The sequence below is a fragment of the Phyllobates terribilis genome, unplaced genomic scaffold, assembly GCF_046119375.1.
Source record: "Phyllobates terribilis strain yellow unplaced genomic scaffold, ASM4611937v1 Scaffold_3__8_contigs__length_932513732, whole genome shotgun sequence".
Taxonomy (NCBI): domain Eukaryota; kingdom Metazoa; phylum Chordata; class Amphibia; order Anura; family Dendrobatidae; genus Phyllobates; species Phyllobates terribilis.
In genome coordinates this window covers 660,266,904-661,388,688 of record NW_027362763.1, presented here as the reverse complement: position 1 = coordinate 661,388,688, position 1,121,785 = coordinate 660,266,904, and the positions used below count along the sequence as shown (strand labels likewise).

The 1,121,785-nt window shown below is 46.5% G+C and overlaps 3 protein-coding genes and 1 long non-coding RNA gene across 6 annotated transcripts; 3 read left to right on the top strand and 1 right to left on the bottom strand.

Annotated features, from left to right (window-relative positions):
* Window positions 1-149,443: 149,443 nt before the first annotated feature.
* Window positions 149,444-159,629, bottom strand: LOC141258269 (uncharacterized). Its single transcript, XR_012318258.1, has 3 exons — window positions 159,418-159,629; window positions 151,324-151,764; window positions 149,444-149,880 (listed from the first exon to the last, which is right to left on the bottom strand). It is a non-coding gene; the product is annotated as an uncharacterized lncRNA (long non-coding RNA).
* Window positions 159,630-159,734: 105 nt separating this feature from the next.
* Window positions 159,735-802,572, top strand: KIF6 (kinesin family member 6). 2 transcript variants are annotated; one of them, XM_073671718.1, is made up of 22 exons: window positions 159,735-159,885; window positions 172,896-173,005; window positions 174,704-174,778; window positions 195,824-195,971; window positions 196,057-196,166; window positions 201,190-201,319; window positions 224,526-224,732; window positions 297,294-297,437; window positions 297,680-297,766; window positions 298,027-298,130; window positions 301,716-301,821; window positions 316,072-316,213; window positions 422,899-423,072; window positions 473,205-473,307; window positions 492,550-492,605; window positions 570,889-570,939; window positions 574,178-574,262; window positions 577,278-577,413; window positions 784,317-784,375; window positions 785,684-785,755; window positions 799,251-799,357; window positions 802,168-802,350. In XM_073671718.1, exons 1-22 carry the CDS (start codon window positions 159,826-159,828, stop codon window positions 802,182-802,184), a joined length of 2,283 nt encoding a protein of 760 aa, XP_073527819.1. In that variant the 5' UTR covers window positions 159,735-159,825; the 3' UTR covers window positions 802,185-802,350. The 2 variants fall into 2 exon arrangements, with proteins under 2 accessions (XP_073527819.1, XP_073527818.1); XM_073671717.1 differs by lacking the exon at window positions 799,251-799,357 and having other exon boundaries at window positions 802,168-802,572.
* Window positions 802,573-820,503: 17,931 nt separating this feature from the next.
* On the top strand, window positions 820,504-832,785 carry LOC141258267 (potassium channel subfamily K member 16-like). The gene is made up of 5 exons (XM_073673289.1): window positions 820,504-821,010; window positions 825,824-825,938; window positions 827,521-827,687; window positions 827,779-827,944; window positions 830,683-832,785. The coding sequence occupies exons 1-5, from the start codon at window positions 820,798-820,800 to the stop codon at window positions 830,898-830,900; spliced, it is 879 nt and encodes a 292-aa protein (XP_073529390.1). The 5' UTR covers window positions 820,504-820,797; the 3' UTR covers window positions 830,901-832,785.
* An 89,648-nt stretch (window positions 832,786-922,433) lies between these two features.
* KCNK17 (potassium two pore domain channel subfamily K member 17) lies at window positions 922,434-1,064,150 on the top strand. Of its 2 annotated transcripts, XM_073671716.1 has the most exons (6): window positions 922,438-922,507; window positions 923,342-923,605; window positions 1,017,692-1,017,806; window positions 1,060,105-1,060,271; window positions 1,062,548-1,062,716; window positions 1,063,029-1,064,150. In XM_073671716.1, exons 2-6 carry the CDS (start codon window positions 923,390-923,392, stop codon window positions 1,063,325-1,063,327), a joined length of 966 nt encoding a protein of 321 aa, XP_073527817.1. In that variant the 5' UTR covers window positions 922,438-922,507; window positions 923,342-923,389; the 3' UTR covers window positions 1,063,328-1,064,150. The 2 variants fall into 2 exon arrangements, with proteins under 2 accessions (XP_073527816.1, XP_073527817.1); XM_073671715.1 differs by having other exon boundaries at window positions 922,434-923,605.
* The last annotated feature ends 57,635 nt before the right edge of the window (window positions 1,064,151-1,121,785 follow it).

Sequence of the window (1,121,785 nt, the reverse complement as noted above, 5' to 3'; positions counted from 1 at the left end):
GATATACACAGGTAATGACCCCGGTACAGATATACACAGGTAATGACCCCAGTACAGATATACACAGGTAATGACCCCGGTACAGATATACACTGGTAATGACCCCAGTACAGATATACACAGGTAATGACCCCGGTACAGATATACACAGGTAATGACCCCAGTACAGATATACACAGGTAATGACCCCAGTACAGATATACACAGGTAATGACCCCGGTACAGATATACACAGGTAATGACCCCAGTACAGATATACACAGGTAATGACCCCAGTACAGATATACACAGGTAATGAACCCAGTACAGATATACACAGGTAATGACCCCAGTACAGATATACACAGGTAATGACCCCAGTACAGATATACACAGGTAATGACCCCGGTACAGATATACACAGGTAATGACCCCGGTACAGATATACACAGGTAATGACCCCAGTACAGATATACACAGGTAATGACCCCAGTACAGATATACACAGGTAATGACCCCAGTACAGATATACACAGGTAATGAACCCAGTACAGATATACACAGGTAATGACCCCAGTACAGATATACACAGGTAATGACCCCGGTACAGATATACACAGGTAATGACCCCGGTACAGATATACACAGGTAATGACCGCAGTACAGATATACACAGGTAATGACCCCGGTACAGATATACACAGGTAATGACCCCAGTACAGATATACACTGGTAATGACCCCAGTACAGATATACACAGGTAATGACCCCGGTACAGATATACACAGGTAATGACCCCAGTACAGATATACACAGGTAATGACCCCAGTACAGATATACACAGGTAATGACCCCAGTACAGATATACACAGGTAATGACCCCAGTACAGATATACACAGGTAATGACCCCAGTACAGATATACACAGGTAATGACCCCGGTACAGGAATACACAGGTAATGACCCCGGTACAGACAGTTGTACACAGGTAATGACCCCGGGACAGATATACACAGGTAATGACCCCGGTACAGATATACACAGGTAATGACCCCAGTACAGATATACACAGGTGATGACCCCAGTACAGATATACACAGGTAATGACCCCGGTACAGATATACACAGGTAATGACCCCGGTACAGATATACACAGGTAATGACCCCAGTACAGATATACACAGGTAATGACCCCGGTACAGACAGTTGTACGCAGGTAATGACCCCGGTACAGATATACACAGGTAATGACCCCGGTACAGATATACACAGGTAATGACCCCGGTACAGATATACACAGGTAATGACCCCAGTACAGATATACACAGGTAATGACCCCGGTACAGATATACACAGGTAATGACCCCGGTACAGATATACACAGGTAATGACCCCAGTACAGATATACACAGGTAATGACCCCGGTACAGATATACACAGGTAACGACCCCAGTACAGATATACACAGGTAATGACCCCGTTACAGATATACACAGGTAATGACCCCAGTACAGATATACACAGGTAATGACCCCGGTACAGATATACACAGGTAACGACCCCAGTACAGATATACACAGGTAATGACCCCGGTACAGATATACACAGGTAATGACCCCGGTACAGATATACACAGGTAATGACCCCGTTACAGATATACACAGGTAATGACCCCAGTACAGATATACACAGGTAATGACCCCGGTACAGATATACACAGGTAACGAACCCAGTACAGATATACACAGGTAATGACCCCAGTACAGATATACACAGGTAATTACCCCGGTACAGATATACACAGGTAATGACCCCGTTACAGATATACACAGGTAATGACCCCGTTACAGATATACACAGGTAATGACCCCAGTACAGATATACACAGGTAATGACCCCGGTACAGATATACACAGGTAATGACCCCGGTACAGATATACACAGGTAACGACCCCAGTACAGATATACACAGGTAATGACCTCAGTACAGATATACACAGGTAATGACCCCGGTACAGATATACACAGGTAATGACCCCAGTACAGATATACACAGGTAATGACCCCGGTACAGATATACACAGGTAATGACCCCAGTACAGATATACACAGGTAATGACCCCGGTACAGATATACACAGTTAGTCACCCCAGTACAAATATACACAGGTAATGACCCCGGTACAGATATACACAGATAATGACCCGTTACAGTTATACACAGATAATGACCCCAGTACAGATATATACAGGTAATGACCCCGGTACAGATATACACAGGTAATGACCCCGGTACAGATATACACAGGTAATGACCCCGGCACAGATATACACAGATAATGACCCCAGTACAGATATATACAGGTAATGACCCCGGTACAGATATACACAGGTAATGACCTCAGTACAGATATATACAGGTAATGACCCCGGTACAGATATACACAGGTAATGACCCCGGTACAGATATACACAGGTAATGACCCCAGTACAGATATACACAGGTAATGACCCCAGTACAGATATACACAGGTAATGACCCCGGTACAGATATACACAGGTAATGACCCCAGTACAGATATACACAGGTAATGACCTCAGTACAGATATATACAGGTAATGACCCCGGTACAGATATACACAGGTAATGACCCCGGTACAGATATACACAGGTAATGACCCCAGTACAGATATACACAGGTAATGACCCCGGTACAGATATACACAGGTAATGACCCCAGTACAGATATACACAGGTAATGACCCCGTTACAGATATACACAGGTAATGACCCCGGTACAGATATACACAGTTAGTCACCCCAGTACAAATATACACAGGTAATGACCCCGGTACAGATATACACAGATAATGACCCCGTTACAGTTATACACAGATAATGACCCCAGTACAGATATATACAGGTAATGACCCCGGTACAGATATACACAGGTAATGACCCCGGTACAGATATACACAGGTAATGACCCCGGTACAGACAGTTGTACACAGGTAATGACCCCGGTACAGATATACACAGGTAATGACCCCAGTACAGATATACACAGGTAATGACCCCAGTACAGATATACACAGGTAATGACCCCGGTACAGATATACACAGGTAATGACCTCGGTACAGATATACACAGGTAATGACCCCAGTACAGATATACACAGGTAATGACCCCAGTACAGATATACACAGGTAATGACCTCAGTACAGATATACACAGGTAATGACCCCAGTACAGATATACAGAGGTAATGACCCCAGTACAGATATACACAGGTAATGACCCCGGTACAGATATACACAGGTAATGACCCCAGTACAGATATACACAGGTAATGACCCCGGTACAGACAGTTGTACACAGGTAATGACCCCAGTACAGATATACACAGGTAATGACCCCGGTACAAATATACACAGGTAATGACCCCAGTACAGATATACACTGGTAATGACCCCGGTACAGATATACACAGGTAATGACCCCAGTACAGATATACACTGGTAATGACCCCGGTACAGATATACACAGGTAATGACCCCGGTACAGATATACACAGGTAATGACCCCAGTACAGATATACACAGGTAATGACCCCGGTACAGATATACACAGGTAATGACCCCAGTACAGATATACACTGGTAATGACCCCGGTACAGATATACACAGGTAATGACCCCGGTACAGATATACACTGGTAATGACCCCAGTACAGATATACATAGGTAATGACCCCAGTACAGATATACACAGGTAATGACCCCGGTACAGATATACACAGGTAATGACCCCAGTACAGATATACACAGGTAATGACCCCGGTACAGATATACACTGGTAATGACCCCTGTACAGACAGGAATACACAGGTAACGACCCCGGTACAGACAGTTGTACACAGGTAATGACCCTAGTACAGATATACACAGGTAATGACCCCAATACAGATATACACAGGTAATGACCCCGGTACAGATATACACTGGTAATGACCCCTGTACAGACAGGAATACACAGGTAATGACCCCGGTACAGACAGGAATACACAGGTAATGACCCCGGTACAGACAGGAATACACAGGTAATGACCCCGGTACAGACAGGAATACACAGGTAACGACCCCGGTACAGACAGTTGTACACAGGTAATGACCCCGGTACAGATATACACAGGTAATGACCCCAGTACAGATTTACACTGGTAATGACCCCAATACAGATATACACAGGTAATGACCCCGGTACAGATATACACAGGTAATGACCCCGGTACAGATATACACAGGTAATGACCCCGGTACAGATATACACAGGTAATGACCCCGGTACAGATATACATAGGTAATGACCCCAGTACAGATATACACAGGTAATGACCCCAGTACAGATATACACAGGTAATGACCCCAGTACAGATATACACAGGTAATGACCCCAGTACAGATATACACAGGTAATGACCCCGGTACAGATATACACAGGTAATGACCCCAGTACAGATATACACAGGTAATGACCCCGGTACAGATATACACAGGTAATGACCCCGGTACAGATATACACAGGTAATGACCCCAGTACAGATATACACAGGTAATGACCCCAGTACAGATATTCACAGGTAATGACCCCAGTACAGATATACACAGGTAATGACCCCAGTACAGATATACACAGGTAATGACCCCGATACAGATATACACAGGTAATGACCCCGGTACAGATATACACAGGTAATGACCCCGGTACAGATATACACAGGTAATGACCCCAGTACAGATATACACAGGTAATGACCCCAGTACAGATATACACAGGTAATGACCCCAGTACAGATATACACAGGTAATGACCCCGGTACAGACAGTTGTACACAGGTAATGACCCCGGGACAGATATACACAGGTAATGACCCCGGTACAGATATACACAGGTAATGACCCCAGTACAGATATACACAGGTAATGACCCCAGTACAGATATACACAGGTAATGACCCCGGTACAGATATACACAGGTAATGACCCCAGTACAGATATACACAGGTAATGACCCCGGTACAGACAGTTGTACGCAGGTAATGACCCCGGACAGATATACACAGGTAATGACCCCGGTACAGATATACACAGGTAATGACCCCAGTACAGATATACACAGGTAATGACCCCGGTACAGATATACACAGGTAATGACCCCAGTACAGATATACACAGGTAATGACCCCAGTACAGATATACACAGGTAATGACCCCGGTACAGATATACACAGGTAATGACCCCAGTACAGATATACACAGGTAATGACCCCGGTACAGATATACACAGGTAATGACCCCAGTGCAGATATACACAGGTAATGACCCCGGTACAGATATACACAGGTAATGACCCCGTTACAGATATACACAGGTAATGACCCAAGTACAGATATACACAGGTGATGACCCCAGTACAGATATACACAGGTAATGACCCCGGTACAGATATACACAGGTAATGACCCCAGTACAGATATACACAGGTAATGACCCCGGTACAGACAGTTGTACGCAGGTAATGACCCCGGTACAGATATACACAGGTAATGACCCCGGTACAGATATACACAGGTAATGACCCCGGTACAGATATACACAGGTAATGACCCCAGTACAGATATACACAGGTAATGACCCCAGTACAGATATACACAGGTAATGACCCCGGTACAGATATACACAGGTAATGACCCCAGTACAGATATACACAGGTAATGACCCCGGTACAGATATACACAGGTAACGACCCCAGTACAGATATACACAGGTAATGACCCCGGTACAGATATACACAGGTAATGACCCCGTTACAGATATACACAGGTAATGACCCCAGTACAGATATACACAGGTAATGACCCCGGTACAGATATACACAGGTAACGACCCCAGTACAGATATACCCAGGTAATGACCATAGTACAGATATACACAGGTAATGACCCCGGTACAGATATACACAGGTAATGACCCCGTTACAGATATACACAGGTAATGACCCCGTTACAGATATACACAGGTAATGACCCCAGTACAGATATACACAGGTAATGACCCCGGTACAGATATACACAGGTAATGACCCCGGTACAGATATACACAGGTAACGACCCCAGTACAGATATACACAGGTAATGACCCCAGTACAGATATACACAGGTAATGACCCCGGTACAGATATACACAGGTAATGACCCCGGTACAGATATACACAGGTAATGACCCCAGTACAGATATACACAGGTAATGACCCCGGTACAGATATACACAGTTAGTCACCCCAGTAGAAATATACACAGGTAATGACCCCGGTACAGATATACACAGATAATGACCCCGTTACAGTTATACACAGATAATGACCCCAGTACAGATATATACAGGTAATGACCCCGGTACAGATATACACAGGTAATGACCCCGTTACAGTTATACACAGATAATGACCCCAGTACAGATATACACAGGTAATGACCCCGGTACAGATATACACAGGTAATGACCCCGGCACAGATATACACAGATAATGACCCCAGTACAGATATATACAGGTAATGACCCCGGTACAGATATACACAGGTAATGACCTCAGTACAGATATATACAGGTAATGACCCCGGTACAGATATATACAGGTAATGACCCCGGTACAGATATACACAGGTAATGACCCCGGTACAGATATACACAGGTAATGACCCCAGTACAGATATACAAAGGTAATGACCCCGGTACAGATATACACAGGTAATGACCCCAGTACAGATATACACAGGTAATGACCCCGTTACAGATATACACAGTTAGTCACCCCAGTAAAAATATACACAGGTAATGACCCCGGTACAGATATACACAGATAATGACCCCGTTACAGTTATACACAGATAATGACCCCAGTACAGATATATACAGGTAATGACCCCGGTACAGATATACACAGGTAATGACCCCGGTACAGATATACACAGGTAATGACCCCGGTACAGACAGTTGTACACAGGTAATGACCCCGGTACAGATATACACAGGTAATGACCCCAGTACAGATATACACAGGTAATGACCTCAGTACAGATATACACAGGTAATGACCCCAGTACAGATATACACAGGTAATGACCCCGGTACAGACAGTTGTACACAGGTAATGACCCCAGTACAGATATACACAGGTAATGACCCCGGTACAAATATACACAGGTAATGACCCCAGTACAGATATACACTGGTAATGACCCCGGTACAGATATACACAGGTAATGACCCCAGTACAGATATACACTGGTAATGACCCCGGTACAGATATACACAGGTAATGACCCCGGTACAGATATACACAGGTAATGACCCCAGTACAGATATACACAGGTAATGACCCCGGTACAGATATTCACAGGTAATGACCCCAGTACAGATATACACAGGTAATGACCCCGGTACAGATATACACAGGTAATGACCCCGGTACAGATACACACTGGTAATGACCCCAGTACAGATATGCATAGGTAATGACCCCAGTACAGATATACACAGGTAATGACCCCGGTACAGATATACACAGGTAATGACCCCAGTACAGATATACACAGGTAATGACCCCAGTACAGATATACACAGGTAATGACCCCGGTACAGATATACACTGGTAATGACCCCTGTACAGACAGGAATACACAGGTAACGACCCCGCTACAGACAGTTGTACACAGGTAATGACCCTAGTACAGATATACACAGGTAATGACCCCAGTACAGATTTACACTGGTAATGACCCCAATACAGATATACACAGGTAATGACCCCGGTACAGATATACACAGGTAATGACCCCAGTACAGATATACACAGGTAATGACCCCTGTACAGACAGGAATACACAGGTAACGACCCCGGTACAGACAGTTGTACACAGGTAATGACCCCGGTACAGATATACACAGGTAATGACCCCGGTACAGATATACACAGGTAATGACCCCAGTACAGATTTACACTGGTAATGACCCCAATACAGATATACACAGGTAATGACCCCGGTACAGATATACACAGGTAATGACCCCGGTACAGATATACACAGGTAATGACCCCGGTACAGATATACACAGGTAATGACCCCGGTACAGATATACACAGGTAATGACCCCAGTACAGATATACACAGGTAATGACCCCAGTACAGATATACACAGGTAATGACCCCAGTACAGATATACACAGGTAATGACCCCAGTACAGATATACACAGGTAATGACCCCGGTACAGATATACACAGGTAATGACCCCAGTACAGATATACACAGGTAATGACCCCGGTACAGATATACACAGGTAATGACCCCGGTACAGATATACACAGGTAATGACCCCAGTACAGATATACACAGGTAATGACCCCAGTACAGATATTCACAGGTAATGACCCCAGTACAGATATACACAGGTAATGACCCCAGTACAGATATACACAGGTAATGACCCCGGTACAGATATACACAGGTAATGACCCCGGTACAGATATACACAGGTAATGACCCCAGTACAGATATACACAGGTAATGACCCCAGTACAGATATACACAGGTAATGACCCCGGTACAGATATACACAGGTAATGACCCCAGTACAGATATACACAGGTAATGACCCCGGTACAGATATACACAGGTAATGACCCCAGTACAGATATACACAGGTAATGACCCCAGTACAGATATACACAGGTAATGACCCCGGTACAGGAATACACAGGTAATGACCCTGGTACAGACAGTTGTACACAGGTAATGACCCCAGTACAGATATACACAGGTAATGACCCCGGTACAGACAGTTGTACACAGGTAATGACCCCGGGACAGATATACACAGGTAATGACCCCGGTACAGATATACACAGGTAATGACCCCAGTACAGATATACACAGGTAATGACCCCAGTACAGATATACACAGGTAATGACCCCGGTACAGATATACACAGGTAATGACCCCGGTACAGATATACACAGGTAATGACCCCAGTACAGATATACACAGGTAATGACCCCGGTACAGACAGTTGTACGCAGGTAATGACCCCGGACAGATATACACAGGTAATGACCCCGGTACAGATATACACAGGTAATGACCCGAGTACAGATATACACAGGTAATGACCCCGGTACAGATATACACAGGTAATGACCCCAGTACAGATATACACAGGTAATGACCCCAGTACAGATATACACAGGTAATGACCCCGGTACAGATATACACAGGTAATGACCCCAGTACAGATATACACAGGTAATGACCCCAGTACAGATATACACAGGTAATGACCCCGGTACAGATATACACAGGTAATGACCCCAGTGCAGATATACACAGGTAATGACCCCGGTACAGATATACACAGGTAATGACCCCGTTACAGATATACACAGGTAATGACCCAAGTACAGATATACACAGGTAATGACCCCAGTACAGATATACACAGGTAATGACCCCAGTACAGATATTCACAGGTAATGACCCCGGTACAGATATACACAGGTAACGACCCCAGTACAGATATACACAGGTAATGACCCCGGTACAGGAATACACAGGTAATGACCCCAGTACAGATATACACAGGTAATGACCCAAGTACAGATATACACAGGTAATGACCCCGCTACAGATATACACAGATAATGACCCCGTTACAGTTATACACAGATAATGACCCCAGTACAGATATACACAGGTAATGACCCCAGTACAGATATACACAGGTAATGACCCCGGTACAGATATACACAGGTAATGACCCCGGTACAGATATACACAGGTAATGACCCCAGTACAGATATACACAGGTAATGACCCCGGTACAGATATACACAGTTAGTCACCCCAGTAGAAATATACACAGGTAATGACCCCGGTACAGATATACACAGATAATGACCCCGTTACAGTTATACACAGATAATGACCCCAGTACAGATATATACAGGTAATGACCCCGGTACAGATATACACAGGTAATGACCCCGTTACAGTTATACACAGATAATGACCCCAGTACAGATATACACAGGTAATGACCCCGGTACAGATATACACAGGTAATGACCCCGGCACAGATATACACAGATAATGACCCCAGTACAGATATATACAGGTAATGACCCCGGTACAGATATACACAGGTAATGACCTCAGTACAGATATATACAGGTAATGACCCCGGTACAGATATATACAGGTAATGACCCCGGTACAGATATACACAGGTAATGACCCCGGTACAGATATACACAGGTAATGACCCCAGTACAGATATACAAAGGTAATGACCCCGGTACAGATATACACAGGTAATGACCCCAGTACAGATATACACAGGTAATGACCCCGTTACAGATATACACAGTTAGTCACCCCAGTAAAAATATACACAGGTAATGACCCCGGTACAGATATACACAGATAATGACCCCGTTACAGTTATACACAGATAATGACCCCAGTACAGATATATACAGGTAATGACCCCGGTACAGATATACACAGGTAATGACCCCGGTACAGATATACACAGGTAATGACCCCGGTACAGACAGTTGTACACAGGTAATGACCCCGGTACAGATATACACAGGTAATGACCCCAGTACAGATATACACAGGTAATGACCTCAGTACAGATATACACAGGTAATGACCCCAGTACAGATATACACAGGTAATGACCCCGGTACAGACAGTTGTACACAGGTAATGACCCCAGTACAGATATACACAGGTAATGACCCCGGTACAAATATACACAGGTAATGACCCCAGTACAGATATACACTGGTAATGACCCCGGTACAGATATACACAGGTAATGACCCCAGTACAGATATACACTGGTAATGACCCCGGTACAGATATACACAGGTAATGACCCCGGTACAGATATACACAGGTAATGACCCCAGTACAGATATACACAGGTAATGACCCCGGTACAGATATTCACAGGTAATGACCCCAGTACAGATATACACAGGTAATGACCCCGGTACAGATATACACAGGTAATGACCCCGGTACAGATACACACTGGTAATGACCCCAGTACAGATATGCATAGGTAATGACCCCAGTACAGATATACACAGGTAATGACCCCGGTACAGATATACACAGGTAATGACCCCAGTACAGATATACACAGGTAATGACCCCAGTACAGATATACACAGGTAATGACCCCGGTACAGATATACACTGGTAATGACCCCTGTACAGACAGGAATACACAGGTAACGACCCCGCTACAGACAGTTGTACACAGGTAATGACCCTAGTACAGATATACACAGGTAATGACCCCAGTACAGATTTACACTGGTAATGACCCCAATACAGATATACACAGGTAATGACCCCGGTACAGATATACACAGGTAATGACCCCAGTACAGATATACACAGGTAATGACCCCTGTACAGACAGGAATACACAGGTAACGACCCCGGTACAGACAGTTGTACACAGGTAATGACCCCGGTACAGATATACACAGGTAATGACCCCGGTACAGATATACACAGGTAATGACCCCAGTACAGATTTACACTGGTAATGACCCCAATACAGATATACACAGGTAATGACCCCGGTACAGATATACACAGGTAATGACCCCGGTACAGATATACACAGGTAATGACCCCGGTACAGATATACACAGGTAATGACCCCGGTACAGATATACACAGGTAATGACCCCAGTACAGATATACACAGGTAATGACCCCAGTACAGATATACACAGGTAATGACCCCAGTACAGATATACACAGGTAATGACCCCAGTACAGATATACACAGGTAATGACCCCGGTACAGATATACACAGGTAATGACCCCAGTACAGATATACACAGGTAATGACCCCGGTACAGATATACACAGGTAATGACCCCGGTACAGATATACACAGGTAATGACCCCAGTACAGATATACACAGGTAATGACCCCAGTACAGATATTCACAGGTAATGACCCCAGTACAGATATACACAGGTAATGACCCCAGTACAGATATACACAGGTAATGACCCCGGTACAGATATACACAGGTAATGACCCCGGTACAGATATACACAGGTAATGACCCCAGTACAGATATACACAGGTAATGACCCCAGTACAGATATACACAGGTAATGACCCCGGTACAGATATACACAGGTAATGACCCCAGTACAGATATACACAGGTAATGACCCCGGTACAGATATACACAGGTAATGACCCCGGTACAGATATACACAGGTAATGACCCCAGTACAGATATACACAGGTAATGACCCCGGTACAGATATACACAGGTAATGACCCCAGTACAGATATACACAGGTAATGACCCCAGTACAGATATACACAGGTAATGACCCCGGTACAGATATACACAGGTAATGACCCCAGTACAGATATACACAGGTAATGACCCCGGTACAGATATACACAGGTAATGACCCCAGTACAGATATACACAGGTAATGACCCCAGTACAGATATACACAGGTAATGACCCCGGTACAGGAATACACAGGTAATGACCCTGGTACAGACAGTTGTACACAGGTAATGACCCCAGTACAGATATACACAGGTAATGACCCCGGTACAGACAGTTGTACACAGGTAATGACCCCGGGACAGATATACACAGGTAATGACCCCGGTACAGATATACACAGGTAATGACCCCAGTACAGATATACACAGGTAATGACCCCAGTACAGATATACACAGGTAATGACCCCGGTACAGATATACACAGGTAATGACCCCGGTACAGATATACACAGGTAATGACCCCAGTACAGATATACACAGGTAATGACCCCGGTACAGACAGTTGTACGCAGGTAATGACCCCGGACAGATATACACAGGTAATGACCCCGGTACAGATATACACAGGTAATGACCCGAGTACAGATATACACAGGTAATGACCCCGGTACAGATATACACAGGTAATGACCCCAGTACAGATATACACAGGTAATGACCCCAGTACAGATATACACAGGTAATGACCCCGGTACAGATATACACAGGTAATGACCCCAGTACAGATATACACAGGTAATGACCCCAGTACAGATATACACAGGTAATGACCCCGGTACAGATATACACAGGTAATGACCCCAGTGCAGATATACACAGGTAATGACCCCGGTACAGATATACACAGGTAATGACCCCGTTACAGATATACACAGGTAATGACCCAAGTACAGATATACACAGGTAATGACCCCAGTACAGATATACACAGGTAATGACCCCAGTACAGATATTCACAGGTAATGACCCCGGTACAGATATACACAGGTAACGACCCCAGTACAGATATACACAGGTAATGACCCCGGTACAGGAATACACAGGTAATGACCCCAGTACAGATATACACAGGTAATGACCCAAGTACAGATATACACAGGTAATGACCCCGCTACAGATATACACAGATAATGACCCCGTTACAGTTATACACAGATAATGACCCCAGTACAGATATATACAGGTAATGACCCCGGTACAGATATACACAGGTAATGACCCCGTTACAGTTATACACAGATAATGACACCAGTACAGATATACACAGGTAATGACCCCGGTACAGATATACACAGGTAATGACCCCGGCACAGATATACACAGATAATGACCCCGGTACAGATATATACAGGTAATGACCCCGGTACAGATATACACAGGTAATGACCCCGGTACAGATATACACAGGTAATGACCCCAGTACAGATATACAAAGGTAATGACCCCGGTACAGATATACACAGGTAATGACCCCAGTACAGATATACACAGGTAATGACCCCGTTACAGATATACACAGTTAGTCACCCCAGTACAAATATACACAGGTAATGACCCCGGTACAGATATACACAGATAATGACCCCAGTACAGATATATACAGGTAATGACCCCGGTACAGATATACACAGGTAATGACCCCGGTACAGATATACACAGGTAATGACCCCGGTACAGACAGTTGTACACAGGTAATGACCCCGGTACAGATATACACAGGTAATGACCCCAGTACAGATATACACAGGTAATGACCTCAGTACAGATATACACAGGTAATGACCCCAGTACAGATATACACAGGTAATGACCCCGGTACAGACAGTTGTACACAGGTAATGACCCCAGTACAGATATACACAGGTAATGACCCCGGTACAAATATACACAGGTAATGACCCCAGTACAGATATACACTGGTAATGACCCCGGTACAGATATACACTGGTAATGACCCCGGTACAGATATACACAGGTAATGACCCCGGTACAGATATACACAGGTAATGACCCCGGTACAGATATACACAGGTAATGACCCCAGTACAGATATACACAGGTAATGACCCCAGTACAGATATACACAGGTAATGACCCCGGTACAGATATACACAGGTAATGACCCCAGTACAGATATACACAGGTAATGACCCCAGTACAGATATACACTGGTAATGACCCCGGTACAGATATACACAGGTAATGACCCCGGTACAGATATACACAGGTAATGACCCCAGTACAGATATACACAGGTAATGACCCGGTACAGATATTCACAGGTAATGACCCCAGTACAGATATACACAGGTAATGACCCCGGTACAGATATACACAGGTAATGACCCCGGTACAGATACACACTGGTAATGACCCCAGTACAGATATACATAGGTAATGACCCCAGTACAGATATACACAGGTAATGACCCCGGTACAGATATACACAGGTAATGACCCCAGTACAGATATACACAGGTAATGACCCCAGTACAGATATACACAGGTAATGACCCCGGTACAGATATACACTGGTAATGACCCCTGTACAGACAGGAATACACAGGTAACGACCCCGCTACAGACAGTTGTACACAGGTAATGACCCTAGTACAGATATACACAGGTAATGACCCCAGTACAGATTTACACTGGTAATGACCCCGGTACAGATATACACAGGTAATGACCCCGGTACAGATATACACAGGTAATGACCCCGGTACAGATATACACAGGTAATGACCCCAGTACAGATATACACTGGTAATGACCCCTGTACAGACAGGAATACACAGGTAACGACCCCGGTACAGACAGTTGTACACAGGTAATGACCCCGGTACAGATATACACAGGTAATGACCCCGGTACAGATATACACTGGTAATGACCCCTGTACAGACAGGAATACACAGGTAACGACCCCGGTACAGACAGTTGTACACAGGTAATGACCCCGGTACAGATATACACAGGTAATGACCCCAGTACAGATTTACACTGGTAATGACCCCAATACAGATATACACAGGTAATGACCCCGGTACAGATATACACAGGTAATGACCCCGGTACAGATATACACAGGTAATGACCCCGGTACAGATATACACAGGTAATGACCCCGGTACAGATATACACAGGTAATGACCCCAGTACAGATATACACAGGTAATGACCCCAGTACAGATATACACAGGTAATGACCCCAGTACAGATATACACAGGTAATGACCCCAGTACAGATATACACAGGTAATGACCCCGGTACAGATATACACAGGTAATGACCCCAGTACAGATATACACAGGTAATGACCCCGGTACAGATATACACAGGTAATGACCCCGGTACAGATATACACAGGTAATGACCCCAGTACAGATATACACAGGTAATGACCCCAGTACAGATATTCACAGGTAATGACCCCAGTACAGATATACACAGGTAATGACCCCAGTACAGATATACACAGGTAATGACCCCGGTACAGATATACACAGGTAATGACCCCGGTACAGATATACACAGGTAATGACCCCAGTACAGATATACACAGGTAATGACCCCAGTACAGATATACACAGGTAATGACCCCGGTACAGATATACACAGGTAATGACCCCAGTACAGATATACACAGGTAATGACCCCGGTACAGATATACACAGGTAATGACCCCAGTACAGATATACACAGGTAATGACCCCAGTACAGATATACACAGGTAATGACCCCGGTACAGGAATACACAGGTAATGACCCTGGTACAGACAGTTGTACACAGGTAATGACCCCAGTACAGATATACACAGGTAATGACCCCGGTACAGACAGTTGTACACAGGTAATGACCCCGGGACAGATATACACAGGTAATGACCCCGGTACAGATATACACAGGTAATGACCCCAGTACAGATATACACAGGTAATGACCCCAGTACAGATATACACAGGTAATGACCCCGGTACAGATATACACAGGTAATGACCCCGGTACAGATATACACAGGTAATGACCCCAGTACAGATATACACAGGTAATGACCCCGGTACAGACAGTTGTACGCAGGTAATGACCCCGGACAGATATACACAGGTAATGACCCCGGTACAGATATACACAGGTAATGACCCGAGTACAGATATACACAGGTAATGACCCCGGTACAGATATACACAGGTAATGACCCCAGTACAGATATACACAGGTAATGACCCCAGTACAGATATACACAGGTAATGACCCCGGTACAGATATACACAGGTAATGACCCCAGTACAGATATACACAGGTAATGACCCCAGTACAGATATACACAGGTAATGACCCCGGTACAGATATACACAGGTAATGACCCCAGTGCAGATATACACAGGTAATGACCCCGGTACAGATATACACAGGTAATGACCCCGTTACAGATATACACAGGTAATGACCCAAGTACAGATATACACAGGTAATGACCCCGCTACAGATATACACAGATAATGACCCCGGTACAGATATACACAGGTAATGACCCCGCTACAGATATACACAGGTAATGACCCCGGTACAGATATACACAGGTAATGACCCCGCTACAGATATACACAGGTAATGACCCCGGTACAGATATATACAGGTAATGACCCCGGTACAGATATACACAGGTAATGACCCCGGTACAGATATACACAGGTAATGACCCCGCTACAGATATACACAGGTAATGACCCCGGTACAGATATATACAGGTAATGACCCCGGTACAGATATACACAGGTAATGACCCCGGTACAGATATACACAGGTAACGACCCCAGTACAGATATACACAGGTAATGACCCCGGTACAGGAATACACAGGTAATGACCCCAGTACAGATATACACAGGTAATGACCCAAGTACAGATATACACAGGTAATGACCCCGCTACAGATATACACAGATAATGACCCCGGTACAGATATACACAGGTAATGACCCCGCTACAGATATACACAGGTAATGACCCCGGTACAGATATACACAGGTAATGACCCCGGTACAGATATACACAGGTAATGACCCCGGTACAGATATACACAGGTAATGACCCCGCTACAGATATACACAGGTAATGACCCCGGTACAGATATATACAGGTAATGACCCCGGTACAGATATACACAGGTAATGACCCCGGTACAGATATACACAGGTAATGACCCCAGTACAGATATACACAGGTAATGACCCCGGTACAGATATACACAGGTAATGACCCCAGTACAGATATACACAGGTAATGACCCCAGTACAGATATACACAGGTAATGACCCCGGTACAGATATACACAGGTAATGACCCCGCTACAGATATACACAGGTAATGACCCCGGTACAGATATATACAGGTAATGACCCCGGTACAGATATACACAGGTAATGACCCCGGTACAGATATACACAGGTAATGACCCCAGTACAGATATACACAGGTAATGACCCCGGTACAGATATACACAGGTAATGACCCCAGTACAGATCTACACAGGTAATGACCCAAGTACAGATATACACAGGTAATGACCCCGCTACAGATATACACAGGTAATGACCCCAGTACAGATATACACAGGTAATGACCCCGGTACAGATATACACAGGTAATGACCCCAGTACAGATATACACAGGTAATGACCCCGGTACAGATATACACAGGTAATGACCCCAGTACAGATATACACAGGTAATGACCCCGGTACAGATATATACAGGTAATGACCACGGTACAGATATACACCGGTAATGACCCCGGTACAGATATACACAGGTAACGACCCCAGTACAGATATACACAGGTAATGACCCCGGTACAGATATACACAGTTAATGACCCCAGTACAGATATACACAGGTAATGACCCAAGTACAGATATACACAGGTAATGACCCCGCTACAGATATACACAGATAATGACCCCGGTACAGATATACACAGGTAATGACCCCGCTACAGATATACACAGGTAATGACCCCGGTACAGATATACACAGGTAATGACCCCGGTACAGATATACACAGGTAATGACCCCGGTACAGATATACACAGGTAATGACCCCGCTACAGATATACACAGGTAATGACCCCGGTACAGATATACACAGGTAATGACCCCGGTACAGATATACACAGGTAATGACCCCAGTACAGATATACACAGGTAATGACCAAAGTACAGATATACACAGGTAATGACCCCGCTACAGATATACACAGATAATGACCCCGGTACAGATATACACAGGTAATGACCCCGGTACAGATATACACAGGTAATGACCCCAGTACAGATATACACAGGTAATGACCCCGCTACAGATATACACAGGTAATGACCCCAGTACAGATATACACAGGTAATGACCCCAGTACAGATATACACAGGTAATGACCCCGGTACAGATATACACAGGTAATGACCCCAGTACAGATATACACAGGTAATGACCCCGCTACAGATATACACAGGTAATGACCCCAGTACAGATATACACAGGTAATGACCCCGGTACAGATATACACAGGTAATGACCCCGCCACAGATATACACAGGTAATGACCCCGGTACAGATATATACAGGTAATGACCCCGGTACAGATATACACAGGTAATGACCCCGGTACAGATATACACAGGTAATGACCCCAGTACAGATATACACAGGTAATGACCCCGGTACAGATATACACAGGTAATGACCCCAGTACAGATATACACAGGTAACGACCGCAGTACAGATATACACAGGTAATGACCCCAGTACAGATATACACAGGTAATGACCCCGGTACAGATATACACAGGTAATGACCCCAGTACAGATATACACAGGTAATGACCCCAGTACAGATATACACAGGTAATGACCCCGGTACAGATATACACAGGTAATGACCCCAGTGCAGATATACACAGGTAATGACCCCAGTACAGATATACACAGGTAATGACCCCGGTACAGATATACACAGGTAATGACCCCGGTACAGATATACACAGGTAATGACCCCGGTACAGATATACACAGGTAATGACCCTGGTACAGATATACACAGGTAATGACCCCGTTACAGATATACACAGGTAATGACCCAAGTACAGATATACACAGGTAATGACCCCGCTACAGATATACACAGGTAATGACCCCGCTACAGATATACACAGGTAATGATACCGGTACAGATATACACAGGTAATGACCCCAGTACAGATATACACAGGCAATGACCCCAGTACAGATATACACAGGTAATGACCCCGGTACAGATATACACAGGTAATGATCCCAGTACAGATATACACAGGTAATGACCCCAGTACAGATATACACAGGTAATGACCCCGGTACAGATATACACAGGTAATGACCCTGGTACAGATATACACAGGTAATGACCCCGTTACAGATATACACAGGTAATGACCCAAGTACAGATATACACAGGTAATGACCCCGCTACAGATATACACAGGTAATGACCCCGCTACAGATATACACAGGTAATGACCCCGGTACAGATATACACAGGTAATGACCCCAGTACAGATATACACAGGCAATGACCCCAGTACAGATATACACAGGTAATGACCCCGGTACAGATATACACAGGTAATGATCCCAGTACAGATATACACAGGTAATGACCCCAGTACAGATATACACAGGTAATGACCCCGGTACAGATATACACAGGTAATGACCCCAGTACAGATATACACAGGTAATGACCCCGGTACAGATATACACAGGTAATGACCCCAGTACAGACAGGAATACACAGGTAATGACCCCAGTACAGATATACACAGGTAATGACCCCGGTACAGATATACACAGGTAATGACCCCGGTACAGATATACACAGGTAATGACCCCAGTACAGTTATACACAGGTAATGACCCCAGTACAGATATACACAGGTAATGACCCCAGTACAGATATACACAGGTAATGACCCCGGTACAGATATACACAGGTAATGACCCCGGTACAGATATACACAGGTAATGACCCCAGTACAGATATACACAGGTAATGACCCCAGTACAGATATACACAGGTAATGACCCCAGTACAGATATACACAGGTAATGACCCCAGTACAGATATACACAGGCAATGACCCCAGTACAGATATACACAGGTAATGACCCCGGTACAGATATACACAGGTAATGACCCCGGTACAGATATACACAGGTAATGACCCCAGTACAGATATACACAGGTAATGACCCCGGTACAGATATACACAGGTAATGACCCCGGTACAGATATACACAGGTAATGACCCCAGTACAGATATACACAGGTAATGACCCCAGTACAGACAGTTGTACGCAGGTAATGACCCCGGACAGATATACACAGGTAATGACCCCGGTACAGATATACACAGGTAATGACCCCAGTACAGATATACACAGGTAATGACCCCGGTACAGATATACACAGGTAATGACCCCAGTACAGATATACACAGGTAATGACCCCAGTACAGATATACACAGGTAATGACCCCGGTACAGATATACACAGGTAATGACCCCAGTACAGATATACACAGGTAATGACCCCAGTACAGATATACACAGGTAATGACCCCGGTACAGATATACACAGGTAATGACCCCAGTGCAGATATACACAGGTAATGACCCCGGTACAGATATACACAGGTAATGACCCCGTTACAGATATACACAGGTAATGACCCAAGTACAGATATACACAGGTAATGACCCCGCTACAGATATACACAGATAATGACCCCGGTACAGATATACACAGGTAATGACCCCGCTACAGATATACACAGGTAATGACCCCGGTACAGATATACACAGGTAATGACCCCAGTACAGATATACACAGGTAATGACCCCGGTACAGATATATACAGGTAATGACCCCGGTACAGATATACACAGGTAATGACCCCGGTACAGATATACACAGGTAATGACCCCGGTACAGATATACACAGGTAATGACCCCAGTACAGATATACACAGGTAATGACCCCGGTACAGATATATACAGGTAATGACCCCGGTACAGATATACACAGGTAATGACCCCGGTACAGATATATACAGGTAATGACCCCGCTACAGATATACACAGGTAATGACCCCGGTAGAGATATATACAGTTAATGACCCCGGTACAGATATACACAGGTAATGACCCCGGTACAGATATACACAGGTAACGACCCCAGTACAGATATACACAGGTAATGACCCCAGTACAGATATACACAGGTAATGACCCAAGTACAGATATACACAGGTAATGACCCCGCTACAGATATACACAGATAATGACCCCGGTACAGATATACACAGGTAATGACCCCGCTACAGATATACACAGGTAATGACCCCGGTACAGATATACACAGGTAATGACCCCGGTACAGATATACACAGGTAATGACCCCGGTACAGATATACACAGGTAATGACCCCGCTACAGATATACACAGGTAATGACCCCGGTACAGATATATACAGGTAATGACCCCGGTACAGATATACACAGGTAATGACCCCGGTACAGATATACACAGGTAATGACCCCAGTACAGATATACACAGGTAATGACCCCGGTACAGATATACACAGGTAATGACCCCAGTACAGATATACACAGGTAATGACCCCAGTACAGATATACACAGGTAATGACCCCAGTACAGATATACACAGATAATGACCCCGGTACAGATATACACAGGTAATGACCCCAGTACAGATATACACAGGTAATGACCCCAGTACAGATATACACAGGTAATGACCCCAGTACAGATATACACAGGTAATGACCCCGGTACAGATATACACAGGTAATGACCCCAGTACAGATATACACAGGTAATGACCCCGGTACAGATATACACAGGTAATGACCCCGCTACAGATATACACAGGTAATGACCCCGGTACAGATATATACAGGTAATGACCCCGGTACAGATATACACAGGTAATGACCCCAGTACAGATATACACAGGTAATGACCCCGGTACAGATATACACAGGTAATGACCCCAGTACAGATATACACAGGTAACGACCCCAGTACAGATATACACAGGTAATGACCCCAGTACAGATATACACAGGTAATGACCCCGGTACAGATATACACAGGTAATGACCCCAGTGCAGATATACACAGGTAATGACCCCAGTACAGATATACACAGGTAATGACCCCGGTACAGATATACACAGGTAATGACCCCGGTACAGATATACACAGGTAATGACCCTGGTACAGATATACACAGGTAATGACCCCGGTACAGATATACACAGGTAATGACCCCGGTACAGATATACACAGGTAATGACCCCGGTACAGATATACACAGGTAATGACCCCGGTACAGATATACACAGGTAATGACCCTGGTACAGATATACACAGGTAATGACCCCGTTACAGATATACACAGGTAATGACCCAAGTACAGATATACACAGGTAATGACCCCGCTACAGATATACACAGGTAATGACCCCGCTACAGATATACACAGGTAATGATACCGGTACAGATATACACAGGTAATGACCCCAGTACAGATATACACAGGCAATGACCCCAGTACAGATATACACAGGTAATGACCCCGGTACAGATATACACAGGTAATGATCCCAGTACAGATATACACAGGTAATGACCCCAGTACAGATATACACAGGTAATGACCCCGGTACAGATATACACAGGTAATGACCCCGGTACAGATATACACAGGTAATGACCCCGTTACAGATATACACAGGTAATGACCCAAGTACAGATATACACAGGTAATGACCCCGCTACAGATATACACTGGTAATGACCCCGCTACAGATATACACAGGTAATGACCCCGGTACAGATATACACAGGTAATGACCCCAGTACAGATATACACAGGCAATGACCCCAGTACAGATATACACAGGTAATGACCCCGGTACAGATATACACAGGTCATGATCCCAGTACAGATATACACAGGTAATGACCCCAGTACAGATATACACAGGTAATGACCCCGGTACAGATATACACAGGTAATGACCCCAGTACAGATATACACAGGTAATGACCCCGGTACAGATATACACAGGTAATGACCCCAGTACAGATATACACAGGTAATGACCCCGGTACAGATATACACAGGTAATGACCCCGGTACAGATATACACAGGTAATGACCCCGGTACAGATATACACAGGTAATGACCCCAGTACAGATATACACAGGTAATGACCCCGGTACAGATATACACAGGTAATGACCCCAGTACAGATATACACAGGTAATGACCCCGGTACAGACAGGAATACACAGGTAATGACCCCAGTACAGATATACACAGGTAATGACCCCGGTACAGATATACACAGGTAATGACCCCGGTACAGATATACACAGGTAATGACCCCAGTACAGTTATACACAGGTAATGACCCCAGTACAGATATACACAGGTAATGACCCCAGTACAGATATACACAGGTAATGACCCCGGTACAGATATACACTGGTAATGACCCCGGTACAGATATACACAGGTAATGACCCCGGTACAGATATACACAGGTAATGACCCCAGTACAGATATACACAGGTAATGACCCCAGTACAGATATACACAGGTAATGACCCCAGTACAGATATACACAGGTAATGACCCCAGTACAGATATACACAGGTAATGACCCCAGTACAGATATACACAGGTAATGACCCCGGTACAGATATACACAGGTAATGACCCCGGTACAGATATACACAGGTAATGACCCCAGTACTGATATACACTGGTAATGACCCCAGTACAGATATACACAGGTAATGACCCCGGTACAGATATACACAGGTAATGACCCCAGTACAGATATACACAGGTAATGACCCCGGTACAGATATACACAGGTAATGACCCCAGTACAGATATACACAGGTAATGACCCCAGTACAGATATACACAGGTAATGACCCCGGTACAGGAATACACAGGTAATGACCCTGGTACAGATATACACAGGTAATGACCCCGGTACAGACAGTTGTACACAGGTAATGACCCCAGTACAGATATACACAGGTAATGACCCCGGTACAGACAGTTGTACACAGGTAATGACCCCAGTACAGATATACACAGGTAATGACCCCAGTACAGATATACACAGGTAATGACCCCGGGACAGATATACACAGGTAATGACCCCGGTACAGATATACACAGGTAATGACCCCAGTACAGATATACACAGGTAATGACCCCAGTACAGATATACACAGGTAATGACCCCGGTACAGATATACACAGGTAATGACCCCAGTACAGATATACACAGGTAATGACCCCGGTACAGACAGTTGTACGCAGGTTATGACCCCGGTACAGATATACACAGGTAATGACCCCGGTACAGATATACACAGGTAATGACCCCAGTACAGATATACACAGGTAATGACCCCAGTACAGATATACACAGGTAATGACCCCGGTACAGATATACACAGGTAGTGACCCCGGTACAGATATACACAGGTAATGACCCCGGTACAGATATACACAGGTAGTGACCCCGGTACAGATATACACAGGTAATGACCCCAGTACAGAAATACACAGGTAGTGACCCCGGTACAGATATACACAGGTAATGACCCCGGTACAGATATACACAGGTAGTGACCCCGGTACAGATATACACAGGTAATGACCCCAGTACAGATATACACAGGTAATGACCCCGGTACAGATATACACAGGTAATGACCCCGGTACAGATGTACACAGGTAATGACCCCGGTACAGATATACACAGGTAACGACCCCAGTACAGATATACACAGGTAATGACCCCAGTACAGATATACACAGGTAATGACCCCGGTACAGATATACACAGGTAATGACCCCAGTACAGATATACACAGGTAATGACCCCAGTACAGATATACACAGGTAATGACCCCGGTACAGATATACACAGGTAATGACCCCAGTGCAGATATACACAGGTAATGACCCCAGTACAGATATACACAGGTAATGACCCCGTTACAGATATACACTGGTAATGACCCCAGTACAGATATACACAGGTAATGACCCCAGTACAGATATACACAGGTAATGACCCCAGTACAGATATACACAGGTAATGACCCCGGTACAGATATACACAGGTAATGACCCCAGTACAGATATACACAGGTAATGACCCCAGTACAGATATACACAGGTAATGACCCCGGTACAGATATACACAGGTAATGACCCCAGTACAGATATACACAGGTAATGACCCCAGTACAGATATACACAGGTAATGACCCCGGTACAGATATACACAGGTAATGACCCCAGTGCAGATATACACAGGTAATGACCCCGGTACAGATATACACAGGTAATGACCCAAGTACAGATATACACAGGTAATGACCCCGCTACAGATATACACAGGTAATGACCCAAGTACAGATATACACAGGTAATGACCCCGCTACAGATATACACAGGTAATGACCCCGCTACAGATATACACAGGTAATGACCCCGGTACAGATATATACAGGTAATGACCCCGGTACAGATATACACAGGTAATGACCCCGGTACAGATATACACAGGTAATGATCCCAGTACAGATATACACAGGTAATGACCCCAGTACAGATATACACAGGTAATGACCCCGGTACAGATATACACAGATAATGACCGCGGTACAGATATACACAGGTAATGACCCCGGTACAGATATACACAGGTAATGACCCCGGTACAGATATACACAGGTAATGACCGCGGTACAGATATACACAGGTAATGACCCCGGTACAGATATACACAGGTAATGACCCCGCTACAGATATACACAGGTAATGACCCCGGTACAGATATACACAGGTAATGACCCCGGTACAGATATACACAGGTAATGACCCCGGTACAGATATACACAGGTAATGACCCCGGTACAGATATACACAGGTAATGACCCCGGTACAGATATACACAGGTAATGACCCCGGTACAGATATACACAGGTAATGACCCCAGTACAGATATACACAGGTAATGACCCCGGTACAGATATACACAGGTAATGACCCCAGTACAGATATACACAGGTAATGACCCCGGTACAGATATACACAGGTAATGACCCCAGTACAGACAGGAATACACAGGTAATGACCCCAGTACAGATATACACAGGTAATGACCCCGGTACAGATATACACAGGTAATGACCCCGGTACAGATATACACAGGTAATGACCCCGGTACAGATATACACAGGTAATGACCCCAGTACAGATATACACAGGTAATGATACCGGTACAGATATACACAGGTAATGACCCCAGTACAGATATACACAGGTAATGACCCCAGTACAGATATACACAGGTAATGACCCCAGTACAGATATACACAGGTAATGACCCCAGTACAGATATACACAGGTAATGACCCCGGTACAGATATACACAGGTAATGACCCCGGTACAGATATACACAGGTAATGACCCCGGTACAGATATACACAGGTAATGACCCCAGTACAGATATACACAGGTAATGACCCCGGTACAGATATACACAGGTAATGACCCCGGTACAGATATACACAGGTAATGACCCCAGTACAGATATACACAGGTAATGACCCAAGTACAGATATACACAGGTAATGACCCCGCTACAGATATACACAGATAATGACCCCGGTACAGATATACACAGGTAATGACCCCGCTACAGATATACACAGGTAATGACCCCGGTACAGATATACACAGGTAATGACCCCGGTACAGATATACACAGGTAATGACCCCGGTACAGATATACACAGGTAATGACCCCGCTACAGATATACACAGGTAATGACCCCGGTACAGATATATACAGGTAATGACCCCGGTACAGATATACACAGGTAATGACCCCGGTACAGATATACACAGGTAATGACCCCAGTACAGATATACACAGGTAATGACCCCGGTACAGATATACACAGGTAATGACCCCAGTACAGATATACACAGGTAATGACCCCAGTACAGATATACACAGGTAATGACCCCAGTACAGATATACACAGATAATGACCCCGGTACAGATATACACAGGTAATGACCCCAGTACAGATATACACAGGTAATGACCCCAGTACAGATATACACAGGTAATGACCCCAGTACAGATATACACAGGTAATGACCCCGGTACAGATATACACAGGTAATGACCCCAGTACAGATATACACAGGTAATGACCCCGGTACAGATATACACAGGTAATGACCCCGCTACAGATATACACAGGTAATGACCCCGGTACAGATATATACAGGTAATGACCCCGGTACAGATATACACAGGTAATGACCCCGGTACAGATATACACAGGTAATGACCCCAGTACAGATATACACAGGTAATGACCCCGGTACAGATATACACAGGTAATGACCCCAGTACAGATATACACAGGTAACGACCCCAGTACAGATATACACAGGTAATGACCCCAGTACAGATATACACAGGTAATGACCCCGGTACAGATATACACAGGTAATGACCCCGTTACAGATATACACAGGTAATGACCCCAGTACAGATATACACAGGTAATGACCCCGGTACAGATATACACAGGTAATGACCCCGTTACAGATATACACAGGTAATGACCCCGGTACAGATATACACAGGTAATGACCCCAGTACAGATATACACAGGTAATGACCCCGTTACAGATATACACAGGTAATGACCCCAGTACAGATATACACAGGTAATGACCCCGGTACAGATATACACAGGTAATGACCCCAGTGCAGATATACACAGGTAATGACCCCGGTACAGATATACACAGGTAATGACCCCGGTACAGATATACACAGGTAATGACCCCGGTACAGATATACACAGGTAATGACCCTGGTACAGATATACACAGGTAATGACCCCGGTACAGATATACACAGGTAATGACCCCGGTACAGGTATACACAGGTAATGACCCCGGTACAGATATACACAGGTAATGACCCCGGTACAGGTATACACAGGTAATGACCCCGGTACAGATATACACAGGTAATGACCCCGGTACAGATATACACAGGTAATGACCCTGGTACAGATATACACAGGTAATGACCCCGTTACAGATATACACAGGTAATGACCCAAGTACAGATATACACAGGTAATGACCCCGCTACAGATATACACAGGTAATGACCCCGCTACAGATATACACAGGTAATGATACCGGTACAGATATACACAGGTAATGACCCCAGTACAGATATACACAGGCAATGACCCCAGTACAGATATACACAGGTAATGACCCCGGTACAGATATACACAGGTAATGATCCCAGTACAGATATACACAGGTAATGACCCCAGTACAGATATACACAGGTAATGACCCCGGTACAGATATACACAGGTAATGACCCCGGTACAGATATACACAGGTAATGACCCCGTTACAGATATACACAGGTAATGACCCAAGTACAGATATACACAGGTAATGACCCCGCTACAGATATACACTGGTAATGACCCCGCTACAGATATACACAGGTAATGACCCCGGTACAGATATACACAGGTAATGACCCCAGTACAGATATACACAGGCAATGACCCCAGTACAGATATACACAGGTAATGACCCCGGTACAGATATACACAGGTAATGATCCCAGTACAGATATACACAGGTAATGACCCCAGTACAGATATACACAGGTAATGACCCCGGTACAGATATACACAGGTAATGACCCCAGTACAGATATACACAGGTAATGACCCCGGTACAGATATACACAGGTAATGACCCCAGTACAGATATACACAGGTAATGACCCCGGTACAGATATACACAGGTAATGACCCCGGTACAGATATACACAGGTAATGACCCCGGTACAGATATACACAGGTAATGACCCCAGTACAGATATACACAGGTAATGACCCCGGTACAGATATACACAGGTAATGACCCCAGTACAGATATACACAGGTAATGACCCCGGTACAGACAGGAATACACAGGTAATGACCCCAGTACAGATATACACAGGTAATGACCCCGGTACAGATATACACAGGTAATGACCCCGGTACAGATATACACAGGTAATGACCCCAGTACAGTTATACACAGGTAATGACCCCAGTACAGATATACACAGGTAATGACCCCAGTACAGATATACACAGGTAATGACCCCGGTACAGATATACACTGGTAATGACCCCGGTACAGATATACACAGGTAATGACCCCGGTACAGATATACACAGGTAATGACCCCAGTACAGATATACACAGGTAATGACCCCAGTACAGATATACACAGGTAATGACCCCAGTACAGATATACACAGGTAATGACCCCAGTACAGATATACACAGGTAATGACCCCAGTACAGATATACACAGGTAATGACCCCGGTACAGATATACACAGGTAATGACCCCGGTACAGATATACACAGGTAATGACCCCAGTACTGATATACACTGGTAATGACCCCAGTACAGATATACACAGGTAATGACCCCGGTACAGATATACACAGGTAATGACCCCAGTACAGATATACACAGGTAATGACCCCGGTACAGATATACACAGGTAATGACCCCAGTACAGATATACACAGGTAATGACCCCAGTACAGATATACACAGGTAATGACCCCGGTACAGGAATACACAGGTAATGACCCTGGTACAGACAGTTGTACACAGGTAATGACCCCAGTACAGATATACACAGGTAATGACCCCGGTACAGACAGTTGTACACAGGTAATGAGCCCAGTACAGATATACACAGGTAATGACCCCAGTACAGATATACACAGGTAATGACCCCGGGACAGATATACACAGGTAATGACCCCGGTACAGATATACACAGGTAATGACCCCAGTACAGATATACACAGGTAATGACCCCAGTACAGATATACACAGGTAATGACCCCGGTACAGATATACACAGGTAATGACCCCAGTACAGATATACACAGGTAATGACCCCGGTACAGACAGTTGTACGCAGGTTATGACCCCGGTACAGATATACACAGGTAATGACCCCGGTACAGATATACACAGGTAATGACCCCAGTACAGATATACACAGGTAATGACCCCAGTACAGATATACACAGGTAATGACCCCGGTACAGATATACACAGGTAGTGACCCCGGTACAGATATACACAGGTAATGACCCCGGTACAGATATACACAGGTAGTGACCCCGGTACAGATATACACAGGTAATGACCCCAGTACAGATATACACAGGTAGTGACCCCGGTACAGATATACACAGGTAATGACCCCGGTACAGATATACACAGGTAGTGACCCCGGTACAGATATACACAGGTAATGACCCCAGTACAGATATACACAGGTAATGACCCCGGTACAGATATACACAGGTAATGACCCCGGTACAGATGTACACAGGTAATGACCCCGGTACAGATATACACAGGTAACGACCCCAGTACAGATATACACAGGTAATGACCCCAGTACAGATATACACAGGTAATGACCCCGGTACAGATATACACAGGTAATGACCCCAGTACAGATATACACAGGTAATGACCCCAGTACAGATATACACAGGTAATGACCCCGGTACAGATGTACACAGGTAATGACCCCAGTACAGATATACACAGGTAATGACCCCAGTACAGATATACACAGGTAATGACCCCGGTACAGATATACACAGGTAATGACCCCAGTACAGATATACACAGGTAATGACCCCAGTACAGATATACACAGGTAATGACCCCGGTACAGATATACACAGGTAATGACCCCAGTGGAGATATACACAGGTAATGACCCCAGTACAGATATACACAGGTAATGACCCCGTTACAGATATACACTGGTAATGACCCCAGTACAGATATACACAGGTAATGACCCCAGTACAGATATACACAGGTAATGACCCCAGTACAGATATACACAGGTAATGACCCCGGTACAGATATACACAGGTAATGACCCCAGTACAGATATACACAGGTAATGACCCCAGTACAGATATACACAGGTAATGACCCCGGTACAGATATACACAGGTAATGACCCCAGTACAGATATACACAGGTAATGACCCCAGTACAGATATACACAGGTAATGACCCCGGTACAGATATACACAGGTAATGACCCCAGTGCAGATATACACAGGTAATGACCCCGGTACAGATATACACAGGTAATGACCCAAGTACAGATATACACAGGTAATGACCCCGCTACAGATATACACAGGTAATGACCCAAGTACAGATATACACAGGTAATGACCCCGCTACAGATATACACAGGTAATGACCCCGCTACAGATATACACAGGTAATGACCCCGGTACAGATATATACAGGTAATGACCCCGGTACAGATATACACAGGTAATGACCCCGGTACAGATATACACAGGTAATGATCCCAGTACAGATATACACAGGTAATGACCCCAGTACAGATATACACAGGTAATGACCCCGGTACAGATATACACAGATAATGACCGCGGTACAGATATACACAGGTAATGACCCCGGTACAGATATACACAGGTAATGACCCCGGTACAGATATACACAGGTAATGACCGCGGTACAGATATACACAGGTAATGACCCCGGTACAGATATACACAGGTAATGACCCCGCTACAGATATACACAGGTAATGACCCCGGTACAGATATACACAGGTAATGACCCCGGTACAGATATACACAGGTAATGACCCCGGTACAGATATACACAGGTAATGACCCCGGTACAGATATACACAGGTAATGACCCCGGTACAGATATACACAGGTAATGACCCCGGTACAGATATACACAGGTAATGACCCCGGTACAGATATACACAGGTAATGACCCCAGTACAGATATACACAGGTAATGACCCCGGTACAGATATACACAGGTAATGACCCCAGTACAGACAGGAATACACAGGTAATGACCCCAGTACAGATATACACAGGTAATGACCCCGGTACAGATATACACAGGTAATGACCCCGGTACAGATATACACAGGTAATGACCCCGGTACAGATATACACAGGTAATGACCCCAGTACAGATATACACAGGTAATGATACCGGTACAGATATACACAGGTAATGACCCCAGTACAGATATACACAGGTAATGACCCCAGTACAGATATACACAGGTAATGACCCCAGTACAGATATACACAGGTAATGACCCCAGTACAGATATACACAGGTAATGACCCCGGTACAGATATACACAGGTAATGACCCCGGTACAGATATACACAGGTAATGACCCCGGTACAGATATACACAGGTAATGACCCCAGTACAGATATACACAGGTAATGACCCCGGTACAGATATACACAGGTAATGACCCCGGTACAGATATACACAGGTAATGACCCCGGTACAGATATACACAGGTAATGACCCCAGTACAGACAGTTGTACACCGGTAATGACCCCGGGCAGTAATGACTCTCAGTACAGGTAGATGTCCTCATACAGAGTAGGTGATGAGGTAGAAGAGTCCACACAGATTAGAGATTGGGCTGATAATAATTGGGCGATCTCTGCGCTGCGTATCTTCCTTTTCCCTTCTTTTCTCCAGCAGCGCGGCCGCTCCGTCTTCTTAGGTTCTTTGCTTTCATACTGTGGCGTTTCACGTCTTTGATTTGTTAGTTACGTATAGACCGGCTCTCTGAGCTCGCACCTGTTCACATTGTGTCTCTGGAAGTGACGGCCAGTCTTTTGCTACTTGTATACAGATCAGAGACCACACTGAACGTCTGAGAATTACATCAAGTCCTGAGTTTGGACCTAATGCAGATGCTGCGGCCGGATCTGCGGCGTCTCGATCGCTCGTCCATGAGAAAATGATCCAAGATGTGAAGGAGACCTGATATTGTCCTGAATTAGGAAAGCATACAGCGCCACTCGTGTTCACAGGTGGTGTCTGGTATTGCAGCTCATCTCCATTTCCTATTGGACAGGACCGATGCCGATGTATCAGAGTCTCATTACCTCGTCCCTATTGATACAATCTGTGAATGTGGCGGCTGAAGACGTTCTGTACAAGTCACAAGAACCTTCCAGAGAACCTGAGCGATCGGAGCTGAAGTCCCGGGTGGTCTCCTCCATAAATCCTATAAAACGTAGGATTACAGGGTGAGGATCGGGGGGACGTGGAAGCATTTCTTCTATCACTGAGCCCTGCCAGGAAGATGACTATCTGTGATCCCGGATGACTCTCGCTCATGGTTTATGTCTCGTTCTGTAACACGGAGGAGACTCTACAATAAACCACTGGAGGGGATTGTGGAAATGTCACCGTCCCCCCAAAATAATGGGGTCATAGGAAGTCTCGTGTAGAATTACTGCCATGCAGGTAGAAAACCGCAGGGCTAAGAATCCCTGAAGATGCTGGGAAACAGTAAGATTTCTACCCCCAGTAATGGGGTCATGGAGGGTTTTACCAGTGGAATCCCAGCCATACATCTAGAGCGCCCCATAGTTATAAATGCCAGAAAATGGAAGGACCTAGAGAAGAAGCCCCCAATAATAATGGGGTCAATACTGGTGAAGTGCCATCCATAAACGTAGATCCCGTCACCACTACTAATCCCAGATATAAGAACAAACCCACCAACAGGGTAAAGTGCCAGCGATAGGGGGGCAACACTGCTCCAAATAATCCCAGAGGAGGCAGAGACATCAAAAACAAAGCCTTCAATGATAATGGGGTCAGAGGGTCTCAACGATGGAGTAGTGGTCATAGAGGAAGCCCCTTTTATATGAATCCCAGAAGATGCAAGCCCCCCAATTAATAATGGGGTCAGAGAGAGTCCATCAGTAAAGTCCCCCCCATGCAGGCAGGTAGTCACAGTACTATGAGTCCTAGAAGGACACGTGAACAAACCCCCCTGATTAATATTGTGGTCAGAGGGGGGCTCGTCGATGGAGTATCGGTCATAGAGGTAGACCACCATGAGATCGAACCCCATTAACAGAAGGAGTGACTTTTCCTCTGATTGTTCCATTTCTGGTTTTGGCTACAAATACTGATGTAAAATACTGACCAAATACTGAACCTGTGAACATGGCCTTACAGAGAGGATTGTCTAGACTGGATACAACAGTAACAAACCTTCAGCTGTGAGACGTATTTGATCTGGATAATATAAACAGGATCATAGTGATAACATGATAATATCAGTCTAAGTCAGGATCCATTATTTCTACCATGTTCTAGTGATGGTTTATGCAGGCAGAGACCCCTGTGACCCCCCATCAGGTGCTGACGCAGAGCAGGCGGCGGTCCTGTGTACATTAGTCAGGTCTATATCACAGCAGCCTGTAAAGTTTCGAGTCTTTGTTGAACACTTCAAGCCGTGATGTCATTTTACAAGTTTCAAACCAGAGACCCCATCAAGCCCCCATAAAGTTAAAGGAGAGGAAACCACCGTGACCGACCCCCACTCGTCATAAAGCACAGGCATCATCCATGGTCCAATCCTAGAAGCTCCGCTTCATTATCTGCTCCTATTTATTGTCTACTTTTTCCATATTCTTCTTCGTTGCTCCTGATTTGAAGTTTATTTGTTACTTTTTCGTCTGTTCTTTTCTCTGTTCGGCATTCTGTGCGCGCGGTTTTTATAATCCAGATGTCTGTGGAATTTCATTATTTGAGACTTTTTTAAAAGTCTCAAAACTTTTACTGAAATATAAAGCAAAGTCGTCCCCCCCGTTCCCCAGAGTAATGTTAGAGTTGTGCGCGGCGTTGTGCAAAATTCATGAAGAATTTGGCGCAAAAAAAACAGTGATGAATAACACAAGACAAATAAGAAAATTAAATTAAAACCCCCCCGTAACTGATGAGCCGGACCCTGTGTCCCCCCCGATCTGACCCATTATTTATCACTTTTATTGTATCGAGGTTTCCGTCATTTCTGATCCATGAACCAGCACATGTCTGGTGGACGCTCCCCCTCCCTCAGCAGCCCCCATTGTGGCGGATATAATGTAACTTTATATTAATGTTACATAGGAAACAATTGATGAATTATCAGGCGCAGATGTCAGTAATTATGTGACTGCAGCGAGAGGGTCGTTCCGAAAACACGGAGGGGGCGGCGAGCTCAGGGAGGTGATGGAAATCCAATCGGGGATAATGAATAAAGATGAATTGTTCCAGTGTTTACCCACAATCTAATCTGAGAACACGGAGTAATGGATACACGGATAAAGAACGTGTATACACCCTAATACTGCGACTAGACAAAGCTCCGGGGGCGCGGGGCGAGGGGCAACACATGGAGGAAATACACTGCACCCAATACCACCAAAATGACCAGCGGGACTATGAGCACTTCAAAAGATCATTAATGGCATCCATTCACAGCAGAACCTGCAGCCTTCTCCTGTATGAAGTGTGACACTGTGAATGCACCAGCAGAATAGTGAGTGCAGCTCTGGAGTATAATACAGGATGTAACTCAGGATCAGTAATGTAATGTATGTACACAGTGACTGCACCAGCAGAATAGTGAGTGCAGCTCTGGAGTATAATACAGGATGTAACTCAGGATCAGTAATGTAATGTATGTACACAGTGACTGCACCAGCAGAATAGTGAGTGCAGCTCTGGAGTATAATACAGGATGTAACTCAGGATCAGTAATGTAATGTATGTACACAGTGACTGCACCAGCAGAATAGTGAGTGCAGCTCTGGAGTATAATACAGGATGTAACTCAGGATCAGTAATGTAATGTATGTACACAGTGACTGCACCAGCAGAATAGTGAGTGCAGCTCTGGAGTATAATACAGGATGTAACTCAGGATCAGTTATGTAATGTATGTACACAGTGACTGCACCAGCAGAATAGTGAGTGCAGCTCTGGGGTATAATACAGGATGTAACTCAGGATCAGTACAGGGTCAGTTGTGTGATTGTGCTTTTACTGTCATTTTTGATGTTAACTGTAAAATGCTTCACATATAATCGTATGCTTACCGTTCCTGGGCTGACTGCTCAACTTTGATGGCGTTTGAACATTAGAAACTTCTCCATGTACAAGAGCTTCTCACTAAATTAGAATATCATCAAAAAGTTAATTTATTTCAGTTCTTCAATACAAAAAGTGAAGCTCCTATATTATATAGAGTCATTACACACAGAGGGATCTATTATATAGAGTCATTACACACAGAGGGATCTATTATATAGAGTCATTACACACAGAGGGATCTATTATATAGAGTCATTACACACAGAGGGATCTATTACATAGAGTCATTACACAGAGAGGGATCTACTATATAGATCGCTCTGTGAGTAATGACTATATAGAATAGATCGCTCTGTGTGTAATGACTCTATATAATAGATCGCTCTGTGTGTAATGACTCTATATAATAGATCCCTCTGTGTGTAATGACTCTATAGAATAGATCCCTCTGTGTGTAATGACTCTATATAATAGATCGCTCTGTGTGTAATGACTCTATATAATAGATCGCTCTGTGTGTAATGACTCTATATAATAGATCCATTTGTGTGTAATGACGCTATATAATAGATCCCTCTGTGTGTAATGACTCTATATAATAGATCGCTCTGTGTGTAATGACTCTATAGAATAGATCCCTCTGTGTGTAATGACTCTATATAATAGATCGCTCTGTGTGTAATGACTCTATATAATAGATCACTCTGTGTGTAATGACTCTATAGAATAGATCCCTCTGTGTGTAATGACTCTATAGAATAGATCCCTCTGTGTGTAATGACTCTATATAATAGATCCCTCTGCGTGTAATGACTTTATATAATAGATCCCTCTGCGTGTAATGACTCTATATAATAGATCCCTCTGCGTGTAATGACTCTATAGAATAGATCCCTCTGCGTGTAATGACTCTATATAATAGATCCCTCTGCGTGTAATGACTCTATATAATAGATCCCTCTGCGTGTAATGACTCTATATAATAGATCCCTCTGCGTGTAATGACTCTATAGAATAGATCCTTCTGCGTGTAATGACTCTATAGAATAGATCCCTCTGCGTGTAATGACTATATGTAATAGATCCCTCTGCGTGTAATGACTCTATATAATAGATCCCGCTGGGTGTAATGACTCTGTAATAGATCCCCCTGCGTGTAATGACTCTATAGAATAGATCACTCTGCGTGTAATGACTCTATGTAATAGATCCCTCTGCGTGTAATGACTCTATATAATATATCCCTCTGCGTGTAACGACTCTATGTAATAGATCCCTCTGCGTGTAACGACTCTATATAATAGATCCCTCTGCGTGTAACGACTCTATGTAATAGATCCCTCTGCGTGTAATGACTCTATGTAATAGATCCCTCTGCGTGTAATGACTCTATGTAATAGATCCCTCTGCGTGTAATGACTCTATATAATAGATCCCTCTGCGTGTAATGACTCTATATAATAGATCCCTCTGCGTGTAATCACTCTATATAATAGATCCCTCTGCGTGTAATGACTCTATATAATAGATCACTCTGCGTGTAATGACTCTATATAATAGATCCCTCTGCGTGTAATGACTCTATATAATAGATCCCTCTGCGTGTAATGACTCTATATAATAGATCCCTCTGCGTGTAATGACTCTATATAATAGATCACTCTGCGTGTAATGACTCTATATAATAGATCCCTCTGCGTGTAATGACTCTATATAATAGATCACTCTGCGTGTAATGACTCTATATAATAGATCCCTCTGCGTGTAATGACTCTATATAATAGATCACTCTGCGTGTAATGACTCTATATAATAGATCCCTATTCGCGTAATGACTCTATATAATAGATCCCTCTGCGTGTAGTGACTCTATATAATAGATCCCTCTGCGTGTAATGACTCTATACAATAGATCCCTCTGCGTGGAATGACTCTATACAATAGATCCCTCTGCGTGGAATGACTCTATATAATAGATCCCTCTGCGTGGAATGACTCTATATAATAGATCCCTCTGCGTGGAATGACTCTATACAATAGATCCCTCTGCGTGGAATGACTCTATACAATAGATCCCTCTGTGTGTAATGACTCTATACAATAGATCCCTCTGCGTGGAATGACTCTATACAATAGATCCCTCTGCGTGGAATGACTCTATACAATAGATTCCTCTGTGTGTAATGACTCTATACAATAGATCCCTCTGTGTGTAATGACTCTATAGAATAGATCCCTCTGCGTGTAACGACTCTATGTAATAGATCCCTCTGCGTGTAACGACTCTATATAATAGATCCCTCTGCGTGTAACGACTCTATGTAATAGATCCCTCTGCGTGTAATGACTCTATATAATAGAACCCTCTGCGTGTAATGACTCTATGTAATAGATCCCTCTGCGTGTAATGACTCTATGTAATAGATCCCTCTGCGTGTAATAACTCTATATAATAGATCCCTCTGCGTGTAATGACTCTATATAATAGATCCCTCTGCGTGTAATCACTCTATATAATAGATCCCTCTGCGTGTAATGACTCTATATAATAGATCCCTCTGCGTGTAATGACTCTATATAATAGATCACTCTGTGTGTAATGACTCTATATAATAGATCCCTCTGCGTGTAATGACTCTATATAATAGATCCCTCTGCGTGTAATGACTCTATATAATAGATCACTCTGCGTGTAATGACTCTATATAATAGATCCCTCTGCGTGTAATGACTCTATATAATAGATCACTCTGCGTGTAATGACTCTATATAATAGATCCCTCTGCGTGTAATGACTCTATATAATAGATCACTCTGCGTGTAATGACTCTATATAATAGATCCCTCTTCACGTAATAACTCTATATAATAGATCCCTCTGCGTGTAATGACTCTATATAATAGATCCCTCTGCGTGTAGTGACTCTATATAATAGATCCCTCTGCGTGTAATGACTCTATACAATAGATCCCTCTGCGTGGAATGACTCTATACAATAGATCCCTCTGCGTGGAATGACTCTATATAATAGATCCCTCTGCGTGGAATGACTTTATATAATAGATCCCTCTGCGTGGAATGACTCTATACAATAGATCCCTCTGTGCGGAATGACTCTATACAATAGATCCCTCTGTGTGTAATGACTCTATACAATAGATCCCTCTGCATGGAATGACTCTATACAATAGATCCCTCTGCGTGGAATGACTCTATACAATAGATCCCTCTGTGTGTAATGACTCTATACAATAGATCCCTCTGTGTGTAATGACTCTATACAATAGATCCCTCTGCGTGTAATGACTCTATGTAATAGATCCCTCTGCGTGTAACGACTCTATATAATAGATCCCTCTGCGTGTAACGACTCTATGTAATAGATCCCTCTGCGTGTAATGACTCTATGTAATAGATCCCTCTGCGTGTAATGACTCTATATAATAGATCCCTCTGCGTGTAATGACTCTATGTAATAGATCCATCTGCGTGTAATGACTCTATGTAATAGATCCCTCTGCGTGTAATGACTCTATATAATAGATCCCTCTGCGTGTAATGACTCTATATAATAGATCCCTCTGCGTGTAATAACTCTATATAATAGATCCCTCTGCGTGTAATGACTCTATATAATAGATCACTCTGCATGTAATGACTCTATATAATAGATCCCTCTGCATGTAATGACTCTATATAATAGATCCCTCTGCGTGTAATGACTCTATATAATAGATCACTCTGCGTGTAATGACTCTATATAATAGATCCCTCTGCGTGTAATGACTCTATATAATAGATCACTCTGCGTGTAATGACTCTATATAATAGATCCCTCTGCGTGTAATTACTCTATATAATAGATCACTCTATGCGTGTAATGACTCTATATTATAGATCCCTCTTCGCGTAATGACTATATATAATAGATCACTCTGCGTGTAATGACTCTATATAATAGATCCCTCTGCGTGTAATGACTCTATATAATAGATCCCTCTGCGTGTAGTGACTCTATATAATAGATCCATCTGCGTGTAATGACTCTATACAATAGATCCTTCTGCGTGGAATGACTCTATACAATAGATCCCTCTGCGTGGAATGACTCTATATAATAGATCCCTCTGCGTGGAATGACTCTATATAATAGATCCCTCTGCGTGGAATGACTCTATACAATAGATCCCTCTGCGTGGAATGACTAAATACAATAGATCCCTCTGTGTGCAATGACTCTATACAATAGATCCCTCTGCGTGGAATGACTCTATACAATAGATCCCTCTGCGTGGAATGACTCTATACAATAGATCCCTCTGTGTGTAATGACTCTATACAATAGATCCCTCTGTGTGTAATGACTCTATAGAATAGATCGCTCTGTGTGTAATGACTCTATAGAATAGATCCCTCTGTGTGTAAAGACTCTATAGAATAGATCCTTCTGCGTTTAATGACTTTATATAATAGATCCCTCTGCGTGTAATGACTCTATATAATAGATCCCTCTGCGTGTAATGACTCTATATAATAGATCCCTCTGCGTGTAATGACTCTATAGAATAGATCCCTCTGCATGTAATGACTCTATATAATAGATCCCTCTGTGTGTAATGACTCTATAGAATAGATCCCTCTGTGTGTAATGACTCTATAGAATAGATCGCTTTGTGTGTAATGACTCTATAGAATAGATCACTCTGTGTGTAATGACTCTATATAATAGATCCCTCTGCTCTGTGTGTAATGACTCTATAGAATAGATACCTCTGTGTGTAATGACTTTATATAATAGATCCCTCTGTGTGTAATGACTCTATAGAATAGATCCCTCTGCGTGTACTGACTCTATAGAATAGATCCCTCTGCGTGTAATGACTCTATAGAAATGATCCCTCTGCGTGTAATGACTCTATGTAATAGATCCCTCTGTGTGTAATGACTCTATGTAATAGATCCCTCTGTGTGTAATGACTATATAATAGATCCCTCTGTGTGTAATGACTCCATATAATAGATCCCTCTGTGTGTAATGACTCTATATAATAGATCCCTCTGTGTGCAATGACTCTATATAATAGATCCCTCTGTGTGTAATGACTCTATATAATAGATCGCTGTGTGTAATGACTCTATATAATAGATCCCTCTGTGTTTAATGGCTCTATATAATAGATCCCTCTGTGTGTAATGACTCTATATAATAGATCCCTCTGTGTGTAATGACTCTATATAATAGATCCCTCTGTGTGTAATGACTCTATATAATAGATCCCTCTGAGTGTAATGACTCTATATAATAGATCCCTCTGTGTGTAATGACTCTATATAAAAGATCATTCTGTGTGTAATGACTCTATATAATAGATCCCTCTGTGTGTAATGACTCTATATAATAGATCCCTCTGTGTGTAATGACTCTATATAATAGATCCCTCTGTGTGTAATGACTCTATATAATAGATTGCTCTGCATGTAATGACTCTATATAATAGATCCCTCTGTGTGTAATGACTCTATATAATAGATCGCTCTGTGTGTAATGACTCTATATAATAGATCCCTCTGTGTGTAATGACTCTATATAATAGATCCCTCTGTGTGTAATGACTCTAAATAATAGATCCCTCTGTGTGTAATGACTTTATATAATAGATCGCTCTGTGTGTAATGACACTATATAATAGATCCCTCTGCGTGTAACGACAATATATAATAGATCCCTCTGCTTGTAATGACTCTATATAATAGATCCCTCTGCGTGTAATGTCTCTATATAATAGATCCTTCAACGTGTAATGACTCTATATAATAGATCCCTCTGCGTGTAATGACTCTATATAATAGATCCCTCTGTGTGTAATGACTCTATATAATAGATCCCTCTGTGTGGAATGACTCTATATAATAGATCCCTCTGCGTGTAATTACTCTATACAATAGATCCCTCTGCGTGTAATGACTCTATACAATAGATCCCTCTGCATGGAATGACTCTATATAATAGATCCCTCTGCGTGGAATGACTCTATATAATAGATCCCTCTGCGTGGAATGACTCTATATAATAGATCCCTCTGCGTGGAATGACTCTATATAATAGATCCCTCTGGCTGGAATGGCTCTATATAATAGATCCCTCTGCGTGTAACAACTCTATATAATAGATCCCTCTGCTTGTAATGACTCTATATAATAGATCCCTCTGCGTGTAATGTCTCTATATAATAGATCCTTCAACGTGTAATGACTCTATATAATAGATCCCTCTGCGTGTAATGACTCTATATAATAGATCCCTCTGTGTGTAATGACTCTATATAATAGATCCCTCTGTGTGGAATGACTCTATATAATAGATCCCTCTGCGTGTAATTACTCTATACAATAGATCCCTCTGCGTGTAATGACTCTATACAATAGATCCCTCTGCATGGAATGACTCTATATAATAGATCCCTCTGCGTGGAATGACTCTATATAATAGATGCCTCTGCGTGGAATGACTCTATACAATAGATCCCTCTGTGTGGAATGACTCTATACATTAGATATCTCTGTGTTTAATGACTCTATACAATAGATCCCTCTGTGTGTAATGACTCTATAGAATAGATCGCTCTGCGTGTAATGACTCTATATAATAGATCTATCTGTGTGTAATGACTCTATATAATAGATCCCTCTGCTCTGTGTGTAATGACTCTATAGAGTAGATCCCTCTGTGTGTAATGACTTTATATAATAGATCCCTCTGTGTGTAATGTTTCTATAGAATAGATCTCTGTGTGTATTGACTCTATAGAATAGATCCCTCTGCGTGTAATGACTCTATAGAATAGATCCCTCTGCGTGTAATGACTCTATAGAAATGATCCCTCTGCGTGTAATGACTCTATATAATAGATCCCTCTGCGTGTAATGACTCTATGTAATAGATCCCTGTGTGTGTAATTATTCTATGTAATAGATCCCTCCTTGTGTAATGACTCTATATAATAGATCCCTCTGTGTGTAATGACTCTATATAATAGATCCCTCTGTGTGTAATGACTCTATATAATAGATCCCTCTGCGTGTAATGACTCTATATAATAGATCCCTCTGCGTGTAATGACTCTATATAATAGATCCCTCTGCGTGTAATGACTGTATATAATAGATCCCTCTGCGTGTAACGACTCTATATAATAGATCCCTCTGCATGTAACGACTCTATACAATAGATCCCTCTGCGTGTAATGACTCTATACAATAGATCCCTCTGCGTGTAATGACTCTATATAATAGATCCCTCTGCGTGTAATGACTCTATATAAAAGATCCCTCTGCGTGTAATGACTCTATAGAATAGATCCCTCTGCGTGTAATGACTCTATAGAATAGATCCCTCTGCGTGTGATGACTCTATAGAATAGATCCCTCTGCGTGTGATGACTCTACAGAATAGATCCCTCTGCGTGTAATGACTCTATAGAATAGATCCCTCTGCGTGTAATGACTCTATAGAATAGATCCCTCTGCGTGTAATGACTCTATAGAATAGATCCCTCTGCGTGTAATGACTCTATATAATAGATCCCTCTGCGTGTAATGACTCTATATAATAGATCCCTCTGCGTGTAATGACTCTATATAATAGATCCCTCTGTGAGTAATGACTCTATATAATAGATCCCTCTGCGTGTAACGACTCTATATAATAGATCCCTCTGCGTGTAACGACTCTATATAATAGATCCCTCTGCGTGTAACGACTCAATACAATAAATCCCTCTGCGTGTAATGACTCTATATAATAGATCCCTCTGCGTGTAATGACTCTATATAATAGATCCCTCTGCGTGTAATGACTCTATATAATAGATCCCTCTGCGTGTAATGACTCTATATAATAGATCCCTCTGCGTGTAATGACTCTATATAATAGATCCCTCTGCGTGTAATGACTCTATATAATAGATCCCTCTGCGTGTAATGACTCTATATAATAGATCCCTCTGTGTGTAATGACTCTATATAATAGATCCCTCTGTGTGGAATGACTCTATATAATAGATCCCTCTGCGTGTAATTACTCTATACAATAGATCCCTCTGCGTGTAATGACTCTATACAATAGATCCCTCTGCATGGAATGACTCTATATAATAGATCCCTCTGCGTGGAATGACTCTATATAATAGATGCCTCTGCGTGGAATGACTCTATACAATAGATCCCTCTGTGTGGAATGACTCTATACATTAGATATCTCTGTGTTTAATGACTCTATACAATAGATCCCTCTGTGTGTAATGACTCTATAGAATAGATCGCTCTGCGTGTAATGACTCTATATAATAGATCTATCTGTGTGTAATGACTCTATATAATAGATCCCTCTGCTCTGTGTGTAATGACTCTATAGAGTAGATCCCTCTGTGTGTAATGACTTTATATAATAGATCCCTCTGTGTGTAATGTTTCTATAGAATAGATCTCTGTGTGTATTGACTCTATAGAATAGATCCCTCTGCGTGTAATGACTCTATAGAATAGATCCCTCTGCGTGTAATGACTCTATAGAAATGATCCCTCTGCGTGTAATGACTCTATATAATAGATCCCTCTGCGTGTAATGACTCTATGTAATAGATCCCTGTGTGTGTAATTATTCTATGTAATAGATCCCTCCTTGTGTAATGACTCTATATAATAGATCCCTCTGTGTGTAATGACTCTATATAATAGATCCCTCTGTGTGTAATGACTCTATATAATAGATCCCTCTGCGTGTAATGACTCTATATAATAGATCCCTCTGCGTGTAATGACTCTATATAATAGATCCCTCTGCGTGTAATGACTGTATATAATAGATCCCTCTGCGTGTAACGACTCTATATAATAGATCCCTCTGCATGTAACGACTCTATACAATAGATCCCTCTGCGTGTAATGACTCTATACAATAGATCCCTCTGCGTGTAATGACTCTATATAATAGATCCCTCTGCGTGTAATGACTCTATATAAAAGATCCCTCTGCGTGTAATGACTCTATAGAATAGATCCCTCTGCGTGTAATGACTCTATAGAATAGATCCCTCTGCGTGTGATGACTCTATAGAATAGATCCCTCTGCGTGTGATGACTCTACAGAATAGATCCCTCTGCGTGTAATGACTCTATAGAATAGATCCCTCTGCGTGTAATGACTCTATAGAATAGATCCCTCTGCGTGTAATGACTCTATAGAATAGATCCCTCTGCGTGTAATGACTCTATATAATAGATCCCTCTGCGTGTAATGACTCTATATAATAGATCCCTCTGCGTGTAATGACTCTATATAATAGATCCCTCTGTGAGTAATGACTCTATATAATAGATCCCTCTGCGTGTAACGACTCTATATAATAGATCCCTCTGCGTGTAACGACTCTATATAATAGATCCCTCTGCGTGTAACGACTCAATACAATAAATCCCTCTGCGTGTAATGACTCTATATAATAGATCCCTCTGCGTGTAATGACTCTATATAATAGATCCCTCTGCGTGTAATGACTCTATATAATAGATCCCTCTGCGTGTAATGACTCTATATAATAGATCCCTCTGCGTGTAATGACTCTATATAATAGATCCCTCTGCGTGTAATGACTCTATATAATAGATCCCTCTGCGTGTAATGACTCTATATAATAGATCCCTCTGCGTGTAATGACTCTATATAATAGATCTCTTTGCATGTAACGACTCTATATAATAGATCCCTCTGCGTGTAATGACTCTATGTAATAGATCCCTCTGTGTGTAATGACTCTATGTAGTAGATCCCTCTGCGTGTAATGACTCTATGTAATAGATCCCTCTGCGTGTAACGACTCTATGTAATAAATCCCTCTGCGTGTAATGACTCTATGTAATAGATCCCTTTGTGTGTAATGACTCTATGTAATAGATCCCTCTGTGTGTAATGACTCTATATAATAGATCCCTCTGTGTGTAATGACTCTATGTAATAGATCCCTCTGCGTGTAATGACTCTATATAATAGCTCCCTCTGTGTGTAATGACTCTATGTAATAGATCCCTCTGCATGTAATGACTCTATCAAATAGATCCCTCTGCGTGTAATGACTCTACAGAATAGATCCCTCTTCGTGTAATAACTCTACAGAATAGATCCCTCTGCGTGTCATGACTATATAATAGATCCCTCTGCGTGTAATGACTCTATGTAATAGATCCCTCTGTGTGTAATGACTCTATATAATAGATCCCTCTGTGTGTAATGACTCTATATAATAGATCCCTCTGTGTGTTATGACTCTATGTAATAGATCCCTCTGCGTGTAATGACTCTATATAATAGCTCCCTCTGTGTGTAATGACTCTATGAAATAGATCCCTCTGCGTGTAATGACTCTATAAAATAGATCCCTCTGCGTGTAATGACTCTACAGAATAGATCCCTCTGCGTGTCATGACTATATAATAGATCCCTCTGCGTGTAATGACTCTATAGAATAGATCCCTCTGCGTGTAATTACTCTATAGAATAGATCCCTCTGCGTGTAATGACTCTATATAATAGATCCCTCTGTGTGTAATGACTCTATATAATAGATCCCTCTGTTTGTAATGACTCTATATAATAGATCCCTCTGTTTGTAATGACTCTATATAATAGATCCCTCTGCGCGTAATGACTCTATATAATAGATCCCTCTGTTTGTAATGACTCTATATAATAGATCCCTCTGCGCGTAATGACTCTATATAATAGATCCCTCTGTGTGTAATGACTCTATAGAATAGATCCCTCTGCTTGTAATGACTCTATATAATAGATCCCTCTGTGTGTAATGACTCTATATAATAGATCCCTCTGCGCGTAATGACTCTATATAATAGATCCCTCTGCGCGTAATGACTCTATACAATAGATCCCTCTGTGCGTAATGACTCTATATAAAAGATCCCTCTGCGCGTAATGTCTCTATATAATAGATCCCTCTGCACGTAATGACTCTATATAATAGATCCCTCTGCGCGTAATGACTCTATATAATAGATCCCTCTGCGCGTAATGACTCTATATAATAGATCCCTCTGCGTGTAATGACTCTATATAATAGATCCCTCTGCGTCTACTGACTCTATATAATAGATCCCTCTGCGTGTAATGACTCTATATAATAGATCCCTCTGCGTGTAATGACTCTATATAATAGATCCCTCTGCGTGTAATGCCTCTATATAATAGATCCCTCTGTGTGTAATGACTCTATGTAATAGATCCCTCTGCGTGTAATGACTCTATATAATAGCTCCCTCTGTGTGTAATGACTCTATGTAATAGATCCCTCTGCATGTAATGACTCTATCAAATAGATCCCTCTGCGTGTAATGACTCTACAGAATAGATCCCTCTGCGTGTAATAACTCTACAGAATAGATCCCTCTGCGTGTCATGACTATATAATAGATCCCTCTGCGTGTAATGACTCTATGTAATAGATCCCTCTGTGTGTAATGACTCTATATAATAGATCCCTCTGCGCGTAATGACTCTATATAATAGATCCCTCTGTTTGTAATGACTCTATATAATAGATCCCTCTGCGCGTAATGACTCTATATAATAGATCCCTCTGTGTGTAATGACTCTATATAATAGATCCCTCTGCTTGTAATGACTCTATATAATAGATCCCTCTGTGTGTAATGACTCTATATAAAAGATCCCTCTGCGCGTAATGTCTCTATATAATAGATCCCTCTGCACGTAATGACTCTATATAATAGATCCCTCTGCGCGTAATGACTCTATATAATAGATCCCTCTGCGCGTAATGACTCTATATAATAGATCCCTCTGCGTGTAATGACTCTATATAATAGATCCCTCTGCGTCTACTGACTCTATATAATAGATCCCTCTGCGTGTAATGACTCTATATAATAGATCCCTCTGCGTGTAATGACTCTATATAATAGATCCCTCTGCGTGTAATGCCTCTATATAATAGATCCCTCTGTGTGTAATGACTCTATGTAATAGATCCCTCTGCGTGTAATGACTCTATATAATAGCTCCCTCTGTGTGTAATGACTCTATGTAATAGATCCCTCTGCATGTAATGACTCTATCAAATAGATCCCTCTGCGTGTAATGACTCTACAGAATAGATCCCTCTGCGTGTAATAACTCTACAGAATAGATCCCTCTGCGTGTCATGACTATATAATAGATCCCTCTGCGTGTAATGACTCTATGTAATAGATCCCTCTGTGTGTAATGACTCTATATAATAGATCCCTCTGTGTGTAATGACTCTATATAATAGATCCCTCTGTGTGTTATGACTCTATGTAATAGATCCCTCTGCGTGTAATGACTCTATATAATAGCTCCCTCTGTGTGTAATGACTCTATGAAATAGATCCCTCTGCGTGTAATGACTCTATAAAATAGATCCCTCTGCGTGTAATGACTCTACAGAATAGATCCCTCTGCGTGTCATGACTATATAATAGATCCCTCTGCGTGTAATGACTCTATAGAATAGATCCCTCTGCGTGTAATTACTCTATAGAATAGATCCCTCTGCGTGTAATTACTGTATAGAATAGATCCCTCTGCGTGTAATGACTCTATATAATAGATCCCTCTGTGTGTAATGACTCTATATAATAGATCCCTCTGTTTGTAATGACTCTATATAATAGATCCCTCTGTTTGTAATGACTCTATATAATAGATCCCTCTGCGCGTAATGACTCTATATAATAGATCCCTCTGTTTGTAATGACTCTATATAATAGATCCCTCTGTTTGTAATGACTCTATATAATAGATCCCTCTGTGTGTAATGACTCTATATAATAGATCCCTCTGCTTGTAATGACTCTATATAATAGATCCCTCTGTGTGTAATGACTCTATATAATAGATCCCTCTGCGCGTAATGACTCTATATAATAGATCCCTCTGCGCGTAATGACTCTATACAATAGATCCCTCTGTGCGTAATGACTCTATATAAAAGATCCCTCTGCGCGTAATGTCTCTATATAATAGATCCCTCTGCACGTAATGACTCTATATAATAGATCCCTCTGCGCGTAATGACTCTATATAATAGATCCCTCTGCGCGTAATGACTCTATATAATAGATCCCTCTGCGTGTAATGACTCTATATAATAGATCCCTCTGCGTCTACTGACTCTATATAATAGATCCCTCTGCGTGTAATGACTCTATATAATAGATCCCTCTGCGTGTAATGACTCTATATAATAGATCCCTCTGCGTGTAATGCCTCTATATAATAGATCCCTCTGCGTGTAATGACTCTATATAATAGATCCCTCTGCGTGTAACGACTCTATATAATAGATCCCTCTGCGTGTAATGACTCTATATAATAGATCCCTCTGCGTGTAACTACTCTATACAATAGATCCCTGTCAGGCAAAAGGTATTTTTGCCCGAGTTTTTAAAAATGAGAGATGTTTTAAAAAAAAAAAAAAAAAACCCACCCCCTATCTGTTTGTAAGTGAAGACATAGAACTCACTTTTGCTTTTCCCCAAACCAGGAATTTTTATGACCCGCCATAAAACCTCAGTCCAGGGCAAGCACTGGTACAAACCGGAAAATCCCTCCAAAAAAAAATCCCATTGTTTAATTGTACAAACGTTTTATGCCAATTTTAATCACGCACAGGTCTGACAGAAACATCGGAACCACGTTTTTTGAATGCTCACCTTTTTCCCATTACAATAGTATAACTTGCATAACTGAGGAATGACCGGGAACTGAGATAATGGATTCTGAGCTTCTGAGCGTCATAGAGGTTTCATATTTAATATCTATCTTCATGAATATTGGTGACGGTCAAGATGATGTCTCCCTCTTGGATGTGGGACCCCCCCACACCAAGATATGGAATCTGAAGGATTTTTTAGGTCTTCTGCAGCTGGGTGAGCTCGCAAAGCCGAGCCCCCTTGTAAGGTAAATAAGGGGTGTTCCCCAGAGTTTTGGCTGCTTGCTAAAAACCAAATCGGCCATTTTTCAAGCCATTCCAACCAGGGACGCAGACGCATGCACTACACGCTGCGTGAAGGAATCAAGTCTAATTTCCGAGGAGCCGTCCCCCCCACAGAATCTGAGACCATCACCTTGTGAAGCAGGTTTTGCTATTACTTATCCCTTTTATTTTAATAACTGTTGATGCATACATGTAAATTGTCTCCTTTATAATATCTTGTATATATTTTGTAAACACTGCCCCCCTTTTGGGAGTAAATCATTAATTATTTACCAGTTTCTTTCTTCTTGTCCTATGTCGAGCAAACGCGTTCCTCACTCGCTAATTCACGTTACCTACCAGGTACCCGATCCACCTGTTAAGCGATCGGTGGTGGCAGTATACCAGTATTTATGTGATATTGTGGTTTGAGGGTGGCTGGTCGGAGGTATATATACGTTCCTGGAAGGAACTGGTGGTATATATACGTCCTGTCACATCACGTGCCGCAATAGTCGACATAAATTAGAGCAGCTGCACCCGTGCTTATCCTCTGTCAATACCGTGTTTGACCAGCAGGATAAGGGGGCGCCAGAGAGCTGCAAGGTCTGACCCAAGAGTGGGTGTTGTTTTCATGACAAATTGGTGGCAGCGGTGGGATCATAGGACATTAGTGATCTGGTTTGAGCAATCATTCCTCTCACTAAAAACTTGCACAAAAGTTTTGAAGATCGAACTCAGTGTTTATTAGATCTGAGACAATACTGTATGTGTAGCAGTTACCCCTACCCTTCTTCGCTTTTTCTTTTCTATTTTTATTTTGGTGATCATGGTCGTAGTTGGGGAGTCCTGGTATCACCAGCAGAAAAAGGACACTCTTACTGGAATATGTATAATCAAAGGCATTGACCCCCACGGCAAAAGCAAAGAACAAATGATTTCTGAACTGTTACAAGATGCTGCAGAGCCCGTCCGACAGCAGAGCCCTGATGAGGGGGCGGCCAGCCAAGGCCCGGATGGCGCTGCTGCCGGGGTCCAACCAGTGATTGCCAGCCATACCCGCAACCAGGGTAGTGTGGACCCCCACCTGCAGATGGCCTTGGAGGAGCTCGCCACAGACAATCATGATGGACGACTGGAGCTGATCCTGAAATTCCAGGAGCGGGCTGAGCGACAAGCCCAAGCTGACCGAGAGGCTGCTGAGCGACAAGCCCAAGCTGACCGACAACACCAGCTGGAGCTAGCCCGGATTCAGAAGGAGTCGCCCTCTACGCAGACCCGTGAGTCCAACAGTGCCAGCTGCTTTAAACCTCGTCCTGAGCACTTCCCTGTGATGGAAAAGGATGGGGACTTGGACACATTTCTGCGAGGCTTTGAAAAGGCCTGCAGGCAGTATCAGCTGCCCATCGACCAATGGGCAAGATATTTGACTCCAGGGCTCCGAGGAAAAGCTTTGGAGGTGTTTGCTTCCCTCCCTCGAGAGCAGGATGGAGACTATGAGGCCGTCAAGCAGGCCCTGATAAAAAAGTACCAGCTGACTCCGGAGGTTTACCGGAAAAAATTCAGAACCCTCCAACGTGGACCACAGGACACCTACCGTGATGTGGTAGACGGGCTCAGAACCAACTTTGAGCAGTGGATCCAAGGACTGTCAGCGACCACCTTTGAGCAGCTAAAGGACCTGATGGTGAAAGACCAGTTCCTGCATCTGTGTCCGACTGAGGTACGGCAGTTCGTGATGGATCGGGAGCCACCTGATGCCAATAAAGCAGCGCAGATCGCAGACACCTACGAGGCCAACCGGAGACCAGAGGTGCGGAAGCCGGTCGTCGCCAGCTGGAAAGGGGGTAAGCCATCAACCACCATCCCTGCCCCTGCCAGCCGACCTTCCGGAGGCCTTTTTCCCGTTGCCAAGGCCCTGCCTGCATCTGATGCCCGCAGGTGTTATTCCTGCAACCAGACTGGTCATCTCAGCGCCACTTGCCCAGAGAAGCAGAGGAAGAACCCCCCATCCAAGGCCCCAGGGCCTAATGCCTCAGTTCTTTTGGTGGGTGGGCCGGTTGGGAGGGCCTGTGAAAACTTTCAGTCTGTCAGGGTGGGGAACACTCTCACTGTAGGCCTCAAGGACACTGGGGCCGAACGAACCCTCATCCGACCCGAACTGGTGTCCCCTGAAGCGCTTATTCCAGGAAAGACCCTGACTGTCACTGGGATTGGGGGCGTCCGATGCCCCTTGCCCATGGCCCGGGTTTTTATTGATTGGGGTGCGGGGAGTGGGGTGAAGGAAGTGGGAGTATCCAAAAACCTACCTGCAAATGTTTTGTTGGGAACTGATTTGGGGAGGATGCTTGCTTATTATGTCCCTAACACCCCTCCCCGCTCTGATACGGTTGGTAAGGTTAATGCTGATAATGTGAATGTCAATGCTTTACATGATGATGATGATGATGATGATGATGATGATGATGTTGTTGTATTGGAAGGTGCAGGAGAACTCAGCCATGTCACTCTGCGGGGTGATGTTGCTGAGGATCCCCTAGCAGGAGCAAAGGTCAGTGCCAAGGGTAATGGGGAGAGGCACGAGGACCATGGCGCAGGTGGTGCTGTGCCAGTGACCAGTGTCACAACAGATGGTGACCTGGCTGATAGTCGCTGCCCCATACGTAGCACTGTGCCTGAGGTAATGGAGGATGATGGAGAAGTAGTTCTCATGGCCTCGCAGGGAAATGAGACGGGGTTATTCCCCGGGGAGACGGCCTATATAGCCGCTGTTACCCGCAGTCAGAGTGCCCAGAACGCAAGTAACGCCCTGCCTTCTGGACCCTCCTCGAACAGAGGAATAACTGAATCAGGTATGGACCCAGAGCCGGTCCCAGAGGGTCCCAGTGAGGACGTGGCCTTAACCTCACTTCTGGCTTCCTCCAGCCAGGAATTTCAGGCAGCTCTGCACTCAGATGCTAGCCGGGAGACGTTAAGGAGCCTCGCGGAGAAACCCACCTCCGAGTCGGATAAGGAGAGGGTATTCTGGGACCAAGGGAGGTTGTACCGGGAGACAGTTCCCTGTACACCCCAACAAGAGTGGCTGAGGGAAAGACAGCTGGTCGTCCCCTACCAATTCAGGGATGAGTTGTTGCGGATCGCCCATGAAATTCCACTCGCTGGACACTTGGGGGTCAGCAAAACCAAGGCCCGGCTGTCTCATCACTTTTATTGGCCCAAAATGAGGACAGATGTGGTGAACTACTGTCGATCCTGTACCACGTGTCAAAGAGTGGGAAAGTCAGGGCCGGCCCCCAAAGCCCCCCTGATCTCTTTGCCAGTGATAGAGGAGCCTTTCCAGAGGATTGCTGTGGACATTGTGGGACCACTGGCCATACCCAGCAGCTCTGGAAAGCGATTCATCCTTACCGTGGTAGACTATGCTACCCGGTATCCGGAGGCAGTAGCCCTGTCCTCAATTAGGGCGGATAAGGTGGCGGACGCCCTCTTGGCCATCTTTTCGCGAGTAGGATTTCCCAGGGAGATGCTTACCGACCAGGGGACTCAGTTCATGTCACGCTTAATGGAGGCCCTATGTAAGAAAATGCAGGTGCAGCATCTGGTATCGAGTGCGTATCACCCACAGACCAATGGTTTGTGTGAGCGATTCAACGGTACCCTCAAACAGATGTTAAAAATGCTGGTTGAGACCCAGGGTCGCGACTGGGAGCGTTACCTCCCACACCTGCTATTTGCTTACAGAGAGGTTCCACAGGCCTCGACGGGGTTTTCCCCCTTTGAGCTCCTGTATGGCAGGCGTGTCCGAGGACCCCTTGGGTTGATAAGGGAATTCTGGGAAGAAGAGCCGAGCTCCCCAGGAGTGTCCATCGTGGAGTATGTCATGCGCTTCCGTGACAAGATGCAGACCTTGACGCAGTTGGTGCATGACAACATGGCGCAAGCCCAGGCTGACCAGAAGCATTGGTACGACCAGAACGCCCGAGAACGGACCTACCAGGTGGGTCAGAAGGTGTGGGTGCTGGTCCCCGTACCAAAGGACAAGCTTCAGGCGGCCTGGGAAGGCCCGTACGTCATTCACCAACAGCTCAACCCGGTCACCTACGTGATCACACTTGACCACGAGCGGGGTAGGCGGAAGGCGTTTCACGTTAATATGATGAAGGCTCATCAAGAACGTGGAACCTGCGTCCTACCGGTCTGCAACCTGCCCGAGGATGGGGAGGATGACCCCCTCTTGGACATGCTCGCCCAAGCGAAGGCCAGCGGGTCCCTAGAGGATGTAGAGCTAAGCGACTTGCTATCCGCAGACCAGAGGTCTCAGATGCAAGCAGTGCTGAAACCCTTCCAAGCAGTGTTCACCAACCTGCCTGGCAGGACTGAAGTGGCGGTCCATGAAGTGGACACCGGGAATCATGCCCCACTCCGGCGGACAGCCTATCGAATCTCCGACGAGGTGCAGCATGTCATGCGCCAGGAGGTCGAGGAGATGCTGCAGTTGGGGGTGATTAAGCGGTCCAAGAGCGCGTGGGCCTCACCTGTAGTCCTGGTGCCTAAGAAGGACCGGACCACCCGGTTCTGTGTGGACTACAGGGGGCTCAACGCTATCACCGCCTCTGACGCACAACCAATGCCACGCATTGAGGAGCTGCTGGAGCGGTTAGCAAGCGCGAGCTATCTCTCCATTATGGATTTGAGTCGGGGATATTGGCAGATTCCCTTGAGCCCCGGGGCCCAGGAGAAGTCCGCCTTTATCACCCCCTTCGGATTGTATGAATCCACGGTCATGCCCTTCGGCATGAAAAATGCCCCTGCCACGTTCCAGCGAATGGTCAACCACCTGCTCCAGGGACTGGAGAGGTACGCAGTAGCGTACCTGGATGACATTGCCATCTTCAGTCCCACCTGGGAGGATCACCTCGAGCATCTGCAGCAGGTACTCGGGCGCATTCACCAGGCGGGCTTGACCATCAAGCCGGGAAAGTGCCAGATGGGCATGAACGAGGTCCACTACCTGGGGCACCGGGTAGGTGGGGGTACTCTGAAGCCAGAGCCTGGGAAGGTGGACGCTATCGTGTCCTGGCCCACCCCCAGGACCAAGAAGCAGGTGCAGTCCTTCTTGGGCACCGCAGGGTACTATAGACGCTTTGTGCAGGACTATAGTAGCCTTGCAAAGCCCTTGACAGACCTCACCAGGAAGAGCCTACCCCATTCCGTCAAATGGACGGATGAATGCGAGGTGGCCTTTAGGGCTTTGAAGACTGCCCTGAGCAGCTCTCCTGTACTAAAGGCGGTCGACGGCACACGGCCACTCTTAGTACAGACCGACGCCAGTGAGTTTGGCCTCGGTGCTGTACTCAGGCAGGTCGACTCGGGGAACCAAGAACACCCCGTGTTGTACCTAAGCCGGAAACTGCTGCCGAGGGAAGTGGCCTATTCGACCATAGAGAAGGAGTGCCTGGCCATTGTATGGGCCCTCAACCGCTTACAGCCTTACTTGTACGGGCGCCCCTTCACTGTCGTGACTGACCACAACCCCCTGAGTTGGCTGCACACCATGTCAGGTGCCAACGGAAGGTTGTTACGCTGGAGCCTCACCCTCCAGCAGTACGACTTTACCGTTCAACACCGCAAGGGCAGCGAGCATGGCAATGCCGATGGGTTGTCCCGGCGAGGGGAGCCTCCAGACATACGCTTGGAGGAGTACCAGAAGGTCCTACCTCCATAGCGCAGTCAAAAAGGGGGAGGTGTCAGGCAAAAGGTATTTTTGCCCGAGTTTTTAAAAATGAGAGATGTTTTAAAAAAGGAAAAAAAACCCCACCCCCTATCTGTTTGTAAGTGAAGACATAGAACTCACTTTTGCTTTTCCCCAAACCAGGAATTTTTATGACCCGCCATAAAACCTCAGTCCAGGGCAAGCGCTGGTACAAACCGGAAAATCCCTCCAAAAAAATCCCATTGTTTAATTGTACAAACGTTTTATGCCAATTTTAATCACGCACAGGTCTGACAGAAACATCGGAACCACGTTTTTTGAATGCTCACCTTTTTCCCATTACAATAGTATAACTTGCATAACTGAGGAATGACCGGGAACTGAGATAATGGATTCTGAGATTCTGAGCGTCATAGAGGTTTCATATTTAATATCTATCTTCATGAATATTGGTGACGGTCAAGATGATGTCTCCCTCTTGGATGTGGGACCCCCCCACACCAAGATATGGAATCTGAAGGATTTTTTAGGTCTTCTGCAGCTGGGTGGGCTCGCAAAGCCGAGCCCCCTTGTAAGGTAAATAAGGGGTGTTCCCCAGAGTTTTGGCTGCTTGCTAAAAACCAGATCGGCCATTTTTCAAGCCATTCCAACGAGGGACGCAGACGTATGCACTACACGCTGCGTGAAGGAATCAAGTCTAATTTCCGGGGAGCCGTCCCCCCCACAGAATCTGAGACCATCACCTCTGTGTGTATTGACTCTATATAATAGATCCCTCTGTGTGTAATGACTCTATATAATAGATCCTTCTGTGTGTAATGACTCTATATAATAGATCCCTCTGTGTGTAATGACTCTATATAATAGATCGCTCTGTGTGTAATGACTCTATATAATAGATCCCTCTGTGTGTAATGACTCTATATAATAGATCCCTCTGTGTGTAATGACTGTATATAATAGATCCCTCTGTGTGTAATGACTCTATATAATAGATCCCTCTGCGTGTAATGACTCTATATAATAGATCCCTCTGCGTGTAATGACTCTATATAATAGATCACTCTGCGTGTAATGACTCTATATAATAGATCCCTCTGCGTGTAATGGCTCTATATAATAGATCGCTCTGCGTGTAATGACTCTATATAATAGATCACTCTGCGTGTAAAGACTCTATATAATAGATCCCTCTGCATGTAATGACTCTATATAATAGATCCCTCTGTGTGTAATGACTCTATATAATAGATCCCTCTGTGTGTAATGACTCTATATAACAGATCCCTCTGTGTGTAATGACTCTATATAACAGATCCCTCTGTGTGTAATGACTCTATATAATAGATCCCTCTGTGTGTAATGACTCTATATAATAGATCCCTCTGTGTGTAATGACTCTATATAATAGATCCCTCTGTATGTAATGACTCTATATAATAGATCCCTCTGCGTGTAATGACTCTATATAATAGCTCCCTCTGTGTGTAATGACTCTATATAATAGATCCCTCTGCGTGTAATGACTCTATATAATAGATCCCTCTGTGTGTAATGACTCTATATAATAGACCCCTCTGCGTGTAATGACTCTATATAATAGATCCCTCTGCGTGTAATGACTCTATATAATAGACCCCTCTGCATGTAATGACTCTATATAATAGATCCCTCTGCGTGTAATGACTCTATATAATAGATCCCTCTGCGTGTAATGACTCTATATAATAGACCCCTCTGCGTGTAATGACTCTATATAATAGATCCCTCTGTGTGTAATGACTCTATATAATAGATCCCTCTGTGTGTAATGACTCTATATAATAGATCCCTCTGTGTGTAATGACTCTATATAATAGATCCCTCTGCGTGTAATGACTCTATATAATAGCTCCCTCTGTGTGTAATGACTCTATATAATAGATCCCTCTGCGTGTAATGACTCTATATAATAGATCCCTCTGTGTGTAATGACTCTATATAATAGACCCCTCTGCGTGTAATGACTCTATATAATAGATCCCTCTGCGTGTAATGACTCTATATAATAGACCCCTCTGCATGTAATGACTCTATATAATAGACCCCTCTGCATGTAATGACTCTATATAATAGATCCCTCTGCGTGTAATGACTCTATATAATAGATCCCTCTGCGTGTAATGACTCTATATAATAGACCCCTCTGCGTGTAATGACTCTATATAATAGATCCCTCTGTGTGTAATGACTCTGTATAATAGATCCCTCTGTGTGTAATGACTCTATATAATAGATCCCTCTGTGTGTAATGACTCTATATAATAGATCGCTCTGTGTGTAATGACTCTATATAATATATCCCTCTGTGTGTAATGACTCTATATAATAGATCGCTCTGTGTGTAATGACGCTATATAATAGATCCCTCTGTGTGTAATGTCTCTATATAATAGATCCCTCTGTGTGTAATGACTCTATATAATAGATCCCTCTGCGTGTAATGACTCTATATAATAGACCCCTCTGCGTGTAATGACTCTATATAATAGATCACTCTGCGTGTAATGACTATATAATAGATACCTCTGCGTGTAATGACTCTATATAATAGATCCCCCTGTGTGTAATGACTCTATATAATAGATCCCTCTGCGTGTAATGACTCTATATAATAGATCGCTCTGCGTGTAATGACTCTATATAATAGATCGCTCTGCGTATAATGACTCTATATAATAGATCCCTGTGTGTAATGACTCTATATAATAGATCCCTCTGTGTGTAATGACTCTATATAATAGATCCCTCTGTGTGTAATGACTGTATATAATAGATCCCTCTGTGTGTAATGACTCTATATAATAGATCCCTCTGTGTGTAATGACTCTATATAATAGATCCCTCTGTGTGTAATGACTCTATATAATAGATCCCTCTGCGTGTAATGACTATATAATAGATCCCTCTGCGTGTAATGACTCTATATAATAGATCGCTCTGCGTGTAATGACTCTATATAATAGATCCCTCTGCGTGTAATGACTCTATATAATAGTTCCCTCTGCGTGTAATGACTCTATATAATAGATCCCTCTGCGTGTAATGACTCTATATAATAGATCCCTCTGCGTGTAATGACTCTATATAATAGATCCCTCTGCGTGTAATGACTCTATATAATAGATCCCTCTGTGTGTAATGACTCTATATAATAGATCCCTCTGTGTGTAATGACTTTATATAATAGATCCCTCTGCGTGTAATGACTCTATATAATAGTTCCCTCTGCGTGTAATGACTCTATATAATAGATCCCTCTGCGTGTAATGACTCTATATAATAGATCCCTCTGTGTGTAATGACTCTATATAATAGATCCCTCTGTGTGTAATGACTCTATATAATAGATCCCTCTGTGTGTAATGACTCTATATAATAGATCCCTCTGTATGTAATGACTCTATATAATAGATCCCTCTGCGTGTAATGACTCTATATAATAGCTCCCTCTGTGTGTAATGACTCTATATAATAGATCCCTCTGCGTGTAATGACTCTATATAATAGATCCCTCTGTGTGTAATGACTCTATATAATAGACCCCTCTGCGTGTAATGACTCTATATAATAGATCCCTCTGCGTGTAATGACTCTATATAATAGATCCCTCTGCGTGTAATGACTCTATATAATAGACCCCTCTGCATGTAATGACTCTATATAATAGATCCCTCTGCGTGTAATGACTCTATATAATAGATCCCTCTGCGTGTAATGACTCTATATAATAGACCCCTCTGTGTGTAATGACTCTATACAATAGATCCCTCTGTGTGTAATGACTCTATATAATAGATCCCTCTGTGTGTAATGACTCTATATAATAGATCCCTCTGTATGTAATGACTCTATATAATAGATCCCTCTGCGTGTAATGACTCTATATAATAGCTCCCTCTGTGTGTAATGACTCTATATAATAGATCCCTCTGCGTGTAATGACTCTATATAATAGATCCCTCTGTGTGTAATGACTCTATATAATAGACCCCTCTGCGTGTAATGACTCTATATAATAGATCCCTCTGCGTGTAATGACTCTATATAATAGACCCCTCTGCGTGTAATGACTCTATATAATAGATCCCTCTGCGTGTAATGACTCTATATAATAGATCCCTCTGCGTGTAATGACTCTATATAATAGACCCCTCTGCGTGTAATGACTCTATATAATAGATCCCTCTGTGTGTAATGACTCTATATAATAGATCCCTCTGTGTGTAATGACTCTATATAATAGATCCCTCTGTGTGTAATGACTCTATATAATAGATCCCTCTGCGTGTAATGACTCTATATAATAGCTCCCTTTGTGTGTAATGACTCTATATAATAGATCCCTCTGCGTGTAATGACTCTATATAATAGATCCCTCTGTGTGTAATGACTCTATATAATAGACCCCTCTGCGTGTAATGACTCTATATAATAGATCCCTCTGCGTGTAATGACTCTATATAATAGACCCCTCTGCATGTAATGACTCTATATAATAGACCCCTCTGCATGTAATGACTCTATATAATAGATCCCTCTGCGTGTAATGACTCTATATAATAGATCCCTCTGCGTGTAATGACTCTATATAATAGACCCCTCTGCGTGTAATGACTCTATATAATAGATCCCTCTGTGTGTAATGACTCTATATAATAGATCGCTCTGTGTGTAATGACGCTATATAATAGATCCCTCTGTGTGTAATTTCTCTATATAATAGATCCCTCTGTGTGTAATGACTCTATATAATAGATCCCTCTGCGTGTAATGATTCTATATAATAGACCCCTCTGCGTGTAATGACTCTATATAATAGACCCCTCTGCGTGTAATGACTCTATATAATAGATCCCTCTGCGTGTAATGACTCTATATAATAGATCGCTCTGCGTGTAATGACTCTATATAATAGTTCCCTCTGTGTGTAATGACTCTATATGATAGATCCCTCTGTGTGTAATGACTCTATATGATAGATCCCTCTGTGTGTATTGACTCTATATAATAGATCCCTCTGTGTGTAATGACTTTATATAATAGATCCTTCTGTGTGTAATGACTCTATATAATAGACCCCTCTGCGTGTAATGACTCTATATAATAGATCCCTCTGCGTGTAATGACTCTATAGAATAGATCCCTCTGCGTGTAATGACTCTATATAATAGACCCCTCTGCGTGTAATGACTCTATATAATAGATCCCTCTGTGTGTAATGACTCTATATAATAGATCGCTCTGTGTGTAATGACGCTATATAATAGATCCCTCTGTGTGTAATGTCTCTATATAATAGATCCCTCTGTGTGTAATGACTCTATATAATAGATCCCTCTGCGTGTAATGACTCTATATAATAGACCCCTTTGCATGTAATGACTCTATATAATAGACCCCTCTGCGTGTAATGACTCTATATAATAGATCCCTCTGCGTGTAATGACTCTATATAATAGATCGCTCTGCGTGTAATGACTCTATATAATAGATCCCTGTGTGTAATGACTCTATATGATAGATCCCTCTGTGTGTAATGACTCTATATAATAGATCCCTCTGTGTGTATTGACTCTATATAATAGATCCCTCTGTGTGTAATGACTCTATATAATAGATCCCTCTGTGTGTATTGACTCTATATAATAGATCCCTCTGTGTGTAATGACTCTATATAATAGATCCTTCTGTGTGTAATGACTCTATATAATAGACCCCTCTGCGTGTAATGACGCTATATAATAGACCCCTCTGCGTGTAATGACTCTATATAATAGATCCCTCTGCGTGTAATGACTCTATATAATAGATTGCTCTGCGTGTAATGACTCTATATAATAGATCCCTGTGTGTAATGACTCTATATAATAGATCCCTCTGTGTGTAATGATTCTATATAATAGATCCCTCTGTGTGTATTGACTCTATATAATAGATCCCTCTGTGTGTAATGACTCTATATAATAGATCCCTCTGTGTGTAATGACTCTATATAATAAATCCCTCTGCGTGTAATGAGTCTATATAATAGACCCCTCTGCGTGTAATGACTCTATATAATAGATCCCTCTGCGTGTAATGACTCTATATAATAGATTGCTCTGCGTGTAATGACTCTATATAATAGATCCCTGTGTGTAATGACTCTATATAATAGATCCCTCTGTGTGTAATGACTCTATATAATAGATCCCTCTGTGTGTATTGACTCTATATAATAGATCCCTCTGTGTGTAATGACTCTATATAATAAATCCCTGTGTGTAATGACTCTATATAATAGATCCCTCTGTGTGTAATGAGTCTATATAATAGATCCCTCTGTGTGTAATGACTCTATATAATAGATCCCTCTGCGTGTAATGACTCTATATAATAGATCCCTCTGTGTGTAATGACTCTATATAATAGATCCCTCTGTGTGTAATGACTCTATATAATAGATCCCTCTGTGTGTAATGACTCTGTATAATAGATCCCTCTGTGTGTAATGACTCTATATAATAGATCCCTCTGTGTGTAATGACTCTATATAATAGATCCCTCTGCGTGTAATGACTCTATATAATAGATCCCTCTGTGTGTAATGACTCTATATAATAGATTCCTCTGTGTGTAATGACTCTATATAATAGATCCCTCTGTGTGTAATGACTCTGTATAATAGATCCCTCTGTGTGTAATGACTCTATATAATAGATCCCTCTGTGTGTAATGATTCTATATAATAGATCGCTCTGTGTGTAATGACTCTATATAATAGATGGCTCTGTGTGTAATGACTCTATATAATAGATCCCTCTGTGTGTAATGACTCTGTATAATAGATCCCTCTGTGTGTAATGACTCTATATAATAGATCCCTCTGCGTGTAATGACTCTATATAATAGATTCCTCTGTGTGTAATGACTCTATATAATAGATCCCTCTGTGTGTAATGACTCTGTATAATAGATCCCTCTGTGTGTAATGACTCTATATAATAGATCCCTCTGTGTGTAATGATTCTATATAATAGATCGCTCTGTGTGTAATGACTCTATATAATAGATCCCTCTGCGTGTAATGACTCTATATAATAGATCCCTCTGCATGTAATGACTCTGTATAATAGATCCCTCTGTGTGTAATGACTCTATATAATAGATCCTTCTGCGTGTAATGACTCTATATAATAGATCCCTCTGTGTGTAATGACACTATATAATAGATCCCTCTGTGTTATGACTCTATATAATAGATCCCTCTGTGTGTAATGACTCTATATAATAGATCCCTCTGTGTGTAATGACTCTATATAATACATCCCTCTGTGTGTAATGACTCTATATAATAGATCCCTCTGTGTGTAATGACTCTATATAATAGATCACTCTGTGTGTAATGACTCTATATAATAGATACCTCTGTGTGTAATGACTCTATATAATAGATCCCTCTGTGTGTAATGACTCTATATAATAGATCCCTCTGCGTGTAATGACTCTATATAATAGATCCCTCTGTGTGTAATGACTCTATATAATAGATTCCTCTGTGTGTAATGACTCTATATAATAGATCCCTCTGTGTGTAATGATTCTATATAATAGATCGCTCTGTGTGTAATGACTCTATATAATAGATGGCTCTGTGTGTAATGACTCTATATAATAGATCCCTCTGTGTGTAATGACTCTGTATAATAGATCCCTCTGTGTGTAATGACTCTATAATAGATCCCTCTGCGTGTAATGACTCTATATAATAGATTCCTCTGTGTGTAATGACTCTATATAATAGATCCCTCTGTGTGTAATGACTCTGTATAATAGATCCCTCTTTGTGTAATGACTCTATATAATAGATCCCTCTGTGTGTAATGATTCTATATAATAGATCGCTCTGTGTGTAATGACTCTATATAATAGATCCCTCTGCGTGTAATGACTCTATATAATAGATCCCTCTGCGTGTAATGACTCTGTATAATAGATCCCTCTGTGTGTAATGACTCTATATAATAGATCCCTCTGCGTGTAATGACTCTATATAATAGATCCCTCTGTGTGTAATGACACTATATAATAGATCCCTCTGTGTGTTATGACTCTATATAATAGATCCCTCTGTGTGTAATGACTCTATATAATACATCCCTCTGTGTGTAATGACTCTATATAATAGATCCCTCTGTGTGTAATGACTCTATATAATAGATCACTCTGTGTGTAATGACACTATATAATAGATCCCTCTGTGTGTAATGACTCTATATAATAGATCCCTCTGTGTGTAATGACTCTATAATAGATCCCTCTGCGTGTAATGACTCTATATAATAGATTCCTCTGTGTGTAATGACTCTATATAATAGATCCCTCTGTGTGTAATGACTCTGTATAATAGATCCCTCTGTGTGTAATGACTCTATATAATAGATCCCTCTGTGTGTAATGATTCTATATAATAGATCGCTCTGTGTGTAATGACTCTATATAATAGATCCCTCTGCGTGTAATGACTCTATATAATAGATCCCTCTGCGTGTAATGACTCTGTATAATAGATCCCTCTGTGTGTAATGACTCTATATAATAGATCCCTCTGCGTGTAATGACTCTATATAATAGATCCCTCTGTGTGTAATGACACTATATAATAGATCCCTCTGTGTGTTATGACTCTATATAATAGATCCCTCTGTGTGTAATGACTCTATATAATAGATCCCTCTGTGTGTAATGACTCTATATAATAGATCCCTCTGTGTGTAATGACTCTATATAATATAGTAGTTTCACTTTTTGTATTGAAGAACTGAAATAAAGTAACTTTTTGATGATATTGTAATTTAGTGAGAAGCAGCTGTATATAGGGGCAGCCCCCTGATAGCTGTATGTGCACAGAACAATGAGAGGTGTCGTTGAATGTTACTGTATATTGGGAATTACTCTCCTGTATGTAACATGGGGTTTTCTTCATAATCTCGTGCTGCCCTTTGGCACTGTAACAGTTATGTGATCTGATAATCTGCAGGATTTGCCCGGTGTCTCCACACTCGCATCTTCCCACACGGATCCAGTGCAGATTTCATTCTCTGTAATTTCACGGGTAATAAAAGCCATCACTGAATCCCTGGTATTATATTTATGTGCAGATCTAAGAGGAGAAGGGACATCATGTCCCAATATTCCCAGCGCTGCCATTAATAGACGTAATCCCTTATTCCAGGGATTTGCATTGTTGCGCTGCAGCCACAAAACTTCACTTGTAGGAAGATTGCAACTAACGTAACTTTTGTGGAGTCCTGAATATTAAATGTGCCCGACTATACAGTAATAAATCTGTGGGAGCTGAGAGCCGCTGTCGGTGACACATAGAGCTTCAATTCTCAGACAAGTGGTAATAGAAGCTGCTGGTGATCCCAGCAAAGGGATTGTATCCGATATAGTCCACCCTGTGTGTACACGAGGAATATCACCTCTCTGCCCATTACATGACTTGTATCCTGCACTCTTCACCTGTTTTCCCCTCTGCAGGTTTGATTTCTGATTTGCAGCAATCTGGAGCTGGTGGTTGTAGACTAACTGCTGCCTCCTAAACGCTGCAGGCAATCATAAGGGAAGCAGCAGCAGCATGGAGGATACATTATACAGTGTAGCTGTGAATCCAACTCGAGGGTGAGTTTAAACATTCACTAGAGATTTTACAGCCATACTGAGTAGTGTAGCTGTGACTCCATCTCGAGGGTGAGTTTAAACATTCACTAGAGATTTTACAGCCATACTGAGTAGTGTACCTGTGAATCCATCTCGAGGGTGAGCTTAAACATTCACTAGAGATTTTACAGCCATACTGAGTAGTGTAGCTGTGAATCCATCTCGAGGGTGAGCTTAAACATTCACTAGAGATTTTACAGCCATACTGAGTAGTGTAGCTGTGACTCCATCTCGAGGGTGAGTTTAAACATTCACTAGAGATTTTACAGCCATACTGAGTAGTGTAGCTGTGAATCCATCTCGAGGGTGAGCTTAAACATTCACTAGAGATTTTACGGCCATACTGAGTAGTGTAGCTGTGAATCCATCTCGAGGGTGAGTTTAAACCTTCACTAGAGATTTTACGGCCATACTGAGTAGTGTAGCTGTGAATCCATCTCGAGGGTGAGCTTAAACATTCACTAGAGATTTTACAGCCATACTGAGTAGTGTAGCTGTAAATCCATCTCGAGGGTGAGCTTAAACATTCACTAGAGATTTTACAGCCATACTGAGTAGTGTAGCTGTGAATCCATCTCGAGGGTGAGCTTAAACATTCACTAGAGATTTTACAGCCATACTGAGTAGTGTAGCTGTGAATCCATCTCGAGGGTGAGCTTAAACATTCACTAGAGATTTTACAGCCATACTGAGTAGTGTAGCTGTGAATCCATCTCGAGGGTGAGCTTAAACATTCACTAGAGATTTTACAGCCATACTGAGTAGTGTAGCTGTGAATCCATCTCGAGGGTGAGCTTAAACATTCACTAGAGATTTTACAGCCATACTGAGTAGTGTAGCTGTGAATCCATCTCGAGGGTGAGCTTAAACATTCACTAGAGATTTTACAGCCATACTGAGTAGTGTAGCTGTGAATCCATCTCGAGGGTGAGCTTAAACATTCACTAGAGATTTTACAGCCATACTGAGTAGTGTAGCTGTGAATCCATCTCGAGGGTGAGCTTAAACATTCACTAGAGATTTTACAGCCATACTGAGTAGTGTAGCTGTGAATCCATCTCGAGGGTGAGCTTAAACATTCACTAGAGATTTTACAGCCATACTGAGTAGTGTAGCTGTGAATCCATCTCGAGGGTGAGTTTAAACATTCACTAGAGATTTTACAGCCATACTGAGTAGTGTAGCTGTGAATCCATCTCGAGGGTGAGCTTAAACATTCACTAGAGATTTTACAGCCATACTGAGTAGTGTAGCTGTGACTCCATCTCGAGGGTGAGTTTAAACATTCACTAGAGATTTTACAGCCATACTGAGTAGTGTAGCTGTGAATCCATCTCGAGGGTGCCATCTTGATTTTTGTACACTGAATGACAGACTGTCCTTCTATAATCTCTCTCGTGTGCAGATGTCAGTATGCAGTGTACAGTATATTCTTTTTCTCTGCATTATTAAATATATTAATAAAAAAAAACTGTTGAAAAAAAGACTTATTGGAAAGCGGCAGCATGGAGAATATTGTAAGAGAAGTAATGAGCAGTGTAACTGTGAATCCATGCTATATGAGCCATGTCAAATTAGGGTGCTACGTAAGTATGAGCAATAATAGGTGGGGGAGGGAGTCGATACTCATGATCATGCACACACAGACATGAGTATTGTCTTTATTTTTGTTTTTTTTCTCTCTCCATTATGCCTAGTAGGGTGTAGGATGGCGCCTTTAATAAAGGATTACACTGCGGAGATGTGTGAGGAATCCTCCATGTGTGAACGTGATCTTACAGCCCGCGCGTCTGTGTGATGAGCATGAATGATGTGTATGATGGACGTGTGGCCCTGGGCTCAGCTATAGGATTCGGCTCCCGGGATTCTCTGCCTTTATATTGCAGCCAGTGTTGTCTCCATGCTCTCAGCTGCACGGACACTCCCTGCCGCGCCATGCCAGCTCTGTGGGCGCAGCGCGCCGTGTGTACTGTGCTGAGCCAAACAGCCAGCTCTGCTCTGCCCACCGCAGCTGCCCGGGCTGTGCCCACACTGTGTGCTCAATGGGGGGAGAGGAGCCGGAAGAAGCGTTTAAAGGGACTCAGCACCTGAACTTGTGGATCTAACTATGAACCATGTCTGATGTTTACTGATCTGTGTATCTAAGCCGATCATGTACCATACTGTCTGCTGAGCCGTGTATCTAAGCCGATCATGTACCATACTGTCTGCTGAGCTGTGTATCTAAGCCGATCATGTACCATACTGTCTGCTGAGCCGTGTATCTAAGCCGATCATGTGTGATACTGTCTGCTGAGCCCTGTATCTAATCCTTTCCTGTGTGATACTGTCTTCTGAGCTGTGTATCTAATCCTGTCCTGTGTGATACTGTCTGCTGAGCCCTGTATCTAATCCTCTCCTGTGTGATACTGACTGCTGAGCTGTGTATCTAATCCTATCCTGTGTGATACTGACTGCTGAGCCGTGTATCTAATCCTATCCTGTGTGATACTGTCTGCTGAGCCGTGTATCTAATCCTCTCCTGTGTGATACTGTCTGCTGAGCCGTGTATCTAATCCTATCCTGTGTGATACTGTCTGCTGAGCTGTGTATCTAATCCTATCCTGTGTGATACTGTCTGCTGAGCCGTGTATCTAATCCTCTCCTGTGTGATACTGTCTGCTGAGCCGTGTATCTAATCCTATCCTGTGTGATACTGTCTGCTGAGCTGTGTATCTAATCCTATCCTGTGTGATACTGTCTGCTGAGCTGTGTATCTAATCCCATCCTGTGTGATACTGTCTGCTGAGCCGTGTATCTAATCCTCTCCTGTGTGATACTGTCTGCTGAGCCGTGTATCTCAGACTCTCCTGTGTGATACTGTCTGCTGAGCCGTGTATCTAATCCTATCATATGTGATACTGTCTGCTGAGCCGTGTATCTAATCCTATCCTGTGTGATACTGACTGCTGAGCCGTGTATCTAATCCTCTCCTGTGTGATACTGTCTGCTGAGCCGTGTATCTAATCCTCTCCTGTGTGATACTGTCTGCTGAGCTGTGTATCTAATCCTCTCCTGTGTGATACAGTTTGCTGAGCCGTGTATCTAATCCTCTCCTGTGTGATACTGTCTGCTGAGCCGTGTATCTCAGACTCTCCTGTGTGATACTGTCTGCTGAGCCGTGTATCTAATCCTATCATATGTGATACTGTCTGCTGAGCCGTGTATCTAATCCTATCCTGTGTGATACTGACTGCTGAGCCGTGTATCTAATCCTCTCCTGTGTGATACTGTCTGCTGAGCCGTGTATCTAATCCTCTCCTGTGTGATACTGTCTGCTGAGCTGTGTATCTAATCCTCTCCTGTGTGATACAGTTTGCTGAGCCGTGTATCTAATCCTCTCCTGTGTGATACTGTCTGCTGAGCTGTGTATCTAATCCTCTGCTGTGTGATACTGACTGCTGAGCTGTGTATCTAATCCTCTGCTGTGTGATACTGACTGCTGAGCTGTGTATCTAATCGTCTCCTGTGTGATACAGTGTGCTGAGCCATGTATCTAATCCTATCCTGTGTGATACTGTCTGCTGAGCTGTGTATCTAATCCTCTCCTGTGTGATACTGTCTGCTGAGACGTGTATCTAATCCTATCCTGTGTGATACTGTATGCTGAGCCGTGTATCTAATCCTCTCCTGTGTGATACTGTCTCCTGAGCCGTGTATCTAATCCTCTCCTGTGTGATACAGTTTGCTGAGCCGTGTACCTAATCCTATCCTGTGTGATACTGTCTGCTGAGCCGTGTATCTCAGACTCTCCTGTGTGATACTGTCTGCTGAGCTGTGTATCTAATCCTCTCCTGTGTGATACTGTCTGCTGAGCCCTGTATCTAATCCTCTCCTGTGTGATACTGTCTGCTGAGCTGTGTATCTAATCCTCTCCTGTGTGATACTGTCTGCTGAGCCGTGTATCTAATCCTCTCCTGTGTGATACTGTCTGCTGAGCCGTGTATCTAATCCCATCCTGTGTGATACTGTCTGCTGAGCCGTGTATCTAATCCTCTCCTGTGTGATACTGTCTGCTGAGCCGTGTATCTAATCCTCTCCTGTGTGATACTGTCTGCTGAGCTGTGTATCTAATCCCATCCTGTGTGATACTGTCTGCTGAGCCGTGTATCTAATCCTCTCCTGTGTGATACTGTCTGCTGAGCCGTGTATCTAATCCTCTCCTGTGTGATACTGTCTGCTGAGCCGTGTATCTAATCCTCTCCTGTGTGATACTGTCTGCTGAGCCGTGTATCTAATCCTATCCTATGTGATACTGTCTGCTGAGCCGTGTATCTAATCCCATCCTGTGTGATACTGTCTGCTGAGCCGTGTATCTAATCCTCTCCTGTGTGATACTGTCTGCTGAGCTGTGTATCTAATCCTATCCTGTGTGATACTGCCTGCTGAGCCGTGTATCTAATCCCATCCTGTGTGATACTGCCTGCTGAGCCGTGTATCTAATCCTCTCCTGTGTGATACTGTCTGCTGAGCTGTGTATCTAATCCTATCCTGTGTGATACTGTCTGCTGAGCCGTGTATCTAATCCTATCCTGTGTGATACTGTCTGCTGAGCCGTGTATCTAATCCTCTCCTGTGTGATACTGTCTGCTGAGCCGTGTATCTAATCCTCTCCTGTGTGATACTGTCTGCTGAGCAGTGTATCTAATCCTCTCCTGTGTGATACTGTCTGCTGAGCAGTGTATCTAATCCTATCCTATGTGATACTGTCTGCTGAGCCGTGTATCTAATCCCATCCTGTGTGATACTGTCTGCTGAGCCGTGTATCTAATCCTCTCCTGTGTGATACTGTCTGCTGAGCTGTGTATCTAATCCTATCCTATGTGATACTGTCTGCTGAGCCGTGTATCTAATCCCATCCTGTGTGATACTGTCTGCTGAGCCGTGTATCTAATCCTCTCCTGTGTGATACTGTCTGCTGAGCAGTGTATCTAATCCTCTCCTGTGTGATACTGTCTGCTGAGCTGTGTATCTAATCCTCTCCTGTGTGATACTGTCTGCTGAGCTGTGTATCTAATCCTATCCTGTGTGATACTGTCTGCTGAGCTGTGTATCTAATCCTATCCTGTGTGATACTGTCTGCTGAGCTGTGTATCTAATCCTCTCCTGTGTGATACTGTCTGCTGAGCTGTGTATCTAATCCTCTCCTGTGTGATACTGTCTGCTGAGCCGTGTATCTAATCCTCTCCTGTGTGATACTGTCTGCTGAGCCATGTATCTAATCCCATCCTGTGTGATACTGCCTGCTGAGCCGTGTATCTAATCCTCTCCTGTGTGATAATGTCTGCTGAGCCGTGTATCTAATCCTCTCCTGTGTGATGCTGTCTGCTGAGCCCTGTATCTAATCCTCTCCTGTGTGATACTGTCTGCTGAGCCGTGTATCTAATCCTCTCCTGTGTGATACTGTCTGCTGAGCAGTGTATCTAATCCTCTCCTGTGTGATACTGTCTGCTGAGCTGTGTATCTAATCCTCTCCTGTGTGATACTGTCTGCTGAGCTGTGTATCTAATCCTATCCTGTGTGATACTGTCTGCTGAGCTGTGTATCTAATCCTATCCTGTGTGATACTGTCTGCTGAGCTGTGTATCTAATCCTCTCCTGTGTGATACTGTCTGCTGAGCTGTGTATCTAATCCTATCCTGTGTGATACTGACTGCTGAGCCGTGTATCTAATCCCATCCTGTGTGATACTGTCTGCTGAGCCGTGTATCTAATCCTATCCTGTGTGATACTGTCTGCTGAGCCGTGTATCTAATCCTATCCTGTGTGATACTGTCTGCTGAGCCGTGTATCTAATCCTATCCTGTGTGATACTGACTGCTGAGCCGTGTATCTAATCCCATCCTGTGTGATACTGTCTGCTGAGCCGTGTATCTAATCCTATCCTGTGTGATACTGTCTGCTGAGCTGTGTATCTAATCCTATCCTGTGTGATACTGTCTGCTGAGCTGTGTATCTAATCCTATCCTGTGTGATACTGTCTGCTGAGCTGTGTATCTAATCCTATCCTGTGTGATACTGTCTGCTGAGCCGTGTATCTAATCCTCTCCTGTGTGGTACTGTCTGCTGAGCTGTGTATCTAATCCTATCCTGTGTGATACTGTCTGCTGAGCTGTGTATCTAATCCTATCCTGTGTGATACTGTCTGCTGAGCTGTGTATCTAATCCTATCCTGTGTGATACTGTCTGCTGAGCTGTGTATCTAATCCTATCCTGTGTGATACTGACTGCTGAGCCGTGTATCTAATCCTATCCTGTGTGATACTGTCTGCTGAGCCGTGTATCTAATCCTCTCCTGTGTGATACAGTCTGCTGAGCTGTGTATCTAATCCTCTCCTGTGTGATGCTGTCTGCTGAGCCGTGTATCTAATCCTCTCCTGTGTGATACTGTCTGCTGAGCCGTGTATCTAATCCTATCCTGTGTGATACTGTCTGCTGAGCTGTGTATCTAATCCTATCCTGTGTGATACTGTCTGCTGAGCCATGTATCTAATCCTCTCCTGTGTGATACTGTCTGCTGAGCCGTGTATCTAATCCTATCCTGTGTGATAATGTCTGCTGATCTGTGTATCTAATCCTATCCTGTGTGATACTGTCTGCTGATCTGTGTATCTAATCCTATCCTGTGTGATAATGTCTGCTGAGCCCTGTATCTAATCCTCTCCTGTGTGATACTGTCTGCTGAGCCGTGTATCTAATCCTCTCCTGTGTGATACTGTCTGCTGAGCCGTGTATCTAATCCTCTCCTGTGTGATACTGTCTGCTGAGCTGTGTATCTAATCCCATCCTGTGTGATACTGTCTGCTGAGCCGTGTATCTAATCCTCTCCTGTGTGATACTGTCTGCTGAGCTGTGTATCTAATCCTCTCCTGTGTGATACTGTCTGCTGAGCCGTGTATCTAATCCTATACTGTGTGATACTGTCTGCTGAGCCGTGTATCTAATCCTCTCCTGTGTGATACTGTCTGCTGAGCCGTGTATCTAATCCTCTCCTGTGTGATACTGTCTGCTGAGCCGTGTATCTAATCCTCTCCTGTGTGATACTGTCTGCTGAGCTGTGTATCTAATCCCATCCTGTGTGATACTGTCTGCTGAGCTGTGTATCTAATCCTCTCCTGTATGATACTGTCTGCTGAGCTGTGTATCTTATCCTCTCCTGTGTGATACTGTCTGCTGAGCCGTGTATCTAATCCTCTCCTGTGTGATACTGTCTGCTGAGCCGTGTATCTAATCCTATACTGTGTGATACTGTCTGCTGAGCTGTGTATCTAATCCTCTCCTGTGTGATACTGTCTGCTGAGCTGTGTATCTAATCCTCTCCTGTGTGATACTGTCTGCTGAGCTGTGTATCTAATCCTCTCCTGTGTGATACTGTCTGCTGAGCCGTGTATCTAATCCTATACTGTGTGATACTGTCTGCTGAGCTGTGTATCTAATCCTCTCCTGTGTGATACTGTCTGCTGAGCCGTGTATCTAATCCTATGTTGTGTGATACTGTCTGTTGAGCCGTGTATCTAATCCAATCCTGTGTGATACTGTCTGCTGAGCCGTGTATCTAATCCTCTCCGGTGTGATACTGTCTGCTGAGCCCTGTATCTAATCCTCTCCTGTGTGATACTGTCTGCTGAGCTGTGTATCTAATCCTCTCCTGTATGATACTGTCTGCTGAGCCGTGTATCTAATCCTATCCTGTGTGATACTGTCTGCTGAGCTGTGTATCTAATCCTCTCCTGTGTGATACTGTCTGCTGAGCTGTGTATCTAATCCTATCATGTGTGATACTGTCTGCTGAGCCGTGTATCTCATCCTCTCCTGTGTGATACTGTCTGCTTATCCGTGTATCTAATCCTATCCTGTGTGATACTGTCTGCTGAGCTGTGTATCTAATCCTCTCCTGTGTGATACTGTCTGCTGAGCCGTGTATCTAATCCTCTCCTGTGTGATACTGTCTGCTGAGCTGTGTATCTAATCCTCTCCTGTGTGATACTGTCTGCTGAGCCGTGTATCTAATGCCATCCTGTATGATACTGTCTGCTGAGCCGTGTATCTAATCCTATCCTGTGTGATACTGTCTGCTGAGCTGTGTATCTAATCCTCTCCTGTGTGATACTGTCTGCTGAGCTGTGTATCTAATCCTATCATGTGTGATACTGTCTGCTGAGCCGTGTATCTCATCCTCTCCTGTGTGATACTGTCTGCTTATCCGTGTATCTAATCCTATCCTGTGTGATACTGTCTGCTGAGCTGTGTATCTAATCCTCTCCTGTGTGATACTGTCTGCTGAGCCGTGTATCTAATCCCATCCTGTGTGATACTGTCTGATGAGCCGTGTATCTAATCCCATCCTGTGTGATACTGTCTGCTGAGACGTGTATCTAATCCTCTCCTGTGTGATACTGTCTGCTGAGCCGTGTATCTAATCCTCTCCTGACGTAATGCTTCTGATCGGTGGCTGTCAGTCGTTCTTGCAGCGCCTGATGAGTCATGAAGCAGTTATGATTCATACACAATCCGAGCCACATTGGCCGCCGTCCAAATTGAAAATCCTTTAATTAGGGGGAAGTAATAAATGATCTGCAGAGCCCCCCAGGAGCCTGCGGTCTGTAGGGGAGTTGGGGGATGGGGGTGCATTCCGTAACACTGGGTCCTGCAGTGTACACTGCCCCATTCATCCCCTCGCCCCTGTGCACACTGCGCCTTTTGTTCCCGCAGTGTCCTCTGTGCTTCACGTTCGCACTTTGTTCACACCACAATCCGTCCTCAAGATGTAAATTTGCATTTGATTTTGGATTCTGGAGATACAACAATATCATTGGACGAGGTCCCGGCGCAGTCGTGTTTACACCAAGTTTTTGGCACTTTTTACTGTTTGTAAATAGAATTCCGGAAAGTAATAACCGATCCGAATATAAGTCTAGTCTGTACAGGACTTAAAGGGGAAGTGTCCAGAGCATCCAATCCTCCTTCATATTGTAACATCTCGCTTTTCTAGAGTATTGTGCTGTATTTCTGGAGAAAGGCGTTATTAGTTTGGTGGATTTTTAGTAATTCCTAATTGGAAATACTGCCCCTATATCCAGCCAAGGCGGCAAGAGTGACACCTAGTGGTCAGAAAAACGCAATGAACGCAACATACTTGCAGAATGGGAACTTCATACAATATGATTTTATTCATTGATTACTCATTTAAGAATTTAGCAGTAACAAAAGCTGTAGCGTTGTACAAAGAAGGCGCCCAAGTTACTATTCTTCATAATCAAACAATGTGTTTAAGTGTACAATAAAAATCACCAGCAATCTCCTATAAAATACCCAATCTGTTCACACTACAGAGCAATTCACAAATCACATAACAGATACAATTTATGTAGGAACGTTACATGAAAGATTTATAACATTGGATTTATTATATACTGGGTATTTTCTTCTGGTTCTCACTGGAAGCATAAAGGTGCAGAATAATATTATATACTCTAAAGTCAGCTTTGTTTTACCTTGTAAAAGCAGACAGTTCATGTACCAATGCAAATACTGCCCCCTATGTACAAGAATATAACTACTGTAATACTGCCCCCTATGTACAAGAATATAATTACTATAATACTGCTCCTATGTACAAGAATATAACTACTATAATACTGCCCCTATGTACAAGAATATAACTACTATAATACTGCTCCTATATACAAGAATATAACTACTAAAATACTGCCCCTATATACAAGAATATAACTACTATAATACTGCTCCTATGTACAAGAATATAACTACTATAATACTGCCCCTATGTACAAGAATATAACTACTATAATACTGCTCCCTATGTACAAGAATATAACTACTATAATACTGCTCCTATGTACAAGAATATAACTACTATAAATCTGCCCCTATGTACAAGAATATAACTACTATAATACTGCTCCTATGTACAAGAATATAACTACTATAATACTGCCCCCCTTGTACAAGAATATAACTACTATAATACTGCCCCCTATGTACAAGAATATAACTACTATAATACTGCCCCCTATGTACAAGAATATAACTACTATAATACTGCTCCTATGTACAAGAATATAACTACTATAATACTGCCCCCTATGTACAAGAATATAACTACTATAATACTGCCCCTATGTACAAGAATATAACTACTATAATACTGCTTCTATGTTCAAGAATATAACTACTATAATACTGCCCCTATGTACAAGAATATAACTACTATAATACTGCTCCTATGTATAAGAATATAACTACTATAATACTGCCGCTATGTACAAGAATATAACTGCTATAATACTGCTTCTATGTACAAGAATATAACTACTATAATGCTGCCCCTATGTACAAGAATATAACTACTATAATACTGCTTCTATGTACAAGAATATAACTACTATAATACTGCCCCTATGTACAAGAATATAACTACTATAATACTGCTTCTATGTACAAGAATATAACTACTATAATACTGCCCCTATGTACAAGAATATAACTACTATAATACTGCCCCTATCTACAAGAATATAACTACTATAATACTGCCCCTATGTACAAGAATATAACTACTATAATACTGCCTCCTATGAACAAGAATATAACTACTATAATACTGCCCCCTATATACAAGAATATAACTACTATAATACTGCCCCTATGTACAAGAATATAACTACTATAATACTGCCCCTATGTACAAGAATATATCTATTATATTACTGCTCCTATGTACAAGAATATAACTACTATAATACTGTCCCTATGTACAAGAATATAACTACTATAATACTGCCCCCTATGTACAAGAATATAACTACTATAATACTGCCCCCTATGTACAAGAATATAACTACTATAATACCGCCTCCTATGTACAAGAATATAACTACTATAATATTGCCCCCTATATACAAGAATATAACTACTATAATACTGCCCCTATGTACAAGAATATAACTACTATAATACTGCCCCCCTTGTACAAGAATATAACTACTATAATACTGCCCCCTATGTACAAGAATATAACTACTATAATACCGCCTCCTATGTACAAGAATATAACTACTATAATACTGCCCCCTATATACAAGAATATAACTACTATAATACTGCCCCTATGTACAAGAATATAACTACTATAATACTGCCCCCCTTGTACAAGAATATAACTACTATAATACTGCCCCCTATGTACAAGAATATAACTACTATAATACTGCCCCCTATGTACAAGAATATAACTACTATAATACTGCCCCCTATGTACAAGAATATAACTACTATAATACTGCTCCTATGTACAAGAATATAACTACTATAATACTGCCCCCTATGTACAAGAATATAACTACTATAATACTGCCCCCTATGTACAAGAATATAACTACTATAATACTGCCCATATGTACAAGAATATAACTACTATAATACTGCTTCTATGTACAAGAATATAACTACTATAATACTGCCCCTATGTACAAGAATATAACTACTATAATACTGCTTCTATGTACAAGAAGATAACTACTATAATACTGCCCCTATGTACAAGAATATAACTACTATAATACTGCCTCCTATGTACAAGAATATAACTACTATAATACTGCCTCCTATGTACAAGAATATAACTACTATAATACTGCCCCTATGTACAAGAATATAACTACTATAATACTGCTCCCTATGTACAAGAATATAACTACTATAATACTGCTCCTATGTACAAGAATATAACTACTATAATACTGCCCCCCTTGTACAAGAATATAACTACTATAATACTGCCCCCTATGTACAAGAATATAACTACTATAATACCGCCTCCTATGTACAAGAATATAACTACTATAATACTGCCCCCTATATACAAGAATATAACTACTATAATACTGCCCCTATGTACAAGAATATAACTACTATAATACTGCCCCCCTTGTACAAGAATATAACTACTATAATACTGCCCCCTATGTACAAGAATATAACTACTATAATACTGCCCCCTATGTACAAGAATATAACTACTATAATACTGCCCCCTATGTACAAGAATATAACTACTATAATACTGCTCCTATGTACAAGAATATAACTACTATAATACTGCCCCCTATGTACAAGAATATAACTACTATAATACTGCCCCCTATGTACAAGAATATAACTACTATAATACTGCCCATATGTACAAGAATATAACTACTATAATACTGCTTCTATGTACAAGAATATAACTACTATAATACTGCCCCTATGTACAAGAATATAACTACTATAATACTGCTTCTATGTACAAGAAGATAACTACTATAATACTGCCCCTATGTACAAGAATATAACTACTATAATACTGCCTCCTATGTACAAGAATATAACTACTATAATACTGCCTCCTATGTACAAGAATATAACTACTATAATACTGCCCCTATGTACAAGAATATAACTACTATAATACTGCTCCCTATGTACAAGAATATAACTACTATAATACTGCTCCTATGTACAAGAATATAACTACTATAATACTGCCCCCCTTGTACAAGAATATAACTACTATAATACTGCCCCCTATGTACAAGAATATAACTACTATAATACTGCCCCCTATGTACAAGAATATAACTACTATAATACTGCCCCCTATGTACAAGAATATAACTACTATAATACTGCTCCTATGTACAAGAATATAACTACTATAATACTGCCCCCTATGTACAAGAATATAACTACTATAATACTGCCCCCAATGTACAAGAATATAACTACTATAATACTGCCCCCTATGTACAAGAATATAACTACTATAATACTGCCCCCTATGTACAAGAATATAACTACTATAATACTGCCCCTATGTACAAGAATATAACTACTATAATACTGCTTCTATGTTCAAGAATATAACTACTATAATACTGCCCCTATGTACAAGAATATAACTACTATAATACTGCTCCTATGTATAAGAATATAACTACTATAATACTGCCCCTATGTACAAGAATATAACTGCTATAATACTGCTTCTATGTACAAGAATATAACTACTATAATGCTGCCCCTATGTACAAGAATATAACTACTATAATACTGCTTCTATGTACAAGAATATAACTACTATAATACTGCCCCTATGTACAAGAATATAACTACTATAATACTGCTTGTATGTACAAGAATATAACTACTATAATACTGCCCCTATGTACAAGAATATAACTACTATAATACTGCCCCTATCTACAAGAATATAACTACTATAATACTGCCCCTATGTACAAGAATATAACTACTATAATACTGCCTCCTATGTACAAGAATATAACTACTATAATACTGCCCCCTATATACAAGAATATAACTACTATAATACTGCCCCTATGTACAAGAATATAACTACTATAATACTGCCCCTATGTACAAGAATATATCTATTATATTACTGCTCCTATGTACAAGAATATAACTACTATAATACTGCCCCTATGTACAAGAATATAACTACTATAATACTGCCCCTATGTACAAGAATATAACTACTATAATACTGCTTGTATGTACAAGAATATAACTACTATAATACTGCCCCTATGTACAAGAATATAACTACTATAATACTGCCCCTATCTACAAGAATATAACTACTATAATACTGCCCCTATGTACAAGAATATAACTACTATAATACTGCCTCCTATGTACAAGAATATAACTACTATAATACTGCCCCCTATATACAAGAATATAACTACTATAATACTGCCCCTATGTACAAGAATATAACTACTATAATACTGCCCCTATGTACAAGAATATATCTATTATATTACTGCTCCTATGTACAAGAATATAACTACTATAATACTGCCCCTATGTACAAGAATATAACTACTATAATACTGCCCCCTATGTACAAGAATATAACTACTATAATACTGCCCCCTATGTACAAGAATATAACTACTATAATACTGCCCCCTATGTACAAGAATATAACTACTATAATACCGCCTCCTATGTACAAGAATATAACTACTATAATACTGCCCCCTATATACAAGAATATAACTACTATAATACTGCCCCTATGTACAAGAATATAACTACTATAATACTGCCCCCCTTGTACAAGAATATAACTACTATAATACTGCCCCCTATGTACAAGAATATAACTACTATAATACCGCCTCCTATGTACAAGAATATAACTACTATAATACTGCCCCCTATATACAAGAATATAACTACTATAATACTGCCCCTATGTACAAGAATATAACTACTATAATACTGCCCCCCTTGTACAAGAATATAACTACTATAATACTGCCCCCTATGTACAAGAATATAACTACTATAATACTGCCCCCTATGTACAAGAATATAACTACTATAATACTGCCCCCTATGTACAAGAATATAACTACTATAATACTGCTCCTATGTACAAGAATATAACTACTATAATACTGCCCCCTATGTACAAGAATATAACTACTATAATACTGCCCCCTATGTACAAGAATATAACTACTATAATACTGCCCCCTATGTACAAGAATATAACTACTATAATACTGCCCCCTATGTACAAGAACATAACTACTATAATACTGCCCCTATGTACAAGAATATAACTACAATAATACTGCTTCTATGTTCAAGAATATAACTACTATAATACTGCCCCTATGTACAAGAATATAACTACTATAATACTGCTCCTATGTATAAGAATATCACTACTATAATACTGCCCCTATGTACAAGAATATAACTGCTATAATACTGCTTCTATGTACAACAATATAACTACTATAATGCTGCCCCTATGTACAAGAATATAACTACTATAATACTGCTTCTATGTACAAGAATATAACTACTATAATACTGCCCCTATGTACAAGAATATAACTACTATAATACTGCCCCTATGTACAAGAATATAACTACTATAATACTGCCCCTATGTACAAGAATATAACTACTATAATACTGCTTCTATGTACAAGAATATAACTACTATAATACTGCCCCTATGTACAAGAATATAACTACTATAATACTGCCTCCTATGTACAAGAATATAACTACTATAATACTGCCCCCTATATACAAGAATATAACTACTATAATACTGCCCCTATGTACAAGAATATAACTACTATAATACTGCCCCTATGTACAAGAATATATCTATTATATTACTGCTCCTATGTACAAGAATATAACTACTATAATACTGTCCCTATGTACAAGAATATAACTACTATAATACTGCCCCCTATGTACAAGAATATAACTACTATAATACTGCCCCCTATGTACAAGAATATAACTACTATAATACCGCCTCCTATGTACAAGAATATAACTACTATAATACTGCCCCCTATATACAAGAATATAACTACTATAATACTGCCCCTATGTACAAGAATATAACTACTATAATACTGCCCCTATGTACAAGAATATATCTATTATATTACTGCTCCTTTGTACAAGAATATAACTACTATAATACTGTCCCTATGTACAAAATATAACTACTATAATACTACCCCCTATGTACAAGAATATAACTACTATAATACTGTCCCTATGTACAAGAATATAACTACTATAATACTGTCCCTATGTACAAGAATATAACTACTATAATACTGCCCCCTATGTACAAGAATATAACTACTATAATACTGCCCCCTATGTACAAGAATATAACTACTATAATACTGCCCCTATGTACAAGAATATAACTACTATAATACTGCTTCTATGTACAAGAATATAACTACTATAATACTGCCCCTATGTACAAGAATATAACTACTATAATACTGCTTCTATGTACAAGAATGTAACTACTATAATACTGCCCCTATGTACAAGAATATAACTACTATAATACTGCCTCCTATGTACAAGAATATAACTACTATAATACTGCTTCTATGTACAGGAATATAACTACTATAATACTGCTCCTATGTACAAGAATATAACTACTATAATACTGCCCCTATGTACAAGAATATAACTACTATAATACTGCTCCCTATGTACAAGAATATAACTACTATAATACTGCTCCTATGTACAAGAATATAACTACTATAATACTGCCCCCCTTGTACAAGAATATAACTACTATAATACTGCCCCCTATGTACAAGAATATAACTACTATAATACTGCCCCCTATGTACAAGAATATAACTACTATAATACTGCCCCCTATGTACAAGAATATAACTACTATAATACTGCTCCTATGTACAAGAATATAACTACTATAATACTGCCCCCTATGTACAAGAATATAACTACTATAATACTGCCCCCTATGTACAAGAATATAACTACTATACTACTGCCCCCTATGTACAAGAATATAACTACTATAATACTGCCCCTATGTACAAGAATATATCTATTATATTAATGCTCCTATGTACAAGAATATAACTACTATAATACTGTCCCTATGTACAAGAATATAACTACTATAATACTGCCCCCTATGTACAAGAATATAACTACTATAATACTGCCCCCTATGTACAAGAATATAACTACTATAATACCGCCTCCTATGTACAAGAATATAACTACTATAATACTGCCCCCTATATACAAGAATATAACTACTATAATACTGCCCCTATGTACAAGAATATAACTACTATAATACTGCCCCTATGTACAAGAATATATCTATTATATTACTGTCCCTATGTACAAGAATATAACTACTATAATACTGCCCCTATGTACAAGAATATAACTACTATAATACTGCCCCCCTTCTACAAGAATATAACTACTATAATACTGCCCCCTATGTACAAGAATATAACTACTATAATACTGCCCCCTATGTACAAGAATATAACTACTATAATACTGCCCCCTATGTACAAGAATATAACTACTATAATACTGCTCCTATGTACAAGAATATAACTACTATAATACTGCCCCCTATGTACAAGAATATAACTACTATAATACTGCCCCCTATGTACAAGAATATAACTACTATAATACTGCCCCTATGTACAAGAATATAACTACTATAATACTGCCCCCTATGTACAAGAACATAACTACTATAATACTGCCCCTATGTACAAGAATATAACTACAATAATACTGCTTCTATGTTCAAGAATATAACTACTATAATACTGCCCCTATGTACAAGAATATAACTACTATAATACTGCTCCTATGTATAAGAATATCACTACTATAATACTGCCCCTATGTACAAGAATATAACTGCTATAATACTGCTTCTATGTACAACAATATAACTACTATAATGCTGCCCCTATGTACAAGAATATAACTACTATAATACTGCTTCTATGTACAAGAATATAACTACTATAATACTGCCCCTATGTACAAGAATATAACTACTATAATACTGCCCCTATGTACAAGAATATAACTACTATAATACTGCCCCTATGTACAAGAATATAACTACTATAATACTGCTTCTATGTACAAGAATATAACTACTATAATACTGCCCCTATGTACAAGAATATAACTACTATAATACTGCCTCCTATGTACAAGAATATAACTACTATAATACTGCCCCCTATATACAAGAATATAACTACTATAATACTGCCCCTATGTACAAGAATATAACTACTATAATACTGCCCCTATGTACAAGAATATATCTATTATATTACTGCTCCTATGTACAAGAATATAACTACTATAATACTGTCCCTATGTACAAGAATATAACTACTATAATACTGCCCCCTATGTACAAGAATATAACTACTATAATACTGCCCCCTATGTACAAGAATATAACTACTATAATACCGCCTCCTATGTACAAGAATATAACTACTATAATACTGCCCCCTATATACAAGAATATAACTACTATAATACTGCCCCTATGTACAAGAATATAACTACTATAATACTGCCCCTATGTACAAGAATATATCTATTATATTACTGCTCCTTTGTACAAGAATATAACTACTATAATACTGTCCCTATGTACAAAATATAACTACTATAATACTACCCCCTATGTACAAGAATATAACTACTATAATACTGTCCCTATGTACAAGAATATAACTACTATAATACTGTCCCTATGTACAAGAATATAACTACTATAATACTGCCCCCTATGTACAAGAATATAACTACTATAATACTGCCCCCTATGTACAAGAATATAACTACTATAATACTGCCCCTATGTACAAGAATATAACTACTATAATACTGCTTCTATGTACAAGAATATAACTACTATAATACTGCCCCTATGTACAAGAATATAACTACTATAATACTGCTTCTATGTACAAGAATGTAACTACTATAATACTGCCCCTATGTACAAGAATATAACTACTATAATACTGCCTCCTATGTACAAGAATATAACTACTATAATACTGCTTCTATGTACAGGAATATAACTACTATAATACTGCTCCTATGTCCAAGAATATAACTACTATAATACTGCCCCTATGTACAAGAATATAACTACTATAATACTGCTCCCTATGTACAAGAATATAACTACTATAATACTGCTCCTATGTACAAGAATATAACTACTATAATACTGCCCCCCTTGTACAAGAATATAACTACTATAATACTGCCCCCTATGTACAAGAATATAACTACTATAATACTGCCCCCTATGTACAAGAATATAACTACTATAATACTGCCCCCTATGTACAAGAATATAACTACTATAATACTGCTCCTATGTACAAGAATATAACTACTATAATACTGCCCCCTATGTACAAGAATATAACTACTATAATACTGCCCCCTATGTACAAGAATATAACTACTATACTACTGCCCCCTATGTACAAGAATATAACTACTATAATACTGCCCCTATGTACAAGAATATATCTATTATATTAATGCTCCTATGTACAAGAATATAACTACTATAATACTGCTCCTATGTACAAGAATATAACTACTATAATACTGCCCCCTATGTACAAGAATATAACTACTATAATACTGCCCCCTATGTACAAGAATATAACTACTATACTACTGCCCCCTATGTACAAGAATATAACTACTATAATACTGCCCCTATGTACAAGAATATATCTATTATATTAATGCTCCTATGTACAAGAATATAACTACTATACTACTGCCCCCTATGTACAAGAATATAACTACTATAATACTGTCCCTATGTACAAGAATATAACTACTATAATACTGCCCCCTATGTACAAGAATATAACTACTATAATACTGCCCCCTATGTACAAGAATATAACTACTATAATACCGCCTCCTATGTACAAGAATATAACTACTATAATACTGCCCCCTATATACAAGAATATAACTACTATAATACTGCCCCTATGTACAAGAATATAACTACTATAATACTGCCCCTATGTACAAGAATATATCTATTATATTACTGTCCCTATGTACAAGAATATAACTACTATAATACTACCCCCTATGTACAAGAATATAACTACTATAATACTGTCCCTATGTACAAGAATATAACTACTATAATACTGTCCCTATGTACAAGAATATAACTACTATAATACTGCCCCCTATGTACAAGAATATAACTACTATAATACTGCCCCCTATGTACAAGAATATAACTACTATAATACTGCCCCTATGTACAAGAATATAACTACTATAATACTGCCTCCTATGTACAAGAATATAACTACTATAATACTGCCCCCTATATACAAGAATATAACTACTATAATACTGCCCCTATGTACAAGAATATAACTACTATAATACTGCCTCCTATGTACAAGAATATAACTACTATAATACTGCCCCCTATATACAAGAATATAACTACTATAATACTGCCCCTATGTACAAGAATATATCTATTATATTACTGCTCCTATGTACAAGAATATAACTACTATAATACTGTCCCTATGTACAAGAATATAACTACTATAATACTGCCCCTATGTACAAGAATATAACTACTATAATACTGCCCCTATGTACAAGAATATAACTACTATAATACTGCTCCTATGTACAAGAATATAACTACTATAATACTGTCCCTATGTACAAGAATATAACTACTATAATACTGCCCCCTATGTACAAGTATATAACTACTATAATACCGCCTCCTATGTACAAGAATATAACTACCATAATACTGCCCCCTATATACAAGAATATAACTACTATAATACTGCCCCTATGTACAAGAATATAACTACTATAATACTGCCCCTATGTACAAGAATATATCTATTATATTACTGCTCCTATGTACAAGAATATAACTACTATAATACTGTCCCTATGTACAAGAATATAACTACTATAATACTACCCCCTATGTACAAGAATATAACTACTATAATACTGCCCCTATGTACAAGAATATAACTACTATAATACTGTCCCTATGTACAAGAATATAACTACTATAATACTGTCCCTATGTACAAGAATATAACTACTATAATACTGCCCCCTATGTACAAGAATTTAACTACTATAATACTGCCCCCTATGTACAAGAATATAACTACTATAATACTGCTCCTATGTGCAAGAATATAACTACTATAATACTGCCCCTATATACAAGAATATAACTACTATAATACTGCCCCCTATGTACAAGAATATAACTACTATAATACTGCCCCCTATATACAAGAATATAACTACTATAATACTGCCCCTATGTACAAGAATATAACTACTATAATACTGCCCCTATATACAAGAATATAACTACTATAATACTGCCCCCTATGTACAAGAATATAACTACTATAATACTGCCCCCTATATACAAGAATATAACTACTATAATACTGCCCCTATGTACAAGAATATAACTACTATAATACTGCTCCTATGTACAAGAATATAACTACTATAATACTGTCCCTATGTACAAGAATATAACTACTATAATACTGCCCCCTATGTACAAGTATATAACTACTATAATACCGCCTCCTATGTACAAGAATATAACTACCATAATACTGCCCCCTATATACAAGAATATAACTACTATAATACTGCCCCTATGTACAAGAATATAACTACTATAATACTGCCCCTATGTACAAGAATATATCTATTATATTACTGCTCCTATGTACAAGAATATAACTACTATAATACTGTCCCTATGTACAAGAATATAACTACTATAATACTACCCCCTATGTACAAGAATATAACTACTATAATACTGCCCCTATGTACAAGAATATAACTACTATAATACTGTCCCTATGTACAAGAATATAACTACTATAATACTGTCCCTATGTACAAGAATATAACTACTATAATACTGCCCCCTATGTACAAGAATTTAACTACTATAATACTGCCCCCTATGTACAAGAATATAACTACTATAATACTGCTCCTATGTGCAAGAATATAACTACTATAATACTGCCCCTATATACAAGAATATAACTACTATAATACTGCCCCCTATGTACAAGAATATAACTACTATAATACTGCCCCCTATATACAAGAATATAACTACTATAATACTGCCCCTATGTACAAGAATATAACTACTATAATACTGCCCCCTATATACAAGAATATAACTACTATAATACTGCCCCTATGTACAAGAATATAACTACTATAATACTGCTCCTATGTACAAGAATATAACTACTATAATACTGCTCCTATGTACAAGAATATAACTACTATAATACTGCCCCCTATGTACAAGAATATAACTACTATAATACTGCCCCCTATGTACAAGAATATAACTACTATAATGATCTTTTTATTTAAAAACTGACAACCAAATATTACAGAATAATTACATTAAAATCACAAAATAATAAATATTAAAGAAAATAAATACTGTGTTGTTACATCACTTACACAATAATATTAGATAACATTGATAAATCCCGCCACATGAATGTTCCTCCAGTTCACATTACCTGAGTTAATCTTTATGTCCTTCTTATACACTGACTTGAGACTTTCCAGGATCTTATACCTGACACTATCACAGGACAGGACCTCCTTATTGATGAGCAGGCAGCACCGTGCACACCACAGATGATAGATGGTCACCACATTTATTACATATAGTGAGCTTCGGTTATACGCCCTGAGCTCAGGCTGGAAGTCTCCGTACAGCAGCTGACCATACGACTGTCCCACCAGGTGCGGTAACTTTAGGGACAAGGACACAGACTCCCATACCTGCATACTGAAGGGACACTCTAGAAGCAGATGCTCCATAGTCTCCTGTATACGGGGACACTCTTCTCTAGGACAGGATCTGTCTGATACATTCCTGCACTTTAGGTTATCTCTGATGTACATCTTACCATGGAGCCCCAGCCACGCCACGTCTCTCATATGAGGGGAATTCTGGGATCTAGTACACTTTTTGCAGCCTGTTTTACATCTAGACTTGGGGCGCCCCTCAATTGAACATGGACACTAAAGTGAGATGACAGCACGTTCTTATACAACTCCTTCCTACTGAGCTGCCTGACGTCCTCATACAGGATCCTCCATCTAATAACCTTACTTATTACATGGACACCATACCAAGAAACATTATTCTTTAGTCGTCCTGAGATTCTCTTGATGGGGTCCCCTACCGACCACACGGACACAAACTGCTGGATCTGGCTCTTAAACAAACAAGACCATGGCGTCTTCTCTGAATTCTTACAAAAAGAGAAATTCTTCATAAGAAACATGAGATTAAAGAAGAGCTCAGGACAGGGCATGGAGAGACCACCCTCCTTATGGGGGCGATAGACAATGTTTCTCCTGACCACATTCACTCTGTTACCCCACAAGAAGTGAAAGAAGACATTGGTAAGTCTGGGGAGTAACGCATCGGGCACCGGGAACACCACACTGATATAGAGGAAGAGCGGGAGCAAGAAGGTCTTCAGCAGGCGGACCTTCTCCAGATACGTCAGCTTCCAGTGTCTCCAGCTCTGCACCTTCTGCTCACACACCACCAGCTTCTCCTCCCAGTTCACCTTCCCATCATCTACAGCTCCAAACACTACTCCCAAAATCTTTATCTGACCCTGAACTGTTCTGAAGGGCACAGAGAAGACATCACTGTCACCCCCCAACCACAACGCCTCGCTCTTCTCCATGTTCACAGAGGAGTTAGACACATTGGAGAAGGCTGTCATCTCCTGCTGTAGAGCCGCACAGTCTTCTCTAGAAGACACCACCACCGACACGTCATCCGCATAGGCGCAGAACTTTACATCCTCCACTGTACTCTGCAGGCGACACCTCAGCCCTGTGAAACCTCTATGATCCTGCACTTTTCTGAGGAAAGGATCCAGACTAAAGACATACAACAATGGGCTGAGAGGACAGCCCTGCCTCACCCCTGACATGATCCTGAAGGGCTCGGCCAAGTGACCATTAATCAGCGGCAGGCTTACAGCCTCCTTATACACAACCTGCAGCCACTGCACAAACCGCACCGGGAGGCCATAGTGTAACAACACCTGGTACAGGTAGTCATGATGGACTCTATCAAAGGCTTTACTCTGGTCTAAGCCCACAATATACGCCCCCACATTGTGCTGCTTAATGTACGTCACAGCTTCTCTCACCAGCAGCAATGAGTCCTCTATCGTCCGACCCTTCACACCACACGTCTGGTTGGCGATGATCAGCTCACCCGCCACCTCGCTCAGCCGATAATACAAGATCTTGGCCAGGATTTTATAGTCAGTGTTTAGCAAAGACAGTGGACGCCAGTTCTTTACATCTTTTAGATTTCCCTTCTTTGCCAAGAGAACCAGAACAGATCTATACTGGGACTGTAGGAGCTTCCCTGCAGAGAGGCAATCATTATAGACCTGCACCAGGTCCGGAGCCAACAAGTCCCTGAACTCTTTGTAAAACTCGCTGGTCAGGCCGTCCAGTCCTGGGCTCTTGTTGGCCTTTAAGGAGTCAATGCTCCTCTTCACCTCATCCTCAGTTATGGGATCGGCCATACTATCTGCCTGCACCAGGTCTAACGTTGGTAGGGACACCCCCTTCAGATAAGCTTTAATGTCATCCTTATTAATATGAGCCCCTTTATACAGATCTCTATAATAATCACCAATGATCCTGTGGACTTTCTCCGGCTCTGACTGCTCCACCCCATTCTCATCTAACAAGCCAGTGATCAGCTTCTTACTGACCCTGTTCTTACAGGCAATAAAGGGATCTGGGTTATGGACGCCCCAACTATCAAACTGTCCCTCCGCCTTGAGAGACTTGAGGCGATCGTACTGCAGCTCCCTCATCCGCTGCTTTATATGGCTGACGCTCCGTCCGTCCACCTCCTCACCACCATTCATCCTGCTGTATAGCCGGCTGAGGTGCAGTCTCAGGGCTGTGTATCTCATATAATCCATATTACTACGTCTCCTCGCTGCTCGTATAATAAACTGCTTGATGTCACTCTTCATGATCTCCCACCACTCAGCTGTGTCATCACACATACACTGGGTGGTCCTACGTTCATTACAGAATGTGGTGAAGGCCTCTCTGAACCGAGGATCTTGGACCACAGAGCTGTTCACCTTCCAGTACCCCTTTCCACAGACCACAGCTTGGGCCAGATCCAGCGTCACGCTCACCATACAATGGTCCGAATACTCCAGGGGGCTGATCCTGTACTGAGAGCATCTCACCTCCCTCTTTATATACACCCGGTCTATCCTACTGGCATTACCACCCTTATGGTAAGTGTACGTCTTACTGGTATGATGAGACCCATAGGGGTCTACTAGGTGGGCCTGCTGGACTATATTATTAAGGAACGTCTCATCATATCTTAGTTGCTTATGACTGCTGGATCTGTCCACATTACAGGACACATTATTAAAGTCCCCACACAATATAAATACTTTAGATGTAAAGCAATATGGCTTCATGTGGTCAAATAGTTCCCTCCGCTCTTTCCTGGTCTGCGGAGCATAAATGTTTATCGCTCCATAATGGATGGAGTCCAATGTAAAGTCCAGCATCAGACAGCGACCCGGACAGATCTCCAGGACTCTGTCCACCTGGACATTCATGGTATTAAAGAGGACCCCCACACCGTCATTTCTCTCCAGACCGAAGGACCAGTATGACGGCCCAAGTCTCCAGTCTCTCTTGGCTGCATACACATGGGCATTGCTCTTCAGATACGTCTCCTGCAAGAAGTAGACGTCAGATCTCTCGTCAGACAAACGCTGGTAAATCGCCTGCCGCCGGCTCGCAGTCCTCACACTGTTCACATTAATGGAGTTTATTCTCAGCCGCATCCTGATCACTTAGACTTTTTGGTCTTCTTCCTCCTTCCACTGCTGTCACCTGTAGTGCCCCATCTCTTTGTGGACACGGGAGGGTCAGGATCCCCCTCATCAGAGACGTTTTCGAGGACGCATGAAGGACTTTGCTCCATTTGTGACTCTTCATCTTGGTCTTCTCCCAGCACATTGTAACGTCCAGGACTTATCGCCAGCACTGGAGGCTCAGAGGTTTTCTGTACTGTTGTGACTTTTCTGGTGGGATCCACAGATGCATTTTTTCTTTTTACGGTCACAAAGCCTTCCTCATCCACACTGGACAGTGCAGGCGGACTAACTGCTTCCACAGATGTACTGGGCTGATGCTTGGTTGGTTTGGTGGCAGGCTTTCTGGACACCTTAGGCCTCTCTTTAACAACTGGCATTTTAGGCCCTACTTTAGTGGCTGATCGAAGCTTAGGTCTTATTATATTGGCTGATGGTGGTTTAGGTCTTTCTTTAGTGGCTGGTGGGCCTTTAGGTGGTTCTTCAGTGGCTGGTGGTCCTAGTAGTGCAGCATCCGTTAGTACCTCAGACTCTGGAGAAGGTTCACTGATACTGTGACTTCTGTCCTCATCCATACCAGCTTCTGGGACATCAGAACCTCTGGTGACATCTTCCTGTACAACTTCTGAGGAGGTCTGGCCGTTATATTTATTGTGTTCTGCATGCCGGCAATCCCGGAACGTATGCCCTGGTTCTGAGCACAGATTACAGATGACGGGTCCTGTGCATTTGTCCTTTGTATGACCGGACTGTCCACATAATGAGCATGTGATACGAGAGCAGTTTATGGCGAGATGCCGGCCGCCACATCTATGGCACAGACGTGGCTGACCAGGGTAGTAGCATATCCCCCTCTCTGAGCCCAGGTAGAAGGAGTGCGGCAGGTGTCTGGTCACACCGCTCTCTTGTATCAGCTGAATTTTCAGTGTATATCCTCCATTCCATATCTGCTCCTCATCATAGATCTTGTCGGGATGACTTCTCACTATGCACTGCCGGTTCAGCCAGTGCTGCAGATCCGCCACCGCCACCACCTCAGACTGGAACAGGACAGTGGCCGTTATCTCCTGCGGCTTAGACAGCTGGATACAATGGAGGTGATCCCAGATCTCATCTTCTCTGGTGTCATTATAGATGTTCCAGAGCAAATCCAGATCGCACTGGAGCTTAAAGCTGATGTCATAGATCCTGCTGGATGGGATATGGATCAGAGCGTAGACCTCAGACGCATTGAACTTCATGAAGTCTTTTAGGAGAACTTTCCCAATGTAAATTCTGGATGGGATGTTCTCCTCTGGTCCTGTGTATTTTATCCTGACTGCGTTTCTCCTCTGAGGCGGGGGGTTCACTGGTCTGGTGACATTAGAGAACATTCTCCTGAACTGATGGTCAGCAGATGGGTCAGTACCGGAGCTTTCACCAGCCGCAGATGGGTCAGTGCCGGAGCTTTCACCAGCCGCAGGTGGATCAGTGCTGGTGCGTTCACCAGCCGCAGGTGGATCAGTGCTGGAGCTTTCCCCAGCCGCAGGTGGATCAGTGCTGGAGATCTCCACCGCTGCTGGAGGATTAGTGCTGGAGCTCTCCCTAGCTCCATGATTACTGACACCTGACTGTGCTGCAACAACACCCAGATCTACTACTGATGGTTGCACAGTATTGTCTCTATTCACTGACATGGAGGGTTGAGAGTCCATTACCCCTGCAGTGTGGTCTCCATCCGCTGACACACATGACATAGAGTCCATCACCACTGATTGCTGCACAGTATTATCTCCATTCACTGACATGGAGGGTTCAGAGTCCATTATAATATTTGTATTATCTGTTGCAGACAGACATTCACTAGCACCAGTGAGCGGGGTCTCACTCACAGCGCTGAGGGGGGTCTCACTCACAGTATCAGTACAGGGTGCACTTTCTTTCTCACTCTCAGCAGCTGAGCTCACTTCATTGCTGCATAGAGAGGTCACTGCAGTTAACCCCTCGTTTGCTGGCACACTTTCCTCTGCGCCACTTTCTGGTGTCTCGGACCCCTCACATTGTGCCCCTGATATCAGCGCTTCTCACTGGGCTTCCCTGCTCCACAATGCTGTACACAGTTTTATATTTAATGTCCTTATTCCCTATGAAGCGTTTTCTGCTCACAGTCTGGGCTCTGGATTCTTTTTTTTTCTCTTTAGCCCAAGTCTCCTTTCTGGGCGCAGAGATTAAACCTTTCTCCAGTTTTTCTTTCCTGATCAGCAGCTCTCGGCTGCAATCATCCAGACACTCGCACTTCATCAGTTTTACCTTAGGATCAGTCTCTTTCTTAATTTCTTCTTTTAGTTTGCTGATATGCAATTCCAGCTTAAATATACTTTGCCTTGTAACTTTAGCATTTAATCCTCCAACATAAGAAGCAGGTTTAGAAGACTCACCAGCCACCATCTCCAGCTTTCCATTACCATCAGGTGCATGCTGCAGGCCCGACTCCAGACCAGGGGCTTTCCCTGGATCATCAGCCCAGCTCCCCTCCCCTCCACCTGGGTCAGAAGCCTCCGCCCTGCTGAGAGCTCTCAAGCACACGTCTATCCTCTCCTATGGACAAGAATAGAACTACTACTAGATGGTTGCCCGATTCTAACGCATCGGGTATTCTAGAATAGGTATGCGGCCGACCGGGCGCAATTAGCAGAGCGGTGTTTAAATTTGCAGCCAAAATCGCTGATTGGTCGCGTTTGGCAACCGCGACCAATCAGCAAAGGGGTGTTTAAATTTGGCGGCAATATCGGAGATTGGTCGCGGGCGGCGGCCGCGACCAATCAGCGAACCGTGTTAGTGAGAACTGGAGAGCGTGTTTAAATTTGGCACCAAAATCGCTGATTAGTCGCGACCAATCAGCAGAGCGGTGTTTAACTTTAGCGCCAAGATCACTGATTGGCCGCACTGTCCGCACGCGACCAATCAGCGAATCGTATTGGTGAGGAGCGGGGAGCGGAATCGTATTAGTGAGGACCGGGGAGCGCCGCTGCCTGTGCGGGTACTTCCGCTGCGAGAACCCGGGACATGAGCGGGCGCTAGGAGCAGAAGTATCCCGACCCGCAGCGCCGCTCCCCGGTCCTCCCTTCGCACCCTAGCCGCTGATGTCTCCACAATATCCGCATGGTGTTACAAAGGTCCGGACATTTGTGTTAAAAATCGCTGATTGGTCGCGGGCGCTGCCCGCGACCAATCACCGATTTGGGCGTCAAATTTAAATATCGGCCGCGACCAATCACCGATCTTGGCTCCACATTTAAACACCGCTGTTCTGATTGGTCGCGGCCGATATTTAAATTTGGCGCCCAAATCGGTGATTGGTCGCGGGCAGCGCCTGCGACCAATCAGCGATTTTTAACACAAATGTCCGGACCTTTGTAACACCATGCGGATACTGTGGGGACATCAGCGGCTAGGGTGTGAAGGGAGGACCGGGGTCCGGATACTTCTGCTGCGAGCGCCCGCTCATGTCCCGGGTTCTCGGAGCGGAAGTACCCGCACAGGCAGCGCCGCTGACATCCAATTGGTCGCGGCCGCTATTTAAATCTGCCGCACAAATCGGTGATTGGTCGCTGTCTTGGCCCGCGACCAATCACCGATCTTGGCTCCACATTTAAACACCGCTGTGCTGATTGGTCGCGGCCGATATTTAAATTTGGCGCCCAAATCGGTGATTGATCGCGGGCAGCGTCGGCGACCAATCAGCACAGCGGTGTTTAAGTTTTGCGCTAAGATCAGTGATTGGTCGGGTCTGAAGACCGCGACCAATCATCGAATCGTCTTGGTGAGGACCGGGGAGCGGCGCTGCCTGTGCGGGTACTTACGCCGATCCCCGGTCCTCCCTTCCGCATGGAGGTCAGCGGCGCCGGCGGTCCTTCCCCTGCTACCGGCCGGGAGATGAGCGCGTCGCGGCGCTCATCTCCCGGCTGCATCTCCGTCCCGCAAATGGGTCCGGCGGTCGGGTTCCTTCCGCTGCTACCGGCCGCTGAGCTCCGTCCCGCAAATGAGCCGCTAACGGCCGCCATCTTTTTTCAGAAATCCCGCGGCGCTGATTGGCCGCTGGCGGACCAATGAGCGACGCGGGATTTCCTGGACAGACAGACACACAGACAGACACACAGACGGGATAAGACGATTATATATATAGATTATACTGCTCCTATGTACAAGAATATAACTACTATAATACTGCCTGCTATGTACAAGAATATAACTACTATAATACTGCTTCTATGTACAAGAATATAACTACTATAATGCTGCCCTATGTACAAGAATATAACTACTATAATACTGCCCCTATGTACAAGAATATAACTACTATAATACTGCTCCTATGTACAAGAATATAACTACTATAATACTGCTCCTATGTACAAGAATATAACTACTATAATACTGCTCCTATGTACAAGAATATAACTACTATAATACTGCTCCTATGTACAAGAATATAACTACTATAATACTGCTCCTATGTACAAGAATATAACTACTATAATACTGCCCCTATGTACAAGAATATATCTATTATATTACATTGCTTTTCTGCTTCCCCGGAATTTAAAAAAAAATTAAACTCGAAATGATGGTTCCCCTGAAAATAATGTGACAATAGGGTCATGTTAAATGAAGTTGTGTCCACTAATTATCATCACAGGTGTCTACAATCTTGTAATCAGTCAGTGGGCCTGTATATAGGGCTACAGATACTCACTGTGCTGTTTGGTGACATGGTGTGTACCACACTCAACATGGACCAGAGGAAGCAAAGGAAAGAGTTGTCTCAGGAGATTAGAAAGAAAATTATAGACAAGCATGTTAAAGGTAAAGGTTATAAGACCATCTCCAAGCAGCTTGATGTTCCTGTGACTACAGTTGCACATATTAATCAGAAATTTAAGATCCATGGCTCTGTAGCCAACCTCCCTGGACGTGGCCCCAGGAGGAAAATTGATGACAAATCAAAGAGACGGATAATACGAATGGTAACAAAAGAGCCCAGGAAAACTTCTAAAGAGATTAAAGGTGAACTTCAAGCTCAAGGAACATCAGTGTCAGATCGCATCATCCGTCATTGTTTGATCAAAAGTGGACTTCATGGGAGACGACCAAGGAGAACACCATTGTTGAAAAAAAAATCATAAAAAAGCCAGACTGGAATTTGCCAAACTACATGTTGACAAGCCACAAAGCTTCTGGGAGAATGTCCTATGGACAGATGAGACAAAAATGGAAGTTTTTGGCAAGGCACATCAGCTCTATGTTCACAGGCAGAAAAATGAAGCATATCAAGAAAAGAACACTGTCCCTACTGTGAAACATGGTGGAAGCTCTGTTATGTTCTGGGGCTGCTTTGCTGCATCTGGCACAGGGTGTCTTGAATCTGTGCAGGGTACAATGAAATCTCAAGACTATAAGGGATTCTAGAGAGAAATGTGCTGCCCAGTGTCAGAAAGCTTGGTCTCAGTCGCAGGTCATGGGTCTTGCAACAGGATAATGACCCAAAACACACAGCTAAAAACACCCAAGAATGGCTAAGAGGAAAACATTGGTGTAGCATCGGCGTCTCTGCCCCGTACTAGGCAGAGACGCCGTCCCTCTCACCTCCCCGCTCCTGGCGCGGCGTCCTCCAGCGCTTCTCTCCCCGCTGCTTCCGGCACGCGCTCCTTCCCCGGCAGTGTGCTTAGGTTGCGCGCGCTCTCCCTTAAAGGGACCGCGCGCGCCGTCCTAAGGAGTCCCCGGCCAATTGCCGGAGGACCTCCCATATATAAGGCACCTCCTCCAAAATGGAGGTGCCCGAGCAATGTTGTTGCAAAGCCTTCACTCTGCTTCAGCCCTCAGGTCCCGTTACCAGTTACCTGCCAGATTCCTGCTTGATACCTGCCAGCCACCTGCCAGATTCCTGCTTGATACCTGCCTGATATCCGCTTACCCGCTTGCAAGCCTGCGGTCCGACGGTCTGCCTTCCGACTCCTGTTAGTCTCTCTATGGACCAGCTTGCCCGCTCACCTGGGAGCGCTCACCTACTACCTGTCTGCTAGCCTACCTGGAGGCTCCGCCGTCACGTGCTGTGACCACCTGCCTGTCCAGAGACTCTTGCCCACTCACCTGGGAGCGCTCACCTGCTACCTGTCTGCTAGCCTACCTGGAGGCTCCGCCGTCACGTGCTGTGACCACCTGCCTGTCCAGAGACTTTTGCCCGCTCACCTGGGAGCGCTCACCTGCTACCTGCCTGCTAGCCTACCTGGAGGCTCTGCCGTCACTTGCCGTGACCACCCGCCTGTCAAGAGACTGTCCCCGTCACTTGCCGTGACCACCTGTCCGTTTACCCAGAGACTGTCCCGGTCACTTGCCGTGACCACCTGCCCGTTTACCCAGAGACTGTCCCGGTCACTTGCCGTGACCACCTGCCCGTTTACCCAGAGACTGTCCCTGTCACTAGCCGTGACTTCCTGCCCACCTTCCCTGGGAGCCACCCGCTTCCTTACAAGGACTGCCCCCTTGTATAGTTGCTCAGAGGTTCCACCTCCCAGACCCGTTACAGTTTGCTCGGGCCATGGAACCCGGTGGTCCCCAGATCTCCGATCTGCACCAGGAAGTCTTACGTCAGAAAACTCAGCAGGAGCTGGTACTGTCCTATCTACGGTCCGTTAACTCTCGTCTAGGCGCATTGTGTGACTCGTCTTTGTCTACCTCTGGTCCAGCCGTGCCCATTCCTGCGGTACCGCAATCCAGTCCCTTCATGGTACCCGACTATGGACCTCGGCTTCTGGCACCTCCACGCTTTGCCGGCGAACCCACCTTAGCTCGGGGTTTCATAAACCAGTGCACCCTGCACTTTGAGCTATTGGCATACCAGTTCATCTCCGACCGGGCCAAGGTGGCCTTCATCATGTCCCATCTCACTGGGGAGGCACTGGCATGGCTAAATCCCCTGTGGGAGAGAGGGGATCCCCTGGTGTCCGACCTGACGTCTTTCCTCGCTGCTTTCCGGAAAGTCTTCGATGAACCTGGACGGAAAACCTCTTCTGCCTCCTCTCTGCTACGTCTCTGCCAAGGGAGTCTCACTGTGGGCCAATATGCCATACGGTTCCGCACCCTCGCTTCTGAGCTTTCCTGGGAAAATGAGGCTCTGGTGTCCGTCTTCTGGGAGGGTCTTTCCGGTTGGATTAAGGATGAGTTAGCTGGTCGGGACATTCCTTCCACTCTGGATGACCTGGTGTCACTAGGTACCCGGATTGGCATCCGGTTCCAAGAGCGTGCCAAAGAGACTGCCTGGGAGAAAGACTTTTCTTGCTCTGCTCCTACTTCCCTGAGACCTGCCTCTCAACCAGTCACTCCGCGGGCGCTCTCGCCTGAACCTATGCAGATCGACCAGACCAAGATGGTCAGATCTCGCCAAGAATCTCGCCGAGCCGAGGGAAGCTGTTTCTATTGTGGCAGTATGGAGCACTTCATCCGTTCCTGCCCGGAAAAGCCGGGAAACGCCAGTGTCTAGGACCGCTCGGAGAGGTCGTCCTAGACAAAAGTAAGCCCTCTCCGTCTCTGACTTTACCGGTCTCTATTGCTTGGGGAGAGAACCGCCACTTTGAACTCGCCCACCTGGATTCTGGAGCTGCTGGAAACCTCATCTCCCAGTCTCTGGTAGAGAGATACCGTATTCCCACCAAGTCCCTGGCTGAACCATTGTCAGTCGCCTCCGTGGATGGAAGACTTCTCTCGGAGACCATCCTGCTCGTCACTGAACCCATAACCCTGCAGCTGGGAATGCTGCACTCTGAGGAGATCTCATTCCATGTGCTGTCTGGACTTTCTCACTCCCTGTTGCTAGGTCTACCTTGGCTCCAGACACACGAACCCGTATTGAACTGGCGATCCGGTGAAGTACTCCGATGGGGTCCAGACTGCCATAGGACTTGCCTGGTTCCGGTCCGCCCAGTTCGCCCTCCGCCTACTCCAGCTAATTTACCTGGTCTCCCGGCTCCTTACTGGCCCTATGCGGACGTCTTCGGTAAGAAGGAAGCAGAGACGTTGCCACCCCATAGGCCATAGACTGCCCGATCGACCTGGTACCTGGCACCACTCCTCCCCGTGGGCGTATCTACCCGTTGTCTGCAGCCGAGACCCGGGCCATGTCTGAGTACATTGAAGAGAATCTGGCTAGGGGATTTATCCGAAAATCTACCTCCTCGGCTGGAGCCGGATTCTTCTTTGTCAAAAAGAAAGACGGCTCGCTACGTCCCTGTATTGACTACAGAGGACTCAATCTCATCACAGTAAAAAACAAATACCCCCTGCTGCTCATCTCCGAATTGTTTGACCGTCTCAAGGGCGCCAGGATCTTCTCCAAGCTGGATCTACGAGAAGCATATAACCTGGTCCGTATCCGTCAAGGAGACGAGTGGAAGACGGCATTCAATACCCGGGACGGTCACTATGAGTACCTTGTGATGCCCTTCGGTCTCTGTAATGCTCCCGCTGTCTTTCAGGAACTAGTCAACGACATCTTCCGTGTCCTCCTGTACTCCTGCGTAGTGGTATACCTGGACGATATCTTGGTCTTCTCTCCGGATCTCCCAACACACCGAAGGGATGTTCGTCAGGTCCTGCTTAGGCTTCGGCAGAACCACCTCTATGCCAAATACGAGAAGTGCCTCTTTGATCAGACCTCCCTACCGTTCTTGGGCTATGTCATCTCCCAGACAGGCCTGCAAATGGATCCCGAGAAGCTCTCTTCCGTTCTAAAATGGCCTGGTCCTGAAGGTTTGAAGGCGATACAGCGATTCCTGGGCTTCGCTAATTACTATCGTCTTTTCATCCCACACTTCTCGTCTCGGACTGCTCCCATATCTGCACTTACCCGTAAGGGGGCTAACCCCAGGACATGGTCGCCTGAAGCCGAGGAGGCCTTCCTTTCCTTAAAGAAAGCCTTCGCCTCTGCTCCCGTCCTGCACCGTCCGGACTGTAATAAACAATTCTACCTGGAGGTTGATGCCTCCTCCTCCGGAGCCGGAGCGGTGCTCACCCAAAAATCTTCTACCGGGAGAATGGTAACCTGCGGCTTCTTCTCCAAAATCTTCTCCTCGTCTGAGCGCAACTACTCCATAGGAGACCGTGAATTGCTAGCCATCAAATTGGCATTGGGGGAGTGGTGCTATCTGCTTGAAGGGGCTCTCTGCCCGGTAATTATCTACACGGATCACAAAAACCTGGCATATCTCCAAAATGCCCAGAGACTCAATCCTCGCCAGGCCCGGTGGTCGTTGTTTTTTGCCCGCTTCGACTTCATTCTTCATTTCCGTCCGGCGGACAAGAACGTCAAAGCTGATGCCTTGTCCCGGTCCTTCCTGTCCTCCGATCAAGAGGAGGAGCCTACGCACATCATCGACTCCTCCAAAGTGATGAATGTGGCCCCCTTGGATCTGACTCGTCTCCCACCCGGTAAGACGTTTGTAGCTGTACCAGATCGGGAGAGGGTTCTTCGCTGGGGACATTCTTCTAAACTAGCTGGCCATGCTGGCCAAAAGAAGACCTTCCAACTCATTACCCGGCATTACTGGTGGCCTACCCTGCGTAAGGACGTGGTAGACTTCGTCGCGGCCTGCTCATCCTGTGCCCGTAACAAAGTTCCCAGACATCTACCAGCCGGCCATCTCCTGCCCCTTCCCGTACCTGCTGCTCCTTGGCAACACATCGCTATGGACTTTATCACCGATCTTCCTATTTCTGCCGGTTGTACTGTCATTTGGGTTGTCGCTGACCGCTTTTCTAAGATGGCCCACTTCATTCCCCTGCCTGGTCTCCCATCTGCACCCGAGCTGGCTAAAGACTTTATCCGCCACATCTTCCGTCTCCATGGCCTGCCCCTCCACATCGTGTCGGATCGTGGGGTTCAGTTCACCTCACGCTTCTGGAGAGCCACATGTAAGCTGCTAGACATTACCCTGGACTTCTCCTCCGCATACCACCCACAGTCCAATGGTCAAGTGGAGCGGATCAATCAGATCCTGACCAGTTACCTCCGGCACTTCGTTAATGCTCACCACTCGGACTGGGTGGATCTCCTACCATGGGCCGAGTTCTCTTACAACAACCATGAGAGCGAATCCTCTTCCAAATCCCCGTTCTTTATAGTCAGTGGCCAACATCCCCGGATTCCACTTCCTGTCTCCGTTTCTGTGGACAACCCTGCTGCGGAGTCTCTTGTCAGCGAATTTTCTACTATTTGGGAGAGTACCAGGTCCGCTCTTCTTCTGTCCTCTGAGCGGATGAAGAGATATGCTGATAAGAGACATCTGGATCCGCCTCAATTCCGTCCGGGAGACAAGGTTTGGCTCTCGTCCAAACATGTGCGGCTCAAAGTACCCTCCTTCAAGTTGGGCCCTCGATTCATCGGTCCCTTCGAAGTCCTCAGGCAAATTAATCCTGTGGCCTACAAATTAAAACTCCCGGCCACCCTACGGATTCCCAACTCCTTCCACGTATCTCTCCTCAAACCCGTTGTCTTTAACTCTTTTTCCAATAATCCAGGTGCCCCTCGTGCTCCGGTTTCCGCTGATGACGTCTTTGAGGTAGAGAGTATTCTGGCCTCCAAGAGGGTAAGAGGAAAAACCTTTTTTTCTGGTAGATTGGAAGGGGTTTGGTCCTGAGGAGAGAACTTGGGAACCCAGGGAGAACATCAACGCCCCGCTTCTCCTTGAAAAATTTCTTTCTGGCCAAAAAAAGAGGGGGCCTAAAGGGGGGGGTACTGTAGCATCGGCGTCTCTGCCCCGTACTAGGCAGAGACGCCGTCCCTCTCACCTCCCCGCTCCTGGCGCGGCGTCCTCCAGCGCTTCTCTCCCCGCTGCTTCCGGCACGCGCTCCTTCCCCGGCAGTGTGCTTAGGTTGCGCGCGCGCGCACTCCCCCTCTCTTAAAGGGACCGCGCGCGCCGTCCTAAGGAGTCCCCGGCCAATTGCCGGAGGACCTCCCATATATAAGGCACCTCCTCCAAAATGGAGGTGCCTGAGCAATGTTGTTGCAAAGCCTTCACTCTGCTTCAGCCCTCAGGTCCCGTTACCAGTTACCTGCCAGCCACCTGCCAGATTCCTGCTTGATACCTGCCTGATATCCGCTTACCCGCTTGCAAGCCTGCGTTCCGACGGTCTGCCTTCCGACTCCTGTCAGTCTGTCTATGGACCAGCCTGCCCGCTCACCTGGGAGCGCTCACCTGCTACCTGCCTGCTAGCCTACCTGGAGGCTTCGCCGTCACTTGCCGTGACCACCTGCCTGTCCAGAGACTCTTGCCCGCTCACCTGGGAGCGCTCACCTGCTACCTGCCTGCTAGCCTACCTGGAGGCTCTGCCGTCACTTGCCGTGACCACCCGCCTGTCAAGAGACTGTCACCGTCACTTGCCGTGACCACCTGTCCGTTTACCCAGAGAGTGTCCCGGTCACTTGCCGTGACCACCTGCCCGTTTACCCAGAGACTGTCCCTGTCACTAGCCGTGACTACCTGCCCGTCTTCCCTGGGAGCCACCCGCTTCCTTACAAGGACCGCCCCCTTGTATAGTTGCTCAGAGGTTCCATCTCCCAGACCCGTTACAATTGGACTATTCTGAAGTGGCTTCTATGAGCCCTGACCTAAATCCTATGGAGCATCTTTGGAAAGAGCTGAAACAGTCTGGAAAAGGCAACCTTCAACCACGAGACAACTGGAGCAGTTTGCTCATCAGGAGTCGGCCAAAATACCTATTGAGAGGAGCAGAAGTCTCATTGACAGTTACAGGAATCGTTTGATTGCAGTGATCGCCTCAAAAGGTTGTTCAACAAAATATTAAGTTAAGAAGAAGAAGAACCATCATTTCTGTCCAGGCCGATTTCATGAGGTTAATTGTTTTAAAAATTCTGTGGAAGCAGAAAAGCAATGTCTGACCTTCATTTCTTCATTTTCATAGACTTTTAATTTATTATTACTTTTGTCAGATTCAAGTTATTTCTGTGACCATTGTGGGTTTTTCTTTCATTAAACGAGGGGTACCAACAATTTTGACGACGTGTGTATATATATATATATATATATATATATATATATATATATATATATATATACACACATACACAATACTGTCCAAAAGTCTTTCGCAAATAGAAATGTTAATAGTTTATTTTAATCATTTACCAAAATGCAATGCAAAAGAGAAATGTAAATATCTGGTGACCGTCTGTCTCTTTCATTCATTCTTCCAGGTCACTTGCACAGTCAGGCATTTTGTGGGATTATAGTCGGGTGTATGAGTAACGAATTCTACCAAACAGGTGATATTGATCATCATTTCCATATTTAGAAGAAAGTAGGTCCATTAACTGGAACAGAAACATCAGTGTTGGAGGCTTAAAACTGGGTGAGAAACAGTCAAAGTCTGCTACAAAGGTGAGGCTGTGGAAGACAGCTTCATATCCCAGGTCATATACCATTTTAAGACTGAGCATTGCAACAAAACAGAAGATACTTGTGTCGCATCAGCGAGGTCTCTCCCAGACAAAGATTTAAAGCAGACTGGGGTTTTAAGATGTTTTCTTCAAGCTCTTCTAAAGAAACACCTAGAAATTGCCAATGTTGAAGACTGGTAGATTCAGTGCTTGCCCAAGGAAACTTAGTGCAGCAGATGAAAGACACATGATCTTTAGATGTCCAGCAGTGCCATCAACTCAGAACTGGCAGCAACCAGTGGAAACTGCTACACCCATCTACTGTCCGGAAAAGTCTCGTCAGAAGTCAACTTCATGGAAGATTTTTACCCAAAAAGCCAATGCAACTATGAGCAAAAACATAAGAACTGGGAGCTCTGGACGGAGAGTCAAACTGCTGTAACAGAAGCAATTTGTCCACCAATAGGGTGAAGAGCGGCACAATAATGAGTCTGAAGGATCAGTGAAGCATGGTGGAGGGTCCGACAATTTTGGGGCTGCATTTCAGCAGATGGAGTTGAGGATTTGTTCAGGATTAATGGTGTCCTCAATGCTGAGAAATCCCAGCACATACTTACCCATCATGTAATACCATCAGGAGGCGTCTGATCAGCTCCAAATTTATTCTGCAGCCAGACAACAACCCCCAACATCCAGTCACTGTCATTAAGAGAAAAAGACCTGGAGGTGATGATGTGACCCCACAAAGCCCTGATCTCCCATCATCCCGTCTGTCTGGAATCGCATGAAGAGACAGAAGGATCCGCACAAGCCTCATACACAGAAGATCTGGGGTCAGCTCTCCAAGATGTTTGGCACAACCTCCTGCCGAGATCCTCCATAACCTGTGTACAAGTGTCGAGAAGTGATGGAGCTGACGGGCGGTCGCCGGATACTGATGATGGAGGCAACAGGCGGTCACCAGATACTGATGATGGAGGCGATGGGCAGTCACCAGATACTGATGATGGAGGCGACTGGCGGTCACCAGATACTGATGATGGAGGCGACAGGCGGTCATCAGATACTGATGATGGAGGCGACAGGCAGTCATCAGATACTGATGATGGAGGCGACTGGCGGTCACCAGATACTGATGATGGAGGCGACAGGCAGTCACCAGATACTAATGATGGAGGCGCCGGGCGGTCACCAGATACTGATGATGGAGGCGATGGGCAGTCACCAGATACTAATGATGGAGGCGCCGGGCGGTCACCAGATACTGATGATGGAGGCGCCGGGCGGTCACCAGATACTGATGATGGAGGTGACAGGCAGTCACCAGATACTGATGATGGAGGTGCCGGGCGGTCACCAGATACTGATGATGGAGGCGACGGGCGGTCACCAGATACTGATGATGGAGGTGATGGGCGCTCACCAGATACTGATGATAGAGGTGACAGGCGGTCACCAGATACTGATGATGGAGGTGATGGGCGCTCACCAGATACTGATGATGGAGGCGACGGGCGGTCACCAGATACTGATGATGGAGGTGATGGGCGCTCACCAGATACTGATGATGGAGGCGACGGGCGGTCACCAGATACTGATGATGAAGGTGATGGGCGCTCACCGGATACTGATGATGGAGGCGACGGGTGGTCACCAGATACTGATGATGAAGGTGACTGGTGGTCACCAGATACTGATGATGGAGGTGATGGGCGCTCACCAGATACTGATGATGGAGGTGCCGGGCGGTCACCAGATACTGATGATGGAGGTGCCGGGCGGTCACCAGATACTGATGATGGAGGCGACGGGCAGTCACCAGATACTGATGATGGAGGTGACGGGCAGTCTCCAGATACTGATGATGGAGGTGACGGGTGGTCACCAGATACTGATGATGGAGGTGACGGGCAGTCTCCAGATACTGATGATGGAGGCGACGGGCGGTCACCAGATATTGATTATGGAGGCACCGGGCGGTCACCAGATACTGATGATGGAGGTGACGGGCAGTCTCCAGATACTGATGATGGAGGCGACGGGTGGTCACCAGATACTGATGATGGAGGCGACGGGCGGTCACCAGATACTGATGATGGAGGCGACGGGCGGTCACCAGATACTGATGATGAAGGTGATGGGCGCTCACCGGATACTGATGATGGAGGCGACGGGTGGTCACCAGATACTGATGATGGAGGTGACTGGTGGTCACCAGATACTGATGATGGAGGTGACGGGCAGTCACCAGATACTGATGATGGAGGCAACGGGCGGTCACCAGATACTGATGATGAAGGTGATGGGCGCTCACCGGATACTGATGATGGAGGCGACGGGTGGTCACCAGATACTGATGATGAAGGTGACTGGTGGTCACCAGATACTGATGATGGAGGCGACGGGTGATCACCAGATACTGATGATGGAGGCGACGGGCGGTCACCAGATACTGTTGGGATTTTCATTTCTCTTCATTCACTTTGCATTTTGAAAATTGATAAAAATAAACTTTTATCACTTTTATTTCTGAAAGCTTTAATACTTTACATTAGTTTTTTCCACACCTGCCTAGGACTTTTGCACAGTGCGGTATCAGACCATATGGTGTCGGTGTGACGCTCACCAGGACAGGTCGGGGCTTTCATCCTGTAAGGAGCTGAATAAGGGTCTATTAATGTGCCATATTTCCCTCCTGACCTGGATCTCATTGAAGTTGTGTCTCTGATTTACAAACCACGAAGGAAATGCCGGACGGCTGTGACTCGCTGAGTAACAGAAGGGGTCTCCTACCTAAGGTGTAACGATGGCGGTGAGGGCTGTGGTCACTTTACTGACACTATGTGCCGCCACTGCACTTTGGAGGTGTAATTGTGCCGCCACGTAGAGCCATCAATAGTGGTGACCGTCATCTCTCCGGACTCTCCATACACATGTCCCAGGGGCTTTGGCCAAGCATGAATGGGGGTCAAATTGGGAAAAGAAAGTAAAACACTGTCAGACATTTCTGTACCCTCCAGACTCCACTGTCCCCCACCAGAGACCATGTCCTCCTCTCTGTCCTCCTCCTCTGTCTCCACCAAACGCTCTGTCCTCCTCCTCTGTCTTCACCAGATGCTCTGTCCTCCTCCTCTGTCTCCACCAGACGCTCTGTCCTCCTCCTCTGTCTCCACCAGACGCTCTGTCTTCCTCCTCTGTCTCCACCAGACGCTCTGTCCTCCTCCTCTGTCTCCACCAGACGCTCTGTCCTCCTCCTCTGTCTCCACCAGACGCTCTGTCCTCCTCCTCTGTCTCCACCAGACGCTCTGTCTTCCTCCTCTTTCTCCACCAGACGCTCTGTCCTCCTCCTCTGTCTCCACCAGACGCTCTGTCCTCCTCCTCTGTCTCCACCAGATGCTCTGTCCTCCTCCTGTCTCCACCAGACGCTCTGTCCTCCTCCTCTGTCTCCACCAGACGCTCTGTCCTCCTCCTCTGTCTCCACCAAACGCTCTGTCCTCCTCCTCTGTCTCCACCAAACGCTCTGTCCTCCTCCTCTGTCTCCACCAGACGCTCTGTCCTCCTCTGTCTTCACCAGACGCTCTGTTCTCCTCCTCTGTCTTCACCAGACGCTCTGTTCTCCTCCTCTGTCTTCACCAGACGCTCTGTCCTCCTCCTCTGTCTTCACCAGACACTCTGTCCTCCTCCTCTGTCTTCACCAGACACTCTGTCCTCCTCCTATGTCTTCACCAGACACTCTGTCCTCCTCCTCTGTCTTCACTAGATGCTCTGTCCTCCTCCTCTGTCCTCCTCCTCTGTCCTTCTCCAGATGCTCTGTCCTCCTCCTCTGTCTCCACCAGATGCTCTGTCCTCCTCCTGTCTTGACCAGACACTCTGTCCTCCTCCTCTGTCTTCACCAGATGCTCTGTCCTCCTCCTGTCTTCACCAGACGCTCTGTCCTCCTCCTGTCTTCACCAGACACTCTGTCCTACTCCTGTCTTCACCAGACGCTCTGTCCTCCTCCTGTCTTCACCAGACGCTCTGTCCTCCTCCTGTCTTCACCAGACGCTCTGTCCTCCTCCTGTCTTCACCAGACGCTCTGTCCTCCTCCTCTGTCTTCACCAGACGCTCTGTCCTCCTCCTCTGTCTTCACCAGACGCTCGGTCCTCCTCTGTCTTCACCAGACGCTCGGTCCTCCTCCTCTGTCTTCACCAAACGCTCTGTCCTCCTCCTCTGTCCTTCTCCAGACGCTCTGTCCTCCTCCTCTGTCCTTCTCCAGACGCTCTGTCCTCCTCCTCTGTCTCCACCAAATGCTCTGTCCTCCTCCTCTATCTCCACCAGACGCTCTGTCCTCCTCCTCTGTCTCCACCAGACGCTCTGTCCTACTCCTCTGTCTCCACCAAACGCTCTGTCCTCCTCCTCTGTCCTTCTCCAGATGCTCTGTCCTCCTCCTCTGTCTTCACCAGATGCTCTGTCCTCCTCCTGTCTTCACCAGACGCTCTGTCCTCCTCCTCTGTCTTCACCAGACACTCTGTCCTCCTCCTGTCTTCACCAGACGCTCTGTCCTCCTCCTGTCTTCACCAGACGCTCTGTCCTCCTCCTCTGTCTTCGCCAGATGCTCTGTCCTCCTCCTCTGTCTTCACCAGACGCTCTGTCCTCCTCCTCTGTCTTCACCAGATGCTCTGTCCTCCTCCTCTGTCTTCACCAGACGCTCTGTCCTCCTCCTCTGTCTCCACCAGACGCTCTGTCCTCCTCCTCTGTCCTTCTCCAGACGCTCTGTCCTCCTCCTCTGTCTTCACCAGACGCTCTGTCCTCCTCCTCTGTCTCCACCAGACGCTCTGTCCTCCTCCTCTGTCTTCACCAGATGCTCTGTCCTCCTCCTCTGTCTCCACCAAACGCTCTGTCCTCCTCCTCTGTCCTTCTCCAGACACTCTGTACTCCTCCTCTGTCTCCACCAGATGCTCTGTCCTCCTCTGTCTCCACCAGATGCTCTGTCCTCCTCTGTCTCCACCAGATGCTCTGTCCTCCTGTCTCCACCAGATGCTCTGTCCTCCTCCTCTGTCTCCACCAAACGCTCTGTCCTCCTCCTCCTCTTTCCTTCTCCAGACACTCTGTCCTCCTCCTCTGTCTCCACCAGATGCTCTGTCCTCCTCCTCTGTCTTCATCAGACGCTCTGTCCTCCTCCTGTCTTCACCAGACGCTCTGTCCTCCTCCTCTGTCTTCACCAGACGCTCTGTCCTCCTCCTGTCTTCACCAGACGCTCTGTCCTCCTCCTCTGTCTCCACCAGACGCTCTGTCCTACTCCTCTGTCTTCACCAGATGCTCTTTCCTCCTCCTCTGTCTTCACCAGACGCTCTTTCCTCCTCCTCTGTCTCCACCAGATGCTCTGTCCTCCTCCTCTGTCCTTCTCCAGACGCTCTGTCCTCCTCCTCTGTCTTCACCAGATGCTCTGTCCTCCTCCTCTGTCTCCACCAGACGCTCTGTCCTCCTCCTCTGTCTTCACCAGACGCTCTGTCCTCCTCCTCTGTCTCCACCAAACGCTCTGTCCTCCTCCTCTGTCTTCACCAGATGCTCTGTCCTCCTCCTCTGTCTTCGCCAGATGCTCTGTCCTCCTCCTCTGTCTTCACCAGATGCTCTGTCCTCCTCATCTGTCTTCACCAGATGCTCTGTCCTCCTCCTCTGTCTTCACCAGACGCTCTGTCCTCCTCCTCTGTCTCCACCAGACGCTCTGTCCTCCTCCTCTGTCCTTCTCCAGACGCTCTGTCCTCCTCCTCTGTCTTCACCAGACGCTCTGTCCTCCTCCTCTGTCTCCACCAGACGCTCTGTCCTCCTCCTCTGTCTTCACCAGATGCTCTGTCCTCCTCCTCTGTCTCCACCAAACGCTCTGTCCTCCTCCTCTGTCCTTCTCCAGACACTCTGTACTCCTCCTCTGTCTCCACCAGATGCTCTGTCCTCCTCTGTCTCCACCAGATGCTCTGTCCTCCTCTGTCTCCACCAGATGCTCTGTCCTCCTCCTCTGTCTCCACCAAACGCTCTGTCCTCCTCCTCCTCTTTCCTTCTCCAGACACTCTGTCCTCCTCCTCTGTCTCCACCAGATGCTCTGTCCTCCTCCTCTGTCTTCACCAGACGCTCTGTCCTCCTCCTGTCTTCACCAGACGCTCTGTCCTCCTCCTCCGTCTTCACCAGACACTCTGTCCTCCTCCTGTCTTCACCAGATGCTCTGTCCTCCTCCTGTCTTCACCAGACGCTCTGTCCTCCTCCTGTCTTCACCAGATGCTCTGTCCTCCTCCTCTGTCTTCACCAGACGCTCTGTCCTCCTCCTGTCTTCACCAGACGCTCTGTCCTCCTCCTCTGTCTTCACCAGATGCTCTGTCCTCCTCCTCTGTCTTCACCAGATGCTCTTTCCTCCTCCTCTGTCTTCACCAGACGCTCTGTCCTCCTCCTCTGTCTTCACCAGACGCTCTGTCCTCCTCCTCTGTCTCCACCAGATGCTCTGTCCTCCTCCTCTGTCCTTCTCCAGACGCTCTGTCCTCCTCCTCTGTCTCCACCAGATGCTCTGTCCTCCTCCTCTGTCCTTCTCCAGACGCTCTGTCCTCCTCCTCTGTCTTCACCAGATGCTCTGTCCTCCTCCTCTGTCTCCACCAGATGCTCTGTCCTCCTCCTCTGTCTCCACCAGACGCTCTGTCCTCCTCCTCTGTCTTCACCAGACGCTCTGTCCTCCTCCTCTGTCTCCACCAAACGCTCTGTCCTCCTCATCTGTCCTTCTCCAGACACTCTGTACTCCTCCTCTGTCTCCACCAGATGCTCTGTCCTCCTCTGTCTCCACCAGATGCTCTGTCCTCCTCCTCTGTCTCCACCAAACGCTCTGTCCTCCTCCTCTTTCCTTCTCCAGACACTCTGTCCTCCTCCTCTGTCTCCACCAGATGCTCTGTCCTCCTCCTCTGTCTTCACCAGACGCTCTGTCCTCCTCCTCTGTCTCCACCAGATGCTCTGTCCTCCTCCTTTGTCCTTCTCCACTCTGTCCTCCTCCTCTGTCTCCACCAGACGCTCTGTCCTCCTCCTCTGTCTTCACCAGACGCTCTGTCCTCCTCCTCTGTCTCCACCAGACGCTCTGTCCTCCTCCTCTGTCTCCACCAGACGCTCTGTCCTCCTCCTCTGTCTCCACCAGACGCTCTGTCCTCCTCCTCTGTCTTAACCAGACGCTCTGTCCTCCTCCTCTGTCTTCACCAGACGCTCTGTCCTCCTCCTCTGTCTTCACCAGACGCTCTGTCCTCCTCCTCTGTCTTCACCAGACGCTCTGTCCTCCTCCTTTGTCTTCACCAGACGCTCTGTCCTCCTCCTCTGTCTTCACCAGATGCTCTGTCCTCCTCCTCTGTCTTCACCAGATGCTCTGTCCTGCTCCTCTGTCTTCACCAGACGCTCTGTCCTCCTCCTCTGTCTTCACAAGACGCTCTGTCCTCCTCCTCCTATGTCTTCACCAGACGCTCTGTCCTCCTCTGTCTTCACCAGACGCTCTGTCCTCCTCCTCTGTCTTCACCAGACGCTCTGTCCTCCTCCTCTGTCTTCACCAGACGCTCTGTCCTCCTCCTCTGTCTCCATCAGACCCTCTGTCCTCCTCCTCTGTCCTTCTCCAGACCCTCTGTCCTCCTCCTCTGTCCTTCTCCAGACGCTCTGTCCTCCTCTGTCCTCCTCCTCTGTCCATCTCCAGACGCTCTGTCCTCCTCCTCTGTCTCCATCAGACGCTCTGTCCTCCTCAATACCACCATATTGTGTCAAAACAATACTGTCATATACAGCTGACATAATACCACAATATAGTGCAAGAACCGTAGTCACATATACAGCCGACATAATACCACCAAATTGGCACAAACAGCCCACATACCATAATACTACCATATAGTGCCAAGACAATATCCATATAATGTCGCCAAATAGATGCAAAACAACGACGTACACAGCCAACCTAACACTGCCACATAGTGAGAAGGCAATAATCAAACATACAGCCCACATTACATGGCCACATAATACAAAGATTGTGCTGCCATACCGTGCTCAAACGCTGCTGGATTGTGATTTATAATAATACCACAACTGCAGAATCATGATGAATGTTCTTAGTATTTTTGGGAGGGAACGGGGCTCATGTCTTTGGGGCTCATGTCTTTGGGGATCATATATTTGGGGATCATATATTTGGGGTTCATTTCTTTGGGGATCATGTCTTTGGGGATCATGTCTTTGAGGATCATATATTTTGGGTTCATGTCTTTGGGGATCATATATTTGGGGATCATGTCTTTTGGGATCATGTCTTTGGGGATCATATATTTGGGGTTCATGTCTTTGGGGATCATATATTTGGGGATCATGTCTTTGGGGATCATGTCTTTGAGGTTCATGTCTTTGAGGTTCATGTCTTTGGGGTTCATGTCTTTGAGGTTCATGTCTTTGAGGTTCATGTCTTTGGGGATCATGTCTTTGGGGTTCATGTCTTTGGGGATCATGTCTTTGAGGATAATGTCTTTGGGGATAATGTCTTTGGGGATCATGTCTTTGGGGATCATGTCTTTGGGGATCATGTCTTTGGGGTTCATGTCTTTGGAGATCATATATTTGGGGATCATATATTTGGGGTTCATTTCTTTGGGGATCATTTCTTTGGGGATCATGTCTTTGAGGATCATATATTTTGGGTTCATGTCTTTGGGGATCATATATTTGGGGTTCATGTCTTTGGGGTTCATGTCTTTGGCGATCATATATTTGGGGTTCATGTCTTTTGGGATCATATATTTGGGGTTCATGTCTTTGGGGTTCATGTCTTTGGCGATCATATATTTGGGGCTCATGTCTTTGGGGATCATGTCTTTGGGGATCATATATTTGGGGATCATGTCTTTGGGGTTCATGTCTTTGGGGTTAACTCCAAGCAACTCAATCCCTTTTTAGAGACCCTGTAACACAGCTGAGAACTTCAGTACTTCACTAGGACTTTGGGGGCCATCAGCTGGTAGACCCCCAGTCCTGTGGCGTGACTGGAAGCTTGTGGGCCCCAATTATTGCAATCTTTAATAGCATTGGTCTATACATAAGTGACTTTTTGGGCCCCTTAGTTTGCAGGGCCCGGAGCGATTGCAGCCCCTGCCCTTGCAGTTACGCCCCTGCCCCGGTCCGTGCCTGTGCAGCATCTTGACGTCTTCTTCAGGAGCCGTTCTGCTCAGCAGATGATCTGCAGAACAAGCTGAGGAAACAGCTGATGGGATTAATCAGATCCGTCTCGTAGGATTTCCCAGCCTGGGTCCTTGTTTCATCCCGTGTAGGGGATGGTTTACATTAGGCAGCACATGAGGATCAGACGCAGCCGGTCCCCGGGGGCCAGAGGTGCTCGCGGGTCCTTGTGACACTAACAATCATTTCTTGGAAAGTGAAGTTATATAGGGGGTCCATCCCCACCTAAGCCCCCAGGTCTGCGCTCCATCGTCTGCTCATCGGCCTCAGATATTTACTCTGTACAGTAAGAGGAATAAGTAAGCGGAGAAGTCTGTGATGTAGCAGAGCAGTCTGTGATGTAGCAGAGGAGTCTGTGATGTAGCAGAGCAGTCAGTGAAGTAGCAGAGCAGTCAGTGATGTAGCAGAGCAGTCAGTGATGTAGCAGAGGAGTCTGTGATGTAGCAGATCAGTCTGTGATGTAGCAGAGCAGTCAGTGATGTAGCAGAGCAGTCAGTGATGTAGCAGAGCAGTCAGTGATGTAGCAGAGGAGTCTGTGATGTAGCAGAGGAGTCTGTGATGTAGCAGAGGAGTCTGTGATGTAGCAGAGGTGTCTGTGATGTAGCAGAGGTGTCTGTGATGTAGCAGAGGAGTCGGTGATGTAGCAGAGGAGTCGGTGATGTAGCAGAGGAGTCGGTGATGTAGCAGAGCAGTCTGTGATGTAGCAGAGGAGTCTGTGATGTAGCAGAGCAGTCTGTGATGTAGCAGAGGTGTCTGTGATGTAGCAGAGCAGTCTGTGATGTAGCAGAGGAGTCTGTGATGTAGCAGAGGAGTCTGTGATGTAGCAGAGGTGTCTGTGATGTAGCAGAGGAGTCTGTGATGTAGCAGAGCAGTCTGTGATGTAGCAGAGGAGTCTGTGATGTAGCAGAGGAGTCTGTGATGTAGCAGAGCAGTCTGTGATGTAGCAGAGCAGTCTGTGATGTAGCAGAGGAGTCTGTGATGTAGCAGAGGAGTCTGTGATGTAGCAGAGCAGTCTGTGATGTAGCAGAGCAGTCTGTGATGTAGCAGAGCTCATCCGTTTATATGCAGCAAAAGATCGGACTCCACAAATCATTAATGGAAAGTTCTGCAACAACTTACACTGTGCGTTTCCATTACAAACCATTTCCAAGTTCTTTACTCTCAGTGAACGGGGACATGAAAAGATGAGAACGTGTCGCACCCAATACAGAACTGGGTACAAAGTCTCAGGGGCGGACAGATCATTGGTGCCACCTCTGCAGCCACACAGGGGCCCTGGAGGTCAGGGGCCACATCCACCTTCTGTCACAGACACATTATTGGACTGCAAAGTGCGATCTACTGGACTCACACAGAGGCGTCCGCTGCCAGTGCCGGCCCTGCAAGACTATAGTCAGCAGACAGGCAGAGGTGGCGCTGTGCTCCATGTACGCAGAGCAACAGGCGGGAGAAGGGACGAGGATCCGGGGACCCAGCGCTCTGCGGATCTGCGCAGTATATCATATACTCTGGACAGGATACACTATGTAGTGTGTCATATGCAGTATGGAGTATACAGTATATATCATGTAGTGGATGGTATGGAGTATACGGTATGCATCATGTAGTGGACGGTATGGAGTATACGGTATGCATCATGTAGTGGACGGTATGGAGTATACGGTATGCATCATGTAGTGGACGGTATGGAGTATACGGTATGCATCATGTAGTGGACGGTATGGAGTATGCATCATGTAGTGGACGGTATGGAGTATACAGTATATATCATGTAGTGGACGGTATGGAGTATACGGTATGCATCATGTAGTGGACGGTATGGAGTATGCATCATGTAGTGGACGGTATGGAGTATACAGTATATATCATGTAGTGGACGGTATGGAGTATACGGTATGAATCATGTAGTGGACGGTATGGAGTATGCATCATGTAGTGGACGGTATGGAGTATACAGTATATATCATGTAGTGGACGGTATGGAGTATACGGTATGTATCATGTAGTGGACGGTATGGAGTATGTATCATGTAGTGGACGGTATGGAGTATACAGTATATATCATGTAGTGGACGGTATGGAGTATACGGTATGTATCATGTAGTGGACGGTATGGAGTATACGGTATGTATCATGTAGTGGACGGTATGGAGTATACGGTATGTATCATGTAGTGGACGGTATGGAGTATACGGTATGCATCATGTAGTGGACGGTATGGAGTATACGGTATGTATCATGTAGTGGACGGTATGGAGTATACGGTATGTATCATGTAGTGGACGGTATGGAGTATACGGTATGTATCATGTAGTGGACGGTATGGAGTATGCATCATGTAGTGGACGGTATGGAGTATACAGTATATATCATGTAGTGGACGGTATGGAGTATACGGTATGCATCATGTAGTGGACGGTATTGAGTATACGGTATGCATCATGTAGTGGACGGTATGGAGTATACGGTATGTATCATGTAGTGGACGGTATGGAGTATACGGTATGCATCATGTAGTGGACGGTATGGAGTATACAGTATATATCATGTAGTGGACGGTATGGAGTATACGGTATGCATCATGTAGTGGACGGTATTGAGCATACGGTATGCATCATGTAGTGGACGGTATGGAGTATACGGTATGTATCATGTAGTGGACGGTATGGAGTATACGGTATGCATCATGTAGTGGACGGTATGGAGTATGCATCATGTAGTGGACGGTATGGAGTATACAGTATATATCATGTAGTGGACGGTATGGAGTATACGGTATGCATCATGTAGTGGATGGTATGGAGTATACGGTATGCATCATGTAGTGGACGGTATGGAGTATACGGTATGCATCATGTAGTGGACGGTATGGAGTATACGGTATGTATCATGTAGTGGACGGTATGGAGTATACGGTATGCATCATGTAGTGGACGGTATGGAGTATGCATCATGTAGTGGACGGTATGGAGTATACGGTATGCATCATGTAGTGGACGGTATGGAGTATACGGTATGCATCATGTAGTGGACGGTATGGAGTATACGGTATGCATCATGTAGTGGACGGTATGGAGTATACGGTATGTATCATGTAGTGGACGGTATGGAGTATACGGTATGCATCATGTAGTGGACGGTATGGAGTATGCATCATGTAGTGGACGGTATGGAGTATACGGTATGCATCATGTAGTGGACGGTATGGAGTATACGGTATGTATCATGTAGTGGACGGTATGGAGTATACGGTATGCATCATGTAGTGGACGGTATGGAGTATGCATCATGTAGTGGACGGTATGGAGTATACGGTATGCATCATGTAGTGGACGGTATGGAGTATACAGTATATATCATGTAGTGGATGGTATGGAGTATACGGTATATATCATGTAGTGGACGGTATGGAGTATACGGTATGCATCATGTAGTGGACGGTATGGAGTATGCATCATGTAGTGGACGGTATGGAGTATACGGTATGCATCATGTAGTGGACGGTATGGAGTATACGGTATATATCATGTAGTGGACGGTATGGAGTATACGGTATGTATCATGTAGTGGACGGTATGGAGTATACGGTATGCATCATGTAGTGGACGGTATGGAGTATACAGTATGCATCATGTAGTGGACGGTATGGAGTATACGGTATGTATCATGTAGTGGACGGTATGGAGTATACGGTATGTATCATGTAGTGGACGGTATGGAGTATACGGTATGTATCATGTAGTGGACGGTATGGAGTATACGGTATGTATCATGTAGTGGACGGTATGGAGTATACGGTATGTATCATGTAGTGGACGGTATGGAGTATACGGTATGTATCATGTAGTGGACGGTATGGAGTATACGGTATGAATCATGTAGTGGACGGTATGGAGTATACGGTATGTATCATGTAGTGGACGGTATGGAGTATACGGTATGAATCATGTAGTGGACGGTATGGAGTATACGGTATGTATCATGTAGTGGACGGTATGGAGTATACGGTATGAATCATGTAGTGGACGGTATGGAGTATACGGTATGAATCATGTAGTGGACGGTATGGAGTATACGGTATGAATCATGTAGTGGACGGTATGGAGTATACGGTATGTATCATGTAGTGGACGGTATGGAGTATACGGTATGAATCATGTAGTGGACGGTATGGAGTATACGGTATGTATCATGTAGTGGACGGTATGGAGTATACGGTATGAATCATGTAGTGGACGGTATGGAGAATACGGTATGCATCATGTAGTGGACGGTATGGAGTATACGGTATTTATAATGTAGTGGACGGTATGGAGTATACGGTATTTATCATGTAGTGGACGGTATGGAGTATACGGTATGTATCATGTAGTGGACGGTATGGAGTATACGGTATGTATCATGTAGTGGACGGTATGGAGTATACGGTATGTATCATGTAGTGGACGGTATGGAGTATACGGTATGTATCATGTAGTGGACGGTATGGAGTATACGGTATGTATCATGTAGTGGACGGTATGGAGTATACGGTATGCATCATGTAGTGGACGGTATGGAGTATGCATCATGTAGTGGACGGTATGGAGTATACGGTATGTATCATGTAGTGGACGGTATGGAGTATACGGTATGTATCATGTAGTGGACGGTATGGAGTATACGGTATGTATCATGTAGTGGACGGTATGGAGTATACGGTATGTATCATGTAGTGGACGGTATGGAGTATACGGTATGTATCATGTAGTGGACGGTATGGAGTATACGGTATGTATCATGTAGTGGACGGTATGGAGTATACGGTATGTATCATGTAGTGGACGGTATGGAGTATACGGTATGTATCATGTAGTGGACGGTATGGAGTATACGGTATGTATCATGTAGTGGACGGTATGGAGTATACGGTATGCATCATGTAGTGGACGGTATGGGGTATACGGTATGTATCATGTAGTGGACGGTATGGAGTATACGGTATGTATCATGTAGTGGACGGTATGGAGTATACGGTATGTATCATGTAGTGGACGGTATGGAGTATACGGTATGCATCATGTAGTGGACGGTATGGAGTATACGGTATGTATCATGTAGTGGACGGTATGGAGTATACGGTATGTATCATGTAGTGGACGGTATGGAGTATACGGTATGCATCATGTAGTGGACGGTATGGAGTATACGGTATGTATCATGTAGTGGACGATATGGAGTATACGGTATGTATCATGTAGTGGACGGTATGGAGTATACGGTATGTATCATGTAGTGGACGGTATGGAGTATACGGTATGCATCATGTAGTGGACGGTATGGAGTATACGGTATGCATCATGTAGTGGACGGTATGGAGTATACGGTATGTATCATGTAGTGGACGGTATGGAGTATACGGTATGCATCATGTAGTGGACGGTATGGAGTATACGGTATGTATCATGTAGTGGACGGTATGGAGTATACGGTATGCATCATGTAGTGGACGGTATGGAGTATACGGTATGTATCATGTAGTGGACGGTATGGAGTATACGGTATGTATCATGTAGTGGACGGTATGGAGTATACGGTATGCATCATGTAGTGGACGGTATGGAGTATACGGTATGTATCATGTAGTGGACGGTATGGAGTATACGGTATGTATCATGTAGTGGACGGTATGGAGTATACGGTATGTATCATGTAGTGGACGGTATGGAGTATACGGTATGCATCATGTAGTGGACGGTATGGAGTATACGGTATGTATCATGTAGTGGACGGTATGGAGTATACGGTATGCATCATGTAGTGGACGGTATGGAGTATACGGTATGTATCATGTAGTGGACGGTATGGAGTATACGGTATGTATCATGTAGTGGACGGTATGGAGTATACGGAATGTATCATGTAGTGGACGGTATGGAGTATACGGTATGCATTATGTAGTGGACGGTATGGAGTATACGGTATGTATCATGTAGTGGACGGTATGGAGTATACGGTATGTATCATGTAGTGGACGGTATGGAGTATACGGTATGTATCATGTAGTGGACGGTATGGAGTATACGGTATGTATCATGTAGTGGATGGTATGGAGTATACGGTATGTATCATGTAGTGGACGGTATGGAGTATACGGTATGTATCATGTAGTGGACGGTATGGAGTATACGGTATGCATTATGTAGTGGACGGTATGGAGTATACGGTATGTATCATGTAGTGGACGGTATGGAGTATACGGTATGTATCATGTAGTGGACGGTATGGAGTATACGGTATGTATCATGTAGTGGACGGTATGGAGTATACGGTATGTATCATGTAGTGGACGGTATGGAGTATACGGTATGTATCATGTAGTGGACGGTATGGAGTATACGGTATGCATTATGTAGTGGACGGTATGGAGTATACGGTATGTATCATGTAGTGGACGGTATGGAGTATACGGTATGTATCATGTAGTGGACGGTATGGAGTATACGGTATGTATCATGTAGTGGACGGTATGGAGTATACGGTATGTATCACGTAGTGACAGACTTTCTCCTCCATCGGCCGCAGGGACACAGAACAGTTCATCTTTCTTTAAATGTCTGAGAGACAGAAACAAGAAGCGACATCAAAGCTCGGAGGATCTGCGAGTTCTCAGCCTCCTCTGCTTAGACGGATGAGGGGTCCCGGACGTATCGCTGGTATCACAGCGCTCTACAGCGCAGCGCGGTACACGGCAGAGGCTCAGGCTATTGCCAGCGTCTTCCTACTTCTTATCAGACATATCATTCAGTCTTGCCTTCAATATAGCTGGAGCAAACCCTTCATAAGGCCCAACACAGGCACAGGGCCCTCGTCACAGGCACAGGGACCCCGTCACAGCCACAGGACCCCGTCACAGCCACAGGGCCCTCGTCACAGGCACAGGGCCCCCGTCACAGGCACAGGGACCCCGTCACAGTCAAATAGCCCTCGTCACAGCCACAGGGCCCCCGTCACAGGGCCCTCGTCACAGCCACAGGACCCCCGTCACAGCCACAGGGACCCCGTCACAGCCACAGGGCCCCCGTCACAGCCACAGGGACCCCGTCACAGCCACAGGGCCCACGTCACAGCCACAGGGACCCCGTCACAGGCACAGGGACCCCGTCACAGCCACAGGGACCCCGTCACAGCCACAGGGCCCACGTCACAGCCACAGGGACCCTGTCACAGGCACAGGGACACCGTCACAGCCAAATAGCCCTCGTCACAGCCACAGGGCCCCCGTCACAGCCACAGGGACCCCGTCACAGCCACAGGGACCCCGTCACAGCCACAGGGCCCCCGTCACAGCCACAGGGACCCCGTCACAGGCACATGGCCCCCGTCACAGGGACCCCGTCACCGCCACAGGGCCCCCGTCACAGCCACAGGGCCCACGTCACAGGCATAGGGACCCCGTCACAGGCACAGGGACCCCGTCACAGGCACAGGGACCCCGTCACAGGCACACAGGGAACCCGTCACAGCCACAGGGACCCCGTCACAGCCACAGGGACCCCGTCACAGCCACAGGGACCCCGTCACAGCCACAGGGACCCCTTCACAGCCACAGGGCCCCCGTCACAATCACAGGGCCTCCATCACAGGCACAGGGACCCCGTCACAGCCACAGGGCCCGAATCACAGCCACACAGGACCCTCAGTCGGCAGTCCTGAGTATCACCAGACAGCAGCCCTTGGACCCTTAAAGCGCACCTGTCAGCAGGATTGTGCTCAGTAATCTACATACACTGTCAGGTGGGTGACATTACACTAATTACTATGATACCTTGGTTGATGAAATCCGGCCTGTGGTTCTTGTTTAATCATGTCATAAGAGTATACAGATGAATACATAAGCAGACCACCAGATAGAGCATATCATTATTTCCAAACTGAAAGTAAAGATTACACAAGAACCACAGGACGGATTTCATCAACCAAGGCATCATTCTAATCAGTGTAGTGTCACCCACCTGACAGTGTATGTAGATTACTGAGCACAATCCTGCTGATAAGTGCGCTTTAAGCCAGCTGCCCCAGGACCCTCAGCCAGCAGACCTGGGATCCACCAGTAAGATCTTTTACTTGGACCTAGTAAACTCATTCTCGCTTTTGCTGTATTTCTGCTGCGAGGTCTGCGGTGTAATGGCTGCTGGCGAGGTCCTGATGAGGACAGACCCCTCCTGAGTGTCTCTTTGCCCCTCTCTCTTGATGATGAGCTCGGTTCGGGGTCTCTGGTTGTTTGTGCTGCACAAATCTCGTGCTCCTCATACTCATTCCGGACCCTCGGTGGACAATCCCGAGCTTTGCTGCAGATCCCTCTGCTTTGGGGGCCCGGATTAGGACTTTGGGGGTCTCATGACTTTTTTACATAAACATCGAAGCTTCTGATATTATTTTCTTTTATGTGAACTACAAAGAAGGCAGCGATGGAGGACCACCATGGCTCCTGTATCGGACACATTCCAGAACCACACGTGATCCCAACTCCACAGAAAACCTAAAACTCTGTGATATCCCGCCGTGTCAGACGTCAAGGAAGCTGAGCTACATGGAGCTGTTTGCGAGGAGCTCATACTGCAGGTCTGATCATGGGCGGAAGCCGGTGACCATTGCTTGTGTTCATTTCCCGAACACCACCACCGGAAATTAAAGGGTTCTCCTGGATTAGAAAAGCATGACGTGTCCGGTAATACAGCTCAGTCCCACTGGATTTAGCAGAGCTGCAATCCCACACACAACCTGAGGACAAGTGTGGCGCTGTTTCTAGAAGAAAGCAGATTTGTTTTTCTCATCTGGTACCGCCCCTTATACTGTTACCGTTATACTATTCCTTATTATTTCCTTTTAAAAAAAAACACACGTCAGCTCCTCCGGAGAGGAAGTCGTGGACTCCACTTTGGAAACTTTCTACTTGTTGAAGCGTCCCTTGACAATAAGCTGATCTGCTCTGCGGAGACTCGCCAGTGATCAGCTGCAGTTAATGGGAAATCTTGGCATTAAGTGTTTCATTTCCCTGAAGCGCCACCACAGGGCAAATGAAGCATTTCACACTGTCCAATCACATTAATGGGATGTCTGTGGGGGAAGGAGACGCTCTTCATACCTGTTCTCCTGGATAGAGGACTCTCCTTTTACAAGGACACATTCCATAAATAGGTGACATTCCCCCCTGATGAAGCGAGGCGAAACGTGTGTGTGTGATACATATGGATACTCTGATTATTATGTTGCACTGCTGCTTATTTTGTTCCCTTTACACTGTCTCAGCGCTCGGTTACTTGTGATACTCTTTAGTATCTGATCAGTAGGGGTTCACTACTTACTCTAGAGAGCATTAGGCCGGATATTTGTAAGCTTTACTGATCCAGTGTTATTGTTACCTCTCCCAGAGCTGAACTCTGCACATAATATTGTAGCACCCTGAGGATTCGGCTGCTACAGGGGTATTGCACCTCAACCAGAGGTGTGATATTCCACTCCCAGGTAAGGATGGAGTGTGGATCTGAGCTCAGAAAGCTGCATGCACTACACACATCCCATTTCCGAGGAGCAGACCAACGGTACTCCCACTTAGAAATGTGCAGGTACGACCGAGTCTGTTCCTGGCTGGAGTGGGAGGGGGGTGGAACATCCCAGTAGTGTAGGGGCAGCAGCCTGGGTAAAGTTAGGAGCTCATTGGGTGCTGGTCACCTGAGCTCACACATAGAGGGAGTATTTAAGGTGGGCACCATCTAAGATCAGGGTCAGTCTGCCACAGTCGGTCAGTCTGTGTGAAGCCAGAGGAGGAGAGCAGAAGAGCAGAGCAGCCCCAGAGAGAGAGAGAGGAGAAAGGAAGAAAGACCCAGAGGGGGTGAAAGAAAAGGACTCTGAGAACCCAAAGTCCATCACCGGGTGAAGAGTTGGCAACTGGGTACCGGATCCCAAACTGGTGGGGGCTAAAGCACACCCTAGCCAGAGACCGGAGGCCGTGGGCAGGATCTGCCACGGCCACCCACCACATCCACCCTGAAGGCAAACCACGTGTAGGGTCAGGGAACCCAAGGCCAAGGGTCTCCCAACAGAAGGCCCGAGGGAGCTGGACCTAGGTGGATCCCTGGTGGGGACGGCCAGAGAAAGGACAGAAGGAGAGCTCAGGGACACGCTCCGGACTTGCTTGGGGGTTGGCTGAATCCAGGACCTGGTGGACGCAGCACGGCTCGGGTGGTCACTTGAAGCTGGAGTGACCGGAACATCAGCAGTAAGTAAATACCCTAAACTGCACAACCCGACTCTGTCTTTAATTACCATCTATGCTGCACCACCACAACCCCCATCCTCTGCACCTGACCCCCTGAGGCTATACCCCACCCGTTGGGGGTTATACTATCAAAAGCTGCACCAACACCATCAGCCTCAGCGGACCCTGCTGCAGCGGCGGCCGTAGTGACCGCAATACAACGGGTGGCGTAGTCGACATAAAGAACTTTATAACATCTGTAGGACTGCCACATACTCTGAGCTTGACACCCTGGGCACGGACCGGGTCACTGCCACTCGGAGACTACAACCCCCATCTGATCTGGCTCCGGGTATTCCCCTAAAGAATATGGCCCAGGGGGTGCGTCAACTTTGGCGTAGTCGGCAGGATTACGTGCCCACAACAACCGGGTACTGCGTGCCTGAAGAAAAGAACGAGTTTACCTCAAAAAGAAGTCTCCTGCCGGTTCCGGAGGGTCCCCGCCATCGGACTCCATCACAGGTCGATTCCCGCCGGTTGTCCGCCATTAACAGCTTTTTCCCGCCATCTGCAGAGTTTCCCGCCACTGGGAGACGATTCCCGCCATTTCCAAAGGTTTCCCGCCTTGGAAGAGCGGACGCCATTATGGGCGTGCCAGAGGGTGGCAAGAGGCCACCTCCCATCGTGGGCCAGGACCAAAAATGGCGCCAAAAGTGGAAACCGCCCCCACCAACAGAGACTGTGATGCTAGAGGTGTCTGTCAGCGTGAAAGAACTGCCCCTGGAGCTGACAATCACCAAGTGGCCCCGGGACCGCCCTCGAAGTGGGAGGACTGAGAAGAAGAGAGCAAAGATGGGTGTCGCATGGAGCAGTCTGGAGAGAGCGCACCCGGAGACAAGAAGCCTAGAGCTGAGTCCAGAAGAAGCTTACCCGGAGATGGGAGAAGAGCAGAGCAGCACCGGCCCGCTGGCCAGGAGCCTGCCGGGAACAGCAGAAGGAGAGCAGAGCAGCACCGACCCGTTGGTCAGGAGCCTGCTAGAAGCAACGACCCCACTAGGCTTAGTGGAGGTCCTGGCACAGCTCCCCCGAGATCGGGAGTGTGCACAGACCGCTCTGGAGGGCCTCGCACGGAGGATGGCCCGGGTGCAGCGAGAGACGTTGGCGGAGTGGAGCCGTGAGATGGCCCAGCAGACCGAGACCCGTCAGCGGAGCACGCCACCCGAGACGAGGAGACAGACCGCCTCTGAGGATGGCGCAGGAGGACTCAAGGCCGGAGACAGCGCCGAGAAGGGAGCCGAACGAAAGGAGGCAGGTAAAGGGGACGTCTCTACCCCAAGCCGGGAAACCGCGTGCCTGCCCCAGCTCCCCGTCGCAGAGCCCGAAGTACCCCCTGCTGTGCCCGTAACCGCAACGTCACCGCCACAGACTAGGCCTCAACCGGAAGCCGCAGCCGCGACCCCTGTGACGTCACACGCCTAGACCCCGAGCGTGACCAAGCAGGAAGTACCACCAGCCTGGTCGCAAGGCCTGGTACCCCCGGGCGCCGCAAGACCAACAGCGCCCCCTACCTCCGCGGAGCCACCGGCCTGGTCGCAGGGCCAAGTAGCCCAGGGCGCCGCCGTCCTTACGGTGCCCTTCACTTTCCAGGTGCCCCAGGCCTGGCCGCAAGGCCTGGGCAACCCGGGCGCCGCCACCACCACCGCGCCCATAAAACCTAAAGTGCCGCATCTGGGAGAAGATCTGTTTGCCCAACATACGTGCCCGGATGGGCAGCCCTTTATATGGCCACCGGAGTTTCACCATCCCCGACTCCGGAAAGAGAGGCCCCTAGATGAACCCCTGATTCCGGTTCCAAAGCCCGTAAAAAGGACCTCGCCCCCGCTAGAGGAGGCACAGTTTGAGTGGGACCCCACCGGAGAAGACCTCATGGGGTTCACTCAGGAGACCCGGGCAGCCGCAGCGGAGCGTGCAGAGTGCTGCCGCCAGCAGCTCGAGGTCTTTGAGAGGGAGCGGAGAGAGAGGCGGGTCCGGGAACAACAAGCCCAGATAAGGAGCGCGGAGCAGAAGAGCCGGGCCAGGAGGAGTCCCCGTGCAGCTCATGGTCCCCCTTCCACCGGGACTGTGATCAAGTTTAACATGCAGCATGGGTGGGGTTTCATCCGAGACCACCGCACCCCAGGCGACGTCTTCGTGACCAGGAGAGACGTTGAGTCCCACCTACCGGAGGGACACAGAGGTCGTGACCTTTACATCGGGGACGAGGTCACCTTTACCCGGCACAAGTGTGCCAAAGGACCCTACGCCCTCAATGTGCATCGCCTGACGGAGGAAGAGCTGCGGTGTGAGGAGGAAGAACAAGAGGACCCGGACGGGTCTGAAGCTAAAGGTAACCACAAAGAAAGAGCAGGAGGACGCCGTCGTTAAGTACAGCAGAGTACAAGCTGTATATAGTTGCCCGTCGGGGCACAGTGAACTGTTGCTAATATAGTCCCCGTTGGGACCAGCAAGTGTGAACTGTTTACCCGTCTATCCCTTAAATCCCACTGACCGAGGACTGAGAGCGGTCATTCCTCCCTAATACCTGGCCGAGGACTGAGAGCGGCCATATCCCTTGTAAATAGTTGCGCGTCCTAAAGCGCCCCCTACCGGTTTTATAGGAAAACCATTTTTCTAGAGAAACTGTTGCACTTTTCCCGGGCACACTTTGCACAGTGTCCGGAGGAGGAGCTAGAAGCGAGGAAAAGTCTACAAGAATGTTTTATATGAAAAGTTTTATTGATATATATATATATATAATGTGTTATATGATGTTTTATATGTTTATGCAAAAATTGTATGTTTTGGTGTTTTATATCTTACAGCCCGAGGACGTGCTGTGATTTACCAGGGGGGAATGTAGCACCCTGAGGATTCGGCTGCTACAGGGGTATTGCACCTCAACCAGAGGTGTGATATTCCACTCCCGGGTAAGGATGGAGTGTGGAACTGAGCTCAGTAGGCTGCATGCACTACACACATCCCATTTCCGAGGAACAGACCAACGGTACTCCCACTTAGAAATGTGCAGGTACGACCGAGTCTGTTCCTGGCTGGAGTGGGAGGGGGGTGGTACATCCCAGTAGTGTAGGGGCAGATAGGGGGAGCAGCCTGGGTAAAGTTAGGAGCTCATTGGGTGCTGGTCACCTGAGCTCACACATAGAGGGAGTATTTAAGGTGGGCACCATCTAAGATCAGGGTCAGTCTGCCACAGTCGGTCAGTCTGTGTGAAGCCAGAGGAGGAGAGCAGAAGAGCAGAGCAGCCCCAGAGAGAGAGAGAGGAGAAAGGAAGAAAGACCCAGAGGGGGTGAAAGAAAAGGACTCTGAGAACCCAAAGTCCATCACCGGGTGAAGAGTTGGCAACTGGGTACCGGATCCCAAACTGGTGGGGGCTAAAGCACACCCTAGCCAGAGACCGGAGGCCGTGGGCAGGATCTGCCACGGCCACCCACCACATCCACCCTGAAGGCAAACCACGTGTAGGGTCAGGGAACCCAAGGCCAAGGGTCTCCCAACAGAAGGCCCGAGGGAGCTGGACCTAGGTGGATCCCTGGTGGGGACGGCCAGAAGAAAGGACAAGAAGGAGGGCTCAGGGACACGCTCCGGACTTGCTTGGGGGTTGGCTGAATCCAGGACCTGGTGGACGCAGCACGGCTCGGGTGGTCACTTGAAGCTGGAGTGACCGGAACATCAGCAGTAAGTAAATACCCTAAACTGCACAACCCGACTCTGTCTTTAATTACCATCTATGCTGCACCACCACAACCCCCATCCTCTGCACCTGACCCCCTGAGGCTATACCCCACCCGTTGGGGGTTATACTATCAAAAGCTGCACCAACACCATCAGCCTCAGCGGACCCTGCTGCAGCGGCGGCCGTAGTGACCGCAATACAACGGGTGGCGTAGTCGACATAAAGAACTTTATAACATCTGTAGGACTGCTACATACTCTGAGCTTGACACCCTGGGCACGGACCGGGTCACAGCCACTCGGAGACTACAACCCCCATCTGATCCGGCTCCGGGTATTCCCCTAAAGAATATGGCCCAGGGGGTGCGTCAATATCTTACCTGGTGGTCGGGAGTCGTTTAATCTTCTCTACATGCACTTTGTATCCCATGTTATTTCACTAGTGGTTTCCTTTCTGTAAGACCGTAGCCCCACTATCAGTATTCGGTCAGTATTCGGTCAGTATTTTTTCTCAGGAGTCGGAGCCAAAACCAGGTGAAGAACAATCAGAGAAAAGGTCTAATAGAAACAAGTCACCAATTCTGCATTTATCACCCACTACTGAGAAAAAAATACTGACCAAATACTGATCAGATACTGATAGTGGGGCCGTGGGCTAATTCTCACAATTGCATGTAATGGTTTTATTATTAATATTAATAATAGTGAGAACATTTTGTATAGACTTTTGTTGTCTGAATTGTGTTTTTTTGATTTAGCATCACATTCCAAACCAGAAGAGGCTTCTCAAATGTACAGAATTCAAGAGACAGATAGGAATTGTATTATACAGGATGAAACTATTTCCTTAGCCAGAATCACTATTCTGCTGGTGCAGTCACTGTGTACATACATTACATTACTGATCCTGAGTTACATCCTGTATTATCCTCCAGAGCTGCACTCACTATTCTGCTGGTGCAGTCACTGTGTACATACATTACATTACTGATCCTGAGTTACATCCTGTATTATACTCCAGAGCTGCACTCACTATTCTGCTGGTGCAGTCACTGTGTACGTACATTACATTACTGATCCTGAGTTACATCCTGTATTATACTCCAGAGCTGCACTCACTATTCTGCTGGTGCAGTCACTATGTACATACATTACATTACTGATCCTGAGTTACATCCTGTATTATACTCCAGAGCTGCACTCACTATTCTGCTGGTGCAGTCACTGTGTACATACATTACATTACTGATCCTGAGTTACCTCCTGTATTATACTCCAGAGCTGCACTCACTATTCTGCTGGTGCAGTCACTATGTACATACATTACATTACTGATCCTGAGTTACATCCTGTATTATACTCCAGAGCTGCACTCACTATTCTGCTGGTGCAGTCACTATGTACATACATTACATTACTGATCCTGAGTTACATCCTGTATTATCCTCCAGAGCTGCACTCACTATTCTGCTGGTGCAGTCACTGTGTACATACATTACATTACTGACCCTGAGTTACATCCTGTATTATACTTCAGAGCTGCACTCACTATTCTGCTGGTGCAGTCACTGTGTACATACATTACATTACTGATCCTGAGTTACATCCTGTATTATACTCCAGAGCTGCACTCACTATTCCGCTGGTGCAGTCACTGTGTACATACATTACATTACTGATCCTGAGTTACCTCCTGTATTATACTCCAGAGCTGCACTCACTATTCTGCTGGTGCAGTCACTATGTACATACATTACATTACTGATCCTGAGTTACATCCTGTATTATCCTCCAGAGCTGCACTCACTATTCTGCTGGTGCAGTCACTGTGTACATACATTACATTACTGACCCTGAGTTACATCCTGTATTATACTTCAGAGCTGCACTCACTATTCTGCTGGTGCAGTCACTGTGTACATACATTACATTACTGATCCTGAGTTACATCCTGTATTATACTCCAGAGCTGCACTCACTATTCTGCTGGTGCAGTCACTGTGTACATACATTACATTACTGATCCTGAGTTACATCCTGTATTATACTCCAGAGCTGCACTCACTATTCTGCTGGTGCAGTCACTGTGTACATACATTACATTACTGATCCTGAGTTACATCCTGTATTATACTCCAGAGCTGCACTCACTATTCCGCTGGTGCAGTCACTGTGTACATACATTACATTACTGATCCTGAGTTACCTCCTGTATTATACTCCAGAGCTGCACTCACTATTCTGCTGGTGCAGTCACTGTGTACATACATTACATTACTGATCCTGAGTTACATCCTGTATTATACTCCAGAGCTGCACTCACTATTCTGCTGGTGCAGTCACTGTGTACATACATTACATTACTGATCCTGAGTTACATCCTGTATTATACCCCAGAGCTGCACTCACTATTCTGCTGGTGGAGTCACTGTGTACATACATTACATTACTGATCCTGAGTTACATCCTGTATTATACTCCAGAGCTGCACTCACTATTCCGCTGGTGCAGTCACTGTGTACATACATTACATTACTGATCATGAGTTACCTCCTGTATTATACTCCAGAGCTGCACTCACTATTCTGCTGGTGCAGTCACTGTGTACATACATTACATTACTGATCCTGAGTTACATCCTGTATTATACTCCAGAGCTGCACTCACTATTCTGCTGGTGCAGTCACTGTGTACATACATTACTGATCCTGAGTTACATCCTGTCTTATACTCCAGAGCTGCACTCACTATTCTGCTGGTGCAGTCACTGTGTACATACATTACATTACTGATCCTGAGTTACATCCTGTATTATACTCCAGAGCTGCACTCACTATTCCGCTGGTGCAGTCACTGTGTACATACATTACATTACTGATCATGAGTTACCTCCTGTATTATACTCCAGAGCTGCACTCACTATTCTGCTGGTGCAGTCACTGTGTACATACATTACATTACTGATCCGGAGTTACATCCTGTATTATACTCCAGAGCTGCGCTCACTATTCTGCTGGTGCAGTCACTGTGTACATACATTACATTACTGATCCTGAGTTACATCCTGTATTATACTCCAGAGCTGCACTCACTATTCTGCTGGTGCAGTCACTGTGTACATACATTACATTACTGATCCTGAGTTACATCCTGTATTATACTCCAGAGCTGCACTCACTATTCCGCTGGTGCAGTCACTGTGTACATACATTACATTACTGATCCTGAGTTACCTCCTGTATTATACTCCAGAGCTGCACTCACTATTCTGCTGGTGCAGTCACTGTGTACATACATTACATTACTGATCCTGAGTTACCTCCTGTATTATACCCCAGAGCTGCACTCACTATTCTGCTGGTGCAGTCACTGTGTACATACATTACATTACTGATCCTGAGTTACCTCCTGTATTATACCCCAGAGCTGCACTCACTATTCTGCTGGTGCAGTCACTGTGTACATACATTACATTACTGATCCTGAGTTACATCCTGTATTATACCCCAGAGCTGCACTCACTATTCTCCTGGTGCAGTCACTATGTACATACATTACATTACTGATCCTGAGTTACCTCCTGTATTATACCCCAGAGCTGCACTCACTATTCTGCTGGTGCAGTCACTGTGTACATACATTACATTACTGATCCTGAGTTACATCCTGTATTATACCCCAGAGCTGCACTCACTATTCTGCTGGTGCAGTCACTGTGTACATACATTACATTACTGATCCTGAGTTACATCCTGTATTATACTCCAGAGCTGCGCTCACTATTCTGCTGGTGCAGTCACTGTGTACATACATTACATTACTGATCCTGAGTTACATCCTGTATTATACCCCAGAGCTGCACTCACTATTCTGCTGGTGCAGTCACTGTGTACATACATTACATTACTGATCCTGAGTTACATCCTGTATTATACCCCAGAGCTGCACTCACTATTCTCCTGGTGCAGTCACTGTGTACATACATTACATTACTGATCCTGAGTTACCTCCTGTATTATACCCCAGAGCTGCACTCACTATTCTGCTGGTGCAGTCACTGTGTACATACATTACATTACTGATCCTGAGTTACATCCTGTATTATACCCCAGAGCTGCACTCACTATTCTGCTGGTGCAGTCACTGTGTACATACATTACATTACTGATCCTGAGTTACATCCTGTATTATACCCCAGAGCTGCACTCACTATTCTGCTGGTGCAGTCACTGTGTACATACATTACATTACTGATCCTGAGTTACCTCCTGTATTATACCCCAGAGCTGCACTCACTATTCTGCTGGTGCAGTCACTGTGTACATACATTACATTACTGATCCTGAGTTACATCCTGTATTATACCCCAGAGCTGCACTCACTATTCTCCTGGTGCAGTCACTGTGTACATACATTACATTACTGATCCTGAGTTACATCCTGTATTATACCCCAGAGCTGCACTCACTATTCTGCTGGTGCAGTCACTGTGTACATACATTACATTACTGATCCTGAGTTACATCCTGTATTATGCTCCAGAGCTGCACTCACTATTCTGCTGGTGCAGTCACTGTGTACATACATTACATTACTGATCCTGAGTTACATCCTGTATTATACTCCAGAGCTGCACTCACTATTCTGCTGGTGCAGTCACTGTGTACATACATTACATTACTGATCCTGAGTTACATCCTGTATTATGCTCCAGAGCTGCACTCACTATTCTGCTGGTGCAGTCACTGTGTATATACATTACATTACTGATCCTGAGTTACCTCCTGTATTATGCTCCAGAGCTGCACTCACTATTCTGCTGGTGCAGTCACTGTGTACATACATTACATTACTGATCCTGAGTTACATCCTGTATTATACTCCAGAGCTGCACTCACTATTCTGCTGGTGCAGTCACTGTGTACATACATTACATTACTGATCCTGAGTTACATCCTGTATTATACTCCAGAGCTGCACTCACTATTCTGCTGGTGCAGTCACTGTGTACATACATTACATTACTGATCCTGAGTTACCTCCTGTATTATGCTCCAGAGCTGCACTCACTATTCTGCTGGTGCAGTCACTGTGTACATACATTACATTACTGATCCTGAGTTACATCCTGTATTATACTCCAGAGCTGCACTCACTATTCTGCTGGTGCAGTCACTGTGTACATACATTACATTACTGATCCTGAGTTACATCCTGTATTATACTCCAGAGCTGCACTCACTATTCTGCTGGTGCAGTCACTGTGTACATACATTACATTACTGATCCTGAGTTACATCCTGTATTATACTCCAGAGCTGCACTCACTATTCTGCTGGTGCAGTCACTGTGTACATACATTACATTACTGATCCTGAGTTACCTCCTGTATTATGCTCCAGAGCTGCACTCACTATTCTGCTGGTGCAGTCACTGTGTACATACATTACATTACTGATCCTGAGTTACATCCTGTATTATACTCCAGAGCTGCACTCACTATTCTGCTGGTGCAGTCACTGTGTACATACATTACATTACTGATCCTGAGTTACATCCTGTATTATACTCCAGAGCTGCACTCACTATTCTGCTGGTGCAGTCACTGTGTACATACATTACATTACTGATCCTGAGTTACCTCCTGTATTATACTCCAGAGCTGCACTCACTATTCTGCTGGTGCAGTCACTGTGTACATACATTACATTACTGATCCTGAGTTACATCCTGTATTATACTCCAGAGCTGCACTCACTATTCTGCTGGTGCAGTCACTGTGTACATACATTACATTACTGATCCTCAGTTACATCCTGTATTATACTCCAGAGCTGCACTCACTATTCTGCTGGTGCAGTCACTGTGTACATACATTACATTACTGATCCTGAGTTACATCCTGTATTATACTCCAGAGCTGCACTCACTATTCTGCTGGTGCAGTCACTGTGTACATACATTACATTACTGATTCTGAGTTACATCCTGTATTATACTCCAGAGCTGCACTCACTATTCTGCTGGTGCAGTCACTGTGTACATACATTACATTACTGATCCTGAGTTACATCCTGTATTATACTCCAGAGCTGCACTCACTATTCTGCTGGTGCAGTCACTGTGTACATACATTACATTACTGATCCTCAGTTACATCCTGTATTATACTCCAGAGCTGCACTCACTATTCTGCTGGTGCAGTCACTGTGTACATACATTACATTACTGATTCTGAGTTACATCCTGTATTATACTCCAGAGCTGCACTCACTATTCTGCTGGTGCAGTCACTGTGTACATACATTACATTACTGATCCTGAGTCACATCCTGTATTATACTCCAGAGCTGCACTCACTATTCTGCTGGTGCAGTCACTGTGTACATACATTCTGCTGGACGTGCCCTTTAAGTCTCCCCTTCTATGTCCCTCCCCGGAGTTGTCTCTACATTTCTGGCGCTTTCTTTCCATCGTGTGCGCACATTTCCTACTGTCTGTTCGCAGAGCCCTTTGATTTTGTGGGGACAGATGTTTTGCTCTTATATTAAAGCATTTTTCGCGGTGGATATTGTGTTTGGCATCTGCACTGACAAATTAAAATCACTGCAGTAATAACTGAAATAAAAAATAACATTTTCTGGCTTTGATGTCGGGGAGTTTCATACTTTCTGCATTTCGCGTCCTCCTCAATGTGTTTTGCACCTGTTTTGGAGCTGAAGATCTGTTCTTCACCTTCCATGATGTAAACCACAATGTCCGTGTCTCCATCAGTGAAGGATCCCCCTCTGATGTCACCTGATACTAATTCTACCCAAATGTTATACCCGAGCCCTGGAAAAGCTGGGTGACAAAGCTCCAATAAGATTGTAACCCAGCTACCCCGGGTGCCAGAATGGCATATGAGGAGGTGCAGAAGAATGGTGGTTACATTCCGGGAAGCACACAAGCATGGTGGTTACACTCCGGGAAGCACACAAGCATGGTGGTTACACTCCGGGAAGCACACAAGCATGGTGGTTACACTCCGGGGAGCACACAAGCATGGTGGTTACACTCCCGGGAAGCACACAAGCATGGTGGTTACACTCCGGGAAGCACACAAGCATGGTGGTTACACTCCCGGGAAGCACACAAGCATGGTGGTTACACTCCGGGAAGCGCACAAGCATGGTGGTTACACTCCGGGAAGCGCACAAGCATGGTGGTTACACTCCCAGTAAGCACACAAGCATGGTGGTTACACTCCGGGAAGCACACAAGCATGGTGGTTACACTCCGGGAAGCACACAAGCATGGTGGTTACACTCCGGGAAGCACACAAGCATGGTGGTTACACTCCGGGAAGCACACAAGCATGGTGGTTACACTCCGGGAAGCACACAAGCATGGTGGTTACACTCCGGGAAGCACACAAGCATCGTGGTTACACTTCCAGGAAGCACACAAACACGGTGGTTACTCTTCCAGGAGGAACATAAGTATGCTGGTTATTCTTCCCGGAAGCACATAATTATGGTAGTTACACTTCCAGGAGGAACATAATTACTGTGGTTACTCTTCCAGGAAACACATAAGTATGGTGGTTACACTCTGTGAGAGCAGGATTTATACTTTATCTATCCTGACTGCATTCTGATTTTTGTACGTGTAACTCCTTGCTTTCTGAAATGGAGTTTGAGCCAGTATGAGTGTTTTCAGATAAGGGTTCCCTTAGGAATGTCTTTAACTAAAGACTTAGAGAAAACATAGGAAAGAGAAACAAAACTAGAAAGTGAACGATTCCAAAAATCCAAAAGCTGGGTGTAGACAGAATTACCTTTAGCCAATGAGAAGTATGTATGCTAATGCCAGCACATATGTAGAGATAAGCTGAGCCAATTATATTGTTACCATGTATGACTATTAACAACCTATATAAGTGACCGATTTTGTAATAAAACTCGGATCTGCCTTGATGCTCAATGTATCAGACGTGGTTCTTGCGTGCACGTATTTGAATTTTACATTTTAATTTGGGACAGGCACGTCTCAGAATGCCCCCCTTTATGTGGCGACGACAACTCCCAGGAGACACATAAGTATGGTGGTTACTGTTCCAGGAGGCACATGAGCATGGTAGTTACTTTTACTCTTTTAGGAGGCACATGAGCATGGTAGTTACTCTTACTAATCCAGGAGATACATATGTATGGTGGCTACACTTCCAGGAAGAACAATAATATAGTGGTTACTCTTTCAGGAGGTAAATGAGCATGGTCGTTACTCTTCCAGGAGACACATAAGTATGGTGGTTACTCTTCCAGGAGACACGCAGGTATGGTGGTTACTTATCCAGTAGACACATACGTTTGGTGGTTACTCTTCCAGGAGACACATAAGTATGGTGGTTACTTATCCAGTAGACACATACGTTTGGTGGTTACTCTTCCAGGAGACACATAAGTATGGTGGTAACTCTTCCAGGAGGAACATGAGCATGGTAGTTACTCTTCCAGGAGACACATAATTATGGTGGTTACTCTTCCAGGAGACACATAAGTATGGTGGTTACTCTACCAGGAGACACATAATTATGGTGGTTACTCTTCCAGGAGACACATAAGTGGTGGTCAGTGGCGTACCGCCAATGGCGGCAGGCCACGTGACTGCTATGGGGCCCGTGATGCGAGGGGGCCCCATAGCAGTCCAGGGGAGGACATACCGCCGCCGGTGCAGCTGCTCCCTGCACGCGGCGGGCATGGAGCGATCCCTGCAGCTCTGCTGCTGACACAAGTGAAATGGCAGTGCAGCTGGAGGGATCCGTTCACTGCTTCCTCCTTGACACAGACGCGCGCACTTGATGACATCATCAAGCAGCACTCGCCTGGGTCAGGAAGAAAATTGCCAGCAACTAGGAGGATGCTGCAGGAGAGCGTGCTGAGAGGTAATTTTTTTTTTTTTTTACTTAAAACGCTGGGGAGAGGAACAGGTGAATGAGGGGAGGTGGGGGAGAGCAATGGTGGGGCTGGGGAGAGCAATGAGGGGGATGGGGAGAGCAATGATGGGGCTGGGGAGAGCAATGATGGGGATGATGGGACTGGGGAGAGCAATTATGGGGATGTGGGGCTGGGGAGAGCAATGTTGGGGCTGATGGAGCTGGGGAGAGCAACGATGGGGATGGTTGGGCTGGGGAGAGCAATGATGGGGATGGTGGGTCTGGGGAGAGCAATGATGGGCCTTGAGAGAGCAATGATGGGGCTAATGGAGCTGGGGAGAGCAATGATGGGGATGGTGGGACTGGGGAGAGCAATCATGGGGATGGTGGTGATGGGGAGAGCAATCATGGGGCTGAGGAGATCAATGATGTGGATGGTAGGGCTGGGGAGAGCAATGATGGGGCTGGGGAGAGCAATGATGGGGATGGTGGGGCTGGGGAGAGCAATGATGGGGATGATGGAGCTGGGGATAGAAATGATGGGGCTGATGGAGCAATGATGGGGATGGTGGGGCTGGAGAAAGCAATGATGGGGCTAGGAAGAGCAATGATGGGGATGGGGGGGCTGGGGAGAGCAATTATGGGGATGTGGGGCTGGGGAGAGCAATGTTGGGGCTGATGGAGCTGGGAAGAGCAACGATGGGGATGGTTGGGCTGGGGAGAGCAATGATGGGGATGGTGGCGATGGGGAGAGCAATGATGGGGATGGTGGGTCTGGGGAGAGCAATGATGGGGCTTGAGAGAGCAATGATGGGGCTAATGGAGCTGGGGAGAGCAATGATGGGGATGGTGGGACTGGGGAGAGCAATCATGGGGATGTTGGTGATGGGGAGAGCAATCATGGGGCTGAGGAGATCAATGATGTGGATGGTAGGGCTGGGGAGAGCAATGATGGGGCTGGGGAGAGCAATGATGGGGATGGTGGGGCTGGGGAGAGCAATGATGGGGCTGATGGAGCTGGGGATAGAAATGATGGGGCTGATGGAGCAATGATGGGGATGGTGGGGCTGGAGAAAGCAATGATGGGGCTAGGAAGAGCAATGATGGGGCTGGGGAGAGCAATGATGGGGATGGGGGGGCTGGACAGAGCAATGATGGAGCTGGGGAGAGCAATGATGGGGATGGGGGGGCTGGGCAGAGCAATGATGGAAACGGTGGGGCTGGAGAGAGCAATAATGGGGCTGATGGAGCTGGGGATAGAAATGATGGGGCTGATGGAGCAATGATGGGGATGGTGGGGCTGGAGAAAGCAATGATGGGGCTAGGAAGAGCAATGATGGGGCTGGGGAGAGCAATGATGGGGATGGGGGGGCTGGGCAGAGCAATGATGGAGCTGGGGAGAGCAATGATGGGGATGGGGGGGCTGGGCAGAGCAATGATGGGGCTAATGGGGCTGGGGAGAGCAATGATGGAAACGGTGGGGCTGGAGAGAGCAATAATGGGGCTGATGGAGCTAGGGATAGAAATGATGGGGTTGATGGAGCAATGATGGGGATGATGGGGCTGGAGAAAGCAATGATGGGGCTAGGAAGAGCAATGATGGGGCTGGGGAGAGCAATTATGGGGATGGTGGGGCTGGGGAAAGCAATGATGGGGTTGGAGAAAGCAATGATGGGGGTGCTAGGAGAGAGCATTAATGGGGATTTCACTTTGCTTGTACTGTAAAGCCTTGTATATTTTCCGTGTGCACATAGCCTTACAGTTAATTGGGGAGAGTCACAGAGACTGAATAATTTATATTATTGGCTGGTGGAGATTATAGTTAATGGGGGGCACAGTACTGCTGATCACTTTGTATTTTGATTACTAAGTGGCTAATAGTATATTAATGGGGGGGTACATATCTGTAGTCGGGAGCGCAGTGTGGGGGAGACACATGTATACATACAATATGTGACCTTGTTATTTTCTAGGCTGGAGATCATCGTGACAAGACGAGTCGTGGCTGGGAGATGTGGACATGAAGGTCTGACCAGACGGAGAAGAAGCAGCAGAAACCGGGTCTGATCAGATGAGACGTCAGCGGTAAGTGCCTGGATGTAGATATTATTCTGTATCTGTGCTGTGTGACTTGGAGTGATAATGTTATCTGTAAAATCCCTTAGGCCACATTCTCACATTTGTGTGAAATGTCCGTGTGCTGCCAGATCTTTTTATCGGATGGTCCACGGACTTGTAGAGTTTTATAGATCCATTCGCACATCCATGAAAATCACGGATCTGAGAATGAGATCTAAGAGGGTCAGAGACTGTCCTGTTCTGATCCGATTTTGAGGATTAGAATAGGACATGCTCAATGCGTCAGTAAAACAGGGCAGCACACCGACACTGCACACAGATGCAGGAATGTAGCCTTATTATGTATAGCACAGTCCCTTAGTATATTGTGTACTCACTTATTATGTATAGCGCCATCCTTAGTTATATAGTTTTACCTTTTTTTATGTATAACACCCTCCCTTATTTCGTATCATCCTCTCTAGCTCTAAGGGGTCACAGTTGGGGGATCATACTGTGTTGGGGTCACCATACTTTGCCCTGGGAGTTGAGGTGGGGTACAGTAGGGACATTATACTGTGCATGTGGAGGAATTCACTATGGGGGTATCATACTGTGTTTGGGGGACACTTTTGTTGGCATGACACTTTATGGGGCAATGAAAGAGGGATCTAGGACTACAGAGGGGGAAAATTACTATATAACGGATGGAAAGTTGTGAGATCTGCTCTTGTGTGACCACGATAATTATTTACATTTTTTTTGGGGGGGGGGAGCCCCAATTAGAACTTCTGCTATGGGGCCCCATGATTCCTATGTACGCCCCTGATGGTGGTTACTCCACCAGGAGACACATAATTATGGTGGTTACTCTTCTAGGAGGCACATGATCGTGGTGGTTACTCTTCCAGGAAACACATAATTATGGTGGGTACTCTTCTAGGAGGCACATGATCGTGGTGGTTACTCTTCTAGGAGGCACATGATCGTGGTGGTTACTCTTCCAGGAAACACATAATTATGGTGGTTACTCTTCTAGGAGGCACATGATCGTGGTGGTTACTCTTCCAGGAGACACATAATTATGGTGGTTACTCTTCCAGGAGACATATAATTATGGTGGTTACTCTTCTTGGAGGCACATGATCGTGGTGGTTACTCTTCCAGGAGACACATGATCGTGGTGGTTACTCTTCTAGGAGGCACATGATCGTGGTGGTTACTCTTCCAGGAGGCACATGATCGTGGTGGTTACTCTTCCAGGAGGCACATGATCGTGGTGGTTACTCTTCCAGGAGACACATGATCGTGGTGGTTACTCTTCTAGGAGGCACATGATCGTGGTGGTTACTCTTCCAGGAGGCACATGATCGTGGTGGTTACTCTTCCAGGAGGCACATGATCGTGGTGGTTACTCTTCCAGGAGGCACATGATCGTGGTGGTTACTCTTCCAGGAGGCACATGATCGTGGTGGTTACTCTTCCAGGAGGCACATGATCGTGGTGGTTACTCTTCCAGGAGGCACATGATCGTGGTGGTTACTCTTCCAGGAGGCACATGATCGTGGTGGTTACTCTTCCAGGAGGCACATGATCGTGGTGGTTACTCTTCCAGGAGGCACATGATCGTGGTGGTTACTCTTCTAGGAGGCACATGATCGTGGTGGTTACTCTTCCAGGAGGCACATGATCGTGGTGGTTACTCTTCCAGGAGGCACATGATCGTGGTGGTTACTCTTCCAGGAGACACACCATCACAGCCATATTCACTGAAAGGCACAAGTCTGTAGTTGGACCAGTGCAATGTAGTTGAGCCGTCTTAGTGGTGACTTCCCCTTCTAGGCCGTGAGTTTTTTTCAGGTGAGTGCAGTCTAGTTCTCCCCCGGCCTCATCTTCATTGATGCTTGAGGACTCCATATATCACCCACGTGGCCTTACAATCAGAGACTTTCTCCATTTGCCCCGGACTCTCTGCTCTCGATCTGACAACTCAATTCTTCTGCTGCCAGAATAGTCAGACCTACAGCCGCACACAAGATCATCCTTTCAGGGCTCTAGAAAAGCTGGGTAACAAGGTTGTATAACTCCCCCCAGATATAACTAATAATGTCTGAAGCCGGGCCGTGTATTTTCTCTTGCTTTTGGGGCATTTATCTGTCGAGCCCAGAGGAGGGCAGGAAAATATTATGACACATTCTATATTGCTGCCGGTGAGTTGCAGGTCAGCAGTCCGCAGCGATGGGGGGACGCCACAGGCCTGCGGGGGCTTCAGTAGGGAGCTGTCAGTCACACATCCCGGCTCTGAAGATGTGACCCTTATTACTGAGTGTATTGGGAAGCAAAGCACTGTGGGTAATATCTGTAAGTGAGCCGATGATTGACACGTCCACCCCGGCGCAGCAGGGTGCCGCACAGTGAGGGGAGGAATAACGGGGAGTGCGGCTAATAAAACAGAAAGATGGATAATGTCACTGCAGCAAAAAGTAAGAAAGAACGAAGAACCGAGGTCAAAGCAACAACCGGATCAGGATGGAATAATGGAGACATTCCTCCACTCCGGCATGTCCAGCTACAAATTACAGCTGTGCATCTCTCTGCTACAAGAGCAAAATGCTTTCAAATGGGTCACCTGGGTAATTTATAACGATGCCATCAAGAATTCCTAATACTTCACTCCGAATTACAGCTAAAATATGTCCTGCTCAATACAGAATGCTTTCTCACTGAGAGATCAGATTACAGCTGTCATATGAAGTCTTTGGAAATGAAGAGTGGTGAGAAGAAGGAGAAGCAATGTGAGAAATGCTGCACTCTAGTAAGTGTGTTATCTAATCTAATAGCTGGATTCGCACAGCTCACTGCTTCTGTATAATGTCCTCCATGTTGCAACTGCTTCTTAGTAATGGTTTTATCTCACACCAGAGCTGAATTCACAGATGCACTGCTCAGTGCTGCTCTATAATGTCCTCCATGCGCTGCAACTGCTTTCCAGTGTGCATTTTATCTCAACCCAGAGCTGGATTTGCAGCTAAACTGCTCAGTACTGCTGTATAATGTTCTACATGCTGCTGCTTTGTTCTAGTAAGCGTTTTATCTCACACGAGCTGAATTCACATCTACACTGCTCAGTACTGCTGTATAATGTCCTGGTGCTTCTGAACATGTGATACATAGAGACAGGAGAGCAGGAATCCTCATATCTGTGTGTGCTGTGTATGAGAGACATCATAGCAGCTGGTCTCTACCCACCAGCTCAGAGACAACCCAAAGTCAAGATAGATCCTGGTGGGGCAGAGACATGCAGAATGCAAGTGGGATAATGACCAGGAATATTCCTCATGTTACCTGAAACCACAGGAATGCTATAACCTGTGTCACCTCTCCATCCATTCACTGCCCATATGGTGCAGACAGTAGTCGCCTCTCCTGGCAGGGCGAGCCGATGAGAGGTGCTGCACACATCTGTCAGGTATGTATGGCACCTCCTGTTTATATGCCATACATTTCCAGATTGAGGATTCCATTTTAATCATTGTAAAATGAAAATTTTAGACCTAATGTTTCTCACAGCTGAGGGTTTGTTACAATTGAATGCAGTCTGCACAATCCTCTGAGAGTTAAGCACATTAGCTGCAGCTGCAGTTCTGATACAATGCGTCAGTCTGAAGTCCGGGTTATCTGTCTAAGGCTATGTTCACAAATTGCGTTTTTGAAGCATTTTTTTAATGCAAATTTTCTGCTGCATTTTACAGTACCAGCAAAGTCTATGAGATTCCTGAAATCTCACGCAAACAGCTTGGTTTTTGTGTCATCAGTATTTTGTGCTTTGCATGGTTTTGTTGCACAATAGAGCATGTCACTTCTTTCAGCGTTTTTCACACATTTGAGGTAATGGCTGGGGAAAAAAAAACGCCTAATGTGAACTTAGCTATCAGGTTTTGCTGTGTTTTAGTGAAAAAAGCAAGTAGAGTTGTATGTGAAAGTTATTTATTTTTGTGATTTTTACCATCTTGTCTTGGTCACCTGAGATGGCAGTTTGGATTAGGACAGTTTAATTAAATTAGTGATGCGTACAGAGGAAACATTGGCTGAGCTAGGTGTGAGATTAAACAATACCCGTGGCCTAGGGAGGCATGAAATGGAACAATCTCTGAGCAATTCAATGGCAGACCAAAGTGTGAAAGTAAATAGTGTCCTACAAACTCAATGCACTGCCAAAAAACTCAATGAGTGAACATAGTAGTGGATTGACTAAATTGGACGCATTGTAACAAATGCTCAATGGAGGCAGACACAAGAACAGTTTGATTCATCAGAGAACTTAAAACTAGGGAAGAATTAAAAGACAAAGTCACCCAGAAAATGTCAGAACCCTTCTCTCCTTGTGGGGTCATCCTGGGTCCAGGGCTGCACAGAACCGCCGCTGACGTCCTGACGATCCGGCCGTGGAGCTGCAGGCGCGATACGGGATGATGGGATACAGGAACAACAACAGCAACGTGTCTCATACCAAGAAGATAAAAATAAAATATTATGGAAAAAGCGCGAGTTCTGTGCCAGAGCTAATATCCAGCATCTGCTCGCCGTTTACTGCCACGAACGCCTGAGCGCTGGAGGTCGCCCATCAGATCCTAACTATAGATTACCAGGAATGCTCCTAATAGAAGGACGAGAGATAAAGAAATAATGGCTGCCGCAATAAAAATCCTGCTGAATGTTACAAATCCAGCGCCTCTGATCCCTTCATCCCTTCCCTCTGCCCCTTTTTATTGGAAGGATTTTTCCTTTGCAAGGACTCCAAGGCATATGGTAATAAACCGGAGCATGTAAAGAGGTCGTTACTGTCTGCAGCGCTGGCAGCGGACGCCGAGCTCATAAATCGTGCAGCGCTCTGACATGAGCTATGGATTATTAGGTTGGTACTCCACCATCGATGAGCAGGCAGCGCTCGGAGACTTCCATGTGGATCATGGTAGACGATCTCAAGTGGAGGGAGGGTTCAGACCGGCCTAGAACATGGTCATAGGGTATACCGACACATGTCTACCATGGTCAATGGCATGGAGGCACAGTGCCAACATACCAGTGCCAACCATAATGCCTACATACAGTGCCAACATACCAGTGCCAGCCATAATGCCTACATACAGTGCCAACATACCAGTACCAGCCATAATGCCCATACAGTGCCAACATACCAGTGCCAGCCATAATGCCTACATACAGTGCCAACATACCAGAGCCAACCATAATGCCTACATACAGTGTCAACATACCAGTGCCAACCATAATGCCTACATACAGTGCCAACATACCAGTGCCAGCCATAATGCCCATACAGTGCCAACATACCAGTGCCAGCCATAATACCTACATACAGTGCCAACATACCAGTGCCAGCCACAATGCCTACATACAGTGCCAACATATGAGTGCCAGCCACAATGCCTACATACAGTGCCAACATACCAGTGCCAGCCACAATGCCTGCATACAGTGCCAACATACCAGTGCCAGCCATAATGCCTGCATACAGTGCCAACATACCAGTGCCAGCCACAATGCCTGCATACAGTTCCAACATACCAGTGCCAGCCATAATGCCTACATACAGTGCCAACATACCAGTGCCAGCCATAATGCCTACATACAGTGCCAACATACCAGTGCCAGCCATAATGCCTACATACAGTGCCAACATACCAGTGCCAGCCATAATGCCCATACAGTGCCAACATACCAGTGCCAGCCATAATGCCCATACAGTGCCAAAATACCAGTGCCAGCCATAATGCCTCCATACAGTGCCAACATACCAGTGCCAGCCATAATGCCTACATACATTGCCAACATACCAGTGCCAGCCATAATGCCTACATACAGTGCCAACATACCAGTGCCAGCCATAATGCCTACATACAGTGCCAACATACGAGTGCCAGCCACAAAGCCTACATACAGTGCCAACATACCAGTGCCAGCCACAATGCCTGCATACAGTGCCAACATACCAGTGCCAGCCATAATGCCTGCATACAGTGCCAACATACCAGTGCCAGCCACAATGCCTGCATATAGTGCCAACATACCAGTGCCAGCCATAATGCCTACATACAGTGCCAACATACCAGTGCCAGCCATAATGCCTACATACAGTGCCAACATACCAGTGCCAGCCATAATGTCTACATACAGTGCCAACATACCAGTGCCAGCCATAATGCCCATACAGTGCCAACATACCAGTACCAGTCATAATGCCTACATACAGTGCCAACATACCAGTGCCAACCATAATGCCTACATACAGTGCCAAAATACCAGTGCCAGCCATAATGCCTACATACAGTGCCAGCCATAATGCTAACATATAGTGCCAACATACCAGTGCCAGCCATAATGCCTACATACAGTGCCAACATACCAGTGCCAACCATAATGCCTACATACAGTGCCTGCCTACCAGGGCCAGCCATAATGCCTACATACAGTGCCAACATACCAGTGCCAACCATAATGCCTACATACAGTGCCAGCCTACCAGGGCCAGCCATAATGCCTACATACAGTGCCAACATACCAGTGCCAACCATAATGCCTACATACAGTGCCAGCATACCAGTGCCAGCCATAATACCTACATACAGTGCCAACATACCAGTGCCAGCCATAATGCCTACATATAGTGACAACATACCAGTGCCAGCCATAATGCCTACATACAGTGCCAACATACCAGTGCCAGCCATAATGCCTACATACAGTGCCAACATACCAGTGCCAGCCATAATGCCCATACAGTGCCAACATACCAGTGCCAGCCATAATGCCCATACAGTGCCAAAATACCAATGCCAGCCATAATGCCTCCATACAGTGCCAACATACCAGTGCCAGCCATAATGCCTACATACAGTGCCAACATACCAGTGCCAGCCATAATGCCTACATACAGTGCCAACATACCAGTGCCAGCCATAATGCCTACATACAGTGCCAACATACGAGTGCCAGCCACAATGCCTACATACAGTGCCAACATACCAGTGCCAGCCACAATGCCTGCATACAGTGCCAACATACCAGTGCCAGCCATAATGCCTGCATACAGTGCCAACATACCAGTGCCAGCCACAATGCCTGCATACAGTGCCAACATACCAGTGCCAGCCATAATGCCTACATACAGTGCCAACATACCAGTGCCAGCCATAATGTCTACATACAGTGCCAACATACCAGTGCCAGCCATAATGCCCATACAGTGCCAAAATACCAGTACCAGTCATAATGCCTACATACAGTGCCAACATACCAGTGCCAACCATAATGCCTACATACAGTGCCAAAATACCAGTGCCAGCCATAATGCCTACATACAGTGCCAGCCATAATGCCTACATACAGTGACAACATACCAGTGCCAGCCATAATGCCTACATACAGTGCCAGCCTACCAGTGCCAACCATAATGCCTACATACAGTGCCAGCCTACCAGGGCCAGCCATAATGCCTACATACAGTGCCAACATACCAGTGCCAACTATAATGCCTACATACAGTGCCAGCCTACCAGTGTCAGCCATAATGCCTACATACAGTGCCAACATACCAGTGCCAGCCATAATGCCTACATATAGTGCCAACATACCAGTGCCAGCCATAATGCCTACATATAGTGCCAACATACCAGTGCCAGCCATAATGCCTACATACAGTGACAACATACCAGTGCCAGCCATAATGCCTACATACAGTGCCAACATACAGTGCCAGCCATAATGCCTACATACAGTGCCAGCCTACCAGGGCCAGCCATAATGCCTACATACAGTGCCAACATACCAGTGCCAACCATAATGCCTAAATACAGTGCCAGCCTACCAGGGCCAGCCATAATGCCCATACAGTGCCAACATACCAGTGCCAACCATAATGCCTATATACAGTGCCAACATACCAGTGCCAACCATAATGCCTACATGCAGTGCCAACATACCAGTGCCAACCATAATGCCCATACAGTGCCAGCCTACCAGGGCCAGCCATAATGCCTACATACAGTGCCAACATACCAGTGCCAACCATAATGCCCATACAGTGCCAAAATACCAGTGCCAGCCATAATGCCTACATATAGTGCCAACATACCAGTGCCAGCCATAATGCCTACATACAGTGCCAACATACCAGTGCCAGCCATAATGCCTACATACAGTGCCAACATACCAGTGCCAGCCATAATGCCTACATACAGTGCCAGCCTACCAGGGCCAGCCATAATGCCCATACAGTGCCAACATAACAGTGCCAACCATAATGCCTACATACAGTGCCAACATATCAGTGCCAGCCATAATGCCTACATACAGTGCCAGCCATAATGCCTACATACAGTGCCAACATACCAGTGCCAGCCATAATGCCTACATACAGTGCCAACCTACCAGGGCCAGCCATAATGCCTACATACAGTTCCAACATACCAGTGCCAGCCACAATGCCCATGCAGTGCCAACATACCAGTGCCAGCCATAATAATGCCTACATACAGTGCCAGCCATAATGCCTACATATTTTGCCAACCTACCAGTGCCAGCCATAATGCCCATACAGTGCCAACATACCAGTGCCAGCCATAATGTCTACATACTGTGCCAACATGCCAGTGTGGAGGCTTTACACCACTACATCCGATACACCGCATTGTGCTTGGTGATGTACGTCTGCATGCAGCTGCTCGGCCATGAAGCTCCTGACGGGGGCGCAGTGTTTATACCAGAAAAGGTCTGGACTCTGAAATTACGGGGTCAGCAGAGAAGTGGGGACTTTTCTGCTCCTCAGCACTCGGCCCCCCGCTCTAACATTACGGGGTCTCCACTTCGTGGCTTAGTTGCTGCGGTTCCTTCCACTTCTCAGTAATATCACTCACAGGAGATGGAGGATGAAATATCAGGAACAGACGTTTTCCCCCGGTGGCTCCAATTACAGGACCCCGCTGGTATCATGGAGCTCCGCACCACCGGCCGATCTGTCACGTTAGTAAAGGCAGACGGCATGGCGGGGGGCCGGAGGGTATACACTGAGGGGGCAATGGGGCTGGAGGTTAAATACCGGGGTAATGGGGCCGGATGTTGAACACTGGGGGGCAATGGGGCTGAGAGTTGAACACGGGGGGGAAATGGGGCTGGAGGTTAAATACCGGGGTAATGGGGCTGGATGTTGAACACTGGGGGGCAATGGGGCTGGAGGTTATATACAGGGGTAATGGGGCCGGAGGTTATATACTGGGGTAATGGGGCCGGATGTTGAACACTGGGGGGCAATGGGGCTGAAGGTTATATACCGGGGTAATGGGGCCGGATGTTGAACACTGGGGGGCAATGGGGCTGGAGGTTAAATCCCGGGGTAATGGGGCTGGGTGTTGAACACTGGGGGGTAATGGGGCTGGAGGTTAAATACCGGGGTAATGGGGCCGGATGTTGAACACTGGGGGGCAATGGGGCTGGTGGTTAAATACCGGGGTAATGGGACTGGATGTTGAACACTGGGGGCAATGGGGCTGGAGGTTATATACTGGGGTAATGGGGCCGGATGTTGAACACTGGGGGGTAATGGGGCTGGAGGTTAAATACCGGGGTAATGGGACTGGATGTTGAACACTGGGGGCAATGGGGCTGGAGGTTAAATCCCGGAGTAATGGGACCGGATGTTGAACACTGGGGGCAATGGGGCTGGAGGTTATATACCAGGGTAATGGGGCCAGATGTTGAACACTGGGGGCAATGGGGCTGGAGGTTATATACAGGGGTAATGGGGCCGGATGTTGAACACTGGGGGGCAATGGGGCTGAAGGTTAAATACCGAGGTAATGGGGCCGGATGTTGAACACTGGGGGGCAATGGGGCTGGAGGTTATATACCGGGGTAATGGGGCCGGATGTTGAACACTGGGAGGCAATGGGGCTGGAGGTTATATGCCGGGGTAATGGGGCCGGATGTTGAACACTGGGGGGCAATGGGGCTGGAGGTTATATACAGGCGTAATGGGGCCGGATGTGGAACACTGGGGGGTAATGGGGCTGGAGGTTATATACAGGGGTAATGGGGCCGGATGTTGAACACTGGGGGGTAATGGGACTGGAGGTTATATACAGGGGTAATGGGGCCGGATGTTGAACACTGGGGGGTAATGGGGCCGGATGTGGAACACTGGGGGGTAATGGGGCTGGAGGTTATATACAGGGGTAATGGGGTCGGATGTTGAACACTGGGGGGTAATGGGACTGGAGGTTAAATACCGGGGTAATGGGGTCGGATGTGGAACACTTGGGGGTAATGGGTCTGGAGGTTATATACAGGGGTAATGGGGCCGGATGTTGAACACTGGGGGGTAATGGGGCTGGGGGTTATATACAGGGGTAATGGGGTCGGATGTTGAACACTGGGGGGCAATGGGGCTAGAGGTTATATACCGGGGTAATGGGGCCGGATGTGGAACACTGGGGGGTAATGGGGCTGGAGGTTATATACAGGGGTAATGGGGCCGGATGTTGAACACTGGGGGGTAATGGGGCCGGATGTTGAACACTGGGGGGCAATGGGGCTAGAGGTTATATACCGGCGTAATGGGGCTGGATGTTGAACACTGGGAGGCAATGGGGCTGGAGGTTATATACCGGGGTAATGGGGCCGGATGTTGAACACTGGGGGGCAATGGGGCTGGAGGTTAAATCCCGGGTAATGGGGCCGGATGTTGAACACTGGGAGGCAATGGGGCTGGAGGTTAAATCCCGGGTAATGGGGCCGGATTTTGAACACTGGGGGCAATGGGGCTGGAGGTTATATAAAGGGGTAATGGGGCCGGATGTTGAACACTGGGGGGCAATGGGGCTGGAGGCTAAATCCCGGGGTAATGGGGCCGGATGTTGAGCACTGTGGGGCAATGGGGCTGGAGGTTATATACCGGGGTAATGGGGCCGGATGTTGAGCACTGGGGGGCAATGGGGCTGGAGGTTATATACCGGGGTAATGGGGCTGGAGGTTATATACCGGGGTAATGGGGCCGGATGATCTCAGTTGCAGCAGTCACTGTATACATCTTCTTTTATTTGCTGCACGATACATGAATGCACAGAGGGTTCGGTGCCGTCCCCAAGGTCCAGGGTCCTGCCGCTCCACCCTCCTTCACTGCGGTGCCAGTGTTGCTGGACAGGGGCCTCTGCGCTGTCGAATCTCGGTTCTGGATGTTGCTCCAGACGCCATTTTTCCACCACCTGTCGACCACATGTGGCAGCGGCCGCACAGCTGGCCGAGAGATTTATTAGTGTTGTGTTCTGGTAAGTGATGATCAAGTTCTTCCTACTGTCCAGCAGAGTCCTCTCCGTAATAAGTAACATCCCACACTCCTAGTTCTCCAAGACCCCCTCGACCACTGAGGAAGTCCTGAGGGCAACTCCAATCAGCGCCGAAGAATTTAACCAGAATTCAATGTTATTTATATAATATGTGAAAACAAAAAGCGTCCTCTGAAGATGGTGATGGATATCGGTACTCCTCCGTCTTAGTATTCCTGGTAAGACAGCTGCCTTGGCCCGTAGACTTCTAGCAGACAAAAAAGAAGAAAACAGCTGACGATCATGGCAAAAATGTGTGCAGAGCTCCAAATCCACCGCATAGGGACAGATCTGCTCAACCTGCAGCCACCACTAGGGGGAGCTCCCTACATAGAGATACATGATAAGATCCTGTCTGCAGCCACCACTAGGGGGAGCTCCCTACATAGAGATACATGATAAGATCCTGTCTGCAGCCACCACTAGGGGGAGCTCCCTACATAGAGATACATGATAAGATCCTGTCTGCAGCCACCACTAGGGGGAGCTCCCTGTATACAAAGATACATGATAAGATTCTGTCTGCAGTCTCCACTAGGGGGAGCTCCCTGTATACAAAGATACATGATAAGATTCTGTCTGCAGCCTCCACTAGGGGGAGCTCCCTGTATACAGAGATACATGATAAGATCCTGTCTGCAGTCACCACTAGGGGGAGCTCCCTGTATACAGAGATACATGATAAGATCCTGTCTGCAGTCACCACTAGGGGGAGCTCCCTGTATACAAAGATACATGATAAGATTCTGTCTGCAGCCTCCACTAGGGGGAGCTCCCTGTATACAGAGATACATGATAAGATCCTGTCTGCAGTCACCACTAGGGGGAGCTCTAATGTTGGCTGCAGGCAAAAAAAGAAATTAAAAGGATTTCCTACTAATAAAATATATTACTGATCTACAGGAAGGGTGAGGGTCCTAAATTGCTGAGGAAAATCTTGAATTGAACGTTTGCGTGTCAGCAGAGGCAGCTGTCTGTGACTGTTCTGTGCTGGGGAAGAACGTAGCAACTACCTGCCTGTTAGGCTATGTGCCCACGATGCAGAAATGCTCAGGATTTTTTTTGAGCGTTTCTGCATCTCCCTGGCAGAAAAAACGCATACGGATTGTACATGCGGATTGTACATGCGGATTGTACGTGCGGATTGTGCGTGCGGATTGTGCGTGCGGATTGTACGTGCGGATTGTGCGTGCGGATTGTGCGTGCGGATTGTGCGTGCGGATTGTGCGTGCGGATTGTACGTGCGGATTGTGCGTGCGGATTGTGCGTGCGGATTGTGCGTGCGGATTGTGCGTGCGGATTGTGCGTGCGGATTGTGCGTGCGGATTGTGCGTGCGGATTGTACGTGCGGAAACACTTAAAAAACGCACAGTGGGCACACAGCCTTACTGCAGTACTTAGGCATATTTTTTGTTTTTCAGATACACCCTTTAACTTCCATAAAGAGGGGGTGTATAGAGTGGATTTAGGGTCTGTAAAGACAGCAGGTGCCATCTATATTATATAAAATTCACCCAACTGTAACTTGATGCATTTGACGCTCGTTCCGGCAATCTAACCCCTCAGCTGCTGCGGTCAGTAGTGAACGTGGCTTCTAAGCGGTTATAAAAAGAGAAAGTGGAAATTCCGGCTCTATTGGCCTGGTCATTACCTGCTTCCTATGGCTGGACGGTTGGGTGTAGAGGTCGCCATATCTGCGCATCTATTTTCTGTGGGGGGATCATCACGTCCTGTTCTTGATGGCCGATAAGGAGCAGATACCTCAATGACGTCCAATCGACTGAAGCGAAGGGTCGGCCAGGAGGAGATGAAGGTGAATATCTGACTGCTTGGACATTTATTGAGAGGTTAATAAGTTGCCGGGTGACCTAATGGAAAGCCGTTCCCGTCAGCAGCCGTTGTGTCCAAGTGGCCACAGTCCAAATACGATTCAGGGTCAGGAAGAGACCATAAGGCTGGGAAGCGGCACAGTCCGAGTATGGAAGCAATCAGCGGCTCGGCTCAGGGTGAGATACCGGACTGGAAGTGATTGTGGTGTTCAACAGTCACACCAGGTTTATGGAAGGGCGAGAAAGTGATCTGGCTGCGAGTCCTGGAACGAGACTCTGCGTTACTGAGCAATGAGGAGCAAAACACCGAGAAACAGAAGAACGCAAGAAAAGAGCACGGAAAGTCACAAGAACACAGCAGAACAAAGAGACACTGAGGATACCGGCTATACATCACCAGAGATCAGCGGTGACATCACTGAGAATGCCGCCTATCCATCACCAGAGATCAGCGGTGACATCACTGAGAATGCCGCCTATCCATCACCAGAGATCAGCGGTGACATCACTGAGAATGCCGCCTATCCATCACCAGAGATCAGCGGTGACATCACTGAGAATGCCGCCTATCCATCACTAGAGATCAGCGGTGACATCACTGAGAATGCCGCCTATCCATCACCAGAGATCAGCGGTGACATCACTGAGAATGCCGCCTATCCATCACTAGAGATCAGCGGTGACATCACTGAGAATGCCGCCTATCCATCACCAGAGATCAGCGGTGACATCACTGAGAATGCCGCCTATCCATCACTAGAGATCAGCGGTGACATCACTGAGAATGCCGCCTATCCATCACCAGAGATCAGCGGTGACATCACTGAGAATGCCTCCTATCCATCACTAGAGATCAGCGGTGACATCACTGAGAATGCCGCCTATCCATCACCAGAGATCAGCGGTGACATCACTGAGAATGCCGCCTATCCATCACCAGAGATCAGCGGTGACATCACTGAGAATGCCTCCTATCCATCACTAGAGATCAGCGGTGACATCACTGAGAATGCCGCCTATCCATCACCAGAGATCAGCGGTGACATCACTGAGAATGCCGCCTATCCATCACTAGAGATCAGAGGTGACATCACTGAGAATGCCTCCTATCCATCACTAGAGATCAGCGGTGACATCACTGAGAATGCCTCCTATCCATCACCAGAGATCAGCGGTGACATCACTGAGAATGCCACCTATCCATCACCAGAGATCAGCGGTGACATCACTGAGAATGCCGCCTATCCATCACCAGAGATCAGCGGTGACATCACTGAGAATGCCTCCTATCCATCACTAGAGATCAGCGGTGACATCACTGAGAATGCCGCCTATCCATCACTAGAGATCAGCGGTGACATCACTGAGAATGCCACCTATCCATCACCAGAGATCAGCGGTGACATCACTGAGAATGCCGCCTATCCATCACTAGAGATCAGCGGTGACATCACTGAGAATGCCTCCTATCCATCACTAGAGATCAGCGGTGACATCACTGAGAATGCCTCCTATCCATCACCAGAGATCAGTGGTGACATCACTGAGAATGACGCCTATCCATCACCAGAGATCAGCGGTGACATCACTGAGAATGCCTCCTATCCATCACTAGAGATCAGCGGTGACATCACTGAGAATGCCTCCTATCCATCACTAGAGATCAGCGGTGACATCACTGAGAATGCCTCCTATCCATCACTAGAGATCAGCGGTGACATCACTGAGAATGCCTCCTATCCATCACCAGAGATCAGAGGTGACATCACTGAGAATGCCGCCTATCCATCACCAGAGATCAGCGGTGACATCACTGAGAATGCCACCTATCCATCACTAGAGATCAGCGGTGACATCACTGAGAATGCCTCCTATCCATCACTAGAGATCAGCGGTGACATCACTGAGAATGACGCCTATCCATCACCAGAGATCAGAGGTGACATCACTGAGAATGCCACCTATCCATCACTAGAGATCAGCGGTGACATCACTGAGAATGCCTCCTATCCATCACTAGAGATCAGCGGTGACATCACTGAGAATGCCGCCTATCCATCACCAGAGATCAGCAGTGACATCACTAAGAATGCCGCCTATCCATCACTAGAGATCAGAGGTGACATCACTGAGAATGCCGCCTATCCATCACCAGAGATAAGCGGTGACATCACTGAGAATGCCTCCTATCCATCACTAGAGATCAGCGGTGACATCACTGAGAATGACGCCTATCCATCACCAGAGATCAGAGGTGACATCACTGAGAATGCCTCCTATCCATCACCAGAGATCAGCAGTGACATCACTGAGAATGCCGCCTATCCATCACTAGAGATCAGCGGTGACATCACTGAGAATGCCTCCTATCCATCACTAGAGATCAGCAGTGACATCACTGAGAATGCCGCCTATCCATCACTAGAGATCAGCGGTGACATCACTGAGAATGCCTCCTATCCATCACTAGAGATCAGCGGTGACATCACTGAGAATGCCGCCTATCCATCACCAGAGATCAGCGGTGACATCACTGAGAATGCCTCCTATCCATCACCAGAGATCAGCGGTGACATCACTGAGAATGCCGCCTATCCATCACCAGAGATCAGCGATGTACAGACAATGAAGACATTTCCGATTAACACTTAGTTCACCAGTTTTTACAGGAGGATCCTGCTCCAAGCTACAATCTATAAGGAAATAAGGGGGACATAGCAGGTAACGAGTTCTTGCCATGTCATTATAATAGATAGGAGTTTTCAGATAACGCAGCATGACCCGCTCAGCAGCCAGTATCTCTATATCTACAGTTACCAGGTTCTCTCTTGTGTCCTGGGCGGTCGTATTCTTTGCATCATGTACTGTATATTTTCGGCTCGCACCCGGCGGTATTATGTGACATGTTCCCTGATTTCCTGGCTCTGATGGTTTGCTGTCAGTGACATCTGCTGGTGACATCTCTGGATTGATAAGTCTTGCCGCCGGCGCTATTTTCCTAGCGATTGGCTGCAGCTATTTTTTAGTAAAGTTTATTTGTGATGACTCCCGTCTGACTTCTCAGCGTTTCGCCGCTCATCCTGTTCCTCCATCAGGGGCTCATTATCTACGGACAATTCTTTGTGTCTAACACTGGAATATATAGAAGCGTCCGATGTCTTATCAAAATCGGCACTGCAAGCCAATGGGCCCGTGAAAAAATATCAGACCGCACTTGGACGAAATCCGAGTGCAGTCCAATTTTCGCGGACTGTTAGAATAGAGGAGGTGAAGAAAGTTTTTTTTTTTTATTTCTCCACATTCGAGAAAAAAAAATGATGACACTTGGACCACATAAAACTGGGATCAAAGTGTGATCAGAATAATCAATTTCTTTTTCTGGTACATGGGAAAAATCACATGTGTGAATGAGCCCTTAATGTGATACGTTGCAACAATCCGTCAGGACAGGAGATCTGTACCGCTGAGTTCTGAAAACTTTCTAGCATACACAATTTTTTATGTAAACTCAGTCCCCAAAAGTTACAAATTGCTCAAAAAAGTGGCCATGGTTTACCAGAAGGGAGCGCGGCCAATAATTTTAGTAAAGTATAATAGTCTGGTTATTTATTAAGAGGCTCTTTTTTAATAACTTTGGCATAATTAACTCCAAAACCCGTTTTTCCAGGGGGAGTTACCAGTGTGAGACATGTAATGACTGACAGTCCGCTCTCCTGATCTACCTATCTTGCCTCTCATTTAAAAAAAATCTCTGAAGGCAGATTCTCAGGGAGATCTATGTCCGGCCCAGAGATCTTAACAGCTCATTTACATATTAAGAAAAAAGTGGATTTCTCTGGAATAAGACATGGGATTGCAGCTATCAAAGTGTCATATTATTCACCTTCCTATGACCTACATGCCCATATAGACGGCTCAGGAGGGATGATCCTACTGACAGATTCCCTTTAAAGAAAAACATAATCAAACTTCTGACTCTCTGCTGCTTGGGTTCCCGGGGTCTAGAATCTGATTGTCTGCAGTAGTAACATGTCCGTATGACAAAAATAGGAGAAACAGAGCCGGTGTCAGCGCATCTTGTTCTGTCCATACAGACCATGTGACAGCCGCAGCCAATCACTGGCAGCTGAAGTGGTCACATGATCGTCCTGGCCAGAAAAGTGAACGCAGAGACCGGATCATTTCTTGCCAAGGATCGGTAAGGTGAGAATCATTATTTTTTTATTGACAAGTTTGTGATCGTGAAGGAAGCCCTGAAAAAAAAACAAAATGAGGATATACCCTATAGTAAGTAAGTAATAGTAGATGTAAATAGCAGGGGGGACTTATTCACATTGAGGTCGTGTGACAGAAGGTGAGGTTTTAATACAAGAGACATGTTAGGACTATCCTGGTTGGGTGCACCTTGTCGTGGTTGGATGTTTTTTACTCTTTTTGATCAAAACAGTGTTAATAAAGTCCCCTAGGTTATTTACATGCGCTATTACTATATACTTACTGCAGGGTATTTGCTCATTTTGTTTTTCTTTTTTTTTTGGGTTCTTTCTGTGAAATGGCCACAGTGTGAACGTGCTCTTAGGGTACGTGCACATGATCAGTGTTCACCGCGGATTGAACGCAGCGAAAGTGTGCTGCGCGCGATCCGCCGCGTCCACCTGTTACAGCACAGTGGATGGGATTTATACAAAGCCCATGCCCACTATGCGTCCGCGGATCTCCCGCGAATATTGACATGCGGCGCGTCTTTCAAGACCGCAACATGTCAATTTCTCTGGCGGGTCCCCATAGACCTAATCTGTATGGGGAAAGTCTGCAGGTGAAAAAAAAAAAAAAAAAAAAAAAAAGAGGCCAGAGCTCATTTGCATAATAAGTGGAAGCTGGAGGCGGCTCCTGCGCAGCCGGGGGGGGGGGCCGCAGCCGCGGATGGTCAGCACATACCCTTACACATTGCACATATACCAACTTGTGCTCCCGCTCATTTCTTTGGTTTTGTTGCTTTCCTGAAGGGTTTGAGGATTGTTCATACAGGATGCCATTGTAACAAACCCTCAGCTGTGAAAATACAAAGTACAGAGACCACATCGCGCCGCTCTGCCCTAATTATGGCTTATCCTGTAAAAGTGTAGCGCCCCGAGGGTTCGGCCGCTACAGGGGTATTGCACCTCTGCCAGAGGTGTGGTATTCCACTCCCAGGTAAGGATGGAGAATGGACCAGGGCTCAGTTAGCTGCATACACTACATACATCCCATTTCCGAGGGACAGCTCAACGGTGCTCCCACTAGACAGAAGTGCAGGCACGACCGACCATGTCCCTGCCTGGAGTGGGGAGGGAGGGGTGGAACACCCAGTGCTGTAGGGGCAGATAGGGGGCGGTTCCTGAGCGTAGGAAGGAGCCCATTGGTTGCTGGTCACCTGGGCTCATGGCTAGAGGGAGGTATAAAAGGTGGGCACCATCTTAGATCAGTTCAGTCTGTGAGGAGAAGTCCAGTCAGAGAAGACAGGGAGCAGAGGCTCTGTAGGAGCTCTGCTCAGAGGCAGGCCTAGAGAAAAGGCCAGAGCCTGAGAGGAGAAGGAACAGGAGAGAGAGAGAAACAGAAGGGCTCAGGAACAAGAAGGTGGAAGGGACCCTAAGAACCCATGAGAATACAGGGTGAAGGGTCAGGCAGAGAAACTACCCTCAGCCAAAGACCGGACGTCGTGATCATTTATTGGTGCGACACCTCATCAAACCTGCTAGGAAGGCACCATATAGGACAGCGGGGAACGGGGCCCACGTTTACCCGCGCAGATCCGCGGCAGCTGGACAAAAGTGGGTCACTGGTGAGGCAGGCCAGAGAAAGGACAAAAGGGGGTCCTGAGCCAGACTTCTGAACTGCCTGGGAGTTGACCGAGCCCCACACCTGGTGGACGCAGCACGGCTCGGGCGGTCACTACCTGTACAGAAGTGACCTGGACTGTGAGTAAAAGACATTGGACTGCAGTATGTTGTCTCTGTGCTCTTTCGTGCCTCCAGCACTACCGGTACTGGGACTCTCACCACCATCACTCCCATCTTCCATTATACTGCCCTGGGGCCGCACTCTTCCCGTGGGGAGTCACACTACCCCAGCTGCACACATCATCAGCCCCAGCGGTCTGCATGCAGCGGCGGTTCCTAATAACCGCAATGCACGGGTGGCGTAGTCGGACATTATCAACAAGTACGTAGCAGACTACTATTGGTCTGACCACCCTGAGCCGCGGGACTGGGCCGCCACTACTACTCCCAGCGTCTCCCTACTGCCCGGTTCCGCGTGCCCCACGGCCCAGGGGCCCAGTCAAAAGCATCACTGAAAGAAAAATGGGTGAATAAATGGACACTCGGCCATAAATACAGAGATCAGAGGTCACGGCACCGACAAGTGACCCCCGGAGTAAAGCCACAATCAGCGGAATAATAATGTAATATACGGAATAATAATGCAATATATGGAATAATAATGCAATATACGGAATAATAATGCGATATACGGAATAATAATGCAATATACGGAATAATAATGCGATATACGGAATAATAATGCAATATACGGAATAATAATGCAATATACGGAATAATAATGCAATATACGGAATAATAATGCGATATACGGAATAATAATCTAATATACGGAATAATAATGCGATATACGGAATAATAATGCAATATACGGAATAATAATGCAATATACGGAATAATAATGCGATATACGGAATAATAATGCAATATACGGAATAATAATGCGATATACGGAATAATAATGCGATATACGGAATAATAATGTGATATACGGAATAATAATGCGATATACGGAATAATAATGCAATATACGGAATAATAATGCGATATACGGAATAATAATGCAATATACGGAATAATAATGCAATATACGGAATAATAATGCGATATACGGAATAATAATGCAATATACGGAATAATAATGCAATATACAGAATAATGCAATATACGGAATAATGTAATATACGGAATAATAATGCAATATACGGAATAATAATGCAATATATGGAATAATAATGCAATATACGGAATAATAATGCGATATACGGAATAATAATGCAATATACGGAATAATAATGCGATATACGGAATAATAATGCAATATACGGAATAATAATGCGATATACGGAATAATAATGCAATATACGGAATAATAATGTAATATACAGAATAATGCAATATACGGAATAATGTAATATACGGAATAATAATGCAATATACGGAATAATAATGTAATATACGGAATAATAATGTAATATACGGAATAATAATGCGATATACGGAATAATAATGTAATATACGGAATAATAATGTAATATACGGAATAATAATGCAATATACGGAATAATAATGTGATATACGGAATAATAATGCGATATACGGAATAATAATGCGATATACGGAATAATAATGCGATATACGGAATAATAATGCGATATACGGAATAATAATGCGATATATGGAATAATAATGTGATATACGGAATAATAATGCGATATACGGAATAATAATGCGATATACGGAATAATAATGTGATATACGGAATAATAATGCGATATACGGAATAATAATGCGATATACGGAATAATAATGCGATATACGGAATAATAATGCGATATACGGAATAATAATGCGATATACGGAATAATAATGCGATATACGGAATAATAATGCGATATATGGAATAATAATGTAATATACGGAATAATAATGCGATATACGGAATAATAATGCAATATACGGAATAATAATGTAATATACGGAATAATAATGTGATATACGGAATAATAATGCGATATACGGAATAATAATGTAATATACAGAATAATGCAATATACGGAATAATAATGTAATATACGGAATAATAATGTAACATACCGTCAATGGCCACCAGCATCACATCACTGAAAATAAGAGATCAATCATGATAAAGGCTGATTTACATAACAATGCGATCAGTCATTACTTATAATAGGTGTGATGATAATAGTATCGTCAGGTGACAGGACACAATGACCGGTGACGATTCTGTAACAATGTATCAGATCACTGTAACTAATAATAGCGCAGGAACTATAAATAGCTCTAACGGCTGCAGGCAGCGCGGTCACGTGACTGAGCGGTTATCACTGGAGGAAAGGTCATGTGACTGTGAAGGTTCTCTCTAAACCACGCCTACCACACAAAGCAGCCAACGAGATGCCGGCTTGGACCGCGAAGCATTCTGGGTGGTGTTCCTAGTAACGGTTGCTAGGCGCTCGCACCTGTCTGTGAGGAACCGGGAAGATGGTGAAGCAGACGATCCAGATCTATGCGAGGGTGAAGCCGAGCAGGAAGCCGGCCGGGGTGAGAGCGGAGGAGGGGGACCGGGGTGAGAGCGGAGGGGGGGGGACCGGGGTGAGAGCGGAGGGGGGGGGACCGGGGTGAGAGCGGAAAGGGGGGGACCGGGGTGAGAGCGGAGGGGGGGGGACCGGGGTGAGAGCGGAGGAGGGGGGACCGGGGTGAGAGCGGAGGGGGGGGGACCGGGGTGAGAGCGGAGGAGGGGGGACCGGGGTGAGAGCGGAGGAGGGGGGGGGAGACCGGGGTGAGAGCGGAGGAGGGGGGACCGGGGTGAGAGCGGAGGGGGGGGGGACCGGGGTGAGAGCGGAGGGGGGGGGGACCGGGGTGAGAGCGGAGGGGGGGGGGACCGGGGTGAGAGCGGAGGAGGGGGGGACCGGGGTGAGAGCGGAGGGGGGGGGGGGACCGGGGTGAGAGCGGAGGGGGGGGGGACCGGGGTGAGAGCGGAGGAAGGGGGGGGGGAGACCGGGGTGAGAGCGGAGGAAGGGGGGGGGGAGACCGGGGTGAGAGCGGAGGGGGGGGGGGGAGACCGGGGTGAGAGCGGAGGAAGGGGGGGGGGAGACCGGGGTGAGAGCGGAGGGGGGGGGGGGGGAGACCGGGGTGAGAGCGGAGGGGGGGGGGGGGGAGACCGGGGTGAGAGCGGAGGAGGGGGGGGGGAGACCGGGGTGAGAGCGGAGGAAGGGGGGACCGGGGTGAGAGCGGAGGGGGGGGGACCGGGGTGAGAGCGGAGGGGGGGGGACCGGGGTGAGAGCGGAGGAGGGGGGGGGGGAGACCGGGGTGAGAGCGGAGGAGGGGGGGGGGGGAGACCGGGGTGAGAGCGGAGGAGGGGGGGGGAGACCGGGGTGAGAGCGGAGGAAGGGGGGACCGGGGTGAGAGCGGAGGGGGGGGGACCGGGGTGAGAGCGGAGGAGGGGGGGGGAGACCGGGGTGAGAGCGGAGGAGGGGGGGCCGGGGTGAGAGCGGAGGAGGGGGGGGAGACCGGGGTGACAGCGGAGGAGGGGGGACCGGGGTGAGAGCGGAGGAGGGGGGGACCGGGGTGAGAGCGGAGGGGGGGGGACCGGGGTGAGAGCGGAGGAAGGGGGGGGGAGACCGGGGTGAGAGCGGAGGGGGGGGGGGACCGGGGTGAGAGCGGAGGAGGGGGGGGGAGACCGGGGTGAGAGCGGAGGAGGGGGGGACCGGGGTGAGAGCGGAGGAGGGGGGGACCGGGGTGAGAGCGGAGGAGGGGGGGGGGAGACCGGGGTGAGAGCGGAGGAGGGGGGGACCGGGGTGAGAGCGGAGGGGGGGGGACCGGGGTGAGAGCGGAGGAGGGGGGACCGGGGTGAGAGCGGAGGAGGGGGGGGGGAGACCGGGGTGAGAGCGGAGGAGGAGGGGGGAGACCGGGGTGAGAGCGGAGGGGGGGGACCGGGGTGAGAGCGGAGGAGGGGGGACCGGGGTGAGAGCGGAGGGGGGGGACCGGGGTGAGAGCGGAGGAGGGGGGACCGGGGTGAGAGCGGAGGAGGGGGGGGGGACCGGGGTGAGAGCGGAGGAGGGGGGGGGGACCGGGGTGAGAGCGGAGGAGGGGGGGGGAGACCGGGGTGAGAGCGGAGGGGGGGGGGACCGGGGTGAGAGCGGAGGAGGGGGGGGGAGACCGGGGTGAGAGCGGAGGGGGGGGGGGACCGGGGTGAGAGCGGAGGGGGGGGGGACCGGGGTGAGAGCGGAGGAAGGGGGGGGGGAGACCGGGGTGAGAGCGGAGGAAGGGGGGGGGGGAGACCGGGGTGAGAGCGGAGGGGGGGGGGACCGGGGTGAGAGCGGAGGAGGGGGGGGGGAGACCGGGGTGAGAGCGGAGGAAGGGGGGGGGAGACCGGGGTGAGAGCGGAGGAAGGGGGGACCGGGGTGAGAGCGGAGGGGGGGGACCGGGGTGAGAGCGGAGGAGGAGGGGGGGCCGGGGTGAGAGCGGAGGAGGGGGGGGAGACCGGGGTGACAGCGGAGGAGGGGGGACCGGGGTGAGAGCGGAGGAGGGGGGGACCGGGGTGAGAGCGGAGGGGGGGGGGACCGGGGTGAGAGCGGAGGAAGGGGGGGGGAGACCGGGGTGAGAGCGGAGGAAGGGGGGGGGAGACCGGGGTGAGAGCGGAGGGGGGGGGACCGGGGTGAGAGCGGAGGAGGGGGGGGGAGACCGGGGTGAGAGCGGAGGAAGGGGGGGGGGACCGGGGTGAGAGCGGAGGAGGGGGGGGGGAGACCGGGGTGAGAGCGGAGGAGGGGGGGACCGGGGTGAGAGCGGAGGAGGGGGGACCGGGGTGAGAGCGGAGGAGGGGGGGGGAGACCGGGGTGAGAGCGGAGGGGGGGGACCGGGGTGAGAGCGGAGGAGGGGGGACCGGGGTGAGAGCGGAGGGGGGGGGGGAGACCGGGGTGAGAGCGGAGGAGGAGGGGGGAGACCGGGGTGAGAGCGGAGGAGGAGGGGGGAGACCGGGGTGAGAGCGGAGGGGGGGGACCGGGGTGAGAGCGGAGGAGGGGGGACCGGGGTGAGAGCGGAGGAGGGGGGGGGGGACCGGGGTGAGAGCGGAGGAGGGGGGGGGAGACCGGGGTGAGAGCGGAGGAAGTGGGAGGGAGACCGGGGTGAGAGCGGAGGGGGGGGACCGGGGTGAGAGCGGAGGAGGGGGGGGAGACCGGGGTGAGAGCGGAGGAGGGGGGGGAGACCGGGGTGAGAGCGGAGGAAGGGGGGGCGGGACCGGGGTGAGAGCGGAGGAGGGGGGACGACCGGGGTGAGAGCGGAGGGGGGGGGACCGGGGTGAGAGCGGAGGGGGACGACGACCGGGGTGAGAGCGGAGGGGGGGGACCGGGGTGAGAGCGGAGGAGGGGGGACCGGGGTGAGAGCGGAGGAGGGGGGGGGGACCGGGGTGAGAGCGGAGGAGGGGGGGGGAGCGGAGGAGGGGGGGGGAGACCGGGGTGAGAGCGGAGGGGGGGGCGACCGGGGTGAGAGCGGAGGAGGGGGGGGGACCGGGGTGCGAGCGGAGGGGGGGGCGACCGGGGTGAGAGCGGAGGAGGGGGGACCGGGGTGAGAGCGGAGGGGGGGGACGACCGGGGTGAGAGCGGAGGAGGGGGGACCGGGGTGAGAGCGGAGGAGGGGGGACCGGGGTGAGAGCGGAGGAGGGGGGACCGGGGTGAGAGCGAAGGGGGGACGACCGGGGTGAGAGCGGAGGGGGGGGGACCGGGGTGAGAGCGGAGGGGGGGGGGACCGGGGTGAGAGCGGAGGAGGGGGGGGAGACCGGGGTGAGAGCGGAGGGGGGGGGCGACCGGGGTGAGAGCGGAGGAGGGGGGACCGGGGTGAGAGCGGAGGGGGGGGGGCGACCGGGGTGAGAGCGGAGTAGGGGGGGGGCGACCGGGGTGAGAGCGGAGGGGGGGGGCGACCGGGGTGAGAGCGGAGGAGGGGGGACCGGGGTGAGAGCGGAGGAGGGGGGGGGGAGACCGGGGTGAGAGCGGAGGGGGACGACGACCGGGGTGAGAGCGGAGGAGGGGGGACCGGGGTGAAAGCGGAGGAGGGGGGGGAGACCGGGGTGAAAGCGGAGGAGGGGGGGGAGACCGGGGTGAGAGCGGAGGGGGGACGACGACCGGGGTGAGAGCGGAGGAGGGGGGGGGGAGACCAGGGTGAGAGCGGAGGAAGGGGGGGGGAGACCAGGGTGAGAGCGGAGGAAGGGGGGGGGGAGACCGGGGTGAGAGCGGAGGAGGGGGGGGAGACCGGGGTGAGAGCGGAGGAAGGGGGGGGGGGAGACCGGGGTGAGAGCGGAGGAGGGGGGGGGGCGGGCTGAGAGCGGAGGAGGGGGGGCGACCGGGGTGAGAGCGGAGGAAGGGGGGGGGGAGACCGGGGTGAGAGCGGAGGAAGGGGGGGGGAGACCGGGGTGAGAGCGGAGGAAGGGGGGGGGAGACCGGGGTGAGAGCGGAGGAGGAGGAGGAGGGGGGAGACCGGGGTGAGAGCGGAGGAGGAGGAGGGGGGGGGGGACCGGGGTGAGAGCGGAGGAGGGGGGGGGAGACCGGGGTGAGAGCAGAGGAGGGGGGGGTGAGAGCGGAGGAGGAGGAGGGGGGGGGGAGACCGGGGTGAGAGCGGAGGAGGAGGGGGGGGCCGGGGTGAGAGCGGAGGAGGGGGGGGGACCGGGACGGGGGTGAGAGCGGAGGAGGGGGGGCGACCGGGTTGAGAGCGGAGGAGGGGGGGGGGACCGGGGTGAGAGTGGAGAAGGGGGGGGGAGAGACCGGGGTGAGAGTGGAGAAGGGGGGGGAGAGACCGGGGTGAGAGCGGAGGAGGGGGGGAGAGACCGGGGTGAGAGCGGAGGAGGGGGGGGAGAGACCGGGGTGAGAGCGGAGGAGGGGGGGAGAGACCGGGGTGAGAGCGGAGGAGGGGGGGGAAGACCGGGGTGAGAGCGGAGGAGGGGGGGGGAAGACCGGGGTGAGAGCGGAGGAGGGGGGGGGAAGACCGGGGTGAGAGCGGAGGAGGGGGGGGGAGACCGGGGTGAGAGCGGAGGAGGGGGGGGGGAGACCGGGGTGAGAGCGGAGGGGGGGACGACCGGGGTGAGAGCGGAGGAGGGGGGACCGGGGTGAGAGCGGAGGAGGGGGGGGACGACCGGGGTGAGAGCGGAGGAGGGGGGGGACGACCGGGGTGAGAGCGGAGGAGGGGGGGGGGGAGACCGGGGTGAGAGCGGAGGAGGGGGGGGGGAGACCGGGGTGAGAGCGGAGGAGGGGGGGGATGACCGGGGTGAGAGCGGAGGAGGGGGGGGATGACCGGGGTGAGAGCGGAGGAGGGGGACGACGACCGGGGTGAGAGCGGAGGAGGGGGGGACCGGGGTGAGAGCGGAGGAGGGGGGGGGGACGACGACCGGGGTGAGAGCGGAGGAGGGGGGGACGACGACCGGGGTGAGAGCGGAGGAGGGGGGGGATGACCGGGGTGAGAGCGGAGGAGGGGGGGGCACCGGGGTGAGAGTGGAGAAGGGGGGGGGGGCGACCGGGGTGAGAGCGGAGGAGGGGGGGGACCGGGGTGAGAGCGGAGGAGGGGGGGGGACCTGGGTGAGAGCGGAGGAGGGGGGGGCGACGACCGGGGTGAGAGCGGAGGAGGGGGGGACGACGACCGGGGTGAGAGCGGAGGAGGGGGGGGGGACCGGGGTGAGAGCGGAGGAGGGGGGGGGACCGGGGTGAGAGCGGAGGGAGGGAGGGGGGGGGCCGGGGTGAGAGCGGAGGAGGGGGGACCGGGGTGAGAGCGGAGGAGGGGGGGGCCGGGGTGAGAGCGGAGGAGGGGGGGGGAGACCGGGGTGAGAGCGGAGGAGGGGGGGATGACCGGGGTGAGAGCGGAGGAGGGGGGGGGGACCGGGGTGAGAGTGGAGAAGGGGGGGGACGACCGGGGTGAGAGCGGAGGAGGGGGGGTGGACCGGGGTGAGAGCGGAGGAGGGGGTGAGAGCGGAGGAGGGGGGGGGGACCGGGGTGAGAGCGGAGGAGGGGGGGGGACCGGGGTGAGAGCGGAGGAGGGGGGGGGACCGGGGTGAGAGCGGAGGAGGGGGGGGACGACGACCGGGGTGAGAGCGGAGGAGGGGGGGACGACGACCGGGGTGAGAGCGGAGGAGGGGGGGGGACCGGGGTGAGAGCGGAGGGAGGGAGGGAGTGGGGGGCCGGGGTGAGAGCGGAGGAGGGGGGGACCGGGGTGAGAGCGGAGGAGGGGGGGACCGGGGTGAGAGCGGAGGAGGGGGGGGCCAGGGTGACTCTTATCACTGACTCCTCAGCGGCTTCTTAGTCTCAAAAGTTTCATTTTTTTTGTTTTTATCACAAGTTTCCATCTATTGTCTATTCCATTTGCACATCAGCATGTGAGATTGATTGTCAATCATTGCTGCTTCCTAAGTGGACAGTTTGATTTCACAGAAGATTGATTTACTTGGAGTTATATTCTCTTGTTTAAGTGTTCCCTTTATTTTTTTGAGCAGTGTGTATATGCATACACACATAAATACAGATGGAGATAGATATATATATACATATACAGACCAAAAGTTTGGACACACCTTCTCATTTAAAGATTTTTCTGTATTTTCATGACTATGAAAATTGTACATTCACACTGAAGGCATCAAAACTATGAATTACCACATGTGGAATTATATACTTAACAAAAAAGTGTGAAACAACTGAAAATATGTCTTATATTCTAGGTTCTTCACTGTAGCCACCTTTTGCTTTGATGACGGCTTTGCACACTCTTGGCATTCTCTTGATGAGCTTCAAGAGGTAGTCACCGGAAATGGTCTTCCAACAATCTTGAAGGAGTTCCCAGAGATGCTTAGCACTTGTTGGCCCTTTTGCCTTCACTCTGCGGTCCAGCTCACCCCAAACCATCTCGATTGGGTTCAGGTCTGGTGACTGTGGAGGCCAGGTCATCTGGCGTAGCCCCCCATCACTCTCCTTCTTGGTCACATAGCCCTTACACAGCCTGGAGGTGTGTTTGGGGTCATTGTCCTGTTGAAAAATAAATGATGGTCCAACTAAACACAAACCGGATGGAATAGCATGCCGCTGCAAGATGCTGTGGTAGCCATGCTGGTTCAGTATGCCTTCAATTTTGAATAAATCCCCAACAGTGTCACCAGCAAAGCCCCCCCACACCATCACACCTCCTCCTCCATGCTTCACGGTGGGAACCAGGCATGTAGAGTCCATCCGTTCACCTTTTCTGCGTCGCACAAAGACACGGTGGTTGGAACCAAAGATCTCAAATTTGGACTCATCAGACCAAAGCACAGATTTCCACTGGTCTAATGTCCATTCCTTGTGTTCTTTAGCCCAAACTTGTCTCTTCTGCTTGTTGCCTGTCCTTACCAGTGGTTTCCTAGCAGCTATTTTACCATGAAGGCCTGCGGCACAAATCTCCTCTTAACAGTTGTTGAAGAGATGTGTCTGCTGCTAGAACTCTGTGTGGCATTGACCTGGTCTCTAATCTGAGCTGCTGTTAACCTGCGATTTCTGAGGCTGGTGACTCAGATAAACTTATCCTCAGAAGCAGAGGTGACTCTTGGTCTTCCTTTCCTGGGGCGGTCCTCATGTGAGCCAGTTTCTTTGTAGCGCTTGATGGTTTTTGCAACTGCCCTTGGGGACACCTTCAAAGTTTGCCCAATTTTTCGCACTGACTGACCTTCATTTCTTAAAGTAATGATGGCCACTCGTTTTTCTTTACTTAGAATTTGTATTATGGCAAGAAAAAAGCAGCTAACAGTCTATTCAGTAGGACTATCAGCTGTGTATCCACCAGACTTCTGCACAACACAACTGATGGTCCCAACCCCATTTATAAGGCAAGAAATCCCACTTATTAAACCTGACAGGGCACACCTGTGAAGTGAAGACCATTTCCGGTGACTACCTCTTGAAGCTCATCAAGAGAATGCCAAGAGTGTGCAAAGCAGTCATCAAAGCAAAAGGTGGCTACTTTGAAGAACCTAGAATATAAGGCATATTTTCAGTTGTTTCACACTTTTTTGTTAAGTATATAATTCCACATGTGTTAATTCATAGTTTTGATGCCTTCAGTGTGAATGTACAATTTTCATAGTCATGAAATACAGAAAATGGCCGCGCCGGGCCGCTCAGAGCCTGACATGTGCAGAGCCTTCCCAGGCGTGGGTTCAGCCACACTCAATCCTGCTGAGCTTTCCTGCTATGCTCCTAGCAGGTTCCAACATAGAACAACACTAATCCTTAGTGCAGGGATTTTAAAGGACCTGTGGCAAGAGCCACTGGAAAACCCGGGTTGGAGGGAGGACGCTGCCCCACTACCTTCCTGTAGCCTCCTCCAAGAAATGAAGGCCCTGCCAAGTTTTACTTAATCTGCCTTAGCCAGATAGCCTGACCAGGTCATTGCTCACCTTCATTCCTGCATTGCAGCCGCAGCTGTGTCTGTGACTGCAATGCACTCCAATGGATTTAATAGGTCTCTGTACACATTCTGGGGGATATATAACGTCCCTCGTATACGATCCCGGTCACTGCCTCACAATATATAATTAATTAATTTGTGATTGTGATCTATATCCCGTGCTATGCTTGTGTTGCTTTCTGTACATGTCATTTATTGTTAAAGATTTAAAAAAAAAAAAATAAAAAATGGCGCGGGGTCCCCTGTAATGTTATTAACCAGCAGAGGTTAAGCAGACAGCTGGGGCAGATGTTTGAAGCCTGTGAAGGGGGTAATACCCATGGAGTTTTGCATGCTATTAATATTCACTCACAGCTGTATACTTAGCCTTTACTAGTTATTAAAATGGGGGACTCCAAAAAAAAATTGATGTGGGGTGCCCCTGTTTTAACAACCAGCAAAGCTAGGCAGACAGCTGGGGGCTGATATTAATAGCCTAGGACGGGGTCATGACTATTGGCCCCCTCCCATTCTACAAACATCAGCTCTTAATACCCATAAGATGCACCAATTCTGGCATTTAGCCTCCACTCTTCCCACTTGACCTGTGGTGGTGGCACGTGGTCTAATAGGGCTGGGGTTGATGTCAGCTTCGTATTGGCAGCTGACATCAAGCCCAGAGGTTAGTAATGAAGAGACGGCTATAAGATGCCCCCATTACTAACCCCATAGTCAAATAGTGAAGTAAAACGCCCACACCCAGAATAAAATAATAATAACTCTAAATTTTTAAACGAAAAGCCTTCTAGCACTACAGCTTTGCAGCGCTGACGTCCTGGGTTCAAATCCCACCAAGGACAACATCTGGAAGGAGTTTGCATGTTCTCCCCGTGTTTGCGTGGTTTTCCTCCGGGTTCTCCGGTTTCCTCCCACACTCCACAGACATACCCCAATGGGGACAGTGCCCATAATATCTGTAAAGCGCTGTGGAATTAATGGCGCTATATAAGTGAGTAAAATAAATACTTACTTCCCATTTTATTGAAGCCCATGTCACCTGCAATAAAAATAAAATAATAAAAGCAACTTTATCCTCACCTCTCCAACGTGAATAAAATAATCCATGTGTCCCGCGACAGGTCTAACTCTGCTACATATAGATGGCAGGCTGCATAGTAGCTTGATGCGACCATCCAGCCTGCCATCCTGCAGAGATACTGAGGAGCTCGTGCTTGCGCACCTCTGTGTCTCGCAGTGACGTGATAAAGTTGAGCGGGGTTCATATCCAATGAACACTGTTCACCTCATTGACATCACTGTGAGTGTGGGAAAGGTCATCGGAGTTAATATCCAATGAAATCCGATCATCTCAATGAAGTCAGCGCGCGGCGCGGGAAAGTTCTCACCGCCTGGGAATCTCCATGGGTATTACCCCCTTCCGAGGCTATAAACATCTGCCCCAGCTGTCCGCTTTCCCTCTGCTGGTTAATAAGATTACGGGGGACCCCCACGCCATTTTTTTCAGAAATGTAATAATTTAATGCTAAAATAAATATACAGTAAACTACACAGTCACTGTACTAATTCTATATGTCCATGACATCTTTCTATCACACTATGTATGTATGTATAGGTATTCTCTCTATTCTATATTGTCGGGTACCGCTCTATTGTAACTGTATGCGGCTGATGAATTGTCGGGTTTCAAGGAGACGGGTGCATAAAAATCAGACGGCACTCCCATGGGTCGAGTGCCGTGCAATTATTTTTTTCTCGCACCCATTGACGTTAGTCTCGTCATAGATACGCAGCAATACGCACCATGCTGTTATTTTTTTTCTCAGTCCGATTTCAGCTGAGAAAAAAATCGCAGATGAGATGTCGCTCATAGATTAACATCCGAGTGCAATCCGATTTTTTTATCAGATTACACTCATCTGTTTTTATCGCAAATGAGTATGAGCCCTAAGAGTTGTCGTAGCACATCGGCGTTCTGTTCTCTGCTGTCCTCCTCTGTGTCCTCTCTGTATTGGTCTCTGCTGACCTCCTCTGTGTCCTCTCTGTATTGGTCTCTGCTGACCTCCTCTGTGTCTTCTCTGTATTGTTCTCTGCTGACCTCCTCTGTGTCCTCTCTGTATTGGTCTCTGCTGACCTCCTCTGTGTCCTCTCTGTATTAGTCTCTGCTGACCTCCTCTGTGTCCTCTCTGTATTAGTCTCTGCTGACCTCCTCTGTGTCCTCTCTGTATTGGTCTCTGCTGACCTCCTCTGTGTCCTCTCTGTATTGGTCTCTGCTGACCTCCTCTGTGTCCTCTCTGTATTGGTCTCTGCTGACCTCCTCTGTGTCTTCTCTGTATTGGTCTCTGCTGACCTCCTCTGTGTCCTCTCTGTATTGGTCTCTGCTGACCTCCTCTGTGTCTTCTCTGTATTGGTCTCTGCTGACCTCCTCTGTGTCTTCTCTGTATTGGTCTCTGCTGACCTCCTCTGTGTCCTCTCTGTATTGGTCTCTGCTGTCCTCCTCTGTGTCCTCTCTGTATTGGTCTCTGCTGACCTCCTCTGTGTCCTCTCTGTATTGGTCTCTGCTGACCTCCTCTGTGTCCTCTCTGTATTGGTTTCTGCTGACCTCCTCTGTGTCCTCTCTGTATTAGTCTCTTGTGACCTCCTCTGTGTCCTCTCTGTATTGGTCTCTGCTGACCTCCTCTGTGTCCTCTCTGTATTAGTCTCTGCTGTCCTCCTCTGTGTCCTCTCTGTATTAGTCTCTGCTGTCCTCCTCTGTGTCCTCTCTGTATTAGTCTCTGCTGTCCTCCTCTGTGTCCTCTCTGTATTGGTCTCTGCTGACCTCCTCTGTGTCCTCTCTGTATTGGTCTCTGCTGACCTCCTCTGTGTCCTCTCTGTATTGGTCTCTGCTGACCTCCTATGTGTCCTCTCTGTATTGGTCTCTGCTGACCTCCTCTGTGTCCTCTCTGTATTGGTCTCTGCTGACCTCCTCTGTGTCCTCTCTGTATTGGTCTCTGCTGACCTCCTCTGTGTCTTCTCTGTATTGGTCTCTGCTGACCTCCTCTGTGTCCTCTCTGTATTGGTCTCTGCTGTCCTCCTCTGTGTCCTCTCTGTAATGGTCTCTGCTGCTGACCTTCTCTGTGTCCTCTCTGTATTGGTCTCTGCTGACCTCCTCTGTGTCCTCTCTGTATTGGTCTCTGCTGACCTCCTCTGTGTCCTCTCTGTATTGGTCTCTGCTGACCTCCTCTGTGTCCTCTCTGTATTGGTTTCTGCTGACCTCCTCTGTGTCCTCTCTGTATTAGTCTCTGCTGACCGCCTCTGTGTCCTCTCTGTATTAGTCTCTGCTGACCTCCTCTGTGTCCTCTCCGTATTAGTCTCTGCTGACCTCCTCTGTGTCCTCTCCGTATTAGTCTCTGCTGACCTCCTCTGTGTCCTCTCTGTATTAGTCTCTGCTGACCTCCTCTGTATCCTCTCTGTATTAGTCTCTGCTGACCTCCTCTGTGTCTTCTCTGTATTGGTCTCTGCTGACCTCCTCTGTGTCTTCTCTGTATTGGTCTCTGCTGACCTCCTCTGTGTCTTCTCTGTAATAGTCTCTGCTGACCTCCTCTGTGTCCTCTCTGTATTGGTCTCTGCTGACCTCCTCTGTGTCTTCTCTGTATTAGTCTCTGCTGACCTCCTCTGTGTCTTCTCTGTATTAGTCTCTGCTGACCTCCTCTGTGTCCTCTCTGTATTGGTCTCTGCTGACCTCCTCTGTGTCTTCTCTGTATTGGTCTCTGCTGACCTCCTCTGTGTCCTCTCTGTATTGGTCTCTGCTGTCCTCCTCTGTGTCCTCTCTGTATTGGTCTCTGCTGACCTCTGTGTCCTCTCTGTATTGGTCTCTGCTGACCTCCTCTGTGTCTTCTCTGTATTGGTCTCTGCTGACCTCCTCTGTGTCCTCTCTGTATTGGTCTCTGCTGACCTCCTCTGTGTCCTCTCTGTATTGGTCTCTGCTGACCTCCTCTGTGTCCTCTCTGTATTGGTCTCTGCTGACCTCCTCTGTGTCCTCTCTGTATTGGTCTCTGCTGACCTCCTCTGTGTCCTCTCTGTATTGGTCTCTGCTGACCTCCTCTGTGTCCTCTCTGTATTGGTCTCTGCTGACCTCCTCTGTGTCCTCTCTGTATTGGTCTCTGCTGACCTCCTCTGTGTCCTCTCTGTATTGGTCTCTGCTGACCTCCTCTGTGTCCTCTCTGTATTGGTCTCTGCTGACCTCCTCTGTGTCCTCTCTGTATTGGTCTCTGCTGACCTCCTCTGTGTCCTCTCTGTATTGGTCTCTGCTGACCTCCTCTGTGTCCTCTCTGTATTGGTCTCTGCTGACCTCCTCTGTGTCCTCTCTGTATTGGTCTCTGCTGACCTCCTCTGTGTCCTCTCTGTATTGGTCTCTGCTGTCCTCCTCTGTGTCCTCTCTGTATTGGTCTCTGCTGACCTCCTCTGTGTCCTCTCTGTATTGGTCTCTGCTGACCTCCTCTGTGTCTTCTCTGTATTGGTCTCTGCTGACCTCCTCTGTGTCTTCTCTGTATTGGTCTCTGCTGACCTCCTCTGTGTCTTCTCTGTATTGGTCTCTGCTGACCTCCTCTGTGTCCTCTCTGTATTGGTCTCTGCTGACCTCCTCTGTGTCCTCTCTGTATTGGTCTCTGCTGTCCTCCTCTGTGTCTTCTCTGTATTGGTCTCTGCTGACCTCCTCTGTGTCCTCTCTGTATTGGTCTCTGCTGACCTCCTCTGTGTCCTCTCTGTATTGGTCTCTGCTGTCCTCCTCTGTGTCCTCTCTGTATTGGTCTCTGCTGACCTCCTCTGTGTCCTCTCTGTATAGGTCTCTGCTGACCTCCTCTGTGTCCTCTCTGTATAGGTCTCTGCTGACCTCCTCTGTGTCCTCTCTGTATTGGTCTCTGCTGACCTCCTCTGTGTCTTCTCTGTATTGGTCTCTGCTGACCTCCTCTGTGTCCTCTCTGTATTGGTCTCTGCTGACCTCCTCTGTGTCCTCTCTGTATTGGTCTCTGCTGACCTCCTCTGTGTCTTCTCTGTATTGGTCTCTGCTGACCTCCTCTGTGTCTTCTCTGTATTGGTCTCTGCTGACCTCCTCTGTGTCCTCTCTGTATTGGTCTCTGCTGACCTCCTCTGTGTCCTCTGTATAGATCTATTCCGTTAATAATGAAGACCCTGCAGCTTCCTCCCTGGAGATCATCGTCCCCCGGGACCTGGCAGACGGATTTGTCAATAATAAGCGGGAGAGTTATAAGTTCCGGTACGATCTGTTTACTTTTATTTAAAGAGTTAGTTTATGGCCTGTTATCATAACAAGAGACCACCCATCAGACGCAATACACAGGTATATGGACATTTTCCAATCAAGACCACCACGATAGTCCCCACAAGTCTATGCACCATCCCAGGTCATTAATGATATCTCCATGGATGTATTCACCACCATAGACCACCAGGGATATCTCCATATGAATATATTTACGTTACCCTAGACCATGATGGATATCTCCATGAATCTCTGCACCTCCGTAGCCCACCAGGATTCTCTCTATGAATGTATTGAGCCCCCACCTCACATAGACCTAGAGGGACGGCTCCATGAGTTCAGTCACCACCCAGGGCCTCCCTGCCGTCCTGTGCGCTGAGAGCTGTGGACTTTCCTCCTGGGTGAAGTATGTGCCCCCCCGCTCCTCTCATATTCTGAGCAGGTGCCCCCCGCTCCTCTCATATTCTGAGCAGGTGCCCCCCGCTCCTCTCATATTCTGAGCAGGTGCCCCCCGCTCCTCTCATATTCTGAGCAGGTGCCCCCCGCTCCTCTCATATTCTGAGCCGGTGGCCCCATCCCCTCTTATATTCTGAGCCGGTGGCCCCATCCCCTCTTATGTTCTGAGCCGGTGGCCCCATCCCCTCTTATATTCTGAGCCGGTGGCCCCTCTTATATTCTGAGCCGGTGGCCCCATCCCCTCTTATATTCTGAGCCGGTGGCCCCTCTTATATTCTGAGCCGGTGGCCCCTCATATTCGGAGCCGGTGGCCCCATCCCCTCTTATATTCGGAGCCGGTGGCCCCATCCCCTCTTATGTTCTGAGCCGGTGGCCCCATCCCCTCTTATGTTCTGAGCCGGTGGCCCCATCCCCTCTTATGTTCTGAGCCGGTGGCCCCATCCCCTCTTATGTTCTGAGCCGGTGGCCCCATCCCCTCTTATGTTCTGAGCCGGTGGCCCCATCCCCTCTTATGTTCTGAGCCGGTGGCCCCATCCCCTCTTATGTTCTGAGCCTGTGGCCCCATCCCCTCTTATATTCTGAGCCGGTGGCCCCATCCCCTCTTATGTTCTGAGCCGGTGGCCCCATCCCCTCTTATGTTCTGAGCCGGTGGCCCCATCCCCTCTTATATTCTGAGCTGGTGGCCCCTCTTATATTCTGAGCCGGTGGCCCCTCTTATATTCTGAGCCGGTGGCCCCTCTTATATTCTGAGCCTGTGGCCCCATCCCCTCTTATATTCTGAGCCGGTGGCCCCTCTTATATTCTGAGCCGGTGGCCCCTCTCCCCTTATATTCTGAGCCAGTTCCCCTCCCCTCTTATATTCAGGCCCATGGTCGGTTTCTATTCCCCCCCCCCCCCCCCCCCCCGTCCATGTGTTTCATTTCCTCGGCCTGCTCCGTTAGACGCTGTACACACCCAGCAGTAGGGGCCGTCTATGCACCTGGCTCAGCGCGGCTCGGCCCCCCAACAATATAAATGCCACATTAATACGATTTTACTGCCCAGAACTAATCTCAGCCATCAATTTACTGACAATAGTAGGAGCCGGCTCTTCGGCTGAACACTGGGGGGCTTTGTTTCATTCTGTGCTCGGTTTATGAGCTGGGGGGTTTCTTTACAGAAACATTGGGGTTATGAATCGAGCTCTGTTTCACACTCAGAGGTGCTAAAAGTTCCTAATTCTTGGATATTTTGCAGGTTTCAAGAGACTTTCGACCAAGAAACAAAGCAGGAAGCCATATTTGAACGTATCGCGAAACCAGTAGCAGAAAGGTAAGATGACTGCTCTGCGGGAAATAACGGGGCCCCGTACAAAATCCAGCACCAGCCCAGAGCACCCTGCGCTGTACGGATCGGGTTTGTCCGGTGGCTCCTGGCTCATCCGGTGACTGCTCCGCGGGCTGTGCAGACTGCGCTGTACGGATCGGGTTTGTCTGGTGGCTCTTGGCTCATCCGGTGACTGCTCCGCGGACTGTGCAGACTGCGCTGTACGGATCGGGTTTGTCTGGTGGCTCTTGGCTCATCCGGTGACTGCTCCGCGGGCTGTGCAGACTGTGCTGTACGGATCGGGTTTGTCCGGTGGCTCTTGGCTCATCCGGTGACTGCTCCGCGGGCTGTGCAGACTGCGCTGTACGGATCGGGTTTGTCCGGTGCCTCCTGGCTCATCCGGTGACTGCTCCGCGGGCTGTGCAGACTGCGCTGTACGGATCGGGTTTGTCTGGTGGCTCTTGGCTCATCCGGTGACTGCTCCGCGGGCTGTGCAGACTGTGCTGTACGGATCGGGTTTGTCCGGTGGCTCCTGGCTCATCCGGTGACTGCTGTGCAGGCTGTGCTGTACGGATCGGGTTTGTCCGGTGGCTCTTGGCTCATCCGGTGACTGCTCCGCGGGCTGTGCAGACTGTGCTGTACGGATCGGGTTTGTCCGGTGGCTCTTGGCTCATCCGGTGACTGCTCCGCGGGCTGTGCAGACTGCGCTGTACGGATCGGGTTTGTCCGGTGCCTCCTGGCTCATCCGGTGACTGCTCCGCGGGCTGTGCAGACTGTGCTGTACGTATCGGGTTTGTCCGGTGGCTCTTGGCTCATCCGGTGACTGCTCCGCGGGCTGTGCAGACTGTGCTGTACGGATCGGGTTTGTCCGGTGGCTCTTGGCTCATCCGGTGACTGCTCCGCGGGCTGTGCAGACTGCGCTGTACGGATCGGGTTTGTCCGGTGCCTCCTGGCTCATCCGGTGACTGCTCCGCGGGCTGTGCAGACTGTGCTGTACGTATCGGGTTTGTCTGGTGCCTCCTGGCTCATCCGGTGACTGCTCCGCGGGCTGTGCAGACTGTGCTGTACGTATCGGGTTTGTCCGGTGGCTCCTGGCTCATCCGGTGACTGCTCCGCGGGCTGTGCAGGCTGTGCTGTACGGATCGGGTTTGTCCGGTGGCTCTTGGCTCATCCGGTGACTGCTCCGCGGGCTGTGCAGACTGTGCTGTACGGATCGGGTTTGTCCGGTGCCTCCTGGCTCATCCGGTGACTGCTCCGCGGGCTGTGCAGACTGTGCTGTACGTATCGGGTTTGTCTGGTGCCTCCTGGCTCATCCGGTGACTGCTCCGCGGGCTGTGCAGACTGTGCTGTACGTATCGGGTTTGTCCGGTGGCTCCTGGCTCATCCGGTGACTGCTCCGCGGGCTGTGCAGGCTGTGCTGTACGGATCGGGTTTGTCCGGTGGCTCTTGGCTCATCCGGTGACTGCTCTGCGGGCTGTGCAGGCTGTGCTGTACGGATCGGGTTTGTCCGGTGGCTCCTGGCTCATCCGGTGACTGCTCCGCGGGCTGTGCAGACTGTGCTGTACGGATCGGGTTTGTCCGGTGGCTCCTGGCTCATCCGTTGACTGCTCCGCGGGCTGTGCAGACTGCGCTGTACGGATCGGGTTTGTTCGGTGGCTCTTGGCTCATCCGTTGACTGCTCCGCGGACTGTGCAGACTGCGCTGTACGGATCGGGTTTGTCCGGTGGCTCTTGGCTCATCCGTTGACTGCTCCGCGGACTGTGCAGACTGCGCTGTACGGATCGGGTTTGTCCGGTGGCTCTTGGCTCATCCGTTGACTGCTCCGCGGGCTGTGCAGACTGTGCTGTACGTATCGGGTTTGTCCGGTGGCTCCTGGCTCAACCGGTGACTGCTGTGCAGGCTGTGCTGTACGGATCGGGTTTGTCCGGTGGCTCTTGGCTCATCCGGTGACTGCTCCGCGGGCTGTGCAGACTGTGCTGTACGGATCGGGTTTGTCCGGTGGCTCTTGGCTCATCCGGTGACTGCTCCGCGGGCTGTGCAGACTGTGCTGTACGGATCGGGTTTGTCCGGTGGCTCCTGGCTCATCCGTTGACTGCTCCGCGGGCTGTGCAGACTGCGCTGTACGTATCGGGTTTGTCCGGTGGCTCTGGGCTCATCCGGTGACTGCTCCGCGGGCTGTGCAGACTGTGCTGTATGTATCGGGTTTGTCCGGTGGCTCTTGGCTCATCCGGTGACTGCTCCGCGGACTGTGCAGACTGTGCTGTACGGATCGGGTTTGTCCGGTGGCTCTTGGCTCATCCGGTGACTGCTCCGCGGGCTGTGCAGACTGTGCTGTACGGATCGGGTTTGTCCGGTGGCTCTTGGCTCATCCGGTGACTGCTCCACGGGCTGTGCAGACTGTGCTGTACGTATCGGGTTTGTCCGGTGGCTCTTGGCTCATCCGGTGACTGCTCCGCGGACTGTGCAGACTGTGCTGTACGTATCGGGTTTGTCCGGTGGCTCTTGGCTCATCCGGTGACTGCTCCGCGGACTGTGCAGACTGTGCTGTACGGATCGGGTTTGTCCGGTGGCTCTTGGCTCATCCGGTGACTGCTCCGCGGGCTGTGCAGACTGTGCTGTACGGATCGGGTTTGTCCGGTGGCTCTTGGCTCATCCGTTGACTGCTCCGCGGACTGTGCAGACTGCGCTGTACGGATCGGGTTTGTCCGGTGGCTCTTGGCTCATCCGTTGACTGCTCCGCGGACTGTGCAGACTGCGCTGTACGGATCGGGTTTGTCCGGTGGCTCTTGGCTCATCCGTTGACTGCTCCGCGGGCTGTGCAGACTGTGCTGTACGTATCGGGTTTGTCCGGTGGCTCCTGGCTCAACCGGTGACTGCTGTGCTGTACGGATCGGGTTTGTCCGGTGGCTCTTGGCTCATCCGGTGACTGCTCCGCGGGCTGTGCAGACTGTGCTGTACGGATCGGGTTTGTCCGGTGCCTCCTGGCTCATCCGGTGACTGCTCCGCGGACTGTGCAGACTGTGCTGTACGGATCGGGTTTGTCCGGTGGCTCTTGGCTCATCCGGTGACTGCTCCGCGGGCTGTGCAGACTGTGCTGTACGGATCGGGTTTGTCCGGTGGCTCTTGGCTCATCCGTTGACTGCTCCGCGGACTGTGCAGACTGCGCTGTACGGATCGGGTTTGTCCGGTGGCTCTTGGCTCATCCGTTGACTGCTCCGCGGACTGTGCAGACTGCGCTGTACGGATCGGGTTTGTCCGGTGGCTCTTGGCTCATCCGTTGACTGCTCCGCGGGCTGTGCAGACTGTGCTGTACGTATCGGGTTTGTCCGGTGGCTCCTGGCTCAACCGGTGACTGCTGTGCTGTACGGATCGGGTTTGTCCGGTGGCTCTTGGCTCATCCGGTGACTGCTCCGCGGGCTGTGCAGACTGTGCTGTACGGATCGGGTTTGTCCGGTGCCTCCTGGCTCATCCGGTGACTGCTCCGCGGGCTGTGCAGACTGTGCTGTACGTATCGGGTTTGTCTGGTGCCTCCTGGCTCATCCGGTGACTGCTCCGCGGGCTGTGCAGACTGTGCTGTACGTATCGGGTTTGTCCGGTGGCTCCTGGCTCATCCGGTGACTGCTCCGCGGGCTGTGCAGGCTGTGCTGTACGGATCGGGTTTGTCCGGTGGCTCTTGGCTCATCCGGTGACTGCTCTGCGGGCTGTGCAGGCTGTGCTGTACGGATCGGGTTTGTCCGGTGGCTCCTGGCTCATCCGGTGACTGCTCCGCGGGCTGTGCAGACTGTGCTGTACGGATCGGGTTTGTCCGGTGGCTCCTGGCTCATCCGTTGACTGCTCCGCGGGCTGTGCAGACTGCGCTGTACGGATCGGGTTTGTTCGGTGGCTCTTGGCTCATCCGTTGACTGCTCCGCGGACTGTGCAGACTGCGCTGTACGGATCGGGTTTGTCCGGTGGCTCTTGGCTCATCCGTTGACTGCTCCGCGGACTGTGCAGACTGCGCTGTACGGATCGGGTTTGTCCGGTGGCTCTTGGCTCATCCGTTGACTGCTCCGCGGGCTGTGCAGACTGTGCTGTACGTATCGGGTTTGTCCGGTGGCTCCTGGCTCAACCGGTGACTGCTGTGCAGGCTGTGCTGTACGGATCGGGTTTGTCCGGTGGCTCTTGGCTCATCCGGTGACTGCTCCGCGGGCTGTGCAGACTGTGCTGTACGGATCGGGTTTGTCCGGTGGCTCTTGGCTCATCCGGTGACTGCTCCGCGGGCTGTGCAGACTGTGCTGTACGGATCGGGTTTGTCCGGTGGCTCCTGGCTCATCCGTTGACTGCTCCGCGGGCTGTGCAGACTGCGCTGTACGTATCGGGTTTGTCCGGTGGCTCTGGGCTCATCCGGTGACTGCTCCGCGGGCTGTGCAGACTGTGCTGTATGTATCGGGTTTGTCCGGTGGCTCTTGGCTCATCCGGTGACTGCTCCGCGGACTGTGCAGACTGTGCTGTACGGATCGGGTTTGTCCGGTGGCTCCTGGCTCATCCGTTGACTGCTCCGCGGGCTGTGCAGACTGCGCTGTACGTATCGGGTTTGTCCGGTGGCTCTGGGCTCATCCGGTGACTGCTCCGCGGACTGTGCAGACTGTGCTGTACGGATCGGGTTTGTCCGGTGGCTCTTGGCTCATCCGGTGACTGCTCCGCGGGCTGTGCAGACTGTGCTGTACGTATCGGGTTTGTCTGGTGGCTCTTGGCTCATCCGGTGACTGCTCCGCGGGCTGTGCAGACTGTGCTGTACGGATCGGGTTTGTCCGGTGGCTCTTGGCTCATCCGGTGACTGCTCCGCGGACTGTGCAGACTGTGCTGTACGTATCGGGTTTGTCCGGTGGCTCTTGGCTCATCCGGTGACTGCTCCGTGGACTGTGCAGACTGTGCTGTACGTATCGGGTTTGTCCGGTGGCTCTTGGCTCATCCGGTGACTGCTCCGCGGGCTGTGCAGACTGTGCTGTACGTATCGGGTTTGTCCGGTGGCTCTTGGCTCATCCGGTGACTGCTCCGCGGACTGTGCAGACTGTGCTGTACGTATCGGGTTTGTCCGGTGGCTCTTGGCTCATCCGGTGACTGCTCCGCGGACTGTGCAGACTGTGCTGTACGGATCGGGTTTGTCCGGTGGCTCTTGGCTCATCCGGTGACTGCTCCGTGGGCTGTGCAGACTGTGCTGTACGGATCGGGTTTGTCCGGTGGCTCTTGGCTCATCCGGTGACTGCTCCGTGGGCTGTGCAGACTGTGCTGTACGGATCGGGTTTGTCCGGTGGCTCTTGGCTCATCCGGTGACTGCTCCGCGGACTGTGCAGACTGTGCTGTACGGATCGGGTTTGTCCGGTGGCTCTTGGCTCATCCGGTGACTGCTCCGCGGGCTGTGCAGACTGTGCTGTACGGATCGGGTTTGTCCGGTGGCTCTTGGCTCATCTGGTGACTGCTCCGCGGACTGTGCAGACTGCGCTGTACGGATCGGGTTTGTCCGGTGGCTCTTGGACTGCCACTTAGGCTTTGGCACTGGGTTTTTGTGCGCATCCTTCTTTGGTGTCCTATGTTACTACCTGGAGGGAATGGGGCTCTTTGATTTTGTTCCTCCATGTTTCCCGTTCCTCTGCTACACCCTCCTGTCGGTGCCATTTCGTGAACATAAAAGCCCCCAAATATTGGTCCCATATGTTGGACCATAAATCCTCAGAAGTGATAACGGACCCAGGGTAAGACACCTCTGCCTCCACTCCGTGCTTTGGGGCTGGAGTGACCCCTCTGCTGCAGATTATTCCTCCCAGCGGACCCCGCACACAGGTTTCCTATTATCCTGCAGTTACTCGGACGCTCTGCCTGTTCCCATAAACCCAGAACAATTACGTCCTATTAGCGGTAACACGAGCCGCTCCGGCACGAGTCGAGTTTCCGCTGCGACGTCCGCTGCCTATCACAAGTGTTAGATACAGAGCATGATGGAAAGCACATGAGTCGTAGCCAAATCTCACGTGCCGACCGGCCCGGAGACGTTTTAATGGGGCATCTGGATCGTACCTCGATAGGCAAACAAGAGGCGAAAAATGATCAAAGGGCAATTAAAGCGAGAGTACGCCGTGCGAAAGGCTGACGAGTGTCCAGGACGGGCACATGGGGCTCATCTGCCAACAGCTGCGTCCTTCTCACATTGACGGAGCCAGACGACCGCGGTGATGACAATCGACTCCCGGCAGCAGGAATGAAGGAGCCGGGCGGCGGCCGTCCTCTGTGCCGGGGAGGGCAGCGGCCGTCCTCTGCTGGGGAGCCCCCTGCAGCACTTCAGCAATTGTGATATGACATCACCAAGCATGCTGGTAGTTGTAGTACCACCACAGCTGGAGTAGCAAAGGCTGCTGACCCCTGACCTCAGCCGTACCCTCTGATGACAGGTATCCGCTCAGTAGAGGGTCCGGTGTGAGATTATCACCAGCTGCAGGTCCTTCCCCTCCCGGTTTGGTTTAGTGCAGTCATTGTCCATCCATTCTGTTCTTTGTGACTGGACACAGATTCCTGGATCCGGTCGTGCGCTGAGTGGACAGAATCGGATCATTTGTGAAATGCGAATCGCTGGTGTTCTTGAAGCCGAGGATTTATGGACGGCGTCGCACGTTGCACACCTGAAGATGGCGGCAAGTGGTGCGGGGTGTCGACCATCTACCCAGGTTACCACGCTGTTCCGCTGCTCTCAGTCCTGCCTATAAGCTGCTTCATTGTTTCTGCCATTTTTGAACCTCAGAAAGTGGTACTCCCCCTTGCTGGGTCCACCCCACTCCCCCCTTGCTGGGTCCACCCCACTCCCCCCTTGCTGGGTCCACCCCCTCCCTCCTTGCTGGGTCAACCCCCCCCCCCCTTGCTGGATCCCCCCCCCCCCCCTTCCCCTTGCTGGGTCCACCCCCCCCCCCTCCCCCTTGCTGGGCCCACCCCCCCTCCTTCTTGCTGGGTCCATCACCCCCCCTCTCCCCCTTGCTGGGTCCATCACCCCTCTCCCCCTTTGCTGGGTCCATCACCCCCCTCCCCCTTTGCTGGGTCCATCCTCCCCTCCCCCCCCTCCCCCTTTGCTGGGTCCATCCTCCCCTCCCCCCCCTCCCCCTTTGCTGGGTCCATCCTCCCCTCCCCCCCCTCCCCCTTTGCTGGGTCCATCCTCCTCCCTCCCCTCCCCCTTTGCTGGGTCCATCCTCCCTCCCTTCCCCCTTTGCTGGGTCCACCCCCCCCTCCCCCCCCCTTTGCTGGGTCCATCATCCCCCCTCCCCTCCCCCTTTGCTGGGTCCATCCTCCCTCCCTTCCCCCTTTGCTGGGTCCACCCCCCTCTCTCCCCCCTCCCCCTTTGCTGGGTCCATCCTCCTCCCTCCCCTCCCCCTTTGCTGGGTCCATCCTCCCTCCCTTCCCCCTTTGCTGGGTCCACCCCCCCTCCCCCCCCTTTGCCGGGTCCATCACCCCCTCCCCCCCCCCCCTTTGCTGGGTCCATCACCCCCCCCCCTTTGCTGGGTCCATCACCACCCCCCCCCCCTCCCCTTGCTGGGTCCATCACCCCCCCCCCCTCCCCTTGCTGGGTCCATCCTCCTCCCTCCCCTCCCCCTTTGCTGGGTCCATCCTCCCTCCCTTCCCCCTTTGCTAGGTCCACCCCCCCTCCCCCCCCCCTTTGCTGGGTCCCCCCCCCTCCCCCCCCCCCCTTTGCTGGGTCCATCATCCCCCCTCCCCCCCCTTTGCCGGGTCCATCACCCCCTCCCCCCCCCCCCTTTGCTGGGTCCATCACCCCCCCCTTTGCTGGGTCCATCACCCCCCCCCCCCTTTGCTGGGTCCATCACCCCCCCCCTCCCCTTGCTGGGTCCATCACCACCCCTCCCACCCTTGCTGGGTCCATCACCACCCCTCCCCCTTTGCTGGGTCCATCACCACCCCCTCCCCCTTTGCTGGGTCCATCACCCCCCCCCCCACTCTTGCTGGGTCCATCACCCCCCCCACTCTTGCTGGGTCCATCACCCCCCCCCACCCTTGCTGGCTACGACCCCCTGGTGCAGCAGCTTCTGTCCTTGGTGTCATTCCCCCATCGTGATCCCTGTGTCCCCTCACCCTGCATTGTGGAGGTCTCGTCCCCGGGCTGCGCTGAGGTCACGTGCGGCGCTGTGGCCGTTCCTTGTGCACACAGCTGTGTGATGACACACTCCAGCTGCCGCTCACCAGCACACAATGTCTCTGGCCGCCTCTTATCCTCACCAGCTCCAGTGTATTGCTGCGCTGCAGAGGCGCGGGGATCAAGAGGTCGCATTATTTGAGTTCACATAATGCTAAAAATGGAAGCAGAAAATCATCTCTTAAAGGCATATAGATAATATGGAGAAGGGGTAGGGAACCTTCCGGAGGCGGAGGTCTACTGCTGTTACTGGAGGGTCTTATCATCTAACTGGCACCAATTTGGTCCTATAGAGGATAGGTTTAGCAGAAAAACCTGATCCCTGTGGTTTTTGCAGCATTTTTTTGCACTACACATTGCTTTCAGTGGGTGATAAACGCTGAAAGAAGTGACCTGCTGACAAAACAGTCAGGAAAAAAAAAAACCCAACGTGTGTGCGTGGGATTTCTGTGTGTGCACGACTCCCGGCTTTTGGAGCTCGGCTCTGGCGATCGCTTATGGAAAGTTTCCGTGATCCAAACAAGCTGCGCTCTTCCTCTCGTCGTCACGGCAGCTTCTCAGACGCCGGCATCTTGGACCAAAGTTTAGGAGCGTCGCCACACAAAAGGCCGCAATTATTTTTTTATGTTGAAATCTAAGGGTCCAGGACGATAATGCATTGCAGCAAAGCCCTAAATTCAGAGCAGGTGGTCTCCCGTCTGGCTGCATTACGGTTTTCACGTTGTCTCCTGAGCGGAGGGAAGAAGGGACAATCGCACTGCAAAAAAGTTGCTCTGCTGTTGCCTCTGACATTTCCATCCCTGGCCGGGATTCTGTGCACAGCTAGCTCTGCTATGCAGCCCGGTGATGTAGTCTAGTCCCACTCCGGGGCTGTTCTAACTGAATGTAAATCAATAAGGGAAACTTTAAGTTTTAGTCACCTGAGATTCAGGAGCCTTAGACGGGTTGTCCGGCGCCGCATTGGAAGGTGAGCGGTCACAGGATGTCACCTCTTTACCCACCTGCCAGGACATGGGCATAATTGCTAGTTATCATCCATATGTCCTGATCTAATGAATAGGACTTGGGTCCGACACCTGCTAATCATACCTGTCATCTTGGCAGGTGAATAGGACAAGAGCCCGACTCCCCCCCCCGATAGTGGACATGTCCTGGAAGGTGGGTGTAGACGTGACCACAGCAAGAACAAAGAAGGGGGCCGTGTATGACAACTCCTTTAGGAGCCAAGCATGGAAGTCAAAGTGGTGTAAAGGTAAAGATTTCACCGATAGTAGGAAATAATAAGAGGACCCTCCAAACCCCCCACCACCCCCCACCACCACCACCACCCATAAGACCTTTCCTGCTGCAGACCTACTGCACCGGAAATACTGCTCCAAAGCCACTCTTTGCATCGCTGCTGATTTTCTCTGTAGCACATGGGAAAGTATAAGGGAAGCGACATTTGCTCCGCCGCAATATAAGGGAAGCGACAGCAGCTCCGCTGCAATATAAGGGAAGCGACAGCAGCTCCGCTGCAATATAAGGGAAGCGACACCAACTCCGCCACAATATAAGGGAAGCGACAGCAGCTGCACCGCAATATAAGAGAAGCCACAGCAGCTCCACCACAATATAAGGGAAGCGACAGCAGCTCCGCCGCAATATAAGGGAAGCGACAGCAGCTCCACCGCAATATAAGAGAAGCCACAGCAGCTCCACCACAATATAAGAGAAGCCACAGCAGCTCCACCACAATATAAGGGAAGCGACAGCAGCTCCGCTGCAATATAAGGGAAGCGACAGCAGCTCCACCGCAATATAAGAGAATCAACAGCAGCTCCACCGCAATATAAGGGAAGCGAGAGCAGCTCCGCCACAATATAAGAGAATCATTAGCAGCTCCGCCACAATATAAGGGAAGCGACAGCAGCTCCGCCACAATATAAGAGAATCAGCAGCAGCTCCGCCACAATATAAGAGAAGCCACAGCAGCTCCGCTGCAATATAAGAGAATCAGCAGCAGCTCCACCACAATATAAGGGAAGCGACAGCAGCTTCACCACAATATAAGAGAATCAGCAGCAGCTCCACCGCAATATAAGGGAAGCGACAGCAGCTCCGCCACAATATAAGAGAATCAGCAGCAGCTCCACCGCAATATAAGGGAAGCGACAGCAGCTCCGCCACAATATAAGAGAATCAACAGCAGCTCCACCACAATATAAGGGAAGCGACAGCAGCTCCGCCACAATATAAGAGAATCAACAGCAGCTCCACCGCAATATAAGGGAAGCGACAGCAACTCCACCACAATATAAGAGAATCAGCAGCAGCTCCACCGCAATATAAGGGAAGCGACAGCAGCTGCACCACAATATAAGAGAAGCCACAGCAGCTCCACCACAATATAAGGGAAGCGACAGCAGCTGCACCACAATATAAGAGAAGCCACAGCAGCTCCGCCACAATATAAGGAAAGCGACAGCAGCTGCACCACAATATAAGAGTATCAGCAGCAGCTCCACCACAATATAAGAGAATCAGCAGCAGCTCCACCGCAATATAAGGGAAGCGACAGCAGCTCCGCCACAATATAAGAGAATCAACAGCAGCTCCACCACAATATAAGCGAAGCGACAGCAGCTGCACCGCAATATAAGAGAATCAGCAGCAGCTCCACCACAATATAAGAGAAGCCACAGCAGCTCCACCACAATATAAGAGAAGCCACAGCAGCTCCGCCACAATATAAGGGAAGCGACAGCAGCTGCACCGCAATATAAGAGAATCAGCAGCAGCTCCACCGCAATATAAGAGAATCAACAGCAGCTCCACCGCAATATAAGAGTATAAGCAGCAGCTCCACCGCAATATAAGAGAATCAACAGCAGCTCCACCGCAATATAAGAGAATCAGCAGCAGCTCCGCCACAATATAAGAGAATCAGCAGCAGCTCCACCACAATATAAAAGAATCAGCAGCAGCTCCGCCGCAATATAAGAGAATCAGCAGCAGCTCCGCCGCAATATAAGAGAATCAGTAGCAGCTCCGCCGCAATATAAGAGAATCAGCAGCAGCTCCGCCGCAATATAAGAGAATCAGCAGCAGCTCCGCCGCAATATAAGAGAATCAGCAGCAGCTCCACCGCAATATAAGAGAATCAGCAGCAGCTCCACCGCAATCATAGAATCATAGAATCATAGAATGGTAGAGTTGGAAGGGACCTCCTGGGTCATCTGGTCCAACCCCCTGCTCAAAGCAGGATTCACTAGATCATCTCAGACAGATGTCTGTCCAGCCTCTGTTTGAAGACGTCCATTGAAGGGGAACTCACCACCTCTCGTGGCAGCCTGTTCCACTCATTGATCACCCTAACTGTCAAAAAGTTTTTTCTAATATCTAATCTGTGTCTCCTCCCATTTAGTTTCATCCCATTGCTTCTAGTCTTTCCTTGTGCAAATGAGAATAAAGATGATCCTTCTACAATGTGACAGCCCTTGACATATTTGTAGACAGCTATTAAGTCTCCTCTCAGTCTTCTTTTTTGCAAGCTAAACATTCCCAAATCCTGCAGCCGTTCCTCATAGGACATGGTTTGCAGACCAGTCACCATTCTGGTCGCTATTCTCTGAACTTGCTCCAGTTTGTCTATGTCTTTTTTAAAATGTGGTGCCCAAAACTGTACACAGTATTCCAGATGAGGTCTGACCAAAGAGGAGTAAAGACCGATAATGACTTCACGTGATCTAGACTGTATGCTTCTGTTAATACATCCCAGAATTGTATTTGCCTTTTTTGCTGCTGCATCACACTGTTGACTCATGTTCAGTCTATGATCTATTAGTATACCTAAGTCTTTTTCACATGTACTGTTGCTTAGCTCTATTCCTCCCATTCTGTATATGCTTTTTTCATTTTTATTGCCCAGATGTAGTACTTTGCATTTTTCCCTGTTAAAAACCATTCTGTTGGTTGCTGCCCACTGCTCCAGTTTATTTAGGTCTTTTTGAATCCTCTCTCTCTCTTCTCTAGTATTAGCTATCCCTCCTAGCTTTGTGTCATCAGCAAATTTAATCAGTTTACCCTCAATTCCTTCATCTAAATCATTGATAAAGATGTTGAACAATACAGGTCCCAGGACGGAGCCCTGTGGTACCCCACTTGAGACATTCATCCAGCTGGATGTGAAGCCATTTACAACCACCCTTTGAGTCCGATCACTAAGCCAGTTATGAATCCACCTAACAGTTGCCTGGTCCATTGCATACTTGGTCATTTTTTCAATAAGGATGGTGTGAGATACTTTGTCAAATGCTTTGCTGAAGTCAAGATATACTATATCTACAGCATTTCCCTGATCCACCCAGTCAGTGATTCTGTCATAGAAGGAAATTAAGTTAGTCTGACATGACTTGTTAGTTACAAACCCATGCTGACTCTGGTTAATCACTTCATTCTTATCCATGTACTTACATACATGTTGTTTAATAATTTGTTCAAAGATCTTTCCTGGTATAGAAGTCAGACTCACCGGCCTATAGTTCCCTGGGTCCACCTTCTTCCCCTTTTTGAAGATAGGAACAACATTTGCTCTTCTCCAGTCTTCTGGGACTTCTCCTGTTCTCCAAGAATTTTCAAAGATTATGGAGAGTGGTTCTAAAATTTCTTCTATGATCTCCTTCAGTACTCTGGGGTGTAATTCATCTGGACCTGGAGACTTGAACTCATTTATGTTAGCTAAATATTCCCTCACAATCTTTCTGTTTACAGATAACTTGGATTCCTCTATTCCTCTAAAAGAACAGTGAAGATCAGTTGATGTTACATTTTCTTTCTGAGAGAAAACAGATGCAAAATAGGAATTAAAAAGTTCGGCCTTCTCAACATCCTCTCTTACCATTTCTCCATTTTCATCCTGTAAAAATCCTATAGCATTTTTGACTTTTCTTTTACTTTTGACATACCCCCAAAATCCTTTTTTATTGCTTTTGACATCTCTTGCAAGCCTTAATTCATTGTCAGCTTTAGCTAACCTGATACGTGCTCTACAGGATCTGCAGACTGCATTATAATCTTCTTTAGATATGCCTCCCTCTTTCCATTTAATAAACATTTCTTTCTTTCTTTTTAGCATGTGTTTAAGTTCTGTGTTCATCCATCCTGGTTTCCTTAAATGCTTCCCATTCTTCCTACTTTTCGGGATTGTTAACGATTGTGCTTTGAGAATCTCATTTTTAAAAATTTCCCATCCTTCCTGGACATTTTTGTCCTTAAGGACATCCAGCCATTGGATCCCTCCTATTCTCAATCTGAGTCTCTTAAAATCTGCCTTTCTAAAATCTAACCTTGAAGTTTGAGTCTTCACATGTCTTCCTCCTCTAGTTATCCAAAATTCTATAATAGCATGATCGCTGCCTCCTAGGGTCCCAGCCACCTTTACCTCCTCAACCATTTCCTCCCTGTTTATAAGGATTAGATCCAAAGTAGCAGATCCCCTTGTTTTCTCCCCTACCTTTTGGAAGATAAAGTTGTCAGCAAGAGAGGATAAGAATTTGCTTGACCTGTTAGTTTTACTTGAGAGAGATTCCCAACAAATGTCTGGATAGTTGAAATCTCCCATGACCACTACGTCATATTTTTTGGAGAACTTGGTCATTTGATACATAAAGAGTTCATCCATATCTTCAGCTTGCCCAGGTGGCCTGTAGTAAATGCCTACAATGGTGTCCTTTCCGTTGTTCTCTCCTTGTATTCTTACCCAAACAGTTTCCACAGAACTCCCAGTCTCTGAAGCTTCAATCTCTGTGCAGATATACGCTTTTCTAACATACAATGCGACACCTCCTCCTCGTTTATCAAGTCTGTTTCTTGCAAATAAGTTGTATCCTTTTAGCCTTTTATTCCAATCATGTGTATCGTCCCACCAAGTTTCAGTGATTCCAATGACATCATATTCCTTTTCCTGCGTTAGTAGTTCCAATTCTCCTTGTTTGTTGCCCATGCTTTGTGCATTTGTATAAAAACATTTTAGTTTGTGATTGGTTTCTCTTCCTCCCATATTTTTATTATTTAAATTGTTTTGTCTTTGTTCTTCCTTTCCACTTCCAGTAGCAGAGATCTCAATAGTATTTGTCAGCTGTATGGCTTTTTCTGGCCTTTTGCTTCCCTTCCCACATTGTTCTGGTATAAAGCTCTCCTGATGAGTGTAGCAAGGCGACTTCCAAATACATGTTTTCCAGTCTTCGTAAGGTGCACCCCATCTCTAGCAAGTAGTCCATCGTATAGGTAATTCATTCCGTGATCCAGAAATCCAAATCCTTGTTGACGGCACCATCGACGTAGCCAGTTGTTCACATGTAGAATCTTATTCCACCTCATTGTTCCATGGCCATCCACTGGGAGGATGGATGAGAAGACCACCTGCGCTCCCAATTCTTTCACTTTCTTGCCTAAGTCTTCAAAGTCACTGCAGATGGTTTCCAGGTCCTTTCTTGCGGTGTCATTTGTCCCCACATGTATTAGCAGGAATGGGTAGTGATCTGTAGGTCTGAAGAGTCTTGATATCCTGTCAGACACATCTTTAATTTTTGCTCCTGGAAGACAGCACATTTCTCTTGAGGTTATGTCTGGTCTGCAGATAGCGGCCTCTGTTCCTCTTAACAGGGAATCCCCCATGACCACCACTCTCCGTTTTTTCTTCACAACATTCTTCTTTCTCCATCCAGGAGGATTCTGAGGGCTTACAAGGTTATTCATTGCTGGCAAAGTCTTATTTTGCTGTATTTCTTCATGGTTCTCCTGCGTGAGAGCCTGGTACTGGTTCCTGAGCAGTATGGGTGCTGACTGCCTCTCGATCCTCCGGCTTCTCTGGGTCACAGGCTTCCATTCCTCGGTTTTGTCAGGTGCAGTTTGAATTTCTTCTCTTTCTGAATCATGAAGAGATAATTCTGCTCTGTCTAAGAACTCTTCACCTTCCTTAATGATTTTCAAGGTAGTTAACCTCTCTTCTAGATTTCGCAACTTTTCCTCCAACAGGGACACAAGCTTGCATTTCTGGCATGTGAAGTTTGGCTTTTCCACTGGCAAGTCTGTGAACATGTAGCAGGATATGCAGCTCACCAAATGGCTCCTGGACTCTTCCATGTTCTTATTGTTAATGTTCTGAAAACAGTGAAAAAAGCTTAAAAAAAAAAAAAAAAAAAAAAAGGCGCGCGGTTTACCGATGTCCTCTTTTCAGCTCCAACAGCCAAAATCCAGTGTTCTTTGAGCTCGCGGAGACTCTTCACTTTCCCCAAAATGCAGTGGGAATATGCAAATTATCTCCTCAGGACTCCTCCCCTGGTTTGCAATATAAGAGAATCAGCAGCAGCTCCACCGCAATATAAGAGAATCAGCAGCAGCTCCGCTGCAATATAAGAGAATCAGCAGCAGCTCCACCGCAATATAAGGGAAGCGACAGCAGCTCCACCACAATATAAGAGAATCAGCAGCAGCTCCACTACAATATAAGAGAATCAGCAGCAGCTCCGCCGCAATATAAGAGAAGCCACAGCAGCTCCGCCACAATATAAGAGAAGCCACAGCAGCTCCGCCGCAATATAAGAGAATCAACAGCAGCTCCACCGCAATATAAGAGAATCAACAGCAGCTCCACCGCAATATAAGAGAATCAACAGCAGCTCCGCCGCAATATAAGAGAATCAACAGCAGCTCCGCCGCAATATAAGAGAATCAACAGCAGCTCCGCCGCAATATAAGAGAACCAACATCCTGACATATGAGATCTATCCCGACTCCTTCATAGACACGAGAGTACAACTCGGCCTGGCATTCATGCGGTTTTCCCAGAGAGTCGCTGTCGGAGACCACTGGAAGAAGCTTTCCTCCACTGTCCCTGAAATTCCCACCATGTCATCAACTGTCGAGGAGAATCGGAAGACCCCATACACATCCCATGGTTGCTCAGTCCCTCGTAAATCGGCAAGTTTGTCTGCCTTTCGTCTAAGGTTTAGATGGGTCTTTATGGTACGTTGACATGTGGCAGAACACTTATGGTGGAGATTTTGCCACTGATTCCCGCTGCTGCGTTGTGTATGGTGAAATGCACACAGTAATGCGACAGATTAGTAAATCCACAGAGGCCTCTGATTTTCTAGCAGATTTTTCCACTATAAGTGAATGAGATTTGAAAGACCCTGTTTACTCGCTTTCATGGCCCGTCGCCCGGGACACATGGGGCATCTCGCCCTTCCGATGACTGTTTCCTTCTGTCTCTCCTCCGCACCTCCTCGGTGTTTTTGGTGTAGGCGCCGTATCCACTTGCTATATACGTTTTTTGCACAAGAAATTTTTTGATACCAATCTGCGAGTTCAAGATGTCAAAGTTTATTCCGTGACCTGGCGTCTCGATCTACATCTTTTTTGGAGCCAAAGTTGAGGTTTTTACTCATTCATCTAGTGTCAGAACATGGAGTTGCGTCTCATTATCGGGATTGACAGTGGCTGCTCTATTATTTTGCTTGTTTCTGAGTTTAAGATGTAAATGTATCTGTCGGTAGACGGAGATAGTGTGACCTGGATACTGTGGTGCAGCGGCACCGACCCGGATACTGTGGTGCAGCGGCACCGACCCGGATACTGTGGTGCAGCGGCACCGACCCGGATACTGTGGTGCAGCGGCACCGACCCGGATACTGTGGTGCAGCGGCACCGACCCGGATACTGTGGTACTGCGGATACATTGCGGCGGAGCGGCTGCCTCTTCCCTCACATTGCGGCGGAGCGGCTGCCTCTTCCCTCACATTGCGGCGGAGCGGCTGCCTCTTCCCTCACATTGCGGCGGAGCGGCTGCCTCTTCCCTCACATTGCGGCGGAGCGGCTGCCTCTTCCTTCACATTGCACCGGAGCGGCTGCCTCTTCCCTTACATTGCGGCGGAGCGGCTGCCTCTTCCTTCACATTGCACCGGAGCGGCTGCCTCTTCCCTTACATTGCACCGGAGCGGCTGCCTCTTCCCTTACATTGCGGCGGAGCCGCTGCCCCTTCCCTTATATTGCGGCGGAGCCGCTGCCTCTTCCTTCACATTGCACCGGAGCGGCTGTCTCTTCCCTTACATTGCGGCGGAGCGGCTGCCTCTTCCCTTACATTGCGGCGGAGCGGCTGCCTCTTCCCTTATATTGCGGCGGAGCCGCTGCCTCTTCCCTTATATTGCGGCGGAGCCGCTGCTCCTTCCCTTATATTGCGGCGGCGCCGCTGCTCCTTCCCTTATATTGCGGCGGAGTCGCTGCCTCTTCCCTTATATTGCGGCGGAGCCGCTGCCTCTTCCCTTATATTGCGGTGGAGCCGCTGCCTCTTCCCTTATATTGCGGCGGAGCCGCTTCTCCTACCCTTATATTGCGGCGAGGTATCAGTCTGCTGCTGATTTCAGCCGTGTGAACACTAACATATATATATATCTACCTTTTCTATCAGTGACGGCTATGGGGGGGGGAATCTGTCTGTATATTCCTATCCTTCTGTCTGCGCGGCGGTGTTCCGTCTGGGGTGGACCCGGCGACCCCGGAGCCGCTTCTGTCATGGACGGTGTATAATTTGAGGTGTATATTACGTGTGGGCTGGCACGTTGCCTTTAGTCACATTTCTGAATATATCCCGTCACATTTGCAGAGCTCGCCCCGTGTCCCTTCGTAGGTCCCCCGTGTGGGCTCTGCTGAGAGGTGAGGGTGAAGTCGTCTGCAGTCTGCATCTGAAATGTCTTATAATGGGGTAACAGGCCTGACGAAACTCTGCTATCCTCACGACAACACTTCTTGTTCTGATTTCTGCATTGTGTGAATCAGCACTTACACGGCAGCCATAGACCCCAGATAGCTGTCCACCAATCAGTGCTCCTCCCGATCCCCCAAATGTACATGGACCCCCGGCTCCACCCAGCACACATGGTTTCTCAATGGGTAGGGTGAATAAGTTGCCATCTTTCCAGTGAGGAGAGAAGGATTAGACATTCATCTTTGGGGTCTGTCACATAGGGCCTACAGTGCACCATGGATGGAGGATGTAGGGGCCCCGCGGTGAAGGTGCTTACTTGTCTCTAGGAGGTGTGTGTGTCTATAAATATATTTATTCTTGTTTTCGTTGGAAGGTGTTCATTGTAAATTCAGACTGAAGGCTGCAAAACAATGGGGGATACAAACTTATGGAGAGAAAGAGTAAAAACTTACAGAAATAAAGCAGACAATATATTCCTCGTTCTCTCCTCCGTTTCATCCGGCCATCGTTTGGAATGGCTCCAATCATCAGGTTGCCTCATTAAGGGTTCATTTGTGGTATCTTCAGCAGGTGTCTGTGACCATCATAGTTTTTTGCAGTGTCGTTGCCCAGCTCCATCCAATGCTGACCCTATTCCACAACTTTTCTAAGCCCAGAGTACAGCGAGGACCTCTCCACTAAGTACACAGAAGCCACAGTCCATAATTACTGTAAAGACATGAAGGTCAACCAGTCTGGAAAATTGCTAGAACCTTGAAGGTCCTTTTTAGTGCAGTTATGAAAACCACCAATTGCTGTAATGAAATTGGATCTCCTGAGGACTGCCCGAGGAAGACCAAGCATGGCCTCTGCTGCGGAGGATAAGTTCATCAGAGTTGCCTGCCTCAGAAACCACAAATTGACAGCACCTTAGATAACAGCCCTGATAAATAATATGCAGACATCAAGTGACTGACACATCCACATCAGCTTCTATAGGAGACTTAGGAAAACAATTTCGAAAAACAAAAACAACTTTGTGGTCTAATTGCTGCAAAGAAGCCACTACTGAGGATCACAAACAAGAGGAGACTTGTTTAGGCCGAGCAACACAAGGACTGGACATTAGAACATTGGAGATCTGTATGAGGGTGAGCGGTGATGGGGGTGGGGGGACTCTGCTGGTGGGGGGGACTCAGCTGATGACACTGGTGGTGGGGGGGACTCTGCTGGTGTCACTGGTGATGGGGGGGTACTCTGCTGGTGGGTGGGGCTCAGCTGGTGACACTGGTGGTGGGGAGGACTCTGCTGGTGTCACTGGTGATGGGGGGGCTCAGCTGGTGACACTGGTGGTGGGGGGGACTCTGCTGGTGTCACTGGTGATGGGGGGGGGACTCTGCTGGTGACACTGGTGGTGGGGGGACTCTGCTGGTGACACTGGTGGTTTGGGGGGACTCTGCTGATGACACTGGTGGTGGGGGGGGACTCTGCTTGTGACACTGGTAGTGGGGGGGACTGCTGGTGACACTGGTAGTGGGGGGGGACTCTGCTGGTGACACTGGTGGTGGGGGGGACTGCTGGTGACACTTGTGATGGTGGGGGGACTCTGCTGGTGACACTGGTGGTGGGGGGACTGCTGGTGACACTGGTGGTGGGGGGACTGCTGGTGACACTGGTGGTGGGCACTCTGTTGGTGACACTGGTGGGGGGGGACTCTGCTGGTGGTGGTGGGGGGACTCTGCTGGTGACACTGGTGGTGGTGCTGGGACTCTGCTGATGACACTGGTGGTGGGGGGGACTCTGCAGGTGACACTGGTAGGGGGACTCTGCAGGTGACACTGGTAGGGGGACTCTGCAGGTGACACTGATGGTAGGGGGACTCTGCAGGTGACACTGATGGTAGGGGCACTCTGGTGACACTGGTGGTGGGGGGGCGCTCTGCTGGTGACACTAGTGGTAGGCGGACTCTGCTAGTGACACTGGTGGTGGGGGGGCTCTGCTTGTGACACTGGTGGTGGTGGGGGACTCTGCTGGTGACACTGGTGGTGGGGGGGCTCTGCTGGTGACACTGGTGGGGGGACTCTGCTGGTGACACTGGTGGTGGTGGGGACTCTACTGGTGGTGGGGGGGCTCTGCTGGTGACACTGGTGGTGGGGGGGCTCTGCTGGTGACACTGGTGGTGGTGGTGGGGGGACTCTGCTGGTGACACTGGTGGTGGGGGGGCTCTGCTGGTGACACTGGTGGTGGTGGTGGGGGGACTCTGCTGGTGACACTGGTGGTGGGGGGACTCTGCTGGTGACACTGGTGGGGGGGACTCTGCTGGTGACACTGGTGGTGGGGGGACTCTGCTGGTGACACTGGTGGTGGGGGGACTCTGCTGGTGACACTGGTGGGGGGGACTCTGCTGGTGACACTGGTGGTGGTAGTGGGACTCTGCTGGTGACACTGGTGGTGATTTACTCCACATACGAGGCACATTACACAGCACGGCCCCCCAGCATTCTGCAGCCACCGCTGTCCCGTCTGGTTTGTGCTCAGTTGGACCATTATTTGTGTTCTAACAAAACAATGACCTCCAGGCGATGTAAGGGCGATGTGACTGAGAAAGGGAGGGAGGGATGGAGGCAGCGTCACAGGACATGGCTGCCAAAATCACCCAGCTCATCCCAATGGCAAAGCAGCCGACAAAGCACTCGGCGCCTCCAGGAAATCCTTCCCCACTGCTGGAAGCCATTGCAGGTGACACCTGATGAAGCTGCCGAGGTGGCGGAACGCGGTCACCTGAGTAATGGGGTACCAGGAAAAATATACGATTTCTGGTTTGTTCACAAGTGTTTCTTTATTGCCTGTTTCCATATGTTTTTATCCTTTGTGATTTTACCGCCTTCAGTCTGAATCTACAATGTGCACGTTCCAGTAAGACCAATGAAAACCATTGAATTCACAGGGGTGTCCAAACTTTTGGCTGATACTCTATTGTATACTGCCACCAAATAGGTCAAAACCTTTTGCTTGTGCCCTATGGATATGTTTGGCGTGTGCCCGGTTTGCTTGTATACACTGCATGTGGCCTACTGACGTGATGTTCTTGGCGATGGTGACCGAGCCTCTGGTGGATAATAATGGGGTACATGTGGTGCTTGCTCTCTCCTGACAGCGTGCTCACCGGCTATAATGGCACCATATTCGCCTACGGACAAACCGGCAGTGGTAAGACCTTCACCATCACCGGAGGAGCCGAGCGTTACAGCGACCGAGGGATCATCCCCAGAACCTTGTCCTACATTTTCGAGGAGCTACAGAAGGTGGGATGCGGTGGGATATGGTCTCCAGTAACGTTACTGCGGTGTCCGGACAAGTGTAATACATCTAGTTGTATATTTTCTCCAGGACGGCAGTAAAGTCTACACAGTGCACATCTCCTACCTGGAGATATACAATGAGTGCGGCTACGATCTTCTGGACCCAAAACATGAGGCCTCCAAGCTGGAAGACCTCCCGTAAGTCAGAGCCGACTAGTGGTATGGTGATTACATCTTTTTTTGCAGTTATATCAGTTTACAGGGCGGAGGCGAGGTAGAAGCCATAACGAGGAAAAGAAGACATGGACCAAATATGTCCAGATATGATACATTGAGCTACGGCGGCGAGGCAGAATGTTTCAGAACTGAACATGGGCTTCTTAATTATCATTTTGATCAAAGTGTATAAGCCCACGGCCACGTCACAGCAACTTCTGTAGTGGGTCCCTACTCTATGAAGAGTAGTGCTGTGTGGTGGCCACCGCTGGCACATCATTGCACTCACTGGGAAAGACTCCCAGGTGCTCAGCAGCACCCCGACAGGCGCATCACCCCCGACGGGCGCATCACCCCTGAGGGACGCATCGCCCCCGAGGGACGCATCACCCCCGACAGACACATCACCCCCGACAGACACATCACCCCCGACAGGCGCAGCCACTCAGCAGCAATGGCCGTTACCGGAGCATCAAGTTGTCCTGCAGTTTGCTGTGTGTGATTATATCTAAAGATGGGGTTTTGAGATCTGTTCATTTGGTCTTGGTGCTGTCAGGTCATTTACAGCGAGTTCGGAAAGTATTCAGACCCCTTTAAATTTTGCACTCTTCATTGCAGCCATTTGGTAAATTCTAAAAAGTTAATTTTTTTCTCATTAAAGTACACTCTGCACCCCATCTTGACTGAAAAAATACAGAAATGTAGAAATTTTTGCAAATTAATTAAAAAGAATGAGGATGAAGGAGGAGAACCATCTCAAGGAGGATGATTGGCCGCTGGGACATGTCCTCTGCCGGATGATTGGCCGCTGGGACATGTCCTCTGCCGGATGATTGGCCGCTGGGACATGTCCTCTGCCGGATGATTGGCCGCTGGGACATGTCCTCTGCCGGATGATTGGCCGCTGGGACATGTCCTCTGCCGGATGATTGGTCGCTGGGTCGGGGGTCTATAGTTTATACATCGCAGGTTTTTGCGATGATTTCATATTGGTGTTTTCGCTGAGTTCTGAAAAACTGCGTCTAAAATCACGACACAATCACAGCATCTGAATATACCCTTAGGGTCTGCAGTACCCCTGAGCCGAACGCGCACCTGTTCTGGGCCGTTCTGTACAATAGACATGACAACCAGTGTTCCCAGCTCACAATATCGCCATAACTAATGGGAGTGGGCCGGAGTCTGATCTTTAAAAAGCACAGATGACTTTCAGAATATCCTGAAGCTCTCGCTGATTTCTGCCTTCACGCAGTATCCTGTTACCGGTAAATTACAGACAGCCGTCCTATATTTATCAATGCTTGGCTTCAGATGCTTTTCTGCTGGTTAGAACATCGCTATTTTGGGGAAAAAACACCCATTCCTGTAAAGTCTTTAATCGTCACGTTATGTAAATGAATGGACCAGAATCGTACGTATTTATTTACTTGTCACAAGTCTCATGTCGTCATCGCACAGGCATTCAGGGTTCTGACAATAGAAACACTTCAAGAGGTCCTCTCCTGTCTGACTGTAGGAAGAGGTCCTCTCCGGTCTGACTGTAGGAAGAGGTCCTCTCCGGTCTGACTGTAGGAAGAGGTCCTCTCCGGTCTGACTGTAGGAAGAGGTCCTCTCCTGTCTGACTGTAGGAAGAGGTCCTCTCCAGTCTGACTGTAGGAAGAGGTCCTCTCCGGTCTGACTGTAGGAAGAGGTCCTCTCCGGTCTGACTGTAGGAAGAGGTCCTCTCCTGTCTGACTGTAGGAAGGGGTCCTCTCCGGTCTGACTGTAGGAAGAGGTCCTCTCCGGTCTGACTGTAGGAAGAGGTCCTCTCCGGTCTGACTGTAGGAAGAGGTCCTCTCCGGTCTGACTGTAGGAAGAGGTCCTCTCCTGTCTGACTGTAGGAAGAGGTCCTCTCCTGTCTGACTGTAGGAAGAGGTCCTCTCCGGTCTGACTGTAGGAAGGGGTCCTCTCCTGCCCGACTGTAGGAAGGGGTCCTCTCCTGAGTGACTTTTCTAAGGTGTGTTTTACTCTTTTACCAGCAGTGTTAGATCGGCCTCATCCATTAAACTGATCAAAATGAACAATTTCAACCAAGATGATTGTTCTCTGAAAATGATCACAAGTCATCGGTCACGTAGAAAGAAGTCATCCAGGTTCAGGTTTATAATTTTTATCCGATCGACACTAGTCCATTATGAATGAGCCCAGAATATTCCCAGGACGATCCGTCGCTTGCGTGATTGGAGCTGTATACAAAGTATGGATTACAGCGTGTTTGCCACCAGCCACTGCTCCCCCCCGCCAGCGCATCTCTCATCCGACAGCACACTTCTAACCCAACAGCGCACCTCTCAGCTGCCAGCGCACTTCTCAGCTGCCAGCGCACTTCTCAGCTGCCAGCGCACTTCTCAGCTGCCAGCGCACCTCTCAGCTGCCAGCGCACCTCTCGCCTGCCAGCGCACCTCTCGCCTGCCAGCGCTCCTCTCCTCCGCCTGGGCAGCGCTCCTCTTCTCCGCCTGGGCAGCGCTCCTCTCCTCCCCCCGGGCAGCGCTCCCCCCCCCCCCCCCCCGGGCAGCGCTCCTCTCCTCCCCCCGGGCAGCGCTCTCCCACCCCCCGGGGGCAGCGCTCCCTCTCCTCCCCCCGGGCAGCGCTCCCTTTCCTCCCCCCTGCCAGCGCTCCTCTCCTCCCCCCGGGCAGCGCTCCTCTGCTCCCCCTCCTCCCCCCGGGCAGCGCTCCTCTCCTCCCCCCTGCCAGCGCTCCTCTCCCCCCCCCGGCCAGCGCTCCTCTCCTCCCCCCGGGCAGCACTCCTCTGCTCCCCCTCCTCCCCCCGGGCAGCGCTCCTCTCCTCCCCCCTGCCAGCGCTCCTCTCCTCCCCCCTGCCAGCGCTCCTCTCCTCCCCCCGGCCAGCGCTCCACTCCTCCTCCCCGGCCAGCGCTCCTCTCCTCCCCCCGGCCAGCGCTCCTCTCCTCACCCCCCCGGCCAGCGCTCCTCTCCTCCCCCCGGGCAGCGCTCCTCTGCTCCCCCTCCTCCCCCCGGGCAGCGCTCCTCTCCTCCCCCCTGCCAGCGCCCCTCTCCCCCCCCGGCCAGCGCTCCTCTCCTTCCCCCGGGCAGCGCTCCTCTGCTCCCCCTCCTCCCCCCGGGCAGCGCTCCTCTCCTCCCCCCTGCCAGCACTCCTCTCCCCCCCCGGCCAGCGCTCCTCTCCTCCCCCCGGCCAGCGCTCCACTCCTCCTCCCCGGCCAGCGCTCCTCTCCTCCCCCCGGCCAGCGCTCCTCTCCTCACCCCCCCGGCCAGCGCTCCTCTCCTCACCCTGGCCAGCGCTCCTCTCCTCCCCCCCGGCCAGCGCTCCTGTCCTCCCCCCGGCCAGCGCTCCTGTCCTCCCCCCAGGCAGCGCTCCTGTCCTCCCCCCCGCGCAGCGCTCCTGTCCTCCCCCCCGCGCAGCGCTCCTGTCCTCCCCCCGGCCAGCGCTCCTCTCCTCCCCCCGGCCAGCGCTCCTCTCCTCCCCCCCGGCCAGCGCTCCTCTCCTCCCCCCCGGCCAGCGCTCCTCTCCTCCCCCCCGGCCAGCGCTCCTCTCCTCCCCCCCGGCCAGCGCTCCTCTCCTCCCCCCCGGCTAGCGCTCCTGTCCTCCCCCTGGCCAGCGCTCCTCTCCTCCCCTCCGGCCAGCGGTCCTGTCCTCCCCCCGGGCAGCGCTCCTCTCCTCCCCGCCGGGCAGCGCTCCTCTCCTCCCCCGGGCAGCGCTCCTCTCCTCCCCCCCGGGCAGCGCTCCTCTCCTCCCCCCGGGCAGCGCTCCTCTCCTCCCCCCCGGGCAGCGCTCCTCTCTTCCCCCTGGCCAGCGCTCCTCTCCTCCCCCCCGGCCAGCGCTCCTGTCCTCCCCCCGGGCAGCGCTCCTCTCCTCCCTCCCGCGCAGCGCTCCTCTCCTCCCCCCCGCGCAGTGCTCCTCTCCTCCCCCCCGCGCAGCGCTCCTCTCCTCCCCCCCGCGCAGCGCTCCTCTCCTCCCCCCGGGCAGCGCTCCTCTCTTCCACCCAGGCCAGCGCTCCTCTCCTCCCCCCGGGCCAGCGCTCCTCTCCTCCCCCCGGGCCAGCGCTCCTCTCCTCCCCCCGGGCCAGCGCTCCTCTCCTCCCCCTGGCCAGCGCTCCTCTCCTCCCCCCGGGCCAGCGCTCCTCTCCTCCCCCCGGGCCAGCGCTCCTCTCCTCCCCCCGGGCCAGCGCTCCTCTCCTCCCCCTGGCCAGCGCACCTGTCCCCCGTCAGCGCGTCCCTGTGTAATCTGTGGGCTCCTTACTTCCCCGTCCATCTTGGAGGACTGATATTGGGGGAGAGAAGTATCGGGGACGTCTGTTTGCAGCGCACACTTCCAGCTGCTGCCAGTAGTGGTTAGTGATTACCGGGCTGCATATCACTAGTGCAGGAGCGTGGAGACAGCCTGGGAGCAGGGTCCCCAGCAGCACAGAGTATTTCAGAAATATCTGTCCTCCTCCTATAAGCATAGAGACAGTCAGGACTACTCATGTGTATAAAATATTTGGAAACCAACCACCTGCCGCTAAGTACGACCGCCAGATCCGCTGATTACCGCTCTCACCGCCCCGACCACGAGGAAAACAAAAATAGACCTGTCTGTAGGAAATGACTGCCGCCCTCGACAATTGGCCCCGTAACTGTTTACTTAGAAATACGAGGCCGATCTCCACCGGCGTGCCACAGAACAGATGGCGCGCCCGCCGATATGTATATTCCTCGTCTGCAGACGCAGACAGCGTATTGGGATCTGTAGGGGGCAGACTGGAGCAGGCAGTGCCCCTTTATTCCCCCTCTCATAGCTCTGCATTATGGCCGTTCAGGGGCACGTGCCACCCTCGAATTACTTCTGTTCTGTTCCCAACATGGGTGGGACGCCCCTCGATCAGACATTTATGGTATAAACTGGGTCCCAAAGGGGTGCCCCTAATATACCCACCAAATACTCCAGTGTAGCATAGAAACACATGAAGATCAGCATCCAAAACACTAATATCTTCTGCTTTGTGTGCAGGAAGGTGACCATCATGGAGGATCCGGACCAAAACATTCATCTGAAGAACCTGTCCATGCAGCCGGCAACCACCGAAGAGGAAGCCCTCAACCTGCTCTTCCTAGGGGACACCAACCGCATGATAGCCGAGGTGAGGCGGGGGTCCCGCAGAGCTGGCTGTGCCCGGTATAGGCCCATATAGATGTATATACAGCACTGCAGACAGCTGGGGACACGGAGCAGGGGCCCCGCAGAGCCAGACGTGCCCGGTATAGGTCCATATAGGTGTACGTCCAGCACTGCAGACAGCTGGGGACACGGAGCAGGGGCCCCGCAGAGCCGGCTGTGCCCGGTATAGACCCATATAGGTGTACGTCCAGCACTGCAGACAGCTGGGGACACGGAGCAGGGGCCCCGCAGAGCCGGCTGTGCCCGGTATAGGTCCATATAGGTGTACGTCCTGCACTGCAGACAGCTGGGGACATGGAGCAGGGGTCCCGCGGAGCCGGACGTGCCCGGTATAGGCCCATATAGGTGTACGTCCAGCACTGCAGGCAGCTGAGGACACGGAGCAGGGGTCCCGCGGAGCCGGACGTGCCCGGTATAGGCCCATATAGGTGTACGTCCAGCACTGCAGGCAGCTGAGGACACGGAGCAGGGGCCCCGCAGAGCCGGACGTGCCCAGTATAGGCCCATATAGGTGTACGTCCAGCACTGCAGACAGCTGAGGACACGGAGCAGGGGTCCCGCGGAGCCGGACGTGCCCGGTATAGGCCCATATAGGTGTACGTCCAGCACTGCAGGCAGCTGAGGACACGGAGCAGGGGTCCCGCGGAGCCGGACGTGCCCGGTATAGGCCCATATAGGTGTATTTCCAGCACTGCAGACAGCTGGGGACACGGAGCAGGGGTCCCGCGGAGCCGGACGTGCCCGGTATAGGCCCATATAGGTGTATTTCCAGCACTGTAGACAGCTGGGGACACGGAGCAGGGGCCCCGCAGAGCCGGACGTGCCCGGTATAGGCCCATATAGGTGTACGTCCAGCACAGCAGACAGCTGGGGACACGGAGCAGGGGCCCCGCAGAGCCGGATGTGCCCGGTATAGGCCCATATAGGTGTACGTCCAGTACTGCAGACAGCTGGGGACACGGAGCAGGGGCCCCGCAGAGCCGGATGTGCACGGTATAGGCCCATATAGGTGTACGTCCAGCACTGCAGACAGCTGGGGACACGGAGCAGGGGCCCCGCAGAGCCGGCTGTGCCCGGTATAGGCCCATATAGGTGTACGTCCAGCACTGCAGACAGCTGGGGACACGGAGCAGGGGCCCCGCAGACCCGGACGTGCCCGGTATAGGCCCATATAGGTGTACGTCCAGCACTGCAGACAGCTGGGGACACGGAGCAGGGGACCCGCAGAGCCGGATGTGCACGGTATAGGCCCATATAGGTGTACGTCCAGCACTGCAGACAGCTGGGGACACGAAGCAGGGGCCCCGCAGACCCGGACGTGCCCGGTATAGGCCCATATAGGTGTACGTCCAGCACCGCAGACAGCTGGGGACACGGAGCAGGGGACCCGCAGAGCCGGATGTGCACGGTATAGGCCCATATAGGTGTACGTCCAGCACTGCAGACAGCTGGGGACACGGAGCAGGGGCCCCGCAGAGCCGGACGTGCCCGGTATAGGCCCATATAGGTGTACTTCCAACACTACAGACAGCTGGGGACACGGAGCAGGGGCCCCTCAGAGCCGGACGTGCCCGGTATAGGCCCATATAGGTGTACGTCCAGCACTGCAGACAGCTGGGGACACGGAGCGGGGGTCCCGCAGAGCCGGCTTTGCCCGGTATAGGCCCATATAGGTGTACGTCCAGCACTGCAGGCAGCTGAGGACACGGAGCGGGGGTCCCGCAGAGCCGGCTTTGCCCGGTATAGGCCCATATAGGTGTACGTCCAGCACTGCAGACAGCTGGGGACACGGAGCAGGGGCCCCGCAGAGCCGGATGTGCACGGTATAGGCCCATATAGGTGTACGTCCAGCACTGCAGACAGCTGGGGACACGGAGCAGGGGCCCCGCATAGCCGGCTGTGCCCGGTATAGGCCCATATAGGTGTACGTCCAGCACTGCAGACAGCTGAGGACACGGAGCAGGGGCCCCGCAGAGCCGGCTTTGCCCGGTATAGGCCCATATAGGTGTACGTCCAGCACTGCAGACAGCTTGGGACACGGAGCAGGGGCCCCGCAGAGCCGGCTGTGCCCGGTATAGGCCCATATAGGTGTACGTCCAGCTCTGCAGACAGCTGAGCACATGGAGCAGGGGCCCCGCAGAGCCGGCTTTGCCCGGTATAGGCCCATATAGGTGTACGTCCAGCACTGCAGACAGCTGAGGACACGGAGCAGGGGCCCCGCAGAGCCGGCTTTGCCCGGTATAGGCCCATATAGGTGTACGTCCAGCACTGCAGACAGCTTGGGACACGGAGCAGGGGCCCCGCAGAGCCGGACGTGCCCGGTATAGGCCCATATAGGTGTACGTCCAGCACTGCAGACAGCTGGGGACACGGAGCAGGGGCCCCGCAGAGCCGGACGTGCCCGGTATAGGCCCATATAGGTGTACGTCCAGCACTGCAGACAGCTGGGTACACGGAGCAGGGGCCCAACAGAGCCGGCTGTGCCCGGTATAGGCCCATATAGGTGTACGTCCAGCACTGCAGACAGCTGGGGACACGGAGCAGGGGCCCCGCAGAGCCGGACGTGCCCGGTATAGGCCCATATAGGTGTACGTCCTGCACTGCAGACAGCTGGGGACACGGAGCAGGGGCCCCGCAGAGCCGGCTGTGCCCGGTATAGGCCCATATAGGTGTACGTCCTGCACTGCAGACAGCTGGGGACACGGAGCAGGGGCCCCGCAGAGCCGGCTGTGCCCGGTATAGGCCCATATAGGTGTACGTCCTGCACTGCAGACAGCTGGGGACACGGAGCAGGGGCCCCGCAGAGCCGGACGTGCCCGGTATAGGTCCATATAGGTGTACGTCCTGCACTGCAGACAACTGGGGACACGGAGCAGGGGACCCGCAGAGCCAGCTGTGCCCGGTATAGGCCCATATAGGTGTACGTCCAGCACTGCAGTCAGCTGGGGACACGGAGCAGGGGCCCCGCAGAGCCGGATGTGCCCAGTATAGGCCCATATAGTTGTATATACAGCACTGCAGACAGCTGGGGACACGGAGCAGGGGCCCCGCAGAGCCGGCTGTGCCCGGTATAGGCCCATATAGGTGTACGTCCAGCACTGCAGACAGCTGAGGACACGGAGCGGGGGCCCCGCAGAGCCAAACGTGCCCGGTATAGGCCCATATAGGTGTACGTCCAGCACTGCAGACAGCTGGGGACACGGAGCAGGGGCCCCGCAGAGCCGGATGTGCCCAGTATAGGCCCATATAGGTGTATATACAGCACTGCAGACAGCTGGGGACACGGAGCAGGGGACCCGCAGAGCCGGATGTGCCCGGTATAGGCCCATATAGTTGTATATACAGCACTGCAGACAGCTGGGGACACGGAGCAGGGGCCCCGCAGAGCCGGCTGTGCCCGGTATAGGCCCATATAGGTGTACGTCCAGCACTGTAGACAGCTGGGGACACGGAGCAGGGGCCCCGCAGAGCCGGCTGTGCCCGGTATAGGCCCATATAGGTGTATTTCCAACACTGCAGACAGCTGAGGACACTGAGCAGGGGCCCCGCAGAGCCGGATGTGCCCGGTATAGGCCCATATAGTTGTATATACAGCACTGCAGACAGCTGGGGACACGGAGCAGGGGCCCCGCAGAGCCGGCTGTGCCCGGTATAGGCCCATATAGGTGTACGTCCAGCACTGTAGACAGCTGGGGACACGGAGCAGGGGCCCCGCAGAGTTGGCTGTGCCCGGTATAGGCCCATATAGGTGTACGTCCAGCACTGCAGGCAGCTGGGGACACGGAGCGGGGACCCGCAGAGCCGGCTGTGCCCGGTATAGGCCCATATAGGTGTACGTCCAGCACTGCAGACAGCTGGGGACACAGAGCAGGGGCCCCGCAGAGCCTGACGTGCCCGGTATAGGCCCATATAGGTGTACGTCCAGTACTGCAGACAGCTGGGGACACGGAGCAGGGGCCCCGCAGAGCCGGACGTGCCCGGTATAGGCCCATATAGGTGTATATACAGCACTGCAGACAGCTGGGGACAAGGAGCAGGGGCCCCGCAGAGCCGGACGTGCCCGGTATAGGCCCATATAGGTGTACGTCCAGCACTGCAGACAGCTGGGGACACGGAACAGGGGCCCGCAGAGCCGGACGTGCCCGGTATAGGCCCATATAGGTGTACGTCCAGCACTGCAGACAGCTGGGGACACGGAGCGGGGGCCCCGCAGAGCCGGACGTGCCCGGTATAGGCCCATATAGGTGTACGTCCAGCACTGCAGGCAGCTGGGGACACGGAGCAGGGGCCCCGCAGAGCCGGACGTGCCCGGTATAGGCCCATATAGGTGTACGTCCAGCACTACAGACAGCTGGGGACACGGAGCAGGGGCCCCGCAGAGCCGGCTGTGCCCGGTATAGGCCAATATAGGTGTACGTCCAGCACTGCAGACAGCTGGGGACACGGAGCAGGGGCCCCGCAGAGCCGGCTGTGCCCGGTATAGGCCCATATAGGTGTACGTCCAGCACTGCAGACAGCTGGGGACACGGAGCAGGGGCCCCGCAGAGCCGGACGTGCCCGGTATAGGCCCATATAGGTGTATGTCCAGCACTGCAGACAGCTGGGGACACGGAGCAGGGGCCCCGCAGAGCCGGACGTGCCCGGTATAGGCCCATATAGGTGTACGTCCTGCACTGCAGGCAGCTGGGGACACGGAGCAGGGGCCCCGCAGAGCCGGCTGTGCCCGGTATAGACCCATATAGGTGTACGTCCAGCACTGCAGGCAGCTGGGGACACGGAGCAGGGGCCCCGCAGAGCCGGACGTGCCCGGTATAGGCCCCTATAGGTGTACGTCCAGCACTGCAGGCAGCTGGGGACACGGAGCAGGGGCCCCGCAGAGCCGGACGTGCCCGGTATAGGCCCATATAGGTGTACGTCCAGCACTGCAGACAGCTGGGGACACGGAGCAGGGGCCCCGCAGAGCCGGACGTGCCCGGTATAGGCCCATATAGGTGTACGTCCAGCACTGCAGGCAGCTGGGGACACGGAGCGGGGGCCCCGCAGAGCTGGCTGTGCCCGGTATAGGCCCATATAGATGTATATACAGCACTGCAGACAGCTGGGGACACGGAGCAGGGGCCCCGCAGAGCCAGACGTGCCCGGTATAGGCCCATATAGGTGTACGTCCAGCACTGCAGACAGCTGAGGACACGGAGCAGGGGCCCCGCAGAGCCGGCTGTGCCCGGTATAGGCCCATATAGGTGTACGTCCAGCACTGCAGGCAGCTGAGGACACGGAGCAGGGGCCCCGCAGAGCCGGACGTGCCCAGTATAGGCCCATATAGGTGTACGTCCAGCACTGCAGGTAGCTGAGGACACGGAGCAGGGGTCCCGCGGAGCCGGACGTGCCCGGTATAGGCCCATATAGGTGTACGTCCAGCACTGCAGGCAGCTGAGGACACGGAGCAGGGGTCCCGCGGAGCCGGACGTGCCCGGTATAGGCCCATATAGGTGTACGTCCAGCACTGCAGGCAGCTGAGGACACGGAGCAGGGGCCCCGCAGAGCCGGACGTGCCCAGTATAGGCCCATATAGGTGTACGTCCAGCACTGCAGGCAGCTGAGGACACGGAGCAGGGGTCCCGCGGAGCCGGACGTGCCCGGTATAGGCCCATATAGGTGTATTTCCAGCACTGCAGACAGCTGGGGACACGGAGCAGGGGTCCCGCGGAGCCGGACGTGCCCGGTATAGGCCCATATAGGTGTATTTCCAGCACTGTAGACAGCTGGGGACACGGAGCAGGGGCCCCGCAGAGCCGGACGTGCCCGGTATAGGCCCATATAGGTGTACGTCCAGCACTGCAGACAGCTGGGGACACGGAGCAGGGGCCCCGCAGAGCCGGATGTGCACGGTATAGGCCCATATAGGTTTATGTCCAGCACTGCAGACAGCTGGGGACACGGAGCAGGGGCCCCGCAGAGCCGGATGTGCACGGTATAGGCCCATATAGGTCTATTTCCAGCACTGCAGACAGCTGGGGACATGGAGCAGGGGCCCCGCAGAGCCGGCTGTGCCCGGTATAGGTCCATATAGGTGTACGTCCTGCACTGCAGACAGCTGGGGACATGAAGCAGGGGTCCCGCGGAGCCGGACGTGCCCGGTATAGGCCCATATAGGTGTACGTCCAGCACTGCAGGCAGCTGGGGACATGGAGCAGGGGCCCCGCAGAGCCGGCTGTGCCCAGTATAGGCCCATATAGGTGTATATACAGCACTGCAGACAGCTGGGGACATGGAGCAGGGGTCCCGCGGAGCCGGACGTGCCCGATATAGGCCCATATAGGTGTACGTCCAGCACTGCAGGCAGCTGAGGACACGGAGCAGGGGTCCCGCGGAGCCGGACGTGCCCGGTATAGGCCCATATAGGTGTACGTCCAGCACTGCAGGCAGCTGAGGACACGGAGCAGGGGCCCCGCAGAGCCGGACGTGCCCAGTATAGGCCCATATAGGTGTACGTCCAGCACTGCAGGCAGCTGAGGACACGGAGCAGGGGTCCCGCGGAGCCGGACGTGCCCGGTATAGGCCCATATAGGTGTATTTCCAGCACTGCAGACAGCTGGGGACACGGAGCAGGGGTCCCGCGGAGCCGGACGTGCCCGGTATAGGCCCATATAGGTGTATTTCCAGCACTGTAGACAGCTGGGGACACGGAGCAGGGGCCCCGCAGAGCCGGACGTGCCCGGTATAGGCCCATATAGGTGTACGTCCAGCACTGCAGACAGCTGGGGACACGGAGCAGGGGCCCCGCAGAGCCGGATGTGCACGGTATAGGCCCATATAGGTGTATGTCCAGCACTGCAGACAGCTGGGGACACGGAGCAGGGGCCCCGCAGAGCCGGATGTGCCCGGTATAGGCCCATATAGGTGTACGTCCAGTACTGCAGACAGCTGGGGACACAGAGCAGGGGCCCCGCAGAGCCGGATGTGCACGGTATAGGCCCATATAGGTGTACGTCCAGCACTGCAGACAGCTGGGGACACGGAGCAGGGGCCCCGCAGAGCCGGCTGTGCCCGGTATAGGCCCATATAGGTGTACGTCCAGCACTGCAGACAGCTGGGGACACGGAGCAGGGGCCCCGCAGACCCGGACGTGCCCGGTATAGGCCCATATAGGTGTACGTCCAGCACTGCAGACAGCTGGGGACACGGAGCAGGGGACCCGCAGAGCCGGATGTGCACGGTATAGGCCCATATAGGTGTACGTCCAGCACTGCAGACAGCTGGGGACACGAAGCAGGGGCCCCGCAGACCCGGACGTGCCCGGTATAGGCCCATATAGGTGTACGTCCAGCACCGCAGACAGCTGGGGACACGGAGCAGGGGACCCGCAGAGCCGGATGTGCACGTTATAGGCCCATATAGGTGTACTTCCAACACTACAGACAGCTGGGGACACGGAGCAGGGGCCCCGCAGAGCCGGACGTGCCCGGTATAGGCCCATATAGGTGTACGTCCAGCACTGCAGACAGCTGGGGACACGGAGCGGGGGTCCCGCAGAGCCGGCTTTGCCCGGTATAGGCCCATATAGGTGTACGTCCAGCACTGCAGGCAGCTGAGGACACGGAGCGGGGGTCCCGCAGAGCCGGCTTTGCCCGGTATAGGCCCATATAGGTGTACGTCCAGCACTGCAGACAGCTGGGGACACGGAGCAGGGGCCCCGCAGAGCCGGATGTGCACGGTATAGGCCCATATAGGTGTACGTCCAGCACTGCAGACAGCTGAGGACACGGAGCAGGGGCCCCGCAGAGCCGGCTGTGCCCGGTATAGGCCCATATAGGTGTACGTCCAGCACTGCAGACAGCTGAGGACACGGAGCAGGGGCCCCGCAGAGCCGGCTTTGCCCGGTATAGGCCCATATAGGTGTACGTCCAGCACTGCAGACAGCTTGGGACACGGAGCAGGGGCCCCGCAGAGCCGGCTGTGCCCGGTATAGGCCCATATAGGTGTACGTCCAGCACTGCAGACAGCTGAGGACACGGAGCAAGGGCCCCGCAGAGCCTGACGTGCCCGGTATAGGCCCATATAGGTGTACGTCCAGCTCTGCAGACAGCTGAGCACATGGAGCAGGGGCCCCGCAGAGCCGGCTTTGCCCGGTATAGGCCCATATAGGTGTACGTCCAGCACTGCAGACAGCTGAGGACACGGAGCAGGGGCCCCGCAGAGCCGGCTTTGCCCGGTATAGGCCCATATAGGTGTACGTCCAGCACTGCAGACAGCTTGGGACACGGAGCAGGGGCCCCGCAGAGCCGGCTGTGCCCGGTATAGGCCCATATAGGTGTACGTCCAGCACTGCAGACAGCTGGGGACACGGAGCAGGGGCCCCGCAGAGCCGGACGTGCCCGGTATAGGCCCATATAGGTGTACGTCCTGCACTGCAGACAGCTGGGGACACGGAGCAGGGGCCCCGCAGAGCCGGACGTGCCCGGTATAGGCTCATATAGGTGTACGTCCAGCACTGCAGACAGCTGGGGACACGGAGCAGGGGCCCAACAGAGCCGGCTGTGCCCGGTATAGGCCCATATAGGTGTACGTCCTGCACTGCAGACAGCTGGGGACACGGAGCAGGGGCCCCGCAGAGCCGGACGTGCCCGGTATAGGCCCATATAGGTGTACGTCCTGCACTGCAGACAACTGGGGACACGGAGCAGGGGACCCGCAGAGCCAGCTGTGCCCGGTATAGGCCCATATAGGTGTACGTCCAGCACTGCAGACAGCTGGGGACACGGAGCAGGGGCCCCGCAGAGCCGGATGTGCCCAGTATAGGCCCATATAGTTGTATATACAGCACTGCAGACAGCTGGGGACACGGAGCAGGGGCCCCGCAGAGCCGGCTGTGCCCGGTATAGGCCCATATAGGTGTACGTCCAGCACTGCAGACAGCTGAGGACACGGAGCGGGGGCCCCGCAGAGCCAAACGTGCCCGGTATAGGCCCATATAGGTGTACGTCCAGCACTGCAGACAGCTGGGGACACGGAGCAGGGGCCCCGCAGAGCCGGATGTGCCCAGTATAGGCCCATATAGGTGTATATACAGCACTGCAGACAGCTGGGGACACGGAGCAGGGGACCCGCAGAGCCGGATGTGCCCGGTATAGGCCCATATAGTTGTATATACAGCACTGCAGACAGCTGGGGACACGGAGCAGGGGCCCCGCAGAGCCGGCTGTGCCCGGTATAGGCCCATATAGGTGTACGTCCAGCACTGTAGACAGCTGGGGACACGGAGCAGGGGCCCCGCAGAGCCGGCTGTGCCCGGTATAGGCCCATATAGGTGTATTTCCAACACTGCAGACAGGTGAGGACACTGAGCAGGGGCCCCGCAGAGCCGGATGTGCCCGGTATAGGCCCATATAGGTGTACGTCCAGTACTGCAGACAGCTGGGGACACGGAGCAGGGGCCCCGCAGAGCCGGCTGTGCCCGGTATAGGCCCATATAGGTGTACGTCCAGCACTGCAGACAGCTGGGGACACAGAGCAGGGGCCCCGCAGAGCCTGACGTGCCCGGTATAGGCCCATATAGGTGTACATCCAGTACTGCAGACAGCTGGGGACACGGAGCAGGGGCCCCGCAGAGCCGGACGTGCCCGGTATAGGCCCATATAGGTGTATATACAGCACTGCAGACAGCTGGGGACAAGGAGCAGGGGCCCCGCAGAGCCGGACGTGCCCGGTATAGGCCCATATAGGTGTACGTCCAGCACTGCAGACAGCTGGGGACACGGAACAGGGGCCCGCAGAGCCGGACGTGCCCGGTATAGGCCCATATAGGTGTACGTCCAGCACTGCAGACAGCTGGGGACACGGAGCGGGGGCCCCGCAGAGCCGGACGTGCCCGGTATAGGCCCATATAGGTGTACGTCCAGCACTGCAGGCAGCTGGGGACACGGAGCAGGGGTCCCGCAGAGCCGGCTGTGCCCGGTATAGGCCCATATAGGTGTACGTCCAGCACTGCAGACAGCTGGGGACACGGAGCAGGGGCCCCGCAGAGCCGGACGTGCCCGGTATAGGCCCATATAGGTGTACGTCCAGCACTGCAGACAGCTGAGGACACGGAGCAGGGGCCCCGCAGAGCCGGCTGTGCCCGGTATAGGCCCATATAGGTGTACGTCCAGCACTGGAGGCAGCTGGGGACACGGAGCAGGGGCCCCGCAGACCCGGCTGTGCCCGGTATAGGCCCATATAGGTGTACGTCCAGCACTGCAGACAGCTGGGGACACGGAGCAGGGGCCCCGCAGAGCCGGCTGTGCCCGGTATAGGCCCATATAGGTGTACGTCCAGCACTGCAGACAGCTGAGGACACGGAGCAGGGGCCCCGCAGAGCCGGACGTGCCCGGTATAGGCCCATATAGATGTATATACAGCACTGCAGACAGCTGGGGACACGGAGCAGGGGCTCCGCAGAGTTGGCTGTGTCCGGTATAGGCCCATATAGGTGTACGTCCAGCACTGCAGGCAGCTGGGGACACAGAGCAGGGGCCCCGCAGAGCCGGACGTGCCCGGTATAGACCCATATAGGTGTACGTCCAGCACTGCAGACAGCTGGGGACACGGAGTGGGGGTCCCGCAGAGCCGGACGTGCCCGGTATAGGCCCATATAGGTGTACGTCCAGCACTGCAGACAGCTGGGGACACGGAGCAGGGGCCCCGCAGAGCCGGACGTGCCCGGTATAGGCCCATATAGGTGTACGTCCAGCACTGCAGACAGCTGGGGACACGGAGCAGGGGCCCCGCAGAGCCGGATGTGCACGGTATAGGCCCATATAGGTGTACGTCCAGCACTGCAGGCAGCTGGGGACACGGAGCGGGGACCCGCAGAGCCGGACGTGCCCGGTAGAGGCCCATATAGGTGTATATACAGCACTGCAGGCAGCTGAGGACACAGAGCAGGGGCCCCGCAGAGCCGGCTGTGCCCGGTATAGGCCCATATAGGTGTACGTCCAGCACTGCAGACAGCTGGGGACACGGAGCAGGGGACCCGCAGAGCCGGCTGTGCCCGGTATAGGCCCATATAGGTGTACGTCCAGCACTGCAGGCAGCTGGGGGCACGGAGCGGGGACCCGCAGAGCCGGACGTGCCCGGTATAGGCCCATATAGGTGTACGTCCAACACTGCAGACAGCTGGGGACACGGAGCGGAGACCCGCAGAGCCGGACGTGCCCGGTATAGGCCCATATAGGTGTACGTCCAGCACTGCAGACAGCTGGGGACACGGAGCAGGGGCCCCGCAGAGCCGGCTGTGCCCGGTATAGGCCCATATAGGTGTACGTCCAGCACTGCAGACAGCTGAGGACACGGAGCAGGGGCCCCGCAGAGCCGGCTGTGCCTTGTATAGGCCCATATAGGTGTACGTCCAGCACTGGAGGCAGCTGGGGACACGGAGCAGGGGCCCCGCAGACCCGGCTGTGCCCGGTATAGGCCCATATAGGTGTACGTCCAGCACTGCAGACAGCTGGGGACACGGAGCAGGGGCCCCGCAGAGCCGGCTGTGCCCGGTATAGGCCCATATAGGTGTACGTCCAGCACTGCAGACAGCTGAGGACACGGAGCAGGGGCCCCGCAGAGCCGGCTGTGCCATAGTATAGGCCCATATAGGTGTACGTCCAGCACTGCAGACAGCTGGGGGCACGGAGCAGGGGCCCCGCAGAGCCGGCTGTGCCCGGTATAGGCCCATATAGGTGTACGTCCAGCACTGCAGACAGCTGGGGACACGGAGCAGGGGCCCCGCAGAGTTGGCTGTGTCCGGTATAGGCCCATATAGGTGTACGTCCAGCACTGCAGACAGCTGGGGACACGGAGCAGGGGCCCCGCTGAGCCCGACGTGCCCGGTATAGGCCCATATAGGTGTACGTCCAGCACTGCAGACAGCTGGGGACGCGGAGCAGGGGCCCCGCAGAGCCGGATGTGCACGGTATAGGCCCATATAGGTGTACGTCCAGCACTGCAGACAGCTGGGGACACGGAGCAGGGGCCCCGCAGAGCCGGCTGTGCCCGGTATAGGCCCATATAGGTTTATGTTCAGCACTGCAGACAGCTGGGGACACGGAGCAGGGGCCCCGCAGAGCCGGACGTGCCCGGTATAGGCCCATATAGGTGTACGTACAGCACTGCAGACAGCTGGGGACACGGAGCAGGGGCCCCGCAGAGTCGGCTGTGCCCGGTATAGGCCCATATAGGTGTACGTCCAGCACTGCAGACAGCTGGGGACACGGAGCAGGGGCCCCGCAGAGCCGGCTGTGCCCGGTATAGGCCCATATAGGTGTACTTCCAGCACTTCAGACAGCTGGGGACACGGAGCAGGGGCCCCGCGGAGCCGGACGTGCCCGGTATAGGCCCATATAGGTGTACGTCCAGCACTGCAGACAGCTGGGGACACGGAGCAGGGGCCCCGCAGAGCCGGCTGTGCCCGGTATAGGCCCATATAGGTGTACTTCCAGCACTGCAGACAGCTGGGGACACGGAGCAGGGGCCCCGCGGAGCCGGACGTGCCCGGTATAGGCCCATATAGGTGTACGTCCAGCACTGCAGGCAGCTGGGGACACGGAGCAGGGGCCCCGCGGAGCCGGACGTGCCCGGTATAGGCCCATATATGTGTACGTCCAGCACTGCAGACAGCTGAGGACACGGAGCAGGGGCCCCGCAGAGCCGGATTTGCCCGGTATAGGCCCATATAGGTGTATATACAGCACTGCAGACAGCTGGGGACACGGAGCAGGGTCCCCGCAGAGCCGGCTGTGCCCGGTATAGGCCCATATAGGTGCATATACAGCACTGCAGACAGCTGGGGACACGGAGCAGGGGCCCCGCAGAGCCGGCTGTGCCCGGTATAGGCCCATATTGGTGTACGTCCAGCACTGCAGACAGCTGGGGACACGGAGCAGGGTCCCCGCAGAGCCGGCTGTGCCCGGTATAGGTCCATATAGGTGTACGTCCAGCACTGCAGACAGCTGGGGACACGGAGCAGGGGCCCCGCAGAGCCGGCTGTGCCCGGTATAGGCCCATATAGGTGTACGTCCAGCACTGCAGACAGCTGGGGACACGGAGCAGGGGCCCCGCAGAGCCGGACGTGCCCGGTATAGGCCCATATAGGTGTACGTCCAGCACTGCAGACAGCTGGGGACACGGAGCAGGGGCCCCGCAGAGCCGGCTGTGCCCGGTATAGGCCCATATAGGTGTACGTCCAGCACTGCAGACAGCTGGGGACACGGAGCAGGGGCCCCGCAGAGCCGGTTGTGCCCGGTATAGGCCCATATAGGTGTACGTCCTGCACTGCAGACAGCTGGGGACACGGAGCAGGGGCCCCGCAGAGCCGGCTGTGCCCGGTATAGGCCCATATAGGTGTACGTCCAGCACTGCAGACAGCTGGGGACACGGAGTAGGGGCCCCGCAGAGCCGGCTGTGCCCGGTATAGGCCCATATAGGTGTACGTCCAGCACTGCAGACAGCTGGGGACACGGAGCGGGGGCCCCGCAGAGCCGGACGTGCCCGGTATAGGCCCATATAGGTGTACGTCCAGCACTGCAGGCAGCTGGGGACACGTAGCAGGGGCCCCGCAGAGCCGGCTGTGCGCGGTATAGGCCCATATAGGTGTACGTCCAGCGCTGCAGACAGCTGGGGACACGGAGCAGGGGCCCCGCAGAGCCGGATTTGCCCGGTATAGGCCCATATAGGTGTACGTCCAGCACTGCAGACAGCTGGGGACACGGAACTGGGGTCCCGCAGAGCCGGACGTGCCCGGTATAGGCCCATATAGGTGTACGTCCAGCACTGCAGACAGCTGGGGACACGGAGCGGGGGCCCCGCAGAGCCGGACGTGCCCGGTATAGGCCCATATAGGTGTACGTCCAGCACTGCAGACAGCTGAGGACACGGAGCAGGGGCCCCGCAGAGCCGGACGTGCCCGGTATAGGCCCATATAGGTGTACGTCCAGCACTGCAGGCAGCTGGGGACACGGAGCAGTGGCCCCGCAGAGCCGGCTGTGCGCGGTATAGGCCCATATAGGTGTACGTCCAGCGCTGCAGACAGCTGGGGACACGGAGCAGGGGCCCCGCAGAGCCGGATTTGCCCGGTATAGGCCCATATAGGTGTACGTCCAGCACTGCAGACAGCTGGGGACACGGAACTGGGGTCCCGCAGAGCCGGACGTGCCCGGTATAGGCCCATATAGGTGTACGTCCAGCACTGCAGGCAGCTGAGGACACGGAGCAGGGGTCCCGCAGAGCCGGCTGTGCCCGGTATAGGCCCATATAGATGTATATACAGCACTGCAGACAGCTGGGGACACGGAGCAGGGGTCCCGCAGAGCCGGACGTGCCCGGTATAGGCCCATATAGGTGTACGTCCCGCACTGCAGACAGCTGGGGACACGGAGCAGGGGCCCCGCAGAGCCGGCTGTGCCCGGTATAGGCCCATATAGGTGTACGTCCAGCACTGCAGACAGCTGAGGACACGGAGCAGGGGCCCCGCAGAGCCGGCTGTGCCCGGTATAGGCCCATATAGGTGTACGTCCAGCACTGCAGACAGCTGGGGACACGGAGCAGGGGCCCCGCAGAGCCGGCTGTGCCCGGTATAGGCCCATATAGGTGTACGTCCCGCACTGCAGACAGCTGGGGACACGGAGCGGGGGCCCCGCAGAGTCGGCTGTGCCCGGTATAGGCTCATATAGGTGTACGTCCAGCACTGCAGACAGCTGGGGACACGGAGCAGTGGCCCCGCAGAGCCGGACGTGCCCGGTATAGGCCCATATAGGTGTACGTCCAGCACTGCAGACAGCTGAGGACACTGAGCCGGGGCCCCGCAGAGCCGGACGTGCCCGGTATAGGCCCATATAGGTGTACGTCCAGCACTGCAGACAGCTGAGGACACGGAGCAGGGGCCCCGCAGAGCCGGACGTGCCCGGTATAGGCCCATATAGGTGTACGTCCAGCACTGCAGACAGCTGGGGACACGGAGCAGGGGCCCCGCAGAGCCGGACGTGCCCGGTATAGGCCCATATAGGTGTACGTCCCGCACTGCAGACAGCTGGGGACACGGAGCGGGGGCCCCGCAGAGTCGGCTGTGCCCGGTATAGGCCCATATAGGTGTACGTCCAGCACTGCAGACAGCTGGGGACACGGAGCAGTGGCCCCGCAGAGCCGGACGTGCCCGGTATAGGCCCATATAGGTGTACGTCCAGCACTGCAGACAGCTGAGGACACTGAGCCGGGGCCCCGCAGAGCCGGACGTGCCCGGTATAGGCCCATATAGGTGTACGTCCAGCACTGCAGACAGCTGAGGAAACGGAGCAGGGGCCCCGCAGAGCCGGACGTGCCCGGTATAGGCCCATATAGGTGTACGTCCAGCACTGCAGACAGCTGAGGACACGGAGCGGGGACCCGCAGAGCCGGACGTGCCCGGTATAGGCCCATATAGGTGTACGTCCAGCACTGCAGACAGCTGAGGAAACGGAGCAGGGGCCCCGCAGAGCCGGACGTGCCCGGTATAGGCCCATATAGGTGTACGTCCAGCACTGCAGACAGCTGAGGACACTGAGCAGGGGCCCCGCAGAGCCGGCTGTGCCCGGTATAGGTCCATATAGGTGTACGTCCAGCACTGCAGACAGCTGGGGACACGGAGCAGGGGCCCCGCAGAGCCGGACGTGCCCGGTATAGGCCCATATAGGTGTACGTCCAGCACTGCAGACAGCTGAGGACACGGAGCGGGGACCCGCAGAGCCGGACGTGCCCGGTATAGGCACATATAGGTGTACGTCCAGCACTGCAGACAGCTGGGGACACGGAGCAGGGGCCCCGCAGAGCCGGACGTGCCCGGTATAGGCCCATATAGGTGTACGTCCAGCACTGCAGACAGCTGAGGACACTGAGCAGGGGCCCCGCAGAGCCGGCTGTGCCCGGTATAGGTCCATATAGGTGTACGTCCAGCACTGCAGGCAGCTGGGGACACGGAGCAGGGGCCCCGCAGAGCCGGCTGTGCGCGGTATAGGCCCATATAGGTGTACGTCCAGCGCTGCAGACAGCTGGGGACACGGAGCAGGGGCCCCGCAGAGCCGGATTTGCCCGGTATAGGCCCATATAGGTGTACGTCCAGCACTGCAGACAGCTGGGGACACGGAACTGGGGTCCCGCAGAGCCGGACGTGCCCGGTATAGGCCCATATAGGTGTACGTCCAGCACTGCAGACAGCTGGGGACACGGAGCAGGGGCCCCGCAGAGCCGGCTGTGCCCGGTATAGGCCCATATATGTGTACGTCCAGCACTGCAGACAGCTGGGGACACGGAGCAGGGGCCCCGCAGAGCCGGCTGTGCCCGGTATAGGCCCATATAGGTGTACGTCCAGCACTGCAGACAGCTGGGGACACGGAGCAGGGGCCCCGCAGAGCCGGCTGTGCCCGGTATAGGCCCATATAGGTGTACGTCCAGCACTGCAGACACCCAGGTCCGCGGCTGCTGATTACTTTGGATGAGCAGTTTCCCCTTACGGCCCAACCCTACCAAGTGCAGAGACTTTTCCCGTAAACCGGCCTCCCCTGATCATTAACACGTGGGGGGTTTTGGAAGGTTCGGTGTAGAAGTGAGAGGTGGATTGACCTCTGCTCACTGGAGACCATGGGGGGGCGCTATTCATTGATTCACTCTTCACTGTCTGCCTCATCGTATTCCTCACACGCTGCATTCATTCTCAGGACTTTGTTTCATTGTATCGCTGCTGCCCAAACAGGACATGGAGTTCTGAATGCAGCTTTGGGTGTGACTAGAGTATAACCCATGATGTCATTTGGGGTCAGAACTAGCGGAGTTTTCCTAGAGGGTCCCTCTTCTCGTTTGTGAAGTGTGTTAATGTGTGAATATTTGCCGAGCCTCACAAACTGCAGGGAGCGTCACCCGTCTGCACGGACCATGGCCTGACGTAGTGACCGGTGTCGCTGGCCGCACACATCCACCTGTTTACAGCAGAAAAGTCGCACATTATGATTATTGCCGTATTTGTGCTAATATTCCCATGGTTTGTCTTCTCGGGTGGCGTCAGCAGGGGGTGCTCTGGAGTCCGGTAGAGTTATTATAATTCATATAATTGCCGTCATTTCTGCTGCTGATCCGTCTCCAGTTACCGGCGGCCAAACCTGTGCGGCACATTACTCCAGCAGTTTACGCCCGACATAAGACGCCAAATTATCAAATGCCGAATTACATGGTTGTTCCTATTTTATTATAAAAGTTTCCCCCTATCCAAACTATAAACGATAACTAGCGGATTGGTGGGACCCCCAGAATGTGCAGGGTCTGGGGTCTGCACATGTGCTCCTCTGCTCCATTCATTCTCTGTCGGAGGTAATGTGCAGCGCTCGGCTTTTTCCTCCAGCCCTATAGAGAGTGAATGGAGCAGAGGTGCACACACGCGACCAACGGTCCATCCTGAAGGGGGCAGTTCAGCGTATTGTTCTCAGGGTTGGTGGGGGGCCCAGGATTCGGACCCCTCCAGCGAACTGCGTGTTCTCACCGATCCTGTAATGGGATAACCTTCTATAGGAGTTTCCCTTTTTTTTTTTTTTTGCTCGGGTACATCCATTCTCAGGCCGTGCGGTTGATGATGTCTCCAGTGGGCACATTCCTACCGCCGGCACATGAGGGCTCGTGTAAGAGATCAGAGCGTTGTCCTTCTCGCCGGCACAATGTATGGGGACTCATGTAAGAGATCAGAGCGTTGTCCTTCTCGTTGGCACAATGTATGGGGACTCATGTAAGAGATCAGAGCGTTGTCCTTCTCGTTGGCACAATGTATGGGGAGCACATGGGGGCTCTTGTAGGAGATCAGAGCGTTGTCCTTCTCGCCGGCACAATGTATGGGGGAGCACATGGGAGCTTGTGTAGGAGATCAGAGCATTGTCCTTCTCGTTGGCACAATGTATGGGGGAGCACATGGGGCTCGTGTAAGAGATCAGAGCATTGTCCTTCTCGCCGTCACAATGTATGGGGAGCACATGGGAGCTCGTGTAGGAGATCAGAGCATTGTCCTTCTCGCCGGCACAATGTATGGGGAGCACATGGGGGCTCGTGTAGGAGATCAGAGCATTGTCCTTCTCGCCGGCACAATGTATGGGGAGCACATGGGGGCTCGTGTAGGAGATCAGAGCATTGTCCTTCTCGCCGGCACAATGTATGGGGAGCACATGGGAGCTTGTGTAGGAGATCAGAGCATTGTCCTTCTCGCCGTCACAATGTATGGGGAGCACATGGGAGCTCGTGTAGGAGATCAGAGCATTGTCCTTCTCGCCGGCACAATGTATGGGGAGCACATGGGGGCTCGTGTAGGAGATCAGAGCATTGTCCTTCTCGCCGGCACAATGTATGGGGAGCACATGGGAGCTTGTGTAGGAGATCAGAGCATTGTCCTTCTCGCCGTCACAATGTATGGGGAGCACATGGGAGCTCGTGTAGGAGATCAGAGCATTGTCCTTCTCGCCGGCACAATGTATGGGGAGCACATGGGGGCTCGTGTAGGAGATCAGAGCATTGTCCTTCTCGCCGGCACAATGTATGGGGGAGCACATGGGAGCTTGTGTAGGAGATCAGAGCATTGTCCTTCTCGTTGGCACAATGTATGGGGGAGCACATGGGGCTCGTGTAAGAGATCAGAGCATTGTCCTTCTCGCCAGCACAATGTATGGGGAGCACATGGGAGCTCGTGTAGGAGATCAGAGCATTGTCCTTCTCTTTGGCACAATGTATGGGGGAGCACATGGGAGCTCGTGTAGGAGATCAGAGCATTGTCCTTCTCCAGCACAATGTATGGGGAGCACATGGGAGCTCGTGTAGGAGATCAGAGCATTGTCCTTCTCGCCGGCACAATGTATGGGGGAGCACATGGGGGCTCGTGTAGGAGATCAGAGCATTGTCCTCTCGTTGGCACAATGTATGGGGGAGCACATGGGGGCTCGTGTAAGAGATCAGAGCATTGTCCTTCTCGCCATCACAATGTATGGGGGAGCACATGGGAGCTCGTGTAGGAGATCAGAGCATTGTCCTTCTCGCCAGCACAATGTATGGGGGAGCACATGGGAGTTCGTGTAGGAGATCAGAGCGTTGTCCTTCTCGCCAGCACAATGTATGGGGGAGCACATGGGAGCTCGTGTAGGAGATCAGAGCATTGTCCTTCTCGCCAGCACAATGTATGGGGGAGCACATGGGAGCTCGTGTAGGAGATCAGAGCATTGTCCTTCTCGCCAGCACAATGTATGGGGGAGCACATGGGGGCTCGTGTAGGAGATCAGAGCATTGTCCTTCTCGTTGGCACAATGTATGGGGGAGCACATGGGGGCTCGTGTAGGAGATCAGAGCATTGTCCTTCTCGCCGTCACAGTGTATGGGGGAGCACATGGGAGCTCGTGTAGGAGATCAGAGCATTGTCCTTCTCGCCAGCACAATGTATGGGGGAGCACATGGGAGCTCGTGTAGGAGATCAGAGCATTGTCCTTCTCGCCGGCACAATGTATGGGGAGCACATGGGAGCTTGTGTAGGAGATCAGAGCATTGTCCTTCTCGCCGTCACAATGTATGGGGGAGCACATGGGAGCTCGTGTAGGAGATCAGAGCATTGTCCTTCTCGCCGGCACAATGTATGGGGGAGCACATGGGAGCTCGTGTAGGAGATCAGAGCATTGTCCTTCTCGCCGGCACAATGTATGGGGAGCACATGGGAGCTTGTGTAGGAGATCAGAGCATTGTCCTTCTCGCCGGCACAATGTATGGGGAGCACATGGGGGCTCGTGTAGGAGATCAGAGCATTGTCCTTCTCGTTGGCACAATGTATGGGGGAGCACATGGGAGCTCGTGTACGAGATCAGAGCCGTGTCCTCTCGTTGGCACAATGTATGGGGAGCACATGGGAGCTTGTGTAGGAGATCAGAGCATTGTCCTTCTCGCCGTCACAATGTATGGGGGAGCACATGGGAGCTCGTGTAGGAGATCAGAGCATTGTCCTTCTCGCCGTCACAGTGTATGGGGAGCACATGGGAGCTCGTGTAGGAGATCAGAGCATTGTCCTTCTCGCCGTCACAATGTATGGGGGAGCACATGGGAGCTCGTGTAGGAGATCAGAGCATTGTCCTTCTCGCCGGCACAATGTATGGGGAGCACATGGGAGCTTGTGTAGGAGATCAGAGCATTGTCCTTCTCGCCGTCACAATGTATGGGGGAGCACATGGGAGCTCGTGTAGGAGATCAGAGCATTGTCCTTCTCGCCGGCACAATGTATGGGGGAGCACATGGGAGCTCGTGTAGGAGATCAGAGCATTGTCCTTCTCGCCGGCACAATGTATGGGGAGCACATGGGAGCTTGTGTAGGAGATCAGAGCATTGTCCTTCTCGCCGGCACAATGTATGGGGAGCACATGGGGGCTCGTGTAGGAGATCAGAGCATTGTCCTTCTCGTTGGCACAATGTATGGGGAGCACATGGGAGCTTGTGTAGGAGATCAGAGCGTTGTCCTTCTCGTTGGCACAATGTATGGGGGAGCACATGGGAGCTCGTGTAGGAGATCAGAGCATTGTCCTTCTCGTTGGCACAATGTATGGGGGAGCACATGGGGGCTCGTGTAGGAGATCAGAGCATTGTCCTTCTCGCCGGCACAATGTATGGGGAGCACATGGCAGCTCGTGTAGGAGATCAGAGCATTGTCCTTCTCGCCGGCACAATGTATGGGGGAGCACATGGGAGCTCGTGTAGGAGATCAGAGCGTTGTCCTTCTCGCCGGCACAATGTATGGGGAGCACATGACAGCTCGTGTAGGAGATCAGAGCATTGTCCTTCTCGCCGGCACAATGTATGGGGGAGCACATGGGGGCTCGTGTAGGAGATCAGAGCGTTGTCCTTCTCGCCGGCACAATGTATGGGGAGCACATGGGAGCTCGTGTAGGAGATCAGAGCGTTGTCCTTCTCGCCGGCACAATGTATGGGGAGCACATGGGGGCTCGTGTAGGAGATCAGAGCATTGTCCGGCTTCTCACCCTTGGACTCATCACTATTTGAAGTGGTTTTCTCTTCTGCTTTTTAATAGTGACCATGTGCCTCCACCGCTAGCGCCGCCGCCTCGTAACTCACGTGCCATCTGCTCCGCTGGCGATTCCCTGCTTCCAGGCTCAGAACCCTGCGATGATACATTCGGAATCTTCCGCGGGATGGAATTTCCCTGGCAGCGGAGGACGCCGTGTTGTCGGCCGCAGCAGGTTTCTCACCGCAGCGTTAGCGGACAGCGCCGTCCATCGCCAGCATAATGTCTACCAAATGTGAAGCCCCCGATTGGCCGCCTGTTCCCACGTACGAGGAGACCCCGGCCAATAACTCCGCAGGATCTCATCCTCCGCTCATCATCCTCGGATTATGCAGTAATGAAACACATGTTCTTCTCAGGAGCGGAGGTCGCCATTGTAATAAACCCCGCCGGGGCTGGAAGGCGGCAAACACGCAGACCCCCGGACACGGCTGCAGTTACTCAGATTTATGTCCCTCATAAGTTGCGTAATCAAGATGTCACGCAGCTGCTTAGCCGGCTAAGCATACACCTCTCCTGAAAGCCTCTGTGCTGCGGGGTGAACCTGCTTCTTCCAGGATCTCAATCTGTGACCTCCCACTTGTCCACCATGGCACTGGCCCGTCACAGAAGTGGTGGATCATCACATCCCTGTCCTGAAATACTCTGTGCTGCTAAAGACTCCTCTCCTTCTATTCTGAGTCCGTGGCCTCCTCCGTCCTCCTCACACAGCGATGGCCTCACTAATATCACTGCCCTACACAAAGTCAACACACTTCGCTCCTGAAACACTCTGCGCTGCTTCTTTTGCCATTTTGTGTAATGACGACATTGGAGGATGTAGATAATAAATCGTCCTCTTCTCTGGGGGGGCGCCATCTCCCCTCCGCTGGTCACATGCTTACTGTATTCCTGATTGACAGTGCTAACACCATTGTTGTTAAATCACCGGGGAGCGAACTTCCCCCGATTAGTCCTGACGCTCGGCCTGGACCGCGTCCATGAAGCCTGACGTCCGTACCCCCCCTGAGCGTAAATGTTTATGAAGAAGCCCCTTCTGTCTCTAAATATTTACCACGTTCCGCTTTACTGCTGGGAACGTTTACCAAACCCCCGACCTCCACCTATAAATCTGCGCTGTCCACCGCCGTCTATACGTCTCCTCCTGTCTGTACAGCTGAACAGGGGCCGGCGAGGAGGCCTGATTATTCTGCTTCTGGATCGCCCCACTTTCAGGATCACCGCTTGCTGTCAGTGGACATAACGGTTTACATACTGAGACCCTCACAGCTGGGGGCTTCTCATAATGTATCCGTCCTGATGGATTGTCACAATGTATCCGGTCCAGACAATCCTCTGTGAGCGACATCCGTCCTGATGGATTGTCACAATGTATCCGGTCCAGACAATCCTCTGTGAGCGACATCCGTCCTGATGGATTGTCACAATGTATCCGGTCCAGACAATCCTCTGTGAGCGACATCCGTCCTGATGGATTGTCACAATGTATCCGGTCCAGACAATCCTCTGTGAGCGACATCCGTCCTGATGGATTGTCACAATGTATCCGGTCCAGACAATCCTCTGTGAGCGACATCCGTCCTGATGGATTGTCACAATGTATCCAGTCCAGACAATCCTCTGTGAGCGACATCCGTCCTGATGGATTGTCACAATGTATCCGGTCCAGACAATCCTCTGTGAGCGACATCCGTCTTGATAGATTGTCACAATGTATCCAGTCCAGACAATCCTCTGTGAGTGACATCCGTCCTGATGGATTGTCACACTGTATCCAGTCCAGACAATCCTCTGTGAGCGACATCCGTCCTGATGGATTGTCACAATGTATCCGGTCCAGACAATCCTCTGTGAGCGACAGCCGTCCTGATGGATTGTCACAATGTATCCGGTCCAGACAATCCTCTGTGAGCGACATCCGTCCTGATGGATTGTCACAATGTGTCGTGAGTTTATAGAATAAATCTGAGAATTTCAGGCTCAGGAGGGAGATAAGAAAGTTCCCAGTAACTGACAGGAAGCAGAGGTCTTGTAAGAATAAGTTTCAGATGTTTTTTTATGCCTATTTTCCTTCTTTCTGCCTTTCTAGACGCCGATGAACCAGGCCTCCACCCGCTCGCACTGCATCTTCACCATCCACATCTCCAGCAAAGAGCCCGGCTCCGCCACCGTCCGCCGCTCCAAGCTGCACCTCGTGGACCTGGCCGGATCTGAGCGCGTCGCGAAGTCTGGAGTCGGGGGACAACTGCTGACCGAGGCCAAGTACATCAACCTATCCCTGCACTACCTGGAGCAGGTGAGCGGGCACAGCGCCAACCCAGAGCCGGGTCATGGAGTGCAGGCAGGAGGCAGTGATCTGTACAGAACTGCACCGACACTGACGTTCCTGGCCTGAACGGGGGCACTACAAGACCCAGCTACTGCAACGGGAATCTGTCACAGACAGAAACGTCTGCAGTCTTCCATCAAAGTGGTTCTGCAGCAGCTGAAGTTTGTATCCTACATTAATGCCCCCACCACTGATCATGTCCCCGGTCTTCAGAACGAAGATCTCCTTATATGTTGCATTTATTTGGTTGATCAGAAGTAAGACATTGATAACCTCTACTTAAGATGACTAGTCAGTGGTGTCCGACTTCGCAGCACCCCCGCAGCGGCGGTTCCTGGTGCAGCACAACTCCCAAGACATGTATTGAAGTGAATGTGAAGCTGCAGTACCTTGGAGTGACCACTACGTGGATTATGGCGCTGTGCTGCTTCATCTCTGTTCAATGCTGGCGGGTGCAGGATCTATTTATCAGCAGGGGTGACTGATATTGGCCCCGACCAACCCGATACTGATGTTCTAAGGGCTGGACCATCCCTGATACCGATGACCTAAGGGCTGGGCCATCCCTGATGCTGATGACCTAAGCGCTGGGCTGTCCCTGATACTGATGACCTAAGGGCTGGGCCGTCCCTGATACTGATGACCTAAGCGCTGGGCCGTCCCTGATACTGATGACCTAAGGGCTGGGCCGTCCCTGATACTGATGACCTAAGCGCTGGGCCGTCCCTGATACTGATGACCTAAGGGCTGGGCCGTCCCTGATACCGATGACCTAAGGGCTGGGCCGTCCCTGATACCGATGACCTAAGGGCTGGGCCGTCCCTGATACCGATGACCTAAGGGCTGGGCCGTCCCTGATACCGATGACCTAAGCGCTGGGCCGGCCCTCATACCGATGACCTAAGGGCTGGGCCGTCCCTGATACTGATGACCTAAGGGCTGGGCCGTCCCTGATACCGATGACCTAAGGGCTGGGCCGTCCCTGATGCTGATGACCTAAGGGCTGGGCCGTCCCTGATACTGATGACCTAAGGGCTGGGCCGTCCCTGATACCGATGACCTAAGGGCTGGACCGTCCCTGATACTGATGACCTAAGCGCTGGGCTGTCCCTGATGCTGATGACCTAAGGGCTGGGCCGTCCCTGATACCGATGACCTAAGCGCTGGGCCGTCCCTGATACCGATGACCTAAGGGCTGGGCCGTCCCTGATACCGATGACCTAAGGGCTGGACCGTCCCTGATACCGATGACCTAAGGGCTGGGCCGTCCCTGATGCTGATGACCTAAGCGCTGGGCTGTCCCTGATACCGATGACCTAAGGGCTGGGCCGTCCCTGATACTGATGACCTAAGCGCTGGGCCGGCCCTCATACCGATGACCTAAGGGCTGGGCCGTCCCTGATACTGATGACCTAAGGGCTGGACCGTCCCTGATACCGATGACCTAAGGGCTGGACCGTCCCTGATACCGATGACCTAAGGGCTGGACCGTCCCTCATACCGATGACCTAAGGGCTGTAGGCAAAAACACTGCAGGGCTCCAAATAAGAGAGGGGAAAAGAAAAGCAACGCGCGCTGCTACTGTAAGGCTGTGTGCCCACCATGCGTTTTTTAAGCGTTTCCGCAGCGGCAAAAACACTGCAGAAACGCTTAAAAACCGCTTGGTAGAAGGCCTGCCATGTCCCCCAATGATAATCCGCATGCGTTTTTTCTGCCAGGGAGATGCAGAAACGCTCTGGAAAAAATCCTGAGCATTTCTGCATCGTGGGCACATAGCCTAAGAAGCTGCGTGTGAACAAAGCCTGATGGGCTCCGATCTGTTGTGGATGAGCAGCCGGGATACTTTGTACGCAGAACACCCACATATACGAGGAACAATGGCGGCTCTATGAGCGGAGCCAGGGGGCAGACATAGATGAAGAGCAGAAGCTGAGGAGACGGCGTGCAGGGTGAGGCCGGAGAGTTTACTTCGGTCCTTTATGTATCAGGGGTCACATCGGAGTCCAGGACTCTGCTCTGGATAATCCCTCACACCGCAGTGCTCCGAACAAGTGACCCCGACACAAACCGGAGCAGCAGAGAGAGCAGGTCATCACCAGAAGCAGCCGCACCCTTCACACGGCCTCAGGGGGGCGCTGATACCCCAATGTACATCTACACATGGGGGGTCCTCTGTCCTGAGCAGTGTGTAAGAACAGGGGAGTAAGACCTGGGTGTCCTCATCACCCTCTGCCCCCTACAGGATCAGTAATGTAATGTATGTACACAGTGACTGCACCAGCAGAATAGTGAGTGCAGCTCTGGAGTATAATACAGGATGTAACTCAGGATCAGTAATGTAATGTATGTACACAGTGACTGCACCAGTAGAATAGTGAGTGCAGCTCTGGAGTATAATACAGGAGGTAACTCAGGATCAGTGATGTATGTACACAGTGACTGCACCAGCAGAATAGTGAGTGCAGCTCTGGAGTATAATACAGGATGTAACTCAGGATCAGTAATGTAATGTATGTACACAGTGACTGCACCAGTAGAATAGTGAGTGCAGCTCTGGAGTATAATACAGGATGTAACTCAGGATCAGTAATGTAATGTGTGTACACAGTGACTGCACCAGCAGAATAGTGAGTGCAGCTCTGGAGTATAATACAGGATGTAACTCAGGATCAGTAATGTAATGTATGTACACAGTGACTGCACCAGCAGAATAGTGAGTGCAGCTCTGGAGTATAATACAGGATGTAACTCAGGATCAGTAATGTAATGTATGTACACAGTGACTGCACCAGCAGAATAGTGAGTGCAGCTCTGGAGTATAATACAGGATGTAACTCACGATCAGTAATGTAATGTGTGTACACAGTGACTGCACCAGCAGAATAGTGAGTGCAGCTCTGGAGTATAATACAGGAGGTAACTCAGGATCAGTAATGTAATGTATGTACACAGTGACTGCACCAGCAGAATAGTGAGTGCAGCTCTGGAGTATAATACAGGATGTAACTCAGGATCAGTAATGTAATGTATGTACACAGTGACTGCACCAGCAGAATAGTGAGTGCAGCTCTGGAGTATAATACAGGATGTAACTCACGATCAGTAATGTAATGTGTGTACACAGTGACTGCACCAGCAGAATAGTGAGTGCAGCTCTGGAGTATAATACAGGAGGTAACTCAGGATCAGTAATGTAATGTATGTACACAGTGACTGCACCAGCAGAATAGTGAGTGCAGCTCTGGAGTATAATACAGGATGTAACTCAGGATCAGTAATGTAATGTATGTACACAGTGACTGCACCAGCAGAATAGTGAGTGCAGCTCTGGAGTATAATACAGGATGTAACTCAGGATCAGTAATGTAATGTGTGTACACAGTGACTGCACCAGCAGAATAGTGAGTGCAGCTCTGGAGTATAATACAGGATGTAACTCAGGATCAGTAATGTAATGTGTGTACACAGTGACTGCACCAGCAGAATAGTGAGTGCAGCTCTGGAGTATAATACAGGAGGTAACTCAGGATCAGTAATGTAATGTATGTACACAGTGACTGCACCAGCAGAATAGTGAGTGCAGCTCTGGAGTATAATACAGGATGTAACTCAGGATCAGTAATGTAATGTGTGTACACAGTGACTGCACCAGCAGAATAGTGAGTGCAGCTCTGGAGTATAATACAGGAGGTAACTCAGGATCAGTAATGTAATGTATGTACACAGTGACTGCACCAGCAGAATAGTGAGTGCAGCCCTGGAGTATAATACAGGATGTAACTCAGGATCAGTAATGTAATGTATGTACACAGTGACTGCACCAGCAGAATAGTGAGTGCAGCTCTGGAGTATAATACAGGATGTAACTCACGATCAGTAATGTAATGTGTGTACACAGTGACTGCACCAGCAGAATAGTGAGTGCAGCTCTGGAGTATAATACAGGAGGTAACTCAGGATCAGTAATGTAATGTATGTACACAGTGACTGCACCAGCAGAATAGTGAGTGCAGCTCTGGAGTATAATACAGGATGTAACTCAGGATCAGTAATGTAATGTATGTACACAGTGACTGCACCAGCAGAATAGTGAGTGCAGCTCTGGGGTATAATACAGGATGTAACTCAGGATCAGTAATGTAATGTGTGTACACAGTGACTGCACCAGCAGAATAGTGAGTGCAGCTCTGGAGTATAATACAGGATGTAACTCAGGATCAGTAATGTAATGTATGTACACAGTGACTGCACCAGCAGAATAGTGAGTGCAGCTCTGGAGTATAATACAGGATGTAACTCAGGATCAGTAATGTAATGTATGTACACAGTGACTGCACCAGCAGAATAGTGAGTGCAGCTCTGGAGTATAATACAGGATGTAACTCAGGATCAGTAATGTAATGAATGTACACAGTGACTGCACCAGCAGAATAGTGAGTGCAGCGCTGGAGTATAATACAGGATGTAACTCAGGATCAGTAATGTAATGTATGTACACAGTGACTGCACCAGCAGAATAGTGAGTGCAGCTCTGGAGTATAATAGAGGATGTAACTCAGGATCAGTAATGTAATGTATGTACACAGTGACTGCACCAGCAGAATAGTGAGTGCAGCTCTGGAGTATAATTCAGGATGTAACTCAGGATCAGTAATGTAATGTATGTACACAGTGACTGTACCAGCAGAATAGTGAGTGCAGCACTGGAGTATAATAGAGGATGTAACTCAGGATCAGTAATGTAATGTATGTACACAGTGACTGCACCAGCAGAATAGTGAGTGCAGCTCTGGAGTATAATAGAGGATGTAACTCAGGATCAGTAATGTAATGTATGTACACAGTGACTGCACCAGCAGAATAGTGAGTGCAGCTCTGGAGTATAATTCAGGATGTAACTCAGGATCAGTAATGTAATGAATGTACACAGTGACTGCACCAGCAGAATAGTGAGTGCAGCACTGGAGTATAATACAGGATGTAACTCAGGATCAGTAATGTAATGTATGTACACAGTGACTGCACCAGCAGAATAGTGAGTGCAGCTCTGGAGTATAATAGAGGATGTAACTCAGGATCAGTAATGTAATGTATGTACACAGTGACTGCACCAGCAGAATAGTGAGTGCAGCTCTGGAGTATAATTCAGGATGTAACTCAGGATCAGTAATGTAATGTATGTACACAGTGACTGCACCAGCAGAATAGTGAGTGCAGCTCTGGAGTATAATACAGGAGGTAACTCAGGATCAGTAATGTAATGAATGTACACAGTGACTGCACCAGCAGAATAGTGAGTGCAGCTCTGGAGTATAATACAGGATGTAACTCAGGATCAGTAATGTAATGTATGTACACAGTGACTGCACCAGCAGAATAGTGAGTGCAGCTCTGGAGTATAATACAGGATGTAACTCAGGATCAGTAATGTAATGTATGTACACAGTGACTGCACTAGCAGAATAGTGAGTGCAGCTCTGGAGTATAATACAGGAGGTAACTCAGGATCAGTAATGTAATGTATGTACACAGTGACTGCACCAGCAGAATAGTGAGTGCAGCTCTGGAGTATAATACAGGATGTAACTCAGGATCAGTAATGTAATGTATGTACACAGTGACTGCACCAGCAGAATAGTGAGTGCAGCTCTGGAGTATAATACAGGATGTAACTCAGGATCAGTAATGTAATGTGTGTACACAGTGACTGCACCAGCAGAATAGTGAGTGCAGCTCTGGAGTATAATACAGGATGTAACTCAGGATCAGTAATGTAATGTATGTACACAGTGACTGCACCAGCAGAATAGTGAGTGCAGCTCTGGAGTATAATACAGGATGTAACTCAGGATCAGTAATGTAATGTATGTACACAGTGACTGCACCAGCAGAATAGTGAGTGCAGCTCTGGAGTATAATACAGGATGTAACTCAGGATCAGTAATGTAATGAATGTACACAGTGACTGCACCAGCAGAATAGTGAGTGCAGCTCTGGAGTATAATACAGGATGTAACTCAGGATCAGTAATGTAATGAATGTACACAGTGACTGCACCAGCAGAATAGTGAGTGCAGCTCTGGAGTATAATACAGGAGGTAACTCAGGATCAGTAATGTAATGAATGTACACAGTGACTCCACCAGCAGAATAGTGAGTGCAGCTCTGGAGTATAATACAGGATGTAACTCAGGATCAGTAATGTAATGTATGTACACAGTGACTCCACCAGCAGAATAGTGAGAGCAGCTCTGGAGTATAATACAGGATGTAACTCAGGATCAGTAATGTAATGTATGTACACAGTGACTGCACCAGCAGAATAGTGAGTGCAGCTCTAGAGTATAATACAGGATGTAACTCAGGATCAGTAATGTAATGTATGTACACAGTGACTGCACCAGCAGAATAGTGAGTGCAGCGCTGGAGTATAATACAGGATGTAACTCAGGATCAGTAATGTAATGTATGTACACAGTGACTGCACCAGCAGAATAGTGAGTGCAGCTCTAGAGTATAATACAGGATGTAACTCAGGATCAGTAATGTAATGTATGTACACAGTGACTGCACCAGCAGAATAGTGAGTGCAGCTCTAGAGTATAATACAGGATGTAACTCAGGATCAGTAATGTAATGTATGTACACAGTGACTGCACCAGCAGAATAGTGAGTGCAGCTCTAGAGTATAATACAGGATGTAACTCAGGATCAGTAATGTAATGTATGTACACAGTGACTCCACCAGCAGAATAGTGAGAGCAGCTCTGGAGTATAATACAGGATGTAACTCAGGATCAGTAATGTAATGTATGTACACAGTGACTGCACCAGCAGAATAGTGAGTGCAGCGCTGGAGTATAATACAGGATGTAACTCAGGATCAGTAATGTAATGTATGTACACAGTGACTGTACCAGCAGAATAGTGAGTGCAGCACTGGAGTATAATAGAGGATGTAACTCAGGATCAGTAATGTAATGTATGTACACAGTGACTGCACCAGCAGAATAGTGAGTGCAGCTCTGGAGTATAATAGAGGATGTAACTCAGGATCAGTAATGTAATGTATGTACACAGTGACTGCACCAGCAGAATAGTGAGTGCAGCTCTGGAGTATAATTCAGGATGTAACTCAGGATCAGTAATGTAATGAATGTACACAGTGACTGCACCAGCAGAATAGTGAGTGCCGCTCTGGAGTATAATGCAGGAGGTAACTCAGGATCAGTAATGTAATGTATGTACACAGTGACTGCACCAGCAGAATAATGAGTGCAGCTCTGGAGTATAATACAGGATGTAACTCAGGATCAGTAATGTAATGTATGTACACAGTGACTGCACCAGCAGAATAGTGAGTGCAGCTCTGGGGTATAATATAGGATGTAACTCAGGATCAGTAATGTAATGTATGTACACAGTGACTGCACCAGCAGAATAGTGAGTGCAGCTCTGGAGTATAATACAGGATGTAACTCAGGATCAGTAATGTAATGTATGTACACAATGACTGCACCAGCAGAATAGTGAGTGCAGCTCTGGAGTATAATACAGGATGTAACTCAGGATCAGTAATGTAATGTATGTACACAGTGACTGCACCAGCAGAATAGTGAGCGCAGCTCTGGAGTATAATTCAGGATGTAACTCAGGGTCAGTAATGTAATGAATGTACACAGTGACTGCACCAGCAGAATAGTGAGTGCAGCTCTGGAGTATAATACAGGAGGTAACTCAGGATCAGTAATATAATGTATGTACACAGTGACTGCACCAGCAGAATAGTGAGTGCAGCTCTGGAGTATAATACAGGAGGTAACTCAGGATCAGTAATGTAATGTATGTACACAGTGACTGAACCAGCAGAATAGTGAGTGCAGCTCTGGAGTATAATTCAGGAGGTAACTCAGGATCAGTAATGTAATGTATGTACACAGTGACTGCACCAGCAGAATAGTGAGTGCAGCTCTGGAGTATAATACAGGATGTAACTCAGGATCAGTAATGTAATGTATGTACACAGTGACTGCACCAGCAGAATAGTGAGTGCAGCTCTGGAGTATAATACAGGAGGTAACTCAGGATTAGTAATGTAATGTATGTACACAGTGACTGCACCAGCAGAATAGTGAGTGCAGCTCTGGAGTATAATACAGGAGGTAACTCAGGATCAGTAATGTAATGTATGTACACAGTGACTGCACCAGCAGAATAGTGAGTGCAGCTCTGGAGTATAATACAGAATGTAACTCAGGATCAGTAATGTAATGTATGTACACAGTGACTGCACCAGCAGAATAGTGAGTCCAGCTCTGGAGTATAATACAGGATGTAACTCAGGATCAGTAATGTAATGTATGTACACAGTGACTGCACCAGCAGAATAGTGAGTGCAGCTCTGGAGTATAATACAGGATGTAACTCAGGATCAGTAATGTAATGTATGTACACAATGACTGCACCAGCAGAATAGTGAGTGGAGCTCTGGAGTATAATACAGGATGTAACTCAGGATCAGTAATGTAATGTATGTACACAGTGACTCCACCAGCAGAATAGTGAGTGCAGCTCCGGAGTATAATACAGGATGTAACACAGGATCAGTAATGTAATGTATGTACACAGTGACTGCACCAGCAGAATAGTGAGTGCAGCTCCGGAGTATAATACAGGATGTAACTCAGTATCAGTAATGTAATGTATGTACACAGTGACTGCACCAGCAGAATAGTGAGTGCAGCTCCGGAGTATAATACAGGATATAACTCAGGATCAGTAATGTAATGTATGTACACAGTGACTGCACCAGCAGAATAGTGAGTGCAGCTCTGGAGTATAATACAGGATGTAACTCAGGATCAGTAATGTAATGTATGTACACAGTGACTGCACCAGCAGAATAGTGAGTGCAGCTCTGGAGTATAATACAGGATGTAACTCAGGATCAGTAATGTAATGTATGTACACAGTGACTGCACCAGTAGAATAGTGAGTGCAGCTCTGGAGTATAATACAGGAGGTAACTCAGGATCAGTAATGTAATGTATGTACACAGTGACTCCACTAGCAGAATAGTGAGTGCAGCTCTGGAGTATAATACAGGATGTAACTCAGGATCAGTAATGTAATGTATGTACACAGTGACTGCACCAGCAGAATAGTGAGCGCAGCTCTGGAGTATAATACAGGAGGTAACTCAGGATCAGTAATGTAATGAATGTACACAGTGACTCCACCAGCAGAATAGTGAGTGCAGCTCTGGAGTATAATACAGGATGTAACTCAGGATCAGTAATGTAATGTATGTACACAGTGACTCCACCAGCAGAATAGTGAGAGCAGCTCTGGAGTATAATACAGGATGTAACTCAGGATCAGTAATGTAATGTATGTACACAGTGACTGCACCAGCAGAATAGTGAGTGCAGCTCTAGAGTATAATACAGGATGTAACTCAGGATCAGTAATGTAATGTATGTACACAGTGACTGCACCAGCAGAATAGTGAGTGCAGCTCTAGAGTATAATACAGGATGTAACTCAGGATCAGTAATGTAATGTATGTACACAGTGACTGCACCAGCAGAATAGTGAGTGCAGCTCTAGAGTATAATACAGGATGTAACTCAGGATCAGTAATGTAATGTATGTACACAGTGACTGCACCAGCAGAATAGTGAGTGCAGCTCTAGAGTATAATACAGGATGTAACTCAGGATCAGTAATGTAATGTATGTACACAGTGACTGCACCAGCAGAATAGTGAGTGCAGCTCTAGAGTATAATACAGGATGTAACTCAGGATCAGTAATGTAATGTATGTACACAGTGACTGCACCAGCAGAATAGTGAGTGCAGCTCTAGAGTATAATACAGGATGTAACTCAGGATCAGTAATGTAATGTATGTACACAGTGACTCCACCAGCAGAATAGTGAGAGCAGCTCTGGAGTATAATACAGGATGTAACTCAGGATCAGTAATGTAATGTATGTACACAGTGACTGCACCAGCAGAATAGTGAGTGCAGCGCTGGAGTATAATACAGGATGTAACTCAGGATCAGTAATGTAATGTATGTACACAGTGACTGTACCAGCAGAATAGTGAGTGCAGCACTGGAGTATAATAGAGGATGTAACTCAGGATCAGTAATGTAATGTATGTACACAGTGACTGCACCAGCAGAATAGTGAGTGCAGCTCTGGAGTATAATAGAGGATGTAACTCAGGATCAGTAATGTAATGTATGTACACAGTGACTGCACCAGCAGAATAGTGAGTGCAGCTCTGGAGTATAATTCAGGATGTAACTCAGGATCAGTAATGTAATGAATGTACACAGTAACTGCACCAGCAGAATAGTGAGTGCCGCTCTGGAGTATAATGCAGGAGGTAACTCAGGATCAGTAATGTAATGTATGTACACAGTGACTGCACCAGCAGAATAATGAGTGCAGCTCTGGAGTATAATACAGGATGTAACTCAGGATCAGTAATGTAATGTATGTACACAGTGACTGCACCAGCAGAATAGTGAGTGCAGCTCTGGGGTATAATATAGGATGTAACTCAGGATCAGTAATGTAATGTATGTACACAGTGACTGCACCAGCAGAATAGTGAGTGCAGCTCTGGAGTATAATACAGGATGTAACTCAGGATCAGTAATGTAATGTATGTACACAATGACTGCACCAGCAGAATAGTGAGTGCAGCTCTGGAGTATAATACAGGATGTAACTCAGGATCAGTAATGTAATGTATGTACACAGTGACTGCACCAGCAGAATAGTGAGCGCAGCTCTGGAGTATAATTCAGGATGTAACTCAGGGTCAGTAATGTAATGAATGTACACAGTGACTGCACCAGCAGAATAGTGAGTGCAGCTCTGGAGTATAATACAGGAGGTAACTCAGGATCAGTAATATAATGTATGTACACAGTGACTGCACCAGCAGAATAGTGAGTGCAGCTCTGGAGTATAATACAGGAGGTAACTCAGGATCAGTAATGTAATGTATGTACACAGTGACTGAACCAGCAGAATAGTGAGTGCAGCTCTGGAGTATAATTCAGGAGGTAACTCAGGATCAGTAATGTAATGTATGTACACAGTGACTGCACCAGCAGAATAGTGAGTGCAGCTCTGGAGTATAATACAGGATGTAACTCAGGATCAGTAATGTAATGTATGTACACAGTGACTGCACCAGCAGAATAGTGAGTGCAGCTCTGGAGTATAATACAGGAGGTAACTCAGGATTAGTAATGTAATGTATGTACACAGTGACTGCACCAGCAGAATAGTGAGTGCAGCTCTGGAGTATAATACAGGAGGTAACTCAGGATCAGTAATGTAATGTATGTACACAGTGACTGCACCAGCAGAATAGTGAGTGCAGCTCTGGAGTATAATACAGAATGTAACTCAGGATCAGTAATGTAATGTATGTACACAGTGACTGCACCAGCAGAATAGTGAGTCCAGCTCTGGAGTATAATACAGGATGTAACTCAGGATCAGTAATGTAATGTATGTACACAGTGACTGCACCAGCAGAATAGTGAGTGCAGCTCTGGAGTATAATACAGGATGTAACTCAGGATCAGTAATGTAATGTATGTACACAATGACTGCACCAGCAGAATAGTGAGTGGAGCTCTGGAGTATAATACAGGATGTAACTCAGGATCAGTAATGTAATGTATGTACACAGTGACTCCACCAGCAGAATAGTGAGTGCAGCTCCGGAGTATAATACAGGATGTAACACAGGATCAGTAATGTAATGTATGTACACAGTGACTGCACCAGCAGAATAGTGAGTGCAGCTCCGGAGTATAATACAGGATGTAACTCAGTATCAGTAATGTAATGTATGTACACAGTGACTGCACCAGCAGAATAGTGAGTGCAGCTCCGGAGTATAATACAGGATATAACTCAGGATCAGTAATGTAATGTATGTACACAGTGACTGCACCAGCAGAATAGTGAGTGCAGCTCTGGAGTATAATACAGGATGTAACTCAGGATCAGTAATGTAATGTATGTACACAGTGACTGCACCAGCAGAATAGTGAGTGCAGCTCTGGAGTATAATACAGGATGTAACTCAGGATCAGTAATGTAATGTATGTACACAGTGACTGCACCAGTAGAATAGTGAGTGCAGCTCTGGAGTATAATACAGGAGGTAACTCAGGATCAGTAATGTAATGTATGTACACAGTGACTCCACTAGCAGAATAGTGAGTGCAGCTCTGGAGTATAATACAGGATGTAACTCAGGATCAGTAATGTAATGTATGTACACAGTGACTGCACCAGCAGAATAGTGAGCGCAGCTCTGGAGTATAATACAGGAGGTAACTCAGGATCAGTAATGTAATGTATGTACACAGTGACTGCACCAGCAGAATAGTGAGTGCAGCTCTGGAGTATAATTCAGGATGTAACTCAGGATCAGTAATGTAATGAATGTACACAGTGACTGCACCAGCAGAATAGTGAGTGCCGCTCTGGAGTATAATGCAGGAGGTAACTCAGGATCAGTAATGTAATGTATGTACACAGTGACTGCACCAGCAGAATAATGAGTGCAGCTCTGGAGTATAATACAGGATGTAACTCAGGATCAGTAATGTAATGTATGTACACAGTGACTGCACCAGCAGAATAGTGAGTGCAGCTCTGGGGTATAATATAGGATGTAACTCAGGATCAGTAATGTAATGTATGTACACAGTGACTGCACCAGCAGAATAGTGAGTGCAGCTCTGGAGTATAATACAGGATGTAACTCAGGATCAGTAATGTAATGTATGTACACAATGACTGCACCAGCAGAATAGTGAGTGCAGCTCTGGAGTATAATACAGGATGTAACTCAGGATCAGTAATGTAATGTATGTACACAGTGACTGCACCAGCAGAATAGTGAGCGCAGCTCTGGAGTATAATTCAGGATGTAACTCAGGGTCAGTAATGTAATGAATGTACACAGTGACTGCACCAGCAGAATAGTGAGTGCAGCTCTGGAGTATAATACAGGAGGTAACTCAGGATCAGTAATATAATGTATGTACACAGTGACTGCACCAGCAGAATAGTGAGTGCAGCTCTGGAGTATAATACAGGAGGTAACTCAGGATCAGTAATGTAATGTATGTACACAGTGACTGAACCAGCAGAATAGTGAGTGCAGCTCTGGAGTATAATTCAGGAGGTAACTCAGGATCAGTAATGTAATGTATGTACACAGTGACTGCACCAGCAGAATAGTGAGTGCAGCTCTGGAGTATAATACAGGATGTAACTCAGGATCAGTAATGTAATGTATGTACACAGTGACTGCACCAGCAGAATAGTGAGTGCAGCTCTGGAGTATAATACAGGAGGTAACTCAGGATTAGTAATGTAATGTATGTACACAGTGACTGCACCAGCAGAATAGTGAGTGCAGCTCTGGAGTATAATACAGGAGGTAACTCAGGATCAGTAATGTAATGTATGTACACAGTGACTGCACCAGCAGAATAGTGAGTGCAGCTCTGGAGTATAATACAGAATGTAACTCAGGATCAGTAATGTAATGTATGTACACAGTGACTGCACCAGCAGAATAGTGAGTCCAGCTCTGGAGTATAATACAGGATGTAACTCAGGATCAGTAATGTAATGTATGTACACAGTGACTGCACCAGCAGAATAGTGAGTGCAGCTCTGGAGTATAATACAGGATGTAACTCAGGATCAGTAATGTAATGTATGTACACAATGACTGCACCAGCAGAATAGTGAGTGGAGCTCTGGAGTATAATACAGGATGTAACTCAGGATCAGTAATGTAATGTATGTACACAGTGACTCCACCAGCAGAATAGTGAGTGCAGCTCCGGAGTATAATACAGGATGTAACACAGGATCAGTAATGTAATGTATGTACACAGTGACTGCACCAGCAGAATAGTGAGTGCAGCTCCGGAGTATAATACAGGATGTAACTCAGTATCAGTAATGTAATGTATGTACACAGTGACTGCACCAGCAGAATAGTGAGTGCAGCTCCGGAGTATAATACAGGATATAACTCAGGATCAGTAATGTAATGTATGTACACAGTGACTGCACCAGCAGAATAGTGAGTGCAGCTCTGGAGTATAATACAGGATGTAACTCAGGATCAGTAATGTAATGTATGTACACAGTGACTGCACCAGCAGAATAGTGAGTGCAGCTCTGGAGTATAATACAGGATGTAACTCAGGATCAGTAATGTAATGTATGTACACAGTGACTGCACCAGTAGAATAGTGAGTGCAGCTCTGGAGTATAATACAGGAGGTAACTCAGGATCAGTAATGTAATGTATGTACACAGTGACTCCACTAGCAGAATAGTGAGTGCAGCTCTGGAGTATAATACAGGATGTAACTCAGGATCAGTAATGTAATGTATGTACACAGTGACTGCACCAGCAGAATAGTGAGCGCAGCTCTGGAGTATAATACAGGAGGTAACTCAGGATCAGTAATGTAATGTATGTACACAGTGACTGCACCAGCAGAATAGTGAGTGCAGCTCTGGAGTATAATTCAGGATGTAACTCAGGATCAGTAATGTAATGAATGTACACAGTGACTGCACCAGCAGAATAGTGAGTGCCGCTCTGGAGTATAATGCAGGAGGTAACTCAGGATCAGTAATGTAATGTATGTACACAGTGACTGCACCAGCAGAATAATGAGTGCAGCTCTGGAGTATAATACAGGATGTAACTCAGGATCAGTAATGTAATGTATGTACACAGTGACTGCACCAGCAGAATAGTGAGTGCAGCTCTGGGGTATAATATAGGATGTAACTCAGGATCAGTAATGTAATGTATGTACACAGTGACTGCACCAGCAGAATAGTGAGTGCAGCTCTGGAGTATAATACAGGATGTAACTCAGGATCAGTAATGTAATGTATGTACACAATGACTGCACCAGCAGAATAGTGAGTGCAGCTCTGGAGTATAATACAGGATGTAACTCAGGATCAGTAATGTAATGTATGTACACAGTGACTGCACCAGCAGAATAGTGAGCGCAGCTCTGGAGTATAATTCAGGATGTAACTCAGGGTCAGTAATGTAATGAATGTACACAGTGACTGCACCAGCAGAATAGTGAGTGCAGCTCTGGAGTATAATACAGGAGGTAACTCAGGATCAGTAATATAATGTATGTACACAGTGACTGCACCAGCAGAATAGTGAGTGCAGCTCTGGAGTATAATACAGGAGGTAACTCAGGATCAGTAATGTAATGTATGTACACAGTGACTGAACCAGCAGAATAGTGAGTGCAGCTCTGGAGTATAATTCAGGAGGTAACTCAGGATCAGTAATGTAATGTATGTACACAGTGACTGCACCAGCAGAATAGTGAGTGCAGCTCTGGAGTATAATACAGGATGTAACTCAGGATCAGTAATGTAATGTATGTACACAGTGACTGCACCAGCAGAATAGTGAGTGCAGCTCTGGAGTATAATACAGGAGGTAACTCAGGATTAGTAATGTAATGTATGTACACAGTGACTGCACCAGCAGAATAGTGAGTGCAGCTCTGGAGTATAATACAGGAGGTAACTCAGGATCAGTAATGTAATGTATGTACACAGTGACTGCACCAGCAGAATAGTGAGTGCAGCTCTGGAGTATAATACAGAATGTAACTCAGGATCAGTAATGTAATGTATGTACACAGTGACTGCACCAGCAGAATAGTGAGTCCAGCTCTGGAGTATAATACAGGATGTAACTCAGGATCAGTAATGTAATGTATGTACACAGTGACTGCACCAGCAGAATAGTGAGTGCAGCTCTGGAGTATAATACAGGATGTAACTCAGGATCAGTAATGTAATGTATGTACACAATGACTGCACCAGCAGAATAGTGAGTGGAGCTCTGGAGTATAATACAGGATGTAACTCAGGATCAGTAATGTAATGTATGTACACAGTGACTCCACCAGCAGAATAGTGAGTGCAGCTCCGGAGTATAATACAGGATGTAACACAGGATCAGTAATGTAATGTATGTACACAGTGACTGCACCAGCAGAATAGTGAGTGCAGCTCCGGAGTATAATACAGGATGTAACTCAGTATCAGTAATGTAATGTATGTACACAGTGACTGCACCAGCAGAATAGTGAGTGCAGCTCCGGAGTATAATACAGGATATAACTCAGGATCAGTAATGTAATGTATGTACACAGTGACTGCACCAGCAGAATAGTGAGTGCAGCTCTGGAGTATAATACAGGATGTAACTCAGGATCAGTAATGTAATGTATGTACACAGTGACTGCACCAGCAGAATAGTGAGTGCAGCTCTGGAGTATAATACAGGATGTAACTCAGGATCAGTAATGTAATGTATGTACACAGTGACTGCACCAGTAGAATAGTGAGTGCAGCTCTGGAGTATAATACAGGAGGTAACTCAGGATCAGTAATGTAATGTATGTACACAGTGACTCCACTAGCAGAATAGTGAGTGCAGCTCTGGAGTATAATACAGGATGTAACTCAGGATCAGTAATGTAATGTATGTACACAGTGACTGCACCAGCAGAATAGTGAGCGCAGCTCTGGAGTATAATACAGGAGGTAACTCAGGATCAGTAATGTAATGTATGTACACAGTGACTGCACCAGCAGAATAGTGAGTGCAGCTCTGGAGTATAATACAGGATGTAACTCAGGATCAGTAATGTAATGTATGTACACAGTGACTGCACCAGCAAAATAATGAGCGCAGCTCTGGAGTATAATACAGGATGTAACTCAGGATCAGTAATGTAATGTATGTACACAGTGACTGCACCAGCAGAATAGTGAACGCAGCTCTGGAGTATAATGCAGGATGTAACTCAGGATCAGTAATGTAATGTATGTACACAGTGACTGCACCAGCAGAATAGTGAGTGCAGCTCTGGAGTATAATACAGGAGGTAACTCAGGATCAGTAATGTAATGTATGTACACAGTGACTGCACCAGCAGAATAGTGAGTGCAGCTCTGGAGTATAATACAGGATGTAACTCAGGATCAGTAATGTAATGTATGTACACAGTGACTGCACCAGCAGAATAGTGAGTGCAGCTCTGGAGTATAATACAGGATGTAACTCAGGATCAGTAATGTAATGTATATACACAGTGACTGCACCAGCGGAATAGTGAGTGCAGCTCTGGAGTATAATACAGGATGTAACTCAGGATTAGTAATGTAATGTATTTACACAGTGACTGCACCAGCAGAATAGTGAGTGCAGCTCTGGAGTATAATACAAGATGTAACTCAGGATCAGTAATGTAATGTATGTACACAGTGACTGCACCAGCAGAATAGTGAGTGCAACTCTGGAGTATAATACAGGATGTAACTCAGCATCAGTAATGTAATGTATGTACACAGTGACTGCACCAGCAGAATAGTGAGTGCAGCTCTGGAGTATAATTCAGGATGTAACTCAGGATCAGTAATGTAATGAATGTACACAGTGACTGCACCAGCAGAATAGTGAGTGCAGCTCTGGAGTATAATTCAGGATGTAACTCAGGGTCAGTAATGTAATGAATGTACACAGTGACTGCACCAGCAGAATAGTGAGTGCAGCTCTGGAGTATAATACAGGAAGTAACTCAGGATCAGTAATGTAATGTATGTACACAGTGACTGCACCAGCAGAATAGTGAGTGCAGCTCTGGAGTATAATACAGGAGGTAACTCAGGATCAGTAATGTAATGTATGTACACAGTGACTGAACCAGCAGAATAGTGAGTGCAGCTCTGGAGTATAATTCAGGAGGTAACTCAGGATCAGTAATGTAATGTATGTACACAGTGACTGCACCAGCAGAATAGTGAGTGCAGCTCTGGAGTATAATACAGGATGTAACTCAGGATCAGTAATGTAATGTATGTACACAGTGACTGCACCAGCAGAATAGTGAGTGCAGCTCCGGAGTATAATACAGGATATAACTCAGGATCAGTAATGTAATGTATGTACACAGTGACTGCACCAGCAGAATAGTGAGTGCAGCTCTGGAGTATAATACAGGATGTAACTCAGGATCAGTAATGTAATGTATGTACACAGTGACTGCACCAGCAGAATAGTGAGTGCAGCTCTGGAGTATAATACAGGATGTAACTCAGGATCAGTAATGTAATGTATGTACACAGTGACTGCACCAGTAGAATAGTGAGTGCAGCTCTGGAGTATAATACAGGAGGTAACTCAGGATCAGTAATGTAATGTATGTACACAGTGACTCCACTAGCAGAATAGTGAGTGCAGCTCTGGAGTATAATACAGGATGTAACTCAGGATCAGTAATGTAATGTATGTACACAGTGACTGCACCAGCAGAATAGTGAGCGCAGCTCTGGAGTATAATACAGGAGGTAACTCAGGATCAGTAATGTAATGTATGTACACAGTGACTGCACCAGCAGAATAGTGAGTGCAGCTCTGGAGTATAATACAGGATGTAACTCAGGATCAGTAATGTAATGTATGTACACAGTGACTGCACCAGCAAAATAATGAGCGCAGCTCTGGAGTATAATACAGGATGTAACTCAGGATCAGTAATGTAATGTATGTACACAGTGACTGCACCAGCAGAATAGTGAACGCAGCTCTGGAGTATAATGCAGGATGTAACTCAGGATCAGTAATGTAATGTATGTACACAGTGACTGCACCAGCAGAATAGTGAGTGCAGCTCTGGAGTATAATACAGGAGGTAACTCAGGATCAGTAATGTAATGTATGTACACAGTGACTGCACCAGCAGAATAGTGAGTGCAGCTCTGGGGTATAATACAGGATGTAACTCAGGATCAGTAATGTAATGTATGTACACAGTGACTGCACCAGCAGAATAGTGAGTGCAGCTCTGGAGTATAATACAGGATGTAACTCAGGATCAGTAATGTAATGTATATACACAGTGACTGCACCAGCGGAATAGTGAGTGCAGCTCTGGAGTATAATACAGGATGTAACTCAGGATTAGTAATGTAATGTATTTACACAGTGACTGCACCAGCAGAATAGTGAGTGCAGCTCTGGAGTATAATACAGGATGTAACTCAGGATCAGTAATGTAATGTATGTACACAGTGACTGCACCAGCAGAATAGTGAGTGCAGCTCTGGAGTATAATACAGGATGTAACTCAGCATCAGTAATGTAATGTATGTACACAGTGACTGCACCAGCAGAATAGTGAGTGCAGCTCTGGAGTATAATTCAGGATGTAACTCAGGATCAGTAATGTAATGAATGTACACAGTGACTGCACCAGCAGAATAGTGAGTGCAGCTCTGGAGTATAATTCAGGATGTAACTCAGGGTCAGTAATGTAATGAATGTACACAGTGACTGCACCAGCAGAATAGTGAGTGCAGCTCTGGAGTATAATACAGGAAGTAACTCAGGATCAGTAATGTAATGTATGTACACAGTGACTGCACCAGCAGAATAGTGAGTGCAGCTCTGGAGTATAATACAGGAGGTAACTCAGGATCAGTAATGTAATGTATGTACACAGTGACTGAACCAGCAGAATAGTGAGTGCAGCTCTGGAGTATAATTCAGGAGGTAACTCAGGATCAGTAATGTAATGTATGTACACAGTGACTGCACCAGCAGAATAGTGAGTGCAGCTCTGGAGTATAATACAGGATGTAACTCAGGATCAGTAATGTAATGTATGTACACAGTGACTGCACCAGCAGAATAGTGAGTCCAGCTCTGGAGTATAATACAGGAGGTAACTCAGGATCAGTAATGTAATGTATGTACACAGTGACTGCACCAGCAGAATAGTGAGTGCAGCTCTGGAGTATAATACAGGATGTAACTCAGGATCAGTAATGTAATGTATGTACACAGTGACTGCACCAGCAGAATAGTGAGTGCAGCTCTGGAGTATAATACAGGATGTAACTCAGGATCAGTAATGTAATGTATGTACACAGTGACTGCACCAGCAGAATAGTGAGTGCAGCTCTGGAGTATAATACAGGATGTAACTCAGGATCAGTAATGTAATGTATGTACACAGTGACTGCACCAGCAGAATAGTGAGTGCAGCTCTGGGGTATAATACAGGATGTAACTCAGGATCAGTAATGTAATGTATGTACACAGTGACTGCACCAGCAGAATAGTGAGTGCAGCTCTGGAGTATAATACAGGATGTAACTCAGGATCAGTAATGTAATGTATGTACCCAGTGACTCCACCAGCAGAATAGTGAGTGCAGCTCTGGAGTATAATACAGGATGTAACTCAGGATCAGTAATGTAATGTATGTACACAGTGACTGCACCAGCAGAATAGTGAGTGCAGCTCTGGAGGATAATACAGGAGGTAACTCAGGATCAGTAATGTAATGTATGTACACAGTGACTGCACCAGCAGAATAGTGAGTGCAGCTCTGGAGTATAATACAGGAGGTAACTCAGGATCAGTAATGTAATGTATGTACACAGTGACTGCACCAGCAGAATAGTGAGTGGAGCTCTGGAGTATAATACAGGATGTAACTCAGGATCAGTAATGTAATGTATGTACACAGTGACTGCACCAGCAGAATAGTGAGTGCAGCTCTGGAGTATAATACAGGATGTAACTCAGGATCAGTAATGTAATGTATGTACACAGTGACTGCACCAGCAGAATAGTGAGTGCAGCTCTGGAGTATAATACAGGATGTAACTCAGGATCAGTAATGTAATGTATGTACACAGTGACTCCACCAGCAGAATAGTGAGTGCAGCTCTGGAGTATAATACAGGATGTAACTCAGGATCAGTAATGTAATGTATGTACACAGTGACTGCACCAGCAGAATAGTGAGTGCAGCTCTGGAGTATAATACAGGATGTAACTCAGGATCAGTAATGTAATGTATGTACATAGTGACTGCACCAGCAGAATAGTGAGTGCAGCTCTGGAGTATAATACAGGATGTAACTCAGGATCAGTAATGTAATGTATGTACACAGTGACTCCACCAGCAGAATAGTGAGTGCAGCTCCGGAGTATAGTACAGGATGTAACTCAGGATCAGTAATGTAATGTATGTACACAGTGACTGCACCAGCAGAATAGTGAGTGCAGCTCCGGAGTATAATACAGGATATAACTCAGGATCAGTAATGTAATGTATGTACACAGTGACTGCACCAGCAGAATAGTGAGTGCAGCTCTGGAGTATAATACAGGATGTAACTCAGGATCAGTAATGTAATGTATGTACACAGTGACTGCACCAGCAGAATAGTGAGTGCAGCTCTGGAGTATAATACAGGATGTAACTCAGGATCAGTAATGTAATGTATGTACACAGTGACTGCACCAGTAGAATAGTGAGTGCAGCTCTGGAGTATAATACAGGAGGTAACTCAGGATCAGTAATGTAATATATGTACACAGTGACTCCACCAGCAGAATAGTGAGTGCAGCTCTGGAGTATAATACAGGATGTAACTCAGGATCAGTAATGTAATGTATGTACACAGTGACTGCACCAGCAGAATAGTGAGCGCAGCTCTGGAGTATAATACAGGAGGTAACTCAGGATCAGTAATGTAATGTATGTACACAGTGACTGCACCAGCAGAATAGTGAGTGCAGCTCTGGAGTATAATACAGGATGTAACTCAGGATCAGTAATGTAATGTATGTACACAGTGACTGCACCAGCAGAATAGTGAACGCAGCTCTGGAGTATAATACAGGATGTAACTCAGGATCAGTAATGTAATGTATGTACACAGTGACTGCACCAGCAGAATAGTGAGTGCAGCTCTGGAGTATAATACAGGAGGTAACTCAGGATCAGTAATGTAATGTATGTACACAGTGACTGCACCAGCAGAATAGTGAGTGCAGCTCTGGGGTATAATACAGGATGTAACTCAGGATCAGTAATGTAATGTATGTACACAGTGACTGCACCAGCAGAATAGTGAGTGCAGCTCTGGAGTATAATACAGGATGTAACTCAGGATCAGTAATGTAATGTATGTACACAGTGACTGCACCAGCAGAATAGTGAGTGCAGCTCTGGAGTATAATACAGGAGGTAACTCAGGATCAGTAATGTAATGTATGTACACAGTGACTGCACCAGCAGAATAGTGAGTGCAGCTCTGGAGTATAATACAGGATGTAACTCAGGATCAGTAATGTATTGTATGTACACAGTGACTGCACCAGCAGAATAGTGAGTGCAGCTCTGGAGTATAATACAGGATGTAACTCAGGATTAGTAATGTAATGTATGTACACAGTGACTGCACCAGCAGAATAGTGAGTGCAGCTCTGGAGTATAATACAGGATGTAACTCAGGATTAGTAATGTAATGTATGTACACAGTGACTGCACCAGCAGAATAGTGAGTGCAGCTCTGGAGTGTAATACAGGATGTAACTCAGGATCAGTAATGTAATGTATATACATAGTGACTGCACCAGCGGAATAGTGAGTGCAGCTCTGGAGTATAATACAGGATGTAACTCAGGATTAGTAATGTAATGTATGTACACAGTGACTGCACCAGCAGAATAGTGAGTGCAGCTCTGGAGTATAATACAGGATGTAACTCAGGATCAGTAATGTAATGTATGTACACAGTGACTGCACCAGCAGAATAGTGAGTGCAGCTCTGGAGTATAATACAGGATGTAACTCAGGATTAGTAATGTAATGTATGTACACAGTGACTGCACCAGCAGAATAGTGAGTGCAGCTCTGGAGTATAATACAGGAGGTAACTCAGGATCAGTAATGTAATGTATGTACACAGTGACTGCACCAGCAGAATAGTGAGTGCAGCTCTGGAGTATAATACAGGATGTAACTCAGGATCAGTAATGTATTGTATGTACACAGTGACTGCACCAGCAGAATAGTGAGTGCAGCTCTGGAGTATAATACAGGATGTAACTCAGGATCAGTAATGTAATGTATGTACACAGTGACTGTACCAGCAGAATAGTGAGTGCAGCTCTGGAGTATAATACAGGATGTAACTCAGGATCAGTAATGTAATGTATGTACACAGTGACTGCACCAGCAGAATAGTGAGTGCAGCTCTGGAGTATAATACAGGAGGTAACTCAGGATCAGTAATGTAATGTATGTACACAGTAACTGCACCAGCAGAATAGTGAGTGCAGCTCTGGAGTATAATACAGGAGGTAACTCAGGATCAGTAATGTAATGTATGTACACAGTGACTGCACCAGCAGAATAGTGAGTGCAGCTCTGGAGTATAATACAGGATGTAACTCAGGATCAGTAATGTAATGTATGTACACAGTGACTGCACCAGCAGAATAGTGAGTGCAGCTCTGAAGTATAATATAGGATGTAACTCAGGATCAGTAATGTAATGTATGTTCACAGTGACTGCACCAGCAGAATAGTGAGTGCAGCTCTGGAGTATAATACAGGATGTAACTCAGGATCAGTAATGTAATGTATGTACACAGTGACTGCACCAGCAGAATAGTGAGTGCAGCTCTGGAGTATAATACAAGATGTAACTCAGGATCAGTAATGTAATGTATGTACACAGTGACTGCACCAGCAGAATAGTGAGTGCAGCTCTGGAGTATAATACAGGAGGTAACTCAGGATCAGTAATGTAATGTATGTACACAGAGACTGCACCAGCAGAATAGTGAGTGCAGCTCTGGAGTATAATACAAGAGGTAACTCAGGATCAGTAATGTAATGTATGTACACAGAGACTGCACCAGCAGAATAGTGAGTGCAGCTCTGGAGTAAAATACAGTATGTAACTCAGGATCAGTAATGTAATGTATGTACACAGTGACTGCACCAGCAGAATAGTGAGTGCAGCTCTGGAGTATAATACAAGATGTTACTCCGGATCAGTAATGTAATGTATGTACACAGTTACTGCACCAGCAGAATAGTGAGTGCAGCTCTGGAGTATAATACAGGAGGTAACTCAGGATCAGTAATGTAATGTATGTACACAGTGACTGAACCAGCAGAATAGTGAGTGCAGCTCTGGAGTATAATTCAGGAGGTAACTCAGGATCAGTAATGTAATGTATGTACACAGTGACTGCACCAGCAGAATAGTGAGTGCAGCTCTGGAGTATAATATAGGATGTAACTCAGGATCAGTAATGTAATGTATGTACACAGTGACTGCACCAGCAGAATAGTGAGTGCAGCTCTGGAGTATATTACAGGAGGTAACTCAGGATTAGTAATGTAATGTATGTACACAGTGACTGCACCAGCAGAATAGTGAGTGCAGCTCTGGAGTATAATACAGGAGGTAACTCAGGATCAGTAATGTAATGTATGTACACAGTGACTGCACCAGCAGAATAGTGAGTGCAGCTCTGGAGTATAATACAGGATGTAACTCAGGATCAGTAATGTAATGTATGTACACAGTGACTGCACCAGCAGAATAGTGAGTCCAGCTCTGGAGTATAATACAGGAGGTAACTCAGGATCAGTAATGTAATGTATGTACACAGTGACTGCACCAGCAGAATAGTGAGTGCAGCTCTGGAGTATAATACAGGATGTAACTCCGGATCAGTAATGTAATGTATGTACACAGTGACTGCACCAGCAGAATAGTGAGTGCAGCTCTGGAGTATAATACAGGATGTAACTCAGGATCAGTAATGTAATGTATGTACACAGTGACTGCACCAGCAGAATAGTGAGTGCAGCTCTGGAGTATAATACAGGATGTAACTCAGGATCAGTAATGTAATGTATGTACACAGTGACTGCACCAGCAGAATAGTGAGTGCAGCTCTGGGGTATAATACAGGATGTAACTCAGGATCAGTAATGTAATGTATGTACACAGTGACTGCACCAGCAGAATAGTGAGTGCAGCTCTGGAGTATAATACAGGATGTAACTCAGGATCAGTAATGTAATGTATGTACACAGTGACTCCACCATCAGAATAGTGAGTGCAGCTCTGGAGTATAATACAGGATGTAACTCAGGATCAGTAATGTAATGTATGTACACAGTGACTGCACCAGCAGAATAGTGAGTGCAGCTCTGGAGTATAATACAAGAGGTAACTCAGGATCAGTAATGTAATGTATGTACACAGAGACTGCACCAGCAGAATAGTGAGTGCAGCTCTGGAGTAAAATACAGTATGTAACTCAGGATCAGTAATGTAATGTATGTACACAGTGACTGCACCAGCAGAATAGTGAGTGCAGCTCTGGAGTATAATACAAGATGTTACTCCGGATCAGTAATGTAATGTATGTACACAGTTACTGCACCAGCAGAATAGTGAGTGCAGCTCTGGAGTATAATACAGGAGGTAACTCAGGATCAGTAATGTAATGTATGTACACAGTGACTGAACCAGCAGAATAGTGAGTGCAGCTCTGGAGTATAATTCAGGAGGTAACTCAGGATCAGTAATGTAATGTATGTACACAGTGACTGCACCAGCAGAATAGTGAGTGCAGCTCTGGAGTATAATATAGGATGTAACTCAGGATCAGTAATGTAATGTATGTACACAGTGACTGCACCAGCAGAATAGTGAGTGCAGCTCTGGAGTATATTACAGGAGGTAACTCAGGATTAGTAATGTAATGTATGTACACAGTGACTGCACCAGCAGAATAGTGAGTGCAGCTCTGGAGTATAATACAGGAGGTAACTCAGGATCAGTAATGTAATGTATGTACACAGTGACTGCACCAGCAGAATAGTGAGTGCAGCTCTGGAGTATAATACAGGATGTAACTCAGGATCAGTAATGTAATGTATGTACACAGTGACTGCACCAGCAGAATAGTGAGTCCAGCTCTGGAGTATAATACAGGAGGTAACTCAGGATCAGTAATGTAATGTATGTACACAGTGACTGCACCAGCAGAATAGTGAGTGCAGCTCTGGAGTATAATACAGGATGTAACTCCGGATCAGTAATGTAATGTATGTACACAGTGACTGCACCAGCAGAATAGTGAGTGCAGCTCTGGAGTATAATACAGGATGTAACTCAGGATCAGTAATGTAATGTATGTACACAGTGACTGCACCAGCAGAATAGTGAGTGCAGCTCTGGAGTATAATACAGGATGTAACTCAGGATCAGTAATGTAATGTATGTACACAGTGACTGCACCAGCAGAATAGTGAGTGCAGCTCTGGGGTATAATACAGGATGTAACTCAGGATCAGTAATGTAATGTATGTACACAGTGACTGCACCAGCAGAATAGTGAGTGCAGCTCTGGAGTATAATACAGGATGTAACTCAGGATCAGTAATGTAATGTATGTACACAGTGACTCCACCATCAGAATAGTGAGTGCAGCTCTGGAGTATAATACAGGATGTAACTCAGGATCAGTAATGTAATGTATGTACACAGTGACTGCACCAGCAGAATAGTGAGTGCAGCTCTGGAGGATAATACAGGAGGTAACTCAGGATCAGTAATGTAATGTATGTACACAGTGACTGCACCAGCAGAATAGTGAGTGCAGCTCTGGAGTATAATACAGGATGTAACTCAGGATCAGTAATGTAATGTATGTACACAGTGACTCCACCAGCAGAATAGTGAGTGCAGCTCTGGAGTATAATACAGGATGTAACTCAGGATCAGTAATGTAATGTATGTACACAGTGACTGCACCAGCAGAATAGTGAGTGCAGCTCTGGAGTATAATACAGGATGTAACTCAGGATCAGTAATGTAATGTATGTACACAGTGACTGCACCAGCAGAATAGTGAGTGCAGCTCTGGAGTATAATACAGGATGTAACTCAGGATCAGTAATGTAATGTATGTACACAGTGACTCCACCAGCAGAATAGTGAGTGCAGCTCCGGAGTATAATACAGGATGTAACTCAGGATCAGTAATGTAATGTATGTACACAGTGACTGCACCAGCAGAATAGTGAGTGCAGCTCCGGAGTATAATACAGGATGTAACTCAGGATCAGTAATGTAATGTATGTACACAGTGACTGCACCAGCAGAATAGTGAGTGCAGCTCCGGAGTATAATACAGGATATAACTCAGGATCAGTAATGTAATGTATGTACACAGTGACTGCACCAGGAGAATAGTGAGTGCAGCTCTGGAGTATAATACAGGATGTAACTCAGGATCAGTAATGTAATGTATGTACACAGTGACTGCACCAGCAGAATAGTGAGTGCAGCTCTGGGGTATAATACAGGATGTAACTCAGGATCAGTAATGTAATGTATGTACACAGTGACTGCACCAGCAGAATAGTGAGTGCAGCTCTGGAGTATAATACAGGATGTAACTCAGGATCAGTAATGTAATGTATGTACACAGTGACTCCACCATCAGAATAGTGAGTGCAGCTCTGGAGTATAATACAGGATGTAACTCAGGATCAGTAATGTAATGTATGTACACAGTGACTGCACCAGCAGAATAGTGAGTGCAGCTCTGGAGGATAATACAGGAGGTAACTCAGGATCAGTAATGTAATGTATGTACACAGTGACTGCACCAGCAGAATAGTGAGTGCAGCTCTGGAGTATAATACAGGAGGTAACTCAGGATCAGTAATGTAATGTATGTACACAGTGACTGCACCAGCAGAATAGTGAGTGGAGCTCTGGAGTATAATACAGGATGTAACTCAGGATCAGTAATGTAATGTATGTACACAGTGACTGCACCAGCAGAATAGTGAGTGCAGCTCTGGAGTATAATACAGGATGTAACTCAGGATCAGTAATGTAATGTATGTACACAGTGACTGCACCAGCAGAATAGTGAGTGCAGCTCTGGAGTATAATACAGGATGTAACTCAGGATCAGTAATGTAATGTATGTACACAGTGACTCCACCAGCAGAATAGTGAGTGCAGCTCTGGAGTATAATACAGGATGTAACTCAGGATCAGTAATGTAATGTATGTACACAGTGACTGCACCAGCAGAATAGTGAGTGCAGCTCTGGAGTATAATACAGGATGTAACTCAGGATCAGTAATGTAATGTATGTACACAGTGACTGCACCAGCAGAATAGTGAGTGCAGCTCTGGAGTATAATACAGGATGTAACTCAGGATCAGTAATGTAATGTATGTACACAGTGACTCCACCAGCAGAATAGTGAGTGCAGCTCCGGAGTATAATACAGGATGTAACTCAGGATCGGTAATGTAATGTATGTACATAGTGACTGCACCAGCAGAATAGTGAGTGCAGCTCCGGAGTATAATACAGGATGTAACTCAGGATCAGTAATGTAATGTATGTACACAGTGACTGCACCAGCAGAATAGTGAGTGCAGCTCCGGAGTATAATACAGGATATAACTCAGGATCAGTAATGTAATGTATGTACACAGTGACTGCACCAGGAGAATAGTGAGTGCAGCTCTGGAGTATAATACAGGATGTAACTCAGGATCAGTAATGTAATGTATGTACACAGTGACTGCACCAGCAGAATAGTGAGTGCAGCTCTGGAGTATAATACAGGATGTAACTCAGGATCAGTAATGTAATGTATGTACACAGTGACTGCACCAGTAGAATAGTGAGTGCAGCTCTGGAGTATAATACAGGAGGTAACTCAGGATCAGTAATGTAATGTATGTACACAGTGACTCCACCAGCAGAATAGTGAGTGCAGCTCTGGAGTATAATACAGGATGTAACTCAGGATCAGTAATGTAATGTATGTACACAGTGACTGCACCAGCAGAATAGTGAGCGCAGCTCTGGAGTATAATTCAGGATGTAACTCAGGGTCAGTAATGTAATGAATGTACACAGTGACTGCACCAGCAGAATAGTGAGTGCAGCTCTGGAGTATAATACAGGAGGTAACTCAGGATCAGTAATATAATGTATGTACACAGTGACTGCACCAGCAGAATAGTGAGTGCAGCTCTGGAGTATAATACAGGAGGTAACTCAGGATCAGTAATGTAATGTATGTACACAGTGACTGAACCAGCAGAATAGTGAGTGCAGCTCTGGAGTATAATTCAGGAGGTAACTCAGGATCAGTAATGTAATGTATGTACACAGTGACTGCACCAGCAGAATAGTGAGTGCAGCTCTGGAGTATAATACAGGATGTAACTCAGGATCAGTAATGTAATGTATGTACACAGTGACTGCACCAGCAGAATAGTGAGTGCAGCTCTGGAGTATAATACAGGAGGTAACTCAGGATTAGTAATGTAATGTATGTACACAGTGACTGCACCAGCAGAATAGTGAGTGCAGCTCTGGAGTATAATACAGGAGGTAACTCAGGATCAGTAATGTAATGTATGTACACAGTGACTGCACCAGCAGAATAGTGAGTGCAGCTCTGGAGTATAATACAGGATGTAACTCAGGATCAGTAATGTAATGTATGTACACAGTGACTGCACCAGCAGAATAGTGAGTCCAGCTCTGGAGTATAATACAGGATGTAACTCAGGATCAGTAATGTAATGTATGTACACAGTGACTGCACCAGCAGAATAGTGAGTGCAGCTCTGGAGTATAATACAGGATGTAACTCAGGATCAGTAATGTAATGTATGTACACAATGACTGCACCAGCAGAATAGTGAGTGGAGCTCTGGAGTATAATACAGGATGTAACTCAGGATCAGTAATGTAATGTATGTACACAGTGACTCCACCAGCAGAATAGTGAGTGCAGCTCCGGAGTATAATACAGGATGTAACTCAGGATCAGTAATGTAATGTATGTACACAGTGACTGCACCAGCAGAATAGTGAGTGCAGCTCCGGAGTATAATACAGGATGTAACTCAGTATCAGTAATGTAATGTATGTACACAGTGACTGCACCAGCAGAATAGTGAGTGCAGCTCCGGAGTATAATACAGGATATAACTCAGGATCAGTAATGTAATGTATGTACACAGTGACTGCACCAGCAGAATAGTGAGTGCAGCTCTGGAGTATAATACAGGATGTAACTCAGGATCAGTAATGTAATGTATGTACACAGTGACTGCACCAGCAGAATAGTGAGTGCAGCTCTGGAGTATAATACAGGATGTAACTCAGGATCAGTAATGTAATGTATGTACACAGTGACTGCACCAGTAGAATAGTGAGTGCAGCTCTGGAGTATAATACAGGAGGTAACTCAGGATCAGTAATGTAATGTATGTACACAGTGACTCCACTAGCAGAATAGTGAGTGCAGCTCTGGAGTATAATACAGGATGTAACTCAGGATCAGTAATGTAATGTATGTACACAGTGACTGCACCAGCAGAATAGTGAGCGCAGCTCTGGAGTATAATACAGGAGGTAACTCAGGATCAGTAATGTAATGTATGTACACAGTGACTGCACCAGCAGAATAGTGAGTGCAGCTCTGGAGTATAATACAGGATGTAACTCAGGATCAGTAATGTAATGTATGTACACAGTGACTGCACCAGCAAAATAATGAGCGCAGCTCTGGAGTATAATACAGGATGTAACTCAGGATCAGTAATGTAATGTATGTACACAGTGACTGCACCAGCAGAATAGTGAACGCAGCTCTGGAGTATAATGCAGGATGTAACTCAGGATCAGTAATGTAATGTATGTACACAGTGACTGCACCAGCAGAATAGTGAGTGCAGCTCTGGAGTATAATACAGGAGGTAACTCAGGATCAGTAATGTAATGTATCTACACAGTGACTGCACCAGCAGAATAGTGAGTGCAGCTCTGGGGTATAATACAGGATGTAACTCAGGATCAGTAATGTAATGTATGTACACAGTGACTGCACCAGCAGAATAGTGAGTGCAGCTCTGGAGTATAATACAGGATGTAACTCAGGATCAGTAATGTAATGTATATACACAGTGACTGCACCAGCGGAATAGTGAGTGCAGCTCTGGAGTATAATACAGGATGTAACTCAGGATTAGTAATGTAATGTATTTACACAGTGACTGCACCAGCAGAATAGTGAGTGCAGCTCTGGAGTATAATACAGGATGTAACTCAGGATCAGTAATGTAATGTATGTACACAGTGACTGCACCAGCAGAATAGTGAGTGCAGCTCTGGAGTATAATACAGGATGTAACTCAGCATCAGTAATGTAATGTATGTACACAGTGACTGCACCAGCAGAATAGTGAGTGCAGCTCTGGAGTATAATTCAGGATGTAACTCAGGATCAGTAATGTAATGAATGTACACAGTGACTGCACCAGCAGAATAGTGAGTGCAGCTCTGAAGTATAATTCAGGATGTAACTCAGGGTCAGTAATGTAATGAATGTACACAGTGACTGCACCAGCAGAATAGTGAGTGCAGCTCTGGAGTATAATACAGGAAGTAACTCAGGATCAGTAATGTAATGTATGTACACAGTGACTGCACCAGCAGAATAGTGAGTGCAGCTCTGGAGTATAATACAGGAGGTAACTCAGGATCAGTAATGTAATGTATGTACACAGTGACTGAACCAGCAGAATAGTGAGTGCAGCTCTGGAGTATAATTCAGGAGGTAACTCAGGATCAGTAATGTAATGTATGTACACAGTGACTGCACCAGCAGAATAGTGAGTGCAGCTCTGGAGTATAATACAGGATGTAACTCAGGATCAGTAATGTAATGTATGTACACAGTGACTGCACCAGCAGAATAGTGAGTGCAGCTCCGGAGTATAATACAGGATATAACTCAGGATCAGTAATGTAATGTATGTACACAGTGACTCCACTAGCAGAATAGTGAGTGCAGCTCTGGAGTATAATACAGGATGTAACTCAGGATCAGTAATGTAATGTATGTACACAGTGACTGCACCAGCAGAATAGTGAGCGCAGCTCTGGAGTATAATACAGGAGGTAACTCAGGATCAGTAATGTAATGTATGTACACAGTGACTGCACCAGCAGAATAGTGAGTGCAGCTCTGGAGTATAATACAGGATGTAACTCAGGATCAGTAATGTAATGTATGTACACAGTGACTGCACCAGCAAAATAATGAGCGCAGCTCTGGAGTATAATACAGGATGTAACTCAGGATCAGTAATGTAATGTATGTACACAGTGACTGCACCAGCAGAATAGTGAACGCAGCTCTAGAGTATAATGCAGGATGTAACTCAGGATCAGTAATGTAATGTATGTACACAGTGACTGCACCAGCAGAATAGTGAGTGCAGCTCTGGAGTATAATACAGGAGGTAACTCAGGATCAGTAATGTAATGTATGTACACAGTGACTGCACCAGCAGAATAGTGAGTGCAGCTCTGGGGTATAATACAGGATGTAACTCAGGATCAGTAATGTAATGTATGTACACAGTGACTGCACCAGCAGAATAGTGAGTGCAGCTCTGGAGTATAATACAGGATGTAACTCAGGATCAGTAATGTAATGTATATACACAGTGACTGCACCAGCGGAATAGTGAGTGCAGCTCTGGAGTATAATACAGGATGTAACTCAGGATTAGTAATGTAATGTATTTACACAGTGACTGCACCAGCAGAATAGTGAGTGCAGCTCTGGAGTATAATACAGGATGTAACTCAGGATCAGTAATGTAATGTATGTACACAGTGACTGCACCAGCAGAATAGTGAGTGCAGCTCTGGAGTATAATACAGGATGTAACTCAGCATCAGTAATGTAATGTATGTACACAGTGACTGCACCAGCAGAATAGTGAGTGCAGCTCTGGAGGATAATACAGGAGGTAACTCAGGATCAGTAATGTAATGTATGTACACAGTGACTGCACCAGCAGAATAGTGAGTGCAGCTCTGGAGTATAATACAGGAGGTAACTCAGGATCAGTAATGTAATGTATGTACACAGTGACTGCACCAGCAGAATAGTGAGTGGAGCTCTGGAGTATAATACAGGATGTAACTCAGGATCAGTAATGTAATGTATGTACACAGTGACTGCACCAGCAGAATAGTGAGTGCAGCTCTGGAGTATAATACAGGATGTAACTCAGGATCAGTAATGTAATGTATGTACACAGTGACTGCACCAGCAGAATAGTGAGTGCAGCTCTGGAGTATAATACAGGATGTAACTCAGGATCAGTAATGTAATGTATGTACACAGTGACTCCACCAGCAGAATAGTGAGTGCAGCTCTGGAGTATAATACAGGATGTAACTCAGGATCAGTAATGTAATGTATGTACACAGTGACTGCACCAGCAGAATAGTGAGTGCAGCTCTGGAGTATAATACAGGATGTAACTCAGGATCAGTAATGTAATGTATGTACACAGTGACTGCACCAGCAGAATAGTGAGTGCAGCTCTGGAGTATAATACAGGATGTAACTCAGGATCAGTAATGTAATGTATGTACACAGTGACTCCACCAGCAGAATAGTGAGTGCAGCTCCGGAGTATAATACAGGATGTAACTCAGGATCGGTAATGTAATGTATGTACATAGTGACTGCACCAGCAGAATAGTGAGTGCAGCTCCGGAGTATAATACAGGATGTAACTCAGGATCAGTAATGTAATGTATGTACACAGTGACTGCACCAGCAGAATAGTGAGTGCAGCTCCGGAGTATAATACAGGATATAACTCAGGATCAGTAATGTAATGTATGTACACAGTGACTGCACCAGGAGAATAGTGAGTGCAGCTCTGGAGTATAATACAGGATGTAACTCAGGATCAGTAATGTAATGTATGTACACAGTGACTGCACCAGCAGAATAGTGAGTGCAGCTCTGGAGTATAATACAGGATGTAACTCAGGATCAGTAATGTAATGTATGTACACAGTGACTGCACCAGTAGAATAGTGAGTGCAGCTCTGGAGTATAATACAGGAGGTAACTCAGGATCAGTAATGTAATGTATGTACACAGTGACTCCACCAGCAGAATAGTGAGTGCAGCTCTGGAGTATAATACAGGATGTAACTCAGGATCAGTAATGTAATGTATGTACACAGTGACTGCACCAGCAGAATAGTGAGCGCAGCTCTGGAGTATAATTCAGGATGTAACTCAGGGTCAGTAATGTAATGAATGTACACAGTGACTGCACCAGCAGAATAGTGAGTGCAGCTCTGGAGTATAATACAGGAGGTAACTCAGGATCAGTAATATAATGTATGTACACAGTGACTGCACCAGCAGAATAGTGAGTGCAGCTCTGGAGTATAATACAGGAGGTAACTCAGGATCAGTAATGTAATGTATGTACACAGTGACTGAACCAGCAGAATAGTGAGTGCAGCTCTGGAGTATAATTCAGGAGGTAACTCAGGATCAGTAATGTAATGTATGTACACAGTGACTGCACCAGCAGAATAGTGAGTGCAGCTCTGGAGTATAATACAGGATGTAACTCAGGATCAGTAATGTAATGTATGTACACAGTGACTGCACCAGCAGAATAGTGAGTGCAGCTCTGGAGTATAATACAGGAGGTAACTCAGGATTAGTAATGTAATGTATGTACACAGTGACTGCACCAGCAGAATAGTGAGTGCAGCTCTGGAGTATAATACAGGAGGTAACTCAGGATCAGTAATGTAATGTATGTACACAGTGACTGCACCAGCAGAATAGTGAGTGCAGCTCTGGAGTATAATACAGGATGTAACTCAGGATCAGTAATGTAATGTATGTACACAGTGACTGCACCAGCAGAATAGTGAGTCCAGCTCTGGAGTATAATACAGGATGTAACTCAGGATCAGTAATGTAATGTATGTACACAGTGACTGCACCAGCAGAATAGTGAGTGCAGCTCTGGAGTATAATACAGGATGTAACTCAGGATCAGTAATGTAATGTATGTACACAGTGACTGCACCAGCAGAATAGTGAGTGCAGCTCTGGAGTATAATACAGGATGTAACTCAGGATCAGTAATGTAATGTATGTACACAGTGACTCCACCAGCAGAATAGTGAGTGCAGCTCCGGAGTATAATACAGGATGTAACTCAGGATCAGTAATGTAATGTATGTACACAGTGACTGCACCAGCAGAATAGTGAGTGCAGCTCCGGAGTATAATACAGGATGTAACTCAGGATCAGTAATGTAATGTATGTACACAATGACTGCACCAGCAGAATAGTGAGTGGAGCTCTGGAGTATAATACAGGATGTAACTCAGGATCAGTAATGTAATGTATGTACACAGTGACTCCACCAGCAGAATAGTGAGTGCAGCTCCGGAGTATAATACAGGATGTAACTCAGGATCAGTAATGTAATGTATGTACACAGTGACTGCACCAGCAGAATAGTGAGTGCAGCTCCGGAGTATAATACAGGATGTAACTCAGTATCAGTAATGTAATGTATGTACACAGTGACTGCACCAGCAGAATAGTGAGTGCAGCTCCGGAGTATAATACAGGATATAACTCAGGATCAGTAATGTAATGTATGTACACAGTGACTGCACCAGCAGAATAGTGAGTGCAGCTCTGGAGTATAATACAGGATGTAACTCAGGATCAGTAATGTAATGTATGTACACAGTGACTGCACCAGCAGAATAGTGAGTGCAGCTCTGGAGTATAATACAGGATGTAACTCAGGATCAGTAATGTAATGTATGTACACAGTGACTGCACCAGTAGAATAGTGAGTGTAGCTCTGGAGTATAATACAGGAGGTAACTCAGGATCAGTAATGTAATGTATGTACACAGTGACTCCACTAGCAGAATAGTGAGTGCAGCTCTGGAGTATAATACAGGATGTAACTCAGGATCAGTAATGTAATGTATGTACACAGTGACTGCACCAGCAGAATAGTGAGCGCAGCTCTGGAGTATAATACAGGAGGTAACTCAGGATCAGTAATGTAATGTATGTACACAGTGACTGCACCAGCAGAATAGTGAGTGCAGCTCTGGAGTATAATACAGGATGTAACTCAGGATCAGTAATGTAATGTATGTACACAGTGACTGCACCAGCAAAATAATGAGCGCAGCTCTGGAGTATAATACAGGATGTAACTCAGGATCAGTAATGTAATGTATGTACACAGTGACTGCACCAGCAGAATAGTGAACGCAGCTCTGGAGTATAATGCAGGATGTAACTCAGGATCAGTAATGTAATGTATGTACACAGTGACTGCACCAGCAGAATAGTGAGTGCAGCTCTGGAGTATAATACAGGAGGTAACTCAGGATCAGTAATGTAATGTATCTACACAGTGACTGCACCAGCAGAATAGTGAGTGCAGCTCTGGGGTATAATACAGGATGTAACTCAGGATCAGTAATGTAATGTATGTACACAGTGACTGCACCAGCAGAATAGTGAGTGCAGCTCTGGAGTATAATACAGGATGTAACTCAGGATCAGTAATGTAATGTATATACACAGTGACTGCACCAGCGGAATAGTGAGTGCAGCTCTGGAGTATAATACAGGATGTAACTCAGGATTAGTAATGTAATGTATTTACACAGTGACTGCACCAGCAGAATAGTGAGTGCAGCTCTGGAGTATAATACAGGATGTAACTCAGGATCAGTAATGTAATGTATGTACACAGTGACTGCACCAGCAGAATAGTGAGTGCAGCTCTGGAGTATAATACAGGATGTAACTCAGCATCAGTAATGTAATGTATGTACACAGTGACTGCACCAGCAGAATAGTGAGTGCAGCTCTGGAGTATAATTCAGGATGTAACTCAGGATCAGTAATGTAATGAATGTACACAGTGACTGCACCAGCAGAATAGTGAGTGCAGCTCTGGAGTATAATTCAGGATGTAACTCAGGGTCAGTAATGTAATGAATGTACACAGTGACTGCACCAGCAGAATAGTGAGTGCAGCTCTGGAGTATAATACAGGAAGTAACTCAGGATCAGTAATGTAATGTATGTACACAGTGACTGCACCAGCAGAATAGTGAGTGCAGCTCTGGAGTATAATACAGGAGGTAACTCAGGATCAGTAATGTAATGTATGTACACAGTGACTGAACCAGCAGAATAGTGAGTGCAGCTCTGGAGTATAATTCAGGAGGTAACTCAGGATCAGTAATGTAATGTATGTACACAGTGACTGCACCAGCAGAATAGTGAGTGCAGCTCTGGAGTATAATACAGGATGTAACTCAGGATCAGTAATGTAATGTATGTACACAGTGACTGCACCAGCAGAATAGTGAGTGCAGCTCCGGAGTATAATACAGGATATAACTCAGGATCAGTAATGTAATGTATGTACACAGTGACTGCACCAGCAGAATAGTGAGTGCAGCTCTGGAGTATAATACAGGATGTAACTCAGGATCAGTAATGTAATGTATGTACACAGTGACTGCACCAGCAGAATAGTGAGTGCAGCTCTGGAGTATAATACAGGATGTAACTCAGGATCAGTAATGTAATGTATGTACACAGTGACTGCACCAGTAGAATAGTGAGTGCAGCTCTGGAGTATAATACAGGAGGTAACTCAGGATCAGTAATGTAATGTATGTACACAGTGACTCCACTAGCAGAATAGTGAGTGCAGCTCTGGAGTATAATACAGGATGTAACTCAGGATCAGTAATGTAATGTATGTACACAGTGACTGCACCAGCAGAATAGTGAGCGCAGCTCTGGAGTATAATACAGGAGGTAACTCAGGATCAGTAATGTAATGTATGTACACAGTGACTGCACCAGCAGAATAGTGAGTGCAGCTCTGGAGTATAATACAGGATGTAACTCAGGATCAGTAATGTAATGTATGTACACAGTGACTGCACCAGCAAAATAATGAGCGCAGCTCTGGAGTATAATACAGGATGTAACTCAGGATCAGTAATGTAATGTATGTACACAGTGACTGCACCAGCAGAATAGTGAACGCAGCTCTGGAGTATAATGCAGGATGTAACTCAGGATCAGTAATGTAATGTATGTACACAGTGACTGCACCAGCAGAATAGTGAGTGCAGCTCTGGAGTATAATACAGGAGGTAACTCAGGATCAGTAATGTAATGTATGTACACAGTGACTGCACCAGCAGAATAGTGAGTGCAGCTCTGGGGTATAATACAGGATGTAACTCAGGATCAGTAATGTAATGTATGTACACAGTGACTGCACCAGCAGAATAGTGAGTGCAGCTCTGGAGTATAATACAGGATGTAACTCAGGATCAGTAATGTAATGTATATACACAGTGACTGCACCAGCGGAATAGTGAGTGCAGCTCTGGAGTATAATACAGGATGTAACTCAGGATTAGTAATGTAATGTATTTACACAGTGACTGCACCAGCAGAATAGTGAGTGCAGCTCTGGAGTATAATACAGGATGTAACTCAGGATCAGTAATGTAATGTATGTACACAGTGACTGCACCAGCAGAATAGTGAGTGCAGCTCTGGAGTATAATACAGGATGTAACTCAGCATCAGTAATGTAATGTATGTACACAGTGACTGCACCAGCAGAATAGTGAGTGCAGCTCTGGAGTATAATTCAGGATGTAACTCAGGATCAGTAATGTAATGAATGTACACAGTGACTGCACCAGCAGAATAGTGAGTGCAGCTCTGGAGTATAATTCAGGATGTAACTCAGGGTCAGTAATGTAATGAATGTACACAGTGACTGCACCAGCAGAATAGTGAGTGCAGCTCTGGAGTATAATACAGGAAGTAACTCAGGATCAGTAATGTAATGTATGTACACAGTGACTGCACCAGCAGAATAGTGAGTGCAGCTCTGGAGTATAATACAGGAGGTAACTCAGGATCAGTAATGTAATGTATGTACACAGTGACTGAACCAGCAGAATAGTGAGTGCAGCTCTGGAGTATAATTCAGGAGGTAACTCAGGATCAGTAATGTAATGTATGTACACAGTGACTGCACCAGCAGAATAGTGAGTGCAGCTCTGGAGTATAATACAGGATGTAACTCAGGATCAGTAATGTAATGTATGTACACAGTGACTGCACCAGCAGAATAGTGAGTGCAGCTCTGGAGTATAATACAGGAGGTAACTCAGGATTAGTAATGTAATGTATGTACACAGTGACTGCACCAGCAGAATAGTGAGTCCAGCTCTGGAGTATAATACAGGAGGTAACTCAGGATCAGTAATGTAATGTATGTACACAGTGACTGCACCAGCAGAATAGTGAGTGCAGCTCTGGAGTATAATACAGGATGTAACTCAGGATCAGTAATGTAATGTATGTACACAGTGACTGCACCAGCAGAATAGTGAGTGCAGCTCTGGAGTATAATACAGGATGTAACTCAGGATCAGTAATGTAATGTATGTACACAGTGACTGCACCAGCAGAATAGTGAGTGCAGCTCTGGAGTATAATACAGGATGTAACTCAGGATCAGTAATGTAATGTATGTACACAGTGACTGCACCAGCAGAATAGTGAGTGCAGCTCTGGGGTATAATACAGGATGTAACTCAGGATCAGTAATGTAATGTATGTACACAGTGACTGCACCAGCAGAATAGTGAGTGCAGCTCTGGAGTATAATACAGGATGTAACTCAGGATCAGTAATGTAATGTATGTACACAGTGACTCCACCAGCAGAATAGTGAGTGCAGCTCTGGAGTATAATACAGGATGTAACTCAGGATCAGTAATGTAATGTATGTACACAGTGACTGCACCAGCAGAATAGTGAGTGCAGCTCTGGATGATAATACAGGAGGTAACTCAGGATCAGTAATGTAATGTATGTACACAGTGACTGCACCAGCAGAATAGTGAGTGCAGCTCTGGAGTATAATACAGGAGGTAACTCAGGATCAGTAATGTAATGTATGTACACAGTGACTGCACCAGCAGAATAGTGAGTGGAGCTCTGGAGTATAATACAGGATGTAACTCAGGATCAGTAATGTAATGTATGTACACAGTGACTGCACCAGCAGAATAGTGAGTGCAGCTCTGGAGTATAATACAGGATGTAACTCAGGATCAGTAATGTAATGTATGTACACAGTGACTGCACCAGCAGAATAGTGAGTGCAGCTCTGGAGTATAATACAGGATGTAACTCAGGATCAGTAATGTAATGTATGTACACAGTGACTCCACCAGCAGAATAGTGAGTGCAGCTCTGGAGTATAATACAGGATGTAACTCAGGATCAGTAATGTAATGTATGTACACAGTGACTGCACCAGCAGAATAGTGAGTGCAGCTCTGGAGTATAATACAGGATGTAACTCAGGATCAGTAATGTAATGTATGTACACAGTGACTGCACCAGCAGAATAGTGAGTGCAGCTCTGGAGTATAATACAGGATGTAACTCAGGATCAGTAATGTAATGTATGTACACAGTGACTCCACCAGCAGAATAGTGAGTGCAGCTCCGGAGTATAGTACAGGATGTAACTCAGGATCAGTAATGTAATGTATGTACACAGTGACTGCACCAGCAGAATAGTGAGTGCAGCTCCGGAGTATAATACAGGATATAACTCAGGATCAGTAATGTAATGTATGTACACAGTGACTGCACCAGCAGAATAGTGAGTGCAGCTCTGGAGTATAATACAGGATGTAACTCAGGATCAGTAATGTAATGTATGTACACAGTGACTGCACCAGCAGAATAGTGAGTGCAGCTCTGGAGTATAATACAGGAGGTAACTCAGGATCAGTAATGTAATGTATGTACACAGTGACTGCACCAGCAGAATAGTGAGTGCAGCTCTGGAGTATAATACAGGATGTAACTCAGGATCAGTAATGTATTGTATGTACACAGTGACTGCACCAGCAGAATAGTGAGTGCAGCTCTGGAGTATAATACAGGATGTAACTCAGGATTAGTAATGTAATGTATGTACACAGTGACTGCACCAGCAGAATAGTGAGTGCAGCTCTGGAGTATAATACAGGATGTAACTCAGGATCAGTAATGTAATGTATATACATAGTGACTGCACCAGCGGAATAGTGAGTGCAGCTCTGGAGTATAATACAGAATGTAACTCAGGATTAGTAATGTAATGTATGTACACAGTGACTGCACCAGCAGAATAGTGAGTGCAGCTCTGGAGTATAATACAGGATGTAACTCAGGATCAGTAATGTAATGTATGTACACAGTGACTGCACCAGCAGAATAGTGAGTGCAGCTCTGGAGTATAATACAGGATGTAACTCAGGATTAGTAATGTAATGTATGTACACAGTGACTGCACCAGCAGAATAGTGAGTGCAGCTCTGGAGTATAATACAGGAGGTAACTCAGGATCAGTAATGTAATGTATGTACGCAGTGACTGCACCAGCAGAATAGTGAGTGCAGCTCTGGAGTATAATACAGGATGTAACTCAGGATCAGTAATGTATTGTATGTACACAGTGACTGCACCAGCAGAATAGTGAGTGCAGCTCTGGAGTATAATACAGGATGTAACTCAGGATCAGTAATGTAATGTATGTACACAGTGACTGTACCAGCAGAATAGTGAGTGCAGCTCTGGAGTATAATACAGGATGTAACTCAGGATCAGTAATGTAATGTATGTACACAGTGACTGCACCAGCAGAATAGTGAGTGCAGCTCTGGAGTATAATACAGGAGGTAACTCAGGATCAGTAATGTAATGTATGTACACAGTGACTGCACCAGCAGAATAGTGAGTGCAGCTCTGGAGTATAATACAGGAGGTAACTCAGGATCAGTAATGTAATGTATGTACACAGTGACTGCACCAGCAGAATAGTGAGTGCAGCTCTGGAGTATAATACAGGATGTAACTCAGGATCAGTAATGTAATGTATGTACACAGTGACTGCACCAGCAGAATAGTGAGTGCAGCTCTGAAGTATAATATAGGATGTAACTCAGGATCAGTAATGTAATGTATGTACACAGTGACTGCACCAGCAGAATAGTGAGTGCAGCTCTGGAGTATAATACAGGATGTAACTCAGGATCAGTAATGTAATGTATGTACACAGTGACTGCACCAGCAGAATAGTGAGTGCAGCTCTGGAGTATAATACAAGATGTAACTCAGGATCAGTAATGTAATGTATGTACACAGTGACTGCACCAGCAGAATAGTGAGTGCAGCTCTGGAGTATAATACAGGAGGTAACTCAGGATCAGTAATGTAATGTATGTACACAGAGACTGCACCAGCAGAATAGTGAGTGCAGCTCTGGAGTATAATACAGGAGGTAACTCAGGATCAGTAATGTAATGTATGTACACAGAGACTGCACCAGCAGAATAGTGAGTGCAGCTCTGGAGTAAAATACAGGATGTAACTCAGGATCAGTAATGTAATGTATGTACACAGTGACTGCACCAGCAGAATAGTGAGTGCAGCTCTGGAGTATAATACAAGATGTAACTCCGGATCAGTAATGTAATGTATGTACACAGTTACTGCACCAGCAGAATAGTGAGTGCAGCTCTGGAGTATAATACAGGAGGTAACTCAGGATCAGTAATGTAATGTATGTACACAGTGACTGAACCAGCAGAATAGTGAGTGCAGCTCTGGAGTATAATTCAGGAGGTAACTCAGGATCAGTAATGTAATGTATGTACACAGTGACTGCACCAGCAGAATAGTGAGTGCAGCTCTGGAGTATAATACAGGATGTAACTCAGGATCAGTAATGTAATGTATGTACACAGTGACTGCACCAGCAGAATAGTGAGTGCAGCTCTGGAGTATATTACAGGAGGTAACTCAGGATTAGTAATGTAATGTATGTACACAGTGACTGCACCAGCAGAATAGTGAGTGCAGCTCTGGAGTATAATACAGGATGTAACTCAGGATCAGTAATGTAATGTATGTACACAGTGACTGCACCAGCAGAATAGTGAGTGCAGCTCTGGAGTATAATACAGGAGGTAACTCAGGATCAGTAATGTAATGTATGTACACAGTGACTGCACCAGCAGAATAGTGAGTGCAGCTCTGGAGTATAATACAGGATGTAACTCAGGATCAGTAATGTAATGTATGTACACAGTGACTGCACCAGCAGAATAGTGAGTCCAGCTCTGGAGTATAATACAGGAGGTAACTCAGGATCAGTAATGTAATGTATGTACACAGTGACTGCACCAGCAGAATAGTGAGTGCAGCTCTGGAGTATAATACAGGATGTAACTCCGGATCAGTAATGTAATGTATGTACACAGTGACTGCACCAGCAGAATAGTGAGTGCAGCTCTGGAGTATAATACAGGATGTAACTCCGGATCAGTAATGTAATGTATGTACACAGTGACTGCACCAGCAGAATAGTGAGTGCAGCTCTGGAGTATAATACAGGATGTAACTCAGGATCAGTAATGTAATGTATGTACACAGTGACTGCACCAGCAGAATAGTGAGTGCAGCTCTGGGGTATAATACAGGATGTAACTCAGGATCAGTAATGTAATGTATGTACACAGTGACTGCACCAGCAGAATAGTGAGTGCAGCTCTGGAGTATAATACAGGATGTAACTCAGGATCAGTAATGTAATGTATGTACACAGTGACTCCACCATCAGAATAGTGAGTGCAGCTCTGGAGTATAATACAGGATGTAACTCAGGATCAGTAATGTAATGTATGTACACAGTGACTGCACCAGCAGAATAGTGAGTGCAGCTCTGGAGGATAATACAGGAGGTAACTCAGGATCAGTAATGTAATGTATGTACACAGTGACTGCACCAGCAGAATAGTGAGTGCAGCTCTGGAGTATAATACAGGAGGTAACTCAGGATCAGTAATGTAATGTATGTACACAGTGACTGCACCAGCAGAATAGTGAGTGGAGCTCTGGAGTATAATACAGGATGTAACTCAGGATCAGTAATGTAATGTATGTACACAGTGACTGCACCAGCAGAATAGTGAGTGCAGCTCTGGAGTATAATACAGGATGTAACTCAGGATCAGTAATGTAATGTATGTACACAGTGACTGCACCAGCAGAATAGTGAGTGCAGCTCTGGAGTATAATACAGGATGTAACTCAGGATCAGTAATGTAATGTATGTACACAGTGACTCCACCAGCAGAATAGTGAGTGCAGCTCTGGAGTATAATACAGGATGTAACTCAGGATCAGTAATGTAATGTATGTACACAGTGACTGCACCAGCAGAATAGTGAGTGCAGCTCTGGAGTATAATACAGGATGTAACTCAGGATCAGTAATGTAATGTATGTACACAGTGACTGCACCAGCAGAATAGTGAGTGCAGCTCTGGAGTATAATACAGGATGTAACTCAGGATCAGTAATGTAATGTATGTACACAGTGACTCCACCAGCAGAATAGTGAGTGCAGCTCCGGAGTATAATACAGGATGTAACTCAGGATCAGTAATGTAATGTATGTACACAGTGACTGCACCAGCAGAATAGTGAGTGCAGCTCCGGAGTATAATACAGGATGTAACTCAGGATCAGTAATGTAATGTATGTACACAGTGACTGCACCAGCAGAATAGTGAGTGCAGCTCCGGAGTATAATACAGGATATAACTCAGGATCAGTAATGTAATGTATGTACACAGTGACTGCACCAGGAGAATAGTGAGTGCAGCTCTGGAGTATAATACAGGATGTAACTCAGGATCAGTAATGTAATGTATGTACACAGTGACTGCACCAGCAGAATAGTGAGTGCAGCTCTGGGGTATAATACAGGATGTAACTCAGGATCAGTAATGTAATGTATGTACACAGTGACTGCACCAGCAGAATAGTGAGTGCAGCTCTGGAGTATAATACAGGATGTAACTCAGGATCAGTAATGTAATGTATGTACACAGTGACTCCACCATCAGAATAGTGAGTGCAGCTCTGGAGTATAATACAGGATGTAACTCAGGATCAGTAATGTAATGTATGTACACAGTGACTGCACCAGCAGAATAGTGAGTGCAGCTCTGGAGGATAATACAGGAGGTAACTCAGGATCAGTAATGTAATGTATGTACACAGTGACTGCACCAGCAGAATAGTGAGTGCAGCTCTGGAGTATAATACAGGAGGTAACTCAGGATCAGTAATGTAATGTATGTACACAGTGACTGCACCAGCAGAATAGTGAGTGGAGCTCTGGAGTATAATACAGGATGTAACTCAGGATCAGTAATGTAATGTATGTACACAGTGACTGCACCAGCAGAATAGTGAGTGCAGCTCTGGAGTATAATACAGGATGTAACTCAGGATCAGTAATGTAATGTATGTACACAGTGACTGCACCAGCAGAATAGTGAGTGCAGCTCTGGAGTATAATACAGGATGTAACTCAGGATCAGTAATGTAATGTATGTACACAGTTACTCCACCAGCAGAATAGTGAGTGCAGCTCTGGAGTATAATACAGGATGTAACTCAGGATCAGTAATGTAATGTATGTACACAGTGACTGCACCAGCAGAATAGTGAGTGCAGCTCTGGAGTATAATACAGGATGTAACTCAGGATCAGTAATGTAATGTATGTACACAGTGACTGCACCAGCAGAATAGTGAGTGCAGCTCTGGAGTATAATACAGGATGTAACTCAGGATCAGTAATGTAATGTATGTACACAGTGACTCCACCAGCAGAATAGTGAGTGCAGCTCCGGAGTATAATACAGGATGTAACTCAGGATCGGTAATGTAATGTATGTACACAGTGACTGCACCAGCCGAATAGTGAGTGCAGCTCCGGAGTATAATACAGGATGTAACTCAGGATCAGTAATGTAATGTATGTACACAGTGACTGCACCAGCAGAATAGTGAGTGCAGCTCCGGAGTATAATACAGGATATAACTCAGGATCAGTAATGTAATGTATGTACACAGTGACTGCACCAGCAGAATAGTGAGTGCAGCTCTGGAGTATAATACAGGATGTAACTCAGGATCAGTAATGTTATGTATGTACACAGTGACTGCACCAGCAGAATAGTGAGTGCAGCTCTGGAGTATAATACAGGATGTAACTCAGGATCAGTAATGTAATGTATGTACACAGTGACTGCACCAGTAGAATAGTGAGTGCAGCTCTGGAGTATAATACAGGAGGTAACTCAGGATCAGTAATGTAATGTATGTACACAGTGACTCCACCAGCAGAATAGTGAGTGCAGCTCTGGAGTATAATACAGGATGTAACTCAGGATCAGTAATGTAATGTATGTACACAGTGACTGCACCAGCAGAATAGTGAGCGCAGCTCTGGAGTATAATACAGGAGGTAACTCAGGATCAGTAATGTAATGTATGTACACAGTGACTGCACCAGCAGAATAGTGAGTGCAGCTCTGGAGTATAATACAGGATGTAACTCAGGATCCGTAATGTAATGTATGTACACAGTGACTGCACCAGCAAAATAATGAGCGCAGCTCTGGAGTATAATACAGGATGTAACTCGGGATCAGTAATGTAATGTATGTACACAGTGACTGCACCAGCAGAATAGTGAACGCAGCTCTGGAGTATAATACAGGATGTAACTCAGGATCAGTAATGTAATGTATGTACACAGTGACTGCACCAGCAGAATAGTGAGTGCAGCTCTGGAGTATAATACAGGAGGTAACTCAGGATCAGTAATGTAATGTATGTACACAGTGACTGCACCAGCAGAATAGTGAGTGCAGCTCTGGGGTATAATACAGGATGTAACTCAGGATCAGTAATGTAATGTATGTACACAGTGACTGCACCAGCAGAATAGTGAGTGCAGCTCTGGAGTATAATACAGGATGTAACTCAGGATCAGTAATGTAATGTATATACACAGTGACTGCACCAGCGGAATAGTGAGTGCAGATCTGGAGTATAATACAGGATGTAACTCAGGATTAGTAATGTAATGTATGTACACAGTGACTGCACCAGCAGAATAGTGAGTGCAGCTCTGGAGTATAATACAGGATGTAACTCAGGATCAGTAATGTAATGTATGTACACAGTGACTGCACCAGCAGAATAGTGAGTGCAGCTCTGGAGTATAATACAGGAGGTAACTCAGGATCAGTAATGTAATGTATGTACACAGTGACTGCACCAGCAGAATAGTGAGTGCAGCTCTGGAGTATAATACAGGATGTTACTCAGGATCAGTAATGTATTGTATGTACACAGTGACTGTACCAGCAGAATAGTGAGTGCAGCTCTGGAGTATAATACAGGATGTAACTCAGGATCAGTAATGTAATGTATGTACACAGTGACTGCACCAGCGGAATAGTGAGTGCAGCTCTGGACTATAATACAGGATGTAACTCAGGATTAGTAATGTAATGTATGTACACAGTGACTGCACCAGCAGAATAGTGAGTGCAGCTCTGGAGTATAATACAGGATGTAACTCAGGATCAGTAATGTAATGTATATACATAGTGACTGCACCAGCGGAATAGTGAGTGCAGCTCTGGAGTATAATACAGGATGTAACTCAGGATTAGTAATGTAATGAATGTACACAGTGACTGCACCAGCAGAATAGTGAGTGCAGCTCTGGAGTATAATACAGGATGTAACTCAGGATCAGTAATGTAATGTATGTACACAGTGACTGCACCAGCAGAATAGTGAGTGCAGCTCTGGAGTATAATACAGGATGTAACTCAGGATTAGTAATGTAATGTATGTACACAGTGACTGCACCAGCAGAATAGTGAGTGCAGCTCTGGAGTATAATACAAGATGTAACTCAGGATCAGTAATGTAATGTATGTACACAGTGACTGCACCAGCAGAATAGTGAGTGCAGCTCTGGAGTATAATACAGGAGGTAACTCAGGATCAGTAATGTAATGTATGTACACAGAGACTGCACCAGCAGAATAGTGAGTGCAGCTCTGGAGTATAATACAGGAGGTAACTCAGGATCAGTAATGTAATGTATGTACACAGAGACTGCACCAGCAGAATAGTGAGTGCAGCTCTGGAGTAAAATACAGGATGTAACTCAGGATCAGTAATGTAATGTATGTACACAGTGACTGCACCAGCAGAATAGTGAGTGCAGCTCTGGAGTATAATACAGGAGGTAACTCAGGATCAGTAATGTAATGTATGTACACAGAGACTGCACCAGCAGAATAGTGAGTGCAGCTCTGGAGTATAATACAGGAGGTAACTCAGGATCAGTAATGTAATGTATGTACACAGAGACTGCACCAGCAGAATAGTGAGTGCAGCTCTGGAGTAAAATACAGGATGTAACTCAGGATCAGTAATGTAATGTATGTACACAGTGACTGCACCAGCAGAATAGTGAGTGCAGCTCTGGAGTATAATACAGGATGTAACTCAGGATCAGTAATGTAATGTATATACACAGTGACTGCACCAGCGGAATAGTGAGTGCAGCTCTGGAGTATAATACAGGATGTAACTCAGGATTAGTAATGTAATGTATGTACACAGTGACTGCACCAGCAGAATAGTGAGTGCAGCTCTGGAGTATAATACAGGATGTAACTCAGGATCAGTAATGTAATGTATGTACACAGTGACTGCACCAGCAGAATAGTGAGTGCAGCTCTGGAGTATAATACAGGAGGTAACTCAGGATCAGTAATGTAATGTATGTACACAGTGACTGCACCAGCAGAATAGTGAGTGCAGCTCTGGAGTATAATACAGGATGTAACTCAGGATCAGTAATGTATTGTATGTACACAGTGACTGTACCAGCAGAATAGTGAGTGCAGCTCTGGAGTATAATACAGGATGTAACTCAGGATCAGTAATGTAATGTATGTACACAGTGACTGCACCAGCGGAATAGTGAGTGCAGCTCTGGAGTATAATACAGGATGTAACTCAGGATTAGTAATGTAATGTATGTACACAGTGACTGCACCAGCAGAATAGTGAGTGCAGCTCTGGAGTATAATACAGGATGTAACTCAGGATCAGTAATGTAATGTATATACATAGTGACTGCACCAGCGGAATAGTGAGTGCAGCTCTGGAGTATAATACAGGATGTAACTCAGGATTAGTAATGTAATGTATGTACACAGTGACTGCACCAGCAGAATAGTGAGTGCAGCTCTGGAGTATAATACAGGATGTAACTCAGGATCAGTAATGTAATGTATGTACACAGTGACTGCACCAGCAGAATAGTGAGTGCAGCTCTGGAGTATAATACAGGATGTAACTCAGGATTAGTAATGTAATGTATGTACACAGTGACTGCACCAGCAGAATAGTGAGTGCAGCTCTGGAGTATAATACAAGATGTAACTCAGGATCAGTAATGTAATGTATGTACACAGTGACTGCACCAGCAGAATAGTGAGTGCAGCTCTGGAGTATAATACAGGAGGTAACTCAGGATCAGTAATGTAATGTATGTACACAGAGACTGCACCAGCAGAATAGTGAGTGCAGCTCTGGAGTATAATACAGGAGGTAACTCAGGATCAGTAATGTAATGTATGTACACAGAGACTGCACCAGCAGAATAGTGAGTGCAGCTCTGGAGTAAAATACAGGATGTAACTCAGGATCAGTAATGTAATGTATGTACACAGTGACTGCACCAGCAGAATAGTGAGTGCAGCTCTGGAGTATAATACAAGATGTAACTCCGGATCAGTAATGTAATGTATGTACACAGTTACTGCACCAGCAGAATAGTGAGTGCAGCTCTGGAGTATAATACAGGAGGTAACTCAGGATCAGTAATGTAATGTATGTACACAGTGACTGAACCAGCAGAATAGTGAGTGCAGCTCTGGAGTATAATTCAGGAGGTAACTCAGGATCAGTAATGTAATGTATGTACACAGTGACTGCACCAGCAGAATAGTGAGTGCAGCTCTGGAGTATAATACAGGATGTAACTCAGGATCAGTAATGTAATGTATGTACACAGTGACTGCACCAGCAGAATAGTGAGTGCAGCTCTGGAGTATATTACAGGAGGTAACTCAGGATTAGTAATGTAATGTATGTACACAGTGACTGCACCAGCAGAATAGTGAGTGCAGCTCTGGAGTATAATACAGGAGGTAACTCAGGATCAGTAATGTAATGTATGTACACAGTGACTGCACCAGCAGAATAGTGAGTGCAGCTCTGGAGTATAATACAGGATGTAACTCAGGATCAGTAATGTAATGTATGTACACAGTGACTGCACCAGCAGAATAGTGAGTCCAGCTCTGGAGTATAATACAGGAGGTAACTCAGGATCAGTAATGTAATGTATGTACACAGTGACTGCACCAGCAGAATAGTGAGTGCAGCTCTGGAGTATAATACAGGATGTAACTCCGGATCAGTAATGTAATGTATGTACACAGTGACTGCACCAGCAGAATAGTGAGTGCAGCTCTGGAGTATAATACAGGATGTAACTCAGGATCAGTAATGTAATGTATGTACACAGTGACTGCACCAGCAGAATAGTGAGTGCAGCTCTGGAGTATAATACAGGATGTAACTCAGGATCAGTAATGTAATGTATGTACACAGTGACTGCACCAGCAGAATAGTGAGTGCAGCTCTGGGGTATAATACAGGATGTAACTCAGGATCAGTAATGTAATGTATGTACACAGTGACTGCACCAGCAGAATAGTGAGTGCAGCTCTGGAGTATAATACAGGATGTAACTCAGGATCAGTAATGTAATGTATGTACACAGTGACTCCACCATCAGAATAGTGAGTGCAGCTCTGGAGTATAATACAGGATGTAACTCAGGATCAGTAATGTAATGTATGTACACAGTGACTGCACCAGCAGAATAGTGAGTGCAGCTCTGGAGGATAATACAGGAGGTAACTCAGGATCAGTAATGTAATGTATGTACACAGTGACTGCACCAGCAGAATAGTGAGTGCAGCTCTGGAGTATAATACTTGAGGTAACTCAGGATCAGTAATGTAATGTATGTACACAGTGACTGCACCAGCAGAATAGTGAGTGGAGCTCTGGAGTATAATACAGGATGTAACTCAGGATCAGTAATGTAATGTATGTACACAGTGACTGCACCAGCAGAATAGTGAGTGCAGCTCTGGAGTATAATACAGGATGTAACTCAGGATCAGTAATGTAATGTATGTACACAGTGACTGCACCAGCAGAATAGTGAGTGCAGCTCTGGAGTATAATACAGGATGTAACTCAGGATCAGTAATGTAATGTATGTACACAGTGACTCCACCAGCAGAATAGTGAGTGCAGCTCTGGAGTATAATACAGGATGTAACTCAGGATCAGTAATGTAATGTATGTACACAGTGACTGCACCAGCAGAATAGTGAGTGCAGCTCTGGAGTATAATACAGGATGTAACTCAGGATCAGTAATGTAATGTATGTACACAGTGACTGCACCAGCAGAATAGTGAGTGCAGCTCTGGAGTATAATACAGGATGTAACTCAGGATCAGTAATGTAATGTATGTACACAGTGACTCCACCAGCAGAATAGTGAGTGCAGCTCCGGAGTATAATACAGGATGTAACTCAGGATCAGTAATGTAATGTATGTACACAGTGACTGCACCAGCAGAATAGTGAGTGCAGCTCCGGAGTATAATACAGGATATAACTCAGGATCAGTAATGTAATGTATGTACACAGTGACTGCACCAGGAGAATAGTGAGTGCAGCTCTGGAGTATAATACAGGATGTAACTCAGGATCAGTAATGTAATGTATGTACACAGTGACTGCACCAGCAGAATAGTGAGTGCAGCTCTGGGGTATAATACAGGATGTAACTCAGGATCAGTAATGTAATGTATGTACACAGTGACTGCACCAGCAGAATAGTGAGTGCAGCTCTGGAGTATAATACAGGATGTAACTCAGGATCAGTAATGTAATGTATGTACACAGTGACTCCACCATCAGAATAGTGAGTGCAGCTCTGGAGTATAATACAGGATGTAACTCAGGATCAGTAATGTAATGTATGTACACAGTGACTGCACCAGCAGAATAGTGAGTGCAGCTCTGGAGGATAATACAGGAGGTAACTCAGGATCAGTAATGTAATGTATGTACACAGTGACTGCACCAGCAGAATAGTGAGTGCAGCTCTGGAGTATAATACAGGAGGTAACTCAGGATCAGTAATGTAATGTATGTACACAGTGACTGCACCAGCAGAATAGTGAGTGGAGCTCTGGAGTATAATACAGGATGTAACTCAGGATCAGTAATGTAATGTATGTACACAGTGACTGCACCAGCAGAATAGTGAGTGCAGCTCTGGAGTATAATACAGGATGTAACTCAGGATCAGTAATGTAATGTATGTACACAGTGACTGCACCAGCAGAATAGTGAGTGCAGCTCTGGAGTATAATACAGGATGTAACTCAGGATCAGTAATGTAATGTATGTACACAGTGACTCCACCAGCAGAATAGTGAGTGCAGCTCTGGAGTATAATACAGGATGTAACTCAGGATCAGTAATGTAATGTATGTACACAGTGACTGCACCAGCAGAATAGTGAGTGCAGCTCTGGAGTATAATACAGGATGTAACTCAGGATCAGTAATGTAATGTATGTACACAGTGACTGCACCAGCAGAATAGTGAGTGCAGCTCTGGAGTATAATACAGGATGTAACTCAGGATCAGTAATGTAATGTATGTACACAGTGACTCCACCAGCAGAATAGTGAGTGCAGCTCCGGAGTATAATACAGGATGTAACTCAGGATCGGTAATGTAATGTATGTACACAGTGACTGCACCAGCAGAATAGTGAGTGCAGCTCCGGAGTATAATACAGGATGTAACTCAGGATCAGTAATGTAATGTATGTACACAGTGACTGCACCAGCAGAATAGTGAGTGCAGCTCCGGAGTATAATACAGGATATAACTCAGGATCAGTAATGTAATGTATGTACACAGTGACTGCACCAGGAGAATAGTGAGTGCAGCTCTGGAGTATAATACAGGATGTAACTCAGGATCAGTAATGTAATGTATGTACACAGTGACTGCACCAGCAGAATAGTGAGTGCAGCTCTGGAGTATAATACAGGATGTAACTCAGGATCAGTAATGTAATGTATGTACACAGTGACTGCACCAGTAGAATAGTGAGTGCAGCTCTGGAGTATAATACAGGAGGTAACTCAGGATCAGTAATGTAATGTATGTACACAGTGACTCCCCCAGCAGAATAGTGAGTGCAGCTCTGGAGTATAATACAGGATGTAACTCAGGATCAGTAATGTAATGTATGTACACAGTGACTGCACCAGCAGAATAGTGAGCGCAGCTCTGGAGTATAATACAGGAGGTAACTCAGGATCAGTAATGTAATGTATGTACACAGTGACTGCACCAGCAGAATAGTGAGTGCAGCTCTGGAGTATAATACAGGATGTAACTCAGGATCCGTAATGTAATGTATGTACACAGTAACTGCACCAGCAAAATAATGAGCGCAGCTCTGGAGTATAATACAGGATGTAACTCGGGATCAGTAATGTAATGTATGTACACAGTGACTGCACCAGCAGAATAGTGAACGCAGCTCTGGAGTATAATACAGGATGTAACTCAGGATCAGTAATGTAATGTATGTACACAGTGACTGCACCAGCAGAATAGTGAGTGCAGCTCTGGAGTATAATACAGGAGGTAACTCAGGATCAGTAATGTAATGTATGTACACAGTGACTGCACCAGCAGAATAGTGAGTGCAGCTCTGGGGTATAATACAGGATGTAACTCAGGATCAGTAATGTAATGTATGTACACAGTGACTGCACCAGCAGAATAGTGAGTGCAGCTCTGGAGTATAATACAGGATGTAACTCAGGATCAGTAATGTAATGTATATACACAGTGACTGCACCAGCGGAATAGTGAGTGCAGCTCTGGAGTATAATACAGGATGTAACTCAGGATTAGTAATGTAATGTATGTACACAGTGACTGCACCAGCAGAATAGTGAGTGCAGCTCTGGAGTATAATACAGGATGTAACTCAGGATCAGTAATGTAATGTATGTACACAGTGACTGCACCAGCAGAATAGTGAGTGCAGCTCTGGAGTATAATACAGGAGGTAACTCAGGATCAGTAATGTAATGTATGTACACAGTGACTGCACCAGCAGAATAGTGAGTGCAGCTCTGGAGTATAATACAGGATGTAACTCAGGATCAGTAATGTATTGTATGTACACAGTGACTGTACCAGCAGAATAGTGAGTGCAGCTCTGGAGTATAATACAGGATGTAACTCAGGATCAGTAATGTAATGTATGTACACAGTGACTGCACCAGCGGAATAGTGAGTGCAGCTCTGGAGTATAATACAGGATGTAACTCAGGATTAGTAATGTAATGTATGTACACAGTGACTGCACCAGCAGAATAGTGAGTGCAGCTCTGGAGTATAATACAGGATGTAACTCAGGATCAGTAATGTAATGTATGTACACAGTGACTGCACCAGCAGAATAGTGAGTGCAGCTCTGGAGTATAATACAGGATGTAACTCAGGATTAGTAATGTAATGTATGTACACAGTGACTGCACCAGCAGAATAGTGAGTGCAGCTCTGGAGTATAATACAGGATGTAACTCAGGATCAGTAATGTAATGTATGTACACAGTGACTGCACCAGCAGAATAGTGAGTGCAGCTCTGGAGTATAATACAGGAGGTAACTCAGGATCAGTAATGTAATGTATGTACACAGTGACTGCACCAGCAGAATAGTGAGTGCAGCTCTGGAGTATAATACAGGAGGTAACTCAGGATCAGTAATGTAATGTATGTACACAGTGACTGCACCAGCAGAATAGTGAGTGCAGCTCTGGAGTATAATACAGGATGTAACTCAGGATCAGTAATGTAATGTATGTACACAGTGACTGCACCAGCAGAATAGTGAGTGCAGCTCTGGAATATAATACAGGATGTAACTCAGGATCAGTAATGTAATGTATGTACACAGTGACTGCACCAGCAGAATAGTGAGTGCAGCTCTGAAGTATAATATAGGATGTAACTCAGGATCAGTAATGTAATGTATGTACACAGTGACTGCACCAGCAGAATAGTGAGTGCAGCTCTGGAGTATAATACAGGATGTAACTCAGGATCAGTAATGTAATGTATGTACACAGTGACTGCACCAGCAGAATAGTGAGTGCAGCTCTGGAGTATAATACAAGATGTAACTCAGGATCAGTAATGTAATGTATGTACACAGTGACTGCATCAGTAGAATATTGAGTGCAGCTCTGGAGTATAATACAAGATGTAACTCAGGATCAGTAATGTAATGTATGTACACAGTGACTGCACCAGCAGAATAGTGAGTGCAGCTCTGGAGTATAATACAAGATGTAACTCCGGATCAGTAATGTAATGTATGTACACAGTTACTGCACCAGCAGAATAGTGAGTGCAGCTCTGGAGTATAATACAGGATGTAACTCAGGATCAGTAATGTAATGTATGTACACAGTGACTGCACCAGCAGAATAGTGAGTGCAGCTCTGGAGTATAATACAAGATGTAACTCCGGATCAGTAATGTAATGTATGTACACAGTGACTGCACCAGCAGAATAGTGAGTGCAGCTCTGGAGTATAATACAGGATGTAACTCAGGATCAGTAATGTAATGTATGTACACAGTGACTGCACCAGCAGAATAGTGAGTGCAGCTCTGGGGTATAATACAGGATGTAACTCAGGATCAGTAATGTAATGTATGTACACAGTGACTGCACCAGCAGAATAGTGAGTGCAGCTCTGGAGTATAATACAGGATGTAACTCAGGATCAGTAATGTAATGTATATACACAGTGACTGCACCAGCAGAATAGTGAGTGCAGCTCTGGAGTATAATACAGGATGTAACTCAGGATTAGTAATGTAATGTATGTACACAGTGACTGCACCAGCAGAATAGTGAGTGCAGCTCTGGAGTATAATACAGGATGTAACTCAGGATCAGTAATGTAATGTATATACACAGTGACTGCACCAGCGGAATAGTGAGTGCAGCTCTGGAGTATAATACAGGATGTATCTCAGGATCAGTAATGTAATGTATGTACACAGAGACTGCACCCGCAGAATAGTGAGTGCAGCTCTGGAGTATAATACAGGATGTAACTCAGGATCAGTAATGTAATGTATGTACACAGTGACTGCACCAGCAAAATAGTGAGTGCAGCTCTGGAGTATAATACAGGATGTAACTCAGGATCAGTAATGTAATGTATGTACACAGTGACTGTACCAGCAGAATAGTGAGTGCAGCTCTGGAGTATAATACAGGATGTAACTCAGGATCAGTAATGTAATGTATGTACACAGTGACTGCACCAGCAGAATAGTGAGTGCAGCTCTGGAGTATAATACAGGAGGTAACTCAGGATCAGTAATGTAATGTATGTACACAGTGACTGCACCAGCAGAATAGTGAGTGCAGCTCTGGAGTATAATACAGGATGTAACTCAGGATCAGTAATGTATTGTATGTACACAGTGACTGCACCAGCAGAATAGTGAGTGCAGCTCTGGAGTATAATACAGGATGTAACTCAGGATCAGTAATGTAATGTATGTACACAGTGACTGTACCAGCAGAATAGTGAGTGCAGCTCTGGAGTATAATACAGGATGTAACTCAGGATCAGTAATGTATTGTATGTACACAGTGACTGCACCAGCAGAATAGTGAGTGCAGCTCTGGAGTATAATACAGGATGTAACTCAGGATCAGTAATGTAATGTATGTACACAGTGACTGTACCAGCAGAATAGTGAGTGCAGCTCTGGAGTATAATACAGGATGTAACTCAGGATCAGTAATGTAATGTATGTACACTGTGACTGCACCAGCAGAATAGTGAGTGCAGCTCTGGGGTATAATACAGGATGTAACTCAGGATCAGTAATGTAATGTATGTACACAGTGACTGTACCAGCAGAATAGTGAGTGCAGCTCTGGAGTATAATACAGGATGTAACTCAGGATCAGTAATGTAATGTATGTACACAGTGACTGCACCAGCAGAATAGTGAGTGCAGCTCTGGGGTATAATAAAGGATGTAACTCAGGATCAGTAATGTAATGTATGTACACAGTGACTGCACCAGCAGAATAGTGAGTGCAGCTCTGGAGTATAATACAGGAGGTAACTCAGGATCAGTAATGTAATGTATGTACACAGTGACTGCACCAGCAGAATAGTGAGTGCAGCTCTGGAGTATAATACAGGATGTAACTCAGGATCAGTAATGTAATGTATGTACACAGTGACTCCACCAGCAGAATAGTGAGTGCAGATCTGGAGTATAATACAGGAGGTAACTCAGGATCAGTAATGTAATGTATGTACACAGTGACTGCACCAGCAGAATAGTGAGTGCAGCTCTGGAGTATAATACAGGATGTAACTCAGGATCAGTAATGTAATGTATGTACACAGTGACTCCACCAGCAGAATAGTGAGTGCAGCTCTGGAGTATAATACAAGATGTAACTCAGGATCAGTAATGTAATGTATGTACACAGTGACTCCACCAGCAGAATAGTGAGTGCAGCTCTGGAGTATAATACAAGATGTAACTCAGGATCAGTAATGTAATGTATGTACACAGTGACTGCACCAGCAGAATAGTGAGTGCAGCTCTGGAATATAATACAGGATGTAACTCAGGATCAGTAATGTAATGTATGTACACAGTGACTGCACCAGCAGAATAGTGAGTGCAGCTCTGAAGTATAATATAGGATGTAACTCAGGATCAGTAATGTAATGTATGTACACAGTGACTGCACCAGCAGAATAGTGAGTGCAGCTCTGGAGTATAATACAGGATGTAACTCAGGATCAGTAATGTAATGTATGTACACAGTGACTGCACCAGCAGAATAGTGAGTGCAGCTCTGGAGTATAATACAGGATGTAACTCAGGATCAGTAATGTAATGTATGTACACAGTGACTCCACCAGCAGAATAGTGAGTGCAGCTCTGGAGTATAATACAAGATGTAACTCAGGATCAGTAATGTAATGTATGTACACAGTGACTGCACCAGCAGAATAGTGAGTGCAGCTCTGGAATATAATACAGGATGTAACTCAGGATCAGTAATGTAATGTATGTACACAGTGACTGCACCAGCAGAATAGTGAGTGCAGCTCTGGAGTATAATACAGGAGGTAACTCAGGATCAGTAATGTAATGTATGTACACAGTGACTCCACCAGCAGAATAGTGAGTGCAGATCTGGAGTATAATACAGGAGGTAACTCAGGATCAGTAATGTAATGTATGTACACAGTGACTCCACCAGCAGAATAGTGAGTGCAGATCTGGAGTATAATACAGGAGGTAACTCAGGATCAGTAATGTAATGTATGTACACAGTGACCCCACCAGCAGAATAGCGAGTGCAGCTCTGGAGTATAATACAGGATGTAACTCAGGATCAGTAATGTAATGTATGTACACAGTGACTGCACCAGCAGAATAGTGAGTGCAGCTCTGGAGTATAATACAAGATGTAACTCAGGATCAGTAATGTAATGTATGTACACAGTGACTGCACCAGCAGAATAGTGAGTGCAGCTCTGGAATATAATACAGGATGTAACTCAGGATCAGTAATGTAATGTATGTACACAGTGACTGCACCAGCAGAATAGTGAGTGCAGCTCTGAAGTATAATATAGGATGTAACTCAGGATCAGTAATGTAATGTATGTACACAGTGACTGCACCAGCAGAATAGTGAGTGCAGCTCTGGAGTATAATACAGGATGTAACTCAGGATCAGTAATGTAATGTATGTACACAGTGACTCCTCCAGCAGAATAGTGAGTGCAGCTCTGAAGTATAATATAGGATGTAACTCAGGATCAGTAATGTAATGTATGTACACAGTGACTGCACCAGCATAATAGTGAGTGCAGCTCTGGAGTATAATACAGGATGTAACTCAGGATCAGTAATGTAATGTATGTACACAGTGACTGCACCAGCAGAATAGTGAGTGCAGCTCTGGAATATAATACAGGATGTAACTCAGGATCAGTAATGTAATGTATGTACACAGTGACTGCACCAGCAGAATAGTGAGTGCAGCTCTGAAGTATAATATAGGATGTAACTCAGGATCAGTAATGTAATGTATGTACACAGTGACTGCACCAGCAGAATAGTGAGTGCAGCTCTGGAGTATAATACAAGATGTAACTCAGGATCAGTAATTTAATGTATGTACACAGTGACTGCATCAGTAGAATAGTGAGTGCAGCTCTGGAGTATAATACAAGATGTAACTCAGGATCAGTAATTTAATGTATGTACACAGTGACTGCATCAGTAGAATAGTGAGTGCAGCTCTGGAGTATAATACAAGATGTAACTCAGGATCAGTAATGTAATGTATGTACACAGTGACTGCACCAGCAGAATAGTGAGTGCAGCTCTGGAGTATAATACAGGATGTAACTCAGGATCAGTAATGTAATGTATGTACACAGTGACTGCACCAGCAGAATAGTGAGTGCAGCTCTGGAGTATAATACAGGAGGTAACTCAGGATCAGTAATGTAATGTATGTACACAGTGACTGTACCAGCAGAATAGTGAGTGCAGCTCTGGAGTATAATACAGGATGTAACTCAGGATCAGTAATGTAATGTATGTACACTGTGACTGCACCAGCAGAATAGTGAGTGCAGCTCTGGGGTATAATACAGGATGTAACTCAGGATCAGTAATGTAATGTATGTACACAGTGACTGTACCAGCAGAATAGTGAGTGCAGCTCTGGAGTATAATACAGGATGTAACTCAGGATCAGTAATGTAATGTATGTACACAGTGACTGCACCAGCAGAATAGTGAGTGCAGCTCTGGGGTATAATACAGGATGTAACTCAGGATCAGTAATGTAATGTATGTACACAGTGACTGCACCAGCAGAATAGTGAGTGCAGCTCTGGAGTATAATACAGGAGGTAACTCAGGATCAGTAATGTAATGTATGTACACAGTGACTGCACCAGCAGAATAGTGAGTGCAGCTCTGGAGTATAATACAGGATGTAACTCAGGATCAGTAATGTAATGTATGTACACAGTGACTCCACCAGCAGAATAGTGAGTGCAGATCTGGAGTATAATACAGGAGGTAACTCAGGATCAGTAATGTAATGTATGTACACAGTGACTGCACCAGCAGAATAGTGAGTGCAGCTCTGGAGTATAATACAGGATGTAACTCAGGATCAGTAATGTAATGTATGTACACAGTGACTCCACCAGCAGAATAGTGAGTGCAGCTCTGGAGTATAATACAAGATGTAACTCAGGATCAGTAATGTAATGTATGTACACAGTGACTCCACCAGCAGAATAGTGAGTGCAGCTCTGGAGTATAATACAAGATGTAACTCAGGATCAGTAATGTAATGTATGTACACAGTGACTGCACCAGCAGAATAGTGAGTGCAGCTCTGGAATATAATACAGGATGTAACTCAGGATCAGTAATGTAATGTATGTACACAGTGACTGCACCAGCAGAATAGTGAGTGCAGCTCTGAAGTATAATATAGGATGTAACTCAGGATCAGTAATGTAATGTATGTACACAGTGACTGCACCAGCAGAATAGTGAGTGCAGCTCTGGAGTATAATACAGGATGTAACTCAGGATCAGTAATGTAATGTATGTACACAGTGACTCCTCCAGCAGAATAGTGAGTGCAGCTCTGAAGTATAATATAGGATGTAACTCAGGATCAGTAATGTAATGTATGTACACAGTGACTGCACCAGCATAATAGTGAGTGCAGCTCTGGAGTATAATACAGGATGTAACTCAGGATCAGTAATGTAATGTATGTACACAGTGACTGCACCAGCAGAATAGTGAGTGCAGCTCTGGAATATAATACAGGATGTAACTCAGGATCAGTAATGTAATGTATGTACACAGTGACTGCACCAGCAGAATAGTGAGTGCAGCTCTGAAGTATAATATAGGATGTAACTCAGGATCAGTAATGTAATGTATGTACACAGTGACTGCACCAGCAGAATAGTGAGTGCAGCTCTGGAGTATAATACAAGATGTAACTCAGGATCAGTAATTTAATGTATGTACACAGTGACTGCATCAGTAGAATAGTGAGTGCAGCTCTGGAGTATAATACAAGATGTAACTCAGGATCAGTAATTTAATGTATGTACACAGTGACTGCATCAGTAGAATAGTGAGTGCAGCTCTGGAGTATAATACAAGATGTAACTCAGGATCAGTAATGTAATGTATGTACACAGTGACTGCACCAGCAGAATAGTGAGTGCAGCTCTGGAGTATAATACAGGATGTAACTCAGGATCAGTAATGTAATGTATGTACACAGTGACTGCACCAGCAGAATAGTGAGTGCATCTCTGGAGTATAATACAGGAGGTAACTCAGGATCAGTAATGTAATGTATGTACACAGTGACTGCACCAGCAGAATAGTGAGTGCAGCTCTGGAGTATAATACAGGATGTAACTCAGGATCAGTAATGTAATGTATATACACAGTGACTGCACCAGCAGAATAGTGAGTGCAGCTCTGGAGTATAATACAGGATGTAACTCAGGATCAGTAATGTAATGTATGTACACAGTGACTGCACCAGCAGAATAGTGAGTGCAGCTCTGGAGTATAATACAGGATGTAACTCAGGATCAGTAATGTAATGTATGTACACAGTGACTGCACCAGCAGAATAGTGAGTGCAGCTCTGGAATATAATACAGGAGGTAAGTCAGGATCAGTAATGTAATGTATGTACACAGTGACTGCACCAGCAGAATAGTGAGTGCAGCTCTGAAGTATAATATAGGATGTAACTCGGGATCAGTAATGTAATGTATGTACACAGTGACTGCACCAGCAGAATAGTGAGTGCAGCTCTGGAGTATAATACAAGTTGTAACTCAGGATCAGTAATGTAATGTATGTACACAGTGACTGCACCAGCAGAATAGTGAGTGCAGCTCTGGAGTATAGTACAAGATGTAACTCAGGATCAGTAATGTAATGTATGTACACAGTGACTGCATCAGTAGAATATTGAGTGCAGCTCTGGAGTATAATACAAGATGTAACTCAGGATCAGTAATGTAATGTATGTACACAGTGACTGCACCAGCAGAATAGTGAGTGCAGCTCTGGAGTATAATACAGGATGTAACTCAGGATCAGTAATGTAATGTATGTACACAGTGACTGCACCAGCAGTATAGTGAGTGCAGCTCTGGAATATAATACAGGATGTAACTCAGGATCAGTAATGTAATGTATGTACACAGTGACTGCACCAGCAGAATAGTGAGTGCAGCTCTGAAGTATAATATAGGATGTAACTCAGGATCAGTAATGTAATGTATGTACACAGTGACTGCATCAGTAGAATAGTAAGTGCAGCTCTGGAGTATAATACAGGATATAACTCAGGATCAGTAATGTAATGTATGTACACAGTGACTGCACCAGCAGAATAGTGAGTGCAGCTCTGGACTATAATACAAGATGTAACTTAGGATCAGTAATGTAATGTATGTACACAGTGACTGCATCAGTAGAATAGTGAGTGCAGCTCTGGAGTATAATACAAGATGTAACTCAGGATCAGTAATGTAATGTATGTACACAGTGACTGCACCAGCAGAATAGTGAGTGCAGCTCTGGAGTATAATACAAGATGTAACTCCGGATCAGTAATATAATGTATGTACACAGTGACTGCATCAGTAGAATAGTAAGTGCAGCTCTGGAGTATAATACAGGATATAACTCAGGATCAGTAATGTAATGTATGTACACAGTGACTGCACCAGCAGAATAGTGAGTGCAGCTCTGGACTATAATACAAGATGTAACTCAGGATCAGTAATGTAATGTATGTACACAGTGACTCCACCAGCAGAATAGTGAGTGCAGCTCTGGAGTATAATACAGAATGTAACTCAGGATCAGTAATGTGATGTATGTACACAGTGACTGCACCAGCAGAATAGTGAGTGCAGCTCTGGAGTATAATACAGGATGTAACTCCGGATCAGTAATGTAATGTATGTACACAGTGACTCCACCAGCAGAATAGTGAGTGCAGCTCTGGAGTATAATACAGGATGTAACTCAGGATCAGTAATGTAATGTATGTACACAGTGACTCCACCAGCAGAATAGTGAGTGCAGCTCTGGAGTATAATACAGGATGTAACTCAGGATCAGTAATGTAATGTATGTACACAGTGACTGCACCAGCAGAATAGTGAGTGCAGCTCTGGAGTATAATACAGGATGTAACTCAGGATCAGTAATGTAATGTATGTACACAGTGACTCCACCAGCAGAATAGAGAGTGCAGCTCTGGAGTATAATACAGGATGTAACTCAGGATCAGTAATGTAATGTATGTACACAGTGACTGTACCAGCAGAATAGTGAGTGCAGCTCTGGAGGATAATACAGGATGTAACTCAGGATCAGTAATGTAATATATGTACACAGTGACTGCACCAGCAGAATAGTGAGTGCAGCTCTGGAGTATAATACAGGATGTAACTCAGGATCAGTAATGTAATGTATGTGCACAGTGACTGCACCAACAGAATAGTGAGCGCAGCTCTGGAGTATAATACAGGAGGTAACTCAGGATCAGTAATGTAATGTATGTACACAGTGACTGCACCAGCAGAATAGTGAGTGCAGCTCTGGAGTATAATACAGGATGTAACTCAGGATCAGTAATGTAATGTATGTACACAGTGACTGCACCAGCAAAATAGTGAGCGCAGCTCTGGAATATAATACAGGATGTAACTCAGGATCAGTAATGTAATGTATATACACAGTGACTGCACCAGCGGAATAGTGAGTGCAGCTCTGGAGTATAATACAGGAGGTAACTCAGGATCAGTAATGTAATGTATATACACAGTGACTGCACCAGCAGAATAGTGAGTGCAGCTCTGGAGTATAATTCAGGATGTAGCTCAGGATCAGTAATGTAATGTATGTACACAGTGACTGCACCAGCAGAATAGTGAACGCAGCTCTGGAGTATAATACAGGATGTAACTCAGGATCAGTAATGTAATGTATGTACACAGTGACTGCACCAGCAGAATAGTGAGTGCAGCTCTGGAGTATAATACAGGATGTAACTCAGGATCAGTAATGTAATGTATGTACACAGTGACTGCACCAGCAGAATAGTGAGTGCAGCTCTGGAGTATAATACAGGAGGTAACTCAGGATCAGTAATGTAATGTATGTACACAGTGACTGCACCAGCAGAATAGTGAGTGCAGCTCTGGAGTATAATACAGGATGTAACTCAGGATCAGTAATGTAATGTATGTACACAGTGACTCCACCAGCAGAATAGTGAGTGCAGATCTGGAGTATAATACAGGAGGTAACTCAGGATCAGTAATGTAATGTATGTACACAGTGACTGCACCAGCAGAATAGTGAGTGCAGCTCTGGAGTATAATACAGGATGTAACTCAGGATCAGTAATGTAATGTATGTACACAGTGACTCCACCAGCAGAATAGTGAGTGCAGCTCTGGAGTATAATACAAGATGTAACTCAGGATCAGTAATGTAATGTATGTACACAGTGACTCCACCAGCAGAATAGTGAGTGCAGCTCTGGAGTATAATACAAGATGTAACTCAGGATCAGTAATGTAATGTATGTACACAGTGACTGCACCAGCAGAATAGTGAGTGCAGCTCTGGAATATAATACAGGATGTAACTCAGGATCAGTAATGTAATGTATGTACACAGTGACTGCACCAGCAGAATAGTGAGTGCAGCTCTGAAGTATAATATAGGATGTAACTCAGGATCAGTAATGTAATGTATGTACACAGTGACTGCACCAGCAGAATAGTGAGTGCAGCTCTGGAGTATAATACAGGATGTAACTCAGGATCAGTAATGTAATGTATGTACACAGTGACTGCACCAGCAGAATAGTGAGTGCAGCTCTGGAGTATAATACAGGATGTAACTCAGTATCAGTAATGTAATGTATGTACACAGTGACTCCACCAGCAGAATAGTGAGTGCAGCTCTGGAGTATAATACAGGAGGTAACTCAGGATCAGTAATGTAATGTATGTACACAGTGACTGCACCAGCAGAATAGTGAGTGCAGCTCTGGAGTATAATACAGGATGTAACTCAGGATCAGTAATGTAATGTATGTACACAGTGACTCCACCAGCAGAATAGTGAGTGCAGCTCTGGAGTATAATACAAGATGTAACTCAGGATCAGTAATGTAATGTATGTACACAGTGACTCCACCAGCAGAATAGTGAGTGCAGATCTGGAGTATAATACAGGAGGTAACTCAGGATCAGTAATGTAATGTATGTACACAGTGACTCCACCAGCAGAATAGTGAGTGCAGATCTGGAGTATAATACAGGAGGTAACTCAGGATCAGTAATGTAATGTATGTACACAGTGACCCCACCAGCAGAATAGCGAGTGCAGCTCTGGAGTATAATACAGGATGTAACTCAGGATCAGTAATGTAATGTATGTACACAGTGACTGCACCAGCAGAATAGTGAGTGCAGCTATGGAGTATAATACAAGATGTAACTCAGGATCAGTAATGTAATGTATGTACACAGTGACTGCACCAGCAGAATAGTGAGTGCAGCTCTGGAGTATAATACAAGATGTAACTCAGGATCAGTAATGTAATGTATGTACACAGTGACTGCACCAGCAGAATAGTGAGTGCAGCTCTGGAATATAATACAGGATGTAACTCAGGATCAGTAATGTAATGTATGTACACAGTGACTGCACCAGCAGAATAGTGAGTGCAGCTCTGAAGTATAATATAGGATGTAACTCAGGATCAGTAATGTAATGTATGTACACAGTGACTGCTCCAGCAGAATAGTGAGTGCAGCTCTGAAGTATAATATAGGATGTAACTCAGGATCAGTAATGTAATGTATGTACACAGTGACTGCACCAGCATAATAGTGAGTGCAGCTCTGGAGTATAATACAGGATGTAACTCAGGATCAGTAATGTAATGTATGTACACAGTGACTGCACCAGCAGAATAGTGAGTGCAGCTCTGGAATATAATACAGGATGTAACTCAGGATCAGTAATGTAATGTATGTACACAGTGACTGCACCAGCAGAATAGTGAGTGCAGCTCTGAAGTATAATATAGGATGTAACTCAGGATCAGTAATGTAATGTATGTACACAGTGACTGCACCAGCAGAATAGTGAGTGCAGCTCTGGAGTATAATACAAGATGTAACTCAGGATCAGTAATTTAATGTATGTACACAGTGACTGCATCAGTAGAATAGTGAGTGCAGCTCTGGAGTATAATACAAGATGTAACTCAGGATCAGTAATTTAATGTATGTACACAGTGACTGCATCAGTAGAATAGTGAGTGCAGCTCTGGAGTATAATACAAGATGTAACTCAGGATCAGTAATGTAATGTATGTACACAGTGACTGCACCAGCAGAATAGTGAGTGCAGCTCTGGAGTATAATACAGGATGTAACTCAGGATCAGTAATGTAATGTATGTACACAGTGACTGCACCAGCAGAATAGTGAGTGCAGCTCTGGAGTATAATACAGGAGGTAACTCAGGATCAGTAATGTAATGTATGTACACAGTGACTGCACCAGCAGAATAGTGAGTGCAGCTCTGGAGTATAATACAGGATGTAACTCAGGATCAGTAATGTAATGTATATACACAGTGACTGCACCAGCAGAATAGTGAGTGCAGCTCTGGAGTATAATACAGGATGTAACTCAGGATCAGTAATGTAATGTATGTACACAGTGACTGCACCAGCAGAATAGTGAGTGCAGCTCTGGAGTATAATACAGGATGTAACTCAGGATCAGTAATGTAATGTATGTACACAGTGACTGCACCAGCAGAATAGTGAGTGCAGCTCTGGAATATAATACAGGAGGTAAGTCAGGATCAGTAATGTAATGTATGTACACAGTGACTGCACCAGCAGAATAGTGAGTGCAGCTCTGAAGTATAATATAGGATGTAACTCGGGATCAGTAATGTAATGTATGTACACAGTGACTGCACCAGCAGAATAGTGAGTGCAGCTCTGGAGTATAATACAAGTTGTAACTCAGGATCAGTAATGTAATGTATGTACACAGTGACTGCACCAGCAGAATAGTGAGTGCAGCTCTGGAGTATAGTACAAGATGTAACTCAGGATCAGTAATGTAATGTATGTACACAGTGACTGCATCAGTAGAATATTGAGTGCAGCTCTGGAGTATAATACAAGATGTAACTCAGGATCAGTAATGTAATGTATGTACACAGTGACTGCACCAGCAGAATAGTGAGTGCAGCTCTGGAGTATAATACAGGATGTAACTCAGGATCAGTAATGTAATGTATGTACACAGTGACTGCACCAGCAGTATAGTGAGTGCAGCTCTGGAATATAATACAGGATGTAACTCAGGATCAGTAATGTAATGTATGTACACAGTGACTGCACCAGCAGAATAGTGAGTGCAGCTCTGAAGTATAATATAGGATGTAACTCAGGATCAGTAATGTAATGTATGTACACAGTGACTGCATCAGTAGAATAGTAAGTGCAGCTCTGGAGTATAATACAGGATATAACTCAGGATCAGTAATGTAATGTATGTACACAGTGACTGCACCAGCAGAATAGTGAGTGCAGCTCTGGACTATAATACAAGATGTAACTCAGGATCAGTAATGTAATGTATGTACACAGTGACTCCACCAGCAGAATAGTGAGTGCAGCTCTGGAGTATAATACAGAATGTAACTCAGGATCAGTAATGTGATGTATGTACACAGTGACTGCACCAGCAGAATAGTGAGTGCAGCTCTGGAGTATAATACAGGATGTAACTCCGGATCAGTAATGTAATGTATGTACACAGTGACTCCACCAGCAGAATAGTGAGTGCAGCTCTGGAGTATAATACAGGATGTAACTCAGGATCAGTAATGTAATGTATGTACACAGTGACTGCACCAGCAGAATAGTGAGTGCAGCTCTGGAGTATAATACAGGATGTAACTCAGGATCAGTAATGTAATGTATGTACACAGTGACTGCACCAGCAGTATAGTGAGTGCAGCTCTGGAATATAATACAGGATGTAACTCAGGATCAGTAATGTAATGTATGTACACAGTGACTGCACCAGCAGAATAGTGAGTGCAGCTCTGAAGTATAATATAGGATGTAACTCAGGATCAGTAATGTAATGTATGTACACAGTGACTGCTCCAGCAGAATAGTGAGTGCAGCTCTGAAGTATAATATAGGATGTAACTCAGGATCAGTAATGTAATGTATGTACACAGTGACTGCACCAGCATAATAGTGAGTGCAGCTCTGGAATATAATACAGGATGTAACTCAGGATCAGTAATGTAATGTATGTACACAGTGACTGCACCAGCAGAATAGTGAGTGCAGCTCTGGAGTATAATACAGGATGTAACTCAGGATCAGTAATGTAATGTATGTACACAGTGACTGCACCAGCAGAATAGTGAGTGCAGCTCTGGAGTATAATACAGGATGTAACTCAGGATCAGTAATGTAATGTATATACACAGTGACTGCACCAGCGGAATAGTGAGTGCAGCTCTGGAGTATAATACAGGATGTAACTCAGGATTAGTAATGTAATGTATGTACACAGTGACTGCACCAGCAGAATAGTGAGTGCAGCTCTGGAGTATAATACAGGATGTAACTCAGGATCAGTAATGTAATGTATGTACACAGTGACTGCACCAGCAGAATAGTGAGTGCAGCTCTGGAGTATAATACAGGAGGTAACTCAGGATCAGTAATGTAATGTATGTACACAGTGACTGCACCAGCAGAATAGTGAGTGCAGCTCTGGAGTATAATACAGGATGTAACTCAGGATCAGTAATGTAATGTATATACACAGTGACTGCACCAGCGGAATAGTGAGTGCAGCTCTGGAGGATAATACAGGATGTAACTCAGGATCAGTAATGTAATGTATGTACACAGTGACTGTACCAGCAGAATAGTGAGTGCAGCTCTGGAGTATAATACAGGATGTAACTCAGGATCAGTAATGTAATGTATGTACACAGTGACTGCACCAGCAGAATAGTGAGTGCAGCTCTGGAGTATAATACAGGAGGTAACTCAGGATCAGTAATGTAATGTATGTACACAGTGACTGCACCAGCAGAATAGTGAGTGCAACTCTGGAGTATAATACAGGATGTAACTCAGGATCAGTATTGTAATGTATGTACACAGTGACTGCACAGGCAGAATAGTGAGTGCAGCTCTGGAGTATAATACAGGATGTAACTCAGGATCAGTAATGTAATGTATGTACACAGTGACTGCACCAGCAGAATAGTGAGTGCAGCTCTGGAGTATAATACAGGAGGTAACTCAGGATCAGTAATGTAATGTATGTACACAGTGACTGCACCAGCAGAATAGTGAGTGCAGATCTGGAGTATAATACAGGATGTAACTCAGGATCAGTAATGTAATGTATGTACACAGTGACTGCACCAGCAGAATAGTGAGTGCAGCTCTGGAGTATAATACAGGAGGTAACTCAGGATCAGTAATGTAATGTATGTACACAGTGACTGCACCAGCAGAATAGTGAGTGCAGCTCTGGGGTATAATACAGGATGTAACTCAGGATCAGTAATGTAATGTATGTACACAGTGACTGCACCAGCAGAATAGTGAGTGCAGCTCTGGAGTATAATACAGGATGTAACTCAGGATCAGTAATGTAATGTATATACACAGTGACTGCACCAGCGGAATAGTGAGTGCAGCTCTGGAGTATAATACAGGATGTAACTCAGGATTAGTAATGTAATGTATGTACACAGTGACTGCACCAGCAGAATAGTGAGTGCAGCTCTGGAGTATAATACAGGATGTAACTGAGGATCAGTAATGTAATGTATGTACACAGTGACTGCACCAGCAGAATAGTGAGTGCAGCTCTGGAGTATAATACAGGAGGTAACTCAGGATCAGTAATGTAATGTATGTACACAGTGACTGCACCAGCAGAATAGTGAGTGCAGCTCTGGAGTATAATACAGGATGTAACTCAGGATCAGTAATGTAATGTATATACACAGTGACTGCACCAGCGGAATAGTGAGTGCAGCTCTGGAGGATAATACAGGATGTAACTCAGGATCAGTAATGTAATGTATGTACACAGTGACTGTACCAGCAGAATAGTGAGTGCAGCTCTGGAGTATAATACAGGATGTAACTCAGGATCAGTAATGTAATGTATGTACACAGTGACTGCACCAGCAGAATAGTGAGTGCAGCTCTGGAGTATAATACAGGAGGTAACTCAGGATCAGTAATGTAATGTATGTACACAGTGACTGCACCAGCAGAATAGTGAGTGCAACTCTGGAGTATAATACAGGATGTAACTCAGGATCAGTATTGTAATGTATGTACACAGTGACTGCACAGGCAGAATAGTGAGTGCAGCTCTGGAGTATAATACAGGATGTAACTCAGGATCAGTAATGTAATGTATGTACACAGTGACTGCACCAGCAGAATAGTGAGTGCAGCTCTGGAGTATAATACAGGAGGTAACTCAGGATCAGTAATGTAATGTATGTACACAGTGACTGCACCAGCAGAATAGTGAGTGCAGATCTGGAGTATAATACAGGATGTAACTCAGGATCAGTAATGTAATGTATGTACACAGTGACTGCACCAGCAGAATAGTGAGTGCAGCTCTGGAGTATAATACAGGAGGTAACTCAGGATCAGTAATGCAATGTATATACACAGTGACTGCACCAGCAGAATAGTGAGTGCAGATCTGGAGTATAATACAGGATGTAACTCAAAATTAGTAATGTAATGTATGTACACAGTGACTGCACCAGCAGAATAGTGAGTGCAGCTCTGGAGTATAATACAAGATATAACTCAGGATCAGTAATGTAATGTATGTGCACAGTGACTGCACCAGCAGAACAGTGAGTGCAGCTCTGGAATATAATACAGGCTGTAACTCAGGATCAGTAATGTAATGTATGTACACAGTGACTGCACCAGCAGAATAGTGAGTGCAGCTCTGGAGTATAATACAGGAGGTAACTCAGGATCAGTAATGCAATGTATATACACAGTGACTGCACCAGCAGAATAGTGAGTGCAGATCTGGAGTATAATACAGGATGTAACTCAGGATTAGTAATGTAATGTATGTACACAGTGACTGCACCAGCAGAATAGTGAGTGCAGCTCTGGAGTATAATACAAGATATAACTCAGGATCAGTAATGTAATGTATGTACACAGTGACTGCACCAGCAGAACAGTGAGTGCAGCTCTGGAATATAATACAGGCTGTAACTCAGGATCAGTAATGTAATGTATGTACACAGTGACTGCACCAGCAGAATAGTGAGTGCAGCTCTGAAGTATAATATAGGATGTAACTCAGGATCAGTAATGTAATGTATGTACACAGTGACTGCACCAGCAGAATAGTGAGTGCAGCTCTGGAGTATAATACAAGATGTAACTCAGGATCAGTAATGTAATGTATGTACACAGTGACTGCACCAGCAGAATAGTGAGTGCAGCTCTGGAGTATAATACAAGATGTAACTCCGGATCAGTAATGTAATGTATGTACACAGTGACTGCATCAGTAGAATAGTGAGTGCAGCTCTGGAGTATAATGCAGGAGGTAACTCAGGATCAGTAATGTAATGTATGTACACAGTGACTGCACCAGCAGAATAGTGAGTGCAGCTCTGGAGTATAATACAAGATGTAACTCAGGATCAGTAATGTAATGTATGTACACAGTGGCTGCATCAGCAGAATACTGAGTGCAGCTCTGGAGTATAATACAGGATGTAACTCAGGATCAGTAATGTAATGTATGTACACAGTGACTGCACCAGCAGAATAGTGAGTGCAGCTCTGGAGTATAATACAGGATGTAACTCAGGATCAGTAATGTAATGTATGTACACAGTGACTCCACCAGCAGAATAGTGAGTGCAGCTCTGGAGGATAATACAGGATGTAACTCAGGATCAGTAATGTAATGTATGTACACAGTGACCGCACCAGCAGAATAGTGAGTGCAGCTCTGCAGTATAATACAGGATGTAACTCAGGATCAGTAATGTACTATATATACACAGTGTCTGTGTATACATGATATACTGTACATAGGTAGTATACGGTCAGTGTGGATGTAGGATCTGTATATAACTGCTGTCTCTTTTCCAGGTGATTATTGCTCTGGCTGAGAAGAATCGCTCCCATATACCGTACAGAAACTCCATGATGACGTCGGTGCTGCGGGACAGCCTCGGGGGGAACTGTATGACCACCATGATCGCCACCCTGTCCTTAGACAAGAGGAACATTGATGTAGGTGAATGAGCGGAGCGCCGTCCCTGGCACCCGGGCGCCATCATTGCTGTATATCAGTATCATTCTGTGCGGATCTGCAGCAGGTTGTGGCCCCCGGGTGTGGCCCCCAGTGACTGATCTGTGGCGGCTCCGGGCCCCATAGTGACTCTGTATAATTCTCTGCTGGAGGGGAACAAGATGGTAATAAAATCCCGTAATAATCCTCGTCCGTCGCATCTAATGTGTGTGATCTGCCGCAGGAATCCATCTCCACCTGTCGCTTTGCACAAAGAGTCGCTCTCATCAAGAATGAAGCCGTCCTCAACGAGGAGGTCGACCCTCAGCTGGTAAGAGGATGTATTATATACTCCAAGCCTGCATGCTACTCAGCTGAAATACTCTGTGCTGCGGGGAAACTTTCATGTTTCAGAGCTGAGCTGGGCGTGCATGTATACGGGGGCATTGGGGAGAGTAGCTGTCAGCTATTGAAAGTATACGGCCTCCCACAGATCAGTACACACACCTCCTGAAATACTCTGTGCTGCTGAGGTCACTCACCTGGTGCTTCCCGCACACCCACAGATTGTTTCTTCTTGATGTTTCTCAGGTAATTGTGCGCCTAAAGAAGCAGATTCAAGACCTTAAAGATGAGATCGCCCTGATCACTGGAGAACAGAGGACGACGGAGCTGAGCCTGGACGAGCTGCAGAGGTAACGCACCCGAAACCCAGAACTGCAGAGGTAACGCGGCCAAAACCCGCAGCTGCAGAGGTAATGCGGCCGAAAGCCGGAGCTGCAGAGGCAACGCGGCCGAAGCCCGGAGCTGCAGAGGCAACGCGGCCGAAGCCCGGAGCTGCAGAGGCAACGCACCCGAAACCCGGAGCTGCAGAGGTAACGCGGCCAAAACCCGCAGCTGCAGAGGTAACGCGGCCGAAAGCCGGAGCTGCAGAGGCAACGCGGCCGAAGCCCGGAGCTGCAGAGGCAACGCGGCCGAAGCCCGGAGCTGCAGAGGCAACGCACCCGAAACCCGGAGCTGCAGAGGTAACGCGGCCAAAACCCGCAGCTGCAGAGGCAACGCGGCCGAAAGCCGGAGCTGCAGAGGCAACGCGGCCGAAAGCCGGAGCTGCAGAGGCAACGCGGCCGAAAGCCGGAGCTGCAGAGGCAACGCTGCCGAAAGCCGGAGCTGCAGAGGCAACGCTGCCGAAAGCCGGAGCTGCAGAGGCAACGCGGCCGAAAGCCGGAGCTGCAGAGGCAACGCGGCCGAAAGCCGAAGCTGCAGAGGCAACGCGGCCGAAAGCCGGAGCTGCAGAGGCAACGCGGCCGAAAGCCGGAGCTGCAGAGGCAACGCGGCCGAAAGCCGGAGCTGCAGAGGCAACGCGGCCGAAAGCCGGAGCTGCAGAGGCAACGCGGCCGAAAGCCGGAGCTGCAGAGGCAACGCGGCCGAAAGCCAGAGCTGCAGAGGCAACGCGGCCGGAGCTGCAGAGGCAACGCGGCCGAAGCCCGGAGCTGCAGAGGCAACGCGGCCGAAGCCCGGAGCTGCAGAGGCAACGCGGCCGAAGCCCGGAGCTGCAGAGGCAACGCGGCCGAAGCCCGGAGCTGCAGAGGCAACGCGGCCGAAGCCCGGAGCTGCAGAGGCAACGCGGCCGAAGCCCGGAGCTGCAGAGGCAACGCGGCCGGAGCTGCAGAGGCAACGCGGCCGAAACCCGGAGCCGCAGAGGCAACGCGGCCGAAAGCCGGAGCTCCAGAGAAAGAGTCCTGGAAATCATCTACAGAAACAAAACGCTGCTGTATCTAATCCTGTCCTGTGTGATACTGTCTGCTGAGCTGTGTATCTAATCCTATGCTGTGTGATACTGTGTGCTGAGCTATGTATCTAATCCTCTCCTGTATGATACTGTCTGCTGAGCTATGTATCTAATCCTATCCTGTGTGATACTGTCTGCTGAGCCGTGTATCTAATCCTATCCTGTGTGATACTGTCTGCTGAGCTGTGTATCTAATCCTATGCTGTGTGATACTGTGTGCTGAGCTATGTATCTAATCCTGTCCTGTGTGATACTGTCTGCTGAGCTGTGTATCTAATCCTATGCTGTGTGATACTGTGTGCTGAGCTGTGTATCTAATCCTATCCTGTGTGATACTGTCTGCTGAGCTGTGTATCTAATCCTATGCTGTGTGATACTGTGTGCTGAGCTATGTATCTAATCCTATGCTGTGTGATACTGTCTGCTGAGCTATGTATCTAATCCTATCCTGTGTGATACTGTGTGCTGAGCCCTGTATCTAATCCTCTCCTGTGTGATACTGTCTGCTGAGCTGTGTATCTAATCCTATGCTGTGTGATACTGTGTGCTGAGCTATGTATCTAATCCTATGCTGTGTGATACTGTCTGCTGAGCTATGTATCTAATCCTATCCTGTGTGATACTGTGTGCTGAGCCCTGTATCTAATCCTCTCCTGTGTGATACTGTCTGCTGAGCCGTGTATCTAATCCTCTCCTGTGTGATACTGTCTGCTGAGCTGTGTATCTAATCCTATCCTGTGTGATACTGTCTGCTGAGCTGTGTATCTAATCCTATCCTGTGTGATACTGTCTGCTGAGCTGTGTATCTAATCCTCTCCTGTGTGATACTGTCTGCTGAGCCGTGTATCTAATCCTATCCTGTGTGATACTGTCTGCTGAGCTGTGTATCTAATCCTATGCTGTGTGATACTGTGTGCTGAGCTATGTATCTAATCCTATGCTGTGTGATACTGTCTGCTGAGCTATGTATCTAATCCTATCCTGTGTGATACTGACTGCTGAGCTGTGTATATAATCCTATCCTGTGTGATACTGTCTGCTGAGCTGTGTATCTAATCCTCTGCTGTGTGATACTGTGTGCTGAGCTATGTATATAATCCTCTCCTGTGTGATACGGTCTGCTGAGCTATGTATCTAATCCTATCCTGTGTGATACTGTCTGCTGAGCTGTGTATATAATCCTATCCTGTGTGATACTGTCTGCTGAGCCGTGTATCTAATCCTCTGCTGAGTTTATTAAGAGCACTGCATAAACTACAGCAAAGTTGGCAAAAACAAACACGGCCTTCCCGGCCTAACAGGAAAAACATAACCATAACGTATGGCACAGTCCTTATTGTTACAGGTAACCGTCCGCTTCAGGAACAAACAATCCCAGGTTTGTCTTTCCTTCATATGCCCAAACCACCTCAGAGCTTTCACCTCCAGGCCCTCCCCCCCCAAACACTCTGAAGGCTGTGATTTTATCCTCCGACCTCCTCTCTCTCTCCAGGTGTATAATCACCCCAGCACTAAGAGAAGTTAATCAGGCATCAGTGCTGCGGTGATTATACACCTGTAGAAAGGGAGGAGGTCGGAGGATAAAATCACAGCCTTCAGAGCGTTTGGTGTGGGGAGGGCCTGGAGGTGAAAGCTCTGAGCTGGTTTGGGCATATGAAGGAAAGACAAACCTGGGAATGTTTGTTCGTGAAGCGGACGGTTACCCGAAGCAACAAGGACTGTGCCATACGTTATGGTTATGTTTTTCCTGTTAGGCCGGGAAGGCCGTGTTTGTTTTTGCCAACTTTGCTGTAGTTTATGCAGTGCTCTTAATAAACTCAGCGGAAGATTTAAAGAGACAGTGTTCCTGTGTATCTCTATGTGGAACCCAGTGAGCCGATCCACCACAAGTCGTATATAGACGGGTGATTCCGCTTGTTTTTTCTATTTTGCGGGACAATTTCCATCTTTGAATGACACAATTCAATTTACCACAAAATGTAATGAAAAATGGAAAGAAATTTCCCAGGCCGTTGACAAAAACGCAATTCCGCCATTGTTCTGAGGATTTTATTTTCCCAGAGTTCATTGTGCACCAGAAATTATCTGGAAATGTGAATCTCCGGTGAGTCGGGTGACGGCGCGAGCAGAAGCGTTCACCAAACTGTGACTGTGGCCGAAGAAATCAGAACCTGGCTACCGAACAAATGCGATAAGTCGCTGATGTCTGAGAGCGGCCGTCCTCCAGAGACGTCTGATCCTCCCTGAGGCTGTATGGCGGCACACGGTGGCTGTATGGCGGCACACGGAGGCTGTATGGCGGCACACGGAGACTGTATGGCAGCACACAGAGCCTGTACACGGAGGCTGTCCGGCGGCACACGGAGGCTGTCCATGGAGCCAGGCGTTCTCCTATCTGCATTAGTTATCCCACAACGCTACACCTGGCGAGCTTATCTGGGTTCTGACCGTCCTTGGATATTTATCTGCTTCTCATTCTTTTTCCTTCCAGGGTCGAGGAGCAGCTCCACGATTTCTTGGCTGACAAGGACCCTGAAAGTCGCCTGGACCTGGGGGCCGACATGCGGAGGATCCAGTACAGTTTTGCTTTTTTTAAGGTACGGCAGTGCAGCACGGCAGCTCTCTTGCGCACGGGGAGCGAAACATTTCCGAAAAATTGTGACGAGGGGTTTGGTTCTAGCAGAGGAGAGGAGATGAGACCGCACACAACACCGCAGCTCCGACCTCGGGATCTGTAGGGATCTCAGCCGCCAAACGCCAGCGATCAGACCTGGGACACACAGACAGTGCTTGGACAATCCTCCACTCTGCTGCCGACATTCACATGGGTTGTAATAGGTTATTATAGCCCCTTAAACTTGCTGTAGATCGGCCGAGATCCAGGTGATGGAAGCTCAATACACAGAGCAAAGGGTCTCTGCTCTCGTATGAGCCTGTGCACACTGCTGTACAGACCCCGAGATTTATAGTAAACTCGTATACTGCTGTGTGCACAACCCTGGAGGAGATGGACACTTCTGTATCCTGAGCTGGTGGCCTCGGTGTAAGCTTGTGAGCGATCAGCGGGGGTCCTGAGACTACAGCAGGATCTAGAACATTGTATGAAGGAAAGTATTTGCCCCCCACATCCACTAATGGGGGCTTCTCTGTCCTCATCTATATCCATAGACATTAATATGAAGTTGTCCTCTGTATATAGAACGGCTCCCGCTCTTCTGGGAAAATTTCTATAACAAATCATCCAGAAGACTATTTGTGGGGTCAGTCTCTGATGTTGGGGGAAGGCCGGGCTCACAATCTCCATTATAGGATGGAGGTCCGGACTCTGTGTGGCCTCCATGTCTGTATGGGGCTCTGTGCGGCCGCTCATGTTCTCCTCCATGTCTGTATGGGGCTCTGTGTGGCCGCTCATGTTCTCCTCCATGTCTGTATGGGGCTCTGTGCGGCCGTTCATGTTCTCCTCCATGTCTGTATGGGGCTCTGTGCGGCCGCTCATGTTCTCCCTCCATGTCTGTATGGGGCTCTGTGTGGCCGCTCATGTTCTCCTCCATGTCTGTATGGGGCTCTGTGCAGCCGCTCATGTTCTCCTCCATGTCTGTATGGGGCTCTGTGCCGCCGCTCATGTTCTCCTCCATGTCTGTATGGGGCTCTGTGCGGCCGCTCATGTTCTCCTCCATGTCTGTATGGGGCTCTGTGCGGCTGCTCATGTTCTCCTCCATGTCTGTATGGGGCTCTGTGCGGCCCCTCATGTTCTCCTCCATGTCTGTATGGGGCTCTGTACGGCCGCTCATGTTCTCCCTCCATGTCTGTATGGGGCTCTGTGCGGCTGCTCATGTTCTCCTCCATGTCTGTATGGGGCTCTGTGCGGCCGCTCATGTTCTCCTCCATGTCTGTATGGGGCTCTGTGCGGCTGCTCATGTTCTCCTCCATGTCTGTATGGGGCTCTGTGCGGCCCCTCATGTTCTCCTCCATGTCTGTATGGGGCTCTGTGCGGCTGCTCATGTTCTCCTCCATGTCTGTATGGGGCTCTGTGCGGCCCCTCATGTTCTCCTCCATGTCTGTATGGGGCTCTGTGCGGCCGCTCATGTTTTCCTCCATGTCTGTATGGGGCTCTGTGCGGCCGCTCATGTTCTCCTCCATGTCTGTATGGGGATCTGTGCGGCCGCTCATGTTCTCCTCCATGTCTGTATGGGGATCTGTGCGGCCGCTCATGTTCTCCTCCATGTCTGTATGGGGCTCTGTGTGGCCGCTCATGTTCTCCTCCATGTCTGTATGGGGCTCTGTGCGGCCGCTCATGTTCTCCTCCATGTCTGTATGGGGCTCTGTGCAGCCGCTCATGTTCTCCTCCATGTCTGTATGGGGCTCTGTGCCGCCGCTCATGTTCTCCTCCATGTCTGTATGGGGCTCTGTGCGGCCGCTCATGTTCTCCTCCATGTCTGTATGGGGCTCTGTGCGGCTGCTCATGTTCTCCTCCATGTCTGTATGGGGCTCTGTGCGGCCCCTCATGTTCTCCTCCATGTCTGTATGGGGCTCTGTACGGCCGCTCATGTTCTCCCTCCATGTCTGTATGGGCCTCTGTGCGGCCGCTCATGTTTTCCTCCATGTCTGTATGGGGCTCTGTGCGGCTGCTCATGTTCTCCTCCATGTCTGTATGGGGCTCTGTGCGGCCGCTCATGTTCTCCTCCATGTCTGTATGGGGCTCTGTGCGGCTGCTCATGTTCTCCTCCATGTCTGTATGGGGCTCTGTGCGGCCCCTCATGTTCTCCTCCATGTCTGTATGGGGCTCTGTGCGGCCGCTCATGTTTTCCTCCATGTCTGTATGGGGCTCTGTGCGGCCGCTCATGTTCTCCTCCATGTCTGTATGGGGCTCTGTGCGGCCGCTCATGTTCTCCTCCATGTCTGTATGGGGCTCTGTGCGGCTGCTCATGTTCTCCTCCATGTCTGTATGGGGCTCTGTGCGGCCCCTCATGTTCTCCTCCATGTCTGTATGGGGCTCTGTGCGGCCGCTCATGTTTTCCTCCATGTCTGTATGGGGCTCTGTGCGGTCGCTCATGTTCTCTCCTCCATGTCTGTATGGGGCTCTGTGCGGCTGCTCATGTTCTCCTCCATGTCTGTATGGGGCTCTGTGCGGCCCCTCATGTTCTCCTCCATGTCTGTATGGGGCTCTGTGCGGCCGCTCATGTTTTCCTCTATGTCTGTATGGGGCTCTGTGCGGCCGCTCATGTTCTCCTCCATGTCTGTATGGGGATCTGTGCGGCCGCTCATGTTCTCCTCCATGTCTGTATGGGGATCTGTGCGGCCGCTCATGTTCTCCTCCATGTCTGTATGGGGCTCTGTGCGGCCCCTCATGTTTTCCTCCATGTCTGTATGGGGATCTGTGCGGCCGCTCATGTTTTCCTCCATGTCTGTATGGGGCTCTGTGCGGCCCCTCATGTTCTCCTCCATGTCTGTATGGGGCTCTGTGCGGCTGCTCATGTTCTCTCCTCCATGTCTGTATGGGGCTCGGTGCGGCTGCTCATGTTCTCCTCCATGTCTGTATGGGGCTCTGTGCGGTCGCTCATGTTCTCTCCTCCATGTCTGTATGGGGCTCTGTGCGGCCCCTCATGTTCTCCTCCATGTCTGTATGGGGCTCTGTGCGGCCCCTCATGTTCTCTCCTCCATGTCTGTATGGGGCTCTGTGCGGCCGCTCATGTTCTCCTCCATGTCTGTATAGGGTTCTGTGCGGCTGCTCATGTTCTCTCCTCCATGTCTGTATGGGGCTCTGTGCGGCCGCTCATGTTCTCCTCCATGTCTGTATGGGGCTCTGTGCGGCTGCTCATGTTCTCCTCCATGTTTGTATGGGGCTCTGTGCGGCCGCTCATGTTCTCCTCCATGTCTGTATGGGGCTCTGTGCGGTCGCTCATGTTCTCCTCCATGTCTGTATGGGGCTCTGTGCGGCTGCTCATGTTCTCCTCCATGTCTGTATGGGGCTCTGTGCGGCCGCTCATGTTCTCCTCCATGTCTGTATGGGGCTCTGTGCGGTCGCTCTTGTTCTCCTCCATGTCTGTATGGGGCTCTGTGCGGCTGCTCATGTTCTCCTCCATGTCTGTATGGGGCTCTGTGCGGCTGCTCATGTTCTCCTCCATGTCTGTATGGGGCTCTGTGCGGTCGCTCTTGTTCTCCTCCATGTCTGTATGGGGCTCTGTGCGGCTGCTCATGTTCTCCTCCATGTCTGTATGGGGCTCTGTGCGGTCGCTCATGTTCTCTCCTCCATGTCTGTATGGGGCTCTGTGCGGCTGCTCATGTTCTCCTCCATGTCTGTATGGGGCTCTGTGCGGCTGCTTATGTTCTCCCTCCATGTCTGTATGGGGCTCTGTACGGCCGCTCATGTTCTCCTCCATGTCTGTATGGGGCTCTGTGCGGCCGCTCATGTTCTCCTCCATGTTTGTATGGGGCTCTGTGCGGCTGCTCATGTTCTCCTCCATGTTTGTATGGGGCTCTGTACGGCCGCTCATGTTCTCCTCCATGTCTGTATGGGGCTCTGTACGGCCGCTCATGTTCTCCTCCATGTTTGTATGGGGCTCTGTACGGCCGCTCATGTTCTCCTCCATGTCTGTATGGGGCTCTGTGCGGCCGCTCATGTTCTCCTCCATGTCTGTATGGGGCTCTGTGCGGCCGCTCATGTTCTCCTCCATGTCTGTATGGGGCTCTGTGCGGCCGCTCATGTTCTCCTCCATGTCTGTATGGGGCTCTGTGTGGCCGCTCATGTTCTCCCTCCATGTTTGTATGGGGCTCTGTGCGGCCGCTCATGTTCTCCTCCATGTCTGTATGGGGCTCTGTGCGGCCGCTCATGTTCTCCTCCATGTCTGTATGGGGCTCTGTGCGGCCGCTCATGTTCTCCTCCATGTCTGTATGGGGCTCTGTGTGGCCGCTCATGTTCTCCCTCCATGTCTGTATGGGGCTCTGTGCGGCCGCTCATATTCTCCTCCATGTCTGTATGGGGCTCTGTACGGCCGCTCATGTTCTCCTCCATGTTTGTATGGGGCTCTGTACGGCCGCTCATGTTCTCCTCCATGTCTGTATGGGGCTCTGTGCGGCCGCTCATGTTCTCCTCCATGTCTGTATGGGGCTCTGTGTGGCCGCTCATGTTCTCCCTCCATGTCTGTATGGGGCTCTGTGCGGCTGCTCATGTTCTCCTCCATGTCTGTATGGGGCTCTGTGTGGCCGCTCATGTTCTCTCCTCCATGTCTGTATGGGGCTCTGTGCGGCCGCTCATGTTCTCCTCCATGTCTGTATGGGGCTCTGTGTGGCCCCTCATGTTCTCCCTCCATGTCTGTATGGGGCTCTGTGCAGCCGCTCATGTTCTCCATGTCTGTATGGGGCTCTGTGCGGCCGCTCATGTTCTCCTCCATGTCTGTATGGGGCTCTGTGCGGCCCCTCATGTTTTCCTCCATGTCTGTATGGGGCTCTGTGCGGCCGCTCATGTTCTCCCTCCATGTCTGTATGGGACTCTGTGCGGCCGCTCATGTTCTCCCCCATGTCTGTATGGGGTTCTGTGCGGCTGCTCATGTTCTCCCTCCATGTCTGTATGGGGCTCTGTGCGGCCGCTCATGTTCTCCTCCATGTCTGTATGGGGCTCTGTGTGGCCGCTCATGTTCTCCCTCCATGTCTGTATGGGGTTCTGTGCGGCTGCTCATGTTCTCCTCCATGTCTGTATGGGGATCTGTGTGGCCGCTCATGTTCTCTCCTCCATGTCTGTATGGGGCTCTGTGCGGCCGCTCATGTTCACCTCCATGTCTGTATGGGGCTCTGTGCGGCCCCTCATGTTCTCCTCCATGTCTGTATGGGGCTCTGTGCGGCCCCTCATGTTCTCCTCCATGTCTGTATGGGGCTCTGTGCGGCCGCTCATGTTCTCCCTCCATGTCTGTATGGGGCTCTGTGCGGCCCCTCATGTTCTCCTCCATGTCTGTATGGGGTTCTGTGCGGCCGCTCATGTTCTCCCTCCATGTCTGTATGGGACTCTGTGCGGCCGCTCATGTTCTCCCCCATGTCTGTATGGGGTTCTGTGCGGCTGCTCATGTTCTCCTCCATGTCTGTATGGGGCTCTGTGCGGCCGCTCATGTTCTCTCCTCCATGTCTGTATGGGGCTCTGTGCGGCCGCTCATGTTCTCCTCCATGTCTGTATGGGGCTCTGTGCGGCCGCTCATGTTCTCCCCCATGTCTGTATAGGGCTCTGTGCGGCCCCTCATGTTCTCCCTCCATGTCTGTATGGGGCTCTGTGCGGCCCCTCATGTTCTCCCTCCATGTATGTATAGGGCTCTGTGCGGCCCCTCATGTTCTCCCTCCATGTCTGTATGGGGCTCTGTGCGGCCCCTCATGTTCTCCCTCCATGTCTGTATGGGGCTCTGTGCGGCCCCTCATGTTCTCCCCCATGTCTGTATGGGGCTCTGTGCGGCCGCTCATGTTCTCCTCCATGTCTGTATGGGGCTCTGTGCGGCCGCTCATGTTCTCCCCCATGTCTGTATAGGGCTCTGTGCGGCCCCTCATGTTCTCCTCCATGTCTGTATGGGGCTCTGTGCGGCCGCTCATGTTCTCCCCCATGTCTGTATGGGGCTCTGTGCGGCTGCTCATGTTCTCCTCCATGTCTGTATGGGGTTCTGTGCGGCCCCTCATGTTCTCCCTCCATGTCTGTATGGGGCTCTGTGCGGCCGCTCATGTTCTCCCTCCATGTCTGTATGGGGCTCTGTGCGGCCGCTCATGTTCTCCCCCATGTCTGTATGGGGCTCTGTGCGGCTGCTCATGTTCTCCTCCATGTCTGTATGGGGCTCTGTGCGGCCGCTCATGTTCTCCCCCATGTCTGTATGGGGCTCTGTGCGGCTGCTCATGTTCTCCTCCATGTCTGTATGGGGCTCTGTGCGGCTGCTCATGTTCTCCTCCATGTCTGTATGGGGCTCTGTGCGGCCGCTCATGTTCCCTCCTCCATGTCTGTATGGGGCTCTGTGCGGCTGCTCATGTTCTCTCCTCCATGTCTGTATGGGGCTCTGTGCGGCCGCTCATGTTCTCCTCCATGTCTGTATGGGGCTCTGTGCGGCCGCTCATGTTCTCCCTCCATGTCTGTATGGGGCTCTGTGCGGCCCCTCATGTTCTCTCCTCCATGTCTGTATGGGGTTCTGTGCGGCCGCTCATGTTCTCCCCTCCAAGTCTGTATGGGGCTCTGTGCGGCCCCTCATGTTCTCCTACATGTCTGTATGGGGCTCTTTGCGGCCGCTCATGTTCTCCTCCATGTCTGTATGGGGCTCTGTGTGGCCGCTCATGTTCTCCTCCATGTCTGTATGGGGCTCTGTGCGGCCGCTCATGTTCTCCATGTCTGTATGGGGCTCTGTGCGGCCGCTCATGTTCTCCTCCATGTCTGTATGGGGCTCTGTGCGGCCGCTGATGTTCTCCCTCCATGTCTGTATGGGGCTCTGTGCGGCCGCTCATGTTCTCCTCCATGTCTGTATGGGGCTCTGTGCGGCCGCTCATGTTCTCCTCCATGTCTGTATGGGGCTCTGTGCGGCCGCTCATGTTCTCCTCCATGTCTGTATGGGGCTCTGTGCGGCCGCTCATGTTCTCCTGCATGTCTGTATGGGGCTCTGTGCGGCCGCTCATGTTCCCCTCCATGTCTGTATGGGGCTCTGTGCAGCCGCTCATGTTCTCCTCCATGTCTGTATGGGGCTCTGTGCGGCCGCTCATGTTCCCCTCCATGTCTGTATGGGGCTCTGTGCGGCCGCTCATGTTCTCTCCTCCATGTCTGTATGGGGCTCTGTGTGGCCGCTCATGTTCTCCTCCATGTCTGTATGGGGCTCTGTGCGGCCGCTCATGTTCCCCTCCATGTCTGTATGGGGCTCTGTGCGGCCGCTCATGTTCTCTCCTCCATGTCTGTATGGGGCTCTGTGCGGCCGCTCATGTTCTCCTCCATGTCTGTATGGGGATCTGTGTGGCCACTCATGTTCTCCTCCATGTCTGTATGGGGCTCTGTGCGGCCGCTCATGTTCTCCCTCCATGTCTGTATGGGGATCTGTGTGGCCACTCATGTTCTCTCCTCCATGTCTGTATGGGGCTCTGTGCGGCCGCTCATGTTCTCCTCCATGTCTGTATGGGGATCTGTGTGGCCACTCATGTTCTCCTCCATGTCTGTATGGGGCTCTGTGCGGCCGCTCATGTTCTCCCTCCATGTCTGTATAGGGCTCTGTGCGGCCGCTCATGTTCTCTCCTCTATGTCTGTATGGGGCTCTGTGCGGCCGCTCATGTTCTCCTCCATGTCTGTATGGGGCTCTGTGCGGCCGCTCATGTTCTCCTCCATGTCTGTATGGGGCTCTGTGCGGCCGCTCATGTTCTCCTCCATGTCTGTATGGGGATCTGTGTGGCCGCTCATGTTCTCCTCCATGTCTGTATGGGGCTCTGTGCGGCCGCTCATGTTCCCCTCCATGTCTGTATGGGGCTCTGTGCGGCCGCTCATGTTCTCTCCTCCATGTCTGTATGGGGCTCTGTGCGGCCGCTCATGTTCCCCTCCATGTCTGTATGGGGCTCTGTGCGGCCGCTCATGTTCTCTCCTCCATGTCTGTATGGGGCTCTGTGCGGCCGCTCATGTTCTCCTCCATGTCTGTATGGGGCTCTGTGTGGCCGCTCATGTTCTCCTCCATGTCTGTATGGGGCTCTGTGCGGCCGCTCATGTTCCCCTCCATGTCTGTATGGGGCTCTGTGCGGCCGCTCATGTTCTCTCCTCCATGTCTGTATGGGGCTCTGTGCGGCCGCTCATGTTCTCCTCCATGTCTGTATGGGGATCTGTGTGGCCGCTCATGTTCTCCTCCATGTCTGTATGGGGCTCTGTGCGGCCGCTCATGTTCTCTCCTCCATGTCTGTATGGGGCTCTGTGCGGCCGCTCATGTTCTCCTCCATGTCTGTATGGGGATCTGTGTGGCCGCTCATGTTCTCCTCCATGTCTGTATGGGGCTCTGTGCGGCCGCTCATGTTCTCCTCCATGTCTGTATGGGGCTCTGTGCGGCCGCTCATGTTCTCCTCCATGTCTGTATGGGGCTCTGTGCGGCCGCTCATGTTCTCCCTCCATGTCTGTATGGGGCTCTGTGCGGCCGCTCATGTTCCCTCCTCCATGTCTGTATGGGGCTCTGTGCGGCCGCTCATGTTCCCTCCTCCATGTCTGTATGGGGCTCTGTGCGGCCGCTCATGTTCCCTCCTCCATGTCTGTATGGGGCTCTGTGCGGCCGCTCATGTTCCCTCCTCCATGTCTGTATGGGGCTCTGTGCGGCCCCTCATGTTCTCCTCCATGTCTGTATGGGGCTCTGTGCGGCCGCTCATGTTCTCTCCTCCATGTCTGTATGGGGCTCTGTGCGGCCGCTCATGTTCTCCCCCCATGTCTGTATGGGGCTCTGTGCGGCCGCTCATGTTCTCCTCCATGTCTGTATGGGGCTCTGTGTGGCCGCTCATGTTCTCCTCCATGTCTGTATGGGGCTCTGTGCGGCCGCTCATGTTCTCCTCCATGTGTGTATGGGGCTCTGTGCGGCCGCTCATGTTCTCCATGTCTGTATGGGGCTCTGTGCGGCCCCTCATGTTCTCCTCCATGTCTGTATGGGGCTCTGTGCAGCCGCTCATGTTCTCTCCTCCATGTCTGTATGGGGCTCTGTGCGGCCGCTCATGTTCTCCTCCATGTCTGTATGGGGCTCTGTGCGGCCCCTCTTGTTCTCCCCCATGTATGGAGCTTGTGCACTGGGCACAGTCAGGGGGACAGATCAGGGTCTTCCCCAAACTCTTCCCACAAAGCTGAAGCTACAATTGTCCCCAATGTCTTGTGCTGAAGATGAAGATTTCTCATTACTGGAGCTGAGGGTCCGCGGCCGCCCCCTGATAACAGCCCAGGGCATTATCCTCCTCCATCTGTACAGGGGGCACAATGCAGTTAGGGGGGAACGTCCTCCTGGAATCACCAGTCTCCTCCTTCAGACGCAGACAGAGCGTTGGTGACTTTTCTGCCCTCTGCTCCTCAGCACTCGGCCCCCCGCACTGTAACATTACGGGGTCTCCACTTCGTGGCTTAGTTGCTGCGGTTCCTTCCGCTTCTCAGTAATATCACTCACAGGAGATGGAGGATGAAATATCAGGAACAGACTTGTTCCCCCGGTGGCTCCAATTACAGGACCCCGCTGGTATCATGGAGCTCCGCACCACCGGCCGATCTGTCACATGGTATTAAAGGCAGACGGCATGGCGGGGGGCCGGAGGGTATACACTGAGGGGGGGGCGGAGGTTATACACTGGTGGGTGGGGCCGGAGGTTATACACTGGGGGGCGGGGGCCGGAGGTTATACACTGGTGGGCGGGGGCCGGAGGTTATACACTGGTGTGCGGGGGCCGGAGGTTATACACTGGGGGGCGGGGGCCGGAGGTTATACACTGGTGGGCGGGGGCCGGAGGTTATACACTGGGGGGCGGGGGCCGGAGGTTATACACTGGTGGGCGGGGGCCGGAGGTTATACACTGGGGGGCGGGGGCCGGAGGTTATACACTGGGGGGCGGGGGCCGGAGGTTATACACTGGGGGATACCGGAGATTATACACTGGGGGCGGAGGTTATTCACTGGTGGGTGGGGGCGGAGGTTATACACTGGGGGGAGCGGAGGTTATACACTGGGTGGGGGGGCCGGAGGTTATACATTGGTGGGTTACGAGAGGTTATACACTGGGGGGCCGGAGGTTATACACTGGTGGGTGGGGGCGGAGGTTATACACTGGTGGGTGGGGGCCGGAGGTTATACACTGGTGGGCGGGGGCCAGAGGTTATACACTGGTGGGCGGGGGCCGGAGGTTATACACTGGTGGGTGGGGCCGGAGGTTATACACTGGTGGGCGGGGGCCGGAGGTTATACACTGGTGGGTGGGGCCGGAGGTTATACACTGGTGGGCGGGGGTCGGAGGTTATACACTGGTGGCGGGCGGAGGTTATACACTGGGGGGAGCGGAGGTTATACATTGGGGGGTTACGAGAGGTTATACACTGGGGGGCCGGAGGTTATACACTGGGGGGTTACCAGAGGTTATACACTGGTGGGCGGGGGCCGGAGGTTATACACTGGTGGGCGGGGGCCGGAGGTTATACACTGGTGGGCGGGGGCCAGAGGTTATACACTGGTGGGCGGGGGCCGGAGGTTATACACTGGTGGGCGGGGGCCGGAGGTTATACACTGGTGGGCGGGGGCCGGAGGTTATACACTGGTGGGTGGGGCCGGAGGTTATACACTGGTGGGCGGGGGCCGGAGGTTATACACTGGTGGGTGGGGCCGGAGGTTATACACTGGGGGTAGCGGAGGTTATACACTGGGTGGGGGGGCCGGAGGTTATACATTGGGGGGTTACGAGAGGTTATACACTGGGGGGCCGGAGGTTATACACTGGGGGGTTACCAGAGGTTATACACTGGTGGGTGGGGCCGGGGGTTGTACACTGGTGGCGGGCGGAGGTTATACACTGGTGGGTGGGGCCGGAGGTTATACACTGGGGGCTGGGGGCGGAGGTTATACACTGGTGGGTGGGGCCGGAGGTTATACACTGGGAGGGTACTGGAGGTTATACACTGGGGGGTTACCAGAGGTTATACACTGGTGGGTGGGGCCGGAGGTTATACACTGGTGGGTGGGGCCGGAGGTTATACACTGGTGGGTGGGGCCGGAGGTTATACACTGGTGGGTGGGGCCGGAGGTTATACACTGGTGGGTGGGGCTGGAGGTTATACACTGGTGGCGGGCGGAGGTTATACACTGGTGGGTGGGGCCGGGGGTTGTACACTGGGGGTGGGGGGGCGGAGGTTATATCCTGGGGGGGGGGGGGGCGCCGCAGGTTATACACTGGGGGGGCAGAGGTTCTACACTGGTGGGTGTGGGGACGGAGGTTATACACTTGAGGGGCCAGAGGTTATACACTGGGGGGGCCAGAGGTTATACACTAGGGTGGGGGGGGCCCAGAAGTTATACAATGGGGGGGGGGGCGGAGGTTATACACTAGGGGGGGGGCCTGGAGGTTATACACTATGGGGGGGCCTGGAGGTTATACACTATGGGGGGGCCTGGAGGTTATACACTAGGGGGGGGCGGAGGTTATACACTGGGGGGGCCGGAGGTTATACACTAGGGTGGGGGGGTCCTGGAGGTTATACACTAGGGGGGGGCCCGGAGGTTATACACTGGGGGGGGCCTGGAGGTTATACACTAGGGGGGGGTGGGGCTGGAGGTTATACACTGGGGGGGGGGCCTGGGGGTTATACACTAGGGGGGGGTGGGGCTGGAGGTTATACACTGGGGGGGGGGGGGTCTGGAGGTTATACACTAGGGGGGGGGTCCTGGGGGTTATACACTAGGGGGGGGGGGCCTGGAGGTTATACACTGGGGGGGGGGGGCCTGGAGGTTATACACTAGGGGGGGGCCCGGAGGTTATACACTAGGGGGGGGGCCTGGAGGTTATACACTAGGGGGGGGGCCTGGAGGTTATACACTAGGGGGGGGCCCGGAGGTTGTACACTAGGGGGGGGCCCGGAGGTTGTACACTAGGGGGGGGGGGGCCTGGAGGTTATACACTAGGGGGGGGGCCTGGAGGTTATACACTAGGGGGGGGGGCCTGGAGGTTATACACTAGGGGGGGGGGCCCGGAGGTTATACACTAGGGGGGGGCCCGGAGGTTATACACTAGGGGGGGGGGCCTGGAGGTTATACACTAGGGGGGGGGCCCGGAGGTTATACACTAGGGGGGGGCCCGGAGGTTATACACTAGGGGGGGGCCTGGAGGTTATACACTAGGGGGGGGCCTGGAGGTTATACACTAGCGGGGGGGGGGCCCCGGAGGTTATACACTAGGGGGGGGCCCGGAGGTTATACACTAGGGGGGGGCCTCGGAGGTTATACACTAGGGGGGGGCCCTGGAGGTTATACACTAGGGGGGGCCTCGGAGGTTATACACTAGGGGGGGGCCCTGGAGGTTATACACTAGGGGGGGCCTGGAGGTTATGCACTAGGGGGGGGCCCGGAGGTTATACACTAGGGGGGGGGGCCCGGAGGTTATACACTAGGGGGGGGCCTGGAGGTTATACACTAGGGGGGGGCCCGGAGGTTATACACTAGGGGGGGGGCCCGGAGGTTATACACTAGGGGGGGGGCCCGGAGGTTATACACTAGGGGGGGGGCCCGGAGGTTATACACTAGGGGGGGGGCCCGGAGGTTATACACTAGGGGGGGGGCCCGGAGGTTATACACTGGGGGGGGGGGGGCCTGGAGGTTATGCACTAGGGGGGGGGCCGGAGGTTATACACTAGGGGGAGGGGCCTGGAGGTTATACACTGGGGGGGGGGGCCTGGAGGTTATACACTAGGGGGGGGCCCGGAGGTTATACACTAGGGGGGGGGGCCTGGAGGTTATACACTAGGGGGGGGACCTGGAGGTTATACACTAGGGGGGGGGCCTGGAGGTTATACACTAGGGGGGGGGGGCCCGCAGGTTATACACTAGGGGGGGGCCTGGAGGTTATACACTAGGGGGGGGCCCGGAGGTTATACACTAGGGGGAGGGGCCTGGAGGTTATACACTAGGGGGGGGGGGGGGCCTGGAGGTTATACACTAGGGGGAGGGCCTGGAGGTTATACACTAGGGGGGGCCCGGAGGTTATACACTAGGGGGGGGCCCGGAGGTTATACACTGGGGGGGGGGGCCCGGAGGTTATACACTAGGGGGGGGGCCTGGAGGTTATACACTAGGGGGGGGGGGGGGCCTGGAGGTTATACACTAGGGGGGGGGGGGGGGGGCCTGGAGGTTATACACTAGGGGGGGGGGCCCGGAGGTTATACACTAGGGGGGGGGGGGGGCCTGGAGGTTATACACTAGGGGGGGGGGGGGCCTGGAGGTTATACACTAGGAGGGGGGGGGGGCCTGGAGGTTATACACTAGGGGGGGGGCCTGGAGGTTATACACTAGGGGGGGGCCTGGAGGTTATACACTAGGGGGGGGGGCCCGGAGGTTATACACTAGGGGGGGGGCCCGGAGGTTATACACTAGGGGGGGCCCGGAGGTTATACACTAGGGGGGGGCCTGGAGGTTATACACTAGGGGGGGGGCCCGGAGGTTATACACTAGGGGGGGGCCTGGAGGTTATACACTAGGGGGGGGCCTGGAGGTTATACACTAGGGGGGGGGGCCCGGAGGTTATACACTAGGGGGGGGGCCTGGAGGTTATACACTAGGGGGGGGGGGGGGCCTGGAGGTTATACACTAGGGGGGTGCCTGGAGGTTATACACTAGGGGGGGCCCGGAGGTTATACACTAGGGGGGGGCCCGGAGGTTATACATTAGGGGGGGGCCTGGAGGTTATACATTAGGGGGGGGGCCTGGAGGTTATACCTTATAGATGATGGGGCTAAATGAGAAACCAAAGATGAGTGATTCAGCGGCGGGGCAGTAATTTTCTCCGGACCTCGTCCTTATACCATAAATGTCTCAGACGTTGGTTAAAGCTGACCGCGGAGCCCTCGGGCCACACACGGGACACTTGTGATGGAAGGATTGTGATATTTTATCAGCATAGACGTGTGCTGACATCCTCTCTACATTTTACATTCTTGTCTGGTACCTGCACTGATTATAGGGTAAAGTAACATGTTTCCCGTCAGTATCACTCTCGCTCTTATTGGAGCCGCTTGTGATACATGTTGGTCTCTCGGCAGCAGTGATAGGATGAGCAGATAGCGCCGGCCCTGCGGCAGCGGAGTGGTGTGTGGCCGGTAATCTGGTGCCATTCGTCACCTAATGATCTTCTTTTGTATTATTTTGTCTTGGCAGAAAGTTTTTCATGAAAAGAAGCGGTCAGACGGCACGGAGAGCTCGCTAGAAAGGTCCTTGGAAAGACCCGCCACGTCCTCCGCTCGTCCAGAAGACGTGAAGAAGCTCCGAGATCTTCTGCAGCAAAGAGACAGCGAGATCAGTATCCTTACCAGCCCAGAAAGCGGCACGAGCGCTGTGCAGCCAAGATCTCCGCGGGCGTGGAGACCCTGCGCCTGCTGCGTCTGATGCAGGGATCCAGAGCAGAACAATAAAGTGCAGGGAGAGCGCCCGATGTGTGAGCGAGTGTGAACGAGGGCAGAAAAGTAGTCTCATCATAGAGAGGGTCGGGCCCGTCTTGGAGAGAGGGTCGGGCCTGTCCTGGAGCGAGGGTCGGGCCCGTCTTGGAGAGAGGGTCGGGCCCGTCTTGGACCGAGGGTCGGGCCCGTCTTAGAGCGAGGGTCGGGCCCGTCTTGGAGAGAGGGTCGGGCCCGTCCTGGAGCGAGGGTCGGGCCCGTCTTGGAGCGAGGGTCGGGCCCGTCTTGGAGCGAGGGTCGGGCCCGTCTTGGAGCGAGGGTCGGGCCCGTCTTGGAGCGAGGGTCGGGCCCGTCTTGGAGCGAGGGTCGGGCCCGTCTTGGAGCGAGGGTCGGGCCCGTCTTGGAGCGAGGGTCGGGCCCGTCTTGGAGCGAGGGTCGGGCCCGTCTTGGAGAGAGGGTCGGGCCCGTCTTGGAGCGAGGGTCGGGCCCGTCCTGGAGCGAGGGTCGGGCCCGTCCTGGAGCGAGGGTCGGGCCCGTCCTGGAGCGAGGGTCGGGCCCGTCTTGGAGCGAGGGTCGGGCCCGTCTTGGAGCGAGGGTCGGGCCCGTCTTGGAGCGAGGGTCGGGCCCGTCTTGGAGCGAGGGTCGGGCCCGTCTTGGAGCGAGGGTCGGGCCCGTCTTGGAGCGAGGGTCGGGCCCGTCTTGGAGCGAGGGTCGGGCCCGTCTTAGAGCGAGGGTCGGGCCCGTCTTGGAGAGAGGGTCGGGCCCGTCCTGGAGCGAGGGTCGGGCCCGTCTTGGAGCGAGGGTCGGGCCCGTCTTGGAGCGAGGGTCGGGCCCGTCTTGGAGCGAGGGTCGGGCCCGTCTTGGAGCGAGGGTCGGGCCCGTCTTGGAGCGAGGGTCGGGCCCGTCTTGGAGAGAGGGTCGGGCCCGTCCTGGAGCGAGGGTCGGGCCCGTCCTGGAGCGAGGGTCGGGCCCGTCCTGGAGCGAGGGTCGGGCCCGTCTTGGAGCGAGGGTCGGGCCCGTCTTGGAGCGAGGGTCGGGCCCGTCTTGGAGAGACGGTCGGGCCCGTCTTGGAGAGACGGTCGGGCCCGTCCTGGAGAGAGGGTAATGTTACATAAGACCAGCTGTGCTCTCCCTCCGGACCGGGTCAGTTCTGAATTTCCTTTTTTTCGAAAATCCCCAGAGCGACATTTTTGTAGGACGAGTTGTAATCTTGAACGACACCATTCCCATATAATCTACAGGGAGAAGTCCCCATTGGGGCTCACATTCTACATTCCCTATCAGTCTATGTCTTTGGAGTGTGGGAGGAAACCGGAGAACCCGGAGATAACCCACGCAAACACAGAGAGGACATACAAACTCCTTATGTTTTTTTCTCCATTTTGCTATTTACATTCAGAGAATAAAGAGGGTGAGCTAAATTTTTATATTTTGGGTTTATCTATACAGTGGTGTGAAAAAAGTGTTTGCCCCCTTCCTGATTTCTTATTCTTTTGCATGTTTGTCACACTTAAATATTTCAGATCACAATACAAATGTAAATATTAGACCAAGATAACACAAACACAAAATGCAGTTTTTAAATTGAGGTCTTTATTATTAAGGGAAAAAGAAATCCAAACCTACAGGGCCCTGTTTGAGAAAGTGATTGGCCCCTGTGAAGACATGGGGTCTTTCGTGGGCATAATACTACTGAGATAACACAGGGTGATGGTAAAACAGCGTGGCAATACTTTATTGAACCACCAAATGGACAATAAACACATAGAACAGTCCCAGCTAATACCCAAGATGGTGCAACATTACACAGTCTCAACTTCCTTATCCTCCCGCCTTGGATAGAACAGCTGTGACGTTGGGACTTCCAGGGCCGACTACCTCAACCAGTGATTCCCCGCTTCTGGCGGACCCCCACAGAGAGGAGGTAGCGGCAAGCTTAGGAAGCCGACAGTCCATCGAGTTACAACGCCAGGAGATCCGAGGGTCCCACTTTGGCCTCTCCGAGAGTTTCCATGGGGCCAGATGACCGGTTGGTCCCAATCTGGCTTCTCCGAATGTCCCCATGGGTTCCAGGCGACAGAAGGGTCTCACCTGGCAACCCCAAACAACATATCAATGGGGCCAGGTGATTCCATCGTCCCATCCTGGTCTCTCCAAATGTATCCATGGTCTCTCTGATGGTCAATGGAGCAGATCCATATCTTTCCTGTCAGGGCCATATACCCTTAGGCTAGAATCATGTAGAATCCAAATCTGTGTCTCTTTGGATAAAGCCATGCTATCAAGCTAATGGTCTGAAGAGAGTGTGATCTTTGATTCTCCTTGTAAAGTCTCTTTCAATTCTGTTTCAATTCTCTTTGCAGCAGGATGGAAAAACCCTTTTTTATATTTACATATGTGGCTAAGTCATCAGTCACAGGTCAGAGGTAAAAGTGCAGGGCTCTCTTAGGTCTCATTGTTGAGCTAATCAATTTACATAGTTGGTATAGCAGGGGGAACTCTTTAAATCAACATCTAGCTGGCTTTAGTATAATATGCAATTAGCATAGTAAGAAGCATCATTGTTTCAGAGCGAAGAAAAGACAACATTCAGGGTTATACAAATACTGGTCTGTCCTTCTTGACCAACCAAAGAGACACACACAAGTTCTAAAGTCAACACAAACACAAATAGTGCATTTCTCTTGGCATAACAAATCTAGACGTTTGGCTGATTAAGATTAGAAGCTGTTTCGTCACATCCCCTAAACCTAATAACTTGGCTGGGGCCTTAGCAGCAACAACTGCAATCAAGCATTTGCGATAACTGGCAATGAGTCTTTACAGCGCTGTGAAGGAATTTTGGCCACTCATTTATGCAGAATTGTTTTAATTCAGCCACATTGGAGGGTTTCCGTGCATGAACTGCCTTTTTAAGGTCATGCCATAGCATTTCAATCAGATTAAGGTCAGAACGTTGACTAGGCCACTCCAAAGTCTTAATTTTGTTTTTTCTTAGCCATTCAGAGGTGGATTTGCTGGTGTGTTTTGGATCATTGTCCTGCTGCATAACCCAAGTGCTCTTCAGCTTGAGGTCATCAACATATGGCCGGACATTCTCTTTCAGGATTTTTTTGGTAGACAGCAGAATACATGGTTCCACTTACCACATCAAGTCTTCCAGGTCTTGTAGCCGCAAAACAACCCCAGACCACCACACTACCACCACCATATTTTACTGTTGGTATGATGTTTCTTTTCTGAAATGGTGTGTTACTTCGACGCCAGATGTAATGGGACTTACAACTTTCAAAAAGTTTAACTTTTGTCTCGCCAGTCCACAGAGTATTCTCCCAAAAGGCTTGGCGATCATCAAGATGTTTTCTGGCAAAACTGAGACGAGCCTTTATGTTCTTTTTGCTCAGCAGTGGTTCTTGTCTTGAAACTCTGCCATGCTGCCATTTTTTCCCAGGCTCTTTCTTATGGTGGAGTCATGGACACTGACCTTAACAGAGGCTAATGAGGCCTGCAGTTCTTTGGATGTTGTTGTGGAGTCTTTTGTGACCTCTTGGATGAGTCATCGCTGCGCTCTTGGGGTAATTTTGGTCGGCCGGCCTCTCCTGGGAAGGTTCACCACTGTTCCGTGTTTTCGCCTTTTGTGGATAATGGCTCTCACTGTGGTTCGCTGGAGTCCCAAAGCTTTAGAAATGGCTTTATAATCTTTTCCAGACTGATAGATCTCAATTACTTTGTTTCTCATTTGTTCCTGAATTTCTTTGGATCACAGCATGATGTCTAGCTTTTGAGGATCTTTTGGTCTACTTCACTTTGTCAGGCAGTTCCTATTTAAGTGATTTCTTGATTGATAACAGGTGTGGCAGTAATCAGGCCTGTGTGTGGCTAGGGAAATTGTACTCAGCTTCCCAAAGATGTGATAAACCACAGTTAATTTATGTTTTCATGGGGGGAATCACTTTCTCACACTGGACCCTGTAGGTTTGGATTCCTTTTTCTCTTAATAATAAAGACCTTAATTTAAAAACTGCACTTTGTGTTACTTGTGTTATCTTTGTCTAATATTTACATTTGTTTTGTGATCAGAAACATCTGGTCTGAAATCAGTAAGGGGGCAAACACTTTTTCACACTACTGTACATCGTCGCCTTCTCCTCTGCAGCCTCCCCCCTCTGCAGCCTCTCCTCGCTGCAGCCTGCCTCTCTGCAGCCTCCCGCCTTGCAGCCTGCCCCTCTGCAGCCTCCCCCTCTGCAGCCTGCCTCTCTGCAGCCTCCCGCCTTGCAGCCTGCCCCTCTGCAGCCTCTCCCTCTGCAGCCTGCCTCTCTGCAGCCTCCCGCCTTGCAGCCTGCCCCTCTGCAGCCTCCCCCTCTGCAGCCTGCCCCTCTGCAGCCTCCCGCCTTGCAGCCTCCCCCTCTGCAGCCTGCCTCTCTGCAGCCTGCCTCTCTGCAGCCTCCCGTCTTGCAGCCTGCCCCTCTGCAGCCTCCCCCTCTGCAGCCTCCCCCCCTGCAGCCTGCCCCTCTGCAGCCTCCCGCCTTGCAGCCTGCCCCTCTGCAGCCTCCCCCCTGCAGCCTGCCCCGCTGCAGCCTGCTTTTCTGCAGCCTCCCCTCCTGCCGCCTCTTCCCTCTGCCGCCTCTCCCCCCGCAGCCTCCTCCCCCCCGCAGCTTCTCCCCCCCGCAGCCTCCTCCCCCTGCAGCCTCTTCCCCCCCGCAGCCTCCTTCTCTGTAGCCTCCCCCCTGTGCAGACCCCCTCAGCCCTTCCTCTGCAATTCCCCGACTTTGCAGTGTATCAGTACTAAACCTGCTGTACGATATATGAATAAAGGAAAGCATAGTGGATGGGGAGAAAACTGATAATTACATATGAACCTGTATTGTGAATGCGAAAAATTAAATGTGAGAATCAAATACTCAGGATAATGGAAACTGAATAATGATGTATAATGGCAGAGAGTTATCGTTCACCTGGTGAGGAGGATTCCCTAAGCCTTAAGGGCGAGCAGCAGCGACCAGAGGCGGAAATGCAGCAGAGCTGGGCTAGCCGGAGGAGACGTGCAACCCCGCGGAGCAGTAGAGCTGGATATACAGGACAGCAGATGGCTGGAGCTGGAAGTGCACCATGCAGCAGAGCCCAGTGTGCGGACAGCCCCTAATATTAGCAGAGATGAGTTGGCTGGCAGTTACTTTGATGCAGGCAGCGCATAGGAGCTTAAATCAGCAGAGACAAGTAGGCAAACAAGCGGAGCTGGATAAGTGGGTAACACTCCGGGACAGCAGAAGATACTTGTAGAAATTGCTTTCAGTTTTTTCACTATATTCAAATTCTTCGCACCCACCAGAACCAATTTCATTAACTCAATGTCCCTTTTATCATCTGCAAAAAAAAAACCTGTATAAGAGAAAACATTGTAAAGCAAGAAGTCTTACGTTCATGGCCTTAAGTGTTGGCACCCTCGATATTGTTCCAGAAAATGAAGTACAGCTGCATCTCACTAAATTAGAATATCATCAAAAAGTTAATTAATTTCAGTTCTTCAATACAAAAAGTGACACTCCTATATTATATAGAATCATTACACACAGAGGGATCTATTATATAGAGTCATTACACACAGAGGGATCTATTATATAGAGTCATTACACACAGAGGGATCTATTATATAGAGTCATTACACGCAGAGGGATCTATTATATAGAGCCATTACACACAGAGGGATCTATTATATAGTCATTACACACAGAGGGATCTATTATATAGTCATTACACACAGAGCGATCTATTATATAGAGTCATTACACACAGAGGGATCTATTATATAGAGCCATTACACACAGAGGGATCTATTATATAGAGCCATTACACACAGAGGGATCTATTATATAGAGTCATTACACACAGAGGGATCTATTATATAGAGTCATTACACACAGAGGGATCTATTATATAGAGCCATTACACACAGAGGGATCTATTATATAGAGTCATTACACACAGAGGGATCTATTATATAGTCATTACACACAGAGCGATCTATTATATAGAGTCATTACACACAGAGGGATCTATTATATAGAGCCATTACACACAGAGGGATCTATTATATAGAGCCATTACACACAGAGGGATCTATTATATAGTCATTACACACAGAGGGATCTATTATATAGAGTCATTACACACAGAGGGATCTATTATATAGAATCATTACACACAGGGATCTATTATATAGAGTCATTACACACAGAGGGATCTATTATATAGAGTCATTACACACAGAGGGATCTATTATATAGAGTCATTACACACAGAGGGATCTATTATATAGAGTCATTACACACAGAGGGATCTATTATATAGAGTCATTACACACAGAGTGATCTATTATATAGAGTCATTACACAGAGGGATCTATTATATAGAGTCATTACACACAGAGGTATCTATTATATAGAGTCATTACACACAGAGGGATCTATTATATAGAGTCATTACACACAGAGGGATCTATTATATAGAGTCATTACACACAGAGGGATCTATTATATAGAGTCATTACACACAGAGGGATCTATTATATAGAGCCATTACACACAGAGGGATCTATTATATAGAGTCATTACACACAGAGGGATCTATTATATAGTCATTACACACAGAGCGATCTATTATATAGAGTCATTACACACAGAGCGATCTATTATATAGAGCCATTACACACAGAGGGATCTATTATATAGAGTCATTACACACAGAGGGATCTATTATATAGAGTCATTACACACAGAGGGATCTATTATATAGAGTCATTACACACAGAGGGATCTATTATATAGAATCATTACACACGGAGGGATCTATTATATAGAGTCATTACACACAGAGTGATCTATTATATAGAGTCATTACACACAGAGGGATCTATTATATAGAGTCATTACACACAGAGTGATCTATTATATAGAGTCATTACACACAGAGGAATCTATTATATAGAGTCATTACACACAGAGGGATCTATTATATAGAGTCATTACACACAGAGGGATCTATTATATAGAGTCATTACACACAGAGGTATCTATTATATAGAGTCATTACACACAGAGGGATCTATTATATAGAGTCATTACACACAGAGGGATCTATTATATAGAGTCATTACACACAGAGGGATCTATTATATAGAATCATTACACACAGAGAGATCTATTATATAGAGTCATTACACACAGGGATCTATTATATAGAGTCATTACACACAGAGGGATCTATTATATAGAGTCATTACACACAGAGGGATCTATTATATAGAGTCATTACACACAGAGGGATCTATTATATAGAGTCATTACACACAGAGTGATCTATTATATAGAGTCATTACACACAGAGGAATCTATTATATAGAGTCATTACACGCAGAGGGATCTATTATACAGAGTCATTACACGCAGAGGGATCTATTATATAGAGTCATTACACACCGAGAGATCTATTATATAGAGTCATTACACACAGAGGGATCTATTATATAGAGTCACTACACACAGAGGGATCTATTATACAGAGTCATTACACACAGAGGGATCTATTATATAGAGTCACTACACGCAGAGGAATCTATTATATAGAGTCATTACACGCAGAGGGATCTATTATATAGAGTCATTACACGCAGAAGGATCTATTATATAGAATCATTACACGCAGAGGGATCTATTATATAGAGTCATTACACGCAGAGGGATCTATTATATAGAGTCATTACACGCAGAGTGATCTATTATATAGAGTCATTACACGCAGAGGGATCTATTATATAGAGTCATTACACGCAGAGGGATCTATTATATAGAGTCATTACACGTAGAGGGATCTATTATATAGAGTCATTACACGCAGAGCGATCTATTATATAGAGTCATTACACGCAGAGGGATCTATTATATAGAGTCATTACACATAAAAGGATCTATTATATAGAGTCATTACACGCAGAGGGATCTATTATATAGAGTCATTACACACAGAGTGATCTATTATATAGAGTCATTACACGCAGAGCGATCTATTATATAGAGTCATTACACGCAGAGGGATCTATTATATAGAGTCATTACACGCAGAGTGATCTATTATATAGAGTCATTACACGCAGAGGGATCTATTATATAGAGTCATTACACGCAGAGGGATCTATTATATAGGGTCATTACACACAGGGGGATCTATTATATAGAGTCATTACACGCAGAGTGATCTATTATATAGAGTCATTACACGCAGAGGGATCTATTATATAGAGTCATTACACACAGAGGTATCTATTATATAGAGTCATTACACACAGAGGGATCTATTATATAGAGTCATTACACACAGAGTGATCTATTATATAGAGTCATTACACACAGAGGGATCTATTATATAGAGTCATTACACGCAGAGTGATCTATTATATAGAGTCATTACACACAGAGGAATCTATTATATAGAGTCATTACACACAGAGTGATCTATTATATAGAGTCATTACACGCAGAGGTATCTATTATATAGAGTCATTACACACAGAGTGATCTATTATATAGAGTCATTACACGCAGAGGGGTCTATTATATAGAGTCATTACACACAGAGTGATCTATTATATAGAGTCATTACACACAGAGGTATCTATTATATAGAGTCATTACACACAGAGTGATCTATTATATAGAGTCATTACACACAGGGATCTATTATATAGAGTCATTACACACAGAGTGATCTATTATATAGAGTCATTACACACAGAGGGATCTATTATATAGAGTCATTACACACAGAGGGATCTATTATATAGAGTCATTACACACAGAGTGATCTATTATATAGAGTCATTACACACAGAGGAATCTATTATATAGAGTCATTACACACAGAGGGATCTATTATACAGAGTCATTACACGCAGAGGGATCTATTATATAGAGTCATTACACACAGAGGGATCTATTATATAGAATCATTACACGCAGAGGGATCTATTATATAGAGTCATTACACGTAGAGGGATCTATTATATAGAGTCATTACACAGGGATCTATTATATAGCGTCATTACACACAGAGGGATCTATTGTATAGAGTCATTACACACAGAGGGATCTATTATATAGAGTCATTACACACAGAGGGATCTATTATATAGAGACATTACACACAGAGGGATCTATTATATAGACTCATTACACGCAGAGGGATCTATTATATAGACTCATTACACGCAGAGAGATCTATTATATAGAGTCATTACACACAGAGGGATCTATTATATAGAGTCATTACACACAGAGGGATCTATTATATAGAGTCATTACACACAGAGGGATCTATTATATAGAGTCATTACACACAGAGGGGTCTATTATATAGAGTCATTACACACAGAGGGATCTATTATATAGAGTCATTACACACAGTGGTCTATTATATAGAGTCATTACACACAGAGGGATCTATTATATAGAGTCATTACACACAGTGATCTATTATATAGAGTCATTACACACAGAGGAATCTATTATATAGAGTCATTACACACAGAGGGATCTATTATATAGAGTCATTACACACAGAGGGATCTATTATATAGAGTCATTACACACAGAGGTATCTATTATATAGAGTCATTACACGCAGAGTGATCTATTATATAGAGTCATTACACACAGAGGGATCTATTATATAGAGTCATTACACACAGAGTGATCTATTATATAGAGTCATTACACGCAGAGTGATCTATTATATAGAGTCATTACACGCAGAGGGATCTATTATATAGAGTCATTACACACAAAAGGATCTATTATATAGAGTCATTACACACAGAGGGATCTATTATATAGAGTCATTACACACAGAGGGATCTATTATATAGAGTCATTACACACAGAGGTATCTATTATATAGAGTCATTACACGCAGAGTGATCTATTATATAGAGTCATTACACACAGAGGGATCTATTATATAGAGTCATTACACAGAGTGATCTATTATATAGAGTCATTACACGCAGAGTGATCTATTATATAGAGTAATTACACACAGAGGGATCTATTATACAGAGTCATTACACGCAGAGGGATCTATTATATAGAGTCATTACACACAGAGAGATCTATTATATAGAGTCATTACACACAGAGGGATCTATTATATAGAGTCACTACACACAGAGGGATCTATTATACAGAGTCATTACACACAGAGGGATCTATTATATAGAGTCACTACACACAGAGGAATCTATTATATAGAGTCATTACACGCAGAGGGATCTATTATATAGAGTCATTACACGCAGAAGGATCTATTATATAGAATCATTACACGCAGAGGGATCTATTATATAGAGTCATTACACGCAGAGGGATCTATTATATAGAGTCATTACACGCAGAGTGATCTATTATATAGAGTCATTACACGCAGAGGGATCTATTATATAGAGTCATTACACGCAGAGGGATCTATTATATAGAGTCATTACACGTAGAGGGATCTATTATATAGAGTCATTACACGCAGAGCGATCTATTATATAGAGTCATTACACGCAGAGGGATCTATTATATAGAGTCATTACACACAAAAGGATCTATTATATAGAGTCATTACACGCAGAGGGATCTATTATATAGAGTCATTACACACAGAGGGATCTATTATACAGAGTCATTACACACAGAGGGATCTATTATATAGAGTCATTACACGCAGAGCGATCTATTATATAGAGTCATTACACGCAGAGGGATCTATTATATAGAGTCATTACACGCAGAGTGATCTATTATATAGAGTCATTACACACAGAGGGATCTATTATATAGAGTCATTACACGCAGAGGGATCTATTATATAGGGTCATTACACACAGAGGGATCTATTATATAGAGTCATTACACGCAGAGGAATCTATTATATAGAGTCATTACACACAGAGGGATCTATTATATAGAGTCATTACACACAGAGGGATCTATTATATAGAGTCATTACACACAGAGGTATCTATTATATAGAGTCATTACACGCAGAGTGATCTATTATATAGAGTCATTACACACAGAGGGATCTATTATATAGAGTCATTACACGCAGAGTGATCTATTATATAGAGTCATTACACGCAGAGGGATCTATTATATAGAGTCATTACACACAAAAGGATCTATTATATAGAGTCATTACACACAGAGGGATCTATTATATAGAGTCATTACACACAGAGGGATCTATTATATAGAGTCATTACACACAGAGTGATCTATTATATAGAGTCATTACACACAGAGTGATCTATTATACAGAGTCATTACACGCAGAGGGATCTATTATATAGAGTCATTACACACAGAGGGATCTATTATATAGAGTCATAACACACAGCGGGATCTATTATATAGAGTCATTACACACAGGGATCTATTATATAGAGTCACTACACACAGAGGAATCTATTATATAGAGTCATTACACACAGGGATCTATTAAATAGAGTCATTACACACAGAGTGATCTATTATATAGAATCATTACACACAGAGGGATCTATTATATAGAGTCATTACACACAGAGGGATCTATTATATAGAGTCATTACACGCAGAGTGATCTATTATATAGAGTCATTACACGCAGAGGGATCTATTATATAGAGTCATTACACACAAAAGGATCTATTATATAGAGTCATTACACACAGAGGGATCTATTATATAGAGTCATTACACGCAGAGTGATCTATTATATAGAGTCATTACACGCAGAGCGATCTATTATATAGAGTCATTACACGCAGAGGGATCTATTATATAGAGTCAATACACGCAGAGTGATCTATTATATAGAGTCATTACACGCAGAGGGATCTATTATATAGAGTCATTACACGCAGAGGGATCTATTATATAGAGTCATTACACGCAGAGCGATCTATTATATAGAGTCATTACAAGCAGAGGGATCTATTATATAGAGTCATTACACACAAAAGGATCTATTATATAGAGTCATTACACACAGAGGGATCTATTATATAGAGTCATTACACGCAGAGTGATCTATTATATAGAGTCATTACACGCAGAGCGATCTATTATATAGAGTCATTACACGCAGAGGGATCTATTATATAGAATCATTACACGCAGAGGGATCTATTATATAGAGTCATTACACACAAAAGGATCTATTATATAGAGTCATTACACACAAAGGGATCTATTATATAGAGTCATTACACACAGAGGGATCTATTATATAGAGTCATTACACACAGAGTGATCTATTATATAGTCATTACACACAGAGGGATCTATTATATAGAGTCATTACACACAGAGTGATCTATTATATAGAGTCATTACACGCAGAGTGATCTATTATATAGAGTAATTACACACAGAGGGATCTATTATACAGAGTCATTACACGCAGAGGGATCTATTATATAGAGTCATTACACACAGAGAGATCTATTATATAGAGTCATTACACACAGAGGGATCTATTATATAGAGTCACTACACACAGAGGGATCTATTATACAGAGTCATTACACACAGAGGGATCTATTATATAGAGTCACTACACACAGAGGAATCTATTATATAGAGTCATTACACGCAGAGGGATCTATTATATAGAGTCATTACACGCAGAAGGATCTATTATATAGAATCATTACACGCAGAGGGATCTATTATATAGAGTCATTACACGCAGAGGGATCTATTATATAGAGTCATTACACGCAGAGTGATCTATTATATAGAGTCATTACACGCAGAGGGATCTATTATATAGAGTCATTACACGCAGAGGGATCTATTATATAGAGTCATTACACGTAGAGGGATCTATTATATAGAGTCATTACACGCAGAGCGATCTATTATATAGAGTCATTACACGCAGAGGGATCTATTATATAGAGTCATTACACACAAAAGGATCTATTATATAGAGTCATTACACGCAGAGGGATCTATTATATAGAGTCATTACACACAGAGTGATCTATTATATAGAGTCATTACACGCAGAGCGATCTATTATATAGAGTCATTACACGCAGAGGGATCTATTATATAGAGTCATTACACGCAGAGTGATCTATTATATAGAGTCATTACACACAGAGGGATCTATTATATAGAGTCATTACACGCAGAGGGATCTATTATATAGGGTCATTACACACAGAGGGATCTATTATATAGAGTCATTACACGCAGAGGAATCTATTATATAGAGTCATTACACACAGAGGGATCTATTATATAGAGTCATTACACACAGAGGGATCTATTATATAGAGTCATTACACACAGAGGTATCTATTATATAGAGTCATTACACGCAGAGTGATCTATTATATAGAGTCATTACACACAGAGGGATCTATTATATAGAGTCATTACACGCAGAGTGATCTATTATATAGAGTCATTACACGCAGAGGGATCTATTATATAGAGTCATTACACACAAAAGGATCTATTATATAGAGTCATTACACACAGAGGGATCTATTATATAGAGTCATTACACACAGAGGGATCTATTATATAGAGTCATTACACACAGAGTGATCTATTATATAGAGTCATTACACACAGAGTGATCTATTATACAGAGTCATTACACGCAGAGGGATCTATTATATAGAGTCATTACACACAGAGGGATCTATTATATAGAGTCATAACACACAGCGGGATCTATTATATAGAGTCATTACACACAGGGATCTATTATATAGAGTCACTACACACAGAGGAATCTATTATATAGAGTCATTACACACAGGGATCTATTAAATAGAGTCATTACACACAGAGTGATCTATTATATAGAATCATTACACACAGAGGGATCTATTATATAGAGTCATTACACACAGAGGGATCTATTATATAGAGTCATTACACACAGGGATCTATTAAATAGAGTCATTACACACAGAGTGATCTATTATATAGAATCATTACACACAGAGGGATCTATTATATAGAGTCATTACACACAGAGGGATCTATTATATAGAGTCATTACACGCAGAGTGATCTATTATATAGAGTCATTACACGCAGAGGGATCTATTATATAGAGTCATTACACACAAAAGGATCTATTATATAGAGTCATTACACACAGAGGGATCTATTATATAGAGTCATTACACGCAGAGTGATCTATTATATAGAGTCATTACACGCAGAGCGATCTATTATATAGAGTCATTACACGCAGAGGGATCTATTATATAGAGTCAATACACGCAGAGTGATCTATTATATAGAGTCATTACACGCAGAGGGATCTATTATATAGAGTCATTACACGCAGAGGGATCTATTATATAGAGTCATTACACGCAGAGCGATCTATTATATAGAGTCATTACACGCAGAGCGATCTATTATATAGAGTCATTACACGCAGAGGGATCTATTATATAGAATCATTACACGCAGAGGGATCTATTATATAGAGTCATTACACACAAAAGGATCTATTATATAGAGTCATTACACACAAAGGGATCTATTATATAGAGTCATTACACACAGAGGGATCTATTATATAGAGTCATTACACAGAGGGATCTATTATATAGAGTCATTACACACAGAGGGATCTATTATATAGAGTCATTACACACAGAGGGAGCTATTATATAGAGTCATTACACACAGAGGGATCTATTATATAGAGTCATTACACACAGAGGGATCTATTATATAGAGTCATTACACACAGAAGGATCTATTATATAGAGTCATTACACACAGAGGGATCTATTATATAGAGTCATTACACACAGAGGGAGCTATTATATAGAGTCATTACACACAGAGGGATCTATTATATAGAGTCATTACACACAGAGGGATCTATTATATAGAGTCATTACACACAGAAGGATCTATTATATAGAGTCATTACACACAGAGGGATCTATTATATAGAGTCATTACACACAGAGGGATCTATTATATAGCGTCATTACACACAAAAGGATCTATTATATAGAGGCATTACACACAGGGATCTATTATATAGAGTCATTACACAGAGGGATCTATTATATAGAGTCATTACACAGAGGGATCTATTGTATAGAGTCATTACACACAGAGGGATCTATTATATAGAGTCATTACACACAGAGGGATCTATTATATAGAGACATTACACACAGAGGGATCTATTATATAGACTCATTACACGCAGAGGGATCTATTATATAGACTCATTACACGCAGAGGGATCTTTTATATAGAGTCATTACACACAGAGGGATCTATTATATAGAGTCATTACACACAGAGGGATCTATTATATAGAGTCATTACACACAGAGGGATCTATTATATAGAGTCATTACACACAGAGGGGTCTATTATATAGAGTCATTACACACAGAGGGATCTATTATATAGAGTCATTACACACAGAGGGATCTATTATATAGAGTCATTACACATAGGGATCTATTATAGAGTCATTACACACAGAGTGATCTATTATATAGAGTCATTACACAGAGGGATCTATTATATAGAGTCATTACACACAGAGTGATGTATTATATAGTCACTACACACAGAGGGATCTATTATATAGAGTCATTACACACAGAGGGATCTATTATATAGAGTCATTGCACACAGAGGGATCTATTATATGGAGTCATTACACACAGAGGGATCTATTATATAGAGTCATTACACACAGAGGGATCTATTATATAGAGTCATTACACACAGAGCGATCTATTATATAGAGTCATTACACACAGGGATCTATTATATAGAGTCATTACACACAGAAGGATCTATTATATAGAGTCATTACACACAGGGATCTATTATATAGAGTCATTACACACAAAGGGATCTATTATATAGAGTCATTACACAGAGGGATCTATTATATAGAGACATTACACACAGAGGGATCTATTATATAGACTCATTACACGCAGAGGGATCTATTATATAGACTCATTACACGCAGAGGGATCTTTTATATAGAGTCATTACACACAGAGGGATCTATTATATAGAGTCATTACACACAGAGGGATCTATTATATAGAGTCATTACACACAGAGGGATCTATTATATAGAGTCATTACACACAGAGTGATCTATTATATAGTCACTACACACAGAGGGATCTATTATATAGAGTCATTACACACAGAGGGATCTATTGTATAGAGTCATTGCACACAGAGGGATCTATTATATGGAGTCATTACACACAGAGGGATCTATTATATAGAGTCATTACACACAGAAGGATCTATTATATAGAGTCATTACACACAGGGATCTATTATATAGAGTCATTACACACAAAGGGATCTATTATATAGAGTCATTACACACAGAGGGATCTATTATATAGAGACATTACACACAGAGGGATCTATTATATAGACTCATTACACGCAGAGGGATCTATTATATAGACTCATTACACGCAGAGGGATCTTTTATATAGAGTCATTACACACAGAGGGATCTATTATATAGAGTCATTACACACAGAGGGATCTATTATATAGAGTCATTACACACAGAGGGATCTATTATATAGAGTCATTACACACAGAGGGGTCTATTATATAGAGTCATTACACACAGAGGGATCTATTATATAGAGTCATTACACACAGAGGGATCTATTATATAGAGTCATTACACATAGGGATCTATTATAGAGTCATTACACACAGAGTGATCTATTATATAGAGTCATTACACACAGAGGGATCTATTATATAGAGTCATTACACAGAGGGATCTATTATATAGAGTCATTACACACAGAGTGATCTATTATATAGTCATTACACACAGAGGGATCTATTATATAGAGTCATTACACACAGAGGGATCTATTATATAGAGTCATTGCACACAGAGGGATCTATTATATGGAGTCATTACACACAGAGGGATCTATTATATAGAGTCATTACACACAGAGGGATCTATTATATAGAGTCATTACACACAGTGATCTATTATATAGAGTCATTACACACAGGGATCTATTATATAGAGTCATTACACACAGAAGGATCTATTATATAGAGTCATTACACACAGGGATCTATTATATAGAGTCATTACACACAAAGGGATCTATTATATAGAGTCATTACACACAGAGGGATCTATTATATAGAGTCATTACACACAGAGGGATCTATTATATAGAGTCATTACACAGAGGGATCTATTATATAGAGTCATTACACACAGAGGGATCTATTATATAGAGTCATTACACACAGAGGGATCTATTATATAGAGTCATTACACACAGAGGGGTCTATTATATAGAGTCATTACACACAGAGGGATCTATTATATAGAGTCATTACACACAGAGGGATCTATTATATAGAGTCATTACACACAGTGATCTATTATATAGAGTCATTACACACAGAGGGATCTATTATATAGAGTCATTACACACAGAGTGATCTATTATATAGAGTCATTACACACAGAGGAATCTATTATATAGAGTCATTACACACAGAGGGATCTATTATATAGAGTCATTACACACAGAGGGATCTATTATATAGAGTCATTACACACAGAGGGATCTATTATATAGAGTCATTACACACGGAGTGATCTATTATACAGAGTCACTACACACAGAGTGATCTATTATATAGAATCATTACACACAGAGGGATCTATTATATAGAGTTATTACACACAGAGGGATCTATTATATAGAGTCATTACACGCAGAGTGATCTATTATATAGAGTCATTACACGCAGAGGGATCTATTATATAGAGTCATTACACACAAAAGGATCTATTATATAGAGTCATTACACACAGAGGGATCTATTATATAGAGTCATTACACGCAGAGTGATCTATTATATAGAGTCATTACACGCAGAGCGATCTATTATATAGAGTCATTACACACAGAGGGGTCTATTATATAGAGTCATTACACACAGAGGGATCTATTATATAGAGTCATTACACACAGAGGGATCTATTATATAGAGTCATTACACATAGGGATCTATTATAGAGTCATTACACACAGAGTGATCTATTATATAGAGTCATTACACACAGAGGGATCTATTATATAGAGTCATTACACAGAGGGATCTATTATATAGAGTCATTACACACAGAGTGATCTATTATATAGTCATTACACACAGAGGGATCTATTATATAGAGTCATTACACACAGAGGGATCTATTATATAGAGTCATTGCACACAGAGGGATCTATTATATGGAGTCATTACACACAGAGGGATCTATTATATAGAGTCATTACACACAGAGGGATCTATTATATAGAGTCATTACACACAGAGCGATCTATTATATAGAGTCATTACACACAGGGATCTATTATATAGAGTCATTACACACAGAAGGATCTATTATATAGAGTCATTACACACAGGGATCTATTATATAGAGTCATTACACACAAAGGGATCTATTATATAGAGTCATTACACACAGAGGGATCTATTATATAGAGACATTACACACAGAGGGATCTATTATATAGACTCATTACACGCAGAGGGATCTATTATATAGACTCATTACACGCAGAGGGATCTTTTATATAGAGTCATTACACACAGAGGGATCTATTATATAGAGTCATTACACACAGAGGGATCTATTATATAGAGTCATTACACACAGAGGGATCTATTATATAGAGTCATTACACACAGAGGGGTCTATTATATAGAGTCATTACACACAGAGGGATCTATTATATAGAGTCATTACACACAGAGGGATCTATTATATAGAGTCACTACACATAGGGATCTATTATATAGAGTCATTACACACAGAGTGATCTATTATATAGTCATTACACACAGAGGGATCTATTATATAGAGTCATTACACACAAAGGGATCTATTATATAGAGTCATTGCACACAGAGGGATCTATTATATGGAGTCATTACACACAGAGGGATCTATTATATAGAGTCATTACACACAGAGGGATCTATTATATAGAGTCATTACACACAGAGCGATCTATTATATAGAGTCATTACACACAGGGATCTATTATATAGAGTCATTACACACAGAAGGATCTATTATATAGAGTCATTACACACAGGGATCTATTATATAGAGTCATTACACACAAAGGGATCTATTATATAGAGTCATTACACACAGAGGGATCTATTATATAGAGTCATTACAGACAGAGGGATCTATTATATAGAGTCATTACACAGAGGGATCTATTATATAGAGTCATTACACACAGAGGGATCTATTATATAGAGTCATTACACACAGAGGGATCTATTATATAGAGTCATTACACACAGGGGGGTCTATTATATAGAGTCATTACACACAGAGGGATCTATTATATAGAGTCATTACACACAGAGGGATCTATTATATAGAGTCATTACAGACAGGGATCTATTATATAGAGTCATTACACACAGAGGGATCTATTATATAGAGTCATTACACACAGAGGGATCTATTATATAGAGTCATTACACAGAGGGATCTATTATATAGAGTCATTACACACAGAGGGATCTATTATATAGAGTCATTACACACAGAGGGATCTATTATATAGAGTCATTACACACAGAGGGGTCTATTATATAGAGTCATTACACACAGAGGGATCTATTATATAGAGTCATTACACACAGAGGGATCTATTATATAGAGTCATTACACACAGTGATCTATTATATAGAGTCATTACACACAGAGGGATCTATTATATAGAGTCATTACACACAGAGTGATCTATTATATAGAGTCATTACACACAGAGGAATCTATTATATAGAGTCATTACACACAGAGGGATCTATTATATAGAGTCATTACACACAGAGGGATCTATTATATAGAGTCATTACACACAGAGTGATCTATTATATAGAGTCATTACACACAGAGTGATCTATTATACAGAGTCATTACACGCAGAGGGATCTATTATATAGAGTCATTACACGCAGAGGGATCTATTATATAGAGTCATAACACACAGCGGGATCTATTATATAGAGTCATTACACACAGAGGGATCTATTATATAGAGTCACTACACACAGAGGAATCTATTATATAGAGTCATTACACACAGGGATCTATTATATAGAGTCATTACACACAGAGTGATCTATTATATAGAATCATTACACACAGAGGGATCTATTATATAGAGTTATTACACACAGAGGGATCTATTATATAGAGTCATTACACGCAGAGTGATCTATTATATAGAGTCATTACACGCAGAGGGATCTATTATATAGAGTCATTACACGCAGAGTGATCTATTATATAGAGTCATTACACGCAGAGAGATCTATTATATAGAGTCATTACACGCAGAGGGATCTTATATAGAGTCATTACACGCAGAGGGATCTATTATATAGAGTCATTACACGCAGAGCGATCTATTATATAGAGTCATTACACGCAGAGGGATCTATTATATAGAGTCATTACACACAAAAGGATCTATTATATAGAGTCATTACAGACAGAGGGATCTATTATATAGAGTCATTACACACAGAGGGATCTATTATATAGAGTCATTACACACAGAGTGATCTATTATATAGAGTCATTACACACAGAGTGATCTATTATACAGAGTCATTACACGCAGAGGGATCTATTATATAGAGTCATTACACACAGAGGGATCTATTATATAGAGTCATAACACACAGCGGGATCTATTATATAGAGTCATTACACACAGAGGGATCTATTATATAGAGTCACTACACACAGAGGAATCTATTATATAGAGTCATTACACACAGGGATCTATTAAATAGAGTCATTACACACAGAGTGATCTATTATATAGAATCATTACACACAGAGGGATCTATTATATAGAGTCATTACACACAGAGGGATCTATTATATAGAGTCATTACACGCAGAGTGATCTATTATATAGAGTCATTACACGCAGAGGGATCTATTATATAGAGTCATTACACACAAAAGGATCTATTATATAGAGTCATTACACACAGAGGGATCTATTATATAGAGTCATTACACGCAGAGTGATCTATTGTATAGAGTCATTACACGCAGAGCGATCTATTATATAGAGTCATTACACGCAGAGGGATCTATTATATAGAGTCAATACACGCAGAGTGATCTATTATATAGAGTCATTACACGCAGAGGGATCTATTATATAGAGTCATTACACGCAGAGGGATCTATTATGTAGAGTCATTACACGCAGAGCGATCTATTATATAGAGTCATTACACGCAGAGGGATCTATTATATAGAGTCATTACACACAAAAGGATCTATTATATAGAGTCATTACACACAGAGGGATCTATTATATAGAGTCATTACACGCAGAGTGATCTATTATATAGAGTCATTACACGCAGAGCGATCTATTATATAGAGTCATTACACGCAGAGGGATCTATTATATAGAATCATTACACGCAGAGGGATCTATTATATAGAGTCATTACACACAAAAGGATCTATTATATAGAGTCATTACACACAAAGGGATCTATTATATAGAGTCATTACACACAGAGGGATCTATTATATAGAGTCATTACACAGAGGGATCTATTATATAGAGTCATTACACACAGAGGGATCTATTATATAGAGTCATTACACACAGAGGGAGCTATTATATAGAGTCATTACACACAGCGGGATCTATTATATAGAGTCATTACACACAGAGGGATCTATTATATAGAGTCATTACACACAGAAGGATCTATTATATAGAGTCATTACACACAGGGATCTATTATATAGAGTCATTACACACAGAGGGATCTATTATATAGAGTCATTACACACAGAGGGATCTATTATATAGAGTCATTACACACAGAAGGATCTATTATATAGAGTCATTACACACAGGGATCTATTATATAGAGTCATTACACACAGAGGGATCTATTGTATAGAGTCATTACACACAGAGGGATCTATTATATAGAGTCATTACACACAGAGGGATCTATTATATAGAGACATTACACACAGAGGGATCTATTATATAGACTCATTACACGCAGAGGGATCTATTATATAGACTCATTACACGCAGAGGGATCTATTATATAGAGTCATTACACACAGAGGGATCTATTATATAGAGTCATTACACACAGAGGGATCTATTATATAGAGTCATTACACACAGAGGGATCTATTATATAGAGTCATTACACACAGAGGGGTCTATTATATAGAGTCATTACACACAGAGGGATCTATTATATAGAGTCATTACACACAGAGGGATCTATTATATAGAGTCATTACTCATAGGGATCTATTATAGAGTCATTACACACAGAGGGATCTATTATATAGAGTCATTACACACAGAGGGATCTATTATATAGAGTCATTACACAGAGGGATCTATTATATAGAGTCATTACACACAGAGTGATCTATTATATAGTCATTACACACAGAGGGATCTATTATATAGAGTCATTACACACAGAGGGATCTATTATATAGAGTCATTGCACACAGAGGGATCTATTATATGGAGTCATTACACACAGAGGGATCTATTATATAGAGTCATTACACACAGAGGGATCTATTATATAGAGTCATTACACACAGAGCGATCTATTATATAGAGTCATTACACACAGGGATCTATTATATAGAGTCATTACACACAGAAGGATCTATTATATAGAGTCATTACACACAGGGATCTATTATATAGAGTCATTACACACAAAGGGATCTATTATATAGAGTCATTACACACAGAGGGATCTATTATATAGACTCATTACAGACAGGGATCTATTATATAGAGTCATTACACACAGAGGGATCTATTATAATGAGTCATTACACACAGAGGGATCTATTATATAGAGTCATTACACAGAGGGATCTATTATATAGAGTCATTACACACAGAGAGATCTATTATATAGAGTCATTACACACAGAGGAATCTATTATATAGAGTCATTACACACAGAGGGATCTATTATATAGAGTCATTACACACAGAGGGATCTATTATATAGAGTCATTACACACAGAAGGATCTATTATATAGAGTCATTACACACAGGGATCTATTATATAGCGTCATTACAAACAAAAGGATCTATTATATAGAGTCATTACACACAGAGGGATCTATTATATAGAGTCATTACACACAGAGGGATCTATTATATAGAGTCATTACACAGAGGGATCTATTATATAGAGTCATTACACAGAGGGATCTATTATATAGAGTCATTACACACAGAGGGATCTATTGTATAGAGGCATTACACACAGAGGGATCTATTATATAGAGTCATTACACACAGAGGGATCTATTATATAGAGACATTACACACAGAGGGATCTATTATATAGACTCATTACACGCAGAGGGATCTATTATATAGACTCATTACACGCAGAGGGATCTATTATATAGAGTCATTACACACAGAGGGATCTATTATATAGAGTCATTAAACACAGAGGGATCTATTATATAGAGTCATTACACACAGAGGGATCTATTATATAGAGTCATTACACACAGAGGGGTCTATTATATAGAGTCATTACACACAGGGATCTATTATATAGAGTCATTACACACAGAGGGATCTATTATATAGAGTCATTACACATAGGGATCTATTATATAGAGTCATTACACACAGAGGGATCTATTATATAGAGTCATTACACACAGAGGGATCTATTATATAGAGTCATTACACAGAGGGATCTATTATATAGAGTCATTACACACTGATCTATTATATAGTCATTACACACAGAGGGATCTATTATATAGAGTCATTACACACAAAGGGATCTATTATATAGAGTCATTGCACACAGAGGGATCTTTTATATGGAGTCATTACACAGGGATCTATTATATAGAGTCATTACACACAGAGGGATCTATTATTTAGAGTCATTACACACTGAGCGATCTATTATATAGAGTCATTACACACAGGTATCTATTATATAGAGTCATTACACACAGAAGGATCTATTATATAGAGTCATTACACACAGGGATCTATTATATAGAGTCATTACACACAGAGGGATCTATTATATAGAGTCATTACACACAGAGGGATCTATTATATAGAGTCATTACAGACAGGGATCTATTATATAGAGTCATTACACACAGAGGGATCTATTATATAGAGTCATTACACACAGAGGGATCTATTATATAGAGTCATTACACAGAGGGATCTATTATATAGAGTCATTACACACAGAGAGATCTATTATATAGAGTCATTACACACAGAGGGATCTATTATATAGAGTCATTACACACAGAGGGATCTATTATATAGAGTCATTACACACAGAGTGATCTATTATATAGAGTCATTACACACAGAGCGATCTATTATATAGAGTCATTACACACAGGGATCTATTATATAGAGTCATTACACACAGAAGGATCTATTATATAGAGTCATTACACACAGGGATCTATTATATAGAGTCATTACACACAAAGGGATCTATTATATAGAGTCATTACACACAGAGGGATCTATTATATAGAGTCATTACAGACAGGGATCCATTATATAGAGTCATTACACACAGAGGGATCTATTATATAGAGTCATTACACACAGAGGGATCTATTATATAGAGTCATTACACAGAGGGATCTATTATATAGAGTCATTACACACAGAGAGATCTATTATATAGAGTCATTACACACAGAGGAATCTATTATATAGAGTCATTACACACAGAGGGATCTATTATATAGAGTCATTACACACAGAGGGATCTATTATATGGAGTCATTACACACAGAAGGATCTATTATATAGAGTCATTACACACAGGGATCTATTATATAGCGTCATTACACACAAAAGGATCTATTATATAGAGTCATTACACACAGAGGGATCTATTATATAGAGTCATTACACACAGAGGGATCTATTATATAGAGTCATTACACACAGAGGGATCTATTATATAGAGTCATTACACAGAGGGATCTATTATATAGAGTCATTACACACAGAGGCATCTATTGTATAGAGTCATTACACACAGAGGGATCTATTATATAGAGTCATTACACACAGAGGGATCTATTATATAGAGACATTACACACAGAGGGATCTATTATATAGACTCATTACACGCAGAGGGATCTATTATATAGACTCATTACACGCAGAGGGATCTATTATATAGAGTCATTACACACAGAGGGATCTATTATATAGAGTCATTAAACACAGAGGGATCTATTATATAGAGTCATTACACACAGAGGGATCTATTATATAGAGTCATTACACACAGAGGGGTCTATTATATAGAGTCATTACACACAGAGGGATCTATTATATAGAGTCATTACACACAGAGGTATCTATTATATAGTCATTACACATAGGGATCTATTATATAGAGTCATTACACACAGAGGGATCTATTATATAGAGTCATTACACACAGAGGGATCTATTATATAGAGTCATTACACAGAGGGATCTATTATATAGAGTCATTACACACAGAGTGATCTATTATATAGTCATTACACACAGAGGGATCTATTATATAGAGTCATTACACACAGAGGGATCTATTATATAGAGTCATTGCACACAGAGGGATCTATTATATAGAGTCATTACACACTGAGAGATCTATTATATAGAGTCATTACACACAGGTATCTATTATATAGAGTCATTACACACAGAAGGATCTATTATATAGAGTCATTACACACAGGGATCTATTATATAGAGTCATTACACACAGAGGGATCTATTATATAGAGTCATTACACACAGAGGGATCTATTATATAGAGTCATTACAGACAGGGATCTATTATATAGAGTCATTACACACAGAGGGATCTATTATATAGAGTCATTACACACAGAGGGATCTATTATATAGAGTCATTACACAGAGGGATCTATTATATAGAGTCATTACACACAGAGAGATCTATTATATAGAGTCATTACACACAAAGGGATCTATTATATAGAGTCATTACACACAGGGATCTATTATATAGAGTCATTACACACAGAGATCTATTATATAGAGTCATTACACACAGAGGGATCTATTATATAGAGTCATTACACACAGAGGGATCTATTATATAGAGTCATTACACACAGTGATCTATTATATAATCATTACACACAGAGGGATCTATTATATAGAGTCATTACACACAGGGATCTATTATATAGAGACTTTACACACAGAGGGATCTATTATATAGAGTCATTACACACAGAGGGATCTATTATATAGAGTCATTACACACAGAGGGATCTATTATATAGAGTCATTGCACACAGAGGAATCTATTATATAGAGTCATTACACACAGAGGGATCTATTATATAGAGTCATTACACACAGAGGGATCTATTATATAGAGTCATTACACACAGAGCGATCTGTTATTTAGAGTCATTACACACAGAGATTTATTATATAGAGTCACTACACACAGAGGGATCTATTATATAGAGTCATTACACACAGAGGGATCTTTTATATAGAGTCATTACACACAGGGATCTATTATATAGAGTCATTACACACAGGGATCTATTATATAGAGTCATTACACACAGAGGGATCTATTATATAGAGTCATTACACACAGAGGGATCTATTATATAGAGTCATTACACAGAGGGATCTATTATATAGAGTCATTACACACAGAGGGATCTATTATATAGAGTCATTACACACAGAGGGATCTATTATATAGAGTCATTACACACAGAGTGATCTATTATATAGAGTCATTAAACGCAGAGGGATCTATTATAGAGTTATTACACACAGAGGGATCTATTATATAGAGTCATTACACGCAGAGGGATGTATTATATAGAGTCATTACACACAGGGATCTATTATATAGAGTCATTGCACACAGAGGGATCTATTATATAGAATCATTACACACAGAGAGATCTATTATATAGAGTCATTACACACAGAGGGATCTATTATATAGAGTCATTACACACAGAGGGGTCTATTATATAGAGTCATTACACACAGGGATCTATTATATAGAGTCATTACACACAGAGGGATCTATTATATAGAGTCATTACACATAGGGATCTATTATATAGAGTCATTACACACAGAGGGATCTATTATATAGAGTCATTACACACAGAGGGATCTATTATATAGAGTCATTACACAGAGGGATCTATTATATAGAGTCATTACACACTGATCTATTATATAGTCATTACACACAGAGGGATCTATTATATAGAGTCATTACACACAGAGGGATCTATTATATAGAGTCATTGCACACAGAGGGATCTATTATATGGAGTCATTACACAGGGATCTATTATATAGAGTCATTACACACAGAGGGATCTATTATATAGAGTCATTACACACTGAGCGATCTATTATATAGAGTCATTACACACAGGTATCTATTATATAGAGTCATTACACACAGAAGGATCTATTATATAGAGTCATTACACACAGGGATCTATTATATAGAGTCATTACACACAGAGGGATCTATTATATAGAGTCATTACACACAGAGGGATCTATTATATAGAGTCATTACAGACAGGGATCTATTATATAGAGTCATTACACACAGAGGGATCTATTATATAGAGTCATTACACACAGAGGGATCTATTATATAGAGTCATTACACAGAGGGATCTATTATATAGAGTCATTACACACAGAGAGATCTATTATATAGAGTCATTACACACAGAGGGATCTATTATATAGAGTCATTACACACAGAGGGATCTATTATATAGAGTCATTACACACAGAGTGATCTATTATATAGAGTCATTACACACAGAGCGATCTATTATATAGAGTCATTACACACAGGGATCTATTATATAGAGTCATTACACACAGAAGGATCTATTATATAGAGTCATTACACACAGGGATCTATTATATAGAGTCATTACACACAAAGGGATCTATTATATAGAGTCATTACACACAGAGGGATCTATTATATAGAGTCATTACAGACAGGGATCCATTATATAGAGTCATTACACACAGAGGGATCTATTATATAGAGTCATTACACACAGAGGGATCTATTATATAGAGTCATTACACAGAGGGATCTATTATATAGAGTCATTACACACAGAGAGATCTATTATATAGAGTCATTACACACAGAGGAATCTATTATATAGAGTCATTACACACAGAGGGATCTATTATATAGAGTCATTACACACAGAGGGATGTATTATATAGAGTCATTACACACAGAAGGATCTATTATATAGAGTCATTACACACAGGGATCTATTATATAGCGTCATTACACACAAAAGGATCTATTATATAGAGTCATTACACACAGAGGGATCTATTATATAGAGTCATTACACACAGAGGGATCTATTATATAGAGTCATTACACACAGAGGGATCTATTATATAGAGTCATTACACAGGGATCTATTATATAGAGTCATTACACACAGAGGGATCTATTGTATAGAGTCATTACACACAGAGGGATCTATTAGATAGAGTCATTACACACAGAGGGATCTATTATATAGAGACATTACACACAGAGGGATCTATTATATAGACTCATTACACGCAGAGGGATCTATTATATAGACTCATTACACGCAGAGGGATCTATTATATAGAGTCATTACACACAGAGGGATCTATTATATAGAGTCATTAAACACAGAGGGATCTATTATATAGAGTCATTACACACAGAGGGATCTATTATATAGAGTCATTACACACAGAGGGGTCTATTATATAGAGTCATTACACACAGAGGGATCTATTATATAGAGTCATTACACACAGAGGTATCTATTATATAGAGTCATTACACATAGGGATCTATTATATAGAGTCATTACACACAGAGGGATCTATTATATAGAGTCATTACACACAGAGGGATCTATTATATAGAGTCATTACACAGAGGGATCTATTATATAGAGTCATTACACACAGAGTGATCTATTATATAGTCATTACACACAGAGGGATCTATTATATAGAGTCATTACACACAGAGGGATCTATTATATAGAGTCATTGCACACAGAGGGATCTATTATATGGAGTCATTACACACAGAGGGATCTATTATATAGAGTCATTACACACAGAGGGATCTATTATATAGAGTCATTACACACTGAGAGATCTATTATATAGAGTCATTACACACAGGTATCTATTATATAGAGTCATTACACACAGAAGGATCTATTATATAGAGTCATTACACACAGGGATCTATTATATAGAGTCATTACACACAGAGGGATCTATTATATAGAGTCATTACACACAGAGGGATCTATTATATAGAGTCATTACAGACAGGGATCTATTATATAGAGTCATTACACACAGAGGGATCTATTATATAGAGTCATTACACACAGAGGGATCTATTATATAGAGTCATTACACAGAGGGATCTATTATATAGAGTCATTACACACAGAGAGATCTATTATATAGAGTCATTACACACAAAGGGATCTATTATATAGAGTCATTACACATAGGGATCTATTATATAGAGTCATTACACACAGAGGGATCTATTATATAGAGTCATTACACACAGAGGGATCTATTATATAGAGTCATTACACAGAGGGATCTATTATATAGAGTCATTACACACTGATCTATTATATAGTCATTACACACAGAGGGATCTATTATATAGAGTCATTACACACAGAGGGATCTATTATATAGAGTCATTGCACACAGAGGGATCTATTATATGGAGTCATTACACAGGGATCTATTATATAGAGTCATTACACACAGAGGGATCTATTATATAGAGTCATTACACACTGAGCGATCTATTATATAGAGTCATTACACACAGGTATCTATTATATAGAGTCATTACACACAGAAGGATCTATTATATAGAGTCATTACACACAGGGATCTATTATATAGAGTCATTACACACAGAGGGATCTATTATATAGAGTCATTACACACAGAGGGATCTATTATATAGAGTCATTACAGACAGGGATCTATTATATAGAGTCATTACACACAGAGGGATCTATTATATAGAGTCATTACACACAGAGGGATCTATTATATAGAGTCATTACACAGAGGGATCTATTATATAGAGTCATTACACACAGATAGATCTATTATATAGAGTCATTACACACAGAGGGATCTATTATATAGAGTCATTACACACAGAGGGATCTATTATATAGAGTCATTACACACAGAGTGATCTATTATATAGAGTCATTACACACAGAGCGATCTATTATATAGAGTCATAACACACAGGGATCTATTATATAGAGTCATTACACACAGAAGGATCTATTATATAGAGTCATTACACACAGGGATCTATTATATAGAGTCATTACACACAAAGGGATCTATTATATAGAGTCATTACACACAGAGGGATCTATTATATAGAGTCATTACAGACAGGGATCCATTATATAGAGTCATTACACACAGAGGGATCTATTATATAGAGTCATTACACACAGAGGGATCTATTATATAGAGTCATTACACAGAGGGATCTATTATATAGAGTCATTACACACAGAGAGATCTATTATATAGAGTCATTACACACAGAGGAATCTATTATATAGAGTCATTACACACAGAGGGATCTATTATATAGAGTCATTACACACAGAGGGATGTATTATATAGAGTCATTACACACAGAAGGATCTATTATATAGAGTCATTACACACAGGGATCTATTATATAGCGTCATTACACACAAAAGGATCTATTATATAGAGTCATTACACACAGAGGGATCTATTATATAGAGTCATTACACACAGAGGGATCTATTATATAGAGTCATTACACACAGAGGGATCTATTATATAGAGTCATTACACAGGGATCTATTATATAGAGTCATTACACACAGAGGGATCTATTGTATAGAGTCATTACACACAGAGGGATCTATTAGATAGAGTCATTACACACAGAGGGATCTATTATATAGAGACATTACACACAGAGGGATCTATTATATAGACTCATTACACGCAGAGGGATCTATTATATAGACTCATTACACGCAGAGGGATCTATTATATAGAGTCATTACACACAGAGGGATCTATTATATAGAGTCATTAAACACAGAGGGATCTATTATATAGAGTCATTACACACAGAGGGATCTATTATATAGAGTCATTACACACAGAGGGGTCTATTATATAGAGTCATTACACACAGAGGGATCTATTATATAGAGTCATTACACACAGAGGTATCTATTATATAGAGTCATTACACATAGGGATCTATTATATAGAGTCATTACACACAGAGGGATCTATTATATAGAGTCATTACACACAGAGGGATCTATTATATAGAGTCATTACACAGAGGGATCTATTATATAGAGTCATTACACACAGAGTGATCTATTATATAGTCATTACACACAGAGGGATCTATTATATAGAGTCATTACACACAGAGGGATCTATTATATAGAGTCATTGCACACAGAGGGATCTATTATATGGAGTCATTACACACAGAGGGATCTATTATATAGAGTCATTACACACAGAGGGATCTATTATATAGAGTCATTACACACTGAGAGATCTATTATATAGAGTCATTACACACAGGTATCTATTATATAGAGTCATTACACACAGAAGGATCTATTATATAGAGTCATTACACACAGGGATCTATTATATAGAGTCATTACACACAGAGGGATCTATTATATAGAGTCATTACACACAGAGGGATCTATTATATAGAGTCATTACAGACAGGGATCTATTATATAGAGTCATTACACACAGAGGGATCTATTATATAGAGTCATTACACACAGAGGGATCTATTATATAGAGTCATTACACAGAGGGATCTATTATATAGAGTCATTACACACAGAGAGATCTATTATATAGAGTCATTACACACAAAGGGATCTATTATATAGAGTCATTACACACAGGGATCTATTATATAGAGTCATTACACACAGAGATCTATTATATAGAGTCATTACACACAGAGGGATCTATTATATAGAGTCATTACACACAGAGGGATCTATTATATAGAGTCATTACACACAGTGATCTATTATATAATCATTACACACAGAGGGATCTATTATATAGAGTCATTACACACAGGGATCTATTATATAGAGTCTTTACACACAGAGGGATCTATTATATAGAGTCATTACACACAGAGGGATCTATTATATAGAGTCATTACACACAGAGGGATCTATTATATAGAGTCATTGCACACAGAGGAATCTATTATATAGAGTCATTACACACAGAGGGATCTATTATATAGAGTCATTACACACAGAGGGATCTATTATATAGAGTCATTACACACAGAGCGATCTGTTATTTAGAGTCATTACACACAGAGATTTATTATATAGAGTCATTACACACAGAAGGATCTATTATAAAGAGTCATTACACACAGGGATCTATTATATAGAGTCATTACACACAGGGATCTATTATATAGAGTCACTACACACAGAGGGATCTATTATATAGAGTCATTACACACAGAGGGATCTTTTATATAGAGTCATTACACACAGGGATCTATTATATAGAGTCATTACACACAGGGATCTATTATATAGAGTCATTACACACAGAGGGATCTATTATATAGAGTCATTACACACAGAGGGATCTATTATATAGAGTCATTACACAGAGGGATCTATTATATAGAGTCATTACACACAGAGGGATCTATTATATAGAGTCATTACACACAGAGGGATCTATTATATAGAGTCATTACACACAGAGTGATCTATTATATAGAGTCATTAAACGCAGAGGGATCTATTATAGAGTTATTACACACAGAGGGATCTATTATATAGAGTCATTACACGCAGAGGGATGTATTATATAGAGTCATTACACACAGGGATCTATTATATAGAGTCATTGCACACAGAGGGATCTATTATATAGAATCATTACACACAGAGAGATCTATTATATAGAGTCATTACACACAGAGGGATCTATTATATAGAGTCATTACACGCAGAGGGATCTATTATATAGAGTCATTACACACAGAGGGATCTATAATATAGAGTCATTACACACAGAGGGATCTATTATATAGAGTGATTACACACAGAGGGATCTATTATATAGAGTCATTACACACAGAGGGATCTATTATATAGAGTCATTACACACAGAGTGATCTATTATATAGAGTCATTACACACAGAGGGATCTATTATATAGAGTCATTACACACAGAGGGATCTATTATATAGAGTCATTACACACAGAGAGATCTATTATATAGAGTCATTACACACAGAGGGATCTATTATATAGAGTCATTACACACAGAGGGATCTATTATATAGAGTCATTACACACAGAGTGATCTATTATATAGAGTCATTACACACAGAGGGATCTATTATATAGAGTCATTACACACAGAGGGATCTATTATATAGAGTCATTACACACAGAGGGATCTATTATATAAAGTCATTACACACAGAGGGATCTATTATATAGAGTCATTACACACAGAGGGATCTATTATATAGAGTCATTGCACACAGAGGGATCTATTATATAGAGTCATTACACACAGAGGGATCTATTATATAGAGTCATTACACACAGAGGGATCTATTATATAGAGTCATTACACACAGAGCGATCTATTATATAGAGTCATTACACACAGGGATTTATTATATAGAGTCATAACACGCAGAAGGATCTATTATAAAGAGTCATTACACACAGGGATCTATTATATAGAGTCATTACACACAGGGATCTATTATATAGAGTCACTACACACAGAGGGATCTATTATATAGAGTCATTACACACAGAGGGATCTATTATATAGAGTCATTACACACATGGATCTATTATATAGAGTCATTACACACAGGGATCTATTATATAGAGTCATTACACACAGAGGGATCTATTATATAGAGTCATTACACACAGAGGGATCTATTATATAGAGTCATTACACACAGGGATCTATTATATAGAGTCATTACACACAGAGGGATCTATTATATAGAGTCATTACACACAGAGGGATCTATTATATAGAGTCATTACACACAGAGGGATCTATTATATAGAGTCATTACACGCAGAGGGATCTATTATATAGAGTCATTACACACAGAGGGATCTATTATATAGAGTCATTACACACAGAGTGATCTATTATATAGAGTCATTACACACAGAGGGATCTATTATATAGAGTCATTACACACAGGGATCTATTATATAGAGTCATTACACACAGAGTGATCTATTATATAGAGTCATTACACACAGAGGGATCTATTATATAGAGTCATTACACACAGAGGGATCTATTATATAGAGTCATTACACACAGAGGGATCTATTATATAGAGTCATTACACACAGAGGGATCTATTATATAGAGTCATTACACACAGAGGGATCTATTATATAGAGTCATTGCACACAGAGGAATCTATTATATAGAGTCATTACACACAGAGGGATCTATTATATAGAGTCATTACACACAGAGGGATCTATTATATAGAGTCATTGCACACAGAGGAATCTATTATATAGAGTCATTACACACAGAGGGATCTATTATATAGAGTCATTACACACAGAGGGATCTATTATATAGAGTCATTACACACAGAGCGATCTGTTATTTAGAGTCATTACACACAGAGATTTATTATATAGAGTCATTACACACAGAAGGATCTATTATAAAGAGTCATTACACACAGGGATCTATTATATAGAGTCATTACACACAGGGATCTATTATATAGAGTCACTACACACAGAGGGATCTATTATATAGAGTCATTACACACAGAGGGATCTTTTATATAGAGTCATTACACACAGGGATCTATTATATAGAGTCATTACACACAGGGATCTATTATATAGAGTCATTACACACAGAGGGATCTATTATATAGAGTCATTACACACAGAGGGATCTATTATATAGAGTCATTACACAGAGGGATCTATTATATAGAGTCATTACACACAGAGGGATCTATTATATAGAGTCATTACACACAGAGGGATCTATTATATAGAGTCATTACACACAGAGTGATCTATTATATAGAGTCATTAAACGCAGAGGGATCTATTATAGAGTTATTACACACAGAGGGATCTATTATATAGAGTCATTACACGCAGAGGGATGTATTATATAGAGTCATTACACACAGGGATCTATTATATAGAGTCATTGCACACAGAGGGATCTATTATATAGAATCATTACACACAGAGAGATCTATTATATAGAGTCATTACACACAGAGGGATCTATTATATAGAGTCATTACACACAGAGGGGTCTATTATATAGAGTCATTACACACAGGGATCTATTATATAGAGTCATTACACACAGAGGGATCTATTATATAGAGTCATTACACATAGGGATCTATTATATAGAGTCATTACACACAGAGGGATCTATTATATAGAGTCATTACACACAGAGGGATCTATTATATAGAGTCATTACACAGAGGGATCTATTATATAGAGTCATTACACACTGATCTATTATATAGTCATTACACACAGAGGGATCTATTATATAGAGTCATTACACACAGAGGGATCTATTATATAGAGTCATTGCACACAGAGGGATCTATTATATGGAGTCATTACACAGGGATCTATTATATAGAGTCATTACACACAGAGGGATCTATTATATAGAGTCATTACACACTGAGCGATCTATTATATAGAGTCATTACACACAGGTATCTATTATATAGAGTCATTACACACAGAAGGATCTATTATATAGAGTCATTACACACAGGGATCTATTATATAGAGTCATTACACACAGAGGGATCTATTATATAGAGTCATTACACACAGAGGGATCTATTATATAGAGTCATTACAGACAGGGATCTATTATATAGAGTCATTACACACAGAGGGATCTATTATATAGAGTCATTACACACAGAGGGATCTATTATATAGAGTCATTACACAGAGGGATCTATTATATAGAGTCATTACACACAGAGAGATCTATTATATAGAGTCATTACACACAGAGGGATCTATTATATAGAGTCATTACACACAGAGGGATCTATTATATAGAGTCATTACACACAGAGTGATCTATTATATAGAGTCATTACACACAGAGCGATCTATTATATAGAGTCATTACACACAGGGATCTATTATATAGAGTCATTACACACAGAAGGATCTATTATATAGAGTCATTACACACAGGGATCTATTATATAGAGTCATTACACACAAAGGGATCTATTATATAGAGTCATTACACACAGAGGGATCTATTATATAGAGTCATTACAGACAGGGATCCATTATATAGAGTCATTACACACAGAGGGATCTATTATATAGAGTCATTACACACAGAGGGATCTATTATATAGAGTCATTACACAGAGGGATCTATTATATAGAGTCATTACACACAGAGAGATCTATTATATAGAGTCATTACACACAGAGGAATCTATTATATAGAGTCATTACACACAGAGGGATCTATTATATAGAGTCATTACACACAGAGGGATCTATTATATAGAGTCATTACACACAGAAGGATCTATTATATAGAGTCATTACACACAGGGATCTATTATATAGCGTCATTACACACAAAAGGATCTATTATATAGAGTCATTACACACAGAGTGATCTATTATATAGAGTCATTACACACAGAGGGATCTATTATATAGAGTCATTACACACAGAGGGATCTATTATATAGAGTCATTACACAGGGATCTATTATATAGAGTCATTACACACAGAGGGATCTATTGTATAGAGTCATTACACACAGAGGGATCTATTAGATAGAGTCATTACACACAGAGGGATCTATTATATAGAGACATTACACACAGAGGGATCTATTATATAGACTCATTACACGCAGAGGGATCTATTATATAGACTCATTACACGCAGAGGGATCTATTATATAGAGTCATTACACACAGAGGGATCTATTATATAGAGTCATTAAACACAGAGGGATCTATTATATAGAGTCATTACACACAGAGGGATCTATTATATAGAGTCATTACACACAGAGGGGTCTATTATATAGAGTCATTACACACAGAGGGATCTATTATATAGAGTCATTACACACAGAGGTATCTATTATATAGAGTCATTACACATAGGGATCTATTATATAGAGTCATTACACACAGAGGGATCTATTATATAGAGTCATTACACACAGAGGGATCTATTATATAGAGTCATTACACAGAGGGATCTATTATATAGAGTCATTACACACAGAGTGATCTATTATATAGTCATTACACACAGAGGGATCTATTATATAGAGTCATTACACACAGAGGGATCTATTATATAGAGTCATTGCACACAGAGGGATCTATTATATGGAGTCATTACACACAGAGGGATCTATTATATAGAGTCATTACACACAGAGGGATCTATTATATAGAGTCATTACACACTGAGAGATCTATTATATAGAGTCATTACACACAGGTATCTATTATATAGAGTCATTACACACAGAAGGATCTATTATATAGAGTCATTACACACAGGGATCTATTATATAGAGTCATTACACACAGAGGGATCTATTATATAGAGTCATTACACACAGAGGGATCTATTATATAGAGTCATTACAGACAGGGATCTATTATATAGAGTCATTACACACAGAGGGATCTATTATATAGAGTCATTACACACAGAGGGATCTATTATATAGAGTCATTACACAGAGGGATCTATTATATAGAGTCATTACACACAGAGAGATCTATTATATAGAGTCATTACACACAAAGGGATCTATTATATAGAGTCATTACACACAGGGATCTATTATATAGAGTCATTACACACAGAGATCTATTATATAGAGTCATTACACACAGAGGGATCTATTATATAGAGTCATTACACACAGAGGGATCTATTATATAGAGTCATTACACACAGTGATCTATTATATAATCATTACACACAGAGGGATCTATTATATAGAGTCATTACACACAGGGATCTATTATATAGAGTCTTTACACACAGAGGGATCTATTATATAGAGTCATTACACACAGAGGGATCTATTATATAGAGTCATTACACACAGAGGAATCTATTATATAGAGTCATTGCACACAGAGGAATCTATTATATAGAGTCATTACACACAGAGGGATCTATTATATAGAGTCATTACACACAGAGGGATCTATTATATAGAGTCATTACACACAGAGCGATCTGTTATTTAGAGTCATTACACACAGAGATTTATTATATAGAGTCATTACACACAGAAGGATCTATTATAAAGAGTCATTACACACAGGGATCTATTATATAGAGTCATTACACACAGGGATCTATTATATAGAGTCACTACACACAGAGGGATCTATTATATAGAGTCATTACACACAGAGGGATCTTTTATATAGAGTCATTACACACAGGGATCTATTATATAGAGTCATTACACACAGGGATCTATTATATAGAGTCATTACACACAGAGGGATCTATTATATAGAGTCATTACACACAGAGGGATCTATTATATAGAGTCATTACACAGAGGGATCTATTATATAGAGTCATTACACACAGAGGGGATCTATTATATAGAGTCATTACACACAGAGGGATCTATTATATAGAGTCATTACACACAGAGTGATCTATTATATAGAGTCATTAAACGCAGAGGGATCTATTATAGAGTTATTACACACAAAGGGATCTATTATATAGAGTCATTACACGCAGAGGGATGTATTATATAGAGTCATTACACACAGGGATCTATTATATAGAGTCATTGCACACAGAGGGATCTATTATATAGAATCATTACACACAGAGAGATCTATTATATAGAGTCATTACACACAGAGGGATCTATTATATAGAGTCATTACACGCAGAGGGATCTATTATATAGAGTCATTACACACAGAGGGATCTATAATATAGAGTCATTACACACAGAGGGATCTATTATATAGAGTGATTACACACAGAGGGATCTATTATATAGAGTCATTACACACAGAGGGATCTATTATATAGAGTCATTACACACAGAGTGATCTATTATATAGAGTCATTACACACAGAGGGATCTATTATATAGAGTCATTACACACAGAGGGATCTATTATATAGAGTCATTACACACAGAGAGATCTATTATATAGAGTCATTACACACAGAGGGATCTATTATATAGAGTCATTACACACAGAGGGATCTATTATATAGAGTCATTACACACAGAGTGATCTATTATATAGAGTCATTACACACAGAGGGATCTATTATATACAGTCATTACACACAGAGGGATCTATTATATAGAGTCATTACACACAGAGGGATCTATTATATAAAGTCATTACACACAGAGGGATCTATTATATAGAGTCATTACACACAGAGGGATCTATTATATAGAGTCATTGCACACAGAGGGATCTATTATATAGAGTCATTACACACAGAGGGATCTATTATATAGAGTCATTACACACAGAGGGATCTATTATATAGAGTCATTACACACAGAGCGATCTATTATATAGAGTCATTACACACAGGGATTTATTATATAGAGTCATAACACACAGAAGGATCTATTATAAAGAGTCATTACACACAGGGATCTATTATATAGAGTCATTACACACAGGGATCTATTATATAGAGTCACTACACACAGAGGGATCTATTATATAGAGTCATTACACACAGAGGGATCTATTATATAGAGTCATTACACACATGGATCTATTATATAGAGTCATTACACACAGGGATCTATTATATAGAGTCATTACACACAGAGGGATCTATTATATAGAGTCATTACACACAGAGGGATCTATTATATAGAGTCATTACACACAGGGATCTATTATATAGAGTCATTACACACAGAGGGATCTATTATATAGAGTCATTACACACAGAGGGATCTATTATATAGAGTCATTACACACAGAGGGATCTATTATATAGAGTCATTACACGCAGAGGGATCTATTATATAGAGTCATTACACACAGAGGGATCTATTATATAGAGTCATTACACACAGAGTGATCTATTATATAGAGTCATTACACACAGAGGGATCTATTATATAGAGTCATTACACACAGGGATCTATTATATAGAGTCATTACACACAGAGTGATCTATTATATAGAGTCATTACACACAGAGGGATCTATTATATAGAGTCATTACACACAGAGGGATCTATTATGTAGAGTCATTACACACAGAGGAATCTATTATATAGAGTCATTACACACAGAGGGATCTATTATATAGAGTCATTACACACAGAGGGATCTATTATATAGAGTCATTACACACAGAGGGATCTATTATATAGAGTCATTACACACAGAGGGATCTATTATATAGAGTCATTACACACAGAGTGATCTATTATATAGAGTCATTACACACAGAGGGATCTATTATATACAGTCATTACACAGAGGGATCTATTATATAGAGTCATTACACACAGAGAGATCTATTATATAGAGTCATTACACACAGAGGGATCTATTATATAGAGTCATTACACACAGGGATCTATTATATAGAGTCATTACACACAGAGTGATCTATTATATAGAGTCATTACACACAGAGCGATCTATTATATAGAGTCATTACACACAGGGATCTATTATATAGAGTCATTACACACAGAAGGATCTATTATATAGAGTCATTACACACAGGGATCTATTATATAGAGTCATTACACACAAAGGGATCTATTATATAGAGTGATTACACACAGAGGGATCTATTATATAGAGTCATTACAGACAGGGATCCATTATATAGAGTCATTACACACAGAGGGATCTATTATATAGAGTCATTACACACAGAGGGATCTATTATATAGAGTCATTACACAGAGGGATCTATTATATAGAGTCATTACACACAGAGAGATCTATTATATAGAGTCATTACACACAGAGGAATCTATTATATAGAGTCATTACACACAGAGGGATCTATTATATAGAGTCATTACACACAGAGGGATCTATTATATAGAGTCATTACACACAGAAGGATCTATTATATAGAGTCATTACACACAGGGATCTATTATATAGCGTCATTACACACAAAAGGATCTATTATATAGAGTCATTACACACAGGGATCTATTATATAGAGTCATTACACACAGAGGGATCTATTATATAGAATCATTACACACAGAGGGATCTATTATATAGAGTAATTACACAGAGGGATCTATTATATAGAGTCATTACACACAGAGGGATCTATTGTATAGAGTCATTACACACAGAGGGATCTATTATATAGAGTCATTACACACAGAGGGATCTATTATATAGAGACATTACACACAGAGGGATCTATTATATAGACTCATTACACGCAGAGGGATCTATTATATAGACTCATTATACGCAGAGGGATCTATTATATAGAGTCATTACACACAGAGGGATCTATTATATAGAGTCATTAAACACAGAGGGATCTATTATATAGAGTCATTACACACAGAGGGATCTATTATATGGAGTCATTACACACAGAGGGGTCTATTATATAGAGTCATTATACACAGAGGGATCTATTATATAGAGTCATTACACACAGAGGTATCTATTATATAGAGTCATTACACATAGGGATCTATTATATAGAGTCATTACACACAGAGGGATCTATTATATAGAGTCATTACACACAGAGGGATCTATTATATAGAGTCATTACACAGAGGGATCTATTATATAGAGTCATTACACACAGAGTGATCTATTATATAGTCATTACACACAGAGGGATCTATTATATAGAGTCATTACACACAGAGTGATCTATTATATAGAGTCATTAAACGCAGAGGGATCTATTATATAGAGTCATTACACACAGAGTGATCTATTATATAGAGTCATTAAACGCAGAGGGATCTATTATATAGAGTTATTACACACAGAGATTTATTATATAGAGTCATTACACACAGAAGGATCTATTATAAAGAGTCATTACACACAGGGATCTATTATATAGAGTCATTACACACAGGGATCTATTATATAGAGTCACTACACACAGAGGGATCCATTATATAGAGTCATTACACACAGGGATCTATTATATAGAGTCATTACACACAGGGATCTATTATATAGAGTCATTACACACGGATCTATTATATAGAGTCATTACACACAGAGGGATCTATTATATAGAGTCATTACACACAGAGGGATCTATTATATAGAGTCATTACACACAGAGGGATCTATTATATAGAGTCATTACACACAGAGGGATCTATTATATAGAGTCATTACACACAGAGTGATCTATTATATAGAGTCATTAAACGCAGAGGGATCTATTATATAGAGTTATTACACACAGAGGGATCTATTATATAGAGTCATTACACGCAGAGGGATGTATTATATAGAGTCATTACACACAGGGATCTATTATATAGAGTCATTGCACACAGAGGGATCTATTATATAGAATCATTACACACAGAGAGATCTATTATATAGAGTCATTACACACAGAGGGATCTATTATATAGAGTCATTACACGCAGAGGGATCTATTATATAGAGTCATTACACACAGGGATCTATAATATAGAGTCATTACACACAGAGGGATCTATTATATAGAGTGATTACACACAGAGGGATCTATTATATAGAGTCATTACACACAGAGGGATCTATTATATAGAGTCATTACACACAGAGTGATCTATTATATAGAGTCATTACACACAGAGGGATCTATTATATAGAGTCATTACACACAGAGGGATCTATTATATAGAGTCATTACACACAGAGAGATCTATTATATAGAGTCATTACACACAGAGGGATCTATTATATAGAGTCATTACACACAGAGGGATCTATTATATAGAGTCATTACACACAGAGTGATCTATTATATAGAGTCATTACACACAGAGGGATCTATTATATAGAGTCATTACACACAGAGGGATCAATTATATAGAGTCATTACACACAGAGGGATCTATTATATAAAGTCATTACACACAGAGGGATCTATTATATAGAGTCATTACACACAGAGGGATCTATTATATAGAGTCATTGCACACAGAGGGATCTATTATATAGAGTCATTACACACAGAGGGATCTATTATATAGAGTCATTACACACAGAGGGATCCATTATATAGAGTCATTACACACAGAGCGATCTATTATATAGAGTCATTACACACAGGGATTTATTATATAGAGTCATAACACACAGAAGGATCTATTATAAAGAGTCATTACACACAGGGATCTATTATATAGAGTCATTACACACAGGGATCTATTATATAGAGTCACTACACACAGAGGGATCTATTATATAGAGTCATTACACACAGAGGGATCTATTACATAGAGTCATTACACACATGGATCTATTATATAGAGTCCTTACACACAGGGATCTATTATATAGAGTCATTACACACAGAGGGATCTATTATATAGAGTCATTACACACAGAGGGATCTATTATATAGAGTCATTACACACAGGGATCTATTATATAGAGTCATTACACACAGAGGGATCTATTATATAGAGTCATTACACACAGAGGGATCTATTATATAGAGTCATTACACACAGAGGGATCTATTATATAGAGTCATTACACGCAGAGGGATCTATTATATAGAGTCATTACACACAGAGGGATCTATTATATAGAGTCATTACACACAGAGTGATCTATTATATAGAGTCATTACACACAGAGGGATCTATTATATAGAGTCATTACACACAGGGATCTATTATATACAGTCATTACACACAGAGTGATCTATTATATAGAGTCATTACACACAGAGGGATCTATTATATAGAGTCATTACACACAGAGGGATCTATTATGTAGAGTCATTACACACAGAGGAATCTATTATATAGAGTCATTACACACAGAGGGATCTATTATATAGAGTCATTACACACAGAGGGATCTATTATATAGAGTCATTACACACAGAGCGATCTGTTATTTAGAGTCATTACACACAGAGATTTATTATATAGAGTCATTACACACAGAAGGATCTATTATAAAGAGTCATTACACACAGGGATCTATTATATAGAGTCATTACACACAGGGATCTATTATATAGAGTCACTACACACAGAGGGATCTATTATATAGAGTCATTACACACAGAGGGATCTTTTATATAGAGTCATTACACACAGGGATCTATTATATAGAGTCATTACACACAGGGATCTATTATATAGAGTCATTACACACAGAGGGATCTATTATATAGAGTCATTACACACAGAGGGATCTATTATATAGAGTCATTACACAGAGGGATCTATTATATAGAGTCATTACACACAGAGGGATCTATTATATAGAGTCATTACACACAGAGGGATCTATTATATAGAGTCATTACACACAGAGTGATCTATTATATAGAGTCATTAAACGCAGAGGGATCTATTATAGAGTTATTACACACAGAGGGATCTATTATATAGAGTCATTACACGCAGAGGGATGTATTATATAGAGTCATTACACACAGGGATCTATTATATAGAGTCATTGCACACAGAGGGATCTATTATATAGAATCATTACACACAGAGAGATCTATTATATAGAGTCATTACACACAGAGGGATCTATTATATAGAGTCATTACACGCAGAGGGATCTATTATATAGAGTCATTACACACAGAGGGATCTATAATATAGAGTCATTACACACAGAGGGATCTATTATATAGAGTGATTACACACAGAGGGATCTATTATATAGAGTCATTACACACAGAGGGATCTATTATATAGAGTCATTACACACAGAGTGATCTATTATATAGAGTCATTACACACAGAGGGATCTATTATATAGAGTCATTACACACAGAGGGATCTATTATATAGAGTCATTACACACAGAGAGATCTATTATATAGAGTCATTACACACAGAGGGATCTATTATATAGAGTCATTACACACAGAGGGATCTATTATATAGAGTCATTACACATAGAGTGATCTATTATATAGAGTCATTACACATAGAGTGATCTATTATATAGAGTCATTACACACAGAGGGATCTATTATATAGAGTCATTACACACAGAGGGATCTATTATATAAAGTCATTACACACAGAGGGATCTATTATATAGAGTCATTACACACAGAGGGATCTATTATATAGAGTCATTGCACACAGAGGGATCTATTATATAGAGTCATTACACACAGAGGGATCTATTATATAGAGTCATTACACACAGAGGGATCTATTATATAGAGTCATTACACACAGAGCGATCTATTATATAGAGTCATTACACACAGGGATTTATTATATAGAGTCATAACACACAGAAGGATCTATTATAAAGAGTCATTACACACAGGGATCTATTATATAGAGTCATTACACACAGGGATCTATTATATAGAGTCACTACACACAGAGGGATCTATTATATAGAGTCATTACACACAGAGGGATCTATTATATAGAGTCATTTCACACATGGATCTATTATATAGAGTCATTACACACAGGGATCTATTATATAGAGTCATTACACACAGAGGGATCTATTATATAGAGTCATTACACACAGAGGGATCTATTATATAGAGTCATTACACACAGGGATCTATTATATAGAGTCATTACACACAGAGGGATCTATTATATAGAGTCATTACACACAGAGGGATCTATTATATAGAGTCATTACACACAGAGGGATCTATTATATAGAGTCATTACACACAGAGGGATCTATTATATAGAGTCATTACACACAGAGGGATCTATTATATAGAGTCATTTCACACATGGATCTATTATATAGAGTCATTACACACAGGGATCTATTATATAGAGTCATTACACACAGAGGGATCTATTATATAGAGTCATTACACACAGAGGGATCTATTATATAGAGTCATTACACACAGGGATCTATTATATAGAGTCATTACACACAGAGGGATCTATTATATAGAGTCATTACACACAGAGGGATCTATTATATAGAGTCATTACACACAGAGTGATGTATTATATAGTCATTACACACAGAGGGATCTATTATATAGAGTCATTACACACAGAGGGATCTATTATATAGAGTCATTACACACAGAGTGATCTATTATATAGAGTCATTACACACAGAGGGATCTATTATATAGAGTCATTACACACAGGGATCTATTATATAGAGTCATTACACACAGAGTGATCTATTATATAGAGTCATTACACACAGAGGGATCTATTATATAGAGTCATTACACACAGAGGGATCTATTATGTAGAGTCATTACACACAGAGGAATCTATTATATAGAGTCATTACACACAGAGGGATCTATTATATAGAGTCATTACACACAGAGGGATCTATTATATAGAGTCATTACACACAGAGGGATCTATTATATAGAGTCATTACACACAGAGGGATCTATTATATAGAGTCATTACACACAGAGTGATCTATTATATAGAGTCATTACACACAGAGGGATCTATTATATACAGTCATTACACAGAGGGATCTATTATATAGAGTCATTACACACAGAGAGATCTATTATATAGAGTCATTACACACAGAGGGATCTATTATATAGAGTCATTACACACAGGGATCTATTATATAGAGTCATTACACACAGAGTGATCTATTATATAGAGTCATTACACACAGAGCGATCTATTATATAGAGTCATTACACACAGGGATCTATTATATAGAGTCATTACACACAGAAGGATCTATTATATAGAGTCATTACACACAGGGATCTATTATATAGAGTCATTACACACAAAGGGATCTATTATATAGAGTGATTACACACAGAGGGATCTATTATATAGTCATTACAGACAGGGATCCATTATATAGAGTCATTACACACAGAGGGATCTATTATATAGAGTCATTACACACAGAGGGATCTATTATATAGAGTCATTACACAGAGGGATCTATTATATAGAGTCATTACACACAGAGAGATCTATTATATAGAGTCATTACACACAGAGGAATCTATTATATAGAGTCATTACACACAGAGGGATCTATTATATAGAGTCATTACACACAGAGGGATCTATTATATAGAGTCATTACACACAGAAGGATCTATTATATAGAGTCATTACACACAGGGATCTATTATATAGCGTCATTACACACAAAAGGATCTATTATATAGAGTCATTACACACAGGGATCTATTATATAGAGTCATTACACACAGAGGGATCTATTATATAGAGTCATTACACACAGAGGGATCTATTATATAGAGTCATTACACAGAGGGATCTATTATATAGAGTCATTACACACAGAGGGATCTATTGTATAGAGTCATTACACACAGAGGGATCTATTATATAGAGTCATTACACACAGAGGGATCTATTATATAGAGACATTACACACAGAGGGATCTATTATATAGACTCATTACACGCAGAGGGATCTATTATATAGACTCATTATACGCAGAGGGATCTATTATATAGAGTCATTACACACAGAGGGATCTATTATATAGAGTCATTAAACACAGAGGGATCTATTATATAGAGTCATTACACACAGAGGGATCTATTATATGGAGTCATTACACACAGAGGGGTCTATTATATAAAGTCATTATACACAGAGGGATCTATTATATAGAGTCATTACACACAGAGGTATCTATTATATAGAGTCATTACACATAGGGATCTATTATATAGAGTCATTACACACAGAGGGATCTATTATATAGAGTCATTACACACAGAGGGATCTATTATATAGAGTCATTACACAGAGGGATCTATTATATAGAGTCATTACACACAGAGTGATCTATTATATAGTCATTACACACAGAGGGATCTATTATATAGAGTCATTACACACAGAGGGATCTATTATATAGAGTCATTGCACACAGAGGGATCTATTATATGGAGTCATTACACACAGAGGGATCTATTATATAGAGTCATTACACACAGAGGGATCTATTATATAGAGTCATTACACACTGAGAGATCTATTATATAGAGTCATTACACACAGGTATCTATTATATAGAGTCATTACACACAGAAGGATCTATTATATAGAGTCATTACACACAGGGATCTATTATATAGAGTCATTACACACAGAGGGATCTATTATATAGAGTCATTACACACAGAGGGATCTATTATATAGAGTCATTACAGACAGGGATCTATTATATAGAGTCATTACACACAGAGGGATCTATTATATAGAGTCATTACACACAGAGGGATCTATTATATAGAGTCATTACACAGAGGGATCTATTATATAGAGTCATTACACACAGAGAGATCTATTATATAGAGTCATTACACACAAAGGGATCTATTATATAGAGTCATTACACACAGGGATCTATTATATAGAGTCATTACACACAGAGATCTATTATATAGAGTCATTACACACAGAGGGATCTATTATATAGAGTCATTACACACAGAGGGATCTATTATATAGAGTCATTACACACAGTGATCTATTATATAATCATTACACACAGAGGGATCTATTATATAGAGTCATTACACACACAGGGATCAATTATATAGAGTCTTTACACACAGAGGGATCTATTATATAGAGTCATTACACACAGAGGGATCTATTATATAGAGTCATTACACACAGAGGGATCTATTATATAGAGTCATTGCACACAGAGGGATCTATTATATAGAGTCATTACACACAGAGGGATCTATTATATAGAGTCATTACACACAGAGGGATCTATTATATAGAGTCATTACACACAGAGCGATCTGTTATATAGAGTCATTACACACAGAGGGATCTATTATATAGAGTCATTACACACAGGGATCTATTATATAGAGTCATTACACACAGAGGGATCTATTATATAGAGTCATTACACACAGAGGGATCTATTATATAGAGTCATTACACACAGAGTGATCTATTATATAGAGTCATTAAACGCAGAGGGATCTATTATATAGAGTTATTACACACAGAGATTTATTATATAGAGTCATTACACACAGAAGGATCTATTATAAAGAGTCATTACACACAGGGATCTATTATATAGAGTCATTACACACAGGGATCTATTATATAGAGTCACTACACACAGAGGGATCTATTATATAGAGTCATTACACACAGAGGGATCTATTATATAGAGTCATTACACACAGGGATCTATTATATAGAGTCATTACACACGGATCTATTATATAGAGTCATTACACACAGAGGGATCTATTATATAGAGTCATTACACACAGAGGGATCTATTATATAGAGTCATTACACACAGAGGGATCTATTATATAGAGTCATTACACACAGAGTGATCTATTATATAGAGTCATTACACACAGAGTGATCTATTATATAGAGTCATTAAACGCAGAGGGATCTATTATATAGAGTTATTACACACAGGGATCTATTATATAGAGTCATTACACGCAGAGGGATGTATTATATAGAGTCATTACACACAGGGATCTATTATATAGAGTCATTGCACACAGAGGGATCTATTATATAGAATCATTACACACAGAGAGATCTATTATATAGAGTCATTACACACAGAGGGATCTATTATATAGAGTCATTACACGCAGAGGGATCTATTATATAGAGTCATTACACACAGGGATCTATAATATAGAGTCATTACACACAGAGGGATCTATTATATAGAGTGATTACACACAGAGGGATCTATTATATAGAGTCATTACACACAGAGGGATCTATTATATAGAGTCATTACACACAGAGTGATCTATTATATAGAGTCATTACACACAGAGGGATCTATTATATAGAGTCATTACACACAGAGGGATCTATTATATAGAGTCATTACACACAGAGAGATCTATTATATAGAGTCATTACACACAGAGGGATCTATTATATAGAGTCATTACACACAGAGGGATCTATTATATAGAGTCATTACACACAGAGTGATCTATTATATAGAGTCATTACACGCAGAGGGATCTATTATATAGAGTCATTACACACAGAGGGATCAATTATATAGAGTCATTACACACAGAGGGATCTATTATATAAAGTCATTACACACAGGGATCTATTATATAGAGTCATTACACACAGAGGGATCTATTATATAGAGTCATTGCACACAGAGGGATCTATTATATAGAGTCATTACACACAGAGGGATCTATTATATAGAGTCATTACACACAGAGGGATCCATTATATAGAGTCATTACACACAGAGCGATCTATTATATAGAGTCATTACACACAGGGATTTATTATATAGAGTCATAACACACAGAAGGATCTATTATAAAGAGTCATTACACACAGGGATCTATTATATAGAGTCATTACACACAGGGATCTATTATATAGAGTCACTACACACAGAGGGATCTATTATATAGAGTCATTACACACAGAGCGATCTATTATATAGAGTCATTACACACATGGATCTATTATATAGAGTCCTTACACACAGGGATCTATTATATAGAGTCATTACACACAGAGGGATCTATTATATAGAGTCATTACACACAGAGGGATCAATTATATAGAGTCATTACACACAGGGATCTATTATATAGAGTCATTACACACAGAGGGATCTATTATATAGAGTCATTACACACAGAGGGATCTATTATATAGAGTCATTACACACAGAGGGATCTATTATATAGAGTCATTACACACAGAGTGATCTATTATATAGAGTCATTACACACAGAGGGATCTATTATATAGAGTCATTACACACAGGGATCTATTATATACAGTCATTACACACAGAGTGATCTATTATATAGAGTCATTACACACAGAGGGATCTATTATATAGAGTCATTACACACAGAGGGATCTATTATGTAGAGTCATTACACACAGAGGAATCTATTATATAGAGTCATTACACACAGAGGGATCTATTATATAGAGTCATTACACACAGAGGGATCTATTATATAGAGTCATTACACACAGAGCGATCTGTTATTTAGAGTCATTACACACAGAGATTTATTATATAGAGTCATTACACACAGAAGGATCTATTATAAAGAGTCATTACACACAGGGATCTATTATATAGAGTCATTACACACAGGGATCTATTATATAGAGTCACTACACACAGAGGGATCTATTATATAGAGTCATTACACACAGAGGGATCTTTTATATAGAGTCATTACACACAGGGATCTATTATATAGAGTCATTACACACAGGGATCTATTATATAGAGTCATTACACACAGAGGGATCTATTATATAGAGTCATTACACACAGAGGGATCTATTATATAGAGTCATTACACAGAGGGATCTATTATATAGAGTCATTACACACAGAGGGATCTATTATATAGAGTCATTACACACAGAGGGATCTATTATATAGAGTCATTACACACAGAGTGATCTATTATATAGAGTCATTAAACGCAGAGGGATCTATTATAGAGTTATTACACACAGAGGGATCTATTATATAGAGTCATTACACGCAGAGGGATGTATTATATAGAGTCATTACACACAGGGATCTATTATATAGAGTCATTGCACACAGAGGGATCTATTATATAGAATCATTACACACAGAGAGATCTATTATATAGAGTCATTACACACAGAGGGATCTATTATATAGAGTCATTACACGCAGAGGGATCTATTATATAGAGTCATTACACACAGAGGGATCTATAATATAGAGTCATTACACACAGAGGGATCTATTATATAGAGTGATTACACACAGAGGGATCTATTATATAGAGTCATTACACACAGAGGGATCTATTATATAGAGTCATTACACACAGAGTGATCTATTATATAGAGTCATTACACACAGAGGGATCTATTATATAGAGTCATTACACACAGAGGGATCTATTATATAGAGTCATTACACACAGAGAGATCTATTATATAGAGTCATTACACACAGAGGGATCTATTATATAGAGTCATTACACACAGAGGGATCTATTATATAGAGTCATTACACACAGAGTGATCTATTATATAGAGTCATTACACACAGAGGGATCTATTATATAGAGTCATTACACACAGAGGGATCTATTATATAGAGTCATTACACACAGGGATCTATTATATAAAGTCATTACACACAGAGGGATCTATTATATAGAGTCATTACACACAGAGGGATCTATTATATAGAGTCATTGCACACAGAGGGATCTATTATATAGAGTCATTACACACAGAGGGATCTATTATATAGAGTCATTACACACAGAGGGATCTATTATATAGAGTCATTACACACAGAGCGATCTATTATATAGAGTCATTACACACAGGGATTTATTATATAGAGTCATAACACACAGAAGGATCTATTATAAAGAGTCATTACACACAGGGATCTATTATATAGAGTCATTACACACAGGGATCTATTATATAGAGTCACTACACACAGAGGGATCTATTATATAGAGTCATTACACACAGAGGGATCTATTATATAGAGTCATTACACACATGGATCTATTATATAGAGTCATTACACACAGGGATCTATTATATAGAGTCATTACACACAGAGGGATCTATTATATAGAGTCATTACACACAGAGGGATCTATTATATAGAGTCATTACACACAGGGATCTATTATATAGAGTCATTACACACAGAGGGATCTATTATATAGAGTCATTACACACAGAGGGATCTATTATATAGAGTCATTACACACAGAGGGATCTATTATATAGAGTCATTACACGCAGAGGGATCTATTATATAGAGTCATTACACACAGAGGGATCTATTATATAGAGTCATTACACACAGAGTGATCTATTATATAGAGTCATTACACACAGAGGGATCTATTATATAGAGTCATTACACACAGGGATCTATTATATAGAGTCATTACACACAGAGTGATCTATTATATAGAGTCATTACACACAGAGGGATCTATTATATAGAGTCATTACACACAGAGGGATCTATTATGTAGAGTCATTACACACAGAGGAATCTATTATATAGAGTCATTACACACAGAGGGATCTATTATATAGAGTCATTACACACAGAGGGATCTATTATATAGAGTCATTACACACAGAGGGATCTATTATATAGAGTCATTACACACAGAGGGATCTATTATATAGAGTCATTACACACAGAGTGATCTATTATATAGAGTCATTACACACAGAGGGATCTATTATATACAGTCATTACACAGAGGGATCTATTATATAGAGTCATTACACACAGAGAGATCTATTATATAGAGTCATTACACACAGAGGGATCTATTATATAGAGTCATTACACACAGGGATCTATTATATAGAGTCATTACACACAGAGTGATCTATTATATAGAGTCATTACACACAGAGCGATCTATTATATAGAGTCATTACACACAGGGATCTATTATATAGAGTCATTACACACAGAAGGATCTATTATATAGAGTCATTACACACAGGGATCTATTATATAGAGTCATTACACACAAAGGGATCTATTATATAGAGTGATTACACACAGAGGGATCTATTATATAGTCATTACAGACAGGGATCCATTATATAGAGTCATTACACACAGAGGGATCTATTATATAGAGTCATTACACACAGAGGGATCTATTATATAGAGTCATTACACAGAGGGATCTATTATATAGAGTCATTACACACAGAGAGATCTATTATATAGAGTCATTACACACAGAGGAATCTATTATATAGAGTCATTACACACAGAGGGATCTATTATATAGAGTCATTACACACAGAGGGATCTATTATATAGAGTCATTACACACAGAAGGATCTATTATATAGAGTCATTACACACAGGGATCTATTATATAGCGTCATTACACACAAAAGGATCTATTATATAGAGTCATTACACACAGGGATCTATTATATAGAGTCATTACACACAGAGGGATCTATTATATAGAGTCATTACACACAGAGGGATCTATTATATAGAGTCATTACACAGAGGGATCTATTATATAGAGTCATTACACACAGAGGGATCTATTGTATAGAGTCATTACACACAGAGGGATCTATTATATAGAGTCATTACACACAGAGGGATCTATTATATAGAGACATTACACACAGAGGGATCTATTATATAGACTCATTACACGCAGAGGGATCTATTATATAGACTCATTATACGCAGAGGGATCTATTATATAGAGTCATTACACACAGAGGGATCTATTATATAGAGTCATTAAACACAGAGGGATCTATTATATAGAGTCATTACACACAGAGGGATCTATTATATGGAGTCATTACACACAGAGGGGTCTATTATATAAAGTCATTATACACAGAGGGATCTATTATATAGAGTCATTACACACAGAGGTATCTATTATATAGAGTCATTACACATAGGGATCTATTATATAGAGTCATTACACACAGAGGGATCTATTATATAGAGTCATTACACACAGAGGGATCTATTATATAGAGTCATTACACAGAGGGATCTATTATATAGAGTCATTACACACAGAGTGATCTATTATATAGTCATTACACACAGAGGGATCTATTATATAGAGTCATTACACATAGAGGGATCTATTATATAGAGTCATTGCACACAGAGGGATCTATTATATGGAGTCATTACACACAGAGGGATCTATTATATAGAGTCATTACACACAGAGGGATCTATTATATAGAGTCATTACACACTGAGAGATCTATTATATAGAGTCATTACACACAGGTATCTATTATATAGAGTCATTACACACAGAAGGATCTATTATATAGAGTCATTACACACAGGGATCTATTATATAGAGTCATTACACACAGAGGGATCTATTATATAGAGTCATTACACACAGAGGGATCTATTATATAGAGTCATTACAGACAGGGATCTATTATATAGAGTCATTACACACAGAGGGATCTATTATATAGAGTCATTACACACAGAGGGATCTATTATATAGAGTCATTACACAGAGGGATCTATTATATAGAGTCATTACACACAGAGAGATCTATTATATAGAGTCATTACACACAAAGGGATCTATTATATAGAGTCATTACACACAGGGATCTATTATATAGAGTCATTACACACAGAGATCTATTATATAGAGTCATTACACACAGAGGGATCTATTATATAGAGTCATTACACACAGAGGGATCTATTATATAGAGTCATTACACACAGTGATCTATTATATAATCATTACACACAGAGGGATCTATTATATAGAGTCATTACACACACAGGGATCAATTATATAGAGTCTTTACACACAGAGGGATCTATTATATAGAGTCATTACAGACAGAGGGATCTATTATATAGAGTCATTACACACAGAGGGATCTATTATATAGAGTCATTGCACACAGAGGGATCTATTATATAGAGTCATTACACACAGAGGGATCTATTATATAGAGTCATTACACACAGAGGGATCTATTATATAGAGTCATTACACACAGAGCGATCTGTTATATAGAGTCATTACACACAGAGGGATCTATTATATAGAGTCATTACACACAGGGATCTATTATATAGAGTCATTACACACAGAGGGATCTATTATATAGAGTCATTACACACAGAGGGATCTATTATATAGAGTCATTACACACAGAGTGATCTATTATATAGAGTCATTAAACGCAGAGGGATCTATTATATAGAGTTATTACACACAGAGATTTATTATATAGAGTCATTACACACAGAAGGATCTATTATAAAGAGTCATTACACACAGGGATCTATTATATAGAGTCATTACACACAGGGATCTATTATATAGAGTCACTACACACAGAGGGATCTATTATATAGAGTCATTACACACAGAGGGATCTATTATATAGAGTCATTACACACAGGGATCTATTATATAGAGTCATTACACACGGATCTATTATATAGAGTCATTACACACAGAGGGATCTATTATATAGAGTCATTACACACAGAGGGATCTATTATATAGAGTCATTACACACAGAGGGATCTATTATATAGAGTCATTACACACAGAGTGATCTATTATATAGAGTCATTAAACGCAGAGGGATCTATTATATAGAGTTATTACACACAGGGATCTATTATATAGAGTCATTACACGCAGAGGGATGTATTATATAGAGTCATTACACACAGGGATCTATTATATAGAGTCATTGCACACAGAGGGATCTATTATATAGAATCATTACACACAGAGAGATCTATTATATAGAGTCATTACACACAGAGGGATCTATTATATAGAGTCATTACACGCAGAGGGATCTATTATATAGAGTCATTACACACAGGGATCTATAATATAGAGTCATTACACACAGAGGGATCTATTATATAGAGTGATTACACACAGAGGGATCTATTATATAGAGTCATTACACACAGAGGGATCTATTATATAGAGTCATTACACACAGAGTGATCTATTATATAGAGTCATTACACACAGAGGGATCTATTATATAGAGTCATTACACACAGAGGGATCAATTATATAGAGTCATTACACACAGAGGGATCTATTATATAAAGTCATTACACACAGAGGGATCTATTATATAGAGTCATTACACACAGAGGGATCTATTATATAGAGTCATTGCACACAGAGGGATCTATTATATAGAGTCATTACACACAGAGGGATCTATTATATAGAGTCATTACACACAGAGGGATCCATTATATAGAGTCATTACACACAGAGCGATCTATTATATAGAGTCATTACACACAGGGATTTATTATATAGAGTCATAACACACAGAAGGATCTATTATAAAGAGTCATTACACACAGGGATCTATTATATAGAGTCATTACACACAGGGATCTATTATATAGAGTCACTACACACAGAGGGATCTATTATATAGAGTCATTACACACAGAGGGATCTATTATATAGAGTCATTACACACATGGATCTATTATATAGAGTCCTTACACACAGGGATCTATTATATAGAGTCATTACACACAGAGGGATCTATTATATAGAGTCATTACACACAGAGGGATCTATTATATAGAGTCATTACACACAGGGATCTATTATATAGAGTCATTACACACAGAGGGATCTATTATATAGAGTCATTACACACAGAGGGATCTATTATATAGAGTCATTACACACAGAGGGATCTATTATATAGAGTCATTACACGCAGAGGGATCTATTATATAGAGTCATTACACACAGAGGGATCTATTATATAGAGTCATTACACACAGAGTGATCTATTATATAGAGTCATTACACACAGAGGGATCTATTATATAGAGTCATTACACACAGGGATCTATTATATACAGTCATTACACACAGAGTGATCTATTATATAGAGTCATTACACACAGAGGGATCTATTATATAGAGTCATTACACACAGAGGGATCTATTATGTAGAGTCATTACACACAGAGGAATCTATTATATAGAGTCATTACACACAGAGGGATCTATTATATAGAGTCATTACACACAGAGGGATCTATTATATAGAGTCATTACACACAGACATTTCATTAGGACATTTCGGATTATAAAATCATTTTTTCAAGCTGTTGTTATAAAGTATTCTAATTTACTGAGATAATGACTTTTGTGTTTTCATTGGCTGTAAGCCATAATCATCAACATTAACAGAAATAAACACGTGAAATAGATCACTCTGTGTGTAATGACTCTATATAATAGATCCCTCTGTGTGTAATGACTCTATATAATAGATCACTCTGTGTGTAATGACTCAGTAATAGATCACTCTGTGTGTAATGACTCTATATAATAGATCCCTCTGTGTGTAATGACTCTATATAATAGATCCCTCTGTATGTAATGACTCTATAATAGATCACTCTGTGTATAATGACTCTATATAATAGATCCCTCTGTGTGTAATGACTCTATCTAATAGATCCCTCTGTGTGTAATGACTCTATATAATAGATCCCTCTGTGTGTAATGACTCTATATAATAGATCGCTCTGTGTGTAATGACTCTATATAATAGATCCCTCTGTGTGTAATGACTCTATAATAGATCACTCTGTGTGTAATGACTCTATATAATAGATCCCTCTGCGTGTAATGACTCTATATAATAGATCCCTCTGTGTGTAATGACTCTATATAATAGATCCCTCTGTGTGTAATGACTCTATATAATAGATCGCTCTGTGTGTAATGACTATATAATAGATCACTCTGCGTGTAATGCCTCTATATAATAGATCCCTCTGTGTGTAATGACTCTATATAATAGATCCCTCTGTGTGTAATGACTCTATATAATAGATCCCTCTGCGTGTAATGACTCTATATAATAGATCCCTCTGTGTGTAATGACTATATAATAGATCCCTCTGTGTGTAATGACTCTATATAATAGATCCCTCTGTGTGTAATGACTCTATAATAGATCACTCTGTGTGTAATGACTCTATATAATAGATCCCTCTGCGTGTAATGACTCTATATAATAGATCCCTCTGTGTGTAATGACTCTATATAATAGATCCCTCTGTGTGTAATGACTCTATATAATAGATCGCTCTGTGTGTAATTACTATATAATAGATCACTCTGCGTGTAATGCCTCTATATAATAGATCCCTCTGTGTGTAATGACTCTATATAATAGATCCCTCTGCGTGTAATGACTCTATATAATAGATCACTCTGTGTACAATGACTCTATATAATAGATCCCTCTGTGTGTAATGACTCTATATAATAGATCCCTCTGTGTGTAATGACTCTATATAATAGATCCCTCTGTGTGTAATGACTCTATATAATAGATCCCTCTGCGTGTAATGACTCTATATAATAGATCCCTCTGTGTGTAATGACTATATAATAGATCCCTCTGTGTTTAATGACTCTATATAATAGATCCCTCTGTGTGTTATGACTCTATAATAGATCACTCTGTGTGTAATGACTCTATAATAGATCACTCTGTGTGTAATGACTCTATATAATAGATCCCTCTGCATGTAATGACTATATAATAGATCTCTCTGTGTGTAATGACTCTATATAATAGATCCCTCTGTGTGTAATGACTCTATATAATAGATCGCTCTGTGTGTAATGACTATATAATAGATCACTCTGTGTGTAATGACTCTATATAATAGATCCCTCTGTGTGTAATGACTCTATAATAGATCACTCTGTGTGTAATGACTCTATATAATAGATCCCTCTGTGTGTAATGACTCTATATAATAGATCACTCTGTGTGTAATAGCTCTATATAATAGATCGATCTGTGTGTAATGACTATATAATAGATCGCTCTGTGTGTAATGACTCTATATAATAGATCCCTCTGTGTGTAATGACTCTATATAATAGATCACTCTGTGTGTAATGACTCAGTAATAGATCCCTCTGTGTGTAATGACTCTATAATAGATCCCTCTGTGTGTAATACCTCTATATAATAGATCCCTCTGTGTGTAATGACTATATAATAGATCACTCTGTGTGTAATGACTCTATATAATAGATCCCTCTGTGTGTAATGACTCTATCTAATAGATCCCTCTGTGTGTAATGACTCTATATAATAGATCCCTCTGTGTGTAATGACTCTATATAATAGATCGCTCTGTGTGTAATGACTCTATATAATAGATCCCTCTGTGTGTAATGACTCTATAATAGATCACTCTGCGTGTAATGACTCTATATAATAGATCCCTCTGCGTGTAATGACTCTATATAATAGATCCCTCTGTGTGTAATGACTCTATATAATAGATCCCTCTGTGTGTAATGACTCTATATAATAGATCGCTCTGCGTGTAATGACTCTATATAATAGATCCCTCTGCGTGTAATGACTCTACATAATAGATCCCTCTGCGTGTAATGACTCTATATAATAGATCACTCTGTGTATAATGACTCTATATAATAGATCCCTCTGTGTGTAATGACTCTATATAATAGATCCCTCTGTGTGTAATGACTCTATAATAGATCACTCTGTGTGTAATGACTCTATATAATAGATCCCTCTGCGTGTAATGACTCTATATAATAGATCCCTCTGTGTGTAATGACTATATAATAGATCCCTCTGTGTGTAATGACTCTATATAATAGATCCTTCTGTGTGTAATGACTCTATATAATAGATCCCTCTGTGTGTAATGACTCTATATAATAGATCCCCCTGTGTGTAATGACTCTATATAATAGATCCCTCTGTGTGTAATTACTCTATATAATAGATCGCTCTGTGTGTAATGACTCTATATAATAGATCCCTCTGTGTGTAATGACTCTATATAATAGATCGCTCTGTGTGTAATGACTCTATATAATAGATCCCTCTGTGTGTAATGACTATAATAGATCACTCTGTGTGTAATGACTCTATATAATAGATCCCTCTGTGTGTATTGACTCTATATAATAGATCCCTCTGTGTGTAATGACTCTATATAATAGATCGCTCTGTGTGTAATGACTATATAATAGATCACTCTGTGTGTAATGACTCTATATAATAGATCCCTCTGTGTGTAATGACTCTATAATAGATCACTCTGTGTGTAATGACTCTATATAATAGATCCCTCTGTGTGTAATGACTCTATATAATAGATCAGTCTGTGTGTAATGACTCTATATAATAGATCCCTCTGTGTGTAATGATTCTATATAATAGATCCCTCTGTGTGTAATGACTCTATATAATAGATCACTCTGTGTGTAATAGCTCTATATAATAGATCGGTCTGTGTGTAATGACTCTATATAATAGATCCCTCTGCGTGTAATGACTCTATATAATAGATCCCTCTGTGTGTAATGACTCTATATAATAGATCAGTCTGTGTGTAATGACTCTATATAATAGATCGCTCTGTGTGTAACGATTCTATATAATAGATCCCTCTGTGTGTAATGACTCTATATAATAGATCAGTCTGTGTGTAATGACTCTATATAATAGATCCTTCTGTGTGTAATGACTCTATATAATAGATCCCTCTGTGTGTAATGACTCTATATAATAGATCGCTCTGTTTGTAATGACTCTATATAATAGATCCCTTTGTGTGTAATGACTCTATATAATAGATCCCTCTATGTGTAATGACTCTATCTAATAGATCCCTCTGTGTGTAATGACTCTATATAATAGATCCCTCTGTGTGTAATGACTCTATATAATAGATCGCTCTGTGTGTAATGACTCTATATAATAGATCCCTCTGTGTGTAATGACTCTATAATAGATCACTCTGTGTGTAATGACTCTATATAATAGATCCCTCTGCGTGTAATGACTCTATATAATAGATCCCTCTGTGTGTAATGACTCTATATAATAGATCCCTCTGTGTGTAATGACTCTATATAATAGATCGCTCTGTGTGTAATGACTATATAATAGATCACTCTGCGTGTAATGCCTCTATATAATAGATCCCTCTGTGTGTAATGACTCTATATAATAGAACCCTCTGCGTGTAATGACTCTATATAATAGATCACTCTGTGTATAATGACTCTATATAATAGATCCCTCTTTGTGTAATGACTCTATATAATAGATCCCTCTGTGTGTAATGACTCTATATAATAGATCCCTCTGTGTGTAATGACTCTATATAATAGATCCCTTTGTGTGTAATGACTCTATATAATAGATCCCTCTGTGTGTAATGACTCTATATAATAGATCCCTCTGCGTGTAATGACTCTATATAATAGATCCCTCTGTGTGTAATGACTATATAATAGATCCCTCTGTGTGTAATGACTCTATATAATAGATCCCTCTGTGTGTAATGACTCTATATAATAGATCCCTCTGTGTGTAATGACTCTATATAATAGATCGCTCTGTGTGTAATGACTATATAATAGATCACTCTGCGTGTAATGCCTCTATATAATAGATCCCTCTGTGTGTAATGACTATATAATAGATCCCTCTGTGTGTAATGACTCTATATAATAGATCCCTCTGCGTGTAATGACTCTATATAATAGATCCCTCTGTGTGTAATGACTATATAATAGATCCCTCTGTGTGTAATGACTCTATATAATAGATCCCTCTGTGTGTAATGACTCTATAATAGATCACTCTGTGTGTAATGACTCTATATAATAGATCCCTCTGCGTGTAATGACTCTATATAATAGATCCCTCTGTGTGTAATGACTTTATATAATAGATCCCTCTGTGTGTAATGACTCTATATAATAGATCGCTCTGTGTGTAATGACTATATAATAGATCACTCTGCGTGTAATGCCTCTATATAATAGATCCCTCTGTGTGTAATGACTCTATATAATAGATCCCTCTGCGTGTAATGACTCTATATAATAGATCACTCTGTGTATAATGACTATATAATAGATCCCTCTGTGTGTAATGACTCTATATAATAGATCCCTCTGTGTGTAATGACTCTATATAATAGATCCCTCTGTGTGTAATGACTCTATATAATAGATCCCTCTGCGTGTAATGACTCTATATAATAGATCCCTCTGTGTGTAATGACTATATAATAGATCCCTCTGTGTTTAATGACTCTATATAATAGATCCCTCTGTGTGTTATGACTCTATAATAGATCCCTCTGTGTGTAATGACTCTATAATAGATCACTCTGTGTGTAATGACTCTATATAATAGATCCCTCTGCATGTAATGACTATATAATAGATCTCTCTGTGTGTAATGACTCTATATAATAGATCCCTCTGTGTGTAATGACTCTATATAATAGATCGCTCTGTGTGTAATGACTATATAATAGATCACTCTGTGTGTAATGACTCTATATAATAGATCCCTCTGTGTGTAATGACTCTATAATAGATCACTCTGTGTGTAATGACTCTATATAATAGATCCCTCTGTGTGTAATGACTCTATGTAATAGATCACTCTGTGTGTAATAGCTCTATATAATAGATCGATCTGTGTGTAATGACTATATAATAGATCCCTCTGCGTGTAATGACTCTATATAATAGATCCCTCTGTGTGTAATGACTCTATATAATAGATCAGTCTGTGTGTAATGACTCTATATAATAGATCCCTCTGTGTTTAATGATTCTATATAATAGATCCCTCTGTGTGTAATGACTATATAATAGATCACTCTGTGTGTAATAGCTCTATATAATAGATCGCTCTGTGTGTAATGACTCTATATAATAGATCCCTCTGTGTGTAATGACTCTATATAATAGATCACTCTGTGTGTAATGACTCAGTAATAGATCCCTCTGTGTGTAATGACTCTATATAATAGATCCCTCTGTGTGTAATGCCTCTATATAATAGATCCCTCTGTGTGTAATGACTATATAATAGATCACTCTGTGTATAATGACTCTATATAATAGATCCCTCTGTGTGTAATGACTATATAATAGATCACTCTGTGTGTAATAGCTCTATATAATAGATCGCTCTGTGTGTAATGACTCTATATAATAGATCCCTCTGTGTGTAATGACTCTATATAATAGATCACTCTGTGTGTAATGACTCAGTAATAGATCCCTCTGTGTGTAATGACTCTATATAATAGATCCCTCTGTGTGTAATGCCTCTATATAATAGATCCCTCTGTGTGTAATGACTATATAATAGATCACTCTGTGTATAATGACTCTATATAATAGATCCCTCTGTGTGTAATGACTCTCTAATAGATCCCTCTGTGTGTAATGACTCTATATAATAGATCCCTCTGTGTGTAATGACTCTATATAATAGATCGCTCTGTGTGTAATGACTCTATCTAATAGATCCCTCTGTGTGTAATGACTCTATATAATAGATCCCTCTGTGTGTAATGACTCTATATAATAGATCCCTCTGTGTGTAATGACTCTATATAATAGATCCCTCTGTGTGTAATGACTCTATATAATAGATCCCTCTGTGTGTAATGACTCTATATAATAGATCGCTCTGTGTGTAATGACTATATAATAGATCCCTCTGTGTGTAATGACTCTATATAATAGATCGCTCTGTGTGTAATGACTATATAATAGATCACTCTGCGTGTAATGCCTCTATATAATAGATCCCTCTGTGTGTAATGACTATATAATAGATCCCTCTGTGTGTAATGACTCTATATAATAGATCCCTCTGCGTGTAATGACTCTATATAATAGATCCCTCTGTGTGTAATGACTATATAATAGATCCCTCTGTGTGTAATGACTCTATATAATAGATCCCTCTGTGTGTAATGACTCTATAATAGATCACTCTGTGTGTAATGACTCTATATAATAGATCCCTCTGCGTGTAATGACTCTATATAATAGATCCCTCTGTGTGTAATGACTTTATATAATAGATCCCTCTGTGTGTAATGACTCTATATAATAGATCGCTCTGTGTGTAATGACTATATAATAGATCACTCTGCGTGTAATGCCTCTATATAATAGATCCCTCTGTGTGTAATGACTCTATATAATAGATCCCTCTGCGTGTAATGACTCTATATAATAGATCCCTCTGTGTGTAATGACTATATAATAGATCCCTCTGTGTTTAATGACTCTATATAATAGATCCCTCTGTGTGTTATGACTCTATAATAGATCCCTCTGTGTGTAATGACTCTATAATAGATCACTCTGTGTGTAATGACTCTATATAATAGATCCCTCTGCATGTAATGACTATATAATAGATCTCTCTGTGTGTAATGACTCTATATAATAGATCCCTCTGTGTGTAATGACTCTATATAATAGATCGCTCTGTGTGTAATGACTATATAATAGATCACTCTGTGTGTAATGACTCTATATAATAGATCCCTCTGTGTGTAATGACTCTATAATAGATCACTCTGTGTGTAATGACTCTATATAATAGATCCCTCTGTGTGTAATGACTCTATGTAATAGATCACTCTGTGTGTAATAGCTCTATATAATAGATCGATCTGTGTGTAATGACTATATAATAGATCCCTCTGCGTGTAATGACTCTATATAATAGATCCCTCTGTGTGTAATGACTCTATATAATAGATCAGTCTGTGTGTAATGACTCTATATAATAGATCCCTCTGTGTTTAATGATTCTATATAATAGATCCCTCTGTGTGTAATGACTATATAATAGATCACTCTGTGTGTAATAGCTCTATATAATAGATCGCTCTGTGTGTAATGACTCTATATAATAGATCCCTCTGTGTGTAATGACTCTATATAATAGATCACTCTGTGTGTAATGACTCAGTAATAGATCCCTCTGTGTGTAATGACTCTATATAATAGATCCCTCTGTGTGTAATGCCTCTATATAATAGATCCCTCTGTGTGTAATGACTATATAATAGATCACTCTGTGTATAATGACTCTATATAATAGATCCCTCTGTGTGTAATGACTCTATCTAATAGATCCCTCTGTGTGTAATGACTCTATATAATAGATCCCTCTGTGTGTAATGACTCTATATAATAGATCGCTCTGTGTGTAATGACTCTATATAATAGATCCCTCTGTGTGTAATGACTCTATAATAGATCACTCTGCGTGTAATGACTCTATATAATAGATCCCTCTGCGTGTAATGACTCTATATAATAGATCCCTCTGTGTGTAATGACTCTATATAATAGATCCCTCTGTGTGTAATGACTCTATATAATAGATCGCTCTGCGTGTAATGACTCTATATAATAGATCCCTCTGCGTGTAATGACTCTACATAATAGATCCCTCTGCGTGTAATGACTCTATATAATAGATCACTCTGTGTATAATGACTCTATATAATAGATCCCTCTGTGTGTAATGACTCTATATAATAGATCCCTCTGTGTGTAATGACTCTATAATAGATCACTCTGTGTGTAATGACTCTATATAATAGATCCCTCTGCGTGTAATGACTCTATATAATAGATCCCTCTGTGTGTAATGACTATATAATAGATCCCTCTGTGTGTAATGACTCTATATAATAGATCCTTCTGTGTGTAATGACTCTATATAATAGATCCCTCTGTGTGTAATGACTCTATATAATAGATCCCCCTGTGTGTAATGACTCTATATAATAGATCCCTCTGTGTGTAATTACTCTATATAATAGATCGCTCTGTGTGTAATGACTCTATATAATAGATCCCTCTGTGTGTAATGACTCTATATAATAGATCGCTCTGTGTGTAATGACTCTATATAATAGATCCCTCTGTGTGTAATGACTATAATAGATCACTCTGTGTGTAATGACTCTATATAATAGATCCCTCTGTGTGTAATGACTCTATATAATAGATCCCTCTGTGTGTAATGACTCTATATAATAGATCGCTCTGTGTGTAATGACTATATAGTAGATCACTCTGTGTGTAATGACTCTATATAATAGATCCCTCTGTGTGTAATGACTCTATAATAGATCACTCTGTGTGTAATGACTCTATATAATAGATCCCTCTGTGTGTAATGACTCTATATAATAGATCAGTCTGTGTGTAATGTCTCTATATAATAGATCCCTCTGTGTGTAATGATTATATATAATAGATCCCTCTGTGTGTAATGACTCTATATAATAGATCACTCTGTGTGTAATAGCTCTATATAATAGATCGGTCTGTGTGTAATGACTCTATATAATAGATCCCTCTGCGTGTAATGACTCTATATAATAGATCCCTCTGTGTGTAATGACTCTATATAATAGATCAGTCTGTGTGTAATGACTCTATATAATAGATCGCTCTGTGTGTAACGATTCTATATAATAGATCCCTCTGTGTGTAATGACTCTATATAATAGATCAGTCTGTGTGTAATGACTCTATATAATAGATCCTTCTGTGTGTAATGACTCTATATAATAGATCCCTCTGTGTGTAATGACTCTATATAATAGATCGCTCTGTGTGTAATGACTCTATATAATAGATCCCTTTGTGTGTAATGACTCTATATAATAGATCCCTCTGTGTGTAATGACTCTATCTAATAGATCCCTCTGTGTGTAATGACTCTATATAATAGATCCCTCTGTGTGTAATGACTCTATATAATAGATCGCTCTGTGTGTAATGACTCTATATAATAGATCCCTCTGTGTGTAATGACTCTATAATAGATCACTCTGTGTGTAATGACTCTATATAATAGATCCCTCTGCGTGTAATGACTCTATATAATAGATCCCTCTGTGTGTAATGACTCTATATAATAGATCCCTCTGTGTGTAATGACTCTATATAATAGATCGCTCTGTGTGTAATGACTATATAATAGATCACTCTGCGTGTAATGCCTCTATATAATAGATCCCTCTGTGTGTAATGACTCTATATAATAGAACCCTCTGCGTGTAATGACTCTATATAATAGATCACTCTGTGTATAATGACTCTATATAATAGATCCCTCTGTGTGTAATGACTCTATATAATAGATCCCTCTGTGTGTAATGACTCTATATAATAGATCCCTCTGTGTGTAATGACTCTATATAATAGATCCCTCTGCGTGTAATGACTCTATATAATAGATCCCTCTGTGTGTAATGACTATATAATAGATCCCTCTGTGTGTAATGACTCTATATAATAGATCCCTCTGTGTGTAATGACTCTATATAATAGATCCCTCTGTGTGTAATGACTCTATATAATAGATCGCTCTGTGTGTAATGACTATATAATAGATCACTCTGCGTGTAATGCCTCTATATAATAGATCCCTCTGTGTGTAATGACTCTATATAATAGATCCCTCTGTGTGTAATGACTCTATATAATAGATCCCTCTGCGTGTAATGACTCTATATAATAGATCCCTCTGTGTGTAATGACTATATAATAGATCCCTCTGTGTGTAATGACTCTATATAATAGATCCCTCTGTGTGTAATGACTCTATAATAGATCACTCTGTGTGTAATGACTCTATATAATAGATCCCTCTGCGTGTAATGACTATATAATAGATCCCTCTGTGTGTAATGACTCTATATAATAGATCCCTCTGTGTGTAATGACTCTATATAATAGATCGCTCTGTGTGTAATGACTATATAATAGATCACTCTGCGTGTAATGCCTCTATATAATAGATCCCTCTGTGTGTAATGACTCTATATAATAGATCCCTCTGCGTGTAATGACTCTATATAATAGATCACTCTGTGTATAATGACTCTATATAATAGATCCCTCTGTGTGTAATGACTCTATATAATAGATCCCTCTGTGTGTAATGACTCTATATAATAGATCCCTCTGTGTGTAATGACTCTATATAATAGATCCCTCTGCGTGTAATGACTCTATATAATAGATCCCTCTGTGTGTAATGACTATATAATAGATCCCTCTGTGTTTAATGACTCTATATAATAGATCCCTCTGTGTGTTATGACTCTATAATAGATCCCTCTGTGTGTAATGACTCTATAATAGATCACTCTGTGTGTAATGACTCTATATAATAGATCCCTCTGCATGTAATGACTATATAATAGATCTCTCTGTGTGTAATGACTCTATATAATAGATCCCTCTGTGTGTAATGACTCTATATAATAGATCGCTCTGTGTGTAATGACTATATAATAGATCACTCTGTGTGTAATGACTCTATATAATAGATCCCTCTGTGTGTAATGACTCTATAATAGATCACTCTGTGTGTAATGACTCTATATAATAGATCCCTCTGTGTGTAATGACTCTATGTAATAGATCACTCTGTGTGTAATAGCTCTATATAATAGATCGATCTGTGTGTAATGACTATATAATAGATCCCTCTGCGTGTAATGACTCTATATAATAGATCCCTCTGTGTGTAATGACTCTATATAATAGATCAGTCTGTGTGTAATGACTCTATATAATAGATCCCTCTGTGTTTAATGATTCTATATAATAGATCCCTCTGTGTGTAATGACTATATAATAGATCACTCTGTGTGTAATAGCTCTATATAATAGATCGCTCTGTGTGTAATGACTCTATATAATAGATCCCTCTGTGTGTAATGACTCTATATAATAGATCACTCTGTGTGTAATGACTCAGTAATAGATCCCTCTGTGTGTAATGACTCTATATAATAGATCCCTCTGTGTGTAATGCCTCTATATAATAGATCCCTCTGTGTGTAATGACTATATAATAGATCACTCTGTGTATAATGACTCTATATAATAGATCCCTCTGTGTGTAATGACTCTATCTAATAGATCCCTCTGTGTGTAATGACTCTATATAATAGATCCCTCTGTGTGTAATGACTCTATATAATAGATCGCTCTGTGTGTAATGACTCTATATAATAGATCCCTCTGTGTGTAATGACTCTATAATAGATCACTCTGCGTGTAATGACTCTATATAATAGATCCCTCTGCGTGTAATGACTCTATATAATAGATCCCTCTGTGTGTAATGACTCTAGATAATAGATCCCTCTGTGTGTAATGACTCTATATAATAGATCGCTCTGCGTGTAATGACTCTATATAATAGATCCCTCTGCGTGTAATGACTCTACATAATAGATCCCTCTGCGTGTAATGACTCTATATAATAGATCACTCTGTGTATAATGACTCTATATAATAGATCCCTCTGTGTGTAATGACTCTATATAATAGATCCCTCTGTGTGTAATGACTCTATAATAGATCACTCTGTGTGTAATGACTCTATATAATAGATCCCTCTGCGTGTAATGACTCTATATAATAGATCCCTCTGTGTGTAATGACTATATAATAGATCCCTCTGTGTGTAATGACTCTATATAATAGATCCTTCTGTGTGTAATGACTCTATATAATAGATCCCTCTGTGTGTAATGACTCTATATAATAGATCCCCCTGTGTGTAATGACTCTATATAATAGATCCCTCTGTGTGTAATTACTCTATATAATAGATCGCTCTGTGTGTAATGACTCTATATAATAGATCCCTCTGTGTGTAATGACTCTATATAATAGATCGCTCTGTGTGTAATGACTCTATATAATAGATCCCTCTGTGTGTAATGACTATAATAGATCACTCTGTGTGTAATGACTCTATATAATAGATCCCTCTGTGTGTATTGACTCTATATAATAGATCCCTCTGTGTGTAATGACTCTATATAATAGATCGCTCTGTGTGTAATGACTATATAATAGATCACTCTGTGTGTAATGACTCTATATAATAGATCCCTCTGTGTGTAATGACTCTATAATAGATCACTCTGTGTGTAATGACTCTATATAATAGATCCCTCTGTGTGTAATGACTCTATATAATAGATCAGTCTGTGTGTAATGACTCTATATAATAGATCCCTCTGTGTGTAATGATTCTATATAATAGATCCCTCTGTGTGTAATGACTCTATATAATAGATCACTCTGTGTGTAATAGCTCTATATAATAGATCGGTCTGTGTGTAATGACTCTATATAATAGATCCCTCTGCGTGTAATGACTCTATATAATAGATCCCTCTGTGTGTAATGACTCTATATAATAGATCAGTCTGTGTGTAATGACTCTATATAATAGATCGCTCTGTGTGTAACGATTCTATATAATAGATCCCTCTGTGTGTAATGACTCTATATAATAGATCAGTCTGTGTGTAATGACTCTATATAATAGATCCTTCTGTGTGTAATGACTCTATATAATAGATCCCTCTGTGTGTAATGACTCTATATAATAGATCGCTCTGTTTGTAATGACTCTATATAATAGATCCCTTTGTGTGTAATGACTCTATATAATAGATCCCTCTATGTGTAATGACTCTATCTAATAGATCCCTCTGTGTGTAATGACTCTATATAATAGATCCCTCTGTGTGTAATGACTCTATATAATAGATCGCTCTGTGTGTAATGACTCTATATAATAGATCCCTCTGTGTGTAATGACTCTATAATAGATCACTCTGTGTGTAATGACTCTATATAATAGATCCCTCTGCGTGTAATGACTCTATATAATAGATCCCTCTGTGTGTAATGACTCTATATAATAGATCCCTCTGTGTGTAATGACTCTATATAATAGATCGCTCTGTGTGTAATGACTATATAATAGATCACTCTGCGTGTAATGCCTCTATATAATAGATCCCTCTGTGTGTAATGACTCTATATAATAGAACCCTCTGCGTGTAATGACTCTATATAATAGATCACTCTGTGTATAATGACTCTATATAATAGATCCCTCTTTGTGTAATGACTCTATATAATAGATCCCTCTGTGTGTAATGACTCTATATAATAGATCCCTCTGTGTGTAATGACTCTATATAATAGATCCCTCTGTGTGTAATGACTCTATATAATAGATCCCTCTGTGTGTAATGACTCTATATAATAGATCCCTCTGCGTGTAATGACTCTATATAATAGATCCCTCTGTGTGTAATGACTATATAATAGATCCCTCTGTGTGTAATGACTCTATATAATAGATCCCTCTGTGTGTAATGACTCTATATAATAGATCCCTCTGTGTGTAATGACTCTATATAATAGATCGCTCTGTGTGTAATGACTATATAATAGATCACTCTGCGTGTAATGCCTCTATATAATAGATCCCTCTGTGTGTAATGACTATATAATAGATCCCTCTGTGTGTAATGACTCTATATAATAGATCCCTCTGCGTGTAATGACTCTATATAATAGATCCCTCTGTGTGTAATGACTATATAATAGATCCCTCTGTGTGTAATGACTCTATATAATAGATCCCTCTGTGTGTAATGACTCTATAATAGATCACTCTGTGTGTAATGACTCTATATAATAGATCCCTCTGCGTGTAATGACTCTATATAATAGATCCCTCTGTGTGTAATGACTTTATATAATAGATCCCTCTGTGTGTAATGACTCTATATAATAGATCGCTCTGTGTGTAATGACTATATAATAGATCACTCTGCGTGTAATGCCTCTATATAATAGATCCCTCTGTGTGTAATGACTCTATATAATAGATCCCTCTGCGTGTAATGACTCTATATAATAGATCACTCTGTGTATAATGACTATATAATAGATCCCTCTGTGTGTAATGACTCTATATAATAGATCCCTCTGTGTGTAATGACTCTATATAATAGATCCCTCTGTGTGTAATGACTCTATATAATAGATCCCTCTGCGTGTAATGACTCTATATAATAGATCCCTCTGTGTGTAATGACTATATAATAGATCCCTCTGTGTTTAATGACTCTATATAATAGATCCCTCTCTGTGTTATGACTCTATAATAGATCCCTCTGTGTGTAATGACTCTATAATAGATCACTCTGTGTGTAATGACTCTATATAATAGATCCCTCTGCATGTAATGACTATATAATAGATCTCTCTGTGTGTAATGACTCTATATAATAGATCCCTCTGTGTGTAATGACTCTATATAATAGATCGCTCTGTGTGTAATGACTATATAATAGATCACTCTGTGTGTAATGACTCTATATAATAGATCCCTCTGTGTGTAATGACTCTATAATAGATCACTCTGTGTGTAATGACTCTATATAATAGATCCCTCTGTGTGTAATGACTCTATGTAATAGATCACTCTGTGTGTAATAGCTCTATATAATAGATCGATCTGTGTGTAATGACTATATAATAGATCCCTCTGCGTGTAATGACTCTATATAATAGATCCCTCTGTGTGTAATGACTCTATATAATAGATCAGTCTGTGTGTAATGACTCTATATAATAGATCCCTCTGTGTTTAATGATTCTATATAATAGATCCCTCTGTGTGTAATGACTATATAATAGATCACTCTGTGTGTAATAGCTCTATATAATAGATCGCTCTGTGTGTAATGACTCTATATAATAGATCCCTCTGTGTGTAATGACTCTATATAATAGATCACTCTGTGTGTAATGACTCAGTAATAGATCCCTCTGTGTGTAATGACTCTATATAATAGATCCCTCTGTGTGTAATGCCTCTATATAATAGATCCCTCTGTGTGTAATGACTATATAATAGATCACTCTGTGTATAATGACTCTATATAATAGATCCCTCTGTGTGTAATGACTATATAATAGATCACTCTGTGTGTAATAGCTCTATATAATAGATCGCTCTGTGTGTAATGACTCTATATAATAGATCCCTCTGTGTGTAATGACTCTATATAATAGATCACTCTGTGTGTAATGACTCAGTAATAGATCCCTCTGTGTGTAATGACTCTATATAATAGATCCCTCTGTGTGTAATGCCTCTATATAATAGATCCCTCTGTGTGTAATGACTATATAATAGATCACTCTGTGTATAATGACTCTATATAATAGATCCCTCTGTGTGTAATGACTCTCTAATAGATCCCTCTGTGTGTAATGACTCTATATAATAGATCCCTCTGTGTGTAATGACTCTATATAATAGATCGCTCTGTGTGTAATGACTCTATCTAATAGATCCCTCTGTGTGTAATGACTCTATATAATAGATCCCTCTGTGTGTAATGACTCTATATAATAGATCCCTCTGTGTGTAATGACTCTATATAATAGATCCCTCTGTGTGTAATGACTCTATATAATAGATCCCTCTGTGTGTAATGACTCTATATAATAGATCGCTCTGTGTGTAATGACTATATAATAGATCCCTCTGTGTGTAATGACTCTATATAATAGATCACTCTGCGTGTAATGCCTCTATATAATAGATCCCTCTGTGTGTAATGACTATATAATAGATCCCTCTGTGTGTAATGACTCTATATAATAGATCCCTCTGCGTGTAATGACTCTATATAATAGATCCCTCTGTGTGTAATGACTATATAATAGATCCCTCTGTGTGTAATGACTCTATATAATAGATCCCTCTGTGTGTAATGACTCTATAATAGATCACTCTGTGTGTAATGACTCTATATAATAGATCCCTCTGCGTGTAATGACTCTATATAATAGATCCCTCTGTGTGTAATGACTTTATATAATAGATCCCTCTGTGTGTAATGACTCTATATAATAGATCGCTCTGTGTGTAATGACTATATAATAGATCACTCTGCGTGTAATGCCTCTATATAATAGATCCCTCTGTGTGTAATGACTCTATATAATAGATCCCTCTGCGTGTAATGACTCTATATAATAGATCCCTCTGTGTGTAATGACTATATAATAGATCCCTCTGTGTTTAATGACTCTATATAATAGATCCCTCTGTGTGTTATGACTCTATAATAGATCCCTCTGTGTGTAATGACTCTATAATAGATCACTCTGTGTGTAATGACTCTATATAATAGATCCCTCTGCATGTAATGACTATATAATAGATCTCTCTGTGTGTAATGACTCTATATAATAGATCCCTCTGTGTGTAATGACTCTATATAATAGATCGCTCTGTGTGTAATGACTATATAATAGATCACTCTGTGTGTAATGACTCTATATAATAGATCCCTCTGTGTGTAATGACTCTATAATAGATCACTCTGTGTGTAATGACTCTATATAATAGATCCCTCTGTGTGTAATGACTCTATGTAATAGATCACTCTGTGTGTAATAGCTCTATATAATAGATCGATCTGTGTGTAATGACTATATAATAGATCCCTCTGCGTGTAATGACTCTATATAATAGATCCCTCTGTGTGTAATGACTCTATATAATAGATCAGTCTGTGTGTAATGACTCTATATAATAGATCCCTCTGTGTTTAATGATTCTATATAATAGATCCCTCTGTGTGTAATGACTATATAATAGATCACTCTGTGTGTAATAGCTCTATATAATAGATCGCTCTGTGTGTAATGACTCTATATAATAGATCCCTCTGTGTGTAATGACTCTATATAATAGATCACTCTGTGTGTAATGACTCAGTAATAGATCCCTCTGTGTGTAATGACTCTATATAATAGATCCCTCTGTGTGTAATGCCTCTATATAATAGATCCCTCTGTGTGTAATGACTATATAATAGATCACTCTGTGTATAATGACTCTATATAATAGATCCCTCTGTGTGTAATGACTCTATCTAATAGATCCCTCTGTGTGTAATGACTCTATATAATAGATCCCTCTGTGTGTAATGACTCTATATAATAGATCGCTCTGTGTGTAATGACTCTATATAATAGATCCCTCTGTGTGTAATGACTCTATAATAGATCACTCTGCGTGTAATGACTCTATATAATAGATCCCTCTGCGTGTAATGACTCTATATAATAGATCCCTCTGTGTGTAATGACTCTATATAATAGATCCCTCTGTGTGTAATGACTCTATATAATAGATCGCTCTGCGTGTAATGACTCTATATAATAGATCCCTCTGCGTGTAATGACTCTACATAATAGATCCCTCTGCGTGTAATGACTCTATATAATAGATCACTCTGTGTATAATGACTCTATATAATAGATCCCTCTGTGTGTAATGACTCTATATAATAGATCCCTCTGTGTGTAATGACTCTATAATAGATCACTCTGTGTGTAATGACTCTATATAATAGATCCCTCTGCGTGTAATGACTCTATATAATAGATCCCTCTGTGTGTAATGACTATATAATAGATCCCTCTGTGTGTAATGACTCTATATAATAGATCCTTCTGTGTGTAATGACTCTATATAATAGATCCCTCTGTGTGTAATGACTCTATATAATAGATCCCCCTGTGTGTAATGACTCTATATAATAGATCCCTCTGTGTGTAATTACTCTATAGAATAGATCGCTCTGTGTGTAATGACTCTATATAATAGATCCCTCTGTGTGTAATGACTCTATATAATAGATCGCTCTGTGTGTAATGACTCTATATAATAGATCCCTCTGTGTGTAATGACTATAATAGATCACTCTGTGTGTAATGACTCTATATAATAGATCCCTCTGTGTGTAAGGACTCTATATAATAGATCCCTCTGTGTGTAATGACTCTATATAATAGATCGCTCTGTGTGTAATGACTATATAGTAGATCACTCTGTGTGTAATGACTCTATATAATAGATCCCTCTGTGTGTAATGACTCTATAATAGATCACTCTGTGTGTAATGACTCTATATAATAGATCCCTCTGTGTGTAATGACTCTATATAATAGATCAGTCTGTGTGTAATGTCTCTATATAATAGATCCCTCTGTGTGTAATGATTATATATAATAGATCCCTCTGTGTGTAATGACTCTATATAATAGATCACTCTGTGTGTAATAGCTCTATATAATAGATCGGTCTGTGTGTAATGACTCTATATAATAGATCCCTCTGCGTGTAATGACTCTATATAATAGATCCCTCTGTGTGTAATGACTCTATATAATAGATCAGTCTGTGTGTAATGACTCTATATAATAGATCGCTCTGTGTGTAACGATTCTATATAATAGATCCCTCTGTGTGTAATGACTCTATATAATAGATCAGTCTGTGTGTAATGACTCTATATAATAGATCCTTCTGTGTGTAATGACTCTATATAATAGATCCCTCTGTGTGTAATGACTCTATATAATAGATCGCTCTGTGTGTAATGACTCTATATAATAGATCCCTTTGTGTGTAATGACTCTATATAATAGATCCCTCTGTGTGTAATGACTCTATCTAATAGATCCCTCTGTGTGTAATGACTCTATATAATAGATCCCTCTGTGTGTAATGACTCTATATAATAGATCGCTCTGTGTGTAATGACTCTATATAATAGATCCCTCTGTGTGTAATGACTCTATAATAGATCACTCTGTGTGTAATGACTCTATATAATAGATCCCTCTGCGTGTAATGACTCTATATAATAGATCCCTCTGTGTGTAATGACTCTATATAATAGATCCCTCTGTGTGTAATGACTCTATATAATAGATCGCTCTGTGTGTAATGACTATATAATAGATCACTCTGCGTGTAATGCCTCTATATAATAGATCCCTCTGTGTGTAATGACTCTATATAATAGAACCCTCTGCGTGTAATGACTCTATATAATAGATCACTCTGTGTATAATGACTCTATATAATAGATCCCTCTGTGTGTAATGACTCTATATAATAGATCCCTCTGTGTGTAATGACTCTATATAATAGATCCCTCTGTGTGTAATGACTCTATATAATAGATCCCTCTGCGTGTAATGACTCTATATAATAGATCCCTCTGTGTGTAATGACTATATAATAGATCCCTCTGTGTGTAATGACTCTATATAATAGATCCCTCTGTGTGTAATGACTCTATATAATAGATCCCTCTGTGTGTAATGACTCTATATAATAGATCGCTCTGTGTGTAATGACTATATAATTGATCACTCTGCGTGTAATGCCTCTATATAATAGATCCCTCTGTGTGTAATGACTCTATATAATAGATCCCTCTGTGTGTAATGACTCTATATAATAGATCCCTCTGCGTGTAATGACTCTATATAATAGATCCCTCTGTGTGTAATGACTATATAATAGATCCCTCTGTGTGTAATGACTCTATATAATAGATCCCTCTGTGTGTAATGACTCTATAATAGATCACTCTGTGTGTAATGACTCTATATAATAGATCCCTCTGCGTGTAATGACTATATAATAGATCCCTCTGTGTGTAATGACTCTATATAATAGATCCCTCTGTGTGTAATGACTCTATATAATAGATCGCTCTGTGTGTAATGACTATATAATAGATCACTCTGCGTGTAATGCCTCTATATAATAGATCCCTCTGTGTGTAATGACTCTATATAATAGATCCCTCTGCGTGTAATGACTCTATATAATAGATCACTCTGTGTATAATGACTCTATATAATAGATCCCTCTGTGTGTAATGACTCTATATAATAGATCCCTCTGTGTGTAATGACTCTATATAATAGATCCCTCTGTGTGTAATGACTCTATATAATAGATCCCTCTGCGTGTAATGACTCTATATAATAGATCCCTCTGTGTGTAATGACTATATAATAGATCCCTCTGTGTTTAATGACTCTATATAATAGATCCCTCTGTGTGTTATGACTCTATAATAGATCCCTCTGTGTGTAATGACTCTATAATAGATCACTCTGTGTGTAATGACTCTATATAATAGATCCCTCTGCATGTAATGACTATATAATAGATCTCTCTGTGTGTAATGACTCTATATAATAGATCCCTCTGTGTGTAATGACTCTATATAATAGATCGCTCTGTGTGTAATGACTATATAATAGATCACTCTGTGTGTAATGACTCTATATAATAGATCCCTCTGTGTGTAATGACTCTATAATAGATCACTCTGTGTGTAATGACTCTATATAATAGATCCCTCTGTGTGTAATGACTCTATGTAATAGATCACTCTGTGTGTAATAGCTCTATATAATAGATCGATCTGTGTGTAATGACTATATAATAGATCCCTCTGCGTGTAATGACTCTATATAATAGATCCCTCTGTGTGTAATGACTCTATATAATAGATCAGTCTGTGTGTAATGACTCTATATAATAGATCCCTCTGTGTTTAATGATTCTATATAATAGATCCCTCTGTGTGTAATGACTATATAATAGATCACTCTGTGTGTAATAGCTCTATATAATAGATCGCTCTGTGTGTAATGACTCTATATAATAGATCCCTCTGTGTGTAATGACTCTATATAATAGATCACTCTGTGTGTAATGACTCAGTAATAGATCCCTCTGTGTGTAATGACTCTATATAATAGATCCCTCTGTGTGTAATGCCTCTATATAATAGATCCCTCTGTGTGTAATGACTATATAATAGATCACTCTGTGTATAATGACTCTATATAATAGATCCCTCTGTGTGTAATGACTCTATCTAATAGATCCCTCTGTGTGTAATGACTCTATATAATAGATCCCTCTGTGTGTAATGACTCTATATAATAGATCGCTCTGTGTGTAATGACTCTATATAATAGATCCCTCTGTGTGTAATGACTCTATAATAGATCACTCTGCGTGTAATGACTCTATATAATAGATCCCTCTGCGTGTAATGACTCTATATAATAGATCCCTCTGTGTGTAATGACTCTAGATAATAGATCCCTCTGTGTGTAATGACTCTATATAATAGATCGCTCTGCGTGTAATGACTCTATATAATAGATCCCTCTGCGTGTAATGACTCTACATAATAGATCCCTCTGCGTGTAATGACTCTATATAATAGATCACTCTGTGTATAATGACTCTATATAATAGATCCCTCTGTGTGTAATGACTCTATATAATAGATCCCTCTGTGTGTAATGACTCTATAATAGATCACTCTGTGTGTAATGACTCTATATAATAGATCCCTCTGCGTGTAATGACTCTATATAATAGATCCCTCTGTGTGTAATGACTATATAATAGATCCCTCTGTGTGTAATGACTCTATATAATAGATCCTTCTGTGTGTAATGACTCTATATAATAGATCCCTCTGTGTGTAATGACTCTATATAATAGATCCCCCTGTGTGTAATGACTCTATATAATAGATCCCTCTGTGTGTAATTACTCTATATAATAGATCGCTCTGTGTGTAATGACTCTATATAATAGATCCCTCTGTGTGTAATGACTCTATATAATAGATCGCTCTGTGTGTAATGACTCTATATAATAGATCCCTCTGTGTGTAATGACTATAATAGATCACTCTGTGTGTAATGACTCTATATAATAGATCCCTCTGTGTGTAATGACTCTATATAATAGATCCCTCTGTGTGTAATGACTCTATATAATAGATCGCTCTGTGTGTAATGACTATATAATAGATCACTCTGTGTGTAATGACTCTATATAATAGATCCCTCTGTGTGTAATGACTCTATAATAGATCACTCTGTGTGTAATGACTCTATATAATAGATCCCTCTGTGTGTAATGACTCTATATAATAGATCAGTCTGTGTGTAATGACTCTATATAATAGATCCCTCTGTGTGTAATGATTCTATATAATAGATCCCTCTGTGTGTAATGACTCTATATAATAGATCACTCTGTGTGTAATAGCTCTATATAATAGATCGGTCTGTGTGTAATGACTCTATATAATAGATCCCTCTGCGTGTAATGACTCTATATAATAGATCCCTCTGTGTGTAATGACTCTATATAATAGATCAGTCTGTGTGTAATGACTCTATATAATAGATCGCTCTGTGTGTAACGATTCTATATAATAGATCCCTCTGTGTGTAATGACTCTATATAATAGATCCCTCTGTGTGTAATGACTCTATATAATAGATCGCTCTGTGTGTAATGACTATATAATAGATCACTCTGTGTGTAATGACTCTATATAATAGATCCCTCTGTGTGTAATGACTCTATAATAGATCACTCTGTGTGTAATGACTCTATATAATAGATCCCTCTGTGTGTAATGACTCTATATAATAGATCAGTCTGTGTGTAATGACTCTATATAATAGATCCCTCTGTGTGTAATGATTCTATATAATAGATCCCTCTGTGTGTAATGACTCTATATAATAGATCACTCTGTGTGTAATAGCTCTATATAATAGATCGGTCTGTGTGTAATGACTCTATATAATAGATCCCTCTGCGTGTAATGACTCTATATAATAGATCCCTCTGTGTGTAATGACTCTATATAATAGATCAGTCTGTGTGTAATGACTCTATATAATAGATCGCTCTGTGTGTAACGATTCTATATAATAGATCCCTCTGTGTGTAATGACTCTATATAATAGATCAGTCTGTGTGTAATGACTCTATATAATAGATCCTTCTGTGTGTAATGACTCTATATAATAGATCCCTCTGCGTGTAATGACTCTATATAATAGATCCCTCTGTGTGTAATGACTCTATAATAGATCACTCTGTGTGTAATGACTCTATATAATAGATCCCTCTGCGTGTAATGACTCTATATAATAGATCCCTCTGTGTGTAATGACTCTATATAATAGATCCCTCTGTGTGTAATGACTCTATATAATAGATCGCTCTGTGTGTAATGACTATATAATAGATCACTCTGCGTGTAATGCCTCTATATAATAGATCCCTCTGTGTGTAATGACTCTATATAATAGATCCCTCTGCGTGTAATGACTCTATATAATAGATCACTCTGTGTATAATGACTCTATATAATAGATCCCTCTGTGTGTAATGACTCTATATAATAGATCCCTCTGTGTGTAATGACTCTATATAATAGATCCCTCTGTGTGTAATGACTCTATATAATAGATCCCTCTGCGTGTAATGACTCTATATAATAGATCCCTCTGTGTGTAATGACTATATAATAGATCCCTCTGTGTTTAATGACTCTATATAATAGATCCCTCTGTGTGTTATGACTCTATAATAGATCCCTCTGTGTGTAATGACTCTATAATAGATCACTCTGTGTGTAATGACTCTATATAATAGATCCCTCTGCATGTAATGACTATATAATAGATCTCTCTGTGTGTAATGACTCTATATAATAGATCCCTCTGTGTGTAATGACTCTATATAATAGATCGCTCTGTGTGTAATGACTATATAATAGATCACTCTGTGTGTAATGACTCTATATAATAGATCCCTCTGTGTGTAATGACTCTATAATAGATCACTCTGTGTGTAATGACTCTATATAATAGATCCCTCTATGTGTAATGACTCTATGTAATAGATCACTCTGTGTAATAGCTCTATATAATAGATCGATCTGTGTGTAATGACTATATAATAGATCCCTCTGCGTGTAATGACTCTATATAATAGATCCCTCTGTGTGTAATGACTCTATATAATAGATCAGTCTGTGTGTAATGACTCTATATAATAGATCCCTCTGTGTTTAATGATTCTATATAATAGATCCCTCTGTGTGTAATGACTATATAATAGATCACTCTGTGTGTAATAGCTCTATATAATAGATCGCTCTGTGTGTAATGACTCTATATAATAGATCCCTCTGTGTGTAATGACTCTATATAATAGATCACTCTGTGTGTAATGACTCAGTAATAGATCCCTCTGTGTGTAATGACTCTATATAATAGATCCCTCTGTGTGTAATGCCTCTATATAATAGATCCCTCTGTGTGTAATGACTATATAATAGATCACTCTGTGTATAATGACTCTATATAATAGATCCCTCTGTGTGTAATGACTCTATCTAATAGATCCCTCTGTGTGTAATGACTCTATATAATAGATCCCTCTGTGTGTAATGACTATATAATAGATCGCTCTGTGTGTAATGACTCTATATAATAGATCCCTCTGTGTGTAATGACTCTATAATAGATCACTCTGCGTGTAATGACTCTATATAATAGATCCCTCTGCGTGTAATGACTCTATATAATAGATCCCTCTGTGTGTAATGACTCTATATAATAGATCCCTCTGTGTGTAATGACTCTATATAATAGATCGCTCTGCGTGTAATGACTCTATATAATAGATCCCTCTGCGTGTAATGACTCTACATAATAGATCCCTCTGCGTGTAATGACTCTATATAATAGATCACTCTGTGTATAATGACTCTTTATAATAGATCCCTCTGTGTGTAATGACTCTATATAATAGATCCCTCTGTGTGTAATGACTCTATAATAGATCACTCTGTGTGTAATGACTCTATATAATAGATCCCTCTGCGTGTAATGACTCTATATAATAGATCCCTCTGTGTGTAATGACTATATAATAGATCCCTCTGTGTGTAATGACTCTATATAATAGATCCTTCTGTGTGTAATGACTCTATATAATAGATCCCTCTGTGTGTAATGACTCTATATAATAGATCCCCCTGTGTGTAATGACTCTATATAATAGATCCCTCTGTGTGTAATTACTCTATATAATAGATCGCTCTGTGTGTAATGACTCTATATAATAGATCCCTCTGTGTGTAATGACTCTATATAATAGATCGCTCTGTGTGTAATGACTCTATATAATAGATCCCTCTGTGTGTAATGACTATAATAGATCACTCTGTGTGTAATGACTCTATATAATAGATCCCTCTGTGTGTAATGACTCTATATAATAGATCCCTCTGTGTGTAATGACTCTATATAATAGATCGCTCTGTGTGTAATGACTATATAATAGATCACTCTGTGTGTAATGACTCTATATAATAGATCCCTCTGTGTGTAATGACTCTATAATAGATCACTCTGTGTGTAATGACTCTATATAATAGATCCCTCTGTGTGTAATGACTCTATATAATAGATCAGTCTGTGTGTAATGACTCTATATAATAGATCCCTCTGTGTGTAATGATTCTATATAATAGATCCCTCTGTGTGTAATGACTCTATATAATAGATCACTCTGTGTGTAATAGCTCTATATAATAGATCGGTCTGTGTGTAATGACTCTATATAATAGATCCCTCTGCGTGTAATGACTCTATATAATAGATCCCTCTGTGTGTAATGACTCTATATAATAGATCAGTCTGTGTGTAATGACTCTATATAATAGATCGCTCTGTGTGTAACGATTCTATATAATAGATACCTCTGTGTGTAATGACTCTATATAATAGATCAGTCTGTGTGTAATGACTCTATATAATAGATCCTTCTGTGTGTAATGACTCTATATAATAGATCCCTCTGTGTGTAATGACTCTATATAATAGATCGCTCTGTGTGTAATGACTCTATATAATAGATCCCTTTGTGTGTAATGACTCTATATAATAGATCCCTCTGTGTGTAATGACTCTATCTAATAGATCCCTCTGTGTGTAATGACTCTATATAATAGATCCCTCTGTGTGTAATGACTCTATATAATAGATCGCTCTGTGTGTAATGACTCTATATAATAGATCCCTCTGTGTGTAATGACTCTATAATAGATCACTCTGTGTGTAATGACTCTATATAATAGATCCCTCTGCGTGTAATAACTCTATATAATAGATCCCTCTGTGTGTAATGACTCTATATAATAGATCCCTCTGTGTGTAATGACTCTATATAATAGATCGCTCTGTGTGTAATGACTATATAATAGATCACTCTGCGTGTAATGCCTCTATATAATAGATCCCTCTGTGTGTAATGACTCTATATAATAGAACCCTCTGCGTGTAATGACTCTATATAATAGATCACTCTGTGTATAATGACTCTATATAATAGATCCCTCTGTGTGTAATGACTCTATATAATAGATCCCTCTGTGTGTAATGACTCTATATAATAGATCCCTCTGTGTGTAATGACTCTATATAATAGATCCCTCTGCGTGTAATGACTCTATATAATAGATCCCTCTGTGTGTAATGACTATATAATAGATCCCTCTGTGTGTAATGACTCTATATAATAGATCCCTCTGTGTGTAATGACTCTATAATAGATCACTCTGTGTGTAATGACTCTATATAATAGATCCCTCTGTGTGTAATGACTCTATATAATAGATCCCTCTGTGTGTAATGACTATATAATAGATCGCTCTGTGTGTAATGACTATATAATAGATCACTCTGCGTGTAATGCCTCTATATAATAGATCCCTCTGTGTGTAATGACTCTATATAATAGATCCCTCTGCGTGTAATGACTCTATATAATAGATCACTCTGTGTATAATGACTCTATATAATAGATCCCTCTGTGTGTAATGACTCTATAATAGATCCCTCTGTGTGTAATGACTCTATATAATAGATCCCTCTGTGTGTAATGACTCTATATAATAGATCCCTCTGCGTGTAATGACTCTATATAATAGATCCCTCTGTGTGTAATGACTATATAATAGATCCCTCTGTGTTTAATGACTCTATATAATAGATCCCTCTGTGTGTTATGACTCTATAATAGATCCCTCTGTGTGTAATGACTCTATAATAGATCACTCTGTGTGTAATGACTCTATATAATAGATCCCTCTGCATGTAATGACTATATAATAGATCTCTCTGTGTGTAATGACTCTATATAATAGATCCCTCTGTGTGTAATGACTCTATATAATAGATCGCTCTGTGTGTAATGACTATATAATAGATCACTCTGTGTGTAATGACTCTATATAATAGATCCCTCTGTGTGTAATGACTCTATAATAGATCACTCTGTGTGTAATGACTCTATATAATAGATCCCTCTGTGTGTAATGACTCTATGTAATAGATCACTCTGTGTGTAATAGCTCTATATAATAGATCGATCTGTGTGTAATGACTATATAATAGATCCCTCTGCGTGTAATGACTCTATATAATAGATCCCTCTGTGTGTAATGACTCTATATAATAGATCAGTCTGTGTGTAATGACTCTATATAATAGATCCCTCTGTGTTTAATGATTCTATATAATAGATCCCTCTGTGTGTAATGACTATATAATAGATCACTCTGTGTGTAATAGCTCTATATAATAGATCGCTCTGTGTGTAATGACTCTATATAATAGATCCCTCTGTGTGTAATGACTCTATATAATAGATCACTCTGTGTGTAATGACTCAGTAATAGATCCCTCTGTGTGTAATGACTCTATATAATAGATCCCTCTGTGTGTAATGCCTCTATATAATAGATCCCTCTGTGTGTAATGACTATATAATAGATCACTCTGTGTATAATGACTCTATATAATAGATCCCTCTGTGTGTAATGACTCTATCTAATAGATCCCTCTGTGTGTAATGACTCTATATAATAGATCCCTCTGTGTGTAATGACTCTATATAATAGATCGCTCTGTGTGTAATGACTCTATATAATAGATCCCTCTGTGTGTAATGACTCTATAATAGATCACTCTGCGTGTAATGACTCTATATAATAGATCCCTCTGCGTGTAATGACTCTATATAATAGATCCCTCTGTGTGTAATGACTCTATATAATAGATCCCTCTGTGTGTAATGACTCTATATAATAGATCGCTCTGCGTGTAATGACTCTATATAATAGATCCCGCTGCGTGTAATGACTCTACATAATAGATCCCTCTGCGTGTAATGACTCTATATAATAGATCACTCTGTGTATAATGACTCTATATAATAGATCCCTCTGTGTGTAATGACTCTATATAATAGATCCCTCTGTGTGTAATGACTCTATAATAGATCACTCTGTGTGTAATGACTCTATATAATAGATCCCTCTGCGTGTAATGACTCTATATAATAGATCCCTCTGTGTGTAATGACTATATAATAGATCCCTCTGTGTGTAATGACTCTATATAATAGATCCTTCTGTGTGTAATGACTCTATATAATAGATCCCTCTGTGTGTAATGACTCTATATAATAGATCCCCCTGTGTGTAATGACTCTATATAATAGATCCCTCTGTGTGTAATTACTCTATATAATAGATCGCTCTGTGTGTAATGACTCTATATAATAGATCCCTCTGTGTGTAATGACTCTATATAATAGATCGCTCTGTGTGTAATGACTCTATATAATAGATCCCTCTGTGTGTAATGACTATAATAGATCACTCTGTGTGTAATGACTCTATATAATAGATCCCTCTGTGTGTAATGACTCTATATAATAGATCCCTCTGTGTGTAATGACTCTATATAATAGATCGCTCTGTGTGTAATGACTATATAATAGATCACTCTGTGTGTAATGACTCTATATAATAGATCCCTCTGTGTGTAATGACTCTATAATAGATCACTCTGTGTGTAATGACTCTATATAATAGATCCCTCTGTGTGTAATGACTCTATATAATAGATCAGTCTGTGTGTAATGACTCTATATAATAGATCCCTCTGTGTGTAATGATTCTATATAATAGATCCCTCTGTGTGTAATGACTCTATATAATAGATCACTCTGTGTGTAATAGCTCTATATAATAGATCGGTCTGTGTGTAATGACTCTATATAATAGATCCCTCTGCGTGTAATGACTCTATATAATAGATCCCTCTGTGTGTAATGACTCTATATAATAGATCAGTCTGTGTGTAATGACTCTATATAATAGATCGCTCTGTGTGTAACGATTCTATATAATAGATCCCTCTGTGTGTAATGACTCTATATAATAGATCAGTCTGTGTGTAATGACTCTATATAATAGATCCTTCTGTGTGTAATGACTCTATATAATAGATCCCTCTGTGTGTAATGACTATATAATAGATCACTCTGTGTGTAATGACTCTATATAATAGATCCCTTTGTGTGTAATGACTCTATATAATAGATCCCTCTGTGTGTAATGACTCTATATAATAGATCCCTCTGTGTGTAATGACTCTATATAATAGATCCCTCTGTGTGTAATGACTCTATATAATAGATCCCTCTGTGTGTAATGACTCTATATAATAGATCGCTCTGCGTGTAATGACTCTATATAATAGATCCCGCTGCGTGTAATGACTCTACATAATAGATCCCTCTGCGTGTAATGACTCTATATAATAGATCACTCTGTGTATAATGACTCTATATAATAGATCCCTCTGTGTGTAATGACTCTATATAATAGATCCCTCTGTGTGTAATGACTCTATAATAGATCACTCTGTGTGTAATGACTCTATATAATAGATCCCTCTGCGTGTAATGACTCTATATAATAGATCCCTCTGTGTGTAATGACTATATAATAGATCCCTCTGTGTGTAATGACTCTATATAATAGATCCTTCTGTGTGTAATGACTCTATATAATAGATCCCTCTGTGTGTAATGACTCTATATAATAGATCCCCCTGTGTGTAATGACTCTATATAATAGATCCCTCTGTGTGTAATTACTCTATATAATAGATCGCTCTGTGTGTAATGACTCTATATAATAGATCCCTCTGTGTGTAATGACTCTATATAATAGATCGCTCTGTGTGTAATGACTCTATATAATAGATCCCTCTGTGTGTAATGACTATAATAGATCACTCTGTGTGTAATGACTCTATATAATAGATCCCTCTGTGTGTAATGACTCTATATAATAGATCCCTCTGTGTGTAATGACTCTATATAATAGATCGCTCTGTGTGTAATGACTATATAATAGATCACTCTGTGTGTAATGACTCTATATAATAGATCCCTCTGTGTGTAATGACTCTATAATAGATCACTCTGTGTGTAATGACTCTATATAATAGATCCCTCTGTGTGTAATGACTCTATATAATAGATCAGTCTGTGTGTAATGACTCTATATAATAGATCCCTCTGTGTGTAATGATTCTATATAATAGATCCCTCTGTGTGTAATGACTCTATATAATAGATCACTCTGTGTGTAATAGCTCTATATAATAGATCGGTCTGTGTGTAATGACTCTATATAATAGATCCCTCTGCGTGTAATGACTCTATATAATAGATCCCTCTGTGTGTAATGACTCTATATAATAGATCAGTCTGTGTGTAATGACTCTATATAATAGATCGCTCTGTGTGTAACGATTCTATATAATAGATCCCTCTGTGTGTAATGACTCTATATAATAGATCAGTCTGTGTGTAATGACTCTATATAATAGATCCTTCTGTGTGTAATGACTCTATATAATAGATCCCTCTGTGTGTAATGACTATATAATAGATCACTCTGTGTGTAATGACTCTATATAATAGATCCCTTTGTGTGTAATGACTCTATATAATAGATCCCTCTGTGTGTAATGACTCTATATAATAGATCCCTCTGTGTGTAATGACTCTATATAATAGATCCCTCTGTGTGTAATGACTCTATATAATAGATCGCTCTGTGTGTAATGACTCTATATAATAGATTGCTCTGTGTGTAATGACTCTATGTAATAGATCGCTCTGTGTGTAATGACTCTATATAATAGATGCCTCTGTGTGTAATGACTCTATATAATAGATCGCTCTGCGTTTAATGACTCTATATAATAGATCCCTCTGTGTGTAATGACTCTATATAATAGATCCCTCTGTGTGTAATGTCTCTATATAATAGATCACTCTGTGTGTAATGACTCTATATAATAGATCTCTCTGTGTGTAATGACTCTATATAATAGATCCCTCTGTGTGTAATGACTCTATATAATATAGGAGCTTCACTTTTTGTATTGAAAATCTGAAATAAATTCACTTTTTGATGATATTCTAATTTAGTGAGATGCACCTGTATATCCTACATTGGCAATGGCTGTACATTTGTTTTTTCTTTTTCTGCAGTGAACCACATAAATTTGGGATTTCACATATGCATTAGACCCCTCTGTATTTTCGGTCACCTTTGTGTTTCTCGGGAGTGGAGTGGGACACTGGCTCACCAATGGTCTGAATCCTGTAGGCTATCCTAGGCTCCACTTCCTTCCCCTGGGTCCACTGCCCTCTGCTGTGCTCTGCTTTGGGTTTTGCAGGTTACGCATTGTGGATCATTGTCTCCTTAGACCTATTTAAAGCCCCATTTAGTCACACACCTGTGTCTTGGGATTGAGACTCTAGTTCCATGTTTGGTTGCTCCATTACCTGTACTTGTTGTGTTTTCAACTTGCATCATCCCTGCTGGGCTCCACTCCATCCCTGCTAGGCTCCACTCCATCTCTGCTGGGCTCCACTCCATCCCTGCTAGGCTCCACTCCATCCCTGCTGGGCTCCACTCCATCTCTGCTGGGCTCCACTCCATCTCTGCTAGGCTCCACTCCATCTCTGCTAGGCTCCACTCCATCCCTGCTGGGCTCCACTCCATCTCTGCTGGGCTCCAGTCCATCTCTGCTGGGCTCCACTCCATCCCTGCTGGCTCCACTCCAGCCCTGCTAGGCTCCACTCCATCTCTGCTAGGCTCCACTCCATCTCTGCTGGCTCCACTCCAGCCCTGCTAGGCTCCACTCCATCTCTGCTGGGCTCCACTCCATCTCTGCTAGGCTCCACTCCATCCCTGCTGGGCTCCACTCCATCCCTGCTGGGCTCCACTCCATCTCTGCTGGGCTCCACTCCATCCCTGCTGGGCTCCACTCCATCCCTTCTGGGCTCCACTCCATCCCTGCTGGGCTCCACTCCATCTCAGCTGGGCTCCACTCCGTCCTTGCTTTGCTCCACTCCATCCCTGCTGGGCTCCACTCCATCCCTGCTAGGCTCCACTCCATCTCTGCTGGGCTCCACTCCATCTCTGCTGGGCTCCACTCCATCTCTGCTTGGGCTCCACTCCATCCCTGCTAGGCTCCACTCCATCTCTGCTGGGCTTCACTCCATCCCTGCTAGGCTCCACTCCATCTCTGCTAGGCTCCACTCCATCTCTGCTAGGCTCCACTTCATCCCTGCTGGGCTCCACTCCATCTCTGCTGGGCTCCACTCCATCCCTGCTGGGCTCCACTCCATATTTGCTGGGCTCCACTCCATCACTTCTGGGCTCCACTCCATCCCTGCTAGGCTCCACTCCATCTCTGCTAGGCTCCACTCCATCTCTGCTAGGCTCCACTCCATCCCTGCTGGACTCCACTCCATCTCTGCTGGGCTCCACTCCATCTCTGCTAGGCTCCACTCCATCTCTGCTAGGCTCCACTCCATCCCTGCTGGGCTCCACTCGATCTCTGCTGGGCTCCACTCCATCCCTGCTGGGCCCACTCCATCCCTGCTGGGCTCCACTCCATCTCTGCTGGGCTCCACTCCATCCCTGCTGGGCTCCACTCCATCCCTGCTTGTCTTCACTCCATCCCTGCTGGGCTCCACTCCATCCCTGCTGGGCTCCACTCCATCTCAGCTGGGCTCCACTCCGTCCCTGCATGGCTCCACTCCATCCCTGTTGGGCTCCACTCCATCCCTGCTAGGCTCCACTCCATCCCTGCTAGGCTCCATTCCATCTCTGCTGGGCTCCACTCCATCCCTGCTGGGCTCCACTCCATCTCTGCTGGGCTCCACTCCATCCCTGCTGGGCTCCACTCCATCCCTGCTGTGCTCCACTCCATCCCTGCTGGGCTCCACTCCACCCCTGCTAGGCTCCACTCCATCCCTGCTGGCCTCCACTCCATCCCTGCTGGGCTCCACTCCATCTCTACTGGGCTCCACTCCATTCCTGCTGGGCTCCACTCCATCTCTGCTAGGCTCCACTCCATCTCTGCTGGGCACCACTCCATTTCTGCTGGGCTCCACTCCATCCCTGCTATGCTCCACTCCATCTCTGCTGGGCTCCACTCCATCCCTGCTGGGCTCCACTCCATCCCTGCTGGGCTCCACTCCATCTCTGCTGGGCTCCACTCCATCCCTGCTGGGCTCCAATCCATCCCTGCTGGGCTCCACTCCATTTCTGCTGGGCTCCACTCCATCTCTGCTGGGCTCCACTCCATCCCTCCTGGGCTCCACTCCATCCCTGCTTGGCTCCACTCCATCTCTGCTGGGCTCCACTCCATCTCTTCTAGTCTCCACTCCATCCCTGCTGGGCTCCACTCCATCCCTGCTGGGCTCCACTCCATCCCTGCTGGGCTTCACTCCATCCCTGCTAGGCTCCACTCCATCCCTGCTGGCCTGCACTCCATCCCTGCTGGGCTCCACTCCATCTCTACTGGGCTCCACTCCATTCCTGCTGGGCTCCACTCCATCTCTGCTAGGCTCCACTCCATCTCTGCTGGGCACCACTCCATTTCTGCTGGGCTCCACTCCATCCCTGCTATGCTCCACTCCATCTCTGCTGGGCTCCACTCCATCCCTGCTGGGCTCCACTCCATCCCTGCTGGGCTCCACTCCATCTCTGCTGGGCTCCACTCCATCCCTGCTGGGCTCCAATCCATCCCTGCTGGGCTCCACTCCATTTCTGCTGGGCTCCACTCCATCTCTGCTGGGCTCCACTCCATCCCCCCTGGGCTCCACTCCATCCCTGCTTGGCTCCACTCCATCTCTGCTGGGCTCCACTCCATCTCTTCTAGTCTCCACTCCATCCCTGCTGGGCTCCACTCCATCCCTGCTGGGCTCCACTCCATCCCTGCTGGGCTTCACTCCATCCCTGCTAGGCTCCACTCCATCCCTGCTGGGCTCCACTCCATCTCTGCTAGAATCATAGAATCATAGAATGGTAGAGTTGGAAGGGACCTCCTGGGTCATCTGGTCCAACCCCCTGCTCAAAGCAGGATTCACTAAATCATCTCAGACAGATGTCTGTCCAGCCTCTGTTTGAAGACGTCCATTGAAGGGGAACTCACCACCTCTCGTGGCAGCCTGTTCCACTCATTAATCACCCTAACTGTCAAAAAGTTTTTTCTAATATCTAATCTGTGTCTCCTCCCATTTAGTTTCATCCCATTGCTTCTAGTCTTTCCTTGTGCAAATGAGAATAAAGATGATCCTTCTACAATGTGACAGCCCTTGACATATTTGTAGACAGCTATTAAGTCTCCTCTCAGTCTTCTTTTTTGCAAGCTAAACATTCCCAAATCCTGCAACCGTTCCTCATAGGACATGGTTTGCAGACCAGTCACCATTCTGGTCGCTCTTCTCTGAACTTGCTCCAGTTTGTCTATGTCTTTTTTAAAATGTGGTGCCCAAAACTGTACACAGTATTCCAGATGAGGTCTGACCAAAGAGGAGTAAAGACCGATAATGACTTCACGTGATCTAGACTGTATGCTTCTGTTAATACATCCCAGAATTGTATTTGCCTTTTTTGCTGCTGCATCACACTGTTGACTCATGTTCAGTCTATGATCTATTAGTATACCTAAGTCTTTTTCACATGTACTGTTGCTTAGCTCTATTCCTCCCATTCTGTATATGCTTTTTTCATTTTTATTGCCCAGATGTAGTACTTTGCATTTTTCCCTGTTAAAAACCATTCTGTTGGTTGCTGCCCACTGCTCCAGTTTATTTAGGTCTTTTTGAATCCTCTCTCTCTCTTCTCTAGTATTAGCTATCCCTCCTAGCTTTGTGTCATCAGCAAATTTAATCAGTTTACCCTCAATTCCTTCATCTAAATCATTGATAAAGATGTTGAACAATACAGGTCCCAGGACGGAGCCCTGTGGTACCCCACTTGAGACATTCATCCAGCTGGATGTGAAGCCATTTACAACCACCCTTTGAGTCCGATCACTAAGCCAGTTATGAATCCACCTAACAGTTGCCTGGTCCATTGCATACTTGGTCATTTTTTCAATAAGGATGGTGTGAGATACTTTGTCAAATGCTTTGCTGAAGTCAAGATATACTATATCTACAGCATTTCCCTGATCCACCCAGTCAGTGATTCTGTCATAGAAGGAAATTAAGTTAGTCTGACATGACTTGTTAGTTACAAACCCATGCTGACTCTGGTTAATCACTTCATTCTTATCCATGTACTTACATACATGTTGTTTAATAATTTGTTCAAAGATCTTTCCTGGTATAGAAGTCAGACTCACCGGCCTATAGTTCCCTGGGTCCACCTTCTTCCCCTTTTTGAAGATAGGAACAACATTTGCTCTTCTCCAGTCTTCTGGGACTTCTCCTGTTCTCCAAGAATTTTCAAAGATTATGGAGAGTGGTTCTAAAATTTCTTCTATGATCTCCTTCAGTACTCTGGGGTGTAATTCATCTGGACCTGGAGACTTGAACTCATTTATGTTAGCTAAATATTCCCTCACAATCTTTCTGTTTACAGATAACTTGGATTCCTCTATTCCTCTAAAAGGACAGTGAAGATCAGTTGATGTTACATTTTCTTTCTGAGAGAAAACAGATGCAAAATAGGAATTAAAAAGTTCGGCCTTCTCAACATCCTCTCTTACCATTTCTCCATTTTCATCCTGTAAAAATCCTATAGCATCTTTGACTTTTCTTTTACTTTTGACATACCCCCAAAATCCTTTTTTATTGCTTTTGACATCTCTTGCAAGCCTTAATTCATTGTCCGCTTTAGCTAACCTGATACGTGCCCTGCAGGATCTGCAGACTGCATTATAATCTTCTTTAGATATGCCTCCCTCTTTCCATTTAATAAACATTTCTTTCTTTCTTTTTAGCATGTGTTTAAGTTCTGTGTTCATCCATCCTGGTTTCCTTAAATGCTTCCCATTCTTCCTACTTTTCGGGATTGTTAACGATTGTGCTTTGAGAATCTCATTTTTAAAAATTTCCCATCCTTCCTGGACATTTTTGTCCTTAAGGACATCCAGCCATTGGATCCCTCCTATTCTCTTTCTAAGTCTCTTAAAATCTGCCTTTCTAAAATCTAACCTTGAAGTTTGAGTCTTCACATGTCTTCCTCCTCTAGTTATCCAAAATTCTATAATAGCATGATCGCTGCCTCCTAGGGTCCCAGCCACCTTTACCTCCTCAACCATTTCCTCCCTGTTTATAAGGATTAGATCCAAAGTAGCAGATCCCCTTGTTTTCTCCTCTACCTTTTGGAAGATAAAGTTGTCAGCAAGAGAGGATAAGAATTTGCTTGACCTGTTAGTTTTACTTGAGAGAGATTCCCAACAAATGTCTGGATAGTTGAAATCTCCCATGACCACTACGTCATATTTTTTGGAGAACTTGGTCATTTGATACATAAAGAGTTCATCCATATCTTCAGCTTGCCCAGGTGGCCTGTAGTAAATGCCTACAATGGTGTCCTTTCCGTTGTTCTCTCCTTGTATTCTTACCCAAACAGTTTCCACAGAACTCCCAGTCTCTGAAGCTTCAATCTCTGTGCAGATATACGCTTTTCTAACATACAATGCGACACCTCCTCCTCGTTTATCAAGTCTGTTTCTTGCAAATAAGTTGTATCCTTTTAGCCTTTTATTCCAATCATGTGTATCGTCCCACCAAGTTTCAGTGATTCCAATGACATCATATTCCTTTTCCTGCATTAGTAGTTCCAATTCTCCTTGTTTGTTGCCCATGCTTTGTGCATTTGTATAAAAACATTTTAGTTTGTGATTGGTTTCTCTTCCTCCCATATTTTTATTATTTAGATTGTTTTGTCTTTGTTCTTCCTTTCCACTTCCAGTAGCAGAGATCTCAATAGTATTTGTCAGCTGTATGGCTTTTTCTGGCCTTTTGCTTCCCTTCCCACATTGTTCTAGTTTAAAGCTCTTCTGATGAGTGCAGCAAGGCGACTTCCAAATACATGTTTTCCAGTCTTCGTAAGGTGCACCCCATCTCTAGCAAGTAGTCCATCGTATAGGTAATTCATTCCGTGATCCAGAAATCCAAATCCTTGTTGACGGCACCATCGACGTAGCCAGTTGTTCACCTGTAGAATCTTATTCCACCTCATTGTTCCATGGCCATCCACTGGGAGGATGGATGAGAAGACCACCTGCGCTCCCAATTCTTTCACTTTCTTGCCTAAGTCTTCAAAGTCACTGCAGATGGTTTCCAGGTCCTTTCTTGCGGTGTCATTTGTCCCCACATGTATTAGCAGGAATGGGTAGTGATCTGTAGGTCTGAAGAGTCTTGATATCCTGTCAGACACATCTTTAATTTTTGCTCCTGGAAGACAGCACATTTCTCTTGAGGTTATGTCTGGTCTGCAGATAGCGGCCTCTGTTCCTCTTAACAGGGAATCCCCCATGACCACCACTCTCCGTTTTTTCTTCACAACATTCTTCTTTCTCCATCCAGGAGGATTCTGAGGGCTTACAAGGTTATTCATTGCTGGATTTTGTCTTATTTTGCTGTATTTCTTCATGGTTCTCCTGCGTGAGAGCCTGGTACTGGTTCCTGAGCAGTATGGGTGCTGACTGCCTCTCGATCCTCCTGCTTCTGTGGGTCACAGGCTTCCATTCCTCGGTTTTGTCAGGTGCAGTTCGAATTTCTTCTCTTTCTGAATCATGAAGAGATAATTCTGCTCTGTCTAAGAACTCTTCACCTTCCTTAATGATTTTCAAGGTAGTTAACCTCTCTTCTAGATTTCGCAACTTTTCCTCCAACAGGGACACAAGCTTGCATTTCTGGCATGTGAAGTTTGGCTTTTCCACTGGCAAGTCTGTGAACATGTAGCAGGATATGCAGCTCACCAAATGGCTCCTGGACTCTTCCATGTTCTTACTGTTAATGTTCTGAAAACAGTGAAAAAAGCTTAAAAAAAAAAAAGCTTCAAAATGCGCGCGCCTAACGGCGCGCGGTTTACCGATGTCCTCTTTTCAGCTCCAACAGCCAAAATCCAGTGTTCTTTGAGCTCGCGGAGACTCTTCACTTACCCCAAAATGCAGTGGGAATATGCAAATTATCTCCTCAGGACTCCTCCCCTGGTTTACCGATGTCCTCTTTTCAGCTCCAACAGCCAAAATCCAGTGTTCTTTGAGCTCGCGGAGACTCTTCACTTACCCCAAAATGCAGTGGGAATATGCAAATTATCTCCTCAGGACTCCTCCCCTGGTTTACCGATGTCCTCTTTTCAGCTCCAACAGCCAAAATCCAGTGTTCTTTGAGCTCGCGGAGACTCTTCACTTACCCCAAAATGCAGTGGGAATATGCAAATTATCTCCTCAGGACTCCTCCCCTGGTTTACCGATGTCCTCTTTTCAGCTCCACTCCATCTCTGCTGGGCTCCACTCCATCTCTGCTGGGCTCCACTCCATCCCTGCTGGGCTCCACTCCATCCCTGCTAGGCTCCACTCCATCTCTGCTGGGCTCCACTCCATCTCTGCTGGGCTCCACTCCATCTCTGCTTGGGCTCCACTCCATCCCTGCTAGGCTCCACTCCATCTCTGCTGGGCTCCACTCCATCCCTGCTGGGCTCCACTCCATCTCTGCTAGGCTCCACTCCATCTCTGCTAGGCTCCACTCCATCCCTGCTGGGCTCCACTCCATCTCTGCTGGGCTCCACTCCATCCCTGCTGGGCTCCACTCCATATTTGCTGGGCTCCACTCCATCACTTCTGGGCTCCACTCCATCCCTGCTAGGCTCCACTCCATCTCTGCTAGGCTCCACTCCATCTCTGCTAGGCTCCACTCCATCCCTGCTGGGCTCCACTCCATCTCTGCTGGGCTCCACTCCATCTCTGCTAGGCTCCACTCCATCTCTGCTAGGCTCCACTCCATCCCTGCTGGTCTCCACTCCATCTCTGCTGGGCTCCACTCCATCCCTGCTGGGCTCCACTCCATCCCTGCTGGGCTCCACTCCATCTCTGCTGGGCTCCACTCCATCCCTGCTAGGCTCCACTCCATCTCTGCTGGGCTCCACTCCATCTCTGCTAGGCTCCACTCCATCCCTGCTGGGCTCCACTCCATCCCTGCTGGGCTCCACTCCATCTCTGCTGGGCACCACTCCATCCCTGCTGGGCTCCACTCCATCCCTGCTTGTCTTCACTCCATCCCTGCTGGGCTCCACTCCATCCCTGCTGGGCTCCACTCCATCTCTGCTAGGCTCCACTCTATCTCTGCTGGGCTCCACTCCATCCCTGCTGAGCTCCACTCCATCCCTGCTAGGCTCCAGTCCATCTCTGCTGGGCTCCACTCCATCTCTGCTAGGCTCCACTCCTACCCTGCTGGGCTCCACTCCATCCCTGCTGGGCTCCAGTCCATCCCTACTGGGCTCCACTCCATCCCTGCTGGGCTTCACTCCATCCCTGCTGGGCTCCACTCCATCCCTGCTGGGCTCCACTCCATCTCTGCTGGGCTACACTCCATCCCTGCTGGGCTCCACTCCATCCCTGCTATGCTCCACTCCATCTCTGCTGGGCTCCACTCCATCTCTGCTAGGCTCCACTCCATCTCTGCTGAGCTCCACTCCATGCCTGCTGGGCTCCACTCCATCCCTGCTAGGCTCCAGTCCATCTCTGCTAGGCTCCACTCCATCTCTGCTGGGCTCCACTCCATCCCTGCTGGGCTCCACTCCATCTCTGCGCGGTTCCACTCCATCTCTGCTGGGCTCGACTCCATCCCTGCTAGGCTCCACTCCATCCCTGCTAGGCTCCACTCCATCTCTGCTAGGCTCCACTCCATCTCTGCTAGGCTCCACTCCATCCCTGCTGGACTCCACTCCATCTCTGCTGGGCTCCACTCCATCTCTGCTAGGCTCCACTCCATCTCTGCTAGGCTCCACTCCATCCCTGCTGGGCTCCACTCCATCCCTGCTGGGCTCCACTCCATCTCTGTTGGGCTCCACTCCATCCCTGCTGGGCCCACTCCATCCCTGCTGGGCTCCACTCCATCTCTGCTGGGCTCCACTCCATCCCTGCTGGGCTCCACTCCATCCCTGCTTGTCTTCACTCCATCCCTGCTGGGCTCCACTCCATCCCTGCTGGGCTCCACTCCATCTCAGCTGGGCTCCACTCCGTCCCTGCTTGGCTCCACTCCATCCCTGTTGGGCTCCACTCCATCCCTGCTAGGCTCCACTCCATCCCTGCTAGGCTCCATTCCATCTCTGCTGGGCTCCACTCCATCCCTGCTGGGCTCCACTCCATCTCTGCTGGGCTCCACTCCATCCCTGCTGGGCTCCACTCCATCCCTGCTGTGCTCCACTCCATCCCTGCTGGGCTCCACTCCACCCCTGCTAGGCTCCACTCCATCCCTGCTGGCCTCCACTCCATCCCTGCTGGGCTCCACTCCATCTCTACTGGGCTCCACTCCATTCCTGCTGGGCTCCACTCCATCTCTGCTAGGCTCCACTCCATCTCTGCTAGGCACCACTCCATTTCTGCTGGGCTCCACTCCATCCCTGCTATGCTCCACTCCATCTCGGCTGGGCTCCACTCCATCCCTGCTGGGCTCCACTCCATCCCTGCTGGGCTCCACTCCATCTCTGCTGGGCTCCACTCCATCCCTGCTGGGCTCCAATCCATCCCTGCTGGGCTCCACTCCATTTCTGCTGGGCTCCACTCCATCTCTGCTGGGCTCCACTCCATCCCTCCTGGGCTCCACTCCATCCCTGCTTGGCTCCACTCCATCTCTGCTGGGCTCCACTCCATCTCTTCTAGTCTCCACTCCATCCCTGCTGGGCTCCACTCCATCCCTGCTGGGCTCCACTCCATCCCTGCTGTGCTTCACTCCATCCCTGCTAGGCTCCACTCCATCCCTGCTGGGCTCCACTCCATCTCTGCTAGGCTCCACTCCATCTCTGCTGGGCTCCACTCCATCTCTGCTGGGCTCCACTCCATCCCTGCTGGGCTCCACTCCATCCCTGCTAGGCTCCACTCCATCTCTGCTGGGCTCTACTCCATCTCTGCTGGGCTCCACTCCATCTCTGCTTGGGCTCCACTCCATCCCTGCTAGGCTCCACTCCATCTCTGCTGGGCTCCACTCCATCCCTGCTGGGCTCCACTCCATCTCTGCTAGGCTCCACTCCATCCCTGCTGGGCTCCACTCCATCTCTGCTGGGCTCCACTCCATCCCTGCTGGGCTCCACTCCATATTTGCTGGGCTCCACTCCATCACTTCTGGGCTCCACTCCATCCCTGCTAGGCTCCACTCCATCTCTGCTAGGCTCCACTCCATCTCTGCTAGGCTCCACTCCATCCCTGCTGGGCTCCACTCCATCTCTGCTGGGCTCCACTCCATCTCTGCTAGGCTCCACTCCATCTCTGCTAGGCTCCACTCCATCCCTGCTGGTCTCCACTCCATCTCTGCTGGGCTCCACTCCATCCCTGCTGGGCTCCACTCCATCTCTGCTGGGCTCCACTCCATCCCTGCTGGGCTCCACTCCATCTCTTCTGGGCTCCACTCCATCCCTGCTAGGCTCCACTCCATCTCTGCTGGGCTCCACTCCATCTCTGCTAGGCTCCACTCCATCCCTGCTGGGCTCCACTCCATCACTGCTGGGCTCCACTCCATCTCTGCTGGGCACCACTCCATCCCTGCTGGGCTCCACTCCATCCCTGCTTGTCTTCACTCCATCCCTGCTGGGCTCCACTCCATCTCTGCTAGGCTCCACTCTATCTCTGCTGGGCTCCACTCCATCCCTGCTGAGCTCCACTCCATCCCTGCTAGGCTCCAGTCCATCTCTGCTGGGCTCCACTCCATCTCTGCTAGGCTCCACTCCTACCCTGCTGGGCTCCACTCCATCCCTGCTGGGCTCCAGTCCATCCCTACTGGGCTCCACTCCATCCCTGCTGGGCTTCACTCCATCCCTGCTGGGCTCCACTCCATCCCTGCTGGGCTCCACTCCATCTCTGCTGGGCTCCACTCCATCCCTGCTGGGCTCCACTCCATCCCTGCTATGCTCCACTCCATCTCTGCTGGGCTCCACTCCATCTCTGCTAGGCTCCACTCCATCTCTGCTGAGCTCCACTCCATGCCTGCTGGGCTCCACTCCATCCCTGCTAGGCTCCAGTCCATCTCTGCTAGGCTCCACTCCATCTCTGCTGGGCTCCACTCCATCCCTGCTGGGCTCCACTCCATCTCTGCTCGGTTCCACTCCATCTCTGCTGGGCTCCACTCCATCCCTGCTAGGCTCCACTCCATCCCTGCTGGGCTCCACTCCATCCCTGCTGGGCTCCACTCCATCTCTGCTGGGCTCCACTCCTACCCTGCTGGGCTCCACTCCATCCCTGCTGGGCTCCTGTCTATCCCTGCTGGGCTCCACTCCATCCCTGCTGGGCTTCACTCCATCCCTGCTAGTCTCCACTCCATCCCTGCTGGGCTCCACTCCATCTCTGCTAGGCTCCACTCCATCTCTGCTGGGCTCCACTCCATCCCTGCTGGGCTCCACTCCATCCCTGCTAGGCTCCACTCCATCTCTGCTGGGCTCCACTCCATCTCTGCTGGACTCCACTCCATCTTTGCTGGGCTCCACTCCATCCCTGCTGGGCTCCACTCCATCCCTGCTAGGCTCCACTCCATCTCTGCTAGGCTCCACTCCATCTCTGCTAGGCTCCACTCCATCCCTGCTGGGCTCCACTCCATCTCTGCTGGGCTCCACTCCATCCCTGCTGGGCTCCACTCCATCTCTGCTGGGCTCCACTCCATCCCTGCTAGGCTCCACTCCATCTCTGCTAGGCTCCACTCCATCCCTGCTGGGCTCCACTCCATCTCTGCTAGGCTCCACTCCATCTCTGCTAGGCTCCACTCCATCCCTGCTGGGCTATCCCTGCTGGGCTCCACTCCATCCCTGCTGGGCTCCACTCCATCCCTGCTGCGCTCCACTCCATCTCTGCTGGGCTCCACTCCATCTCTGCTGGGCTCCACTCCATCCCTGCTGGGCTCCACTCCATCTCTGCTGGGCTCCACTCCATGCCTGCTGGGCTCCACTCCATCTCTGCTGGGCTCCACTCCATCCCTGCTGGGCTCCACTCCATCCCTGCTGGGCTTCACTCCATCCCTGCTAGGCTCCACTCCATCCCTGCTGGGCTCCACTCCATCTCTACTAGGCTCCACTCCATCTCTGCTGTGCTCCACTCCATCCCTGCTGGGCTCCACTCCATCCCTGCTAGTCTCCACTCCATCTCTGCTAGGCTCCACTCCATCTCTGCTAGGCTCCACTCCATCCCTGCTAGGCTCCACTCCATCTCTGCTAGGCTCCATTCCATCCCTGCTAGGGTCCACTCCATCTCTGCTAGGCTCCACTCCATCTCTGCTGGGCTCCACTCCATCCCTGCTGGGCTCCACTCCATCCCTGCTAGGCTCCACTCCATCTCTGCTGGGCTCCACTCCGTCCCTGCTTGGCTCCACGCCATCCTTGCTGGGCTCCACTCCATCCCTGCTAGGCTCCATTCTATCTCTGCTGCGCTCCACTCCATCCCTGCTAGGCTCCACTCCATCTCTGCTGGGCTCCACTCCATCTCTGCTGGGCTCCACTCCATCCCTGCTGGGCTCCACTCCATCTCTGCTGGGCTCCACTCCATCCCTGCTGGGCTCCACTCCATCCCTGCTAGGCTCCACTCCATCTCTGCTAGGCTCCACTCCATCCCTGCTGTTCTCCACTCCATCTCTGCTGGGCTCCACTCCATACCTGCTGGGCTCCACTCCATCTCTGCTGGGCTCCACTCCATCCCTGCTGGGCTCCACTCCATCTCTGCTGGGCTCCACTCCATCTCTGCTGGGCTCGACTCCATCCCTGCTAGGCTCCACTCCATCTCTGCTGAGCTCCACTCCATCCCTGCTGGGCTCCACTCCATCTCTGCTGGGCTCCACTCCATCCCTGCTGGGCTCCACTCCATCCCTGCTGGGCTTCACTCCATCCCTGCTAGGCTCCACTCCATCTCTGCTGGGCTCCACTCCATCCCTGCTGGGTTTCACTCCATCCCTGCTAGGCTCCACTCCATCCCTGCTGGGCTCCACTCCATCTCTGCTAGGCTCCACTCCATCTCTGCTGGGCTCCACTCCATCCCTGCTGGGCTCCACTCCATCTCTGCTGGGCTCCACTCCATCTCTGCTTGGCTCCACTCCTACCCTGCTGGGCTCCACTCCATCCCTGCTGGGCTCCAGTCCATCCCTGCTGGGCTTCACTCCATCCCTGCTGGGCTTCACTCCATCCCTGCTGGGCTCCACTCCATCTCTGCTAGGCTCCACTCCATCTCTGCTGGGCTCCACTCCATCGCTGCTGGGCTCCACTCCATCCCTGCTGGGCTCCACTCCATCTCTGCTGGGCTCCACTCCATCTTTGCTGGGCTCCACTCCATCCCTGCTAGGCTCCACTCCATCTCTGCTGGTCTCCACTCCATCCCTGCTAGGCTCCACTCCATCTCTGCTAGGCTCCACTCCATCTCTGCTAGGCTCCACTCCATCCCTGCTGGGCTCCACTCCATTTCTGCTGGGCTCCACTCCATCCCTGCTGGGCTCCACTCCATCTCTGCTGGGCTCCACTCCATCTCTGCTGGGCTCCACTCCATCCCTGCTAGGCTCCACTCCATCTCTGCTAGGCTCCACTCCATCTCTGCTGGGCTCCACTCCATCCCTGCTGGGCTCCACTCCATCCCTGCTGGGCTCCAGTCCATCCCTGCTGGGCTCCACTCCATCCCTGCTGTGCTTCACTCCATCCCTGCTAGTCTCCACTCCATCCCTGCTGGGCTCCACTCCATCTCTGCTAGGCTCCACTCCATCTCTGATGGGCTTCACTCCATCCCTGCTGGGCTCCACTCCATCCCTGCTGGGCTCCACTCCATCTCTGCTGGGCTCCACTCCATCCCTGCTGGGCTCCACTCCATCACTGCTAGGCTCCACTCCATCCCTGCTGGGCTCCACTCCATCTCTGCTTGGCTCCACTCCTACCCTGCTGGGCTCCACTCCATCCCTGCTGGGCTCCAGTCCATCCCTGCTGGGCTCCACTCCATCCCTGCTGGGCTTCACTCCATCCCTGCTAGTCTCCACTCCATCCCTGCTGGGCTCCACTCCATCTCTGCTAGGCTCCACTCCATCCCTGCTGGGCTCCACTCCATCTCTGCTCGATTCCACTCCATCTCTGCTGGGCTCCACTCCATCCCTGCTAGGCTCCACTCCATCCCTGCTGGGCTCCACTCCATCTCTGCTAGGCTCCACTCCTACCCTGCTGGCCTCCACTCCATCTCTGCTGGGCTCCAGTCCATCCCTGCTGGGCTCCACTCCATCCCTGCTGGGCTTCACTCCATCCCTGCTTGTCTCCACTCCATCCCTGCTGGGCTCCACTCCATCTCTGCTAGGCTCCACTCCATCTCTGCTGGGCTCCACTCCATCCCTGCTGGGCTCCACTCCATCCCTGCTAGGCTCCACTCCATCTCTGCTGGGCTCCACTCCATCTCTGCTGGGCTCCACTCCATCTTTGCTGGGCTCCACTCCATCCCTGCTAGGCTCCACTCCATCTCTGCTGGGCTCCACTCCATCCCTGCTTGGCTCCACTCCATGTCTGCTAGGCTCCACTCCATCTCTGCTAGGCTCCACTCCATCCCTGCTGGGCTCCACTCCATCTCTGCTGGGCTCCACTCCATCCCTGCTGGGCTCCACTCCATCTCTGCTGGTCTCCACTCCATCCCTGCTAGGCTCCACTCCATCTCTGCTAGGCTCCACTCCATCTCTGCTAGGCTCCACTCCATCCCTGCTGGGCTCCACTCCATCTCTGCTTGGCTCCACTCCCTCTCTGCTAGGCTCCACTCCATCTCTGCTTGGCTCCACTCCATCCCTGCTGGGCTCCACTCCATCTCTGCTGGGCTCCACTCCATCCCTGCTGGGCTCCACTCCATCTCTGCTGGGCTCCACTCCATCCCTGCTGGGCTCCACTCCATCTCTGCTGGGCTCCACTCCATCCCTGCTAGGCTCCACTCCATCTCTGCTGGGCTCCACTCCATCTCTGCTAGGCTCCACTCCATCCCTGCTGGGCTCCACTCCATCTCTGCTGGGCTCCACTCCATCCCTGCTGGGCTCCACTCCATCTCTGCTGGGCTCCACTCCATCCCTGCTGGGCTCCACTCCATCCCTGCTGGGCTTCACTCCATCCCTGCTAGGCTCCACTTCATCCCTGCTGGGCTCCACTCCATCCCTGCCGGGCTTCACTCCATCCCTGCTGGGCTCCACTCCATCCCTGCTGGGCTCCACTCCATCCCTGCTAGGCTCCACTCCATCCCTGCTGGGCTCCACTCCATCTCTGCTAGGCTCCACTCCATCTCTGCTGGGCTCCACTCCATCCCTGCTGGGCTCCACTCCATCCCTGCTAGGCTCCACTCCATCTCTGCTAGGCTCCACTCCATCTCTGCTAGGCTCCACTCCATCCCTGCTAGGCTCCACTCCATCTCTGCTAGGCTCCACTCCATCCCTGCTAGGGTCCACTCCATCTCTGCTAGGCTCCACTCCATCTCTGCTGGGCACCACTCCATCTCTGCTGGGCTCCACTCCATCCCTGCTAGGCTCCACTCCATCTCTGCTGGGCTCCACTCCGTCCCTGCTTGGCTCCACTCCATCCTTGCTGGGCTCCACTCCATCCTTGCTAGGCTCCACTCCATCCCTGCTAGGCTCCATTCCATCTCTGCTGGGCTCCACTCCATCCCTGCTAGGCTCCACTCCATCTCTGCTGGGCTCCACTCCATCTCTGCTAGGCTCCACTCCATCCCTGCTGGGCTCCACTCCATCCCTGCTAGGCTCCACTCCATCTGTGCTAGGCTCCACTCCATCTCTGCTAGGCTCCACTCCATCCCTGCTGGGCTCCACTCCATCTCTGCTGGGCTCCAGTCCATCCCTGCTGGGCTCCACTCCATCCCTGCTGGGCTCCACTCCATCTCTGTTGGGCTCCACTCCTTCCGTCCTGTGTGTGCCAAGTCCTCGATACCCACGTGCCATCCTGCATTATCGGTCCTCAATCTTAGAGGATCCACCTGACCCGATGAGCCTCACAACTTCTTTCTCTACACATGAACCCAGACTGGGCAGTGCGGTACGTACTCTTCTTGTATGCGGATAGCAGTTTTACGCTGTGTCCATGTCAGGATGGATATGTAAGGTTTATTCAAGTGTCGCCCCCTGACATAAGTCACCAGCTGAGTGCGGGGAGTTATCGTCCGCTCCGGCACCTCTGGACCTGCTTGTTCATGTAATAGTCGGTATTGGTGGCGTACCTCTTACCATTGGCAACGTCTGTCTCCCAACGTCTCCCGTGGGTTCATCTCCACGACATATATAGTAGCAGCGTCTTGTATATACACACATGTGGTAGAGCAGGGGGACATAGGAAAGAACAGTCCGGCAATAGTACAGCCATATAAAATATCAGCGGGGGCTGTGGGGCCACAGATATATCGCCTGCACCTGCAGTAAGGTAGCGATGTCCGTGCGTGGATCTGCCCCATTACTGCACCGTCTGCTCCCCCCTCCTATTATTGATCTCCAGATATTCTGGTCAGCATGCTAAAGAAGGAGAAGATGAGGAATCCGGACGCTGCATCTGTAATGTCCAACACAGCCTCACACGTAGAAGAAAGCTCCACAAAGAGGGGTCTGCAGTCAACAGGAGCCCCCGCACCACCTCCAGATGCCCGAAAAAGCGCCCTCCTCAGGAAGACAGGTGCATGACTTATATCAAGATGTAAATTGGTTCTTGCATATTGTTTAAAAGCTATCTATAACGTTCGAACCTACAGTGGGTACGGAAAGTATTCAGACCCCTTTACATTTTTCACTCTTTGTTTCATTGCAGCCATTTGGTAAATTTTAAAAAGTTCATTTTTTTTCTCATTAAAGTCCACTCTGCACCCCATCTTGACTGAAAAAAACAAAATTGTAGAAATTTTTGCAAATTTATTAAAAAAGAAAAACTGAAATATCACATGGTCATAAGTATTCAGACCCTTTGCTCAGTATTGAGTAGAAGCCCCCTTTTGAGCTAGTACAGCCATGAGTCTTCTTGGGAATGATGGAACAAGTTTTTCACACCTGGATTTGGGGATCCTCTGCCATTCTTCCTTGCAGATCCTCTCTAGTTCCGTCAGGTTGGATGGTGAACGTTGGTGGACAGCCATTTTCAGGTCTCTCCAGAGATGCTCAATTGGGTTTAGGTCAGGGCTCTGGCTGGGCCAGTCAAGAATGGTCACAGAGTTGTTCTGAAACCACTCCTGTGTTATTTTAGCTGTGTGCTTAGGGTCATTGTCTTGTTGGAAGGTGAACCTTCGGCCAAGTCTGAGGTCCAGAGCACTCTGGAAGAGGTTTTCATCCAGGATATCTCTGTACTTGGCCATATTCATGTTTCCTTCAGTTGCAACCAGTCGTCCTGTCCCTGCAGCTGGAAAACACCCCCATATCATGATGCAGCCACCACCATGTTTCACTGTTGGGATTGTATTAGGCAGGTGATGAGCAGTGCCTGGTTTTCTCCACACATACCACTTAGAATTATCACCAAAATGTTCTATCTTCTATCTCATCAGACCAGAGAATCTTATTTCTCATAGTCTGGGAGTCCTTCATGTGTTTCTGAGCAAACTCTATGCGGGCTTTCATATGTCTGGCACTGAGGAGAGGCTTCCGTCTGGCCACTCTGCCATAAAGGCCTGACTGGTGGAGGGTTGCAGTGATAGTTGACTTTGTGGAACTTTCTCCCATCTCCCTACTGCATCTCTGGAGCTCAGCCACATTGATCTTGGGGTTCTTCTTTATCTCTCTCATCAAGGCTCTTCTCCCATGATTGCTCAGTTTTGCTGGACGGCCAGGTCTAAGAAGACTTCTGGTGGTCCCAAACTTCTTCCATTTAAGGATTATGGAGGCCACTGTGCTCTTAGGAACCTTGAGTAATGCAGAAATTCTTTTGTAACCTTGGCCAGATCTGTGCCTTGCCACAATTCTGTCTCTGAGCTCCTTGGGCAGTTCCTTTGAGCTCATGATTCTCATTTGGTCTGACATGTACTGTGAGCTGTGAGGTCTTATATAGACAGGTGTGTGCCTTTCCAAATCAAGTCCTATCAGTTTAATTAAACATAGCTGGACTCCAATGAAGGAGTAGAACCATCTCAAGGAGGATCACAAGGAAATGGACAGCATGTGACTTAAATATGAGTGTCTGAGCAAAGGGTCTGAAGACTTATGACCATGTGATATTTCTGTTTTTCTTTAATAAATTTGCAAAAATTTCTACATTTGTTTTTTTTCAGTCCAGATGGGGTGCAGAGTGTACATTAATGAGAAAAAAAAAATGAACTTTTTAGAATTTACCAAATGGCTGCAATGAAACAAAGAGTGAAAAATGTAAAGGGGTCTGAATACTTTCCGTACCCACTGTATGGAGGTAGTATTATAGCAGCATAAGACAGGACAGGTCACTGACGACCAAGTGCACAGGTCACATAGGCAGCAAGAGAAGGGGAACATCCAGAAGTATTATAAGGCCTCGCTCACATTCACGTATAAAAAATGGCTCTAATGTTGATTCTGAAAAGTTGGTCGAGTGTCTTGCGAGTACAATGTGATTTTTCTCACCTAGCATCCGTATGACATCTGTATGCAATGGTTTTTTAACATCATCTTTTACATATTGTAATAATCTGTAACTTAAAGCTAGTTTAGAAACAAATAAAGAAATCTTATATATATAGACCGATGATAGAAAGTTATTAGAAGAATAGATAGATAAATGTCCTGCAGATATAACATTTCACAAGTCCCCTACATATAATAAACTTGCACAATTTAGTGCTTGTCATGTGGCACTAAGAAAAGGTGCTTAGCCTGGTTTAACCTAATAAATCAATAATTAATTTTAAAAAATGCCGTGGGTCCCCCGGTCCTCCTTTTTTGTGATAACCGTCTAAGGGGCTGGTGTTATTATTCTGGGAAGGGGCCAGTATCCATGGAGCTTTCCAGCCTATTAACAACAGCTCACAGCTGTCAGATTTAGTGCCTTTCATGTGGCACTAAGAAAAGGTGCTTAGCCTGGTTTAACCTAATAAATCAATAATTAATTTAAAAAAATGCCGTGGGTCCCCTGGTCCTCCTTTTTTGTGATAGCCATCTAAGGGGCTGGTGTTATTATTCTGGGAAGGGGCCAGTATCCATGGAGCTTCCCAGCCTATTAACAACAGCTCACAGCTGTCAGATGCGCCAATTGTGGCACTTCGCCTCGGCTCTTCCTGATTGCCCTGGTGCGTTGGCAATTGGGGTAATGCTAGTTGGGGTTGATGTCAGCTGTGAATTGTCAAAAATCAAATCTACCATCAATCCCTGGGGCTAGTAATTGAGAGGTGTCTATCAGACACCACCATTACTAACCTGGTAATAAAAAATAAAATACTTGCTGATATATTGACCATTATTGCTAGTTTCACTCTTTATTTCATGTACAGTAATTGTAATCGTACATCTGGCTCAGTCTGTGGGGGGTGTATGAATGGTTAGAGATGTGTTGTGTGGTGACGGCCTCGATGACACAGGAGGGATCTTTTTCTTAGTCTTGTACTGGGTTTTTTCTTGCATCGCTGACACTTCCTGGATGGTTTGTGTTTTTGCTCCTCGTCTGCAGTTTTTACCTTCTCTTTTGTGTTTTTGCTCCTTGTCTGCAGTTTTTACCTTCTCTTTTGTGTATTTGCTCCTTGTCTGCAGTTTTTGCCTTCTCTTTTGTGTATTTGCTCCTCGTCTGCAGTTTTTACCTTCTCTTTTGTGTTTTTGCTCCTTGTCTGCAGTTTTTACCTTCTCTTTTCTGTTTTTGCTCCTCGTCTGCAGTTTTTACCTTCTCTTCTGTGTTTTTCCTCCTCGTCTGCAGTTTTTGCCTTCTCTTCTGTGTTTTTCCTCCTCCTCTGCAGTTTTTACCTTCTCTTCTGTGTTTTTGCTCCTCGTCTGCAGTTTTTACCTTCTCTTCTGTGTTTTTCCTCCTCGTCTGCAGTTTTTACCTTCTCTTCTGTGTTTTTGCTTCTTGTCTGCAGTTTTTACCTTCTCTTTTGTGTATTTGCTCCTTGTCTGCAGTTTTTACTTTCTCTTTTGTGTTTTTGCTCCATGTCTGCAGTTTTTACCTTCTCTTTTGTGTATTTGCTCCTCGTCTGCAGTTTTTGCCTTCTCTTTTGTGTATTTGCTCCTCGTCTGCAGTTTTTACCTTCTCTTGTGTGTTTTTGCTCCTCGTCTGCAGTTTTTACCTTCTCTTCTGTGTTTTTCCTCCTCGACTGCAGTTTTTACCTTCTCTTTTGTGTTTTTGCTCCATGTCTGCAGTTTTTACCTTCTCTTCTGTGTTTTTCCTCCTCGTCTGCAGTTTTTACCTTCTGTTTTGTGTTTTTGCTCCTTGTCTGCAGTTTTTGCCTACTCTTTTGTGTTTTTGCTCCTTGTCTGCAGTTTTTACCTTCTCTTCTATGTTTTTGCTCCTCGTCTGCAGTTTTTACCTTCTGTTTTGTGTTTTTGCTCCTCGTCTGCAGTTTTTACCTTCTGTTTTGTGTTTTTGCTCCTCCTCTGCAGTTTTTGCCTTCTCTTTTGTGTTTTTGCCCCATGTCTGCAGTTTTTACCTTCTCTTCTGTGTTTTTCCTCCTCGTCTGCAGTTTTTACCTTCTCTTCTGTGTTTTTGCTCCTTGTCTGCAGTTTTTACCTTCTCTTTTGTGTTTTTGCTCCTCGTCGGCAGTTTTTACCTGTTGTGTATTTGCTCCTCGTCTGCAGTTTTTACCTTCTCTTTTGTGTTTTTGCTCCTTGTCTGCAGTTTCTACCTTCTCTTTTGTGTTTTTGCTCCTTGTCTGCTGTTTTTACCTTCTCTTTTGTGTTTTTCCTCCTTGTCTGCAGTTTTTGCCTTCTCTTTTGTGTTTTTGCTCCTTGTCTGAAGTTTTTGCCTTTTCTTTTGTGTTTTTGCTCCTCGTCTGCAGTTTTTGCCTTCTCTTTTGTGTTTTTGCTCCATGTCTGCAGTTTTTACCTTCTCTTCTGTGTTTTTCCTCCTCGTCTGCAGTTTTTACCTTCTGTTTTGTGTTTTTGCTCCTTGTCTGCAGTTTTTGCCTACTCTTTTGTGTTTTTGCTCCTTGTCTGCAGTTTTTACCTTCTCTTCTATGTTTTTGCTCCTCGTCTGCAGTTTTTACCTTCTGTTTTGTGTTTTTGCTCCTCGTCTGCAGTTTTTACCTTCTGTTTTGTGTTTTTGCTCCTCCTCTGCAGTTTTTGCCTTCTCTTTTGTGTTTTTGCCCCATGTCTGCAGTTTTTACCTTCTCTTCTGTGTTTTTCCTCCTCGTCTGCAGTTTTTACCTTCTCTTCTGTGTTTTTGCTCCTTGTCTGCAGTTTTTACCTTCTCTTTTGTGTTTTTGCTCCTCGTCGGCAGTTTTTACCTGTTGTGTATTTGCTCCTCGTCTGCAGTTTTTACCTTCTCTTTTGTGTTTTTGCTCCTTGTCTGCAGTTTCTACCTTCTCTTTTGTGTTTTTGCTCCTTGTCTGCTGTTTTTACCTTCTCTTTTGTGTTTTTCCTCCTTGTCTGCAGTTTTTGCCTTCTCTTTTGTGTTTTTGCTCCTTGTCTGAAGTTTTTGCCTTTTCTTTTGTGTTTTTGCTCCTCGTCTGCAGTTTTTGCCTTCTCTTTTGTGTTTTTGCTCCTTGTCTGCAGTTTTTACCTTCTTTTTTGTGTTTTTGCTCCATGTCTGCAGTTTCTACCTTCTCTTTTGTGTATTTGCTCCTTGTCTGCAGTTTTTACCTTCTCTTTTGTGTATTTGCTCCTCGTCTGCAGTTTTTGCCTTCTCTTTTGTGTATTTGCTCCTTGTCTGCAGTTTTTACCTTTTGTGTATTTGCTCCTTGTCTGCAGTTTTTACCTTCTCTTTTGTGTATTTGCTCCTTCTCTGCAGTTTTTACCTTCTCTTTTGTGTATTTGCTCCTCGTCTGCAGTTTTTGCCTTCTCTTTTGTGTATTTGCTCCTCGTCTGCAGTTTTTACCTGTTGTGTATTTGCTCCTTGTCTGCAGTTTTTACCTTCTCTTTTGTGTTTTTCCTCCTTGTCTGCAGTTTTTGCCTTCTCTTTTGTGTATTTGCTCCTTGTCTGCAGTTTTTACCTTATCTTTTGTGTATTTGCTCCTCGTCTGCAGTTTTTACCTTATCTTTTGTGTTTTTGCTCCTCGTCTGCAGTTTTTACCTTCTCTTCTGTGTTTTTCCTCCTCGTCTGCAGTTTTTACCTTCTCTTCTGTGTTTTTCCTCCTCGTCTGCAGTTTTTGCCTTCTCTTTTGTGTTTTTGCTCCTCGTCTGCAGTTTTTACCTTATCTTTTGTGTATTTGCTCCTCGTCTGCAGTTTTTACCTTCTCTTCTGTGTTTTTCCTCCTCGTCTGCAGTTTTTGCCTTCTCTTCTGTGTTTTTCCTCCTCCTCTGCAGTTTTTACCTTCTCTTCTGTGTTTTTGCTCCTCGTCTGCAGTTTTTACCTTCTCTTCTGTGTTTTTCCTCCTCGTCTGCAGTTTTTACCTTCTCTTCTGTGTTTTTGCTTCTTGTCTGCAGTTTTTACCTTCTCTTTTGTGTATTTGCTCCTTGTCTGCAGTTTTTACTTTCTCTTTTGTGTTTTTGCTCCATGTCTGCAGTTTTTACCTTCTCTTTTGTGTATTTGCTCCTCGTCTGCAGTTTTTGCCTTCTCTTTTGTGTATTTGCTCCTCGTCTGCAGTTTTTACCTTCTCTTCTGTGTTTTTGCTCCTCGTCTGCAGTTTTTACCTTCTCTTCTGTGTTTTTCCTCCTCGACTGCAGTTTTTACCTTCTCTTTTGTGTTTTTGCTCCATGTCTGCAGTTTTTACCTTCTCTTCTGTGTTTTTCCTCCTCGTCTGCAGTTTTTACCTTCTGTTTTGTGTTTTTGCTCCTTGTCTGCAGTTTTTGCCTACTCTTTTGTGTTTTTGCTCCTTGTCTGCAGTTTTTACCTTCTCTTCTATGTTTTTGCTCCTCGTCTGCAGTTTTTACCTTCTGTTTTGTGTTTTTGCTCCTCGTCTGCAGTTTTTACCTTCTGTTTTGTGTTTTTGCTCCTCCTCTGCAGTTTTTGCCTTCTCTTTTGTGTTTTTGCCCCATGTCTGCAGTTTTTACCTTCTCTTCTGTGTTTTTCCTCCTCGTCTGCAGTTTTTACCTTCTCTTCTGTGTTTTTGCTCCTTGTCTGCAGTTTTTACCTTCTCTTTTGTGTTTTTGCTCCTCGTCGGCAGTTTTTACCTGTTGTGTATTTGCTCCTCGTCTGCAGTTTTTACCTTCTCTTTTGTGTTTTTGCTCCTTGTCTGCAGTTTCTACCTTCTCTTTTGTGTTTTTGCTCCTTGTCTGCTGTTTTTACCTTCTCTTTTGTGTTTTTTCTCCTTGTCTGCAGTTTTTGCCTTCTCTTTTGTGTTTTTGCTCCTTGTCTGAAGTTTTTGCCTTCTCTTTTGTGTTTTTGCTCCTCGTCTGCAGTTTTTGCCTTCTCTTTTGTGTTTTTGCTCCTTGTCTGCAGTTTTTACCTTCTTTTTTGTGTTTTTGCTCCATGTCTGCAGTTTTTACCTTCTCTTTTGTCTTTTTGCTCCTCGTCTGCAGTTTTTACCTTCTCTTCTGTGTTTTTCCTCCTCGACTGCAGTTTTTACCTTCTCTTTTGTGTTTTTGCTCCATGTCTGCAGTTTTTACCTTCTCTTCTGTGTTTTTCCTCCTCGTCTGCAGTTTTTACCTTCTGTTTTGTGTTTTTGCTCCTTGTCTGCAGTTTTTGCCTACTCTTTTGTGTTTTTGCTCCTTGTCTGCAGTTTTTACCTTCTCTTCTATGTTTTTGCTCCTCGTCTGCAGTTTTTACCTTCTGTTTTGTGTTTTTGCTCCTCGTCTGCAGTTTTTACCTTCTGTTTTGTGTTTTTGCTCCTTGTCTGCAGTTTTTGCCTTCTCTTTTGTGTTTTTGCCCCATGTCTGCAGTTTTTACCTTCTCTTCTGTGTTTTTCCTCCTCGTCTGCAGTTTTTACCTTCTCTTCTGTGTTTTTGCTCCTTGTCTGCAGTTTTTACCTTCTCTTTTGTGTTTTTGCTCCTCGTCGGCAGTTTTTACCTGTTGTGTATTTGCTCCTCGTCTGCAGTTTTTACCTTCTCTTTTGTGTTTTTGCTCCTTGTCTGCAGTTTCTACCTTCTCTTTTGTGTTTTTGCTCCTTGTCTGCTGTTTTTACCTTCTCTTTTGTGTTTTTTCTCCTTGTCTGCAGTTTTTGCCTTCTCTTTTGTGTTTTTGCTCCTTGTCTGAAGTTTTTGCCTTCTCTTTTGTGTTTTTGCTCCTCGTCTGCAGTTTTTGCCTTCTCTTTTGTGTTTTTGCTCCTTGTCTGCAGTTTTTACCTTCTTTTTTGTGTTTTTGCTCCATGTCTGCAGTTTTTACCTTCTCTTTTGTCTTTTTGCTCCTCGTCTGCAGTTTTTACCTTCTCTTTTGTGTTTTTGCTCCTCGTCTGCAGTTTTTACCTTCTACTTTGTGTTTTTGCTCCTTGTCTGCAGTTTCTACCTTATCTTTTGTGTTTTTGCTCCTCGTCTGCAGTTTTTACCTTCTCTTCTGTGTTTTTGCTCCTTGTCTGCAGTTTTTACCTTCTCTTCTGTGTTTTTGCTCCTTGTCTGCAGTTTTTACCTTCTCTTCTGTGTTTTTGCTCCTCGTCTGCAGTTTTTACCTTCTCTTCTGTGTTTTTGCTCCTTGTCTGCAGTTTTTACCTTCTGTTTTGTGTTTTTGCTCCTTGTCTGCAGTTTTTACCTTCTCTTCTGTGTTTTTGCTCCTTGTCTGCAGTTTTTACCTTCTCTTCTGTGTTTTTGCTCCTCGTCTGCAGTTTTTACCTTCTCTTTTGTGTATTTGCTCCTTGTCTGCAGTTTCTACCATCTCTTTTGTGTATTTGCTCCTTGTCTGCAGTTTTTGCCTTCTCTTTTGTGTTTTTGCTCCATGTCTGCAGTTTTTACCTTCTCTTTTGTCTTTTTGCTCCTCATCTGCAGTTTTTACCTTCTCTTTTGTGTATTTGCTCCTCGTCTGCAGTTTTTACCTTCTCTTTTGTGTTTTTGCTCCATGTCTGCAATTTTTACCTTCTCTTTTGTGTTTTTGCTCCTTGTCTGCAGTTTCTACCTTATCTTTTGTGTTTTTGCGCCTCGTCTGCAGTTTTTACCTTCTCTTCTGTGTTTTTCCTCCTCGTCTGCAGTTTTTACCTTCTCTTTTGTGTTTTTGCTCCATGTCTGCAGTTTTTACCTTCTCTTCTGTGTTTTTCCTCCTCGTCTGCAGTTTTTACCTTCTCTTTTGTGTATTTGCTCCTCGTCTGCAGTTTTTACCTTCTCTTTTGTGTATTTGCTCCTCGTCTGCAGTTTTTACCTTGTCTTTTGTGTTTTTGCTCCTCGTCTGCAGTTTTTACCTTCTCTTCTGTGTTTTTCCTCCTCGTCTGCAGTTTTTACCTTCTCTTCTGTGTTTTTGCTCCTCGTCTGCAGTTTTTACCTTCTCTTCTGTGTTTTTCCTCCTCGTCTGCAGTTTCTGCCTTCTCTTTTGTGTTTTTGCTCCATTTCTGCAGTTTCTACCTTCTCTTTTGTGTATTTGCTCCTTGTCTGCAGTTTTTACCTTCTCTTTTGTGTATTTGCTCCTCGTCTGCAGTTTTTGCCTTCTCTTTTGTGTATTTGCTCCTTGTCTGCAGTTTTTACCTTTTGTGTATTTGCTCCTTGTCTGCAGTTTTTACCTTCTCTTTTGTGTATTTGCTCCTTGTCTGCAGTTTTTACCTTCTCTTTTGTGTATTTGCTCCTCGTCTGCAGTTTTTGCCTTCTCTTTTGTGTATTTGCTCCTCGTCTGCAGTTTTTACCTTATGTGTATTTGCTCCTTGTCTGCAGTTTTTACCTTCTCTTTTGTGTTTTTCCTCCTTGTCTGCAGTTTTTGCCTTCTCTTTTGTGTATTTGCTCCTTGTCTGCAGTTTTTACCTTATCTTTTGTGTATTTGCTCCTCGTCTGCAGTTTTTACCTTATCTTTTGTGTTTTTGCTCCTCGTCTGCAGTTTTTACCTTCTCTTCTGTGTTTTTCCTCCTCGTCTGCAGTTTTTACCTTCTCTTCTGTGTTTTTCCTCCTCGTCTGCAGTTTTTGCCTTCTCTTTTGTGTTTTTGCTCCTTGTCTGCAGTTTTTACCTTATCTTTTGTGTATTTGCTCCTCGTCTGCAGTTTTTACCTTCTCTTCTGTGTTTTTCCTCCTCGTCTGCAGTTTTTGCCTTCTCTTCTGTGTTTTTCCTCCTCCTCTGCAGTTTTTACCTTCTCTTCTGTGTTTTTGCTCCTCGTCTGCAGTTTTTACCTTCTCTTCTGTGTTTTTCCTCCTCGTCTGCAGTTTTTACCTTCTCTTTTGTGTTTTTGCTTCTTGTCTGCAGTTTTTACCTTCTCTTTTGTGTATTTGCTCCTTGTCTGCAGTTTTTACCTTCTCTTTTGTGTTTTTGCTCCATGTCTGCAGTTTTTACCTTCTCTTTTGTGTATTTGCTCCTCGTCTGCAGTTTTTGCCTTCTCTTTTGTGTATTTGCTCCTCGTCTGCAGTTTTTACCTTCTCTTCTGTGTTTTTGCTCCTCGTCTGCAGTTTTTACCTTCTCTTCTGTGTTTTTCCTCCTCGACTGCAGTTTTTACCTTCTCTTTTGTGTTTTTGCTCCATGTCTGCAGTTTTTACCTTCTCTTCTGTGTTTTTCCTCCTCGTCTGCAGTTTTTACCTTCTGTTTTGTGTTTTTGCTCCTTGTCTGCAGTTTTTGCCTTCTCTTTTGTGTTTTTGCTCCTTGTCTGCAGTTTTTACCTTCTCTTCTGTGTTTTTGCTCCTCGTCTGCAGTTTTTACCTTCTGTTTTGTGTTTTTGCTCCTCGTCTGCAGTTTTTACCTTCTGTTTTGTGTTTTTGCTCCTCCTCTGCAGTTTTTGCCTTCTCTTTTGTGTTTTTGCCCCATGTCTGCAGTTTTTATCTTCTCTTCTGTGTTTTTCCTCCTCGTCTGCAGTTTTTACCTTCTCTTCTGTGTTTTTGCTCCTTGTCTGCAGTTTTTACCTTCTCTTTTGTGTTTTTGCTCCTCGTCGGCAGTTTTTACCTGTTGTGTATTTGCTCCTCGTCTGCAGTTTTTACCTTCTCTTTTGTGTTTTTGCTCCTTGTCTGCAGTTTCTACCTTCTCTTTTGTGTTTTTGCTCCTTGTCTGCTGTTTTTACCTTCTCTTTTGTGTTTTTCCTCCTTGTCTGCAGTTTTTGCCTTCTCTTTTGTGTTTTTGCTCCTTGTCTGAAGTTTTTGCCTTCTCTTTTGTGTTTTTGCTCCTCGTCTGCAGTTTTTGCCTTCTCTTTTGTGTTTTTGCTCCTTGTCTGCAGTTTTTACCTTCTTTTTTGTGTTTTTGCTCCATGTCTGCAGTTTTTACCTTCTCTTTTGTCTTTTTGCTCCTCGTCTGCAGTTTTTACCTTCTCTTTTGTGTTTTTGCTCCTTGTCTGCAGTTTCTACCTTATCTTTTGTGTTTTTGCTCCTCGTCTGCAGTTTTTACCTTCTCTTCTGTGTTTTTGCTCCTTGTCTGCAGTTTTTACCTTCTCTTTTGTGTTTTTGCTCCTTGTCTGCAGTTTTTACCTTCTCTTCTGTGTTTTTGCTCCTCGTCTGCAGTTTTTACCTTCTCTTCTGTGTTTTTGCTCCTTGTCTGCAGTTTTTACCTTCTGTTTTGTGTTTTTGCTCCTTGTCTGCAGTTTTTACCTTCTCTTCTGTGTTTTTGCTCCTTGTCTGCAGTTTTTACCTTCTCTTCTGTGTTTTTGCTCCTTGTCTGCAGTTTTTACCTTCTGTTTTGTGTTTTTGCTCCTTGTCTGCAGTTTTTACCTTCTCTTTTCTGGTTTTGCTCCTTGTCTGCAGTTTTTACCTTCTCTTTTCTGGTTTTGCTCCTTGTCTGCAGTTTTTACCTTCTCTTTTCTGGTTTTGCTCCTTGTCTGCAGTTTTTACCTTCTCTTTTCTGTTTTTGCTCCTTGTCTGCAGTTTTTACCTTCTCTTTTGTGTTTTTGCTCCTCGTCTGCAGTTTCTACCTTCTCTTTTAAGGTTTTGCTCCTCGTCTGCAGTTTTTACCTTCTCTTTTCTGTTTTTGCTCCTTGTCTGCAGTTTTTACCTTCTCTTTTAAGGTTTTGCTCCTTGTCTGCAGTTTTTACCTTTTGTGTCTTTGCTCCTCGTCTGCAGTTTTTACCTTCTCTTCTGTGTTTTTGCTCCTTGTTCTTGACACCTGATGTTCATCTGGAATTTTAGATTTATATCTTTTGTTGCCCTTTATCTCTATGTTGGAATTAATCTAGTAGCCAGCAGAATGCAGCTCTTGATGTAACTGGAGGATAGAAGTCGTGCCGATATAGTCAGCACAAATCAGATGTGATTTCTTCATTTTTTTTTCTTAATTTATCTACTTTGCTCCTTTTTCTGGAGAACCTCCATGGCTTTGCTCATCCTGATCTGTCTGATTCATGAACAGTACCCCTCATAGTGTCTGGCCACAGATGGAGTCGCAGAGGAGGAGATTCTTGGGAGTAAAATTAATCTAATCACACCCTAAACCCGCCCGCTCCACTACCTTTGAGTTTTGCTTCTCGTCTGATAATGCGGAGGTCTGCAGCACGTGTGGTGATGCTAGCGGTGCGTGCACTGACCTTAGCCGTGTACAGCGGTGCGTGCACTGACCTCAGCCGTGTACAGCGGTGCGTGCACTGACCTCAGCCGTGTACAGCTGTGCGTGCACTGACCTCAGCCGTGTATAGCGGTGCGTGCACTGACCTCAGCCGTGTACAGCGGTGCGTGCACTGACCTCAGCCGCGTACAGCGGTGCGTGCACTGACCTCAGCCGTGTACAGCGGTGCGTGCTCTGACCTCAGCCGTGTACAGCGGTGTGTGCTCTGACCTCAGCCTTGCACAGCGGTGTGTGCACTGACCTCAGCCGTGTACAGCGGTGCGTGCACTGACCTCAGCTGTGTACAGCGGTGCGTGCACTGACCTCAGCCGTGTACAGCGGTGCGTGCACTGACCTCAGCCGTGTACTGCGGTGCGTGCACTGACCTCAGCCGTGTACAGCGGTGCGTGCACTGACCTCAGCCGTGTACAGCGGTGCGTGCACTGACCTCAGCCTTGCACAGCGGTGCGTGCACTGACCTCAGCCGTGTACAGCGGTGCGTGCACTGACCTCAGCCGTGTACAGGGGAGACTGGAGTGGAGTTTGCACAAATTTTTGGGACTTCTTTCTTAGATTTCAGAAAATTCAACCACAAAAGATAGCTTGAAAAGAGCGCAAATCAATTTATAAGTTTATCGCAGGTTATAAGGTCACTCATTGAGAGGGATTCACACCAAGAAAACTGGCGGAAATACCGGGATGAATCGGACCCAGCTCGCTCCGTGTCGGACTGGTTCATTACATTGTGCCTTGTCCTGAGGGATGTCGTGCGTAGAGGGTTTTGTACATGGCCGCTTTACTTTGCCCCCCAGCAGCGTCTCCACCTCTACCAAGACTAAAGTAATGTATACAGGTCCATGCCGTGATTAAAGGACCTTTTCTTTCCCTTTAAGAGCTCGGGGTGTTACAGTATATCACAAGGAAACTTTTTTTTCTGCTATTTTCTGACAATGTCATAGAATCATAGAATCATAGAATGGTAGAGTTGGAAGGGACCTCCTGGGTCATCTGGTCCAACCCCCTGCTCAAAGCAGGATTCACTAGATCATCTCAGACAGATGTCTGTCCAGCCTCTGTTTGAAGACGTCCATTGAAGGGGAACTCACTACCTCTCGTGGCAGCCTGTTCCACTCATTAATCACCCTAACTCATTAATCACCCCACTCATTAATCACCCTAATGTCTCCTCTCCACGTTCCTCCTCTGCACCTGTTTATCGCACCTGACTTCGGCGCGGTCTCGTCATCCTTCCTCCTCTTCTGTAATGTGAAGTGAAGCTGAATTCACGGCTGTCCGGGGAGTTGACGTAGTGCTTCAGGCCAGCAACCCCCCACGCCCCGGCCCCCTGGACCTCTCTCCATCGTCTGGTTTTATTTTATTCTAATAATGAAAAGATCTGCTTGTTCCACGGAAAAAAACAAACATCAAAACGACCATATTGTTCTCCTTAACATTGCAGCAGCGGACAGAGCCCTGCTCGCAATCCTCAGCTGGAAGCATTGAGCGGTGCTTAAATCCTCTGTGACTGCGTGCGTCCTCTCACCGTCCTCAATCAGCTGCTCTGTGATGGCAGGGTAATGGTAAATGACGCAGCGCTGTCTCCCGTGATCCGCCATCATTGTCTGATCCTGGTCACACAAAGGCTTTTCTGATTTATCTTCTGACTATGAGGATTTTTGTGTCTATGGGGGAAGGAAGAGATGGATCCCTGTGTTGGACTGTTAGACTGCATGTCATGAGTGTTTCCGGTATGCGGTGGGTCTTGTTGGCTGTTCTTGGTATCCGGCAGGCATTGTGGGGTATTCCCAGTATGTGATGGGTCTTGTTGGCTGTTCCTGGTATCCAGCAGGTATTGTGGGGTATTCCCAGTATGTGATGGGTCTTGTTGGCTGTTCCTGGTATCCGGCAGGTATTGTGGGGTATTCCCAGAATGTGATGGGTCTTGTTGGCTGTTCTTGGTATCCGGCAGGTATTGTGGGGTATTCCCAGTATGTGATGGGTCTTGTTGGCTGTTCTTGGTATCCGACAGGTATTGTGGGGTATTCCCAGTATGCGGTGGATCTTGTTGGCTGTTCTTGGTATCCGGCAGGCATTGTGGGGTATTCCCAGTATGTGATGGGTCTTGTTGGCTGTTCCTGGTATCCAGCAGGTATTGTGGGGTATTCCCAGTATGTGATGGGTCTTGTTGGCTGTTCCTGGTATCCGGCAGGTATTGTGGGGTATTCCCAGTATGCGGTGGATCTTGTTGGCTGTTCCTGGTATCCGGCAGGTATTGTGGGGTATTCCCAGTATGTGATGGGTCTTGTTGGCTGTTCTTGGTATCCGGCAGGTATTGTGGGGTATTCCCAGTTTGTGATGGGTCTTATTGGCTGTTCTTGGTATCCGACAGGTATTGTGGGGTATTCCCAGTATGCGGTGGATCTTGTTGGCTGTTCTTGGCATCCGGCAGGCATTGTGGGGTATTCCCAGTATGTGATGGGTCTTGTTGGCTGTTCCTGGTATCCGGCAGGTATTGTGGGGTATTCCCAGTATGTGATGGGTCTTGTTGGCTGTTCCTGGTATCCGGCAGGTATTGTGGGGTATTCCCAGTATGCGGTGGATCTTGTTGGCTGTTCCTGGTATCCGGCAGGTATTGTGGGGTATTCCCAGTATGTGATGGGTCTTGTTGGCTGTTCTTGGTATCCGGCAGCTATTGTGGGGTATTCCCAGTATGTGATGGGTCTTGTTGGCTGTTCCTGGTATCCGGCAGGTATTGTGGGGTATTCCCAGTATGCGGTGGATCTTGTTGGCTGTTCCTGGTATCCGGCAGGTATTGTGGGGTATTCCCAGTATGTGATGGGTCTTGTTGGCTGTTCTTGGTATCCGGGAGGTATTGTGGGGTATTCCCAGTATGTGATGGGTCTTGTTGGCTGTTCTTGGTATCCGACAGGTATTGTGGGGTATTCCCAGTATGCGGTGGATCTTGTTGGCTGTTCTTGGTATCCGGCAGGCATTGTGGGGTATTCCCAGTATGTGATGGGTCTTGTTGGCTGTTCCTGGTATCCGGCAGGTATTGTGGGGTATTCCCAGTATGTGATGGGTCTTGTTGGCTGTTCCTGGTATCCGGCAGGTATTGTGGGGTATTCCCAGTATGCGGTGGATCTTGTTGGCTGTTCCTGGTATCCGGCAGGTATTGTGGGGTATTCCCAGTATGTGATGGGTCTTGTTGGCTGTTCTTGGTATCCGGCAGGTATTGTGGGGTATTCCCAGTATGTGATGGGTCTTGTTGGCTGTTCCTGGTATCCGGCAGGTATTGTGGGGTATTCCCAGTATGTGATGGGTCTTGTTGGCTGTTCCTGGTATCCGGCAGGTATTGTGGGGTATTCCCAGTATGTGATGGGTCTTGTTGGCTGTTCTTGGTATCCGGCAGGTATTGTGGGGTATTCCCAGTATGTGATGGGTCTTGTTGGCTGTTCTTGGTATCCGACAGGTATTGTGGGGTATTCCCTGTATGCGGTGGATCTTGTTGGCTGTTCTTGGTATCCGGCAGGTATTGTGGGGTATTCCCAGTTTGTGATGGGTCTTGTTGGCTGTTCTTGGTATCCGACAGGTATTGTGGGGTATTCCCAGTATGTGATGGGTCTTGTTGGCTGTTCCTGGTATCCGGCAGGTATTGTGGGGTATTCCCAGTATGTGATGGGTCTTGTAGGCTGTTCTTGGTATCCGGCAGGTATTGTGGGATATTCCCAGTATGCGGTGGATCTTGTTGGCTGTTCTTGGTATCCGGCAGGTATTGTGGGGTATTCCCAGTATGTGATGGGTCTTGTTGGCTGTTCTTGGTATCCGACAGGTATTGTGGGGTATTCCCAGTATGCGGTGGATCTTGTTGGCTGTTCTTGGTATCCGGCAGGTATTGTGGGGTATTCCCAGTATGTGATGGGTCTTGTTGGCTGTTCTTGGTATCCGACAGGTATTGTGGGGTATTCCCAGTATGTGATGGGTCTTGTTGGCTGTTCCTGGTATCCGGCAGGTATTGTGGGGTATTCCCAGTATGTGATGGGTCTTGTTGGCTGTTCTTGGTATCCGGCAGGTACTGTGGGGTATTCCCAGTATGTGATGGGTCTTGTTGGCTGTTCTTGGTATCCGACAGGTATTATGGGGTATTCCCAGTATGTGATGGGCCTTGTTGGCTGTTCCTGGTATCCGGCAGGTATTGTGGGGTATTCCCAGTATGTGATGGGTCTTGTTGGCTGTTCTTGGTATCCGGCAGGTATTGTGGGGTATTCCCAGTATGTGATGGGTCTTGTTGGCTGTTCTTGGTATCCGACAGGTATTGTGGGGTATTCCCAGTATGCGGTGGATCTTGTTGGCTGTTCTTGGTATCCGGCAGGTTTTGTGGGGTATTCCTAGTATGCGGTGGGTATTGTCGGCTGTTCTTGGTATACAGCAGGTCTTGTGGGGTGCTTCCTGTATATGATGGGTCTTGTCGGTTGTTCCCGGTATACGGCGGGTCTTGTCGGCTGTTCCTGGTATATGGCAGGTTTTCTGGGGTGTTCCTAGTATACGGCAGGTCTTATGGGGTGTTCCAGGTACACAGCATGTCTTATCGGCTGTTCCTGTTATACGGCAGGTCTTGTTATCTGTTCCCTGTATATGGTGGGTCTTATCTGTTCCTGGTATATGTCAGGTCTTTTGGGGTGTTCCTAGTATGTGTCATGTCTTGTCGGGTGTTCCCGGTATATAGTGGGTGTTGTGGGATGTTCCTGGTATACAACAGGTCTTGTTGGCTGTTTCCGGTATACAGCAGGTCTTCTGGAGTGTTGACGGTATACGGCAGCTCTTGTTATCTGTTCCCGGTATTCTGCAGGTCTTGTTATCTGTTCCCGGTATACGGCAGCTCTTGTTATCTGTTCCCGGTATACGACAGGTCTTGTTATCTGTTCCCGGTATACGGCAGCTCTTGTTATCTGTTCCCGGTATACGGCAGCTCTTGTTATCTGTTCCCGGTATACGGCAGCTCTTGTTATATGTTCCCGGTATACGGCAGCTCTTGTTATCTGTTCCCGGTATACGGTGGTTCTTGTGTAGAGTTCCTGGTATGCAGCAGGTCTTTTGGGGTGTTCCTAGAATGTGTCATGTCTTGTCGGGTGTTCCCGGTATATAGTGGTTCTTGAGGGGTGTCCAGTATACAGAGATTAGTAAGTGTGGTCACCTGGAGTATCATTGACAGGTTTTCTTCAAGGCTTATTTATGTGTGTGGAGAGTTAATAGAAAAACTGTCCTTGTCTGCTGCTTCCTGTACATCATGTAGATGGCCGGGTGCGTGTGAGTAAAACGCGGATTTCTAGGACTTTTCCTGGACGCATCCTCTGAAGGTGCATTTACACCCGCCGATAATCGTCAGATTCTTACAGTAACAGCCCATCATGTACGATAATTGTGTGATTTAGAAGATTGTCATGGAACTGGGGATTGTTTTCTTCTTCAATGATTAGAAAAAAGGAGGAGTGGAAATTCAAGTCCTAGATAGTTTTTGGTGTGTGTGACCACAGAGCGCGGTCCCTGATGTGTGTGACCACAGAGCGCGGTCCCCGATGTGTGTGACCACAGAGCGCGGTCTCCGATGTGTGTGACCACAGAGCGCAGTCCCCGATGTGTGTGACCACAGAGCGCGGTCTCCGATGTGTGTGACCACAGAGCGCGGTCCCCGATGTGTGTGACCATAGAGCGCGGTCTCTGATGTGTGTGACCACAGAGCTCGGTCCCCGATGTGTGTGACCACAGAGCGCAGTCCCCGATGTGTGTGACCACAGAGCGCGGTCCCCGATGTGTGTGACCACAGAGCGCAGTCCCCGATGTGTGTGACCACAGAGCGCCGTCTCCGATGTGTGTGACCACAGAGCGCGGTCCCCGATGTGTGTGACCACAGAGCGCGGTCCCCGATGTGTGTGACCACAGAGTGCGGTTTCCGATGTGACGATCGCTATTCACCATTCTTGTCCTGTATAATCTCTCGTCTGACATCGTTTGAGCGTTGTGAGTCACAAACGCATCGTTTATCCATCAGATGATTCCACCGCGGCCTGACGTCCATTGCCCCTGGGAGCCCCATCACTTTAATGTCTCACTTTCCAGTAATAATGTGTTAAACACAACTCTGAGCAGAGATACAGAGATGGTGTGACATTGAAGGCCTCTGCCAGATCTGAGCTGTTTGAACTTTTTTCCCTCTTTGTCTCAGTTCTGATAACGCAAATCTCCACTTTTGGCACCAGAGATAAGACTCGTAAAGATCCTTCAAGCTTTGTATGATCAGATTTACGGCTTTGACTGTGGACGGAGAAGACTCTGCATTCCCCGTGGTAATTCCTGTAGCTGAAATCCTGGGTAAGGGGATCCTTGTGGTCCAGGGTCCAATGGTCTGAGGTTCTGCAGGTCATCTGCTCTCCTAGAGTGGAAACTTGGCTTTCGGAAGTTGGGCGATTATAATTCTCTGTTACTTTACGCACAAGAGGACTGTATTTCATGAGCCACCATTCGTTTTGGTATTTACTGGGGTGCAGAGTCTGAAGATTCTTCCCATTTTTCACCTTTAGTCCTTTCATGGAGATAAGGACTGTCTAGATAATATTCCCAGGTCATGCTCCCCAGAATAGTCAATGACTGTCTTCTTCTTCAGGAGAAGATGACAGGACAGTAGTCAGGAGTTGGCCAGGGGGTCAGAGCTGAGATTAGAACAATTACCAGGCAAAAAAACCTGGACACAGTCCAAAATCAATGTCGTGAATGAAAATGAGCCAAAAGTCCCAATGAACGGTAGCCAGAATGGGTGGAAACTGAGATGAGCGAATTGATTTACACGACTATGATCCAGCAGCCACGTTAGTAGTTCTTGAATACCTGACCGGAGGGCCTGTGAACGTCCTTCTACCTGCCAGAATCCCCGGCAACTCTTCTGGTCTGAAGACCCTCGCCGCAGGAAGGAAGAAGCGATAGGTCACTTTGAGGACCCTTCATTGTGGAATCTTGTCCAGGAGACGTCTTTTCACACCCTATTACCTGTTCAGATATGGATCGCAGCGTCGTCCCATCATGAAACTCTCGTCGAGATTCTCGTTTTCCCGTCCAGATTCCTCTTCTTGTGCATTCAGATATTGGAGTCTTTGCTTTCCTGGGATTCGGGTTGGTTGGTTTTTGGCCTGGACAGATCCTCTCCATTCGGCTTCTTCCAAAATGAGCAGGTGCAGGGAATTGTCTTGGACACAGGCCTCAAGTACCGATCACATTGATGTTTTTATATCCCAGTCAGTGAGGCCGATTCACAAGATGAGTGTCCAAGCAAATTACCTAAATCCAGAGCTTCTCTTCCACTAAACCGTCCCACAAGACCCCGCCGGAGCGACGAGACTCATTCAGAAAGCAGATGTACTGGATGCGCGAGAGCTGCTGGACTCCTCAATCCTCGCAGGAGACCGAGCGCAGATGTGCCGTGCAGACTGGATAACAAGAAGTAACCTTTAAGAAGCGGAATATATCCAGAGCTACCACTAGGGAGGCCATTCTTTAGGCTCTGTACTCCAGTCACAACCAGAGCTGCCTTTACACCTCCGCTGATTGCTGTTTGGGGTGTGATCGGAGCGTCATAGATTCAATCGAGGAGCTAATATGGAGTCCAAAGAGAAGGATGAACTGGTTCATATTCCCAATGGGTGGTGAGAACAATGTAAAATTGGCAAGCAGGGGGGGGGAGCAAGCCTAAAATTCCAGCAAAGTCGACTCCAAAGGCTGAAAATAAAAGCAGAAATCCATATTTGGCCAAAAAAATAGAATTTTTTAACCCTTTCTGATCCTTGGAGAGAAGCCGCCATACAGCTAAGAGAACTGTATGTTTTACTTCTGAGTATTTCATTTGTAATGGGAAGGCCAAAAGCCAATAAACAAATGGATCTGTGCGCAGAAGGACAGATGATACCGTGGACCTGTGTGCAGAAGGACAGATGATACCATGGACATGTGCACAGAAGGTCAGATGATACCGTGGACCTTTGCACAGAAGGACAGATGATACCATGGTCCTGTGCACAGAAGGACAGATGATACCATGGAACTGTGCACAGAAGGACAGATGATGCCATGTACCTGTGCACAGAAGGATAGATGATACCGTGGACCTGTGTGCAGATGAACAGGTGATACCATGGACCTATGCACAGAAGGACAGAAGATACCGTGGACCTGTGCACAGAAGGACAGATTATACCATGAACCTGTGCACAGAAGGGTAGATCATACCGTGGACCTGTGTGCAGAAGGACAGATTATACCATGAACCTGTGCACAGAAGAACAGGTGATACCATGGACCTGTGCACAGAAGGACAGATGATACCATGGACCTGTGCACAGAAGGACAGATGATACTGTGGACCTGTGCACAAAAGGACAGATGATACCATGGACCTGTGCACAAAAGGACAGATGATACCATGGACCTGTGCACAGAAGGACAGATGATACCATGAACCTGTGCACAGAAGGACAGATGATACCATGGACCTGTGCACAAAAGGACAGATGATACCATGGACCTGTGCACAGAAGGACAGATGATACCATGGAACTGTGCACAGAAGGACAGAAGGACAGATGATACCATGGACCTGTGCACAGAAGGACAGATGATACCTTGGACCTGTGCACAAAAGGACAGATGATACCATGGACCTGTGCACAAAAGGACAGATGATACCATGGACCTGTGCACAGAAGGACAGATGATACCTTGGACCTGTGCACAAAAGGACAGATGATACCATGGACCTGTGCACAAAAGGACAGATGATACCATGGACCTGTGCACAGAAGGACAGATGATACCATGGACCTGTGCACAGAAGGATAGATGATACCATGGACCTGTGCACAGAAGGACAGATGATACCATGGACCTGTGCACAAAAGGACAGATGATACCATGAACCTGTGCACAGAAGGACAGATGATACCATGGACCTGTGCACAGAAGGACAGATGATACCATGGACCTGTGCACAGAAGGACAGATGATACCATGGACCTGTGCACAGAAGGACAGATGATACCATGGAACTGTGAACAGAAGGACAGATGATACCATGGACCTCTTCACAGAAGTACAGATGATACCATGGACCTGTGTGCAGAAGGACAGATGATACCATGGACCTGTGCACAAAAGAACTGATGATACCATGGACCTGTGCACAGAAGGACAGATGATACCATGGTCCTGTGCACAGAAGAACAGGTGATACCATGGTCCTGTGCACAGAAGGACAGGTGATACCATGGTCCTGTGCACAGAAGGACAGGTGATACCATGGACCTGTGCACAGAAGGACAGATGATACCATGGTCCTGTGCACAGAAGAAGAGGTGATACCATGGTCCTGTGCACAGAAGGACAGGTGATGCCATGGACCTGTGCACAGAAGGACAGATGATACCATGGAACTGTGCACAGAAGGACAGATGATACCATGGACCTCTTCACAGAAGTACAGATGATACCATGGACCTGTGTGCAGAAGGACAGATGATACCATGGACCTGTGCACAGAAGAACAGGTGATACCATGGACCTGTGCACAAAAGAACTGATGATACCATGGACCTGTGCACAGAAGGACAGATGATACCATGGTCCTGTGCACAGAAGAACAGGTGATACCATGGACCTGTGCACAGAAGGACAGCACGGTGGCTCAGTGGTTAGCACTGCAGCCTTGCAGCGCTGGGGTCCTGGGTTCAAATCCCACCAAGGACAATATCTGTAAGGAGTTTGTATGTTCTCCCTGTGTTTGCTTGGGTTTCCTCCGGGTTCTCCGGTTTCCTCCCACACTCTAAAGACTGATAGGGAATGTAGATTGTGAGCCCCAATGGGGGCCCATAATGTCTGTAAACTGTCTGAATTGTAAAGCGCTGCGGAATATGTTGGCGCTATATAAATAAAAAGATTATTATTATTACTATGATACCATGGACCTGTGCGCAGAGTAGATATTACCATGGACCTGTGCTCAGAGTAGATATTACCATGGACCTGTGCGCAGAGTAGATATTACCATGGACCTGTGCACAGAGTAGATATTACCATGGACCTGTGCGCAGAGTAGATATTACCATGGACCTGTGCGCAGAGTAGATATTACCATGGACCTGTGCGCAGAGTAGATATTACCATGGACCTGTGCTCAGAGTAGATATTACCATGGACCTGTGCTCAGAGTAGATATTATCATGGACATGTGCACAGAGTAGATATTACCATGGACCTGTGCTCAGAGTAGATATTACCATGGACCTGTGCTCAGAGTAGATATTACCATGGACCTGTGCACAGAGTAGATATTATCATGGACCTGTGCACAGAGTAGATATTACCATGGACCTGTGCACAGAGTAGATATTACCATGGACCTGTGCACAGAGTAGATATTACCATGGACCTGTGCACAGAGTAGATATTACCATGGACCTGTGCTCAGAGTAGATATTACCATGGACATGTGCACAGAGTAGATATTACCATGGACCTGTGCACAGAGTGGATATTACCATGGACCTGTGCACAGAGTAGATATTACCATGGACCTGTGCTCAGAGTAGATATTACCATGCACCTGTGCTCAGAGTAGATATTACCATGGACCTGTGCTCAGAGTAGATATTACCATGGACCTGTGCACAGAGTGGATATTACCATGGACCTGTGCACAGAGTGGATATTACCATGGACCTGTGCGCAGAGTAGATATTACCATGGACCTGTGCGCAGAGTAGATATTACCATGGACCTGTGCACAGAGTGGATATTACCATGGACCTGTGCACAGAGTAGATATTACCATGGACCTGTGCACAGAGTAGATATTACCATGGACCTGTGCACAGAGTGGATATTACCATGGACCTGTGCACAGAGTAGATATTACCATGGACCTGTGCGCAGAGTAGATATTACCATGGACCTGTGCGCAGAGTAGATATTACCATGGACCTGTGCGCAGAGTAGATATTACCATGGACCTGTGCGCAGAGTAGATATTACCATGGACCTGTGCACAGAGTGGATATTACCATGGACCTGTGCACAGAGTAGATATTACCATGGACCTGTGCACAGAGTAGATATTACCATGGACCTGTGCACAGAGTGGATATTACCATGGACCTGTGCGCAGAGTAGATATTACCATGGACCTGTGCGCAGAGTAGATATTACCATGGACCTGTGCGCAGAGTAGATATTACCATGGACCTGTGCGCAGAGTAGATATTACCATGGACCTGTGCGCAGAGTAGATATTACCATGGACCTGTGCGCAGAGTAGATATTACCATGGACCTGTGCTCAGAGTAGATATTACCATGGACCTGTGCTCAGAGTAGATATTACCATGGACCTGTGCGCAGAGTAGATATTACCATGGACCTGTGCACAGAGTAGATATTACCATGGACCTGTGCGCAGAGTAGATATTACCATGGACCTGTGCGCAGAGTAGATATTACCATGGACCTGTGCGCAGAGTGGATATTACCATGGACCTGTGCACAGAGTAGATATTACCATGGACCTGTGCACAGAGTAGATATTACCATGGACCTGTGCACAGAGTAGATATTATCATGGACCTGTGCACAGAGTAGATATTACCATGGACATGTGCACAGAGTGGATATTACCATGGACCTGTGCGCAGAGTAGATATTACCATGGACCTGTGCTCAGAGTAGATATTACCATGGACCTGTGCTCAGAGTAGATATTACCATGGACCTGTGCACAGAGTAGATATTACCATGGACCTGTGCGCAGAGTAGATATTACCATGGACCTGTGCGCAGAGTAGATATTACCATGGACCTGTGCTCAGAGTAGATATTACCATGGACCTGTGCTCAGAGTAGATATTACCATGGACCTGTGCGCAGAGTGGATATTACCATGGACCTGTGCTCAGAGTAGATATTACCATGGACCTGTGCGCAGAGTAGATATTACCATGGACCTGTGCACAGAGTAGATATTACCATGGACCTGTGCGCAGAGTAGATATTACCATGGACCTGTGCGCAGAGTAGATATTACCATGGACCTGTGCGCAGAGTAGATATTACCATGGACCTGTGCTCAGAGTAGATATTACCATGGACCTGTGCTCAGAGTAGATATTATCATGGACATGTGCACAGAGTAGATATTACCATGGACCTGTGCTCAGAGTAGATATTACCATGGACCTGTGCTCAGAGTAGATATTACCATGGACCTGTGCACAGAGTAGATATTATCATGGACCTGTGCACAGAGTAGATATTACCATGGACCTGTGCACAGAGTAGATATTACCATGGACCTGTGCACAGAGTAGATATTACCATGGACCTGTGCTCAGAGTAGATATTACCATGGACCTGTGCACAGAGTGGATATTACCATGGACCTGTGCACAGAGTAGATATTATCATGGACCTGTGCTCAGAGTAGATATTACCATGGACCTGTGCACAGAGTAGATATTATCATGGACCTGTGCTCAGAGTAGATATTACCATGGACCTGTGCACAGAGTAGATATTACCATGGACCTGTGCTCAGAGTAGATATTACCATGGACATGTGCACAGAGTAGATATTACCATGGACCTGTGCACAGAGTGGATATTACCATGGACCTGTGCACAGAGTAGATATTACCATGGACCTGTGCTCAGAGTAGATATTACCATGCACCTGTGCTCAGAGTAGATATTACCATGGACCTGTGCTCAGAGTAGATATTACCATGGACCTGTGCACAGAGTGGATATTACCATGGACCTGTGCACAGAGTGGATATTACCATGGACCTGTGCGCAGAGTAGATATTACCATGGACCTGTGCGCAGAGTAGATATTACCATGGACCTGTGCACAGAGTGGATATTACCATGGACCTGTGCACAGAGTAGATATTACCATGGACCTGTGCACAGAGTAGATATTACCATGGACCTGTGCACAGAGTGGATATTACCATGGACCTGTGCACAGAGTAGATATTACCATGGACCTGTGCGCAGAGTAGATATTACCATGGACCTGTGCGCAGAGTAGATATTACCATGGACCTGTGCGCAGAGTAGATATTACCATGGACCTGTGCGCAGAGTAGATATTACCATGGACCTGTGCACAGAGTGGATATTACCATGGACCTGTGCACAGAGTAGATATTACCATGGACCTGTGCACAGAGTAGATATTACCATGGACCTGTGCACAGAGTGGATATTACCATGGACCTGTGCGCAGAGTAGATATTACCATGGACCTGTGCGCAGAGTAGATATTACCATGGACCTGTGCGCAGAGTAGATATTACCATGGACCTGTGCGCAGAGTAGATATTACCATGGACCTGTGCGCAGAGTAGATATTACCATGGACCTGTGCTCAGAGTAGATATTACCATGGACCTGTGCTCAGAGTAGATATTACCATGGACCTGTGCACAGAGTAGATATTACCATGGACCTGTGCACAGAGTAGATATTACCATGGACCTGTGCGCAGAGTAGATATTACCATGGACCTGTGCGCAGAGTAGATATTACCATGGACCTGTGCGCAGAGTGGATATTACCATGGACCTGTGCACAGAGTAGATATTACCATGGACCTGTGCACAGAGTAGATATTACCATGGACCTGTGCACAGAGTAGATATTATCATGGACCTGTGCACAGAGTAGATATTACCATGGACATGTGCACAGAGTGGATATTACCATGGACCTGTGCGCAGAGTAGATATTACCATGGACCTGTGCTCAGAGTAGATATTACCATGGACCTGTGCTCAGAGTAGATATTACCATGGACCTGTGCACAGAGTAGATATTACCATGGACCTGTGCGCAGAGTAGATATTACCATGGACCTGTGCGCAGAGTAGATATTACCATGGACCTGTGCTCAGAGTAGATATTACCATGGACCTGTGCTCAGAGTAGATATTACCATGGACCTGTGCGCAGAGTGGATATTACCATGGACCTGTGCGCAGAGTAGATATTACCATGGACCTGTGCTCAGAGTAGATATTACCATGGACCTGTGCACAGAGTGGATATTACCATGGACCTGTGCGCAGAGTGGATATTACCATGGACCTGTGCGCAGAGTAGATATTACCATGGACCTGTGCTCAGAGTAGATATTACCATGGACCTGTGCACAGAGTAGATATTACCATGGACCTGTGCGCAGAGTAGATATTACCATGGACCTGTGCGCAGAGTAGATATTACCATGGACCTGTGCGCAGAGTAGATATTACCATGGACCTGTGCGCAGAGTAGATATTACCATGGACCTGTGCGCAGAGTGGATATTACCATGGACCTGTGCGCAGAGTAGATATTACCATGGACCTGTGCGCAGAGTAGATATTACCATGGACCTGTGCGCAGAGTAGATATTACCATGGACCTGTGCGCAGAGTAGATATTACCATGGACCTGTGCGCAGAGTAGATATTACCATGGACCTGTGCGCAGAGTAGATATTACCATGGACCTGTGCTCAGAGTAGATATTACCATGGACCTGTGCTCAGAGTAGATATTACCATGGACCTGTGCACAGAGTAGATATTACCATGGACCTGTGCACAGAGTAGATATTACCATGGACCTGTGCGCAGAGTAGATATTACCATGGACCTGTGCGCAGAGTAGATATTACCATGGACCTGTGCGCAGAGTAGATATTACCATGGACCTGTGCGCAGAGTAGATATTACCATGGACCTGTGCGCAGAGTAGATATTACCATGGACCTGTGCGCAGAGTAGATATTACCATGGACCTGTGCACAGAGTAGATATTACCATGGACCTGTGCACAGAGTAGATATTACCATGGACCTGTGCACAGAGTAGATATTACCATGGACCTGTGCACAGAGTAGATATTACCATGGACCTGTGCGCAGAGTGGATATTACCATGGACCTGTGCGCAGAGTAGATATTACCATGGACCTGTGCGCAGAGTAGATATTACCATGGACCTGTGAGCAGAGTAGATATTACCATGGACCTGTGCGCAGAGTAGATATTACCATGCACCTGTGCGCAGAGTAGATATTACCATGGACCTGTGCGCAGAGTAGATATTACCATGGACCTGTGCTCAGAGTAGATATTACCATGGACCTGTGCTCAGAGTAGATATTACCATGGACCTGTGCACAGAGTAGATATTACCATGGACCTGTGCACAGAGTAGATATTACCATGGACCTGTGCACAGAGTAGATATTACCATGGACCTGTGCACAGAGTAGATATTACCATGGACCTGTGCGCAGAGTGGATATTACCATGGACCTGTGCGCAGAGTAGATATTACCATGGACTTGTGCGCAGAGTGGATATTACCATGGACCTGTGCGCAGAGTGGATATTACCATGGACCTGTGCGCAGAGTGGATATTACCATGGACCTGTGCGCAGAGTGGATATTACCATGGACCTGTGCACAGAGTAGATATTACCATGGACCTGGGCACAGAGTAGATATTACCATGGACCTGTGCACAGAGTAGATATTACCATGGACCTGTGCACAGAGTGGATATTACCATGGACCTGTGCACAGAGTAGATATTACCATGGACCTGTGCTCAGAGTAGATATTACCATGGACCTGTGCACAGAGTAGATATTACCATGGACCTGTGCACAGAGTAGATATTACCATGGACCTGTGCACAGAGTAGATATTACCATGGACCTGTGCACAGAGTAGATATTACCATGGACCTGTGCGCAGAGTGGATATTACCATGGACCTGTGCGCAGAGTAGATATTACCATGGACCTGTGCGCAGAGTAGATATTACCATGGACCTGTGCGCAGAGTAGATATTACTATGGACCTGTGCGCAGAGTAGATATTACCATGGACCTGTGCGCAGAGTAGATATTACCATGGACCTGTGCGCAGAGTAGATATTACCATGGACCTGTGCTCAGAGTAGATATTACCATGGACCTGTGCTCAGAGTAGATATTACCATGGACCTGTGCACAGAGTAGATATTACCATGGACCTGTGCACAGAGTAGATATTACCATGGACCTGTGCGCAGAGTAGATATTACCATGGACCTGTGCGCAGAGTAGATATTACCATGGACCTGTGCGCAGAGTAGATATTACCATGGACCTGTGCGCAGAGTAGATATTACCATGGACCTGTGCACAGAGTAGATATTACCATGGACCTGTGCACAGAGTAGATATTACCATGGACCTGTGCACAGAGTAGATATTACCATGGACCTGTGCACAGAGTAGATATTACCATGGACCTATGCACAGAGTAGATATTACCATGGACCTGTGCACAGAGTAGATATTACCATGGACCTGTGCACAGAGTGGATATTACCATGGACCTGTGCGCAGAGTAGATATTACCATGGACCTGTGCGCAGAGTAGATATTACCATGGACCTGTGCGCAGAGTAGATATTACCATGCACCTGTGCGCAGAGTAGATATTACCATGGACCTGTGCGCAGAGTAGATATTACCATGGACCTGTGCTCAGAGTAGATATTACCATGGACCTGTGCTCAGAGTAGATATTACCATGGACCTATGCACAGAGTAGATATTATCATGGACCTGTGCACAGAGTAGATATTACCATGGACCTGTGCACAGAGTGGATATTACCATGGACCTGTGCGCAGAGTAGATATTACCATGGACCTGTGCGCAGAGTAGATATTATCATGGACTTGTGCGCAGAGTAGATATTACCATGCACCTGTGCGCAGAGTAGATATTACCATGGACCTGTGCGCAGAGTAGATATTACCATGGACCTGTGCTCAGAGTAGATATTACCATGGACCTGTGCTCAGAGTAGATATTACCATGGACTTGTGCACAGAGTAGATATTACCATGGACCTGTGCACAGAGTAGATATTACCATGGACCTGTGCACAGAGTAGATATTACCATGGACCTGTGCACAGAGTAGATATTACCATGGACCTGTGCGCAGAGTGGATATTACCATGGACCTGTGCGCAGAGTAGATATTACCATGGACCTGTGCGCAGAGTGGATATTACCATGGACCTGTGCGCAGAGTGGATATTACCATGGACCTGTGCGCAGAGTGGATATTACCATGGACCTGTGCACAGAGTGGATATTACCATGGACCTGTGCACTGAGTAGATATTACCATGGACTTGTGCGCAGAGTGGATATTACCATGGACCTGTGCACAGAGTGGATATTACCATGGACCTGTGCACAGAGTAGATATTACCATGGACTTGTGCGCAGAGTGGATATTACCATGGACCTGTGCACAGAGTAGATATTACCATGGACCTGTGCACAGAGTGGATATTACCATGGACCTGTGTACAGAGTAGATATTATCATGGACCTGTGCACAGAGTAGATATTACCATGGACCTGTGCACAGAGTAGATATTACCATGGACCTGTGCACAGAGTGGATATTACCATGGACCTGTGCACAGAGTGGATATTACCATGGACCTGTGCACAGAGTGGATATTACCATGGACCTGTGCACAGAGTGGATATTACCATGGACCTGTGCACAGAGTGGATATTACCATGGACCTGTGCACAGAGTAGATATTACCATGGACCTGTGCACAGAGTGGATATTACCATGGACCTGTGCACAGAGTAGATATTACCATGGACCTGTGCACAGAGTGGATATTACCATGGACCTGTGCACAGAGTAGATATTACCATGGACCTGTGCACAGAGTAGATATTACCATGGACCTGTGCACAGAGTGGATATTACCATGGACCTGTGCACAGAGTGGATATTACCATGGACCTGTGCACAGAGTAGATATTACCATGGACCTGTGCACAGAGTGGATATTACCATGGACCTGTGCACAGAGTAGATATTACCATAGACCTGTGCACAGAGTAGATATTACCATGGACCTGTGCACAGAGTAGATATTACCATGGACCTGTGCACAGAGTAGATATTACCATGGACCTGTGCACAGAGTAGATATTACCATGGACCTGTGCACAGAGTGGATATTACCATGGACCTGTGCACAGAGTAGATATTACCATGGACCTGTGCACAGAGTAGATATTACCATGGACCTGTGCACAGAGTGGATATTACCATGGACCTGTGCACAGAGTGGATATTACCATGGACCTGTGCACAGAGTAGATATTACCATGGACCTGTGCACAGAGTGGATATTACCATGGACCTGTGCACAGAGTGGATATTACCATGGACCTGTGCACAGAGTGGATATTACCATGGACCTGTGCACAGAGTAGATATTACCATGGACCTGTGCACAGAGTGGATATTACCATGGACCTGTGCACAGAGTAGATATTACCATGGACCTGTGCACAGAGTAGATATTACCATGGACCTGTGCACAGAGTAGATATTACCATGGACCTGTGCACAGAGTAGATATTACCATGGACCTGTGCAAAGAGTAGATATTACCATGGACCTGTGCACAGAGTGGATATTACCATGGACCTGTGCACAGAGTGGATATTACCATGGACCTGTGCACAGAGTAGATATTACCATGGACCTGTGCACAGAGTGGATATTACCATGGACCTGTGCTCAGAGTAGATATTACCATGGACCTGTGCACAGAGTGGATATTACCATGGACCTGTGCACAGAGTAGATATTACCATGGACCTGTGCACAGAGTAGATATTACCATGGACCTGTGCACAGAGTGGATATTACCATGGACCTGTGCACAGAGTAGATATTACCATGGACCTGTGCACAGAGTAGATATTACCATGGACCTGTGCACAGAGTAGATATTACCATGGACCTGTGCTCAGAGTAGATATTACCATGGACCTGTGCACAGAGTAGATATTACCATGGACCTGTGCTCAGAGTAGATATTACCATGGACCTGTGCACAGAGTAGATATTACCATGGACCTGTGCACAGAGTAGATATTACCATGGACCTGTGCTCAGAGTAGATATTACCATGGAGCTGTGCACAGAGTAGATATTACCATGGACCTGTGCACAGAGTAGATATTACCATGGACCTGTGCTCAGAGTAGATATTACCATGGACCTGTGCACAGAGTAGATATTACCATGGACCTGTGCACAGAGTAGATATTACCATGGACCTGTGCACAGAGTAGATATTACCATGGACCTGTGCACAGAGTAGATATTACCATGGACCTGTGCACAGAGTGGATATTACCATGGACCTGTGCACAGAGTGGATATTACCATGGACTTGTGCACAGAGTAGATATTACTATGGACCTGTGCACAGAGTGGATATTACCATGGACCTGTGCACAGAGTAGATATTACCATGGACCTGTGCTCAGAGTAGATATTACCATGGACCTGTGCACAGAGTAGATATTACCATGGACCTGTGCACAGAGTGGATATTACCATGGACCTGTGCACAGAGTAGATATTACCATGGACCTGTGCACAGAGTAGATATTACCATGGACCTGTGCACAGAGTAGATATTACCATGGACCTGTGCACAGAGTAGATATTACCATGGACCTGTGCTCAGAGTAGATATTACCATGGACCTGTGCACAAAGTAGATATTACCATGGACCTGTGCACAGAGTAGATATTACCATGGACCTGTGCACAGAGTAGATATTACCATGGACCTGTGCACAGAGTAGATATTACCATGGACCTTTGCACAGAGTAGATATTACCATGGACCTGTGCACAGATTAGATATTACCATGGACCTGTGCACAGAGTAGATATTACCATGGACCTGTGCACAGAGTAGATATTACCATGGACCTGTGCACAGAGTAGATATTACCATGGACCTGTGCACAGAGTAGATATTACCATGGACCTGTGCACAGAGTAGATATTACCATGGACCTTTGCACAGAGTAGATATTACCATGGACCTGTGCACAGAGTACATATTACCATGGACCTGTGCTCAGAGTAGATATTACCATGGGCCTGTGCACAGAGTAGATATTACCATGGACCTGTGCACAGAGTAGATATTACCATGGACCTGTGCACAGAGTACATATTACCATGGACCTGTGCACAGAGTAGATATTACCATGGACCTGTGCTCAGAGTAGATATTACCATGGACCTGTGCACAGAGTGGATATTACCATGGACCTGTGCACAGAGTAGATATTACCATGGACCTGTGCACAGAGTAGATATTACCATGGACCTGTGCACAGAGTAGATATTACCATGGACCTGTGCACAGAGTAGATATTACCATGGACCTGTGCACAGAGTAGATATTACCATGGACCTGTGCGCAGAGTAGATATTACCATGGACCTGTGCACAGAGTGGATATTACCATGGACCTGTGCACAGAGTGGATATTACCATGGACCTGTGCACAGAGTGGATATTACCATGGACCTGTGCACAGAGTGGATATTACCATGGACCTGTGCACAGAGTGGATATTACCATGGACCTGTGCGCAGAGTAGATATTACCATGGACCTGTGCGCAGAGTAGATATTACCATGGACCTGTGCGCAGAGTAGATATTACCATGGACCTGTGCGCAGAGTAGATATTACCATGGACCTGTGCTCAGAGTAGATATTACCATGGACCTGTGCACAGAGTAGATATTACCATGGACCTGTGCACAGAGTAGATATTACCATGGACCTGTGCACAGAGTGGATATTACCATGGACTTGTGCTCAGAGTAGATATTACCATGGACCTGTGCTCAGAGTAGATATTACCATGGACCTGTGCACAGAGTAGATATTACCATGGACCTGTGCACAGAGTGGATATTACCATGGACCTGTGCTCAGAGTAGATATTACCATGGACCTGTGCGCAGAGTAGATATTACCATGGACCTGTGCACAGAGTAGATATTACCATGGACCTGTGCACAGAGTAGATATTACCATGGACCTGTGCGCAGAGTAGATATTACCATGGACCTGTGCGCAGAGTAGATATTACCATGGACCTGTGCTCAGAGTAGATATTACCATGGACCTGTGCACAGAGTAGATATTACCATGGACCTGTGCACAGAGTAGATATTACCATGGACCTGTGCACAGAGTGGATATTACCATGGACCTGTGCTCAGAGTAGATATTACCATGGACCTGTGCACAGAGTAGATATTACCATGGACCTGTGCTCAGAGTAGATATTACCATGGACCTGTGCACAGAGTAGATATTACCATGGACCTGTGCTCAGAGTAGATATTACCATGGACCTGTGCACAGAGTAGATATTACCATGGACCTGTGCTCAGAGTAGATATTACCATGGACCTGTGCGCAGAGTAGATATTACCATGGACCTGTGCGCAGAGTAGATATTACCATGGACCTGTGCTCAGAGTAGATATTACCATGGACCTGTGCACAGAGTAGATATTACCATGGACCTGTGCTCAGAGTAGATATTACCATGGACCTGTGCTCAGAGTAGATATTACCATGGACCTGTGCTCAGAGTAGATATTACCATGGACCTGTGCACAGAGTGGATATTACCATGGACCTGTTCTCAGAGTAGATATTACCATGGACCTGTGCTCAGAGTAGATATTACCATGGACCTGTGCTCAGAGTAGATATTACCATGGACCTGTGCACAGAGTGGATATTACCATGGACCTGTTCTCAGAGTAGATATTACCATGGACCTGTGCCCAGAGTGGATATTACCATGGACCTGTGCTCAGAGTAGATATTACCATGGACCTGTGCTCAGAGTAGATATTACCATGGACCTGTGCACAGAGTAGATATTACCATGGACCTGTGCTCAGAGTAGATATTACCATGGACCTGTGCACAGAGTAGATATTACCATGGACCTGTGCACAGAGTGGATATTACCATGGACCTGTGCTCAGAGTAGATATTACCATGGACCTGTGCTCAGAGTAGATATTACCATGGACCTGTGCTCAGAGTAGATATTACCATGGACCTGTGCACAGAGTAGATATTACCATGGACCTGTGCACAGAGTAGATATTACCATGGACCTGTGCTCAGAGTAGATATTACCATGGACCTGTGCACAGAGTAGATATTACCATGGACCTGTGCTCAGAGTAGATATTACCATGGACCTGTGCTCAGAGTAGATATTACCATGGACCTGTGCACAGAGTAGATATTACCATGGACCTGTGCTCAGAGTAGATATTACCATGGACCTGTGCTCAGAGTAGATATTACCATGGACCTGTGCTCAGAGTAGATATTACCATGGACCTGTGCACAGAGTAGATATTACCATGCACCTGTGCTCAGAGTAGATATTACCATGGACCTGTGCACAGAGTGGATATTACCATGGACCTGTGCACAGAGTGGATATTACCATGGACCTGTGCACAGAGTAGATATTACCATGGACCTGTGCTCAGAGTAGATATTACCATGGACCTGTGCACAGAGTAGATATTACCATGGACCTGTGCTCAGAGTAGATATTACCATGGACCTGTGCACAGAGTAGATATTACCATGGACCTGTGCTCAGAGTAGATATTACCATGGACCTGTGCGCAGAGTAGATATTACCATGGACCTGTGCGCAGAGTAGATATTACCATGGACCTGTGCTCAGAGTAGATATTACCATGGACCTGTGCACAGAGTAGATATTACCATGGACCTGTGCTCAGAGTAGATATTATCATGGACCTGTGCACAGAGTAGATATTACCATGGACCTGTGCACAGAGTAGATATTACCATGGACCTGTGCACAGAGTGGATATTACCATGGACCTGTGCACAGAGTGGATATTACCATGGACCTGTGCACAGAGTGGATATTACCATGGACCTGTGCACAGAGTGGATATTACCATGGACCTGTGCACAGAGTGGATATTACCATGGACCTGTGCACAGAGTAGATATTACCATGGACCTGTGCACAGAGTGGATATTACCATGGACCTGTGCACAGAGTAGATATTACCATGGACCTGTGCACAGAGTGGATATTACCATGGACCTGTGCACAGAGTAGATATTACCATGGACCTGTGCACAGAGTAGATATTACCATGGACCTGTGCACAGAGTGGATATTACCATGGACCTGTGCACAGAGTGGATATTACCATGGACCTGTGCACAGAGTAGATATTACCATGGACCTGTGCACAGAGTGGATATTACCATGGACCTGTGCACAGAGTAGATATTACCATAGACCTGTGCACAGAGTAGATATTACCATGGACCTGTGCACAGAGTAGATATTACCATGGACCTGTGCACAGAGTAGATATTACCATGGACCTGTGCACAGAGTAGATATTACCATGGACCTGTGCACAGAGTGGATATTACCATGGACCTGTGCACAGAGTAGATATTACCATGGACCTGTGCACAGAGTAGATATTACCATGGACCTGTGCACAGAGTGGATATTACCATGGACCTGTGCACAGAGTGGATATTACCATGGACCTGTGCACAGAGTAGATATTACCATGGACCTGTGCACAGAGTGGATATTACCATGGACCTGTGCACAGAGTAGATATTACCATGGACCTGTGCACAGAGTAGATATTACCATGGACCTGTGCACAGAGTAGATATTACCATGGACCTGTGCACAGAGTAGATATTACCATGGACCTGTGCAAAGAGTAGATATTACCATGGACCTGTGCACAGAGTGGATATTACCATGGACCTGTGCACAGAGTGGATATTACCATGGACCTGTGCACAGAGTAGATATTACCATGGACCTGTGCACAGAGTGGATATTACCATGGACCTGTGCTCAGAGTAGATATTACCATGGACCTGTGCACAGAGTGGATATTACCATGGACCTGTGCACAGAGTAGATATTACCATGGACCTGTGCACAGAGTAGATATTACCATGGACCTGTGCACAGAGTGGATATTACCATGGACCTGTGCACAGAGTAGATATTACCATGGACCTGTGCACAGAGTAGATATTACCATGGACCTGTGCACAGAGTAGATATTACCATGGACCTGTGCTCAGAGTAGATATTACCATGGACCTGTGCACAGAGTAGATATTACCATGGACCTGTGCTCAGAGTAGATATTACCATGGACCTGTGCACAGAGTAGATATTACCATGGACCTGTGCACAGAGTAGATATTACCATGGACCTGTGCTCAGAGTAGATATTACCATGGAGCTGTGCACAGAGTAGATATTACCATGGACCTGTGCACAGAGTAGATATTACCATGGACCTGTGCTCAGAGTAGATATTACCATGGACCTGTGCACAGAGTAGATATTACCATGGACCTGTGCACAGAGTAGATATTACCATGGACCTGTGCACAGAGTAGATATTACCATGGACCTGTGCACAGAGTAGATATTACCATGGACCTGTGCACAGAGTGGATATTACCATGGACCTGTGCACAGAGTGGATATTACCATGGACTTGTGCACAGAGTAGATATTACTATGGACCTGTGCACAGAGTGGATATTACCATGGACCTGTGCACAGAGTAGATATTACCATGGACCTGTGCTCAGAGTAGATATTACCATGGACCTGTGCACAGAGTAGATATTACCATGGACCTGTGCACAGAGTGGATATTACCATGGACCTGTGCACAGAGTAGATATTACCATGGACCTGTGCACAGAGTAGATATTACCATGGACCTGTGCACAGAGTAGATATTACCATGGACCTGTGCACAGAGTAGATATTACCATGGACCTGTGCTCAGAGTAGATATTACCATGGACCTGTGCACAAAGTAGATATTACCATGGACCTGTGCACAGAGTAGATATTACCATGGACCTGTGCACAGAGTAGATATTACCATGGACCTGTGCACAGAGTAGATATTACCATGGACCTTTGCACAGAGTAGATATTACCATGGACCTGTGCACAGATTAGATATTACCATGGACCTGTGCACAGAGTAGATATTACCATGGACCTGTGCACAGAGTAGATATTACCATGGACCTGTGCACAGAGTAGATATTACCATGGACCTGTGCACAGAGTAGATATTACCATGGACCTGTGCACAGAGTAGATATTACCATGGACCTTTGCACAGAGTAGATATTACCATGGACCTGTGCACAGAGTACATATTACCATGGACCTGTGCTCAGAGTAGATATTACCATGGGCCTGTGCACAGAGTAGATATTACCATGGACCTGTGCACAGAGTAGATATTACCATGGACCTGTGCACAGAGTACATATTACCATGGACCTGTGCACAGAGTAGATATTACCATGGACCTGTGCTCAGAGTAGATATTACCATGGACCTGTGCACAGAGTGGATATTACCATGGACCTGTGCACAGAGTAGATATTACCATGGACCTGTGCACAGAGTAGATATTACCATGGACCTGTGCACAGAGTAGATATTACCATGGACCTGTGCACAGAGTAGATATTACCATGGACCTGTGCACAGAGTAGATATTACCATGGACCTGTGCACAGAGTGGATATTACCATGGACCTGTGCACAGAGTGGATATTACCATGGACCTGTGCACAGAGTGGATATTACCATGGACCTGTGCACAGAGTGGATATTACCATGGACCTGTGCACAGAGTGGATATTACCATGGACCTGTGCGCAGAGTAGATATTACCATGGACCTGTGCGCAGAGTAGATATTACCATGGACCTGTGCGCAGAGTAGATATTACCATGGACCTGTGCGCAGAGTAGATATTACCATGGACCTGTGCTCAGAGTAGATATTACCATGGACCTGTGCACAGAGTAGATATTACCATGGACCTGTGCACAGAGTAGATATTACCATGGACCTGTGCACAGAGTGGATATTACCATGGACTTGTGCTCAGAGTAGATATTACCATGGACCTGTGCACAGAGTAGATATTACCATGGACCTGTGCACAGAGTGGATATTACCATGGACCTGTGCACAGAGTGGATATTACCATGGACCTGTGCACAGAGTGGATATTACCATGGACCTGTGCGCAGAGTAGATATTACCATGGACCTGTGCGCAGAGTAGATATTACCATGGACCTGTGCGCAGAGTAGATATTACCATGGACCTGTGCGCAGAGTAGATATTACCATGGACCTGTGCTCAGAGTAGATATTACCATGGACCTGTGCACAGAGTAGATATTACCATGGACCTGTGCACAGAGTAGATATTACCATGGACCTGTGCACAGAGTGGATATTACCATGGACTTGTGCTCAGAGTAGATATTACCATGGACCTGTGCTCAGAGTAGATATTACCATGGACCTGTGCACAGAGTAGATATTACCATGGACCTGTGCACAGAGTGGATATTACCATGGACCTGTGCTCAGAGTAGATATTACCATGGACCTGTGCGCAGAGTAGATATTACCATGGACCTGTGCACAGAGTAGATATTACCATGGACCTGTGCACAGAGTAGATATTACCATGGACCTGTGCGCAGAGTAGATATTACCATGGACCTGTGCGCAGAGTAGATATTACCATGGACCTGTGCTCAGAGTAGATATTACCATGGACCTGTGCACAGAGTAGATATTACCATGGACCTGTGCACAGAGTAGATATTACCATGGACCTGTGCACAGAGTGGATATTACCATGGACCTGTGCTCAGAGTAGATATTACCATGGACCTGTGCACAGAGTAGATATTACCATGGACCTGTGCTCAGAGTAGATATTACCATGGACCTGTGCACAGAGTAGATATTACCATGGACCTGTGCTCAGAGTAGATATTACCATGGACCTGTGCACAGAGTAGATATTACCATGGACCTGTGCTCAGAGTAGATATTACCATGGACCTGTGCGCAGAGTAGATATTACCATGGACCTGTGCGCAGAGTAGATATTACCATGGACCTGTGCTCAGAGTAGATATTACCATGGACCTGTGCACAGAGTAGATATTACCATGGACCTGTGCTCAGAGTAGATATTACCATGGACCTGTGCTCAGAGTAGATATTACCATGGACCTGTGCTCAGAGTAGATATTACCATGGACCTGTGCACAGAGTGGATATTACCATGGACCTGTTCTCAGAGTAGATATTACCATGGACCTGTGCTCAGAGTAGATATTACCATGGACCTGTGCTCAGAGTAGATATTACCATGGACCTGTGCCCAGAGTGGATATTACCATGGACCTGTGCTCAGAGTAGATATTACCATGGACCTGTGCTCAGAGTAGATATTACCATGGACCTGTGCACAGAGTAGATATTACCATGGACCTGTGCTCAGAGTAGATATTACCATGGACCTGTGCACAGAGTAGATATTACCATGGACCTGTGCACAGAGTGGATATTACCATGGACCTGTGCTCAGAGTAGATATTACCATGGACCTGTGCTCAGAGTAGATATTACCATGGACCTGTGCTCAGAGTAGATATTACCATGGACCTGTGCACAGAGTAGATATTACCATGGACCTGTGCACAGAGTAGATATTACCATGGACCTGTGCTCAGAGTAGATATTACCATGGACCTGTGCACAGAGTAGATATTACCATGGACCTGTGCTCAGAGTAGATATTACCATGGACCTGTGCTCAGAGTAGATATTACCATGGACCTGTGCACAGAGTAGATATTACCATGGACCTGTGCTCAGAGTAGATATTACCATGGACCTGTGCTCAGAGTAGATATTACCATGGACCTGTGCTCAGAGTAGATATTACCATGGACCTGTGCACAGAGTAGATATTACCATGCACCTGTGCTCAGAGTAGATATTACCATGGACCTGTGCGCAGAGTAGATATTACCATGGACCTGTGCACAGAGTAGATATTACCATGGACCTGTGCACAGAGTAGATATTACCATGGACCTGTGCTCAGAGTAGATATTACCATGGACCTGTGCTCAGAGTAGATATTACCATGGACTTGTGCACAGAGTAGATATTACCATGGACCTGTGCACAGAGTAGATATTACCATGGACCTGTGCACAGAGTAGATATTACCATGGACCTGTGCTCAGAGTAGATATTACCATGGACCTGTGCTCAGAGTAGATATTACCATGGACCTTTGCTCAGAGTAGATATTACCATGGACCTGTGCACAGAGTAGATATTACCATGGACCTGTGCTCAGAGTAGATATTACCATGGACTTGTGCACAGAGTAGATATTACCATGGACCTGTGCTCAGAGTAGATATTACCATGGACCTGTGCTCAGAGTAGATATTACCATGGACCTGTGCACAGAGTAGATATTACCATGGACCTGTGCACAGAGTAGATATTACCATGGACCTGTGCTCAGAGTAGATATTACCATGGACCTGTGCACAGAGTAGATACTACCATGGACCTGTGCTCAGAGTAGATATTACCATGGACCTGTGCTCAGAGTAGATATTACCATGGACCTGTGCTCAGAGTAGATATTACCATGGACTTGTGCACAGAGTAGATATTACCATGGACCTGTGCACAGAGTAGATATTACCATGGACCTGTGCACAGAGTAGATATTACCATGGACCTGTGCTCAGAGTAGATGTTACCATGGACCTGTGCACAGAGTAGATATTACCATGGACCTGTGCACAGAGTAGATATTACCATGGACCTGTGCTCAGAGTAGATATTACCATGGACCTGTGCTCAGAGTAGATATTACCATGGACCTGTGCACAGAGTAGATATTATCATGGACCTGTGCTCAGAGTAGATATTACCATGGACCTGTGCTCAGAGTAGATATTACCATGGACCTGTGCACAGAGTAGATATTACCATGGACCTGTGCACAGAGTAGATATTACCATGGACCTGTGCACAGAATGGATATTACCATGGACCTGTGCACAGAGTGGATATTACCATGGACCTGTGCACAGAGTGGATATTACCATGGACCTGTGCTCAGAGTAGATATTACCATGGACCTGTGCACAGAGTAGATATTACCATGGACCTGTGCACAGAGTAGATATTACCATGGACCTGTGCACAGAGTGGATATTACCATGGACCTGTGCACAGAGTGGATATTACCATGGACCTGTGCACAGAGTGGATATTACCATGGACCTGTGCACCAGTTTTCGGATGTCTGTGGATGTGTCCTCTTGCTTTGTATCGTCCCCTTTCCTCTCCTCTATAATACATTGGATATTTCAGATTCTGCAGAGAGAAGATGATTTGTTATTTCAGTGATATTTGATCTCATCCCCTCCATATTTAAGCTCGCCCCTCTTCTTGTCCACCCTTTCGCTGTCAGGGCACACGTCCTGTTGTGGGATATGGCGTCACGGCTGTGGTTACATGGGATGCCGGGACATTGTTAGGGATGCTGCCTCATGGCGATGGTGGGGGGCTCCCCCTTATTAGAGAAGGCCAAGATGTCTTCAATGTTTGACTAACATTTTTGGTCCTCACTCAAAGAGTATTTCTCCCGACAAATAGTTTTTTTCCCTTGGTAAATAGAAATCCATGTTTTAGTTGTATCTGTTTGCGTTCAATCTGTGTCAGTCTTTACTGAACATCTAGCATGCTATTCCTGAGTCGGACAGATGACGATGAGCGGAGCTGTGCATGTCGTCTGGTGGGCTTCATGGGTGTAGATTGTTATTCTCGGCATAGTCTCCTTTTACTTGCGCCTCTCCCCACTCATATGGGGCTTTACGCGAGCTGTGCGTGCGCCACGTGACCTCTACTGCGTCCATCCCAAGAGCACACGGGGTGATGCGGTCTGTGATGTGCATGCCGTTTGTCCGCAGATACAGTGAGCAGAATGTGTGATCTCTGGCACCGCAGGCAGCGCTCCTCTCATATTTGTTTAGGTGTGGTGGCTGAGCTGGGTGGGTCTGCTAAAAGCTTCTGCGGCTTTGACTTGTATCCATCACATCCAGCCTCTGCCAAGCTTACCAGGCTGACACCGTGCCCTGTGCGTCCGCGTCTACCCCCTCATTACAGCATTGCTCACTTTCTCCAGCTCATACGGAAATACTGTGCAAGTATCCAGAAACTAAATACCGCCAAATGGAACAAGCTGCAAGTGTCTCCTCCTAACAAGTCCCAGAGTATATCACATCCACATTATAATAGATATATTCTTGCACATAGGAGCAGTATTATAGTAGTTATGTAGTTGTACATAGGGGGCAGTATTATAGTAGTTATATTCTTGTACATAGCGGCAGTATTATAGTAGTTATATTCTTGTACATAGGGAGCAGTATTATAGTAGTTATATTCTTGTACATAGGGGGCAGTATTATAGTAGTTATATTCTTGCACATAGATGCAGTATTATAGTAGTTATATTCTTGCACATAGATGCAGTATTATAGTAGTTATATTCTTGTACATAGGGGCAGTATTATAGTAGTTATATTCTTGTACATAGGAGCAGTATTATAGTAGTTATATTCTTGTACATAGGGGGCAGTATTATAGTAGTTATATTCTTGTACATAGGGGGCAGTATTATAGTAGTTATATTCTTGCACATAGATGCAGTATTATAGTAGTTATATTCTTGCACATAGATGCAGTATTATAGTAGTTATATTCTTGTACATAGGGGCAGTATTATAGTAGTTATATTCTTGTACATAGGAGCAGTATTATAGTAGTTATATTCTTGTACATAGGGGGCAGTATTATAGTAGTTATATTCTTGTACATAGGGGGCAGTATTATAGTAGTTATATTCTTGCACATAGATGCAGTATTATAGGAGTTATATTCTTGCACATAGATGCAGTATTATAGTAGATATATTCTTGTACATAGGGGCAGTATTATAGTAGTTATATTCTTGTACATAGGAGCAGTATTATAGTAGTTATATTCTTGTACATAGGGAGCAGTATTATAGTAGTTATATTCTTGTACATAGGGGGCAGTATTATAGTAGTTATATTCTTGCACATAGATGCAGTATTATAGTAGTTATATTCTTGCACATAGATGCAGTATTATAGTAGTTATATTCTTGTACATAGGGGCAGTATTATAGTAGTTATATTCTTGTACATAGGAGCAGTATTATAGTAGTTATATTCTTGTACATAGGGGGCAGTATTATAGTAGTTATATTCTTGTACATTGGAGCAGTATTATAGTAGTTATATTCTTGTACATAGGGGGCAGTATTATAGTAGTTATATTCTTGTACATAGGAGCAGTATTATATTAGTTATATTCTTGTACATAGGGGACAGTATTATAGTAGTTATATTCTTGTACATAGGTGGCAGTATTATAGTAGTTATATTCTTGTACATAGGGGGCAGTATTATAGTAGTTATATTCTTGTATATAGGAGCAGTATTATAGTAGTTATATTCTTGTACATAGGAGCAGTATTATAGTAGTTATATTCTTGTACATAGGGGGCAGTATTATAGTAGTTATATTCTTGTACATAGGTGGCAGTATTATAGTAGTTATATTCTTGTACATAGGGAGCAGTATTATAGTAGTTATATTCTTGTACATAGTAGCAGTATTATAGTAGTTATATTCTTGTACATAGGGAGCAGTATTATAGTAGTTATATTCTTGTACATAGGGGGCAGTATTATAGTAATTATATTCTTGTACATAGGGGCAGTATTATAGTAGTTATATTCTTGTACATTGGAGCAGTATTATAGTAGTTATATTCTTGTACATAGGGGGCAGTATTATAGTAGTTATATTATTGTACATAGGGGGCAGTATTATAGTAGTTATATTCTTGTACATTGGAGCAGTATTATAGTAGTTATATTCTTGTATATAGGGGCAGTATTATAGTAGTTATATTCTTGTACAAAAGAGCAGTTTTATAGTAGCCATATTCTTGTACATAGGGGGCAGTATTATAGTAGTTATATTCTTGTACATAGGAGCAGTATTATAGTAGTTATATTCTTGTATATAGGGGGCAGTGTTATAGTAGTTATATTCTTGTACATAGGGGGCAGTATTATAGTAGTTATATTCTTGTACATAGGAGCAGTATTATAGTAGTTACATTCTTGTACATAGGGGGCAGTATTATAGTAGTTATATTCTTGTACATAGGAGCAGTATTATAGTAGTTATATTCTTGTACATAGGGGGCAGTATTATAGTAGTTATATTCTTGTACATAGGGGCAGTATTATAGTAGTTATATTCTTGTACATAGGGGGCAGTATTATAGTAGTTATATTCTTGTATATAGGGGGATGTATTATAGTAGTTATATTCTTGTATATAGGGGGCAGTATTATAGTAGTTATATTTTTGTACATAGTAGCAGTGTTATAGTAGTTATATTCTTGTACATAGGGAGCAGTATTATAGTAGTTATATTCTTGTACATAGGGGGCAGTATTATAGTAATTATATTCTTGTACATAGGGGCAGTATTATAGTAGTTATATTCTTGCACATAGGGGGCAGTATTATAGTAGTTATATTTTTGTACATAGTAGCAGTATTATAGTAGTTATATTCTTGTACATAGGGAGCAGTATTATAGTAGTTATATTCTTGTACATAGGGGGCAGTATTATAGTAATTATATTCTTGTACATAGTAGCAGTATTATAGTAGTTATATTCTTGTACATAGGGGGCAGTATTATAGTAGTTATATTCTTGTACATAGGGGCAGTATTATAGTAGTTATATTCTTGTACATTGGAGCAGTATTATAGTAGTTATATTCTTGTACATAGGGGGCAGTATTATAGTAGTTATATTATTGTACATAGGGGGCAGTATTATAGTAGTTATATTCTTGTACATTGGAGCAGTATTATAGTAGTTATATTCTTGTATATAGGGGCAGTATTATAGTAGTTATATTCTTGTACAAAGGAGCAGTATTATAGTAGTTATATTCTTGTACATAGGGGCAGTATTATAGTAGTTATATTCTTGTACATAGGGGGCAGTATTATAGTAGTTATATTCTTGTACATAGGGGGCAGTATTATAGTAGTTATATTCTTGTACATAGGGGCAGTATTATAGTAGTTATATTCTTGTACATAGGGGGCAATATTATAGTAGTTATATTCTTGTATATAGGGGCAGTATTATAGTAGTTATATTCTTGTACATAGGGGACAGTATTATAGTAGTTATATTCTTGTACATAGGGGGCAGTATTATAGTAGTTATATTCTTGTACATAGGGGGCAGTATTATAGTAGTTATATTTTTGTACATAGGAGCAGTATTATGGTAGTTATATTCTTGTACATAGGGGGCAGTATTATAGTAGTTATATTCTTGTACATAGAGCCAGTATAGTAGTTATATTCTTGAAAATAGGGGGCAGTATTATAGTAGTTATATTCTTGTACATAGGGGGCAGTATTATAGTAGTTATATTCTTGTACATAGGGGCAGTATTATAGTAGTTATATTCTTGTACATAGGGAGCAGTATTATAGTAGTTATATTCTTGTACATAGGGGCAGTATTATAGTAGTTATATTCTTGTACATAGGGGCAGTATTATAGTAGTTATATTCTTGTACATAGGGGGCAGTATTATAGTAGTTATATTCCTGTACATAGGGGCAGTATTATAGTAGTTATACTCTTGTACATAGGGAGCAGTATTATAGTAGTTATATTCTTGTACATAGGGGGCAGTATTATAGTAGTTATATTCTTCTACATAGGAGCAGTATCATAGTAGTTATATTCTTGTACCTAGGGGCAGTATTATAGTAGTTATATTCCTGTACATAGGTGCAGTATTATAGTAGTTATATTCTTGTATATAGGAGCAATATTATAGTAGTTATATTCTTGTACATTGGAGCAGTATTATAGTAGTTATATTCTTGTACATAGGGGGCAGTATTATAGTAGTTATATTCTTGTACATAGGAGCAGTATTATAGTAGTTATATTCTTGTACATAGGAGCAGTATTATAGTAGTTCTATTCTTGTACATAGGGGCAGTATTATAGTAGTTATATTCTTGTACATTGGAGCAGTATTATAGTAGTTATATTCTTGTACATAGGTAGCAGTATTATAGTAGTTATATTCTTGTACATTGGAGCAGTATTATAGTAGTTATATTCTTGTACATAGGTAGCAGTATTATAGTAGTTATATTCTTGTACATTGGAGCAGTATTATAGTAGTTATATTCTTGTACATAGGAGCAGTGTTATAGTAGTTATATTCTTGTACATAGGGGCAGTATTATAGTAGTTATATTCTTGTACATAGGTAGCAGTATTATAGTAGTTATATTCTTGTACATAGGTAGCAGTATTATAGTAGTTATATTCTTGTACATTGGAGCAGTATTATAGTAGTTATATTCTTGTACATAGGAGCAGTGTTATAGTAGTTATATTCTTGTACATAGGGGCAGTATTATAGTAGTTATATTCTTGTACATTGGAGCAGTATTATAGTAGTTATATTCTTGTACATAGGGGGCAGTATTATAGTAGTTATATTCTTGTACATAGGGGGCAGTATTATAGTAGTTATATTCTTGTACATAGGAGCAGTATTATAGTAGTTATATTCTTGTACATAGGAGCAGTATTATAGTAGTTATATTCTTGTACATAGGTAGCAGTATTATAGTAGTTATATTCTTGTACATTGGAGCAGTATTATAGTAGTTATATTCTTGTACATAGGGGGCAGTATTATAGTAGTTATATTCTTGTACATAGGAGCAGTATTATAGTAGTTATATTCTTGTACATAGGAGCAGTATTATAGTAGTTATATTCTTGTACATAGGGGCAGTATTATAGTAGTTATATTCTTGTATATAGGAGCAGTATTATAGTAGTTATATTCGTGTACATAGGAGCAGTATTATAGTAGTTATATTCCTGTACATAGGGGCAGTATTATAGTAGTTATATTCTTGTACATAGGGGGCAGTATTATAGTAGCTATATTCTTGTACATAGTAGCAGTATTATAGTAGTTATATTCTTGTACATAGGAGCAGTATTATAGTAGTTATATTCTTGTACATATGGGGCAGTATTATAGTAGTTATATTCTTGTACATAGGGGGCAGTATTATATTAGTTATATTCTTGTACATAGGGGCAGTATTATAGTAGTTATATTCTTGTACATATGGGCAGTATTATAGTAGTTATATTCTTGTACATAGGGGCAGTATTATAGTAGTTATATTCTTGTACATTGGAGCAGTATTATAGTAGTTATATTCTTGTACATAGGTAGCAGTATTATAGTAGTTATATTCTTGTACATTGGAGCAGTATTATAGTAGTTATATTCTTGTACATAGGTAGCAGTATTATAGTAGTTATATTCTTGTACATTGGAGCAGTATTATAGTAGTTATATTCTTGTACATAGGAGCAGTGTTATAGTAGTTATATTCTTGTACATAGGGGCAGTATTATAGTAGTTATATTCTTGTACATAGGTAGCAGTATTATAGTAGTTATATTCTTGTACATAGGTAGCAGTATTATAGTAGTTATATTCTTGTACATTGGAGCAGTATTATAGTAGTTATATTCTTGTACATAGGAGCAGTGTTATAGTAGTTATATTCTTGTACATAGGAGCAGTATTATAGTAGTTATATTCTTGTACATTGGAGCAGTATTATAGTAGTTATATTCTTGTACATTGGAGCAGTATTATAGTAGTTATATTCTTGTACATAGGGGGCAGTATTATAGTAGTTATATTCTTGTACATAGGAGCAGTATTATAGTAGTTATATTCTTGTACATTGGAGCAGTATTATAGTAGTTATATTCTTGTACATAGGAGCAGTATTATAGTAGTTATATTCTTGTACATAGGAGCAGTATTATAGTAGTTATATTCTTGTACAAAGGAGCAGTATTATAGTAGTTATATTCTTGTACATAGGAGCAGTATTATAGTAGTTATATTCTTGTACATAGGTAGCAGTATTATAGTAGTTATATTCTTGTACATTGGAGCAGTATTATAGTAGTTATATTCTTGTACATAGGAGCAGTATTATAGTAGTTATATTCTTGTACATAGGAGCAGTATTATAGTAGTTATATTCTTGTACATTGGAGCAGTATTATAGTAGTTATATTCTTGTACATAGGGGGCAGTATTATAGTAGTTATATTCTTGTACATAGGGGGCAGTATTATAGTAGTTATATTCTTGTACATTGGAGCAGTATTATAGTAGTTATATTCTTGTACATAGGGGGCAGTATTATAGTAGTTATATTCTTGTACATAGGGGGCAGTATTATAGTAGTTATATTCTTGTACATAGGAGCAGTATTATAGTAGTTATATTCTTGTACATAGGAGCAGTATTATAGTAGTTATATTCTTGTACATAGGTAGCAGTATTATAGTAGTTATATTCTTGTACATTGGAGCAGTATTATAGTAGTTATATTCTTGTACATAGGGGGCAGTATTATAGTAGTTATATTCTTGTACATAGGAGCAGTATTATAGTAGTTATATTCTTGTACATAGGAGCAGTATTATAGTAGTTATATTCTTGTACATAGGGGCAGTATTATAGTAGTTATATTCTTGTATATAGGAGCAGTATTATAGTAGTTATATTCGTGTACATAGGAGCAGTATTATAGTAGTTATATTCCTGTACATAGGGGCAGTATTATAGTAGTTATATTCTTGTACATAGGGGGCAGTATTATAGTAGCTATATTCTTGTACATAGTAGCAGTATTATAGTAGTTATATTCTTGTACATAGGAGCAGTATTATAGTAGTTATATTCTTGTACATATGGGGCAGTATTATAGTAGTTATATTCTTGTACATAGGGGGCAGTATTATATTAGTTATATTCTTGTACATAGGGGCAGTATTATAGTAGTTATATTCTTGTACATATGGGCAGTATTATAGTAGTTATATTCTTGTACATAGGGGCAGTATTATAGTAGTTATATTCTTGTACATAGGGGACAGTATTATAGTAGTTATATTCTTGTACATAGGGGGCAGTATTATAGTAGTTATATTCTTGTACATAGGGGGCAGTATTATATTAGTTATATTCTTGTACATAGGGGCAGTATTATAGTAGTTATATTCTTGTACATATGGGGCAGTATTATAGTAGTTATATTCTTGTACATAGGGGACAGTATTATAGTAGTTATATTCTTGTACATAGGGGGCAGTATTATATTAGTTATATTCTTGTACATAGGGGCAGTATTATAGTAGTTATATTCTTGTACATATGGGGCAGTATTATAGTAGTTATATTCTTGTACATAGGGGACAGTATTATAGTAGTTATATTCTTGCACATAGGGGGCAGTATTATAGTAGTTATATTCTTGTACATTGGAGCAGTATTATAGTAGTTATATTCTTGTACATAGGGGCAGTATTATAGTAGATATATTCTTGTACATAGGAGCAGTATTATATTAGTTATATTCTTATATATAGGAGCAGTATTATAGTAGTTATATTCTTGTACATAGGGGGCAGTATTATAGTAGTTATATTCTTGTACATAGGGGCAGTATTATAGTAGTTATATTCTTGTACATAGGGGCAGTATTATAGTAGTTATATTCTTGTACATAGGTGACAGTATTTCTTCTTATAAGATGCCGTGTTCGGGGAGTTGGTCTGGAGCGGCAGCTTCTCTCTCTTGGCGTCGTCTGTCCCTGCTCTCTTTTGTAGCTTGTTGTGGCGGATGTATCTGTATGTGACGGTATTAGGAAGCCTTTACTGCGGACCCCTGCACTCGGCTGGGAAGCTGCGCAGGTTTCCTCCGGTGTCGGAGTGCCTTTGCCGCAGGCCGCTGTACGTGTTGCTCTGCTCTTGTTCCGTCTTAGGGGGGTGATCTGTCCTGAGTGCTTTCCGTGGAGTCTTCTCCTGGGTCCTCTGAGGATCCCTCTTCTGTGGACGTGTCGGGATGTTGCTCCCGTATATTCCTTCTTCTCATTGTCTCAGGCCGGTCTCCGTTCTTTCTTATCCACCTTGTGCGGACCTCCTCACCGTCCTCGTCTTTTCCTCCGCAGTTGAGCAGATGTCGCTCGGTCGCCAAGAAGCTTTTGAAATTTTCAAGCGGGATTATCCGGACCGGATCGGCATCGAAGACAACAAGGCGCTGCTGAAGCATAGGTGGGTGCAGGAGGTGGCGGGGGGGCGGCTGTGCTCGGGGGGGAGCCATGTGGGGACGTAATGGGAGCAGTATGACATTAGCCCCTCGTATGCAGTAAGGGAAGCGCGAGCCATACGAAAAACAATGGCGGCCGGAGACGTAGGGACGGCTGGGGGGTCACTAACTTTTTAGCCATATTACCGCATGCACATAACATTGCCCAGCTTCTATGCGTTTAGTCCGTGTTCACACTTAGCTCAAACGCTGCATCATATTTGCTGATGTTTTGTGTATTTAAAACTTCATGCAAAGTGGATCTGATTCCCCGACACTTGGCGCCCACTGTGCGGTGTTTTTGGTGCACTCATTACCCCATAGACTTCTATGGGAGCCTGAATAATGCACGTCTTGTAAGTGCAGGATCCAGTTAGTGCTATCAAAAAAAATTATTAAAATAGGAGAAAATGCATAAAAAGGCAATAAATGATAGCGGATTGCAGAACAAGCAGAGCGGATGCATTACTGCGTCATTGCCCACGGGAACAGGGCCCTAAAGGGTAAATGCAGCTTTGGATGTGATTGGAGTGTAATTGAAGTGATTGCACTTTCCCCTCTTGCAGTGCGGCGCCTCTGGTCCCGGCTGCCCGTGCACCTGTCCGGCTGTGGACAGCTCCGGATAATGAGTGTTGTAGTCATCAGCCTCTCCGGCGCCCCCTGCGCTTCCCTCCTGGGATTCAGCGGCTCTTTATGGGGAGACACGAACGTCGTCAGTCATCGCCGGATCCGCAGCTTCCTCTAATCACTTCCATCCAGCGAGTCCGAGAATGTCCTGACACAAGGAAACGGAGCCACAGCTGTGGCCTCACAGTCACGTAGTCAGGCTTCATACCAGGCCACTCCGCGACATCGGGGGGCACTTTTAGGGGCTTTAGTCTCATAGTCACGACAATAGTGGCCGCGGCGTCCGCCGTCTGGTGGATCCGCTGCTCATCCGCTAGATGATTTCTGCCTTCAGCGCTGATTTTTATTTCTTGTAGTTTTTTTTGGTGTTCTGCAGAGTTTTTTATTATCTTTAATCATTGGAAGCTTTTCGAGATGGCACAACATTTTTACTCAGTTGTGTTCTCGTAGCCGGATACAGAAAACTAAAGTGACAGAAGTTGCAGCTTATTCAAAGAATCATACAAGTTTCCGTTCCAAAAAAACGGGCCCCACATAGTCCTCCATACAGTATAATGAGCCCCACATAGTCCTCCATACAGTATAATGGCCCCACATAGTCCTCCATACAGTATAATGGCCCCACATAGTCCTCCATACAGTATATTGGCTCCACATAGTCCTCCATACAGAATAATGGGGCCCACATAGTCCTCCATACAGTATAATGACCCCCACATAGTCCTCCATACAGAATAATGGCCCCACATAGTCCTCCATACAGTATAATGGCCCCACATAGTCCTCCATACAGTATAATGGCCCCACATAGTCCTCCATACAGTATAATGGCCCCACATAGTCCTCCATACAGTATAATGGCCCCACATAGTCCTCCATACAGTATAATGGCCCCACATAGTCCTCCATACAGTATAATGGCCCCACATAGTCCTCCATACAGTATAATGGCCCCACATAGTCCTCCATACTTTATAATGGGCCCCACATAGTCCTCAATACAGAATAATGGCCCCACATAGTCATCCATACAGAATAATGGGCCCCACATAGTCCTCCATACAGAATAATGGCCCCACATAGTCATCCATACAGAATAATGGGCCCACATAGTCCTCCATACAGTACAATGGGCCCCACATAGTCCTCAATACAGAATAATGGCCCCACATAGTCCTCCATACAGTATAATGGGCCCTACATAGTCCTCCATACAGAATAATGGGCCCACATAGTCCTCCATACAGTATAATGGCCCCACATAGTCCTCCATACAGTATAATGGCCCCACATAGTCCTCCATACAGTATAATGGCCCCACATAGTCCTCCATACAGTATAATGGCCCCACATAGTCCTCCATACTTTATAATGGGCCCCACATAGTCCTCAATACAGAATAATGGCCCCACATAGTCATCCATGCAGAATAATGGGCCCCACATAGTCCTCAATACAGTATAATGGGTCCACATAGTCCTCCATACAGTATAATGGCCCCACATAGTCCTCCATACAGTATAATGGCCCCACATAGTCCTCCATACAGTATAATGGCCCCACATAGTCCTCCATACAGTATAATGGCCCCACATAGTCCTCCATACAGTATAATGGCCCCACATAGTCCTCCATACAGTATAATGGCCCCACATAGTCCTCCATACAGTATAATGGCCCCACATAGTCCTCCATACAGTATAATGGCCCCACATAGTCCTCCATACTTTATAATGGGCCCCACATAGTCCTCAATACAGAATAATGGCCCCACATAGTCATCCATACAGAATAATGGGCCCCACATAGTCCTCAATACAGAATAATGGCCCCACATAGTCATCCATACAGAATAATGGGCCCACATAGTCCTCCATACAGTACAATGGGCCCCACATAGTCCTCAATACAGAATAATGGCCCCACATAGACATCCATACAGAATAATGGCCCCACATAGTCCTCCATACAGTATAATGGGCCCCACATAGTCCTCAATACAGAATAATGGCCCCACATAGTCATCCATACAGAATAATGGGCCCACATAGTCCTCCATACAGTATAATGGCCCCACATAGTCCTCCATACAGTATAATGGCCCCACATAGTCCTCCATACAGTATAATGGCCCCACATAGTCCTCCATACAGTATAATGGGCCCCACATAGTCATCCATACAGAATAATGGGCCCACATAGTCCTTCATACAGTATAATGGGCCCACATAGTCCTCCATACAGTATAATGGGCCCCACATAGTCCTCCATACAGTATAATGGCCCCACATAGTCCTCCATACAGTATAATGGCCCCACATAGTCCTCCATACAGTATAATGGGCCCTACATAGTCCTCCATACAGAATAATGGGCCCACATAGTCCTCCATACAGTATAATGGCCCCACATAGTCCTCCATACAGTATAATGGCCCCACATAGTCCTCCATACAGTATAATGGCCCCACATAGTCCTCCATACTTTATAATGGGCCCCACATAGTCCTCAATACAGAATAATGGCCCCACATAGTCATCCATACAGAATAATGGGCCCCACATAGTCCTCAATACAGTATAATGGGTCCACATAGTCCTCCATACAGTATAATGGCCCCACATAGTCCTCCATACAGTATAATGGCCCCACATAGTCCTCCATACAGTATAATGGCCCCACATAGTCCTCCATACAGTATAATGGCCCCACATAGTCCTCCATACAGTATAATGTCCCCACATAGTCCTCCATACTTTATAATGGGCCCCACATAGTCCTCAATACAGAATAATGGCCCCACATAGTCATCCATACAGAATAATGGGCCCCACATAGTCCTCAATACAGAATAATGGCCCCACATAGTCATCCATACAGAATAATGGGCCCACATAGTCCTCCATACAGTACAATGGGCCCCACATAGTCCTCAATACAGAATAATGGCCCCACATAGTCCTCCATACAGTATAATGGGCCCCACATAGTCCTCAATACAGAATAATGGCCCCACATAGTCATCCATACAGAATAATGGGCCCACATAGTCCTCCATACAGTATAATGGCCCCACATAGTCCTCCATACAGTATAATGGCCCCACATAGTCCTCCATACAGAATAATGGGGCCCACATAGTCCTCCATACAGTATAATGACCCCCACATAGTCCTCCATACAGAATAATGGGCCCACATAGTCCTCCATACAGTATAATGGCCCCACATAGTCCTCCATACAGTATAATGGCCCCACATAGTCCTCCATACAGTATAATGGCCCCACATAGTCCTCCATACAGTATAATGGCCCCACATAGTCCTCCATACAGTATAATGGCCCCACATAGTCCTCCATACAGTATAATGGCCCCACATAGTCCTCCATACTTTATAATGGGCTCCACATAGTCCTCAATACAGAATAATGGCCCCACATAGTCATCCATACAGAATAATGGGCCCCACATAGTTCTCAATACAGAATAATGGCCCCACATAGTCATCCATACAGAATAATGGGCCCACATAGTCCTCCGTATAGTACAATGGGCCCCACATAGTCCTCAATACAGAATAATGGCCCCACATAGTCCTCCATACAGTATAATGGGCCCCACATAGTCCTCAATACAGAATAATGGCCCCACATAGTCATCCATACAGAATAATGGGCCCACATAGTCCTCCATACAGTATAATGGCCCCACATAGTCCTCCATACAGTATATTGGCCCCACATAGTCCTACATACAGTATAATGGCCCCACATAGTCCTCCATACAGTATAATGGGCCCCACATAGTCATCCATACAGAATAATGGGCTCACATAGTCCTTCATACAGTATAATGGGCCCACATAGTCCTCCATACAGTATAATGGGCCCCACATAGTCCTCCATACAGTATAATGGCCCCACATAGTCCTCCATACAGTATAATGGCCCCACATAGTCCTCCATACGGTATAATGGGCCCCACATAGTCCTCCATACAGAATAATGGGCCCACATAGTCCTCCATACAGTATAATGGCCCCACATAGTCCTCCATACAGTATAATGGCCCCACATAGTCCTCCATACAGTATAATGGCCCCACATAGTCCTCCATACTTTATAATGGGCCCCACATAGTCCTCAATACAGAATAATGGCCCCACATAGTCATCCATACAGAATAATGGGCCCCACATAGTCCTCAATACAGTATAATGGGTCCACATAGTCCTCCATACAGTATAATGGCCCCACATAGTCCTCCATACAGTATAATGGCCCCACATAGTCCTCCATACAGTATAATGGTCCCACATAGTCCTCCATACAGTATAATAGCCCCACATAGTCCTCCATACAGTATAATGGCCCCACATAGTCCTCCATACTTTATAATGGGCCCCACATAGTCCTCAATACAGAATAATGGCCCCACATAGTCATCCATACAGAATAATGGGCCCCACATAGTCCTCAATACAGAATAATGGCCCCACATAGTCATCCATACAGAATAATGGGCCCACATAGTCCTCCATACAGTAAAATGGGCCCCACATAGTCCTCAATACAGAATAATGGCCCCACATAGTCATCCATACAGAATAATGGCCCCACATAGTCCTCCATACAGTATAATGGGCCCCACATAGTCCTCAATACAGAATAATGGCCCCACATAGTCATCCATACAGAATAATGGGCCCACATAGTCCTCCATACAGTATAATGGCCCCACATAGTCCTCCATACAGTATAATGGCCCCACATAGTCCTCCATACAGTATAATGGCCCCACATAGTCCTCCATACAGTATAATGGCCCCACATAGTCCTTCATACAGTATAATGGGCCCCACATAGTCATCCATACAGAATAATGGGCCCACATAGTCCTTCATACAGTATAATGGGCCCACATAGTCCTCCATACAGTATAATGGGCCCCACATAGTCCTCCATACAGTATAATGGCCCCACATAGTCCTCCATACAGTATAATGGCCCCACATAGTCCTCCATACAGTATAATGGGCCCCACATAGTCCTCCATACAGAATAATGGGCCCACATAGTCCTCCATACAGTATAATGGCCCCACATAGTCCTCCATACAGTATAATGGCCCCACATAGTCCTCCATACAGTATAATGGGCCCACATAGTACTCCATACAGAATAATGGGCCCACATAGTCCTCTATACAGTATAATGTGCCCCACATAGTCCTCCGTACAGTAAAATGGGCTCCATATAGTCCTCCGTACAGAATAATGGCCCCACATAGTCCTCCATACAGAATAATGGCCCCACATATTCCTCCATACAGTATAATGGGTCCACATAGTCCTCCATACAGTATAATGGCCCCACATAGTCCTCCATACAGTATAATGGGCCCCACATAGTCCTCAATGCAGAATAATGGCCCCACATAGTCATCCATACAGAATAATGGCCCCACATAGTCCTCCATACAGTATAATGGGCCCCACATAGTCCTCCATACAGTATAATGGCCCCACATAGTCCTCCATACAGTATAATGGCCCCACATAGTCCTCCATACAGTGTAATGGCCCCACATAGTCCTCCATACAGTATAATGGGCCTCACATAGTCATCCATACAGAATAATGGGCCCACATAGTCCTTCATACAGTATAATGGGCCCACATAGTCCTCCATACAGTATAATGGGCCCCACATAGTCCTCCATACAGTATAATGGCCCCACATAGTCCTCCATACAGTATAATGGCCCCACATAGTCCTCCATACAGTATAATGGGCCCCACATAGTCCTCCATACAGAATAATGGGCCCCACATAGTCCTCCATACAGAATAATTGGCCCACATAGTCCTCCATACAGTATAATGGCCCCACATAGTCCTCCATACAGTATAATGGCCCCACATAGTCATCCATACAGAATAATGGGCCCACATAGTCCTTCATACAGTATAATGGGCCCACATAGTCCTCCATACAGTATAATGGGCCCCACATAGTCCTCCATACAGTATAATGGCCCCACATAGTCCTCCATACAGTATAATGGCCCCACATAGTCCTCCATACAGTATAATGGGCCCCACATAGTCCTCCATACAGAATAATGGGCCCACATAGTCCTCCATACAGTATAATGGCCCCACATAGTCCTCCATACAGTATAATGGCCCCACATAGTCCTCCATACAGTATAATGGGCCCACATAGTACTCCATACAGAATAATGGGCCCACATAGTCCTCTATACAGTATAATGTGCCCCACATAGTCCTCCATACAGTAAAATGGGCTCCATATAGTCCTCCGTACAGAATAATGGCCCCACATAGTCCTCCATACAGAATAATGGCCCCACATAGTCCTCCATACAGTATAATGGGTCCACATAGTCCTCCATACAGTATAATGGCCCCACATAGTCCTCCATACAGTATAATGGCCCCACATAGTCCTCCATACAGTATAATGGGCCCCACATAGTCCTCCATACAGAATAATGGCCCCACATAATCCTCCATACAGAATAATGGCCCTCATAGTCCTCCATACAGTATAATGGGCCCACATAGTCCTCCATACAGTATAATGGGCCCCACATAGTCCCCCATACAGTATAATGGCCCACATAGTCCTCCATACAGTATAATGGGCCCCACATAGTCCTCCATACAGTATAATGGCCCCACATAGTCCTCCATACAGTATAATGGGCCCCACATAGTCCTCCATACAGTATATAATGGGCCTTACCTAGTACTCCTTACAGTATAATGGCCCCACATAGTCCTCCATATAGTATAATGGCCCCACATAGTCCTCCATACAGTATAATGGCCCCACATAGTCCTCCATACAGTATAATGGGCCCCACATAGTCCTCAATACAGAATAATGGCCCCACATAGTCATCCATACAGAATAATGGCCCCACATAGTCCTCCATACAGTATAATGGGCCCCACATAGTCCTCCATACAGTATAATGGCCCCACATAGTCCTCCATACAGTTTAATGGCCCCACATAGTCCTCCATACAGTGTAATGGCCCCACATAGTCCTCCATACAGTATAATGGGCCCCACATAGTCATCCATACAGAATAATGGGCCCACATAGTCCTTCATACAGTATAATGGGCCCACATAGTCCTCCATACAGTATAATGGGCCCCACATAGTCCTCCATACAGTATAATGGCCCCACATAGTCCTCCATACAGTATAATGGCCCCACATAGTCCTCCATACAGTATAATGGGCCCCACATAGTCCTCCATACAGAATAATGGGCCCACATAGTCCTCCATACAGTATAATGGCCCCACATAGTCCTCCATACAGTGCAATGGCCCCACATAGTCCTCCATACAGTATAATGGGCCCCACATAGTACTCCATACAGAATAATGGGCCCACATAGTCCTCTATACAGTATAATGGGCCCCACATAGTCCTCCGTACAGTATAATGGGCTCCATATAGTCCTCCGTACAGAATAATGGCCCCACATAGTCCTCCATACAGAATAATGGCCCCACATAGTCCTTCATACAGTATAATGGGTCCACATAGTCCTCCATACAGTATAATGGCCCCACATAGTCATCCATACAGTATAATGGCCCCACATAGTCCTCCATACAGTATAATGGGCCTCACATAGTCCTCCATACAGAATAATGGCCCCACATAGTCCTCCATACAGAATAATGGCCCCTCATAGTCCTCCATACAGTATAATGGGCCCACATAGTCCTCCATACAGTATAATGGGCCCCACATAGTCCTCCATACAGAATAATGGCCCACATAGTCCTCCATACAGTATAATGGGCCCCACATAGTCCTCCATACAGTATAATGGCCCCACATAGTCCTCCATACAGTATAATGGGCCCCACATAGTCCTCTATACAGTATATAATGGGCCTTACCTAGTCCTCCTTACAGTATAATGGCCCCACATAGTCCTCCATATAGTATAATGGCCCCACATAGTCCTCCATACAGTATAATGGCCCCACATAGTCCTCCATACAGTATAATGGGCCCCACATAGTCCTCCATACAGTATAATGGCCTCACATAGTCCTCCGTACAGTATAATGGCCTCACATAGTCCTTCATACAGAATAATGGCCTCACATAGTCCTCCATACAGTATAATGGCCCCACATAGTCCTCCATACAGTATAATCGGCCCCACATAGTCCTCCATACAGTATAATGGCCCCACATAGTCCTCCATACAGTATAATGGCCCCACATAGTCATCCATACAGTATAATGGCCCCACATAGTCCTCCATACAGTATAATGGGCCCCACATAGTCCTCCATACAGAATAATGGCCCCACATAGTCCTCCATACAGAATAATGGCCCCTCATAGTCCTCCATACAGTATAATGGGCCCACATAGTCCTCCATACAGTATATTGGGCCCCACATAGTCCTCCATACAGTATAATGGGCCCCACATAGTCCTCTATACAGTATATAATGGGCCTTACCTAGTCCTCCTTACAGTATAATGGCCCCACATAGTCCTCCATATAGTATAATGGCCCCACATAGTCCTCCATACAGTATAATGGCCCCACATAGTCCTCCATACAGTATAATGGGCCCCACATAGTCCTCCATACAGTATAATGGCCTCACATAGTCCTCCGTACAGTATAATGGCCTCACATAGTCCTTCATACAGAATAATGGCCTCACATAGTCCTCCATACAGTATAATGGCCCCACATAGTCCTCCATACAGTATAATGGGCCCCACATAGTCCTCCATACAGTATAATGGCCCCACATAGTCCTCCATACAGTATAATGGCCCCACATAGTCATCCATACAGTATAATGGCCCCACATAGTCCTCCATACAGTATAATGGGCCCCACATAGTCCTCCATACAGAATAATGGCCCCACATAGTCCTCCATACAGAATAATGGCCCCTCATAGTCCTCCATACAGTATAATGGGCCCACATAGTCCTCCATACAGTATAATGGGCCCCACATAGTCCTCCATACAGTATAATGGCCCACATAGTCCTCCATACAGTATAATGGGCCCCACATAGTCCTCCATACAGTATAATGGCCCCACATAGTCCTCCATACAGTATAATGGGCCCCACATAGTCCTCTATACAGTATATAATGGGCCTTACCTAGTCCTCCTTACAGTATAATGGCCCCACATAGTCCTCCATATAGTATAATGGCCCCACATAGTCCTCCATTCAGTATAATGGCCCCACATAGTTCTCCATACAGTATAATGGGCCCCACATAGTCCTCCATACAGTATAATGGCCTCACATAGTCCTCCGTACAGTATAATGGCCTCACATAGTCCTTCATACAGAATAATGGCCTCACATAGTCCTCCATACAGTATAATGGCCCCACATAGTCCTCCATACAGTATAATGGGCCCCACATAGTCCTCCATACAGTATAATGGCCTCACATAGTCCTCCATACAGTATAATGGGCCCCACATAGTCCTCCATACAGTATAATGGCCTCACATAGTCCTCCATACAGAATAATGGCCTCACATAGTCCTTCATACAGAATAATGGCCTCACATAGTCCTCCATGCAGTATAATGTCCCCACATAGTCCTCCATACAGTATAATGGCCCCACATAGTCCTCCATACAGTATAATGGGCCCCACATAGTCCTCCATACAGTATAATGGCCTCACATAGTCCTCCATACAGTACAATGGCCCCACATAGTCCTCCATACAGTATAATGGCCCCACATAGTCCTCCATACAGTATAATGGCCTCACATAGTCCTCCATACAGTATAATGGGCCCCATATAGTCCTCCGTAAAGTATAATGGCCTCATATAGTCCTCCATACAGTATAATGGGCCACACATAGTCCTCCATACAGTATAATGGCCTCACATAGTCCTCCGTACAGTGTAATGGCCCCACATAGTCCTCCATACAGTATAATGGCCCCACATAGTCCTCCATACAGTATAATGGCCCCACAGAATCCTCCATACAGAATAATGGCCCCTCATAGTCCTCCATACAGTATAATGGGCCCACATAGTCCTCCATACAGTATAATGGGCCCCACATAGTCCTCCATACAGTATAATGGCCCACATAGTTCTCCATACAGTATAATGGGCCCCACATAGTCCTCCATACAGTATAATGGGCCCACATAGTCCTCCATACAGTATAATGGGCCACACATAGTCCTCTATACAGTATATAATGGGCCTTACCTAGTCCTCCTTACAGTATAATGGCCCCACCTAGTCCTCCATACAGTATAATGGCCCCACATAGTCCTCCATACAGTATAATGGGCCCCACATAGTCCTCCATACAGTATAATGGCCTCACATAGTCCTCCGTACAGTATAATGGCCTCACATAGTCCTTCGTACAGAATAATGGCCTCACATAGTCCTCCATACAGTATAATGGCCCCACATAGTCCTCCATACAGTATAATGGCCCCACATAGTCCTCCATACAGTATAATGGGCCCCACATAGTCCTCCATACAGTATAATGGCCTCACATAGTCCTCCATACAGTATAATGGCCCCACATAGTCCTCCATACAGTATAATGGGCCCCACATAGTCCTCCATACAGTATAATGGCCTCACATAGTCCTCCATACAGTATAATGGGCCCCACATAGTCCTCCATACAGTATAATGGCCCCACATAGTCCTCCATACAGTATAATGACCCCACATAGTCCTCCATACATTATAATGGGCCCCACATAGTCCTCTATACAGTATATAATGGGCCTTACCTAGTCCTCCTTACAGTATAATGGCCCCACATAGTCCTCCATACAGTATAATAGCCCCACATAGTCCTCCATACAGTATAATGGCCCCACATAGTCCTCCATACAGTATAATGGGCCCCACATAGTCCTCCATACAGTATAATGGCCTCACATAGTCCTCCATACAGTATAATGGCCTCACATAGTCCTTCATACAGAATAATGGCCTCACATAGTCCTCCATACAGTATAATGGCCCCACATAGTCCTCCATACAGTATAATGGCCCCACATAGTCCTCCATACAGTATAATGGGCTCCACATAGTCCTCCATACAGTATAATGGCCTCACATAGTCCTCCATACAGTATAATGGCCCCACATAGTCCTCCATACAGTATAATGGGCCCCACATAGTCCTCCATACAGTATAATGGCCTCACATAGTCCACCATACAGTATAATGGCCCCACATAGTCCTCCATACAGTATAATGGCCCCACATAGTCCTCCATACAGTATAATGGCCTCACATAGTCCTCCATACAGTATAATGGGCCCCATATAGTCCTCCATACAGTATAATGGCGTCACATAGTCCTCCATACAGTATAATGGGCCCCACATAGTCCTCCATACAGTATAATGGCCTCACATAGTCCTCCATACAGTATAATGGCCTCACATAGTCCTCCATACAGTGTAATGGCCCCACATAGTCCTCCATACAGTATAATGGCCCCACATAGTCCTCCATACAGTATAATGGTCCACACATAGTCCTCCATACAGAATAATGGGCCACACATAGTCCTCCATACAGTATAATGGGCCCACATAGTCCTCCATACAGTATAATGGGCCCCACATAGTCCTCCATACAGTATAATGGGCCCACATAGTACTCCATACAGTATAATGGGCCCCACATAGTCCTCCATACAGTATAATGGCCCCACATAGTCCTCCATACAGTATAATGGGCCCCACATAGTCCTCTATACAGTATATAATGGGCCTTACCTAGTCCTCCTTACAGTATAATGGCCCCACGTAGTCCTCCATACAGTATAATGGCCCCACATAGTCCTCCATACAGTATAATGGGCCCCACATAGTCCTCCATACAGTATAATGGCCTCACATAGTCCTCCGTACAGTATAATGGCCTCACATAGTCCTTCGTACAGAATAATGGCCTCACATAGTCCTCCATACAGTATAATGGCCCCACATAGTCCTCCATACAGTATAATGGCCCCACATAGTCCTCCATACAGTATAATGGGCCCCACATAGTCCTCCATACAGTATAATGGCCTCACATAGTCCTCCATACAGTATAATGGCCCCACATAGTCCTCCATACAGTATAATGGGCCCCACATAGTCCTCCATACAGTATAATGGCCTCACATAGTCCTCCATACAGTATAATGGCCCCACATAGTCCTCCATACAGTATAATGGCCCCACATAGTCCTCCATACAGTATAATGACCCCACATAGTCCTCCATACATTATAATGGGCCCCACATAGTCCTCTATACAGTATATAATGGGCCTTACCTAGTCCTCCTTACAGTATAATGGCCCCACATAGTCCTCCATACAGTATAATAGCCCCACATAGTCCTCCATACAGTATAATGGCCCCACATAGTCCTCCATACAGTATAATGGGCCCCACATAGTCCTCCATACAGTATAATGGCCTCACATAGTCCTCCATACAGTATAATGGCCTCACATAGTCCTTCATACAGAATAATGGCCTCACATAGTCCTCCATACAGTATAATGGCCCCACATAGTCCTCCATACAGTATAATGGCCCCACATAGTCCTCCATACAGTATAATGGGCTCCACATAGTCCTCCATACAGTATAATGGCCTCACATAGTCCTCCATACAGTATAATGGCCCCACATAGTCCTCCATACAGTATAATGGGCCCCACATAGTCCTCCATACAGTATAATGGCCTCACATAGTCCACCATACAGTATAATGGCCCCACATAGTCCTCCATACAGTATAATGGCCCCACATAGTCCTCCATACAGTATAATGGCCTCACATAGTCCTCCATACAGTATAATGGGCCCCATATAGTCCTCCATACAGTATAATGGCGTCACATAGTCCTCCATACAGTATAATGGGCCCCACATAGTCCTCCATACAGTATAATGGCCTCACATAGTCCTCCATACAGTATAATGGCCTCACATAGTCCTCCATACAGTGTAATGGCCCCACATAGTCCTCCATACAGTATAATGGCCCCACATAGTCCTCCATACAGTATAATGGGCTCCACATAGTCCTCCATACAGTATAATGGCCTCACATAGTCCTCCATACAGTATAATGGCCCCACATAGTCCTCCATACAGTATAATGGGCCCCACATAGTCCTCCATACAGTATAATGGCCTCACATAGTCCTCCATACAGTATAATGGGCCCCACATAGTCCTCCATACAGTATAATGGCCCCACATAGTCCTCCATACAGTATAATGACCCCACATAGTCCTCCATACATTATAATGGGCCCCACATAGTCCTCTATACAGTATATAATGGGCCTTACCTAGTCCTCCTTACAGTATAATGGCCCCACATAGTCCTCCATACAGTATAATAGCCCCACATAGTCCTCCATACAGTATAATGGCCCCACATAGTCCTCCATACAGTATAATGGGCCCCACATAGTCCTCCATACAGTATAATGGCCTCACATAGTCCTCCATACAGTATAATGGCCTCACATAGTCCTTCATACAGAATAATGGCCTCACATAGTCCTCCATACAGTATAATGGCCCCACATAGTCCTCCATACAGTATAATGGCCCCACATAGTCCTCCATACAGTATAATGGGCTCCACATAGTCCTCCATACAGTATAATGGCCTCACATAGTCCTCCATACAGTATAATGGCCCCACATAGTCCTCCATACAGTATAATGGGCCCCACATAGTCCTCCATACAGTATAATGGCCTCACATAGTCCACCATACAGTATAATGGCCCCACATAGTCCTCCATACAGTATAATGGCCCCACATAGTCCTCCATACAGTATAATGGCCTCACATAGTCCTCCATACAGTATAATGGGCCCCATATAGTCCTCCATACAGTATAATGGCGTCACATAGTCCTCCATACAGTATAATGGGCCCCACATAGTCCTCCATACAGTATAATGGCCTCACATAGTCCTCCATACAGTATAATGGCCTCACATAGTCCTCCATACAGTGTAATGGCCCCACATAGTCCTCCATACAGTATAATGGCCCCACATAGTCCTCCATACAGTATAATGGTCCACACATAGTCCTCCATACAGAATAATGGGCCACACATAGTCCTCCATACAGTATAATGGGCCCACATAGTCCTCCATACAGTATAATGGGCCCCACATAGTCCTCCATACAGTATAATGGGCCCACATAGTACTCCATACAGTATAATGGGCCCCACATAGTCCTCCATACAGTATAATGGCCCCACATAGTCCTCCATACAGTATAATGGGCCCCACATAGTCCTCTATACAGTATATAATGGGCCTTACCTAGTCCTCCTTACAGTATAATGGCCCCACGTAGTCCTCCATACAGTATAATGGCCCCACATAGTCCTCCATACAGTATAATGGGCCCCACATAGTCCTCCATACAGTATAATGGCCTCACATAGTCCTCCGTACAGTATAATGGCCTCACATAGTCCTTCGTACAGAATAATGGCCTCACATAGTCCTCCATACAGTATAATGGCCCCACATAGTCCTCCATACAGTATAATGGCCCCACATAGTCCTCCATACAGTATAATGGGCCCCACATAGTCCTCCATACAGTATAATGGCCTCACATAGTCCTCCATACAGTATAATGGCCCCACATAGTCCTCCATACAGTATAATGGGCCCCACATAGTCCTCCATACAGTATAATGGCCTCACATAGTCCTCCATACAGTATAATGGCCCCACATAGTCCTCCATACAGTATAATGGCCCCACATAGTCCTCCATACAGTATAATGACCCCACATAGTCCTCCATACATTATAATGGGCCCCACATAGTCCTCTATACAGTATATAATGGGCCTTACCTAGTCCTCCTTACAGTATAATGGCCCCACATAGTCCTCCATACAGTATAATAGCCCCACATAGTCCTCCATACAGTATAATGGCCCCACATAGTCCTCCATACAGTATAATGGGCCCCACATAGTCCTCCATACAGTATAATGGCCTCACATAGTCCTCCATACAGTATAATGGCCTCACATAGTCCTTCATACAGAATAATGGCCTCACATAGTCCTCCATACAGTATAATGGCCCCACATAGTCCTCCATACAGTATAATGGCCCCACATAGTCCTCCATACAGTATAATGGGCTCCACATAGTCCTCCATACAGTATAATGGCCTCACATAGTCCTCCATACAGTATAATGGCCCCACATAGTCCTCCATACAGTATAATGGGCCCCACATAGTCCTCCATACAGTATAATGGCCTCACATAGTCCACCATACAGTATAATGGCCCCACATAGTCCTCCATACAGTATAATGGCCCCACATAGTCCTCCATACAGTATAATGGCCTCACATAGTCCTCCATACAGTATAATGGGCCCCATATAGTCCTCCATACAGTATAATGGCGTCACATAGTCCTCCATACAGTATAATGGGCCCCACATAGTCCTCCATACAGTATAATGGCCTCACATAGTCCTCCATACAGTATAATGGCCTCACATAGTCCTCCATACAGTGTAATGGCCCCACATAGTCCTCCATACAGTATAATGGCCCCACATAGTCCTCCATACAGTATAATGGGCTCCACATAGTCCTCCATACAGTATAATGGCCTCACATAGTCCTCCATACAGTATAATGGCCTCACATAGTCCTCCATACAGTGTAATGGCCCCACATAGTCCTCCATACAGTATAATGGCCCCACATAGTCCTCCATACAGTATAATGGTCCACACATAGTCCTCCATACAGAATAATGGGCCACACATAGTCCTCCATACAGTATAATGGGCCCACATAGTCCTCCATACAGTATAATGGGCCCCACATAGTCCTCCATACAGTATAATGGGCCCACATAGTACTCCATACAGTATAATGGGCCCCACATAGTCCTCCATACAGTATAATGGCCCCACATAGTCCTCCATACAGTATAATGGGCCCCACATAGTCCTCTATACAGTATATAATGGGCCTTACCTAGTCCTCCTTACAGTATAATGGCCCCACATAGTCCTCCATACAGTATAATGGCCCCACATAGTCCTCCATACAGTATAATGGGCTCCACATAGTCCTCCATACAGTATAATGGCCTCACATAGTCCTCCATACAGTATAATGGCCTCACATAGTCCTCCATACAGTGTAATGGCCCCACATAGTCCTCCATACAGTATAATGGCCCCACATAGTCCTCCATACAGTATAATGGTCCACACATAGTCCTCCATACAGAATAATGGGCCACACATAGTCCTCCATACAGTATAATGGGCCCACATAGTCCTCCATACAGTATAATGGGCCCCACATAGTCCTCCATACAGTATAATGGGCCCACATAGTACTCCATACAGTATAATGGGCCCCACATAGTCCTCCATACAGTATAATGGCCCCACATAGTCCTCCATACAGTATAATGGGCCCCACATAGTCCTCTATACAGTATATAATGGGCCTTACCTAGTCCTCCTTACAGTATAATGGCCCCACGTAGTCCTCCATACAGTATAATGGCCCCACATAGTCCTCCATACAGTATAATGGCCTCACATAGTCCTCCGTACAGTATAATGGCCTCACATAGTCCTTCGTACAGAATAATGGCCTCACATAGTCCTCCATACAGTATAATGGCCCCACATAGTCCTCCATACAGTATAATGGCCCCACATAGTCCTCCATACAGTATAATGGGCCCCACATAGTCCTCCATACAGTATAATGGCCTCACATAGTCCTCCATACAGTATAATGGCCCCACATAGTCCTCCATACAGTATAATGGGCCCCACATAGTCCTCCATACAGTATAATGGCCTCACATAGTCCTCCATACAGTATAATGGCCCCACATAGTCCTCCATACAGTATAATGGCCCCACATAGTCCTCCATACAGTATAATGACCCCACATAGTCCTCCATACATTATAATGGGCCCCACATAGTCCTCTATACAGTATATAATGGGCCTTACCTAGTCCTCCTTACAGTATAATGGCCCCACATAGTCCTCCATACAGTATAATAGCCCCACATAGTCCTCCATACAGTATAATGGCCCCACATAGTCCTCCATACAGTATAATGGGCCCCACATAGTCCTCCATACAGTATAATGGCCTCACATAGTCCTCCATACAGTATAATGGCCTCACATAGTCCTTCATACAGAATAATGGCCTCACATAGTCCTCCATACAGTATAATGGCCCCACATAGTCCTCCATACAGTATAATGGCCCCACATAGTCCTCCATACAGTATAATGGGCTCCACATAGTCCTCCATACAGTATAATGGCCTCACATAGTCCTCCATACAGTATAATGGCCCCACATAGTCCTCCATACAGTATAATGGGCCCCACATAGTCCTCCATATAGTATAATGGCCTCACATAGTCCACCATACAGTATAATGGCCCCACATAGTCCTCCATACAGTATAATGGCCCCACATAGTCCTCCATACAGTATAATGGCCTCACATAGTCCTCCATACAGTATAATGGGCCCCATATAGTCCTCCATACAGTATAATGGCGTCACATAGTCCTCCATACAGTATAATGGGCCCCACATAGTCCTCCATACAGTATAATGGCCTCACATAGTCCTCCATACAGTATAATGGCCTCACATAGTCCTCCATACAGTGTAATGGCCCCACATAGTCCTCCATACTGTATAATGGCCCCACATAGTCCTCCATACAGTATAATGGTCCACACATAGTCCTCCATACAGAATAATGGGCCACACATAGTCCTCCATACAGTATAATGGGCCCACATAGTCCTCCATACAGTATAATGGCCCCACATAGTCCTTCATACAGTATAATGGCCTCACATAGTCCTCCATACAGTGTAATGGCCCCACATAGTCCTCCATACAGTATAATGGCCCCACATATTCCTCCATACAGTATAATCGGCCCCATATAGTCCTCAATACAGAATAATGGGCCCCACATAGTCCTCCATACAGTATAATGGCCTCACATAGTCCTCCATACAGTATAATGGGCCACCCATAGTCCTCCATACAGAATAATGGGCCACACATAGTCCTCCATACAGTATAATGGCCCCACATAATCCTCCATACAGTATAATGGCCTCACATAGTCCTCCATACAGTATAATGGCCTCACATAGTCCTCCATACAGTGTAATGGCCGCACATAGTCCTCCATACAGTATAATGGCCTCACATAGTCCTCCATACAGTGTAATGGCCCCACATAGCGGATGTCTCTCCGGCCTGTGCTCCTGCAACCATTTATGACAGTCAGTGGGGGGCGCTGTCATTGTGTGTGTCAGTGATTGGGCTGGACGGAGGCTCTCCTCCATGACACTCTGTGGTCTCGGCCGCCCTCGCTCCGGCACATTCTGACTCTTCCTTCTCTTTCTCTCTTTGTAGATTCGCTGAAGCCAAATCACTGGGCAGAGACATGAATGACGTGCGGCAGCGCATCAGTGAGTACATGGGGGACATGGAGGGCGGCCGCACCCCAAAATCTGATCAGAGTCACACAGGGGGAGATTCCCTGTGACCCTGCGGGTCCGGGCAGATCCCCCAGCAAGTGGGAAGCTCAGTGACTTCCTTTAGGGGCTGCTACTCTGGCATCTATAGGTTTGATCATCCTGCTCCTCCTGGTGCATGTAGAGACCATTTACCTGCTCCATAGGGGAGGGAAATGGCAAGGGCCGCAGCACTGGATCATCCTGCAGGGCAAAACTACAGACTTGCACACAGGCAGAAGCGGCTGCAGAGGAGGGGGAAAAGCAGCTGCCAGAAGGGGGGAGAGCTGCGGCTGCCAGAGGGGGTAGAACAGCGGTTGTCAGAGGGGGGAGAACAGCGGCTGCCAGAGCGAGGAGAACAGCGGCTGCCAGATGGGGAGGAGAGCTACTGCTGCCAGATGGGGGAGAACAGTGGCTGCCAGAGGGGGAGGAGAGCTGCGGCTGCCAGAGGGGGGAGAACAGCGGCTGCCAGGGGGGGGAGAACAGCGGCTGCCAGAGGGGGCGGAGAGCTGCGGCTGCCAGAGGGGGGGGGGAGCTGCGGCTGCCAGAGGGGGGGGGGCAGCGGCTGCCAGAGGGGGGAGAACAGCGGCTGCCAGAGCAAGGAGAACAGCGGCTGCCAGATGGGGAGGAGAGCTACTGCTGCCAGAGGGGGGAGAACAGCGACTGCCAGAGGGGGGAGAACAGCGGCTGCCAGAGGGGGGAGAACAGCGGCTGCCAGAGGGTGAGGAGAATAGCTGCTGCCAGAGGGGGAGGAGAATAGCGGCTGCCAGTGGCGGGGGAGAAGAGCGGCTGCCAGAGGGGGAGGAGAATAGCTGCTGCCAGAGGGAGAGGAGAATAGCGGCTGCCAGTGGCGGGGGAGAACAGCGTCTGCCAGAGGGGGAGGAGAACAGCGGCTGCCAGAGGGGGAGGAGAACAGCGGCTGCCAGAGAGGGAGGAGAACAGCGGCTGCCAGAGGGGGGGGGGAACAGCGGCTGCCAGAGAGGGAGGAGAACATCGACTGCCAGAGGGGGGAGAACAGCAGCTGCCAGAGGGGGGAGAACAGCAGCTGCCAGAGGGGGGAGAACAGCAGCTGCCAGAGGGGGGAGAACAGCGGCTGCCAGTGAGGGTGAAAAGTGGCTGCTGGAAAGGATGACGAGTGGATACAAGTTAGGAGGGATAAACATGGCTGCCAGGAGCTGCAGGGAAGGAGTGTGTGAAATAAGCGGATGTCAGACAGAGAGGAGCGGCTCTTATTGCTCTCATAGTCTTCGGTTTTTTGACGATGCACATAGCAGAGAATAGCTAGTAAGGGAGGATGGGAGTGATGGTGGCCGGTGCCATAGAAGACTTGGCCTATATCTGCAGGCAGCAGACGCTTTGACCCGGACTGTAATAACGTGTGCATGTTAAATTACAATGCAGCCAGTCTGAACAAGCAAAGCTGCAGTGTAAAGCATGGGGGACAGAGAAGCAGCCTGAGTTTCTGATAAAAACGTGACAAAGGTTTCAGATTCTGTGCCCCATTCATGTCACGGAGCATTGGCTTGTGGCCTTCACGGCTTACTTCCCTGCTGTTCGTGGTGTCTGCTGGGAGTTATCCTCCTTTCTATAGACTTGCAGATGTGAGACAGGATTAATTAATTTAGCTCTCAAAGGGAAAAAACTTATTTAAAGTGCAAGATTTTCCTCCTTCCATATAAAAATGGAGACGATTGTGCTGAATCTGGGAGTTCTCGTGTGATGAAAGGAAGAATGTTCCTTGGTGCGGCCAGCTGGCGTCCGCGTGCATTAGTCACCACGCCCGGTGCCAGCGATTGTGTGCGAGCCTTGTTTATCCAATTACATCCCAATAAATTAGACTTTGTGTTGGGATATGGACGCTCCTGGCTCGCCCCGTCTGATATACTGTGATATATGGACCCTATGTGATCACCGCGTCCAGACGGAGCAGTGACAGATCTCCGCCCAGGAGCGCCATCGTCAGGGGGCGGCCGGCAGCGCTAGTCCCCGGGATTATGTCCCACGTTCCCAGGATTAAGTGCTACGTCTGCTGCTTCATGTCACCATATGGACCGTAATTAATGTGCGGCCATATTGGCTCTCATGGGGCAGAGGCTCCACAGATCTAGAACCGGCCCTTCCCCTCCGCTCAGTCCTCACCTTCATATATAGTCTGTAAGTTACTGGGAAACACGGGATGATGGGAAGTGTAGTCCAGTGTGGCATCAAAGAGGCAGGAAGTAGCCAACTTCTCCCCCTAAGAACTGGGACATAGCTGAGCTCAGGCCAAGGTGAACCTCTGGAGGAGGGGACAGAGGAGCCTGGAGGACAGGGACAGAGGAACCTGGAGGAGGGGGACAGAGGAGCCTGGAGGAGGGGACAGAGGAGCCTGGAGGAGGTGACAGAGGAGCCTGGAGGACGGGGACAGAGGAGCCTGGAGGACGGGGACAGAGGAGCCTGGAGGACGGGGACAGAGGAGCCTGGAGGAGGGGACAGAGGAGCCTGGTGGAGGGGACAGAGGAGCCTGGAGGAGGGGGACAGAGGAGCCTGGAGAAGCGGGACAGAGGAGCCTGGAGAAGGGGGACAGAGGAGCCTGGAGGAGGGGACAGAGGAGCCTGGAGGACGGGGACAGAGGAGCCTGGAGAAGCGGGACAGAGGAGCCTGGAGAAGGGGGACAGAGGAGCCTGGAGGAGGCGGGCAGAGGAGCCTGGAGGAGGGGACAGAGGAGCCTGGAGAAGGGGGACAGAGGAGCCTGGAGGACGGGGACAGAGGAGCCTGGAGGACGGGGACAGAGGAGCCTGGAGGACGGGGACAGAGGAGCCTGGAGAAGGGGGACAGAAGAGCCTGGAGGACGGGGACAGAGGAACCTGGAGAAGGGGACAGAGGAGCCTGGAGGAGGGGACAGAGGAGCCTGGAAGACGGGGACAGAGGAGCCTGGAGAAGGGGGACAGAGGAGCCTGGAGAAGGGGGACAGAGGAGCCTGGAGGAGGGGACAGAGAAGCCTGGAAGACGGGGACAGAGGAACCTGGAGGAGGGGACAGAGGAGCCTGGAGGAGGGGACAGAGGAGCCTGGAGGACGGGGACAGAGGAGCCTGGAGGAGGGGACAGAGGAGCCTGGAAGACGGGGACAGAGGAACCTGGAGGAGGGGACAGAGGAGCCTGGACGACGGGGACAGAGGAGCCTGGAGAAGGGGGACAGAGGAGTCTGGAGGAGAAGGACGCAGGAGTCTGGAGGAGGAGAAGGACAGAGGAGTCTGGAGGGAGGAAGGACAGAGGAGTCTGGAGGGAGGAGGAACAGAGGAGTCTGACAGCGGCTTACTCTTTTCTATAAAATCCTATGATTCCTCTGCTGAACCGTGTGTTGGGGTGGGGGTGCAGGAGAGTTTTCGGTGGTCTTACATGTGTGGGAAGCTTCGAGGTGACATCTGTTCATTACATTCATTTGTTTATCGTGAGGATCGGAGCCACCAGGTGAACGTTCTTCCCTCTACGCAATGTTATTCTTCTATACTATAAATCTCAGCTGATTGATTTTCTCTGACTTTTCTAGTGACTGCAGCTCAGTTCTCCTGCCTGAAGCTCCAGATCTACTGTTTGGATGTGGAGCTATGTGACATTATTGTGGCTGCCTGCAGCCACCACTAGAGGGAGCTCAGTGCACACTGTGGTATGTGGGAAGCTCCACCACTAGAGGGAGCTCAGTGCACACTGTGGTATGTGTGAAGCACCACCACTAGAGGGAGCTCAGTGCACACTGTGGTATGTGGGAATCTCCACCACTAGAGGGAGCTCAGTGCACACTGTGGTATGTGGGAATCTCCACCACTAGAGGGAGCTCAGTGCACACTGTGGTATGTGGGAATCTCCACCACTAGAGGGAGCTCAGTGCACACTGTGGTATGTGTGAAGCTCCACCACTAGAGGGAGCTCAGTGCACACTGTGGTATGTATGAAGCTCCACCACTAGAGGGAGCTCAGTGCACACTGTGGTATGTGTGAAGCTCCTGGGCGCCCCCTGTTGTTGACTGCAGGTAAAACTGACAGTTGTCTGTACGGGGTTCTGATGCAGATTCACTTGCAGCCGTCTGTGCAGGTGTTAAAGGGTTTATCCAGTACCGTTCACTTGCATTCTTGCCATCAGCTGACATGAGCACGCTTCCTATCTGAATTAATGGGACAGATCGCGAGACATGGCAAGTGGCTGATTGCCTCCATATGAGCAGCGCCCCCTACTGACCAGTGCAGGACATTGTTTCTCGCCTAAGATTTTATATAGAATCAGTTAAATGATCATTGTGAGGATGTAAGACCTCCCAATAGAGCAACCCATCAGACGCGATCGTCGTCCCTCGTCATGTGAGGAGTCCGTCAGCCTCCTCTGTGGATCCAGCAGTGGCCTAAAAGGATAGGTTCCCTTTAAGGAGAACGCAGGCTCTTGTATTGGGGAGATGTGACGGGAACTTGACCCGCACAGGACCCCGAGTTATGGCCCCCCGCGAGCGTCCGCCTGCCTCACCTCAGCGCATACCTCCATGGTCTCATCAGTGACTCACGGCCTACGCTGTGACCGCGGCCTCCGCTGTGACCGCGGCCTCCGTCAGCGTCTTTACACGAGCAGAGAATCCTCTGTCTATTCTGGGAAAATCACCATGACAGTTGGAGCGGGATTATGTGCAGCTCATTCTTCTCCTCGTTAACATTTTTGCTGATTGATTCAGTGTAAATTGAGTCCAGACGGTTTTTCTGCCATTCACGGGACGGAGGGTCCGCAGCCGGGCACACAGGGGCGCAGCCTCATCACAGCGGGGTGAGCCGCCAAGTCAGAGGAGCGCGGCTCCTTCTGTAACAGCTCCTCTCCTGTCCACAGGTTGTGTGTGATATTACAGCCAAGTGCCATTTACTGCTATAGAACTGAGCTGTAATACCAGGGACAACCTGTGGACAGGCGTGGCACTGTTACAGGAAGGAAGCTGCCATGTTTTGCTAATCATGGTCAATGCATGCACGAGGGGCCGAGTGCTCCGTGACATTGCAAGGTTTCCCATAGGAGGAGGGGAGACACATGGTTTGTCCTTTCTGCACTCCGCCCTGTAGTGGGGTCTGTCAGGAGCCGCCGTGACCTCCATCAGGAGCCTCCGAGACCTCCATCAGTAGCTGCCGTGACCTCCATCAGGAGCCGCCGAGACCTCCATCAGGAGTCGCCGTGACCTCCATCAGGAGCCGCCGTGACCTCCATCAGGAGCCGCGTACATCGCCATCAGGAGCCGCCGTGACCTCCATCAGGAGCCGTCGTGACCTCCATCAGGAGTCGCCGTGACCTCCATCGGGAGCCGCCGTGACCTCCATCAGGAGCTGCCGTGACCTCCATCAGGAGCCGCGTACATCGACATCAGGAGCCGCCGTGACCTCCATCAGGAGCCGTCGTGACCTCCATCAGGAGTCGCCGTGACCTCCATCAGGAGCCGCCGTGACCTCCATCAGGAGCCGCGTACATCGGCATCAGGAGCCGCCGTGACCTCCATCAGGAGCCGCGTATATCGCCATCAGGAGCCGCCGTGACCTCCATCAGGAGCCGTCGTGACCTCCATCAGGAGTCGCCGTGACCTCCATCGGGAGCCGCCGTGACCTCCATCAGGAGCCGCGTACATCGGCATCAGGAGCCGCCGTGACCTCCATCAGGAGCCGCGTATATCGCCATCAGGAGCCGCCGTGACCTCCATCAGGAGCCGTCGTGACCTCCATCAGGAGTCGCCGTGACCTCCATCGGGAGCCGCCGTGACCTCCATCAGGAGCCGCCGTGACCTCCATCAGGAGCCGCGTACATCGACATCAGGAGCCGCCGTGACCTCCATCAGGAGCCGTCGTGACCTCCATCAGGAGTCGCCGTGACCTCCATCAGGAGCCGCCGTGACCTCCATCAGGAGCCGCGTACATCGGCATCAGGAGCCGCCGTGACCTCCATCAGGAGCCGCCGTGACCTCCATCAGGAGCCGCCGTGACCTCCATCAGGAGCCGCGTACATCGGCATCAGTCGCAGACTGGCCATTGTTGCACGCTCCTCGGGTTTTGGCGTTTTTCTCTGGTGCAGACCTGGAGTATTATATGTTATAATGAGCCGGAGACAATAAACTCTCCGAGTGGAGAGAACCCGGAGAGTTTATCCATTAAAATGCAACGTAAGGACAAACCACAAGGAGCCATGTGGGATAATCAGTGTCAGCTCCATGTCTGAGGCTGCGTGCGTCTGCTAATGGGAAACATTCGTCATGTGAGTGTAGGCAGAGGTCATCAGCGAGCGCTGCTCAACCACCGACTACCTGATCACTAGTGCACCAGGAGTTCACATTGTAACTTGGAGCACATGTCTCAATGAGTACATGGAGATCATCAGACTGCACTCGGGTGACATCTGAGTGCAGCCAGTTCCCGTGCACTGACACAATGGAGAAGATGGAGAAATTTTGTTCTCCATCTTCTCCTTGGTGTGGTACGGTTCTCTCATCCGAGAGAATCGGGTCGCACTATTGTAAAGTGACCGCGGGCGGTAGCCATGGCCGAGCTGTTGCTTCGTAACACCCTGGCACTTTACAGGAAAATCGTGTCCCCGTCCCAGTGTGCAGTCTGGTGTAAGGACATCACACTCACTTGTAGGCTGCAGGCCTCCGCTGCCTCCAGGCCTACATCCTCAGGATCCGCCGCACACAATTCAGGACTCACGCTGTTCATTGTAACAAGCAAATGTTTACTGGACAGTTCATGTTCACCAGATTGTAACACGCAGTATCAGGCACAACACTTCGAGAGATTCCAATAAGGCCTCCCACTGCCCCGAGCGATAGATCTGACTCGCTATCAGGATGCAGTTCCCTTTTTGTTGGGGCTACCCCTCCCACTATGGGCCAGTCCCAAACTTTAATTATGTCTTTCCCTGTAGTATGTAGCTGGTCAGATCTCCATCACAAACACTATGTATTACATTTGCATATTACATGTATACTGCTTCCCAAAGTCTATCTTCTCCTATGGTTACTACCTTATGTCTTACTCTATACCTATACATTACTTATACTATAGAGAAGTCGCGCTGCCCACTATATTAATAATACTTATGCTATATCGCAGTCTACATCACAATACACACTGAAGACGCATGACACTTATCACATAACGTGATTGTTGTTCTCCGGGGCCGGAACGCGACAGTTCAGTCCACCACTCTTACACCGTGCAAGTACGATACGAATATCAGAACCAACTGGGACATGCTGCCTCTGATCCTGGGAAAGCTGGGTGACGCCTGATATGAGCACCAATCCAGCCTAGCAGAGGTGATCAATCAGCGGTCCTAGAGTCCAGCTTATCAGATCTGCCTTGTTTATGCTCTGATTCGGGGGATGGTGCACCCCTGGTATGTCCTCATAATATGTAGTGAGGGACCACCTCTACATCCTCTTATGGGGGGCAGCTTCATCACGCTCTGACATGTGGGGTTTGTCTAAGGTCATCTCCTGATGTCTTCCCGGCACCATCATTTGCAGACAGTGAGTAAGCGAAGGCGGTGCAGATGTAGTAGAGAATGCTCTGCAGTGCTGCCCTGCGGTGCTGGAGGGGCTCTGGGGCGCTGATCACCTTCATGTATTTACTTATGTATGCCAATAACGATTCTTCTGTCCCCCATTCTCTGGGCTCTTCCGTCCCCCGGTCCTCTGGGCTCTTTTGTCCCCCCATCCTCTGGGCTCTTCCGTCCCCCGAACCTCTGGGCTCTTTGGGCTCTTCCGGACCTCTGGGCTCTTCCGTCCCCCGGACCTCTGGGCTCTTCCGTCGCCTCCACCTCTGGACTCTTCCTTCCCTCGGTTCTCTGCACTCTTCTGGGCTTTTCTGCAACCCTGTCCTCCTTACTCTTCATTCCCCCTGCTCTGAATTCTTCTGTCCCCCTATTCCAGACTCTACTGTTCCCCTCCTCCGGACTCTTCTGTCCTCCTATCCTACGAACTCTTCTGTCTCCCCCTTTCTTCGGACTCCCCTGTCCTTATCTTCCAGGCTCTTTCATCCCCCCATCCTCCCCCTCTTCTTTCTCTCTGGTCTGGACTCCTCTGGGCTCTTCTGTCACCCCCTCTTCCATCCCCCTTCGCCAACTCCTCCGGCCTCTTCTGTTTCCCCCTCCTCTGGACACTTCTGTCCCCCATCCTCCGGGCTCTTCCGTCCCTGCCATCCTCCGGGCTCTTCCATCCCTGCCATCCTTCGGGCTCTTCCGTTTCCCCATCCTCCGGGCTCTTCCGTCCCACCATCCTCCGATCTCTTCCGTGCCCCAATCCTCCGATCTCTTCTGTTCCCCAATCCTCCGGGCTCTTCCATCCCCCAATCCTCCGGGCTCTTCCGTCCCCCAATCCTCCGGCCTCTTCCGTCCCCCAATCCCTTCAGTCTTCCGTCCTCTTCCAGGATCTTCCGTCTTCCAGGCTCTTCCGTCGTCCGGGCTCTTCCGTCTTCTCGCCGTCCAGGCTCTTCCATCTTCCGGGCTCTTCCGTCATCCCTTTGTCCTGGCTCTTCCGTCGTCCCTTCGTCCTGGCTCTTCCGTCGTCCCTTCGTCCTGGCTCTTCCGTCGTCCCTTCGTCCTGGCTCTTCCGTCGTCCCGTTGTCCTGGCTCTTCCGTCGTCCCGTTGTCCGGGCTCTTCCGTCGTCCCGTTGTCCAGGCTCTTCCGTCGTCTGGGCTCTTCCGTCGCTCCGTCGTCCGGGCTCTTCCGTCGTCCGGGCTCTTCCGTCGTCCCGTTGTCCGGGCTCTTCCGTCGTCCCGTTGTCCGGGCTCTTCCGTCGTCTGGGCTCTTACGTCGCTCCGTCGTCCAGGCTCTTCCGTCGTCCGGGCTCTTCCGTCGTCCCTTCGCACGGGCTCTTCCATCATCCCTTCGCCCGGGCTCTTCCGTCATCCCTTCGCCCGGGCTCTTCCGTCATCCCTTCGCCCGGGCTCTTCCGTCATCCCTTCGCCCGGGCTCTTCCGTCATCCCGTCGTCCGGGCTCTTCCGTCATCCTGTCTCTTCCGTCATCCCGTCGTCCGGGCTCTTCCGTCGTCCGGGCTCTTCCGTCGTCCGGGCTCTCCGGTCGTCTGGTCTCTTCCGTCATCCCATCGTCCGGTCTCTTCCGTCTTCCCGTCCTTCGGGCTCTTCCGTCGTCCGGGCTCTTCCGTCGTCCAGTCGTCTGGTCTCTTCCGTCATCCCGCCCTCTGGGCTCTTCCGTCTTCCCGTCCTTCGGGCTCTTCCGTCGTCCGGGCTCTTCCGTCGTCCAGTCGTCCGGTCTCTTCCGTCATCCCGTCCTTCGGGCTCTTCCGTCGTCCGGGCTCTTCCGTCGTCCGGTCGTCTGGTCTCTTCCGTCATCCCATCGTCCGGTCTCTTCCGTCTTCCCGTCCTTCGGGCTCTTCCGTCGTCCGGGCTCTTCCGTCGTCCAGTCGTCTGGTCTCTTCCGTCATCCCGTCCTCCGGGCTCTTCCGTCTTCCCGGCTCTTCCGTCATCCAGTCGTCCGGTCTCTTCCGTCATCCCATCCTTCGGGCTCTTCCGTCGTCCGGGCTCTTCCGTCGTCCGGTCGTCTGGTCTCTTCCGTCGTCCAGTCGTCTGGTCTCTTCAGTCGTCTGGTCTCTTCCGTCATCCCGTCCTCCGGGCTCTTCCGTCATCCCGTCCTCCGGGCTCTTCCTTCTTCCCATCCTCCGGGCTCTTCCAGTCATCTGTAGGTGGACGGTTGGGCAAGTAATATTTTCACTTTGGGTGCCGTCTGTTTTGTGATGTAGTGTTCATCCTGAACCTCCTGAAGGTTGAATATAAGGCTAGAACTTTGTTACTGGAGCCTAGAAAACAAATCCAACAATTCTGGTCTTAATGTAAAAGATAAAGTTCTGATACTTCTGTAGATAAGACCTTGAAAGGATTAGAACCCATGGCCCCATTAATGCTGATGACTGATCAGCCGTGCTCAGGAAACCTTATTTCCTCTTATGCCTCATCTGCTGATATTCAAAGCCGTTGAGAGCAACACAGGTTGGAATCGTTGATACAGCAAGGAACAGCCATGCTGGACATCAACCAGAGATATGTAGAATATCAGAGCTGACTAGCCTGAGAGGCACCAGGAGCAACATGAAATAGCAGGACTGGATAGGCTGGATGTCACAAGAGGCGTAGAATGGCGGAGTGGAGTATGCAGCGTGACACTGGAACAGCGGAACTGAGAATGCAGACTGGCACCATAGAACAGCGGAGATGAGAATGCAGACTGGCACCATAGAACAGAGGAGATGAGAATGCAGACTGACACCACAGAACAGCGGAGCTGAGAATGCAGACTGGCACCATAGAACAGCAGAGCTGAGAATGCAGACTGGCATCATAGAACAGCAGAGCTGAAAATGCAGACTGACACCATAGAACAGTTGAGCTGAGAATGCAGACTGACACCATAGAACAGCAGAGCTGAGAATGCAGACTGACACCATAGAACAGCGGAGCTGAGAATGCAGACTGACACCATAGAACAGCAGAGCTGAGAATGCAGACTGGCACCTTGGAACAGCGGAGATGAGAATGCAGACTGACACCATAGAACAGCGGAGCTGAGAATGCAGACTGGCACCATAGAACAACGGAGATGAGAATGTAGACTGGCACCATAGAACAGCGGAGATGAGAATGCAGACTGGCACCATAGAACAGCAGAGCTGAGAATGCAGATTGGCGCCATAGAACAGCGGAGCTGAGAATGCAGACTGGCACCATAGAACAGCAGAGCTGAGAATGCAGACTGGCATCATAGAACAGCAGAGCTGAGAATGCAGACTGGCACCATAGAACAGCGGAGATGAGAATGCAGACTGGCACCATAGAACAGCGGAGATGAGAATGCAGACTGGCACCATAGAACAGCGGAGATGAGAATGCAGACTGGCACCATAGAACAGCAGAGCTGAGAATGCAGACTGGCGCCATAGAACAGCGGAGCTGAGAATGCAGACTGGCACCATAGAACAGCAGAGCTGAGAATGCAGACTGGCACCTTGGAACAGCGGAGATGAGAATGTAGTTTGGCACCGTAGAACAGCAGAGCTAAGAATGCAGCATGGCACCATAGAACAGCGGAGATGAGAATGCAGACTGGCACCATAGAACAGCGGAGATGAGAATGCAGACTGGCACCATAGAACAGCGGAGATGAGAATGCAGACTGGCACCATAGAACAGCAGAGCTGAGAATGCAGACTGGCACCATAGAACAGCGGAGATGAGAATGCAGACTGGCACCATAGAACAACAGAGCGGAGAATGCAGACTGGCACCATAGAACAGCGGAGATGAGAATGCAGACTGGCACCATAGAACAGCAGAGCTGAGAATGCAGACTGGCACCTTGGAACAGCGGAGATGAGAATGTAGTTTGGCACCGTAGAACAGCAGAGCTAAGAATGCAGCATGGCACCATAGAACAGCGGAGATGAGAATGCAGCATGGCACCATAGAACAGCGGAGATGAGAATGCAGACTGGCACCATAGAACAGCAGAGCTGAGAATGCAGACTGGCACCATAGAACAGCGGAGATGAGAATGCAGACTGGCACCATAGAACAGCAGAGCTGAGAATGCAGACTGGCACCATAGAACAGCAGAGATGAGAATGCAGACTGGCACCATAGAACAGCGGAGATGAGAATGCAGACTGGCACCATAGAACAGCGGAGATGAGAATGCAGACTGGCACCATAGAACAGCAGAGCTGAGAATGCAGACTGGCCCCTTGGAACAGCGGAGATGAGAATGTAGTTTGGCACCGTAGAACAGCAGAGCTGAGAATGCAGACTGGCACCATAGAACAGCAGAGCTGAGAATGCAGACTGGCACCATAGAACAGCGGAGATGAGAATGCAGACTGGCACCATAGAACAGCGGAGCTGAGAATGCAGACTGGCACCATAGAACAGCGGAGATGAGAATGCAGACTGGCACCATAGAACAGCAGAGCTGAGAATGCAGACTGGCACCATAGAACAGCAGAGCTGAGAATGCAGACTGGCACCATAGAACAGCAGAGCTGAGAATGCAGACTGGCACCATAGAACAGCAGAGCTGAGAATGCAGACTGGCGCCATAGAACAGCGGAGATGAGAATGCAGACTGGCACCATAGAACAGCGGAGATGAAAATGCAGACTGGCACCATAGAACAGCAGAGCTGAGAATGCAGACTGACGCCATAGAACAGCGGAGCTGAGAATGCAGACTGGCACCATAGAACAGCAGAGCTGAGAATGCAGACTGGCACCTTGGAACAGCGGAGATGAGAATGTAGTTTGGCACCGTAGAACAGCAGAGCTAAGAATGCAGCATGGCACCATAGAACAGCGGAGATGAGAATGCAGACTGGCACCATAGAACAACAGAGCGGAGAATGCAGACTGGCACCATAGAACAGCGGAGATGAGAATGCAGACTGGCACCATAGAACAGCAGAGCTGAGAATGCAGACTGGCACCTTGGAACAGCGGAGATGAGAATGTAGTTTGGCACCGTAGAACAGCAGAGCTAAGAATGCAGCATGGCACCATAGAACAGCGGAGATGAGAATGCAGACTGGCACCATAGAACAACAGAGCTGAGTATGCAGACTGGCACCATAGAACAGCAGAGCTGAGAATGCAGACTGGCACCATAGAACAGCAGAGCTGAGAATGCAGACTGGCACCATAGAACAGCGGAGATGAGAATGCAGACTGGCACCATAGAACAGCGGAGATGAGAATGCAGACTGGCACCATAGAACAGCAGAGCTGAGAATGCAGACTGGCGCCGTAGAACAGCGGAGATGAGAATGCAGACTGGCACCTTAGAACAGCGGAGATGAGAATGCAGACTGGCACCTTGGAACAGCAGAGATGAGAATGTAGTTTGGCACCGTAGAACAGCAGAGCTAAGAATGCAGCATGGCACCATAGAACAGCGGAGATGAGAATGCAGACAGGCACCATAGAACAGCGGAGATGAGAATGCAGACTGGCACCATAGAACAGCAGAGCTGAGAATGCAGACTGGCACCATAGAACAGCGGAGATGAGAATGCAGATTGGCACCATAGAACAGCAGAGCTGAGAATGCTGACTGGCACCATAGAACAGCGGAGATGAGAATGCAGACTGGCACCATAGAACAGCGGAGCTGAGAATGCAGACTGGCACCATAGAACAGCGGAGATGAGAATGCAGACTGGCACCATAGAACAGCGGAGATGAGAATGCAGACTGGCACCATAGAACAGCGGAGATGAGAATGCAGACTGGCACCATAGAACAGCAGAGCTGAGAATGCAGACTGGCCCCTTGGAACAGCGGAGATGAGAATGCAGACTGGCCCCTTGGAACAGCGGAGATGAGAATGTAGTTTGGCACCGTAGAACAGCAGAGCTGAGAATGCAGACTGGCACCATAGAACAGCAGAGATGAGAATGCAGACTGGCACCATAGAACAGCAGAGCTGAGAATGCAGACTGGCACCATAGAACAGCAGAGCTGAGAATGCAGACTGGCACCATAGAACAGCGGAGATGAGAATGCAGACTGGCACCATAGAACAGCAGAGCTGAGAATGCAGACTGGCACCATAGAACAGCGGAGATGAGAATGCAGATTGGCACCATAGAACAGCAGAGCTGAGAATGCTGACTGGCACCATAGAACAGCGGAGATGAGAATGCAGACTGGCACCATAGAACAGCGGAGCTGAGAATGCAGACTGGCACCATAGAACAGCGGAGATGAGAATGCAGACTGGCACCATAGAACAGCGGAGATGAGAATGCAGACTGGCACCATAGAACAGCGGAGATGAGAATGCAGACTGGCACCATAGAACAGCAGAGCTGAGAATGCAGACTGGCCCCTTGGAACAGCGGAGATGAGAATGCAGACTGGCCCCTTGGAACAGCGGAGATGAGAATGTAGTTTGGCACCGTAGAACAGCAGAGCTGAGAATGCAGACTGGCACCATAGAACAGCAGAGATGAGAATGCAGACTGGCACCATAGAACAGCAGAGCTGAGAATGCAGACTGGCACCATAGAACAGCGGAGATGAGAATGCAGACTGGCACCATAGAACAGCGGAGATGAGAATGCAGACTGGCACCATAGAACAGCAGAGCTGAGAATGCAGACTGGCCCCTTGGAACAGCGGAGATGAGAATGTAGTTTGGCACCGTAGAACAGCAGAGCTGAGAATGCAGACTGGCACCATAGAACAGCAGAGCTGAGAATGCAGACTGGCACCATAGAACAGCAGAGCTGAGAATGCAGACTGGCACCATAGAACAGCAGAGCTGAGAATGCAGACTGGCACCATAGAACAGCGGAGATGAGAATGCAGACTGGCACCATAGAACAGCGGAGATGAGAATGCAGACTGGCACCATAGAACAGCGGAGATGAGAATGCAGACTGGCACCATAGAACAGCAGAGCTGAGAATGCAGACTGGCACCATAGAACAGCAGAGCTGAGAATGCAGACTGGCACCATAGAACAGCGGAGATGAGAATGCAGACTGGCACCATAGAACAGCGGAGATGAGAATGCAGACTGGCATCATAGAACAGCAGAGCTGAGAATGCAGACTGGCACCATAGAACAGCAGAGCTGAGAATGCAGACTGGCACCATAGAACATCAGAGCTGAGAATGCAGACTGGCACCATAGAACAGCAGAGCTGAGAATGCAGACTGGCGCAATAGAACAGCGGAGATGAGAATGCAGACTGGCACCATAGAACAGCGGAGATGAGAATGCAGACTGGCACCATAGAACAGCGGAGATGAGAATGCAGACTGGCACCATAGAACAGCGGAGCTGAGAATGCAGACTGGCACCATACAACAGCGGAGATGAGAATGCAGACTGGCACCATAGAACAGCAGAGCTGAGAATGCAGACTGGCACCATAGAACAGCAGAGCTGAGAATGCAGACTGGCACCATAGAACAGCAGAGCTGAGAATGCAGACTGGCACCATAGAACAGCAGAGCTGAGAATGCAGACTGGCGCCATAGAACAGCGGAGATGAGAATGCAGACTGGCACCATAGAACAGCGGAGATGAAAATGCAGACTGGCACCATAGAACAGCAGAGCTGAGAATGCAGACTGACGCCATAGAACAGCGGAGCTGAGAATGCAGACTGGCACCATAGAACAGCAGAGCTAAGAATGCAGCATGGCACCATAGAACAGCGGAGATGAGAATGCAGACTGGCACCATAGAACAGCGGAGATGAGAATGCAGACTGGCACCATAGAACAGCAGAGCTGAGAATGCAGACTGGCACCATAGAACAGCGGAGATGAGAATGCAGACTGGCACCATAGAACAACAGAGCGGAGAATGCAGACTGGCACCATAGAACAGCGGAGGTGAGAATGCAGACTGGCACCATAGAACAGCAGAGCTGAGAATGCAGACTGGCACCTTGGAACAGCGGAGATGAGAATGTAGTTTGGCACCGTAGAACAGCAGAGCTAAGAATGCAGCATGGCACCATAGAACAGCGGAGATGAGAATGCAGACTGGCACCATAGAACAACAGAGCTGAGTATGCAGACTGGCACCATAGAACAGCAGAGCTGAGAATGCAGACTGGCACCATAGAACAGCAGAGCTGAGAATGCAGACTGGCACCATAGAACAGCGGAGATGAGAATGCAGACTGGCACCATAGAACAGCGGAGATGAGAATGCAGACTGGCACCATAGAACAGCAGAGCTGAGAATGCAGACTGGCGCCGTAGAACAGCGGAGATGAGAATGCAGACTGGCACCTTAGAACAGCGGAGATGAGAATGCAGACTGGCACCTTGGAACAGCAGAGATGAGAATGTAGTTTGGCACCGTAGAACAGCAGAGCTAAGAATGCAGCATGGCACCATAGAACAGCGGAGATGAGAATGCAGACAGGCACCATAGAACAGCGGAGATGAGAATGCAGACTGGCACCATAGAACAGCAGAGCTGAGAATGCAGACTGGCACCATAGAACAGCGGAGATGAGAATGCAGATTGGCACCATAGAACAGCAGAGCTGAGAATGCTGACTGGCACCATAGAACAGCGGAGATGAGAATGCAGACTGGCACCATAGAACAGCGGAGCTGAGAATGCAGACTGGCACCATAGAACAGCGGAGATGAGAATGCAGACTGGCACCATAGAACAGCGGAGATGAGAATGCAGACTGGCACCATAGAACAGCGGAGATGAGAATGCAGACTGGCACCATAGAACAGCAGAGCTGAGAATGCAGACTGGCCCCTTGGAACAGCGGAGATGAGAATGCAGACTGGCCCCTTGGAACAGCGGAGATGAGAATGTAGTTTGGCACCGTAGAACAGCAGAGCTGAGAATGCAGACTGGCACCATAGAACAGCAGAGATGAGAATGCAGACTGGCACCATAGAACAGCAGAGCTGAGAATGCAGACTGGCACCATAGAACAGCAGAGCTGAGAATGCAGACTGGCACCATAGAACAGCGGAGATGAGAATGCAGACTGGCACCATAGAACAGCAGAGCTGAGAATACAGACTGGCACCATAGAACAGCAGAGCTGAGAATGCAGACTGGCACCATAGAACAGCAGAGATGATAATGCAGACTGGCACCATAGAACAGCGGAGATGAGAATGCAGACTGACACCATAGAACAGCAGAGCTGAGAATGCAGACTGGCACCATAGAACAGCAGAGATGATAATGCAGACTGGCACCATAGAACAGCGGAGATGAGAATGCAGACTGACACCATAGAACAGCAGAGCTGAGAATGCAGACTGGCACCATAGAACAGCGGAGATGAGAATGCAGACTGACACCATAGAACAGCAGAGCTGAGAATGCAGACTGGCACCATAGAACAGCAGAGATGATAATGCAGACTGGCACCATAGAACAGCGGAGATGAGAATGCAGACTGACACCATAGAACAGCAGAGCTGAGAATGCAGACTGGCACCATAGAACAGCGGAGATGAGAATGCAGACTGACACCATAGAACAGCAGAGCTGAGAATGCAGACTGGCACCATAGAACAGCAGAGATGATAATGCAGACTGGCACCATAGAACAGCGGAGATGAGAATGCAGACTGACACCATAGAACAGCAGAGCTGAGAATGCAGACTGGCACCATAGAACAGCAGAGATGATAATGCAGACTGGCACCATAGAACAGCGGAGATGAGAATGCAGACTGACACCATAGAACAGCAGAGCTGAGAATGCAGACTGGCACCATAGAACAGCGGAGATGAGAATGCAGACTGACACCATAGAACAGCAGACTTGAGTGTCCAGACTGGCACCTTGGAATAGCAGAGCTGAGTGTATGAACCAGTAGAGATAGGAGATATATATATTAGAAACCAGGAGTTAAGCAGAGCTGAGTTTGTCTTGTGAGAACATTGTTGCAATGAGGCCGCCAAACTACTTAAATACTCATGCGGCACAGTACTATCTGAGCCAAGCTCTAAGCGTGTGACCTCATCAGAGGTTCCCCGGTAACTCAACACTATTGGAGCAGAAGAAACCAGCCACCAGGGGGACGGAAGAAGCAAAGGTCGGCACTGGAGCCAGGACAGGTGATTCCTTCATATTTCCTTGTAACTGCTGCTCTTCCTGTCTCGGTGAGCACCATTTTTTGTACATGTGATGGTAAGAGGACACTGTGTCTGTTGTGCAGGAGACTGTCTCTTCTGGGTGCAGGAGACTGTCTCTTCTGGGTGCACAGACTTTTTTTTTAGGTCCTTCCCACACTGGATGCAGAAAAGCGATCACAGCCTGTTTCCATCCCAATGTCTCTCCCTATGAGCAGGGGGGTAGGGGGTTAGGAGAAGGTTATAGGGGATTTTTTGGACATTTCCCCTTTTGAAGGAGGAAACTAATTCACATTGGTTGGAATTTTTAGGATTGTATCACTGTACGAGCCGCCCACTGATTTTGTAACTGGTTTTGACATTACTTCTCAATTACTTTTTTTTTTTTTTTGCATTGTAAAACTTTCCCGATTTCACCCCCATTTTAGGATTTACGTAACGAATCTTATAAGAAAAACTTCTGATATAAGAAAAACTTCTGAAACTTTCTAAAAGATTGTCTCCTAAACCTAGAGACTAAATATCAGGCGGAAGATGCGACCGATCAGCGTGGAGCATTGTCGATGACGTCTCGTCTTTTTAACTCCTCATTTCTCCACTAATTTCTGCCCAAATCTTAGAACATAACACCGAATCCTCTCTCTCTCTCTGGACTCCTCGTAGGTGGCTCCATTTTTGAGACTCTTGAAAACTGTTTAGCGAAGCTCAAAAGTGTCTAAAATCCACAGTTAATGAGTCACGTGGCTCGTTTCACAGTTCTGGTGCATTTTTACGTGGCCTCTACCCCACTGGTGCTGTAGCAGATAGGGGGCACCGTCCACACCCTACTCAGGGAATCCTCGCCCGCCATGCCTCCTTCTACCGCCAGTCCCCCCATCATCTGCTCTCTTGAGGAGGACCATTATGGTGGGATGCAGAGGGGGTTGTACTCAGAATTTAGCAGACTTTTCCAAGTCTTAATGTTGTCCTCGCGTCTCCCAAAATTTTCCATTACTGGTAGGAAGAATCTGCTCTTGCCATCCTATAATCACAAGCATGCCCCATGCGAGCGGCCATGTCTGCACACCGTCTGCACACCGTCTGCACACCTTCCCCACTGCTCCTGCTGGGAATTTTATATTGTAAGGGAAATATTTCCCAGATGTAACGTGCTCCGTCTACTCGAGACTTGTATTTATGCTGAATTCTGCACACAGATCTGCTGATACATTATCTTGTGTGCAGAAGGAGCGATCATGGACTCAGCGCCCCGGAAGACGACACAGCAGCGGCTGAATGTGGTTTATGCACTGATGATCACTGCCCTCTAGTGGTGAGAGAGTAAATCAAAAGCCACTGGAAGCTGCTGTGATCCAGCCACAGAATAGATGTATAAAATATACATGTAGCTGAAATTACACTGGTTAAATTACAGCCAGATTCACATAAAGCTTCTATCCACAACCGATCATTTACAGAACTATTCTGCATAAACCGTGAAAGCAGTGGAGTCACTGTGTACATACATTACATTACTGATCCTGAATGACCTCAGAGTCCTGTATTATACTCCAGAGCTGCACTCACTATTCTGCTGGTGCAGTCACTGTGTACATACATTACATTACTGATCCAGGGTTACATCCTGTATTATACTCCAGAGCTGCACTCACTATTCTGCTGGTGCAGTCACTGTGTACATACATTACATTACTGATCCAGGGTTACATCCTGTATTATACTCCAGAGCTGCACTCACTATTCTGCTGCTGCAGTCACTGTGTACATACATTACATTACTGATCCAGGGTTACATCCTGTATTATACTCCAGAGCTGCACTCACTATTCTGCTGGTGCAGTCACTGTGTACATACATTACATTACTGATCCTGAGTTACATCCTGTATTATACTCCAGAGCTGCACTCACTATTCTGCTGGTGCAGTCACTGTGTACATACATTACATTACTGATCCTGAGTTACATCCTGTATTATACTCCAGAGCTGCACTCACTATTCTGCTGGTGCAGTCACTGTGTACATACATTACATTACTGATCCTGAGTTACATCATGTATTATACTCCAGAGCTGCACTCACTATTCTGCTGGTGCAGACACTGTGTACATACATTACATTACTGATCCAGGGTTACATCCTGTATTATACTCCAGAGCTGCACTCACTATTCTGCTGGTGCAGTCACTGTGTACATACATTACATTACTGATCCAGGGTTACATCCTGTATTATACTCCAGAGCTGCACTCACTATTCTGCTGTTGCAGTCACTGTGTACATACATTACATTACTGATCCTGAGTTACATCCTGTATTATACTCCAGAGCTGCACTCACTATTCTGCTGGTGCAGTCACTGTGCACATACATTACATTACTGATCCTGAGTTACCTCCTGTATTATACTCCAGAGCTGCACTCACTATTCTGCTGGTGCAGTCACTGTGTACATACATTACATTACTGATCCTGAGTTACATCCTGTATTATACTCCAGAGCTGCACTCACTATTCTGCTGGTGCAGTCACTGTGTACATACATTACATTACTGATCCTGAGTTACATCCTGTATTATACTCCAGAGCTGCACTCACTATTCTGCTGGTGCAGACACTGTGTACATACATTACATTACTGATCCTGAGTTACATCCTGTATTATACTCCAGAGCTGCACTCACTATTCTGCTGGTGCAGTCACTGTGTACATACATTACATTACTGATCCTGAGTTACATCCTGTATTATACTCCAGAGCTGCACTCACTATTCTGCTGGTGCAGACACTGTGTACATACATTACATTACTGATCCTGAGTTACATCCTGTATTATACTCCAGAGCTGCACTCACTATTCTGCTGGTGCAGTCACTGTGTACATACATTACATTACTGATCCTGAGTTACATCATGTATTATACTCCAGAGCTGCACTCACTATTCTGCTGGTGCAGACACTGTGTACATACATTACATTACTGATCCAGGGTTACATCCTGTATTATACTCCAGAGCTGCACTCACTATTCTGCTGGTGCAGTCACTGTGTACATACATTACATTACTGATCCAGGGTTACATCCTGTATTATACTCCAGAGCTGCACTCACTATTCTGCTGTTGCAGTCACTGTGTACATACATTACATTACTGATCCTGAGTTACATCCTGTATTATACTCCAGAGCTGCACTCACTATTCTGCTGGTGCAGTCACTGTGCACATACATTACATTACTGATCCTGAGTTACCTCCTGTATTATACTCCAGAGCTGCACTCACTATTCTGCTGGTGCAGTCACTGTGTACATACATTACATTACTGATCCTGAGTTACATCCTGTATTATACTCCAGAGCTGCACTCACTATTCTGCTGGTGCAGTCACTGTGTACATACATTACATTACTGATCCTGAGTTACATCCTGTATTATACTCCAGAGCTGCACTCACTATTCTGCTGGTGCAGACACTGTGTACATACATTACATTACTGATCCTGAGTTACATCCTGTATTATACTCCAGAGCTGCACTCACTATTCTGCTGGTGCAGTCACTGTGTACATACATTACATTACTGATCCTGAGTTACATCCTGTATTATACTCCAGAGCTGCACTCACTATTCTGCTGGTGCAGTCACTGTGTACATACATTACATTACTGATCCTGAGTTACATCCTGTATTATACTCCAGAGCTGCTCTCACTATTCGCTGGTGCAGTCACTGTGTACATACATTACATTACTGATCCTGAGTTACCTCCTGTATTATACCCCAGAGCTGCACTCACTATTCTGCTGGTGCAGTCACTGTGTACATACATTACATTACTGATCCTGAGTTACCTCCTGTATTATACTCCAGAGCTGCACTCACTATTCTGCTTGTGGAGTCACTGTGTACATACATTACATTACTGATCCTGAGTTACATCCTTGTATTATACTCCAGAGCTGCACTCACTATTCTGCTGGTGCAGTTACTGTGTACATACATTACATTACTGATCCTGAGTTACATCCTGTATTATACTCCAGAGCTGCACTCATTATTCTGCTGGTGCAGTCACTGTGTACATACATTACATTACTGATCCTGAGTTACATCCTGTATTATACTCCAGAGCTGCACTCACTATTCTGCTGGTTCAGTCACTGTTTACGTACATTACATTACTGATCCTGAGTTACCTCCTGTATTATACTCCAGAGCTGCACTCATTATTCTGCTTGTGGAGTCACTGTGTACATACATTACATTACTGATCCTGAGTTACATCCTTGTTTTATACTCCAGAGCTGCACTCACTATTCTGCTGGTGCAGTCACTGTGTACATACATTACATTACTGATCCTGAGTTACATCCTGTATTTTACTCCTGAGCTGCACTCACTATTCTGCTGGTGCAGTCACTGTGTACATACATTACATTAGTGATCCTGAGTTACATCCTATATTATACTCCAGAGCTGCACTCACTATTCTGCTGGTGCAGTCACTGTGTACATTCATTACATTACTGATCCTGAGTTACATCCTGTATTATACTCCAGAGCTGCACTCACTATTCTGCTGGTGCAGTCACTGTGTACATACATTACATTACTGATCCTGAGTTACATCCTGTATTATACTCCAGAGCTGCACTCACTATTCTGCTGGTGCAGTCACTGTGTACATACATTACATTACTTATCCTGAGTTACATCCTGTATTATACTCCAGAGCTGCACTCACTATTCTGCTGGTGCAGTCACTGTGTACATACATTACATTACTGATCCTGAGTTACATCCTGTATTATACTCCAGAGCTGCACTCACTATTCTGCTGGTGCAGTCTCTGTGTACATACATTACATTACTGACCCCATACTGATCCTGAGTTACATCCTGTATTATACTCCAGAGCTGCACTCACTATTCTGCTGATGCAGTCACTGTGTGCACACATTACATTACTGATCCTGAGTTACATCCTGTATTATACTCCAGAGCTGCACTCACTATTCTGCTGGTGCAGTCACTGTGTACATATATTACATTACTGATTCTGAGTTACCTCCTGTATTATACTCCAGAGCTGCGCTCACTATTCTGCTGGTGCAGTCACTGTGTACATACATTACATTCCTGATCCTGAGTTACCTCCTGCATTATACTCCAGAGCTGCACTCACTATTCTGCTGGTGCAGTCACTGTGTACATACATTACATTACTGATCCTGAGTTACATCCTGTATTATACTCCAGAGCTGTGCTCACTATTCTGCTGGTGCAGTCACTGTGTACATACATTACGTTACTGATCCTGAGTTACATCCTGTATTAAACTCCAGAGCTGTGCTCACTATTCTGCTGGTGCAGTCACTGTGTACATACATTACGTTACTGATCCTGAGTTACATCCTGTATTATACTCCAGAGCTGTGCTCACTATTCTGCTGGTGCAGTCACTGTGTGCATACATTACATTACTGACCCCATACTGATCCTGAGTTACATCCTGTATTATACTCCAGAGCTGTGCTCACTATTCTGCTCGTGCAGTCACTGTGTACATGCATTACATTACTGATCCTGAGTTACCTCCTGTATTATACTCCAGAGCTGCACTCACTATTCTGCTGGTGCAGTCACTGTGTACATACATTACATTACTGATCCTGGGTCACATCTTGTATTATACTCCAGAGCTGCGCTCACTATTCTGCTGGTGGAGTCACTGTGTACATACATTACATGACTGATCCTGAGTTACATCTTGTATTATACTCCAGAGCTGCACTCACTCTTCTGCTGGTGCAGTCACTGTGTACAAACATTACATTGCTGATCCAGGGTTACCTCCTGTATTATACCCCAGAGCTGCACTCACTATTCTGCTGGTTCAGTCACTGTGTACATACATTACATTACTGATCCTGAGTTACATCCTGTATTATACTCCAGAGCTGCACTCACTATTCTGCTGGTGCAGCCACTGTGTATATACATTACATTACTGATCCTGAGTTACATCCTGTATTATACTCCAGAGCTGCACTCACTATTCTGCTGGTGCAGTCACTGTGTACATACATTACATTACTGACCCCATACTGATCCTGAGTTACATCCTGTATTATACTCCAGAGCTGCACTCACTATTCTGCTGGTGCAGTCACTGTGTACATACATTACATTACTGATCCTGAGTTACATCCTGTATTATACTCCAGAGCTGTGCTCACTATTCTGCTGGTGCAGTCACTGTGTACATACATTACATTACTGATCCTGAGTTACCTCCTGTATTATACTCCAGAGCTGCACTCACTATTCTGCTGGTGGAGTCACTATGTACATACATTACATTACTGATCCTGAGTTGCATCCTGTATTATACTCCAGAGCTGCACTCACTATTCTGCTGGTGGAGTCACTATGTACATACATTACATTACTGATCCTGAGTTACATCCTGTATTATACTCCAGAGCTGCGCTCACTATTCTGCTGGTGCAGTCACTGTGTACATACATTACATTACTGATCCTGAGTTACCTCCTGTATTATACTCCAGAGCTGCACTCACTATTCTGCTGGTGGAGTCACTGTGTACATACATTACATTACAGATCCTGAGTTACATCCTGTATTATACCCCAGAGCTGCACTCACTATTCTGCTGGTGCAGTCACTGTGTACATACATTACATTACAGAACCTGAGTTACATCCTGTATTATACCCCAGAGCTGCACTCACTATTCTGCTGGTGCAGTCACTGTGTACATACATTACATTACAGATCCTGAGTTACATCCTGTATTATACCCCAGAGCTGCACTCACTATTCTGCTGGTGCAGTCACTGTGTACATACATTACATTACTGATCCTGAGTTACATCCTGTATTATACTCCAGAGCTGCACTCACTATTCTGCTGGTGCAGTCACTGTGTACATACATTACATTACTGATCCTTGGTTACATCCTGTATTATACTCCAGAGCTGCACTCACTATTCTGCTGGTGCAGTCACTGTGTACATACATTACATTACTGATCCTGAGTTACCTCCTGTATTATACTCCAGAGCTGCGCTCACTATTCTGCTGGTGCAGTCACAGTCTACATACATTACATTACTGATCCTGAGTTACATCCTGTATTATACTCCAGAGCTGCACTCACTATGCTGCTGGTGCAGTCACTGTGTACATACATTACATTACTGATCCTGAGTTACCTCCTGTATTATACTCCAGAGCTGCACTCACTATTCTGCTGGTGCAGTCACTGTGTACATACATTACATTACTGATCCTGAGTTACATCCTGTATTATACTCCAGAGCTGCACTCACTATTCTGCTGGTGCAGTCACTGTGTACATACATTACATTACTGATCCTGAGTTACATCCTGTATTATACTCCAGAGCTGCACTCACTATTCTGCTGGTGCAGTCACTGTGCACATACATTACATTACTGATCCTGAGTTACATCCTGTATTATACTCCAGAGCTGCGCTCACTATTCTGCTGGTTCAGTCACTGTGTACATACATTACATTACTGATCGTGAGTTACATCCTGTATTATACTCCAGAGCTGCACTCACTATTCTGCTGGTGCAGTCACTGTGTACATACATTACATTACTGATCTTGAGTTACCTCCTGTATTATACTCCAGAGCTGCGCTCACTATTCTGCTGGTTCAGTCACTGTGTACATACATTACATTACTGATCCTGAGTTACCTCCTGTATTATACTCCAGAGCTGCACTCACTATTCTACTGGTGGAGTCACTGTGTACATACATTACATTACTGATCCTGAGTTACATCCTGTATTATCCTCCAGAGCTGCACTCACTATTCTACTGGTGGAGTCACTGTGTACATACATTACATTACTGATCCTGAGTTACATCCTGTATTATACCCCAGAGCTGCGCTCACTATTCTGCTGGTTCAGTCACTGTGTACATACATTACATTACTGATCGTGAGTTACATCCTGTATTATACTCCAGAGCTGCACTCACTATTCTGCTGGTGCAGTCACTGTGTACATACATTACATTACTGATCCTGAGTTACCTCCTGTATTATACTCCAGAGCTGCACTCACTATTCTGCTGGTGCAAGTCACTGTGTACATACATTACATTACTGATCCTGAGTTACATCCTGTATTATATTCCAGAGCTGAACTCACTATTCTGCTGGTGCAGTCACTGTGTATATACATTACATTACTGATCCTGAGTTACACCCTGTATTATACTCCAGAGCTGCACTCACTATTCTGCTGGTTCAGTCACTGTGTACATACATTACATTACTGATCCTGAGTTACCTCCTGTATTATACTCCAGAGCTGCACTCACTATTCTGCTGGTGCAGTCACTGTGTACATACATTACATTACTGATCCTGAGTTACATCCTATATTATATTCCAGAGCTGAACTCACTATTCTGCTGGTGCAGTCACTGTGTATATACATTACATTACTGATCCTGAGTTACATCCTGTATTATACCCCAGAGCTGCGCTCACTATTCTGCTGGTTCAGTCACTGTGTACATACATTACATTACTGATCCTGAGTTACATCCTGTATTATACTCCAGAGCTGCACTCACTATTCTGCTGGTGCAGTCACTGTGTACATACATTACATTACTGATCCTGAGTTACATCCTGTATTATACTCCAGAGCTGCGCTCACTATTCTGTTGGTGGAGTCACTGTGTACATACATTACATTACTGATCCTGAGTTACATCCAGTATTATACTCCAGAGCTGCACTCACTATTCTGCTGGTGCAGTCACTGTGTACATACATCACTGATCCTGAGTTACCTCCTGTATTATACTCCAGAGCTGCGCTCACTATTCTGCTGGTGCAGTCACTGTGTACATACATTACATTACTGATCCTGAGTTACATCCTGTATTTTACTTCTGAGCTGCGCTCACTATTCTGTTGGTGGAGTCACTGTGTACATACATTACATTACTGATCCTGAGTTACATCCTGTATTATACTCCAGAGCTGCACTCTCTATTCTGCTGGTGTAGTCACTGTGTACATACATTACATTACTGATCCTGAGTTACATCCTGTGTTATACTCCAGAGCTGCGCTCACTATTCTGTTGGTGGAGTCACTGTGTACATGCATGACATTACTGATACTGAGTTACATCCGGTATTATACTCCAGAGCTGCGCTCACTATTCTGCTGGTGCAGTCACTGTGTACATACATTACATTACTGATCCTGTACTGATCCTGAGTTACATCCTGCATTATACTCCAGAGCTGCACTCACTATTCTGCTGGTGCAGTCACTGTGTACATACATTACATTACTGATCCTGAGTTACATCCTGTATTATACTCCAGAGCTGCACTCGCTATTCTGCTGGTGCAGTCACTGTGTACATACATTACATTACTGATCCTGAGTTACATCCTGTATTATCCTCCAGAGCTGCACTCACTATTCTGCTGGTGCAGTCACTGTGTACATACATTACATTACTGATCCTGAGTTACCTCCTGTATTATACTCCAGAGCTGCACTCACTATTCTACTGGTGGAGTCACTGTGTACATACATTACATTACTGATCCTGAGTTACATCCTGTATTATACTCCAGAGCTGCACTCACTATTCTACTGGTGGAGTCACTGTGTACATACATTACATTACTGATCCTGAGTTACATCCTGTATTATACCCCAGAGCTGCGCTCACTATTCTGCTGGTTCAGTCACTGTGTACATACATTACATTACTGATCGTGAGTTACATCCTGTATTATACTCCAGAGCTGCACTCACTAATCTGCTGGTGCAGTCACTGTGTACATACATTACATTACTGATCCTGAGTTACCTCCTGTATTATACTCCAGAGCTGCACTCACTATTCTGCTGGTGCAGTCACTGTGTACATACATTACATTACTGATCCTGAGTTACACCCTGTATTATACTCCAGAGCTGCGCTCACTATTCTGCTGGTTCAGTCACTGTGTACATACATTACATTACTGATCCTGAGTTACATCCTGTATTATACTCCAGAGCTGCGCTCACTATTCTGCTGGTGCAGTCACTGTATACATACATTACATTACTGATCCTGAGTTACATCCTGTATTATACTCCAGAGCTGCGCTCACTATTCTGTTGGTGGAGTCACTGTGTACATACATTACATTACTGATCCTGAGTTATATCCAGTATTATACTCCAGAGCTGCACTCACTATTCTGCTGGTGCAGTCACTGTGTACATACATTACATTACTGATCCTGAGTTACATCCTGTATTATACTCCAGAGCTGCACTCACTATTCTGTTGGTGGAGTCACTGTGTACATACATTACATTACTGATCCTGAGTTACATCCTGTATTATACTCCAGAGCTGCACTCTCTATTCTGCTGGTGTAGTCACTGTGTACATACATTACATTACTGATCCTGAGTTACATCCTGTATTATACTCCAGAGCTGCGCTCACTATTCTGTTGGTGGAGTCACTGTGTACATGCATGACATTACTGATCCTGAGTTACATCCGGTATTATACTCCAGAGCTGCGCTCACTATTCTGTTGGTGCAGTCACTGTGTACATACATTACATTACTGATCCTGTACTGATCCTGAGTTACATCCTGCATTATACTCCAGAGCTGCACTCACTATTCTGCTGGTGCAGTCACTGTGTACATACATTACATTACTTATCCTGAGTTACATCCTGTAGTATACTCCAGAGCTGCACTCGCTATTCTGCTGGTGGAGTCACTGTGTACATACATTACATTACTGATCCTGAGTTACATCCTGTATTATACTCCAGAGCTGCGCTCACTATTCTGTTGGTGGAGTCACTGTGTACATGCATGACATTACTGATCCTGAGTTACATCCGGTATTATACTCCAGAGCTGCGCTCACTATTCTGTTGGTGCAGTCACTGTGTACATACATTACATTACTGATCCTGTACTGATCCTGAGTTACATCCTGCATTATACTCCAGAGCTGCACTCACTATTCTGCTGGTGCAGTCACTGTGTACATACATTACATTACTTATCCTGAGTTACATCCTGTAGTATACTCCAGAGCTGCACTCGCTATTCTGCTGGTGCAGTCACTGTGTACATACATTACATTACTGATCCTGAGTTACATCCTGTATTATACTCCAGAGCTGCACTCACTGTTCTGCTGGTGCAGTCACTGTGTACATACATTACATTACTGATCCTGAGTTACCTCCTGTATTATCCTCCAGAGCTGCACTCACTATTCTGCTGGTGCAGTCACTGTGTACATACATTACATTACTGATCCTGAGTTACCTCCTGTATTATACTCCAGAGCTGCACTCACTGTTCTGCTGGTGCAGTCACTGTGTACATACATTACATTACTGATCCTGAGTTACCTCCTGTATTATCCTCCAGAGCTGCACTCACTATTCTACTGGTGCAGTCACTGTGTACATATATTACATTACTGATCCTGAGTTACATCCTGTATTATACTCCAGAGCTGCGCTCACTATTCTGCTGGTGCAGTCACTGTTTGCATACATTACATTACTGATCCTAAGTTACATCCTGTATTATACTCCAGAGCTGCGCTCACTGTTCTGCTGGTGCAGTCACTGTGTGCATACATTACATTACTGATCCTGAGTTACCTCCTGTATTATACTCCAGAGCTGCACTCACTATTCTGCTGGTGCAGTCACTGTGTACATACATTACATTACTGATCCTGAGTTACCTCTTGTATTATCCTCCAGAGCTGCACTCACTATTCTGCTGGTGCAGTCACAGTGTACATACATTACATTACTGATCCTGAGTTACCGCCTGTATTATACTCCAGAGCTGCACTCACTATTCTGCTGGTGCAGTCTCTGTGTACATACATTACATTACTGATCCTGAGTTACATCCTGTATTATACTCCAGAGCTGCACTCTCTATTCTGCTGGTGCAGTCACAGTGTACATACATTACATTACTGATCCTGAGTTACCTCCTGTATTATACTCCAGAGCTGCACTCACTATTCTGCTGGTGCAGTCACTGTGTTCATACATGACATTACTGATCGTGAGTTACATCCTGTATTATACTCCAGAGCTGCACTCACTATTCTGCTGGTGCAGTCACTGTGTACATACATTACATTACTGATCCTGAATTACACCCTGTATTATACTCCAGAGCTGCACTCACTATTCTGCTGGTGCAGTCACTGTGTACATACATTACATTACTGATCCTGAGTTACATCCTGTATTATACCCCAGAGCTGCGCTCACTATTCTGCTGGTTCAGTCACTGTGTACATACATTACATTACTGATCGTGAGTTACATCCTGTATTATACTCCAGAGCTGCACTCACTAATCTGCTGGTGCAGTCACTGTGTACATACATTACATTACTGATCCTGAGTTACCTCCTGTATTATACTCCAGAGCTGCACTCACTATTCTGCTGGTGCAAGTCACTGTGTACATACATTACATTACTGATCCTGAGTTACACCCTGTATTATACTCCAGAGCTGCGCTCACTATTCTGCTGGTTCAGTCACTGTGTACATACATTACATTACTGATCCTGAGTTACATCCTGTATTATACTCCAGAGCTGCGCTCACTATTCTGCTGGTGCAGTCACTGTATACATACATTACATTACTGATCCTGAGTTACATCCTGTATTATACTCCAGAGCTGCGCTCACTATTCTGTTGGTGGAGTCACTGTGTACATACATTACATTACTGATCCTGAGTTACATCCAGTATTATACTCCAGAGCTGCACTCACTATTCTGCTGGTGCAGTCACTGTGTACATACATCACTGATCCTGAGTTGCCTCCTGTATTATCCTCCAGAGCTGCACTCACTATTCTGCTGGTGCAGTCACTGTGTACATACATTACATTACTGATCCTGAGTTACCTCCTGTATTATACTCCAGAGCTGCACTCACTATTCTGCTGGTGCAGTCACTGTGTACATACATTACATTACTGATCCTGAGTTACATCCTGTATTATGCTCCAGAGCTGCACTCACTATTCTGCTGGTGCAGTCACTGTGTACATACATTACATTATTGATCCTGAGTTACACCCTGTATTATACTCCAGAGCTGCACTCACTATTCTGCTGGTGCAGTCACTGTGTACATACATTACATTACTGATCCTGAGTTACATCCTGTATTATACCCCAGAGCTGCACTCACTATTCTGCTGGTGCAGTCACTGTGGACATACATTACATTACTGATCCTGAGTTACATCCTCTTTTATACTCCAGAGCTGATCTCACTATTCTGCTGGTGCAGTCACTGTGTACATACATTACATTACTGATCCTGAGTTACATCCTGTATTATACTCCAGAGCTGCACTCACTTTTCGGCTGGTGCATTCACTGTGTACATACATTACATTACTGATCCTGAGTTACATCCTGTATTATACTCCAGAGCTGCACTCACTATTCTGCTGGAGCAGTCACTGTGTACATACATTACATTACTGATCCTGAGTTACCTCCTGTATTATCCTCCAGAGCTGCACTCGCTATTCTGCTGGTGCAGTCACAGTGTACATACATTACATTACTGATCCTGAGTTACCGCCTGTATTATACTCCAGAGCTGCACTCACTATTCTGCTGGTGCAGTCACTGTGTACATACATTACATTACTGATCCTGAGTTACATCCTGTATTATACTCCAGAGCTGCACTCACTATTCTGCTGGTGCAGTCACAGTGTACATACATTACATTACTGATCCTGAGTTACCTCCTGTATTATACTCCAGAGCTGCACTCACTATTCTGCTGGTGCAGTCACTGTGTACATACATTACATTACTGATCCTGAGTTACATCCTGTATTATACTCTAGAGCTGCACTCACTATTCTGCTGGTGCAGTCACTGTGTACATACATTACATTATTGATCCTGAGTTACACCCTGTATTATACTCCAGAGCTGCACTCACTATTCTGCTGGTGCAGTCACTGTGGACATACATTACATTACTGATCCTGAGTTACATCCTGTTTTATACTCCAGAGCTGCACTCACTATTCTGCTGGTGCAGTCACTGTGTACATACATTACATTACTGATCCTGTGTTACATCCTGTATTATACTCCAGAGCTGCACTCACTATTGTGCTGGTGCAGGTACTGTGTACATACATTACATTACTGATCCTGAGTTACATCCTGTATTATACTCCAGAGCTGCACTCACTATTCTGCTGGTGTAGTCACTGTGTACATACATTACATTACTGATCCTGAGTTACATCCTGTATTATCCTCCAGAGCTGCACTCACTATTCTGCTGGTGCAGTCACTGTGTACATACATTACATTACTGATCCTGAGTTACATCCTGTATTATACACCAGAGCTGCACTCACTATTCTGCTGGTGCAGTCACTGTGTACATACATTACATTACTGATCCTGAGTTACATCCTGTATTATCCTCCAGAGCTGCACTCACTATTCTGCTGGTGCAGTCACTGTGTACATACATTACATTACTGATCCTGAGTTACATCCTGTATTATACTCCAGAGCTGCACTCACTATTCTGCTGGTGCAGTCACTGTGTACATACATTACATTACTGATCCTGAGTTACCTCCTGTATTATACTCCAGAGCTGCACTCACTATTCTGCTGGTGCAGTCACTGTGTACATACATTACATTACTGATCCTGAGTTACCTCCTGTATTATACTCCAGAGCTGCACTCACTATTCTGCTGGTGCAGTCTCTGTGTACATACATTACATTACTGATCCTGAATTACATCCTGTATTATATTCCAGAGCTGAACTCACTATTCTGCTGGTGCAGTCACTGTGTATATACATTACATTACTGATCCTGAGTTACACCCTGTATTATACTCCAGAGCTGCACTCACTATTCTGCTGGTTCAGTCACTGTGTACATACATTACATTACTGATCCTGAGTTACATCCTATATTATATTCCAGAGCTGAACTCACTATTCTGCTGGTGCAGTCACTGTGTATATACATTACATTACTGATCCTGAGTTACATCCTGTATTATACCCCAGAGCTGCGCTCACTATTCTGCTGGTTCAGTCACTGTGTACATACATTACATTACTGATCCTGAGTTACATCCTGTATTATACTCCAGAGCTGCGCTCACTATTCTGCTGGTGCAGTCACTGTGTACATACATTACATTACTGATCCTGAGTTACATCCTGTATTATACTCCAGAGCTGCGCTCACTATTCTGTTGGTGGAGTCACTGTGTACATACATTACATTACTGATCCTGAGTTACATCCAGTATTATACTCCAGAGCTGCACTCACTATTCTGCTGGTGCAGTCACTGTGTACATACATCACTGATCCTGAGTTACCTCCTGTATTATACTCCAGAGCTGCGCTCACTATTCTGCTGGTGCAGTCACTGTGTACATACATTACATTACTGATCCTGAGTTACATCCTGTATTTTACTTCTGAGCTGCGCTCACTATTCTGTTGGTGGAGTCACTGTGTACATACATTACATTACTGATCCTGAGTTACATCCTGTATTATACTCCAGAGCTGCACTCTCTATTCTGCTGGTGTAGTCACTGTGTACATACATTACATTACTGATCCTGAGTTACATCCTGTGTTATACTCCAGAGCTGCGCTCACTATTCTGTTGGTGGAGTCACTGTGTACATGCATGACATTACTGATACTGAGTTACATCCGGTATTATACTCCAGAGCTGCGCTCACTATTCTGCTGGTGCAGTCACTGTGTACATACATTACATTACTGATCCTGTACTGATCCTGAGTTACATCCTGCATTATACTCCAGAGCTGCACTCACTATTCTGCTGGTGCAGTCACTGTTTACATACATTACATTACTGATCCTGAGTTACATCCTGTATTATACTCCAGAGCTGCGCTCACTATTCTGCTGGTGCAGTCACTGTATACATACATTACATTACTGATCCTGAGTTACATCCTGTATTATACTCCAGAGCTGCGCTCACTATTCTGTTGGTGGAGTCACTGTGTACATACATTACATTACTGATCCTGAGTTACATCCAGTATTATACTCCAGAGCTGCACTCACTATTCTGCTGGTGCAGTCACTGTGTACATACATCACTGATCCTGAGTTGCCTCCTGTATTATCCTCCAGAGCTGCACTCACTATTCTGCTGGTGCAGTCACTGTGTACATACATTACATTACTGATCCTGAGTTACCTCCTGTATTATACTCCAGAGCTGCACTCACTATTCTGCTGGTGCAGTCACTGTGTACATACATTACATTACTGATCCTGAGTTACATCCTGTGTTATACTCCAGAGCTGCGCTCACTATTCTGTTGGTGGAGTCACTGTGTACATGCATGACATTACTGATACTGAGTTACATCCGGTATTATACTCCAGAGCTGCGCTCACTATTCTGCTGGTGCAGTCACTGTGTACATACATTACATTACTGATCCTGTACTGATCCTGAGTTACATCCTGCATTATACTCCAGAGCTGCACTCACTATTCTGCTGGTGCAGTCACTGTGTACATACATTACATTACTGATCCTGAGTTACATCCTGTATTATACTCCAGAGCTGCACTCGCTATTCTGCTGGTGCAGTCACTGTGTACATACATTACATTACTGATCCTGAGTTACATCCTGTATTATCCTCCAGAGCTGCACTCACTATTCTGCTGGTGCAGTCACTGTGTACATACATTACATTACTGATCCTGAGTTACCTCCTGTATTATACTCCAGAGCTGCACTCACTATTCTACTGGTGGAGTCACTGTGTACATACATTACATTACTGATCCTGAGTTACCTCCTGTATTATACTCCAGAGCTGCACTCACTATTCTACTGGTGGAGTCACTGTGTACATACATTACATTACTGATCCTGAGTTACCTCCTGTATTATACTCCAGAGCTGCACTCACTATTCTGCTGGTGCAGTCACTGTGTACATACATTACATTACTGATCCTGAGTTACCTCCTGTATTATACTCCAGAGCTGCACTCACTATTCTGCTGGTGCAGTCACTGTGTACATACATTACATTACTGATCCTGAGTTACATCCTGTATTATACCCCAGAGCAGCACTCGCTATTCTGCTGGTGCAGTCACTGTGTACATACATTACATTACTGATCCTGAGTTACATCCTGTATTATACCCCAGAGCTGCGCTCACTATTCTGCTGGTTCAGTCACTGTGTACATACATTACATTACTGATCGTGAGTTACATCCTGTATTATACTCCAGAGCTGCACTCACTAATCTGCTGGTGCAGTCACTGTGTACATACATTACATTACTGATCCTGAGTTACCTCCTGTATTATACTCCAGAGCTGCACTCACTATTCTGCTGGTGCAAGTCACTGTGTACATACATTACATTACTGATCCTGAGTTACACCCTGTATTATACTCCAGAGCTGCGCTCACTATTCTGCTGGTTCAGTCACTGTGTACATACATTACATTACTGATCCTGAGTTACATCCTGTATTATACTCCAGAGCTGCGCTCACTATTCTGCTGGTGCAGTCACTGTATACATACATTACATTACTGATCCTGAGTTACATCCTGTATTATACTCCAGAGCTGCGCTCACTATTCTGTTGGTGGAGTCACTGTGTACATACATTACATTACTGATCCTGAGTTACATCCAGTATTATACTCCAGAGCTGCACTCACTATTCTGCTGGTGCAGTCACTATGTACATACATCACTGATCCTGAGTTACCTCCTGTATTATACTCCAGAGCTGCGCTCACTATTCTGCTGGTGCAGTCACTGTGTACATACATTACATTACTGATCCTGAGTTACATCCTGTATTATACTCCAGAGCTGCACTCACTATTCTGTTGGTGGAGTCACTGTGTACATACATTACATTACTGATCCTGAGTTACATCCTGTATTATTCTCCAGAGCTGCACTCTCTATTCTGCTGGTGTAGTCACTGTGTACATACATTACATTACTGATCCTGAGTTACATCCTGTATTATACTCCAGAGCTGCGCTCACTATTCTGTTGGTGGAGTCACTGTGTACATACATTACATTACTGATCCTGAGTTACATCCTGTATTATACTCCAGAGCTGCGCTCACTATTCTGTTGGTGCAGTCACTGTGTACATACATTACATTACTGATCCTGTACTGATCCTGAGTTACATCCTGCATTATACTCCAGAGCTGCACTCACTATTCTGCTGGTGCAGTCACTGTGTACATACATTACATTACTTATCCTGAGTTACATCCTGTAGTATACTCCAGAGCTGCACTCGCTATTCTGCTGGTGCAGTCACTGTGTACATACATTACATTACTGATCCTGAGTTACATCCTGTATTATACTCCAGAGCTGCACTCACTGTTCTGCTGGTGCAGTCACTGTGTACATACATTACATTACTGATCCTGAGTTACCTCCTGTATTATCCTCCAGAGCTGCACTCACTATTCTACTGGTGCAGTCACTGTGTACATACATTACATTACTGATCCTGAGTTACCGCCTGTATTATACTCCAGAGCTGCACTCACTATTCTGCTGGTGCAGTCACTGTGTGCATACATTACATTACTGATCCTGAGTTACATCCTGTATTATACTCCAGAGCTGCGCTCACTATTCTGCTGGTGCAGTCACTGTTTGCATACATTACATTACTGATCCTGAGTTACATCCTGTATTATACTCCAGAGCTGCGCTCACTGTTCTGCTGGTGCAGTCACTGTGTGCATACATTACATTACTGATCCTGAGTTACCTCCTGTATTATACTCCAGAGCTGCACTCACTATTCTGCTGGTGCAGTCACTGTGTACATACATTACATTACTGATCCTGAGTTACCTCCTGTATTATCCTCCAGAGCTGCACTCACTATTGTGCTGGTGCAGTCACAGTGTACATACATTACATTACTGATCCTGAGTTACCGCCTGTATTATACTCCAGAGCTGCACTCACTATTCTGCTGGTGCAGTCTCTGTGTACATACATTACATTACTGATCCTGAGTTACATCCTGTATTATACTCCAGAGCTGCACTCTCTATTCTGCTGGTGCAGTCACAGTGTACATACATTACATTACTGATCCTGAGTTACCTCCTGTATTATACTCCAGAGCTGCACTCACTATTCTGCTGGTGCAGTCACTGTGTACATACATGACATTACTGATCGTGAGTTACATCCTGTATTATACTCCAGAGCTGCACTCACTATTCTGCTGGTGCAGTCACTGTGTACATACATTACATTACTGATCCTGAATTACACCCTGTATTATACTCCAGAGCTGCACTCACTATTCTGCTGGTGCAGTCACTGTGTACATACATTACATTACTGATCCTGAGTTACATCCTGTATTATACCCCAGAGCTGCGCTCACTATTCTGCTGGTTCAGTCACTGTGTACATACATTACATTACTGATCGTGAGTTACATCCTGTATTATACTCCAGAGCTGCACTCACTAATCTGCTGGTGCAGTCACTGTGTACATACATTACATTACTGATCCTGAGTTACCTCCTGTATTATACTCCAGAGCTGCACTCACTATTCTGCTGGTGCAGTCACTGTGTACATACATTACATTACTGATCCTGAGTTACACCCTGTATTATACTCCAGAGCTGCGCTCACTATTCTGCTGGTTCAGTCACTGTTTACATACATTACATTACTGATCCTGAGTTACATCCTGTATTATACTCCAGAGCTGCGCTCACTATTCTGCTGGTGCAGTCACTGTATACATACATTACATTACTGATCCTGAGTTACATCCTGTATTATACTCCAGAGCTGCGCTCACTATTCTGTTGGTGGAGTCACTGTGTACATACATTACATTACTGATCCTGAGTTACATCCAGTATTATACTCCAGAGCTGCACTCACTATTCTGCTGGTGCAGTCACTGTGTACATACATCACTGATCCTGAGTTGCCTCCTGTATTATCCTCCAGAGCTGCACTCACTATTCTGCTGGTGCAGTCACTGTGTACATACATTACATTACTGATCCTGAGTTACCTCCTGTATTATACTCCAGAGCTGCACTCACTATTCTGCTGGTGCAGTCACTGTGTACATACATTACATTACTGATCCTGAGTTACATCCTGTATTATGCTCCAGAGCTGCACTCACTATTGTGCTGGTGCAGTCACTGTGTACATACATTACATTATTGATCCTGAGTTACACCCTGTATTATACTCCAGAGCTGCACTCACTATTCTGCTGGTGCAGTCACTGTGTACATACATTACATTACTGATCCTGAGTTACATCCTGTATTATACCCCAGAGCTGCACTCACTATTCTGCTGGTGCAGTCACTGTGGACATACATTACATTACTGATCCTGAGTTACATCCTCTTTTATACTCCAGAGCTGCTCTCACTATTCTGCTGGTGCAGTCACTGTGTACATACATTACATTACTGATCCTGAGTTACATCCTGTATTATACTCCAGAGCTGCACTCACTTTTCGGCTGGTGCATTCACTGTGTACATACATTACATTACTGATCCTGAGTTACATCCTGTATTATACTCCAGAGCTGCACTCACTATTCTGCTGGAGCAGTCACTGTGTACATACATTACATTACTGATCCTGAGTTACCTCCTGTATTATCCTCCAGAGCTGCACTCGCTATTCTGCTGGTGCAGTCACAGTGTACATACATTACATTACTGATCCTGAGTTACCGCCTGTATTATACTCCAGAGCTGCACTCACTATTCTGCTGGTGCAGTCACTGTGTACATACATTACATTACTGATCCTGAGTTACATCCTGTATTATACTCCAGAGCTGCACTCACTATTCTGCTGGTGCAGTCACAGTGTACATACATTACATTACTGATCCTGAGTTACCTCCTGTATTATACTCCAGAGCTGCACTCACTATTCTGCTGGTGCAGTCACTGTGTACATACATGACATTACTGATCGTGAGTTACATCCTGTATTATACTCCAGAGCTGCACTCACTATTCTGCTGGTGCAGTCACTGTGTACATACATTACATTATTGATCCTGAGTTACACCCTGTATTATACTCCAGAGCTGCACTCACTATTCTGCTGGTGCAGTCACTGTGGACATACATTACATTACTGATCCTGAGTTACATCCTGTTTTATACTCCAGAGCTGCACTCACTATTCTGCTGGTGCAGTCACTGTGTACATACATTACATTACTGATCCTGAGTTACATCCTGTATTATACTCCAGAGCTGCACTCACTATTCTGCTGGTGCAGTCACTGTGTACATACATTACATTACTGATCCTGAGTTACATCCTGTATTAGCCTCCAGAGCTGCACTCACTATTCTGCTGGTGCAGTCACTGTGTACATACATTACATTACTGATCCTGAGTTACATCCTGTATTATACACCAGAGCTGCACTCACTATTCTGCTGGTGCAGTCACTGTGTACATACATTACATTACTGATCCTGAGTTACATCCTGTATTATCCTCCAGAGCTGCACTCACTATTCTGCTGGTGCAGTCACTGTGTACATACATTACATTACTGATCCTGAGTTACATCCTGTATTATACTCCAGAGCTGCACTCACTATTCTGCTGGTGCAGTCACTGTGCACATACATTACATTACTGATCCTGAGTTACCTCCTGTATTATCCTCCAGAGCTGCACTCACTATTCTGCTGGTGCAGTCACAGTGTACATACATTACATTACTGATCCTGAGTTACATCCTGTATTATACTCCAGAGCTGCACTCACTATTCTGCTAGTGCAGTCACTGTGTACATACATTACATTACTGATCCTGAGTTACCTCCTGTATTATACTCCAGAGCTGCACTCACTATTCTGCTGGTGCAGTCACTGTGTACATACATTACATTACTGATCCTGAGTTACCTCCTGTATTATACTCCAGAGCTGCACTCACTATTCTGCTGGTGCAAGTCACTGTGTACATACATTACATTACTGATCCTTAGTTACATCCTGTATTATATTCCAGAGCTGAACTCACTATTCTGCTGGTGCAGTCACTGTGTATATACATTACATTACTGATCCTGAGTTACACCCTGTATTATACTCCAGAGCTGCACTCACTATTCTGCTGGTGCAAGTCACTGTGTACATACATTACATTACTGATCCTGAGTTACATCCTGTATTATATTCCAGAGCTGAACTCACTATTCTGCTGGTGCAGTCACTGTGTATATACATTACATTACTGATCCTGAGTTACACCCTGTATTATACTCCAGAGCTGCACTCACTATTCTGCTGGTTCAGTCACTGTGTACATACATTACATTACTGATCCTGAGTTACATCCTATATTATATTCCAGAGCTGAACTCACTATTCTGCTGGTGCAGTCACTGTGTATATACATTACATTACTGATCCTGAATTACATCCTGTATTATACCCCAGAGCTGCGCTCACTATTCTGCTGGTTCAGTCACTGTGTACATACATTACATTACTGATCCTGAGTTACATCCTGTATTATACTCCAGAGCTGCGCTCACTATTCTGCTGGTGCAGTCACTGTGTACATACATTACATTACTGATCCTGAGTTACATCCTGTATTATACTCCAGAGCTGCACTCACTATTCTGTTGGTGGAGTCACTGTGTACATACATTACATTACTAATCCTGAGTTACATCCAGTATTATACTCCAGAGCTGCACTCACTATTCTGCTGGTGCAGTCACTGTGTACATACATCACTGATCCTGAGTTACCTCCTGTATTATACTCCAGAGCTGCGCTCACTATTCTGCTGGTGCAGTCACTGTGTACATACATTACATTACTGATCCTGAGTTACATCCTGTATTTTACTTCTGAGCTGCGCTCACTATTCTGTTGGTGGAGTCACTGTGTACATACATTACATTACTGATCCTGAGTTACATCCTGTATTATACTCCAGAGCTGCACTCTCTATTCTGCTGGTGTAGTCACTGTGTACATACATTACATTACTGATCCTGAGTTACATCCTGTGTTATACTCCAGAGCTGCGCTCACTATTCTGTTGGTGGAGTCACTGTGTACATGCATGACATTACTGATACTGAGTTACATCCGGTATTATACTCCAGAGCTGCGCTCACTATTCTGCTGGTGCAGTCACTGTGTACATACATTACATTACTGATCCTGTACTGATCCTGAGTTACATCCTGCATTATACTCCAGAGCTGCACTCACTATTCTGCTGGTGCAGTCACTGTGTACATACATTACATTACTGATCCTGAGTTACATCCTGTATTATACTCCAGAGCTGCACTCGCTATTCTGCTGGTGCAGTCACTGTGTACATACATTACATTACTGATCCTGAGTTACATCCTGTATTATCCTCCAGAGCTGCACTCACTATTCTGCTGGTGCAGTCACTGTGTACATACATTACATTACTGATCCTGAGTTACCTCCTGTATTATACTCCAGAGCTGCACTCACTATTCTACTGGTGGAGTCACTGTGTACATACATTACATTACTGATCCTGAGTTACATCCTGTATTATACCCCAGAGCTGCGCTCACTATTCTGCTGGTTCAGTCACTGTGTACATACATTACATTACTGATCGTGAGTTACATCCTGTATTATACTCCAGAGCTGCACTCACTAATCTGCTGGTGCAGTCACTGTGTACATACATTACATTACTGATCCTGAGTTACCTCCTGTATTATACTCCAGAGCTGCACTCACTATTCTGCTGGTGCAAGTCACTGTGTACATACATTACATTACTGATCCTGAGTTACACCCTGTATTATACTCCAGAGCTGCGCTCACTATTCTGCTGGTTCAGTCACTGTGTACATACATTACATTACTGATCCTGAGTTACATCCTGTATTATACTCCAGAGCTGCGCTCACTATTCTGCTGGTGCAGTCACTGTATACATACATTACATTACTGATCATGAGTTACATCCTGTATTATACTCCAGAGCTGCGCTCACTATTCTGTTGGTGGAGTCACTGTGTACATACATTACATTACTGATCCTGAGTTACATCCAGTATTATACTCCAGAGCTGCACTCACTATTCTGCTGGTGCAGTCACTGTGTACATACATCACTGATCCTGAGTTACCTCCTGTATTATACTCCAGAGCTGCGCTCACTATTCTGCTGGTGCAGTCACTGTGTACATACATTACATTACTGATCCTGAGTTACATCCTGTATTATACTCCAGAGCTGCACTCACTATTCTGTTGGTGGAGTCACTGTGTACATACATTACATTACTGATCCTGAGTTACATCCTGTATTATACTCCAGAGCTGCACTCTCTATTCTGCTGGTGTAGTCACTGTGTACATACATTACATTACTGATCCTGAGTTACATCCTGTATTATACTCCAGAGCTGCGCTCACTATTCTGTTGGTGGAGTCACTGTGTACATGCATGACATTACTGATCCTGAGTTACATCCGGTATTATACTCCAGAGCTGCGCTCACTATTCTGTTGGTGCAGTCACTGTGTACATACATTACATTACTGATCCTGTACTGATCCTGAGTTACATCCTGCATTATACTCCAGAGCTGCACTCACTATTCTGCTGGTGCAGTCACTGTGTACATACATTACATTACTTATCCTGAGTTACATCCTGTAGTATACTCCAGAGCTGCACTCGCTATTCTGCTGGTGCAGTCACTGTGTACATACATTACATTACTGATCCTGAGTTACATCCTGTATTATACTCCAGAGCTGCACTCACTGTTCTGCTGGTGCAGTCACTGTGTACATACATTACATTACTGATCCTGAGTTACCTCCTGTATTATCCTCCAGAGCTGCACTCACTATTCTGCTGGTGCAGTCACTGTGTACATACATTACATTACTGATCCTGAGTTACCTCCTGTATTATACTCCAGAGCTGCACTCACTGTTCTGCTGGTGCAGTCACTGTGTACATACATTACATTACTGATCCTGAGTTACCTCCTGTATTATCCTCCAGAGCTGCACTCACTATTCTGCTGGTGCAGTCACTGTGTACATACATTACATTACTGATCCTGAGTTACATCCTGTATTATACTCCAGAGCTGCGCTCACTATTCTGCTGGTGCAGTCACTGTTTGCATACATTACATTACTGATCCTGAGTTACATCCTGTATTATACTCCAGAGCTGCGCTCACTGTTCTGCTGGTGCAGTCACTGTGTGCATACATTACATTACTGATCCTGAGTTACCTCCTGTATTATACTCCAGAGCTGCACTCACTATTCTGCTGGTGCAGTCACTGTGTACATACATTACATTACTGATCCTGAGTTACCTCCTGTATTATCCTCCAGAGCTGCACTCACTATTCTGCTGGTGCAGTCACAGTGTACATACATTACATTACTGATCCTGAGTTACCGCCTGTATTATACTCCAGAGCTGCACTCACTATTCTGCTGGTGCAGTCTCTGTGTACATACATTACATTACTGATCCTGAGTTACATCCTGTATTATACTCCAGAGCTGCACTCTCTATTCTGCTGGTGCAGTCACAGTGTACATACATTACATTACTGATCCTGAGTTACCTCCTGTATTATACTCCAGAGCTGCACTCACTATTCTGCTGGTGCAGTCACTGTGTACATACATGACATTACTGATCGTGAGTTACATCCTGTATTATACTCCAGAGCTGCACTCACTATTCTGCTGGTGCAGTCACTGTGTACATACATTACATTACTGATCCTGAATTACACCCTGTATTATACTCCAGAGCTGCACTCACTATTCTGCTGGTGCAGTCACTGTGTACATACATTACATTACTGATCCTGAGTTACATCCTGTATTATACCCCAGAGCTGCGCTCACTATTCTGCTGGTTCAGTCACTGTGTACATACATTACATTACTGATCGTGAGTTACATCCTGTATTATACTCCAGAGCTGCACTCACTAATCTGCTGGTGCAGTCACTGTGTACATACATTACATTACTGATCCTGAGTTACCTCCTGTATTATACTCCAGAGCTGCACTCACTATTCTGCTGGTGCAAGTCACTGTGTACATACATTACATTACTGATCCTGAGTTACACCCTGTATTATACTCCAGAGCTGCGCTCACTATTCTGCTGGTTCAGTCACTGTGTACATACATTACATTACTGATCCTGAGTTACATCCTGTATTATACTCCAGAGCTGCGCTCACTATTCTGCTGGTGCAGTCACTGTATACATACATTACATTACTGATCCTGAGTTACATCCTGTATTATACTCCAGAGCTGCGCTCACTATTCTGTTGGTGGAGTCACTGTGTACATACATTACATTACTGATCCTGAGTTACATCCAGTATTATACTCCAGAGCTGCACTCACTATTCTGCTGGTGCAGTCACTGTGTACATACATCACTGATCCTGAGTTGCCTCCTGTATTATCCTGCAGAGCTGCACTCACTATTCTGCTGGTGCAGTCACTGTGTACATACATTACATTACTGATCCTGAGTTACCTCCTGTATTATACTCCAGAGCTGCACTCACTATTCTGCTGGTGCAGTCACTGTGTACATACATTACATTACTGATCCTGAGTTACATCCTGTATTATGCTCCAGAGCTGCACTCACTATTCTGCTGGTGCAGTCACTGTGTACATACATTACATTATTGATCCTGAGTTACACCCTGTATTATACTCCAGAGCTGCACTCACTATTCTGCTGGTGCAGTCACTGTGTACATACATTACATTACTGATCCTGAGTTACATCCTGTATTATACCCCAGAGCTGCACTCACTATTCTGCTGGTGCAGTCACTGTGGACATACATTACATTACTGATCCTGAGTTACATCCTCTTTTATACTCCAGAGCTGCTCTCACTATTCTGCTGGTGCAGTCACTGTGTACATACATTACATTACTGATCCTGAATTACATCCTGTATTATACTCCAGAGCTGCACTCACTTTTCGGCTGGTGCATTCACTGTGTACATACATTACATTACTGATCCTGAGTTACATCCTGTATTATACTCCAGAGCTGCACTCACTATTCTGCTGGTGCAGTCACTGTGTACATACATTACATTACTGATCCTGAGTTACCGCCTGTATTATACTCCAGAGCTGCACTCACTATTCTGCTGGTGCAGTCACTGTGTACATACATTACATTACTGATCCTGAGTTACATCCTGTATTATACTCCAGAGCTGCACTCACTATTCTGCTGGTGCAGTCACAGTGTACATACATTACATTACTGATCCTGAGTTACCTCCTGTATTATACTCCAGAGCTGCACTCACTATTCTGCTGGTGCAGTCACTGTGTACATACATGACATTACTGATCGTGAGTTACATCCTGTATTATACTCCAGAGCTGCACTCACTATTCTGCTGGTGCAGTCACTGTGTACATACATTACATTATTGATCCTGAGTTACACCCTGTATTATACTCCAGAGCTGCACTCACTATTCTGCTGGTGCAGTCACTGTGGACATACATTACATTACTGATCCTGAGTTACATCCTGTTTTATACTCCAGAGCTGCACTCACTATTCTGCTGGTGCAGTCACTGTGTACATACATTACATTACTGATCCTGTGTTACATCCTGTATTATACTCCAGAGCTGCACTCACTATTGTGCTGGTGCAGGTACTGTGTACATACATTACATTACTGATCCTGAGTTACATCCTGTATTATACTCCAGAGCTGCACTCACTATTCTGCTGGTGCAGTCACTGTGTACATACATTACATTACTGATCCTGAGTTACATCCTGTATTATCCTCCAGAGCTGCACTCACTATTCTGCTGGTGCAGTCACTGTGTACATACATTACATTACTGATCCTGAGTTACATCCTGTATTATACACCAGAGCTGCACTCACTATTCTGCTGGTGCAGTCACTGTGTACATACATTACATTACTGATCCTGAGTTACATCCTGTATTATCCTCCAGAGCTGCACTCACTATTCTGCTGGTGCAGTCACTGTGTACATACATTACATTACTGATCCTGAGTTACATCCTGTATTATACTCCAGAGCTGCACTCACTATTCTGCTGGTGCAGTCACTGTGCACATACATTACATTACTGATCCTGAGTTACCTCCTGTATTATCCTCCAGAGCTGCACTCACTATTCTGCTGGTGCAGTCACAGTGTACATACATTACATTACTGATCCTGAGTTACATCCTGTATTATACTCCAGAGCTGCACTCACTATTCTGCTGGTGCAGTCACTGTGTACATACATTACATTACTGATCCTGAGTTACCTCCTGTATTATACTCCAGAGCTGCACTCACTATTCTGCTGGTGCAGTCACTGTGTACATACATTACATTACTGATCCTGAGTTACACCCTGTATTATACTCCAGAGCTGCACTCACTATTCTGCTGGAGCAGTCACTGTGTACATACATTACATTACTGATCCTGAGTTACATCCTGTATTATACTTCAGAGCTGCACTCACTATTCTGCTGGTGCAGTCACTGTGTATATACATTACATTACTGATCCTGAGTTACATCCTGTATTATACTCCAGAGCTGCACTCACTATTCTGCTGGTGTAGTCACTGTGTACATACATTACATTACTGATCCTGAGTTACATCCTGTATTATACCCCAGAGCTGCACTCACTATTCTGCTGGTGCAGTCACTGTGTACATACATTACATTACTGATCTTGATTTACATCCTGTATTATACTCCAGAGCTGCACTCACTATTCTGCTGGTGCAGTCACTGTGTACATACATTACATTACTGATCCTGAGTTACATCCTGTATTATACTCCAGAGCTGCACTCACTATTCTGCTGGTGCAGTCACTGTGTACATACATTACATTGCTGATCCTGAGTTACATCCTGTATTATACTCCAGAGCTGCACTCACTATTCTGCTGGTGCAGTCATTGTGTACATACATTACATTACTGATCCTGGGTCACATCTTGTATTATACTCCAGAGCTGCACTCACTATTCTGCTGGTGCAGTCACTGTGTACATACATTACATTGCTGATCCTGAGTTATATCCTGTATTATACTCCAGAGCTGCACTCACTATTCTGCTGGTGCAGTCACTGTGTACATACATTACATTACTGATCCAGGGTTACCTCCTGTATTATACCCCAGAGCTGCACTCACTATTCTGCTGGTGCAGTCATTGTGTACATACATTACATTACTGATCCTGAGTTACATCCTGTATTATACTTCAGAGCTGCACTCACTATTCTGCTGGTGCAGTCACTGTGTATATACATTACATTACTGATCCTGAGTTACATCCTGTATTATACTCCAGAGCTGCACTCACTATTCTGCTGGTGTAGTCACTGTGTACATACATTATATTACTGATCCTAAGTTACATCCTGTATTATACCCCAGAGCTGCACTCACTATTCTGCTGGTGCAGTCACTGTGTACATACATTACATTACTGATCCTGAGTTACATCCTGTATTATGCTCCAGAGCTGCACTCACTATTCTGCTGGTGCAGTCACTGTGTACATACATTACATTATTGATCCTGAGTTACACCCTGTATTATACTCCAGAGCTGCACTCACTATTCTGCTGGTGCAGTCACTGTGTACATACATTACATTACTGATCCTGAGTTACATCCTGTATTATACCCCAGAGCTGCACTCACTATTCTACTGGTGCAGTCACTGTGGACATACATTACATTACTGATCCTGAGTTACATCCTCTTTTATACTCCAGAGCTGCTCTCACTCTTCTGCTGGTGCAGTCACTGTGTACATACATTACATTACTGATCCTGAGTTACATCCTGTATTATACTCCAGAGCTGCACTCACTATTCGGCTGGTGCAGTCACTGTGTACATACATTACATTACTGATCCTGAGTTACATCCTGTATTATACTCCAGAGCTGCACTCACTATTCTGCTGGAGCAGTCACTGTGTACATACATTACATTACTGATCCTGAGTTACCTCCTGTATTATCCTCCAGAGCTGCACTCGCTATTCTGCTGGTGCAGTCACAGTGTACATACATTACATTACTGATCCTGAGTTACCGCCTGTATTATACTCCAGAGCTGCACTCACTATTCTGCTGGTGCAGTCACTGTGTACATACATTACATTACTGATCCTGAGTTACATCCTGTATTATACTCCAGAGCTGCACTCACTATTCTGCTGGTGCAGTCACAGTGTACATACATTACATTACTGATCCTGAGTTACCTCCTGTATTATACTCCAGAGCTGCACTCACTATTCTGCTGGTGCAGTCACTGTGTACATACATGACATTACTGATCGTGAGTTACATCCTGTATTATACTCCAGAGCTGCACTCACTATTCTGCTGGTGCAGTCACTGTGTACATACATTACATTATTGATCCTGAGTTACACCCTGTATTATACTCCAGAGCTGCACTCACTATTCTGCTGGTGCAGTCACTGTGGACATACATTACATTACTGATCCTGAGTTACATCCTGTTTTATACTCCAGAGCTGCACTCACTATTCTGCTGGTGCAGTCACTGTGTACATACATTACATTACTGATCCTGTGTTACATCCTGTATTATACTCCAGAGCTGCACTCACTATTCTGCTGGTGCAGTCACTGTGTACATACATTACATTACTGATCCTGAGTTACATCCTGTATTATACTCCAGAGCTGCACTCACTATTCTGCTGGTGCAGTCACTGTGTACATACATTACATTACTGATCCTGAGTTACATCCTGTATTATCCTCCAGAGCTGCACTCACTATTCTGCTGGTGCAGTCACTGTGTACATACATTACATTACTGATCCTGAGTTACATCCTGTATTATACACCAGAGCTGCACTCACTATTCTGCTGGTGCAGTCACTGTGTACATACATTACATTACTGATCCTGAGTTACATCCTGTATTATCCTCCAGAGCTGCACTCACTATTCTGCTGGTGCAGTCACTGTGTACATACATTACATTACTGATCCTGAGTTACATCCTGTATTATACTCCAGAGCTGCACTCACTATTCTGCTGGTGCAGTCACTGTGCACATACATTACATTACTGATCCTGAGTTACCTCCTGTATTATCCTCCAGAGCTGCACTCACTATTCTGCTGGTGCAGTCACTGTGTACATACATTACATTACTGATCCTGAGTTACCTCCTGTATTATACTCCAGAGCTGCACTCACTATTCTGCTGGTGCAGTCACTGTGTACATACATTACATTACTGATCCTGAGTTACACCCTGTATTATACTCCAGAGCTGCACTCACTATTCTGCTGGAGCAGTCACTGTGTACATACATTACATTACTGATCCTGAGTTACATCCTGTATTATACTTCAGAGCTGCACTCACTATTCTGCTGGTGCAGTCACTGTGTATATACATTACATTACTGATCCTGAGTTACATCCTGTATTATACTCCAGAGCTGCACTCACTATTCTGCTGGTGTAGTCACTGTGTACATACATTACATTACTGATCCTGAGTTACATCCTGTATTATACCCCAGAGCTGCACTCACTATTCTGCTGGTGCAGTCACTGTGTACATACATTACATTACTGATCTTGATTTACATCCTGTATTATACTCCAGAGCTGCACTCACTATTCTGCTGGTGCAGTCACTGTGTACATACATTACATTACTGATCCTGAGTTACATCCTGTATTATACTCCAGAGCTGCACTCACTATTCTGCTGGTGCAGTCACTGTGTACATACATTACATTGCTGATCCTGAGTTACATCCTGTATTATACTCCAGAGCTGCACTCACTATTCTGCTGGTGCAGTCATTGTGTACATACATTACATTACTGATCCTGGGTCACATCTTGTATTATACTCCAGAGCTGCACTCACTATTCTGCTGGTGCAGTCACTGTGTACATACATTACATTGCTGATCCTGAGTTATATCCTGTATTATACTCCAGAGCTGCACTCACTATTCTGCTGGTGCAGTCACTGTGTACATACATTACATTACTGATCCAGGGTTACCTCCTGTATTATACCCCAGAGCTGCACTCACTATTCTGCTGGTGCAGTCATTGTGTACATACATTACATTACTGATCCTGGGTCACATCTTGTATTATACTCCAGAGCTGCACTCACTATTCTGCTGGTGCAGTCACTGTGTACATACTTTACATTACTGATCCTGAGTTACACCCTGTATTATACTCCAGAGCTGCACTCACTATTCTGCTGGTGCAGTCATTGTGTACATACATTACATTACTGATCCTGAGTTACATCCTGTATTATACTTCAGAGCTGCACTCACTATTCTGCTGGTGCAGTCACTGTGTATATACATTACATTACTGATCCTGAGTTACATCCTGTATTATACTCCAGAGCTGCACTCACTATTCTGCTGGTGTAGTCACTGTGTACATACATTATATTACTGATCCTAAGTTACATCCTGTATTATACCCCAGAGCTGCACTCACTATTCTGCTGGTGCAGTCACTGTGTACATACATTACATTACTGATCTTGATTTACATCCTGTATTATACTCTAGAGCTGCACTCACTATTCTGCTGGTGCAGTCACTGTGTACATACATTACATTGCTGATCCTGAGTTACATCCTGTATTATACTCCAGAGCTGCACTCACTATTCTGCTGGTGCAGTCACTGTGTACATACATTACATTACTGATCTTGATTTACATCCTGTATTATACTCTAGAGCTGCACTCACTATTCTGCTGGTGCAGTCACTGTGTACATACATTACATTGCTGATCCTGAGTTACATCCTGTATTATACTCCAGAGCTGCACTCACTATTCTGCTGGTGCAGTCATTGTGTACATACATTACATTACTGATCCTGGGTCACATCTTGTATTATACTCTAGAGCTGCACTCACTATTCTGCTGGTGCAGTCACTGTGTACATACTTTACATTACTGATCCTGAGTTACACCCTGTATTATACTCCAGAGCTGCACTCACTATTCTGCTGGAGCAGTCACTGTGTACATACATTACATTACTGATCCTGAGTTACACCCTGTATTATACTCCAGAGCTGCACTCACTATTCTGCTGGTGCAGTCACTGTGTACATACTTTACATTACTGATCCTGAGTTACACCCTGTATTATACTCCAGAGCTGCACTCACTATTCTGCTGGTGCAGTCACTGTGTACATACATTACATTACTGATCCTGAGTTACATCCTGTATTATACTTCAGAGCTGCACTCACTATTCTGCTGGTGCAGTCACTGTGTATATACATTACATTACTGATCCTGAGTTACATCCTGTATTATACTCCAGAGCTGCACTCACTATTCTGCTGGTGGAGTCGCTGTGTACATACATTACATTACTGATCCTGAGTTACATCCTGTATTATACTTCAGAGCTGCACTCACTATTCTGCTGGTGCAGTCACTGTGTATATACATTACATTACTGATCCTGAGTTACATCCTGTATTATACTCCAGAGCTGCACTCACTATTCTGCTGGTGCAGTCACTGTGTACATACATTACATTACTGATCTTGATTTACATCCTGTATTATACTCCAGAGCTGCACTCACTATTCTGCTGGTGCAGTCACTGTGTACATACATTACATTGCTGATCCTGAGTTACATCCTGTATTATACTCCAGAGCTGCACTCACTATTCTGCTGGTGCAGTCATTGTGTACATACATTACATTACTGATCCTGGGTCACATCTTGTATTATACTCCAGAGCTGCACTCACTATTCTGCTGGTGCAGTCACTGTGTACATATATTACATTACTGATCCTGAGTTACATCCTGTATTATACTCCAGAGCTGCACTCACTATTCTGCTGGTGCAGTCACTGTGTACATACATTACATTACTGATCCTGAGTTACATCCTGTATTATACTCCAGAGCTGCACTCACTATTCTGCTGGTGCAGTCATTGTGTACATACATTACATTGCTGATCCTGAGTTACATCCTGTATTATACTCCAGAGCTGCACTCACTATTCTGCTGGTGCAGTCACTGTGTACATACATTACATTACTGATCCTGAGTTATATCCTGTATTATACTCCAGAGCTGCACTCACTATTCTGCTGGTGCAGTCACTGTGTACATACATTACATTACTGATCCTGAGTTACCTCCTGTATTATACTCCAGAGCTGCACTCACTATTCTGCTGGTGCAGTCACTGTGTACATACTTTACATTACTGATCCAGGGTTACCTCCTGTATTATACCCCAGAGCTGCACTCACTATTCTGCTGGTGCAGTCACTGTGTACATACATTACATTGCTGATCCTGAGTTACATCCTGTATTATACTCCAGAGCTGCACTCACTATTCTGCTGGTGCAGTCACTGTGTACATACATTACATTACTGATCCTGAGTTATATCCTGTATTATACTCCAGAGCTGCACTCACTATTCTGCTGGTGCAGTCACTGTGTACATACATTACATTACTGATCCTGAGTTATATCCTGTATTATACTCCAGAGCTGCACTCACTATTCTGCTGGTGCAGTCACTGTGTACATACATTACATTACTGATCCTGAGTTACCTCCTGTATTATACTCCAGAGCTGCACTCACTATTCTGCTGGTGCAGTCACTGTGTACATACATTACATTGCTGATCCTGAGTCACATCCTGTATTATACTTCAGAGCTGCACTCACTATTCTGCTGGTGCAGTCACTGTGTACATACATTACATTACTGATCCAGGGTTACCTCCTGTATTATACTCCAGAGCTGCACTCACTATTCTGCTGGTGCAGTCACTGTGTACATACATTACATTACTGATCCTGAGTTATATCCTGTATTATACTCCAGAGCTGCACTCACTATTCTGCTGGTGCAGTCACTGTGTACATACATTACATTACTGATCCTGAGTTACCTCCTGCATTATACTCCAGAGCTGCACTCACTATTCTGCTGGTGCAGTCACTGTGTACATACATTACATTACTGATCCTGAGTTACATCCTGTATTATACTCCAGTGCTGCACTCACTATTCTGCTGGTGCAGTCACTGTGTACATACATTACATTACTGATCCTGAGTTATATCCTGTATTATACTCCAGAGCTGCACTCACTATTCTGCTGGTGCAGTCACTGTGTACATACATTACATTACTGATCCTGAGTTACCTCCTGCATTATACTCCAGAGCTGCACTCACTATTCTGCTGGTGCAGTCACTGTGTACATACAGTACATTACTGATCCTGAGTTACATCCTGTATTATACTCCAGAGCTGCACTCACTATTCTGCTGGTGCAGTCACTGTGTACATACATTACATTGCTGATCCTGAGTCACATCCTGTATTATACTTCAGAGCTGCACTCACTATTCTGCTGGTGCAGTCACTGTGTACATACATTACATTACTGATCCTGAGTTATATCCTGTATTATACCCCAGAGCTGCACTCACTATTCTGCTGGTGCAGTCACTGTGTACATACATTACATTACTGATCCTGAGTTACATCCTGTATTATACTCCAGAGCTGCACTCACTATTCTGCTGGTGCAGTCACTGTGCACATACATTACATTACTGATCCTGAGTTACATCCTGTATTATACTCCAGAGCTGCACTCACTATTCTGCTGGTGGAGTCACTGTGTACATACATTACATTACTGATCCTGGGTCACATCTTGTATTATACTCCAGAGCTGTAATCTACCAGAATCCTTTGCGTGTAAGTCAGGTGACTCTCTTTAGACTGCAGTAAGGCTGCGGTTTGTTTCCAGGAGTTGGAGTGCAGCTTTGGCTGTGACTAGAGACGTGATGCTGCACAGTCGGTTTCCCCCTGCTGTGGCACATGACTGGGGTCTGTGTGTTGGCGGCAGGGATGAGGCTGATGGTTTGGCGGGGGGCGCTGTCTGTGGTGGGAGCGCAGGAGGTCGGGGTCTTGTTTGCTCGGACATTGTGTTTTCGGCTCTCTTCGTGCTCCGTGCTGTGTCCTCTCCTCGCCCCGGACCCCCTGGTGTCACACACGCACAGTGAGTGCTCGGCTCCTCTGGCCCTCGGCCCGGGGGGACGACCGGTCTCCATGTGACCCACCGGTGCTACTCTTATAACAACGCAGAGCGGCTTTAAAGGGCCAGCACCTTGAATTGTGGCCTCACCATTCCAAGATGGCTGGAAATTCTTCCGCCCGCTGCCATTAATTCCTTGGCTCACTAATTTGGCAATCAGAGGCCGAAAATAGTTTTCAGATGTGTTTGTTTTGGAATAACGGCGTTCTGCGCCCGAAATAGCTGCAGAGACCCTGAATAAAAAGAATATTACTGGGAGTGACACGCAGGAGCGCACGCGGGGCCGCGCCATGACAGCGAAGGATGGGCGCCCGTGCCGCGCCACATGGAGGCCAAGAGTCGCACCACAAGATGGGTACATCAGATCTCTGGACCGAGCTCCCCCCCATACGTTGCGGGCACTGACTGTGTCGTACAGCCGGCATCCTCCTGTCGCTCGGATCGCACCTGCTTAACCCCTTAGATGCTGTGTTACATTTAGACTGAGGAGATTTTGCCCACCACCACTGCTGATGCCACCGGGGTCGGCCGTTGCTTCACATCCATGAAGCCAAATGTATCAGTCCATAATACAGTGACGAGCAGAAGGTAACAATGTTCTCGCCATCCACTTCTGCTGAACATGAGGCTCCCGGCATTCTATAGACCTTCATCTTGGCTTCTCATACATACATCTGACTTGTGACTATGTAGCAGATGATTAGTTCTGCAGATTATCGTCATGTTGCTTCATTGTTTCGCTCCTGGTGGTTCCTGTATTCTACAAATCTCAACCTGTTCTCACATTCCCTAATAGCTCAGTGTTCATCAGATTGATTCCCAAGGGAAAGGTCACCGGTTGGAATCGTGGAGCCGCCATGAAGAAGATTTCCAAAGAAAAGAGAAACATCATCATCCAGTTCATCGGCCAAGAAAATTGCCAAACTGCATCATGCGAGCGCCATGACAGCTGGAAGAATAGGGAATGAAGTCCGTCCATTCAGAAGCCAAGTGGTCGACGTCCAGGCAAAATATCAAGAGTCAAGAAGTCGGCTTATCGCAAGGTGTATGAGTTCTGACAAACTCAGCACTGGTGGAGGCTCGTCAACTTCATAGTGGTGAGATCACAGACATCTATACGAGCACCGTGCGACGCGCGTCACGCAGGTCCGGAGAGGTGTCCCGAAAAAAGGTGAAGAAGCCTCGACTTCAATATCATCATAAGAAGCGTCGGCTCAAGTTTTCAAAAATGTACGAAAAGTGGAAGAAGAAGATTGGAAACGGGGAATTTGGAGCGATGAGACGAAAGTCAATAGACGGCTCTGATGGGGCAAATGGAAGAAACAAGGGGAAAAGGGGCAACGGATTGCGAAATGGAAGAAACTGTCCAGTTCAGTGGAGGAAGCCTGATGATATGGGGTTGGATACTTGACCAGGATCGATTGCGGTCTCAATGCTGAGCTATATGTGAGTATCCTACAAGATGAAATACTTTGTATACTCAAGTACCATGGGTATGAAAAGGACGACATGGTGTTCCAGCAGGACAACGACCTGAAGCATACATCGAGATTGGAAAAGAAATGGTTCAATGACAATGAAGCAGAGGTGCTGGATCGGCCCTCACAGTCCCCAGACCTCAACCCAATCCAACACTTGTGGGTAGAGGTAAAGAAATAGCTGTATACAGACCCAAGTGAGGCGACCGGTATGGATCAACTATGGGAACGTGGAGAAGAGACCTGGGATCAGATGTCGGAGGAGATGTGCTTGAGACTGATCAAAAGCAAGAAGTATGAAAGCCAAACAAAATAATACAAATTACAATTTAAATTTTTAGGAGCAAAACAGTAAAAATGCAGCGACATGACGAGAATCTGCAGAACTAATCATATGCTACATAGTCACAAGTCAGATGTATGTATGAGAAGCCAAGATGAAGGTCTATAACATGGTGGGAGTCTCACGTTCAGCAGAAGTGGATGGTGAGATGTGGAGCCGGAAAGTCACAAGTTCACAACATCGTTACCCTTTTGCTCATCAGTCTATTTTCATAAGTCAGAATTAATTCCTCCCGTGACCACAGCTCGTGTCTGGTGAAGTGCACGGAGCCCCTATACCACGCACATCCTAATGTTGGACAAGCCCTTTAAGTAGCTCTTTTCCATTTCTATAATATAAGACAAAATAGTCAGTACATACAGAAACCTTCTGTGCCTCGGGGGATCTCTCATGTCCTCCTCTTCCTCACTGCCCAGTGTCTGGCTGTAGGATATCTGTCTGCAGTAGGAGCCTCTCCCCTCTGACCTATCTGCAGCAGGAGCCTCTCCCCTCTGACCTATCTGCAGCAGGAGCCTCTCCCCTCTGACCTATCTGCAGCAGGAGCCTCTCTCCTCTGACCTGTCTGCAGCAGGAGCCTCTCCCCTCTGACCTGTCTGCAGCAGGAGCCTCTCCCCTCTGACCTGTTTGCAGCAGGAGCCTCTCCCCTCTGACCTGTCTGCAGCAGGAGCCTCTCCCCTCTGACCTGTCTGCAGCAGGAGCCTCTCCCCTCTGACCTGTCTGCAGCAGGAGCCTCTCCCCTCTGACCTATCTGCAGCAGGAGCCTCTCCCCTCTGACCTGTCTGCAGCAGGAGCCTCTCCCCTCTGACCTATCTGCAGCAGGAGCCTCTCCCCTCTGACCTATCTGCAGCAGGAGCCTCTCTCCTCTGACCTGTCTGCAGCAGGAGCCTCTCCCCTCTGACCTGTCTGCAGCAGGAGCCTCTCCCCTCTGACCTGTCTGCAGCTGGAGCCTCTCCCCTCTGACCTGTCTGCAGCAGGAGCCTCTCCCCTCTGACCTGTCTGCAGCAGGAGCCTCTCCCCTCTGACCTGTCTGCAGCAGGAGCCTCTCCCCTCTGACCTATCTGCAGCAGGAGCCTCTCCCCTCTGACCTGTCTGCCGCAGGAGCCTCTCCCCTCTGACCTGTCTGCAGCAGGAGCCTCTCTCCTCTGACCTGTCTGCAGCAGGAGCCTCTCCCCTCTGACCTGTCTGCAGCAGGAGCCTCTCTCCTCTGACCTGTCTGCAGCAGGAGCCTCTCCCCTCTGACCTGTCTGCAGCAGGAGCCTCTCCCCTCTGACCTGTCTGCAGCAGGAGCCTCTCCCCTCTGACCTGTCTGCAGCAGGAGCCTCTCCCCTCTGACCTGTCTGCAGCAGGAGCCTCTCCCCTCTGACCTGTCTGCAGCAGGAGCCTCTCCCCTCTGACCTGTCTGCAGCAGGAGCCTCTCCCCTCTGACCTGTCTGCAGCAGGAGCCTCTCCCCTCTGACCTGTCTGCAGCAGGAGCCTCTCCCCTCTGACCTGTCTGCAGCAGGAGCCTCTCCCCTCTGACCTGTCTGCAGCAGGAGCCTCTCCCCTCTGACCTGTCTGCAGTGAGCCTCACCTACTCAGCACTGTATGTAATGGGGCTGACAGTCGATTGTCAGACTTCCCAGGTGATAATGCAGCTCGGCTGCAGTCACTGATCACAGCTGTATCTAGTGGAGCAGAAATGCAGTGTAAAGAATGGAGGAGGGACAGACCAAGAGGCTGAATATCTGATGAAGGAAGATGTCAGGATACCACAGACTCCTGGAAGACAAGGCTACTGAGCTGGGTCACCGTTCATTAATTATTACCCATAGATGGCGCCCACAACTCTTCTGGATACGACATAATATAGAGATGTTCTGCAGCAGCCGAGGCTCATCTGTACCCTGCTCCTCTACAGGCCAGAGCTTCTAGAAGTTGAGTTAGGAAATAGCGGCTCACAGATTTCATCCCCAGGGACCTGGCATATTTTATCTTCTGTAGCACACATGGAAATAGTTCTGTCCGAAGGTGCCTAGATTCTTGGACGCGGTGCCCGCATCAGGGGGCTGACGTCCGCCCGGCCCGCCAGACACCTCGTAATCACAAATGTTCTCATTTACTGATGGAAATTGTAACCAATTCATCATAGAAAATCCATTCCTGGAATAGTTATGTATTGATGAGAACCATCCGTCAGTACGCAACGCCACGCCCGGCCCCCCGACCCCTCCAACACAGGGATAACATACAGATAGTGGAGATGTAACCTGCAGTCCTATGTAACCCAACATCTAACAGCCCGCAATCCTATGTAATGCCACGGCTAACAGCCCGCAGTCCTATGTAACACCACAGATAATGTAGTAGATATTACATAGGACTGCAAGTGACATCACAGACAGGCATATTGAGAGCACTGTCAAATTTATTATACTGACCATTAACTTATATGTTTGATTTATATAGCGAAAATCAGAGATACATGATAAGATTCTGTCTGCAGCCACCACTAGGGGGAGCTCCCTGTATACAGAGATACATGATAAGATTCTGTCTGCAGCCACCACTAGGTGGAGCTCCCTGTATACAGAGATACATGATAAGATTCTGTCTGCAGCCACCACTAGGTGGAGCTCCCTGTATACAGAGATACATAATAAGATTCTGTCTGCAGCCACCACTAGGGGGAGCTCCCTGTATACAGAGATACATGATAAGATTCTGTCTGTAGCCTCCACTAGGGGGAGCTCCCTGTATACAGAGATGCATGATAAGATTCTGTCTGCAGCCACCACTAGGGGGAGCTCCCTGTATACAGAGATACATGATAAGATCCTGTCTGCAGTCACCACTAGGGGGAGTTCTCTGTATATAGAGATACATGATAAGATCCTGTCTGCAGTCACCCCTAGGGGGAGCTCTCTGTATACAGAGATACATGATAAGATTGTGTCTGCAGCCACCACTAGGGGAAGCTCCCTGTATACAGAGATACATGAAGAATTCCGTCTGCAGCCACCACTAGGGGGAGCTCCCTGTATACAGAGATACATGATAAGATTCTGTCTACAGTCACCACTAGGGGGAGCTCCCTGTACACACAGATACATGATGAGATGGCTGCTCTGCTTTTTGCCACCCACCATACGGTCCTCTTCTTTCGGCGAGCTGCATCTCCAGCCTTTTCAGTACAGGTGGGGATTCATGGTCTTGTCCAGGCCTTGGTGGTTACTGTGGGTCTTGAGCCCCTCATGTTTGAAGCGCAGTGACCTCTGGGACATGGACACGGCTGGAGGTGTTGGAGATGTGGTGCTCGGCGGTTTGGAGCATAGAGCCGGAGGGCAGACAGTGGAGGGGTGTAGGGTTCTTTGTTTTGTTGTAACTGTTAGTTCTCCAGCTGATCCTCTTCTTTCCGCCGTTACTCGCTATATCTCCGGCCTCTTCACTATAGGCCAGGACCTCCGGCGGCGTCCATGTAGATGACTGCGTTTCATAATGTTGTGATGCCGATGCGACTTTATGACACGCCGTCACCTCCGAGGTCCGGACACAGCCATAAGTCCTGGCCCGACGATGGCAAGAAGAGGAACAAATAGACGGGGGCCTGTATTAGGGGTCATAGTTAGTCGGGGACTCCCTGCATTTGTGTTTTTCCATTTTTTTATTGTGGACTCCACATTTACAAGCAGCAGAAAACCCCTATATATCCATGTGTATCGTGCTCCCCCTTGTGGCCATTTCTGGTAGCTGCTAGGATGTTGTCCAGATAAAAATAGTAATTAGTTCAGTGCTGGAGCCGTATACTGGTGTGTTCTACCCCTATGGCAGATGAGCCATTAACCACAGGTAGCACAAGGTCATGTCACTGCAGTACCAGTTACAGCACCGGCTCTGCTACGTCTGTGTGTTCTGACTGTAAGGAGTCGCGCTTCTAGATTTGTGAAGAGTCGGTGGCAGCGCTCCGCATTCCTGCAGTACGGCCAGGAAAAGCCCTGGACACGACACCAGCATTTTACGATCTTGTGGTGTTTTTATATCAGCTCGTTACTTTTACTACCGAACATTTCCAGTCGATTGTTTCCCTGCGGTAATGGCCAGTCCGCGGCTGCACGTTTCCCTGCGGTAATGGCCGGTCCTTGGCTGCACGTTTCCCCTTTGGTAATGGCCAGTCCGCGGCTGCACGTTTCCCTGCGGTAATGGCCGGTCCGCGGCTGCACGTTTCCGTGCGGTAATGGCCGGTCCTTGGCTGCACGTTTCCCCTTTGGTAATGGCCGGTCCGCGGCTGCACGTTTCCCTGCGGTAATGGCCGGTCCGCGGCTGCACGTTTCCCTGCGGTAATTGCCGGTCCGCGGCTGCACGTTTCCCTGCGGTAATGGCCGGTCCGTGGCTGCACGTTTCCCCTTTGGTAATGGCCGGTCCGTGGCTGCACGTTTCCCCTTTGGTAATGGCCGGTCCGCAGCTGCACGTTTCCCTGCGGTAATGGCCGGTCCGTGGCTGCACGTTTCCCTGCGGTAATGGCCGGTCCGCTGCTGCACGTTTCCCCTTTGGTAATGGCCGGTCCGCGGCTGCACGTTTCCCCTTTGGTAATGGCCGGTCCGTGGCTGCACGTTTCCCTGCGGTAATGGCCGGTCCGCGGATGCACGTTTCCCTGCGGTAATGGCCGGTCCTTGGCTGCACGTTTCCCTGCGGTAATGGCCGGTCCGCTGCTGCACGTTTCCCCTTTGGTAATGGCCGGTCCGCGGCTGCACGTTTCCCCTTTGGTAATGGCCGGTCCGTGGCTGCACGTTTCCCTGCGGTAATGGCCGGTCCGCGGATGCACGTTTCCCTGCGGTAATAGCCGGTCCGTGGCTGCACGTTTCCCTGCGGTAATGGCCGGTCCGTGGCTGTACGTTTCCCTGCGGTAATGGCCGGTCCGTGGCTGCACGTTTCCCCTTTGGTAATGGCCGGTCCGCCGCTGCACGTTTCCCCTTTGGTAACGGCTGGTCCTCGGCTGCACGTTTCCCTGCGGTAATGGCCGGTCCGCTGCTGCACGTTTCCCTGCGGTAACGGCCGGTCCTTGGCTGCACGTTTCCCCTTTGGTAATGGCCGGTCCGCGGCTGTACGTTTCCCCTTTGGTAATGGCCGGTCCTTGGCTGCACGTTTCCCTGCGGTAATGGCCGGTCCGTGGCTGCATGTTTCCCTGTGGTAATGGCCGGTCCTTGGCTGCACGTTTCCCTGCGGTAATGGCCACTCCGTGGCTGCATGTTTCCCTGTGGTAATGGCCGGTCCATGGCTGCATGTTTCCCTGTGGTAATGGCCGGTCCGTGGCTGCATGTTTCCCTGTGGTAATGGCCGGTCCGCTACTGCACGTTTCCCCTTTGGTAATGGCCGGTCCGCGGCTGCACGTTTCCCCTTTGGTAATGGCCGGTCCTTGGCTGCACGTTTCCCTACAGTAATGGCCGGTCCTTGGCTGCACGTTTCCCTGTGGTAATGGCCGGTCCGCTGCTGCACGTTTCCCCTTTGGTAATGGCCGGTCCTTGGCTGCACGTTTCCCTGCGGTAATGGCTGGTCCGCTGCTGCACGTTTCCCCTTTCTAAATGACCGGTCCGCGGCTGCACGTTTCCCCTTTGGTAATGGCCGGTCCTTGGCTGCACGTTTCCCTGCGGTAATGGCCGGTCCGCTGCTGCACGTTTCCCCTTTGGTAATGGCCGGTCCGCTGCTGCACGTTTCCCCTTTGGTAATGGCCGGTCCGCGGCTGCACGTTTCCCCTTTGGTAATGGCCGGTCCTTGGCTGCACGTTTCCCTGCGGTAATGGCCGGTCCGCTGCTGCACGTTTCCCCTTTGGTAATGACCGGTCCTTGGCTGCACGTTTCCCCTTTGGTAATGGCCGGTCCGCAGCTGCACGTTTCCCCTTTGGTAATGGCCGGTCCTTGGCTGCACGTTTCCCTGTGGTAATGGCCAGTCCGCGGCTGCACGTTTCCCTGCGGTAATGGCCGGTCCTTGGCTGCACGTTTCCCCTGCGGTAATGGCCGGTCCGCTGCTGCACGTTTCCCCTTTGGTAATGGCCGGTCCGTGGCTGCACGTTTCCCTGCGGTAATGGCCGGTCCGCGGCTGCACGTTTCCCTGCGGTAATGGCCGGTCCGTGGCTGCACGTTTCCCTGCGGTAATGGCCGGTCCGTGGCTGCACGTTTCCCTGCGGTAATGGCCGGTCCGTGGCTGCACGTTTCCCTGCGGTAATGGCCGGTCCGTGGCTGCACGTTTCCCCTTTGGTAATGGCCGGTCCGCCGCTGCACGTTTCCCCTTTGGTAATGGCTGGTCCTCGGCTGCACGTTTCCCTGCGGTAATGGCCGGTCCGCTGCTGCACGTTTCCCTGCGGTAACGGCCGGTCCTTGGCTGCACGTTTCCCTGCGGTAATGGCCGGTCCGCTGCTGCACGTTTCCCCTTTGGTAATGGCCGGTCCGCGGCTGCACGTTTCCCCTTTGGTAATGGCCGGTTCTTGGCTGCACGTTTCCCTGCGGTAATGGCCGGTCCGTGGCTGCATGTTTCCCTGTGGTAATGGCCGGTCCTTGGCTGCACGTTTCCCTGCGGTAATGGCCACTCCGTGGCTGCATGTTTCCCTGTGGTAATGGCCGGTCCGTGGCTGCATGTTTCCCTGTGGTAATGGCCGGTCAGTGGCTGCATGTTTCCCTGTGGTAATGGCCGGTCCGCTACTGCACGTTTCCCCTTTGGTAATGGCCGGTCCGCCGCTGCACGTTTCCCCTTTGGTAATGGCCGGTCCGCGGCTGCACGTTTCCCCTTTGGTAATGGCCGGTCCTTGGCTGCACGTTTCCCTGCGGTAATGGCCGGTCCGTGGCTGCATGTTTCCCTGTGGTAATGGCCGGTCCTTGGCTGCACGTTTCCCTGCGGTAATGGCCGGTCCTTGGCTGCACGTTTCCCTGCGGTAATGGCCACTCCGTGGCTGCATGTTTCCCTGTGGTAATGGCCGGTCCGTGGCTGCATGTTTCCCTGTGGTAATGGCCGGTCAGTGGCTGCATGTTTCCCTGTGGTAATGGCCGGTCCGCTACTGCACGTTTCCCCTTTGGTAATGGCCGGTCCGCGGCTGCACGTTTCCCCTTTGGTAATGGCCGGTCCGCGGCTGCACGTTTCCCCTTTGGTAATGGCCGGTCCTTGGCTGCACGTTTCCCTGCGGTAATGGCCGGTCCGTGGCTGCATGTTTCCCTGTGGTAATGGCCGGTCCTTGGCTGCACGTTTCCCTGCGGTAATGGCCGGTCCTTGGCTGCACGTTTCCCTGCGGTAATGGCCACTCCGTGGCTGCATGTTTCCCTGTGGTAATGGCCGGTCCGTGGCTGCATGTTTCCCTGTGGTAATGGCCGGTCCGTGGCTGCATGTTTCCCTGTGGTAATGGCCGGTCCGCTACTGCACGTTTCCCCTTTGGTAATGGCCGGTCCGCGGCTGCACGTTTCCCCTTTGGTAATGGCCGGTCCTTTTCCTGCACGTTTCCCTACAGTAATGGCCGGTCCTTGGCTGCACGTTTCCCTGCGGTAATGGCCGGTCCGCTGCTGCACGTTTCCCCTTTGGTAATGGCCGGTCCGTGGCTGCACGTTTCCCTGCGGTAATGGCTGGTCCGCTGCTGCACATTTCCCCTTTGGTAATGACCGGTCCGCGGCTGCACGTTTCCCCTTTGGTAATGGCCGGTCCTTGGCTGCACGTTTCCCTGCGGTAATGGCCGGTCCTTGGCTGCACGTTTCCCTGCGGTAATGGCCGGTCCGCTGCTGCACGTTTCCCCTTTGGTAATGGCCGGTCCGCTGCTGCACGTTTCCCCTTTGGTAATGGCCGGTCCGCGGCTGCACGTTTCCCCTTTGGTAGTGGCCGGTCCTTGGCTGCACGTTTCCCTGCGGTAATGGCCGGTCCGCTGCTGCACGTTTCCCCTTTGGTAATGGCCGGTCCTTGGCTGCACGTTTCCCCTTTGGTAATGGCCGGTCCTTGGCTGCACGTTTCCCTGCGGTAATGGCCGGTCCGTGGCTGCACGTTTCCCCTTTGGTAATGGCCGGTCCGCAGCTGCATGTTTCCCTGCGGTAATGGCCGGTCCGTGGCTGCACGTTTCCCTGTGGTAATGGCCGGTCCGCAGCTGCATGTTTCCCTGCGGTAATGGCCGGTCCGCGGCTGCACGTTTCCCTGCGGTAATGGCCGGACGGTGGCTGCACGTTTCCCTGCGGTAATGGCCGGTCCGCTGCTGCACGTTTCCCCTTTGGTAATGGCCGGTCCGCGGCTGCACGTTTCCCCTTTGGTAATGGCCGGTCCGCGGCTGCACGTTTCCCCTTTGGTAATGGCCGGTCCTTGGCTGCACGTTTCCCTGCGGTAATGGCCGGTCCTTGGCTGCACGTTTCCCCTTTGGTAATGGCCGGTCCTTGGCTGCACGTTTCCCCTTTGGTAATGGCCGGTCCTTGGCTGCACGTTTCCCCTTTGGTAATGGCCGGTCCTTGGCTGCACGTTTCCCTGTGGTAATGGCCAGTCCGCGGCTGCACGTTTCCCTGCGGTAATGGCCGGTCCTTGGCTGCACGTTTCCCTGCGGTAATGGCCGGTCCGCTGCTGCACGTTTCCCCTTTGGTAATGGCCGGTCCGCGGCTGCACGTTTCCCCTTTGGTAATGGCCGGTCCTTGGCTGCACGTTTCCCTGCGGTAATGGCCGGTCCGCTGCTGAACGTTTCCCCTTTGGTAATGGCCGGTCCGCGCTGGACTTTTCCCTGCGGTAATGGCCGGTCTGTGGCTGCACGTTTCCCCTTTGGTAATGGCCGGTCTGTGGCTGCACGTTTCCCCTTTGGTAATGGCCGGTCCGCGGCTGCACGTTTCCCCTTTGGTAACGGCCGGTCTGTGGCTGCACGTTTCCCCTTTGGTAATGGCCGGTCCGCGCTGGACTTTTCCCTGCGGTAATGGCCGGTCCGCGGCTGCACGTTTCCCTGCGGTAATGGCCGGTCCGTGGCTGCACGTTTCCCCTTTGGTAATGGCCGGTCCGCAGCTGCACGTTTCCCTGCGGTAATGGCCGGTCCGTGGCTGCACGTTTCCCTGCGGTAATAACCAGTCCGCGACCGCACTCCCGCTCCATAGCTGACATCCTGACATGGGTCAGCTGATAAGTTACTAATCGTCCCCCCAACTGCAAAGATCAGAGCGTTACTTAAGGCCCCATGCACATTAGACTAAAGTCCCTCAAACCTGCTCACGTCAGACCGGATAACAGCCTAATGTGCAGGAGGACCTCCTGACTGACTCACGGGAGGTGATTTCGGGGAGGAGGCATGGTGCTCTGGGAGAGAAGGATCTGCAATGTTTGATTTCCAACTGCCAATAATTTTATTCTCTGGGAAACTATCTGCTGCCAGAATAATGTGTAGGAAGAGGACAGAGGAGTCTAGAGAGAGGAGGAGAACAGAGGAGTCTGGTGGAAGGAGAAGGACAGAGGGGTCTAGAGAGAGAAGGAGAACAGAGGAGTCTGGTGGAAGGAGGAGGACAGAGGGGTCTAGAGAGAGAAGGAGAACAGAGGAGTCTGGTGGGAGGAGAAGGACAGAGGGGTCTAGAGAGAGAAGGAGAACAGAGGAGTCTGGTGGGAGGAGAAGGACAGAGGGGTCTAGAGAGAGAAGGAGAACAGAGGAGTCTGGTGGGAGGAGAAGGACAGAGGGGTCTAGAGAGAGAAGGAGAACAGAGGAGTCTGGTGGGAGGAGAAGGACAGGGGGGTCTAGAGAGAGGAGGAGAACAGAGGAGTCTGGTGGGAGGAGAAGGACAGAGGGGTCTAGAGAGCGAAGGAGAACAGAGGAGTCTGGTGGGAGGAGAAGGACAGAGGGGTCTAGAGAGAGAAGGAGAACAGAGGAGTCTGGTGGGAGGAGAAGGACAGAGGGGTCTAGAGAGAGAAGGAGAACAGAGGAGTCTGGTGGGAGGAGAAGGACAGAGGGGTCTAGAGAGAGGAGGAGAACAGAGGAGTCTGGTGGGAGGAGAAGGACAGAGGGGTCTAGAGAGAGAAGGAGAACAGAGGAGTCTGGTGGGAGGAGAAGGACAGGGGGGTCTAGAGAGAGGAGGAGAACAGAGGAGTCTGGTGGGAGGAGAAGGACAGAGGGGTCTAGAGAGCGAAGGAGAACAGAGGAGTCTGGTGGGAGGAGAAGGACAGAGGGGTCTAGAGAGAGAAGGAGAACAGAGGAGTCTGGTGGGAGGAGAAGGACAGAGGGGTCTAGAGAGAGAAGGAGAACAGAGGAGTCTGGTGGGAGGAGAAGGACAGAGGGGTCTAGAGAGAGAAGGAGAACAGAGGAGTCTGGTGGGAGGAGAAGGACAGGGGGGTCTAGAGAGAGGAGGAGAACAGAGGAGTCTGGTGGGAGGAGAAGGACAGAGGGGTCTAGAGAGAGAAGGAGAACAGAGGAGTCTGGTGGGAGGAGAAGGACAGAGGGGTCTAGAGAGAGAAGGAGAACAGAGGAGTCTGGTGGGAGGAGAAGGACAGGGGGGTCTAGAGAGAGGAGGAGAACAGAGGAGTCTGGTGGGAGGAGAAGGACAGAGGGGTCTAGAGAGAGAAGGAGAACAGAGGAGTCTGGTGGGAGGAGAAGGACAGAGGGGTCTAGAGAGAGAAGGAGAACAGAGGAGTCTGGTGGGAGGAGAAGGACAGGGGGGTCTAGAGAGAGGAGGAGAACAGAGGAGTCTGGTGGGAGGAGAAGGACAGAGGGGTCTAGAGAGAGAAGGAGAACAGAGGAGTCTGTTGGGAGGAGAAGGACAGGGGGGTCTAGAGAGAGGAGGAGAACAGAGGAGTCTGGTGGGAGGAGAAGGACAGAGGGGTCTAGAGAGAGAAGGAGAACAGAGGAGTCTGATGGGAGGAGAAGGACAGAGGGGTCTAGAGAGAGAAGGAGAACAGAGGAGTCTGGTGGGAGGAGAAGGACAGAGGGGTCTAGAGAGAGAAGGAGAACGGGGGAGTCTGGTGGGAGGAGAATGACAGAGGGGTCTAGAGAGAGAAGGAGAACAGAGGAGTCTGGTGGGAGGAGAAGGACAGGGGGTCTAGAGAGCGGAGGAGAACAGAGTAGTCTGGTGGGAGGAGAAGGACAGAGGGGTCTAGAGAGAGAAGGAGAACAGAGGAGTCTGGTGGGAGGAGAAGTACAGGGGGGTCTAGAGAGCGGAGGAGAACAGAGTAGTCTGGTGGGAGGAGAAGGACAGAGGGGTCTAGAGAGAGGAGGAGAACAGAGGAGTCTGGTGGGAGGAGAAGGACAGAGGGGTCTAGAGAGAGAAGGAGAACGGGGGAGTCTGGTGGGAGGAGAAGGACAGAGGGGTCTAGAGAGAGAAGGAGAATGGGGGAGTCTGGTGGGAGGAGAAGGACAGAGGGGTCTAGAGAGAGAAGGAGAACAGAGGAGTCTGGTGGGAGGAGAAGGACAGGGGGGTCTAGAGAGCAGAGGAGAACAGAGTAGTCTGGTGGGAGGAGAAGGACAGAGGGGTCTAGAGAGAGAAGGAGAACAGAGGAGTCTGGTGGGAGGAGAAGTACAGGGGGGTCTAGAGAGAGGAGGAGAACAGAGGAGTCTGGTGGGAGGAGAAGGACAGAGGGGTCTAGAGAGAGAAGGAGAACGGGGGAGTCTGGTGGGAGGAGAAGGACAGGGGTCTAGAGAGAGAAGGAGAACAGAGGAGTCTGGTGGGAGGAGGAGGACAGGGGGGTCTAGAGAGAGGAGGAGAACAGAGGAGTCTGGTGGGAGGAGAAGGACAGAGGGGTCTAGAGAGAGGAGGAGAACAGAGGAGTCTGGTGGGAGGAGAAGGACAGAGGGGTCTAGAGAGAGAAGGAGAACAGAGGAGTCTGGTGGGAGGAGAAGGACAGAGGGGTCTAGAGAGAGAAGGAGAACAGAGGAGTCTGGTGGGAGGAGAAGGACAGAGGGGTCTAGAGAGAGAAGGAGAACAGAGGAGTCTGGTGGGAGGAGAAGGACAGAGGGGTCTAGAGAGAGGAGGAGAACAGAGGAGTCTGGTGGGAGGAGAAGGACAGAGGGGTCTAGAGAGAGAAGGAGAACAGAGGAGTCTGGTGGGAGGAGAAGGACAGGGGGGTCTAGAGAGAGGAGGAGAACAGAGGAGTCTGGTGGGAGGAGAAGGACAGAGGGGTCTAGAGAGCGAAGGAGAACAGAGGAGTCTGGTGGGAGGAGAAGGACAGAGGGGTCTAGAGAGAGAAGGAGAACGGGGGAGTCTGGTGGGAGGAGAATGACAGAGGGGTCTAGAGAGAGAAGGAGAACAGAGGAGTCTGGTGGGAGGAGAAGGACAGGGGGTCTAGAGAGTGGAGGAGAACAGAGTAGTCTGGTGGGAGGAGAAGGACAGAGGGGTCTAGAGAGAGAAGGAGAACAGAGGAGTCTGGTGGGAGGAGAAGTACAGGGGGGTCTAGAGAGCGGAGGAGAACAGAGTAGTCTGGTGGGAGGAGAAGGACAGAGGGGTCTAGAGAGAGGAGGAGAACAGAGGAGTCTGGTGGGAGGAGAAGGACAGAGGGGTCTAGAGAGAGAAGGAGAACGGGGGAGTCTGGTGGGAGGAGAAGGACAGAGGGGTCTAGAGAGAGAAGGAGAATGGGGGAGTCTGGTGGGAGGAGAAGGACAGAGGGGTCTAGAGAGAGAAGGAGAACAGAGGAGTCTGGTGGGAGGAGAAGGACAGGGGGGTCTAGAGAGCGGAGGAGAACAGAGTAGTCTGGTGGGAGGAGAAGGACAGAGGGGTCTAGAGAGAGAAGGAGAACAGAGGAGTCTGGTGGGAGGAGAAGTACAGGGGGGTCTAGAGAGAGGAGGAGAACAGAGGAGTCTGGTGGGAGGAGAAGGACAGAGGGGTCTAGAGAGAGAAGGAGAACGGGGGAGTCTGGTGGGAGGAGAAGGACAGGGGTCTAGAGAGAGAAGGAGAACAGAGGAGTCTGGTGGGAGGAGGAGGACAGGGGGGTCTAGAGAGAGGAGGAGAACAGAGGAGTCTGGTGGGAGGAGAAGGACAGAGGGGTCTAGAGAGAGGAGGAGAACAGAGGAGTCTGGTGGGAGGAGAAGGACAGAGGGGTCTAGAGAGAGAAGGAGAACAGAGGAGTCTGGTGGGAGGAGAAGGACAGAGGGGTCTAGAGAGAGAAGGAGAACAGAGGAGTCTGGTGGGAGGAGAAGGACAGAGGGGTCTAGAGAGAGAAGGAGAACAGAGGAGTCTGGTGGGAGGAGAAGGACAGAGGGGTCTAGAGAGAGGAGGAGAACAGAGGAGTCTGGTGGGAGGAGAAGGACAGAGGGGTCTAGAGAGAGAAGGAGAACAGAGGAGTCTGGTGGGAGGAGAAGGACAGGGGGGTCTAGAGAGAGGAGGAGAACAGAGGAGTCTGGTGGGAGGAGAAGGACAGAGGGGTCTAGAGAGCGAAGGAGAACAGAGGAGTCTGGTGGGAGGAGAAGGACAGAGGGGTCTAGAGAGAGAAGGAGAACAGAGGAGTCTGGTGGGAGGAGAAGGACAGAGGGGTCTAGAGAGAGAAGGAGAACAGAGGAGTCTGGTGGGAGGAGAAGGACAGAGGGGTCTAGAGAGAGAAGGAGAACAGAGGAGTCTGGTGGGAGGAGAAGGACAGGGGGGTCTAGAGAGAGGAGGAGAACAGAGGAGTCTGGTGGGAGGAGAAGGACAGAGGGGTCTAGAGAGAGAAGGAGAACAGAGGAGTCTGGTGGGAGGAGAAGGACAGAGGGGTCTAGAGAGAGAAGGAGAACAGAGGAGTCTGGTGGGAGGAGAAGGACAGGGGGGTCTAGAGAGAGGAGGAGAACAGAGGAGTCTGGTGGGAGGAGAAGGACAGAGGGGTCTAGAGAGAGAAGGAGAACAGAGGAGTCTGGTGGGAGGAGAAGGACAGGGGGGTCTAGAGAGAGGAGGAGAACAGAGGAGTCTGGTGGGAGGAGAAGGACAGAGGGGTCTAGAGAGAGAAGGAGAACAGAGGAGTCTGATGGGAGGAGAAGGACAGAGGGGTCTAGAGAGAGAAGGAGAACAGAGGAGTCTGGTGGGAGGAGAAGGACAGAGGGGTCTAGAGAGAGAAGGAGAACGGGGGAGTCTGGTGGGAGGAGAATGACAGAGGGGTCTACAGAGAGAAGGAGAACAGAGGAGTCTGGTGGGAGGAGAAGGACAGGGGGTCTAGAGAGCGGAGGAGAACAGAGTAGTCTGGTGGGAGGAGAAGGACAGAGGGGTCTAGAGAGAGAAGGAGAACAGAGGAGTCTGGTGGGAGGAGAAGTACAGGGGGGTCTAGAGAGCGGAGGAGAACAGAGTAGTCTGGTGGGAGGAGAAGGACAGAGGGGTCTAGAGAGAGGAGGAGAACAGAGGAGTCTGGTGGAAGGAGAAGGACAGAGGGGTCTAGAGAGAGAAGGAGAACGGGGGAGTCTGGTGGGAGGAGAAGGACAGAGGGGTCTAGAGAGAGAAGGAGAATGGGGGAGTCTGGTGGGAGGAGAAGGACAGAGGGGTCTAGAGAGAGAAGGAGAACAGAGGAGTCTGGTGGGAGGAGAAGGACAGGGGGGTCTAGAGAGCGGAGGAGAACAGAGTAGTCTGGTGGGAGGAGAAGGACAGAGGGGTCTAGAGAGAGAAGGAGAACAGAGGAGTCTGGTGGGAGGAGAAGTACAGGGGGGTCTAGAGAGAGGAGGAGAACAGAGGAGTCTGGTGGGAGGAGAAGGACAGAGGGGTCTAGAGAGAGAAGGAGAACGGGGGAGTCTGGTGGGAGGAGAAGGACAGGGTTCTAGAGAGAGAAGGAGAACAGAGGAGTCTGGTGGGAGGAGGAGGACAGGGGGGTCTAGAGAGAGGAGCAGAACAGAGGAGTCTGGTGGGAGGAGAAGGACAGAGGGGTCTAGAGAGAGAAGGAGAACGGGGGAGTCTGGTGGAAGGAGAAGGACAGAGGGGTCTAGAGAGAGAAGGAGAACAGAGGAGTCTGGTGGGAGGAGAAGGACAGGGGGTCTAGAGAGCGGAGGAGAACAGAGTAGTCTGGTGGGAGGAGAAGGACAGAGGGGTCTAGAGAGAGAAGGAGAACAGAGGAGTCTGGTGGGAGGAGAAGTACAGGGGGGTCTAGAGAGCGGAGGAGAACAGAGTAGTCTGGTGGGAGGAGAAGGACAGAGGGGTCTAGAGAGAGGAGGAGAACAGAGGAGTCTGGTGGGAGGAGAAGGACAGAGGGGTCTAGAGAGAGAAGGAGAACGGGGGAGTCTGGTGGGAGGAGAAGGACAGAGGGGTCTAGAGAGAGAAGGAGAATGGGGGAGTCTGGTGGGAGGAGAAGGACAGGGGGGTCTAGAGAGCGGAGGAGAACAGAGTAGTCTGGTGGGAGGAGAAGGACAGAGGGGTCTAGAGTGAGAAGGAGAACAGAGGAGTCTGGTGGGAGGAGAAGTACAGGGGGGTCTAGAGAGAGGAGGAGAACAGAGGAGTCTGGTGGAAGGAGAAGGACAGAGGGGTCTAGAGAGAGAAGGAGAACGGGGGAGTCTGGTGGGAGGAGAAGGACAGAGGGGTCTAGAGAGAGAAGGAGAACAGAGGAGTCTGGTGGGAGGAGGAGGACAGGGGGGTCTAGAGAGAGGAGGAGAACAGAGGAGTCTGGTGGGAGGAGAAGGACAGAGGGGTCTAGAGATAGAAGGAGAACGGGGGAGTCTGGTGGGAGGAGAAGGACAGAGGGGTCTAGAGAGAGAAGGAGAACAGAGGAGTCTGGAGGGAGGAGAAGGACGGGATCTAGAGGGAGGAGAAGGACAGGGGATCTGGAGGGAGAAGGAGAACATAGGGGTCTGGAGGGAGGAAAAGGACAGAGGGGTCTAGAGAGAGAAGGAGAACAGAGGAGTCTGGTGGGAGGAGAAGGACAGAGGGGTCTAGAGAGAGAAGGAGAACAGAGGAGTCTGGTGGGAGGAGAAGGACAGAGGGGTCTAGAGAGAGAAGGAAAACAGGGGAGTCTGGTGGGAGGAGAAGGACAGAGGGGTCTAGAGAGAGAAGGAGAACAGAGGAGTCTGGTGGGAGTAGAAGGACAGAAGGGTCTAGAGAGAGAAGGAGAACAGAGGAGTCTGGTGGGAGGAGAAGGACAGAGGGGTCTAGAGAGAGAAGGAGAACAGAGGAGTCTGGTTGGAGGAGAAGGACAGAGGGGTCTAGAGAGAGAATGAGAACAGAGGAGTCTGGTGGGAGGAGAGGAACAGAAGGGTCTGGAGGGAGAATGAGGAAAGAGGGGACTGGAGGGAGAATGAGGACAGAGGGGACTGGAGAGAGGAGAAGGACAGAGGGGACTGGAGAGAGGAGAAGGACAGAGGGGTCTGGAGAGAGGAGAAGGACAGAGGGGTCTGGAGGGAGAATGAGGACAGAGGGATCTGGAGGGAGGAGAAGGACAGGGGATCTGGAGGGAGAAGGAGAACATAGGGGTCTGGAAGGAGGAAAAGGACAGAGGGGTCTGGAGGAAGGAGAAGGACAGAGGGGTCTGGAGGGAGAATGAGAACAGGGGTCTGGAGGGAGGAGAAGGACGGGATCTGGAGGGAGAAGGAGAACATAGGAGTCTGGAGGGAGGAGAAGGACAGGAGATCTGGAGGAAGGAGAAGGACAGAGGGGTCTGGAGAGAGGAGAAGGACAGAGGGGTCTGGAGAGAGGAGGACAGAGGGGTCTGGGGGAAATGTCCTCCTCCCTATATCTGATCATTGTGCTTACAATTGTATTAATAATGGACATAACTTATTCTAAAATGTAATGACAAAGGGGTCTTTAGGATGGAGAAGGATAGAGGAGTCTGGAGTGAGAAGGACAGGAGTCTAGAGGGAGGAGTAGTACAGGGGTCTGGAGGGAGGAGGACAGAGGGGTCTGGAGGGAGAAGGAAGACAGAGGGGTCTGTAGGGAGGAGAAGGACAGAAGAGTCTAGAGGGAGGAGAAGAACAGGGGTCTGGAGGGAGAAGGATAGAGGAGTCTGGAGGGAGGAAGGGGACAGAGGGGTCTGAAGGGTGAATGAAGACAAAGGGGTCTGGAGGGAGCAGAAGGACAGAAGAGTCTGGAGGGAGAAGGACACAGGGGTCTGGAGGGAGAAAGAAGACGGGGGTCTGGAGTGAGGAGAAGGACAGAGGAGTCTAGAGGGAGGAGAAGGACAGAGGGGACTGTAGGAAGGAAAAGGACAGAGGTTTCTGGAGGGAGGAGAAGAACAGAAGAGTCTGGAGGGAGGAGAAGGACAGAGGGGACTGTAGGAAGGAAAAGGACAGAGGTTTCTGGAGGGAGGAGAAGAACAGAAGAGTCTGGAGGGAGGAGAAGGACAGAAGAGTCTGGAGGGAGGAGAAGGACAGAGGGGACTGTAGGAAGGAGAAGGACAGAGGTGTCTGGAGGGAGGAGAAGAACAGAAGAGTCTGGAGGGAGGAGAAGGACAGAAGAGTCTGGAGGGAGGAGAAGGACAGAGGGGACTGTAGGGAGGAGAAGGACAGAGGTGTCTGGAGGGAGGAGAAGGACAGAAGAGTCTGGAGGGAGGAGATGGACAGAAGAGTCTGGAGGGAGGAGAAGGACAGAGGGGACTGTAGGGAGGAGAAGGACAGAGGTGTTTGGAGGGAGGAGAAGGACAGAAGAGTCTGGAGGGAGGAGAAGGACAGAAGAGTCTGGAGGGAGGAGAAGATCAGAGTAGTCTGGAGGGAGAAGGACAGGGGGAGCCTGGAGGGAGGAGAAGGACAGAGGGGTCTGGAGGGAGGAGAAGATCAGAGTAGTCTGGATGGAGGAGAAGGACAGGGAAGTCTGGATGGAGGAAAAGGACAGGGGAGTCTGGATGGAGGAGAAGGACAGGGGAGTCTGGATGGAGGAGAAGGACAGGCGAATCTGGATGGAGGAGAAGGACAGGCGAGTCTGGAGGGAGGAGAACGGGTGACAGGAGTCTGGAGGAGGAGGAAGAGATGGGACTGAAGGGAGATGTCCTCCTCCCTACTGTTGATCAGGGCACTTACAATTGTATTAATAATGGACATAATTTATCATCTAAAGATGTAAAGAGCTTTTGTTCCCTTGGATCTGATCCAAATGATAAGTGAGGAGTGTGGGAGCTGCGCTGCGGGGGGTGTGAGGAGGACCTGCTGGACGCTCAGCGCTTGGCCGGGGTCCACCCATCAAGTCCACCCATCAATCATCCACTCAGCGCTGCGGCTGCCGGAAGGAATCGTGGAAAGATATTATCTTACTATAAAATGACAGTCAGAAAGTTACTGAAAGTAGAAAAGCGAATAATGTAGGAGGACGGCGAAAAGTGAGAAGGGGGAGGGGAGGTCAGAGGGCAAAAACTGATACTATGTGTATATAGCGGATACTACGTGTATATAGCGGATACTACGTGTGTATAGCGGATACTATGTGTATATAGCGGATACTACGTGTATATAGCGGATACTAAGTGTATATAGCGGATACTACGTGTATATAGCGGATACTACGTGTATATAGCGGATACTACGTGTATATAGCGGATACTAAGTGTATATAGCGGATACTATGTGTATATAGCGGATACTACGTGTATATAGCGGATACTACGTGTATATAGCGGATACTACGTGTATATAGCGGATACTATGTGTATATAGCGGATACTACGTGTATATAGCGGATACTACGTGTATATAGCGGATACTACGTGTATATAGCGGATACTACGTGTATATAGCGGATACTACGTGTATATAGCGGATACTATGTGTATATAGCGGATACTACGTGTATATAGCGGATACTACGTGTATACAGCGGATACTACGTGTATATAGCGGATACTACGTGTGTATAGCGGATACTACGTGTATATAGCGGATACTACGTGTATACAGCGGATACTACGTGTATATAGCGGATACTACGTGTGTATAGCGGATACTACGTGTATATAGCGGATACTACGTGTATATAGCGGATACTAAGTGTATATAGCGGATACTATGTGTATATAGCGGATACTACGTGTATATAGCGGATACTACGTGTATATAGCGGATACTATGTGTATATAGCGGATACTATGTGTATATAGCGGATACTACGTGTATATAGCGGATACTAAGTGTATATAGCGGATACTATGTGTATATAGCGGATACTACGTGTATATAGCGGATACTACGTGTATATAGCAGATACTATGTGTATATAGCGGATACTATGTGTATATAGCGGATACTATGTGTATATAGCGGATACTAAGTGTATATAGCGGATACTATGTGTATATAGCGGATACTACGTGTATATAGCGGATACTATGTGTATATAGTGGATACTACGTGTATATAGCGGATACTACGTGTATATAGCGGATACTACGTGTATATAGCGGATACTATGTGTATATAGCGGATACTATGTGTATATAGCGGACACTACGTGTATATAGCGGATACTACGTGTATATAGCGGATACTATGTGTATATAGTGGATACTACGTGTATATAGCGGATACTACGTGTATATAGCGGATACTACGTGTATATAGCGGATACTATGTGTATATAGCGGATACTACGTGTATATAGCGGATACTATGTGTATATAGCGGATGCTACGTGTATATAGCGGATGCTATGTGTATATAGCGGATACTACGTGTATATAGCGGATACTATGTGTATATAGCGGATACTACGTGTATATAGCGGATACTACGTGTATATAGCGGATACTACGTGTATATAGCGGATACTATGTGTATATAGCGGATACTACGTGTATATAGCGGATACTATGTGTATATAGCGGATACTATGTGTATATAGCGGATACTAAGTGTATATAGCGGATACTACGTGTATATAGCGGATACTACGTGTATATAGCGGATACTACGTGTATATAGCGGATACTATGTGTATATAGCGGATACTACGTGTATATAATGGATACTACGTGTATACAGCGGATACTACGTGTATATAGCGGATACTATGTGTATATAGCGGATACTACGTGTATATAGCGGATACTACGTGTATACAGCGGATACTACGTGTATATAGCGGATACTATGTGTATATAGCGGATACTATGTGTATATAGCGGATACTACGTGTATATAGCGGATACTATGTGTATATAGCGGATACTACGTGTATATAGCGGATACTACGTGTATATAGCGGATACTACGTGTATATAGCGGATACTACGTGTATATAGCGGATACTATGTGTATATAGCGGATACTACGTGTATATAGCGGATACGTGTATATAGCGGATACTATGTGTATATACAGTTGAAACCAGAAGTTTCCATACACTATATATAAAGACACATCTGCAGGTTCTTCTCAATATCTGACATGAAATCAGAATAAACCTTTCCCGTTTTAGGACAATTAGGATTTTACCATAATGTTTAATATTTGCCAAATGCCGGAATAATGAGAGAGAGAAGGTTTCAAGGCATTTTTATTACTTACTGCAAAGTCAGAAGTTTCCATCCATTTCATTAGTATTTGGTGCCATTGCCCTTACACTGAATGACTTGGGTCAGGTGTTTGGGATCTCCTTCCACAGCTTCTCACTATAGTTGGTCGGAATTTGGGCCGATTCCTCCTGACAGATCTGGTGTAACTGATCCAGGTTTGTAGGTCACCTTGCTCGGCGCTCGCAGCCTTTTCAGCTTTGCTCATAAATTTTCAATAGGATTGAGATCAGGGCTTTGTGATGGCCGCTCCAAAACATAGACTTTGTTTTCCTTAAGCCACTTTGTTACCATTTTGGCAGTATGCTTCAGGTCAGTGTCCATTTTGGAAGACCCATTTCTGCCCGAGCTGTAACTTCCTGGCTGATGTCTTGAGATGTTGCTTCAGTATTGCCACATAATCTTCTTTTCTCATGATACCATCTATTTTGTGATGTGCACCAGTCCCTCCTGCAGCAAAACAACCCCACAACATGATGCTGCCACCCCCATGTTTCACAGTTGGGATGGTGTTTTTAAGCTTCCAAGTTTCTCCCTTTTTCATCCAAACGTAACGATGGTCATTATGCCCAAAAAGTTAAATTTTAGTTTCATCAGACCACAGGACATGTCTCCAAAAATTAAGATCTTTGTTCCTGTGTGCATTTGCAAGCATTAATCTGTCTTTTTTATGCTTCTTTTGGAGTAATGGCTTCTTCCTGGCAGAGTGGCCTTTCAGCCCATGTTGATACAGTACTCGTTTCACTGTGGATATTGACACAATCTTACCAGCTTCCGCCATCATCTTCACAAGGTCTTTTGCTTTTGTCCTTGGGTTGATATGCACATGTCGGACCAAAGCACGTTCATCTCTGGGACACAGAACCCATCTCCTTGCTGAGCGGTATGATGGCTGGACATTCCCATCTTGTTTGTACTTGCGTATAATTCTTTGTACAGATTAACGAGGCACCTTCATTGATCCAGAAATTGTACCCAAGGATGAGCCAGACTTGTGCAAGTCCACAATTCTCTTCCTGATATCTTGGCTGACTTCTTTAGACTTTCCCATGATGCTGCACAAAGAAGCGGTGTGTTTCAGGTGTGCATTAATAAACATCCACAGGTGTTTCTCTATAGCTGATACTATGTGTATGTAGCAGATACTTTGTATATAATAGTGTTATGTACAGAAGCGCTCGCAGGAATTTTAAGGGACCTTGTTGGCGCCTCTATTAGTGTCACTTACTCTGGAGTAACCTGTGCATCAGCAGCTCTGGATGAGCAGATGCCGGTCCTGTAGCGCACCAAGTGTGCGGTCACTACTGGTGCTGCATCTCAGGCCAGCATACTGAACAAATACCGCGTCACTACCACTCTCATCATTGCTCTGCACTGTTGCAGCTCTACAAGTCCTGGACTTCTAACGTCACAAACCTGGAATCTCTCCTCTCGCAGCCGCTTCTTCTCGTTTCTGACACCGGGGTTCTGCTCAGGTGTCAATGTGGGGGGACAGGGAAGGGTTAACACTATTGCTAGTGTCTTATGGATTTCTCCAGTCAGGTCCCGTCTTGTAATATCTCTGGTTAATGGAGGCATTTATAGGGAAGTAGAAGATTAAATAAACAAAGACAGCGCCACCCGTGTACATGGCTGAGTCGGGCATTGCAGCTCTGCTCCACTGGAGTGAATGGAACTAAGCGGACATTTTTTCATTACATTATTATGTTGGTTCCCGGAACGAGTGGGTGACAACCACTGCTCGCCATGATCGCTCCCTCTGAGGCCGTCACACACGGGAGGGTGTCTCTATACGTAGATGATGCGGTGGATGACAACCCTGGGCACCGGAGCGTCGGCTCTGCTGGTTGTCAGCCACTTTCCAGCATTACAGCTAAGAAATGACTGAATGCGACAGATCAGCTTGTGATCGGAGCGGAGACCGGGGAACGTCTCGCTGACTGCAGAAACTGATTTCTTCCCTGTGTCTTCCCGGACAGATCATCTGAAGGCGGCCGTGGAGCAGCGGAGGATGCAGCAGGCGGCACAAGGTAAGCGCCGCTATACTGGATACAGCGCCACCGTCCGGGACACAGCACCGCCGTCCGAGACACAGCACCACTGTCCAGGACACAGCGCCGCCGTCCGAGACACAGCACCACCGTCCAGGACACAGCGCCGCCATCCGAGACACAGCACCACCGTCCAGGACACAGCGCCACCGTCCGAGACACAGCGCCGCCGTCCAGGACACAGCACCACCGTCCGAGACACAGCGCCGCCGTCCAGGACACAGCACCACCGTCCGAGACACAGCGCCGCCGTCCAGGACACAGCGCCACCGTCCGAGACACAGCGCCGCCGTCCAGGACACAGCACCACCGTCCGGGACACAGCCCCGCCATCCGAGACACAGCGCCGCCGTCCGAGACACAGCCCCACCGTCCGAGACACAGCGCCACCGTCCAGGACACAGCGCCGCCGTCCGAGACACAGCACCACTGTCCAGGACACAGCGCCGCCATCCGAGACACAGCACCACCGTCCAGGACACAGCGCCGCCATCTGAGACACAGCACCACCGTCCAGGACACAGCGCCGCCATCCGAGACACAGCGCCGCCGTCCAGGACACAGCGCCACCGTCCGAGACACAGCGCCGCCGTCCAGGACACAGCACCACCGTCCGGGACACAGCCCCGCCATCCGAGACACAGCGCCGCCGTCCGAGACACAGCCCCACCGTCCGAGACACAGCGCCACCGTCCGAGACACAGCGCCACCGTCCGTGACACACCATCCGAGACACAGTGCCACCGTCCAGGACACAGCGCCACCGTCCAGGACACAGCGCCACCATCCGAGACACAGCGCCACTGTCTGAGACACAGTGCCACTGTCCGAGACACAGCGCCACCGTCCGAGACACAGCGCCACCGTCCGAGACACAGCCCCGCCATCCGAGACACTGCGCGCATCCTAAGCAGCCGTCCCCAATCTGCAGCGTGTAAATCATCTCTCGTCCTGAAGGAAACTGCCTCACTAGTGCCCCCTATAAGCAGAAACCCTGAAAGACAATATCCAATCCATAAAACTAGGGAGACAGTTCTTCTTAAGGAGAGTTAATGTATATACTTTTTTTCCCTGAAAACGATAACACCCCATAAACCTGCAAGGAGAATCAGTACCTTCCTACACCTGAAGGAGGCGCAAAAATCACCTTGTGGATTGTGAGGAGTTTTACACTTTCCTCTCCTGCAAGTGTAATACTGACCTAAAATATATAGCCAGCCACAGTGCCCCCTAATAGAACGGCCACAGTGCCCCCTAATAGACCGGCCACAGTGCCTCCTAATAGACCGGCCACAGTGCCCCCTAATAGACCGGCCACAGTGCCCCCTAATAGACCGGCCACAGTGCCCCCTAATAGAACGGCCACAGTGCCCCCTAATAGACCGGTCACGGTGCCCCCTAATAGACCGGCCTCTGTGCCCCCTAATAGACCGGCCACAGTGCCCCCTAATAGACCGGCCACAGTGCCCCCTAATAGAACGGCCACAGTGCCCCCTAATAGACCGGCCACGGTGCCCCCTAATAGACCGGCCTCTGTGCCCCCTAATAGAACGGCCACGTTGCCCCCTAATAGAACGTCCACGGTGCCCCCTAATAGAACGGCCACGGTACCCCCTAATAGACCGGGCACGGTGCCCCCTAATAGACCGGCCACGGTGCACCCTAATAGACCGGCCACGGTGCCCCCTAATAGACAGGCCACGGTGCCCCGTAATAGAATGGCCACGGTGCCCCCTAATAGAACGGCCACGGTGCACCCTAATAGAACGGCCACGTTCCCCCTAATAGAACGGCCACGGTGCCCCCTAATAGAACGGCCACGGTGCCCCGTAATAGACCGGCCACGGTGCCCCCTAATATAACGGCCACGGTGCCGCTAATAGAACGGCCAAGGTGCCCCCTAATATAACGGCCACGGTGCCGCTAATAGAACGGCCACGGTGCCCCGTAATAGAACGGCCACGGTGCCCCCTAATAGACTGGCCACGGTGCCGCTTAATAGAACGACCACGGTGCCCCGTAATAGAACGGCCACGGTGCCCTGTAATAGACCGGCCACGGTGCCCCCTAATAGACCAGCCACGGTGCCCCCTAATAGACTGGCCACGGTGCCCCTAATGGACCGGCCACGGTGCCCCCTAATGGATTGGCCACGGTGCCCCCTAATGGACCGGCCACGGTGCCCTGTAATAGAACGGCCACGGTGCCCCCTAATAGAACGACCACAGTGTCAACACAGCTGTCAGTCACGTCTCCATAGATTTCCCCCACAGTCACAGAGCCCCCATGTAATAGTGTAAGGGTCGGTGTACAATCTATGTACCGTATAGTGTCCCACCCTTCTACCCGCGGGAAGACCCCGCTGCGTTATGGGCCGCCTCTCTCGCACGATCCACGTTGCTCTTTCAAGACTGTCGTCCGACCCACACAGCCTTTCCCTTACCCACGCTGCTCTCGCACAACCCACGCCACTCTCGCACAACCCACACCGCCTTTCCCTTACCCACGCCGCTTGCGCACAACCCACGCCACTCTCGCACAACCCACGCCACTCTCGCACAACCCACACCGCCTTTCCCTTACCCACGCCGCTCTCGTACAACCCATGCCACTCTCGTACAACCCTTTCCACTCTCGCACAACCCACACCGCCTTTCCCTTACCCACGCTGCTCTCGCACAACCCACGCCACTCTCGCACAACCCACACCGCCTTACCCTTACCCACGCCGCTTGCGCACAACCCACGCCACTCTCGCACAACCCACGCCACTCTCGCACAACCCACACCGCCTTTCCCTTACCCACGCCGCTCTCGTACAACCCACGCCACTCTCGTACAACTCACGCCACTCTCGCACAACCCACACCGCCTTTCCCTTACCCACGCCGCTCTCGTACAACCCACGCCACTCTCGTACAACCCACGCCACTCTTGCACAACCCACACCGCCTTTCCCTTACCCACGCTGCTCTCGCACAACCCACGCCACTCTCGCACAACCCACACCGCCTTTCCCTTACCCACGCTGCTCTCGCACAACCCACACCGCCTTTCCCTTACCCACGCCGCTCTCGCTCAACCCTTTCCACTCTCGCACAACCCACGCCGCTCTCTCCGGCTGCCCTGCAGTCACCGCACTCTTACTATGTCATGTCCTTCTGTCAAGATGGAAATTTTGGCGCCAAACGTTTATCACCTCCCAAACATCCCCTAGGTGTTTCTAGCGGCTACGATGAAGCGAATGAGATGGATCCAGCAGAAGAAGAGCTCCGGGATCAGATGGAAGCGGAAAAGAAGCGGTGCGCGGCGATAGGGAGACGGGGGCTAAAGCAAGACACGGGCGGCAGAATGAGAAGGGAGTGATAAAGGACATGTATGAGCTGGGGAGGGGCAACATACACAGCCAACTGCTCCATGTACAGTGCCGCTCACATCCACGGACCCCCTGTTCATGCAGTGGTTTTCCTTATTACAATGTGCACATTGTAAATTCAGACTGAAGGCGGCAAAACAACGAAGGAAGGAACAGATACAGTGCCTACAAGTAGTATTCAGCCCCCTGCAGATTTAGCTGGTTGACACATGCGGAATTAACTTGGCATTGTGACATTTGTACTGTAGATCAGCCTGGAAGTGGGAAATGCACTGCAGCAAATTTTTTTTTTGTTTTTTGTTTTTTTTAAAAACGTTAAAAGTTAATTCAGAGTGTCATTTATTATTCAACCCCTCAAACCACAAGAATTCTGTTTGGTCCCCCTAAAGTATTAAGAAGTAGTTCAGGCACCAAGAATAATGAGCTTCACATGTGTGGATTAAAGATCTCTTTTGCCAGCCTTTTCTGACTATTTAAGACCCTCCCCAAACTTGTGAACAGCACTCAGACATGGTCAACATGGGAAAGACAAAGGAGCATTCCAAGGCCATCAGAGACAAGATCGTGGAGGGTCACAAGGCTGGCAAGGGGTACAAAACCCTTTCCAAGGAGTTGGGCCTACCTGTCTCCACTGTTGGGAGCATCATCCGTAAGTGGAAGGCTTATGGAACTACTGTTAGCCTTCCACGGCCAGGACAGCCTTTGAAAGTGTCCTCCCGTGCCGAGGCCAGGCTTGTCCGAAGAGTCAAGGCTAACCCAAGGACAACAAGGAAGGAGCTCCGGGAAGATCTCATGGCAGTGGGGACATTGGTTTCAGTCAATACCATAAGTAACGTACTCCACCGCAATGGTCTCCGTTCCAGACGAGCCCGTAAGGTACCTTTACTTTCAAAGCGTCATGTCAAGGCTCGTCTACAGTTTGCTCATGATCACTTGGAGGACTCTGAGACAGACTGGTTCAAGGTTCTATGGTCTGATGAGACCAAGATCGAGATCTTTGGTGCCAACCACACACGTGACGTTTGGAGACTGGATGGCACTGCATACGACCCCAAGAATACCATCCCTACAGTCAAGCATGGTGGTGGCAGCATCACGCTGTGGGGCTGTTTCTCTGCCAAGGGGCCTGGCCATCTGGTCCGCATCCATGGGAAGATGGATAGCACGGCCTACCTGGAGATTTTGGCCAAGAACCTCCGCTCCTCCATCAAGGATCTTAAGATGGGTCGTAATTTCATCTTCCAACAAGACAACGACCCAAAGCACACAGCCAAGAAAACCTGGTTCAAGAGGGAAAAAGTCAAGGTGTTGGAGTGGCCTAGTCAGTCTCCTGACCTTAACCCAATTGAAAACTTGTGGAAGGAGCTCAAGAATAAAGTCCACATGAGACACCCAAAGAACCTAGATAACTTGGAGAAGATCTGCATGGAGGAGTGGGCCAAGATAACTCCACAGACCTGTGCCGGCCTGATCAGGTCTTATAAAAGACGATTATTAGCTGTAATTGCAAACAAGGGTTATTCCACAAAATATTAAACATAGGGGTTGTATAATAATTGACCCACACTTTTATGTTTAAAATTTAATAAAATTCAACTGAGCAACATAACTTTTTGGTTTGTAAGATTTATGCTTCTGTTCATAAAACCTACTCTCGTTTGCAGTTTGAAGGCTCTAACTTATTTGCATCTTATCAAACCAGCTAAATCTGCAGGGGGTTGAATACTACTTGTAGGCACTGTAGGAAAACCAGGAGTGAAGAAGCACGAGTGACACAAGAAATGTCTGAGACCACCAGGGGTGTCTTGCAGTGTTGGTGTACAGGGCTATTCCACCACTGATCTAGCCTGGAATATGACAAGATGCACTGAAATGAGAGAAGCCACAGTCTGTCAATACTGTAACGACGTGACGGTCAGTCATCCAGAAAATTGCTGGAACCTTGAAGATATGCAGTCATTATAATCACCAATCGCTATGGTGAAATTGGAAAAGAAGACCCAAGAATCGCCTCTGCTGCAGAGGATAAGTTCATCAGAGTCACCAGCCTCAGGAATCGGAAAACGGACAGCACCTCGGGTAACAATACTCATAAATGGTGCACAGGACGACAAACAAGAAGAGACTTGTATGGACCGAGGAACATAAGGACCGGACATGAGATCAGTGGATATCTGTGCTGCGCTCTGAGGAGTCAGAATGGAAGGTTTTGGTACCAGACACCATGTCTTTGTGAGACGCATAAGGTGTGGGAGAATGATGCCCACCATGAAGCATGGTGGAAGCTATTATGGTGGGGGGGGTCTCTGCTGGTCAAGCTGAGGGTCAACTAGTCCACATTCACGGCACATTATCCAGCACGACCCCACAGTTCTCTGCAGCGACCTCTGCCCCATCAGGTCTGCAATTGGTGGGACCGTCATTGTATAACAACAGGACGGTGACCCAGAACCTCCAGGAGATGTAAAGACAATATGACCATGAAAAAGAGGGATGGAGGCCGCATCAGAGGACCCTCCGCCACAGTCACCGACCTCAATGCAATGGAGACAGTTTGGGAAGAGATGGACACAGAATGAAGGCAAAGCATCGACAAGAGCTCAGACTGCTGGGAACCTCCATCTGACCACCTGATGAAGATGAGGGGTGTAAAGCTGTCACCAGAGCAGCAGGGGGCGCCAGGAGGAATCTGAGGAGTAACACACTCTGGGTTATCTTGCTCATTTTTCTTTACTCCTTCTTTCCTTCATGGTTTGCTGCCTTCAGTCTGAATCTACAATGTGCACAAGGAGCAAGGAAAATTACTGAATGGACAGGAATGTCCAAGCATATCCCGTACTGTATATAGAGTATACCTGCACAGTACTACAACCCTCATTGTTGCTGTATACAGTGCAGTGATCTGACAGAGCCGTGATACTAAGAGTCCTCTTATATCCAGGTATAAGACGCTCTTCCATCAGCTCAAAAGTCTCAAGACGGAGATCGAACATCTGCAGCTTCTACTGGAGAAGGCGAAAGTCCGACTGCAGAAAGAGTTCGAGGACTGGTGGAGTCAGGAGACCGCAAACCTACAGGTATAACCTCACCTGCACCATCAGGGGGACAAGCGGCATTCTCAGTGATGTCACCGCTGATCTCTAGTGATGGATAGGAGGCATTCTCAGTGATGTCACCTCTGATCTCTGGTGATGGATAGGCGGCATTCTCAGTGATGTCACCGCTGATCTCTAGTGATGGATAGGCGGCATTCTCAGTGATGTCACCGCTGATCTCTGGTGATGGATAGGAGGCATTCTCAGTGATGTCACCTCTGATCTCTAGTGATGGATAGGCGGCATTCTCAGTGATGTCACCGCTGATCTCTAGTGATGGATAGGCGGCATTCTCAGTGATGTCACCGCTGATCTCTGGTGATGGATAGGTGGCATTCTCAGTGATGTCACCGCTGATCTCTGGTGATGGATAGGCGGCATTCTCAGTGATGTCACCTCTGATCTCTAGTGATGGATAGGCGGCATTCTCAGTGATGTCACCGCTGATCTCTGGTGATGGATAGGCGGCATTCTCAGTGATGTCACCACTGATCTCTAGTGATGGATAGGAGGCATTTTCAGTGATGTCACCTCTGATCTCTAGTGATGGATAGGTGGCATTCTCAGTGATGTCACCGCTGATCTCTGGTGATGGATAGGCGGCATTCTCAGTGATGTCACTGCTGATCTCTGGTGATGGATAGGCGGCATTCTCAGTGATGTCACTGCTGATCTCTAGTGATGGATAGGTGGCATTCTCAGTGATGTCACCGCTGATCTCTGGTGATGGATAGGCGGCATTCTCAGTGATGTCACCTCTGATCTCTAGTGATGGATAGGCGGCATTCTCAGTGATGTCACCACTGATCTCTAGTGATGGATAGGAGGCATTCTCAGTGATGTCACTGCTGATCTCTAGTGATGGATAGGCGGCATTCTCAGTGATGTCACCGCTGATCTCTGGTGATGGATAGGAGGCATTCTCAGTGATGTCACCGCTGATCTCTAGTGATGGATAGGCGGCATTCTCAGTGATGTCACCTCTGATCTCTGGTGATGGATAGGAGGCATTCTCAGTGATGTCACCACTGATCTCTAGTGATGGATAGGCGGCATTCTCAGTGATGTCACCGCTGATCTCTGGTGATGGATAGGCGGCATTCTCAGTGATGTCACCTCTGATCTCTAGTGATGGATAGGCGGCATTCTCAGTGATGTCACCGCTGATCTCTGGTGATGGATAGGTGGCATTCTCAGTGATGTCACCTCTGATCTCTAGTGATGGATAGGCGGCATTCTCAGTGATGTCACCACTGATCTCTAGTGATGGATAGGAGGCATTCTCAGTGATGTCACCTCTGATCTCTGGTGATGGATAGGAGGCATTCTCAGTGATGTCACTGCTGATCTCTGGTGATGGATAGGTGGCATTCTCAGTGATGTCACCGCTGATCTCTGGTGATGGATAGGCGGCATTCTCAGTGATGTCACTGCTGATCTCTGGTGATGGATAGGAGGCATTCTCAGTGATGTCACCTCTGATCTCTAGTGATGGATAGGCGGCATTCTCAGTGATGTCACCGCTGATCTCTGGTGATGGATAGGTGGCATTCTCAGTGATGTCACCGCTGATCTCTGGTGATGGATAGGCGGCATTCTCAGTGATGTCACTGCTGATCTCTGGTGATGGATAGGAGGCATTCTCAGTGATGTCTCCGCTGATCTCTGGTGATGGATAGGAGGCATTCTCAGTGATGTCACTGCTGATCTCTGGTGATGGATAGGCGGCATTCTCAGTGATGTCACCACTGATCTCTAGTGATGGATAGGAGGCATTCTCAGTGATGTCACCTCTGATCTCTAGTGATGGATAGGCGGCATTCTCAGTGATGTCACCGCTGATCTCTGGTGATGGATAGGAGGCATTCTCAGTGATGTCACCGCTGATCTCTAGTGATGGATAGGCGGCATTCTCAGTGATGTCACTGCTGATCTCTAGTGATGGATAGGAGGCATTCTCAGTGATGTCACCTCTGATCTCTAGTGATGGATAGGCGGCATTCTCAGTGATGTCACCACTGATCTCTAGTGATGGATAGGAGGCATTCTCAGTGATGTCACCTCTGATCTCTAGTGATGGATAGGTGGCATTCTCAGTGATGTCACCGCTGATCTCTGGTGATGGATAGGAGGCATTCTCAGTGATGTCACCGCTGATCTCTAGTGATGGATAGGCGGCATTCTCAGTGATGTCACCGCTGATCTCTAGTGATGGATAGGCGGCATTCTCAGTGATGTCACCGCTGATCTCTGGTGATGGATAGGCGGCATTCTCAGTGATGTCACCTCTGATCTCTAGTGATGGATAGGTGGCATTCTCAGTGATGTCACCGCTGATCTCTGGTGATGGATAGGAGGCATTCTCAGTGATGTCACCGCTGATCTCTAGTGATGGATAGGCGGCATTCTCAGTGATGTCACCGCTGATCTCTAGTGATGGATAGGCGGCATTCTCAGTGATGTCACTGCTGATCTCTGGTGATGGATAGGCGGCATTCTCAGTGATGTCACCTCTGATCTCTAGTGATGGATAGGCGGCATTCTCAGTGATGTCACCGCTGATCTCTAGTGATGGATAGGTGGCATTCTCAGTGATGTCACCTCTGATCTCTAGTGATGGATAGGTGGCATTCTCAGTGATGTCACCGCTGATCTCTGGTGATGGATAGGAGGCATTCTCAGTGATGTCACCGCTGATCTCTAGTGATGGATAGGCGGCATTCTCAGTGATGTCACCGCTGATCTCTAGTGATGGATAGGCGGCATTCTCAGTGATGTCACCGCTGATCTCTGGTGATGGATAGGCGGCATTCTCAGTGATGTCACCTCTGATCTCTAGTGATGGATGGGCGGCATTCTCAGTGATGTCACCTCTGATCTCTAGTGATGGATAGGCGGCATTCTCAGTGATGTCACCGCTGATCTCTAGTGATGGATAGGCGTCATTCTCAGTGATGTCACCGCTGATCTCTGGTGATGGATAGGCGGCATTCTCAGTGATGTCACCGCTGATCTCTGGTGATGGATAGGCGGCATTCTCAGTGATGTCACCGCTGATCTCTGGTGATGGATAGGCGGCATTCTCAGTGATGTCACCGCTGATCTCTGGTGATGGATAGGCGGCATTCTCAGTGATGTCACCTCTGATCTCTGGTGATGGATAGGCGGTATTCTCAGTGATGTCACCGCTGATCTCTAGTGATGGATAGGCAGCATTCTCAGTGATGTCACCGCTGATCTCTAGTGATGGATAGGCGGCATTCTCAGTGATGTCACCGCTGATGTCTGGTGATGGATAGGCGGCATTCTCAGTGATGTCACCGCTGATCTCTTTTGATGGATAGGCGGCATTCTCAGTGATGTCACTGCTGATCTCTAGTGATGGATAGGCGGCATTCTCAGTGATGTCACCGCTGATCTCTAGTGATGGATAGGCAGCATTCTCAGTGATGTCACCGCTGATCTCTAGTGATGGATAGGCAGCATTCTCAGTGATGTCACCGCTGATCTCTGGTGATGGATAGGCGGCATTCTCAGCGATGTCACCGCTGATCTCTAGTGATGGATAGGCGGCATTCTCAGTGATGTCACCGCTGATGTCTGGTGATGGATAGGCGGCATTCTCAGTGATGTCACCGCTGATCTCTGGTGATGGATAGGCGGCATTCTCAGTGATGTCACCGCTGAGCTCTAGTGATGGATAGGAGGCATTCTCAGTGATGTCACTGCTGATCTCTAGTGATGGATAGGCGGCATTCTCAGTGATGTCACCGCTGATCTCTGGTGATGGATAGGCAGCATTCTCAGTGATGTCACCGCTGATCTCTAGTGATGGATAGGCAGCATTCTCAGTGATGTCACCGCTGATCTCTAGTGATGGATAGGCAGCATTCTCAGTGATGTCACCGCTGATCTCTAGTGATGGATAGGCGGCATTCTCAGTGATGTCACCGATGATCTCTGGTGATGGATAGGCGGCATTCTCAGTGATGTCACTGCTGATCTCTGGTGATGGATAGGCGGCATTCTCAGTGATGTCACCGCTGATCTCTAGTGATGGATCGGCGGCATTCTCAGTGATGTCACCTCTGATCTCTAGTGATGGATAGGCGGCATTCTCAGTGATGTCACCGCTGATCTCTAGTGATGGATAGGCGGCATTCTCAGTGATGTCACCGCTGATCTCTAGTGATGGATAGGCGGCATTCTCACTGATGTCACCGCTGATCTCTGGTGATGGATAGGCGGCATTCTCAGTGATGTCACCGCTGATCTCTAGTGATGGATAGGCGGCATTCTAAGTGATGTCACCGCTGATCTCTGGTGATGGATAGGCGGCATTCTCAGTGATGTCACCGCTGATCTCTAGTGATGGATAGGCAGCATTCTCAGTGATGTCACCGCTGATCTCTAGTGATGGATAGGCGGCATTCTCAGTGATGTCACCGATGATCTCTGGTGATGGATAGGCGGCATTCTCAGTGATGTCACTGCTGATCTCTGGTGATGGATAGGTGGCATTCTCAGTGATGTCACCGCTGATCTCTAGTGATGGATAGGCAGCATTCTCAGTGATGTCACCGCTGATCTCTAGTGATGGATAGGCAGCATTCTCAGTGATGTCACCGCTGATCTCTGGTGATGGATAGGCGGCATTCTCAGTGATGTCACCGCTGATCTCTAGTGATGGATAGGCAGCATTCTCAGTGATGTCACCGCTGATCTCTAGTGATGGATAGGCGGCATTCTCAGTGATGTCACCGCTGATCTCTGGTGATGGATAGGCGGCATTCTCAGTGATGTCACTGCTGATCTCTGGTGATGGATAGGCGGCATTCTCAGTGATGTCACCTCTGATCTCTAGTGATGGATCGGCGGCATTCTCAGTGATGTCACCTCTGATCTCTAGTGATGGATAGGCGGCATTCTCAGTGATGTCACCGCTGATCTCTAGTGATGGATAGGCGGCATTCTCAGTGATGTCACCGCTGATCTCTGGTGATGGATAGGCGGCATTCTCAGTGATGTCACCGCTGATCTCTAGTGATGGATAGGCGGCATTCTCAGTGATGTCACCGCTGATCTCTGGTGATGGATAGGCGGCATTCTCAGTGATGTCACCGCTGATCTCTAGTGATGGATAGGCAGCATTCTCAGTGATGTCACCGCTGATCTCTAGTGATGGATAGGCGGCATTCTCAGTGATGTCACCGATGATCTCTGGTGATGGATAGGCGGCATTCTCAGTGATGTCACTGCTGATCTCTGGTGATGGATAGGTGGCATTCTCAGTGATGTCACCGCTGATCTCTGGTGATGGATAGGTGGCATTCTCAGTGATGTCACCGATGATCTCTGGTGATGGATAGGCGGCATTCTCAGTGATGTCACTGCTGATCTCTGGTGATGGATAGGCGGCATTCTCAGTGATGTCACCTCTGATCTCTCGTGATGGATCGGCGGCATTCTCAGTGATGTCACCTCTGATCTCTAGTGATGGATAGGCGGCATTCTCAGTGATGTCACCGCTGATCTCTAGTGATGGATAGGCGGCATTCTCAGTGATGTCATCGCTGATCTCTGGTGATGGATAGGCGGCATTCTCAGTGATGTCACCGCTGATCTCTAGAGATGGATAGGCGGCATTCTCAGTGATGTCACCGCTGATCTCTGGTGATGGATAGGCGGCATTCTCAGTGATGTCACCGCTGATCTCTAGTGATGGATAGGCAGCATTCTCAGTGATGTCACCGCTGATCTCTAGTGATGGATAGGCGGCATTCTCAGTGATGTCACCGATTATCTCTGGTGATGGATAGGCGGCATTCTCAGTGATGTCACTGCTGATCTCTGGTGATGGATAGGTGGCATTCTCAGTGATGTCACCGCTGATCTCTGGTGATGGTTAGGTGGCATTCTCAGTGATGTCACCGATGATCTCTGGTGATGGATAGGCGGCATTCTCAGTGATGTCACCTCTGATCTCTAGTGATGGATAGGCGGCATTCTCAGTGATGTCACTGCTGATCTCTGGTGATGGATAGGCAGCATTCTCAGTGATGTCACCGCTGATCTCTGGTGATGGATAGGTGGCATTCTCAGTGATGTCACCGCTGATCTCTAGTGATGGATAGGCGGCATTCTCAGTGATGTCACCGCTGATCTCTGGTGATGGATAGGCAGCATTCTCAGTGATGTCACCGCTGATCTCTGGTGATGGATAGGAGGCATTCTCAGTGATGTCACCGCTGATCTCTGGTGATGGATAGGTGGCATTCTCAGTGATGTCACCGATGATCTCTGGTGATGGATAGGCGGCATTCTCAGTGATGTCACTGCTGATCTCTGGTGATGGATAGGCGGCATTCTCAGTGATGTCACCGCTGATCTCTAGTGATGGATAGGCGGCATTCTCAGTGATGTCACCGCTGATCTCTGGTGATGGATAGGCGGCATTCTCAGTGATGTCACCGCTGATCTCTAGTGATGGATAGGCAGCATTCTAAGTGATGTCACCGCTGATCTCTGGTGATGGATAAGCGGCATTCTCAGTGATGTCACCGCTGATCTCTAGTGATGGATAGGCAGCATTCTCAGTGATGTCACCGCTGATCTCTAGTGATGGATAGGCGGCATTCTCAGTGATGTCACCGATGATCTCTGGTGATGGATAGGCGGCATTCTCAGTGATGTCACTGCTGATCTCTGGTGATGGATAGGTGGCATTCTCAGTGATGTCACCGCTGATCTCTAGTGATGGATAGTCAACATTCTCAGTGATGTCACCGCTGATCTCTAGTGATGGATAGTCAACATTCTCAGTGATGTCACCACTGATCTCTGGTGATGGATAGGCGGCATTCTCAGTGATGTCACCGCTGATCTCTAGTGATGGATAGGCAGCATTCTCAGTGATGTCACCGCTGATCTCTAGTGATGGATAGGCGGCATTCTCAGTGATGTCACCGCTGATCTCTGGTGATGGATAGGCGGCATTCTCAGTGATGTCACTGCTAATCTCTGGTGATGGATAGGCGGCATTCTCAGTGATGTCACCTCTGATCTCTAGTGATGGATCGGCGGCATTCTCAGTGATGTCACCGCTGATCTCTAGTGATGGATCGGCGGCATTCTCAGTGATGTCTCCTCTGATCTCTAGTGATGGATAGGCGGCATTCTAAGTGATGTCACCGCTGATCTCTGGTGATGGATAGGTGGCATTCTCAGTGATGTCACCGCTGATCTCTAGTGATGGATAGGCAGCATTCTCAGTGATGTCACCGCTGATCTCTAGTGATGGATTGGCGGCATTCTCAGTGATGTCACCGCTGATCTCTGGTGATGGATAGGCGGCATTCTCAGTGATGTCACTGCTGATCTCTGGTGATGGATAGGTGGCATTCTCAGTGATGTCACCGCTGATCTCTAGTGATGGATAGGCAGCATTCTCAGTGATGTCACCGCTGATCTCTAGTGATGGATAGGCAGCATTCTCAGTGATGTCACCGCTGATCTCTGGTGATGGATAGGCGGCATTCTCAGTGATGTCACCGCTGATCTCTAGTGATGGATAGGCAGCATTCTCAGTGATGTCACCGCTGATCTCTAGTGATGGATAGGCGGCATTCTTAGTGATGTCACCGCTGATCTCTGGTGATGGATAGGCGGCATTCTCAGTGATGTCACTGCTGTTCTCTGGTGATGGATAGGCGGCATTCTCAGTGATGTCACCTCTGATCTCTAGTGATGGATCGGCGGCATTCTCAGTGATGTCACCTCTGATCTCTAGTGATGGATAGGCGGCGTTCTCAGTGATGTCACCGCTGATCTCTAGTGATGGATAGGCGGCATTCTCAGTGATGTCACCGCTGATCTCTGGTGATGGATAGGCGGCATTCTCAGTGATGTCACCGCTGATCTCTAGTGATGGATAGGCGGCATTCTCAGTGATGTCACCGCTGATCTCTGGTGATGGATAGGCGGCATTCTCAGTGATGTCACCGCTGATCTCTAGTGATGGATAGGCGGCATTCTCAGTGATGTCACCGATTATCTCTGGTGATGGATAGGCGGCATTCTCAGTGATGTCACTGCTGATCTCTGGTGATGGATAGGTGGCATTCTCAGTGATGTCACCGCTGATCTCTGGTGATGGTTAGGTGGCATTCTCAGTGATGTCACCGATGATCTCTGGTGATGGATAGGCGGCATTCTCAGTGATGTCACCTCTGATCTCTAGTGATGGATAGGCGGCATTCTCAGTGATGTCACTGCTGATCTCTGGTGATGGATAGGCAGCATTCTCAGTGATGTCACCGCTGATCTCTGGTGATGGATAGGTGGCATTCTCAGTGATGTCACCGCTGATCTCTAGTGATGGATAGGCGGCATTCTCAGTGATGTCACCGCTGATCTCTGGTGATGGATAGGCAGCATTCTCAGTGATGTCACCGCTGATCTCTGGTGATGGATAGGAGGCATTCTCAGTGATGTCACCGCTGATCTCTGGTGATGGATAGGTGGCATTCTCAGTGATGTCACCGATGATCTCTGGTGATGGATAGGCGGCATTCTCAGTGATGTCACTGCTGATCTCTGGTGATGGATAGGCGGCATTCTCAGTGATGTCACCGCTGATCTCTAGTGATGGATAGGCGGCATTCTCAGTGATGTCACCGCTGATCTCTGGTGATGGATAGGCGGCATTCTCAGTGATGTCACCGCTGATCTCTAGTGATGGATAGGCAGCATTCTAAGTGATGTCACCGCTGATCTCTGGTGATGGATAAGCGGCATTCTCAGTGATGTCACCGCTGATCTCTAGTGATGGATAGGCAGCATTCTCAGTGATGTCACCGCTGATCTCTAGTGATGGATAGGCGGCATTCTCAGTGATGTCACCGATGATCTCTGGTGATGGATAGGCGGCATTCTCAGTGATGTCACTGCTGATCTCTGGTGATGGATAGGTGGCATTCTCAGTGATGTCACCGCTGATCTCTAGTGATGGATAGTCAACATTCTCAGTGATGTCACCGCTGATCTCTAGTGATGGATAGTCAACATTCTCAGTGATGTCACCACTGATCTCTGGTGATGGATAGGCGGCATTCTCAGTGATGTCACCGCTGATCTCTAGTGATGGATAGGCAGCATTCTCAGTGATGTCACCGCTGATCTCTAGTGATGGATAGGCGGCATTCTCAGTGATGTCACCGCTGATCTCTGGTGATGGATAGGCGGCATTCTCAGTGATGTCACTGCTAATCTCTGGTGATGGATAGGCGGCATTCTCAGTGATGTCACCTCTGATCTCTAGTGATGGATCGGCGGCATTCTCAGTGATGTCACCGCTGATCTCTAGTGATGGATCGGCGGCATTCTCAGTGATGTCTCCTCTGATCTCTAGTGATGGATAGGCGGCATTCTAAGTGATGTCACCGCTGATCTCTGGTGATGGATAGGTGGCATTCTCAGTGATGTCACCGCTGATCTCTAGTGATGGATAGGCAGCATTCTCAGTGATGTCACCGCTGATCTCTAGTGATGGATTGGCGGCATTCTCAGTGATGTCACCGCTGATCTCTGGTGATGGATAGGCGGCATTCTCAGTGATGTCACTGCTGATCTCTGGTGATGGATAGGTGGCATTCTCAGTGATGTCACCGCTGATCTCTAGTGATGGATAGGCAGCATTCTCAGTGATGTCACCGCTGATCTCTAGTGATGGATAGGCAGCATTCTCAGTGATGTCACCGCTGATCTCTGGTGATGGATAGGCGGCATTCTCAGTGATGTCACCGCTGATCTCTAGTGATGGATAGGCAGCATTCTCAGTGATGTCACCGCTGATCTCTAGTGATGGATAGGCGGCATTCTTAGTGATGTCACCGCTGATCTCTGGTGATGGATAGGCGGCATTCTCAGTGATGTCACTGCTGTTCTCTGGTGATGGATAGGCGGCATTCTCAGTGATGTCACCTCTGATCTCTAGTGATGGATCGGCGGCATTCTCAGTGATGTCACCTCTGATCTCTAGTGATGGATAGGCGGCGTTCTCAGTGATGTCACCGCTGATCTCTAGTGATGGATAGGCGGCATTCTCAGTGATGTCACCGCTGATCTCTGGTGATGGATAGGCGGCATTCTCAGTGATGTCACCGCTGATCTCTAGTGATGGATAGGCGGCATTCTCAGTGATGTCACCGCTGATCTCTGGTGATGGATAGGCGGCATTCTCAGTGATGTCACCGCTGATCTCTAGTGATGGATAGGCAGCATTCTCAGTGATGTCACCGCTGATCTCTAGTGATGGATAGGCGGCATTCTCAGTGATGTCACCGATGATCTCTGGTGATGGATAGGCGGCATTCTCAGTGATGTCACTGCTGATCTCTGGTGATGGATAGGTGGCATTCTCAGTGATGTCACCGATGATCTCTGGTGATGGATAGGCTGCATTCTCAGTGATGTCACTGCTGATCTCTGGTGATGGATAGGAGGCATTCTCAGTGATGTCACTGCTGATCTCTGGTGATGGATAGGAGGCATTCTCAGTGATGTCACCTCTGATCTCTCGTGATGGATAGGCTGCATTCTCAGTGATGTCACTGCTGATCTCTGGTGATGGATAGGCGGCATTCTCAGTGATGTCACCTCTGATCTCTCGTGATGGATCGGCGGCATTCTCAGTGATGTCACCTCTGATCTCTAGTGATGGATAGGCGGCATTCTCAGTGATGTCACCGCTGATCTCTGGTGATGGATAGGCGGCATTCTCAGTGATGTCACCGCTGATCTCTAGTGATGGATAGGAGGCATTCTCAGTGATGTCACCTCTGATCTCTAGTGATGGATAGGAGGCATTCTCAGTGATGTCACCGCTGATCTCTAGTGATGGATAGGCGGCATTCTCAGTGATGTCACCGCTGATCTCTGGTGATGGATAGGCGGCATTCTCAGTGATGTCACCGCTGATCTCTAGTGATGGATAGGCGGCATTCTCAGTGATGTCACCGCTGATCTCTGGTGATGGATAGGCGGCATTCTCAGTGATGTCACCGCTGATCTCTAGTGATGGATAGGCAGCATTCTCAGTGATGTCACCGCTGATCTCTAGTGATGGATAGGCGGCATTCTCAGTGATGTCACCGATTATCTCTGGTGATGGATAGGCGGCATTCTCAGTGATGTCACTGCTGATCTCTGGTGATGGATAGGTGGCATTCTCAGTGATGTCACCGCTGATCTCTGGAGATGGTTAGGTGGCATTCTCAGTGATGTCACCGATGATCTCTGGTGATGGATAGGCGGCATTCTCAGTGATGTCACTGCTGATCTCTGGTGATGGATAGGCGGCATTCTCAGTGATGTCACCGCTGATCTCTGGTGATGGTTAGGTGGCATTCTCAGTGATGTCACCTCTGATCTCTAGTGATGGATAGGCGGCATTCTCAGTGATGTCACTGCTGATCTCTGGTGATGGATAGGCGGCATTCTCAGTGATGTCACCGCTGATCTCTGGTGATGGATAGGTGGCATTCTCAGTGATGTCACCGCTGATCTCTAGTGATGGATAGGCGGCATTCTCAGTGATGTCACCGCTGATCTCTGGTGATGGATAGGCAGCATTCTCAGTGATGTCACCGCTGATCTCTGGTGATGGATAGGAGGCATTCTCAGTGATGTCAACGCTGATCTCTGGTGATGGATAGGTGGTATTCTCAGTGATGTCACTGCTGATCTCTGGTGATGGATAGGAGGCATTCTCAGTGATGTCACCGCTGATCTCTGGTGATGGTTAGGTGGCATTCTCAGTGATGTCACCTCTGATCTCTAGTGATGGATAGGCGGCATTCTCAGTGATGTCACCGCTGATCTCTAGTGATGGATAGGCGGCATTCTCAGTGATGTCACCGCTGATCTCTGGTGATGGATAGGGGGCATTCTCAGTGATGTCACCGCTGATCTCTAGTGATGGATAGGCGGCATTCTAAGTGATGTCACCGCTGATCTCTGGTGATGGATAGGCGGCATTCTCAGTGATGTCACTGCTGATCTCTGGTGATGGATAGGCGGCATTCTCAGTGATGTCACTGCTGATCTCTGGTGATGGATAGGCGGCATTCTCAGTGATGTCACCGCTGATCTCTAGTGATGGATCGGCGGCATTCTCAGTGATGTCACCTCTGATCTCTAGTGATGGATAGGCGGCATTCTCAGTGATGTCACCGCTGATCTCTAGTGATGGATAGGCGGCATTCTCAGTGATGTCACCGCTGATCTCTGGTGATGGATAGGGGGCATTCTCAGTGATGTCACCGCTGATCTCTAGTGATGGATAGGCGGCATTCTAAGTGATGTCACCGCTGATCTCTGGTGATGGATAGGCGGCATTCTCAGTGATGTCACCGCTGATCTCTAGTGATTGGATAGGCAGCATTCTCAGTGATGTCACCGCTGATCTCTAGTGATGGATAGGCGGCATTCTCAGTGATGTCACCGATGATCTCTGGTGATGGATAGGCGGCATTCTCAGTGATGTCACCGCTGATCTCTAGTGATGGATAGTCAACATTCTCAGTGATGTCACCTCTGATCTCTGGTGATGGATAGGCAGCATTCTCAGTGATGTCACCTCTGATCTCTGGTGATGGATAGGCGGCATTCTCAGTGATGTCACCGATGATCTCTGGTGATGGATAGGCGGCATTCTCAGTGATGTCACTGCTGATCTCTGGTGATGGATAGGAGGCATTCTCAGTGATGTCACCGCTGATCTCTAGTGATGGATAGTCAACATTCTCAGTGATGTCACCACTGATCTCTGGTGATGGATAGGCAGCATTCTCAGTGATGTCACCGCTGATCTCTGGTGATGGATAGGCGGCATTCTCAGTGATGTCACCGCTGATCTCTAGTGATGGATAAGCAGCATTCTCAGTGATGTCACCGCTGATCTCTAGTGATGGATAGGCGGCATTCTCAGTGATGTCACCGCTGATCTTTGGTGATGGATAGGCGGCATTCTCAGTGATGTCACTGCTGATCTCTGGTGATGGATAGGCGGCATTCTCAGTGATGTCACCTCTGATCTCTAGTGATGGATCGGCGGCATTCTCAGTGATGTCACCTCTGATCTCTAGTGATGGATAGGCGGCATTCTCAGTGATGTCACCGCTGATCTCTAGTGATGGATAGGCGGCATTCTCAGTGATGTCACCGCTGATCTCTGGTGATGGATAGGCGGCATTCTCAGTGATGTCACCGCTGATCTCTAGTGATGGATAGGCGGCATTCTCAGTGATGTCACCGCTGATCTCTGGTGATGGATAGGCGGCATTCTCAGTGATGTCACCGCTGATCTCTAGTGATGGATAGGCAGCATTCTCAGTGATGTCACCGCTGATCTCTAGTGATGGATAGGCGGCATTCTCAGTGATGTCACTTATGATCTCTGGTGATGGATAGGCGGCATTCTCAGTGATGTCACTGCTGATCTCTGGTGATGGATAGGTGGCATTCTCAGTGATGTCACCGCTGATCTCTGGTGATGGATAGGTGGCATTCTCAGTGATGTCACCGATGATCTCTGGTGATGGATAGGCGGCATTCTCAGTGATGTCACCGCTGTTCTCTAGTGATGGATAGGCGGCATTCTCAGTGATGTCACCGCTGATCTCTGGTGATGGATAGGTGGCATTCTCAGTGATGTCACCGATGATCTCTGGTGATGGATAGGCGGCATTCTCAGTGATGTCACCGATGATCTCTGGTGATGGATAGGCGGCATTCTCAGTGATGTCACCGATGATCTCTGGTGATGGATAGGCGGCATTCTCAGTGATGTCACCGCTGATCTCTAGTGATGGATAGGCGGCATTCTCAGTGATGTCACCGCTGATCTCTGGTGATGGATAGGCGGCATTCTCAGTGATGTCACTGCTGATCTCTAGTGATGGATAGGAGGCATTCTCAGTGATGTCACTGCTGATCTCTGGTGATGGATAGGTGGCATTCTCAGTGATGTCCCCGCTGTTCTCTAGTGATGGATAGGCGGCATTCTCAGTGATGTCACCGCTGATCTCTGGTGATGGATAGGTGGCATTCTCAGTGATGTCACCGCTGATCTCTGGTGATGGATAGGCGGCATTCTCAGTGATGTCACTGCTGATCTCTGGTGATGGATAGGCGGCATTCTCAGTGATGTCACTGCTGATCTCTGGTGATGGATAGGCGGCATTCTCAGTGATGTCACCGCTGATCTCTAGTGATGGATAGGTGGCATTCTCAGTGATATCACTGCTGATCTCTGGTGATGGATAGGCGGCATTCTCAGTGATGTCACTGCTGATCTCTGGTGATGGATAGGTGGCATTCTCAGTGATGTCACCGCTGATCTCTCGTGATGGATCGGCGGCATTCTCAGTGATGTCACCTCTGATCTCTAGTGATGGATAGGCGGCATTCTCAGTGATGTCACCGCTGATCTCTAGTGATGGATAGGCGGCATTCTCAGTGATGTCACCGCTGATCTCTGGTGATGGATAGGCGGCATTCTCAGTGATGTCACCGCTGATCTCTAGTGATGGATAGGCGGCATTCTCAGTGATGTCACCGCTGATCTCTGGTGATGGATAGGCGGCATTCTCAGTGATGTCACCGCTGATCTCTAGTGATGGATAGGCGGCATTCTCAGTGATGTCACCGATGATCTCTGGTGATGGATAGGCGGCATTCTCAGTGATGTCACTGCTGATCTCTGGTGATGGATAGGTGGCATTCTCAGTGATGTCACCGCTGATCTCTGGTGATGGTTAGGTGGCATTCTCAGTGATGTCACCGATGATCTCTGGTGATGGATAGGCGGCATTCTCAGTGATGTCACTGCTGATCTCTGGTGATGGATAGGCGGCATTCTCAGTGATGTCACCGCTGATCTCTGGTGATGGATAGGTGGCATTCTCAGTGATGTCACCGCTGATCTCTAGTGATGGATAGGCGGCATTCTCAGTGATGTCACCGCTGATCTCTGGTGATGGATAGGCAGCATTCTCAGTGATGTCACCGCTGATCTCTGGTGATGGATAGGCGGCATTCTCAGTGATGTCACCGCTGATCTCTGGTCATGGATAGGTGGCATTCTCAGTGATGTCACCGATGATCTCTGGTGATGGATAGGCGGCATTCTCAGTGATGTCACCGCTGATCTCTGGTGATGGATAGGCGGCATTCTCAGTGATGTCACCGCTGATCTCTAGTGATGGATAGGCGGCATTCTCAGTGATGTCACCGCTGATCTCTGGTGATGGATAGGCAGCATTCTCAGTGATGTCACCGCTGATCTCTGGTGATGGATAGGCGGCATTCTCAGTGATGTCACCGCTGATCTCTGGTCATGGATAGGTGGCATTCTCAGTGATGTCACCGATGATCTCTGGTGATGGATAGGCGGCATTCTCAGTGATGTCACCGCTGATCTCTGGTGATGGATAGGCAGCATTCTCAGTGATGTCACCGCTGATCTCTGGTGATGGATAGGCGGCATTCTCAGTGTTGTCACCGCTGATCTCTGGTCATGGATAGGTGGCATTCTCAGTGATGTCACCGATGATCTCTGGTGATGGATAGGCGGCATTCTCAGTGATGTCACCGCTGATCTCTAGTGATGGATAGGTGGCATTCTCAGTGATGTCACCGCTGATCTCTAGTGATGGATAGGCGGCATTCTCAGTGATGTCACCGCTGATCTCTAGTGATGGATAGGTGGCATTCTCAGTGATGTCACCGCTGATCTCTAGTGATGGATAGGCGGCATTCTCAGTGATGTCACCGCTGATCTCTAGTGATGGATAGCCGGCATTCTCAGTGATGTCACCGCTGATCTCTAGTGATGGATAGGCGGCATTCTCAGTGATGTCACCGCTGATCTCTGGTGATGGATAGGCGGCATTCTCAGTGATGTCACCGCTGATCTCTGGTGATGGATAGGCGGCATTCTCAGTGATGTCACCGCTGATCTCTGGTGATGGATAGGCGGCATTCTCAGTGATGTCACCGCTGATCTCTGGTGATGGATAGGCGGCATTCTCAGTGATGTCACCGCTGATCTCTGGTGATGGATAGGCGGCATTCTCAGTGATGTCACCGCTGATCTCTGGTGATGGATAGGCGGCATTCTCAGTGATGTCACCGCTGATCTCTAGTGATGGATAGGCGGCATTCTCAGTGATGTCACCGCTGATCTCTAGTGATGGATAGGCGGCATTCTCAGTGATGTCACCGCTGATCTCTAGTGATGGATAGGCGACATTCTCAGTGATGTCACCGCTGATCTCTGGTGATGGATAGGTGGCATTCTCAGTGATGTCACCGATAATCTCTGGTGATGGATAGGCGGCATTCTCAGTGATGTCACCGCTTATCTCTAGTGATGGATAGGCGGCATTCTCAGTGATGTCACCGCTGATCTCTGGTGATGGATAGGCGGCATTCTCAGTGATGTCACCGCTGATCTCTGGTGATGGATAGGCGGCATTCTCAGTGATGTCACCGCTGATCTCTGGTGATGGATAGGCGGCATTCTCAGTGATGTCACCGCTGATCTCTGGTGATGGATAGGTGGCATTCTCAGTGATGTCACCGATGATCTCTGGTGATGGATAGGCGGCATTCTCAGTGATGTCACCGCTGATCTCTGGTGATGGATAGGCGGCATTCTCAGTGATGTCACCTCTGATCTCTGGTGATGGATAGGCGGCATTCTCAGTGATGTCACCGCTGATCTCTGGTGATGGATAGGCGGCATTCTCAGTGATGTCACCGCTGATCTCTGGTGATGGATATGCGGCATTCTCAGTGATGTCACCGCTGATCTCTGGTGATGGATAGGCGGCATTCTCAGTGATGTCACCGCTGATCTCTAGTGATGGATAGGAGGCATTCTCAGTGATGTCACCGCTGATCTCTAGTGATGGATAGGCGGCATTCTCAGTGATGTCACCGCTGATCTCTAGTGATGGATAGGCGGCATTCTCAGTGATGTCACCGCTGATCTCTAGTGATGGATAGGCGGCATTCTCAGTGATGTCACCGCTGATCTCTAGTGATGGATAGGCGGCATTCTCAGTGATGTCACCGCTGATCTCTAGTGATGGATAGGCGGCATTCTCAGTGATGTCACCGCTGATCTCTAGTGATGGATAGGCGGCATTCTCAGTGATGTCACCGCTGATCTCTAGTGATGGATACGCGGCATTCTCAGTGATGTCACCTCTGATCTCTAGTGATGGATAGGGGCATTCTCAGTGATGTCACCGCTGATCTCTGGTGATGGATAGGTGGCATTCTCAGTGATGTCACCGCTGATCTCTGGTGATGGATAGGCGGCATTCTCAGTGATGTCACCGCTGATCTCTGGTGATGGATAGGCGGCATTCTCAGTGATGTCACCGCTGATCTCCAGTGATGGATAGGAGGCATTCTCAGTGATGTCACCGCTGATCTCTAGTGATGGATAGGCGGCATTCTCAGTGATGTCACCGCTGATCTCTAGTGATGGATAGGCGGCATTCTCAGTGATGTCACCACTGATCTCTGGTGATGGATAGGCGGCATTCTCAGCGATTTCACCGCTGATCTCTGGTGATGGATAGGCGGCATTCTCAGTGATGTCACCACTGATCTCTGGTGATGGATAGGTGGCATTCTCAGTGATGTCACCTCTGATCTCTAGTGATGGATAGGAGGCATTCTCAGTGATGTCACCGCTGATCTCTGGAGATGGATAGGAGGCATTCTCAGTGATGTCACCGCTGATCTCTGGTGATGGATAGGTAGCATTCTCAGTGATGTCACCTCTGATCTCTAGTGATGGATAGGTGGCATTCTCAGTGATGTCACCGCTGATCTCTGGTGATGGATAGGCGGCATTCTCAGTGATGTCACCGCTGATCTCTAGTGATGGATAGGCGGCATTCTCAGTGATGTCTCCGCTGATCTCTAGTGATGGATAGGCAGCATTCTCAGTGATGGATAGGCGGCATTCTCAGTGATGTCACCGCTGATCTCTGGTGATGGATAGGCGGCATTCTCAGTGATGTCACCGCTGATCTCTAGTGATGGATAGGCGGCATTCTCAGTGATGTCACCGCTGATCTCTGGTGATGGATAGGCGGCATTCTCAGTGATGTCACCGCTGATCTCTAGTGATGGATAGGCAGCATTCTCAGTGATGTCACCGCTGATCTCTAGTGATGGATAGGCGGCATTCTCAGTGATGTCACTGATGATCTCTGGTGATGGATAGGCGGCATTCTCAGTGATGTCACTGCTGATCTCTGGTGATGGATAGGTGGCATTCTCAGTGATGTCACCGCTGATCTCTGGTGATGGATAGGTGGCATTCTCAGTGATGTCACCGATGATCTCTGGTGATGGATAGGCGGCATTCTCAGTGATGTCACCGCTGTTCTCTAGTGATGGATAGGCGGCATTCTCAGTGATGTCACCGCTGATCTCTGGTGATGGATAGGTGGCATTCTCAGTGATGTCACCGATGATCTCTGGTGATGGATAGGCGGCATTCTCAGTGATGTCACCGATGATCTCTGGTGATGGATAGGCGGCATTCTCAGTGATGTCACCGATGATCTCTGGTGATGGATAGGCGGCATTCTCAGTGATGTCACTGCTGATCTCTGGTGATGGATAGGCAGCATTCTCAGTGATGTCACTGCTGATCTCTGGTGATGGATAGGCGGCATTCTCAGTGATGTCACCGCTGTTCTCTAGTGATGGATAGGCGGCATTCTCAGTGATGTCACCGCTGATCTCTGGTGATGGATAGGTGGCATTCTCAGTGATGTCACCGCTGATCTCTAGTGATGGATAGGCGGCATTCTCAGTGATGTCCCCGCTGTTCTCTAGTGATGGATAGGCGGCATTCTCAGTGATGTCACCGCTGATCTCTGGTGATGGATAGGCGGCATTCTCAGTGATGTCACCGCTGATCTCTAGTGATGGATAGGCGGCATTCTCAGTGATGTCCCCGCTGTTCTCTAGTGATGGATAGGCGGCATTCTCAGTGATGTCACCACTGATCTCTAGTGATGGATAGGAGGCATTCTCAGTGATGTCACCGCTGATCTCTGGTGATGGATAGGTGGCATTCTCAGTGATGTCACCGCTGATCTCCAGTGATGGATAGGAGGCATTCTCAGTGATGTCACCGCTGATCTCTAGTGATGGATAGGCGGCATTCTCAGTGATGTCACCGCTGATCTCTGGTGATGGATAGGAGGCATTCTCAGCGATGTCACCGCTGATCTCTGGTGATGCATAGGTGGCATTCTCAGTGATGTCACCACTGATCTCTGGTGATGGATAGGCGGCATTCTCAGTGATGTCACCGCTGATCTCTAGTGATGGATAGGCGGCATTCTCAGTGATGTCACCGCTGATCTCTGGAGATGGATAGGAGGTATTCTCAGTGATGTCTCCGCTGATCTCTGGTGATGGATAGGCGGCATTCTCAGTGATGTCACCGCTGATCTCTAGTGATGGATAGGCGGCATTCTCAGTGATGTCTCCGCTGATCTCTAGTGATGGATAGGCGGCATTCTCAGTGATGTCACCGCTGATCTCTAGTGATGGATAGGCGGCATTCTCAGTGATGTCACCGCTGATCTCTGGTAATGGATAGGCGGCATTCTCATTGATGTCACCGCTGATCTCTGGTGATGGATAGGCGGCATTCTCCGTGATGTCACCTCTGATCTCTGGTGATGGATAGGCAGCATTCTCAGTGATGTCACCGCTGATCTCTAGTGATGGATAGGCGGCATTCTCAGTGATGTCTCCGCTGATCTCTGGTGATGGATAGGCGGCATTCTCAGTGATGGATAGGCGGCATTCTCAGTGATGTCACCGCTGATCTCTGGTGATGGATAGGCAGCATTCTCAGTGATGTCACCGCTGATCTCTAGTGATGGATAGGCGGCATTCTCAGTGATGTCTCCGCTGATCTCTGGTGATGGATAGGCGGCATTCTCAGTGATGGATAGGCGGCATTCTCAGTGATGTCACCGCTGATCTCTAGTGATGGATAGACGGCATTCTCAGTGATGTCTCCGCTGATCTCTGGTGATGGATAGGCGGCATTCTCAGTGATGGATAGGCGGCATTCTCAGTGATGTCACCGCTGATCTCTGGTAATGGATAGGCGGCATTCTCAGTGATGTCACCGCTGATCTCTGGTGATGGATAGGCGGCATTCTCAGTGATGTCACCGCTGATCTCTGGTGATGGATAGGCGGCATTCTCAGTGATGTCACTGCTAATCTCTAGTGATGGATAGGCGGCATTCTCAGTGATGTCACCGCTGATCTCTAGTGATAGATAGGCGGCATTCTCAGTGATGTCACCGCTGATCTCTAGTGATGGATAGGCGGTATTCTCAGTGATGTCACCACTGATCTCTAGTGATGGATAGGCGGCATTCTCAGTGATGTCACCGCTGATCTCTGGTGATGGATATGCGGCATTCTCAGTGATGTCACCGCTGATCTCTGGTGATGGATAGGCGGCATTCTCAGTGTTGTCACCGCTGATCTCTAGTGATGGATAGGAGGCATTCTCAGTGATGTCACCGCTGATCTCTAGTGATGGATAGGCGGCATTCTCAGTGATGTCACCGCTGATCTCTAGTGATGGATAGGCGGCATTCTCAGTGATGTCACCGCTGATCTCTAGTGATGGATAGGCGGCATTCTCAGTGATGTCACCGCTGATCTCTAGTGATGGATACGCGGCATTCTCAGTGATGTCACCGCTGATCTCTAGTGATGGATAGGGGCATTCTCAGTGATGTCACCGCTGATCTCTGGTGATGGATAGGTGGCATTCTCAGTGATGTCACCGCTGATCTCCGGTGATGGATAGGCGGCATTCTCAGTGATGTCACCGCTGATCTCTGGTGATGGATAGGTGGCATTCTCAGTGATGTCACCGCTGATCTCCAGTGATGGATAGGAGGCATTCTCAGTGATGTCACCGCTGATCTCTAGTGATGGATAGGCGGCATTCTCAGTGATGTCACCGCTGATCTCTAGTGATGGATAGGCGGCATTCTCAGTGATGTCACCGCTGATCTCTGGTGATGGATAGGAGGCATTCTCAGTGATGTCACCACTGATCTCTGGTGATGGATAGGCGGCATTCTCAGTGATGTCACCGCTGATCTCTAGTGATGGATAGGCGGCATTCTCAGTGATGTCACCGCTGAGCTCTGGAGATGGATAGGAGGCATTCTCAGTGATGTCACCGCTGATCTCTGGTGATGGATAGGTGGCATTCTCAGTGATGTCACCGCTGATCTCTGGTGATGGATAGGCGGCATTCTCAGTGATGTCACCTCTGATCTCTAGTGATGGATAGGTGGCATTCTCAGTGATGTCACCTCTGATCTCTAGTGATGGATAGGTGGCATTCTCAGTGATGTCACCGCTGATCTCTGGTGATGGATAGGCGGCATTCTCAGTCATGTCACCGCTGATCTCTAGTGATGGATAGGCGGCATTCTCAGTGATGTCACCGCTGATCTCTGGTGATGGATAGGCGGCATTCTCAGTGATGTCACCGCTGATCTCTGGTGATGGATAGGCGGCATTCTCAGTGATGTCACCGCTGATCTCTAGTGATGGATAGGCGGCATTCTCAGTGATGTCTCCGCTGATCTCTAGTGATGGATAGGCAGCATTCTCAGTGATGTCACCGCTGATCTCTGGTGATGGATAGGCGGCATTCTCAGTGATGTCACCGCTGATCTCTGGTGATGGATAGGCGGCATTCTCAGTGATGTCACCGCTGATCTCTGGTGATGGATAGGCGGCATTCTCAGTGATGTCACCGCTGATCTCTAGTGATGGATAGGCGGCATTCTCAGTGATGTCTCCGCTGATCTCTGGTGATGGATAAGAGGCATTCTCATTGATGTCACCGCTGATCTCTGGTGATGGATAGGCGGCATACTCAGTGATGTCACCGCTGATCTCTGGTAATGGATAGGCGGCATTCTCATTGATGTCACCGCTGATCTCTGGTGATGGATAGGCGGCATTCTCCGTGATGTCACCTCTGATCTCTGGTGATGGATAGGCGGCATTCTCAGTGATGTCACCGCTGATCTCTAGTGATGGATAGGCGGCATTCTCAGTGATGTCTCCGCTGATCTCTGGTGATGGATAGGCGGCATTCTCAGTGATGGATAGGCGGCATTCTCAGTGATGTCACCGCTGATCTCTAGTGATGGATAGACGGCATTCTCAGTGATGTCTCCGCTGATCTCTGGTGATGGATAGGCGGCATTCTCAGTGATGTCACCGCTGATCTCTAGTGATGGATAGGCGGCATTCTCAGTGATGTCACCGCTGATCTCTAGTGATGGATAGGCGGCATTCTCAGTGATGTCACCGCTGATCTCTAGTGATGGATAGGCGGCATTCTCAGTGATGTCTCCGCTGATCTCTAGTGATGGATAGGCGGCATTCTCAGTGATGTCACCGCTGATCTCTGGTATTGGATAGGCGGCATTCTCATTGATGTCACCGCTGATCTCTGGTGATGGATAGGCGGCATTCTCCGTGATGTCACCACTGATCTCTGGTGATGGATAGGCGGCATTCTCAGTGATGTTACCGCTGATCTCTGGTGATGGATAGGAGGCATTCTCAGTGATGTCACCTCTGATCTCTGGTGATGGATAGTCGGCATTCTCAGTGATGTCACCGCTGATCTCTGGTGATGGATAGGAGGCATTCTCAGTGATGTCACCGCTGATCTCTGGTGATGGATAGACGGCATTCTCAGTGATGTCACCGCTGATCTCTAGTGATGGATAGGAGGCATTCTCAGTGATGTCACCGCTGATCTCTAGTGATGGATAGGCGGCATTCTCAGTGATGTCACCGCTGATCTCTAGTGATGGATAGGTGGCATTCTCAGTGATGTCACCGCTGATCTCTGGTGATGGATTGTCGGCATTCTCAGTGATGTCACCGCTGATCTCTAGTGATGGATAGGTGCATTCTCAGTGATGTCACCGCTGATCTCTAGTGATGGATAGGCGGCATTCTCAGTGATGTCACCGCTGATCTCTAGTGATGGATAGGTGGCATTCTCAGTGATGTCACCGCTGATCTCTAGTGATGGATAGGCGGCATTCTCAGTGATGTCACCGCTGATCTCTGGTGATGGATAGGTGGCATTCTCAGTGATGTCACCACTGATCTCTAGTGATGGATAGGCGGCATTCTCACAGATGTCACCACTGATCTCTAGTGATGGATAGGCGGCATTCTCAGTGATGTCACCGCTGATCTCTGGTAATGGATAGGCGGCATTCTCAGTGATGTCACCGCTGATCTCTGGTGATGGATAGGCGGCATTCTCAGTGATGTCACCGCTGATCTCTGGTGATGGATAGGCGGCATTCTCAGTGATGTCACTGCTGATCTCTAGTGATGGATAGGCGGCATTCTCAGTGATGTCACCGCTGATCTCTAGTGATAGATAGGCGGCATTCTCAGTGATGTCACCGCTGATCTCTAGTGATGGATAGGCGGCATTCTCAGTGATGTCACCGCTGATCTCTAGTGATGGATAGGCGGTATTCTCAGTGATGTCATCGCTGATCTCTAGTGATGGATAGGCGGCATTCTCAGTGATGTCACCGCTGATCTCTAGTGATGGATAGGCGGCATTCTCAGAGATGTCACCGCTGATCTCTAGTGATGGATAGGCGGCATTCTCAGTGATGTCACCGCTGATCTCTAGTGATGGATAGGCGGCATTCTCAGTGATGTCACCGCTGATCTCTGGTGATGGATAGGCGGCATTCTCAGTGATGTCACCGCTGATCTCTAGTGATGGATAGGCGGCATTCTCAGTGATGTCACCGCTGATCTCTAGTGATGGATAGGCGGCATTCTCAGTGATGTCACCGCTGATCTCTAGTGATGGATAGGCGGCATTCTCAGTGATGTCACCGCTGATCTCTGGTGATGGATAGGTGGCATTCTCAGTGATGTCACCGATGATCTCTGGTGATGGATAGGCGGCATTCTCAGTGATGTCACCGCTGATCTCTAGTGATGGATAGGCGGCATTCTCAGTGATGTCACCGCTGATCTCTGGTGATGGATAGGCGGCATTCTCAGTGATGTCACCGCTGATCTCTGGTGATGGATAGGCGGCATTCTCAGTGATGTCACCGCTGATCTCTGGTGATGGATAGGCGGCATTCTCAGTGATGTCACCGCTGATCTCTGGTGATGGATAGGCGGCATTCTCAGTGATGTCACCGCTGATCTCTGGTGATGGATAGGCGGCATTCTCAGTGATGTCACCGCTGATCTCTGGTGATGGATAGGCGGCATTCTCAGTGATGTCACCGCTGATCTCTGGTGATGGATAGGCGGCATTCTCAGTGATGTCACCGCTGATCTCTGGTGATGGATAGGTGGCATTCTCAGTGATGTCACCGATGATCTCTGGTGATGGATAGGCGGCATTCTCAGTGATGTCACCGCTGATCTCTGGTGATGGATAGGCGGCATTCTCAGTGATGTCACCGCTGATCTCTAGTGATGGATAGGCGGCATTCTCAGTGATGTCACCGCTGATCTCTAGTGATGGATAGGCGGCATTCTCAGTGATGTCACCGCTGATCTCTAGTGATGGATAGGCGGCATTCTCAGTGATGTCTCCGCTGATCTCTAGTGATGGATAGGCGGCATTCTCAGTGATGTCACCGCTGATCTCTGGTATTGGATAGGCGGCATTCTCATTGATGTCACCGCTGATCTCTGGTGATGGATAGGCGGCTTTCTCCGTGATGTCACCACTGATCTCTGGTGATGGATAGGCGGCATTCTCAGTGATGTTACCGCTGATCTCTGGTGATGGATAGGAGGCATTCTCAGTGATGTCACCTCTGATCTCTGGTGATGGATAGTCGGCATTCTCAGTGATGTCACCGCTGATCTCTGGTGATGGATAGGAGGCATTCTCAGTGATGTCACCGCTGATCTCTGGTGATGGATAGACGGCATTCTCAGTGATGTCACCGCTGATCTCTGGTGATGGATAGGAGGCATTCTCAGTGATGTCACCGCTGATCTCTGGTGATGGATAGGAGGCATTCTCAGTGATGTCACCGCTGATCTCTGGTGATGGATAGACGGCATTCTCAGTGATGTCACCGCTGATCTCTGGTGATGGATAGGAGGCATTCTCAGTGATGTCACCTCTGATCTCTGGTGATGGATAGTCGGCATTCTCAGTGATGTCACCGCTGATCTCTGGTGATGGATAGGAGGCATTCTCAGTGATGTCACCGCTGATCTCTGGTGATGGATAGACGGCATTCTCAGTGATGTCACCGCTGATCTCTGGTGATGGATAGGAGGCATTCTCAGTGATGTCACCGCTGATCTCTGGTGATGGATAGACGGCATTCTCAGTGATGTCACCGCTGATCTCTAGTGATGGATAGGAGGCATTCTCAGTGATGTCACCGCTGATCTCTAGTGATGGATAGGCGGCATTCTCAGTGATGTCACCGCTGATCTCTAGTGATGGATAGGTGGCATTCTCAGTGATGTCACCGCTGATCTCTGGTGATGGATTGTCGGCATTCTCAGTGATGTCACCGCTGATCTCTAGTGATGGATAGGTGGCATTCTCAGTGATGTCACCGCTGATCTCTAGTGATGGATAGGCGGCATTCTCAGTGATGTCACCGCTGATCTCTAGTGATGGATAGGTGGCATTCTCAGTGATGTCACCGCTGATCTCTAGTGATGGATAGGCGGCATTCTCTGTGATGTCACCGCTGATCTCTGGTGATGGATAGGTGGCATTCTCAGTGATGTCACCGCTGATCTCTAGTGATGGATAGGCGGCATTCTCACAGATGTCACCACTGATCTCTAGTGATGGATAGGCGGCATTCTCAGTGATGTCACCGCTGATCTCTGGTAATGGATAGGCGGCATTCTCAGTGATGTCACCGCTGATCTCTGGTGATGGATAGGCGGCATTCTCAGTGATGTCACCGCTGATCTCTGGTGATGGATAGGCGGCATTCTCAGTGATGTCACTGCTGATCTCTAGTGATGGATAGGCGGCATTCTCAGTGATGTCACCGCTGATCTCTAGTGATAGATAGGCGGCATTCTCAGTGATGTCACCGCTGATCTCTAGTGATGGATAGGCGGCATTCTCAGTGATGTCACCGCTGATCTCTAGTGATGGATAGGCGGTATTCTCAGTGATGTCATCGCTGATCTCTAGTGATGGATAGGCGGCATTCTCAGTGATGTCACCGCTGATCTCTAGTGATGGATAGGCGGCATTCTCAGAGATGTCACCGCTGATCTCTAGTGATGGATAGGCGGCATTCTCAGTGATGTCACCGCTGATCTCTAGTGATGGATAGGCGGCATTCTCAGTGATGTCACCGCTGATCTCTGGTGATGGATAGGCGGCATTCTCAGTGATGTCACCGCTGATCTCTAGTGATGGATAGGCGGCATTCTCAGTGATGTCACCGCTGATCTCTAGTGATGGATAGGCGGCATTCTCAGTGATGTCACCGCTGATCTCTAGTGATGGATAGGCGGCATTCTCAGTGATGTCACCGCTGATCTCTGGTGATGGATAGGCGGCATTCTCAGTGATGTCACCGCTGATCTCTGGTGATGGATAGGCGGCATTCTCAGTGATGTCACCACTGATCTCTGGTGATGGATAGGTGGCATTCTCAGTGATGTCACCGATGATCTCTGGTGATGGATAGGCGGCATTCTCAGTGATGTCACCGCTGATCTCTGGTGATGGATAGGCGGCGTTCTCAGTGATGTCACCTCTGATCTCTGGTGATGGATAGGCGGCATTCTCAGTGATGTCACCGCTGATCTCTGGTGATGGATAGGCGGCATTCTCAGTGATGTCACCGCTGATCTCTAGTGATGGATAGGCGGCATTCTCAGTGATGTCACCGCTGATCTCTGGTGATGGATAGGTGGCATTCTCAGTGATGTCACCGCTGATCTCTGGTGATGGATATGCGGCATTCTCAGTGATGTCACCGCTGATCTCTGGTGATGGATAGGCGGCATTCTCAGTGATGTCACCGCTGATCTCTAGTGATGGATAGGAGGCATTCTCAGTGATGTCACCGCTGATCTCTAGTGATGGATAGGCGGCATTCTCAGTGATGTCACCGCTGATCTCTAGTGATGGATAGGCGGCATTCTCAGTGATGTCACCGCTGATCTCTAGTGATGGATAGGCAGCATTCTCAGTGATGTCACCGCTGATCTCTAGTGATGGATAGGCGGCATTCTCAGTGATGTCACCGCTGATCTCTGGTGATGGATAGGAGGCATTCTCAGCGATGTCACCGCTGATCTCTGGTGATGGATAGGTGGCATTCTCAGTGATGTCACCGCTGATCTCTGGTGATGGATATGCGGCATTCTCAGTGATGTCACCGCTGATCTCTGGTGATGGATAGGCGGCATTCTCAGTGTTGTCACCGCTGATCTCTAGTGATGGATAGGAGGCATTCTCAGTGATGTCACCGCTGATCTCTAGTGATGGATAGGCGGCATTCTCAGTGATGTCACCGCTGATCTCTAGTGATGGATAGGCGGCATTCTCAGTGATGTCACCGCTGATCTCTAGTGATGGATAGGCAGCATTCTCAGTGATGTCACCGCTGATCTCTAGTGATGGTTAGGCGGCATTCTCAGTGATGTCACCGCTGATCTCTAGTGATGGATACGCGGCATTCTCAGTGATGTCACCGCTGATCTCTAGTGATGGATAGGGGCATTCTCAGTGATGTCACCGCTGATCTCTGGTGATGGATAGGTGGCATTCTCAGTGATGTCACCGCTGATCTCTGGTGATGGATAGGCGGCATTCTCAGTGATGTCACCGCTGATCTCTGGTGATGGATAGGTGGCATTCTCAGTGATGTCACCGCTGATCTCCAGTGATGGATAGGAGGCATTCTCAGTGATGTCACCGCTGATCTCTAGTGATGGATAGGCGGCATTCTCAGTGATGTCACCGCTGATCTCTAGTGATGGATAGGTGGCATTCTCAGTGATGTCACCGCTGATCTCTGGTGATGGATAGGCGGCATTCTCAGTGATGTCACCGCTGATCTCTAGTGATGGATAGACGGCATTCTCAGTGATGTCACCGCTGATCTCTGGAGATGGATAGGAGGCATTCTCAGTGATGTCACCGCTGATCTCTGGTGATGGATAGGTAGCATTCTCAGTGATGTCACCTCTGATCTCTAGTGATGGATAGGTGGCATTCTCAGTGATGTCACCGCTGATCTCTGGTGATGGATAGGCGGCATTCTCAGTGATGTCACCGCTGATCTCTAGTGATGGATAGGCGGCATTCTCAGTGATGTCTCCGCTGATCTCTAGTGATGGATAGGCAGCATTCTCAGTGATGTCACCGCTGATCTCTGGTGATGGATAGGCGGCATTCTCAGTGATGTCACCGCTGATCTCTGGTGATGGATAGGCGGCATTCTCAGTGATGTCACCGCTGATCTCTGGTGATGGATAGGCGGCATTCTCAGTGATGTCACCGCTGATCTCTAGTGATGGATAGGCGGCATTCTCAGTGATGTCTCCGCTGATCTCTGGTGATGGATAGGCGTCATTCTTAGTGATGTCACCGCTGATCTCTAGTGATGGATAGGCGGCATTCTCAGTGATGTCTCCGCTGATCTCTAGTGATGGATAGGCGGCATTCTCAGTGATGTCACCGCTGATCTCTAGTGATGGATAGGCGGCATTCTCAGTGATGTCACCGCTGATCTCTGGTAATGGATAGGCGGCATTCTCATTGATGTCACCGCTGATCTCTGGTGATGGATAGGCGGCATTCTCCGTGATGTCACCTCTGATCTCTGGTGATGGATAGGCGGCATTCTCAGTGATGTCACCGCTGATCTCTGGTGATGGATAGGCAGCATTCTCAGTGATGTCACCGCTGATCTCTAGTGATGGATAGGCGGCATTCTCAGTGATGTCTCCGCTGATCTCTGGTGATGGATAGGCGGCATTCTCAGTGATGGATAGGCGGCATTCTCAGTGATGTCACCGCTGATCTCTAGTGATGGATAGACGGCATTCTCAGTGATGTCTCCGCTGATCTCTGGTGATGGATAGGCGGCATTCTCAGTGATGTCACCGCTGATCTCTAGTGATGGATAGGCGGCATTCTCAGTGATGTCACCGCTGATCTCTAGTGATGGATAGGCGGCATTCTCAGTGATGTCACCGCTGATCTCTAGTGATGGATAGGCGGCATTCTCAGTGATGTCACCGCTGATCTCTAGTGATGGATAGGCGGCATTCTCAGTGATGTCTCCGCTGATCTCTAGTGATGGATAGGCGGCATTCTCAGTGATGTCACCGCTGATCTCTGGTATTGGATAGGCGGCATTCTCATTGATGTCACCGCTGATCTCTGGTGATGGATAGGCGGCATTCTCCGTGATGTCACCACTGATCTCTGGTGATGGATAGGCGGCATTCTCAGTGATGTTACCGCTGATCTCTGGTGATGGATAGGAGGCATTCTCAGTGATGTCACCTCTGATCTCTGGTGATGGATAGGCGGCATTCTCAGTGATGTCACCGCTGATCTCTGGTGATGGATAGGAGGCATTCTCAGTGATGTCACCGCTGATCTCTGGTGATGGATAGGAGGCATTCTCAGTGATGTCACCTCTGATCTCTGGTGATGGATAGGCGGCATTCTCAGTGATGTCACCGCTGATCTCTAGTGATGGATAGGAGGCATTCTCAGTGATGTCACCGCTGATCTCTGGTGATGGATAGGAGGCATTCTCAGTGATGTCACCGCTGATCTCTAGTGATGGATAGGCGGCATTCTCAGTGATGTCACCTCTGATCTCTGGTGATGGATAGGCGGCATTCTCAGTGATGTCACCGCTGATCTCTGGTGATGGATAGGAGGCATTCTCAGTGATGTCACCGCTGATCTCTAGTGATGGATAGGCGGCATTCTCAGTGATGTCACCTCTGATCTCTGGTGATGGATAGGCGGCATTCTCAGTGATGTCACCGCTGATCTCTGGTGATGGATAGGAGGCATTCTCAGTGATGTCACCGCTGATCTCTAGTGATGGATAGGCGGCATTCTCAGTGATGTCACCTCTGATCTCTGGTGATGGATAGGCGGCATTCTCAGTGATGTCACCGCTGATCTCTGGTGATGGATAGGCGGCATTCTCAGTGATGTCACCGCTGATCTCTAGTGATGGATAGGAGGCATTCTCAGTGATGTCACCGCTGATCTCTAGTGATGGATAGGCGGCATTCTCAGTGATGTCACCGCTGATCTCTAGTGATGGATAGGTGGCATTCTCAGTGATGTCACCGCTGATCTCTGGTGATGGATTGTCGGCATTCTCAGTGATGTCACCGCTGATCTCTGGTGATGGATAGGTGGCATTCTCAGTGATGTCACCGCTGATCTCTGGTGATGGATTGTCGGCATTCTCAGTGATGTCACCGCTGATCTCTAGTGATGGATAGGAGGCATTCTCAGTGATGTCACCGCTGATCTCTAGTGATGGATAGGCGGCATTCTCAGTGATGTCACCGCTGATCTCTAGTGATGGATAGGCGGCATTCTCAGTGATGTCACCGCTGATCTCTAGTGATGGATAGGCGGCATTCTCAGTGATGTCACCCCTGATCTCTAGTGATGGATAGGCGGCATTCTCACAGATGTCACCACTGATCTCTAGTGATGGATAGGCGGCATTCTCAGTGATGTCACCGCTGATCTCTGGTAATGGATAGGCGGCATTCTCAGTGATGTCACCGCTGATCTCTGGTGATGGATAGGCGGCATTCTCAGTGATGTCACCGCTGATCTCTGGTGATGGATAGGCGGCATTCTCAGTGATGTCACTGCTGATCTCTAGTGATGGATAGGCGGCATTCTCAGTGATGTCACCGCTGATCTCTAGTGATAGATAGGCGGCATTCTCAGTGATGTCACCGCTGATCTCTAGTGATGGATAGGCGGCATTCTCAGTGATGTCACCGCTGATCTCTAGTGATGGATAGGCGGTATTCTCAGTGATGTCACCACTGATCTCTAGTGATGGATAGGCGGCATTCTCAGTGATGTCACCGCTGATCTCTAGTGATGGATAGGCAGCATTCTCAGTGATGTCACCGCTGATCTCTAGTGATGGATAGGCGGCATTCTCAGTGATGTCACCGCTGATCTCTAGTGATGGATAGGAGGCATTCTCAGCGATGTCACCGCTGATCTCTGGTGATGGATAGGTGGCATTCTCAGTGATGTCACCGCTGATCTCTGGTGATGGATATGCGGCATTCTCAGTGATGTCACCGCTGATCTCTGGTGATGGATAGGCGGCATTCTCAGTGTTGTCACCGCTGATCTCTAGTGATGGATAGGAGGCATTCTCAGTGATGTCACCGCTGATCTCTAGTGATGGATAGGCGGCATTCTCAGTGATGTCACCGCTGATCTCTAGTGATGGATAGGCGGCATTCTCAGTGATGTCACCGCTGATCTCTAGTGATGGATAGGCAGCATTCTCAGTGATGTCACCGCTGATCTCTAGTGATGGTTAGGCGGCATTCTCAGTGATGTCACCGCTGATCTCTAGTGATGGATACGCGGCATTCTCAGTGATGTCACCGCTGATCTCTAGTGATGGATAGGGGCATTCTCAGTGATGTCACCGCTGATCTCTGGTGATGGATAGGTGGCATTCTCAGTGATGTCACCGCTTATCTCTGGTGATGGATAGGCGGCATTCTCAGTGATGTCACCGCTGATCTCTGGTGATGGATAGGTGGCATTCTCAGTGATGTCACCGCTGATCTCCAGTGATGGATAGGAGGCATTCTCAGTGATGTCACCGCTGATCTCTAGTGATGGATAGGCGGCATTCTCAGTGATGTCACCGCTGATCTCTAGTGATGGATAGGCGGCATTCTCAGTGATGTCACCGCTGATCTCTGGTGATGGATAGGAGGCATTCTCAGCGATGTCACCGCTGATCTCTGGTGATGCATAGGTGGCATTCTCAGTGATGTCACCACTGATCTCTGGTGATGGATAGGCGGCATTCTCAGTGATGTCACCGCTGATCTCTAGTGATGGATAGGCGGCATTCTCAGTGATGTCACCTCTGATCTCTAGTGATGGATAGGCGGCATTCTCAGTGATGTCACCGCTGATCTCTGGTGATGGATAGGTAGCATTCTCAGTGATGTCACCTCTGATCTCTAGTGATGGATAGGTGGCATTCTCAGTGATGTCACCTCTGATCTCTGGAGATGGATAGGAGGCATTCTCAGTGATGTCACCGCTGATCTCTGGAGATGGATAGGAGGCATTCTCAGTGATGTCACCGCTGATCTCTGGTGATGGATAGGCGGCATTCTCAGTGATGTCACCGCTGATCTCTGGTGATGGATAGGCGGCATTCTCAGTGATGTCACTGCTGATCTCTGGTGATGGATAGGCGGCATTCTCAGAGATGTCACCACTGATTTCTAGTGATGGATAGGCGGCATTCTCAGTGATGTCACCGCTGATCTCTAGTGATGGATAGGCGGCATTCTCAGTGATGTCACCGCTGATTTCTAGTGATGGATAGGCGGCATTCTCAGTGATGTCACCGCTGATTTCTAGTGATGGATAGGTGGCATTCTCAGTGATGTCACCGCTGATCTCTAGTGATGGATAGGCGGCATTCTCAGTGATGTCACCGCTGATCTCTAGTGATGGATAGGCGGCATTCTCAGTGATGTCACTGCTGATCTCTGGTGATGGATAGGCGGCATTCTCAGTGATGTCACCGCTGATCTCTAGTGATGGATAGGCGGCATTCTCAGTGATGTCACCGCTGATCTCTAGTGATGGATAGGCGTCATTCTCAGTGATGTCACCTCTGATCTCTAGTGATGGATAGGAGGCATTCTCAGTGATGTCACTGCTGATCTCTGGTGATGGATAGGCGGCATTCTCAGTGATGTCACTGCTGATCTCTGGTGATGGATAGGCGGCATTCTCAGTGATGTCACCGCTGATCTCTGGTGATAGGTAGGCGGCATTCTCAGTGATGTCACCGCTGATCTCTGGTGATGGATAGGCGGCATTCTCAGTGATGTCACCGCTGATCTCTGGTGAAGGATAGGCGGCATTCTCAGTGATGTCACAGCTGATCTCTAGTGATGGATAGGAGGCATTCTCAGTGATGTCACTGCTGATCTCTGGTGATGGATAGGCGGCATTCTCAGTGATGTCACCGCTGATCTCTGGTGATGGATAGGCGGCATTCTCAGTGATGTCACCGCTGATCTCTGGTGATGGATAGGCGGCATTCTCAGTGATGTCACCGCTGATCTCTGGTGATGGATAGGCGGCATTCTCAGTGATGTCACAGCTGATCTCTAGTGATGGATAGGCGGCATTCTCAGTGATGTCACCGCTGATCTCTGGTGATGGATAGGCGGCATTCTCCGTGATGTCACCACTGATCTCTGGTGATGGATAGGCGGCATTCTCAGTGATGTCACCGCTGATCTCTGGTGATGGATAGGCAGCATTCTCAGTGATGTCACCTCTGATCTCTGGTGATTGATAGGCGGCATTCTCAGTGATGTCACCGCTGATCTCTGGTGATGGATAGGCAGCATTCTCAGTGATGTCACCGCTGATCTCTGGTGATGGATAGGCGGCATTCTCAGTGATGTCACCGCTGATCTCTGGTGATGGATAGGCGGCATTCTCAGTGATGTCACTGCTGATCTCTGGTGAAGGATAGGCGGCATTCTCAGTGATGTCACAGCTGATCTCTAGTGATGGATAGGCGGCATTCTCAGTGATGTCACCACTGATCTCTAGTGATGGATAGGAGGCATTCTCAGTGATGTCAGCGCTGATCTCTGGTGATGGATAGGCGGCATTCTCAGTGATGTCACAGCTGATCTCTAGTGATGGATAGGCGGCATTCTCAGTGATGTCACCGCTGATCTCTGGTGATTGATAGGCGGCATTCTCAGTGATGTCACCGCTGATCTCTGGTGATGGATAGGCGGCATTCTCAGTGATGTCACCACTGATCTCTAGTGATGGATAGGAGGCATTCTCAGTGATGTCACCGCTGATCTCTGGTGATGGATAGGCGGCATTCTCAGTGATGTCACAGCTGATCTCTAGTGATGGATAGGCGGCATTCTCAGTGATGTCACCGCTGATCTCTGGTGATGGATAGGCGGCATTCTCAGTGATGTCACCGCTGATCTCTGGTGATGGATAGGCGGCATTTTCCGTGATGTCACCACTGATCTCTGGTGATGGATAGGCGGCATTCTCAGTGATGTCACCGCTGATCTCTGGTGATGGATAGGCAGCATTCTCAGTGATGTCACCTCTGATCTCTGGTGATGGATAGGCGGCATTCTCAGTGATGTCACCGCTGATCTCTGGTGATGGATAGGCAACATTCTCAGTGATGTCACCGCTGATCTCTGGTGATGGATAGGCGGCATTCTCAGTGATGTCACCGCTGATCTCTGGTGATGGATAGGCGGCATTCTCAGTGATGTCACTGCTGATCTCTAGTGATGGATAGGCGGCATTCTCAGTGATGTCACCGCTGATCTCTGGTGATGGATAGGTGGCATTCTCAGTGATGTCACCGCTGATCTCTAGTGATGGATAGGAGGCATTCTCAGTGATGTCACCGCTGATCTCTGGTGATGGATAGGCGCCATTCTCAGTGATGTCACCGCTGATCTCTGGTGATGGATAGTCGGCATTCTCAGTGATGTCACCGCTGATCTCTGGTGATGGATAGGCGCCATTCTCAGTGATGTCACCGCTGATCTCTGGTGATGGATAGGCTGCATTCTCAGTGATGTCACCGCTGATCTCTGGTGATGGATAGGTGGCATTCTCAGTGATGTCACCGCTGATCTCTAGTGATGGATAGGAGGCATTCTCAGTGATGTCACCGCTGATCTCTGGTGATGGATAGGCGCCATTCTCAGTGATGTCACCGCTGATCTCTGGTGATGGATAGGCTGCATTCTCAGTGATGTCACCGCTGATCTCTGGTGATGGATAGGTGGCATTCTCAGTGATGTCACCGCTGATCTCTAGTGATGGATAGGAGGCATTCTCAGTGATGTCACCGCTGATCTCTGGTGATGGATAGGCGCCATTCTCATTGATGTCACCGCTGATCTCTGGTGATGGATAGGCTTCATTCTCAGTGATGTCACCACTGATCTCTGGTGATGGATAGGCGGCATTCTCAGTGATGTCACCGCTGATCTCTGATGATGGATAGGCGGCATTCTCCGTGATGTCACCTCTGATCTCTGGTGATCGATAGGCGGCATTCTCAGTGATGTCACCGCTGATCTCTGGTGATGGATAGGCAGCATTCTCAGTGATGACACCGCTGATCTCTGGTGATGGATAGGCGGCATTCTCAGTGATGTCACCGCTGATCTCTGGTGATGGATAGGCGGCATTCTCAGTGATGACACCGCTGATCTCTGGTGATGGATAGGCGGCATTCTCAGTCATGTCACCGCTGATCTCTGGTGATGGATAGGAGGCATTCTCAGTGATGTCACCGCTGATCTCTAGTGATGGATAGGCGGCATTCTCAGTGATGTCACCGCTGATCTCTAGTGATGGATAGGCGGCATTCTCAGTGATGTCACCACTGATCTCTGGTGATGGATAGGCGGCATTCTCAGTGATGTCTCCGCTGATCTCTAGTGATGGATAGGCGGCATTCTCAGTGATGTCACCGCTGATCTCTGGTGATGGATAGGCGGCATTCTCAGTGATGTCACCGCTGATCTCTGGTGATGGATAGGCGGCATTCTCAGTGATGTCACCACTGATCTCTAGTGATGGATAGGCGGCATTCTCAGTGATGTCACCTCTGATCTCTGGTGATCGATAGGCGGCATTCTCAGTGATGTCACCGCTGATCTCTGGTGATGGATAGGCAGCATTCTCAGTGATGACACCGCTGATCTCTGGTGATGGATAGGCGGCATTCTCAGTGATGTCACCGCTGATCTCTGGTGATGGATAGGCGGCATTCTCAGTGATGACACCGCTGATCTCTGGTGATGGATAGGCGGCATTCTCAGTGATGTCACCGCTGATCTCTGGTGATGGATAGGAGGCATTCTCAGTGATGTCACCGCTGATCTCTAGTGATGGATAGGCGGCATTCTCAGTGATGTCACCGCTGATCTCTAGTGATGGATAGGCGGCATTCTCAGTGATGTCACCACTGATCTCTGGTGATGGATAGGCGGCATTCTCAGTGATGTCTCCGCTGATCTCTAGTGATGGATAGGCGGCATTCTCAGTGATGTCACCGCTGATCTCTGGTGATGGATAGGCGGCATTCTCAGTGATGTCACCGCTGATCTCTGGTGATGGATAGGCGGCATTCTCAGTGATGTCACCACTGATCTCTAGTGATGGATAGGCGGCATTCTCAGTGATGTCACCGCTGATCTCTAGTGATGGATAGGCGGCATTCTCAGTGATGTCACCGCTGATCTCTGGTGATGGACAGGCGGCATTCTCAGTGATGTCACCACTGATCTCTGGTGATGGATAGGCGGCATTCTCAGTGATGTCACCGCTGATCTCTAGTGATGGATAGGCGGCATTCTCAGTGATGTCACCGCTGATCTCTAGTGATGGATAGGCGGCATTCTCAGTGATGTCACCGCTGATCTCTAGTGATGGATAGGCGGCATTCTCAGTGATGTCACCACTGATCTCTGGTGATGGATAGGCGGCATTCTCAGTGATGTCTCCGCTGATCTCTAGTGATGGATAGGCGGCATTCTCAGTGATGTCACCGCTGATCTCTAGTGATGGATAGGCGGCATTCTCAGTGATGTCACCGCTGATCTCTAGTGATGGATAGGCGGCATTCTCAGTGATGTCACCGCTGATCTCTGGTGATGGATAGGCGGCATTCTCAGTGATGTCACCGCTGATCTCTGGTGATGGATAGGCGGCATTCTCAGTGATGTCACCACTGATCTCTAGTGATGGATAGGCGGCATTCTCAGTGATGTCACCGCTGATCTCTAGTGATGGATAGGCGGCATTCTCAGTGATGTCACCGCTGATCTCTGGTGATGGACAGGCGGCATTCTCAGTGATGTCACCACTGATCTCTGGTGATGGATAGGCGGCATTCTCAGTGATGTCACCTCTGATCTCTAGTGATGGATAGGCGGCATTCTCAGTGATGTCACCGCTGATCTCTGGTGATGGATAGGCGGCATTCTCAGTGATGTCACCGCTGATCTCTAGTGATGGATAGGCGGCATTCTCAGTGATGTCACCGCTGATCTCTGGTGATGGACAGGCGGCATTCTCAGTGATGTCACCACTGATCTCTGGTGATGGATAGGCGGCATTCTCAGTGATGTCACCTCTGATCTCTAGTGATGGATAGGTGGCATTCTCAGTGATGTCACCGCTGATCTCTAGTGATGGATAGGCGGCATTCTCAGTTATGTCACCGCTGATCTCTAGTGATGGATAGGCGGCATTCTCAGTGATGTCACCGCTGATCTCTGGTGATGGACAGGCGGCATTCTCAGTGATGTCTCCGCTGATCTCTAGTGATGGATAGGCGGCATTCTCAGTGATGTCACCGCTGATCTCTGGTGATGGATAGGCGGCATTCTCAGTGATGTCACCGCTGATCTCTAGTGATGGATAGGCGGCATTCTCAGTGATGTCACCACTGATCTCTGGTGATGGATAGGCGGCATTCTCAGTGATGTCTCTGCTGATCTCTAGTGATGGATAGGCGGCATTCTCAGTGATGTCACCGCTGATCTCTAGTGATGGATAGGCGGCATTCTCAGTGATGTCACCGCTGATCTCTGATGATGGATAGGCGGCATTCTCCGTGATGTCACCTCTGATCTCTGGTGATCGATAGGCGGCATTCTCAGTGATGTCACCGCTGATCTCTGGTGATGGATAGGCAGCATTCTCAGTGATGACACCGCTGATCTCTGGTGATGGATAGGCGGCATTCTCAGTGATGTCACCGCTGATCTCTGGTGATGGATAGGCGGCATTCTCAGTGATGACACCGCTGATCTCTGGTGATGGATAGGCGGCATTCTCAGTGATGTCACCGCTGATCTCTGGTGATGGATAGGAGGCATTCTCAGTGATGTCACCGCTGATCTCTAGTGATGGATAGGCGGCATTCTCAGTGATGTCACCGCTGATCTCTAGTGATGGATAGGCGGCATTCTCAGTGATGTCACCACTGATCTCTGGTGATGGATAGGCGGCATTCTCAGTGATGTCTCCGCTGATCTCTAGTGATGGATAGGCGGCATTCTCAGTGATGTCACCGCTGATCTCTGGTGATGGATAGGCGGCATTCTCAGTGATGTCACCGCTGATCTCTGGTGATGGATAGGCGGCATTCTCAGTGATGTCACCACTGATCTCTAGTGATGGATAGGCGGCATTCTCAGTGATGTCACCGCTGATCTCTAGTGATGGATAGGCGGCATTCTCAGTGATGTCACCGCTGATCTCTGGTGATGGACAGGCGGCATTCTCAGTGATGTCACCTCTGATCTCTGGTGATGGATAGGCGGCATTCTCAGTGATGTCACCGCTGATCTCTAGTGATGGATAGGCGGCATTCTCAGTGATGTCACCGCTGATCTCTAGTGATGGATAGGCGGCATTCTCAGTGATGTCACCGCTGATCTCTAGTGATGGATAGGCGGCATTCTCAGTGATGTCACCACTGATCTCTGGTGATGGATAGGCGGCATTCTCAGTGATGTCTCCGCTGATCTCTAGTGATGGATAGGCGGCATTCTCAGTGATGTCACCGCTGATCTCTAGTGATGGATAGGCGGCATTCTCAGTGATGTCACCGCTGATCTCTAGTGATGGATAGGCGGCATTCTCAGTGATGTCACCACTGATCTCTAGTGATGGATAGGCGGCATTCTCAGTGATGTCACCGCTGATCTCTAGTGATGGATAGGCGGCATTCTCAGTGATGTCACCGCTGATCTCTGGTGATGGACAGGCGGCATTCTCAGTGATGTCACCACTGATCTCTGGTGATGGATAGGCGGCATTCTCAGTGATGTCACCTCTGATCTCTAGTGATGGATAGGCGGCATTCTCAGTGATGTCACCGCTGATCTCTGGTGATGGATAGGCGGCATTCTCAGTGATGTCACCGCTGATCTCTAGTGATGGATAGGCGGCATTCTCAGTGATGTCACCGCTGATCTCTGGTGATGGACAGGCGGCATTCTCAGTGATGTCACCACTGATCTCTGGTGATGGATAGGCGGCATTCTCAGTGATGTCACCTCTGATCTCTAGTGATGGATAGGTGGCATTCTCAGTGATGTCACCGCTGATCTCTAGTGATGGATAGGCGGCATTCTCAGTTATGTCACCGCTGATCTCTAGTGATGGATAGGCGGCATTCTCAGTGATGTCACCGCTGATCTCTGGTGATGGACAGGCGGCATTCTCAGTGATGTCTCCGCTGATCTTTAGTGATGGATAGGCGGCATTCTCAGTGATGTCACCGCTGATCTCTGGTGATGGATAGGCGGCATTCTCAGTGATGTCACCGCTGATCTCTAGTGATGGATAGGCGGCATTCTCAGTGATGTCACCACTGATCTCTGGTGATGGATAGGCGGCATTCTCAGTGATGTCTCTGCTGATCTCTAGTGATGGATAGGCGGCATTCTCAGTGATGTCACCGCTGATCTCTGGTGATGGACAGGCGGCATTCTCAGTGATGTCACCACTGATCTCTGGTGATGAATAGGCGGCATTCTCAGTGATGTCTCCGCTGATCTCTAGTGATGGATAGGCGGCATTCTCAGTGATGTCACTGCTGATCTCTGGTGATGGATAGGCGGCATTCTCAGTGATGTCACCGCTGATCTCTGGTGATGGATAGGAGGCATTCTCAGTGATGTCACCGCTGATCTCTAGTGATGGATAGGCGGCATTCTCAGTGATGTCACTGCTGATCTCTAGTGATGGATAGGAGGCATTCTCAGTGATGTCACCGCTGATCTCTGGTGATGGATAGGAGGCATTCTCAGTGATGTCACCGCTGATCTCTAGTGATGGATTGTCGGCATTCTCAGTGATGTCACCGCTGATCTCTGGTGATGGATAGGAGGCATTCTCAGTGATGTCACCGCTGATCTCTAGTGATGGATAGGCGGCATTCTCAGTGATGTCACCGCTGATCTCTGGTGATGGATTGTCGGCATTCTCAGTGATGTCACCGCTGATCTCTGGTGATGGATAGGCGGCATTCTCAGTGATGTCACCGCTGATCTCTGGTGATGGATAGGCGGCATTCTCAGTGATGTCACCACTGATCTCTAGTGATGGATAGGCGGCATTCTCAGTGATGTCACCGCTGATCTCTGGTGATGGATAGGCGGCATTCTCAGTGATGTCACCACTGATCTCTAGTGATGGATAGGCGGCATTCTCAGTGATGTCACCGCTGATCTCTAGTGATGGATAGGAGGCATTCTCAGTGATGTCACCGCTGATCTCTTGTGATGGATAGGAGGCATTCTCAGTGATGTCACCGCTGATCTCTGGTGATGGATAGGCGGCATTCTCAGCGATGTCACCGCTGATCTCTAGTGATGGATAGGCGGCATTCTCAGTGATGTCACCACTGATCTCTAGTGATGGATAGGCGGCATTCTCAGTGATGTCACCGCTGATCTCTAGTGATGGATAGGAGGCATTCTCAGTGATGTCACTGCTGATCTCTAGTGATGGATAGGCGGCATTCTCAGTGATGTCACCGCTGATCTCTGGTAATGGATAGGCGGCATTCTCAGTGATGTCACCGCTGATCTCTGGTGATGGATAGGCGGCATTCTCAGTGATGTCACCGCTGATCTCTGGTGATGGATAGGCGGCATTCTCAGTGATGTCACTGCTGATCTCTAGTGATGGATAGGCGGCATTCTCAGAGATGTCACCGCTGATCTCTAGTGATGGATAGGCGGTATTCTCAGTGATGTCACCACTGATCTCTAGTGATGGATAGGCGGCATTCTCAGTGATGTCACCGCTGATCTCTAGTGATGGATAGGCGGCATTCTCAGTGATGTCACCGCTGATCTCTGGTGATGGATAGGCGGCATTCTCAGTGATGGATAGGCGGCATTCTCAGTGATGTCACCGCTGATCTCTAGTGATGGATAGGCGGCATTCTCAGTGATGTCTCCGCTGATCTCTGGTGATGGATAGGCGGCATTCTCAGTGATGTCACCGCTGATCTCTAGTGATGGATAGGCGGCATTCTCAGTGATGTCACCGCTGATCTCTGGTGATGGATAGGTGGCATTCTCAGTGATGTCACCGCTGATCTCTGGTGATGGATAGGCGGCATTCTCAGTGATGTCACCGCTGATCTCTAGTGATGAATAGGTGGCATTCTCAGTGATGTCACCGCTGATCTCTGGTGATGGATAGGCGGCATTCTCAGTGATGTCACCGCTGATCTCTAGTGATGGATAGGCGGCATTCTCAGTGATGTCACCGCTGATCTCTAGTGATGGATAGGCGGCATTCTCAGTGATGTCACCGCTGATCTCTGGTGATGGATAGGCGGCATTCTCAATGATGTCACCGCTGATCTCTAGTGATGGATAGGCGGCATTCTCAGTGATGTCACCGCTGATCTCTGGTGATGGATAGGCGGCATTCTCAGTGATGTCACCGCTGATCTCTGGTGATGGATAGGCGGTATTCTCAGTGATGTCACCGCTGATCTCTGGTGATGGATAGCCGGCATTCTCAGTGATGTCACCGCTGATCTCTAGTGATGGATAGGCGGCATTCTCAGTGATGTCACCGCTGATCTCTAGTGATGGATAGGAGGAATTCTCAGTGATGTCACCACTGATCTCTATTGATGGATAGGCGGCATTCTCAGTGATGTCACCGCTGATCTCTGGTAATGGATAGGCGGCATTCTCAGTGATGTCACCGCTGATCTCTGGTGATGGATAGACGGCATTCTCAGTGATGTCACCGCTGATCTCTGGTGATGAATAGGCGGCATTCTCAGTGATGACACCGCTGATCTCTGGTAATGGATAGGCGGCATTCTCAGTGATGTCACCGCTGATCTCTGGTGATGGATAGGCGGCATTCTCAGTGATGTCACCGCTGATCTCTGGTGATGAATAGGCGGCATTCTCAGTGATGACACCGCTGATCTCTGGTGATGGATAGGCGGCATTCTCAGTGATGTCACCGCTGATCTCTAGTGATGGATAGGCGGCATTCTCAGTGATGTCACCGCTGATTTCTAGTGATGGATAGGCGGCATTCTCAGTGATGTCACCGCTGATCTCTGTTGATGGATAGGCGGCATTCTCAGTGATGTCACCACTGATCTCTAGTGATGGATAGGCGTCATTCTCAGAGATGTCACCGCTGATCTCTGGTGATGGATAGGCGGCATTCTCAGAGATGTCACCACTGATTTCTAGTGATGGATAGGAGGCATTCTCAGTGATTTCACCTCTGATCTCTAGTGATGGATAGGCGGCATTCTCAGTGATGTCACCGCTGATCTCTGGTGATGGATAGGCGGCATTCTCAGTGATGTCACCGCTGATCTCTAGTGATGGATAGGCGGCATTCTCAGTGATGTCACCGCTGATTTCTAGTGATGGATAGGCGGCATTCTCAGTGATGTCACCGCTGATTTCTAGTGATGGATAGGTGGCATTCTCAGTGATGTCACCGCTGATCTCTGGTGATGGATAGGCGGCATTCTCAGTGATGTCACTTCTGATCTCTGGTGATGGATTGGCGGCATTCTCAGTGATGTCACCGCTGATCTCTGGTGATGGATAGGCGGCATTCTCAGTGATGTCACCACTGATCTCTAGTGATGGATAGGCGGCATTCTCAGTGATGTCACCGCTGATCTCTGGTGAAGGATAGGCGGCATTCTCAGTGATGTCACCGCTGATCTCTGGTGATGGATAGGCGGCATTCTCAGTGATGTCACCACTGATCTCTAGTGATGGATAGGCGGCATTCTCAGTGATGTCACCGCTGATCTCTGGTGAAGGATAGGCGGCATTCTCAGTGATGTCACAGCTGATCTCTAGTGATGGATAGGCGGCATTCTCAGTGATGTCACCGCTGATCTCTGGTGATGGATAGGCGGCATTCTCAGTGATGTCACAGCTGATCTCTGGTGATGGATAGGCGGCATTCTCAGTGATGTCACCGCTGATCTCTGGTGATGGATAGGCGGCATTCTCAGTGATGTCACCGCTGATCTCTAGTGATGGATAGGCGGCATTCTCAGTGATGTCACAGCTGATCTCTAGTGATGGATAGGCGGCATTCTCAGTGATGTCACCGCTGATCTCTGGTGATGGATAGGCGGCATTCTCAGTGATGTCACCGCTGATCTCTGGTGATGGATAGGCGGCATTCTCAGTGATGTCACCGCTGATCTCTGGTGATGGATAGTCGGCATTCTCAGTGATGTCACCGCTGATCTCTGGTGATAGGTAGGCGGCATTCTCAGTGATGTCACCTCTGATCTCTGGTGATAGATAGGCGGCATTCTCAGTGATGTCACCGCTGATCTCTAGTGATGGATAGGAGGCATTCTCAGTGATGTCACCGCTGATCTCTGGTGATGGATAGGTGGCATTCTCAGTGATGTCACCACTGATCTCTAGTGATGGATAGGCGGCATTCTCAGTGATGTCACCGCTGATCTCTGGTGATGGATAGGCGGCATTCTCAGTGATGTCACCACTGATCTCTAGTGATGGATAGGAGGCATTCTCAGTGATGTCACCGCTGATCTCTGGTGATGGATAGGCGGCATTCTCAGTGATGTCACCGCTGATCTCTAGTGATGGATAGGCGGCATTCTCAGTGATGTCACCACTGATCTCTAGTGATGGATAGGCGGCATTCTCAGTGATGTCACCGCTGATCTCTGGTGATGGATAGGCGGCATTCTCAGTGATGTCACCACTGATCTCTAGTGATGGATAGGCGGCATTCTCAGTGATGTCACCGCTGATCTCTAGTGATAGATAGGAGGCATTCTCAGTGATGTCACCACTGATCTCTAGTGATGGATAGGAGGCATTCTCAGTGATGTCACCGCTGATCTCTGGTGATGGATAGGCGGCATTCTCAGTGATGTCACCGCTGATCTCTGGTGATGGATAGGCGGCATTCTCAGTGATGTCACCGCTGATCTCTAGTGATGGATAGGCGGCATTCTCAGTGATGTCACCGCTGATCTCTGGTGATGGATAGGCGGCATTCTCAGTGATGTCACCGCTGATCTCTGGTGATGGATAGGCGGCATTCTCAGTGATGTCACCGCTGATCTCTAGTGATGGATAGGCGGCATTCTCAGTGATGTCACCGCTGATCTCTGGTGATGGATAGGCGGCATTCTCAGTGATGTCACCGCTGATCTCTAGTGATGGATAGGCGGCATTCTCAGTGATGTCACCGCTGATCTCTGGTGATGGATAGTCGGCATTCTCAGTGATGTCACCTCTGATCTCTGGTGATGGATAGGCGGCATTCTCAGTGATGTCACCACTGATCTCTGGTGATGGATAGGCGGCATTCTCAGTGATGTCACCGCTGATCTCTGGTGATGGATAGTCGGCATTCTCAGTGATGTCACCTCTGATCTCTGGTGATGGATAGGCGGCATTCTCAGTGATGTCACCTCTGATCTCTGGTGATAGATAGTCGGCATTCTCAGTGATGTCACCTCTGATCTCTGGTGATAGATAGTCGGCATTCTCAGTGATGTCACCACTGATCTCTGGTGATGGATAGGCGGCATTCTCAGTGATGTCACCACTGATCTCTAGTGATGGATAGGCGGCATTCTCAGTGATGTCACCGCTGATCTCTGGTGATGGATAGGCGGCATTCTCAGTGATGTCACCACTGATCTCTAGTGATGGATAGGCGGCATTCTCAGTGATGTCACCGCTGATCTCTGGTGATGGATATGCGGCATTCTCAGTGATGTCACCGCTGATCTCTGGTGATGGATAGGCTGCATTCTCAGTGATGTCACCGCTGATCTCTAGTGATGGATAGGCGGCATTCTCAGTGATGTCACCGCTGATCTCTGGTGATGGATAGGCGGCATTCTCAGTGATGTCACCTCTGATCTCTGGTGATGGATAGTCGGCATTCTCAGTGATGTCACCACTGATCTCTGGTGATGGATAGGCGGCATTCTCAGTGATGTCACCACTGATCTCTAGTGATGGATAGGAGGCATTCTCAGTGATGTCACCACTGATCTCTAGTGATGGATAGGCGGCATTCTCAGTGATGTCACCGCTGATCTCTGGTGATGGATAGGCGGCATTCTCAGTGATGTCACCACTGATCTCTAGTGATGGATAGGCGGCATTCTCAGTGATGTCACCGCTGATCTCTGGTGATGGATATGCGGCATTCTCAGTGATGTCACCGCTGATCTCTGGTGATGGATAGGCTGCATTCTCAGTGATGTCACCGCTGATCTCTAGTGATGGATAGGCGGCATTCTCAGTGATGTCACCGCTGATCTCTGGTGATGGATAGGCGGCATTCTCAGTGATGTCACCACTGATCTCTAGTGATGGATAGGCGGCATTCTCAGTGATGTCACCGCTGATCTCTAGTGATGGATAGGAGGCATTCTCAGTGATGTCACCACTGATCTCTAGTGATGGATAGGCGGCATTCTCAGTGATGTCACCGCTGATCTCTGGTGATGGATAGGCGGCATTCTCAGTGATGTCACCACTGATCTCTAGTGATGGATAGGAGGCATTCTCAGTGATGTCACCGCTGATCTCTGGTGATGGATAGGCGGCATTCTCAGTGATGTCACAGCTGATCTCTAGTGATGGATAGGCGGCATTCTCAGTGATGTCACCGCTGATCTCTGGTGATGGATAGTCGGCATTCTCAGTGATGTCACCTCTGATCTCTGGTGATGGATAGGCGGCATTCTCAGTGATGTCACCACTGATCTCTAGTGATGGATAGGCGGCATTCTCAGTGATGTCACCCCTGATCTCTGGTGATGGATAGGCGGCATTCTCAGTGATGTCACCGCTGATCTCTAGTGATGGATAGGAGGCATTCTCAGTGATGTCACCGCTGATCTCTAGTGATGGATAGGTGGCATTCTCAGTGATGTCACCACTGATCTCTGGTGATGGATAGGCGGCATTCTCAGTGATGTCACTGCTGATCTCTGGTGATGGATAGGCGGCATTCTCAGTGATGTCACCACTGATCTCTAGTAATGGATAGGAGGCATTCTCAGTGATGTCACCTCTGATCTCTGGTGATGGATAGGCGGCATTCTCAGTGATGTCACCACTGATCTCTAGTGATGGATAGGCGGCATTCTCAGTGATGTCACCGCTGATCTCTGGTGATGGATAGGCGGCATTCTCAGTGATGTCACCGCTGATCTCTAGTGATGGATAGGCGGCATTCTCAGTGATGTCACCGCTGATCTCTAGTGATGGATAGGCGGCTTTCTCAGTGATATCACCGCTGATCTCTAGTGATGGATAGGCGGCATTCTCAGAGATGTCACCGCTGATCTCTGGTGTTGGATAGTCGGCATTCTCAGTGATGTCACCGCTGATCTCTGGTGATAGATAGGCGGCATTCTCAGTGATGTCACCTCTGATCTCTGGTGATAGATAGGCGGCATTCTCAGTGATGTCACCGCTGATCTCTAGTGATGGATAGGAGGCATTCTCAGTGATGTCACCACTGATCTCTAGTGATGGATAGGCGGCATTCTCAGTGGTGTCACCACTGATCTCTAGTGATGGATAGGAGGCATTCTCAGTGATGTCACCACTGATCTCTAGTGATGGATAGGCGGCATTCTCAGTGATGTCACCGCTGATCTCTAGTGATGGATAGGCGGCATTCTCAGTGATGTCACCGCTGATCTCTGGTGATGGATAGGCGGCATTCTCAGTGATGTCACCGCTGATCTCTGGTGATGGATAGGCGGCATTCTCAGTGATGTCACCGCTGATCTCTAGTGATGGATAGGCGGCATTCTCAGTGATGTCACCGCTGATCTCTAGTGATGGATAGGCGGCATTCTCAGTGATGTCACCGCTGATCTCTAGTGATGGATAGGCGGCATTCTCAGAGATGTCACCGCTGATCTCTGGTGATGGATAGGCGGCATTCTCAGTGATGTCACCGCTGATCTCTGGTGATGGATAGGTGGCATTCTCAGTGATGTCACCGCTGATCTCTGGTGATGGATAGGCGGCATTCTCAGTGATGTCACTGCTGATCTCTGGTGATGGATAGGCGGCATTCTCAGTGATGTCACCGCTGATCTCTGGTGATGGATAGGCGGCATTCTCAGTGATGTCACTGCTGATCTCCGGTAATGGATAGGTGGCATTCTCAGTGATGTCACCGCTGATCTCTGGTGATGGATAGGCGGCATTCTCAGTGATGTCACTGCTGATCTCCGGTGATGGATAGGCGGCATTCTCAGTGATGTCACCGCTGATCTCTGGTGATGGATAGGCGGCATTCTCAGTGATGTCACCGCTGATCTCTAGTGATGGATAGGAGGCATTCTCAGTGATGTCACCGCTGATCTCTAGTGATGGATAGGAGGCATTCTCAGTGATGTCACCGCTGATCTCTAGTGATGGATAGGCGGCATTCTCAGTGATGTCACCGCTGATCTCTAGTGATGGATAGGAGGCATTCTCAGTGATGTCACCGCTGATCTCTGGTGATGGATAGGAGGCATTCTCAGTGATGTCACCGCTGATCTCTGGTGATGGATAGGCGGCATTCTCAGTGATGTCACCGCTGATCTCTGGTGATGGATAGGAGGCATTCTCAGTGATGTCACCGCTGATCTCTGGTGATGGATAGGCGGCATTCTCAGTGATGTCACCGCTGATCTCTGGTGATGGATAGGAGGCATTCTCAGTGATGTCACCTCTGATCTCTGGTGATGGATAGGTGGCATTCTCAGTGATGTCACCGCTGATCTCTGGTGATGGATAGGCGGCATTCTCAGTGATGTCATCGCTGATCTCTGGTGATGGATAGGCGGCATTCTCAGTGATGTCACCGCTGATCTCTGGTGATGGATAGGCGGCATTCTCAGTGATGTCATCGCTGATCTCTGGTGATGGATAGGCGGCATTCTCAGTGATGTCACCGCTGATCTCTGTTGATGGATAGGTGGCATTCTCAGTGATGTCACCGCTGATCTCTGGTGATGGATAGGTGGCATTCTCAGTGATGTCACCGCTGATCTCTGGTGATGGATAGGTGGCATTCTCAGTGATGTCACTGCTGATCTCTGGTGATGGATAGGCGGCATTCTCAGTGATGTCACCGCTGATCTCTGGTGATGGATAGGCGGCATTCTCAGTGATGTCACTGCTGATCTCTGGTGATGGATAGGCGGCATTCTCAGTGATGTCACCGCTGATCTCTGGTGATGGATAGGTGGCATTCTCAGTGATGTCACCGCTGATCTCTGGTGATGGATAGGTGGCATTCTCAGTGATGTCACCGCTGATCTCTGGTGATGGATAGGCGGCATTCTCAGTGATGTCACCGCTGATCTCTGGTGATGGATAGGTGGCATTCTCAGTGATGTCACTGCTGATCTCTGGTGATGGATAGGCGGCATTCTCAGTGATGTCACCGCTGATCTCTGGTGATGGATAGGTGGCATTCTCAGTGATGTCACCGCTGATCTCTGGTGATGGATAGGTGGCATTCTCAGTGATGTCACCGCTGATCTCTAGTGATGGATACTCGGCATTCTCAGTGATGTCACCGCTGATCTCTGGTGATGGATAGGCGGCATTCTCAGTGATGTCACCGCTGATCTCTGGTGATGGATAGGAGGCATTCTCAGTGATGTGACCACTGATCTCTAGTGATGGATAGGCAGCATTCTCAGTGATGTCACCGCTGATCTCTGGTGATGGATAGGCGGCATTCTCAGTGATGTCACCGCTGATCTCTGGTGATGGATAGGAGGCATTCTCAGTGATGTCACCGCTGATCTCTAGTGATGGATAGGCGGCATTCTCAGTGATGTCACCTCTGATCTCTGGTGATGGATAGGCGGCATTCTCAGTGATGTCACCTCTGATCTCTGGTGATGGATAGGCGGCATTCTCAGTGATGTCACCGCTGATCTCTGGTGATGGATAGGAGGCATTCTCAGTGATGTCACCACTGATCTCTAGTGATGGATACGCGGCATTCTCAGTGATGTCACCTCTGATCTCTGGTGATGGATAGGCGGCATTCTCAGTGATGTCACCGCTGATCTCTAGTGATGGATAGGTGGCATTCTCAGTGATGTCACCACTGATCTCTGGTGATGGATAGGAGGCATTCTCAGTGATGTCACCGCTGATCTCTGGTGATGGATAGGCGGCATTCTCAGTGATGTCACCGCTGATCTCTGGTGATGGATAGGCGGCATTCTCAGTGATGTCACCGCTGATCTCTGGTGATGGATAGGAGGCATTCTCAGTGATGTCACCGCTGATCTCTGGTGATGGATAGGCGGCATTCTCAGTGATGTCACCGCTGATCTCTAGTGATGGATAGGCGGCATTCTCAGTGATGTCACCGCTGATCTCTGGTGATGGATAGGAGGCATTCTCAGTGATGTCACTGCTGATCTCTGGTGATGGATAGGCGGCATTTTCAGTGATGTCACCGCTGATCTCTGGTGATGGATAGGAAGCATTCTGAGTGATGTCACTGCTGATCTCTGGTGATGGATAGGAGGCATTATCAGTGATGTCACCGCTGATCTCTGGTGATGGATAGGCGGCATTCTCAGTGATGTCACCGCTGATCTCTAGTGATGGATAGGCGGCATTCTCAGTGATGTCACCGCTGATCTCTGGTGATGGATAGGCGGCATTCTCAGTGATGTCACCGCTGATCTCTGGTGATGGATAGGCGGGATTCTCAGTGATGTCACCGCTGATCTCTGGTGATGGATAGGCGGCATTCTCAGTGATGTCACCGCTGATCTCTGGTAATGGATAAGCGGCATTCTCAGTGATGTCACCGCTGATCTCTGGTGATGGATAGGCGGCATTCTCAGTGATGTCACTGCTGATCTCTAGTGATGGATAGGCGGCATTCTCAGTGATGTCACCGCTGATCTCTAGTGATATATAGGAGGCATTCTCAGTGATGTCACCACTGATCTCTGGTGATGGATAGGCGGCATTCTCAGTGATGTCACCGCTGATCTCTGGTGATGGATAGGCGGCATTCTCAGTGATGTCACCGCTGATCTCTAGTGATGGATAGGAGGCATTCTCAGTGATATCACTGCTGATCTCTGGTGATGGATAGGCGGCATTCTCAGTGATGTCACCGCTGATCTCTGGTGATGGATAGGCGGCATTCTCAGTGATGTCACCTCTGATCTCTAGTGATGGATAGGCGGCATTCTCAGTGATGTCACCGCTGATCTCTAGTGATGGATAGGCGGCATTCTCAGTGATGTCACCGCTGATCTCTGGTGATGGATAGGCGGCATTCTCAGTGATGTCACCGCTGATCTCTGGTGATGGATAGGCGGCATTCTCAGTGATGTCACCGCTGATCTCTAGTGATGGATAGGCGGCATTCTCAGTGATGTCACCGCTGATCTCTGGTGATGGATAGGCGGCATTCTCAGTGATGTCACCGCTGATCTCTAGTGATGGATAGGCGGCATTCTCAGTGATGTCACCGCTGATCTCTGGTGATGGATAGTCGGCATTCTCAGTGATGTCACCTCTGATCTCTGGTGATGGATAGGCGGCATTCTCAGTGATGTCACCACTGATCTCTGGTGATGGATAGGCGGCATTCTCAGTGATGTCACCGCTGATCTCTGGTGATGGATAGTCGGCATTCTCAGTGATGTCACCTCTGATCTCTGGTGATGGATAGGCGGCATTCTCAGTGATGTCACCTCTGATCTCTGGTGATAGATAGTCGGCATTCTCAGTGATGTCACCTCTGATCTCTGGTGATAGATAGTCGGCATTCTCAGTGATGTCACCACTGATCTCTGGTGATGGATAGGCGGCATTCTCAGTGATGTCACCACTGATCTCTAGTGATGGATAGGCGGCATTCTCAGTGATGTCACCGCTGATCTCTGGTGATGGATAGGCGGCATTCTCAGTGATGTCACCACTGATCTCTAGTGATGGATAGGCGGCATTCTCAGTGATGTCACCGCTGATCTCTGGTGATGGATATGCGGCATTCTCAGTGATGTCACCGCTGATCTCTGGTGATGGATAGGCTGCATTCTCAGTGATGTCACCGCTGATCTCTAGTGATGGATAGGCGGCATTCTCAGTGATGTCACCGCTGATCTCTGGTGATGGATAGGCGGCATTCTCAGTGATGTCACCTCTGATCTCTGGTGATGGATAGTCGGCATTCTCAGTGATGTCACCACTGATCTCTGGTGATGGATAGGCGGCATTCTCAGTGATGTCACCACTGATCTCTAGTGATGGATAGGAGGCATTCTCAGTGATGTCACCACTGATCTCTAGTGATGGATAGGCGGCATTCTCAGTGATGTCACCGCTGATCTCTGGTGATGGATAGGCGGCATTCTCAGTGATGTCACCACTGATCTCTAGTGATGGATAGGCGGCATTCTCAGTGATGTCACCGCTGATCTCTGGTGATGGATATGCGGCATTCTCAGTGATGTCACCGCTGATCTCTGGTGATGGATAGGCTGCATTCTCAGTGATGTCACCGCTGATCTCTAGTGATGGATAGGCGGCATTCTCAGTGATGTCACCGCTGATCTCTGGTGATGGATAGGCGGCATTCTCAGTGATGTCACCACTGATCTCTAGTGATGGATAGGCGGCATTCTCAGTGATGTCACCGCTGATCTCTAGTGATGGATAGGAGGCATTCTCAGTGATGTCACCACTGATCTCTAGTGATGGATAGGCGGCATTCTCAGTGATGTCACCGCTGATCTCTGGTGATGGATAGGCGGCATTCTCAGTGATGTCACAGCTGATCTCTAGTGATGGATAGGCGGCATTCTCAGTGATGTCACCGCTGATCTCTGGTGATGGATAGTCGGCATTCTCAGTGATGTCACCTCTGATCTCTGGTGATGGATAGGCGGCATTCTCAGTGATGTCACCACTGATCTCTAGTGATGGATAGGCGGCATTCTCAGTGATGTCACCCCTGATCTCTGGTGATGGATAGGCGGCATTCTCAGTGATGTCACCGCTGATCTCTAGTGATGGATAGGAGGCATTCTCAGTGATGTCACCGCTGATCTCTAGTGATGGATAGGTGGCATTCTCAGTGATGTCACCACTGATCTCTGGTGATGGATAGGCGGCATTCTCAGTGATGTCACTGCTGATCTCTGGTGATGGATAGGCGGCATTCTCAGTGATGTCACCACTGATCTCTAGTAATGGATAGGAGGCATTCTCAGTGATGTCACCTCTGATCTCTGGTGATGGATAGGCGGCATTCTCAGTGATGTCACCACTGATCTCTAGTGATGGATAGGCGGCATTCTCAGTGATGTCACCGCTGATCTCTGGTGATGGATAGGCGGCATTCTCAGTGATGTCACCGCTGATCTCTAGTGATGGATAGGCGGCATTCTCAGTGATGTCACCGCTGATCTCTAGTGATGGATAGGCGGCTTTCTCAGTGATATCACCGCTGATCTCTAGTGATGGATAGGCGGCATTCTCAGAGATGTCACCGCTGATCTCTGGTGTTGGATAGTCGGCATTCTCAGTGATGTCACCGCTGATCTCTGGTGATAGATAGGCGGCATTCTCAGTGATGTCACCTCTGATCTCTGGTGATAGATAGGCGGCATTCTCAGTGATGTCACCGCTGATCTCTAGTGATGGATAGGAGGCATTCTCAGTGATGTCACCACTGATCTCTAGTGATGGATAGGCGGCATTCTCAGTGGTGTCACCACTGATCTCTAGTGATGGATAGGAGGCATTCTCAGTGATGTCACCACTGATCTCTAGTGATGGATAGGCGGCATTCTCAGTGATGTCACCGCTGATCTCTAGTGATGGATAGGCGGCATTCTCAGTGATGTCACCGCTGATCTCTGGTGATGGATAGGCGGCATTCTCAGTGATGTCACCGCTGATCTCTAGTGATGGATAGGCGGCATTCTCAGTGATGTCACCGCTGATCTCTAGTGATGGATAGGCGGCATTCTCAGTGATGTCACCGCTGATCTCTAGTGATGGATAGGCGGCATTCTCAGAGATGTCACCGCTGATCTCTGGTGATGGATAGGCGGCATTCTCAGTGATGTCACCGCTGATCTCTGGTGATGGATAGGTGGCATTCTCAGTGATGTCACCGCTGATCTCTGGTGATGGATAGGCGGCATTCTCAGTGATGTCACTGCTGATCTCTGGTGATGGATAGGCGGCATTCTCAGTGATGTCACCGCTGATCTCTGGTGATGGATAGGCGGCATTCTCAGTGATGTCACTGCTGATCTCCGGTAATGGATAGGTGGCATTCTCAGTGATGTCACCGCTGATCTCTGGTGATGGATAGGCGGCATTCTCAGTGATGTCACTGCTGATCTCCGGTGATGGATAGGCGGCATTCTCAGTGATGTCACCGCTGATCTCTGGTGATGGATAGGCGGCATTCTCAGTGATGTCACCGCTGATCTCTAGTGATGGATAGGAGGCATTCTCAGTGATGTCACCGCTGATCTCTAGTGATGGATAGGAGGCATTCTCAGTGATGTCACCGCTGATCTCTAGTGATGGATAGGCGGCATTCTCAGTGATGTCACCGCTGATCTCTAGTGATGGATAGGAGGCATTCTCAGTGATGTCACCGCTGATCTCTAGTGATGGATAGGAGGCATTCTCAGTGATGTCACCGCTGATCTCTAGTGATGGATAGGAGGCATTCTCAGTGATGTCACCGCTGATCTCTGGTGATGGATAGGAGGCATTCTCAGTGATGTCACCGCTGATCTCTGGTGATGGATAGGCGGCATTCTCAGTGATGTCACCGCTGATCTCTGGTGATGGATAGGCGGCATTCTCAGTGATGTCACCGCTGATCTCTGGTGATGGATAGGAGGCATTCTCAGTGATGTCACCTCTGATCTCTGGTGATGGATAGGTGGCATTCTCAGTGATGTCACCGCTGATCTCTGGTGATGGATAGGCGGCATTCTCAGTGATGTCATCGCTGATCTCTGGTGATGGATAGGCGGCATTCTCAGTGATGTCACCGCTGATCTCTGGTGATGGATAGGCGGCATTCTCAGTGATGTCATCGCTGATCTCTGGTGATGGATAGGCGGCATTCTCAGTGATGTCACCGCTGATCTCTGTTGATGGATAGGTGGCATTCTCAGTGATGTCACCGCTGATCTCTGGTGATGGATAGGTGGCATTCTCAGTGATGTCACCGCTGATCTCTGGTGATGGATAGGTGGCATTCTCAGTGATGTCACTGCTGATCTCTGGTGATGGATAGGCGGCATTCTCAGTGATGTCACCGCTGATCTCTGGTGATGGATAGGCGGCATTCTCAGTGATGTCACTGCTGATCTCTGGTGATGGATAGGCGGCATTCTCAGTGATGTCACCGCTGATCTCTGGTGATGGATAGGTGGCATTCTCAGTGATGTCACCGCTGATCTCTGGTGATGGATAGGTGGCATTCTCAGTGATGTCACCGCTGATCTCTGGTGATGGATAGGCGGCATTCTCAGTGATGTCACCGCTGATCTCTGGTGATGGATAGGTGGCATTCTCAGTGATGTCACTGCTGATCTCTGGTGATGGATAGGCGGCATTCTCAGTGATGTCACCGCTGATCTCTGGTGATGGATAGGTGGCATTCTCAGTGATGTCACCGCTGATCTCTGGTGATGGATAGGTGGCATTCTCAGTGATGTCACCGCTGATCTCTAGTGATGGATAGGCGGCATTCTCAGTGATGTCACCGCTGATCTCTGGTGATGGATAGGCGGCATTCTCAGTGATGTCACCGCTGATCTCTGGTGATGGATAGGAGGCATTCTCAGTGATGTGACCACTGATCTCTAGTGATGGATAGGCAGCATTCTCAGTGATGTGACCACTGATCTCTAGTGATGGATAGGCAGCATTCTCAGTGATGTCACCGCTGATCTCTGGTGATGGATAGGCGGCATTCTCAGTGATGTCACCGCTGATCTCTGGTGATGGATAGGAGGCATTCTCAGTGATGTCACCGCTGATCTCTAGTGATGGATAGGCGGCATTCTCAGTGATGTCACCTCTGATCTCTGGTGATGGATAGGCGGCATTCTCAGTGATGTCACCTCTGATCTCTGGTGATGGATAGGCGGCATTCTCAGTGATGTCACCGCTGATCTCTGGTGATGGATAGGAGGCATTCTCAGTGATGTCACCGCTGATCTCTAGTGATGGATAGGTGGCATTCTCAGTGATGTCACCACTGATCTCTGGTGATGGATAGGAGGCATTCTCAGTGATGTCACCGCTGATCTCTGGTGATGGATAGGCGGCATTCTCAGTGATGTCACCGCTGATCTCTGGTGATGGATAGGCGGCATTCTCAGTGATGTCACCGCTGATCTCTGGTGATGGATAGGAGGCATTCTCAGTGATGTCACCGCTGATCTCTGGTGATGGATAGGCGGCATTCTCAGTGATGTCACCGCTGATCTCTAGTGATGGATAGGCGGCATTCTCAGTGATGTCACCACTGATCTCTAGTGATGGATAGGAGGCATTCTCAGTGATGTCACCGCTGATCTCTGGTGATGGATAGGCGGCATTCTCAGTGATGTCACCGCTGATCTCTAGTGATGGATAGGCGGCATTCTCAGTGATGTCACTGCTGATCTCTGGTGATGGATAGGCGGCATTCTCAGTGATGTCACCGCTGATCTCTGGTGATGGATAGGCGGCATTCTCAGTGATGTCACCGCTGATCTCTAGTGATGGATAGGCGGCATTCTCAGTGATGTCACCACTGATCTCTAGTGATGGATAGGCGGCATTCTCAGTGATGTCACCGCTGATCTCTGGTGATGGATAGGCGGCATTCTCAGTGATGTCACTGCTGATCTCTGGTGATGGATAGGCGGCATTTTCAGTGATGTCACCGCTGATCTCTGGTGATGGATAGGAAGCATTCTGAGTGATGTCACTGCTGATCTCTGGTGATGGATAGGAGGCATTATCAGTGATGTCACCGCTGATCTCTGGTGATGGATAGGCGGCATTCTCAGTGATGTCACCGCTGATCTCTAGTGATGGATAGGCGGCATTCTCAGTGATGTCACCGCTGATCTCTGGTGATGGATAGGCGGCATTCTCAGTGATGTCACCGCTGATCTCTGGTGATGGATAGGCGGGATTCTCAGTGATGTCACCGCTGATCTCTGGTGATGGATAGGCGGCATTCTCAGTGATGTCACCGCTGATCTCTGGTAATGGATAAGCGGCATTCTCAGTGATGTCACCGCTGATCTCTGGTGATGGATAGGCGGCATTCTCAGTGATGTCACTGCTGATCTCTAGTGATGGATAGGCGGCATTCTCAGTGATGTCACCGCTGATCTCTAGTGATATATAGGAGGCATTCTCAGTGATGTCACCACTGATCTCTGGTGATGGATAGGCGGCATTCTCAGTGATGTCACCGCTGATCTCTGGTGATGGATAGGCGGCATTCTCAGTGATGTCACCGCTGATCTCTAGTGATATATAGGAGGCATTCTCAGTGATATCACTGCTGATCTCTGGTGATGGATAGGCGGCATTCTCAGTGATGTCACCGCTGATCTCTGGTGATGGATAGGCGGCATTCTCAGTGATGTCACCTCTGATCTCTAGTGATGGATAGGCGGCATTCTCAGTGATGTCACCGCTGATCTCTAGTGATGGATAGGTGGCATTCTCAGTGATGTCACCACTGATCTCTAGTGATGGATAGGTGGCATTCTCAGTGATGTCACCTCTGATCTCTGGTGATGGATAGGCGGCATTCTCAGTGATGTCACCGCTGATCTCTAGTGATGGATAGGTGGCATTCTCAGTGATGTCACCGCTGATCTCTAGTGATGGATAGGTGGCATTCTCAGTGATGTCACCTCTGATCTCTGGTGATGGATAGGCGGCATTCTCAGTGATGTCACCGCTGATCTCTGGTGATGGATAGGTGGCATTCTCAGTGATGTCACAGCTGATCTCTAGTGATGGATAGGCGGCATTCTCAGTGATGTCACCGCTGATCTCTGGTGATGGATAGTCGGCATTCTCAGTGATGTCACCGCTGATCTCTGGTGATAGGTAGGCGGCATTCTCAGTGATGTCACCTCTGATCTCTGGTGATAGATAGGCGGCATTCTCAGTGATGTCACCGCTGATCTCTAGTGATGGATAGGAGGCATTCTCAGTGATGTCACCACTGATCTCTAGTGATGGATAGGCGGCATTCTCAGTGATGTCACCACTGATCTCTAGTGATGGATAGGCGGCATTCTCAGTGATGTCACCGCTGATCTCTGGTGATGGATAGGCGGCATTCTCAGTGATGTCACCGCTGATCTCTGGTGATGGATAGGCGGCATTCTCAGTGATGTCACAGCTGATCTCTAGTGATGGATAGGAGGCATTCTCAGTGATGTCACCGCTGATCTCTGGTGATGGATAGGCGGCATTCTCAGTGATGTCACCGCTGATCTCTGGTGATAGGTAGGCGGCATTCTCAGTGATGTCACCTCTGTTCTCTGGTGATAGATAGGCGGCATTCTCAGTGATGTCACCGCTGATCTCTAGTGATGGATAGGAGGCATTCTCAGTGATGTCACCACTGATCTCTAGTGATGGATAGGCGGCATTCTCAGTGATGTCACCGCTGATATCTGGTGATGGATAGGCGGCATTCTCAGTGATGTCACCGCTGATCTCTGGTGATGGATAGGCGGCATTCTCAGTGATGTCACCGCTGATCTCTGGTGATGGATAGGCGGCATTCTCAGTGATGTCACCGCTGATCTCTGGTGATGGATAGGCGGCATTATCAGTGATGTCACCGCTGATCTCTAGTGATGGATAGGAGGCATTCTCAGTGATGTCACCACTGATCTCTAGTGATGGATAGGCGGCATTCTCAGTGATGTCACCACTGATCTCTAGTGATGGATAGGCGGTATTCTCAGTGATGTCACCGCTGATCTCTAGTGATGGATAGGCGGCATTCTCAGTGATGTCACCGCTGATCTCTGGTGATGGATAGGCGGCATTCTCAGTGATGTCACCGCTGATCTCTGGTGATGGATAGGCGGCATTCTCAGTGATGTCACCGCTGATCTCTGGTGATGGATAGGCGGCATTCTCAGTGATGTCACAGCTGATCTCTAGTGATGGATAGGAGGCATTCTCAGTGATGTCACCGCTGATCTCTGGTGATGGATAGGCGGCATTCTCAGTGATGTCACCGCTGATCTCTGGTGATAGGTAGGCGGCATTCTCAGTGATGTCACCTCTGTTCTCTGGTGATAGATAGGCGGCATTCTCAGTGATGTCACCGCTGATCTCTAGTGATGGATAGGAGGCATTCTCAGTGATGTCACCACTGATCTCTAGTGATGGATAGGCGGCATTCTCAGTGATGTCACCGCTGATCTCTGGTGATGGATAGGCGGCATTCTCAGTGATGTCACCGCTGATCTCTGGTGATGGATAGGCGGCATTCTCAGTGATGTCACCGCTGATCTCTGGTGATGGATAGGCGGCATTCTCAGTGATGTCACCGCTGATCTCTGGTGATGGATAGGCGGCATTATCAGTGATGTCACCGCTGATCTCTAGTGATGGATAGGAGGCATTCTCAGTGATGTCACCACTGATCTCTAGTGATGGATAGGCGGCATTCTCAGTGATGTCACCACTGATCTCTAGTGATGGATAGGCGGTATTCTCAGTGATGTCACCGCTGATCTCTAGTGATGGATAGGCGGCATTCTCAGTGATGTCACCGCTGATCTCTGGTGATGGATAGGCGGCATTCTCAGTGATGTCACCGCTGATCTCTGGTGATGGATAGGCGGCATTCTCAGTGATGTCTCCGCTGATCTCTAGTGATGGATAGGCGGCATTCTCAGTGATGTCATCGCTGATCTCTGGTGATGGATAGGCGGCATTCTCAGTGATGTCACCGCTGATCTCTGGTGATGGATAGGTGGCATTCTCAGTGATGTCACCGCTGATCTCTAGTGATGGATAGGAGGCATTCTCAGTGATGTCACCGCTGATCTCTGGTGATGGATAGGTGGCATTCTCAGTGATGTCACCGCTGATCTCTGGTGATGGATAGGTGGCATTCTCAGTGATGTCACCGCTGATCTCTGGTGATGGATAGGTGGCATTCTCAGTGATGTCACCGCTGATCTTTGGTGATGGATAGGCGGCATTCTCAGTGATGTCACTGCTGATCTCTGGTGATGGATAGGTGGCATTCTCAGTGATGTCACCGCTGATCTTTGGTGATGGATAGGCGGCATTCTCAGTGATGTCACCGCTGATCTCTAGTGATGGATAGGCGGCATTCTCAGTGATGTCACCGCTGATCTCTGGTGATGGATAGGCGGCATTCTCAGTGATGTCACTGCTGATCTCCGGTGATGGATAGGTGGCATTCTCAGTGATGTCACCGCTGATCTCTGGTGATGGATAGGCGGCATTCTCAGTGATGTCACCGCTGATCTCTAGTGATGGATAGGCGGCATTCTCAGTGATGTCACCGCTGATCTCTGGTGATGGATACGCGGCATTCTCAGTGATGTCACCACTGATCTCTAGTGATGGATAGGAGGCATTCTCAGTGATGTCACCGCTGATCTCTGGTGATGGATAGGCGGCATTCTCAGTGATGTCACCGCTGATCTCTGGTGATGGATAGGTGGCATTCTCAGTGATGTCACCTCTGATCTCTGGTGATGGATAGGTGGCATTCTCAGTGATGTCACCGCTGATCTCTGGTGATGGATAGGCGGCATTCTCAGTGATGTCTCCGCTGATCTCTAGTGATGGATAGGCGGCATTCTCAGTGATGTCATCGCTGATCTCTGGTGATGGATAGGCGGCATTCTCAGTGATGTCACCGCTGATCTCTGGTGATGGATAGGCGGCATTCTCAGTGATGTCACCGCTGATCTCTGGTGATGGATAGGCGGCATTCTCAGTGATGTCACCGCTGATCTCTAGTGATGGATAGGCGGCATTCTCAGTGATGTCACCGCTGATCTCTAGTGATGGATAGGCGGCATTCTCAGTGATGTCACCGCTGATCTCTGGTGATGGATAGGTGGAATTCTCATTGATGTCACCGCTGATCTCTGGTGATGGATAGGTGGCATTCTCAGTGATGTCACCGCTGATCTCTGGTGATGGATAGGTGGCATTCTCAGTGATGTCACCGCTGATCTTTGGTGATGGATAGGCGGCATTCTCAGTGATGTCACTGCTGATCTCTGGTGATGGATAGGTGGCATTCTCAGTGATGTCACCGCTGATCTTTGGTGATGGATAGGCGGCATTCTCAGTGATGTCACCGCTGATCTCTAGTGATGGATAGGAGGCATTCTCAGTGATGTCACCGCTGATCTCTAGTGATGGATAGGCGGCATTCTCAGTGATGTCACCGCTGATCTCTGGTGATGGATAGGCGGCATTCTCAGTGATGTCACTGCTGATCTCCGGTGATGGATAGGTGGCATTCTCAGTGATGTCACCGCTGATCTCTGGTGATGGATAGGCGGCATTCTCAGTGATGTCACCGCTGATCTCTAGTGATGGATAGGCGGCATTCTCAGTGATGTCACCGCTGATCTCTGGTGATGGATAGGCGGCATTCTCAGTGATGTCACCACTGATCTCTAGTGATGGATAGGAGGCATTCTCAGTGATGTCACCGCTGATCTCTGGTGATGGATAGGCGGCATTCTCAGTGATGTCACCGCTGATCTCTGGTGATGGATAGGTGGCATTCTCAGTGATGTCACCACTGATCTCTAGTGATGGATAGGCGGCATTCTCAGTGATGTCACCGCTGATCTCTGGTGATGGATAGGTGGCATTCTCAGTGATGTCACCACTGATCTCTGGTGATGGATAGGTGGCATTCTCAGTGATGTCACCACTGATCTCTAGTGATGGATAGGCGGCATTCTCAGTGATGTCACCACTGATCTCTAGTGATGGATAGGCGGCATTCTCAGTGATGTCACCACTGATCTCTGGTGATGGATAGGAGGCATTCTCAGTGATGTCACCGCTGATCTCTGGTGATGGATAGGCGGCATTCTCAGTGATGTCACCGCTGATCTCTGGTGATGGATAGGCGGCATTCTTAGTGATGTCACCGCTGATCTCTGGTGATGGATAGGCGGCATTCTCAGTGATGTCACCACTGATCTCTAGTGATGGATAGGCGGCATTCTCAGTGATGTCACCGCTGATCTCTGGTGATGGATAGGCGGCATTCTCAGTGATGTCACCGCTGATCTCTGGTGATGGATAGGCGGCATTCTCAGTGATGTCACCGCTGATCTCTGGTGATGGATAGGCGGCATTCTCAGTGATGTCACCGCTGATCTCTGGTGATGGATAGGAGGCATTCTCAGTGATGTCACTGCTGATCTCTGGTGATGGATAGGCGGCATTTTCAGTGATGTCACCGCTGATCTCTGGTGATGGATAGGCAGCATTCTGAGTGATGTCACTGCTGATCTCTGGTGATGGATAGGCGGCATTCTCAGTGATGTCACCGCTGATCTCTAGTGATGGATAGGCGGCATTCTCAGTGATGTCACCGCTGATCTCTGGTGATGGATAGGCGGCATTCTCAGTGATGTCACCGCTGATCTCTGATGATGGATAGGCGGCATTCTCACTGATGTCACCGCTGATCTCTAGTGATGGATAGGCGGCATTCTCAGTGATGTCACCGCTGATCTCTGGTGATGGATAAGCGGCATTCTCAGTGATGTCACCGCTGATCTCTGGTGATGGATAGGCGGGATTCTCAGTGATGTCACCGCTGATCTCTGGTGATGGATAGGCGGCATTCTCAGTGATGTCTCCGCTGATCTCTAGTGATGGATAGGTGGCATTCTCAGTGATGTCATCGCTGATCTCTGGTGATGGATAGGCGGCATTCTCAGTGATGTCACCGCTGATCTCTGGTGATGGATAGGCGGCATTCTCAGTGATGTCTCCGCTGATCTCTAGTGATGGATAGTCGGCATTCTCAGTGATGTCACCGCTGATCTCTGGTGATGGATAGGCGGCATTCTCAGTGATGTCACCGCTGATCTCTGGTGATGGATAGGTGGCATTCTCAGTGATGTCACCGCTGATCTCTGGTGATGGATAGGTGGCATTCTCAGTGATGTCACCGCTGATCTCTGGTGATGGATAGGTGGCATTCTCAGTGATGTCACCACTGATCTCTGGTGATGGATAGGCGGCATTCTCAGTGATGTCACTGCTGATCTCTGGTGATGGATAGGCGGCATTCTCAGTGATGTCACCGCTGATCTCTGGTGATGGATAGGCGGCATTCTCAGTGATGTCACTGCTGATCTCTGGTGATGGATAGGTGGCATTCTCAGTGATGTCACCGCTGATCTCTGGTGATGGATAGGCGGCATTCTCAGTGATGTCACCGCTGATCTCTAGTGATGGATAGGTGGCATTCTCAGTGATGTCACCGCTTATCTCTAGTGATGGATAGGCGGCATTCTCAGTGATGTCACCGCTGATCTCTGGTGATGGATAGGCGGCATTCTCAGTGATGTCACTGCTGATCTCTGGTGATGGATAGGTGGCATTCTCAGTGATGTCACCGCTGATCTCTGGTGATGGATAGGCGGCATTCTCAGTGATGTCACCGCTGATCTCTGGTGATGGATAGGTGGCATTCTCAGTGATGTCACCGCTGATCTCTAGTGATGGATAGGCGGCATTCTCAGTGATGTCACCGCTGATCTCTGGTGATGGATAGGCGGCATTCTCAGTGATGTCACCACTGATCTCTAGTGATGGATAGGAGGCATTCTCAGTGATGTCACCGCTGATCTCTAGTGATGGATAGGCGGCATTCTCAGTGATGTCACCGCTGATCTCTAGTGATGGATAGGCGGCATTCTCAGTGATGTCACCTCTGATCTCTGGTGATGGATAGGCGGCATTCTCAGTGATGTCACAGCTGATCTCTGGTGATGGATAGGCGGCATTCTCAGTGATGTCACCGCTGATCTCTGGTGATGGATAGGCGGCATTCTCAGTGATGTCACCGCTGATCTCTGGTGATGGATAGGAGGCATTCTCAGTGATGTCACAGCTGATCTCTGGTGATGGATAGGCGGCATTCTCAGTGATGTCACCGCTGATCTCTGGTGATGGATAGGCGGCATTCTCAGTGATGTCACCGCTGATCTCTGGTGATGGATAGGAGGCATTCTCAGTGATGTCACCGCTGATCTCTGGTGATGGATAGGCGGCATTCTCAGTGATGTCTCCGCTGATCTCTAGTGATGGATAGGTGGCATTCTCAGTGATGTCATCGCTGATCTCTGGTGATGGATAGGCGGCATTCTCAGTGATGTCACCGCTGATCTCTGGTGATGGATAGGCGGCATTCTCAGTGATGTCTCCGCTGATCTCTAGTGATGGATAGTCGGCATTCTCAGTGATGTCACCGCTGATCTCTGGTGATGGATAGGCGGCATTCTCAGTGATGTCACCGCTGATCTCTGGTGATGGATAGGTGGTATTCTCAGTGATGTCACCGCTGATCTCTGGTGATGGATAGGTGGCATTCTCAGTGATGTCACCGCTGATCTCTGGTGATGGATAGGTGGCATTCTCAGTGATGTCACCACTGATCTCTGTTGATGGATAGGCGGCATTCTCAGTGATGTCACTGCTGATCTCTGGTGATGGATAGGCGGCATTCTCAGTGATGTCACCGCTGATCTCTGGTGATGGATAGGCGGCATTCTCAGTGATGTCACTGCTGATCTCTGGTGATGGATAGGTGGCATTCTCAGTGATGTCACCGCTGATCTCTGGTGATGGATAGGCGGCATTCTCAGTGATGTCACCGCTGATCTCTAGTGATGGATAGGTGGCATTCTCAGTGATGTCACCGCTGATCTCTAGTGATGGATAGGCGGCATTCTCAGTGATGTCACCGCTGATCTCTGGTGATGGATAGGCGGCATTCTCAGTGATGTCACTGCTGATCTCTGGTGATGGATAGGTGGCATTCTCAGTGATGTCACCGCTGATCTCTGGTGATGGATAGGCGGCATTCTCAGTGATGTCACCGCTGATCTCTGGTGATGGATAGGTGGCATTCTCAGTGATGTCACCGCTGATCTCTAGTGATGGATAGGCGGCATTCTCAGTGATGTCACCGCTGATCTCTGGTGATGTATAGGCGGCATTCTCAGTGATGTCACCACTGATCTCTAGTGATGGATAGGAGGCATTCTCAGTGATGTCACCGCTGATCTCTAGTGATGGATAGGCGGCATTCTCAGTGATGTCACCGCTGATCTCTAGTGATGGATAGGCGGCATTCTCAGTGATGTCACCGCTGATCTCTAGTGATGGATAGGCGGCATTCTCAGTGATGTCACCGCTGATCTCTAGTGATGGATAGGCGGCATTCTCAGTGATGTCACCGCTGATCTCTAGTGATGGATAGGCGGCATTCTCAGTGATGTCACCTCTGATCTCTGGTGATGGATAGGCGGCATTCTCAGTGATGTCACAGCTGATCTCTGGTGATGGATAGGCGGCATTCTCAGTGATGTCACCGCTGATCTCTGGTGATGGATAGGCGGCATTCTCAGTGATGTCACCGCTGATCTCTGGTGATGGATAGGAGGCATTCTCAGTGATGTCACAGCTGATCTCTGGTGATGGATAGGCGGCATTCTCAGTGATGTCACCGCTGATCTCTGGTGATGGATAGGCGGCATTCTCAGTGATGTCACCGCTGATCTCTGGTGATGGATAGGAGGCATTCTCAGTGATGACACCGCTGATCTCTGGTGATGGATAGGCGGCATTCTCAGTGATGTCACCGCTGATCTCTAGTGATGGATAGGCGGCATTCTCAGTGATGTCACCGCTGATCTCTGGTGATGGATAGGTGGCATTCTCAGTGATGTCACTGCTGATCTCTGGTGATGGATAGGCGGCATTTTCAGTGATGTCACCGCTGATCTCTGGTGATGGATAGGTGGCATTCTCAGTGATGTCACCGCTGATCTCTGGTGATGGATAGGCGGCATTCTCAGTGATGTCACCGCTGATCTCTAGTGATGGATAGGCGGCATTCTCAGTGATGTCACCGCTGATCTCTGGTGATGGATAGGCGGCATTCTCAGTGATGTCACCACTGATCTCTAGTGATGGATAGGAGGCATTCTCAGTGATGTCACCGCTGATCTCTGGTGATGGATAGGCGGCATTCTCAGTGATGTCACCGCTGATCTCTGGTGATGGATAGGTGGCATTCTCAGTGATGTCACCGCTGATCTCTAGTGATGGATAGGCGGCATTCTCAGTGATGTCACCGCTGATCTCTGGTGATGGATAGGCGGCATTCTCAGTGATGTCACCGCTGATCTCTAGTGATGGATAGGCGGCATTCTCAGTGATGTCACCGCTGATCTCTAGTGATGGATAGGCGGCATTCTCAGTGATGTCACCTCTGATCTCTGGTGATGGATAGGCGGCATTCTCAGTGATGTCACAGCTGATCTCTGGTGATGGATAGGCGGCATTCTCAGTGATGTCACCGCTGATCTCTGGTGATGGATAGGTGGCATTCTCAGTGATGTCACCGCTGATCTCTGGTGATGGATAGGTGGCATTCTCAGTGATGTCACCACTGATCTCTGGTGATGGATAGGCGGCATTCTCAGTGATGTCACTGCTGAACTCTGGTGATGGATAGGCGGCATTCTCAGTGATGTCACCGCTGATCTCTGGTGATGGATAGGCGGCATTCTCAGTGATGTCACTGCTGATCTCTGGTGATGGATAGGTGGCATTCTCAGTGATGTCACCGCTGATCTCTGGTGATGGATAGGCGGCATTCTCAGTGATGTCACCGCTGATCTCTAGTGATGGATAGGTGGCATTCTCAGTGATGTCACCGCTTATCTCTAGTGATGGATAGGCGGCATTCTCAGTGATGTCACCGCTGATCTCTGGTGATGGATAGGCGGCATTCTCAGTGATGTCACTGCTGATCTCTGGTGATGGATAGGTGGCATTCTCAGTGATGTCACCGCTGATCTCTGGTGATGGATAGGCGGCATTCTCAGTGATGTCACCGCTGATCTCTGGTGATGGATAGGTGGCATTCTCAGTGATGTCACCGCTGATCTCTAGTGATGGATAGGCGGCATTCTCAGTGATGTCACCGCTGATCTCTGGTGATGGATAGGCGGCATTCTCAGTGATGTCACCACTGATCTCTAGTGATGGATAGGAGGCATTCTCAGTGATGTCACCGCTGATCTCTAGTGATGGATAGGCGGCATTCTCAGTGATGTCACCGCTGATCTCTAGTGATGGATAGGCGGCATTCTCAGTGATGTCACCTCTGATCTCTGGTGATGGATAGGCGGCATTCTCAGTGATGTCACAGCTGATCTCTGGTGATGGATAGGCGGCATTCTCAGTGATGTCACCGCTGATCTCTGGTGATGGATAGGCGGCATTCTCAGTGATGTCACCGCTGATCTCTGGTGATGGATAGGAGGCATTCTCAGTGATGTCACAGCTGATCTCTGGTGATGGATAGGCGGCATTCTCAGTGATGTCACCGCTGATCTCTGGTGATGGATAGGCGGCATTCTCAGTGATGTCACCGCTGATCTGTGGTGATGGATAGGAGGCATTCTCAGTGATGACACCGCTGATCTCTGGTGATGGATAGGCGGCATTCTCAGTGATGTCTCCGCTGATCTCTAGTGATGGATAGGTGGCATTCTCAGTGATGTCATCGCTGATCTCTGGTGATGGATAGGCGGCATTCTCAGTGATGTCACCGCTGATCTCTGGTGATGGATAGGCGGCATTCTCAGTGATGTCTCCGCTGATCTCTAGTGATGGATAGTCGGCATTCTCAGTGATGTCACCGCTGATCTCTGGTGATGGATAGGCGGCATTCTCAGTGATGTCACCGCTGATCTCTGGTGATGGATAGGTGGTATTCTCAGTGATGTCACCGCTGATCTCTGGTGATGGATAGGTGGCATTCTCAGTGATGTCACCGCTGATCTCTGGTGATGGATAGGTGGCATTCTCAGTGATGTCACCACTGATCTCTGTTGATGGATAGGCGGCATTCTCAGTGATGTCACTGCTGATCTCTGGTGATGGATAGGCGGCATTCTCAGTGATGTCACCGCTGATCTCTGGTGATGGATAGGCGGCATTCTCAGTGATGTCACTGCTGATCTCTGGTGATGGATAGGTGGCATTCTCAGTGATGTCACCGCTGATCTCTGGTGATGGATAGGCGGCATTCTCAGTGATGTCACCGCTGATCTCTAGTGATGGATAGGTGGCATTCTCAGTGATGTCACCGCTGATCTCTAGTGATGGATAGGCGGCATTCTCAGTGATGTCACCGCTGATCTCTGGTGATGGATAGGCGGCATTCTCAGTGATGTCACTGCTGATCTCTGGTGATGGATAGGTGGCATTCTCAGTGATGTCACCGCTGATCTCTGGTGATGGATAGGCGGCATTCTCAGTGATGTCACCGCTGATCTCTGGTGATGGATAGGTGGCATTCTCAGTGATGTCACCGCTGATCTCTAGTGATGGATAGGCGGCATTCTCAGTGATGTCACCGCTGATCTCTGGTGATGGATAGGCGGCATTCTCAGTGATGTCACCACTGATCTCTAGTGATGGATAGGAGGCATTCTCAGTGATGTCACCGCTGATCTCTAGTGATGGATAGGCGGCATTCTCAGTGATGTCACCGCTGATCTCTAGTGATGGATAGGCGGCATTCTCAGTGATGTCACCGCTGATCTCTAGTGATGGATAGGCGGCATTCTCAGTGATGTCACCGCTGATCTCTAGTGATGGATAGGCGGCATTCTCAGTGATGTCACCGCTGATCTCTAGTGATGGATAGGCGGCATTCTCAGTGATGTCACCTCTGATCTCTGGTGATGGATAGGCGGCATTCTCAGTGATGTCACAGCTGATCTCTGGTGATGGATAGGCGGCATTCTCAGTGATGTCACCGCTGATCTCTGGTGATGGATAGGCGGCATTCTCAGTGATGTCACCGCTGATCTCTGGTGATGGATAGGAGGCATTCTCAGTGATGTCACAGCTGATCTCTGGTGATGGATAGGCGGCATTCTCAGTGATGTCACCGCTGATCTCTGGTGATGGATAGGCGGCATTCTCAGTGATGTCACCGCTGATCTCTGGTGATGGATAGGAGGCATTCTCAGTGATGACACCGCTGATCTCTGGTGATGGATAGGCGGCATTCTCAGTGATGTCACCGCTGATCTCTAGTGATGGATAGGCGGCATTCTCAGTGATGTCACCGCTGATCTCTGGTGATGGATAGGTGGCATTCTCAGTGATGTCACTGCTGATCTCTGGTGATGGATAGGCGGCATTTTCAGTGATGTCACCGCTGATCTCTGGTGATGGATAGGTGGCATTCTCAGTGATGTCACCGCTGATCTCTGGTGATGGATAGGCGGCATTCTCAGTGATGTCACCGCTGATCTCTAGTGATGGATAGGCGGCATTCTCAGTGATGTCACCGCTGATCTCTGGTGATGGATAGGCGGCATTCTCAGTGATGTCACCACTGATCTCTAGTGATGGATAGGAGGCATTCTCAGTGATGTCACCGCTGATCTCTGGTGATGGATAGGCGGCATTCTCAGTGATGTCACCGCTGATCTCTGGTGATGGATAGGTGGCATTCTCAGTGATGTCACCGCTGATCTCTAGTGATGGATAGGCGGCATTCTCAGTGATGTCACCGCTGATCTCTGGTGATGGATAGGCGGCATTCTCAGTGATGTCACCGCTGATCTCTAGTGATGGATAGGCGGCATTCTCAGTGATGTCACCGCTGATCTCTAGTGATGGATAGGCGGCATTCTCAGTGATGTCACCTCTGATCTCTGGTGATGGATAGGCGGCATTCTCAGTGATGTCACAGCTGATCTCTGGTGATGGATAGGCGGCATTCTCAGTGATGTCACCGCTGATCTCTGGTGATGGATAGGCGGCATTCTCAGTGATGTCACCGCTGATCTCTGGTGATGGATAGGAGGCATTCTCAGTGATGACACCGCTGATCTCTGGTGATGGATAGGCGGCATTCTCAGTGATGTCACCGCTGATCTCTAGTGATGGATAGGCGGCATTCTCAGTGATGTCACCGCTGATCTCTGGTGATGGATAGGAGGCATTCTCAGTGATGTCACTGCTGATCTCTGGTGATGGATAGGCGGCATTTTCAGTGATGTCACCGCTGATCTCTGGTGATGGATAGGTGGCATTCTCAGTGATGTCACCGCTGATCTCTGGTGATGGATAGGCGGCATTCTCAGTGATGTCACCGCTGATCTCTAGTGATGGATAGGCGGCATTCTCAGTGATGTCACCGCTGATCTCTGGTGATGGATAGGCGGCATTCTCAGTGATGTCACCACTGATCTCTAGTGATGGATAGGAGGCATTCTCAGTGATGTCACCGCTGATCTCTGGTGATGGATAGGCGGCATTCTCAGTGATGTCACCGCTGATCTCTAGTGATGGATAGGCGGCATTCTCAGTGATGTCACCTCTGATCTCTGGTGATGGATAGGTGGCATTCTCAGTGATGTCACCGCTGATCTCTGGTGATGGATAGGCGGCATTCTCAGTGATGTCACAGCTGATCTCTGGTGATGGATAGGCGGCATTCTCAGTGATGTCACCACTGATCTCTGGTGATGGATAGGAGGCATTCTCAGTGATGTCACAGCTGATCTCTGGTGATGGATAGGCGGCATTCTCAGTGATGTCACCGCTGATCTCTGGTGATGGATAGGCGGCATTCTCAGTGATGTCACCGCTGATCTCTGGTGATGGATAGGAGGCATTCTCAGTGATGTCACCGCTGATCTCTGGTGATGGATAGGCGGCATTCTCAGTGATGTCACCGCTGATCTCTAGTGATGGATAGGCGGCATTCTCAGTGATGTCACCGCTGATCTCTGGTGATGGATAGGAGGCATTCTCAGTGATGTCACTGCTGATCTCTGGTGATGGATAGGCGGCATTCTGAGTGATGTCACTGCTGATCTCTGGTGATGGATAGGTGGCATTTTCAGTGATGTCACCGCTGATCTCTGGTGATGGATAGGCAGCATTCTGAGTGATGTCACTGCTGATCTCTGGTGATGGATAGGTGGCTTTCTCAGTGATGTCACCGCTGATCTCTGGTGATGGATAGGCGGCATTCTCAGTGATGTCACCGCTGATCTCTGGTGATGGATAGGTGGCATTCTCAGTGATGTCACCGCTGATCTCTAGTGATGGATAGGCGGCATTCTCAGTGATGTCACCGCTGATCTCTGGTGATGGATAGGCGGCATTCTCAGTGATGTCACCACTGATCTCTAGTGATGGATAGGAGGCATTCTCAGTGATGTCACCGCTGATCTCTAGTGATGGATAGGCAGCATTCTCAGTGATGTCACCGCTGATCTCTGGTGATGGATAGGCGGCATTCTCAGTGATGTCACCACTGATCTCTAGTGATGGATAGGAGGCATTCTCAGTGATGTCACCGCTGATCTCTAGTGATGGATAGGCGGCATTCTCAGTGATGTCACCGCTGATCTCTGGTGATGGATAGGCGGCATTCTCAGTGATGTCACCACTGATCTCTAGTGATAGATAGGAGGCATTCTCAGTGATGTCACCGCTGATCTCTGGTGATGGATAGGCGGCATTCTCAGTGATGTCACCGCTGATCTCTAGTGATGGATAGGCGGCATTCTCAGTGATGTCACCTCTGATCTCTGGTGATGGATAGGTGGCATTCTCAGTGATGTCACCGCTGATCTCTGGTGATGGATAGGCGGCATTCTCAGTGATGTCACAGCTGATCTCTGGTGATGGATAGGAGGCATTCTCAGTGATGTCACCGCTGATCTCTAGTGATGGATAGGCGGCATTCTCAGTGATGTCACCTCTGATCTCTGGTGATGGATAGGTGGCATTCTCAGTGATGTCACCGCTGATCTCTGGTGATGGATAGGCGGCATTCTCAGTGATGTCACCTCTGATCTCTGGTGATGGATAGGTGGCATTCTCAGTGATGTCACCGCTGATCTCTGGTGATGGATAGGCGGCATTCTCAGTGATGTCACCACTGATCTCTAGTGATGGATAGGAGGCATTCTCAGTGATGTCACCGCTGATCTCTAGTGATGGATAGGCGGCATTCTCAGTGATGTCACCGCTGATCTCTGGTGATGGATAGGCGGCATTCTCAGTGATGTCACCACTGATCTCTAGTGATGGATAGGAGGCATTCTCAGTGATGTCACCGCTGATCTCTGGTGATGGATAGGCGGCATTCTCAGTGATGTCACCGCTGATCTCTAGTGATGGATAGGCGGCATTCTCAGTGATGTCACCTCTGATCTCTGGTGATGGATAGGTGGCATTCTCAGTGATGTCACCGCTGATCTCTGGTGATGGATAGGCGGCATTCTCAGTGATGTCACAGCTGATCTCTGGTGATGGATAGGCGGCATTCTCAGTGATGTCACCACTGATCTCTGGTGATGGATAGGAGGCATTCTCAGTGATGTCACAGCTGATCTCTGGTGATGGATAGGCGGCATTCTCAGTGATGTCACCGCTGATCTCTGGTGATGGATAGGCGGCATTCTCAGTGATGTCACCGCTGATCTCTGGTGATGGATAGGAGGCATTCTCAGTGATGTCACCGCTGATCTCTGGTGATGGATAGGCGGCATTCTCAGTGATGTCACCGCTGATCTCTAGTGATGGATAGGCGGCATTCTCAGTGATGTCACCGCTGATCTCTGGTGATGGATAGGAGGCATTCTCAGTGATGTCACTGCTGATCTCTGGTGATGGATAGGCGGCATTCTGAGTGATGTCACTGCTGATCTCTGGTGATGGATAGGTGGCATTTTCAGTGATGTCACCGCTGATCTCTGGTGATGGATAGGCAGCATTCTGAGTGATGTCACTGCTGATCTCTGGTGATGGATAGGTGGCATTCTCAGTGATGTCACCGCTGATCTCTGGTGATGGATAGGCGGCATTCTCAGTGATGTCACCGCTGATCTCTGGTGATGGATAGGTGGCATTCTCAGTGATGTCACCGCTGATCTCTAGTGATGGATAGGCGGCATTCTCAGTGATGTCACCGCTGATCTCTGGTGATGGATAGGCGGCATTCTCAGTGATGTCACCACTGATCTCTAGTGATGGATAGGAGGCATTCTCAGTGATGTCACCGCTGATCTCTAGTGATGGATAGGCGGCATTCTCAGTGATGTCACCGCTGATCTCTAGTGATGGATAGGCGGCATTCTCAGTGATGTCACCTCTGATCTCTGGTGATGGATAGGCGGCATTCTCAGTGATGTCACAGCTGATCTCTGGTGATGGATAGGCGGCATTCTCAGTGATGTCACCGCTGATCTCTGGTGATGGATAGGCGGCATTCTCAGTGATGTCACCGCTGATCTCTAGTGATGGATAGGAGGCATTCTCAGTGATGTCACAGCTGATCTCTGGTGATGGATAGGCGGCATTCTCAGTGATGTCACCGCTGATCTCTGGTGATGGATAGGCGGCATTCTCAGTGATGTCACCGCTGATCTCTGGTGATGGATAGGAGGCATTCTCAGTGATGACACCGCTGATCTCTGGTGATGGATAGGCGGCATTCTCACTGATGTCACCGCTGATCTCTAGTGATGGATAGGCGGCATTCTCAGTGATGTCACCGCTGATCTCTGGTGATGGATAGGTGGCATTCTCAGTGATGTCACTGCTGATCTCTGGTGATGGATAGGCGGCATTTTCAGTGATGTCACCGCTGATCTCTGGTGATGGATAGGTGGCATTCTCAGTGATGTCACCGCTGATCTCTGGTGATGGATAGGCGGCATTCTCAGTGATGTCACCGCTGATCTCTAGTGATGGATAGGCGGCATTCTCAGTGATGTCACCGCTGATCTCTGGTGATGGATAGGCGGCATTCTCAGTGATGTCACCACTGATCTCTAGTGATGGATAGGAGGCATTCTCAGTGATGTCACCGCTGATCTCTGGTGATGGATAGGCGGCATTCTCAGTGATGTCACCGCTGATCTCTGGTGATGGATAGGTGGCATTCTCAGTGATGTCACCGCTGATCTCTAGTGATGGATAGGCGGCATTCTCAGTGATGTCACCGCTGATCTCTGGTGATGGATAGGCGGCATTCTCAGTGATGTCACCACTGATCTCTAGTGATGGATAGGAGGCATTCTCAGTGATGTCACCGCTGATCTCTGGTGATGGATAGGCGGCATTCTCAGTGATGTCACCGCTGATCTCTAGTGATGGATAGGCGGCATTCTCAGTGATGTCACCGCTGATCTCTAGTGATGGATAGGCGGCATTCTCAGTGATGTCACCTCTGATCTCTGGTGATGGATAGGCGGCATTCTCAGTGATGTCACAGCTGATCTCTGGTGATGGATAGGCGGCATTCTCAGTGATGTCACCGCTGATCTCTGGTGATGGATAGGCGGCATTCTCAGTGATGTCACCGCTGATCTCTGGTGATGGATAGGAGGCATTCTCAGTGATTTCACAGCTGATCTCTGGTGATGGATAGGCGGCATTCTCAGTGATGTCACCGCTGATCTCTGGTGATGGATAGGCGGCATTCTCAGTGATGTCACCGCTGATCTCTGGTGATGGATAGGAGGCATTCTCAGTGATGACACCGCTGATCTCTGGTGATGGATAGGCGGCATTCTCAGTGATGTCACCGCTGATCTCTAGTGATGGATAGGCGGCATTCTCAGTGATGTCACCGCTGATCTCTGGTGATGGATAGGAGGCATTCTCAGTGATGTCACTGCTGATCTCTGGTGATGGATAGGCGGCATTTTCAGTGATGTCACCGCTGATCTCTGGTGATGGATAGGTGGCATTCTCAGTGATGTCACCGCTGATCTCTGGTGATGGATAGGCGGCATTCTCAGTGATGTCACCGCTGATCTCTGCTGATGGATAGGCGGCATTCTCAGTGATGTCACCGCTGATCTCTAGTGATGGATAGGCGGCATTCTCAGTGATGTCACCGCTGATCTCTGGTGATGGATAGGCGGCATTCTCAGTGATGTCACCACTGATCTCTAGTGATGGATAGGAGGCATTCTCAGTGATGTCACCGCTGATCTCTGGTGATGGATAGGCGGCATTCTCAGTGATGTCACCGCTGATCTCTAGTGATGGATAGGCGGCATTCTCAGTGATGTCACCGCTGATCTCTGGTGATGGATAGGCGGCATTCTCAGTGATGTCACCACTGATCTCTAGTGATGGATAGGAGGCATTCTCAGTGATGTCACCGCTGATCTCTGGTGATGGATAGGCGGCATTCTCAGGGATGTCACCGCTGATCTCTGGTGATGGATAGGCGGCATTCTCAGTGATGTCACCGCTGATCTCTAGTGATGGATAGGCGGCATTCTCAGTGATGTCACCGCTGATCTCTGGTGATGGATAGGCGGCATTCTCAGTGATGTCACCGCTGATCTCTAGTGATGGATAGGAGGCATTCTCAGTGATGTCACCTCTGATCTCTGGTGATGGATAGGTGGCATTCTCAGTGATGTCACCGCTGATCTCTGGTGATGGATAGGCGGCATTCTCAGTGATGTCACAGCTGATCTCTGGTGATGGATAGGCGGCATTCTCAGTGATGTCACCACTGATCTCTGGTGATGGATAGGCGGCATTCTCAGTGATGTCACCGCTGATCTCTGGTGATGGATAGGAGGCATTCTCAGTGATGTCACAGCTGATCTCTGGTGATGGATAGGCGGCATTCTCAGTGATGTCACCGCTGATCTCTGGTGATGGATAGGCGGCATTCTCAGTGATGTCACCGCTGATCTCTGGTGATGGATAGGAGGCATTCTCAGTGATGTCACCGCTGATCTCTGGTGATGGATAGGCGGCATTCTCAGTGATGTCACCGCTGATCTCTAGTGATGGATAGGCGGCATTCTCAGTGATGTCACCGCTGATCTCTGGTGATGGATAGGAGGCATTCTCAGTGATGTCACTGCTGATCTCTGGTGATGGATAGGCGGCATTTTCAGTGATGTCACCGCTGATCTCTGGTGATGGATAGGCAGCATTCTGAGTGATGTCACTGCTGATCTCTGGTGATGGATAGGAGGCATTCTCAGTGATGTCACCGCTGATCTCTAGTGATCAATAGGTGGCATTCTCAGTGATGTCACCGCTGATCTCTGGTGATGGATAGGCGGCATTCTCAGTGATGTCACCGCTGATCTCTAGTGATCAATAGGCGGCATTCTCAGTGATGTCACCGCTGATCTCTGGTGATGGATAGGCGGCATTCTCAGTGATGTCACCGCTGATCTCTGGTGATGGATAGGCGGCATTCTCACTGATGTCACCGCTGATCTCTAGTGATGGATAGGCGGCATTCTCAGTGATGTCACCGCTGATCTCTGGTGATGGATAAGCGGCATTCTCAGTGATGTCACCGCTGATCTCTGGTGATGGATAGGCGGGATTCTCAGTGATGTCACCGCTGATCTCTGGTGATGGATAGGCGGCATTCTCAGTGATGTCACCTCTGATCTCTAGTGATGGATAGGCGGCATTGTCAGTGATGTCACCGCTGATCTCTAGTGATGGATAGGCGGCATTCTCAGTGATGTCACCGCTGATCTCTGGTGATGGATAGGTGGCATTCTCAGTGATGTCACCGCTGATCTCTGGTGATGGATAGGCGGCATTCTCAGTGATGTCACCGCTGATCTCTGGTGATGGATAGGCGGCATTCTCAGTGATGTCACCGCTGATCTCTAGTGATGGATAGGCGGCATTCTCAGTGATGTCACCGCTGATCTCTAGTGATGGATAGGCGGCATTCTCAGTGATGTCACCGCTGATCTCTAGTGATGGATAGGAGGCATTCTCAGTGATGTCACCGCTGATCTCTGGTGATGGATAGGCGGCATTCTCAGTGATGTCACCGCTGATCTCTAGAGATGGATAGGCGGCATTCTCAGTGATGTCACCGCTGATCTCTGGTGATGGATAGGCGGCATTCTCAGTGATGTCACCGCTGATCTCTGGTGATGGATAGGTGGCATTCTCAGTGATGTCACCGCTGATCTCTGGTGATGGATAGGCGGCATACTCAGTGATGTCACCGCTGATCTCTGGTGATGGATAGGCGGCATTCTCAGTGATGTCACTGCTGATCTCCGGTGATGGATAGGTGGCATTCTCAGTGATGTCACCGCTGATCTCTGGTGATGGATAGGCGGCATTCTCAGTGATGTCACCGCTGATCTCTAGTGATGGATAGGCGGCATTCTCAGTGATGTCACCGCTGATCTCTGGTGATGGATAGGCGGCATTCTCAGTGATGTCACCACTGATCTCTAGTGATGGATAGGAGGCATTCTCAGTGATGTCACCGCTGATCTCTGGTGATGGATAGGCGGCATTCTCAGTGATGTCACCGCTGATCTCTGGTGATGGATAGGTGGCATTCTCAGTGATGTCACCTCTGATCTCTGGTGATGGATAGGTGGCATTCTCAGTGATGTCACCGCTGATCTCTGGTGATGGATAGGCGGCATTCTCAGTGATGTCACTGCTGATCTCTAGTGATGGATAGGAGGCATTCTCAGTGATGTCACCGCTGATCTCTAGTGATGGATAGGCGGCATTCTCAGTGATGTCACCACTGATCTCTAGTGATGGATAGGAGGCATTCTCAGTGATGTCACCGCTGATCTCTAGTGATGGATAGGCGGCATTCTCAGTGATGTCACCACTGATCTCTAGTGATGGATAGGAGGCATTCTCAGTGATGTCACCGCTGATCTCTGGTGATGGATAGGCGGCACTCTCAGTGATGTCACCGCTGATCTCTGGTGATGGATAGGCGGCATTCTCAGTGATGTCACTGCTGATCTCTAGTGATGGATAGGAGGCATTCTCAGTGATGTCACCGCTGATCTGTGGTGATGGATAGGCGGCATTCTCAGTGATGTCACCGCTGATCTCTGGTGATGGATAGGCGGCATTCTCAGTGATGTCACCGCTGATCTCTGGTGATGGATAGGAGGCATTCTCAGTGATGTCACTGCTGATCTCTGGTGATGGATAGGCGGCATTCTCAGTGATGTCACCTCTGATCTCTGGTGATGGATAGGCGGCATTCTCAGTGATGTCACTGCTGATCTCTAGTGATGGATAGGAGGCATTCTCAGTGATGTCACCGCTGATCTCTGGTGATGGATAGGAGGCATTCTCAGTGATGTCACCTCTGATCTCTAGTGATGGATAGGCGGCATTCTCAGTGATGTCACTGCTGATCTCTAGTGATGGATAGGAGGCATTCTCAGTGATGTCACCGCTGATCTGTGGTGATGGATAGGCGGCATTCTCAGTGATGTCACCGCTGATCTCTGGTGATGGATAGGCGGCATTCTCAGTGATGTCACCGCTGATCTCTGGTGATGGATAGGAGGCATTCTCAGTGATGTCACCTCTGATCTCTGGTGATGGATAGGCGGCATTCTCAGTGATGTCACTGCTGATCTCTAGTGATGGATAGGAGGCATTCTCAGTGATGTCACCGCTGATCTGTGGTGATGGATAGGCGGCATTCTCAGTGATGTCACCGCTGATCTCTGGTGATGGATAGGCGGCATTCTCAGTGATGTCACCGCTGATCTCTGGTGATGGATAGGTGGCATTCTCAGTGATGTCACCTCTGATCTCTGGTGATGGATAGGTGGCATTCTCAGTGATGTCACCTCTGATCTCTGGTGATAGATAGGAGGCATTCTCAGTGATGTCACTGCTGATCTCTGGTGATGGATAGGCGGCATTTTCAGTGATGTCACCGCTAATCTCTGGTGATGGATAGGCGGCATTCTCAGTGATGTCACCGCTGATCTCTAGTGATGGATAGGCGGCATTCTCAGTGATGTCACCGCTGATCTCTGGTGATGGATAGGCGGCATTCTCAGTGATGTCACCGCTGATCTCTGGTGATGGATAGGCGGCATTCTCACTGATGTCACCGCTGATCTCTAGTGATGGATAGGCGGCATTCTCAGTGATGTCACCGCTGATCTCTGGTGATGGATAAGCGGCATTCTCAGTGATGTCACCGCTGATCTCTGGTGATGGATAGGCGGGATTCTCAGTGATGTCACCGCTGATCTCTGGTGATGGATAGGCGGCATTCTCAGTGATGTCTCCGCTGATCTCTAGTGATGGATAGGCGGCATTCTCAGTGATGTCACCGCTGATCTCTGGTGATGGATAGGCGGCATTCTCAGTGATGTCTCCGCTGATCTCTGGTGATGGATAGGCGGCATTCTCAGTGATGTCATCGCTGATCTCTGGTGATGGATAGGCGGCATTCTCAGTAATGTAATCGCTGATCTCTGGTGATGGATAGGCGGCATTCTCAGTGATGTCACCGCTGATCTCTGGTGATGGATAGGTGGCATTCTCAGTGATGTCACCGCTGATCTCTGGTGATGGATAGGTGGCATTCTCAGTGATGTCACCACTGATCTCTGGTGATGGATAGGCGGCATTCTCAGTGATGTTACTGCTGATCTCTGGTGATGGATAGGCGGCATTCTCAGTGATGTCACCGCTGATCTCTGGTGATGGATAGGCGGCATTCTCAGTGATGTCACTGCTGATCTCTGGTGATGGATAGGCGGCATTCTCAGTGATGTCACCGCTGATCTCTGGTGATGGATAGGCGGCATTCTCAGTGATGTCACCGCTGATCTCTGGTGATGGATAGGTGGCATTCTCAGTGATGTCACCGCTGATCTCTAGTGATGGATAGGCGGCATTCTCAGTGATGTCACCGCTGATCTCTGGTGATGGATAGGCGGCATTCTCAGTGATGTCACCACTGATCTCTAGTGATGGATAGGAGGCATTCTCAGTGATGTCACCGCTGATCTCTGGTGATGGATAGGCGGCATTCTCAGTGATGTCACCGCTGATCTCTAGTGATGGATAGGCGGCATTCTCAGTGATGTCACCGCTGATCTCTAGTGATGGATAGGCGGCATTATCAGTGATGTCACCTCTGATCTCTGGTGATGGATAGGTGGCATTCTCAGTGATGTCACCGCTGATCTCTGGTGATGGATAGGCGGCATTATCAGTGATGTCACCGCTGATCTCTAGTGATGGATAGGAGGCATTCTCAGTGATGTCACCGCTGATCTCTGGTGATGGATAGGAGGCATTCTCAGTGATGTCACCGCTGATCTCTGGTGATGGATAGGCGGCATTCTCAGTGATGTCACCGCTGATCTCTGGTGATGGATAGGCGGCATTCTCAGTGATGTCACCGCTGATCTCTGGTGATGGATAGGAGGCATTCTCAGTGATGTCACCGCTGATCTCTGGTGATGGATAGGCGGCATTCTCAGTGATGTCACCGCTGATCTCTAGTGATGGATAGGCGGCATTCTCAGTGATGTCACCGCTGATCTCTGGTGATGGATAGGAGGCATTCTCAGTGATGTCACCTCTGATCTCTGGTGATGGATAGGCGGCATTCTCAGTGATGTCACCTCTGATCTCTGGTGATGGATAGGAGGCATTCTCAGTGATGTCACCTCTGATCTCTGGTGATGGATAGGAGGCATTCTCAGTGATGTCACCTCTGATCTCTGGTGATGGATAGGAGGCATTCTCAGTGATGTCACCGCTGATCTCTGGTGATGGATAGGCGGCATTCTCAGTGATGTCACCTCTGATCTCTGGTGATGGATAGGCGGCATTCTCAGTGATGTCACTGCTGATCTCTGGTGATGGATAGGCGGCATTCTCAGTGATGTCACCTCTGATCTCTGGTGATGGATAGGAGGCATTCTCAGTGATGTCACCACTGATCTCTGGTGATGGATAGGCGGCATTCTCAGTGATGTCACTGCTGATCTCTGGTGATGGATAGGCGGCATTTTCAGTGATGTCACCGCTGATCTCTGGTGATGGATAGGCAGCATTCTGAGTGATGTCACTGCTGATCTCTGGTGATGGATAGGAGGCATTCTCAGTGATGTCACCGCTGATCTCTGGTGATGGATAGGAGGCATTCTCAGTGATGTCACCGCTGATCTCTAGTGATGGATAGGCGGCATTCTCAGTGATGTCACCGCTGATCTCTGGTGATGGATAGGCGGCATTCTCAGTGATGTCACCGCTGATCTCTGGTGATGGATAGGCGGCATTCTCACTGATGTCACCGCTGATCTCTAGTGATGGATAGGCGGCATTCTCAGTGATGTCACCGCTGATCTCTGGTGATGGATAAGCGGCATTCTCAGTGATGTCACCGCTGATCTCTGGTGATGGATAGGCGGGATTCTCAGTGATGTCACCGCTGATCTCTGGTGATGGATAGGCGGCATTCTCAGTGATGTCACCTCTGATCTCTAGTGATGGATAGGCGGCATTCTCAGTGATGTCACCGCTGATCTCTAGTGATGGATAGGTGGCATTCTCAGTGATGTCACCGCTGATCTCTAGTGATATATAGGAGGCATTCTCAGTGATGTCACCGCTGATCTCTGGTGATGGATAGGCGGCATTCTCAGTGATGTCACCACTGATCTCTGGTGATGGATAGGCGGCATTCTCAGTGATGTCACCGCTGATCTCTGGTGATGGATAGGTGGCATTCTCAGTGATGTCACCGCTGATCTCTGGTGATGGATAGGCGGCATTCTCAGTGATGTCACCGCTGATCTCTGGTGATGGATAGGCGGCATTCTCAGTGATGTCACCGCTGATCTCTAGTGATGGATAGGCGGCATTCTCAGTGATGTCACCGCTGATCTCTAGTGATGGATAGGCGGCATTCTCAGTGATGTCACCGCTGATCTCTAGTGATGGATAGGAGGCATTCTCAGTGATGTCACCGCTGATCTCTGGTGATGGATAGGCGGCATTCTCAGTGATGTCACCGCTGATCTCTAGAGATGGATAGGCGGCATTCTCAGTGATGTCACCGCTGATCTCTGGTGATGGATAGGCGGCATTCTCAGTGATGTCACCGCTGATCTCTGGTGATGGATAGGTGGCATTCTCAGTGATGTCACCGCTGATCTCTGGTGATGGATAGGCGGCATACTCAGTGATGTCACCGCTGATCTCTGGTGATGGATAGGCGGCATTCTCAGTGATGTCACCGCTGATCTCTGGTGATGGATAGGCGGCATTCTCAGTGATGTTACCGCTGATCTCTGGTGATGGATAGGCGGCATTCTCAGTGATGTTACCGCTGATCTCTGGTGATGGATAGGAGGCATTCTCAGTGATGTCACCTCTGATCTCTAGTGATGGATAGGAGGCATTCTCAGTGATGTCACCGCTGATCTCTGGTGATGTCACCGCTGATCTCTGGTGATGGATAGGAGGCATTCTCAGTGATGTCACCGCTGATCTCTGGTGATGTCACCGCTGATCTCTAGTGATGGATAGGAGGCATTCTCAGTGATGTCACCGCTGATCTCTAGTGATGGATAGGCGGCATTCTCAGTGATGTCACCGCTGATCTCTAGTGATGGATAGGCGGCATTCTCAGTGATGTCACCGCTGATCTCTGGTGATGGATAGGCGGCATTCTCAGTGATGTCACCGCTGATCTCTAGTGATGGATAGGCGGCATTCTCAGTGATGTCACCGCTGATCTCTAGTGATGGATAGGCGGCATTCTCAGTGATGTCACTGCTGATCTCTGGTGATGGATAGGCGGCATTCTCAGTGATGTCACCGCTGATCTCTGGTGATGGATAGGCGGCATTCTCAGTGATGTCACCGCTGATCTCTAGTGATGGATAGGCGACATTCTCAGTGATGTCACCGCTGATCTCTGGTGATGGATAGGCGGCATTCTCAGTGGTGTCATCGCTGATCTCTGGTGATGGATAGGCGGCATTCTCAGTGATGTCACCGCTGATCTCTGGTGATGTCACCGCTGATCTCTGGTGATGGATAGGCGGCATTCTCAGTGATGTCACCGCTGATCTCTGGTGATGGATAGGCGTCATTCTCAGTGATGTCACCGCTGATCTCTGGTGATGGATAGGCGTCATTCTCAGTGATGTCACCGCTGATGTCTAGTGATGGATAGGAGGCATTCTCAGTGATGTCACCGCTGATCTCTGGTGATGTCACCGCTGATCTCTGGTGATGGATAGGAGGCATTCTCAGTGATGTCACCGCTGATCTCTGGTGATGTCACCGCTGATCTCTAGTGATGGATAGGAGGCATTCTCAGTGATGTCACCGCTGATCTCTGGTGATGTCACCGCTGATCTCTAGTGATGGATAGTCGGCATTCTCAGTGATGTCACTGCTGATCTCTGGTGATGGAAAGGAGGCATTCTCAGTGATGTCACCGCTGATCTCTGGTGATGGATAGGTGGCATTGTCAGTGATGTCACCGCTGATCTCTAGTGATGGATAGGCGGCATTCTCAGTGATGTCACCGCTGATCTCTGGTGATGGATAGGTGGCATTCTCAGTGATGTCACCGCTGATCTCTGGTGATGGATAGGCGGCATTCTCAGTGATGTCACCGCTGATCTCTGGTGATGGATAGGTGGCATTCTCAGTGATGTTACCGCTGATCTCTGGTGATGGATAGGCGGCATTCTCAGTGATGTCACCGCTGATCTCTAGTGATGGATAGGCGGCATTCTCAGTGATGTCACCGCTGATCTCTGGTGATGGATAGGCGGCATTCTCAGTGATGTCACCGCTGATCTCTAGTTATGGATAGGCGGCATTCTCAGTGATGTCACCGCTGATCTCTGGTGATGGATAGGCGGCATTCTCAGTGATGTCACCGCTGATCTCTAGTGATGGATAGGCGGCATTCTCAGTGATGTCACCGCTGATCTCTGGTGATGGATAGGCGGCATTCTCAGTGATGTCACCTCTGATCTCTAGTGATGGATAGGAGGCATTCTCAGTGATGTCACCGCTGATCTCTGGTGATGGATAGGCGGCATTCTCAGTGATGTCACCGCTGATCTCTAGTGATGGATAGGCGACATTCTCAGTGATGTCACCGCTGATCTCTGGTGATGGATAGGCGGCATTCTCAGTGATGTCACCGCTGATCTCTGGTGATGGATAGGCGGCATTCTCAGTGGTGTCACCGCTGATCTCTGGTGATGGATAGGCGGCATTCTCAGTGATGTCACCTCTGATCTCTGGTGATGTCACCGCTGATCTCTGGTGATGGATAGGCGGCATTCTCAGTGATGTCACCGCTGATCTCTGGTGATGGATAGGCGTCATTCTCAGTGATGTCACCGCTGATCTCTGGTGATGGATAGGCGTCATTCTCAGAGATGTCACCGCTGATCTCTAGTGATGGATAGGAGGCATTCTCAGTGATGTCACCGCTGATCTCTGGTGATGTCACCGCTGATCTCTGGTGATGGATAGGAGGCATTCTCAGTGATGTCACCGCTGATCTCTGGTGATGTCACCGCTGATCTCTAGTGATGGATAGGAGGCATTCTCAGGGATGTCACCGCTGATCTCTGGTGATGGATAGGAGGCATTCTCAGTGATGTCACCGCTGATCTCTGGTGATGGATAGGTGGCATTCTCAGTGATGTCACCGCTGATCTTTGGTGATGGATAGGCGGCATTCTCAGTGATGTCACCGCTGATCTCTGGTGATGGATAGGTGGCATTCTCAGTGATGTCACCGCTGATCTCTGGTGATGGATAGGCGGCATTCTCAGTGATGTCACCGCTGATCTCTAGTGATGGATAGGCGGCATTCTCAGTGATGTCACCGCTGATCTCTAGTGATGGATAGGCGACATTCTCAGTGATGTCACCGCTGATCTCTGGTGATGGATAGGCGGCATTCTCAGTGGTGTCATCGCTGATCTCTGGTGATGGATAGGCGGCATTCTCAGTGATGTCACCGCTGATCTCTGGTGATGTCACCGCTGATCTCTGGTGATGGATAGGCGGCATTCTCAGTGATGTCACCGCTGATCTCTGGTGATGGATAGGCGTCATTCTCAGTGATGTCACCGCTGATCTCTGGTGATGGATAGGCGTCATTCTCAGTGATGTCACCGCTGATGTCTAGTGATGGATAGGAGGCATTCTCAGTGATGTCACCGCTGATCTCTGGTGATGTCACCGCTGATCTCTGGTGATGGATAGGAGGCATTCTCAGTGATGTCACCGCTGATCTCTGGTGATGTCACCGCTGATCTCTAGTGATGGATAGGAGGCATTCTCAGTGATGTCACCGCTGATCTCTGGTGATGTCACCGCTGATCTCTAGTGATGGATAGTCGGCATTCTCAGTGATGTCACCGCTGATCTCTGGTGATGGATAGGCGGCATTCTCAGTGGTGTCACCGCTGATCTCTGGTGATGGATAGGCGGCATTCTCAGTGATGTCACCGCTGATCTCTGGTGATGGATAGGTGGCATTCTCAGTGATGTCACCGCTGATCTCTGGTGATGGATAGGCGGCATTCTCAGTGATGTCACCTCTGATCTCTAGTGATGGATAGGAGGCATTCTCAGTGATGTCACCGCTGATCTCTGGTGATGGATAGGCGGCATTCTCAGTGATGTCACCGCTGATCTCTAGTGATGGATAGGCGACATTCTCAGTGATGTCACCGCTGATCTCTGGTGATGGATAGGCGGCATTCTCAGTGATGTCACCGCTGATCTCTGGTGATGGATAGGCGGCATTCTCAGTGGTGTCACCGCTGATCTCTGGTGATGGATAGGCGGCATTCTCAGTGATGTCACCTCTGATCTCTGGTGATGTCACCGCTGATCTCTGGTGATAGATAGGCGGCATTCTCAGTGATGTCACCGCTGATCTCTGGTGATGGATAGGCGTCATTCTCAGTGATGTCACCGCTGATCTCTGGTGATGGATAGGCGTCATTCTCAGAGATGTCACCGCTGATCTCTAGTGATGGATAGGAGGCATTCTCAGTGATGTCACCGCTGATCTCTGGTGATGTCACCGCTGATCTCTGGTGATGGATAGGAGGCATTCTCAGTGATGTCACCGCTGATCTCTGGTGATGTCACCGCTGATCTCTAGTGATGGATAGGAGGCATTCTCAGGGATGTCACCGCTGATCTCTGGTGATGGATAGGAGGCATTCTCAGTGATGTCACCGCTGATCTCTGGTGATGGATAGGTGGCATTCTCAGTGATGTCACCGCTGATCTTTGGTGATGGATAGGCGGCATTCTCAGTGATGTCACCGCTGATCTCTGGTGATGGATAGGTGGCATTCTCAGTGATGTCACCGCTGATCTCTGGTGATGGATAGGCGGCATTCTCAGTGATGTCACCGCTGATCTCTAGTGATGGATAGGCGGCATTCTCAGTGATGTCACCGCTGATCTCTAGTGATGGATAGGCGACATTCTCAGTGATGTCACCGCTGATCTCTGGTGATGGATAGGCGGCATTCTCAGTGGTGTCATCGCTGATCTCTGGTGATGGATAGGCGGCATTCTCAGTGATGTCACCGCTGATCTCTGGTGATGTCACCGCTGATCTCTGGTGATGGATAGGCGGCATTCTCAGTGATGTCACCGCTGATCTCTGGTGATGGATAGGCGTCATTCTCAGTGATGTCACCGCTGATCTCTGGTGATGGATAGGCGTCATTCTCAGTGATGTCACCGCTGATGTCTAGTGATGGATAGGAGGCATTCTCAGTGATGTCACCGCTGATCTCTGGTGATGTCACCGCTGATCTCTGGTGATGGATAGGAGGCATTCTCAGTGATGTCACCGCTGATCTCTGGTGATGTCACCGCTGATCTCTAGTGATGGATAGGAGGCATTCTCAGTGATGTCACCGCTGATCTCTGGTGATGTCACCGCTGATCTCTAGTGATGGATAGTCGGCATTCTCAGTGATGTCACTGCTGATCTCTGGTGATGGAAAGGAGGCATTCTCAGTGATGTCACCGCTGATCTCTGGTGATGGATAGGTGGCATTGTCAGTGATGTCACCGCTGATCTCTAGTGATGGATAGGCGGCATTCTCAGTGATGTCACCGCTGATCTCTGGTGATGGATAGGTGGCATTCTCAGTGATGTCACCGCTGATCTCTGGTGATGGATAGGCGGCATTCTCAGTGATGTCACCGCTGATCTCTGGTGATGGATAGGTGGCATTCTCAGTGATGTTACCGCTGATCTCTGGTGATGGATAGGCGGCATTCTCAGTGATGTCACCGCTGATCTCTAGTGATGGATAGGCGGCATTCTCAGTGATGTCACCGCTGATCTCTGGTGATGGATAGGCGGCATTCTCAGTGATGTCACCGCTGATCTCTAGTTATGGATAGGCGGCATTCTCAGTGATGTCACCGCTGATCTCTGGTGATGGATAGGCGGCATTCTCAGTGATGTCACCGCTGATCTCTAGTGATGGATAGGCGGCATTCTCAGTGATGTCACCGCTGATCTCTGGTGATGGATAGGCGGCATTCTCAGTGATGTCACCTCTGATCTCTAGTGATGGATAGGAGGCATTCTCAGTGATGTCACCGCTGATCTCTGGTGATGGATAGGCGGCATTCTCAGTGATGTCACCGCTGATCTCTAGTGATGGATAGGCGACATTCTCAGTGATGTCACCGCTGATCTCTGGTGATGGATAGGCGGCATTCTCAGTGATGTCACCGCTGATCTCTGGTGATGGATAGGCGGCATTCTCAGTGGTGTCACCGCTGATCTCTGGTGATGGATAGGCGGCATTCTCAGTGATGTCACCGCTGATCTCTGGTGATGGATAGGTGGCATTCTCAGTGATGTCACCGCTGATCTCTGGTGATGGATAGGCGGCATTCTCAGTGATGTCACCTCTGATCTCTAGTGATGGATAGGAGGCATTCTCAGTGATGTCACCGCTGATCTCTGGTGATGGATAGGCGGCATTCTCAGTGATGTCACCGCTGATCTCTAGTGATGGATAGGCGACATTCTCAGTGATGTCACCGCTGATCTCTGGTGATGGATAGGCGGCATTCTCAGTGATGTCACCGCTGATCTCTGGTGATGGATAGGCGGCATTCTCAGTGGTGTCACCGCTGATCTCTGGTGATGGATAGGCGGCATTCTCAGTGATGTCACCTCTGATCTCTGGTGATGTCACCGCTGATCTCTGGTGATGGATAGGCGGCATTCTCAGTGATGTCACCGCTGATCTCTGGTGATGGATAGGCGTCATTCTCAGTGATGTCACCGCTGATCTCTGGTGATGGATAGGCGTCATTCTCAGAGATGTCACCGCTGATCTCTAGTGATGGATAGGAGGCATTCTCAGTGATGTCACCGCTGATCTCTGGTGATGTCACCGCTGATCTCTGGTGATGGATAGGAGGCATTCTCAGTGATGTCACCGCTGATCTCTGGTGATGTCACCGCTGATCTCTAGTGATGGATAGGAGGCATTCTCAGGGATGTCACCGCTGATCTCTGGTGATGGATAGGAGGCATTCTCAGTGATGTCACCGCTGATCTCTGGTGATGGATAGGTGGCATTCTCAGTGATGTCACCGCTGATCTTTGGTGATGGATAGGCGGCATTCTCAGTGATGTCACCGCTGATCTCTGGTGATGGATAGGTGGCATTCTCAGTGATGTCACCGCTGATCTCTGGTGATGGATAGGCGGCATTCTCAGTGATGTCACCGCTGATCTCTAGTGATGGATAGGCGGCATTCTCAGTGATGTCACCGCTGATCTCTGGTGATGGATAGGCGGCATTCTCAGTGATGTCACCGCTGATCTCTAGTGATGGATAGGAGGCATTCTCAGTGATGTCACCGCTGATCTCTGGTGATGTCACCGCTGATCTCTGGTGATGGATAGGCGGCATTCTCAGTGATATCACCGCTGATCTCTGGTGATGGATAGGTGGCATTCTCAGTGTTTTCACCGCTGATCTCTGGTGATGGATACGCGGCATTCTCAGTGATGTCACCGCTGATCTCTGGTGATGGATAGGCGGCATTCTCAGTGATGTCTCCGCTGATCTATGGTGATGGATAGGCGGCATTCTCAGTGATGTCTCCGCTGATCTCTGGTGATGGATACGCGGCATTCTCAGTGATGTCACCGCTGATCTCTAGTGATGGATAGGCGGCATTCTCAGTGATGTCTCCGCTGATCTATGGTGATGGATTGGCGGCATTCTCAGTGATGTCACCGCTGATCTCTAGTGATGGATAGGCGGCATTCTCAGTGATGTCACCGCTGATCTCTGGTGATGGATAGGCGGCATTCTCAGTGATGTCACCGCTGATCTCTAGTTATGGATAGGCGGCATTCTCAGTGATGTCACCGCTGATCTCTGGTGATGGATAGGCGGCATTCTCAGTGATGTCACCGCTGATCTCTAGTGATGGATAGGCGGCATTCTCAGTGATGTCACCGCTGATCTCTAGTGATGGATAGGCGGCATTCTCAGTGATGTCACCGCTGATCTCTAGTGATGGATAGGAGGCATTCTCAGTGATGTCACCGCTGATCTCTGGTGATGAATAGGCGGCATTCTCAGTGATGTCACCGCTGATCTCTGGTGATGGATAGGCGGCATACTCAGTGATGTCACCGCTGATCTCTGGTGATGGATAGGCGGCATTCTCAGTGATGTCACCGCTGATTTCTGGTGATGGATATGCGGCATTCTCAGTGATGTCACCGCTGATCTCTGGTGATGGATAGGTGGCATTCTCAGTGATGTCACCGCTGATCTCTGGTGATGGATAGGCGGCATTCTCAGTGATGTCACCTCTGATCTCTAGTGATGGATAGGAGGCATTCTCAGTGATGTCACCGCTGATCTCTGGTGATGGATAGGCGGCATTCTCAGTGATGTCACCGCTGATCTCTAGTGATGGATAGGCGACATTCTCAGTGATGTCACCGCTGATCTCTGGTGATGGATAGGCGGCATTCTCAGTGATGTCACCGCTGATCTCTGGTGATGGATAGGCGGCATTCTCAGTGGTGTCACCGCTGATCTCTGGTGATGGATAGGCGGCATTCTCAGTGATGTCACCTCTGATCTCTGGTGATGTCACCGCTGATCTCTGGTGATGGATAGGCGGCATTCTCAGTGATGTCACCGCTGATCTCTGGTGATGGATAGGCGTCATTCTCAGAGATGTCACCGCTGATCTCTAGTGATGGATAGGAGGCATTCTCAGTGATGTCACCGCTGATCTCTGGTGATGTCACCGCTGATCTCTGGTGATGGATAGGAGGCATTCTCAGTGATGTCACCGCTGATCTCTGGTGATGTCACCGCTGATCTCTAGTGATGGATAGGAGGCATTCTCAGGGATGTCACCGCTGATCTCTGGTGATGGATAGGAGGCATTCTCAGTGATGTCACCGCTGATCTCTGGTGATGGATAGGTGGCATTCTCAGTTATGTCACCGCTGATCTCTGGTGATGGATAGGCGGCATTCTCAGTGATGTCACCGCTGATCTCTGGTGATGGATAGGTGGCATTCTCAGTGATGTCACCGCTGATCTCTGGTGATGGATAGGCGGCATTCTCAGTGATGTCACCGCTGATCTCTGATGTCACCGCTGATCTCTAGTGATGGATAGGCGGCATTCTCAGTGATGTCACCGCTGATCTCTGGTGATGGATAGGCGGCATTCTCAGTGATGTCACCGCTGATCTCTAGTGATGGATAGGAGGCATTCTCAGTGATGTCACCGCTGATCTCTGGTGATGTCACCGCTGATCTCTGGTGATGGATAGGCGGCATTCTCGGTGATATCACCGCTGATCTCTGGTGATGGATAGGTGGCATTCTCAGTGTTTTCACCGCTGATCTCTGGTGATGAATACGCGGCATTCTCAGTGATGTCACCGCTGATCTCTGGTGATGGATAGGCGGCATTCTCAGTGATGTCTCCGCTGATCTATGGTGATGGATAGGCGGCATTCTCAGTGATGTCACCGCTGATCTCTAGTGATGGATAGGCGGCATTCTCAGTGATGTCACCTCTGATCTCTAGTGATGGATAGGAGGCATTCTCAGTGATGTCACCGCTGATCTCTAGTGATGGATAGGCGGCATTCTCAGTGATGTCACCGCTGATCTCTAGTGATGGATAGGTGGCATTCTCAGTGATGTCACCTCTGATCTCTGGTGATGGATAGGCGGCATTCTCAGTGATGTCACCGCTGATCTCTGGTCATGGATAGGCGGCATTCTCAGTGATGTCACCGCTGATCTCTAGTGATGGATAGGCGGCATTCTCAGTGATGTCACCGCTGATCTCTAGTGATGGATAGGAGGCATTCTCAGTGATGTCACCGCTGATCTCTGGTGATGGATAGGTGGCATTCTCAGTGATGTCACCGCTGATCTCTGGTGATGGATAGGTGGCATTCTCAGTGATGTCACCTCTGATCTCTGGTGATGGATAGGCGGCATTCTCAGTGATGTCACCGCTGATCTCTGGTGATGGATAGGCGGCATTCTCAGTGATGTCACCTCTGATCTCTAGTGATGGATAGGCGGCATTCTCAGTGATGTCACCGCTGATCTCTAGTGATGGATAGGCGGCATTCTCAGTGATGTCAACGCTGATCTCTAGTGATGGATAGGTGGCATTCTCAGTGATGTCACCGCTGATCTCTAGTGATGGATAGGCGGCATTCTCAGTGATGTCACTGCTGATCTCTGGTGATGGATAGGCGGCATTCTCAGTGATGTCACCGCTGATCTCTAGTGATGGATAGGCGGCATTCTCAGTGATGTCAACGCTGATCTCTAGTGATGGATAGGTGGCATTCTCAGTGATGTCACTGCTGATCTCTGGTGATGGATAGGCGGCATTCTCAGTGATGTCACCGCTGATCTCTAGTGATGGATAGGCGGCATTCTCAGTGATGTCACTGCTGATCTCTGGTGATGGATAGGTGGCATTCTCAGTGATGTCACCGCTGATCTCTAGTGATGGATAGGCGGCATTCTCAGTGATGTCACTGCTGATCTCTGGTGATGGATAGGCGGCATTCTCAGTGATGTCACCGCTGATCTCTAGTGATGGATAGGCGGCATTCACAGTGATGTCACCGCTGATCTCTGGTGATGGATAGGCGGCATTCTCAGTGATGTCACCACTGACCTCTAGTGATGGATAGGAGGCATTCTCAGTGATGTCACCGCTGATCTCTAGTGATGGATAGGAGGCATTCTCAGTGATGTCACCGCTGATCTCTTGTGATGGATAGGCGGCATTCTCAGTGTTGTCACCGCTGATCTCTAGTGATGGATAGGAGGCATTCTCAGTGATGTCACCGCTGATCTCTGGTGATGGATAGGCGGCATTCTCAGTGATGTCACCGCTGATCTCTGGTGATGGATAGGCGGCATTCTCAGTGATGTCACCGCTGATCTCTGGTGATGGATAGGCGGCATTCTCAGTGATGTCACCTCTGATCTCTGGTGATGGATAGGCGGCATTCTCAGTGATGTCACCTCTGATCTCTAGTGATGGATAGGAGGCATTCTCAGTGATGTCACTGCTGATCTCTGGTGATGGATAGGCGGCATTCTCAGTGATGTCACCACTGATCTCTGGTGATGGATAGGCGGCATTCTCAGTGATGTCACCACTGATCTCTGGTGATGGATAGGCGGCATTCTCAGTGATGTTACCTCTGATCTCTAGTGATGGATAGGCGGCATTCTCAGTGATGTCACCTCTGATCTCTGGTGATGGATAGGCGGCATTCTCAGTGATGTCACCTCTGATCTCTAGTGATGGATAGGAGGCATTCTCAGTGATGTCACCGCTGATCTCTGGTGATGGATAGGCGGCATTCTCAGTGATGTCACCGCTGATCTCTAGTGATGGATAGGTGGCATTCTCAGTGATGTCACCGCTGATCTCTAGTGATGGATAGGCGGCATTCTCAGTGATGTCACCGCTGATCTCTAGTGATGGATTGGCGGCATTCTCAGTGATGTCACCGCTGATCTCTGGTGATGGATAGGCGGCATTCTCAGTGATGTCACCTCTGATCTCTAGTGATGGATAGGCGGCATTCTCAGTGATGTCACCGCTGATCTCTGGTGATGGATAGGCGGCATTCTCAGTGATGTCACCGCTGATCTCTAGTGATGGATAGGTGGCATTCTCAGTGATGTCACCGCTGATCTCTAGTGATGGATAGGCGGCATTCTCAGTGATGTCACCGCTGATCTCTAGTGATGGATTGGCGGCATTCTCAGTGATGTCACCTCTGATCTCTAGTGATGGATAGGCGGCATTCTCAGTGATGACACCGCTGATCTCTAGTGATGGATAGGAGGCATTCTCAGTGATGTCACCGCTGATCTCTAGTGATGGATAGGCGGCATTCTCAGTGATGTCACCGCTGATCTCTAGTGATGGATAGGCGGCATTCTCAGTGATGTCACCGCTGATCTCTAGTGATGGATAGGCGGCATTCTCAGTGATGTCACCGCTGATCTCTGGTGATGGATAGGCGGCATTCTCTGTGATGTCACCGCTGATCTCTAGTGATGGATAGGTGGTATTCTCAGTGATGTCACCGCTGATCTCTAGTGATGGATAGGCGGCATTCTCAGTGATGTCACCGCTGATCTCTAGTGATGGATAGGCGGCATTCTCAGTGATGTCACCGCTGATCTCTGGTGATGGATAGGCGGCATTCTCAGTGATGTCACTGCTGATCTCTAGTGATGGAAAGGTGGCATTCTCAGTGATGTCACCGCTGATCTCTGGTGATGGATAGGTGGCATTCTCAGTGATGTCACCGCTGATCTCTGGTGATGGATAGGATGCATTCTCTGTGATGTCACCGCTGATCTCTAGTGATGGATAGGTGGCATTCTCAGTGATGTCACCGCTGATCTCTAGTGATGGATAGGCGGCATTCTCAGTGATGTCACCGCTGATCTCTGGTGATGGATAGGCGGCATTCTCTGTGATGTCACCGCTGATCTCTAGTGATGGATAGGCGGCATTCTCAGTGATGTCACCGCTGATCTCTAGTGATGGCTAGGCGGCATTCTCAGTGATGTCACCGCTGATCTCTGGTGATGGATAGGTGGCATTCTCAGTGATGTCACCGCTGATCTCTAGTGATGGATAGGCGGCATTCTCAGTGATGTCACCGCTGATCTCTAGTGATGGATAGGTGGCATTCTCAGTGATGTCACCGCTGATCTCTGGTGATGGATAGCCGGCATTCTCAGTGATGTCACCGCTGATTTCTGGTGATGGATAGGCGGCATTCTCAGTGATGTCACCGCTGATCTCTGGTGATGGATAGTAGGCATTCTCAGTGATGTCACCGCTGATCTCTGGTGATGGATAGGCGGCATTCTCAGTGATGTCACCGCTGATCTCTAGTGATGGATAGGCGGCATTCTCAGTGATGTCACCGCTGATCTCTGGTGATGGATAGGTGGCATTCTCAGTGATGTCACCGCTGATCTCTGGTGATGGATAGGCGGCATTCTCAGTGATGTCACCGCTGATCTCTGGTGGTGGATAGGCGGCATTCTCAGTGATGTCACCGCTGATCTCTGGTGATGGATAGGCGGCATTCTCAGTGATGTCACCGCTGATCTCTAGTGATGGATAGGCGGCATTCTCAGTGATGTCACCGCTGATCTCTGGTGATGGATAGGCGGCATTCTCAATGATGTCACCGCTGATCTCCAGTGATGGATAGGCGGCATTCTCAGTGATGTCACCGCTGATCTCTAGTGATGGATAGGCGGCATTCTCAGTGATGTCACCGCTGATCTCTAGTGATGGGTAGGCCGCATTCTCAGTGATGTCACCGCTGATCTCTGGTGATGGATAGGCGGCATTCTCAGTGATGTCACCGCTGATCTCTTGTGATGGATAGGCGGCATTCTCAGTGATGTCACCGCTGATCTCTGGTGATGGATAGGCGGCATTCTCAGTGATGTCACCGCTGATCTCTGGTGATGGATAGGCGGCATTCTCTGTGATGTCACCGCTGATCTCTAGTGATGGATAGGCGGCATTCTCAGTGATGTCACCGCTGATCTCTAGTGATGGCTAGGCGGCATTCTCAGTGATGTCACCGCTGATCTCTGGTGATGGATAGGTGGCATTCTCAGTGATGTCACCGCTGATCTCTAGTGATGGATAGGCGGCATTCTCAGTGATGTCACCGCTGATCTCTAGTGATGGATAGGCGGCATTCTCAGTGATGTCACCGCTGATCTCTAGTGATGGGTAGGCCGCATTCTCAGTGATGTCACCGCTGATCTCTGGTGATGGATAGGCGGCATTCTCAGTGATGTCACCGCTGATCTCTGGTGATGGATAGGCGGCATTCTCAGTGATGTCACCGCTGATCTCTGGTGATGGATAGCAGGCATTCTCAGTGATGTCACCGCTGATCTCTGGTGATGGATAGGAGGCATTCTCAGTGATGTCACCGCTGATCTCTAGTGATGGATAGGCGGCATTCTCAGTGATGTCACCGCTGATCTCTAGTGATGGATAGGCGGCATTCTCAGTGATGTCACCGCTGATCTCTAGTGATGGATAGGAGGCATTCTCAGTGATGTCACCGCTGATCTCTGGTGATGGATAGGAGGCATTCTCAGTGATGTCACCGCTGATCTCTGGTGATGGATAGACGGCATTCTCAGTGATGTCACCGCTGATCTCTAGTGATGGATAGGCGGCATTCTCAGTGATGTCACCGCTGATCTCTGGTGATGGATAGGCGGCATTCTCAGTGATGTCACCGCTGATCTCTGGTGATGGATAGGAGGCATTCTCAGTGATGTCACCGCTGATCTCTGGTGATGGATAGGCGGCATTCTCAGTGATGTCACCGCTGATCTCTGGTGATGGATAGGCGGCATTCTCAGTGATGTCACCGCTGATCTCTGGTGATGGATAGGTGGCATTCTCAGTGATGTCACCGCTGATCTCTGTGATGGATAGGCGGCATTCTCAGTGATGTCACCGCTGATTTCGGGTGATGGATAGGCGGCATTCTCAGTGATGTCACCGCTGATCTCTGGTGATGGATAGGCGGCATTCTCAGTGATGTCACCGCTGATCTCTGGTGATTGATAGGCGGCATTCTCAGTGATGTCACCGCTGATCTCTAGTGATGGATAGGCGGCATTCTCAGTGATGTCACCTCTGATCTCTGGTGATGGATAGGTGGCATTCTCAGTGATGTCACCGCTGATCTCTAGTGATGGATAGGCGGCATTCTCAGTGATGTCACCGCTGATCTCTGGTGATGGATAGGCGGCATTCTCAGTGATGTCACCTCTGATCTCTGGTGATGGATAGGCGGCATTCTCAGTGATGTCACCGCTGATCTCTGGTGATGGATAGGCGGCATTCTCAGTGATGTCACCGCTGATCTCTGGAGATGGATAGGAGGCATTCTCAGTGATGTCACCGCTGATCTCTGGTGATGGATAGGCGGCATTCTCAGTGATGTCACCGCTGATCTCTGGTGATGGATAGGTGGCATTCTCAGTGATGTCACCTCTGATCTCTAGTGATGGATAGGCGGCATTCTCAGTGATGTCACCGCTGATCTCTAGTGATGGATAGGCGGCATTCTCAGTGATGTCACCGCTGATCTCTAGTGATGGATAGGCGGCATTCTCAGTGATGTCACCGCTGATCTCTGGTGATGGATAGGCGGCATTCTCAGTGATGTCACCGCTGATCTCTGGTGATGGATAGGCGGCATTCTCAGTGATGTCACCGCTGATCTCTGGTGATGGATAGGCGGCATTCTCAGTGATGTCACCGCTGATCTCTGGTGATGGATAGGCGGCATTCTCAGTGATGTCACCGCTGATCTCTAGTGATGGATAGGCGGCATTCTCAGTGATGTCACCGCTGATCTCTGGTGATGGATAGGCGGCATTCTCAGTGATGTCACCGCTGATCTCTAGTGATGGATAGGAGGCATTCTCAGTGATGTCACCGCTGATCTCTAGTGATGGATAGGCGGCATTCTCAGTGATGTCACCGCTGATCTCTGGTGATGGATAGGCGGCATTCTCAGTGATGTCACCGCTGATCTCTAGTGATGGATAGGAGGCATTCTCAGTGATGTCACCGCTGATCTCTGGTGATGGATAGGCGGCATTCTCAGTGATGTCACCTCTGATCTCTAGTGATGGATAGGCGGCATTCTCAGTGATGTCACTGCTGATCTCTGGTGATGGATAGGCGGCATTCTCAGTGGTGTCACCGCTGATCTCTGGTGATGGATAGGCGGCATTCTCAGTGATGTCACCGCTGATCTCTGGTGATGGATAGGCGGCATTCTCAGTGATGTCACCTCTGATCTCTAGTGATGGATAGGCGGCATTCTCAGTGATGTCACCTCTGATCTCTGGTGATGGATAGGCGGCATTCTCAGTGATGTCACCTCTGATCTCTAGTGATGGATAGGCGGCATTCTCAGTGATGTCACTGCTGATCTCTGGTGATGGATAGGCGGCATTCTCAGTGATGTCACCGCTGATCTCTGGTGATGGATAGGCGGCATTCTCAGTGATGTCACCGCTGATCTCTGGTGATGGATAGGCGGCATTCTCAGTGATGTCACCGCTGATCTCTGGTGATGGATAGGCGGCATTCTCAGTGATGTCACCTCTGATCTCTAGTGATGGATAGGCGGCATTCTCAGTGATGTCACCTCTGATCTCTGGTGATGGATAGGTGGCATTCTCAGTGATGTCACCTCTGATCTCTAGTGATGGATAGGCGGCATTCTCAGTGATGTCACCTCTGATCTCTAGTGATGGATAGGCGGCATTCTCAGTGATGTCACCTCTGATCTCTAGTGATGGATAGGCGGCATTCTCAGTGATGTCACCTCTGATCTCTGGTGATGGATAGGCGGCATTCTCAGTGATGTCACCTCTGATCTCTAGTGATGGATAGGCGGCATTCTCAGTGATGTCACTGCTGATCTCTGGTGATGGATAGGCGGCATTCTCAGTGATGTCACCGCTGATCTCTGGTGATGGATAGGCGGCATTCTCAGTGATGTCACCACTGATCTCTAGTGATGGATAGGAGGCATTCTCAGTGATGTCACCGCTGATCTCTAGTGATGGATAGGAGGCATTCTCAGTGATGTCACCGCTGATCTCTAGTGATGGATAGGCGGCATTCTCAGTGATGTCACCGCCGATCTCTGGTGATGGATAGCCGGCATTCTCAGTGATGTCACCGCTGATCTCTGGTGATGGATAGGAGGCTTTCTCAGTGATGTCACCGCTGATCTCTGGTGATGGATAGGCGGCATTCTCAGTGATGTCACCGCTGATCTCTGGTGATGGATAGGCGGCATTCTCAGTGATGTCACCTCTGATCTCTGGTGATGGATAGGCGGCATTCTCAGTGATGTCACCACTGATCTCTAGTGATGGATAGGAGGCATTCTCAGTGATGTCACCGCTGATCTCTAGTGATGGATAGGCGGCATTCTCAGTGATGTCACCACTGATCTCTAGTGATGGATAGGCGGCATTCTCAGTGATGTCACCGCTGATCTCTAGTGATGGATAGGCGGCATTCTCAGTGATGTCACCTCTGATCTCTGGTGATGGATAGGCGGCATTCTCAGTGATGTCACCGCTGATCTCTGGTGATGGATAGGCGGCATTCTCAGTGATGTCACCGCTGATCTCTGATGATGGATAGGAGGCATTCTCAGTGATGTCACCGCTGATCTCTGGTGATGGATAGACGGCATTCTCAGTGATGTCACCGCTGATCTCTGGTGATGGATAGGTGGCATTCTCAGTGATGTCACCTCTGATCTCTAGTGATGGATAGGCGGCATTCTCAGTGATGTCACCGCTGATCTCTAGTGATGGATAGGCGGCATTCTCAGTGATGTCACCGCTGATCTCTGGTGATGGATAGGCGGCGTTCTCAGTGATGTCACCGCTGATCTCTGGTGATGGATAGGTGGCATTTTCAGTGATGTCACCGCTGATCTCTGGTGATGGATAGGCGGCATTCTCAGTGATGTCACCGCTGATCTCTGGTGATGGATAGGAGGCATTCTCAGTGATGTCACCGCTGATCTCTGGTGATGGATAGGCGGCATTCTCAGTGATGTCACCTCTGATCTCTGGTGATGGATAGGTGGCATTCTCAGTGATGTCACCGCTGATCTCTGGTGATGGATAGGCGGCATTCTCAGTGATGTCACCGCTGATCTCTGGTGATGGATAGGCGGCATTCTCAGTGATGTCACCGCTGATCTCTGGTGATGGATAGGCGGCATTCTCAGTGATGTCACCTCTGATCTCTGGTGATGGATAGGTGGCATTCTCAGTGATGTCACCTCTGATCTCTGGTGATGGATAGGCGGCATTCTCAGTGATGTCACCGCTGATCTCTAGTGATGGATAGGCGGCATTCTCAGTGATGTCACCGCTGATCTCTGGTGATGGATAGGAGGCATTCTAAGTGATGTCACTGCTGATCTCTAGTGATGGATAGGTGGCATTCTCAGTGATGTCACCGCTGATCTCTGGTGATGGATAGGCTGCATTCTCAGTGATGTCACCGCTGATCTCTAGTGATGGATAGGCGGCATTCTCAGTGATGTCACCGCTGATCTCTGGTGATGGATAGGCGGCATTCTCAGTGATGTCACCGCTGATCTCTGGTGATGGATAGGCGGCATTCTCAGTGATGTCACCTCTGATCTCTGGTGATGGATAGGTGGCATTCTCAGTGATGTCACCTCTGATCTCTGGTGATGGATAGGCGGCATTCTCAGTGATGTCACCGCTGATCTCTAGTGATGGATAGGCGGCATTCTCAGTGATGTCACCGCTGATCTCTGGTGATGGATAGGCGGCATTCTAAGTGATGTCACTGCTGATCTCTAGTGATGGATAGGTGGCATTCTCAGTGATGTCACCGCTGATCTCTGGTGATGGATAGGCGGCATTCTCAGTGATGTCACCGCTGATCTCTGGTGATGGATAGGAGGCATTCTCAGTGATGTCACCGCTGATCTCTGGTGATGGATAGGCTGCATTCTCAGTGATGTCACCGCTGATCTCTGGTGATGGATAGGAGGCATTCTCAGTGATGTCACCGCTGATCTCTGGTGATGGATAGGCGGCATTCTCAGTGATGTCACCGCTGATCTCTGGTGATGGATAGGCTGCATTCTCAGTGATGTCACCGCTGATCTCTGGTGATGGATAGGCTGCATTCTCAGTGATGTCACCGCTGATCTCTGGTGATGGATAGGCGGCATTCTCAGTGATGTCACCGCTGATCTCTGGTGATGGATAGGCGGCATTCTCAGTGATGTCACCGCTGATCTCTGGTGATGGATAGGCGGCATTCTCAGTGATGTCACCTCTGATCTCTGGTGATGGATAGGCGGCATTCTCAGTGATGTCACCGCTGATCTCTAGTGATGGATAGGCGGCATTCTCAGTGATGTCACCGCTGATCTCTGGTGATGGATAGGCGGCATTCTCAGTGATGTCACCGCTGATCTCTAGTGATGGATAGGAGGCATTCTCAGTGATGTCACCGCTGATCTCTGGTGATGGATAGGCGGCATTCTCAGTGATGTCACCGCTGATCTCTGGTGATGGATAGGCGGCATTCTCAGTGATGTCACCGCTGATCTCTGGTGATGGATAGGCGGCATTCTCAGTGATGTCACCGCTGATCTCTGGTGATGGATAGGCGGCATTCTCAGTGATGTCACCGCTGATCTCTGGTGATGGATAGGCGGCATTCTCAGTGATGTCACCTCTGATCTCTGGTGATGGATAGGCGGCATTCTCAGTGATGTCACCTCTGATCTCTAGTGATGGATAGACGGCATTCTCAGTGATGTCACCGCTGATCTCTAGTAATGGATAGGCGGCATTCTCAGTGATGTCACCGCTGATCTCTAGTGATGGATTGGCGGCATTCTCAGTGATGTCACCTCTGATTTCTAGTGATGGATAGGCGGCATTCTCAGTGATGTCACCACTGATCTCTAGTAATGGATAGGCGGCATGCTCAGTGATGTCACCGCTTATCTCTAGTAATGGATAGGAGGCATTCTCAGTGATGTCACCGCTGATCTCTGGTGATGGATAGGTGGCATTCTCAGTGATGTCACCGCTGATCTCTAGTAATGGATAGGCGGCATTCTCAGTGATGTCACCGCTTATCTCTAGTAATGGATAGGAGGCATTCTCAGTGATGTCACCGCTGATCTCTAGTAATGGATAGGCGGCATTCTCAGTGATGTAACCTCTGATCTCTAGTGATGGATAGGAGGCATTCTCAGTGATGTCACCGCTGATCTCTAGTAATGGATAGGCGGCATTCTCAGTGATGTCACCGCTGATCTCTAGTGATGGATAGGCGGCATTCTCAGTGATGTCACCGCTGATCTCTAGTGATGGATAGGCGGCATTCTCAGTGATGTCACCGCTGATCTCTAGTGATGGATAGGCAGTATTCTCAGTGATGTCACCTCTGATCTCTAGTGATGGATAGGCGGCATTCTCAGTGATGTCACCGCTGATCTCTAGTGATGGATAGGCGACATTCTCAGTGATGTCACCACTGATCTCTAGTGATGGATAGGCGGCATTCTCAGTGATGTCACCGCTGATCTCTAGTAATGGATAGGCGGCATTCTCAGTGATGTCACCGCTGATCTCTGGTGATGGATAGGCGGCATTCTCAGTGATGTCACCGCTGATCTCTAGTGATGGATAGGCGGCATTCTCAGTGATGTCACCTCTGATCTCTAGTGATGAATAGGCGGCATTCTCAGTGATGTCACCTCTGATCTCTAGTGATGGATAGGCGGCATTCTCAGTGATGTCACCGCTGATCTCTAGTGATGGATAGGCGGCATTCTCAGTGATGTCACCACTGATCTCTAGTGATGGATAGGAGGCATTCTCAGTGATGTCACCGCTGATCTCTAGTGATGGATAGGTGGCATTCTCAGTGATGTCACCTCTGATCTCTAGTGATGGATAGGCGGCATTCTCAGTGATGTCACCGCTGATCTCTAGTGATGGATAGGAGGCATTCTCAGTGATGTCACCGCTGATCTCTAGTAATGGATAGGCGGCATTCTCAGTGATGTCACCACTGATCTCTAGTGATGGATAGGAGGCATTCTCAGTGATGTCACCGCTGATCTCTAGTAATGGATAGGCGGCATTCTCAGTGATGTCACCGCTGATCTCTAGTGATGGATAGGAGGCATTCTCAGTGATGTCACCGCTGATCTCTAGTAATGGATAGGCGGCATTCTCAGTGATGTCACCGCTGATCTCTAGTGATGGATAGGAGGCATTCTCAGTGATGTCACCTCTGATCTCTAGTGATGGATAGGAGGCATTCTCAGTGATGTCACCGCTGATCTCTGGTGATGGATAGGCGGCATTCTCAGTGATGTCACCGCTGATCTCTAGTGATGGATAGGAGGCATTCTCAGTGATGTCACCTCTGATCTCTAGTGATGGATAGGAGGCATTCTCAGTGATGTCACCGCTGATCTCTGGTGATGGATAGGAGGCATTCTCAGTGATGTCACCGCTGATCTCTGGTGATGGATAGGCGGCATTCTCAGTGATGTCACCGCTGATCTCTAGTGATGGATAGGTGGCATTCTCAGTGATGTCACCGCTGATCTCTGGTGATGGATAGGAGGCATTCTCAGTGATGTCACCGCTGATCTCTAGTGATGGATAGGAGGCATTCTCAGTGATGTCACCGCTGATCTCTGGTGATGGATAGGCAGCATTCTCAGTGATGTCACCTCTGATCTCTAGTGATGGATAGGTGGCATTCTCAGTGATGTCACCGCTGATCTCTGGTGATGGATAGGAGGCATTCTCAGTGATGTCACCGCTGATCTCTAGTGATGGATAGGAGGCATTCTCAGTGATGTCACCGCTGATCTCTGGTGATGGATAGGCGGCATTCTCAGTGATGTCACCTCTGATCTCTAGTGATGGATAGGCGGCATTCTCAGTGATGTCACCGCTGATCTCTAGTAATGGATAGGCGGCATTCTCAGTGATGTCACCGCTGATCTCTAGTGATGGATAAGCGGCATTCTCAGTGATGTCACCGCTGATCTCTAGTAATGGATAGGCGGCATTCTCAGTGATGTCACCACTGATCTCTAGTGATGGATAGGCGGCATTCTCAGTGATGCCACTGCTGATCTCTGGTGATGGATAGGCGGCATTCTCAGTGATGTCACCGCTGATCTCTAGTAATGGATAGGCGGCATTCTCAGTGATGTCACCGCTGATCTCTAGTGATGGATAGGCGGCATTCTCAGTGATGTCACCGCTGATGTCTAGTAATGGATAGGCGGCATTCTCAGTGATGTCACCGCTGATCTCTAGTGATGGATATGCGGCATTCTCAGTGATGTCACCTCTGATCTCTGGTGATGGATAGGCGGCATTCTCAGTGATGTCACTGCTGATCTCTGGTGATGGATAGGCGGCATTCTCAGTGATGTCACCGCTGATCTCTAGTGATGGATAGGCGGCATTCTCAGTGATGTCACCGCTGATCTCTAGTGATGGATAGTCGGCATTCTCAGTGATGTCACCGCTGATCTCTAGTGATGGATAGGCGGCATTCTCAGTGATGTCACCGCTGATCTCTAGTGATGGATAGTCGGCATTCTCAGTGATGTCACCGCTGATCTCTAGTGATGGATAGGTGGCATTCTCAGTGATGTCACCGCTGATCTCTGGTGATGGATAGGAGGCATTCTCAGTGATGTCACCGCTGATCTCTAGTGATGGATAGGCGGCATTCTCAGTGATGTCACTGCTGATCTCTGGTGATGGATAGGCGGCATTCTCAGTGATGTCACCGCTGATGTCTAGTGATGGATAGGCGGCATTCTCAGTGATGTCACTGCTGATCTCTGGTGATGGATAGGCGGCATTCTCAGTGATGTCACCGCTGATCTCTGGTGATGGATAGGCGGCATTCTCAGTGATGTCACCGCTGATCTCTAGTGATGGATAGGCGGCATTCTCAGTGATGTCACTGCTGATCTCTGGTGATGGATAGGCGGCATTCTCAGTGATGTCACCGCTGATCTCTAGTGATGGATAGGCAGCATTCTCAGTGATGTCACCGCTGATCTCTAGTGATGGATAGGCAGCATTCTCAGTGATGTCACCGCTGATCTCTAGTGATGGATAGACGGCATTCTCAGTGATGTCACCGCTGATCTCTAGTGATGGTTAGGCGGCATTCTCAGTGATGTCACCGCTGATCTCTAGTGATGGATAGGCGGCATTCTCAGTGATGTCACTGCTGATCTCTGGTGATGGATAGGCGGCATTCTCAGTGATGTCACCGCTGATCTCTAGTGATGGATAGGCGGCATTCTCAGTGATGTCACCGCTGATCTCTAGTGATGGATAGGAGGCATTCTCAGTGATGTCACTGCTGATCTCTGGTGATGGATAGGCGGCATTCTCAGTGATGTCACCTCTGATCTCTAGTGATGGATAGGAGGCATTCTCAGTGATGTCACCTCTGATCTCTAGTGATGGATAGGAGGCATTCTCAGTGATGTCACCGCTGATCTCTGGTGATGGATAGGCGGCATTCTCAGTGATGTCACCGCTGATCTCTAGTGATGGATAGGCGGCATTCTCAGTGATGTCACCGCTGATCTCTAGTGATGGATAGGAGGCATTCTCAGTGATGTCACTGCTGATCTCTGGTGATGGATAGGCGGCATTCTCAGTGATGTCACCTCTGATCTCTAGTGATGGATAGGAGGCATTCTCAGTGATGTCACCGCTGATCTCTGGTGATGGATAGGCGGCATTCTCAGTGATGTCACTGCTGATCTCTAGTGATGGATAGACGGCATTCTCAGTGATGTCACCGCTGATCTCTAGTGATGGATAGACGGCATTCTCAGTGATGTCACCGCTGATCTCTAGTGATGGATAGGCGGCATTCTCAGTGATGTCACCGCTGATCTCTAGTGATGGATAGGCGGCATTCTCAGTGATGTCACTGCTGATCTCTGGTGATGGATAGGCGGCATTCTCAGTGATGTCACCGCTGATCTCTAGTGATGGATAGGCGGCATTCTCAGTGATGTCACCGCTGATCTCTAGTGATGGATAGGCGGCATTCTCAGTGATGTCACCGCTGATCTCTAGTGATGGATAGGAGGCATTCTCAGTGATGTCACTGCTGATCTCTGGTGATGGATAGGCGGCATTCTCAGTGATGTCACCTCTGATCTCTAGTGATGGATAGGAGGCATTCTCAGTGATGTCACCGCTGATCTCTGGTGATGGATAGGCGGCATTCTCAGTGATGTCACCGCTGATCTCTAGTGATGGATAGGCGGCATTCTCAGTGATGTCACTGCTGATCTCTAGTGATGGATAGGCGGCATTCTCAGTGATGTCACCGCTGATCTATGGTGATGGATAGGAGGCATTCTCAGTGATGTCACCGCTGATCTCTAGTGATGGATAGGCAGCATTCTCAGTGATGTCACTGCTGATCTCTAGTGATGGATAGGCGGCATTTTCAGTGATGTCACCGCTGATCTATGGTGATGGATAGGAGGCATTCTCAGTGATGTCACCGCTGATCTCTGGTGATGGATAGGCAGCATTCTCAGTGATGTCACTGCTGATCTCTGGTGATGGATAGGCGGCATTCTCAGTGATGTCACCGCTGATCTATGGTGATGGATAGGCAGCATTCTCAGTGATGTCACTGCTGATCTCTGGTGATGGATAGGCGGCATTCTCAGTGATGTCACCGCTGATCTATGGTGATGGATAGGAGGCATTCTCAGTGATGTCACCGCTGATCTCTGGTGATGGATAGGCGGCATTCTCAGTGATGTCACCGCTGATCTATGGTGATGGATAGGAGGCATTCTCAGTGATGTCACCGCTGATCTCTAGTGATGGATAGGCAGCATTCTCAGTGATGTCACTGCTGATCTCTGGTGATGGATAGGCGGCATTCTGAGTGATGTCACCGCTGATCTCTGGTGATGGATAGGCGGCATTCTCAGTGATGTCACTGCTGATCTCTGGTGATGGATAGGTGGCATTCTCAGTGATGTCACTGCTGATCTCTGGTGATGGATAGGTGGCATTCTCAGTGATGTCACTGCTGATCTCTGGTGATGGATAGGCGGCATTCTCAGTGATGTCACCGCTGATCTCTGGTGATGGATAGGCGGCATTCTCAGTGATGTCACTGCTGATCTCTGGTGATGGATAGGTGGCATTCTCAGTGATGTCACCGCTGATCTCTAGTGATGGATAGTCGGCATTCTCAGTGATGTCACCGCTGATCTCTAGTGATGGATAGGCGGCATTCTCAGTGATGTCACCGCTGATCTCTAGTGATGGATAGGCGGCATTCTCAGTGATGTCACCGCTGATCTCTAGTGATGGATAGGCGGCATTCTCAGTGATGTCACCGCTGATCTCTAGTGATGGATAGTCGGCATTCTCAGTGATGTCACCGCTGATCTCTAGTGATGGATAGGCGGCATTCTCAGTGATGTCACCGCTGATCTCTAGTGATGGATAGTCGGCATTCTCAGTGATGTCACCGCTGATCTCTAGTGATGGATAGGAGGCATTCTCAGTGATGTCACCTCTGATCTCTGGTGATGGATAGGCGGCATTCTCAGTGATGTCACCTCTGATCTCTGGTGATGGATAGGCGGCATTCTCAGTGATGTCACCGCTGATCTCTAGTGATGGATAGGCGGCATTCTCAGTGATGTCACCGCTGATCTCTAGTGATGGATAGTCGGCATTCTCAGTGATGTCACCGCTGATCTCTAGTGATGGATAGGCGGCATTCTCAGTGATGTCACCGCTGATCTCTAGTGATGGATAGTCGGCATTCTCAGTGATGTCACCGCTGATCTCTAGTGATGGATAGGAGGCATTCTCAGTGATGTCACCGCTGATCTCTAGTGATGGATAGGAGGCATTCTCAGTGATGTCACCGCTGATCTCTAGTGATGGATAGTCGGCATTCTCAGTGATGTCACCGCTGATCTCTAGTGATGGATAGGCGGCATTCTCAGTGATGTCACCGCTGATCTCTAGTGATGGATAGGAGGCATTCTCAGTGATGTCACCGCTGATCTCTGGTGATGGATAGGCGGCATTCTCAGTGATGTCACCGCTGATCTCTGGTGATGGATAGGCGGCATTCTCAGTGATGTCACTGCTGATCTCTGGTGATGGATAGGCGGCATTCTCAGTGATGTCACCGCTGATCTCTAGTGATGGATAGGCAGCATTCTCAGTGATGTCACTGCTGATCTCTGGTGATGGATAGGCGGCATTCTGAGTGATGTCACCGCTGATCTCTAGTGATGGATAGGCGGCATTCTCAGTGATGTCACCGCTGATCTCTGGTGATGGATAGGCGGCATTCTCAGTGATGTCACCGCTGATCTCTAGTGATGGATAGGCGGCATTCTCAGTGATGTCACCGCTGATCTCTAGTGATGGATAGGCGGCATTCTCAGTGATGTCACCGCTGATCTCTAGTGATGGATAGGCGGCATTCTCAGTGATATCACCGCTGATCTATGGTGATGGATAGGCGGCATTCTCAGTGATGTCACCGCTGATCTCTAGTGATGGATAGGCGGCATTCTCAGTGATGTCACCGCTGATCTCTAGTGATGGATAGGCGGCATTCTCAGTGATGTCACCGCTGATCTCTAGTGATGGATAGGCGGCATTCTCAGTGATGTCACCGCTGATCTCTAGTGATGGATAGGCGGCATTCTCAGTGATGTCACCGCTGATCTCTGGTGATGGATAGGAGGCATTCTCAGTGATGTCACCGCTGATCTCTAGTGATGGATAGGCGGCATTCTCAGTGATTTCACCTCTGATCTCTAGTGATGGATAGGCGGCATTCTCAGTGATGTCACCGCTGATCTCTGGTGATGGATAGGCGGCATTCTCAGTGATGTCACCGCTGATCTCTGGTGATGGATAGGCGGCATTCTCAGTGATGTCACCGCTGATCTCTGGTGATGGATAGGCGGCATTCTCAGTGATGTCACCTCTGATCTCTGGTGATGGATAGGCGGCATTCTCAGTGATGTCACCGCTGATCTGTAGTGATGGATAGGCGGCATTCTCAGTGATGTCACCACTGATCTCTAGTGATGGATAGGAGGCATTCTCAGTGATGTCACCACTGATCTCTAGTGATAGATAGGCGGCATTCTCAGTGATGTCACCACTGATCTCTAGTGATGGATAGGCGGCATTCTCAGTGATGTCACTGCTGATCTCTGGTGATGGATAGGAGGCATTCTCAGTGATGTCACCTCTGATCTCTAGTGATGGATAGGCGGCATTCTCAGTGATGTCACCACTGATCTCTGGTGATGGATAGGCGGCATTCTCAGTGATGTCACCGCTGATCTCTAGTGATGGATAGGCGGCATTCTCAGTGATGTCACCGCTGATCTCTAGTGATGGATAGGCGGCATTCTCAGTGATGTCACCGCTGATCTCTAGTGATGGATAGGCGGCATTCTCAGTGATGTCACCGCTGATCTCTAGTGATGGATAGGCGGCATTCTCAGTGATATCACCGCTGATCTATGGTGATGGATAGGCGGCATTCTCAGTGATGTCACCGCTGATCTCTGGTGATGGATAGGCGGCATTCTCAGTGATGTCACCGCTGATCTCTAGTGATGGATAGGCGGCATTCTCAGTGATGTCACCGCTGATCTCTAGTGATGGATAGGCGGCATTCTCAGTGATGTCACCGCTGATCTCTAGTGATGGATAGTCGGCATTCTCAGTGATGTCACCGCTGATCTCTGGTGATGGATAGGAGGCATTCTCAGTGATGTCACCGCTGATCTCTAGTGATGGATAGGCGGCATTCTCAGTGATTTCACCTCTGATCTCTAGTGATGGATAGGCGGCATTCTCAGTGATGTCACCGCTGATCTCTGGTGATGGATAGGCGGCATTCTCAGTGATGTCACCGCTGATCTCTGGTGATGGATAGGCGGCATTCTCAGTGATGTCACCGCTGATCTCTGGTGATGGATAGGCGGCATTCTCAGTGATGTCACCTCTGATCTCTGGTGATGGATAGGCGGCATTCTCAGTGATGTCACCGCTGATCTCTAGTGATGGATAGGAGGCATTCTCAGTGATGTCACCTCTAATCTCTAGTGATGGATAGGCGGCATTCTCAGTGATGTCACCTCTGATCTCTAGTGATGGATAGGCGGCATTCTCAGTGATGTCACCACTGATCTCTGGTGATGGATAGGCGGCATTCTCAGTGATGTCACCGCTGATCTCTAGTGATGGATAGGCGGCATTCTCAGTGATGTCACCTCTGATCTCTAGTGATGGATAGGCGGCATTCTCAGTGATGTCACCACTGATCTCTAGTGATGGATAGGAGGCATTCTCAGTGATGTCACCTCTGATCTCTAGTGATGGATAGGCGGCATTCTCAGTGATGTCACCACTGATCTCTGGTGATGGATAGGAGGCATTCTCAGTGATGTCACCGCTGATCTCTGGTGATGGATAGGAGGCATTCTCAGTGATGTCACCGCTGATCTCTGGTGATGGATAGGCGGCATTCTCAGTGATGTCACTGCTGATCTCTGGTGATGGATAGGCGGCATTCTGAGTGATGTCACCGCTGATCTCTGGTGATGGATAGGCAGCATTCTCAGTGATGTCACTGCTGATCTCTGGTGATGGATAGGCGGCATTCTCAGTGATGTCACCGCTGATCTCTGGTGATGGATAGGCAGCATTCTCAGTGATGTCACCGCTGATCTATGGTGATGGATAGGAGGCATTCTCAGTGATGTCACCGCTGATCTCTGGTGATGGATAGGCGGCATTCTCAGTGATGTCACCGCTGATCTCTAGTGATGGATAGGCGGCATTCTCAGTGATGTCACTGCTGATCTCTGGTGATGGATAGGCGGCATTCTGAGTGATGTCACCGCTGATCTCTAGTGATGGATAGGCGGCATTCTCAGTGATGTCACCGCTGATCTCTGGTGATGGATAGGCGGCATTCTCAGTGATGTCACCGCTGATCTCTAGTGATGGATAGGCGGCATTCTCAGTGATGTCACCGCTGATCTCTAGTGATGGATAGGCGGCATTCTCAGTGATGTCACCTCTGATCTCTGGTGATGGATAGGCGGCATTCTCAGTGATGTCACTGCTGATCTCTGGTGATGGATAGGCGGCATTCTCAGTGATGTCACCGCTGATCTCTAGTGATGGATAGGCGGCATTCTCAGTGATGTCACCGCTGATCTCTAGTGATGGATAGTCGGCATTCTCAGTGATGTCACCGCTGATCTCTAGTGATGGATAGGCGGCATTCTCAGTGATGTCACCGCTGATCTCTAGTGATGGATAGTCGGCATTCTCAGTGATGTCACCGCTGATCTCTAGTGATGGATAGGAGGCATTCTCAGTGATGTCACCGCTGATCTCTGGTGATGGATAGGAGGCATTCTCAGTGATGTCACCGCTGATCTCTAGTGATGGATAGGCGGCATTCTCAGTGATGTCACCGCTGATCTCTAGTGATGGATAGTCGGCATTCTCAGTGATGTCACCGCTGATCTCTAGTGATGGATAGGCGGCATTCTCAGTGATGTCACCGCTGATCTCTAGTGATGGATAGGCGGCATTCTCAGTGATGTCACCGCTGATCTCTAGTGATGGATAGGCGGCATTCTCAGTGATGTCACCGCTGATCTCTAGTGATGGATAGGCGGCATTCTCAGTGATGTCACTGCTGATCTCTGGTGATGGATAGGCGGCATTCTCAGTGATGTCACCGCTGATCTCTGGTGATGGATAGGCGGCATTCTCAGTGATGTCACCGCTGATCTCTAGTGATGGATAGGCGGCATTCTCAGTGATGTCACTGCTGATCTCTGGTGATGGATAGGCGGCATTCTCAGTGATGTCACCGCTGATCTCTAGTGATGGATAGGCAGCATTCTCAGTGATGTCACCGCTGATCTCTAGTGATGGATAGGCGGCATTCTCAGTGATGTCACCGCTGATCTCTAGTGATGGATAGGAGGCATTCTCAGTGATGTCACCGCTGATCTCTGGTGATGGATAGGTGGCATTCTCAGTGATGTCACCGCTGATCTCTGGTGATGGATAGGCAGCATTCTCAGTGATGTCACCGCTGATCTGTAGTGATGGATAGACGGCATTCTCAGTGATGTCACCGCTGATCTCTAGTGATGGATAGGAGGCATTCTCAGTGATGTCACCTCTGATCTCTGGTGATGGATAGGTGGCATTCTCAGTGATGTCACCGCTGATCTCTGGTGATGGATAGGCAGCATTCTCAGTGATGTCACCGCTGATCTCTAGTGATGGATAGGCGGCATTCTCAGTGATGTCACCGCTGATCTCTAGTGATGGATAGGAGGCATTCTCAGTGATGTCACCGCTGATCTCTGGTGATGGATAGGCGGCATTCTCAGTGATGTCACTGCTGATCTCTAGTGATGGATAGGCGGCATTCTCAGTGATGTCACCGCTGATCTCTAGTGATGGATAGGAGGCATTCTCAGTGATGTCACCGCTGATCTCTGGTGATGGATAGGCGGCATTCTCAGTGATGTCACTGCTGATCTCTAGTGATGGATAGGCGGCATTCTCAGTGATGTCACCGCTGATCTATGGTGATGGATAGGAGGCATTCTCAGTGATGTCACCGCTGATCTCTGGTGATGGATAGGCAGCATTCTCAGTGATGTCACTGCTGATCTCTAGTGATGGATAGGCGGCATTCTCAGTGATGTCACCGCTGATCTATGGTGATGGATAGGAGGCATTCTCAGTGATGTCACCGCTGATCTCTGGTGATGGATAGGCAGCATTCTCAGTGATGTCACTGCTGATCTCTGGTGATGGATAGGCGGCATTCTCAGTGATGTCACCGCTGATCTCTAGTGATGGATAGGCGGCATTCTCAGTGATGTCACCGCTGATCTCTGGTGATGGATAGGCAGCATTCTCAGTGATGTCACCGCTGATCTATGGTGATGGATAGGAGGCATTCTCAGTGATGTCACTGCTGATCTCTGGTGATGGATAGGCGGCATTCTCAGTGATGTCACCGCTGATCTCTAGTGATGGATAGGCAGCATTCTCAGTGATGTCACTGCTGATCTCTGGTGATGGATAGGCGGCATTCTGAGTGATGTCACCGCTGATCTCTAGTGATGGATAGGCGGCATTCTCAGTGATGTCACCGCTGATCTCTGGTGATGGATAGGCGGCATTCTCAGTGATGTCACCGCTGATCTCTAGTGATGGATAGGCGGCATTCTCAGTGATGTCACCGCTGATCTCTAGTGATGGATAGGCGGCATTCTCAGTGATGTCACCGCTGATCTCTAGTGATGGATAGGCGGCATTCTCAGTGATATCACCGCTGATCTATGGTGATGGATAGGCGGCATTCTCAGTGATTTCACCTCTGATCTCTAGTGATGGATAGGCGGCATTCTCAGTGATGTCACCGCTGATCTCTGGTGATGGATAGGCGGCATTCTCAGTGATGTCACCGCTGATCTCTGGTGATGGATAGGCGGCATTCTCAGTGATGTCACCGCTGATCTCTGGTGATGGATAGGCGGCATTCTCAGTGATGTCACCTCTGATCTCTGGTGATGGATAGGCGGCATTCTCAGTGATGTCACCGCTGATCTCTAGTGATGGATAGGCGGCATTCTCAGTGATGTCACCACTGATCTCTAGTGATGGATAGGAGGCATTCTCAGTGATGTCACCTCTGATCTCTAGTGATGGATAGGCGGCATTCTCAGTGATGTCACCTCTGATCTCTGGTGATGGATAGGAGGCATTCTCAGTGATGTCACCTCTGATCTCTAGTGATGGATAGGCGGCATTCTCAGTGATGTCACCACTGATCTCTGGTGATGGATAGGAGGCATTCTCAGTGATGTCACCTCTGATCTCTGGTGATGGATAGGAGGCATTCTCAGTGATGTCACCACTGATCTCTGGTGATGGATAGGAGGCATTCTCAGTGATGTCACCTCTGATCTCTAGTGATGGATAGGCGGCATTCTCAGTGATGTCACCTCTGATCTCTAGTGATGGATAGGCGGCATTCTCAGTGATGTCACCACTGATCTCTGGTGATGGATAGGAGGCATTCTCAGTGATGTCACCTCTGATCTCTAGTGATGGATAGGCGGCATTCTCAGTGATGTCACCACTGATCTCTGGTGATGGATAGGAGGCATTCTCAGTGATGTCACCTCTGATCTCTGGTGATGGATAGGAGGCATTCTCAGTGATGTCACCTCTGATCTCTGGTGATGGATAGGAGGCATTCTCAGTGATGTCACCTCTGATCTCTAGTGATGGATAGGTGGCATTCTCAGTGATGTCACCTCTGATCTCTGGTGATGGATAGGAGGCATTCTCAGTGATGTCACCTCTGATCTCTAGTGATGGATAGGCGGCATTCTCAGTGATGTCACCACTGATCTCTGGTGATGGATAGGCGGCATTCTCAGTGATGTCACCACTGATCTCTGGTGATGGATAGGAGGCATTCTCAGTGATGTCACCGCTGATCTCTAGTGATGGATAGGCGGCATTCTCAGTGATGTCACCACTGATCTCTGGTGATGGATAGGAGGCATTCTCAGTGATGTCACCGCTGATCTCTGGTGATGGATAGGAGGCATTCTCAGTGATGTCACCGCTGATCTCTGGTGATGGATAGGCGGCATTCTCAGTGATGTCACTGCTGATCTCTGGTGATGGATAGGCGGCATTCTGAGTGATGTCACCGCTGATCTCTGGTGATGGATAGGCGGCATTCTCAGTGATGTCACCACTGATCTCTAGTGATGGATAGGCGGCATTCTCAGTGATGTCACTGCTGATCTCTGGTGATGGATAGGCGGCATTCTGAGTGATGTCACCGCTGATCTCTAGTGATGGATAGGCGGCATTCTCAGTGATGTCACCGCTGATCTCTAGTGATGGATAGGCGGCATTCTCAGTGATGTCACCGCTGATCTCTAGTGATGGATAGGCGGCATTCTCAGTGATGTCACCGCTGATCTCTAGTGATGGATAGGCGGCATTCTCAGTGATGTCACCGCTGATCTCTAGTGATGGATAGGCGGCATTCTCCGTGATATCACCGCTGTTCTATGGTGATGGATAGGCGGCATTCTCAGTGATTTCACCTCTGATCTCTAGTGATGGATAGGCGGCATTCTCAGTGATGTCACCGCTGATCTCTGGTGATGGATAGGCGGCATTCTCAGTGATGTCACCGCTGATCTCTGGTGATGGATAGGCGGCATTCTCAGTGATGTCACCGCTGATCTCTGGTGATGGATAGGCGGCATTCTCAGTGATGTCACCTCTGATCTCTGGTGATGGATAGGCGGCATTCTCAGTGATGTCACCGCTGATCTCTAGTGATGGATAGGCGGCATTCTCAGTGATGTCACCACTGATCTCTAGTGATGGATAGGCGGCATTCTCAGTGATGTCACCGCTGATCTCTGGTGATGGATAGGCAGCATTCTCAGTGATGTCACCACTGATCTCTAGTGATGGATAGGGGGCATTCTCAGTGATGTCACCACTGATCTCTGGTGATGGATAGGCGGCATTCTCAGTGATGTCACCGCTGATCTCTAGTGATGGATAGGGGGCATTCTCAGTGATGTCACCACTGATCTCTGGTGATGGATAGGCGGCATTCTCAGTGATGTCACCACTGATCTCTAGTGATGGATAGGGGGCATTCTCAGTGATGTCACCTCTGATCTCTGGTGATGGATAGGCGGCATTCTCAGTGATGTCACCTCTGATCTCTAGTGGTGGATAGGTGACATTCTCAGTGATGTCACCACTGATCTCTAGTGATGGATAGGAGGCATTCTCAGTGATGTCACCTCTGATCTCTGGTGATGGATAGGCGGCATTCTCAGTGATGTCACCGCTGATCTCTGGTGATGGATAGGCGGCATTCTCAGTGATGTCACCGCTGATCTCTGGTGATGGATAGGCTGCATTCTCAGTGATGTCACCGCTGATCTCTAGTGATGGATAGGCGGCATTCTCAGTGATGTCACCACTGATCTCTAGTGATGGATAGGAGGCATTCTCAGTGATGTCACCTCTGATCTCTGGTGATGGATAGGCGGCATTCTCAGTGATGTCACCGCTGATCTCTGGTGATGGATAGGCGGCATTCTCAGTGATGTCACCACTGATCTCTGGTGATGGATAGGCGGCATTCTCAGTGATGTCACCGCTGATCTCTGGTGATGGATAGGCTGCATTCTCAGTGATGTCACCGCTGATCTCTAGTGATGGATAGGCGGCATTCTCAGTGATGTCACCGCTGATCTCTAGTGATGGATAGGCAGTATTCTCAGTGATGTCACCGCTGATCTCTGGTGATGGATAGGCGGCATTCTCAGTGATGTCACCTCTGATCTCTAGTGATGGATAGGAGGCATTCTCAGTTATGTCACCGCTGATCTCTGGTGATGGATAGGCGGCATTCTCAGTGATGTCACCGCTGATCTCTGGTGATGGATAGGCGGCATTCTCAGTGATGTCACCGCTGATCTCTGGTGATGGATAGGCTGCATTCTCAGTGATGTCACCGCTGATCTCTAGTGATGGATAGGCGGCATTCTCAGTGATGTCACCGCTGATCTCTAGTGATGGATAGGCAGTATTCTCAGTGATGTCACCGCTGATCTCTGGTGATGGATAGGCGGCATTCTCAGTGATGTCACCTCTGATCTCTGGTGATGGATAGGCGGCATTCTCAGTGATGTCACCGCTGATCTCTAGTGATGGATAGGCAGTATTCTCAGTGATGTCACCGCTGATCTCTGGTGATGGATAGGCGGCATTCTCAGTGATGTCACCGCTGATCTCTGGTGATGGATAGGGGGCATTCTCAGTGATGTCACCTCTGATCTCTGGTGATGGATAGGCGGCATTCTCAGTGATGTCACCGCTGATCTCTAGTGATGGATAGGCGGCATTCTCAGTGATGTCACCGCTGATCTCTCGTGATGGATAGGCGGCATTCTCAGTGATGTCACCGCTGATCTCTAGTGATGGATAGGCGGCATTCTCAGTGATGTCACCGCTGATCTCTGGTGATGGATAGGCGGCATTCTCAGTGATGTCACCTCTGATCTCTAGTGATGGATAGGCGGCATTCTCAGTGATGTCACCGCTGATCTCTGGTGATGGATAGGCGGCATTCTCAGTGATGTCACCGCTGATCTCTAGTGATGGATAGGAGGCATTCTCAGTGATGTCACCGCTGATCTCTGGTGATGGATAGGCGGCATTCTCAGTGATGTCACCGCTGATCTCTAGTGATGGATAGGCGGCATTCTCAGTGATGTCACCGCTGATCTCTAGTGATGGATAGGCGGCATTCTCAGTGATGTCACCGCTGATCTCTGGTGATGGATAGGCGGCATTCTCAGTGATGTCACCGCTGATCTCTAGTGATGGATAGGCAGTATTCTCAGTGATGTCACCGCTGATCTCTGGTGATGGATAGGCGGCATTCTCAGTGATGTCACCGCTGATCTCTGGTGATGGATAGGGGGCATTCTCAGTGATGTCACCTCTGATCTCTGGTGATGGATAGGCGGCATTCTCAGTGATGTCACCGCTGATCTCTAGTGATGGATAGGCGGCATTCTCAGTGATGTCACCGCTGATCTCTCGTGATGGATAGGCGGCATTCTCAGTGATGTCACCGCTGATCTCTAGTGATGGATAGGCGGCATTCTCAGTGATGTCACCGCTGATCTCTGGTGATGGATAGGCGGCATTCTCAGTGATGTCACCTCTGATCTCTAGTGATGGATAGGCGGCATTCTCAGTGATGTCACCGCTGATCTCTGGTGATGGATAGGCGGCATTCTCAGTGATGTCACCGCTGATCTCTAGTGATGGATAGGAGGCATTCTCAGTGATGTCACCGCTGATCTCTGGTGATGGATAGGCGGCATTCTCAGTGATGTCACCGCTGATCTCTAGTGATGGATAGGCGGCATTCTCAGTGATGTCACCGCTGATCTCTAGTGATGGATAGGCGGCATTCTCAGTGATGTCACCGCTGATCTCTAGTGATGGATAGGAGGCATTCTCAGTGATGTCACCGCTGATCTCTAGTGATGGATAGGCGGCATTCTCAGTGATGTCACCGCTGATCTCTAGTGATGGATAGGCGGCATTCTCAGTGATGTCACCGCTGATCTCTAGTGATGGATAGCAGGCATTCTCAGTGACGTCACCGCTGATCTCTAGTGATGGATAGGCGGCATTCTCAGTGATGTCACCGCTGATCTCTAGTGATGGATAGGCGGCATTCTCAGTGATGTCACCGCTGATCTCTAGTGATGGATAGGCGGCATTCTCAGTGATATCACCGCTGATCTATGGTGATGGATAGGCGGCATTCTCAGTGATTTCACCTCTGATCTCTGGTGATGGATAGGCGGCATTCTCAGTGATGTCACCGCTGATCTCTGGTGATGGATAGGCGGCATTCTCAGTGATGTCACCGCTGATCTCTGGTGATGGATAGGCGGCATTCTCAGTGATGTCACCGCTGATCTCTGGTGATGGATAGGCGGCATTCTCAGTGATGTCACCGCTGATCTCTGGTGATGGATAGGCGGCATTCTCAGTGATGTCACCGCTGATCTCTGGTGATGGATAGGCGGCATTCTCAGTGATGTCACCTCTGATCTCTGGTGATGGATAGGCGGCATTCTCAGTGATGTCACCGCTGATCTCTAGTGATGGATAGGCGGCATTCTCAGTGATGTCACCACTGATCTCTAGTGATGGATAGGAGGCATTCTCAGTGATGTCACCTCTGATCTCTAGTGATGGATAGGCGGCATTCTCAGTGATGTCACCACTGATCTCTAGTGATGGATAGGCGGCATTCTCAGTGATGTCACCGCTGATCTCTGGTGATGGATAGGCGGCATTCTCAGTGATGTCACCTCTGATCTCTAGTGATGGATAGGCGGCGTTCTCAGTGATGTCACCGCTGATCTCTGGTGATGGATAGGCGGCATTCTCAGTGATGTCACCACTGATCTCTAGTGATGGATAGGAGGCATTCTCAGTGATGTCACTGCTGATCTCTGGTGATGGATAGGCGGCATTCTGAGTGATGTCACCGCTGATCTCTAGTGATGGATAGGCGGCATTCTCAGTGATGTCACCACTGATCTCTAGTGATGGATAGGCGGCATTCTCAGTGATGTCACTGCTGATCTCTGGTGATGGATAGGCGGCATTCTGAGTGATGTCACCGCTGATCTCTAGTGATGGATAGGCGGCATTCTCAGTGATGTCACCGCTGATCTCTGGTGATGGATAGGCGGCATTCTCAGTGATGTCACCGCTGATCTCTAGTGATGGATAGGCGGCATTCTCAGTGATGTCACCGTTGATCTCTAGTGATGGATAGGCGGCATTCTCAGTGATGTCACCGCTGATCTATGGTGATGGATAGGCGGCATTCTCAGTGATGTCACCGCTGATCTCTGGTGATGGATAGGCGGCATTCTCAGTGATGTCACCGCTGATCTCTAGTGATGGATAGGAGGCATTCTCAGTGATGTCACCGCTGATCTCTAGTGATGGATAGGCGGCATTCTCAGTGATGTCACCGCTGATCTCTGGTGATGGATAGGCGGCATTCTCAGTGATGTCACCGCTGATCTCTGGTGATGGATAGGCGGCATTCTCAGTGATGTCACCGCTGATCTCTGGTGATGGATAGGCGGCATTCTCAGTGATGTCACCTCTGATCTCTGGTGATGGATAGGCGGCATTCTCAGTGATGTCACCGCTGATCTCTAGTGATGGATAGGCGGCATTCTCAGTGATGTCACCACTGATCTCTAGTGATGGATAGGAGGCATTCTCAGTGATGTCACCTCTGATCTCTAGTGATGGATAGGCGGCATTCTCAGTGATGTCACCTCTGATCTCTAGTGATGGATAGGCGGCATTCTCAGTGATGTCACCACTGATCTCTGGTGATGGATAGGCGGCATTCTCAGTGATGTCACCACTGATCTCTAGTGATGGATAGGAGGCATTCTCAGTGATGTCACCTCTGATCTCTGGTGATGGATAGGCGGCATTCTCAGTGATGTCACCGCTGATCTCTGGTGATGGATAGGCTGCATTCTCAGTGATGTCACCGCTGATCTCTAGTGATGGATAGGCGGCATTCTCAGTGATGTCACCGCTGATCTCTAGTGATGGATAGGCAGTATTCTCAGTGATGTCACCGCTGATCTCTGGTGATGGATAGGCGGCATTCTCAGTGATGTCACCTCTGATCTCTAGTGATGGATAGGAGGCATTCTCAGTGATGTCACCGCTGATCTCTGGTGATGGATAGGCGGCATTCTCAGTGATGTCACCCCTGATCTCTGGTGATGGATAGGGGGCATTCTCAGTGATGTCACCTCTGATCTCTGGTGATGGATAGGCGGCATTCTCAGTGATGTCACCGCTGATCTCTAGTGATGGATAGGCGGCATTCTCAGTGATGTCACCTCTGATCTCTCGTGATGGATAGGCGGCATTCTCAGTGATGTCACCGCTGATCTCTCGTGATGGATAGGCGGCATTCTCAGTGATGTCACCGCTGATCTCTCGTGATGGATAGGCGGCATTCTCAGTGATGTCACCGCTGATCTCTAGTGATGGATAGGCGGCATTCTCAGTGATGTCACCGCTGATCTCTAGTGATGGATAGGAGGCATTCTCAGTGATATCACCGCTGATCTCTGGTGATGGATAGGCGGCATTCTCAGTGATGTCACCGCTGATCTCTAGTGATGGATAGGCAGCATTCTCAGTGATGTCACCGCTGATCTATGGTGATGGATAGGCGGCATTCTCAGTGATGTCACCGCTGATCTCTAGTGATGGATAGGTGGCATTCTCAGTGATGTCACCGCTGATCTCTAGTGATGGATAGACGGCATTCTCAGTGATGTCACCGCTGATCTATGGTGATGGATAGGCGGCATTCTCAGTGATGTCACCGCTGATCTCTAGTGATGGATAGGAGGCATTCTCAGTGATGTCACCGCTGATCTCTGGTGATGGATAGGCGGTATTCTCAGTGATGTCACCGCTGATCTCTAGTGATGGATAGGAGGCATTCTCAGTGATGTCACCGCTGATCTCTGGTGATGGATAGGCGGCATTCTCAGTGATGTCACCGCTGATCTCTGGTGATGGATAGGCGGCATTCTCAGTGATGTCACCGCTGATCTCTAGTGATGGATAGGCGGCATTCTCAGTGATGTCACCGCTGATCTCTAGTGATGGATAGGCGTCATTCTCAGTGATGTCACCGCTGATCTCTAGTGATGGATAGGAGGCATTCTCAGTGATATCACCGCTGATCTCTGGTGATGGATAGGCGGCATTCTCAGTGATGTCACCGCTGATCTCTAGTGATGGATAGGCGGCATTCTCAGTGATGTCACCGCTGATCTCTAGTGATGGATAGGCGGCATTCTCAGTGATGTCACCGCTGATCTCTAGTGATGGATAGGAGGTATTCTCAGTGATGTCACCGCTGATCTCTGGTGATGGATAGGCGGCATTCTCAGTGATGTCACCGCTGATCTCTAGTGATGGATAGGCGGCATTCTCAGTGATGTCACCGCTGATCTCTAGTGATGGATAGGAGGCATTCTCAGTGATGTCACCGCTGATCTCTGGTGATGGATAGGCGGCATTCTCAGTGATGTCACCGCTGATCTCTGGTGATGGATAGGCGGCATTCTCAGTGATGTCACCGCTGATCTCTAGTGATGGATAGGCGGCATTCTCAGTGATGTCACCGCTGATCTCTAGTGATGAATAGGCGGCATTCTCAGTGATGTCACTGCTGATCTCTAGTGATGGATAGGCGGCATTCTCAGTGATGTCACCGCTGATCTCTAGTGATGGATAGGCGGTATTCTCAGTGATGTCACCGCTGATCTCTAGTGATGGATAGGCGGTATTCTCAGTGTTGTCACCGCTGATCTCTGGTGATGGATAGGAGGCATTCTCAGTGATGTCACCGCTGATCTCTAGTGATGGATAGGCGGCATTCTCAGTGATGTCACCTCTGATCTCTAGTAATGGATAGGCGGCATTCTCAGTGATGTCACCGCTGATCTCTGGTGATGGATAGGAGGCATTCTCAGTGATGTCACCGCTGATCTCTGGTGATGGATAGGTGGCATTCTCAGTGATGTCACCTCTGATCTCTGGTGATGGATAGGCGGCATTCTCAATGATATCACAGCTGATCTCTAGTGATGGATAGGCGGCATTCTCAGTGATGTCACCGCTGATCTCTGGTGATGGATAGGCGGCATTCTCAGTGATGTCACCTCTGATCTCTGGTGATGGATAGGCGGCATTCTCAGTGATGTCACCGCTGATCTCTGGTGATGGATAGGCGGCATTCTCAGTGATGTCACCGCTGATCTCTGGTGATGGATAGGTGGCATTCTCAGTGATGTCACTGCTGATCTCTGGTGATGGATAGGCGGCATTCTCAGTGATGTCACTGCTGATCTCTGGTGATGGATAGGCGGCATTCTCAGTGATGTCACCTCTGATCTCTAGTGATGGATAGGCGGCATTCTCAGTGATGTCACCGCTGATCTCTAGTGATGGATAGGCGGCATTCTCAGTGATATCACCGCTGATCTCTAGTGATGGATAGGCGGCATTCTCAGTGATGTCACCGCTGATCTCTAGTGATGGATAGGCGGCATTCTCAGTGATATCACCGCTGATCTCTGGTGATGGATAGGTGGCATTCTCAGTGATGTCACCGCTGATCTCTAGTGATGGATAGCCGGCATTCTCAGTGATGTCACCGCTGATCTCTATTGATGGATAGGTGGCATTCTCAGTGATATCACAGCTGATCTCTAGTGATGGATAGGCGGCATTCTCAGTGATGTCACCGCTGATCTCTAGTGATGGATAGGCGGCATTCTCAGTGATGTCACAGCTGATCTCTAGTGATGGATAGGAGGCATTCTCAGTGATGTCACCGCTGATCTCTAGTGATGGATAGGCGGCATTCTCAGTGATGTCACCGCTGATCTCTGGTGATGGATAGGCGGCATTCTCAGTGATATCACAGCTGATCTCTAGTGATGGATAGGCTGCATTCTCAGTGATGTCACCGCTGATCTCTGGTGATGGATAGGCGGCATTCTCAGTGATGTCACTGCTGATCTCTGGTGATGGATAGGCGGCATTCTCAGTGATGTCACCACTGATCTCTAGTGATGGATAGGCGGCATTCTCAGTGATGTCACTGCTGATCTCTGGTGATGGATAGGCGGCATTCTCAGTGATGTCACCGCTGATCTCTGGTGATGGATAGGCGGCATTCTCAGTGATGTCACCGCTGATCTCTGGTGATGGATAGACGGCATTCTCAGTGATGTCACCTCTGATCTCTGGTGATGGATAGGCGGCATTCTCAGTGATGTCACTGCTGATCTCTGGTGATGGATAGGCGGCATTCTCAGTGATGTCACCGCTGATCTCTGGTGATGGATAGGCGGCATTCTCAGTGATATCACAGCTGATCTCTGGTGATGGATAGGCGGCATTCTCAGTGATATCACAGCTGATCTCTAGTGATGGATAGGCGGCATTCTCAGTGATATCACAGCTGATCTCTAGTGATGGATAGGCGGCATTCTCAGTGATGTCACCGCTGATCTCTAGTGATGGATAGGCGGCATTCTCAGTGATTTCACCTCTGATCTCTGGTGATGGATAGGCGGCATTCTCAGTGATATCACAGCTGATCTCTAGTGATGGATAGGCGGCATTCTCAGTGATGTCACCGCTTATCTCTTGTGATGGATAGGCGGCATTCTCAGTGATGTCACTGCTGATCTCTGGTGATGGATAGGCGGCACTCTCAGTGATGTCACCGCTGATCTCTGGTGATGGATAGGCGGCATTCTCAGTGATGTCACCGCTGATCTCTGGTGATGGATAGGTGGCATTCTCAGTGATATCACCTCTGATCTCTGGTGATGGATAGGCGGCATTCTCAGTGATGTCACCGCTGATCTCTGGTGATGGATAGGCGGCATTCTCAGTGATGTCACCGCTGATCTCTGGTGATGGATAGGCGGCATTCTCAGTGATGTCACCGCTGATCTCTGGTGATGGATAGGCGGCATTCTCAGTGATGTCACCGCTGATCTCTGGTGATGGATAGGTGGCATTCTCAGTGATGTCACCTCTGATCTCTGGTGATGGATAGGCGGCATTCTCAGTGATGTCACCGCTGATCTCTAGTGATGGATAGGCGGCATTCTCAGTGATGTCACCGCTGATCTCTAGTGATGGATAGGCGGCATTCTCAGTGATGTCACTGCTGATCTCTGGTGATGGATAGGCGGCATTCTCAGTGATGTCACCGCTGATCTCTAGTGATGGATAGGCGGCATTGTCAGTGATGTCACCGCTGATCTCTGGTGATGGATAGGCGGCATTCTCAGTGATGTCACCGCTGATCTCTAGTGATGGATAGGCGGCATTCTCAGTGATGTCACCGCTGATCTCTGGTGATGGATAGGAGGCATTCTCAGTGATGTCACCGCTGATCTCTGGTGATGGATAGGCGGCATTCTCAGTGATGTCACCGCTGATCTCTAGTGATGGATAGGCGGCATTCTCAGTGATGTCACCGCTGATCTCTAGTGATGGATAGGAGGCATTCTCAGTGATGTCACCGCTGATCTCTAGTGATGGATAGGAGGCATTCTCAGTGATGTCACCGCTGATCTCTGGTGATGGATAGGCGGCATTCTCAGTGATGTCACCGCTGATCTCTAGTGATGGATAGGCGGCATTCTCAGTGATGTCACCGCTGATCTCTAGTGATGGATAGGCGGCATTCTCAGTGATGTCACCGCTGATCTCTAATGATGGATAGGAGGCATTCTCAGTGATGTCACCGCTGATCTCTGGTGATGGATAGGCAGCATTCTCAGTGATATCACCGCTGATCTCTGGTGATGGATAGGCGGCATTCTCAGTGATGTCACCGCTGATCTCTAGTGATGGATAGGCGGCATTCTCAGTGATGTCACCGCTGATCTCTAGTGATGGATAGGCGGCATTCTCAGTGATGTCACCGCTGATCTCTGGTGATGGATAGGCGGCATTCTCAGTGATGTCACCTCTGATCTCTGGTGATGGATAGGCGGCATTCTCAGTGATGTCACCTCTGATCTCTGGTGATGGATAGGCGGCATTCTCAGTGATGTCACCGCTGATCTCTGGTGATGGATAGGCGGCATTCTCAGTGATGTCACCGCTGATCTCTGGTGATGGATAGGCGGTATTCTCAGTGATATCACCGCTGATCTCTGGTGATGGATAGGCGGCATTCTCAGTGATGTCACCGCTGATCTCTGGTGATGGATAGGCGGCATTCTCAGTGATGTCACCGCTGATCTCTGGTGATGGATAGGCGGCATTCTCAGTGATATCACCGCTGATCTCTGGTGATGGATAGGCGGCATTCTCAGTGATATCACCGCTGATCTCTGGTGATGGATAGGCGGCATTCTCAGTGATATCACCGCTGATCTCTGGTGATGGATAGGCGGCATTCTCAGTGATATCACCGCTGATCTCTGGTGATGGATAGGCGGCATTCTCAGTGATGTCACCGCTGATCTCTGGTGATGGATAGGCGGCATTCTCAGTGATGTCACCGCTGATCTCTAGTGATGGATAGGCGGCATTCTCAGTGATGTCACCGCTGATCTCTGGTGATGGATAGGCGGTATTCTCAGTGATATCACCGCTGATCTATGGTGATGGATAGGAGGCATTCTCAGTCATGTCACCGCTGATCTCTAGTGATGGATAGGCGGCATTCTCAGTGATGTCACCGCTGATCTCTGGTGATGGATAGGAGGCATTCTCAGTGATGTCACCGCTGATCTCTGGTGATGGATAGGCGGCATTCTCAGTGATGTCACCGCTGATCTCTGGTGATGGATAGGCGGCATTCTCAGTGATGTCACCGCTGATCTCTGGTGATGGATAGGCGGCATTCTCAGTGATTTCACCTCTGATCTCATGTGATGGATAGGCGGCATTCTCAGTGATGTCACCGCTGATCTCTGGTGATGGATAGGAGGCATTCTCAGTGATGTCACCGCTGATCTCTGGTGATGGATAGGCGGCATTCTCAGTGATGTCACCGCTGATCTCTGGTGATGGATAGGCGGCATTCTCAGTGATGTCACCGCTGATCTCTGGTGATGGATAGGCGGCATTCTCAGTGATGTCACCGCTGATCTCTGGTGATGGATAGGCGGCATTCTCAGTGATGTCACCGCTGATCTCTGGTGATGGATAGGCGGCATTCTCAGTGATGTCACCGCTGATCTCTGGTGATGGATAGGCGGCATTCTCAGTGATGTCACCGCTGATCTCTGGTGATGGATAGGTGGCATTCTCAGTGATGTCACCGCTGATCTCTAGTGATGGATAGGCGGCATTCTCAGTGATGTCACCGCTGATCTCTGGTGATGGATAGGTGGCATTCTCAGTGATGTCACCGCTGATCTCTAGTGATGGATAGGCGGCATGCTCAGTGATGTCACCGCTGATCTCTGGTGATGGATAGGTGGCATTCTCAGTGATGTCACCGCTGATCTCTAGTGATGGATAGGAGGCATTCTCAGTGATTTCACCTCTGATCTCTGGTGATGGATAGGTGGCATTCTCAGTGATGTCACCGCTGATCTCTGGTGATGGATAGGCGGCATTCTCTGTGATGTCACCGCTGATCTCTAGTGATGGATAGGAGGCATTCTCAGTGATTTCACCTCTGATCTCTGGTGATGGATAGGCGGCATTCTCAGTGATGTCACCGCTGATCTCTGGTGATGGATAGGCGGCATTCTCAGTGATGTCACCGCTGATCTCTAGTGATGGATAGGCGGCATTCTCAGTGATTTCACCTCTGATCTCTGGTGATGGATAGGCGGCATTCTCTGTGATGTCACCGCTGATCTCTGGTGATGGATAGGAGGCATTCTCAGTGATTTCACCTCTGATCTCTGGTGATGGATAGGCGGCATTCTCAGTGATGTCACCGCTGATCTCTGGTGATGGATAGGCGGCATTCTCAGTGATGTCACCGCTGATCTCTAGTGATGGATAGGCGGCATTCTCAGTGATGTCACCTCTGATCTCTAGTGATGGATAGGAGGCATTCTCAGTGATGTCACCGCTGATCTCTGGTGATGGATAGGAGGCATTCTCAGTGATGTCACCGCTGATCTCTGGTGATGGATAGGCGGCATTCTCAGTGATGTCACCGCTGATCTCTAGTGATGGATAGGCGGCATTCTCAGTGATGTCACCGCTGATCTCTAGTGATGGATAGGCGGCATTCTCAATGATGTCACCGCTGATCTCTGGTGATGGATAGGCGGCATTCTCAGTGATGTCACCGCTGATCTCTAGTGATGGATAGGCGGCATTCTCAGTGATGTCACCTCTGATCTCTAGTGATGGATAGGAGGCATTCTCAGTGATGTCACCGCTGATCTCTGGTGATGGATAGGCGGCATTCTCAGTGATGTCACCGCTGATCTCTGGTGATGGATAGGTGGCATTCTCAGTGATGTCACCGCTGATCTCTGGTGATGGATAGGTGGCATTCTCAGTGATGTCACCGCTGATCTCTAGTGATGGATAGGCGGCATTCTCAGTGATTTCACCTCTGATCTCTGGTGATGGATAGGCGGCATTCTCAGTGATGTCACCGCTGATCTCTGGTGATGGATAGGCGGCATTCTCAGTGATGTCACCGCTGATCTCTGGTGATGGATAGGCGGCATTCTCAGTGATGTCACCGCTGATCTCTGGTGATGGATAGGTGGCATTCTCAGTGATGTCACCGCTGATCTCTAGTGATGGATAGGCGGCATTCTCAGTGATTTCACCTCTGATCTCTGGTGATGGATAGGCGGCATTCTCAGTGATGTCACCGCTGATCTCTGGTGATGGATAGGCGGCATTCTCAGTGATGTCACCGCTGATCTCTAGTGATGCAGAGGCGGCATTCTCAGTGATGTCACCGCTGATCTCTGGTGATGGATAGGCGGCATTCTCAGTGATGTCACCGCTGATCTCTGGTGATGGATAGGCGGCATTCTCAGTGATGTCACCTCTGATCTCTGGTGATGGATAGGCGGCATTCTCAGTGATGTCACCGCTGATCTCTGGTGATGGATAGGCGGCATTCTCAGTGATGTCACCGCTGATCTCTGGTGATGGATAGGAGGCATTCTCAGTGATGTCACCGCTGATCTCTAGTGATGGATAGGCGGCATTCTCAGTGATGTCACCGCTGATCTCTGGTGATGGATAGGCGGCATTCTCAGTGATGTCACCGCGGATCTCTAGTGATGGATAGGCGGCATTCTCAGTAATGTCACCGCTGATCTCTGGTGATGGATAGGCGGCATTCTCAGTAATGTCACCGCTGATCTCTGGTGATGGATAGGCGGCATTCTCAGTGATGTCACCGCTGATCTCTAGTGATGGATAGGCGGCATTCTCAGTAATGTCACCGCTGATCTCTAGTGATGGATAGGCGGCATTCTCAGTAATGTCACCGCTGATCTCTGGTGATGGATAGGCGGCATTCTCAGTAATGTCACCGCTGATCTCTAGTGATGGATAGGCGGCATTCTCAGTGATGTCACCACTGATCTCTAGTGATGGATAGGCGGCATTCTCAGTGATGTCACCGCTGATCTCTGGTGATGGATAGGCGGCATTCTCAGTGATGTCACCTCTGATCTCTGGTGATGGATAGGCGGCATTCTCAGTGATGTCACCGCTGATCTCTGGTGATGGATAGGCGGCATTCTCAGTGATTTCACCTCTGATCTCTGGTGATGGATAGGCGGCATTCTCAGTGATGTCACCGTTGATCTCTAGTGATAGATAGGCGGCATTCTCAGTGATGTCACCGCTGATCTCTGGTGATGGATAGGAGGCATTCTCAGTGATATCACCGCTGATCTCTGGTGATGGATAGGTGGCATTCTCAGTGATGTCTCCGCTGATCTCTAGTGATGGATAGGCGGCATCTCAGTGATGTCACCGCTGATCTTTAGTGATGGATAGGCGGCATTCTCAGTGATGTCACCGCTGATCTCTAGTGATGGATCGGCGGCATTCTCAGTGATGTCACCTCTGATCTCTGGTGATGGATAGGCGGCATTCTCAGTGATTTCACCTCTGATCTCTGGTGATGGATAGGCGGCATTCTCAGTGATGTCACTGCTGATATCTGGTGATGGATAGGCGGCATTCTCAGTGATGTCACCGCTGATCTCTGGTGATGGATAGGCGGCATTCTCAGTGATGTCACCTCTGATCTCTGGTGATGGATAGGCGGCATTCTCAGTGATGTCACCGCTGATCTCTAGTGATGGATAGGCGGCATTCTCAGTGATGTCACCTCTGATCTCTGGTGATGGATAGGCGGCATTCTCAGTGATGTCACCGCTGATCTCTAGTGATGGATAGGCGGCATTCTCAGTGATTTCACCTCTGATCTCTGGTGATGGATAGGCGGCATTCTCAGTGATGTCACCTCTGATCTCTGGTGATGGATAGGCGGCATTCTCAGTGATGTCACCTCTGATCTCTGGTGATGGATAGGCGGCATTCTCAGTGATTTCACCTCTGATCTCTGGTGATGGATAGGCGGCATTCTCAGTGATGTCACCGCTGATCTCTAGTGATGGATAGGCGGCATTCTCAGTGATGTCACCGCTGATCTCTGGTGATGGATAGGCGGCATTCTCAGTGATGTCACCTCTGATCTCTAGTGATGGATAGGCGGCATTCTCAGTGATGTCACCGCTGATCTCTGGTGATGGATAGGAGGCATTCTCAGTGATGTCACCGCTGATCTCTGGTGATGGATAGGCGGCATTCTCAGTGATGTCACCGCTGATCTCTAGTGATGGATAGGCGGCATTCTCAGTGATGTCACCTCTGATCTCTGGTGATGGATAGGCGGCATTCTCAGTGATGTCACCGCTGATCTCTGGTGATGGATAGATGGCATTCTCAGTGATGTCTCCGCTGATCTCTAGTGATGGATAGGCGGCATCTCAGTGATGTCACCGCTGATCTTTAGTGATGGATAGGCGGCATTCTCAGTGATGTCACCTCTGATCTCTGGTGATGGATAGGCGGCATTCTCAGTGATGTCACCGCTGATCTCTGGTGATGGATAGGTGGCATTCTCAGTGATGTCTCCGCTGATCTCTAGTGATGGATAGGCGGCATCTCAGTGATGTCACCGCTGATCTTTAGTGATGGATAGGCGGCATTCTCAGTGATGTCACCGCTGATCTTTAGTGATGGATAGGCGGCATTCTCAGTGTTGTCACTGCTGATCTCTAGTGATGGATAGGCGGCATTCTCAGTGATGTCACCGCTGATCTCTAGTGATGGATAGGCGGCATTCTCAGTGATGTCACCTCTGATCTCTGGTGATGGATAGGCGGCATTCTCAGTGATTTCACCTCTGATCTCTGGTGATGGATAGGCGGCATTCTCAGTGATGTCACCGCTGATCTCTGGTGATGGATAGGCGGCATTCTCAGTGATGTCACCTCTAATCTCTGGTGATGGATAGGCGGCATTCTCAGTGATGTCACCGCTGATCTCTAGTGATGGATAGGCGGCATTCTCAGTGATTTCACCTCTGATCTCTGGTGATGGATAGGCGGCATTCTCAGTGATGTCACCGCTGATCTCTAGTGATGGATAGGCGGCATTCTCAGTGATGTCACCGCTGATCTCTGGTGATGGATAGGCGGCATTCTCAGTGATGTCACCTCTGATCTCTAGTGATGGATAGGCGGCATTCTCAGTGATGTCACCGCTGATCTCTGGTGATGGATAGGAGGCATTCTCAGTGATGTCACCGCTGATCTCTGGTGATGGATAGGCGGCATTCTCAGTGATGTCACCGCTGATCTCTAGTGATGGATAGGCGGCATTCTCAGTGATGTCACCTCTGATCTCTGGTGATGGATAGGCGGCATTCTCAGTGATGTCACCGCTGATCTCTGGTGATGGATAGGCGGCATTCTCAGTGATGTCACCGCTGATCTCTGGTGATGGATAGGCGGCATTCTCAGTGATGTCACCGCTGATCTCTGGTGATGGATAGGCGGCATTCTCAGTGATGTCACCGCTGATCTCTGGTGATGGATAGGCGGCATTCTCAGTGATGTCACCGCTGATCTCTGGTGATGGATAGGCGGCATTCTCAGTGATGTCACCGCTGATCTCTGGTGATGGATAGGCGGCATTCTCAGTGATGTCACCTCTAATCTCTAGTGATGGATAGGCGGCATTCTCAGTGATGTCACCGCTGATCTCTGGTGATGGATAGGCGGCATTCACAGTGATGTCACCGCTGATCTCTGGTGATGGATAGGCGGCATTCTCAGTGATGTCACCGCTGATCTCTGGTGATGGATAGGCGGCATTCTCAGTGATGTCACCGCTGATCTCTAGTGATGGATAGGCGGCATTCTCAGTGATGTCACTGCTGATCTCTAGTGATGGATAGGAGGCATTCTCAGTGATGTCAGCGCTGATCTCTGGTGATGGATAGGTGGCATTCTCAGTGATGTCACCGCTGATCTCTAGTGATGGATAGGAGGCATTCTCAGTGATTTCACCTCTGATCTCTGGTGATGGATAGGTGGCATTCTCAGTGATGTCACCGCTGATCTCTGGTGATGGATAGGCGGCATTCTCTGTGATGTCACCGCTGATCTCTAGTGATGGATAGGAGGCATTCTCAGTGATTTCACCTCTGATCTCTGGTGATGGATAGGTGGCATTCTCAGTGATGTCACCGCTGATCTCTGGTGATGGATAGGCGGCATTCTCAGTGATGTCACCGCTGATCTCTAGTGATGGATAGGCGGCATTCTCAGTGATGTCACCTCTGATCTCTAGTGATGGATAGGAGGCATTCTCAGTGATGTCACCGCTGATCTCTGGTGATGGATAGGAGGCATTCTCAGTGATGTCACCGCTGATCTCTGGTGATGGATAGGCGGCATTCTCAGTGATGTCACCGCTGATCTCTAGTGATGGATAGGCGGCATTCTCAGTGATGTCACCGCTGATCTCTAGTGATGGATAGGCGGCATTCTCAATGATGTCACCGCTGATCTCTGGTGATGGATAGGCGGCATTCTCAGTGATGTCACCGCTGATCTCTAGTGATGGATAGGCGGCATTCTCAGTGATGTCACCGCTGATCTCTGGTGATGGATAGGCGGCATTCTCAGTGATGTCACCGCTGATCTCTGGTGATGGATAGGAGGCATTCTCAGTGATGTCACCGCTGATCTCTGGTGATGGATAGGCGGCATTCTCAGTGATGTCACCGCTGATCTCTGGTGATGGATAGGCGGCATTCTCAGTGATGTCACCTCTGATCTCTAGTGATGGATAGGCGGCATTCTCAGTGATGTCACCTCTGATCTCTAGTGATGGATAGGAGGCATTCTCAGTGATGTCACCGCTGATCTCTGGTGATGGATAGGCGGCATTCTCAGTGATGTCACCGCTGATCTCTGGTGATGGATAGGAGGCATTCTCAGTGATTTCACCTCTGATCTCTGGTGATGGATAGGCGGCATTCTCAGTGATGTCACCGCTGATCTCTGGTGATGGATAGGCGGCATTCTCAGTGATGTCACCGCTGATCTCTAGTGATGCAGAGGCGGCATTCTCAGTGATGTCACCGCTGATCTCTGGTGATGGATAGGCGGCATTCTCAGTGATGTCACCGCTGATCTCTGGTGATGGATAGGCGGCATTCTCAGTGATGTCACCTCTGATCTCTGGTGATGGATAGGCGGCATTCTCAGTAATGTCACCGCTGATCTCTGGTGATGGATAGGCGGCATTCTCAGTAATGTCACCACTGATCTCTGGTGATGGATAGGCGGCATTCTCAGTGATGTCACCGCTGATCTCTAGTGATGGATAGGCGGCATTCTCAGTAATGTCACCGCTGATCTCTAGTGATGGATAGGCGGCATTCTCAGTAATGTCACCGCTGATCTCTGGTGATGGATAGGCGGCATTCTCAGTAATGTCACCGCTGATCTCTAGTGATGGATAGGCGGCATTCTCAGTGATGTCACCACTGATCTCTAGTGATGGATAGGCGGCATTCTCAGTGATGTCACCGCTGATCTCTGGTGATGGATAGGCGGCATTCTCAGTGATGTCACCTCTGATCTCTGGTGATGGATAGGCGGCATTCTCAGTGATGTCACCGCTGATCTCTAGTGATGGATAGGCGGCATTCTCAGTGATTTCACCTCTGATCTCTGGTGATGGATAGGCGGCATTCTCAGTGATGTCACCGTTGATCTCTAGTGATAGATAGGCGGCATTCTCAGTGATGTCACCGCTGATCTCTGGTGATGGATAGGAGGCATTCTCAGTGATATCACCGCTGATCTCTGGTGATGGATAGGTGGCATTCTCAGTGATGTCTCCGCTGATCTCTAGTGATGGATAGGCGGCATCTCAGTGATGTCACCGCTGATCTTTAGTGATGGATAGGCGGCATTCTCAGTGATGTCACCGCTGATCTCTAGTGATGGATCGGCGGCATTCTCAGTGATGTCACCTCTGATCTCTGGTGATGGATAGGAGGCATTCTCAGTGATGTCACTGCTGATCTCTGGTGATGGATAGGCGGCATTCTCAGTGATTTCACCTCTGATCTCTGGTGATGGATAGGCGGCATTCTCAGTGATGTCACTGCTGATCTCTGGTGATGGATAGGCGGCATTCTCAGTGATGTCACCTCTGATCTCTGGTGATGGATAGGCGGCATTCTCAGTGATGTCACCGCTGATCTCTAGTGATGGATAGGCGGCATTCTCAGTGATTTCACCTCTGATCTCTGGTGATGGATAGGCGGCATTCTCAGTGATGTCACCTCTGATCTCTGGTGATGGATAGGCGGCATTCTCAGTGATGTCACCTCTGATCTCTGGTGATGGATAGGCGGCATTCTCAGTGATTTCACCTCTGATCTCTGGTGATGGATAGGCGGCATTCTCAGTGATGTCACCGCTGATCTCTAGTGATGGATAGGCGGCATTCTCAGTGATGTCACCGCTGATCTCTGGTGATGGATAGGCGGCATTCTCAGTGATGTCACCTCTGATCTCTAGTGATGGATAGGCGGCATTCTCAGTGATGTCACCGCTGATCTCTGGTGATGGATAGGAGGCATTCTCAGTGATGTCACCGCTGATCTCTGGTGATGGATAGGCGGCATTCTCAGTGATGTCACCGCTGATCTCTAGTGATGGATAGGCGGCATTCTCAGTGATGTCACCTCTGATCTCTGGTGATGGATAGGCGGCATTCTCAGTGATGTCACCGCTGATCTCTGGTGATGGATAGGTGGCATTCTCAGTGATGTCTCCGCTGATCTCTAGTGATGGATAGGCGGCATCTCAGTGATGTCACCGCTGATCTTTAGTGATGGATAGGCGGCATTCTCAGTGATGTCACCTCTGATCTCTGGTGATGGATAGGCGGCATTCTCAGTGATGTCACCGCTGATCTCTGGTGATGGATAGGTGGCATTCTCAGTGATGTCTCCGCTGATCTCTAGTGATGGAGAGGCGGCATCTCAGTGATGTCACCGCTGATCTTTAGTGATGGATAGGCGGCATTCTCAGTGATGTCACCGCTGATCTTTAGTGATGGATAGGCGGCATTCTCAGTGTTGTCACTGCTGATCTCTAGTGATGGATAGGCGGCATTCTCAGTGATGTCACCGCTGATCTCTAGTGATGGATAGGCGGCATTCTCAGTGATGTCACCGCTGATCTCTGGTGATGGATAGGCGGCATTCTCAGTGATTTCACCTCTGATCTCTGGTGATGGATAGGCGGCATTCTCAGTGATGTCACCTCTGATCTCTGGTGATGGATAGGCGGCATTCTCAGTGATGTCACCGCTGATCTCTAGTGATGGATAGGCGGCATTCTCAGTGATTTCACCTCTGATCTCTGGTGATGGATAGGCGGCATTCTCAGTGATGTCACCGTTGATCTCTAGTGATAGATAGGCGGCATTCTCAGTGATGTCACCGCTGATCTCTGGTGATGGATAGGAGGCATTCTCAGTGATATCACCGCTGATCTCTGGTGATGGATAGGTGGCATTCTCAGTGATGTCTCCGCTGATCTCTAGTGATGGATAGGCGGCATCTCAGTGATGTCACCGCTGATCTTTAGTGATGGATAGGCGGCATTCTCAGTGATGTCACCGCTGATCTCTAGTGATGGATCGGCGGCATTCTCAGTGATGTCACCTCTGATCTCTGGTGATGGATAGGAGGCATTCTCAGTGATGTCACTGCTGATCTCTGGTGATGGATAGGCGGCATTCTCAGTGATGTCACCTCTGATCTCTGGTGATGGATAGGCGGCATTCTCAGTGATGTCACCGCTGATCTCTAGTGATGGATAGGCGGCATTCTCAGTGATTTCACCTCTGATCTCTGGTGATGGATAGGCGGCATTCTCAGTGATGTCACCTCTGATCTCTGGTGATGGATAGGCGGCATTCTCAGTGATGTCACCTCTGATCTCTGGTGATGGATAGGCGGCATTCTCAGTGATTTCACCTCTGATCTCTGGTGATGGATAGGCGGCATTCTCAGTGATGTCACCGCTGATCTCTAGTGATGGATAGGCGGCATTCTCAGTGATGTCACCGCTGATCTCTGGTGATGGATAGGCGGCATTCTCAGTGATGTCACCTCTGATCTCTAGTGATGGATAGGCGGCATTCTCAGTGATGTCACCGCTGATCTCTGGTGATGGATAGGAGGCATTCTCAGTGATGTCACCGCTGATCTCTGGTGATGGATAGGCGGCATTCTCAGTGATGTCACCGCTGATCTCTAGTGATGGATAGGCGGCATTCTCAGTGATGTCACCTCTGATCTCTGGTGATGGATAGGCGGCATTCTCAGTGATGTCACCGCTGATCTCTGGTGATGGATAGGTGGCATTCTCAGTGATGTCTCCGCTGATCTCTAGTGATGGATAGGCGGCATCTCAGTGATGTCACCGCTGATCTTTAGTGATGGATAGGCGGCATTCTCAGTGATGTCACCTCTGATCTCTGGTGATGGATAGGCGGCATTCTCAGTGATGTCACCGCTGATCTCTGGTGATGGATAGGTGGCATTCTCAGTGATGTCTCCGCTGATCTCTAGTGATGGATAGGCGGCATCTCAGTGATGTCACCGCTGATCTTTAGTGATGGATAGGCGGCATTCTCAGTGATGTCACCGCTGATCTTTAGTGATGGATAGGCGGCATTCTCAGTGTTGTCACTGCTGATCTCTAGTGATGGATAGGCGGCATTCTCAGTGATGTCACCGCTGATCTCTAGTGATGGATAGGCGGCATTCTCAGTGATGTCACCGCTGATCTCTGGTGATGGATAGGCGGCATTCTCAGTGATTTCACCTCTGATCTCTGGTGATGGATAGGCGGCATTCTCAGTGATGTCACCGCTGATCTCTGGTGATGGATAGGCAGCATTCTCAGTGATGTCACCTCTGATCTCTGGTGATGGATAGGCGGCATTCTCAGTGATGTCACCGCTGATCTCTAGTGATGGATAGGCGGCATTCTCAGTGATTTCACCTCTGATCTCTGGTGATGGATAGGCGGCATTCTCAGTGATGTCACCGCTGATCTCTAGTGATGGATAGGCGGCATTCTCAGTGATGTCACCGCTGATCTCTGGTGATGGATAGGCGGCATTCTCAGTGATGTCACCTCTGATCTCTAGTGATGGATAGGCGGCATTCTCAGTGATGTCACCGCTGATCTCTGGTGATGGATAGGAGGCATTCTCAGTGATGTCACCGCTGATCTCTGGTGATGGATAGGCGGCATTCTCAGTGATGTCACCGCTGATCTCTAGTGATGGATAGGCGGCATTCTCAGTGATGTCACCTCTGATCTCTGGTGATGGATAGGCGGCATTCTCAGTGATGTCACCGCTGATCTCTGGTGATGGATAGGCGGCATTCTCAGTGATGTCACCGCTGATCTCTGGTGATGGATAGGCGGCATTCTCAGTGATGTCACCGCTGATCTCTGGTGATGGATAGGCGGCATTCTCAGTGATGTCACCGCTGATCTCTGGTGATGGATAGGCGGCATTCTCAGTGATGTCACCGCTGATCTCTGGTGATGGATAGGCGGCATTCTCAGTGATGTCACCTCTAATCTCTAGTGATGGATAGGCGGCATTCTCAGTGATGTCACCGCTGATCTCTGGTGATGGATAGGCGGCATTCACAGTGATGTCACCGCTGATCTCTGGTGATGGATAGGCGGCATTCTCAGTGATGTCACCGCTGATCTCTGGTGATGGATAGGCGGCATTCTCAGTGATGTCACCGCTGATCTCTAGTGATGGATAGGCGGCATTCTCAGTGATGTCACTGCTGATCTCTAGTGATGGATAGGAGGCATTCTCAGTGATGTCACCGCTGATCTCTGGTGATGGATAGGCGGCATTCTCAGTGATGTCACCGCTGATCTCTGGTGATGGATAGGCGGCATTCTCCGTGATGTCACCGCTGATCTCTGGTGATGGATAGGCGGCATTCTCAGTGATGTCACCGCTGATCTCTGGTGATGGATAGGCGGCATTCTCCGTGATGTCACCGCTGATCTCTGGTGATGGATAGGCGGCATTCTCAGTGATGTCACCGTTGATCTCTAGTGATGGATAGGAGGCATTCTCAGTGATGTCACCGCTGATCTCTAGTGATGGATAGGAGGCATTCTCAGTGATGTCACCGCTGATCTCTGGTGATGGATAGGCGGCATTCTCAGTGATGTCACCGCTGATCTCTGGTGATGGATAGGCGGCATTCTCCGTGATGTCACCGCTGATCTCTGGTGATGGATAGGCGGCATTCTCCGTGATGTCACCGCTGATCTCTGGTGATGGATAGGCGGCATTCTCAGTGATGTCACCGCTGATCTCTGGTGATGGATAGGCGGCATTCTCCGTGATGTCACCGATGATCTCTGGTGATGGATAGGCGGCATTCTCAGTGATGTCACCGCTGATCTCTGGTGATGGATAGGCGGCATTCTCAGTGATGTCACCGCTGATTTCTGGTGATGGATAGGAGGCATTCTCAGTGATGTCACCGCTGATCTCTGGTGATGGATAGGCGGCATTCTCAGTGATTTCACCGCTGATTTCTGGTGATGGATAGGAGGCATTCTCAGTGATGTCACCGCTGATTTCTGGTGATGGATAGGAGGCATTCTCAGTGATGTCACCGCTGATCTCTGGTGATGGATAGGCGGCATTCTCAGTGATGTCACCGCTGATTTCTGGTGATGGATAGGAGGCATTCTCAGTGATGTCACCGCTGATCTCTGGTGATGGATAGGCGGCATTCTCAGTGATTTCACCGCTGATCTCTGGTGATGGATAGGAGGCATTCTCAGTGATGTCACCGCTGATCTCTGGTGATGGATAGGCAGCATTCTCAGTGATGTCACCGCTGATCTCTGGTGATGGATAGGCGGCATTCTCAGTGATGTCACCGCTGATCTCTAGTGATGGATAGGCGGCATTCTCAGTGATGTCACCTCTGATCTCTAGTGATGGATATGCGGCATTCTCAGTGATGTCACCGCTGATCTCTAGTGATGGATAGGCGGCATTCTCAGTGATGTCACCGCTGATCTCTGGTGATGGATAGGCGGCATTCTCAGTGATGTCACCGCTGATCTCTAGTGATGGATAGGCGGCATTCTCAGTGATGTCACCTCTGATCTCTGGTGATGGATAGGCGGCATTCTCAGTGATGTCACCTCTGATCTCTAGTGATGGATAGGCGGCATTCTCAGTGATGTCACCGCTGATCTCTGGTGATGGATAGGAGGCATTCTCAGTGATGTCAGCGCTGATCTCTGGTGATGGATAGGCGGCATTCTCAGTGATGTCACCGCTGATCTCTGGTGATGGATAGGCGGCATTCTCAGTGATGTCACCTCTGATCTCTAGTGATGGATAGGCGGCATTCTCAGTGATGTCACCTCTGATCTCTGGTGATGGATAGGCGGCATTCTCAGTGATGTCACCGCTGATCTCTAGTGATGGATAGGCGGCATTCTCAGTGATGTCACCGCTGATCTCTGGTGATGGATAGGCGGCATTCTCAGTGATGTCACCTCTGATCTCTGGTGATGGATAGGCGGCATTCTCAGTGATGTCACCGCTGATCTCTGGTGATGGATAGGTGGCATTCTCAGTGATGTCACCGCTGATCTCTAGTGATGGATAGGCGGCATTCTCAGTGATGTCACCTCTGATCTCTAGTGATGGATAGGCGGCATTCTCAGTGATGTCAGCTCTGATCTCTGGTGATGGATAGGTGGCATTCTCAGTGATGTCACCGCTGATCTCTGGTGATGGATAGGCGGCATTCTCAGTGATGTCACCGCTGATCTCTAGTGATGGATAGGCGGCATTCTCAGTGATGTCACCGCTGATCTCTGGTGATGGATAGGCGGCATTCTCAGTGATGTCACCTCTGATCTCTAGTGATGGATAGGTGGCATTCTCAGTGATGTCACCACTGATCTCTAGTGATGGATAGGCGGCATTCTCAGTGATGTCACCTCTGATCTCTAGTGATGGATAGGCGGCATTCTCAGTGATGTCACCGCTGATCTCTGGTGATGGATAGGCGGCATTCTCAGTGATGTCACCGCTGATCTCTAGTGATGGATAGGCGGCATTCTCAGTGATGTCACCTCTGATCTCTAGTGATGGATAGGTGGCATTCTCAGTGATGTCACCTCTGATCTCTAGTGATGGATAGGCGGCATTCTCAGTGATGTCACCTCTGATCTCTAGTGATGGATAGGAGGCATTCTCAGTGATGTCACCGCTGATCTCTAGTGATGGATAGGCGGCATTCTCAGTGATGTCACCTCTGATCTCTAGTGATGGATAGGTGGCATTCTCAGTGATGTCACCTCTGATCTCTACTGATGGATAGGCGGCATTCTCAGTGATGTCACCTCTGATCTCTAGTGATGGATAGGCGGCATTCTCAGTGATGTCACCTCTGATCTCTAGTGATGGATAGGCGGCATTCTCAGTGATGTCACCGCTGATCTCTGGTGATGGATAGGCGGCATTCTCAGTGATGTCACCGCTGATCTCTGGTGATGGATAGGCGGCATTCTCAGTGATGTCACCTCTGATCTCTGGTGATGGATAGGCGGCATTCTCAGTGATGTCACCGCTGATCTCTGGTGATGGATAGGCGGCATTCTCAGTGATGTCACCTCTGATCTCTACTGATGGATAGGCGGCATTCTCAGTGATGTCACCGCTGATCTCTAGTGATGGATAGGCGGCATTCTCAGTGATGTCACCTCTGATCTCTAGTGATGGATAGGAGGCATTCTCAGTGATGTCACCGCTGATCTCTGGTGATGGATAGGCGGCATTCTCAGTGATGTCACCGCTGATCTCTGGTGATGGATAGGCGGCATTCTCAGTGTTGTCACCTCTGATCTCTGGTGATGGATAGGCGGCATTCTCAGTGATGTCACCGCTGATCTCTGGTGATGGATAGGCGGCATTCTCAGTGATGTCACCGCTGATCTCTGGTGATGGATAGGCGGCATTCTCAGTGATGTCACCTCTGATCTCTGGTGATGGATAGGCGACATTCTCAGTGATGTCACCGCTGATCTCTGGTGATGGATAGGCGACATTCTCAGTGATGTCACCGCTGATCTCTGGTGATGGATAAGCGGCATTCTCAGTGATGTCACCGCTGATCTCTAGTGATGGATAGGAGGCATTCTCAGTGATGTCACCGCTGATCTCTAGTGATGGATAGGAGGCATTCTCAGTGATGTCACCGCTGATCTCTAGTGATGGATAGGAGGCATTCTCAGTGATGTCACCGCTGATCTCTGGTGATGGATAGGCGGCATTCTCAGTGATGTCACCGCTGATCTCTGGTGATGGATAGGCGGCATTCTCACTGATGTCACCGCTGATCTCTAGTGATGCAGAGGCGGCATTCTCAGTGATGTCACCGCTGATCTCTGGTGATGGATAGGCGGCATTCTCAGTGATGTCACCGCTGATCTCTGGTGATGGATAGGCGGCATTCTCAGTGATGTCACCTCTGATCTCTGGTGATGGATAGGCGGCATTCTCAGTGATGTCACCGCTGATCTCTGGTGATGGATAGGCGGCATTCTCAGTGATGTCACCGCTGATCTCTGGTGATGGATAGGAGGCATTCTCAGTGATGTCACCGCTGATCTCTAGTGATGGATAGGCGGCATTCTCAGTGATGTCACCGCTGATCTCTGGTGATGGATAGGCGGCATTCTCAGTGATGTCACCGCTGATCTCTAGTGATGGATAGGCGGCATTCTCAGTGATGTCACCGCTGATCTCTGGTGATGGATAGGCGGCATTCTCAGTGATGTCACCACTGATCTCTAGTGATGGATAGGCGGCATTCTCAGTGATGTCACCGCTGATCTCTGGTGATGGATAGGCGGCATTCTCAGTGATGTCACCTCTGATCTCTGGTGATGGATAGGCGGCATTCTCAGTGATGTCACCGCTGATCTCTGGTGATGGATAGGCGGCATTCTCAGTGATTTCACCTCTGATCTCTGGTGATGGATAGGCGGCATTCTCAGTGATGTCACCGTTGATCTCTAGTGATAGATAGGCGGCATTCTCAGTGATGTCACCGCTGATCTCTGGTGATGGATAGGAGGCATTCTCAGTGATATCACCGCTGATCTCTGGTGATGGATAGGTGGCATTCTCAGTGATGTCTCCGCTGATCTCTAGTGATGGATAGGCGGCATCTCAGTGATGTCACCGCTGATCTTTAGTGATGGATAGGCGGCATTCTCAGTGATGTCACCGCTGATCTCTAGTGATGGATAGGCGGCATTCTCAGTGATGTCACCTCTGATCTCTGGTGATGGATAGGCGGCATTCTCAGTGATTTCACCTCTGATCTCTGGTGATGGATAGGCGGCATTCTCAGTGATGTCACCGCTGATCTCTGGTGATGGATAGGCGGCATTCTCAGTGATGTCACCTCTGATCTCTGGTGATGGATAGGCGGCATTCTCAGTGATGTCACCGCTGATCTCTAGTGATGGATAGGCGGCATTCTCAGTGATTTCACCTCTGATCTCTGGTGATGGATAGGCGGCGTTCTCAGTGATGTCACCGCTGATCTCTAGTGATGGATAGGCGGCATTCTCAGTGATGTCACCGCTGATCTCTGGTGATGGATAGGCGGCATTCTCAGTGATGTCACCTCTGATCTCTAGTGATGGATAGGCGGCATTCTCAGTGATGTCACCGCTGATCTCTGGTGATGGATAGGAGGCATTCTCAGTGATGTCACCGCTGATCTCTGGTGATGGATAGGCGGCATTCTCAGTGATGTCACCGCTGATCTCTAGTGATGGATAGGCGGCATTCTCAGTGATGTCACCTCTGATCTCTGGTGATGGATAGGCGGCATTCTCAGTGATGTCACCGCTGATCTCTGGTGATGGATAGGCGGCATTCTCAGTGATGTCACCTCTGATCTCTGGTGATGGATAGGCGGCATTCTCAGTGATTTCACCTCTGATCTCTGGTGATGGATAGGCGGCATTCTCAGTGATGTCACCGCTGATCTCTGGTGATGAATAGGCGGCATTCTCAGTGATGTCACCTCTGATCTCTGGTGATGGATAGGCGGCATTCTCAGTGATTTCACCTCTGATCTCTGGTGATGGATAGGCGGCATTCTCAGTGATGTCACCGCTGATCTCTGGTGATGGATAGGCGGCATTCTCAGTGATGTCACCTCTGATCTCTGGTGATGGATAGGCGGCATTCTCAGTGATGTCACCGCTGATCTCTAGTGATGGATAGGCGGCATTCTCAGTGATGTCACCGCTGATCTCTGGTGATGGATAGGCGGCATTCTCAGTGATGTCACCTCTGATCTCTAGTGATGGATAGGCGGCATTCTCCGTGATGTCACCGCTGATCTCTGGTGATGGATAGGCGGCATTCTCAGTGATGTCACCGTTGATCTCTAGTGATGGATAGGAGGCATTCTCAGTGATGTCACCGCTGATCTCTAGTGATGGATAGGAGGCATTCTCAGTGATGTCACCGCTGATCTCTGGTGATGGATAGGCGGCATTCTCAGTGATGTCACCGCTGATCTCTGGTGATGGATAGGCGGCATTCTCCGTGATGTCACCGCTGATCTCTGGTGATGGATAGGCGGCATTCTCCGTGATGTCACCGCTGATCTCTGGTGATGGATAGGCGGCATTCTCAGTGATGTCACCGCTGATCTCTGGTGATGGATAGGCAGCATTCTCAGTGATTTCACCGCTGATTTCTGGTGATGGATAGGAGGCATTCTCAGTGATGTCACCGCTGATCTCTGGTGATGGATAGGCAGCATTCTCAGTGATGTCACCGCTGATCTCTGGTGATGGATAGGCGGCATTCTCAGTGATGTCACCGCTGATCTCTAGTGATGGATAGGCGGCATTCTCAGTGATGTCACCTCTGATCTCTAGTGATGGATATGCGGCATTCTCAGTGATGTCACCTCTGATCTCTAGTGATGGATAGGCGGCATTCTCAGTGATGTCACCGCTGATCTCTGGTGATGGATAGGAGGCATTCTCAGTGATGTCAGCGCTGATCTCTGGTGATGGATAGGCGGCATTCTCAGTGATGTCACCGCTGATCTCTGGTGATGGATAGGCGGCATTCTCAGTGATGTCACCTCTGATCTCTAGTGATGGATAGGCGGCATTCTCAGTGATGTCACCTCTGATCTCTGGTGATGGATAGGCGGCATTCTCAGTGATGTCACCGCTGATCTCTAGTGATGGATAGGCGGCATTCTCAGTGATGTCACCGCTGATCTCTGGTGATGGATAGGCGGCATTCTCAGTGATGTCACCTCTGATCTCTGGTGATGGATAGGCGGCATTCTCAGTGATGTCACCGCTGATCTCTGGTGATGGATAGGTGGCATTCTCAGTGATGTCACCGCTGATCTCTAGTGATGGATAGGCGGCATTCTCAGTGATGTCACCTCTGATCTCTAGTGATGGATAGGCGGCATTCTCAGTGATGTCAGCTCTGATCTCTGGTGATGGATAGGTGGCATTCTCAGTGATGTCACCGCTGATCTCTGGTGATGGATAGGCGGCATTCTCAGTGATGTCACCGCTGATCTCTAGTGATGGATAGGCGGCATTCTCAGTGATGTCACCGCTGATCTCTGGTGATGGATAGGCGGCATTCTCAGTGATGTCACCACTGATCTCTAGTGATGGATAGGCGGCATTCTCAGTGATGTCACCTCTGATCTCTGGTGATGGATAGGCGGCATTCTCAGTGATTTCACCTCTGATCTCTGGTGATGGATAGGCGGCATTCTCAGTGATGTCACCGCTGATCTCTGGTGATGAATAGGCGGCATTCTCAGTGATGTCACCTCTGATCTCTGGTGATGGATAGGCGGCATTCTCAGTGATTTCACCTCTGATCTCTGGTGATGGATAGGCGGCATTCTCAGTGATGTCACCGCTGATCTCTGGTGATGGATAGGCGGCATTCTCAGTGATGTCACCTCTGATCTCTGGTGATGGATAGGCGGCATTCTCAGTGATGTCACCGCTGATCTCTAGTGATGGATAGGCGGCATTCTCAGTGATGTCACCGCTGATCTCTGGTGATGGATAGGCGGCATTCTCAGTGATGTCACCTCTGATCTCTAGTGATGGATAGGCGGCATTCTCCGTGATGTCACCGCTGATCTCTGGTGATGGATAGGCGGCATTCTCAGTGATGTCACCGTTGATCTCTAGTGATGGATAGGAGGCATTCTCAGTGATGTCACCGCTGATCTCTAGTGATGGATAGGAGGCATTCTCAGTGATGTCACCGCTGATCTCTGGTGATGGATAGGCGGCATTCTCAGTGATGTCACCGCTGATCTCTGGTGATGGATAGGCGGCATTCTCCGTGATGTCACCGCTGATCTCTGGTGATGGATAGGCGGCATTCTCCGTGATGTCACCGCTGATCTCTGGTGATGGATAGGCGGCATTCTCAGTGATGTCACCGCTGATCTCTGGTGATGGATAGGCAGCATTCTCAGTGATTTCACCGCTGATTTCTGGTGATGGATAGGAGGCATTCTCAGTGATGTCACCGCTGATCTCTGGTGATGGATAGGCAGCATTCTCAGTGATGTCACCGCTGATCTCTGGTGATGGATAGGCGGCATTCTCAGTGATGTCACCGCTGATCTCTAGTGATGGATAGGCGGCATTCTCAGTGATGTCACCTCTGATCTCTAGTGATGGATATGCGGCATTCTCAGTGATGTCACCTCTGATCTCTAGTGATGGATAGGCGGCATTCTCAGTGATGTCACCGCTGATCTCTGGTGATGGATAGGAGGCATTCTCAGTGATGTCAGCGCTGATCTCTGGTGATGGATAGGCGGCATTCTCAGTGATGTCACCGCTGATCTCTGGTGATGGATAGGCGGCATTCTCAGTGATGTCACCTCTGATCTCTAGTGATGGATAGGCGGCATTCTCAGTGATGTCACCTCTGATCTCTGGTGATGGATAGGCGGCATTCTCAGTGATGTCACCGCTGATCTCTAGTGATGGATAGGCGGCATTCTCAGTGATGTCACCGCTGATCTCTGGTGATGGATAGGCGGCATTCTCAGTGATGTCACCTCTGATCTCTGGTGATGGATAGGCGGCATTCTCAGTGATGTCACCGCTGATCTCTGGTGATGGATAGGTGGCATTCTCAGTGATGTCACCGCTGATCTCTAGTGATGGATAGGCGGCATTCTCAGTGATGTCACCTCTGATCTCTAGTGATGGATAGGCGGCATTCTCAGTGATGTCAGCTCTGATCTCTGGTGATGGATAGGTGGCATTCTCAGTGATGTCACCGCTGATCTCTGGTGATGGATAGGCGGCATTCTCAGTGATGTCACCGCTGATCTCTAGTGATGGATAGGCGGCATTCTCAGTGATGTCACCGCTGATCTCTGGTGATGGATAGGCGGCATTCTCAGTGATGTCACCACTGATCTCTAGTGATGGATAGGCGGCATTCTCAGTGATGTCACTTCTGATCTCTAGTGATGGATAGGCGGCATTCTCAGTGATGTCACCGCTGATCTCTGGTGATGGATAGGCGGCATTCTCAGTGATGTCACCGCTGATCTCTAGTGATGGATAGGCGGCATTCTCAGTGATGTCACCTCTGATCTCTAGTGATGGATAGGTGGCATTCTCAGTGATGTCACCTCTGATCTCTAGTGATGGATAGGAGGCATTCTCAGTGATGTCACCTCTGATCTCTAGTGATGGATAGGAGGCATTCTCAGTGATGTCACTGCTGATCTCTGGTGATGGATAGGCGGCATTCTCAGTGATGTCACCTCTGATCTCTAGTGATGGATAGGAGGCATTCTCAGTGATGTCACCGCTGATCTCTAGTGATGGATAGGCGGCATTCTCAGTGATGTCACCTCTGATCTCTAGTGATGGATAGGTGGCATTCTCAGTGATGTCACCTCTGATCTCTACTGATGGATAGGCGGCATTCTCAGTGATGTCACCTCTGATCTCTAGTGATGGATAGGCGGCATTCTCAGTGATGTCACCTCTGATCTCTAGTGATGGATAGGCGGCATTCTCAGTGATGTCACCGCTGATCTCTGGTGATGGATAGGCGGCATTCTCAGTGATGTCACCGCTGATCTCTGGTGATGGATAGGCGGCATTCTCAGTGATGTCACCTCTGATCTCTGGTGATGGATAGGCGGCATTCTCAGTGATGTCACCGCTGATCTCTGGTGATGGATAGGCGGCATTCTCAGTGATGTCACCTCTGATCTCTACTGATGGATAGGCGGCATTCTCAGTGATGTCACCGCTGATCTCTAGTGATGGATAGGCGGCATTCTCAGTGATGTCACCTCTGATCTCTAGTGATGGATAGGAGGCATTCTCAGTGATGTCACCGCTGATCTCTGGTGATGGATAGGCGGCATTCTCAGTGATGTCACCGCTGATCTCTGGTGATGGATAGGCGGCATTCTCAGTGATGTCACCTCTGATCTCTGGTGATGGATAGGCGGCATTCTCAGTGATGTCACCGCTGATCTCTGGTGATGGATAGGCGGTGTTCTCAGTGATGTCACCGCTGATCTCTAGTGATGGATAGGCGGCATTCTCAGTGATGTCACCGCTGATCTCTGGTGATGGATAGGCGGCATTCTCAGTGATGTCACCTCTGATCTCTAGTGATGGATAGGCGGCATTCTCAGTGATGTCACCGCTGATCTCTGGTGATGGATAGGAGGCATTCTCAGTGATGTCACCGCTGATCTCTGGTGATGGATAGGCGGCATTCTCAGTGATGTCACCGCTGATCTCTAGTGATGGATAGGCGGCATTCTCAGTGATGTCACCTCTGATCTCTGGTGATGGATAGGCGGCATTCTCAGTGATGTCACCGCTGATCTCTGGTGATGGATAGGTGGCATTCTCAGTGATGTCTCCGCTGATCTCTAGTGATGGATAGGCGGCATCTCAGTGATGTCACCGCTGATCTTTAGTGATGGATAGGCGGCATTCTCAGTGATGTCACCGCTGATCTCTAGTGATGAATAGGCGGCATTCTCAGTGATGTCACCTCTGATCTCTGGTGATGGATAGGCGGCATTCTCAGTGATTTCACCTCTGATCTCTGGTGATGGATAGGCGGCATTCTCAGTGATGTCACCGCTGATCTCTGGTGATGGATAGGCGGCATTCTCAGTGATGTCACCTCTGATCTCTGGTGATGGATAGGCGGCATTCTCAGTGATGTCACCGCTGATCTCTAGTGATGGATAGGCGGCATTCTCAGTGATGTCACCGCTGATCTCTGGTGATGGATAGGCGGCATTCTCAGTGATGTCACCTCTGATCTCTAGTGATGGATAGGCGGCATTCTCCGTGATGTCACCGCTGATCTCTGGTGATGGATAGGCGGCATTCTCAGTGATGTCACCGTTGATCTCTAGTGATGGATAGGCGGCATTCTCAGTGATGTCACCGCTGATCTCTAGTGATGGATAGGAGGCATTCTCAGTGATGTCACCGCTGATCTCTGGTGATGGATAGGCGGCATTCTCAGTGATGTCACCGCTGATCTCTGGTGATGGATAGGCGGCATTCTCCGTGATGTCACCGCTGATCTCTGGTGATGGATAGGCGGCATTCTCCGTGATGTCACCGCTGATCTCTGGTGATGGATAGGCGGCATTCTCAGTGATGTCACCGCTGATCTCTGGTGATGGATAGGCAGCATTCTCAGTGATTTCACCGCTGATTTCTGGTGATGGATAGGAGGCATTCTCAGTGATGTCACCGCTGATCTCTGGTGATGGATAGGCAGCATTCTCAGTGATGTCACCGCTGATCTCTGGTGATGGATAGGCGGCATTCTCAGTGATGTCACCGCTGATCTCTAGTGATGGATAGGCGGCATTCTCAGTGATGTCACCTCTGATCTCTAGTGATGGATATGCGGCATTCTCAGTGATGTCACCTCTGATCTCTAGTGATGGATAGGCGGCATTCTCAGTGATGTCACCGCTGATCTCTGGTGATGGATAGGAGGCATTCTCAGTGATGTCAGCGCTGATCTCTGGTGATGGATAGGCGGCATTCTCAGTGATGTCACCGCTGATCTCTGGTGATGGATAGGCGGCATTCTCAGTGATGTCACCTCTGATCTCTAGTGATGGATAGGCGGCATTCTCAGTGATGTCACCTCTGATCTCTGGTGATGGATAGGCGGCATTCTCAGTGATGTCACCGCTGATCTCTAGTGATGGATAGGCGGCATTCTCAGTGATGTCACCGCTGATCTCTGGTGATGGATAGGCGGCATTCTCAGTGATGTCACCTCTGATCTCTGGTGATGGATAGGCGGCATTCTCAGTGATGTCACCGCTGATCTCTGGTGATGGATAGGTGGCATTCTCAGTGATGTCACCGCTGATCTCTAGTGATGGATAGGCGGCATTCTCAGTGATGTCACCTCTGATCTCTAGTGATGGATAGGCGGCATTCTCAGTGATGTCAGCTCTGATCTCTGGTGATGGATAGGTGGCATTCTCAGTGATGTCACCGCTGATCTCTGGTGATGGATAGGCGGCATTCTCAGTGATGTCACCGCTGATCTCTAGTGATGGATAGGCGGCATTCTCAGTGATGTCACCGCTGATCTCTGGTGATGGATAGGCGGCATTCTCAGTGATGTCACCACTGATCTCTAGTGATGGATAGGCGGCATTCTCAGTGATGTCACCTCTGATCTCTAGTGATGGATAGGCGGCATTCTCAGTGATGTCACCGCTGATCTCTGGTGATGGATAGGCGGCATTCTCAGTGATGTCACCGCTGATCTCTAGTGATGGATAGGCGGCATTCTCAGTGATGTCACCTCTGATCTCTAGTGATGGATAGGTGGCATTCTCAGTGATGTCACCTCTGATCTCTAGTGATGGATAGGAGGCATTCTCAGTGATGTCACCTCTGATCTCTAGTGATGGATAGGAGGCATTCTCAGTGATGTCACTGCTGATCTCTGGTGATGGATAGGCGGCATTCTCAGTGATGTCACCTCTGATCTCTAGTGATGGATAGGAGGCATTCTCAGTGATGTCACCGCTGATCTCTAGTGATGGATAGGCGGCATTCTCAGTGATGTCACCTCTGATCTCTAGTGATGGATAGGTGGCATTCTCAGTGATGTCACCTCTGATCTCTACTGATGGATAGGCGGCATTCTCAGTGATGTCACCTCTGATCTCTAGTGATGGATAGGCGGCATTCTCAGTGATGTCACCTCTGATCTCTAGTGATGGATAGGCGGCATTCTCAGTGATGTCACCGCTGATCTCTGGTGATGGATAGGCGGCATTCTCAGTGATGTCACCGCTGATCTCTGGTGATGGATAGGCGGCATTCTCAGTGATGTCACCTCTGATCTCTGGTGATGGATAGGCGGCATTCTCAGTGATGTCACCGCTGATCTCTGGTGATGGATAGGCGGCATTCTCAGTGATGTCACCTCTGATCTCTACTGATGGATAGGCGGCATTCTCAGTGATGTCACCGCTGATCTCTAGTGATGGATAGGCGGCATTCTCAGTGATGTCACCGCTGATCTCTGGTGATGGATAGGCGGCATTCTCAGTGATGTCACCTCTGATCTCTGGTGATGGATAGGCGGCATTCTCAGTGATGTCACCGCTGATCTCTGGTGATGGATAGGCGGCATTCTCAGTGATGTCACCGCTGATCTCTGGTGATGGATAGGCGGCATTCTCAGTGATGTCACCTCTGATCTCTGGTGATGGATAGGCGACATTCTCACTGATGTCACCGCTGATCTCTGGTGATGGATAGGCGACATTCTCAGTGATGTCACCGCTGATCTCTGGTGATGGATAAGCGGCATTCTCAGTGATGTCACCGCTGATCTCTAGTGATGGATAGGAGGCATTCTCAGTGATGTCACCGCTGATCTCTAGTGATGGATAGGAGGCATTCTCAGTGATGTCACCGCTGATCTCTAGTGATGGATAGGAGGCATTCTCAGTGATGTCACCGCTGATCTCTGGTGATGGATAGGCGGCATTCTCAGTGATGTCACCGCTGATCTCTGGTGATGGATAGGCGGCATTCTCACTGATGTCACCGCTGATCTCTAGTGATGCAGAGGCGGCATTCTCAGTGATGTCACCGCTGATCTCTGGTGATGGATAGGCGGCATTCTCAGTGATGTCACCGCTGATCTCTGGTGATGGATAGGCGGCATTCTCAGTGATGTCACCTCTGATCTCTGGTGATGGATAGGCGGCATTCTCAGTGATGTCACCGCTGATCTCTGGTGATGGATAGGCGGCATTCTCAGTGATGTCACCGCTGATCTCTGGTGATGGATAGGAGGCATTCTCAGTGATGTCACCGCTGATCTCTAGTGATGGATAGGCGGCATTCTCAGTGATGTCACCGCTGATCTCTGGTGATGGATAGGCGGCATTCTCAGTGATGTCACCGCTGATCTCTAGTGATGGATAGGCGGCATTCTCAGTGATGTCACCGCTGATCTCTGGTGATGGATAGGCGGCATTCTCAGTGATGTCACCACTGATCTCTAGTGATGGATAGGCGGCATTCTCAGTGATGTCACCGCTGATCTCTGGTGATGGATAGGCGGCATTCTCAGTGATGTCACCTCTGATCTCTGGTGATGGATAGGCGGCATTCTCAGTGATGTCACCTCTGATCTCTGGTGATGGATAGGCGGCATTCTCAGTGATTTCACCTCTGATCTCTGCTGATGGATAGGCGGCATTCTCAGTGATGTCACCGTTGATCTCTAGTGATAGATAGGCGGCATTCTCAGTGATGTCACCGCTGATCTCTGGTGATGGATAGGAGGCATTCTCAGTGATATCACCGCTGATCTCTGGTGATGGATAGGTGGCATTCTCAGTGATGTCTCCGCTGATCTCTAGTGATGGATAGGCGGCATCTCAGTGATGTCACCGCTGATCTTTAGTGATGGATAGGCGGCATTCTCAGTGATGTCACCGCTGATCTCTAGTGATGGATAGGCGGCTTTCTCAGTGATGTCACCTCTGATCTCTGGTGATGGATAGGCGGCATTCTCAGTGATTTCACCTCTGATCTCTGGTGATGGATAGGCGGCATTCTCAGTGATGTCACCGCTGATCTCTGGTGATGGATAGGCGGCATTCTCAGTGATGTCACCTCTGATCTCTGGTGATGGATAGGCGGCATTCTCAGTGATGTCACCGCTGATCTCTAGTGATGGATAGGCGACATTCTCAGTGATGTCACCGCTGATCTCTGGTGATGGATAGGAGGCATTCTCAGTGATGTCACCTCTGATCTCTGGTGATGGATAGGCGGCATTCTCAGTGATGTCACCGCTGATCTCTAGTGATGGATAGGCGGCATTCTCAGTGATTTCACCTCTGATCTCTGGTGATGGATAGGCGGCGTTCTCAGTGATGTCACCGCTGATCTCTAGTGATGGATAGGCGGCATTCTCAGTGATGTCACCGCTGATCTCTGGTGATGGATAGGCGGCATTCTCAGTGATGTCACCGCTGATCTCTAGTGATGGATAGGCGGCATTCTCAGTGATGTCACCGCTGATCTCTGGTGATGGATAGGAGGCATTCTCAGTGATGTCACCGCTGATCTCTGGTGATGGATAGGCGGCATTCTCAGTGATGTCACCGCTGATCTCTAGTGATGGATAGGCGGCATTCTCAGTGATGTCACCTCTGATCTCTGGTGATGGATAGGCGGCATTCTCAGTGATGTCACCGCTGATCTCTGGTGATGGATAGGTGGCATTCTCAGTGATGTCTCCGCTGATCTCTAGTGATGGATAGGCGGCATCTCAGTGATGTCACCGCTGATCTTTAGTGATGGATAGGCGGCATTCTCAGTGATGTCACCGCTGATCTCTAGTGATGAATAGGCGGCATTCTCAGTGATGTCACCTCTGATCTCTGGTGATGGATAGGCGGCATTCTCAGTGATTTCACCTCTGATCTCTGGTGATGGATAGGCGGCATTCTCAGTGATGTCACCGCTGATCTCTGGTGATGGATAGGCGGCATTCTCAGTGATGTCACCTCTGATCTCTGGTGATGGATAGGCGGCATTCTCAGTGATGTCACCGCTGATCTCTAGTGATGGATAGGCGGCATTCTCAGTGATGTCACCGCTGATCTCTGGTGATGGATAGGCGGCATTCTCAGTGATGTCACCTCTGATCTCTAGTGATGGATAGGCGGCATTCTCAGTGATGTCACCGCTGATCTCTGGTGATGGATAGGAGGCATTCTCAGTGATGTCACCGCTGATCTCTGGTGATGGATAGGCGGCATTCTCAGTGATGTCACCGCTGATCTCTAGTGATGGATAGGCGGCATTCTCAGTGATGTCACCTCTGATCTCTGGTGATGGATAGGCGGCATTCTCAGTGATGTCACCGCTGATCTCTGGTGATGGATAGGCGGCATTCTCAGTGATGTCACCGCTGATCTCTGGTGATGGATAGGCGGCATTCTCAGTGATGTCACCGCTGATCTCTGGTGATGGATAGGCGGCATTCTCAGTGATGTCACCGCTGATCTCTGGTGATGGATAGGCGGCATTCTCAGTGATGTCACCGCTGATCTCTGGTGATGGATAGGCGGCATTCTCAGTGATGTCACCGCTGATCTCTGGTGATGGATAGGCGGCATTCTCAGTGATGTCACCTCTGATCTCTAGTGATGGATAGGCGGCATTCTCAGTGATGTCACCGCTGATCTCTGGTGATGGATAGGCGGCATTCTCAGTGATGTCACCACTGATCTCTAGTGATGGATAGGCGGCATTCTCAGTGATGTCACCGCTGATCTCTGGTGATGGATAGGCGGCATTCTCAGTGATGTCACCGCTGATCTCTAGTGATGGATAGGAGGCATTCTCAGTGATGTCACCTCTGATCTCTAGTGATGGATAGGCGGCATTCTCAGTGATGTCACCGCTGATCTCTGGTGATGGATAGGCGGCATTCTCAGTGATGTCACCGCTGATCTCTAGTGATGGATAGGCGGCATTCTCAGTGATGTCACCTCTGATCTCTAGTGATGGATAGGTGGCATTCTCAGTGATGTCACCTCTGATCTCTAGTGATGGATAGGCGGCATTCTCAGTGATGTCACCTCTGATCTCTAGTGATGGATAGGCGGCATTCTCAGTGATGTCACCTCTGATCTCTACTGATGGATAGGCGGCATTCTCAGTGATGTCACCTCTGATCTCTAGTGATGGATAGGCGGCATTCTCAGTGATGTCACCTCTGATCTCTAGTGATGGATAGGCGGCATTCTCAGTGATGTCACCGCTGATCTCTGGTGATGGATAGGCGGCATTCTCAGTGATGTCACCGCTGATCTCTGGTGATGGATAGGCGGCATTCTCAGTGATGTCACCTCTGATCTCTGGTGATGGATAGGCGGCATTCTCAGTGATGTCACCGCTGATCTCTGGTGATGGATAGGCGGCATTCTCAGTGATGTCACCGCTGATCTCTAGTGATGGATAGGCGGCATTCTCAGTGATGTCACCTCTGATCTCTGGTGATGGATAGGCGGCATTCTCAGTGATGTCACCGCTGATCTCTGGTGATGGATAGGTGGCATTCTCAGTGATGTCTCCGCTGATCTCTAGTGATGGATAGGCGGCATCTCAGTGATGTCACCGCTGATCTTTAGTGATGGATAGGCGGCATTCTCAGTGATGTCACCGCTGATCTCTAGTGATGAATAGGCGGCATTCTCAGTGATGTCACCTCTGATCTCTGGTGATGGATAGGCGGCATTCTCAGTGATTTCACCTCTGATCTCTGGTGATGGATAGGCGGCATTCTCAGTGATGTCACCGCTGATCTCTGGTGATGGATAGGCGGCATTCTCAGTGATGTCACCTCTGATCTCTGGTGATGGATAGGCGGCATTCTCAGTGATGTCACCGCTGATCTCTAGTGATGGATAGGCGGCATTCTCAGTGATGTCACCTCTGATCTCTGGTGATGGATAGGCGGCATTCTCAGTGATGTCACCGCTGATCTCTGGTGATGGATAGGTGGCATTCTCAGTGATGTCTCCGCTGATCTCTAGTGATGGATAGGCGGCATCTCAGTGATGTCACCGCTGATCTTTAGTGATGGATAGGCGGCATTCTCAGTGATGTCACCGCTGATCTCTAGTGATGAATAGGCGGCATTCTCAGTGATGTCACCTCTGATCTCTGGTGATGGATAGGCGGCATTCTCAGTGATTTCACCTCTGATCTCTGGTGATGGATAGGCGGCATTCTCAGTGATGTCACCGCTGATCTCTGGTGATGGATAGGCGGCATTCTCAGTGATGTCACCTCTGATCTCTGGTGATGGATAGGCGGCATTCTCAGTGATGTCACCGCTGATCTCTAGTGATGGATAGGCGGCATTCTCAGTGATGTCACCGCTGATCTCTGGTGATGGATAGGCGGCATTCTCAGTGATGTCACCTCTGATCTCTAGTGATGGATAGGCGGCATTCTCAGTGATGTCACCGCTGATCTCTAGTGATGGATAGGAGGCATTCTCAGTGATGTCACCGCTGATCTCTGGTGATGGATAGGCGGCATTCTCAGTGATGTCACCGCTGATCTCTAGTGATGGATAGGCGGCATTCTCAGTGATGTCACCTCTGATCTCTGGTGATGGATAGGCGGCATTCTCAGTGATGTCACCGCTGATCTCTGGTGATGGATAGGCGGCATTCTCAGTGATGTCACCGCTGATCTCTGGTGATGGATAGGCGGCATTCTCAGTGATGTCACCGCTGATCTCTGGTGATGGATAGGCGGCATTCTCAGTGATGTCACCGCTGATCTCTGGTGATGGATAGGCGGCATTCTCAGTGATGTCACCGCTGATCTCTGGTGATGGATAGGCGGCATTCTCAGTGATGTCACCGCTGATCTCTGGTGATGGATAGGCGGCATTCTCAGTGATGTCACCTCTGATCTCTAGTGATGGATAGGCGGCATTCTCAGTGATGTCACCGCTGATCTCTGGTGATGGATAGGCGGCATTCTCAGTGATGTCACCACTGATCTCTAGTGATGGATAGGCGGCATTCTCAGTGATGTCACCGCTGATCTCTGGTGATGGATAGGCGGCATTCTCAGTGATGTCACCGCTGATCTCTAGTGATGGATAGGAGGCATTCTCAGTGATGTCACCTCTGATCTCTAGTGATGGATAGGCGGCATTCTCAGTGATGTCACCGCTGATCTCTGGTGATGGATAGGCGGCATTCTCAGTGATGTCACCGCTGATCTCTAGTGATGGATAGGCGGCATTCTCAGTGATGTCACCTCTGATCTCTAGTGATGGATAGGTGGCATTCTCAGTGATGTCACCTCTGATCTCTAGTGATGGATAGGCGGCATTCTCAGTGATGTCACCTCTGATCTCTACTGATGGATAGGCGGCATTCTCAGTGATGTCACCTCTGATCTCTAGTGATGGATAGGCGGCATTCTCAGTGATGTCACCTCTGATCTCTAGTGATGGATAGGCGGCATTCTCAGTGATGTCACCGCTGATCTCTGGTGATGGATAGGCGGCATTCTCAGTGATGTCACCGCTGATCTCTGGTGATGGATAGGCGGCATTCTCAGTGATGTCACCTCTGATCTCTGGTGATGGATAGGCGGCATTCTCAGTGATGTCACCGCTGATCTCTGGTGATGGATAGGCGGCATTCTCAGTGATGTCACCGCTGATCTCTAGTGATGGATAGGCGGCATTCTCAGTGATGTCACCTCTGATCTCTGGTGATGGATAGGCGGCATTCTCAGTGATGTCACCGCTGATCTCTGGTGATGGATAGGTGGCATTCTCAGTGATGTCTCCGCTGATCTCTAGTGATGGATAGGCGGCATCTCAGTGATGTCACCGCTGATCTTTAGTGATGGATAGGCGGCATTCTCAGTGATGTCACCGCTGATCTCTAGTGATGAATAGGCGGCATTCTCAGTGATGTCACCTCTGATCTCTGGTGATGGATAGGCGGCATTCTCAGTGATTTCACCTCTGATCTCTGGTGATGGATAGGCGGCATTCTCAGTGATGTCACCGCTGATCTCTGGTGATGGATAGGCGGCATTCTCAGTGATGTCACCTCTGATCTCTGGTGATGGATAGGCGGCATTCTCAGTGATGTCACCGCTGATCTCTAGTGATGGATAGGCGGCATTCTCAGTGATGTCACCGCTGATCTCTGGTGATGGATAGGCGGCATTCTCAGTGATGTCACCTCTGATCTCTAGTGATGGATAGGCGGCATTCTCAGTGATGTCACCGCTGATCTCTGGTGATGGATAGGAGGCATTCTCAGTGATGTCACCGCTGATCTCTGGTGATGGATAGGCGGCATTCTCAGTGATGTCACCGCTGATCTCTAGTGATGGATAGGCGGCATTCTCAGTGATGTCACCTCTGATCTCTGGTGATGGATAGGCGGCATTCTCAGTGATGTCACCGCTGATCTCTGGTGATGGATAGGCGGCATTCTCAGTGATGTCACCGCTGATCTCTGGTGATGGATAGGCGGCATTCTCAGTGATGTCACCGCTGATCTCTGGTGATGGATAGGCGGCATTCTCAGTGATGTCACCGCTGATCTCTGGTGATGGATAGGCGGCATTCTCAGTGATGTCACCGCTGATCTCTGGTGATGGATAGGCGGCATTCTCAGTGATGTCACCGCTGATCTCTGGTGATGGATAGGCGGCATTCTCAGTGATGTCACCTCTGATCTCTAGTGATGGATAGGCGGCATTCTCAGTGATGTCACCGCTGATCTCTGGTGATGGATAGGCGGCATTCTCAGTGATGTCACCACTGATCTCTAGTGATGGATAGGCGGCATTCTCAGTGATGTCACCGCTGATCTCTGGTGATGGATAGGCGGCATTCTCAGTGATGTCACCGCTGATCTCTAGTGATGGATAGGAGGCATTCTCAGTGATGTCACCTCTGATCTCTAGTGATGGATAGGCGGCATTCTCAGTGATGTCACCGCTGATCTCTGGTGATGGATAGGCGGCATTCTCAGTGATGTCACCGCTGATCTCTAGTGATGGATAGGCGGCATTCTCAGTGATGCCACCTCTGATCTCTAGTGATGGATAGGTGGCATTCTCAGTGATGTCACCTCTGATCTCTAGTGATGGATAGGCGGCATTCTCAGTGATGTCACCTCTGATCTCTAGTGATGGATAGGAGGCATTCTCAGTGATGTCACCGCTGATCTCTAGTGATGGATAGGCGGCATTCTCAGTGATGTCACCTCTGATCTCTAGTGATGGATAGGTGGCATTCTCAGTGATGTCACCTCTGATCTCTACTGATGGATAGGCGGCATTCTCAGTGATGTCACCTCTGATCTCTAGTGATGGATAGGCGGCATTCTCAGTGATGTCACCTCTGATCTCTAGTGATGGATAGGCGGCATTCTCAGTGATGTCACCGCTGATCTCTGGTGATGGATAGGCGGCATTCTCAGTGATGTCACCGCTGATCTCTGGTGATGGATAGGCGGCATTCTCAGTGATGTCACCTCTGATCTCTGGTGATGGATAGGCGGCATTCTCAGTGATGTCACCGCTGATCTCTGGTGATGGATAGGCGGCATTCTCAGTGATGTCACCTCTGATCTCTACTGATGGATAGGCGGCATTCTCAGTGATGTCACCGCTGATCTCTAGTGATGGATAGGCGGCATTCTCAGTGATGTCACCTCTGATCTCTAGTGATGGATAGGAGGCATTCTCAGTGATGTCACCGCTGATCTCTGGTGATGGATAGGCGGCATTCTCAGTGATGTCACCGCTGATCTCTGGTGATGGATAGGCGGCATTCTCAGTGATGTCACCTCTGATCTCTGGTGATGGATAGGCGGCATTCTCAGTGATGTCACCGCTGATCTCTGGTGATGGATAGGCGGCATTCTCAGTGATGTCACCTCTGATCTCTGGTGATGGATAGGCGACATTCTCAGTGATGTCACCGCTGATCTCTGGTGATGGATAGGCGACATTCTCAGTGATGTCACCGCTGATCTCTGGTGATGGATAAGCGGCATTCTCAGTGATGTCACCGCTGATCTCTAGTGATGGATAGGAGGCATTCTCAGTGATGTCACCGCTGATCTCTGGTGATGGATAGGCGGCATTCTCAGTGATGTCACCGCTGATCTCTAGTGATGGATAGGAGGCATTCTCAGTGATGTCACCGCTGATCTCTAGTGATGGATAGGAGGCATTCTCAGTGATGTCACCGCTGATCTCTAGTGATGGATAGGAGGCATTCTCAGTGATGTCACCGCTGATCTCTGGTGATGGATAGGCGGCATTCTCAGTGATGTCACCGCTGATCTCTGGTGATGGATAGGCGGCATTCTCAGTGATGTCACCGCTGATCTCTGGTGATGGATAGGTGGCATTCTCAGTGATGTCACCGCTGATCTCTAGTGATGGATAGGAGGCATTCTCAGTGATGTCACCGCTGATCTCTAGTGATGGATAGGAGGCATTCTCAGTGATGTCACCGCTGATCTCTGGTGATGGATAGGCGGCATTCTCAGTGATGTCACCGCTGATCTCTGGTGATGGATAGGCGGCATTCTCACTGATGTCACCGCTGATCTCTAGTGATGCAGAGGCGGCATTCTCAGTGATGTCACCGCTGATCTCTGGTGATGGATAGGCGGCATTCTCAGTGATGTCACCGCTGATCTCTGGTGATGGATAGGCGGCATTCTCAGTGATGTCACCTCTGATCTCTGGTGATGGATAGGCGGCATTCTCAGTGATGTCACCGCTGATCTCTGGTGATGGATAGGCGGCATTCTCAGTGATGTCACCGCTGATCTCTGGTGATGGATAGGAGGCATTCTCAGTGATGTCACCGCTGATCTCTAGTGATGGATAGGCGGCATTCTCAGTGATGTCACCGCTGATCTCTGGTGATGGATAGGCGGCATTCTCAGTGATGTCACCGCTGATCTCTAGTGATGGATAGGCGGCATTCTCAGTGATGTCACTGCTGATCTCTGGTGATGGATAGGCGGCATTCTCAGTGATGTCACCACTGATCTCTAGTGATGGATAGGCGGCATTCTCAGTGATGTCACCGCTGATCTCTGGTGATGGATAGGCGGCATTCTCAGTGATGTCACCTCTGATCTCTGGTGATGGATAGGCGGCATTCTCAGTGATGTCACCGCTGATCTCTGGTGATGGATAGGCGGCATTCTCAGTGATTTCACCTCTGATCTCTGGTGATGGATAGGCGGCATTCTCAGTGATGTCACCGCTGATCTCTGGTGATGGATAGGCGGCATTCTCAGTGATGTCACCGCTGATCTCTGGTGATGGATAGGAGGCATTCTCAGTGATATCACCGCTGATCTCTGGTGATGGATAGGCGGCATCTCAGTGATGTCACCGCTGATCTCTAGTGATGGATAGGAGGCATTCTCAGTGATGTCACCGCTGATCTCTAGTGATAGATAGGCGGCATTCTCAGTGATGTCACCGCTGATCTCTGGTGATGGATAGGAGGCATTCTCAGTGATGTCACCGCTGATCTCTGGTGATGGATAGGAGGCATTCTCAGTGATATCACCGCTGATCTCTGGTGATGGATAGGCGGCATTCTCAGTGATGTCTCCGCTGATCTCTAGTGATGGATAGGCGGCATCTCAGTGATGTCACCGCTGATCTTTAGTGATGGATAGGCGGCATTCTCAGTGATGTCACCTCTGATCTCTGGTGATGGATAGGCGGCATTCTCAGTGATGTCACCGCTGATCTCTGGTGATGGATAGGCGGCATTCTCAGTGATGTCACCGCTGATCTCTGGTGATGGATAGGCGGCATTCTCAGTGATGTCACCGCTGATCTCTGGTGATGGATAGGCGGCATTCTCAGTGATGTCACCGCTGATCTCTAGTGATGGATAGGCGGCATTCTCAGTGATGTCACCTCTGATCTCTGGTGATGGATAGGCGGCATTCTCAGTGATGTCACCGCTGATCTCTGGTGATGGATAGGCGGCATTCTCAGTGATGTCACCTCTGATCTCTGGTGATGGATAGGCGGCATTCTCAGTGATGTCACCGCTGATCTCTAGTGATGGATAGGCGGCATTCTCAGTGATTTCACCTCTGATCTCTGGTGATGGATAGGCGGCGTTCTCAGTGATGTCACCGCTGATCTCTAGTGATGGATAGGCGGCATTCTCAGTGATGTCACCGCTGATCTCTGGTGATGGATAGGCGGCATTCTCAGTGATGTCACCGCTGATCTCTGGTGATGGATAGGCGGCATTCTCAGTGATGTCACCGCTGATCTCTAGTGATGGATAGGAGGCATTCTCGGTGATGTCACCGCTGATCTCTAGTGATGGATAGGCGGCATTCTCAGTGATGTCACCGCTGATCTCTGGTGATGGATAGGAGGCATTCTCAGTGATGTCACCGCTGATCTCTGGTGATGGATAGGCGGCATTCTCAGTGATGTCACCGCTGATCTCTAGTGATGGATAGGCGGCATTCTCAGTGATGTCACCTCTGATCTCTGGTGATGGATAGGCGGCATTCTCAGTGATGTCACCGCTGATCTCTGGTGATGGATAGGTGGCATTCTCAGTGATGTCTCCGCTGATCTCTAGTGATGGATAGGCGGCATCTCAGTGATGTCACCGCTGATCTTTAGTGATGGATAGGCGGCATTCTCAGTGATGTCACCGCTGATCTCTAGTGATGAATAGGCGGCATTCTCAGTGATGTCACCTCTGATCTCTGGTGATGGATAGGCGGCATTCTCAGTGATTTCACCTCTGATCTCTGGTGATGGATAGGCGGCATTCTCAGTGATGTCACCGCTGATCTCTGGTGATGGATAGGCGGCATTCTCAGTGATGTCACCTCTGATCTCTGGTGATGGATAGGCGGCATTCTCAGTGATGTCACCGCTGATCTCTAGTGATGGATAGGCGGCATTCTCAGTGATGTCACCGCTGATCTCTGGTGATGGATAGGCGGCATTCTCAGTGATGTCACCTCTGATCTCTAGTGATGGATAGGCGGCATTCTCAGTGATGTCACCGCTGATCTCTGGTGATGGATAGGAGGCATTCTCAGTGATGTCACCGCTGATCTCTGGTGATGGATAGGCGGCATTCTCAGTGATGTCACCGCTGATCTCTAGTGATGGATAGGCGGCATTCTCAGTGATGTCACCTCTGATCTCTGGTGATGGATAGGCGGCATTCTCAGTGATGTCACCGCTGATCTCTGGTGATGGATAGGCGGCATTCTCAGTGATGTCACCGCTGATCTCTGGTGATGGATAGGCGGCATTCTCAGTGATGTCACCGCTGATCTCTGGTGATGGATAGGCGGCATTCTCAGTGATGTCACCGCTGATCTCTGGTGATGGATAGGCGGCATTCTCAGTGATGTCACCGCTGATCTCTGGTGATGGATAGGCGGCATTCTCAGTGATGTCACCGCTGATCTCTGGTGATGGATAGGCGGCATTCTCAGTGATGTCACCTCTGATCTCTAGTGATGGATAGGCGGCATTCTCAGTGATGTCACCGCTGATCTCTGGTGATGGATAGGCGGCATTCACAGTGATGTCACCGCTGATCTCTGGTGATGGATAGGCGGCATTCTCAGTGATGTCACCGCTGATCTCTGGTGATGGATAGGCGGCATTCTCAGTGATGTCACCGCTGATCTCTAGTGATGGATAGGAGGCATTCTCAGTGATGTCACTGCTGATCTCTGGTGATGGATAGGAGGCATTCTCAGTGATGTCACCTCTAATCTCTAGTGATGGATAGGCGGCATTCTCAGTGATGTCACTGCTGATCTCTAGTGATGGATAGGAGGCATTCTCAGTGATGTCACCGCTGATCTCTGGTGATGGATAGGCGGCATTCTCAGTGATGTCACCGCTGATCTCTGGTGATGGATAGGCGGCATTCTCCGTGATGTCACCGCTGATCTCTGGTGATGGATAGGCGGCATTCTCAGTGATGTCACCGCTGATCTCTGGTGATGGATAGGCGGCATTCTCCGTGATGTCACCGCTGATCTCTGGTGATGGATAGGCGGCATTCTCAGTGATGTCACCGCTGATCTCTAGTGATGGATAGGAGGCATTCTCAGTGATGTCACCGCTGATCTCTAGTGATGGATAGGAGGCATTCTCAGTGATGTCACCGCTGATCTCTGGTGATGGATAGGCGGCATTCTCAGTGATGTCACCGCTGATCTCTGGTGATGGATAGGCGGCATTCTCCGTGATGTCACCGCTGATCTCTGGTGATGGATAGGCGGCATTCTCAGTGATGTCACCGCTGATCTCTGGTGATGGATAGGCGGCATTCTCAGTGATGTCACCGCTGATCTCTGGTGATGGATAGGCGGCATTCTCCGTGATGTCACCGCTGATCTCTGGTGATGGATAGGCGGCATTCTCCGTGATGTCACCGCTGATCTCTGGTGATGGATAGGCGGCATTCTCAGTGATGTCACCGCTGATCTCTGGTGATGGATAGGCAGCATTCTCAGTGATGTCACCGCTGATTTCTGGTGATGGATAGGAGGCATTCTCAGTGATGTCACCGCTGATCTCTGGTGATGGATAGGCGGCATTCTCAGTGATGTCACCGCTGATCTCTAGTGATGGATAGGCGGCATTTTCAGTGATGTCACCTCTGATCTCTAGTGATGGATATGCGGCATTCTCAGTGATGTCACCTCTGATCTCTAGTGATGGATAGGCGGCATTCTCAGTGATGTCACCGCTGATCTCTGGTGATGGATAGGCGGCATTCTCAGTGATGTCACCTCTGATCTCTGGTGATGGATAGGCGGCATTCTCAGTGATGTCACCGCTGATCTCTGGTGATGGATAGGTGGCATTCTCAGTGATGTCACCGCTGATCTCTAGTGATGGATAGGCGGCATTCTCAGTGATGTCAGCTCTGATCTCTGGTGATGGATAGGTGGCATTCTCAGTGATGTCACCGCTGATCTCTGGTGATGGATAGGCGGCATTCTCAGTGATGTCACCGCTGATCTCTAGTGATGGATAGGCGGCATTCTCAGTGATGTCACCTCTGATCTCTAGTGATGGATAGGCGGCATTCTCAGTGATGTCACCTCTGATCTCTAGTGATGGATAGGCGGCATTCTCAGTGATGTCACCGCTGATCTCTAGTGATGGATAGGAGGCATTCTCAGTGATGTCACCTCTGATCTCTACTGATGGATAGGAGGCATTCTCAGTGATGTCACCTCTGATCTCTAGTGATGGATAGGCGGCATTCTCAGTGATGTCACCTCTGATCTCTAGTGATGGATAGGCGGCATTCTCAGTGATGTCACCACTGATCTCTAGTGATGGATAGGCGGCATTCTCAGTGATGTCACCTCTGATCTCTAGTGATGGATAGGCGGCATTCTCAGTGATGTCACCGCTGATCTCTAGTGATGGATAGGAGGCATTCTCAGTGATGTCACCTCTGATCTCTACTGATGGATAGGAGGCATTCTCAGTGATGTCACCGCTGATCTCTAGTGATGGATAGGAGGCATTCTCAGTGATGTCACCTCTGATCTCTACTGATGGATAGGCGGCATTCTCAGTGATGTCACCTCTGATCTCTAGTGATGGATAGGAGGCATTCTCAGTGATGTCACCGCTGATCTCTGGTGATGGATAGGCGGCATTCTCAGTGATGTCACCTCTGATCTCTGGTGATGGATAGGCGGCATTCTCAGTGATGTCACCGCTGATCTCTGGTGATGGATAGGCGGCATTCTCAGTGATGTCACCGCTGATCTCTGGTGATGGATAGGCGGCATTCTCAGTGATGTCACCTCTGATCTCTGGTGATGGATAGGCGACATTCTCAGTGATGTCACCGCTGATCTCTGGTGATGGATAGGCGACATTCTCAGTGATGTCACCGCTGATCTCTGGTGATGGATAAGCGGCATTCTCAGTGATGTCACCGCTGATCTCTAGTGATGGATAGGAGGCATTCTCAGTGATGTCACAGCTGATCTCTAGTGATGGATAGGAGGCATTCTCAGTGATGTCACCGCTGATCTCTGGTGATGGATAGGCGGCATTCTCAGTGATGTCACCGCTGATCTATGGTGATGGATAGGCGGCATTCTCAGTGATGTCACCGCTGATCTCTGGTGATGGATAGGCGGCATTCTCAGTGATGTCACCGCTGATCTCTGGTGATGGATAGGAGGCATTCTCAGTGATGTCACCGCTGATCTCTGGTGATGGATAGGCGGCATTCTCAGTGATGTCACCGCTGATCTCTAGTGATGGATAGGCGGCATTCTCAGTGATGTCACCGCTGATCTCTAGTGATGGATAGGCGGCATTCTCAGTGATGTCACCGCTGATCTCTGGTGATGGATAGGCGGCATTCTCAGTGATGTCACCGCTGATCTCTAGTGATGGATAGGCGGCATTCTCAGTGATGTCACCGCTGATCTCTGGTGATGGATAGGCGGCATTCTCAGTGATGTCACCACTGATCTCTAGTGATGGATAGGCGGCATTCTCAGTGATGTCACCGCTGATCTCTGGTGATGGATAGGCGGCATTCTCAGTGATGTCACCTCTGATCTCTGGTGATGGATAGGCGGCATTCTCAGTGATGTCACCGCTGATCTCTGGTGATGGATAGGCGGCATTCTCAGTGATTTCACCTCTGATCTCTGGTGATGGATAGGCGGCATTCTCAGTGATGTCACCGTTGATCTCTAGTGATAGATAGGCGGCATTCTCAGTGATGTCACCGCTGATCTCTGGTGATGGATAGGAGGCATTCTCAGTGATATCACCGCTGATCTCTGGTGATGGATAGGTGGCATTCTCAGTGATGTCTCCGCTGATCTCTAGTGATGGATAGGCGGCATTCTCAGTGATGTCACCGCTGATCTTTAGTGATGGATAGGCGGCATCTCAGTGATGTCACCGCTGATCTTTAGTGATGGATAGGCGGCATTCTCAGTGATGTCACCGCTGATCTCTAGTGATGGATAGGCGGCATTCTCAGTGATGTCACCTCTGATCTCTGGTGATGGATAGGCGGCATTCTCAGTGATGTCACCGCTGATCTCTGGTGATGGATAGGCGGCATTCTCAGTGATGTCACCTCTGATCTCTGGTGATGGATAGGCGGCATTCTCAGTGATGTCACCGCTGATCTCTAGTGATGGATAGGCGGCATTCTCAGTGATTTCACCTCTGATCTCTGGTGATGGATAGGCGGCGTTCTCAGTGATGTCACCGCTGATCTCTAGTGATGGATAGGCGGCATTCTCAGTGATGTCACCGCTGATCTCTGGTGATGGATAGGCGGCATTCTCAGTGATGTCACCTCTGATCTCTAGTGATGGATAGGCGGCATTCTCAGTGATGTCACCGCTGATCTCTGGTGATGGATAGGAGGCATTCTCAGTGATGTCACCGCTGATCTCTGGTGATGGATAGGCGGCATTCTCAGTGATGTCACCGCTGATCTCTAGTGATGGATAGGCGGCATTCTCAGTGATGTCACCTCTGATCTCTGGTGATGGATAGGCGGCATTCTCAGTGATGTCACCGCTGATCTCTGGTGATGGATAGGTGGCATTCTCAGTGATGTCTCCGCTGATCTCTAGTGATGGATAGGCGGCATCTCAGTGATGTCACCGCTGATCTTTAGTGATGGATAGGCGGCATTCTCAGTGATGTCACCGCTGATCTCTAGTGATGGATAGGCGGCATTCTGAGTGATGTCACCTCTGATCTCTGGTGATGGATAGGCGGCATTCTCAGTGATTTCACCTCTGATCTCTGGTGATGGATAGGCGGCATTCTCAGTGATGTCACCGCTGATCTCTGGTGATGGATAGGCGGCATTCTCAGTGATGTCACCTCTGATCTCTGGTGATGGATAGGCGGCATTCTCAGTGATGTCACCGCTGATCTCTAGTGATGGATAGGCGGCATTCTCAGTGATTTCACCTCTGATCTCTGGTGATGGATAGGCGGCATTCTCAGTGATGTCACCGCTGATCTCTAGTGATGGATAGGCGGCATTCTCAGTGATGTCACCGCTGATCTCTGGTGATGGATAGGCGGCATTCTCAGTGATGTCACCTCTGATCTCTAGTGATGGATAGGCGGCATTCTCAGTGATGTCACCGCTGATCTCTGGTGATGGATAGGAGGCATTCTCAGTGATGTCACCGCTGATCTCTGGTGATGGATAGGCGGCATTCTCAGTGATGTCACCGCTGATCTCTAGTGATGGATAGGCGGCATTCTCAGTGATGTCACCTCTGATCTCTGGTGATGGATAGGCGTCATTCTCAGTGATTTCACCGCTGATCTCTGGTGATGGATAGGCGGCATTCTCAGTGATGTCACCGCTGATCTCTGGTGATGGATAGGCGGCATTCTCAGTGATGTCACCGCTGATCTCTGGTGATGGATAGGCGGCATTCTCAGTGATGTCACCGCTGATCTCTGGTGATGGATAGGCGGCATTCTCAGTGATGTCACCGCTGATCTCTGGTGATGGATAGGCGGCATTCACAGTGATGTCACCGCTGATCTCTGGTGATGGATAGGCGGCATTCTCAGTGATGTCACCGCTGATCTCTGGTGATGGACAGGCGGCATTCTCAGTGATGTCACCGCTGATCTCTAGTGATGGATAGGCGGCATTCTCAGTGATGTCACCGCTGATCTCTGGTGATGGATAGGCGGCATTCACAGTGATGTCACCGCTGATCTCTGGTGATGGATAGGCGGCATTCTCAGTGATGTCACCGCTGATCTCTGGTGATGGACAGGCGGCATTCTCAGTGATGTCACCGCTGATCTCTAGTGATGGATAGGAGACATTCTCAGTGATGTCACCGCTGATCTCTAGTGATGGATAGGCGGCATTCTCCGTGATGTCACCGCTGATCTCTGGTGATGGATAGGCGGCATTCTCAGTGATGTCACCGCTGATCTCTGGTGATGGATAGGCGGCATTCTCCGTGATGTCACCGCTGATCTCTGGTGATGGATAGGCGGCATTCTCAGTGATGTCACCGCTGATCTCTAGTGATGGATAGGAGGCATTCTCAGTGATGTCACCGCTGATCTCTAGTGATGGATAGGAGGCATTCTCAGTGATGTCACCGCTGATCTCTGGTGATGGATAGGCGGCATTCTCAGTGATGTCACCGCTGATCTCTGGTGATGGATAGGCGGCATTCTCAGTGATGTCACCGCTGATCTCTGGTGATGGATAGGCGGCATTCTCAGTGATGTCACCGCTGATCTCTGGTGATGGATAGGCGGCATTCTCCGTGATGTCACCGCTGATCTCTGGTGATGGATAGGCGGCATTCTCAGTGATGTCACCGCTGATCTCTGGTGATGGATAGGCGGCATTCTCCGTGATGTCACCGCTGATCTCTGGTGATGGATAGGCGGCATTCTCCGTGATGTCACCGCTGATCTCTGGTGATGGATAGGCGGCATTCTCAGTGATGTCACCGCTGATCTCTGGTGATGGATAGGCAGCATTCTCAGTGATGTCACCGCTGATTTCTGGTGATGGATAGGAGGCATTCTCAGTGATGTCACCGCTGATCTCTGGTGATGGATAGGCAGCATTCTCAGTGATGTCACCGCTGATCTCTGGTGATGGATAGGCGGCGTTCTCAGTGATGTCACCGCTGATCTCTAGTGATGGATAGGCGGCATTCTCAGTGATGTCACCTCTGATCTCTAGTGATGGATATGCGGCATTCTCAGTGATGTCACCTCTGATCTCTAGTGATGGATAGGCGGCATTCTCAGTGATGTCACCGCTGATCTCTGGTGATGGATAGGAGGCATTCTCAGTGATGTCAGCGCTGATCTCTGGTGATGGATAGGCGGCATTCTCAGTGATGTCACCGCTGATCTCTGGTGATGGATAGGCGGCATTCTCAGTGATGTCACCTCTGATCTCTAGTGATGGATAGGCGGCATTCTCAGTGATGTCACCTCTGATCTCTGGTGATGGATAGGCGGCATTCTCAGTGATGTCACCGCTGATCTCTAGTGATGGATAGGCGGCATTCTCAGTGATGTCACCGCTGATCTCTGGTGATGGATAGGCGGCATTCTCAGTGATGTCACCTCTGATCTCTGGTGATGGATAGGCGGCATTCTCAGTGATGTCACCGCTGATCTCTGGTGATGGATAGGTGGCATTCTCAGTGATGTCACCGCTGATCTCTAGTGATGGATAGGCGGCATTCTCAGTGATGTCACCTCTGATCTCTAGTGATGGATAGGCGGCATTCTCAGTGATGTCAGCTCTGATCTCTGGTGATGGATAGGCGGCATTCTCAGTGATGTCACCGCTGATCTCTAGTGATGGATAGGCGGCATTCTCAGTGATGTCACCACTGATCTCTAGTGATGGATAGCCGGCATTCTCAGTGATGTCACCTCTGATCTCTGGTGATGGATAGGCGGCATTCTCAGTGATGTCACCGCTGATCTCTAGTGATGGATAGGCGGCATTCTCAGTGATGTCACCGCTGATCTCTGGTGATGGATAGGCGGCATTCTCAGTGATGTCACCACTGATCTCTAGTGATGGATAGGAGGCATTCTCAGTGATGTCACCGCTGATCTCTGGTGATGGATAGGCGGCATTCTCAGTGATGTCACCGGTGATCTCTAGTGATGGATAGGAGGCATTCTCAGTGATGTCACCGCTGATCTCTAGTGATGGATAGGAGGCATTCTCAGTGATGTCACCGCTGATCTCTGGTGATGGATAGGCGGCATTCTCAGTGATGTCACCGCTGATCTATGGTGATGGATAGGCGGCATTCTCAGTGATGTCACCGCTGATCTCTAGTGATGGATAGGTGGCATTCTCAGTGATGTCACCGCTGATCTCTGGTGATGGATAGGCGGCATTCTCAGTGATGTCACCGCTGATCTCTGGTGATGGATAGGCGGCATTCTCAGTGATGTCACCGCTGATCTCTAGTGATGGATAGGCGGCATTCTCAGTGATGTCACCTCTGATCTCTAGTGATGGATAGGCGGCATTCTCAGTGATATCACTGCTGATCTCTGGTGATGGATAGGCGACATTTTCAGTGATGTCACCGCTGATCTCTGGTGATGGATAGGAGGCATTCTCAGTGATGTCACCGCTGATCTCTGGTGATGGATAGGCGGCATTCTCAGTGATGTCACCGCTGATCTCTGGTGATGGATAAGCGGCATTCTCAGTGATGTCACCGCTGATCTCTAGTGATGGATAGGAGGCATTCTCAGTGATGTCACCGCTGATCTCTGGTGATGGATAGGCGGCATTCTCAGTGATGTCACCGCTGATCTATGGTGATGGATAGGCGGCATTCTCAGTGATGTCACCGCTGATCTCTAGTGATGGATAGGTGGCATTCTCAGTGATGTCACCGCTGATCTCTGGTGATGGATAGGCGGCATTCTCAGTGATGTCACCGCTGATCTCTGGTGATGGATAGGCGGCATTCTCAGTGATGTCACCGCTGATCTCTAGTGATGGATAGGCGGCATTCTCAGTGATGTCACCGCTGATCTCTGGTGATGGATAGGCGACATTTTCAGTGATGTCACTGCTGATCTCTGGTGATGGATAGGCGACATTTTCAGTGATGTCACCGCTGATCTCTGGTGATGGATAGGCGGCATTCTCAGTGATGTCACTGCTGATCTCTGGTGATGGATAGGCGGCATTCTCAGTGATGTCACCGCTGATCTCTAGTGATGGATAGGTGGCATTCTCAGTGATGTCACCGCTGATCTCTAGTGATGGATAGGCGGCATTCTCAGTGATGTCACCGCTGATCTCTGGTGATGGATAGGCGACATTTTCAGTGATGTCACTGCTGATCTCTGGTGATGGATAGGCGACATTTTCAGTGATGTCACCGCTGATCTCTGGTGATGGATAGGAGGCATTCTCAGTGATGTCACCGCTGATCTCTGGTGATGGATAGGAGGCATTCTAAGTGATGTCACCGCTGATCTCTGGTGATGGATAGGCGGCATTCTCAGTGATGTCACCGCTGATCTCTGGTGATGGATAAGCGGCATTCTCAGTGATGTCACCGCTGATCTCTAGTGATGGATAGGAGGCATTCTCAGTGATGTCACCGCTGATCTCTAGTGATGGATAGACGGCATTCTCAGTGATGTCACCGCTGATCTCTGGTGATGGATAGGAGGCATTCTCAGTGATGTCACTGCTGATCTCTGGTGATGGATAGGCGGCATTCTCAGTGATGTCACCGCTGATCTCTAGTGATGGATAGGCGGCATTCTCAGTGATGTCACCGCTGATCTCTGGTGATGGATAGGCGGCATTCTCAGTGATGTCACCGCTGATCTCTATTGATGGATAGGCGGCATTCTCAGTGATGTCACCGCTGATCTCTGGTGATGGATAGGCGGCATTCTCAGTGATGTCACCGCTGATCTCTGGTGATGGATAGGCGGCATTCTCAGTGATGTCACCGCTGATCTCTAGTGATGGATAGGAGGCATTCTCAGTGATATCACTGCTGATCTCTGGTGATGGATAGGCGGCATTCTCAGTGATGTCACCGCTGATCTCTAGTGATGGATAGGCGGCATTCTCAGTGATGTCACCGCTGATCTCTGGTGATGGATAGGCGGCATTCTCAGTGATGTCACCGCTGATCTCTAGTGATAGATAGGTGGCATTCTCAGTGATGTCACCGCTGATCTCTAGTGATGGATAGGCGGCATTCTCAGTGATGTCACCGCTGATCTCTGGTGATGGATAGGCGGCATTCTCAGTGATGTCACCGCTGATCTCTAGTGATGGATAGGCGGCATTCTCAGTGATGTCACCGCTGATCTCTGGTGATGGATAGGCGGCATTCTCAGTGATGTCACCGCTGATCTCTGGTGATGGATAGTAGGCATTCTCAGTGATGTCACCGCTGATCTCTAGTGATGGATAGGAGGCATTCTCAGTGATGTCACCGCTGATCTCTAGTGATGGATAGGCGGCATTCTCAGTGATGTCACTGCTGATCTCTAGTGATGGATAGGAGGCATTCTCAGTGATGTCACCGCTGATCTCTAGTGATGGATAGGCGGCATTCTCAGTGATGTCACCGCTGATCTCTAATGATGGATAGGCGGCATTCTCAGTGATGTAACCGCTGATCTCTGGTGATGGATAGGCGGCATTCTCAGTGATGTCTCCGCTGATCTCTGGTGATGGATAGGTGGCATTCTCAGTGATGTCACCGCTGATCTCTGGTGATGGATAGGTGGCATTCTCAGTGATGTCACTACTGATCTCTAGTGATGGATAGGCGGCATTCTCAGTGATGTCACCGCTGATCTCTAGTGATGGATAGGCGGCATTCTCAGTGATATCACTGCTGATCTCTGGTGATGGATAGGCGGCATTCTCAGTGATGTCACCTCTGATCTCTGGTGATGGATAGGCGACATTCTCAGTGATGTCACCGCTGATCTCTGGTGATGGATAGGCGACATTCTCAGTGATGTCACCGCTGATCTCTGGTGATGGATAAGCGGCATTCTCAGTGATGTCACCGCTGATCTCTAGTGATGGATAGGGCATTCTCAGTGATGTCACCGCTGATCTCTAGTGATGGATAGACGGCATTCTCAGTGATGTCACCGCTGATCTCTAGTGATGGATAGACGGCATTCTCAGTGATGTCACCGCTGATCTCTGGTGATGGATAGGAGGCATTCTCAGTGATGTCACCTCTGATCTCTGGTGATGGATAGGCGGCATTCTCAGTGATGTAACCGCTGATCTCTAGTGATGGATAGGCGGCATTCTCAGTGATGTCACCGCTGATCTCTGGTGATGGATAGGCGGCATTCTCAGTGATGTCACCGCTGATCTCTGGTGATGGATAGGAAGCATTCTCAGTGATGTCACCGCTGATCTCTAGTGATGGATAGGCGGCATTCTCAGTGATGTCACCGCTGATCTCTGGTGATGGATAGGCGGCATTCTCAGTGATGTCACCGCTGATCTCTAGTGATGGATAGGCGGCATTCTCAGTGATGTCACCGCTGATCTCTGGTGATGGATAGGCGGCATTCTCAGTGATGTCACCGCTGATCTCTGGTGATGGAATAGGCGGCATTCTCAGTGATGTCACCGCTGATCTCTAGTGATGGATAGGCGGCATTCTCAGTGATGTCACCTCTGATCTCTAGTGATGGATAGGCGGCATTCTCAGTGATGTCACTGCTGATCTCTAGTGATGGATAGGCGGCATTCTCAGTGATGTCACCGCTGATCTCTAGTGATGGATAGGCGGCATTCTCAGTGATGTCACCGCTGATCTCTAGTGATGGATAGGTGGCATTCTCAGTGATGTCACCTCTGATCTCTAGTGATGGATAGGCGGCATTCTCAGTGATGTCACTGCTGATCTCTAGTGATGGATAGGCGGCATTCTCAGTGATGTCACCGCTGATCTCTGGTGATGGATAGGCGGCTTTCTCAGTGATGTCACCGCTGATCTCTAGTGATGGATAGGAGGCATTCTCAGTGATGTCACCGCTGATCTCTAGTGATGGATAGGCGGCATTCTCAGTGATGTCACCGCTGATCTCTGGTGATGGATAGGTGGCATTCTCAGTGATGTCACCGCTGATCTCTAGTGATGGATAGGCGGCATTCTCAGTGATGTCACCGCTGATCTCTAGTGATGGATAGGCGGCATTCTCAGTGATGTCTCCGCTGATCTCTGGTGATGGATAGGCGGCATTCTCAGTGATGTCACCGCTGATCTCTGGTGATGGATAGGCGGCATTCTCAGTGATGTCACCGCTGATCTCTAGTGATGGATAGGCGGCATTCTCAGTGATGTCACCGCTGATCTCTAGTGATGGATAGGCGGCATTCTCAGTGATATCACTGCTGATCTCTGGTGATGGATAGGCGGCATTTCTCAGTGATGTCACCTCTGATCTCTAGTGATGGATAGGCGGCATTCTCAGTGATGTCACCGCTGATCTCTGTTGATGGATAGGCGGCATTCTCAGTGATGTCACCGCTGATCTCTAGTGATGGATAGGCGGCATTCTCAGTGATGTCACCGCTGATCTCTGGTGATGGATAGGCGGCATTCTCAGTGATGTCACCGCTGATCTCTAGTGATGGATAGGCGGCATTCTCAGTGATGTCACCGCTGATCTCTAGTGATGGATAGGAGGCATTCTCAGTGATGTCACCGCTGATCTCTAGTGATGGATAGGCGGCATTCTCAGTGATGTCACCGCTGATCTCTAATGATGGATAGGCGGCATTCTCAGTGATGTAACCGCTGATCTCTAGTGATGGATAGGCGGCATTCTCAGTGATATCACTGCTGATCTCTGGTGATGGATAGGCGGCATTCTCAGTGATGTCACCGCTGATCTCTAGTGATGGATAGGCGGCATTCTCAGTGATGTCACCGCTGATCTCTAATGATGGATAGGCGGCATTCTCAGTGATGTAACCGCTGATCTCTGGTGATGGATAGGCGGCATTCTCAGTGATGTCTCCGCTGATCTCTGGTGATGGATAGGTGGCATTCTCAGTGATGTCACCGCTGATCTCTGGTGATGGATAGGTGGCATTCTCAGTGATGTCACCGCTGATCTCTAGTGATGGATAGGCGGCATTCTCAGTGATGTCACCGCTGATCTCTAGTGATGGATAGGCGGCATTCTCAGTGATATCACTGCTGATCTCTGGTGATGGATAGGCGGCATTCTCAGTGATGTCACCTCTGATCTCTGGTGATGGATAGGCGACATTCTCAGTGATGTCACCGCTGATCTCTGGTGATGGATAGGCGACATTCTCAGTGATGTCACCGCTGATCTCTGGTGATGGATAAGCGGCATTCTCAGTGATGTCACCGCTGATCTCTAGTGATGGATAGGGCATTCTCAGTGATGTCACCGCTGATCTCTAGTGATGGATAGACGGCATTCTCAGTGATGTCACCGCTGATCTCTAGTGATGGATAGACGGCATTCTCAGTGATGTCACCGCTGATCTCTGGTGATGGATAGGAGGCATTCTCAGTGATGTCACCTCTGATCTCTGGTGATGGATAGGCGGCATTCTCAGTGATGTAACCGCTGATCTCTAGTGATGGATAGGCGGCATTCTCAGTGATGTCACCGCTGATCTCTGGTGATGGATAGGCGGCATTCTCAGTGATGTCACCGCTGATCTTTGGTGATGGATAGGAAGCATTCTCAGTGATGTCACCGCTGATCTCTAGTGATGGATAGGCGGCATTCTCAGTGATGTCACCGCTGATCTCTGGTGATGGATAGGAGGCATTCTCAGTGATGTCACCGCTGATCTCTAGTGATGGATAGGCGGCATTCTCAGTGATGTCACCTCTGATCTCTAGTGATGGATAGGCGGCATTCTCAGTGATGTCACCGCTGATCTCTGGTGATGGAATAGGCGGCATTCTCAGTGATGTCACCGCTGATCTCTAGTGATGGATAGGCGGCATTCTCAGTGATGTCACCTCTGATCTCTAGTGATGGATAGGCGGCATTCTCAGTGATGTCACTGCTGATCTCTAGTGATGGATAGGCGGCATTCTCAGTGATGTCACCGCTGATCTCTAGTGATGGATAGGCGGCATTCTCAGTGATGTCACCGCTGATCTCTAGTGATGGATAGGTGGCATTCTCAGTGATGTCACCTCTGATCTCTAGTGATGGATAGGCGGCATTCTCAGTGATGTCACTGCTGATCTCTAGTGATGGATAGGCGGCATTCTCAGTGATGTCACCGCTGATCTCTGGTGATGGATAGGCGGCTTTCTCAGTGATGTCACCGCTGATCTCTAGTGATGGATAGGAGGCATACTCAGTGATGTCACCGCTGATCTCTAGTGATGGATAGGCGGCATTCTCAGTGATGTCACCGCTGATCTCTGGTGATGGATAGGTGGCATTCTCAGTGATGTCACCGCTGATCTCTGGTGATGGATAGGTGGCATTCTCAGTGATGTCACCGCTGATCTCTGGTGATGGATAGGTGGCATTCTCAGTGATGTCACCGCTGATCTCTAGTGATGGATAGGCGGCATTCTCAGTGATGTCACCGCTGATCTCTGGTGATGGATAGGAGGCATTCTCAGTGATGTCACCGCTGATCTCTGGTGATGGATAGGTGGCATTCTCAGTGATGTCACCGCTGATCTCTAGTGATGGATAGGCGGCATTCTCAGTGATGTCACCGCTGATCTCTGGTGATGGATAGGCGGCATTCTCAGTGATGTCACCGCTGATCTCTGGTGATGGATAGGTGGCATTCTCAGTGATGTCACCGCTGATCTCTGGTGATGGATAGGAGGCATTCTCAGTGATGTCACCGCTGATCTCTAGTGATGGATAGGCGGCATTCTCAGTGATGTCTCCGCTGATCTCTGGTGATGGATAGGCGGCATTCTCAGTGATGTCACCGCTGATCTCTAGTGATGGATAGGCGGCATTCTCAGTGATGTCACCGCTGATCTCTGGTGATGGATAGGTGGCATTCTCAGTGATATCACTGCTGATCTCTGGTGATGGATAGGCGGCATTTCTCAGTGATGTCACCTCTGATCTCTAGTGATGGATAGGCGGCATTCTCAGTGATGTCACCGCTGATCTCTGGTGATGGATAGGTGGCATTCTCAGTGATATCACTGCTGATCTCTGGTGATGGATAGGCGGCATTCTCAGTGATGTCACCGCTGATCTCTAGTGATGGATAGGCGGCATTCTCAGTGATGTCACCGCTGATCTCTGGTGATGGATAGGCGGCATTCTCAGTGATGTCTCCGCTGATCTCTAGTGATGGATAGGCGGCATTCTCAGTGATGTCACCGCTGATCTCTGGTGATGGATAGGCGGCATTCTCAGTGATGTCACCGCTGATCTCTGGTGATGGATAGGCGGCATTCTCAGTGATGTCACTGCTGATCTCTGGTGATGGATAGGCGGCATTCTCAGTGATGTCACCGCTGATCTCTAGTGATGGATAGGCGGCATTCTCAGTGATGTCACCGCGGATCTCTGGTGATGGATAGGCGGCATTCTCAGTGATGTCACCGCTGATCTCTAGTGATGGATAGGCGGCATTCTCAGTGATGTCACCGCTGATCTCTAGTGATGGATAGGTGGCATTCTCAGTGATGTCACCGCTGATCTCTAGTGATGGATAGGCGGCATTCTCAGTGATGTCACCGCTGATCTCTAGTGATGGATAGGTGGCATTCTCAGTGATGTCACCGCTGATCTCTAGTGATGGATAGGCGGTATTCTCAGTGATGTCACCTCTGATCTCTAGTGATGGATAGGCGGCATTCTCAGTGATGTCACCTCTGATCTTTGGTGATGGATAGACGGCATTCTCAGTGATGTCACCGCTGATCTCTAGTGATGGATAGGCGACATTCTCAGTGATGTCACCGCTGATCTCTGGTGATGGATAGGCGGCATTCTCAGTGATGTCTCCGCTGATCTCTGGTGATGGATAGGTGGCATTCTCAGTGATGTCACCGCTGATCTCTGGTGATGGATAGGTGGCATTCTCAGTGATATCACTGCTGATCTCTGGTGATGGATAGGCGGCATTTCTCAGTGATGTCACCGCTGATCTCTAGTGATGGATAGGCGGCATTCTCAGTGATGTCACTGCTGATCTCTAGTGATGGATAGGCGGCATTCTCAGTGATGTCTCCGCTGATCTCTGGTGATGGATAGGTGGCATTCTCAGTGATGTCACTGCTGATCTCTGGTGATGGATAGGCGGCATTCTCAGTGATGTCTCCGCTGATCTCTGGTGATGGATAGGTGGCATTCTCAGTGATGTCACCGCTGATCTCTGGTGATGGATAGGTGGCATTCTCAGTGATATCACTGCTGATCTCTGGTGATGGATAGGCGGCATTTCTCAGTGATGTCACCGCTGATCTCTAGTGATGGATAGGCGGCATTCTCAGTGATATCACTGCTGATCTCTGGTGATGGATAGGTGGCATTCTCAGTGATGTCACCGCTGATCTCTGGTGATGGATAGGTGGCATTCTCAGTGATGTCACCGCTGATCTCTAGTGATGGATAGGCGGCATTCTCAGTGATATCACTGCTGATCTCTGGTGATGGATAGGTGGCATTCTCAGTGATGTCACCGCTGATCTCTAGTGATGGATAGGCGGCATTCTCAGTGATATCACTGCTGATCTCTGGTGATGGATAGGCGGCATTTCTCAGTGATGTCACCGCTGATCTCTAGTGATGGATAGGCGGCATTCTCAGTGATATCACTGCTGATCTCTGGTGATGGATAGGTGGCATTCTCAGTGATATCACTGCTGATCTCTGGTGATGGATAGGCGGCATTCTCAGTGATGTCACCGCTGATCTCTGGTGATGGATAGGTGGCATTCTCAGTGATATCACTGCTGATCTCTGGTGATGGATAGGCGGCATTCTCAGTGATGTCACCGCTGATCTCTAGTGATGGATAGGCGGCATTCTCAGTGATGTCACCGCTGATCTCTAGTGATGGATAGGCGGCATTCTCAGTGATGTCTCCGCTGATCTCTAGTGATGGATAGGTGGCATTCTCAGTGATGTCACCGCTGATCTCTAGTGATGGATAGGCGGCATTCTCAGTGATGTCACCGCTGATCTCTAGTGATGGATAGGCGGTATTCTCAGTGATGTCACCGCTGATCTCTAGTGATGGATAGGCGGCATTCTCAGTGATGTCACCGCTGATCTCTGGTGATGGATAGGCGGCATTCTCAGTGATGTCACCGCTGATCTCTGGTGATGGATAGGCGGCATTCTCAGTGATGTCACCGCTGATCTCTGGTGATGGATAGGCGGCATTCTCAGTGATGTCACCGCTGAACTCTAGTGATGGATAGGCGGCATTCTCAGTGATGTCACCGCTGATCTCTGGTGATGGATAGGAGGCATTCTCAGTGATGTCACCGCTGATCTCTGGTGATGGATAGGCGGCATTCTCAGTGATGTCACTGCTGATCTCTGGTGATGGATAGGCGGCATTCTCAGTGATGTCACCGCGGATCTCTGGTGATGGATAGGCGGCATTCTCAGTGATGTCACCGCTGATCTCTGGTGATGGATAGGCGGCATTGTCAGTGATGTCACCGCTGATCTCTGGTGATGGATAGGCGGCATTCTCAGTGATGTCACCTCTGATCTCTAGTGATGGATAGGAGGCATTCTCAGTGATGTCACCGCTGATCTCTAGTGATGGATAGGTGGCATTCTCAGTGATGTCACCGCTGATCTCTAGTGATGGATAGGCGGTATTCTCAGTGATGTCACCGCTGATCTCTAGTGATGGATAGGCGACATTCTCAGTGATGTCACCGCTGATCTCTGGTGATGGATAGGCGGCATTCTCAGTGATGTCACCGCTGATCTCTAGTGATGGATAGGTGGCATTCTCAGTGATGTCACCGCTGATCTCTAGTGATGGATAGGCGGTATTCTCAGTGATGTCACCGCTGATCTCTAGTGATGGATAGGCGACATTCTCAGTGATGTCACCGCTGATCTCTGGTGATGGATAGGCGGCATTCTCAGTGATGTCACCGCTGATCTCTGGTGATGGATAGGCGGCATTCTCAGTGATGTCACCGCTGATCTCTGGTGATGGATATTCGGCATTCTCAGTGATGTCACCGCTGATCTCTGGTGATGGATAGGCGGCATTCTCAGTGATGTCACCGCTGAACTCTAGTGATGGATAGGCAGCATTCTCAGTGATGTCACCGCTGATCTCTGGTGATGGATAGGCGGCATTCTCAGTGATGTCACCGCTGATCTCTGGTGATGGATAGGCGGCATTCTCAGTGATGTCACTGCTGATCTCTGGTGATGGATAGGAGGCATTCTCAGTGATGTCACCGCTGATCTCTGGTGATGGATAGGCGGCATTCTCAGTGATGTCACCGCTGATCTCTGGTGATGGATAGGCGGCATTCTCAGTGATGTCACTGCTGATCTCTGGTGATGGATAGGAGGCATTCTCAGTGATGTCACCGCTGATCTCTGGTGATGGATAGGCGGCATTCTCAGTGATGTCACCGCTGATCTCTGGTGATGGATAGGCGGCATTCTCAGTGATGTCACCGCTGATCTCTGGTGATGGATAGGAGGCATTCTCAGTGATGTCACCGCTGATCTCTAGTGATGTATAGGAGGCATTCTCAGTGATGTCACCGCTGATCTCTGGTGATGGATAGGCGGCATTCTCAGTGATGTCACCGCTGATCTCTGGTGATGGATAGGCTGCATTCTCAGTGATGTCACCGCTGATCTCCAGTGATGGATAGGCGGCATTCTCAGTGATGTCACCGCTGATCTCTGGTGATGTCACCGCTGATCTCTGGTGATGTCACTGCTGATCTCTGGTGATGTCACCGCTGATCTCTGGTGATGTCACCGCTGATCTCTGGTGATGTCACTGCTGATCTCTGGTGATGTCACTGCTGATCTCTGGTGATGTCACCGCTGATCTCTGGTGATGGATAGCAGGCATTCTCAGTGATGTCGCCGCTGATCTCTGGTGATGGATAGGCGTCATTCTCAGTGATGTCACCGCTGATCTCTAGTGATGGATAGGAGGCATTCTCAGTGATGTCACCGCTGATCTCTGGTGATGGATAGGCAGCATTCTCAGTGATGTCACCGCTGATCTCTAGTGATGGATAGGCGGCATTCTCAGTGATGTCGCCGCTGATCTCTAGTGATGGATAAGCGGCATTCTCAGTGATGTCACCGCTGATCTCTGGTGACGGATAGACGGCATTCTCAGTGATGTCACCGCTGATCTCTGGTGATGGATAGGCAGCATTCTCAGTGATGTCACCGCTGATCTCTAGTGATGGATAGGCGGCATTCTCAGTGATGTCACCGCTGATCTCTAGTGATGGATAGGAGGCATTCTCAGTGATGTCACCGCTGATCTCTAGTGATGGATAGGAGGCATTCTCAGTGATGTCACCGCTGATCTCTAGTGATGGATAGGAGGCATTCTCAGTGATGTCACCGCTGATCTCTGGTGACGGATAGACGGCATTCTCAGTGATGTCACCGCTGATCTCTGGTGATGGATAGGCAGCATTCTCAGTGATGTCACCGCTGATCTCTAGTGATGGATAGGCGGCATTCTCAGTGATGTCACCGCTGATCTCTAGTGATGGATAGGAGGCATTCTCAGTGATGTCACCGCTGATCTCTGGTGATGGATAGGCGGCATTCTCAGTGATGTCACCGCTGATCTCTGGTGATGGATAGGAGGCATTCTCAGTGATGTCACCGCTGATCTCTGGTGATGGATAGGAGGCATTCTCAGTGATGTCACCGCTGATCTCTGGTGATGGATAGGCGGCATTCTCAGTGATGTCACCGCTGATCTCTGGTGATGGATAGGAGGCATTCTCAGTGATGTCACCGCTGATCTCTGGTGATGGATAGGCGGCATTCTCAGTGATGTCACCGCTGATCTCCAGTGATGGATAGGCGGCATTCTCAGTGATGTCACCGCTGATCTCTAGTGATGGATAGGCGGCATTCTCAGTGATGTCACCGCTGATCTCTAGTGATGGATAGGCGGCATTCTCAGTGATGTCACCGCTGATCTCTAGTGATGGATAGGAGGCATTCTCAGTGATGTCACCGCTGATCTCTGGTGATGGATAGGTGGCATTCTCAGTGATGTCACCGCTGATCTCTGGTGATGGATAGGAGGCATTCTCAGTGATGTCACCGCTGATCTCTAGTGATGGATAGGCGGCATTCTCAGTGATGTCACCGCTGATCTCTGGTGATGGATAGGCGGCATTCTCAGTGATGTCACCGCTGATCTCTGGTGATGGATAGGAGGCATTCTCAGTGATGTCACCGCTGATCTCTGGTGATGGATAGGTGGCATTCTCAGTGATGTCACCGCTGATCTCTGGTGATGGATAGGAGGCATTCTCAGTGATGTCACCGCTGATCTCTGGTGATGGATAGGCGGCATTCTCAGTGATGTCACCGCTGATCTCTGGTGATGGATAGGAGGCATTCTCAGTGATGTCACCGCTGATCTCTGGTGATGGATAGGCGGCATTCTCAGTGATGTCACCGCTGATCTCTAGTGATGGATAGGTGGCATTCTCAGTGATGTCACCTCTGATCTCTAGTGATGGATAGGTGGCATTCTCAGTGATGTCACCGCTGATCTCTGGTGATGGATAGGCGGCATTCTCAGTGATGTCACCGCTGATCTCTGGTGATGGATAGGAGGCATTCTCAGTGATGTCACCGCTGATCTCTGGTGATGGATAGGCGGCATTCTCAGTGATGTCACCGCTGATCTCTGGTGATGGATAGGTGGCATTCTCAGTGATGTCACCTCTGATCTCTGGTGATGGATAGGCGGCATTCTCAGTGATGTCACCGCTGATCTCTAGTGATGGATAGGTGGCATTCTCAGTGATGTCACCGCTGATCTCTAGTGATGGATAGGCGGCATTCTCAGTGATGTCACCGCTGATCTCTAGTGATGGATAGGAGGCATTCTCAGTGATGTCACCGCTGATCTCTGGTGATGGATAGGTGGCATTCTCAGTGATGTCACCGCTGATCTCTGGTGATGGATAGGCGGCATTCTCAGTGATGTCACCTCTGATCTCTAGTGATGGATAGACGGCATTCTCAGTGATGTCACCGCTGATCTCTAGTGATGGATAGGCGGCATTCTCAGTGATGTCACCGCTGATCTCTAGTGATGGATAGGCGGCATTCTCAGTGATGTCACCGATGATCTCTGGTGATGGATAGGCGGCATTCTCAGTGATGTCACCGCTGATCTCTGGTGATGGATAGGCGGCATTCTCAGTGATGTCACCGCTGATCTCTGGTGACGGATAGGAGGCATTCTCAGTGATGTCACCGCTGATCTCTGGTGATGGATAGGTGGCATTCTCAGTGATGTCACCGCTGATCTCTGGTGATGGATAGGCGGCATTCTCAGTGATGTCACCGCTGATCTCTGGTGATGTATAGGCGGCATTCTCAGTGATGTCACCGCTGATCTCTAGTGATGGATAGGCGGCATTCTCAGTGATGTCACCTCTGATCTCTGGTGATGGATAGGCGGCATTCTCAGTGATGTCACCGCTGATCTCTGGTGATGGATAGGCGGCATTCTCAGTGATGTCACCGCTGATCTCTGGTGATGGATAGGCGGCATTCTCAGTGATGTCACCGCTGATCTCTAGTGATGGATAGGCGGCATTCTCAGTGATGTCATCGCTGATCTCTGGTGATGGATAGGCGGCATTCTCAGTGATGTCACCGCTGATCTCTAGTGATGGATAGGTGGCATTCTCAGTGATGTCACCTCTGATCTCTAGTGATGGATAGGCGGCATTCTCAGTGATGTCACCTCTGATCTCTAGTGATGGATAGGCGGCATTCTCAGTGATGTCACCTCTGATCTCTAGTGATGGATAGGTGGCATTCTCAGTGATGTCACCTCTGATCTCTGGTGATGGATAGGCGGCATTCTCAGTGATGTCACCGCTGATCTCTGGTGATGGATAGGCGGCATTCTCAGTGATGTCACTGCTGATCTCTGGTGATGGATAGGAGGCATTCTCAGTGATGTCACCGCTGATCTCTAGTGATGGATAGGCGGCATTCTCAGTGATGTCACCGCTGATCTCTGGTGATGGATAGGCGGCATTCTCAGTGATGTCACCGCTGATCTCTAGTGATGGATAGGCGGCATTCTCAGTGATGTCACCGCTGATCTCTGGTGATGGATAGGCGGCATTCTCAGTGATGTCACCGCTGATCTCTGGTGATGGATAGGCGGCATTCTCAGTGATGTCTCCGCTGATCTCTGGTGATGGACAGGCGGCATTCTCAGTGATGTCACCGCTGATCTCTGGTGATGGATAGGAGGCTTTCTCAGTGATGTCACCGCTGATCTCTGGTGATGGATAGGCGGCATTCTGAGTGATGTCACCGCTGATCTCTGGTGATGGATAGGCGGCATTCTCAGTGATGTCACCGCTGATCTCTGGTGATGGATAGGAGGCATTCTCAGTGATGTCACCGCTGATCTCTGGTGATGGATAGGCGGCATTCTCAGTGATGTCACCGCTGATCTCTAGTGATGGATAGGCGGCATTCACAGTGATGTCACCTCTGATCTCTGGTGATGGATAGGCGGCATTCTCAGTGATGTCACCGCTGATCTCCAGTGATGGATAGGCGGCATTCTCAGTGATGTCACCGCTGATCTCTAGTGATGGATAGGCGGCATTCTCAGTGATGTCACCGCTGATCTCTAGTGATGGATAGGCGGCATTCTCAGTGATGTCACCGCTGATCTCTAGTGATGGATAGGAGGCATTCTCAGTGATGTCACCGCTGATCTCTGGTGATGGATAGGTGGCATTCTCAGTGATGTCACCGCTGATCTCTGGTGATGGATAGGAGGCATTCTCAGTGATGTCACCGCTGATCTCTAGTGATGGATAGGCGGCATTCTCAGTGATGTCACCGCTGATCTCTGGTGATGGATAGGCGGCATTCTCAGTGATGTCACCGCTGATCTCTGGTGATGGATAGGAGGCATTCTCAGTGATGTCACCGCTGATCTCTGGTGATGGATAGGTGGCATTCTCAGTGATGTCACCGCTGATCTCTGGTGATGGATAGGAGGCATTCTCAGTGATGTCACCGCTGATCTCTGGTGATGGATAGGCGGCATTCTCAGTGATGTCACCGCTGATCTCTGGTGATGGATAGGAGGCATTCTCAGTGATGTCACCGCTGATCTCTGGTGATGGATAGGCGGCATTCTCAGTGATGTCACCGCTGATCTCTAGTGATGGATAGGTGGCATTCTCAGTGATGTCACCTCTGATCTCTAGTGATGGATAGGTGGCATTCTCAGTGATGTCACCGCTGATCTCTGGTGATGGATAGGCGGCATTCTCAGTGATGTCACCGCTGATCTCTGGTGATGGATAGGAGGCATTCTCAGTGATGTCACCGCTGATCTCTGGTGATGGATAGGCGGCATTCTCAGTGATGTCACCGCTGATCTCTGGTGATGGATAGGTGGCATTCTCAGTGATGTCACCTCTGATCTCTGGTGATGGATAGGCGGCATTCTCAGTGATGTCACCGCTGATCTCTAGTGATGGATAGGTGGCATTCTCAGTGATGTCACCGCTGATCTCTAGTGATGGATAGGCGGCATTCTCAGTGATGTCACCGCTGATCTCTAGTGATGGATAGGAGGCATTCTCAGTGATGTCACCGCTGATCTCTGGTGATGGATAGGTGGCATTCTCAGTGATGTCACCGCTGATCTCTGGTGATGGATAGGCGGCATTCTCAGTGATGTCACCTCTGATCTCTAGTGATGGATAGACGGCATTCTCAGTGATGTCACCGCTGATCTCTAGTGATGGATAGGCGGCATTCTCAGTGATGTCACCGCTGATCTCTAGTGATGGATAGGCGGCATTCTCAGTGATGTCACCGATGATCTCTGGTGATGGATAGGCGGCATTCTCAGTGATGTCACCGCTGATCTCTGGTGATGGATAGGCGGCATTCTCAGTGATGTCACCGCTGATCTCTGGTGACGGATAGGAGGCATTCTCAGTGATGTCACCGCTGATCTCTGGTGATGGATAGGTGGCATTCTCAGTGATGTCACCGCTGATCTCTGGTGATGGATAGGCGGCATTCTCAGTGATGTCACCGCTGATCTCTAGTGATGGATAGGCGGCATTCTCAGTGATGTCACCGCTGATCTCTGGTGATGGATAGGCGGCATTCTCAGTGATGTCACCGCTGATCTCTGGTGATGGATAGGCGGCATTCTCAGTGATGTCACCGCTGATCTCTGGTGATGGATAGGCGGCATTCTCAGTGATGTCACCGCTGATCTCTGGTGATGGATAGGCGGCATTCTCAGTGATGTCACCGCTGATCTCTAGTGATGGATAGGCGGCATTCTCAGTGATGTCACCGCTGATCTCTGGTGATGTATAGGCGGCATTCTCAGTGATGTCACCGCTGATCTCTAGTGATGGATAGGCGGCATTCTCAGTGATGTCACCTCTGATCTCTGGTGATGGATAGGCGGCATTCTCAGTGATGTCACCGCTGATCTCTGGTGATGGATAGGCGGCATTCTCAGTGATGTCACCGCTGATCTCTGGTGATGGATAGGCGGCATTCTCAGTGATGTCACCGCTGATCTCTAGTGATGGATAGGCGGCATTCTCAGTGATGTCATCGCTGATCTCTGGTGATGGATAGGCGGCATTCTCAGTGATGTCACCGCTGATCTCTAGTGATGGATAGGTGGCATTCTCAGTGATGTCACCTCTGATCTCTAGTGATGGATAGGCGGCATTCTCAGTGATGTCACCTCTGATCTCTAGTGATGGATAGGCGGCATTCTCAGTGATGTCACCTCTGATCTCTAGTGATGGATAGGTGGCATTCTCAGTGATGTCACCTCTGATCTCTGGTGATGGATAGGCGGCATTCTCAGTGATGTCACCGCTGATCTCTGGTGATGGATAGGCGGCATTCTCAGTGATGTCACCTCTGATCTCTGGTGATGGATAGGCGGCATTCTCAGTGATGTCACCGCTGATCTCTGGTGATGGATAGGCGGCATTCTCAGTGATGTCACCGCTGATCTCTAGTGATGGATAGGAGGCATTCTCAGTGATGTCACCGCTGATCTCTGGTGATGGATAGGAGGCATTCTCAGTGATGTCACCGCTGATCTCTAGTGATGGATAGGCGGCATTCTCAGTGATGTCACCGCTGATCTCTGGTGATGGATAGGCGGCATTCTCAGTGATGTCACCGCTGATCTCTAGTGATGGATAGGCGGCATTCTCAGTGATGTCACCGCTGATCTCTGGTGATGGATAGGCGGCATTCTCAGTGATGTCACCGCTGATCTCTGGTGATGGATAGGCGGCATTCTCAGTGATGTCTCCGCTGATCTCTGGTGATGGACAGGCGGCATTCTCAGTGATGTCACCGCTGATCTCTGGTGATGGATAGGAGGCTTTCTCAGTGATGTCACCGCTGATCTCTGGTGATGGATAGGCGGCATTCTGAGTGATGTCACCGCTGATCTCTGGTGATGGATAGGCGGCATTCTCAGTGATGTCACCGCTGATCTCTGGTGATGGATAGGAGGCATTCTCAGTGATGTCACCGCTGATCTCTGGTGATGGATAGGCGGCATTCTCAGTGATGTCACCGCTGATCTCTAGTGATGGATAGGCGGCATTCACAGTGATGTCACCTCTGATCTCTAGTGATGGATAGGCGGCATTCTCAGTGATGTCACCGCTGATCTCTAGTGATGGATAGGCGGCATTCTCAGTGATGTCACCTCTGATCTCTAGTGATGGATAGGAGGCATTCTCAGTGATGTCACCGCTGATCTCTAGTGATGGATAGGCGGCATTCTCAGTGATGTCACCGCTGATCTCTGGTGATGGATAGGCGGCATTCTCAGTGATGTCACCGCTGATCTCTAGTGATGGATAGGCGGCATTCTCAGTGATGTCACCGCTGAACTCTAGTGATGGATAGGCGGCATTCTCAGTGATGTCACCGCTGATCTCTGGTGATGGATAGGAGGCATTCTCAGTGATGTCACCGCTGATCTCTGGTGATGGATAGGCGGCATTCTCAGTGATGTCACTGCTGATATCTGGTGATGGATAGGCGGCATTCTCAGTGATGTCACCGCGGATCTCTGGTGATGGATAGGCGGCATTCTCAGTGATGTCACCGCTGATCTCTGGTGATGGATAGGCGGCATTCTCAGTGATGTCACCGCTGATCTCTGGTGATGGATAGGCGGCATTCTCAGTGATGTCACCTCTGATCTCTAGTGATGGATAGGCGGCATTCTCAGTGATGTCACCGCTGATCTCTAGTGATGGATAGGTGGCATTCTCAGTGATGTCACCGCTGATCTCTAGTGATGGATAGGCGGTATTCTCAGTGATGTCACCGCTGATCTCTAGTGATGGATAGGCGACATTCTCAGTGATGTCACCGCTGATCTCTGGTGATGGATAGGCGGCATTCTCAGTGATGTCACCGCTGATCTCTGGTGATGGATATTCGGCATTCTCAGTGATGTCACCGCTGATCTCTGGTGATGGATAGGCGGCATTCTCAGTGATGTCACCGCTGAACTCTAGTGATGGATAGGCGGCATTCTCAGTGATGTCACCGCTGATCTCTGGTGATGGATAGGCGGCATTCTCAGTGATGTCACCGCTGATCTCTGGTGATGGATAGGCGGCATTCTCAGTGATGTCACTGCTGATCTCTGGTGATGGATAGGAGGCATTCTCAGTGATGTCACCGCTGATCTCTGGTGATGGATAGGCGGCATTCTCAGTGATGTCACCGCTGATCTCTAGTGATGTATAGGAGGCATTCTCAGTGATGTCACCGCTGATCTCTGGTGATGGATAGGCGGCATTCTCAGTGATGTCACCGCTGATCTCTGGTGATGGATAGGCTGCATTCTCAGTGATGTCACCGCTGATCTCCAGTGATGGATAGGCGGCATTCTCAGTGATGTCACCGCTGATCTCTGGTGATGTCACCGCTGATCTCTGGTGATGTCACTGCTGATCTCTGGTGATGTCACTGCTGATCTCTGGTGATGTCACCGCTGATCTCTGGTGATGTCACTGCTGATCTCTGGTGATGTCACTGCTGATCTCTGGTGATGTCACCGCTGATCTCTGGTGATGGATAGCAGGCATTCTCAGTGATGTCGCCGCTGATCTCTGGTGATGGATAGGCGGCATTCTCAGTGATGTCACCGCTGATCTCTAGTGATGGATAGGAGGCATTCTCAGTGATGTCACCGCTGATCTCTGGTGATGGATAGGCAGCATTCTCAGTGATGTCACCGCTGATCTCTAGTGATGGATAGGCGGCATTCTCAGTGATGTCACCGCTGATCTCTAGTGATGGATAAGCGGCATTCTCAGTGATGTCACCGCTGATCTCTGGTGACGGATAGACGGCATTCTCAGTGATGTCACCGCTGATCTCTGGTGATGGATAGGCAGCATTCTCAGTGATGTCACCGCTGATCTCTAGTGATGGATAGGCGGCATTCTCAGTGATGTCACCGCTGATCTCTAGTGATGGATAGGCGGCATTCTCAGTGATGTCACCGCTGATCTCTAGTGATGGATAGGCGGCATTCTCAGTGATGTCTCCGCTGATCTCTAGTGATGGATAGGCGGCATTCTCAGTGATGTCTCCGCTGATCTCTGGTGATGGATAGGCGGCATTCTCAGTGATGTCACCGCTGATCTCTGGTGATGGATAGGCGGCATTCTCAGTGATGTCACCGCTGATCTCTGGTGATGGATAGGCGGCATTCTCAGTGATGTCACCGCTGATCTCTAGTGATGGATAGGCGGCATTCTCAGTGATGTCTCCGCTGATCTCTAGTGATGGATAGGCGGCATTCTCAGTGATGTCACCGCTGATCTCTAGTGATGGATAGGAGGCATTCTCAGTGATGTCACCGCTGATCTCTGGTGATGGATAGGCGGCATTCTCAGTGATGTCACCGCTGATCTCTAGTGATGGATAGGAGGCATTCTCAGTGATGTCACCGCTGATCTCTGGTGACGGATAGACGGCATTCTCAGTGATGTCACCGCTGATCTCTGGTGATGGATAGGCAGCATTCTCAGTGATGTCACCGCTGATCTCTAGTGATGGATAGGAGGCATTCTCAGTGATGTCACCGCTGATCTCTGGTGATGGATAGGCGGCATTCTCAGTGATGTCACCGCTGATCTCTGGTGATGGATAGGCGGCATTCTCAGTGATGTCACCGCTGATCTCTGGTGATGGATAGGCGGCATTCTCAGTGATGTCACCGCTGATCTCTGGTGATGGATAGGCGGCATTCTCAGTGATGTCACCGCTGATCTCTGGTGATGGATAGGAGGCATTCTCAGTGATGTCACCGCTGATCTCTGGTGATGGATAGGAGGCATTCTCAGTGATGTCACCGCTGATCTCTGGTGATGGATAGGCGGCATTCTCAGTGATGTCACCGCTGATCTCTGGTGATGGATAGGAGGCATTCTCAGTGATGTCACCGCTGATCTCTGGTGATGGATAGGCGGCATTCTCAGTGATGTCACCGCTGATCTCCAGTGATGGATAGGCGGCATTCTCAGTGATGTCACCGCTGATCTCTAGTGATGGATAGGCGGCATTCTCAGTGATGTCACCGCTGATCTCTAGTGATGGATAGGCGGCATTCTCAGTGATGTCACCGCTGATCTCTAGTGATGGATAGGAGGCATTCTCAGTGATGTCACCGCTGATCTCTGGTGATGGATAGGTGGCATTCTCAGTGATGTCACCGCTGATCTCTGGTGATGGATAGGAGGCATTCTCAGTGATGTCACCGCTGATCTCTAGTGATGGATAGGCGGCATTCTCAGTGATGTCACCGCTGATCTCTGGTGATGGATAGGCGGCATTCTCAGTGATGTCACCGCTGATCTCTGGTGATGGATAGGAGGCATTCTCAGTGATGTCACCGCTGATCTCTGGTGATGGATAGGTGGCATTCTCAGTGATGTCACCGCTGATCTCTGGTGATGGATAGGAGGCATTCTCAGTGATGTCACCGCTGATCTCTGGTGATGGATAGGCGGCATTCTCAGTGATGTCACCGCTGATCTCTGGTGATGGATAGGCGGCATTCTCAGTGATGTCACCGCTGATCTCTAGTGATGGATAGGCGGCGTTCTCAGTGATGTCACCTCTGATCTCTAGTGATGGATAGGTGGCATTCTCAGTGATGTCACCGCTGATCTCTGGTGATGGATAGGCGGCATTCTCAGTGATGTCACCGCTGATCTCTAGTGATGGATAGGTGGCATTCTCAGTGATGTCACCGCTGATCTCTGGTGATGGATAGGCGGCATTCTCAGTGATGTCACCGCTGATCTCTGGTGATGGATAGGCGGCATTCTCAGTGATGTCACCGCTGATCTCTGGTGATGGATAGGAGGCATTCTCAGTGATGTCACCGCTGATCTCTGGTGATGGATAGGCGGCATTCTCAGTGATGTGACCGCTGATCTCTGGTGATGGATAGGTGGCATTCTCAGTGATGTCACCTCTGATCTCTGGTGATGGATAGGCGGCATTCTCAGTGATGTCACCGCTGATCTCTAGTGATGGATAGGCGGCATTCTTAGTGATGTCACCGCTGATCTCTGGTGATGGATAGGCGGCATTCTCAGTGATGTCACCTCTGATCTCTAGTGATGGATAGACGGCATTCTCAGTGATGTCACCGCTGATCTCTAGTGATGGATAGGCGGCATTCTCAGTGATGTCACCGCTGATCTCTAGTGATGGATAGGCGGCATTCTCAGTGATGTCACCGATGATCTCTGGTGATGGATAGGCGGCATTCTCAGTGATGTCACCGCTGATCTCTGGTGATGGATAGGCGGCATTCTCAGTGATGTCACCGCTGATCTCTGGTGACGGATAGGAGGCATTCTCAGTGATGTCACCGCTGATCTCTGGTGATGGATAGGCGGCATTCTCAGTGATGTCACCGCTGATCTCTGGTGATGGATAGGCGGCATTCTCAGTGATGTCACCGCTGATCTCTAGTGATAGATAGGCGGCATTCTCAGTGATGTCACCGCTGATCTCTGGTGATGGATAGGCGGCATTCTCAGTGATGTCACCGCTGATCTCTGGTGATGGATAGGCGGCATTCTCAGTGATGTCACCGCTGATCTCTGGTGATGGATAGGCGGCATTCTCAGTGATGTCACCGCTGATCTCTGGTGATGGATAGGCGGCATTCTCAGTGATGTCACCTCTGATCTCTAGTGATGGATAGGCGGCATTCTCAGTGATGTCACCGCTGATCTCTGGTGATGTATAGGCGACATTCTCAGTGATGTCACCGCTGATCTCTAGTGATGGATAGGCGGCATTCTCAGTGATGTCACCGCTGATCTCTGGTGATGGATAGGCGGCATTCTCAGTGATGTCACCGCTGATCTCTGGTGATGGATAGGCGGCATTCTCAGTGATGTCACCGCTGATCTCTAGTGATGGATAGGCGGCATTCTCAGTGATGTCATCGCTGATCTCTGGTGATGGATAGGCGGCATTCTCAGTGATGTCACCGCTGATCTCTAGTGATGGATAGGTGGCATTCTCAGTGATGTCACCTCTGATCTCTAGTGATGGATAGGCGGCATTCTCAGTGATGTCACCGCTGATCTCTAGTGATGGATAGGCGGCATTCTCAGTGATGTCACCGCTGATCTCTGGTGATGGATAGGCGGCATTCTCAGTGATGTCACCGCTGATCTCTAGTGATGGATAGGCGGCATTCTCAGTGATGTCACCGCTGATCTCTGGTGATGGATAGGCGGCATTCTCAGTGATGTCACCGCTGATCTCTGGTGATGGATAGGCGGCATTCTCAGTGATGTCTCCGCTGATCTCTGGTGATGGATAGGCGGCATTCTCAGTGATGTCTCCGCTGATCTCTGGTGATGGATAGGCGGCATTCTCAGTGATGTCACCGCTGATCTCTGGTGATGGATAGGAGGCTTTCTCAGTGATGTCACCGCTGATCTCTGGTGATGGATAGGCGGCATTCTGAGTGATGTCACCGCTGATCTCTGGTGATGGATAGGCGGCATTCTCAGTGATGTCACTGCTGATCTCTGGTGATGGATAGGAGGCATTCTCAGTGATGTCACCGCTGATCTCTGGTGATGGATAGGCGGCATTCTCGGTGATGTCACCGCTGATCTCTGGTGATGGATAGGCGGCATTCTCAGTGATGTCACCGCTGATCTCTAGTGATGGATAGGCGGCATTCACAGTGATGTCACCTCTGATCTCTAGTGATGGATAGGCGGCATTCTCAGTGATGTCACCGCTGATCTCTAGTGATGGATAGGCGGCATTCTCAGTGATGTCACCTCTGATCTCTAGTGATGGATAGGCGGCATTCTCAGTGATGTCACCGCTGATCTCTGGTGATGGATAGGCGGCATTCTCAGTGATGTCAGCGCTGATCTCTAGTGATGGATAGGCGGCATTCTCAGTGATGTCACCTCTGATCTCTAGTGATGGATAGGAGGCATTCTCAGTGATGTCACCGCTGATCTCTAGTGATGGATAGGCGGCATTCTCAGTGATGTCACCGCTGATCTCTGGTGATGGATAGGCGGCATTCTCAGTGATGTCACTGCTGATCTCTAGTGATGGATAGGTGGCATTCTCAGTGATGTCACCGCTGATCTCTGTTGATGGATAGGCGGCATTCTCAGTGATGTCACCGCTGATCTCTGGTGATGGATAGGCGGCATTCTCAGTGATGTCACCGCTGATCTCTGGTGATGGATAGGAGGCATTCTCAGTGATGTCACCGCTGATCTCTGGTGATGGATAGGCGGCATTCTCAGTGATGTCACCGCTGATCTCTAGTGATGGATAGGCGGCATTCTCAGTGATGTCACCGCTGATCTCTGGTGATGGATAGGTGGCATTCTCAGTGATGTCACCTCTGATCTCTGGTGATGGATAGGCGGCATTCTCAGTGATGTCACCACTGATCTCTAGTGATGGATAGGCGGCATTCTCAGTGATGTCACCGCTGATCTCTGGTGATGGATAGGCGGCATTCTCAGTGATGTCACCGCTGATCTCTGGTGATGGATAGGTGGCATTCTCAGTGATGTCACCACTGATCTCTAGTGATGGATAGGCGGCATTCTCAGTGATGTGACCGCTGATCTCTGGTGATGGATAGGCGGCATTCTCAGTGATGTCACCGCTGATCTCTGGTGATGGATAGGAGGCATTCTCAGTGATGTCACCTCTGATCTCTGGTGATGGATAGGCGGCATTCTCAGTGATGTCACCACTGATCTCTAGTAATGGATAGGCGGCATTCTCAGTGATGTCACCGCTGATCTCTGGTGATGGATAGGCGGCATTCTCAGTGATGTCACCTCTGATCTCTAGTGATGGATAGGCGGCATTCTCAGTGATGTCACCGCTGATCTCTGGTGATGGATAGGCGGCATTCTCAGTGATGTCACCGCTGATCTCTAGTGATGGATAGGAGGCATTCTCAGTGATGTCACCGCTGATCTCTGGTGATGGATAGGCGGCATTCTCAGTGATGTCACCTCTGATCTCTAGTGATGGATAGGCGGCATTCTCAGTGATGTCACTGCTGATCTCTGGTGATGGATAGGCGGCATTCTCAGTGATGTCACCGCTGATCTCTGGTGATGGATAGGCGGCATTCTCAGTGATGTCACCTCTGATCTCTAGTGATGGATAGGCGGCATTCTCAGTGATGTCACCGCTGATCTCTAGTGATGGATAGTCGGCATTCTCAGTGATGTCACCGCTGATCTCTAGTGATGGATAGGCGGCATTCTCAGTGATGTCACTGCTGATCTCTGGTGATGGATAGGCGGCATTCTCAGTGATGTCACCGCTGATCTCTAGTGATGGATAGGCGGCATTCTCAGTGATTCACCGCTGATCTCTGGTGATGGATAGGCGGCATTCTCAGTGATGTCACCGCTGATCTCTAGTGATGGATAGACGGCATTCTCAGTGATGTCACCGCTGATCTCTAGTGATGGATAGGAGGCATTCTCAGTGATGTCACCGCTGATCTCTAGTGATGGATAGGCGGCATTCTCAGTCATGTCACCGCTGATCTCTGATGATGGATAGGCGGCATTCTCAGTGATGTCACCGCTGATCTCTGGTGATGGATAGGAGGCATTCTCAGTGATGTCACCTCTGATCTCTAGTGATGGATAGGCGGCATTCTCAGTGATGTCACCGCTGATCTCTGGTGATGGATAGGCGGCATTCTCAGTGATGTCACCGCTGATCTCTGGTGATGGATAGGCGGCATTCTCAGTGATGTCACTGCTGATCTCTGGTGATGGATATGAGGCATTCTCAGTGATGTCACCGCTGATCTCTGGTGATGGATAGGCGGCATTCTCAGTGATGTCACCGCTGATCTCTAGTGATGGATAGGCGGCATTCTCAGTCATGTCACCGCTGATCTCTGGTGATGGATAGGCGGCATTCTCAGTGATGTCACCGCTGATCTCTGGTGATGGATAGGAGGCATTCTCAGTGATGTCACCTCTGGTCTCTAGTGATGGATAGGCGGCATTCTCAGTCATGTCACCGCTGATCTCTGTTGATGGATAGGCGGCATTCTCAGTGATGTCACCTCTGGTCTCTAGTGATGGATAGGCGGCATTCTCAGTGATGTCACCGCTGATCTCTGGTGATGGATAGGCGGCATTCTCAGTGATGTCACCGCTGATCTCTAGTGATGGATAGGCGGCATTCTCAGTGATGTCACTGCTGATCTCTGGTGATGGATAGGAGGCATTCTCAGTGATGTCACCTCTGATCTCTAGTGATGGATAGGCGGCATTCTCAGTGATGTCACCACTGATCTCTGGTGATGGATAGGCGGCATTCTCAGTGATGTCACTGCTGATCTCTGGTGATGGATAGGAGGCATTCTCAGTGATGTCACCGCTGATCTCTAGTGATGGATAGGCGGCATTCTCAGTGATGTCACCGCTGATCTCTAGTGATGGATAGGCGGCATTCTCAGTGATATCACCGCTGATCTCTGGTGATGGATAGGCGGCATTCTCAGTGATGTCACCTCTGATCTCTAGTGATGGATAGGCGGCATTCTCAGTGATGTCACCGCTGATCTATGGTGATGGATAGACGGCATTCTCAGTGATGTCACCGCTGATCTCTGGTGATGGATAGGTGGCATTCTCAGTGATGTCACCGCTGATCTCTAGTGATGGATAGCCGGCATTCTCAGTGATGTCACCGCTGATCTCTAGTGATGGATAGGCGGCATTCTCAGTGATGTCACCGCTGATCTCTGGTGATGGATAGGAGGCTTTCTCAGTGATGTCACCGCTGATCTCTGGTGATGGATAGGCGGCATTCTGAGTGATGTCACCGCTGATCTCTGGTGATGGATAGGAGGCATTCTCAGTGATGTCACCGCTGATCTCTGGTGATGGATAGGCGGCATTCTCGGTGATGTCACCGCTGATCTCTGGTGATGGATAGGCGGCATTCTCGGTGATGTCACCGCTGATCTCTGGTGATGGATAGGCGGCATTCTCAGTGATGTCACCGCTGATCTCTAGTGATGGATAGGCGGCATTCACAGTGATGTCACCTCTGATCTCTAGTGATGGATAGGCGGCATTCTCAGTGATGTCACCGCTGATCTCTAGTGATGGATAGGCGGCATTCTCAGTGATGTCACCTCTGATCTCTAGTGATGGATAGGCGGCATTCTCAGTGATGTCACCGCTGATCTCTGGTGATGGATAGGCGGCATTCTCAGTGATGTCAGCGCTGATCTCTAGTGATGGATAGGCGGCATTCTCAGTGATGTCACCTCTGATCTCTAGTGATGGATAGGAGGCATTCTCAGTGATGTCACCGCTGATCTCTAGTGATGGATAGGCGGCATTCTCAGTGATGTCACCGCTGATCTCTGGTGATGGATAGGCGGCATTCTCAGTGATGTCACTGCTGATCTCTAGTGATGGATAGGTGGCATTCTCAGTGATGTCACCGCTGATCTCTGTTGATGGATAGGCGGCATTCTCAGTGATGTCACCGCTGATCTCTGGTGATGGATAGGCGGCATTCTCAGTGATGTCACCGCTGATCTCTGGTGATGGATAGGAGGCATTCTCAGTGATGTCACCGCTGATCTCTGGTGATGGATAGGCGGCATTCTCAGTGATGTCACCGCTGATCTCTAGTGATGGATAGGCGGCATTCTCAGTGATGTCACCGCTGATCTCTGGTGATGGATAGGTGGCATTCTCAGTGATGTCACCTCTGATCTCTGGTGATGGATAGGCGGCATTCTCAGTGATGTCACCACTGATCTCTAGTGATGGATAGGCGGCATTCTCAGTGATGTCACCGCTGATCTCTGGTGATGGATAGGCGGCATTCTCAGTGATGTCACCGCTGATCTCTGGTGATGGATAGGTGGCATTCTCAGTGATGTCACCACTGATCTCTAGTGATGGATAGGCGGCATTCTCAGTGATGTGACCGCTGATCTCTGGTGATGGATAGGCGGCATTCTCAGTGATGTCACCGCTGATCTCTGGTGATGGATAGGAGGCATTCTCAGTGATGTCACCTCTGATCTCTGGTGATGGATAGGCGGCATTCTCAGTGATGTCACCACTGATCTCTAGTAATGGATAGGCGGCATTCTCAGTGATGTCACCGCTGATCTCTGGTGATGGATAGGCGGCATTCTCAGTGATGTCACCTCTGATCTCTAGTGATGGATAGGCGGCATTCTCAGTGATGTCACCGCTGATCTCTGGTGATGGATAGGCGGCATTCTCAGTGATGTCACCGCTGATCTCTAGTGATGGATAGGAGGCATTCTCAGTGATGTCACCGCTGATCTCTGGTGATGGATAGGCGGCATTCTCAGTGATGTCACCTCTGATCTCTAGTGATGGATAGGCGGCATTCTCAGTGATGTCACTGCTGATCTCTGGTGATGGATAGGCGGCATTCTCAGTGATGTCACCGCTGATCTCTGGTGATGGATAGGCGGCATTCTCAGTGATGTCACCTCTGATCTCTAGTGATGGATAGGCGGCATTCTCAGTGATGTCACCGCTGATCTCTAGTGATGGATAGTCGGCATTCTCAGTGATGTCACCGCTGATCTCTAGTGATGGATAGGCGGCATTCTCAGTGATGTCACTGCTGATCTCTGGTGATGGATAGGCGGCATTCTCAGTGATGTCACCGCTGATCTCTAGTGATGGATAGGCGGCATTCTCAGTGATTCACCGCTGATCTCTGGTGATGGATAGGCGGCATTCTCAGTGATGTCACCGCTGATCTCTAGTGATGGATAGACGGCATTCTCAGTGATGTCACCGCTGATCTCTAGTGATGGATAGGAGGCATTCTCAGTGATGTCACCGCTGATCTCTAGTGATGGATAGGCGGCATTCTCAGTCATGTCACCGCTGATCTCTGGTGATGGATAGGCGGCATTCTCAGTGATGTCACCGCTGATCTCTGGTGATGGATAGGAGGCATTCTCAGTGATGTCACCTCTGATCTCTAGTGATGGATAGGCGGCATTCTCAGTGATGTCACCGCTGATCTCTGGTGATGGATAGGCGGCATTCTCAGTGATGTCACCGCTGATCTCTGGTGATGGATAGGCGGCATTCTCAGTGATGTCACTGCTGATCTCTGGTGATGGATAGGAGGCATTCTCAGTGATGTCACCGCTGATCTCTGGTGATGGATAGGCGGCATTCTCAGTGATGTCACCGCTGATCTCTAGTGATGGATAGGAGGCATTCTCAGTGATGTCACCGCTGATCTCTAGTGATGGATAGGCGGCATTCTCAGTCATGTCACCGCTGATCTCTGGTGATGGATAGGCGGCATTCTCAGTGATGTCACCGCTGATCTCTGGTGATGGATAGGAGGCATTCTCAGTGATGTCACCTCTGGTCTCTAGTGATGGATAGGCGGCATTCTCAGTCATGTCACCGCTGATCTCTGTTGATGGATAGGCGGCATTCTCAGTGATGTCACCTCTGGTCTCTAGTGATGGATAGGCGGCATTCTCAGTGATGTCACCGCTGATCTCTGGTGATGGATAGGCGGCATTCTCAGTGATGTCACCGCTGATCTCTAGTGATGGATAGGCGGCATTCTCAGTGATGTCACTGCTGATCTCTGGTGATGGATAGTAGGCATTCTCAGTGATGTCACCTCTGATCTCTAGTGATGGATAGGCGGCATTCTCAGTGATGTCACCACTGATCTCTGGTGATGGATAGGCGGCATTCTCAGTGATGTCACTGCTGATCTCTGGTGATGGATAGGAGGCATTCTCAGTGATGTCACCGCTGATCTCTAGTGATGGATAGGCGGCATTCTCAGTGATGTCACCGCTGATCTCTAGTGATGGATAGGCGGCATTCTCAGTGATATCACCGCTGATCTATGGTGATGGATAGACGGCATTCTCAGTGATGTCACCGCTGATCTCTGGTGATGGATAGGTGGCATTCTCAGTGATGTCACCGCTGATCTCTAGTGATGGATAGCCGGCATTCTCAGTGATGTCACCGCTGATCTCTAGTGATGGATAGGCGGCATTCTCAGTGATGTCACCGCTGATCTCTAGTGATGGATAGGTGGCATTCTCAGTGATGACACCGCTGATCTCTGGTGATGGATAGGAGGCATTCTCAGTGATGTCACCGCTGATCTCTGGTGATGGATAGGCGGCATTCTCAGTGATATCACCGCTGATCTATGGTGATGGATAGACGGCATTCTCAGTGATGTCACCGCTGATCTCTGGTGATGGATAGGTGGCATTCTCAGTGATGTCACCGCTGATCTCTAGTGATGGATAGGTGGAATTCTCAGTGATGTCACCGCTGATCTCTGGTGATGGATAGGAGGCATTCTCAGTGATGTCACCGCTGATCTCTGGTGATGGATAGGCGGCATTCTCAGTGATATCACCGCTGATCTATGGTGATGGATAGACGGCATTCTCAGTGATGTCACCGCTGATCTCTGGTGATGGATAGGTGGCATTCTCAGTGATGTCACCGCTGATCTCTGGTGATGGATAGGTGGCATTCTCAGTGATGTCACCGCTGATCTCTAGTGATGGATAGGCGGCATTCTCAGTGATGTCACCGCTGATCTCTAGTGATGGATAGGTGGCATTCTCAGTGATGACACCGCTGATCTCTGGTGATGGATAGGTGGCATTCTCAGTGATGACACCGCTGATCTCTGGTGATGGATAGGAGGCATTCTCAGTGATGTCACTGCTGATCTCTGGTGATGGATAGGAGGCATTCTCAGTGATGTCACCGCTGATCTCTAGTGATGGATAGGCGGCATTCTCAGTGATGTCACCGCTGATCTCTAGTGATGGATAGGAGGCATTCTCAGTGATGACACCGCTGATCTCTGGTGATGGATAGGTGGCATTCTCAGTGATGTCACCGCTGATCTCTAGTGATGGATAGCCGGCATTCTCAGTGATGTCACCGCTGATCTCTAGTGATGGATAGGCGGCATTCTCAGTGATGTCACCGCTGATCTCTAGTGATGGATAGGTGGCATTCTCAGTGATGACACCGCTGATCTCTGGTGATGGATAGGAGGCATTCTCAGTGATGTCACCTCTGATCTCTGGTGATGGATAGGCGGCATTCTCAGTGATGTCACCGCTGATCTCTGGTGATGGATAGGCGGCATTCTCAGTGATGTCACCGCTGATCTCTGGTGATGGATAGGTGGCATTCTCAGTGATGTCACCTCTGATCTCTGGTGATGGACAGGCGGCATTCTCAGTGATGTCACCGCTGATCTCTGGTGATGGATAGGTGGCATTCTCAGTGATGTCACCGCTGATCTCTAGTGATGGATAGCCGGCATTCTCAGTGATGTCACCGCTGATCTCTGGTGATGGATAGGCGGCATTCTCAGTGATGTCACCGCTGATCTCTGGTGATGGATAGGCAGCATTCTCAGTGATGTCACCGCTGATCTCTGGTGATGGATAGGCGGCATTCTCAGTGATGTCACCGCTGATCTCTAGTGATGGATAGGCGGCATTCTCAGTGATGTCACCGCTGATCTCTGGTGATGGATAGGCGGCATTCTCAGTGATGTCACCGCTGATCTCTGGTGATGGATAGGCGGCATTCTCAGTGATGTCACCTCTGATCTCTGGTGATTAATAGGCGGCATTCTCAGTGATGTCACCGCTGATCTCTGGTGATGGATAGGAGGCATTCTCAGTGATGTCACCGCTGATCTCTGGTGATGGATAGGAGGCATTCTCAGTGATGTCACCGCTGATCTCTGGTGATGGATAGGCGGCATTCTCAGTGATGTCACCGCTGATCTCTGGTGATGGATAGGCGGCATTCTCAGTGATGTCACCGCTGATCTCTGGTGATGGATAGGCGGCATTCTCAGTGATGTCACCTCTGATCTCTAGTGATGGATAGGAGGCATTCTCAGTGATGTCACCGCTGATCTCTGGTGATGGATAGGAGGCATTCTCAGTGATGTCACCGCTGATCTCTAGTGATGGATAGGCGGCATTCTCAGTGATGTCACCGCTGATCTCTAGTGATGGATAGGCGGCATTCTCAGTGATGTCACCGCTGATCTCTAGTGATGGATAGGCGGCATTCTCAGTGATGTCACCGCTGATCTCTGGTGATGGATAGGCGGCATTCTCAGTGATGTCACCGCTGATCTCTTGAGATGGATAGGCGGCATTCTCAGTGATGTCACCGCTGATCTCTGGTGATGGATAGGCGGCATTCTCAGTGATGTCGCCGCTGATCTCTGGTGATGGATAGGCGGCATTCTCAATGATGTCACCTCTGATCTCTAGTGATGGATAGGCGGCATTCTCAGTGATGTCACCGCTGATCTCTGGTGATGGATAGGCGGCATTCTCAGTGATGTCACCTCTGATCTCTGGTGATGGATAGGCGGCATTCTCAGTGATGTCACCGCTGATCTCTGGTGATGGATAGGGGGCATTCTCAGTGATGTCACCGCTGATCTCTAGTGATGGATAGGCGGCATTCTCAGTGATGTCACCTCTGATCTCTAGTGATGGATAGGCGGCATTCTCAATGATGTCACCGCTGATCTCTAGTGATGGATAGGCGGCATTCTCAGTGATGTCACCGCTGATCTCTGGTGATGGATAGGCGGCATTCTCAGTGATGTCACCTCTGATCTCTAGTGATGGATAGGCGGCATTCTCAGTGATGTCACCTCTGATCTCTAGTGATGGATAGGCGGCATTCTCAGTGATGTTACCGCTGATCTCTGGTGATGGATAGGCGGCATTCTCAGTGATGTCACCTCTGATCTCTAGTGATGGATAGGCGGCATTCTCAGTGATGTCACCGCTGATCTCTAGTGATGGATAGTCGGCATTCTCAGTGATGTCACCGCTGATCTCTAGTGATGGATAGGCGGCATTCTCAGTGATGTCACCGCTGATCTCTAGTGATGGATAGGCGGCATTCTCAGTGATGTCACCTCTGATCTCTGGTGATGGATAGGCGGCATTCTCAGTGATGTCACCGCTGATCTCTAGTGATGGATAGGCGGCATTCTCAGTGATGTCACCGCTGATCTCTGGTGATGGATAGGCTGCATTCTCAGTGATGTCACCGCTGATCTCTAGTGATGGATAGACGGCATTCTCAGTGATGTCACCGCTGATCTCTAGTGATGGATAGGAGGCATTCTCAGTGATGTCACCGCTGATCTCTGGTGATGGATAGGCGGCATTCTCAGTGATGTCACCGCTGATCTCTAGTGATGGATAGGCGGCATTCTCAGTCATGTCACCGCTGATCTCTGGTGATGGATAGGCGGCATTCTCAGTGATGTCACCGCTGATCTCTGGTGATGGATAGGAGGCATTCTCAGTGATGTCACCTCTGATCTCTAGTGATGGATAGGCGGCATTCTCAGTGATGTCACCGCTGATCTCTAGTGATGGATAGGCGGCATTCTCAGTGATGTCACCGCTGATCTCTGGTGATGGATAGGAGGCATTCTCAGTGATGTCACCGCTGATCTCTGGTGATGGATAGGCGGCATTCTCAGTGATGTCACTGCTGATCTCTGGTGATGGATAGGCGGCATTCTCAGTGATGTCACTGCTGATCTCTGGTGATGGATAGGCGGCATTCTCAGTGATGTCACTGCTGATCTCTGGTGATGGATAGGAGGCATTCTCAGTGATGTCACCGCTGATCTCTAGTGATGGATAGGCGGCATTCTCAGTGATATCACCGCTGATCTATGGTGATGGATAGACGGCATTCTCAGTGATGTCACCGCTGATCTCTGGTGATGGATAGGTGGCATTCTCAGTGATGTCACCGCTGATCTCTAGTGATGGATAGGCGGCATTCTCAGTGATATCACCGCTGATCTATGGTGATGGATAGACGGCATTCTCAGTGATGTCACCGCTGATCTCTAGTGATGGATAGGCGGCATTCTCAGTGATGACACCGCTGATCTCTGGTGATGGATAGGAGGCATTCTCAGTGATGTCACCGCTGATCTCTGGTGATGGATAGGCAGCATTCTCAGTGATGTCACCGCTGATCTCTGGTGATGGATAGGCGGCATTCTCAGTGATGTCACCGCTGATCTCTGGTGATGGATAGGTGGCATTCTCAGTGATGTCACCTCTGATCTCTGGTGATGGACAGGCGGCATTCTCAGTGATGTCACCGCTGATCTCTGGTGATGGATAGGAGGCATTCTCAGTGATGTCACTGCTGATCTCTAGTGATGGATAGGCGGCATTCTCAGTGATGTCTCCGCTGATCTCTAGTGATGGATAGGCGGCATTCTCAGTGATGTCTCCGCTGATCTCTAGTGATGGATAGGCGGCATTCTCAGTGATGTCTCCGCTGATCTCTAGTGATGGATAGGCGGCATTCTCAGTGATGTCTCCGCTGATCTCTAGTGATGGATAGGCGGCATTCTCAGTGATGTCTCCGCTGATCTCTAGTGATGGATAGGTGGCATTCTCAGTGATGTCTCCGCTGATCTCTAGTGATGGATAGGCGGCATTCTCAGTGATGTCTCCGCTGATCTCTAGTGATGGATAGGCGGCATTCTCAGTGATGTCTCCGCTGATCTCTAGTGATGGATATGCGGCATTCTCAGTGATGTCTCCGCTGATCTCTAGTGATGGATAGGCGGCATTCTCAGTGATGTCTCCGCTGATCTCTAGTGATGGATAGGCGGCATTCTCAGTGATGTCTCCGCTGATCTCTAGTGATGGATAGGCGGCATTCTCAGTGATGTCTCCGCTGATCTCTAGTGATGGATAGGCGGCATTCTCAGTGATGTCTCCGCTGATCTCTAGTGATGGATAGGTGGCATTCTCAGTGATGTCACCGCTGATCTCTGGTGATGGATAGGCGGCATTCTCAGTGATGTCACCGCTGATCTCTAGTGATGGATAGCCGGCATTCTCAGTGATGTCACCGCTGATCTCTGGTGATGGATAGGCGGCATTCTCAGTGATGTCACCGCTGATCTCTGGTGATGGATAGGCAGCATTCTCAGTGATGTCACCACTGATCTCTGGTGATGGATAGGCGGCATTCTCAGTGATGTCACCGCTGATCTCTAGTGATGGATAGGCGGCATTCTCAGTGATGTCACCGCTGATCTCTGGTGATGGATAGGCGGCATTCTCAGTGATGTCACCGCTGATCTCTAGTGATGGATAGGCGGCATTCTCAGTGATGTCACCGCTGATCTCTAGTGATGGATAGGCGGCATTCTCAGTGATGTCACCGCTGATCTCTGGTGATGGATAGGCGGCATTCTCAGTGATGTCACCTCTGATCTCTGGTGATGGATAGGCGGCATTCTCAGTGATGTCACCGCTGATCTCTGGTGATGGATAGGAGGCATTCTCAGTGATGTCACCGCTGATCTCTGGTGATGGATAGGCGGCATTCTCAGTGATGTCACCGCTGATCTCTGGTGATGGATAGGCAGCATTCTCAGTGATGTCACCGCTGATCTCTGGTGATGGATAGGCGGCATTCTCAGTGATGTCACCGCTGATCTCTAGTGATGGATAGGCGGCATTCTCAGTGATGTCACCGCTGATCTCTGGTGATGGATAGGCGGCATTCTCAGTGATGTCACCGCTGATCTCTGGTGATGGATAGGCGGTATTCTCAGTGATGTCACCTCTGATCTCTGGTGATGGATAGGCGGCATTCTCAGTGATGTCACCGCTGAACTCTAGTGATGGATAGGCGGCATTCTCAGTGATGTCACCTCTGATCTCTAGTGATGGATAGGAGGCATTCTCAGTGATGTCACCGCTGATCTCTGGTGATGGATAGGCGGCATTCTCAGTGATGTCACCGCTGATCTCTGGTGATGGATAGGCGGCATTCTCAGTGATGTCACCGCTGATCTCTGGTGATGGATAGGCGGCATTCTCAGTGATGTCACCTCTGATCTCTAGTGATGGATAGGCGGCATTCTCAGTGATGTCACCGCTGATCTCTGGTGATGGATAGGCGGCATTCTCAGTGATGTCACCGCTGATCTCTGGTGATGGATAGGCGGCATTCTCAGTGATGTCACCGCTGATCTCTAGTGATGGATAGGAGGCATTCTCAGTGATGTCACCGCTGATCTCTGGTGATGGATAGGCGGCATTCTCAGTGATGTCACCGCTGATCTCTGGTGATGGATAGGAGGCATTCTCAGTGATGTCACCGCTGATCTCTAGTGATGGATAGGCGGCATTCTCAGTGATGTCACCGCTGATCTCTAGTGATGGATAGGCGGCATTCTCAGTGATGTCACCGCTGATCTCTTGTGATGGATAGGCGGCATTCTCAGTGATGTCACCGCTGATCTCTTGAGATGGATAGGCGGCATTCTCAGTGATGTCACCGCTGATCTCTGGTGATGGATAGGCGGCATTCTCAGTGATGTCACCTCTGATCTCTAGTGATGGATAGGCGGCATTCTCAGTGATGTCACCGCTGATCTCTGGTGATGGATAGGCGGCATTCTCAGTGATGTCACCGCTGATCTCTGGTGATGGATAGGCGGCATTCTCAATGATGTCACCTCTGATCTCTAGTGATGGATAGGCGGCATTCTCAGTGATGTCACCGCTGATCTCTGGTGATGGATAGGCGGCATTCTCAGTTATGTCACCGCTGATCTCTAGTGATGGATAGGAGGCATTCTCAGTGATGTCACCGCTGATCTCTAGTGATGGATAGGAGGCATTCTCAGTGATGTCACCGCTGATCTCTAGTGATGGATAGGCGGCATTCTCAGTGGTGTCACCTCTGATCTCTGGTGATGGATAGGCGGCATTCTCAGTGATGTCACCGCTGATCTCTGGTGATGGATAGGGGGCATTCTCAGTGATGTCACCGCTGATCTCTGGTGATGGATAGGCGGCATTCTCAGTGATGTCACCTCTGATCTCTGGTGATGGATAGGCGGCATTCTCAGTGATGTCACCTCTGATCTCTGGTGATGGATAGGAGGCATTCTCAGTGATGTCACCGCTGATCTCTGGTGATGGATAGGGGGCATTCTCAGTGATGTCACTGCTGATCTCTAGTGATGGATAGGTGGCATTCTCAGTGATGTCACCTCTGATCTCTGGTGATGGATAGGCGGCATTCTCAGTGATGTCACCGCTGATCTCTGGTGATGGATAGGGGGCATTCTCAGTGATGTCACTGCTGATCTCTAGTGATGGATAGGTGGCATTCTCAGTGATGTCACCTCTGATCTCTGGTGATGGATAGGCGGCATTCTCAGTGATGTCACCGCTGATCTCTGGTGATGGATAGGAGGCATTCTCAGTGATGTCACCGCTGATCTCTGGTGATGGATAGGCAGCATTCTCAGTGATGTCACCTCTGATCTCTGGTGATGGATAGGCGGCATTCTCAGTGATGTCACCTCTGATCTCTAGTGATGGATAGGCGGCATTCTCAGTGATGTCACCGCTGATCTCTGGTGATGGATAGGCGGCATTCTCAGTTATGTCACCGCTGATCTCTAGTGATGGATAGGAGGCATTCTCAGTGATGTCACCGCTGATCTCTAGTGATGGATAGGAGGCATTCTCAGTGATGTCACCGCTGATCTCTAGTGATGGATAGGCGGCATTCTCAGTGATGTCACCTCTGATCTCTGGTGATGGATAGGCGGCATTCTCAGTGATGTCACCGCTGATCTCTGGTGATGGATAGGCAGCATTCTCAGTGATGTCACCGCTGATCTCTGGTGATGGATAGGGGGCATTCTCAGTGATGTCACCGCTGATCTCTGGTGATGGATAGGCGGCATTCTCAGTGATGTCACCGCTGATCTCTAGTGATGGATAGGCGGCATTCTCAGTGATTTCACCTCTGATCTCTAGTGATGGATAGGAGGCATTCTCAGTGATGTCACCGCTGATCTCTGGTGATGGATAGGAGGCATTCTCAGTGATGTCACCGCTGATCTCTAGTGATGGATAGGAGGCATTCTCAGTGATGTCACCGCTGATCTCTAGTGATGGATAGGCGGCATTCTCAGTGATGTCACCGCTGATCTCTGGTGATGGATAGGCGGCATTCTCAGTGATGTCACCGCTGATCTCTAGTGATGGATAGGAGGCATTCTCAGTGATGTCACCGCTGATCTCTACTGATGGATAGGCGGCATTCTCAGTGATGTCACCGCTGATCTCTAGTGATGGATAGGCGGCATTCTCAGTGATGTCACTGCTGATCTCTGGTGATGTCACTGCTGATCTCTGGTGATGTCACCGCTGATCTCTGGTGATGTCACCGCTGATCTCTGGTGATGTGTTCTCAGTGGTTTCCTTCTTGCTTCCTCTTGCAGGGTCGCCCGTGGTCGGATGGGCGCGGTTGTCCGCCATCGCTCTCGCTGCGGCCGCTCAGGTACAGCCCCGTATACCGTCAGTCTTCGCCTTGTTATCATTGTGACGTTATTTCTGTATAATAAATACTCCCCTGGATCCTCGTTGTGCGGGAGGACGAGCGGCGCTGCCTGTGATGGCGGTGGTCTCTACATCCGTGTCCCCCGCAGTCTGGACCGGTCGTGGTGTCACAGTCCCATCCTCAGAACCGCTGTTGGCTTACATAGGACTGCAGAGATTCCCGGCGGCTGCAGCACTCTCTCGCTGACTCCATTGCTTCCGGGGAGTTTTCCTTTCAGCAGTAGATTCTGCGGGACGTGTTCACACTTCAGCGTTGGCGCACACTCTTCCTCCCCGGTATATACAGAGATGTAGATGGCAGCAGGACGTTCCCCCACATCGGCCTCCACCTCCAGCCTCACTACAGCAGATGTGGAGGCAGAAACCTCAGCAGAGCCTGGGAAGAGTCACTGCCCGATCCCAGCAGGGGCGCTAATGAGCCGAGATTTCATGGCGTCCTCACACCTCATCCGGCCGAGCTCTGTGCTGCTGAGGCTGCCGAATGCCGAGCGGCACATCCCTCCTGATCCTGTGCTACATCATGTCATATATTCCTCACATCCAGAGCTGCATGCATAATTCTTATACTCCACTCACATCCAGAGCTGCATGCATAATTCTTATACTCCACTCACATCCAGAGCTGCATGCATAATTCTTACACTCCAGTCACATCCAGAGCTGCATGCATAATTCTTACACTCCAGTCACATCCAGAGCTGCATGCATAATTCTTACACTCCAGTCACATCCAGAGCTGCATTCATAATTAATTGATTCCACTCAGATTCATAGCTGAATTTCTAGTTCTAATACTCCAGTCACATCCAGAGCAGCATTCACAGTTCTGCTCTCCAGCCTGGTGAAGTTTGCAGACACGCATATCTAACCGCTTGGCAGAAAAGCACTGCAGTGCAGGAGATGTAAGCGCTAAACGAGCTGCAGCCGCTGGGAAATAAGACGTCAGGACTAAACAAAAAAAGAAAGTAAAAGACCCCCGAAACCCAGAACTCTGCCCCCCATCCTCCATCTGCAGAGAGAGGAGATACAAGGAAGAATAATGATCATTTCCAATGGATGTTCCCTGCCACCTTGTGGATAACAGTAATATTGCAGGTCCTGCTGAGCTGGAGACTATTGGCACGGGCGTATCAGGAGGAATCAGTAAAATAGAACCTCTGCCGACAGTGAAGACTGACACCTGATTATTTCCATGGCTTACACATTGATTTTCACGCTTTCTCCGGCCCCTCTGACTTCTCTTCTGCAGTGTTCCAGATGAGGCAGATTCTGCCTCCAGCAGCCTCCAGAGAGGATCACAGAGGCCGACATCCACTCACAGGTAACATCAACCTGCGCTGCCGCTGTCACCGTACCAGCCGGACACGAGCTGCTAGTCACATGGAGGGAACTGAGTGGCCACTGACAAAAAACAGCCACCACTAGAGGGAGCTCACTGCATACAGATTTATACAGCCACCACTAGAGGGAGCTCACTGCATACAGATATATACAGCCACCACTAGAGGGAGCTCACTGCATACAGATTTATACAGCCACCACTAGAGGGAGCTCACTACATACAGATTTATATAGCCACCACTAGGAGGAGCTCACTACATACAGATTTATACAGCCACCACTAGAGGGAGTTCACTACATACAGATTTATACAGCCACCACTAGAGGGAGCTCCCTACATACAGATTTATACAGCCACCACTAGAGGGAGCTCACTACACATAGATTTATACAGCCACCACTAGAGGGGGCTCACTGCATACAGATATATACAGCCACCACTAGAGGGAGCTCACTGCATACAGATTTATACAGCCACCACTAGAGGGAGCTCACTACATACAGATTTATACAGTCACCACTAGAGGGAGCTCACTACATACAGATTTATATAGCCACCACTAGGAGGAGCTCACTACATACAGATTTATACAGCCACCACTAGAGGGAGCTCACTGCATACAGATATATACAGCCACCACTAGAGGGAGCTCACTGCATACAGATTTATACAGCCACCACTAGAGGGCGCTCACTACATACAGATTTATACAGCCACCACTAGAGGGAGCTCACTACATACAGATTTATACAGCCACCACTAGAGGGAGCTCACTGCATACAGATTTATACAGCCACCACTAGGGGGAGCTCACTACATACAGATTTATACAGCCACCACTAGAGGGAGCTCACTACATACAGATTTATACAGCCACCACTAGAGGGAGCTCACTGCATACAGATTTATACAGCCACCACTAGGGGGAGCTCACTACATACAGATTTATACAGCCACCACTAGGGGGAGCTCACTACATACAGATTTATACAGCCACCACTAGGGGGAGCTCACTACATACAGATTTATACAGACACCACTAGAGGGAGCTCACTACATACAGATTTATACAGCCACCACTAGAGGGAGATCACTACATACAGATTTATACAGCCACCACTAGGAGGAGATCACTTCATACAGATTTATACAGACACCACTAGGGGGAGCTCATTACATACAGATTTATACAGCCACCACTAGGGGGAGCTCACTACATACAGATTTATACAGCCACCACTAGAGGGAGCTCACTGCATACAGATTTATACAGCCACCACTAGGGGGAGCTCACTACATACAGATTTATACAGACACCACTAGGGGGAGCTCATTAAATACAGATTTATACAGCCTCCACTAGAGTGGGCTCACTGCATACAGATTTATACAGCCACCACTAGAGGGAGCTCACTGCATACAGATTTATACAGCCACCACTAGAGGGAGCTCACTACATACAGATTTATACAGCCTCCACTAGAGTGGGCTCACTGCATACAGATTTATACAGCCACCACTAGAGGGAGCTCACTGCATACAAATTTATACAGCCACCACTAGAGGGAGCTCACTACATACAGATTTATACAGTCACCACTAGAGGGAGCTCACTGCATACAGATTTGTACAGCCACCACTAGGGGGGGGCTCACTGCATACAGATTTATACAGTCACAACTAGAGGGAGCTCACTACATACATATTTATACAGCCACCACTAGAGGGAGCTCACTGCATACAGATTTATACAGCCACTACTATGGGGAGCTCACTGCATACATATTTATACAGCCACCACTAGAGGGAGCTCACTGCATACAGATTTATACAGCCACCACTAGAGGGAGCTCACTACATACAGATTTATACAGTCACCAGTAGAGGGAGCTCACTACATACAGATTTATACAGTCACCACTAGAGGGAGCTCACTACATACAGATTTATACAGTCACCACTAGAGGGAGCTCACTGCATACAGATTTATACAGCCACCACTAGGAGGAGCTCACTGCATACAGATTTATACAGCCACCACTAGAGGGAGCTCACTACATATAGATTTATACAGCCACCACTAGTGGGAGCTCACTACATTCAGATTTATATAGCCACCACTAGGGGGAGCTCACTACATACAGATTTATACAGCCAGCACTAGAGGGAGCTCACTACATATAGATTTATACAGCCACCACTAGGAGGAGCTCACTACATACAGATTTATACAGCCACCACTAGAGGGAGCTCACTACATACAGATTTATACAGCCACCACTAGAGAGAGCTCACTACATACAGATTTATACAGCCACCACTAGGAGGAGCTCACTACATACAGATTTATACAGCCTCCACTAGGGGGAGCTCACTACATTCAGATTTATACAGCCACCACTAGGGGAGCTCACTGCATACAGATTTATACAGCCACCACTAGAGGGGGCTCACTACATATAGATTTATACAGCCACCACTAGGGGGAGCTCACTACATACTGATTTATATAGCCACCGCTAGGAGGAGCTCACTACATACAGATTTATACAGCCACCTCTAGGGGGAGCTCACTACATACAGATTTATACAGCCACCACTAGGGGGAGCTCACTACGTACAGATTTATACAGTCACCACTAGGGGGAGCTCACTGCATACAGATTTATACAGCCACCACTAGAGGGAGCTCACTACATGCAGATTTATACAGCCACCACTAGGGGGAGCTCACTACATACAGATTTATACAGTCACCACTAGGGGGAGCTCACTGCATACAGATTTATACAGCCACCACTAGAGGGAGCTCACTACATGCAGATTTATACAGCCACCACTAGGAGGAGCTCATTACATACAGATTTATACAGCCACCACTAGGGGGAGCTCACTACACACAGATTTATACAGCCACCACTAGAGGGAGCTCACTACATGCAGATTTATACAGCCACCACTAGGGGGAGCTCACTACATACAGATTTATACAGCCACCACTAGGGGGAGCTCACTACATACAGATTTATACAGCCACCACTAGAGGGAGCTCACTACATTCAGATTTATATAGCCACCACTAGGAGGAGCTCATTACATACAGATTTATACAGCCACCACTAGAGGGAGCTCACTACATGCAGATATATACAGCCACCACTAGGGGGAGCTCACTACATACAGATTTATACAGCCACCACTAGGGGGAGCTCACTACATACAGATTTATACAGCCACCAATAGAGGGAGCTCACTACATTCACATTTATATAGCCACCACTAGGAGGAGCTCATTACATACAGATTTATACAGCCACCACTAGGGGGAGCTCACTACATACAGATTTATACAGCCACCACTAGGGGGAGCTCACTACATACAGATTTATACAGCCACCACTAGGGGGAGCTCACTACATACAGATTTATACAGCCACCACTAGGGGGAGCTCACTACATACAGATTTATACAGCCACCACTATAGGGAGCTCACTACATTCAGATTTATACAGCCACCACTAGAGGGAGCTCACTACATACAGATTTATACAGCCACCACTAGAGGGAGCTCACTGCATACAGATTTATACAGCCACCACTAGAGGGAGCTCACTACATACAGATTTATACAGCCACCACTAGAGGGAGCTCACTGCATACAGATTTATACAGCCACCACTAGAGGGAGCTCACTACATACAGATTTATACAGCCGCCACTAGAGGGAGCTCACTACATACAGATTTATACAGACACCACTAGAGGGGGCTTACTACATACAGATTTATACAGCCACCACTAGAGGGAGCTCACTACATACAGATTTATACAGCCACCACTAGAGGGAGCTCACTACATACAGATTTATACAGCCACCACTAGAGGGGGCTCACTGCATACAGATTTATACAGCCACCACTAGAGGGGGCTCACTACATTCAGATTTATACAGCCACCACTAGAGGGAGCTCACTGCATACAGATTTATACAGCCACCACTAGAGGGAGCTCACTACATACAGATTTATACAGCCACCACTAGAGGGGGCTCACTGCATACAGATTTATACAGACACCACTAGAGGGGGCTTACTACATACAGATTTATACAGCCACCACTAGAGGGAGCTCACTACATACAGATTTATACAGCCACCACTAGAGGGAGCTCACTACATACAGATTTATACAGCCACCACTAGAGGGGGCTCACTGCATACAGATTTATACAGCCACCACTAGAGGGGGCTCACTACATACAGATTTATACAGCCACCACTAGAGGGAGCTCACTGCATGCAGATTTATACAGCCACCACTAGAGGGAGCTCACTACATACAGATTTATACAGTCACCACTAGAGGGAGCTCACTACATACAGATTTATACAGCCACCACTAGGGGAGCTCACTGCATACAGATTTATACAGCCACCACTAAGAGGAGCTCACTGCATACAGATTTATACAGCCACCACTAGGAGGAGCTCACTGCATACAGATTTATACAGCCACCACTAGAGGGAGCTCACTGCATACAGATTTATACAGCCACCACTAGAGGGAGCTCACTACATACAGATTTATACAGTCACCACTAGAGGGAGCTCACTACATACAGATTTATACAGCCACCACTAGAGGGGGCTCACTACATACAGATTTATACAGCCACCACTAGGGGAGCTCACTACATACAGATTTATACAGCCACCACTAGAGGGAGCTCACTGCATACAGATTTATACAGCCACCACTAGGAGGAGCTCACTGCATACAGATTTATACAGCCACCACTAGAGGGAGCTTACTGCATACAGATTTATACAGCCACCAGTAGAGGGGGCTCACTACATATAGATTTATACAGCCACCACTAGATGGAGCTTACTACATACAGATTTATACAGACACCACTAGAGGGGGCTCACTGCATACAGATTTATACAGCCACCACTAGAGGAGGCTCACTACATATAGATTTATACAGCCACCACTAGAGGGAGCTCACTACATACAGATTTATACAGACACCACTAGGAGAAGCTCACTACATACAGATTTATACAGACACCACTAGAGGGAGCTCACTACATACAGATTTATACAGCCACCACTAGAGGGAGCTCACTACATACAGATTTATACAACCACCACTAGAGGGAGCTCACTACATACAGATTTATACAGCCACCACTAGAGGGAGCTCACTACATACAGATTTATACAACCACCACTAGAGGGAGCTCACTACATACAGATTTATACAGCCACCACTAGAGGGAGCTCACTACATACTGATTTATACAACCACCACTAGAGGGAGCTCACTACATATAGATTTATACAGCCACCACTAGAGGGAGCTCACTGCATACAGATTTATACAGTCACCACTAAAGGAAGCTCACTACGTACAGATTTATACAGCCACCACTAGAGGGAGCTCACTACATACAGATTTATACAGCCACCACTAGAGGGAGCTCACTACATACAGATTTATACAGCCACCACTAGGGGGAGCTCATTACATACAGATTTATACAGCCACTACTAGAGGGAGCTCACTACATACAGATTTATACAGCCACCACTAGAGGGAGCTCACTGCATACAGATTTATACAGCCACCACTAGAGGGAGCTCACTACATACAGATTTATACAGCCACCACTAGGGGGAGCTCACTACATACAGATTTATACAGCCACCACTAGAGGGAGCTCACTACATACAAATTTATACAGCCACCACTAGAGGGAGCTCACTACATACAGATTTATACAGCCACCACTAGAGGGAGTTCACTACATACAGATTTATACAGCCACCACTAGAGGGAGCTCACTACATACAGATTTATACAGCCACCACTAGAGGGGGCTCACTGCATACAGATTTATACAGCCACCACTAGAGGGAGCTCACTGCATACAGATTTATACAGCCACCACTAGAGGGAGCTCACTACATACAGATTTATACAGCCACCACTAGGGGGAGCTCACTACATACAGATTTATACAGCCACCACTAGAGGGAGCTCACTACATACAAATTTATACAGCCACCACTAGAGGGAGCTCACTACATACAGATTTATACAGCCACCACTAGAGGGAGTTCACTACATACAGATTTATACAGCCACCACTAGAGGGAGCTCACTACATACAGATTTATACAGCCACCACTAGAGGGGGCTCACTGCATACAGATTTATACAGCCACCACTAGAGGGAGCTCACTGCATATAGATTTATACAGCCACCACTAGAGGGGGCTCACTGCATATAGATTTATACAGCCACCACTAGAGGGGGCTCACTACATACAGATTTATACAGCCACCACTAGAGGGAGCTCACTACATACAGATTTATACAGCCACCACTAGGAGAAGCTCACTACATACAGATTTATACAGCCACCACTAGAGGGAGCTCACTACATACAGATTTATACAGCCACCACTAGAGGGAGCTCACTACATACAGATTTATACAGCCACCACTAGAGGGAGCTCACTATATACAGATTTATACAGCCACCACTAGAGGGAGCTCACTACATACTGATTTATACAACCACCACTAGAGGGAGCTCACTACATACAGATTTATACAGCCACCACTAGGAGAAGCTCACTACATACAGATTTATACAGCCACCACTAGAGGGAGATCACTACATACAGATTTATACAGCCACCACTAGAGGGAGCTCACTACATACAGATTTATACAGCCACCACTAGAGGGAGCTCACTACATACAGATTTATACAGCCACCACTAGAGGGAGCTCACTACATTCTGATTTATACAGCCACCACTAGAGGGAGCTCACTACATACAGATTTATACAGCCACCACTAGAGGGAGCTCACTACATATAGATTTATACAGCCACCACTAGAGGGAGCTCACTGCATACAGATTTATACAGTCACCACTAGAGGAAGCTCACTACGTACAGATTTATACAGCCACCACTAGAGGGAGCTCACTACATACAGATTTATACAGCCACCACTAGGGGGAGCTCATTACATACAGATTTATACAGCCACCACTAGAGGGAGCTCACTGCATACAGATTTATACAGTCACCACTAGGGGGAGCTCACTACATACAGATTTATACAGCCACCACTAGGGGGAGCTCACTACATACAGATTTATACAGTCACCACTAGAGGAAGCTCACTACGTACAGATTTATACAGCCACCACTAGAGGGAGCTCACTACATACAGATTTATACAGTCACCACTAGAGGAAGCTCACTACGTACAGATTTATACAGCCACCACTAGAGGGAGCTCACTACATACAGATTTATACAGCCACCACTAGGGGGAGCTCATTACATACAGATTTATACAGCCACCACTAGAGGGAGCTCACTGCATACAGATTTATACAGTCACCACTAGGGGGAGCTCACTACATACAGATTTATACAGCCACCACTAGGGGGAGCTCACTACATGCAGATTTATACAGTCACCACTAGGGGGAGCTCACTACATACAGATTTATACAGCCACCACTAGAGGGAGCTCACTGCATACAGATTTATACAACCACCACTAGAGGGAGCTCACTGCATACAGATTTATACAGTCACCACTAGAGGGAGCTCACTACATACAGATTTATACAGCCACCACTAGAGGGAGCTCACTACATACAGATTTATACAGTCACCACTAGAGGAAGCTCACTACATACAGATTTATACAGCCTCCACTAGAGGGGGCTCACTACATACAGATTTATACAGCCACCACTAGGGGGGGCTCACTGCATACAGATTTATACAGTCACCACTAGAGGAAGCTCACTACATACAGATTTATACAGCCACCACTAGAGGGAGCTCACTACATACAGATTTATACAGTCACCACTAGAGGAAGCTCACTGCATACAGATTTATACAGTCACCACTAGAGGGAGCTCACTACATACAGATTTATACAGTCACCACTAGAGGGAGCTCACTACATACAGATTTATACAGTCACCACTAGAGGAAGCTCACTGCATACAGATTTATACAGTCACCACTAGAGGGAGCTCACTACATATAGATTTATACAGCCACCACTAGGGGGGGCTCACTGCATACAGATTTATACAGCCACCACTAGAGGGGGCTCACTACATACAGATTTATACAGCCAACACTAGAGGGAGCTCACTACATATAGATTTATACAGCCACCACTAGGGGGGGCTCACTGCATACAGATTTATACAGTCACCACTAGAGGGAGCTCACTACACACAGATTTATACAGCCACCACTAGAGGGAGCTCACTACATACAGATTTATACAGCCACCACTAGAGGGAGCTCACTGCATACAGATTTGTACAGTCACCACTAGAGGGAGCTCACTACATACAGATTTATACAGCCACCACTAGAGGGAGCTCACTACATACAGATTTATACAGCCACCACTAGGGGGAGATCACTACATACAGATTTATACAGACACCACTAGAGGGGGCTCACTGCATACAGATTTATACAGCCACCACTAGAGGGAGCTCACTGCATACAGATTTGTACAGTCACCACTAGAGGGAGCTCACTACATACAGATTTATACAGCCACCACTAGGGGGAGGTCACTACATACAGATTTATACAGCCACCACTAGGGGGAGCTCACTACATACAGATTTATACAGTCACCACTAGAGGGAGCTCACTACATACAGATTTATACAGTCACCTCTAGAGGAAGCTCACTACATACAGATTTATACAGCCACCACTAGAGGGGGCTCACTACATACAGATTTATACAGCCACCACTAGAGGGAGCTCACTGCATACAGATTTGTACAGTCACCACTAGAGGGAGCTCACTACATACAGATTTATACAGCCACCACTAGGGGGAGGTCACTACATACAGATTTATACAGCCACCACTAGGGGGAGCTCACTACATACAGATTTATACAGTCACCACTAGAGGGAGCTCACTACATACAGATTTATACAGTCACCACTAGAGGAAGCTCACTACATACAGATTTATACAGTCACCACTAGAGGGAGCTCACTACATATAGATTTATACAGCCACCACTAGAGGGGGCTCACTACATACAGATTTATACAGTCACCACTAGAGGGAGCTCACTACATACAGATTTATACAGCCACCACTAGAGGGGGCTCACTACATACAGATTTATACAGTCACCACTAGAGGGAGCTCACTGCATACAGATTTATACAGCCACCACTAGAGGGAGCTCACTACATACAGATTTATACAGCCACCACTAGAGGGAGCTCACTACATACAGATTTATACAGTCACCACTAGAGGGAGCTCACTGCATACAGATTTATACAGCCACCACTAGAGGGAGCTCACTACATACAGATCTATACAGCCACCACTAGAGGGAGCTCACTGCATACAGATTTATACAGCCACCACTAGAGGGAGCTCACTACATACAGATTTATACAGCCACCACTAGAGGGAGCTCACTACATACAGATTTATACAGTCAACACTAGAGGGAGCTCACTACATACAGATTTATACAGCCACCACTAGAGGGAGCTCACTACATACAGATTTATACAGTCACCACTAGAGGGAGCTCACTACATACAGATTTATACAGCCACCACTAGAGGGGGCTCACTACATACAGATTTATACAGTCACCACTAGAGGGAGCTCACTGCATACAGATTTATACAGCCACCACTAGAGGGAGCTCACTACATACAGATTTATACAGCCACCACTAGAGGGAGCTCACTACATACAGATTTATACAGTCACCACTAGAGGGAGCTCACTGCATACAGATTTATACAGCCACCACTAGAGGGAGCTCACTACATACAGATCTATACAGCCACCACTAGAGGGAGCTCACTGCATACAGATTTATACAGCCACCACTAGAGGGAGCTCACTACATACAGATTTATACAGCCACCACTAGAGGGAGCTCACTACATACAGATTTATACAGTCAACACTAGAGGGAGCTCACTACATACAGATTTATACAGCCACCACTAGAGGGAGCTCAGTGCATACAGATTTATACAGCCACCACTAGGGGGAGCTCAGTACATACAGATTTATACAGCCACCACTAGGGGGAGCTCACTACATACTGATTTATACAGCCACCACAAGAGGGAGCTCACTACATACAGATTTATACAGCCACCACTAGAGGGCGCTCACTACATACAGATTTATACAGTCAACACTAGAGGGAGCTCACTACATACAGATTTATACAGCCACCACTAGAGGGAGCTCACTGCATACAGATTTATACAGCCACCACTAGAGGGAGCTCACTACATACAGATTTATACAGCCACCACTAGAGGGAGCTCACTACATACAGATTTATACAGCCACCACTAGAGGGAGCTCACTACATACAGATTTATACAGTCAACACTAGAGGGAGCTCACTACATACAGATTTATACAGTCACCACTAGAGGGAGCTCACTACATACAGATTTATACAGTCACCACTAGAGGGAGCTCACTGCATACAGATTTATACAGTCACCACTAGAGGGAGCTCACTACATACAGATTTATACAGTCACCACTAGAGGGAGCTCACTACATACAGATTTATACAGTCACCACTAGAGGGAGCTCACTGCATACAGATTTATACAGCCACCACTAGAGGGAGCTCACTACATACAGATCTATACAGCCACCACTAGAGGGAGCTCACTGCATACAGATTTATACAGCCACCACTAGAGGGAGCTCACTACATACAGATTTATACAGCCACCACTAGAGGGAGCTCACTACATACAGATTTATACAGTCAACACTAGAGGGAGCTCACTACATACAGATTTATACAGCCACCACTAGAGGGAGCTCAGTGCATACAGATTTATACAGCCACCACTAGGGGGAGCTCAGTACATACAGATTTATACAGCCACCACTAGGGGGAGCTCACTACATACTGATTTATACAGCCACCACAAGAGGGAGCTCACTACATACAGATTTATACAGCCACCACTAGAGGGAGCTCACTACATACAGATTTATACAGTCAACACTAGAGGGAGCTCACTACATACAGATTTATACAGCCACCACTAGAGGGAGCTCACTGCATACAGATTTATACAGCCACCACTAGAGGGAGCTCACTACATACAGATTTATACAGCCACCACTAGAGGGAGCTCACTACATACAGATTTATACAGCCACCACTAGAGGGAGCTCACTACATACAGATTTATACAGTCAACACTAGAGGGAGCTCACTACATACAGATTTATACAGTCACCACTAGAGGGAGCTCACTACATACAGATTTATACAGTCACCACTAGAGGGAGCTCACTGCATACAGATTTATACAGTCACCACTAGAGGGAGCTCACTACATACAGATTTATACAGTCACCACTAGAGGGAGCTCACTACATACAGATTTATACAGTCACCACTAGAGGGAGCTCACTGCATACAGATTTATACAGCCACCACTAGAGGGGGCTCACTACATACAGATTTATACAGTCACCACTAGAGGGAGCTCACTGCATACAGATTTATACAGCCACCACTAGAGGGAGCTCACTACATACAGATTTATACAGCCACCACTAGAGGGAGCTCACTACATACAGATTTATACAGTCACCACTAGAGGGAGCTCACTGCATACAGATTTATACAGCCACCACTAGAGGGAGCTCACTACATACAGATCTATACAGCCACCACTAGAGGGAGCTCACTGCATACAGATTTATACAGCCACCACTAGAGGGAGCTCACTACATACAGATTTATACAGCCACCACTAGAGGGAGCTCACTACATACAGATTTATACAGTCAACACTAGAGGGAGCTCACTACATACAGATTTATACAGCCACCACTAGAGGGAGCTCAGTGCATACAGATTTATACAGCCACCACTAGGGGGAGCTCAGTACATACAGATTTATACAGCCACCACTAGGGGGAGCTCACTACATACTGATTTATACAGCCACCACAAGAGGGAGCTCACTACATACAGATTTATACAGCCACCACTAGAGGGAGCTCACTACATACAGATTTATACAGTCAACACTAGAGGGAGCTCACTACATACAGATTTATACAGCCACCACTAGAGGGAGCTCACTGCATACAGATTTATACAGCCACCACTAGAGGGAGCTCACTACATACAGATTTATACAGCCACCACTAGAGGGAGCTCACTACATACAGATTTATACAGCCACCACTAGAGGGAGCTCACTACATACAGATTTATACAGTCAACACTAGAGGGAGCTCACTACATACAGATTTATACAGTCACCACTAGAGGGAGCTCACTACATACAGATTTATACAGTCACCACTAGAGGGAGCTCACTGCATACAGATTTATACAGTCACCACTAGAGGGAGCTCACTACATACAGATTTATACAGTCACCACTAGAGGGAGCTCACTACATACAGATTTATACAGTCACCACTAGAGGGAGCTCACTGCATACAGATTTATACAGCCACCACTAGAGGGAGCTCACTACATACAGATCTATACAGCCACCACTAGAGGGAGCTCACTGCATACAGATTTATACAGCCACCACTAGAGGGAGCTCACTACATACAGATTTATACAGCCACCACTAGAGGGAGCTCACTACATACAGATTTATACAGTCAACACTAGAGGGAGCTCACTACATACAGATTTATACAGCCACCACTAGAGGGAGCTCAGTGCATACAGATTTATACAGCCACCACTAGGGGGAGCTCAGTACATACAGATTTATACAGCCACCACTAGGGGGAGCTCACTACATACTGATTTATACAGCCACCACAAGAGGGAGCTCACTACATACAGATTTATACAGCCACCACTAGAGGGAGCTCACTACATACAGATTTATACAGTCAACACTAGAGGGAGCTCACTACATACAGATTTATACAGCCACCACTAGAGGGAGCTCACTGCATACAGATTTATACAGCCACCACTAGAGGGAGCTCACTACATACAGATTTATACAGCCACCACTAGAGGGAGCTCACTACATACAGATTTATACAGCCACCACTAGAGGGAGCTCACTACATACAGATTTATACAGTCAACACTAGAGGGAGCTCACTACATACAGATTTATACAGTCACCACTAGAGGGAGCTCACTACATACAGATTTATACAGTCACCACTAGAGGGAGCTCACTACATACAGATTTATACAGTCACCAAGCTTTAGAAAATCATAACTGCAGCTCCTGTAATGACATTATAGATATTATTATTTATTCAGTGCAGAGTTTCGGCTTTGACAAAATATAATTTTTAAAACTGAGATTAGAATAAAGCAATAGATGTAAGTGTAACATTGTCCATGTGTCATTCCAGGGCGTCCCGGGGCGCAGAGACCCCCATCCCTCTGACGGGCGACAGCCAGGTGGACGCTGATATTTTAGCCTTTGTCAGAGCGCGGCAGAAGCTGCTGAACAGAACAGGTGACAGCGAGGTCCTAGTGCCCGCTATGTTCCCTGACCAGGTGTATGGAGGGGATCGGGGTTTAGGACCGGGGGCAGAGACCCTCCTGCTGCAGATCCATCAGCGGGGGCTGGCTCGCGTCTTACAAGCAATGCTTCCTGGGAATATTATGTAAATGAGCTATTTCCTGGAGGGCTGATTTGCATGCCAGTAAGCGATTAGGTGGTGACATTGGTGGTCTCTGCAGACTTGTAGATTGTGACATGGGTGGGCCGGGCGTCCTGTAAACCGTCCGGCCGCTGATTACACATCGGCTTATTATGGTGGAAGATTCGCCGTCTGCAGTGAACCTTTATCAGAGACGCGGAGCATATGGCGTCCGGGGTCGGATTATCAGCAGCCGCTGTCATGTACACACGGGGGGCACTCCGGCCCCGCTTATCTCTCACGTGTTCACACCGCGCTTTAAGAAATGGGCTAATAATAGCGCGGTCATGTGACCTTGGCGATCTCCACCTATCTCATGCTCATCCCTGGGCTCGATGTCCATATATGAAGGGTTTCATTAGAGCAGCGCCCCCTGGTGGCCTGTTTGTTCTGAAAGCTTAGTATATATAAACTATAGTAGAGCAGCGCCCCCTGGTGGCCTGTTTGTTCTGAAAGCTTAGTATATATAAACTATAGTAGAGCAGCGCCCCCTGGTGGCCTGTTTGTTCTGAAAGCTTAGTATATATAAACTATAGTAGAGCAGCGCCCCCTGGTGGCCTGTTTGTTCTGAAAGCTTAGTATATATAAACTATAGTAGAGCAGCGCCCCCCTGGTGGCCTGTTTGTTCTGAAAGCTTAGTATATATAAACTATAGTAGAGCAGCGCCCCCTGGTGGCCTGTTTGTTCTGAAAGCTTAGTATATATAAACTATAGTAGAGCAGCGCCCCCTGGTGGCCTGTTTGTTCTGAAAGCTTAGTATATATAAACTATAGTAGAGCAGCGCCCCCTGGTGGCCTATTTGTGCTGAAAGCTTAGTATAGATGATATTACAGCAGCGCCCTCTTGTGGCCTCATTGTACTTAACGCTTAGTATATATAGGCTATATTAGTGCAGCGCCCCCTGGTGGCCTGTTTGTACTGAAAGCTTAGTGCATAAAGACTATATTAGAGCAGAGCCCCCTGGTGGCCTGGTTGTAGTGAACGCTTAGTGCATAAAGACTATATTAGAGCAGCGCCCCCTGGTGGCCTGGTTGTAGTGAACGCTTAGTGCATAAAGACTATTTTAGAGCAGCGCCCCCTGGTGGCCTGGTTGTAGTGAACGCTTAGTGCATAAAGACTATATTAGAGCAGCGCCCCCTGGTGGCCTGGTTGTAGTGAACGCTTTGTGTAAATACAGACTTGGAGCTCTGCATCAGATAACAGCTCTGAGCCATAAACTTGTTAAGAAATAATTCTCAGAAGTCTGGTCTTATAATACACATGCACATTAACCCTTGCCTCTGTAGTGTCGCATGTTTGCCACTAGAGGGAGCCGGGGATCGCTCATACAACGAGCCTTGTCACATGACTTACAGACACTTGTTTCTGGGTGCTGCCCCCTCCTCAGTGCAAAGCAAGAGATCTGATTGGGCTGTATGAGAGGTGTGTGATTAAGACCTAAGGGGTCCACAAGGAGAGACGTTACCCCTTAGACCTCATACAGCACAGATAACTCAGCGCCCCCTGCTGTTTCATTTAAGCTTTAGGGAATTAATATATCGGTAATGGAAAAAAGTACGAGTCTCCAGATCCATTGAAGAGGATGAAGAACCCTCCGAACGGTGCAAACATGAGAACCGCGGCGATTATTGCGCTGCCTGCCGGCTGCTGCGGCTCCTCTTGGTCACAGTGCAGCTGGTCCAGGAGAGGAGCTGACAGCGGCCGGGGGGTGATGGGGGGGTAGAGCCGCCACCTGTGTTCTCCGGCTCATTACTCTGATGTCACTGACTCATCCCCCTCCTTAATACCGCGCATTTATCATTGTGCCGCTGATTATACTGAAGGCTCCGCGCGTCCCGCTGACCCATGCAAAGTGTTTTTCCACTGCTCCGTAGGAAAACACATCACACAATCCGGCTGTTACATTAGGTCTTAGACTCCAGTCACATCCAGTGCTGCAGCTACAATCACATAGTTACTTTGTGTTATACTACAGTCACATCCAGAGCTGCATTCATAATACTTCTGTTTTTCTATACCCCAATCACCCGCATAGGTGCATTATAATCCTGCAGTTAGATTGTGTCCTACGATCAAATCACATTCAGAGCTGCATTCACAAATCTGAGGTCACATTAGATCGTACACCTCAGTCACTTCCAGAGCGGCATTCACAAATCTGAGGTCACATTAGATCGTACACCTCAGTCACTTCCAGAGCTGCATTCACAAATCTGAGGTCACATTAGATCATACACCTCAGTCACTTCCAGAGCTGCATTCACAAATCTGAGGTCACATTAGATCGTACACCTCAGTCACTTCCAGAGCTGCATTCACAAATCTGAGGTCACATTAGATCGTACACCTCAGTCACTTCCAGTGCTGCATTCACAAATCTGAGGTCACTTTGATCGTACACCTGAATCACTTCCAGAGCTGCATTCACAATTCTGCTGCTAAATTTTATCATATAATCTTTATACTACTTGACAAGTTGTATGAAGCAGCATGGCCCTATGATGTTGGCACAGTGCCGCTGCTAGGTGGCGGTATTCTAGGATTACTGGCGTCGGGCGTACTAGGTGTGAGATGTTTGTAGTTTATGCCGCCATTAACACTCATGTGTCGCTCTCATCCGTAGGCTCCAGCCACCAGTGACTTCTCATCCCTTGTGCTCCACCATACGACAGACTCAGCAAATCGTCACCTCCCAGCAGAGATCCAGTGCAAGGCCCGGGGATGAGATGAGGAGTGATCGGGGGAGAGATGAGGAGTGATCGGGGGTGACATGAGGAGTGATCGGGGGTGAGATGAGGAGTGATCGGGGGAGAGATGAGGAGTGATCGGGGGTGACATGAGGAGTGATCGGGGGTGAGATGAGGAGGGATCGGGGGTGAGATGAGGAGTGATCGGGGGTGACATGAGGAGTGATCGGGGGTGACATGAGGAGTGATCGGGGATGAGATGAGGAGTGATCGGGGGAGAGATGAGGAGTGATCGGGGGTGACATGAGGAGTGATCGGGGGTGAGATGAGGAGGGATCGGGGGTGAGATGAGGAGTGATCGGGGGTGACATGAGGAGTGATCGGGGGTGAGATGAGGAGGGATCGGGGGTGAGATGAGGAGGGATCGGGGGTGACATGAGGAGTGATCGGGGTGAGATGAGGAGTGATCAGGGGTGAGATGAGGAGGGATCGGGGGTGAGATGAGTGATCGGGGGTGAGATGACAAGGGATCGGGGGTGAGATGAGGAGGGACCAGGGGTGAGATGAGGAGGGACCGGGGGTGAGATGAGGAGGGACCGGGGGTGAGATGAGGAGTGACCGAGGGTGAGATGAGGAAGGATCGGGGATGAGATGAGGAGGGACCAGGGGTGAGATGAGGAGGGACCGGGGGTGAGATGAGGAGGGATTGGGGGTGAGATGAGGAGGGATCGGGGGTGAGATGAGGAGGGATCGGGGGTGAGATGAGGAGTGACCGGGGGTGAGATGAGGAGGGATCGGGGGTGAGATGAGGAGGGATCGGGGGTGAGATGAGGAGGGATCGGGGGTGAGATGAGGAGTGACCGTGGGTGAGATGAGGAGGGACCGGGGGTGAGATGAGGAGGGATCGGCGGTGAGATGAGGAGTGACCGGGGGTGAGATGAGGAGGGATCGGGGGTGAGATGAGGAGTGACCAGGGGGTGAGATGAGGAGGGATTGGGGGTGAGATGAGGAGGGATCGGGGGTGAGATGAGTGATCGGGGGTGAAATGAGGAGTGACCGGGGGTGAGATGAGGAGGGACCGGGGGTGAGATGAGGAGGGATTGGGGGTGAGATGAGGAGGGATCGGGGGTGAGATGAGGAGGGATCGGGGGTGAGATGAGGAGGGATCGGGGGTGAGAGGAGGAGTGACCGAGGGTGAGATGAGGATGGACCGGGGGTGAGATGAGGAGGGATCGGGGGTGAGATGAGGAGTGACCAGGGGGTGAGATGAGGAGGGATTGGGGGTGAGATGAGGAGGGATCGGGGGTGAGATGAGTGATCGGGGGTGAAATGAGGAGTGACCGGGGGTGAGATGAGGAGGGACCGGGGGTGAGATGAGGAGGGATTGGGGGTGAGATGAGGAGGGATCGGGGGTGAGATGAGGAGGGATCGGGGGTGAGATGAGGAGGGATCGGGGGTGAGAGGAGGAGTGACCGAGGGTGAGATGAGGATGGACCGGGGGTGAGATGAGGAGGGATCGGGGGTGAGATGAGGAGGGATTGGGGGTGAGATGAGGAGTGACCAGGGGGTGAGATGAGGAGTGACCAGGGGGTGAGATGAGGAGTGACCGGGGGTGAGATGAGGAGGGATCGGGGATGAGATGAGGAGGGACCAGGGGTGAGATGAGGAGGGACCGGGGGTGAGATGAGGAGTGACCAGGGGTGAGATGAGGAGGGATCGGGGATGAGATGAGGAGGGACCAGGGGTGAGATGAGGAGGGACCAGGGGTGAGATGAGGAGGGATTGGGGGTGAGATGAGGAGGGATTGGGGGTGAGATGAGGAGGGATCGGGGGTGAGATGAGGAGGGATCGGGGGTGAGATGAGGAGGGATCGGGGGTGAGATGAGGAGGGATCGGGGGTAAGATGAGGAGTGACCGGGGGTGAGATGAGGAGTGATCAGGGGTGAGATGGATCGGGGGTGAGATGAAGAGGGATCGGGGATGAGATGAGGAGGAACCAGGGGTGAGATGAGGAGGGACCGGGGGTGAGATGAGGAGTGACCGGGGGTGAGATGAGTGACCTGGGGTGAGATGAGGAGTGACCTGGGGTGAGATGAGGAGGGATCGGGGGTAAGATGAGGAGTGACCGGGGGTGAGATGAGGAGTGATCAGGGGTGAGATGGATCGGGGGTGAGATGAAGAGGGATCGGGGATGAGATGAGGAGGAACCAGGGGTGAGATGAGGAGGGACCGGGGGTGAGATAAGGAGTGACCGGGGGTGAGATGAGGAGTGACCTGGGGTGAGATGAGGAGGGATCGGGGGTGAGATGAGGAGGGATCGGGGGTGAGATGAGGAGGGATACGGCCGACCAGGATCTGATCACAATTACATTGCACTAATACTGCGCTTAAAAAGCCACCGCAAGCCGGTGTACTGCACAGTGCCAGATTTATTCTTAAGGAAGCAGATTCTGGAAATTACTGTACAATAAGTTATAGGAAACTGGCCAGCGCTCTGGAAACCAGAAGAAAACCTTGAGGGTGAGAATATCTTGAAGCCGATCCCTCCAGAAATCACGAGATTCATCCAATCTTATAGATTATTACTGCCGAAATCTAAAAATAAAGCGATGGATCACTTGGAGATTGAAGGGATTCAGGAAGCTGAGATACGGGAGCTGTTTGCTCAGTTTTCACAGTTTAGATCCTGCAATATATACTGTGTATCGGCAACTAAGAGCAAGTACGGGGCCGAGGGTCAGCGCTGGATCACTATGGGGGAGAGCGTGGCTGGATGGCCCCCGTAATCCCGATATCTGGTCGTTCATCTCATCGGCCATCAGCGGTTTTCCGCTCCAGATAATCGGTGCCGTCCCGCCTGCCGCGGTCCTTATTGCCGTTTTCGCCATATTTTGCCTCCTTGTATATTCTTTACTTTGTACATTTTTTACTGTTGATTGTAATAAACTTCATGGAAACTTCTGCTTTGACTGTGACTTGTGCGGCCTTCTGCTTTGACTGTGACTTGTGCGGCCTTCTGCTTTGACTGTGACTTGTGCGGCCTTCTGCTTTGACTGTGACTTGTGCGGCCTGCACCATCATCACTTCACCGGCAGGCAGCGGGGCGCGAGATCTACTCGGCTTTATCTGGAAAACACATAGATAGATTTCTTTTCACGTCGCCTGGTGATTGCAGATGATCTCCAGCTGCATTTATTTCACTGCGGCCTCCATTAATGGATCAAATACAGATACATGTGGACATCTGTGCTCTTACTTCACCTTATTCCTCCTAAGTGTCACCAAACTCTGGCATCATCTCTTCTTACTTTACACATACAACCATCACACCCATCCTCCAAGACAGATATAATCCCATCTCATTAATTGGACTCTAAATTTGTACATGTTCACATTACCTGCCCTCCCATCTCTCATCCAGCTCACTTTTACATTAGCTGCGATCCGGCTTCCAACCCACTAAACTCTGCTGAAACCAACGCAACCAAAGTAACTAATGATTCACTATCTGCTACAAGCTCAAGACAATTGTTCTCTGCTCCTCCTGTCCCTGTCCTCTGCCTTCTACATTACCCTGTGCTCCTCCTCCTAGACCTGTCCTCTGCCTTCTACATTACCCTGTGCTCCTCCTCCTAGACCTGTCCTCTGCCTTCTACATTACCCTGTACTCCTCCTCCTAGACCTGTCCTCTGCCTTCTACATTACTCTGTGCTCTTCCTCCTAGACCTGTCCTCTGCCTTCTACATTATTCTGTGCTCCTCCTCCTAGACCTGTCCTCTGCCTTCTACATTACCCTGTGCTCCTCCTCCTAGACCTGTCCTCTGCCTTCTACATTACCCTGTACTCCTCCTCCTAGACCTGTCCTCTGCCTTCTACATTACTCTGTGCTCCTCCTCCTAGACCTGTCCTCTGCCTTCTACATTACTCTGTGCTCCTCCTCCTAGACCTGTCCTCTACCTCCTACATTACCCTGTGCTCCTCCTCCTAGACCTGTCCTCTGCCTTCTACATTACTCTGTGCTCCTCCTCCTAGACCTGTCCTCTGCCTTCTACATTACCCTGTGCTCCTCCTCCTAGACCTGTCCTCTGCCTTCTACATTACTCTGTGCTCCTCCTCCTAGACCTGTCCTCTACCTCCTACATTACCCTGTGCTCCTCCTCCTACACCTGTCCTCTTCCTTCTACATTGCTCTGTGCTCCACCTCCTAGACCTGTCCTCTGCCTTCTACATTACTCTGTGCTCCTCCTCCTAGACCTGTCCTCTACCTCCTACATTACCCTGTGCTCCTCCTCCTACACCTGTCCTCTGCCTTCTACATTACTCTGTGCTCCTCCTCCTAGACCTGTCCTCTGCCTTCTACATTGCTCTGTGCTCCTCCTCCTAGACCTGTCCTCTGCCTTCTACATTACTCTGTTCTCCTCCTCCTGTCCCTGTCCTCTGCCTTCTACATTACTCTGTGCTCCTCCTCCTGTCCCTGTCCTTTGCCTTCTACATTACTCTGTGCTCCTCCTCCTAGACCTGTCGCCTGCCTTCTACATTACTCTGTGCTCCTCCTCCTACACCTGTCCTCTGCCTTCTACATTACTCTGTTCTCCTCCTCCTGTCCCTGTCCTCTGCCTTCTACATTACTCTGTGCTCCTCCTCCTACACCTGTCCTCTGCCTTCTACATTACTCTGTTCTCCTCCTCCTGTCCTCTGCCTTCTACATTACTCTGTGCTCCTCCTCCTACACCTGTGCTCTGCCTTCTACATTACTCTGTGCTCCTCCTCCTACACCTGTCCTCTGCCTTCTACATTACTCTGTGCTCCTCCTCCTACACCTGTCCTCTGCCTTCTACATTACTCTGTACTCCTCCTCCTAGACCTGTCCTCTGCCTTCTACATTACTCTGTGCTCCTCCTCCTAGACCTGTCCTCTGCCTTCTACATTACTCTGTGCTCCTCCTCCTAGACCTGTCCTCTACCTCCTACAGTACCCTGTGCTCCTCCTCCTACACCTGTCCTCTGCCTTCTACATTACTCTGTGCTCCTCCTCCTAGACCTGTCCTCTGCCTTCTACATTACTCTGTGCTCCTCCTCCTACACCTGTCCTCTGCCTTCTACATTGCTCTGTGCTCCACCTCCTAGACCTGTCCTCTGCCTTCTACATTACTCTGTGCTCCTCCTCCTAGACCTGTCCTCTACCTCCTACATTACCCTGTGCTCCTCCTCCTACACCTGTCCTCTGCCTTCTACATTACTCTGTGCTCCTCCTCCTAGACCTGTCCTCTGCCTTCTACATTGCTCTGTGCTCCTCCTCCTAGACCTGTCCTCTGCCTTCTACATTACTCTGTTCTCCTCCTCCTGTCCCTGTCCTCTGCCTTCTACATTACTCTGTGCTCCTCCTCCTGTCCCTGTCCTTTGCCTTCTACATTACTCTGTGCTCCTCCTCCTAGACCTGTCGCCTGCCTTCTACATTACTCTGTGCTCCTCCTCCTACACCTGTCCTCTGCCTTCTACATTACTCTGTTCTCCTCCTCCTGTCCCTGTCCTCTGCCTTCTACATTACTCTGTGCTCCTCCTCCTACACCTGTCCTCTGCCTTCTACATTACTCTGTTCTCCTCCTCCTGTCCCTGTCCTCTGCCTTCTACATTACTCTGTGCTCCTCCTCCTACACCTGTGCTCTGCCTTCTACATTACTCTGTGCTCCTCCTCCTACACCTGTCCTCTGCCTTCTACATTACTCTGTGCTCCTCCTCCTACACCTGTCCTCTGCCTTCTACATTACCCTGTGCTCCTCCTCCTAGACCTGTCCTCTACCTCCTACATTACCCTGTGCACCTCCTAGACCTGTCCTCTACCTCCTACATTACCCTGTGCTCCTCCTATACCTGTCTTCTGCCTTCTACATTACTCTGTGCTCCTCCTCCTAGACCTGTCCTCTGCCTTCTACATTACTCTGTGCTCCTCCTCCTAGACCTGCCCTCCGCCTTCTACATTACTCTGTGCTCCTCCTCCTAGACCTGTCCTCTGCCTTCTACATTACCCTGTGCTCCTCCTCCTAGACCTGTCCTCTACCTCCTACATTACCCTGTGCACCTCCTAGACCTGTCCTCTACCTCCTACATTACCCTGTGCTCCTCCTATACCTGTCTTCTGCCTTCTACATTACTCTGTGCTCCTCCTCCTAGACCTGTCCTCTGCCTTCTACATTACTCTGTGCTCCTCCTCCTAGACCTGCCCTCCGCCTTCTACATTACTCTGTGCTCCTCCTCCTAGACCTGTCCCCTGCCTTCTACATTACTCTGTGCTCCTCCTCCTAGACCTGCCATCCGCCTTCTGCATTACTCTGTGCTCCTCCTCCTACACCTGTCCTCTGCCTTCTACATTACTCTGTGCTCCTCCTAGACCTGTCCTCTGCCTTCTACATTACCCTGTGCTCCTCCTCCTAGACCTGTCCTCTACCTCCTACATTACCCTGTGCTCCTCCTAGACCTGTCTTCTGCCTTCTACATTACTCTGTGCTCCTCCTCCTAGACCTGTCCTCTGCCTTCTACATTACCCTGTGCTCCTCCTAGACCTGTCTTCTGCCTTCTACATTACTCTGTGCTCCTCCTCCTAGACCTGTCCTCTGCCTTCTACATTACTCTGTGCTCCTCCTACACCTGTCCTCTGCCTTCTACATTACTCTGTGCTCCTCCTCCTACACCTGTCCTCTGCCTTCTACATTACCCTGTGCTCCTCCTCCTAGACCTGTCCTCTACCTCCTACATTACCCTGTGCACCTCCTATCCCTGTCCTCTACCTCCTACATTACCCTGTGCTCCTCCTAGACCTGTCTTCTGCCTTCTACATTACTCTGTGCTCCTCCTCCTAGACCTGTCCTCTGCCTTCTACATTACTCTGTGCTCCTCCTCCTAGACCTGTCCTCTGCCTTCTACATTACCCTGTGCTCCTCCTAGACCTGTCTTCTGCCTTCTACATTACTCTGTGCTCCTCCTCCTAGACCTGTCCTCTGCCTTCTACATTACTCTGTGCTCCTCCTCCTAGACCTATACTCTGCCTCCTACATTACTCTGTGCTCCTCCTAGACCTGTCCTCTGCCTTCTACATTACCCTGTGCTGCTCCTCCTAGACCTGTCCTCTACCTCCTACATTACTCTGTGCTCCTCCTATCCCTGTCCTCTACCTCCTACATTACCCTGTGCTCCTCCTAGACCTGTCCTCTACCTCCTACATTACCCTGTGCTCCTCCTAGACCTGTCCTCTGCCTCCTACATTACTCTGTGCTGCTCCTCCTAGACCTGTCCTCTGCCTCCTACATTACCCTGTGCTCCTCCTCCTAGACCTGTCCTCTGCCTTCCACATTACTCTGAGCTCCTCCTTCTAGACCTAACCTCTGTCCTCTACATTACTGTCTGTGCTCCTCCTCCTAGACCTTTTACATTACTGTGAGCTTCTCCTTCTAGACCTGTCCTCTGCCTTCTACATTATTCTGTGCTCCTCCTCCTAGACCCGTCCTCTACCTTCTGCATTACTCTATTCTCCTCCTCCTAGACCTGTCGTTTGCCCTCAACATTACTATGTGCTCTGCCTCCTTGACTTATCCTCTGCCTTCTACATTGCTCTCTGCTCCTTCTTCTAAACCAGTCGTCTTACTTCTGCTTTGCTCTGTGCTCCTCCTTCTTGTCATGTCCTCTGCCTTCTACATTACTCTGTGCTCCTCCTTCAAGATCTGTCCTCTGCCTTCTACATTACTCTGTGCTCCTCCTTCTACACCTGTCCTCTGCCTTCCTCATTACTCTGAGCTCCTCCTCTTAGACCTGTCCTCTGCCTTCTACATTACTCTGCTCTTCTACTTCTAGACCTGTCCTCTGCCTCATACATTACTCTGAGCTCCTCCTTTTAGACCTGTCCTCTGCCTTCTACATTACTCTGTGCTTCTCCTCCTAGACCTGTCCTCTTCCTTCTGCATTACTCTGTGCTCCTCCTCCTTTTAGACCTGTCCTCTGCCTTCTACATTATTCTGTGCTCCTCCTCCTAGACCTGTCCCCTGCCTTCTACATTACTCTCTGCTCCTCCTAGATCTGTCCTCTGCCTTCTACATTACTCTGTGCTCCTCCACCTAGACCTGTCCTCTGCCTTCTACATTATTCAGAGCTCCTTCTAGACATGTTCTCTGCCTTCTACATTACGTTGTGCTTCTCCTCCTATACCTGTCCTCTGCCTTCTACATTGCTCTCTGCTCCTCCTAGATCTGTCCTCTGCCTTCTACATTACTCTGAGCTTCTCCTTCTAGACATGTCCTCTGCCTCATACATTACTCTGAGCTCCTCCTTTTAGACCTGTCCTCTGCCTTCTACATTACTCTGTGCTCCTCCTATACCTGTCTTCTGCCTTCTACATTACTCTGAACTCCTCCTAGACCTGCCCTCTGCCTTCTACATTACTCTGAACTCCTCCTAGACCTGCCCTCTGCCTTCTACATTACTCTGTGCTCCTCCTCCTAGACCTGCCCTCTGCCTTCTACATTACTCTGTGCTCCTCCTATACCTGTCTTCTGCCTTCTACATTACTCTGAACTCCTCCTAGACCTGCCCTCTGCCTTCTACATTACTCTGAACTCCTCCTAGACCTGCCCTCTGCCTTCTACATTACTCTGTGCTCCTCCTCCTAGACCTGTCCTCTGCCTTCTACTTTGCTCTCTGCTCCTCCTACACCTGTCCCCTGCCTCCTACATTACTCTGTGCTCCTCTTGCCAGACCTGTTCACTGCCTTCTACATTACTCTTCACTCCTCCTAGACCTGTCCTCTGCCTCCTACATTACTCTGTGCTCCTCCTAGACCTGTCCTCTGCCTCCTACATTACTCTGTGGTCCTACTGCTAGACCTGTCCTCTGCCTTCTACATTGCTCTCTGCTACTCCTAGACCTGTCGTCTGCCTCCTATATTACTCTGTGCTCTACCTCCTAGACCTGTCCTCTGCCTTCTACATTACCCTGTGCTCCTCCTCCTGTCCCTGTCCTCTGCCTTCTACATTACTCTGTGCTCCTCCTCCTAGACCTGTCCTCTGCCTTCCACATTACTCTGAGCTCCTCCTCCTAGACCTTTCCTCTGCCTTCCACATTACTTTGATCTCCTCCTTCTAGACCTGTTCTCTGCCTTCTACATTACTTTGTGCTTCTCCTAGACCTGTCCCCTGCCTTCTACATTGCTCTCTGCTCCTTCTAGACATGTCCTCTGCCTCATACATTACTCTTAGCTCCTTTTAGACCTGTTCTCTGCCTTCTACATTACTCTGTGCTCCTCCTATACCTGTCTTCTACCTTCTGCATTACTCTGTGCTCCTCCTCCTAGACCTGTCCTCTGCCTTCTACATTACTCTGTACTCTTCCTCCTAGATCTGTCCTCTGCCTTCTACATTGCCCTGTGCTCCTCCTATACCTGTCTTCTGCCTTCTACATTACTCTGAACTCCTCCTAGACCTGCCCTCTGCCTTCTACATTACTCTGTGCTCCTCCTCCTATACTTGTCTTCTGCCTTCTACATTACCATGTGCTCCTCCTCCTAGACCTATCTTCTGCCTTCTACATTACTCTCGGCTCCTGCTCCTAGACCTGTCCTCTGCCTTCTACTCTGCTCCTCCTACACCTGTCCTCTGCCTCCTACATTACTCTGTGCTCCTCCTCCTAGACCTGTCCTCTGCCTCCTACATTACTCTGTGCTCCTCTTCCTAGACCTGTCCTCTGCCTCCTACATTACTCTCTATTCCTCCTCCTAGACCTGTCCTCTGCCTTCTACTTTGCTCTCTGCTCCTCCTACACCTTTCCTCTGCCTCCTACATTACTCTGTGCTTCTCTTCCTAGACCTGTCCTCTGCCTCCTACATTACTCTGTGCTTCTCTTCCTAGACCTGTCCTCTGCCTCCTACATTACTCTCTGCTCCTCCTCCTAGACATGTCCTCTGCCTTCTACATTGCTCTGTGCTTCTCTTCCTAGACCTGTCCTCTGCCTCCTACATTACTCTGTGCTCCTCCTCTTAGACCTGTCCTCTGCCTCTTACATTACTCTGTGCTCCTCCTGCTAGACCTGTCCTCTGCCTTCTACATTGCTCTCTGCTCCTCCTAGATCTGTCCTCTGCCTCCTACATTACTCTGAGCTTCTCCTCCTAGATCTTTCCTCTGCCTTCCACATTACTCTGATCTCCTCCTTCTAGACCTGTTCTCTGCCTTCTACATTGCTCTCTGCTCCTCCTAGATCTGTCCTCTGCCTCCTACATTACTCTGAGCTTCTCCTAGACCTGTCCTCTGCCTTCTACATTACTCTGTGCTCCTCCTCCTAGACCTGTCCTCTGCCTTCTACATTACTCTGAGCTTCTCCTAGACCTGTCCTCTGCCTCCTACATTACTCTGAGCTTCTCCTAGACCTGTCCTCTGCCTTCTACATTACTCTGTGCTCCTCCTCCTAGACCTGTCCTCTGCATTCTACATTACTCTGAGCTTCTCCTAGACCTGTACTCTGCATTCTACATTACTCTGTGCTCCTCCTATACCTGTCTTCTGCCTTCTACATTACTCTGTGCTCCTCCTCCTACACCTGTCTTCTGCCTTCTACATTACTCTGAGCTCCTCCTCCTAGACCTGTCCTCTGCCTCCTACATTACTCTGTGCTCCTCATCGTAGACTTATCCCCTGCCTTCTACATTACTCTGTGTTCCTCCTCCTAAACCTATCCTCTGCCTTCTACAATATGCTGTGGTATTCCTCCTAGACCAGTCATCTACCTTTTAAATTACTATTTGGTCCTCCTTTTAGTCCTCTGCCTTTTACATTACTCTGCGCTTCTCCTTCTAGACCTGTCCTCTGCCTTTTACATTACTCTGCGCTTCTCCTTCTAGACCCGTCCTCTGCCTTCTACATTATTCTGTGCTCCTCTTAAACCTGTCCTTTGCCTTCTACGTTACTTTGTGCTTCTCCTCCTAGACCTGTCCTCTGCCTTCTACATTACTCTGTGCTCCTCCTATACCTGTCTTCTACCTTCTGCACTACTCTGTACTCTTCCTCCTAGATCTGTCCTCTGCCTTCTACATTACTCTGTGCTCCTCCTATACCTGTCTTCTACCTTCTGCATTACTCTGTGCTCCTCCTCCTAGACCTGTCCTCTGCCTTCTACATTACTCTGAGCTCCTCCTCCTTTACCTGTCCTCTGCCTTCTACATTACTCTGTACTCTTCCTCCTAGATCTGTCCTCTGCCTTCTACATTGCCCTGTGCTCATCCTATACCTGTCTTCTGCCTTCTACATTACTCTGTGCTTCTCCTCCTAGACCTGCCCTCTGCCTTCTACATTACTCTGTGCTCCTCCTATACCTGTCTTCTGCCTTCTACATTACTCTGTGCCTCTCCTCCTAGACCTGCCCTCTGCCTTCTACATTACTCTGTGCTCCTCCTATACCTGTCTTCTGCCTTCTACATTACTCTGAGCTCCTCCTCCTAGACCTGTCCTCTGCCTTCTACATTACCATGTGCTCCTCCTCCTAGACCTATCTTCTGCCTTCTACATTACTCTCGGCTCCTGCTCCTAGACCTGTCCTCTGCCTTCTACTCTGCTCCTCCTACACCTGTCCTCTGCCTCCTACATTAGTCTGTGCTTCTCTTCCTAGACCTGTCCTGTGCCTCCTACATTACTCTGTGCTCCTCCTCCTAGACCTGTCCTCTGCCTCCTACATTACTCTCTATTCCTCCTCCTAGACCTGTCCTCTGCCTTCTACTCTGCTCCTCCTACACCTGTCCTCTGCCTCCTACATTAGTCTGTGCTTCTCTTCCTAGACCTGTCCTGTACCTCCTACATTACTCTGTGCTTCTCTTCCTAGACCTGTCCTCTGCCTCCTACATTACTCTGTGCTTCTCTTCCTAGACCTGTCCTCTGCCTCCTACATTACTCTGTGCTCCTCCTCTTAGACCTGTCCTCTGCCTCTTACATTACTCTGTGCTCCTCCTGCTAGACCTGTCCTCTGCCTTCTACATTGCTCTCTGCTCCTCCTAGATCTGTCCTCTGCCTCCTACATTACTCTGAGCTTCTCCTCCTAGATCTTTCCTCTGCCTTCCACATTACTCTGATCTCCTCCTTCTAGACCTGTTCTCTGCCTTCTACATTGCTCTCTGCTCCTCCTAGATCTGTCCTCTGCCTCCTACATTACTCTGAGCTTCTCCTCCTAGATCTTTCCTCTGCCTTCCACATTACTCTGATCTCCTCCTTCTAGACCTGTTCTCTGCCTTCTACTTTGCTCTCTGCTCCTCCTAGATCTGTCCTCTACCTCCTACATTACTCTGAGCTTCTCCTAGACCTGTCCTCTGCATTCTACATTACTCTGAGCTTCTCCTAGACCTGTCCTCTGCATTCTACATTACTCTGTGCTCCTCCTATACCTGTCTTCTGCCTTCTACATTACTCTGTGCTCCTCCTCCTACACATGTCCTCTGCCTCCTACATTACTCTGTGCTCCTCCTCCTATACCTGTCTTCTGCCTTCTACATTACTCTGAGCTCCTCCTCCTAGACCTGTCCTTTGCCTTCTACATTACTCTGTGCTCCTCCTATACCTGTCTTCTGCCTTCTATATTACTCTGAGCTCCTCCTCCTACACCTGTCCTCTGCCTCCTACATTACTCTGTGCTTCTCTTCCTAGACCTGTCCTCTGCCTTCTACATTACTCTGAGCTCCTCCTCCTAGACCTGTCCTCTGCCTTCTACATTACTCTGAGCTCCTCATCGTAGACTTATCCCCTGCCTTCTACATTACTCTGTGTTCCTCCTCCTAAACCTATCCTCTGCCTTCTACAATATGCTGTGGTATTCCTCCTAGACCAGTCATCTACCTTTTAAATTACTATTTGGTCCTCCTTTTAGTCCTCTGCCTTTTACATTACTCTGCGCTTCTCCTTCTAGACCTGTCCTCTGCCTCATACATTACTCTGAGCTCCTCCTCCTAGACCCGTCCTCTGCCTTCTACATTATTCTGTGCTCCTCTTAAACCTGTCCTTTGCCTTCTACGTTACTTTGTGCTTCTCCTCCTAGACCTGTCCCCTGCCTTCTACATTACTCTGTGCTCCTCCTCCTACACCTGTCCTCTGCCTTCTACATTACTCTGTTATCCTCCTCCTGTCCCTGTCCTCTGCCTTCTACATTACTCTCTGCTCCTCCTAAATCTGTCCTCTGCCTTCTACATTACTATGTGCTCCTCCTCCTGTCCCTGTCCTCTGCCTTCTACATTACTCTCTGCTCCTCCTAAATCTGTCCTCTGCCTTCTACATTACTCTGTTCTCCTCCTCCTGTCCCTGTCTTCTGCCTTCTACATTACTCTCTGCTCCTCCTAAATCTGTCCTCTGCCTTCTACATTACTATGTGCTCCTCCACCAAGACCTGTCCTCTGCCTTCTACGTTAGTCTGAGCTCCTCCTTTTAGGCCTGTCCTCTGCCTTCTACATTACTCTGTGCTCCTCCTCCTAGACCTGTCCTCTGACTTCTACATTACTCTCTGTTCCTCCTAGATCTGTCCTCTACCTTCTACATTACTCTGTGTTCCTCCTCCTAAACCTGTCATCTTCCTTCTACATTACTCTGTGCTCCTCCTCTTAGACCTGTCCTCTGCCTTCTACATTACTCTGTGCTCCTCCTCCTAGGCCTGTCCTCTGCCTTCTACATTACTCTGTGCTCCTCCTCCTAGGCCTGTCCTCTACCTTCTATATTTCTCTGTGCTCCTCCTCCTAGACCCGTCCTCTGACTTCTGCATTACTGTGTTCTCCTCCTCTTAGACCTGTTGTTTACCCTCAACATTACTCTGTGCTCCGCCTCCTATACATTGCTTCCTGCTCCTTCTTCTAAACCAGTCCTCTTCCTTCTGCATTACTCTGTGCTCCTCCTTCTTGTCATGTCATTTGCCTTCTACATTACTCTGTGTTCCTCCTAAACCAGAACTCTAACTTCTACATTACTCTTAGCTCCTCTTTCTAGACCTGTCCTCAACTTTCTACATTACTCTGTGCTCCTCCTCCTAGACCTGTCCTATGCCTTCTACATTATTCTGTGCTCTTCCTTCTAGACCTGTACTTTGCCTTCTACATTACTCTGTGTTCCTCCTCTTAGACCTGTCCTCTGCCTTCTACATTACCCTGTGCTTCTCCTACACCTCTCCTATACCTCATACATTACTCTGAGCTTTTCCTTTTACACCTGTCCTCTGCCTTCTACATTATTCTCTGCTCCACCTCCTCCTAGACCTGTCCTCTGCCTTCTACATTACTCTGAGCTCCTCCTTTTAGACCTGTCCTCTGCCTTCTCCATTACTCTGTGCTCCTCCTCCTACTACACCTGTCCTCTGCCTTCTACATTACTCTGTTCTCCTCCTCCTGTCCCTGTCCTCTGCCTTCTACATTACTCTGTGCTCCTCCTCCTACACCTGTCCTCTGCCTTCTACATTACTCTGTTCTCCTCCTCCTGTCCCTGTCCTCTGCCTTCTACATTACTCTGTGCTCCTACTCCAAGACCTGTCCTCTGCCTTCTACATTACTCGGTGCTCCTCCACCTAGACCTGTCCTCTGCCTTCTACATTACTCTGAGCTCCTCCTTTTAGACCTGTCCTCTGCCTTCTACATTACTCTGTGCTCCTCCTTCTCCTAGACCTGTCCTCTGCCTTCTACATTACTCTGCTCCTCCTTGATCTGTCCTCTGCCTTCTACATTACTCTGTGCTCCTCCTACTACACCTGTCCTCTGCCTTCTACATTACTCTGTGCTCCTACTCCAAAACCTGTCCTCTGCTTTCTACATTACTATGTGCTCCTACTCCAAGACCTGTCCTCTGCCTTCTACATTACTCTTTGCTCCTCCTAGACCCATGCTCTGCCTTTTACATTACCCTGTGCTCCTTCTACACCTGTCCTCTGCTTTCTACATTACTTTGTGCTCCTCCTTCTAGACCTGACCTCTGCCCTCTATATTACTCTCTGCTCCTCTTAGACCTGTCCTCTGCCTTCTACATTACTCTGTGCTCCTCCTCCTAGACCTGTCCTCTGCCTTCTACATTACTCTGTGCTCTTCCTCCTAGACCTGTCCTCTGCCTTCTACATTATTCTGTGCTCCTCCTCCTTGACCTGTCCTCTGCCTTCTACATTACTCTGTGCTCCTCCTCCTAGACCTGTCCTCTGCCTTCTATATTACTCTCTGCTCCTCCTAGATCTGTCCTCTGCCTTCTACATTACTCTGTGGTCCTCCTCCTATACCCATCCTCTGCCTTCTACATTACTCTGTGGTCCTCCTCCTATACCCATCCTCTGCCTTCTACATTACTCTGTGCTCCTCCTCGTAGACCTGTCCTCTGCCTTCTACATTACTCTGTGCTCCTCCTCCTAGACCTGTCTTCTGCCTTCTATATTACTCTGTGCTCCTCCTAGACCTGTCCTCTGCCTTCTACATTACTCTGTGGTCCTCCTCCTATACCCATCCTCTGCCTTCTACATTACTCTGTGGTCCTCCTCCTATACCCATCCTCTGCCTTCTACATTACTCTGTGGTCCTTCTCCTAGACTTGTTTTCTGCCTTCTACATTACTGTGTAATTCATCATCCACAGATGTCCGTGACTCTCACCCATGTGTAGATCTGCACAGGTGCACTTAGTACGGCAGAGTAAAGTCCTGTTTTGTGCCGGCGTCTATTAACCAGAAGTGAAGCTGGTGCATATGCATGACAGGACTTTGCTCTGCCCTACTAAGTGCGCCAATGCTTCAACTGCACATGCGCAAAATGCACAGAGATCTGTGGATGACGTAGGACGGGAGAACATCAATTCTGCCAATAGAGGAGGTGCAGACCACTGATGCCCATCGGAGCGGACTATGCTGATTAACACACGGCACGGGGGACTTATAAAAAAAAATGTTTTTGCTCTATGCTGGGGGGTTGGTGACTTACATACAGGTTGATGGACTGTGATGATAGACCCATTACAGGTGGTAGCTTTAGTTTATATTGGGAAAACCTAGGTCATTTTAATTATCATTCAGTGTCAGGGATCAACACAGAGGAACGACCCCGGGGAGATCACGCGATATCTCACTGTGCCGTCATGCTGTCAGTATTTTGTCCAGAATCGCGAGCACATGATCCAAGCTACTCGCTACTTGGATATCGGCAAGCGACCAGTGAGAGTATGGCGTCACACCTCTGGGTTCCAATGCATGGAATCAGTGTTTACGCCCCGTACCGTCACTGTTAGCTTCACAATAGCCCGATTATTAATATTATCTGCCACCCCCAGCCGAGTTTGAAATATAATACAGGCCTGGCCGGATGCCTGCGTTTTGGTAGCGTATATGGCTTCGGGGAAGGGAACGATTACAGAGCAAAAGAAACAAAACTATTAAATTTTAGATTTAATCCAAAAGGGAGGCAGTGTTTAGGAAAAATATATACAAGGATGTTACAAAGGAGACATTAAAATACATAAGCAGTTACATAAAATAAACAGGATAAAAGAAGAAAAACTTACACTATACGATCGCGGAAACAATTCAATATAGGTGGAGGAGGGGATCCCCAGTTTGATTATGCTGTTATCGAACAGGACCCGTTGCTTATACCCACCTGGCAATGAGTGTTTCTGTAATGTCCATGAGTTCTCTTATACCTAAGATCTGTCCACACGCCCCTTGTGGTGACATCATGGGGGCTGGTCTCCAGCCTGTACATTTTTATTAAGAAACACTAACTTCTGCGATAACTCATCGCTCGATGATCGCACAAGCCTGCAGACGACGTCATTTTTTCCCTTATGATTGTATCTTCAGTCAGAGTCCACACACCACATAGTTTCAGTCTGCTATTCTGGTGTTTTTGCGCTACAGCTCCATGTAGCGTTTTTTAGCGGCAGAAAAAATATCCCTATCATTCCGTCGCTAATTTCAGCTCTAAAAATATGCGTCCCGTTATTGCCGGACGTATGGAACTCACAATATTTCATATCGGAGTCGACCTGGCTACGGCTGGTGGCTGGGAATTGTTTGTGAATGCCTTTGAACTTAACGAACCATTTCCTCTTTCTTCCAAACTCAGGCCTGGGAGAAGGTGTGAATCTATCTCAGGTCTGTGTTAAGAGGAAATATATTTGCATTTTAGTTAGTTGTAACACTTCATGGCTGGCATTTGTTTGTGTAAGGCCTCCCTCATGACTGTGTTAATTGGGACTTTTGTGCTGAGCAGAAGGGGAAGAATGGTCAATATCTGGGTCAGGGAAATATGGAAGAACATTTTCAATATTTCTCAGTACTTCACTGACATTCAGCCTGTCATAATTTCCATTGTCTGTACTTTATGGAGCGACATCAGAGTCCTAGAAATACTGCAGCACACTGATGTATTTTTTAAGTGCAGTAAATAGGTCTAACACTAGGTGGCAGTGGTGTACGGTACATAGCTGAATGATAGAGGTTGCTGCTTGTTGCCAGTGGCATGCTTCTGTGTAACAGCGCTCCTTGTGGCCAGATGTGGTAGTACTTATATCTTGAATTTTTTTTTCACCTATTCCTGGCAGCAGAACTGTGATTTTTATCTCCTTAAAACTTAAAACAGGAAAAGAAAGGTGTTTACTTTTCCCGTATCAATGTAATAACAATGGTTTCCTTCAAGCTATGGATTTCACTGATTCTTTTGCTTTCTCCAGTGACAAATCCATGACAAAACAGAATTAATACCAAAGTCTGGATCATTCTCATGGGTATTTTATTTAGCGTTGACACTGAATTGTAATTATTATTAATAGTACTGTGTTAAAAGCAATTAATTTATGTTTGCAATTCCCCTCCTGACCACATGGAGTGCTATTAAGAAACATCTGTGTGCGACAGGAGGCAGAGACACTTCCCAACAGATATCAGTACAATGCTCTTTATCTCCATCTAGTGGTAAATATACTTATTGCACACAAGTTGTTTTTTTTTTTTAATCTTCAGCGCCAGCTCGACTCTTTAATTCTGGCCAAACAGATGTGTCTTACAGTCACACAGTAATGGTTCTATTCAGAAACCAAAATGTCACCCTGAGCGGGGATCCTCCCCCTTTATCTATTGAATGTGCATTACTTACTCCCAGTGACAACCCTTACCTGCGATGATCTATATGCCATGACTTTTAGTAGCTAAAAATTAACCAGCTTCCTTCCTGGGCGACCAGCTGAGTGGTGCTGTAGGAGGTCTGTTATCTCCTTGGGCAGATGATTCTCCCCATTATCAGCAGGACACTCGTGAATCCAGGCAAGCAGAAGAGGACACCGGCCTGCATCAGCTTCATCTTCTGACACTAGACATGGTCGCGATGTTTCATGGCAAGATCTTCGAGAACGTCTCGAAGGAGCTTTTTGGGTTTCACGACAACTCATAAAAGAGGAACCCTGGGATGAGGAGGAGGCGGATGTTCTCCCAGGACTCCTGATGTTCACGCTCAGATGAGGTATAGTCTTCATTTCTGAAGAGTGCCACTCGAAGGATGGATCTCTAGCTTATGCTCTACTCTCCTGGTGGTGGTGAATAGCTTGCAGCCATGGCTCAGTTCTTCTGGTGTAGCCGGCAGACCATGTTGGCCGTCGCCTTGTCCTTGGGATATTTCATGTACCTGTTTATGGGAGCTATGATGTTTCAGCTGCTGGAGAAACCGGCCGAGGCCAACTCCAGAGACAAGTTCCAGCTGGCCAAGTTGGGTTTCCTCCAGAACTACACCTGCCTAGATGCTGGAGCCATTGAACAATTCGTACAGGTATGATGACTACAGCAGCAGCCTAGTCTGTGACCGCTCTGTCCATCTTTCCTTGTAGATAGGCCTTTATCAGCTCTATACTTCTGGACACAGCAGTTCTTTCCATTCTTTGTTCAGGTTGCAGGTAGAACAGTATCTTAAATTCCAACCATAAATTCTCAGTTGGATTGAGGACCAGACTAGGGTTTGGCTTCTTCAGGACGTTAAACATTGGTGGATTAAGTCTCTGCAGCTTTGCACATCTAGAGGTGACATTTTGCCCCTTCTTCTTTGCACTCTCGCTCAGTGATTGGATGGAGACATCTGTGATCAGCAATTTTCACGTCTTGTCACAGATTCTCTGGGATTTGGGTCCGGACTGCGACTGTGCCGTTCACACACATGAATCTGCTCTGATCTAAACCCTCCCTTGTAGCTCTGACAGGATGTTTAGGGTCGTTGTCCTGTTGGAAGGTTAACTTATGCCCCAGTCTCAAGTCTTTTGCAGGCTTTCCTCCAGAATTGTCCTGTACTTAGCTCCATCTATCTTCACATCAGCTCTGACCAGCTTCCCTGCCCCTGCTGAAGAAAAGCCTCCCCACAGCATGATGCTGCCTCCACCATGTGTGACAGTGGGGATGGTGTTTTCAGGGTCATGTGCAGTGTTAGTTTTCCACAACACATAGCGTTTTGCATTTAGCCCCAAAAGTTCTAGTTTGGTCTCATTTGATCAGCGCCCCTTCTTGTCTTCTACATGACACATGAAAGAAGGTGCTTTGGTCAGATTAGACCAAAGTTGAACTGTTTGTGGTAAATGCAATACGCTATGTGTTACAGAAAACTAACACTGCATATCACCCTGAAAACACCATCCCCACCATCACACATGGTGGTGGCAACATCCTGCTGTGGGGAGGCTTTTCTTCAGCAGGGGCAGGGAAGCCGATCAGATTTGATGGGAAGATAGATAGATAGAGCTAAATACAGGGCAATCCTGGAGGAAAACCTGTTAGAGGTTGCAGAACACTTTGCACTGGGGCGTAGGTTCACCTTCCAGTAGGACAACGACTCTAAACATCCTGCCAGAGCTACAATGGAGGGTTCAGATCAGAGCATATTCCTGTGTGTGAACGGCGCAGTCACAGTCCAGACCCAAATCCCAGAGAATCTGTGACAAGACGTGAAAATTGCTGATCACAGTCGTCTCCATCCGATCACTGAGCGAGAGCGAGTGTGCAAAGAAGACGGGGCAAAATGTCACCTCTAGATGGGCAAAGCTGGAGAGACCCCAAAAGACTGCAGCAGTAACTTCAGAGAAAGGTGGTCCTACAAAGTAATGACTGAGGGGCTGAATACAAATGCACAGAACAATTGTCAGATTTAGATTTTTAAAAACATGTAGAAAACCTTGTATCATTTCCTTTACATGTTACAAATACTCGCCACAGAAAATCCCAATAAAATACATTTTAGTCTGTGAGTGTAACATAAAAAAATATGAAAAAGTTCACAGGGTATGAAGACTTTTTCAAGGCACTGTATTTGTAAGCAACTTTGCACTATTTCCACGCTAATATGAGTCCTCCTTTAATCTGTGTCCTCCAGCACTGGGCTTAGACATGTGTATAGACTGCACACAAGGTGGCGCTGTACTATGTAAGGAAATGTCTAAACTGCCATCAGCAGAGCCTGGAGCTTCATGAATGGGGGGCGAAGCTTCTCCTCTATCTCTAGTCCAATGGATGAAACCTTCTTGGGAACAGTTTGAGGAAGGACATTTCTGTTCCCCATGACTGTGCCCAGTGCACGAGGTCCATAAAGACAAGATTGTGGGAGCTGGTTCTGTGATAGAGCTGATCCACTACAATGGGCAAATGTATCTGTCCCTGATTCCAAAACTGGCGAGGTGCAGCGATGTCCCCGGGGACTGATGGAGATAGCAGAGCGCTGCACTGGAACATCTCCATCAGACCCATAGATAATGAGTGGCATGGTGGTGCTCCTACAGGACCACCGCTCTATTTACACTTGGGACACAGACACCCCACCCCATGATGGATGAGACCCCCATCAATCATATATCTATCACCTCTACTGTGGGCTGGAATTATTCCACCCCTTTAATTTCTTCCTTCCCTTGATCCTTTCGTATATTATATTTTTATCAAAACTCTGACACTGTTCTCTGCAAAACATTCACCAGGCTGCAGATTATCACACAGAATATTCTCAGGCTGCAGATTATCACACAGAATATTCTCAGGCTGCAGATTATCACACAGAATATTCTCAGGCTGCAGATTATCACACAGAATATTCTCACCTGGACATTCCGACCCAGTCATCCTCACCCGCACATTCTCACTCAGATGTTCTCACACACAACATTCCCACTCAATCTCACATATTCCCACTCAGACAATCTCACATATTCCCACTCAGACAATCTCACATATTCCCACTCAATCTCACATATTCCCACTCAGACAATCTCACATATTCCCACTCAGGCATTGTCACAGTATTCTCACTCAGATCTTTTTACCTAGACATTCTCACATAGAACATTGTTACTCAGACATTCTTACACAAATCGTTCTCACCCGGACATTCTCACTCAGATGTTCTCACACAGAACATTCCCACTCAATCTCACATATTCCCACTCAGACAATCTCTCATATTCCCACTCAGACATTCTCACATATTCCCACTCAGACATTCTCACATATTCCCACTCAGACAATCTCACATATTCCCACTCAGACATTCTCTCATATTCCCACTCAGACATTCTCACATATTCCCACTCAGACATTCTCACATACTACCACTCAGACATTCTCATATATTCCCACTCAGACATTCTCACATATTCCCACTCAGACAATCTCAGATATTCCCGCTCAGGCATTGTCACAGTATTCTCACTCAGATCTTTTTACCTAGACATTCTCACATAGAACATTGTTACTCAGACATTCTTACACAAATCGTTCTCACCCGGACATTCTCACACAGAATATTCTCATCCATGCATTCTCATACATATCATTTTACCCATGACCTTCCCACACAAATCATTCTCACGCAGAATATTGTCACATGAACATTTGCATCCTGAATTTCACAGGGATGTGCCCGCCCTGGACATTCTCGCACAGAACACTCTCAACCATATAATTTTTTCTCATGACCTTCTCACACAGATCATTCTCATCTGGACATTCTCACACAGAATATTCTCACATGAACATTTGCATCCTGAATTCCTCCTGGATTTGCCGCCTTGGACAATTTCATGTAGAACATTCTCATCTGGACATTCTCACGTTGCTTTCCGTGTTATCCCCTTCCTCTTTACTGGAGGAGCTTCTGCCGACCCTCCTCCCGCCACCGTCTCTTCCTCTTTGTCAGGCGCCATATTCTGATGACAGTGATACTTTGTTGCAGTCGAGAATCTGATAGATTGAACCCTCCTCGCGTTCGCAGCGTCTTGGCCCCTTTATGTCACATTTCCCTGCAGAATCTTCACAAAGGTCATTGAGATAACATTAATACCGGCTGCCAGCAGGGCGGGCCGGGTGCCAGCAGGGCGGGCCGGGTGCCAGCAGGGACTTAGGTGGCAACGAACCTGTAAATACCAAAGACAAATAAGATTTCGGAGCGGGGTAAACACGATGCGACCGAGCACAACACCCCGAAATCAAGAGCTGGTCAGAGGGCAACCTGCAGGGATTTGGGGACTCATTGTGGTGACTATGAAATGCGTCCTAAGTAATTAACCAGACAAAGGAAGCTTCTTCTTAAAGGGCTTAAGAACATCTTTATTTGTAAATCATGAAAAATAATAAATCAATATAGCAAAACATCAGCACAAATGGGGGATGCAGATGAAGAAAAGGTGGGTACACCTGTCAAGTAACGTATGCGGCACACTGTATATACCACATAGGGTCAATAACATCATGCATATCTCAATAAAGACATAGTGTCAATACATCATAAAGTAAGAACACAAATCACATGTGATATTTAGGGATAATAAATATTCAGTTATATATCAGTAAATCGCAGCATAACTTGCATTAAAAAAAAGAAAAATATAAATGAACTATGTATATGATGACAAAGAGGAGTAAAGGTAAAGTTACCTGCAAGTGCACCAAACCAGGGACCCACCACTCCCGACGCGCGTTTCGCAATGAAATGCTTTGTCCAGGGCTATCTAAATACAGCAAGATGACCACATAGACCCACTGAGCTGTCCAAGACCACCCTGGTGCATCCCACGCCCTGCTGAACCATAGAGGAAACTGTAGCCCTCCATGGATATTAGATCTCTAGCGATATTAACCCCTTCATCACTTAAGACAGCCAGAGATAATACATATTAAGTACTGAGCCACTTTAGCCACAATACATCTAATAAGTGCACGGAGAGACCACCAAAGTCTGAAATGATGAGAAACTGGAAAGTCCAAAAATGATGGTCCTGGGAGGACATGACCTGCAAAGGATAGCACTGGGAGCAATGGCAGCGCGCGAGGTTAATGTGGCCACGGTGGAATATGGAGCCCCCCCTCTGTGCAGCCCACCATATTATACGGGTATAGGGTCTTCAGAGCTGACGATCTAATCTACAAACATACCATCCAACATGTAATGATGCAGTGGTGGTCCTGTTCAGGGGACCGCACAGCCTTCTGTCCACAGGTCGTTCTTCCCTGCTATGAAGCCCATTGTGACCCTGTAGCTTCTCCAGATCTAGTTGATTCCTGCATTATTTAACAGGATGGATCTCCAGATGTGAATTCTCTCTTCCCATTTACAGATCATCATGGAGGCCTGGGACAAGGGGCTGAACCCCAAAGGGAACGCCACCAACCCCAGCAACTGGGACTTCAGCAACTCCTTCTTCTTTGCTGGAACTGTCATCACTACAATAGGTAAATCCACCGGTCACTGGAGGTTCCTTCCCCGCCGGTCATTGGAGGTTACTTCCCCTCCGGTCACTGGAGGTTCCTTCCTCTCCGGTCACTGGAGGTTCTTCCCCTACCGGTCACTGGAGGTTCCTTCCCCTCCGATCACTGGAGGTTCCTTCCCCGCCGGTCACTGGAGGTTCCTTCCCCGCCGGTCATTGGAGGTTCCTTCCCCTCTGGTGACTGGAGGTTCCTTCCCCGCCAGTCACTATAGGTTGCTTCCCCGGCCGTCACTGGAGGTTCCTCCCCTGCCGGTCACTGGAGGTTCCTTCCCGGCCGGTCACTGGAGGTTCCTTCCCCTCCGGTCACTGGAGATTCCTTCCCCTCTGGTCACTGGAGATTCCTTCCCCTCCGGTCACTGGAGATTCCTTCCTCTCTAGTCACTGGAGATTCCTTCCTCTCTGGTCACTGGAGTTTCCTTCCCCTCCGATCACTGGAGGTTCCTTCCCCACCGGTCACTGAAGGTTCCTCCCCCGGCTGTCACTGGAGGTTCCTTCCCCTCCAGTCACTGGAGATTCCTTCCCCTCCGGTCACTGGAGATTCCTTCCCCTCTGGTCACTGTAGGTTTCTTCCCCTCTGGTCACTGGAGGTTCCTTCCCCTCCGGTCACTGGAGGTTCCTCCACCACCGGTCACTGGAGGTTCCTCCCCTGCCGGTCACTGGAGGTTCCTCCCCTGCCGGTCACTGGAGGTTCCTCCCCTGCCGGTCACTGGAGGTTCCTCCCCTGCCGGTCACTGGAGGTTCCTCCCCTGCCGGCCACTGGAGGTTCCTCCACCATCGGTCACTTGAGGTTCGGCCCCCCCCAGTCACTGGAGGTTCCTTCCCCAGCGGTCACTTAAAGGGCAAGAACACATTAAATGTACGGAGACTGGGAATCATAAGCTCCGTTTACCCAAAATGCACCACGGAGGCCATTGTGGGGGAGGGGGGGTATAACATTTCTCCAAAACTAGATCTGAGTCCTGAAGTGAGTGTTACTTCTGTTCTGGGGAAAGATGAATGACAACCAATATCATAGAATCATAGAATGGTAGAGTTGGAGGGGACCTCCTGGGTCATCTGGTCCAACCCCCTAAATATGGCCGCCACGAGGTCCAGGGAAGTCAGGCGTCTGCCTCTTGTGTCCGTAAAGGTTGTCACACAGTGTTTTCGGCAAATTGTAACTTTTTTAACCATTTGGGTGACTCAGGGATCTATAGGACTTGTCTATGGTCTTTGAGGATGATATTACTCAGTGGAAACCATCATATTAGGCTGACAATCATGGATGTGTAATAAGCCGTGATCCTGATTGGCTAATTAACCCAGAAATAACCAACAAGTCATAATAGGAATGAAGACAAAGCAATAATACGATTTGTCAGCAGCCGACCTGCTTGTTGATGGTTTCCAGAGAGCATTTGGTATTTCTATAGATTATGGTAATTAGGATAAAGTGCAAAAATAACAGACGTGAATAGATCTATTAATAAAGGAGAGGAAAGTTGTCATCCCAAAAATGACTTTAGCTCTCATTAACCCATTAATGACCTTGTCCTGTTTCCCTCTAGGTTACGGTAACTTGTACCCCAGCACGGTGGCCGGTCAGGTGTTCTGCGTCTTCTACGCACTCTTCGGCATCCCCCTTAATGTGGCGTTTCTCAACCAAATTGGTAAAGGCTTGAACGCCCATCTCATCGCCCTGGGCCGGTGCTCGCAGGATCCCGACGGCTCGGGGGTAAGTGCCCATGTGTACAGTGCTCTACCGGGGTCACATAGGTGTCACAGCCGACCTGGGCCGACAATGACCGCATGTTTCTGCTCCGCAGGTGATGAAGGTGATGATCATCGGTCTGTTCCTCACCACCGGCTCGCTGCTCTTCCTCGTCTTCCCCCCCATGATCTTCAGCTACGTGGAGGGCTGGAGCTACGGGGAGGGCTTCTACTTCGCCTTCATCACGCTCAGCACCATCGGATTCGGAGATTACGTGTTGGGTAAATATCAGCGGCGAATCCGAATCTAAACATTCCCATTCCCAGGGCTCAGTCACTACACTAAAGGCTACTACTACTGTGCAGCAACCTGATCCAGCAGGGGCTGCTAGGAGGTGTCTGCAGCTCTGGATGTGACTGGAGTTTATGATTCCAATAACTAGAGGATAAAGGGACGGTGCAGTCCAAGATGGGAAAAACATGGCTGCTCTCTTCAAAAAAAAACAGCACCACCCCTGTCCACAGGCTGCGTGGGGTAACAACTACAAAAAAACAGCCCAAAATAAAATCATTCACTTCTTTATTGATACAAATATATATCTAAAAATGTTTGATTGAAAGGAGTAAGTGAAACAAAGGCGGGAACCACAGGGAGCCTCCAAGAAGTCAGGACAGTGTGCCTGCACGGTGAGCTATTTGTATCCATGCAGGGACGCAGCACTGTGCGAGCAAATACATAAACCTCCTCAAAGGGGACAAATAATTAGGTCAGTTAATGGAGCAAATCCTCTAATGATTCGCCCTTAAAAAGAAGCAGACGCAGAACACAAAACACGCACCTGAATGCATTAAACCAGCGCTAATAAAAACAGATGTCTCCAGCGATTTCCCATGTAAGCAAAAGCTGTGAGAATTACATCTCCTGGTGTGTAAAATATCAAAAAAGTGATACAAAAAATATACACATAGAAATTGTGGAATATATTCTACAAAGTGAGGGCAATCTCTCAGCGGCCATTAGTTATAAAAAGTGACATATGGAAACATGCTTTAGCAAAGAACACACCCTGAGATACATTTATAAAGCAAAGAATACACACTGTTATAAATAGCCGCCGGTGCTGTCACATCTATATCACGTAAAACGCGCGTCAGGGGTGTTTCTTCACAGTTGCACACAGGTTATTGTCCTTCTCATTACCTGTACAGTGTGTATTCTTTGCTAAAGCACGTTTCCATATGTATTCCATTGTGTGGAATTCCTTTTATAACTAATGATCGTTGTGAGATTGTAGGGTTTACTCCACAATCTATATCTATGTATATATACAGTCTTCTAACTAATGGCATTGTGAGATTGCCCTCATGGTGCTGCGTCCCTGCATGGATACAAATATCTCACCCTGCAGGCACACTGTCCTGACTTCTTGGGGCTCCCACCTCTGTTTCAATTACTCCTTTTTATCTGATTTTAGGCAACCATTTTTATATATATTTGTACCAATAAAGAATTACGTTATTATATTTTGGCCTGTGTTACTCCTGAGTTTTTGTAGGGGGTATTGCTTATTTTTAGGAGTGCCTTTTAATATTTTGGGTCATTTATAGGCATTTGGATTGTGTGTGATATTGTGGCTCTGCACCATTCACTTTAATGGATCTGGGCTGCAATACCAGACACAACCTTTATACAGGGGCGGTGCTGTTTTTGGAAGAAAGCGGGAAAAACGCAGAAAGTTGAATGTTTAGTTAATGTGTTGCACGCAGACTGATTACTGCAGAGGCGAGCGCAGGACATTTCTCCGCAAACATCTTTATTACAAAAACTGCGGCGGTAAGGGTTAACAGAGAAATAAAGCGGAAAATAGAATGAAAGCTTGGTTTGAACAGTCAGTTAGTGACCCCTTTAAATAAAGTAATTATGCCAATATACTAGATGCAGCTTTGGCTGTGACTGGAGGAGAACAAGACATGATGTATTCATATTACAAATCATTACTAAATGTAACTGGAGTATAAGACATGATTATAAGTGTTTACCCCACAAATAATCAGAGTACCGATGCAGCTTTGGATGTGATTGGAGCACAGAACATAATCAGAGTTATGGATGCAGCTTTGGATGTGACTGGAGTACAGAACGTGATAAAGTATTTATACCAGAAATAACCAGAGTTATGGATGCAGCTTTGCATGTGATTGGAGTATAAGACATGCTTATAAGCATTTATACTGCAGATAATCAGCGTTATGGTGCAGCTTTGGATGTGACTGGAGTATAAGACATGATTATAAGTATTTATACTGCAGATAATCAGAGCTATGGATGCAGCTTTGGATGTGATTGGAGTATAAGACATGCTTATAAGCATTTATACTGCAGATAATCAGCGTTATGGATGCAGCTTTGGATGTGATTGGAGTATAAGACATGCTTATAAGCATTTATACTGCAGATAATCAGCGTTATGGATGCTGCTTTGGATGTGATTGGAGTATAAGACATGATTATAAGTATTTATACTGCAGATAATCAGCGTTATGGTGCAGCTTTGGATGTGACTGGAGTATAAGACATGATTATAAGTATTTATACTGCAGATAATCAGAGCTATGGATGCAGCTTTGGATGTGATTGGAGTACAGGACATGATTATAAGTATTTATACTGCAGATAATCAGCGTTATGGTGCAGCTTTGGATGTGATTGGAGTATAAGACATGATTGTAAGTATTTATACTGCAGATAATCAGAGCTATGGATGCAGCTTTGGATGTGATTGGAGTACAGGACATGATTATAAGTATTTATACTGCAGATAATCAGCGTTATGGTGCAGCTTTGGATGTGATTGGAGTATAAGACATGATTGTAAGTATTTATACTGCAGATAATCAGCGTTATGGTGCAGCTTTGGATGTGACTGGAGCACAGCACATGGCTTCTTATGGACGATGTGTAGATACAATCTGTGCCATGATGGATACTTTTATTAATGTGGTTTTCCCGCCGTTCCCAGGGACCGATCCCAACAAGCACTACATCTCCATCTACCGCAGCCTGGCGGCGCTGTGGATCATCTTCGGCCTGGCCTGGCTCGCCATGGTCTTTAATCTGGCAGCCGAGATGGTGGAGAAGCTGATCCACCTGAGGATACACAAAGCCCAGGTGATGGCGGAGGAGGCGGCCGCGCAGAAGGCGGAGGAGCGGAGCGTCCAGCGAAGGGTCCAGATCTAGGGGAACAAAGATGGAGGCTCAGGACTAGATCTCCACCTACAGAACCAGCCTGGAGCATGGGTGGTAGGGGAGGACTGCCCAGCCATGACATCATCACAGCGCCATATTCGATGACATCATCACAGCGCCATATTCAATGACATCATCACAGCGCCATATTCAATGACATCATCACTGCGCCATAGTCGATGACATCATCACTGCACCATATTCAATGACATCATCACTGCACCATAGTCGATGACATCATCACTGCACCATATTCAATGACATCATCACTGCACCATAGTCGATGACATCATCACAGCGCCGTATTCGATGACATCATCGCAGCGCCGTATTCGATGACATCATCACAGCGCTGTATTCGATGACATCATCACAGCGCCATATTCAATGACATCATCACTGCACCATAGTCGATGACATCATCACAGCGCCATATTCAATGACATCATCACTGCACCATGGTCGATGACATCATCACAGCGCCATATTCAATGACATCATCACTGCACCATATTCAATGACATCATCACTGCACCATGGTCGATGACATCATCACAGCGCCATATTCAATGACATCATCACTGCACCATAGTCGATGACATCATCACTGCACCATATTCAATGACATCATCACTGCACCATGGTCGATGACATCATCACAGCGCCATATTCAATGACATCATCACTGCACCATGGTCGATGACATCATCACAGCGCCATATTCGATGACATCATCGCAGCGCCGTATTCGATGACATCATCGCAGCGCCGTATTCGATGACATCATCGCAGCGCCATAGTCGATGACATCATCACTGCACCATAGTCGATGACATCACAGCGCCATATTCAATGACATCATCACAGCGCCATATTCAATGACATCATCACAGCGCCATATTCGATGACATCATCACTGCACCATAGTCGATGACATCATCACAGCGCCATATTCAATGACATCATCACAGCGCCATATTCGATGACATCATCACTGCACCATAGTCGATGACATCATCACAGCGCCATATTCGATGACATCATCACTGCACCATAGTCGATGACATCATCACTGCACCATGGTCGATGACATCATCACAGCGCCATATTCGATGACATCACACCATACAGAAGCCATCTACACTGTGGAAACGGAGTCTTCGCCCCTCCCCAATGGACTATATCACCTATTATCACACCAATGGGAGTAGCAGAAGTTACCTCTTGGGCTGTGGGTGGTGACTAAGGGGTTAAAGGTTGGTGCCCCAAATGACATTAATAGACCAGATATTGGGCAATCATCTCTTAAAGGGACGCCGTCATCAGAGGGACGCTCGGCAGGAGGTCACCGTGATGCCCCGAGGCGCCCGCCGGTCTATATGTGATGCGAGTCTATGGGGGCGCAGGACGGTTCTGATAATAGTGGAGAGTTTCCTGATTATTAGGGATCTGTGGACCCTCGGACCCTACAATGATATTATCAGATGATGACGGCGTCCTCTAGAGGGCGCTGCTCCAGCTGGGGACATAAAATGCTAAAAAAGAAATTCTTCTATTGTAGATACAATAACGCTCATCATTTACTGTCAGAGAATGGAAGCAGCGACTACTAATATCCAGGGAGTCACAGCTGAGGGTTTGTTACAATGTATCCAGTCTGCATTATCCTCTGTGATCCCAACATCAGCACAAACCTCCCTCCAGTCTATAAAGCTCATCTGCACTGTTACATTGTAACAGCCCCGCTGCTGTGTGCGCAGGACCACATACAACAGGGTTGTCAGCCATTGTAACAAACCCTCAGCTGTGAGAAATATTAGACATTCAGCCTCTGGATAGTAAGAATAATAGGTCCATTCACTGAGAGCGAGCGGAGGTGTGCAGAGACCCCCCATAGAGGAGGGCGGTGGTCTCACTGTCTATAGACCTGTAGAAACCAATAAACTCTTATAACCCTCGCTCCTCCTGTTACCTGTGCGGGAGGGAAGGGGTTAATCAGGAGCAGCCGGAGCTGAATGGAAAGGTAAAGCATCTGCTGCAGATAAGAGGCGGCAAATATCACCGGACCCCGCGAGCCATCATCTGCGATATCTGTCCCCCACATTCATTACCATTATACTTCCTGCAGCGGACGCACCGTCAACAAGGAGACGACGCCGGGGGACTGCTGTACCGCGCGACCTGCAGCGAGAGCAGCAGCCACCACCTAATAATACTGACACTCGGGGTACAGGATACTAACACTCGGGGTACAGGATACTGACACTCGGGGTACAGGATACTGACACTGACACTCGGGTACAGGATAATGACACTGACACTGGGGGTACAGGATAATGACCCTGACACTGGGGGTACAGGATACTGACACTGACACTCGGGGTACAGGATAATGACACTGACACTCGGGTACAGGATAATGACACTGACACTGGGGGTACAGGATAATGACACTCGGGGTACAGGATAATGACGCTGACACTCGGGTACAGGATAATGACACTAACACTGGAGGTACAGGATAATGACACTCGGGGTACAGGATAGTGACGCTGACACTCGGGGTACAGGATAATGACACTGACACTCGGGTACAGGATAATGACACTGACACTGGGGGTACAGGATAATGACACTCGGGGTACAGGATAATGACACTGACACTCGGGGTACAGGATAATGACGCTGACACTCGGGTACAGGATAATGACACTAACACTGGAGGTACAGGATAATGACACTCGGGGTACAGGATAGTGACGCTGACACTCGGGGTACAGGATAATGACACTGACACTCGGGGTACAGGATAATGACACTGACACTGGGGGTACAGGATAATGACGCTGACACTCGGGTACAGGATAATGTCACTGACACTCGGGGTACAGGATAATGACACTGACACTCGGGGTACAGGATAATGACACTGACACTCGGGATACAGGATAATGACACTGACACTCGGGGTACAGGATAATGACACTGACACTCGGGGTACAGGATAATGACACTGACACTCGGGGTGCAGGATAATGACGCTGACACTCGGGGTACAGGATAATGACACTGACACTCGGGATACAGGATAATGACACTGACACTCGGGGTACAGGATAATGACACTGACACTGGGGGTACAGGATAATGACGCTGACACTCGGGTACAGGATAATGACACTGACACTCGGGATACAGGATAATGACACTGACACTCGGGGTACAGGATAATGACACTGACACTCGGGTACAGGATAATGACACTGACACTGGGGGTACAGGATAATGACGCTGACACTGGGGGTACAGGATAATGACACTGACACTCGGGTACAGGATAATGACACTGACACTGCGGGTACAGGATAATGACGCTGACACTTGGGGTACAGGATAATGACGCTGACACTCGGAGTACAGGATAATGACACTGACACTCGGGTACAGGATAATGACACTGACACTGGGGGTACAGGATAATGACACTGACACTCGGGGTACAGGATAATGACACTGACACTCGGGATACAGGATAATGACACTGACACTCGGGGTACAGGATAATGACACTGACACTCGGGATACAGGATAATGACACTGACACTCGGGGTACAGGATAATGACACTGACACTGGGGGTACAGGATAATGACGCTGACACTCGGGTACAGGATAATGACACTGACACTGGGGGTACAGGATAATGACGCTGACACTCGGGATACAGGATAATGACACTGACACTCGGGGTACAGGATAATGACGCTGACACTCGGGTACAGGATAATGACACTGACACTGGGGGTACAGGATAATGACGCTGACACTCGGGTACAGGATAATGACACTGACACTGGGGGTACAGGATAATGACACTGACACTCGGGATACAGGATAATGACACTGACACTCGGGGTACAGGATAATGACGCTGACACTCGGGTACAGGATAATGACACTGACACTGGGGGTACAGGATAATGACGCTGACACTTGGGGTACAGGATAATGACGCTGACACTCGGAGTACAGGATAATGACACTGACACTCGGGTACAGGATAATGACACTGACACTGGGGGTACAGGATAATGACACTGACACTCGGGGTACAGGATAATGACACTGACACTCGGGATACAGGATAATGACACTGACACTCGGGGTACAGGATAATGACACTGACACTCGGGATACAGGATAATGACACTGACACTCGGGGTACAGGATAATGACACTGACACTGGGGGTACAGGATAATGACGCTGACACTCGGGTACAGGATAATGACACTGACACTGGGGGTACAGGATAATGACACTGACACTCGGGATACAGGATAATGACACTGACACTCGGGGTACAGGATAATGACGCTGACACTCGGGTACAGGATAATGACACTGACACTGGGGGTACAGGATAATGACGCTGACACTCGGGTACAGGATAATGACACTGACACTGGGGGTACAGGATAATGACACTGACACTCGGGATACAGGATAATGACACTGACACTCGGGGTACAGGATAATGACGCTGACACTCGGGTACAGGATAATGACACTGACACTGGGGGTACAGGATAATGACGCTGACACTTGGGGTACAGGATAATGACGCTGACACTCGGAGTACAGGATAATGACACTGACACTCGGGTACAGGATAATGACACTGACACTGGGGGTACAGGATAATGTCACTGACACTCGGGGTGCAGGATAATGACGCTGACACTCGGGGTACAGGATAATGACGCTGACACTCGGGGTACAGGATAATGACACTGACACTCGGGTACAGGATAATGACACTGACACTGGGGGTACAGGATAATGTCACTGACACTCGGGGTGCAGGATAATGACGCTGACACTCGGAGTACAGGATAATGACACTGACACTCGGGTACAGGATAATGACACTGACACTCGGGGTACAGGATAATGACGCTGACACTCGGAGTACAGGATAATGACGCTGACACTCGGGTACAGGATAATGACACTGACACTCGGGGTACAGGATAATGACGCTGACACTGGGGGTACAGGATAATGACGCTGACACTCGGAGTACAGGATAATGACACTGACACTCGGGTACAGGATAATGACACTGACACTCGGGATACAGGATAATGACGCTGACACTGGGGGTACAGGATAATGACACTGACACTCGGGGTACAGGATAATGACACTCGGGGTACATGATAATGACGCTGACACTCGGGGTACAGGATAATGACACTGACACTCGGGGTACAGGATAATGGCGCTGACACTCGGGGTACAGGATAATGACACTGACACTCGGGGTACAGGATAATGACGCTGACACTCGGGGTACAGGATAATGACACTGACACTCGGGGGTACAGGATAATGACGCTGACACTGGGGGTACAGGATAATGACACACGGGGTACATGATAATGACGCTGACACTCGGGGTACAGGATAATGACACTGACACTCGGGTACAGGATAATGACACTGACACTGGGGGTACAGGATAATGACACTGACACTCGGGGTACAGGATAATGACGCTGACACTCGGGGTACAGGATAATGACACTGACACTCGGGGGTACAGGATAATGACACTGACACTCGGGGTACAGGATAATGACACTGACACTCGGGGTACAGGATAATGACGCTGACACTCGAGGTACAGGATAATGACACTGACACTCGGGGTACAGGATAATGACACTGACACTCGGGGTACAGGATAATGACACTGACACTCGGGGTACAGGATAATGACGCTGACACTGGGGGTACAGGATAATGACACTGACACTGGGGGTACAGGATAATGGCACTGACACTCGGGGTACAGGATAATGACGCTGACACTCGGGGTACAGGATAATGACACTGACACTCGGGGTACAGGATAATGACGCTGACACAGGGGGTACAGGATAATGACACTGACACTGGGGGTTCAGGATAATGGCGCTGACAGTCGGGGTACAGGATAATGACACTGACACTCGGGGTACAGGATAATGACACTGACACTCGGGGGTACAGGATAATGACGCTGACACTCGGGGTACAGGATAATGACGCTGACACAGGGGGTACAGGATAATGACACTGGGGGTACAGGATAATGGCGCTGACACTCGGGGTACAGGATAATGACACTGACACTCGGGGTACAGGATAATGACACTGACACTCGGGGTACAGGAGAATGACGCTGACACTCGGGGTACAGGATAATGACGCTGACACTCGGGGTACAGGATAATGACACTGACACTCGGGTACAGGATAATGACACTGACACTGGGGGTACAGGATAATGACACTGACACTTGGGTTACAGGATAATGACGCTGACACTCGGGGTACAGGATAATGACACTGACACTTGGGGTACAGGATAATGACACTGACACTCGGGGTACAGGAGAATGACGCTGACACTCGGGGTACAGGATAATGACGCTGACACTCGGGGTACAGGATAATGACACTGACACTCGGGTACAGGATAATGACACTGACACTCGGGTACAGGATAATGACACTGACACTCGGGGTACAGGATAATGACGCTGACACTCGGGGTACAGGATAATGACACTGACACTCGGGTACAGGATAATGACACTGACACTCGGGGTACAGGATAATGACGCTGACACTCGGGGTACAGGATAATGACGCTGACACTCGGGATACAGGATAATGACGCTGACACTCGGGGTACAGGATAATGACGCTGACACTCGGGTACAGGATAATGACACTGACACTCGGGGTACAGGATAATGACGCTGACACTCGGGGTACAGGATAATGACACTGACACTCGGGTTACAGGATAATGACGCTGACACTCGGGTTACAGGATAATGACGCTGACACTCGGGGTACAGGATAATGACACTGACACTCGGGGTACAGGATAATGACACTGACACTCGGGTACAGGATAATGACACTGACACTGGGGGTACAGGATAATGACACTGACACTCGGGTTACAGGATAATGACACTGACACTCGGGGTGCAGGATAATGACACTGACACTCGGGGTACAGGATAATGACGCTGACACTCGGGGTACAGGATAATGACGCTGACACTGGGGGTACAGGATAATGACACTGACACTGGGGGTACAGGATAATGGCACTGACACTCGGGGTACAGGATAATGACGCTGAAACTCGGGGTACAGGATAATGACACTGACACTCGGGGTACAAGATAATGACGCTGACACAGGGGGTACAGGATAATGACACTGACACTGGGGGTACAGGATAATGACACTGACACTCGGGGGTACAGGATAATGACGCTGACACTCGGGGTACAGGATAATGACACTGGGGGTACAGGATATTGACACTGGGGGCACAGGATAATGGCGCTGACACTCGGGGTACAGGATAATGACACTGACACTCGGGGTACAGGATAATGACACTGACACTCGGGGTACAGGATAATGGCGCTGACACTCGGGGTACAGGATAATGACACTGACACTCGGGGTACAGGATAATGACGCTGACACTCGGGGTACAGGATAATGGCGCTGACACTCGGGGTACAGGATAATGACACTGACACTCGGGGTACAGGATAATGACACTGACACTCGGGGGTACAGGATAATGACGCTGACACTCGGGGTACAGGATAATGACGCTGACACAGGGGGTACAGGATAATGACACTGGGGGTACAGGATAATGGCGCTGACACTCGGGGTACAGGATAATGACACTGACACTCGGGGTACAGGATAATGACACTGACACTCGGGGTACAGGAGAATGACGCTGACACTCGGGGTACAGGATAATGACGCTGACACTCGGGGTACAGGATAATGACACTGACACTTGGGGTAAAGTATAATGACACTGACACTCGGGGTGCAGGATAATGACACTGACACTCGGGGTACAGGATAATGACACTGACACTTGGGGTAAAGTATAATGACACTGACACTCGGAGTACAGGATAATGACACTGACACTCGGGGTACAGGATAATGACGCTGACACTCAGGGTACAGGATAATGATGCTGACACTCGGGGTACAGGATAATGACGCTGACACTCGGGGTACAGGATAATGACACAGTCGGGGTACAGGATAATGACGCTGACACTCGGGGTACAGGATAATGACGCTGACACTGGGGGTACAGGATAATGACACTGACACTCGGGGTACAGGATAATGACACTGACACTGGGGGTACAGGATAATGGCGCTGACACTCGGGGTACAGGATAATGACGCTGACACTCGGGGTACAGGATAATGACACTGACACTCGGGTACAGGATAATGACGCTGACACTCGGGATACAGGATAATGACACTGACACTCGGAGTACAGGAGAATGACGCTGACACTAGGGGTACAGGATAATGACACTGACACTCGGGGTACAGGATAATGACGCTGACACTGGGGGTACAGGATAATGACACTGACACTTGGGGTACAGGATAATGACACTCGGGGTACAGGATAATGACACTGACACTCGGGGTACAGGATGATGACACTGACACTCGGGGTACAGGATAATGACACTGACACTCGGGGTACAGGAGAATGACGCTGACACTAGGGGTACAGGATAATGACACTGACACTTGGGGTATAGGATAATGACACTCGGGGTACAGGATAATGACACTGACACTCGGGGTACTGGATGATGACACTGACACTCGGGGTACAGGATAATGACACTGACACTCGGGGTACAGGATAATGACGCTGTCACTCGCGGTACAGGATAATGACACTCTGGGTACAGGATAATGACACTGACACTCGGGGTACAGGATAATGACACTCGGGGTACAGGATAATGACACTGACACTCGGGGTACAGGATGATGACACTGACACTCGGGGTACAGGATAATGACACTGACACTCGGGGTACAGGATAATGACGCTGTCACTCGCGGTACAGGATAATGACACTCGGGGTACAGGATAATGACACTGACACTCAGGGTACAGGATAATGACACTCGGGGTACAGGATAATGATGCTGACACTCGGGGTACAGGATAATGACCCTGACACTCGGGGTATAGGATAATGATGCTGACACTCGGGGTACAGGATAATGACACTGACACTCGGGGTATAGGATAATGATGCTGACACTCGGGGTACAGGATAATGACCCTGACACTCGGGGTATAGGATAATGTTGCTGACACTCGGGGTACAGGATAATGACACTGACACTCGGGGTATAGGATAATGATGCTGACACTGGGGGTACAGGATAATGACACTGACACTCGGGGTATAGGATAATGATGCTGACACTCGGGGTACAGGATAATGACACTGACACTCGGGGTACAGTATAATGACACTGACACTCGGGGTATAGGATAATGATGCTGACACTCGGGGTACAGGATAATGACACTGACACTCGGGGTACAGGATAATGACACTGACACTCGGGGTACAGGATAATGACACTGACACTCGGGGTATAGGATAATGATGCTGACACTCGGGGTACAGGATAATGACACTGACACTCGGGGTACAGTATAATGACACTGACACTCGGGGTATAGGATAATGACACTGACACTCGGGGTACAGGATAATGACACTGACACTCGGGGTATAGGATAATGATGCTGACACTCGGGGTACAGGATAATGACACTGACACTTGGGGTACAGGATAATGACACTCGGGGTACAGGATAATGACACTGACACTCGGGGTATAGGATAATGATGCTGACACTCGGGGTACAGGATAATGACACTGGGGGTACAGGATAATGGCGCTGACACTCGGGGTACAGGATAATGACACTGACACTCGGGGTACAGGATAATGACACTGACACTCGGGTACAGGATAATGACACTGACACTCGGGGTACAGTATAATGACACTGACACTCGGGTACAGGATAATGACACTGACACTCGGGGTACAGGATAATGACACTGACACTCGGAGTATAGGATAATGATGCTGACAGTCGGGGTAAATGATAATGACGCTGACACTGGGGGTACAGGATAATGACACTGACACTCGGGTTACAGGATAATGACGCTGACACTGGGGGTACAGGATAATGACACTGACACTCGGGGTACAGGATAATGACACTGACACTCGGGGCACAGGATAATGACACTGACACTCGGGGTACAGGATAATGACACTGACACTTGGGGTACAGGATAATGATGCTGACACTCGGGGTACAGGATAATGACGCTGACACTCGGGGTACAGGATAATGATGCTGACTCTGGGGGTACAGGATAATGACACTGACACTCGGGGTGCAGGATAATGACACTGACACTCGGGGTACAGGATAATGACGCTGACACTCAGGGTACAGGATAATGATGCTGACACTCGGGGTACAGGATAATGACGCTGACACTCGGGGTACAGGATAATGATGCTGACTCTGGGGGTACAGGATAATGACACTGACACTCGGGGTACAGGATAATGACACTGACACTGGGGGTACAGGATAATGGCGCTGACACTCGGGGTACAGGATAATGACACTGACACTCGGGGTACAGGATAATGACACTGACACTGGGGGTACAGGATAATGACGCTGACACTCGGGGTACAGGATAATGACACTGACACTCGGGGTACAGGAAAATGACGCTGACACTGGGGGTACAGGATAATGACACTGACACTCGGGGTACAGGATAATGACACTGACACTTGGGGTACAGGATAATGACACTCGGGGTACAGGATAATGACACTGACACTCGGGGTACAGGATGATGACACTGACACTCGGGGTACAGGATAATGACACTGACACTCGGGGTACAGGAGAATGACGCTGACACTAGGGGTACAGGATAATGACACTCGGGGTACAGGATAATGACACTGACACTCGGGGTACAGGATGATGACACTGACACTCGGGGTACAGGATAATGACGCTGTCACTCGCGGTACAGGATAATGACACTGACACTCGGGGTACAGGATAATGACGCTGTCACTCGCGGTACAGGATAATGACACTGACACTCGGGGTACAGGATAATGACGCTGACACTAGGGGTACAGGATAATGACACTGACACTTGGGGTACAGGATAATGACACTCAGGGTACAGGATAATGACACTGACACTCGGGGTACAGGATGATGACACTGACACTCGGGGTACAGGATAATGACACTGACACTCGGGGTACAGGATAATGACGCTGTCACTCGCGGTACAGGATAATGACACTCTGGGTACAGGATAATGACGCTGACACTAGGGGTACAGGATAATGACACTGACACTTGGGGTACAGGATAATGACACTCGGGGTACAGGATAATGACACTGACACTCGGGGTACAGGATGATGACACTGACACTCGGGGTACAGGATAATGACACTGACACTCGGGGTACAGGATAATGACGCTGTCACTCGCGGTACAGGATAATGACACTCTGGGTACAGGATAATGACACTCGGGGTACAGGATAATGACACTGACACTCGGGGTACAGGATGATGACACTGACACTCGGGGTACAGGATAATGACACTGACACTCGGGGTACAGGATAATGACGCTGTCACTCGCGGTACAGGATAATGACACTCGGGGTACAGGATAATGACACTGACACTCAGGGTACAGGATAATGACACTGACACTGGGGGTACAGGATAATGACACTGACACTCGGGGTATAGGATAATGATGCTGACACTCGGGGTACAGGATAATGACACTGACACTCGGGGTATAGGATAATGATGCTGACACTCGGGGTACAGGATAATGACACTGACACTCGGCGTACAGTATAATGACACTGACACTCGGGGTACAGGATAATGATGCTGACACTCTGGGTACAGGATAATGACACTGACACTCGGGGTACAGTATAATGACACTGACACTCGGGGTATAGGATAATGATGCTGACACTCGGGGTACAGGATAATGACACTGACACTCGGGATACAGTATAATGACGCTGACACTCGGGGTACAGGATAATGACGCTGACACTCGGGGTACAGTATAATGACACTGACACTCGGGGTATAGGATAATGATGCTGACACTCGGGGTACAGGATAATGACACTGACACTCGGGGTACAGTATAATGACACTGACACTCGGGGTATAGGATAATGATGCTGACACTCGGGGTACAGGATAATGACACTGACACTCGGGGTACAGTATAATGACGCTGACACTCGGGGTACAGGATAATGACGCTGACACTCGGGGTACAGTATAATGACACTGACACTCGGGTACAGGATAATGTCACTGACACTCGGGGTACAGGATAATGACACTGACACTCGGGGTACAGGATAATGACGCTGACACTCGGGGTACAGGATAATGACGCTGACACTCGGGGTACAGGATAATGACACTGACACTCGGGGTACAGGAAAATGACACTGACACTCGGGGTATAGGATAATGACACTAACACTCGGGGTACAGTATAATGACGCTGACACTCGGGGTACAGGATAATGACGCTGACACTCGGGGTACAGTATAATGACACTGACACTCGGGTACAGGATAATGACGCTGACACTCGGGGTATAGGATAATGACACTAACACTCGGGGTACAGTATAATGACGCTGACACTCGGGGTACAGTATAATGACACTGACACTCGGGTACAGGATAATGACGCTGACACTCGGGGTACAGGATAATGACACTGACACTCGGGGTACAGTATAATGACACTGACATTCGGGGTACAGGATAATGATGCTGACACTCGGGGTACAGGATAATGACACTGACACTCGGGGTATAGGATAATGATGCTGACACTCGTGGTACAGGATAATGACACTGACACTTGGGGTATAGGATAAGGATGCTGACAGTCGGGGTACATGATAATGACGCTGACACTGGGGGTACAGGATAATGACACTGACACTCGGGGTACAGGATAATGACGCTGACACTCGGGGTATAGGATAATGACACTCGGGGTACAGGATAATGACACTGACACTCGGGGTGCAGGATAATGACACTGACACTCGGGGTACAGGATAATGACGCTGACACTCAGGGTACAGGATAATGATGCTGACACTCGGGGTACAGGATAATGACGCTGACACTCGGGGTACAGGATAATGATGCTGACTCTGGGGGTACAGGATAATGACACTGACACTCGGGGTACAGGATAATGACACTGACACTGGGGGTACAGGATAATGGCGCTGACACTCGGGGTACAGGATAATGACACTGACACTCGGGGTACAGGATAATGACACTGACACTGGGGGTACAGGATAATGACGCTGACACTCGGGGTACAGGATAATGACACTGACACTCGGGGTACAGGATAATGACGCTGACACTGGGGGTACAGGATAATGACACTGACACTCGGGGTACAGGATAATGACACTGACACTTGGGGTACAGGATAATGACACTCGGGGTACAGGATAATGACACTGACACTCGGGGTACAGGATGATGACACTGACACTCGGGGTACAGGATAATGACACTGACACTCGGGGTACAGGAGAATGACGCTGACACTAGGGGTACAGGATAATGACACTCGGGGTACAGGATAATGACACTGACACTCGGGGTACAGGATGATGACACTGACACTCGGGGTACAGGATAATGACGCTGTCACTCGCGGTACAGGATAATGACACTGACACTCGGGGTACAGGATAATGACGCTGTCACTCGCGGTACAGGATAATGACACTGACACTCGGGGTACAGGATAATGACACTCTGGGTACAGGATAATGACGCTGACACTAGGGGTACAGGATAATGACACTGACACTTGGGGTACAGGATAATGACACTCAGGGTACAGGATAATGACACTGACACTCGGGGTACAGGATGATGACACTGACACTCGGGGTACAGGATAATGACACTGACACTCGGGGTACAGGATAATGACGCTGTCACTCGCGGTACAGGATAATGACACTCTGGGTACAGGATAATGACACTCGGGGTACAGGATAATGACACTGACACTCGGGGTACAGGATGATGACACTGACACTCGGGGTACAGGATAATGACACTGACACTCGGGGTACAGGATAATGACACTGACACTCGGGGTACAGGATAATGACACTGTCACTCGCGGTACAGGATAATGACACTCTGGGTACAGGATAATGACGCTGACACTAGGGGTACAGGATAATGACGCTGTCACTCGCGGTACAGGATAATGACACTCTGGGTACAGGATAATGACGCTGACACTAGGGGTACAGGATAATGACACTGACACTTGGGGTACAGGATAATGACACTCGGGGTACAGGATAATGACACTGACACTCGCGGTACAGGATGATGACACTGACACTCGGGGTACAGGATAATGACACTGACACTCGGGGTACAGGATAATGACGCTGTCACTCGCGGTACAGGATAATGACACTCTGGGTACAGGATAATGACACTCGGGGTACAGGATAATGACACTGACACTCGGGGTACAGGATGATGACACTGACACTCGGGGTACAGGATAATGACACTGACACTCGGGGTACAGGATAATGACGCTGTCACTCGCGGTACAGGATAATGACACTCGGGGTACAGGATAATGACACTGACACTCAGGGTACAGGATAATGACACTGACACTGGGGGTACAGGATAATGACACTGACACTCGGGGTATAGGATAATGATGCTGACACTCGGGGTACAGGATAATGACACTGACACTCGGGGTATAGGATAATGATGCTGACACTCGGGGTACAGGATAATGACACTGACACTCGGGGTACAGTATAATGACACTGACACTCGGGGTACAGGATAATGATGCTGACACTCTGGGTACAGGATAATGACACTGACACTCGGGGTACAGTATAATGACACTGACACTCGGGGTATAGGATAATGATGCTGACACTCGGGGTACAGGATAATGACACTGACACTCGGGGTACAGTATAATGACGCTGACACTCGGGGTACAGGATAATGACGCTGACACTCGGGGTACAGTATAATGACACTGACACTCGGGGTATAGGATAATGATGCTGACACTCGGGGTACAGGATAATGATACTGACACTCGGGGTACAGTATAATGACACTGACACTCGGGGTATAGGATAATGATGCTGACACTCGGGGTACAGGATAATGACACTGACACTCGGGGTACAGTATAATGACGCTGACACTCGGGGTACAGGATAATGACGCTGACACTCGGGGTACAGTATAATGACACTGACACTCGGGTACAGGATAATGACACTGACACTCGGGGTACAGGATAATGACGCTGACACTGGGGGTACAGGATAATGACACTCGGGGTACAGGATAGTGACGCTGACACTCGGGGTACAGGATAATGACACTGACACTCGGGGTACAGGATAATGACACTGACACTCGGGGTACAGGATAATGACACTCGGGGTACAGGATAATGACACTGACACTCGGGGTACAGGATAATGACACTCGGGTTCAGGATAATGACACTAACACTGGGGGTACAGGATAATGACACTGACACTTGGGGTACAGGATAATGACACTGACACTCGGGGTACAGGATAATGACGCTGACACTCGGGGTACAGGATAATGACGCTGACACTCGGGGTACAGGATAATGACACTAACACTGGGGGTACAGGATAATGACACTGACACTCGGGATACAGGATAATGACACTGACACTCGGGGTACAGGATAATGACACTGACACTGGGGGTACAGGATAATGACACTCGGGGTACAGGATAGTGACGCTGACACTCGGGGTACAGGATAATGACACTGACACTCGGGGTACAGGATAATGACACTGACACTGGGGGTACAGGATAATGACACTCGGGGTACAGGATAATGACACTGACACTCGGGGTACAGGATAATGACACTGACACTGGGGGTACAGGATAATGACACTCGGGTTCAGGATAATGACACTAACACTGGGGGTACAGGATAATGACACTGACACTTGGGGTACAGGATAATGACACTGACACTCGGGGTACAGGATAATGACGCTGACACTCGGGGTACAGGATAATGACGCTGACACTCGGAGTACAGGATAATGACACTGACACTCGGGGTACAGGATAATGACGCTGACACTCGGGGTACAGGATAATGACGCTGACACTCGGGGTACAGGATAATGACACTGACACTCGGGGTACAGGATAATGACGCTGACACTCGGGGTACAGGATAATGACACTGACACTCGGGGTACAGGATAATGACACTGACACTCGGGGTACAGGATAATGATGCTGACACTCGGGGTACAGGATAATGACGCTGACACTCGGGTTCAGGATAATGACACTGACACTGGGGGTACAGGATAATGACGCTGACACTCGGGTACAGGATAATGACACTGACACTGGGGGTACAGGATAATGACACTGACACTCGGGATACAGGATAATGACACTGACACTGGGGGTACAGGATAATGACGCTGACACTCGGGGTACAGGATAATGACACTGACACTCGGGGTACAGGATAATGACGCTGACACTCAGGGTACAGGATAATGACACTGACACTCGGGGTACAGGATAATGACACTGACACTCGGGATACAGGATAATGACGCTGACACTCGGGGTACAGGATAATGACGCTGACACTCGGGGTACAGGATAATAACACTGACACTCGGAGTACAGGATAATGACGCTGACACTCGGGGTACAGGATAATGACACTGACACTCGGGGTACAGGATAATGATGCTGACACTCGGGGTACAGGATAATGACGCTGACACTCGGGTACAGGATAATGACACTGACACTGGGGGTACAGGATAATGACGCTGACACTCGGGTACAGGATAATGACACTGACACTGGGGGTACAGGATAATGATGCTGACACTCGGGGTACAGGATAATGATGCTGACACTCGGGGTACAGGATAATGACACTGACACTCGGGGTATAGGATAATGATGCTGACAATCGGGGTATAGGATAATGACACTGACACTCGGGGTACAGGATAATGATGCTGACACTCGGGGTACAGGATAATGACACTGACACTCGGGGTATAGGATAATGATGCTGACACTCGGGGTACAGTATAATGACACTGACACTCGGGGTACAGGATAATGATGCTGACACTCGGGGTACAGGATAATGACACTGACACTCGGGGTATAGGATAATAACACTGACATTCGGGGTACAGGATAATGACACTGACACTCGGGGTATAGGATAATAACACTGACACTCGGGGTACAGGATAATGATGCTGACACTCGTGGTACAGGATAATGACACTGACACTCGGGGTACAGGATAATGACGCTGACACTCGGAGTACATGATAATGACGCTGACACTGGGGGTACAGGATAATGACACTGACACTGGGGGTACAGGATAATGACGCTGACACTCGGAGTACATGATAATGACGCTGACACTGGGGGTACAGGATAATGACACTGACACTGGGGGTACAGGATAATGACGCTGACACTCGGGGTACAGGATAATGACACTGACACTCGGGTACAGGATAATGACACTGACACTCGGGGTACAGGATAATGACACTCGGGGTACAGGATAATGACACTGACACTCGGGTACAGGATAATGACACTGACACTGGGGGTACAGGATAATGACACTCGGGGTACAGGATAGTGACGCTGACACTCGGGGTACAGGATAATGACACTGACACTCGGGGTACAGGATAATGACGCTGACACTCGGGGTACAGGATAATGACACTAACACTGGGGGTACAGGATAATGACACTGACACTCGGGATACAGGATAATGACACTGACACTCGGGGTACAGGATAATGACACTGACACTGGGGGTACAGGATAATGACACTCGGGGTACAGGATAGTGACGCTGACACTCGGGGTACAGGATAATGACACTGACACTCGGGGTACAGGATAATGACACTGACACTGGGGGTACAGGATAATGACACTCGGGGTACAGGATAATGACACTGACACTCGGGGTACAGGATAATGACACTGACACTGGGGGTACAGGATAATGACACTCGGGTTCAGGATAATGACACTAACACTGGGGGTACAGGATAATGACACTGACACTTGGGGTACAGGATAATGACGCTGACACTCGGGGTACAGGATAATGACGCTGACACTCGGGGTACAGGATAATGACGCTGACACTCGGGGTACAGGATAATGACACTAACACTGGGGGTACAGGATAATGACACTGACACTCGGGATACAGGATAATGACACTGACACTCGGGGTACAGGATAATGACACTGACACTGGGGGTACAGGATAATGACACTCGGGGTACAGGATAGTGACGCTGACACTCGGGGTACAGGATAATGACACTGACACTCGGGGTACAGGATAATGACACTGACACTGGGGGTACAGGATAATGACACTCGGGGTACAGGATAATGACACTGACACTCGGGGTACAGGATAATGACACTGACACTGGGGGTACAGGATAATGACACTCGGGTTCAGGATAATGACACTAACACTGGGGGTACAGGATAATGACACTGACACTTGGGGTACAGGATAATGACACTGACACTCGGGGTACAGGATAATGACGCTGACACTCGGGGTACAGGATAATGACGCTGACACTCGGAGTACAGGATAATGACACTGACACTCGGGGTACAGGATAATGACGCTGACACTCGGGGTACAGGATAATGACGCTGACACTCGGGGTACAGGATAATAACACTGACACTCGGGGTACAGGATAATGACGCTGACACTCGGGGTACAGGATAATGACACTGACACTCGGGGTACAGGATAATGACACTGACACTCGGGGTACAGGATAATGATGCTGACACTCGGGGTACAGGATAATGACGCTGACACTCGGGTTCAGGATAATGACACTGACACTGGGGGTACAGGATAATGACGCTGACACTCGGGTACAGGATAATGACACTGACACTGGGGGTACAGGATAATGACACTGACACTCGGGATACAGGATAATGACACTGACACTGGGGGTACAGGATAATGATGCTGACACTAGGGGTACAGGATAATGACGCTGACACTCGGGGTACAGGATAATGACGCTGACACTCGGGGTACAGGATAATGACACTGACACTCGGGGTACAGGATAATGACACTGACACTCGGGGTACGGGATAATGACACTGACACTCGGGGTACAGGATAATGATGCTGACACTAGGGGTACAGGATAATGACGCTGACACTCGGGGTACAGGATAATGACGCTGACACTCGGGGTACAGGATAATGACACTGACACTCGGGGTACAGGATAATGACGCTGACACTCAGGGTACAGGATAATGACACTGACACTCGGGGTACAGGATAATGACACTGACACTCGGGATACAGGATAATGACGCTGACACTCGGGGTACAGGATAATGACGCTGACACTCGGGGTACAGGATAATGACACTGACACTCGGAGTACAGGATAATGACGCTGACACTCGGGGTACAGGATAATGACACTGACACTCGGGGTACAGGATAATGATGCTGACACTCGGGGTACAGGATAATGACGCTGACACTCGGGTACAGGATAATGACACTGACACTTGGGGTACAGGATAATGACGCTGACACTCGGGTACAGGATAATGACACTGACACTGGGGGTACAGGATAATGACGCTGACACTCGGGTACAGGATAATGACACTGACACTGGGGGTACAGGATAATGACTCTGACACTCGGGGTACAGGAGAATGACACTGACACTGGGGGTACAGAATAATGACTCTGACACTCGGGGTACAGGAGAATGACACTGACACTGGGGGTACAGAATAATGACTCTGACACTCGGGGTACAGGAGAATGACACTGACACTGGGGGTACAGAATAATGACTCTGACACTCGGGGTACAGGATAATGACGCTGACACTCGGAGTACATGATAATGACGCTGACACTCGGGGTACAGGAGAATGACGCTGACACTGGGGGTACAGGATAATGACACTGACACTGGGGGTACAGGATAATGACGCTGACACTCGGAGTACATGATAATGACGCTGACACTCGGGGTACAGGAGAATGACGCTGACACTGGGGGTACAGGATAATGACACTGACACTGGGGGTACAGGATAATGACGCTGACACTGGGGGTACAGGATAATGACACTGACACTGGGGGTACAGAATAATGACACTGACACTGGGGGTACAGGATAATGACGCTGACACTGGGGGTACAGGATAATGACGCTGACACTGGGGGTACAGGATAATGACACTGACACTGGGGGTACAGGATAATGACACTGACACTCGGGGTACAGGATAATGACGCTGACACTCGGAGTACATGATAATGACGCTGACACTGGGGGTACAGGATAATGACGCTGACACTGGGGGTACAGGATAATGACACTGACACTGGGGGTACAGGATAATGACGCTGACACTCGGGGTGCAGGATAATGACACTGACACTCGGGTACAGGATAATGACACTGACACTCGGGGTACAGGATAATGACACTCGGGGTACAGGATAATGACACTGACACTTGGGTACAGGATAATGACACTGACACTGGGGGTACAGGATAATGACACTCGGGGTACAGAATAGTGACGCTGACACTGGGGGTACAGGATAATGACACTGACACTCGGGGTACAGGATAATGACGCTGACACTCGGGTACAGGATAATGACACTAACACTGGGGGTACAGGATAATGACACTCGTGGTACAGGATAATGACACTGACACTCGGGATACAGGATAATGACACTGACACTCGGGGTACAGGATAATGACGCTGACACTCGGGGTACAGGATAATGACGCTGACACTCGGAGTACAGGATAATGACACTGACACTCGGGTACAGGATAATGACACTGACACTCGGGGTACAGGATAATGACACTGACACTCGGGATACAGGATAATGACACTGACACTCGGGTACAGGATAATGACACTGACACTGGGGGTACAGTATAATGACGCTGACACTTGGGGTACAGGATAATGACACTCGGGGTACAGGATAATGACGCTGACACTCGGGTACAGGATAATGACACTGACTCTGGGGGTACAGGATAATGACACTGACACTCGGGATACAGGATAATGACACTGACACTCGGGGTACAGGATAATGACACTGACACTGGGGGTACAGTATAATGACGCTGACACTTGGGGTACAGGATAATGACACTGACACTCGGAGTACAGGATAATGACACAGACACTCGGGTACAGGATAATGACACTGACACTGGGGGTACAGGATAATGTCACTGACACTCGGGGTGCAGGATAATGACGCTGACACTCGGGGTACAGGATAATGACACTGACACTCGGGGTACAGGATAATGACACTGACACTCAAGGTACAGGATAATGACACTGACACTGGGGGTACAGGATAATGTCACTGACACTCGGGGTACAGGATAATGACGCTGACACTCGGGGTACAGGATAATGACGCTGACACTCAGGGTACAGGATAATGACACTGACACTCGGGTACAGGATAATGACACTAACACTGGGGGTACAGGATAATGACACTGACACTCGGGGTACAGGATAATGACACTGACACTCGGGGTACAGGATAATGACACTCGGGGTACATGATAATGACGCTGACACTCGGAGTACAGGATAATGACACTGACACTCGGGTACAGGATAATGACACTGACACTGGGGGTACAGGATAATGACACTGACACTCGGGGTACAGGATAATGACGCTGACACTCGGGGTACAGGATAATGACACTGACACTCGGGGTACAGGATAATGACACTGACACTCGGGGGTACAGGATAATGACGCTGACACTCGGGGTACAGGATAATGACGCTGACACTCGAGGTACAGGATAATGACGCTGACACTGGGGGTACAGGATAATGACACTGACACTGGGGGTACAGGATAATGGCACTGACACTCGGGGTACAGGATAATGACGCTGACTCTCGGGGTACAGGATAATGACACTGACACTCGGGGTACAGGATAATGACACTGACACTCGGGGTACAGGATAATGACACTGACACTAGGGGTACAGGATAATGGCGCTGACACTCGGGGTACAGGATAATGACACTGACACTCGGGGTACAGGATAATGACACTGACACTCGGGGGTACAGGATAATGACGCTGACACAGGGGGTACAGGATAATGACACTGGGGGTACAGGATAATGGCGCTGACACAGGGGGTACAGGATAATGACACTGGGGGTACAGGATAATGGCGCTGACACTCGGGGTACAGGATAATGACACTGACACTCGGGGTACAGGAGAATGACGCTGACACTCGGGGTACAGGAGAATGACGCTGACACTCGGGGTACAGGATAATGACACTGACACTCGGGTACAGGATAATGACACTGACACTGGGGGTACAGGATAATGACACTGACACTGGGGGTGCAGGATAATGACACTGACACTCGGGGTACAGGATAATGACGCTGACACTCGGGGTACAGGATAATGACACTGACACTCGGGGTACAGGATAATGATGCTGACACTCGGGGTACAGGATAATGACACTGACACTCGGGGTACAGGATAATGACGCTGACACTCGGGGTACAGGATAATGACGCTGACACTCGGGTACAGGATAATGACACTGACACTCGGGGTACAGGATAATGATGCTGACACTCGGGGTACAGGATAATGACACTGACACTCGGGGTACAGGATAATGACGCTGACACTCGGGGTACAGGATAATGACACTGACACTCGGGGTACAGGATAGTGATGCTGACACTCGGGGTACAGGATAATGACGCTGACACTCGGGGTACAGGATAATGACGCTGACACAGGGGGTACAGGATAATGACACTGACACTGGGGGTACAGGATAATGGCGCTGACACTCGGGGTACAGGATAATGACACTGACACTCGGGGTACAGGACAATGATGCTGACACTGGGAGTACAGGATAATGACACTGACACTGGGGGTACAGGATAATGACACTGACACTCGGGGTACAAGATAATGACGCTGACACTCGGGGTTACAGGATAATGACGCTGACACTCGGGGTACAGGATAATGACGCTGACACTCGGGGTACAGGAGAATGACGCTGACACTCGGGGTACAGGAGAATGACGCTCACACTCGGGGTACAGGATAATGACACTGACACTGGGGGTACAGGATAATGACACTGACACTGGGGGTACAGGATAATGACACTGACTCTCGGGGTACAGGATAAAGACACTGACACTCGGGGCACAGGATAATGACACTGACACTCGGGGTACAGGATAATGACACTGACACTCGGGGTACAGGATAATGACACTGACACTTGGGGTAAAGTATAATGACACTGACACTCGGGGTGCAGGATAATGACACTGACACTCGGGGTACAGGATAATGACGCTGACACTCAGGGTACAGGATAATGACGCTGACACTCGGGGTACAGGATAATGACGCTGACACTGGGGGTACAGGATAATGACACTGACACTCGGGGTACAGGATAATGACACTGACACTGGGGGTACAGGATAATGACACTGACACTCGGGTACAGGATAATGACACTGACAGTGGGGGTACAGGATAATGACACTGACACTCGGGGTACAGGATAATGACGCTGACACTGGGGGTACAGGATAATGACACTGACACTCGGGGTACAGGATAATGACGCTGACACTCGGGGTACAGGATAATGACACTGACACTCGGGGTACAGGATAATGACGCTGACACTCGGGGTACAGGATAATGACGCTGACACTCGGGGGTACAGGATAATGACGCTGACACTCGGGGTACAGGATAATGACGCTGACACTCGAGGTACAGGATAATGACGCTGACACTGGGGGTACAGGATAATGACACTGACACTGGGGGTACAGGATAATGGCACTGACACTCGGGGTACAGGATAATGACGCTGACACTCGGGGTACAGGATAATGACACTGACACTCGGGGTACAGGATAATGACACTGACACTCGGGGTACAGGATAATGACGCTGACACAGGGGGTACAGGATAATGACACTGACACTGGGGGTACAGGATAATGGCGCTGACACTCGGGGTACAGGATAATGACACTGACACTCGGGGTACAGGACAATGATGCTGACACTGGGAGTACAGGATAATGACACTGACACTGGGGGTACAGGATAATGACACTGACACTCGGGGTACAAGATAATGACGCTGACACTCGGGGGTACAGGATAATGACGCTGACACTCGGGGTACAGGATAATGACGCTGACACTCGGGGTACAGGAGAATGACGCTGACACTCGGGGTACAGGAGAATGACGCTGACACTCGGGGTACAGGATAATGACACTGACACTGGGGGTACAGGATAATGACACTGACACTGGGGGTACAAGATAATGACACTGACACTCGGGGTACAGGATAAAGACACTGACACTCGGGGCACAGGATAATGACACTGACACTCGGGGTACAGGATAATGACACTGACACTCGGGGTACAGGATAATGACGCTGACACTCAGGGTACAGGATAATGACGCTGACACTCGGGGTACAGGATAATGACGCTGACACTGGAGGTACAGGATAATGACACTGACACTCGGGGTACGGGATAATGACACTGACACTGGGGGTACAGGATAATGGCGCTGACACTCGGGGTACAGGATAATGACGCTGACACTCGGGGTACAGGATAATGACGTTGACACTGGGGTACAGGATAATGACACTGACACTTGGGGTAAAGTATAATGACACTGACACTCGGGGTGCAGGATAATGACACTGACACTCGGGGTACAGGATAATGACGCTGACACTCAGGGTACAGGATAATGATGCTGACACTCGGGGTACAGGATAATGACGCTGACACTCGGGGTACAGGATAATGACGCTGACACTGGGGGTACAGGATAATGACACTGACACTCGGGGTACAGGATAATGACACTGACACTGGGGGTACAGGATAATGGCGCTGACACTCGGGGTACAGGATAATGACGCTGACACTCGGGGTACAGGATAATGACGTTGACACTAGGGGTACAGGATAATGACACTGACACTCGGGGTACAGGATAATGACACACTCGGAGTACAGGAGAATGACGCTGACACTAGGGGTACAGGATAATGACACTGACACTTGGGGTACAGGATAATGACACTCGGGGTACAGGATAATGACACTGACACTCGGGGTACAGGATGATGACACTGACACTCGGGGTACAGGATAATGACACTGACACTCGGGGTACAGGATAATGACACTGACACTCGGGGTACAGGATAATGACACTGGGGGTACAGGATAATGGCGCTGACACTCGGGGTACAGGATAATGACACTGACACTCGGGGTACAGGATAATGACACTGACACTCGGGGTACAGGAGAATGACGCTGACACTCGGGGTACAGGAGAATGACGCTGACACTCGGGGTACAGGATAATGACGCTGACACTCGGGATACAGGATAATGACACTGACACTCGGGGTACAGGATAATGACACTGACACTCTGGGTACAGGATAATGACACTGACACTCGGGATACAGGATAATGACACTGACACTCGGGTACAGGATAATGACACTGACACTCGGGGTACAGGATAATGACGCTGACACTCGGGATACAGGATAATGACACTGACACTCGGGGTACAGGATAATGACACTGACACTCTGGGTACAGGATAATGACGCTGACACTCGGGTACAGGATAATGACACTGACACTCGGGTACAGGATAATAACACTGACAATGGGGGTACAGGATAATGACACTGACACTGGGGGTACAGGATAATGACACTGACACTCGGGGTACAGGATAAAGACACTGACACTCGGGGCACAGGATAATGACACTGACACTCGGGGTACAGGATAATGACACTCGGGGTACAGGATAATGACACTGACACTCGGGGTACAGGATAATGACACTGACACTCGGGGTACAGGATAATGACACTGACACTTGGGGTAAAGTATAATGACACTGACACTCGGGGTGCAGGATAATGACACTGACACTCGGGGTACAGGATAATGACGCTGACACTCAGGGTACAGGATAATGATGCTGACACTCGGGGTACAGGATAATGACGCTGACACTCGGGGTACAGGATAATGACGCTGACACTGGGGGTACAGGATAATGACACTGACACTCGGGGTACAGGATAATGACACTGACACTGGGGGTACAGGATAATGGCGCTGACACTCGGGGTACAGGATAATGACGCTGACACTCGGGGTACAGGATAATGACGATGACACTGGGGGTACAGGATAATGACACTGACACTCGGGGTACAGGATAATGACACACTCGGAGTACAGGAGAATGACGCTGACACTCGGGGTACAGAATAATGACACTCGGGGTACAGGATAATGACACTGACACTCGGGGTACAGGATGATGACACTGACACTCGGGGTACAGGATAATGACACTGACACTCGGGGTACAGGATAATGACGCTGTCACTCGCGGTACAGGATAATGACACTCTGGGTACAGGATAATGACACTCGGGGTACAGTATGATGACACTGACACTCGGGGTACAGGATAATGACACTGACACTCGGGGTACAAGATAATGACGCTGTCACTCGCGGTACAGGATAATGACACTCTGGGTACAGGATAATGACACTCGGGGTACAGTATGATGACACTGACACTCGGGGTACAGGATAATGACACTGACACTCGGGGTACAGGATAATGACGCTGTCACTCGCGGTACAGGATAATGACACTCAGGGTACAGGATAATGACACTGACACTCAGGGTACAGGATAATGACGATGACACTCGGGGTATAGGATAATGATGCTGACACTCGGGGTACAGGATAATGACACTGACACTCGGGGTATAGGATAATGATGCTGACACTCGGGGTACAGGATAATGACACTGACACTCGGGGTACAGTATAATGACACTGACATTCGGGGTACAGGATAATGATGCTGACACTCGGGGTACAGGATAATGACACTGACACTCGGGGTACAGTATAATGACACTGACATTCGGGGTACAGGATAATGATGCTGACACTCAGGGTACAGGATAATGACACTGACACTCGGGGTATAGGATAATGATGCTGACACTCGGGGTACAGGATAATGACACTGACATTCGGGGTACAGGATAATGACACTGACATTCGGGGTACAGGATAATGATGCTGACACTCGGGGTACAGGATAATGACACTGACATTCGGGGTACAGGATAATGACACTGACATTCGGGGTACAGGATAATGATGCTGACACTCGGGGTACAGGATAATGACACTGACACTCGGGGTACAGGATAATGACACTGACAATCGGGGTACAGGATAATGATGCTGACACTCGGGGTACAGGATAATGACACTGACACTCGGGGTATAGGATAATGATGCTGACACTCGTGGTACAGGATAATGACACTGACACTCGGGGTACAGGATAATGACACTGACACTCGGGGTACAGGATAATTACACTGACACTCGGGGTACAGGATAATGACGCTGACACTCGGGGTACAGGATAATGATGCTGACACTCGGGGTATAGGATAAGGATGCTGACAGTCGGGGTACAGGATAATTACACTGACACTCGGGGTACAGGATAATTACACTGACACTCGGGGTACAGGATAATGACGCTGACACTCGGGGTACAGGATAATGACGCTGACACTCGGGGTACAGGATAATGATGCTGACATTCGGGGTATAGGATAAGGATGCTGACAGTCGGGGTACAGGATAATGACACTGACACTCGGGGTACAGGATAATGACACTGACACTCGGGGTACAGGATAATGACACTGACACTCGGTGTACAGGATAATTACACTGACACTCGGGGTACAGGATAATGACGCTGACACTCGGGGTACAGGATAATGATGCTGACACTCGGGGTGCAGGATAATGACACTGACACTCGGGGTATAGGATAATGACACTGACACTCGGGGTACAGGATAATGACACTGACACTCGGGGTGCAGGATAATGACACTGACACTCGTGGTACAGGATAATGACACTGACACTCGGGGTGCAGGATAATGACACTGACACTCGTGGTACAGGATAATGACACTGACACTCGGGGTACAGGATAATGACACTGACACTCGGGGTGCAGGATAATGACACTGACACTCGGGGTATAGGATAATGATGCTGACATTCGGGGTATAGGATAAGGATGCTGACAGTCGGGGTACAGGATAATGACGCTGACACTCGGGGTATAGGATAATGATGCTGACACTCGTGGTACAGGATAATGACACTGACACTCGGGGTATAGGATAATGACACTGACACTCGGGGTACAGGATAATGACACTGACACTCGGGGTGCAGGATAATGACACTGACACTCGTGGTACAGGATAATGACACTGACACTCGGGGTACAGGATAATGACACTGACACTCGTGGTACAGGATAATGACACTGACACTCGGGGTACAGGATAATGACACTGACACTCGGGGTACAGGATAATGACGCTGACACTCGGGGTACAGGATAATGATGCTGACACTCGGGGAGCAGGATAATGACACTGACACTCAGGGTACAGGATAATGACACTCGGGGTACAGGATAATGACGCTGACTCTCTGGATACAGGATAATGACACTGACATTCGGGGTACAGGATAATGACGCTGACACTCGGGGTACTGGATAATGACACTGACACTCGGGGTACTGGATAATGACACTGACACACGGGGTACAGGATAATGACACTGACACTCGGGGTACAGGATAATGACGCTGACACTCGGGGTGCAGGATAATGACACTGACACTCGGGGTACAGGATAATGACGCTGACACTCGGGGTACAGGATAATGACACTGACACTCGGGGTACAGGATAATGACACTCGGGGTGCAGGATAATGACACTCGGCGTGCAGGATAATGACGCTGACACTCGGGGTACCGAATAATGATAATGACACTCGGGGTACAGGATAATGACACTCGGGGTGCAGGATAATGACGCTGACACTCGGGGTACCGAATAATGATAATGACACTCGGGGTACAGGATAATGACACTGACACTCGGGGTTCAGGATAATGACAATGACACTCGGGGTACAGGATAATGACGCTGACACTCGGGGTGCAGGATAATGACAATGACACTTGGGGTACAGGATAATGACAATGACACTTGGGGTACAGGATAATGATGCTGACACTCGGGGTACAGGATAATGACACTGACACTCGGGGTGCAGGATAATGACACTGACACTCGGGGTACAGAATAATGACACTGACACTCGGGGTACAGGATAATGACAATGACACTTGGGGTACAGGATAATGATGCTGACACTCGGGGTACAGGATAATGACACTGACACTCGGGGTGCAGGATAATGACACTGACACTCGGGGTACAGAATAATGACACTGACACTCGGGGTACAGGATAATGACACTGACACTCGGGGTACAGGATAATGATGCTGACACTCGGGGTACAGGATAATGACACTGACACTCGGGGTGCAGGATAATGACACTGACACTCGGGGTACAGGATAATGATACTGACACTCGGGGTACAGGATATTGACACTGACAATGGGAGTACAGGATAATGACACTGACACTGGGGGTGCAGGATAATGACACTCGGGGTACAGGATAATGACACTGACACTCGGGATACAGGATAATGACACTGACACTCGGGATACAGGATAATGACGCTGACACTCGGGGTACAGTATAATGACACTGACACTCGGGATACAGGATAATGACACTGACACTCGGGGTACAGGATAATGACGCTGACACTCGGGGTACAGGATAATGACGCTGACACTCGGGGTACAGGATAATGACACTGACACTCGGGGTACAGGATAATGACACTGACACTCGGGGTACAGGATAATGATGCTGACACTCGGGGTACAGGATAATGACGCTGACACTCGGGGTACAGGATAATGACACTGACACTCGGGATACAGGATAATGACACTGACACTCGGGGTACAGGATAATGACGCTGACACTCGGGGTACAGGATAATGACACTGACACTCGGGGTACAGGATAATGACGCTGACACTCGGGGTACAGGATAATGACACTCGTGGTACAGGATTATGACACTGACACTCGGGGTACAGGATAATGACACTCGTGGTACAGGATTATGACACTGACACTCGGGGTACAGGATAATGACACTGACACTCGGGGTACAGGATAATGACGCTGACACTCGGGGTACAGGATAATGACACTGACACTCGGGGTACAGGATAATGACACTCGTGGTACAGGATTATGACACTGACACTCGGGGTACAGGATAATGACACTGACACTCGGGGTACAGGATAATGACACTCGTGGTACAGGATTATGACACTGACACTCGGGGTACAGGATAATGACACTGACACTCGGGGTGCAGGATAATGACGCTGACACTCGTGGTACAGGATAATGACACTGAAACTCGGGGTACAGGATAATGACACTGACACTCGGGGTACAGGATAATGATGCTGACACTCAGGGTACAGGATAATGACACTGACACTGGGGGTGCAGGATAATGACACTCGGGGTACAGGATAATGACACTGACACTCGGGATACAGGATAATGACACTGACACTCGGGGTACAGGATAATGACGCTGACACTCGGGGTACAGGATAATGACACTGACACTCGGGGTACAGGATTATGACACTGACACTCGGGGTACAGGATAATGACGCTGACACTCGGGGTACAGGATAATGACGCTGACACTCGGGGTACAGGATAATGACACTGACACTCGGGATACAGGATAATGACACTGACACTCGGGGTACAGGATAATGACGCTGACACTCGGGGAACAGGATAATGACGCTGACACTCGGGGTACAGGATAATGACGCTGACACTCGGGGTACAGGATAATGACACTGACACTCGGGGTACAGGATAATGACGCTGACACTCAGGGTACAGGATAATGACACTCGTGGTACAGGATTATGACAATGACACTCGGTGTACAGGATAATGACTCTGACACTCGGGGTACAGGATAATGACACTGACGCTCGGTGTGTAGGATAATGACACTCGGGGTACAGGACAATGACACTGACACTTAGGGTACAGGATAATGACACTGACACTCGGGATACAGGATAATGACACTGACACTCGGGATACAGGATAATGACACTGACACTCGAGGTACAGGATATTGACGCTGACACTCGGGGTACAGTATAATGACACTGACACTCGGGATACAGGATAATGACACTGACACTCGGGGTACAGGATAATGACGCTGACACTCGGGGTACAGGATAATGACGCTGACACTCGGGGTACAGGATAATGACACTGACACTCGGGGTACAGGATAATGACGCTGACACTCGGGGTACAGGATAATGACGCTGACACTCGGGGTACAGGATAATGACACTGACACTCGGGATACAGGATAATGACACTGACACTCGGGGTACAGGATAATGACGCTGACACTCGGGGTACAGGATAATGACACTGACACTCGGGGTACAGGATAATGACGCTGACACTCGGGGTACAGGATAATGACACTCGTGGTACAGGATTATGACACTGACACTCGGGGTACAGGATAATGACACTGACACTCGGGGTACAGGATAATGACGCTGACACTCGGGGTACAGGATAATGACACTGACACTCGGGGTACAGGATAATGACACTCGTGGTACAGGATTATGACACTGACACTCGGGGTACAGGATAATGACACTGACACTCGGGGTGCAGGATAATGATGCTGACACTCGTGGTACAGGATAATGACACTCGGGGTACAGGATAATGACGCTGACACTCGTGGTACAGGATAATGACACTGAAACTCGGGGTACAGGATAATGACACTGACACTCGGGGTACAGGATAATGATGCTGACACTCAGGGTACAGGATAATGACACTGACACTGGGGGTGCAGGATAATGACACTCGGGGTACAGGATAATGACACTGACACTCGGGATACAGGATAATGACACTGACACTCGGGGTACAGGATAATGACGCTGACACTCGGGGTACAGGATAATGACACTGACACTCGGGGTACAGGATTATGACACTGACACTCGGGGTACAGGATAATGACGCTGACACTCGGGGTACAGGATAATGACGCTGACACTCGGGGTACAGGATAATGACACTTACACTCGGGATACAGGATAATAACACTGACACTCGGGGTACAGGATAATGACGCTGACACTCGGGGAACAGGATAATGACGCTGACACTCGGGGTACAGGATAATGACGCTGACACTCGGGGTACAGGATAATGACACTGACACTCGGGGTACAGGATAATGACGCTGACACTCAGGGTACAGGATAATGACACTCGTGGTACAGGATTATGACAATGACACTCGGGGTACAGGATAATGACACTGACACTTGGGGTACAGGATAATGACTCTGACACTCGGGGTACAGGATAATGACACTGACGCTCGGTGTGTAGGATAATGACACTCGGGGTACAGGACAATGACACTGACACTTAGGGTACAGGATAATGACACTGACACTCGGGGTACAGGATATTGATGCTGACACTCGTGGTACAGGATAATGACACTGAAACTCGGGGTGCAGGATAATGACACTGACACTCGGGGTACAGGATAATGACACTGACACTGGGGGTGCAGGATAATGACACTCGGGGTACAGGATAATGACACTGACACTCGGGATACAGGATAATGACACTGACACTCTGGGTACAGGATAATGACGCTGACACTCGGGGTACAGGATAATGACACTGACACTCGGGGAACAGGATTATGACACTGACACTCGGGGTACAGGATAATGATGCTGACACTCGGGGTACAGGATAATGACACTGACACTCGGGGTACAGGATAATGACGCTGACACTCGGGGTACAGGATAATGATACTGACACTGGGGGTACAGGATAATGACACTGACACTCGGGGTACAGGATAATGACGCTGACACTCGGGATACAGGATAATGACGCTGACACTCGGGGTACAGGATAATGACACTGACGCTCGGTGTGTAGGATAATGACACTCGGGGTACAGGACAATGACACTGACACTTAGGGTACAGGATAATGACGCTGACACTCGGGGTACAGGATAATGACGCTGACACTCGGGGTACAGGATAATGACACTCGTGGTACAGGATTATGACACTGACACTCGGGGTACAGGATAATGACACTGACACTCGGGGTACAGGATAATGACACTGACACTCGGGATACAGGATAATGACGCTGACACTCGGGGTACAGGATAATGACGCTGACACTCAGGGTACAGGATAATGACACTGACACTCGGGGTACAGGATAATGACACTCGTGGTACAGGATTATGACACTGACACTCGTGGTACAGGATTATGACACTGACACTCGGGGTACAGGATAATGACACTGACACTCGGGGTACAGGATAATGACACTGACACTCGGGATACAGGACAATGACACTGACACTCGGGGTACAGGATAATGACGCTGACACTCTGGGTACAGGATAATGATACTGACACTGGGGGTACAGGATAATGACACTGACACTGGGGGTACAGGATAATGACACTGACACTCGGGGTACAGGATAATGACACTGACACTCGGGGTGCAGGATAATGATGCTGACACTCGGCGTACAGGATAATGACACTGACACTTGGGATACAGGATAATGACGCTGACACTCGGGGTACAGGATAATGACACTGACACTCGGGGTACAGAATAATGACAATGACACTCGGGATACAGGATAATGACACTGACACTCGGGGTACAGGATAATGACACTGACACTCGGGATACAGGATAATGACACTGACACTCGGGGTACAGGATAATGACGCTGACACTCGTGGTACAGGATAATGACACTGACAATGGGGGTACAGGATAATGACACTGACACTCGGGGTGCAGGATAATGACACTGACACTCGGGGTACAGAATCATGACACTGACACTCGGGGTACAGGATAATGATGCTGACACTCGGGGTACAGGATAATGACAATGACACTCGGGATACAGGATAATGACGCTGACACTCGGGGTACAGGATAATGACACTTACACTCGGGGTACAGGATAATGATGCTGACACTCGGGGTACAAGATAATGACACTGACTCTCGGGGTACAGGATACTGACACTGACACTCGGGGTACAGGATAATGATGCTGACACTTGGGGTACAGGATAATGACGCTGACACTCGGGGTACAGGATAATGACACTGACACTCAGGATACAGGATAATGACACTGACACTCGGGGTACAAGATAATGACACTGACACTCGGGGTACAGGATAATGATGCTGACACTTGGGGTACAGGATAATGACGCTGACACTCGGGGTACAGGATAATGACACTGACACTCAGGATACAGGATAATGACACTGACACTCGGGGTACAAGATAATGACACTGACACTCGGGATACAGGATAATGACACTGACACTCGGGGTACAAGATAATGACACTGACACTCGGGGTACAGGATAATGACGCTGACACTCGGCGTACAGGATAATGACACTGACTCTCGGGGTACAGGATAATGACACTCGGGGTACTGGATAATGATGCTGACACTCGCGGTACAGGATAATGACACTGACACTCGAGATACAGGATAATGACACTGACACTCGGGGTACAAGATAATGACACTGACACTCAGGGTACAGGATAATGACACTGACACTCGAGGTACAGGATAATGACGCTGACACTCGGGGTACAGGATAATGACGCTGACACTCGGGGTACAGGATAATGACACTGACTCTCGGGGTACAAGATAATGACACTGACACTCAGGGTACAGGATAATGACGCTGACACTCGGGGTACAGGATAATGACACTGACTCTCGGGGTACAGGATAATGACACTCGGGGTACAGGATAATGACAGTGACACTCGGGGGACAGGATAATGACACTGACACTCGGGGTACAGGATGATGACGCTGACACTCGGGGTACAGGATAATGACACTGACTCTCGGGGTACAGGATAATGACACTCGGGGTACTGGATAATGACAGTGACACTCGGGGGACAGGATAATGACACTGACACTTGGGGTACAGGATAATGACACTGACTCTCGGGGTACAGGATAGTGACACTCGGGGTATAGGATAATGACGCTGACACTCGGGGTACAGGATAATGACACTGACTCTCGGGGTACAGGATAATGACACTCGGGGTACAGGATACTGACACTCGGGGTACAGGATAATGTCACTGACACTCGGGGTACAGGATAATGACGCTGACACTCGGGGTACAGGATAATGACAGTGACACTCGGGGGACAGGATAATTACACTGACACTTGGGGTACAGGATAATGACACTGACACTCGGGGTATAGGATAATGACACTGACTCTCGGGGTACAGGATAATGACACTCGGGGTACAGGATACTGACACTCGGGGTACTGGATAATGATGCTGACACTCGGGGTACGGGATAATGACAGTGACACTCGGGGGACAGGATAATGACACTGACACTTGGGGTACAGGATAATGACACTGACACTCGGGGTACAGGATAATGACACTGACACTTGGGGTACAGGATAATGACACTGACACTCGGGGTACAGGATAATGACGCTGACACTTGGGGGACAGGATAATGACACTGACACTCGGGGTACAGGATAATGACACTGACACTCGGGGTACAGGATAATGACACTGACACTCGGGGTACAGGATGATGACACTCAGGGTACAGGATAATGACGCTGACACTCGGGGTACAGGATAATGACACTGACACTCGGGGTACAGGATGATGACACTCAGGGTACAGGATAATGACGCTGACAATCGCGGTACAGAATAATGACACTGGGGTACAGGATAATGACACTGACACTGGGGGTACAGGATAATGACGCTGACACTCGGTGTGCAGGATAATGACGCTGACACTCGGGTTATAGGATAATGACACCAACACTGGGGGTACAGGATAATGACACTGACACTCAGGGTACAGGATAATGATGCTGACACTCGGGGTGCAGGATAATGACACTGACACTCGGGGTACAGGATAATGACGCTGACACTCGGGGTACAGGATAATGACACTCAGGGTACAGGATAATGACACTGACACTCGGGGTACAGGATAATGACACTGACTCTCGGGGTACAGGATAATGATGCTGACACTCGGGGTGCAGGATGATGACACTAACACTCGGTACGGGGTAATGACACTCGGGGTACAGGATAATGACGCTGACACTCAGGGTACATGATAATGACACTGACACTCGGGGTACAGGATAATGACACTGACACTCGGGGTACAGGATAATGACGCTGACACTCGGGGTACAGGATAATGACACTCAGGGTACAGGATGATGACACTGACACTCGGGGTACAGGATAATGACGCTGACACTCGGGGTACAGGATAATGACACTCAGGGTACAGGATAATGACACTGACACTGGGGGTACAGGATAATGATGCTGACACTCGGGGTACACTGGACACCAAGGATCTTGTTATTAATGACCCCCCAGATAACAGATATTATTACCCGGTGGACAGTCTCCTCTTTGTTTCCCCCTTAGACACCTGGGATAATATTATTACTTACTAAACAGCAGGAATGTTATTATTCATCCACCAGACACCAGTGATATTATTATTATTATTATTATTATTATTAACACATTACACTCCGGGAATGTCATTATTAACCCAATAATCCGGGGGGACGAGGCCGGGCCATGGAGGAGTAGAGACACGCGTTCACCTCGCTCTCGTCCCGGCCTGGAGACCATAACATTCGGCACCTCCGGAACACAATGTAAGCGACTCCAGTGGGGGTGAAGAGAAAGAAGGGCAGACAGCTTAGCCTCCGATACCTCCGGTGCCTCCACAAAGTATCGAGCGCCTTCTGCTGGCCCATACCTCACAGGCTCCCGCCATACACAACAGCCATGGACGATCCACAGAGACACATGGAGAGCGACGGAGACGCACCGGGAGCGTCACTCTCCGGCTCCAGTAAGGTCGCAGCGATCATGGCAGGAATACCTGAGGACGTGCTGCAGGACCTGGCGTGCTCTGACGATGGCTGCTCTGACGATGGCGCTTCCAGGGCGGCGGGCTTCCTGCTTCTGCTCCGGGGTCTATAATACGGCAAAAGTTGGGTACGGAAGGAGACCGGCCGGTGGTGAGCTCTCCCCATCTGAGATCTATGTCACCTCAGTTATGTTCCCCCTCCGCCGAGATCTGTACCCTGGTGGCGGCTAATGAGGACCGGTCTGGAGTTCAGGCCTTACAAGCTCCTCGAGCAATAACAAAACTGTACAACTACCTGGACTAAACCTTCCATTGAATTACTCTGCTGATATAGCTAATGGAGAAAGAACTCTCCTTCCACCGAGAGCTCAAAACTTAGGACCCCTTCTGTCTGATCTGGGGGACCTGAGCTCCCAAATTAAAGCCATCCCATCCAGGGAGTATATGGAACAGTATATTCACATCACACTGAAATATCTGACATGAGAGACGAAATCCAACAAATAGGGGGGAGAGTTGAAGCCGAGGAATCATCTGTCATCACTGTCAAATTTGATTTGAACCGAGGAGTGCCTGGAGGGGCGTAACTAAGTATCAACCCGATCCGACCAAGGTCGCATGGCGGCTCAGTCGACTCCATGAACCAGGGAGGAACCGAGCAGAGGGACCAGGTGCTACTCCAGGTCAGACCCCGGTCACAGCTGTTGACCCACACAGGCAGGTTAGCTGGTATGCAGACAGGTTGGTACTGGCAGTCATAGCTGGTATGACAGCAGGTGGGTACTTAGCAGGCACGGCTGCTATGAAGGGAGGTGGGTACTGGCAGGCACGGCTGGTATGCAGACAGGCGGGTGCTGACAAGCACGGCTGGAATGCAGACAGGCAGAGACTGGCAGGTATGAACACAGGCTGGATAGGGACCAGTACAGACTGGGATACAGGAACAGAGCCACAGTTAAGGTGGACTAGCAGAGCAAAAGAGCAGGAGTGAACAAGCAGAGTGGAGCAAAACCGCAGGTGCGGTGAACAAGCAGAGCGCAGCAAAACCGCAGGTGCGGTGAACAAGCAGAGCGGAGCAAAACCGCAGGTGCGGTGAGCAAGCAGAGCGGAGCAAAACCGCAGGAGCGGTGAGCAAGCAGAGCGGAGCAAAACCGCAGGTGCGGTGAGCAAGCAGAGCAAAGCAAAACCACAGGTGCAGTGAACAAGCCGAGCGGAGCAAAACCGCAGGTGCGGTGAACAAGCAGAGCAGAGCAAAACCACAGGTGCAGTGAACAAGCAGAGCGGAGCGAAACCGCAGGTGCGGTAAACAAGTGGAGCAGAGCGGAACCACCGGAGAGGTGAACAAGCCGAGCAGAACAGAACCGCAGGTGCGGTGAGCAAGCAGAGCGGAGCAAAACCGCAGGAGCGGTGAGCAAGCAGAGCGGAGCAAAACCGCAGGTGCGGTGAGCAAGCAGAGCAAAGCAAAACCACAGGTGCGGTGAACAAGCCGAGCGGAGCAAAACCGCAGGTGCGGTGAACAAGCAGAGCAGAGCAAAACCGCAGGTGCGGTGAACAAGCAGAGCGGAGCGAAACCGCAGGTGCGGTAAACAAGTGGAGCAGAGCGGAACCACCGGAGCGGTGAACAAGCCGAGCAGAACAGAACTGCAGGTGCGGTAAACAAGCAGAACAGAGCGGAACCGCCGGAGCGGTGAACAAGCAGAGCAGAACAGAGCAGAAGGTGAAGGCAGACAGGACAGGGCTCTGTTCACATGGAACAGACTGGAAAACACAGGAAGATGGTAAGAACACAGGAGGTAGATACGGAGGCAGGGAAAGGGGACAAGCAGAACCAGATACACACAAGGTACTTACAATGAAGTAGCGAGTGGACACAAAACTCACAAACAGAAGTACAGAGACAACGAGTTGGAGTTAGGTGCAGGTTCAGACACTGCAGGAAAATGGAAGGTACGGACATAGAGAGAAACAAGTAACGGGCTAGGACACTGTTCAAACAGGAACTGAACCGTGAACAAGATACAGGAACGAGGCTGGGAACTCAGCCCCCAGGGTGGCGGAAACAGACTAGAAGTCAGAGATATAGGTAGCGGCCCTGGGTACTCAGCCCCCAGGGTGGCTGGAACAGACTAAAAGTAAGAGGTAAAGGTAGCGGCCCTGGGTACTCAGCCCCCAGGGTGGCAGAAACAGACTAGAGTCAGGACAGGACCTGGCAACTCAGTTGCAAAGACAAACTGAGTGAAAGTGTTGCTCAGGCACCTCCCACTGGGTGGAGGGGGTTTAAGTTTCCAGTGACTCACAGAAATAGGCTGGGGACGCATTAGGACTGTGCACACAGTAGCTATAAGAAACAAGCAGAAAGCCACGCCGACACCCTAAGCAATCAGGCAAGAGACATGGACACAGCAGGTAGTGGAGCAAAGAATGCAGCATGGACAGACAGGTAAGATTGCGGTCTTGCATGGTGAGAGGTGGTGCACCATGCAAGCACGCCGCCAGGGATGTTACAGTACTCCCTCCCCCCTTTATGCCCCCTCTTCCTCCAGCCAGCAAGGATTTTCTGCAGAGAATTAGGAGGCCGATCCTTCTCCTCAAGAAGATTTCCTCTTCTGTCCACTAGAGGGAACAAAGCTGGTCTCATCATCTTGGTAACTAGGATGCTTCCTTTCATCGAGCCATCCTCAGCAACAGATGAAGTGGGCGAGGTACCAGGAACAGGACGCAGGAAAGTCTCTCTCCACTTATTAATATCGGGTAGCACCCCAAAGGATTCACGGGACAACTGGAGATCCTCCACCGGGTTGGAGGGGTGCAGAGACTCGGGGTTAACCACCGCTTTGACGTACACTTTGCCAAGCTTACTGGATGAAGTGGGCGAAGTACCAGGTACAGGGTGCAGAAAAGTCTCTCTCCATTTGTTATCAAGTAGCACCCCGGAGGATTCAGGAGACAACTGGAAGTCCTCCGCCGGGTTGGAGGGGTGCAGAGACTCGGGGTTAACTACCGCCTTGACGTACACTTTGCCAAGCTTACTGGATGAAGTGGGCGAAGTACCAGGTACAGGGTGCAGAAAAGTCTCTCTCCATTTGTTATCAGATAGCACCCCGGAGGATTCAGGAGGCAACTGGAGGTCCTCCGCCTGGTTGGAGGGGTGCAGAGACTTGGAGGAAGCCACCGCCTTGATAGACTTATTGCCAGATTTGTTAGAGATGGAGGATCCTTGCTTAGGGACCAACCTCAGTCTGGTTTCTGAGATGACACGTCTGCGAGGCGGGGCGGTGCCTAAAGCCAGATCATTGGTACAATCGTCGAGACTGTGTGGGGACAATGCCTCCGCTTCCCTTCCTTCGGAGACTTCAGCGCACAGCGAGTCAGCGACTAGCAGATCTGGTGAAGAAGAAGAAGAAACTGCTGACTGTCCTGAAGATATGGGGACTGGACACCCCTTGCACCTCAGCAGTCCCCCAGGAAACACCATGCAGGATCTCCAGACCTGAGCGGGCACTAGATCTCTCGGCTCTGGACGACCTGTGGGTAAACCAGACAGCATCTGGAATGTGAACTTCTTCATATGTAATGCCCCAATCTGAAGCTTAATTTGTACAGACATATTTGGACTGTTTCTGAGTAGGGCTCGTCCTTCCGCTGACAATGCCCAAACCGGATTCTGAAGTTGTCGGACGGGAATCAAACATCGACTGTTCAAGGCTTTACGTCCGAAACTTACGGTTAATCTGAGGCCTTCACTTGCCACGGAGACAGTCATGGTCATCTGTGGAGAGGAAACACTAACACCAAGGGCAGCCTCTCCTACAGGCCTAATGTCTTGGGATTATCCAACCTTCGCTGGACAAAGACCGTCAGGGGGTCCCAAACAACCGCAGCGGGACCGCAATCCGATTTTGTGACTGAGTTCTAGCCTCTGCTTTGCCTGACGAACATAGTCATCCTTCATGGATTCTGTGCGGAGAGCTGCCTCTACAGGCTGGGGAACAGGAGGTCTTTGGGAGGACAGAACCTGGCGTGACGGTTTACCTCTATGCCTTGCACGTCTGGACTGCCTCTTGAGGTTGGGAAGGAAAGTATTCTGTGGAGCATTGTCATCCTGTGTGGATTCTGTGTGGGCAACAGTCTCTTCAGGCTGGAGAACTGGTAGTCTACCTACGCACATTACCCATTGGGGCTGCTCCGGGATACTGGGAAGGGAAGCTTTAGCAGAAGCCTCAGGGTTAGGGTCATCGAAGACCATTAGAAAGGCCACCAGGAAGGCCTGCAGGTCAAAGACGATAGGATCCCATGCTTCCCATAGGGAGGTGATCCAATTCAAGGCATCACCCGCTAAATAGGACATCATGAATGCTACTTTAACCTGATTAGTGGGAAAATAGTGAGCATAGAATTTGAAATGCAGCATGCATTGCTCCACAAATGCATGGCTTCATTTTGGATCCCGATAGTACTGTGGAGGATCCGCAGGAACGAGTGCTGATAGATCCATTTGGGCTGGTGCGTAAATCGCCTGGGCCACAGCTTGAGAAAAAAATTTTTCTTGGTGCACGTATTCGCCAGACAAGGATTCAAAATGTCTCTGAGAGCGAAGGGCCGTGGGGCTCAAAGGGAACCATGGCCTGAGCAAAATGTTACACTCGCGCCCGGACTGACTGGCGTGAGCATGATTAGTGATCCCACTGTACCATGAACCGAGGAGTGCTTGGAGGGGCGTAACTAAGTATCAACCCGATCCGACCAAGGTCGCATGGCGGCTCAGTCGACTCCGTGAACCAGGGAGGAACCGAGCAGAGGGACCAGGTGCTACTCCAGGTCAGACCCCGGTCACAGCTGTTGACCCACACCGGGGAATGCAGGAACAGGCAGGTTAGCTGGTATGCAGACAGGTGGGTACTGGCAGGCACGGCTGGTATGACAGCAGGTGGGTACTTAGCAGGCACGGCTGGTATGAAGGCAGGTGGGTACTGGCAGGCACGGCTGGTATGCAGACAGGCGGGTGCTGACAAGCACGGCTGGAATGCAGACAGGCAGAGACTGGCAGGTATGAACACAGGCTGGATAGGGACCAGTACAGACTGGGATACAGGAACAGAGCCGCAGGTACGGTGGGCTAGCAGAGCAAAACCGCAGGAGTGGTGAACAAGCAGAGCGAAGCAAAATCGCAGGTGCGGTGAACAAGCAGAGCGGAACAAAACCGCAGGTGCGGTGAGCAAGCAGAGCGGAGCAAAACCGCAGGTGCGGTGAACAAGCAGAGCGGAGCAAAACCGCAGGTGCCGTGAGCAAGCAGAGCGGAGCAAAACCGCAGGTGCGGTGAACAAGCAGAGCGGAGCAAAACCGCAGGTGCGGTGAGCAAGCAGAGCAGAGGAAAACCGCAGGTGCGGTGAACAAGCAGAGCGGAGCAAAACCGCAGGTGCGGTGAACAAGCAGAGTGGAGCAAAACCGCAGGTGCGGTGAACAAGCAGAGCGGAGCGAAACCGCAGGTGCGGTAAACAAGTGGAGCAGAGCGGAACCACCGGAGCGGTGAACAAGCAGAGCAGAACAGAACCGCAGGTGCGGTAAACAAGCAGAACAGAGCGGAACCGCCGGAGCGGTGAACAAGCAGAGCAGAACAGAACCGCCAGAGCGGTAAACAAGCGGAGCAGAGCGGAACCGCCGGAGCGGTGAACAAGCAGAGCAGAACAGAGCAGAAGGTGAAGGCAGACAGGACAGGGCTCTGTTCACATAGAACACACTGGAAAACACAGGAAGATGGTAAGAACACAGGAGGTAGATACGGAGGCAGGGAAAGGGGACAAGCAGAACCAGATACACACAAGGTACTTACAATGAAGTAGCGAGTGGACACAAAACTCACAAACATAAGTACAGAGACAACGAGTTGGAGTTAGGTGCAGGTTCAGACACTGCAGGAAAAGGGAAGGTACGGACATAGAGAGAAACAAGTAATGGGCTAGGACACTGTTCAGACAGGAACTGAACCGGGAACAAGATACAGGAACGAGCCTGGGAACCCAGCCCCCAGGGTGGCGGGAACAGACTAAAAGTCAGAGGTACAGGTAGCGGCCCTGGGTACTCAGCCCCCAGGGTGGCAGAAACAGACTAGAGTCAGGACAGGACCTGGCAACTCATTTGCTAAGACAAACTGAGTGAAAGCCACTGGGTGGGGGGGGTTTAAGTATCCAGTGACTCACAGCAATAGGCTGGGGACGCATTAGGCCTGTGCACACAGTAGCTATAAGAAACAAGCAGAAAGCAGCGCCGACGCCCTAAGCAATCAGACAAGAGACATGGACACAGCAGGTAGTGGAGCAAATAGTGCAGCATGGACTGACAGGTAAGATTGCGGTCTTGCATGGTGGGAGATGGTGCACCATGCAAGCACGCCGCCAGGGATGTTACAGCTTACCTCTTTTTCTTCCATTCCTATCTCTATACTTATCTTCTTTCTTTTCCCCACTCGATTCCCCCTCTCCCTTCCTCGTGTCCTCATTCAGGAGTGGTTTCTGGAGTTGACAAATTCCTGTTTTTATGAAGTCATCTATTAAGTTCAGATCTTTAACACTCCCCAAAAAAAGATCACAAATACTATATCTTATGCACAATCAAAAGACACAGGTTTTGTTTCTTCAGGTCACATCCCGAATTTGAGGGATCGTTACTATACAACGTGGCTCCATAGCGCCAATGCAGAGTCTTGATCAAGGGGGTTTCTATAACACTACACAAATCTTTGATTCATTCAACAATAGACTCGTATTTAGATTCTGAAGGCAAATACATTATTGTCAAACTCAAAATATTATTAAACTATTGAAAGCTGGTACGCTGCAGGGCCAAGCTGACGCCTGTCGGGGCTTTTTAAAGAAAATGGCTGAAATTGCAGAAGGAATTCTGATAATTGGAGGGTATTCTATGTCATGGTACATAGTTTTCCCTGTCCTGCATTTCTGTATAAAATGTCATGATGTGATGTAAGTACCCATGGCCTTTCCCAGATCTTTGTTCCTCAACCATAATTTAACTTGGGCTTGTGTCAACACCGCTAGAGGACTCCCCATTGTTCTCTTAAGCAGGGGGAGAACTCACAGTACACATCTTTATAGACACATCGGAGCCATGCCATGGACTAAACCATCGACTAGGAGGGGGGAAACCTCTCCTCCCCTACCCTTGGGCTGTTCCCGGTAGCCCAAGACAATGGACTTATGCGTGACCAGTGTTGTGTTGGGAGATCTCTGGAGGAAGAAGAGTGGGGGCTCTTAGCTGCGGCAAGACCTCACGCCCGTTGGTGATTGTGGACTTATTATGGACCTTAGGAATAACATGGATTTTTGATTTGGTATGCTGCCCGCCTTAATAAACCCCGTTGGATCGTTCTTAGTCCGGTGGTCTCTTCTTGCTCTGCCGCGTACCCCGTCACAAACTGGTTGGCAGCGGTGGGATCAGAGCAGAAGGAATGGAGGACAACGGCCCATCAACTGCTGGAACCAGAGCCTCAGAGTACAAGAACTGGACTGTGGTGAGCTTACAAACAAAGGGACTCTCAAAGGAGCAGCTAACTGAGGCTTTGGAAGGAGTTCGCCTGCAAGAGGACGCTGAGGAAGCACCTCCACGGCCAATGGAGGAAAGGCAACAGGCAGAGGTAAATACCCAAAAAAGTCAGTGGGCTGTGTGGTACGAGGAGGAGATGGCAATGATGGGAGAGGAGGTCTCCATAGACTATAAGATGGAGGTCATACGAGGAGCTAAGGAGATGGCATTGCTGGAGAGGCAGATAGCCTTGGAAGCAGCTAGAAGCGCCAGACAGACTGTAACCCTAGCACCCACCATGAGGGAACTCCCCACAGTGTCCCGCAAAGATTTCAGGCCGTTCCAGGAGGCTGCAGGTGACATTGAGGGCTTCTTCCAGGACTTTGAGCATCAGTGTCGATTAATGGAAGTCCCAGAAAGGGAGTGAGTCCGACCTCTGGTGGGGCTCTTAGAGGGTGGAGCTGCCGCAGCCTATAGAGCTATGGACCCTCGGGGGGACTGTGAGTATGCAGACATTAAACGGACTATTCTGGAGCACTACGCTGTGACCCCAGACACTTATAGGACCCAGTTTCGTACTTTGGCCTGTGATGAGGAAGTGTCCTTCAAGATGTATGCCCTCAGACTCAAACAAATATGTCATCGCTGGCTGGAGGGAGAGGAGGCCTTAACTTGGGGGGCCTTTCTCCAGGTCATCTTGAAAGAGCAGTTTTACTTCAAGTGTCCCGCTGAGATCCGAGAATGGGTGCATGAAAGGAGACCAGCCACAGTGGAGGAAGCTGCAGCTCTAGCGGATGAGGCTCTCACCATCAAGCCTCAATGACTACTACTCAGTGAGAAAAGAACTACCAGCCCCCCGACGATGGCGGCCCCTGGTCCTTCGGCCTCCCATACTCACCATCCCAATAGACCATCCACTCATGGTGACCTTCGTGTGACAGTGCCTCGCATTACTCCTGCTCCGCCTTCGGGACTACGACGTGGAGGAAGAGTCCCAGAGCGCAGATGTTATAGATGTGGGCAGCCTGGGCATCTGCAATTCCAATGTCCAGGTGTTCGGAGGCAGGACAGCTACAGACCGCCTTTGCCGGTTCATTATCTACAGACACCCTCACCAGGAGAAAAGCTGGATTTAGTCCCTGACGACTTGCCAAGTGACTTCGATACCCTGGCTCCCATACCAGGAGTCTATGGGGTGCGAGCCCCAGCCACCTGTTCTTCTGACCGTCAGCACAAACATCTACAGGAGGTCGTGCTGGATTGCCAAAAGGTTGTCGGCTTCCGTGACACTGGGGCTTTTCTCACCATAGCCGATCCCCGCGTACTTCAGCCACAAGCAATTCAAAAGGGACCAGGAATTGCCATTAAATTGGCTGGAGGCACCCAGAGATATATTCCAAGAGCGAGGGTGACCCTGGATTATGGCTTTGGGGCCAAACAATGCGTGGTCGGTGTGATGAGCGGCCTCCCCGCAGACGTTCTTTTAGGAAATGATGTGGGACATCTGCATTGCTACTTCGTCGGTGCAGTAACCAGAAGTCAAGCCAAGAGAGCAGCAGATGGGGACGCATACAACTCATCCATGGAAATGAGGCCACCAGAACCGCCGACACCGCCGGTGAGTGATTCTTCTTGTGGGGACAATGTGAGTGATACCTGGGATAGAGTTCAGTTTCGACAAGAGGTCGATACTGACCCCACCCTAGCTAGTTTTAGATCACGAGCTGAGACAGGGCAGTTAGGGGAGAACAGGGAAAGGATTATCCGAGAAAATGGACTTTTGTATAAGGTTACCAATGCTGCCTCCCCAGATAAGCCCTGGACTTGTAACAAACAGATGATTGTTCCTCAGAAATACAGGATTCCCCTACTACACCTTGCTCATGATATCCCTACTGCTGGCCATCAAGGCAAAACCCGCACCGAGAGACGATTGACTCAAACCTTCTATTGGCCAGGGATTTCTCAGGCAGTGGCGCATTTCTGCCGAACTTGCGATATATGTCAGCGTAGAGGGCGACCCGGAGATCACCCAAAGGCCCCTCTGCAACGACTCCCTATCATATAAGAGCCATTTCAAAGAGTAGCTGTCGATATCATTAGGCCTCTAGCTAAGCCAAGTAGATCAGGAAAGCAGTACATTCTCACTGTTGTGGACTACGCCACTCGATATCCGGAAGTTGTGGCATTGTCCAGTATTTCTGCACCCAAGGTGGCCGAGGCCCTGGTTACCATTTTCACCAGAGTAGGATTTCCCAGTGAGATCTTGTCGGACCAAGGCTCCCAGTTCATGTCAGAACTAGTCCAGTGTCTGTGGCGCACCTGTGGAGTACGAGCGATTCGAACGACATCGTATCATCCACAAACAAATGGACTTTGTGAACGATTTAACGGCACTCTGAAGAATATGCTGAGGGCCTTCACGGACAGAGATTCAGACTGGGAGAAATACCTACCCCATCTCTTGTTTGCCTATCGTGAAGTTCCTCAGGAGTCCACCGGGTTTTCCCCCTTTGAACTCCTCTATGGAAGAAAAGTCAGAGGACCCTTAACTCTGCTCAATGAGTACTGGGCAGGGCAAGTTGAAGATACAGGAGCCCATGTTGTCCCTTATGCCCTAAAGCTGCGAGAAACCCTGGCTCAACTTGCTAGTTTCGCCCAGAGTCATGTGCATATGGCTCAAACCCGACAGAAGACCTGGTATGACCATAAAGCACGCTATCGGGAGTTTGTAGAAGGACAACCGGTCTTAATGATTATTCCCCATCCACAAAATAAACTGCAGACCAAGTGGGAGGGTCCCTTCCGGGTTCTCAAGAAACTAAATGACACCAATTACCTTCTTGCTCTGAATGATCAGGGACTAAGACAAAAGACTGTCCATGTGAATATGATTAAGGAATACCACAACCGGAACCTTCCAATGATAGCAAGCTGTCGGCTAGCTTCAGAAGACGGTCCTGAGGAAGAGGACTCCCTACCGGATCTCGTGGAAGCCACGAGAGCCCCTTCCACTGTGGAACAGGTTCCTCTGGGAGATCACCTGGACCCCTTACAGAAAGACCAGATGCTGGGAGTGCTTCAACAGAGACGGGCTGCTTTCTCATCTCAACCAGGTCGAACCACCGTTACCCAACATCATGTAGACACTCAGGGTATCCGTCCCATACAACAGGCTCCTTACCGGGTACCTGAATCAGTTCGAAACACCATGCAGCACGAACTAGAGGAGATGTTACAGCTGGGGTTAATCCAGGCCTCTCATAGCCCTTGGGCCTCTCCTGTGGTGTTAGTACCAAAGAAGGATGGGAGTACTCGATTTTGTGTGGACTACAGACGACTTAATGACCATACTGTCAGTGATCCTTACTCAATGCCCCGTATTGACGAACTTCTAAACCGAATGGCTGGATCCCGATATGTCACTACCTTAGATCTCAGTAAGGGATACTGGCAAATTCCTCTGATGGAGGAAGGGAGAGGACGGTCCACTTTTATAACCCCCTTTGGTCTGTATGAATTTCTAAGCATGCCTTTTGGAATGAAAAATGCCCCGGCAACCTTCCAGAGATCAGATCCTCCGGGTATGTGGGGACTTTGCTTGTGCCTACTTAGATGATATCGCCGTCTTCAGCCAGAGGTGGGAGGAACATCTGAATCAAGTAGCCATTATTCTTGACCTGATTCTTGCAGCCGGCCTAAACAATCGACCCGATAAATGTGAATTGGGGATGAGTGAAGTCCAGTACCTAGGGCATAGAGTAGGGGGAGGGAAGCTCCGTCCAGAACCTGCAAAAATCCAGGCTATTAGAGACTGGCCTGTACCCCAAACTAAGAAACAAGTTATGGCATTTTTGGGCACTGCTAGCTACTACCGAAAATTTGTTTCTCATTTTAGCACTGTGGCCCAGCCTCTTACCGACCTGACCAAGAAAACGATCCCCAGGCTGGTAATCTGGACTCCAGCCTGTGAGGAGGCGTTTAACCGGCTGAAGGACGCCCTGGTCTGTGACCCTGTTCTGGCTGCTCCGGACTATAAGAGACGATTCATTGTGCTGACGGACGCCTCTGCTTATGGATTGGGAGCTGTACTCAGCCAGGTGAATGCAGTGGGGGACGAGCACCCCGTCGCCTACCTCAGCAGGAAATTGCTGGACCGAGAAGTGGCCTATGCAACTGTAGAAAAAGAATGTCTGGCTATAGTGTGGGCCCTCCAGAAACTAAAGCCGTATCTGTATGGACGAGAATTCACTGTGGTTACTGATCACAATCCCCTCACTTGGCTGAACAGACCCTCTGGGGACAATGGACGCTTACTACGATGGAGCCTGGCTCTGCAGCCCTATATCTTTACAGTACAGTATAGAAGAGGCAGCCAACACCAAAATGCAGATGGACTGTCCAGGCAGGAGGAGACCTGAGTCTGGTCAGCCCTGCCTGTGTGTACTTAACAAGCGACCTGTAGAGGTCCCTCATACGTACACAAAATTGGAGGGGAAGGAATTGTCATAGTACATCGTTTTCCCTGTCCTGCATTTCTGTATAAAATGTCATGATGTGATGTAAATACCCATGCTCTTTCCCAGATCTTTGTTCCTCAACCATAATTTAACTTGGGCTTGTGTCAACACCGCTAGAGGACTCCCCATTGTTCTCTTAAGCAGGGGGAGAACTCACAGAACACATCTTTATAGACACATCGGAGCCATGCCATGGACTAAACCATCGACTAGGAGGGGGGAAACCTCTCCTCCCCTACCCTTGGGCAGTTCCCGGTAGCCCAAGACAATGGACTTATGCGGGACCAGTGTTGTGTTGGGAGATCTCTGGAGGAAGAAGTGTGGGGGCTCTTAGCTGCGGCAAGACCTCACGCCCGTCGGTGATTGTGGACTTATTATGAACCTTAGGAATAACATGGATTTTTGATTTGGTATGCTGCCTGCCTTAATAAATCCCGTTGGATCGTTCTTAGTCTGGTGGTCTCTTCTTGCTCTGCCGCATACCCCGTCGCACCCCCCCACTCCAGCCAGGGACAGGGCTCAGCAGGAAAGCGACACATCTTGCCCTTCCTGCTGGTCTGGAGCAGTGTAGTGTTGGATGCAGGTGTTAGGGTCCCGGGCAGCACTCTAACCTTACCTGAGAGTGAGATACCACACCTCTGGGTGAGATGCAGTACCTCTGTGACGACTGAACCCGCAGGGGCGCCACATACCCCCTTGGTAAAACACAGCACGTCCGCGGGCTGGAACAGAGTAAAAAACATATTTTAGACATACAATTTTTAGATGCATCACATATAAGAATTTTCAAAACAACTTTTCTTCCCTTTATGGGAGGCACATTACTTGAACGTTGCAGGTTACCATATAATACTTTTTGAAAGAACACATTTTACTTTATACTCATAAAACATTTTTCACGCAGGTAAAACACTCCTCTCATCAAAACATTTTCAATCAAATACAGTGAAATTTTACTGCCGAATGTCCTTTCCACTGGTAAGGTGCACTTTGAGCAACATGAGGGTCCCGTCCGAAAACCCTCAGCGTAGGCCCTGGGCATGGCTGCAGGGCATAGGTGATCCAGGTGTTGGACCATGTCTTCGGCCATGCCAAACGGGTTTTTGTTCTGAGGTCAGACTTGTATAAAACCAATGTTACGCTCGCGCCCGGGCTGACTGGTGTGAGCGTGATTAGTGATCCCACTGTGCCATGAACCGAGGAGTGCCTGGAGGGGCGTAACTAAGTATCAACCCGATCCGACCAAGGTCGCATGGCGTCTAACGACTCCGTGAACTAAGGAGGAACCGAGCAGAGGGACCAGGTGTGACTCCAGGTCAGACCCCGGTCACAGCTGTTGACCCACACCGGAAAATGCAGGAATGGGCAGGTTAGGCTGGCACACAGACAGGTGGGTATTAGCAGGCACGGCTGGTATGCAGACAGGGGGAGGTACTAGCAGGTTGGAGCACAGGCAGGATAGGATCCAAGTCAGACTGGGATTCAAGAACAGAACCGCAGATGCGGTAGACAGGCAGAGCAGAGCGGAACCGCCGGAGCGGTGAACAAGGCAGAGCAGGAAGGAACCGCCGGAGCGGTGAGCAAGGCAGAGCAGAGAGGAACCGCCGGAGCGGTGAGCAAGGCAGAGCAGGAAGGAACCGCCGCAGCGGTGAGCAAGGCAGAGCAGAGGGGAACCGCCGGAGCGGTGAGCAAGGCAGAGCAGGGAGGAACCGCCGCAGCGGTGAGCAAGGCAGAGCAGAGGGGAACCGCCGGAGCGGTGAGCAAGGCAGAGCAGGAAGGAACCGCTGGAGCGGTGGGCAAGACAGAGCGGAGTGAAACCGCAAGTGCGGTGGACAAGGCAGAGAGGACAGAGCTCTGTTCACACTGAACAGACTGGAAGGGACAAGCAGAACCAGATACACACAAGGTACTTGCAATGAAGTAGCGAGTGGACTCTAAACTCACAACAGAAGTACAGAGACAATGAGTAGGAGTTAGGTGCAGGTTCAGATACTGCAGGAAAAGGGAAGGTATGGACATAGAGACAAACAGATAACAGGCTAGGATGCAGTTCAGACAGAAACTGCTACTGCAAGGAGATACAAGAACAGGCCTGGGTATACAGCCCCCAGAGGCGGAAACAGACTAGAAGTCACAGGTAACAGGTCTGGGAATGCGGCCCCCAGAGAGGCGGAACAACAGGGTAGGGTACAGTTCAGAAAGGAACTGCTACTGAAAGAGATACAGGAGCCAGTCTGGGAATACAGTCCCCAGAGTGGCGGAAACAGACTAGAAGACAGCGGTAACAGGACAGGACCTGGCAATACAGAATGCAAAGACAAACTGAGTGAAGGTGTTGCTCAGGCACCTCCTACTGGGTGTAGGAGGTTTAAATATCCAGAGACTCACAGCAATAGGCTGGAGACGCATTAGGGGTGCGCCCACAGCAGCTATAAGAAGCAGGAAGTAACCGGGCCGCCGCCCTAAGCAGTCAGACCAGAGAATGCACACAGTATGAACAGGAGCACGGCTTACAAACTGGACTGAAGGCTAAGATTGTGATCTTGCATAGTGGGAGATGGTGCACTATGCAAGTACGCCGCCAGGTATGTTACAACCAATAAGGGACACTTTAAGAAGTGAAACTATTTACAGTTAAGTTTTTGGCTGCTCACAGTCCTCAGCCTGTCAGTTTTTGGTACCCTTACCAGGTAATTATGACCACATGAACAAACTTGCAGTGTCTCTGCTGTACCCTTCCGGGTAACTATATACAGCTCAGTTAACTAAAACAGTTTAACAGTGGGGCTCCCTCCTGGGGAACTTCTGGTTTCTGCAGGCTGACCCAGCCGGGTCATCAGCCTCGTACTGCGGGGGCATGTCCCGCCTCTCCTTCACCACTCTGTATACTTGGAGGGCATACCACCTGCGCTCCCCCTTGTGGCGGGTAAAGGTGTCGGCCAGGATGCCCCTGCTGGAGATGTGGCTCGACGTCCCGCCGATTGACAAAGACGTCCCGATCCGTCTGCGGCTCTTTCACGAAGCCCCACCCGGCGTCCAGGTCGAACTTCACCACTATCCCCTCCAGACGGGGACTAGGGGTGGCAGCTCTTGCCTTGCGGGCCCAGGTTTTGGCCGCCATGTTCCGGGCCTCCATTTGCTCCCAACGGACCTGCCGGTCATGACGCTCCTTCTCCAACTGCAGGAGCTCCCGTCTGCAGTACTCCTCCCTCCGGAGGGCCTGGGTCTCCCATGGGAACCCCATGAGGTCCCCCTCCCGGTTGTCCCACTGAAACTCCTCTCCTCCTTGGCAGGTAACCGGGGGTGCAGGTGTGGGCGTCAGGGGGAGTCCCTGCTGGTCTTCATATTTGGTGGACCAGTCGTAGACGGGGCTTCCGTACACCCACTCGGGTGCTGGAGCTGGTGGCTCTGGTAGGGGGCCTAGTAGCAGGTCGGCGGAGCAGGCGCCTGGGATTGGAGGCTCTGCCAGGGAGCCCAAGAGCAGGTCAGCACTCTCAGCGCCCGGGACAGGGAGACTCCTCTTACCTGCTCCTGCGGCCATGCCTGTGCCGTCCTCTGCCTCCTGGCTCTGTTCAGGCTCCTCCAAGGCTGGGGCGCTGCTGGTGGACTGCAGCGATGGCTGCTGCCGGGTCACAAGCTTCCCCAGCAGCTCCTCCTTCCCGCCGGAGATGGCATCCTGCTGGGCCCTCTCCATCCTCCGGCCTAGCTCCTGGATTTCAGCATGGAGGAACTCGGTATCCTCCAGGGATAACTTCGCCATTGCCTCCTCCAGGGTGAGAGGCGTTGCTGATTGCTGCAGGCCATGAATGGGAGCTTTCTCCGGACTCTCCTCCATGTTGCCTGCCAGGTGTGGTATGTCTAGACTGCTGGAGACTCCGCCCTGTCTTCCAGGTTTCTTCTCTCCTCTCCCCTTTCGGGGGCGGTTCTATGGGCGGTTCTATGGCAACTTGCTGTCGGACACACCTTGGGGCGGCCCCCCCCAGCTTGATGGACACATCCACATACATGGTCACTGATGCTCGGGGCAGGCCCTGCTTTTGGCACCATTCTGGAACCCGGCCCAAGATGTTGTCTTTGGTCTCGCACATAATGGCGCCCGTTCTTCTGTGGCGGGCGCCACATTCAGTATAGAACACAGTCTCTAGGCGCACAATACCCGGTGATAACGGGTGGGATCATATCCTGTTCGTGATGCTAAATATGACGCTCCCCCTGGGCCTTGAGGTACTCTGTGCCGGGCCGGTCGTTGCAAGGTGAGATGTCACAGTGGCGGTGACCCAGTCCGTGACTCAGGGCAGGCAACAAAAGGGGAATATTTACAGGGGATTTATAGTTTTTATATACAGTTCGTGACGCCACCTGTGGTATGAGGCTATGTGGAGCCGCCGCTGCGGAGCAGGTCCTCTGGGGCTGTTGTTAATGCAGCAGAGTTGGTTTAGCTCTAAACAGGTAGAGCTTAGCTACAGGGCAGTGTAGAGAAGTTATGGATGTTGCGGTGTAGTGCAGGGGTGATGGCGCAGCAGCAATTTCACAGAGACAGTAGGGTGCAGTCTTCAAAGTTTACTCACAGTTGTTAAGTTCCTCAGGTTATACTTTCCGGATTACGACCTCCCATGTCGCGCTGTGTTCACCAGGCAGGGGTTCAGCAAACTCCCAGGTGTTTCAAGAGCGCCTGACAGGACCCCGTTCTGTATACCCTTCTCAGCCGTCTTCCTGCGCTGGCCCTCACCCTTCTTGCCCTGTGCCTCGCCAAACAATGTCCCAAGCCGGTATCCTCAGATCTTTCTGGCCAACCTGGAGTTCCCTGGATCCTATGTGGTTACCTTTTTGGCAACTTGAGTGCGGATGTGGCAACTGCACCCTGAAAGTACAGAAGCCTCCGGTTTCCAGTTGAACTTTGTAATTCTCACTGGTCAGGGGCCGGTCCCCTCTGCGGCTCGATCCCTCCACCGCCTGGCAGATTCGGGCGTACGGGTGGCCTCCAGCACCAGGGATCCCAGGGATCCCTTTCACGTTCCTGGAGCCTTTCTCCTGCTCCACTCTCCTTCTCAGTCTGTCCTGGGCCTCTCTCTAGGCCCTCCTCCTGAGCAGAGCTCCTGCAGAGCTCCTGCTCCTCTCACTGTCTTCCTCTGACTGACTGGACTGCACTCCCAAGATGGCTTCTCTTTTTATATCCTCCTTCTCAAGTGCTCCCCTGATCTACGTCCTCCACCCACTCCCACTACATGGTTCCCCCTACTTTGGTTTCCCCCACTCCAGCCAGGGACAGGGCTCAGCAGGACAGCGACGCATCTTGCCCCTCCTGCTGGTCTGGAGTAGTGTAGTGTTGGATGCAGGTGTTGGGGTCCCGGGCAGTACTCCTTCCTTACCTGAGAGTGAGATACCACACCTCTGGGTGAGATGCAGTACCTCTGTTGCGACTGAACCTGCAGGGGCGCCACATATACGCCATACGCACCACAAACACACACACTGTATACGCCTCTGGCGAGGAATAGGTTTCTCAGGTGGAATATCAATAGAGATTTGTATATCTCATATTCTAGAGGGAGAATATATTTTACCTTTTGATGAAATTCAAGACTTGGATCCACTCCAAAAACTCTCCTGGATGGAATATGTGAGATTGCGCTCTTGTATAAATTTAAAAAAAAAATAAAAATAGGGCAATGGCACTCCACGACCTCCACATCCTCTATGACCTCCACATCCTCCACGACCTCCACATCCTCCACGACCTCCACATACTCCACGACCTCCACATACTCCACGACCTCCACATACCCCACGACCTCCACATACCCCACGACCTCCACATACCCCACGACCTCCACATCCTCCACGACCTCCACAACCTCCACATACTCCACGACCTCCACATCCTTCTTGCCAACACCCTTTGAACAGCTATTTTGCAGAATACCGCTCCTTCTTATCTGATCTACTGTATCTTGTCCACAATAGTTGAGTCAATCTGAGCCGGCTGACCCGAGCTTTATATGTGCTGGGCATCATCTTCACTGAGGAAGATAAGCAAAAAGCGTATGTATTTACCCACAAAATGTCAACAGCTGGTTATGTGAAAGAAAAAAATTACAAGATTTTGACAAGATGGTACCAATATCCTGTAAAAATACAAAAAAATGTTCCCTTCTGCGTCAGACCTGTGGAACAGAGAGGGTACGATGCTCCATACTTGGTGGGACTGTCATATAATCAAAACATTCGGGAAATTGCTCTTTTGTCAATACTTCCGGGCTCAATTGGGTCCCAAAAACGTAGTTTGTTAAGATTTTGCCTTACAGCAGATCAGTAATTCCTAGACATTGGCGCGCTCCAGTTTCTCCGTCATTAATGGAATGGCAGATGGAGGATCTCTCAGCCGAAGCTTCAGGAGATAACATTAAATTTGAAGACAGTGGCAGCCCTGGATCCTTTTCCGAGACTCTTCCGATTTCCAACTTTTGTTCAGTTATGGTATGGAAATAAACACATGAGAGGACAAAATCTCCCTGCCCCCCCCACCAAAGTCTTCTTTCTCTTCTTCCTTTTCCTTTTTACCCTTCTTCTGCCTTTTGTTTTATTTATCTTTTAGGTGTTGTTGTTTAAAGGATAATTCAGGTCTCATACATGATTTTATTTAGGTATCAGTACCTCAAGATGTACCTCATTTATAAAGTAAATCTATTATGCAAATACTTGTACAACCCCTGGCAAAAATTATGGAATCACCGGGCTCGGAGGATGTTCATTCAGTCGTTTAATGTTGTTGAAAAAAAGCAGATCACAGACATGGCACAAAACTAAAGTCATTTCAAATGGCAACTTTATGGCTTTAAAAAACACTAAAAGAAATCAAGCTTAAAAATGTGGTGCTCAGTAAGGGTATTTTTTTTCAGACCAAGCAGAGGGAAAAAATTATGGAATCATGAAAAACAAACACACAAAAGAACACTCCAATACATCACTAGTATTTTGTTGCACCACCTCGGGCTTTAATAACAACTTGCAGTCTCTGAGGCATGGACTTAATGAGTGACAAACAGTACTCTTCATCAATCTGGCTCCAACTTTCTCTGCTGTTGCCAGATCAGCTTTGCAGGTTGGAACCTTCTCATGGACCATTTTCTTCAACTTCCACCAAAGATTATCAATTGGATTGAGATCCGGACTATTTGCAGGCCATGACATTGACCTTGTGTGTCTTCTTTCAAGGAATGTTTTCACAGTATTTGCTCTATGGCAGGATGCATTATCATCTTGAAAAATTATGTCATCATCCCCAAACATTCTTTCAATTGATGGGATAAGAAAACTGTCCAAGATATCAATGTAAACTTGGGCATTTATTGAAGACTAGATGGTGGCCCGATTCTAATGCTATCGGGTATTCTAGAATTTGTATGCGGCCGACCGGGCACAATCAGCAGAGCTGTGTTTAAATTTTGCACCAAAATCGCTGATTGGTCGCGTTCGGCAAACGCGACCAATCAGCAAAGCGGTGTTTAAATTTGGCGGCAATATCGGTGATTGGTCGCGGGCGGCGGCCGCGACCAATCAGCAAACCGTGTTAGTGAGGACTGGAGAGCGTGTTTAAATTTGGCACCAAAATCGCAGATTAGTCGCTACCGCGACCAATCAGCAGATCGGTGTTTAAATTTGGCGCCATTACAGCTGACTGGTCGCAGCCCCCGACCGCGACCAATCAGCAGAGCGGGGTTTAAATTTGGCGCCAAAATCGCTGATTGGTCGAGGCCGGCGACCGCGACCAATCAGCAGAGCGTTGTTTAAATTTGGCGCCAAAATCGCTGATTAGTCGCGGCTGATGGCCGTGACCAATCAGCAGAGCGGTGTTTAAATTTGGCGCCAACCTCGCTAATTGTTGGCGTCTGGCGGCCGCGACCAATCAGCAGAGCGGGGTTTAAATTTGGCGCCAATACTGCTGACTGGTTGCAGCCCCCGACCGCGACCAATCAGCGGAGCGATGCAGAGCGGGGTTTAAATTTGGCGCCAAAATCGCTGATTGGTCGAGGCCGGCGACCGCGACCAAGTAGCAGAGCGTTGTTTAAATTTGGCGCCAAAATCGCTGATTGGTCGCGGCTGCCGGCCTCAACCAATTAGCAGAGCGGTGTTTAAATTTGGCGCCAATCTCGTTAATTGTTGGCGGCTGGCGGCCACGACCAATCAGCAGAGCGGGGTTTAAATTTGGCACAAAAAACGGAGATTGGTCGCGGCCGGTGGTTGCGACCAATCAGCAGAGTGAGGTTTAAATTTGGCGCCAATACTGCTGACTGGTCACGCCCGACAACCGCGACCAATCAGCAGAGTGGTGTTTAAATTTTGCGCCAATACTGCTGATTGATCTCGGCCAGCGACCGCGATCAATCGGCAGAGCGTTGCTTAAATTTGGCGCCAATCTCGTTGATTGGTCGCGGCTGGAGTCCACGACCAATCAGCAGAGCGTTGTTTAAATTTGGCGCCAATCTCGCTGATTGGACCCGTCCTCCGTCCGCGACCAATCAGCAGAGCGTTGTTTAAATTTGGCGCCAAGCTCGGTGATTGGTTGCGGCTGGCGTCCGCGACCAATTAGCACAGCAGTGTTTAAATGTGGCGGCAAGATCGGTGATTGGTCGCGGCCGCTATTTAAATGTGGCGCCCAAATCGGTGATTGGTCGCGGGCAGGGGCCGCGACCAATCAGCAGAGCGGTGTTTAACTTTAGCGCCAAGATCACTGATTGGTCGCGTGCGCAGAGCGCGACCAATCAGCGAATCGTATTGGTGAGGTGCGGGGAGCGGAATCGTATTAGTGAGGACCGGGGCTCGCCGCTGCCTGTGCGGGTACTTCCGCTGCGAGAAGCCGGGACCTGAGCGACTGCTCGCAGCAGAAGTATCCCGACCCGCAGCGCCGCTCCCCGGACATTTGTGTTAAAAATCGGTGATTGGTCGCTGGCGCTGCCCGCGACCAATCACCGATCTGGGCGCCAAATTTAAATATCGTCCGCGACGAATTACCGATCTTAGCTCCACATTTAAACTCCGCTGTGCTGATTGGTCGCGGCCGATATTTAAATTTGGCGCCCAAATCGGTGATTGGTCTCGGGCAGCGCCAGCGACCAATCACCGATTTTTAACACAAATGTCCGGACCTTTGTAACACCATGCGGATACTGTGGGGACATCAGCGGCTAGGGTGTGAAGGGAGGACCGGGGAGCGGCGCTGCGGGTCGGGATACTTCTGCTCCGAGCGCCCGCTCATGTCCCGGGATCTCGGAGCGGAAGTATCCGCACAGGCAGCGCCGCTGACATCCATGCGGCTAGGGTGTGAAGGGAGGACCGGGGAGCGGCGCTGACATCCAATTGGTCGCGGCCGCTATTTAAATCTGACGCACAAATCGGTGATTGGTCGCTGTCTTTTGGCCCGCTACCAATCACTGATCTTGGCGCCAAAGTTAAACACTATTGTGCTGATTGGTCGCGGACGCTGACCGCGACCAATCACCGATTTGGGCGCCAAATTTAAATATCGACCGCGACCAATCACCGATCTTGGCTCCACATTTAAACACCGCTGTGCTGATTGGTCGCGGCTGATATTTAAATTTGGCGTCCAAATCGGTCATTGGTCGCGGGCAGCGCCAGCGACCAATCAGCGATTTTTAACACAAATGTCCGGACCTTTGTAACACCATGCGGATACTGTGGGGACATCAGCGGCTAGGGTGTGAAGGGAGGACCGGGGAGCGGCGCTGCGGGTCGGGATACTTCTGCTCCGAGCGCCCGCTCATGTCCCGGGTTCTCGGAGCGGAAGTATCCGCACAGGCAGCGCCGCTGACATCCATGCGGCTAGGGTGTGAAGGGAGGACCGGGGAGCGGCGCTGACATCCAATTGGTCGCGGCCGGTATTTAAATTTGCCGCACAAATCGGTGATTGGTTGCGGTCTTGGCCCGCGACCAATCACTGATCTTGCGGCCAAAGTTAAACACTACTGTGCTGATTGGTCGCGGACGCTGCCCGCGACCAATCACCGATTTGGGCGCCAAATTTAAATATCGTCCGCGACCAATCACCGATCTTGGCTCCACATTTAAACACCGCTGTGCTGATTGTTCACGGACGATATTTAAATGTGGCGGCCAACTCGGTGATTGGTCGCGGGCGGCGTCGGCGACCAATCAGCACAGCGGTGCTTAAGTTTTGCGCTAAGATCAGTGATTGGTCGGGTCCGAAGACCGCGACCAATCATCGAATCGTCTTGGTGAGGACCGGGGAGCGGCGCTGCCTGTGCGGGTACTTACGCTGCGAGAACCCGGGACATGAGCGGGCGCTCGCAGCAGAAGTATCCCGACCCGCAGCGCCGCTCCCTGGTCCTCCCTTCCGCATGGAGGTCAGCGGCGCCGGCGGTCCTTCCACTGTTACCGGCCGGGAGATGAGCGCCTCGCGCCGCTCATCTCCCGGCTGCATCTCCGTCCCGCAGATGGGTCCGGCGGTCGGGGTCCTTCTGCTGGTACCGGCCGGGAGATGAGCGCCTCGCGCCGGTCATCTCCCGGCTGCATCTCCGTCCCGCAGATGGGTCCGGCGGTCGGGGTCCTTCTGCTGGTACCGGCCGGGAGATGAGCGCCTCGTGCCGGTCATCTCCCGGCTGCATCTCCGTCCCGCAGATGGGTCCGGCGGTCGGGGTCCTTCTGCTGGTACCGGCCGGGAGATGAGCGCCTCGCGCCGGTCATCTGCCGGTTGCATCTCCGTCCCGCAGATGGGTCCGGCGGTCGGGTTCCTTCTGCTGGTACCGGCCGGGAGATGAGTGCCTCGCGGCGGTCATCTCCCGGCTGCATCGCCGCTGAGCTCCGTCCCGCAGTTGAGCCGCTAATGGCTGCCATCTTTTTTCAGAAATCCCGCGGCGCTGATTGGCCGCTGCCAGACCAATGAGCGACGCGGGATTTCCTGGACAGACAGACAGACAGACACACAGACAGACAGACGGGATAAGACGATTATATATATAGATGAGTTTCACTTTTTGTATTGAAGAACTGAAATAAATAACATTTTTGATGATATTCTAATTTTGTGAGAAGCACCTACATATCTAAAATAAGTCCTGTGTGACTCCTTATGTCGTGTTTTTTTTCCTTTTCTTTTGTTTGTACTAAAATTTGTTCAATAAATGATTATACTATTAACCCAATAATCATAAAACCTACAAGTCATCATAACTATTATTTAGAGATGAGCGTTGTTCTACTCGAACTGTTCGCCAATCTCAAATTCGAGCTGTTTTGGGCGGTGTTCGAGCCGTTCGGCGAACACGAACGATTTGAGAAAAATTCGGCTGTTCGAGGTTATGTTCGATAACTGTTCGTGCACCAAAATCATAACTGGATTTTTTCTCAGTAATGATGAAAATTAATGTTAATACGCAGTTTGAGTGTACAGCGGGGTGGGGGAGGGGCAGGGGATGGATCTCTGCAGGAACAATGAAGATCTCCATTTTTTTTTCTTTCCCGCATTTGCAGTGGGGAGGTGCAATCTGTCAGCCTATCAGCAGCGCACACACGGAGCGAAGTGCTTTTTTTCACACAAGCAAGGGCATGTGTCATTGGCAGTGTATGTCACATGTCCTTGCCCTATAAGACCAAGCCATTTTCCCCGTCGCCACCATTTTCTCACTGCTGCAGCTGCGTGTTAGACGGCACCGCTGTTGCTGTGTGCGCTATACCTTGTTAATTTCAAGCCAATTTTCGCACAAATCTACAGATAGCTTGGGAGTAGGGAATAGTTGTGATTGCAGTCCTTTTAAGGACTAGGTTACAGCATTTTCTACGACTTTTATCAGGCAGGTCTGTGCTCTTAAATAGATAGATTGTGGGAGTAAAGACTAATTGTAATTGGAGTCCTTTTCAGGACTAGGTTACATCAGTTCCTATCAGTTTTTGCCAGGCAGGTCTGTGCCAGTGCTGTGCAAGTTTTTTTCACAGCATTTGGCTGAATCTAGCAAAGCTAATCCTTTTTGGCCTATTGCAGAGTGTGTTAGTCAGTGGAGTAGCCTATCTGTGTTGCAAGATATACCACCTGTGTATAGAATACCAATTTTTTTACTGCACCTAGTGAAGTAAAATCTTTTGGGCATAGCATCATTCTATTAGTCCATCTATACTGACCTCCATCAGGTTGCAAATTGAATATAATTTTTTTCTGCATCTAGCTCTGAAAAAATATTTGGCCTTCTAGCAGTGTGTGGGACTTTCTCTATTAGTCCATCTATACTAACCTCCATCAGGTTGCAAATTAAAAATTATTTTTATCTGCATCTACCTCTGAAAAAATATTTGGGCTTCTAGCTGTGTGTGGGACTTGTTCTATTAGTCCATCTATACAGACCTCCATCAGGTTGCAAACTGAATATAATTTTTTTCTGCATCTACCTCTGAAAAAATATTTGGCCTTCTAGCAGTGTGTGGGACTTTCTCTATTAGTCCATCTATACTGACCTCCATCAGGTTGCAAACTGAATATATATTTTTTCTGCATCTACCTCTGAAAAAATATTTGGGCTTCTAGCTGTGTGTGGGACTTTCTCTATTAGTCCATCTATACTGACCTCCAGCAGGTTGCAAACTGAATATAATTTTTTTCTGCATCTACCTCTGAAAAAATATTTGGGCTTCTAGCTGTGTGTGGGACTTGTTCTATTAGTCCATCTATACTGACCTCCATCAGGTTGCAAACTGAATATATTTTTTTTCTGCATCTACCTCTGAAAAAATATTTGGGCTTCTAGCTGTGTGTGGGACTTGTTCTATTAGTCCATCTATACTGACCTCCATCAGGTTGCAAACTGAATATAATTTTTTTCTGCATCTACCTCTGAAAAAATATTTGGGCTTCTAGCTGTGTGAAGGACTTGTTCTATTAGTCCATCTATACTGACCTCCATCAGGTTGCAAACTGAATATATTTTTTTTCTGCATCTACCTCTGAAAAAATATTTGGGCTTCTAGCTGTGTGAAGGACTTGTTCTATTAGTCCATCTATACTGACCTCCATCAGGTTGCAAACTGAATATATTTTTTTTCTGCATCTACCTCTGAAAAAATATTTGGGCTTCTAGCTGTGTGTGGGACTTGTTCTATTAGTCCATCTATACTGACCTCCATCAGGTTGCAAATTGAATATCATTTTTTTCTGCATCTACCTCTGAAAAAATATTTGGGCTTCTAACTGTGTGTGGGACTTGTTCTATTAGTCCATCTATACTGACCTCCATCAGGTTGCAAATTCAAAATAATTTATATCTGCATCTAGCTCTGAAAAAATATTTGGCCTTCTAGCAGTGTGTGGGACTTGTTCTATTAGTCCATCTATACTGACCTCCATCAGGTTGCAAATTGAATATATTTTTTTTCTGCATCTACCTCTGAAAAAATATTGGGCTTCTAGCAGTGTGTGGGACTTGTTCTATTAGTCCATCTATACTGACCTCCATCAGGTTGCAAATTGAATATAATTTTTTTCTGCATCTAACCCAGCCAATAGTTTTGGCCTAATACCACAGTTTGGCCACTCAGCTCTGCTCGGTTCCCATCCATTGTTTTTTTGTGCAAATAACTCCAGAGTTGTGAATTAGTTAACCACCAAAATGAGTGGAAAAAGGCCTGCTGCTGGTGGAAAGGGGAATAGGCGTGTTGGGAAGGGGAAAAAAGGTTGTGTCCGTGGGGTAGGTGTTAAAGCAACAGTAACATCTGCAGAAGAAAGACCATCTTCCAGCCAAACTAAAATGTCTAGTTCTTTTAGCGGACAATGTGATAAGATCCCTTTCTTACGGCCACGCCAATCGCTACAAATTCCAGATGAGGCACAAAAACAGCAGGTGCTTCAACGGATATCAAGTGCTCCTTTAAGTGGGCTCTCCTCCACATCAACTTCAACATCACAAATACTCCAGTCCTCAAAGGTGTCACCCCAATCGCACTTGCTTCCTCACAGCTCCCAAATCTCCAGCTGCCCGTCTGAGTATGAGGTAGAACAGATGGTTGAGTCTGCAGAGCTGTTTATGACGCGCCCCTGGGCCTGCTGTGTCGTGCGGCATCGCGCGCACGGGGGCTTACCCGGAGCCGGATCAAATGGGGGTAGTAGTCTCGTGGCGGTGACCCGGTCCGTGCCCAGGGAGTCAAACTGAGCGGCAGTCTTTAGCAGTAGATGTTAGAATGTTCGACTACGCCACCCGTGGATTGCGGTCACGGGACCACCGCTGCACGGCAGTCCGCTGAGGCCGGTGTTGTTTGTGCAGCTGAGAATGAGATGACTCCCCACGGGAGGAGTATGGCCTCAGGGCAGATCTGTTAGAGATGATGATGGGAGTGATGGTGCGGGTGTCCCAGTGCTGAGGGTGCAGGTGTGACGGCAGGAACACAGAGGCGGGAAGTGCAGTTTCAAAAGCTTTACTCACAGTTCTTTATCAGATCCTTGTGCACAGTAGGACCACCCGAGCCGTGCTGCGTCCACCAGGTCAGGGACTCGGCCAACTCCCAGGCGATTCCAGAGCGTGGTCCAGAGCTCCCCTCTCTTCCTTCCTACTGGCCGTCCTCACCAGGGACCCACCTATGTCCGGCTTCCTCGGGCCTTATGGGGCAAAACCTCTCTCCGGCTTTCCTGACCCTATGTGGTGTGCCTTCCTGGTGGATGTGGCGAGGGGTCGTGCCAAAGCTTGACCACGACCTCCGGTTCCTGGCTAAGGATGATTGACCTCCACCAGTTTGGGATCCGGTACCCTTCTCTGCCAACCCTTCACCCGTTTTGGTTCTCTCGTGGGATCTCAGGGTTCCCTCTATGCTTTCGTCTCTGGGCCTTTCTCTGCGTCTCTCTGCTTCAGGCCTGGCTCTGGAGCTGGGCCCAGACGGAGCCACAGCTACCTGTCAGCCCTCTCTGGCTGAACTCTCCCTCAGCTTCTCCTCAGACTCGACTCCCTAATCCAAGATGGTGCCCACCTTATATACTCCCTCTGACACCCGAGCCCAGGTGTCTAGCACCCAATGGGCTCCTACCTATGCCCAGAGTCCCTCCCCTATCTGCTCCTACACTACTGGGATGTTCCCCCCCCCCCCCCACTCCAATCAGGGACAGACGCTGTCGTACCTGCACATCTATCTGGTGGGAGTACCGTTGTTCTGTCCCCCGGAAATGGGGTGAGTGTAGTGCATGCAGCTATCTGAGCTCTGTCCCACACTCCATCCTTACCCGGGAGTGGAATACCACACCTCTGGTTTGAGGTGCAATACTCCTGTAGCAGCCGAGTCCTCGGGGTGCTACATTTACTCATACTATAGCCTGGGAATCAGAGGTCGACTCCAGCGCTTCTGTGAATCCAGACGAGGAAATGATCTGCACTGATGCCCAGAATCTTTATGAGTCGGATCCAGGACCAGACGCAGAAGGTTCTGACCATAATGTAGACCCTCATTCCCAAACTGTAACTCCTGTTGGTGGAGACAATGAGGAAGACGATGATGAGACTCAAATACCTGATTGGAGCGACAACTTTAGTTTTTTGTCAGGGCAGGAACAGGTTGGCTCTGAGGACGACGGGTGTGATAACGCACAGGGTGATGATGATGAGGTTGGAGATCCCACTTACTGTCAACCCACAGTCAGCCAAGAGATGAGGTCAGCAGAGGAGGTGGAGGAAGATGCTAGTGACGACGAGGTCAGGTTGCGCCTTCCTGGACAGAGACGTAGTACTGGAAGCACGTCAACAACTGCATCCTCAAACACAACTCTGTCTCTCACCACAAGTCGTGGTGGCTCTTCAGGTCGCATGGGTGCTAAGCCTTGCATAGCCTGGGCATTTTTTCAGATCGATAAAGATGACCCAACTCGTGTTATCTGTAACATTTGTCAGCAAAAGCTAAGTAGAGGCCAAAAAATACATAGTTTGAGTACTTCATGCATGAACCGGCACATGGACATAAAGCATAAGTTGCAGTGGGAAGCTCAGTGTGCTACAATGCGGCCTAGCCGGCTGGGCCAACCACCGTCTGCCATATCTTGTGCATCCGCGGCCTCTTCATCCTCTGCGACTGGGGGGACAGCAGTCACACCTGTTTTGGGGCGCAGACCTGCCACCTCTTTACCCGCAACAGCCAGCGTGATTGGCAGGTCATCATTTTCTTTGGAGGTGGTAACACCAGCTGGTGTTGAGCGCTGTCCGACATCGATAGCACCACCTTTGGATCAAGGCAACCTAACATGTCCGCCTGAATCTTCCTCACAGACCGGCAGTTTGCCGGGGACACCCTTATCAACCCCGTCTAAGCACAATAGCCAGCCCTCGGTCCCTCAGATGTGGACAAGTAAAAGACCATTTCCTCCTAGCCATGAGAAAGCTAAGAGGTTGAATTTCACCATCTGCAAGCTCTTGGCTACAGAAATGCTGCCTTTCCGCCTGGTGGACACAGAGGATTTTCGAGACCTTATGTCCGTCGCAGTGCCCCAGTACCAGATGCCCAGTCGGCACTACTTCTCAAAGAAAGGTGTGCCTGCGCTCCACCAGCATGTCACACACAACATCACCACTTCTTTGAGAAACTCTGTGTGTGACAGGGTGCATTTCACCACAGACACTTGGACGAGTAGGCATGGACAGGGGCGTTACATGTCGCTGACTGGGCACTGGGTAACTATGGTGACAGCAGGACAAGGGGCTGCTGTCCAAGTCTTGCCGTCCCCACGAGTTGTGCGTCAATCCTCTTTATGTCAAAGTTTCTCCACTGCTTCTGCCTCCTCAACCTCCTCTCGGTCTTCCACCTGCACCCAAAGCCTGTCTGGTCATGCCACAAGCTTTCTAACTGCGCAGAAGGAATCCTGCACACCTCCTTACTATGCTGGCAGTAGGGCTCAACGTCATCAGGCGGTTTTTACTTTGAAATGTCTGGGAAATGTGAGTCACACAGCTGAGGAGTTGTGGTCAGCTCTGGAGAACCAATTTCATGAATGGTTGTCTCCACTGCCTCCCTGGCGCTCGAGTCCGGCACATCGCGGATCGGGTTGACAGGTTACTGGGTGGGGCTGGCGAAGACCCAGCGGTCATGGTCCACATTGGCACCAATGACAAAGTGAGTGGTAGATGGAGGGTCCTTAAAAATGATTTCAGGGATCTAGGTAGGAAGCTTAGGGCAAGGACCTCCAAGGTAGTTTTCTCAGAAATACTACCAATCCCGCGAGCCACACAGGAGCGCCAACGGGAGGTTAGGGAGGTGAATAAGTGGCTAAAGAGTTGGTGCAAGGCAGAAGGGTTTGGGTTCATGGAGAACTGGGCCGACTTCGCTGTCGGCTACAGGCTCTACCGTAGGGACGGGCTGCACCTCAATGGGGAGGGTGCAGCGGTGCTGGGGAAGAAGATGGCTAATAGGTTCGAGGAGTTTTTAAACTAGAGACGGGGGGGGGGGAACCAAGGAAATAGGTGGGATGTGAGGCAAGCAAGGAGGAAGGGGAGAAGTGAATATAATGAGGGTGGAGAGGGGGGTGGGGATAGTACAGTTAGATCGTTAGAGAAGAATAGGATGCTAAATAACCCCAAAGTTTTATCTTGCATGCTGACCAACGCAAGAAGCCTGACCAATAAGGCGGATGAGCTGCGGGCGCTTATATCGGAGGAGAGGTATGACATCGTAGGTATAACAGAGACTTGGCTAGACGATAGCTACGACTGGGCGGTAAATTTAACAGATTATAGTTTATTTAGAAGGGACCGGAAACAGGGGAAGGGCGGAGGAGTCTGCTTATATGTAAGGTCACGTCTAAAGCCCAGACTAAGGGAAGATATAGGAGAGGGAGAAGAGGGGGTCGAGTCCATGTGGGTAGAGATAGAGGGGGCAAAAAATAATAATAAAATATTACTGGGGGTCTGCTATAAGCCACCAAATATAACAGAGGAGAATGAGAATCTGCTATTAGGACAAATAGACAAAGTAGCAAAACATAATGAGGTGATTGTAATGGGGGACTTCAACTACCCGTATATTGACTGGGAAACAGAAACCTGTAGATCGCAGAAAGGAAAAAGGTTCTTGACAAATATCAAGGATAATTATCTCTCCCAACTAGTGCAGGAACCAACGAGAGGGAAGGCCGTGTTGGACTTAATATTGACTAATAGGCCTGATAGAATAACTGAGGTACAGATACGGGGGCACCTAGGTAATAGCGACCATAATATTATCGACTTCAAAATGCCCTTCAGTAGGGTTATCAATAAGGGAACAACTAAAACATTAAACTTTAGGAGGGCGAAGTTTGATCAGCTGAAAGAAAACCTTCAACTTATAGACTGGGACAAAGTTCTTAATCAAAGGAATACGAATAGTAAATGGGAAACCTTCAAAAGAATTCTGAATACTCAGTGCGAGAGGTATATACCGTATGGGAATAAAAGGGCCAGAAATAAGAGGAAACCAATATGGTTGAATAAGAACGTAAAAGGGGCGTTAAATAGCAAAAAAGAGGCATTCAAGAGATTAAAACAGGAAAACAGTAAGGAGGCACTAATGTGTTACAAGGAAAAAACGAGAACCTGCAAAAAACAAATAAAAATAGCGAAGGAGGAAACAGAGAGACGTATTGCTAGGGAAAGTAGATCAAATCCCAAACTGTTCTTTACGTATATAAATAGTAAAAGGATTAAATCGAATAATATTGGACCGATAAAAAGTGATGAAGGCAAAATCATAGAGAAAGATGAGGATAAAGCTAATCTATTAAATAAATTTTTTTCGTCAACTTTCACAAAGGAAAAAGAACTAACAGGAGAAATGAGAAGTGACAAACTTAATCCTCCACTAAGTATGACAAATCTAACCCAAGCTGGGGTACAGAAACGCCTCAGTAACATTAAAATAAACCAATCACCAGGACCTGATGGCATACACCCACGGGTACTAAGGGAACTAAGTAATGTGATAGACAGACCGTTATATCTTATATTTAAGGACTCTGTTGAGACTGGGTCTGTGCCACTTGATTGGCGACAGGCGAATGTAGTGCCAATATTCAAAAAGGGAGCAAAAAGTGACGCCGGAAACTATCGGCCGGTGAGTCTGACGTCCGTTGTGGGCAAAATTTTTGAAGGCTTTATTAATGAGGCAATCATGGAGCATCTTGATGCTAATAATCTATTAACCCCGAACCAACATGGATTCATGAGGAATCGCTCCTGCCAAACAAACCTGATTGACTTCTACGAGGAGGTGAGCTCTCGAGTAGATCAGGGGGAACCAGTGGATGTCGTGTATCTCGACTTCTCAAAAGCGTTCGATAGCGTGCCACATAATAGGTTGGTATACAAAATGAGAATGATGGGGCTGGGGGAAAATGTCTGCAAGTGGGTAGCTAACTGGCTAAAGGATAGAAGGCAGAGGGTGGTTATAAATGGAATATACTCAGATTGGGTAAGCGTCACTAGTGGGGTACCACAGGGGTCTGTACTAGGCCCAATGTTATTTAATATCTTTATTAACGACATAGTCAACGGGATAAATAGTAAAATATCAATATTTGCAGATGACACAATGTTATGTAAAACAATTAATACAAAAGAGGACAGTGCAGACCTACAGAGGGATTTGGATAAGCTGGGTAGGTGGAGCATTAAATGGCAAATGAGGTTTAACGAGGAGAAATGTAAGGTCATACATATGGGAAGGAAAAATGTAAGTCACCAGTACTCACTGAATGGGAAATCATTGGGGAATTCAGAGATGGAGAAGGACTTGGGCATCTTGATTGATAGCAAACTAAATTGGAGTGCCCAAAGTCAGGCGGCTGCTGTAAGGGCAAACAGGGTAATGGGATGTATCAGAAGAGGTATAGCTGCAAAGGAGGAGAACATTGTTCTTCCACTGTACAAAGCACTGGTCAGACCACACTTGGAATACTGTGCTCAGTTATGGGCCCCAATATATAGAAAGGATATAAATGAGCTTGAAAAGGTACAAAGGAGGACAACAAAATTAATAAGGGGAATGGAGGGACTGCAATACCCAGAGAGGTTGGCAAAACTAGGACTATTCAGCCTGGAAAAGAGAAGGTTGAGGGGGGACATAATAAATGTGTACAAATATGTTAGGGGACAGTATAGAGACCTTGCCCGGGATTTGTTCAAAAGGAGGGATATTACGGTAACAAGAGGGCACTCACTAAGACTGGAAGAGAAAAGGTTTCAGCACCAGCATAGGAAGGGGTTCTTTACGGTAAGAGCAGTGAGAATATGGAATTCACTGAGTGAGGAGACGGTAATGTCGGATTCACTACACCAGTTCAAGCGGGGACTGGATGCATTTCTAGATACCAGGCAGATTTCAGCGTATACTTAAAAATAGAATAAAATAGTAGGTTGATACAGGGATTTATTCTGACTGCTGGTTTCAGAGTCGGGAGGGAATTTTTCCTCAGGTGAAGATTGGCCAAATCATTTGGGGTTTTTGCCCTCCTCTGGATCAACTTTAGCAATTACAGAACTAACAGGTCGAACTTGATGGACGCAAGTCTTTATTCGGCTTTACTAAGTATGCACTATGCACTATGAAACCAGGGAAGGCCGTGTGCGACAATGCTGCAAACCTGGGTGCGGCCCTTCGCCGGGGCAATGTCACACACGTGCCTTGTATGGCTCACGTGTTGAACCTGGTTGTCCAGCAATTTTTAGCCCACTATCCCAGACTAGATGGCCTTCTGCAGAGGGCACGGTCGCTGTGTGCTCACTTCCGCCGTTCGCATCCCGCAGCTCAGCGACTTACATCTCTACAGAAGTCGTTGGGCCTGCCACTTCACCGGCTAAAATGCGATGTGCCTACCCGGTGGAATTCAACTCTGCACATGTTGCAGCGACTGTGGCAGCACCGACAAGCCCTGGTGCAATACGTTCTGACGTATAGCCTGGGCCAACGAGATTCAGAGGTGGGGCAAATCACGCTGGAGGAGTGGTCTCAGATCAGGGACCTATGCACCCTTCTGCACAGTTTTGAAATGGCGACGAAGATGTTTAGTGCTGACGATGCCATTATCAGCATGACTATTCCGGTGATTTACATGCTGGAGCACATGTTAAACAGAATTCGGAGTCAGGTGGTGGCACAAGAGGAGGTGGAGGAAGTAGAGGAGGAGGAGTTGTATGCGGAAGGGCTAACATCTGCAAGGTCCAGACGGTCGGCAGCACCAAGGCGGCAGGCATGTGAGGGTGGGGGAGATGGTTTTACCAGGGCGCATGGTAGCAGCCAAACTAGTGAGGAAGGTGCAGGAGCCCAGGAAGAAGTGGAGGACGAACTGATGGAAGACTCATCAGATGAGGGAGACCTTGATCACATTTCTGTTGTGCGAGGTTGGGGGGAGAGGACAGAGGAAGGAAGCATGATTGTTACCTCGCCACCAACACAACAGGGACTTGGTGCTCCTGGATGCGCAACACACATGAGTGCCTTCTTGCTGCACTACCTGCAACATGACCCTCGAATTGTGAGAATTAGAAATAATCCTGACTACTGGGTTGCCACACTGTTAGATCCCCGGTACAAAAGTAAATTTGCAGAAATTATTCCTGCCATAGAAAGGGATGCACGCATGCAGGAGTATCAGCAGAGACTGTTGCAGAATCTTACATGTGCTTTTCCACAAAATACCAGTGGTGCACGTAGTGAATCTCACAGTTCCAACTTGCCAACCGTGGGACCGTCAAGTGTTCAGCACTCAAACCGTAACAGAACCACAGTATCTGCTGGTAACATCAATTTTGCGGAATCATTTCACCACTTTTTTAGCCCATCCTTTGCAAGGCCACAGGAGACAAGAAGTCTGACACATAGTCAACGCCTAGAGACGATGGTACAGGAGTATCTCCAAGTAAACATTGAAGCCACGACTGTGTCACTGGACCCTTGCTCTTTTTGGGCTTCCAATCTGGATAAATGGCCGGAGCTAGCCACTTACGCCTTGGAGATCTTGTCATGCCCCGCAGCCAGCGTTCTGTCTGAACGTGTGTTCAGCGCTGCTGGTGGTGTGCTGACAGATAAGCGCACGCGGCTCTCCACTGATAATGTAGACAGACTCACGTTCATAAAGATGAACAAATCATGGATCCGAAACGACTTTTCTACCCCTGTGTCATCCTGGGGAGAGTAAAAGCTTGATGATTGGTTAAAATCACCCTACCAACCGTTTTAAGCTTTCAAATTACTAATCATGTTTATCTGTATCTTGACTGGAAAATAATTTGGGCTTTGTAGCAGTGTGCAGCACTGATCCTATTAGGCCATCTATAATAAGCTCCACCAGATTTAAAATTAAAAATAATTTTTAGCTGCATCTAGCCCGGAAAATAATTTTGGGGCTCCGAGATGCGCAAGACACATAAGTGCCTTCTTGCTGCACTACCTGCAGCATGACCCTCATATTGTCAGAATTCGAAGTAATCATGACTACTGGGTTGCCACACTCTTAGATCCCCCAAACTTTTCGATCAACCTTTTCATTTTAATAAAGACCAAAAAAATGGTCATTTTTGAAATTATAAGCATTAGCAGGTTGTTAGAAACTGAAATCAAACAGTTTTCAACTCAAAACTTTATTCTAGGTGATGTTACATTTTCACATAGGACCCCTTGTTCGAAAGGAGCTTCTGAACTCTCTCGTCCATTGAATTTGTCAGGTTTTGGATGGTTTCTGCTTCAATTGTTTTGCATGAGGACAGAATACCCTCCCAGAGCTGTTGCTTAGATGTGAACTGCCTCCCGCCATCATAGACACTCCTTTTAATGATGCTCCAAAGGTTCTGAATGGGGTAGAGGTCAGGGGAGCATGGGGGTCACACCATAAGTTTGTCCCCTTTTATGCCCATATCAGCCAGAGATGCAGATGTTTTATGTGCAGCATGAGATGGTGCATTATCATGCAAAAAAATGATCTTGCTGTGAAATACACGGTTCTTCTTCTTGAACCATGGCAGGAAGTGCTGTTTGAGAAAATCCACATACATTATGGAGTTCATCTTTAGCGCCTTCAGGGATCCTAAAGGGGCCGACAATCTCTCTCCCCATGATTCCAGCCCAAAACATTACTCCACCTCCTCCTTGTTGGCGCTGTAGCCGTGTTTGCGTGGGGTGTCCATCAACCAGCCATCCTCCACTCCATCCATCTGGACCATCGAGCGCTGCACGGCACTCATCCGTGAACAAAACAGTTTTGAAATCAGTCTTCATGTAATGTTTGGCCCACTGGAGCCGTTTCTGCTTGTGTGAAGTGGATAGAGGAGGTCGACAGGATGGCGCATGCACAGCTGCAAACCTCTGAAGGACCCTGCATCTTGTTGTTCGGGGGACGTTGGAGGCACCAGCAGCTTCAAAAACTTGTCTGCTGCTATGACAAGGCTTTTTTGCTGCTGCTCTTTTAACCTGACGTAATTGCCTGTAGGAAAGAGTCCTCAATTTGCCCTTATCAGCACGCACACGTGTGTACTGTGAATCAGCTACATACTTCTTGATTGCCAAGACACTTCATCCTGATCATCGCACAATGTTGATTGTAGTCATGCCTTGACCTAAACACTCCACAATTTGTTGCTTCTCAGCAGCCGACACATCCTTTTTCTTTCCCATTTTGGCAGAAAATGTAGGCTGCTTAATAATGTGAGAGAGCCTTCTTAAGTAGTCTTGCCTTTCATTGGACACACCTGCCAAACTAATTAGCACAGGTGTCTGCAATTGCTTACAGTGATATAAAGAGCCCTGACACACATCACCATCAATGAGTTTAACTGACAAACAAACAAATTCTTCCCTTATCACTCCTAAACACTTTTTGCATAATAATTTGGAACGCGGTGTACATGTGCTTTTCCACAAAACACCAGTGGTTCACGTAGTGAATCTTACAGTTCTAACTTGCCAACCGTGGTCTGTATGGAGTTGTTCAATAAAGGGCCCAAAATTAAGATAACATAGATGGGAGAGGTCTCTATGAATAGGAATTCCTAAGTATTTGATACCCTGTGAGGGCCAGGCAAAGGGAAAGTTGGACTGGATGGAATCCTATATGGATTTGGGGAGGGAGACATCGAGGGCCTCAGACTTCGCTGCATTGATTTTAAAATTTTACCATGTAACAAAGTGATCTATTTCAGCCATAACAGCAGGGATGGATATATGTGATTGAGTGATATATACTAGGACATCATCAGCAAATAGAGAGCACTTGTACTCGGTGCCTCCCACCTCAATCCACCTAATATTGGGGTTATGGCGAATTGATGAGAGCAGGTGCTCCGTCACTAGGATGTATAAGAGAGGGGACAGAGGACATCACTGCCTTGTCCCATTGGTGATTGTGAAAGGTGATGAAAATGTTCTGACGCGCCCCCTGGGCCTTGGGACACCCGGAGCCGGACCCTTTTTGGTGGATGCTGGTGGTTGTAGTCTTCGTGGCGGCGATCCGGTTCCGTGGCTCAGGGCGGTCAAACCAGTGGCGGAACTATTTATGTGGTTTTGATGTTTAAATGTCCGACTACGCCACCCGTGGATTGCGGTCAGAGTGAACCGCCGCTACAGGGCAGACCGCTGAGGCTGGTGTTGTGGGTGCAGCAGAGCGTAGCATAACTCCCCACGGGAGGAGTATAGCCTCAGGGCAGTGTATGCGGAGGATGGGGGTGATGGTGCAGGGCAGCAGCAGTAACGACACGGAGTCAGTGATGCAGTTCAGGGCCTTTACTCACAGTTCTTATTATCCAGACCACGTCTGCAGGTAACGGCTGCCCACGTCGTACTGTGCTCACCAGGTGAGGGGCTCAGACAACTCCCAGATAACTTTGGAGCACTTCACAGGACCCCCTTTGTGTGTCCTTTGTCTGGCCTTTCTTACCAACCCTTCTGTCCGGCTGCCTCGGGCCTCCTCTTGGTAAACTTGGCGCCAGTTTCCCTGACCCTATGTGGTGCCTTCCTAGCGGGTGTAGCGAGGGGCTGCGCCACATAAAATGTCACAGCCTCCGGTTTCTAGCTGAGGGTCGTTTCCTGCCTCCACTAGTTTCGGGGAATGGTCTCCCCCTTTGGCCTGACCCCTCCACGCAGGTGGATTCGGGCGTGCGGTGGCGACTCGCCCGTGCGCACCCCTGGGATCCCTTCGTTCCTCGTTCCTGGAGCCTTCTCCGCTCCTCTTCCTTCCTTCTCCCTCTTCCAGGCCTGGGCCTCTGTTACTAGGCCCGCCTCCGGAGCAGAGCTCATGCAGAGCCCCTGCTCCCTGCCACTTCTGCTCAGACTTCTCTGCACTGAACTAAGATGGTGCCCACCTTTTATACTCCCTTCTCAATGCACCCAGGAACTGCTTCCTCCCTGCTCCTGCACTACAGGGTTCCCCTTCCTCAGTGTTCCCTCCCCCCACTCCAGCCAGGGACAGGGACTGTCGTGCCTATCTCAGAGGCATATTGGTCGCCCTGCCCCACGGCAATGTGGTGTAATGCATGCAGGTGTCGGGTCCTGATCCACACTCCATCCTTACCTGAGAGTGAGATATCACACCTCTGGGTGAGGTGCAATACCTCTGTAGCAACCGAGCCCTCAGGGTAATACAGTTCCATTTATCTTCAGCCTAGGTGACGTATTGCGATACAGGGCCGTGATTTGGGCTATAAAAGGGTCCCCTAGACCCCTACCCCAAGCTTTTTAAGAGAATCATATATGGCGTGCCAGGAGACTCTATGGAATGCTTTCTCAGCATCCAACGAGAGTATCTAATTACAAATTTTTAACTGCATCTAGCCCAGGAAATACTTTGTGCCTAGTGGCAGTGTCTGCTAGTCAGCGGATTATCCCGTTGTTAAGCAAGCTACACCACCTGTAGTTTGGACACTTAATTTTTTCAAAGGAAATGCTTCGGGACCACAGGATACTCAGTGAAGAGCATCAGGAGGCACCCCAAGGCATAGGGGCTGGGACTGGCAGTAGGATGCCTTGCGGTGGACAGCCGAGCTCGATCCTTATAAAAGCTTTTTAACTGCAGCAGCTTTAGTGGACGCTACTGGAGCTGGAATTACGCGGCTGCTGGCATGAGACTTGCCCTCCAATAGATCCTTGTAAATGGATTTAAAGTGTATTCATTCAAATTAGAGGGACAATTTAAATTAAAAAGCTTAGAGCTGCCTCCACCACAGGGGGGCTCGCTCGACCCACCAGCGGACAGGCACCAGTATTGGGGGCTGGCCGTCAGGGTTCACCGCGGCTCTGGCACAAACCCGGCGACGCGGAGGTGGCACGGGCAGGAGCGGACTGAACGTGTCGGCTTCTCACTTTTTGGATTTTAGAAGGGCATGACATGCCTATATCTGTGTCTCCCCCTCCTTTTACTCCTCCACCTCTTTTATTTTCGCATGACTATATGTACTTGTCACTTTTCCATGTGTTAGTTGTGTCTTCTGAGCAGTTTCTCAGCTTTTGGACACCTTTGAAGGTGTTTTCTATGTGTTTCTATGTGTTTTTGTTTGCCTGCCATTGGTTTTAACGGTGTTCGAAGATGTTCGACGAACCGAACCGAACTCGAACACTACGGGGGTGGCTCAACACTACTATTATTATTATTATAATTATTATTATTATTTTCCCATCAGACCAATGTTCCTGAAGTCCAGTCCCCGGGGCTCATAGATCAGGGTTTCAGGATTTCTTTACTGCTGCACAAGTGATGGACATGTGTCCAATACTAAGCAAATCCTGAAAACCTGAGTTATATTATTAACCCACTAGACACCAGGGATTTTATTAACGGATACCGTGGATATTAACCCACTAATTGTCATTATCATTAAGCTACCAGACAACACAGATATTATTAATAACCTATTAGTCACCCGTGGGGATATTATTATTATTATTAGTATTATTAATCCACAAGACACCAGGATATTATCATTAACTACACTCCAGGGATATAACTATTGACCCACGAGGCACCAGGGATATTTTTCTGAACTATTAGACATTATGGATATTATTATTATTTGTGTGTGTATATGTGCATGGTGTGTAGTGTGAGGGTATGAGTATACTCACCTGCCGCTGTCTTCTCCAGGATCCGGCGCCGCTCTGCTCCTCTACTCTGTGTCGTCACCACTCTGCAGACTCTGCGGTCACGCTGCGCTCTGCAGGACCCGGAAGCGGCTTTCACAATGTAAGTCTATGGAGCGACTGGACGATACTCAGCAGTCTTTACATTGTAGACAAGACTTCCGGCTCCGGCTCACATATATAGAGAAAGTCTGGAGAGCGGTGACGTCACTGAGAAGAGGAGCAGAACGGCGCTGGACACCCGAGAAGGCGGCGGTAGGTGACTATATGAATACATTCAACCCACTAGACACCAGGAATGTTCATTTTTATCCACCGGACACCAGGAATATTATCATTAATCTACTACACATCAGAGATATTATTATTAACATATGAGACAACAGATATTATAAACCCACCAGATACCAGGGATATAATTATCCTACTAATTGCCAGGGATATTGGTATTAATATTCCATCTATGATATTATTATTAGTCTTTTCACCATGGTGTGTGGACGAGGTGTGTAGGAGGCATGTGGTGACCATGCGCTATCTACATGTATCCCTGACATTAGTGCCGATTACCGGGACCACCTGTCAGCTGTATATATATATATATATATCTTAGCAGGATGCACAGTTTACAGAAGCAGAAGAGGAGCTTGTGACGTAGACGCCTGGAGATAAGAGGATGCCGATCTCCAGAATCCTCCGCAGTAAACACCAAATTCCTGCGAATTCACATTCCGGCTGTAAGGCCTCAGCGGCTTTTAAAGGAGAACAACCAGAGAAAATTAATAAGATATCAGAATGTTCTAGGTTATTATGCAATCCCCCAATTACAGGCTGCACCACTGAGAGATTCTGATAACATCTGCACTACTGCGGACTTGTCGTTTAGAACTTTGTGATCTCCACGTCTTACCCACGCATTTTACTTGTTACTTTTATAATCAGAGATTTCTTCTAATCCTTCATTTCCTCATTTATTATTTTTATTCTTCTCTAAATTCACAGAATCAAACCCATCGTGACCAAGTTCTGGCACAGTTGTTGGGTTTGCAACAATGTATCAGCGCAGGTGAGGAACGATCAGCCCTTAATTCCGAGGCAGAATTGTCAACATTGATGAATTGTAACAACTTCTGTCGGCTGTGCCGATGAATGTTACATTGTTCTTTCTCTACACGGTCCAAACGTCAGTATTTCCCATACACATATAACCTGGAATAAAAACACTGTGGCCCCATATCATCACTATTGGGGGTTTCTCTGGACAGTCTTTATGAGGGGGCGCCTAAGAGACAGACGCTCCTGATTCATGGAGTCATGGAGCGAGTGTAGGAGTCAGATGCTCTGACCAGTCTCATGCTCCTCCCTGACTGGAGTAATGAACACAACAGCTTATGATGAATTAGACAAGTTGTGGCGTCGCGCCCCCGCCGCGCTCCCTTCCCCGCCGTGCTCCCCTCCCCGCCGCGCTCCCCTCCCCGCCGCGCTCCCGTCCCAGCTCCATCCATATTGGCAGACCTTGAAGAAAGTGTCACGGAAGCACCAAAAGTTGCAAAATGTTTTGCGACTTTATCAATGCAATTTACAACAGAATTCTGGCAAAATTGCTTTGATGAATCCAGGCCCGTGTGTAAAAAAAATGTTAACTAAGTACATTATATCTCTGATTCATTATTTGCAGGGTTTTATGTCACAGGTCACTTTCCTTTTCTTGCCTTTTGATATTAGTTGCTGTTTTTGGCGCCAAATTCTTCAAAATGGTGCACGGGATACATGAATTTGATGCAAAGTCAAAAATGTTTTTTTAGTTCTATCTTGAACTGTTTTTTTTTGCAACTTTTTAGCACCAGAAGTCACACACTTTGCAAAATTGTGCTGAAATACTGGTGTACTCAAAAAATACACCGGGGGGTAACTGGAGTGAATCAGTGGATGAACCAGGTGAAAACAACCGGAATCGCCGAACTCCACACACAAAGTGGAAAAAAAAAACAGTTGAGTATCTATAAAACAGACTTCAAAAAGGATGTAAAGAAATTAATACTATATTGGGTATAAACAAAGAAAAGGCACAAAACTAGACAAAAAACTGACGCAAAGACAGAGATGAATCAAAGGCAGAGATGAATCAAAGGCAGAGATGAATCAAAGGCAGAGCTAAATCGGGGCCTATGATTTCATTCCAGGTTATATTTGTTTGACAATGACAGAGCAGATATGTGCACCTGGGTATTACACTTATACTAATAGGTCTGCTGGACTTCTTATTGTTATAGTATTTCTCATACACATCCAAACTTCATTGTCCCACCCCATAGCCAGAAAGTAACATGAAAAGATAGTGTCTGCCACATGTTCCTACAAGGGGAAACTCACATAATACAAATTTATTTAGCTAGTAAAATATTTAGATCTGTGCGTCCTCAGTGGTTGATACCTTTTAATGGCTAACTGCAAAGATGGGAACAGATCTCCCACAGTAATTGCTTTGCTTTCCGTCACCTGTCTCATCTATTGCATTATTTCTGAGTCCTAATGTGTATAAATATTTGACTCTTCAGATAATGGATTATACTATGCCTGATGAAGAGGCCTGAGTCGTCTCGAAAGCTTTTTTTTTTTTTCTTTTTTAAAAAAGCAATCTGTTACCATCTTTTCAGTTAGCCATTAACCCCTTTAACCCCCGAGGGTGGTTTGCACGTTAATGACCAGGCCAATTTTTACGATTCTGACCACTGTCACTTTATGAGGTAATAACTCTGGAACGCTTCAACGGATCCCCCTGATTCTGAGATTGTTTTTTCATGACATATTGTACTTCATGATTGTGGTAAAATTTCTTCGATATCACTTGCGTTTATTTGTGAAAATATCAGAAATTTTGCGAACGTTTTGAAAATTTCACAATTTTCAAAATTTGAATTTTTATGCACTTAAATCAGAGAGATAAGTCACACAAAATAGTTAATAAATAACATTTCCCACATGTCTACTTTACATCAGCACAATTTTGGAACCAACACTTTTTTTTTATTAGGGAGCTATAAGGGTTAAAAGTTGACGAGCGATTTCTCATTTTTTACAACAAAATTTACAAAACCATTTTTTTAGGGACCACATCACATTTGAAGTCATTTTGAGGGGTCTTTATGACAGAAAATATCCAAAAGTGACACCATTCTAAAAACTGCACCCCTCAAAGTGCTCAAAACCACATTCAAGAACTTTATTAACCCTTCAGGTGCTTCACAGGAATTTTTGGAATGTGGAAGAAAAAAATGAACATTTAACTTTTTTCACAAAAATGTTTAGACTCAAATTTTTTTATTTTCGCAGGAAAAAACGGACCCCAAAATTTGTTGTGCAATTTCCCCAGAGCACGCAGATACCCCATATGTGAGGAAAAACCACTGTTTGGACGCACGGTAGGGTTCGGAAGGGAAGGAGCGCCATTTGACTTTTTGAATGTAAAATTTGCTTGAATAATTAGCGGACACCATGTTGCATTTGGGGAGCCCCTGATGTGCCTAAACAGTGGAAACCCCCCACAAGTGACACCATTTTGGAAACTAGACCCCTTAGGGAACTTATTTAGATGTGTGGTGAGCACTCTGAGCCCCAGGTGCTTCACAGATGCTTATAACATTGAGCCATAAAAATAAAATGTTCACATTTTTTCCAACAAAAATGTTTTTCAGCCCCCAATTTTGCATTTTCATAAGGATAACAGGACAAATTGTCCCATACCATTTGTTGTGCAATTTCTCTTGAGTATGCTGATACCCCATATGTGGGGAAAAACCACTGTTTGGGCGCACGGCAGGGCTTGGAAGGGAAGCAGAGCCATTTGACTTTTTGAATGTAAAATTTGCTTAAATAATTAGCGGACACCATGTAGAGTTTGGGGAGCCCCTGATGTGCCTAAACAATGGAAACCCCCCACAAGTGACCCCATTTTGGAAACTACACCCCTCCAGGATTTTATTAAGGGGTATAGTGAATATTTTGAACCCAGAGGTACGACACAGAATTTGATAACATTAGGTCATCATATTGAATAAGTTGTCATTAGTCTTGAGTACAAGTGCTCGCAATTTGAGTTTTACGGGTACTCAGGTATGCACCATGTATCGCGGGTGCTGGAGTGACAGGCTCGAGTCCCCGCCAGCATGTTTCACGGTTATTAGACACCCCAAAAAAAACATGCGTGGCAGGCAATCCCCGCAAGGCTTTTTTGGCTGTATAACAGCTGCAAAACATTTGGGGCGGAGACTCGAGCATGTCACTTGAGCACCCGCTATACTCAGTGCATACCTGAACACCCGATGCAAACTCAAGTAGCAAGCACTTGCGCTCAACATTGGTCGCCATATCATCGTCATTTTTTTCTTTACTTCTGAAAAAATCCCAACCCTAACCATAATATTAGCCCAGCCCTAACCCTAGCCCAACCTTAACCCTAACACAACCCTAACCCTAGCCCAACCCTAACCCTAGCCCTAGCACAACCCTAAACCTAACACAACCCTAACCCTAGCCCAACCCTAACCCTAACCCTAGCTCAACCCTAACCCTAACACAGCCCTAACCCTAGCCCAACCCTAACCCTAGCACAACCCTAACCCTGACACAACCCTAACCCTAGCACAACCCTAACCTAACCCTAGCCCAACCCTAACCCTAACACAACCCTAACCCTAGCCCAACCCTAACCCTAGCACAACTCTAACCCTAGCACAACCCTAACCCTAACACAACCCTAACCATAGCCCAACCCTAACCCTAGCACAACCCTAACCCTAACACAACCCTAACCCTAGCCCAACCCTAACCCTAACCCTAGCTCAACCCTAACCCTAACACAACCCTAACCCGAGCCCAACCCTAACCCTAGCACAACCCTAACCCTAGCTCAACCCTAACCCTAGCACAACCCTAACCCTAACACAACCCTAACCCTAGCCCAACCCTAACCCTAACACAACCCTAACCCTAGCCCAACCCTAACCCTAGCACAACTCTAACCCTAGCACAACCCTAATCCTAGCACAACCCTAACCCTAACCCTAGCCCAACCCTAACCCTAAAGTTTATTTTTTACGCCGTTCCTCGTGCGGTATTTGTGATTAGACAACTTTATTATTCGGGTCAGTGCGATTACAGCAATACCAGATTTATATCGGGTTTTTATGATTGACAGCTGTCACACACTAAAAAAAAACGCTTTCTTGGAAAGACTAGTTTTTGCATCGCCATATTTTGAGAGCTATAATTTTTCCATATTTCTGCCGACAGAGTCATGTGATGACTTGTTTTATGGGGGACAAGTTGACGTTTTTATTGGTGCCATTTTTGGGCAAGTGACATTTTTTGATCGCATTCTATTCCGATTTTTGAAAGGCAGAATAAACAAAAACCAACGATTCGGGAATTTTTTTAAAATTTTTTTTATGCCATTCTGCGTGTGGTAAAATTGATAAGGCAGCTTTATTCTTCGAGTCAGTATGTTTACAGCAGTACCACATTTATATCGTTTTTCTATATTTTGGCGCTTTTACACAATAAAAACTATTTTATAGAAAAAAGAATTGTTTTTGCATCGCTTTATTCTGAGAGCTATAATTTTTTTATTTTTCGGATGATGGAGCTGTATGGCGGCTTGTTACTTGTGGGACAAGATGACGTTTTCAGCGGTACCATTTTTATTTACATTCGTCTTTTTGATCGCGTTTTATTCCATTTTTTGTTTGGCGGTATGATGATAAAACATTGTTTTATGTTTTGTTTTTTATTTTTTTTTTTACCGTGTTCACTAAAGGGGTTAACTAGAAGGACAGTTTTATAGGTCAGGTCGTTCCGGACACAAGCGATACCAAATGTGTGTACTTTTATTGGTTTATTTATTTTTTTTTTTCATAAGATTATTTATTTATGAGTACAATATATATATATATATATATATATATATATATATATACACAGTACAGACCAAAAGTTTGGACACACCTTCTCATTTAAAGATTTTTCTGTATTTTCATAACTATGAAAATTGTACATTCACACTGAAGGCATCAAAACTATGAATTACCACATGTGGAATTATATACTTAACAAAAAAGTGTGAAACAACTGAAAATATGTCTTATATTCTAGGTTCTTCAAAGTTGCCACCTTTTGCTTTAATGACTGCTTTGCACACTCTTGGCATTCTCTTGATGAGCTTCAAGAGGTAGTCACCGGAAATGGTTTTCACTTCACAGGTGTGCCCTGTCAGGTTTAATAAGTGGGATTTCTTGCCTTATAAATGGGGTTGGGACCATCAGTTGTGTTGTGCAGAAGTCAGGTGGATACACAGCTGATAGTCCTACTGAATAGACTGTTAGAATTTGTATTATGGCAAGAAAAAAGCAGCTAAGTAAAGAAAAACGAGTGGCCATCATTACTTTAAGAAATTAAGGTCAGTCAGTCCGAAAAATTGGGCAAACTTTGAAAGAGTCCCCAAGTGCAGTTGCAAAAACCATCAAGCGCTACAAAGAAACTGGCTCACATGAGGACCGCCCCAGGAAAGGAAGACCAAGAGTCACCTCTGCTTCTGAGGATAAGTTTATCCGAGTCACCAGCCTCAGAAATCGCAGGTTAACAGCAGCTCAGATTAGAGACCAGGTCAATGCCACACAGAGTTCTAGCAGCAGACACATCTCTACAACAACTGTTAAGAGGAGACTTTGTGCAGCAGGCCTTCATGGTAAAATAGCTGCTAGGAAACCACTGCTAAGGACAGGCAACAAGCAGAAGAGACTTGTTTGGGCTAAAGAACACAAGGAATGGACATTAGACCAGTGGAAATCTGTGCTTTGGTCCGATGAGTCCAAATTTGAGATCTTTGGTTCCAACCACCGTGTCTTTGTGCGACGCAGAAAAGGTGAACGGATGGACTCTACATGCCTGGTTCCCACCGTGAAGCATGGAGGAGGAGGTGTGATGGTGTGGGGGGGCTTTGCTGGTGACACTGTTGGGGATTTATTCAAAATTGAAGGCATACTGAACCAGCATGGCTACCACAGCATCTTGCAGCGGCATGCTATTCCATCCGGTTTGCGTTTAGTTGGACCATCATTTATTTTTCAACAGGACAATGACCCCAAACACCTCCAGGCTGTGTAAGGGCTATTTGACCAAGAGGGAGAGTGATGGGGGGCTACGCCAGATGACCTGGCCTCCACAGTCACCAGACCTGAACCCAATCGAGATGGTTTGGGGTGAGCTGGACCGCAGAGTGAAGGCAAAAGGGCCAACAAGTGCTAAGCGTCTCTGGGAACTCCTTCAAGATTGTTGGAAGACCATTTCCGGTGACTACCTCTTGAAGCTCATCAAGAGAATGCCAAGAGTGTGCAAAGCAGTCATCAAAGCAAAAGGTGGCTACTGTGAAGACCCTAGAATATAAGACATATTTTCAGTTGTTTCACACTTTTTTGTTAAGTATATAATTCCACATGTGTTAATTCATAGTTTTGATGCCTTCAGTGTGAATGTACAATTTTCATAGTCATGAAAATACAGAAAAATCTTTAAATGAGGTGTGTCCAAACTTTTGTTCTGTACTGTGTATATATATATATATTTTTTTATTATTATTATTTTTCATTTTTTTATAGATTTTTACATTTTTTTTACATTTTTTTTCACTTTCTGACATTTTTAGTACTTTTACACTTTGTCCCACTATGGGACTTTCACTTTTTGCAGCCTTATCGGCTGTATAGCATAGAGAGCAGCAGCATCCCTGTGCTATACAGCCTGTCAGCCCTGCACAGGGAGAAGTTACTTTGGTCGCGCACTGCGCATGACTAAAGTAACTTCCTGCCTCCTGGTGACCCGGATGTTGTCATGATGACATCGGATCACCATGGCAACATCCGGGACCAGACTCAGACGCCACGGGACGCCGGCAGAAAAGGTAAGTATCACGCCAACCTCCTCTTGCCACCAGAATGCTGCGATGCCATAAGGCCCAGGGCACAGAAACGTATAAGTACGCCCTGGGACAGAAAGGGGTTAAAAGGTATCAACCACTGAGGACTTTCAATTCTAAATATTTTTCTATCTACTGGCTAACACAGTACAAATATAAATGTAATTTTTTTCCCTATTCAGCAAGTAAATAACTTATTGGGAGCGTATACTGTATATCTAATATGCAGGCTACTCCCCCCCTAGTGGAGATTGCAGACAGAATCTTATCATGTATCTCTGTATACAGGGAGCTCCCCCTAGTGGAGATTGAAGACAGAATCTTATCATGTATCTCTGTATACAGGGAGCTCCCCCTAGTGGTGGCTGTAGACAAAATCCAATCATGTATCTCTGTATACAGGGAGCTCCCACTAGTGGTGGCTGCAGACAGAATCTTATCATCTTATCATGTATCTCTGTATACAGGGAGCTCCCCCTAGTGGTGGCTGCAGACAGGATGTTATCATGTATCTCTGTATACAGGGAGCTCCCCCTAGTGGTGGCTGTAGACAAAATCCAATCATGTATCTCTGTATACAGGGAGCTCCCACTAGTGGTGGCTGCAGACAGAATCTTATCATGTATCTCTGTATACAGTAAGCTCCCCCTAGTGGTGGCTGCAGACAGAATATTATCATGTATCTCTGTATACATGGAGCTCCCCCTAGTGGTGGCTGCAGACAGAATCTTATCATGTATCTCTGTATAAAGGGAGCTCCCCCTAGTGGTGGCTGCAGACAGAATCTTATCATGTATCTCTGTATACAGGGAGCTCCCCCTAGTGGTGGCTGCAGACACAATCTTATCATGTGTCTCTGTATACAGGGAGCTCCCCCTAGTGGTGGCTGTAGACAAAATCCAATCATGTATCTCTGTATACAGGGAGCTCCCTCTAGTGGTGGCTGCAGATAGGATCTGATCATGTATCTCTGTATACAGGGAGCTCCCCCTAGTGGTGGCTGCAGACAGAATCTTATCATGTATGTCTGTATACAGGGAGCTCCCCCTAATGGTGGCTGCAGACAGAATCTTATCATATATCTTTGTATACAGGGAGCTCCCCCTAGTGGTGGCTGCAGACAGGATGTTATCATGTATCTCTGTATACAGGGAGCTCCCCCTAGTGGTGGCTGTAGACAAAATCCAATCATGTATCTCTGTATACAGGGAGCTCCCACTAGTGGTGGCTGCAGACAGAATCTTATCATGTATCTCTGTATACAGTAAGCTCCCCCTAGTGGTGGCTGCAGACAGAATATTATCATGTATCTCTGTATACATGGAGCTCCCCCTAGTGGTGGCTGCAGACAGAATCTTATCATGTATCTCTGTATAAAGGGAGCTCCCCCTAGTGGTGGCTGCAGACAGAATCTTATCATGTATCTCTGTATACAGGGAGCTCCCCCTAGTGGTGGCTGCAGACACAATCTTATCATGTGTCTCTGTATACAGGGAGCTCCCCCTAGTGGTGGCTGTAGACAAAATCCAATCATGTATCTCTGTATACAGGGAGCTCCCTCTAGTGGTGGCTGCAGATAGGATCTGATCATGTATCTCTGTATACAGGGAGCTCCCCCTAGTGGTGGCTGCAGACAGAATCTTATCATGTATGTCTGTATACAGGGAGCTCCCCCTAATGGTGGCTGCAGACAGAATCTTATCATATATCTCTGTATACAGGGAGCTCCCCCTAGTAGTGGCTATAGATAGAATCCAATCATGTACAGTACAGACCAAAAGTTTGGACACACCTTCTCACTTAAAGATTTTTCTGTATTTTCATGACTATGAAAATTGTACATTCACACTGAAGGCGTCAAAACTATGAATTAACACATGTGGAATTATATACTTAACAAAAAAGTGTGAAACAACTGAAAATATGTCTTATATTCTAGGTTCTTCAAAGTAGCCACCTTTTGCTTTGATGACGGCTTTGCACACTCTTGGCATTCTCTTGATGAGCTTCAAGAGGTAGTCACCGGAAATGGTCTTCCAACAATCTTGAAGGAGTTCCCAGAGATGCTTAGCACTTGTTGGCCCTTTTGCCTTCACTCTACGGTCCAGCTCACCCCAAACCATCTCGATTGGGTTCCGGTCTGGTGACTGTGGAGGCCAGGTCATCTGGCGTAGCCCCCCATCACTCTCCTTCTTGGTCAAATAGCCCTTACACAGCCTGGAGGTCTGTTTGGGGTCATTGTCCTGTTGAAAAATAAATGATGGTCCAACTAAACGCAAACCGGATGGAATAGCATGCCGCTGCAAGATGCTGTGGTAGCCATGCTGGTTCAGTATGCCTTCAATTTTGAATAAATCCCCAACAGTGTCACCAGCAAAGCCCCCCACACCATCACACCTCCTCCTCCATGCTTCACGGTGGGAACCAGGCATGTAGAGTCCATCCGTTCACCTTTTCTGTGTCGCACAAAGACACGGTGGTTGGAACCAAAGATCTCAAATTTGGACTCATCAGACCAAAGCACAGATTTCCACTGGTCTAATGTCCATTCCTTGTGGTCTTTAGCCCAAACAAGTCTCTTCTGCTTGTTGCCGGTCCTTAGCCGTGGTTTCCTAGCAGCTATTTTACCATGAAGGCCTGCTTCACAAAGTCTCCTCTTAACAGTTGTTGTAGAGATGTGTCTGCTGCTAAAACTCTGTGTGGCATTGACCTGGTCTCTAATCTGAGCTGCTGTTAACCTGCGATTTCTGAGGCTGGTGACTCGGATAAACTTATCCTCAGAAGCAGAGGTGACTCTTGGTCTTCCTTTCCTGGGGCAGTCCTCATGTGAGCCAGTTCCTTTGTAGCGCTTGATGGTTTTTGCAACTGCACTTGGGGACTCTTTCAAAGTTTGCCCAATTTTTCGGACTGGCTGACCTTAATTTCTTAAAGTAATGATGGCCACTCGTTTTTCTTTACTTAGCTGCTTTTTTCTTGCCATAATACAAATTCTAACAGTCTATTCAGTAGGACTATCAGCTGTGTATCCACCTGACTTCTGCACAACACAACTGATGGTCCCAACCCCATTTATAAGGCAAGAAATCCCACTTATTAAACCTGACAGGGCACACCTGTTAAGTGAAGACCATTTCCGGTGACTACCTCTTGAAGCTCATCAAGAGAATGCCAAGAGTGTGCAAAGCAGTCATCAAAGCAAAAGGTGGCTACTGTGAAGAACCTAGAATATAAGACATATTTTCAGTTGTTTCACACTTTTTTGGTAAGTATATAATTCCACATGTGTTAAGTTATAGTTTTGATGCTTTCAGTGTGAATTTAGTCATGCAAATACAGAAAAATCTTTAAATGAGAAGGTGTGTCCAAACTTTTGGTCTATACTGTATGTCTGTATACAAGGGAGCTCCCTCTAATGGTGGTTACAGATAGAATCTTATCCAGTATCTCTGTGTGCAGGGAGCTCCCCCTAGTGGTGACTCCTAGCCTAAGAGATTGAAGCAAGTGTCAACAGCGGCAATATTCTGTGATTGTAACATATATGAATCAAATAATAGGACAGTCCTCTGCATATGCTAAGTTATATGGAAAATCTGAATATGTGACTTTTTAGCATCATTACTGACATAAAATATACTGGTAAAATAAAGGCACTTTGCGCACAAATTTGCCAATTTGTGTATGCTGACTAGAAATGAGCAAGTAGAATAGGTGCAAATCAAATTTGAGACAAAATTTTTAAAATTGACAGGTCTCAATGAATTTGAAAAATTTGTGATTAAATTTGCGTGAATTGCCAAACAAAATGCCTGCTGCCTTTGTATACATTGCAGAAGAGTTCATAAGCCACAGTCTGACATGAACTCTGGTGCCACTGCATGAGCTTCTCCATAATCTTTTGCAGCAATCACATGGTATATTTCTGCCAATCAGGAGGGACCATCATAGCATATATATATATATATATATAAAAGCTTAAATAATGAATGCAGCAGCCACTTCAGGGTGATTTAGAATTGTGAGAGGACTTTAGAGCTCACGGCTCAGCAATAAAGGAAGAGAGTAATTTGTTGCACTACTTCAAAACTGAAAGATGAGAGTAGTAGACCTAAAATTATACAGAGATTCAACTGATAGGGAGGGAGAGACAGGAGAGGCACCAGCAGCAATGCCAGGCTCAGTTTGATTGATCAGTGATTTGATGGAGATGCATATGTCCTGCTTTATTTGAATTACAATTACACTTTTTTTTTCTTAATTCTTAATGCACTAGAAGGCAGAAGCTTCACAGCGCAATAGTTTTTACAGGAAACAAAAATAATTTTGTACTCAGTGCACCAGTCATCTGGTCAGTAGTACTACCATGCGTAGGCCACAATTCGACTTCTTTGACGCCAGCAAGGGTATTAGTTGGGAGGAGGTGGAAGGCGTTATAAAATAAAAGGCACACCACTCATCTTATTCACAGCAGGACGATGTTATTTCTGACAGTCACACCATCAGTTTGAGCCAATGCACAGAATGATCTGCATAATCACAAATGATTAAAAGGGATAATTTTTGGACAGTTTTTTTTTAATTTTTGAAAGAATGAAGGAGTCTGTCAGTGCATTCTGTTATTAAATGGGCGGTTGGTTACTATCTGTTTCTCTGGTTCACATTGACATTATTATGGCTGTGTTTGTGTTGAGAGGGGTTGGATAAAGAATTAGGGAACCTTTGAGTATTATGTGTTTTTTTCAGGGCAATTTGAGAGCAAAATCGAATTTTGGGTAAAAACTTGTTGAACCTGGTGAATTTGAACTTCAACAGTTTCAATCATCTCTGGTTGATACAATTTGATGGTATCTTCCAAAAACTCTATAGGCCAATGTATGACAAGGGTGTCTTCCTCGTTAGCTGTCTCCATGCAGTCATGTGGCTATATCAGTGAGTACAGGGGAAACGAGGTGTTGTTGGGTTACACTTCAGTTCTTTGTGGTTTTACTTCCTTTGCTACAACTTAAATATCAGTCAAGTGAAAACCAACAACTGCAAATCCCACGCTGCTACTTCTCCATCAGCTGAGCACAAATCTACTGAGGAACCTAGACCCCCCCAATTCAAGAATAAACCATTCCACAGAGACAGGAAAAATACATAAGAGAAAACATAAAGTATGATGTATACATATTCTATTACATTCATTCACTTTGTCTTTTATTAACTGATAAAAACAAACTATCACCACTTGCATTTTTGAAAGCTTTTTAATTTGCTGCATGTTTTCCAAAGGGGACACATTAGTATCTTGTGATGAAACCCTATAACTTTGTGCGCTCAGTGCAGACCCTGACTTAGAATTCACCTTATTGAGCTGAACGGGCGGGTGGTAGATGAGCCAATCCAGCTTTTATCAGGACATTATTACACCTTCTAAAAAGAGGCACATAATGAAAATAATTACATCAGTCACCCCTGGAGGTCCCCTCCAACTCTAACATTCTAGGATTCTACATACCAATTATAACTAATATTAATGAATATAGCAGATTTGGAGCGGACACAAGACAGAAGAAGCCCCCGGGCAATAACAGTATATGGGATCTTTGCAAGTTCGATAGCTCATCATAATGCACAATTCCACCTGCTTTGGAGGTAGATGTGGCCCCCGTTAACTCTTGGGCCCCTATTTGGCTGCCCAGGTTGCACCGATGGAATGTCCGCCCCTGTCCTAGATATAGAGGATATCAGGGAAATTGTTTCTGTGTTTGATGCCTGGATGCTGAGAGATGTCAAGTGTAAGGAAAGTGGGGGCATCTCAGGCCGATATTCTGAGGAGTACGCTGTGGTGGGACTCCCGAGGCGGACACTTTATGGGGGTGTTTGGGGTAGATAATGTATGGAGTACGGTACATGGTGGGGGTATCAAGTGTTTTCTGGTTTCTTCTCCCCTGGCCACAAGAGCTTACACTCCTTCTCTTTGGAATGAAGGAATCCAGTGCAGTTAGAGAGAGAGGAAACGTGAGAATAACTCCACACAATATGGCGCCACACACCCTCTACTACGCACAGTCCCACAAAGCTCGGCCATTAGTCATCAGCGGATATTTGCCGCCCGTTCTGACCTGCAGAAAACTCCGGGTCGTGAAGTTGTTCAACACAAAGAAGAATTCCTGACTTTACTGATAAATATCACCGAAACTACTACACCCATCATTGTCTACAACTATATCACTTATGGCTACAAGATACACACATCACTTTCTGGTTAGATACTACTGCACCTACCATTGTTTACCATGAATATACCCATACCTCTAGTAAGATAACATTTTGTAACTACTGCACCCATCAGTTTCTATGAAGGGAATACGTCTTCACCCTTTATTCTTTATAAATACACCACTGTATCAGCCATCCTCTATACATAAACTACTACACCTATCATTTTGCACATTATCACATTCCCTATAATACGACTACACCCATCATTCTAGGCGGCGACAGATGGACACATAACACTTATCATCACTGTCTACAAATCTACTATTACCCCTGATACAATGGTAATTCTATACAGATACTACTACACCCATCATTGTATCTGAGCACATGACTACTCCTCCTCTCTGTACAGATGCGGTCACTGCCTGTAGAGATCCCACCAGCCAGGTTCAGGGCTGAGGATTCTCAGACTGATACATTGTAGCAGAATGGAACCTCAATATTTACATAAAACCGGAAATCATGTTAACCCTTCGGGCTCCTGATGCCAGTCCTGTACTGGGATCAGTTCAGGGCACTTTACCCACAGGCTCCTCCCTCTTCATCGGAGGCTCCTCCCCTCTGTGAGCTCCAGACTACCCCCTCCATCCTCACTCCTGAACTCGGAGCTGGAGAAACGCAGCGGCCGCTGCTCGGTGTGTATGCGGCGCAGGCTCTGATATTAGCGGCAGTCTGTGTGCTTGGAGCAGTCTCTGCGTATTTGGGGGCAGTCTCTTCACTAGGAGCAGTCTGTGTGTATTCAGGGCAGTTTCTATTCTAGGAGCAGGCTGTAAGAAGCAGTCATGTATATTTTGGTCAGTCTGTGTATTGGGAGCGGTTTTTGTATTTTAGGGGCAGTCTCTATAGCAGGAACAGTCTCTGTGTATTAAGAACCGTCTCTGTATTAAGAACCGTCTCTGTGTATTAAGAACAGTCTCTGTGTATTAAGAACCGTCTCTGTGTATTAAGAACAGTCTCTGTGTATTAAGAACCGTCTCTGTGTATTAAGAACAGTCTCTGTGTACTAAGAACAGTCTCTGTGTATTAAGAACCGTCTCTGTGTATTAAGAACAGTCTCTGTGTACTAAGAACAGTCTCTGTGTATTAAGAACCGTCTCTGTGTGTTAGGGGCAGTTTCTGTATACAAGGAGCAGTCTCTTCACTAGAAGTTGGCTGTGTAGTTGATGGAAGGTCTCTGTATATTAGGAGCAGTCTCTATATATACAGTTTAGTCTCTGCTAGGCTCAGTGTCTGTCTATTAGGACTCATCTTTCTATACTAGGAGCAAGCTCTGTATATTAGTTTAAGCCGCTCTATATTAGGTTCACTCTGTATATTAGGAGCAGTTTCTGTATATTAGGAGCAGTCTATATATTAGGAACGGTTTCTGTATATTAGGGTACGTCTCTATGTTATGGTCAGTCTCTGTATATTAGAGCGAGTCTCTTTATTAGGGTCAGTGTATATTTGGAGATTTCTCTCCGTATTAGGAGCAGTCTCTATATTACGTGGAGACTATGAAGTGACCTAGGACAATCATGTCTTACTGCAATAAGCCGAGCCGCTGCCAGGTGCCCGTCACCCTGATCCTGCTGGTGGTCTACACCTGTTACCTGTTGCTGGGGGCCGCAGTTTTCTGGGCCCTGGAGAGTGAAGCTGAGCAGGACCTGACCCACAACTTCCAGCACGAGAAATGGGAGCTGCTGAAGAACCACACGTGTATGGACAACCAGACCCTGGAGATGTTCATCGCAGTAAGTGTAACTGAGGAGAGGGGTCATATATCAGCTGTATACAGGGGTCAGACGTCAGCTGTATACAGGGGGACAGATAGCTATATAAGGGGGTCAGATTTCAGCTGTATACAGGGGTCAGATGTCAGCTGTATACAGGGGTCAGACATCAGCTGTGTACAGGGGTCAGACATCAGCTGTATACAGGAGGTCAAATAGCTATATACCGGAGTCAGATTTCAGCTGTATACAGGGGTCAGATGTCAGCAGTATACAGGGGTCAGATTACAGCTGTATACAGAGGTCAGACATCGACTGTATACAGGGGTCAGATGTCAGCTGTATACAGAGATCAGACGTCAGCTGTATACTGGGGTCAGACGTAAACTGTATACAGGGTCAGACATCAGCTGTATACAGGGGTCAGACGTCAGCTGTATACAGGGGTCAGACGTCAGCTGTATACAGGGTCAGACATCAGCTGTATAGAGGGGTTGGGTGCTGGACATTATGACCATCATTTCTTTGCCCTTCAGAATGTACACAGCTCCACTGCTGTTGGATGGATGGTGGTGCTCCTAAGCACTGATTGTCCTCTTTACTTCTATGATCTGTGTTGAGCAACAGATGCCGAGAGATTAGAGAAAGTTAACATAAATAACACATAGTAACGACAGCTGCAGCCCCAGCACAAACACACTCCAGTCTCCTGTGTCCTCAAGGCATCCAGGGGAGCATCCTTGGGAGACACAATGCGCTCGTACTGCTGCTCTGCACCACCACATCTGCTTCCTGAGGTCTTCTTACTCCTTGGACTTAGATTCTTCCTACTGTTTGCCCCGCTATGGTTGTAGCCCCCATAACTTTATTTCTATATAGACTTCACTCTTCTATGGTCTTTGCTAAGGACTTCTGTCCTCTGTGGTGTTTAGGGTTCTCCTCTGTTCTTACTGACTCATTCTAAGTTGTCTGTTGTCTTCTCATGACCTGGGACCATCATCCCGGTCAATGCAGTCGCGGCCTCCTCGGTCGTCTGCATTCAATATAAAAAGCTCCTACAAGATCGAGGTGTATCATCCACATGGTCTCCACCATCTGTAGCTCCAGCATTGGTCATCATCAGTCTTGAGTCATTCACAATCTTAAAATGCACATACACCTTATATCGCTACTATATCTCTCCAGCTCCACATACAAGTGAATAGCAGAGCGTCAATGTGTTTCCAGAGATAGGAGAGAGTCTATCCCAGACTTCTGTCTTCTCCAAACATAACTGTTCCCCTATAGACTCCTCTATTGTCCTCCAGACTCCTCTGTTCTCCTCCAGACACCAGACTACTTTATCCTCCAGATTCCACTCTGCCACCTTCCACATTTCTCTGCCTCCTCTAAACTCTGCTGGCCTTCTCCAGACTCTGCTGTCCTCCCCCAGACCCCTCTGTCCTCTTCCAGATGCTTCTGTCCTCTTCCAGACACCTCTGTTCTTCCTTAGACCCATCTGTCCTCCTCCAGATTCCTCTTATCCTCCAGACTCTTCTGACCTCCTCCAGACTCTTCTGACATCCTGCACACTTCTCTGTCCTCCTCTTCCAGATTCCTTTCCACATATCCACATCATTAGGGATGAGGGAGCCTTGGAAATTCAGGTTCTGGTACCTGACCCGAACTTTAGTCCAAAGTTTGGTTTGGGTACCAGAACTGTACCCAAATTTAAACCACACTCTGAACCCCATTGAAAATAATCTGGACCCAAACTTTTGATTTTGAAAAAAAAAAATCTCTCTCTGCAACGGACTTCCGGAAGAAGTCCGTGTTCGGCATTGAGCACCAGACACTAACTGTCCGATATGAACCCCAAACGTTTAAGTTCGGTTTCGCTCATCTATAGTCATCATCTATCTGGTCCTCTGGTCTCGCGGCTTCACCTGACTTTAATCCAATGTGAATACTTTAAATAGAGTTTGTTGCCCCACAAAAGCCAATATACCACTTACAGTAGTGATCAAAATACTAGCAGTCCAATGTGACTAACCAGATTAATCACTGTTTTTAGTATAAAATCATATTTCCACATGTCAAACAATTTACCATTTGGTGCAGTAGAGACTCCGCATTCATGATCTGCAGGTTTCTGAGTCTGTATATCTGAATAATTAATTGTACTGGGTTGTGTTCAAAATAATATCAGTGTGGAGATCAATCATTCTGTGAGGAAACAGCTGTGAATCAGGTGGCCCTTATTTAAGGGTGAAGCAGCACATGTTGTACATGCATTTCTCCTTGAAAGCCTGAGAAATATGGGTCGTTCGAGACATTGTTCAGAAGAACTCCCGTGCACTCATGTAATGTTACATAAAATGTTAATTCTTCCACCTTGCATATGGCCTGGGGTTATATTCACAGCCTGCTGCAAAGTTACTATAGATCAGGAAGGGCAATTCATTTTCTCAAGGGGCCACATGTGAGACCGAGACTGTAGAGGACCAAACCAATAGACTAAAATTATTTCTGCTCAATATGAATATATTAATTATAATTAGCTATATTATTAATTCTATAGTTTAATATTGAACACAATTAAGTATGCTGACGTCCCCCTATATACCATATGAGCCCGCACACACCTCCTATATATATAGTATGAGCATCCACGTAACCTCCTATATACAATATAAGCCCCAACATTGCCCCTATATACCGTATAAGCCCCCACAAAGCCTCTCTATATACAATATGAGCCCCACATAGTCTCCTATATACAGTGTGAGCCCACACATAGCCTTCACATATATAATGACTCTATATAATCTATGAGTTTCACTTTTTGTATTGTAGAACTGAAATAAATGAACTTTTTGATGATATTCTAATTTAGTGAGATGCACCTGTGTATAGTGTAAGCCCCATATGGCCTACTACATTCAGTATGAGCCCTTATATGTACAGGATGAGCCCCCACATAGCCTCCAATGTAACACACTTGCCGGCATCCCTGCACGGTTCCTCCATGCAGGGACGCCGACACACTCACCGCCCGGCACATCTCATTGCTCCATGCACACTGACTCCCATCAGCACGCTCTCCGCTGCGCGCACGCACCTGCTAAGATACCCGGTATCTTGTATAACGGCACCCTCCCCAATAGGGAGATGCCTAAGCAATGTCGATTCATTAGTTAGTTTGAGTGTGCTACTAGTGAGTTGTTAGGTACCCTAGTCCTTGTGTGGCTAGGTACTGAATCTGAATCCCTGGTCCATTTGTGGCCAGTGCCTGAAAGTGTACTCAGTATATCCAGACTGCTAAAACCAGTTTCTGAATCCAGTCCTGTCTGTTGCTCCGTGTCATTATCCGTCCTTCCCGAGCAGTAGCCTGAACAGAGCCCGAGCCCATGTACGTGTCAACGAACCTGACTCTTGGAGTCATCAGCTGCAGTGCCGGGGACAGTCTAGGAGTGACACCTGGCGGATACATGCAGCTCAAGCCTGACTCCACCATCAGGAGGTCCAGAGAACACAAGGCTAGTCTCTTAGCTACGCCCCTTCATAGGTAAGCCCGGCCCTGTGGCACAGTGGGTCCACGAATCAAAAGTGCCATCTGCGATCTTGACATCCTATATATGGTATGAGCCCCGACATAGCCTCATATATACAGTATGAGCCCCCACATAGCCTCTCTATATACAGTATGAGCCCCCACATAGCCTCTCTATATACATTATGAGCCCGCACATAGCCTCCATATATATACAGTGTGAGCCCCCACATAGCCTTTATATATACAGTTTGAGCCCCCACATGGCTGTCTGTATACAATATGAGCCCCCACATAGCTGCCTATATACAGCTTGAACCCGCACATAGCCTCCATACATACAGTGTGACCCTCACACAGCTCCCTAAATACAGTATGAACCCCTCACATAGCCTCTCTATATACATTATGAGCCCCCACATAGCCTCCTATATACAGTATGAACCTCCACATAGCCTCCTATATACAGTAAGAGCCCTCACATAGCCTCCTATATACAGTATGAACCCCCACATAGCCTCTCTATATACAGTATGAGCCCCCACATAGCCTCCTATATACAGTATGAGCCCCCACATAGCCTCCTATATACAGTATGAACCCCTACATATCCTCTCTATATACAGTGTGAGCCTACACACAGCTCCCTATATATAGTATGAGCCCCCACATAGCCTCTCTGTATACAGTATGAGCCCCCACATACCCTACTATATACAGTATGAGCCCGCACATAGCCTCCATACATACAGTGTGAGCCCTCACACAGCTCCCTAGATACAGTATGAACCCCCTACATAGACTCTATATACAGTAAGAGCCCCCACATACCCTCCTATATACAGTTTGAGCCCCCACATGGCTGTCTATATACAATATGAGCCCCCACATAGCCGCCTATATACAGCATGAACCCGCACATAGCCTCCATACATGCAGTGTGACCTCTCACACAGCTCCCTAAATATAGTATGAACCCCTCACATAGCCTCTCTATATACAGTGCATTGTGAAAGTATTTGGCCCCCTTGAACTTTTCTACCTTTTGCCACATTTCTGGCTTCAAACATAAAGATACAAAATTTTAATTTTTGGGGGAAGAATCAACAAGTGGGACACAATCGTGAAGTGGAGCGAAATTTATTGGATATTTTAAACTTTTTTAGGAAATTAAAAACTGAAAAGTGGGGCGTGCAATATTATTCGGCCCCTTTACTTTCAGTGCAGAAGTTCAGTGAGGATCTCTGAAGGATCCAATGTTGTCCTAAATGACTGTTAATGATAAGTAGAATCCACCTGTGTGTAATCAAGTCTCGGTATAAATGCACCTGCTCTGTGATAGTCTCAGGGGTCTCTGCTCTGGGATAGTCTCAGGGGTCTCTGCTCTGGGATAGTCTCAGGGGTCTCTGCTCTGGGATAGTCTCAGGGGTCTCTGCTCTGTGATAGTCTCAGGGGTCTCTGCTCTGTGATAGTCTCAGGGTTCTGTTTCAAGTGCAGAGAGCATCATGAAGAGCAAGGAACACACCAGGCAGGTCCGAGATACTGTTGTGGAGAAGTTTGGATACAGAAAGATTTCCCAAGTTTTAAACATCTCAAGGAACACTGTGCAAGCGATCATATTGAAATGGAAGGAGTATCAGACCACTGCAAATCTACCAAGACCCGGCCGTCCCTCTAAACTTTCATCTCGAACAAGGAGAAGACGGATCAGAGATGCCGCCAAAAGGCCCATGATCACTCTGGATGAACTGCAGAGATCTACAGCTGAGGTGGGAGAGTCTGTCCATAGCACAACAATCAGTCGTACACTGCACAAATCTGGTCTTTATGGAAGAGTGGCAAGAAGAAAGCCATTTCTCAAAGATATCCATAAAAAGTCTCGTTTGAAGTTTGCCACAAGCCACCTGGGAGACACCAAACATGTGGAATAAGGTGCTCTGGTCAGATGAAACCAAAATCTAACTTTTTGGCCACAATGCAAAACGATATGTTTGGCATAAAAGCAACACAGCTCATCACCCTCAAAACACCATCCCCACTGTCAAACATGGTGGTGGCAGCATCATGGTTTGGGCCTGGTTTTCTTCAGCAGGGATAGGGAAGATGGTTAAAATTGATGGGAAGATGGACGGAGCCAAATACAGGACCATTCTGGAAGAAAACCTGTTGGAGTCTGCAAAAGACCTGAGACTGGGACGGAGATTTATCTTCCAACAAGACAATGATCCCAAACATAAAGCAAAATCTACAATGGAATGGTTCAAAAATAAACGTATCCAGGTGTTAGAATGGCCAAGTCAAAGTCCAGACCTGAATCCAATCGAGAATCTGTGGAAAGAGCTGAAAACTGCTGTTCACAAACGCCCTCCATCCAACCTCACTGAGCTCGAGCTGTTTTGCAAGGAAGAATGGGCAAGAATTTCAGCCTCTCGATGTGCAAAACTGATAGAGACATACCCCAAGCGATGTGCAGCTCTAATCGCAGCAAAAGGTGGCGCTACAAAGTATTAACTCAAGGGGGCCGAATAATATTGCACGCCCCACTTTTCAGTTTTTAATTTGTTAAAAAAGTTTAAAATATCCAATAAATTTCGTTACTCTTCACGATTGTGTCCCACTTGTTGATTCTTCCCAAAAAAATTAGAATTTTATATCTTTATGTTTGAAGCCAGAAATGTGGCAAAAGGTAGAAAAGTTCAAGGGGGCCAAATACTTTCACAATACACTGTACATTATGAACCCCCACATAGCCTCCTATATACAGTATGAATCTCCACATAGCCTCCTATATACAGTAAGAGCCCTCACATAGCCTCCTATATACAGTATGAACCCCCACATAGCCTCTCTATATACAGTATGAGCCCCCACAAAGCCTACTATATACAGTATGAACCCCTACATAGCCTCTCTACATACAGTATGAGCCCTCACACAGCTCCCTATATAAAGTATGAGCCCCCACATAGCCTCTCTATATACAGTACGAGCCCCCACATACCCTCCAATATACAGTATGAGCCCACACAAAGCCTGCATACATACAGTGTGAGCCCTCACACTGCTCTCTAAATACAGTATGAACCCCCACATAGCCTCTCTATATACAGTATGAGCCCCCACATAGCCTCTTTATATAAAGTATGAGCACCCACATAGCCTCTTTATATAAAGTATGAGCACCCACATAGCCTCCTATATACAGTATGAGCCCTCACATACCCTCCAATATACAGTATGAGCCCACACAAAGCCTGCATACATACAGTGTGAGCCCTCACACTGCTCTCTAAATACAGTATGAACCCCCACATAGCCTCTCTATATACAGTATGAGCCCCCACATAGCCTCTTTATATAAAGTATGAGCACCCACATAGCCTCCTATATACAGTATGAGCACCCACATAGCCTCCTATATACAGTATGAGCACCCACATAGCCTCCTATATACAGTATGAACCCCCACATAGCCTCTATATACAGTGTGAGCCCTCACATAGCCTTCTGTATACATAGAGATATCCCAAATACATGAAAATAAAAACACTACCGAATACTCATGTCGCTCCCGTTCTCCCGGCGCTCTGCTCTCTCCGATGCACTGATTCTCCGCAGTGCTCAGCCGACGTGATGAAATGACGTTATCGCGTCTGATTGGCGGAAGATGGAGCTGGTGGCCCTGTCCTCCACCAATGTATTCACCGCTGTCTGCATCCTGAGGATGTAGATAGTGCCGACAATGGGCGACGGCAGATGGACGGCAGACGGGGAATGTTATGGGCCACTTTTGTAGTCCTTTGGCTGTCTCGCTCCACCGGCCAGACTGAAACAGCCAAAGGGTTGGATGTGGCGTGAGGTCCGCAGTTTGCCCAGCTGTGTTACAGATTAAATGTGGAGATTAGAATTTTAGATGATTTTGCACCCTCCCTCCCAAAAACAAAACAAAAAAACAATCACATTTTGTGAAAAAAAAAAAAATAAGAGCTTTGCACTCTCTGCTAATCTACTGTGATCCTATAATGCTGGCTCCAGCATTGCTCCACAGCGGCACATACATAATATGCCCTAATACATTAATAGAATAATGAAGAAAAATGATTAAGTAGCAAAGTCCTAGATTATATCTTTATCAAAAGAATATAGTCGGCACTTCGTACAGCTGGGGTGGTGCACGTGGAGAGTAGTGTTCTAGCAAAAGCAAATCCCGGCACTCACATGTTGGTGGTTAATTTGTTTATTCCACAACTCCCAAAAAAACTTTTTTGAGTTGTGGAATAAACGAATTAACCACCAACACGTGACTGCCGGGATTTGCTTTTTCCTGGATTATATCTTGTGAGTCTGGAAGCACAAATGAAGTTCAAATTATATCTCTGCGGCACTGACCTGAAAACACGATAACGAAATCCAATTACAACTATATAAAGCCATAAAAAAAATACCCAAAGTACAAAGAGGAATCAAACATCTTACAAGACTCTGAAAAAACATCCTGTGTGACCTTTGTAAATATGAACTGAGCTGAGAACAGTGAAAGTGATAACAGAGGGGTGTATAGTAACTATTGTGGTAATATTCTTGTACATAGGAGCAGTATTATAGTAGTTATATTCTTGTACATAGGGAGCAGTATTATAGTAGTTATATACTTGTACATAGGGGCAGTATTATAGTAGTTATGTTCTTGTACATAGGAGCAGTATTATAGTAGTTATATTCTTGTACATAGGGAGCAGTATTATAGTAGTTATATTCTTGTACATAGGAGCAGTATTATAGTAGTTATGTTCTTGTACATAGGAGCAGTATTATAGTAGTTATATTCTTGTACATAGGGAGCAGTATTATAGTAGTTATATACTTGTACATAGGGGCAGTATTATAGTAGTTATATTCTTGTACATAGAGGCAGTATTATAGTAGTTATATTCTTGTACATAGGAGCAGTATTATAGTAGTTATATTCTTGTACATAGGAGCAGTATTATAGTAGTTATATTCTTGTACATAGGGGCAGTATTATAGTATTTATATTCTTGTACATAGGAGCAGTATTATAGTAGTTATATTCTTGTACATAGGGAGCAGTATTATAGTAGTTATATACTTGTACATAGGGGCAGTATTATAGTAGTTATATTCTTGTACATAGAGGCAGTATTATAGTAGTTATATTCTTGTACATAGGAGCAGTATTATAGTAGTTATATTCTGGTACATAGGAGCAGTATTATAGTAGTTATATTCTTGTACATAGGGGCAGTATTATAGTATTTATATTCTTGTACATAGGAGCAGTATTATAGTAGTTATATTCTTGTACATAGGGGCAGTATTATAGTGGTTATATTCTTGTACATAGGGGCAGTATTATAGTAGTTATATTCTTGTACATAGGGGCAGTATTATAGTGGTTATATTCTTGTACATAGGGGCAGTATTATAGTAGTTATATTCTTGTACATAGGGGGCAGTATTATAGTAGTTATATTCTTGTACATAGGAGCAGTATTATAGTAGTTATATTCTTGTACATAGGTGGCAGTATTATAGTAGTTATATTCTTGTACATAGGAGCAGTATTATAGTAGTTATATTCTTGTACATAGAGGGCAGTATTATAGTAGATATATTCTTGTACATAGGGGCAGTATTATAGTAGTTATATTCTTGTACATAGGGGCAGTATTATAGTAGTTATATTCTTGTACATAGGGGCAGTATTATAGTAGTTATATTCTAGTACATAGGGGGCAGTATTATAGTAGTTATATTCTTGTACATAGGAGCAGTATTATAGTAGTTATATTCTTGTACATAGGGGCAGTATTATAGTAGTTATATTCTTGTACATAGGGGCAGTATTATAGTAGTTATATTCTGGTACATAGGGGGCAGTATTATAGTCGTTATATTCTTATACATAGTGGCAGTATTATAGTAGTTATATTCTTGTACATAGGGGGCAGTATTATAGTAGTTATATTCTTGTACATAGGGGGCAGTATTATAGTAGTTATATTCTTGTACATAGGGGACAGTATTATAGTAGTTATATTCTTGTACATAGGGGCAGTATTATAGTAGTTATATTCTTGTACATAGGAGCAGTATTATAATAGTTATATTCTTGTACATAGGGGCAGTATTATAGTAGTTATATTCTTGTACATATCAGGCATTATTATAGTAGTTATATTCTTATACATAGGAGCAGTATTATAGTGGTTATATTCTTGTACATTGGAGCAGTATTATAGTAGTCATATTCTTGTACATAGGAGCAGTATTATAGTAGTTATATTCTTGTATATAGGGGACAGTATTATAGGAGTTATATTCTTGTACATAAGAGCAGTATTATAGTAGTCATATTCTTGTACATAGGAGCAGTATTATAGTAGTTATATTCTTGTACATAGGGGGCAGTATTATAGTAGTTATATTCTTGTACATAGGAGCAGTATTATAGTAGTCATATTCTTGTACATAGGAGCAGTATTATAGTAGTTATATTCTTGTATATAGGGGACAGTATTATAGGAGTTATATTCTTGTATATAGGAGCAGTATTATAGTAGTTATATTCTAGTACATAGGAGCAGTATTATAGTAGTTATATTCTTGTACATAGGAGCAGTATTATAGTAGTTATATTCTTGTACATAGGGGCAGTATTATAGTAGTTATATTCTTGTACATAGGAGCAGTATTATAGTAGTTATATTCTTGTACATAGGGGCAGTATTATAGTAGTTATATTCTTGTACATATCAGGCATTATTATAGTAGTTATATTCTTATGCATAGGAGCAGTATTATAGTGGTTATATTCTTGTACATAGGGGGCAGTATTATAGTAGTTATATTCTTATACATAGGAGCAGTGTTATAGTGGTTATATTCTTGTACATAGGGGGCAGTATTATAGTAGTTATATTCTTGTACATAGGAGCAGTATTATAGTAGTCATATTCTTGTACATAGGAGCAGTATTATAGTAGTTATATTCTTGTACATAGGGGCAGTATTATAGTAGTTATATTCTTGTACATAGGGACAGTATTATAGTAGTTATATTCTTGTACATAGGAGCAGTATTATAGGAGTTATATTCTTGTATTTAGGAGCAGTATTATAGTAGTTATATTCTTGTACATAGGAGCAGTATTATAGTAGTTATATTCTTGTACATAGGTGGCAGTATTATAGTAGTTATATTCTAGTACATAGGAACAGTATTATAGTAGTTATATTCTTGTACATAGGAGCAGTATTATAGTAGTTATATTCTTGTACATAGGGGGCAGTATTATAGTAGTTATATTCTTGCACATAGGGGACAGTGTTATAAGAGTTATATTCTTGTATATAGGAGCAGTATTATAGTAGTTATATTCTTGTACATAGGAGCAGTATTATAGTAGTTATATTCTTGTACATAGGGAGCAGTATTATAGTAGTTATATACTTGTACATAGGGGCAGTATTATAATAGTTATATTCTTGTACATAGGAGCAGTATTATAGTAGTTATATTCTTGTACATAGGGAGCAGTATTATAGTAGTTATATACTTGTACATAGGGGCAGTATTATAGTAGTTATATTCTTGTACATAGAGGCAGTATTATAGTAGTTATATTCTTGTACATAGGAGCAGTATTATAGTAGTTATATTCTTGTACATAGGAGCAGTATTATAGTAGTTATATTCTTGTACATAGGGGCAGTATTATAGTATTTATATTCTTGTACATAGGAGCAGTATTATAGTAGTTATATTCTGGTACATAGGAGCAGTATTATAGTAGTTATATTCTTGTACATAGGGGCAGTATTATAGTAGTTATATTCTTGTACATAGGGGCAGTATTATAGTGGTTATATTCTTGTACATAGGGGCAGTATTATAGTAGTTATATTCTTGTACATAGGGGCAGTATTATAGTGGTTATATTCTTGTACATAGGGGCAGTATTATAGTAGTTATATTCTTGTACATAGGGGGCAGTATTATAGTAGTTATATTCTTGTACATAGGAGCAGTATTATAGTAGTTATATTCTTGTACATAGGTGGCAGTATTATAGTAGTTATATTCTTGTACATAGGAGCAGTATTATAGTAGTTATATTCTTGTACATAGGGGGCAGTATTATAGTAGTTATATTCTTGTACATAGGGGCAGTATTATAGTAATTATATTCTTGTACATAGGGGCAGTATTATAGTAGTTATATTCTTGTACATAGGGGCAGTATTATAGTAGTTATATTCTAGTACATAGGGGGCAGTATTATAGTAGTTATATTCTTGTACATAGGAGCAGTATTATAGTAGTTATATTCTTGTACATAGGGGCAGTATTATAGTAGTTATATTCTTGTACATAGGGGCAGTATTATAGTAGTTATATTCTGGTACATAGGGGGCAGTATTATAGTCGTTATATTCTTATACATAGTGGCAGTATTATAGTAGTTATATTCTTGTACATAGGGGGCAGTATTATAGTAGTTATATTCTTGTACATAGGGGGCAGTATTATAGTAGTTATATTCTTGTACATAGGGGACAGTATTATAGTAGTTATATTCTTGTACATAGGGGCAGTATTATAGTAGTTATATTCTTGTACATAGGAGCAGTATTATAGTAGTTATATTCTTGTACATAGGGGCAGTATTATAGTAGTTATATTCTTGTACATATCAGGCATTATTATAGTAGTTATATTCTTATACATAGGAGCAGTATGATAGTGGTTATATTCTTGTACATAGGGGGCAGTATTATAGTAGTTATATTCTTATACATAGGAGCAGTATTATAGTGGTTATATTCTTGTACATTGGAGCAGTATTATAGTAGTCATATTCTTGTACATAGGAGCAGTATTATAGTAGTTATATTCTTGTATATAGGGGACAGTATTATAGGAGTTATATTCTTGTACATAGGAGCAGTATTATAGTAGTCATATTCTTGTACATAGGAGCAGTATTATAGTAGTTATATTCTTGTACATAGGGGGCAGTATTATAGTAGTTATATTCTTGTACATAGGAGCAGTATTATAGTAGTCATATTCTTGTACATAGGAGCAGTATTATAGTAGTTATATTCTTGTATATAGGGGACAGTATTATAGGAGTTATATTCTTGTATATAGGAGCAGTATTATAGTAGTTATATTCTAGTACATAGGAGCAGTATTATAGTAGTTATATTCTTGTACATAGGAGCAGTATTATAGTAGTTATATTCTTGTACATAGGGGCAGTATTATAGTAGTTATATTCTTGTACATAGGAGCAGTATTATAGTAGTTATATTCTTGTACATAGGGGCAGTATTATAGTAGTTATATTCTTGTACATATCAGGCATTATTATAGTAGTTATATTCTTATGCATAGGAGCAGTATTATAGTGGTTATATTCTTGTACATAGGGGGCAGTATTATAGTAGTTATATTCTTATACATAGGAGCAGTGTTATAGTGGTTATATTCTTGTACATAGGGGGCAGTATTATAGTAGTTATATTCTTGTACATAGGAGCAGTATTATAGTAGTCATATTCTTGTACATAGGAGCAGTATTATAGTAGTTATATTCTTGTACATAGGGGCAGTATTATAGTAGTTATATTCTTGTACATAGGGACAGTATTATAGTAGTTATATTCTTGTACATAGGAGCAGTATTATAGGAGTTATATTCTTGTATTTAGGAGCAGTATTATAGTAGTTATATTCTTGTACATAGGAGCAGTATTATAGTAGTTATATTCTTGTACATAGGTGGCAGTATTCTAGTAGTTATATTCTAGTACATAGGAACAGTATTATAGTAGTTATATTCTTGTACATAGGAGCAGTATTATAGTAGTTATATTCTTGTACATAGGGGGCAGTATTATAGTAGTTATATTCTTGTACATAGGGGACAGTATTATAAGAGTTATATTCTTGTATATAGGAGCAGTATTATAGTAGTTATATTCTTGTACATAGGAGCAGTATTATAGTAGTTATGTTCTTGTACATAGGAGCAGTATTATAGTAGTTATATTCTTGTACATAGGGAGCAGTATTATAGTAGTTATATACTTGTACATAGGGGCAGTATTATAGTAGTTATATTCTTGTACATAGGAGCAGTATTATAGTAGTTATATTCTTGTACATAGGGAGCAGTATTATAGTAGTTATATACTTGTACATAGGGGCAGTATTATAGTAGTTATATTCTTGTACATAGAGGCAGTATTATAGTAGTTATATTCTTGTACATAGGAGCAGTATTATAGTAGTTATATTCTTGTACATAGGAGCAGTATTATAGTAGTTATATTCTTGTACATAGGGGCAGTATTATAGTATTTATATTCTTGTACATAGGAGCAGTATTATAGTAGTTATATTCTGGTACATAGGAGCAGTATTATAGTAGTTATATTCTTGTACATAGGGGCAGTATTATAGTATTTATATTCTTGTACATAGGAGCAGTATTATAGTAGTTATATTCTTGTACATAGGGGCAGTATTATAGTGGTTATATTCTTGTACATAGGGGCAGTATTATAGTAGTTATATTCTTGTACATAGGGGCAGTATTATAGTGGTTATATTCTTGTACATAGGGGCAGTATTATAGTAGTTATATTCTTGTACATAGGGGGCAGTATTATAGTAGTTATATTCTTGTACATAGGAGCAGTATTATAGTAGTTATATTCTTGTACATAGGTGGCAGTATTATAGTAGTTATATTCTTGTACATAGGAGCAGTATTATAGTAGTTATATTCTTGTACATAGGTGGCAGTATTATAGTAGTTATATTCTTGTACATAGGGGCAGTATTATAGTAGTTATATTCTTGTACATAGGGGCAGTATTATAGTAGTTATATTCTTGTACATAGGGGCAGTATTATAGTAGTTATATTCTAGTACATAGGGGGCAGTATTATAGTAGTTATATTCTTGTACATAGGAGCAGTATTATAGTAGTTATATTCTTGTACATAGGGGCAGTATTATAGTAGTTATATTCTTGTACATAGGGGCAGTATTATAGTAGTTATATTCTGGTACATAGGGGGCAGTATTATAGTCGTTATATTCTTATACATAGTGGCAGTATTATAGTAGTTATATTCTTGTACATAGGGGGCAGTATTATAGTAGTTATATTCTTGTACATAGGGGGCAGTATTATAGTAGTTATATTCTTGTACATAGGGGACAGTATTATAGTAGTTATATTCTTGTACATAGGGGCAGTATTATAGTAGTTATATTCTTGTACATAGGAGCAGTATTATAGTAGTTATATTCTTGTACATAGGGGCAGTATTATAGTAGTTATATTCTTGTACATATCAGGCATTATTATAGTAGTTATATTCTTATACATAGGAGCAGTATTATAGTGGTTATATTCTTGTACATAGGGGGCAGTATTATAGTAGTTATATTCTTATACATAGGAGCAGTATTATAGTGGTTATATTCTTGTACATTGGAGCAGTATTATAGTAGTCATATTCTTGTACATAGGAGCAATATTATAGTAGTTATATTCTTGTATATAGGGGACAGTATTATAGGAGTTATATTCTTGTACATAGGAGCAGTATTATAGTAGTCATATTCTTGTACATAGGAGCAGTATTATAGTAGTTATATTCTTGTACATAGGGGGCAGTATTATAGTAGTTATATTCTTGTACATAGGAGCAGTATTATAGTAGTCATATTCTTGTACATAGGAGCAGTATTATAGTAGTTATATTCTTGTATATAGGGGACAGTATTATAGGAGTTATATTCTTGTATATAGGAGCAGTATTATAGTAGTTATATTCTAGTACATAGGAGCAGTATTATAGTAGTTATATTCTTGTACATAGGAGCAGTATTATAGTAGTTATATTCTTGTACATAGGGGCAGTATTATAGTAGTTATATTCTTGTACATAGGAGCAGTATTATAGTAGTTATATTCTTGTACATAGGGGCAGTATTATAGTAGTTATATTCTTGTACATATCAGGCATTATTATAGTAGTTATATTCTTATGCATAGGAGCAGTATTATAGTGGTTATATTCTTGTACATAGGGGGCAGTATTATAGTAGTTATATTCTTATACATAGGAGCAGTGTTATAGTGGTTATATTCTTGTACATAGGGGGCAGTATTATAGTAGTTATATTCTTGTACATAGGAGCAGTATTATAGTAGTCATATTCTTGTACATAGGAGCAGTATTATAGTAGTTATATTCTTGTACATAGGGGCAGTATTATAGTAGTTATATTCTTGTACATAGGGACAGTATTATAGTAGTTATATTCTTGTACATAGGAGCAGTATTATAGGAGTTATATTCTTGTATTTAGGAGCAGTATTATAGTAGTTATATTCTTGTACATAGGAGCAGTATTATAGTAGTTATATTCTTGTACATAGGTGGCAGTATTCTAGTAGTTATATTCTAGTACATAGGAACAGTATTATAGTAGTTATATTCTTGTACATAGGAGCAGTATTATAGTAGTTATATTCTTGTACATAGGGGGCAGTATTATAGTAGTTATATTCTTGTACATAGGGGACAGTATTATAAGAGTTATATTCTTGTATATAGGAGCAGTATTATAGTAGTTATATTCTTGTACATAGGGGCAGTATTATAGTAGTTATATTCTAGTACATAGGAGCAGTATTATAGTAGTTATATTCTTGTACATAGGGAGCAGCATTATAGTAGTTATATTCTTGCACATAGGAGCAGTATTATAGTAGTTATATTCCTGTCCATAGGGAGCAGTATTATAGTAGTTATATTCTTTTACATAGGAGCAGTATTATAGTAGTTATATTCTTGTACATAGGAGCAGTATTATAGTAGTTATATTCTTGTACATATGGGCAGTATTATAGTAGTTATATTCTTGTACATATGGGCAGTATTATAGTAGTTATATTCTTGTACATAGGAGCAGTATTATAGTAGTTATATTCTTGTATATATGAGCAGTATTATAGTAGTTATATTCTTGTACATAGGGAGCAGTATTATAGTAGTTATATACTTGTACATAGGGGCAGTATTATAGTAGTTATATTCTTGTACATAGGAGCAGTATTATAGTAGTTATATTCTTGTACATAGGGAGCAGTATTATAGTAGTTATATACTTGTACATAGGGGCAGTATTATAGTAGTTATATTCTTGTACATAGAGGCAGTATTATAGTAGTTATATTCTTGTACATAGGAGCAGTATTATAGTAGTTATATTCTTATACATAGGAGCAGTATTATAGTAGTTATATTCTTGTACATAGGGGCAGTATTATAGTATTTATATTCTTGTACATAGGAGCAGTATTATAGTAGTTATATTCTGGTACATAGGAGCAGTATTATAGTAGTTATATTCTTGTACATAGGGGCAGTATTATAGTATTTATATTCTTGTACATAGGAGCAGTATTATAGTAGTTATATTCTTGTACATAGGGGCAGTATTATAGTGGTTATATTCTTGTACATAGGGGCAGTATTATAGTAGTTATATTCTTGTACATAGGGGCAGTATTATAGTGGTTATATTCTTGTACATAGGGGCAGTATTATAGTAGTTATATTCTTGTACATAGGGGGCAGTATTATAGTAGTTATATTCTTGTACATAGGAGCAGTATTATAGTAGTTATATTCTTGTACATAGGTGGCAGTATTATAGTAGTTATATTCTTGTACATAGGAGCAGTATTATAGTAGTTATATTCTTGTACATAGGGGGCAGTATTATAGTAGTTATATTCTTGTACATAGGGGCAGTATTATAGTAGTTATATTCTTGTACATAGGGGCAGTATTATAGTAGTTATATTCTTGTACATAGGGGCAGTATTATAGTAGTTATATTCTAGTACATAGGGGGCAGTATTATAGTAGTTATATTCTTGTACATAGGAGCAGTATTATAGTAGTTATATTCTTGTACATAGGGGCAGTATTATAGTAGTTATATTCTTGTACATAGGGGCAGTATTATAGTAGTTATATTCTGGTACATAGGGGGCAGTATTATAGTCGTTATATTCTTATACATAGTGGCAGTATTATAGTAGTTATATTCATGTACATAGGGGGCAGTATTATAGTAGTTATATTCTTGTACATAGGGGACAGTATTATAGTAGTTATATTCTTGTACATAGGGGCAGTATTATAGTAGTTATATTCTTGTACATAGGAGCAGTATTATAGTAGTTATATTCTTGTACATAGGGGCAGTATTATAGTAGTTATATTCTTGTACATATCAGGCATTATTATAGTAGTTATATTCTTATACATAGGAGCAGTATTATAGTGGTTATATTCTTGTACATAGGGGGCAGTATTATAGTAGTTATATTCTTATACATAGGAGCAGTATTATAGTGGTTATATTCTTGTACATTGGAGCAGTATTATAGTAGTCATATTCTTGTACATAGGAGCAGTATTATAGTAGTTATATTCTTGTATATAGGGGACAGTATTATAGGAGTTATATTCTTGTACATAGGAGCAATATTATAGTAGTCATATTCTTGTACATAGGAGCAGTATTATAGTAGTTATATTCTTGTACATAGGGGGCAGTATTATAGTAGTTATATTCTTGTACATAGGAGCAGTATTATAGTAGTCATATTCTTGTACATAGGAGCAGTATTATAGTAGTTATATTCTTGTATATAGGGGACAGTATTATAGGAGTTATATTCTTGTATATAGGAGCAGTATTATAGTAGTTATATTCTAGTACATAGGAGCAGTATTATAGTAGTTATATTCTTGTACATAGGAGCAGTATTATAGTAGTTATATTCTTGTACATAGGGGCAGTATTATAGTAGTTATATTCTTGTACATAGGAGCAGTATTATAGTAGTTATATTCTTGTACATAGGGGCAGTATTATAGTAGTTATATTCTTGTACATATCAGGCATTATTATAGTAGTTATATTCTTATGCATAGGAGCAGTATTATAGTGGTTATATTCTTGTACATAGGGGGCAGTATTATAGTAGTTATATTCTTATACATAGGAGCAGTGTTATAGTGGTTATATTCTTGTACATAGGGGGCAGTATTATAGTAGTTATATTCTTGTACATAGGAGCAGTATTATAGTAGTCATATTCTTGTACATAGGAGCAGTATTATAGTAGTTATATTCTTGTACATAGGGGCAGTATTATAGTAGTTATATTCTTGTACATAGGGACAGTATTATAGTAGTTATATTCTTGTACATAGGAGCAGTATTATAGGAGTTATATTCTTGTATTTAGGAGCAGTATTATAGTAGTTATATTCTTGTACATAGGAGCAGTATTATAGTAGTTATATTCTTGTACATAGGTGGCAGTATTCTAGTAGTTATATTCTAGTACATAGGAACAGTATTATAGTAGTTATATTCTTGTACATAGGAGCAGTATTATAGTAGTTATATTCTTGTACATAGGGGGCAGTATTATAGTAGTTATATTCTTGTACATAGGGGACAGTATTATAAGAGTTATATTCTTGTATATAGGAGCAGTATTATAGTAGTTATATTCTTGTACATAGGGGCAGTATTATAGTAGTTATATTCTAGTACATAGGAGCAGTATTATAGTAGTTATATTCTTGTACATAGGGAGCAGCATTATAGTAGTTATATTCTTGCACATAGGAGCAGTATTATAGTAGTTATATTCCTGTCCATAGGGAGCAGTATTATAGTAGTTATATTCTTGTACATAGGAGCAGTATTATAGTAGTTATATTCTTGTACATAGGAGCAGTATTATAGTAGTTATATTCTTGTACATATGGGCAGTATTATAGTAGTTATATTCTTGTACATATGGGCAGTATTATAGTAGTTATATTCTTGTACATAGGAGCAGTATTATAGTAGTTATATTCTTGTATATATGAGCAGTATTATAGTAGTTATATTCTTGTACATAGGAGCAGTATTATAGTAGTTATATTCTTGTACATAGGGGGCAGTATTATAGTAGTTATATTCTTGTACATAGGGGGCAGTATTATAGTAGTTATATTCTTGTACATAGGGGGCAGTATTATAGTAGTTATATTCTTGTACATAGGGGCAGTATTATAGTAGTTATATTCTTGTACATAGGAGCAGTATTATAGTAGTTATATTCTTGTATATATGAGCAGTATTATAGTAGTTATATTCTTGTACATAGGAGCAGTATTATAGTAGTTATATTCTTGTACATAGGGGGCAGTATTATAGTAGTTATATTCTTGTACATAGGGGGCAGTATTATAGTAGTTATATTCTTGTACATAGGGGCAGTATTATAGTATTTATATTCTTGTACATAGGGGCAGTATTATAGTAGTTATATTCTAGTACATAGGGGGCAGTATTATAGTAGTTATATTCTTGTACATAGGAGCAGTATTATAGTAGTTATATTCTTGTACATTGGGGACAGTATTATAGTAGTTATATTCTTGTACATAGGGGCAGTATTATAGTAGTTATATTCTTGTACATAGGAGCAGTATTATAGTAGTTATATTCTTGTACATAGGGGCAGTATTATAGTAGTTATATTCTTGTACATATCAGGCATTATTATAGTAGTTATATTCTTATACATAGGAGCAGTATCATAGTGGTTATATTCTTGTACATAGGGGGCAGTATTATAGTAGTTATATTCTTATACATAGGAGCAGTATTATAGTGGTTATATTCTTGTACATAGGGGGCAGTATTATAGTAGTTATATTCTTGTACATAGGAGCAGTATTATAGTAGTCATATTCTTGTACATAGGAGCAGTATTATAGTAGTTATATTCTTGTACATAGGGGACAGTATTATAGGAGTTATATTCTTGTACATAGGGGACAGTATTATAGGAGTTATATTCTTGTATATAGGAGCAGTATTATAGTAGTTATATTCTAGTACATAGGAGCAGTATTATAGTAGTTATATTCTTGTACATAGGAGCAGTATTATAGTAGTTATATTCTTGTACATAGGGGGCAGTATTATACTAGTTATATTCTTGTACATAGGGGCAGTATTATAGTAGTTATATTCTTGTACATAGGGGCAGTATTATAGTAGTTATATTCTAGTACATAGGAGCAGTATTATAGTAGTTATATTCTTGTACATAGGGAGCAGCATTATAGTAGTTATATTCTTGCACATAGGAGCAGTATTATAGTAGTTATATTCCTGTCCATAGGGAGCAGTATTATAGTAGTTATATTCTTGTACATAGGAGCAGTATTATAGTAGTTATATTCTTGTACATAGGAGCAGTATTATAGTAGTTATATTCTTGTACATATGGGCAGTATTATAGTAGTTATATTCTTGTACATATGGGCAGTATTATAGTAGTTATATTCTTGTACATAGGAGCAGTATTATAGTAGTTATATTCTTGTACATAGGAGCAGTATTATAGTAGTTATATTCTTGTATATATGAGCAGTATTATAGTAGTTATATTCTTGTACATAGGAGCAGTATTATAGTAGTTATATTCTTGTACATAGGGGGCAGTATTATAGTAGTTATATTCTTGTACATAGGGGGCAGTATTATAGTAGTTATATTCTTGTACATAGGGGGCAGTATTATAGTAGTTATATTCTTGTACATAGGGGCAGTATTATAGTATTTATATTCTTGTACATAGGGGCAGTATTATAGTAGTTATATTCTAGTACATAGGGGGCAGTATTATAGTAGTTATATTCTTGTACATAGGAGCAGTATTATAGTAGTTATATTCTTGTACATTGGGGACAGTATTATAGTAGTTATATTCTTGTACATAGGGGCAGTATTATAGTAGTTATATTCTTGTACATAGGAGCAGTATTATAGTAGTTATATTCTTGTACATAGGGGCAGTATTATAGTAGTTATATTCTTGTACATATCAGGCATTATTATAGTAGTTATATTCTTATACATAGGAGCAGTATCATAGTGGTTATATTCTTGTACATAGGGGGCAGTATTATAGTAGTTATATTCTTATACATAGGAGCAGTATTATAGTGGTTATATTCTTGTACATAGGGGGCAGTATTATAGTAGTTATATTCTTGTACATAGGAGCAGTATTATAGTAGTCATATTCTTGTACATAGGAGCAGTATTATAGTAGTTATATTCTTGTACATAGGGGACAGTATTATAGGAGTTATATTCTTGTACATATGGGACAGTATTATAGGAGTTATATTCTTGTATATAGGAGCAGTATTATAGTAGTTATATTCTAGTACATAGGAGCAGTATTATAGTAGTTATATTCTTGTACATAGGAGCAGTATTATAGTAGTTATATTCTTGTACATAGGGGGCAGTATTATACTAGTTATATTCTTGTACATAGGGGCAGTATTATAGTAGTTATATTCTTGTACATAGGGGACAGTATTATAGGAGTTATATTCTTGTATATAGGAGCAGTATTATAGTAGTTATATTCTTGTACATAGGGGCAGTATTATAGTAGTTATATTCTAGTACATAGGGGGCAGTATTATAGTAGTTATATTCTTGTACATCGGGGATGTATTATAGTAGTTATATTCTTGTACATAGGTGCAGTATTATAGTAGTTATATTCTTGTACATAGTGGGCAGTATTATAGTAGTTATATTCTTGTACATAGGGAGCAGCATTATAGTAGTTATATTCTTGCACATAGGAGCAGTATTATAGTAGTTATATTCCTGTACATAGGGAGCAGTATTATAGTAGTTATATTCTTGTACATAGGAGCAGTATTATAGTAGTTATATTCTTGTACATAGGAGCAGTATTATAGTAGTTATATTCTTGTACTTATGGGCAGTATTATAGTAGTTATATTCTTGTACATATGGGCAGTATTATAGTAGTTATATTCTTGTACATAGGAGCAGTATTATAGTAGTTATATTCTTGTACATAGGAGCAGTATTATAGTAGTTATATTCTTGTATATATGAGCAGTATTATAGTAGTTATATTCTTGTACATAGGAGCAGTATTATAGTAGTTATATTCTTGTACATAGGGGGCAGTATTATAGTAGTTATATTCTTGTACATAGGGGGCAGTATTATAGTAGTTATATTCTTGTACATAGGGGGCAGTATTATAGTAGTTATATTCTTGTACATAGGGGCAGTATTATAGTATTTATATTCTTGTACATAGGGGCAGTATTATAGTAGTTATATTCTAGCACATAGGGGGCAGTATTATAGTAGTTATATTCTTGTACATAGGAGCAGTATTATAGTAGTTATATTCTTGTACATAGGGGACAGTATTATAGTAGTTATATTCTTGTACATAGGGGGCAGTATTATAGTAGTTATATTCTTGTACATAGGAGCAGTATTATAGTAGTTATATTCTTGTACATAGGGGCAGTATTATAGTAGTTATATTCTTGTACATATCAGGCATTATTATAGTAGTTATATTCTTATACATAGGAGCAGTATCATAGTGGTTATATTCTTGTACATAGGGGGCAGTATTATAGTAGTTATATTCTTATACATAGGAGCAGTATTATAGTGGTTATATTCTTGTACATAGGGGGCAGTATTATAGTAGTTATATTCTTGTACATAGGAGCAGTATTATAGTAGTCATATTCTTGTACATAGGAGCAGTATTATAGTAGTTATATTCTTGTACATAGGGGACAGTATTATAGGAGTTATATTCTTGTACATAGGGGACAGTATTATAGGAGTTATATTCTTGTATATAGGAGCAGTATTATAGTAGTTATATTCTAGTACATAAGAGCAGTATTATAGTAGTTATATTCTTGTACATAGGAGCAGTATTATAGTAGTTATATTCTTGTACATATGGGCAGTATTATAGTAGTTATATTCTTGTACATATGGGCAGTATTATAGTAGTTATATTCTTGTACATAGGAGCAGTATTATAGTAGTTATATTCTTGTATATATGAGCAGTATTATAGTAGTTATATTCTTGTACATAGGGAGCAGTATTATAGTAGTTATATACTTGTACATAGGGGCAGTATTATAGTAGTTATATTCTTGTACATAGGAGCAGTATTATAGTAGTTATATTCTTGTACATAGGGAGCAGTATTATAGTAGTTATATACTTGTACATAGGGGCAGTATTATAGTAGTTATATTCTTGTACATAGAGGCAGTATTATAGTAGTTATATTCTTGTACATAGGAGCAGTATTATAGTAGTTATATTCTTGTACATAGGAGCAGTATTATAGTAGTTATATTCTTGTACATAGGGGCAGTATTATAGTATTTATATTCTTGTACATAGGAGCAGTATTATAGTAGTTATATTCTGGTACATAGGAGCAGTATTATAGTAGTTATATTCTTGTACATAGGGGCAGTATTATAGTATTTATATTCTTGTACATAGGAGCAGTATTATAGTAGTTATATTCTTGTACATAGGGGCAGTATTATAGTGGTTATATTCTTGTACATAGGGGCAGTATTATAGTAGTTATATTCTTGTACATAGGGGCAGTATTATAGTGGTTATATTCTTGTACATAGGGGCAGTATTATAGTAGTTATATTCTTGTACATAGGGGGCAGTATTATAGTAGTTATATTCTTGTACATAGGAGCAGTATTATAGTAGTTATATTCTTGTACATAGGTGGCAGTATTATAGTAGTTATATTCTTGTACATAGGAGCAGTATTATAGTAGTTATATTCTTGTACATAGGGGGCAGTATTATAGTAGTTATATTCTTGTACATAGGGGCAGTATTATAGTAGTTATATTCTTGTACATAGGGGCAGTATTATAGTAGTTATATTCTTGTACATAGGGGCAGTATTATAGTAGTTATATTCTAGTACATAGGGGGCAGTATTATAGTAGTTATATTCTTGTACATAGGAGCAGTATTATAGTAGTTATATTCTTGTACATAGGGGCAGTATTATAGTAGTTATATTCTTGTACATGGGGCAGTATTATAGTAGTTATATTCTGGTACATAGGGGGCAGTATTATAGTCGTTATATTCTTATACATAGTGGCAGTATTATAGTAGTTATATTCTTGTACATAGGGGGCAGTATTATAGTAGTTATATTCTTGTACATAGGGGGCAGTATTATAGTAGTTATATTCTTGTACATAGGGGACAGTATTATAGTAGTTATATTCTTGTACATAGGGGCAGTATTATAGTAGTTATATTCTTGTATATAGGAGCAGTATTATAGTAGTTATATTCTTGTACATAGGGGCAGTATTATAGTAGTTATATTCTTGTACATATCAGGCATTATTATAGTAGTTATATTCTTATACATAGGAGCAGTATTATAGTGGTTATATTCTTGTACATAGGGGGCAGTATTATAGTAGTTATATTCTTATACATAGGAGCAGTATTATAGTGGTTATATTCTTGTACATTGGAGCAGTATTATAGTAGTCATATTCTTGTACATAGTAGCAGTATTATAGTAGTTATATTCTTGTATATAGGGGACAGTATTATAGGAGTTATATTCTTGTACATAGGAGCAATATTATAGTAGTCATATTCTTGTACATAGGAGCAGTATTATAGTAGTTATATTCTTGTACATAGGGGGCAGTATTATAGTAGTTATATTCTTGTACATAGGAGCAGTATTATAGTAGTCATATTCTTGTACATAGGAGCAGTATTATAGTAGTTATATTCTTGTATATAGGGGACAGTATTATAGGAGTTATATTCTTGTATATAGGAGCAGTATTATAGTAGTTATATTCTAGTACATAGGAGCAGTATTATAGTAGTTATATTCTTGTACATAGGAGCAGTATTATAGTAGTTATATTCTTGTACATAGGGGCAGTATTATAGTAGTTATATTCTTGTACATAGGAGCAGTATTATAGTAGTTATATTCTTGTACATAGGGGCAGTATTATAGTAGTTATATTCTTGTACATATCAGGCATTATTATAGTAGTTATATTCTTATGCATAGGAGCAGTATTATAGTGGTTATATTCTTGTACATAGGGGGCAGTATTATAGTAGTTATATTCTTATACATAGGAGCAGTGTTATAGTGGTTATATTCTTGTACATAGGGGGCAGTATTATAGTAGTTATATTCTTGTACATAGGAGCAGTATTATAGTAGTCATATTCTTGTACATAGGAGCAGTATTATAGTAGTTATATTCTTGTACATAGGGGCAGTATTATAGTAGTTATATTCTTGTACATAGGGACAGTATTATAGTAGTTATATTCTTGTACATAGGAGCAGTATTATAGGAGTTATATTCTTGTATTTAGGAGCAGTATTATAGTAGTTATATTCTTGTACATAGGAGCAGTATTATAGTAGTTATATTCTTGTACATAGGTGGCAGTATTCTAGTAGTTATATTCTAGTACATAGGAACAGTATTATAGTAGTTATATTCTTGTACATAGGAGCAGTATTATAGTAGTTATATTCTTGTACATAGGGGGCAGTATTATAGTAGTTATATTCTTGTACATAGGGGACAGTATTATAAGAGTTATATTCTTGTATATAGGAGCAGTATTATAGTAGTTATATTCTTGTACATAGGGGCAGTATTATAGTAGTTATATTCTAGTACATAGGAGCAGTATTATAGTAGTTATATTCTTGTACATAGGGAGCAGCATTATAGTAGTTATATTCTTGCACATAGGAGCAGTATTATAGTAGTTATATTCCTGTCCATAGGGAGCAGTATTATAGTAGTTATATTCTTGTACATAGGAGCAGTATTATAGTAGTTATATTCTTGTACATAGGAGCAGTATTATAGTAGTTATATTCTTGTACATATGGGCAGTATTATAGTAGTTATATTCTTGTACATATGGGCAGTATTATAGTAGTTATATTCTTGTACATAGGAGCAGTATTATAGTAGTTATATTCTTGTATATATGAGCAGTATTATAGTAGTTATATTCTTGTACATAGGAGCAGTATTATAGTAGTTATATTCTTGTACATAGGGGGCAGTATTATAGTAGTTATATTCTTGTACATAGGGGGCAGTATTATAGTAGTTATATTCTTGTACATAGGGGGCAGTATTATAGTAGTTATATTCTTGTACATAGGGGCAGTATTATAGTAGTTATATTCTTGTACATAGGAGCAGTATTATAGTAGTTATATTCTTGTATATATGAGCAGTATTATAGTAGTTATATTCTTGTACATAGGAGCAGTATTATAGTAGTTATATTCTTGTACATAGGGGGCAGTATTATAGTAGTTATATTCTTGTACATAGGGGGCAGTATTATAGTAGTTATATTCTTGTACATAGGGGCAGTATTATAGTATTTATATTCTTGTACATAGGGGCAGTATTATAGTAGTTATATTCTAGTACATAGGGGGCAGTATTATAGTAGTTATATTCTTGTACATAGGAGCAGTATTATAGTAGTTATATTCTTGTACATTGGGGACAGTATTATAGTAGTTATATTCTTGTACATAGGGGCAGTATTATAGTAGTTATATTCTTGTACATAGGAGCAGTATTATAGTAGTTATATTCTTGTACATAGGGGCAGTATTATAGTAGTTATATTCTTGTACATATCAGGCATTATTATAGTAGTTATATTCTTATACATAGGAGCAGTATCATAGTGGTTATATTCTTGTACATAGGGGGCAGTATTATAGTAGTTATATTCTTATACATAGGAGCAGTATTATAGTGGTTATATTCTTGTACATAGGGGGCAGTATTATAGTAGTTATATTCTTGTACATAGGAGCAGTATTATAGTAGTCATATTCTTGTACATAGGAGCAGTATTATAGTAGTTATATTCTTGTACATAGGGGACAGTATTATAGGAGTTATATTCTTGTACATAGGGGACAGTATTATAGGAGTTATATTCTTGTATATAGGAGCAGTATTATAGTAGTTATATTCTAGTACATAGGAGCAGTATTATAGTAGTTATATTCTTGTACATAGGAGCAGTATTATAGTAGTTATATTCTTGTACATAGGGGGCAGTATTATACTAGTTATATTCTTGTACATAGGGGCAGTATTATAGTAGTTATATTCTTGTACATAGGGGCAGTATTATAGTAGTTATATTCTAGTACATAGGAGCAGTATTATAGTAGTTATATTCTTGTACATAGGGAGCAGCATTATAGTAGTTATATTCTTGCACATAGGAGCAGTATTATAGTAGTTATATTCCTGTCCATAGGGAGCAGTATTATAATAGTTATATTCTTGTACATAGGAGCAGTATTATAGTAGTTATATTCTTGTACATAGGAGCAGTATTATAGTAGTTATATTCTTGTACATATGGGCAGTATTATAGTAGTTATATTCTTGTACATATGGGCAGTATTATAGTAGTTATATTCTTGTACATAGGAGCAGTATTATAGTAGTTATATTCTTGTACATAGGAGCAGTATTATAGTAGTTATATTCTTGTATATATGAGCAGTATTATAGTAGTTATATTCTTGTACATAGGAGCAGTATTATAGTAGTTATATTCTTGTACATAGGGGGCAGTATTATAGTAGTTATATTCTTGTACATAGGGGGCAGTATTATAGTAGTTATATTCTTGTACATAGGGGGCAGTATTATAGTAGTTATATTCTTGTACATAGGGGCAGTATTATAGTATTTATATTCTTGTACATAGGGGCAGTATTATAGTAGTTATATTCTAGTACATAGGGGGCAGTATTATAGTAGTTATATTCTTGTACATAGGAGCAGTATTATAGTAGTTATATTCTTGTACATTGGGGACAGTATTATAGTAGTTATATTCTTGTACATAGGGGCAGTATTATAGTAGTTATATTCTTGTACATAGGAGCAGTATTATAGTAGTTATATTCTTGTACATAGGGGCAGTATTATAGTAGTTATATTCTTGTACATATCAGGCATTATTATAGTAGTTATATTCTTATACATAGGAGCAGTATCATAGTGGTTATATTCTTGTACATAGGGGGCAGTATTATAGTAGTTATATTCTTATACATAGGAGCAGTATTATAGTGGTTATATTCTTGTACATAGGGGGCAGTATTATAGTAGTTATATTCTTGTACATAGGAGCAGTATTATAGTAGTCATATTCTTGTACATAGGAGCAGTATTATAGTAGTTATATTCTTGTACATAGGGGACAGTATTATAGGAGTTATATTCTTGTACATATGGGACAGTATTATAGGAGTTATATTCTTGTATATAGGAGCAGTATTATAGTAGTTATATTCTAGTACATAGGAGCAGTATTATAGTAGTTATATTCTTGTACATAGGAGCAGTATTATAGTAGTTATATTCTTGTACATAGGGGGCAGTATTATACTAGTTATATTCTTGTACATAGGGGCAGTATTATAGTAGTTATATTCTTGTACATAGGGGACAGTATTATAGGAGTTATATTCTTGTATATAGGAGCAGTATTATAGTAGTTATATTCTTGTACATAGGGGCAGTATTATAGTAGTTATATTCTAGTACATAGGGGGCAGTATTATAGTAGTTATATTCTTGTACATCGGGGATGTATTATAGTAGTTATATTCTTGTACATAGGTGCAGTATTATAGTAGTTATATTCTTGTACATAGTGGGCAGTATTATAGTAGTTATATTCTTGTACATAGGGAGCAGCATTATAGTAGTTATATTCTTGCACATAGGAGCAGTATTATAGTAGTTATATTCCTGTACATAGGGAGCAGTATTATAGTAGTTATATTCTTGTACATAGGAGCAGTATTATAGTAGTTATATTCTTGTACATAGGAGCAGTATTATAGTAGTTATATTCTTGTACTTATGGGCAGTATTATAGTAGTTATATTCTTGTACATATGGGCAGTATTATAGTAGTTATATTCTTGTACATAGGAGCAGTATTATAGTAGTTATATTCTTGTACATAGGAGCAGTATTATAGTAGTTATATTCTTGTATATATGAGCAGTATTATAGTAGTTATATTCTTGTACATAGGAGCAGTATTATAGTAGTTATATTCTTGTACATAGGGGGCAGTATTATAGTAGTTATATTCTTGTACATAGGGGGCAGTATTATAGTAGTTATATTCTTGTACATAGGGGGCAGTATTATAGTAGTTATATTCCTGTACATAGGGGCAGTATTATAGTATTTATATTCTTGTACATAGGGGCAGTATTATAGTAGTTATATTCTAGCACATAGGGGGCAGTATTATAGTAGTTATATTCTTGTACATAGGAGCAGTATTATAGTAGTTATATTCTTGTACATAGGGGACAGTATTATAGTAGTTATATTCTTGTACATAGGGGGCAGTATTATAGTAGTTATATTCTTGTACATAGGAGCAGTATTATAGTAGTTATATTCTTGTACATAGGGGCAGTATTATAGTAGTTATATTCTTGTACATATCAGGCATTATTATAGTAGTTATATTCTTATACATAGGAGCAGTATCATAGTGGTTATATTCTTGTACATAGGGGGCAGTATTATAGTAGTTATATTCTTATACATAGGAGCAGTATTATAGTGGTTATATTCTTGTACATAGGGGGCAGTATTATAGTAGTTATATTCTTGTACATAGGAGCAGTATTATAGTAGTCATATTCTTGTACATAGGAGCAGTATTATAGTAGTTATATTCTTGTACATAGGGGACAGTATTATAGGAGTTATATTCTTGTACATAGGGGACAGTATTATAGGAGTTATATTCTTGTATATAGGAGCAGTATTATAGTAGTTATATTCTAGTACATAAGAGCAGTATTATAGTAGTTATATTCTTGTACATAGGAGCAGTATTATAGTAGTTATATTCTTGTACATAGGGGGCAGTATTATACTAGTTATATTCTTGTACATAGGGGCAGTATTATAGTAGTTATATTCTTGTACATAGGGGACAGTATTATAGGAGTTATATTCTTGTATATAGGAGCAGTATTATAGTAGTTATATTCTTGTACATAGGGGCAGTATTATAGTAGTTATATTCTAGTACATAAGGGGCAGTATTATAGTAGTTATATTCTTGTACATAGGGGAAGTATTATAGTAGTTATATTCTTGTACATAGGTGCAGTATTATAGTAGTTATATTCTTGTACATAGGGGGCAGTATTATAGTAGTTATATTCTTGTACATAGGGAGCAGCATTATAGTAGTTATATTCTTGCACATAGGAGCAGTATTATAGTAGTTATATTCCTGTACATAGGGAGCAGTATTATAGTAGTTATATTCTTGTACATAGGAGCAGTATTATAGTAGTTATATTCTTGTACACAGGAGCAGTATTATAGTAGTTATATTCTTGTACATAGGGGACAGTATTATAGGAGTTTTATTCTTGTATATAGGAGCAGTATTATAGTAGTTATATTCTAGTACATAGGAGCAGTATTATAGTAGTTATATTCTTGTACATAGGAGCAGTATTATAATAGTTATATTCTTGTACATAGGAGCAGTATTATAGTAGTTACATTCTTGTACGTATGGGCAGTATTATAGTAGTTATATTCTTGTACATATGGGCAGTATTATAGTAGTTATATTCTTGTACATAGGAGCAGTATTATAGTAGTTATATTCTTGTACATAGGAGCAGTATTATAGTAGTTATATTCTTGTATATATGAGCAGTATTATAGTAGTTATATTCTTGTACATAGGGAGCAGTATTATAGTAGTTATATTATTGTACATAGGAGCAGTATTATAGTAGTTATATTCTTGTACACAGGAGCAGTATTATAGTAGTTATATTCTTGTACATAGGGGACAGTATTATAGGAGTTTTATTCTTGTATATAGGAGCAGTATTATAGTAGTTATATTCTAATACATAGGAGCAGTATTATAGTAGTTATATTCTTGTACATAGGAGCAGTATTATAGTAGTTATATTCTTGTACATAGGAGCAGTATTATAGTAGTTATATTCTTGTACATAGGGGCAGTATTATAGTAGTTATATTCTTGTACATATCAGGCATTATTATAGTAGTTATATTCTTATACATAGGAGCAGTATTATAGTGGTTATATTCTTGTACATAGGGGGCAGTATTATAGTAGTTATATTCTTATACATAGGAGCAGTATTATAGTGGTTATATTCTTGTACATAGGGAGCAGTATTATAGTAGTTATATTCTTGTACATAGGAGCAGTATTATAGTAGTTATATTCTTATACATAGGAGCAGTATTATAGTGGTTATATTCTTGTACATAGGGGCAGTATTATAGTAGTTATATTCTTGTACATAGGAGCAGTATTATAGTAGTCATATTCTTGTACATAGGAGCAGTATTATAGTAGTTATATTCTTGTGCATAGGGGACAGTATTATAGGAGTTATATTCTTGTATATAGGAGCAGTATTATAGTAGTTATATTCTAGTACATAGGAGCAGTATTATAGTAGTTATATTCTAGTACATAGGAGCAGCATTATAGTAGTTATATTCTTGTACATAGGAGCAGTATTATAGTAGTTATATTTTTGTACATAGGGGGCAGTATTATAGTAGTTATATTCATGTACATAGGGGCAGTATTATAGTAGTTATATTCTTGTACATAGGGGACAGTATTATAAGAGTTATATTCTTGTATATAGGAGCAATATTATAGTAGTTATATTCTAGTACATAGAAGCAGTATTATAGTAGTTATATTCTAGTACATAGAAGCAGTATTATAGTAGTTATATTCTTGCACATAGGAGCAGTATTATAGTAGTTATAATCCTGTACATAGGGAGCAGTATTATAGTAGTTATATTCTTGTACGTAGGAGCAGTATTATAGTAGTTATATTCTTGTACATAGGAGCAGTATTATAGTAGTTATAATCCTGTACATAGGGAGCAGTATTATAGTAGTTATATTCTTGTACATAGGGAGCAGCATTATAGTAGTTATATTCTTGCACATAGGAGCAGTATTATAGTAGTTATAATCCTGTACATAGGGAGCAGTATTATAGTAGTTATATTCTTGTACATAGGAGCAGTATTATAGTAGTTATATTCTTGTACATAGGAGCAGTATTATAGTAGTTATATTCTTGTACATAGGGGACAGTATTATAGGAGTTATATTCTTCTACATAGGAGCAGTATTATAGTAGTTATATTCTTGTACATAGGGGCAGTATTATAGTAGTTATATTCTTGTACATAGGAGCAGTATTATAGTAGTTATATTCTTGTACATAGGGGCAGTATTATAGTAGTTATATTCTTGTACATAGGAGCAGTATTATAGTAGTTATATTCTTGTACATAGGAGCAGTATTATAGTAGTTATATTCTTGTACATAGGAGGCAGTATTATAGTAGTTATATTCTTGTACATATGAGCAGTATTATAGTAGTTATATTCTTGTACATAGGGGGCAGTATTATAGTAGTTATATTCTTGTGCATAGGGGGCAGTATTATAGTAGTTATTTTCTTGTACAAAGGGGCAGTATTATAGTAGTTATATTCTTGTACATAGGAGCAGTATTATAGTAGTTATATTATTGTACATGAGGATGCAGTATTATAGTAGTTATTTTCTTGTACATAGGGGCAGTATTATAGTAGTTATATTCTTGTACATAGGAGCAGTATTATAGTAGTTATATTCTTATACATAGGAGGCAGTATTATAGTAGTTATATTCTTGTGCATAGGAGCAGTATTTTAGTAGTTATATTCTTGTACATAGAGGCAGTATTATAGTAGTTATATTCTTGTACATAGAGGCAGTATTATAGTAGTTATATTCTTGTACATAGGGGGCAGTATTATTGTATTTATATTCTTGTACATATGGAGCAGTATTATAGTAGTTATATTCTTGTACATAGGAGCAGTATTATAGTAGTTATATTCTTGTACATAGGAGCAGTATTATAGTAGTTATATTCTTGTACATAGGGAGCAGTGTTATAGTAGTTATAGTCTTGTACATAGGGGGCAGTATTATAGTAGTTATATTCTTGTACATAGGGGGCAGTGTTATAGTAGTTATAGTCTTGTACATAGGGAGCAGTATTATAGGAGTTATATTCTTGTACATAGGTGCAGTATTATAGTAGTTATATTCTTGTACATAGGGGCAGTATTATAGTAGTTATATTCTTGTACATAGGAGCAGTATTATAGTAGTTATATTCTTGTACATAGGGGCAGTATTATAGTAGTTATATTCTTGTACATAGGGGCAGTATTATAGTAGTTATATTCTTGTATATAGGGGCAGTATTATAGTAGTTATATTCTTGTACATAGGGGCCTTATTATAGTAGTTATATTCCTGTACATAGGGACAGTATTATAGTAGTTATATTATTGTACATAGGAGGCAGTATTATAGTAGTTATGTTCTTGTACATAGGATCAGTATTATAGTAGTTATATTCTTGTACATAGGGGCAGTATTATAGTAGTTATATTCTTGTACATAGGAGCAGTATTATAGCAGTTATATTCTTGTACATAGGGGCAGTATTATAGTAGTTATATTCTTGTACATAGGGGCAGTATTATAGTAGTTATATTCTTGTACATAGGGGCAGTATTAGAGTAGTTATATTCTTGTATATAGGGGCAGTATTATAGTAGTTATATTCTTGTACATAGGGAGCAGTATTATAGTAGTTATATTCTTGTACATAGGAGCAGTATTATAGTAGTAATCTTCCTGGACATAGGGACAGTATTATAGTAGTTATATTATTGTACATAGGAGGCAGTATTATAGTAGTTATATTCTTGTACATAGGAGCAGTATTATAGTAGTTATATTCTTGTACATAGGGAGCAGTGTTATAGTAGTTATAGTCTTGTACATAGGGGGCAGTATTATAGTAGTTATATTCTTGTACATAGGGGGCAGTGTTATAGTAGTTATAGTCTTGTACATAGGGAGCAGTATTATAGGAGTTATATTCTTGTACATAGGTGCAGTATTATAGTAGTTATATTCTTGTACATAGGGGCAGTATTATAGTAGTTATATTCTTGTACATAGGAGCAGTATTATAGTAGTTATATTCTTGTACATAGGGGCAGTATTATAGTAGTTATATTCTTGTACATAGGGGCAGTATTATAGTAGTTATATTCTTGTATATAGGGGCAGTATTATAGTAGTTATATTCTTGTACATAGGGGCCTTATTATAGTAGTTATATTCCTGTACATAGGGACAGTATTATAGTAGTTATATTATTGTACATAGGAGGCAGTATTATAGTAGTTATGTTCTTGTACATAGGATCAGTATTATAGTAGTTATATTCTTGTACATAGGGGCAGTATTATAGTAGCTATATTCTTGTACATAGGAGCAGTATTATAGTAGTTATATTCTTGTACATAGGGGCAGTATTATAGTAGTTATATTCTTGTACATAGGGGCAGTATTATAGTAGTTATATTCTTGTACATAGGGGCAGTATTAGAGTAGTTATATTCTTGTATATAGGGGCAGTATTATAGTAGTTATATTCTTGTACATAGGGAGCAGTATTATAGTAGTTATATTCTTGTACATAGGAGCAGTATTATAGTAGTAATCTTCCTGGACATAGGGACAGTATTATAGTAGTTATATTATTGTACATAGGAGGCAGTATTATAGTAGTTATAATCTTGTACATAGGAGCAGTATTATAGTAGTTATATTCTTGTACATAGGAGCAGTATTATAGTAGTTATATTCTTGTACATAGGAGCAGTATTATAGTAGTTATATTCTTGTACATAGGAGGCAGTATTATAGTAGTTATATTCTTGTACATAGGAGCAGTATTATAGTAGTTATATTCTTGTACATAGGGGCAGTATTATAGTAGTTATATTCTTGTACATAGGGGCAGTATTATAGTAGTTATATTCTTGTACAGAGGGGCCGTATTATAGTAGTTATTCTTGTACATAGGGGAAGTGTTATGCACACGCCCGGGCTGAGCGGCGTGTGCGTGTGATTGTAGTGATTCCACTGGACCGTGCCGGAGAGTGAATGCCTGGAGGGGCGTAACTAGGTATTCACCCGATCCGACCAGGGTCGCACGACGGCATACGACGCCAGTGCACCAAGGAGGAACCGAGCAGAGGGACCAGGTGCTACTCCAGGACAGACCCCGGACACGGCTGTTGACCCACACAGGCGAATACAGGAACAGACTGGTAGGCTGGCACACAGACTGGTGGGTATAGGCAGGCACGACTGGTACGCAGGCAGGCGGGTATGCAGGCAGGGGGGTACAGGCAAGCACAGCTAGAGTGCAGACAGGGAGGCACTAGCAGGTAGGAACACAGGCGGGATAGGACCCAGTACACACTGGGACTCAGGAACAATACAGGCAGAGGGGTACAGGCAAGCACAGCTAGAGTGCAGACAGGGAGGCACTAGCAGGTAGGAACACAGGCGGGATAGGACCCAGTACACACTGGGACTCAGGAACAGGCAGGTTAGGCTGGCACAGACTGGTGGATATAAGCAAACACGGCAGGTATGCAGATGGGTGGATACAGGCGAGTATGCAGGCAGGGAGGTACTGGCCGAAAGGACGGGCTGGAGCACAGAAAGGTTAAGACCCAGTACAGACTGGGTCACAGAACCGCAGATGTGGTAGACAACCACAGCAGAGAGGGAACCCCCGAAGCGGTGGGCAAGAACAGAGCAGGACGGGGCTGCAGGAGCAGCGAGCACAAGCAGGGCAGGACAGGACTGCCGGAGCAGCGGGCAGAAGCAGGGCAGGACAGGACTGCCGGAGCAGCGGGCAGAAGCAGGGCAGGACAGGACTGCCGGAGCAGCGGGCAGAAGCAGGGAAGGACTGCCGGAGCGGTGAGCAAAGGAGTCAGAGCAGGCAAGAACCGCCGGAGCGGTGAGCAAAGGAGTCAGAGCAGGCTAGAACCACCGGAGCAGTGGGCAAAGGAGTCAGAGCAGGCTAGAACCGTCGGAGCGGTGAGCAAGGCAGAGCAGGGGGGACAGGGCTCTGTTCACACGGAACAGACAGGAAGAGAAAGGCAGAGCCAGATACCCACAGGGTACTTGCAGTGAAGTAGCGAGTGGACCACAAACTCACAAACGGGAGTACAGAGACAACAAGCAGGAGTTAGGTACGAGTTCAGACTCTGCAGAAAAAGGAAGGGAACGGACATCGGACATAGAGGCAAAACAGGTAAAGGATAGGAGAGAGTTCAGACTGGAACTGAGTGTACGGAGGAGACAGACACTGCAGAGGGATACAGGAGCGGGTCTGGGAATACGGCCCCCAGAGAGGCGGGACGAACAGGCAAGGAGCGTGTTCAGACAGGACAGACAAGATACAGGAGCGGGTCTAGGTAATCAGCCCCTAGAAGGCAGGAGGAACAGGCTAGGAGCGTGTTCAGACAGGCCTGGAAATACAGCCTCCAGGATAGGCAGACAAGAGAACACAGAACGGGACCTGGCACCTTCAGAGTGCAAGCACACACTGAATGAAACACTATGCTCAGGCAGGAATAGATGGGAGCAGCTGAGCTATATACCAGGTGACAGACAGCAATAGGCTGAGGACGCACAAGAGGTGTGACCCACAGCAGGTACAAAAGGCAGGAAGTGATCGGGCGCCGCCCTTAAGCAGCAGAAACAGACACAAACAGACAGCATGGAGGGAAGCCAGAGAGACATTCTGGACTGGAGATCAAGTGCGCGCTCTTGCACAGTGGGAGATGGACCACCATGCAAGGACGCCGCCAGGTATGTTACAGGAAGTATTATAATAGTTATATTCTTGTACATAGGAGCAGTATTATAGCAGTTATATTCTTGTACATAGGGGGCAGTATTATAGTAGTTATATTCTTGTACATAGGTGGCAGTATTATAGTAGTTATATTCTTGTACATAGGGGGCAGTATTATAGTAGTTATATTCTTGTACATAGGTGGCAGTATTATAGTAGTTATATTCTTGTACATAGGGGGCAGTATTATAGTAGTTATATTCTTGTACATAGGGGGCAGTATTATAGTAGTTATATTCTTGTACATAGGAGCAGTATCATAGTAGTTATATTCTTGTACATAGGGGGCAGTATTATAGTAGTTATATTCTTGTACATAGGAGCAGTATTATAATAGTTATATTCTTGTACATAGGGGCAGTATTATAGTAGTTATATTCTTGTACATAGGGGACAGTATTATAGGAGTTATATTCTTGTATTTAGGAGCAGTATTATAGTAGTTATATTCTTGTACATAGGAGCAGTATTATAGTAGTTATATTCTTGTACATAGGTGGCAGTATTCTAGTAGTTATATTCTAGTACATAGGAACAGTATTATAGTAGTTATATTCTTGTACATAGGAGCAGTATTATAGTAGTTATATTCTTGTACATAGGGGGCAGTATTATAGTAGTTATATTCTTGTACATAGGGGACAGTATTATAAGAGTTATATTCTTGTATATAGGAGCAGTATTATAGTAGTTATATTCTTGTACATAGGGGCAGTATTATAGTAGTTATATTCTAGTACATAGGAGCAGTATTATAGTAGTTATATTCTTGTACATAGGGAGCAGCATTATAGTAGTTATATTCTTGCACATAGGAGCAGTATTATAGTAGTTATATTCCTGTCCATAGGGAGCAGTATTATAGTAGTTATATTCTTGTACATAGGAGCAGTATTATAGTAGTTATATTCTTGTACATAGGAGCAGTATTATAGTAGTTATATTCTTGTACATCTGGGCAGTATTATAGTAGTTGTATTCTTGTACATATGGGCAGTATTATAGTAGTTATATTCTTGTACATAGGAGCAGTATTATAGTAGTTATATTCTTGTACATAGGAGCAGTATTATAGTAGTTATATTCTTGTATATATGAGCAGTATTATAGTGGTTATATTCTTGTACATAGGAGCAGTATTATAGTAGTTATATTCTTTTACATAGGAGGCAGTATTATAGTAGTTATATTCTTGTACATAGGGGGGCAGTATTATAGTAGTTATATTCTTGTACATAGGGGGCAGTATTATAGTAGTTATATTCTTGTACATAGGGGCAGTATTATAGTATTTTTTATTCTTGTACATAGGGGCAGTATTATAGTAGTTATATTCTAGTACATAGGGGGCAGTATTATAGTAGTTATATTCTTGTACATAGGATCAGTATTATAGTAGTTATATTCTTGTACATAGGGACAGTATTATATTAGTTATATTCTTGTACATAGGAGCAGTATTATAGTAGTTATATTCTTGTACATAGGGGCAGTATTATAGTAGTTATATTCTTGTACATAGGGGCAGTATTATAGTAGTTATATTCTTGTACATAGGGGCAGTATTAGAGTAGTTATATTCTTGTATATAGGGGCAGTATTATAGTAGTTATATTCTTGTACATAGGGAGCAGTATTATAGTAGTTATATTCTTGTACATAGGAGCAGTATCATAGTAGTAATCTTCCTGGACATAGGGACAGTATTATAGTAGTTATATTATTGTACATAGGAGGCAGTATTATAGTAGTTATATTCTTGTACATAGGAGCAGTATTATAGTAGTTATATTCTTGTACATAGGGAGCAGTGTTATAGTAGTTATAGTCTTGTACATAGGGGGCAGTATTATAGTAGTTATATTCTTGTACATAGGGGGCAGTGTTATAGTAGTTATAGTCTTGTACATAGGGAGCAGTATTATAGGAGTTATATTCTTGTACATAGGTGCAGTATTATAGTAGTTATATTCTTGTACATAGGGGCAGTATTATAGTAGTTATATTCTTGTACATAGGAGCAGTATTATAGTAGTTATATTCTTGTACATAGGGGCAGTATTATATTAGTTATATTCTTGTACATAGGGGCAGTATTATAGTAGTTATATTCTTGTATATAGGGGCAGTATTATAGTAGTTATATTCTTGTACATAGGGGCCTTATTATAGTAGTTATATTCCTGTACATAGGGACAGTATTATAGTAGTTATATTATTGTACATAGGAGGCTGTATTATAGTAGTTTTGTTCTTGTACATAGGATCAGTATTATAGTAGTTTTGTTCTTGTACATAGGATCAGTATTATAGTAGTTATATTCTTGTACATAGGGGCAGTATTATAGTAGTTATATTCTTGTACATAGGAGCAGTATTATAGTAGTTATATTCTTGTACATAGGGGCAGTATTATAGTAGTTATATTCTTGTACATAGGGGCAGTATTATAGTAGTTATATTCTTGTACATAGGGGCAGTATTAGAGTAGTTATATTCTTGTATATAGGGGCAGTATTATAGTAGTTATATTCTTGTACATAGGGAGCAGTATTATAGTAGTTATATTCTTGTACATAGGAGCAGTATTATAGTAGTAATCTTCCTGGACATAGGGACAGTATTATAGTAGTTATATTATTGTACATAGGAGGCAGTATTATAGTAGTTATATTCTTGTACATAGGAGCAGTATTATAGTAGTTATATTCTTGTACATAGGAGCAGTATTATAGTAGTTATATTCTTGTACATAGGAGCAGTATTATAGTAGTTATATTCTTGTACATAGGAGGCAGTATTATAGTAGTTATATTCTTGTACATAGGGGCAGTATTATAGTAGTTATATTCTTGTACAGAGGGGCCGTATTATAGTAGTTATTCTTGTACATAGGGGAAGTATTATAATAGTTATATTCTTGTACATAGGAGCAGTATTTTAGTAGTTATATTCTTGTACATAGGAGCAGTATTATAGCAGTTATATTCTTGTACATAGGGGGCAGTATTATAGTAGTTATATTCTTGTACATAGGTGGCAGTATTATAGTAGTTATATTCTTGTACATAGGGGGCAGTATTATAGTAGTTATATTCTTGTACATAGGTGGCAGTATTATAGTAGTTATATTCTTGTACATAGGGGGCAGTATTATAGTAGTTATATTCTTGTACATAGGGGGCAGTATTATAGTAGTTATATTCTTGTACATAGGAGCAGTATCATAGTAGTTATATTCTTGTACATAGGGGGCAGTATTATAGTAGTTATATTTTTGTACATAGGAGCAGTATTATAATAGTTATATTCTTGTACATAGGGGCAGTATTATAGTAGTTATATTCTTGTACATAGGGGACAGTATTATAGGAGTTATATTCTTGTATTTAGGAGCAGTATTATAGTAGTTATATTCTTGTACATAGGAGCAGTATTATAGTAGTTATATTCTTGTACATAGGTGGCAGTATTCTAGTAGTTATATTCTAGTACATAGGAACAGTATTATAGTAGTTATATTCTTGTACATAGGAGCAGTATTATAGTAGTTATATTCTTGTACATAGGGGGCAGTATTATAGTAGTTATATTCTTGTACATAGGGGACAGTATTATAAGAGTTATATTCTTGTATATAGGAGCAGTATTATAGTAGTTATATTCTTGTACATAGGGGCAGTATTATAGTAGTTATATTCTAGTACATAGGAGCAGCATTATAGTAGTTATATTCTTGTACATAGGGAGCAGCATTATAGTAGTTATATTCTTGCACATAGGAGCAGTATTATAGTAGTTATATTCCTGTCCATAGGGAGCAGTATTATAGTAGTTATATTCTTGTACATAGGAGCAGTATTATAGTAGTTATATTCTTGTACATAGGAGCAGTATTATAGTAGTTATATTCTTGTACATATGGGCAGTATTATAGTAGTTATATTCTTGTACATATGGGCAGTATTATAGTAGTTATATTCTTGTACATAGGAGCAGTATTATAGTAGTTATATTCTTGTACATAGGAGCAGTATTATAGTAGTTATATTCTTGTATATATGAGCAGTATTATAGTAGTTATATTCTTGTACATAGGAGCAGTATTATAGTAGTTATATTCTTGTACATAGGGGGCAGTATTATAGTAGTTATATTCTTGTACATAGGGGGCAGTATTATAGTAGTTATATTCTTGTACATAGGGGGCAGTATTATAGTAGTTATATTCTTGTACATAGGGGCAGTATTATAGTATTTTTTATTCTTGTACATAGGGGCAGTATTATAGTAGTTATATTCTAGTACATAGGGGGCAGTATTATAGTAGTTATATTCTTGTACATAGGAGCAGTATTATAGTAGTTATATTCTTGTACATTGGGGACAGTATTATAGTAGTTATATTCTTGTACATAGGGGCAGTATTATAGTAGTTATATTCTTGTACATAGGAGCAGTATTATAGTAGTTATATTCTTGTACATAGGGGCAGTATTATAGTAGTTATATTCTTGTATATATCAGGCATTATTATAGTAGTTATATTCTTATACATAGGAGCAGTATCATAGTGGTTATATTCTTGTACATAGGGGGCAGTATTATAGTAGTTATATTCTTATACATAGGAGCAGTATTATAGTGGTTATATTCTTGTACATAGGGGGCAGTATTATAGTAGTTATATTCTTGTACATAGGAGCAGTATTATAGTAGTCATATTCTTGTACATAGGAGCAGTATTATAGTAGTTATATTCTTGTACATAGGGGACAGTATTATAGGAGTTATATTCTTGTACATAGGGGACAGTATTATAGGAGTTATATTCTTGTATATAGGAGCAGTATTATAGTAGTTATATTCTAGTACATAGGAGCAGTATTATAGTAGTTATATTCTTGTACATAGGAGCAGTATTATAGTAGTTATATTCTTGTACATAGGAGCAGTATTATAGTAGTTATATTCTTGTACATAGGGGACAGTATTATAGGAGTTATATTCTTGTACATAGGGGACAGTATTATAGGAGTTATATTCTTGTATATAGGAGCAGTATTATAGTAGTTATATTCTAGTACATAGGAGCAGTATTATAGTAGTTATATTCTTGTACATAGGAGCAGTATTATAGTAGTTATATTCTTGCACATAGGGGGCAGTATTATACTAGTTATATTCTTGTACATAGGGGCAGTATTATAGTAGTTATATTCTTGTACATAGGGGACAGTATTATAGTAGTTATATTCTAGTACATATGGGGCAGTATTATAGTAGTTATATTCTTGTACATAGGGGAAGTATTATAGTAGTTATATTCTTGTACATAGGGGCAGTATTATAGTAGTTATATTCTTATACATAGGGGGCAGTATTATAGTAGTTATTTTCTTGTACATAGGGAGCAGCATTATAGTAGTTATATTCTTGCACATAGGAGCAGTATTATAGTAGTTATATTCCTGTACATAGGGAGCAGTATTATAGTAGTTATATTCTTGTACATAGGAGCAGTATTATTGTAGTTATATTCTTGTACATAGGAGCAGTATTATAGTAGTTATATTCTTGTACATATGGGCAGTATTATAGTAGTTATATTCTTGTACATATGGGCAGTATTATAGTAGTTATATTCTTGTACATAGGAGCAGTATTATAGTAGTTATATTCTTGTACATAGGAGCAGTATTATAGTAGTTATATTCTTGTATATATGAGCAGTATTATAGTAGTTATATTCTTGTACATAGGAGCAGTATTATAGTAGTTATATTCTTGTACATAGGGGGCAGTATTATAGTAGTTATATTCTTGTACATAGGGGGCAGTATTATAGTAGTTATATTCTTGTACATAGGGGGCAGTATTATAGTAGTTATATTCTTGTACATAGGGGCAGTATTATAGTATTTATATTCTTGTACATAGGGGCAGTATTATAGTAGTTATATTCTAGTACATAGGGGGCAGTATTATAGTAGTTATATTCATGTACATAGGAGCAGTATTATAGTAGTTATATTCTTGTACATAGGGGACAGTATTATAGTAGTTATATTCTTGTACATAGGGGCAGTATTATAGTAGTTATATTCTTGTACATAGGAGCAGTATTATAGTAGTTATATTCTTGTACATAGGGGCAGTATTATAGTAGTTATATTCTTGTACATATCAGGCATTATTATAGTAGTTATATTCTTATACATAGGAGCAGTATCATAGTGGTTATATTCTTGTACATAGGGTGCAGTATTATAGTAGTTATATTCTTATACATAGGAGCAGTATTATAGTGGTTATATTCTTGTACATAGGGGGCAGTTTTATAGTAGTTATATTTTTGTACATAGGAGCAGTATTATAGTAGTCATATTCTTGTACATAGGAGCAGTATTATAGTAGTTATATTCTTGTACATAGGGGACAGTATTATAGGAGTTATATTCTTGTACATAGGGGACAGTATTATAGGAGTTATATTCTTGTATATAGGAGCAGTATTATAGTAGTTATATTCTAGTACATAGGAGCAGTATTATAGTAGTTATATTCTTGTACATAGGAGCAGTATTATAGTAGTTATATTCTTGTACATAGGGGGCAGTATTATACTAGTTATATTCTTGTACATAGGGGCAGTATTATAGTAGTTATATTCTTGTACATAGGGGACAGTATTATAGGAGTTATATTCTTGTATATAGGAGCAGTATTATAGTAGTTATATTCTTGTACATAGGGGCAGTATTATAGTAGTTATATTCTAGTACATAAGGGGCAGTATTATAGTAGTTATATTCTTGTACATAGGGGAAGTATTATAGTAGTTATATTCTTGTACATAGGTGCAGTATTATAGTAGTTATATTCTTGTACATAGGGGGCAGTATTATAGTAGTTATATTCTTGTACATAGGGAGCAGCATTATAGTAGTTATATTCTTGCACATAGGAGCAGTATTATAGTAGTTATATTCCTGTACATAGGGAGCAGTATTATAGTAGTTATATTCTTGAACATAGGAGCAGTATTATAGTAGTTATATTCTTGTACACAGGAGCAGTATTATAGTAGTTATATTCTTGTACACAGGAGCAGTATTATAGTAGTTATATTCTTGTACACAGGAGCAGTATTATAGTAGTTATATTCTTGTACATAGGGGACAGTATTATAGGAGTTTTATTCTTGTATATAGGAGCAGTATTATAGTAGTTATATTCTAGTACATAGGAGCAGTATTATAGTAGTTATATTCTTGTACATAGGAGCAGTATTATAGTAGTTATATTCTTGTACACAGGAGCAGTATTATAGTAGTTATATTCTTGTACATAGGGGACAGTATTATAGGAGTTTTATTCTTGTATATAGGAGCAGTATTATAGTAGTTATATTCTAGTACATAGGAGCAGTATTATAGTAGTTATATTCTTGTACATAGGAGCAGTATTATAATAGTTATATTCTTGTACATAGGAGCAGTATTATAGTAGTTATATTCTTGTACATATGGGCAGTATTATAGTAGTTATATTCTTGTATATATGAGCAGTATTATAGTAGTTATATTCTTGTACATAGGGAGCAGTATTATAGTAGTTATATTCTTGTACATAGGAGCAGTATTATAGTAGTTATATTCTTGTACACAGGAGCAGTATTATAGTAGTTATATTCTTGTACATAGGGGACAGTATTATAGGAGTTTTATTCTTGTATATAGGAGCAGTATTATAGTAGTTATATTCTAGTACATAGGAGCAGTATTATAGTAGTTATATTCTTGTACATAGGAGCAGTATTATAATAGTTATATTCTTGTACATAGGAGCAGTATTATAGTAGTTATATTCTTGTACATATGGGCAGTATTATAGTAGTTATATTCTTGTATATATGAGCAGTATTATAGTAGTTATATTCTTGTACATAGGGAGCAGTATTATAGTAGTTATATTATTGTACATAGGAGCAGTATTATAGTAGTTATATTCTTGTACACAGGAGCAGTATTATAGTAGTTATATTCTTGTATATAGGGGACAGTATTATAGGAGTTTTATTCTTGTATATAGGAGCAGTATTATAGTAGTTATATTCTAATACATAGGAGCAGTATTATAGTAGTTATATTCTTGTACATAGGAGCAGTATTATAGTAGTTATATTCTTGTACATAGGAGCAGTATTATAGTAGTTATATTCTTGTACATAGGGGCAGTATTATAGTAGTTATATTCTTGTACATATCAGGCATTATTATAGTAGTTATATTCTTATACATAGGAGCAGTATTATAGTGGTTATATTCTTGTACATAGGGGGCAGTATTATAGTAGTTATATTCTTATACATAGGAGCAGTATTATAGTGGTTATATTCTTGTACATAGGGAGCAGTATTATAGTAGTTATATTCTTGTACATAGGAGCAGTATTATAGTAGTTATATTCTTATACATAGGAGCAGTATTATAGTGGTTATATTCTTGTACATAGGGGGCAGTATTATAGTAGTTATATTCTTGTACATAGGAGCAGTATTATAGTAGTCATATTCTTGTACATAGGAGCAGTATTATAGTAGTTATATTCTTGTACATAGGGGACAGTATTATAGGAGTTATATTCTTGTATATAGGAGCAGTATTATAGTAGTTATATTCTAGTACATAGGAGCAGTATTATAGTAGTTATATTCTAGTACATAGGAGCAGCATTATAGTAGTTATATTCTTGTACATAGGAGCAGTATTATAGTAGTTATATTTTTGTACATAGGGGGCAGTATTATAGTAGTTATATTCATGTACATAGGGGCAGTATTATAGTAGTTATATTCTTGTACATAGGGGACAGTATTATAAGAGTTATATTCTTGTATATAGGAGCAATATTATAGTAGTTATATTCTAGTACATAGAAGCAGTATTATAGTAGTTATATTCTAGTACATAGAAGCAGTATTATAGTAGTTATATTCTTGTACATAGGGAGCAGCATTATAGTAGTTATATTCTTGCACATAGGAGCAGTATTATAGTAGTTATAATCCTGTACATAGGGAGCAGTATTATAGTAGTTATATTCTTGTACATAGGAGCAGTATTATAGTAGTTATATTCTTGTACATAGGGGGCAGTATTATAGTAGTTATATTCTTATACATAGGAGCAGTATTATAGTAGTTATATTCTTGTACATAGGGGACAGTATTATAGGAGTTATATTCTTGTACATAGGGGGCAGTATTATAGTAGTTATATTCTTATACATAGGAGCAGTATTATAGTAGTTATATTCTTGTACATAGGGGACAGTATTATAGGAGTTATATTCTTCTACATAGGAGCAGTATTATAGTAGTTATAATCTTGTACATAGGGGCAGTATTATAGTAGTTATATTCCTGTACATAGGAGCAGTATTATAGTAGTTATATTCTTGTACATAGGGGCAGTATTATAGTAGTTATATTCTTGTACATAGGAGCAGTATTATAGTAGTTATATTCTTGTACATAGGAGCAGTATTATAGTAGTTATATTCTTGTACATAGGAGGCAGTATTATAGTAGTTATATTCTTGTACATATGAGCAGTATTATAGTAGTTATATTCTTGTACATAGTGGGCAGTATTATAGTAGTTATATTCTTGTGCATAGGGGGCAGTATTATAGTAGTTATTTTCTTGTACAAAGGGGCAGTATTATAGTAGTTATATTCTTGTACATAGGAGCAGTATTATAGTAGTTATATTCTTGTACATGAGGATGCAGTATTATAGTAGTTATTTTCTTGTACATAGGGGCAGTATTATAGTAGTTATATTCTTGTACATAGGAGCAGTATTATAGTAGTTATATTCTTATACATAGGAGGCAGTATTATAGTAGTTATATTCTTGTGCATAGGAGCAGTATTTTAGTAGTTATATTCTTGTACATAGAGGCAGTATTATAGTAGTTATATTCTTGTACATAGAGGCAGTATTATAGTAGTTATATTCTTGTACATAGGGGGCAGTATTATTGTATTTATATTCTTGTACATATGGAGCAGTATTATAGTAGTTATATTCTTGTACATAGGAGCAGTATTATAGTAGTTATATTCTTGTACATAGGAGCAGTATTATAGTAGTTATATTCTTGTACATAGGGAGCAGTGTTATAGTAGTTATAGTCTTGTACATAGGGGGCAGTATTATAGTAGTTATATTCTTGTACATAGGGGGCAGTGTTAAAGTAGTTATAGTCTTGTACATAGGGAGCAGTATTATAGGAGTTATATTCTTGTACATAGGTGCAGTATTATAGTAGTTATATTCTTGTACATAGGGGCAGTATTATAGTAGTTATATTCTTGTACATAGGAGCAGTATTATAGTAGTTATATTCTTGTACATAGGGGCAGTATTATAGTAGTTATATTCTTGTACATAGGGGCAGTATTATAGTAGTTATATTCTTGTATATAGGGGCAGTATTATAGTAGTTATATTCTTGTACATAGGGGCCTTATTATAGTAGTTATATTCCTGTACATAGGGACAGTATTATAGTAGTTATATTATTGTACATAGGAGGCAGTATTATAGTAGTTATGTTCTTGTACATAGGATCAGTATTATAGTAGTTATATTCTTGTACATAGGGGCAGTATTATAGTAGTTATATTCTTGTACATAGGAGCAGTATTATAGTAGTTATATTCTTGTACATAGGGGCAGTATTATAGTAGTTATATTCTTGTACATAGGGGCAGTATTATAGTAGTTATATTCTTGTACATAGGGGCAGTATTAGAGTAGTTATATTCTTGTATATAGGGGCAGTATTATAGTAGTTATATTCTTGTACATAGGGAGCAGTATTATAGTAGTAATCTTCCTGGACATAGGGACAGTATTATAGTAGTTATATTATTGTACATAGGAGGCAGTATTATAGTAGTTATATTCTTGTACATAGGAGCAGTATTATAGTAGTTATATTCTTGTACATAGGGAGCAGTGTTATAGTAGTTATAGTCTTGTACATAGGGGGCAGTATTATAGTAGTTATATTCTTGTACATAGGGGGCAGTGTTATAGTAGTTATAGTCTTGTACATAGGGAGCAGTATTATAGGAGTTATATTCTTGTACATAGGTGCAGTATTATAGTAGTTATATTCTTGTACATAGGGGCAGTATTATAGTAGTTATATTCTTGTACATAGGAGCAGTATTATAGTAGTTATATTCTTGTACATAGGGGCAGTATTATAATAGTTATATTCTTGTACATAGGGGCAGTATTATAGTAGTTATATTCTTGTATATAGGGGCAGTATTATAGTAGTTATATTCTTGTACATAGGGGCCTTATTATAGTAGTTATATTCCTGTACATAGGGACAGTATTATAGTAGTTATATTATTGTACATAGGAGGCAGTATTATAGTAGTTATGTTCTTGTACATAGGATCAGTATTATAGTAGTTATATTCTTGTACATAGGGGCATTATTATAGTAGTTATATTCTTGTACATAGGAGCAGTATTATAGTAGTTATATTCTTGTACATAGGGGCAGTATTATAGTAGTTATATTCTTGTACATAGGGGCAGTATTATAGTAGTTATATTCTTGTACATAGGGGCAGTATTAGAGTAGTTATATTCTTGTATATAGGGGCAGTATTATAGTAGTTATATTCTTGTACATAGGGAGCAGTATTATAGTAGTTATATTCTTGTACATAGGAGCAGTATTATAGTAGTAATCTTCCTGGACATAGGGACAGTATTATAGTAGTTATATTATTGTACATAGGAGGCAGTATTATAGTAGTTATATTCTTGTACATAGGAGCAGTATTATAGTAGTTATATTCTTGTACATAGGAGCAGTATTATAGTAGTTATATTCTTGTACATAGGAGCAGTATTATAGTAGTTATATTCTTGTACATAGGAGGCAGTATTATAGTAGTTATATTCTTGTACATAGGAGCAGTATTATAGTAGTTATATTCTTGTACATAGGGGCAGTATTATAGTAGTTATATTCTTGTACATAGGGGCAGTATTATAGTAGTTATATTCTTGTACAGAGGGGCCGTATTATAGTAGTTATTCTTGTACGTAGGGGAAGTATTATAATAGTTATATTCTTGTACATAGGAGCAGTATTATAGTAGTTATATTCTTGTACATATGGGCAGTATTATAGTAGTTATATTCTTGTACATAGGAGCAGTATTATAGTAGTTATATTCTTGTACATAGGAGCAGTATTATAGTAGTTATATTCTTGTATATATGAGCAGTATTATAGTAGTTATATTCTTGTACATAGGAGCAGTATTATAGTAGTTATATTCTTGTACATAGGGGGCAGTATTATAGTAGTTATATTCTTGTACATAGGGGGGCAGTATTATAGTAGTTATATTCTTGTACATAGGGGGCAGTATTATAGTAGTTATATTCTTGTACATAGGGGCAGTATTATAGTATTTTTTATTCTTGTACATAGGGGCAGTATTATAGTAGTTATATTCTAGTACATAGGGGGCAGTATTATAGTAGTTATATTCTTGTACATAGGATCAGTATTATAGTAGTTATATTCTTGTACATAGGGACAGTATCATAGTAGTTATATTCTTGTACATAGGAGCAGTATTATAGTAGTTATATTCTTGTACATAGGGGCAGTATTATAGTAGTTATATTCTTGTACATAGGAGCAGTATTATAGTAGTTATATTCTTGCACATAGGGGGCAGTATTATAGCAGTTATATTCTTGTACATAGGAGCAGTATTATAGTAGTTATATTCTTGTACATAGGGGCAGTATTAGAGTAGTTATATTCTTGTATATAGGGGCAGTATTATAGTAGTTATATTCTTGTACATAGGGAGCAGTATTATAGTAGTTATATTCTTGTACATAGGAGCAGTATCATAGTAGTAATCTTCCTGGACATAGGGACAGTATTATAGTAGTTATATTATTGTACATAGGAGGCAGTATTATAGTAGTTATATTCTTGTACATAGGAGCAGTATTATAGTAGTTATATTCTTGTACATAGGGAGCAGTGTTATAGTAGTTATAGTCTTGTACATAGGGGGCAGTATTATAGTAGTTATATTCTTGTACATAGGGGGCAGTGTTATAGTAGTTATAGTCTTGTACATAGGGAGCAGTATTATAGGAGTTATATTCTTGTACATAGGTGCAGTATTATAGTAGTTATATTCTTGTACATAGGGGCAGTATTATAGTAGTTATATTCTTGTACATAGGAGCAGTATTATAGTAGTTATATTCTTGTACATAGGGGCAGTATTATATTAGTTATATTCTTGTACATAGGGGCAGTATTATAGTAGTTATATTCTTGTATATAGGGGCAGTATTATAGTAGTTATATTCTTGTACATAGGGGCCTTATTATAGTAGTTATATTCCTGTACATAGGGACAGTATTATAGTAGTTATATTATTGTACATAGGAGGCAGTATTATAGTAGTTTTGTTCTTGTACATAGGATCAGTATTATAGTAGTTATATTCTTGTACATAGGGGCAGTATTATAGTAGTTATATTCTTGTACATAGGAGCAGTATTATAGTAGTTATATTCTTGTACATAGGGGCAGTATTATAGTAGTTATATTCTTGTACATAGGGGCAGTATTATAGTAGTTATATTCTTGTACATAGGGGCAGTATTAGAGTAGTTATATTCTTGTATATAGGGGCAGTATTATAGTAGTTATATTCTTGTACATAGGGAGCAGTATTATAGTAGTTATATTCTTGTACATAGGAGCAGTATTATAGTAGTAATCTTCCTGGACATAGGGACAGTATTATAGTAGTTATATTATTGTACATAGGAGGCAGTATTATAGTAGTTATATTCTTGTACATAGGAGCAGTATTATAGTAGTTATATTCTTGTACATAGGAGCAGTATTATAGTAGTTATATTCTTGTACATAGGAGCAGTATTATAGTAGTTATATTCTTGTACATAGGAGGCAGTATTATAGTAGTTATATTCTTGTACATAGGAGCAGTATTATAGTAGTTATATTCTTGTACATAGGGGCAGTATTATAGTAGTTATATTCTTGTACATAGGGGCAGTATTATAGTAGTTATATTCTTGTACAGAGGGGCCGTATTATAGTAGTTATTCTTGTACATAGGGGAAGTATTATAATAGTTATATTCTTGTACATAGGAGCAGTATTTTAGTAGTTATATTCTTGTACATAGGAGCAGTATTATAGCAGTTATATTGTTGTACATAGGGGGCAGTATTATAGTAGTTATATTCTTGTACATAGGTGGCAGTATTATAGTAGTTATATTCTTGTACATAGGGGGCAGTATTATAGTAGTTATATTCTTGTACATAGGTGGCAGTATTATAGTAGTTATATTCTTGTACATAGGGGGCAGTATTATAGTAGTTATATTCTTGTACATAGGGGGCAGTATTATAGTAGTTATATTCTTGTACATAGGAGCAGTATCATAGTAGTTATATTCTTGTACATAGGGGGCAGTATTATAGTAGTTATATTTTTGTACATAGGAGCAGTATTATAATAGTTATATTCTTGTACATAGGGGCAGTATTATAGTAGTTATATTCTTGTACATAGGGGACAGTATTATAGGAGTTATATTCTTGTATTTAGGAGCAGTATTATAGTAGTTATATTCTTGTACATAGGAGCAGTATTATAGTAGTTATATTCTTGTACATAGGTGGCAGTATTCTAGTAGTTATATTCTAGTACATAGGAACAGTATTATAGTAGTTATATTCTTGTACATAGGAGCAGTATTATAGTAGTTATATTCTTGTACATAGGGGGCAGTATTATAGTAGTTATATTCTTGTACATAGGGGACAGTATTATAAGAGTTATATTCTTGTATATAGGAGCAGTATTATAGTAGTTATATTCTTGTACATAGGGGCAGTATTATAGTAGTTATATTCTAGTACATAGGAGCAGTATTATAGTAGTTATATTCTTGTACATAGGGAGCAGCATTATAGTAGTTATATTCTTGCACATAGGAGCAGTATTATAGTAGTTATATTCCTGTCCATAGGGAGCAGTATTATAGTAGTTATATTCTTGTACATAGGAGCAGTATTATAGTAGTTATATTCTTGTACATAGGAGCAGTATTATAGTAGTTATATTCTTGTACATATGGGCAGTATTATAGTAGTTATATTCTTGTACATATGGGCAGTATTATAGTAGTTATATTCTTGTACATAGGAGCAGTATTATAGTAGTTATATTCTTGTACATAGGAGCAGTATTATAGTAGTTATATTCTTGTATATATGAGCAGTATTATAGTAGTTATATTCTTGTACATAGGAGCAGTATTATAGTAGTTATATTCTTGTACATAGGGGGCAGTATTATAGTAGTTATATTCTTGTACATAGGGGGCAGTATTATAGTAGTTATATTCTTGTACATAGGGGGCAGTATTATAGTAGTTATATTCTTGTACATAGGGGCAGTATTATAGTATTTTTTATTCTTGTACATAGGGGCAGTATTATAGTAGTTATATTCTAGTACATAGGGGGCAGTATTATAGTAGTTATATTCTTGTACATAGGAGCAGTATTATAGTAGTTATATTCTTGTACATTGGGGACAGTATTATAGTAGTTATATTCTTGTACATAGGGGCAGTATTATAGTAGTTATATTCTTGTACATAGGAGCAGTATTATAGTAGTTATATTCTTGTACATAGGGGCAGTATTATAGTAGTTATATTCTTGTATATATCAGGCATTATTATAGTAGTTATATTCTTATACATAGGAGCAGTATCATAGTGGTTATATTCTTGTACATAGGGGGCAGTATTATAGTAGTTATATTCTTATACATAGGAGCAGTATTATAGTGGTTATATTCTTGTACATAGGGGGCAGTATTATAGTAGTTATATTCTTGTACATAGGAGCAGTATTATAGTAGTCATATTCTTGTACATAGGAGCAGTATTATAGTAGTTATATTCTTGTACATAGGGGACAGTATTATAGGAGTTATATTCTTGTACATAGGGGACAGTATTATAGGAGTTATATTCTTGTATATAGGAGCAGTATTATAGTAGTTATATTCTAGTACATAGGAGCAGTATTATAGTAGTTATATTCTTGTACATAGGAGCAGTATTATAGTAGTTATATTCTTGTACATAGGGGGCAGTATTATACTAGTTATATTCTTGTACATAGGGGCAGTATTATAGTAGTTATATTTTTGTACATAGGGGACAGTATTATAGGAGTTATATTCTTGTATATAGGAGCAGTATTATAGTAGTTATATTCTTGTACATAGGGGCAGTATTATAGTAGTTATATTCTAGTACATATGGGGCAGTATTATAGTAGTTATATTCTTGTACATAGGGGAAGTATTATAGTAGTTATATTCTTGTACATAGGTGCAGTATTATAGTAGTTATATTCTTGTACATAGGGGGCAGTATTATAGTAGTTATTTTCTTGTACATAGGGAACAGCATTATAGTAGTTATATTCTTGCACATAGGAGCAGTATTATAGTAGTTATATTCCTGTACATAGGGAGCAGTATTATAGTAATTATATTCTTGTACATAGGAGCAGTATTATTGTAGTTATATTCTTGTACATAGGAGCAGTATTATAGTAGTTATATTCTTGTACATATGGGCAGTATTATAGTAGTTATATTCTTGTACATATGGGCAGTATTATAGTAGTTATATTCTTGTACATAGGAGCAGTATTATAGTAGTTATATTCTTGTACATAGGAGCAGTATTATAGTAGTTATATTCTTGTATATATGAGCAGTATTATAGTAGTTATATTCTTGTACATAGGAGCAGTATTATAGTAGTTATATTCTTGTACATAGGGGGCAGTATTATAGTAGTTATATTCTTGTACATAGGGGGCAGTATTATAGTAGTTATATTCTTGTACATAGGGGGCAGTATTATAGTAGTTATATTCTTGTACATAGGGGCAGTATTATAGTATTTATATTCTTGTACATAGGGGCAGTATTATAGTAGTTATATTCTAGTACATAGGGGGCAGTATTATAGTAGTTATATTCATGTACAGAGGAGCAGTATTATAGTAGTTATATTCTTGTACATAGGGGACAGTATTATAGTAGTTATATTCTTGTACATAGGGGCAGTATTATAGTAGTTATATTCTTGTACATAGGAGCAGTATTATAGTAGTTATATTCTTGTACATAGGGGCAGTATTATAGTAGTTATATTCTTGTACATATCAGGCATTATTATAGTAGTTATATTCTTATACATAGGAGCAGTATCATAGTGGTTATATTCTTGTACATAGGGGGCAGTATTATAGTAGTTATATTCTTATACATAGGAGCAGTATTATAGTGGTTATATTCTTGTACATAGGGGGCAGTATTATAGTAGTTATATTTTTGTACATAGGAGCAGTATTATAGTAGTCATATTCTTGTACATAGGAGCAGTATTATAGTAGTTATATTCTTGTACATAGGGGACAGTATTATAGGAGTTATATTCTTGTACATAGGGGACAGTATTATAGGAGTTATATTCTTGTATATAGGAGCAGTATTATAGTAGTTATATTCTAGTACATAGGAGCAGTATTATAGTAGTTATATTCTTGTACATAGGAGCAGTATTATAGTAGTTATATTCTTGTACATAGGGGGCAGTATTATACTAGTTATATTCTTGTACATAGGGGCAGTATTATAGTAGTTATATTCTTGTACATAGGGGACAGTATTATAGGAGTTATATTCTTGTATATAGGAGCAGTATTATAGTAGTTATATTCTTGTACATAGGGGCAGTATTATAGTAGTTATATTCTAGTACATAAGGGGCAGTATTATAGTAGTTATATTCTTGTACATAGGGGAAGTATTATAGTAGTTATATTCTTGTACATAGGTGCAGTATTATAGTAGTTATATTCTTGTACATAGGGGGCAGTATTATAGTAGTTATATTCTTGTACATAGGGAGCAGCATTATAGTAGTTATATTCTTGCACATAGGAGCAGTATTATAGTAGTTATATTCCTGTACATAGGGAGCAGTATTATAGTAGTTATATTCTTGTACATAGGAGCAGTATTATAGTAGTTATATTCTTGTACACAGGAGCAGTATTATAGTAGTTATATTCTTGTACATAGGGGACAGTATTATAGGAGTTTTATTCTTGTATATAGGAGCAGTATTATAGTAGTTATATTCTAGTACATAGGAGCAGTATTATAGTAGTTATATTCTTGTACATAGGAGCAGTATTATAATAGTTATATTCTTGTACATAGGAGCAGTATTATAGTAGTTATATTCTTGTACATATGGGCAGTATTATAGTAGTTATATTCTTGTATATATGAGCAGTATTATAGTAGTTATATTCTTGTACATAGGGAGCAGTATTATAGTAGTTATATTATTATACATAGGAGCAGTATTATAGTAGTTATATTCTTGTACACAGGAGCAGTATTATAGTAGTTATATTCTTGTATATAGGGGACAGTATTATAGGAGTTTTATTCTTGTATATAGGAGCAGTATTATAGTAGTTATATTCTTGTATATAGGGGACAGTATTATAGGAGTTTTATTCTTGTATTTAGGAGCAGTATTATAGTAGTTATATTCTTGTACATAGGAGCAGTATTATAGTAGTTATATTCTTGTACATAGGAGCAGTATTATAGTAGTTATATTCTTGTACATAGGGGGCAGTATTATAGTAGTTATATTCTTGTACATATCAGGCATTATTATAGTAGTTATATTCTTATACATAGGAGCAGTATTATAGTGGTTATATTCTTGTACATAGGGGGCAGTATTATAGTAGTTATATTCTTATACATAGGAGCAGTATTATAGTGGTTATATTCTTGTACATAGGGAGCAGTATTATAGTAGTTATATTCTTGTACATAGGAGCAGTATTATAGTAGTTATATTCTTATACATAGGAGCAGTATTATAGTGGTTATATTCTTGTACATAGGGGGCAGTATTATAGTAGTTATATTCTTGTACATAGGAGCAGTATTATAGTAGTCATATTCTTGTACATAGGAGCAGTATTATAGTAGTTATATTCTTGTACATAGGGGACAGTATTATAGGAGTTATATTCTTGTATATAGGAGCAGTATTATAGTAGTTATATTCTAGTACATAGGAGCAGTATTATAGTAGTTATATTCTAGTACATAGGAGCAGCATTATAGTAGTTATATTCTTGTACATAGGAGCAGTATTATAGTAGTTATATTTTTGTACATAGGGGGCAGTATTATAGTAGTTATATTCATGTACATAGGGGCAGTATTATAGTAGTTATATTCTTGTACATAGGGGACAGTATTATAAGAGTTATATTCTTGTATATAGGAGCAATATTATAGTAGTTATATTCTAGTACATAGAAGCAGTATTATAGTAGTTATATTCTAGTACATAGAAGCAGTATTATAGTAGTTATATTCTTGTACATAGGGAGCAGCATTATAGTAGTTATATTCTTGCACATAGGAGCAGTATTATAGTAGTTATAATCCTGTACATAGGGAGCAGTATTATAGTAGTTATATTCTTGTACATAGGAGCAGTATTATAGTAGTTATATTCTTGTACATAGGGGGCAGTATTATAGTAGTTATATTCTTATACATAGGAGCAGTATTATAGTAGTTATATTCTTGTACATAGGGGACAGTATTATAGGAGTTATATTCTTGTACATAGGGGGCAGTATTATAGTAGTTATATTCTTATACATAGGAGCAGTATTATAGTAGTTATATTCTTGTACATAGGGGACAGTATTATAGGAGTTATATTCTTCTACATAGGAGCAGTATTATAGTAGTTATAATCTTGTACATAGGGGCAGTATTATAGTAGTTATATTCTTGTACATAGGAGCAGTATTATAGTAGTTATATTCTTGTACATAGGGGCAGTATTATAGTAGTTATATTCTTGTACATAGGAGCAGTATTATAGTAGTTATATTCTTGTACATAGGAGCAGTATTATAGTAGTTATATTCTTGTACATAGGAGGCAGTATTATAGTAGTTATATTCTTGTACATATGAGCAGTATTATAGTAGTTATATTCTTGTACATAGGGGGCAGTATTATAGTAGTTATATTCTTGTGCATAGGGGGCAGTATTATAGTAGTTATTTTCTTGTACAAAGGGGCAGTATTATAGTAGTTATATTCTTGTACATAGGAGCAGTATTATAGTAGTTATATTCTTGTACATGAGGATGCAGTATTATAGTAGTTATTTTCTTGTACATAGGGGCAGTATTATAGTAGTTATATTCTTGTACATAGGAGCAGTATTATAGTAGTTATATTCTTATACATAGGAGGCAGTATTATAGTAGTTATATTCTTGTGCATAGGAGCAGTATTTTAGTAGTTATATTCTTGTACATAGAGGCAGTATTATAGTAGTTATATTCTTGTACATAGAGGCAGTATTATAGTAGTTATATTCTTGTACATAGGGGGCAGTATTATTGTATTTATATTCTTGTACATATGGAGCAGTATTATAGTAGTTATATTCTTGTACATAGGAGCAGTATTATAGTAGTTATATTCTTGTACATAGGAGCAGTATTATAGTAGTTATATTCTTGTACATAGGGAGCAGTGTTATAGTAGTTATAGTCTTGTACATAGGGGGCAGTATTATAGTAGTTATATTCTTGTACATAGGGGGCAGTGTTATAGTAGGTATAGTCTTGTACATAGGGAGCAGTATTATAGGAGTTATATTCTTGTACATAGGTGCAGTATTATAGTAGTTATATTCTTGTACATAGGGGCAGTATTATAGTAGTTATATTCTTGTACATAGGAGCAGTATTATAGTAGTTATATTCTTGTACATAGGGGCAGTATTATAGTAGTTATATTCTTGTACATAGGGGCAGTATTATAGTAGTTATATTCTTGTATATAGGGGCAGTATTATAGTAGTTATATTCTTGTACATAGGGGCCTTATTATAGTAGTTATATTCCTGTACATAGGGACAGTATTATAGTAGTTATATTATTGTACATAGGAGGCAGTATTATAGTAGTTATGTTCTTGTACATAGGATCAGTATTATAGTAGTTATATTCTTGTACATAGGGGCAGTATTATAGTAGTTATATTCTTGTACATAGGAGCAGTATTATAGTAGTTATATTCTTGTACATAGGGGCAGTATTATAGTAGTTATATTCTTGTACATAGGGGCAGTATTATAGTAGTTATATTCTTGTACATAGGGGCAGTATTAGAGTAGTTATATTCTTGTATATAGGGGCAGTATTATAGTAGTTATATTCTTGTACATAGGGAGCAGTATTATAGTAGTTATATTCTTGTACATAGGAGCAGTATTATAGTAGTAATCTTCCTGGACATAGGGACAGTATTATAGTAGTTATATTATTGTACATAGGAGGCAGTATTATAGTAGTTATATTCTTGTACATAGGAGCAGTATTATAGTAGTTATATTCTTGTACATAGGGAGCAGTGTTATAGTAGTTATAGTCTTGTACATAGGGGGCAGTATTATAGTAGTTATATTCTTGTACATAGGGGGCAGTGTTATAGTAGTTATAGTCTTGTACATAGGGAGCAGTATTATAGGAGTTATATTCTTGTACATAGGTGCAGTATTATAGTAGTTATATTCTTGTACATAGGGGCAGTATTATAGTAGTTATATTCTTGTACATAGGAGCAGTATTATAGTAGTTATATTCTTGTACATAGGGACAGTATTATAGTAGTTATATTATTGTACATAGGAGGCAGTATTATAGTAGTTATGTTCTTGTACATAGGATCAGTATTATAGTAGTTATATTCTTGTACATAGGGGCAGTATTATAGTAGTTATATTCTTGTACATAGGAGCAGTATTATAGTAGTTATATTCTTGTACATAGGGGCAGTATTATAGTAGTTATATTCTTGTACATAGGGGCAGTATTATAGTAGTTATATTCTTGTACATAGGGGCAGTATTAGAGTAGTTATATTCTTGTATATAGGGGCAGTATTATAGTAGTTATATTCTTGTACATAGGGAGCAGTATTATAGTAGTTATATTCTTGTACATAGGAGCAGTATTATAGTAGTAATCTTCCTGGACATAGGGACAGTATTATAGTAGTTATATTATTGTACATAGGAGGCAGTATTATAGTAGTTATATTCTTGTACATAGGAGCAGTATTATAGTAGTTATATTCTTGTACATAGGAGCAGTATTATAGTAGTTATATTCTTGTACATAGGAGCAGTATTATAGTAGTTATATTCTTGTACATAGGAGGCAGTATTATAGTAGTTATATTCTTGTACATAGGAGCAGTATTATAGTAGTTATATTCTTGTACATAGGGGCAGTATTATAGTAGTTATATTCTTGTACATAGGGGCAGTATTATAGTAGTTATATTCTTGTACAGAGGGGCCGTATTATAGTAGTTATTCTTGTACGTAGGGGAAGTATTATAATAGTTATATTCTTGTACATAGGAGCAGTATTTTAGTAGTTATATTCTTGTACATAGGAGCAGTATTATAGCAGTTATATTCTTGTACATAGGGGGCAGTATTATAGTAGTTATATTCTTGTACATAGGTGGCAGTATTATAGTAGTTATATTCTTGTACATAGGGGGCAGTATTATAGTAGTTATATTCTTGTACATAGGTGGCAGTATTATAGTAGTTATATTCTTGTACATAGGGGGCAGTATTATAGTAGTTATATTCTTGTACATAGGGGGCAGTATTATAGTAGTTATATTCTTGTACATAGGAGCAGTATCATAGTAGTTATATTCTTGTACATAGGGGGCAGTATTATAGTAGTTATATTCTTGTACATAGGAGCAGTATTATAATAGTTATATTCTTGTACATAGGGGCAGTATTATAGTAGTTATATTCTTGTACATAGGGGCAGTATTATAGTAGTTATATTCTTGTACATAGGAGCAGTATTATAGTAGTTATATTCTTGTACATAGGGGCAGTATTATAGTAGTTATATTCTTGTACATAGGGGCAGTATTATAGTAGTTATATTCTTGTATATAGGGGCAGTATTATAGTAGTTATATTCTTGTACATAGGGGCCTTATTATAGTAGTTATATTCCTGTACATAGGGACAGTATTATAGTAGTTATATTATTGTACATAGGAGGCAGTATTATAGTAGTTATGTTCTTGTACATAGGATCAGTATTATATTAGTTATATTCTTGTACATAGGGGCAGTATTATAGTAGTTATATTCTTGTACATAGGAGCAGTATTATAGTAGTTATATTCTTGTACATAGGGGCAGTATTATAGTAGTTATATTCTTGTACATAGGGGCAGTATTATAGTAGTTATATTCTTGTACATAGGGGCAGTATTAGAGTAGTTATATTCTTGTATATAGGGGCAGTATTATAGTAGTTATATTCTTGTACATAGGGAGCAGTATTATAGTAGTTATATTCTTGTACATAGGAGCAGTATTATAGTAGTAATCTTCCTGGACATAGGGACAGTATTATAGTAGTTATATTATTGTACATAGGAGGCAGTATTATAGTAGTTATATTCTTGTACATAGGAGCAGTATTATAGTAGTTATATTCTTGTACATAGGGAGCAGTGTTATAGTAGTTATAGTCTTGTACATAGGGGGCAGTATTATAGTAGTTATATTCTTGTACATAGGGGGCAGTGTTATAGTAGTTATAGTCTTGTACATAGGGAGCAGTATTATAGGAGTTATATTCTTGTACATAGGTGCAGTATTATAGTAGTTATATTCTTGTACATAGGGGCAGTATTATAGTAGTTATATTCTTGTACATAGGAGCAGTATTATAGTAGTTATATTCTTGTACATAGGGACAGTATTATAGTAGTTATATTATTGTACATAGGAGGCAGTATTATAGTAGTTATGTTCTTGTACATAGGATCAGTATTATAGTAGTTATATTCTTGTACATAGGGGCAGTATTATAGTAGTTATATTCTTGTACATAGGAGCAGTATTATAGTAGTTATATTCTTGTACATAGGGGCAGTATTATAGTAGTTATATTCTTGTACATAGGGGCAGTATTATAGTAGTTATATTCTTGTACATAGGGGCAGTATTAGAGTAGTTATATTCTTGTATATAGGGGCAGTATTATAGTAGTTATATTCTTGTACATAGGGAGCAGTATTATAGTAGTTATATTCTTGTACATAGGAGCAGTATTATAGTAGTAATCTTCCTGGACATAGGGACAGTATTATAGTAGTTATATTATTGTACATAGGAGGCAGTATTATAGTAGTTATATTCTTGTACATAGGAGCAGTATTATAGTAGTTATATTCTTGTACATAGGAGCAGTATTATAGTAGTTATATTCTTGTACATAGGAGCAGTATTATAGTAGTTATATTCTTGTACATAGGAGGCAGTATTATAGTAGTTATATTCTTGTACATAGGAGCAGTATTATAGTAGTTATATTCTTGTACATAGGGGCAGTATTATAGTAGTTATATTCTTGTACATAGGGGCAGTATTATAGTAGTTATATTCTTGTACAGAGGGGCCGTATTATAGTAGTTATTCTTGTACGTAGGGGAAGTATTATAATAGTTATATTCTTGTACATAGGATCAGTATTTTAGTAGTTATATTCTTGTACATAGGAGCAGTATTATAGCAGTTATATTCTTGTACATAGGGGGCAGTATTATAGTAGTTATATTCTTGTACATAGGTGGCAGTATTATAGTAGTTATATTCTTGTACATAGGGGGCAGTATTATAGTAGTTATATTCTTGTACATAGGTGGCAGTATTATAGTAGTTATATTCTTGTACATAGGGGGCAGTATTATAGTAGTTATATTCTTGTACATAGGGGGCAGTATTATAGTAGTTATATTCTTGTACATAGGAGCAGTATCATAGTAGTTATATTCTTGTACATAGGGGGCAGTATTATAGTAGTTATATTCTTGTACATAGGAGCAGTATTATAATAGTTATATTCTTGTACATAGGGGCAGTATTATAGTAGTTATATTCTTGTACATAGGGGACAGTATTATAGGAGTTATATTCTTGTATTTAGGAGCAGTATTATAGTAGTTATATTCTTGTACATAGGAGCAGTATTATAGTAGTTATATTCTTGTACATAGGTGGCAGTATTCTAGTAGTTATATTCTAGTACATAGGAACAGTATTATAGTAGTTATATTCTTGTACATAGGAGCAGTATTATAGTAGTTATATTCTTGTACATAGGGGGCAGTATTATAGTAGTTATATTCTTGTACATAGGGGACAGTATTATAAGAGTTATATTCTTGTATATAGGAGCAGTATTATAGTAGTTATATTCTTGTACATAGGGGCAGTATTATAGTAGTTATATTCTAGTACATAGGAGCAGTATTATAGTAGTTATATTCTTGTACATAGGGAGCAGCATTATAGTAGTTATATTCTTGCACATAGGAGCAGTATTATAGTAGTTATATTCCTGTCCATAGGGAGCAGTATTATAGTAGTTATATTCTTGTACATAGGAGCAGTATTATAGTAGCTATATTCTTGTACATAGGGGGCAGTATTATAGTAGTTATATTCTTGTACATATGGAGCAGTATTATAGTAGTTATATTCTTGTACATAGGAGCAGTATTATAGTAGTTATATTCTTGTACATATGGGCACTATTATAGTAGTTATATTCTTGTACATATGGGCAGTATTATAGTAGTTATATTCTTGTACATAGGAGCAGTATTATAGTAGTTATCTTCTTGTACATAGGAGCAGTATTATAGTAGTTATATTCTTGTATATATGAGCAGTATTATAGTAGTTATATTCTTGTACATAGGAGCAGTATTATAGTAGTTATATTCTTGTACATAGGGGGCAGTATTATAGTAGTTATATTCTTGTACATAGGGGGCAGTATTATAGTAGTTATATTCTTGTACATAGGGGGCAGTATTATAGTAGTTATATTCTTGTACATAGGGGCAGTATTATAGTATTTTTTATTCTTGTACATAGGGGCAGTATTATAGTAGTTATATTCTAGTACATAGGGGGCAGTATTATAGTAGTTATATTCTTGTACATAGGAGCAGTATTATAGTAGTTATATTCTTGTACATTGGGGACAGTATTATAGTAGTTATATTCTTGTACATAGGGGCAGTATTATAGTAGTTATATTCTTGTACATAGGAGCAGTATTATAGTAGTTATATTCTTGTACATAGGGGCAGTATTATAGTAGTTATATTCTTGTACATATCAGGCATTATTATAGTAGTTATATTCTTATACATAGGAGCAGTATCATAGTGGTTATATTCTTGTACATAGGGGGCAGTATTATAGTAGTTATATTCTTATACATAGGAGCAGTATTATAGTGGTTATATTATTGTACATAGGGGCCTTATTATAGTAGTTATATTCCTGTACATAGGGACAGTATTATAGTAGTTATATTATTGTACATAGGAGGCAGTATTATAGTAGTTATGTTCTTGTACATAGGATCAGTATTATAGTAGTTATATTCTTGTACATAGGGGCAGTATTATAGTAGTTATATTCTTGTACATAGGAGCAGTATTATAGTAGTTATATTCTTGTACATAGGGGCAGTATTATAGTAGTTATATTCTTGTACATAGGGGCAGTATTATAGTAGTTATATTCTTGTACATAGGGGCAGTATTAGAGTAGTTATATTCTTGTATATAGGGGCAGTATTATAGTAGTTATATTCTTGTACATAGGGAGCAGTATTATAGTAGTTATATTCTTGTACATAGGAGCAGTATTATAGTAGTAATCTTCCTGGACATAGGGACAGTATTATAGTAGTTATATTATTGTACATAGGAGGCAGTATTATAGTAGTTATATTCTTGTACATAGGAGCAGTATTATAGTAGTTATATTCTTGTACATAGGGAGCAGTGTTATAGTAGTTATAGTCTTGTACATAGGGGGCAGTATTATAGTAGTTATATTCTTGTACATAGGGGGCAGTGTTATAGTAGTTATAGTCTTGTACATAGGGAGCAGTATTATAGGAGTTATATTCTTGTACATAGGTGCAGTATTATAGTAGTTATATTCTTGTACATAGGGACAGTATTATAGTAGTTATATTATTGTACATAGGAGGCAGTATTATAGTAGTTATGTTCTTGTACATAGGATCAGTATTATAGTAGTTATATTCTTGTACATAGGGGCAGTATTATAGTAGTTATATTCTTGTACATAGGAGCAGTATTATAGTAGTTATATTCTTGTACATAGGGGCAGTATTATAGTAGTTATATTCTTGTACATAGGGGCAGTATTATAGTAGTTATATTCTTGTACATAGGGGCAGTATTAGAGTAGTTATATTCTTGTATATAGGGGCAGTATTATAGTAGTTATATTCTTGTACATAGGAAGCAGTATTATAGTAGTTATATTCTTGTACATAGGAGCAGTATTATAGTAGTAATCTTCCTGGACATAGGGACAGTATTATAGTAGTTATATTATTGTACATAGGAGGCAGTATTATAGTAGTTATATTCTTGTACATAGGAGCAGTATTATAGTAGTTATATTCTTGTACATAGGAGCAGTATTATAGTAGTTATATTCTTGTACATAGGAGCAGTATTATAGTAGTTATATTCTTGTACATAGGAGGCAGTATTATAGTAGTTATATTCTTGTACATAGGAGCAGTATTATAGTAGTTATATTCTTGTACATAGGGGCAGTATTATAGTAGTTATATTCTTGTACATAGGGGCAGTATTATAGTAGTTATATTCTTGTACAGAGGGGCCGTATTATAGTAGTTATTCTTGTACATAGGGGAAGTATTATAATAGTTATATTCTTGTACATAGGAGCAGTATTTTAGTAGTTATATTCTTGTACATAGGAGCAGTATTATAGCAGTTATATTCTTGTACATAGGGGGCAGTATTATAGTAGTTATATTCTTGTACATAGGTGGCAGTATTATAGTAGTTATATTCTTGTACATAGGGGGCAGTATTATAGTAGTTATATTCTTGTACATAGGTGGCAGTATTATAGTAGTTATATTCTTGTACATAGGGGGCAGTATTATAGTAGTTATATTCTTGTACATAGGGGGCAGTATTATAGTAGTTATATTCTTGTACATAGGAGCAGTATCATAGTAGTTATATTCTTGTACATAGGGGGCAGTATTATAGTAGTTATATTCTTGTACATAGGAGCAGTATTATAATAGTTATATTCTTGTACATAGGGGCAGTATTATAGTAGTTATATTCTTGTACATAGGGGACAGTATTATAGGAGTTATATTCTTGTATTTAGGAGCAGTATTATAGTAGTTATATTCTTGTACATAGGAGCAGTATTATAGTAGTTATATTCTTGTACATAGGTGGCAGTATTCTAGTAGTTATATTCTAGTACATAGGAACAGTATTATAGTAGTTATATTCTTGTACATAGGAGCAGTATTATAGTAGTTATATTCTTGTACATAGGGGGCAGTATTATAGTAGTTATATTCTTGTACATAGGGGACAGTATTATAAGAGTTATATTCTTGTATATAGGAGCAGTATTATAGTAGTTATATTCTTGTACATAGGGGCAGTATTATAGTAGTTATATTCTAGTACATAGGAGCAGTATTATAGTAGTTATATTCTTGTACATAGGGAGCAGCATTATAGTAGTTATATTCTTGCACATAGGAGCAGTATTATAGTAGTTATATTCCTGTCCATAGGGAGCAGTATTATAGTAGTTATATTCTTGTACATAGGAGCAGTATTATAGTAGTTATATTCTTGTACATAGGAGCAGTATTATAGTAGTTATATTCTTGTACATATGGGCAGTATTATAGTAGTTATATTCTTGTACATATGGGCAGTATTATAGTAGTTATATTCTTGTACATAGGAGCAGTATTATAGTAGTTATATTCTTGTACATAGGAGCAGTATTATAGTAGTTATATTCTTGTATATATGAGCAGTATTATAGTAGTTATATTCTTGTACATAGGAGCAGTATTATAGTAGTTATATTCTTGTACATAGGGGGCAGTATTATAGTAGTTATATTCTTGTACATAGGGGGCAGTATTATAGTAGTTATATTCTTGTACATAGGGGGCAGTATTATAGTAGTTATATTCTTGTACATAGGGGCAGTATTATAGTATTTTTTATTCTTGTACATAGGGGCAGTATTATAGTAGTTATATTCTAGTACATAGGGGGCAGTATTATAGTAGTTATATTCTTGTACATAGGAGCAGTATTATAGTAGTTATATTCTTGTACATTGGGGACAGTATTATAGTAGTTATATTCTTGTACATAGGGGCAGTATTATAGTAGTTATATTCTTGTACATAGGAGCAGTATTATAGTAGTTATATTCTTGTACATAGGGGCAGTATTATAGTAGTTATATTCTTGTACATATCAGGCATTATTATAGTAGTTATATTCTTATACATAGGAGCAGTATCATAGTGGTTATATTCTTGTACATAGGAGCAGTATTATAGTAGTTATATTCTTGTACATAGGAGCAGTATTATAGTAGTTATATTCTTGTATATATGAGCAGTATTATAGTAGTTATATTCTTGTACATAGGAGCAGTATTATAGTAGTTATATTCTAGTACATAGGGGCAGTATTATAGTAGTTATATTCTTGTACATAGGGGCAGTATTATAGTAGTTATATTCTTGTACATAGGGAGCAGTATTATAGTAGTTATATTCTTGTACATAGGGGGCAGTATTATAGTAGTTATATTCTTGTACATAGGAGCAGTATTATAGTAGATATATTCTTGTACATAGGGGGCAGTATTATAGTAGTTATATTCTTGTACATAGGAGCAGTATTATAGTAGTTATATTCTTGTACATAGGGGGCAGTATTATTGTAGATATATTCTTGTACATAGGAGCAGTATTATAGCAGTTATATTCTTGTACATAGGGTGCAGTATTATAGTAGATATATTCTTGTTCATAGGAGCAGTATTATAGTAGTTATATTCTTGTACATAGTGGCAGTATTATAGTAGTTATATTCTTGTACATAGGGGGCAGTATTATAGTATATTCTTGTTCATAGGAGCAGTATTATAGCAGTTATATTCTTGTACATAGGGGGCAGTATTATAGTAGTTATATTCTTGTACATAGGAGCAGTATTATAGTAGTTATATTCTTGTACATAGGGGGCAGTATTATAGTAGTTATATTCTTGTACATAGGGGGCAGTATTATAGTAGTTATATTCTTGTACATAGGGGCAGTATTTTAGTAGTTATATTCTTGTACATAGGAGCAGTATTATAGCAGTTATATTCTTGTACATAGGGGGCAGTATTATAGTAGTTATATTCTTGTACATAGGGGCAGTATTATAGTAGTTATATTCTTGTACATAGGGGGCAGTATTATATTAGTTATATTCTTGTACATAGGGGGCAGTATTATAGTAGTTATATTCTTGTACATAGGAGCAGTATTATAGCAGTTATATTCTTGTACATAGGGGGCAGTATTATAGTAGTTATATTCTTGTACATAGGGGGCAGTATTATATTAGTTATATTATTGTACTTAGGGAATGTTTATAGTAGTTTTTGTGGCTTGCAGTATTACATTTGTTCTGTGAATGTACTTATTACCGTGGTTCACACAGTCCTTGAAGCAGAGCTGCTCGGAATAAGTCATTGTAGCATTTCTCATGATGAATCACATTTTCCCACCTCATCTCAAATGCTTGTGTAAAACAGGAAAAGAAGTTGATTAAGAGGCTTTTTCCTGCGGTAAATGTTGGGTGACAGGTGAATTCTGTTGTGGTGCACTGTGTGTTGCAGATGAATAAGTGGATCCTGGGAATACAATATGTGTGAAGTTGCTGTCTGCAGCTGATCGGAGTCTTGCAGGGTTTTTGCTCGGGGTCTCTGTGCGGTGGATTCTTGGGGCGGTCCCGGGATTTGTTTAGATCTGACTCGTTCTTTTCTTGGATTCTCTCCTCAGATCTTTCTTGTGGCCGACAGTGAGCAGCAGCTTCTATTTCTCTCATCTCAAATTTATTTATAGGATTTGAATGATAAAAAACTTAGAGTGACATGAACTCCCCGTTCTACGACAGTTTACCAGGTTATAGTCACTTAATTTAAATCTTATTCATTTACTGTCCAATGAACGTTTCTGCATCTACTTGGCAGGAAAAACGCTGCGGAAAAAAGGCCCAGTTCTGCTGTGATTTTGCCTCGTTTTTTTATGCTGTTTTTAAGCGTTTTTGCCAACGATTGTCCCACGGCGATCCTGGTCACTTCTACAGCAGTGACATAAGGAATCACTGATGTGACTGCTGTAGAAGACAGCAATGTACACTGACAGGAGTGTAAAATCACTCCTGTCAGTGTACATTGCTGTGCAGGAGGTCACTGGGGTTCATCAGCTGATCATCTCCGGTGACCCCACCACCATGGGAACATTTTTCAGAATTTTCCCACGGGGAGGTCACGTGAGCGATCAGCTGATGGCTCACGTAACCGCAGGTCCTGGCAGCGCAGTACACTGCTGGGAGCGACTGCGCTCCCCGTAGTGTATCGCCAGCCACCGGGGAGAGAACATCGCTGGGGACCAGGAGGACACCGGGGGGCGGCGGACATTTGCGTATAATTTTTTTTTTTACTTTTTTTTTTCTTATTTTAACTGCCGGTTGTTCCCGTCTCTGCTGAGGAGATCTATTTCTCCCTCGGCCGCTCTGTTATCAGCGGGAGCGGCTTTCGGATGAGAGGAGTTGTAGCTCTCCTCTCCCGACCCGAGTACCACCCGCACTGCGTTTCCAGAGTGTTTCCCACTCATTGGCTTTAACTGAAACAGATACCTGCGGATTTGTTGCGTTTCAATTAAAGTCAATGGGCTTGAAACGCTTGGCATAATGATCATGCTCCGTTTTTTTCCACAATGCTAATCCTGAGCGGAAATTTCCGCATCATGTGCGCAGCACATCAGGATTACCATTGCTATAGCTGGCAGACCTATTAACAAGCGTTTTGCTGCGACGGAAAAAACGCATCAAAAACGCTTCGTGTGCACATAGCCTAAAGGTGTTTTTCACTATTAGAAAAAAAAAAGATTTTTGCTTTCTTTGAGCGATCTTCCTAGGTTGTGTCTAGAATTGTACTTTTTTACTATTAGGGTACCTGTGTGCAGCACTTTTTAGACGCCATCGAGCCCCCAGAGTTTTTCCAGGCTTTTCCTGGTGGTTTTACTACTGTTCTTGCTGCAACTCTTTTACTTTATTCTTTCACGTTTAGAGGGCGCTCGCCTTCCTAGCAGAAGCCACCGAACAATGGATGGGGTCACTTGTACTAACTGTTTCATGGTTTGGAAAAACATGACATAAGACGGAATATGGGCACAGCGAGTCGTTTTGACATTGCTGTGCATTGTGCTCATTTTATGGGACGGGCTCCAAGCGAAATCAGCCTGAAAACGACGCTGTGTGCACAACGCTGTGAAGTGGAGCAGTCTGAGCTGCAATACGGCGCAGCTTTGTAGATGGACAGCCCTGGACAAATCCTGCCATTTATTTGCTTTATTGATCATGTCCTGATCCCTACATAATGACTTAAGAGGCAGTCACAACCAAAACTGCATTCATCATTTGAGCTTTGGTTTTAGAGGACTTTTCCTTTTTTCTTTCTTGTACTATTCATTGCTGTTTTTGGTGCCAAATTCTTCAAATTAGGGTGCATTGGGTTGTTGAATTTTGCACAAAATAAGGATTCTTCTTTTTGTTGATTGATGATTGAGTTGTGACCTGTGGAATTCTCATTTTCATTATGTAACTGTGTTATAAAATGTAACAATACAAGTCCTGTGCACTGGGAAGTGACTGATACAATGTTTCTTTATACACAATACAAATCATTGATACAGTTATTATGTCATGTGGTTGCATCACTTCTGGACCATACAAAAGTTACACTATGGAAGTTTCCCTAACTTTATGTGCCCCTACTTTTCTACTGAGACTTAATCTTGAGGCATTGACATTTTGGTATATCAACCATATTGCAGAATGTGATTGTAGTCCTCCACTGAGGCTGTTTTCATTTTAATTCTTGATATTTAATGTGATTATTTATATTAATAAAGTAATTTACTTTGCTGCACCTTTTTTTTCTTGTTGGTAATTGATTCTGATTTATACAGTGGGGAAAATAAGTATTTGATACACTGACGATTTTGCAAGTTTTCCCACCTACAAAGAATGGAGCAAGGATTTTGGCCCCCTCCTCCATACAGATCGTCTCCAGATCTTTCAGGTTTCGGGGCTGTCACTGGCAACATTGAGTTTCAGCTTCTTCCAAAGATTTTCTATTGGGTTCAGGTCTGGAGACTGGCTAGGCCACTCCAGGACCTTGAAATGTTTCTTACGGAGACACTCTTTAGTTGCCCTGGCTGTTCGTATTGGGTCATTGTCATGCTGGAAGACCCAGCCACGGCCCATCTTCTATGCTCTTAGTGAGGCAAAGAGGTTGTTGGCCAAAATCTCAGGATACATGACCCCATCCAACCTCCCTTCAATATGGTGCAGTCGTTGTGACCCCTTTGCAGAAAAACACCCCCAAAGCATGAGGTTTCCCTCACCATGCATCATGGTTGGGATGGTGTTCTTAGGGTTGTACTCATCCTTCTTCCTCCAAACACAGCGAGTGGAGTTCATACCAAAAAGTTCTATTTTAGTCTCTTCTGACCACATGACCTTCTCCCATACCTCCTCTGGATCATCCAGATGGTCACTGGTGAACTTCAAATGGGCCTGGACATGTACTAATGGTAATGTGTGAGACTGTGGTCCCAGCTCTCTTCAGGTCATTGACCAGGTCCTCCGTGTAGTTCTGGGCTGATTCCTGACCTTTCTCAGAATCATCCTTACTCCACGAGGCGAGATCTTGCACGGAGCCCCAGATCGATGAAGATTAACAGTCATCTTGTGTTTCTTCCATTTTCTAATAATTGTGCCAACAGTTGTTGTCTTCTCACTAAGCTGCTTGCTATTGTCCTGTAGCCCATCCCAGCCTTGTGCAGGTCTACAATTTTGTCCCTGGTGTCCTTAGATAGGTCTTTGGTCTTGGCCATAGTGGAGAGGTTGGAGTGTGATTGATTGAGTGTGTGGACAGGTGTCTTTTATACAGGTAACGAGTTCAAACAGGTGCAATTAATACAGGTAATGAGTGCAGAGTAGGAGGGTTTCTTAAAGAAAAACTAACAGGTCTGTGAGAGCCAGAATTCTTGCTGGTTGGTAGGCGATCAAATACTTATTTCATGCAATAAAATGCAAATTAATTATGTAAAAATCCTACAATTTGATTTTCTGGATTTTATTTTTAGATTCTGTCTCTCACAGGTGCAGTGACCTACGATAAAAATTACAGACCTCTCCATTCCTTGTAGGTGGGAAAACTTTCAAAATTGGCAGAGTATCAAATACTTATTTTCCCCACTGTAGATGTGTCTCGTGTGTAGGTACTATATTACTTTTTAGTAATGGCTAAATTGATGTTTAAATACATAAAATAGTTATATTCTCGGACATATTGGACAGTATTATCGAAGGTTTTGTTGTTTACACTATTACAGTTGCATTACCGTTATTCACACAGTCCTTCACCCAGAACTGCCAGGAATAAGCCATTGTAGCATTTCCTGTCTTTAATCACATATTTCCACCTCAGCTCAAAAATGTTTCATAAAACAGGAAAAGAAGTTGATTAAGAGGCTTTTTCCTGAGGAACATTTTGGATTACAGGTGAAACAGACATTGCAGGGAGATGCAGGTTGTGTTGCAGCTAAGTGAAAAGCATCTGTATTTCATCATCTGTCCTAGCGAGTGTGGACGAGCTCGTGAGTGTGGATGAGCTTGTGAGTGTGGATGAGCTTGTGAGTGTGGATGAGCTTGTGAGCGTGGAAGAGCTTGTGAGTGTGGAAGAGCTTACGAGTGTGGAAGAGTTTACGAGTGTGGAAGAGCGTGCGAGTGTGGAAGAGTTTACGAGTGTGGAAGAGTTTACGAGTGTGGAAGAGTTTACGAGTGTGGAAGAGTTTACGAGTGTGGAAGAGTTTACGAGTGTGGAAGAGCTTATGAGTGTGGAAGAGCTTGTGAGTGTGGAAGAGCTTGTGAGTGTGGAAGAGCTTATGAGTGTGGAAGAGCTCGTGAGTGTGGAAGAGCTCGTGAGTGTGGAAGAGCTCGTGAGTGTGGATGAGCTCGTGAGTGTGGATGAGCTCGTGAGTGTGGAAGAGCTTACGAGTGTGGAAGAGTTTACGAGTGTGGAAGAGCGTGCGAGTGTGGAAGAGCGTGAGAGTGTGGAAGAGCTTACGAGTGTGGAAGAGCTTACGAGTGTGGAAGAGCTTACGAGTGTTAAAGAGCTTACGAGTGTTAAAGAGCTTACGAGTGTTAAAGAGCTTACGAGTGTTAAAGAGCTCACGAGTGTTAAAGAGCTCACGAGTGTTAAAGAGCTCACGAGTGTTAAAGAGCTCACGAGTGTTAAAGAGCTCACGAGTGTTAAAGAGCTCACGAGTGTTAAAGAGCTCACCAGTGTGGAAGAGCTCACGCGTGTGGAAGAGCTTGTGAGTGTGGAAGAGCTTGCGAATGTGGAAGAGCTTGTGAGTGTGCAAGAGCTTGTGAGTGTGCAGTGTGGAAGAGCTTAGTAGTGTGTAAGAGCTCAAAGTTAGAGGTAGGTCGAAGGTCCTTAAAAATGATTTCAGGGAATTAGGCCAAGAGCTTAAGGCAAAGACCTTGACAGTAGTATTTTCTGAACTGCCAGGCGTCACAATAGAGAAGCAGCGGGAGATTGGAGAAGTGAATAAGTGACTCAGGGATTGGAGAAGGACGTGTTTGGGTTTCTGGAGATCAGGGCCAGCTTCTCTGTTGGTTACAGGCTCTACGGTAGGGACGGGCTGCACCTGAATGGCGAGGGGGCCGCTGTGCTGGGGGAAAAAATGGCGAGAAGGCTGGAGGAGGGTATAATCTAGGGACGGGGTTGGTTTCTAAACTTTACAGCAATAGTGGAGTTCATGTATTCGTTAGTCACGGTTACTGATGCATCGTGTGTGTATGTTTACCTCAAATAAGATCCAAAATGACCTTATGTCATATATACAACCCCTGGCAAAAATTATGGAATCACCGGGCTCGGAGAATGTTCATTCAGTTGTTTAATGTTGTTGAAAAAAAGCAGATCACAGACATGGCACAAAACTAAAGTCATTTCAAATGGCAACTTTATGGCTTTAAGAAACACTAAAAGAAATCAAGATTAAAAATGTGGTACTCAGTAAGGGTAATTTTTTTCAGACCAAGCAGAGGGAAAAAAATATGGAATCATTCAATTCTGAGGAAAAAATTATGGAATCATGCAAAACAAACACACAAAAGAACACTCCAATACATCACTAGTATTTTGTTGCACCACCTCTGGCTTTAATAACAGCTTGCAGTCTCTGAGGCATGGACTTAATGAGTGACAAACAGTACTCTTCATCAATCTGGCTCCAACTTTCTCTGATTGCTGTTGCCAGATCAGCTTTGCAGGTTGGAGCTTTGTCATGGACCATTTTCTTCAATTTCCACCAAAGATTTTCAATTGGATTGTGATCCGGACTATTTGCAGGCCATGACATTGACCTTATGTGTCTTCTTTCAAGGAATGTTTTCACAGTTTTTGCTCTATGGCAGGATGCATTATCATCTTGAAAAATGATGTAATCGTCCCCAAACATCCTTTCAATTGATGGGATAAGAAAACTGTCCAAAATATCAATGTAAACTTGGTCATTTATTGAAGATGTAATGACAGCCATCTCCCTAGTGCCTTTACCTGACATGCAGCCCCATATCATCGACTGTGGAAATTTGCATGTTCTCTTCATGCAGTCATCTTTATAAATCTCATTGGAACGGCACCAAACAAAAGTTCCAGCATCATCAACGGAGATATTTATAATTATAATCATACACTTAGTGTCACTCTATTGTAGCTACCCTCGCCATAGTCACAACAGCTCTTAGAAGAGTAAGGTGAGGCATAGATGTTTGTCTATGATAAGTACCCATATTGCAGTAGTGGTAGTCCAGGCACCCAGTCCCCAACGCGCGTTTCACTTTTGGTATCTTCCTCGGGGGGGCGTGCCTCATGGTTCTCCTTTCTTTCTTGCGTGTGTGTATGTTTGTATATTGGCCATCTAGCATTTTTGTGTACCTGTACTTTAATGCTAAAGGTGTGTGGGCCCTCTTTTTTGTTTTTGGTACATAACAGAGACACGGCCGGATGACAGTTATGACTGGGCTGTTAATTTACAGGGTTGTTGTATGTTCAGGTATGACCGTACAAATAAGTGAGGGGGAGGGGTTTGCTTATATGTAAAATTGTCCCTCAAAATCAGCAAAGTAGGAAAATCCCTGGGCCCGGATGGCAAACACACTTGGATTGGGTCACAGTTAACAGTGGGGTACCACAGGGGTCAGTATTGGGCTCTCTTCTTTTTAACATATTAATGACATTTTAGAGGCAAACTGAATAGAATTTTAATATTTGCAGATGATACAAAACTCAGCAGGGTAATCAACACGGAGGATGGTAATTTAATGTTACAGAAGGATTTATATAAGTTGGAGGCTTGAGCTGAGAAATGATGATTAAAGTGTAACGTAGATAAATGTAAAGTCAGGCAATTAGGCCAAAGAAATAAAATGTATAATTATGTCCTAAATTGTAAAACATGGGGTAAAACTGTCACTGAAAAAGACCTGGGTGGACGGTGGACGGCAAACTGCACTGCAGTGACCAGTGTCAGGCGGCTGCTGCCAAGGCAGATAAAATTATGGGATGAATTAAAAGAGGCGTAGATGCCGATGACGAGAGCATAGTTTTCCTCTATATAAGTCACTTATATACTGTGTACTGTACTGGAGCCCCTGTGTATAAGAAGGACAGAGCTGAACTGTAAGAGCAGTCAGACTGTGGAGCGCTCTCCACATGATGTTGTCATGGCTGATTCCCTACACAAGAGCAAGGAGCTCTGGACGCCTTTCTTGATAAATATAATATTACAGGTTACGAGCGTTAGATTCCGTGATGGACGTTGATCCAGGGAACTCGTCCGATGGCCAAATGTGGAGTTGCGAATAATTTTTCCCCTAATATGCGGCAATTAGCATCAGCCCTTTGGAGTTTCTTGCTTCCTCTGGATCATCATGTTACGCTACAGGTTGAACTTGATAGACTTAAGTTTACAATCCAGGGCTGTGGAGTCCATAAGCCAAACCTCCGACTCCAACTCCTCAATTTCCACGACTCCGACCCCCTCATACTCGGCTCATGTTTAAGTGACAGATTCATCTCAGCTAAAAGTCCAGACCCTGAGATCAGGAATAGGACGGACATTTATAGGACATTTCATGACTTTCCCAAATTCTTATGAAAAAATATTCCCCACAGACTGCATTGAACTACTGCACCCAATTTATTATATATTGTAGGAGTCGGAGTCAGCTGCTGCGGAACCTCGTAATACACCTGAGCAGCTACAGATAAGAAACAAGTTTTCTCAAAATGAGGTGTATTATGAGGATGTTCTGCAGCAGCTGAGGTGTATTATGAGGTTGTGCAGCAGCTCAGTTGTATTATGAGGTTCTGCAGCAGCTGAGGTGTATTATGAGGTTGTGCAGCAGCTCAGTTGTATTATGAGGTTCTGCAGCAGCTGAGGTGTATTATGAGGTTGTGCAGCTGCTCAGGTGTTTTATGAGGTTCTGCAGCAGCTGAGGTGTATTATGAGGTTGTGCAGCAGCTGAGGTGTATTATGAGGTTCTGCAGCAGCTGAGGTGTATTATGAGGTTGTGCAGCAGCTGAGGTGAATTATGAGGTTCTGCAGCAGCTGAGGTGAATTATGAGGTTTTGCAGCACCTGAGATGTATTATGAGGTTCTGCAGCAGCTGAGGTGTATTATGAGGTTTTGCAGCAGCTGAGATGTATTATAAGGTTCTGCAGCAGCTGAGGTGTATTATGAGGATGTTCTGCAGCAGCTGAGGTGTATTATGAGGTTCTGCAGCAGCTGAGGTGTATTATGAGGTTTTGCAGCACCTGAGATGTATTATGAGGTTCTGCAGCAGCTGAGATGTATTATGAGGTTCTGCAGCAGCTGAGGTGTATTATGAGGTTCTGCCGCAGCTGAGGTGTATTATGATGTTCTGCAGCAGCTGAGGTGTATTATGAGGTTGTGCAGCAGCTAAGGTGAATTATGAGGTTCTGCAGCAGCTGAGGTGTGTTATGAGGTTTTGCAGCAGCTGAGGTGTATTATGAGGTTCTGCAGCAGCTGAGGTGTATTATGAGGTTCTGCCGCAGCTGAGGTGTATTATGAGGTTCTGCCGCAGCTGAGGTGTATTATGATGTTCTGCAGCAGCTGAGGTGTATTATGAGGTGTATTATGAGGTTCTGCAGCAGCTGAGGTGTGTTATGAGGTTTTGCAGCAGCTGAGGTGTATTATGAGGTTCTGCAGCAGCTGAGGTGTATTATTATGAGGTTCTGCAGCAGCTGAGGTGTATTATTATGAGGTTTTGCAGCAGCTGAGGTGTATTATTATGAGGTTCTGCAGCAGCTGAGGTGTATTAGTATGAGGTTTTGCAGCAGCTGAGGTGTATTATGAGGTTCTGCAGCAGCTGAGGTGTATTATGAGGTTGTGCAGCAGCTAAGGTGAATTATGAGGTTCTGCAGCAGCTGAGGTGTGTTATGAGGTTTTGCAGCAGCTGAGGTGTGTTATGAGGTTCTGCAGCAGCTGAGGTGTATTATTATGAGGTTCTGCAGCAGCTGAGGTGTATTATGAGGTTCTGCCGCAGCTGAGGTGTATTATGAGGTTCTGCAGCAGCTGAGGTGTATTATGAGGTTGTGCAGCAGCTAAGGTGAATTATGAGGTTCTGCAGCAGCTGAGGTGTATTATGAGGTTCAGCAGCTGAGGTGTATTATTATGAGGTTCTGCAGCAGCTGAGGTGTATTATTATGAGGTTTTGCAGCAGCTGAGGTGTGTTATGAGGTTCTGCAGCAGCTGAGGTGTATTATGAAGATGTTCTGCAGCAGCTGAGGTGTATTATTATGAGGTTCTGCAGCAGCTGAGGTGTATTATTATGAGGTTCTGCAGCAGCTGAGGTGTATTATTATGAGGTTTTGCAGCAGCTGAGGTGTATTATTATGAGGTTCTGCCGCAGCTGAGGTGTATTATGATGTTCTGCAGCAGCTGAGGTGTATTATGAGGTTGTGCAGCAGCTAAGGTGAATTATGAGGTTCTGCAGCAGCTGAGGTGTGTTATGAGGTTTTGCAGCAGCTGAGGTGTATTATGAGGTTCTGCAGCAGCTGAGGTGTATTATTATGAGGTTCTGCAGCAGCTGAGGTGTATTATGAGGTTTTGCAGCAGCTGAGGTGTATTATTATGAGGTTCTGCAGCAGCTGAGGTATATTATTATGAGGTTTTGCAGCAGCTGAGGTGTATTATGAAGATGTTCTGCAGCAGCTGAGGTGTATTATGAGGTTCTGCAGCAGTTGAGGTGTATTATGAGGTTTTGCAGCAGCTGAGATGTATTATGAGGTTCTGCAGCAGCTGAGGTGTATTATGAGGTTCTGCAGCAGCTGAGGTGTATTATGAGGTTCTGCATCAGCTGAGGTGTATTATTATGAGGTTCTGTAGCAGCTGAGGTGTATTATGTGGTTCTGCAGCAGCTGAGGTGTATTATGAGGTTTTGCAGCAGATGAGGTGTATTATTATGAGGTTCTGCAGCAGCTGAGGTGTATTATGAGGTTCTGCATCAGCTGAGGTGTATTATTGAGGTTTTGCAGCAGCTGAGGTGTATTATTATGAGGTTCTGTAGCAGCTGAGGTGTATTATGTGGTTCTGCAGCAGCTGAGGTGTATTATGAGGTTGTGTAGCAGCTGAGGTGTGTTATGAGGTTTTGCAGCAGCTGTGGTGTATTATGAAGTTCCGCAGCAGCTGAGGTGTATTATGAGGTTCTGCAGCAGCTGAGGTGTATTATGAGGTTGTGCAGCAGCTGAGGTGTATTATGAGGTTGTGCAGCAGCTGAGGTGTATTATGAGGTTGTGCAGCAGCTGAGGTGTATTATGAGGTTCTGCAGCAGCTGAGGTGTATTATGAGGTTTTGCAGCAGCTGAGGTGTATTATGAGGTTCTGCAGCAGCTGAGGTGTATTATGAGGTTCTGGAGCAGCTGAGGTGTATTTTGAGGTTGTGCAGCAGCTGAGGTGTATTTTGAGGTTCTGCAGCAGCTGAGGTGTGTTATGAGGTTCTGCAGCAGCTGAGGTGTATTATGTGGTTTTGCAGCAGCTGAGGTGTATTTTGAGGTTGTGCAGCAGCTGAGGTGTATTAAGAGGTTCTGCAGCAGCTGAGGTGTATTATGATGTTCTGCAGCATTGGAGGTGTATTATGAAGTTCCACAGCAGCTGATGTGTATTAAGAGGTTCCGCAGCAGCTGAAGTCTACTCTCTGATTTTGCCCTGTATAATGAGGCTTCCTCTGCAGATAATTGCTGCCTATATAACACTGCTCATCTCTGTATACCTGTCCGGCTGTGACATCATTGTGCAGCATTTATACAATGTTATTTGCGGAGATTTCTGGAATTATTGTGTCTCTTACAAGGAGGGTGTTTGCGCCTCCTGGTGGTGATATTTTGTTACTTCGGATGCTCTATTTTGTGCTTTAATTTGTCTATAATTTTCTATTACATTTAGTACAATACTTTATCTCTTTGGTGACTTTACTGATATTTCTTCCCATTTCTATAATCTTCTAATTGGACAGGACATGGTCGGTGTTCTCCCAGCATCGACCCCGCGCCGTCCCTGCTCCGCACCTCCACTGGTTGTTCAAACCTTGTGCACATTTATATTGGGATCAGTACCGACATCCTACAGTCTGGCCCCCGATTCATCATTGTGTTATTTGTTTTCTCGGCAGCACCTCAACCTGTATTAAAGGACCAGTGCTGCCGAGAGGAATGGCTGCCTATGTAGTAGTGATCATTTACTGCGCTCTGCCCACCACGCTCTGCCCATCATGCTCTGCCCACCATGCTCTGCCCACCACGCTCTGCCCACCATGCTCTGCCCACCACGCTCTGCCCACCATGCTCTGCCCACCACGCTCTGCCCATCATGCTCTGCCCACCACGCTCTGCCCACCACGCTCTGCCCATCATGCTCTGCCCACCACGCTCTGCCCACCATGCTCTGCCCACCACGCTCTGCCCACCATGCTCTGCCCACCATGCTCTGCCCACCACGCTCTGCCCACCACGCTCTGCCCACCATGCTCTGCCCACCATGCTCTGACCACCACGCTCTGACCACCACGCTCTGCCCATCATGCTCTGCCCACCACGCTCTGCCCACCACGCTCTGCCCACCACGCTCTGCCCATCATGCTCTGCCCACCACGCTCTGCCCACCACGCTCTGCCCATCATGCTCTGCCCACCACGCTCTGCCCACCACGCTCTGCCCACCATGCTCTGCCCACCACGCTCTGCCCACCACGCTCTGCCCACCACGCTCTGCCCACCACGCTCTGCCCACCATGCTCTGCCCACCACGCTCTGCCCACCACGCTCTGCCCATCATGCTCTGCCCACCACGCTCTGCCCACCATGCAGACTGGGAGGTTTGTTTGCAGACAGATCTTGTTCCGGATTGTCTGCATTGGATGCAATTGTAGCAAACATTCAGCTGTGAGAAGTTTTACATCATTTTTTTTCAGCCACTGAATGAGCAAAAACTGGAATCAGAAATCTGTAAAATGGCAAAAAAAAAATTGAAACAAATTACAATAAAATATTCCCGAACTTCTCCTCCTCCTGCGGCGACGACAACATCGCTCCCATAATGATATTTACTGCTCATCATTTATCCTTCATTGTCTCTTACCGAAAACACAACAGTAATATCCACAGATGAGAGGAGACTGATAAAACAACCATAAAAGCTCCAATAAACTAGAACGACCCTGTAAAGAAACTGCAGCCTGATGAGCAAATGAAAACCCTGCTCCTTGTTCACACATTGCATCTCCTGACCACGGAGCCCTTAACCCCTCGCTGCCATGAGAACTTTCCAACAGCACACATCTCATCTGTCCACATCTCATAAAAACATTTGGCATCGGCAAATAAAAGGTCATCATCATCTAATGAAATATACATATCATAAACCTGAGGTAACCAGGGAAATCAGCGCTGGAAAATAATAAAAGGGCAATGCGAGGAAATAGATATAATCGAATTACAGCTATTTATATAAGGAAATGTCATTGGGGTAAAAACGTGTACTACATAATACTGCTCGATATACAAGAATATAACTACTATACTACTGCTCCTAAGTACAAGAATATAACTACTATAATACTGCTCCTATGTACAAGAATATAACTACTACAATACTGCTCCCTATGTACAGGAATATAACTACTATAATACTGCCCCCTATGTACAAGAATATAACTACTATAATACTGTCCCCCTATGTACAAGAATATAACTACTATAATACTGCTCCTATGTACAAGAATATAACTACTATAATACTGCCCCCTATGTACAAGAATATAACTACTATAATACTGCCCCCTATGTACAAGAATATAACTACTATAATACTGCTCCTATGTACAAGGATATAACTACTATAATACTGCTCTCTATGTACAAGAATATAACTACTATAATACTGCTCCTATGTACAAGAATATAACTGCTATAATACTGCTCCTATGTACAAGAATATAACTACTATAATACTGCTCCCTATGTACAAGAATATAACTACTATAATACTGCCCCTATGTACAAGAATATAACTACTATAATACTGCTTCTATGTACAAGAATATAACTACTATAATACTGCCCCTATGTACAAGAATATAACTACTATAATACTGCCCCTATGTACAAGAATATAACTGCTATAATACTGCTCCTATGTACAAGAATAAAACTACTATAATACTACTCCCTATGTACAAGAATATAACTGCTATAATACTGCCCCTATGTGCAAGAATATAACTACTATAATACTGCCCCTATGTACAAGAATATAACTACTATAATACTGCTTCTATGTACAAGAATATAACTACTATAATACTGCCCCTATGTACAAGAATATAACTACTATAATACTGCCCCCCTATGTACAAGAATATAATGTCACGCTGTCTCTGTATACTGGAGGTAGGGGGCCTAAGCTGACCCTAAGCTGGGGCCCTGACTAATCCCTCAACCTGGAGGTACTGTTAAAGGTACAGAGGTCCAGGCCGCCAGCGTAACCCCTACCTCCTGAGGATCCCTGCACCTAAGTAATCTAGTCCTGAGAAGGACCCCGATCACAACAAAAGAGGACAAGTAATAATATGCCCACACACAGTACTTAGACGAACGAGACAGTACAAGGGAAAAACCAAAACCACCTTGCATACAAAAACTACACAACTACAACAGAGGGAACACCAACGGGAAAGGAGATAAATGATAAAGCGAGGAAGGGAAAAACTCTCCGAATACACTTATCTCTGAAACTCCAAATACCACGATCCGCTCTGTAAGTCTGTATGAAATGCTTTCACCGACACTTCCCAAACAGACCAGCAGGCATTTGAAGGAGACTCACTACAGCAGCATTGATTGCAGCTGGGCGAGGCTGGACCTCGTCTAGCACAGAGAGAGAGAGAATTAACTCCCTCACTGCCGAAAACACAAAGCACCAAAAAGTCAGCTGCGAGAAGTCAGGCTGTGTAATCGTGACGATCTTCGTGGCGACACACCCGTGACAGTACCCCCCCTTCTACGAGGGGCCTCCGGACCCTCAGGGCCAGGTTTATCCGGGTGAGTCGTGTGGAAGGCCCGAACTAATCGGTCTGCATTAATATCCGACGCAGGAACCCACATCCTCTCCTCAGGACCATACCCTTTCCAATGAACCAGGTACTGAAGGGACCGGCGATTAAAACGTGAATCGATGACCCTTGATACCTGGAACTCCAAGTTACCATTGACCACCACTGGAGGGGGAGGTAAAGGTGACGGTACCACCGGCGCCACATACCTCTTAAGCAACGATCTGTGGAACACGTTGTGAATTTTAAACGTAGGGGGGAGGTCAAGACGGAATGCCACCGGATTAATAACAGAACTGATTCTGTACGGCCCGATGAACCTGGGACCCAGTTTCCAGGAGGGAACCTTAAGTTTTATATTCCTGGTAGACAACCATACCCGATCGTTCACACTTAGGTCCGGACCAGACACTCTCCTCCTATCAGCCATACGTTTGTATCGGTTCCCCATAGTATTCAGATTCTTCAGCACCCCTCTCCATACTGAAGCGAGTGATGAGGAAAATCGTTCCTCCTCAGGAACCCCCGAAGAGCCCCCCCTACTGAAAGTACAAAACTGGGGGTGAAAACCATATGCCCCAAAAAACGGGGACTTACCAGTAGAGATGAGCGGTGTTCGACTAGAACTGTTCGCCAATCTCAAATTCGAGCTGTTTTGGGCGGTGTTCGAGTTGTTTGACGAACCCGAACGATTTGCAAAAAATTCGGCTGTTCGAGGTTATGTTCGATAACTGTTCGTGCACCAAAAGCGTGTCCTGCATGTCTGGCGCTATTTAGAGCACCAATCATGCAGGGATTGTCTGCCACTCACTGTAATGCCACAGCCATGGTGGTTGTGGCATTACAGTGATTGCCCAAATCGATGGGAACAGTGCCAACAGTGAAACATGAAAAGCCGGCAATTCAGCAGCGGCATACACCGGTACCCGACAATTTAGAACCGAAAGAATAGAGCTTCACACATAGATTAGATAGATAGAAACATGTCAGTCACATATATATGAAGTACAGTGACAGTGTTGCTTACTGTACTTGTCATTTAGCGTAAAGGATTTATCAAAAAAAATAGTGTTTTCATGCACCGTCTCTTTAAAAAAGCCGGCCGGCAATTCAGCATCTGTACCCGACAATTTATAACAGACAGAATAGAGCTTCACACATAGATTAGATAGATAGAAACATGTCAGTCACATATATATGAAGTACTGTGACAGTGCTGGTTACTGTACTTGTCATTTAGTATTAAAATAAAGGATTTATTATTAAAAAAATTGGCGTGGGGTTCCCCTTAATTTTAGGCTCTAGCGGAGGTTAAGCAGACGGCTGGGGCAGATGTTTGAAGCCTGGGAAGGGGGTAATACCCACGGAGCTTCCCAGGCTACTAATATCAGCCCCCAGCTGAATACATAGCCTTTACTAGCTAGTAAAATGGGGGACCCCCCAAAAAAAATGACGTGGGGTCCCCCCTAATTTAATAGCTAGCAAAGGCTAGGCAGACAGCTGGGGGCTGATATTAATAGCCCAGGAAGGGAGCCATGAATATTGGCCCCCTCCCAGGCTAGAAACACCAGCCGTCAGCCGCCCCAGAAATGGCGCATTCATAGGATGCGCCAATTCTGGCACTTAGCCTCGCTCTTCCCACTGCCCTGGTGCGGTGGCAGTGGGGTAATAGGGTTGGGGTTGATGTCAGCTTATAATGCCAGCTGACATCAAGCCCAGGTTAGTAATGGAGAGGCGTCTATAAGACACCCCCATTACTAACCCCATAGTCAAAGTTAAAAAAAACACAAACACCCAGAATAAAGTCCTTTAATTGAAATAAAGACACAATCCTTTATTGTTCTAAATTAAACCATACTTACCGTCACGCCCATTCCAGCTGAAGCCAACGATCTCCTGCAATAAAAGAAAAATAACAAAGCAACCTCATCCTTACCTTTCCATGGTTCCCACGACAGCTTCAGCTCTGCTACATCGAGATGACAGGCTGGACCGCAGCAGAACGCTGCCATCCAGCCTCTCATCCCGCAGACACTGAGAAGCGCAGGCTTGCTTGCGCTGCTCAGCGTCTCTCTGTGACGACATCCAGATGAGCCGAGTTCATGTCCAATGAACTCGGCTCACCTCATGCACGTCACTGACAGCGTGGGAAAATTCTCACGCTGAAGCGCTGAGTGCAGGAGAATTTTCCCACGCTGTCAGTGACGTGCATAAGGTGAGCTCATGTCCAATGAACTCAGCTCACCTCCTGCACGTCACTGACAGCGTGGGAGAATTCTCCTGCACTCAGCGCTTCAGTGTGAGAATTCTCCCAAGCTGAAGCGCTGAGTGCAGGAGAATTTTCCCACGCTGTCAGTGACGTGCATGAGGTGAGCTGAGTTCATTGGACATGACCTCGGCTCATCTGGATGCCGTCACAGCCAGACACTGAGGAGTGGAAGCATGCCTGCACTTCTCAGTGTCTGCGGGATGACAGGCTGGATGGCAGCGTTCTGCTGCGGTCCAGCCTGTCATCTCGATGTAGCAGAGCTGAAGCTGTCGTGGGAACCTTGGAAAGGTAAGGATGAGGTTGCTTTATTATTTTTCTTTTATTGCAGGAGATCGTTGGCTTCAGCTGGAATGGGCGTGATGGTAAGTATAGTTTAATTTAGAACAATAAAGGATTGTGTCTTTATTTCAATTAAAGGACTTTATTCTGGGTGTTTGTGTTTTTTTTAACTTTGACTATGGGGTTAGTAATGGGGGTGTCTTATAGACGCCTCTCCATTACTAACCTGGGCTTGATGTCAGCTGGCATTATAAGCTGACATCAACCCCAGCCCTATTACCCCCTGCCACCGCACCAGGGCAGCGTGGAAGAGCGAGGCTAAGTGCCAGAATTGGCGCATCCTATGGATGCGCCATTTCTGGGGCGGCTGACGGCTGGTGTTTCTAGCCTGGGAGGGGGCCAATATTCATGGCACCCTTCCTGAGCTATTAATATCAGCCCCCAGCTGTCTGCCTAGCCTTTGCTAGCTATTAAATTAGGGGGGACCCCACGTCATTTTTTTTGGGGGGTCCCCCATTTTAATAGCTAGTAAAGGCTATGTATTCAGCTGGGGGCTGATATTAGTAGCCTGGGAAGCTCCGTGGGTATTACCCCCTTCCCAGGCTTCAAACATCTGCCCCAGCCGTCTGCTTAACCTCCGCTAGAGCCTAAAATTAAGGGGAACCCCACACCAATTTTTTTAATAATAAATCCTTTATTTTAATACTAAATGACAAGTACAGTAACCAACACTATCACTGTACTTCATATATATGTGACTGACATGTTTCTATCTATCTAATCTATGTGTGATGCTCTATCTTTCTGTTCTAAATTGTCGGGTACCGCTGCTGAATTGCCGGCCGGCTTTTTTAAAGAGACAGTGCATGAAAACACTATTATTTTTTTAAATAAATCCTTTACACTAAATGACAAGTACAGTAAGCAACACTGTCACTGTACTTCATATATATGTGACTGACATGTTTCTATCTATCTAATCTATGTGTGAAGCTCTATTCTTTCTGTTCTAAATTGTCGGGTACAGATGCTGAATTGCCGGCCGGCTTTTTTAAAGAGACGGTGCATGAAAACACTAATATTTTTTTTAATAAATCCTTTACACTAAATGACAAGTGCAGTAACCAACACTGTCACTGTGCTTCTTATATGTGTGACTGACATGTTTCTATCTATCTAATCTATGTGTGAAGCTCTATTCCTTCTTGTCTAAATTGTCGGGTACCGGTGTATGCCGCTGCTGAATTTGCCGGCCGGCTTTTTTAAAGAGAGTGTCTTCTGAGCAGTTTGTCAGCTTTTGGACACCTTTGCAGGTGTTTTCTATGTGTTTCTATGTGTTTTTGTTTGCCTGCCATTGGTTTTAACGGTGTTCGACGGTGTTCTAAGGTGTTCGACGAACAGTTCGACGAACAGTTCCTCGAACATCCCGGTGTTCGACGAACCGAACCGAACCCGAACACTACGGGGGTGGCTCAACACTACTTACCAGTGGACTCGCTCCGCCTATTATTAAGAGCAAACTCTGCCAGAGGTAAGAAAGAAGCCCAGTCCTCCTGGTTCTCTGACACAAAACACCGGAGATATGTCTCCAAGCTCTGGTTCATATGTTCCGTCTGACCATTGGTCTGAGGGTGAAAAGCTGATGAGAATGACAAATGCATCCCCCGCCGTGCACAAAACGCCTTCCAGAACTTGGACACAAACTGAGACCCCCGATCAGACACCACATCGGAGGGTACCCCGTGAAGCCTCACAATCTCCCCAATGAACACCTGCGCAAGAGTTTTAGCATTAGGGAGAGCCGGAAGAGCGATAAAATGTGCCATCTTGCTGAACCTGTCCACTACAACGAGTATGACCGTTTTACCCGAAGACGGAGGGAGGTCCGTAATAAAGTCCATAGACAGATGAGTCCAAGGACGCTCCGGGAGCTTCAAAGGTAAGAGGGCCCCAGACGGACGGGTATGTGAGGTCTTAGAGCGCGCACAAACCCCACAGGACGCGACAAAAGTTACCACCTCCTTATGTAAGTTAGGCCACCAAAACCGACGCGAGAGGAGATCCACAGTTGCTTTACTCCCCGGGTGTCCTGCCAAAACTGAGTTATGGTGTGCCTCGATCACCTTTTGTCGCAACTGATCTGGAACAAACAGTCTCCCCGGAGGTCCAACAGGGGCGTCCCCCTGAGCCTCCAATACCTCCTCCTCCAGCTCAGAGCATACTGCCGAAACCACCACCCCCTCCTGAAGGATAGGAATCGGGTCGTCCGTATTCCCGGCCCCAGGGAAACTACGAGATAAGGCATCCGCCTTTACATTTTTTGACCCAGGACGATATGTAACGACAAAATTTAACCTGGTAAAAAACAATGACCACCTAGCTTGTCTGGGATTCAGACGTTTCGCGGACTCCAGATATAGCAGGTTCTTGTGATCGGTGATGACGGTGACCGGATGGACTGCCCCCTCCAAAAAATGGCGCCACTCCTCAAAAGCTAACTTAATGGCCAAGAGTTCCCTATTGCCGACATCGTAATTCCTCTCAGCGGACGACAATTTTTTAGAGAAAAAGGCGCACGGATGCCACTTACCAGGGGACGAACCTTGTGACAATACTGCTCCCACCCCTACCTCAGAAGCGTCTACCTCTACAATGAATGGCTGTGACGCATCAGGTTGAATGAGTATGGGTGCCGAGGCAAAACATTTTTTCAAGCAGGAGAATGCTTGACAAGCCTTGTCAGACCACCTAGAAAAATCCGTCCCCTTTTTAGTCATGTCTGTGAGAGGCTTAACCATGGACGAGAAATTACGAATGAACTTCCGGTAATAATTAGCAAACCCCAGGAAACGTTGTAGTGCCTTAAGATTCTCTGGCCGATCCCACTCAAGAACTGCCCGCACTTTCCCAGGGTCCATACGAAAACCGGACGCTGAAACCAGGAAGCCTAAAAACTGGAGTTCCTGTACGGCGAACACACACTTTTCCCATTTGGCATACAGTTTATTATCCCGCAAGATCTGTAACACCTGCCTAACGTGCTCCTGATGAGACACCAGATCCGGCGAGTAAATTAAGATATCATCCAGATATATGACAACAAACTGTCCCACCAGGCGGCGAAAAATGTCATTAACAAAGTGTTGGAACACCGCCGGGGCATTAGTCAGACCGAATGGCATGACAAGGTTCTCATAATGCCCCTCCGGAGTGTTAAACGCCGTCTTCCACTCATCCCCCTCCTTCATCCTAATCAGATTGTACGCCCCCCTGAGATCCAACTTAGAGAACCATTTGGCGCCCACGATCTGATTAAAGAGATCGGGAATAAGTGGGAGTGGATACGGATCTCGGACCGTAATCCGATTAAGTTCACGGAAATCCAGGCAAGGGCGTAGGCCTCCATCTTTCTTCTTAACAAAGAAGAACCCCGCAGCCACCGGTGAAGATGAAGGTCTAATATGCCCCTTAGCCAGACTTTCTGAAATATAATCCTTCATGGCCTGCCTCTCAGGACCAGAAAGGTTATACAACCTAGCTTTAGGTAACTTGGCCTCACGGAGCAGTTTTACAGAACAGTCATACTCGCGATGAGGAGGTAGTTCCTGACACCCTTTCTCCGAGAATACATCCTCAAAGTCCGCCAGAAATGGAGGTAAGACCCAAGGAGTAACCGCACCGATGACCGTGTTCATGCAGTTTTTATTACAGAATTTACTCCATTGGCTTATCTCTCTGGTTTGCCAATTAATAACCGGGTTATGCTTAGTTAACCAAGGAAGGCCCAACACTATAGGAGTGGGAAGACCCTCCAACACGTAGCAAGACAACAGTTCTTTATGTATCGCCCCCACTTGAAGTTTTACGTCATGCACAGCTTGCAAAAAACTTCCCTGACCGAGAGGCCTGGCATCGATCGAGAATATGGGGATGGGTTTAGCCAACTCACTCAATCGCATACCTTGAACCCGGGCAAACCGAGCATCAACCAGATTAGCCCCGGCCCCACTATCCAGAAGAACAGATATCCTCTCAGTTCTCGTACCCACCACCACCTCCGCCGGTACGAGAAACTGAGACGAACCTAGGGACGAAATACCTACTCCCAGATTGCCGTCCACCACACAACCTGGGATCAACAGTTTTCCGACGACTCTTCACTCTGCAAGGGACGGGATGGACACCCCCCAATAAAATGTCCCTTTCTCCCGCAGAAGAAACACCTTCCTGTCTTATGGCGCACCACCGGTCCCCTCCCCCGAAATGATGTCCCTCCTAATTGCATAGGCTCCTCTGGACTGACCAGGGGGACCACCATATGAGGGGACCTTGTAGGAGGTGGAGTCATCACAGGGGGTCGAGTTATCCCGCACCTCTCCCGAAGCCGTCTGTCAACGCGAATAGCCAGGGCCATAGCGGCTTCCAGTGACGCGGGAGAGTCATACTGTGCCAACACATCCTGTAATTTGTCGGATAAACCTTGACAAAACTGGCTCCTAAGAGCCGGGTCATTCCACTGGGTGTCCGTGGCCCACCTACGGAACTCCGAACAGAATTCCTCCGCCGGACGATCTCCCTGCTGGATCCTACGTAACTTAGACTCAGCAAGGGAGATCCGATCTGGGTCATCATATACGAGTCCCAGAGCAGCGAAAAACCTATCCACTGACTGGAGAGCCGGGGAGCCCGGGGGAAGAGAGAACGCCCAAAATTGTGGGTCCCCTTGTAGGAGCGAGATGACAATTCCCACCCTTTGTTCTTCACTCCCCGATGACCAAGGCCGCAGCCGAAAGTACAATTTGCATGCCTCCCGGAAAACAAAAAACTTGTCCCGCCCCCCAGTGAACCTGTCAGGTAGAGCTACTTTAGGTTCTGGTCCGGCTTGCTCCTGAGGATGCAAAACCTTGGACCTAACGTCCGCCAGCTCCATGGACAAACTCTGCAACTGCCGAGCTAGACCGGCTACTGGATCCATGGTAGCTGGAGAAAAACTAAGTGGGTCGGTGAAAATGTCACGCTGTCTCTGTATACTGGAGGTAGGGGGCCTAAGCTGACCCTAAGCTGGGGCCCTGGCTAATCCCTCAACCTGGAGGTACTGTTAAAGGTACAGAGGTCCAGGCCGCCAGCGTAACCCCTACCTCCTGAGGATCCCTGCACCTAAGTAATCTAGTCCTGAGAAGGACCCCGATCACAACAAAAGAGGACAAGTAATAATATGCCCACACACAGTACTTAGACGAACGAGACAGTACAAGGGAAAAACCAAAACCACCTTGCATACAAAAACTACACAACTACAACAGAGGGAACACCAACGGGAAAGGAGATAAATGATAAAGCGAGGAAGGGAAAAACTCTCCGAATACACTTATCTCTGAAACTCCAAATACCACGATCCGCTCTGTAAGTCTGTATGAAATGCTTTCACCGACACTTCCCAAACAGACCAGCAGGCATTTGAAGGAGACTCACTACAGCAGCATTGATTGCAGCTGGGCGAGGCTGGACCTCGTCTAGCACAGAGAGAGAATTAACTCCCTCACTGCCGAAAACACAAAGCACCAAAAAGTCAGCTGCGAGAAGTCAGGCTGTGTAATCGTGACGATCTTCGTGGCGACACACCCGTGACATATAACTACTATAATACTGCTCCCTATGTACAAGAATATAACTGCTATAATACTGCTCCTATGTACAAGAATATAACTACTATAATACTGCCCCCTATGTACAAGAATATAACTGCTATAATACTGCTCCTATGTACAAGAATAAAACTACTATAATACTACTCCCTATGTACAAGAATATAACTGCTATAATGCTGCCCCTATGTGCAAGAATATAACTACTATAATACTGCCCCTATGTACAAGAATATAACTACTATAATACTGCTTCTATGTACAAGAATATAACTACTATAATACTGCCCCTATGTACAAGAATATAACTACTATAATACTGCTCCTATGTACAAGAATATAACTACTATAATACAGCTCCTATGTACAAGAATATAACTACTATAATACTGCCCCTATGTACAAGAACATAACTACTATAATACTGCTCCTATATACAAGAATATAACTACTATAATACTGCCCCCTATGTGCAAGAATATAACTACTATAATATTGCCCCCTATGTACAAGAATATACCTACTATAATACTGCTCCTATGTACAAGAATATAACTACTATAATACTGCCTCCTATGTACAAGAATATAACTACTATAATACTGCCCCCTATGTACAAGAATATAACTACTATAATACTGCCACCTATGTACAAGAATATAACTACTATAATACTGCTCCTATGTATAAGAATATAACTACTATAATACTGCCCCTATGTAGAAGAATATAACTACTATAATACTGCCCCTATGTACAAGATATATAACTACTATAATACTGCTCCCTATGTACAAGAATATAACTACTATAATACTGCCCCCTATGTACAAGAATATAACTACTATAATACTGCCCCCTATGTACAAGAATATAACTACTATAATACTGCCCCCTATGTACAAGAATATAACTACTATAATACTGCTCATATGTACAAGAATATAACTACTATAATACTGCCCCCTATGTACAAGAATATAACTACTATAATACTGCCCCTATGTACAAGAATATAACTACTATAATACTGCTCCTATGTACAAGAATATAACTACTATAATACTGCTCCCTATGTACAAGAATATAACTACTATAATACTGCCCCTATGTACAAGAATATAACTACTATAATACTGCTCCCTATGTACAAGAATATTACTACTATAATACTACCCCCTATGTACAAGAATATAACTACTATAATACTGCCCCTATATACAAGATATATAACTACTATAATACTGCCCCTATGTACAAGAATATAACTACTATAATACTGCCCCTATGTACAAGAATATAACTACTATAATACTGCCCACTATGTACAAGAATATAACTACTATAATACTGCTCCTATATACAAGAATGTAACTACTATAATACTGCTCCTATGTGCAAGAATATAACTACTATAATACTGGTCCTATGTACAAGAATATAACTACTGTAATACTGCCCCCTATGTACAAGAATATAACTACTGTAATACTGCCCCCTATGTACAAGAATATAACTACTATAATACTGCCCCCTATGTACAAGAATATAACTACTATAATACTGCCCCCTATGTACAAGAATATAACTACTATAATACTGCTCCTATGTACAAGAATATAACTACTATAATACTGCCCCCTATGTACAAGAATATAACTACTATAATACTGTCCCCTATGTACAAGAATATAACTACCATAATACTGCTCCTATGTACGAGAATATAACTACTATAATACTGCCTCTATGTACAAGAATGTAACCACTATAATACTGCTCCTATGTACAAGAATATAGCTACTATAATACTGCTCCCTATGTACAAGAATATAACTACTATAATACTGCCCCTATGTACAAGAATATAACTACTATAATACTGCTCCTATGTACAAGAATATAACTACTATAATACTGCCCCTATGTACAAGAATATAACTACTATAATACTGCTCCTATGTACAAGAATACAACTACTATAATACAGCTCCTATGTACAAGAATATAACTACTATAATACTGCCCCTATGTACAAGAACATAACTACTATAATACTGCCCCCTATGTACAAGAATATAACTACTATAATAGTGCCCCCTATGTACAAGAATATAACTACTATAATACTGCCCCCTATGTACAAGAATATAACTACTATAATACTGCTTCTATGTACAAGAATATAACTACTATAATACTGCCCCCTATGTACAAGAATATAACTACTATAATAGTGCCCCCTATGTACAAGAATATAACTACTATAATACTGCCCCCTATGTACAAGAATATAACTACTATAATACTGCTCCTATGTACAAGAATATAACTACTATAATATTGCCCCCTATGTACAAGAATATAACTACTATAATACTGCACCCTATGTACAAGAATATAACTACTATAATACTGCCCCCTATGTACAAGAATATAACTACTGTAATACTGCCCCCTATGTACAAGAATATAGCTACTATAATACTGCTCCCTATGTACAAGAATATAGCTACTATAATACTGCTCCCTATGTACAAGAATATAGCTACTATAATACTGCTCCCTATGTACAAGAATATAACTACTATAATACTGCTCCCCATGTACAAGAATATAACTACTATAATACTGCCCCTATGTACAAGAATATAACTACTATAATACTGCCCCCTGTGTACAAGAATATAGCTACTATAATACTGCTCCCTATGTACAAGAATATAGCTACTATAATACTGCTCCCTATGTACAAGAATATAACTACTATAATACTGCTCCCTATGTACAAGAATATAACTACTATAATACTGCCCCCTATATACAAGACTATAACTACTATAATACTGCTCCCTATGTACAAGAATATAACTACTATAATACTGCTGCTATGTACAAGAATATAACTACTATAATACTGCCCCCTATGTACAAGAATATAACTACTATAATACTGCCCCTATGTACAAGAGTATAACTACTATAATACTGCCCCTATGTACAAGAATATAACTACTATAATACTGCTCTTATGTAAAAGAATATAACTAATATAATACTGCTCCTATGTACAAGAATATAACTAACGTACTATATATCTCAGTTTATTATACAGGCTTATAAGCAGGGGTCGACTCTTCTCGGTAACGGCAGTAGCTTGGAGACTTGGAGCTTTCTTGGATCCGTCTTCTTTTCTGTGACTGTTATAACAACAATCGGTGAGAATTATGAGGTTTTTATGAATCTTATTTTGAGTATTTATTGTTGGATCCTCCTTCTCCCAGTAGAAGAAGATCCTGTTTGTGACGTGTCCTGTATTTGGGAGCACGTACACAAGTAGAGGTCACTGTATAGCCATAAATGAGACATCAGGTGGCGGTTTTATCCTAATATTTGAGTTTTTAATTTGATTACTAAATGGTTTAAACAGCAACTCAGAAATGTTTCTGTTGAATCTGTTCCGCGGTCTGCTGACGTGTGCTCTTCTCAGGGGCCCGATTGGTGGCGGACTTGTGCAGGGGGTGAGATCAGGGCGGTGTCCTTACATCTCACCCTGAGATACCTGCTGTAGACTATGGTGGGGGCGTGTTCTCCTGTGAGTGGCTGCCTGCTTACTATTGGTCAGCCTCATACAGGTAGAAGAAGTACACGCCCCCCCAGTGAAAACTGTCTGATAACGCCCACTCCGTCTTAGCAAAAATTAACTCATTTGGACCATATATTTTGACTGCTAATATCTCCACTACGGAGAAGCAAAATTAAAAAGAAAAAAAAATAAGTTATATTCCCCTCTGCAGCCAGTGTTACATCCTGCGTCCAGTTCAACATGAAACATTTTGTGAAAGATCTCTCAATTATTTGTTTCCATAAAGTAAAGTGAAAATAAGAAAAAGCGTAATAAAGAGAAATACCTCTTTCCCCACCTCTTAGTTAGTTCTTCTTTCCTGCACTCATCATTTACTTTCAGATTGCTCAAATCTGTTTACAGATCTGTCTGCAGCAAGTGAACAAATTATACCCTCTCTCTATAGAAGTCTATGGAGAGGGGAGTGAGAAGGAGTTGAAGGGACAAAGAGGCTGCGCGCACACAGACAAGCTGCTGAGGCTCCTGAAATTACAGCTGTGCCTTAATGGCTCCTCGTGTTATATATTTTCTCTTTGCCCCGACACTGCTGCATGATATCAAACAGTTTGAGCACTGTGCACTTCAATACGTTCTTTCTACATGTGAGTGCAGTGTGCACTTCAATTCGATCTTTCTACATGTGAGTGCACTGTGCACTTCAATACGATCTTTCTACATGTGAGTGCACTGTGCACTTCAATACGATCTTTCTACATGTGAGTGCACTGTGCACTTCAATACGGTCTTTCTACATGTGAGTGCACTGTGCACTTCAATACGATCTTTCTACATGTGAGTGCACTGTGCATTTCAATACGATCTTTCTACATGTGAGTGCACTGTGCACTTCAATACAATCTTTCTACATGTGAGTGCACTGTGCACTTCAATACGATCTTTCTACATGTGAGTGCACTGTGCATTTCAATACGATCTTTCTACATGTGAGTGCACTGTGCACTTCAATACAATCTTTCTACATGTGAGTGCACTGTGCACTTCAATACGATCTTTCTACATGTGAGTGCACTGTGCACTTCAATACGATCTTTCTACATGTGAGTGCACTGTGCATTTCAATACGATCTTTCTACATGTGAGTGCACTGTGCACTTCAATACAATCTTTCTACATGTGAGTGCACTGTGCACTTCAATACGATCTTTCTACATGTGAGTGCACTGTGCATTTCAATACGATCTTTCTACATGTGAGTGCACTGTGCACTTCAATACAATCTTTCTACATGTGAGTGCACTGTGCACTTCAATACGATCTTTCTACATGTGAGTGCACTGTGCATTTCAATACGTTCTTTCTACATGTGAGTGCACTGTGCACTTCAAAACGATCTTTCTACATGTGAGTGCAGTGTGCACTTCAATACGGTCTTTTTAGATGTGAGTGCACTGTGCACTTCAATACGATCTTTCTACATGTGAGTGCACTGTGCACTTCAATACGATCTTTCTACATGTGAGTGCACTGTGCACTTCAATACGGTCTTTCTACATGTGAGTGCACTGTGCACTTCAATACGATCTTTCTACATGTGAGTGCACTGTGCACTTCAATACGGTCTTTCTACATATGAGTGCACTGTGCATTTCAATACGATCTTTCTACATGTGAGTGCACTGTGCACTTCAATACGGTCTTTCTACATGTGAGTGCACTGTGCACTTCAATACGGTCTTTCTACATGTGAGTGCACTGTGCACTTCAATACGGTCTTTCTACATGTGAGTGCACTGTGTACTTCAATACGATCTTTCTACATGTGAGTGCACTGTGCACTTCAATACGATCTTTCTACATGTGAGTGCACTGTGCACTTCAATACGGTCTTTCTACATGTGAGTGCACTGTGCACTTCAATACGATCTTTCTACATGTGAGTGCACTGTGCACTTCAATACGGTCTTTCTACATGTGAGTGCACTGTGTACTTCAATACGGTCTTTCTACATGTGAGTGCACTGTGCACTTCAATACGGTCTTTCTACATGTAAGTGCACTGTGTACTTCAATACGTCCTTTCTACATGTGAGTGCGCTGCGCATTTCAATACGGTCTTTCTACATGTGATTGCACTGTGCACTTCAATGCGATCTTTCTACATGTGAGTGCACTGTGCACTTCAATACGATCTTTCTACATGTGAGTGCACTGTGTACTTCAATACGTCCTTTCTACATGTGAGTGCACTGTGCACTTCAATACGATCTTTCTACATGTGAGTGCACTGTGCACTTCAATACAATCTTTCTACATGTGAGTGCACTGTGCACTTCAGTACGTCCTTTCTACATGTGAGTGCACTGCGCATTTCAATACGGTCTTTCTACATGTGAGTGCACTGTGCACTTCAATACGATCTTTCTACATGTGAGTGCACTGTGCACTTCAATACGTCCTTTCTACATGTGAGTGCACTGTGCACTTCAATACGATCTTTCTACATGTGAGTGCACTGTGCACTTCAATACGATCTTTCTACATGTGAGTGCACTGTGCACTTCAATACGATCTTTCTACATGTGAGTGCACTGTGCACTTCAATACGATCTTTCTACATGTGAGTGCACTGTGCACTTCAATACGATCTTTCTACATGTGAGTGCACTGTGCACTTCAATACGATCTTTCTACATGTGAGTGCACTGTGCACTTCAATACGATCTTTCTACATGTGAGTGCACTGTGCATTTCAATACGATCTTTCTACATGTGAGTGCACTGTGCACTTCAATACGATCTTTCTACATGTGAGTGCACTGTGCACTTCAATACGATCTTTCTACATGTGAGTGCACTGTGCACTTCAATACGATCTTTCTACATGTGAGTGCACTGTGCACTTCAATACGGTCTTTCTACATGTGAGTGCACTGTGCACTTCAATACGATCTTTCTACATGTGAGTGCACTGTGCACTTCAATACGATCTTTCTACATGTGAGTGCACTGTGCACTTCAATACGATCTTTCTACATGTGAGTGCACTGTGCATTTCAATACGATCTTTCTACATGTGAGTGCACTGTGCATTTCAATACGATCTTTCTACATGTGAGTGCACTGTGCACTTCAATACGGTCTTTCTACATGTGAGTGCACTGTGCACTTCAATACGATCTTTCTACATGTGAGTGCACTGTGCACTTCAATACGATCTTTCTACATGTGAGTGCACTGTGCACTTCAATACTGTCTTTCTACATGTGAGTGCACTGTGCACTTCAATACGGTCTTTCTACATGTGAGTGCACTGTGCATTTCAATAGGGTCTTTCTACATGTGAGTGCACTGTGCACTTCAATACGATCTTTCTACATGTGAGTGCACTGTGCACTTCAATACAATATTTCTACATATGAGTGCACTGTGCATTCAATACGGTCTTTCTACATGTGAGTGCACTGTGCACTTCAATACGATCTTTCTACATGTGAGTGCACTGTGCACTTCAATACAATATTTCTACATATGAGTGCACTGTGCACTTCAATACGATCTTTCTACATGTGAGTGCACTGTGCATTTCAATACGATCTTTCTACATGTGAGTGCACTGTGCACTTCAATACGATCTTTCTACATGTGAGTGCACTGTGCATTTCAATAGGGTCTTTCTACATGTGAGTGCACTGTGCACTTCAATACGATCTTTCTACATGTGAGTGCACTGTGCATTTCAATAGGGTCTTTCTACATGTGAGTGCACTGTGCACTTCAATACGATCTTTCTACATATGAGTGCACTGTGCACTTCAATACGGTCTTTCTACATGTGAGTGCACTGTGCATTTCAATAGGGTCTTTCTACATGTGAGTGCACTGTGCACTTCAATACGATCTTTCTACATATGAGTGCACTGTGCATTTCAATACAATCTTTCTACATGTGAGTGCACTGTGCACTTCAATACGATCTTTCTACATGTGAGTGCACTGTGCATTTCAATACGATCTTTCTACATGTGAGTGCACTGTGCACTTCAATACGATCTTTCTACATGTGAGTGCACTGTGCACTTCAATACGATCTTTCTACATGTGAGTGCACTGTGCTCTTCAATACGTTCTTTCTACATGTGAGTGCACTGTGCACTTCAATACGATCTTTCTACATGTGAGTGCACTGTGCACTTCAATACGATCTTTCTACATGTGAGTGCACTGTGCACTTCAATACGATCTTTCTACATGTGAGTGCACTGTGCACTTCAATACGATCTTTCTACATGTGAGTGCACTGTGCACTTCAATATGGTCTTTCTACATGTGAGTGCACTGTGCACTTCAATATGATCTTTCTACATGTGAGTGCACTGTGCACTTCAATACGATCTTTCTACATGTGAGTGCACTGTGCACTTCAATACGATCTTTCTACATGTGAGTGCACTGTGCACTTCAATACGATCTTTCTACATGTGAGTGCACTGTGCACTTCAATATGGTCTTTCTACATGTGAGTGCACTGTGCACTTCAATATGATCTTTCTACATGTGAGTGCACTGTGCATTTCAATACGATCTTTCTACATGTGAGTGCACTGTGCACTTCAATACGATCTTTCTACATGTGAGTGCACTGTGCACTTCAATACGATCTTTCTACATGTGAGTGCACTGTGCACTTCAATACGATCTTTCTACATGTGAGTGCACTGTGCACTTCAATATGGTCTTTCTACATGTGAGTGCACTGTGCACTTCAATATGATCTTTCTACATGTGAGTGCACTGTGCATTTCAATATGGTCTTTCTACATGTGAGTGCACTGTGCACTTCAATACGATCTTTCTACATGTGAGTGCACTGTGCTCTTCAATACGTTCTTTCTACATGTGAGTGCACTGTGCACTTCAATACGATCTTTCTACATGTGAGTGCACTGTGCACTTCAATACGATCTTTCTACATGTGAGTGCACTGTGCACTTCAATACGATCTTTCTACATGTGAGTGCACTGTGCACTTCAATACGATCTTTCTACATGTGAGTGCACTGTGCACTTCAATATGGTCTTTCTACATGTGAGTGCACTGTGCATTTCAATATGGTCTTTCTACATGTGAGTGCACTGTGCACTTCAATACGATCTTTCTACATGTGATTGCACTGTGCACTTCCATACGGTCTTTCTACATGAGAGTGCACTGTGCATTTCAATACAGTCTTAATACATGTGAGTGCACTGTGCACTTCAATACGATCTTTCTACATGTGAGTGCACTGTGCATTTCAATAGGGTCTTTCTACATGTGAGTGCACTGTGCATTTCAATAGGGTCTTTCTACATGTGAGTGCACTGTGCACTTCAATACGATCTTTCTACATGTGAGTGCACTGTGCACTTCAATACGATCTTTCTACATGTGAGTGCACTGTGCACTTCAATACGATCTTTCTACATGTGAGTGCACTGTGCATTTCAATACGATCTTTCTACATGTGAGTGCACTGTGCACTTCAATACGATCTTTCTACATGTGAGTGCACTGTGCACTTCAATACGATCTTTCTACATGTGAGTGCACTGTGCATTTCAATACGATCTTTCTACATGTGAGTGCACTGTGTACTTCAATACGGTCTTTCTACATGTGAGTGCACTGTGCACTTCAATACTTTCTTTCTACATGTGAGTGCACTGTGTACTTCAATACTGTCTTTCTACATGTGAGTGCACTGTGCACTTCAATACGATCTTTCTACATGTGAGTGCACTGTGCACTTCAATACGATCTTTCTACATGTGAGTGCACTGTGCACTTCAATACGATCTTTCTACATGTGAGTGCACTGTGCAGTTCAATACTGTCTTTTTACATGTGAGTGCACTGTGCACTTCAATACGATCTTTCTACATGTGAGTGCACTGTGCACTTCAATACGATCTTTCTACATGTGAGTGCACTGTGCACTTCAATACTGTCTTTCTACATGTGAGTGCACTGTGCACTTCAATACTTTCTTTCTACATGTGAGTGCACTGTGCACTTCAATACTTTCTTTCTACATGTGAGTGCACTGTGCACTTCAATACTGTCTTTCTACATGTGAGTGCGCTGTGCACTTCAATACGGTCTTTCTACATATGAGTACACTGTGTACTTCAATACGATCTTTCTACACGTGAGTGCACTGTGCACTTCAATACGATCTTTCTACACGTGAGTGCACTGTGCACTTCAATACGATCTTTCTACATGTGAGTGCACTGTGTACTTCAATACGATCTTTCTACACGTGAGTGCACTGTGCATTTCAATACGGTCTTTCTACATATGAGTGCACTGTGCACTTCAATACGATCTTTCTACATGTGAGTGCACTGTGCACTTCAATACTGTCTTTCTACATGTGAGTGCACTGTGCACTTCAATACGATCTTTCTACATGTGAGTGCACTGTGCACTTCAATACGATCTTTCTACATGTGAGTGCACTGTGCACTTCAATACGATCTTTCTACATGTGAGTGCACTGTGCACTTCAATACTGTCTTTCTACATGTGAGTGCACTGTGCACTTCAATACGGTCTTTCTACATATGAGTGCACTGTGCACTTCAATACGATCTTTCTACATGTGAGTGCACTGTGCAGTTCAATACTGTCTTTCTACATGTGAGTGCACTGTGCACTTCAATACGATCTTTCTACATGTGAGTGCACTGTGCACTTCAATACGATCTTTCTACATGTGAGTGCACTGTGCACTTCAATACTGTCTTTCTACATGTGAGTGCACTGTGCACTTCAATACTTTCTTTCTACATGTGAGTGCACTGTGCACTTCAATACTTTCTTTCTACATGTGAGTGCACTGTGCACTTCAATACTGTCTTTCTACATGTGAGTGCGCTGTGCACTTCAATACGGTCTTTCTACATGTGAGTGCACTGTGCACTTCAATACGATCTTTCTACACGTGAGTGCACTGTGCATTTCAATACGGTCTTTCTACATATGAGTGCACTGTGCACTTCAATACGATCTTTCTACATGTGAGTGCACTGTGCACTTCAATACTGTCTTTCTACATGTGAGTGCACTGTGCACTTCAATACGATCTTTCTACATGTGAGTGCACTGTGCACTTCAATACGATCTTTCTACATGTGAGTGCACTGTGCACTTCAATACGATCTTTCTACATGTGAGTGCACTGTGCACTTCAATACTGTCTTTCTACATGTGAGTGCACTGTGCATTTCAATACGATCTTTCTACATGTGAGTGCACTGTGCACTTCAATACGATCTTTCTACATGTGAGTGCACTGTGCATTTCAATACGATCTTTCTACATGTGAGTGCACTGTGCACTTCAATACGATCTTTCTACATGTGAGTGCACTGTGCATTTCAATAGGGTCTTTCTACATGTGAGTGCACTGTGCACTTCAATACGATCTTTCTACATGTGAGTGCACTGTGCACTTCAATACAATCTTTCTACATGTGAGTGCACTGTGCACTTCAATACTTTCTTTCTACATGTGAGTGCACTGTGCACTTCAATACGTTCTTTCTACATGTGAGTGCACTGTGCACTTCAATACGATCTTTCTACATGTGAGTGCACTGTGCACTTCAATACGGTCTTTCTACATGTGAGTGCACTGTGCACTTCAATACGATCTTTCTACATGTGAGTGCACTGTTCACTTCAATACGATCTTTCTACATGTGAGTCCACTGTGCACCTCAATACGATCTTTCTACATGTGAGTGCACTGTGCACTTCAATACGATCTTTCTACATGTGAGTGCACTGTGCACTTCAATACGATCTTTCTACATGTGAGTGCAGTGTGCACTTCCATACTGTTTTTCTACATGTGAGTGCACTGTGCACTTCAATACGATCTTTCTACATGTGAGTGCACTGTGCACTTCAATACGATCTTTCTACATGTGAGTGCACTGTGCACTTCAATACGATCTTTCTACATGTGAGTGCACTGTGCACTTCAATACGATCTTTCTACATGTGAGTGCACTGTTCACTTCAATACGATCTTTCTACATGTGAGTGCACTGTGCACTTCAATACGATCTTTCTACATGTGAGTGCACTGTGCACTTCAATACGATCTTTCTACATGTGAGTGCACTGTGCACTTCAATACGATCTTTCTACATGTGAGTGCACTGTGCACTTCAATACGGTCTTTCTACATGTGAGTGCACTGTGCACTTCAATACGATCTTTCTACATGTGAGTGCACTGTTCACTTCAATACGATCTTTCTACATGTGAGTGCACTGTGCACTTCAATACGATCTTTCTACATGTGAGTGCACTGTGCACTTCAATACGATCTTTCTACATGTGAGTGCAGTGTGCACTTCCATACTGTTTTTCTACATGTGAGTGCACTGTGCACTTCAATACGATCTTTCTACATGTGAGTGCACTGTGCACTTCAATACGATCTTTCTACATGTGAGTGCACTGTGCACTTCAATACGATCTTTCTACATGTGAGTGCACTGTGCACTTCAATACGATCTTTCTACATGTGAGTGCACTGTTCACTTCAATACGATCTTTCTACATGTGAGTGCACTGTGCATTTCAATACGATCTTTCTACATGTGAGTGCACTGTTCTCTTCAATACGATCTTTCTACATGTGAGTGCACTGTTCACTTCAATACGATCTTTCTACATGTGAGTGCACTGTGCATTTCAATACGATCTTTCTACATGTGAGTGCACTGTGCACTTCAATACGATCTTTCTACATGTGAGTGCACTGTGCACTTCAATACAATCTTTCTACATGTGAGTGCACTGTGCACTTCAATACGATCTTTCTACATGTGAGTGCGCTGTGCATTTCAATACGATCTTTCTACATGTGAGTGCACTGTTCACTTCAATACGATCTTTCTACATGTGAGTGCACTGTTCACTTCAATACGATCTTTCTACATGTGAGTGCACTGTTCACTTCAATACGATCTTTCTACATGTGAGAGCACTGTGCACTTCAATACGTTCTTTCTACATGTGAGTGCACTGTGCACTTCAATACGATATTTCTACATGTGAGTGCACTGTTCACTTCAATATGATCTTTCTACATGTGAGTGCACTGTGCACTTCCAAACGGTCTTTCTACATATGAGTGCACTGTGCATTTCAATACAATCTTTCTACATGTGAGTGCACTGTGCACTTCAATACGATCTTTCTACATGTGAGTGCACTGTGCACTTCAATACGATCTTTCTACATGTGAGTGCACTGTGCATTTCAATACGATCTTTCTACATGTGAGTGCACTGTGCACTTCCAAACGGTCTTTCTACATATGAGTGCACTGTGCATTTCAATACAATCTTTCTACATGTGAGTGCACTGTGCACTTCAATACGATCTTTCTACATGTGAGTGCACTGTGCACTTCAATACAATCTTTCTACATGTGAGTGCACTGTGCATTTCAATACGATCTTTCTACATGTGAGTGCACTGTGCACTTCAATACAATCTTTCTACACGTGAGTGCACTGTGCACTTCAATACGATCTTTCTACATGTGAGTGCACTGTGCATTTCAATACGATCTTTCTACATGTGAGTGCACTGTGCACTTCAATACAATCTTTCTACATGTGAGTGCACTGTGCACTTCAATACGATCTTTCTACATGTGAGTGCACTGTGCACTTCAATACGATCTTTCTACATGTGAGTGCACTGTGCACTTCAATACAATCTTTCTACACGTGAGTGCACTGTGCACTTCAATACGATCTTTCTACATGTGAGTGCACTGTGCACTTCAATACAATCTTTCTACACGTGAGTGCACTGTGCACTTCAATACGATCTTTCTACACGTGAGTGCACTGTGCACTTCAATACGGTCTTTCTACATGTGAGTGCACTGTGCACTTCAATACGATCTTTCTACATGTGAGTGCACTGTGCACTTCAATACGGTCTTTCTACATGTGAGTGCACTGTGCACTTCAATACGGTCTTTCTACATGTGAGTGCACTGTGTACTTCAATACGGTCTTTCTACATGTGATTGCACTGTGCACTTCAATACGGACTTTCTACATATGAGTGCACTGTGCACTTCAATACGATCTTTCTACATGTGAGAGCACTGTGCACTTCAATACGATCTTTCTACATGTGAGTGCACTGTGCACTTCAATACGATCTTTCTACATGTGAGTGCACTGTGCACTTCAATACGATCTTTCTACATGTGAGTGCACTCTGCATTTCAATACGATCTTTCTACATGTGAGAGCACTGTGCACTTCAATACGATCTTTCTACATGTGAGTGCACTCTGCATTTCAGTACGGTCTTTCTACATGTGAGAGAACTGTGCACTTCAATACGATCTTTCTACATGTGAGTGCACTGTGCACTTCAATACGATCTTTCTACATGTGAGTGCACTCTGCATTTCAATACGATCTTTCTACATGTGAGTGCACTGTGCACTTCAATACGATCTTTCTACATGTGAGTGCACTCTGCATTTCAGTACGGTCTTTCTACATGTGAGAGAACTGTGCACTTCAATACGATCTTTCTACATGTGAGTGCACTGTGCACTTCAATACGATCTTTCTACATGTGAGTGCACTCTGCATTTCAATACGATCTTTCTACATGTGAGAGCACTGTGCATTTCAGTACGGTCTTTCTACATGTGAGTGCACTGTGCACTTCAATACGGTCTTTCTACATGTGAGTGCAGTGTGCACTTCAATACGATCTTTCTACATGTGAGTGCACTGTGCACTTCAATACGATCTTTCTACATGTGAGTGCACTGTGCACTTCAATACTGTCTTTCTACATGTGAGTGCACTGTGCACTTCAATACTTTCTTTCTACATGTGAGTGCACTGTGCACTTCAATACTGTCTTTCTACATGTGAGTGCGCTGTGCACTTCAATACGGTCTTTCTACATGTGAGTACACTGTGCACTTCAATACGATCTTTCTACACGTGAGTGCACTGTGCACTTCAATACGATCTTTCTACACGTGAGTGCACTGTGCACTTCAATACGATCTTTCTACATGTGAGTGCACTGTGTACTTCAATACGATCTTTCTACACGTGAGTGCACTGTGCATTTCAATACGGTCTTTCTACATATGAGTGCACTGTGCACTTCAATACGATCTTTCTACATGTGAGTGCACTGTGCACTTCAATACTGTCTTTCTACATGTGAGTGCACTGTGCACTTCAATACGATCTTTCTACATGTGAGTGCACTGTGCACTTCAATACGATCTTTCTACATGTGAGTGCACTGTGCACTTCAATACGATCTTTCTACATGTGAGTGCACTGTGCACTTCAATACTGTCTTTCTACATGTGAGTGCACTGTGCACTTCAATACGGTCTTTCTACATGTGAGTGCACTGTGCACTTCAATACGATCTTTCTACATGTGAGTGCACTGTGCAGTTCAATACTGTCTTTCTACATGTGAGTGCACTGTGCACTTCAATACGATCTTTCTACATGTGAGTGCACTGTGCACTTCAATACGATCTTTCTACATGTGAGTGCACTGTGCACTTCAATACTGTCTTTCTACATGTGAGTGCACTGTGCACTTCAATACTTTCTTTCTACATGTGAGTGCACTGTGCACTTCAATACTTTCTTTCTACATGTGAGTGCACTGTGCACTTCAATACTGTCTTTCTACATGTGAGTGCGCTGTGCACTTCAATACGGTCTTTCTACATATGAGTGCACTGTGCACTTCAATACGATCTTTCTACACGTGAGTGCACTGTGCATTTCAATACGGTCTTTCTACATGTGAGTGCACTGTGCACTTCAATACGATCTTTCTACATGTGAGTGCACTGTGCACTTCAATACTGTCTTTCTACATGTGAGTGCACTGTGCACTTCAATACGATCTTTCTACATGTGAGTGCACTGTGCACTTCAATACGATCTTTCTACATGTGAGTGCACTGTGCACTTCAATACGATCTTTCTACATGTGAGTGCACTGTGCACTTCAATACGATCTTTCTACATGTGAGTGCACTGTGCACTTCAATACTGTCTTTCTACATGTGAGTGCACTGTGCACTTCAATACGGTCTTTCTACATGTGAGTGCACTGTGCACTTCAATACGATCTTTCTACATGTGAGTGCACTGTGCATTTCAATACGATCTTTCTACATGTGAGTGCACTGTGCACTTCAATACGATCTTTCTACATGTGAGTGCACTGTGCATTTCAATAGGGTCTTTCTACATGTGAGTGCACTGTGCACTTCAATACGATCTTTCTACATGTGAGTGCACTGTGCACTTCAATACAATCTTTCTACATGTGAGTGCACTGTGCACTTCAATACTTTCTTTCTACATGTGAGTGCACTGTGCACTTCAATACGTTCTTTCTACATGTGAGTGCACTGTGCACTTCAATACGATCTTTCTACATGTGAGTGCACTGTGCACTTCAATACGGTCTTTCTACATGTGAGTGCACTGTGCACTTCAATACGATCTTTCTACATGTGAGTGCACTGTTCACTTCAATACGATCTTTCTACATGTGAGTCCACTGTGCACCTCAATACGATCTTTCTACATGTGAGTGCACTGTGCACTTCAATACGATCTTTCTACATGTGAGTGCACTGTGCACTTCAATACGATCTTTCTACATGTGAGTGCAGTGTGCACTTCCATACTGTTTTTCTACATGTGAGTGCACTGTGCACTTCAATACGATCTTTCTACATGTGAGTGCACTGTGCACTTCAATACGATCTTTCTACATGTGAGTGCACTGTGCACTTCAATACGATCTTTCTACATGTGAGTGCACTGTGCACTTCAATACGATCTTTCTACATGTGAGTGCACTGTGCACTTCAATACGATCTTTCTACATGTGAGTGCAGTGTGCACTTCCATACTGTTTTTCTACATGTGAGTGCACTGTGCACTTCAATACGATCTTTCTACATGTGAGTGCACTGTGCACTTCAATACGATCTTTCTACATGTGAGTGCACTGTGCACTTCAATACGATCTTTCTACATGTGAGTGCACTGTTCACTTCAATACGTTCTTTCTACATGTGAGTGCACTGTGCATTTCAATACGATCTTTCTACATGTGAGTGCACTGTTCTCTTCAATACGATCTTTCTACATGTGAGTGCACTGTTCACTTCAATACGATCTTTCTACATGTGAGTGCACTGTGCATTTCAATACGATCTTTCTACATGTGAGTGCACTGTGCACTTCAATACGATCTTTCTACATGTGAGTGCACTGTGTACTTCAATACGGTCTTTCTACATGTGATTGCACTGTGCACTTCAATACGGACTTTCTACATATGAGTGCACTGTGCACTTCAATACGATCTTTCTACATGTGAGAGCACTGTGCACTTCAATACGATCTTTCTACATGTGAGTGCACTGTGCACTTCAATACGATCTTTCTACATGTGAGTGCACTGTGCACTTCAATACGATCTTTCTACATGTGAGTGCACTGTGCATTTCAATACGATCTTTCTACATGTGAGTGCACTGTGCACTTCAATACGATCTTTCTACATGTGAGTGCACTCTGCATTTCAATACGATCTTTCTACATGTGAGAGCACTGTGCATTTCAGTACGGTCTTTCTACATGTGAGAGAACTGTGCACTTCAATACGATCTTTCTACATGTGAGTGCTCTGTGCATTTCAATACGGTCTTTCTACTTGTGAGTGCACTGTGCATTTCAATACGGTCTTTCTACATGTGAGTGCACTGTGCACTTCAATACGATCTTTCTACATGTGAGTGCACTGTGCACTTCAATACGATCTTTCTACATGTGAGTGCTCTGTGCATTTCAATACGGTCTTTCTACTTGTGAGTGCACTGTGCATTTCAATACGGTCTTTCTACATGTGAGTGCACTGTGCACTTCAATACGATCTTTCTACATGTGAGTGCTCTGTGCATTTCAATACGGTCTTTCTACTTGTGAGTGCACTGTGCATTTCAATACGATCTTTCTACATGTGAGTGCACTGTGCATTTCAATACGGTCTTTCTACTTGTGAGTGCACTCTGCATTTCAATACGATCTTTCTACATGTGAGAGCACTGTGCATTTCAGTACGGTCTTTCTACATGTGAGTGCACTGTGCACTTCAATACGGTCTTTCTACATGTGAGTGCAGTGTGCACTTCAATACGATCTTTCTACATGTGAGTGCACTGTGCACTTCAATACGATCTTTCTACATGTGAGTGCACTGTGCACTTCAATACTGTCTTTCTACATGTGAGTGCACTGTGCACTTCAATACGATCTTTCTACATGTGAGTGCACTGTGCACTTCAATATGGTCTTTCTACATGTGAGTGCACTGTGCACTTCAATACGATCTTTCTACATGTGAGTGCACTGTGCACTTCAATACGATCTTTCTACATGTGAGTGCACTGTGCACTTCAATACTTTCTTTCTACATGTGAGTGCACTGTGCACTTCAATACGATCTTTCTACACGTGAGTGCACTGTGCACTTCAATACGATCTTTCTACATGTGAGTGCACTGTGCATTTCAATAGGGTCTTTCTACATGTGAGTGCACTGTGCACTTCAATACGATCTTTCTACATGTGAGTGCACTGTGCACTTCAATACAATATTTCTACATGTGAGTGCACTGTGCACTTCAATACAATATTTCTACATGTGAGTGCACTGTGCACTTCAATACGATCTTTCTACATGTGAGAGCACTGTGCATTTCAATACGATCTTTCTACATGTGAGTGCAGTGTGCACTTCAATACGTTCTTTCTACATGTGAGTGCACTGTGCACTTCAATACGATCTTTCTACATGTGAGTGCACTGTGCACTTCAATACGATCTTTCTACATGTGAGAGCACTGTGCATTTCAATACAATCTTTCTACATGTGAGTGCACTGTGCACTTCAATACGATCTTTCTACATGTGAGTGCACTGTGCACTTCAATACGATCTTTCTACATGTGAGAGCACTGTGCATTTCAATACGATCTTTCTACATGTGAGAGCACTGTGCACTTCAATACGTTCTTTCTACATGTGAGTGCACTGTGCATTTCAATACGATCTTTCTACATGTGAGTGCAGTGTGCACTTCAATACGATCTTTCTACATGTGAGTGCACTGTGCATTTCAATACGATCTTTCTACATGTGAGTGCACTGTGCACTTCAATACGATCTTTCTACATGTGAGTGCACTGTGCACTTCAATACGATCTTTCTACATGTGAGTGCAGTGTGCACTTCCATACTGTTTTTCTACATGTGAGTGCACTGTGCATTTCAATACGATCTTTGTACATGTGAGTGCACTGTGCACTTCAATACGATCTTTCTACATGTGAGTGCACTGTGCACTTCAATACGATCTTTCTACATGTGAGTGCACTGTGCATTTCAATACGATCTTTCTACATGTGAGAGCACTGTGCATTTCAATACGATCTTTGTACATGTGAGTGCACTGTGCACTTCAATACGATCTTTGTACATGTGAGTGCACTGTGCATTTCAATACGATCTTTCTACATGTGAGAGCACTGTGCACTTCAATACGATCTTTCTACATGTGAGTGCACTGTGCACTTCAATACGATCTTTCTACATGTGAGTGCACTGTGCACTTCAATACGATCTTTCTACATGTGAGTGCACTGTGCACTTCAATACGATCTTTCTACATGTGAGTGCAGTGTGCACTTCCATACTGTTTTTCTACATGTGAGTGCACTGTGCACTTCAATACGATCTTTCTACATGTGAGTGCACTGTGCACTTCAATACGATCTTTCTACATGTGAGTGCACTGTTCACTTCAATACGTTCTTTCTACATGTGAGTGCACTGTGCATTTCAATACGATCTTTCTACATGTGAGTGCACTGTTCTCTTCAATACGATCTTTCTACATGTGAGTGCACTGTTCACTTCAATACGATCTTTCTACATGTGAGTGCACTGTGCATTTCAATACGATCTTTCTACATGTGAGTGCACTGTGCACTTCAATACGATCTTTCTACATGTGAGTGCACTGTGTACTTCAATACGGTCTTTCTACATGTGATTGCACTGTGCACTTCAATACGGACTTTCTACATATGAGTGCACTGTGCACTTCAATACGATCTTTCTACATGTGAGAGCACTGTGCACTTCAATACGATCTTTCTACATGTGAGTGCACTGTGCACTTCAATACGATCTTTCTACATGTGAGTGCACTGTGCACTTCAATACGATCTTTCTACATGTGAGTGCACTGTGCATTTCAATACGATCTTTCTACATGTGAGTGCACTGTGCACTTCAATACGATCTTTCTACATGTGAGTGCACTCTGCATTTCAATACGATCTTTCTACATGTGAGAGCACTGTGCATTTCAGTACGGTCTTTCTACATGTGAGAGAACTGTGCACTTCAATACGATCTTTCTACATGTGAGTGCTCTGTGCATTTCAATACGGTCTTTCTACTTGTGAGTGCACTGTGCATTTCAATACGGTCTTTCTACATGTGAGTGCACTGTGCACTTCAATACGATCTTTCTACATGTGAGTGCACTGTGCACTTCAATACGATCTTTCTACATGTGAGTGCACTCTGCATTTCAATACGATCTTTCTACATGTGAGAGCACTGTGCATTTCAGTACGGTCTTTCTACATGTGAGTGCACTGTGCACTTCAATACGGTCTTTCTACATGTGAGTGCAGTGTGCACTTCAATACGATCTTTCTACATGTGAGTGCACTGTGCACTTCAATACGATCTTTCTACATGTGAGTGCACTGTGCACTTCAATACTGTCTTTCTACATGTGAGTGCACTGTGCACTTCAATACGATCTTTCTACATGTGAGTGCACTGTGCACTTCAATATGGTCTTTCTACATGTGAGTGCACTGTGCACTTCAATACGATCTTTCTACATGTGAGTGCACTGTGCACTTCAATACGATCTTTCTACATGTGAGTGCACTGTGCACTTCAATACTTTCTTTCTACATGTGAGTGCACTGTGCACTTCAATACGATCTTTCTACACGTGAGTGCACTGTGCACTTCAATACGATCTTTCTACATGTGAGTGCACTGTGCATTTCAATAGGGTCTTTCTACATGTGAGTGCACTGTGCACTTCAATACGATCTTTCTACATGTGAGTGCACTGTGCACTTCAATACAATATTTCTACATGTGAGTGCACTGTGCACTTCAATACAATATTTCTACATGTGAGTGCACTGTGCACTTCAATACGATCTTTCTACATGTGAGAGCACTGTGCATTTCAATACGATCTTTCTACATGTGAGTGCAGTGTGCACTTCAATACGTTCTTTCTACATGTGAGTGCACTGTGCACTTCAATACGATCTTTCTACATGTGAGTGCACTGTGCACTTCAATACGATCTTTCTACATGTGAGAGCACTGTGCATTTCAATACAATCTTTCTACATGTGAGTGCACTGTGCACTTCAATACGATCTTTCTACATGTGAGTGCACTGTGCACTTCAATACGATCTTTCTACATGTGAGAGCACTGTGCATTTCAATACGATCTTTCTACATGTGAGAGCACTGTGCACTTCAATACGTTCTTTCTACATGTGAGTGCACTGTGCATTTCAATACGATCTTTCTACATGTGAGTGCAGTGTGCACTTCAATACGATCTTTCTACATGTGAGTGCACTGTGCATTTCAATACGATCTTTCTACATGTGAGTGCACTGTGCACTTCAATACGATCTTTCTACATGTGAGTGCACTGTGCACTTCAATACGATCTTTCTACATGTGAGTGCAGTGTGCACTTCCATACTGTTTTTCTACATGTGAGTGCACTGTGCATTTCAATACGATCTTTGTACATGTGAGTGCACTGTGCACTTCAATACGATCTTTCTACATGTGAGTGCACTGTGCACTTCAATACGATCTTTCTACATGTGAGTGCACTGTGCATTTCAATACGATCTTTCTACGTGTGAGAGCACTGTGCATTTCAATACGATCTTTGTACATGTGAGTGCACTGTGCACTTCAATACGATCTTTGTACATGTGAGTGCACTGTGCATTTCAATACGATCTTTCTACATGTGAGAGCACTGTGCACTTCAATACGATCTTTCTACATGTGAGTGCACTGTGCACTTCAATACGATCTTTCTACATGTGAGAGCACTGTGCATTTCAATACGATCTTTGTACATGTGAGTGCACTGTGCACTTCAATACGATCTTTCTACATGTGAGTGCACTGTGCACTTCAATACGATCTTTCTACATGTGAGTGCACTGTGCATTTCAATACGATCTTTCTACATGTGAGAGCACTGTGCATTTCAATACGATCTTTGTACATGTGAGTGCACTGTGCACTTCAATACGATCTTTCTACATGTGAGTGCACTGTGCATTTCAATACGATCTTTCTACATGTGAGAGCACTGTGCATTTCAATACGATCTTTGTACATGTGAGTGCACTGTGCACTTCAATACGATCTTTCTACATGTGAGTGCACTGTGCACTTCAATACGATCTTTCTACATGTGAGTGCACTGTGCATTTCAATACGATCTTTCTACATGTGAGAGCACTGTGCATTTCAGTACGGTCTTTCTACTTGTGAGTGCACTGTGCACTTCCAAACGGTCTTTCTACATATGAGTGCACTTTGCATTTCAATACAATCTTTCTACATGTGAGTGCACTGTGCACTTCAATACGATCTTTCTACATGTGAGTGCACTGTGCACTTCAATACGATCTTTCTACATGTGAGTGCACTGTGCACTTAAATACTGTCTTTCTACATGTGAGTGCACTGTGCACTTCAATACGATCTTTCTACACGTGAGTGCACTGTGCACTTCAATGCGATCTTTCTACATGTTAGTGCACTGTGCACTTCAATACAATCTTTCTACATGTGAGTGCACTGTGCACTTCAATACGATCTTTCTACATGTGAGTGCACTGTGCACTTCAATACGATCTTTCTACATGTGAGTGCACTGTGCACTTCAATACGATCTTTCTACATGTGAGTGCACTGTGCACTTCAATACTGTCTTTCTACATGTGAGTGCACTGTGCACTTCAATATGATCTTTCTACACGTGAGTGCACTGTGCACTTCAATACGATCTTTCTACATGTGAGTGCACTGTGCACTTCAATACGATCTTTCTACATGTGAGTGCACTGTGCACTTCAATACGTTCTTTCTACATGTGAGTGCACTGTGCACTTCAATACGATCTTTCTACATGTGAGTGCACTGTGCACTTCAATACGATCTTTCTACATGTGAGTGCACTGTGCACTTCAATATGGTCTTTCTACATGTGAGTGCACTGTGCACTTCAATACGGTCTTTCTACATGTGAGTGCACTGTGCATTTCAATAGGGTCTTTCTACATGTGAGTGCACTGTGCATTTCAATAGGGTCTTTCTACATGTGAGTGCACTGTGCACTTCAATATGGTCTTTCTACATGTGAGTGCACTGTGCACTTCAATACGATCTTTCTACATGTGAGTGCACTGTGCACTTCAATACGGTCTTTCTACATGTGAGTGCACTGTGCACTTCAATATGGTCTTTCTACATGTGAGTGCACTGTGCACTTCAATACGGTCTTTCTACATGTGAGTGCACTGTGCACTTCAATACGTTCTTTCTACATGTGAGTGCACTGTGCACTTCAATACGATCTTTCTACATGTGAGTGCACTGTGCACTTCAATACGATCTTTCTACATGTGAGTGCACTGTGCACTTCAATATGGTCTTTCTACATGTGAGTGCACTGTGCACTTCAATACGGTCTTTCTACATGTGAGTGCACTGTGCACTTCAATAGGGTCTTTCTACATGTGAGTGCACTGTGCACTTCAATACGATCTTTCTACATGTGAGTGTACTGTGCATTTCAATACGATCTTTGTACATGTGAGTGCACTGTGCACTTCAATACGATCTTTCTACATGTGAGTGTACTGTGCACTTCAATACGATCTTTCTACATGTGAGTGCACTGTGCATTTCAATACGATCTTTCTACATGTGAGAGCACTGTGCACTTCAATACGATCTTTCTACATGTGAGTGCTCTGTGCATTTCAATACGGTCTTTCTACATGTGAGTGCACTGTGCACTTCAATACGGTCTTTCTACATGTGAGTGCACTTTGCATTTCAATACAATCTTTCTACATGTGAGTGCACTGTGCACTTCAATACGATCTTTCTACATGTGAGTGCACTGTGCACTTCAATACGATCTTTCTACATGTGAGTGCACTGTGCACTTCAATACGATCTTTCTACATGTGAGTGCACTGTGCACTTCAATACTGTCTTTCTACATGTGAGTGCACTGTGCACTTCAATACGATCTTTCTACACGTGAGTGCACTGTGCACTTCAATACGATCTTTCTACATGTGACTGCACTGTGCACTTCAATACAATCTTTCTACATGTGAGTGCACTGTGCACTTCAATACGATCTTTCTACATGTGAGTGCACTGTGCACTTCAATACGATCTTTCTACATGTGAGTGCACTGTGCACTTCAATACTGTCTTTCTACATGTGAGTGCACTGTGCACTTCAATATGATCTTTCTACACGTGAGTGCACTGTGCACTTCAATACGATCTTTCTACATGTGAGTGCACTGTGCACTTCAATACGATCTTTCTACATGTGAGTGCACTGTGCTCTTCAATACGTTCTTTCTACATGTGAGTGCACTGTGCACTTCAATACGATCTTTCTACATGTGAGTGCACTGTGCACTTCAATACGATCTTTCTACATGTGAGTGCACTGTGCACTTCAATACTGTCTTTCTACATGTGAGTGCACTGTGCACTTCAATATGATCTTTCTACACGTGAGTGCACTGTGCACTTCAATACGATCTTTCTACATGTGAGTGCACTGTGCACTTCAATACGATCTTTCTACATGTGAGTGCACTGTGCTCTTCAATACGATCTTTCTACATGTGAGTGCACTGTGCACTTCAATACTGTCTTTCTACATGTGAGTGCACTGTGCACTTCAATACGATCTTTCTACATGTGAGTGCACTGTGCACTTCAATACGATCTTTCTACATGTGAGTGCACTGTGCACTTCAATACGATCTTTCTACATGTGAGTGCACTGTGCACTTCAATATGGTCTTTCTACATGTGAGTGCACTGTGCACTTCAATATGGTCTTTCTACATGTGAGTGCACTGTGCACTTCAATACGGTCTTTCTACATGTGAGTGCACTTTGCATTTCAATACAATCTTTCTACATGTGAGTGCACTGTGCACTTCAATACGATCTTTCTACATGTGAGTGCACTGTGCACTTCAATACGATCTTTCTACATGTGAGTGCACTGTGCACTTCAATACTGTCTTTCTACATGTGAGTGCACTGTGCACTTCAATACGATCTTTCTACACGTGAGTGCACTGTGCACTTCAATACGATCTTTCTACATGTGACTGCACTGTGCACTTCAATACAATCTTTCTACATGTGAGTGCACTGTGCACTTCAATACGATCTTTCTACATGTGAGTGCACTGTGCACTTCAATACGATCTTTCTACATGTGAGTGCACTGTGCACTTCAATACTGTCTTTCTACATGTGAGTGCACTGTGCACTTCAATATGATCTTTCTACACGTGAGTGCACTGTGCACTTCAATACGATCTTTCTACATGTGAGTGCACTGTGCACTTCAATACGATCTTTCTACATGTGAGTGCACTGTGCTCTTCAATACGTTCTTTCTACATGTGAGTGCACTGTGCACTTCAATACGATCTTTCTACATGTGAGTGCACTGTGCACTTCAATACGATCTTTCTACATGTGAGTGCACTGTGCACTTCAATACGATCTTTCTACATGTGAGTGCACTGTGCACTTCAATACTGTCTTTCTACATGTGAGTGCACTGTGCACTTCAATATGATGTTTCTACACGTGAGTGCACTGTGCACTTCAATACGATCTTTCTACATGTGAGTGCACTGTGCACTTCAATACGATCTTTCTACATGTGAGTGCACTGTGCTCTTCAATACGATCTTTCTACATGTGAGTGCACTGTGCACTTCAATACGATCTTTCTACATGTGAGTGCACTGTGCACTTCAATACGATCTTTCTACATGTGAGTGCACTGTGCACTTCAATACGGTCTTTCTACATGTGAGTGCACTGTGCATTTCAATAGGGTCTTTCTACATGTGAGTGCACTGTGCATTTCAATAGGGTCTTTCTACATGTGAGTGCACTGTGCACTTCAATATGGTCTCTCTACATGTGAGTGCACTGTGCACTTCAATACGGTCTTTCTACATGTGAGTGCACTGTGCACTTCAATACGATCTTTCTACATGTGAGTGCACTGTGCATTTCAATAGGGTCTTTCTACATGTGAGTGCACTGTGCATTTCAATATGGTCTTTCTACATGTGAGTGCACTGTGCATTTCAATAGGGTCTTTCTACATGTGAGTGCACTGTGCATTTCAATATGGTCTTTCTACATGTGAGTGCACTGTGCACTTCAATACGGTCTTTCTACATGTGAGTGCACTGTGCATTTCAATAGGGTCTTTCTACATGTGAGTGCACTGTGCATTTCAATATGGTCTTTCTACATGTGAGTGCACTGTGCACTTCAATAAGATCTTTCTACATATGAGTGCACTGTGCATTTCAATACAATCTTTCTACATGTGAGTGCACTGTGCACTTCAATACGTTCTTTCTACATGTGAGTGCACTGTGCACTTCAATACGATCTTTCTACATGTGAGTGCACTGTGCACTTCAATACGTTCTTTCTACATGTGAGTGCACTGTGCATTTCAATACAATATTTCTACATGTGAGTGCACTGTGCACTTCAATACGATCTTTCTACATGTGAGTGCACTGTGCACTTCAATACGTTCTTTCTACATGTGAGTGCACTGTGCACTTCAATACGATCTTTCTACATGTGAGTGCACTGTGCACTTCAATACGTTCTTTCTACATGTGAGTGCACTGTGCACTTCAATACGATCTTTCTACATGTGAGTGCACTGTGCATTTCAATAGGGTCTTTCTACATGTGAGTGCACTGTGCACTTCAATATGGTCTTTCTACATATGAGTGCACTGTGCATTTCAATACAATCTTTCTACATGTGAGTGCACTGTGCACTTCAATACGATCTTTCTACATGTGAGTGCACTGTGCACTTCAATACGATCTTTCTACATGTGAGTGCACTGTGCACTTCAATACGATCTTTCTACATGTGAGTGCACTGTGCACTTCAATACGATCTTTCTACATGTGAGTGCACTGTGCACTTCAATACTTTCTTTCTACTTGTGAGTGCACTGTGTACTTCAATACGATCTTTCTACATGTGAGTGCACTGTGCACTTCAATACTGTCTTTCTACATGTGAGTGCACTGTGCACTTCAATACGATCTTTCTACATGTGAGTGCACTGTGCACTTCAATACGATCTTTCTACATGTGAGTGCAGTGTGCACTTCAATACGATCTTTCTACATGTGAGTGCACTGTGTACTTCAATACGATCTTTCTACATGTGAGTGCACTGTGCACTTCAATACTGTCTTTCTACATGTGAGTGCACTGTGCACTTCAATACGGTCTTTCTACATGTGAGTGCAGTGTGCACTTCAATACGATCTTTCTACATGTGAGTGCACTGTGTACTTCAATACGATCTTTCTACATGTGAGTGCACTGTGCACTTCAGTACGATCTTTCTACTTGTGAGTGCACTGTGCACTTCAATACGATCTTTCTACATGTGAGTGCACTGTGCACTTCAATACTTTCTTTCTACATGTGAGTGTACTGTGCACTTCAATACGATCTTTCTACTTGTGAGTGCACTGTGCACTTCAATACGATCTTTCTACATGTGAGTGCACTGTGCACTTCAATACTGTCTTTCTACATGTGAGTGCACTGTGCACTTCAATACGATCTTTCTACATGTGAGTGCAGTGTGCACTTCAATACGATCTTTCTACATGTGAGTGCACTGTGTACTTCAATACGATCTTTCTACATGTGAGTGCACTGTGCACTTCAATACTGTCTTTCTACATGTGAGTGCACTGTGCACTTCAATACTTTCTTTCTACATGTGAGTGCAGTGTGCACTTCAATACGATCTTTCTACTTGTGAGTGCACTGTGCACTTCAATACGATCTTTCTACATGTGAGTGCACTGTGCACTTCAATACGGTCTTTCTACATGTGAGTGCACTGTGCACTTCAATACGATCTTTCTACATGTGAGTGCACTGTGCACTTCAATACTGTATTTCTACATGTGAGTGCACTGTGCACTTCAATACGATCTTTCTACATGTGAGTGCACTGTGCACTTCAATACGATCTTTCTACATGTGAGTGCAGTGTGCACTTCAATACGATCTTTCTACATGTGAGTGCACTGTGTACTTCAATACGATCTTTCTACATGTGAGTGCACTGTGCACTTCAATACGGTCTTTCTACATGTGAGTGCACTGTGCACTTCAATACGGTCTTTCTACATGTGAGTGCACTGTGCACTTCAATACGATCTTTCTACACGTGAGTGCACTGTGCACTTCAATACAATCTTTCTACATGTGAGTGCACTGTGCACTTCAATACGATCTTTCTACACGTGAGTGCACTGTGCACTTCAATACAATCTTTCTACATGTGAGTGCACTGTGCACTTCAATACGGTCTTTCTACATGTGAGTGCACTGTGCACTTCAATACGATCTTTCTACATGTGAGTGCACTGTGCACTTCAATACGGTCTTTCTACATGTGAGTGCAGTGTGCACTTCAATACGATCTTTCTACATGTGAGTGCGCTGTGCACTTCAATACGATCTTTCTACATGTGAGTGCGCTGTGCACTTCAATAGGGTCTTTCTACATGTGAGTGCATCGTGCACTTCAATACGATCTTTCTACATGTGAGTGCACTGTGCACTTCAATACGATCTTTCTACATGTGAGTGCAGTGTGCACTTCAATACGGTCTTTCTACATGTGAGTGCACTGTGCACTTCAATACTGTATTTCTACATGTGAGTGCACTGTGCACTTCAATACGATCTTTCTACATGTGAGTGCACTGTGCACTTCAATACGATCTTTCTACATGTGAGTGCAGTGTGCACTTCAATACGATCTTTCTACATGTGAGTGCACTGTGTACTTCAATACGATCTTTCTACATGTGAGTGCACTGTGCACTTCAATACGGTCTTTCTACATGTGAGTGCACTGTGCACTTCAATACGGTCTTTCTACATGTGAGTGCACTGTGCACTTCAATACGATCTTTCTACACGTGAGTGCACTGTGCACTTCAATACAATCTTTCTACATGTGAGTGCACTGTGCACTTCAATACGATCTTTCTACATGTGAGTGCACTGTGCACTTCAATACGGTCTTTCTACATGTGAGTGCAGTGTGCACTTCAATACGATCTTTCTACATGTGAGTGCGCTGTGCACTTCAATACGATCTTTCTACATGTGAGTGCGCTGTGCACTTCAATACGATCTTTCTACATGTGAGTGCACTGTGCATTTCAATAGGGTCTTTCTACATGTGAGTGCATCGTGCACTTCAATACGATCTTTCTACATGTGAGTGCACTGTGCACTTCAATACGATCTTTCTACATGTGAGTGCAGTGTGCACTTCAATACGGTCTTTCTACATGTGAGTGCACTGTGCACTTCAATACGGTCTTTCTACATGTGAGTGCACTGTGCACTTCAATACGATCTTTCTACATGTGAGTGCACTGTGCACTTCAATACGGTCTTTCTACATGTGAGTGCAGTGTGCACTTCAATACGATCTTTCTACATGTGAGTGCGCTGTGCACTTCAATACGATCTTTCTACATGTGAGTGCGCTGTGCACTTCAATACGATCTTTCTACATGTGAGTGCACTGTGCACTTCAATACGATCTTTCTACATGTGAGTGCACTGTGTACTTCAATACGGTCTTTCTACATGTGAGTGCACTGTGCACTTCAATACGGTCTTTCTACATGTGAGTGCAGTGTGCACTTCAATACGTTCTTTCTACATGTGAGTGCACTGTGCACTTCAATACGATCTTTCTACATGTGAGTGCACTGTGCACTTCAATACGGTATTTCTACATGTGAGTGCACTGTGCACTTCAATACGGTCTTTCTACATGTGAGTGCAGTGTGCACTTCAATACGTTCTTTCTACATGTGAGTGCACTGTGCACTTCAATACGTTCTTTCTACATGTGAGTGCACTGTGCACTTCAATACGGTCTTTCTACATGTGAGTGCAGTGTGCACTTCAATACGTTCTTTCTACATGTGAGTGCACTGTGCACTTCAATACGATCTTTCTACATGTGAGTGCACTGTGCACTTCAATACGGTATTTCTACATGTGAGTGCACTGTGCACTTCAATACGGTCTTTCTACATGTGAGTGCAGTGTGCACTTCAATACGATCTTTCTACATGTGAGTGCACTGTGCACTTCAATACGATCTTTCTACATGTGAGTGCACTGTGTACTTCATTACGATCTTTCTACATGTGAGTGCACTGTGCACTTCAGTACGATCTTTCTACTTGTGAGTGCACTGTGCACTTCAATACGATCTTTCTACATGTGAGTGCACTGTGCACTTCAATACTTTCTTTCTACATGTGAGTGTACTGTGCACTTCAATACGATCTTTCTACTTGTGAGTGCACTGTGCACTTCAATACGATCTTTCTACATGTGAGTGCACTGTGCACTTCAATACTGTCTTTCTACATGTGAGTGCACTGTGCACTTCAATACGATCTTTCTACATGTGAGTGCAGTGTGCACTTCAATACGATCTTTCTACATGTGAGTGCACTGTGTACTTCAATACGATCTTTCTACATGTGAGTGCACTGTGCACTTCAATACTGTCTTTCTACATGTGAGTGCACTGTGCACTTCAATACTTTCTTTCTACATGTGAGTGCAGTGTGCACTTCAATACGATCTTTCTACTTGTGAGTGCACTGTGCACTTCAATACGATCTTTCTACATGTGAGTGCACTGTGCACTTCAATACGGTCTTTCTACATGTGAGTGCACTGTGCACTTCAATACTGTATTTCTACATGTGAGTGCACTGTGCACTTCAATACGATCTTTCTACATGTGAGTGCACTGTGCACTTCAATACGATCTTTCTACTTGTGAGTGCACTGTGCACTTCAATACGATCTTTCTACTTGTGAGTGCACTGTGCACTTCAATACGATCTTTCTACATGTGAGTGCACTGTGCACTTCAATACTGTATTTCTACATGTGAGTGCACTGTGCACTTCAATACGATCTTTCTACATGTGAGTGCACTGTGCACTTCAATACGATCTTTCTACATGTGAGTGCAGTGTGCACTTCAATACGATCTTTCTACATGTGAGTGCACTGTGTACTTCAATACGATCTTTCTACATGTGAGTGCACTGTGCACTTCAATACGGTCTTTCTACATGTGAGTGCACTGTGCACTTCAATACGGTCTTTCTACATGTGAGTGCACTGTGCACTTCAATACGATCTTTCTACACGTGAGTGCACTGTGCACTTCAATACAATCTTTCTACATGTGAGTGCACTGTGCACTTCAATACGATCTTTCTACACGTGAGTGCACTGTGCACTTCAATACAATCTTTCTACATGTGAGTGCACTGTGCACTTCAATACGGTCTTTCTACATGTGAGTGCAGTGTGCACTTCAATACGATCTTTCTACATGTGAGTGCGCTGTGCACTTCAATAGGGTCTTTCTACATGTGAGTGCATCGTGCACTTCAATACGATCTTTCTACATGTGAGTGCACTGTGCACTTCAATACGATCTTTCTACATGTGAGTGCAGTGTGCACTTCAATACGGTCTTTCTACATGTGAGTGCACTGTGCACTTCAATACTGTATTTCTACATGTGAGTGCACTGTGCACTTCAATACGATCTTTCTACATGTGAGTGCACTGTGCACTTCAATACGATCTTTCTACATGTGAGTGCAGTGTGCACTTCAATACGATCTTTCTACATGTGAGTGCACTGTGTACTTCAATACGATCTTTCTACATGTGAGTGCACTGTGCACTTCAATACGGTCTTTCTACATGTGAGTGCACTGTGCACTTCAATACGGTCTTTCTACATGTGAGTGCACTGTGCACTTCAATACGATCTTTCTACACGTGAGTGCACTGTGCACTTCAATACAATCTTTCTACATGTGAGTGCACTGTGCACTTCAATACGATCTTTCTACATGTGAGTGCACTGTACACTTCAATACGATCTTTCTACATGTGAGTGCACTGTGCACTTCAATACGGTCTTTCTACATGTGAGTGCAGTGTGCACTTCAATACGATCTTTCTACATGTGAGTGCGCTGTGCACTTCAATACGATCTTTCTACATGTGAGTGCGCTGTGCACTTCAATACGATCTTTCTACATGTGAGTGCACTGTGCATTTCAATAGGGTCTTTCTACATGTGAGTGCATCGTGCACTTCAATACGATCTTTCTACATGTGAGTGCACTGTGCACTTCAATACGATCTTTCTACATGTGAGTGCAGTGTGCACTTCAATACGGTCTTTCTACATGTGAGTGCACTGTGCACTTCAATACGGTCTTTCTACATGTGAGTGCACTGTGCACTTCAATACGATCTTTCTACACGTGAGTGCACTGTGCACTTCAATACAATCTTTCTACATGTGAGTGCACTGTGCACTTCAATACGATCTTTCTACATGTGAGTGCACTGTGCACTTCAATACGATCTTTCTACATGTGAGTGCACTGTGCACTTCAATACGGTCTTTCTACATGTGAGTGCAGTGTGCACTTCAATACGATCTTTCTACATGTGAGTGCGCTGTGCACTTCAATACGATCTTTCTACATGTGAGTGCACTGTGCACTTCAATACGATCTTTCTACATGTGAGTGCACTGTGTACTTCAATACGGTCTTTCTACATGTGAGTGCACTGTGCACTTCAATACGGTCTTTCTACATGTGAGTGCAGTGTGCACTTCAATACGTTCTTTCTACATGTGAGTGCACTGTGCACTTCAATACGATCTTTCTACATGTGAGTGCACTGTGCACTTCAATACGGTATTTCTACATGTGAGTGCACTGTGCACTTCAATACGGTCTTTCTACATGTGAGTGCAGTGTGCACTTCAATACGATCTTTCTACATGTGAGTGCACTGTGCACTTCAATACGGTCTTTCTACATGTGAGTGCAGTGTGCACTTCAATACGTTCTTTCTACATGTGAGTGCACTGTGCACTTCAATACGTTCTTTCTACATGTGAGTGCACTGTGCACTTCAATACGGTCTTTCTACATGTGAGTGCAGTGTGCACTTCAATACGTTCTTTCTACATGTGAGTGCACTGTGCACTTCAATACGATCTTTCTACATGTGAGTGCACTGTGCACTTCAATACGGTATTTCTACATGTGAGTGCACTGTGCACTTCAATACGGTCTTTCTACATGTGAGTGCAGTGTGCACTTCAATACGATCTTTCTACATGTGAGTGCACTGTGCACTTCAATACGATCTTTCTACATGTGAGTGCACTGTGCACTTCAATACGGTCTTTCTACATGTGAGTGCACTGTGCACTTCAATACGATCTTTCTACATGTGAGTCCACTGTGCACTTCAATACGTTCTTTCTACATGTGAGTGCACTGTGTACTTCAATACGGTCTTTCTACATGTGAGTGCACTGTGCACTTCAATACGGTCTTTCTACATGTGAGTGCAGTGTGCACTTCAATACGTTCTTTCTACATGTGAGTGCACTGTGCACTTCAATACGTTCTTTCTACATGTGAGTGCACTGTGCACTTCAATACGGTCTTTCTACATGTGAGTGCACTGTGCACTTCAATACGTTCTTTCTACATGTGAGTGCACTGTGCACTTCAATACGGTCTTTCTACATGTGAGTGCACTGTGCACTTCAATACGATCTTTCTACATGTGAGTCCACTGTGCACTTCAATACGGTCTTTCTACATGTGAGTGCACTGTGCACTTCAATACGATCTTTCTACATGTGAGTGCACTGTGCACTTCAATACTGTATTTCTACATGTGAGTGCACTGTGCACTTCAATACGATCTTTCTACATGTGAGTGCACTGTGCACTTCAATACGATCTTTCTACATGTGAGTGCAGTGTGCACTTCAATACGATCTTTCTACATGTGAGTGCACTGTGTACTTCAATACGATCTTTCTACATGTGAGTGCACTGTGCACTTCAATACGGTCTTTCTACATGTGAGTGCACTGTGCACTTCAATACGGTCTTTCTACATGTGAGTGCACTGTGCACTTCAATACGATCTTTCTACACGTGAGTGCACTGTGCACTTCAATACAATCTTTCTACATGTGAGTGCACTGTGCACTTCAATACGATCTTTCTACATGTGAGTGCACTGTGCACTTCAATACGATCTTTCTACATGTGAGTGCACTGTGCACTTCAATACGATCTTTCTACATGTGAGTGCGCTGTGCACTTCAATACGATCTTTCTACATGTGAGTGCACTGTGCACTTCAATACGATCTTTCTACATGTGAGTGCACTGTGCATTTCAATAGGGTCTTTCTACATGTGAGTGCATCGTGCACTTCAATACGATCTTTCTACATGTGAGTGCACTGTGCACTTCAATACGATCTTTCTACATGTGAGTGCAGTGTGCACTTCAATACGGTCTTTCTACATGTGAGTGCACTGTGCACTTCAATACTGTATTTCTACATGTGAGTGCACTGTGCACTTCAATACGATCTTTCTACATGTGAGTGCACTGTGCACTTCAATACGATCTTTCTACATGTGAGTGCAGTGTGCACTTCAATACGATCTTTCTACATGTGAGTGCAGTGTGCACTTCAATACGGTCTTTCTACATGTGAGTGCACTGTGTACTTCAATACGATCTTTCTACATGTGAGTGCACTGTGCACTTCAATACGGTCTTTCTACATGTGAGTGCACTGTGCACTTCAATACGGTCTTTCTACATGTGAGTGCACTGTGCACTTCAATACGATCTTTCTACATGTGAGTGCACTGTGCACTTCAATACGATCTTTCTACACGTGAGTGCACTGTGCACTTCAATACAATCTTTCTACATGTGAGTGCACTGTGCACTTCAATACGATCTTTCTACATGTGAGTGCACTGTGCACTTCAATACGATCTTTCTACATGTGAGTGCACTGTGCACTTCAATACGGTCTTTCTACATGTGAGTGCAGTGTGCACTTCAATACGATCTTTCTACATGTGAGTGCACTGTGCACTTCAATACGGTCTTTCTACATGTGAGTGCACTGTGCATTTCAATAGGGTCTTTCTACATGTGAGTGCATCGTGCACTTCAATACGATCTTTCTACATGTGAGTGCGCTGTGCACTTCAATACGATCTTTCTACATGTGAGTGCACTGTGCATTTCAATAGGGTCTTTCTACATGTGAGTGCATCGTGCACTTCAATACGATCTTTCTACATGTGAGTGCACTGTGCACTTCAATACGATCTTTCTACATGTGAGTGCAGTGTGCACTTCAATACGGTCTTTCTACATGTGAGTGCACTGTGCACTTCAATACGGTCTTTCTACATGTGAGTGCACTGTGCACTTCAATACGATCTTTCTACACGTGAGTGCACTGTGCACTTCAATACGATCTTTCTACATGTGAGTGCACTGTGCACTTCAATACGGTCTTTCTACATGTGAGTGCAGTGTGCACTTCAATACGATCTTTCTACATGTGAGTGCGCTGTGCACTTCAATACGATCTTTCTACATGTGAGTGCGCTGTGCACTTCAATACGATCTTTCTACATGTGAGTGCACTGTGTACTTCAATACGGTCTTTCTACATGTGAGTGCACTGTGCACTTCAATACGGTCTTTCTACATGTGAGTGCAGTGTGCACTTCAATACGTTCTTTCTACATGTGAATGCACTGTGCACTTCAATACGATCTTTCTACATGTGAGTGCACTGTGCACTTCAATACGGTATTTCTACATGTGAGTGCACTGTGCACTTCAATACGGTCTTTCTACATGTGAGTGCAGTGTGCACTTCAATACGTTCTTTCTACATGTGAGTGCAGTGTGCACTTCAATACGATCTTTCTACATGTGAGTGCAGTGTGCACTTCAATACGATCTTTCTACATGTGAGTGCACTGTGCACTTCAATACGGTCTTTCTACATGTGAGTGCACTGTGCACTTCAATACGATCTTTCTACATGTGAGTGCACTGTGCACTTCAATACGATCTTTCTACATGTGAGTGCACTGTGCACTTCAATACGGTCTTTCTACATGTGAGTGCAGTGTGCACTTCAATACGTTCTTTCTACATGTGAGTGCAGTGTGCACTTCAATACGATCTTTCTACATGTGAGTGCAGTGTGCACTTCAATACGATCTTTCTACATGTGAGTGCAGTGTGCACTTCAATACGATCTTTCTACATGTGAGTGCACTGTGCACTTCAATACGGTCTTTCTACATGTGAGTGCACTGTGCACTTCAATACGATCTTTCTACATGTGAGTCCACTGTGCACTTCAATACGTTCTTTCTACATGTGAGTGCACTGTGCACTTCAATACGATCTTTCTACATGTGAGTGCACTGTGCACTTCAATACGATCTTTCTACATGTGAGTGCACTGTGCACTTCAATACGGTCTTTCTACATGTGAGTGCACTGTGCACTTCAATACGATCTTTCTACATGTGAGTCCACTGTGCACTTCAATACGTTCTTTCTACATGTGAGTGCACTGTGCACTTCAATACGGTCTTTCTACATGTGAGTGCAGTGTGCACTTCAATACGTTCTTTCTACATGTGAGTGCACTGTGCACTTCAATACGTTCTTTCTACATGTGAGTGCACTGTGCACTTCAATACGGTCTTTCTACATGTGAGTGCACTGTGCACTTCAATACGGTCTTTCTACATGTGAGTGCACTGTGCACTTCAATACGATCTTTCTACATGTGAGTCCACTGTGCACTTCAATACGTTCTTTCTACATGTGAGTGCAGTGTGCACTTCAATACGATCTTTCTACATGTGAGTCCACTGTGCACTTCAATACGATCTTTCTACATGTGAGTGCACTGTGCACTTCAATATGGTCTTTCTACATGTGAGTGCAGTGTGCACTTCAATACGTTCTTTCTACATGTGAGTGCACTGTGCACTTCAATACGTTCTTTCTACATGTGAGTGCACTGTGCACTTCAATACGATCTTTCTACATGTGAGTGCACTGTGCACTTCAATACGATCTTTCTACATGTGAGTGCACTGTGCACTTCAATACGATCTTTCTACATGTGAGTGCAGTGTGCACTTCAATACAATCTTTCTACATGTGAGTGCACTGTGCACTTCAATACGATCTTTCTACATGTGAGTGCACTGTGCACTTCAATACGATCTTTCTACATGTGAGTGCACTGTGCACTTCAATACGGTCTTTCTACATGTGAGTGCAGTGTGCACTTCAATACGATCTTTCTACATGTGAGTGCGCTGTGCACTTCAATACGATCTTTCTACATGTGAGTGCGCTGTGCATTTCAATAGGGTCTTTCTACATGTGAGTGCATCGTGCACTTCAATACGATCTTTCTACATGTGAGTGCACTGTGCACTTCAATACGATCTTTCTACATGTGAGTGCAGTGTGCACTTCAATACGGTCTTTCTACATGTGAGTGCACTGTGCACTTCAATACTGTATTTCTACATGTGAGTGCACTGTGCACTTCAATACGATCTTTCTACATGTGAGTGCAGTGTGCACTTCAATACGATCTTTCTACATGTGAGTGCACTGTGTACTTCAATACGATCTTTCTACATGTGAGTGCACTGTGCACTTCAATACGGTCTTTCTACATGTGAGTGCACTGTGCACTTCAATACGGTCTTTCTACATGTGAGTGCACTGTGCACTTCAATACGATCTTTCTACACGTGAGTGCACTGTGCACTTCAATACAATCTTTCTACATGTGAGTGCACTGTGCACTTCAATACGATCTTTCTACATGTGAGTGCACTGTGCACTTCAATACGATCTTTCTACATGTGAGTGCACTGTGCACTTCAATACGGTCTTTCTACATGTGAGTGCAGTGTGCACTTCAATACGATCTTTCTACATGTGAGTGCGCTGTGCACTTCAATACGATCTTTCTACATGTGAGTGCACTGTGCATTTCAATAGGGTCTTTCTACATGTGAGTGCATCGTGCACTTCAATACGATCTTTCTACATGTGAGTGCACTGTGCACTTCAATACGATCTTTCTACATGTGAGTGCAGTGTGCACTTCAATACGGTCTTTCTACATGTGAGTGCACTGTGCACTTCAATACGGTCTTTCTACATGTGAGTGCACTGTGCACTTCAATACGATCTTTCTACACGTGAGTGCACTGTGCACTTCAATACGATCTTTCTACATGTGAGTGCACTGTGCACTTCAATACGATCTTTCTACATGTGAGTGCACTGTGCACTTCAATACGATCTTTCTACATGTGAGTGCACTGTGCACTTCAATACGGTCTTTCTACATGTGAGTGCAGTGTGCACTTCAATACGATCTTTCTACATGTGAGTGCGCTGTGCACTTCAATACGATCTTTCTACATGTGAGTGCACTGTGCACTTCAATATGATCTTTCTACACGTGAGTGCACTGTGCACTTCAATACGATCTTTCTACATGTGAGTGCACTGTGCACTTCAATACGATCTTTCTACATGTGAGTGCACTGTGCACTTCAATACGATCTTTCTACATGTGAGTGCACTGTGCACTTCAATACGATCTTTCTACATGTGAGTGCACTGTGCACTTCAATACGATCTTTCTACATGTGAGTGCACTGTGTACTTCAATACGGTCTTTCTACATGTGAGTGCACTGTGCACTTCAATACGGTCTTTCTACATGTGAGTGCAGTGTGCACTTCAATACGTTCTTTCTACATGTGAGTGCACTGTGCACTTCAATACGATCTTTCTACATGTGAGTGCACTGTGCACTTCAATACGGTATTTCTACATGTGAGTGCACTGTGCACTTCAATACGGTCTTTCTACATGTGAGTGCAGTGTGCACTTCAATACGATCTTTCTACATGTGAGTGCACTGTGCACTTCAATACGGTCTTTCTACATGTGAGTGCAGTGTGCACTTCAATACGTTCTTTCTACATGTGAGTGCACTGTGCACTTCAATACGTTCTTTCTACATGTGAGTGCACTGTGCACTTCAATACGGTATTTCTACATGTGAGTGCACTGTGCACTTCAATACGGTCTTTCTACATGTGAGTGCAGTGTGCACTTCAATACGATCTTTCTACATGTGAGTGCACTGTGCACTTCAATACGATCTTTCTACATGTGAGTGCACTGTGCACTTCAATACGGTCTTTCTACATGTGAGTGCACTGTGCACTTCAATACGATCTTTCTACATGTGAGTCCACTGTGCACTTCAATACGTTCTTTCTACATGTGAGTGCACTGTGTACTTCAATACGGTCTTTCTACATGTGAGTGCACTGTGCACTTCAATACGGTCTTTCTACATGTGAGTGCAGTGTGCACTTCAATACGTTCTTTCTACATGTGAGTGCACTGTGCACTTCAATACGTTCTTTCTACATGTGAGTGCACTGTGCACTTCAATACGGTCTTTCTACATGTGAGTGCACTGTGCACTTCAATACGTTCTTTCTACATGTGAGTGCACTGTGCACTTCAATACGGTCTTTCTACATGTGAGTGCACTGTGCACTTCAATACGATCTTTCTACATGTGAGTGCACTGTGCACTTCAATACGGTCTTTCTACATGTGAGTGCACTGTGTACTTCAATACGGTCTTTCTACATGTGAGTGCACTGTGCACTTCAATACGATCTTTCTACATGTGAGTGCACTGTGCACTTCAATACGGTCTTTCTACATGTGAGTGCACTGTGCACTTCAATACGGTATTTCTACATGTGAGTGCACTGTGCACTTCAATACGGTCTTTCTACATGTGAGTGCACTGTGCACTTCAATACGTTCTTTCTACATGTGAGTGCACTGTGCACTTCAATACGGTCTTTCTACATGTGAGTGCACTGTGTACTTCAATACGGTCTTTCTACATGTGAGTGCACTGTGCACTTCAATACGATCTTTCTACATGTGAGTGCACTGTGCACTTCAATACGGTCTTTCTACATGTGAGTGCACTGTGTACTTCAATACGGTCTTTCTACATGTGAGTGCACTGTGTACTTCAATACGATCTTTCTACATGTGAGTGCACTGTGCACTTCAATACGATCTTTCTACATGTGAGTCCACTGTGCACTTCAATACGTTCTTTCTACATGTGAGTGCACTGTGTACTTCAATACGGTCTTTCTACATGTGAGTGCACTGTGCACTTCAATACGGTCTTTCTACATGTGAGTGCAGTGTGCACTTCAATACGTTCTTTCTACATGTGAGTGCACTGTGCACTTCAATACGTTCTTTCTACATGTGAGTGCACTGTGCACTTCAATACGTTCTTTCTACATGTGAGTGCACTGTGCACTTCAATACGATCTTTCTACATGTGAGTGCACTGTGCACTTCAATACGGTCTTTCTACATGTGAGTGCAGTGTGCACTTCAATACGTTCTTTCTACATGTGAGTGCACTGTGCACTTCAATACGGTCTTTCTACATGTGAGTCCACTGTGCACTTCAATACGTTCTTTCTACATGTGAGTGCACTGTGTACTTCAATACGGTCTTTCTACATGTGAGTGCACTGTGCACTTCGATACGGTCTTTCTACATGTGAGTGCACTGTGAACTTCAATACGTTCTTTCTACATGTGAGTGCACTGTGTACTTCAATACGGTCTTTCTACATGTGAGTGCAGTGTGCACTTCAATACGGTCTTTCTACATGTGAGTGCACTGTGCACTTCAATACGATCTTTCTACATGTGATTGCACTGTGCACTACAATATGGTCTTTCTACATGTGAGTGCACTGTGCACTCCAATACGATCTTTCTACATGTGAGTGCACTGTGCACTTCAATAGGGTCTTTCTACATGTGAGTGCAGTGTGCACTTCAATACGATCTTTCTACATGTGAGTGCACTGTGCACTTCAATACGGTCTTTCTACATGTGAGTGCACTGTGCACTTCAATATGGTCTTTCTACATGTGAGTGCACTGTGCACTTCAATACGATCTTTCTACATGTGAGTGCACTGTGCACTCCAATACGATCTTTCTACATGTGAGTGCAGTGTGCTCTTCAATACGGTCTTTCTACATGTGAGTGCACTGTGCACTTCAATATGGTCTTTCTACATGTGAGTGCACTGTGCTCTTCAATACGGTCTTTCTACATGTGAGTGCACTGTGCACTTCAATATGGTCTTTCTATATGTGAGTGCACTGTGCACTCCAATACGATCTTTCTACATGTGAGTGCACTGTGCACTTCAATAGGGTCTTTCTACATGTGAGTGCACTGTGCACTTCAATACGATCTTTCTACATGTGAGTGCACTGTGCACTTCAATACGATCTTTCTACATGTGAGTGCACTGTGCACTTCAATACGGTCTTTCTACATGTGAGTGCACTGTGCACTTCAATACGATCTTTCTACATGTGAGTGCACTGTGCACTTCAATACGATCTTTCTACATGTGAGTGCACTGTGCATTTCAATACGATCTTTCTACATGTGAGTGCACTGTGCACTTCAATACGATCTTTCTACATGTGAGTGCACTGTGCACTTCAATACGGTCTTTCTACATGTGAGTGCACTGTGCACTTCAATAGGGTCTTTCTACATGTGAGTGCACTGTGCACTTCAATACGATCTTTCTACATGTGAGTGCACTGTGCACTTCAATACGATCTTTCTACATGTGAGTGCACTGTGCACTTCAATACGATCTTTCTACATGTGAGTGCACTGTGCACTTCAATAGGGTCTTTCTACATGTGAGTGCACTGTGCACTTCAATACAATCTTTCTACATGTGAGTGCACTGTGCACTTCAATAGGGTCTTTCTACATGTGAGTGCACTGTGCACTTCAATACAATCTTTCTACATGTGAGTGCACTGTGCACTTCAATACAATCTTTCTACATGTGAGTGCACTGTGCACTTCAATACGATCTTTCTACATGTGAGTGCACTGTGCACTTCAATACGATCTTTCTACATGTGAGTGCACTGTGCACTTCAATATGGTCTTTCTACATGTGAGTGCACTGTGCACTCCAATACGACCTTTCTACATGTGAGTGCACTGTGCACTTCAATAGGGTCTTTCTACATGTGAGTGCACTGTGCACTTCAATATGGTCTTTCTACATGTGAGTGCACTGTGCACTTCAATACGGTCTTTCTACATGTGAGTGCACTGTGCACTTCAATATGGTCTTTCTACATGTGAGTGCACTGTGCACTTCAATACAATCTTTCTACATGTGAGTGCACTGTGCACTTCAATACAATCTTTCTACATGTGAGTGCACTGTGCACTTCAATATGATCTTTCTACATGTGAGTGCGCTGTGCACTTCAATACAATCTTTCTACATGTGAGTGCACTGTGCACTTCAATACGGTCTTTCTACATGTGAGTGCACTGTGCACTTCAATACAATCTTTCTATATGTGAGTGCACTGTGCACTTCAATAAGATGTTTCTGCATGTGAGTGCACTCTTAAGTCCATGGCCCCACTATCAGTATTCGGTCAGTATTTTTTCCCAGCAGTGGGTGATAAATGCAGAATTGGTGACTTGTTTCTATTAGACCTTTTCTCTGATTGTTCCTCACCTGGTTTTGGCTCCGACTCCTGAGAAAAAATACTGACCGAATACTGACCGAATACTGACCAAATACTGATAGTGGGGCTGTGGCCTAAGAATGTTCCATCCTTATGCCATCTGTGGAAAAAACTCCAATTTCCTGCAAGTCCTTAAAGGGAACCTGTCACCAGATTTTTGCTATTAAATCTAAGAGCAGTATAATATGGAGACAGAGACCCTGATTCCAGCGATGTGTCACTTACTAGTCTGGGTGTTATTTCAATAAAATCAGTTTTATCAGCAGGAGATTATCACCAGAGGACTAGTAAACCTGCTGCCATGTTGTCCTCCATATTCATGAGCTCTGTACAAACCCCGCCGACGATTTGTCAGCTTTCTGCCTATGCACAGTTTACACAAATGCTGCAGGGTTATACAGAGCTCAGTATTCAGAGGACTGCTAGATATGCAGTAGATAAATCATATATTAATCAGAACTGCAGCTAACAGCTCAGTAAGTGACACAGCGCTGGAATCAGGGTTTATGTCTCTACATCATGCTACTTCCAGATGGGATAAAAAAAAAAAAAAAACTCAGTGGAGAAGAATGGATGTTTGGCCCTTGTCTTGTCCTGGGGGGCCCTGCTAGTTCTATGTATCGAGGACACATTTTAACACAGCAGCAGTCCACAGGCAGCCACAAGACCCTGCGTGAGGACTGGTGGGGGGTCCCTGCGCTGATGTTGAGAAGGTTCTTGGGGTACTGGGTGATCATCCGGCCTTTACCTGTGAATTATTAATGGACTTTTTCTTAAGGAATCTTCCCAGTGGTATAAGCTCCTTGTATGTAGCGCAACAATCGTCCTGTGCCAAGCACTGCTCATGTAGGGGGTCCGAGTCTGGGACCCCCTCCTGGCATAGGGGCCATATAAGGGTTTCACCTGATCCCCAGGCGGGGTCCATTGCTCTTTTAGCTGAAAGCGGACAGACAGTCAGTTTGGAAGAACCCCACATCCAGGCATCGTCCGAAACATTAACCCATTACATTCTGCCTTAATGCCTTAGAGTCTCCCCCGCAATCAGCTCAATGTCTGGACCTGTCCTAAAGATGGATTTCTAACAGGGACAGTTTTTTTTTATCCCAAATAATGTCACTACGGGACAGTTCTGCACTCAATTAAGGGGCCGCTGTCATTGGCTTTGTTACTGAGGCATTAGCACTATTAGGTCACGGCCCCACTATCAGTATTCGGTCAGTATTCGGTCAGTATTTTTTATCAGGAGTGGGTGATAAATGCAGAATTGGTGACTTGTTCACCACATTCTCATTTTTGAAAGCGACAACATCCTGAATGCAGAACATAGCTGCAGTTATCTCATTGTCCACTAGATGGCGGCATTTCTCTGCCTGTTAACCAGGCTGCAGGTGTTGTAGCTGTGCACTTCCCGCTGACACAATGCAGGTATCGGCGGATGTTACATTGACTGTAGGCCGACCAGACAGATACATGTAACCACCAGTAGAAGATAAGAGATTTGCACAGAAGAATATCTGCTGGATACATTGGTAACAAAACCTCAGCTGTGAGAAGTATTAGGTCAGGACAGGTTTTCAGCCTGTGGATGCTCACTTACACAGAGCCATCATATTTCCGCAGCGCTTTACATACATTATCAATCACTGTCCCCATTGGGGCTCATTATCTGGATTCCCTATCAGTTTTTGGAGCGTGGGAGGAAACCCAAGAAAGATGGGGAGAACACACAAACTCCATTGAACTCAGGAAAGATTTTGAAAAATGATGAGGAAATTAAACATCTATTAGAAAGTATAACCTACAAAGAAAATGGAGTATATTGCCCAAAGAAAGTATAGAACAATACTTAATTATGTCTAAAACAACAATTTTATTGTGTATACATGTTAAAAACAAGACAAAATGTTAAAAATAGTAGGTCACTGGAGGGGAATACACAGAAGCGGAGCAGCAACTAACTATGAGTCCCCCATGGGGTCATCTGAGCACAAAGAAGTATTTCACAGGTTACAGGAATACTAGGTATCAAATAGAGTAAAGACAATGGAGGAAAGTCACATGACTATCCTTCAATGTAACCAGATGACTCACCCACGTACGAGGTAAGGACCTTGTGCCGCGCGGAAGCCCCGACGCGCGTTTCGCGTATTGCTTCCTCTATTACAAAGTAGCAGAAATTTTTGTTTAAACAAATGACTCTATTTATGTATTTAACGTAACATTGTTTGTCCACTTTAATAATAATCTTTATATTTTATATATTTATTTCTATCCACTACTTGACTTATCCTGACAACAGCTGATCAGTGGGTGCCCGGTGTCAGATACTAGTAGACAGCCCCTTTAACCCTTTCATTCCTGCATAGAGATGCAGCAGAGCTGAACTTGTCACCTGCCCCCTTTCTTATATCTTTTACGTGATTTTACATAAAACTGTCAGATAAAAATAAAGCGACACATCAGATGGGAGTGTTTAATATGGAAAGTTCTCCCTGTTTTCCTCTTTATGTTTCCTCCGGTGGACGGTCTCATCGCTGACACCCCTGGAAATAACGTAACACCTTTCTTTCCCTCTGCCCTGCAGGTTACGGGAACCTGAGCCCCAGCACTGTGGGGGGCCGCGTCTTCTGCATCTTCTTTGCACTTTTTGGGATTCCACTAAACCTGATCCTCCTGAACCGTATCGGGCGGAGGATGCTGGGCCTGGTGCAGAGATCCGCAGACTTGCTGGGGAGGAAGGTGGGCCGAAAGGTGAGAGCAATGTGTTTGCCCCTGAGCTGAACAGCAATATACTGCTCCCTGATTGTTAATGGGAGTCTGTGGCAATGTGGGAATCCAGACCGGCAGCGTTAACCAAGAGGAGTCACTCAGCCTGCAGCCGAATGGAGGCGACGACTAGAAAACTATCAGCATTCAGCGCCCTCTAGTGGTGGCTACACCGAGAGTGTTATCATGCAATGAGAAGGGAAGCAAAATAGGTGGCGATCTACATCAGAAAATGGTCCTACCTAAATGAAAGTGAACCCCACCAGCAGAACAGTGAGTGCAGCTCTGGAGTATAATACAGGAGGTAACTCAGGATCAGTAATGTAATGTGTGTACACAGTGACTGCACCAGCAGAATAGTGAGTGCAGCTCTGGAGTATAATACAGGAGGTAACTCAGGATCAGTAATGTAATGTATGTACACAGTGACTGCACCAGCAGAATAGTGAGTGCAGCTCTGGAGTATAATACAGGATGGAACTCAGGATCAGTAATGTAATGTATGTACACAGTGACTGCACCAGCAGAATAGTGAGTGCTGCTCTGGAGTATAATACAGGAGGTAACTCAGGATCAGTAATGTAATGTATGTACACAGTGACTCCACCAGCAGAATAGTGAGTGCAGCTCTGGAGTATAATACAGGATGTAACTCAGGATCAGTAATGTCATGTATGTACACAGTGACTGCATCAGCAGAATAGTGAGTGCTGCTCTGGAGTATAATACAGGAGGTAACTCAGGATCAGTAATGTAATGTATGTACACAGTGACTGCACCAGCAGAATAGTGAGTGCAGCTCTGGAGTATAATACAGGATGTAACTCAGGATCAGTAATGTAATGTATGTACACAGTGACTGCACCAGCAGAATAGTGAGTGCAGCTCTGGAGTATAATACAGGATGTAACTCAGGATCAGTAATGTAATGTATGTACACAGTGACTGCACCAGCAGAATAGTGAGTGCAGCTCTGGAGAATAATACAGGATGTAACACAGGATCAGTAATGTAATGTATGTACACAGTGACTCCACCAGCAGAATAGTGAGTGCAGCTCTGGAGTATAATACAGGAGGTAACTCAGGATCAGTAATGTAATGTATGTACACAGTGACTGCACCAGCAGAATAGTGAGTGCAGCTCTGGAGTATAATACAGGATGTAACACAGGATCAGTAATGTAATGTATGTACACAGTGACTCCACCAGCAGAATAGTGAGTGCAGCTCTGGAGTATAATACAGGAGGTAACTCAGGATCAGTAATGTAATGTATGTACACAGTGACTGCACCAGCAGAATAGTGAGCGCAGCTCTGGAGTATAATACAGGATGTAACTCAGGATCAGTAATGTAATGTATGTACACAGTGACTCCACCCGCAGAATAGTGAGTGCTGCTCTGGAGTATAATACAGGAGGTAACTGAGGATCAGTAATGTAATGTATGTACACAGTGACTGCACCAGCAGAATAGTGAGTGCAGCTCTGGAGTATAATACAGGATGTAACTCAGGATCAGTAATGTAATGTATGTACACAGTGACTGCACCAGCAGAATAGTGAGTGCAGCTCTGGAGTATAATACAGGATGTAACTCAGGATCAGTAATGTAATGTATGTACACAGTGACTGCACCAGCAGAATAGTGAGTGCAGCTCTGGAGTATAATACAGGATGTAACTCAGGATCAGTAATGTAATGTATGTACACAGTGACTGCACCAGCAGAATAGTGAGTGCAGCTCTGGAGTATAATACAGGGTGTAACTCAGGATCAGTAATGTAATGTATGTACACAGTGACTGCACCAGCAGAATAGTGAGTGCAGCTCTGGAGAATAATACAGGATGTAACTCAGGATCAGTATTGTAATGTATGTACACAGTGACTGCACCAGCAGAATAGTGAGTGCAGCTCTGGGGTATAATACAGGATGTAACTCAGGATCAGTAATGTAATGTATGTACACAGTGACTGCACCAGCAGAATAGTGAGTGCAGCTCTGGAGTATAATACAGGATGTAACTAGTCCTGCACATCGTTTCCTTCCCTTCTGCTGTGAGTTGAATGGTCGGTCCTTGTTTCCCTATAGCCACCACGTTATAAGGTTTCCTCTTTCCTTGCACTGAGCGCCTGTTGCCGCCTGTCTCGCCCACTACGGGTGTATTGTGCCCTTTTTGCCTTCCCTTTCCTGTGGATTTCCCCCTGTTGCCCCTGAGGCCGGTTTCTCTTTTTTCATTGTTTCCTTCTTCTTCCAGAGATCCGTGAAGTTCTTCTGCTGCTCTTGCGCTGTGGGGGTCGGTTTCGTTCTGTTCTTCTTGCTGCCACCAGTCCTGTTCCGGGGGATGGAGGGCTGGACGTACGAGGAGGGCTTCTACTTTGCCTTCATTACCCTCAGTACTATCGGTTTTGGAGACTATGTCATCGGTGAGTATGGACGACCTGATCCAGATGTAGCAGTGCTCAATGCGTTGGGTCGTGCTCCAGTATTATTGTGCTGAGATCCACAGATTAGGACTTCTGGATACTCTGGGACTGACGGGCGTCTCCCTCGCATGGCTCAATAATAGAGCCTCAGCCTGAGTACTCTAAAAACAGCGCCACACCTGTGTACAGGCTGCGTGTGGTACTGCAGCTTTGCCTCATTCACTGCAGTGAAATTGACCTGCAATACTTGTCACCACCACTGTACAGTGGGGGCGCTGTTCTGATCCTGTACATTTCCTGTTTGCTCCCTAGGACGGAATCCCGAAATTAAGTATCCGAACTGGTACCGGGACCTGGTGTCGCTGTGGATCCTGTTCGGCATGGCATGGCTCGCCCTCATCATCAGCCTGTGCATAAGCCTCCTGGAGAACTCCCGAGACGTCTGCCTCTGCTGCCGAAGGAAAGAGGGCGAGAAAAAGGACCACGAGCCCATCGATGTGACTCTCAGCGGACTCCCCCCGAGCCCTCCACAGGAGGCCGAGGACTCGGACTCCACCGCCAGCACCGGGAAGGCCGAGGCCCTGGACTCAGAGCACAAACACCTGGAGTAATGGACGGGAAGCCTGCAGGACGGAGAACAGGAGACATCGGACCGGTCACGGCGCACACCAGCCCTGAAATACTCTGTGCTGCGAGGAAGTGCCTTCCACTATGTAACACTTAACTCGGTGGCCTCCCAAATTCTCAACATGCTCGCCTCCTGAAATACTCTGTGCTGCTGGAAAACCACTACAACCATGTTATTCTCTGTCTGGCCGGTCAAGATTAGCAGGCTCCTCTCCTGAAATACTCTGTACTGCTGCTTTACTTCTTTCTTTATGTTATTCTCAGGCCTTAACCTCTCTGAACGTCAGCACAATCTTCTCCTGAAATACTCTGTGCTGCCATTCTGCTTGATTATTAATGTAACTCTGTCTGTGACCTCCCCTCGGGATCAGCACATTCTTCTCATTCCTCTCCTGAAATACTCTGTGCTGCTGTTCTTCTTTTTGGACTTCTTACAGGATCCGTGATCCCTCTCCTGAAATACTGTTTTAGGGCTCTTTCACACGTCAGTGTGTCCGGTTCAACAGTTTCCACAAGTACCGGAGACACTGACACACGTACACACATTCAAATCTATGAGTCTGTGCACATGTGAGTGTTTTTCCTTTTCCGTGTGTGCCACACGCTGACATGTTCGTTTTTAGCTGGAGGCACGGATCACATGGATCCATTCAAATCTATGGGTCCGTGTAAACACGTACCACACACGGATATAATCCGTGTGACACGTACCGACGCCTGGGAATCAGTGCACAGTTAGAGCTGTTCCCAAGTGCCGGGTGCTGAATGCTGTCCTCATCATTGTCTCCTGCCAGCGCTGCGATCAGCACCAGCAGGGACAATGATGAGAGTAGTATTGTCTCCTCCTGGTGTCTCCACCTGTAAAAATAAGAATAAAACAAAAAATCCTTATACTCACCTAAGTGTCCCCCGCTGTAATCCATGCGACTGATCACGCCGAGGAGCTGGGGAGAATGACTCCTGCAGCGAGCGGCCCCAGAGCTGCACTCAGTGAGTGACAGGACACGCTCACTGAACACAGCTCCGGAGCCGTTGTCTGCAGGAGTCATTCTCCTCGGCTCCTCTGCTGAACGGTCGCATGGATTACAGCTGGGGACACTTAGGAGAGGTGAGTATAAGGATTTTTTGTTTTATTCTTATTTTTACAGGTGGAGACACCGGTAGCAGACATTACTACTGTCATCATTGTCCCTGCTGGTGCTGATCGCAGCAGCGGCAAGGGACCATGATGAGGGCAGCATTCAGCACTCAGCGCTTGGGAACAATGCTAACTGTACACTGATTCCCAGGCGCCAGTCCCTGTGATCCTGATGTGGCACACAGATATCTCCGGTACCGGTTTTTCAGGTACCGGAAATATACGGATGTGTGAAACCGTCTTACATAAATCTCTGTGTCTTGGCCTCCAGCCAAATCCAGAGCTGCAATCATAATTCTGCTGGCTATCCCTAGAGCTGGCTGGAGACCTGTAGTCGGCCATAAATCAGGGCCATTATCCGGCTTGGTCTTCTCCTACTGTTGTCTGCCATCGTGTGAATGTTCTCAAGACTGATCATCCATCCGCTCCTACCTATGTGGGTGCTACTAGTCTAAGGATGATTCTGCTTACATCCTCTGTGCTGCTGCCATCGCTGCATGTTCAGTGCGGACCAAGGTGCCTCCATTATATACCCTGCCACAATGCCACACTAAGGAGGATTCCGCTTACATCCTCTGTGCTGCTGTCATCGCTGCATGTTCAGTGCGAACCAATGTGTGGTTGGGCAGCGTTTCTTTCCCGCGGTTTCTCCGATCTTCTTTCACGGATCACAATGCGATGACTGCAGATCCGTCCTCATCACAGTGGAAAATTCCACCTCCCGTTTCTAATACGGCAATAACACGCTGCTCACCATAATAACACGGTGCTCGCCATAATAACACGCCGCTTGCCATAATAACACGCTGCTCCCCATAATAACACGCCGCTTGCCATAATAACACTCCGCTCCCCATAATAACGCTCCACTCCCCATAATAACGCTCTGCTCCCCATAATAACGCTCCGCTCCCCATAATAACACACCGCTCCCCATAATAACACGCCGCTCCCCATAATAACACGCTGCTCCCCATAATAACGCTCCGCTCGCCATAATAATGCTCCGCTCCCCATAATAACTCGCTGCTCGCCATAATAACGCGCTGCTCCCCATAACAACATGCTGCTCCCCATAATAACTCTCCGCTCCCCATAATAACACTCTGCTCCCCATAATAACATGCTGCTCCCCATAAAAACATGCCGCTCCCCATAAAAACACGCCGCTCCCCATAATAACACGCCACTCCCCATAATAACACGCCGCTCCCCATAATAACGCTCCACTCCCCATAACGCTCCGCTCGCCATAATAACACGCTGCTCGTCATAATAACACGCCGCTCCCCATAATAACACGCCACTCACCATAATAACGCTCCACTCCCCATAACGCCCCACTCACCATAATAACACTCTGCTCATCATAATAATGCTCCGCTCGCTATAATAACACGCTGCTTGCCATAATAACGCTCCGCTCGCCATAATAACACGCCGATCGCCATAATAACACGCCGCTCGCCATAATAACACTCCGCTCGCCATAATAACACGCCGCTCGCCATAATAACACGTCGCTCCCCATAATAACACTCCGCTCGCCATAATAACACTCCGCTCGCCATAATAACACTCCTCTCCCCATAATAACACTCCGCTCCCCATAATAACACTCTGCTCGTCATAATAATGCTCCGCTCGCTATAATAACACGCTGCTCACCATAATAACGCTCCGCTCGCCATAATAACACTCCGCTCGCCATAACGCTCCGCTCGCCATAATAACGCTCCGCTCGCCATAATAACACTCCGCTCTCCATAATAACATTCCGCTCCCCATAATAACACGCCGCTCGCCATAATAACACTCTGCTCGCCATAATAACACGCTGCTCGCCATAATAACACTCCGCTCGCCATAACAATGGTTTGTGCTCCCAATCACAACACGCCGCGCTCAATGGACGTTGTAACTCGGGGGCAGCGAGTGGGTGTGAGAATAAAGCCGAGAGCTAGATCCGTCCATGGTAAACATTCCACAGACGCCTCGCGTACAGCGAGGAAACTTCCCCGATGTCTTCAGACGTCACGTATGGCAGAGACCTCCGCGCACCTCACAGGGATGAACTGTTAACCCTGTTACTGCTGAATAAAATGATGCCTCTGGTTTTTTTTGACTGCTTTTTTTTTCTGATAAAATAGTGGTTTGCAAAAGTATTTGACCCCTTGTTCATTATTGCAGATTTGTCACATTGATCTGTAAAGGAAAAGTCTAACACCTAGAAGTAGCACACATCAATCAATATGGAGCCTTGTGCAAATGGAAATGCCCCTTACACTTAAAGGATAATATTTTTTTTACACTTTACATGTATTTTGGGCTCAAACTTTTTGCAATTGGGTTTCATTAAAAAATTTGCACCATTTTTCAGGCTCTTTTGTTTGCTGACTGCAGGAATGAGTTAACGCAGAATCGTTTAGTGAGCTCGTGAGTCTGAATGTATTTTATCTATTTCTCAGCTTTTCTCATCTGATTCAACTTTGATGTGGTCTGTGGTCATGAAACAGCACAGAAGAGATCAGAAAAAGCCATCTCTAAGAAGGAGCTCACTGAAGGATTCTTAGATAACTCACTCTGCAATAGACAGGGCAGCACAGAGGTTACAGGATGCAAACTGCAACATTTCAAGGTGTTTTCTGCCCGGTATAGATCAAGTATAGATCCTCTATGTGCGGACAGTGCCGGCGCTCCTGGCGTTCGGATCCTCGTGGGCATTGGGTCCAGATGATGAAATTCGGAGGTGACATAAGAGCTGGCGGCAGAGAAGATTCCAGGAAGACGTTCTGTGATGGATGAGATCCTGAGCATGCACCGAGGACACAACCGCAGACAAGAGGGGTCACCGTATATACAGGCATACAGTACTGGTTATACAGAGGGGGACTGGTTATATGGAGGTGTACTGGTTATACAGTATATGGAGATATACTGGTTATAGGGATCTTTACTGGTTATACGGAGGTGTACTGGTTGTAGGGATGGATACTGGTTATACAGACGTGTACTGGTTATAGGGATGGATAATGGTTATACAGACGTGTACTGGTTATAGGGATGGATAATGGTTATACAGACGTGTACTGGTTATATATGGAGATATACTGGTTGTAGGGATCTTTGCTGGTTATTCAGAGGTGTACTGGTTATACGGGGGGGTACTGGTTATATGGAGGTGTACTGGTTATATGGAGTTGTACTGGTTATAGGGATCTTTACTGGTTATAGGGGGGTACACTAGTTATACGGAGGGGTGCTTGTTATACGGAGGTATACTGGTTAGACAGAGGTCGATCCTCCCCCTCCTCCATTATGACGTCCTCGGTGGTTGGTGCCCGGTGTATCAGGGGTGACGCCCGGTGCAGCCAATCACAGGTCTCTTACTTGGGCCGGTATATACGGATTATTCTATCCTGTAATCATTAACCCTTGCTACATCAGTGCTTTTACATAACAGCGGCCTGGAGTAATTGGCCTCTTTCCCTATTGGTTTAGGACCAATCGGGATCCAGCGTTGGGCACCGGCCTCTCATTAATGTCCGAGAGCTGCAAACAGCTGAGAGATAAGAGAGTGTCACACTGTTCAGCCACATGAGGCAAGAGCGGCTCCGGGCCAGGACGGGTCACCGGGTCACCTCCTCTATGTGCTGTGTGCTGGATGCCATCCATTGCCTCCTCTAATCAGCCGTCCATTTAAAAGGGACACTACACATCCTACTGCTTATGTTCTGCACTCACCCGATGGAGGTCAATACAATCTATGGCTCTAGGGCCGGTTTGGAGATTTGGGCTTCAGGTCTGATAAAAATAAAATCATAGCAGAACATAAACCCAGTACTACAGCTACAGGGTCTCTAATGCTGCTGCCCATAATTGTCACCGCCACAGTGCCCGCACGTTAGTGATATGACTGCACCCAGAAACCTTCCTCACAACTGGCAGGTAAGAGGAACACACACTGCAGCAGTATTCTCATAGTGAAGCCCAATAGTGTCCCCACTCATGGCCATTCATAGTGCCCCCAACATACAGTATTATGCACCTACAGCCCCCTACACACAGTATGATGACCCCACAGCCCCCTATACACACACTCACTATGATGAACCCACAGCCCCCAACACACACTCACTATGATGACCCCACAGCCCCCTATACACACACTATGATAACCCCACGGCCCCCTACACACACACACACACTCTATGATGACCCCACAGCCCCAACACACAGTATGATGACCCCACAGCCCCTACACACAGTATGATGACCCCACAGCTCCCTACACACAGTATGATGACCCCACAGCCCCCTACACACAGTATGATGACCCCACAGCCCGCAACCCTTCCACAGATTAATGTCCATACAGAATAAACTTGCCTGTGTGTCCTGCTTCTCTGCTGAGCCGGCTTCTGACCCGGGAATGACACATGGCCCGCAGGTTCTTCATTCTCTACCTATCATCGGCGACCGTGGACCGCCACCCTACATGGCCCCATGTAATCCTAGGGCTTAGTTTACACTGGTTGAAAAAATAATGGACCCCGATATGCGTCCATGGGATCCGTGGTGTGACCTCAGATCCTCGCCATCAATCCTGTGCCATTTTATTTCCAGGCTTGCGGTAAACGCTTCCACATGTAACCACTTGATCTTTACACGTCTCACGTTATTTATTTTTTTCGACGCTTTATTTATAATTCAGAGAATTCAATCGCACAAAATATAATCAGGAGGCGGGCGGCCAGTGACCGCTGCAGCCCATCCCCCGTGATTAATAGTCTCTGGCAATCGCCGTACTTCCGGTAAATAATCGCATTACTTTGAGCGTGATTCACAAGAGCGCGGTGCGGAGCTATGTATACAGACATCCTAGGAGAAGATTTGTCCCGGCCACATTAAATATTTACTCTTCCACACATTTCGGAGCGGCCCCCCTGACGGCTAGCAGCTTAAGGACACGCTGTGGAAAAGAAAAATGGCCAAAATCAGTTCCGATGTGCAAGATTACACCCCCAATTATCCTGCACTCTGCCGGTCTTCACTGAAGTCCTGGCATTCTATTCATGAATCAGGTGACTTAGGATGAACAAATTAATGAATCCAAATCAGAGGTCGCTCTCATGGATTTTAGACCAGCCCCTGATCGCCCAAATGCTCTCCCTGCTCTCTGTCCCCTATGGCGTCGCTCATGTGTCAGTCCATAATGTAGCGATGGCATTATATTCATGAAGCAGGAGGCTCAGGATTAACACAGTAACAGGTCCTAACCAGAGAAGTTAGACCTGCTAATATCATCCCAATGCTTTCCCTGCTCTATGTCCCCTATGGCTTTGAACTTGTGTCATTCCATACTGTAGTGCTGGCATTTTATTCATAAGCCAGGAAGCTCAGGATGGACAAGAAATCATCACCAAACTGGAAAACGTTATGTTACATTGTGAAATAATAGTGAGACATGGTGAAATTAAAATAAATACTGTATTTCGTAATGACAGAATTTCTAACAATCAGAGATGAGCGAATCTTTTGAATTTTGATTTTTCCTAAATAATGTGATTCACTGCAAGTTGCAACTATTCCAATTGCTCTGAAAAGACTTGTAACACCCTGATGTCTCCTAGGACTGTATCCAACTCATTTCAACCTCTTTAGAACAAACACCAAAGGATTAAAGAAAATCTGTCCCCACATGTAATCTGTCCCCCTATGTAACTATAACCATGGGCAGACAGGTTATAGACTGCTGAGGACGGCGATCCCTGTGTGTCTCATATCAGATGCCTTGTGGAGAAATCATCTTTTATCACTTTATACAAATTACCTCTTCCAGGCTATGGGAGGAAGCTGCCTGGAAGATATGCAGTATATACACACACAGCACAGCTGTATATACACACACACACACACACAGTATATATACACACAGCACTGCTGTATACACACACAGTATATATACACACAGCACAGCTGTAAAAACACACACACACACAGTATATATACACACAGCACAGCTGTAAAAACACACACACACACACACAGTATATATACACACAGCACTGCTGTATACACACACAGTATATATACACACAGCACTGCTGTACACACACACAGTATATATACACACAGCACTGCTGTATACACACAGTATATATACACACAGCACAGCTGTATACACACAGTATATATACACAGCACTGCTGTATACCCACACAGTATATATACACACAGCACTGCTGTATACACACACAGTATATATACACACAGCACTGCTGTATACACCACACAGTATATATACACACAGCACTGCTGTATACACACACAGTATATATACACACAGCACTGCTGTATACACACACAGTATATATACACACAGCACTGCTGTATACACACACAGTATATATACACACAGCACTGCTGTATACACACACACACAGTATATATACACACAGCACTGCTGTACACACACACACAGTATATATACAACAGCACTGCTGTATACACACAGTATATACACACAGCACTGCTGTATACACACACAGTATATATACACACAGCACTGCTGTATACACACAGTATATACACACAGCACTGCTGTATACACACACAGTATATATACACACACACACATAACTGCTGTATACACACACAGTATATATACTGTAATGCAGCGGCCTGCTGCATTACTAAAATGTCCAGGGGGTGTGTTCTGGCCAACCACGTACCTCCCCTTCAGGTGATTGATCACATGACTGTGACATCATCACATGTCCTGTGCGCACAGAAGGATATATAAATCCTGGTGGTTTTGAAACAGGGGGGAGGCAAGAGGCCTGATCCCTGTGTCTGGGACACCATTAGCCTTGAGAGGCAAGAGGCCTGATCCCTGTGTCTGGGAGACCATTAGCCTTGAGAGGCAAGAGGCCTGATCCCTGTGTCTGGGACTCCATTAGCCCTGGGAGGCAAGAGGCCTGATCCCTGTGTCTGGGACACCATTAGCCCTGGAAGGCAAGAGGCCTGGAGACCACGTCTGGGGAGCCTTAAACCACAGCTTTGGCAGAACAGAGCTGATAGAAGCAGCTAAGACCCGGCAAAGGTAAAAACGGTGCTTTATATGGACATTGATGTTGTACATTGCTGAAGTCTGTATCTGAAGCCAAGCAGGCATAGCTGCCACTGAAAGGCTCTAGGACATTACATGTGTAACATTCCTGCGAGCCACTGAGATGGACGATGTTATAATCAGTTTATGATGTGTAATAAACTGCTGGACTTCATATTACTGGAAAACGTTGCATGTGTGCTTTAATTGACCCGGTGAAGTGAGTGCCCCCCAACATGATCAATTGCGCTACCTCACAATTGGTGGAGAATGCGGGCAACTGCAGCCTGGTTGCTAGGGGTAACGGCACATGACGACAAACGTGGATGCAAGCATCTGGCTGTGGCTCGGCGGGGTCACGAAGATTAAAGCATCTGGCTGTAACTCGGCGGGGTTGTGAAAATTGTCGTCGCACTCAAACCTGGTTTGCTGTGGCTCGGCGGGGCCACGAAAATTTTTCCGGGGAGAATGGTGTGAACAGCGTACCGCGATGGCTGTGAATGGAGCGGTATCCCCAGACGGAATGGAGAAGTGGTTAGATGAGGAGCTGCAGACGTTCTGCAGTGGAATGGAGTGTCCTGAAGAAATGCGGGAGCTGATGAAAATGGCTGTGAACGGAGCAGAAAATGAGACTGAAGCTATTGAGTGATTGTTGCAGCAGCAGGACATGCTACAGGAATGGCGAGAGCTGTTGGCACATTACAGAATGGCGGCAGCGGTCCATTCCTTGAGTTCTCCTGTGGCGCCGGTACTATCCCAGAGGGCCCAGGGAGGTAGTAAGAGATGTTGTGAACTGGGCCCTAAGACTATCGCGGGTTTTGTTTTTAAAGTAACCCCTACAGGTGTGTTTGTCCAAAAGGGGGTGGAGTCTCAAAAAGAGGTGGAGCATACAAAACCAGAATTGGTTACTGGTCGTGTGTTGGTACCGCCTAAAAATGACAATTCAACCGTTGATGACTGGGTAGCTCCAGTAGAAGGGGTTGACGTCAAAGTGGGAGGTGACTTGTTAGTCCACAACACCAGGGGGAGTGACACAGACCCCATAGCTGACGGTGACACTATGAAAGTAGAAAGAGAGTTCGGTCAGGAGGTTTTAGACGAAGTGAGAAAGTCCCCCTCTCGTCGTCAAAGGTGCAAGGGCCACAAAAGCGTTGCTCCTGTAGCTTTTGCTGAAAGGGTAAATAAAGAAAATGCAATGCTGTGTGCCTTTATTCCGGGTGTGGATCCTCCTTTAGAAGCAGAAGAGATCAGGAGGGAAGAGGAGGTGACGTTGCCAGTAGCAACCTCCGGTACAGTATCAGACAACAATGAAGATCAGGAGGAAGAGTTGGATGCAGTTCTGCAGATTCGTTACAAGAAGGATTATCTACTGAGACAGAAGGATCAGGATCTGACAGCCCTGAAAGAGGAGGTGGCCAGTCATGACCAAGAGCTGGAGCCGGTCAGGCAGCAGTGTCAGAGTGACGTACAACAACTATGGGAAAACCTGGAGAACGTGTCCTCAGACCAGCTGAATGTGGAGTCTGAACGGCAGAAAATATACCAGGTTGTGAGGAACTTACAGCGAGAACTGGAGGAAAGCAGCGAGGAAATCATCAAATGGAAGGAAAAGTTCCAGAAAAATAAAGAGGACCTCCGCAAAACCAAAGGGGAGGTTTTTCAGTTGAAGCTTGAGAAAGTGGAGTCTGAAGATGAGCTGTGCGAGATGAAAGATCGTTTCTCCCTGGTAAAGTCAGAGCTGAACCAAGTGAAGAAAGGCTCTGTGGATGCGGAAGAAGTGCAGAGATTTCTGGAGCAGGTGAAGCAGCTGATGCAGGAGAAGCAAAGGCTGGATGAGGGTCTACACCAGAGGGATAGGGAGCTGTCTGCCTTAAAAAGGGCGCTGAAGGACGAAGTTTCTGGACGCGATCAAGACCTAGAACAACTACGCGAACAGTTCAACCGGGAGCTGCAGCAATTCCAGGACCAAGTAAAGCCTCTAATGCAGGAGAAGGAGCGGCTGGAGGACTCTCTGTACCAACGACACCGTGAGCTATCCGCCCTGAAAGGGGCATTAAAAGATGAAGTGTCTGGTCACGACCGTGAGGTAGAAAAGATGCGTGAAAAATTCAATAGGGAACTGCAACAAGGTTAAGAAAAAACTAGAGAATGATACAGGACACCCGTGATGAGAATGATGATCTCCGCAGAAAGACCCTAGGTCTGGAAGCTCAGGTGAAGGAGCTGCAGACGTTCTGTGATGATCTCCAGAAGGCAGAGACGTGCCTTAAGGAAAGAGTCAGCAAGTTGGAAGCTGAGTGGAAAAAGATGGAGGAGTCTATCGGAGAAGCCACAGACCAGGGCCAGGAGTTGGCCACTGGAGATGGGAGGTATGAAGCTAGTACTTCCTCGAATAATGGGAGGTTGGATGATTCGGTGGATGTAAGAGCCGAGATCAAGGAGCTCAAGGAGACGCTGCAAGCCCATTTGAAGCAAGAGAAGCTTGAGAGACTGGCTGTTGAGAGCCAAGTGAGCGCATTGGAGACAGAGAGGTCTGAGACAACTCTGCTGTTAAAGGAGCAGTTGCAGCTTAAGGATGGCTTGTTTCACCTGCATGGAGAGCTCCTTTGACCGCATGTTTACTTCACACCAAAACCTTCCAAATGCAAGCACCACACCTCAAATCAACTCCAGGCCTTTTATCTGCTTAATTGAGAATGACATAACGAAGGGATTGCCCACACCTGTCCATGAAATAACCGCAGAGTCAATTGTCCAATTACTTTTGGTCCCTTTAAAAACAGGGTGGCACATGTTAAGGAGCTGAAACTCCTAAACCCTTCATCCAATTTTAATGTGGATCCCCTCAAATGAAAGCTGAAAATCTGAACTTCAACTGCATCTGAATTGTTTTGTTTAAAATTCATTGTGTTAATGTCTAGAACCAAAATTAGAAAAATGTTGTCTCTGTCCAAATATATATGGACCTAACTGTATACACACAGCACTGCTGTATACACACAGCTCTCCACTGTATACACGCAGCTCTACACTATATACACACACAGTATATTTACACACAACACTGCTGTATACACACAGTATACAGTTATATGAAAAAGTTTGGGCACCCCTATTAATCTTAAGCTTAATGTTTTATAAAAATTGGTGTTTTTGCAACAGCTATTTCAGTTTGATATATGTAATAACTGTTGGACACAGTAATGTTTCTGCCTTGAAATGAGGTTTATTGTACTAACAGAAAATGTGCAATCTGCATTCAAACAAAATTTGACAGGTGCATAAGTATGGGCACCTCACCAGAAAAGTGACATTAATATTTAGTAGATCCTCCTTTTGCAAAAATAACAGCCTCTAGTCGCTTCCTGTAGCTTTTAATGATTTCCTGGATCCTGGATGAAGGTATTTTTGACCATTCCTCTTTACAAAACAATTCCAGTTCAGTTAAGTTTGATGCTCGCCGAGCATGGACAGCCCTCTTCAAATGATCCCACAGATGTTCAATGATATTCAGGTCTGGCGACTGGGATGGCCATTCCAGAACATTGTAATTGTTCCTCTGCATGAATGCCTGAGTAGATTTGGAGCGGTGTTTTGGATCATTGTCTTGCTGAAAGATCCATCCCCTGCGTAACTTCAACTTTGTCACTGATTCTTGAACATTATTGTCAAGAATCTGCTGATACTGAGTGGAATCCATGCGTCCCTCAACTTTAACAAGATTCCCGGTGCCGGCATTGGCCATACAGCCCCAAAGCATGATGGAACCTCCACCAAATCTTACTGTGGGTAGCAAGTGTTTTTCTTGGAATGCTGTGTTTTTTTGCCGCCATGCATAACGCCTTTTTGTATGACCAAACAACTCAATCTTGGTTTCATCAGTCCATAGGACCTTCTTCCAAAAAGAAATTGGCTTCTCCAAATGTGCTTTTGCATACCTCAGACGACTCTGTGTTTGTGGCGTGCTTGCAGAAACGGCTTCTTTCGCATCACTCTCCCATACAGCTTCTCCTTGTGCAAAGTGCGTTGTATAGTTGACCGATGCACAGTGACACCATCTGCAGCAAGTTGATGCTGCAGCTCTCTGGAGGTGGTCTGAGGATTGTCCTTGACTGATCTCACCATTCTTCTTCTCCGCCTTTCTGATGTTTTTCTTGGCCTGCCACTTCTGGCCTTAACAAGAACTGTCCCTGTGTTCTTCCATTTCCTTACTATGCTCCTCCTGACAAGTTAAATCTCTGAGACAGCTTTTTGTATCCTTCCCCTGAACAACTATGTTGAATAATCTTTGTTTTCAGATCATTTGACAGTTGTTTTGAGGAGCCCATGATGCCACTCTTCAGAGGAGATTCAAACAGGAGAGCTACTTGCAAGTGGCCACTTTAAGTAGCTTTTCTCATGATTGCATACACCTGGCTATGAAGTTCAAAGCTCAATGAGGTTACAAAACCAAAAAAAGTGCTTTAGTAAGTCAGTAAAAAGTAGGTAGGATTATTTAAAACAAGAAAATGATAAGGGTGCCCATACTTATGCACCTGTCAAATTTAGTTTGAATGCAGATTGCACATTTTCTGTTAGTACAATAAACCTCATTCCAAGGCAGAAACATTACTGTGTCCAACAGTTATTACATATATCAAACTGAAATAGCTGTTGCAAAAACACCAATTTTTATAAAACATTAAGCTTAAGATTAATAGGGGTGCCCAAACTTTTTCATATAACTGTATATACACACAGCACTGCTGTATACACAGTATATATACACACAGCACTGCTGTATACACACAGTATATATACACACAGCACTGCTGTATACACACAGTATATATACACACAGCACTGCTGTATACACACAGTATATATACACACAGCATATATACACACAGCACTGCTGTATATACACACAGTATATATACACACAGCACTGCTGTATACACACAGTATATATACACACAGCACTGCTGTATACACAGTATATATACACACAGCACTGCTGTATACACACAGTATATATACACACAGCACTGCTGTATACACACAGTATATATATGTAGCACCCTGAGGACTCAGTTGCTACAGGGGTATTGCACCTCGACCCAGAGGTGTGGTATTCCACTCCCGGGTAAGGATGGAGTGTGGGACTGAGCTCAGTAGGCTGCATGCACTACATACATCCCATTTCCGGGGGACAGAACTACGGTACTCCCACCAGATAAATGTGCAGGTACGACAGCGTCTGTCCCTGGCTGGAGTGGGAGGGGGGTGGAACATCCCAGTAGTGTAGGGGCAGATAGGGGAGGGGCTCTGGGCATAGAGATAGGAGCCCATTGGGTGCTAGTCACCTGGGCTCACACATAGAGGGAGTATATATGGTGGGCACCATCTTAGATCAGAGTCAGTCAGTCAGTCAGTTCAGCCTGAGGAGAAGCCGAGCAGAGGAGCTCAGCCAGGAGGGCTGACAGGGAGCTGTGGCTCCTGCTGGGCCCAGCTCCAGGGCCAGGCTGGTAGTGGAGGAGGAAGAAGAAAGGCCCAGAGACGCAGAGCCAGAGGGAACCCTGAGATCCCAGAATTAAGCCAAAAGGGTGAAGGGTTGGCAGAAGAGGGCACCGGATCCCAAGCTGGCGGAGGCAAAAGTAACCCTTAGCCAGGAACCGGAGGTCGTGGTCAAGCTTTGCCACGACCCTCACCACATCCACCAGGAAGGTACACCAAGAGTAGGGTCAGGAAAGCCAGAGAAGGTTTTGCCACCAAGAGACCCAAGGGAACCGGACAAAGGTGGATCCCTGGTGGGGACGGCCAGCAGAGAGAGAAAGAGAAGGGAGCTCAGGACCACGCTCCGGAACTGCCTGGGGGTTAGCCGAGTCCCACACCTGGTGAATGCAGCACGGCTCGGGTGGTCACTCAAGGCCAGAGTGACTGAAGGAACACCAGTGAGTAAAAACCCTGAAACTGCATCTCACGTCTCTGACACTCCTTTCTGCACTATCACTACCCCCATCATCCGCACCAGCTGCCCTGAGGCCATACCCCTCCCGTTGGGGGTTATACCACCATCGCTGCACACATACTACCGGCCTCAGCGGACTGTTCTGCAGCGGCGGCCTTGTGACCGCAAATCAACGGGTGGCGTAGTCGACACTTAACAACATCTACAAAGACTGCCACACACTTAGTTTGACACCCTGGGCACGGACCGGGTCACCGCCACGAGGACTACTACCCCTGTCAGATCCGGCTCCGGGTATCCCCTGAACATGGCCCAGGGGGCGCGTCAACTTTGGCGTAGTCGGCAGGATAACGTGCCCGCAACCACCGGGTACTGCGTGCCTGAAGAAAAGTCTAAAAGTACCGTAAAAAGAAGTCTCCCACCAGTTCCGGAGGGTCCCCGCCATCGGACGCCATCTCGGATCATTTCCCGCCGGTTGCCCGCCATCTGCAGCCTTTTCCCGCCATCCACGGAGTTTCCCGCCACTGGGAGACGATTCCCGCCATCTGAGAAGATTTCCCGCCCTGGCAGAGCGGACGCCATTATGGGCGTGCCAGAGGGTGGCAAGAGACCACCTCCCATCGTGGGCCAGGTCCAAGAATGGCGCCAAAGGCGAAGACCGCCCCCACCATCAGAGACTGTAATGATTGAGATGTCCGTCAGCGTGGGGGGTCTGCCCCTGGAACTGCCAATCACCAAGTTGCCCCAGGACCGCCCTGAGTGTGGGCGGATCAAGAACAAAGGAGTGAGGATGGGTGCAGCCTGGAGGAGTCTGGAGAGAACGCACCCGGAGATGGAGGGAGAGGCAGGCAGCACCGACCCAGTGGTCAGGAGCCTGTTGCAAGCCACTACCCCAGAAGGCCTGGTGGAGATCCTGGCGCAGCTCCCCAGAGATCGGGAGCATGCACGGACCGCACTGGAGGGCTTGGCTCAGAGGATGGCCCGAGTGCAGCGAGACGTACTGGCCGTGTGGAGCAAGGAGATGGCCCAGCAGGCTGGAAACCGCCAGCAAAAGACACCGCCAGCAGCGAGGAGCACGCCTGCCCCTGAAGGAAGAGCAGGAGGGACGAAGGCCGGAGACGGCGCCGTGGAGGGAGCTGAAGTAACGGAGGCAGGTAATGGGGACGTCTACACCCCGTACCCGGAGGCCGAGAACTTGCCCCAGCTCCCCGTTGCAGAGCCCGAAATCCCGTTCACTGCGCCCGTCGCTGCACCGCCACCGCTCCAAACTAGGCCTCAAGCGGCAGGAGCCGCGGCCGCGCCCCCTGCTACGTCATGCGCCTCGACTCAGAGCGTGGCCAAGCAAGAAGCGCCCCCGGCCTGGTCGCAAGGCCAAGTACCCCCGGGCGCCGCCGTCTTCACAGCGCCCTCTACCTCCATCATGCCACCGGTCTGGTCGCAAGGCCTGGTAGACCTGGGCGCCGCAAACACCACAGCGCCCTCTGCCGCCACAGCACCCCGTCTGGGCGAAGACCGCTCCGCACAAAACACCACCCAGGACGGGCTGCTCTTCGTGTGGCCACCTGAATATATTCACCCTCGATTCCGGAGGGAACGGCCTCTGGATGAGCCTCTAATTCCGGCTCCTGCGCCCGCCAAACTCGATCCGCTTCCGTTGGAGGACGCCCAATTTGAGTGGGACCCTACCGGTGAGGACCTGATGGGATTTACCGAGGAGACCCGGGCAGCCGCAGCCCAGCGTACGGAGTGCTGCCGGCAACAATTGGAGGTTTTTGCTAAGGAGCGACGAGAGAGGCGGGTCCGCGAGGAGCGGCTCCAAGTCCAGAGCGCCGAGCAAAAGCGCCGGGCCCGCAGAAACCCCCGTACTGCCCACGGTCCCCGTGCCAGCGGGACTGTAATAAAATTCCAAATGGAGCACGGGTGGGGTTTTATACGGGACCACAGAACCCCCGGCGACGTCTTTGTCACCCGCAGAGACGAAGAAAGCCATCTGCCGGAGGGACACAGAGGTCGTGACCTTTACCTGGGAGATGAGGTCACCTTCACCCGGCACCAGTGTGCCAAAGGACCCTATGCCCTTCATGTACATCGCCTGACGGAAGAGGAGCTGCGGTGTGAGGAGGAACAAGAGGACCCGGATGGGTCTGAAGCCTACCCTCAGGAAGGAGCCGGAGGGCATCGTCACCATTAAGAGGTGAACTGAAACTGTATATAGTTACCCGTAAGGGTATATGCCATGCTGCTTAATTAGAATGAGATCCCCGTTGGGACAAGTGTGAACTGTTCCAGTGTGTCCCATCTCCCCACAGGCTGAGGACTGTGAGCAGCCACTCCCTTATCCCCACTGGCCGAGGACTGAGAGCGGCCATATCCCTTGTAAATAGTTGCGCTTCTTAAAGCGCCCCCTACTGGTTTTATAGGAAACTGTTTTTTCTACAAGAGACTGTGGCACTTACCTGGTCACAATTTGCACAAGTGGCCAGAGGTCAAAAATGTTTTATATGAAAAGTTTTATTATGCTGAAAGAGTTAATATTATTTTATGATGTGTTCGTAACATTTTAAAAGAGAAGTACCTCCCATAAAGGGATGATTGAAGGTTACTGTTTATATATTTTATATGTAGTGCACTTTAAAAAACTTGTATGTTTTATGTTTTGCTCTTTTACAGCCCGAGGACGTGCTGTGATTTACCAGGGGGGAATGTAGCACCCTGAGGACTCGGTTGCTACAGGGGTATTGCACCTCGACCCAGAGGTGTGGTATTCCACTCCCGGGTAAGGATGGAGTGTGGGACTGAGCTCAGTAGGCTGCATGCACTACATACATCCCATTTCCGGGGGACAGAACTACGGTACTCCCACCAGATAAATGTGCAGGTACGACAGCGTCTGTCCCTGGCTGGAGTGGGAGGGGGGTGGAACATCCCAGTAGTGTAGGGGCAGATAGGGGAGGGGCTCTGGGCATAGAGATAGGAGCCCATTGGGTGCTAGTCACCTGGGCTCACACATAGAGGGAGTATATATGGTGGGCACCATCTTAGATCAGAGTCAGTCAGTCAGTCAGTTCAGCCTGAGGAGAAGCCGAGCAGAGGAGCTCAGCCAGGAGGGCTGACAGGGAGCTGTGGCTCCTGCTGGGCCCAGCTCCAGGGCCAGGCTGGTAGTGGAGGAGGAAGAAGAAAGGCCCAGAGACGCAGAGCCAGAGGGAACCCTGAGATCCCAGAATTAAGCCAAAAGGGTGAAGGGTTGGCAGAAGAGGGCACCGGATCCCAAGCTGGCGGAGGCAAAAGTAACCCTTAGCCAGAAACCGGAGGTCGTGGTCAAGCTTTGCCACGACCCTCACCACATCCACCAGGAAGGTACACCAAGAGTAGGGTCAGGAAAGCCAGAGAAGGTTTTGCCACCAAGAGACCCAAGGGAACCGGACAAAGGTGGATCCCTAGTGGGGACGGCCAGCAGAGAGAGAAAGAGAAGGGAGCTCAGGACCACGCTCCGGAACTGCCTGGGGGTTAGCCGAGTCCCACACCTGGTGAATGCAGCACGGCTCGGATGGTCACTCAAGGCCAGAGTGACTGAAGGAACACCAGTGAGTAAAAACCCTGAAACTGCATCTCACGTCTCTGACTCTCCTTTCTGCACTATCACTACCCCCATCATCCGCACCAGCTGCCCTGAGGCCATACCCCTCCCGTTAGGGGTTATACCACCATCGCTGCACACATACTACCGGCCTCAGCGGACTGTTCTGCAGCGGCGACCTTGTGACCGCAAATCAACGGGTGGCGTAGTCGACACTTAACAACATCTACAAAGACTGCCACACACTTAGTTTGACACCCTGGGCACGGACCGGGTCACCGCCACGAGGACTACTACCCCTGTCAGATCCGGCTCCGGGTATCCCCTGAACATGGCCCAGGGGGCGCGTCATATACACACAGCATATATACACACAGCACTGCTGTATATACACACAGTATATATACACACAGCACTGCTGTATATACACACAGTATATATGCACACAGCACTGCTGTATATACACACAGTATATATACACACACAGTATATATACACACAGCACTGCTGTATATACACACAGTATATATGCACACAGCACTGCTGTATATACACACAGTATATATACACACACAGTATATATACACACAGCACTGCTGTATATACACACAGTATATATGCACACAGCACTGCTGTATACACACACAGTATATATACACTGTAACGGGTCTGGGAGGCGGAACCTCTGGGCTACTATACAAGGGGGCGGTCCTTGTAAGGGAGCGGGTGGCGACCAGGCAGGCAGTCACAGCAGGTGACCGGGACAGTCTCTAGAAGAACGGGCAGGAGGTCACGGCAAGTGACCGGGGCAGTCTCTGGATGAACGGGCAGATGGTCACGGCAAGTGACCGGGGCAGTCTCTGGGTGAACGGGCAGATGGTCACGGCAAGTGACCGGGGCAGTCTCTGGGTAAAGGGTTGGTACGACCTGTGGCGGCTGATGGTAGACGTGAGCTCCCAGGTGAGCAGGCGAGAGTCTCTGGATAAACGGGTGGTCACAGCATGTGACGGCGGAGCCTCCAGGAAGACCAACAGACAGGCGGCAGATGAGCGCTCCCAGGTGAGCGGGCAGAAGTCTCTGGGCAGGCGGGTGGTCACAGCACGTGACGGCAGAGCCTCCAGGTAGGCTAGCAGGCAGGTAGCAGATGTGCGCTCCCAGGTAAGCGGGCAAGCTGGTCCATAGACAGACTGACAAGAGTAGTAAGGCAGACCGTCGGACCTCAGGCTAGCAGGCAGGTAGCAGGATATCAGGCAGGAATTAGACAGCAGACTGGCAGGAATCTGGCAGGTATCTGGCAGGTAACTGGCAACGGGACCTGAGGGCTGAAGCAGAGTAGTGAACAGTGCTACAACATTGCTCGGGCACCTCCATTTTGGAGGAGGTGCCTTTTATATGGGAGGTCCTCCGGCAATTGGCCGGGGACTCCTTAGGACGGCGCGCGCGGCCCCTTTAAGAGAGGGGGAGCACGCGCGCGCGCGCCCTAAGCACACTGCCGGGGAAGGAGCGCGTGCCGGAAGCAGCGGGGAGAGCAGCGCTGGAGGACGCCGAGCCAGGAGCGGGGAGGTGAGAGGGACGGCGTCTCTGCCTAGAACGGGGCAGAGACGCCGATGCTACAGTACCCCCCCCTTTAGGCCCCCTCTTTTTTTGGCCAGAAAGAAATTTCTCAAGGAGAAGCGGGGCGTTGATGTTCTCCCTGGGTTCCCAAGTTCTCTCCTCAGGACCAAACCCCTTCCAATCTACCAGAAAAAAGGTTTTTCCTCTTACCCTCTTGGAGGCCAGAATACTCTCTACCTCAAAGATGTCATCAGCGGAAACCGGAGCAGGAGGGGCACCTGGATTTTTGGAAAAAAAGTTAAAGACAACGGGTTTGAGGAGAGATACGTGGAAGGAGTTGGGGATCCGTAGGGTGGCCGGGAGTTTTAATTTGTAGGCCACAGGGTTAATTTGCCTGAGGACTTCGAAGGGGCCGATGAATCGAGGACCCAACTTGTAGGAGGGTACTTTGAGCCGCACATGTTTGGATGAGAGCCAAACCTTGTCTCCCGGACGGAATTGGGGCGGATCCAGACGTCTCTTATCAGCATATCTCTTCATCCGCTCAGAGGAGAGAAGAAGAGCGGACCTGGTGCTCTCCCAAATAGTAGAAAATTCGCTGACAAGAGACTCCGCAGCAGGGTTGTCCACAGAAACGGAGACAGGAAGTGGAATCCGGGGATGTTGGCCACCGACTATAAAGAACGGGGATTTGGAAGAGGACTCGCTCTCATGGTTGTTATAAGAGAACTCGGCCCATGGTAGGAGATCCACCCAGTCCGAGTGGTGAGCATCAACGAAGTGTCGGAGGTAGCTGGACAAGATCTGATTGATCCGCTCCACTTGACCATTGGACTGAGGGTGGTAAGCGGAGGAGAAATCCAGGGTAATGTCCAGCAGCTTACATGTGGCTCTCCAGAAGCGAGAGGTGAACTGAACCCCACGATCCGACACGATGTGGAGGGGCAGACCATGGAGACGGAAGATGTGGCGGATAAAGTCTTTAGCCAGCTCGGGTGCAGACGGAAGACCAGGCAGGGGAATGAAGTGGGCCATCTTAGAAAAACGGTCAGCGACAACCCAAATGACAGTGCAACCGGCAGAAACTGGAAGGTCGGTGATAAAGTCCATAGCAATGTGTTGCCAAGGAGCAGCAGGTACGGGAAGGGGCAGGAGATGGCCGGCAGGTAGATGTCGGGGAACTTTGTTACGGGCACAGGATTAACAGGCCGCGACGAAGTCTACCACGTCCTTACGCAGGGTAGGCCACCAGTAATGCCGGGTATTAAGTTGGAAGGTCTTCTTTTGGCCAGCATGGCCAGCTAGTTTAGAAGAATGTCCCCAGCGAAGAACCCTCTCCCGATCTGGCACAGCTACGAACGTCTTACCGGGTGGAAGACGAGTCAGATCCAAGGGGGCCACATTCATCACCTTGGAGGAGTCGATGATGTGCGTAGGTTCCTCCTCTTGATCGGAGGACAGGAAGGACCGGGACAAGGCATCAGCTTTGACGTTCTTGTCCGCCGGACGGAAATGAAGAATGAAGTCGAAGCGGGCAAAAAACAACGACCACCGGGCCTGGCGAGGATTGAGTCTCTGGGCATTTTGGAGATATGCCAGGTTTTTGTGATCCGTGTAGATAATTACCGGGTAGAGAGCCCCTTCAAGCAGATAGCGCCACTCTCCCAGTGCCAATTTGATGGCTAGCAATTCCCGGTCTCCAATGGAGTAGTTGCGCTCCGACGAGGAGAAGATTTTGGAGAAGAAGCCGCACGTTACCATTCTCCCAGTAGAAGACTTCTGGGTGAGCACCGCTCCGGCTCCGGAAGAGGAGGCATCAACCTCCAGGTAGAATTGTTTATTACAGTCCGGACGGTGCAGGACGGGAGCAGAGGCGAAGGCTTTCTTTAGGGAAAGGAAGGCCTCCTCGGCTTCAGGCGACCATGTTCTGGGGTTAGCCCCCTTACGGGTAAGTGCAGATATGGGAGCAGTCCGAGACGAGAAGTGTGGGATGAAAAGACGATAATAATTAGCGAAGCCCAGGAATCGCTGTATCGCCTTCAAACCTTCAGGACGAGGCCATTTTAGAACGGAAGAGAGCTTCTCGGGATCCATTTGCAGACCTGTTTGGGAGATGACATAGCCCAAGAACGGAAGGGAGGACTGATCGAAGAGGCACTTCTCGTATTTGGCGTAAAGGTGGTTCTGCCGAAGCCTAAGCAGGACCTGACGAACATCCCTCCGGTGTGTGGGGAGATCCGGAGAGAAGACCAAGATATCGTCCAGGTATACCACTACGCAGGAGTACAGGAGGTCACGGAAGATGTCGTTGACTAGTTCCTGAAAGACCGCGGGAGCATTACAGAGACCGAAGGGCATCACAAGGTACTCGTAGTGACCGTCCCGGGTATTGAATTCCGTCTTCCACTCGTCTCCTTGACGGATACGGACCAGATTATACGCTCCTCGTAGATCCAGCTTGGAGAAGATCCTGGCGCCCTTGAGACGGTCAAACAATTCGGAGATGAGTGGCAGGGGATATTTGTTTTTTACCGTGATGAGATTGAGTCCTCTGTAGTCAATACAGGGACGTAGCGAGCCGTCTTTCTTTTTGACAAAGAAGAATCCGACTCCAGCCGGGGAGGTAGATTTTCGGATAAATCCCCTAGCCAGATTCTCTTCAATGTACTCAGACATGGCTCGGGTCTCGGCTGCAGACAACGGGTAGATACGCCCACGGGGAGGAGTGGTGCCAGGTACCAGGTCGATCGGGCAATCGTATGGCCTATGGGGTGGCAACGTCTCAGCTTCCTTCTTACCGAAGACGTCCGCATAGGGCCAGTAGGGAGCCGGGAGACCAGGTAAGATAGCTGGAGTAGGCTGAGGGCGAAGTGGACGGACCGGGACCAGGCAGGTCCTATGGCAGTCAGGACCCCATCGGAGTACTTCACCTGTCCGCCAGTTCAATACGGGTTCATGTGTCTGGAGCCAAGGTAGACCTAGCAACAGGGAGTGAGAAAGTCCGGACAGCACATGGAATGAGATCTCCTCAGAGTGCAGCATTCCCACCTGCAGGGTTATGGGTTCGGTGACGAGCAGGATGGTCTCCGAGAGAAGTCTTCCATCCACGGAGGCGACTGACAATGGTTCAGCCAGGGACTTGGTGGGAATATGGTATCTCTCTACCAGAGACTGGGAGATGAGGTTTCCAGCAGCTCCAGAATCCAGATGGGCGAGTTCAAAGAGACGGTTTTCTCCCCAAGCAATAGAGACCGGTAAGGTCAGAGACGGAGAGGGCTTACTTTTGTCTAGGACGACCTCTCCGAGTGGTCCTAGACACTGGCGTTTCCCGGCTTTTCCGGGCAGGAACGGATGAAGTGCTTCATACTGCCACAATAGAAACAGCTTCCCTCGGCTCGGCGAGATTCTTGGCGAGAACCGACCATCTTGGTCTGGTCGACCTGCATAGGCTCAGGAGAGTGTAGCTGAGGAGAGACGGAGGGAGTGACGGGTTTCAGAAAAGTAGGAGCTAGACGTGGAAACCTCCTCTCACGGGTGACCTCTTTGGCACGCTCCTGGAACCGCAGGTCAATCCGGGTGGCAAGAGTTATTAGGTCATCGAGAGTGGTAGGAATATCCCGACCGGCAAGTTCATCTTTTATATGGCCGGACAGACCCTCCCAGAAGATGGAAACCAGAGCGTCATTATCCCAGGCCAGCTCCGAGGCAAGGGTACGGAACCGTATGGCATATTGGCCCACGGTGAGACTTCCCTGACGGAGGCGTAGCAGAGATGATGCGGATGAGGTCTTCCGTCCGGGTTCGTCGAAGACTTTCCGGAAAGCCGTGAGAAAGGCAGGCAAGTCGGACACCAGGGGGTCTCCTCTCTCCCATAGAGGATTTAGCCAGGCCAGGGCCTCTCCGGTGAGATGGGACATGATGAAGGCAATTTTGGCCCTGTCGGAGTTAAACTGGTGAGACAGGAGTTCAAAGTGCAGGGTGCACTGATTTATGAAGCCCCGAGCCTGGGCGGAGTCGCCTCCGAAACGAGGAGGTGCAGAAAGCCGGGGTCCGGGGTAGGATACCATGTTATTAGTGGGCAGTGGAGCTGCCGGATTGCGAGTCATGGCACTGGCGGTGGTTGCAGGCAGAGCAGTCAGAGTGTCCAGGCGAGAATTGACATTCCGCAGGTGACCCAGGATGGACTCCTGTTGGGACCTCTGACGGGACAGTTCATGACACAGGTCCGAGAGCGAGGGAGCTTGGGGGCCACCGGGTTCCATGGCCCGAGCAAACTGTAACGGGTCTGGGAGGCGGAACCTCTGGGCTACTATACAAGGGGGCGGTCCTTGTAAGGGAGCGGGTGGCGACCAGGCATGCAGTCACAGCAGGTGACCGGGACAGTCTCTAGAAGAACGGGCAGGAGGTCACGGCAAGTGACCGGGGCAGTCTCTGGATGAACGGGCAGATGGTCACGGCAAGTGACCGGGGCAGTCTCTGGGTGAACGGGCAGATGGTCACGGCAAGTGACCGGGGCAGTCTCTGGGTGAACGGGCAGATGGTCACGGCAAGTGACCGGGGCAGTCTCTGGGTAAAGGGTTGGTACGACCTGTGGCGGCTGATGGTAGACGTGAGCTCCCAGGTGAGCAGGCGAGAGTCTCTGGATAAACGGGTGGTCACAGCATGTGACGGCGGAGCCTCCAGGAAGACCAACAGACAGGCGGCAGATGAGCGCTCCCAGATGAGCGGGCAGAAGTCTCTGGACAGGCGGGTGGTCACAGCACGTGACGGCAGAGCCTCCAGGTAGGCTAGCAGACAGGCAGCAGATGAGCGCTCCCAGGTGAGCGGGCAGGAGTCACTGGACAGGCAGGTGGTCACAGCACGTGACGGCAGAGCCTCCAGGTAGGCTAGCAGGCAGGTAGCAGAAGTGCGCTCCCAGGTAAGCGGGCAAGCTGGTCCATAGACAGACTGACAAGAGTAGTAAGGCAGACCGTCGGACCTCAGGCTAGCAGGCAGGTAGCAGGATATCAGGCAGGAATTAGACAGCAGACTGGCAGGAATCTGGCAGGTATCTGGCAGGTAACTGGCAACGGGACCTGAGGGCTGAAGCAGAGTAGTGAACAGTGCTACAACATTGCTCGGGCACCTCCATTTTGGAGGAGGTGCCTTTTATATGGGAGGTCCTCCGGCAATTGGCCGGGGACTCCTTAGGACGGCGCGCGCGGTCCCTTTAAGAGAGGGGGAGCGCGCGCGCGCGCGCCCTAAGCACACTGCCGGGGAAGGAGCGCGTGCCGGAAGCAGCGGGGAGAGCAGCGCTGGAGGACGCCGCGCCAGGAGCGGGGAGGTGAGAGGGACGGCGTCTCTGCCTAGAACGGGGCAGAGACGCCGATGCTACATACACACAGCACTGCTGTATACACACACAGTATATATACACACAGCACTGCTGCATACACACACAGTATATATACACACAGCACTGCTGTATACACAGTATATATACACAGCACTGCTGTATACACACACAGTATATATACACACAGCACTGCTGTATACACACACAGTATATGTACACACAGCACTGCAGTATATACACAGTATATATACACACAACACTGCTGTATACACACACAGTATATATACACACAGCACTGCTGTATACACACACAGTATATATACACACAGCATATATACACACACAGTATATATACACACAGCACTGCTGTATACACACACAGTATATATACACACAGCACTGCTGTATACACAGTATATATACACACAGCACTGCAGTATATACAAAGTATATATACACACAACACTGCTGTATACACACACAGTATATATACACACAGCACTGCTGTATACACACACAGTATATATACACACAGCACTGCTGTATACACACACAGTATATATACACACAGCATATATACACACACAGTATATATACACACAGCACTGCTGTATACACACACAGTATATATACACACAGCACTGCTGTATACACACACAGTATATATACACACAGCACTGCAGTATATACACAGTATATATACACACAACACTGCTGTATACACACACAGTATATATACACACAGCACTGCTGTATACACACACAGTATATATACACACAGCATGTATACACACACAGTATATATACACACAGCACTGCTGTATACACACACAGTATATATACACACAGCACTGCTGTATACACACACAGTATATATACACACAGCACTGCTGTATACACACACAGTATATATACACACAGCATATATACACACACAGTATATATACACACAGCACTGCTGTATACACACACAGTATATATACACACAGCACTGCTGTATACACAGTATATATACACACAGCACTGCAGTATATACACAGTATATATACACACAACACTGCTGTATACACACACAGTATATATATGACGCACCCCCTGGGCCATATTCTTTAGGGGAATACCCGGAGCCGGATCAGATGGGGGTTGTAGTCTTCCGAGTGGCTGTGACCCGGTCCGTGCCCAGGGTGTCAAGCTCAGAGTATGTGGCAGTCCTACAGATGTTATAAAGTTCTTAATGTCGACTACGCCACCCGTTGTATTGCGGTCACTACGGCCGCCGCTGCAGCAGGGTCCGCTGAGGCTGATGGTGTTGGTGCAGCTTTTGATAGTATAACCCCCAACGGGTGGGGTATAGCCTCAGGGGGTCAGGTGCAGAGGATGGGGGTTGTGGTGGTGCAGCATAGATGGTAATTAGAGACAGAGTCGGGTTGTGCAGTTTAGGGTATTTACTTACTGCTGATGTTCCGGTCACTCCAGCTTCAAGTGACCACCCGAGCCGTGCTGCGTCCACCAGGTCCTGGATTTAGCCAACCCCCAAGCAAGTCCGGAGCGTGACCCTGAGCTCTCCTTCTGTCCTTTCCTCTGGCCGTCCCCACCAGGGATCTACCTAGGTCCAGCTCCCTCGGGCCTTCTGTTGGGAGACCCTTGGCCTTGGGTTCCCTGACCCTACATGTGGTTTGCCTTCAGGGTAGATGTGGTGGGTGATCGTGGCAGATCAATCCTGCCCACGACCTCCGGTTCCTGGCTAAGGTGTGCTGTAGCCTCTGCCAGCTTGGGATCCGGTACCCAGGTGCCAACTCTTCACCCGTTGATGGACTTTGGGTTCTCAGAGTCCTTTTCTTTCACCCCCTCTGGGTCTTTCTTCTTTTCTCCTCTCTCTCTCTCTCTGGGGCTGCTCTGCTCCTCTTCCTCTGACTTCTCACAGACTGACCCTGATCTTTGATGGTGCCCACCTTATATACACCCTCTATGTGTGAGCTCAGGTGACCAGCACCCAATGAGCTCCTATCTTTACCCAGGCTGCTCCCCCTATCTGCCCCTACACTACTTGGGATGTACCACCCCCCTCCCACTCCAGCCAGGAACAGACTCGGTCGTACCTGCACATTTCTAAGTGGGAGTACCGTTGGTCTGCTCCTCGGAAATGGGATGTGTGTAGTGCATGCAGCCTACCGAGCTCAGGTCCACACTCCATCCTTACCCGGGAGTGGAATATCACACCTCTGGCTGAGGTGCAATACCCCTGTAGCAGCCGAATCCTCAGGGTGCTACATTCCCCCCTGGTAAATCACAGCACGTCCTCGGGCTGTAAGACATAAACATCCACAACATACAAAATTTTTTTCATAAAACAACATAATAAAACATCATATAAAAACTTTTCATATAAACATTCTCTCTTCTTTTTCTGGTTCCTCCTCCGGACACTGTGCAACGTGTGTCCGGGAAAAGTGCGACAGTCTCTTAGAAAAATGGTTTTCCTCTAAAACCGGTAGGGGGCGCTTTAAGACGCGCAACTATATACTGGGATATGGCCGCTCTCAGTCCTCAGCCAGGTAATGGGATTTAAGGGATAAACAGGTAAACAGTTCACACATGCTGGTCCCAACGGGGACTATATTAGCAACAGTTACAGTTCACGGTGCCCCGACGGGCAACTATATACAGCTTGTACTCTGCTGTACTCAACGACGACATCCTCCTGCTCTTTCTTTGTGGTTACCTTTAGCTTCAGATCTTCTCCCAGATGCGGCACTTTAGGTTTTATGGGCGCGGTGGTGGTGGCGGCGCCCGGGTTGCCCAGGCCTTGCGGCCAGGCCTGGGGCACCTGGAAAGTGAAGGGCACCGTAAGGACGGCGGCGCCCTGGGCTACTTGGCCCTGCGACCAGGCCGGTGGCTCCGCGGAGGTAGGGGGCGCTGTTGGTATTGCGGCGCCCGGGGGTACTAGGCCTTGCGACCAGGCCGATGGTACTTCCTGCTTGGTCACGCTCGGGGTCGAGGCGTGTGACGTCACAGGGGTCGCGGCTCCCGTTTGAGGCCTAGTCTGCGGCGGTGACGTTGCAGCGACGGGCACGGCAGGATAGACTTCGGGCTCTGCGACGGGGAGCTGGGGCAGGTACGCGGTTTCCCGGTTTGGGGTATAGACGTCCCCTTTACCTGCCTCCACTCGTTCGGCTCCCTTCTCGGCGCCGTCTCCGGCCTTGAGTCCTCCCGCGCCATCCTCAGAGGCGGTCTGTCTCCTCGTCTTGGGTGGCGTGCTCCGCTGACGGGTCTCGGTCTGCTGGGCCATCTCTCGGCTCCACTCCGCCAACGTCTCTCGTTGCACCCGGGCCATCCTCCTTGCGAGGCCCTCCAGAGCGGTCTGCGCACACTCCCGATCTCGGAGGAGCTGTGCTAGGACCTCCACTAGGCCTAGTGGGGTCGTTGTTTCCAGCAGGCTCCTGACCAACAGGTCGGTGCTGCTCTGCTCTCCTCCTGTTGTTTCCAGCAGGCTCCTGGCCAGCGGGCCGGTGCTGCTCTGCTCTCCCTCCTCTGTTTCTAGCAGGCTCCTGGCCAACGGGCCGGTGCTGCTCTGCTTTCTCGCCATCTCCGGGTAAGCTTCTTCTGGAGTCAGCTCTAGGCTTCTTGTCTCCGGGTGCGCTCTCTCCAGACTGCTCCAAGCGACACCCATCTTTGCTCTCTCCTTCTCAGTCCTCCCACATCGAGGGCGGTCCCGGGGCCACTTGGTGATTGTCAGCTCCAGGGGCAGTTCTTTCACGCTGACAGACACCTCTAGCATCACAGTCTCTGTTGGTGGGGGCGGTTTCCACTTTTGGCGCCATTTTCGGTCCTGGCCCACGATGGGAGGTGGCCTCTTGCCACCCTCTGGCACGCCCATAATGGCGTCCGCTCTTCCAAGACGGGAAACCTTTGGAAATGGCGGGAATCGTCTCCCAGTGGCGGGAAACTCTGCAGATGGCGGGAAAAAGCTGTTAATGGCGGACAACCGGCGGGAATCGACCTGTGATGGAGTCCGATGGCGGGGACCCTCCGGAACCGGCAGGAGACTTCTTTTTGAGGTAAACTCGTTCTTTTCTTCAGGCACGCAGTACCCGGTTGTTGCGGGCACGTAATCCTGCCGACTACGCCAAAGTTGACGCGCCCCCTGGGCCATATTCTTTAGGGGAATACCCGGAGCCGGATCAGATGGGGGTTGTAGTCTTCCGAGTGGCTGTGACCCGGTCCGTGCCCAGGGTGTCAAGCTCAGAGTATGTGGCAGTCCTACAGATGTTATAAAGTTCTTAATGTCGACTACGCCACCCGTTGTATTGCGGTCACTACGGCCGCCGCTGCAGCAGGGTCCGCTGAGGCTGATGGTGTTGGTGCAGCTTTTGATAGTATAACCCCCAACGGGTGGGGTATAGCCTCAGGGGGTCAGGTGCAGAGGATGGGGGTTGTGGTGGTGCAGCATAGATGGTAATTAGAGACAGAGTCGGGTTGTGCAGTTTAGGGTATTTACTTACTGCTGATGTTCCGGTCACTCCAGCTTCAAGTGACCACCCGAGCCGTGCTGCGTCCACCAGGTCCTGGATTTAGCCAACCCCCAAGCAAGTCCGGAGCGTGACCCTGAGCTCTCCTTCTGTCCTTTCCTCTGGCCGTCCCCACCAGGGATCTACCTAGGTCCAGCTCCCTCGGGCCTTCTGTTGGGAGACCCTTGGCCTTGGGTTCCCTGACCCTACATGTGGTTTGCCTTCAGGGTAGATGTGGTGGGTGATCGTGGCAGATCAATCCTGCCCACGACCTCCGGTTCCTGGCTAAGGTGTGCTGTAGCCTCTGCCAGCTTGGGATCCGGTACCCAGTTGCCAACTCTTCACCCGTTGATGGACTTTGGGTTCTCAGAGTCCTTTTCTTTCACCCCCTCTGGGTCTTTCTTCTTTTCTCCTCTCTCTCTCTCTCTGGGGCTGCTCTGCTCCTCTTCCTCTGACTTCTCACAGACTGACCCTGATCTTTGATGGTGCCCACCTTATATACACCCTCTATGTGTGAGCTCAGGTGACCAGCACCCAATGAGCTCCTATCTTTACCCAGGCTGCTCCCCCTATCTGCCCCTACACTACTTGGGATGTACCACCCCCCTCCCACTCCAGCCAGGAACAGACTCGGTCGTACCTGCACATTTCTAAGTGGGAGTACCGTTGGTCTGCTCCTCGGAAATGGGATGTGTGTAGTGCATGCAGCCTACCGAGCTCAGGTCCACACTCCATCCTTACCCGGGAGTGGAATATCACACCTCTGGCTGAGGTGCAATACCCCTGTAGCAGCCGAATCCTCAGGGTGCTACATATACACACAGCACTGCTGTATACACACACAGTATATATACACACAGCACTGCTGTATACACAGTATATATACACACAGCACTGCTGTATACACAGTATATATACACACAGCACTGCTGTATACACACACAGAATATATACACACACACAGCACTGCTGTATACACACACAGTATATATACAGTACAGACCAAAAGTTTGGACACACCTTCTCATTTAAAGATTTTTCTGTATTTTCATGGCTATGAAAATTGTACATTCACACTGAAGGCATCAAAACTATGAATTAACACATGTGGAATTATATACTTAACAAAAAAGTGTGAAACAACTGAAAATATGTCTTATATTCTAGGTTCTTCACAGTAGCCACCTTTTGCTTTGATGACTGCTTTGCACACTCTTGGCATTCTCTTGATGAGCTTCAAGAGGTAGTCACCGGAAATGGTCTTCACTTCACAGGTGTGCCCTGTCAGGTTTAATAAGTGGGATTTCTTGCCTTATAAATGGGGTTGGGACCATCAGTTGTGTTGTGCAGAAGTCAGGTGGATACACAGCTGATAGTCCTACTGAATAGACTGTTAGAATTTGTATTATGGCAAGAAAAAAGCAGCTAAGTAAAGAGAAACGAGTGGCCATCATTACTTTAAGAAATGAAGGTCAGTCAGTGCGAAAAATTGGGCAAACTTTCCTGTTCCTATGAATCTGGTTGTTTCATGACCGTGTACGGCCAACACGGGTTCCATGGATCAACATGCCCCCACCTTCCAGCACTCACCTTCCCCCACCAAATAAAAACACTGCACCTGTATTTCTTTGGATAAATTTGGCCACAGCGGCCATTTTATTAACAAACAACATTAACATATTAACAGTGTTATAAAATAAATAAGAAGGGAGGGTTCTTGGAGTTAAAATTAGATCTGGCATAAATTAAACCGAACTCGAACCACCATATTACCCTCAGCCGTCCATCACCAGCTCAAGGGCACCAAAAGCTCCCAGGGTAAAACCCCGTCCAGAGCCCAAAACCAAATGCCAGATCACCCCGGTTAATCAAGGCACTGCCTGTGATTATCCAATATTCTTTCCACCGACACTTCTGTGCCAACTCCAAGAACCCCACCCCCCGCCACCAACGAACAGCCCTGACCACCTCAGGCTTGTGAGCGCCCCAACACCGCAAAAGCCCTTTCGATCCCCTCCTGTGCCCATAAATCAATGCCAATATCATTCAAATGTACGCCGTCCTTTTCCCAAAAATCTCCAACTCCCGCTTCCAGATCAAGATGCCGCACGCTTACTCCCCCGTTCCTGGTAACAAAAGCTGATATAGCTCTGTTCAACTTTATACGTGCCCTATTAATTCCCTTCAATGATCTGGCCTCCCTCCATTTTCCTCTGGGCACAATGTCAGACCACACTGTCAACACCTCAGGAAAAGATGTCCATAACCTTAACAGATCGATTCGAATGTCCCTCATCAATTCCCTGACCGGCCGAGCCCTCCAAATCATTTCCCCCCATATGCACCACCAAAATATCCGGCGCCCGATCCAAATGAGCTGCTTTATGGAATTCTGGCAGCACCCTTCTCCAAACCATCCCTCGAAAACCCAACCACCGAACCACCGCTTGCTCCCTGCTAAAAAACCAATTGCCTACCGTCCGGCCTCAAGTCCGCCCTCACCGCTCCCAATGGACGAAAGAGTGTCCTAGCATCCAAACTAACAACGGGACGCCACCAGCAACAAGACAACCAAAAGGTATTTGAATCTCAAAAGGCAAATTACCTAAGACCGCATACCTAATGCCTTACATAAGACAGGTAACGATCAGAACTCCACCTCCCAATACGTTTTATCACATCCTTGCCTAACCCCAAGCCATCCGCTTCTGATGCCGCACCAATTCTGAATGAATGTGACCCGTATACCTCAGGGCTAAGGCCCAGCTCAGCAATCCCCTTTTTAAACACCGCTATGAATTGAAAACGTGACAAAAAGTCTCCATTTTCATGACACAATAATGGGCCCTTCCACCCTGACCAAACCTGCCAATAAGCCAATAAACATCTCCTAGGACAAAGAAAAGATCCCATAACCTCACCCAATATTACTCGTTTACCTTTGCCCAATTGATCCGTCTTTTCCCCCCCTAATCCAAAATTCAATACCCCCATCTCGACCACTCATATCCAAACAAACCCCCAACCTTATTCCTGCTTGGTGCCACCAATTCACCTACTCTTAGCGCGCCAAAAAACGCCAATGAAAAAGCCAACCTAAATAGTGTGGCTTCAAAAACTGAACAACAAATCTTATCCAATACAAAACCCAAACGTTCCAAAATACTAAAGGTTACCGGTCTCCGTTTATCCAACGCTTTACCTCTTGTCCTAAAGCCCTTGAGAGCTTGCTTCACTAAAAAGGACTTCGTAACATCCTTCATCCCCTGCAATTTAAAACCAAAGAGCTAAACCTGCAACAAACTTCCCAACTTTTGAAACCGACCAACCGCTCTCCGCTGCCCTTCCCACGAGAAACAACACCGCCATCTCTCTATCTCCATCACTCTCCATCACACCCCACTGCATAATCCAACATTGCCATACTCGCCACGATGCCTCGTATGATGCCCAGGTCTGCCTTGTGATGGACTCCCGTATTAACCGTCCCGCTCTTCCATAACCAGCTGCCACAAACGCGAAGGGCATTCCTGTCCCACGTCCTCTGCCTCTGGAGCTAGCGTCTGAAAACGATCCCACTGAAAACGAGACAAGGCATCTGCTATGGAATTTTGTACACCTGGAACATGTACCGCTGTAATCCAAGCGTTCAGCTTAAGACAACAAAGTACAAGTTCCCTCAGCAGCCTAATCACAGGCGGAGACGAGGCCGACAAACTGTTGATGACAGACACCACTCCCATGTTATCGCAGTGAAACCGAATTCTCCTGTTGGCGAAACACTCTCCCCAAATAGTAACCGCAACAACAATAGGAAACAATTCCAAAAATGCCAAGTTCCTCGTAAGACCCCTCTCTTTCCACACCTTCGGCCACTCGCCAACGCTCCACCGCCCTTTCCAGTAGGCCCCGTAACCAGCACCTCCTGCCGCATCCGTAAATATCTCACAATCAAAACTGTTCAAGAACTCCTGCTGGATTACTGACCTGCCTTTATAACTTTCCAAAACAATTTCCAAACTTTTAGATCCTCCTTGTGGTCCTTATTAAGGCGAATGAAATGATGCGGCGCGCGCACTCCTGCTGTCGCTCCTGACAATCTGCGACAAAATAATCTGCCCACTGGCATAATCCTGCAAGCAAAATTCAAACGCCCTACCAGCGACTGTAGCTCCCTCAGGGTAACCTTGCGCAACTTCCTGATCCTATCAACCTCCTGCTTAAACTCAATTTATCATCCGGTAACCGACACTCCATTCTTTCGGTATCAATTACAATGACCAAAAAACTTAAAATGGTGCCAGGTCCTTCCGTTTTTTCTTCTGCTAACGGCACGCCAAAATGCTCCGCTACCCACACCATAGTACCTAACAAATTCCTACACAACAACGATTGCGGGGGGCCTATAAACAAGAAGTCATCCAAATAATGAATGACTGACTTAACAGAAGCCAGGCCCTTCACTACCCATTCCAAAAAGGAGCTAAACGTTTCAAACAAAGAACACGAAATCGCACAACCCATTGGCAAACACCTATCCACATAGTACTCCCCTTCCCAAAAAGAACCTAACAACGGGATGCTATCCAGGTGAACTGGCAACAACCTAAAGGCTGACTCTATATCAGTCTTAGCTAGCAACGAGCCTGGCCCGTATCTCCGTACCCAATGCACCGCCGCGTCGAATGATGTATATTCAACCGAATACAACTCCTGCGCAATACCATCATTAACCGAAAGCCCCTTCGGGTACGATAAATGCTGAATTAAACGAAACTTATTCAGCTCTTTCTTGGGCACAACCCCCAACGGCAAGATAATCACCTTGCTACTAGGCAATTCCTGAAACAGTCCCGCCATCCTGCCCAATTCCACCTCCTTAGCCAACTTCACACTAACCACTTCCGGATGAAGGGAAGCCGACGTCAAATTTTTAACTGAAAAAGGGGGGCCTCATGATCAGGAGGAGGGATTCTAAACCCTTCCAAAAAAAAAACAAACATCCGCAATGACCTTAGCCTTCAACTGATCCGGCTACCTACTTAGAAAGGGGGGCCATTGCGTGAACCCTCACTGGAGTCACCCCTTTGACCGGTACCCACTGTCGGCTTTCCCTTACCCTTCTTAAAGCATTTTGATGCTCCGTGCGAACTTCCGTTACAATGGGAGCACACATGTTTAAATTTACAGGAGGTCCCGAACTTGCATTGGCCGTCATTAAATTGCCAGCAAGTAAAAATATCACTGTATGCCGATGACATCCTGTTATTTCTGGAAAATGCAGGAGAGACATTGGGGTGCACGATGGATGTAATTAAACAATTTGGGAGCATTTCGGGACTGGAGATAAACTGGCACAAGTCTTATGTCATGGCTGTAGATAGACCAATAAAAGTGGAGGAGATAGATGAGAGGGGGAAGCAGCTCCAGCTGGTTTCACAATTTAAATACCTTGGGATATGGGTGGCGCTTCCATTGACACGATTCACGGATCTGAATTTAGTTCCTCTGCTAGAGAAATTTAAAAAGAAAATAGGCGCATGGTGCCAATTGGCTTTGACGGTGACGGGTAGAACTAACCTGATTAAGATGGTCCTTATGCCACAACTAATGTACGTTTTGCACAACTCACCGATATGGCTACCAAAAAAACGGTTTCAGGGTATTGATTCTATCTTCAGATCCTTGATATGGGGCAAGAGGCAGGCAAGGATTAAATTGGGAACGCTGCAAAATGGGAAGGAGGAGGGAGGATTGGCCGCTCCCAATCCCTGGGTCTATTTCTTGGCAGTACAAGGCCAGCATGTCAGGGGATGGAGAGAGCCCGATTGTGGAGGGGCAGCTTGCCGGGTGCTGGTACATGTGTCGGGGAGACGCCCACTGGTCCAGGCGTTAGAGGATGGTACCTTTAAGAAATTGGGAGCAATATATCCTACCTTAGGCTTGACTCAGAAGGTATGGGACACTATTAAAAAGATCAGGGGGGTGGACGGGCTGACTAAGCACTCACCGGTGTTGGGCAATGAACATCTGCCGGAACTTAATAAGCTGTGTCAAATGGGCAAATGGAAGGCGCAAGGAGTGAGATATGTGTGCCAGCTGCAGAGTGGAACGGACCTGAAGACCTTTGAGAAATTGAGAGAAGAATTTGATTTGCCTTTGGTATGGGGATTTCAATACTATAGGCTTCGACATGCTTGGAGGGCACAGTGTGGATTGGGAGCCATGACGGTTCAGGGTGACATTGTACTAGACTTTGTGTGTATGAAGGGAGGGACGAGGGGAGTCATATCGAGCTTATATCATGACCTACTGCACTCCTATCTGGGGGGGAATCACCTCATTGCAAAGAGTAAATGGGAAAGGGAGGTGGGTACCCTCACAACAGAACAATGGGAGGCGATTCTAGAATATGTCCCGAAGATCTCTTTAAGCGAGCAGGCACGGATCTCCCAATTATACATAATACATAGGACATACAAAACACCGCTGCGCCTGTACAAGGCGGGCTTGAGGGGAGATTCCAATTGCCCTAGATGTGGCACGGACCAGGCCGGACTGCTACACATGCTATGGTCATGCCCACGGTTGGTGGCTTATTGGTTGTTCGTTGTCAGCAAAATTGAGAGGGCTTATACATGTACAATTGACAGAAACCCGGTGCTGTGTGTTTTGGGGGAGGTGGATGGAATACCTGTCTCAGAACATTACAAAGTGGCGATAGCGCGATTGCTATATGTGGCACACAAACTAATAGCACGAAAATGGACAGATTCGGAACCCCCCACTAGGAGGGAATTTATTGCTCAGACACGTACGGTGATGCATTTAGAGGAAAGCATTTATAGGCGGAGGCATGGAGAGAGAACTTTTGGGAAAATATGGTCCGCATGGATGGCGGTAATATGATTGTCAATGTTCCCAGGTATGCCCGGCATAAGGAGTATTGGCGGGAGGGGGGAGGGGGGAGAGGGTTTTGACTGTATTATTACACGTTATGTGAATTGTTATATGTATATTGATAACTGTTTGCTGTTAAAATTTTTGAAACCTAAATAAAAATAATTGGTTTAAAAAAAAAAAAAATTGCCAGCAAGTTCCCGCTTCCTTTTTTTGTGCTGTGTGCCCCTTGACTACTTCCCCCGTGTCCTGCTGACTGATTCCCGCTACTGTTGCTCCCGTGAAAGGACTGCCCATACCTCAGTGGGGCCATAACCTTCAACCACAACCCAATGTCCTTTTGATCCCATCTGATCTCTGGGCAGACAGCTTTCCTCTGCCTAAATTGCTCGTCATATCGTAACCACACCTGACCCCCATAAGTACGATGAGCCTCCCCAATAGAATCAAGGTAGCAAAATAAACCTGAGCAATTATCCGGAGCTTTTTCCCCAATGACGCTAGCCATTATTGCAAAAGCCTGTAACCAATTAACAAACGTCTGGGGAATCAACCTCCACCTACGCTTCTCTTCCTCCTCTTTTACTATCGTCCTTTTTACCCTTATCCAGATTAAACTTTTCCAGCGGAAGAAGGGAAAAAATTTCAACTTAGTCATCCCGCCAAACTTTTCCTTTACCTCTCTTTTTTTTTTTTTTTTTTTTTTTTTTAAGTGTGCTCCCAACGGCCCCTCAAAGCACACATATACCTCCCCTTTTGCCCTATCATCCAGCTTTACGGTATCCGCTTTGTCCTTCTCTGTCTGTACGCAAACCGATGCCCCAGAAGGTGTCCCGGCTGCATTCACCGCCGACCTGGCCGACTCGCTCCCCACCTGCGACAACACCGGTTGACTAGGTACCCACGCTGCCGCAGGTAACAAACCTCCTTGATTAACTCCACCACCATCTATTCTAGCCAAAATTTGCGACATGCTAAACAAAATGTCCCTAAGACCCACTACATCTGACCCATGACCTCCCCTAGTATTTTCCCCGCTGGGCCCAGCCAACTGCCTATCACCTCCCCCATCCACTAATGACCCAGCGGGCGACAAACAATACATGGACGCATGCTCACCAAGCTGCGCAGGTGCTGTGTCCCTGCCAGCCGAACGTCCCGAGTCCTGATGAATCCTGGATTCGCTTTGATCCTCGCCACACTCCGATTCGCCAGACTCCTGCTGCTGCTCAAGGCCCGTGCCCCTGGCCTCCTCGTCACCAGGGGGGACCTGAGCGCGTGCCGATGTCCCTGCCGATCATCCCCCGTCAGTCCCGGCTCCGGTCCTCCCCGCCATCCGTGGCACTCCGCGACTTCCAGACCCGGACTCCCTAGCCCGATCCGTGGTGGTCCGTGGGTGACTGCCAGGCAGCCCCATGCTGCTTCCCGCCGCTCCACCGCCCTGGATGTGCCGACTCGAGCCTGGCAGCAGGTCCTCGAATTACTGCTGCCTGCCTGTGCACCTGCGCTGCTGTATCCCTCGGCTGATGTTTCTGGCAGGCACCCCGACTGGTACATTGCCAGGTGCGCCTGCCGTGCTGGTGGTCCCTCTGGTCCCCTCATCCGCTCTGGCACTCCGTTTTCTTATGGGCAAGCGGCGTTGTGAATCGCCGACTCCTGCTGCGGGGGGTGTGTCCATGCGCCCACTGTTCACTTCCTGAATGCCCCTGTCACATGACGCCGGGGCCGGAAGTGACGTAGGCCGCACTTCCGGTGAAGCCCCGCCCCCCGGATGATGACGCGGCTGCAGCGCGGCCCGAGCTCTGGTATTGAAGCGCGCCGCCGGAGCAGGCCGCACTACAGCTGAGCGGGGCACTTCAGTCGCGGACCGCGACCCGATGCTGGAGGAGCCCGCAGGCCGGCTGGGCGGATTCCTGCCGCGGCGGGCGCGCTGGCGGGGGGTTCCGCCAGCATGCTCACCCGACGCAGGGTCCCATGAGGGGCTCCGCAGCCTGCGCCTGCTGCCCGTACTAACCATCTCAGGGGAAAGCCTCTCGGGGGGGGGGCTGCATCCTCCTGCCGCTTCTTCCGGATCCCAACGGAGAATCTTCTGCTCCGGCATTCCCCAGCAATCCAGACAGCTGGGACTCAAGCCACCCTCCACGCCTGGATCTGGCAGCCTCCCTCAGCTTGGTGATCAGGGAATCAACGGTTTCCATAAGATTGGTAAGTGTACTCAAACAATGGGAAAGTTGTAGCTTTTTTTTTTTTTTTCAGTTCTGCAACTTTCCCCGCTGACTTCCTTCCTGGACTGACCGTTTTCCCGCACTTTTCCTTATTATATCTCCCCAGCCCCTTCCAATGCCCGCCCCTCCAGGCTTATAACCAATCCGGATATTGGGATTAAAATTACACCCTCGTGGCACATCCCGGTCATGTGGGGCTTCCTTCTAGTTACACTTGCTTCCAGCCCCCTTCTTTATGTGTTACTTGTGTCATGGGCACAGGAATGGAGCCGCGCTCGTCACTAGACGGCGGCATCCATCGGCCTCTGACATCATGTGAATCACGGCATAATGTCATATATCAGCTTATCACAGAGAACGCAGTCGAAAATCAGTCCGGCAGGTTATATACACAGGATCTCAGGACACCATTGGTCCACGCCACCGCTATCAGCCGAACTGATCATCGTTAACAGCCGAAGACAAACAATTTGTAACCCGAAACATCTCAGGGTCCCGGCTTCTCACGGCTCAGATCAATATCACTTGGGATAATATTTACACTGGAAATCAGAACAACACAGGACGTCCACACAATCCAGAAAATACAGACGAAGACTTTTTATTAAATGGATGTCTGTATTATACTCCAGAGCTGCACTCACTATTCTGCTAGTGCAGTCACTGTGTACATACATTACATTACTGATCCTTGGTTACATCCTGCATTATACTCCAGAGCTGCACTCACTATTCTGCTGGTGCAGTCACTGTGTACATACATTACATTACTGATCCTGAGTTACCTCCTGTATTATACCCCAGAGCTGCACTCACTATTCTGCTGGTGCAGTCACTGTATATATACATTACATTACTGATCCTGAGTTACATCCTGTATTATACACCAGAGCTGCACTCACTATTCTGCTGGTGCAGTCTCTGTGTACATACATTACATTACTGATCCTGAGTTACATCCTGTATTATACTCCAGAGCTGCACTCACTATTCTGCTGGTGCAGTCACTGTGTACATACATTACATTACTGATCCTGAGTTACCTCCTGTATTATACCCCAGAGCTGCACTCACTATTCTGCTGGTGCAGTCACTGTATATATACATTACATTACTGATCCTGAGTTACATCCTGTATTATACACCAGAGCTGCACTCACTATTCTGCTGGTGCAGTCTCTGTGTACATACATTACATTACTGATCCTGAGTTACATCCTGTATTATACTCCAGAGCTGCACTCACTATTCTGCTGGTGCAGTCACTGTATACATACATTACATTACTGATCCTGAGTTACATCCTGTATTATACTCTAGAGCTGCACTCACTATTCTGCTGGTGCAGTCACTGTGTACATACATTACATTACTGATCCTGAGTTACCTCCTGTATTATACCCCAGAGCTGCACTCACTATTCTGCTGGTGCAGTCACTGTATATATACATTACATTACTGATCCTGAGTTACATCCTGTATTATACACCAGAGCTGCACTCACTATTCTGCTGGTGCAGTCTCTGTGTACATACATTACATTACTGATCCTGAGTTACATCCTGTATTATACTCCAGAGCTGCACTCACTATTCTGCTGGTGCAGTCACTGTGTACATACATTACATTACTGATCCTGAGTTACCTCCTGTATTATACCCCAGAGCTGCACTCACTATTCTGCTGGTGCAGTCACTGTATATATACATTACATTACTGATCCTGAGTTACATCCTGTATTATACACCAGAGCTGCACTCACTATTCTGCTGGTGCAGTCTCTGTGTACATACATTACATTACTGATCCTGAGTTACATCCTGTATTATACTCCAGAGCTGCACTCACTATTCTGCTGGTGCAGTCACTGTATACATACATTACATTACTGATCCTGAGTTACATCCTGTATTATACTCTAGAGCTGCACTCACTATTCTGCTGGTGCAGTCACTGTGTACATATATTACATTACTGATCATGAGTTACATCCTGTATTATACTCCAGAGCTGCACTCACTATTCTGCTGGTGCAGTCACTGTGTACATACATTACATTACTGATCCTGAGTTACATCCTGTATTATACTCCAGAGCTGCACTCACTATTCTGCTGGTGCAGTCACTGTGTACATACATTACATTACTGATCCTGAGTTACATCCTGTATTATACTCCAGAGCTGCACTCACTATTCTGCTGGTGCAGTCACTGTGTACATACATTACTGATCCTGAGTTACATCCTGTATTATTCTCCAGAGCTGCGCTCACTATTCGCTGGTGCAGTCACTGTGTACATACATTACATTACTGATCCTGAGTTACATCCTGTATTATACCCCAGAGGTGTGCTCACTATTCCGCTGGAGCAGTCACTGTGTACATACATTACATTACTGATCCTTAGTTACATCCTGTATTATACTCCAGAGCTGCACTCACTATTCTGCTGGTGCAGTCACTGTGTACATACATTACATTACTGATCCTGAGTTACATCCTGTATTATACTCCAGAGCTGCGCTCACTATTCGCTGGTGCAGTCACTGTGTACATACATTACATTACTGATCCTGAGTTACAGCCTGTATTATAATCCAGAGCTGCGCTCACTATTCTGCTGGTGCAGTCACTGTGTACATACATTACATTACTGATCCTGAGTTACATCCTGTATTATACCCCAGAGCTGCACTCACTATTCTGCTGGTGCAGTCACTGTGTACATACATTACATTGCTGATCCTGAGTTACATCCAGTATTATACCCCAGAGCTGTGCTCACTATTCTGCTGGAGCAGTCACTGTGTACATACATTACATTACTGATCCTGAGTTACATCCTGTATTATACTCCAGAGCTGCACTCACTATTCTGCTGGTGCAGTCACTGTGTACATACATTACATTACTGATCCTGAGTTACATCCTGTATTATACTCCAGAGCTGCACTCACTATTCTGCTGGTGCAGTCACTGTGTATATGACGCGCCCCTGGGCCTGAGTCGCGCAGCGTTGCGCACGCGGGAGCCTACCCGGAGCCGGATCAGAGGGGGGTAGTAGTCTCGTGGCGGTGACCTGGTCCGTGCCCAGGGAGTCAGACTAAGTGGCAGTCTATTAGCAGTAGATGGTGGATGACTACGCCACCCGTTGAATGCAGCTATGGAGCTGCCGCTGCAGGGCAGACCGCTGAGGCCGGTGGAAGGATGGTGCAGCGTGGATGGTATAACCCCCAACGGGAGGGGTATGGCCTCAGGGCAGCCGACGTGGATGATGGGGGTAGCAGGAACCACTCAGAGACGATGCGGTGTAGTTCAGGGTCTTTACTGGTGACAAAGATAGACCCTCCCGGAGTACTTGCTAGCAACCGGGGCCTGGTCAGTCCTTGAGCAGATGGGATCTCCCCTGGCCAGGCGGAGTTGTAGGCCTTCCCAACTAACTGTACTCTTCTGGCTACCTTGCTAGAGGCGGGTAAAAGTAGCCCACGTCCCTGAGTGTACCGTGTGGTGCTCACCCGTATGGCCGGTGACTCGGGGCCTTCTAATGGTTTCCGCTCCACGATGGCGGTGCTGGTCCCACGCATGTGACCGTGCCTTCGGGTTTCTGGGCCAGAGGACCTGCAATCCCCTGCCGGTCGGTTTCTGCTGCTGGGTAGAGATTAGTCCCCACAGCCTCGGACTCCGGGTCCGGTGATACTTCTCAGTCAGGGCGAGCTCTGCAGCTGCCAGCCCCTGACTCCTTGTAGCACTGTTCCCACAGAGCTCCTGATGTTCTTTTCCTATATCTGCTTCTCTGTCTCTACTTCTTCTCTACTCACTAACCCTGCCTCAGCCCTAGGTTTATATAGGGGAAGTTCTTCCCCTCCCAGGACTGGGCAGGAGGTGTGGCATGCATAGGATCCCTGACCAAGAGACCTCCCACCTGCTCTCAGACGTAATATCTCTATCACTGTGGCAACCAGACCCCTGGGGTGTCACATTCCCCCCTAGTGAAATTTAGTACTCCGGGACTAAACATATTTTTGGAAAAACATAACAAGGTATAAACAATAATAGTACAATAAGAAAAACATATAAAGATGGTCACGGCGTGTCCGCAACCGGGTGCAGTTTTTGAAGAAAAGCAAGGTGTCCATTTCACCAAAACAGGGAGACGTAACCAGGTAGGGGTCTGTCCTACCCCGAGTCCTTAACAGTCTTTAGTCCGTCCTGGGTTACGCTCCAACTATGTACACAGGATTCCCGGTAAATCCACCAAAGACTCCTATAAACAACTAGAAACACATAATTATACACAAGCAACAAGAAAAACAGGTAACCACAAATAAAACAATTTATACACTTCAAATCCTCCAACGTGCGGGTAACTGGCCTCTAGTGGCCCTAGTGGACCTACGGAGCTGACTGTCTAGCCCTGAACTACAGGGTGTAGGAGCTGTCAAGGGTAAACTGGGCAGCTGTCTACCGGCTCCTTGGCTCACTAGGGGTACGGCAGGCTCACTATAAGCAGAGGGTTGATCCTCCTGTTCTGCTTGTGTGGAGTCTTCTGCCTCCTGGACCGGCTGCTCTTCCAGCTCTACCTGTCGCTCCGTAGGTGCTTGGGATGCTGGTTGGAGGAAGGTGAGTACGGGTACCACAACTGCGCCATTGACTTGAGTCCAAGACCGAGGGAAGTCTCCGAGCACAGTACTAACCATGTCTTCCCTTTCCTCTACGGGTCGAGGGTCTTCTTGTTCCTCTTCAGGGTTCCGTAGCTGTTCGGGACACTTCTTCAGGTGATCCCGGGATACAATGGTCGTGGTTTCCCCTCCGTCTTTACTGATGGTACAGACCTTTGGGTTGTCGTGGCTTGAGGGCAGTACGGTGTACGGGTCCTTCTCCCACTGGTCGTCCAACTTGTGGAGCCGTCTTTTTCTCTTCAAGACCTGCTCTCCGGGTACCAGGGGAACAGCGGGAGCATACTGGTTGTAAGTTTTCTCTTGTCTTTCCCTAGCCTGACAGAGACTTCGCTCCACACTCTCCTGTACTCTCCGGTACTGCTGCTGCCTCTCTGTGTCCCAGTCTGCTTCTGGTGAAGTGTCCTCGGGTGTCAGGACTCCCATTTCCAGGTCAACAGGTAACTTACCAGGTCTCGCCCTCATTAGGTAAGCCGGGGTACAGTTGGTGGAACCTACCGGGATGTGGTTGTATAGGTCCACCAGATCGGGCAGCTTCTCAGGCCACAGACTGCGTTCTTCCAGGGGCAACGTTTTCAGAAGATCCATTACCACCTGGTTCATTTTCTCACAAAGTCCATTAGTTTGCGGATGATAGGGTGTTGTCCTTATCTTCCGGCAGCCATACAGAGTGCAGAATTCTTGGAAGACCTCCGCTTCAAAGGCAGGTCCCTGGTCTGTCAACACTTGGTCCGGGTACCCGTGTGGACGGCAGAAATGCTGCTGGAAGGCTCTAGCTGCTGTTCGAGCTGTTAAGTCCTTGACGGGGACGACAACCAAGAACTGGGAGTAGTGATCCACGATGGTTAGTGCGTAGACGTAGCCACTTCTGCTTGGGGTCAGTTTTACATGATCCAAGGCTACCAGTTCCAACGGCTGCCGGGTGACGATGGACTGCAGGGGAGTCTTCTGGCTGGCACGGTCCTTCCTTCTTAGGTTGCACGGGCCACAGTCTCTGCACCACCTCTCGATGGTTCCCCTCATGCCTACCCAGTGAAACCGCTCGCGCAGCAGGAACTCCAGCTTCTTCCATCCGAAGTGTCCAGCCCCGTCGTGGTATGCCTCCATCACCATGGCTGCGTCTCTTCGTGGCACCACTACTTGCCAGATTAGTTCATGCGTCCGGGAGTTAACCATTCTGCGGCACAACTTCCCCTTGTAAAGGAACAGTCGACTCTTCTCAGCCCATAGTTGCTTGGCTTCCTCCGGAGCGTCTGGGTCAAGGCGAGCCTCTGGCCGAGTCAGCATCTCCTTCACCAGTCGGACGGCAGGGTCACTGTCTTGCGTTTCCTCCCAGTTGTAGTGAGGCAAGGGGTTAAACGTAGCGGCTTGCTTACTCTTTACCCGATGGGAATACTGGATAGTCCCATGATGGTGGAACGCGGGGAGTTCAACTTCTTCCAGTCCCTCTGGATCTTCTCCTACGTCCGGTAGGTTTGGCATCCTGGACAGGGCGTCCGCGTTGGTATTGGAGCGTCCTGCCCGGTATTTGATTGTGAACTCGTAGTTGGACAGACGGGCCATCCATCTCTGCTCTAGGGCACCGAGTCTTGCCGTGTCCAGGTGTGTCAACGGGTTGTTATCCGTGTACACGATGAACCGGGAAGAAGCGAGGTAGTGCTTAAAGCGTTCGGTGACTGCCCACACCACTGCCAGGAACTCTAGCTTAAATGAGCTGTAATTCTCAGGGTTTCTCTCGGTGGGTCGCAGTTTTCGGCTGGCGTAAGCGATTACTCGTTCTTTCCCCTGCTGGATCTGGGACAGCACGGCTCCTAGCCCGATGTTACTTGCGTCGGTGTAGAGGATAAAGGGCTGGCTGTAATCAGGGTACGCCAGGATTTCATCCCCCGTGAGGGCCATCTTCAGCTGGCGGAAGGACTCTTCTTCTAACTTCTCCCATCTGAAGGGTGGCTTCTGGTTCTTGGCCTTCCGGGACTGGCCTATCAGGAGGTCCTGCATAGGAGCTGCCTTTTTGGTGAAACCGGGGATGAATCTGCGGTAATAGCCTACCAACCCGAGGAACTGCCGCACTTCTTTTACACTGGAGGGACTTGGCCATTCCTTAATTGCGGTGATCTTATCAGGGTCGGGAGCCACTCCGTCAGCGCTCACCACGTGTCCCAGGTACTGCACCTTTGGTTTCAGGAGGTGGCACTTGGAGGGTTTCACCTTTAGGCCGTAGCTTGCCAGAGCTTCGAACACTTCCACCAGGTGTTTCAGGTGGTCCTCATACGTCTTGGAATATACGATGACATCGTCCAGGTACAACAAGACCGTCTCGAAGTTTCTGTGGCCCAGACAGCACTCCATTAGTCGTTGGAAGGTTCCTGGTGCGTTGCAGAGTCCGAACGGCATGCAGGTAAACTCGCTAAGTCCCATCGGGGTGGTGAATGCGGTCTTCTCCCGGTCCGCCTCTGCTACAGGAACCTGCCAGTACCCACTAGTGAGATCCAAGGTAGAGAAGAAGTTAGCAGATCTTAAAGCAGCCAAAGACTCCTCTATCCTTGGTAAGGGGTACGCATCCTTGTGTGTGATATGGTTCATTTTCCGGTAATCTACACACATCCTCATGGTGTTGTCTTTCTTTTTGACTAAGACTAGTGGAGCTGCCCAGGGGCTACAGCTATCCCTGATCACCCCAGCCTCCTTTATGTCTCTAAGCATCCCCTTGGCGTGTTGGTAGTGTGCAGGGGGTACGGGTCGATACCTCTCTTTTATAGGAGGATGGTCTCCCGTGGGGATGTGGTGTTCTACCCCCTTGACTCGCCCGAAGTCTAACGGGTGTTTACTAAACACTCTCTCGTACTCTTGAACCACCCGATAGACTCCCTGTTTCTGGTGTGAGGGAGTGGAGTCAGTACCCAAATGTAGTTGCTGACACCAGTCCTCCATCGTTTTCTTAGAGCCATTACCTTCCTCCGGGGAAGATGGAGGCAAGGGTTCTACGGACTGTATGGAATCTTGATTGATGGCATACAATTTGGCTAGCGTGGCATACCGGGGCAGGTACACTTCCCTCTTCCCGATATTTATTATGCGAACGGGCACCCTCCCATGGCGTACATTGACCACCCCCCGTGCTGTCAAAATGGTGGGCCTACTATCTGAGTAAACTGGTTCTACCATTGCCTGGTAATCTCTACCTCTCAGACCAATAGCTGCCCGGCACCAAATCATCATTTCACTTTTTGGGGGCATGGCAATAGGGAAAGGGTCACACATTCGCACGCTACCAATCTCACCACCGGAGAGTTCTAGCTGTTGCCGTCGCATCAGTGCCCGGATCTCTTTCTGGAGCACTCGCTGCTGGCCGGAGCTGGCGTTCTTGGCAACCTGCTGTAAAAGGAAAATCACCTCTGCAAGACAATTTTCAATTACATTAGTTCCTAGAGTTATCTTTGGGTGACTCTCGTGTTTGTCAATGTCTACAATGATCAGTCCCTGTGCCGCCAATTCGACTCTACCGATTTTAATGGTCACCTCTTTAAATCCAATCTGTGGCACGGGCTGACCATTGCTGGCGATGATACTCAAGTCGTCGTCAGGGTAGCGGGTGATATCCGAGTCATTCCAGTACTGCTTGAAGAGCACGTACGGGATGGTGGTGACCTGTGACCCGGTGTCCAGCAGGGCACTCATAGGAATGCCATCCAGTACCACGGGTAAGACTGGACGTCCTCCCACATATTTGTCGCGCCAGTTCGATGGGTCTGGTGATCTTTTTCCTGGGGGTTGGCCCTCTACCCCAGGTTGTGCCAGTTTAAAGGACAGTACCTTGCCATATGTCCGGGTTGATTGCAGCGGCGGCAGATGGGTCGTCCGTCCTCGTTGTATCGGTCGCTGGGTCTTCCTCTGGCCGGTGGGGTCCTCCTTGGTCGACGCCACGGGATGTCCTCCGGTCCGGATGCCAGCTGGATCTTCCCTGGAGTGGAAACCTGTAAAGACTGCACAGTTCGGATTAGCGCAGCAACGCTTTTAGCTAGCTCTTGGACCTGATGGTGCAGGTCTGGAGCCGGGTCATTGTTCAAAGCCTGCGCATCAGCTCCCACAGGCCCTGCCGACAAGGGCGCCGCCTCCTGGTGGTAAGTGGTAGTGGGGCGTCTGTGGGTCACAACGCCACCGGGTGCCGGTTCTCGAAGCACCCGGATGGCTCTGTCCTTGAACTGTGCAAATCCCAGATGAGGGTCCTGTAAGGCCATTGCCCGCAACTGGGTTCGGTGGGCATTGCAATATAAACCCTCTATAAATTGTTCAGTCAACAGCCTGTCCTCGTCTCCCACGCCGTCAGGGTCGGTCTGCTTAATGGCTCTCAGGGCCTCTTGTAGGTTCAGGGCATAGTCCCTTATACTCTCATGTGCCCGCTGTTTGCACCCGTAGAATCTAAGCTTGATCTCGGCTGAGGTGCGGGTATCAAAGGTGTCCCTCAGCCGGGTTAGTATCCCCGCGACAGTCCTCCCCCCAGGTGGCCAGGACTTTACCTCCCTTTGGGCTGCCCCGGTTAGTTGGGCCACCAGGATGCTCACTTTTTGCTCCTCTGTGAGGGGGTACACCTGGAAGAGGCTATCCAGCTTTTCTCTAAAGTCATGCAGGGTATGGGACTCCCCTGAGTACTGGGGTAGCCAGGCTGCCCCCGGGATATAGGGCATGGTGAAAGGCATGACCGCAACAGCGGTGGCGTTGGCGGGGGTTGAAGCGGTGAAGCTCTCCTCCGTATCCGACATCCTTCTCCCCCCTAGTGGACCGTGGCCTACCTTGCGATGATCCTCTTCCGTAGGCCGCGGCTCCGCAGTGGATCGTCAGGATTGAGGACCTTCCGTCGCGCTCCTGTGACGTCGGCGTCTGCTGGGCTCCTTCCAGGACCTTACGCAACGTCCGGACGTGAGGCGGGGCTTCAGTTCTCGCGCGCTTTCGGAGTCCACGCCCCTCTTCTTCCCGCGCGGCGTCTTCAAGATGGCGGCCAATGGCGGGAAAACTCCACGTATGGCGGGAAGAAGGCTGAAGATGGCGCCGGATGGCGGGAAAACCTCACGGATGGCGGGAAGAAGGCTGAAGATGGCGCCGGATGGCGGGAAAACTTCACGGATGGTAAGTTTTAAAAGTCTCTTTTTCAGGCACGCAGTACCCGGTGGTTGCGGGCACGAAATCCTGCCGACTACGCCAAAAGTTGACGCGCCCCTGGGCCTGAGTCGCGCAGCGTTGCGCACGCGGGAGCCTACCCGGAGCCGGATCAGATGGGGGTAGTAGTCTCGTGGCGGTGACCTGGTCCGTGCCCAGGGAGTCAGACTAAGTGGCAGTCTATTAGCAGTAGATGGTGGATGACTACGCCACCCGTTGAATGCAGCTATGGAGCTGCCGCTGCAGGGCAGACCGCTGAGGCCGGTGGAAGGATGGTGCAGCGTGGATGGTATAACCCCCAACGGGAGGGGTATGGCCTCAGGGCAGCCGACGTGGATGATGGGGGTAGCAGGAACCACTCAGAGACGATGCGGTGTAGTTCAGGGTCTTTACTGGTGACAAAGATAGACCCTCCCGGAGTACTTGCTAGCAACCGGGGCCTGGTCAGTCCTTGAGCAGATGGGATCTCCCCTGGCCAGGCGGAGTTGTAGGCCTTCCCAACTAACTGTACTCTTCTGGCTACCTTGCTAGAGGCGGGTAAAAGTAGCCCACGTCCCTGAGTGTACCGTGTGGTGCTCACCCGTATGGCCGGTGACTCGGGGCCTTCTAATGGTTTCCGCTCCACGATGGCGGTGCTGGTCCCACGCGTGTGACCGTGCCTTCGGGTTTCTGGGCCAGAGGACCTGCAATCCCCTGCCGGTCGGTTTCTGCTGCTGGGTAGAGATTAGTCCCCACAGCCTCGGACTCCGGGTCCGGTGATACTTCTCAGTCAGGGCGAGCTCTGCAGCTGCCAGCCCCTGACTCCTTGTAGCACTGTTCCCACAGAGCTCCTGATGTTCTTTTCCTATATCTGCTTCTCTGTCTCTACTTCTTCTCTACTCACTAACCCTGCCTCAGCCCTAGGTTTATATAGGGGAAGTTCTTCCCCTCCCAGGACTGGGCAGGAGGTGTGGCATGCATAGGATCCCTGACCAAGAGACCTCCCACCTGCTCTCAGACGTAATATCTCTATCACTGTGGCAACCAGACCCCTGGGGTGTCACATATATACATTACATTACTGATCCTGAGTTACCTCCTGTATTATACTCCAGAGCTGCGCTCACTATTCTGCTGGTGCAGTCACTGTGTACATACATTACATTACTGATCCTGAGTTACATCCTGTATTATCCTCCAGAGCTGCACTCACTATTCTGCTGGTGCAGTCACTGTGTACATACATTACATTACTGATCCTGAGTTACCTCCTGTATTATACTCCAGAGCTGCACTCACTATGCTGCTGGTGCAGTCACTGTGTACATACATTACATTACTGATCCTGAGTTACATCCTGTATTATACCCCAGAGCTGCACTCACTATTCATCTGGTGCAGTCACTGTGTACATACATTACATTACTGATCCTGGGTTACATCCTGTATTATACTCCAGAGCTGCACTCACTATTCTGCTAGTGCAGTCACTGTGTACATACATTACATTACTGATCCTGAGTTACCTCCTGTATTATACTCCAGAGCTGCACTCACTATTCTGCTGGTGCAGTCACTGTGTACATGCATTACATTACTGATCCTGAGTTACCTCCTGTATTATACTCCAGAGCTGCACTCACTATTCTGCTGGTGCAGTCACTGTGTACATACATTACATTACTGATCCTTAGTTACATCCTGTATTATACTCCAGAGCTGCACTCACTATTCTGCTGGTGCAGTCACTGTGTACATACATTACATTACTGATCCTGAGTTACATCCTGTATTATACTCCAGAGCTGCGCTCACTATTCGCTGGTGCAGTCACTGTGTACATACATTACATTACTGATCCTGAGTTACAGCCTGTATTATACTCCAGAGCTGCGCTCACTATTCTGCTGGTGCAGTCACTGTGTACATACATTACATTACTGATCCTGAGTTACATCCTGTATTATACCCCAGAGCTGCACTCACTATTCTGCTGGTGCAGTCACTGTGTACATACATTACATTGCTGATCCTGAGTTACATCCAGTATTATACCCCAGAGCTGTGCTCACTATTCTGCTGGAGCAGTCACTGTGTACATACATTACATTACTGATCCTGAGTTACATCCTGTATTATACTCCAGAGCTGCACTCACTATTCTGCTGGTGCAGTCACTGTGTACATACATTACATTACTGATCCTGAGTTACATCCTGTATTATACTCCAGAGCTGCACTCACTATTCTGTTGGTGCAGTCACTGTGTATATACATTACATTACTGATCCTGAGTTACCTCCTGTATTATACTCCAGAGCTGCGCTCACTATTCTGCTGGTGCAGTCACTGTGTACATACATTACATTACTGATCCTGAGTTACATCCTGTATTATCCTCCAGAGCTGCACTCACTATTCTGCTGGTGCAGTCACTGTGTACATACATTACATTACTGATCCTGAGTTACCTCCTGTATTATACTCCAGAGCTGCGCTCACTATTCTGCTGGTGCAGTCACTGTGTACATACATTACATTACTGATCCTGAGTTACATCCTGTATTATACTCCAGAGCTGCACTCACTATGCTGCTGGTGCAGTCACTGTGTACATACATTACATTACTGATCCTGAGTTACATCCTGTATTATACCCCAGAGCTGCAGTCACTATTCATCTGGTGCAGTCACTGTGTACATACATTACATTACTGATCCTGGGTTACATCCTGTATTATACTCCAGAGCTGCACTCACTATTCTGCTAGTGCAGTCACTGTGTACATACATTACATTACTGATCCTGAGTTACCTCCTGTATTATACTCCAGAGCTGCACTCACTATTCTGCTGGTGCAGTCACTGTGTACATGCATTACATTACTAATCCTGAGTTACATCCTGTATTATACTCCAGAGCTGCACTCACTATTCCGCTGGTGCAGTCACTGTGTACATACATTACATTACTGATCCTGAGTTACATCCTGTATTATACTCCAGAGCTGCACTCACTATTCTGCTGGTGCAGTCACTGTGTACATACATTACATTACTGATCCTGAGTTACCTCCTGTATTATACTCCAGAGCTGCTCTCACTATTCTGCTGGTGCAGTCACTGTGTATATACATTACATTACTGATCCTGAGTTACATCCTGTATTATACTCCAGAGCTGCACTCACTATTCTGCTGGTGCAGTCACTGTGTACATATATTACATTACTGATCCTGAGTTATATCACCAGGGTCTGGCGAGTGGTACTTCCCGTAATCCCTCTCAAAAACCAAAGATGCGTGTCTATCATACTGACACCTCATTAGCAAAGATTTCACTCTGGAGATCTCCTCGCGGCTACCTCCAGTTGAGACAAGATGCTCGAGTTTCCTCCTCAGGCCCTGATACAGGCGATACCTGTCCAGGCTCCTGAGGCTCGAGAGCTGGCGGAAGAATCTCGCCACCCTTTTCTTGAACATCTCCCACCACTCTGACTTACTACTGCAAAGATCCAGTAAGGGCAGGGGCGGAACTACCGCCCGTGCAGCCGGTTCATTGAACGGGGGCCCCGAGGGAGAGGGGGCCCCTCCAGCAGGGTCGCCATCAGGGCATGACTGCCCTGACTCCAGTATGGGGCCCGGCCGGTAGGGGCCCCCTCGGGGGCCCCCCTCTTGTGCGTCTCTCTCCTCATGGGGCCCCCGGCCCCATGCTATGCGCCGGGTCCGGGACATTTCAGCGCTGCGCTGCGCTGTTGCAGCAGCGCCTTCATGATTCCCCTGACTTCCGGTCATGTGACGGTGCCGTCACATGGCCGGAAGTCAGGAGAACCTGCTGTCAGCGATTTGGACGAGCGCCAGGATTCTGCAGGGATCGCATGGGGGTAAGTATAACAAGTTTTATTTTTTTTAAAATACAATTAACTAGGAGTGGAGAGATGGGAGATGCACATGTGTGTATGTGTGTGTGTGTGTGTGTGTGGGGGGGGAGATGGGAGATGCACATGTGTGTGTGTGTGGGGGGGGAGATGGGAGATGCACATGTGTGTGTGTGGGGGGGGAGATGGGAGATGCACATGTGTGTGTGTGTGGGGGGGGAGATGGGAGATGCACATGTGTGTGTGTGTGTGGGGGGGAGATGGGAGATGCACATGTGTGTGTGTGTGGGGGGAGATGGGAGATGCACATGTGTGTGTGTGTGTGGGGGGGAGATGGGAGATGCACATGTGTGTGTGTGTGTGTGGGGGGGAGATGGGAGATGCACATGTGTGTGTGTGGGGGGGGAGATGGGAGATGCACATGTGTGTGTGTGGGGGGGGAGATGGGAGATGCACAAGTGTGTGTGTGTGTGGGGGGGAGATGGGAGATGCACATGTGTGTGTGTGGGGGGGGAGATGGGAGATGCACATGTGTGTGTGTGTGTGGGGGGGGAGATGGGAGATGCACAAGTGTGTGTGTGTGTGGGGGGGAGATGGGAGATGCACATGTGTGTGTGTGTGGGGGGAGATGGGAGATGCACATGTGTGGGGGGGGAGATGGGAGATGCACATGTGTGTGTGGGGGGGGGAGATGGGAGATGCACATGTGTGTGTGGGGGGGGAGATGGGAGATGCACGTGTGTGTGGGGGGGGGAGATGGGAGATGCACATGTGTGTGTGGGGGGGGTGGGAGATGCACATGTGTGTGGGGGGGGAGATGGGAGATGCACATGTGTGGGGGGGGGAGATGGGAGATGCACATGTGTGTGTGGGGGGAGATGGGAGATGCACATGTGTGTGTGGGGGGAGATGGGAGATGCACATGTGTGTGTGGGGGGGGGGAGATGGGAGATGCACATGTGTGTGTGTGTGTGGGGGGGAGATGGGAGATGCACATGTGTGTGTGGGGGGAGATGGGAGATGCACATGTGTGTGGGGGGGTGGGAGATGCACATGTGTGTGGGGGGGAGATGGGAGATGCACATGTGTGTGTGGGGGGGGAGATGGGAGATGCACATGTGTGTGTGTGGGGGGGGGGAGATGGGAGATGCACATGTGTGTGTGGGGGGAGATGGGAGATGCACATGTGTGTGTGTGTGTGGGGGGGGAGATGGGAGATGCACATGTGTGTGTGGGGGGAGATGGGAGATGCACATGTGTGTGTGTGTGTGGGGGGGGGAGATGGGAGATGCACATGTGTGTGTGGGGGGGCAGATGGGAGATGCACATGTGTGTGTGTGTGGGGGGGAGATGGGAGATGCACATGTGTGGGGGGGGAGATGGGAGATGCACATGTGGGTGGGGATGAGAGAGGTGCACATGTGGTGGAGGGGGATGAGAGAGGTGCACATGTGGTGGAGGGGGATGAGAGAGGGGCACATGTGGGGGAGGTGGATGAGAGAGGGGCACATGTGGGGGAGGGGGTGAGAGATGTGCACATGGGGGGGATGAGAGCTGCACATGGGGGGGTTTGAGAGCTGCACATGGGGGAATTGGGAGTAGGGGGATAATGAGCTGCACATAACGAATGTGGGGTGGGGGAGAGTAAATGATAAATGATGATGGGGTGGGGAGAGCACGGACATGATATAATGAATTGGGGCAGGGGGTGCATGCAAATATTGAATGCGGGGAGCAGGAAGTATAGAGTAGGGGGCGTTGCGGATGCAGGAGTGTGACTGGTAACAAATTGGCGGAAAGAGTAGAGGTTCTAATTAAATTATATATTAAGTGCCTATTTACAGTTAATGGGGGCACCGTGGTGGATTACAATTTATATTTGGAATGGTAGGTTGCATAATAACTAACCATATATTGATGGTGGATGCATGTCTGTATTCAGCTGCGTAATGTAGAAGTTGGGGAATGTGCTCTAGATAACTGTGTTATTTTATGCAGAGACGAGTCCTGGCTGGAAGACGTGATGGCGGTCTGTGCTGGATGAAGGAGAAAAGCGAAGATGAAGGACTTCACCTAGAGACGTCACCGGTGAGTCAGTCTATTACATGTACACTGTGTATAATGTCACTGGTGATCACTGTATTACCTGTACACTGACACTATATACAGAGCTCCTGTGTATAATGTCACTGGTGATCACTGTATTACCTGTACACTGACACTATATACAGAGCTCCTGTGTATAATTTCACTGGTGATCCCTGTATTACCTGTACACTGACACTATATACAGAGCTCCTGTGTATAATGTCACTGGTGATCCCTGTATTACCTGTACACTGACACTATATACAGAGCTCCTGTGTATAATGTCACTGATGATCACTGTATTACCTGTACACTATATACAGAGCTCCTGTGTATAATGTCACTGGTGATCACTGTATTACCTGTACACTGACACTATATACAGAGCTCCTGTGTATAATTTCACTGGTGATCACTAGATTACCTGGACACTTACGTTATACATACCATGTATAGAGCTCCCGTGTATAATGACACTTATGGTAATATTAGTAATGTGGTGGTAATATTAGTAATGTAGTGGTAATATGTGGTCTGGTCATGGTGTGGCAGTTTTTCTCCCTTCTGTGTGGTATTATTCGGTCACTATGTTGTGGTAATATGTGGTCTGGTCATGGTGTGGCGGTATTCCCTGTATGTGGTATTATTGGTCATTTAAAAAAAAATGTATATGACACATTCCCTTAAAGAAAACTAAATAAAAATATATCTAAAAAGAGTATTGGATATTTTAAGAAAATTTTAATAGGTTAGAGTAGGGCCCGCCCAGAAGAGTCTACCTTATCGTGGTGGCGGCTTTAAAAATCTTTTGGCCAAAACAAAAGCTGATGGCTATGTATGTGGCGCCGTCACATGGCCGAACATCAGGAGAACCTGGTGGCAGCGACGTGGACGAGCGCCAGGATTCTGCAGGGATTGCATGGGGGTAAGTATAACAAGTTTTATTTTTTTTAAATACAATTAATTAACTAGGAGTGGGGGGAATCAGAGATGCACGGGGGGGATGAGAGATGCACATGGGGGGGTGAGAGATGCACATGGGGGGGTGAGAGATGCACATGGGGGGGTGAGAGATGCACATGGGGGGGTGAGAGATGCACATGGGGGGGTGAGAGATGCACATGGGGAGGATGAGAGATGCACGGGGGGGTGAGAGATGCACGGGGGGATGAGAGATGCACGGGGGGGTGAGAGATGCACATGGGGGGGATGAGAGATGCACATGGGGGGGATGAGAGATGCACGGGGGGTGAGAGCTGCACATGGGGGGGGTGAGAGATGCACATGGGGGGGATGAGAGATGCACGGGGGGTGAGAGCTGCACATGGGGGGGGTGAGAGATGCACATGGGGGGATGAGAGATGCACATGGGGGGGATGAGAGATGCACGGGGGGTGAGAGATGCACATGGGGGGGTGAGAGATGCACATGGGGGGGATGAGAGATGCACATGGGGGGGATGAGAGATGCACGGGGGGTGAGAGCTGCACATGGGGGGGGTGAGAGATGCACATGGGGGTTATGTTTACATAACTTTGTTGCCTTATGAAGGGCTGGGGGGGCCCCCCAAAATTTCTTGCACAGGGGCCCACTACAGTCTGTGTCCGCCCCTGAGTAAGGGTACCTGGCTCTGAAGAAAATCCTCAAAGGACTGTCTTATCTCCGCTTCTTCCAAGAGAGACGAATTGAGCCTCCAAAAGCCTCTTCCCATCCGGGGGGGTCTCTGTAACATTCAGGGAAAACAAAATCAAACAGTGATCGGAGAACTCCACCTCAACAACAGATACTGCTGAAGAGACGGCTTCCTCCTTTAAATAAAACCTGTCTATCCTGGACCTACAGTTACCTCTATGATAGGTGAACCCCTCGTGGCCTGCGGTGTGCCGGATGTGGACATCCACCAGGCGAGCCTCACTAGCTATACTATTAAGGGCGACGCTATCATAAGTCAGCTTGTCTCTGGAACCTCCTCTATCCCGGGGCCTCGTGACAGTGTTGAAGTCCCCTCCAAAGACGACCTGCCGACTCGTAAAAAGGTAGGGCTTGATCCTCGTAAAGAGACACTTCCGGTCCCATTTAGATTGGGGACCATAAATGTTAATGAGCCGAAGCTCCTGTCCCTTCATGAGGACATCTAATATCAGGCACCTCCCCATTTCTAACTCAATAACCCGTCGGCATCCTACCGGTGCGGTAAAAAGGACCGCTACTCCGCTATATGGCTCGGCCGCAAGAGACCAATAGGAGGGCCCGAGTCTCCACTCCCTCTTAGCTATAAACACCTCTGCCATATTTGGCAGCCTGGTCTCTTGCAAAAAGAAAATGTCAGCTTCAACCCGGCTGAGAAAATCAAAGGCCGCAAATCTAGCCATGTTTGACTTAATGCTGGCGACATTAATGGACGCCAGCGTCAACGGAGTGGGTACCGCCATCATTGGTGATTGAGTTAGATGGCTTTCTTCTTCCCACTCCCCTTATCCTCTGCCTCAGAGGAGGAATCCTTCCCCCTCTTTAATGACACAGAGGTGTCCATTCCAGCATTTTTCCTTCTTTTTTCGTCCTCGTCTCCGGACTCTGGGCCAGTCCCTCCCCCCAAGGACCCTGCATCCCCAGGAGAAGGAGACTCGGCGCTCCCTGTAAGCTCCGCTGAAGCCGGAACCTCACCCTCAGCCTCCTCCTCAGAGGAAGAGATGTTATCAAGGGCTTGGAACCGGTTAGAAAGACCAACCAGAGGGGAGTCGGTTTTACCTTCCTTAGGTACCTTGGTCAGAGCGGGAGAAGATGTTTTATCTCCTTTCTTTCTCTTCTTTTTGGTGCCGAGCTTACGCTTGTGCTCTAGCCACCGCTTATTATCCTCATCCATACTTTCATAATGGGAGGATTCTGAAGCAGAGGCAGTTTCCTCCCTGTGGATTCTCCTGACCTCCTCATCCAACTCATCATCCCTCGGGGCCTCAGCAGCAACACTTGCATCCAGGACAGGGGCTGCCCCGGTAGTCTGAGGCTCGCCCCGCTCCCTCTCCTGTCTGCGCTTGTCTAGACGCCTCAGCTGGGCAGGCGTCTTTTTATTACTTTTCTTCCCTGGCCCCTCAGCTCCCCCACCCCTGCTAGTCCCCTCTCCAGCCGAATCGGCCTCACGGCTTTCTCCCACCGGGGTCTCGACTGCATTAGCGAAGGAGCGAGGACACCGCCGGAATGGGTGACCTAACTCACCACACAGGTGGCACCTAATCTCCACACAAGAGGCAGCAAGATGGCCGACACCCCCACACAACACACATTTCTGCACAGTGCAATTTGCACTGAAGTGTGTGGGGTCGCCGCACCTGTGACAGAGCTTCGGTTGCCCCTGGTAGACGACCAGGATACGATCCCTACCCAGGAAGGCGGATGATGGAATGTGGGAAACCGTACCACCTGAAAGCTTAAGTTTTACCATAAGCGTCCAGGTCCCTGACCAGATACCAAACTCGTCGCGGTTTTCCTTTGGCATCTCCACCACCTCTCCATACCGACCAAGCCACGTCATGATGTCATAGCAAGAAAGCGACTCGTTACGAGTCATCACGGTCACTTTCTTGATCTGGTTTTGGCGAGACACTGCCTGAACGGCAAAGTCTCGACAGCCGGGCTCATTTTTTGCCAACTCATAATTCGTCCAGAAGAGCTCAAGCCCCTCCGGCCGAACAAAGCTGACATCCATCTCAGGCATGGAATAGGGATGTATCAAGGCGTAGATGTCAATCGCCTTGAAGCCCATCCTTAGCAGGAGCTCCACAACTTTAGACCTTGGAGGACATGCATCACTGCCCCTCCACCGAAGACGGACTACATTCCTATGCACACTGCCTGGCCCGGCTGTTGGGAGGGACCACACTGTATCCCCCCCTTTTTGCTCTCGGAAGGCCCCGAGGCCATGCCTCTCTATCCAGAAGGATAGATCAACCTCTCGACCCTCTACCATTAGTGATCTCTCCCCCTTCTTTAGAGCCTCCAGAAGGCGCCGTTGCAACATGCCATCCCCAAAGCCCGGAGACGAGGAGGATGCCCTATTTGCCCCGGAGGTTACACTGGCATAACTCTGGACAGTCGTTTCCACCACCAGGGGGGGCAACCGGACCAGTGACTACATCAGCCCCAATAGCATCACCATTACCCACCTCCATCTTACCCTCCACCAAACTAGCAACCACACCACTAGACAATGAATTGGCCTCATTCACACCCACCACCACATTCATTCCTGCTAGACCAGTAACAATGGCAGATGACATTTTGACCTCCGCATCAGGCACAAGGGGCTCAGTCACCTCCATAGACCTGGAGGCGACCTCACCCCCGGTCTTATGTGTGCCCTCCACATCATCA

Bases quoted from the DNA above. Each gene is read 5' to 3' on its own strand.
- KIF6 (XM_073671717.1), top strand. From the start codon at position 159,826: ATGGTGAAGCAGACGATCCAGATCTATGCGAGGGTGAAGCCGAGCAGG. The intron at 196,167-201,189 runs GTAAGTCAGAGC...CTTTGTGTGCAG, and splicing joins TCCAAGCTGGAAGACCTCCC to GAAGGTGACCATCATGGAGG. The intron at 298,131-301,715 runs GTAACGCACCCG...TTTTCCTTCCAG, and splicing joins AGCCTGGACGAGCTGCAGAG to GGTCGAGGAGCAGCTCCACG.
- LOC141258267 (XM_073673289.1), top strand. From the start codon at position 820,798: ATGGCTCAGTTCTTCTGGTGTAGCCGGCAGACCATGTTGGCCGTCGCC. The intron at 825,939-827,520 runs GTAAATCCACCG...GTTTCCCTCTAG, and splicing joins AACTGTCATCACTACAATAG to GTTACGGTAACTTGTACCCC. The intron at 827,688-827,778 runs GTAAGTGCCCAT...TCTGCTCCGCAG, and splicing joins AGGATCCCGACGGCTCGGGG to GTGATGAAGGTGATGATCAT.
- KCNK17 (XM_073671715.1), top strand. From the start codon at position 923,390: ATGTCTTACTGCAATAAGCCGAGCCGCTGCCAGGTGCCCGTCACCCTG. The intron at 1,060,272-1,062,547 runs GTGAGAGCAATG...TTCTTCTTCCAG, and splicing joins GGAGGAAGGTGGGCCGAAAG to AGATCCGTGAAGTTCTTCTG. The intron at 1,062,717-1,063,028 runs GTGAGTATGGAC...TTTGCTCCCTAG, and splicing joins TTTTGGAGACTATGTCATCG to GACGGAATCCCGAAATTAAG.